This window comes from Rhinolophus sinicus, chromosome 3 (assembly GCF_057876585.1).
Source record: "Rhinolophus sinicus isolate RSI-liver-muscle chromosome 3, RSI-T2T, whole genome shotgun sequence".
In the NCBI taxonomy this organism is placed as follows: domain Eukaryota; kingdom Metazoa; phylum Chordata; class Mammalia; order Chiroptera; family Rhinolophidae; genus Rhinolophus; species Rhinolophus sinicus.
Window position 1 is genome coordinate 58,972,963 of NC_142503.1, and position 1,122,038 is coordinate 60,095,000.

A 1,122,038-nucleotide genomic window follows, 5' to 3' on the forward strand; every position below is an offset into this window, starting at 1 on the left:
CTGGTAAGGAGTGGTCAGCGGGGACCCACCCTAGGAACTCCTGTGATGCCACCCCTAAATCTTGACTATTTCGTGCCCTCATTCAAATAAAATCCTAAGCCTCTTTGTTCTTTGGTGCAGTTGCCCTTTTCCTAGCCTACTCACACCCATTATTTTGGGAGTGTATTCCTTCCTTTTAATAAATCCACTGCTTCGTTGACTTTGTTCATGTGGTTTATTTGTACATCCTGGACTGCCTTCCTGTGATGATACAAAAACCCCTGTTCTTGGTAACATTACCATAGGAGAAAAACTTAATATGTGGGGTTAGGTTTCTAAGCTATCCAATGGTAGTTGATTTAATTTCTATGGATATAAAATAGTGAGCATATTTGTGATAAAAATTGTAGAATGCCATAGTCTTAAAATACTAATAATTATACCAACTGAAAAACATTTTAAACTGTTGCTTTGGTTTTTTTCAAAGTGGAAAGTTGAAAATAAAAGATTAAAGAATACTAGATTTGGGTATAGGCCAAGAATCATTGCCTCTACATAAGAAGGAACCTAAATTTAAGAGTTAGGTTTTGATACTTCAAAGAAAAAAGGATCAAACTTAAACCAATCATATTTTGATAAACTGCAGATTGCATTATCAACATATGTATTTATTTTGCATATGTCTTATTTCATTAAAAGTTTGAACCATATCTTCTAATTATTTTATTTCAATCTCCATACCTATTATAGTTTTCAAACCTCTTTGGGCAAAAGATAAATGAAATTATCTCTCAGACAAAATAAATGAGTTCTGTGAAGCTTATCCCTAAGGCTAAGCTTTCCTGGACCTGAAACTTTTACCTGACCAAGGAGAATGTTCTACCTTGAGCCTCTTTATATCACTTTTATTCAAGATCTGCAACAACACAGCATTCCAAAATTGTCCTCTTTTGGACTCTATGTTCTGCAGTGGAGGGAAAAAAAAGACGTACTGATTGAAAAGATATTTATGGAGTATGAGAGAAACTATGTTGTCAACACATTTCTCTACTTCTGCTATATCTTCCAATGGTCTATTTCGATACACATCATGGGGATTTCATAGAACATTATGTCACAACTCTTCCAGCTCTTATGTAGCCAGTGGCTTCTGATCATACTTGGAATAAAATCAAAACTCAGTATCACCACCTTGCAGATGCCATCTGACATGTCCCCAGTCACACATCTGAACTCCGCAGCCACCACTCTCTACCTCATCCCCACTAGATGAGTCCTATTGACCTGCAACATGCAAAGCTCTTCCACCTCTGAACACCACTTTACTTATTTCTTCTGCCTGAAATGTGGTTCCCCAAATCTTTACATGGCCAGCTCTCAAAAATTTTCTCTCTATATAAAATGTCATTTCTTATGTGAACACCCTTTTAAAAATAGCCCCTGAACTTCCTCCCTCTAATTCTTATCATCATACCCTGCTTTATTCTTTTAGGTCACTTATCACTATTTGAAGTCATATTATTTATCTTACTTGTTTCTGTTTATTGTCTTTTCTCCCCACTAGATTGTAAACAACATATCAGTAGGGGTTATTTATATCATAGTTAACATTGTTTCCCTAGCACCTAGCCTGGCACATAGTAAACAATAAATCTGCATTAAATGAATGAAGAGCTATTAATATTAAAGAGATATTGTTGAGTTTATGTTGGTGTCTGTAATCACTACATTATTGTTAAACATTATTATAATTAAACCATATTGTGGCTTAGAGAAAGAAAATCATACCCTTTTCGACTGAGATGCTAAGTTCAAAAGGTGGAAGTTCAAGTAAAGAGGAAGATACAAAGTCTGAAAGCAGGTTAAGCCAATTCTTCCACAAATGAACTGAAAGGAAAGGTTAAAGGGATCAAGATTTTTAGTCTACTAAATAGAGACCTAAGAGATTAATTAATTATTGTCTTCACATATATAAAGACATTTTTATCATGAAAATGTCAAACTTTTATCTATGAAGAAGAAAGAAAAGGAAATAGATTTAAGTTAAAGCTGGGATAATTAGGATAACCTAAGACTCTCTTGGCCACACACAAAAAAATGGGCTACTAAAAGTAATTTTGGAATATAAGGGCCAAAATTCTGACAGGAGAGAGTTGAAAACATCAATTAGAATATATGGACAATAACTTGCATGAGAAATGAACATAGTTGGATTTCCCAGATAGCCTATTTGGCTAAGGAATGTTGAGCGATATAAGGTTAACACAAATTGATGTGTTTATATAAAATAGTTCAAATTAATACAAACGTATATAAGCACATACTTCACTCTTTTCAAGTCTTCTGAATCCAGCTAATATTGTCTATCCAAATAAGCAGGTTACCTTCCAAATACAAACTGAGCACATCATAATTCTCTTATAGCTGATTTCTCTTTCTCCCACCTCTTCTCTTACTTGTTTTACTCAGCAGATGCCAAAGGAAGAACAGGAGAAGAAAAATGTCCAATCAAACTTAAAACCACTAGTGGTATAAGAGGTATTGCTGCTATCTACGCTGTGACACCAGAAAATCTGTCTTCCTACTCCATCATTAGCTAATAATAATATTAATTAACAGTTACTGAACATTTATTATTTGCCAAGCACTATCCAAAGGGCTTATATGAATTACCTCACTTAAATCTGACAACTAGCTGAAGAAACTGAGACTCATAAAGGTGAAAATCATTTGTTCAAGTTGATACGGAGAGTAAATGGCAGAGCCAAGCCTAGAACACTCCCTCTCTGACTACACTGGTTATATTCTGAATCACTTTGCTGGAATAAGTTGGAATAGACTAGAAACAGACAATAATTCATTACACACGGGTAGCATTTTGATTTATCAGAGAGTATTAGCATTTCCCTGAGTCCCATGAGAAAATGATTATTCCTTTTTACCTCCCATAATCTCTCCTTTGGGAATCACTTCCCATCGAACATTATCCCAAATTGGCCACCAACCAACAAGTATTTTTAAGTCACTCCACTTAAGTATTGAACAGATTACCACGCTGAGACACAGAACAGTGTGAATTGGAGAAATGCCCACAGTCTCTAGTTTTGTTTTCAGCATCCCCTCACTGTGCTCTCTCTGAGATACCCAATTGGGATTGATAGCCAATAGTCAAATGAAGTCTATCCCCATGCACCCACAGAAACTAAAGAACATTGTTATTCTTTGTAGAGACATGAATACCACCTTATTTGGGGTTTCTTGAGGGTAATATGGCAAGATACAACAATTTTTTAAATGTACGTTTGCTCTAATGATTCTGCTAATGAATGCACAAAAGAGATAATCATAAATGTACACAGTTTAGTTAAAAAGTTGTTCATTGAAACATTTTTATAGTATTAAAAATAAATGAAAACAAACTACAAGTCACCACATAGTGAATTGGTTAAACCAATCATGACAGCAATACAAGGGCATTAATATAATGTTCTAAAGAATTGTTAATTTTATAAAAATGTACGTATTATGTGAAAAATTAGTAAGTACACAATTTGTAGTTTAAGGGTTCATTTTTACAAAATAATGTTAAAATATGTATAAACATGTATAAAAGGAAAATTTATGCATCAAAAATTTATAATCATATCACTACATGATGGTATTGTATATTAATTTTACTTTTTGCATATATGTGCTTTACTTTCATTGTAAGAAAATTGAAAGAAAACAATAGGCTACCATAATGTCCTTGTATAAGCATATAAACTCCTGTTTTCTAACAAGAATACTATTTGTTTAAAATGCTTTTAATGAAAATGCATGCCAAGGAAATGGCATTTGTTCAGAAGTAGAAAAAAAGATTTACCATGAGTTTAAAATATTGGAAATTTCTTATTTTCATCTCTTCATGAAATTTGGGGAGAAAATGCAAAATTTGTTTTTACAGACATAGGCAGCCCCTGAGCAATCCCTGCGTGGCAGAGAATGGGTGGAGAAAAACAGCCAAGGTACCCAAGAAGAAAAATCACTGAATAATGTTAGAAACTTGGGAAAAAGCCAGAAATTAATTGAAAAGGAAATATAATAAAAGGCAACAGCCATACAGAATATCAAAATATTTTAAAAGTTACAGAATAGGGTACAGAAATTCATCCTTACATACATGGCTATTCAATATGGAAAAAAGTAGCTTTTCAAATCAGCTTGAAATGTTGGGTTCTTTAATAAATGGTGTTCAGATAATTGACCATTTATTTAGAAAAAATAAAGTTAGATTCCTACTTCACACTATTCACAAAAGGAAATTTGATAAAGATTAAAGTCCACACATATGAAACCAATCTATAAAAGAATTAGAATAAAACAGTGGAAACAGAAAAGGGCTTTTGAGGTCATACCTGAAATATCCAAGAAAGTTAGTGATAGGCTATTTCTCCATGTATCTAGATATAATCAAAAATTTATGGGATGTAAAATATATTTTAAACAATATAAAAGATGTGACATTTTTGGAAAAAATATTTGCAATGTTTGATGCATAAAAATCAGCTGACATTCTTAGCATACAACTAAGCTCCACAAAACAGTAAGAAAAAAAACTCATAGAAAAACAAGCAAATAATATGAATAGGCAATCCAAGAAGTAATACAAATATCTAACACGAGAATGAAAAAAATGTTCAGAATAACTAGTAATTAAGCGAGTGCAAATTAAACAATGACACTATTTCTCCCCTGGTAGATTAACAAAATTTGTTTTAATTTGAAAATATTGATGGTTGGCAATGTTGTGGTGAAATGGAGATTTTCATACAGTAGATTATTGGATTATAATTTGAAAAATTTATTTTGAAAATCAGAATAATATTATCTACCAAAAATTTAACTATACTTGTAGGCATCTGTCCCCAAGGAAACCTCACAGTAAGGTATGCATACATCATTGTTGCTACTAGTGAAATTACATGTTAATCAACATGAGAATGGCTAAAGGAAATACACCCCCACATACACACAAAAAGCCTGTATGTATTTGTATATGTTCTACAAATATATGTGTGCACATTAATAAATACAAACATAAAACCTCAAACCAAACCTAGGCCTAGGTAAGTATAACGTCTACACTGTGTGAAGGAAAGAAATGATGAAACCCAGAGTAGGAAACCCACTGTTCAGCAGAAGCCTGGACAGCAAAGTACATTGCTGTATCTTTTCACACGCAAAGAAAAACTCAGTTCTCAATTTCAGTTTCTATATAATAAAACCAGTGGATTTATTTTCCCTCCCAAGAGTAAAATGTTTACTCTCAGAAGAGAAAAAAAAAACATTGAAAGGCAGAGCAACGTGGTGAAATGGCCAAAGGACTCCTAGGAATTCTGAGTAATTTCATCTTAAATTGCTTATGCTGCTGTGGTGTCAAATACTCTACCTTTGAAACTTCCAGAAACATATGCTGTGCACAAAAACTTCGTGTGTGTGTGTGTGTGTGTGTGTGTGTATGTTCACATGTGTGTATGTGTGCGCAAATTGAGGGGAAGGTTTAAGTTTCCTCCTGGGGTTGGAGCCAGGACAGAGATAAAATAAAAATAAAAAAACAGCTAGAAGATACAGGGAAATGGGGGGAAAAGCAAAAGAAACAAGAAAGCCAGATAGATCTAAGAACACACACACACCTGTCAGTAATTCTCAGAAATCTTAGAGGTGACACGCCCTTTCTCTAGACCTAATAACAAGGCTTCAATAATAGCTTGTCTAGACCATAAAAAATAGAAACATCGTAGTTGGCATGCAGGTTACATACATTTGTAAATGTAATGGTATGATGTTTAGAACACTCACTTTAAAAAGAAAATTACAAAAGGAATATGGGCTGGCATGAAAAAAATATATAATAAAAAGACAAAGCCTCTTTTCATTGGCTCTTCCCTAGTCAGTCCCACTCACTAGCATATTGCAGAGTTCTAGCCACTCACATGGTCACTGATATATAGAGAGACTGAGGTAAGCTTATTATTAATGTAGCTGCTTCGTGACTCTCCAGACACTGCCCCATCCTTCCCTCCTGCCTTGGATATACCAATAAGTGGCAGACTAGCTATCTATGTTTAGATAGGTAAAGTGAGTATAATTGTCTGTATTAATTGACCAAATTTAAGAACTAGATATTTTTAAAAATGTAATTAGGCTTATGGGTCCAACAGAACCAGAGAATGAAGGGTACTGCATATATGTAGAAGCTAAGATCAGGGAGTAAAATATTGCTTTGTAGAAAATGAGAAAGAGAAGAGTCCAGGTAATAAGAAGCATGTGATTATTAAATTCAAAAACTAAGTAGAGAACCTATTTCTTATGAAAATTTAAGACACGTTCAAGTTTGACCAGAAATAGAATCTGATAAAAACCTTAGAGACTAGAGACATCACAGATAATGCAAAGAAATTTGACAAAGGCCTCTATAAGGACCTGACAATCCCCGAGATGAAATTAAGTCACTTTGCTGCCCTTACCCATTGCCAAACCATATCAGACATTACTAATGGATCCCAGCACTATTGTGTCTAGCCGAACTGGAGATGAATGCACAATTCTTTTTAAGATAACAGCCCAGGGAGCGACTACCAAGGGTTCAGAGTTAACACAAGAGAGGAAATGTTTTTACCACCCAAGAAATTGGACAGAGATGTGCAGAAATAAGTTTTCTTTAAGTAAGATATCTCCAAGACACCTCCTTGCCAAAGCAGAATTCAGTACATAAACTCTGGTCAGGGTGAGGGTTACTTGCCTATAAAGTTTATACCCTGAGTATAAAATGACTTCCTGTCAATTACTTTCTGCCATCAAGTATTATAGAACAGAGGTGAAAATCTATGTCCTCAAAGCGCTAACCAGGGAAGAATCTACCTTAGTCTTTAAATTTCAGCTACAAAAGAAAAAAGCCTAGTCATGGTATGGAAATATACAATGCCGGAAGGAATACAGAAGACATCGTTCCAGCTCTTAACTTCCTCTCTACTGACTCACCAGGGAAAACTCAAAGAAAGGATTACCAGCTCCCTGACATACCCATCAACCCACTCCACTGCGTATCATGCAAAGAACAGCATTCCAGTGCTACACAATATTCTGTGGTGGGGGAAAGGGGCTAGGATTTCTGCTCAAAAGATCCGAAGAGCAAAGAATTGCATTCTTCCTAGAGAAGTCTCTTGCAAAGTTTGTGCTGAATTGAGCTTTACATGAGGATAGAAAACCTAGTGTAAGGCATGTGGTTGCATTAATTATAAGATTTCAATTTGACAGTTTAATTAGGAAAAGGAGAGTTAGTGTAGGGTTTGCAGAATTCATGATGAATCACATACTCCAACAGACTTCATTTTCATATTTCAATTACACATTTCTAACTGATGAAGAGCAACATAGCATTTTCTGTTTAATAAATGTGATATCTGTTAGAATTGATAACATTAGTTCAGTAATTACTGAGCCATTATTGTCAGACTTTTAAAAAACACAAAAAGAAACCTTAGTTATTAAAGTTTAGCATCAGCACAAAACCACACTTTCAAATGTGCCTGTTAAAGAGCTTTTTAATAGTGCATTAGCTATCCCTTACAGGTAGAAGGGTAAAACTCAATAGCAGGTATTTGCGTGAGATTGATTTTGATCTAATCATACCTTATTTAATTCCTTGACACCACTGTAGTTATTGTGTTCTTTCTAAATCTTTATTCAGAGTTCAGGCCAGAAAAAAAGGGGAGGAACAGGACTTAACAGGTTTGAATGACATATTTTAATACAAGATCATGCTAAGATTGTGATCTTTGCTTAAAATAATAAAAATAAAATACAACAAAAATGAATTTTCTTCAGTCTCAAGATAAATGTAGATTCGAAGGGGAGCAAAATTTAAGTGACTCAGTCTGTCAAAACATGTAGAAACTTATGTGTTCTTTCCCAGAGTGCCTGCTTTGAGTTCTGGGAACCAAAGTTGAAAAGTTGGGTATGCTCATAGATGCACTAGGGTCTTTTCTTTTGCATGGGTTATGAACAAACAGAAGTTCATAAAATCAAACACAGATGTCACTTTCCTCAGGGACTGAGGAAAAGATCATACCCTACAATAAACACAACTGCAAACATTGGAACTGCAGCACATTTTTAAAAATTATTTCCAAATTTGTTAATAATGATCCATTTGTGAATATCTTGATTTTTTATCTACCTGAACTATCCACTTACTGTTTATTTTAAAACAACCTTGATGTTTTCTTAGATATAGCACATTTTTGTGTTTGTATGTGTTACATATATAGTTGTATATGTGTCACATATATTTATAAACATTTAAGTCACAAAAGATAGATAAGAAAAATCATCATGAAACATAGTATCAATTCTTGTATATCAAAATTGTACATGTAAAAGTTTTGTGTTTTAAAAAAAGTTTCAATAAATAAGTCATATTTCTTCCCATTATTAGTAATTTGCTTTTATTAGTTTCAGGGAGAACCTTGCAGAATTGAGTTTTTTGTTTTTTTTTATTGCTTCAGACTATTAAATAATGACCGTAAAGTAGCCAGCATAGTGCCTAATATATTGTCAGTAAATGACACTAATGATTACTGATAGCACGCTTGAGATTCTTGTACAAAAATATAAAAGTATAAAATTATAATCACACAAAAGAAAAAAGTCTGAGTATTTCAGAAATTAAAAGAATAATTATAAAGAAATAAACTTTCTATCCCCAAATGGCACACCAGTAAGAAAATATTTAAATTTAACATTTTTAGTTTCTTACTTGACACAAATTGCAGCTTAATCAGTGAGCAAATCACTATTTTCAGGACTTAGAATTGCTCTGCCCTGCCATGTGGTGGCAATATAGATGCAAACAAAAGACAATCAGAAAACAATAGAATTTAAGAACTAGAGATTTCCACTTCCCCTCATTTTGAAAATAACTGAGGACCAGAAAAGCAAACCTTTTGTTCCATAATCACAACAGCTAATAAATATCAGACTAGATTGTATTCTAATATAGTGTTCTGTCCACTTTAGCAACTTGCCAAAATATGGGCCAAGGATCTCAGGGGATCCCCATCTCTGTCAGTGTTCATAAGCTTAAATTAGTTTCCTAATAATCTTAAGACTTTTTTTTTTTTGGGGGGGGGGTTAATTCTATTGACATTTGCACTGTTGATAAAAAAGAAATGGTGGATAAAACTGCGGGCATCTTTGAGTGAATCAAGGCAGGTACCAAATTGTACTAGCAATCATTGTATTCATCATTGCCACATTCACTATAAAAGAAAATTTTAAAAGCCAGTTTTATTAAATTTCAAGTCTTGATTACACAAATATTCTACGTGACAAAATGGAAAGCACATCGTAAGCCTTTCTGCATATTGAAGGATAATGGTTATATCCAGACAAAGCACTATGTTCACGTTCCACTGGAATAGCCACTTGTTTTCACGGAACACATTTTTTTTTACTTGAAAAAATAAACTTTGTTTATTCAGATTTGCTTATTTGCAGACACTGTCTTGGAAATGACAAAAATTACTCTGTCACTTCAGGAAAACTATCTGGACAGTATTATTTTGCCGCAGGTAAAACTTAATCTTTCAAGCAAAACTTAGAATTTTGGAAAATTTGTAAATCTCATCATGACAGCTTCCCAAGAAGTGCAGACTTTTCTGATGAATTCCTGGTAACATTAATGAAAGTGCTTTATTGATACTGTATAACAAATTTGTCAACATTTGGTAGATATGCATAACTTATAAACCAATATTTTCCAAACCATCAATAATGATGTTACAAAATCATGCATAGGTAAAAGATAAATTTCAATTATAAGATAGTCCAATGGATTTTAATGTAATAAGTATAAAACAACTTGGCACGGCTTCAGATTATACTTTGCAAATAATCTTTAAAAAATTATTTTCACTTGAGTTTTGGTGTAGTAGTTCTGGTGTAACTATTTGAAAATACTATTAAAATACCCCCCTTTTCTAATTATATATACATGAGACTAGATTTTCTTTATATTATTTAACCAAAACAACATATAACAATAGATTGAATGCAGACCCAGTTATATTAACAATAGATTGAATGCAGAAGCAGTTATGATTTTTATTAAACCACACATTAAAGATATTTACAAACAGGTAAAATAATGTCATTCTCATTAAATATTTGTGTGTTTTAGAAAATGTAAGTATTTTTTATAAAAAACATATTGTTACTTTATATTTATATAATATACACTATATTTATATAAAGTAATGGTGTTATTTTTCAAATGAATTAATAGACAGTTTTAAATTTCTGAGTTTTAATTTCTAATATGGTATATGCTGATATATATTATTCATAAAAACAAAAGGTCTTTTTGGTCCTCAATAATTTTTAAGACTATAAAAGGTTCCTGAGTCCTAAAAGTTTGAGAACCACTGCACTACACTGTCCAATAAATACGGTTTTAAATTGAATACGAACAGCTGGAAATGGCTGCATGGAATTGGTAGAAAAGAACCCAGAATCCTTGTTTTGGGCTACAAAAACAGAAAATTAGAAAATTTGGTGTTCAAGCCACAATTTTACCCCAAAATGCAACTGTGGAATATTCCATATTTCCTCAGGAGAGTTCAATGTCCTTATAGTGTTAAGTGCAGTACCTACATGGAGATTACTATTCATGAATGTAACTGAATCTAATGAAAAATCATTCTAATGACTATTTTTACAAATTCTGATACAAGATAGAGGGCCATTGGTTATTGTTTTAGGAAACAAATGCCATAAAAGAAGTCTTAAGGTGAGAGGAAAATAAAGTAAACAACTACATAGGTTGCATGATTTCAAGGGAACAGAATAAATTCCACCTATAAATAAAACTTTATTTTTAACCTCATAATTAGTGCCTAGATTCATTTTTATAATTGGAAACATGGCCTTTTATGCTACAATGAAAATGTCAAAATACAAATACTCTGAGGAGAGGTAGCATATTCATACAAATTCACAATCAATTAAAAATGATTGCTATTATCTAGGATTTAAAGTGACATTATCAAATGGAAATAATAGGATAGTAGATCTCAGATGAAAGACTATAGAGATGCTGAGAGGAATGACACTAAGTGGAGAAACTCAAAGTTCAAAAGAAAACTTTAATTTATTTCATAATTTATATAAAGCCAGTCATGTTTTGGAATTCCCTAGAACAACAAAAACATTCTAATTGTGTATTTTCCAGCCCATATAAAATATTGTAACTCACGTAGAATAAAAATCTACTAAATAAAAATCAGAATTGTCCCACAACACAACATAAATCTAGCCTACTGGACGCCTGTATGGCAGCTAATTTTCCATCAAGTTACTGTGCTGTGTGTCCTTTATGCAGACTTCAACAAGATTTCCCTCTTGCAATGGAAGGAAAGAAGGCAGACTTTCAAGATGGCTCAGCATAATGGAAAGAGAACTAGAGTAGAGACAAGTAACTTGGGTTAAAACCAACCCTGACTATCGATCGTTAGCTCTGTGACTTTTGGCAAGTTTTTTAATGCTCTCTGGGTCTCAGTTCCCTTAAGGGAAAGGATCTAATGACCTTTTTTTGAAATATAAAATGCAATAGTTTCAAATTTAATTATTTAGATAGGAAATTAACATTTCTGTCACAGACATTATTTTTAGCATGTCTCATTGGAATTTTGTAGAACAATATTTCCTTCAAGGAAAATCAGAATACAGAATATTAAAAGCATTTTAATGAGACAAATTATGTAAGGAGAAAAATCTATATTTAAGAAACTCTTCTGTTTATCTCAATTTTTCATTAACCAGTTAAAAACATATACTATTTCACTATGCTTTCTCCAGCAATGCCCAAAGTGTTACTACCTGAATAATAAGAAAAATGCTTATAAAGAGTTTAAATGGGAATTTGTTTCTTTCAAAATCCATCTCTGGCCATTTCCTAGGGGAAATTTCAGAGTTCAAGATGTCAGAATCATGTATTTTCCAGCCCTTATAAAAATATTATACTGTACAGAATGAAAAATCTACTCTTTTCCTTTTTTTTGTTACCCAAGAAATACTGACAATAAAATATTTGTGTGGTACAGTGTTTGTCATTTAAGTCCATTGGCAACTATGTTTAGTCATGTCCCACCTCCCCATCCCCCACACACTGTTGAACAGGATTCCAATCCTAGAATCACTTTAAAGTGAAAAGAGCAGTCTGTTTTTTAAAATAAGGGTTAGGACCAAATTGTTAACTCTCAGTGATGTTTAAAAAATGTTCCTCCCAAACTAATATATATATATATATATATATATATATATATGTATATATATGATGTATATGATTGTAATATATGTCATTATTATATATAATTATATATTATAATATATATTTGTATATCTTGTATTATATATTATAAAGAATATTATATTAGTAGCTTTACCAATAACAAACACTGGTTTTAATTAGACCACCAAAATGACCAGTGACCCAAATTCTCTACCTGAGCTAAATGTATCAGTTACTATCTAATTCTCCGTCTTATTTTAGCTTCTCTTTTTTATTTCGAACTCTTTGACATCTGTTGATATTTGTATGAATTGCCCCTAAACTCTTAAAAGAAAACAAAACAAAACCTAACAAACAAAATGTAATTAAATACTAGAAAACAGGGGAATGGCTGTCAAATTATCCCATGATTAAAATAGATTTATTGGGAAAGACTTTCCCTCTTACTTGCCAAAGGCTGCATGACTGACAGAGTTATTGACTTGGAGCATGAAATGAAGAACAGTTGTCAATATGGAGCATTTTTTTAGACCAGTAAATCAACAAAGATTCCTATGTTGGTCTTCATACAGACTGGTTCATAGTAATAATACTTCAGACCATAAAATTTGCTCTGTGTGCTGTACTTTATATGGGACATTGCCTCTGTGCCAAAGATTCCATCATTTCACTTTAGGTTGTGAGCAAGGGGATGAGTTTAAGAAGACAAAGTCGGGAGCTGGGCTGGACACTGTGTTAATTCACATCCATAATAATTAAAATAATGGCCTCCAGTGTTAATTTGTTTCTTAATGTTCTTCTTTTTTTTTTTTTCCTGGAGTTTCTAAATTATTTTTGAAATTCCAGGAAGAGCATTTGTAACAAATATAGAAGTCCTCTAAAATTTTGCTGTCCTTTAAAATACAAGTCAAGGATCAATTATCAAAACAATCTCATTCCGTTAATCAGTTTACAAAGGTGCAAATTGTTTGTCAGAATACAATGCCAGGGAGGCTGCTTTGTTTAATGACAATCCTAACAGCAAGAATCCCTGGGGCAGGAAGCAAGTAATCAAGAATCCATCTCTGAGACTTTGAGAATGCTGGCAACAGTCTATCATAATGCATGGTTACAGGGAGACCTTGTACAGAGAACAATACACTGAAATAGACCAGACTTATGAAACAATAAACTTAAATATAGCACTGGACCTGACACAGCTAAATGATTTTTGCCTTCTAGGATGGAATTTAACACTCTAGGCTAAATATTTCAAACAGATTTTTCTACCTTCCACTTTGTATGCATGAATACCACACCATAACCACATTTTGGTGTGTATCTTCAACAATGTGTGTGTCCAAGAAGGGTCATGTTGTCATTAAAACCCAACTTGCTAAGGAGCTGAGGCAAAGATTGGTCAATCAAACAGATATTTGAGTGCTTCTAGCACATGCCCTGTATTAGAAGAGATAAAGGATACCAAAAAAAAAAAAAATGTTGTAACACATTCTATAGATACAGCAACAAGAAATTTGTATGCAAGTGAAATATCAAATGAAAAGAACCATATGATTTGAGAGAAAGGAAAAGAGTGAGCCTGAACTAAAGACTTGGGTTTGAACTAGCTTAAAAAGGCAGAGAAGCAGCTGCAGCAGCAGCAGCAGACATTGAGGAAAGGTACAGAGAACTGTGCATTGTGCAGAGAGACAGTGTGAGTCCACCACAAAGACTGAAAGCGAGGCTTCTTGAGGAGCAGTGGAGGGCAAACCCAGAAAGGCAGGTTGAGACCCAATTGTGCAGGATATAGAGCCTGCCTTCCAAACATGATTCCCATTTTTTCAGCACAGTATCTCATGACTTTGTGAGAATGCTGTGAGGGTTACATGATGAGCATCATTTTCCCCAACTGAGAGGTGGGGTCAGGAATGCTGAGAAGAGGTCAGGGTCACACAGAGAGTGACACAGGGAATGAGAGCGAGTCCTGTTTCCCAGTCCAGCCACATCTCGGCCAAGATATACTACAATCTCCCTGCCTCTTTCCCAGGTTCCAAAATACTGAAATGAAATGACCATGCTGGAATGAGCTAAAATGCTGGACCTGCCCCTTATTTTTTCCTTTCTCTGTGACGAGAAAGAAAAGAGGGGAGGACTATTGAACTTTAAACTTCCTGATAAACTATAATGTGGGAAAGTGCCATTTTTAGGTTTACATGAAGGAGCTACCTCTGAGAATGGCCTCTTGGCCTGTGAAAAACTAGAAACATCCCAGGAAGTTACTGAAATGTTGTAGTACTGTGAGAATTTGTATAAAAATAAACATTGGATTATTTCAGGCCTAGTCCCTTGAGAAAATGAGCCGGAATTATTCAGAACTACTAGTCTAATCTTGGTAGAACAGAGGAAATTAACAACTGAAGCCAGATTTTTTTTTCCCCTTCTTAAAAAGAAAAAACTATTTGTGATATTATTTTGGAAAACGAAAAAAGAATCAAGTTAACCATGTTGTTCAAATGACCTGAAACTAAGATGGCTGAGTTTCCTGGTGAGAAAATGCAATGCAAACTAGTGCTACATGGAAGGTGTCAACTGGAAACCACAGAGGCAGGAGAGCTTGAACTCATGGATTCAAAGAGGCACATAATTCAGCTGTCTATTTATAAACTATTCTCTAGAGCTTGGTCGTTTTTTTAAAGCTCCGCTCAAGTTATTTTTTCTCAGGAGAAATAAAGATTTAAAAGGCAAAAGAAGCATATACTACTACATGTCACTATGGGATCTGCCCCCAAGCTTGACTAAAGTGCTTTCTTTCCACTGAAAAATAATTTCCCATTGAATCTTTGGTTTGAAAGAAATCTGATTGAGAATTCCAGATCACTCCACAATTTAATTCATATTTGTAACAAGAATGACTAAACAATGGCTCAGAATCATTTATTTAAATGTTGAAGGCAATCTCTTCTTGGCAACACCACCTTATCTAGTTTCGTTCCGTTTAGTCAGTACAGCAGATATATGCTTGGTACCTTTTATGTGCCCAGCACTGTTCTTTCAGCTGTAAAAATGTAAACCACAAGCCTTCTGTTCAAAGTATTTGGCCACTTCTACACACAAGCAGAGTTGTGAAATCCATATCTTCCTGATTTGCACTTTTCTGGGGTCACATAAACAATAGAGAAACATAACATGGAACAGAGAAGGAAGATAAAGTCAGTATTCCCCTTTATCCCTTGCAGCTAACGATGGCCCCATAATTCCTACGCAAAAAAATTAATACATAGAGGAGACTTTTAGGATGTCACAAGAGAAGATATAATTGTTGTTAAGACAATGATTCGCCAGGCTGTTTCACATTTATGTCTAATCCCTCAGAAAAATGGGAAGAGAAAAGTGGCAATATGAGTGGCTTTTCCCTTGCCATGCCTGTGTGTGTCCCTGGGAAGAATCCGTTTTTTTCAGGGACCATCTCTACCTGTGAGAGCTCAGAGTTGCAAGAACAGGAAGTACAAAGAACCCAGCAGATCATTGTGAGTGATTGTAAGTATGGCATCTGCTTCTTAACCTTGATAGAGATGAAATTTCCAGACCCCTGAATTTCTCTATCAGACATAATGCCACATAGAAGACTGATCCACCAAGCGCATAGCATCACATACTTCCAGCATAGTGCCTCTGAGCAGGTGATTCAGCTCTGCCTTCACCAGGCCATTCTAACACTCTATCCACCTGGGAGCTTCTAGATGTTGTAGTATTTTATGCATCACACAGATTCCATGGTCATAGTCTTACTCCTGAACCTCTTTAACTGTGAGGTGGGTTCACTGGTGGAATTCTATGTACTATGGGGTTTCATACCTGGGGATAAGGCACTCTGAAATTCCCTAGGTGGGGGTCACCTGGAGGGCAATAAGTAAAAACTTATATTCAGAATGGTCATCTATTTCTGTGAGAACCAACCACTAGGCCTTCCAGAATGGAAGAGATCCACTGTAGTCAACTTTCCAGTGGTTGGTTATACTCTTCAAGGAATAGAGATATATTAGAAATACATCCATGGTGATAGCTAGAGTAGCCTTGGCAAGTGAAAATTACTCTGTTGGGCACATATGAAGCCTTCATCTCTGCTGCCAGGTCCTTTTGAGTCATGTGCTCATCATACTAGTTCTATGGTGGCTGATGACAGAGGTAGACTAATGTCTACCAACTAAGCCATTCTCACCTAGTTTGTAATTCCATGATTCTTCCACAAATAAAGCTTTCTGGTTAAGTATTCACAAGTCATAAAAAGGTCTTTTCACTTGATGCCTACTCCCTTGCATCCATCCACAACTTCTACCTCAGGCATTCCTGTCTCCAATCTTTCAGGGCCTTAAAAAGTCATTCAGGCCATTTCAATGACTCATGACACTGACTATATATTCTCACCTCAGAACACTTCTTCCACACAGAGTAGGTAACAATGTGCACTGCTAGAAACTCTGACATTAGAAAAATTGCCTCTTATCACTGTCTGAGTATAACTGGTAATGCAACCACATCCATTCTTAGTTTGACACAAATAATAAACCAATGTATTTGATTATTTGGTGAGGACTCTATTAATTATTTGGCCCATACATGAACCAAGATTCAGCTTTTTTCTCCTCTTTCAGCAGTCATAAAAGACTGCTTATAGCCATAGACATGAGCCGAGGAAGAGTGTTTGTGCAACCACTACGATTGACATAGAAGGGAAAGATTCTAAAATCCCTGCTCACATAGTTTTCTTGTGCTTTCTAGTCTGCTCAGGATCAATGCAAACTTATAATTTGTTACAATGGATCACTGCTGGTTCCACCCAACTTAAATGCCTTGGATCATCCAACAGAACCCAACTGAAATGGGTGCCTACCAGGACCCAGTAACATGTCAGGAGATATTTCCCTACCGTAGATGGCATGGCCTTGCTCTAAAACTATACGCCCTTCAATATGATTCTCCCATTGGGCTTACCATAAGTTGCACACCGCATCTTTTCCCACCACTGACACCACCAGCACCACAGGGCCTGCTAGATAGTGTACCCTAAGTGGACATTTGCTTCATTATAACCTGAATCTCCTGCAAAGACCTTTCCTTTTCCAGGCCCCACACAAGCTAACAGTCTTTTGTATCGTTTAGCATATCAGCTAGAACAATATTTCTATGTATGTAATGTATTGCCTTCAGAACACAAAGAGGCTTACCAAGTGTTATGCCTTCTTTGTGGCAGTAGCAATTTGTCTCTTATTTTTAGATGAAATATCCCAGCATCCCCTTGACCACTGGACCTCTAAAAAAAACCCATAGAAATATGAGGTCTCTGAATCTTCAATGGGTTTATCTTCTACCCTCTGGGGTACATGTGTCTAAGTTCTCCAGCATGTTAATCACCTCTTTTTCATTCTTCCTCCTCAGCATGAGATCATCAATCAATGTGATACTCTATGAGATATCTGGATGGTCCACATATATCTTCTGGCTATATTATGGCAGAGTGGGAGAGTTAACATATACCTGGAACAAAAATTTCAGATCGTCTTTATATTATATATATATGTATATGTGTGTGTGTGTGTGTGTGTGTGTGTGTGTGTGTATATACATATATATGTGTGTATATATACATATATATACACGTATGTATAATATAAAATATAAATATATATAAAAATTACACACACGTGTAAGTGCTAATGGTAATTTTGCGAACTTAATTGTCTGACCCCTTTTCATGTGTTTGTGTGTGTGTGTGAGATATATAAAATAGCTCACATGATGTCTGTATATTTTGACCTAGGAAAGCCATCTTCTATTAACCATCACACTTCCCTGTGGACAGCCTCCTTGGCTGTTCCTCTGACTTTGCCAACGCTTAAAAAATTGTGACCCACCACCCACTGGCTTTTAGTGGTTAAGCACCGCCACCTCAGCTACATTGCTTCAGAGTCCTATCATTCTCATGAGCCCTACCATTCTCATGAAGATCCTAGCTCAGTGACTGCCACTCCTGTCATCAGCCCTGGTCTGCAGAGAAGAGCCACCACTAACCTTCTCAGAGATGCTGATTCTCCTCTCATTAGTGAGTTTCTGATGGCCTTGGTGAATAAGGTGTTTCCTGGGTCCATGCCACTATATAAACTGGTGGGTCATTTAACCTCACATAATATATGCATTCCAGCATGCCCAATTTCCTGAACCTTTTAATCCCTTCCTGCATATCTGCCACAGCAATCCAGGCATTTTACCTTACTCCGTGCAGGACATCACTGTCTCCAGGCTTCAAAGAGACACTCTAGCAATGGGTTTTCCACTTTCCCTGGGATCCTTGGCAGGGTGGTAAATCTCATGGGAAAATGCAATGCTTATGTCCTGGCCCCCTTGATCAAGCACCCTCAAAACCCAATCTCATGGCTCCTATCAGTACTACTAGCTCATCCTTGCAGCTCCCTCAGTATGACTGCTGTAAATATGCCCCTTACCTTGATTCCCAAAGCATCTTTATTTGTTCTAAATGGCATTAAGATGAAGCCATAACTCATATGCTTGTAATAAAGAACATTGCCATTCATTTATGCCACAAAGTACTTAATTTTAATTAAAGAAAAATCTCTGTTCAGATACTTTTAGAGCAGGCGGTTGAAATCCTTATGGTTATCCTTAGGTTCTGATTTGTCCTAATCCTGGATTCCCTCACAGTCTCAAATGGCTGCCCCTGGCAATTGGTCCTGGCTGTTTCTTTGTTTATGTCTAGTGGGAGAAAGAAAAGAAAAAAATGTTTTTCTTTCCCACACACAGAGATATAATCCCTGCTCTCTGGTCTGATTGGAGCCATTTAGCCACATACCCACCATTGGCACTGGGCCATGAGAATCATTGGGGGGTGCTGTGGCCTGATTGGCTCTAACTTGATTAATTCATTAGCCCTAATCATAGTAGGCAGGGATTTGTCTTTTTGAATATTGCTTTTTTTTTTATGATCTTTTGTTCGTTTGTTTTATTCTTGTTTCACAGTTATATTCCCAGTGCACAGAATAGTGCCTAGACATACTGGCACTCAGTAAATATTTGTTGAATGAATGAGTGAATGAATGAATGAATGAATGAATGAATGAAGATGCCTCTCTGAAGCTGGAGATAGCGTGGATTTCTGAATAGAGTTGAGGAAATTGTTAGGAAAGAGTAATGGACATAGAGTAGCCAACCAATATCACATGCCTTTCTATTTTGAAGGAGACTTTGAGTAGGTAATTCTCAAGCTGTGGGCTGACACATATCTATCTCAACAGAAGAATAACACCATTTCAACTATGAGTAGAACTAACCAAACACGTTTTCTTTATTCCTGTAAGTTAGTTCTGCCTCAGTTTGGAAATAGTTTTTTCAGTATTAGTAAAAGTTAAAGCAGTTTTCTCTATTTTAAATAACTACTAGTACTTTACAATGCTCTTAAGGAGATGTTGTACTTTTAAAACCGTCATACACTCATATGTCTGATATTCAAAATAATCACTCTCAAGCAATATAACATCTAAAGTGAGAATTCAATATCTTCTGCCATTAACAACATCATTAATAACAAATGTCTGTTTAATTACTCTTGCTAAGATTAAAAAGGCCATTATTCTTGTAACTTGAGAAATTCATTAGCTGGAAAAGGCTGTTTAATGCCAAATGTACTCCTTAAAGATGCAGTCCCTGATATTTGAAGGTATTTCTGACATTCATGCATTTGCATTACTTTAAAAAAGCACTATCCAACTGTGCTGAAGATCATGCTGTGACAATAAGCAAGCACTGTAACATTTCAAAATCAGAAGTGAAGCTACAAGACGTTTTACAATACCATACAGAGTCTGTTCTTTCGAGTACTTAAACACTACACACTTGAGCCCATGATTCATCATTCACCTCTCACTAATTCTGTGCTCAAAGGAGTCTTGTACCAACACAGTGCATCCTAAGGTACAGTTAATATTCATAAGCACCTCCTCCAAAGGGATTCAGAGCCATAAGTTAAGATCTCTGTGAGTCAATTTTTAAAGTCTGATACTTCAAGGAATTTAGACCCATTAAATGAAAATTACAAGATGGGATTTAGAACAACATCTTTCTTAATCTATTGTTTCAGCTCAATATATTTTTAGCACAGAAAACTGCTTAACATTTAGTAAAAATTAGATCAGTGACAGTATACTCACAGAAAGCAATTCAAATTGCTTCAGTGGTAATGGTTATACACTATGCGTTGTATCATCCTTTCACTTTTTTGCCACTGTGAACAGTAAAGCAGAGTCATTAAACAAGCCGTAATTAAGCATATCTCCTTACTTCTAGAATCCATCTACTTCCTGAATTTGATACGCATATCATACCCTTTTGTTTTGGGCTCTTGGATACAAGATTTCAATACCAGAAGGACAGGAAAAACTGCACAGTTCAAACCAACCAACGTAAATTACTTTTGGGGGCAAGTTGCTGCTCAGAAAGAGGAAAAAGTGTCTTTCTGTAAGAAAATACTGTCTCTTCTCTCCTTCTTTCATCAGATAAATATAAATTGAGTATCTCCTCAGTGTCAGAAACTAGGCTCCCATCTATCTGGAGTTGAATAAGACATGTGTCTGCCATCAAGGAGCTCTCACAACCTGGATGACACTGCTAAACCTGTTGACCAGTGGATGCAATCCTGTTGTAGGTGCTGTGCTAGACATTTGTGCAGGATACAGTTGGACACAAAGAGGGAGTGAGACGCTCTGCAGAGTAATAAAAGACATAGAAGAATTAAACTTGATGGATATTAGAGCATAAAGAGTTTTGTTCATTTTTTCGTGCTTGTCTTTCATCTGAGAGAGCAGAATGCATGAAGGGAGAGTCTGTACCAGCCTCAAAGTTTATCCAGTTCGCAGTATTGCAGTTTGCTTCCTGTTCCTCCTTTGCCCTGGAGCACAGTTAGTCTTATTTTGTTTGTTTGTTTCCATCTGTATGGAGAGGCACTGACCCAATAAGCTCATGGTTTCAACACCATTTGCCACATTGCTTCTTGGGATGCTTACCTTTGAGAAAGACAAGGTCTTCTCATTCTTTTCTAGTCAATCTTTATTAATCATTACTCGCTCTTCTGGTGCTCAAAGTATCAACTTACAATGTTCTTAGCAAAAAGCAATAAGCTCCTTTTTCTTAATTTCTCGGCTTGAAAACACAGTGCCTACATGGTTTCAAACACCTGGGGTGATTAGATTCATCAATGGTGTTGTAACAATTTGTAATAATAGTCAAGTGAAAGTAACATATACTTGATTACGCAGAAAATAAGAATAATTCACTGTAAGGAAGAAAATCTCTTTTAAAGTTAGCCATCCATAGAATAGACTGCTTTCTAACTTGCTAAATTCCCTGATATTAGAGGTAGGAAAGTCAATGTTCACTGACATTAATTAGGGAAATTGATAAATATCTCTATTTTAGAAAGGTTATTCGGATTACATGACCTGCTATCTCTAGAAAATATATAGATTTATATCTCTATAAAATATGGCTTAAACAAAAGGACTTTCTATAGCAGTGATCTGTTCCATCTTTAAAATTTTCAAGGCAGTAAAAATATCTGTTCTCCCAAGTATAAAATGAAGGTTTTGAGAACATTAGTCTCAGCATGTTTTCTTGCTTGGTAGTTTTTACGAACTTAATGCCTATGAGTTTTAATGAATATAAATGATATAAAAACAAGACACTAAGTGGCACCCTTATCTGTATCAACCCGCACGGTGTTTTTACTTGATAAAACGAATTGCTCTTTGACCCTGGTTGGAGAGTAACGCCTAAATTTAGCTGTGCTACCTATCCCTAAAAGAAGGCAAATAAATAACGATAGAGCTTTATCTGGGAAGACTCTTTAGCTGTTAGAGTTCTGGTGGGGAATCAGAACAGGATTCTATGGCCATGGAATCCTGAGGCTTTTAAAGATTGCTGACAATTACGGTGAGTTTCAGGTCTGGGACACCATCTTCACGGGAGAAGTCTGGTATCTGAGTGTGTCCATGGCTTGGCTTGCGTCTGTTTGAAGACCTATGCCAGGCATTCCCTTGGATTGGCCTTTGTTCTATTTAGGTTTTTATTTTTTGAGGTCTAGTGAAGGAAATCATATGTAAATTTTCGCACAATCAAAAGTTCAGAAAACTCATTCAAATAATGCAAATAAAACATGTTTTCTGGAGAGCCTTCCCTTATCCTGCTTGAACATCCTTAGCCCCCTGACATTGCTCCATAGAAGACAAAAGGCTCTTCTTGCCAAATTCATTTGAACTCATTGTCAGAAATAGAATATTAGCCTGCATGACTGGGGGTTTCACTTATAGCATGTTTTTTCTCATACACATATATAAACACGTGCACACAGATATTTGAAACTGGAGTTTACATGTCCATGGGAACTAACTAGACATTTATAGTACAGACAAAAATGAAAGAAGAGGGTTTTTGTTTGTTTGTTTGTTTGTTTGTTTTTTCCCTCTGTAAAAGAATCACTTTTATTCTGTGAAACTCTACTGGGAAAATTTAAAAGGTAAGAGTGTAACTCCTTAAGGGGAAAAAAGCTTCAGTTTTTGGTATGAACATTAAAATTCACCCAAAATTGGTTGAAATTCTAGCCTATGAGAAGAAAATATGAGAGAGAGAACACAAGTGTGTATGCATATGCATATATATTGTAGATATAGATAAATATGTAATGTTTCAAGTTATTTAACAATTGTGTAGTTTTTAATCTAAAAAATCCTTGGGTATAAAACACATCAAAATATTTTACATGGAAATTAATTTTCAGTGAAAATGAGCAAGCTTTCATTTTATGAAATAAATAACTTCACAAATAGTGTAAGTAATTTCACATTTGATAAAGCATGTTGAATTTGATTCTTTGATTTGAGGTTTAGTAGACATTGGAAGAAAATTCTGACTCAGGGTCACAGCTTTGTATTCAAGACAAAGTAATAGGAAAAGAATAGATTGGAACATGTGATTCCTCTTATAGTCCTAACAGAAACCCTTTTAAGCTAGCTTCATGAAAAGAAAGCGAAACTTAGTATAAGAATAAAGGAACTCAAAAACAGGGACGCAGCTGTGCTTCAGGAAGAAACATGCTGACCAAGAAACCAAGGACTAAAGGGTCACATGTAATTTGGGAAGTCTTCGCTCCTAATCTTTCATTGCCACATCTCTTTTTTACTCATATGTGTATTCCTGCCAAGGTCCTTGTCCAGTCAAACTCTCTCTGCTCCCAAGTCATTTGAAATAAAGATTATATAGAAAAATTATATAGAACATACATATATGTATAAGTCCATATTCTCAGTTAAACACTCTGATTGCCTAGCTTGGGTAAGATATTGAACTTTGGACCAATCAACTGTGGCAAGGTGGATAGAAGCACATTGTAGGAAAAGGGTTGCCTCTACTGTGACTAGGTAGAATTGCAGTCTTCAGAAAAAATGGCAGGCAAAAGTTCAAACACTGTTCTTGTTTACCAGGCAGATTTCAAAGACTATGAGAATGAGAAGTACAGGTAGGGAGCAATCACAATACATAATGAGGAAGTTATGTGACCAGTTTTTTTTTGTTTTGTTTTGTTTGTTTTCCGTGTTTTTCTTTTTTTTTTAAATTTATTGGGGTGACAATTGTTAGTAAAATTACATAGATTTCAGGTGTACAATTCTGTATTACATCATCTATAAATCCCATTGTGTGTTCATCACCCAGAGTCAGTTCTCCTTCCATCACCATATATTTGATCCCCCTTACCCTCATCTCCCACCCCCCACCCCCCGCCCCCCTTACCCTCTGGTAACCACTAAACTATTGTCTGTGTCTATGAGTTTCTGTTTCTCATTTGTCTTGTTCTTTTGTTGTTTTTGGTTTATATACCACATATCAGTGAAATCACATGGTTCTCTGCTTTTTCTGTCTGACTTATTTCACTCAGCATTACACTCTCAAGATCCATCCATGTTGATGTGACCAGTTTTTTAGCTCCAGTCTAAGCAAAAAGTCAGAAAGTTGTGCTGGACCAGAGTATTGGGAGCTAAACTATGGTGGGGAGAATTCAGTGGTTTTACAGCTTTTTTGTGTCACCTACATAAATAAATGATGAAAGGTATAGTACACATTTTAAAGTATATTGTGATGTTAGAATATCACCAGTGAAAGTTCTCACAGGAAGCTTCAGGGTCACGTACATTATCTTCCATAACTTTCCTTAGTCAACGCCCTGCTCCTTATACTTGCAGGCTCAAATTATTAACCTTTTTCAGGGCCTGTAAGCAAATCCATTTCTCCAAGGGAGATCCATGTTAACACCCCCAGTGAATTAGTCACACTAGTGTTATATAAACTCCAATGCAATATAACATCACACAGATATAGATTGATATACAGTATAATATCAACCCCAACGCAATACACCTTCTCACATGCCACGCTACTCATGTGAATGTGATAGGAACATTCTTTCTTGAGAGTAAGAAACATAGGAAAAACTTCTTAAAACTATTAAAAAAAATAAATGACAATGCTTTTCAAATTTCAAAGAAACGTTTACTTTCCTGAAATCTTAAATAAACAATAGTCTATAGGATATAAATATACACTTTGAGGTTTATCAACTGTAGAGGTATGTATGTCTTTCTACTTAATTAACTATTTGGGGTTTTTTTCTATTGAGTAAATTTCTCAATTTTTTTCCTAAAATTCCATGTTTTCTCCTTTTAACTTACTAATGATCTGTTCCTAATCTGACATTAACTATACTTCCGAACTTTTCTCCTTTGTCAAGTGGAAAATCTAAAAGGCATTGATTTTTTACTCAAAAATCATGAATTCAAGAACTTATTGCTACAGATGAGTTATATAACTTTGACCATGTCAGTCAAAGTTATATAAAGCGCACTTTCCTTGTCTGCAAAATATGCCCACAGAGACATTTTTAGTATTAAATGAGATAATGTATCTAAATAAACCATATTTTAAATCCTGAAGTTGCCCAGATATATACATCATAAGAAAGATGGCAAGTATCCTAAGTTTGACATATAAAAATCTAAATTTGAGTTCTGCTTCCATTATTTACTAGCTATGAAGCCTCCGACAAGTCTCTTAACCTGTAAAACATCTCAAAAGTATGGGTAAGTATTACCTCCGAAACAGCAGTGAGAAACAAATGAAAAATATACATAAAAGTGTCTTGTAAAATACAAAACTCAATAAAAATAAACCACTATTTTTATAAGTCATTCTTCGTAGAATACATGACTATTAATTTTGCATTGCCAGAGCTCAGGACATTGCCTAAAATATAATTACTATCCATTAATTAGGGTAAATTGAACTATAAAACACTTCTGAAATGGGCCTAGTTTTTTTTTCATATACAATTTTCTTTAGAACCTTTATTTTTTTAAATAACTGACTATAAAGAAAAAATAATTAATGAACTAACTAGGAGTTATGTCTATACACACAATGGAATTTGCTGGTATTTTTCCCACTGCATTGATTGGTACATTAACTAAATTTCAAAGTAGTCCTAAATTAATTCTTTTGAAAAGAAGACTTTCAGAATTCAAAAATAAAAAATGCTAACAGCATATGTAATGCAAATAACCTCTGTGTTAGAAATGATATTTTTGGAAATATCTTCCCATGCATATTTCCCTTTAGTAAACCAATTTATCTTCCTTCATATCATCCATTATTTTCCACTCATTTGACAAATATATGTATGCATGTTGAATTTGTATGTATGTGCGCCAGTAGAATGCTACCATGTTTCCCCGAAAATAAGACCTAGCCAGACAATCAGCTCTAATGCATCTTTTGGAGCAAAAATTAATATAATATCTGGTCTTATTTTACTATAATATAAGACCAGGTATAATATAATATAATATAATATAATATAATATAATATAATATAATATACCTAGTCTTATATTAATTTTTGCTCCAAAAGACACATTAGAGCTGATTGTCCGGCTAGGTCTTATTCTCAGGGAAACAGGGTATTACTGAAGATATAGCATTCAATAATAAAAAAATTTCTACTTATATAGTTTGCATTCTCATAGGAAATGATTGATAATAGAAATAGATATACAAGCAAAACATAATATTCAAATAGGTGGTACTGTGAAGAAATAACAGAAAAAGATAAAAGAAAGAAAGAGTTTAACATGTTGTGGTGAGAGTTCCCATTTTACCTAAAGTGGAAAAGAAAGGTGTCTGTAACAACATGATGTTTGAGCAGAGACCTAATTAAAAATGAGGGAGCAAGCAATGCTGATATCTCTTACCTGTGAATTTTCCCACACAGAGAACAGTTAGTAAAAGTTCCTGAGATGAAGCCCCTTCATATTTTTAAGGAACAATAAGGAAGTTTATATGCCTGCAGCAGAATGAGCAAGAGGAAAACTAGTAGGAGATAAGGTCAGAGAGATACTGAGGGATGAATTCTCATGGGCTTGATGGGATTGTAAGGATTGGGGGGTTGCATTTTGAGTCAGACAAAATTGAAAAAGGGGGTAAAACTGAAAATGAGTACATGACTATGATTATTAATTTTATGTGTCAACTTGACTGGATCACAGAGTGCCCAGTTATTTGGTTAAACATTAATTCTAAATGTGTCTGAGAGGGTATTTCTGAATGAAATTAGCATTTGAATCTGCTAAACCTAGTAAAGCAGATTGCCCTCCCCAATGTGGGTGAGTATCACTCAACCTATTGAGGGCCTGAACAGAACAAAAAGGCAAAGACTTGGAGAATTCGTTCTCTCAACCTGACTACTGAGTTGGGACTGGTCTTCTTCTACCCTCAAACTTGGCCTTACAGCATCAGCTCTCCAGCTCTCAGACCTTCGGACTTGGACTGGAAGTTATACCATCAATTCCCCTGGTTCTCAGGCCTTTGGACTAGGACTAGAACTACATCACCAGCTTCCCTGGGTCTCTAGCTTGCAGCTGGTATGTGCTGGGACTTCTCAGCCTCCATACTCATGTTTGACAATTATTTATAATAAATCTCTTTCCTAGAGATAGATAGATGTTGATGTAGATGTATATCTATAGATATATAGAATATATAGATACATAGACTAGATATATAGATACAGAGAGAGAGATAGACAGAGAGAGAGAGAGAGAGAGAGAGAGAGAGAGAGAGAGAGAGAGAGAGAGAGAGAGAGACTGTTGGTTCTTTTTCTCTGGAGAACCCCAACTAATACCATGACTTACAGTAAATTCTTTCCATATATGCAGAGAAAGTAGACAGCCCTCCCATGGCAGCCCTAGTGGAGTAAGAATCAAGATGAGAACTAGAGGGAGAGCAAAGGGCCCAAACAAGGAGGGGTCTATAGAAACTCTAAATATCTATGAGGAAATTTGGGAACATATAGCAAGGGGCCTCTTTCTCCAAAGCCTGAGAGAAGTTGCGAGATTCTAGGAGTAGTCCTGGGGAAGGAGAGACGTGGAGGAGGGAAGTAGTATAGCATTGGTACAGGGAGGTGGCTGAGACATAAGCCTGAGACAGTTCTCCTAGTTTGCATGGGCTGTGTGGAGGGCCTTATGCGTGCCTCAGCAAGGTGGTATGGAGGTTCTGAGGAGACTGGTGAAACAGTAAAGGCCTGACACCAAGATCAAGGCATTTTAGTGTGCTTGTATGCAAACAGCTGGGACCATGGACTTCAGAAGCGTTTCCCTTCATGACAACCATAGAGGCCAGATGGACTAATCACACTGTCCTCACTGTCACCAATCTACACAGATGCTATCTGGGGGTGAAGAAAGAAATCCAAAGGACTAGCATTTTTCTCAAAGAGACTGTCTTAAATATGAAGAGGCTGGGAGAACATTGATCATTGAGATTTCTCCCCACCACTATTCCCTGCACCCCACTCAGTGATGGGCGAGATCATGAGAAAGATTAGTTACTGACAGACTGCACATTTCAGTTGTGACTTATAAATTGTGACCCTGCTACATACCCACATTTTAGAAATCCAGTTTCATACATCATTTATCAAAGATCCATGTCATATATTAAAATAAGTTTTCACACTTTGTATGAACAGTTATGTAACCAACAATGTCTTGTTTAAAAAGTAACGATGCTTAATATTAGCTTGACTTTATAGTAAACTCTAATTCAATTGTTTGAAAGTGTGATAGGGCAACATTTTTAAAATGCCTAACATCCTCCCCTCTCCCCAACTTACTGAATGGATCTACTACTAAAAGCATGAGTTTATTAGTCCTGGAAGTAAGTTTTTAAGCATTAAACCAACGGACTGAACTACTTTTAAGATTTACTCTCTATGCTCAACTGAAAGCAAAACACTGGATCTGAGGCTAATTAAGGAACATTTTCATTTCCTCCCTCCATTTAAGCCCAAGTCAGATATTATTTTTAACGCAATATTTATTCGGATAAAATCAGAAAACCAGCCTAAACAAAGTCCTTCTCATGCTACTATTGTGAAACTTCCATTGGTACTTTTGTGTGCATTTTTCTTTCCTTCTTCCTAACAATCCTTATAACTTTATCCTCACTGGGGTTCTTCTGTGTTCAAGCAGATAAGCAAAAGTGAATCCTTAGATTAGCCAGGAGGCAGCAGGCAGGAGAAGAAAAAAGAAGTGTTGGTCACAATTGAAGGACATGCTTTTCAAAGGTAGTTCAGACATTTCAGAAAAGCTTACTCATCTCCTTTCATATCTGCTAGTATGACCACCTTATTCTTCTTTTTCAGATTGCCTCCAGGGTTATCTGCTGTTTGATTGTCATTACAAAAGTCAGGTCTGCTCAGTATCATGTCAATTTATCCCTGTGTCCTTATTCTAACTCCCTATTACTCCTTCCCAGCCCTGCGCTCTAGTCCTAACAATACATCATGTAATGGTAGCTGGGTGCCACCTGGCATCGCTTGCTCCCTTATTATGAATACCAATGTAATGCAAACCCCACAAGAGTGTCTCAAGTTATGTGGTTGTGCTGTGACATCTAAACAAATACCGAACCCCTGTGGGGGTGTAAAATAAGGCATCCTTAGAAAGTGTTCTCTCTACAGTTTATTACATTTGGATTACTATTCACTTAACAAAATATAATTTCGAAAAATGAACTGTATTTTATAGATGTCTTACAAATAAATCCATGACATGCTGCTTTAACATTGTGTGGAATCTTACCTTCTGTACCCAAATTTAACAGCTTAGCTTTCCATTGTCTAAGTATTTGCCGTACATTTGAATAATATTGTGTAATCAGATTTTCTCAAGCTTTTATTGGTTAAAGTGACATAAATAATACAAAGTAAGCCTAATTTCGCATTAGATACCTTCTGTGATGGCTCATGCAGCTCAAGGTTTTCTTTTTTTCTTTTCTTTCTCTCTTTCTTTCTTTTTTTTTTTTTTTTTTTTTTTAATTAAGGAGATTCCAGCAGTCATTTCTGACTTCTCTGGCATCTTTCTGCAAATCCTATCCACTTTGCTGCTACACCGAGGTTCATTTGTGTCATTCAAATCTTTTCTCTTTAAATATCCACTTATAAATTTATTATGGCAATACATTCATATCTTTACATTTAATCTGAAACTTCGATAACAAGCAGGAGATGGAATAAATGAATAGCAGACACACTTGACAAAATTAAAATGCTCTCCTGACAGTGCCCATATGAACTATTACAATGACAGAATAGCATTTTAATTCTGTCCAGTTCTTCTTTCTCCTTTTCACTCTTCATTTCTCCTTCTCCAGCTTGCTGTGGAAACTTTGATAAAAGATCCAGACTTTAAGTGCCCAACATCCTCACAAAAATGTTGGAGGATGTTTTAGAATCATGGATTTTGAATGACAGAGATGAACTTCACTACAGCACTGCTGCAGTGGGGAATTTATCATTTTGTTAATTAAGAAGGGTTTTCCAATAGTCACTCTAGAAATTGCCTCTGGAATATCATTAATTAACCATCCCGCTTCCACCACAGGAGGAAGGGGGAGGGCCAAGCAAAACTGACAAAAGGAGGAACTATTAAAATACACACACATACAAATTTGAAAAGCACCAGACAAATTTGGAAAGGAAGAGAATTATTTAAAGCTGGTATTATAGGATCAAGAGAGTTAGCAAAAAGTCCAATTCATAGCATCAAAGCTATCTTAGTTCACAGGCCTCGTGCTAGTCTCTAAATAAAGTCAATAGTTTGGAAACTTTTTATCTGAACTAAATAATTTACATGTTGTTTGGAATTTGGGGGCTTTTTTTTTTTTTCCACGATGACTGTTTCCTTTCTAGGGAAGAAGAAAACAAGTCTTTTATTTTCTTCTTCAGTTTTCTTATTTGTTGAGTATCCAGGTAACAAACTACTTAAAATCAGCCAAACAAAACTTGATAATTGGCCCCTATCCCCATCTGAGCCACAGAAGAATGTAACCATGGCAACCTGTCATTTAGAGCAGACCATCTCGTGTACCTTTCAGAATTTAAGTATGTGAGAATCTATCCATTCCTAAGTAGAATTATCGTGCCGGGAGCATTTTGTTCTTTATTGTAAAGGAAGTATGAAGCCAAGCTTCTAAATAGTTCTCAACAAGGTGTTCAGGTGAAAAACAGGTTTAGCAGCTGTGAAAGATGCAGATAACATACTCTAACCTACAGTGTCTGCTTTCTGTTAAGGAATAAACAAGAAGTGGACGGTATAAAAAGACAATAATTAAAACCACGATGACAGTAGCAGGGTAGCTTTCTAAAATCTTAGTTTCCACAGCAAGCAGCATTCATGGTTAGAAAGCAGACTGACGCAGAAACAGGCCATCCGCAGTTTAAAGGAGTTTGATGTTTACAACCATCACGTTTAGCACATGCCAATAAGTACCATTCACTTCGTGTGTTTTGTGGTTGTCCTTGGACAATCAAAACGTAAAACAGTACTTCGTCTCTCTGGATATCATAATACATGAGAACACATTTTTTTATTTCTTAATTTCTAGTGACAGGGCTTAAACTGGCTAGGGATGATCTCATAGACTCTTAATTATCAATTGTCAAAAATCTGTAAAAGAGTTTGAAAAGTGGTCCTTTATTAAAGAGACCAACCAAATCTCTTTTCTTTCACCATTAACACACCCTCAGTCATGATTAAAATCTGTGATCAGTTTTCATTCTATCAATGAAACTAATAACCAACTTCTCCATTTTCATTAGAATAATTTAAGAGAGTAAGAACATAAAAAGAGAATCTAGTGAGTGAAGTATCAGGTGTGAGGCTGGCAGGAATGAAGTATGTTTTGTTAGAGTTGGGTATATTCTATCCGTAGTCTTTATATCAAGGGGTTATAATAGGCATGATAATAAAAATGAAGAGTGGATTTTGTCCTTTATATTTAACATGCTATCTGCCAATTTATATTTCTAAATCACTACTATGAGAGGATCACTATGAATGAGGCTAACACTTTTATCTATGTATTAGGTTGGTGCAAAAGTAATTGCGGCTTAAATGGTTAAAAATAATTGCAAACACCGCAATTACTTTTGCACCAACCTAATATACTACCGAATCATCTGTGATAATTCTCCAATTTTTATTCAAGTACCTTTTGCAAAGTGTGGTGGGGCATGCAAAGGAGTGGTAATTGATTTTCCATGAAGCTAATGTAACTCCAGGTCTCCTTCCCTCCACGATCCTGCAAGAACCTGGCAGAGCCCCTGGAAATTTTTAAATTCATAATTATTAATATTTTCCTTTAAAATTCTTTTGCAAGCGTATGAACTTTAGACTCCACAAAACATAGATGTGCCTCCCTGCCATCCTCCACTGAAGTTTAATGAAAGCATCTTAAGACTTGTGCATTTTTCTGTGTGGAACTACTGAAAGAAGAGCGGTGAGGAACTGACACAGTGCTAGAGGTTTGGAGACTTCCAGGGAAAGACAAAATATAGCCTGGGCAATATAGTGATGAAACCCGTAATAATTTAAAGAGGTCTCCATTTTATTGTTGGGACACCTATATTTAAAATTACTTTAATATATGAATGTTCTTAGCATTAAGTTAAAGAAACCATTTCGGAAATTCTCTTTTGCTAGCAAATGTCTGAAGTCTAAAGTAAAAGAGCATAAATGAAATAATGTACGATTCGTGTAATACATAGGCAATTATAATCCTAGTAACTACCACTTGTTGACTATTTTATGTTGAGCAGTATGCAAAAACACTTCATGTACATTAAATCCACAAAACAAACCTGTGAGGTAAATACTATTATTATGTTCATTTTACAGAGGATCCTAGGGACTAGTGAGATTAACTTTCCTAAAGTTATACCACTTATAACCATTTAAAATCTCATTAGAAAAAAAAAAAAAAGAATTATTAAGCCACTACTTTGTCACGATAAATACAGGCACTCTTACACAATCTTGATTTGGGATTATAAATTAGTAATACCTCCCCTGAAAGTAACTTTTTTAACTATAAATTTTTTATACCAATAATTCAATAATTCCATTTCTAGGAGATTCACCTAAATAAATTATCTGAAATTGGACAAAAATGGATATCTAAAAATGCTCTTTTCAGTATCATTGCTAATAAGAAATAAAAAATATCTAAAGATGTATAAATATAGTGGAATGGGAGGCAAATTTATGTTAGAATGATATGTAAACATTAAAAGTTTTGTTTCAAGTTTCACCTAACATTATAATGTAAAAAACATTATTATATTATTATATAATATAAACACATAAAACTGCATTTAAAAAAAGACAGGAAGAAATATGCCAACTTGTAAGAGCTATTTGAGATTATGGCCATCAAGGTGGTAAGGCTCTATATGCAGTTAAAGGTATGAGACTGAAACTGGGTGATAAGATATAGCTAAAGCTCCAAAGGAGAATTTGAAATCTACTTTAAGTTTATATTATGTTTATAATAAAAATATTTTTTAAATGAAGGATCATTGAAAACTGAAGATGTTGAAGAAGGATTTCAAGAGGCAGTGACACTGAACTTGGATCTTGAAATATCAACGTCATTTCTATGAGGGAAAAAAAAGGCAATTCAGGGCCACGACCAGAAGGAGTAAAATCTTGGAGTAGAGAAAATGCAGGCTACATCTGTGAGGAAATGTCTTAATATGATGGAATGCAGGATTCCCTTTGGAAAGATAGAAAAAAGTTTTTTAGCTATTATTGTGAAACCAGACTATTGTGCGATTCTGTTTTGAGGAGGTTGAATAGCATCTAGTAATAAATTGTTGATCAGTATAGGCTATTGAGCTAAGGACTGGCGTGTAAAATTGGCCGTGTAGGAACACGAATGGATTGGCAGTATGTGGCTAAGAGCTCTGGAAGCTGAAAGCAGGGGCAGGGCACTCTGCTATAATCTTCAAAGCACGTGATGGTTAGTTTTGAAACTAATTTATTCATAGTGTTAATGGCAAGAAATGTACAGATCTCAGAGAAAGCTTAGAGGGAAGAATAAACAGGATTTGATGAAAACGAATGTATGAGATAAAATTGATGGGAGGATATAGACGTTTCAGAGGCTCAGTTCTAGTCCTTTTAATGTTCTTTGTTTTGGGGTTTTTGTATTTTTTTTTAGAAGAAAGGCATAGTTTATTTGAAAAGAAAATTATCTAAAATTTAATATGTTTAGTTTGAAGAGATAGACAGTCCATCAAGGGAGCAAGTCCCAAAAACAGTTGAAATACAGACCTCTGAAGCTGGGGTAAATGAAACAAAAGTTTCTCTTAGGACTCAAATAAAGCTATGAGCCAGAGGAGAAGAAAAACATAATCAACTCTGCCTTGTTCCTTGTTCCATCCGAGGGTGTTAGCAGTTACTCATTTTAAGTGTCACTTTGCACACAGACTTAAACCAACCTTTTGGAACCTAACCAAATTATAAATAGAAGAAGTTCTGTAAAAAGGAGAGCCATCAACATGGAAGCGAAAGTCAAAACCATGAGTCATAGTTGATTCAGGGAAAGCATACAAAAAAGAAAAGAGAAATGCCCAGGAATTAAACTCTGGGAATGTTCACAAAGAAAAAGAAAAAGAAAAAAGAAAGAAAGAAGAATTGCAAAACACAGTACCTTTAACCCTTTGAATCTCTGAGATATGCAGCCAAATTTGCTCTTCAGGTCGGATGTGAACAACACACAGTGAAATCCTGGAAAGGAGAAAACAGAGGAAAACAGCACCAACTGAAAAAACCTATTAAATCAGAATTCAGAGTATATTCTTATTGAAAAACAAGAAGAAAACTCTCAAAATCAACCAGTATGATTGTATGGTTTACAAGAAACCTATCACTGAAACAAAAATTCTCCAGAGAAAATTAGAAGCAGATATATTTTCATTTCAACCTCAATGATCAAGACATTAAGACTACAAAATATGTTTACCTGGGAAGTAGCCCAATTAGCTGAATTAACCCATAATGTTGAAATTGAAGTGATTATATTTTCCTTCTGAAAACATACATGTAAATCAAAAAGATATTTAAAATAATTACCTACATAAACTATCCAAATTTCAAATTCTTGTATATGTATTTTTTTCAGATGACAAATACAGTGACCTGCTTTTTCTGTAAATGTTCCTTCTCTAGTTATAATTTTAGGAAGATTCACTATACTCATTCTTATAGAATCTCACATTTATGGGTTCTCAAGTATGATTTCACTTTCACTCAAATTAAAGCAAATATGTTCTTTCTTCTAATGGCCCAAATCTCAAGAGGCTTAGTTAAATTGGAGTTGGACAGAGGTACCAACTCTCAAGAGCACTTATTGGGAATCTGGGCATGTCTTGTCACCAGGGTTACAGTAAAACGCAGGCACCATCCATTGGAGGTAAGAGACAGCAAATGAAAAAAAACACAAAAAACGAAAAACAAAAAAACAATTAAAAATGTTAAACTTGCTGTAATATGGAAACCAAAAAAGGTTAAGACTTCTATTAACATTTTTATTTTAATTTAACAATTGCCTATATTTTTCTCTATTTTGTCAAGTCATATTTTTAAGAAATAAAGCAATGCAGATACATTTAAAATCCTCTGTATGCACCCCTACTCCCATTTCACACTTCCCTTCCCTAAAGACAAATGCCATAGATAGATTTTCTACGTCAGAAACCTTTAGGAAATACTCAACCACACTAGTACCCAGGAAAGTGGAAATTAAAATCATGAGATAACAATTTACATATATCAAATTGACCAGAAATTAAAATCTGACAAAAATCAAGCTCTGGTGAGTCTGCAGAGAAACAGAGATTCTCTTATACATTTGATAGGAATGTAAACTCCAAGCTATCACTTTAGGCGGAATTTGCCCATACCTTATAAATGTAAAATGTGATGATCCCATGATAGGGCAATTCCATGGGGAGGTTGTGAATAAATACTATTCTTTCCTCCTTCTGGGCATGTAGAAGAATTATACTCCTCAGTCCCCTTGTCTATGAGTGAGGCTACTTCTGGCCAGTGGTTGGGAGATGGAAATGATGATGTAACATGTTGCTGGACATATAATTGCCAGTGTAAGCTGCTATTGCCTTGCCAAGATGATCTTGGAAGCATATGCTAATGTGTAGGGAAAAAGAGCAAGGCAGCCTTGGGAATGGAATGCTAAGCCAAATACAGGAAGGAGAGAGGCCCTGGAGAGTCCCCTGAATCCAGAACAGATTTTATGTGAGCAAGAAACAAACTTCTTTTGTGTTCAGCCACTGAAATTTGGAGGTAGCTTCTTATGACAGCACAAATAGCATATCCTGACTAATACATAAATAAATACATCAGACAAAAATTCTCATACATATACACAAGGAGACATGTTCATTAGATGCATCCTTTGCAATAATACAAAATTGATAAATATCTCAATGTTTAAGAGAAGTGAGAGCAATCAGTTATGATATATTTATACAACGGTATGATAACTGAAAACATAAAAGAACTTTATTTATATGTGTCTGGAAAATCCCAAAACCACAATTTTAAGAGAAGCAAGTTGATGAATGGTATGTATGATATGATAATTCTAGAACATAAACTCAATTAGGAAAGAAAATTCACTCACTCTCTTATTCTCAGTCCTTAGAACATCCTGGTGGGTTATAACAATGACTCAATAACTATTTGTTAAATGAATAAATGATTGTTATTTTGGAAAATTTATTAATATATTAGATACTACATATCGATGGATTTGTACGTGTAGTAAACAGTTTAAAAACATGTACCGAAGAAGTGGTAGTGGATATCCAAAACAAGTATAGTTTATAGTGTTCTACTTTAAATGGACATGGTGTTTTTACAATTTCTTGAGGAACAACATTTTTGACTACTCTGTTTGTGTCTGTAATTAGAATAGAATATATAAATTATATATTTTTAAAAAATCTAAGAGACTCCCAAAAATCAGGCAGAGAAGTTTACCTTATAAGCAAACTTCAGTGTGAAAACTAGTAACATAAATATATTGTACGTCTACTGTACAGTTTTGTTTGTATTCTTTGAATATATCTCCTTTCTTAATTAATTACCAATAATTAATAAGTATGTTGAAAATAAGGCAGATAAATATTAGGTATTTTAATTTTTAGAAAGTAAACACTGCTTTGCCACAAACTTTATCCTTGGAGAGTTTTATATCTTGTAGGTTTTGATAGAAATACAAGCTCATTAACAGAATAATTTTTACCCAAACAATTACAACTTCATCATTTTGAATCACAGCTCATTAAAACAATTATAATCAAATGTTTCATTTCTTTGACCAAAACACAATTATACTAGGGGACTTAAATAAATCATTGACAGCTATGGATAGATCATCCAAACAGAAAATAAATAACGAAATAGTAGCCCTAAATGACACATTAGATGAAATGGACATAATTGACATTTATAGAGCACTTCATCCTAAAACATCAGACTATACATTCTTTTCTAGTGTACACGGAACATTCTCAAGGATAGACCATATATTGGGACATAAAAGCAGTCTCAACAAATTTAAGAAGATTGAAATCATACCATGCATATTCTCTGATCACAAGGCTTTGAAATTGGATATCAACTGTAAAAAGAAAGCGGGGAAAAACACAAATACATGGAGACTAAACAACATACTTTAAAGAAGGACTGGGTTAAAGAAGAAATTAGAGGAGAGATCAAAAGATACATAGAAACAAATGACAATGAAAATACATCCTACCAAAATTTTTGGGATGCAGCGAAAGCAGTTTTAAGAGGGAAATTTATCTCATTACAGGCCTATCTCAAGAAACAAGAAAACTCCCAAATAAATAACCTCATGTTACACCTTAAAGAACTAGAAAAAGAAGAACAAGTAAAACCCAAGGTCAGCAGAAGAAAGGAAATAACAAAAATTAGAGCAGAACTAAATGAAATAGAGAACAAAAAGACAATAGAAAAAATTAATATGACAAAGAGCTGGTTCTTTGAAAAGATTAACAAAATTGACAAACCCTTGGCTAGACTTACTAAGATAAAAAGAGAGAAGACACTGATTAACAAAATCAGAAACGTAAAAGGGGAAGTTATCACGGACACCACAGAAATACAAAGGATCATCCAAGAATACTATGAAGGACTATATGCCACCAAATTCAACAACCTAGAAGAAATGGACAAGTTCTTAGAAACATATAGCCTTCCAAGGCTGAACCATGAAGAACTGGAAAATCTAAACAGACCGATCACCAGTAACGAAATTGAATCAGTCATCCAAAACCTTCCCAAAAGCAAAAGTCCGGGACCAGATGGCTTCACTAGTGAATTCTACCAAACCTTCAAAGAGGATCTAATACCAATTCTGCACAAACTCTTCCAAAAAATTGAAGAAGAGACAGTACTCCCTAACTCATTTTACGAGGCCAACATTACCCTGATACCAAAACCTGGTAAGGACAGCACAAAAAAAGAAAACTACAGACCAATATCTCTAATGAATACCGATGCAAAAATCCTAAATAAAATTCTAGCAAATCGAATACAACAATGCATTAAAAAGATTATTCATCATGACCAAGTGGGGTTCATCCCCGGGGCACAAGGATGGTTCAACATACGCAAATCCATCAATGTGATACATCACATAAACAAAATAAAGGACAAAAATCATATGATTATATCAATTGATGCAGAAAAAGCATTTGACAAGATACAACATCCATTTATGATTAAAACACTTAATAAAATGGGTATAGAAGGAAAATACCTTAACATAATAAAGGCCATATATGACAAACCCTCTGCTAATCTCATAATTAATGGAGAAAAACTGAAGCCCTTTGCTCTACGTTCAGGAACACGACAGGGATGTCCCCTATCACCTCTGCTTTTCAACATAGTGTTGGAAGTCCTTGCCAGAGCAATCAGGCAAGAGAAAGAAATAAAAGGCATCCAAATTGGGAATGAAGAAGTTAAATTATCACTCTTTGCAGATGACATGATGCTATATATAGAAAACCCTAAAGACTCCACCAAAAAGCTATTAGAAACAATCAACGAATACAGTAAAGTTGCCGGCTACAAAATCAACCCACAAAAGTCCATTGCCTTCCTATATACTAACAATGAAATCTCAGAAAAAGAAATACAAAAAACAATTCCTTTTGCAATTGCAGCAAAAAGAATAAAATACCTAGGAATAAACTTAACCAAGGATGTGAAAGACCTATATGCTGAAAACTAAAAGACATTTTTGAAAGAAATTGAAGAAGACACAAAGAAATGGAAAGACATTCCGTGCTCATGGATTGGAAGAATCAACATAGTTAAAATGGCCATATTACCCAAAGCAATATACAGATTCAATGCAATCCCCATCAAAATCCCAATGGCATATTTTAAAGAAATAGAACAAAAAATCATCAGATTTGTTTGGAACCACAAAAGACCCCGAATAGCCAAAGCAATCTTAAGGAAAAAGAACAATAATGGAGGTATCACACTTCCTGACTTTGGCTTGTACTACAGGGCCACAATAATCAAAACAGCATGGTATTGGCAGAAAAACAGACACATAGACCAATGGAATAGAATTGAGAACCCAGAAATAAAACCACATAAATATGGACAGATAATTTTTGACAAAGAAGCTAAAAACATACAATGGAGCAAAGACAGCCTCTTCAATAAATGGTGCTGGGAGAATTGGATAGCCACGTGCAAAAGAATGAAACTGGACTGCTATTTGTCACCATGTACCAAAGTTAATTCAAAATGGATCAAAGACTTAAGCATAAGACCTGACACAATAAACTGCATAGAAGAAAACATAGGTACTAAACTTATGGACCTTGGGTTCAAAGAGCATTTTATGAACTTGACACCAAAGGCAATGGAAGTAAAAGCTAAAATAAACAAATGGGACTATATGAAACTTAAAAGCTTCTGCACAGCAAAAGAAACCATTGACAAAATAAAGAGGCCACCAACTGAATGGGAGAAGATTTTTGCAAACAGTGCCTCCGATAAGGGGCTAGTATCCAGAATATACAAGGAACTCATGCAACTCAACAACAAAAAAACAAACAACCCAATTGAAAAATGGGCAGAGGACTTGAAGAGACATTTCTCCAAAGAGGACATACAAATGGCAAATAGACATATGAAAAAATGCTCAACATCACTAATCATCAGAGAAATGCAAATCAAAACCACAATGAGATATCACCTCACCCCAGTCAGAATGGCTATCATCAACAAGACAAATAGTAACAAATGTTGGAGAGGCTGTGGAGAAAAAGGAACCCTCATACACTGTTGGTGGGAATGCAGACTGGTACAGCCGTTATGGAAGGCAGTGTGGAGGTTTCTCAAAGAATTACGAATAGAATTGCCATATGACCCAGCAATCCCTCTTCTGGGTATCTACCCAAAAAATCTGAAAACATTTAGAGATAAAGACACGTGTGCTCCAATGTTTATTGCAGCTTTGTTTACGGTGGCCAAGATATGGAAACAACCAAAATGTCCTTCGATAGATGAATGGATAAAGAAGTTGTGGTATATATACACAATGGAATACTATTCGGCAGTAAGAAAAGATGATATAGGAACATTTGTGACAACATGGATGGATCTTGAGAGAGTAATGCTGAGCGAAACAAGTCAGACAGAAAAAGCAGAGAACCATGTGATTTCAATGATATGTGGTATATAAACCAAAAACAACAAAAGAACAAGACAAACAAATGAGAAACAGAAACTCATAGACACAGACAATAGTTTAGTGGTTGCCAGAAGGTAACGGGGGCGGGGGGTGGGGGGTGGGAGATGAGGGTAAGGGGGATCGAATATATGGTGATGGAAGGAGAACTGACTCTGGGTGGTGAACACACAATGGGATTTATAGATGATGTAATACAGAATTGTGCACCTGAAATCTATGTAATTTTACTAACAATTGTCACCCAATAAATTTAATTTAAAAAAAAAGAAAAAAAAAAATGTTTCATTTCTTTTTCCCTTCTGAGAAACAACGGAAAGGTTGTTTTTCTTCATCTAAATCTCTGGGGTGATATAAACAGGGTACATAGATATGTGTGCTGTTTTTCATTTATGTTTCAATGTGTCTCTGATGCTAGTTTAAGTTATTTCATATTTATTCTAATATTAGTTCGACAGAATTTCAGAACTTGACATTACAAGCATAGTTAAATTAACAAGATATTTAATACCATTCTCTCAAAATTCAAATATTGGCAGGTGATTGCTTAATGGAATTCAGTTACATTCCCCTGCAGGTGTATTCTATTTTGGATCTCGCCAAAGCGAAAGAGGATAAACTCTCAATGGTTAGTTTTAAATCTTCTTTTATACTTTGAAGTATAATATATCACACCATGTTACCTGAGCAACCCTGGATAAGAAAGAAGGAAGGAAGGAAGGAAGGAAGGAAGGAAGGAAGGAAGGAAGGAAGGAAGGAAGGAAGGAAGGAAGGAAAGAAGGGAGAAAGGGGGGGATAGAGAGAGAGAGAGAGAGAGAGAGAGAGAGAGAGAGAGAGAGAGAAAGAGAGAGGCAGAGAGGGAGGGAGAGAAAGAAGGAGAGAGAGAGAGAGAGAGAGAGGAAGGGAGGGAGGGAGGGAGGGAGGGAGGGAGAGAGAGAGAGAGGGAGGGGGAGAGAGAGAGAGAAAGGAAGGAAGGAAGGAAGAGAGAGAGACAGAGAGAGAGAGAGAAAGACAGAAAGAAAGACAGAAAGAAAGACAGAAAGAAAGAAAGAAAGAAAGAAAGAAAGAAAGAAAGAAAGAAAGACAGAAAGACAGACAGAAAGACAGAAAGAAAGACAGAAAGAAAGAAAGACAGACAGAAAGAAAGAAAGAAAGAAAGAAAGAAAGAAAGAAAGAAAGAAAGAAAGAAAGAAAGAAAGAAAGAAAAAGAAAAAAGTAAGAGGGTCAATGCTGACTACAAGTAACTCAACTACCATGTTTCCGCGAAAATAAGACTGGGTCTTAAATTATGGGTTGCTCCAAAAGAAGCATTAGGGCTTATATTCAGGGGGTGTCATCCTGAAAAAACATGCTAGGGCTTATTTTCTGGTTAGGTCTTATTTTCAAGGAAACACGGTAATGCAGAATTAAACAAAGCCACACATACTCTAAGAGCCACAGGGAGCTAATTGGAATATCTCCTGGGGAATATACTAAAAACCATTGAATTGTACACTTTCATTTATTTATTTATTTATTTTTTAATTGAGGAATATCAGGGAACAGTGTGTTTTTTCCAGGATCCATGTCAAGTCAGTGTTTTCAAACTAGTTGTGGGGCTGCAGCTCACTGGCCCATGTGGGAATTGAACTGGCGACCTCGGTGTTATGAGCTCTAACCAACTTAGCCAACTGGCTGCCCACCGGCGGCTCAGCTCCAGGCTCAAGCCATGTTTCTCACTGATCCATGTGGGAATCGAACCAGCGACATCGGTGTTATGAGCACTACGCTCCAACCACTGCACAACCGGCCACCCAATTGTACACTTTTAAATGATGAAATTTATAGCATATGAATTATATCTTAATATAATATAAATATCTCAATAAAAATAATTTTTAAAAACTTGACTGAAACTACATTAACATTTATGTTCCTCATGAATCTGCAGTCCTGCCAGGGCTTTATGTGAAACCAAGTTTGGCTTTTGCTGCTCAAAGTCAGATGTGGGATTATCTGGAAGCAAACTCAATCATATGTCTGGTGCCTGTGCTGGGGCTGGAACAGCAGATCTTCTGTCTCTACGGTGACTTCATTCACTACATGGCAACTCTGGCTTCCTTTTGTCATATATTCCGATAGAGAGACAGACAGAAGCCATATGAACTTTTATGACTTAGTCTCCTAAGTCACACCATGTTACTCTTGCCACATTCTCTTGATAGAGGCAGTTGCTATATTGGCAGTTTCAATGGGAGGGCACATAGAACCCACTTCTCAATGGAAGATTATCAATGTTACATTGTAAGTAAAGCATGTGGTCTGGGAGACATACTGGTGCAACTATCTTGGAAAATGAAATCTGCCACATTATGTTTATTGATCATTATAAGAAATGAAAATCTACTATATTTATATGTGTTCATCTGCTGAGGAGAGCATATAATAAATATAGAAGTACTAAGGCATCAATTGGGCAGAAAAGATCAAATGAAATATTGGCTACTTTGATCCAACCTTTTGGTGCTGCCAATCAAATACTTCCTGCTTCCTTCTTTGAACATTCCACCCCCCATCTATACCCTACACTGCTCACTTTTCACCACTATCTAAAATTCCTCATCAAGAGAACAAGTATTCAGTAATTCCTGGCCTCAGTTTCATTTTGCCGCTTTAATTTAATTTAGGTCACTATGTTTTAGTGTGTTGGGTTTGGAGCAGTTTTCTTTTAAAAACTATGGAAACACAAAGTCATCTTTGGCAAGGTGGAAAGGATATCTGAAATATGGAATATGAGGAAACTTTGAGCACTCCCCTCACCACCAAAAGAAAGAACAGAAATAATCAATGAATAGAAACTCATCTCTTTCCAGCATGAATTCTGCTTCCCTGAAGTGTGCTTCACCCATAGATATAGTAATAACAATTTGAAAGCAATGGGAAAATGATGACAGATAGATAGATAGATAGATAGATAGATAGATAGATAGATAGATAGATAGAGTGAGTGAGGTTATAATTCTGTTTTTCTTTTTTTTCTTTTTTTCTCTGAATTTGAGTAACTTACTCTTCCCAAAACTGAAGAACTATTTACACAAAAGTCATATATATATATATATATATATATATATATATATATATATATATATATATATATATATATATATACTGTTTAATGTTCTGCATTAGTTAGGATATGAAAGGCTATGCTATTGTTATAGGAAAAAAGGGTCCTTTACTTCACGTAGGAAAGAATTCAAATGTGAGTTGGTATAGAGTTTAAAGTAAGTTTATTTAGCAGAGAGTAAGGAAGGACAGGAGGGCCATCTCAGACAGAATGGAGGACTCTAATTGCTAATGGAAGAGAGAACCCCTCCATCCCCCAGGCTATGGTTTATATGTGTTTTCTGCTTCCATGAAAAATTCACTGGTGGGAGAGGGGGGGAGGAAGGAGGATAGAAGAACAATGGTGCCCCTGGGATAAACCCCACTTGGTCATGATTAATAATCTTTTTAATGCATTGTTGCATTCGATTTGCTAGAATTTTGTTTAGGATTTTTGCATCTGTATTCATCAGAGATATTGGTCTGTAGTTTTCTTTTTTTGTGTTGTCCTTACCAGGTTTTGGTATCAGGGTAATGTTGGCCTCATAAAATGAGTTAGGGAGTACTGTCTCTTCTTCAATTTTTTGGAAGAGTTTGAGCAGGATTGGTATTAGATCCTCTTTGAAGGTTTGCTAAAATTTACTAGTGAAGCCATTTGGTCCTGGACTTTTGCTTTTGGGAAGGTTTTGGATGACTGATTCAATTTGATTACTGGTGATCGGTCTGTTTAGATTTTCCAGTTCTTCATGGTTCAGCCTTGGAAGGCTATATGTTTCTAAGAACTTGTCCATTTCTTCTAGGTTATTGAATTTGGTGGCATATAGTCCTTCATAGTATTCTTGGATGATCCTTTGTATTTCTGTGGCATCCGTGATAACTTCCCCTTTTTCATTTCTGATTTTGTTTATTAGTGTCTTCTCTCTTTTTATCTTAGTGAGTCTAGCCACGGGTTTGTCAATTTTGTTAATTTTTTCAAAGAACCAGCTCTTTGTCACATTAATTTTTTCTATTGTCTTTTTGTTCTCTATTTCATTTAGTTCTGCTCTGATTTTCATTATTTCGTTCTTCATCCCAGGGGCACAAGGATGGTTCAACATACGCAAATCCATCAATGTGATATATCACATAAACAAAATAAAGGACAAAAATCATATGATTATATCAATTGATGCAGAAAAAGCATTTGACAAGATACAACATCCATTTGTGATTAAAACAATTAATACAATAGGTATAGAAGGAAAACACCTTAACATAATAAAGGTGAAATATGACAAACCCTCAGCTAATCTCATAATTAACAGTGAAAAACTGAAGCCCTTTGCTCTATGTTCAGGAACATGACAGGGCTGTCCCCTATCACCTCTGCTTTTCAACATAGTGTTGGAAGTCCTCACCAGAGCAATCAGGAAAAAAAAAGAAATAAAAGGCATCCAATTTGGGATTTAAGAAGTTAAATTGTCACTCTTTGCAGATGACATGATGCTGTATATAGCAAACCCTAAAGACTCCACCAAAAAGCTATTAGAAACAATCAACGAATGCAGTAATGTGGCCGGCTACAAAATCAGCGTACAAAAGTCCATTGCATTCCTATATACTAACAATGAAACCTCAGAAAAGGAAATACAAAAAACAATTCCTTTTGCAATTGCAGAAAAAAGAATAAAATACCTAGGAGTAACTTAACCAAAGATGTGAAAGACCTATATGCTGAAAACTATAAGACATCTTTAAAAGAAATTGAAGAAGATATAAAGAAATGGAAAAAAATTCTGTGCTCATGGATTGGAAGAATCAACATAGTTAAAATGGCCATATTACCCAAAGCAATATACAGATTTAATGCAATCCCCATCAAAATCCCAATGGCATTTTTTAAAGAAATAGAACAAAAAATCATCAGATTTGTTTGGAACTACAAAAGACCCCGAATAGCCAAAGCGATCTTAAGAAAAAAGAATAATGCTGGAGGTATCACACTCCCTGACTTTAGCTTGTACTACAGGGCAACAATAATCAAAACAGCATGGTATTGGCAGAAAAACAGACCCGTAGACCAATGGAATAGAATTGAGAACTCAGAAATAAAACCACATAAATATGGACAGATAATTTTTGACAAAGAAGCAAAATCCATACAATGGAGAAAAGACAGCCTCTTCAATAAATGATGCTGGCAGAATTGGAAAGCCATGTGCAAAAGAATGAAACTGGACTGCTATCAGTCACCATGGACCAAAATCAATTCAAAATGGATCAAGGATTTAAGCATAAGACCTGAAACAATAAATTGCATAGAAGAAAACATAGGTATTAAACTTATGGACCTTGGGTTCAAAGAGCATTTTATGAATTTGACTCCCAAGGCAAGAGAAGTAAAAGCTAAAATAAATGAATGGGACTATATCAATCTTAAAAACTTCTGCACAGCAAAAGAAACCATCGACAAAATAAAGAGGCAACTCACTGAATGGGAGAAGATTTTTGCAAACAATGCCTCCAATAAGGGGCTAATATCCAAAATATACAAGGAACTCATGCAACTCAACAACAAAAAAACAAACAACCCAATTGAAACATGGGCAGATGACCTGAAGAGACATTTCTCCAAAGAGGACATACAAACGGCAAATAGACATATGAAAAAATGCTCAACATCACTAATCATCAGAGAAATGCAAATGAAAACCACAATGAGATATCACCTCACCCAAGTTAGAATGGCTATCATCAGTAAGACAAATAGTAACAAGTGTTGGAGAGGCTGTAGAGAAAAAGGAACCCTCATACACTGTTGGTGGGAATGCAGACTGGTGCAGCTGCTATGGAAGGGAGTGTGGAGGTTCCTCAAAAAATTACGAATAGAATTGCCATATGACCCAGCAATCCCTCTCCTGGGTATCTACCCCAAAACTCTGAAAACATTTATACATAAAGACACGTGTGCTCCATCTATGTAACTTTACTAACAATTGTCACCCCAATAAACTTTAATTAAAAAAAAAAAGAACAATGGTAAGTTTGTGTTTTTCTTTTTCTTTTTAATGCTTGATCATTTATTAATAGGTTGAAATACTTGCCTTTAAAAAGATGGCCCCTTAACTTCAGTAAGATGCAAGAAGAATAGGGGCAGGTTGGTGTTTAACGCTTGTAAAGCGCAACCTGTGTTGAATTTGCCATGAGCTTATCTACAGGGATGACCCTAGTGGCATCTATAGTCTTCCGGAGAGATTGCTCTGTATCACTGATGAACATCTGCCAGAGTTCTATGTCTTGGAGCGCGTAGGCAGCAGGCTTGGAATCCATCCTCTTAGCTCTTTTCTCTGTAAAACTAGTCCTTATGCCCCTTAAAATAAGTACTAGTCAACCCTCTGCACTAGTTAGCATATGAAAGGCTATGCTATGACAACACTCACAATCTCAGTGGCTTAATACAATAAAAATTTACTTTTCTGTTATGCTAAGCCACCTGTAAAACCAGCCAACTCTTGACACAGCTCTCCTCCAATCAGAGGCCTGGAAATACAAGCTGATTTGATTTTGTCATTTACCATTTCAATCCTTCCAGATCCCAGGAATTGCTCCTACAATCCCTCAGGCCAAAGAAAGAGTCTGGGGAATCCAGCAGAACTTTTCACTGCCTCAGACTAGGAGTGTCATATAGGGTTTTTGCTTACATTGCTTTGGTTAGAATTAGAAACTAGTCCACTCTATCTGCAAGGTAACTTAGAAGTTATAGCCTTTCCTGAGGAGGAAAAGGAGAATCAGATATTGATAAATCATAGTGATGTCTATCACAATTTATTTCAGTTTCTAATCCTACTAGAAAAGAAAACACTTCAGTAAATTCATAGATATTTTCCCAGGTACTCAGTGGAAGATCTCATGGTCTGAATCTTTCCAAGACCCACCCTCCTTCCACTGAGTGCTGTAAAATTCTCCTTTATGCATACCAAAAAGCAAAGCGTGAAAGGGTTATTAGATGTCTTCTTTCAATGCAAAATATGGTGTTTGTGATTTACAATGGCTCTGGATTTTCTGCCTAAGAATACTTTTAAAATAGCAGTTCAAAGAGATAGGGCATTTACCCTAAAAGTGAATTTTCAGAGCAAGCATACTCTTTTTATTTGTCAGATTGTACACTGATGAACATTATTGGGATGTTAAACTGCTGCCATGATTGCATAATGGATAAGATTCCGACATCTGTTATTTTAACCTTTCAATTTAATTTATATTAATCTGTGACTATTAATTTTTATTAACCTTTAACATTTTCAACTGAATACAGTTATCTCATCTGCTAATCTTAGATATTACATAGAATACTAAATGTGACCTATGACAAAAGCAACTGCAACTTGCTTTCCATAGTCCTACCTGCTAATTCTGTCCACTCCATCTTCTGCAGTAATCTGTGTAACAATACACTTTTATTGATAGTCCATGAACCAATCGCTATACGATGTGGTAAACTGCAAAGTACTTAGGTATGTAAGCATAATACCAATGTCTCCAGCACTCTGTAAAAAATCAGTGGAAGTGATGATTCTAATTTTGAAAATATTTTAGAATTATAAAGTCCACTGAGCTATACTAGAAATCACTTGTCTCTATTCAGAATAATTCCTAGAATATGTTGAGCACCTACTATAAACCAGGTACTACACAAATACCTACTCAAGTACCTACTAGTACATAGCTCAGAATTATTAATCCACACAACTCTGAGATAAGTACAAGGATTCCCCCAGTTTTATAGAAAGGTTATGTAATTTACCCTATAGCTATAGTCAGGTAATGGTCCAACCAAGAGTTCAAATTCAGGCACTTTATTCCAGAGACTATTATCTACCATCTTACATGCAATTTAGATAAAGTGGCAGTGTGCAACCACAGGAGACATGACAGTACTGCCTGTGGTTTGATTTACTATATCAAACCTATGGTGTGATTTATTTACTTCTCTCCTCCTCTTGCAACCCCACCCATCTAAGCTTAATAACTTCTAGAACAATCTACTTTTCTTATTTCACCAGTCACTTCTTGTTAGAGACATCAGGCCTTTAGAGTTGAAGAAACAGCAAAAGAAACAAGCCTAACGCACTCGTTGCTATGCTATAATATGCTTCCAGACTCTGATCTCAAATCCCAGTTAATACTACTCTGGAAATGACTCACCATCAGGAATATAATACATTTTATTTGTGAACACTTGGGAATGAATCAATATCTTTGGTTCCCCATCACAATGTCACATGGCATAAAGATAGATCAGTGCAGAGATACTGAGAACAGCTATGTTGGGGAACTGAGAAGAAAAGTTTGAATCACCTTAAAGGCTCCCAAAAAGGACTGGAAAAGAGACATTCAATTAGCACTGTTGTTACATTTCCAATATTCAAATTTGTGATATTTCTAGAAATGTTAGGATGTCAACATCAAAAATAGATATTTGAAATTCCTTCAAACACCCTTTCAGATTTGTCTCCCTTAAATCCTGAAGAGTTGTCATTAGGCATCCAAATACTTAGGGTGAAAGTGCATTGAAAAGGAGACACAGGAGAGTCTAAATGCAGGAGGAATGCTAACATAATACTCAGGTTTCCTTTGGTAATTGGAAGTACAAAAATCACTGTGCTTTGTGGAACTCTTTATTAGTCCATTACAGCAGCGAAGCCTAAGCCTGGAAGTTTTGATGTCTGATACTACAGGCATTCTTATAGTCCTGACCTGCTTATTCCAACCCTCTTGTTCTGTTTATAATTTCCCTCAAAGCCGTCCTGTTTTCATCTTGGTGTCCAAATTGTATCTATCTTTCAAGACCAGTTTTTCACACCACTTCCTTTAAGGAGTTGACTCCAGATCTTTGAGTTCACAATATTTTCCTTTTTCATAAGCAATTCGTGGGCTCCTCCTAGCCTCTACTTATAACAATGGCTGACATCTAAATATCACATATATTTAGCTGCTATAATAAAATCATTAACTCCTTTGTATTTGGACAATGAGATTAGTTTGTCTGATATCCTTTAAAGGGTATAATACTGTTTTCCACTAAGTATAATAAAACCTTAATAAGCATGTTTTGAATTTAATTGATTTTTTGTTATTGTTGTTTTGCTAATCATCCATGTTTAAGAGCATTAGAAGGTAGCTATTGCAATTTTTATGATCATATTGTTTTAGCAAAATCTTATGTCATGTACTTGAGTTATAATTTACTTTGAGGAATACTAATAACAAAGTGATGAATCTTATTTATCGGTCTATCTTTTCCAATGGGGAGGCATATCACCTTCACTTAAAGGTAAACTGACTTGTATGTTCCATTTTATTTTCAAAAAGAAAATCACTGTCAATTTATATTTTTGAAAATCTGGATTCCTTAAAAAGCTAATTGGGATGTCTTCCAGTGAAAGTGACTTTGAGAAGATACTACTTAAGAATAGAGAATTTTATGAGTTTGACTCCAAAGGCAAGGGAATAAAACCTAAAATAAATGAATGGGACTATAACAAATTTAAAAGCTTCTGCACAGCAAAAGAAACCATCGACAAAATAAAGATGCAACTCGCTGAATGGGAGAAGATTTTTGCAAACAGTGCCTCCAATAAGGGGCTGATATCCAAAATATACAAGGAATTCATACAACTCAACAACAAAAAAATAAATAACCCAATTGAAAAAATGGGCAAAGGACCTGAAGAGACGTTTCTCCAAAGAGGACATACAAATGTCAAACAGACAGATGAAAAAATGCTTAACATTACTAATCATCAGAGAAATGCAAATGAAAACCACAATGAGATATCACCCCACCCCAGTCAGAATGGCTATCATCAACAAGACAAATAGTAACAAGTGTTGGAGAGGCTGTGGAGAAAAAGGAACCCTCATACACTGTTGGTGAGAATGCAGACTGGTGCAGCCACTGTGGACAGCAGTGTGGAGGTTCCTCAAAAAATTACAAATAGAATTACCATATAACCCAGCAATCCCTCTCCTGTGTATCTACCCAAAAAGTCTGAAAACATTCATCCATAAAGACAAGTGTGTTCCAATGTTCATTGCAGCTTTGTTTACGGTGGCCAAGACATAGAAACAACCAAAATGTCCTCGATAGATGAATGGATAAAGAAGTTGTGGCATATATGCACAATGGAATACTATTCGGCGGTAAGAAAAAAATGAAATAGGACCATTTGTGACAACATGAATGGATCTAAAGATTATAATGCAAAGTGAAATAAGTCAGACAGAAAAAGCAGAGAACCATATGATTTCACTGATATGTGGTATATAAACCAAAAACAACAAAAGAACAAGACAAACAACTCAAAGAACAAAAACTCACAGACATAGACAATAGTTTAGGGATTGCCAGAAAGTAAGGGGGGGGGGGAGAGTGGGGCTCTAGAAGAGGGTAAACGGGGTCTAATATATGGTGATGGAAAGGACTGACTCCGGATGGTGAACATACAATGTGAGATATAGATAATGTATTACAGAATTGTACACCTGAAATCTATGTAACTTTACTAACAACTGTCACCCCAATAAACTTTAATTTAAAGAGAAAAAAAAGAATAGAAATTTGCACTGACCCTGGATTTTAAAAATACCCAAATTTAAGAAACAGTCATTAACCATTAGTTCTCATAAAACTTTTTTCAACAATTTTAGCTCTCTAGATTATTGTTAATGGAACAAATAGAAGTATTTATTGCAAATAAGAACAAAGTTCTGACATATTTAATCTGCAGCCCTCTAAGACACTGGACATTGAATTCATTTGAAAAATGAGTTATTTTATCTAGCAATGTCAAGCTGCCAATCAAGTTGTCACTCATCTATCTAGAACTGTTAAGTTTGATAAGAGAAACAACTGCTGAAAAATCAAGAAGAACCATGAGGACAGCTCCTAAATTGGCCTGTTGAAAATAGAGTCCCTTATCTGTGTGACTGATGATAATCTCAAGGTTCGTCCATGTTGTTGCGACGGCAGTATTTCATCTTTTCTAATGCTGAGTAATATTCCATTGTATATATGTGCCACTTCTTCTTTATCAAGGAAAAGTAGAGAGCCATATGATTTCACTCATATGTGAGATATAAAACTAAAAACAACAAATGAAAAATACAAACAAACAAGCAAAAACTCATAGACACAGACAACAGTTTAATGGTTACTAGAGGTGAAAGGGAAAGGGGGTCAAATATATGGTGATGGAAGTAGAACTGACTCTGGGTGGTGAACACACAATGCAATATATACATGATGTACATTGTATTACAGAATTGTACACTTGAAATCTCCATAATTTTATTAACCAATGTCACCCCAATAAAATTTAATAACATAAACAACAACTTAAAAAAGAAAGTGGAGTCTTTAAGAAATGTTCTATAAGGCACTTCTGATGCCTAACTATATTTCCTTACCTGAAACTAAAATTTAGCAATCTTTCTCTTGAATCTGAAGCTGTGAGCTCAGGACTTTTTGGGTTCAAGTCTTGGTCTTTTCTTATGAAAGTTTTACTTGGAGAAATGTGACAACTGTGGCAATCTCATAGTCATCATTATAGCCCATAATAAAGAATGGAATCTAGTACCATCCTTATATGCAACTGCTCTGCTCTTTGTCAAAATCCATATCACATTTTCTCTTCTAGGTATGATTTCATTAAAATCAGTCATTCTTTTTTGTCTATTGAAGTTCTACTGTTTTTTGTTTTGTTTTGTTTTTGAAATTTGGCTATTAAAAAAAAAATATATATATATATATATATATATATATATATATATATATATATATATATATATGTACACACACATATACCTCTCTAAATTTATAATGGAGGGTCCATCATTATTGAGATTTCACTAAAGAAATCATTTTCATGGCAGAATAGAACTTCCAAAGTATGCATAACATTAAGTGGTATGCATGCCTTCTATTATTTTTTTATCAGAGCTAATTAGTGCCAGTATGAGCTGTTAGCAAAAGGTATCCTGACTATAATATACATTTTTTATAATAAGCTGATTCTAATATTAACCACTGGTCCTCTATCACCACTAGATATATGTTTGCTCCAAAATTGAAAGGGATTATTAGAGTTTTAAAAAACAAAGCAAACAAATAAAAATTGTCAAGTGTTCCTCCATTTTTTCCCATAACACTAGATTTGATAATATTTTTCCCTTTTATCTAAAAGCTTTAATAATGCATTGTATAACCAATCTTTAAAAAAAAAACAGTTGATCTCTTTTCTTTGACTTCAGCTGCATTCATCAATGAGTAATGCATACTCCAAATGAATCTTAGAAATTAGACATTGTATTCCATTATGCATTTAGACATTTATACCTGTCTGCACCTCTGAAGGCTGGATTTATAAATCAGGGCTTCCTGTAAAAATATTACACTCCTATTTGAAATTATTGAGGTTCTATATCTTGTTCTTCTGGCTCCTCCAAAGAAATATGAATTCCCATGAGGGGAGAAGATACAAATATATGATTTAAGGCAAATTGTACTCTTTCCTTTATTAAAGAATACTAAGGTCCATGGGTTTCCTTTTAGAATTCCAGATTATTTACTAAATTCTCAACTAGGAAAAGATTCAGAACAATAGTTTCCCCCATAGGTAGAACTCTCATTGACAGGATATTTCCTTAATTACTTCAAAACAATGTACTTGAATACAGTTGTAGTGAAATAACCTATTCATCTATAATTATGTGCTATAAACTTGTTCTGGAAAGGGTTAACTTATCAGACTTGGGCTTTTCAAACCCTGCACATTCCAAAGCAAGGTCTGTCTTCAAGACTGGCCCTTGGCCTGGCTCCTGGGAAATGACCTCTGAGCCCTGGGAATATTCTGCTTGATAAGAATATTTTTGTATGCCCGAAGCCTGGAGCCACTCTATATCAATTTGACCTAGGGGAACGCAGGGTACTGGAGTCTGAGCAGCCGAGGTCAATCATGGGGAGGCCGACATGACATATTCCCAGTAAAAATTCTGGTCACCAAGCCTTGAGTGAGCTTCCCTGGTTGGAAACACTTCACATATTTTGTCACACATCATTTCAGGAGAATTAAGCACCTTTCCAGGCAACTCCACTTGGAAAGAACACCTAGAAGCTTGCCAGTGGTTTCCTCTGGACTTTGCCCCACAAGCTTTTTTCATTTTGCTAGTCTTAATCTGTATCCTTTCACTGTAATAAACCATAACCGTGAATATAACAGTTTTTCTGAGTCCTTTGAGTCCTTCAATCCTCAAGCATGAGTGTGGTCTTGGGGACCTTAGACACAAAACCTACTGCCAGTTTCAAAAGAAATAAATGTATTGATTTCAGTGAGGTCCCCATTAATCTGCACTGGGATTCCTAATCAGTATTCAGAGACCACCCAGCCACTTGGCGAGCTTCTCTGAATTCTCTCCAAGCCTGCTGACATGGTCACATTCCCCTTTCTCCCACAGTCTACACTGCATGGTATGGCTGGAGTATTATACTTGCTGGTATAAGGGATGGTCTATCATCAAAAACAATAGGAATAAATTTGTGTCTTCAGAAAGTGATTCAGTAATAATTACAAATAAGATAATACAAATTTACAGGAAATAGGATTTGGAAATTTCAAGATATATAAATCTCACCAAACTTCATTTATCTTCATGAATCTTTAATTCATTATAATTAGAATTAAAGAATTTGTCCGTCATAGTTGACTTAAAAAAATTATTCTCTTCCTCAAAAGTTGAGAGTCAGCCATCACTTCTCCATGCTATGTAGGCAATATTAGGAGTTTTCTGAATGACGTCATTTCAATTGGATATATTCCTCTCCGAACCTATATAACCTATTTGCTCTTTTAATTTTATTCATAAATGTTAGGAATTCATATATTACTTTATTTAGACTGAATTAAATGAATCCTTCACACTGAAAGCTGACCCTCAAATCTCATTGAAAATAAATCAATACTGATACTTATTCTAATTAAATGTTTTTAAAATCATAGGTATGTAGCCTTCAGTGATTCTAAATGGCATCAATTTGTATTTTTACTGAGTTCTTGATGCTGGGTTTGTTGATTTTTCTAAGTTGATTGAAAAAGTACAATATCTCTCCAAAGATTCTGAAAGGATTTGTCAGGCCAAGCTAAGATTGAGGACTAGTAATATGTATATGCAATTGAATATCATAACACCATAGTTTTGTTTTGTTTTTAGAGCCTGGGTCTCAGTTTTCAAGTATAAAGGAAATAACAGAAAATTAAAATCCTTCTCTCTCCACCAAAAATAAACAACCTTGTGGTTGTTATTTAAATACGAATACTAATAACTAAAAGTAACAATAATTGAGTGGTATGGGTGAATATGACTGACTTCCCTTCATCAGTTCTGTCTTTCATACTATAAAGTCAAGCCAGTAGCTATAAAGGATCAAATAATGATTATATCTGCAAGATTCTGGGAAATGATGAGGGTGTTTCCATTTGTACAGAGAAAGAGAAAAGTCTCAGAATTCAGGGACAGGAAACTGTGATTTACATAATGAACATGGCAAAGAGACCTATAAAGAAGCAAGACTTAGATGGCAGAAAAAAAATCACATTGGCTTTACTCCAAGACACCAGGCACATCCCTGGAAAATTCTGATGTGCCAGAATATAACAGTATGTACTTTTCCCAGAGCCAGAATCAGTGCAATATTTGGCTTTCCTACTTACACTTGGAACATGAAATTCTTTTTCTCAGATCGTATCAGGGTTCCATTTATGTTTAACACCTGCATGCAGCCCAGGGTCTCTAAGAAGGACTTTTTATATATGGGCATGAATTGCCTAACAATATAGTGATTTTGTAACTTAAATATTTTATTTGGATAAACTCTGCATTCTTTAATATCTGGCAATCATGAGGATCAAAGTGGTACATTTACATAATTGTAATAATCTGCTTTAAATGAGTGTCTAAAAATTATTCACCACCAAGAAGAGGGAGAAATTGCTCAACAATGTCATGTACAATAATAGCAGTTTATCAATAATCAAAGCCGGCCCCTATATTATACATCACCAGGGTAAAGACTCATACTATGAAGTGTGATTTCCCGCTCTTCCATTTACTACTCTATGACACTTAGTAAGTAACACAATCTCTTTAAACACCAGTTTTCTCATCTGTAAAAGGGATCATAATTTTAGCTAACATAAAAGTAAGGTGAAGGTGAAAAGAAAATGATGGATGTAAAACTCCTTTTCATAACACTTGGTTCAGGGAAAGTGTTCAATAAAAGTTAATGTGGCAGGATAGAGGCTATGAACTTGAGAAGGTCCACACCCTTCCTTCTCCCTTTTTGCCAGTCACGTGGGGAACTCTATAGGAAAAGAAAACTAAGTTCGTATATGCAAATTCTCATAAGAGCACCATGAAATTAAACAAATAATTTATCTCCCAGGGCCTCCACTCTGAGAGAAAACGGGATTGGTGAGCAAAATAGCAGGGTCTAGTGGACATACATGAGGGTGCTATGGTGGGATAAAAGTGTGAGAGATTCCCAAAAGTTGGAAATGTTTGAAGATAGGAAAGGACAGGTGATTTAAGAGTTATTGTTGACAAAATCACCAGCTGCATTAATTGAGAGAAGTATGAGTAAAGATTGAAATTTTTGCTGAAGCATATTTTTTTTAATGCAACACATCAGGGAGGGATTCTTGGGGTCACAGATTACAGAGGTGTTATGGGCTAGGCTCTGTCCTTCCAAAATTCATTATGTTGAAACCCTAACTCCCAGTACCTCAGAATGTGACTGTATTTGGAAATAGAATTTTAAATAGGTGATCATGTTAAAATAAGGCCCTGAGGGTGAGCTCTAATCCAATCTGACTGGCATCCTCATAAGAAGAGGAAATCTGAACACACAGGACACACCAGGGATGCACAAGCAGAGGAAAGACCACATGAGGATATAGCAGGAAGGCAGCCATCTGCAAGTCAAAGACAAAGGCCTCAGGAGAAACCAACCTGCCACCTCCTTGAACTCCAGAACTGTAAGGAAATTTATTTTTGTTGTTTAATTCATCCAGTCTGTGGTTATTTTATAGGAGCCCAAGTAAACCAGTACAAGAGGTAAGTGTTTATATTAGCTATAGAGGGACAATATGCTTACTGGTTAAAGTGGTGGGGGAGAGGAGGTTTCCTGCAATCAGACTGATCTGATTGAGTTTGACTTCTCAGTTCAAATTTGGTTCCACTACTTTGTGATTGTATGACCTTAAGCAAATTATTTACTCTCTCTGTACCTCAGTTTCCTCATTAAAAATGAAAAAGAGTATTATAATGGTATCTACTTCATTAGGTTGTTCTTAGGCTTAAATTAGATAAAACGATTAATATACCTAAAACAGTGACTGGCATAGAGTATTGATTAATGATCTTCACTATTTTAATTACCTATTAAAATTACTTGCAAGAGTTCATCCTTCTGACTCTCAGCATATTCAAATACCATTATGGAGAGAGTCTCTGGGTCAGCAGAAGCAATTTTAGCTGTGGAGTTATTACAAGGGACAACTTATTCCCAGTCACATATATCTATAGATCTTCCTTTATGGAGTTACAGTGAGAAAGGGTTTAATATGATAATATCCAAAGGTTGGGATTCATTGGAGAAAATTTATTCAGTTAAAAAAAGGGGGGGGATACAAATCAAGTTAAAGAGGAAAAAAAGAACACTGCACTTTAGATTTCTAAATCATGACATTCTGAAATATGTTTGTTGCATACCATTTTTCATAACTAGTTTTTACTTTTCTATTAATTTGCAGTTTCAGATACTGTTCTAAGTGCTTCACATATATTAACTCATTGAAGCCTGTTTATAAACATATGCAATAGATATGATTTATAAATGAAGAGACAGTTATAGAGAGTTTCAATAACATGTCAAAGATCTAGATTTAGCAAGTAGCAGTTAGGATTTGAATCCTGGTGATCTGGGACAAAAGTTCATGATCTCATTCACCTATGTACTACCTCAAAAGTTTATTAAGCACATAATAGTTTTTTTGCTTTCTTTTCTTATATATTTAACCCAAATGTTTATTCCCAGAATTCTACATTGCTGTCATTTATTAGGGAAAAACGATATAATTCATTCTTTTGAGTATTAAACAAATATAGATGCATAAAGTCATAGTGGTTAAATGCAGGATCTCTACTCTTAGGCTTGTATCACAAATCTTTATAAGTTTAGGGCAAGCTATATAGGGTGATTTACATGAAACTTCTGAAGGCTATTTTCAAGATATCATGAACAAAGCTGACCATATAGGAAAATCAGATTGTATACCAAGAATATCAATTTTCGTAGAGTATACATGGTAAATATTGAAGTAGAAATAATTCTAGAAAGGTGTGTTTGGGGTCAGCTTGAAAAGACCTTGATTGAATTCCAAAATCTCAAATATGATTTTTTATTTTTTTAATTTATTGGGGTGACAATTGATAATAAAATTACATAGATTTCAGGTGTACAATTCTGTATTACATCATCTATAAATCCCATTGTGTGTTCACCACCCAGAGTCAGTTCTCCTTCCATCACCATATATTTGATCCCCCTTACCCTCATCTCCCACCCCCCACCCCCCTTACCCTCTGGTAACCACTAAACTATTGTCTGTGTCTATGAGTTTTTGTTTCTCATTTGTTTGTCTTGTTCTTTTGTTGTTTTTGGTTTATATAACACATATCAGTGAAATCACATGGTTCTCTGCTTTTTCTGTCTAACTTATTTCGCTCAGCATTACACTCTCAAGATCCATCCATGTTATCACAAATGTTCCTATATCATCTTTTCTTACCACCGAATAGTATTCCATTGTGTATATATACCACAACTTCTTTATACATTCATCTATCGAAGAACATTTTGAAACTTAAAAGCTTCTGCACAGCAAAAGAAACCATCGACAAAATAAAGAGGCAACCAACTGAATGGGAGAAGATTTTTGCAAATAGTGCCTCTGATAAGGGGCTAATATCCAAAATATACAAGGAACTCATGCAACTCAACAACAAAAAAACAAACAACCCAATTGAAAAATGGGCAGAGGACCTGAAGAAACATTTCTCCAAAGAGGACATACAGATGGCAAATATGATTTTTAAAATGAAAATCATCATTGGCTCCTGAGCAGAAGGTTAAATTAATCAGAGTGTCCTAGATGGGATATGCAGAAGAAATTGAAATTGGGGATGTGAAAAAGAACACCATTACAATGCTTTCAAGTATTAGACAGTAAGGAACTGAACTTGGTTTGCAGCTACAGTCATGCAAAAATAGAGAACAATGAAAGTGGTGCAAAAGTCATATTTGGCCACTCATTAGATGGACATAGAAAGGGAATACAAGATAAGATTCAAAGATGACTGAGGTTCCTTGAGTCTGAATTCATTGGCTCATTCAGGTGCTATCAAGAGAAAGTAGAAGAAGGGATCCTGGTTTGAAAAAAAACAAACAAACAAACAAAAAATGATAAAGAGTTTGATTTTATAAAATAAAACTGCAGTGTTTTTTTCCCATCTATATAAACACATTTCTGCCTTTTCAACCTTAGGAAAGTAAAGTTCTAATAATTTAAAATAACAGAGCCCAAGGAGAAACACCTCTGAATTAAAGATATATAAATTCAACATTATTTGATTTTTCAGTGAGCCAAGCAAGCATATAAAGAGCTTACTCCTTCAGTCAAACCACTTGCTATTGACACAAATTACTATTTGACAAGGTATTAGAAAAAAAGATTCTCAAGGGAAAAAAAAAAAAATTAAACAGTGCTTTAATCCTCTTTCTTTCTGGTTTTTGCTAGGTGTTTTATAAATTGTGAGTAAACTCTATTTTCAGAGTTTTAAAAACAGTTGCTTGATATTAACAGTTTCTAGAAGCACATTGTACCAGGGCCAAATTTCCAACTTTTGTATTTGTACACATATTGTAATTTAGGTGACTTGGGAATTATTCTTCAAATTAGAACTGGCTTTGAAATACCAACATCAAGTTAATGAGATTTTTACTGAATATGTAGGAATTTTAGAAACATGGAGATATTTACAAAGGCACTAAGGATTATTTGCGAAAACCTCAACAGAATCTAGAGTTGTGCTTTTTGTTTGTTTGTTTTTTGTTTTGTTTTTTAATAACTCTTTCTGCTTCTACAGAAGCCAGCATATTCTGTGGAGCTTTCACAGATGACATTCTTCACTTTGCCAACAAAGTACTCCAGGATGTACAATAGACCCATGGATGACTCCAGCAGAGCACTAAACGGGGGCCTAGAAAAGTCAATGCACCTTTCTAAATGCCAACTTTTTACAACGTAGCTTATTTTAAAAGATAGATGTCAACCCAGAATATTTTGCACATTAGATTCCTTAATAATAGATATTACTTAACAATATAAAAGTAACAAAGAAAAGCAAACACACTGGAAAAAAACAGTTTTGATTTTTCTGACGTCTCAGGAAAAATAATTATGACAAAACCGTTATAACTTTCCACCAACCCCCTCAAATATAAGTAACTACAAAGGAATGTTAGTAATTTCTGCATTTTGATATTTGAATTTAGCCAGGTGCACAAGAGCAAAGACTAACTTATTTGTTTTTAATTGCTTCAATAATACAAGCAACTGTGTGTATGAACAATATACATATATACACATATATACCCAGCTGCTTATAATATTACTGCATTCTTAGTATTATTGCTTGTATATATGTATTTCCATTTGAAACTCTATTTATATATTCCTTCTAAATATGTAACTTTGTATTTTCAGGTAAAAATGGTGTATGAACTTGGAGGTCAGCAGATCTGGTTCAAGTACTGGCTCTACTGCTTTCTAGTTTTGTGACTTTCGGCAAGTAACTTAGTCTCTCCAAGCCTCACCTTCTTCATCTGTAAAATAAATATAATAGTGATTGTCCCATAAGGTTGCTATGAATACTAAATAATTACTCTATGAAATCACTTATCATTGTGTCTGGATACGTAATGCTGGCTTTTTATTTTTATATTTTATATAAATACTATGTTTTTGTAATGCTAAAGTACTAAATAGGGTGATCAATGCTCATCTTTCCGCTGGTAATAGACATCTTTGGGGGGCATTATTCTGTCTATCACAGTGTAATACAAGTATATCATTGAAAAGATATTTAGAGAAATTATGGCATATAGTGAAGGACAAATTACATTTAAAAAGAAACTATGAAGAAATTTCAATATCAACCTTATTTAAATTAATAAGACTTCAAAATCTCCATACTTTTGGAGGTAATATGCATCAATATGTTTATAACCTAACCAATTTAGAGAGAGAGAGACAGAGAGACAGAGAGAGAGAGAGGAATTAACGAATAAGTTAGGAATAATAAGCATTTTAATATACCATCTAACACTATAGCGATCCCTCCCAGCCTAGACTGCTTTTCAAATGTTCTCTCTCCCTTATCCTCTGTATGAGGTACTGACATATTCTACCATTCCCTAGATTAGAATGGCTATGAAACTTATAAGTAAAATCAGCCTAAAACACAGCTGTCACCAAAATTTCCTTTCAATTTTGAAAACAGAAACCTGAACCAGAAGGAGAACAGATATTTTGTTCAAATAATAGGAAAGCTTTTCCCAAGTTAGAGTCTCAATCCCTCTAAGGACCTTACATACCAAAAGCATAATACTAGGAACATGCATGGCCATAGTTAGTGCTTTCATTCCTGTAAAATACTATCTCCCCTCCATTGTCTTGGATGGACAGTTGTCTATCTATCTTCAATGTTCATCTTTCCGCTGGTAATGGAAAGAATTGGCCTTCCTGAGTTAGGAAGATAAGACATGCACATAAGACAACTTACAAGTTCTCTTGGAGGGGAGGCTCAATATCCTTGATATCACTTTAATCCATTTAGAGTCTATTCACTTTGGAAGATAATTATACTTGCGACAGTGGAAGTCTCTTTGCCTCTTGCCTTGCTGCCTGCCTTTTCCTCTGTTTGGAATACCCTTTATTCCCTTTTCAGAGTCACACTTACTCATTTTTCAAAACCAATTTCATAGGTAACTTCTAGGGGGTCAAATATATGGTGATGGAAGGATAACTGACTCTAAGTGGTGAGCATACAGTGTGATGTATAGATGATGTATTACAGAATTGTACACTTGAAACCTATGTAATTTTACTAACCATTGTCACCTCAATAAATTTAATTAAAAAAAAATCCTTTGACATCCTGAGATTGAATCAGATTCCCTTCATTCAATCATTAATTCAACAAAATTTGAGCACTTACTATGTGTCAAGTACTATTCTATAGGTGGAAATACAGCAGTGATTGAATTAACTAAAGTCACTCCTGGAGCTTACCTCCTATTGGAAGGAAAAAGAGAATATATAAAATACATAACATGCCACAGGAAATATTAAAACACATAGTAAGTAAAACACAGGATGACAGAAAAATAAAGCAGGCTAGTGGGGGCTAAGAATTCTTACAGGTAGGATAATTGCTGTTAAATAGGGTGATCAAAGAAAGCATTAATAATACAATGACTTTTGAGCAGCACTCCCAAGGATGGACATCTTTGGGGGGCATTATTCTGCCTATCACAGTGTAATACAAGTATATCATTGAAAAGACATTTAGAGAAATTATAGCATATAGTGAAGGACAAATTACAATTAAAAAGAAACTATGAAGAAATTTCAATATCAACCTTATTTAAATTAATAAGACTTCAAAATCCATACTTTTGGAGGTAATATGCATCAATATGTTTATAACCTAACCAATACTTTTGGAGGTAATATGCATCAATATGTTTATAACCTAACCAATTTAGAGAGAGAGAGACAGAGACAGAGAGGAATTAATGAATGAGATAGGAATAATAAGCATTTTAATATGAGATGTCCCTTTTCACCTACACAGTTAGAAGAGAATTTTTAAAGCTAATACTCAGTGCTTGAGATGAAACAAAGAAATGATTGCTCTCTCACACTGGTAATAGAACTGTCAATTTAAGCAACCTTTCTGTAAAACAATTTTAGCAATATTCAAGGTTTTAAAAATCTCCTGTTTTAAAATTCTACTTCTATTTTAAAATTATATCCTAAGAAGAAGATAGCAATGTAGAAAAAGATTTATGCAAAAAGATATTCATCACAGCAGAAGTTACAAAGAGTGAAAATTGGAAATGACAAATTGTGATACATCAATATAGTGGAATAATATACAGTCATTAAAATTGGGTTTCTAAAATTTTTAGTTATACAACAAAATATTATGATAAATGAAAGGTGTTACAAGCCACATTCTTTACGTAATATGTATACAATTTCAACTATATGAAAATATACACACATGGACAAATGACTGGAAAAAAATATTATGTGACTACTTCTAAGTGTTGCAGTTATGAGTGATACCTATTTCTTCTTTATGCTCCTTTTATAATTTTCAAATAGTCATGTACATTTTACTTTAAAAACAGCACACTTTTTAAAAAGTAGTACTGTGCATTTGAATTAATAAACCATGTTTTTATACAGATATTTTATTATCTCCTTCTGATGCTTTCTTCCCCTGCATCTCCCCCAATCAGATATGAGGTAACTTACTTGGAGTTAAGACTGTTTTATAAATCAAAAAATGAAAAAAAGGCATAAATTGCATCTATGCTCTTTTCTCATTCATTCATAACCTAAATTATTTAAAGTACTAAATCCAATGCCATTTTGGATTTCCATATTTAAGTTTCAAACAAATTCTATTTTCCATGAATTCTTCTACCTTATTCTCTAGCTGGACAGTAGCTAACCTTTTTAGAAAAGACAAGGTCTTAAACTTTAACTCTGCAAGTCATTCTCCTCACTTTCAAATCTGTTGAAATATAGCGTGCTATGATTTTCAGACACATACAAAATTGAAAGGAGAAACAAAACAATGCGGATAGTAAAAAGATAAGTAGGCATTGGAGGAGAAGAGGCATGAATAAATGAAGCACAGAGAATTTTTAGGGAAGTGAAAATACTCTGTATGATATTATAATGATGGATACATGTCACTTACACATTTGTACAAACCCATGGAGCATACAACACTGAGTGATCCATTATGTGAACTACGGACTTTAAGTGATAACGATGTGTCATGTAGGTTCATCAATTGTAACAAATGTACCACTCTGGTGGGGATTACTGTTAATAGGGAAGGCTATGCATGTGTAGAGGCAGGGATATATGGGAAATTTCAATTTTTTTTTAAGTGCGTTTTTCCAGGACCCATCAGTTCCAAGTCCAGTAGTTGTTTCAATCTAGTTACGGAGGGCACGGCTCACAGTGGCCCATGTGGGGATCGAACCGGCAACCTTGTTGTTAAGAGCACTGCACTCTAACCAACTGAGCTAACTGGCCTCCCCCCGGGAAATCTCAATTTTAATGTGAACCTAGAACTGCTGTGAAAATATAAAGTCATTTTAAAAATTACAAGAAGGAATAAAAGAAAATAGAGTAAGTTCATGCCTCCTTATCCATTAAAAAATAATAAAATAACAAAGCTTTGTCTTTCATCTGCCAAATTCAAATACTAAAAATAAAAGGTCAACATTCAAAATCATTTCAGCTCATTTGTTTTCATACATGTTATACAAATGTAAATTGGTACATATACATACATTATTTTCAAACAAGAAATATAATCTATACCTAGAGAAAACAGTCCAGGAATCAAACATATTCTCCTTTCCCATTTGCCCTTTTTGATAATCATCCTTCTCCCACTTTGAAGAGAAAAAGCATAGAATCCCACCATAGTGCACTGCCTATAAATTTCCCTCGTGCCCAACAAAGCAACAATTTGAAATATTATATCTGTGAAAACTTCTAAAATCAGGGCAAAATAAATACATAACTTAATGTTGTATCTCTCCTTATCTTTATGATTCCTATTTCCATTAAGAGCTAAGAGTGAAATTAAGACTCGAAAGTTTGGCTACATTGGAATGATTTGAACTTAGATATACTGATTTGAAGTTAGCAGGAATGAAAACAATTTTTTTTTTTTAAATCTACTCCATCTTGTCTCTTCCCTGCCTATTGACACTGCTCCTGAAGGAATCCTGTGAGTACTCAGACACAAAATACCAAAGGTACAGCCACCTTACTGGGTCCAAGTGACAAATTCATATGAAGACTCCATTTCTGACTTATCCATCAGAATCACTGTGGAAATCAGAAGTGATATGGTTATCATGAAAAAATATATCAATTTTTTAAAATAGAAAAACAAAGGGATAGGTTTTGTGACAGAAAGTATACCTTGGTGGATTTATTTGACAGTGAAAACTGAACTTTCCAATTAGGTTATAAGGTGAACATTTTCCAAGAACTGAAAAAGTTAAGTCTACAGATAAAAATTTTGAAGGAAATATATATAAAATATTTTATAAGAAAGTAGTGCTTCATCAAACAATGTATTGGCATAGATGTATTGAAATAAATGCTATTGATTTCACCAACCCTTTCTAAGTATGTTGAATCAAACAATGTCCCTTTACATGAAAAAAGCAACAGGAATGACTGTCACTTGAAAAGCCCTGGGAAAGCCCCGTATGTTGATGAGAAAGTAAATGACTATTGACTAGGTAATAAATCCTTTAGCAAGTCAGATGTCTTCTAATTCTTTGCTTACAATGAAATTGAAGGAGGTCCTGATCAAGTTGACAATTGAAATATAATTTTAATAATACATCACTATATGACTTTTGACATGAATGATAAAGAACTAAAAATAGTGACATTCCTATAAAAAATAAACTTTATTTCCATCTACTTAGTTATGAGAAAATATTTATCAATGTTTTCCACTACAAAAACAAAAAATAGCAATAGAATGAATATAAAAGTTGTCTCACTCTAGTGAAAAATAATATACATTCATGAATACATGATGTTTCAAACCAAAAAAACCTTTAAATTCTAATAATTAATTATTCAAGATTTATAAATTTTCATATTGATTTGATAACTTATGAGGTAATAATAGTTGCAATGGTAATTCAATCCTGCAGAAAATTTTAACATGTATAGATTTATGGTAAGAGGAAATAGAGATTTTAATTTCAATTAATACAAATATTTTTGCTGCCCAGATTTAAGATAAGGTATGCAATAAAAGATCTGCAAGCATAAAAATGCATGATTAGGTTAAATTATCATTAGGTTAAATCCTTTGAGGAAATGGGATGGCAGTATGAGAAAATCTCCAACAATTAAGGCATTTTATTTACTTTTTAAAATACATGGTATTGGTTTGATATTATTGTAGTATTTAGATTCTGTTGGATACTTTTAAAAGAGTGATGCTATAGTTTCAGTGTACAGTGTTAAGATTTACAATAAACTGGAAATTATATCCTTTGCAACTCTTTCAAATTAGAATGAAAAATTTTAGACAGCAGTTTAATAGTGTATGAGGGTATACATAGGGACCACACAAGAAAAACATGATGATCATTTTACAACTTTATGTATCTTCCTCCTTTTAAACAAACAAAAGGACAGTCACCTCACCCAGAAAAGAAACCTAACCAGAATCCTCCATTTAGGCAAAGAGTTCTACAGATTGTTGCAGTAAAGGCTAAACAGCATTTCCATTTGGGAACACAAGTTGGATGTAATAAATACTAGAGAGCTTTAAACCCAATCTTACGTAAGAGGAAAATAAAAAGATTTCTCTGCAGAGTGGTAACTGGAAAAATTTGTTCATACCACATAATTTATGATTTGTCTCAAGGCCAAATGAACCAGAATGCAACAAGTACAGTGCTTTTGGTGGATGTGATCCCCTCAACAGACTACGTATCCCCACGTGGTAAATCTGAACAGTTGAGAAATGATGATGGTTAATACACCTGAATTATCCGAATGGCTGGTTAATTTGGGGTCACACTTATGCCAGGGTAGTAAATAGAGAATACTTGTGAAATATCCAAATGTGTATGGGCTGGTCTCATCATACTGACAAGGGCAGAATTCTGCGTTTTTTTCCTCATTTAAATGATTTGAGCTTCCTTCCTTTGACAGTGACTAAAGCAGGTATGGTTTTAAATGGCTCTTTCATGCATTTAATTTCTTTCTTACTTTTTAGTGAGATACAACATAAAGTGCACAAATATTAAATATACTGCTTGATGAATTTTTGAAAAGCATATGCCCATGTGAACTAATGTAGAATATTACTAACACCACAGAAGCCTCTTATTGCACCTTCACAGTCATCAGCACTCTCCCCATCACCAAAGGTTAGCACTATTCTGATTTGTATTACAATAGGTAAGTTTTGCCTGGTTTTTGAACTTCATAAAGTAGAACCATACAATACACACTCCTTTATGTCTGGGAAAAAAAAAAGAAAAAAAGAAAAAGACACGAGGTGACAGAATATATTGGCAATACATATGTCTGACAACGGACTTGTACCAGGATATATAAATACAAATTAATAAAAAAGATAGACAATCCAATTACAAAATGGGCAACAGACTTGAATAGGTGCATTACTAAAGAGAACAGTCAAATGATATATCACTTTTGAGTAGCTTCCCTTTAAGTCTTGAATCTTTTGAGATTTTAGACTCAAAAGCTTAAAGTTCCCTTACTTAAATTAACTAATTTCTTCTTTTACATATTCATAAAGCATATGTTAAATATCTCATATTTAAGGCACTGTGTCATAAAATGGGGCAGTAAGATAAATAACGCTATTGGTCTCAAGGAATGAAAGAAAAAGTCCAGGAGTTGAAATAAGTCATGTAGAAAAATGACCATACTTCAATAGAAATAGCAATACTGGCCACAATAGAAATAAAATATTGACTGTTCTTAATTGACATGGGGTGGAGGGGACAGTGGAGAGAAGTGATTTAAGAAGAAAAAGTGATATTTAGCTGATTTAATATCTTAATGTGATTCATGTTATACACCTGAAACAAAACTTAGACAAATATCTCAAGGGAATGCCTTTCTTGATGACTTCCTTTCCCATTCCTCTCTAGTCATGGAAGTCAGCCTTTGGTACTAAGAGAGGAGGATATAAAAAGCTTTATATTCATATACCCATACATAAAAATGAAGGACATGCATTGGGATTCTAACAGTGGTATCTCTAATGACCAAATAAATGAGTTTTACTAGCTTCTATTATGTTTTTCTTTATCAATCTTACATAATAAGCATCACTTTCACAACCAGAAAAAAGCACATTAAAAATAAATACATGTATTGTGTTCTTGCTTTCCACATCATTCTCCAAATTAATCTTTAAAATGTCTTTTGTAAATTACATTAAGCAAAGTAAAAAAAAATAATTTTAGAAATGTTCATTTTGCCACTAGAGTTTACATTGTGTACTTGGGGGCTTTCATCCAAAAGATATCTAATATAGACACTGTATTAGGTAAAAAAATTAAAACCCAAATAAAATGTAAAATAAGTACTTAGTATTACTACAGCCCCAACAACTCAGACACATTTACTCTTTACTCTGTTTTTACATATCAATGATCATTAGTTATATTGTGGTTTTCTTTCTCAAAATGTATTTTTTCTATTTGATATGAAATAATGTATTAAATTTGTTGGAGTTGGGATAACTAACCTATGTATCCATGAAAAACAGTACTTTTACTATAGTATTAGAGCAAAGACACAAATGTTATACTATAATAAATTTGTTTTTCATAGGGGTATAAATCAACAATTGTGAAATTATTTTTTGTGTACTCTAGGATTCAGCAAATAAATATATTGTGGGTATGAGAGCGAGCTATCTCATTGTCAGAGAAGGGATTTATAAATAAGGTAAGAGAGAGGACTAGAATGGACCTTGTGGGGTTAGAGTAGAATTGGGTGTATAAGTATAAATTCTGTTGTTGTTGTTGTTGTTAAGTATAGATGGACATACAAATATCTTTCCTAGTTCTGTCCACTAACAGTGTCTAGAAGAAGGATTAACCCAATAGAGATGAACATGCCTAACACCCAGATTTTGGTTTCTAAATACCATTCTCCAAGAAAAGTAACCAGGGCTAGACTAGGAAAAATACAATATAAGCCTGGAAAAATTTATGGTGTCAAACGTTAGAGTACCTTCTGATACGATGCCCTAAGGACACAAAATCACTTCTCCACTATTTGTGGCAATAATGCATAATAAAAAACTTGAACATGAGAGAACATCAGACAAACTCAAATCAAAATCAATTTATTCGAAAAAATACTAACTGGCACTCTTCAAGATCACAAATGAAAAATTAAAAATGAGGAAATGCAACAATTAGAAGAGACTAAGGAGACATGAAAACTAAATGTAATTTGGGGATTCAGGATTGCATCTTAGACAAAATAAAAACATTAGTAGGAAAATTGAAGAAATTTAAATAAAGCCTGTAGATTGGTTAGCAGTAATAGATCAATGTTAATTCCCAGGCTTTGATCTTTGTACTATGGTTATGCACGATGTCAAATATGGTGAAGATGGGAGAAGGAACTCTTGGTACCATTTTTGCAAGAGTTCCAGAAAATTTGAAAATTAAAAGTTTTTTAAAAGAATTTAATGTAGAATATAGCCATTTTTAAAATTTTGATGTCAACCAAATTCTCTTCTAGAAGTTGTTCCTAATTCTATATTTAATTGTCATTTTATATTTTTAAAGACTTCCTTATTATAACATTAATGACCATACTATCAGAAAGAAGAATCAAGAATTAAATGTTATGCAATAAAGTCTCACCATTTCTTCTTCCAATAACTTCTCTCCTTTTAAACTTGAATTATGTAATACTCTATTCAAGCCTGTAGGAGAAAGAAGTCCTTATTTATTTTTCTAACTTCATAAATTGTACAGCATTGTAGAAACTTCCAATATCATTGAAAAAGTATAATGCTATGATTCTGGATGTTGTGGTTAAATAATTGCTACTATCTTGATAGCTACTCAGAATAATATCGTTAAAGCATTATTCTAAAATTCTATAATTAAATAATTAGAGTTGTCTTGCTTGCATGCTATTTTTATTAATTCTGCTGTTTTCCTTTTTTTCTTCTTGAGACAATATTGATAGATCTCTGGAATGTGCTGAGTGTTTTTGAGAGATTTTTGTTGTTGTTATTGTTGTTTCCTAGAATGAAGTCATTGCAATTTTCAAATGATTTTCTTTTCTTCCTTTTACATTTTTCCTTTATTTTTATTTTCCTTTTCTTTTAATTTTTTTTTAATTGTGGTAAAATACACATATGATGAAATTCACCATTTTAACCATTTTTAAGTGTACAGTTCAGTAGTATTAAGTATATTCACATTGTTGGAAAGTTCTGGGATTGATTCCTCTTTCTTTTTACTTTTATTGATGCATCCAAAGACACAAACCAAAGATGATTTGCTTAGTTTTAAGGACTATTAAGTCTTTCTGGAGTGTCTTTCTGGTTTCATGTACCATTTTTTCAGATATTATTTGAAATGATTCACATGAGATATAAATAAAAGTAATAGATCTAATTGTGAGTTCAAACGATTAGGAACAAAACCCAAGCAAAAAGTAGAGAGTTAAAATACAGTTAATGTGACTCCGGTATGGGACTTGTCTATCTAATGAACTCAGCTGTCCTGAATACAGCTTTTCCAGAAAAAGTAAGTAAAGAAAAGGTCTCTGAGGAAATAAAATTAGTGTCACAAAATCCATGTCTCAAATTTTATATACTTCAGGCACAAAATAAACTCATGCCTTCATTCAAGAGTTTACTCTTACTTTAAGAGCAATGTATAATAATAAACTTCGCTACTGAGTATCTAAAAATCACCACAGATGAGAAATAGCAAATATGAAGTAAAAAGAGGAATGCTTATAGGCAATATTGGTAATATATGGAAAATAAGAAGTTCCATATGGAAAGGTACAGGAAAACCATGAAAAGTAGACACAATAATGTTATAAATAGAAAATTATGATTGTATTGTTAAGTAATTCAAAAATGTAATTCATATCTTGAAATTTCTTGAGGCTATTATAAATTGAAAAGAAAATTATGAGAATTGATGCTTATAATGATATGTTCAGTGATTATATTTTTAAATACAAGGGATGAAAATACATTCATACTTAGTGATATCTATGTTTTGGTATCGACAGTTTTAATTTATAGGTTATACTCATATGCTGCATTGTAGAATGCAAAAATAAAGTGACTTTTGTTTTATTTTTGTTGTTTGAAATTTGGGTGCTTCATACCAATGTGGGGGATAGGGGAGCACATACTTATATAAGAAATTTGTACCAGAATCATTTTTCCCCAAAATATAATGTCATGCAACTAATTATTCTACTCCAATTTAAAAATAAAATGAACAGTGCTGGTAATGAGAATTCTATTATTTTAGAGTCCATTTTTTCTCTCTAAATGCTAAATTTCCATTAAAATTTACAAACGTAGCATTAAAACAAGATTACAAAAGTAAACATTGCAGAAAAATCTAGAGAGATAGACTAGAAATGCTTAAAGACATTTATTGGGAAATGACCACAGACATGCATGGAGAATTTTATATCTCAGGTACATGCCCTTGAGAAAACGATAAAGGCTTGAAAATGAAAATCCCAATAAAAATTGAGACTATGAGCTTTGTGAGTCCAAGAATACCATCTCTCTTATCACTGTATTTTCAATGCCTGTCACATGGAGCAAAGACTGTATGAGGCAAAATTGGGACCTGGAGTGGATACTTTCTACACACTATTACTCTTCTCGTTTTCTCAGTGCTCACTGAACTAAGGAAATATGACACCAGAAGAAACTAAACACAGTTCCTTTCTGGACCAAAAGTAATTAATTATAACAAATCCTATGGATCTAAAGTAGCAATATATGGAGGGGGAGATCCAAGATGGTGGAGTAGATAAACGCTGTGCTTGCCTCATCTATGAACTCATTAAAATTACAACTAAATTATAAAACCATCAACCTGGAGAACCATCTGAAGTCTGGCTGAACAGAAGTTTTATAACTCAGTATATAAAGAAAAAGCCACATTGAGAATGGGAAGAGGGGTGGAGATGCAAAACAGACTGATCCCAAACCTCCACATAAGAGTTGAGAATCAGGATGGATATCTTAGCCATGGCAGTTCCCCCAGATAAGTGAAGGATCCCAGCCTCACACTGGCCTCCACAACCCAGAATACTGGTGCCGAGGAGCCGCCACAACATCTAGCTGTGAAAAACAGTGGGAATTCCAACAGTCTGTGTGGAATGGAAGGCTGGGGGAAACCCAGACATCCTCTTAAGGGGCCCTTGCACAGACTCACTAACTTGCCGGCACTCACCCTGGGCTTTTGCAGAGGGACAGTGACTTGGATGACATGAGAGTCATATGGGCAGCAGACTGAGATGTGTAGCTATGGGGTAAGAGCTGGAGGACAGTCACCATTTTTCCTGTGAGGACTTCTCCCATGAAGCTAGCAGGCAGGCACCATCTTTCTTGTGTTGAGTTCTCCCCAACATGGCTGAATTTGAATTTGATTGGTCTGATGAGCTCCACTGCTCCACACTGCTGACTCACTGGGAACCTGCCTGACCCAACTCCCCAACACTAAAGGCACTTTCATTGGGAGCAGCCAGCCCCACCCACATTGTACTCTTTCTTGGAAAACTAACAGAGTCCACGGGCCCTGGGTAGATGGTGACTGGCCTCAGTGTACTCTCAGACTTTTGCTGGGTAAATCCAGGCTCAGCACTGGCAACTAAACAGAATATACATTAACTTGGTGAATACATCTCTTCCCACTCTAGAGACTCCCTGAGATCCTGCCTTACCCAACCTGCCTACTGCATGAGGCTTTATTAGTAGATGAACCTTAAGGCAGCTAGCAGGTGGCAACATGCCTCTGGGTGTCCTGGCTTTTTTCAGAGCTATTACAGGCCCAGCACTGGTGGCAGACATCCTCAGTTCACAGTGTGGCCTCTCCCATGTGCCTCTAGGTTTAGCACAGGCAGCGAATAACTGTAGATGATCCTATTGGGTAGTTCCTAGCTGGTCATAGGCAGTGGGTGACCTGGGCCTGCCATAAAGCCCCTTCCAAGAGGCCCCAGAACCAACACATGTGGAGGTTGGCTTCAGACCACAGCAGAGCACCAAGCAATTAGCCCATAAGCAACATACCCAAAGGGCAGTCTCAACAGGCACCCTCTGGGGTGAACCCACTCAGTGAGGCAAGCCCCCAGCATAGCAGCTGGTAAGCTACAGACCTGGTCAAACCCCACAGCCAATCAGCCTGAGGGTCAATCCCACATACTGACATGCCAATAGCAATCAAGGCTCAACTGTAACAGGAGGGCACACACAACCCACACAAGGGGCACTCCTGGAACACCCAGAGCAGGTGACCAGGGAGACTATGCCAGGGCACTTACTACATAAGGCCACCTGGCCAAGACTGGGAGACAGCAGATCTACCTAATACATAGAAACAGAGAGGCAGCCAAAATGAGGAAACAAAGAAACACATCCCAAATGAAAGAACAGGAGAAAACTCTGGAAAAAGAACTAAACAAAACAGAGGCAGGCAACCTACCAGAGACAGAGGTCAAAACAATGGTTATAAGGACGCTCAAAGAACTTAGTGAGAAATTCAACAAAGAGATAGCAAGCATAAAAAAGGACATAGAAACTATACAAAAAGTACCAGTCAAAAGTAAAGAATACAATAACTAAAAGAATGCACTGGAAGGAATCCCTAGCAGACTAGATGAAGCAGAGGACTGAATTGGTGATTTGGAAGACAAGGTAACAGAAAACACCCAATCAGAACAGCAAAAAGCAAAAAGAATCCAAAAAAATGAGGATAGTTTAAGGGGCCTCTGGAACAACATCAAGTGTAACAACATTCACGTCATAGGGGTACCAGAAGGAGAAGAGAGAAAGCAAGGAATTGAGAACCTACAGTGGTGCCTTGGTTTTCAAACGTCTCCGTTGATGAACATTTCAGTTATGAACACTGTAAATTTTATGGCTCTATGACATAATTAGATGGTAAAATTCATGCTAAATTTGCAATTTTAGGGGTTGATTTCAAAGGTCTGGAACAGATTAATCCATTTGCATTACTTTCTATAGGGAAACTGTGCCTCGGTTTTCGAACATTTCAGAACTTGAATGGTCTTCCGGAACAGATTATGTTCGAAAACCAAGGTACCACTGCATCTGAAGAAATAAAGATGGAAAACTTCCCTAATATGGTGAAGGAAATAGACATACAAGTCCAGGAAGCACAGAGAGTCCGAAACAAGGTGAACCCAAACAGGCCCACACCAAGACACATTATAATTAGAATGGCAAAGCTTAAAGACAAAGAGAGAATCCTAAAAGCAGCAAGAGAAAGGCAACTAGTAACTTATAAGGAGCTCCCATAAGATTGCCAGCTGATTTCGCAATAGAAACTTTGCAGGCCAGAAGGATTAGCACAAAATATTCAATGTGATGAAAAGGAAGGACCTACAACCAAGATGACTCGTACTCCACCCAGCAAAGCTACCATTTAGAATCAAAGGACAGGTAAAGAGCTTCCCAGACAAGAAAAAGCTAAAGGAGTCCAGCACTACCAAACCAGTATTACAAGGAATCTTAGAGGAACTTCTTTAATATGGGGGGAAAAAATAAAAAACAAAAATTATGAATAATAAAATGGCAATAGCTATATATCTGTCAACAATTACTTTCAATGTAAATGGATTAAATGTTCCACTCAAAAGGCACAGGAGGACTGAATGGATAAGAAAACAAAACCCTTACATATGCTGCCTACTAGAGAATCACGTCTGATTGAAACACCCACACAGATGGAAAGAAAAGGGATAAAAAAAGATATTTCATGAAAATGGAAATAAACCCACCCCCAAAATCTGGGGTAGCAATACAATACTTATATGAGACAAAGACTATAACAACAGGCAATGAAGGACCCAGTAATCCCACTTCAGGGTATTTATCTGAAGAAACCGAATCGCTATTTTGAGGGGATATATACATCCCTTTGTTCATTGCAGCATTGTTTACAATGGCCAAGATGTAGAGGTACCTTGGGGGTTTGTTGATTGAAGAATGGATAAAGAGGTGGTGGTACATATATACAATGGAATATTGCTCGCCCAGGGAAGGGAATGGGGTTCTTGCCATATGCGTAGCATAGACAGACCTGGATGGAGGGCGCTGTGCTGAGTGGAGTGTATAGTGTATGACAGAGAAAGACAGATGCAACATGATTTCCTTTATATATGGAATCTAAATAACAAAATAAACAAAACAGAAACAAACAAAAGCAATAAATAAATAAAGTAGCCTTATATGTTGTTGTTTTATTTTTTAAATCAGCTCAGAAAATTTCCCCAGGATTTTTGTGACAATAGCTTTATTAGACAGTTCAACAAGCACACCAAGCACCTTGCTAATTGCTGTGTACACACAGCATTATTTTTGGCCTAGCCTGCCTCTTCAAACCCTATGTCTGCTCTGAATATATCCAATACTAGAAATTTTGGAAACTGGGCTCTCTGTATTCTTGGAGTGTCACAAATTTAAATATGAATAACTGATATTTTTCATTCTTTTCTTTATGAAACCTGTATTGAGTGTCTACTCTTACCAGTTAGACACGGGAAATGGAATGGTGAGGAAAACAAACAGAAAATACTACAAAATTAGCAAAATAAAGAAAATAATAAAAAGTACTGGAGGTAAAATATGGGGTTGAAATAAGAATAACAGAAGGGGTAGGGGAGGTGAACTGGGGTCTGATTTAATCACAAAGGGCTTCCCGAATAGGGGACATTTAAGCTAAAATTTGAAGAATGAATCAGCATTTAGTTTTTTTAAGAGACTGAGGAAGACGATCCTCTGAAGCAGGAAGGAGCTGAATCAAGACCAGGATGGCTGAGGTATAGTAAAGAGGTCATGATAAAGAGTTAGGTTTTTTCCTAAGAGCATTGAGAAGCCACTGAAGGAAGGGGGTTAGAGAGAGGATTTCAATGGTCTAATTATATCTGATATATTTGTCTTAGTTCCAAAACTAAATCAAATAAATACTGCTAACTTAAATTTGATTTGTTCTGAGATTTTCCATAGTTCATTTGAAATAAAGGTTTCACCAGTCTTTATTGTTTGAACCTGTTAATGCTAAAGTGAAACTCAGTTTTAATGGCTGTCTTCCAAAGATCAGTCCTTCCTGAACTCTCATATAACTCACAACCACTTATGTCCTTAAACATCCTAGCTGGGAGCCCTGTTTCCCCTCTATCCTCTTCACGACCACAGAGATCTACAGTTCCCACTGTAATATGACAAAGTGCATTAACTGTCTGCATCAAGGGCTCCATTTGTTGTGTTGGCAGTTTTTGTTCTTCCTTTCACCTCCCTAATGAGGCCCAGTCCCACTCACTGATGTCCTACAGCAGTCAGACAAACCACCATCTCAAGTTCTGCCAGGAATCAAAAATAACATTAATTGCATTCTATACTGTGTATCTATATTTAATGATAATGGATAATATCTCCGATGACATTTTTTTCAAAATTTGTTCTCCATTTCCCGTTCATTTGGAAAAATGCCTTCCTAAGTGTCTGTCTACATAGCTTGTTTTAAGAATGTAAATGCTCATTCACCCTGTATCTCATATATTATAATCAGTGCACAAAAGTGCTTTAAAAATTCCTGATTTTATCACCTAGAAGGAGAGTGGGCTCACAATTGTTCAGGAAAGTTCTCTATACAATCCCCAACTGGGGACACATGCAGCTAATGTGATTCTGCAAATGGGCTCATAGATATCCTGGCACTTCCTCAGAAGAACAAGATTCCTTTTCCAGGACACAGGACATTTTAGAAAAAGGATGGAGGGAGACACCTTCTTCTTCCACACTCATGAGCCTGCATAATTTATATCTTCTAGTACCTAATAATCCACAGCTGAGGTATTCATAATTTCTCTAGACTTTATGGTTCTACGCTCTTTCCAAAGTCACATGGAAAGGTGGCAGATCAAGATATAGGACATCTCTCCTTAAAACAATCCCCTTCAGACTCTTATGACCCTGCATTCCCTGGCAAGACAAACTATTTCTGTCAGAACTTGCTAAGGACATAGACAAGAAATCTATGCAAAACTACCCTGAAATATGCAAAGGAGTGTGCAAAATTAAGGTATTAAAACTATGGCTTATTTGTCTTTGTTTTCCCAATGGTTAACACAATACCTGGTATGTAGTGGGTGATGATAGAGATAGAGAGAGAGAGAGAGAGAGAGAGAGAGAGAGAGAGAGAGAGAGAGAGAGAGAGAGAGATGATAGATAGATAGATGATAGATAGATAGATAGATAGATAGATAGATAGATAGATAGATGATAGATAGATAGATAGGTAGATAGATAGATAGATAGATAGATAGATAGATAGATAGATAGATGATAGATAGATAATGAATAAATCTAGTAACTGCATTTGAGCTCCAACAGATTTAGCTTTCCTTTACTCTAACTTTCTGTTGTTAGGTATACATAAGTATTTAACTTTTTTCCATCTCACCTCACCTTTTCTATGATTTTCTTATGTTAATTCAACTTTCCCCAATATACACATGTATATATGCCCAAGGCTTTCCTGGCTGGCATATGGTGCCTCCCCACCCAGTCCACAGCACCTCAGCTCTGTTATCTTCAACCTCGTCCTTCCCACTTTCCCATCAGCTATTACGTGGGAGAGCAGAAATTCAAGTCCAGGGCTGTCTGTCTCCAAAGCTCTTCTTACTAATCTCTGCTCCTCCCCAAGGAATTTCTGGGTCTGATGACTCGATATTGATGGGAGGACCTTCCTGGTGTCCTTTACATCCATCGCCATGCGGTACTGCCTCTTCCTCTATAGTAAACGTAGTACTACTTAGAAGTAACCTTTATGTATGAGGAAGCAAGTAGGTTGAACTTTTAGAAACATGAAGTTTGGGTGTCTAATTGAAAATAAAGTAATTTGAAACAAGGATGAGAACTAAAATCCTCTCCTGAAATCATCCTCTGTTGTTGACTCTTGCACTCTTAAGCTTGTGAGTGTGACTGTCAGACTTGAGGAGTCTTTTAGAGATACAGCCAGTTGTCTTATCACTCGCTGACTCAAGAGTAGCTCCCTGATGAGTCACACATTGCTTCTGTCACAGCAGATCAGCCAGGAGCCAAAAGTCATCAAATACAGGGAGAGCTGTGCTATCAGTGATCAGGAGCAGCTTTTCCCTGTTTCTTCTGAGGACCAGATAGGACTCAGTTGGAGCTCACAGAATTTATAATGTATTTGTATAAGTACATAGAGTATAGAAGTTGTGAGAAAGCGAATCACCCAGTAGTAACAACATAAAGCAGGAGTACTCCATATATATACATATATACATATATACATATATACATATATACATATATACATATATACATGTATATATATATATATATATATATATATATATATATATATATATATATATATATAGTTTTTTTGTGTGTGTGTGTTTTTTTTTTAAGAAAAGGAAAACTTTTCATTTCCGTAAAGTTTTATCAGGTTAGGCTGGGAAAGGTACTGCAAATAAATAAATAAAATAGACTGAAGCAAGATGAAGATCATTCCTCCCAAACACACCCCCAGATCATCTCCCAAACCTGTCCTTACAATTTACAGAATTGTAATGGCAACAAACCATTTCATGTGTGGAATCTACTACTAGTACAACTTGATGTGTTGGTTGGGAACTATTGAAACAAAGTTCATTTCTCCAGAGAATTTTAAGAATATCTGGAAGACTGTCTTATTTAAAAGCAGAGAGATAACTCTAACAGGGAAAATTTTGAAATTCTTTAAATCTAATATTCTGTAATTCTATGATAACTTTATTAAAAGCTAAATGAATGTATAATAGAAACTATTTATATAAGACACTAGCGCTGAGTATTTCTAATATTAATAATTGTATTCTGTGAAGCTAAAACAAGATAAATGCTACAACAGGTGGGATGTCTTGACATTGTGAGTTCTCCAACCAGCTATACGAATCAACCAGACAGGCTAATAATTTCAAGCGAAAGGTATTTTAGATGGATTAACGGTACATAGCTGTGGGTCTGCCTTCCTACACCTTGAGCATTGTCTAATGGAAATAATATGATGCCGTTGTTCAAGAATTCTTTAGATATTTATGTAAAGAAATTAATTTCAAATTAATCTAACATTTTTTAATGATAGTGACCACTTGAGTTTTTAAAACATCTTCTATTTTTAGTACAGCATAACTTTTTAGTAGTTGGTATTAGGTCCTCAAAATGCACTGCTGGTGGAGGGGGGACAACCAGACCTCTAAAGAGAGTAATATAATAGACATCCTTTTTTTTTTTATGGGATTTGTTTATCTTCCCTATAAGACAGGATTGCAAAGAGATTTTATTTTTTTTACTCTCATTCAGAGCTAGAACTTTATCAGGTCCCTGCCAGAGCTGAGTTCTGCTAGTACCAGAAGGAAAACCTGTAAGTGGTTTAGTAAATGCTAAATGGAAAGCCTGGGATATCTGACTACACAAAATTCAAAAGTAATAGCTTAGTAATTCAAAACAGAACCTCGATGTATCTCATAAGTGTATGTAGGGCTAAGTAGAAGGTCTCTATAGTCTGAGCAGCTCAAATCCTTCCCTGCTTGTCCAAGTCCTGAACAATGTTTTCTCAACATTAACAATGCAAAGTGTGAGCTATTAGCCTATTTCATCATGGGAGGGATTCAAATCTCACTTACATGTGCTTGTTTCTTTGGGCTCTGCTCAAAACAACTTCAGTAAGTGTCCAGTCATATCATTACACATAAAAAATGTTTTGAATTTTTTGCCTGCAGACATTATGTCTTCAACACCTCAAGGGCTTCAGCTAAACATTCTTTGCTCTTTCCAGTAATAATGGTCCAATTCAGTCAATCACAAATTTGGCTCAAAAATGGCAATTCAATTTGGCTCCTGCTACACAAATTAGACCAAAGACCAAAATCTCCATAACAAGGAGATTATTTTGTAGAATGAAATGGAAAAAAGAAAAAAAAGTTTTTTCCTTTAATAAAAACATTGTGAACCTCTTAAATGGAGCTTAATACAAGTGATCTGCATTCGGTTTTAGCTTTCACTTCAGGTATTTTTTTTCTTTTTATATGTCTAAGAACTAATAGTTATTTGCCTGAAATTTCAATGAAAATTATTTGGTTTAAGCTTCCTGGAAAGTCTGCAACTGATTCTCTAACTCAAAATTGTACTTGAGTAGGTAAAGCTCTTTAGCAGTTAATTTCACTTAAGAGTCATTCCCTGCACAAACTTAAATTAAATAAAGCTCAAGTCTCTAAATTTTAAAGCACAATTCACTCCCTTAAAATAATTCGAATAACACATCAGATATCTAGAACTCAACTATAAAGAAGGCTCACCTATCAATAATACAAACGAGTTCTAGAAATCTCCAAGTAACCAAGGTAGATGTTACAAACAGACAAACAAAACATATGTTTAATATATAAGGGGTCAGGGAAGGGTTTGCTGACCAAAGAACTATGCATGAAAGGAATAACACCTAAGTAGAAAATGAATACTTTAACAAGTTTGGAAAGGTTTCCCTATTCTCTCTTGACTAGCCCAACTACCACCTACAGACACAACTTCTCTCATTAAGAGCAAAGTTTAGACATGAGGTCTAAACAAGGATTTTTACTTTTCTTCCCCAAAAACTAAGATTTGGAGGCCTTCAAAAAAAGGCCAAACATGGTTTTCCTACTCAGCCATAGAGACAGAAGGGCTAAAACAAAAGAAAATGCACATCTAGCACAAGCTAGATCCGTCTCTAAGAAGTAAACCCTAGTTGATATGTTTGACATACAAATATGTCAAAAGTGCTAGAGACAGGGTATGGAAAAGTATGGGTCATGGGCATTAGAGATATAATAACATACCCTACTTGTAAATGTGACCTAATAAATGGCCTGTGTTTTAATCAATTATATTATCAACTCCTTCTCCCATAGGATATAGAAGTCCAAACAATAAAATTGCTCCAACAATTCTCTCAACACAATTCCCTATATTATAGTCATGGAATATCTCACCAGGAGTTTCCTTGGAGCCTAGCTTAAACCAATATTTAGAAAAAATTCTATTAAATGAAGACTCTCAGCCTAAGGTAATACAGAATAAGCAAATTATGGTAAAGAGCAGGGAGGAGAGCAATAGAAGAACCATTTGAAAAGCAGGCTCAAGGAAAGCAATGAACCTTGAGTGTGGCTGAAACAGAATAAAGCATACATGTAGACGTACCAGTGCTCCAGAGCATAGCCCTATGAACTCCTCTGGGAGGACACAAAACATTTCTGGGGATCTTGCAAGTTTTAATGTCTCAGGAGCCAAAGCATTTTCTAACCCTGAGTTAGCGGGAAATAATTATGGCCCATGTGTTCTTTTTAAGAAGCTCCAGAAGCATTTGCTACTTTGAAGATGTTCGTGCTTCAATTGTTGATTTTTTAAGTGTAGCTCTCATAGAATTATGTCTCAATTGTGTGGAAAATTCAATTATGCATTTATATGAAATACTGTATGTCCTGACACCACCAATTAATTTGTATACGGTATATACATTTAAGCTTTCTGTGGTAGATACACAGATAGATGATAGACAATATAGATAGGCTTTTGTGAGTAGGCAAATTTCAACATTTATTCTGTCATTCTCAGAAACTAGAACAAACTAAAGAGGAAAAATGCATGTGTTAAAAACTTGTTTCTTACCTTATATCTGCCTTCATTTGCAATATTCCCCATATATAAATGTTTCTGAAAGGCACAGTGCTTCTTCTCTTATAATGTGAGTCTTTGGACTCTACTAGAATGGCTGCCTAGGGTCTGACAAATTCTCCCTATCTGTTATATCTCAATCCCACATAAGAAATCACTTTGCCATGGATTTCCCATGTGTAGAATGATTTATCTGTGGCTTCTACTTGGCCAAGTCTTAATCTTGGCCTGTTATTGCTTTTTATCTGGTAATCATAGGCAAAGGAAATTTTATAAATAGATGATAGACAAGTAGATGTTAGATAGATAAATAACAAACAACGGAAATCTGCGTGATGTTTTCCAAAGTATACTGTAACTATATTTTGCATACTTGTATTCTACATTATCTATCTTATTTGTCACTGACAAGAATATGGATAACAGAGAGTTAATTTAACGTTTAAAACACAGAATTGACTAACACAAAAACAACTATCAAAATTATGAATCTCTGAAGTAGTTCTAATCTAGCTGTCTTGGACATTTAACTGTGTAATGCAATGCTTATCAGTGATAAAATGCCCAAAACTTATCTACATTAACTTGAATTAATGGGTAATAGCATAGCCTTTGGAGACAAAAGTTGAGTAGAACCGATTTGCTCTGTTTTGATCCAGTATTCTAGAATACATGGCTTGAACTTCTATTTAAAAGATGATATGCAGGAGACAGTAAACAAAAATGGTTTCCATTTATTATGAAAATTTTCTGCAGTTGAAGTGGCAAAAATTTGTCAGGTATTAAAGAGAAAGAAATACTTTTCAAACCAAATCATCTAAATATTAATGGGCTGGTGCTAGAATATCTATAATCATAAAGATGAGTCACCTTAAAGACAATAGAATCCTATAAGCAATTGTTATTTGTTAATTTATTATTTTTGTCTTTAGAGAGGGAAGTAGTGTAATACCTTAAAAATTACCAAAAGAATTTCAGTGATTCATTTGTTTCTCTCACTGTTCCCCTTTTGATAACATAATTTCTAAGGTTTTATCATATCTATCTTGATACTTAACTTTCAAAACTTACAATCTTGACACCAAAGTTGGCCAGCAATATATCTTTATTTTCTTATGGGTCTGTTTAGTACTAGCTTTCTCAGCCCTGTTAGGCTCATATTATTTCAAAACACACCTGTTCTTTTTAAAAATTTTGGAGTATCTTACTACTACTCTTGAATCACCCTGTATCTGCTAATTTGGTTTCTTATGAATGTGGAATTTAGACAGTAAAGTTGTTAATTGAAATAAGATTGATACATCAAATCTTAGGCATTAAATAGTACTTTCTGTCTCCAAAGAACATTTGGAAAGGGTCCTCATTTATCCTGCCTGGACAGAAATTGTCAATATTTGGAAAGAGCTTTTCAATTAATATTAGATACTAACATTAGTATCTCAAAGAAGTGGACATTCTTAACACCCCCTCAAAAAAATTTGATAAAAATCAGGAAATTCAAGGTTTGGAAAATGGACAATTTGACAGTATCCAAAGCAAAATATGTAGCTTGCTAACTACTGAAAGTTGGATGAATCTCAGGCATTGTTGTAATAATGTTTATAGGACAATCACATATATGTAGAAAAGTTACAATTGAAATCCACTAGGCCACTCTGTCCCAACTTTTTATTTTCCCATTGTATTACACTGATCTGAGGATGCTTAACATGGTCATACAATTCAGTGGCAAAACTAGATTTTTTTTTTTTAAGTAAAAGAGAAAAGAAAAATGAGAAAAACAAACCAAATAGTACTAATGTTTGTCTTATTTTAGTTAGCATAGCATTCAAGAAAGTATTTTTAAAGCAGAAGAATTAAGCCATACTTTTAAAGATCTCAAAAAATGGCTTTTATAGAGAAAAATAAATTACTAATATTTTCTTTGATATTAAACTGCATTTCCTAAATATGAATGTGAATTTTCTACAATTCTACACAACAAATAATAAGTTGAACAATCATGTAGTACTAAAAGATATTCATAAATAAATATAATCATTTTATATATATATATATATATATATATATATATATATATAGAGAGAGAGAGAGAGAGAGAGAGAGAGAGAGAGAGAGAGAATGTACAAGCTGTAACATACTTTTATATAAAGACCATTATTCTCAATAAGACATAGATATAAAACTCTAAACACCCATGTTTTATCTAGCCTTACCTGAATTTCATTAAAAATATATTCATGGGTAAAATTAAAAACACATTGGAAGTAACTGTAATGTCACAATTCACAAATTTTACAGAACTCTTGAACACACAACTGTTAGCTACAGAGCAGTAACGGGCGGTCACTAGGTTGCTAAATCTGTGCAGTTTGGGCTCTACCTGTGATTTCTCTCACCTTTCTCAAAAATCACATCAGAATACATATTAGTGCAAGCGATATCATTACAGGAATAACCTTAAATCCTTTAGACAGAATGAAACATTAATGTCATTCCCAAACTTGACATCTATGACTATGACTTGCAATAGAATACTTGCTTCACACCTCAATAAAACATAAGTATTTTAGTATCTACCCTCAATTGAAAGCATCTTCACAAGGCTGTTAGTTCCTTGAGTTCCCAACACTGGTTCCTATTTAAGTCCCCAGCGTGTGGCACAAGGAAAGCACATTGTCAACATCCAATAATTGTGGGTGGAACTCAACTCGGCATCCATTAGGTGATCCTACTATTATTGAGAAATGGTCTCCCTTTGCTAATTGCAAATGAGAACTGCCAACACAATTTGTTCCTACAGACTAGCTGTCAGCACTTTTAATCCATATTAAAGTAAGCATGCTAAAAAGGGGAAAAAATAGCTTACTTTTTAAAAGTTTTGGAATGATTTATAAATTTTTTATAAATATATGATATTTTAGTCTTCCCCATTTTGTCTCTTCTTTATTGAGATCTCATCAATGCAGAGGAAGTGAGGGTGATGCTTAAACTTGAAAGTTCTATGTTTATAAACATGTATGTGTGTGTATGTGTGTGTGTGTTAGAATAAGGTAATACTGTCTAAAAATGTCTCTGGAAGAAATCCAGCAGAAGAAAGATGTTGATTCTATATATAATGGATGACATGATAGGTAAATCTTAAAACTTGGGATTCACAATTTAAATTCTGAATCTTGGAGAAGATATTTTGTTTCCAACTAGGCTGTCTCAACTGCTCACAATTCAGATTTCTAAGTACGTTTCTAAAACTAGGGAATGATAATAGATGGGCCTTTATTCTCCAGTCCTTTTTCCCTTTCAGAAACAGCTTTCAATTCTTAAGTAGAATACTTAAAATAATCAATATATAATATAATACATAATATCAAACTTTTACAAAAACTTAAATATGTTTACAAAACTTTGCACAATGAATAAAACTACATTTTTTCCTTTTAAAAACATATTTTACCTCAATGAAGATATGTAAAAGCACCCCAATGGAAGCAAGAGCTATTAATCATATTCACCTGATCTCCTTCAAAATTTATAGATAATTATGTCCAAGAATAGTAGTAAAATGTTTTCTCTCCTTTTTGGTGCAACTGATCTGGAATGCCTACTTAAATTAGCACAAAATACAGTAGCTTGTCATAAAACACCCAATTTTCTACAATGCAGCAATTTCCTAAACTTCTATAATCTCAACTCCAAATTAAATTTCTATGTCAGTGCCAGGTTAATTTTCGAAAAACACATTTTTGAAAAGAGGTTTATTGAACGTTTCTTATGTGCTCAACATTATGCTAAGCAATTTGCAGGTATTATCTCATTAAGTCTCATACCTATAAGGTAGATAACTTTAAAATCCTCATTTTACAGATGAGAAAAGGAGATTTGGGGAGATTCCACCATTTGTCCAAGTTTGCAACAACTATTACATGGTAGAACTGTGTTTTAGATGTAGGTCATTTTAACTTCAAACCCAAGCTATGTACCATCGTGTACTCTTCTGCCTGTAAAATCTTCAATTTGGGCTTCTCGTTGCAAATCAGACAAAAGTTTATAGAATCTCAGCTTTAGAAACAACTTTGGTGGACCTCTGGTGTCCTATGCATTTCCTCTCTATTCTCTCTCATGGCTGTAAGGCTAGTGTAGACACTAAGCACAATGAGGTAAAGATTGTATCTTCTGTTATTTGTCAGCATACAGGACCTTGTCTTTAACATAATAAAAGTGTAATGAATCTTTGATACAGACTCATTTTTCTATCTTTCAAAGTAAGGCTTTTCACAGTATGGTCCAGATCTTGGCTTATTTAAGGTTTAGTCATTCAAGAAATACATTTTTATTGATCTTGTACTATACGTTTTTCATTTTTCTCATTGAAGAAAATTTTGAATGAATGACATATGCACATAATATATCCCCTATGCATTAAGTAAAATATATCAAAATTCAAGAGCATACTAGAAGTATAGAGAGTTCAATTATAACCCATCCCCTTTAATAATTTAAATGAAAAAAGAAAGCTATACACGTTAATAGTTCCTTAGTTTTAGAGTCACCCAATTTTCAGGCCACATGGAGTAGAAATAAAACCTTCAACTTATTTTATCACTCTAGTGGAATATCTAATTTAAAATGCTCCTAGAAAAAGCTAACCCTAATCTTAAATGCAAAATTAAGAAAAGCATTTATTATTGCTTAAGCAACATAATATCCAATGTTGTTTTATTTCATATCCTAGAAATATCTTCCCTTAGAATCAGTCACTTTCTAAAAAAAAAGTTTCATATTATATATATATATATATATATATATATATATATATATATATATATTTTTTTTTTTTTTTTTTTTTTTTTTTTTTTTACTTCTTTCTTACTATTTCACCATTCCAGATCTGATTACATTATGTTACCCTTTGTCAAGGTCTACAGAAAGTGAAACCTCATAACCTCTTGACAAATTTTCCTCCCTCTTCTTAACTGGAAATGAAAGAGTGAAAATTTGTGCTGAATGAGAGCCAACCTGAGGATCTGTCTACAAAAGAGAAACAGATATTTCAAACCTTTCCTCCTCTCTTTTTCTCAGAAAATATAAAGAGGACAGTTCTCCATAGGGACTTTTCCTTTCAGAGTAACAATACTTAAAAGTTGAGGATTCATCCCCTTTCACCACCTGTTTAAAACAACCAAGCATTCCTTGGCCTATTGCAGCAAGTGGTCTGTAAATTTGAGCAAACTCGGATTTCTTACATTCCTCCCACCTGCCACATTTTCTTAACTGAAAGCAAAAAGTGTTGGAATTGTATGTATTCCCATGAGCCTGCAGAGATTCACAGAGTTCTAACAGACATTGCTTTATGTTTTTAAAATAGGACAAAGCAGTCTGAAAATAGTGAGGTTTTGGGGTAGGTCTGTTTTTTAAAAGACTTAAATATGGTAAAAATCAATCTAAAAACTGTTCTAGGCAGCTGAGAGACTGGGGATAACATGAGCAAAGGGAATAAAGAGAGCTCTGAAGAGCCAGTACCAGTTGCTAATACTTAATCTCTTTAAATAATGAATTAGCTGCTCATATCTACTGTGGCTGCTAAGAGAAAGCACTTTCTTTGTGGAGTGAAGTAAAGCTTGAATACCCATGAATTATTCAATATAAAGTGTGCCGGTTAAAATGCCTTGATATTGGAAGTCAAGTGTAAGATTATCTCTTGTCTGTCAAAAAGCATCTCTACCGTGTTACTGAGCCCTAGGGGAGGGGCTCAAGTAGTGAGAAAAGAAAGAAGGAAAGCCTTTTTAGCACTAAGCATTCAAAACGAGCGGGGAGCAGCTTCCTCACCATGGGGAAAGCTTTACTGACATGCCCTCTTCAAGGAGGACTTACTGCTTACAGTCACTACCTCCCTCTGTCCACCAGGATGACAACATGGAAAAGTTGGCTAACTCTTTTTGACTGGAGACAATAAATACTAATTCACTAGCCATTGCTGACTTAAAGAAATACTTTCCCTCTGAAGGTGTCTACTGAGAGTTGAGTGATGACCTTTTGATGAATTTATAATATTTAAATTAAAAAAATGATTAATCACAGAGCATATTGGAATATAGACTATGGCAAGATTTTAACATACAGTATTTCATTATTTCATTATCTATTATTCGATGAACTAATTTTATATTCAGCTGGGGTTTTTTTTTTATTTCTTTCTTCCCTGGATGCTGCAAGATTTGCATATATATATATATATATATATATATATATATATATATATATATATACACACACACAGAGAAATAACTCAGAGAAATAATTTGGTACATAAAAAATCAAAATCCTAAAACTACTGTGCTCCTTTAAAGAATGACATACCTAGAAACTGTGTATGCTATGTCTTCAAAAAGCATTCATTGAGCACTAGTTATTGGAAGGCACTCTTCTAGGTCCTGGGAATAAAAAGATCAATAAAGATAGTCCCTATCCTCAAGGTATTTGCAGTGTAGAAGGGGAAACAGATGTACATACATTAAACCAATAAAGTATCACATATGATATGCTAGAACATCTCAAAGGAGAGGGCAATTTATTGGTGTGAAGAATGGGGACAATCAGAGAAAGTTCATAGCAAATATAATGCTAGAGTTTAGATTTGAAGGAAGATGAAGGATGTTCATCAAGGCAGATGAGGGTGGGACACTTTATTAATAAGTATGAGGATGAGGAAAACAGACTGCTGGGAAAACCACCTGGAATGTTTAGAGAACTGCAGTGACCTAGGTGTGAATGAAGCATCATCTAGAGGCTGGCAAGTAAAAACCAGGCTATAGGCAGAAGGCTGATTGTGGATAGCATGGTTAAGGAGTTTGAACTTTATTCTCTAAGCAGTAAAAGATAATTCAAGTGGTCAGACAGATTTACATCTTAAGGTTCTTATTAAGGAAGTTCCCTCTGATGGTGAAGTGGACAGTAAATTAAAAAGTACAAAGCTGGGAATGGGGGATCCAGAAATGTTACAAGAACCTATGCCACTGCAGTGGAAATGATAAAGGTATCAAAAGGTCTGGTAACTAAATGATTGTGAGAAATGAGAGTGGCAGAGAAATCTAATTAAACTTCCAGGTATCTGATTCAGGTGAATGGGTAAAAGATGATGCCATTAATTAGATAAAGAAATAGACTAAGCAGAATAGGTTATGAGATCAAAGACATTGAGTTAAGTTTGGGATATGTTAACCAGAGATTTCAATACTCATTTCAACATTGTAATCTGGAGCTCAAGTTGGGCTGGGGTAAAGATGCAAATCTGAGAGTTATCAACTTGCATTTAGCAAGTGAAGACATAGATAGGAACAGATGAATAAACCAGAAAAAGTGTATAGGACTCTAGGGAAACCAATGCTTAAAAGGGCAGTGAGAGGGAAATAATAACACAAGGAAAAGTAAAAAATTTAGGAAAGTATAAGAAAATTATGAATGTGGAGTTGAAACTAAGGGATGACTTAGCCTTAAGAAGACAGAAGTGGCCAACACATTGAAATGTCCCTTAAAAGTGAAGTATGAGAATTAGAAATTATGTAAAGAATTTGATGTTCTGGTCAAAATGACTGAGTAGGTAAATGCTGTGCTCACTTCCTCCCACAACCATCTCAAAATTACAACTAAACTACAGAACAACCATCATTGAGAATTGCATGATGTCTAGCTGAACAGAAGTCCTATAACTAAGGAAATACAGAAGTCACAGAGAGACTGGTAGAAGCAGTGGAGACATAGAACAGGCTGGCCCCACACTCATGTGTGCTGGTTAAAAATCAATAGGTATATTTTGGCTATGGATGTGCCCCCTGAGGAATCCCAACCTCATACTTTCTCCACAGCCCAAGATTCTAGTGCTGAGAAAAGAAGTCCCCATAATTTCTGGCTGTGAAAACGAGTGAGACAGAGGAGGCACAGCCATTCTGTTTAAAGGCCTGTGCATGGATTTATTCAGTGATGTACTCATTCACTCTGAGTTCCAGTAATGGGGCAGCAGCTTAAAAGGCACCAGGAACATATAGGAAGAAATTAAATTATCTGGGTTCAGGATAAGGACAGGAGGGACATCTTTCTTCCAGACAGAAGTGCTGGCAGGAGCTATTGTTCCTTTGTTGAGCCCTCCCCCTATGCAATCTACACACACAAGAAGGTACCATACCTGAGTCTCCATCAACCTGGCTAACAACATTCGCCCCCTGCCGTGTGATTCCCTGAGACCCCACCCCACCCAATTTAAGGGCCTACCCAAGTCACTTCCAATGGCTTTTCCATACAAACAGCCTGTCTTGGCTCATGCTGCCAACTTTCCTAAAGTCTCCCAAAGGTTCAGGAACCCCAAACAAGTCGCATCTGACCTCAGAGTGCCCCAAACCTTTTGCTAAGCATCCAAAAACCCAGCACTAGTAGCAGCCGACCTCAGTTTGAAACTAAGCCTCTTCTTGGCACTTCCAAGCCAAACACAAGTAACGACTATCTGCAGATCACTTTGTAGTTTATACCAGTGGTCCTGGGCAGAACACAGGCAGTGGCTGTCTATGGCCTGCACCAGAGCCCCTCCCAAAAGGCCCCAGAGGCAACACACCCAGTGCCCAGCTTCAGAGAATACCAGAGCACCATGCAACCACCTTCACAAACTTGGCAGGCATCAAAGTCCCACTAGAGCAAATCTTGCTCCATAGGGTCAGCCCCTGCACAAGAGCTCCTCCACTGTAGTGATGACCATTTCTCAAACTAATCAGCCTGATGGTCAATTTCTCCCATTGATGTACAAACAGCAACCAAGGCTTAACTATGACAGGAAGGCACACACAACCCACACAAGGGACACATCTGTAGCACCCAGCTCAGGTGACCAGGGAGACTGTACCACTGGGCTCCAGAGGACGCCTACTACATAAGACCACTCTTCCAAGACCAGGAGACATAGAAGCTCTACCTTATACATAGAAATAGACAGACAGGTAGCCAAAATTAGGAGACAGAGAAACATATCCCAAATGAAAGATCAGGACAAAGCTCCAGAAAAAAAAAAAAAAAAAAACTAAACAAAATGAAGACAAGAAATCTACCAGATACAGAGTTCAAAATACTAGTTATAAGTATGTTCAATGATCTCAGTGAGAAGTTCAACAAAGACATAGGAAACATATATATATATATATATATAAAGAACCAGTCAGAAATAAAGAATACAATAACTGAAATGAATAATACATTAGAGGGAATAAATAGTAGATTTGATTGAGCGCAGAATCGAATCAGTGATTTAGAAGTTAGCAGAAAACACCCAATCAGAACAGCAAAAAGAAAAGAGAATCCCCCCACAATTAGGAGAGTTTAAGAGGCCTCTGGGACAACATCAAGTATACCAACATTAGCATCATAGGGGTACCAGAAGGAGAAGAGAGAGACCAAGGAATTGAAAACATATTTGAAGAAATAATAACAGAAAACTTCCCTAACCCAGTGAAAGTAATCAACTTACAAGCCCAGAAGGTGCAGAAAGTCTCAAACATGATGAACACATAGACTCCCACACCAATACACATCATAATTAAAATGCCAAAAGATAAAGAGAGAATCTTAAAAGCAACCAGAGAAAAACAGTTAAGTTACCTACAAGGGAGCTCCCATAAGACTGTCAGCTGATTTCTCAACAGAAATGTTTTAGGCCAGGAGAGAATGGCAGGAAATATTTAAAGTGATGAAAAAGCAAGGACCTAAAACCAAGATTACTCTACCGAGCAAAGCTATCATGTAGAATTGAAACACAGATAAGAGCTTCCTAGACAAGAAAAAACTAAAGGAGTTCATCACCACCAAACCAGTATTACAAGAAATGTTAAAGGAATTTCTTTAAAGAGAAGAAGAAAAAATATATCAAAGATATGAATAAAAGGGCAATAACTACATATCTATCAACAGTTACTTTAAATATAAATGGATTAAACGCTCCAGTCAAAAGGGATAGGGTGGCTAAATAGATAAGAAAACAAGAACTTTACGTATGATGCCTACAAGAGATTCATTTCAGATTGAAAGATACACACAGACTGAAGAGAATGGGATGGAAAATGTTATTTCATGGGGTGGGGGGGAAGCTGGGGTAGTAATACTTATACCTGACAAAATAGACTTTAAAACAAGGTCTATAAAGAGTGAAAGAAGGACCCAGTAATTCCACTTCTGGGTATTTATCTGAAGAAACCCAAAACACTAATTTGAAAAGACATAAGTATCCATATATTCAATGCAGAATTATTTACAATAGCCAAGATATGGAAACAACCTAAGTGTCCATCAATAGATGAATGGACAAAGACGAAGTGGTACATATATACAAGGGAATATTACTCAGCCATAAAAATAATGAAATCTTGCCATCTGCAATATTATAGATGGAGGGTATTAAGCTCAGTGGAATAAGTCAGAGAAAGACAAATACCACATAATTTCACTTATATGTGGAATCTAAAAAACAATATAAACAAACAAACAAAACAGAAAGAAACTCAGATAAGAGAATATTTTGATGTTCTGGAACCTTTCCAGATGGGAGCAGGTTCAAGGGGGTGAATGAAGAGGGGAGGGATTAAGAGGTACAAATTGGTACATACAAAATATTCATGGGGATGTAAAGTATAATATAGAAAATATAGTCAATAACACTGAAACCACTATGTATGGTATCAGATGGGTACTAGTTTTATTGGGGTCATCACTTCATAAGTTATATAAATGTCTAATCACTACGACTTATACCTGAAACTAATATAATATTGTATGTCAACTGTAATTGAAAAATAAAAGAATGTATTTTAAACAAGTAATGAAAAAATAAATACAAATTAAATAAAAAAGCATTTGGTAATTAGGGGATCACTGGTGACTTTTGTCATGGGAGGTAGTTTACAGTGGTGGAAATAAAAAACAGATTATCCATGATTATATAGGATGGTAAGAAATTCAAAACTGTGAGTATAGAGAATTATTTAGATAATAGGAATAATAGGTGGTATAGGTTGAACAGTTTCCCCTAAAAAGATATGTTCAAGTCCTAGCTCCTGGTACCTATGCATATGACCTTATTTGGACACCATCTTTGCAGGTATAATTAGTTAAGTGGAAGCCTTGGCACTCCTTGTCCTGTAGCTGCAGCATTCCGATCTCTGCCTCTTTCTTTTCTTTACATGGCTGCCACCTTTTGTGTGCTTGCAAATCTCACCCTCCTTATAACGACATCAATCATATTGGATGAAGGACCTGCCCTTCTCCAGTACAACCTCATCTTAACTAATAAAACTTTCAAGGTGCTTATTTACAAATAAAGTTACATTGTGAGGTACTGAGGGTTATGACTTTAACATATCTGTGGGGAGAATAAAATTCAATTTATTACAGTATCCTGGAGACAAAGTAATCTAGCAAATAGATATAGATATGAGTATAAATATTTAAAAATATATATATAGGTATATAAAAAAATTGAGGTCCAGAAGTTTTTTGCATTTACTCAAGTCACACAGCTAGTTAGTACCACAGCCAGCACTTGAACCCAGGTCTGCTGATTCCCAGATAGCTGCCCTTTCTATATTGCCAGCACCCCATTACAACTTATTTAATGGTTTCACTTGGCCCTGTGGGCATAACCCAACTCTTTAATATCTTCTACAGACCTGCGTCATCTGGCCGCCACCTCCACTCAAGCCGCTTTTCCTACTTTTCCATGCTCAAGCCACACTAGACTTTTTCTGATTCCATAAACATGCTGGCCTCCTTCCTGCTTCAGTTCCTCCTATCCAGGCTGACTACTCAAGCTAGAAGAAAATGATGCTTACTCTTTGGTCCCACTCACCCTTTCTTATTCTTTGTGTCTCATCAGAAAGTTGTGTCCTCAAGAAAGTCAACACTGAGTTCTAAGTTAAGTGAAACTCTCCTATTAAATGCCTCTGTGGCATCCTAATGATTTGTAAAACTTTTCAGTTACTATTAAGGTTTTATATGTTTAATGTATACTTTCTCTCTCAGATTGCAAGCTCTGAGAGGCCAGGAAACATGTTAATCTTCCCAAAAGCCTAGCAGTGTGCTTGGTGCTAAGCAGGCATTTACTATATGTTTATTGAGTGAAGGAAAGAGCCCACCCTGTCAGATGGCTGACAAGGCATGATGCACATGGTGAAACACTTTGATCCCGACTGTTCCTCCAGTACACATTTTCATGAGCTACTCTCTCTCTCTGGTACATTCTTACCCTAGATATCTTCATGGCTATATTCCTCACCTTCTTTAAGTTGTTGTTCAAATGTCATCACAATGAGGACTAGTCTGAGCTTAAAATTATAACCCCATCCTCCTGACCCTGCTTTACTTTTTATTTTATCCATAGCACTTATCATTTTCTAAAATACCATAATTTACTTACAAGTTTTTATTTTTATTGTGTGTCTTTTCCTACTAAAGATGTAACTTCTAGGGCAGAGACCCTTGACCTTTTCATTCAATAATGAATCTGAACCACCAAGACAGTGCCTGACATGTAATAGACCTTTCCAAAATAATTATTAAATGAATGCATTCCAGCAGCATGAAGAGGCATTATTAAAACTGTTTTCTATAAGAAATCAGTAATCAGTACAGATCCTTCATTGCTACCACCAGAATGTTTAAAAAAAAAAAAAAGGTCATTTAATGTAGCCTGTTTTTTAGACAAAGAAGAATATGGCTCTATTTTGTATGCTTTGTGATCCACATAAAAATGTCAATTTCAATCAAGAAGTATTAAAGTAAGAGTAATAGCCAACCTCTGTTTTCCAGTATTACTTGGCAAAAAGAGAGACCTAAACATGAAATACAGTAACTAATCTCTGATCTTTCCTGACACTTTAAATCATTTAACACATTCTAATATTTTCTGCAATTTCCAGTGATTTGCTTAAAACCTGCTTCTCCCTACAACTCTGCACATAAAGTAAAACCAGCTTAGCTGTAAGCACTTTATGGACATTTCATAAATACAACAGCCATAACAATGAGCACAGCCCCAATGCTTATACTTAGATTTAAAAGTACAAGACAAATTATAATAGTTAAAAAAAAGAAAACTTGGAACAAAGAGAGCTAATATACTAATCCATGTGGTCACCTCCCTTTCCTGCTCTCATGATTTCTTTTGATGCTCAACTGCCTGCAATAGCTCAAGGAAGAGAACACCTTAATGCTCCAGTTGAAGCACTTCAGCCACCAGCCACTCACCCTCTGTCGGCTTATTCAGTTGCTGCATCCTACACTGCCTTAGTCCGTTTGTGCTGCTCTAACAGAATACTAGTGACTTGTTGCTTATAAATAATATAAATTCATTTCTCACAGGTCTAGAGGCTGGGGATTCCAAGATCAAGGTGCTGGCATATTCAATGTCTGGTAAGAGCCCATTTCCTGGTTCAGAGACTATGGTCTTGTTGCTGTTCCCTCATCTGGCAGAAGAAGCAAGGAAGCTCTCTGAAGTCTCTCATATAAGGGAACTAATCTCATTCATGAGGGCCCCACCCTCATGACTGATTCACTTTCAAAGATTCAACCTTCAAATATCATCACATCAGGGGTTTGTTTTCAGAATGTGAATTCCAGTGGGACACAAACATTTACTCTATAGCAAACACCGTGGACAAGCTTTCTTGAACTCAGCCTCCTCCAAAGTTATTTTGCTGTTTCTGCCAACACAGGCACTTTCTCCTTCATTAATTCTACTCTGTAGACTCCGCCTTGTTCAATGTTCCACATCCAAAAACGTTTTAATCTTGGCCAATCAATTCTGATGCCATTTTTGCCACTTGTCTTCTCGCCACTTTTTTCTAGGAGCTAGACAAACAAGATCTGAACTATTTTATTCCCTATTGAAAAGTTGCTACAATATCTATGACATGATAAGAAGAAAGCTGAGAAAGAATCTTAACTAAGTTCAAGTGCTGTCCCAGGGACAAAGTCAGAGAATTGAAGGCAATAACAAGGCAGCTCAGGACAGTTCTTCAGGCCCTTTAATTACTAAGCAGGGCAAGTCGAGAACTTCTTCCACAGTAAACCCTGGCTAACGTCCTCAGATCCTCCAATGTCTCTGACTTCCTCATGCCCTGAACATTCTAAGCTACCAAATAACTCAAGAAATTAGGCAAAATCTAAAGAGTAAGGTACTTTGACTATCTGCCCCTTTCCAACTGAGTTTAATTTGCATTGAAATCTAGTACAAATATATACAGAGATTTCTGGTATAAATCGAAAAATATAGAGGTTTCCAATACAAGTATATAAATACAGAGAGTATGTCACAAGTTCTGTTTTTGTTAGTGAATATTGGTACTACTGACTTCTTAATAGCTTCCCTCAAAACTATTTGGGGAATTGTTTTGTTTAGTTTTGTTCATTTATGTCCATGACGGTGACGTGTTAGTACCAAACCCTCAACAAATCTGTTGCCTAGCCTGATCTATAGCCCATAGAACGCTAGTTTGTGTGTGTGTGAGAGAGATGTCTTCTAAGAATTAGAAGCCTAGTCTATGGCTACAAACTGTTTAGGTCTGCGTAAAATTACCTTGTTCTTGTAAAGAGTAAATGTTGCTATTATTCTTTAACACAGTACTGTAATTAAGTGAAGGAAATGCCTTGTATAAATGAACATATAATAATACTAGAATACTAGAATTGGAGCACAAGATGGAGAGTGTTTTTGAAATAAGTTCGAAACCCAGATGTTAGACTGGAGAATGCACCCACACTTGAACTATAGCAAAAATGACCTGATTCTCAATCTCCAAGTATTAGACCAAACTCCGAGGTCTGGAGACTTGGCCTCTTTACTGTAGCTTCCTCTTCTTCCTCCCCCAACCAGGTCATCACTGCCTCTAACCTACCTACACTATGAAGCTTCCTAAGCAATCTCCCTGCCACATTCACAGCTGGAGTCAGAAGGACCTTCCTAAAATGCAAATCCAATCGTGTCATGATCCCCAGACCCACTCCACTTAAAATCCCATAGGTCTGCATTGCTTTCAGAAGAAAGTCCAAACACCATCATACTGCACAAGATAGAATTTTATGGTAATGCTGTTTACAGACTCTGTAACGTCCTTTTCCTCATCCATACCCTACACTTCAGTTAAAACACACCTAGTAGTTCCAAAATGTCCCATGTCCTGTCATACTTCTATTGTGAAGCTTTATTCCTGTTATTTTAAAAAATCAAATTTCCTTGGAAATTACATTTCCTGAGAAGTCTGATAGAAGGTAGAAGAAAGGAGAATCTTTACTAATTTCACAATTTTCCTAGGCCAGCAATTCTTCAATGTGTATTATTAAAATTAAAGATAAAGGGGCTGAGTGAGTGTGTGGAAGTATAGGGGAAAGTTGACTGGAATCACCAATGTAGAGGCTATTTATACAACTATACTGAGCTATAACAACTACACTAAGCTATAAACATTATTTTTAAAGCACTGAATCAAATTTTGTTCTCAATATAGTTTATCTGAATAACACTTGCAGAAATCATCAAGGTATAAGACTTAGTTTTTTGTCTATGAATAAACTATAGAAATTCACAGTGTGTCAATTTGACCTAACTGATTTCTGAGCTGACAAATCTCAGGCATCTGATGGAAACAATATCCACTTCTGCCCCAGAACAGAACAATATTTGAACATGATTTGACAGTGCTCTAGAAAGTATCCAAAAGAATGCTTAAAATTATTTTTTAATGCATTTTACTTTTTATAGGTAGACAATATGCTCTTAATACTGTGTTTCCCCGAAAATAAGACCTAGCTGGACCACCAGCTCTAATGAGTCTTTTGGAGCAAAAATTAATATAATATCTGGTATTATATTATATTATATTATATTATATTATATTATATTATATACCTGGTTTTATATTAATTTTTGCTCCAAAAGACGCATTAGAGCTGATGGTCTGACTAGGTCTTATTTTCAGGGAAACACTGTATGTGATTTTCAATTTATTAATAGAAAAAAAACTCTCAAATAATTTGAATTGTAGAACTCACAAATGTTTAAATAATAATACTATAGATTTTACTACCTTGAATATGGGGGTTGAGGGTGTTCTAGATGGGAAAAAAAGAGAAATAAATAAGGAAAGAGGAGAAGGGAAGGAGGGAGGAAAGGAAAGGATAAAGAAATCTTTGCTAAATGAACTATCTTTTCATAAAGCTGAGTACTTCGCATAGCTTTAAAATTAGGCCAATGTTTAAGAATAACAGGTATAAGAAATCTACATCTTTTAAGTTAGAAATTATCAGGAAAGAAATTGAGTAATCAAAGACATAAACTTCCCCCCTAAAATCAAGGAGGATTGCAAAATGTATAAGATGCCCCTAAAACGTTAGTTGTACTTTTGTGTATAACTGGCATTTTTCCCAGTTCAACCCATGAGGCTGCTGTATTTCTCAGTAGTAGGAAATAGGCCTAACTTACCATGATGAAAAGGGATTCTCTTTAACTAAATATTAAGAAATGCTTGATTTCAATATCTCTTTCATTTCTGTCACTCAGTGATAAAGAAGATTTATTTTTACAATTAATCTTATTAGATCTTGAAATTACACTTGGTATTCACAAAGTAAAAATTATGCAGCCAACATATAACTTGTTCTGGGATTTATTTCAAAATGAAACTCTGAGTTGGAAGCCTGGTAATTCATTCTGGGTACCATGTTGTCTTTGTATCTTCCTTGATGCTTCAAAAATTAGGTGTAGCTCTTTTCCTGCTCAGAAATACCCATCTTTGGAAGTCTAGTATAAAAGAGTTCTTCAGGCCATTTACAATATAATGCAATATCCTCTACATTACAATATTACGTAATATTGCTACAAATTCAAAAGAATATACGTACAGAATGCCAGGTCTGATGTCCATGCCTGTGACTTTTTTCATTTTTTTAAACAACATAATATATATATACACATATATGTATGTATGTATATATATATATATATATATATATATATATATATATATATATACACATATATGTATATATTATATAAACTTGCTTAATATTTGCAAAATACATGTTGTTTTCTATTGTTTTTCTTTTCCAACATCACTATATACAATTCTAAAATTAATGCACAGATTAAAAGCTTCATTTCAAAGGCATATCAATCAATGAGTATGTATGTATCTTACAGAATTTTTCATTTTTAACCCCATTTTTATCCATTGAAAATAAGCTTACTCAGAAGTACACTAAGGATTTTATAACAGATATTTTTTAAAATAGTTCTCCTAGACCATTACTTTTGACCAAGGTATAATCTTTAGGGGTTTCTGGAAACATACATTAACACTGAAAAATGTTTATGCATATCATATAGATTCATCATAGCAATCTAGCTGTAATTATGTTTCTCTTTGATTTCTCCTCCATTACATAAACTAAGCTGTTTCTATCTGTAAAAGGTTAGGCAAAATCTTTTGGTTTGGGAATTAAGAGTCTCCAAAAGCCAGTATTACAGAGATCAGCTAAGTACAATGCTCCTTTGTGGCTGGTGGACTTTATTTTGGCCAACCTCCAAATCAGAACAGACTTAGAGAATAAGTATAGAGAAGACCCCTTAATGACATAGAAAACATAAGGTCTTCCCAAAGGGAAATCTATATATACCTTATTTACTTCGTTTATTTAGGAAAGCAGACCCACAAATTAGGGCACTTGTGAGGTTGGATTTTTGTACTGTACCAGCTTATTTTAATTGTATGTACATATGTGAATGTACTTGTTTGCTATATGGTTATATGTATTTTATATGTATACATGTATGTATTTTATGAATATATATGAATTATATGCATACATATATAAATATAGGTATGGTGTTATTACATATACTTTATGGATATTTTATATATATATATATGCCATTATAGGGGACACATTAGAACCCATCAAAGTTTTTACAGCCTATTACCCATTAACTCATTTATGACACAAACAATGTATTATAATTATCAGATTGTGTGTTCTAGAACTCTGCAATGTATTTTGATGTCCATCAGGGAATATATAGTTAACATTTTTTAATTATACATTTTTAAAAATTACTATCTTCTTATTCAGAAATGCAAATAAATGAAGCAATCATGAAGGAACAAACTTGGACAAATTCAAACATGCATTCATGAAGAGAGAAAGAAAGAGAATCTTGTCATTAACGTTAATCCCTCAAGTTCTATTCCCTGAGCTTACCCAAGTGCTAATAAGTGACCACAGTACCACCACTAGATCTGTTTCCTCCCAGAGTATTTTTATACACATTGCTGTATTTTAATTTTCACAGCAATTGTACAATGTACAAAGAATACTTATTATTCCATTTTAGAGATGAAGAAGGCACAATTATGTCAGCTTAAGTAAATTGCTAAAGTCACAGAATCAAGATTAGAATCCATGGGTCCAACTACAAGCCTATACTATTTCTACAATACACCAAAGACAGATGTTTCCAACAATGTATGGGTCCCCCAAACAAATTTTTTATCCTCTCAAATACAACACAAATAGCAAGTAGACTGGGGGATTGGGTATTAATAGCAAGTAGACTAGGGGAAGAGAAAGAAGTCAATAAAAGAACAGAATGGGACTCTAACATCCTCACTGCAATACTCTAGGTACAAGTCCAGGAGGAAGGAAGTGTGTTAGATACTTGTGGGGAATGCTAAAAGCAACACACTTTGTCCCAGTTCTAATTTGGGAACCTAGGAAGAGATTGTTTTGTAGCAATTCCACCACCACTATCAACCTAGGAATTAGCAAAGCAGAATGATGGCAATGGGCAGAGAAAGAACCCGAGTTCATATCCTCAAGCTGTCCTTCTCTCCTATGTACTACAGAAGGGATTTAGAAGTTCCCTTGTGTCCTGGGGTGGAAGTAGAAGATAGCTGAGTCTTTTGGGAAACGAGTCGATAGCATGGGAAAGGCAGAACACCAGCCCTATCCTAAGCATTCTCTAGAGTCAGTAGGAGCTGAAATGGGATTCACAAGAACGAAGTGAGGGCCACTCAAGAGTATGAAAACCAAATAAACAAAAAAACAGGAGGTACACCAACTCTGAACTCTCAGCAGGAGACCAGAACACCCAGTACACCATTGATCAACCACACCTCAGCAGAATCTAGCCAATCCTCACCCAGGAGCAGCACAGCTACCCTGCAGCCTATTATGTATCCTTATCATCACACATCCGGGGCAGCAGGGCAGCATTTGTGCTTGGGGGGGGGGGGAACGTGATTATCTGGGGGGCAGCACAGTATCAAGGGCCTCTACGGCAGCCAATGCCCTAAGATCGTCAGTATGTCTCCTGAATCCCAGTGCTCTCTTGGGAAAAAGGGACGAGGTCTGTGGACTAATCAAAAGATCAGATAAACTGCAAATGATGAAATACCGCAAACCCTACAAGTTTAAAGTTATACGTTATTTTTTTTTCTCCCTCCACCACATAGCACAGTTGGGGTCAGATGGAGGAGATACCAGTAAAGCAAGATTATACAAGTTGTAGAATAAAGAAGTAATGTTATCTTTGGACATCGCGTAGAATATGAATACATTTGTAAACCACTACAGAAACAACGCATATTTGAGATTCGAAAAGATGAGAAGTACATAAATAATCCTCTCCTTTTTTTAACCTTTCCTCCTTGGTCACTCTACTATTTTTCTTTTCCATTCTCCTCCCCTTTTGGTTTCATTTGCCTTTGAAATAAGATAACATGGAAACGAAAAAAAAACAGAATGGCCCTTGAAAGTATATGAGTATTTGTTCTGGCCTACTGTTAACTCATTTGGGTACCAAAGTAAAGAAATTACATCTTTCTGTATCTGACTAAGTTCTATAAAATAAGACTAACATACAAATTCACTTTAAATAGAGTTGAGAGCAAGAACTAAAAAAAAAAAAAAAGAAATGCTTGCAAAGCACTTTGCAAATGCTATACAATATAAATAATTCTGTATTTTTCCAACTGTTCCCCAAAGAGGATCAGGGCCTTGGCCTACTCTCCAGAGGTCAAGACAGTTAGGAGAAGAACTCCCTCCTGCTCTGTTACATTTCCTAGTACCTACTGACTGAACCAGATGTTAGCAGGTATAAAATCTGAGACAGCTGGTTATCCAACCCCTTAGGGCCAAATGCTCCAAAAAATCACTTTTTTTGCAGCACACATCTTGATTCAGAATCTCTAAGCTAATTATCAGGGTTGTGATTCTCAACCTAATCATTTCTACTATGCCTCCAGAGTAAGACGGAATCTCAAAATTAACACTTAGTATGCCGAATTAGACACAGAAAACCTGCTGATGGCCCACACCCACTTAAATCATTAAGGCAGTTTCCATTTCTATTTATGCTTCTCTTAGACTTACATAATCATCAAAAACTATTTATGGAGCTCCTACTTCATGCAACACACTTCAAGGAGACACCAAAAGTTAACCTGTTTCCTACCCCTGTTGAACTCAGGATTTACAAAAATAGTGATGCAGACAAAGAAGCAACTATGCACCTGACATTGCAGAGAAAATAAGCAAAACTCACACACATGCAGTCTTACATGTAATTTCACGAACTTGGTAATGAGAGCTACGAGCTGTATTATTCTTTTCCTGGTCTGTCCAGAAAGATTATCTGGAGTTAAGATTCAAATTGTGCAGGGAAGAATGAAAGAGGTGTGGTTCGGCAGAAAAGAGTCTGGAATTACACTGATCATAGAAGAGAGTGATTATAGAAGTGCAGAAAAAAGGAACAGAAAGATTTTTTTGACAGTTGTTGAAATTTTGCTTAGTGCTAAAAAGATATACAAACCATATGCAATCTATTATGTATCCTTATCATCACACATCCTGGGCAGCAGGGCAGCATTTGTGCTTAAGGGTGGAACGTGGTTATCTGGGGGGCCAAAACCTGGCTCCCCCACACACCTTCACAACCATTGGCAAGATATTTACCCTCAGTTTGTTCCTATGTAAAGGTAGAATAATAGTAGTACTTACTTCATGGGGTGGGCATAACAATTAAGAGATAATACACATGACGTTTTTAATACAATGCATGCCACAAAGTTAATTCTTGCTATTGTTGTTACTGTTATTTAGAAATGGATTTCCAGGACAAGTCTGAGGAAAATGTGAAATCCAATTTTATTTCCAAACTTCGTTGTTATATAGTACCTGATATGGGTAGTTTGTTCATAAAAGTAGAAAATGATTGCTTGTTTACCCCTCTAAATATATGACTCATTTATAAAATAGGTATATTAATATTTTTAGAAAGATTCTTTGAGGATTAAATAATATCACAGATAAAACTGCTTATCATAGTTCCTGGGACATAATAAGTGCTCAAAATTGAGTTGATATCATAATCACCACTTCAGTTATTTAACATTATCATTATCAAGTAGGCAAGAAAAAATTGGGACTTGGATAAAAGACATGATACTGAGGAGGGAAACAAAAGGAAAATGTATGGAGGATATATTTTTCTCTGTCTACATTGCAAACTGGGAGATGTGGAATTGATTCTCACTGGGATACAGATGAAGGCTGGGTAACAGATGAAGCTGAAACAAGCAGGAGCCACGCTCTTGATCCTAGGAGGACTTACTAGTATGCTTTTACTATGTGCACCAAGAACTTTGCTAAGTGTTTCACAAACCTTATTTATTGTAATCCCCAAAACAACTCTGAAATAGAAGTTATCGTCGTTCCCCTGTATTGCCAATGTACACTTTAGCTAGACAGGTGGAGCATCTTGATTGGAGTCTCATGATTAGTAGGGGGCAGAGTCAGGACCTGAACTAGGTCTACCCGGCATTAGTTCAGGTTCAATGCGACAGTGGGAACTGTGAAGGAGGGCCTTGAAAGAAAAACCAGGAAACGAAGGAGAAAAGGTGTCTGTGAGACAAGTGTTCTTAACTTGAAAGCCAGAACTGTCCAATTATTTTCCTATTACAGAGAGACCCATTCCTCTAGACATATGTTCGGTTTTTATCATTAATACTATTCACTGCTTTAAAATGTTTTTCTGGGAAGCTCGATGTTGAAAATTATTCTACTCATGCTGAGAATCCACTACAGTCTTTCACAGAGCCTACTCTAAACAATTCCCAAGTGAAAAGGGAATTTAGGTTAATTTTGAAAAATCAAGCCTAAATAAAATAGTAAAGAAATACACACACACACACACACACACACACAGAGGGTGCCAAAAAAATGTATACGTATTTCAAGAAAGGAAAAAACTGTATTAAAATTATAATACTCCATATATACCAATAACAAAAGATGAATACAACTTATGTTTGACTTCTACAGTTACAAAAGGTGCTCAAAGTGGTTACCATCAACATCCAGACACTTCTAATTATGGTGAACTATTACTTGAGCAACGTTGACCAAAGTGTCCACTTGTATACATTTTTTTTGCACTCCCGGTGTGTGTGTGTGTGTATCTGTGTGAATAAATTAAGTATTACAGACAGGAAATCAAACTTTGCAAAACTCAACTACTTATAATCATGAAATACTTTCTCATCTTCCATAGACATTTTCAATTTCTTCATCAATGGATGTGAAAGGTGGAAAACACCCATATCTGGTATCTGAATGCCAAGAATATAACATGCTGTTAAGAGGGCAACAATTGATGAAATAATAAGTCATGTGAATATTTATCTTTGGGTATTATAAATCAACAATAACTTTTAAATAAATTGAATTCCTCATTTTAAAAATTCCTGTCAATGTAAAAGTATAGACTATGTTTTTATTTTTCCAACTTTGGTTCAATTCTTCTTCTTTTTTTTTTTTTTTTTAACCCCAAGTAAATGGGAAGGAGCAAAAAATGTAACTTATTTTACTAAGTACCAAGACTTTAGAACACATGCTACAGATTTCAGCTAAATTAAAAGGTGAGTCAGGTAGAACACACAATTACCATCTCTCCACCGTCCTCATTAAATTTCAGTGCAACGGGGAATGCTGTCATTTCTTCCACGGATTTTCCTATTACACTCATATTTTAGGCCAATATCACTGATACTCTGAAGCAAGTGCTTGCAGATCTTAAGCAAATAGCGTTATATTACCAAGAAGCATAATGTTTAATTGTTTCTAATTTTTCTGTGCAATTATTGCTTTAGTGTGAATGATCATGGATTGTTTCAAAACAGACCCCGGGTGACTACTTGGCAAAAATCAACAAGCAAAGCTGAGATTTAAAGTTTTCTCATGGGGCATCTCTGCAGTAAATTGTGTTCCTTACAGCAACTTCAGCTATCTAATTTTTCAAATCTTGCTGGAATAACAAGTGGCAAATTAGTGGATCTGTCATATGAACGCTATTTGCAATTTACTTATAGTACACCCTTACTTCACATCAAGTTTTATCTTGATGTAATTGACTTAACAAGCGAGTATCTATCACAGTTACTGCTGGAAAACAATTACCTTTGATCCTGCTGAACCTCACACCCACTTATGTTAAGAAAATCTGACCAGGTTAAAAAGTTACTTATATAATTATAATTCATGTTGTAATAGCAATTCCTTAGTATAGAATGTTGTATCCCTAGGAGTCCCACAAACTTATTTAACATATTCAGAAATTTGAGGTAAAATATAATCATTATTTAATAGTAAATTACAATATTCCAGAAGAATTTGAGCTACACAATGAAAGTAAATTCAATAGTGATACCTTTCCAAAGGTATAATTTATGAAGCTGAAACATTTTAGAGTACAATATAATGAGCCCGTGTCAATGTGGCCAGGGTCCTGACAGGGTGATGTAACACAAACCCTCTTTATTAAAAAAATGATGATAATAATAATAAAGACCATGTGATTTTTAATTTCTCATTAAAATTTTGAAAAATGGGAAATTTCATTTTTCATTTTCAAGACTCATTGCTAATAATAAAAAGTTAAAAGTTGTTTCAGGTGTTAGAAGTGTTCTGAGCACCAATCATGCAGTGAATAGCACTTATTAGGTTGGTGCAAAAGTAATTGCAGTTTAAAAGGTTAAAAATAATTGCAAAAGCCGCAATTAATTTTGCACCAACCTAATAATTACTTCGTTTAAAAATTATCAGATGTCTAAAATCTACTCGACACATAAATGATAGTATGTTCAACGGAGGCATAGCCCAAGCTCACTTACATTATGAAAAACTAATTATATGCATCAGCAATTGAAAAAAATAAAGGACGCAGGTGATTTTCCTTACTTTCCTACTCAATAGCACACAGAATAGGCTAGGGACCTAGACATGGGAGATTCTGCCCCAGGTCTCCTCAGTCATCACAGTCCGTGCATGTATTTCTCGTGGCATCTGAGCATCCCATCACGCTGAGTATGATTCTGGGGTTCAACAGCATGCATTTTCAGCTTAATGTGTCCTGTAAACAAAAGTTAGCTAGTCATCTGCTTCTCAACTATGAAAAGAGCAATTTTTTAAACATTGGGAGGAAAATATGGATATTTTGGACTCAGTGAGACAATAGGTTATGTCTATCTCCCATGTAACAACTTCTTAAGGGAATTTTAGAGTTATTTTGACTCTATGCAATTTTTGCCGCACTTGTTCATTTGAAAATCTGACCTACATATAAAAGAATTTATTGTACCCTAAATTCACTGCAGTCACCTATTATCATATGGATACTTAAGTTCTCTCAGTAATGCCGAGAAACATTACACCACAGTGCAAAGTAGATTATATTTGCATATTCATATGTCATATGGAAGCATCACATACCCATAATGCATTGTGTAATCATAATGCAACTTGATTTGAATATGTAAATACAAATAAATGTGAATATTTATATCTCAAAGAAGATTTCATATAGAAGTAGAGCGTATCCATAATGCAACTTGATATTTGCTTAACATTACAACACAATCCAAAAAGTGCTGTCAGTTAGAGATGCCCCATAAATAAGCCTTTCCCCACCACACTGAAGAAACCTGAGTAGCATTCTATGCCAGAAGGTTCGGAAGGGTGGAAAAAAAGTGGAAAATTCAAGCAGAATTCTTCCTGGAAAGACCCAATTTGCCTTTAGGCCATTCTTAACTCAGATGAAACCCAAGTGTGATTAAAAAAAAAAAAACAAAAAACATCACAAATATATCCTGGGTCCCTGCTAAGTACAGGGAACTGTCCTGGTTACTATAACAAATATAAGATATTTTTACAAGAGTTCTAACTACCTACTTGGAAACAAAGTCATAGCCACGTGAAAAGTTACAAGTAAATCATTGGATAGTTAGAAAGCTCTGGCAATAGTCTAAGGGAAAAGTGATAAAAACCAAGAGTAGGACAGTAACTGAGAATGAGAAAGGAAGCTTTGAGAGACACCTAAAAATTAGATTAGTCTTAGTAAATAACTGCATTTGAAGTATGAGAGAGGGGTCAAAATTGCCTACATTCTAACTTGGGGTGGATGGTGGTAATATTAACTAAGATAGAGAATACAGAAAGAAACAAGAAATGGCTTAGGTCAGGAAAGATAAGACTTTTTTTTTTCACTCTGTTGTTTTTGGTTTTGTTTTGTTTTTTTTTAATATGGGGATTTGGGAGGCTTTTTAAATATGGTTATTTTGGAGGAAGTTGCAGATCATCTACCTAAATTGATATAATAGGCTCTACCAATCCATAAATCATTGTCACATAGATGATTATTAAATCAGTGGATATAAGTGAAATATACAGTGAGAGTATAAACAGTAAAAAAAAAAAAAAAAAAAAAAAGAGAGAGAGAGAGAGTTTAATTTAGTGATGTCCACATTTAGAATCTTACAGCAGAAATAAGAATGGTGAGAGGAAGGCAGCTATGCTCACCATATGGTGATGGAAGGAGAACTGACACTGGGTGGTGAACACACAACATGATATATAGATGATGTATTACAGAATTGTACACTTGAAACCTATGTAACTTTACTAACCATTGTCATCACAATAAACTTTAATTAAAATAAAACAAAACAAAAAAGAATGGTGAAAGAAAGAAAAGAAAAACTTGTGGGATAGGAAACTTGTGAGTAAAAAGAATAGTTTTTAAAAAGAGAGTTTAGTAATTTCTGTCTGCTATTATATTGAGGTAAAGGAGGCAACAATAAAAGTATTGGCATTTATTTTAGCAATGTCACTTGTACCATTGAGAAGGTAAGAAAGGAGCAGGGGGGAAGTCATATTTTATGCTAACAAGAAGGAATTGAGAGTTTAAAAAAATGGAGTTAGAATATATACCAATCATACAAACAAGAAAGGAGAAAAATCGGATGGTCACTAAAACAAGGTAAGAAACGTATTTTCGAAATAGAGGAGAACCTTCCAATAAGGGATGATCAAGAATCATACAGTATCAGTACCTTGGGTCAAGATAGCAAAATAGAAGGATGCAGTGCTTACCTTCTCTCACAACCATATCAAAATTACAACTAAACTATAAAACAATCACCATTGAGAATCCCCTGATATCTTGCTTAACCAAAGCCCTACAACTAAGGACATATAGGAGCAGCCACCTCAAGACTAGTAGGAGGGGCAGAAATGCAGAATGGGCTGGTCCCACACCCATTTGTGACCACTACAAATCAGGAAGCATATCTTGACTGCAATGGTTCTCCCCGAAGGAGCAAGTGATCCCAACACCACACGAGGCAACCCAGCCCAAGTTCTCAATGCCAGGGAGAGAAGTCCCCATAACTTCTGGCTGTGAAAACCAGTGGAGACTATGGGTGAGTGAGATGAAGGGCAGTGGAGTCCCAGATGCTCCTCTTAAAGGGATCCGGCATGGACTTACTCACTGACGGAATCACTGGCTCTAAGCTCCAGCGCTGGGACAGAAGCTGGAAAGGCAACAGGGACATACAGGGCATGTGTGTGGGGGCAGGAGTTAGTTATCTGGCTTCAGGGTGAGGGCTGCAGGAGCAGCTTTCCCCCAGATGAAGGAGCTGGTGGAAGCCATTGTTCCTTTGTTGAGCCCTCCCCCTTCCCTGCATACAGAGGCATGTGGTCACCATATCTCAGTCTCCATCAAGCTGACAACATTTCCTCACCATGCCCTGGTGATTCGAGACCCCACCCTGCCCAGCTTTCGGGCACACCCAAGCCACTTCCAGAGGCTTTTTCAGACAAACCATCTGCCTTGGCTTATGCTGCAGACTTTCCAAAGGTCTTGCAAAGGATTGTGGAACTCAGACAAGAAGCAACTGACTTGAGTGTGTCCCATACCTCTGGCTGAGCAGCCCTAAGCCCGGCATTAGTGGCAGCTCGCTTGGTTCACAGCTTGGCCTCTTGAGGCACTTTCAAGCAAGGTGCCAGTGGCAGCCATCTGCAGATTGCTTTGTGGCTCCTGCCAGATGGCCCTCGGTAGGGCATTCCCAGTGCCAGCTTTGAAAGGAGCTGGAGCATCACCCAGCTGCCTCCAAGGACTACACACTCAAGGGGCATATTGGGCAGGCACCAGATCCCTGCTGAGGCAGATCCTGCTCTGTAGGGTCAGCCCCTACACCACAAGTCTGCCACTATAGTCAAGGCCAGTCCTCACAAAAATTGAACCTGAGAGTCAATGCCTCCCATTGAAGTGTAAACAGCAACCAAGGCTTAACTGCAAGAGGAGGGCACACACAACCCACACAAGGGACACACCTGGAGTGTGTGGATCAAATAACCAGGAAGACTACACCACTGAGCCCCACAGCACACCTACTATATAAGGCCACTCTACTAAGACCAGGAGACATAGCAGCCCTAACAAATAGAAACAAACACAGGGAGGAAGCCAAAATGGGAGACAAAGAAACATTTTCCAAATAAAAGAACAGAACAAAGCTCCAGAAAAGGAACTAAACAAAATGGAGACATGGAGACTAGCAATCTACCAGAATCAGAGTTCCAAACACTGCTTATAAGGATGATCAATGGTCTCAGGGAGAACTTCAACAAAGAGATAAGAAACATAAAAATAGAGATAGAAAACATAAAAAAGAACCAGTCAAAAATTTAAACTGCAATAGCAGAAATGAAGAATGCATTACAGGGAAAAAAACAGTAGATTAGATGAAACAGAGGATCCATTCAGCAATTTAGAAGATAGGGTAGCATAAAACACCCAATCAGAACAGCAAAAAGAAAAAAAGAAATTAAAAAAAAAAAAAATGAGGATAGTTTAAGGAGCCTCTGGGACAACATCAAGCATGCAAACATTCACCTTATAGGAGTACCAGAAGGAAAAGAGAGCAAGGAATTGAAAATCTATTTGAAGAAATAATGACTAAAAACTTCCCTAACCTGGAGAAGGAAATAGATATGCAAGCCCAGGAAGAGCAGAGAGTCCCAAACAAGATGAACCAACATCAAAGAGGCCAACACCAAGACATCATAATTAAAATGCCAAAGGTTAAAGACAAATAGAAAGTCTTAAAAGCATCGAGAGAAAAACTACAAAGGACCTCCCATAAGACTGCCAGCGGGTTCTCAACAGAAACTTTGCAGGAAGAAGGAACTGGCACAAAATATTTAAAGTGATAAAAAGCAAGGAACTATAACCAAGATTACTCTACCCAGCAAGGCTAGCATTTAGAATCGAAGGACAGATAAAGAGCTTCCCGGACAAGAAAAAGCCAAAGGAGTTCATCACCACCAAACCAGTATTACAAGAATCTAAGAGGGACTTCTGTAAGATGAAAAAATAATTATAATAAAAAATATGAATAAGATGGCAATGCCTACATATCTATAACAATTATTTTCAATGTAAAAGGATTTCATTCTCCATTTAAAAGATGGGGGCTTAATAGTTCAGAAAATAAGACGCTTATATATGTTGCCTACAAGAGACTCACTTCAGATTTAGACACACAGAGACTAGAAGTAAATGAAGAGAAAAAGATATTTCATGAAAATCGAAACAAACAAAAAAAGCTGGGGGTAATGATACTTATACCAGACAAAATAAACTTTCAAATGAAGACTATAATAAGAGACAAAGAAAGACCTAGTAATCCAACTTCTAGGTATTTATCTGAAGAAACCTAAAGTGCTACTTCAAGGGGACATGTGCATCCATATGTTCATTACAGCATTGTTTACAATAGCCAAGATATGAAGGCAATCTGGGTGTCCGCCAATGGATGAATGGATAAAGAAGAGGTGGTACATATGTACAATGGAATATTATTCAGCTGTAATAAAAAACAATGAAATCATGTCATCTTCGACAATGTGGATGGACCTAGAGGGTATTATGCTGAGCAGAGTTAGGCAAACAGAGAAAGACAAATGTCATGTGATTTCACTTATAGGTAAAATGTAAAGAACAAAATAAACAAACAGAAATAGTCTCATTGATACAGAGAACACTTTGATGGTTGCCAGATGGGAGGGGGACCAGGCCAGTGTAAAAGGGAAAGGAATTAAGAAGTACAAATTGATTATTACACAGTAGTCATGGGGATGTAGGGCATAGCATGAGGAATATACTCAATAATATTTTGATAACTATGTATGGTATCAGATGGGTACTAGGTCTATTGGGGTGATAGATGGGGGGGTTGTGGACAGAGTGAGAAAAGCTGAAGGGATTATGAAATACAAATTGGTAGTTATGAAATAGTCATGGGGATATAAAGTAAAGCATAGGGAATATAATCAATAATATGGTAATAACTAGGTATAATGTCAGGTGAGTACTAGTAGACTAGTCAGGGGGATAACTTCATAAATTATATAAATGTCTAACCAGTATACTCTATACCTGAAATTAATGTAAAATAATATTGAATGTCAACTATAAAAAAAAATAATAAAAGGGGGCAAAACATAAAGGGGAATAAGAGGATCAAAGTTCCAGGTATAAAACAAATAAGTCTTGGAAACAGAGTATACAACATAAGAACTATAGTCAATAATATTGTGGTAGCATGCTATGATCTCAGAAGGTTGTTGAACTTACCATGGTGATCACTTCTTTAGCATAGGGAATATAATCAATAATAAGGAAATAACTCTGTATAGTGCCAAGTGGGTACTGTTGAATAACTATGATGTACAACTGAAACTAATATAATGTACAGTTTTAGCTGTATTTTAATAAAAATCATTTGTAAAAAAGAATCATAGATTATCTCTTAAGAGCACTCTAAACCATAGCTTTCTTTAACGTCTCCCCTTCCTTTCAAACTCTCTTCTCTCTCACACACATTTAGCCCTACCCAGAGCCACACTTTTCTAGTGGAGGCAAGGTAAAGCTTACCAGATAAAATGTATCCTGACACACCTGTCACAGGACATCAAGATGACCAAACTGCCCTCCAGGGTTCCCTAGGATTCATCTTCAAGAACATACGGGAAGAGCTGACACTGTTAATCTAAGAACAGAGAGTGTGTTCTAGGATGCAAGTTCTTCTTGGTTTAGTAGAAAACACATATCCTAACTCTAGCAAGGAAGCTAATTCTAACTTGGAATGCTGCTGAAGAGAGGTGATGCTAAATTATGTATCCAGACCATAGCACCCAGGCCAATCTCTGAGCACGAATATTGGTAACAAAACTAGTAATCAGTAGAAACATGAAGTTTCAGTTCTTATCCAACTTTGTGTTCCGGCAACCTAACACAATATCCAGCATGGAGCTTCAAATTATTGTTTGTTAGATTAAACAGAACTTTCTAAACATTTGTCCAGTCTCAAATTACTCTATCAAACAACATATTATAGTGACAAGAGTACAACACTAGGACACAGAAGGAGGTTAGGGTTTCGGGTCTGCTCCGGAACTTTTTGATAAGTCTTTTACCTCTCTGATAGTTCTTTCATCTGAATTCCAATTCTGTCAAACTTCGTGGTTTTTTTAGAGGGGAACACATGAAGAAATGCATGCAAAAGTGCTTGGTATATTTTTAAATACTATACAAATATTAAGGCACTTTTTTATTACTACTATTAATACATCATTTAAGATAATCAGATATTGACATAAAATGTGCCTTTTTTCTCTAAGTTGGCTTTGCTACAAGTGTTATTTTATTCTTTTTTACCCATATTTACCTAATCCCTTTTTGAAATCTACTAAGCTATTTGCCTATTTATCAGGGCAGCCCTAATTTGGAACAGAGGCTAATGGCATTGGAAAATTGCACTGAAAGGAGTCACCCATGTACTATGATAGATCATAAATATGGATGACTAGAAAGTAAGATGCTTCACTTAAGATGCAAATTAGCAGAGAATGAGATGCAGCGAGTTGTGCACCGGAGATTCAAATCCTGATGGAGAAGTTTCTGTAGAGTCACCAGACAAAAAAGCAGGTTTGTGCTGTCACTCCCCAGCAAGGCTGCAGACACTCCCTCTGCCTGTCATGCAACATGAATTGAACAGTATACTAATAGCAGAGAAAGTGTGCCAGCCAAATCCCTGAGTGCAGAACCACCAAGTCAGTCTAGGGAGCTGCTCCTTGCAAGAAGCATATGAGCACAGAACTACAACCCAGAAATCTGTAGCCAGATCAATCCTAGCGGAGAAGTGGCTGAGAAAATGAAAAGGCAAAAGGGAGAAGCAAAGCTTTGCAGGGAACACAAATAGTCATAATGGGGATAAATAGTTCTCAGGGGAACCACAGTGCTCTGTAATCCAAACTCTCCTCCCTGCCCTCCCATAACTTTTGCAAAGTATATCCCCTCCCCATCCTGCCATCCCTCTTGCAAACCCATCCCAGATAAGTTTCAGATCATGAGATTACTGGTGTAATATATTAAACAGAGGTTTGGAATATGTTTATTCATACAGAAATGGTAACAGTGCATAAATATGCAATCTTAAGCATGGTCAATAGCCAAGAGAAGGAGATAATTTAAAAGTAGAAGAGAAAGGAGATCACCATATAAAATAAAACTACAAAGTATCTGCTATGAGTCCTCGATAGGACAAAAAGTAACTAGAGGCAAAGTTTTAGTTTCTCGTGCACTCGACTTGCCTTCTTTTTATTGCTCTGTTCCTCCCACATACCTTCTCTCCACTGCCTGTATTGTAAGTCTCTTCTCAGAACTAATATTACAATGAAAACAGGCCATGTTCTTTGAAATGTAGCAGTAAGCAGGAGAAGGGCAAGAGAAAGAAAATAAAACTGAGAACAGGAAATAAGGAGGGATGACGGACGGTGAATAAAAGAACCAGAGTTTCTTTGGCATGCCTCCAGTCATCTGTACACCTTCACAAATTCTAAAACACACACAGGGCAACGTTAATCCAACTGCAGCCCAGGGAACACCAGGCCAAGTACCAGGCATGTCTCAAGTCTCTTAGCTGACCATCATCTGGATGAAGCAACATCATCTGGAAAAATGAACTGCGGATTTCTCAAAAGGAGGTCACTGATACTTTCTGCTCCTGGTCACAAGATGAAATCCCAAAAGGAGCTGCCTCTCTCTGAACACAGGAACTTGGGATTTCAAAAAGGCAAGCGAAGAAGATAAACAAGGACATATTTAGAGCTTCTACTCACTTGGTAAATTAGATTTCCCAAACATCTTGAGTATCCCTTTAATATAGGGGACAATTAAGATGAAGAAAATTTGTAATTTTCCCAAGTCATGTTTTACACAAATAGATTCAAAGTACTTCAAATCCAACAGTTAAATCCTTCTCTTAAATAGAAGAACGGATATATTGAGTGATATTTACCCATTTAGAGATCTTTATTGAGCCTCAACTATAAGGCGCCTTGGTAAGTCAGTCTTCCCATCAGTGATACCATCTTTAATAACTATAATCAGGGGGTGGGAGGGTTTGAGGGGGGTCTTCATTAAACCAAGGTGCTTGCTGTAATGTGATGTGATGTAATGTGATGTAATGTAATATAGTGATAATATGCACAATAACTCAGAGACCTTACCCAGCATGGGGAACAAATTCCAGGTCACAGAGAAAAAATAACCTGATTTTACTCCCCATATAAGGAACTATCAATAACCGCTACAGAGTGCATGTCACAGGGGGACAATGGTAAACAGAACAGCTAACATTTATTGAGCTCTTACTATTTGCCGGGTAATACATATTATCACATTTAATACTTACATTAATACCATGAGCACTGTAATTGGGAAATGGAGCTCAGAGAGATAAAGTAATTTACTTAAGGCCACACAGTGAATAACTGGTGAGATCGGGCAGGGAGTTGACACCAGAGCCTCTACTAACCCCTGTGCTACGTAGCCACAGGCCCATCCTTCAACCTCCCTGCTCACGGATTGACCCTTCTGTGAGCCTCCATCATCTGCTCTTCTACAAGCGTTTCTCTTTCTCTCTCTTGAGTGTCTTTCCTTCTCAGAGACCATTTTTGTCTCAATTTATTTCTCCCTCTTTTTCAACATTTCTCTTTTCTCTCACTCTCCCTATTCTTCCCCGTCCTCCTCCTTCTTGTTTCTTCTCCTCTCTCTGCCCCCACCCCTCTCAATTTCTCTCTCTCTTGAAATCAAACTGGGTATGAAGTGCGAATAAGTTCTTAAAGTGATGACCGTTTTATAGTGACTGTTTTTAATTTACAGTGCATTGGCAGTATGAGAGAGGAAGGTACCCTTTTATATTTCTATGTCTCTTCCCCCACAAAAGAAAACATCAAAACGACGTAGCTTGTTACTTCTCTGTGGCCCCTGAATATCTGTTTCTTGAAGTATGGCTTACTTATATCAAAAGGTTTCACACTGCCCACAACTGGTCTGTGGCCTGAATTGCGTCCCTCCCAAAATGCACATGTTGAAGGACTGACCCCCATGAGACTGTACTGGAGATAGGATCTTTCAAAGGGTGAGTAAGGTTAAAGGAGGTCGTAAGAGTAGAGCCCTGATCCCACGGAAATGGTGTCTGTATGAAAGAAGTTACACCACAAATCTCTCTTTCCATCGTATGAGGACACAGGGATCTCAGCAAGCCAGAAACAGAGTTCTCGCCAGCGACTAAATCATCTGCCCCCTTGATCTTGGACTTCTGAGCCTCCAGAACTGTGAGAAATAAATTCCTGTTACTTAAACCGCCCAGTCTATGGTATTTGTTATGGCAGCCCAAGCTGACTAATACAATTTGTCTTTAAAACATGGCTTTTCTTTTTGTGAAAACATCATGCTTTAAAATGTTAGCAGTATGACTTTGTAGGGGTTCAGAACGAGTCTTCCCAAAATGTGCCATCCTTTGAAATGAATATAATTGAGGCCCAAAATGATCAGAAAGAAATTATTACCTCCCCCTTAGCTGCCTAAAAGATTTTAGAGAAAGGGCCAGGCCCAGGAAGAGCGCTCGAGATGACTACAGAGCATGGGCGAGGTGTGGTAGGCGGAAAGGGCATGGCTTGGAGACCCAAGTCCTGTGTGTCCCACTGACTCTGTGAGGTAGAGCAAACATTGGATTTTCCATCTCCGTGTGAATTGCCTTCTTCCCCTGGGAAGTCCCAGACTCCTATCCCTTCTCCTTAGTTCAGAATGCCATACAAGCTCCAATTCCCTGACTGCCTATGGGTCCTCATCTTCTTATGGAGCCCCCATAAGTATGAAATTAATGTTTTTCTCCTAGTAATCTGTCTTCTGTTAATTTGATGATTAGACTCAGCAAAGAACTGAGAAGGAGAGAAGAAGAAATGTTTCCTCCTCAAGAATTTAAAGAGGAGCATCCACATGGTTACTGAACAGTTTGCAGCTTACTGAGCCTTGTTCACATGTTCCCTGGACAAAGAAGAAACATAGTCCTAAAATGCTTACATTGAAAATATCCATTGTTTAAATCAAGTCCAAGATTTACCTGGACATTTAGGACAGAAAACAATTTTTCTGAAAAAGAGATCTACATTGACAGTTGTAACGTGGATCCTTTCTATGAAAGATAAGAAGAAAGGAGAGAGGCCTTAGATTATTTACATGTGGGTTTGAAATTTGGTGATTTTTTTTCTGAATTATCTTATTCACTAGCCAGTAGATGACCTTGCTACCAACTCCATCCACATCTGATAAAAGAAAAATAAACCACACATCCAGCTGTCAGGTTGAAACTGGGAACAACCTAACACAAGAAAAACATTCGTTTTCAAAGTCTCTTGATTTTCCAAGCTAACAGCACTGTAAATGCTACTGCTGTGCAGTCACTCACTGGAGCTGTTGAAACATGAAACAGCTTTAGGAAAATACCAGTGGTTTTAATTATTTCTCCATTGGGAATCTTTGGCTTCATTGAAAAATGTATAAGGGTTGTTTGATAGCCAAATGGCAAAGTGAAAAGAATACAGAGAATACCTCCACCGATATCCCCTTCTAGGTTTCATGAAACTGCAGCAAAATATGGTTTGATGGCCTGTTGGATGACCTCTGACTAGTAGGGGGGTCACTGTGAATCCTTACTTCCTCTTCCTGTGAGATAAACTGAGAAATTCAAGAAGCAGAGGACTTGTATCTGAGCTTCACTCAGACATGCTTTTTCTGATTCATCCATAGCTTTGCTTGGAAACCTGTACGTCATGGCCTTGGCGGGCCCCCAAGCTTCCACCTATGCAGTCTGCTATTTTTCCTCTAACTTACCCAAAATAGCTGGGCAGAGATTTGGTACAGTTGGTATGGTAGTGTTTATAGGCCAAAGTGTTGTCAAGTTTCCTTCTGTGGGCAAGCAGGGGTTCTTGCAGACTGGCAAGAACAAAAGGAAAGGTGGTTCAGCCTTCTGGTTTTGTTTCCTGGACGAGTTAGAGACCCACTTTCCCTCCTCCAAACAACCCCAATACTAGAAGACCTTTACCATGTTTAAGCTCCTTCTATATCTTCTTTCATTCTCTGAAAAATCCTTTCTCCCATTCTGAAATCCAAGTGCTTGCAATTATAGTATGCCATTAGTAATATACTTAAATTTATTTTCTAGGATCCTGCACAGGCAACACAAGAACAGAAATTTCCTTCTGGAGAATTTTCTGGTACATTATTTCTAGGCATTCTATTTCAAAATGCAAAGTCTAATATTTGGGAGGAAGAATGCAAAGGGTAAAGAAAACAGATCCTACCCTGAGGTGAAAAGAAGAAACAGATTTGCTAACTTCTACTCTTCTGTCTAGATGCCCCCATGCAATATTTATACATTTATTTCCCAGTTTTATAGAAATTGAGACCTCCATTCTTCCCTTCAATCTCCTCTTTTCTGCTAAATGTAGCCCAACACAGTAAGAAGATGTCCCAAGTCTTTTTCATCTGTTATATTCTCCCTGGTAAGTTGGTACTCCCTTTGCAATTCCCCAGTCACACCAGTGCTGTTCCATCAGGCCAGGCCATGGTGCAGAATAAGATGTAAGTGGGTAAGATTTGATCCAGGTTTCAGTCTTTGAGCACCCAATTATACAAGATCTGACAATTAAGTTCGCAAAGTCATCATAGAAAAAGTGCTAAATAACTCTTCGCTGAATATCACTATGGTCACCTTCGAAGTACCCCCCTTGAGAAACTATGCACCGATGCCAGAACTCTTTCTGGAATGGCCATCAGAGCTGTTGTCATATTACCCTGCATGTCCTGAAGGCCATCAAAAAGTCTTCCTCCCAATATTTCTTTTATCTTCGGGTAAAGAAGGAAGTCATTGGGGGCCAGATCAGGTGAGTAGGGAGGGTGTTCCAATACAGTTATTTTTTTACTGACTGAAAACTCCCTCACAGACAGTGCTGTGTGAGCTGGTGCATTGTTGTGATGCAAGAGCCACGAATTGTTGGTGAAAAGCTCAGGTCATCTAACTTTTTCACACAGCGTTTTCAGCACTCCCAAACAGTAAATTTGGTTAACTCTTCAGCCGGTACAAATTCATAATAAATAATCCCTCTGATATAAAAAAAAAAAAAAAAAAAAGGTTAGCAAGTTCACAAACTTAATTGTCAGAACTTTCATAGATCAAACATAGGTCTCTGCCATGGAGAAAAGAAGGGAGGAACAAAATTACAGATTACACTCAGCAAATCTTCCCCATTTAGAACCACTGTCTTCTTCCTGCAGCCACTAGAAGAGCCACTCGTGGCTGCCTGCTGTGCTCTCTCCTGGCCAGGGTAGGGTTGTGGCCCTTGGATGCTCTGAGCCCTCTACAGGTCCCCTACTCCTAACCCCAATACATCATTGGAAACAAAACCAAAACCACGCATGACTGATTGTTTTATAGTTTTCAAAATTACACCACATTCATACGTATGAAAAGTGAAATTAGGTACTATCTTGATCTGATGTGTACGTGTATGTGTCTGTGTTTGCTTTGCTGGGCTCTTAAGCACTGGCTGTTGAGCATCAGTGTGTAATCTAGTCCTGCCTGAGGCTCCTGGATTGGATGCTTGTCCTCCTGATTTTACATCTACATGAAATGACAGCCCCATTCTGACCTGGCCCATCCCTGTGGAGAATGTCCCAGGGAAACTGTGAGAAAAGTTAGAGAGGATCAAATGCCAGTGTTTTTGTCCAGCTACAAATGTGGTAGCTCCTTAATAATAGGATGAAGGCACCAGGAACACGAGGTGTTTATTTTAAAAACACCAGCTCTGAAAGAGAGCTCTTCTTTGCAGAGTATACAAACATTGATATTGAAACTTTCATTCCCAGCACTTTTTACGCATTACCTCATTAATCTTCAAAGAAGTTACATAAGGTAGTAGAATTATTTGCTCTGCAATTTTAAATGTCCCATTTAATATGAGTAGGCGAGTATGCAGTGACAGTACTACCAAGCCTGGTCCGACAGTCAGGCCACCATCGAGAGAGGACGGGCCTCTCCATGAGCTCCCTCCACCCAGTTTTCCCATCCTTTCCCATCTCCTGATCACCCTTCATTACCTCTTTTCAATCTCCATCTCATCTACAGAAGCTTCCCCATCATCCCTCGCCCGTCAGGCCCATCCAAACTTGCTCATCTTTCTGGACTCCTATGTTATGGCCCATATGCTGAGAGCAACACTGAATTAATTCAGGAAATATCTTTGTGTTACACAGTCAGTATGCCCTACATGTCACCCTTCTATTTATATGTTGACAGAGACCTTATGAAGATGAATTCTTAATACAAATATAATGAAAGGAATAATACTTTAAGCAGAAGGCTTTGATGAATGTCCCTTAAACGACATTAGACCACCATTATTTTATCTAACCATTGGGACTGTCCAGTGAAAAGGTGAACTGGATAGATTGGAATGAAGCTTAACCCACTTCTCATTCTTCTTTATCATCTAAAATTCTGTGTGTGTGTGTGTGTGTGTGTGTGTGTGTGTGTGTCCCTTTAAGATATACTTTCTAGGTCTCTACTTCTCTACTCTAAATTTCATTATATAGGTCCTCTGTGTTTTCCTTCACTTTTAGATTTTAGATATTAGTATGCATTTTAGATATTCTTCTTGTTTTTTTATGGAGGGATACCTGAGGCTCTGTGTTTCCATCTTTTAAAAAACTAATCCATAGCAGTTCCAGAATTATTAAAGTCATCAGAAATTTTATTATATCCGTTCTGTAACAATTTAGAAATATTAGGTTTGAGAGGCAAAAGAGAATTACCCAATACCTTTTTTGGTATTCTAAAAGAGTACTAATTCAGCATCATTAAAACTTTTCCATACTTATTGAGATTTCTCCTTAATGGTACAATTCAATTTTATTTACCAGATACTATGATTTGTGAATAGCAGAACTTGCCTCCTTGTTTATTGAGAATACTTATTTTATCTAAATCCTTACTTAGATTATATCTCAGGAATTACATTAGCAGCTAATATTTAATCAATATAATGATAGCTCTGTTGACATTCCAAGTCTCTCTGTACAACTTGAGTACAAAGATAGCAGCTAATCCAGGAGGATTCTTCCAGGCATAGTTTGAGAGAAAGCAAATCTTACATTAACTTATAAAAAAAAAAAAACAAGTCTCCACCAAGAGTAGACTTCTGTGAGGAGTGAAATATAGGATAAAAAAAATAGCTTCTCAATAACCTCTCTACGATTTATAATTGCACCTCTAACATTTTATCTAAGATAAAATTTGCAGTTGGCTTCCATGAACATAAATGTGTCTCCAGGGCCCAGCCCAGTGCCTGACAAACAAAAATTCTCAACAAAGTTTTGCTGGGGGAAAAAAAAAGAGTAGAAAAACAATATAATGTCAAATAATAATTTTTGTACTATCCACCATTTTATATTGTCTCAACCTCAACTTTCTTCCATTAGAGGAAATCATCAGCAGTTGGCACTAGTTTAATTGTATTTTAGGAGATATACAAAAACATAAAATCTATGCTCATAAAACATGAGCCAAAAAACATCTAACTGCCTAAGTATGGCCATTCTCAACTGCCCTCCATTTCCTTCTTAAGCACCACTTAAATGTTCCCTTATTGCCAATTCCAGATATGTGTCTTAAATAAGTAATAAGATAATTAGCCCTGAAGTATACACACTCAACAGGCCAACTATTAAAATAATACAAGACCTTGGGAAAAAATAATGCATTATAAAAAGAAATCATGAAAACCCAATGGAGAGTGAAATAAGCTGACTGCAGGGCAAGACTGAATCAGATAAGTTTGAACTGTCTCCATGATTCCACTTCAGCATGGACATTTCTGGATAGAGCAGAGATTGTCATGAAGATCAAGAGATCTGGGATCTAGCTGAAAAGTTAAACAAAGTAGTTATGTGAACCTGAACATGTGAAATAACCTCCAGTCTGAGTTTTGTTTTGTTTTCTTGCACACTATAGACATTGAATATTTGACCCAACTTTCCTCATCTGTAAAAATTATCATCTCAAAAGATTTTTCCAGATCTAGCATGCAGTGATTATAAGATTTGAGGTTTCACTGGCATAGAATCAGAGACTAACTACAATTAGAAGGGGAAAAATATGAAGAAACTCCTGCTTTCTGACCTTTACCATCAGCCATCTCTAAACAATAGATCCATACCTGAATCAAAATGAAACCTTCCTATTTTTCCTAATGTTTAAATGCCAAACGTGTTAGTTTGCACTGAAAATTAGAATACGTTTAATTTTAAGAAATTGCATGGGCTTGGTTTTATCTCTTTACTGGAGGTATTCTTACATGAGAAGCCCTGCTACTGTCTAACAATCAACAGGGTAGGTAGGGCCAGATTGTGTCCTTAAACCTCAGTTCTCTCACATCCAAGAGACAGGTCTAGACCAGCGTCACTAAAGCAATCCAAATTGAGACCTTTGAGTAGTCTAGGTGAGTCAATCAATTAAGAACCTCTACAATAGCTAGCAGCCCCTTCATGCAAGTGGCTGCCAATGTCCAGGAGCTGAAGATGGTCACAGGTCTGTACAAAAAGAGAGTGAGCAACAGCGAACACTGAATGTGTTGGTTCCCAGTCACCACGCTGGAGTTTTGGAACCGATTTGAGTTATGCAAGAAAAGGGACTGTGATGCTGGACAAATTACCACGCCAGGATTCCACCCCAGAAGAAAATGTCAGCATTCAGGGACCAGAGCTGGAAGACAGAGAAGGACCAAGTCACAAGAATGAGGAAAACAATTAAATAACTAGATTGTAAGGTCGCAGATAAACTGGGAACATAGGTGACCTCATGGTCAGTTTCTGAGGCTGATAAATCAGGCAGGCCCACATATCCTGGTGATAGGTAATGCAATAAGAGTAGGTGATTCAGTGGTGGTGTGTCAGGTTATGTAAGAACTTTATATTCTAATAATGTCATTGAATCCCTTTTGCCCTATTATATTCCCAGTGATTGTAGATTTGTGGCTCTCAATATTTTCAATATTCATCACCTTTATAATTAGGTAAAATCTGCTCATATTCCTAATCAGACCTAAATTTCCAATTAAGGTGTCTTCCAGGAGGATTAGAGACCCACCTCTTTGATATTTGAGATCAACACAGTTTGTGGCTATAATTTGAAATTGCTGATCAATGCTCACCTTTCTAGTGCAAAACAATCAAATCCTTTAATCTAAGCATTTTTCTGGTTTAATCTGCATTTAGAGGGTAATTAATTTCACTTCTTTTTCCTAAATGACTAGCAGTTTCTGCAGGTCACAGAATCAGTTGAAGGAATTATGAGCAATACCAAGCAAAGAGTCTTACTCCGTCCTGTTATGTTAGTGAATCCAAACCTAGTGTTCACGCTCTTGTCATACTAGCCTGGTTGATATTCAGCAACTTCTGATGCTCATCGTAGTATTTAATCAAAACATGTGCACAACGCCCTTTTCAACTAGCTGTTTTATAAGAAAGCAAAGGGTAATATATCGTATGGGCTCTGGAACCAGAAAGATCTGATTTAATCACACCTTGCATAGATTAACTTCTGTGAACTTGGGCAACTCATTTATCTCCAAGATCCTTATCTCTAAAATGGAGGTATGAATACTACCTATCTCTCTAGCTCATTGACCTGTTTTACAGACTGAGATAATTGTATGTACAACATTTAAAAGAGCACATGGTGAGTTAACTGTTATTCTTGTTGCTACTGTTATACAAGCCACCCAGCTTACAGGTACTATGAGGTCACATCCACAAAAATCACCTGTGTTTTACTAGAATGTATTACTCCTTGATAAAGCAAAGTGACTCACAGGTTTCCTGTGGGAACTCCCAAGGGAATGTTGCCTGTACTCATCAAGTACAGTCGCCTACAGTGTGACATCCATCATGTTCTTCCTCCCTTGCCCAGTGCCCTGAGTTATGTCCAAGGTCCATGGCTTGAGGTGACCACTGGTAAGAATGCTCAAGTTTGAGCCTACAATGTTGCCTTCTGATGCTCAAAGCCCCAATGCACTGAAGTCCTAATGATGTCACACCCCATCACCTGGAGCAGGGTGATTGAGTACCAGCCATTCAGTTTCCTGTGAGAACAATTTTTTTAGCTAGTTTGTGGAGCCCCACCCTCCATACAGTTCAACTATGGGTTCATGCACTGAGCCAAGGTAACAATTTCTGAAAGAAACCGTAGGCTATCCTTCATCCCCACTACCCTTCCAAGCTCCTTTCACCAACTCCTCCCAAATCAACACGCAATAAACCCTTATCACAGTGATTAGTAAACTACAGTATAGTTCAGTGGTTAAAAGTAAGGGATGTGAGTCATATTACTTGGGCTTGATGGGGAAATCACAGTGGCTCTGTGCTTCAGTGTTTTTTTTGTTTTGTTTTGTTTTTCTGTTTTTCGGTTTTTTGTTTGTTTGTTTTTGCTTTGTTTTTCAGCAATAACACTCATATAATAATAGAACCTAACTCTCACAGAAATTTTGGGAGATTAAATGAGATGAAGTATTTGAAACACTCAGCATGGTGCCCTGCACGTACACTGGCTCAGTACCTGGTAGTAATGGGCATTAGCTATCACTCCATTTCTGGTAGCCACATGTTATGGATTACATACATGTGTCCCCCCCAAAATTAACACTTGAAATCCAATACCCAGTGTAATGGTACTTAAGAGTAGGACCTTTGGAAGATAATTAGGTCATGAGGGTGGAGCCCTCATGAATGGAATTAGTTCCCTTATAAGGGGCCAGAGGTCTAGCTTTCCCTCTTTCCACTACATGAGGATACAAGTTGGCAGTCTGCAACATGGAAGGAGGTTCTTGCTGACACCCCAACCTCGAACTTCCCAGTCTCCAGAACTGTCAGAAATAAATATGTGTTCTTTAAGCCACCCAGTCTGCGGTAATTTGTTATAGAAACCCAAATTGACTGAGACACTAAGTTTAAGACAAAACTATGACTTCTTCCACAGTCTTAAAAAAATCACAAATGTTTCTGTTCCTATAGTTTTTGTTTTCCTTTCAAGGGTTACCATGGGCTCAAGAGCTATTGAGATAAAAACCCTTAAATTGTGAGAAAATAATATGGAACTTTGTTTTTTAAAACCAACAACCAATTATATCCTATGTAAGTTTGAAACACTGGGTTTACAAAAGATGTATTCTTCATTTTATACAAACTTGCCACCCAAGTAGATTAATTGAAGACTATGACACATTGATTTAATTACAGTTTTATAATGATTGTTCCCTAGATTATTCCCTTAGTGAAAAAGTGAGCTACAAAATGTGTTCACATAACTATATATTAAAGCAGCTCAACCCATAGTAGAAACATGTGTATATCACCTAAAATATAAAGTATTATTTCATTTTTGTAATTTAATTTAATGCTCACAACCACCATGTAAGGAAAGTACACCAAATATTGTTTCTATGTTATAGATAAGGAAACTAAACCTCAGAGAGGGTAGGTAAATTGTACAAGTTAAACAGCTGATAATGGTGAAACCAGCATTTCAATCTAAGACTTCCAAATCCTACACCAATACTTGTTTATTATGATACTGTCAGTGAAAATTGTTTGCTTTGATTAATTTTGATGTATATACATTTTGGTATGTCAATCCATTACCCTCCAAATCTGCCCAATTCATTTATTAAACATTTAAAAAGAATCCATTCCACTATGTGTCACAATACAATGCCAAACATCATCAGGATTCCTTATACCTCTCTGAGCACTTTTGAGTTTCCCACCTGGGAAAGATTACGGGCAAAGAGAATCCAGAAAGCAGTTTGGGAAAGAGTCAGGAACTATGAATCACCATCACTAGGCTTACCTAAACCTGGCTTCACTGGGTTTTCTGTGACTCTGAAGGACTTGTGAGAAAAATCAAGGATGAGAACTAAGGCAGAACTTCACAGACTCTGCTCTCTTCTTTCTTCCAAGCTTTACTAGACCAGTGGTTCTCAACTCTATTTGCCCCTTAGAAATACTTGAGAAGCTTTCCAAAAATCCCAAGGCCTAAGCCCCCGCATAGGCCATTCAAATCAGAATCTCTGGAAAAGGGGCCAGGATATGGGTACTAGTTTATAAAAGCTTACAGGTGCTTCCAATGTGCACCCAGGGTTTCAGAACCAGTGTACTGTGCTGACCTCCACGTCTCGAGGGCAAGGGAAAGAAGTGTGTGATGCCTGATCCGGTGGAAAAACTGGAAACTGGGTCAAGTGACAGCCAGATCCAGACTGCTCATATCATCCAGCAAGTACTAGAATAATGCAGGGACTATTCCTTACATCTCCCAGGTTAAGTTCTCCATTCTTTTATGCGGCCTGAATTGTTTCTAGACATTAAAGGTTACCCTATTCCCAATTGTCACTGTGCCTTCTGTGATTGTGGTGTTAATATTGTTAGGGCTTTGTTAGGGTGATTGGTTCATTTAAAAAAAAGAAAGAAGGAAGGAAGGAAGGAAGGAAGGAAGGAAGGAAGGAAGGAAGGAAGGAAGGAAGGAAGGAAGGAAAAGCAAATCATTCCAAATTTATTCTTCAGAAAAGAATCTGAAAATAAAAACTAACAATTTCATCCCATATATATCTTTTTCTACTTTCTGAGATTTCTTTTAAACCTGGATTAATTTGTGAGTTAAAAATCAAACATCAGTCTTAATTGTAGACATTGAATGTTAAAGAAATAAATATAACAAGAAAAATAAATGCATATGTTAGAAAATAAACTCACATATGAAAAAATCCTAACCCTGCCCTTGATTTATATGACTAAAAATATTTTTCAAAGGAAATGATACTTTCCGTGTGGGGGGACAGAGCCAGGAGTGCCATTTCCAGGCTCTTGGCCTCACATGGAAAGGTGCTGGCTCAGGTAGTAAATGGCCATCAACTGTGATTGGATGGCCATCAGCTGTGGCTAGTTGGCTGTCAGCTATAACCAGTGAGCCACTGGCCACTAATATAATTTCTGGGGCTACACTAGCAGTAAATGGGGGCTATCAAGAAGATGACTCCCCTATCTATGGCTCCGTGGGTGTTCCTTCTGGTCTCACCATATCCTGCGTTCTTATGTGTGTAGCGGGACTAGAGACCCCGCCTGACACCTCGCGTGATACTGTGTATGCAGTACATTTCAGATGAACATGGAGTCTGTTTGCCACTATTCTGAACTTGTCCCGTCTGCTCTGATACAAATACAAGTTACAGAATTAAGAATCTCCATAGGAATGCTTTAACTCTGTATCAACAAAGAAATTATTCTTGAAATACATCTGATGACATGATAGACTGATAAAGTCAAATATCTCCAGAAGCAAAAATTAACTATGATTACTTGATGTAAGACATCACTCAAACCAATCAAATGTTATTTTGGGAAATTATAAATTTATATCCAGCATCAGTTTGTCACTCATTAAGTTCTTATAAGAATGATTAGGAAATTATCTTAATAAGTAAACGTTAGTCTTAACCTCTTCTTAGTTTGATGGCTTAAAAATACAAGTTTATATCAACCAATTGAGTCTTGCTAAAAGTCTAAGCCTGCTTGGAGAGTTATTTCTTCTAGTAATAAAAAACTTAATCTAAGATTGATGAGGCAATTCTCGCATTGCTACATTCCACAACAAATCAACAACCTACCAATATTAGCAAATCTTTCAAAATATGGCTTTATAATTAATATTAATATTTGCTGAGTACCTATTATGTTCCAGGCACTGTGTGAGGTGCTACGAATATATGAAAATCTCATTATCTAAAAGTGTTCCCATACACAAAAACTTTGGGAGCAGACGGCATTCTTGCCAAGCTGTTGTTTTAATGACTGACATGGATCACCACCTCCTGCAGTCAACTATGACAGCAGGCAAAGGAGCTTAACAGGGAGTTACTGATCCTGTAGCTGTATTTTGCTTGCTGCTCCTTTGAAACATGCTTACTTTGAAGATCTTGATCGTATGGGAGAAAGAGAAGCATGATGTAACCCATAAATTGACAAAGAGAGAGATTTTAGAGCCACAAGTAAATCATTTTGTCAGTAATTCTGAGTGATCACAGAGGAACTAAACATAATGAAGAAAATACAAAAAAGGTTCCATGAACTTGATAATAAAGGAATCTATTTCTTTCCCAATAAACATATTTTAAAGTACTACAGCAAGAATAGAAATGAAAAGTTTCCTTCTCATACATTGCTCAAAGGAAAAAAATCTAATCAAGAGGGCCTTTCCAGGATCCTTAAGGTACCACAACGAATAGTTCTAGTAATGTCTACCTTTCAATGAAAAGTATACATTCCTTAGGTCTACTTCCATATTACTGCCAACATAAATATCAGTACTCTCTACCATCCTTACTGAAACTGAAGAAGAAAAAATAGAATTTATGAAATATCACTGATCATTTATCAATTCCCAGAACTGAGAATAACAAACTTTCTTAAGTTGATTATTCAGCTTTGTTCATCAGGTTTATACAGAATCTTTGTATGTGACTATGAGTTTTATAGCTACAGTGAATTCATCATTTTCCATAAAAATTATATGACAAAATGGTGATTTATTAAATTTCATCTAATTTATTGTACTTTAAATATTTTCTACACAGGGACTATGAAGAGGCATGATCATAGAAAATGTCTATAAATATGACAATGATAGCTTCTGGTTAGCATGGAGAAGTAGGTAAATGCTTCCACAACCACATCAAAATTACAACTACACTACAGAAAACCATCATTGAAAATTACATGAAGTCTAGCTGAACAAAAGTCCTGTAACTAAGGAACTACGGAAGCAGCCACGTGAAGACTGGTAGGAGGGATGCAGACATGGAAGAGGCTGGTCCCACACCCAGGTGTGGCAGTTAAAAATTGGGAGGGGTATCTCAGCTGCAGAGATCCCCCTTGAAGAGTAAAGGGTCCCACCCACAACTGGGCTCTCCAGTGCCAGGAAAAGAAATCTCCATAACTTCTGGATATGAAAACCAGCGAAGATTGTGGCTGAATGAGGTGGAGGGCTGCTGGAGTCCCAGGCATAAGTCCTAAAGCAAGGACTTACTCACTAACTGACTTATTCGATCTGAGCTCTAGCACTGGAGCAATGGCTGGAAAAGGCATCAGAGACATATGGAGAAGAACTGAATTGTCTGGCTTCAAGACGAGGACTAGAGGAACACTTTCTCCCAGACAGAAGTGCTGGCAGAAGTTCTTTATTGAGTCTTCCCCAAACCAGCCTGCATGTGTGGGCAAGCATAATATTTGAGTCTCCATCAAACTAGCTAACACAATTGGCCCCCACCCTGGTGATTCTCTGCGATGCCACCCCACCCAAATTATGTGCTTACCCAAGTGACAGTGGCTTTTCCATACAAACAGCCTGCCTTGGCTCATGCTGTGGACTTTCCTTAAATCTCTCAAAGATTCACAAACCCCAAACAAGCAGCATCTGGCCTCAAAGTGCCCCTAGCTCTTGTTAAGCAGCCACAAGCCCATTACTAGCGGCCAGCCTCAATTAGCAGCTTAGCCTCTCCCAGGCACTTCCAAGCCAAGCACAAGTGACAACCATCTGCAAATCACTTTGTAGTTCATACCAAGTGGCCCTGGGAAGGGCAAAGGTAGTGGTGGAACTTGGCCTGCACCAGAGCCCCTCCCAAGAGGCCCCAGAACCAACACACTCAGTGCCAAGCTTCAGAGCACACCAGAGCACCACCCAACAACCTTCACAAACTTGGCAGGCACCAGAGCCCCACTAAAGCAAATCCTGCTTTATAAGGTCAGCTCCTGTACAACACCTCCTTGACTGCATCATGGGCAGTCCTCATATCTAATCAGCCTGAGGGTCAACCTCTCCCATTGACGTCCAAACAAAAAATCACAGTTCAACTACAATAGGAAGGCGCATACAACACACACAAGGAACACATCAGGAGCACCCAGCTTGGGTAACAAGGGAGACTGTGTCACTGGGCCCCACTGCACACCTACTACATAAGGCCACTCAACCAAGCCCAGGAGACATAGCAGCCCTACATAATACATAGAAACAAACACAGGGAGGCAACCAAAATGAGGAGACAAAGACTCAAGTCCCAAATGAAAGACCAGAACAAAGCTCCAGAAAAAGAAATAAACAAAATGAAGACAAGAAATCTACCAGATACAGAGTTCAAAACGCTGGTTATAAAGATGCTCAATAATCTCAGTGAGAACTTCAGCAAAGAGATAGGAAACAAAAATGGAGAGATCTGGTCAAGATGGTGTAGTAGGTAACACTGTGCTTTCCACCTCTCACGACTATATCAAAATTACAACTAAACTACAGAACAACCATCATTAAGAATCACCTGATATCTTGCTGAACTGAAGCCTGCAACTAAGGACATACAGAAGAAGCCACCTCAAGACTAGTAGGAGGGGCAAAGATGTGAAACGGGCTGGTCCCACACTCATGTGTGACCATTAAAAATCAGGAGTGATATCTCGGCTGCGGAGGTCCCCCCAAAAGAGCAAGGGTCCCAGCACCACACCAGGCTCCCAAGCCCAGGCTTCAGTGCTAGTAAGAGAAGCCCCCATAACTTCTGGGTGTGAACACCAGGGAAGATTGTGGCTGAGTGAGGTGGTGGGCTGCTGGAGTCTTAGGTGCTACTCTTAAAGGGCCCATGCACAGACTTACTGATGGGCTCACTCGCTCTGAGCTTCAGTGCTGGGGCAGCAGCTCAAAAGGAGCCAGGGACACAAGGGGAGGAAACGAATTGTCTGCCTTTAGAGCAAGGGCTGAAGGGGAAGCTTTCTCTTGGACAGAGGAGCTGACAGAAGCCAACGTTTCTTTGTTGAGCCCTCCCCACTCCCAGTGTGCAGACACAGGTGGCCACCATAACTGAGTCTCCATAAAACTAGCTAACACCTTTCTTTTGCCTCGATTCCCTAAGACCCCACCTGACCCAACTTTCAGAACAACCCAAACTGTTACCAGTTGCTTTTCCAAATAAACAGCCTACCTTGGCTCATGCTGCAGACTTTCCTAAAATCTTTCAAAGGCTCACAAAACCCAAACAAGCAGCATCAGGCTTCACCATCTCCCATACCTCTGGCTGAGCAGCCCTAAGCCTGGCACTAGTTGGAACCAGTCTCGGTTCGCAAATTACCTCTTTAGGTATCTCCAAGCCCAGCACAGGTGGTGGCCATCTGCAGATTATGTTGTGGCTCATGGAAGGTGGACTGGATCAGGTCAAAGGCTACAGCTAAACGTGGTTTGAGGCAGAGCTCCTCCCAGATGCCCTGAAGATGGCATATCAAGTGGTCAGCCTCTGACTGAGCCGGTGCACCACCCATGTGCCTCCAAGAACTACACATCCAAAGGGCACACTGGGCAGGCACCAGAGACCTGCTAATGTGAGTCCTACACCATAGGGTCAGCCCCCACACCACACCTACTTCACTGCAGTCACAGCTAGTCCTCACAACCAATCAGTCCAAGAATCAATTCCTCCCACTGATATGCAACAAGACTCAACTAAAACAGGAAGGTACACACAACACACACAAGAGAAATACCTTGAATACCCAGCTCAGATGACCAGGAAGACTGCACCACTGGGGCCACAGGACACCTACCATATAAGGCCACTGTACCAAGATCTGGAGATACAGAAGCCCTGCCTAACACACAAAAACAAACACAGGGAGGCAGCCAAAATGGGGAGACAAAGAAATATATCCCAAATGAAAGAAAAGAACAAAGCTCCAGAAAAAGAACTAAACAAAATAGAGACAAGCAATCTACCAGATGCAGAGTTCAAAACACTGGTTATAAGGATGCTCAATGATCTCAGGGAGAACTTCAACAAAGAGATAGGAAACATAAAATTGGAGACAGAAAACATGAAAAAGAACCAGTCAGAAATGAAGAATACAATAACTACAATGAAGAATACATTAGAGGTAATCAACAGTAGATTAGATGAAGCAGAGGATCAAATCAGTGATTTAGAAGATTACATAGCAGAAAACACCTAAACAGAATAGCAAAAAGAATTAAAAAAAAAATTAGGAGAGTTTAAGGTGCCTCTAGGACAACATTAAGCATACCAGCATTTGCATCATAAGAGAAGAGAGACAGCAAGGTATTGAAAACCTATTTGTAGAAATAATGATGGAAATTTTCCCTAATCTGGTGAAGGAAATAAGTATAAAAGACCAGGAAGTGCAGAGAGTCCCAAACAAGATGAACCCAAAGAGGCCCACACCAAGACACATCATAATTAAAATACCAAAGGTTAAAGACAAAGAGAGAATGTTAAAAGCAGCAAGAGAAAAGCAGTTAATTACCTATAATGGACCTCCCATAAGACGGTCAGCAGATTTCTCAACAGAAACTTTGCAGGCCAGAAGGGATTAGCACAAAATAATCAAAGTGATGAAAAGTAAGGACCTACAACCAAGATTACTCTACTCAGCAAAGTTATCATTTAGAATTCCTAGACAAGAAAAAGCTAAAGAAGTTCACCACCACCAAACCAGTACTACAAGGAATGTTAGAGGGATTTCTTTATGATGGAAAAAAAGTCAAAAATATGAATAATAAATGGCAATAGCTACATATCTATTAACAATTACTTTCAATATTAAATAGATTAAATGCTCTAATCAAAAGATAGTGTCACTGAATGGATAAGAAAACAAGACACATATGCTGCGTACAAGAGCCTCACTTCATATTGAAAGACACACACTGACTGAAATTAAAAGGATGGGAAAAAGATATTTCATGAAAATGGAAACAAAAACTGAAAATAAAAATAGCTGGAGTAGCAATACTAATGACCGACAAAATCAAGAGCTATAAGAAGAGTCAAAGAAGTACCCAGTAATTCGACTTCTAGGTATTTATCCAAAGAAACCCAAAACACTATTTCCAAAAGATGCAGGCATCTATATGTTCATTGCAGCATTATTTACAACAGCCAAGATATGGAAGCAAGTTTCCATCACTAGATGAATGGATAAAGAAGAAATACTACATATATACAATGGAATATTAGTCAGCCATAATAAAAGAATGAATTCTTGCCATCTGCAACAACATGAATGAACCTAGAGCATGTTATGCTAAGTGAAGTAATTCAGACAGAGAAAGACAAATACCACATGATTTCACTTATATGTGGAATTTGAAAAACGGAATAAAAGAAGAAAAGGAAACAAACTCATCCACACAGAGAACACTTTGATGGTTACCAGCTGGGAGGAGGGTTCAGGGGATGTGTGAAGAGGGGAAGGAATTAAGAAGTACAAATTTGTTGTTACAAAATAGTCATGGGGATGTAAAGTATAGCATAAGGAACATAGTCAACAATATTGTAATAAATATGTATGGTGTCAGATGTGTTCTAGACTTCTCGGGTGATCACTTTGTAAGTTATATAAATGTCCAATCACTATGTTATATACATGAAACTAATATAATATTGTTTGTCAACTGTAATTAAATATAAAAAATATTTAAAAATAAATAATAAATAAATGAATATAGGACCATGGTTAATAGCTCTTAATTTAGCCTAATCCACCTATAGTACAATAAAATCTCATTTATTTGGACTTCATTAATTTTAAATGTAAACTATTTACATTTTTATTAAAACTTATTCGGGTGACAATGGTTAGTAAAATTACATAGGTTTCAAATGTGCATTTCTATAATACATCATCTATATATCACATTGTGTGTTTACCACCCTGATCCAATTCTCCTTCCATCACCACATATTTGACCCCCTTGACCCTCTTCTACTATCCCCCCTCCTCCCTTATCTTCTAGTAACCACTAAACTGTTGTCTGTGTCTATGATTTTTTGTTTCGTTATTTATTTGTCTTACTCTTTTGATTTTTCAGTTTTATATCCCACGTATCAGTTATGCCATATGGTTCTTGACTTTTTCTGTCTGACTTATTTTGCTTAGCATAATAATCTCAAGATCCATCTATGTTGTCATAAATGGCACTATTTCATCTTTTCTTATGGCAGGGTAGTATTCCATTGTGTATATATACCACAACTTCTTTATCCATTCATCTATCGAAGGACATTTTGGTTGTTTCCATGTCCTGGCCACCATAAATAAAGCTGCAATGAACATTGGAGCACACGTGTCTTTATGGATAAATGTTTTCAGATTTTTTGGGTAGATACCCAGGAGAGGGATTGCTGGGTCATATGGTAATTCTATTTGTAATTTTTTGAGAAAGTTCCACATGGCCTTCCACAGTGGCTGCACCAGTCTGCATTCCCACTAAGAGTGTATGAGGGTTCCTTTTAGTCCACAGCCTTTCCAACACTTGTTATCATTTGTCTTACTGATGATAGCCATTCTAACAATGTGAGGTGATATCTCATTGGGACTTTTATTTCCATTCTCTGATGATTAGTGATGTTGAGTATTTTTTCATGTATCTGTTGGCCATCTGCATGTCCTCTTTGGAGAAATGTCTATTCAGGTTCTGCCCACTTTTAAATTGGATTGTATGTCTTTTGTTGTTGAGTTGGATGAGTTCCTTATATATTTTGGATATTAGCCCCTTCGCAGAGGCGTTGTTGGCAATATCTTCTCCCATTCAGTTGGTTGCCTCTTTATTTTGTCGATGGTTTCTTTTGCTGTGCAGAAGCTTTTTAGTTTGATATAGTCCATTCATTTATTTTAGCTTTTACTTCCCTTGCCTTTGAGGTCAAATTCATAAAATCCTCTTTGAACCCAAGATTCATAAGTTTAGTATCTATGTTTTCTTCTATCCAGTTTATTGTTTCAGGTATTACTAGAACAAAAAATCATCAGATTCGTACGGAACCACAAAAGACCTCAAATAGCCAAAGCAATCTTAAGAAAAAAGAACAATGCTGGAGGTATCACACTCCCTGACTTCAGCTTGTACTATAGACCAACAATAATCAAAACAGCATGGTATTGGCAGAAAAACAAACACAGAGATGAATGGAATAGAATTGAAAACCCAGAAATAAACCCACATAAATATGAACAGATAATTTTTGACAAATGAGCCAAAAACATACAATGGAGGAAAGACAGCCTCTGCAATAAATGGTGCTGGGAGAATTGGAAAGCCATGTGCAAAAGAATGAAACTAGACTTCTATCTGTCTCCATGTACCAAATTAATTCAAAATGGACATATTTACATTTTAAATCTATTTACTTATTTGGAAAATGGGGATGGTTTCTTACCTATTTTTACTTTTTCTCATCACCCATATCTGTAATACTCTATTCCAATCCACAAACATCTCCTGCATAAAATAATACAAAAGCTTCCTAACTGAGGACTCTGCTTACATTCTTGCCCCACTGTCCAATTAAATATAGACTATTCTTTAACAGAGACCATAGTGATTTTTAAGATCTAAGAAAATATCACTCCTCTGCTTGAAACTCTGACTTTCCACTTTATTCAGTGAAATCTAAACTCCTTCACATGACTGACAAGACCTACATGAGCTCCACACCAACCCTATTTCTCTGACCTCACCCTGCTTTTTAATTTTTCTGGGTTTATTGAGCATGTAATTGAAAAATAAAAATTGCACATACTTAAAGTGTAAAATGTCATGTTTCATGTATGTATGAGATGTGATAAAAAAAAATACTGTGAATGTTTAAATTTTAAAAATATATTATAGTACAAGACACATTGCCATTAACCCCCTCAGAATATTCCCCTGCACTTTGAACATACCTATCCCATCATTCTTGCCACTTTCTGAAGCAGTTCTGGAAGTCCCCTTTCAGGAGTGTCTTTATTTGTGCTGTCATGGCTGCCTCGACATCCTGAATCATTTTGACTTTGGGGAAGAGTCAGAAGTCACATGGTGCCAGATCCAGATCCAGTAAATAAGGTGGATGAGGACACAGTGTAATTTTTCATTTTTAATTAAAGTTTATTGGGGTGAGAATTGTTAGTAAAATTACATAGGTTTCAGGTGTACAATTCTGTAATACATCATCTATATATCACATTGTGTGTTCACCACCCAGAGTCAGTTCTCCTATAGAGCATTGTCATGATGGAAAATTTATGGCACACTTTAAAACACACCTTCTCCCAATCATAGCTCACACCCAATTGACCGCACCAAACAAGTTGAAACTTGTCACACACTGTTACTAAGTAAGGTTCCTGTATTGAAGATCCGTGCCTTTCCGCTGGACGGCACTTGGCAGCAGCATTCACTGTATTTTATGATCACAACAGAAAGGCTCCATATCACACATCACTTCTGGTACGGCAATTTCTGTCAAATAAAAACATTATGGTGTGTCTTCACCCACCATATTCACTGGATCTGGCACCATGTGACTTCTGGCTCTTCCCCAAAGTCAAAATGACCATGGAAGGTAAACGTTTTGAATCAATTCAGGACATCAAGGCAGCCACGACAGTGCAACTAAAGACTCTCACGAGACCTTCCAGAACTGCTTCAGAAAGTGGCAAGAATGATGAAATAAGTGTGTTAGAAGCTAGGGGCAGTATTTTGAGGGGGATTAATGGCAATGTGTCTTGTGCTATAATATTTTTTTATTTAAACATTTAACATATGTTTTGATCACACCTCATATACATTTTGTAGTGATTACATTTTGAAGTGATTGATGAAGCTAATTAAAATATCCATTGCATCTCATAGTTACCTTTTTGCTTCTTTTTTGTGTGTGATGAGAACTCTTAAAGAGCTACTCTTTTAGCAAGTTTCAAGTATATGATACATCATTATTAAACTAGTCACTACCTTCTACATTAGGTCTCCAGAACATATTCATCTTATATCTGAAAGTTTGTACCCTTTGACCAAATCTCCCCATTTATCCTACCCTCCAGCTCTGGTAACTATCATGAGGCTGTTTCTATGAGTTTTACTTTTTAAGATTCCACATATAAATGAGATCAAGCAGTATCTGTCTTTCTGTGTCTGGCTTATTTCACTTAGATTAATGTTCTCCAGGTTCATCCATATTTGTCACAAATGGCAGGATTTCCTTCTTTATTAAGGATGAAAAATATCCCTCTGTGTTTGTGTGTGTGGTGTGTGTGTGTGTGTGTATGTGTGTGTGTGTATCCTGAATGTCCATTGACAGATGATGAATGTATAAAGAAAATGGGGGAGATATATAGATATATATAGATATAGATATAGATGATATAGACATAGACGGATATAGATATAGATTAGACATAGATGTAGATATATAGATATGTCAGTTTCATTTGAAAGTTGAAAAGATTCTAATTATGGTATGTTGTCCTTAGTAACTGGGGTTAATTATACAATAGCTGGTAGAAATTCTACTTAGACATCTGTAAAGCTAGGTGTGGTGATTTAAAAATATGGGCTCAAATTCTTTGACCTTCCTCACATGGTAGTAGCAGAGCGGGGCGGGGCAAGCTGGTGACCGCTTTAACAAAGAGAGCATATAGGTCAGAATAGGTCATGCCCCTTCCATCTCATTCTCTGGGTAGGCTTACTCTGGAGTAAACCAAGCACCATTACAAAGTTGGACCATTCGGGAAAGCTCCACGATGAAGAGGACATGTGTAGGTGCTCTAATCAACAGTCCCAGCTAACCTGCCACTATCAACTGCCAGCCATCTTAGATGTCCAGCCCAGTTACCCCTTCAGATGGCCACATCCCTGGCTGGCATCTAACTATAACTGCATGACAAACCCCAAGTGAAAACTATCCAGTCAAGCCCATCCTGAATTTCAAATCCACAAAACTAAGAATAAGATCAAATAGATGTGTTACACTTCTAAGTTTGGAATCTATGTATTACAAAGCAATAGAAATTCATATACCAGGAAATATAAAAATTGAGTTTCTTATCACATACCAATGCACCTATATTGCTCTGACTCTACTTTCCTCGTGATAAGAAAATTACCTAAAATGTAGTCAAATGTAAATACTGCCTTTGATTCACATAACAGAATAGAAAAATATTAAAACTGGAAGGTTTTGTTCATTTTAGTCTCTTGAAAATGCAGCCCATAGAGGTTGTGGCTTTTCAGGAGCATGAGTTAGAGCAGGGGTGGTCAAACTACAGACTGCAGACCAATCCAGCCCACCATCTATTTTGTACAAAATAAAATATATGCGGTCCATGGAATCTAAAGTATTTACTATCTTACTCTTTACCAAAAAAGTTTGCCAACCCAAGTTAGAGAATGGCAAAACTGAAACAGGAACGTAAGTGTTCTGATTCATATACAAGTAATCTTTTCTCATGTGCTACCTGATACGAATACAATTTTTCATTAACATCAGCATATCATAATGAGTCTATTTCATGATCCTATATGTTTAATTTACATCAGTACTTCTTAAATTTTGTAAGGAATATTTCCTTTCTGTCTTGTGGTATTTATTTTTTTTTGGGGGGGGGGGTTGGTTATTTTTTGGTCTTTTTGTTTCGCTTTTAGTGGTGCTTTCAGAAAAAGGGATGTTAGTCACAGGAGAGTATGTATACGCTATTTAGTTTTCTGTTATACCATCAGTGAAGGAAAAGAGAAGAAAACCGATATCTTAGATCAGGGATCTAAGAGAAGAAAACCGATATCCTAGATCAGGGGTCTGCAAACTTTTTCACTAGGGGCAGAGTACTTTTCACTTTGCAAACCATACAATGTGTGATACAACTACTTAACTCTGCTGTTAACCCAAAAGCAGCCATAGACAAGGCTTAAATAAATGGGCATGGCTGTGTCTAATAAGGCTTTGTTTATGAAACCAAATGGTGGGCCAGAATTAGCCTGTGGTCCTGCTTTGCATAAGAACATGTGCTGCTTGCTCCTTATAGTAAGATCGTAATTACAAATTCTACACAGAAAAATTAAGGGAATGACAAACATGAGGTTCATGTAATAACACTACTTTGCCTATGTACTACATGTTTGCTCCTTTTTTTTCGCTATACTCTAAAGTAATACTTAATATCCAGATTGAGAATAATATTGACTTAAACTTGAATTAGTATTAAGGAAAGAGTGCATAAGTTAAAATTCAGTCTTTATTATTACATCTTGAAAGACTTGCCTTTTTACAGTTGACTTATTTCTCTAAGAAATAAAAGGTCATTCAGTTTCAATAGCCCCCCCAAAAGAGCTCACTCCCAGTTATAGAATCCTAAAACAGGGTCTTTTTAAATTCTATTTCCAAAACAAAGTATTCTCAGAGTGTGTGAGATTTTTTCGCTAATTTTCAGAACTCCTGAAGTTCTCCTATTTAAAAAAAAAGTCTTATTTTTACAAGTTAGTAGGGGACATTCCACTTTCAAAGGGAGGGAATTTCTAATCCCCTCCATAGGGCTTTACAAGATCATCAATTTTCTGGACATGCTGTCACTTACATGAAGGACCAACACCACTGAAATGCTCCCACTGTGGGGGAACGTGGATGGGGTGAGGAACACGGTGACCCAGCATGCACTGCTCAGAGTTGAAGGTGATATTAAAAAGCAGACTTTTGAAAACAATGTATGCTTCATTTTTCAACTTAAAATAAATGCCTACTTAACAAAAATGAAAAATAAAAAAATTTTTCCAGTGCTACAAGCAAATAAATGGATGTTCCAGAGATTCAGAAAGGAAAAGATTTCATTTGTACCTAAGATATATGTAGACTTCAGAGATTTAAAAATGCACTGATAAAGTAAGCAACTAATCAATTAGAAATTCATAGAAATCTTGATTACATAAGTATATAAACATTTTTTATATAGTAATAATTATAAAAAGCAAAATACAAACATAGTATCACTTTCAACCATTTCTATCTGAAAACTAGGAAATTTTGAAGTGTTTGCTTTGAAAGCTCCTAGAATTAATCACATGTGAAAAATCCAAAATTGCTATAAAGTGTAAAAATTATCTTTTTTTTCCCCACCTATTGGTAAGTCAAAATTGCTGTGCAAATTTCCTTCAAACTTTTTGAAAAGGAATTATCCAGACAGGAAAATCTCTGAAGCTACACAATAAAAAATTCAGGGACAGAAGAAAACTCTTCTCTGTGCCTGCATCTATAGAGCACAGGCAAAAAAAACCATCCCCCCTCCGTGTGTATGCACACTCACACATACTCTTACAGTGTATGCTTATTGATTCAACAAAATGTTATTGAGTCTGTGTACATTAATTTGTATGTGATGTATATGTATGCACATGCATATGCAGTTGACCCTTGAACAACATGGCGTTGAACTGGGTGAGTCCATTTACTCATATGCAGATTTTTTTCAATAAATACCTGTACAATTTTCGATCAGCAGTTGGGAGTACATGAATGCAGAGGGCTGACTATATGAATTGCCCTATGCCATTTTATAAAGAGGACTTGAGCATCCGTGGATATTGATATCTGTGGGGGCCCTGCAATCAATCCCCCATGGATACCAGGGACAAGTAAGTTTTGGGGGAAATCAAAAATTATATACAGATTTTCAACTTCGTGAGAATCAATGCCCCCTAACCCCTGTGTTGTTCAAGAGTCAACTGTATTATGTGAATATAACTTTGTGTGTGTGACTGTATCTGTGAGAGCAATGCCAAGAGAAAGGCCTAAGGGCAAAGAGGACATATGCAGGTAAGATGACATCCAACTACATAAGGGCACCAGAAATTATCCTTTGGAGCAGGTTATACATATAAATGCTGTAAATGTTGACGTTAAAGATTATAACAGTAATGGAGGTAAGAACAGAATGACCTCAAAAGTGTCTTAGACTATAGAAAATGTCATTGGTGGGCAAAAATGGAGAGACACGTGCTCTTGGAAGAGGACGTGGAGGTAATGGGAGAAAAGATATGCTATATTACATCACTGAGAGTAATTATTAAAATTAGGGTAATATAGTAATTACTAAATTCTCTTCACTTTTCAATCCAACATTTCAAAGTGAAATTAATTATTTTAAAATATTTCTGAAATTCCCTGAAGACTGCTTAAATTTGTGGTTGTTTGGGTGCAATTACCAATACAACTAAACCACTATCTTCACTTTTAAAGTAAAAGAAAGTTGGAGTCGGCCATTCGCTTTTCTCCTAATCTCTGGCAAACCTATATTTCAACTTTTTTTTTTATATTCATGAAACAAGGTACCAAAATAGTACACTAGATATGAGATGCTGCTCACGTGAAAAAGAGTTCACATTGACACCAGGGATAAGGAATGCTCCTATTTCACTGGCACAGCCACCCTCGAGTCTCTCAGGCCATCACCTTTGTTTGAGTTACCAGGTGGATACAGCCACCATAAGAATACAACTGAGGAAAATCCAACATGATAGAATACTAACACGTAATTTCTGCAGAGATGAGAACTTAGTCATTACAAAAGTCAGACCCTAGACTGCCAAACTAATAGAGATCCAGTTCTTAATTCTGGTTTAGAAATATGACGCACATATATCAGAAGTTTATCATTTCTTAAATAATGTAGGAAAAAACTCTTGGCCCTAGGAATCAATAAGAAGCAGTTTGCTTTTTAACAGTGGCAAGAATGACACATTATGGAAAGCAGAGAAAATAAAAAAAATCAGAACATTCCCTGTATTGCTGTCCCCAGGGAGACCAATGTTCCCCTTAATAAGAGGAAATGGACCACTGTGAAAAGAACAGGGCCTGCTGTGAAGCTGAAGGACCAAGCACACCTGACTACTTAAAACCAAAAGTCTCTCCAGGGACAAAGCACTGGAAAGAAGGGGACCTGGTCAGCCTAGAAAAGCATCCAGCAGAGCACACAGGCTTGGAAGCAATTGCTTTACCACCTTTAATTCCAAGCTTCCCTGGAGCATCTGACTTCAAACACCAAGATCTCTATGTCCTATTCTTTAGAAATAGTGCCAGGTCATTCTGCTCACCTGGTCATCCTTCATTCCCACCTAGATCGGCTCAAGATCTAATTTCAGATGACCAGGTAAGACTACCCTCTGGGCACTGAAGTTGTTCAGGGTATGCCACCCCAAAATATGCCTCTTTGGTACATTGATTACTTTGAGCTGAAGCACTTGAAAAACAGCAAACGCAGAGAGAGGCTTTATCCGAACACCCCTTATCTCCCTGAAGACTGATCCTACAAAAGAAACTCAGTTGTTTGTAAACCTGAAATTTATGTAACTTTATGAACAATTGTCACCCCAATAAACTTTAATTAAAAAGAAAAAAGAAAGAAATTCAGTTGTCATAAATCCCTTCCCCGGAAATTGCATAAACCAGGGAACACAGACTTAACACAGGAGAGAAGATTAGAAGTCCATACCACACCCACACAAACTTTGTCACAAACTATCACACCTCCTATCTATTTTCTAAGGGCCCATTTGTCTTTCCTAAAAATCATTTACTTTCCCCTAAGCAGTCTACATTCTCCCTTTCCTTCCTCTATTAAGATGGTATATAAGCTCTCTAATCTCTTCATTTGGGGGGCAGGATTTACTTTTTTCTTCTGTGATGTCCCTTGCACATATTAAAAAGTAATCTAATTTGTATAGCTTTTCTCTTATTAATCTGCCTATTGTCCATCTATTTCGTAGACCCAACTATCAAACCAGGATAGTAGAGGGTAAGTCTTCCCTTCTATACACAGTCTCCTCCCAGCACCACCTCATCCCACAGGCTTCAGGCTACCAACACAACTGTGTCAGAGGATATTTTAAAACAGGAAAAAAACAGCCATTAGTATTTTTAGTAGGATGGTAACTTCTTGATAAGTTATACGGTAATAGCACTTTTGTTAAATAGTGGGCATCTCAATGTCATACTAAGTTTAAAAAGTCTTTGCTAGAAAATAATAATAATAATAATAATAATAATAATAATAATAATGGCATATAGGGATTTATTCCAGGATGTAAATCCTTTACCAACAACACAGATAAGCTGTGTCTCTACAGCTCTCCTGGGCCTCTGTAGAGTGAGCTGCCTGCCAGCTCTCCATGACGCAGTACCCTTGGTCTGGGGAACTAGTGCATTCCTTGCCCCAGTTTAGTAAGGGCTGCGAGTTTGGCCCTTACCTCCACTAGGCCCAGGCCCCACCTTCCCCACCAGAAGCTGCTGAGAGCAAAAGCAACCCTGCTCAGCTACCACAACTGGTACACAGCCAAGTTGGCGGAAACTTCCTGGAACCACACCCAATATGGCTAACAAGGACCTTTGTTTCCAGTACATTTGATCATCAAAATAGCATTGAATTTCCCCCCCAGAGAAATGCGATTTTGTATCCATTTCAAGTAGTTTGATGTGTGGTAAACGGAGGGAGACACAAATTTTGAACTTGAGCTTTATGTTGTGACTAACATTAAATACCATGCATCAAAGAGCAGGTCTGTTCCTCCAAATCGCCTTAAAACCCACCACACGTTTTAGTTGTTTCAGAAACCCACAGTGCAATCTGCAATGCATTATAAATTCTGAACACAGAATCTTATCTAAATTTCTTGTGCATTCCACAACCCCCCAAAATACTGATCAGAGACAGTGGCCACATTCCAAGACTAGTGCCACAAGTTTGCTGCAAGTTGAGGGAGAAAATATTGAAAGTAACAGATGTTTGGGTTGCCTAGTCTTGTTATTTTCAAGACTTCATCAACAATGCAAAGCTTTAAGTTAGAAATGTACTATAGTTCTATTGTTCCCTATGGAAATTTCTAACTAAAACCAGAGTCCAAGAATTCATTTTCAAACAAAAATTCTAACTTTGGTTTTAAGAGGAAAAAAACATATTCTCTTAGAAGGGAAGAAAATTCGGTCTGATGAGCCCCCCTCCAGTCAGCACCACAGTGGGAGCAGGATTTAATGGGTGATAACTGTTCTCCCCTGCTCTGGCAGACTTGGTGACTCCATGGGGGTGTGCTCCCCGGGATCCTGCTGTCCAAAAGGGAAGCCGTAGGGGATGCTCACAGCCCTGCCACAGTGAGAATGTTTTGTGGGTCTGGTCCCACCATGCCCAGGATAGCTCCACATGAGGTATCCTGACGAGCTTCAAAGGCAGGATAGCTTCAGAAACTGCTCCCGAAGGCTTGCCTGCACCAATTCTGCCATCCATACTGCTCATCCCCTGCTAGGTTTTGCAAATCCTGGAAAGAAAGTTATTAGCTCCCTTATGGACTCAAAGGAAAGAGCGAGCAGAGTCCATTGTTTGCTCTCAAATCTGCATCCCTGGTGGCTGTGAGTTCATGTGTTAGCCTGTTTCAAAGGGACAGCAACACAGGGCTTAAATTATACAGCATTTCAGAAGAGCTTGGATCCAGGGTTTTTTGGCTAAAGATGGGTCATCAAATGAAACTGGTAAAGTAGAACCAGTTCTACTTAAATGTAAATTTATAGGAGGAAGTCAGTATACAGAGGGTGCCCAAAACATGTATACACATTTTAAGAAAGGAAAAAACTATATTAAAATTGTAATACTCAATACATACCGATAACAAAAGATAAATACAAGTCATGTGCATATATTTTTTTTGGCACCCCTGGTATTTTTGTTGTTGTTGCTGTGCCGTTAGCTTTCCTAAAATCTTTTTATCCCAACTCTTCCACGCAACCACTCCTGATTACTCTAGATACACACAATGATACCTCCATTCTCCAAACTCTTAAAAATACATATAGCATCTGTTGCTAACTAAGCACTTTATTATATATCCATCTGTATTAGTCTCTGTATTATACTTGTAATACTAACTTCCCAAATTGATTTCAAGAGTCTCAAGGGCAGAGAGAATGTCTTACACTTACTCTCAGAACCTATCACAGATAGAGTGGGAATGGGGAATCCAAGAGAACCATTTAACATAAGCCTAATATCAAAATAAGACTCAAATTTAGATTTTGATGATATCTCCAAATGAGATTATACCAAGACTTTATATATACACTGGCAAGAGTTTTAAAAAGAAGCATTTCACCCAACAACTTTAAATTCATCCCAGTTTCTATGATCCTTTTTTTGGCATTACTTGATTTTTTTTTACTATCACAGGATCATGAGAGAGAAAGAGAGAAAGAGATGGTCAGTTTACCTCAGATTTTCTGTAGTCTCTGGCACTGTGTTACAAAGAATATGCTCAGAAAATATTCCATAATGGTCAACAGACATTCTGTAGGTGGAAGAAAGAAATGTAAAACTGCTATGGCACTTGGCTATGCCCCCAAGTCAGAGACCCAGGGCAAATGAAAACAGCTGTAGGGAGACTGGCCAGAGCCCACCTCCAAAGCAACTGTGTCTTCAGGGTCCTCCTTCCTCCTCTGAGTGGCAAAACATTAGTGCCAATAGAACAGGGATGCCCTCTGCTATTAATAATGAGGTACTCTCTGAGAACTAGGAAAGAGGGTGGCCCTTTTAAACTTAAACTAGTAAAATCCAGAGACACTTATGCAGCTTTGAAAGAAAGGCACATATGAAACTGTCATACATGGCCAAACGGATGAAAACAAACAAACAAACAAAATACAGAACTTCAATCAAGGTAGTCTCTAGAAGTAATCTCAGGAAAACCAGACGAGAATGCAACTGTAGTCTTCAAAATCTCATATACTCCTTTGAGAAAGATGGTGTGAAGCAATGTGTGTGCATAGTAAAGGGAAACAAATTAGTCATGAGTTCACTGGGTGAGTTCATTTTGTGAAGAGACTCCAGGGCAGCTGGTCATCTTCTGGTGACACCTCCAAACCTCCCTTGTCTCCTAGGCACTTCTTTCTGCCCCATTCTTGATTTTAGCTGATGTGAGTCCTATTCGCCAAATCTTTCTGTCTCTCTGCCTTCTGGGTCTTTGTAGAATGGCATTCCCTAATTCTTCTTTGGATTTAAACATGGCCTTGTGACCTGTTTTGGCCAATAAAACGTGAGTGACATAAGAGCCAGTGAACAATTCACCACATCACTGTCCTGCCTTTCCCATCATAGATCATGAAAGCCCAGAGATGGAACCTTCTCTACCTGGGTCCTGAGTGAGAATGAGCAGAGTTTCCCAGATGACCAGTGAGGAAGAAACAAGCCTTTCTTATTTTAAACCACTGAAATATTGGCAGTGTTTCTTACTATAGTATAATCTACCCTATTCTGATTAATAAGTGCAAGAAAGAGCCCACAATGTTTAATCCCCTGCCCCTCAAACTAAAGGGGTTACACTGTTAGATTCCAAGTATTGTAGAAGTCACAGGATAAGAGAGCCCCATATTATCACAGCAGCCACTGGACTCATTAATTTTAAATGTTATTTTTATACTTGAAAGTTTCCAAGAGGGTAAGTCTTAGATATTCTCACCATGAAAAAGAAATGGTAGTTATGTGACATGATGGAGGTTTTAACTAATACTATGGTGGTAATCGTGTTGCAATATATAAGTGTATCAAATCAATATATTGTACACCTGAAACTTGCACAATGTTATGTGTCGATTATACCTCAATAAAACCAGAAAAAGATAAAGCAAGTCTCTTGAGGGAAAAAAATAAATAAATAAATAAATAAATATATATATATATATATATATATATATATATATATATATATATATATATATTATTTTTATAAAGACAAACATACACAGATGAGTGAGTGCACACTGCCATAAATTTTAAAGATAAAATAGAAAACATCAAAGAATTTTGGAAGCATAGGTTCAGAGGACAAAACAAGGAATTAGAGCAGAAAAGGGACCTCTGAGAGGAGCAGCCTCAATGAACAGAAGAGGAAACTAGTGCAGAAAATCTACGTGACCTATCCAATGTCCCCAGCTACTGAATGCAACCCTGGTTGTCTGATTCCAGTGCCAGTACTCTTTCTGCCACACTTGAGTGTGTAGGATAATGATTTTCCCAGTGTTCGCAACAACACCAGGGAAGAGAGAAACCCTCAGGTAAGAAGGCCTCTGTCTCTACTGCTCCCCTGCAGGTGATCCCTCAGGTGGGTGACAGTGAGGTGACTGAGCCCACTATCAAACTACCAGCTTTTCATAAAGAGAGATATTTAATATTCTTTTTCCCTAGCTTTCCCAACTCCTCATCTTATCTATGTGGAAAGATTTAAAAAAAAAAGACAAAGATTTGCTTCCCCTCCCCTCTATATGCCTCCAAAATTTTCCAGCTTTTAACCTTTAAAATTTAATCAATTGTCTCCACTGTAGAGTCATTAAATATAATGAGCTATTGAAAAAAATATATGCCTCAGAGAAAGTTCCCCAATGATAAACATCCTCTTTTAATAGCTGTCTTTGGAACAAGGCAGGGTTTGAATAAATAACCTGCAGTCAGTTTAATACCAGATCATTCTTCAAGCATTATCTTAGGTAAGGTGTGGAAGTAACAGTTATCTTTTCTTTTTTAAGTTGGAACATAGTTTTTTCTTTTCTTTTTTTTTTCTAGACTCTTTTGGAACTCTATGAACCCAACTTTTCAAGTGGAAAAATTCAAAGCACATGAACAGCACACTAGATTTTTTTGAAAAGGAAATAAAGAAAAGGACTAAAAACCATAACCCACTGTCATTCCCAGTCTTTCAGAGCTAATAATGCATACTTAAAATAACTTGATCTAAAACTCTAGAAGCAACCCAGCCAACATTCATTGTATCTATAAAATCAGCCTATGACAATTTAAGGTCAAGAGCCTATAAAAGTCAATATTTAAGTTCTACCTCTTGTAAGGGGACCAACTTTTACTATCGTATTATTGGACACCTGGCAGTGTGAGATGCTCCAAGCCATGCCCTGCAGTGTCCACAAGCATGGACATGGGTTCTTGCTCATTTGCGATTTTTTTTTGTTTTGTTTGTGTGGTTTTTTTTTTTGGTTTTTTTTTTTGTCGTTGTGGTTGTTTTATGTACCTCACTCACAAAAAAAGGTATTTCATTTGCTTTTGTACAAGTCCCTGCTCATTTTTAGAAAGCAATGCCGTAACAAATCAACTTTTGTTTCCCTGTTGTCTTCTCAGTAAAACAAAATTTCCCTGTGGTGCTCTTTAGATGAAACTGGTTTTTAAAACAGTGATTACCACTCTGAGTCAGATTTTAGTTATTCTATTGTCATTGCAGCTGCAGAAGGAAAGTTTGTAAGAAATTTCCCAAAGCTTCCCAACTACAGACTACCACAGGCTGGCCCCCAACCTGCCTGTCAAAATGTGTCCCCCACTCCTTGCCAGAATCTTTGCCAGGACCACTTCCCCAGCAGCCTTCCATGCTGATTCCATTTTCCTCCTTTCACTCATACTATTTTAACACATGCACACATGCAAAAACTCTTCTCTCGGCCCATCTATATCCTGCCCAACCTTCAAAGCCTAATCCAAGTTTCAAAGCCTCCTGGATCACTTTCCATATTAAATTTACCCTCAACAATAATCCAATTCTGTAAATTCTGACAGCAATTGCTATGCTTGCCATTCATTTGGATGTTTAGTCATATTTTGCTTTGCATCGTGATGTAATTGCTTCATTGCATATGTCTTGGTTCTTTGATTTGATCAAAAGATCATGGAAAGGAGAACATGTTTGATATAAAACAAAGAATGAAACACATCAGGAAAAGCCTACATAGCAAATCAGATCTTCGTACTTGCCAAATTCTTAGATCATCTACTTTCATAAATGTTCCAGGTCTAATCTACAAAGACCCAACGAGGTAGACAGAGCTTCACTTCTACCTAATTACCACACTAGCCACCCCAAAAATTGTTTGCCCTTTGCAGTCAAACAAAACTGAAGGCCCAAACTCAGATGACCCCACCGAGCCACTCTAGCAAATGGACAGCTTCGCCACAAGGCTGAAACATCAGCCAAGGCCAAGCAGTGGGAACTTTACAAAGCAGCAGACAGTAGTGATGTGTCATAATTAGAGGAAATCAACGCCCAGCCACTTTCAGCTGCAGACTCTGCCCTCATTCCCTCCAGGTATAATATGCCTCCAGAAATAACGTGCATCACAAAGATGGCCACAGAGCACAGGCATCCCTGACATATCCAGGAGATGCAACCTTAAAAAGGCACATACCTATATCACTTAGGCAAACTTCTCACTATAAATAAAAGTAAAGATGAAAGTAGATTTCGATTACCTTTGAAAGATAAAACACAGAGAGTGCGAAAAAATGTATACACATTTTCAGAAAGGAAAAAAACTATGAAAATTGTAATGCTCAATATATACCAATAACGAAAGATGAATACAAGTCACGTTTGACTTCTGCAATCACAAGAGGTGCTTAAAGTGGTTGCCATCAGCATACAGCCACTTCTGATTATGGCGAACTACTACTTGAGCAACGTTGACCAAAGTGCCACCTGTATACATTTTTGGGGGCACTCCTGGTATAATTCTATACACATTTCAATGTTTTGGCTATGTGTTGGGTTTAGTAGAGAGTGAGGAATTTTCAGTGTTTTTTCTGCATTAGTCAATAACATTATACAGATGATAAATCAGTTCATTTTTTTCCCCAGCATAACAGAGGTAAACTGCTGCACGTGCATGCACACACACACACACACACACACACACACACACACATACACACACACACAATACACCTTCCTTCCTTGGACTTTTCTTTTTCTGGTTAACATTACAGTTAATGTGCAGCGCAGGTGGTCATCCAGATAGAGGCAAAATTGCTATTTTGAAAGTTGCCTTCAGTTTGTGCCTGTTGTTTTAGGGCAGCAATTCTCCACAGGGGTGATTCTGCCCCCAGAGGACATTTAGCTACGTCTGGAGACATTTGCTGTTACCGTGACTGGGCTGGTGGTACTACTACTGGCATGATACCAAACATCTGACAGTGTATAGTACCATCTCCCACAACAAAGAATTATTAGGTCCAAAATGTCAATGTCAACTATGAGAAACCCCGTTCTGAGGGTAAGAGCAACATGTAATTTTAGGGAAAAAGTGCTTCATAGTTGGGGCAAATTACTTTAATGGTCCTTTATTTATGAAAAGAAAAGCCAAAGTTTTATTCTGAAATAGAGAATTTCAGACCCTCAGGCCCAATGATGGCTTTGCAAACAGCATATCTGTGGAAACCAGGATGGTGTTAATTTCCACTTCAATTCCTTGGCTAGGGTGAGGAATGAGGAAGGAGGCAAGAACAAATGGCCTGGATTTCCAGGATTGATTTGAGGGATTTCTTTGTAAGGGAGATAAAATGACCCCCAACAGGGTCACAGTAGTCAAGGGGCTAAGAAGAGCTAGTCAAATGGATGCTCCCGATGGTGTGCATGGCAGATGGCGTCTAGAATTGGTCGGATTTGAACCAGTGTTAAGTTTTCCTTTTTCACATTGTTATTCTTTTGTAGTAGCCTCCCAAACCTTCAAAAGAAGTTTTGTAAAGCACCATACAGCCTAGTATCTGTTGTGCTCAGGGCAAAAAGATTACCCAACTGAGGGTTTCACTGGAGCCAACACAGGTAAAAGTGGGGAGAGAGCTGGGGGAGGCTGGCAGAGTGATGAGATGCACATGCACCGCATGAGATACAGATGAGATGCACATGCAAGCCATACCCTGAGTGAGGCAAACAGGGAAAGAAGACTGGATGGAAGCCTCTTAGACCACTCACCAGCCTAAGGGAGGTTCTCCAAGGCAGTGGGGAAGTCCACCAGCCAAAGCTGACTGTCACGTGTCTCCCAAGAATGTGTCTGCCTTAGCATCCCTGCCTGTCTCAGTTCTTGGCTGGGAAGTGTGGCCTCAGTGCAAACAGGGCAATAGATTTCAGAGTGCAACTGCTGAGGAAACTTGGTCAATTACAGTCACTGTACTAGGAAGTCTGCTAGGTCCATTCTCCTGGCCAGCTCACAAATGTGAGCATAACCAGCTAGTCAACTGGTAAGAATGTCTCCTGGGGGCGGCTGGTTAGCTCAGTTGGTTAGAGCACGATGCTCTTAACAGCAAGGTTGCGGTTTAAATCCCTGCTTGGGCCACTGTGAGCTGCACCCTCCACAACTAGATTGAAACAACTGCTTGACTTGGAGCTGATGGGTCCTGGAAAAGCACACTTAAATAAATAAAAGATGAAAAAAAATTACTTAAAAAAAAAGGAAAGAATGTCTTCTGGACACCAATATTCAACCCTACCATCTGTTCAAATGTCCTCCTTTTAGCCACTTGCAATTGATGCTTTAATTATTGATAAACATCTCCATAGTAAATAGTTGTCAACTGAGAGTTGAAGGAAAGGTAAGCCAAATCTTCTAGGATCGCCAGAGCAATAGGAGAAAGCTAGCAGATTTCAGAGAGTGCCCAAATCAAGAAACCCTTCACCCGTAGGTAGCTTCAGCTGGAGCTGACCCAGGTTATGTAGCTCAGAGCTCCAGCTCAGGACACCTTAGCATGCCACCAACCTCTGTCATACAATGACTGCCAGCTCCCTTTCCAAACTTGAAACTGCTCCATTAGCGACCCATCATTATCCACTATCGAACTTCTAAGAGAAAATTGAATCAAATAAATTATTAGCAATTTCATAATAAAGTTCAAATCATCTTCCATATATTTTCCGCAAACTGCCGGAGTAATTTATATATTAAACATTTAGATAGTACCATCTTTCCTTGTCAAGTCTCCCTCATGAGAGATTAAGTAAAGAGGAGACCATTATATTCCAGGAGAATTTAAGTTAAGAAAGGCCTCAAGGCGGCCATGAGCTCAAAGACTTCTCAAAGGCCTGCCAGCTCTGTGATTTTATGATTTCAGATGAAGAACCTGATAGCACATTGAGAAACTTTCCCCTCAATAAAAAGGGAAGTCAGTGGAAAAGCCTGCCTTAGGGAATGTCTTGCTTCTTGGGCTATCTCCTAAAATATGGAACATATTTTTGAACCATCGATGATCATGTTGTCCCTCTATTCAGAACTTCTTTTGGAAGAAGTCGTCATTAGAAGACAGTATTTGTTTGCATTTGTAAACATTCCAAAAACAGCATACAGAAGAACAAGTGAGCCTTGAAAGATCATCATGAGATTTTTGTTTAGGTCCTGGACAAAATTTCAAGCATGACCAGCAGTTATGTTTCCAGTAACAGTGTGGACCAAAGTTCATTTCTCCCTTGTATCTTACACAGAGTGTTCACACTCGTCATCCCAAAACAGAAGAAATATTGACACTGTGATTTCAAACAGTTACAGTCAAGTTGGCCTAACACAATGGGGACATCAGAAATGTCCCTTAGTGCATTCTTCACTCAAATCCATATGACTTTTGGTTGCTCTGACATTAAAGTTACTGTACACATGGTTTCCATCTTCTGTTTGCCCAGTGTAGGACACAGAGATGTTTTTTAACTTCATAGAGTGTGTGCACACACCCGTACATGCACACTCATGCACACTCACAAAAAAAGCTCGGCTTGTCAACAGCTTTGGCAAAGTAAAATATAAATGATGATTAGAAACATGTGTCCCCAGCAAAGAGGCACAGAAACTAAAAGGTCATCTTTTTCCAAATGACCTAATTAGAAAAGCCTGGAGTGCTGGCTACAGTATAATGGTTTTACACAGCTTTTAACTCAGACTTCCTGTTTTAAAACAGTGCAATTTACTGCTCCTGTAGCAAATATGAATTGTCACTTAATGCCAACAGAATTAGGCCTCACAACACCACCTGCCTCCAGCAATCTCCTCATTGTTGGACCCATCAGCTGAGGATAGCTGATTTACCATCCCAGAATGTCCATTTAGAAGCTACTGCCAGGACTGCCGCCAAGTTGAGAACAAGGATTTCATGTAGAACAGAACCCACGAGGTACTTTACATTAATGCCGATGGAAATATGCATGAATAGACCAAAGGGAAAAAGCAGTTGTTCTGAATCAGACTACCAGTGAATGCTTCTTAGATTCTTTTTTTTTCTGGTCCCAGAGCTAAGATTTTGATGCTGAATAATTTTAATTGCCCATAGACAACAGACACAGACTGGCTGAAACTGCCACATGGTAGAAACTCAAACAGGCACCCAAATAGAATTGTCGTTTTAAATAGATGCCTCTGTAAATTTGTATTTAATCTCTCATATTTATGCAATATGCTGTGATGTTTCATTAAGTATTCATTTCGCTTGTCTGTTTTATTGCCTCAGTTCTCCCATCTGAAACACCTAACTAATGCTCTGAGGAAAATATTTATCCAAGACTCTGAAGAATTTAAAATGCAATAACAGCAACGCTCAGCTACTGACTGTTCCCCAGCCTTTCTTGTAGCTAAGTGTGGTCATATGACTAAATTTAGGCCTAATGGAGGTGAATTGGAGGGATTTCCACAACTTCCGAATAAACTCTTATAGACAGTTTGTCTTGAATTCTCTTTGTCCCCCACCACTGTCTGTGAAACAGTGACAAATAGAGCAACCTTGAGTGAGAAAGCTACAATGACAGCCCTGTAACCTTTCATCCATATACTTTCCCATGAGAGAAAAATAAACTTCAGTCATTCTTAAAACACTACAAATTATGTCTACTTTGTTACAGCAGCTTAGCCTGCACCTCAACTGATAAAAACAAATCAAGTATCAAGAAGTTGTATCCACTCATTGTGCCTTGAGTTTTAGTACATATTTTGAATTGTTCAGTTCATTAATAAACCAAAGAGAAAGTGATCTTAGGCTAATTCTCATTCTTGTCAATTCTTGAATCTATGCCAATCTTTAAGATTAAGCTTAGTCCTGGAATCTGTTCTGTAAAATGAGGAGGATGAGGATTGTTGGAGTTTCAAATCGTATGGTCTAAACTTGAAGTAGACCAAATCGGAATTATTTTTCATGACATTATAGCAGAAGAGATATATCTGTTAATACTGATTCTATAATTTCCCAGACAAGGAGACTTTTAACACACGCATTTCCTTCATTCAACACTCTCTTTGCAATCTTTTAAATTCCTCTCTTTACACTGTCTCCTTCCCTGTACTCTTAGTCACACAAAAGTCTATTCTAACTTATAAAACCCCTTCATTGAATCCCGCTGCCACTCTGGTAAATATCTTATTTTATATAGTATTACTTTCTCTGCCCACATTTCTCAAACATGTGGTCTATGTCAGCTGCCTCTAAGCCTATATTCTCAGGCTGTCCTTAAACTCCTAAAACTGTGTCTGCTTCCTCCCAAAATTTCAAGAGGTAAATGCGCTATTTGCCCAATTCTTATATCCCTGGATTATTTATTTATATGTCCAACAAACATTTGTTGAGCCTCTCCCATGTATCATGAAATAAAAGGATCAGTATACATTGTGTCTACGTTTTCCCATTGCTCATGTCAGAATTGAAGTCTCACTGAGGGCCATCTGACTGGTGATACATCAGTTACATGACTACAACTTATCTACAAGGGAGGCTGGGAAAGTGAATTACTGACTGCCCTCAGTCTTGAATAATGTAAGTGTAGGTAATATCCTCAAACTAGAAAGGATATTCAAGGATTCTGTGCAAGCAAAATGGTCTGATAAATTTTCACTACATTCACTCACTGGCTTCCCTTCCCAATTTCACTATTGTTACCAATATTGCTGTTATTTTACCAAATAATCAAGACTTCTACTATCAGTCATGCAGGTATCTTTTTTTCTCCTTCAATTTCTGAATCTTTGTCAATGATTATTTTCAAGTCATCTACTACTTGTCCATTATAAATATTGGTGTTGGGGAGATTCAAAAGAAGTATAAACCATAATTTGGCCCAAAATATGCAATTACACATATAGAAAAATATTAAAGACTTATAAGTGGTATCATAAAAAAATGACTTGATTAAAATAGGAGTTTTAAGGGGAGATCAGAATGGATAAAGAAAGGAGGGTTTATAGATGAAAATTATCAAAGAGAAGTATAAAATAAAATTTCCACGGTGTGCAAGATTGGTTTCTAGCTTCAAATACACTATTGAAAGAACAGAAACTTTATAAATAAATGAAAATAGTTATACCAGGAAACGTCCTCATGATATTTCAGAACACTATGAAAAAGAGGAGATTCTACAACTTGTCCTGCAAGAAGAAACATCCAGTTTTCTTACAGAGAAATTCTAATTTAGAATGCCACTTGTCAACAACACTAGGAGGAGGGTGGAGCAATACCTTCACATTTCTGATGGAAAATAATTTTTAACATTTATTTCTGTAGAGTTTAGTCAAACTATCAATAAAATGTCTAAATATAAATACATTATCAGACACGTAAGAACTCATACAATTTTCCTCTCACCTACCCTTTCCAGGGAAGATATTTGGGAATGTGCTCCAGTAAAAGGAGGGAGTAAAACAAAAGATATGACTCAAATAAACAAACAAAACAAACAAACAAACCCTAAAAGAAAAAGTTGATTCAAACGAGAACAGTATTAGGGGAAGTCCTAAGGTTACTACTTTATAGCAGGCTTTGTGATAACCAGCCCACATAGAAACAAAAAGATGAAGATTGAGTAATGAGGACATTTTAAAAACTTGAAAAGAAAATGCCTGATATGGTAAAAAGTTTGAAAATAAGTGAAGAGTTATTATAAAGAAGCCATGGTAAGAAAAAAAGGAAGACAATCAAAACTTCAAAAAAAAAAAATCTGTAGAAGGAAATAAAATGAGAACGGTGACTGACTTAGATCTGGAGAGAACAATATGCATATAGCCATAATAATGAAAACTGAAAACTAATCAAATAATCTAATGGAAACTCTCTGATCAAATCAGATTAAATATATTACTATATAGAGAAGACAGAGAGGGGAAATGAGGAATGTAAGAGGCCTGTGTCCTATGTTCAGGCCAGGAAGTAGTTTCTAAAATTGCTCATCACAAAACAGCAGCATAGAAAGTTAAATAGCTAAAAGGGTTAAAGAATTTTTCCTCTGGGGAGTATGATTGGTGGTTTAAGGGAGAAGGGGAGAGTTAAGTTTCATCAGCCTTTCCATATGCTATTTGATCTTACACTATGTAAGTGTTAATTTTGTATTTTAAGGTATTCTCTCTCTCTCTCTCTCTCTGTCTCTCTCCTTCCTTCCTTCCTTCCTTCCTTCCTTCCTTCCTTCCTTCCTTCCTTCCTTCCTTCCTTCCTTCCTTCCTTCCTTTTCCAGTTGAGAACTTAAGGAGAATGAATAGAATTTGGCAAAACCAACAGGGTAAAAGAGCATGTCAAAATCATCAAGGGGAAATGAAGAAGCAAAACACAATGTTAGTCTTAGGCTGGTGAAAAGCCTGGTTGATGAGAGTTGCAGTGTTACTGGAAAACGAAACTTGAAAGTAAGGGTGGGACTAGACGACTGAGACCAGCAGTTTGTTTGGAGCATGTGTAGATACCGGAATAACACCTGGATGAAGGCAACATTTTAGGAAGATCTGATTGGCTCTAGTGTATGAGATGAAGACAGGATGGAAAGACTTAATTTTCAGTGTCTACCCCAGCCTAACACAACAGGCCTAATACGTCTGCCAATTCATTTTTTCCTCATAATCATAAAGTATAACCATCGCTGCCCTCCTCACTTGTAAACTGGTAACATAATAAGGGAAATTAGGATGCAGGCTCTTCACCATCAAGATTAGTGGCTCTCATTAGATTACGAGCTTCTCATTAGTGTCATCTAGGGATGCATAAGAAAAGTACATAATTTCTGGGCAACATCTCAAACCATACTTTCTGGGTAATAGTTTTCAAAATGTACTTCCCAGACTAGCAGCATTATTGTCACCTGAGAACTTATTAGAAAGTAAATTCTTGGTTACCACCCCATAATACTGAGTCAGTTTGTGCCCTCCAGTTGACTCTGATATTTGCTAAGACTAAGAACTCCTGCTACGTGGTATATTGGTTCTAGTCAAGACTTAGGAGTCAGGCAACTAATTATATGACCTTGAGCAAGTTACTTAGTCATAAGAACTCATGGCAACTTAAACACATTTAACATCCTGCAATCGTAGGCTCCTCCGTCTCTTACTATTCTCTCTACCACCTGATCCTAAGGTATCCTTCAATTCCATCATGAGCTCAATATGCAGATTTTTGAGAACAAACATGCAGTTCATTACATGAAGTATCAGGAGCCACACTTTGACCTTCAGATGGACATTTCAGCACTGTGGCCTCAAAGCCTTTCTTTCTCTTTTTGTCCTCTGATCTTCTTCTCCAGCTCTTTTCCACTTCCACCATCCTGCCATCACCCACATAAACTCTGGGCCTCTGAGCTCCATTACTTTCTCTTCCAAGAATGCTATTTTCCTCATGTCTCTTTCAAAAATCACATTTTGCTTTTGGGTCAGAATTCAAATAACAGTTATCTCCTTTTTTAAATTGTCAGATAGTCCCAACCATAAATAGAGTATTCCTAAGTAATCTCAGAGCACTTGTGCATTTCTCTTACAGTTCATGCTCTAATGCAGCTCCCAGTATACCTTTTACTATGTTTACAAAACTTTAAAGAACAGAGATCAGATTTTGTTTATCTTGTGATGTCCTTCTACAGTACCTCACACATAAACTTTCAGTTCTTATTAGCTGAATTGAGTAGAATTGAATTGACCTCTCCTACTCAGAAATCTTCAGTTATACCTATGCATCTATGCCATCAAGTCTAACATCAGAATATTGCCATCTTTTGTGGCTGCACAGTGCCCACTCAATTTTACTTCCTACTTGTCCCCAACACAAATACACCAGTACAGCTTTATGAGTGATTCGCAGCACCAACTGTACATTAGAATCTCCTAGAGAGATTTTAAGAAATGCCATTGCCCAAGTCTGTCCACCAAAGAATTTTAAAATCAGTCAAGGGTAGGACCCAGCCATCTGTATTTTTAAAAAGCACCCTAATATGCAAACACGGTTGAGAAATATTGAGCTAGTGTATTGCCTCACTTTTTCCTGATAGCAATTCATTCACCTTTAGTAATATTTTCATGTTCTTCTACAAATCTATTTTGATAACTTTCAGACACCTCTGAAAGGATTTCTACAGGATTCAGTTAAAAGTCTTGCTTACTTCAGGTAGACTTCCCCAACTACCCCTATCCACTCTAATCTTTTATAGTCTCACATTTTATTATGTTAACACATTTCATGTGTTAGTGTTTGACTCTCTATTACAAATACCTGCAGACCAGAAAGTCTGACACACTTAATGTGCCACAGATTCAATTATCTCTTTGATTTGATAACATTTTAAGATAAACACTTAATGCAAAATAAATAAATAAAATAAAAACTAAATATATAATTACATTCTAATTATATTTACATAACATAATGTTAAGAGCTCAAACTCTAAAGTGACAACTGACACCATAGAAATACGAAGAATTACAAAAAAAAATCATGAAATATATTTTGCCAACATATCATGCCAACAAATTGGCCAATCTGGAAGAAATGGATCAACTCCTAGAAACATACAAACTTCCAAGACCCAAGCAAGAAGAAACAGAAAATCTGAACCAACCATTGCTGCTAATGGAACTCAAACCAGAAAAAAAATAAAAAATAAAAAATAAAAAAAATAAATAAACCCCCAACAAACAAAGTCCTGGAATGGAAGCATACAAACTTCTAAGACCCAATCAAGAAGAAACAGAAAATCTGAAGCAACCATTGCTACTAATGAAATCAAATCAGAAAAATAACAAAACAAAACCAAAAAAAAAAAAAAAAACTCCCAACAAAGTCCTGTACTGAAAGGCTTCACAGGTGAATTTTACCAAGAATTCAAAAAAGAATTAACACCTGTCCTTCTTAAACTATTCCCAAAAATTCAAAAGGAGGGAAAGCTCCTATGCTTATTTTTATGAGGCCATCATTACCCTGATTCCAATACCAGACAAAGACATTATGAAAAAAACAAAAAAATTATAGGTCGATATCTCTAATAAACATAGACGCAAAAATCCTCAAATATATGTGTGTGTGTGTGCGTGTGTGTGTGTGTGTGTGTGTGTGTGTGTGTATGCAAACCGAACTCAGCAATACAGTAAAAAGATCATACATAATAGTCAAGTAGAATTTATTACTGTGATACAAGGTTGGTTCAATATCTGCAAATCAATTAATGTGATATATCACATAAAAAAATAAAGATAAAAATCATATGGACATATCAATAAATACAGAAACAAGCATTTAACAAAATCCAGCATTCATTTATCATAAAAACTCTCAGCAAAGTGGGAATAGAGGGAACATATCTCAACATAATAAAGGCCATATAAATAAAACCCACAGCTAACATCATACTCGATAGAGAAAAGCTAAAAGCATTCTCCTTAAGATCAGCAGTAAGACAAGTATGCCTACTTTCACCACTTTCATTCAACATGTTATTGGAATTCCTAGCCACAGCTATCAGGCAAGAAAAGAAATAAAAGAAATCTGAATTGGAAAGAAAGAAGTAAAACTGTTATTATTTGCAGATGACATAATAGTTTATATAAAGAACCCAAAAGATTCCACCAAAAAACTATTACAACTGATAAAGGAATTCAGTAAAGTAGCAATATACAAAATTAATATTCAGAAATTGGTTGCATTTTTATACATCAATAACAAATTATTAGAAAGATAAATTAAGAAAAAATCCCATTTACAATTGCATCAAAAAAATAAAACACTTAGGAATAAATTTAACCAAAGAAGCAAAAGACCTATACTCAGAAAATTATAAGATATTGAAGACAAAAATTAAAGAAGATATAAATAAATGGAAGTATATATCATGCTCATGGATGGGAAGAATTAACATAGTTAAAATCTCCATACTACCCAAAGCAATCTATAGATTCAATGCAATTCTTAATAAAATATCAATGACATTCTTCACAGAACTCAAAAAAATAATCTTAAAATTTATATGGAACCATCAAACACCGCAAGTAGCCACAACAATCTTGAGAAAGAGGAACAAAGCTGGAGGCATCACTCTACTTGATATCAAATTATACTACAAGGCCATTGTAATCAAAACAGCATGGTACTGGCATAAAAACAGACACATTGGTAAACGGAACAGAATAAAGAGCTCAGAAATAGCTCCATGCCTATATGGTCATTTAATCATTGACAAAGAAAGCAAGAATTTACACTGGAATAAAGACAGTCTATTCAATAAAAGGTGCTGGAAAAACTGGACAGATACGTACAAAAAAATGAAATTGGACTACCTCTTATGTCATATAAAAGAATAAACTTAAAATGGATTAAAGACTTAAATGTAAGACCTGAAAACATAAAACTCCTAGAAGAAAATACAGGAAGTAAAGCCTCAGACTTTACCCTTAGTAATATTTGTATTGCTCTATCTCCTTGGGCAAAGGAAACAAAAGAAAAAAATAAACAAATGGGACTATGTCAAACCAAAAATTTTTTTTCACAGCAAAGAAAACCATCAATAAAACAAAAAATATCCTACTGAATGTGAGAAGATATTTGCCAATACATCTGATAAGGGGTTAATATCCAAAATTTATTAAAAAACTCATACAACTCAACACCAAAAAACACAAACAATTCAATTAAAAACTGGGCAGAGGACCTGAATAGTCATTTCTCCAAAGAGGTCATACACATGGGCAATAGACAAAAGAAAAGATGCTCAACGTCACTAATCATCAGAGAAATGCAAATAAAAACCACAATGAGATACCACCTCACTTCTGTCAGGATGGCTATCATCAATAAATCAGCAAACAACAAGTGCTGGTGAGGGTGCTGAGAAAAAGGGACTCTCATGAATTGTTGATGGGAATGCAGATTGGTGCAGCCACTATGGAAAATAGTTCGGAGGTTCCTCAAAAACTTAAAAATAGAACTACCTTATGACCCAACAATTCCACCTCTGGGTATTTATCTGAAGAAACCCAAAACACTAATTTGAAAAGATGTATGCACCCCTATGTACATTGCAGCAGTGTTTACAATAATCTAGATATGGAAGTAACCCAAGTGCCCATAAATAGACAATTGGATAAAGAAGATGTGGTTCATATATACAGTGGAATATTACTTGGCCATAAAAAATAAAATCTTACCATTTGTGATAACATGGATGGGCTTAGAGGGTATTGTGCTAAGTAAAATATATCAGAGTGAGAAAGACAAATACCATATGGTCTAACTTATATGTGAAATCTAAAAAAAAAAAAAAAAAAAAAGCTAAGAAAAAACCTAATGAAATAGAAACAGACTCATAGATACAGAAAACAAATTGATGGTTGCCAGAGGGGAGAGAGGTTGGGGGGCTGGGAGAAAAAGGTGCAGGGATTAAGAAATACAAATTAGTAGTTACAAAATAGTCGTGGGGATGTAAAGCACAGCATAGGGAATAGTCAATAACATTGCAACAAGTAAGTATAGTGCCAGGTGGGTACTAGACTAATCAGGGGATCAATGCATAAATTATATAAATGTCTAACCACTATGCTGTACACCTGAAACTATTATAAAATAATATTAAATGTCACTGTAACTGAAAAAATAAATAAATAAAAATAATAATAAAATAAAAGCCCACTCTCTAGAGTCAGGCATACCTGGATTTGAATCCTAGCTCCTGCTCAAGGTAGTTGTGTGACCTTGGGCAAGTTACTTAACCTTTCTGAATCACAGTTTTCTGATACGTAAAAAGTGAATAATAGCAGTACATACCTCATTAAATTTGGGGGAAGATTAAATGAAATAAAGTATGTAAAATGCTTAGCAAAATATCTGGCACATATTAAGCAATCAGTTCAGAAATATTATTTGAGTGAAAATTTCACACCTAACTCCTTTTAAATCAGCACTTATTTGAGAAAAAGCATCAACCTTTTAAATCTTTTCTTCCGAAATAAGGACAAGCGATCCCTTATGTTATATGCTTATATCTAACCAAACTATTTTCCCATACCTATGCTTAACACTGTTGTTATTATTATGTTAGAATGTTCGTTACATGGAGGGCTCTGAGTAATTTCAATGCTTATGGATATATGACTGCATTATATCATGCAGTTGCCTACAATTTACAGATTTTAATTTAGTTACTAAATAGTAAAGAATTCAGATTAAGAATTCGCCAGAGGGGAGAAACCAAATTCTAGGGGAGTGAAGTCAGTATCATGGGTCATTTAGCTGAATTAAACCCAGCTTCCATGGGATGGAATAGAGAATGATTAGAATTCTACATATCTGGCTACCACAAACATTGAGTTGATTATCAACCCAATCTACATCTCTGCATTTTCACACTCACCACCCACGACTTCAGAGCATTTCTATAATGAAACTCTACAGGGAGAAAAACTGAGTGTTTTTCTCTTACCTTGTGCAATCTCACTCAGCTATCTAACATAACACTAATGTTGCCACCAAATGATACCACTGAGAAAGCTAGAAAAATGAAAGCATGAAGGAAAGGAGTGAGAAAGGGGAGGAGGCAGAGGAAAAAGATCATAAATCGCAAATCATGACTATAAAAATCAATAAAAATTCATTATAGAATAATACAAAAAATGTTTAGATTTATTTACTCTGCTCTGAACCCTATTCTTCAGAATGCTTTATTGTTTTGCTATTTAGTAAGTACTAAGAGATTTTTACAACAGAATTATTTCAATTTTATTAAACATTATTTTTAAATAAGCACTGAGCAATTTATAGAAAAATCCATGTTCTCTTTGGCACGTGTGATGCAGCCTTACCTGTTAAAGGCTCAATAAACTGTTATTGCTTTATATTATTGAATAGTTGCAACTATGAAAACAAAAATAAAGCAGCTTCACATTTCCCCCAGCCTTCTCTCTTATCTCCTTGTAGACCCTTATTCTGTTTTTTCTTCACTATGTATCAGAATTCACATTCACATTCTTTAAACAATGTTTTCAGATCAAAGCACAAGCTTTCATATGAAGTGTATAGGTTTCTATTGCATTTAACAATAAAAAAAGAAAAAAAGAACAACTATGACAGGTTCATATTTTCACTGTTCAATTTCATATACTTGGTACAACTGATGAAACTTCAGATGCAAAAGCAGTATAATGTATACAAACTATTCTTTTCTTCCATCAAAGCACACATAGAAATGATTGACTTATTGCCTGAGAATCAATTATCAGATTTTTTTTTTTGTTAAGAACAACATCTTTGAATACAGAAATTGCAAACATTTTTAAAATTTTTAGCTTTTGCTTAGCAAAGTTAGGTAAAAAACAGAAGTAGTAGTGTCTGTTGTTTCTGCCTAATAATTAATACAGGCAGCAGGGTTACAGAAGTTAACACAAGAAAACCATTTGTTTCTACCTACACATAGGAATATGAAGACACTTTTCAACGTAAACATACTTGAGATGCTGAGGTATATTGTGAAGAGTTAAACTGTGGGTCTTGTGTAAATTCACTTGTTTGTCTGACAAGAGCATATTTCAAAGGGTATCTATGCCTGGAAGCTTATACCAGGCAGACTACCCCCACCCCCACCCCCGGCCTTTTTTCAATGTGAGTTTGGGACACTGGGTGATAACATGTATTATGAATGACACGCAAAAATTAGAAAGAGTAAAGGAGACAAATAATCTTTTCTCCAGTTACACAAATGTGTTATTGCTGCTCTTCCAAAGGCCAAAATGGCTTAAGCACTGCAAAGTCAATAAAATGATTTCCAGTCTTGTGAACTGTCATGGCAGAATAGATCTTCTTAGTTCAAAACTTATTTTGCAGTCAAAAATAACTCCATCAGACTTCCAGTATTTGGTGGCAGTGTTTTGATCTTTGAGAAGTAATACACAAATTAGAATTATTTGGGGACCTACTCACCACAAAGTGACCAGTTAGCCTTCATAGAGCCCACATCAGTGCTAGCATAGCAACACCTACTGGTATGTTTATGAAGTTGAAACCAACATGGCCAGAAATTGGTTCTTCCAACTTAATGAGAAAAATTACAACCTGGCTTTTACCTGTGATGTCTAAACATAAAACTGACTGCTTCCAGATGAGAGAATGGGAAAGAAAACGAGATGTCAAAGAAAAAAATAACTCTTGATGTTTAGAACACCACTTAGGCGATTGCTACACTTTTCTGTAAATCAAAGTTGCCAGTCAGCCTGCTTCTAAAAACTGTCATGTAGTTCACAGTTGAGACTTATCCTCCCCCAACTTCTCCTCCTGTCTTCCTCCTCCTCCTCCTCCTTCTTCCTCATACATTCTTTAAGGGGAGTCACACAGTTACAGGAAGCTATTCACAAGAGTACTGAATGGATTTGAAGTAAGCTGAGAGGCATCATGTTTATTTTTACCACAGATATGAAGTCTAGTCACCAAACAATGAATAATACAGCATGTAATGTCAGAGTCTGCCAGCTCTACCAACTACTAAACAACATCTTAACTTAAGGAGACGTTCAGGAACAAATAGGACCACAAAAAAATAGAAATGCAGAGAGTACAATAGCTACCAAAAGGAAAATACACTCAGATTGCTACTAATCCCAAAGTTCAACAGAATTTAACTTCGCCAATATTTAGAAAAGCCATAGCTCCTGTTCAGTCAAACTCTTCTGTAATAATTCCTGAAAAAACCAACCCCAGAAAAATAAACCAGAAGCCATGTACTGCCAGTTAACCAACCTGGAGGCCGGCACACTGACTGGCTGCCCCTCTGCTTTCTCAAGAAAGGCAACATGACGGCGTCATTCATTGACAAGCAGTCCACTGAAGGCATTCAGGGGGTGGGCAACACAGACTGGACTAATCTGTGGAAAGCCAAGGCCTGAGGGAAAGTAAAGAGGATCCTACCGAGGAAAGTATGGTCAGTCTCCCCACATCCTTTCCCTCTTAGGTAAGGTAGTGATTTTTACTTACATTCCTCAAAGATCATATAAATTGAGTATCTGCTATTCCTATTCAGTGCAAATGTACATTTCAGTTAAGTTGGCCTCTACACAGTTATATTTATTTAGTTAATGATGTAGATACATTCATCATCTCTATAGCAAAATTTTACATTTCCCATTTGGTTTAAAACTATTGAGACTGATGGACTCTTGGGGAACATTAGGGAGTTTAATGTTCCCAAAGCACAGAAATATGTGGGTGTTGTACAAAGCTGGAAAACATCTAGACCTTTATCACCTATTGCCTGGCTTCCTGGGGACACTTCCTAATTGCTCTCTAAATACTAGTCTCACCCCCTTTCTGAACATTCCTGCCAGATTTATTTGTTTAAAATACTTCTTTCACCAAGTCATATGCCTTCTCAGAAACTTAAGTTGCTCATCTTGCCAAAGAATTTTCAAAACTTCATAGCTTAAGATTTTGTTTTCCAGAGATGGACCCCAACCTTCTTTTCACCCATGGTTCTCACTGGCCCTTAACACAAACCTGGTCTCCTGTCAAGCTAACCAGCAGGATAATCAACCTGTGTCTCATGAAGATGCTCGTTACTATTGCCTCCATGTCTTAGTAAGTGGTGGCGTTTGCCCCCTTCTTTCTCTGTTACTATCATTTCCACCCCTTCACCCACCCCTGCATCAGTACATTCTCCATTTCCTCTAGCAAAACGATCCAGAAACCTCTATTTAGCCCTCAATAGTTATTCCAGCCCCACAAAAAGAATTCTTCTGATTTTTCTTACTAAATTTTTACTGTTTCAGACATATACTACTTTATAATTTAGTGTTTCATATGTATATATTCCTTCTTTTTAATGTGGCAACAAAACTCCTCTAGAATAGGAATGGAACTTTACACTTTTGTATAGCGTCTATAACTCCAAACACAGTATACAAATTGAGAGGTGAAAAAAGGGAAGAAAGTAAAAGCTTCAAAAAGTACTAGAATTATACTCTGAAAATGGTACGAGATATCATCTAGAATGAAAAATAACTCACATTTTTAAGCACTGTAACACACATTTTCTTATTCAGCAATGTAATAGTATCTCACAATAGAGCTAAAAATGTCAGGTAATTCTCAGTTTCCACAGGAGAAAAAAATAGAAAGGACAGTGGATTCAGACACCTATGACACCTTTTCAGTGAGCCAGCAACCCTTACTTATTCAAGGAGGATCCATCACCTGAGATATTGCCATGGTATATTTTGTGCAAGTTAAAGTCAAATCATTGCATTTTTCTTTCTTTTTTAAAAATTGTGGCTGTGTGTGTGTGCATGTGTGTGCGTGCATGTGTGTGTGTGTGTGTGTGTGTGTGGGGAGAGAGAGAGAGAGAGAGAGAGAGAGAGAGAGAGAGAGAGAGAGAGAGAGAGAAAGACAAAAATGTATACACATTTTAAGAAAGGAAACAACGGTATTAAAATTGTAATAATGAAGATGAATATAAGTCATGTGTATACAGTTTTTTGGCACCCCTGGTATATCACTGCCTATTTTAAGAGTGATTAATTTTTCATTCAGACCTCTCTCACTGGATAATGCTTTTTCACTTTTTCTTTTTTAATAACTATTTGAACTTTTGTATTTATTTATTAGGAATACATCTCAGAAAAAACTGGGGAATCCCTTTTTAAACTGCTTTAGAGGTTCATGAAATCATAGATATAAAAATATACTCTGGAACACAAGTCACTACAAATTCCACTTATTTTTATTATGGCTACAGTTATTACGAAATATTCTTAAAAGGTAAATTTTCCTCATAATAAAATGCACTTGGCATCTCAGCAATTAAACAAATTTATACAAAACTCTCTTTTAAAGAATCTTAAAGGTCCTATGCATACCTGTGGTTTGTTTTTCCTTCCGTGACATCTCCAATTGCTGTTATAGTGAAGCCAAATGTTATGATAAACTAGGCCTGTGATGAACTTGCTTTTGATGTTCTTTCAATATAGTGTTTCCTTCTAGTCATCAGTTTGAAGCTAGAATCACTCAAGGTTCTCAAAGGGCAAAAGATAATAAGTAATCTTCAGAGCCCTAGAGATCAACAGGCAAACTATCCTCCCCACAAATGCTATTAGTAAGGGGACTTCTAACGGGGAGTTGAAAGGAGAAGGGGAAGGTGGAGAAGAGGAGAGAATACTGCATTCATGCCGCGCAAATTTCCATATAAACTAGTATATGAACCAAAGTAATATACCTAAAAGATGAACAAAGTCAGTACAAACTTTGTTAAAATAATTGGCCTTGAGGAAGATAAACAAGGTGCTGCCTATTGATTTGAATCCGTTTTGCCCTTCAAATCTCACTTGACACTACACAATTGTATTTCCCTTCATGACCCCAGTGTCTTGATCTGAAACCTAAGCAGTCATTTCTCACTGAAGGGGAGAGAATAGTTTTGTTAACATCTGGATTTTAGGCTCTTTTATTTTTAAGTTCTTGTTGAAACCTCCTTGATCTGCCTACAAGGGAACTGGAGCACATACCATGTGCCTGCTGCCTACATCTCTTTTTTTCTTTATTTGTGCTACAGAATATTGATTTAGATTTTTGGCCTATTGGCATTGCTTTCAAGTTTTAAACACTGGCTCTTATACCTAGAGGAAACACTTTGCTGAAGCTAAAATGATCACCCAAGAGAACTTATTGGGGAAACACACAGACCAAAATTAGCCCTTGGCTCTGAATGTACAGCTCCCATTGAAACGAGTGGAAGCTGAACTCTTAGGATTTGAAGACACATTTTCCTTTACATTGAATATAAAGCCTTTTTGAAAGGGTTGGGCTTATTTGAGTTTCTGTTAAAGAAGCTGAATTAGCTCTTTGTCATATTATAAAAAGAGAGGCAGCATTGCTACTTCAATTTGTCTTCTAAGGGTTCTTTTGATATCTAACAAAATTGCAAAGACACCCTTTTTTGTTTCTGCACACTGATTGTTTAATATTACAAAGGACCGGGTATTATACCAAGCACTTTCAGTCTTCTATAGTTCCTATAACATTTTACTGTAACATTTCCTAATCCTTTACAACCAAAAATAACAATAAAAACAGAGTAAGGCTTAGAATCAGCATGGGGAAGAGGGAAAACGATGGTAGAAAGCTAGCAGTGTGATTCTCTGATGATAGAAGAAATTTAAGTTCTGACTTTACCGACTGACTACTGCCATAAACACTTCTCACTCCTCAGAAAGCTCTTTTATTATGCTGTGGACAGTGCCACTGAGGAAGTTCACACTTCCAAATACCTCACCCTGTAACCAGTCTTACTCCTGAAATGCTCAGGATGAATTAACCAACACAAACTGACTCTAAAAGCCTATGGCTCCATACATTCTGAAGGATGCAAGTGGAAGGGTTGTGCTGACCACAGGAAACCTCTGCAGAGCAAGAGTCCTCCCACAGCCTGACTCAGCAATACAGCACTTCTTCCAGGCTCATGGGATGCCAACACAATGACATCAGGCTGCTGATTTACTCAAGAGAGTCTTGTCCTGTTTTCCCCATCTGACCACAAATATAAAATGCATGTCAAATACTTTGATGTAAGTAAAGGCAACAGCCATGCCCCACTTATTTTTTGCATCTCCTGACCCTAGCATAATTCCTATGCAGAAGCAATTAACTAATGTTTATTGAATTTGAATGAATGATGAATGAGAGACACGAGATGACACAAGATGTCTTATGGATTCATAGAAAAACAAACCTTGAGAGACCTTGAGATAATTTAATCCAGTTCTCTACTTATAAAGCAAAACTAAACTTACAGCATAGACACAATCTAAGTGATAAAACAATTTGGGGAGCAGAGATAGGAACCTGACCTAGCCTAAGAGGGTCAGAGAAGTTTCCCTTGAAGGTTCGAGTTGATTCTTTAAAATTATAAGAGGATATGTATTGTGTGTATAAGTACTCCAAGCAAAGACAACATTCAGGCCAGAAGACCAAGCATGAACAAGGGCATGCAGATACGAATCTGTGTAGAGCTTGGCAGAGACCAGATCATTATGAATCTTGTTTGGGAAGTTAAGGGGTTTCAAATGTTCCTGTAGCAATGGGTAAACACTGCAAGGCTTTAGGCTGGAGATGACAGGATTAAGTGTATCTTAGACAGATCATTCTGGCTAAGTTGTTGGAGGATGGTGTTAAGGAGAAACAAGCCTGCAGGTAGGTAAGTGAATGCTGAGGATGTTATAATAATTCAGGTGAGAGAAAATAAAGGCAAAAACAAGGGATGTGGTTGCAAGGAAAATGTTAGAAAGTGAAGTCAACAGGGCTTAGTGAGTGATTATATGGGGGAGAAGAGGAATTGGAGTGATGAAGATGGGAAAGAAACAAAACTATGACTTGGGTGACTAGCTGGCTAGTGTCTCCGATAAATGAAAGAATACTAAAAAGAGAACAGATTTTGTAAGAACAAACATGGATAACATGAGGACAGTGTCATGTCAACCAAAACAACAGATTAAAGCGTTTTAAGAAAAGAGAGTATTATAAATAATGGGTACATTGAGCAAGCAGTCATCATGAAATGCCATCATACAAGCAATTTGATCTTGTCTCTGTCCCTTTAAGATTGCTTAGTGAACAAAGCAATTCTTCTTCTGGATAAAAATTTGGCTTTTCTATTTATTTTCAAGTAATAGAAACTGTAAGAGTCACATTAAGTCACAAACACTTTTATTTTTGCTTCTTATTTTGCAACGATTATATATTCACAGGGAGTTGCAGAGAGGGTCCACGTACCCTTCACCTAGCCCCTCCCCATGTTTACATATTATATGACTATAGCATGGTATCAAAACAAGGAAATTGATATTGGTAGAATCTGTGTGTTTAGTCCTACATCATTTTATCACATGTGTAAATTTGTGCTACTACCACTGCCATCAAAATATCAAATTATTCTATTACCACAAAGGTCTCTTTCAAGTTACCACTTAATTATCATACCTATACCCTTCAACCTCCCCAACCCCTGGCAACCACTAATCTGCTTTCCATCTCCATAAGTTTGTACATTCAAGCATATGTTTAGTGTAACCTTTTGAGGACTTTTTTTTCACTCAGCCTAATGTCCTTGAGATCCATTGAGGTAGTTGTGTATATCAATAGTTTATTCCTATTTATTGCTGAGCAGTATTCCATAGGATGGATATTTGCTTAATCATTCACCTACTTAGAGCCATTCTGGTGGTTTCCGTTTTTTGACTATGACAAATAAAGCTGCTATGAATGATCATGTACAACTTTTTGTGTGGACATGTTTTCATTTCTCTGGAATTGCTGAGTCATAGAGCAAAAGTGTGTCTATTAAAAACTAGCAAACTATTTTTCAAAATTGTTGTACCATTCTACAGTTGCAACAGGAATGTATGAGAGATCCAGTTTCTTTTCACCCTAGGCAACTTTCGGTATTGTCACGATGTTTTCTTTTCACTGTTCTAATAGGTGTGTGGTGATATTTCATTGTGGTCTTAATTTGCATTTCCCTAATGCCTGGTTATGTTCAGTATCTTTCCATGTACTTATTAGTAATCCCTTTATTCTTCTCAGTGAAATGTCCGTTGATGTCTTTTACCCAATTTCTTGCTGAATTGTATGAATTTTTTTACGGTTGTGTTTTGAGAGTTTTTTACGTATTCCAGATATGAATTCTTTGTCAGATGTATGGTTTGCAAATATTTTCTCCTAGTCCATACCTTGTCATTTCATCCTCTTAACAGAGCCTTTCACAAAGCAAACACTTAAATTTGATAAAGTTCCATTTATTATTCTTTTTGTGCTCATTGCATCATGTCTAGGAACTCTTTCCCAAGCCTTAGGTCTCAAAATTTTTCTTCTATTTTATCATCTAAAAGTTTTTTTAGTTTTATATTTTACATTTAAATCTATGATCTATTTTGTCTTAATTTTTGTAGATGTGAGGTTAGGTCAAAGTTTGTGTTTTTACATATGGATACCCAATTTCTCCAGCATCACATGTTGAAAATGTACTGCTTTTGCACCTTTGTCAAATATCATTTGGCCTGAGGATTTTTGTGGGGCTATTTCTGAGCTTTCTGTTCTGCTCTATTGATCCAGAAGTCTACCCCTCTGCCTATACCCTACAGTCCTAAATACTGTAGTAATATAATAATTCTTGATATTGGTAAAATGATCCCTCCCACTTTATTCTTCTTCAAAATTGTTTTAGCTACATAATTACCTTGGTTTTTTAATATAAATTTTAGGAAAAAAATCTTGTCTACATCTACATAAAAAATCACACTAGGATTTTGATAGGAATTGCATTAAACCAGTGTATCAATTTGGAATGAATTTACATCTACTATGTTTAGTCTTCCAGTCCATGAATTCAGCAAATCCATTAATTTATTTAGATTTTCTTTGATTTCTTTCATCAGTATTTTGTAGTTTATTACATAAAAGTCCTGAACATGTTTTGTTAAATTTACAACTAAGTAGTATTCTTTTAAAAAATTATTTTAAGTGGCATTGTATTTTTTCTTTTGGTTTTCACTTGTCATTCATAGCATATGGAAATGCAATTTATTTTTATATGTTGATTTTGTGATTTTGTATCCTGTGACCTTGCTGAACACACTAATTCTAGGAGTTTTGTTTGTTTGTGTTTGTCTGTTTGTTTGTTTGTTACATTCCTTGGGATTTTCTACTCAATCTTTTCAGGTGGTGGAGGGGCAACAGTTTTTGTTTTGTTTATTTCTTTTTTGCTCCATAAATATTTGCCGAATGAATGTGGTATTGCTGCATTTATTTAGCACTTTCCTCAACTTATTAAAGCAAAATGATGGGCTTTTAGAAAGGAATTGGATTCCTTCTCAATCTTAACTAAGATATCTGTACATAGGATACACACAGTATGCACTCAAATTGTTAATTTTTGAATTGGGTTACACAGAAATACTATTGTTCAACCAAAGTTCAAGTAGCATATAATTAATTAGCAGGCATGCAGTAATCATGTGTTATTGAAATTGGTGATAATTTACTTATTATCTGCAATGGGTTTCTGAAAAATATTTCTCTTTCCATTAGGATTTCATTTTCAGCATTTGCTTGTCGGTCCTCACATCACTAATGTGACTTCTCATCATAGGCAGAATTGAATATTCATGCCTAGTTCAAATCACTGTTCTTCTGAACTGTTGGGTTTGTGTTTTTTTCCAAATAATTAATCCATCATTTATATGGAAAATTTATTACAGTTTGCCATTTATAGATTCTCTTTTAGTCTGTTCTGTTTTATGAACTGTAAATTTGGTATGAAATTATATTGGAATTATATTGGATTGTTAGGAAGGGTGGGAACATAAAAATCAGACATATAACTAATAATATTATGTTTGTTCCACCCACTGAGACACTTAGCATTCTTCCTACTTTTGCTGAACGTTCCTAGTAATGTAACAGAATTTTACTACTCAGGTGTTCGTCTAAAGTTTTACTATTATACTAATGAAGAAGAGCCTTATTAAAAACCAAAGCAAATTAACCAGTGTAAGTATTTTGTATGCAATACAGACAGGATGAACTGCTGTGATGTCTTATCACAAAAAAAGTGTACTGTTCTTTCCACCTGATAAATAGACTTGCATTTTAATTTTTTATTAGATTATTTGGTAATAGACCAATAAATGTACTCTAGCATCTTTTGTAGAAGTAATGAATTCTTTGTAATATGAGATTTCATGACAGCTCTCTGCTATTAATAAACTTTACTGAGAGGAGAGACGGCTGTGGTTGGTTTGAGAATTATTGGATCTGCAGATTAGTGAAATGAATGAGTCAAGTTCTACTATATCAAAAATATTATCTATAATAATTTGTATGCTAAACAGTGTGTAATGATTCTGGCCAGCAGCACAAGAAGCCACCCTTAATTCATACTGATAACTCAGGGCTGGCATGTTCCTTTACCAGGCAACTTATGAAAACAAGCCCAAATTACTGTTGATGTTTAATATTAATTAGGCTCTCTCTTGCCCTGTGGCTTCCTCAAATAACTCTCTAATAGTAAGTCAACCATTAAATGGCTAATATGACCTGAAACAATATGTGTGCCATCAGGGAGTAATGCAAAGGGAGAGCTGGGACTCATAAATAGTATATTCTGTAGGATGTTTACTTTTTAGGAGTTTACATTCTGAAGTCTGACAATCACCATCACCACTATACGCGTATATGAGTATGTTTTAGCACAAGCACCTCCTAAATGAATATAAGTTGCATTATCAACGAAACTCCCTTCTTATGTCCTCACAGAAAGCCAAAACTCTACAATCCATTGGCAAAATAATATCTTCTTGTTAACTAAGCAATAACAAAATATAAAAAAAAAATCCCTAAGCATCTACTCTACAGAAGACTTGCATCCCTCTCTCCTCCATGACATTTAAGTTCCCATAGTTGCTTAAAATCTGTCTGCTTCCCACCAACACCCGCCCTATTCCTCAGCCTACCTTCTTATCTCCTCCTGTTCAACTTTGCACTAGTTGCCAATGTTTCATCCAGTTTGAGAAAGTTTTGCTTTTTTATTTAACCCTTAGGGTTGGAGGATTTCTTCTGAAGGAGATGAAGAAAGGCTTCATTTAATGATTATGATTTAAAATCAAACAGCTACAAGAAAATCAGACTTTTAAAATGCTAAGGGTCATCAGTTCTCTGGATATCATAATTCCTGTAAGTTATTATGCAAAACTAGTCTTTTTATTTTCTTTTCCCTTATGGTGCATTCATTACAAAAGACCTTTTACTATTATCTTAGCTCAATTTGAACCTGGCCTCAGAAGACAGATGGGTATGAACCAGTACTGGGTGAGGGTGGGGGAAGACACAGATTCTATCCTGCCATAATACAGATGAAAGAAAATGTAGTCTTTTGATCTCAAAAACTGTATTTGAGGGCTAGCCTCGTCAATGTTGTTTTGCCTAAAGTGAGATAAGTCAATAAATAGAATCCTAGAATCTTACGATTGGAAGGGGCTTGAGAGATCATCTATTCTAAGGTTGACCGTCTAAAAATACCCTTCAAGTGTGTTTTAGACAAGGAAATTAATTCCTTGATGAAGGTCGGACGTTGGAGAGGATGACCATCATTAAAAGGTTTTATTAGGCATTCACCTAAGCAGGCGAGGCACACAGTATGAGGGTCAAAATAGCATGGCTCTGGGACCCGGATCATTACAAAAGAGTTAACAAAGTAGCTAACAAAGAGCCAAATGCTGAACAACATGCCTGAACCTGGTCAAGGTCAAAAGCTTACTACCCATGGAAAAATAACCAAATGTAAACTTCAGGTTACATTGACAAACCAAAGCAGCCTCAGGAAATTTAACAATCTTAGCTGTAAAGTGATGGGTTAACAATCTACACTTTCAAGGGAAAAAAAAAAGTAAGAGGCCAAAATAACAGTGATTTGAGCTAGGCATGAATATTCAATTTTCCTTATGATGAGAAGTTACATTAATGATGTGAGGATTTAACTGACAAGCAAACGCTGAAAATGAAATCCTTAATGGAAAAAGAAATATTTTTCAGAAACCCATTGCAGATAATAAGTAAATTATTACCAACTTCAATAAAATATGATGATGAACACACAAACCTTTAATGTCTAAGATTAGGCATTACTGAACAATAGAGGTTTCAGAAAGATGAGCACCTTTTCACGTTGCTCCTTTTATTTTCAAAGTATCCACCTCTCCTTGAGATTTCTTTCAGCTACTAATAAAAGAAAAGCTGTTAGGGGGTTTTAAAGGTATTCTTTACTTTTTAAAGGAATAAGGGAACACAGAGGGTTCCCTTTTTTCCCCAATAGTAAATGTGATTTTTTTTTAAGTAGTATATGATTATGTTTTCTTGGACATGTCAATAAACACATATTTATAATTTGTAGATTAAATTTTTATCAATAAACACTATTTAGACCTTCACTAAATTAGGTATAAAACAGAATTTATTTTATAATATTTTAAATACAAAATTGCCCAACTGTATTCAGTCAGTAGGTGTTACTTTGTTGTTAAGGGGAAAAGAGGAAAAGCCAAACCTTTCAAGAGCTTCTTGTTAATAATGTTCCTTCACAGAGCAAAATTTGTTCGGAATTCACAGTGGTTTGGCCCTTCGGGAGAAAATACCCAAACACAGGATTATTTGTCAGTCAACTAGCAGCACAAGTTTAGAGAGAAAGTGACTCCTTTTTTATTCCTGCTTTAGTTTTCAATCTCTTACTGCATTAGAAAACCATTTCACCCATCAGAATAAAAATGAAAGACCCTATCTGAAGAAGAATGAAAAAGGAAATCTGCAACTGAGGAAAGGTGCTCATTTCTAGTACCTCCAGTGACTGAACTGAAATGAAAGAAAATAAGCTGGCCCAAGGCGGTGGGACCTTGAGAATCTTAGGAGTCAGAATTCCCAAGAGCTTTCTGACTGCGACAGCCTTTGAAGCTCTACAGATGTCCAATCAGAATAGACTAACCTCTCCTCCACATAGTGATCTGAGATGACTATCGCCTCAATAGAAGCCACTGTATGGTTGGTATTATCCTCCTGATGCTTTCTCCTAGAAATAATCATCTGGGAAAGGGGAAAACAAAAATTATTTGGAAAATAATTTCTTACCTTCTCTTGATCCCATATCGAGTTAACATGATTCTAATAGCCCTGTTAAACTTCAGGATGAGAATGACCTCAAGAAATAATTTTTTTCAATATTGAACATGACATTACTTAGCATAATAATGATTCTGGGGAGTCTTGAGTTAAAGAACTCTATATAGTTCAATGAGTACTTTTTATTGTATACAAGTATTTCTTTGGTGACAGCCTGGGAAATAACAGCCCTAAACAATTAAAATTGACATAAATCTTCCTTTAAGCAATATTAGACCTGGTGTTTGCCTGCTAGTTTTCTGTCTGCTCGATTTCCTCAATATTTCTAGAGTATCTTAATGATTACAGTTGAATTTAGAAAGAAAAAGGAGTCTTTCTTCTATCAAAAATCAACTGGATTATGTAGGGTGCCAGATGTGCACTGGACTAATCAGGGGGAATCACTTCATAGATTGTGTAGATGCTTGATCACTGTGCTATACACCCGAAGCTGACGTTGAATAATATTGAATGTCAACTACAATTATATATATATGGTCATGGGATGTGGAGTACAGCATAAGGAATATAGTCTATAGTATTATAGCAGCTATACACGATGTCAGAGGGGTAGTAGATTGGGGGGGTTATCACTTTGTGAGGGGTATAAATGTTTAACTATTATGTTGCTTTGTACACCTGAAACTAATAAAAAATAAAATAAAATAGAATAAACAGAAGAAACAAACAAATAAATCAACTGGAATCACTGAATGAAATTGTAAAGAGGTTTAGTAATCTTGTTTTTACACAGATGAAAACTTAATTTAAATGATAAATGTTCATGGAAAGGGAAATAAGAACAAACTCACACAGGACATAAGACCAATACTAGCATGTGTCATCCCTCCGTATAACCCATTAGATCAACTTAGCACGCTGGTTCAAGCCACAGACCTACTGTTTCTCCCTATCATCCTCCCAGCCTACCTCCCACTCATCCACTCCACTATTCTGCACTCTCAGAACTCCTGATTTCTCAATGCACTCTCTCTTCTCCTACCCATCTCGCTTTCCTGAACAGATATGCTGGTTGTGGACGGCTTCACCCCCTTGAACTTCAGATCCTACCACCACCGCCCTATTCTTGGATACAAATCCTGCCCTTGACCTCCAGGTCCACACATTGCCCAATTCTGTGGATCCATCAGAAGGAATCAAACAGAATCCAGATCTCCAAACTACTAATCCAGATATCATTCTTCACATTAGATTCACTGACTCATTCTCTCTTCAGTAAATGGTCTCATTTATCTTGTTGAAAAGGGTAATCAAGATGGTTAGTTCCCAGTTAGGCCAGGAGGAGAGAGAGGTATGCAAATAGTTTAATATAGACAAAAAAATATTATTTCCCTATATATGGTCTGTGAATTCACCAAATATAGTACTAAGCTTTTATTTTAGTTTTTAATTTTAAAAAAAGCACTATATAATTAGTGACCAATATATCATAACTAGAGTTTTACATTGGCCAGACTGATCACATAGAATTATCCAGTACAATTAAGCAACAAACTTTATTGTTTAATAGAAATCTAAGCATCATAGGAGAACAACAACAACAACAAAAACTGACAAAGAACAGATTAGTAAGAGGGAAAAACAAGTTTATTTACAAGTATAATGAGCACATACACAGGTTAATGCAGTGATAAGTGATCAAAGGAGTGGTTAGAATCCGGGCTTTATATACCATCTTAACAAAGGGTGAAAAGTTGTGGAGAAGTAACAAGACAGAAGAAAAGAGATTCGGGCTTTTCATGGAAGTAAATTGTTGGGAGGTAAATATATGAGGGGAAACTAATAGAAGATAAGAGTTGTGTTAGCAAGGCTTGTTTATAGAGGCTCATCTCAGTGCCCACTTTCTGCCCCCTGTGGCAAGGGTTGTTGTTCTCCTCCTCACACAGGAGAGGGAAGGGGGCATACCTTCCCAATGGGAAATTGTGTCCTGTTTTAGGCAGACAGGGGAAGTGCAGAGAGTTTCTCCTGTGTCTGCAGTTTCTTAATTCCCTTCAACTCAAAGTAACCCTTATACCAAAATGGCATATTCTGAGGGGCATATTTTGATCACCTTCTGCTAAAATGGAATGAGGAGAAACACGTTAGGAACTGTAAGCATACAAAAACATCCAGCCTTGGATCTAAGGGGAAAATCTTTTAAAGTGATGGCTCTTTATTTTGTTTTGTGTGAGCTGATGATTGATTCATATCACATGAATCATGTTTGATTCTATAGAATATAAAAAGACTTGAAGCTGTAAATCAAGAGATTAAAAAATATAAATAATTCCTAAATTGTATATCCCTAGCATAGCTGACCAATTTACTATATTTATCTCGCTATATTACTAGGGAGTTATACAAATGAATATTTAGGACCTGAAACCTTCAAATAAAAAATGCTTATGTTCTATAAGTAAATACCCTATTACTGGCAAAGTAGTCCTCTCATTTATTATAGCTTCTAATATACCTGGAAAAAAATAAATGAGCAGTTTTTTCCTAATTATGAAAAATAAGAATCCCTAATTCAACAATGGAAAAAAAGCATGTTTTTCAGAGACTGTATTAGAGGAGAACTTATGTGATTTTTCACTTCATGCCTGTAGATCCAGTACTGCGCTCGTTCTGTGATGAATGTGGAGTAAAATTAAGGGGCAACAGAACTCAAAGATACAAGTTAAACTGTGACGAAGATAATGTTGAACAACCATACAGAAGTCCAAATCAACCACACCTCCTAGCTTCTTCCCCCCTTCCCCTCCCTCCCTTCTTTTCCCTCTCCTCTCCTCCCCCTCCCCTCTCCCCTCTCCCTTCTCCCCTCTCCCTTCTCCCCTTTCTCTCTCTCTCTCTCTCTCTCTCTCTCTCTCTCTCTCTCTCTCCTCTCTCTCTCTCTCTCTCTCTCTCTCTCTCTCTCCAATCCATCTTCGGTCCTTTTTTTTTCTATCTGGGGAACTAAGATTTCGGTAACATGAATATTTTTTATTTTAGTCTCACGACTTTTTATGTATATGATGCTTCCTGCCAAATAGTTGAGCCATTAGCATTATAGATCTAGCCTGCAACTTTGTGTGTTGTCCTTTACTTGACCGTCTGGACCAATGAAAGGCACTGTTGTGAAGACGTGCCCCTTTGCCCTTGTGGTTACCATTTTATTCCCAAGGATTTCCAAGGGTGAAGCTATTATATTGCTCCAGCTACTGTATTCACCCTATTGAGTCACACTTTGGCTAAAAGCCTAATAGAAGGCAGAGTCAATACTGAATTCACATGAAGTTATTCTTCAATATTTTTTAAAAGACTCTTTTATAACAAGGCCCTACTGGCAATTAACAGCAATATAATTGACAGTTATAAAATCACAATAACAGAGACACATGTGTCATTTAATTTAAGTAATGCATTAAAAGAAAAAATTCTTATGTACAGTGAATTTCTTTTAACCTGTTATTGATTTTAACCTAAATTCAGATACACATTCTGCTGGCAAAAATTTGGCATCTGTATATAGTATTAGTTATAACTAAGAATGTGGTTACTCATATAAAATTAAATATTTTAAAGAAAGGTAACATTGTTCTGATAAAACATTAACCAAATCTTCAAAATTTTAATAATATAAGCAAAACATTATAAAACAAAAATACACAATAAAACTATACTAAGAGAAACTTTGAAAGCCATTATGCCTCGTCTGATATGGCTTCTATGGAGAAAGCAAATTCTAAATCTAAAAAATCTGCTTTCCACAAACCTCAAAATACTTTAACACTTGAGGCAATTGTCTTAATTTTTATTTGTGCTTTAAACACAAATTAAAGAAATTGATCTCTCTCTCAGCACTTGGGTTTAATAGTCCTTGGAGTCACTCTGTTGCTAACTTTCTGTGTTATCCTAGACAATTCACTTCAAAACTCTGGATTTCGGTTTGCTCACTTATAAGATTAGGAGTAACAGGGAGTGTATACTTCAGTGGTTTTTCACTTTAAGGTTCCTTAGAGATGCTTCAGAGACAGCAAGAAAGAAGCTCAATTTTGTCTCTATTATGTATTGAAGTCCCACATAGGGACACCATGAAAAAGCGGGCTGGAGGGGATTTAGCTGACTCCCAAAAAACTACCTCAAATAAACATATGAACTAAGTAAAATAGTGTGCTGGCTATGTAAACACAGCCTCAAGACAAGCCTCTAGCCCCAACATACCTGCAAATAGGCTGTTGCCCCCAAACCTCTTCCCTATAGAAATTTTCAAGCCACCATTGGATCTACTTACTATTCCATTCTTCAAAAGGTTATTTTGGGGTTTTCTTCCTCAATTTTTTTTTTTTTTAAATGACTTGTGCAATCAAATGAGTATGGGTTTTAGAGTTGGACCAGTTGGGAATCAAATTTCTAATCTGCTTTCTCTGAAACCCTGGGCAGGTTCCTTAACATCTCAGGGCCTTAGTTTTCTCATTTTAAAAATGAGGATAATAATATCCAACCTACAAAGTTGCTGGGGCAATTAACAAAATACCACATATAACTGGGATGTTAAAAAAATGGGTGGCTTTCCCTGGGCTATGAGAACTCCCCAGTCCTTCGAGCTGGTGTGTCCCTGAGACAACTGCACACACCAATGGCCTTTGTCTTTCATACCCTGGCGTCCTCAAATTTTACCTCTGCCTCATGCCACATGACACTTAGTGTCCTCATTTCAGTTTTCACAAGCATTCACAAGTAAAAGTGTAATCACATAAGTGGTTCACATATTTTTCTCTCTTCCTGGCTTCCTCTTCCACATCTATCTCTAACCTTTCCAGACCTCTCCAGGGTTGACCTGGAGTTTTTTTCCTCTCTATATTAGGATAAACGTCTTGCTTACTATAAAATCTTGGCAATAGCTATTATTCATATCCTGTTTCTAGCTCACACATTGTACATGCATTATTTTCAACAGTTACAGAACATATAGCTCTAAAAATGTCTCGGCATTGCAATTAGCTCCCCAACATTTATTCTATTCAATCCCTCATTATTTCATAGTTATGCTGTTTACATTTAGATAAATCTCGTTACTCAAAGTCTGGCCCATCAGCATAACCTGGAAATTCATTAAGAATGCAAAATCTCAGGACCCATTTCAGACTAATCAGTTGGACCTACAGATAACCCCGTCTCTCTTACCGCACAATCCTTGAGAGTTCATGCAACTCCTGTCTAAACCAATCAGTGCCATAAATTCCTGGTCTCAGGAATCAATTTAGGATGTGGATAATGCTAAGATTGTCCAATCAGAGTGCTGCTCAAGATTTGTGTTTTTTTGTGTGTGTTTTTTTCCCCATCAAAGGCCCTCTCTTCCCTACCACACCATCTGTCAAATAGGAATAAGGAAGCATGGAATGCTAGTTGTTCTGCATAGTCATCTTGTAATGATGAAGGAAGAAACCTGAGGATAGATCCACTACAAAGAGGGCCTCAGTCTCAGTGGAGTGGAATCAGAACTCTGATGAACTGCCTTCTGAAGCTCACCCTCCATTTTTAACATATCAGCAAGCAAATTCAGCTTAATTTTTGAGACTGGATAAAAAAACCATGGCCTAAGAGCCAAGTCTGGTTTGTACTGTTTCAAACTAAGAATGATTTTTACATTTTAAAAAGGTGTAGGGAGATAAGAAGGAGGAGGAGGAGAGAAATAAATGAGGAGGAGGAGGAGAAAGAAAAGGAGAAACAGACATATGTGGCCCACAAATTTACTATCTAGTCCTTTATAGCAAAGGTTTGCTGACCTCTAGCCAACAGAAGCATCCAGATGCTTTCTCCACCTCCTCATGCATGTAAATTACCTAGTACATAGCAGCTATTCAATTAATATTAGTTCACGATACCAGTCTCTTGCTAAATTATCCCTTCACTAATTCTGTGATACAATACATGAAACTAGCAAGCAAAATATACCTACATTTTATAAAATCATATTTCCTTACAGCTATAATTCTTTCTAGCCAGCACTAGATTGTGTTGTATTATATAACGGTTAAGAGCCCTAGTCCTAGAACTAGACTGCCTGGGACCCAGTCCTGATCACTCACTAGTTCTGAGACTGTGGGCAAGTTACCGGACCTTTCTGTGCCTCATTTTCCTTATTTATGTTGGAAATAATATTCATACTACCTACCTCATTGGGTTGATATGATGGTTAAATCCGTTTTACATGTAAAGTAGCTCAGATAGTGCCTAACGCATGGTCAAACAAATTAGCACAAGTAAAGATGATTTTTACCTTATCTCTGGATTACAATTTTCTAAAATGTTTCAATACCAATCAAGATTCATCCTAATGTTGGTAGAGATGTATAGCTGGTCAACAAATGTTCACAGCTGTGGGGAATAAAGAGCAGATTGTTCCCAACACTGTAAACTTTCTCTGACGGATCACTGACATCCTCACTCATGCTTTTAACTCCTTGTTCTTGGGTAGTGCTGGTTTGGGATTGGTAAAAACATTCTTTGTGGCCTGCCAGTTCTCCAATCGTGGGCACTGGGAAAGCAACAAGAAAGACGACTAAAAAGTTACCTGCTATTTGCTTTCTTCTCTATTGGTTTATTGGTGTAAATGCTAATCTGTCACTTCTGAGAACAAGAAATGTCCCCCAGAGCATTCCTTTTAACCTTTCTTAACTTCCTCTCCTTTCTTTCCATCTGATTTTATTTTTAGATGGATATCAAACAGGAAATTCCACTCCACTAAGAAATGATGAATTTTCTAGCTACAGATAGGAGGGTGGAGCCCATGGGGAAATCAGTAATGGAGACCAGGCCAGGGGGCTGAGCAGGGGAATGCAGGAGGGACACCGATCAAACAAGAAGCTATCTCTATTTCATTTTTCCCTACTAGCATAAAACCAGTAGCTTTACTTTATGCCTAAGGAACAACATTTAAAAAACAGACCAATTGATTTAAGGCCAAATTCAAAAATCAAAAGACTGGCAAAACCTACAGAGCAGAGGTAGCCACAGAACTGTTCTAATGCCTCAACCCCGGATGGCTGAGGGTGTGCACAGCACCGAGAGACATAACAATGATTTGCCACTTACTGCTAAGTGTTGCCAAATGTGCTTTACCTACGTCATGTACTGGAAATACACTGCAAATTACCTTCCTTATATTGTGAATAGGAACAGAAGCTTTTTCTTTCTTTCCTGTTTATATTATCGATCAGTGCATATTCAAATCCACCTCTTCTGCCTTGTAAGAAATCGATGTATAGGAGCTACTGTATGACATTTTGTGCCTTTTGGATTTGAAACCATAAGATATCACGCAGTGTGACCTTTCTGAAGGAGTCCATTCGCCTCAATGTAGTTTCCACTTCTTAAGCCAGGAAGTACAAAATCTCATACTAGTAAAATTTTCACAATTTATTCTGAAATTCTCAAAGATAGCATTAGAGTAAGTTGAATCTGGATTAAAGAATCAACTGGAAACTGAACTCTACAGATCAATATTACTAAGTATTTCTAGTGTTGGTCTGTATAGTACAGGAGAGCTGGAAGTAGGCTTCCAAGTTGGGAGATCAGCATCTCTGTTGAATCTTGCACATAAGAAGGTAAAAAGACGGTTATACACTTATATTACCAAACTAGCAATCTCCCATAACACATGTAGAAATTGGCCTGTTGATCATAAAATTCATTCTTGCAAAAATAATGATTAACAAATGATTTAATACTATGAAAGCTTTCTTAAAGTTTTAATCTATTAAAATCATCAAAAATCAAGGTTCATTTTTAGTTTGTCCTTTGTATTGCATTTAATTATTTCTTAGCCAAGTAATTCTTGCTTATAGTAAAAAAATGAAAGGGTACAAAAGGGTACATATATCTATATGTATATATGTGACTCATTTCCACCATAGACACCATCACAGAGGAAACTATTACTAACAGTTTATTGCATCCTTCCCGAAATTTCAATATAATATAGGAATATATATCCTACTATTAGTATAAATGGAAGCATTTTCCATACTTTGCTTTTTTATTATTTATTATAATAACATTTTTGGATAAATTTCCATTTGCTCCTAGTGGATATATAATCTGTTCCACCTAATGATCAAATCCTGAAATCTAAGTACCATACCCCAGGCACAAAATGTTATTTATGTTTCTCAGTGTACCTTCTACCTATTTAATATATGTTAAATAAAAGAATGGTTAGTCAAATATGTATGAGAAACACTTGGTTAAAATACCTGAACAGCCTTGTTTCATCCTGAACTGTCCAGATTCTTGAAGGTGCTCGTTTGCATAGTGACTCATTAAAAGTTCTGTGCAGTACACTACATTTCACAAAGTAATTTAAGCGAGGAGTTTTCTTGCAAGGGAGCACCTTTTGGGACTGGTATTCCAAAGAACACACTTTGGAAACTGCTGAGCTATAGCATCTGGTTTAATCATCCTAAAAATCCTGGCAGAGAGGTGTATTATGCCTGTTATGAAATAATAAAGCTGAGACACAGAAAGTTTAAGTGACTTCCTATAGTCACCAGCTGGTAAGTGACAGAATTGGCATCAATCCACAAAATCTATCCTCTTCTCCCTATACCACACAGAGCTCATCATCCCTTAGCATCACTAGGCACCAGTCATCTTAAAAAAACATTCCTTGTCTTTAATCTACCTGAATAAACTGAGCTTAAAAAATATTTTGACAGTGTAAGTTTGGATATCAGAAAGGCCAAAAGCACACCACATAGAAAATGTGCAACAGGATTTCAGAGAAAAAAAGGATTGACTGTGGATGTAGCAGTCCAGAAAAGGCTAATCTGGATGGCCTATAGCATGTTACTCAAGTCCCTCTGCACTTAGTTTCTTCAGCTACAAATTTAAGATAATGCCTTCCTGGTAGCATTTCTAAGCAGCTCAAATGAAGGCATGAACACAAAGCCTGACAACTCAATCAATGTCGGTTCTCACTGCCATCTCCAAAATTTATTTCCAATTTCCTTCCACCCTTAACCTTTATATTATTTGGAAAAATTAACAATTTTGCAGAAAATTATATATCCTTTCTCCATGATTCACATAAATTGCTAGCTTCCTGGAATTCAAAAATGCTCTAAAATGAAAATTCAAAAATATTTTTGAAGATTTCTAAAGCAAAAAGTATAAATATTTTCAAAGTAACTGTCAAGCCTTGTAATTTTTGCTCACAGATTAGGAAATGGAAATAAGTTAAAACCAGCCCTAAAAAAAAATTACATAGGCCCCAAAATGATGAGGATGGGAAAAAGTTATGGGCATGAGGTCAAGAAGCAGCCTGAAGGAAAGTAAATAAATAAATAAATAAATAAATAAAGAGAGAGAGAGAGAGAGAGAGAGAGAGAGAGAGAGAGAGAGAGAGAAAAGATCCAAGATAGTGGACTAGGGAAAAAAAGAAGAAGTGACCTGAACGAGGAATAAGAAAGACATTCTCCCCTCTCCCACTAAGTTGGGACGGAAGGTAGGAAATGGATGGGAGGAGACCAAGAGATGTTTATTCAAGAGGACAATGGAATGTAGGGTATAAGTATTTTGTCCATAACTCTCCGCATTTGATATCAGAATTCACCTGTAGTCAGTTTTCTCTCTCTAATCACATCCACCGCCCCAGGAATAACAAAATCCTGGGACACCTGGTTGCCAGCCTTTGCTTTAAGTTGCTTCCTAAATTATTGGCAACATGACCTATCTCTTGAGCTTTCCTGAATTTCTGACAATGTCTCCTCCTCCTTGCCATAGTTACCTGTGACATCTTGGCTTTGACAGATATAACGCCATTCCTTGGACTACTGGGCCTCTTGCCCCAGTAAGATGCAATGCCTCCTAGTAAATTCCTATAGTAACATGCCGTAATTCAACAACTGCATACTGCCCTGCTCAGTGCTTATTTTATACATTATACATGGCTCATCTACCACTTGCCCCTTCTAGATCTAGAAACTTAAAATGAACAAACCAAGTTGCAGCTTATACATTTTTTTAATTACTACCTTACTTTTCTCACCCTGAAATTTTAGCTAAATTTTAATAAGAAATTTGAAAGAAATAGCATTAAGTAGCCATTTCTTATTTTAGTAATTACACCACACACTTCTAATTCTGTGGGCTTCGACTCTTACTCTAGCCACTGCTGCAGCAACCAGTTCCCTGCAGGCTTCAACCACTTTCGAGCTGATGTAATCTGACAGGCCTTCACTCTGAGCAATGGAGAGGGAGCCAATGGATAGATGCTTCCTCCATTTTACCCTCATTGGTTCTGAGATACATTTCATATGGTTTCTTGAAGGGCTCATGGGACTGGAAAACCAGTTGCCCATTGGCATGGCTAACTAGTAACACATTGTTGTTCTGGCTTTGTTCTTCCTGTTTCACTCCCCTGTCCTTGTCCAGATCCCTAAGATTACATTCCCAAATGAATAACTCCTCGCATAGGCGTCTGCCTCAGGCTCTGCTTTTGAGTGCAAGCTGGTGTATTGATCAGGTCCAGTCAGAAAATAGAAACCTCACCAGAAATTTGAACGAAGAAAATGTAATGTAAACAATTATGATCTTGTAACAGAGGATTAACTACAAAGGAGCAAGAGAATAAAAGAACATGAGAAGAGCAGATAAAGGAAGTAGCTACTATTTCTAGGGAAAAAACAAAGTACTGAAAGAAGAAACTAAATTTTGAAGACAGCTCTTCTCAAGGCTGAGCGTCAAACCTCATTAGAAAGGGTGTATCTGTGGCCCTTGGAAGGCTGAGGAATTAGCTGGACTGACACTGGCCAGGGCTGGCCGGCAGAAACTGCCTTTTGGGGCGCCAAAGAGGAAACCATTCTCTGAGACTCCAGGAAGACTCTCGGGGAAGCTGCATTATGGGGTTCTGGTGAGACCCTCTAAGAAGCTGATGGCAAAACTGGCCAGGAAGCCATGCTTCCTTTGGAAACCAACCCCTGGGGTGTTAACAGGATATTGATCATGACTGGGAGGAAAAAGAAACAAATCCACTGAAAAGGCAAGAGAAACTCCTTCCTCCTGCAGTGTCCTTCCAGCTCTTTCCACCAACAAAGCTTAACATTATGTCAAAAAAAAAAAAAAAAATGCATATAAAAAAAAATGTGTACAGGTTCCAACTCCAGTAGTACAAAGCTGGGCAAAGAAGGGTGGATTGGGACCAGAGATGCAAGAAGTGACAACTAGCACAACAAAGCAAAAACAGAATTCTACCAATCACAGGTAAAACATGTTCTTTCCCCCTGGCCATTTACCAAAGTACTCAGGACAGAAAAGCTCAGCCATGAGCAGCAGTTTCCTTCCAGTACCTACTCAAACCACATTACACTCACCTGTTCTTCCCTTTTATCCTCCCTGTTTCCCAGTTCACAGTAGTACCTGAGCCTTCCTGGCTTTCATGACATACACATTCTCCACTCATCAGCGCATCCATGACTGTATGTGAGAAATGCTCCTGTGGCTTAGTTTGGCCCATAAGATCTCACACAGGCCACACCAACTAATGAGCTTCTCCACCAGGGACAGACCTTCAGTACTTCCTTTTCTCTCATACTTTCATTCAAAAATAGCTCTTGTCCCCGAAAGTCAATTTGGAGAATGTAAGCAATAGCGTTGTAAAGATTTTGTAGGGTATCCGATGGACACTTGTCTTATTAGGGAGACCACCTCAGGGATGATGTAGATGCCTGATCACTGCACTGTACACCTGAAGCTGAAGCTGAATAATAATGAATGTCAACTACAATTATATATATATATAGTCACAAGAAGTGGAGTGCAGCATTAGGAATAGAGACAGTGGAAATGTAATAGCTGTATGTGATGTCAAAGGAGTAGTAGATTGGGGGAGGAGGTTATCACTTTGTGAGGGATATAAATGATAAATGTCTAACTATTACATTGTTTTGTACACCTGAAACTAATTTAAAAAATAGCTCTTGTTTGTAAGGTGCCAACCAGATCTTTTGAGTCCAATGTGAGTAGGAGCTCATCATATTAATTTTCTCACTCAATAAATCCATCAAAATAATTGATAAATTTTGGAATGATGACCTCCATTAATAAAAATATTGCCAAAGTCCTGTTATTAAGAATATTCACATTGGAGTCAGAGAAACCAGTGTTTAAATTCTGCCATCTGCTAATTGTGTGCTCTTAATCAAATATTTAGACTTTTTCAAACTTACTCTCTTCTGTAAAATGGAGATAATGTTTATTTCATAAGGTTAATTTGAGAATTTAAAAGAGAAACAAGAAGCCTTTATTCACCCAACAAATATTTTTGAGTTCCTACTATATGCCAGAACTTTTGCTAAATACCAAGAAAAAAGGTAATGTATATAAACATCTGGTTCATGGTAGAAGCTTAATATAAAACCATTTCTTTTCTTTTTCCTTCCCTTTATGATTGTGAACATTGTCCACAGTAAATAAACAACAAAATTTAGTTATTATTCCTCTTATTTGTGTTTCTTTGTTTCATAGGAACCACACAACAAAAAAATATTTATAGTATACATCCATATACTAGCATTATTAGGGCTTGTTTCTATAAGGATACCCAGGTGGCTTTTTTCATGAGTGTTTCAAATATTAATTATTTATATGAAATATGCCAAAAGAGAAAAGTATCTCAGATATGCTGCTGTGTGTGATTAAGATCATTGTTAGCGGGCATATACGCTCTCTATTACACCCATTATAAATAATAGTACACATTTCAAATAGTACACATTCCTATTATTTCAAAGATTTATGTAAGCATGAAACATTAACATTTTACATATGGGGATGGAGAGGTTAAATCATTTGCCCAAGGTCACTTGGCACATCAGTGACATAATTATTAGCTAGGCTTCCAGTGCCCGGTACTCCTGCCTCTTGCCTCTCCTTGAGAGAACATTTGCCTACAGTAATAGCTACTTGCCTTTTACTCTTCTCTTTAGGAAGTACACTAAGAAAGAAAAAAAAAAAATACATATATATATATATATATATATATATATATATATATATATATATCTTGCATTTTCTCCCAAATCAAATTAATCAGAAAATAAAATTAAAGCACATTTATTTAGCAGAAAGCTACTCTTTCCATTAATGAGAATTTTATTAAACATAATAAAATATTTCAGGCAACTCCTTTCTTCCTAGATTTTTTTTTCCCTCTTCCTTTCTCAGATTTATTGAAAAGCATTTTTATTAGTGCAATAATAGGCTCCGGGACATGCAATTATATTGAGATGCTGACACTTTCCTGTTAGTTGCAGCCTTTGGCCTGAGGCCAAACACTGAGCCCAAGCATATGAGTTTCTCTGCAAGCAGTCCTGGCATGCCACTCTTGTGCATTTGTCCTTTCAGCAACCTCCAATTTTCACCCACTATAGAGAGAACTAACTAATTTCCCCCTCCCATTACAATTGATCCAAATAGATATTCCTATCTCTCTTTTAGGGAAAACCAAAAATTCCTTATGACATTTTTGGAGGATGCCGTTCAGGACAGACTTGATTAGAAGCTTTGACTTCAGTTTCATGTGAGGAAACAGCATAAAGGGTTTCATTACTTTATGAGTCATTTACAAACATGAAGTGCAAATGCTTGTGCCTTTGTCATGTATTTTCTTTATGGCTTTCACTTCTGTACTTTTTTTTTTTTTTTTTAATTGCAGAGTCTCCTTATTCCAAACTCTGAGCCAGAGCATTTCAGAGTAAAAGTGTAGATATCGACTATAAATAAAATACAGATCCTAACCTCTGGAACTTTTTAAAATTTCTTAGGCAAGAATAAACCATCCTTAAAAAGAGAAAAAAGAAACCACCAGAAGATGCTTCTGAATCCACTCCCACTTTTTGTTTAAAGACACTGAGTCCCAATCTTAAAGGAGTTAAATCTCCCATGTTCATCACATTCTGTGCCATTGATCCTCCCCACCTACCCCAACCTCCTTCTTGGAAACACTGTATGCGTTGTTAGAAAACCCACATACAAACATTCAAAAATTTGCTTTTCAGTTAGATATATAAAATGAGAAGACACACACACACACACACACACACACACAAACTAGACTACGCCCTCTAAAATTGTCTCTGGCCCAAATGTGAATAAAAACAAAGGACCAAGTTGGTTCCAGCCTTCCCTAGTCTCACCCAGCAATGTACTGCTGACCTGAAAGCCCTCGGGCCCTTTGACCATTGCAGCGGAGCGCCACTTCTTTTGCACCAACCTATTATGTTCAGGATGAGTGAAAACTCTGCCTAATTCAACACATAATTCACATATTACAAAGGATAGGAGTATTATTGGTGGAAATAAGGAAAATACATGTTCAATACTTGCTCTGCTGGACTCACCAGGTTTGAACTATAAAATTGTTAGCAGGTTTTATTTATTTATTTATTTTTTAATTCAGGAAGAGTCATTGCTTCAAATTTTGAACATAAAGTGAGACTTTATTGATATTTTTAACAAACGTTGGGTTTTCCTGTAATCCCAAAATGAGCAGGTAGGGCCCGGCCCAAAGTTAAGGAAAAGTGGGAGCTTAATATCTTCAAATTTTAAAGAGATTTACCAAAGATTGGAGACGGACACCTTCCCCAAGGCTTACTAAGTGTCACCTGAGAGGACTCTACCCAATTAACTACTGCCATTCTACCACCGCCTCTGCCATCTATATTAGCCATGGCCAGGAAAAAGGAAGAAGAAGAGTCCTGGGAATCACCAGTCTTGGGAAATTCAGAGTTCCTGGTGAGAAAAGATTCTCTTGCCTGTTCATGGAGAAGAGAAATGGATGCCTTCCTCCTTCCAGACAAAGGAGGAGGAATCCAAGAGAATCACTTGCGAAGTTCAGAGGAGGCTACATGGAGAAGACAGGTATATCACTCCTCAGTATGACAGTTTCTGAGACAATAGATTTGCTCATCTGCCTCAGTGTCTATTTTGAGAGAGAAAAAAATAGAACTGGGAGATGGATAGTAGGGTGGGAACAGCTGGCAGGTTTACACCAGTTTTCCGTGATTCAAGTGAACACTGCAGAGAATACCTGAATTCCACCCAAGAGGCAGACCATCATTCAAACCTGAACCCATACAGCAGGGAACCTCTCCAGGGTTCTCTGAAGAAGTTGCACACACGCCCTCAAAGGAGCCAGCCTTCAGGTGTCTGCCATGCCGGGGGGCCAGTAAAATGTAAGCCAGAGAAGCAGTGATAACAAAGTGAAAACCAGTTAAGGGACACTTTCCCTTTTCCCCTCATCCCTTCTCTCTCCATCCAACAATGCCAGAGGAGCTCGATCCAACATAAGGAGGAAGATAAGACATTCAAGACACAGTGTGAGACCCTCCCTTGCAACATCCTAGAATGAGAAGAATGAAAGGACAGACCTCAGTCCCTTCCTCACTTCTAAGCAACCCAGCTCTGAATGGAGGGGCCGTGATATAATTCAAACCAGTCAATGAACTGAAAGTTTTAACTGAGCTAGACTAAATCAGCCTAGAAAATTAAGCAATTTGCCTAGAATGCGTCTATGGGCTCCACAACCCAAACAAAAAGATTTGTAACAGTATGTTTGAAGGTAGATCTTACAATGTCAATAATCCACTTGGTTGAAACTCTTCAATAAACCAGATATATTTTTATAGACCCCAAGTGTGAATTTGCATAATTTAGATTTGTATCAAATTACTACTGTGCACTTTACTTTTGAAAAGTCTGATGTTTGGGAACTTGAGAAGGTGGGTGTAGCAGCAGCTACCAAAATGTCTTGAGAAGGAATATTTCTGAATCTATCCCAGATGTAGGAATCTGTAGCCATGCCAGATGGTAACCAAGGCTCTCAGCCTATACCCAGCAACATCTAGCTGTGCTGGTCTCAGTCGCGTCAAATACAAATTCTCAATGATGTTAACTAGTAAAATGAACGGTTTATTTAATATTCTTGTCCTACTTTGCTTACCAATAGTCCAAAAACTAATAAAATCTGCCATTGCTACAACCAGGACACACTGGTCCAAAATTTTCCTTTTGTAAATTCTAGGCCAATGTCCCATTCATAAGTCAGCCATGAGTCAGTTTTAAAATTAACAGAGCTACAAATGTAATCACTTTTCGGAACAAACATGATTGCCTTGGTTGTATAAACCTAACTACCTAAATTTATATCCAATTTGCTCCGCTCCAGAAAAGACAGAAATCCAAGTTTAATACTGATGGTGAACAAGTATTATATTTTGATGGACTTTGCTGTGCTTGCATAGATTAAGAAGCCCATGTTATTTGAAACTGGAGTCTTTCGTTTTCTCTCATGTTAATAGCAGACAGTTGTAGCATGAACACAGTCCCTCAAAGCCTTCCATTGCCAGGAGTCACATTAAAACAATAGTGAGCCAAGTAGCAAATAGCACCAAATTACACAAAGTGCTTTTGTCCATAGCTTCTTTCTTCAGCAGAGACCAGAGATACAAATGCAACAGTATCAGAAGTTAGAATAAGCCTATGTCCAAAGATGAAAACTGATATTCCAATTTGTTTAAGGTATTTTCTTTTATGATTATATTAATTCATGAAATCAAACTCCAAACACCCAAATTTATGTGTATAACTATATTTATGTAGTTGGAAGTAAATTTAACATTCTAGTGATAATTGATAAAAAGCAAGAACTCATAAACACAATTGGATGTAATAAAAAATATAAACTATAAATCAATATCAGTTATGCCAGAAACACAGGCTTTACGAAATAACTATGATTGCTTCTCTTTTTCAACTTCATTCAAATAATTTAAGTTTTTGCTATAAATTTATCATTTAGATTCTTATAAGCCACCAATCTATGTCTTTTATTTTATTTGGACTTCTATAGACTTTGTTTAGAGGGAAGAGAAGTTTAATGTAAGCAATTTAATTCCATTTTCTCCCCAGAATAACAAAACAGACCATTTTTCAGCTACGGACTTCCAAGGAGATGGTCCTTACAGAGTTAACTCATCCTATGCAACTGTTCCCATCGCCTTTGTAGCCAGTGACAATGTGACTGTCTAACTATTCTAATGATTCATGATGGGAACCAAATTTAGCTACAGTTCAGCTTTTCACTGTACTGACACTTTATTTTGAATTAATCAAAAATAAAAGTACAATCTGTTGTTCTGACCTGAGCAGACACAAATGATCTACAAAATTCAAAAAGCTAATTTTAATATTAAAAATAAATATAAATATACATATTTAATCTTCATGTATGTTCAAGTTATCCTAAAAATAGGATGGAAAATAATCTGTAAGAATTGTGTCTTATATCTATTTTGATAAAGCTTGGAAATAACAGGAAACTCATGAGAAAGTCCAATCTCATAAGGTTTCTAGTTTGATATTTAGGCAAAAGTAAGTAAAGCCTCCTCATTCTTTACTACTTAACTCAAAACTCCTTTCCACATTTTGGAAGGAAGGGAGGGAGGGAGGGAGGGAGAGATCTTCTCTACAAAGGCTAGCACAAATTAGTAAACTATTTAGTTCAATACTTCTGGGAGTAAATAGATATTGTAGGAAAAGAGAAAGGGCTATTGTTCAAAAATTGGAGTCATTATAAGAAAGTTTACATTTTTGGTCAATAAATATTTATAAAGAGCCTTCAATGTACCCAACACTGTTTTAGATGCTAGTGAAACAACAATGAAGCACATAAATAAAATCTCTCTCATAATAAAACATCCTAGTAGGAGAGGCAGAGAATTAACAATATAAACCATTATATACTGCAATCATAAGTAGTAATAAGAGCTATGATAAAAAATAAGCAAGGCATGGGATGGAGAGATGTGGGTGAGGAGACATTGGTGAATAGGTTAGTCAGGGAAGGCTTCTCAGAAGAGGTGATCTGTTTGTAGAGACCTGGGAGATGAGGAGAGAGCCAGGGGAGTCTGAGGGAAGATCATTCCAGGAGAGGGAATGAAGAGAACAAGGTAGGGATTTTCTCCTGATTACTCACATCTTTTGATTCACATGCCAGCTCTCTTTGTTACTGGTGCACTCAATTTATCAGCTTTTTGATGATAATTTCTTACTAAAGCATGACTATGTTTTCAGTACATTAAAATCTATACCATATAAATGTCTCCTCTTTTTTTTAATAATGTTTATTTAAAGGCTGGAAAGGATCTTGGAGACAAAATGATTCATACTCCCATTTTACAAATGTGGAAACTAAATCCCAGAAAGTCTACATGTCACATAACTAGTTAAAAATAGAACCAGGAGTAAATCGTAGCCTGACGATTTTTATAATCTATCTTACCTATGGTTATTTGTAATCACCTCATTTCCTCAACTACACTCTGAATTCCTTAGGAGAAAGAAAAAACAGAAAAAAAAATATACATATATATACACATATAGTCTACTACCATGCCTTTCATAAAACGGGTGGTTGATAAGAACTTTGTGAATGAACAACTCTCTTCTATATCGCCCATTTTCCAAACTCCCCAGAATTTTTTCAAGTCTTCTATAATCTCTGGTAAAGTTGTTTTGTCTTTCCTAATGGAATTTTTCAATAAATATGCAGGGATATACTTCACTTATTATTCTATAGTGCTGACAAGATTAAGCATGGTTCTTTCCAAATGTTCGTGATCTAAATGAGAAAGGAAGACAAAACATAAATGAGAGGAATCGAGTAACATGCTCATTTTGTACCTGGATAGTCCTGCTGAATAATATATAATTTTGATGGTAAGCACTTAAAGAAGAAACTTTATGTTTACTGTAGAGAATCAAACACATTGTTGGCATGAAATAAATAATCAATATTGATAACAGCCAAAATTTAGGCATTGTGCTCACAATAAAATACATTGGTCTCTGTGATTGGCACATATGCTATTAATTAACATTTTCTTGCATACTACTTTAGGTTTCCTATAGTGTTATACTTGAAAAATGTATAAATTTAAATCAGGGATATGAAGGTGATTATCATTTGATCAGTATAATTTTTCAATAATAACAAACATGGGAATATATAACTGGGGTAGCTGACAGTGCTTAAAGAAAGTAAATTCTTCTTAAATTTGTTCTTCCCTTCCATAAGCAATATAAAAAAGAATTAAACCCTTGCAGAAAGACAGCAATAAAAAAAAAAGTGACCTGGTTTTCTGTGCCCAAGTTCCCAGTACTTTGCAGAGCATAAGTTAAAAGTCTCAGCTTTTCCACCATGCAATTCAGAGAATGTGGTGGGAACAGAATGTGAGGCAACTCAGCTGGAAAATATCTTAGATGAAATATTTTTGTCAAGCAATTTTCTCACGTGAATTTGCTTCTAGTTGGCATATACCAGTCACCAGAACATGGCATTTACTTTACTTTATATCTTGAAAAAAAATTTTAATCAACAAACTGCTGCAAAAAACCAGCAGAAAAAAGCAAAAAAACAAAGCAACTGCTTAACAAGTTGTGTCTCTTATGAGGTCAACAGACGAGAGTTTAAATTTTATCACAGGTCCTTTCCTGTGATAAAATGGCAATGAGGAAAACTTCTTCAGGCTCTCTGCCTACTTGGCTTTCTTCTCAAAATCAGTCATTATTACCCACAAGGACTCATTTCTGTCTTTTAAAGATACATGTCAAGTTTGATAGCTTCTTATTCAAAGTGAAAAATAACAACCTAAATATGAAAAGCATGTTTTCTCCAGATGTGCTGATGCTCAATAGGTACTTTTTTACATCAAGGAAAACAAAGCACATACAACTGCTTATCAGATTCACAGCATGTCCTGGACAAAACAGCACCTATCCAGTGGGTGTCATCTGATCAAAAATATTTTATATACACAAAAAAACAAAGTTCAGAGAACCCTATGAAAATGTGATAGCCAGAAAAACAATTTAGAAATTAACTCCTTATATGATGAAACAAAATTAAATTAATCTTCACCCAATTAAAAGTTTACATTCCAGAGCAGTGGTTCTCAATTACTCTAGGATATTTGTCCTAGGATAGAAGCTAGGCATCACGGTATTTTTTTTAGGTTCACAGGTCTTTCTAATTTGTAGCCAGAGATGGAAACCAATGTACAAGAAAAACTAAAACGGGAAATGAGATCTAATTCCAAGTAATTTCTCGGAATATGGCAATAAACCAAAAAGGAAAAGAAAAAGAAAAGAACCTTAAAAAGCTAACCCTGTTCATCCCCAAAAGGTCATTTAAGATTGATCAGCAACTAACCATGTTTTTATAGAGGTGGATCTTCCAGAGTGTTGCCAGTCCCTTCCATATACCCTGCCGTCCTACCACCATCTCAAAAACCCTTTCCGCAGAGCACTAAGGAGAGTTTTTCTCTCATTCACTGGTGTTCTATCTGGCCTGAATCTAGCTGCCAAATTGCCAGAGATTGCACAGGACACAAAGGAGACAATCATTACATGCTTATTTATGATGATGCTGGTAAAGCCCTAGAAACCCTTCCTTGGAAATTCACCTACAAAAAGAGGTCATCTCTGCTGAAATTTTTAAAGTTTTTTTTGCAATTACTTGAAGTGATGGAATCCTTTGTTTGCTCAAAGACCCAGAATTTGTAATTTTTATAAAAGTTCCCAAGATTCTAGGATAGACAGGGAAAGAATGAGTTGATCAAGATGTAGTCGTTAGGCTTTCATTCACCCCCCCCCCCCCACAGCTTCAGTCAGGTATAACTGATGTACAAAAACACCACATGTATTGGAGGTATGTAATTTGATTAGCATGGACATATGTATACACCCATGGTACCGTCACTACAATCAAGGTATAGTAAACCTATTCATCACTTCTAAAAATGTCCTTATTTCCCTTTGGGGGTTTTTTGTTTGTTTTTTTGTTTGTTTGTTTGTTTGTTTTTGGTGGGGGGGTGTTTTTTGTGGTAAGAACACTTACATGAGATCTATCTGTTTTTAATAAATTTTTCAGTGCACAACACTGTATTTTTAACTATAGGCACTATTTTAAACAATAGATCTTTAGTACTTATTCATTTTGTATAACTGTAACTTCATACCCATTGAATAAGAACTCTCCCTTTCCCCCTCTCCTGGCAACCACCATTCTACTCTCTGCTTCTATGAGTTTGAATATTTGGGATTCCTCCTATAACTGGAATCAGTAGTATTTGTCCTTCTGTGGCTGACTTATTTTACTTAGCATAATGTCTTCCAGGTCCACCCACGTTATCACAAATGGTAAAATTTCTTTCTTTTGTAAGGCTGAATAATATCCCACTGCATGTATATACCACATTTTCTTTATCCATTAATCCATCCATTCACATTTGGATTGTTTTCCTTGTTTTGGCTATTGTACATAATGCTGAAATGAACACAGAAGTGCAGATATGTCTTTCATATTAGTGTTAAATCAATAACTAAATATTTGTTTATATACATTTTATGTATTTTATATAATAAAAATACATATTGACAAATTCTATTCTGAAGTCAGGGAAGAAGTCCCATTCTCTCGGATCTTGTGTAAGTTCAGCGCATTCTCAGTGGGTGCTGGTGGAACCCCAAGAGGCACAGGAAGGACATTTAATATTTTTAACTTTATGAAGTTTGGTTGTAATTAGTTACAGTATATATCCTTCAACATGTCTTTTTGAGTCTCTCCAGGAGGGAGATGAAAACTTGGAGGCAAGAAGAGACAGATGTTTTCCTCAGGTCTTGGTCATTTGTCCCAGCCAAGCACATCTAGTCATAGATAGTAGGAAGGCATCACTAACTTAATAAAACAGGAAAGAGATATTGAGGGAAGAGACCACCACTCAACTATATCTGAAACAGAGATGAATTTATTGCAGGCTAAGACAAGGCAAAACACAGTTTCTCAAACAAAGCAAAAATTTGACCTTGCATTGGGTTTGGGGGAACACAGGGTTCAGGGATTGGCTGAATTTGAGAATGAGAAGATACAGGTATCGGTTGACTTTCAGTAAGCATGGGTAACCAGAGCAAGACTGCTGCTCATTGTTTGGGAAGGTTTACTGCCAGTTTTGTGGTTCCTTGTCAACAACTTGGGACCAGAAGCAAAGACCAATTATTCTTGTACTTCCTTTCATGAATTTAAAGAATAGGAACATTTTAGTATCAGAAAAAAAATTAGAAATGGTGGTTGTTATTATCAAGTGTATAATTTCTTATAGATAAAATTTCCCATTTACATTTTATGAAAAAATATATATGTTGTCTTAAGAAATTAATAAATACTAAATGTTATTTATTAATATGATAATAATGCATTATGTTTTGCAATTAATCAAATCTCTAACAATCCAAACATGTGGTTAAGTCTAACTTTAACGGTTAGAGGATAAGCCTGATCTGAACAACCAAATTTGAAAATGTTAAAACATGGACATTTGCAAGTGATAGTTTGAGGATTTTTTTGTCTCATGTTTATCTAGTTCCAAAAATTGAAATTTGGGAATCAGCTAGATCTGTTCAAAATCTAATTCTGTCATTTACTGGATGCGTAATTCTAGAAAAATTAGTCACATTTTCTTCATTAATAAAATAGTATTAATTTTCAATGTTGTGAGAAGCACTATATAAAGAAATGCTTGTATTCATACAAAATACACTGTTGAAATTATAAACAGAAATGGAATGTGAGAAAAACAAATGATAATGTTCCCTGTCATCGTAGATACAAGAGTTGTTGCTAAATGATGATGATGATGATGGTGGTGGTGGTGGTGGTGATGATAATAATAATATTAATAATAACTATTATTATGCTTTATGTTTTGCAATATATTTCTCATTTTATATACTGTCTTTATTTTCTCCACAATTGACTTCACAGGTTGAGACAGAAGTTTTACCACTTTCAGCACACTTAATGATTTCCAACTACGCTGTAATTGTACTTAATTTATGAGACCCACATTTATTAAAACTAGTAATAGCATTTTCATTTTTCTATTTCCATAAAGCAGTCAGAGAAAAATGTAATAAAATATTCAAATCATTGCACTAATTGCCAAAGACAGCAATAATGCCAAACTCAAATCACTAGCTGGGGTAACACTGACATTGCAATACTCAGAATATCCAATTATTAACTCAGGTGTGGATATTGCAATTTGCTGTGGAAGAGATGCTGCACTGTGTAATGTGGTAACCAGTTGACACATGGGGCTATTTAAATCTAAATTTTAAATAATCAACATCAAATAAAATTTTAAATTCCTCAGTCTCGCTAGCCATATTTCCAGTTATTGGTAGCCACATGTGGCTAATGGTTACCATATCAGACAGTGGAGAGAACATTTCCAGCATCACAGACAATTCAATTGGATAGAGATGGTCTAGAGTCTTTTCTGTGTGTAATGTTTGAAAATGCAAATAATTTATGAATTCTGTCAATTCTCCACTCATATCTCATCCCTTTCTTTCCATTCTCACAGCTACTAACTTCCAAGTTCAGCATCTTCATAATTTAGCTGTTACAATAACCTGTAAATGGTCTCACTGTTTCTAGTCTCTTCCCCAGCTAATTCATCCTATAAACCAAACCTGATTTTTTTTTTTTCGGGCAATGCCTTTTTCCCCACCAAAACTCCCAAGAGTCTTCACCTTGACTATGGTACACATACAAAGTAAAAGTGTCTAGTTCATAAGTATCTTCCATCAGTTGGCTTCTTTCCTTCTCCTACAAAGGCATTCCCACAGCTACACAAGTCCTCTGCTCCATCACAAATATCAGTTCATTGTCCTCTAGTTATGCTTTGTCCACTTCCACTTTTGCTTGAGGTATTTTTTCTGTCTAAAAATACTCATAGATTCTATTCCCCATATAGTAGTCCCCTCTTATCTACAGGGGATATGTTTTAAGACCCCCAGTGTATGCCTGAAATCACAGATATGTAATACCAAACCCTATACACACTTTGTTCTTTTTCCCATACATACATACATGTGATAAAGTTTAATTTGTAAACTAGGCACAGTGAGAGATTGACAATAACTAGTAATAAAATAGGACAATTATAACAAAATATTGTAATAAAAGTTATATGAATATGATCTCTCTCTCTCTCTCTCTCTCTCCCTCCCTCCCTCCCCCTCAAAATATCTTATTGTACTATACTCAGGCTTCTCCTTGTCATGTGAGATGATACAATGCCTACGTGATGAGATGAAGTGAGGTAAATGATGTAGGCATTGTGATGTAGCATTAGGTTACTATTGACCTTCTGGTGATATGTTAGAATGAGGATCATCTGCTTCAAATAATCCCAGATCATCGAGCCTGGTGATGTCAATGGTTGGATGTCAAAAGCAGACGTCAATGGTTGGGGACATTTAATATTTTCAGACCAAGGGTGACTGCTGGTAACTGAAACCATGGATAAGGAGGAAATACTATACTTGAATGTTATGCCGCAATCCTACCAAGTCCAGGTTAAGTCTAATTTTATCCATACAGCTGAACTTGACCACCTCACACCACAACTGTTTTTAATAACCCATGTAAGTGATCTGATAGTCCCCACTATTACATCTCATGATGACCATCCTGACTGCTGCTCTTCACATTGAAGAAATTTACAATCTCTTTTCTGTAGAGAATTGTACATCCACAAACAGTAGCCAAGGTCTGTGGGAGTTGTTGCTGTTGTTGCTGTTGTTGTTGTTGTTTTATATATCCCACAACACCTACAACACATCTTCCATGAAGTGCGTTTTTAAAAATAATAGATTCAGATTTGATCTAGAAAAGTACATAAAAAGGTAGAGAATAATAATATTTCTTGAGCATAACTCTGGATCTTCACAAACCTTAAGTATTATTAGTTCTATTTTACAGATGAGGTTCAGAGAAGTTAAGTCAAGGTTATAGTTTATAAGTCAAGATTTCTTAGGTTAGCAAAAAAATGGCAGATTAGAGATTTTAAAACAAAATAAATTCTAAAGCTCATGATCTTTTAGCTCAAAGGCATATCTCCTTCAAGAAACGATCTAGGCTTTTTCCTCCAGAGCCACACTTTGAAAAAGTACTCATGGCACATAATCAAAAATTATCCCTATGATTTCTGTCTTCCTCTGTTCTTTTAAATGTAATCACAGGGGAAGTTTTACCCTTATCATTGGATTAAAAAGCAGGCAGGCCCCATGGTTTTCTAGTTTCTTGTTAGTAATAGAAGTTCCTATGATCACTTTAACCCTTCATTCAGAATCACAATATTTAATCCAATATATTAATTAACCCTTCAAACTTCATTCACAACTAAGACTCTCCCCACTGCTCTCCAACTAAGGCAGCAGATGGGCCACCTGCCTTCAGGAATGAAACACGAACTATTGCTTCTCTCTTTCCCTCACTTTCTTTTTCTTTCTCCCTCATTCAATAGCTGCTGTCTTTTGACCTTCCAGGATCAAACGTGTGGTGGGAGGAAGGAGAGGTGAAGAGGTAGGAAGGTTCTGACTTGACTGTCAGGCAAAGGCACCATGTTCTTTGGAAGACTCATTCTCTCATGGATCCCTTTGCACATTCTTTGGGGATTCTCGTGCTGGGCACATTCAAGTTTATTCCCCTGTCCAAGGCCGTGCCTCACCTCTGGCCAGCCATTCCTAATTCTGCTATTGGCTTCTGACCTCAGTGGCATACCCCTTAGCTTCTTACTCTGGGGTCCCCTCACCCTGATAAACTGACTTCTTTTGCATAGTCTCATGTTTAATAACTTCAGGCTAATATTCCTATTGAATTGTCCCCATAACTGCAATTCATGCACCTTTAGTCCCCGAGAGAAGCACATGCAGAAACCTTCCAGATGCTATCCTTTTCCCTTAAAGAATGGTTTAAGTTACTCAGGTATGAGTCAGACGTTGGTCCACTCTGTTCCCAGTTGTAAGAAACACACATCTAGTTCTTTAAATTGAACCTCTCTCACAAGATTCCAATCACTCCTAAATTGAGGAGGGATGATACCCACAGCACTCAGTTCTCTCCAAAAATTCTCCTCACAAAAACCTGCTATCTCCCCACTTTATTAGCCCTCTACAGTGTCGTCTCTCTGCTTCTCAGACAAAGGGTCACTCTCATAATTAATTTTTGAAGGTAGCCCCCAATGTCTTCATATCTCAGCCGACACTAAGAGAGGAAGAGTCACGTTTTAACATGCTGTTGCATATATTAAAGTGCAATTACCTCAGACAGAATACAGTCTCTATCATGGGAAATAGATTGTAGTGATCACAAAGTGGCAACTTATTGCCCTAAAATATCCATTTTCTATATATCAACTCACTCTGCATCCTTTCACCCAATTATTTTTTCATGGTGACATAATTTCTTTACTTTTTTTAAATCACTCTATATATCATATTTAAAATCTCCCAAGTACTTAATTATATATATTTTTAATGTTCATCTCCAGTGGCACTCCTGGCTTTCCTACTCTCTTGATCTTGCTCTTTTTACCTAAACAATGTTGTTCAGTAATTTTCCTCACCTCTACCTATTCTGAGTCAGGATGAGCAAAAAGTAGATACTGTTTTCTTTCTGCCTCTAATTTCAGATAAATTGTTAGTCTTATTGCAAGTAGTAATCTTCACCCATCCAGTTGTCTTTCACAAATAGAGCAAAGCAGAATCTGCTTCTAAGTTAAACAAAAAGCAGAAATCAGAATGTCAAATTATAATTGGCATATCCCAGACATAATCAATATTGCCTTTTGCAAGTTCCTCCCACAGTTAAAGCAAACCCTGGTTAGTGCTGGCCAAATCTTGACTAATTTGGCTTCAAGTTATTACCATACTTAATATCTCTGAATCAACACTGATGACTAAGATAAAGTGAACTACAAGAAATGATCAGTCTTCAATGCAAAAACTTTTTCACTTTGTGCCAACTATTGCTGGTGCACCTGTTTTATGTACAGAGTGGGAAGAAAAGCAAAAAAGGGCCAATTTTAAAAGAGACACAATGTTTTCAATGTCTCAAAATAGCTCAAACACACAGCATTGCTTCTACTACTTACACAAACTACAAGGCTGATTAAGCATATGTCTGAGGCAGGCATGCAAATAAAAAATTTACCAACTCATGTCCCACCTTACTCTCCCAGGTTCCAGTTTCTTATCTAAGAATTGGTATTACACCAAGTAGAGGAAGATTGAAGCTGGCAATTCCGGGAGTTTTCATGAGGTACACACAAAGAAGTAATGTGAGAAGAATTTCAAAATTTCTGATACTGCATTTGTGAGTGGCTCTAGAAATAATCTAATGCAGCCCCAGTTTTTCAGAGGGAGACCTTGACTCTTAGTTCAAACACATTGCACTGGTTAAGCTAGAATTAATAGTACAACAAAGCCTCTGCAATCTGAATCATAAGAAACTGAGAAGAAACAGACTTTAAGTTAACTAGAGTGAATTTTTTTCCCCAAAGTTGTAATTCTAGAACCATGAGAGGCTCAGGAATTGATGATAAGAAGGCATTTAAAAGGATTATTAATGTGAGTAAACCAATATCATTTACTTGGAGAGCCCACACTGGGAAAGTGGAAATATGAAGTCATGCTCTAGATTCATTGCTTCAGCCAATTTTATGGGTGCCACAGGTCCGCCCAGGGCTCAGGACAAAACATCTGTGCATATCAGGGATAGACTATGAGTGACAAGATGAAAGTAGGGCCAAGAATCAAACATTAAAGGATGAACTTGCTGTAATAAGATGAAGGATGATTCAAAACTGAGGATAAATCCCTAGGAGGAAAAGATATCCAGAGTTTTGATACAAATAGCTAAAGACGCAAACTATTAGGTTGGCGCAAAATTGTGGTTTAAAAGGTTAAAAATAATTGCAAAAACCACAATTACTTTTACACCAACCAAATAAGTTCAAGATTCTGAATGTGTACCCAAGAAATATGGGACAGGAAGTACTTAGAAATCCAGATGGGTAAGGATGCATGTCCAAACAAGTTTCTAAGCAACCAGCAGCAGAATAGTGAGGAATGTAATGATGTGATGCTTCATGGAAGGGAGGATATGCATTATAGTGTATGAATGTTTTTCTGTTGATCAAAAATTTCATTTCATTTAATCGCCAAGGATAATTTTTTTTAATTTAGTTGATATGATGACATTTTAAATGATCAACCAACATTTTCTAAAACTATTAGGTCACATTTGTCAGGGGAGGCAAATGATCCACAAATTGAATTGCATATCAACTCAATACAATGCAATGCAAAAACTTTTTTTTTAACTGTCTGGGACAAGGTAACCAGGATACAATGATGAACAAAGCATAGAACTCATCCTCATAGAACCCATAGTATGACAGTGAAAATATCCAAGCAAGGAAAAATGTGGCGAATGTTAGGAATGCTATGGGAGTACATACTACAAGGGGAATTCAATCCAGTATGAAGAATCAGAAAATGTCTCACTGACAAAGTGATATCTAAACTGAGATTTGGAGAGTGAGTTGAAGATTGTCCGGTAGAAATCTGAAAATGTATGGGGTATTTTGGACTATCACCCTGACTGGAGAGGCTTGACTGACATTCACAGGAATTAGCTGCCCAACTAACTGACCCAATTGTGAAAAATAACATATCATCGCTGTTTTAAGCTCTTCAGTTTTGGGGTATTTTATTGCTTTGTTTTCACATGGCCTAGGCAAGATGCTGATGAGCTTAAAAGAAATGGTCTTCTGATCACCCTGAGACACTACTAACATCAGAGCCCAATTTTTTTGCTTTTTCAAACTAAAAACTATGAGTGCCCAAGATTAGATCAAGCTTTTAATTATTTTGTCACCACGATGATGGAGGGTGCAGTTAGGGGATGAGGCCCAACGATGCTAGACACCTTGAGCCACAAGAAATTATTCAGCATCTCTCCTGACTTGAAAATATCATGCCAGATATTCAATTAAGTGAAAAACCTAAGCTTACAACTTAAAGTGCCTTTTACATATAAACACAGAGTATGCTTTATGTAGTTTTGATATCCACAATATTCAAGAAATATAACTACTATGGAAAGTGAAAGAAGATTGTATTTTACTTTGTTTGAAAGTGTGCCTATATTGTTCATCATTCTGGAAAATTCCATCACTGACAGCAACACCACTCATGGTATTTAGGCTGTGGGTATAACACAACTGTGTCAGTTTGCATTTATACCATCAAATCCATAGGAATTTTTCAAACAGGGATGCACATCTGACTACCTCATTATGCCTTCCTGCATTGCTTTGCCAGAACATTAATACATGGAAATACATACTATTTTAATATTAATCTTTTAATTTATTTTTCCTTCATATAAAAGTTGTAGCATTATTGATTTTATATTATCTGTGGAGTGTATTTCAGGAAAGTGGAGGTGACATTACCAAATATATATTTTAAAAAGAGAACTTTGTCTCAGAGAGGGTTAAGCTCTAAAGGAAAATCATATCCACCATAGCCCATCAAATTCATGTAAGTATTTTTAAATGTTGGCATTTTAAAAGAAAATATTATCTATGTATCCAGGTGATCACTCCTCATTTTTAGATAATTCTTTTGGATTGGAATATGAGTTAAAATGTGCAACGTTTGTAGCCAGTCTTAACGCACACAGTCTTATTGACTGCCGTACGTGTGTCTCATTGCTTGCATGAATGCCTCAGCAGTTTATCCTTATTCCCCCGTTACCCTCTCTCCCACCCCAATCCAAGGACAGAATCGCCTGTATAGGATCTCTTTGATCACTAGTGCAATCCAATCTTTTTCAGTCAGGGTTTCCATAGATATTTCCATCGAACATCAACATTGTCTTCTTTGAACAACACAGGGATGGGTCAGCATGAGGACTGTACTCTGTCCACACAACACACAAGTTCCCTGACTTTGACCTTACTGCTTTTCCTCAAATTATTTCACCCTCCATCTTCATTCACTGCTTTATCTATAGAGTGTCTCCATAAAATTTCAAAAGATATAGTCCCTGTGTCTTGAATTGTCCTACACTTTCTATACTGCCCTCTGCACTCCCATCTGAGCCTTCCTGATCCCTGGTCCCTAAATCTCAACTCATTGAGTCTCTACATCGGGCACCCATCTCCTGACTTTTTTGTCTTTTCTAACACAAACACCTGTAAATATCAACCCACATAGAGTTCTGTTGAATTTTGTTATACCAGGCTCTTTGGGGGACGGGGAGAGAGAAAGTGGGAGGTTTTGTGTAATGTTGACTTTGTGTAATTTAGGCAAATCCCTTAACCTCTTTTTGCCTTAATATACTGATATATAAATTGAGGTTAATAAGATAAACTCAATCTCATAAAGTTGTTAGGATTTAATGAACAAATATAGATTAAACAACTAAAACAGTGTTTATACATAGTAAACACTCTAAAATACATTATTCTTACACACAGTTTTGGAAGTTATATTTCATAGTCTTGTTTGGTGTTTAAAGGCACTGATTTCAACTATACTTAGTAAAACACACTAACTCCCACTTAATTTAAAAATGTGCTGATTATACAAATATAAATACATACTATAAAATTCTAGAGTCCCCCAGGAAATGAAACTGGCCTATTTCCCATGGAATTTGCTTCACCACCAATAGCCTGGGTGAGGCAGTTGGCAACAGTTACCAAGTAGACATTGTGCTGACACTTGACATTCATTGGAGTTTTGGCCCAACTAATGCACAGGTAAACCCTCCAATTTGATGGCATCATCTGAAGTTCACTCCAGGTTTCAGGATGGGAAAAGCCATCCCCTGGGCTTTCTAGGACCTTTCATTTTCTTGAGAAAATGGCTCACCATTTAGGCAGTTGTTCTGTGCCTGCCAAATTCCTGTGGCTTTAAAGCCCAGAGAAGGTAAGAAATATGTTTATCTTACCAGCATGAAAATTAATTCTGATATGTTCAACTCTCCCACCTAGCTCTCCAATCTGTACTTTAATTAGACTGGTGAGGGGAAACCAGACAATAAACTGAAACCAGTCATGAACCTCATTTTATTAAGCCCCTGGCAAGCTTCCACATTAACTGCCTACCCAACATCCCTTTCTTGACTGATAAGCCCATCCAGCTGTGCAAATGTCCAAAACAGAATTTTAATTGTATGGTTGAGGTCCCCATCATGTACAATATTTCATTCTGAGAGTCAGGGCAGGTAGGTCCCAAGCAGTCGATTTCAGCAGGAAAGATTGGGTGTGAGAAGGAAACATGAACACTGTAAAAATAACAAGACTTACATCACCAGGAAGGAGATGGTTTAAGAAGGCACTGGATCCCGCGTTCCCACCACAGGCACTGGGAGGATCTTGGTCTTCAGGTAAAGGTGGGCTAGGGAGAGAGGCAGGGGCATGGGTTATAACAATAGTAGAGTGGCCAACACAGTATTGGGGGCCAAAAACAGTCATGGATTTCAGCAGCTGTTGAGTAAGAGAAAGATGTTTTTCCAAGCTTTCGGAAAGGAAATTCAGGGCTTAGGCATCAGAACAAAGAAATATAGGGATTCAAAATAGAGTGAATGAAAGATGCTGTCCTTAAATTTGTCCCTTCTCTTTCTCTTCAGTGTCTCTCATTCCTTAACTGGCTGTGATATTAAACTATATTTTATTATATTTTTGTATGACTTGTGAAATTTATATTTACGTCTCCCATGAGAAAACAGATTAAACTGCTTGGATTTAGTGGTTGGGGTTTTCTTTCTTTTTTGGCTAATGATTATTGGCCCACCATAAAAAAAAAAAAAGTTACCCACCATTTTGAGTAGCAAGTTTGCTAAAGCAGTAAATTGTATAGCACAGTTACCAATTTTTTTTAAAGGACATGTAATTTAAATGAAGAAGCTAGTTGATTGAAGACGTGAATTAACATACAGAAAATTACTCATCTGGATGGTTCACTCAATCAGAGATACAAAGTTATGGAGGCAAAATGAGGATTTTATTGATAAGTCAAAAATTGGTTGTTTTTTTAAACAAGAAATTTCAAAAGCATCTCTAGTGTGCTATTATCATTTCTTTAAAGGACATTTATTAAAAAATTAAACTATATCATTTTATATTTGTATGGGGTATTTGGATTTATAAGATGTTTTCATCTCATGGAATTTAACAATCATCACAATTCTGTAAGAAAGATAGAAAAGTCATTGTTTAATGCAAATTTTATAGATAAGGAAATTCAGATTCAAGATATGTGACAGTCCTAGCATTCATCCAGTTATGGTTGGCAAAACTAGTAGTCAAGGCAGTATCTACTAACTCCAAGTTTAGTGTATTTGCTCTACACCAGGGACTTCGTTAGTTAGAACCATCAATCAAGAAGATGATAATTTGGCCAAATGATTTGCAACTGTGCAAGAGATGAGGCCATGAATAAAGAGAAAGTGCAATCCTTATGTCTTATTTTCAAGTAATATGCTTTCATATTATTCAATAACAAGGAAGTCTAAAATAGGGAGACAATCATCCACTCTACTTTGTCTTTGTTAAAAAAAAAAAAGATCCAGGGTATTATGCTCAGTTCTAGAGACCAATTTTCAAGAGTTATATTGACAGAACACAAGCTGTACTTCTACTCAAATGATACAGAAAATATTAACAGCAAAGGAGGGTCCGAGAATCCCTCCACTTCACACTTGAACATAGCCAAACATATTCAGAGTAGCCCAGTGCATCCGTAAGACTTCAGTTTTCTAAAGTGAGACCCTGTGATAATAGCCTGCATGTTCTCAACTCTTCCAATTTTCTTGGGTCAATCTCCCCTACAGTTAATAGTTTTTTAAAAATCTCAACTCATAATACACTGAATAGAAAACCCAGTGTCAACTGCACTGCCCAAATATCCTCAAGAATCTACTGCATTATTATTCTCCTCCTCACCCAATTGACCCAGTGGCGAAATACAGTCTTCCCTAGTTGGACGACTAGTTGGAATTCTAGTTGGATAGGTTCTAAGACTCCCCACAGATACCAAAATCCGCAGATACTCAAGTCTCCTATATAAAATGGCATAGTACATTTCATGCAGTTGGCCCTCCACATCTGCAGGTGGTTGCATCTGTGGATGCAGCACCTGAAGATATAGACAGCCAATTGTGTGGCCCCTTTTTCTATCGATTCTCCCTGAATATCAATAATAAAATGCATTAGTGAATAAGTGACAGTGAATAAATGGCAGTATGTGAAGTAGATTTTACCTTCAGGTTAAATGTGTGTCTGAAGATAGAAGGCAATACATAAAAGAATCATCTAAACCAAAAAATTAAAAATATATCCCAGACATCCCTACTGCTTAAGTGCTTTTGCCGTCTCCACCACAGCAATTTTTTTCCACAGCCATATTTTCTCTTCAGGCCCTGGCCTCTGGCAATCTCGTCACCCTTTCCCCTCCTACCTTATAGCTCCTAGTTTCTCCCCATCGTTTGCCCATTACGCTCTTCCTCTTTGGAAGCCCTTGAAACACATTTTCTCATGTGAAGCCAGTGAGCCCTCACCTTCCAGTCCACATCCTGGGGCCTGTCTTTTCATACTCAAATGACCAAAAAATTTGCTTTGCTAAAACAAAAAAAAAAAACCTCTCCCATAAAGGAGTGTGATTAAAACTTTTAGAATAACCTTATTTTTCGCCCATCACAGAAGTCTTGATTTTCATCTTTAAAATTCCAGCATTTCCAGTAGAAATACTGTATTCTACTCTATAAAGTAACCCTCTTTGATGTAAAGTATTGTTTTAAGTGACTTTTCATCAAATAAAATCAACACCCAGAATACATTCACAGAGAACAATAAAGACAAATAGACGGAAGATACAAGAAAATAGCATTTTGCTCAAAAGTTAAAAACTCACTAGAGTTATTTCAATTCTCATGAGCTGGAGATGTGCAAAACTGGAAATGGTCAAAAAGACACCAGATAACTTATGGGGCAGGGTTCAGAGAGAATCATCTATTATGTGGAAAGTTGGGCTCAATGAAAGTTCCTTTCCAATCCTCAGAGTCTAGATGCCTAATTTCAGTGCCAACCATGGTACGAGTGTACGCACACTTGCAGTCCTGCTTGTGGTTTACAGTGTACCTTTACAATTTGGCTCAAACTCTTCTCTATACCCAAATATTTATACTTAATATTAAATGATATCAAAGCACTTTATGAATTTCAATAATAGAAACATTTAAAGGTTTGTTAATGCTTCTAATCTGCTATATATATATATATATATATATATATATATATATATATATATCCAAGATTTAGTTATATTGGTTATTATGAATAATACTTATTAAGAAATAATTTTGTTCTAAATATAATCCCACCTAATTAGATAAGCTAATGGTCATTAATTACACATATAACGTTAAAGGAAAAAAAGACAGCCTTCAAAAATCCATGTATCAGCTGATTCACACAGGACAATACATAACAAGCTCTGTATAGAAATTGTGTATTTGGGATTTGGGGTATGGAACCTTCAATCTAGTGGAAATATCCTTATATCATGCACCTCAAAAAATGTTTCCTAGAGTCCTCTTTATATTACTCATAATTACATTGTGTATTAGAATTCTGCCAGGTGATACTAACAATTTTAATTAAATGAACTCTTATAGTTTTATTTCCTAACCCTGCAAAGCAAGTGGTAGTTATGAAATCTAGATTTCTCCATATTCATATCCTTGACAATACAACGTGAAAATGGTTAGGTATCCAAACTGCTTTGAACTACAGATAGTTTTCTTATAACAACTTCAAGTTATCCTCAACATTTTATAAGCCAACTTTCTTCGGTATAGACTTTTATTCATTCACCCAAAATTTACTGAGTATCTACTAAATGAAACACACTGTTAGAAACTAATACTACTCCTACTAACACCAATAATCACAACAAACAACATTCGTTATACACATAATATGCACCATGCATGGTTATGCATTTTACTTGCATTATCTTTTTTTTTTTAATTAAAGCTTATTGGGGTGACAATGGTTAGTAAAGTTACTTAGGTTTCAGGTGTACAATTCTGTAATACATCATTTATATATTACATTGTATGTTCACCATCCAGAGTCAGTTCTCCTTCCATCACCATATATTTAATTCCTTTTACCCTCATCCACCATCCCCACCACCCCCCTTACCCTCTGGTAACCACTAAACTATTGTCTGTCTACGAATTTTTGTTTATTTACTTGTCTTATTTCTTTATTGGTGCAGCCGCTATGAAAGGCTGTGTGGAGGTTCCTCAAAAAATTAAGAATAGAATTATCATATGACCCAGCAAGCCCTCTCCTGGGTATCTACCAAAAAATTTTGAAAATATTTATCTATAAAGATATATGTGCTCGGATGTTCACTGCATCTTTATTTATGGTGGCCAAGACGTGGAAACAACCAAAATACCCTTAGATAGATGATTGGATAAAAAAGGTGTGATATACACATACATACAGACAGACAGACACACACACACACACACACACACACACACACACACGCACAAGTTGAGCCAACAGAGACAAGACAGTAAAATCGTATGGTAGAGTCAAGCAGGGAAAAGCCCCCAATTCCTGGAAAGGGGGTGCCTGAGTCAGGGACAAAGGCTATTTAAGTGCTTATCAGACATAATATTTGATCTGAGTTTCAAAAAATGATTTGGAGTTTGCCAGAAGATTGAAGATAAAGGGAGAACAAGGAAGAAGAAACAGAATTTAAAAAGTCACAGAGTTATGAAAGAGCAAGTGTATGTGAGAATCTACATTTCAATGTAGCTGAACTGAGAATGGCAAGTGATGAAAAGAGACAAACAGATAGATGAGAGGCATCAGTTGTTATTAAAGACTGTCTGATTTGCCAGTAAATTAAAATTTTTTGAAGATAATAAAAGGCATTGAAGAATTACAAGCAAGAGAACAAAGTGATCAAATATGCATTTAAGAAAAATTATTCTAATTGCTGTAATTGAGCAATGGCTAAGAAGGAAAGAAGATGGAATCAAGAGATAGATTTAGGGACCAGACGAGGGTGAGAAGAGAAGGTTTAGGGACCAGACTAGGGTGAGACAAGAAAGGAGAGAGGAATGATAAAAAATGTCGAGGTTCTGGCTTAGTCAAGATGGTACATTTGCTGCAATAATAAAGACAGTTGATAGAGCAACTATGGGGTAAAATAGATATTCTATTCTGCTTTGGATTGTTGGGACCTAAAGTCAAAGATTTTAATTACTCTGAAATTTAAAGATCTAATCAAGATTTCTTAGCTTTTTACTCCAGCCTATCAAACTCACATATCAAAGGAGTAGAAACAACAGCCTTGGGACTTGTGCCCATTTAGACCTGGAGAATATAGGGAAGAGGAAGGAAAGCTGGGCTGGAGACATATTTTTAAAAATTTTTTAGCATATTATTAGACATAAAATTTCTACAAAACATTTATAGTAAGAAAAGATGGCCAAATATTGAATTCTAGGGATCTCAAACATCCCTGAGTGTGGACAGCCTTATGCCCAAGCAAGTCAATTCCAGCTACCCAGATGAAACATTTATGAGATTATGGTGTTATTAGTGGCAGTCATATTGAAGGTAGCAGTTATGTTGGCAACAGTGATAAAGAGAAATTCTTATTTTTCCTATGCATCATTTTCTGCACAATTTCAGTAACGTATTCTGATCTAAAACTTTATCACGGCTGAATTTTAACTTCTAAGCACATAAACTACAGAACATAAAATCCTCCTCTTTGAAAACCACAGGCAGTTTTGACAATAATATTTGAATTCATTAACCTCTTAACTCTGATACAAGTCCATATTCACAAGTATGACAATGATTAAATTAATGAGTTAATCATTCCCTTCTCGTTACAGTCTTTCTTAATTAGTTGATTTAAATTGGGGAGTGGGAGGAGGAAGGGGAAGAATCTTGTGTAGAGTCTATTTTCATAATGCCAGATAAGATTTCTGAAGGCTCTTTCTTTTTTTGAAAGATTCAGAAACGTAGACATCTTTTCAATACCACTTATGATTTTATAAGCTACCAAGTCCTGCTAAGCCGATTATCATATTTTAGTAAAATAAATCACTTGGTAAGCACTTCCTACTTGCCTGGCCTGCACAGACCATATTCTTAAATTGAACCCTTTAGGGAACATGAAGATGTGACATGGACTTTGTAGGCTTGAGAATTTGAAGTTTGCTAGTCACAGAACCAAAAATTAGGGGCCATAGATCATGCTTTTAGGATCAGTTGCATCCCCTTAGTTTACATGTAACATGGTTCCTAGGTTTTAAAAGAGTGTCCAAATTTACTCTAATGTCCCCACATGAATTAGTCCAGGCCCGAAAAATGCCCTATCATTACATTATGCAGACATTGCTCAAATAATATTCTCAGCATTTTAATTTCCCTGCCTGGTTTATAATTTAAAAAGCTCTCTCAAGTGACCTTAAATAAATACTAGATGGTAGTCTCACCTTTCCTCACTTCTTTGAGGAATTTCTCTCTTAACAGTGTATTTGTAAGTTTTAAAATATCTTTGCCCCTCCCCTTATATAATATACATAATTGGGATGATGCATACTCCTTCTGTACCTTTGGAGTTCAAGAGTCTTTAATTTTACATCCCAGTGTCCATAGCAGAAAGAGGCTAAGTAAGAACTTGGAAGATAATACCAGAGATTCATTGAGGTACTTAAGAGAAGTGATTTATACATAATTTCTCTTTTCCACTTCTACTCTCCTCCACTCCCTAAAACATTTCTGTCTCTGCTTCTATAAGTTTCACTATTTTACTTACCTGTATTAGTGGAATCATGCAGTATTTGTCCTTCAGTGACTGGATTATTTTACTGAGTATAATGTCCTCCAGGTTCAACCATGTTGTAACATATGTCAACATATGTTATTTGTAAAGGCTGAATAATAAAAGCAGAGAATGGAGTATGGTCAAGATGGAGGAGTGGTAAATGCTGTGCTTACCTTCTTAACAACCACATCAAAATTACAACTAAACTACAAAACAACCCTCATTGAGAATTGCCTGAAATCTTGCTGAACTGAACCCCGAAAACTAAGAACATACACAAGAAGCCACCTTGAGACTGGTTGGAGAGGCATAGACGTGGAATGAGCTGGTCCCACATCCATATGTGACCATCAAAAATCAGGAAGGATATCTCAGTTGTGGAGGTCCCTCTGGAGTGAGGAGTCCCAGCACCTCCAGAGCCCAGGGAGAGAAGTCTCCGTAACTTCTGGCTGTGAAAACCAGTGAAGATTGTGGCTGAGAGAGACAGAGGGTTACTGGAATCCCAGGTGCTTCTCTTAAAGGGACCATGCTGGACTTCCAATGGAATCACTGGCTCTGAGCTCCAGTACTGGGGCAGCAGCTGGAGAGGTGCCAGGGACATATAGGATGGGGTTACTGAGTTGTCTGGCTTCAGGATAGGGGCTGGAGTGGCAGCTTTCTCTTGGACAGAGGAGCTGGCAGAGGTCATTGTTTCTTTATTGAGGGTCCCCCTTCCTGCGTGCAGAAGCAGGCAGCTGCCATATCTGAGTCGCCATATAGCTGGTTTTCACCTTTTGTCTGCCCTTCCCTAGTGATTCTATTCCCAGCCCAACTTTTGGGCATACTCAAGCCACTTCCATTGAATTTTTTGACATGCTGCATACTTGGCTCATGCTGCAGACTTTCCTAGGATCTCTCAAAGGTTCATGGAACCCATATAAGCAGCAACTGGCTTGAGCATGTCCTATACCCCTGACTGAGCAGCCCTAAGCCCGTCACTAGTGGCAGCCGGGCTTGGTTCATGGCTTGGCTTCTCAAGCCACTTCCAAGCATGGCACAGGTGCCGTCTGCAGATTGCTTTGTGACTCCTGCTGGGAGTCCCCAGGTGGGACATGGGGCTGCATCTTAACCTGACCTGCAGTGTGTCCCTTCCCAGGTAGCCCTGGGGCTGGCGCACCCAGTGGCCAGTTTCAAACCAAGCTGGAGCATCATCCAGCTACCTCCCAGGATGATACACCCAAGGGACATATTGGTAGGCATCAGAGCCCTGCTAAGGCAGATCCTACTTTGTAGGGTCAGTCCCTGTATCACAACTCCTCCACAGTAGTCGCAGCAAGTCTTCAAAAGCAATGAAACCGAGGGTCAATCCCTCCCACTAATGTGCAAATAGAAAGCAAGCCTCAACTACAACAGGAGGGCACACATAACCCATGCAAGGGACACACCTATAGTGCATGGCTCAGGTGACCAGGAAGACTGCATCACTGAGCCCCACAGGACACCTACTCCATAAGGTCACTCTTCTAAGACTGGGAGACATAGCAGCCCTACCAAATATATATCTACAAATACATGCAGGAAACCAAAATGGGAAGACAAAGAAACATGTCCCAAATAAAAAAACAGAACAAAGTTTCAGAAAAAAACTCAGCAAAATAGAGACAAGCAATCTACCAGATCCAGAGTTCCAAACACTGGTTATAAGATGCTCAATGATCTCAGGGAGAACTTCAACAAAGAGAACAGAAAGCATAAAAATGGAGATAAAAAACATAAAAAAGAACCAGTCAGAAATAAAGAATACAATAACTGAAATGATAAATACATTAGAGGTAAACAATAGTAGATTAAATGAAGCTGAGGATTGATACAACGATTTAGAAGTAGCAGAAAACACCCAATTAGAACAGCAAAAAGAAAAATGAATCAAAAAAAAAAAAATATGGAGAATTCAAAGGGCCTCTGGGACAATATCAAGAGTACCAACACTCACATTATAAGGATACCAAAAGGAAAAAAGAGAGAGCAAGGTATTGAAAACCTATTTGAAGAAATAATAATGGAAAACTTCCCTAACCTAGCAAAGAAAATATATATACAAAGCCAGGAAGTGCAGAGAGTCCCAAACAAGCGTTGCCCAAAGAGGCCAACACAAAGACACATCATAATTAAAATGACAAAAGTTAAAAACAAAGAGAGAATCTTAAAAGCAGCAAGAGAAAAGCAGTTAGGTACCTACAAGAGAGTACCCATAAGACTGTCAGCTGATTTCTCAACAAAAACTTTTCAGGCCAGAAGTGATTGGCAAGAAATTATTCAAAGTGATGAAAAACAAGGACCTACAACAAAGATTACTCTACCCAGCAAGGCTATCATTTAGAATTGAAGGACAGATGAAGAGCTTCCCAGACAAGAAAAAGCTAAAGGAGTTCATCACCACCAGACCAGTATTACAAGGAATCTTAGAGGGACTTCTTTAAGACAAATGTATGTTTGTATACAAAATAAAATGGCAATAACGGCATACCTATCAACAATTACACTCAATGTAAATGGATCAAATGCTCCAATCAACAGATATAGAGTGGCTAAATGGATAAAAAAACAAGACCCTTACATTTGCTGCCTATAAGAGACTCACTCCAGATCAAAAGACACACACAGACTGAAAGTAAGGGGATGAAAAAAGATATTTCATGAAAATGAAAACAAACAAACAAACAAAAAGCTGAAGTAGCAATACTTCTACCAGACAAAATAGAATTTAAAGCAAAGACTATAACAAGAGATAAAGAAGGACCTAGCAATCCCACTTCTGGGTATTTATCCAAAGAAATCCAAAACACTACTTCGAGGAGATGTGCTTATCCATATGTTCATTGCAGCATCCTTTACAATAGCCAAGATATGAAGGCAACCTGGGTGTCCCTGAATGGAGGAGTAGATAAAGAAGAGGTGGTACATATATAGCATGGAATATTACTCAGCCGTACAAAAAAAAAGATGAAATGAAATCTTGCCATCTACTACAACATGGATGGACCTAGAGGGTATTATGCTGAGTGTAGTAAGTCAGACTGAGAAAGACAAATGTCATATGATTTCACATATAAGTGGAATTTAAGGAACAAAATAAACAAATAAATGAAACAGAAATAAACTCATAGATATAGAGAACATTTTGACGGTTGCCAGACAGGAGAGGGGTTGGGTGAAGGGGGAAGGGATTAAGGAGTATAAACTGATTGCTACAGAGTAGTCATGAGGATGTAGGGTACAGCATAAGGGACGTAGTCAATAATATTGTAATAACTATATATGGTGTCAGATGAGTACTAGGTCTATCGGGTGACAGATAGGAAGGGGGTTGGGAGCAGGGTGAGAAAAGGTGAAGGGATTAAGAAGTACAAATTGGTAGTTATGGAACAGTCATGGGGATGTAAAGTATAGGGAATACAATCAATAATACGGTGCCAGGTGGGTACTAGACTAGTCAGGGGGATCACTTTGTAAACTATATAAATGTCAAACCACTATGTTGTAAACCTGAAATTAATACAAAATAATATTAAATGTCAACTATAATTGAAAAAATTTTAAAGGAGGGGTAGAGAAATGGGAATAAGAGGTTCAAAATTCCAGGTATAAAACAAGTAAGTCTTGGGGATGGAATATACAACATAGGGAATATAGTCAATAATATTGCGATAGTGTAGTACAGTGTCAGATCGTTGCTGGACTTATCTTGGTGATCACCTCTTTAGCATAGGGAACATAATCAACAATATTATAATAATTATGTATAGTGCCAGGTGGGTACTGTTGAATAACTATGATATACACCTGAAACTAATATAATATTGTATGTTTGCTTATTTTTCAATAAAAATCTAAAAAAATGAAAATAAAAAAAAAAAACAAAGCAGAGAGTGAGATGGTGATTGCCAGAGGCTTTGGGGAAGGGTACACAGGGAATTGTTCAACTGGTCTTAGATTCAGTTATGCAAGATGAATGAGTTCTAGAGATCTGGTGTATAACAAATTGCCTATAGTTAACATTATATTATACACTTAAAATTTTGTTAAGTGGGTAGATTTCAAATTAAGTGTTCTTACCACAATAATAATAATAATTGTTTTTTAATGTCTCACTCCCTTTCTCTCCCCCACATATCCCACTCACCCTTCCTTCTCACTGTTTTTTTTTTTTTTTTTTCTTACCACTATCTTCAATCCCTAAAATAAAAATCTTACCTGGTTGAATTATTTTCTTTTTAATCAAACTCAAAATATATTTCAATTTAAATATTTCTAGATATATATATTTTTTACTATGCATTAGTCTGCAGAACCCCAAAGTAATCAAAATTGAAACTCTATGATGTTCTCATTTGGAAGCATAGAAAAGATCATTTTTTTTCTTTAGATGGTTTCTTATATATCATCTAATTGTTTATAGATTTATCTTCCACTTTCCAAATAAGAACATTAAGGCCTCCTGGAAAGTGAATTGTCATAATTCTCTTCAATAAATTAAAAATCCATCGTAATAAAGAAAGAAAGCTTTGTAAACATAGGAATTTACTGAAAATTGTATCCTTTCTGAAAAAGACCAGTGATCTCCAGGACTTCTACCTAGGTCTACAGAGACGTCTCACCATTGGTTTCGTTTCTACTTGGCTCAGATATTGTCATGGCAATGGGGATAGGGTCTCAGTGTAGCTCTAAGTCCCAAATAGGACCAAGGAAAAGAAAAAAGAAGGAATTAGAGGAAAGAGAAGCAAGCTAAGCACTGACCTTGCAAACCATTCTGTCAGTTTCTGATTTGCTTTTTCTCCCCCACATATTCCAAAATGCAAAGAATATAAGAACGACATGTAAGAAATCAAGAACATTGTTCTGAAAAGTAAATACAACCTAGCATTTCTCACTTAAAACAGAAGAAAAATTCTATATTGTTTACACCTGTCATATTTATTTATATTATACTGTGTATATTGTTTCCAATTTTGTTTTCATACTAGATTATATGCATCTTGAAAGCAGGAACGTTGATGTAGAACTTGTACATACTGTTTAGAAATCATAATGCACCAATCATAATACATATATACTCAAATGCTAAGGTGAAATATAATCAGTCGTTTCTTAAAATTTTAGTGCCATAAGAAGGAAATTAAATGTTTCATATTGACTTAGAAGTGATTAAATTTACCTGTATCTCAGTAAATAATTTAAGAATATGTTTGAGATCTTTTATGACAACTTTACACAAGTGTTTCTAATTTACCTGTAAGTTTAAAAACTGAAATTAACGGTATAATTCCAGTCTACCTTGTGTGTGTATGAGGTTCTATATATATATTATACTGGGGGCTGCCCAAAAAATGTATACACGTGACTTGTATTCATTTTTGTTATCGATATATATTATTACAATTTTAATGCAGTTTTTTTTTTCCTTTCTTAAAATGTGTATACACTTTTTGGCACCCTCTGTGTGTGTGTGTGTGTGTGTGTGTGAGAGAGAGAGAGAGAGAGACAGAGAGAGAGAGAGAGAGAGAGAGAGAGAGAGAGAGAGAGAGACAGAGACAGAGACAGAGAGAGAGAGACAGAGAGAGAACTACAGGGAAGGACGCACCTCTGAGCACGAGCAGCGACGTGGCTGAGGAGAACGACAGCCAGCCTGTCTTCTTGTCCTTGAGCTCATATACTTAATCAGTGCCTGCCCTAACACTTGCAAGTCAAATCTCTATTGATTTGCAGCCTCGCTGCCTCAGAATGTGCTGTTGGTCGGTAAAATGTCTGGCAAGAGGGAGAGCTCAAAGTGCAGAACACTGGGGGAGAGTATGGGTCCACTAAAAAACAGGTCACAGGGCTTTTCTCTTCATGGTATATGTAAGGGAGTATAAGCTTTCAGAGAAGCAACAGCAGCAAAACAGAATAGTGTAATGCATCCAACGTGATCAAAGAAAAAGAAGTCCACAGCAAACAGGAATATGTAACTCATGAACCTGATTCTATATAGCACAGGATAAAGAAACAATTTAAATATCAGAGCACTATAAGCAGTCAACTTTTGGACTAAAATGGGTATTTTTTCACCCTGGTTTATGCTATGTGACCTATTTCACTATCTAAATCAATTGGTTTAATAGATTGGTCAATTTTACCACCCAAATTCTTTCCACATAGATGTAGTTTAAGAATGTTATGAGAATGTAAAAAATCACATATGCAGTCATTTCGTAGATGATTGACCAAAAATGGAATTTCCAACACAGGATTGAGAATGATGATGGAAGTTGTTTATGGAGGTTAGAGACTGCTCTAAAACATACGATACCTTAGATGTATGTTCGATTTTTTTAAAGCTGCCCCGGGCAGCCTTGTTGTATTAGTAGAAGGTTTACAGGAAGGTTATCAGAGACTCCTGGAAGCTTCTCTGGGCTAAGAAAGGGACTTTCGGGCTACAGCGTTTCTCATAAGTTTTAAGAAGTCATTCCCAGTGAAAGGGACCACATTCGAGGAGGATTGACAGTTTAGACTGCAAACAGCTTTCAAAGAGACTAATCTTACAAAGTATTGCAAATGAATAAGGGCAACAGGAGTAGGTGTTCACCTGCCAGTCTCTACCGTGCCTGATGAGAGCCTGTCTGTACTCACACATGCGCTGACTTAAAAAAAAAAAAAATCACATAAAAAACAACATCTTTGCTACGGAGACGTTTTTAACAAGTATTACAGAAAGAGCACCAGCTACCTAAAAGAGTTGCCAGGGCCAGAAGGAGCCATCAATCGAAACAGTTTACATTTCAAAGTTTTTCCAAGAAGAGTGAAAAACGTCTCCCGCCTTGATGGAAAACGGAGGCGCTGGAGTATAAAGCCTGTGTGCTGCCTTCTCCAGCGAGAGAGGCCGTTTAACCCTTCGGTTGGTGCCAACGGGTAAAGAGAAACAGGAGTGTCTGCATCTCCTGAGGCTTGTGCTCTGAGCCGCTTAGTAGGTTGTGGAGTCAGAATAAAAAATCCTCTTTTTTTTTATGAGTTTCATAAGAAAAGAGCCTTCTTGCTCTTGGGCACTATTTGAGATTAATAGGTTACTTTCACTTCTATACTATCCACTTCCTGACATCACTTAACAAATAATTATACTTCTCTGCCTTAGAATGTTTTCCCCCCCTGGAGATAATTCAAAAATTGACTCTGACTTATCTAGGCTTCTTTTACAATCTAGGAAATGAATGCTAACAATGCTACATTCTAACCAGAGTTTGCATTTGTTTGTCCCTTTAAAAAAATGTTTATTTTTACTTGAAAGAAAAAGTTTGCATGCTTTTCTTTGGCCCTGAGGGGCAAAAAAAGAACATTTCTTAAATTCAGTAACAATTTTCAAAAGGTGCATAATCTGATATATACTTTCACTTTTGGCTTTTAATTTTCTGCCTAATTTTTCCATGACATTTCTAAACCCCAAATCTAATTTCCAGAATCTATTAAAATACACTCCACATACTTCCATTCTTCATTCTAGAAGCAGATCCAATGGAAACACTAGTCCAAGAAAAATTTTTCATTGCCCAATTAAGACTTGGGACACTGGGAACCTTTTGTCACTGACTTGTATCCCATTTGTGCATCTCCCTCCCATACACATGTCCCCTTCTGCCAACAATCCCTCCACTACATCCAACTGTGTCACCACATCTCTTTAACCAACAGGGAATTTGTATAACCATAATGAAGACTCAGACACCTTGATAACCCAGAAGTATTACCATGAGCATGTTCTTAGATTGCAATAGAATAGATTGACTAGAAAAGGAAAAAAAAAAAAACTGGAAGTACTACTCTCTGTTTTTTGCACACACATACAAATGAAGTTCATTATAATCACAAAAAACATAGTCACGTTCTTAGAGTGACCTATTGATATAAATTACACACTATCACTGAAAAATATTACCAATTTCCATACCAACATCCTTTGTAAATACCACTGGTTCTCAATGAACTCCTTCTGACCTCCTGGTCTGAGGCTGTCACTGTATGATGTACATAATTCTCTCAACACTGATATATTACTTCTGCTCAGTGTTGGGGGTCAGGCCAATAGTGTAAAGTCAAAGATAATTAGCAGCCCTATCAATAACCAGCTACAGGATTGCTGCCTTACTGACAGGCCAGAAAAGCCAAGAAAAGGGACGGCGATATAAAGTAGAAGGGAAGTGCCAGTACATTCTGTGGTTCGAGCAGCTGCTATGGACTATCAGCATCACCAGGAGACCTCATTGCATTAGCATAAATTCAAATGACAAATACACAGTGCTATTCAGAGACTCATTAATTTGCAGTGGGTGCAGTGCTCATGATATATTAGTGCAAAATTCAAATGTCTTTGTAGCAATGTGAATTTCGTTGTGAGACCAAAGTCGCTAAAATGAAAATGTGTGGGTTTTTTAGCAGTTTATTAAATTATGAACTGTGATGACTATATCTGTGCATCTTTTTAAGCAGATGAGGTCCAGCGTGCTCCAGTGGCAAATTGCATGGTTTGTGTTGATATTTTCTTGTCAGACAATTTTCAAGCAGCCGATAAGATACTAGACTGTCTGCTTTGCTTTGCTGCATGTGGACTGAGAGCTCCCCCCCCTGGACAAATGACGTTGCCACGCTAAGAGAAAACCGACCATTTATTGTCTTTCTTTTCTCTTTTTAACACAGATTTTGATGCAAAAAATTTCATCACCAAAATCCAAAAGAAAATAATTTGGTATCGTTTATTGTAAATGAGATTATATGGTAATTTTCTACAAACTGCACAAGAATCACCCTCAACTGGAATTGGTCTTACATAATTTTGTATGAAGCTAGCTACTCCAAGACCTCATTTACAAGTACCTTCTTTAACAATAATTTCCTGATTTATATGTACCAAGAATATAAGCAAAACAATAATAAAACACTGTCATATTCATATTGCTTCCATGATACCGTAAACTAGCTTACAATAACTAGCATTTAATTGTGTAAAGAAAAAAGCACGCATATACATGGGCAGAGCCTTTTAAACAAAGCAACCGAGTGTATATTGTATTCAACTTGGTTGAATGAGATTATGAACAGACAGAGACAAGGAAAGTCGGATCGTACCTGCATCACATGTGTCCAGTGGGCTAATTTTTCTTTTTTAATATAAGGAATCCTCTGCCCAATTATTTCAAGTTAGTGAAAGTAGATTAATTACTGGGGTGCCTTTTAAAAATTGGCATATTATGTATATTCAGATTAGTACAATAATGGGTAAAGGAGTTTACTTTGTCTGTATTGACATAACCCGAATATACAAAATGTCAACCACTGCACATCTCAGGGTCTGTGTCTTAGAGCAAACCCGGATCACAGTTTTTATTTATATGATATAAATGCTCACATTTATATCTAATTTTTATAAAGACATGCATTCCACATTTTTCAGTAGAAGCTATAGCTTTCCAAGCCATGTAACATTCCTTCAAACACATTGAAAAACAGGTTACCATTTGAAAGTTACTCTTAGGAGAATAGAAAATCCACAAGTAAAAGAGTTGCCCTTTGGCCATTTGAACTAACTCATCTCCATCAGCTAACAGAGAATGCTGCAGCAGATCCTTAAGAAAAATTATGTTTATTGCTTTCTAAACTTTGAACAAATTATATAATGTAAGAAGGGGTTATGCCACCCTATTATTGCTTCTAGACTTAATTATGTACTTTCTGAGCACTCACTTTATGGTGAATTTGGGGAAAGCCATCCCACTAAAAGCTGTGTACTTTACATTTTTTAAGACCATTAATACTTTGTGTCATCTTCAACAATTAAAAGTAAGATCATTGTAATGTATTCTACTTACTTGCAATGGAATTGGTCTTGAGTTGTTTAGCAGGCTCATTTTATTTTACAGTAACTGCTACAAGAAAGATACAGAACTAATGAGGATTAAGAAAGATCACTGTACATTAAACATATGGAAGGAGCATGTAACTGAGCAATATATGAGATTTATCTCCATAGCTGGATGTCTAGGCATTGCTTTTTCCTAATACAATCTCTTTCACCGAGTAATTAGAAGCCCAGATTCACAGTCTGTTAGAGCTGGGAGGGCCACTGTTGATCATCTTTTATCTTACAGACACGAGAACCAGAGACTTGGAAAAGTTCAGTACATTTACCAAGATCGAATAACTACAAAGATGTAGAAGAAAAGAACCCTGCTCTCCAGACATTCCTTCTCAAACTATAGCACACACAACAGAGTCACTGGGAGGACTTGCTAAAACAGATTGCTAGGCTCACTCCCAGAGGATGTGCAGGGGGAGGTGAAGGTGGTTCTCATGTTTTTGCAAGTTTCAGGTGATAACTGCTCTTGCTGGGCCAGGGTCCACACTTTGAGAATTACTGGTCTCTAAACCAATTCTTGTAATCCGCTGTTATCTTATTTCTAATGATTTTTCTCATGATAAGCAAAGCAAACTCAAGTTAATACCACATTTCTGTACTGTGATCTAATAGAGGTTGAAGTAATACCTACGGTGTGAAAAGTCTGGAAGGGCACAAAAAGGAGGAAAAAAAAAAAGCAAGGTATCTAGAGTCACATTAACTATTTAGGTGCACTAAACTCTAAAAAGATTATGGCCACCAAGGTGAATAGCTATAGCTATCCCAACCCAATCCATCAGCAATATTAAACCATACCCACTGTAAAAGAATCAAACAAATCCTTAAGGTGTGATCATTTCTCTCTCTCTCTCTCTCTCTCTCTCTCTCTCTCTCCTCTCTCTCTCTCTCTCTCTCTCTCTCTCTCCCCCCCACCCTTCTCCTTCCCTCCTTCCCTCCCATTCCCCATTCCTCTCCATCTCTCTCTCTCTCTTTCTTGCCATCCTCAGAAGCCTCTCCTTCACTTATACCTTAAGTATTTCCTAATGTATCCGTCAAATTGTACTAAAGACAATTTATCATTATCTACCTCTTATCATTTCCAAGCTGCCCCGTTTTCATGACCTGTTACCATGATCACTTGCCTATACTGTGAATGCAAAATAATCTCTGAGCTGAAGTTTTCTTAAACCATAACAGAATCTAGTTAGTGCCAAATATAGGGAAGATGGCTTTATTCTCTGCTTCCTTCCCCCACTGGCTATTAATATTTAGACCAACACAGAAGCTTACCTTCTTTTTAGTCTCGAAAATAAAATAGCATCCACAGTCCTAATGAATCAAAGTGCAACTCGTCATTGTCTATGTAGTATTAGCAAATTTAGGTCACCAGAACCAGAAAGGAAGAGCCCCTCTGTAAGTGAACTTGAAATTGCCTGCACTTGAAGAACTTGCTCAGAACATGAGCATATTCAAGAGGAATTTCAGCCAGGTATTTGCTGGTTCCTTAGCCTACTGCACAGAATTCAACAAACCTGTTCAGCACTCTGGTCTCACAGCTGTAATATCATGGCTTTTTTTCCTGGTTTAGAGAATAACTGTGATGAAGGTAATCACCAAAATTTTTTAAGTTGTTTTTTGTTATTTTTTAAAATCGCGTCAGGTGTAAAATGAAAATGACTACTGGTGAAAAAATATGTATAAACTTTGATATTTTTATTCTCTTTGTCCCCTTTTTATTGGGATATGATTAACTTTTCTTCATAAGATTTTTAAGTAGATTTTCTTCTATCAGTTTTCTAGAAAATTTTGATTTCATGGAATAGGTTTCATTCTAATTCATACTACTAATAAAGTAGCACTTTTCTGAATATTAAGAGTTCTCACACCAAAAATAGCATTCCTGTTTCTGGGGTTCTTTAGTAAGTTATTACATTAAAAGCTGAGTTAGCATATTACTTAAACTTCTACAGAAAGTAACCTTTCATTTCAAAATAATTTTCAAAAAATATAAACTGCTTCAAGCAGATTTCACTGTGATCTTGCCTTTCTATCATTGTCCCCATTTTTCAGGTAAGCCAATCAAACACGGAAAAATTAGCATAGGTTTTTCATGATTGCATGTGCACCCAGGGTGTTACTGGGCATACTACATGCCTACACCAACATGTTATGTTCACCATCATTTCTCCAAAGCCTTTCATTAATATATTTCTAATCCCAAAATCTCTCCCACTCTAGGTGGTTCCTTTGTTATTTCTTTTTCAGGATTACATAAAATTGCCCTTCTGTCTACCACAATCCTTGAATATTTTGAAATTTTTGAATTGTAGAAAATTTTGATTTTCCTCTGTCTAAATTAAACTGAATTATTTAGTATTTCAATCATCAGTATTTAAAAAAAAAAATCATGAGTGGCAAACAGAATTTGTGTATTCAGAATGAAATACTATGAGAATACGATTCTTCTTTACAAAATAACAGAATACCTATCCTTTAAATTTTATATTAAGTGAGATCAAGTACTATAACCCAGAGATCATTCAGCAAAAAAAGTTTATTAATGTAAATGGTTAAAAGCCAGCCTCATGTGAATACTAAGGAAGATAAAGAGTAGTCTATTAATTCAGGTTATCTGCTCTATGACTGAATTTTTATTTATACCTTTTCATTTCAAAATATATGAGCATATACTATTTTTATCTCTCAATAAAAATAAAGCTAGATATTTTCTACTGTGTATATTGAGCAAATCGGTTTTACCTGCTTCTAAAATCTTCTCTCCGATTTTTCAGATAGTTGTCTTACACAGACTCTAGAAATGCAAAGGCATAAAAATGAATACATTTTTCTCTCATGGAAGAATCTTTATTAATGAATTTGTGAACATTCTCTGTACAACTTAATAGTCTGCATCCACCCATAAAATTCTGCTACGAAGTTTATTTTTGTGTGTGAGCCAAGTGGTAAATTTGATTTTAATAATAAATCAGTAAAATAAGCATATTACAAATGAAGAGGGTACAGGTTCCTATGCCATTTATAGTAGGATCTTGTATTTCAGAGCTTGATAATGAACCTCCCTGGGGAAGATTTAATAAAGCAGGTGCTCTAGTAGTGCAGGCAGTTTTGCTTTTCTCTCTTTTTTCTGACCCCCAAAGGAAAAAAAAATCTCAATAAGATTCATGAGCCTGTTTATCAAGGATAGATTAGTACAGTCTGGACTGCACACCACCTAAGCTGATCCAGACCTCTAACCCAGCCCGCTGTTAGTTACTGAGTTAACAAAGCACAACTGAAATTATAGGTTGGAGAATTCTCTCTCTGTCCTTACCACAATAAATATAAAACCAGTTTAGAGTAACTGGCAATTGTACATGTTTCTAATTTAAAGAAATACAAGTTATGTGGGGGGAGGGGTAGAATAAGGGTGGGGGTACTTCTCTACTGTTCTTTTCTTCTACAGAATACTGCATGTCTAAGATATGTTCAATCCTGTTAATACTTGTCAAATATTTCACAGTTCAGCTTTGTTCAGATGTTTTACTGACTATGAAAAATCAATTTAGTGGGATTTAGATTCTAGAGATGGAGGAGCTGGAAGAAACCTTAAATAACCTTGTTCTATGAAGTCTATACGTGAAAAACTGACTCCCAAGGAAATAAAGTGATTTGCCAGGAGTCCAGCTTCAAACTCACGTACGCAGATGCTCAGTGCAGTATCCTTCCTACTGCTCATTTCATAACTATTTTCTTTAATAATTAAACAATTTCTAGAAACTATACAATGTAATTTTACAACTAAGATAAAGCAGTCCTATTAAATCCAGGATTGTGTAGAATACCACTTGGTATTTAGTGACTACAGTCAAATAGTATCAGTATCTTTCAATTACAGAGATCAATTTTAGTTCATTAGCAAAATAAAATGGTTGCAGAATGCCCATGTGAATTCTTCAAAGCTGCAATCTTTTAAACGTCAGAAGTGAAATACATCTCATAAAAAAAAAAAAATTGACAAAAGTACTTGAATTTAAACCACAGCTGTGCAAGCCTCACTGCTCTGTATTATCACAGAGCACAATTCAAAGATCTAAAAACAAAAATATGTGTCATAGCCAACTAATAATTGCCATTTCCCCTTATTTCTTGGTTTTAGCAGCTTTCCCGAGAGAGATTTGAGTCACAGAATATTGTGACAAGAATAAAGCATTGTGGGTATAGAGTCAAGCTAAGGTGACCTAGACCTAGAGCCTACATAAAATGAAGATAGATTAATGTTTGCGTCTTACGAGAGGATTACTAACTATAGGTAAAAACAATGCCCCAAACAATATAGCTCTTAGGGATGGTGACAACCTTATCAGGCATTCTGAACTGAGAGCCTTATCTACTAACCAGGCAAATCCCAGATAGCTAAGCAGAGCTAAAGTCAAGGGGAAGATGTATTGCCAAGTCTATATTGATGCTAATATCCTCTCAATGAGACTGTACTGGTATATCTTGAATGAAGTCATTTACAAAATGCATACAAAGCTGTTGCTCCTTAATATTTTCAATTATTGTGAGTTATATTAGACTTTCTAAGATAACATGGACATCAGTGTGAGATTGTTAGAGTGTATAAACCAAAAACATGGCTTTTGGTTTTTTAGCATATTTTTAATTGTACTTTTTTCTAAAGAAGGAAGTGGTGAATTTGGTATAAGTCAGGCTTACATGAAATGGGATTATTTTCCCCCTACTAATATGGTCAGAAATTTAAAACCAAAAAAGTAGAAAGGAGTTAAATTATTGCTTTTATACAGAAGCCCTTTTCAGTATGAATAACGCTTCATCTATTTGGTTATGCAACTCAAATAAAACATTATCTCATTCTTCTTAATGATTATTTGTTTCATAAGACACAGTCCCCAGAATTCTCAATTACTAGAAATTTAAGATGTTCCTCTTGTTAGACAATTTGTTAATATAGTAGAAAGGTCTATGCGTGTTGTACTAGACAAAGGGCAGTGGCAGTCAGGAGACAGGACAGTAAGTCAAGCAGGCCAGCAAGTAAACAGGAATCAGGGGTGCAATAAGAGTTGTAAGTAAACACGAGGGAAGAAAGAAAGGTGCAAAGTCAAGAGAAAGGAAGCAGGTGTAGCCTAAGGAAAAAGCCCTAAAAAAGCCTGACCCAGAAAGTAAACTTGGAGCAAAAGTTAACACCCTTGTCTAACGGGAGGGAAGGTTGGACAAGTTAATTATGGGATTCTCAACGGGCAGACCCGGAAATACAACTCTGGGACAGGCAAGCGAGCTTCAAAAGGGCAGAGCTGTGTGTGGGATTAAAAAGGCTGGGCCCTGAGAACCCACTGAGGAAGACCGGGGCATGTGCCTCTGAGGACCCAGAACCGTCCTCCTTTGAAAGGCCACATGGGTGAGACTCAGTGGTGCTGTTGCGTGGACAAGCAGATGGAGGAAGACCAGGGTTCAACAGCAGAACATGTCAGTGAAAAGCAAACTGATAACACTCAAGGGCGCTAAGCTGTTGCAAGGTTCATCTGCTGGGAGTGCTGTTGGGGAAGGGCTTCGTTTCGGTTTGCATAAACCCTGAAATTCTCGGATTATCCTGGAAATCGGTTAGCCACCAGGTGTGCAATACTGAACTTCTAGCCACACTGGCACATAGAAGCTTGAGCCAGTCTTAATTTAACCTTCAGGAGCAAAGCTATATGACTGTCCTTGCGTGGAGAGCCTGGGGATTGGGTTATTCAAATTACATAAGTACTGCATTGCATTGCTGTCTCTTCTATTTTAAAAATACCACGACTGAAGGTAATTGCTACCTGTGCTAATGAAAGTGAAAACCCCACGGCACAACTCTCGATCTGTTTTGCATTTTTTACCTGCAAACCTAGTCTTTCAGATTATGATATTTACAACTAATGGCTTTATATGCAAAATCTAGTACTGTTCCTACTCTTGCTCTTATAGTTTATTCCATAAATAAATCAATGTTATCAGAGACGCTGATGGTCAAATTGTCCTGAATGCTGCCATTACTTCTTAGAAATTTTCAGCATTTCCCTGTTGTTTCATGATATGTTGCCCAGCATTCTGCACTTATACTTACCTTTTACAAAGAAAACAGAACTAAAGTAAATTCTGAGTGATATTTATGTTCTCTTAATTTAACTTAGAGATAAGGAAGGGGGCGGAATCAAGCCTGGGTTTAGAAAACACTGGCATGACTAGGAATGAAGCTCTCTACAAACAAAAACTCTTGAGTGGAAAAATAAAACACTGTCTACACCTGAAACTAATAAAATAAATTAAATTAATTTTTTAATAAAGAAAAGTAACATGCTGTCTTGAATAGCTTAGATATTCTGTTGAAGGACAAGAATTTAGAAAAACAACTTCTTAAATTATTTTAATTTTTAATTTCTCAAATGATACATTTGTGCATTTGCATTAAACTGCAAGCATTACAAAGGACTCTACAGACCCACTTGATCATCGCCCTAATACAAATCAGCTCCCAAGAGGTAAGTACTGTTACCAGTTACAAGGGTATTCTTCTAGACTATTACCTATGAATTTATAAAGATATATAGAATAAGTGCATAAATCCCTTTATATATATAGTTAGTGCATCAGGATAAATTATTTGGTTTTACATGAACAGAGGGAAGATACCTTTTAATTCTAGGATGGCATAATCTGATTAATTGTTCTGAGCAAAATAAAAAATTTCTTTGGAACTATTGGCCTGGAAGGTAGCATTCAATTTTGCTTCTGAAATAGCTTAATAGCAGGAGTATCTCCTACCTAACTAAGGAAGAAATACCTACTTTAGCAGCCCTATCATGTCCTTTGCAGCCCTCTGACAGACATGTATTTAGCTTTAGGCTCGTCTACGAATTAGCAATGTTATTTACACTCAGTATTCATTATAAAACCTGTACCTGGTAAACCTTGAAAGAAGTTTCTGATGACATACCTTTTTGGTCCACTCTACTCATCTTTTATTGTCATTGCTTATTAAATTTGCAACACACACATATGTACATGCATGCACACACACACACACACACACACACACACACACACACACAGCCATGGAGAGAATTAAACCCTACACTGTTTCTCCCTTAGAGGGGGGAAAAGGAAAGAAAAACAGGAAAGTCAATATTAAATGTTTACTATGGTTATTTAAGTATATATGTGTGTGTTTCCCCTTGAAAGTTGCTTGATAGAGGATGGGTTTGCAGAAAGTTAACTTTTTTCCAACTCTATTAATTGGGGTCTATTTGATTTGATGTTTGATTTGAAATAAAAAGGTTTAAATAAATGCTTGGAAAGTATACTGGATGGCAGTATTTAGTGATCTTGTTTTCTTTACATAATGTAACACACTAATGGAGTACTTTTTTTTTTTTTTCCACTTTCTGCTGTTAACTCTGAAAATAAGCAAGTCACTGTCCAAATCAGAGCCAGAAACACCACAGGGTTTCTGGCTGCAAAGGGACACTTCATGCCTAAGTGTGGGAAAGGAAAAAGTTGATAAACAGCCAGTTGGGAAGTGTGAAGAGATTATTTTTATTGCATGGTGTTTTCAGTGTGTAGTATCTCAGATGTTCAAAAATATATCACTGTGCCTGAAAGTTTACAATTCCCATAGTAGATATTATCTGATATAGTAGAAGATGTGGAAACACTTATAATGGGGACACTCTCCCTCAGTGTCTCTCTCTCTGTCTCACTCTCTCTGTGTCTCTCTGTGTCTCTCTCTCGTTCTCTCTCTCCCCCCCTCTCTTTTTATCTACTTCAAATCTAAAAGAGTTAAATGCATCTTCACAGAAATCAAGCATAGGCACATTGGAATTATAATGAATGGGTCCATCAGATGTGGTTCTTAAAAAAGTAAAACAGATGCTGCCCCCCTGCTGCTGTTCTCTCTTCCTGGTTATTTTTATTCCTTTCCCAGTCAAAAGAGTCTGGTACTTCAGGGTGATTTTCCTTTGCTAACCATCCTCTTTCCAACACTGAACACTAAAGTATTATGTTCAGACCTCAAGGTTTACAATGATAGTGTTTGAACAAAACTGGAAATAAAAACTTGAACAAATTACAATCTGCATTCCATTGTTGATCCTGTAGAATATTATATATAAACACACACACACACACACACACACACACACACACACACCATGACTAGTCTGGATCTCTGAAATGATAAAAATGAATTATCTGACCAAAGCGCTGACCTCCAACATCTTTGCAAGGTTTCCAGTTTGTGGTACACATTTCTGTCTATATGAAACATTACCTGTGATAGTCGTGCTCATTAGTTCTTCCGTCTCATTGTCATTGCCTCTGATCTTTTTATTAATTACAGTTTTGAATTTTTTATTATTTATAGACCTGCTAGTTTTATAATACAGGAAACATCTGAAATTTAACAAAGTTGTTATTGTCTTATTTAATCAATGAAGGTGTGTTACTCGGGAGCATAAATGGGAAGTTAATTTGTTTTGCAAAATAAATGCCACAATAATAGAAAGTCAAAAGTATTTGAAATTTTCTTACTAAAAGACAGGGAATATTTCCATCTCATATCTTGGTATAAGGGAGTATAAAACTATAACCAATTGACCTTTGTACAATTATGATTATAAATATTTCATATATATCCACCTCCCCCAAAAAGCTATTTTAAAAGCAATTATTACATCTGAGCTCAAAAATATTCACATCTTTGGGAACGTACAGAGGGATAGTGGATGGGGGGAGGGGGGTTCACACAGTGTGAGGGATATAAATGATAAATGTCTAAGTTTTGCTTTGTCTTGTGCACCTGAAACTAATTAATAAAAAAAAAAAATAATAATTCACATCTACAGAATATCTTTCCTGTTAATACATAATAAATCCATTGAATAAACATTCTGAAAGGCAGAGAGTTAGAGCTTCTATGAAGCTAGAAAACAATTCAAAACCACCATCTAATCATACATAATGGGCGGTGACTACATGGGTAACTCCTGTAGGTATTCCATGCCCGTTCATTAGTTTAAAAAAAAAAAAAAAACTTAGAGAGAAACTTGTTTCTTTAATCCTCCATCCAAAAGGAACCAAAGTAAATTACAGTGTTCTCAACTTAATTTTGGAAGCTAGTCAACTCTGTTTAAGCTTCTGAAATAATATTGGTAAAATAGTCAGAATCACAGACTCCTATCTGTTAGCTTTCCAAAGACATGTGGTTCTCCTATTCCTATGCAAAGGAGGGCTTTACTTCTAGTAAATGAACCATTTTGTGGGGAGGAAAAAAAAAACAATAAAAATTATTTCATAAAGATAAGAATAATACCTCTAAGGAGAGAAAAGGAGAAGACACAGTGTGCTTATATTGTACATTTTAAGAGAGTTTCTTTTTCTATTAGCAGTTTCTTATCAAAACAAGGAAATAACCTGTTCCTAAGATATTGAAAGTTCAGCTTCTAAAGGACAGTGGTGTTTGACAAATACTAAATAAAAACTAAAGTGATGTCTCCTTTTGTAAATTTTGAAGGCTAGTAAACTCAAAATAAACCTCAGAAGTAATAGGGACTCAGTATCACCAAGAGAAGTGTAGGACCCAGAGAAAATTCTTAATCAAAACCCCCTATCAAATTTCCTCCTTAGTTTTATTAAATAAATAAATCCACTGGTACAATAAGAGTCTGGGTATTAAGTCTTCCTTCTTGAGTCTGCCTACCTTAGGAATTATCAGACAAATGTACTCCCATTAAATGTTAGAGAATGACATACACCCTTGGGCCTCAATCTTTTGAGGAAATAGTCCCATACTAGACAGTCACCCCCAACTCCCTTTCCTAGGTAAACTCCTTGAGAATACTCTTATAGATGTACTGCCAACAATGAACTCCATGGTTTTTCAGAAAGTTTAACATAAAATGACCACATAATCCAGAAATTCCACTCCTAGGGATATACCACACAACCCCCCCCCCAAAAAAAAAGAAAACAGGTATTTAAACAAAATCTTATACATGAATGTTCATAACAGTACTATTCAAAATAGCCAAAGGGTGGAAACAACTCAAACATCCACCAACAGATGAATGGATAAACCAAGTGTGGAATATCCATACAATGGACTATCACATTTTAAAACATTATGATAAGTAAAACAGGTCAGAGAAGTCCACGTATTGTATGATTTCAACTTTATGAAATATCCACAGGAGGCAAATGTATAGGGACAGAAAGCACCTTAGTGGTTGCCAGGGCTCCAGGAGAGTGGAGAATGGAGATTGATTCCTTAATGAGTATGAGGCTTCCTTTGGGGGTAATGAAAACATTCTGTAACTAGATAACGGTGATGGTTGCACAACATTGTGTAGTAAAAGCCACTAAATTATAAACAGTGAATTTCATTTGATGTGAATTTTACCTCAATTTAAAGAGAAAAAAAAAAAATCGAGTACATGTGACCTGGCCCAGAAAGGCTCCAGGGGACCCTGGCAGCCAAGACTTCTCACAGCAATATCGGTGGTGCACTGATTTTAAGGTGGGTAAAGTTACCAGGAAGTGTACTACCTCGATGCCTAAGTTAATTCTCTTAAAATGGGGCAGCTGTGGTCCTAAAGATAAATACTTTGATATGTTGACTTTTATTAGTCATTTTAACAGTATGCATTTTCAATGGACCTGGATTTTAGAACATTCTCCTTTTTAAGTTCAAGCCTTTCCATCTTTTAGCTCTTTGGCCATTAGATAAAAGAAATTTTATAGAGGAAACGGTGAATTAGCTTTCATATAGCGCAACCATACATCCAGTTTCCTTACATCCACCGACCCAGTGTAATTATTAGTAGTGTCCCTACCATGCTTAAAAGTATCTCAGTCTGGATGATAAATTATATGGTTTCCCTAACTTCAAGGGAACCACTGTTAAGCTTCCCTGCCTGATCTGCCCAACAGGAGTCTTTTTTGTGCCAGCTTTGACCCAGTTCTTGCCAAGTTAGATGTGATTTGTCTTAATATCTGCATCTTCTTTGCCAAAGCATACATAGCATGTTTGGACAATATGGTCTCATTTTGTGATCTTTTGCTCTTATTTTTCATATCCTATGGTAGAGCTAATCATTTGTGGGAACCAAAATGTTACAAATGATGCCACAGCAGACTTTTCTATAGGATATACTTTTAAGAATAGATTAATCCAAAAAGAAAATGTCTTAGTGAACTCAATTTGGTAGACCCTGGTGTTGTTACTACCGAATGGTCGTGTTCAGCTAAATTTCGATGAAATTTCACTCACTTCTGTTTGATGGGATCAAGCACTATAGATAAATTCATCCTTGTCTCCCTATGCTCACTAACATTCCTCTAAGTAAAAAGGATTCATCCTTTTTGTTTAACCTCTGCATAGTCTCAGAACTTATCTTCATACAAGATTAGATCAGAGAAGGAAGTGAGCTGAGAAGACTCAAATGGGCTGAGAGGTTTTCAAATTAGATCGCCAATGAGAATATCACAGTTAATGCATTCCTCTTAAATAGCACTTCTGATTCTTAATCTAGAGATTTCTTACTTCCAGAAATTTAGTGGTATAATGGTAACATACTTTAGTATTTACTGTCAAGAGCAACATAAACAAAAACTAATCAGGTAGTATTTTACTGAGCTCGTTTGACTACAACAGAGGCTCACACAGGTCATCTTAAGAGAAAGGAAGTTGATTGTGAGATTATCCATAGGCTTAAAGAACCAGTTTCTCTCAGCATCAGCTTCCCCTGGGCTATGTGGTCTTAATCACTGCCTTCCCTTGCTTACGTAAGCTTCCTAAAAACTTTGGTTTTCTTATGGACCACCACGGTGCCAACTGCGTACCCTGGCATTTTTTCAGCTTGTATTTCTTTCCATTAGTTTAGTTCAAATAACCAAAAGGGAGAGAAGGAGAGTCTAATGGGTCCAACTCATCTTGTTGTATTAGGCCATGCTATAGGTCATTGGCTCTTCTATGGAACAGCTGCCCCGTTTCAGATTCACCACCCCTTTTCCAGCCCCCCCAACCAAGATAAACCATTTTGGCCAGAGAAGAAAGGTTGGGTCATACAGTATAGTTAAAAATCCCCACTACCTCCCTGTCAATAGGGATTTTAAGCAAGGGAGTCTCCCTCAAAATGGGAGATTTGGTATGTCCAGCTGGGGCACTTTTTCTTCTGTATTTTCTTCTCACTCCTTTCAATCCATCTCCAGGAAAAGCAAGCTCCGTGAAAATGCTTCAATGCCATTCCTGCTCCAACTTACCCTGGACCCCATTCTCATCAACTCTTACTCTTAATTAGATATCAATTATTTCCAACATCAATCGTTAATGACAACTTGATGCTACTCCCAGTAGATTATACTCATATATAAGTTAGTGACTCTCCAACAGCTAATGGCAATATATTGGGAACCTATCTGCACTGTTAGAAAAATGTTTAGAAACAAGAACTTCTGCCAAGGCTCTCTCCAGCCCACAATCATATCATACTTCTTATTTACTTGACCAGCTCAGGATTTTCTTTCTTTTCTATTTAATTCAAGTCAATACCCCATCAAAAAATGGTTTGCTTTATGTTTATATTTCCATAACATTATTTCAAAGCACAAAATTTATACAATAAAGTCTGATTTTTTAAAGTATGTTTTAAATTATAAACATAAGGTGCATTTGAAAGTCCTTTCTTCAGAAAAAAAGGCAAGCCAGCAGAGTGTAAAACATATTATACATCTGTGCTCTTTGCTGCACAATCTGAAAAGCAGCTTCTATGAATTTTTTGTTTAAATGAATATTTACTAAATGACTATCTAGCATAATATTGTACTGTTAAATAATCTATTTCTTTAATAAAAGCTATCCCCCTGCCTTCAGTTCATGGTTTCCTTGGTATTCCCATCCTTGCTCAGTTTCTCAAGTATTTGAATGAATAACTCATTCAGAGACTTTGGGAAAAACAGCAAGTGAACAGCCCTGGAAAGCTACTCTGAGTAGAAAAAGAAATCCCATGAAATTTAACGTGTTAGGTAAATATCTTTCTTATCACTCGGTCCCCCAAGCAAGCCTGCCACATTCTCCTAGAGGCCTGTGTAAGCGACAACCAGGGATGGGGCCAGCAGCCAGAGTTCAGGAGAGTGGTGTATAATAAGCAGAAGGAACATCTAGAGCAAGTGCAGAAGATGCAGAAAGGCATGCCTGTCTTTAAGGGATCATGCATTTGGGCCATCTTTTGTTCCTTCTTGTGTTCCCAGAATACATCATTTTGGAAGGTGAGGGTATGAGAAACAGGAGAGATGATTGATAGCTGACAAGGGTAAGGAAGAGGAAGTACATAAACAGGTTGGCATCTCAGAATATGAGGATTTTTCCTTTTCTGGGGAAAAAAGTTCTCTCAAGGAAATTTAACACTTTCATGTATATGATTAACATATTAACACAAAAACAACACGATGATAATAACTCTGGCTAATTCTGTGCTGACGGTACTGTTTTCAGCTACAGATCTTGCAAACAGTCTTCAAGCTTATAAGAATTACATTCCCAGAAGAGGATCTATCCATTGAAATGATACAACTGAATCTAGATTTTTCAACAGAAGTAATTTCACAAGGGGCTGCAAGGAGGTATGTCCCTGACTAAAGCATGACATTAAACATATTATAGACTAGGGAGCAAAATCTATTTAATCACCCCAATAAAATGTTTATTTTAAACTTGTTTTAAAATCTTCTAAAATATATTGAAATTCAAAAGCTCCCAAGTATGAATTCAGCTCTATCATTTCAAGCTGTGTTACTTCAGGTAAGTTACCCTCTCAGACTCAGTTTGCTCATCTATAAAATTGGATAATAATGTTGCCAAAAAATGGGTTCTTGGTATTTGTTGCAGGAAAGTATTCAAGGATACACTGAATAAGATAAGCAAGTGCTGGATGTATTAAAGAACACCCAAGAGGGTGAGCAGGCAGGCCCAGAGAAGAGAAGCTGCCCCGAAGAACAATGAGACTTGGGAATTGACTTCACTGAAAATGAAGGCACAAAATATTCAAGATTTAGGGGTGGTGTTATACACGTTCCTAAGCAGGTCCTTGCTGACCACCCCTTCCCATCGGGAAGAGGGATTTTTGTCCTGATTTGGCTCCGGCGGAACTGTCATGGTGAAACAGGAGGTAGAGATTTCCCCTAATCACAATGCTAATAATATTATAATCCATCATAATTAGCTAAAGTTTACCTTGAGGGGCAAGATGGCATCCTGGGTCTGCTCTCAGCCACCAAAATCTAGTTCTGTCCAGTCTGGTAATTGCACTTTTTTTTTTTTAAGGATGATCTTATCTCTTCCCTCCTTTGTCCCCGTTCACCTCCTTCTTCCCTTCCTCCCCATTCCTTCTCCCTTCGGCCCTATTTTTTCTGCCTGCAGTAGCAATGATGATACAAATCTCATAGGAAATTTGGTGGGAAATTGTGATAAAATAAGCAATATAGATTTTGGTCTTCTTCCCTGGCTCCTAAAACCCTTGTAATTTCCTAAGTGACTAAAACATCTTTTGTTATAATATTTGGGTTTTGACCCTGGCTCCTGAAATAGTTCAAGAGACAAAGATAAAAGGAGGTCTTTTGATATTCCTAACAAGCCTTTTTCAACTACACCTGAATTTATTTAATAAAGTAACTTTTGGAAAGTCCCAAGGGAGGGAAGGGCTTGTTACCAAGAGAGCCAACGATTGGATTAGAGGGTTTGAGCTTTCAGCCCCCCCACACAGCCTAACACTGGGGTAGAGGAGAGAGGAATGGTAGTTAATTAATAATTGTCAGTGATTTAATCAATCATACCTATATAATGAAACCCCCATAAAAGCCACGCCAAAGAAGTTCCGAGAGCTTCCAGGGGGCTGTGGTAACCTCTGAATTATAGTAGATCAGTCAGAACTACAGATGCCAACCTGGCACTTCTTCACTTTATGCCATTTCAGCTTATGAAAGTTTTCTTAGAAACACTCTCAGATAGCAGGGGCAACCTATATCACAACAGCCTTCTCACTCATTTCCCTGCTTCCATTCTTGCCCCCCTATCATCCATTTTCCACATGACAGCAGGAATATTTTTTGACTTGAAATCTTCCAATGACTTCCTATGTCCATTAAACTAGAATTCATTTTCCTTAGTCTGGCTTACAAATCTACACAGCTACATCCTACACCAACTATATTTCTCTCCATCCTTTATGCTCTAGCGACACAAGTCTTTTCTTTCCATGACTTGAACATAACATGATGGTTTCTGGCACAGGTTTTTGTAAAGCCTTGCTCCTCTGCTGAAATCTTTCTTGTCATTTGGGTGTCAGCTTCAATATTTCCTCCTCAGAGAGGTCTTCACATTGTTATTTAACAAACAGATTCTGGGGTCCAACAATTAGTTACTATCAGATAACCAACATTCATTCTCTACATATCACTTATTGTGACGCCATCGCTTTCTTATTTGCTATTTTAAAAATGTCATTATCTTCTTTCTACTAGAATAGCCTGAGAGCAAGGACCTTTTCCATTGTGTTCACCTTTGTTCACCCAGAAACCAGTCAATGGCATATAGTAAATGTTTAATATTTATTGAAATATTTAGTTAATTGTAACAAAGCATCAAAGAAAGAAATACTTTCAACAGTGTCAGGGAATTTGGAATGTCTTTGAGGAGATTGTGTCAAAAGACTCTAAAAAAGAGGTAGAGCAGGACAAAGGAACAAAACTAAGCTTAGAGTCAGATCCAGCAGAGCTCATATCCCAGCTCTACCTCTCACAAGGTACAAGACCCGGAACAGGTGTCAGTTGTGTTTTGTCTTGTTTTGGTTTTGTTTGTTTTAACTTGTTCACCATCTTCCTCTCAGGGGTTGTCATTGGGAATAACTAAAATGAAATAATAGGGAACTCAGCACATAGCAAATACACAGTGATTATAACTTGGAACTTTACAGATTTGAAGTTCCTTGCAAAATAATAATACATATTCATTGCACATGACAATATGAGCATAAATCAAAATGAAACACAGGAAAAACACTCACCTATAATTTTGCTACTTAAAAAAAATAAAACAATTTCATCTTGTTGTTTCCCTTTTATATACATAGAATATGTTTACATAAAGAAAATCCTAAAGTAGATTCAATTTGGTATTTCTTGACTTTGTGAAAAACCCAACTCAGAAATGTCTCATTTTCAAATTTCTCTCTGGCAGAGAGAAGTGATCGAGTTGCTAGTCTCCTCCGACTTTGAAGCTGAAAGTTTTACTACCATCTTGAACTGCTATCTCTACATGAGCAATTTCATCCTGCACTCTGATATTCTGAATGCCATGACTTTAAAATGCATGAACCCACCTTCATTTGCACTAAAAATTCCCAGCCTTTGATCACTTCCTATCCTTTTGTCTCAAAAATAACTGCTCTAGGTTTTGACTTGACTAGTGGTCAACTCAAAGGCACTCACCTCTGTGTCTGATCGTGAATCTACAAAATTAAAAGGCTTTGTTGTTATTGGAGCAATGCTAACAACAGGGAGAGGAGTGAATCCTGCAGGCAGATGGAAGCTGGAAGTCACAACAGCATGATGTTCAGGAGAAACCCTGAGTGTCATAAGTTATCGGAGGACTCCTGGTCACTAAGGACTGGGACAATGGCATAGGTGTAGTGAGAGAAGCCTTGTAAACTGAGGGATTCTCCAAAGTAAACAGGGGAAAGCAGAAGTCTGCAAGTTCACAAACGATCCAAATGATATTAATCCAATGGCTAGTATATGCCATGCTATGTGCAAATGATGATCAAAAATAAATAAATACATAGACCTGAAACCGAGTTACGGTTCCTATCCCCATACTTTTATAATCTAGTGTAGGAAATAACAAAGAGCCAAATAAACACAAATACATGTACATTTATAACAGAATATTATTGGAGAGAGGTAAACAGTGTTAGAAGAGCATGGAATAATTATATCTCACCTGGATTTTGGAATCAAGGAAGGCCTCTCTGAGAAGAGGGCATTTGAATTGATATCTAATGTAGTTAACTAGGTACTTACTTTGGGGTTGTGGGTAGGAGGGAATGGGTGTGCAAAATATTCCAGACAGAGGGAACAGCATACACAAAGGCCGTGAGTGAGGAGGAACAAGTCGTGTTGATGGAACTGCCAGAAAACCAAAGTGATGACCCAAACTGCTCAGAAGGTGAACTGGAGAACTCTGTAAGTCAAGGTCACATGTATTTGAATCAGTGATGGAGCTCTAACTCACAAAGTCTCTTGTGAGGAGTAAAGAAATTAAATGAGATAATCCTGGTAAAGCACAGAGCACAGTGCCTGGCACAAAATAAGGCAGCTTGTAAGTGTTCTCCATTATTATTACCATCATCATGGGGTATTGCCATGTCTCCTCTAACCATGTATACTACTACATCCATTAACTATGTTCCTCTTTTCCGCCACTGTATCAGCTCAGGTCATGTCAGGCCACTATTGTCCCTCACGTACATCATGGCAATAGCTTCCTTCAAAGCCATTCTCCATACTGAGTCCCCCCTTCCCACATGAAAGCATTTAGGAACTCAATCTCTGCTTAATTGTGGATAGCGCTGTTTTGAGATATGGTACATTGTGGTGTGAAGAGTATAAGATTAAAAGCCAGAAGTTATTATACCAGTCAAAATATATTTTTTAAAAATACAGTGCCATTATTATCTAAGAGAGTGGTAGAGAGGCTTTAAATATTCTAAATTTTAAATACAAGGCGGAATTAAAATATCCCGAGTAATTAATCATAACATTAACTAAGTGTCAGCTGTCGGGTAGGCTCTCCAAACTATCAAAGGCGCAGATAGGGTGCTGTACCTAGTAGGGAAGATAAGACTCCACATGCTGGGCAGAAGGTCTAGAGAGGGCGGGAAACCCTAGCTGGCGCCTCTGGCTACTTCGAAGGGAAGGTCAGCCCTCAGTAAAACTTCTCCAGAGTGAAGTTCCATGAGAAGCACGGCTCTCTGCTCCTGCCAAGCACATCCAGAACCCCAGCCCAAATGTCTTCCTTTCTTCCTGACCCAGGACTCAAACTCCCTGTTCAACAGGTTAAGAGATGAGGGTGGGAGGAGACAGAGAAGCAATAAAATGACTGCTTAAAGCCCCCAAACCTCATCCTCCTTTTATTTTCAACTTACTCCTGGCTAACCTCTAGGTAAATACTGTGACAATGAAACTTAAACAGAGAACTCTTCAAAGCCAAGAGAAGTACAAATGCATCATAACAGAGTCACTCTCCCAGTCTAAAACCCTGCTAATGACTCGCCACTGCCTCAAGATAAAAGCCAAACTTCTCAGTACTCCACACAGCGTCTTTTATGAGCCACACCTCCAACTTTACCTCACAGATGACTGTCACTCACTCAACACTCCAAACAAACTGAACCATAGCTTTTGAAGTTTCCTGAATGGACAATGTTCCAGCTCACCTTTGCTCTTGGTACATATGCATATATATATATATATATATATATATATATATATATATATATATATAATCTTTGCCTAGAATTTGTTCTCTCCCTGCCTCCCATAATTTGTTCTTCAGGACTCAGATTAGAAATCACTTTCCACAAGAAGTCTGCCCTAAAAGCTTTCTCTGAGTTTTGTGTCCCACCTGAATGTTCCACAGCACTCTTTTTCTATGCTTATCACGCTTTACTCACTGCTTATTTAATTTTTGCCTCCCCACCTAGATTGTGGCACCCATGAAAGAAGAAACAATGACGTCTTCATTCATTTTTTTCATTCATAAATCAAAATGAGGGCTTCCTTTACAGTAGTGAATAAAGCCCACCCTCAAGAAGCTTATATACTTCATTTAGCTTGTCTTTCCAGCATGTAAGAGAGAACATAGCACTTAAAACATGGTAAATACTTAATAAATGGGTAGAGAGGAGAGTTTAGGTGAAAAGCAGTTGTTCTTGTCATTGTTTTTGATTAGGAAACCTCTGAGAACAACCTTGCCTGGGGTATGAGAGTTGAGAATTTTTACTTTATTTATGATATTTATTTTCTGGTTTTTGAAAAGTATATTGAAAAAAATATATTTAAAAGAAGCAAGTAGAAAACCAGCTAAAAACACATATGAAGCCTTTATTAATATTATGCTGTATTTCCTTATAGTGTGCCTCTACATACGTGTTTATGTATGGGTGTGTAAACTTAATAGCTTCATTGAGCTACAATTTCTATGTCAGAGAATTCACCCATTTAAAATGAATAACTCATGTTTGTTAGTATGTTCACAGAGCAGTGTAACCATCACCACAATCTAATTTTAGAACATTCTCATCTTCCCCCAAAGACACACACATCCATTACCATTTAACTAGCAACCACTCCCTAACTCCTCAAGTGGCCCACTCACAGCTCCTGTCAACCTCTACTTTCTGTTTCTATAGATTTGCCTATTATGGGCATTTCATAGATGGATTCATACAACATGTAGTTTGTGACTTGCTTCTCACTTAGTATAATGTTTTCAAAGTTCACCATGTTGTAACACATGTCAGTACTTCATTCCTGTTTATGGCTGAATAATATTTCATTGTGTGGAATATTGTATTTACCCATTCAGTAACTTCAGACATTTGGGTTGTTTCCATTTTTTGGCTAGTAGGAATAATGCTACTACAAACACTCACATACAAGTTTTGTGTGGATGTATGTTTTCATTTCTCTTGGGTATGCAGGTGACCCTTAAATAATGTGGGGGTTAGAAGCGCCAACCCTCCCAAGACATCCATGTATAAATTTTGACTCCCAAAAAATTTAGTTAGTCTCTCACTAACCATGGGAGATTGGTTTCAGGACCCCCGTGGATTCCAAAATCCACAGGTGTTCGTGTCCCCTATTTAAAATGCCATAGATCAATGCATACAGTTGGCCTTCTGCAACCATGGACTCCTAACCACAAATAGAAAACAGCACGCGTATTTATTGAAAAAAAAAAAGCCTATAAGTGGATATATGCAGTTCAAACCTGCGTCGTTCAATAGTCAACTGTATACCAAGGAGTAGGACTGCTGGGTTACACAAGTAACTCTATGTTTAACATTTTGACCAACTGCTAAGCTGTTTTCAAAGTGGCTATGCCATTTTATATTTCCACTAGCAACATATAAGCGCTCCAATTCCTCCTATACTTTTTAAATTAAGGTTTTTGTCTATATAGTTTCGTCTGCTTTACAAACTACATCAGTGCTTCTCTCTTTAAAAGAATTACTTTTAGTGGCTACAGTACTCTGCTCAGGTAAAAGAATTATTTTTAGTGGCTAGAGTAGGCTGTTCAGGCTTCCATAGCAAAACACCATACCCTGGGTGGCTTAAAAAATGGAAATTTATTTTCTCACAGCTCTGGAGACTGAAAAGCCCAGGATCAAGGTTCTGGCAGGGTTTGTATTCTGGTAAGAACTCCTGGCCACTTTATTCACTATGTCTTTTACATGACCTTTCCTTGGAGCACACGTGAAGAAAGAGACCTGGTCTCTCATCCTCTTCTTAGAAGGACACAAATACTATCAGATTAGGGCCTCACCCTTATGACCTCATTTAACCTTTATTACCTCTCACTAGGCTCTGTGTCCAAACACAGTCACATTGGGGGTTAGAGCTTCAACATACGAATGGGGGGAATACACACTTTAGTCTATAGCAATGCCTAAACAGTAGTCAACTAGTAAATTCTATATGCAAATAATGCTCAAGGAGCAAGATACTAGAGTTAAGAAACTTTTTCCTTAAAATATATTATTTGCAAATTTCCTTTAAAATTCATTTTGTTGTGTTAGCTACATACCCTTCACGTCCAAGTGTGGATAAAAGTGTCTTTCTGAAATTTCTCACCTGCATCTACTTGCAATCTGGAAGAACAGACTTCACACTCTTTCAAAAGATATTTAAATTTTCTGTGTAGCTCAACTGTTGTTGTCTCTAACTCCATTTCTATGCTAGAGAAAATGATGCCTTTTACACCATTGAGAGTCTGAATAATCTTGAAAGTTTTCATGTGAACTGATGAAGGAAAAGAGGCCACCCTAGAGTTAGCCTTATTGGAAGCTTCTACTAAGCAAAAGAAAAAATTAGAATTCCAAAGAAAACTAATTGGAACCCTGAAGCAGATGGGAAAAGCAGAAATTTCGGAACACCTCCCTGACCTCATTACAAGCATAATGAAGGAGGCAACGATGGAGTTAATTAGAAAAGAGGCAAGAAAAAGATTAAATGAGAGTACAAAAACAACAAAATGTAACTCAGAGAAAGGGAGGCATTCAGCAAGAAATAGAATATGCTGATCTCTGCAAAACTATTCAGAACTGAGGGAGATGGGAGCTAGAATCAAACAAAAGGAATATAAACCAGGTGGCCACTGAGGATGAAAAGTCTATGGAAAATACAAAGAGCAGGCACCTGGGAAGAAATTACCAGGGATCTGCGTCAAGCAGAGAATACAGGCCCGGTAGCCAGGGGAACTGAGCTGGTTACACAGGAGTTGCCCTTCTTAGCTGGGCAGTTCGAACTGTGTGCCTATGTGGGTGATGGATCAAACCCAGGTGTTCATGAATAGTCACAGGGAGATATTAGTCTAAATTTGTCCTTTGCCACTTAAGACCACATTAAATTGTTACCATCTCTATCCTTTTCTAACCTAAGGGATATTACTCTACCTACTACCATGTTTCTCCAAAAATAAGACCTCGCCGGACAATCAGCTCTAATGCATCTTTTGGAGCAAAAATTAATCTAAGACCCTGTCTTTTTTGCTCCAAAAGATGCATTAGAGCTGATTGTCCAGCTAGGTCTTATTTTGGGGGAAACACGGTGTCATGCAGCGTCTCAGCTCCCACTCCCCACACAAGAACGCAGGATACGGCAAGACCAAAAAGGACCACCAACACTCATAGATAGGGGAGTCATACCACTGTATTCTTGCTGGCAGCTGGGTTGGAGACACAGGAAGCAGGAGCCACACGATCCACAATCTGCCGTCTGCTTCTCTGCCAACCAACCACGCCCCCAGCGTAGCCACGGCAGTTATATTAGTGGCTAATGGCTAACTGGTAACAGCTGATGGCCACCCAGCCACAGCAGATGGCCATCTGATTACAGCTGATGGCCATCTAACTGAGCCAGCACCCCTCTACGTGAGGCCGAGAGTCTGGAAACTGCTCTCTGGGACACTGTCCCCACACATGGTATGTGTACAGACTGAAAGTGATTACTTTTCACAAGCAAGCCTTCAGATAGGCTGTAGACAGTAAATTTTAAAACATGTTCATAAAATGGCATTTTAGACATGCAGTTTGTCCATGTATCTATGGCTCACACTTGCTTTGACAACAACAACGAGACGGTGTCATAGCCCCAAATTGCACTGTAAAAGTTTGTGACAAGCAAAGAGTACCAGACTTTCTGATCTAAATATAATTATACTACTTGTGTAGACTGGTGGTTTAGATTATGAGGTATAATTGGAGAAGGGATCAGGAAATGACTCAGTTGATACAAGCCAACTTCTAGCAAGTTCAGACCAAAATTGTGTTTCTTCATTATATAGATTGACTAGTTACAGTGAGCACACAGACTAGAGATTTTCCACATATTTTATTTATTTATATTTAAAATAACCCATGTCTGTATGCTGTGGCTGATCTGAACACGAAATGATAAAATATGATTTGCTATGGTTCCCTTAATGTCACAATGATGATAAATTTAGGGCTCCCAGTTCTCACTCAGGCACTGCCCCAGGGATGTCGCTGAGCAGGCATCAAATTGGACTGACCAGTAATTTTTGCTGTAGTCATACAGCTCCCTATGAATCAAGAATGTAAGATTTCTTCTAGCTCATGATTGTTACATGAATAATGCAGAGGGTACATTTCTCACATGTACCATATCTTCAGACCTCTCACAGAGCCATATAGTGTAAAGGAAGAAATGAAAATTTGAAATATAATCAGAGAGAGGGTCAAATTATTTTGAATGTGATTTTTGGAGAGCTGATTCCAAATGAGAGGAAGGTAGTATCTCATTAGAATTTATTTAAGGATTTATACCATGACAGCCTACATCATTTACCCTCCTCATGATAACTATTTCCTAGCAATTAGATTCTTCTAGAAAGTCAGAGCCTCATTTTGTCAACCCTGGTCTTTTGAGTCCACTAATCTCTTTAATCACTCCACCTCAAACACCCTTCCAATTATCTGTCAGGCCAACTCCAAAGCCTAAAATTGCTAACTGTTCTCTTCTGTTTCTTCTGCCCTAAGACTGTACACCATTTCTAAAAGAAGTCAGATAGCCACATGGACTGGCTTATACAAATTCCTACCACGTGTTTTTTTCCCCCAATTCTTTTTAACTTCCAAGAATTGCTGTCAATGAATAAACAACAGCAGCTGTCCACTTGTCAGCTTTGGAGTCATTCCTGCCCCATCTTTTTATAGCCCTTTCCCCAGTCGTCTTCATGATAATTTGTGTTTGTTAATAACCTTGTCTCCTTATGTAGCTTCCTTCTCTTGCCTGCCCATTTGGATTTGAACTGTGTTCTGAACTGTAGTTATTTGTACTTGGCTTTGCTTTTTTATGATGCTCATTTAGTACAAAATACAACACTATTTACTCTTTGAGAATAGGTCTTAGTCACCTTTGATTCCCACACACAAAGATACAGTAGCAGCCACTGAAAGGTATCCTGCCCCCACCACCTACCCAAAAGTTATTAACTAACCTGGCGCTCCTACTTCTTGCCTCCTAGGTGGGGATCAATTCTGAACATTTCTCATCCTTATTCAGGCCTCAACACTGTTTGATAATACTTTTTCCAATTTCTGGTTTAATTTTATCATGTTTCCTTCTGTGTTGTTCCCAGTTTCTATCACCCTCCAGAAAGCTGCCAAACATTCTTCCCCTCGTTTTCAGTAGACATCTTACACTGCCAATCAGTCCAATCATTCAACAATATTAAAGCTCTTATCTTCTTAACATCTCAGGAGCAAGTACCACTTTCTCAAGAACTGAGTTTGGAAAACCTGAGTTTGGCAATGTCCATCTGTAGCTCTAACACTTGAGGCCACTCTCAGGATCCTACAAGTTTGGCAGAAGCAAAGTGGTCTCCAAACCTAAGCCTTCCCACTCCCCAACCCCCACCCTGCCATCTGCCAGCTAAATTGGTTTTATTTTGAAATAGATGGAAAAAGTTAATAAAGGGAAGGGTATAAAATATCAAAAGCACGAAGTAGAGAAAAGGTTACTAATATCAAATTTAGCTCATGAGCATTCTGGAAAACACTTTAAATACTCATCAAAGAAAGTGTGAAAGCCAGCATCAGTCATTAGAAAAAGCATCAGGAAACAAGAGCGGTGAGCAGAACGTGTCCCCCAGGAGCCCGGGGTAGTGCAGGCACGTGTCTCCTGGGATGGAGCTGGGCTTGGCCAATAGCAAGGCAGTGTGGCCACAAGGGTAGGATGCATGGGACTGACGAAGCTGAGAACCAAGTGCTAAGACCTCTGCTCTCACCGCAGAAGGGAAGAGAGGAAACCAGAACACATCGTTAGCAAGGCATGCTCCTCTTTTTAAATAAACCTGGAATCTGATTGTTATAGATTCGCACATACTTTTACACAATTCGTTCTTATGCTATTTTAAATCAGAATTACATGCATGAAGCAAGCATGTTCTACATTATACAGAAAAGTTTCCTGGGCATATTTGGCAGTAGGGGGAAGGCATAAGAATAATAATACCACCATTATATTTATATAGCATTTTATCTTAATGCTTTTTGATATAATACTTAATTTTATAATACTGAATAGCATATAATATATAGTATTTATTATTATATAATATAACAAAGACTATATAAAATATAAAATTATAATATAATATAATATAAAAATATATATATATAATATAATAACCAATACTATAAAATGGTATATTTCTCCAAGCCTTCCACCAAAGCACCCACCTTCTTCCCTCCACTTCTGGCTAGCTCTTAAGTTGCTCACACTCCTCCTTGTGATTGGATCATGAGAGCACTTTCTCTTCTACCCAGTGGAGCCCTGGCTTTGTGGTGGCTCTTTGCAGTGCTGAGAAAAGAAGCTCCCCCTGTAGCCATTAAGGGTACTGTTGCTTTTTGCTTCTCTAGCACCATTATTATCCAACTATCATTGTTTAGGGACATATTTTGCTCATTTATTTATCTCATCATCTCTCAAAGCTCTCCTAATAGAACCAAAGCTTCTATTGCAGCATTTCCTGAATGTGACCAGGTAAGCATCAGTTCCTATTTCCAAATATCAAAAACTATACAAAGACCAAGTAAATAGAGAACAGGTACTTACTCATGCCAGCTCCCCCAGAAAGTTATAGCAAAGAAAAACAGGCTGAATTGTAAGCAACTTCAATTAAGTACCTAGGTAGATAGATCAACATAGAGGGAAATTGTCTTAAGGGTTCATGGCAAGCAAAGGCCACAAAACAGCCAACTAGGGATATCTTGGGATTCAAACCCTATGAAAGGCAGACAAGTGTGAAGATGGAGGAGGAAGAGAGTAGCAGGAAGGGGCAAAGAGAGCAGGACACAAAGGAAGAAAAATATATTCTTATTTGAAAATACAAACAATGCCACTTGTATGTAAACCACCTTTACAAAATAAGTATATTTGGAAAACGACCACTGCTCACTTAGACCGTAGATAAGCACTTATCATAATGGCTTACTTCATTCCCACAGTTGTCACTTTCCTCTGAGTCATGCAGATCTAAGTTGTCAATTAACAGAGTGTAAGTTTACCTAGATGTCATGTAAGCTTTTAGCCATGTAGAAATACAAAGTTCTTCTTCTCTTTCAAGACTATAGTACTTAATCAAACCTTGATTTTCTGAGGAAAACCAGTGTTTAACAAACGTTTAAAGATTACAGAGTCAATGATCCTTCAGGATGTGAAGTAATAAAATTGTGATGTTTTTAAATGGCTCCACACTCCTCTTTCTGAGACTATAAAATATAATCTATCTCAGTTCTGCAAAATGTTTATAGTATTTATGTATATAACCGTATATAACTTTTGGAATATAATGTCTTGATATTTTAAATTTCTTAATACTAAGTATAGATTATTTTTTAAATAATACAGTTCTTTTGTTTCCGTAAATTCTTTTGTCTCTGTTTTTAACACCTTAGTACCACCTAATAAGCACAATTCAAACTGAAATAGAGCCAGATAACATGGTATAATATAATTGGAAAACACTTATCTCATATAGATATAGCACCAGTGTCTCCGAAAGAGTTAATATGACTTCCAAAAATACAAAACCAGGGTCTATGAGAAAGCAGTGAGAAGACTAGTTCAATATGATATTGATTTGTGGAGTTCTTGGTTCAGAGCAAGAGTTCCCCCACTTGGTCTATAGATCCAATCTAGGTATTCCTGGAACAAATATCCATAGTTCAGGCAGAGCTCACTAGAGATCTAGCAACATAACCTTTGACCAAATTAATTCTAAGATGGTTTAGATACAGGTCCACAAATAATGGTGCCAGTGTGTTCCTGTGAACCCTTAGACCTTTCCATACTATCCATCTTACTGTGAAATGCCCATATATACTTCAGCAGTTAGGTAAATAATGGATGGCATTTAATCAAATCAAATCAAAGTTAACATTTTGAGTCAATTTCTTTCCCTATTATAGCAGCAGAGATTTAAAGCAAATGCTTTAATTGTGCATTTCCTCTGGCCGATCTCATTCTAGCATTAAAACAGTGCCTCCTACACTTTGTCACTCCCACTTGCCAGTACTAATGTTGTAGTTGTGTAGGCATAACCCATGTGCATTTAGGTCCAAATTTAAAATATTCTGGAAGTTAATGTTCCTTTTCAATGTATTTTTCTATATACAAACAGAAAGAAGTTAAGTCTAGGCAAAATCTGTATCTCTTAGGACATTTTGTCTTAAGCATTTTCCTCACACTTCTTCTTCTTCATAAAACTGCCTTGTCATATAATAGCAGTTAAATTCCTAAACAAAAATAGTAGAAGATTGTAAATAAATAAAGACCAGTATAAACAGCTCCTTGCTTCAAATTAATGCATTTCCTATTATATTCCTTCCGTATAATTACAGCTTAAAAGATATAAAAGGAGTTTCCAAAGCAGCCACATAAAGAATAAATATTATCTAAAAATGAAACATACTTTATTAGCTATTTAGGACTTCCTATTTATTTGGACAAATAGAGTGAATAATTCAAATATTACATTTGAAGCTGAATCATAAATCCATCAAAGAGCTTATTTTCCCTAAATCCCAACTTCCAGAACATATGGGAAATTGCCTTAAGGTAGAGAAAGTTGTTGCCTTTATCACACTGTGCATCTAAAGTCCCAAGATGATTGATTTAACGAGGTTTGCACATTAGAAGCCTTTGCCATTGTTACAATAAGAGGAAATCACAAGACAGATTAATGCCCTCCACATGGTGCCACTGTATTAAAATGTCTTTGAAATGTCTTCACTCCAGGAATACTTCTTACTGATGCCAGTGCTTAGTAAAGTTGGTCTCAGTGTAAAGAATTTTTATTAGTTATGGCCAATGAAGCTGTTGTGCTGTAATAAATACTGTGACGTGCTTACTTTCAAAGAGACGTATAAGCCAGTCAGTTTCCAAACAAAATTTGATTTCATGGCTTGGTTACAAGGACAGCGCCTCTCTGAGGTGTTTGCAAGTGAGGCCACCCACAGGTCTGTCATGGTCTCTAGGATCTTGTCACAACCCTGCAGTGTTAGCAAAGAGGAAGCAAAGCCCAGCGCCCTCCTGTCACCTGGAAAGCTTCTCACACATAGAACCTCACCAGTGTTTTCTCTAAAGTGACAGAACGTTTTGTTGCCCTCACCTTCTTTTTTCTTCACAGACAAGGAGAAAAGAAAACATTTCAAGCCTCTCTTAAATCACGGGGATAATGACATATCTAACTAAGTCTGTCCCTTCCTGCAACACTCTGATTATATAAAAGAGGTGACTTCAGAGGATTTCTTTTTAATCCGATTGTCTCATATACCATATGCAATCAATCTAATCACTAATAACATTAACTGGCCACCAGTCGCATTGTGATACTTGCTGGGATACACACATGAAACAATTTATGAGCAAAATATATATATATATATATTATTATCATCAAGTAAAATAATAAGGTCCAAAGTTTTTAGCCCACTCAATAACAAAATATGTTAGAAATAATAAGAATCACACTGAAAAGCAATAGAACTATGGCTGACCAAAAGTGCATGTCATAGAAAGGCAATTGTTGGCACACATCAAATATTCAACCAACAAGCATAGAATCAGAAATGTTTCTACCTATCACTTCAATCTTAGTCTCTGGGATTATGCATTTCTGCTTCTTTGTCTTAACTCCTGCGGCCCTGTTTTGTCTCTGCTCCATCTGTCCAAGAGATGCTCTTCTTAAAGAATCAACTGAAATCCCACTCCCCCATGGCAACTGCAAATGCCAGGGACCTCTCACTTCTGTAAACTCTTATCGTTTTTCTAATATCCACCTCAAAGTTCAGCAAATAATGTCCTATACTGCTTGCTATTGTTTCCCCTTGGTTAATTTTATAATCTTAGCTAGCTTGCAAGTCTTCTATAACTTCTACCTTCCCACAACAAACTCCTGTTGTAGGAGTAAACACATTTTATTTCCCCTTAATAAATACTTGACCATTTGGTTTTTCTTAGGATGGCCTGCTACACAAAGGGCTTCCTGAGGTTGTAAAAAAAAGTTGAGAAACACGAATAGAGGAATGTATTTATCCTTTAAAGTGAAAAATGAAAACAGTTATCAAAATATATAGAAAACACGGATGCAAATAATAAAGTGGTAACTGTTCAATTAGGTCGTTAGTTTAAGAGTAAAGATTAGAATCATGAAAAAAACATCCATAAGCAAACATAACACAAACATTAATGTATGAGAATTCATAGCCTCTTTGTCTTACTCCAAAACTTCTAGCATTCTTTTCTGGGTATCCCCTCCCTTTCACTGGAAAAGTTAAGATCATGAGGCTATCTGACACAGAGGCAGAAGCAAAGAATCCATTCTGATGAGTCATTAGGGAGTCAGTCATTGGGGAGAAAATAAAGAGAAAAGCTGGTGGGGCAGCTGCTGGTGAGAAAGGGGGAGTGGAAACAAAGACGAGTTCCAGTTCTACTTAGCTAGTAACCAGTAGAAAGGTTTGAGAAAGTTATTTGAACTATTTAAATTACAGATTTCATACCTTTAAAATCAGTGTAATAAAATATAGCACACTGGGTTGTTGGGGGGATTAAGTGAGCTCTTAGCTTTTCGTTGACTCTCAGTAAATGGAGTAAATGTGACCATGTTTTTACCAATAACAGGTTTTGAAATTTTGATAATTATCTAGAAGAAAAAAAGTGTAGTTTATTTGTACTTGAAAATATGCTTCCTCTTAGAAATTAGTATATCCGTAGGCAAGTTTTAAGAACTGGACACCATGGGAGTGGTTAACTACGTACGAGAATTACCCAGGGTGCTGGCACTGCAGAGAGAAGCCAGGTGAGCCTGGAGGGCACTGAACTTACCACATCTCCTTTCTCTCCATTTTGCACATCACCCTTCCGCTTCTTCTGGCTACTTCTTTCTGACCTCTTTCAATTGAAATCATACCTCCACCCTTTCCTCCTTACCTACATTTTCATGAGTTCCCTTTCACCCATTTTATTGACTACACATATTGCTCCTGAGAACATAGAAATGAAAAGATAGAAATAAAAAGAAAAGTACAATTCTCTTTCATGTGTGTAATTAGTTGCACCACATGAAATTATTGTTTTATAGGTCAATTTATGTATACAAAATATACAGTATGTTTATAACAGTATGTCTACCTCCAAATATTATAAATATCTTCTAATGTTCTTATTGTTTTGAGTTTGTGAAAAATGAAGGTAACTTCACTTTGGTAAAGTTGAAAATGTTCAAAAGGTGTAAACATTTCAATTGGTTTTGAGTAACTTTAAAACTTCCTTGCATTTGGCCAAGATGTAAGCCAAATGCTTTTTCAAAAAATTGAGTCATAAAACATGAATGACTATGTGTGACTATGCAGTTAGGGTTGTTTTGTTGCAAGAAAGAGAAGCCAACTCTGGCTATTTTATGCATAAAGAGTAATTCAATGAAAGATAAAGGATAGTTCATACAATTTTTAAAAATCTGAATAATCTGCTCTTGGAAAAATAGAAGAAAGCCAACCGTGGGATCTCAAGAGCAAGAATTAATATTCACAATCCTTGGGAAACATCCAAAGAAGACAAAGCCCCATTAACAAAAAAATTAATTGACTTTATTTTTCAGGGAAGTTTTAGCTTCATGGCAAAATTAAGAGAAAGATACAGAGATTTTCCATTTACCCTTGCCCCTACATATGAGTAGCCTCCCACATTACCAATGTCTCCCATCAGAGCGGTACATTTGTTAGAACCATTGAACCTACATTGACACATCATAATCATCCAAAGTCCATAATGTACATTAGGGATCGCTCTTATAGGTCTTGACAAATGTATAATGAGTTGTATCCATCATTATAATATCATACAGAGTAGTGTCACTGTCCTACAAATCCTCTGTGTTCCACCTGTTCATCCTTCCCTTCCTCTAACCGCCAGCAAACACTGATCTTTTTACTGACCACATAGTTTTGTCTTTTCAGAAGGTCATATAATTGGAATCCACAGTATTTGTCTTAAAACTTATCTGAACAAAAATTAAAATAATATTCCTAGCTTACAGGGTTGTGCATGATTACATAAGTTAATATACACAGAGTACTTAGCACATGGCTTGGAATACCATATTGCTCAAAAAAATTAGCTGGATATTATTCTTCCAATTCTCCTGGCTAGAACTATTACTAATTCTACCAGTACAGTCATCACTCCGCACCCTTTCAGCTTATATTTAGATCAGTCTCTCTGGACTATGATCTTGGCCTTCTCCAAACTATGTATATTTTGGCTTCTCTCTGAAAACCAAAATAGAACACTCCTTTTGGTTAGACCTAACTTTCTACCTTCCCATATATTTCCCCCATAATCAGTCTCTTATTCTGATCTCTTATGACTTCAAATAGGTGAGCAAACCAATGAAGAATCTGACCTTAGGTACATCACCCTTATATTGCATAGAAAAGTAGACCACAGTGATTAGGAGGGTATCTACTTGGTAGTAAAACCACCAGTCCTTTGGGACTAGAATATATCTAATTTGGGGTAAAACTCCTATTTCTGGAAATTTGACTCATCAATGCCAAAATTTATCTTTCTGGTGTTCTTCTATGCTTAAACCTCACATAGAAGTTTCAAATACTAACAAGATACCTTGGGCACTAAGAGCTCAGTGGTACTAAAATTGGTCCGAGGGAAGGAATCAGGCCACAAGATCACAAATCAATGGCAGGCCATTTGAGGAGAGGAAAGTAACACACTGAGTTGGATTTATCATTAAAAGTTGCAAAGGATTTGGTTAAGATGTAAAAATAAAGATTCCAACAAACTGAAAAATACTCTGAGAACACAGGAAAAGGGTAAGGTTTATTTTAGTAAATTCAGTTAACTTGTTAGTGATCAGAAAACAAGGAGGTGACAATTACATGCATATAAACAGTAATGTTCCACCATGCCTTGTGGTTGTCTACCCACTAGTAATTTCTCTTTTCATTACTAAGAACACCTAATTTATTCAAATATATCAGCCATGTTCTTCCCAAAAGTCTGGGCTTCTAGTCAACCACAAGAAGTTAAGCTTGTTTGGTCCCAGTCAATTGTGATAATTCCATTTCCCTTGCAAATGATTATTCTAGGAATGGACATGTGTTGCAAAAGTGGCCAAGAAGAAGTAAGGGGTAATTTCTGAAAATGGATGGATGGGTGAATTTTATCACTCTTAAAAAAGACCAGGAAAAAATAAAAGATAAGGAAAGGAAGTATCAAGCATTTATTCTCTTTCCTATATTTTATGTAGACAAATAGTTGATGACAAGAAAGTCTTCTTTATTCAAGAATTCCAACTAATAAATACAACACTTAAGAGTATAGTGAACGTAGGCAACAAGCATAAATAGATGCCAAAATATTATGCAAAAGTTTTTATGGAATTTCACAAAGAATGGATCTTATTGATAATTTTTGAATCCACTGATAACTCTTAATATCATTAAAAGCAGAACAACCAGACACTACCTGTCCTCTGAACCGAACGTTTAAGAAGTCCACAGTATCACTTATGAAGTATCCTTACAAAACAAAACAGAACAAAAAAGTGAATTTAAATCAATTCAAATATCTATATTTAAATCTCTAGTTTGGAACTACAAAGAAGATCAAATTAAATGCATCACAAGGAAGCAATTAGCCAAATCCAGAATGTGGATCGTCTACAGGACAAATGATCCCATTTCTTCAATAAAATAAATAGAAAGGAACTGTTATAGATTAAAAGAGATTTATAAAAATATAACAACCACATGCAGTGTATAGACCTTATTTGGATTCTTTTTTTTTTTTTTCATTAGATAGTTGTGGGGAATTGAACATAGATTGATGTATAAACAATTTTAAGGAATTATTATTTTTATACATGATAAAGGTATTATGATTAAGAAAAAAGTTCATATTTGCTAAAGGCACGCTGAAATATTTATGGATAAAATGTGTAATGTTTGCATTAACATACTTAAGCAAAAAAATGGAGGAAAGGAATAAATGAAAGAGATTGGCAAATGTTGATAATTGATAAAGCTGGGTAAAGGGTACATGCTTGAAATTTTCCAAAATTGAAAGATTTTAGAGATATGGCAATAATCTGACATGAGAGTAGATGCCCCCTTTTCTTATTTCCAGCTTCTGTACATTATTAGGACCCTGACAGCGCAACTTTTCTTATGTCAGAACAGAGAGAAGGAAAGAAATTCAGTTATTGCTGACATCATTGAGGCACTGGATTAACCAGCCCTGAAACCATTCTACTCTGTGATTTTACTGTGTCAAGTAACAGATGCTTTGTTATTTCAGGTAATTTTAAGATGACTTTTCTCTCACTTGCAGCCAAAATTATCCTAACTGACACAGTGTTACATAAAATTATTTTATTGCTATTTTTAAATTATTTGCATTTAATTAAACAAGTCATTACATGCTCATTGAAAGAAACAATAAAGAAGAATATATAGGGCACAGAGTTATTATTCCCTCTATGCCCACTCCCATCTCCCAGTCCTTATCAGGTGCAACCACTATTAACACATTTTGATTTAAATGTTATTGAAATATCTGCGCCTATGTTTGCCCAGATGATATTGTTTGTGAGTACTCCTTTGTGAGTTTCTGTGCCTATGTATCTATGTGTAGCCTCATGTGGGACCTAACCCTTTTGGGACAAAGAACTTGTCTTTTCATTCACCTATAATTATCTCTGCAAATGGCTCATATACTAAAATTTCACCAGGCACTCAGTAAACACTCGTTTGCAGGTGAAACTGATGTTAAGAAGAATAGCTAGGCTCACAAGAATCATTTCCAAACTGAACTCCAAGTCTGCAAATGCAATATTGTGCTTCCCCACCCCCACAGAAAAATAACAATAGATCACAATCAAAGATACCAGCAGGTGTGCTACATGCAAATGGCAAGCGTGGAAACCAAAGTGACTGACATTCTAAAGACATTTTCCAGCAAGATAAATTGTCAAAGCTGAGAACATTTGAACAGCAGGGCACAGCAAAGAGGCATTACATCTTCACATTTCAAGTCATTTGGCTGTGCACAGCAGAGTTACTTATAAAACTTAGTAAAGAGAAATCTACATTAACGGTTGAGCCATCCATAGGACTGCATTTGGTAAGGAGAGAGGGCATATGTGCCCATCTGTTCCGGATCTAGCTACCTTCCCAACCTTCCCTCTCTTGTCATTTTTAGAATGTAAACATTTTGAATATAGGGAGGAACTGGGTTCTGTGGTGTGTTCTGAACAGTTTCCAGCACTTTGAGCACTTAGAACATTTTTAAGGAATAACAACATTTTGCATTGGACTGGAGGGAATAGAACTTCCCCTTCATTTGCTAAAATGAGAATATCTTTTATTCACCAAAAGCTGTTCTTCAGCTGACCAATTTAGTAAAAGAATAAAGAACTCCTCTCATGCTTCAAAGAGACCTGTTCTTAAACCATTAAATGGTAATTCAAGGAGACATGTAGCAGCAGACAGCCAGTTTGTAAAAGTAGTTCTCTGGACAAGAAAGATAGTTTGGGAATATAGAAGCTCAATTGGACCCAGCCACGGGTTCTGCTTTGAAATGCCCACAGTCTTTAGAGAAGATATAGAAGAAAAGTATGCAAGATTAGGCCAGGCACTAATAAAAGGGGAAGAAAACTTTTTGATTCTACATGCTTGTTTTAAAGCGTGGTGGAGGGGTGGGGCAGCTGGTGTCAATCTCATAGAATCTTTAAGAAGTAATATAACCTGCTTCTTAAAAAGAAAATCAAATTTTAAAAATCTTATTTGGAATTAATCCTACAGCTATCATTGCACAAGTGTGAAACGGGTATAAAAATAAAGTGACTCATTGTGCACTATAATTGTGAAAGATGGGAGACAATATAAATATCCACTAATAGGGGACCAGTGAGTCATTTCTAGAACATCAATACAGTGGAATAATATGTAGCTGTAAAAAAGAATGAAAAAGTACTCTGCAGAGTCACAGAAAGATTTGAGTGATACATTGCTAGGTTTGAAAAAATACAGAATAACGTATGTAATATAATGCCAGTTTTATAATAAAGAAAACATAAATATCTATATTTATAGCAAGTATACGCATAAACAAATCTCTGTAAGGGCACATTTCCCAGTAGTCACCTGGTAGGAGTGGGCACTGAGCATGTGCAAGATAAGAGCTGGAGGATTACTTTTCATGATGTAGCTTTTCATAGTCTCTCATTGTGAATCAGGTGACTATTGAAAATATGTTTAATTGAGTTCCTTTTTAAACCTTTATTAAAACATTAAAGCAATTAAACAAGCCATATTTCTTCTTTAGGATGACTTTTTTAATGTATTCTTCCAAGTATCACAAGTGGGAAGGCCATACTGCCTGCCCTGGCTGCCTCAAAAAATAAAAAAAATAAATTAAAACTTGGAGCAGGTGAAAAGGATGTAAGTGTACAATACACTATTTTTCCCCAGACAGCTGATAACCTGAATATATAAATATTTGAAATGGCAAGTTGCTAATGTAAAATGAAAGATGTAACCTCAGGGGTAGAGCTGAATTCACCAGGGAATGACTACAATTTAGAGGAAGAAAAATACATATCGTCAGACTAATGCTAAAACCTCAACTGTGTCCACAGAGACTGTAAACAAGAAGTCTAGGTGAGTGACAAACATTACGAGATCTTCAACAATGAATGCTAGTTTATATGCTCCATTCCATTTATGTCAATAACAGTTATATTTATGGAATATATAGATGGTCTCACCCAAAGGCCTTATTACCATAGAAAATAAAAGTGTGGGATAAAGGGCAACTCTGCCTATTGCCCCTGGTGAAAATAAATTGTTGAGGATACAATCCAGTCGAAGAATGAATGCCTAAAGGCCACAGTTAAAGTTTTAACCTAATTCCTAAAACCTTTTGTTGTATCTTTATTTTCTGTTATTTCTCAATTGTTTTGAAAATAAGTACCCATATAGTAGGGGAAATAAAAGCTGTATTAGGTTCTCTGTCAAGGCATCATGGGTCCTTCTCCTTCAGTAACAACATAAAACAGAATGAAACAAAAAAATCAAGTGCTGTTATTGCCTTCATTTTACTTTCTTTTCTTATTTAAAAAAAAAATTACAGAAAATGGCCACTGCTTCCTAATGTTGATTAAATGAGAAATAAGCCAACATTACAGTAAAAAAATGCAATGCACATAAATGATAAACCAGCTAACATTATTATATTTGCTATTTAATTTATGGACATTAATTACAAATGTAAATCAATATAATGTAGGCATAATGTTTTCTTGTAGTGATAATTCCACGTTGCTATCTGAATAAAAATCTTTCATTTGAAAATGAAGTCACTTTTTAAAATCAGAAAAAATACACTTGGGAAGATTGGAGTTTCTCCAAATAACCCACAGAAGCATAAATAGAGTTAATAATCTAAGTGTCATTCCAACTCAGTGTTTGTGAGGTATCAGATGTATGAAAACAAGGGGAAAATATGTCCCAACAAATTATTATTATAAGATGTTTCATTTCTACACATGATTTTTGGATTGGTTTTATAGCAGTGATTGTTTCTAAAATTCAGACCACAGTATATCATAGATGACATTATTGCATTGTCTAACATCATTAAAATTTATACCAAAGTGGCTATCAGTAGTTGCAACTTAAAAAATTATAAAAGACCCTGTTCAATAATTTGAGTATGACTTACTGTGACCAGAAATATAAAAACTTTAAAATAAATCCAAATGCAAAAGTAAACGTGCAATCACTCATCTTGATATTTTGCTTGTACGTCACTATCTGAAAGTAGAAGTAAAAACTCTACAAGACTGGAAGGCTCTTGGAGGCTTTTAGTAACAGAGGGGATTTCTTCAATCCTTGACAAATGATCGTTCACACTGGATATTTGGGCCTGCACTCTCAGTGATGGGGAATTAACAGTCAACAGTTCCTTGTTGAATAGTTGTAATTCTTATTGGAAAGGTTTTCCTTATTCCAGCAACTAACCCCCATACCTTATACCAATTATTCCAAATCAAACAAACAACAAAAAAGTCTCTTTCCCCAACATGGCAACCTTTCAAATATCAAACACTGCTGCCATGTACCCAGGTTCTTTCTGGTGCCAACCCAAACATCCCCACGTCATTCAACTGTTTTCTTATAACATACTTTCCAGACTCTCCACCTTCTACCGTCCCTGTTTCTCTTTGATACTCTAGTATGTCAATGTCCCTCTTGGAGTTTGACACCTACAACTGAATATAAGTTTGGTTTTAACAGCAGACACTGCCCAGGAAAAGTCTCTCTTAACATGGATAACACCATGCTTCAACTAACGCAGCCTGTAATTGTATGACTTAACCGTCACACCACATATTTTTTTATGTCTCTTATTGCATTTAGGATTAACCATATAACACTTGTTATTTTTGTCTTATTTTAATAATCATAGTACTTTATACTAGCCTCTGCAAAATTTTATCTGATTGGTTTAAGTCCTTCTTTCCAATGAGTATTGATCCAGTTATCCAATATATTCACTATATCTCAATGTTTATGTTAATTGTACTTTTTATAAGTGTGGGTACTATTTCCAAGGCAGTAAAAAGAATGTTTAATAGGGAGACTACAACACTATGAAACACCACTAGAGAAAGTCTTTACAAATGACATTGGTGCATTAATTAACCAAATTTCTTTGCATTTAGTTGCACAACCATATACAATTCCAGTTAATTGTGTTATCACCCATTCTACATTTTATTATCTATTCAAAAAAGTACTTGAAGGGGGGTTTTCAAATCACCGAGCCACTCTATACCACGGAATATTGCTGATCCATCATCCATTTACCAATCCATAAAATAAATGGAAATGGCATTACTTAAGAAGGAATTTTGGCTGATGAATACATGCTGCCATCCAGAGATTATATTTCACAATTCTATGTGCTATGTACCAATTTGTTTACTTACCCACATATAATCTTAAAATTTGGAATTCTACTGTTATGAAGTGTGAAATTTTTAAAAGTTTAAATACTAATGAAGTTACTAAGATTGGTCAAAGGAAGAAATGGAAATCTGGTATGATTACTCAGTTGCAATGGCATCTGGATGCCTTCTTAGAAAGATGAGTTCTATCAAGTTCTATCTCCAGTGTAGATATTCTGGAGAAGACAGGTTTCTTTTCAACATGTGTCTTATTAATGTTACCCAAAGTTGCATGCGTATTTGTTTTTAAATGGCTTTTCATTCTGTCAACATTGGTTACCTTCCTGGTAAACAGCAGAAGAGTCCAGCAGCAAAGTACTCTTCCTAAGTTATGATAGCACCTATGATGAGCAAATTAATGAACTAATAAATAAAAGAAAGATGGGGTGGGGAGAAGAAAGAGCAGTGTAAACTTTGGCTAAGAAATAGGTCATATAGCTCTCTTTATTAGCATATAAGTGCTTTCCTTAAGTGGTTTATAGTGGGAAAGCAAATTTACTAAGGAGAGGGCCACGGAGGCAGTGGGAAAGAGGTACTCTAATGACTTGACACAATAACATCGAAATCTTTCACACAAGTTCTGGGATAGACTTGACTAACATATTCCAAAAGAATTTTTCATTTTCAATACGGAGAGATAAACCCCTTAAAATTCAGTCTGTGGACTAACATAGAAATATAACAACCAGTTAAGAGACAGTGGTCTGTATACATGCAACATTTTAGAAGGCTTAATTAGAATTATAAGAATTATATAAATATTTCTTCAAATATTTTAAAAAACATTATTTTCATAAAAGATGATTCTAATATAAACACTTTTGTTTTTGCAGTGTATCACAGTTTTATTAGAAATTAGTGTTTGTTTTCATCACCTATGCTGAACAACAAATTGTAGTTATATGATAAAGGAGTTCTGTCATGCCAGGACCTGTGCCATCCTTCAGGAAGACCTTGGTCAGATAACAAATTGAATAAAACCTGAAAAGAGAGAGACCCAACATGGCAGAGTAGATAAACATTGTGACTGTTGACTTCCATGAACACATTAAAATTACAACTAAATTATAGCACAATCAACTTGAACCATCAGCAGTCTGCTGAACAGAAGCTTTATAATTAAGGATATAAAGAAGCTACGTCAAGATTGGTAGGACGGACAGAAAAGCTGAACGGGCTGTTTCCAAACCTCTGTGGGGCGGATGAAAATTGGGAGGGATACATCAGCGAGGGAGGATACGCCTGGAGAAGCAAAGGAACCCAGCCCCACACGAGGCTCCACAACCCAAAGTACAGGTACCAGGAAGAGGAGCCCCCACAACATCTGACTGTGAAAAACAGTGGGGATTCCAACCATCCAGGTGGGGCGGAAGGCTTCAGGAAACCCAGACATTCTCTTAAATGGCCCATGCACAGACTCAGTCACTTGCAGACACTCACCTTGGGTTCTGGTGGAAGGACAGTGACTTGGGGGGTGTCAGAGGCATACGGGGACAGACTGAGTGTGTGGCTTCCAGGTCAGAGATGGAGGACAGTTGGCATTTTCCCTGTGTAGCGTCCTACTCCCATGCAGCTGGCAGGCAGCTGCCATCTTTAATGTGTTAGGCCCTCCCCCTACGTTTATGGCCAAATCTGAATCTGGTGAGCTCCCAGGCTCTGCCCTGCTGACTTACTAGAATCCTGCTCTACCTAACATCCCCAACACTTGAGGCACTTTCTCCTCAAGCAGTCAGCCCCGCCTACATTGCACTCTTTGTTGGAAAACTATTGGAGTCCAGGGGTCCCAGGTGGACAGCAACTGGCCTTGGGGTGCTCTGAGACTTTTGTTGAGTAGTTCCATGCTCAGCACTAGCACCAAACCAGAGTCTACATTAACCTGGTGACCACAATACTTCCCACTGTAATGACTCCCTAAGACCCTGCCTCACCCAACTTGCATCACCCACAAGGTTTTATCAGCAGCTGAGCTTCAAGGGAGTGGGCAGGTGGCAGCAGGACTCAGGGTATCCTGGCTTTTTGTGGAACTATACCAGGCCTGGTACTGGTGGCAGCCATCCTCCATTTGCAGCATGGCCTCTCCCACATGCCTCCAGGTTTAGCACAGGCAGCAAAAAAACACAGATCACTTTATAGCTCCTACCAGGTAGTCCCAGGCTGGTCACAGACAGTGGGTAACCTCGTCCTCTCCCAAGAGGCCCCAGAAACAACATATCTGGAGGTTGGTTACATTCCACAGCAGAGCACCACCCAATTAGCCCCAAAGCAGCATATACAAAAGTCAGTCTCAACAGGTACCAGAGCCTGCTGGGGCAAAACCCACGTAGTGGGGTAAGCCCCTGCACAGCAGCCAGTAAGCTGTGGATATGGCCAAACCCTATAGCCAGTTAGCCTGAGGATCAATCCCACCCACTGATATGACAATAGCAATCAAGGCTTAACTATAACAAGAGGGCACACACAACCTACATAAGGAACACTCCTGGAACACCCAGAGCAGGTGACCAGGGAGACTGTGCCAGGGTCCCACAAGGCACCTACTACATAAGGCCACCCAGCCAAGATGAGGAGATGTAGCAGATCTACTTCATGCATAGAAACAAAAACAGGGAGGGAGCTAAAATGAGGAAACAAAGAAATACGTCCCAAACAAAAGAACAGGAGAAAACTCCAGAAAAATAACTAAATAAAAGGGAGGCAAGCAACCTACCAGAGATAGAGTTCAAAACACTGGTTATAAGGATGCTCAAGGAACTTAGTGAGAAATTCAACAAAGAGATAGCAAGTATAAAAAAGAACCAGTCAGAAGTGGAGAATTCAATAGATGAAACGAAGACTGCACTAGAAGGAATCACCAGCAGACTAGATTAAGCAGAGGATCAAATCAGCAATGAGGAAGACAAGGTAGCAGAAAACACCCAATCAGAACAACAAAAAGAAAAAAGAATCCGAAAAAATGAGGATAGTTTAAGAGACCTCTGGGACAATACTAAGTATAACAACATTCTCATCATATGGGTACCAAAAGGAAAAGAGAGAAAAAAAAGAGATTGAGAACCTTTTTGAAGAAATGACTGAAAATTTTCCTAACCTGGCAAAATAAATAAACATACAAGCACAGGAAGCGCAGAGAGTCCCAAATCAGATGAACCCTGACAGGCCCACACCAAGACACATTATAATTAAAACGGCAAAGGTTAAAGACATAGAGATAATCCTAAAAGCAGCAAGAGAAAGGCAACTAGTAATTTATGAGGGAGCTCCGATAAGATTGTCAGTTGATTTCTCAACAAAAACTTTGCACGCCAGGATTGGCCAAAATATTCAACATGATTAAAAGCAAGGACCTGCAACCAAAGGTACTCTATCCAGCAAGGGTATCATTAAAATCAAAGAACAGACAAAATGCTTCCCAGACAAGAAAAAGCTAAAGGAGTTCATCACCACCAAACCAGTATTACAAGGAATGTTAAAGAAACTTCTTTAAGATAGGGGGAAAAAAAGATTAAAATTATCAATAATACAATGGCAATAGCTACATATCTATCAACAATTACTTTCAATGTAAATGGATTAAATGTTCCAATCAAAAGACACAGGAGAGCTGAATGGATAAGAAAACAAAACCCTTACACATGCTGCATACAAGAGAATCACTTCAGATTGAAAGACACATACAGATGGAAAGTAAAAAGATATTTCATGAAAATGGAATTTAGAAAGAAAAAAAAAGCTGAATTCAGTAGCCATACTTATACCAGACAAAATAGACTTTAAAACAAAGGCTATAACAAGAGATAAAGAAGGATCCAGTATCCCACTTCTGGGTATTTATCCAAAGAAACCCAAAACACTACTTCAAGGGGCCATATGCATCCCTGTGTTCACTGCAGCATTGTTTACAGTGGCCAAGATGTGGAAGCAGCCTGCGTGTCTGCTGATGGAAAAATGGATAGAGGAGGTGGTACATATATACAATGGAATATTGCTCCGCCAGATAAGGGAATGGGCTCCTGCCATCTGCAGCAGCATGAATGGACGTGGAGGGTATTGTGCTTAGTGAAGTATGTCAGACAGAGAAAGACAGATGCAATGTGACTTCACTTATATGTGGAATCTAAAGAACAAAACAAAAAAACAAGTCAGAAACAAACTCAGATACAGAGAACATTTTGATGGTTCCCAGATAGGATGGGTTTGGGAATGTAGGTGAAAAAAGGAAAGGGTTTAAGAAGTACAAATTGGTTGTTACAAAGAGTCATGGGGATATAGGATATAGTATAAGGAATATAGTTAATGATATTATAATAACTATGTATGGTGTCAGATAGGTACTAGATTTGATGGGGTGATAGATGGGAGGGGGTTGGGGGCAGGATGAAAAAAGTGAAGAGATTGAGAAATACAAATGGGTAGTTACAAAATTGTCATGGAGATGTAAAGCATAGGGAATATAGTCAATGCTATGGTAATAACTATGTATAGTGCCAAGTGGATACTAGAGTAGTCGGGGGATCACTTCTTAAATTACATAAATATCTAAGCATCATGCTGTACATGACCTGACATTAATACAAAATAATACTGAATGTCAACTGTAATTGAAAAATTAAAAAGGGGGAAGGTGAAGGAGAATAAGAGGTCCAAATTTCCAGGTATAAAACAAATGAGTCATGGGGATGTAACGTACAGCATGGGGAATATAGTCAATAATATTGTGACAGCATAGTACAGTGTCAGATGGTTGCTGTACTTATCATGGTGATCACTTCTTTAAGTATATAAATGTTGAACAACTATGGTGTGCACCTGAAACTCATATAATATTGTATGTTAGCTATATTTTAAATAAAAATCTTTAAAATCAAAAAAGAAAAAAAAAAACACTACTTTTTTCCAAGGGACGAAAATAAACTTGAGATGAAAAGATTTCTAGAAAAAATTAATGGAGTTGATATAACCGTAAAAGAAAACACCAGTTATAGTATAAGTAGACCACGTAAAATTAACTGCTCTAAAATGTTTAGCATGTTTAGCGTGACACTGCATAGGTGAAGATGAACTTGGTTTCACAAAGCAAATATGGTTGTAGTTAAAATGCTACTGTTTCAGGTTACAGGGCAATACAAAAATTCTAAAGAATAGTCTCAATTTTTGAGAAGTCATTTATTCTATGATTTCTTATAATTGTGCATTGTTTTCTTAGATCTTTTCCTTTGACATTAAGAAAATCATTTGACTTTTTTTTTCACTTCCACCGTTCTGCAAATGACTAAGTTGAATGGCAATATTATTTGCTCTTCCTCCCTCTTATAAAGATTATGAGTGTTAAAAAATTTGATTCCTGTTTTTGTTTTGTGTCACTTTGAGCAAAGTTAGCTAAGATGTTATTATGTAATAGAGAAGGGTGTTTCTTCTTGATTTAACCCTCTCTGTGACTTCATCTCAGCCTAAGGTTTTCTTGATCCAGGGACGGCTCTGAGGAGGATCAATAAATGAATACCTAGAGCCACACTGGCTTGAAGCTCTGAATCCCTGAAGCTGGAAAAACTGCTATTTCAAAACTGTAGGCAATTTTATGTCCTTCAAGATGTGAAAATCATATACTACTTAATTTTCCACTGTGGAAAAATACCTCGATGAGTCCCTTGGTTATACAAATATAAAGTGGCAATGTTTGGGAAGCTGCGGCTCAGGGAGCTAAACTGTTCACTGAGCTCATGGAAAAGGCTGAGTTCGACCTCTGCAGACTCTTGTCTTTAAATATATATATATATATATATATATATATATATATATATATATATATATATATATATATATATATTGCAAATCTGCCTTTTCATTGCAGTATACCTAAAAATTATTGCTTTTCTTGTGGATGAGGAAGTGTGATAAGTCTAATTACTGATCACAGAATAGCAGGAACTAAGAACTACCAAAAAGATATCTGATGTTATAATGGTTTCAACGATATAAAAGTGAACTGGAGTCAGATCCTCTAGGAATGGAGCCTGCACATGTGTATTTTTAGAAAGCTCCATGCATGCTTCTGAGGCACAGTCAGGTTTGAATAACCTTCCGCTACAGTGTATTGTAGGAAACTCCCTTATGGTCTAATTTAAAATTAAATAACCCAGACTTGGAAAATAATCTGTTGTTGGGTTCTTATGTTCTCATGTGATTGTTTGAGGCAAAGACACACCGGGAACGTTCTAAGACTGGGGTTTCCCTAAAAAGATATGGAAATGGGAAGTTGCAGGGACAAGAGAATCTGACTGAGACAGCATGTGTGAGGCTGGAATGGTGAAAATTTCTCTGCTCACACTGGGATTTATAGTTCAGAATACAGGACCCTGGAGCATCAAGACATACTAGCAAGTGCTTCTGGCTGTGGGATAAGCTGAACTTCATTCATGGAAGCAGACCAGGGGCTGGACTAGAAAGCACACAGGAATGGTGCGTACCAAGGAAATACGGAAAGGACACTGACAATTTCACCTACACTCGGGTTACATGTGCATGGAGTGTGCACAGAGTTATCGAGTTACCCAGAAAGTTCTCATCTTTCGTGTTTTGGAGTTTGCTCAATTTGGTTCTGCACTGAAGTACAAAGATCACTCCATTTAAGATACGACAAATCTTTACTAGCTCAAAATATCCACTGCCTCTGACACAAACTAATGGAGCATAAAATTTTATCTGGCATCTCTGGGCATGGACACCTTCTCCATCAGCAGCTCAAGCTAAAACCTACATTGTTGCACATGCTCCAGGCCCTGACAGGCAAATATGTTGCAACAGTTGCTGCTACCCTGTTCCAATTCACATGGACAATGGACATGGCTTTGCAAGGGTGCCTGGCATTCAGTAATGAGGCTATGTTTCACGGTGAAAAGTTTATCACCATAATATCTGCAATAGGGCACGGAAATCTACCGTGTTACAAAGAATCATGTACAGGATTCACAGTATTTAACGACTCTCATGCCATATAATGCACAAGGATCTTTGGATCCTTTTTTTTGCTGACAAATCTCATGACTGAATGTGCAGATACAGTGGATTTTTCCATGGCTAAAGGAACACCCTAACAATTTGTACAGTTATCCGTAAGACTCCTATTGCTGGGTGAAAAAAAAAAAAAAGTAATCTGTTATTTTGTTAGATATTGTCAAATTCCTTGCAGAGAAGTTGTACCATTTTAAAACCCCTTCCCCCAGCAGTGTAAGAAAGTGCCACAGGCTAACTGACACAGTGTTTTCCCAAACTTTTGGATGTGGATAATCTGATAGATGAGAAACGGACCTGGCTGTTATTTTAACCTACTTTTCCATTTGTGTGAAGTTGAGCATCTTCTCCTATGTCTAGGGATCACATGCTTTTTTACTGCGTTGTGTCTGTTCGTACCCTTTGCTCATTTTTCTATTTGGTTGCTGATCTTTTACTTCTCGATTTCAGATTTGTATACTCTCTCTAAATCAGCTTATAAATTTAATAAGTCCAATAAAGATGCCAATAGTTGTGGGGGGTTTTCGGTAATAGGCAAGAAGTGCTGGATTTTTGGATGCTTATTTTTCTCTCTAAACTTGAGAAACAACTTGGGTTTGCTTTAAATATATAGAACAATTTACAAGCTTTGAATATTTCTTGTTAAGTTTTATCTACTAGGTATTGTATTTTATCTTTTTTGCTACTATTGTAAATGAGGTTTTGTCTTCAATTATGTCTTCTAACTTGTTTTATGTCTATTAAGGCTATTTATTTGTGTATGTTAATGTCATAACCTGTTACCTATCTGAGCTTTGCTTGTAATTGTTTTTTAATAATCTTGGACTTTTCCAGTTATTAATTCATAGATTGCCTTTTCCTTTCCTGGTCTTATGATTTTATTTTTTTCTCTTATCTATTTGTGCTTGCTAACACTGCCAATACAGTTTTAAATGTGTGTGTGTGTACATGTGTATATATCTATACATATATATATATATATATTACTACATTTATATGTAGTTATATATACTTAATCTATCAATTGCTATTTTAGTGCTTTTTTAATAAATCCGAAATGAAGAAAATTTTGTCAAATGCCTTTTAGCATCTATAGATATAATCATGATTTTTTTCCCTCAAATCTCTTAATATTACTAATATCAAACCACTCTTACTTTTGTGAAATAAACCTCACTTGGTTATGAAGTGTTTGTTTTAATATATTGTTGAATATTGTTTAATTATATTTTACGTGGTATAATTGCATTAATATTTAGAAGTGATATTGATCTGTAGTTTTTTTGTGTTTTTTTTGTTTTGTTTTGTTTTGTTTTGTATTGTTTTGTCTTGTGCAACTTTAGTAGCTCTGATATCAGTGTGCTATTCACTTCATAAATGAATTTGGACATATCCCTATGTTTTCTTTATGAAACTGGAATGGCTTAAATAGCATAGAAAACATCTAGCCATACTGATATTTTAAGGGATAACACTTTGAGCAATTATTCTCTTTCTCCTAAACTCTTCTTTTCCCCATCCTTCGTATCCTCCATCATCCTATTTTGGTCAATAATTGTTTTTCATAATGCTTATCTTTTAAATTTTACATATGCTTACACTTCTACTACTTCATTTGTCACCTTAAAATGATATTACTTTCAGTTATTATTTATAAAGCACTTTTGAGCTTGTTATACTTTCTAACATCTATCCTCCTCCTCCTCCCATTTTTTCCTCAGGTGTTCAATTCTTACACTGTCAAGGCATATAACATTTAAACACTATTATATCATGCTTATGTTTCTATGTTTGTTTTATTCTTGGTACTTTTGCCACTGCTTCCTGGTTGGAAAAAAAACATATCTTAAAGTTCTTACTTGTTCTGTTTTTTATCTGAAACTTATACATGTGAAGAGGAGTTTTCCTAGATGTATATTACTTGGCTCACACTTTCTTCCTTGAGTACCAAATTCTACCATGTTTTGCAGGCATTGAATATTGCTATTGAGAAGTCTGGTGCGACTTTTTTTTTTTTTTCTCATAACTGACTTGGACTTCTTGCCTAGCTATCCAGAGGGTACTTTTCTATCCCTTAAAGTCCAATAATTTTATTTGTTTATTTCTTTAAGACAATATTAATGATTCTGGATTAATTTTCTAAGGGATATGATATGTTCTTTCAATATGCAGACTCAAATCTTATGTGATATTAGGGATGCTCCCTTGAATTATAACTTTAAATATTTGTTGTGTTACAATATTTTATTTTTCTTCCTCAAGAAGTATACAGTAGTCCCCCCAATCCCTGAGGGATATGTCCCAAGAACCCCTAGTGGATGCCTGAAACAAGAGATACTACCAAACCCTATATATACTACGTTTTTTCCCTATGCGTACATATATATGATAAAATTTAATTTGTAAATTAGGCACAATAAGAGATTAATGCAATAACTAGTAATAAAATAGAAAATTATAACAATATACTGTAATAAGAGTTATGTGAATATGGTTTCTCTCCCTTTCTCTCTTTCTCTCTCTCTCTCTCTCTCTCTCTCTCTCACACACACACACACACACACACACACACACTCACAATATCTTATTGTACTGTACTCACCCTTCTTTTTGTGATGATGTGAGATGATAAAATTCCTACGTAATAAGATGAAATGAGGTGAATGAGACATTTTTAAGTAAAATAAGGGTTACTGAAACACAAGCATAATGATACCATGACAGCTAAACTGATAACCAAGATGGCTGCTAAGTGAATAATAGACTAAATAGCATCTGGAGTGGTCCTTAAGCTCTTTGGCTGGTAAGAAATAGAGCCTCGTTCAAATTACTTCAAATAATAAGGGTATATTATGAACATGCACACTGACAAAATCTAAAGAAAACCCAGAAACAGCTATGGTAGACCTCTAGAATTTGGAACAGGTCAAAAATTGAAGGACTCAAAGCAGCTATGGGAGCTAGTTAGTCTCTCACCCCTTCAACAGAAGGACTTTGCAATCTCCCTCTGTTGCAAACTCCTCTGCTGCTGCTGCTGCTCTAGCCACTACCAAGCCAACTCACTCACTCTGTGCTGTTTGTCTTTTGCCTTCTACTTAGTCATGATTTCTGTTTGCTCATAGCTCACTCTGTAAGTGAAGATGGCTTACTAGTCACTTCAGCACACTTAACCCTACTGATGCTAATAAATAACTCTTGCTCTCTCCATATAACTTCAGTAAAATGTCCCCAAAGAGAACACCTGAGTTGGCCTAAATAATCAACATCATCCATGTTTTGACAGAACTTCCATGCAAAATGACCTCGGAGAACGTTCTCCGGACAGCTAATAGACCAGGTGCACTGAGCCAATTGCCCTTCCTTGTGTCAACCAGCTGTGGCATAAAGACAGGAGAGGTGATGCCATCATAGCAAGCCATGGGAAAGAAACTACACATGGCCTTTCCCTCAACAGGGAACTGCCTATAAGCAGGGCAATTTACCTTAGATGATACAACAATTGGTAAGAACTGTGATTGGCCTGTCCTGCATGTTGTTATTCCTAAATAATAAAAAAGTATACCTAAAGTCCATGGTGGATTTCTGGGGGGAATGGCAGAGGGTTGGAAGCAGAGACTGGCAGTAGGGTACCACCCACTGGAGATAATATTTAACATGAATTAAGTGCCCTAAAGCTATTGGAAGTGAAATGGAGTACAATCAGTAGGATCTTGGTGGGTCCTACAAAAAGAATATCAAAAACCAGGCCTGGAGTAGGCCCAAGTCACCCCATTTGTGTGAGGGGTCATTTAAATCAATACAATAATAGGAAGATAATAACAATTATATGGCACTTCCTACACATCAAGAGCTGTTCTAAGAACTTTGTGTTATTAACTGTTTTAACTCAGACACACTTGAGACCAAGAAACATGTGGAATAAGTGACTTGTTTGATGCCAAATACCTGGTAAATGGCAGAGATGGGATTTCATAAGCAGCCTAACTCCAGAGTCTATTTTAACCACTACGTTTTTTGGCCTCTGTATAGCTATTCATCAGTTTGCCAACATAAAATCTAGTTTTAAAACGAGGATCTATGTCTATTGTAAAGGTTTACTGCCAGTGGGTGACCTGCTTCTATAAAGGCCACTTGATTAAAACTGGTAAGAAGCTGCTAGGAGATTATCTCCCTAGTTAATCATGTTGAGAACAGAATCTAAGTGACACTCTAGATCTGAGGAAGAAAAACAGACTCCATTCCAATGACGTCCTCTGTGGATATCACTGGTAACAGGGAGAAACTTCACCAGTGAGGTAGAGAATGGGTCTGAACTAAGAACCAAGCTCAGAACCATCTGGCAACGACTGCTCAATCCCCTACAACACATGCACCCAACACATGCACTCTCCTCATCTTATCTCACCTTACATTATTATGCAGTACCTTATGATTTTTCAAAGCAGTGCCACTCCTACTTTGAGCAACCTGGTAAGGCAGATGGGCCATTATCTTCTTCATTTCACAGATGACAAGATGCAGGTTCGAAGAGGTTAAGTGATCACGCAAGGCCACATGGAAAGTTACATTGTGACAGGGATGAGAACCCAGGTCTCCTGCCCCCAGAGCTGAGGTTCTCCACATAACACCTCACCAACATGGGCAAGTGAGACACAACTCAAGTGCTTGCAAATAATAGAGCAAGGGACAACTTGGCCAGACTTTCCAGGTCAGGTCTAAGATCAATAAAATCAAATACACAACAATGTCGCGCTAAGTATACGGCAGCTCATGACTTCTGATTTCTTATCCACTAGAGAGATTTTGTTTTCTGTGTATTTGCCTTTTGAAGTCATCCATACATTCATCTAGTCAATGAAAACTGAATATGAAGAGAAGAAGTGTTATGCTTGGTAATCAAACATATGCCTAACTTTTCATGGGGGCGAATCAGAGACTTACATGTGTTAAAACTAACTGAATTTTCATTACAAGTGCATTCCAATGATTAAAATCAATTGACCTAAATCCACACAAATGATCTCCCACCATGATAGCTAAAGTGTAATACCACATTCTATTAATAGTCTATTTTTTTAAAAAAATGACTTTAAAAATTAATTAAATAACTCTTTGATTTTAAATTATGAACAAAAAACAACTGTTTAAATCCCCTCTCCCCCCCCAAAAAAAATCACTTGCTTAGAAAATAATGCATTTATTTTGAAAGTCAAATTACATTTGACCAAGACTTTATGGACTGATAATTCACTTCAAGAAATATAGCCCCGTTAGTTTCTTCGACTATAATTAACACTGTCTAAATTTCTCACTCATTCGTTTATCCATTCAAAAACCATTACTGAGCATCTACTCTGAACCATTCTGAACACTGGAGATCAAGCAGTGAATAAAACAAACAAACAAAACAAAAGTGGTAAAATGCGTAGTATATTAAACGGGGATAAATGTTAAGAAAAAAACAGCAAAGGAGGGAAACCAGATAGAAGAAGTTGCAATTTAAGTAGGGTGACCAAGGCGTTCTAGTTTGCCTGGGACTGCCTAGGTTTTCAATCTAAAAGCTCCATCTCCTAGGAATTGTCAGTCTCATGCACAATCCTCAGTCATTCTAACTCAAGATTAAGTAACCAGAGAAGGCATACTATGAAGATATTATTTGAGTAAAAAGAATATTCCAGGTAGAGGAAACAGGAAGCACAAAGATTGAGTCAGGAAGGTGCCTGGCTTATTTCAGCAAGAGCAAGGACAAGTGTGGTTGCAGCTGGTCTGAGGCAGATGCAAGAGAAGTAGAATATGAAATGAAATTATGAGCCAGGAAGGTGCTTCAGGGAAATGCTCAGTGTCCTTAGCTGGAGGGAGGGATAGCATCAGTACTGCTACTCCTTACCCAGAAGAAACCTGCCCTAGATTCTGGCTGTTCCCAGTTCTGACTGCTAGTAATTCTGAGGAAGCCAAGGAGTAGAAGGGGACAGAAACAGTCGCGGGGGAAAGGGTGACAAAGAAACGAGGCCAGCCAGGAGGAAAGGATCCCTCCCACAAATTCATAGTCCTCTAAGAAGTTGCAGGTTAAATCCTTGGATGTGTCTGTGTATTTATCCCAACTTTCCATTTCTTCTTCTCTAATCCTGTTCAGCTAGGCTCCTTCTGTTTGTTGACAACTCAGGGTTTTAATGGAAGAAGTCCAAATTCTGTTTGGCCACGAATACAATTACACCCACAGAAGTATATTTTTGCTCCCAGCTTCAGTCTGCTTTTTTGCCAGGTAGATAATTTATACAGAGCTAGAAAAAGATTGCTTTGGGGACAAATGAAACAATACGCTTGCCACAGATAGACACAGCCTCCGTTTCTGAGACCAAGACACTAACTAAGCAGTCGCTTAACTTTTCAACTCCCGATTCAGCACTCTCTTTAATTTAAATGGAGTTGATACTTCTTTACCATCTACTAGCACCAGGAGGCTGTCATGAGGACACTTTTAAAATGCTTTCAACTACCTAAGATGAAAGATACTTTATGAGTATTATGTGATGCTGTCACTGAATCTTCATTCTCACTAGCCCTATTTATGTGTCTCTCTTTTTTATTTTCAACAAACATAATCATGCAGTACACCCATTGTCTGCATACTTGGCAAATTTGCTAACTAGGCATCCGTGTGCTCCTTCAGGTATTTCATCCATATTTATTGATATTCATCAAATAAGTGAGAGTAGTGATGTAGCCTGTTTGCTTTTCTTATTTTCTGCTGCTGTAGTTGCAGGCAAATTAAATTGTCTCTCAAATGTTATCAGCAGCTGTCAAATAGCATACCTTACTCGAAGATCTATTTTGTATTCAAAAAGCACAAAATCATGCAATGCAGTCACTCCAGCAGCAAATTCGGTAGTTATGTATAGCTGTTTATTGAGGACCAACTAGGTGTCAATCATCAAATTCTTAAGACTGTATCTGGGGGCAGTCCCAGGAATGGGTAACCAACACGTGACATGTATAATTTCAAAGACTTTTAGCAATAATCTAAGATGCTCTCTAAACAATATTTTCCTAAACAGATGCCCTCTAAACAATATGAGACGGCCCATTAATGGTCTCCAGGCCTTGAGTGAAGGCTTCCCAAGTAATATGAGGCCTAAACACACTATGAAAGGGGTGAGTTTAGGTTTGGATGAAGGGGAGAGTAAGAAGATAAAAGCATAAGCATAAGAAATGCATTTGAAGGAGATTGAACTGGATATGTGAGACCACTGCCTGATAGGAAAATGAAGAACAAGAATGTAAATACTGTATTTAAAGGGGTATTTTTAAAGTATTTTAAGTTATTCAATTTCTTCAAATTCACAATTGCTAGCTTGCAAGATCTCATAATCCAGCAACTGTATATTCTTCAGAAATTGATTATCATGTATGTATAACACAGCAGGGTTTTTTTGTTCAACTCTTTCTTTTTTGTTGTTCCCTGTGTTTTCTCTGTATTTCATTTTGTTCTCTTAAAAAAAAAAAAAACAAGGAGGGGGTAAAATATTTTACTACAAAGCACACATACAGATGTGCATGGACACACACACACACACACACAGAGAAAGGAAACAAAAAGCTTAAGCTCTTAAACCTCATTCTTCCACTTAAGATTGTGGACAATTCATTTAACCTTTAATATAGGTTGATTTCCTAATCTCTGGAAAAGGTTCTAATATTACCACCCTTCCCTTATCACAGGGTTATCCCGTCATGTAAGATAATGCCTACAAAAACAGTCTGAAAAATGTGTCACAATGCAAATATCAGGTGGGAATCATTGTTTTTCTAGTATTTAAACTACTAATTTTTTTCTCCTTTTGTCCATCAAAGGTTGAACCCCTGAACAAACTTGCAAAAATTAAGGCTTTTGTGTTTGCTTATGAAGTTACACTCTGACACTTCCATGGGAAAATATGTTTATGTTTGTCCAGCCTCTGGCAAGCACATCACTCCAACCCTGTGTAGCCAGAGGCAAATAGTCCTGAATAAAAAATAAGGGATGATCATTCAATTGACATAAACTTCTTCTGGTTCAGTCATCCATTTGTCATGATGAGAAGTCACAAAACTATACTTGCATAGGAAGTACAAAGAGAAAATGAAGAAGAGGGAAAAAAACTGAGCAATCATCACATATTTATTCTTTGAGGGAACATTCCTCAATCTGTGTTTCAAGAAGGTATTTTTGTTAAGGCTTTTTTTTCTTTTTTTGTAGATTTCCCAATATGTAACCTTATAATGATGTAACCTGCATCTCTATAAATTATATAGCATGTGTCAGAATCAAATGCTCTTAAAATATTATCAAAGGTTGCTAAATATATTTTGCACATTCCTTCCTAACTCTATGTTATATAGTAATTGATACACAGCCCACAAAACATCTAAAAATACTTTTACAGCAAAATAAATGCCTGCAATTTCTTTCTACTCTATGGTAAATGTGGACCACAAAAACCAATGTAGAAATTCAGAAGTACAATTCAGGAAGCTAAGGAAAGGAAAGATAAAACAGCAGTCTCCACAACTCATCATTTACTTCATCTCTCCCTAAATACCAATCCACACATAATTCAAAGAGTTAGACTCCATTAGAATCGTGCCCTTTTTCCCAATGATAAGGAACTATTTTTTCTCTGGTCAGGAGACTTAATTTGAATTAAAAGAAAAAGAAGAAACAGCAAACAAGTTGGTTGGACGCAGTGTGCTTCGTCTATCATTTCATTCTCCCTTCCTCTTCCCTAACAGAAGGATGGTTTCCCTTAGGTTTCCAGGCCTCATTTCCATGACTCTGGGAGGCTATCCTGACTCCTCATCCTCTGTCAGTGTATCTCTCTACTGAGCAAACGAATAGTGTGTAGTTCTCTCAACTGCTTTTGATCCAGGGTAGAACATGTCCAATCAGACTGAAGGGAATGACTTGATCTCATACTTGAGGTAGAGGATCTCACTCTCTCCTGTGAATAAGAAATTACACAGCCCTGAAGGCCCTGATGGGAACCACAGAGAGAAACAGCAACAGAAGAAAGCTGACTCTGGGTATACCAGAGCGCAGAGGCAGAGAGGACATCCTCCCTCAAAGACTTCACACCAGCAATTGTATGACAAGAGTCTGCCTTATTCCTCCTGACTTGCCAATTATGTAAAATAAATTTCATAACTGTTTAACCAATTTAGGTTAGATTTTTTTGTTGTTGTTACTTGAAGCCAAACACATTGTAACTATTAACAGCTATATTCCTTCCAAGTGTTTTTTGTTTTGTTTTGTTTTCTAGTTTGTGCAATTTATTAATGAGGAGACCCGTTAGGTAGGTACAAGGAAGTTCATACATGAAGGTTTACATTCATTATATGGTATGCAAGTGATTAGTCCAGCTAGTTGCTGTTACTAGAGGGTAGTCAACAATGAAAAGACTTCATGTGTCTCTATACGAAGGGATCGATTTTAGCACTGACACAAGTAGTGACATTTCCCTGCTAAGAGTAGCTTAAAGCAACATTCCTATGATCACAGTGTACAAAATATATTTATGAAAAGGATATTTAGTCCGTTTAAGAGTATGATGCTATTTTATCTTCTTCGAAGAATCTTTCCACTCTTCTTCTCCACCTGATCTAGCCAAGTCCGACTCAATCTTCAGGCTTCAATTTCACTGCCTCAACTCCTGGGAAGCCCTTTTGACCCAGGGAGGCAAGACTAGATATCATGGTTACATGTTCCCATGACATCCTAAATTTACCTCAATCCCAGCTCTCTACTATATGGCAATTACCTTTTTGTTTGTTTCTACTCCCACTAGCATGTAAATTCCCCCGGAGCTCAGACGGTATCTAATTCATTATTGCATCCATAGTATCTAGCACAATGTCTGTTAATCATAGGTGGTCAACAAATTTGCAGGATGAACACAAGCCCAGAATGTTTTAAATAGAACAAGACAAAGAGTTGTAGCATAAAACAGCCACTCCTTTTAGAAAACTAAATAGGAAATATTTTGGAAAAAGCAAAATTTCTAAAAAAAGGACTTTTTTTGAGGTGAATTTGGAGCATTTGTAATTGCGTATTTCAGAAATTTTAATACAGGCCCTGATGCAAGAAAAAGACATATTTCATACTATAAAATGTATATATTTTTTTAAAAACTATGAAAACTATGGAGGGAAAAAAGAATCTGGGCTTACAACAGAGACAGTACCATTAGCCACCTTGTCTGGAGTTATCACCAGTTCCTTAATTAGAAACAAACAAACATGGAAATCAGAACTGATTCTATGTCCTTTATGATTTGTTATTTTTAAACACAGCTTAACAGCTCTGTCGTTCTCAACAGTTTTGTAGTATTCATAAAGATCCAGGTTAAAGACTCATTTCAAGTAGTTTTAATGTAGGTAAATTCTACTTGACTGTTTTACCCTAAAGACTCTGTTGCCCAGAAATAATGATTTCTGTAATGAATGAACCTTTTAATAGTTATTGTATATTTTTAAATTTTAATCACTACTCGTTTTATTCTGGGAGCATATAATTCTAGAGGGCAACTACTACCCTGTTTTCCCGAAAATGAGACCTAGCCAGACAATCAGCTCTAATGCGTCTTTTGGAGCAAAAATTAATATAAGACCCGGTATTATATTACATTATATTATGTTATATTATACCCCGTCTTATATTATATAAGACCCGGTATTATATTATATTATATTATATTATATTATATTATATTATATTATACCCAGTCTTATATTATAGTAAAATATTAATTTTTGCTCCAAAGGATGCATTAGATCTGATTGTCCAGCTAGGTCTTATTTTCGGGGAAACACGGTATTAAAAAAACGGGAACCACCAAAATTATTTTATAACACCATAATTTTTAGTATCAAATAGTATAAAAACTCAATCTTCACCAGGACTTGGAAATCTCAGAGCACTGTGCTAAAACAGGCCTTCGTTAAAAATAGAACTTGTTTTATGCCATTAGAAAATGTCAAAAATTTAATAATATAAGTTGTAACAGAAGGCTTCCATTTTGCCTAATTAAAGCAATGAAATTTGTTGGTTTTTTTAAGTAATATTTTTGTTCATGAACACTAATACCCTAAAGAGGCCATAAAGGGTGTAAAAAGCAGATTTCATGGGAGATAAAGCAGAATAGTTACACTATCTCCATAGTACTTGCATTGGTTTTTATTTGATGCCCATTTTAACTTATTTCTAGTTTTCAGGTAATTATGGGATTTTTCCAATTTTACTTCAGTTGAAAGAATTATTTTAGCTGCATTCCTCAAGGTGACACCTACTAAAGTTTTTAAAGGCCAGTAAAGGTTCCCTTAATAAGGATTCTCCATGTATGCTTTATTTAAAACAAACAACAAAACCAAACTAGGTTAACTGAATTTCTTTTGCAAGTTATTATTCTTATCCATAAATATTTATTGAAAACCTATTGTTGTTATGACTCAGTCTTTGTATGGGTTGGGGTGGGGGAGTTGAAGTGATAAAGACTTTCATCTTGAATCCTAGCATCTGAATCCTTGGCTTGTGCCAACACAAAGGAAGTACAAGTGATCTTAGGAGAGATTACAGAGTTGATGACCAAAGCTAGTAAATTCCAAGGCCTCTTTGAGCTTCTTATAATCATCATGAAGGGTCTTGGTTCACCTTTACTGAGCATGTCCCCAGTTAAATCCAAGCTCTGTGAATTGGAACACCTCATCTGTTACTGCATGGTTGGTTGGTTGATTTTTGTTGATGAGGGACTACTACATGTACTACTAGCTCTCCATCTCTCCTTCTCCTCCAATGCCACTTTCCCCTAGGTGGGAAAATTTTTTTCCCATAGAAAAAAATTTCTATGAATATTAAATATGAAATGATATACCCTATAATTATATGCATCCAATTTTAGAAAAGAAATCTGGATAGGAGAGAAATCCAAAAGCAGCCAATAGATTATACTTACATTACAGAGCAGGAAGAACAGATGTAAGATTATCAAGCTGACCAACTTGAGAGAGAGACAAGGTAAGGTTCCAAGAATGATGGCATTTGGGGCCATTTCGCAGTGCAGCAAACAGAGCAAAAAGCTCATATTAATGGAAGATAATGGAAAGATTACAAACGTGATAGTTGAAAGGGAGAAAGGTAAAAGTTGATTACAATCCAGAGATTAAATGGGAGGAAGGTAGCATTGAGGATAGTGAAAAAGGAATCTGGGAAATCAGGAATCCTGACAAATTCCCATCACTTCTACAGAAGATGCATAAAGCAGACGTGGATAGCAAAATGGGACCAAAAATGAGGAATTTGTCTTAAAAAATAACAATGTCATCATCAGAAGAAGGAAAAACAAGAAAAGAAAAGTTTAAGGAGATAGGGAGTACAAATGATAACAGTAATTGAATGGGGTTTTGAGTATTTGCAGACACATACATAATGAAATGCCTTTTTAACAAACTGTCTGCAGAACAATGGAGAAGAGACTCACCTTTGGGCCCTTTTATTGAGTGGAAGTGAGTCTTAGGGACCACACCTCCCTACACTGGCTAAGATATTAATGTAAAAACCTAATATTGATATTAAATAAATCACTAAATCTTTGCTAAAGTCTGTTATATGTAACTAGAAATAATTCTCTAAAGATGTGTGGATAAATGTGAATATTCATAATAGTGTGCTGTGAGTACTACTACAAGCACTTTTTCCATTTTTGCTATTTCAATATCCAGCAGTGTATAATTATATAATGTCAACCAGTTATGTTTGAAAATAATACCCCCGCAGGGGTTGGTTTGTATCACAAGATCTTTGAATATGAATGTGGTTGTAAGAATTTTCCTTTTGATTATACCTATATCGAGGTAGTTTATTGCTATAGGTTTTGATAATAATACTTCATATTTTATAGCCCTTTCATCCAAGGATTTGGAAAGATGTTACTAAAAATAGGAGAGCCAAAATTCAATAACTAGAAAACCTAAAGTTGTGCTTCTTTCTCTACTTATTGTGGAGCATTTTAAAGGTAAGATTTTTTTTTTTTTTTTTTTTTTTTTTTTTGGCTATTTCTCAAATTTTTCTTCGGTAACACAGAGGAACACTATGCTAATATAAATATAGAGGCAATTACAAGAAAAATACAATTGCATAATTAACTAGAGTATATTTGTTGAAGAAAATATATCTAGAGCAAAGAAAAGACAAGCAGTTAAAAACTGCTTTGAACTCTAATGAAAACATTCTATATGTAAAAATAACACTAATGAGCTTCTTTTTGAGCTGCTTTCTTGGGAATATAACTGGATCCATGTTTGCAAAACAGCAGAATCTCTCTAGCATGCTAGGCTAATTCACCACTTGGAAGTGAATCTACAACTAGTTCATAAATCTACTACACCAAGCTAATGCATAACACACAAAGGCATCCCGTCTTCAATACAAAGGGTAGACCAAAGCGAAGGAAGCATTTCAAACCAGCAGTGGAAGAATATGAGCTAATTTGTCAAGACACAAAAACTATTATACAAATGTTAAGTCTATTGATTTATAATGAAAATAATAAGGTTAAAGTATTATAGCACTTATTTTAAGGAAAATTATTTATTATATTTAATATCAACTTTTGTGCATCTCAGCTTGAAATTTATAATGTATTCTCTTCTCACCTGTCAGTCTAAAATTTATGTAACCCCACATGTTAATGGTTCTATTTTGGTTGTGATTTTGTTTTGTTTCATTAATATAGTCAAGTGGTAGAAAATTCAGTGTCAGGGTGGTTCAAAATTGAATTCATGTTTCTAACTCCATTACTTATGAGTATTCATTCAATATATACTGTAAAAGGCCCTAACATGACCCAGGCACTGGACTAAGGAGTAGGGAGAAAGCTGTGAGTTGTACAAATGCAGCCACTACCTTCATGGACCTGATAGTCTACAAGTGAAGACAGATCCCAAAAAGACACTGCGAATACCAGGAACAGAAGTGCAGGAGCCATGCGAGTATTGAACAGGATGGATGGACAGGAGTGCTGTGTAAAAGAAGCCCTGGAGAAAGGATGAGTCGGAGGTAGGACTTCGCTAGGCCAGATGACAAAGGATTGGGGTGGGGCTGGAGGATAGGGAGCACCCCTCCTGAGAGAGAAGCTAACATACTGAAGGGACCTGAGGCAAGAAATAATGTGACAAATTCAAGATAGGCCAGGAGGCTTCCAATGCAGTTAGCACCATGAGGGCCGTAGTCATGTTATTTTTTTGGTTCATTGATATAATATCATAGTGTCTAGCACATAGTAATTACCCAATAAATATCTGTTGGATGAATGTGGCTGAAGGATAATCAGGAGAAGATTAGCACTAAATGAGGTAAACATTTACTACAGAGGTAAACAAGGCCCAGACATCCAGGGCCTCATAGATATACGTTAAGAATGTTGAATTTTATTCTAAGGATAATGGGAAATCTTTGAAGGTTCTATGCAGGGTAGTAGCCGATCAAGAAAAAATATTTTTCTTATTATCATATTTCATCAACTCTATGATGCCATTGAATATAAAACACACCATCATTTTATATGTGACTTTTAAAAAATGCTGCTAATTCACCTGTAGATACAAAATTGATTATAAGACATATCCTGATTTCAGCAAAGTTAAAATGTAAAAAAAAAAAAAATAAGTGTATATTACAGCTAATGAAATGCAGTAAGTGTGGAGAATGGATTAAAAGTGGGAAACCATGGGTACAGAGCAACAAGTCAGAAGGGTATTATAGCTGCTTCAGCGGCTCAGGCTATTGCAGAAGTGTAAGATTGGACCATAATAGCGGCAGTTAGGATGGAGAAAAGTGAATGGAAAAGAAAGCTATTCAGGAAGTAGAACTGCAAGAACTTGTAACTGATGAGTATTAGTGAGAACGTCGGAGGCATTGGGTGGATGGTGGTGTGGTTTACTGAGCTGGAGACATTAGCATGGAAGCTCTGAAAAGAAATCTGGGCTAGAGATATAAATTTGTGATTTATCAGCATATAGATGGTGAATGAAGTCATGGGAGCAGAAGAGATTTCTCTTTCCCCTAGGACAGCAGTTTTAACCGGGTGCAACGACCAACTGCATTGCTGAGATTGAGTTGGAGATGGCCATGATGGGAGACAGTGAAACAAATCAAAAGCTTCTTGAGGTAGAACAAGAAAGAAAAATGAGGACCTGACAAAGGCCTCAGGAGTGGAATAGAAAGAAGGTTCAGATTAAACAGATGCCGTAGAGGTGAAAACCCAGTACTTAGTGACTAAATTGGCTGTGGAGGCTCTGAAAGCATAATTATTCACAGGTTCTTGGGTAGATCGTGGTGCCATTAACTACAATGAAGGAAAAAATTATAAAAAGGAAGAAGAGGTTTTCAGGGAAGACAATGAGCTCAGTTTGAGGCCCTTTGGAACATCCACCAGGCAATTTTACAGAACATTTAAAAAACAAAATCTTCTCCACCATGCTATATTGGAACCTAGCTCATCCTATAAGCAAGAGGGGTAGAGGCATCCTGACTGTACTTTTGTTCAGGCAGAAAAGTTATCTTCATAGGATCTGAGACCTTAAGCTCTACAGTTAGACAGACTTGAATTCCTGTCTTGGCTCCAGTGGCTACTTGCTGAGAGATCATGGGCTAGACACTTAACTCTGAGCCTGGTTTCTTCATCAGTAAATTGAGGATAATACTTAGCTTCTAAAGGTGGTTTAGACATTGAATAACATACAAAAATATTTAGAACAGTGCTTGGCAAGTGAAGAGCACTTGAAAATGTGTAGCTATTTTTATTATCTGTTGTGGTATGGGACAATTTCTTCCAATGTTCATAATTATATTTTTTTATTCTTATATCAGATATTTATTGTACCCTGCTATGTGGGAAGTACTGGTAACCATTGCTTCTTTTATTCCATCTCTATTCTAACCATCTCAGTTACTATCTGCTATTCCTCATTTTTTTCTATGTTCCCTGCAGTTTTTGATGTGTCCCCCTCCAGTCTGGCCTAAAATATCAGCAAGGTCTCACACATCTGCATAGAGTCATATAAGCTTTCTTCTCAATAGATCAAATGAAAGGACATGAAGCAAGGTACAGAAGATGCAAGTTAGTGCAGAACTTATGCACTAAAAGAGAAAAGTAATTTCTATACCAGAGAGAGTCAATTCCTCAAAATGATTTAAACCTCTTTTTCTGCTACATTTGGGGGAATATTGAATCATTAATTTGTAATTCACTTTTTCTAACATTTGTAATTTTAATCCTTATTTGTACCTTTCTTCCTTCAGGGATTGGTTCCTTTTTGCTACCATTTTGTTATCATTAAAAGGCTTTGAAACAAAGTCGATTTGAAATTATCCTTGCTTACGCTTTTATTTTTCTCCACTTGGCTTTAACATCAATGTTTAAATTCTTACCCAGAGTTGCCTTTTGGAAACTGCCCTTGTTATAGAAGTCACCATGATTTATAATAGATCTAGATACATATTCTTTTGTGGTTTCTAGATTTCTCTTGGTTACTTGTTTTGGAAAATTCTTCAATCTGCCTCTATTTGCTAATTGATCACTTACTCAGCTAGAATTTCACTACTTTACTTTGAAACTGTTGTTCTCCTCTGTTCTATATATGCCAGTAGGATATTGGGGAGAATATTCCCGAATGTCACTATCCTACTTTCAAAACACCCCTATATCAGAGCTTCCTATTACCTCTTGCTCATGGCAGATTACTCGGGATCCCATGTGGACATGGAGATCTTTCATCAGTTCCTTCAGTAAAAACGCACACGACAGAATTAAAATCTAACATACATTTTCTGTATTTAGGGAAACAACGTTTATGGAGCATAGTTTTATGTAATGTCACCATGGCATTCTTTTCCTAGGTATAAAAGCTCGTAATCTAGTTAGGACAGACAGAACACCACAGAACATTCAGGAGTCACCACAAACAAATGAAATGCAAATCTGAAGGACAAGTAGGCAGAGTAAGCTGACTATACAAATCACTCAAAGAAGATACACAGCAAGTGAATGTTTCTGATCTAATAGGATGAATGAGACTTCCCAGGGAGTAGAAGTTTTTAAAGTAACTGAAAAACTGTTAGATATTTAACAAACGAAAAGTAATTCTGATTCTTTTAGAACAGGCAGTAATGTGGAGGTTTCAGAGTGCCAAGAAACTTAGAGACCAATGAAATAGTTTGAGATCCAATCTATTCTCAATTCAAAAAATACTATATGTACAACATCAGATGGTTCTACATTGGTTTCAGTTCTCTGATTATCTGGATGTTTTTACCACAACTGTTTAGCTGATATAACTGCCCTAACTCTTGAAAATAGAGAAGAAAGTACATACAAAAAGGTTTTTGCCTGAAAGTAAGTGATAACTTCAAAAGGGAAATTATGTCTCTTTATAACTCTCATGGAACAAAAATGTTTGGAAGTAATGACACCCCATCATAATCCCATTTCCTCATGTGAAATTGTCCCATAGTCAGAGCCCTCTCTATTCTTTAGTAGAAATATAAAAGTAAAGCCTGTACGATTTTCAGTTGGATATTTCTTACAGAAACTTTGCAAGCATTATTTGTTCCATTTGTTACAAAATGTATAAATTTTCTTTGGAAAAAGATCTTATTTGTTTCACAGAGACCTTACTTGTTTCCCATAAGAAAGAGTAAATCATAAATTGTGTGGTGAGTATGTGGAAATACTTTCACCATGGGTCTCCAAGGTCAAAAATATGCTGAAAGAAAGCAAACGAGATTGTAGAATAGCCCAAAAGGAAACAGAATAAAAAACTTCCTAGAAATGTTCAGGCTTTAAGCAAAACATAACGGAAGGATTAAACAAGGAACTTTATTCTCTGTGAAAGAAAATGGATCTAGTCTATTGAGAATAACCTTGACTTAGAGAAAAACCTGAATTAAAGAATAATTTCTCCAGAGTTTAGTTTTAGTAATTTCAAGCACAAAATAAAAACTACAATGCAAAATGTATTGGTAAAACGACATTAGATTTTGAAAATGTATCATTTATTATAATGTGATAAGAACATAAGAATTTACTGCTAAATAGAAATGTGAAAGCATGTTGCAAAAATTCTTATTTCATGAATCACTTGTTTCACTTATTTCATGAGTCCTTGGTTTTGAAAAGGACTGGATTTCTGCATACTTGTGAGTAAAACTTGAAACTTCAGTTAAAACAGAAAAACACACACACAAAAACTAACTCATTCCAAAATAAGGGCTTTGATGGCAGACCGGGTTTTAATTCTAATTTTGTCATTTATTATGTTCCACAAGTATCTGCTGTGGAAATTTCTTACAATATATATAATGCACCTAAAACTTCCTGCTAAGTAAGGTGGATTAAACACACCTGTTTTCTGATCCTTCCGCAAAGCTCTAGATTAAAAACAGAACAAAAAAAGGGAAAATAAATAAATAAATAAACAAAAGTTTTAAGTATTAATTCACAAGGACAACAAAAATGGAACAAAATAATGTAGGAGACAAGAGATGACAAGACAATTTTAAAAGTTGAAAAACAAGTGGATAAAAGGTAATTGTTTTAACATATCAGAAAAAGCTGAAATGTAAGTCTATAGTCTGTGCCCCAGAGCCTAGAAAGTCTCAAGAAGTGGCAGCACCAAGTACTTCTGAAGATAGGAGTGGAGCTGGCACTGAAAACAAAATTATAGACAAATCTCTCTCCTCCATCTAAGCTGATGACTAAAGTTTACTCTCTGGAGAGGATGAATCAGGAAGTTCTGGAGTCAGAGTCAGAAGTTACAGCTGAAGGCACAGGCAAGGTAACAGGTTGAAAGCAGGGGCACTGAGTGAAAGTTTACATTTGGTAACAGACTTTTTTTTTTTTTTAAGGAGGGTGCAGCTCACAGTGGTCCATGCAGGGACCGAACCAGCAACCTTGGTGTTATCAGCACCACACTCTAACCAACTGAGCTAACCAGCCACCCCTGAAAGGTAGGGGGAAACTCTGGGAAGATGGTGGTGGCATTGGGAAAATTTTGAATCACCCCAAATTCTGTCATAAAAACAGAAAACAGTTAAGACAGCAAAACCCCAACACACAGACCAACATCTTAAACAATACAGGTGATAAGATAGTCTATTGAACCCCTAAATCAAACAGATGGGGATAAAAAATGTGTGGAGTCAGCATTTGTGTGCAAGGTGGTACAGGGGTGTCTGACAGATCTGAGGACAGTAAAACCCCCGAGTCTTTGGCAAGTGTTGCAGGCCAAGATATAGACTTCTTCCTAATAAAAACTAAAATCGTTGTTTTAGAGGTATAAGTGGATTTAGTTGATGTTATAAAGGATCGGTGCTCTATTTTTGTGGTCTGCAGATTAGGTCATAGAAAATTCAAATATTGGTAAGTCATCAGGTCACAAGAGTCTGTTAGTTGCCAGGTTTTTGTTTTGTTTTGTTTTAACTGTTAAGAAAATAAATAGAAGCCTGAAAGACTATTGATGTGTGTGTATGTGTTACCTTATCTATAGCAATCTATTAATATTTTTATATATAATCTTTCCTTCAAAGTATTGTTTTGTTCTCTTTTTTTTGGCATTGAAGCAAATGAATCTAGAAAATCTCTATATTTTAATTTTAAAATCGTTTGTAACTATGAAATTCACCTTTTAAGATACTTATGTTTCAGCAAAGTGCTCAAGTAGCATTTTAGCATCAGGAATAGTTGCTCTCATCTTGGGGATATCAAAACTCCTATTTTCCCCTCAAAATGCATGAGAAGACGCTCCAATATACATTGATATATATGGTGCCCCGAGGATGTCTCTATTTATAATGTGGGGCATCTCATGAACAATTCTGGTTCTAGGCAATAGTGCTCCAAGGCAGAACAGAGTGGTCTGTCCCCCATGATGCAAAATGTGCTGCCCTCAAGGCACCCTATAAATTTATTATAAAATCTAAAATAAAAAAACACACAAAATAATGAAAAAGTTCACCTTACTAAAATGAATACTATTCCCCTGAACTCAATGTAACTTTAAAATAGAGCAGTGCAACAGTTATCATAAGAAATAGTGGAAGTGGTCCCTAGCACTCCACACATTTGTATATAACTCCAAAAGAAGAGGAAAAAAAAAAAATCTGATTTTAAGTTGCTGAAGTCATTATGATGTTTTACGTGCTTCGCAATCATTACATTGCTTTGTGGTTGGATAATGAGCATTAACCATTGCTATAGTTGATTGTGTCCAGAATTTGTTTTAATAACCTTCTATCACTTACTTTGATGTCTCCAGAAATGTATCCTGGCAAGAACTATTGAAGAAACAGTTAAGTAAAAATCTAAAACTACACTTGAAACTACAATTATTTGAGATATCTGCTTCTGGCCATGACAGAGTAACAGGGAGCCTTCCACCTTAGACAATGAGAAACTTGACAAAAATATAGAAATAATTCTTTCAGACATTGAAAAATAGGTAACACATGAGTGTGGCTCCTAAAAAAAAGGAAAATGACGTGAGCTCTACCATTGGTGTAGCTGACAACCTGAAAACAGTGACCAGTTCTCAGGGAAGGGAAGGGAACCCAAACTGAGCCCTGTGGTCTCCTGAATGGAAGAGACAGAAGTTGGAATACAGGGGCAACAAGACAGATTAAATTTCTGGGGGTTATGTACCAGAGAGGAGGGAGCTAAGCAGACAGATTTTCAGAGCTCTGTGGAAGACTTACCGCTGATCTTTGGAAGAGTACCGATCTGTACATGCAGGAGAAGACAGTACCCCTGACCAAATAAAGATGCAACAGAAAGCAGTAAGCCAGTCAATTCCCACAGTTCCTATAGGGATAGAAATAATCCATGTTCATAAGGAACTGCTTTAGCCACAAGGCCAAACTAGCCCTAGACTATAAAAGCTGTTCTGGATCTTCCAAACAAAGCTTAAAATCCAGTCTCAAAGAAATCTGATTCCTAAGAACTTAATTGTATGGCAGGACAAAATCCAACATTACTTAAAGGAATACCAAAAAATTCAGCACCCCAAAACAAAATATAATATCCAGTGTCTAGTCATTATTTACCACACAGGAAAAGATATATATATATATATATATATATATATATATATATATATATAAAATGCAATGTATAATATATGTAATATATAATATATAATATATAACTAATATATGTGCATATTATATATATACTGGATATGAATACATATATACATATACATATATATACATATATATGATTAATAGCAAATTAGGCACTGCAGAAAATAAAAATTAGATTTGGAGACACACAATAGAAACTATCCAAAATGAAGTATAAAGAGAAAAGAAAGACTGAAAAAATAAGTATCAGTTACCTCTGGGATAATATAAAGCTGTTTAACATATATATGAGGTCAGACAATTAAATTCGCAAACTCATCCTAGAAAAAGTGCTACATACCTCTTTGCTGAATATCGCTATGGTCTCCTTCGAAGTGCTCCCTTTGGGAAGCTATGCACTGATGCCAGCGTCCAGTTCACCCTTCAACGCAATTTTGGAACTCTTTTTCTGGAATGGCTCTCAGAGCAGTCACCATATTACCCTTGATGTCCTGAACGTCACCAAAATGTCTTGCTTTCAATGTTTCCTTTATCTTGAAGTAAAGAAAGAAGTTGTTGGAGGCCAGATCAGGTGAGTAGGCAGGGTGTTCCAATACAGTTATTTGTTTGCTGGCTAAAAACTCCCTCACAAACAGTGCTGTGTGAGCCGGTGCATTGTCGTGATGCAAGAGCCATGAACTGTTGGTGAAAAGTTCAGGTTGTCTAACTTTTTCACACAGACTTTTCAGCACTTCCAAATAGTAAACTTGGTTAACTGTTTGTCCAGTTGGTACAAGTTCATAATGAATAATCCCTCTGATATCAAAAAAGATTGCAACAAATTCACAAACTTAATTGTCACACCTCATATAATTAAAATCCAGAGGAAAGCCAAGAGAGGGAAGGAGAGGAAAATATTTGAAGAAAAATGGCCAAAAATCTCCCAAATTCAGTAAATTCTAATTATTTGTTAAATTCATATCTCTGAGAAAATTTCTCCCCAATGATTGACTTGAACAAATGGCTAAACACTTGACTTGAGCAGACTAATAGCCAAAAATTCAAAGCTGGTACTGAGAAATTCAACATAACACCTTAACTATTTTATGAAACAGAGAGAGAGAGGAGAGAGAGAGAGAGAGAGAGAGAGAGAGAGAGAGAGAGAGAGAGAGAGAGAGAGAGAGAAAATGAAAATAAATAACAGCCATAGAAGTGAATTAAGGTTGAAATGTCATGTGGTATTTTAGTCTTAATTTTGAATTTCCTTGTTCTCATCGATCTAAATCAGGCCCTAATGATATTTAATGAGGCTACTTGTCATTCCCATAATAGGCAAACAGAAGGGAAGTTAAAATAATTCTATTATTTCACAATGATGAAACAGATTGAATATTTCAATTATTCTACTTATTATAGTACACATAGAACAATGCTCTATAATCTGCTTCGATATATATAGGCTCTTTAACCACACCATGGTGCGACTCATACAGTCAATTTGGTTGCGCTTCTCTCACTGATTCAGTGTAGGAATAAAGTGCTTTGCAGATTAGCTTAGTCTGCAGCACTTAAAGGTCAGGATTTATTGTAATGTAAATCACAAAGCAATTTTATCTTGACAGAGATTACATACTGTTACAATATTTCTCGCTGAATCTAGTGATGCGTTTGCTTTTTCTTTGCAACTGCTGTGCAAATTGGACCATAGCCCAGAAAAGAAAAAGAGATGGCAGGCTGCTTTGGCTTTTTTGAAACAACTTAATTCTCTTCATTTTTCAAAGTTCCACAAGAAGAAAAAAAAAAAAAAAAGCTCTGAAAATACACATAAAATCGTACATAAATACTTGTAAACCTTTACAGACCCTGAGCTCAAGTGCACATAGAATCTGTGAATGACCAGCTCTCAAATATTTTGATGTGTTTTAGGAAAGAGTATAATGGCTAGTGGCTGACCTCTAATCATTCATACCCAGTTATCTGATACATTATCTAAATTGTCTCCATTTTAAGCGCAAACAAACAGTAAGAAGCATTCATGTTTTCCATGGATAGAAGTCACAAACAAGAAAACTGAATGGAAACAAAGTAAGGTAAGCATAGGAAGTCTACTGCTGTCAGTGCCTTGGTAACAAGTATCAGAGGCAGAATGATAACACCTTCCCACTTTTTCTGTTTCTTTGGAGACTTCACTTAAACTAGAAAGGATTGGGACCAGACTTTTTTTGATGACCAGGAATTAAATAAACTACTCAAGAGTTTTAGGAGTCATTATTCCTGAAATTCTCAAGACAAACCCAACTAAGTCTCCATCCTAAATCATGCTCTCAAAGAATAAACATGAATAAAATGTCCCCACAAAGTTTAAACCAGTGTATGTATTAAATTTTGCCAAGTTTTATCAACGCTTCATACATCATTTACATCAATAACGTACAAAAATGATGGTGAGACCAGGACTTACTAGGAAATGTATCCAAGGCTAATCTTCAACTGCAGCGCCTCAATTTTTGTTCCCCTCACCTGGGCCACAACTGGGTATTGATCTTTTCTCCAACTCTTGCAGAGCACTTTTCCTGGAACGAAAGGTGATATGTAATAATACTGTTTATTCACATACTGAGTAGCTTATTCTTTCATTCTACTGGTTGCATCCTATCAAGCAGGACTTCCCACATGTCAATCATTTCAAGTCAACATTTCCAGATCTGTAATCCAATTGTAGTATGGCTTGCTTAATTGTTTTCTCTAAATTAGTTCATGATTTGTTCTAAATAAATTTATTTTAAAATAATAATTTTTACTTCCAAAATTATAGTTTTGACATGATAGTTCAAAAAAAATTAATGGTTTCTGTATACCACTTGAGATGACTTGAAATGGTCTCATGTGCCACCTGTTGTCAGTGTGGCACATTTTGGGAAACATTACAGCCTATACAAAGGGTTGTAATACAGGTTCAACTTGTATGTGGGCAATAAATGATATCTTTATTCATAAAATGTAAGCGTTCCTATGTACCATTAGGCACAGGCACGCCCCATCTGAACCTTTCCATATATAGTTTAACCATACATCCTGGTTTGCTTGGGACAGTGCCAGTTCATGTCTATTGTCCTGGAGCTCCCTCTTTTCCTCTAGAGAATGACCTGGTTTAGATGATACCCAAAAGGGTGAAGAAAATTACCCCAGAAAACTGACAGAATGTTACTAATTGACCTATTCTTCTCTGCTGGACAGCAGTTCAGCTCTTCCATACACATTATCTTATTTAATCTTCCCAACAACCCTATGAGTTAGTAGTACATAAAAATTACAAATGGGGAAACAGGCTCAGGAGGGTTTAACCACTCAGGGTTCACACAGCTCTTACAGGACACAACGAGGACTCACATCAGGTCCCTGATCCATATCGGGAGATCTTTTCTAGGGAATTGGGAGGAGTGGGGGTCTAGGAAAGAAGAGGGTGAGGTTTGGGAGGCAGAAGTATTCTGAGAAATAGCCCATTCCCTTTCACAGTGGATTTGGAGATGTTAAAGCAAGAAATGGACATGTCTACAATGTTGCCACATTCCCATTTCATAAGAACTCATTTTCCATTAAAACTATAAGTACTGGTTAGATTGCCAGGATTATAATCAACAGGACTTGTGAGTTAAATGGACTTTTGGCCTCTGCCCTGAAAATCTAATCAGACTCTAAATTGCAAGTTAAATTTTATTACTGTTTTGTTTTTTGATGCTGAAAAGAAAGAAAAAAAAAATGAGATGGAGGAAAAGGAGGCACCCCTGTGTGGAGATACGAAGAAAAGGGGAGGACGCGTAACAAAATAGCCTGCTTTTTCCACACGACCCTCCTTTCCTCTGCACCATTGTGTGCTGCCAAACACATCTATCCTCCCCGCTCACACGGGGGAGGGCCGAGAGCTTTACATTACACCACTGGTTTACACCCTGAGAAACGTCGTGTGAGCTGCAAAATACACTTTGAAGCAACTTTCTAAAAGGCACATCTATATTTACCAATGTGTTCCACATGATTAAACTGTGAAATTTGTCTCCAGTTTGGCAATACCTTGGAGAGATGTTTTGAGGTTTAGGAAGAAATGCCTGTGAAGTGCCTTAAGTTCCACAGAAGGAAAGCACTGTATATACATCCAAGGTGCTGTTCCATGCCTTGATGCTATATTGGTGCGACAGCAAATAAAATAGCGTAAATTATGATGTCACAATGTTGTCATGCGACATCACCCACAGTGAGAGCAAGAAAAATCTGTTTTTAAAATGCCTCTTTTCCCCTCCTCTTCAGCATGTTAAAGCATATGGCATCCAAAACTAGTTCACAGTGAACTTCATTTCTGCCACTGCTGTAAATGAAGTTTCTTCTCAGGCAGATGTCAGCGCTAAAAGTTTGGTGCTCATAAATACCAAATTTACATAAAATCTATATAGCTTTTTTTTCCCCCCAAAAGACTTTCTTGGTTGATGTAGGCTGATTAGCTAGGACACATAGTTCACTTATTCCTGAAATCATAATACATTTCCAGATTCACTAATTTGAAAAACATTAATTACACCTAAGCCACAATGACATTCCTTGAGGTCTCTCTAGCTGTAAATACCATGTGCCAGGTTGAAAGGAAAAAGAAAAACTTAGAAAGTTAACTGAGATATTTTTGGACTGTTAATTTGGGCCCGTGGTTCCAAACTATGGGTCACCATTTATGCAAAAACCATCATTTGTAGATAGAACATGAAATGAATCTTATATATACTTTATTCCCTCAAAACACCACCAAAATAAACTGTTGACAAAGCAAACTTGAGTTTATTGTTTACCACAGCGAGGCAGGCCACCATCTTGACAAGAATGTAGGTGGTGTTTCGGAAGAGGAAAGGCAAAGATAGGATGTGTTAAAAATTTGGGGGATATGGTTTAAGGTAGATCTTTCGGTGTGAGAAGTGGGGCTTGACTATGATTAGGCAGATTTGTGCTCTAACAGTTTGGGATTTGTAGACACAGAGAGGGGAAGGTTTGAATAAAGGGCTTCAAAGCAATTCTTGAAAAGTAAACAGCTGTTTGATACTGGTTTAATTTGAATAGCGTAATATTGGTTTGAACAGATTTTTCAGGGACTTTCTGAAATGAACAAAAAATTATGAGCAACTTTATCTTCCCGCGCAAGAATTCTCTGAACTGCTCAAATCAAGTTGATGAAGACAAGGGATAATAAAGTCATCTTTTATTTTTTTTTTAATTTATTGGGGTGACAATTGTTAGTAAAATTACATAGATTTCAGGTGTACAATTCTGTATTACATCATCTATAAATCCCATTGTGTGTTCCCTCTGAATAGTAAAGTCATGTTCATATAAACCATAAGCTGTTATGGGTGTGTTGTGGGTTTTGTTCTCAACATAAGAATTACTAGTGTTATTCAGATTCTACTGGAAAAGTCCAGACACCAAGAGCAGCTCCTTGTCTGAGGAAAGGACTCACTGCAAGCCGCCAAAGCAGATAAAGACTTCCTCTCAGATACCACCCCCCTTTACCTTGTTTGATTGCTGACCACATTCAGATTGGTCCATTCTAACTTCTTTGTTACCACCTTTTATAAGATCACTGTCAATTCTTGGCCTAGGGAATAAGAGCATCCCTTTCTTTTATGTGACTTAACATATCTCTGTGTAAACAACACAGTTTAACACTTTGAGATTAAACCTCAAGTTCTTTGTTAATACCTCATTGTCACTCCCATAATAAAAATCCTGATCATAGCTCTATTCTGCCTATACGGTGTTTTAGTAAGTCTCCTTTGTCACGTGGAGGAAGGCTGATCTTCTCAACGTGCCTCTTGAGTTACACTTCTCTCTGGTCCTCTCTCCCTTCCCCACATCTGTGAGTACATACCTGAATGTGTGATGCATGCCAATCACATTAAACTGCTTGCAATTCCAGACTATGTATATTCAGCCCTCTCTTCCCTCACTGGAAGGTCTTACCAAGCAGACGGTGTCTATCTGGAAAACTCACCAACATTCCTTCCCTCCCCTTCCCACTGGTTAATTTCTAATCATGTTAAAGATTCACTCAGGTAAGAAATCACTTCCTCCAAGAAGCCCCTTGCACATTTGAAGGACATGTTCCCCTTTAGTGCTCCATCAATACTTCGGACTTATTGACATCATCCTGCCCATCCCCAATAATAAGGTACTTGCTACATTGTATCCTAATTTTCCATTTATTTGCTTACCTCCATATCAGTAAGCAACTTGAGGACAAGTACTGTGTGCTAGTATATTTTCTAGGAAATAAAGGTCCCTCAACGTATTTTATTAATAGGTAGTGAGTGATGAAATCTGTAATAGGTAGTGGATAGATAAAAGTTTATGACTGTGACCAAAAAAAATCACAAAACTGACAGAATCTCAAGAAATCATCTAATAGATGCTAAAAAATAAAAAGGAATTCCCAATGTGTTCATTCCAAATCAACAGTAAAATTTAAAAGAATACAATTAAAAATTGCACAATCCAGATTCATAAAAATGTAAATGTACATGACCACATTGTGTTGGTAAGGCTGTGGGGAAGGCAGGCACTTTCCTACATTACTGGTAGAACCGCTTCAGAGGGGAATTTGACAATACTTAATAAAACTACTATGTATGGATGTCAAAGTTGGACAGTGAGGAAGGCTGATACAGAAAAAAGAATGATTCATTTGAAATATGGTGTTGGAGGAGAGCTCTGCAGATACCCTGGACTGCCAGAAAGGTGACAGTGGATTCTAGAGCAAATTAAGCCTGAAACATCATTGGAGGCAAAAATGACAAAACTGAAGCTGTCCTCCTTCTGGCACATCATGAGAAGGCAGAGTTCTTTGGAAAAGACCATCATGCTGGGGAAAATAGAAGGCAGCAGGAAAAGAGGAAGATTCAATATGAGATGGATCAACCCCATGAAAGAAGCCATAAGCGTGAGTCTCCAGGAGCTGAGCAGGGCTGTTGAGGACACTGTGGACATCACTCATTCATAAGTGGCCAGGAGTCGGGGCTGACACAACTGCATGTAACAACAACAAATCTACATATGCATTTACTTTTTAACCCAACTATTCCACTTCTACGAATTTACCCTGATGATACACTTACAACAATAGGAAAATACGTATGCACAAGGTTATTCATTGCAGCATTGTTTACCATTGCAAAATATTAGAAACAACCTAAAAGCCCACAGATAGGATAAACTATGCTATATCCACAAAGGGAGAGTTATGCAGCTATAAAAAGAGAATAGGAGGATCTTTATGAACTGACATCGAGTGATTTGCAGGATATGTGGTTAAGAGGAAACAGCAAAATACAAAGAGTATCTACTGTATTATGTCATTCATGTAAGGAAAAGAAAAGGGATAAATAAGAAAATATACATGTATCTGCTCACTTTATCGAAAATACATACAGAAAGGATAAAGCAGATACTAATGACGTTGGCTACCTACAAGGGGTAGGAACAGAATGGAAAGAATGGAGGAATAGGACCAGGGTAGAATGGGTGAGGGCGAATATCTCTAAGTATCTTCTTATATAATTCTGATTTTTAGAACAATGACATTGCTTCACATCCACAAAACATAATTGATGAAAAGAAACCAGGACTGGAGAAAACCCAAAATAGAACATAAACAGCCTAGCATAATGAGTTTAATAGAATATAAATGAGCTTAACTGTATATTAGAGAGGAATAACATAACCTTATTTAAGGAAACAAAGAAAAAAAGAATTAACCTAAATAACTTTAGAAAACAACACTTTTAACATATATTTTAAGTCTAAAGACAAAAAAAACTGTACAGAAGTACTGCACCCTAATTAGCAAATTATTCTGACACTATAGTCATTCTAGGATTGAACAAATAAATATACTACGGATAATGAGAACGAGATATCGATCTCACTGTTGGAAAAAGGACATAAAATAATGAAAGGAGGAAAGTCTGTGGTGTTGGATTGGGCTTGGTGATTCAAACCCAAGAACTCATGTTTTCAACCTTTCCTCAAACTAATGTTCAGAGCTAAATAGGTACATCCATCCTTACATACATACTAAAGAGACTTTCTAGTATCTACATTTAAGCAAAACACATTTTCATAAAATGGAAATATTCAAAATATGAGTAATATCCAAAATATTGGCAATAATGTTATACTATTATTATTTTCAAAATATTTTCAAATCATTAAAAGTGAAAGTATAGTAATAATGAATCCACATTCAAATAATTTTGGGTTACAAAGTTAAATAACTTTCTTTCTTACTGGACATACCAGAGCCTTCTATATACTAATGTGAAATGTGAAGTTCCAAGAGGTGAATGTAATGAGCAGTTCCCAAACTTATTAAAGCATGGAGCCTTTTGGAGGAGCAGCTTGTAAAGCTAACACTTTAGGAAACACTGCCCTTTTGTAAATCTTTAACAATTTCTTTACTTCTTTGAATTTGAAATTTTAAGTAAATTGTTGATTTATAAAATATATCTTGTCTAGTGATATTTAAATCATTGTATCATATACTCTCTCAATAAACTTTACTCAATACCCATTCCCATGTCCATATGTTATTATATATCCATTGACATTATTACATACAAAGTAATTCTTTTTATTATAAGGTACACTTGGTTGTTAAAAAGACATACCCCAAATCACATCAATATTTTCCCTTTGTACTATTAATTTAAATAAAAGCATATAGAAATATGTTTAACAGCTCAACGGAACAATTTTATAAATTGACTGTGATAGTCAAATTTTTTGAGACTATACTAATAATACACTAGGCCAATGATTTCCTACTATACTGCGTTCCAAATTCTATCTGCAGCATACACTTTCTAGGTTGTCAACGTCCTTTTTTGAGAGCAAATATTCCACCCCATCCAGAGATGACCTGGTGCCATAAGCCACAATTAATTGGGCCAGATTTGTACATTAGACTAAAGTTTGTCCAATCGGATTCTCTTTCCAGGAAGTTGTACTTAGGATTAAGCAATTCTAGGTTGTGTCTGCTGGTGGTAAAAACTAAGTTCATGTAAATTTGGGGACTTTGGGTTGAGTATTTAGATGAAAATGAAAAACATATCAATCAAGAAAAAGTGTGTATGACTTAGAAAGATGCTTCATAATTATCTATTTTATAAAATATGGTATTTCTTTATAATGGAGGCTTTACAGATTTAACAAATAAAAGTCCCTTTAGTTTGTCACAACTTACCTGAAACACAGTAGGATAGTTATAAAGTAGTAGGAAAATTCTGAGTCACAGAATCATACTGAGAAACTTCTAGTTTGATATAAATAAAAATAAGTAAACAAAAACATTAAGCATTCTCCATCCTCCAAGGTCAAGGTTTCAGATTCTTTACCCACATCTAAAGCAATAACGCTATTTTTGTAGATGGTTTTTGTGGCTGAGCCACCAAAGAACTCACAGGCTGCCCCTCTATCAGCAGATTTGATTACAGGTAATGAGCCCTTTGTAAGGAAAAACTTAATTCTGTGTGTTTTCTCCTTTACTCTCACACACTACCCCACTCACAGTACTTCTGATGCCAGATGTGTGGGGTTTTTTTCCCTCACACCAAGCAATTTTCTGTGACAACAGCTAGATGTCCTACAATTCAGTTGTGTCCTACAATTCAATTCAATACTGCCCACAACTTTAGATGCTAATTATAAATCGTAGGTCCCCAGATTAGCCACAACTTTGCCCAACTTGGCTACAAATTGAAGGTCCCCATGACACCCTCTCCAAATTCAAACATTTGCTAGAACAGCTCACAGAACTCAGAGAAACACTTATTTTTGTCTGCCAGATTATATTATAAAGGATCTGATAAAGGATACCCATGAACGGTCAGATGAAGAGATACACAGGACAAGACCGGGGTTAAGATGCAACACCTTCCGGTTAGTGATGTGCTGGCTGACCCGGAAGCTCCCTGAACCCTGTACTATGGGAATTTAAATGGAAGCTTCATCACATGGGCATGATAGAGTATTAACTCCATTTTCAGCCCCTCTCCTGTCTCCAGAGAATGGAGGGTGGGGCTCAAAGTTTCAAGCTCCTAATCATGGCTTGGTATCTCTGGTGACCAGCCCCCATCCAGAAGCCCACCGAGAGCCACCTGATTAGAACAAAAGACATCCCTGTCACCCAGGAAATTCCAAAGGATGTAGGAGCTCAGTGTCAGACACTCTTCAGTCCAGAAATTATGAAGATCTTAGGAGATCTATGTCAGGAACTGGGGTTAAAGATAAATGTTGGAACAAAAGATTCTCCTAGCACCCTTATTTACAAGGATTTTAGGAGCTCTGTAACAGGAAGGGGGGAGGGAGAGAGACAAAGACCAATTTATATATTTTTATTATTATTTCACAGCCCTGCTGGGACAACTTCCACCGTCTTTGTAACTGCCTGTGACTGATGTGATCCACGGAGAAAGCCAAGTTGAAACCTAGAGACACTCCTTGCCTTAGGAGAGTAGATATTAGAAGTATAAACTATTCGATGTCTGAGATTTCAACTCTTCCTGAATAATTAATGTATGATAACAATTTGGGTTAAAAAAAATCAAACTATTCATTTGAAAGACCAACTATCCGATGAGTGACCTGTGGATGGAAATCTGTGTTAAGATATCTAAACATAATTTTTGTTTACTTTTTATTGGTTCAATGAGACGACTATTATGTGACAGTAACCTCCAGAACACAGGCACTTAATACATCCAGTTTAATTTTTTCCATAATAAATATTAAAGGACAATCACAAGAGATTTCCATCCTGTCATTAAGTCACTAAGAAACTCGGGCTGTGGAAGCTCTGTCTTAACACATAACTCTATAATCATCACAGCAAGGGGACACCATATCAACCAATATATCAAGAGGTGGGAGTGGCACACAGGTTCTTGCCACTCCCACCTCTTGATATATTGACAGATATCACCTCTGCTCATATTTCATTTGCCAAAACATGCAGTATATCCACCTAACTAACCTCAGAAGGGGCGACAATTAAATTCTTCAATATGCCGAAAAGTAGAACAGAATACTTGTGAATACATTATGACAGTATTGAGCATTTGAGCACCTGACAATTTACATTCTTGGTGAGAAGTAGGAAAACAACCAGTCTCGCTCCATAGTTTCTTCTCACTTAAGGCTCAAGTCTGGCCTACACATTTCTATTCATATCTAGCCCTTCAAATACTTCTAGGCTGGCTTCTCATGACATAGAAGAATACACTAAGTGATTCTGGGATAGATACCAGAAACCTTTCAGAAATCAAGGGAAGATGATTTGTGTACGCTAGGGAAATAGTGAGGTCTTGCTTTTCACAAATATCTTCTACCCCCATAGTCCATCAGTTTTTGCATCTTTAGATTAAAAGGATCGTAAAAACATTTATTTTGTTGTTTAAAAAAAAACAATGTATGCTCAGAAACTTTAGAAAGTTCAGAAAAGCATCAGGACAATTAAAAGTACTCCTATTGCCTAGCCAGAGATACCCATTTCTTAGCATAGAGAATTTCAAAACATATGCAAAAGTATCTAGGTATTTGATAAGGATGCAAGGGAAATTTGTATACATCAACCTTTGTGCAAATCTCTAAGTATTTACCAGATTAGATCAATACAAATATAATAACTAAATAAAAATAATGTAGACATTTTTAAAGTTCATAATGCATATTGCTCACTTATAAAATCTATGAGGTCAGGAACTTTATCTTACTCGCCTCTGGGTCAGCAGAGCCAGAAAAGTCACTGGCACAGAGTAGACGTTCACTAAGAATGTGCCAAATGAATGAATGAATATATTGCCCAGAGGCTTTCCAAAATAAACTGTACTTTCAAATATAATTATTCCCACAGAAAGTTAAATCTATCCGTTGTTGCCATCTTGTTGTAATTCATTATTTAGCTAATTTATTTCTTCCTGGTACTCACTAAAGGAAAAGGTGTATTTAATGAGAGCCGTTTCCTAGGAAGTAGAAGATGGGGAAAGGATGCAAATGTACTTTTCCCTCCAATTTCCCCCCAAAGTTTCCCAGGAATTTAGGATTCAACAATTTATTTGATAATCTTGCAGCAAGAAAAAGAAATACACTCAATAGACTGAAAATAGTTTTATTTTCCTAAAGTGTAGGTAGGAAATAGATGCTTATAGGTGAATATAGGTAATGTAAGTAACTGGTGTGTGTCTATGTGTGCACGTACCCACTAATGGCTGCAATAGCATCAATTACATTTTGTCCCAGAGTAAAAATTGTTCATATTCCTCAAATTAATCCACATCCAAAATTCATATATTGGTTCCCATTTCTACACAGTATCATGATTCCAGAATAGCCTTTGACATATTCTTTGGCTTGCCTGACTCACTTTTCTCTAATAATACAAAGTATACATGCAGGACTATAGTTCAATATACAGTGTCTGTAGCTCAGTTCCTAAATTAAGGCCTTTCACAGAGCTTTTAATAACAGTCCCACACTCCTAGAACTACAACGTTAAAAATCATTCCTCGTGTGCCTTTCAACAAATTTCAGTTCTCTCCTCTAATTGTGTGCAGGCAAACACTATTAATGCTAATGGAAGCAATGCCCATGCATACAGTGACTGTATCTCTAAATCACACTTTAATCATTAGCTACATCACTCTGGCATTGGTCCAAATGATACATGTGCTCAGATACACACTGTATGTCTGTTACTTCCTGTCTGGATATTAAAATGTATTCATGTATTTTTAGTAGTTATTACAACATTTTGGCCAACAAATTTTCTTATTGTTACACATGTGTTGAGTTTTAAGTGGGTGCTAGATTCAACCATAAACATGCCTGGTTTATTATAATGCAATTTAGAATGTAAATTCAATTCCTGACCAGGTTATATTTGTTTTCAAAAATGGAAATTTTCTGTTGTTTTTCCACCTGGTTAAACATATGTAGTAAACAGAAAACATAATGCAAACAAAATAAATATAAGTAACCTAGTTGCTTGTTTCTGTACTGAATCATGGTTATCTTTACATAATAAAAAATACATTTTAATGCCTGCACTTTAAAAAACCCAGTTAAATGACATCATATTTGGTTTACTTATACGAAAAATATTTTATTAACCATAGTAACATTTTAGAGTAAAGTGGTTAACTAAATAATTTTATATCATGTTTACATAATCCTAATGAATGTTCTCTAAAACCAAGTAAATCTAGCATTACTCATTTCTCCAGAGGACCCTATGCATCTCCATCTTCACATTCCTTCTTTTCTTTTCTACTTTCCCAAAAGTTCCCCAAAAAGGTGGAAAAAAAAGGAAGATAATCTTGAAACATGTAAAATGTAGCAAGGCCAAAATTCATATACTTTGAGGTGAGAAAAAAATGGCAATTTTTCTCTATAACTGATCTCCTTTTATTCTGGAGACCCATTCTTATAGATGAGAGAAATTTGCATTTTAAACTATGACTATTCAGTACATGAAAAGCTCAAAGGGCCTGTCAGGACTGTTTTCCACCTTCCTTTCTCCTCTCCCCTTCCTTCCCCTTTCACCTTCTGGAGAGAATAGAGGCAGAGTGAAGGTTTCATGTCCTCAGGCAGCAGTTTAGGGAGCTCCCATGCAGCACAGCAGGTTTTGTCAGTTCTTTTGGATGCCTCCCAGAAAGTCCCCGGTCTCAGCCACAGTCTAGGCATAAAATCCATTTTCTGCAGGAACTTCAGATTATATGGAACCCACATGATACCAGACCCTTCATGCAGCCATTCTTTAGCCCTCTAATCTCTTACATGGTGACATATTGACTGTGGCTTCATTTTAATTTCAGGACTTCTCCAAAAGACTTTCAATTTCCTAGGCTATATCCAGGACTAAGGGTCCCTCCACTCAGTACCTGAGAGTTTCTATCACCCTTAATCTCTGCCTACTACGCCCCGTCCTAAATTTAAACCTTAAGGTGGGCAGCCAGGACATTCATCTCTCACTTATGCTCCCTTTTCCTCTTCTCTTCCCAGTGAAGTTTTATAATACTCTCCCTTCCTATCTCACAGAACTGTCGCTAAAACGTATTATTTCCTCTTCCCTATTCCATGGCATTAACCCTTCTCTTCCTTTATACCTTGTTCACATAATCCTGACTATATTCAAGTGTGAGTCAGAGGTGTGTTTCAGGAGAACTGAGCCCCTCCCCAACTTCAGAGAGTGTTCTCTGCATTAAGCCAACCTTGGTAATTCCATTACTCTGGCTACTTAGTTTGGGAATGACACGTGATACAGTTGTGATCAGTGAGATGTTGGGAGAAATGTGTTAAGGGCTTCTGGCAAAATGTTCCTTTCTTAAAGAGGATCGTGAATATGATGCCTTCTCCCATGCAGCCTTCGGTATTGTTTATGAGGACATGCGGCCTGGAACTGCTGTCCTCAGTTATCTTGCACTTATGAGGAAAGTAGACAGAAAGCTAAGAAAAGCAGCCCAGAATAAACATAAAAGACCTGGTCCTCAATAATGTCACTGAGCTATTGAGCTAGACACCAGACCCAAAACCAACTATCTCAAACCAACTATTCTTTTTATCTCAAAGAATATTTCCTTACAGTTAAACACTTCTAGTTGGCTTTCTAACACTTGCAACCAAAAGCACACTAACTGATTATGTCTTACCTAGGGTTAAAATGTCAGAAGGGACACAGGGAGAGAAAACAGAAGCCAGGCAAAGGAAATCATAGGGAATTCCAAAGAGTTCTTAATCACACAGATGAAAAAAGATAAGAGATAACTGACTTATCAGACGCTGCCTTTCATTTTTTGTTTGTTTGTACTTTCATTAAAGTTATAAATACACATAGTGTAAGGAGTTAATGAGTTCTACAAAGTTTTCATTTAAAAAAAGAAAAAGCAGTCTCTCTTCCCTACCATCATATCCTGCTTCCCAGAGGTAACCATTCTCAGTTGTTTAAATTGAATATTTTGGTAATAATTTTTGAATCTTTTACTATGAGAATGAATTAGTTTGATAGGGCTGCCATAACAAAATCCTACAAACTGAGTAGCTTAAATAACAGAAATTATTTTCTCACAATTCTAGATGCTAGAAGGTCAATATCAAAGGTCAATATCAAGGTTTGGTTTCTCCTGAGGCACCTTTCCTTGTTTTGAAGATTCCCGCCTTCTCTTCATGCTATCCATGAGAAGGATTTGCTATGTCTTGACATGGTCTTTTCTCTCTGTCCATGCATCTTTTGTGTCTCTCTCGGTGTGTTCCAGTTTCTTCTTATAAGGACACCACTCAAATTAGTTTGGGACCCACCCTACAGTCCTCATCTTAACTTAATTACTGCTTTAAAACATCTATCTCCAAAAACAGTCACATTCTAAAGTACTGGGGGTTAGGACTTCAACATATCAATTTGGTGGAAGGACACAATTCAGTCCATAACTGATAAGTTGAAAATATTTATATAACAGTATGGTGGTATTCTAAGTTCACATATATATTATCCTCACAGCCTCTAGATCTGTGTGATGTGTTACCATTATCCCAGTTTTACAGATGACTACTAATGCACAAAAAGTCAAGTATCTTGCTCAAGGTCATACTGCTGGAAAGTAACAGATTCAAACATAGGAAGTCTGTACCCAAAGTTCACATTCTCAATACTAAAGTATGCTCCATTCTTAGATTGCTACTTCTCATTATGGAAGATGAGCATTTAGTTCTATAATCTCAGCAAATACACACAAGGCACATGCATGCAGCCCCCCCACACACACACACACACACATAAACACACACACACACTTCCTTCATCTTCCCAATATCGTTTAATAAATTTTGGTTAGATCAATATTCAACATTTACTTTTTATGACTATGTATTGTTTTTTACAATCAAGTAATAAATAACATTATCATTATTTTTTTCTTTCTTGAATAAATGTTCATTTTCCTAGAGCTAATAACAGTCATTTTACTTTTGCTTAGTTTTCTGGTAGTTATCACCAATTTAACCCTAAACTCTAAAAATTGTTAAATCTCTTCTCAATTTTTATTCACAGTAAGTATTCTAGTGATTTCATCTTCTTGAATAATTTCTGTCAGAGCCTTCGGACACATTTCAATCTGGACTGGTCTCTCTCTAAGCCTAGAGCACAGTCAACATTTTGGTATTTCCCTTAACCCACATCAGAAGAGATTTTCCTTTGCTTTTGTGTTAGTTTCTTCTTTCATGGACACCAAACCTTTACATTTCTTATTATACTCCCTCCTTTTAGGGGCGTATATCTTCCAAGAGCTTCTGGAGAAGATAAATGGGAGGCAAATTATTTGAGACACTATATAGGTCTGTAAATGTCTTTATTCTAGCTCACAATTAATAGTTTAGCTGGGTATAGAGTATTAGCTTGAAAATCATTTTTCTTAACCATATTGAACCTATTGATCTATAGTCTTCAAGATTCCAGTGTGTTAAGAAGTCATTCTGATTACAAATACTTTGTATGTGATCTATCAATTCTCTCGGGAAGCTTCCAGAATCTTCTTTTCCCACTCCACCTTCTAGCCCCCAGTATTGTGAAATTTTGCTACGAGGTACCCTATAGTAATATTTGGGCCAAGCACTCAACCTGGAAATTCATATCCTTAAGTTCTGAAAAATGTCACTATTGAATTATGATTGCTTTCCCATTATTCACTCCCATGACACCCATTTTCTGTTCTTTCTGAAACTTCTTTTACTCAGATGCCAGATATTTAGACTGACAATTGAAACACTTTTTCTTTCCTCTTTTTGATCAATGTGCTGAGATTTCCTTAATTTTATCTTCCAATTTATCTATTGAGTTTTTCATTTCTGCCATCATGTTTTTTTTTAATTTCCAGAAGTTTATGTTATTTTAATGTTCCTTCTATGATGTCTTGCTTTTGTATTGTTAATGTAATGTTTTCTCTTATTTATCTGAGGTTATTAACTTTTTCTTCCCACTTTTTTCTATTTATTTGTTTTGGATTCTATTGTAGGTAGGGTTTCTTGACATTTAGATTTAGGGGCAAGTGGTTAATTGGGGAGTACTTTCAGGAACAACACATTTAAGGGAGTGAGGGAGGCAGCAGGAGGCCAACTGAGAAGCTGAACTGTGATGCAGTTGCAACAGCCAATCCCACAGGGGTTGTCTGGAGCTGGGAAGGCCTTTTAGAGATGTTCCCAACTTTTATTCCCAATTAAAGCAAGGGAACCACATCTTTATGCCTCCAGCTCACACCCCACATCTCACCCAACTAAATATGGACTGCTTTGGTAAGGGGATGTAACCCCAGGCAGTGACACCTGTCAGCCACGTGGATGTGAGCCCTCAGTAATCAATAATACCAACTGGAGAAAGAATGACTCAGCCCTTGAAGAGATCTCAGCAGGACAACACAGCATCCACTACAGACTTGATCTTTCATGTTAAATCTTTCTTCAGTTACTTAGTGATCTTCGGTTTTTCCTATTTAAGAGTGAGGTAGTAAAAAGTTGTTAGAAAGCTCTAAATTCATGCTAGCCCTTGTCAGCCATAGCTTTACTGTAGGGTAGTCTGGCTGGCCACGTCATTGGGTCCCCAGATGTTTTTTCTCTTGACTGGAGAGATTTCATAATAAAGCATCTTCAGCCTAGACTGGATTGGCAACACTCTGAGTGCCAAGTGGGAAAAGAGATGAGGGAGAGCGTCTTGGTATTCAGTATGTAATACTCAATCACTTTGCTTTCAGCAAGTTACTGCCTCTTCCCCACCTCTTCTTTGTACATCTCAATCCAAAGATTTTTGTAAGGTGATTTTGTTTTGTTTTTCCCACTCCAGAGACTAAACCTGAAGATTGGGAAAGGGAATTTGCCTAGCTGTGCAACTGGAGATTTAACTGCTTCTTATACCATGTTTCCCTGAAAATAAGACCAGGTCTTATATTAAGTTTTGCTCCAAAAGACGCATTAGGACTGATGGTCCAGCTAGGTCTTATTTTCACGGAAACATGGTAGAAGTTTTCAATCAATCCTATTTTTAGCCCCACTTTCACTCTCATTTCCAGAGGTACCTGGAGAAGCCAGTTCCTGAACCTTTGGGATATTCTACTGTGTGAAAGCTTCTCAGCTTTTTCCGCTGTCAGCAAAGAATTTACCTTTCTAGGTCTGCTGAGTCAGTATCATTCATTCATCTGCTTTCCAGCTTCCAAAAATTTGCTTTCTTCCTCTCCCATTCCGTCCTGTGGGTGTATACCTTTTTAAAAATATCCCATAACTGTCTTTTTAGGAAGCAAAAGTATATGCAGATACTTAATCTTCGACTTACATATTCTTTCTCACATACACATTTTTAAAATAGACTATTCTCATGGTTCTAAAGAAAATAACTGTCTCTCCCACCCATTTCTCAGCTATCCACTTTCCTCTTTTGTCTACAATCCCAAGCAGGTAATCACTGTTATTAGACCTTTGTGTATCTTTCAAGTTTATGTAAAAGAAAATGTGAATATGTATCCTTATTCTTCCCTTTTTACATAAAACAAAGCTTAAGACTATCCTACACCTTAGTTTTCATTTAATATTGCTTAACATTCTTTGCATATCAGTATACAGCTTTCTCATTCTTTTTAACAGCTATATAGTATTCCATTTAATCAACCTCCTATCAAGGGACATTTCCATTTTCTGCTATAATAAACCTATGTTGATAGATATTATCAATTGCTCTCTATGATGGTTATACCAATTATTAATCCCAACAGTAGAATATTTGCTTTATTTATTTCCCCACCTCCTCGTGTTTGACAAAGTGTATTACAAAAATAACTGAATAAGTGAAGGTGGTATCTCAGTATATTTTTAATTTTGCATTTCTCTTAGTACAAATAAAACTTTTCATATGTCTTAAACACATTGTCATTTCATTTTGCTTGAGTTGCATTCCATTCTTCATAAAGCAGAGTTAAAACTTTTCTTTGGGGAGAAAGTGTGTGCGTGTGTGTGTGTATGTGTGTGTGTGTTTGTAAACGGAAATTCAAAGGCATCATTACAACACTGTTGAGCCAAATGTATTATGAGGGTATCTATAAAAAATATATCTTGCTACAACTAAATACCATGTGTTGGTATTTATTAAAGACAATAGAACATGTCTAGTCAGAAGGCACACTAACTCAAATTTTGAGTTCACGAGTCTAGTTTGAGGAAATATGCTTGGAACAATGGTTACTCTATATTTGGGATATGTTAAAAACAACTGTAATATGTGGAGAAAATATTGGCTTAAAATCAGAAGCGAGTATAGTACTTTAGTCAAGTAATGTAATCACTCTCAGCCTCAATTTCCTCATCTGAAAAATGAGGATAGTAATATTTGCCACACAAAATGTGTCAACTGTTCACCACTCAGAACCATTAATGTAAATGACTTCTAATCAATAAAATCAGAAAAAAGGCAGTAATATGAGTCAGGTAAAAGCACCTAGAATATAGAAATGGAATTACTTAAACCAGAAAACAAAATTAAAAAATATTAAGAGACATAAGAGTATAAACAAATTAGGATAGTACCTGATGCTAAGAAAACACGTATAATCTGAAAGCACTCCTCAGAACCAGGAGTGAAGCAAAAACAGATTTATCAATTTTGGATTATAGAACTTACCCATTTTGTGATTATAAATATTATAGTACGAATGAAAATGTTTCATAAAAACTGTAAGCCTTCAAATTCCAGACAAAGCCAGTAGAGTAGGGAATATAATATACTGAAATGGCAAAATTTTGAAACATGCGCTTTGTGAAAAAAAATTTGTTTTTGCTTTATGTAGATCATCCTATAGGTGCTTTAAATGAAAATTATTCTCAAATAAAGATTGAATTTGTATTTTCACCTTATAGTCATTCTACCAAAAACGGTTAAGAAATCAAGAGAATCTATCTTATTTCTCTATTTTTATATTTTATTTTTTATATCTAATGTAAAAATAAAATTATAACATGAGAAGTATCATTATGTGGAATACAAAGGCATTTTTTCAAATGTGTGTATACTTTAAAAACTGAAAACGAGTATCATGTAACTGTCGTGTGAAATGCATGTTCTTCCTCAGATTCAATTTTTTAGTTGCAGCAATAGGTCCCCCTGGTGGAGGTTGAAAATATATTTTGTCCTATTTTTCTGTCTTTCCCAAATCACTTCTCATTTGAACTGTCAAATCAAGTACTTTCTTCCTTAGAAAAATGCACATGGAAAGCTTTAAGAGAATTGTCTATATAAAGAAGGGGGTTAGAAGGTGTGTGGATTGACTCATCTGCTCTACATGTAAATTTGTTAATACATTGATAATTTTAAGAATCAAAACTCTTTTCCTAAAAAGAACATCTTTAAAACATAAAGATTTAGTTAAGAGATTAACAAATTGAATATGCAACACAGTGAAGCTTTAAAAAATTAGATTCATAGATTACAAGAATCTAGCTAATGATTCTTCTTATTGGTCTTTATCTATTAATGCATTCAAGACAAATGGATCTTTAGATGAGAAAGCACAATCGTTGTTTGAAAACTCACAAAAATATTACCAAATTGAAATACCAAGACATAAGTATTCATGTTAGGTTACATGAGATGATACCATAACAAGTGATATACAATGGAGGAAATAAGTGTGCATGAATGAAACAGAAGGCCTCGAAATGAAACCAGAGCCAGGGTTCCCATTCAATTGCATGAGTGGATGCCCACTCGCAATCACCTTAAAAAGTATGGAACTCAATCAGGTTTTATTCTGTGCACGTTTGAAAACTTTTTTCAAGCAGAATCAAGGCAAAAACTAAAGTTTAGATGATATTGTCTTTCTTTACCTGTTCTCCACACCCTAGAGGTCCTGGACATCCCAGAACAACCAAGATCAGATTGTAAATCTATAAATCACATGGACACCCAGCCAATAACTTCTCAGCAGTCTTTTTCCATCAGTGTCTTTCTGTCACTCACCATTTCCCTGTAAGTCCTGCCACCTTCTCCCACACCAACCCAAACCTCTGGCTTCGTTGAGGGTTAGGAATCCTTGAGTAGCTATTGATATGGTTAGTGTATTCCTCAATTATTAATTTATAAGAATCCTGAGCCATGTTTTAAAATACTGGGACATACGTTCTAACAATCGTAACTTTAACTCTGTGAGTCTAGATTTTCTTCAGAAAGTAGTATATGGAATATATCATTGGCAAATAATGACTACTCATATGTAAATGAATTTACACTTCAGAAACATCTAAACTGATACTGTAAGTCATTCTAAATCAAACTCTTTTACCTCTTGCCCCCCACTCATTTTACCTCAGTCTGGGTTCCTGAAACAAGTTTCTTGATTATGTAGGAACAGGTTAACTAGTCTGCAGATTAACAAAACTAAGGCATAGCAGGAGTCTAGCATTTTCTTCCCCCTACAGGGCTGCGAGTTGGGTGGGTGAGGAGGATGCGCTAGAGAAAGAGGGGCTGCTGCAGGTTCACACCTCCACTTCAACCAGAGACGCTTCTCAGTTACCTCAGCACTTCTCTAACCTCAGGGACACAGGGAAGAAGGGGAGAGCAAAAATGGTAAGCCAAAAAAAAATGTAGCAATTTGTGATGGGGAGAGAAGCTTTGTCCCAGGTCTTAGCTGTGTCTTAGCCAGAGTTAATTTGAAAACTCTTTCAAATTAACCCCAAATAACAAAGTTGACTCTGATTTGTCTCTTCTTCCTCCCATCTGGTTTGTGATCTATTGCTTCTAATAATCTTACTGTATTTGTGCTGGACAAGTTTGCTACGAATTCTTCTTTGGAAAAAGACAAGATATAAATTATAGATAAAATACAAACAAAGAACTCTTAAAGATCTGCCTTTTCTATTTCTTTTTCACATGAATTAACCCTTTAGAAGTGAAGGCCCTCATAGCTGCTAGGAATCAAGATTTGCCTTAATTTAAAAAAATTTGATCATAACTTATGTAAAAATATAAATTGATTTTAAGCTTATTTCAATCAAATAGAAATAATTAATAGTATTATTCCAACCAAACATAACAGCATGATATATAAATTCTCTACTTTGAGGTACATCAGGCTCTGTAAAAATACAGAGGGTGCCAAAAGAATGCATATACACTTTAAGAAAGAAGAAAACTGTATTAAAATTACACTGATGGTAGCCACTTTGAGCACCTCTTGTAATTGCATAAGTCAAATGTGACTTGTATTCATCTTTTGTTATCGGTACATATTGAGTATTACAATTTTAATAGTTTTTTCGTTTCTTAAAATGTATATACATTTTTTTAGCGCCCTCTGTATTTCCTTCAAATGGACTGAAAACACGTGGCTTGCTCATCTGCTTTGAAAGAAGAAACTAATGTGAGTTTAGAATTTACCCCTAAGCAATATCCTAGCTACCTGAGTCTGGGTACACCCAAGAGTCTGCTAGCGGCCTTGGAAATCCCAGAATTTCCAGAATTAGACTGAAGAAGTGTAGTTTACTTGGGCCCATAGACCAATAATTCCAACTACATAACAAACCTAATTGTAACAATTTTTATTTTAATATAATTTTGCAATTCACAAAACATTTTCATAAGTATAATTTCCCAAAATCAAATGAGGTAATTACGATATGAAATTTTCGTTTTTAAAAACCTTTCCCCGGTTTTTTTTCCTTTCAATCTTTGCTATAGCAGTGAGACCAAGCAACTAGATTTGAACAGTTTCCTCATAAGAAAATTTTCAGAATCCAAATCTTACTGCTGCTTCCTTTTCCCTTTGAGGGAGTTATTTTGTTGTTATTGCCAATGTTGAATAATGTCCCACCATCCCTTAGCACTTAATTTAGTAACAATTACCTCCTAGGAGGATAGGTATAGAAAAAGTCTCCTGAGAATTCAGTTTTGGCCAGCTATGTCAGATTTAATTGAACATTTATATCTTAATATGAAATGCAAAAGGAAAACGTAGGTCTTACTTAAAGTATGGTTAAGTCTACCTGCTTGACAGAGAATTTAAATACATAAACTTTCAATACAAGCAAAGTGTCTATTTTCTAATAAAGACTTCTTAGTAGGCCAACGCCAAATCTTTAACCTGCTGTTAAATTTAAGAAGGTCCTCAATGGTAGGGAATATGATTTGGAAACATTTTTATCACTTAGCATTTAGCAGATGTTAGTTGATGTATGTAGACCTGCATCAATAAATTGTCAGAATTTATGTTCTACAACAGTCCACGTTTCCTAGCTGTCGGACTTACACAGACCTTTTGGAAGACCTTGGGGATAGTCTACAGTAATACCACAGAGTGAAATAGATCGCTTTTCCAAAAACCGTGGTGTGTTGGACAAATGTTACAAGTAATTAAAATTAGAAATGTCAGACTTCAGGGATTCTATTAAGTATCCCTGATTTCTTTTATTACGAAATAAAGAAAATCTATTTAACAATATTTTAATTAAGTATGAGAGTAACCCTGCTGATATTTGATTCTATAAAATGTAAGTTATCTTCCCAAAATTATATAATGAAAAAATATTTTACATATTCTCAGAATAGCACAAGACACAGATTTCCAGAGAAAAGGAAACTGTCCTTTTCTTTAGAGAAAAGGATAATTTGGATGTTGTAGACAATTATTATTATTACTTAACATTTAGAGTTCACAGTGGTAACTCTAATGTAAATATATTATCTCAAATAAACCAGAGATTTGGTTTCACAAGTTTTAGATTTACCTTGTCAATCTTCTATAGAGGTTTTGGATAAAGTTTCCAAGGAATGCTTTAACTACAGGATGACAAATGTCTGAGCTCAGAATCAGGAAATGTAGATAAATTACCTATTTCAATTGAATCGGTGAGCTTAGGCTGGTTAACCAAGATCTCCACGGCCCAACTAAATTATCATCCAGATGACTGCCATATTTCATTCCACAAATTCTTTCTTGCAAACCAAATCCTGAACAATTCTACTGAATTATTCTACTATTAAAATGACCCCCTCTGACCAATGCACTTCCACTGAGACCTACAAGAGCTTTGCTTTAAACTATTTGATCCAGGTCCATAAACCCTCTTCCTCTTTTGCTTGATGCCTCAAAGACCCTCCCACACATCCTTTTACCAACCATACTCTGAAGCCCAAGGTTCCTTCCATTTACTACTAAGAATAAGAGTTCTTTATTCAAGCAATTCCTAAAATAAAATCTCCACAAAAGTTAATTGGGGGAAAAAAATGTTTTCCTAAATTTTACTCTCAAAATGCAATCTGTTTATGAGCTTTCACTACTCAGTATGTACTTTTTCAGTATTTGCTTAATATTTTATTTGTAATACATTTTTCCCAAACATCTACTTTTTCAATGTGTCGCCTCCACAACTACAAAAATATAGACTAAGATTTTTAGCTTGCAGAGGTCTGGCACCCAACACTAACTCATACAGAATAACACAATACAATGAATGCCATACTAGATTAAGCACACACGTTTAATAAATGCTTGTGTTGTTGAGCTTCTGAATTCAATTCTACTTTTTAGTTTTGAAGTTTTAAAGGTTTGATCCTTTACCCCTTGAAATAGTCTATAAAAGTCATTGTAAGGAGATAGTAAAAATCTAGTGGTTATAAGTGGGCTTTAGAGACAGAAAGTTTAGGGTCAAATTCCAATTCCAATTCCTGTTACCTTGAACAAGTTACTTAAGCCCTCTAAGCTTTGATTTTCTGTTTGCAAAATGTAGACAATCCAACAGTATCTACCCCAGGTTAAGATTAAAATATATAATGTATGTAAACATCTACTATGTGTGCCTGGAATACAGCAGCACTTAATGTTTCTAAATTTTTAAAGACACTTCCTTCATAAAACTTAGCTGCAGAATGCATACAATATTCATGAAAAAAAAAATCATTTCTATACTTTCATATAAGCACAAAAGAAACAGGTTGAAATAAACTTTTCTAAAATAACAATGACTACTATTCCCAGAGATCAGGTAACCATATCTCCTAAGTTTGCCCAGGATTGTTCTGAATTACACTTGCTGTCCCAACATAAATAATATTTTCCCACACACCTCTTGACTCTCAAGTAACCTGGGGTTCAGATGATGAAATATACGGTTAAATGTGCTGGTTATTCAGCTATTTTTCCCCATACATCTAAACCACTATTCTCTATTCAACTCTGTAATATTGGGGTTGGGACTGAGTAAACTATATTTCTTTTTTGCCAAGTGAATTTTTGTTAGCCTCCACTAATAAGACCGGAAGAGTGAAACAGGAAGGCAAGAGGGGAAAAGGATCTTGCTATTTCCTGTTTGCTTATTGTTCCAGTCAGTATCCCCAAGGCAAGTGCTCTTCATTCCAGTGATTCCTCTCCATGTTTTCTAAGCATTCCCCAAACCAGCCTTCTCATTCCATCAATACTAGCACCACCTACCAGTGTACACTGCCTTCTCTACAAGACATTTTGTCTAAGCTTCTAGTTTCTCTGTTCCCTCAGCTCTAGGGGAGGTAGCTGCTTCCAGCAGTTAATGAGATCATGTTCCCCTTCTGATTATTTGGTTCTCCAGTACCAGTTTAACTTATTCTTTACATTACACTCTGTTAAAATACATAGTTGTGCTTTTTTCTTTCTGTCTGAAGGCTGACACTGATGCTATTCAGAGGAATGGGAATGGAATCGGGGCTAAATAAAAGTTTGCCTTTATACAAACTCTTTATGTATTACTTACGTAACGTATCTTCAATTACATATTTAAGTGATTTTTGAAATTATTTTACCTTCTTCACATTGATCTTTGGAACACTATAAACAATCTTTATAAAGAACACTTCGCTAGGAAACCAAGAGAATTTACTTCCAGAGACTAGCACCAGGTGGATGGCTAATGGAATTGAGGCCCTTAGTCACTCAACTGGATAGTACTCAACATGGTGTTTGCTAATTTAAGCCCATTAACACCGGCACATCAACTAAATGCGAAAGATTCCCATTAGAAGTGCTGCATGAATTTCCTGCAATAAATGATTAAGCAAGCCTAGCACAGTATCTACTACATATAAAGTGCGTAACAAATACGGTTTTGATTTCCGCTCTATTCCAACTACCTACCTCCAGACTCTAATGTAAGAGCTGCTAATAGGGACATAGCTTCTTTAGAAAGTAAGACTTTGTTGTCTTATAAAAAAAGAAGGTAAAGATCTTACTGACAAATTCCAAACTATCGAAGCTTACCAGGACATCAAACAGCAAGGCACTAGGCAAGTTTAGCAAGAAACATATTTTTTTACATCATGAAATGCTATTGCATGATAAATACAGCTATGACAATTGTGACTAATACCAACCACCACTTTTCTTTTTTAAAGCAAATTCACTCCTTTTTTCTTATTGCCACATCTACTAAGCCAATTGTATTGACCTTTCAATACTACAGTAACTGATTAACACTGGAAAATACCTGACATTAATTCATACTCATCTGTAGGAGAAACTGTCCAAACATAAACGACCCAGATGAGCACTTTTTCCTCAACCCACAATAAAAATAGAAGAAACAAAACTGCTTGTATCCCTAGGAGTAAGTATTTATATTAAGAAAAAATAAGTTACCTCTATAAAAGACAAAAAGTAGCTTGGGTTGTTTGTTCCAATAAAGTGGTAAAAGACTAACAAAACTAGATTTATTTTTATCTGTGCTTTATTCTTCATCTTTTTTTTTTTTCTTCAGTTTCCTAGAAATCAACATATTTTGTGACCAAGACCTAGAAGGCAATTCATCAGTAAGTCTGATAAAACTTTTAAAATTTCTAAGTCTATTTGTTGCCTTGGATATTGTTACTACTGTAAACATTGATTTCATATTAAAAATTAAATTTTAATATGATGAACAATTAACTCGCTTTCTAGGTAAGTCTCTGAAATGTCACCAGTTATGTTATTCCCTACTGATTTTTTGTTATTTCTAGTGGATAACTCTTGAGGTAATATTCTAGGAGGCTCACAACACTTAAAATGCCTCATATTATTACTGTACTTCAGACTTAAAACAAGAAATCTAAGGAAAGATCACTAAAACAGACAACTCAACTGTATTCCCGGAAGAGCCCATACTACCAGGAACCGGATTATGAGTCAAAGATCAGTATAAACACCATTTCCCTATGACCTATTCCCCATAACCACCTGTTTCCCCCTAACACACTTTTACAAGGCAAAAAAGCCCACCAATACCTGCAAAGTCTGTCTCTACTGTTTCCTGGTGAATTACAGAATGTTCCTTTACACAGGTAAAACATAGCCTTAAATGATTTCTGTGGCTTACAGTTTTCTATTTTCATCACTGTGACGTTTAATTGAATGATAATTATCTTAACAGATCAAAATTCCAAAATTTAAATCTTTCACTTTGTCAAGAAGTTAGATGATTCAAACTGTATTCAATTAGTTTAAGAAGGAAATATCCATATTTAACTGTCATAACTTAACGTTAAGACACCAAGTGTTATAGAACATAATACACCAGGATAAGTGGATCTATATGTGCAATACTTTTTCCCTCCAAACTGACAGACGTGACTCTTAAAAAAGGAATTATGCTTACATTGAGTGATTATCTTGTATGAAACATAAAATGTCAAACTTGTAAAAGAAAAATGTGCTATTCTATTGCTATTTGTATTTCAATTTTGTTTCTAAAACCAGTAATGCAAAGAGAAAAGATTTAAGAAAGATACTGTTGAGGGTTAATCGGTATTTGGAATCAAAATAAAACAGCAAATTTACAAAACTTTAAAATACTATTAAAATAAACATTTTATTAATGAACGTTTGGAAAACATGTGCACTGAAACAAAAGTGACTACTAAAACTGAATAAAAAAACTTTCAAAGAATGTGTACTACAATTCAATTTTTTAAACTTTATATATATAAAAGCTATATTATAAATACAAAGCTATAAACTATTAGACTACTAACAATACTGTTCATACAAAGAAACTTAACAGTAGTAAAATATGAATACACAAGATGCATATTTTTGGTCCTTTTGGAAAAAAGAAAACTAAGTTGGGAGTTTTTTTACATGCCTCCAAGCACAAAAATAGAATATAAGATGATTAACTGCAACATTCTTAGTGTTTATCCTTGTAATTCTTTAAATGTCACCAGTCATAATAGCAATGAACTCCTCTTGATTTACTGTGGTAAGAAAGAAAATGTAAGTCAGAAATACAAATTTTTTCAGAGAACAATACTATTTTACACTAAGTATCTTTAAATTTTATATTATACAAATTCTTAATAAACCAAGACATCGCTTTTGCTTAAATAGAACTTCATGAATGCAAAAACATAAAAAATATAAGAAATATAAATTTGTATTCTATAGTAGTAACTAGGAAAAACATGTTACAAAAAAGCCCATTATAATCGTAATTATTTGTACACGTTTGTAAAATAAAAAGCTTGAAATTTTTAATTTCTTAAATGGTTAAACCCTCTTTACAATCTTGATTCTATGAGTTCATTTAGCAAACCGTCTCTTCGTAAATAAGCATAAATATATCATGCATGTAAATTGGAGTTCTAAAGGATGAAAATGTATAAGAATTAGTAAAGAAAGTCTAATTTTTGTTTTTTAAACGTTCATATATTTGAAAGCCTATTTTAAAGAAAACCTAACTGAAACCAGGTAACCATGTCTCCAAAGTATCCAGAGAAATCGTAATTTTAAAAGATAGAAATTTAATCTTAATTACAAAGGTAATACAAAATTACAAAAGCAACTTCAAAACATAGATATAAATGCATGAAATACTCACTGATAAACACTAATTGTTAGTATACCAAAATTATAAATAAAATTAATTAAGAACCTCCAGTTTATAAGCATGATGTTTAAGAAAGCAACCTAGCAGTAACAGGTGATACTAGGCAATGTGATCTTATTAAATATAAATTTTAAGAACCAATATAAACACATATGCATGATTAATAAAAATATTCAAAAAAGAATGCTTCCTCTTCTAAAACAGGTGCGTTCATAAGTCCCAAGATTTAATATGTACTTTAACAAGGTACAAGTTATGAATGGTAATTTTGAGAATGATAACAAGGACACTACAATGAGAAAAAAAGAGACCTGGATTCCAACCGTAGCTCTGACAAAGAACAGTTCTGCATCTTAATTTCTTCATCTGAAAATACTTAGAACTACAGAGATAATCTTTTAAGTTGCTTCTAAGTTTTAAACACTGTAGGATGGTAATATATGAAAACACTCCATTGAATCAAACAGTTTTAAGTGCTCGTGATGTCAACACATACTAGGAGTTGTGTACTATATCAAAACAAACACCAGGGTTCCTATTCCAAAATATCTTGAAATTGAAGTAAGGAAGATATTAAGTGACATTATAAAATTGTTAATTTTCTTAGGAATTATAATGATATCATAGTTAGGAAAGATATCTTTATTCTTAGTAGATACAGGCTAAAATATTAGGGAGGCTCAAGTGAATGATATATTTTTCAAATGATTCAGAAAAATATATACACACTGTAGATAAAACAAATACAGTAAATTATTAATTCTGAATCTAGGTAGAGGTTTTAAGGTATTCTCTGTACTAGTCTAACATTTTTTCTTCTACGATTAAAAAGGTTCATAATGAAAACCTTCTTAATTGGTTACAAAAAATTAACCAATTGAAAATGTTGAGGAGATAAAATATACACTTCGGGAATTAAAAAAGTACACATAGAAAACCATTTCAATAATCACATTAGTCACATTTTATACCTGAAACAAAGGAAAATTGCTGTATAACACAATGCATGATTATTAAAATAAAACTATATAACAGTGCTTTAAAAAATCCACCATAATGGAAAAGAATTATTACTGATGAGAAAATTTTAGGTAAAAAATCTTGACTTGGGCTCTAAAATAAAAATATAAGATTTTGTTTCACAGGAGGTGGAAAGCAAGCTATGGTAGGAGAACACCATCAAAAACAGTTGGAAAACTTCAAAAATAAGTTATATGGAGTTAAGAAGAATGAGCTGTCTGGAAGCTGATCAAGAACCATGAATCTATGCATCCAATATTAAAAATCTACAAGTCATCACAACAGACATAGAAGAGAATACAAAATCTATAATACTCAAAATACTTTCAATAACCTTACAAATTCTTGTAGTGATCTTTAACCTATTAAATTAACCTATTCAATAGTTTATGAAAGCTATGACCCTCTCTTCCTCCAGTTAAAATAAATTAAAATATATAAAAATTTTAAACAATTTCATTGTTGTGTATCTTCATTTAACAATCCCTGAAGATTAAAGAATCTAGACCAAAACAGGAAATAAGAGTATGTTTTTAAGAAAAACAACATAATGAAAGCAGCCTTAGAATTATTTGTTTATAAATCATTTTAAAAGTATAATAGCCATGATCAAAATATTCAAAAAGTACTTTTGTTACTTAAAGATCTAGAACACTTTTCCTCTCAAATGTAAAATTTCAATACTCAAATTTCAAATTAATCTTCATAGTTCTAAAACCACAAAACATTTAATTTTTATATTATTTATGTATAAATACCTTAAAGTATTATAGCATTTCAAAAGTATTTTAATCTATTCCATAACTTCATACATACAAACAGAATACTTAAAAACAAAAAAGTGGAAAGCTGAAGAAAAGAAAGTGGCTAAGGAAATTAAACTAGCTCTTTTATTACCAGTGAGCCTTTCAGACATTTAAGAGATTCCATGATGCCTTTGTACATTTGGTTTTATAACCTTTGAGATAGCAAGGTACCTGCAGCTAATAAACCCAGCACAATACCTACCTTAAAATAGGGATTTGATAAAATATTTACTGAATCAAACAATATGACACTTCATTTTCTTCTACACTGCCTTATTAACAAAATTTTCATAAATCAATCATTTAGTAGGGTGAATCATATTACATGTCATTAAAATAAAGAAATTTCAAGAAATTAAATAAATTAAGTACATTAGTCTGAGACCATCTGGCTCTTGAGGGGAAAAAAACAAATTTTAGCATTTTAAGTGCAAATTGAATATTTTACTAATCCATTGCCTCCTATAATAGTATGCAATTTTTAAAACTCCATAAACATAGATACCTAATTAATATTTAACTTTACAGCATAAGAGGCAATGTTGCGTTAGTCAAAAAGATGTTGTCATTATGGAGATGTGAGTTTGAGTTCTAGCTCTGCCATGTATTAGACAGGTTATTATAAATGTTGCTTCCATTTTTCCAAAATGACTTACTGTTTTACTTTATATATGTTGGAGGAATGGTGAAGAAGGGATTCTTTCTATATCATTACCACAGCTCTATTTATATTTCATGTTATATCTTTTCCTTTAACTCCTCATTCACCATATTTATCATTCTAATATACACAATAAAAACAATTTCATTGATCTAAAATACTGAATAGTGTGAAAAATTCATAAAGGCAAAAGAATTACTAAAGTCCACAAAAAAAGGCAGCAAAGTATTATGATCGTTTAACATATACAAAGAAAGTAGGTAATATCTAAACAAAAGTTTGCAGCCAAAAGAATCCAAGTGATTGGATTAACAAGTTATTATAAAATATTTAACTTCCTTTTTCAAAAATGGGCAGATTTTCATATAGGTGCAGAGACCCACGTAAGTTAAGGCAGTATCCCAAAGCCAGACCAAATGGGTTAGAGTTGTAGTTCTCACTCTTTCTGCATATAAATATGCCTCGCAACAATTTTCTGAACTTGCCACCATAACAACTATACTTAGTATGTCTTGTTTGAAAAACAGATAATGTCAAATAGCTACTATGAATCATATTCTACAAAGTAAGTATACTTATCATTCACAATAGTGTTTACAGATGTACTGTGTTTCCCTGAAAATAAGACCTAGCCAGCTCTAATGCATTTTTTGGAGCAAAAATTAATATAAGACCCGGTCTTATAGTAAAATAAGACCGGGTCTTATATTAATTTTTGCTATATTTTACTATAAGACCGGGTCTATACTATAATAATATATGATATGCTATAATACCAGGTATAATATAATGTAATATAATATAATATAATAATATATAATATATTAGAGCTGATAAGAACGGCTAGGTCTTTTTTTCGGGGAAACATGGTAAATGAAACATAGCAGTACACGTATGCATGTGCAATACTATTATTCATATGGTCTACAGACAATATATAACACATATATTAATTCCCAGACCCCATGCAATAATACCTGAGAAGGCCCCTCACCCCTAGATAACCACATCCCAGATTGGAACCTACTAGATTAGACTAAGACTACTTTAATATAAGACCACCCTCCTCCCCAAGAAAAGACACAAATCTTAATAATAAAAGATTACGCGTCAGCTGTATTTTATTTGTAATCAATCACTTGGAAAAAAAGAAAAAAATGTTATTTGCCTATTAAGTTATTTGAATAAATGACAGTAGGATACTCAAGCAAAAGTTGTACAGTTACTTAAAATGGAGTAATATAAGCAGAGAGGACTGAAGAAATGTTTTGAGCATGCACTAAAATAAATCTTCAAGCAATGAAGCACAGATGTGAACTATGAGATTCAAAAGCAGCAGACAGACCAAGCTAACAAGGGATGAAGAAATGAATACATCTCTAAGCAAAGTTTCACATGATTTTGAATTTAAAAGGCAGCTTCCTAATTGATATTTTCTTCTACAGTCAAATGAAGCTACAATAATAACCGAAATCTAACTGTATATGCCTAGTACAGGAAAAAAATGTATAAATCTAATCTTTTGACACATATAGTAGCCATTATTAAAATTTATGAAATAAGCATACCAAGATTCTCTATGTCACTGAAGATAGTACCTTTACAGAACTCAGGTCCTTTAAAGCTAATTTAGGGTCATAATAGGTAGGGAAGACACATTTTTTTTTTTTTTAATATTAAGGCAGTGGATTATGAGTCCAAATATTAGACCGACAGCTTAAGAAATCATTTGAATTTCCTCAAGTTTTAATCATGTTTGTTTTAAAATGTAAATAGCTATATCAATACCCTTCAAAAAAACTAGTATTAAAGAACAGCAAAGTTTTATAATGCTCAACTAATATTCACATAAATATGAGAAAACACAATAATGCACAATTGTAAAAGACAATCTACAAACCTGAACTGAGAGCTAGTTGCTACTATCTTACTTCCTTATTAAAGCATGTCAATATTTCCAAGGTACTATCTGGCTATGTATATACTATGTATGTATATATGTATGTATGTATGTATGTATGTATGTATGTATAGATGGTACTATATAAACATGTACCTACTGTACACACACTCCTGCTCAGGACTTTAAGTCAACAAACATTAGAGCACTCATTATGTTCAAGAAAATGCAGAGCAATAAAAAGTTGAGTAAAGAAGAAAAAAAAGGAAAACAAGCTTATATGTAAGGCTAGGCACCTTCAACTGTCTTCATTTAATACAACAATTGTGTAAGGTATTACCATTCTCATTTTTATAAATGGGAAAACAGACTCAGAAAACGTTGATAACTTGCACAAAATTACATATTTTGTACAAGCAAATGGTAGAGCAAATGGTAGAGCAAACTAAGCAAATGGTAGAGATCCAATTCAAATCCAGGTCTGTATGATTCCAAAGTCTCAGGCCTTTCACACTGTGATTCCATAGTACTCTTAAGAGGCTTACAACATACTTAGAGATATACACATGTATATAACTAACATAAGGCAGTGTATACAAGTGTCAAAATAGTTGATTCCTCTAAATGCTATGGGCCCTCAATGGAAGTCTTAAAATTCATAAACAGACCACTGGGGCAGGCTTTTGAGATAAAGATGGAGTTTAAAATGTACTTGAGAGAACAAGTAACATTTCAGCAGACAGAAATTAGCAATTAAGAGTATTCTAGGATGAAGGAATGGCATGATAAAAGGCACAGAATAAAAAAGTGTTTTCATGATAGAGTCTATTTTGTCAATGTGTGCACATGTGGGAGGTGAAGGTTAAGTGGAAGACTACAGTGGAAAATAAAACCAGAACTTAAGGTAAGACAGATCATAGAAGGCTTTGAACTCCATAGGCAGTGAGGAATCATTCCAAGTGTTTGAACAGGGAAATGACATCATCAAACCCATACTTTAAGAATACTATCAATAGACTAAATAAAGAAGAGTAGAGGCTTATAGGTATAGAGGGACATTAGGAGGCTACAATAGACGGCAAAATCAGTGAGGGCAGGGACCACATCTGTCTTTTTCATGGCGTAGCACGAATCAGCACATACAACATTGAACCCAGCAGGCATCCAAGAAAATAACGAATGAGGCTGTAACAACATTCCTACAAAGAAATTAGGGCCTGAACTAGGACAGCAGCAGTAAACAAAGATATAAAACAGATTCAAAACATTTGAAGGATAGAATCAATAAAACTTAGTAACAAGTTAGAGGTGCATGTAGGTTGAGGAAGAAGGCATTAAAGGCTGAAATTTTACTAAGTGGCTGAAATTTTGGTGGTGTTTCATCCACAAAGCAAATACCTTCTTGAAGTGTGGAACCTCATACCATGTTTCCCCGAAAATAAGACCTACCCGGACAATCAGCTCTGGAGCAAAAATTAATATAAGACCGGGTTTTATATTATAGTAAAATAAGACCCGGTCTTATATTAATTTTAAGACGCATTAGAGCTGATTGTCCTGCTAAGTCTTATTTTCGGGGAAACATGGTATTACAATCTGTATACTTGGTTTTAAAGGTCTGCTTCATTCTAAATCAAATATACACAATATTTATGCAAAAAACCCATTATAGGATTAACAACAATTACACTAAATAGAGATAGTCTACAAAGGGTCTTGAAAATCATTTGGTTTTAGAAAAATTTACTATATGTGTATATTAGGAACACTTGGAATAAGTTTTACCCAAAACTTACTTTCTCCATCACCATCTTTATCAAATTCTTCTATCATCGCCCGAAGTTCTTCATCACTCATGTTTTCACCCAATTCTCTGGCAACACGTCGCAAATTCCTCAAGCTTATTTTACCTGAATCATCATCATCAAATAGTTTAAATGCCTTCAATATTTCTTCACGTGGATCTCTTTCCAATATCCAGTCTGTCACTAGTGTTAAAAAATAAAATAAAAAACAAACCTTTATAATCACAAAGGCATTCATTTGTGAAATCAACTAAGTATTAGATGAGAAGTAAAGCTGTGAATCTTAGTTTGACAATAAAATGCCAAATCAGAGCCCAAACACGCAGAGATAAACCTGAAATTAGAGAAACAAAATCCATATTTAAAAATTTAAATTTTATATCAACAATTCATCCTATTATTAGAGTAAGTAAAATTATATCACACAAAATATCAGACAAAATAAAAAGGACTATATTTATATCATAGTTTTTTAAGGTCTGCTATTATTAAGAATTGTACTAGGCTCCACCGACATCAAGCACGTAAGTCTAGGAGTTTGTAACCTAGTTGTAGAGATATTATACCAACAAAACAATTAAAATTAACTAGATAAAGCTGTTTTCTGGCGAAAGTTAATAGTAACACTAATTGTTTCTCAAATTTAATCCAACTTGAAAACAAAGAAAAAACCCCTGACAACTTAATAAAATGCACTGCTATCATTGATACAGACACAATCTCAAACAGTGAATGAAAATTCCAGTCATATCTTCATGCTTAGAAGAATCTTTTGGTTTTTCAAAATATGAAAAGTGGTTATTAAAAGAATTGAATCTGACTGCAGTAAGACAGCTAGGAGGGGAAAAAAAAGGTTTGGAAAGGAAATTTCTCTAAAGTCACATCCCTCTTGTTCAGCAAGATAGCAACTTCAGACTACTAACTAAAATTAACTGAGTAATTTCAGACCTTAATAGCTGAAAGTATCAATGTTTTAATATACTAAATGTAATACTATATAAGAATATAGTAAACTCAATAGTCTCTATATTACCAGTGTTTAATCAATAGCTACAATAACAAAAACTGAAGTACAAATCGGTGGTATGAAATTTTTTAAGTTACTAGATAAAATTCTAAAAATATTTACTATCTCTGAAGTAATTCTACATGCTAGTCTATCACTACAACAAAAGTTATTTATGACTTTCACTGTGCCATTAAAAATAATCCAATCCTATTGAGGTTTACAGAATTATTAAAAACTTGCAAATACTTGTAGATGGAAAGTACTGGGATGTTTAATGCATCCAAAAAGAAAAATACAATTCAAATCCCCAATAAATTATTGTTGTTTTGCTGCTCTTTCATCATATTTGGTTGAATGAGCTTTAGAATAGCACCTACTGAAGCTAATGTTAAATCATCTACAAATATATTTGATAGTTTTCTTTTATCCATTAATTTTATCCAAAGATTCTGCCAAGTAACTAATTGAAATATAGTACTACAAGTATGCAAATCATCAAAGCTCATAAATATTCAGTCAAAAAGGAGTTGGCATATATACAGCCACAACACCAAAATAAAATACCACACTTAACTCTATGGCTCATACTCAATTTATTTTGAATTTAGTCCCAACAAAAAAGCAGGACAAGGGGAAAAAAAAAGTGTTAAGAAATTTTCTTCACCAATTAAATAATTTACATGACAGGTGAACAAAAAAAAGCAGCTTGCTGAAAGTATTAATGTACTTAAAGAAGCAACAGGGTGATCTGGGGAACAGATGGGGATCCAAGATGTATAAATTCTTATCCCACTGGTGCTTTAATTGTGTTAGCTACTTCAGACTTATGTGTCTATATAATCTCTTATCAATAATTTGCCTTAGAATGCAACTTTCCTTGGGAACTATAAACACCTATCATTCTGGGCAGCCAGAACATTAAACTTTATGTTGACTCTCCTCCATGCCTTCATATTCTATTCCTGTCCTACAAAGTAGAATTTCATTCTAAGAAATACATTTTTTTTCCGATGAAACTAAGTCAACTGACACATAGGCAGTTAAGGTGGGTTCAATATTTCACAAATTTCTGTCCATGTAACTCCATTTATTTTCAAATGATTTAATTATACTATCAGAAATGTTCTTCCTCAAAATAGACCTTACACTTTATAAAACTCACTTAATACAGCAAATTTAAAAATATTTATCACATTAAAAGTTTATCAAAAACCATTAAAGGTAATGCTACAAATATAGCTTCAACTATCTTTTTAAGTTTATTGGGGTGACAATTGTTAGCAAAGCTACACAGATTTCAGGTGACAATTCTGTATTACATCACCTATATATCACACTGTATGTTCACCACCCAGAGTCAGTTGTCCTTCCATCACCACATATTTGATCCCTTTTACCCTCATAGACCTGCCCCTTGCCCCCCTCAACTATATTTCTTACTGCCTTCTGGAAGTTTCTATCCAAACCTACCAGTTACATTAAACTCAGTGTTTTGGAGCCCAAACTCCTCCCATTATCACCAAGATAACTGTCAATGCCACACCCCCAAAAAGATAAGAGCACCATTAACAGATATTTTCCCATATTTGAAAAGTCTGAACACTTTTAATCCCATAAATCTAATCAGTGATCAGATCCTAGAGTTCTGAGGATGCTACCTTTTTTATTTTTAAATGTATCCCTTTTCATTCTCATCACCTTCAGCATAAAACATCTATTATTCTCTGCCTGCAGTCTCTCTTCCCTCCAAGCCATCTTTAATACTCTCAACATCTTTCTAAAACATGTCATCTATTCTTCTTTAAAAACTGATAATGATCCTCTGATGCCTTAAGTTGAAACGTTACATGATAGTTAAGACTTTACCTATCTGTTCTAATGCTACCTTTCCTTTCAGTCATTCCCTATCCTCTAGAGCAGGGGACTACCTGAACTTTCCCAGACATGCTATACTTCTGGTACCACTCTCTGTTGTTTTCTCTACCCAGAATGCCTTTCTCTGAGACCCACAATCTTCTCCTTGGGATGATATCCTACTCACATTCCAAAAGGCCTAAATTTAAAAATGCCCTCTGCAAAACTTCAATTGCTCTAGACCAGAAAGTGACAAATCTTTCCTGTTAAAGGCCAGGTAGTAAATATTTTAGGCTTGGGGTGGCGGGGTGCGAGGGAGGGGATAAGGTCTGTCTGAGTACTCACTCTGCCATGGTGGCACAAAACCAGCATAAAAGAATGGATGTGGCAGTATAAAGGCAGCAGCTGAATTTGGCCCAAGGGCTGTAGTTTGCCAACTTCTGCCCTGGTCAAAATGACAATCTACCACACAGCACCATACCTTGTGGTCTCCTACATTTAAATTGTAAGCTCCTTGAAAGAAGTGCCTCTTAATAACTTTTAATTAATCCCTCCCTCACCCCAGCATGGTACCAAATGCCAAAAAATTCAGCAAATGTTAAATGAGCAAAACAAAACCAGTAATACAATATTCTATTCTATATAGGCAATGAAATAATAAGTAGTATGTGCCAAAAATAGATGGGAGTATACATATCTGACTTACCTTTATCTTACTTTAAAGCAGCAACTCCTAAAACACTTGTTACTCACTAGCCTCAGGCTGTCTAGATTCTAAACTTACATCAAATGTATTTTAATACCTTTTCCTAGCATTGGAAAGAACCTGGTTAAGTGTCAGAATTCATCCAAAAATACTTTGGAACGGTATCATTAGATAGTAAAAGATGGTACATAAAACTAAGACTCAAATGTTATGATTTAGAGTTACCTGTCCCAAAGTCTAAAACATAATTCAAAAATAATCCAAAAATGGGGTGAATACATAGTTCTTGACTGTTTGATTCCCAGACAGTAATAACTTTGTATTTGACAGCTGGTATCCTAGATAGGTAGCCTTAGGATAGCTAAAGTACAAAAGGTTGATCTTTGAAGGTCAGGGCTGAAGTTTAGCCACGGTCTTTTATTCTAGAAGGAATCCAGTGTATCTGCTCTATTAGTAACACAGAAAAGATGGAGGATCAGGAAAAGGTGGCGATAGCATGGGACTCTGGCTTCAACTGGTAACAAAAATCACAACTTAAACATTGTATTCACTTAAGATGAAATATGTTTACTAAAATTATGAATCACAACTATGAAAAAAGGTAATCAGACCTCCATAAATACATGGAGAGGAACACTTATGTTCCAGTGATGCATACGATTATTTCCACCCATTGAAACAAACGAAATAAAAACTATTTTTTAAAGTAATAATAACAAATACTAATAGCACTTACTATATGTTAGGCTTTCTCTTAAAGACTTTACATATTATTAACTTATTTATTCCTCATAAGAACCCAATGAGATAATACAACTATCCCCATTTTATAATTGAAAATGAGGCACAGAGAAGTAAAATGGCCAAATTGCATAGCTAGTAAGTAGCAAAATCAAGATCTGAACCCAGGCAATCTGGTTCCAAAATTTCCATACTAAACTGCTACACTGTACCAAATGTACCTAAATTATAGCTCTTTCCCAAGTATAACTTCCACTATATCTTAACACCTTTCCTATAAATAAACAATCTAAGTTGAAACTTACACTAAGATCATAAACTTCAGGAGAGCTTCAACATTAAAGGAATAGAGATGGCTCTCTCCTTCTCAAGTAAACAATTCTACAAACTATAGAGGAAAAAAAGAAATATGTTCCCCAAAGGGATAAGCTGCCTCTCTAAACAGTCATTTGTTAGTTCATAAGTTGGGGATTTTCTGTACCGTGCTTTCTCTTTTTTAGATTTATCCTTTATCTGCCTTCTTCCTTACTTTAGGTTTGAGTTTTCAGGTAAAAAAACAAAACAATTGTATAATGATATGAATCTATTTTTCCCGTATGTACTAGTTGCCATTTCTTTTTTATTCTGAAATGGCTTCTTGCTGAATATTTAAAAGAAAGCATTTGTATGTGAGCATAATTGAATTTTAAAAATATCTAAAATTAAAAACATCTAAAATTAACTATATGATATGCTTAAATTATGACACATATAAAGTGGTATCATTGGTGTAGAAAATTAATTTAATAATAATAAACCTGAATATGTGTACATTCTATGTATAAAATTCTAGGTAATATAATAATAGCAAAGTCCTTGCCTTCTAGAACCCTCTTTTCTAAAGAAGCCGGTAGGTAGGTAGGTAGATAGATAGATAGATGCTATAAATAATTCACTGAAATCAACAATACAAACGTTTAACCATATTAAGCCCATGACACATTATCTTCAGTTGATTATTCTAAAATGTTTTCTCCTGCTTCCAGTCTGCCAACTATTTCCTTTACTATAATCCTCCCCCACTGGTAACTTTAACCAAATGACTTTATTCATTGAGATCAAGATCATCGACAGTATGCAGCCCCTCATAAGCTTTGACAAACTGAAGGCATGCACTTTATCTATAGCCAAGGATACCAACTGCTACAGGTTTCCTCTTCTCCCATGCTGCAAACAAAAATCACATGCCAGAATGGTCTTAGGAAATATTTTCCAAACAAAAGGACAGCAAATTTTCTGTATTACTGTGAGAAAATAATTTTTTGATCAGCCTTTAGTTTTGTCACATTGTGTAAACAGACATTACTTAGAAAGGCATCTTTCCATAAAAAACGACACAACAGATCTGTGGTTAGAGTCTTCAAAACAAAACAATACAAAATGATAAATCCCACAGCAAAGCTTTTTTCTTTGAAACTCAACAGAGCACCCCAAAATAACCCAGTGAGTTCCACATATAATAATGTTCAGTAACAAAATTCCATAACCCAGAGAACTTAAAAATACTAATATTAACCAGATAATTTCCTAACAACTGCTATTCACAAAAACTATTAAAATACACACCAACTTCATTAAAATCTTCAAAGGTGATTTTCCCTGTGGCTTCTCTGTCATAATCTTTAAGAATCTTCAGTACATCAGCTTTTTTTACATCAAACCCCAAGGCTCTCATTGCCACCTTTTGGATTAAAAGGGAAAAGCAAATCATAAAGCATTCTTTCAAAAAAAGTGATTTCAAATTCTTAAATAAATTTTTACCACTTAAGAGATGACAACACATTATTTTTGCATGTTTTATGTCCCTAAAATAGCAAAGAGATAGTTTTTCTTCACTACTGAAATTAAATAGAATTTTTTTAAATTTACATGTCCCATTTTAAGACAAACCAATCAACGAGTATTTATAGACTATACCATACAATGTACTGACTTAGTGCACAGATCTAACAGGTTATTTGTTCTCAGAGGTTAACAACCAAAATGAAAAAAAGGCACAGAATATTAAAAAGTTATACACTAGAGGAGTTTAAAAAAAACATTAAAGAATTATCATCAGACCCTACATGGTTAGTTATCAAGTAGTACATGACCCTGAGTTTAGAGAAAGAAGAGATCTTGTTGGAAGGAGAGACATGTTACTGGTTAAAGACGTCTTACTTGGAGACATTCGAGTTTTTCCTTGATGTATGGATAAAGTGGAATAGAAGAGTATTTAGAAAAGGATGACTGGTATTAAAACAGACACCAAAATAAAAAATAAGCTTGAGGGTAGTGAACAGAGCAGTTTACCTTATCTAAATGAGAAGAGCTCAAGTGGAACCACCTACATGAGAAAAGTAGGTGGTAGTAAGTATGGAGAACATTCAAGAAAAATCGAAGGAATCTGAATTTTATGCAGTGTACAATGAGGAGCCACTAAAGGTTTAGAAGCAATGAAGAAAATGGTGAAAGGATTTTAGAAAGATAAATCTAATGGTAGTGCACAAGATGAACTAGAAATGGAGAAACCATTTAGGAAGCTCCAGGTATGAAATAAGATCCCAAACCAAGATAATAACAGTGGCAACAAATGAAAGAGACATTATAAAAGAAAAACTTTAAAAAGCTGGAAAAAGAGCTAAAGAGCATAAAAGGTTTCTCATTGTGCTGAGTGTCAGATCCATACTACCCAAACATTAATTTCCCCTGTTATCTTTGTAAGTAATTCTAAGCCTTAAAGGAGACATTTTCCCCCATTTACCATTGGCTCAACATCACACATCATGTATGTTGTTTGCACCAGAGAAGGTAGGTTGAGACTGTTACGAAAATGTTCACATTAAAAGATAAATAACACTCCCCCAACTGGAAAAAAGAACGTCTCAAAAAAAAAGTGGGAAGAAGAATACAGTAAAAATGGCTTATATCCTGTAGTTTGAAAAAATTTAATTATGCAAATAAAAACGTAAGCCCCTCCATAGGATTACATTTTTCACATTTAAAATGCTATTCATTTTACCATGAAAAGGAGATTATTTTAGAATTTGTTAGAGTACAATTCAATTTTATTATAGTACTTAACTAAATGTTTAAAAGGGTTTCAAATTTCCAAAACAGTTTGGTTAAAATACTTATTTAGAAATGTATTTTTAACCGTCAAAAATGCAAAGCATTTTAACAAAAAAAAAATAACACATTTTAAAGTATACTACCTTTAATTCATGATAATCTATTGCTTCATCTTTGTCGGTGTCAAATAGTTCAAAAGCATCTTTGATTTCTTGTTTCTGTTCTTCGGAGAGTTCTCTTCTTTTTTTCCTCTTTGTTTTGTCTACTACAAGTTCATTTCTATGACATGAAAAGAATAAAGTTTAGTCCACTTAAATCCTACTTAGTCCACTTTATTTAGTCCATTTAAATCCTATTCTCCCAATGCCTGTAAATGATTAAGATTTCAAAAATGCAACCAAAAAATTTAACCAGTGAATAATTTTCTAAATTTCTTAAAAGACGTCTTTGGAGACAGATAAAGTATCCTTACATGAGTCAAAGCCTTGATCATTGCATAGTTTGAGCTGCTATAAACTTGCACTTCCCCAAACTTATTTAAAAAAAATTTTAATAGTGCTATAGCTTATTAAAAAATAAAAAATGAGGACCTAACTTTCCTTCCTCCTAGCTTTGTATTTATTCTCACAAATGTTACTGTGGACGAAGCAAGAACTGTGAATAAGAAACATTCCTTTATGTCAGAAACCCCAACAAAAAAACAAATTTATTATAAAAGACATACTTATTATTCAAATCATTCTGCAACATAAGTGTTTTTTAAAAAAGAAAGTAAAATTTATAATTGACAATCACGATATATTTGGTTTACTTTTGATAGTGCTTATAATTGTTATCAAAATTACTATAAAAAAAGTGTAATTTATCAATTAACTTACAAAGTATTTTGGCATTGTAGGTTAGAAATGTTTTTAGATTACTCATTTCTAACAGTTTGGCACTTTATAATTTCTTCCACCGACATTAACAAATAAGTCAAAATATTGAGTCTAAAGATATCACTACTATTAAACGCCAAAAGTTACATAAAATTTGTGCTAATTCTATATAATAATATGAAGAGTCAATGGTCAAGTCTCACTTAACATGTAAATGTAGATTTAATTTCTCATAAACTCTGGAAAAAACTTTTAAAAGGAAATTTAAAAGCCAGAAATGTCTCCCTTAAGAGATGCCAATCCACCTAAGTGTTCTAAGTTTTCAAATGGGGCTGCAAAACTTGTATAAGTTTTAAAACAGAAAATTCTATAAAACTTTAAAATGTAAAACCCAGTTGATTTTATTAGAATACGTGATCTATTCGCATTTGAAGGTATTCTCTGAAATCTATAAAAAGAAAAACAAAGGCAAGAGATGACTAGAAGAGGTAGGATAAAGCTGAAGCTCTTTCACAAGAGCCCAGACTTCACACCAGCTTGAACATTACAGGAGTAATTTTCTTCCCATGATTCAAAGTGGCCAAGTCCACAATCGACAGACAACTGACCCCATCCAAAGATGTACCTCCATTATCCCTTAGCAGAACACAACACCTTTTTAAGAGTGGTGTAACTACATAGTTATTTTTAAGGTAAAACATCTCCAGAGGGGGCCAAAAAAGGTATACACATTTTAAGAAAGGACAGAACTATATTAAAATTGTAATACTCAATATATACCAATAACTAAAGATGAATACAAGTCACGTGTATACATTTTTTGGCAACCCAGTAGCTGAGGCTAGGAGAGCGGGCAACCAACAGAGGATTACAGGGTGGAACTGAATGAGAGGTAAAGAAACTCAAGAAACGTAGGTAATTGGGGTCTCCAAATAACCGTAAATCAGGGCACCAAGAGAAGAGCATGAAGGAGTTTTGTGTTATTTCCAAAATATACATGTCAGGAGCAGTGCAGCTGAGGTGGGGGCCATACCCCAAGGAGGAACTGAAGGAAGAGATGCTCCAGGGCCTGATTTCTCGCAGAAACAACGTGAAAAACCTCGCGATATTTCCCTGCCTCCTTGGAACTAAAACAGCTGGTATCTCTCAGGCGGTCCAAAAGCCAAGGCGCTAATAGGTATGACTACGTCGGCAGAAACGCACTGGACTCATCACCTGCGGCACACCTGGGCTCGGAGGCTGAGGGGGTCCGGCCCAGGAAGGTTGGCCGAGGCTCCTTTCCCTCGTCCCAAATTGCAACCCCTTCCTCGCCTCGGCCCCAAACTGTCTCCGTTCCACACACACCCGCCCTGGGGCCCGCTGCGGGCTGTGGAGAGCATTCCCGCCTCCTCATTACCGACCTCAGAGCTAAACTCATTTTCTCTTCGGACAGAGACGTTCCTCTCAAGAATGACTTTAACCTCCTACCCAAAGAAGCACGACTTCCACAAGCTGTTCAACACACACCAACGACCTCAGCGGCCTTGAGGACCTCCCACAAGGTAGACACTCTGAGCCGGATTGGTTGAAATGGCTAATGCCGTGCCCATTGAGGCGGAGGCATCACTAGTCCTCTGCTTTCATTGGGCACATTTCGCGTCAATCAAATAAACCTCTCCGCGGGCCTCTCCAGCTGCTTCTTTCGCGCTTTGGATTGGCCCGTTGCGTTTTCCCCGAATCCTTTGCGGTGCGAGGGTTTGAGTCCCTGCGTGGTGGTTCCACGGGTGGGGCGGTGGCCCTCACCTCGCGGGAGGAGGCCTTGGGCTGTGGGCGATTGTCCGGAGACAAGACGGACGGCTACGAGGGAAGGGAAGGGTGGGAAGAGAAGAGACACGCCGCAGGCTGTCCTCTGGGAAGAGGTCTGCGAAATTTAGTTCCTCTGTATTCCAAAAACTTGGAAGCCTAAGTACAGAAGTTTGTTTGAAACGCAAATTTAAATGCCCCTTTCCCCCATTCTGATGCCAATCGTTGTGAATCAGCTTTTTTTTTTTCCTAGTGATTCTGTCCTAGTGATTCTGAGGCAGGTTCTACGGGTTATATATATTTGAATAATCACTGTGTTGGATTATTAACCTGTTTACGGTGAGGCTGTATCTAAACACCCTTTTCCCCCCCTTCCTCCTTTGGACGGATTTGTTTGCTTTTGTCCTTTATTTCCAGTGCTGTAAGCTGCTTGTACACGTTATCTCCCCTCCCAAACCAAGTCTCTCGAAGTTCACTTGGTATTTAATATGTTTAGTTGTTCATCTCTCCTGCTGAATTTCTTGAAGTCCAGGATTATATCGTTCATTTAATCCTCTTCCCAGTGCCTAAAAATGGTGCATACGTAGGTGCTCAATAAATACTTGCTCATTTGAGTGGAGTCTTGCTGTGAAAACTCACAAAGTGCCGAACTAAGTTACAAATCTCAAAGGAATAAATAGCCTGAGGGTGAAGATCTAGCGGGGTGGAGGGGAAGATATATAAACATGGTGTGCATATAAAGTGATATATATATAAAGATTTAGAGAAGGGAGAGAACAGGCAGGATAGAAGAAAGACTTCTTGAAGATTACATATATATTAGGCCTAGGAAGATGAGCTAAATTGGAACAAGTAAAGATAGAATGATCGAATAAAGCTAAAAATAACTAAAGCATTTCCCTCCCTCCCCACCAAAAAAAAAAAAAAGAAAAGAAAACTTTACATTTTAAAGTACCTTTATAAATCACCTTTGAGTTTATAAGGAAAGTAAAATTGCAATTACAGGTGATTCTCAACTTTTGATGGGGTTACATCCGGGTAAACCCATGGTAAATTGAAAGTATCAGTAAGTTGAAAATGCATTTAATACATGTACGAACATCATAGCTTAGTCTGCTGTACGTTAACTGTGCTCAGAACATGATATCCAAAAAAAAACACTGACAATGAAGTTCACTGTAGAGTACTGGTTGTTTACCCTCGTGATTCCCTGTCTGACTGGGAGCTGCGTCTTTCTGCCAGTGCCCAGCCTCCTGACAGTATCATACTGCTTATAGCTACCCTGGAAAAGGTCAAAATTTGAAGTATGGTTTCTACTGAATGCACATCACTTTTCACATCATCATAAAGTTTGAATATCCTGAATTGAAACATCTTAGTCACAGACCATCTCTACACACTAGCAGTTAATGACAATGAAAAAACTATATAGTAAAATTGTAAGGCATAGACCAAGCTGTAGAAGAAAATTATTAAGTAAGAAAAATTGAAAATAAACCAGGTATTTATTTGAAGTAGTTAGAAGTGAAGAACAAAATCAACTACTTCAAATGAGAAGAAATTACTAAAGATAACAACAAAAGAATTAGAACACAAATTTTAAAAAGATAATTGTTAATAAATTTGTAGGGTATTCTCATAATAACATGGTTGTTGGCAATACCAATAAAACTGACATTTATGGAAGTGTAACAATAAAGGGAATACTGCCATTAATAAGGTTGGTAGTTTGAAAGCGGTTTTAAAATTATTGAAATATTGCCAATAAATATTAATATCAAAATGAAAGTCACTTTTCAAGGAAAACAAAGATAAGGACTAAAAAAAAAAAAAGACCAGAAAACTAAATTAGGTCAATAACTATAGATAAGACTGAAAGAATGATGCCAAAGTTCTGTACCACAAAGTAAAAAGGCATCCATTGAACCCAGTCAGATTAATGGATGAGTTTTAAAAATCCTTGAAAAGCTGATTCTTGTGCTTTAAACTCAAAGCATGATAGAAAGCATCTTAGCTTAATTTTTGAAGATAGCACAACCCTTAGCATCCTAAAAAGCATTTAAAATTACTGAATGTATGCTCCATGTTGAGAATGTGGGCATGTTGCCCACCATTGTATGTGCCTCACTCATATTTGATGTAAGTAAACATATGTGTAAAAAAGTCTAGATGTTGGCAAAAATCAATTTGGTATTGCCTTAAAGGAACTATAACCAAATAGGATGTATTTTTAAAATGCAAAGATAATTCAAAATAGAAGTCTGTATTAATTAATCATAACTGTAGTTTAAGGAGATCATCTCAATGTCCTAAAAGGCACTAGAAAATATTCAACATCTATTCCTAATAAAATGTATATTAATAAACCAGGTGTAGAAGATACTTTGTTAAATTGAACAATATACTTAATAAAATGCTAGTGTTTCTCAGTTTTGATCCATGAAATACTAGAATTTTGTGAGATACAGCCATTTCATGAAGAATGGGTTTCATAAGAAAATAATTTAGGGAAACTGATTTTTAAACTAAAGTGTTTTCAACAGGATTTCCTTTTAGGGGAATGACTAAGAAGTAAAAATGCATCACTTCAGCTCATATTTTATTAGTGAGATTTAGTGACCCCTCCTTGCTATAAGGGAGACTGGGGAAAAAAATCTCTAGCTGTAAAACCATGTGCTCTGCTAAAATTTGTGGTCAGATCATCAATAAATAAAGATAAGACAGGATTAACAGCTCTGTCACAAGCACTATTAAAGCAGTTATGAACACTATCTTTGAACTTCTAATCGATGATGTAATAAAACAAGAAAAAGAAATGATATATGAAATTATGTGTGGGTGATATGATTACTTGGAAAAATCCAAAAGTATCAAACTATTGGAAAAGAGTTCAATAAAGTAGCTGTTTATCAGAAAAATTTGCAAAATCAGTGAGCATTTACATCATAAAATAATAGCAATATGAAATTCCTACATGTAAATTTAACAGGAAATTTGTAGGATCAGTAGGTAGAAAAATCACAAAATTTTATTAGGTTGGTGCAAAAGTAATTGTGGTTTTTGCATTTATTATTAACCTTTTAAACCACAATTAATTTTGCACCAACCTAATACTAAAGTACGTGAGTGAGCTTTTAATAAATTAACCAAGAATGTCCTAGTTAGGAAGATTTGGTATTGTAAAAATGTTGATTATATCCTAGATTAATCTGTACATTTAATATAATTGAAATTAAAATTCTCACATTTTCTCTTAATTTAACAAATTTGTGTCTCTCCAAAATTCATATGTTGAATTTTGAACCTCCAATGTGACTGTATTTGGAGATAGGACCTTTAAAGAGGTAATTAAGTTTCATGAGGTCATAACCCAACAAAACCTATGTACTTAAAATAAGAGAAACACCAAGGAATGTGCACACACAGAGTAAAAAGGCCATGTGAGGACATAGCAAGAAGGCAACCATCTGCAAGCCAAGGAGGGAGGCCTCCAGAGAAACTAACTCTGCTGGCACCTTGATCTTCAACTTCCAGCTTCCAGAACTGTAAATAAGTTCCTGTTGTTTAAGTCACCCAATCTGTGGTATTTTGTCATGGTAGTCCATGCAATAAGAAAATATTAACAGATCCTACTAAATGAAAATGAAACATTTCTGTATGGCAAAGACTACATCAATCAAAGTAAACAAGCACACAAATTCAAAGAATGGGATTGGAGGTAAGGTAATTGCATAAAAAATTGTAGGGTCATCAATTTGTGATGGAGAACTGTATCTTCATATATTTCCAAAGTAACACCACACAGATGACTTTGTGGTCCCTAAAGGAAAATGGAATTTTGCTGCAGGGTGTTACCAGTCTCATCTAATAGTCTAAGTTAGCATCACAAGTTGGAGAACTACAGATATTATATGTATGCTGATGTAATTCAATATAAAGTAATCAACCTCTTACATCTTTTAGCCAAGAATGTTTAAATTTAATTAAAACTTAATATGTAATTTCCCACTTATAGAAAATGTAGGATATAAAGAAACCACTTTCAGAAAAAAAGGCACCATGAGGAAACAATCAGACAAATCTAGAAAGTAACACATTTTATAGGACAACTGTCCATTCTCTTCAATAAGTCAGTGCATGAGAAAGGGGACTGACCTAGATTAAAAGGGAGTTAAAAGACATTACAACCAGGAAACATGCCTTGTTCCTGGATTGGATACTTGTTTGGACAAAGCAGCTGTAAAATGCATTATGGAGAAAACTGAGGAAATTTGAGTATGCCCAGGGAATTAGATGATATAAAGGAAGTATCATTAATTTTGTCAGGCATTCTAATAACATTTTGTCCATCTATGAAAATGTTCTCCTTTTTAGATATGCAAGCTAAAGTGTTTAGAGGTAGAATGTTCAAAATGTCTGTTATTTACTTTAAAATGACATACAAAAAAATGTTTAAAAATTTAAAAGGTACAATGATAAATTCTACGAAGAAAAGTAAGACGGGAATGAGATAGTTGTTGACCAGGGATTGAGTACTATAGAATTGAGAAGGTCTATGAGAAAGTGACTTTTGAGTTGAGATAGTCAGTGATTGCCAACTGTGTCAGTTCAAGTCCTCTGAAGTCCAGATGACAAGATAGGATTAGTCATGAAAGAGACTAGGAAACATCTTTGAAGGATAAAAGTGTGTCAAGCAGAAGGCACAAGAGTCTTCAAACTATAATACAGTTCTGATACCCAGGGAAGGAGGACAAGCAGGAAGAAGGATTGGGTAGGAAAAGTATCAGAGTGCAGTGCAGTTGTGAGAAAATCATAGTCAGTCCAAGGACAATCCCCAGAACAAAAAATGCCCTTGTCATGCAGGGTGTCAGGCGGTGTCTCAGCTCCCACTCCCCACATAAGAACGCAGGATCTGGTGAGGCCAAAAAGGAACACCCATGGAGCCATAGATAGGGGAGTCATACCACTATAGTCTCGCTGGCGGCTGGGTTGGAGACACAGGAAGCAGGATCCACATGATCTGCAACCTGCGGTTCCCTTCACTGCCAACCAACCAACGCCACTAGCTGCAATCCACCATGCTAACTGTAATCTGCTCTTGCTAGCTCAGCCACCATCTTCTTGCTAGCCCCCATTTTCTGCTAGCATAGCCACAGCAGGTATATTAGTGGCCAGTGGCTCACTGGTTACAGCTGATGGCCATCCAATCACAGTTGATGGCCATTTACTACCTGAGCCAGCACCTTTCCACATGAGGGTGAGAGCCTGGAAACTGCACTCCTGGCTCTGTCCCCACAGCCCTGTAGAGGAGTCCTGTATTAGGCAGCAGTAGCTGAACTCTAGCATCCATACTGTACACGGGCATTGTCTAGGCACAGCCCAGGGTAAGTGTGGCCTCAGCGTGTGTGGATCTGAAAGGTATGGCATCTGGAAGGTGTTAACTATGCTTCTCGCAGCTGGTTCTCTTAAAGGGAGATCTGACCAGTATGCCTCCATTAATTTTGCACAAGCCTTGCAAAGCTCTGAAGGGAGAGTATATCAAAAAGAGGAAATGGCAAAGGTCCTAAGATAGGAACAAGGTTGGTATGTTCGAGGAAAAGAAAGAATTCAATATGTTTGGAGCATAAAAAAAGTGGTAAAGAGGTACAAGAAGTCAGAATGATAAGCAGAGTCCTGATCATATAGAGCCTAATAGACCATGATGAGAGGATGAATTTTATCTAAAGTGTAGTGGAAATCCATCAGCAGATTTTAAGCAATGAATTATTATGATCGGATTTAGGTTTTAGAGCCAAACTTCCTGAAACATTAATCTATATTTACAGCATCTATTTCCTCATATCTCATTTTATCCCAACCCACAGCAAATCTGACATACTCCTGACCTCTGTACTGGAAGTGCTTTTACTAAGTCACCAAAGACTTCTTAATTGCTAAGTTCAATTACTTCTTGGTAATTCCCATCCTAGTTTTCCCCTGGGTCACATCCGCATGTTGACCACTCAATTCTTAAAATTGCTCAATGTTGCTTCTTACTACACCTTCCTAGTTTCCTTTGATGGCTTTTTTTCATGCACTCTCTAAATGTTTTGTTTTGTTTAGAATTATGTCCATAATACTTTCATACTATCCTTAGGCCATCTCGTCTCCTAAATTTTAACAATCACCTAAAATGTTGAGGATTCCAAAATTTCTCAATATTTTTTCCTTAGCCCTCTACTTTATGTTCAAACCTGGATTTCCATTAGTTTGTCATGTATTTCCATCTTAATAGAAAATAATATACCAAAGCAAAATCATTGTCTTCTTCTAAAAGACTTCTTATGTATTCTCTATTTGGATAATGACATCACCAGTCACCCAGTTCACATAACTCCTTATAATAACATTTAACTCCTCACTACTGTCAAAATTTTCAAATTTAAAAATATGACTACTATACAAATATGGAATGAATATGTCTCTAAGACTATTTAACTCTTTAGTGAGGAAACCAGCAAGATGAGAAAGCTGGTTTACAAAAAAATTAGAGAAACTGAGTATATGTAGGCAGTCACAAAAGGCATGCTAAAATAAGTTTGCTAAGTTACATGTCCTACAGGCTTTGCAGTGACATTCTCTACCAGACAGTAATTGCTTTCAGTTCAAAATATTTTTTATGTCAAAGAGGCATATTTTGAGGTAGCATATTCTGCTACACTTAACGTAGTTATATCTCCTTAGGGCTCTGAGACTCCTCACCTCATATGGAACGCAGTTGAAGAAGGACCAGAGTGGGTTTCAAAGCCTGGGGTCCTGAGCAGGGACCTCTTGTACCCAGAGCTAAGAATATATATAGCTAGTGACGTTTAGGTCTAGGATTAACCACACTTCCTGCTTCCAGCAGTGAACACAGTAGACTCCAATGCTATTGACTAGAAACAGCAAAAGACTCAAGACCAAAATATGCTGAAACATGTAATGAAAATGAAGTAGAGCCTATAAATCCTTACTAAGAGGCTGCTTTCCACTTAAAAAGTAAGTCATCTAGCCTTTTGAGTCATTTTGATGGATTGAACGTTGCTGTATGAAGTATTGCATAAAACTGAAAATGATTTATTAATCTCAGGTCTACTCCTCAAATCAGAATATTTAGTATCCAGCAGTGGCCTGGTAATCAGCTTTTGTGAGCTTTAGCTAAAGAAGAAGAAATTTCATAACCTCTTTATTTGGCTTCATGGTGTTTTTTTTAAAACCAAAGAAGTTTTATTTAGATATTCATGTTTGTAGATTCATAGCATGTCTTTGAACCCAAATGGAGTTCTTATCACAATAGAAACAAAAGGACTCTACTTTTATTTAAATGAATTCTCATTAGTAACTAGGCACTAAACATGCTGCTGAATACAATATAGAGGAGAAGATTAATAGGGTTATTTTTAGCTACCACCTACACACTATAGGCAGACAACATCAAAAGCATGAGGGAAATACTGGTTCATTTAGTTTAATAAAACACAATATTCCTGAAAATTTCTTCTTTTTCCTACCAAAATTATATGAAGTGATTACTGTGGCAACAGGTTAGGTATGGAGAGAGAGAGAGAGAGAGAGAGAGAGAGAGAGAGAGAGAGAGAGAGAGAGAGAGAGAGGATGGGGAGGAGGAGAAAAAGAGGGAAGGAGGGGGAAATAGACAATTAAAACAAAATTATAATTAAAAAAGTATTTTGACTAAAGAGTACAATGTGGGAATTGGTAACTAGAAGAGAAAGGAAACACTGAAAAACATTAGGTTTCAGACTTACACTAGTCAATATCTGAATATTAAAGTAAAGGAAAACTTTGTGAATGTAGACAAAAGAAGCAAAGAATCACAATAGTAGCTTGCATAGGATAGGGTGAGGAAATATATATATATATTCCCAAATTACGTAATAAGCCATGCAAGTAAAATAGAATATAAAATACTACGTGAAATAAGATCAAAGATTATATGTTAAATAACACATTGTACATTACATATTGTTATATATAATATTTAATATGTTTCCATATTATAATAGAACCTAAAATATATGAGAAGACAGCTCACATAAAAAAGACCTAAAAGTAGCTTTTACACATGATTGCTCAGCTTCTCTAAAAATAAGGTAATCGTTCAAACTACAATGAGATACAAATCTTCACCTACCGGCTTTGCAAAGATCTAAGTTTGGAACAAATTTACTATGGAAACTTAGCATCAAAAAGCTTCCTTAAACATTGTTGATGGATAGGTTGTTTGGATCAGCCTCTTTGAAGAGACTTGGAGATAATTTGTATCAAAATTTAAAATGCACATACCCCATAAACCAGCATTTATAATTGCTAGAAATTATCCTGTAGATCTACTTGTACTTGTGCATAAATTGTATGCAGTATATGCAAAACTATTCATTATAGTTTATAAAAGAAAAAGATCGGATACTAAATGTCCATGAACAGAAGGCAGGTTGAATATATTAATTTACATCCATGGAATTATTATGCACCTGTTAAAAAAAAAACAAGACAGATCTGTATATATTACTAAGATGTAAATTGTTTGAAATACAATAAGTGAAATAAAAGGAAGAAGAGACTGGTGTATATAACCAACTATCATTTGAGTTAAAATAATAGTAGTAGTAGTAGTAATAATAATAAATTACAGCCACTTCACAATGTTGATGCTCTTTAACCAAAGACTACCAGAAATACCTATAGTTGAATAAGTTGAGTTTACTTTTTTGCTGCAAACACCGTAAGGGAACTGTGAGGTGTCTTGGAAAGAGAGTATGAGAAAGCACTTGGCTTTGGTTGGGTGTTTTGAGGAGGTCCAAGGAAGCAGGGGCAACTATATGATTGGGTACTTAACAAATTTTATCTATAGAGAGAGCAGACTATAGGTGGATCAAGCTGTAGTTGGACGGAGTCGAGGCTCCCCAGATGGCCTTTGCAGGCATGGATGGGGGTGGGGCTATAGTTTCTTCTTCAGTAAATTAGTTATTTTCTGAGTTTTCTGTCTTGTTAGGCTCCCTTTTCCTGATCCTTTGGCTCAAGGGAGTAGACTTTGCCTGAGCCTTTTTTTGTCAATGCCAATTGGCATTTCCAGGTTGCTAGCTTCTCCAGCACTCATTCTGGGCTACGTGCCGCAAAAAGAAAACCTAGAGAACTTACCCCCATGTCGTCGTTCTTTTGATCCTGAAGTGCTTAGCTGTTCTGCTTTCTCTTTACCTATCAGCATCTTCATATGTTTGATTTATATATTACGCCCAGCGTTTTTAATTGTATTTGGAAAAGTACATCTACTCTACCTTCCTGGAAGTACAAGTCCCCTGGATATATTTTTTCACTGTTTAAATTTTTTGCCGTAAGCATGAATCATGCATTTAAATAAGTAAATACACACATAGATACATACCTTATTTTTTCAGAACTTATAATTGCTTAATCTCTATGAAGAAAATAAACAACAGATATAAAGTAGCTGAAGTAAGTAAAGCTGCTTGGTTAGGGTGGTCAGGAAAGTTTTCTCTAGGACACTTGAGCTGAGATCAGAAGACAGCCTAGTGAAGAACTGAAGAAGAGCAGAGGAAGAGTAAATTCAAAAGTCCTGAAGTAGAAAGAAGCTTATCATAATCCAGGAACAGAGAGAATTCTAGTATCAGTGGGATACTGGAACTGGCTAGTGCCATTTTAATTATTGACATAATGAGAAGAATTAACAAACATTCACATTGGAACTACACTTGTTTATCAGTTGTTTACCATAGGTTGAATACAAATATCAATGAAAGAATTCTGCAAGAATCAATGTTATATGGAATTTACAATAAAGAATATTGTCTATTTTATGATTATTTACAACTTTCTGCAACATATTCTTTATATCAGTAAAATGTATTCTAAAATGTATGTACATGTGTGGGTGTGTGAAGCTTCAGAGAATAGTGGAGGCTAGGAATAAATTTAAGAGTCATCAGTATTTAAATACTACGTAGTTAAAACCATATAACTAGATACAATCAGGTAGGAAAAGTACATGCGTGTTAATAAAGAAATAATAAAATTCAAGACCAAATCCTGGGCATATAAAATGGAATGGCCAATGCAATAAAAAGGAAACCAGGAGAAAATGTGCTGGAAACCAAATAGGAGGAAGTGGTCAGATCAGTTGCACTTGGCAAAATTGGTCACTTCAACAAGAGCACGTTAGTGGAATGTTGGTGTTGGAAACCAGATTGTACTAATTTAAAATAATCATAACATTTCTATTGCCAATCAAGATTTATGCGAAATGCATTTTGAAATTTTCTGCTAATTATGATAAGTATAAAGTGGATAACTACTTAAATTCATAGGTTTGCCTCGTAACTGGAGAATTTCTTCTTTTAACCCACCTCTGTTATGAGTCCATCCTTCCTGCTTGTCCCTCTCTATTTATTATTTATAGCAAAGGTTGCAAACTTATGGCCTTGTGACCAGATTTTGTCCATGGATGTATTTTGTTCAGCTGCAGAATGTGGGCTCACACAGAAAACTTAAAAAGAATCTCTGTCTCTTAGGGATTATTTCTCTGTCCGAAACTGCTTGCCCTTCGTCTCCCGATCATTACTAAGAATCTTTCCACAAGACCATTATGTTTCTTACGCATTTCTTAGAAAACTGTATAAATATGGAAATATTTACAAATGTGCTGTCTTCGAAGACAACTGGCTTTAAAATAATCTAGTGTATGCATAGGACGGGAAGGTAGGGATTTGGTGAGGGTGTGGATGTAACAAAATTGGCCATATGCTGAAAATTGTCGAGGATGGATGGATACTCAAGGGTTGATTATATTTTTCTTTTTACATTTGTATGTGATTGAAATTTTCCAAAATGAAAAGATTTTTTAAATCTGGTGGTGGTAGGGAACTAGGCTGGTTTTTACCACCATGAAATTTACACACAATTTGAGAAGGTACCATATTCAAGGAGTTAAAACACAGGGTGAAGGGAGAAGAGTGTGCATTGACAGTGGAAGAGATAGCACCTGGATGTTGAAAGCTATACCATGTTGATGGAGGAAGCCAGATTGCAGCGTGATTCGTGCATAGTAGGAATAAACATTCCTGGAGTGCTTATTTCTTTGTGCTGTCTTATATATATTTTCTCATTTACTAGTCCTTGTCTTGGGCTAAGTTACTTGTCTTGGGTCACAAAGCTGTTGACTGGTTGAGCCATCTCTTATTTTGGGGAGAGTAATCTCACTGGAAAAGCCAAATTACAATAAACTGAGGCAGAGATGACCAGAGACCATTGTCCACCTACCAGCTAAATAAGGCCTACAGAGATATGTGTCATTTTTATTTTGTTGCTAACACTTAAAAACTAGGAACAAAGAATAAAGACTTTTGATTTACAACTTCTCTTAAGGAACCCAAGATTTAGCATCACAGATAACTGCACCCCCTCATAGCCAGAGCACTGCTGTCCCCTTTCTGTGGGACTTGCACTCACCCCTTTGGCCAGAATCCTCTTCACTCATTTTACTGCAAATGTACTGCTTCACTTTGTTCATGATGGCCTATATAAGTATTTTATTTATACACTAATTATATTGAACTTGGAGTGTTATGACACACTAGTGTGATTCTCATCAGTGACAGAGAAATGACTAGAGTCATAGAAACTCCGGTCCACCACGTGTTGAGAACTACAGTCCAAACCACTTCTCCAGCAATCAATCCCATACCGTGTGCCTATTGTGATGTTTCCTGCAGAGTTTTGTCGTGTTATACATGCTAAGTGCCATATGAATGAGTGGTGTGATAATAATGCTTGATGGTTGTTTCTGCAATGATCAGGACAAAGAATTTTAAAAGTGGGTAGAAATTTTATAAGAGAAATGAAAGCATTCCAGATGGAAGGGAAATCAAAGGACAAATGTATAAACTTAAGAAAGTGCAAAATTATGTGCAGGGGGTGCAAAAGTGGACTAGTATTTTTGAAGCTGAGACTCCTTCATTCAAGTAACTAATTCAGGATTGAATAGAATCACAGAAATATTAAAAGTAGAAACAAACTTACGGCTCATCTATATTTGAAACCCTTCTTTTTACAGATGACAACCAAGATTTTAAGAAGTTAGGCAATTTTGTTAATGTCACATAGCTAACTGGTGAAAGAACTGAGATTAGGTCTTTTTTATTTCTAATGTTCTTCCTCCGTGCTTTCCTTCAATGTGGGTTATTTACGGTATAGGCAAGGAAAGAAAAATCTGAGCTGTGGCTGAGTCCTGGATCTATTATTTTTAATGACTTCAAATAGTAGTTGCTCTTTTCCTTTCAACACACACTTCCACTTCAAATCCTTAATCAGGAACTCCGCCATGCAAGTGCTCGGGGAATCTGACAAGCAGAGCAAAGACTTAAGCGTAGTTGGTGTGTCATACCACTTTCTGCCATTCCATCATTACATTTGATCTCATATCTAATTCTAAATTCTTCTAAATTGTACATGACTGCCATCTCAGTAAGGGAAATAAACTACATGATGAGTTTCCAACCCTTCAATGTGGACGTAAAGAGAGGAAACAGTTCTGGCATGAGCGTCTCGGGCTCAGCCTTCATGATATTAAGGATCAGAATGTGAAAATAGAAGTCAGTCTCAATGTTGCCTAAGGGGGACTGAAAGACTGCCTCTGGCCTTCACCCCACAGATGGTGATGCCTGGTTTTCATCTTGGAATTTCGGGCTGGCAATAGAGCACAGTGTTGAGATCATAGGGTTTGGATTTAAATCCAGGTTCTAGCGTTTGCCAGCTAAGTGGTATGGACAGTTTATTTAACCTCCACATGCATCAGTTTGCACATATGTAAAATGGTGACAAGAATAGTTCCTACCGTCCTCAGGGGTTGTTGTGAGAATTGAGTGCCTTAGTTTTGATTTCCCCCAGAGCAAACTCTGAAACGTGGATTTGGGTTCAAGATCTCAGGAAATGGGGTAGGGGTGTAATGAAGTGAGACAGCGAAGAGAATCCTACTGGGGATCCTCCATGAAGGGGCTAGGAAGCAAGAAGGGTAGTTTTCCATTCCTCTCTAGTGGGGATTGCTCCTGGGGCATTAACTCGCAGACACTCAGGCTTACCTTGGGCACAAGTGAAGCACACTCCAGGATCAGAGAGAGCCTTTCCACAAAAAAGTCCAGGGTTTGAAGTAAGAAGTTTTTTATTTTCCAAGGAACTGTCCACCAAGGCTATAGGTGACCTCTGGAAGGGGCTGAGGGGGTATGGGAAGGTCACTGACAGCATCTTCTATAGTGAGATAATGTGTTCATCATAGTAGCATATGGAACATAGTCAGCACTAACAAATGACATAACTACTTAAATTAAAAAAAAAAAAAAAAAAAAAAAAACAAGTGCTGAGGTGGCAAGGGGAAAGCCTTCTCAATAAAATAAAATAAAAAATTTTAAAAAAGGAGACACTATTGCCAAGGAGATGAGATACATGGAAGTCATCCTTCACATCTTCCTACCTTCTTTCTTTCATCGCATCCATTTAATCATTTTTTTCCATATCCCATCAAAAGAATCACTTTAACCCCTCCCCCTTCTCTCTGCTCCATCCCAGCAACACTGTTTAAAGCAGGCATTTCACATTTCTTGCTTGAATTATCCTATCAACTTTCTAACTGACCTTCCTGCCAGTCTCACTTTCTTGCCTCACCCTGACCCCCACTCAACCCACTCATTCAGTACTATCAGAATGCTTTTTCTAAAACCCAACTCGGATGGAATTACCCTCTATTTCACAACTGCAAATATTTCAATTATTCACCACTTATTTCTGAGTAGAATTAAAACTCTTAGCTTAGTATATAACACTCTCCATTATGTTGTCCTCCTTCTCCGATTCCATTTCCCTTGTGCCTCACTCTCAACACCGAAATTCTAGATATAAGAAACCTTCCCTGATACCTGGTATATGCCACATTTTCTCATCATTCAGTGCCATCATCCCTGTTCGTCCCCACCTTTTCTCATCTATAAAACTACTGAGTTTTACTCAGGAATTTAATTTGATGTCACATTTTATGAAAAACTAGCCCTGATGTTTACTCTTCCCTCCTGGTATGGATCAGTGGTCAAGTAAAATTTCTATATATCTCTTAAAATTTACCACTTGTATTATAAATGTCTGTTTACTTTCTGTCTTACTAATTAGACCAGTATTCTTCATAGTCTGAGTGTTTGCATTCTTAGCAAGTACCCAAGGTGATTTTTATTCCCACTGACATCTAAGAATCATTTGATTGTTCTGAGAGCTTCCTAAGGGGAAAAACCTTTTTCTCTGTCAAAAACCTATGTTAGGTGCTAGACCTAACATAGCACCTAGCATGTAGTTCCTATGCAATAAGTAACTCTTGAATTAATAAACACAATTGTTTAAGTTTTGAGAATTTTTACTCGTCCACAGAGATTTTATCAGGTTGCCACCAATGGTAATAAGACTCATTAAAAAATTATTCCCTCTACCAATGGTATTGTAAGTTGGGAATCTGCCAGTCTACCAACAAAATGGCTATTAATTTTGACCTGTTGTTCCAGTTTTTCACCCTTAATTGCCTTTAAACCTTTTTGAGGAAAAGTATTTGTTCTCAAACACATATATCAGAAAAATCTGGAGAGCTAATTAAAAGTAAGATGGCTGAGCCCCGATCTCCTAGATTGTAGTTCAGTATTTGAGAGAGGATGGATAAGATTCTGTATTTTTAATAAGTTCTTGAAGAAGAAATTATCTCATATAAATAGATTTGTATATTATATAAATAGAGAAAAAGTTGACATTTCTGCAAACTGATAGATACTTATGTTTTATTTCCTCTAGGAAAATACTGTGACTTGTTTCAAAATAGGTTTTCAACACACTTTATAGTTCTTGACGTTTAGCTCTGCTGTAATATTTTGCCTTGATTGACTTGCTTAGTAACGTAATATACCTAAAGAAAATCCATTGTCGATATTTTTTCCTTCACTCTTAGCACATATAAATGTAGACTGTACACTTATTAATCTACCATGATCCTTTGCTTTTATTAAATTATTTCGCTATATCAAAATAGGAAATGTGGTCAAGCAATTAGGAATATAGTATGGTCATTCAACTTTGGTTTGTGCATACCCACATGGCTTCCCTGCTGCATCCAGCCTTTTTATTAGATGACAAAATCAAATCTTACTCCAATTCCAAACTTTGAATCTGTACTTATTTTCTACAACAACCACAGCAGCAATCTGTGCCCCTGAACCTTTTTCAGAGTATGGAAGGTTTATATAAAACTCTTGAACCTCCAAAACCTTGACATTTAAACTTATAAAAATTATATTTATAAATCCAGCAAAATTTATTTACAGACAAACAGAAAATTCACAGATATTATCATTTATTTTCTGCATTGGGACAAATTTTGATTTTATAGAAATGTTTCTTATTTTATAATCAAAGCCAATTATAAAATAATATTTTATTTAATGGAATATTCTTTTGTAGCCAATTTTGCTATAATGGAACTATTTAGTAAAAAGCAAAGGACCCTGGTATAAGAGCCTAGCCTTATATCATACTTTAGAGAGCATTGTTATTATAACTGGACATAATGTATACCTATTTTATTTATTTCCTTTTTAAAATTTGATATGAACTATTAATTTGATTTTGTGATTTGGTTTAGGCAGTTTAACATCTGACAATCTTTTCAGAGAAACATTGTCTTTTATTAACATTTTCTTCAATTATAAAACCATTTTTGCCTGTTCTAAGTCATATTCTGCAGAGCTTAATACTTAGGGAATATAACCTGAAAAGAAAGAGTGGCAAAATCTGAAACCTTCATTTGAAAAAGTGTATTAATAGTTGCCTTCTAAAAACAAATGTGTTTTTTTAGAGCCATGTAAAGAAAATATTAATGTGAGTTTCATGAGAAAAATTGTTTTGCTGAATTTATTTTTTTAATTTAAAATTTATTGCTGTGATAGTAAAATTACATAGGTTTCAAGTGTACATTTCTGTAATACATCATCTATATATCACATTGTATGTTCATCACCTAGAATCAATTCTTCTACCATCACCATATATATTTGACCTCTTCTACTATCTCCCCTTTCCCATTTCCCTCTGGTAATAACTGAATTATTGTCTGTGTCCGTGAGTTTTTGTTTCTTTATTTGTTTGCCTTGTTTCTTTGTTGCTTTCAGTTTGTACTACAGAGCAACAATAATCAAAACAGCATGGTATTGGCAGAAAAGCAGACACACAGACCAATGGAATAGAATTGAAAACCCAGAAATAAACCCACATAAATATAGACAGATGATTTTCGACAAAGGAGCTAAAAACATACAATGGAGAAAAGACAGCCTCTTCAATAAATGGTGCTGGGGGAATTGGAAAGCCACGTGCAGAAGAATGACACTAGACTGCTGCCTGTCACTGTGTACCAAAATGAATTCAAAATGGATCAAAGATCTAAACATAAGACCTGAAACAATAAACTGCACAGAAGAAAACATAGGTACTAAACTTATGGACTTTGGGTTCAAAGAGCATTTTATGAATTTGACCTCAAAAGCAAGGGAAGTAAAAGCTAAAATAAATGAATGGGACTATATCAAACTAAAAAGCTTCTGCACAGCAAAAGAAACCATAGACAAAATAGAGGCAACCAACCGAATGGGAGAAGATTTTTGCAAATAACGCCTCCAATAAGGGGCTATTTCCGAAATATATAAGGAACTCATACAACTCAACAAAAAAACCAAACAATCCAATTAAAAAATGGGCACAGGACCTGAAGAGACTTTTCTCCAAAGAGGATATACAGATGGCCAATAGACATATGAAAAGATGCTCAACATCACTAATCATCAGAGAAATGCAAATAAAAACCACAATGAGATATTACCTCGCACCGATTAGAATGGCTATCATCAACAAAACAAATAATATCAAGTGGTGCACAGGCTGTGGAGAAAAATGAACCTTTATACACTGTTGGTGGGAATGCAGATTGGTGGAGCCACGATGGAAGACACTGTGGAGGTTCCTCAAAAAATTAAGAACAGAATTACCATATGACCCAGCAATTCCTCTCCTGGGTATCTACCAAAAAAATCTGAAATCATTTCTCCATAAAGATATGTGTGCTCTAATGTTCATTGCAGCTTTATTTATGGTGGCCAAAACATGGAAACAGCAAAAGTGTCCTTCGATAAATGATTGGGTAAAGAAGATGTGGTATATATACACAACGGAATATTACTCTGCCATAAGAAAAGATGAAATAGTGCCATTTGCGACAATATGGATGGATCTTGAGATTATTATGCTAAGTGAAATAAGTCAGACAGAAAAAGTAGAAAATCATATGACTTCACTGGTATGTGGAGTATAAAACTGTTTTGCTGAATTTCTTCAATTGAGCCACTAGATGGCAGTATCTTTGTTTCTTTGTGAATCCACTAGGCAAATGGCTCAAAGAAAACACTCTATCACATTTTTTAAAGCTCTGACCTCAGCTACCAAATAACTATTCCACAATTCTAAAGAAAGAAAACTACAGAGGAGAAAACTCCAGTCCCATTAAAGAGTACTCTTTTGTGTTTGGGTGGTAGTAAATTAATGTCGTTCCTTAATAACCAGAGAAGTCACTGGGTCACTGAGGTTGAAAAGGAAGGGCTTCACTTTGGAGCACACAAACTTCCAAGATTTTAGGCCTGTAAGGAGAATCTGTACAGAAAGACACATCTGAAACAGTGCTCTTGAATTTGTCTTCATTTCTTTCCGATATATTTTTTCTTTTCTCACCTAATTTCACTATCTCTAAATTTTTTTTTTTCCTCTTTATGGATTAAAAAACATAGCCAAGGGGTGGAAGGAAGGGTTTGAGAACAGATCATCCTTGTGGAGGAGATTCCTTTACAACAGAAAAGTTTACATACTGCGGGCAAAAATTATAGTCACTGTACCCAAAATATTCTTTTTACCTCACTTATTTTTGTGTGATTTAGGTTTACATAGTTAGTAGCCTGAGTTTCTTTTTTTAATTGGAGCTATTGAAATACGATAGCCAGGTATTTAATTGCCAAAGTTTGATATTCAAAAAGAAGAAAAATATTTTTTACTGTCATGTAAATATAAAATGTGAAAGATGTTCAACTCAATAATGAGGGAATCCGTTTAAAGGAAAATTTAAAAAACATGCACACATACACACATAACAAGAAATGCTGAAACGAATTTGCTAATAGATGAAAAAGTGGTTAAGCAGAAATTAATTTTATAACTACAAGACAAAATTAATTTGCTATGTACAAGAATTATTTTCATTACTGTTAGTTTTGAACAAGTTAATTTCTACCATATTGAGTTGTAAAATAGCCTCCCGAATACAGAGTTAATCAAAGATACACAACCGTATATAATCAGATAATCTCCAGAAGGTCTGCTAAACTCAGTAATCTCTTTTGCCCATTTCCAAGTAGTGGATAATTTTTCCCAACATTACTTTTTTTAAAATAATTATGTTGATGGAATGAGCAATATAATTGCAGAGCCTTTATTTTATGTGCTGCAATATTAGGGCAAACCACAAGGAGGCATTTTTTGCACTAGATTTCCTACACAGATGATGACCAGGACCAATAATTAAATCAGAGACACTGTCATTAACTTTTGGAAGAAATTAAGCAGACAATAGATTTTCTTATCTTTAGAAGTAGATGTCAGAGGAGGTGAGCAAAGAAGTGCCCCTAAATTAAAAGAGAATAGAAATTACTTGTTTCTGGCTCAGCTCACTCTTGAGTGTGATGTGGTACCACAAAATATTTGCATATCTGGAGATGTGTCTCAATTTTTCTATATGATTATATTTGGGGGGGGGGAATAAGAGAATACAGTACATCTTATGAACTAAGAAAGATCCAGGTTTGCAAAAACAAATACCTACAAGGGCAAGGCAGATAAGTAAAATGAGTAATGCAGGCTGGGTATAATACAGCATACAGTAGGGAAAGTATGACAAATTAGGAAGCTCATGTTCCATCTAAAGAGAGAGACTACTATTTGGGACTAACCATATGGAAATACAGATCCCCAAATGCAAGATTTTAAGATTTTTCCAGAGAAATAAGAAAACCAAATTTGTTTGTTTTTTTAAGATGCCGGCCACTTAACCAAAAAAAAAAAGTTAAACATGATGTGTCTTTCCTTCCTCCTCCAAAAAATTTGCTTAAGAGAATTTTTTAGAATCTCCTTTCCATCTGAAGCCTGTTGAAGGAGCAAGTTCTGGGAAGTGAGAGTGTGATTGCAGAAGTAGTGACAAGAATTGAGCAGGAGGGGTGACCAGGTAAACAATAAGAATGTGTAAACTGTGTACCTATGAGCCAAATGGGAACCACCAGAAATGGAGGTTTTGGGGAGTTTGGACTTCTCATAACTTAGAAAAAATGTGAACATCAGAGGTCAGTTTATCCTTGACTGTCCTCCTCATCCCTCACCCGAATGTGTCCATTGCTGAGCTCACTGAATAAATATTTGCTCATAGAGTTGTCATTCAATATAGCAAGTCAAGTGGAAAAATCAATATAACAACTTTAACTTTTTGTCAACTGTTTTATATCTCAGACACTGTGGTGTGTGTGTGTGTGTGTGTGTGTGTGTGTGTGTGTGTGTCTGTGTCTGTGTGTATTACCTTAATTTCTTAAAATCAGTGGTGAAGAAAGGGTGTGAAATAATTAACAATAAGATTCCAGAATTGAACTGGGAATATATTATCACCACAGCCCTTTAAGGGTTTCACAAAACTGTATAAGATGTGTATTTTAACTGGTCACAGCCCGTGTAAGGATATATACTAAGGCCTCCACCACCATCAGCACCTATTTGTCCATTTGGAGACGACTGACCTAAACTGAGCAAGGCAGATTCTTTTTCTTGGGAACTTTGAATAGAGATACTAAGCCAATGAGTCAGAAAATGCTAAATACTTGAACTGGAAGGTCAGGGCAAGATGTGACAAAGAACAACAAATCAAAGCTAACTAAGTACAAGATAATTCATGAGGGAGCAGAAATGCCACAAGTAAACCCAGAAGCATAGAGAAAAGCAGGGGCCACTCTGAGGGTGATGGAAGGAGGTGCTGAATTTCTAGCATTCTTTTTCCATTTTCCAAGAGACTCAGCTGTATTTTGTTTCTTCAAATATTTTTCAAATGGCCAGTTTTACTTATCTGATAAAGTCTCTCTTTGTTGATGCTAATCTGAGCCTGTATTTGTTACTGCAACCACACAATTCCCTGCCTACTAGTTACAACACTGCCAGATACAGGAAACTCATCCTTGGCAGAATGGAGAGACCTCATTAATGTGACCTGCAAAGGTAGTGTGGTCTCCATGGTGATTCTCACAGTTGTGCTTTTTACTGTTATGACTCCGAAGGTTAAATTAAAATGTTGCTAAGAAGAAATGAAATAGAACCTCAGGGTCAGATTGAGTCCTTCCTTGGCATTTCCTATGTAATTCTCTCAGCATCATATATTTCTATTAAAAATATTATGACAAATACTTGATGATTGTTAGGCCTACATTTAAAGGCAATTTTGCAGTTTTTGCCATAAAAAACACCATTTAAATATTTAAAAATCAGTCCATTTTATTATCTCTTTAATGGTTAGTTATTTTTAAAAGCTTGGAATAACCTAAATAGATCAATGGAACAAATCATCTCAATATATCTTGCATTTCTCCTTGATACCTTGATCAATGATTCAATTACTTTTTTTCCCCTTTCCTCATTGTGTCTCATTTTTCCAATACCTTCCTAGAATCTACCTGGCTTGATACTATATAACACACTCTTAATATTTTCTATTTATATATTCATTTGTTTAGTTCAGTACTATGTGTCTTGTATGTGTTAAATAAGAATTGAAATGAATTGTAGAGGGAGCACATATAAACATAAAATGTGGGTTTTTTTAAAAACCACCTTTTTTTCAAGTTTTTTTACTGGCAAGTAGCTTTGTAGCTATACCTAATTGTACCAACTATGTGGACAATTATGTTGCAGATAATTAAATATTATTATTATTATTATTATTATTATTATTATTATTATTTTGCTTAACTTACAGTGTAGCACAGACCCCTCAGCATTCCTACCTCTAGTAACAAGCTTCTTACACATTACTTTTTACCATCAGTAAATAAGTATATAAATATTAATTGATATTGAGCTGGAGAGGATTTATTAAAACTGGTGTTTTAGGGAAATTATTCTAATGGTAGTGCTTAGGATTGGAGAGAAAGAGAGATGATAAGAAGCACAGTAGGAGTTTCTACCAGTAATACATGTGTTAGATGATAGAACCCTGAAGTAGATGGAAGGTAGAAGGGATGAAAAGTAAGAGACAAGCTTGAGAGATATCGTAAAGATGATGATAGGAAAGGGTCTAAATAACTGAGTGTTTGATTCTGGGTATCTGTGAGAAACATGGGGAAATCAAGCGAGTTGGTTTTGTGATAAGACTGTCTAAGTTGAGGTGGTGACGTAACAATTCTTCCTTTCATTATCAGTGACCCCTTTTATTGTTATTTTTCTACCCTATTTGCACCACAAATATTTACGTTATTAATAGTACAGATAAGAATCCAATCATTTGGAAAAATCAGGCTTACCACATTGAATAATTCCAAGCTAGAACAAAGATTGGCCTGAAATAGGCTTCTGTTGGCTTCTGCAGTTATTCATTCAATAAATATATCACTGAGCACCTACCTTGAGCACGTTTGTCGCATTTAAAGAACAATAAGGGAAAACGGGACAGGAATTGAGTGATCTGGGATGGAGTGATGGAAGCAATCAGAGACATAAGGATGTAGATTGGTACCATCTTATAAAACTATATAGACTTAACTTTTATTTAGAATGAGAAAAAAAAGGTTTTGTGGCAGAGCAGTGATGTGATCCACCTTATGAATTTTAAAAGGTCACTCTGTATACTTGTTGAGAATATACTAGGGAACCAAGGCAGGAGTAGAGAGAGCAGTTAGAATTTGGTTATTGCAATAATTCAGGTGAGATTTGATGGGAGCAGAGACAAAGGTAACAGTGGTAGAGATAGTGAGAAGTACTCGAAATCTGAATTTGAATTAGATTTTGAAAGCAAAACCAATAGGATTTGTTGCAAGTGGGATGTATCAGTTAGGAATTGTATTCAGCAATTAGGAACAGAAACCTACCTGGAGTGTTTACTTGTTAATGTACAATAATTCCAGAAGTAGACCATCCAATAATAGTATGGTAGCTCTCTGCATCTTCTACCCAGCTAAGCTAGACTTTTTAAACAAACTTTTAAGAAGTCCTACACAACATTTTGATTCATAACTCCTAAGCTAGAACTTAGTCACGAAGCCACACTTAACTACAAGGAGTGTCTGGGAAATGAAGTCTTTCAGGTGAGAACATTATGCTCCCCACCCAAAAATCCTGGAGTTGTCTTACTAAGGAAAATAGGAAGAATGGATACTGGTGGTAACCAGCACCCTCTGCCACATGGGTATGAGATAAACTGAGAGGTCAAAAAATGACCTGAGGAAAGAGCTTTTACCTTTTCTATGCCATTAACCCTTTTAGCTCTTGGTGAAACTTATGTCCTACCCCCTCAGAACAATCTTTTAAGTGCATGAAATGAAATACATAAGATTACAAAGGAAGCTAATTATTTTGAAGTATCATCAAAATATTAGAAATTATGTGATAATGATATATGTGCTTCTTCATAATTGTTCCTATAATTCAAAATAAGTATTAAAGATATTTTGAGATCTCTGCAAGAACTATAATGTGATATTAAAATATCTGTGATTTTTATTGGTGACAAAGTCACAGATACCACTAACAATATTGTAGTTTATTGCCTGTAATCATAAATGAAGGAAACATTAATTTTAGTTATAAGTTCATGTTATTATAAGTGGAATTTTTTTCCAATCCAACTTTATAGACTTCTTGACCTGTTGTGACCCCAAAGTTAAGGACCCCTTTCCAAAAGATTTCAGCCTGTGCAACTGGAGGGATATAGATACCATTACTTAGGTTTGAGAGAAAAAAAATCCAAAATCCATTTTTGGAGATGTTAAATTTGAGGTATCTATTTTATTAATTAGAATTAGATTCAGAGAAAGTAAGAAAAATCTAAAATGCCAGTGGGTTAATAGCATCACCACATAAAAGCCTGAGACAGTTTGCCCAGAGTTGGCAAGATGACCCCACATATTCTTTCATTTTGTTGCTCACTGTATGTTTTTCAATTCCTAAATTCCGTCTATAGTTCAAAATGGCTTTTGGACCTCCCGTCAGTATATGCATTTTAAATGCCTAGAACAGAACTCTGGCAACCAATAAATATTTGTTAAATAGAGACAATAGAGGTACAAATGTAGTCATCTTCCTAGAAGTAACAGCTCAAGTTTTAAAAGGAGATTTCTGAGGAAGAGAATAGTGATGAGTGTGCAGACACAGATATATATGTATACATAAAAGCATATACATTTGAGGTATTTCCTTAAAAATCTAATTTTATATATTGAAAGCTTGTGTGTATATACATTCACATGCAACACACACATGCATATAGAAGGACCCACATTTAGAAGGGCTCTGCACTCAGTTTCATCCTCTGCTGTTGTTATTTGAAATTTGAAATTCTTCAAACTTTTTGAACAAGAGACCCCATACTTTCATTTTACATTGGGCTCCACAAATTATGTAGCTGGTTCTGTGAACAGACTTTTCATTTTGGCGATTTGAAACCTTAGATGAGTCTTGAGATTGTACTTTGCTGGAGAAAACAAAGCCATGATAAATTTTGAGTGAATGGTCCTGAAATATCAGTGGTGAGTTGACAAAATCACAAGTTTTAGCTGCCACAAAAAGTCTTAGTTCTCCTCAAAAAGCACGTATGCTAAGATCACATATTCAAGGTAGCCAAACAGGTACCTGAATAACTACATATTGTGACTTGGTGGAATCTAGATTAATACTGCTATACTTTATTCATAATTTGCAATAAGAACAAAGAAATTTTAACTTCCTTGCTTATCAGAAAAGCCTCGTAAGTGGAATTTCAAGTTTTGAGACTACTCAATCTTTAATGGATGGCACCAAAAATGAAGTTTAAAAAAACAAACAAACAAAAAATAATAATAACTTTGTCAGTGAGACAGAGGCTGGTGGCAGATGTGGAAAAAAAAATTTTTTTTGAGAGGCTGTATCCCCAGGAACACAGCTGATTGTTCTAGTCTGCATTCACCAGCTACCCTTCCCCTATTCAAACATAGTCTATTCATCCTCTAACCAGCCAAAATAACTGTCACCGTCAGTCCTGAATATAAAGAAAGCCAGCTTGAAAAATTGACTTGGTGATTTTTGTCTGGTCACAGGACAGAAAGAGCTTGACCCAATCGTCATTTTTTACAACTGAATATTTTTTAATTATAGAAAATATCTTGATTGCGCCAATCCACAAGACCCTGGTTTTCTTGGAAAAGGTGGGAAAAATAATATGAGTTAACAGGTCTATTACTTAAGGTTACCAAAATTGACATTCAAAATATCAATATAATAATATTTCTAGTAACGGTTCTTAACCTATCCTCTGAGCATCAGAATCACCTCTGAAACTTTTAAGAACTTGGATATGCAAGCTTCTACAATTATAGACCTCTAGATATACTGTTTTAATTGGGCTGTGGGCATCCCAGGCATTCATATTTTTAAAAACTCCTACCTGACTTAAGTGTACAGTCAAGGCTGAGAATTGTCATTTCTCTCTTTTCTATATAACGATATTAAAATATCAATTTACTTATTTTCCTGTCACCCAAACACCTCTGGATTGTTTTTTAAAATAGTTGGAGGGCAGGTCTGGGATGGTCTGATTTAACTTTAGAATTAATGGCAGACTTGTAATTCACTTTTGGTGAGTCCTGCGATTACCTGAGAAAGATGGGCAGTCGTTTGCAGAACAACTGCAGAAATCAATATGTGTTGAGCTAATTCACATAGTTTTAAAGAAGCCTAATGTGGCATAGCATGTTCCAGGGTGAACAGCAACAGGATTTTATTTAATAATGGTGAATGGACTTCCACGCATTGCTGGGAAGGTCACTAACTGATGTGATAAAAGTACATCTACTTGCTGACCTTAAGAAACAAAGCATTCAGGGAGGCGGTTTTCTGGATAGCTGGATGTTACTAAACTTCAAAAGCTATTTTAACCATTTGGGATGCAAATAGTTCTAAATTGTGTTATAGACTTCTCATTTTCCTAAGAAGTTTATTGAGTATAATTTAATCTTTTCTTAATAATGCAGATTCTTAATCATCAACTCTTATAATCAGTCAAGAAACCGTAATGGCAGCTGGAAATGGTGAGGTGAGCAGGGTTATCCAAGGTCAACAGAACCTGGGTTCTTAACGTGAAGGCCCAGAGAATCATTCTTATTGTGGCTGTTAACGGTAAATTAAGGCATTTAAAGAATTTTAGGAGTTTATTTGAGCAGAAATAAGTTTCAATCAGGCAGCATCCAATCTAGCAAATAGGAAGGAGCTCTAAGTAGCTGTACAAAATGAAAGATTTGTATAGCCAGAAGGGAGTGGTAACAAGGAAGTTACATGAAGAAAAAAAAATGGGTTGGTTATTGCAAGGTTACTTCCATGTAAGGATGGCAGGGGTCAATCAGACAGATTAGGGCTGATGAGGCGGTTCCTGATTGACAGGTTTAAGATTCCACTTCTGGAAGAACTGAAACTGTAATTAAGTAAAATGTAGATTTGGTGACATGGGGCTTAGCATAAGCAACTCTGTTTGGGGCCTGTTGTCTTGTTTTTAACATGGCCCAGAGCCATAATCACCTAAGATTAAATTGATAATAGACTCACTGTGGGGAGGGACGGTACAAGAAGCCAAATTTGTAACTGTAACTCTCCCACATTTTCCCGGGTCAGTGGAAATCTTGGTGTTAGGACAACTAGCACAGTTTTCCTAATTCTTAAGCTCCAAGGGAAACCAAATCAAAATTAGGAACCATTTTATCACTTTATCTTGAGAAATCTCTGTCTCAGACTCCAGATTAGTCATCAAAATTAAAGTTTTCTCTGTGTATAGGGAGTATAGAATAGTGGTTAAGACTGGGGCCTCTGGAACCAAACTGCCTGGATTTTAATCCTAGTTCATTTATCTGTGAACTGTCTCACGTTCCCCTCTGTCAACAAAAAGGGAGGCAAGTTATTAATAATACCTGCTTTATAGTACTTGGTTTTGAGGAGCAAATGATGTAAGTAAAACAAAATAGTGTTGGGCATATAATAAACGCTACAAAAAAATAAATGCTGTATAAGCAGGCCAATATGGGAGTCAGTCATATTAAAGGATAATTTTCAAAAAACAGTTAAAACCATGTCTCTGATATAGATATAAAATGAGCATGTATCAAAGATTCCAGTTAACTTATTCTTAGTAGGAGAATCAGGAAAATGTCACAACTGGTTCCAAGGAAAGTCAAAGAACAGAGATATCTATAGATCAGAAAATATTGAAATGAATTTGCAGAGGGACTTAAAACTTGCTTTTTGGGGTGAGAGGGTCCTTATTGTTCTTCCCCCCAAAATCATTTATTTGCATGTCTATAGACAAAAATTTTGTGTGTTGCACTTTACTCTTCTAACGTTGAGAAACCAAACCCAAGCTACTCTGAACCAGGTTTCATAGAAATTGAAACCCTCATACATTGCTGGTGAGACACATAAAATGAAAATATGAAATAGGACAGCCACTTTGCAAAACAGTTTTGCAGTTTCTTAAAAAGTGGAAAGTGAAGTTACATATGACCCAGCAATTCCACTGCCAGGAATAAACCTCAGGTAATTGAAAACATATATACACATAGAAACTTGTACACGAAAATTCATAGCAGCATTATTCATAATAGTCAAAAAGTAGAAACAACCCAAATGCCCATTAACTGATGAATGGATAATTAAAATGTGGTATAGTATATGATGAAATATTATTTGGCAATATAAAGAAATTAAATACTGATACATGCTACAACATGAATGTACCTTGACAACTAGGCTAAATGAAAGAAGACAGACTTAAAAGACACATATTATATGACTCCATTTATCTGAAATGTCCAGAACAGGAACATCCCTAGAGACAGAAAGCAGATTAGTAGTTACTCGGAGATGGGGGGAGAGAATGGAGAGTGATTGCTAATAGCGACAGAGTTTCTTTTGGGGGTGATAAAATTGATAGTGGTGTTAGTTGCACACTTTACAAGATATACTTAAAACCACTGAATTGTACACTATAACACGGTGAATTTTATGGTATGTAAATTATACTTCAACATTAAACATTTTTTTTTAAAAGACAGTGTAGAACAAAGGCAGTCAGTGCCAGATGTGCAGAAACCTGGGAGACCCATGGAGTAGTATTTTTAAACATAGTTTTCCTTATGCATTTTTTGAACACATACACACTCACACACACACACACACACACAGACTCACATACACACGAGGACTAACAATTAAGTTTGCGAACTTGTTACAATGATGTTGCTAACCTTTTTTGATATCAGAGAGATTATTACTCATTATGAATTTGTACCAACTGGACAAACAGTTAACCAATTTACTATTTGGAAGTGCTGAAAAGGCTGCATGAAAAAGTTAGAAGATCTGAACTTTTTGCCAACAATTCATGGCTCTTGCGTCACGACAAAGCACCAGCTCACACTGCACTGTCTGTGAGGGAGTTTTTCGCCAGTAAACAAATAACTATATTGGACACACTCCCTACTCACCTGATCTGGCCCCCAATGACTTCTTTCTTTCCCTGAAGAGAAAGAAAATATTGAAAGGAAGACATTTTGATGACATTCAGGACATCGAGGGTAATACGATGACAGCTCTGATGGCCATTCCAGAAAGAGTTCCAAAATTGCTTTAAAGGGTGGATGAGGCACTGGATCAGTGCACAGCTTCCCAAGGGGAGTACTTCGAAGGTGACCATAATGATATCAACAATGAGGTATGTAGCACTTTTTCTAGGATGAGTTCGTGAACTTAATTGTTATATTCACAAACTTTTTAATGTTTCCTTACATTTGTTTGTGTTTGTGCCTACAATTTAAAAAACATTTATTATACATATGTATTATATATGATAAATTATATCTTTGATCTCATTTTTGTTTGTATAAATGAATACTACAGATTTTTTTAAGACAATTTTTAGAGCAGCTTTATGTTCACAACAAAATTGAGTGGAAGATACAGATTTCCCACAGACCGTCCATACCCGCACATGCATAGCCTCCCCCATTATCAATATCCCCCATCAGAGTGGTATTTTTGTTACAGTTGATGAATCCACATTGACATATTATAATTATCCAAACTCGGTAGTTTACATTAGGGTTCACTCTAATGTTGTACGTTCTATGGGTTTAGATAAATGTATAAAGACTTGTATCCATCATTATAGTATTATAAAGAGTAGAGTGTTTTCACTACCCTAAATATTATCTGTGCTCCACCTATCCACCCTGCCCCTTACCCCAACCCCTGGCAGCCACCTATCTTTTTATTGACTCCATAGTTTTGCCTTTTCCAGAATATCATATAGCTGGAATCATACAGTACATAGCATTTCAGATTGTCTTCTTTCACTTAGTAAAATGCATTTAAGTTTCCTCCATGACTTTTCATGTCTTGATAGTTTATTTATTTTCAGTGTTGAATAATATTCCATTGCCTAGATGTCCTATAGTTTTATTTATCCATTCACCTACTGAAGGACATCTTGGTTGCTTCCAAGTTTTGGAAATTATGAATAAAGTCTGTATAAACATTCATGTGCAGATTTTCTGTGTGGACATAAGGTTTTAATTCATGCAGGTAAATTCCAGGGGTCATATGGTAGGAGTATGTTTAGTTTTATAAGAATCTGTCAATTGTCTTCCAAAGTGGCGCTACCATTTTGCATTTCCCCACCGGCAATGACTGAGAGTTCCTGTTGCTCCACAGCCTTGTCAGCATTTGGTGTTTGTTGTCTGTGTCCTGGATTTTGGCCATTCTAGCAGGTGTGTAATGTTATCTCATTGTTGTTTTAATTTGTATTTTCCTGGTCACATATGATGTGGAGCATCTTTTCATATGCTCATTTGCCATCTGTATATCTTCTTTGGTGAAGACCATAGATTTTTAATGTTCATTTTATATCCTACTACTTTGTTAAATTCTCTTACTGTTTTAAGTGTTTTTTCCAGTTATTTTCATTCATTATTTTGGTTTTTCCATAAGATGCTGACATTTAGTGTATATAAACTTAAGAATGGAAGGTTTTAGAGTTCCATATGTGAATGGCAAGGAAGGGAGGCTCAGCAATTGTAGGCTGCAATGTAGGGTGATCTCACTGGACCATTTCCTTGGGAACTCCAGATTCAGTATCATTAAGTCTTCTCTTTTGCGGTCAAATTTCTAAGAAAAGGGTTTTTCAGTCTCCTGCCTGAGGGTAGAATCCTAGTTGCCAGCATTCTTTGAGCTAGGTTGGAGCCATCTGGGAGTGTGAACATTTAGTATACAATCTTTTGCTGTACATAAACCTTTGCTAAGTCTCTCTTTTTTAAATATAGGACTGAAGATTAACAAGGTCTGGTTTCCTCTGAGTAAAGATCCTGTTTTACATTCCCCACATAATAATCCTCTATAATCCTCCTCTGGAGTTGATCCCAGTTTTGTGGGGCCTAAAATTTATGCCATTTAGGAGCTTTGAGAGAAAAACTAAAAAGTAACTTTGTTTTCTTGGAGCCCTGCAAGGCTGGGCTCTGAAAGCTAGAGAGTACTTAATTTCATGGTAAATCTAAATTAGCCTCCCATCTTCCCCAGGAGGGGACAGGACATTGCTTAGTAATGTAGAAGTAGGAAGGGATTTGGTAGTCTATATCATAAACAGAATTTGAATCAAAAAGACTTTCACCCCAACTCCTAGAGTACCTGGTACTATCAGTTTCTAAGCCTTTTGGGGGGAGAAAGGCGATTGTGTGGTAATAAGATTGTTTCTTGGCTTTCCTTATTCCTGTTTTCAGCTTTCTTGAATTTGCCAAATCAGTTTTCAGTCATCTATCAGCTTTCCAGTGTCCAAAGTGTTGATGCTGCTGTCTCCTTTACATTCTTGCTGTACTTGTGAATTCATGACATTTTTTTTAAATGCCTTTTCTCTTATTTGACTGAGATTCAGAAAAGAACAGATGTCAAGGTGTGTGTTCAACCTCCATTCTCAGCCCCAAATCATAAAGTGTCAAATCACATTACAAAATTGTCCCCTCAGATGGCTGTAGCACTTTATAGTCCTAGCAGCACAGCATTCAAATATCCACTTTCCCCTACCAACATTCCATATTCTCAAAATTTCCCAGTTTGGTTAAACTATCTCATTACTAAAATTTGTATTTCCCTGATTACTACTGAGGTTAATCATAATTTTATGTTTATTGGCCCTTTGTAGTTCCTCTTCTATGAATAACCTATTCATATAATTTACCCATTTTTCTAATAGGTAGTGAAGGGGATCAGAACTCTCCATCCCCAAATATCCCATTTTGGCATATTGATTGATTTGGCAGTAGATTGAGCAGAAGTCACCTGAGAAAAGGCAAATACAGGAAGGGCTCTCTGACCTCCCCCTTTCTACCTAATGCAGGACATAAAATGTCCCATGAGAAAGTTGCCTTCCCTGTACCAGGAAGAAGAGAACATTCTTATCACTGGAGATGAGGAGTCAACACCAAGATTAATCTGCATAAACAAACCTACTAAAATAACCGTTTAATTAGTGCCCCCCCATATATTTCCTAGTCACTTTCCCACAATTTGCCAACCCTAAGCCCAAACCCTTTTTCCTGTCATGTCAGTCTACAATTTATTGTTCTTTGTTAAAATGGTATATAGGCTCAAGCCTATCTACTTCTTTGGGTTTTCATTTCTTATATATGAACATCTCCATGTACATGTAAAAATATTAATATTTTTTTAAAAATTTGAATGCTTTGCTGCTGTTAATCTATCTTTTGTAAGTTTAATTCTCAGGACAAGCCACAGAACTTAAGAGGGTAGAGAAAAGGTCTTTCCTTCCCTATAGTTTACCTTTTCCTTATTGATTTGTAGGCATTCTTTATATTTGTTTAAAAAATATTTTTTGTTTTACAAGTTGTGTTTTCTACTAATTTCTCTCTCTTTTTAACTTTATGGCATGAGTTCTAAGACATTTTAATTTTAATAGAATTTTGATCTTTGTTTCTATATAAAGATCTTCCCTAGCCTAATGTCTTAAACATGATTTAAAGAGTGACGTCATAGCAATGGCGGCAGCGGGGCGCACTTTTTGAGTTCTCCGTCGGATCTTATCAGAAACGGGAAGCTTATAACCCATCAAAGGACTCTCTGCTCATCACGCAGAACAGCGAAGAGACTCGCGCAGGGATTTCTTGCAGGTGGGGAAAAATTGGGCGAGCAGGGGAAGAAGGAAAGGAGCGGAGCGGAGACGCGCCGCACCTGCGGCGGCGGTGGGGACGCGGGTTGGGATCGCGGTCCACACCTGTGGCGGTAGAAATTCGGCCCCCACCCTCGGGTTGTGGAAATCTGCTCCGCACCTGTGCCTGTGAAATTCCAGCCCACACCCACGGCTACAGATACGCAGGATATCCCAGGACGGAGGAGAGCCCAGAAGCCACGAGGTGGGCGTTTTGCCCTGCGTCCCACAGCGGACCTCTCCCGCTGCAGGGGCAGCATATCCAGCATTAACTTCAGCTAATAACCTCAGTTGGTCCTTGGGCCGGACAAGGAACACAGACTCCGTGCCTGGGCACCTTCCCCCGCTCTTCTGACCCTGCCCCCGCCTTTCTAGAGACTTGATCTAGCCTCTGCACTAAGGAGCAGCGGCAGATTACATAGGCGCCTTGGAGCCCCGGCTCCGGGAAGACAGGCGGGCCCAGGGAGGAGGCTAGGAGCTGGGAATCTTCCGCCCCCAGCCACCACCTTTTCTGGCCTGCGGGAAGAGTGTTAAGACAGCGGGGCTGGGAAAGAGAAGACCCCTCCTTCCATCCCCAGCCCCCACCCTTTCTAGCCAGCCTAGAGCGGGGTAAACACATCCCCAGCTGCAGAGACGCAGGGGTTCCCAGGACAAAAGAGAGAACACAAAAGCCAAGTGCCGGACTCTACTTTGCGTCCCAGAGCAGACCTCTCCCTCCCGCAGAGGGAGGATATCTAGCATTTGAGACTATTAAACTCCATACCTGGGCCCCTCCCCCCGCTCTTCCAATCCTACCCCCACCCTTCCAGAGACTTAAACTGGCTCCTGATCTGAAGAGCAGTGTCAGATTACAGAGGAGCCTTGGGGTTTGGGCTAAGGGAAGACTGGCCGCTGGCTTTGGTCCAGGGAAGAGGCTGAGAAGAGTGTGGTTTGCCCTGGACTAGGAGACAGAAGACTCATCCACCCCCAGATACCACCGTTTCTGGCCTGTGGGTGGGGTGTGACACAGCTGGGCTGGGAAAGAGAAGACCCCTCTTTCCATCCCCAGCCCCCACCCTTTCTGGCCTGCCTAGGGCGTGGCAATTACGGCGGAGGCACTCCCAGGGATCAGCAGTAAGTGGTATATACAGCACTCAGCTTTCAGCAGCTGAGGAATTCCCTGCCGGCCACACACACACACAGGGAAGAGGTGCCCTAAGACTCAGGAGAGCTGGACACAGGGCTGGTGGTGCTATTCTCGGTGTGCATATGTGCCGGCAAGGGCAGAAACTGCACTGACTTTGTAAAACCTACTGTCCAGACCCCTCAGCCCCACGCATCTAAAGCTGCAGCCTCAGAGTCACTCTGGGCATCAGGTGACCGGCTCTACCTGCACAATACGCAGGGGATTACTTGGTGGGCTTAAGCCACAACTGGCGCTGTCTTTTTTTTTTTTTTTTTTTTCTTTTTCTTTCTTTTCTTTCTGTTTTGATTTGTCTTTATATTTTTGACATCTTTGCCTGTGTCGAGTGGGGATTCTGTGCTACAGCAGAGAACAACTTGGAGATTACTTGGTGGGCTTAAGCCACAACTGACGCTGTGTTTTTTGTTTGTTTGTTTGTTTGTTGTTTGTTTGTTTTTTGTTTGTTTGTTTTTGTTCTGTGTTGATTTGTCTTTATATTTTGGACATCTTTGCCTGTGTCGAGTGGGGATTCTGTGCTACAGCAGAGAACAACTTGGAGATCACTTGGTGGGCTTAAGCCACAACTGGCGCTGTGTTTTTTGTTTGTTTGTTTGCTTTTTGTTTGTTTGTTTTTTGTTTGTTTGTTTGTTTTTGTTCTGTGTTGATTTGTCTTTATATTTTTGACATCTTTGCCTGTGTCGAGTGGGGATTCTGTGCTACAGCAGAGAACAACTTGGAGATTACTTGGTGGGCTTAAGCCACAACTGGCGCTGTGTTTTTTGTTTGTTTGTTTGTTTGTTTTTTGTTCGTTTGTTTTTGTTCGGTGTTGATTTGTCTTTATATTTTTGACATCTTTGCCTATGTCGAGTAGGGGTTGTCGATTGTTTTTTTACATGTGAATGTATTTGACTTTTTCCTTGTTGTTATTGTTGTGCTTGGTGATTTGCTTTGTTCTGTAATTGTCCTACCAGTGCCCAGCTTAAGAGGCACAAGATTCAACATACCCAGCGGCCAACTCCAGACCAAGCCAGAGTACTACCGGGTTTGACCTACAAGTGACACACTCAGAGGGGATTCTTTACAGGCACATAGAGGCCAAAGGGCAAACCACATCTAAGCGGTCAATCCTCACGCAGCAGAATACCCTGCGTGGGCAAAGCCAAGTCTTACAACTAGTCAGCCTAGGAGTTAACTCCACCTACTCACAAGCGAAAAGCAATTAAGGATCTTCTTTAACAGGACAATATACACAACACAAGAGTCACTTTTAGAGCACATGCAGGGGAGAAGAACGAAGTAGTGCAAGTCAAATATAAAGGACATTTATTATATACTAATCCAGCAAGAACTAAGAACTCCAGGGCACCTATCTAATACATCGAAGCAAACACAGAGAGTCAGCCAGAATGAGGAAACAAAGAAACATATCCCAAATAAAAGAACAGAAGAAACCTTCAGAAATGGAACTAAATGAAGCAGAGGTAACCAAACTGTCAGAGACAGAGTTCAGAATACTGATGATAAGAATGTTTAAGGAACTTAGAGAGGACATCAAGAAGGATGTAGAAATCATAACGAACAACCAGTTAGAACTAAAGAACACAGTTACCGAAATAAAGAACTCACTTGAAGGAATTAACAGCAGGTTAGATGAAGCAGAGGATCGAATCAGCGACTTAGAAGACAAGTTAGCAGAGATCACCCAAACAGAACAACAGAAAGAAAAAAGAATAAAAAACAATGAAGATGGTTTAAGAGACCTATGGGATAACATCAAGCGCAACAACATGCGCATCATAGGAATACCAGAAGGTGAAGAGAAGAAACAAGGGATTGAGAACATATTTGAAGTAATAATGTCTGAAAATTTCCCTAACCTGATGAAGGAAACCAACATACAAGTCCAGGAAGTGCAGAGAGTTCCAACCAGGATAAACCCAAACAGGTCCACTCCAAGACACATTATAGCTAAAATGGCAAAGATTAAAGACAAAGAGAGAATCCTAAAAGCAGCAAGAGAAAGACAGAGGGTTACATACAAGGGAACTCCCATAAGACTATCAAATGACTTTTCTGCAGAAACATTGAAGGCCAGGAGGGAGTGGCAGGAGATACTCAAAGTGATGGAAAACAAAGGCCTACAACCTAGGTTGCTTTATCCAGCAAGGCTATCACTTAAAATTGATGGGGAGATAAAGAGCTTCCCAGAAAAGAATAAGCTAAAGGAATTCATTACCACCAAGCCAGCATTGCAAGAAATACTAAAAGGACTTCTGTAAATAGAAGAAAGACGAAAACAATTTTTCCACAAATTTAAAAATGGCAATAACTATGTACTTATCAATAATCACTTTAAATGTAAATGGTTTAAATGCTCCAATCAAGAGACATAGGGTGGCTGAATGGATAAGAAAGCAAGACCCTTGTATATGCTGTATACAAGAGACTCACCTCAGATCAAAAGACACACACAGGCTAAAAGTGAAGGGTTGGAGTAAGATATTCCATGCAAATGGAAATGAGAAAAAAGCTGGAGTTGCAATACTTATCTCTGACAAAATAGACTTTAAAATGAAGAAAATATTAAAAGACAAAGATGGACACTATATAATAATAAAGGGATCAATTCGACAAGAGGATATAACTCTAGTAAACATCTATGCACCCAACATAGGAGCACCTAAATATATAAAACAGATATTGACTGACATAAAGATGGAGATCAACAGTAACACTATCATAGTAGGGGACTTCAACACACCTCTGACAACAAGGGACAGGTCTTCCAGACAGAAAATCAATACGGAAACAACAGCCTTAAATGACACATTGGACCACTTGGATTTAACCGATATTTTCAGAGCATTCCACCCCAATGCTGCAGAATACACGTTCTTCTCAAGCGCACATGGAACATTCTCCAAGATAGACCATATGTTAGGCCACAAAGCAAGTCTGGATAAATTTAAGAAAATTGAAATCATACCAATTGTCTTCTCTGACCACAGTGCTATGAAATTAGACATGAACTACAGGAAAAAGACTGGAAGACACACAAATTCATGGAGGCTGAATAATATGTTACTAAACAATGAATGGGTCAAACAGGAGATCAAGGAAGAAATCAAAAGATATCTCGAGACAAACGAAAATGAAAATACAACGACCCAAAATCTATGGGATGCAGCGAAAGCAGTCCTAAGAGGGAAGTTCATAGCACTGCAGGCCTACTTAAAGAAACAAGAAACATCACTAATCAACAGTTTATCTTCACACTTAAGGGATCTGGAAAAAGAACAACAAAATAAGCCCAAAGGGAGTACAAGGAAGGAGATAATAAAGATCAGAGCGGAAATAAATGAAATAGAAACCAGAAAAACAATACAAAAGATCAATGAATCCAAGAGTTGGTTCTTAGAGAAGATAAACAAAATTGACAAACCTTTAGCCAGACTCATTAAAAAAAAGAGAGAGAGGACCCAAATTAATAAAATCAGTAATGAAAGAGGAGAAGTGACAACAGACACCGCAGAGATACAAAAAATCCTAAGAAATTTCTATGAGCAACTGTATGCCAACAAATTTGACAACCTGGAAGAAATGGACAATTTCCTAGATGCATACAACCTCCCAAGGCTAACTCAAGAGGAGACAGAAAACCTGAATAGACTGATTACCACCAAGGAAATTGAATCAGTAATCAACAATCTCCCAACAAACAAAAGCCCTGGACCAGATGGCTTTACAGGTGAATTTTACAGAGCGTTCCAAAAAGAATTGTCACCTATTCTCCTCAAACTCTTCCAAAAAATCCAGAGAGAGGGAAGACTCCCAAACACTTTTTACGAAGCCACTATCACCCTGATCCCAAAATCAGACAAAGACACCACAAAAAAAGAAAACTACAGGCCGATATCGCTAATGAACATAGATGCAAAAATCCTCAACAAAATACTAGCAAACAGAATTCAGCAATATATTAAAAAGATTATACACCATGATCAAGTGGGATTCATCCCTGGCATGCAAGGGTGGTTCAACATCCGCAAATCAATTAATGTGATACACCACATTAACAAAATGAAAAATAAAAATCATATGATCATATCAATTGACGCAGAAAAAGCATTTGATAAAATTCAGCAGCCATTCATGATAAAAACCCTTAAGAAAGTGGGAATAGAGGGATCATATCTCAACATAATAAAGGCCATATATGATAGACCCACAGCTAACATCATACTCAATGGGGAAAAACTAAAACCATTCCCCTTAAAATCAGGAACAAGGCAAGGCTGCCCACTTTCTCCACTTCTATTCAACATAGTGCTGGAAGTTCTAGCCACAGCAATCAGACAAGAAAAAGAAATAAAAGGCATCCAAATCGGTAAGGAGGAAGTAAAACTGTCATTATATGCAGATGATATGATACTATATTTAGAGAACCCTAAAGACTCCACCAAGAAACTATTAGAGCTGATAGATGAATTTAGTAAAGTAGCAGGATACAAAATTAATATTCAGAAATCAGTTGCATTTGTATATACCAATAATAAAACATCAGAAGGAGAAATTAAAAAAGCAATTCCGTTTACAATTGCTCCAAAGACTATAAAATACCTGGGAATAAATTTAACCAAAGAAGTAAAAGATCTGTACTCAGAAAATTATAAGACACTGAAGAAAGAAATGAAAGAAGATACAAATAGATGGAAACACATACCATGTTCATGGATAGGAAGAATTAATATAGTTAAAATGTCCATACTGCCTAAGGCAATATATATATTCAACGCAATTCCTATCAAACTACCAACGACATTTTTCACAGAAATAGAACATATAATCCTAAAATTTATATGGGATAACAAAAGACCCCGGATATCTTCAACAATCTTGAGAAATAAGAACAAAGTGGGAGGTATAACAATACCTGACTTCAAATTATACTACAAGGCTACAGTAATCAAAACAGCATGGTACTGGCATAAAAACAGACCCATAGATCAATGGAACAGAATAGAGAGTCCAGAAATAAATCCATGCCTATATGGCCACTTAATCTATGACAATGGAAGCAAGAATGTACGGTGGGGTAAAGACAGTCTATTCAATAAATGGTGCTGGGAAACTTGGACAGACACATGCAAAAAGATGAAGCTGGATCACCTCCTTACACCACATACAAAAATAAATTCAAAATGGCTTAAAGATTTAAATGTAAGATCTGAAACCATAAAATTCCTAGAAGAAAATATAGGAAGAAACTTCACAGACATTACCCGGAGTAAGATTTTTACTGATATATCCCCTCGCGCGAGGGAAGTAAGAGGAAAAATAAACATGTGGGATTATATCAAACTAAAAAGCTTTTTCACAGCAAAGGAAACCATCAATAAAACAAAAAGGGATCCTACTGATTGGGAAAATATATTTGCCAATGATATATCTGATAAGGGGTTAATATCACAAATTTATAAAAAACTCACTCAACTCAACTCCAAAAAAACAAACAACCCAATTAAAAAATGGGCAGAGGACATGAAGAGACATTTTTCTAAAAAGGACACACAGATGGCAAACAGACATATGAAGAAATGTTCAACCTCACTAACCATTAGAGAAATGCAAATAAAAACCACAATGAGATACCACCTCACCCCAGTCAGGATGGCTATCATCAATAAATCAACAAACAACAAGTGCTGGCGTGGATGCGGAGAAAAGGGAACGCTGGTGCACTGTTGGTGGGAATGCAGATTGGTGCAGCCACTATGGAAAACAGTTTGGAGATATCTCAAAAATCTGAAAATGGAACTACCTTATGATCCAGCAATCCCACTCCTAGGTATCTATCCGGAGAAATCCAAAACTCCAATTCAAAAATCTTTATGCACTCCTATGTTTATTGCAGCACTATATACAATAGCCAAGACCTGGAAACAACCGAAATGCCCATCAGTAGATGACTGGATTAAGAAACTGTGGTACATTTATACAATGGAGTATTACGCAGCCATAAAGAAGAAAGAAATCTTACCATTTGCAACAACATGGATGGACCTAGAGAACATTATGTTAAGTGAAATAAGTCAGAAAGAGAAAGACAAATACCATATGATCTCACTTATATGCGGAATCTAAAGAAAAGAATAAGTGAATGAACTAATCAGAAACAGTTTTGGAAACATGGAGGAAAAACAGAGGGTTGCTAGAGGGGCGGGGGGGTGGGGATAAGGGGAAGGTGAGAGGTTTTGGGAACGTACAGAGGGATAGTGGATGGGGGGAGGGGGGGTCACACAGTGTGAGGGATATAAATGATAAATGTCTAAGTTTTGCTTTGTCTTGTGCACCTGAAACTAATTAAAAAAACAAAAAAACAAAAAAAAAAAAAACATGATTTAAATTTTGTTCTAATATACATGTGATTCTGTTTTTCACACTTAATTCTTTAATCCATTTGGAATTTATTTGTATGATGGGAGTGGCCTCATTTCCCACGTCAACAATTGGGCTTTATATTGAATAGTCGATCTTTATCCATTAATTTGAAATGTGATTATTTATTAACTATTAAAGCTTCCAAGGTTGGACAATTAAGTTCTTGAACATGTTGTGATGATGTTGCTAACCTTTTTTGATATCAGAGAGATTCTTATTCATTATGAATTTGTACCAATTGGACAGTTAAAACCAAGTTTACTGGGGCGTCCAAGTGGCTCAGTTGGTTGGAGCGTGAGCTCTGAACAACAGGGTTGCTGATTCGGTTCCCACATGGGCCAGTGAGCTGTGCCCTCCATAACTAGACTGAAGGATAATGACTTGGAGCTGATGGGCCGTGGAAAAACACACTGTCCCCCAATAAAATTTAAAAAAACAAAACAAAACAAGTTTACTATTTGGAAGTGCTGAAAAGGCTGCGTGAAAAAGTTAGACAACCTGAGCTTTTCGCCAACAATTCATGGCTCTTGCACCACAACAATGCACCAGCTCACACTGCAATGTCTGTGAGGGAGTTTGTAGCCAGTAAACAAGTAACTGTACTGGAACACCCTCCCTACTCACCTAATCTGGCCCCCAATAACTTCTTTCTTTATCCGAAGATAAAGGCAATATTGAAAAGAAGACATTTTGATGACATTCAGGACATCAAGGGTAATGCGACGACTGCTCTGATGGCCATTCCAGAAAAAAGAGTTCCTAAATTGCTTTGAAGGGTGGACTAGGTGCTGGCATCAGTGCATAGCTTCCCAAGCGGAGTACTTTGAAAGTGACCATTTCAGTGATATTCAGCAGTGAGGCATGTAGCACTTTTTCTAGGATGAGTTCCGACCTAATTGTCTGACCTTGTGTACGGGTACTTTTTGGTTTCTGGATTTTTTATTCTTGTCCATGGATTTGACATCTTATTACAAGCTTTTCAAAGCTGCATTTCATATAGGAAATATCCTTGCAAGAAATCAAATGGGAATTGGTTAACATCATAAAAAAACACCAATTACAGATTGAAATAAAATGTCCACTTTAATATTTATCACACAAATATTTACTTACACTTATCTGAAAATTATAAGGGACAACTTGTGCATGTCACATTCATATTACTATCCATATAAGAACAACTACACATAATCATTTACTCAACTATATCAGGGTAGCATACAAGGTTTTTGTTTGTTTAAGACTTCTCAGTTAAAAGGAAACACCAAATAAGGAAAATAAATTTCCAAAGATTAAGTTAACAATATAAATAATAAAAATTATTTCTAAATGTCTTACATTTTGCCAATTTTGAATTATACTTACATACTATTATTTCTAAAAAAACAAAACAAAACTGAAAAAAACAAACACCATAAATTACAACAAGGGTCACTGTCAGGGTGAAAATACATAGTTTTAAAGCTTTTTTTAAAATATGTTATTATTATGCTTTAACATCACTTGATTTATTCTTGGCACATGTGGCGTCTTGGAAAGTAAAAATATACTTTGCCAATTTTATGTTATTATGCAGGTATAAGAGAAAGAGCACAGTTTGAGAGGCAGACAGACCTATGTTCAATTACCAGCTGTGTCCAAAGTTGTATAGTAGTAGGCTGGTCAATTACTTCTTTGCACTGGGGCCAGGATTAAATTAAATAATGCACGTTTTAAAATTCATAGCATGGGCACTATATGAATGATAGATCCTTTCCCCAATTTATTCATATTGAAGCAATAGTCAAATATCACAGTCTTATGTTTTGGTACGATTTGAAAAATTGAAAAAAATCATTAGGAAATTTAAAAATAAAATCAACGTGTTTTGAAAAATTATTCTTTTAAGAAATAAGAAAAATCTTCATCAGGTTTAAATATTTCTCAATAAAAATGAGTGCCTAAAAAAAAATAGTCCTGAAGTATGATAAAATGGTCCACGGTTAAGGACTTTTGGTTTTCTTTTGTGCTACTGATATAAAAATAATGGCTATATTTAAGGCTCATTAAGTGATTGTTTGTAGTTGCCCTGAACCAAATTTATATTCTTGATGTTGCACTATCAACTGAAACAGACCTCCTGCCTTGAATGACTATCGTAGAGAAACTCCCATGATATTCTACATTTGAACAATCATGGCCTCCTTACTGATTTTAAGTTAAGGTTCATTTGGTGGCATGTGGCAGTACAGCTTGTCTGTCATTAGGATGATTCTTATATACAAAATCACAAACCCATCTTTCTCATGCTAAATACTTGGTGTTTGGAAGATCTAAGATTCCTGAAAATTAAATTTAAACTGTCACAGGGAATAGCCTACTCTAGACAGCAATGCTTCCATTCCTATTCTTGGATCTTTTTGTTTCCTGCCCCGACCACCTAACAAATCATCCTTCCAAATCTGACTCAAAAATCCCTCTTCCTGGAACCTTTCCCTGACCAAACTTCACATCCTTCCATTCATGTCCCTGATTCACGTGTTATTTGTATTAACACTAACCTGCATATAATATTATTCATATTTTGTGTGTCTTCTACTTCCAGCTAGAATGTAGTCTCTTTGACTTTTTAAGCTTCCACAGTGTTGAGCACAATGCTGTGCATGTATGTATGTGATTGTGTGTATGAGCATGTGTGTTGAATGAATAAAAGACTAAAGAACCTGGGTGGGTGTAGGGTAGGAAAAGTTTCATAACTTTTTCAGAAATCAATTGCTGGACCTTCCTAAGACTAAAAATCTGATTTCCAAAGCTATTCCAGTTTGGTTTTTGGCATGTCAATAATAAAAAGGCATTGAAAAAAAATTTTTAAAACCTTTATGAAATATTCCAAAAGGTTTTAAAAATAAATTATTAAGAGCACCAAACCAAAACATTTTACTAAATGGTGGTATAATCTTTCCTATAACTTTACAAATGTAGACTTCTTTTCATTCAAGACAAAGAATACTGAACAGGAATAGGTGTTGTGAATCAGGATTAAAAAGGCAATTCACTCTAAGGTGATATCTAAAACACATTTTGCAATTAATTTGAAAGGACTTCTGTGGTACATATGTGTCATGCTAAGTAAAAGAATGATTTACATCAGGATGTTGTAGATCTCTATAGTTGTTGGGATACGATAAAATATGACATACTGAAGTGGCTATTTCACACGAAAAATTTTGTTTATAATAGCTGTTAATATTAAAATAGGATATAATAAAAAAGTATTCTCAATGTGTATATTCTCAGATTTGCCTGACAGTGTCCTTTTGAGAAATCTGACAATTTGTAATTAGATTACAGACATTTGAATTTCACTTTTATGATTGATAATATTACACATACATAATAACAAACAATATATAATAGGTTTTTACTGAAGCACTCTGCAATTTACATTTAAAGCTTTTCAATAAAACATTGTACTTTTTGTAAGTAAAATTACACAACATATAATGTACACTATAATTACATTAAGAATAAATAAAATGAAGCATACAATTTCTGTATCATAACAATAGATTGTTTTAGCTGTCATTCTAAATCTTAGTTCATATGTTTGTATTGAGTTCTAATGTATTTTAAATCAAAAAACTTTTATCTTTAAAAAATATACTAAAAATATTAAGTTTGGAGTATAAACATAACACTCTTTATGCCTTTTTTCCTAAGTCACCTAGGAAATAAAATAAGACAAGTAGGAGGCAAGGACAGGTCTTCCTCTGATTGAAAAACGCCTCCTTGCTTCCCCATATACTTTTATGTCATTTATAGAGCAAATATTAAAGGATGACAGCTTTGGCAAATTAGAATCTTAGTTAAGTGATTTCTTACTTGGAAGAAAGAAAAAAATAAACTACGAACTTTCTTTTTTGACTTATTCATTCTCAACCTTTTATCTCTAATATACGACAGTAGTATGATAGCACTTTTTGAAATGCTCACCATTAATCATTTTAACCAGCACAAAATGAATTGGATTAATTTATAGAATTAATCAGAAATAGATTATCGGTATAGATACTAGGGTGAGGTCCTAGAATTTGTTACACGTAGGGCTAAACTTGCAAGTGAGCGCATGGCAAAAGTAGAAACTTTGTGACATATCCCAGCTTTTGAAATATAGTTAGAAGCCAGTCGAAAAAGCCTTTCAGCACCAAAAGTATTGAAGTGCCCAGGAAGCACCTTCTCTACCAGACCTCTGTCTACTAATTCTATCAGACGTTCACAGCTTCCAACATAGTCACTTATCCTGCTGTATGGGAGCCAGTCAATCAGCGATCCATCGTACACGACGTCTCCACTGAAGAGAATCTTTCGGTCTTTGTCATGTAAGCAAATACTGCCCCTAGAGTGACCAGGCATATGCATAACAGTGAGCTGTCTGTCACCAAGATTGATCACATCCCCTACAAAGGGAAACAGAGTATACAGGTAAACATGTTGCATACATGACTTCAATCACTTAAAGAATAGAAGAACATTAAATGGCTTGAAAGAGGTTGAGAAGGTGACCCTTATTTTACTTTTATTTATAAAATACCATGTTTCTTAATGATGATTTAAAAATAAGTTGCCTATATTTCAACTGCCAGACCAGTGTTTGCCAAAGTGAGTAATGTGGAACATTCTTTCTGCAGGTTGTTATGATACATAAAAGAGAAGACAGGAAAAAAAATAATAACTGTGGTCAACTCATTTTGGATACTCTTTCTTTAAAAATTAAGCAGTTTTCTTTTCTGCAAGGCTTCTTAGAGCTTTTAATATGCTAATGTACATTGTGGATATTTATCAGGGAGATATGGTTACATAGTTTCTCAAATTTATTTGGCTCCAAAACTTTAATTTTTCAGAACATACATGGTACCAGGATCCTAATGACACAATCCATGAATGCTGCTCTAGTGAACAGCTTTGTATTTTTACCCCTTCTTTTGTTACCCTCTGGGAATTAAGGTTTGAGGACTTGGTACAAATGCTGATGCTCTGGCTGCTGCTAGTACTGTGAGAAATAAGTTGTCCTTAGTGTCTAACCCAGGAACCTCATGTCTTCTGTCAGAATCCATTACACTGTGGCAGACTAACTTACTAACTTGCAAATAGGGTAATTTTTCCCATACTTTTTCCCAGTTGTTTGACAGTGGGAGGAAATTAAGCCATATGATTACAAATTTGCTACATTATTGGATTTAAATAAATACTAACTTAAGCAAATCATCATAAGTTAAAAGTTTCATACTGTTATCTCTAGTGCAAACATACACAGGAAAAACTCAAATATACTTAGAAAGATAAGAGGAATTAAAATGATACCATAATCAGGATTTGTTAAACATAAAAAATTACAATAAAGAACAGAGGGATAAACAAGAAATGAGACAGAAATAAAATGGCAGACCTAAATACAACTATATCAATAATTACCTTAAATAGGAGTGGGATAAACATATTTAAGAAAGCAAGATATAAGTCAGTCTACAAGAGAAGAACTATAAGGTCAAAGACAAAAATAGATTGAAAAGTTATGTGCACCATATATATTAATTATAACAGAACTAGAGTGGCTGTATTAATAACAGACAAAATAAGGAATATTGCTAGAGAAAAGAGGTACATTATCTGAAGAAATACATTAGGTCACTACATTAAAAATAGAAATTATATATGCACCAAAAACAGACACTAAAAGATGTTTTGTTATAGCTGTACACTGAAAACTATAAAAACACTATCAAGAGAAATTAAAGAAGATCTAAACAAAAGGAAAGATATTCTGTTTCCATTGAACGGAAGACTCAAAATTGTTAAGATGGTAATTAAGTTTCATTTTTTTCCTATAGCTACAATGTCTAATAGAACTTTCTGAGATTATCAAAATATTCTGTATCAACACTATCCAACATGGTAGCCTCTAGCTACATGTGGCCAAATGCCACTTGAAATAAGGCTAGTGGAACTAAGGAGCTAAAATTTTAATTTTAATCAATCTTAATTAATTTAAATTTGTATTTAAATTGTCATGTGTGGCTAGTGGCTACTGTAATGGTCGGTGTAGATCTATAGATTCAACCACATCTCAATCAAAGCCTTGACATGCTTATTTGTAGAAATTTAAAAATCTGACTCTATAATTTATATGGATATGCAAATGACCTAGAATAGCCAAAACAATTTTGAAAAGGAGATTAAAAAACTGAAAGGCTTACATTACCTAATTTTAAGAATTATAATAAAGTTAAAATAATGAAGACAGTGTGGTGCTGGCTAAATGATATACATAATTAATGGAAGAGAACAGAGTTCAAAAAGAGACACTTACATATATGGTCAATGGAGTTTGGACAAAGGTGTCAACCAAGGTAATTCAGTGGGTAAAAGGATAACATTTTCAACAAATTGGACTGGGGCACTTTGGATAGCCAAATGCAAACAAAAAAACAAAGCAAAAAGAAGCTCTCAACCCTTACATCACAATATTAACAAAAATTCAAAATGGATCATAAACCTAAATGCCAGAACTTCTAGAAAAATAATAGAAAATCTTTATGATCTTGGGCTAGACACAGAGCTCTTATCTATGACACAAAAAGCATAAACCATAAGGAAAACATGACTAAATGGACTTCATTCAAGTTATACAGTTTCTTGCTTAAAAAGTCACCATTAAGAAAATGAAAAGGCGAGCCACACACTAGGAGAAAATATTTACAAATTGTATATCTGATAAAGGACTTGAATTCAGAAAATATAAAAAACACTTACACCATTATAATAAGAAAACAAAAATTCAATTTTAAAAAGGACAAAAACATACCCTTGTTTAATAGACCCTTTAACAAAGAAGATATTTGAAAAGCAAATAAGTACCTGAAAAGATGCTCAATATCATTAAGAAAATGCAAATTAAACTACAATGAAATACCTCCACACACTCATTAGAATGGCTAAAATCATTCTAGGACTGACAAAATCACACGTTGATAAAGATGTGGAGAAACTGGAACCCTTATACACTGCAGATGGGAATGCAAAATGGTATAATTGTTTTGGAAAACAGTTTGGCATATTCTTAAATAATTAACATACACATACTATAAGACCCAGGAATTCCATTCCTGGGTATCTATCAAGGGAAATGAAAACATGTATGCACACAAATACTTATATGCAAATGTTCATGGCAGCATTATTCATAAGAGCCCCAAACCAGAAAGATTCAAATTTCCTTCTACAGACGAATATATATGTTATATCCACAACTGAATTATTTCTAGGCAATAGAAAGGAATGAATAGATACAACAACATATCTATTCATGTTTTAATTTTAATCAATCTTAATTAATTTGAATTTGTATTTAAATTGTCACGTGTGGCTAGTGGCTACTGTAATGGTCAGTGTAGAGCTGACCATTACACACCAAATGAAAACACGCCAAATGAAAGCAGACACAAAATACTATATATTACAAAACATTTATAGAAAATTTCCAGAAAAATGAAACTACAGTGACACAAAATAGATCAATGGGGCTAGGGGTGGGACCAGGGATTGTCCTGGTCTTGTCTTTAATTACACTTGGATCAGACACTCCCAAATGTCCCAGCATTCCAGTCATAAGGGGCCAGATTCCTTCACAGGATAATTGTTCCAGATTTACAGTGTCTCCGGGGATCAGAAACCACTGCCACTTACTGTATGATTGGCAGGTAAGGTAAAGAAATTATAGCTAAGTTGACTTCCTAGAGCTGTTGGAGACCAATTGTTTAATAAGTGTACAGAAAGGAAGGATGTAACGGAAGTTTGATCCTAAAAAAGAAATCTAGAGAATTATCAGTGTAGTCTTATTAATCTTCTGTTATATTCAGGTGATATTCAAAATATTTAGCAACAGAAAAGACGTAAGTCCTACCTATCAAAATGGATACCAACTATAAACAATTGATAAGGTCATAATGGCTGAATATCATGACATCTGCCATTACTTGGTGGCGTTATAAATGCTTTCCATATGCTTATAATGCTGATATATAGCATTTCATCAAAACCTTTCTTATCAGAACCAGAACTGTCCATGAAATGTATCCATATATAATACACATACACACACACTATCCATCCAAACACTCGCTCTCACCCACGTGTTACCAGACTCCAGCCACACTAGAGTTCTCTTGGCTTCTCAACTACCCTTTCTCATCTTGGCATCCCCAATCTTTTATCTTTTATTTTTATTTCATTCTTAGTCAAAAAATATATGTGCATATTTCAAATAAAATATTACAGAAAGGCTTAAACATAAGAAAGTTATTTGCCCCATTCTGACTCTGTCTCCAATTCTGCTCCCAAGAGGCAACCACTTTCAACAGATTTAGCTATTTTTTTCCTGGTAGTTGCCTTTACTAAGTGTAGTTCTCTCTAAATAATGTTTATACTCCATTTCTTGATTTACCAATTAAACTGTTCTCATTTTATTCATGTATTACCATTTCTTGTTTCTTAGAAGATGTTATCTGCTGGCTTCCACTATGAAATATAAGGATTTTTAGATCTTTACCCCTCAGTCTCCACCTACCATCAATCACCACACACGTATATATTTCTCATCCTCTCACCCTCCAAGTGTAATGACTCAACTGCTCCAACTGGGAGCCCTCTCTGCCTGGGATATTATCATTGTCAGAGTATCATACTTTGTCATCATTCTGATGTTTCCTTTTTCTCCTGCACCAGATCTCCTGTTTCCTGTATTCAATGTCTTCTTGAAGGGAATGTCGTTTTGAAGGGAATAAATAGGCTGAAGGTATATCTCAGTAGATTCCTAAATAACAGAATGTGAGAAATAATTTTTTGAGACTTTATTAGTGGACTGGATGTAGAATTCTAAGTTGGAAATCAATTTTATTCAAGTAAGACAGCACATCTTTTCTAGCTCCAAAGCCATTATGATATGTATAGATTATCTTTTTTTGTTTTAAAGTTTCTAGAGGCTTGGTTCCCAGCGTTCTGAAATTTTGCAATACTTTGCCTTGGGTTAGATGTGTTTTCATCCATTGTGCTAGGAACTCTGTTGGCTCGTTCAATCAGGAAATTTACAGCCCTTACCTGTGGGGTATTTTCTTGAATTATCTCTATGCTTTCTTTCCTTCACTTTCTTCATTCTATCTATGCTCTATTATTCCAATGTTGGATTATCTAAACTGGTCCTCTATTGGTCCTCTCTTAGTTTTCATTTTGCCTATCTGCTCTTTTTGTTAAGTTTTCAACTTAATCTTCCAGATCTTCTACTAATTCCTGACATTTGAAATTCCAAGAACTCGTGTGAGTGTGTGTGTGTGTGTGTGTGTGTGTGTGTGTATGTGTGTTGTTCTGTCTGTTGCTTACATTTAAAGCATTCTATTGTCTCTTAGCTGTCTTATATACAATAGCTTGTTATCCCCTAATGATATTAATGATAGTCCTCCCCTCTCTAGTTGCTTTATGCTGTTTTAATATTTGATCTTGTTACAGGATTTTCCCAGATTTTTTTCATAATGCTTGGTTGCCTGTTTAAGAGTAGGGGATGAAAAGGCTGTTTGAAACACATGCATGGGGCCTAGAGACCTAAGATTCACTGTAGAGATATCAAGCCAAGGATTACTGAGGGATCAGCATCTTAGTCTTTCCTGTATGGCTGGGCAGATATCCCAGATAAGATTCTTCCAACTTCCTATTTGGGGGGTAAAGGCCTGGCTCTCATTGTCTAGGAAACGAGTAGGAAATATATACATATGTATACCAGGGTGCCAAAAAAAATGTATACATGTGGACACTTTGGTCAATGTTGCTCAAACAGTAGTTCACCGTAACCAGAAGTATCTGGACGCTGATGGTAACCACTTTGAGCACCTCTTATAATTGTAGAAATCAAAGCGACTTGTATTCATCTTTTGTTATCAGTATATATTATAATTTTAATAGTTTTCCTTTCCTAACATGTGTATACATTTTTTGGCACCTTCTGTATACTTGCAACTTATTCCTTCTTATTTCTCCTATTTTCCATTTTGAAAATACACATACACACGCTTATTCTTCCTATTTTCCATTCTGAAGACCTGAGCTCAACAGCACTTGGCATCTCTCAATCAAGAAACCTGTTTTACTCTCTTCGGAGAACAAACTAAGTGGATGGCCATAAACTTAGGAAGAAGGGTTCTAGAGTTTAAATAGTTTCTTAAACGTTTTCAACCCATACTACTTATTTTAGTAGTACTATTCCCTTTGCCCACACTAAATACCTGCTGCTGCTAATTCCTTTTAAGGCTCCTGCAGTGCAAACTGGATTGGCTCTTGATTTCCCATTGCTGTAATAGGATAAAACTGCTAACTCAGTTGTCACCTGTCCAGCATCCCAAAGAGTTCATCAGTCAATGTGGATTTATACTTAAAATGAACAAACCATGGTCCCTTTACAGTAGTCTTAATGGGGTTTTGGAAGGGAGTCAAATTAGACATGTCTGTTCATTTTGCTACCTTTCTGGAATCTATTTTTTTGTTTGTTTTTAACATCCCCAAATGATTCAAGTCCACCTGAAACAACTGCTTTATCATCTCGGTGACACTGGGAAACTGTTTAAACATGCCTAATAGGAGCCAAAATGCCTGCACTTCATTCATATCACTTGAATATTGTGAAAATAGGCAAAATGTGTGCCCATTCAAGAAGAATGTGCTCTAGCAATCTAAGGTTTATCACAATCTTCTTAGAGGAAGATACTATTTCACAGGTAGTAGGACAAGTTGTTTTCCATCAAAGATGATGCATTGGATGATGATTTCTCCTTGTCCTCTTTGTCCCTCGTTTACAAGTCATCTTTTGGGTTACAGTGCATATATTTATGCTTCTCTAACACAGGTAATCAATTCACCTAAATGAAATTTAATGACTTCAACCCCCCCCCCCCCATGTTCTAACCAAAGCAATGAAGATTCTACGCTGTTAGGTATGTGCTGCAGATGTGTGTGTGTGTAATTGTGTATGAATTTTAATATAAATATCTTCTCTCTCCTTCCAGGCATCAGGATTATGACTAAAGTGACTAAAATGCCTGACATAGCAAGATAGCAAGTTAGTAGACCACACCACTCAGAAGAGACAATAAGGAAATTAACATTCTCGAGAAAAGTGGAAATTAGATACTACTTGACAGAGTGAGGCATCCAGTTCCCAGTGAAAAACAACTTTTGATTTAACATAGTATTATCACCTTCAAAGTGTCTGGTAAATATAAAGCTTTCTTTTCATACCTTCAAAGGCTTAAAGCACCAAACAGGTAGCTTGCAGGCCCCTTGCAGCTCCAAAATGCTTTAATTATAATTATAAGGCTATAATTCTAGCATCAACTGGGATTTTGGAAACCTGGATTCTATTCCCAGCTCTTTCCCAAAGTGGCAGTGTAATCTCAGGTATGATATTCAGGCCTGCTTAGACTATTCATCTAGGAAACATCAATTCCTATCAGTTTCACCATTGATTTCCTGTTGCTGGCAGAGAGAAAAGTAAATAAATCAAAAAGTAATTTATTCGTGTAGACAATTTAAATATATTTTAAATAATGTAAACATTTCTTGGTCTGGATGACAGAAAAAATTTATTCTGAATATCTGTCAACTGCATGGAAATCTTACCTCTAAAAGTATCAGTTCTATCAAGATATACAGTAATTAAAAGTACATTTAATGTAAATGTACTTTTTTCATCTCAAATTGTTAGGTAATATAAGATTCCCCTCTCAACCAGTTTTTTTTTTTAACCCTTAGATATAAATTTTAAATGAAAAGACTTTGGATAGGGTGTGAGACATAGAATCTTGTTTTATATTTTTTATATCTCAAGTGATCAGAATCTCACTTGTAAGATAAACTGATTTTCGTAAAATATTTCATTATTTGTCATATTGGTTGGTCATAAAGTGAGGGTATTATATAGCAGTAATTGGATTTTGCTACCTCTTCGAGGAATATTTTAATAAATTAAATTGGCAATTAAAATGGTTTCAAGATAGAGTGGGAAAAGGGGGTTTCACATCCTACTTGGAATTACCATAATATAGTTATGCGGTAGGATTTTTGTATGATCTGCATGCTTTGATATATTGTGCCTTGGTTCAAATCCTAGCTTTTGTCACTATCAGCCACCTCACTTCAAATATTGAGAGAATAAAATGGAATCAACAAAAGTATTCTAAAAAGAAAAAAGGAAATTGATATACAAATATTGCTTCTGTGTCCAATTAGCTCAATTATTTAAGTGCCTGCATAGTGTTCGGAGGACTGGGGCCCTACTCGTATTTTGTTCCATTAGTTTTTCTCTGAACCCTATTCTATGTTTTATGGGGCCTAAGAGGCCCAGGGCTACCTATGCATTAGTCCACATACTTAACCATCACCTGCAGTAATCTCCGTGTTAATCTTTCCCAGACCTTGCTTTCAACCAGACCAGATACCTATCATAATGTAAGACTCAGACATATTCTACTTTTTATGTACCCTATCTGGCTCTTTCTCTGGTGAGGCAACATCAAGAACAGAAATCTATCTGGAAGATAAAGATGCAAGAGCAGATGGCAACCACTGTTCTCTAATGGCTTTCTAAACCTACAGGTGGGAATTGCTCATAGCTGGCGGTCAACGGAGCAGATGAAGTCAGCAGTTCGCAAAAGCAGACAGCATGACATGCACTCTCCTTGAGGCGTTATTCCTTAAAAGTCTTCTCTCTAGAAAAGCGCCTGTAAATGTCTGACAGGTGTACGGGAAAAGAATGGGAAATTCCTAGTCACAAGTCTCTGCGGCGTTACTACTACTCCTCACAGAGGAAACGGATGAGAGGGTGGGGCCGGCTTTCATTGGAGTACTCAGCTTTGCTACACCGCGCCAGAGCTAGTCTCAGGTAGGGAAGGCTGCGATGGCCTTGGCTCTGGTCGAGTGTCAGGGCAGGGAGAAACAAAAGTGGTGTTTCTGAAACGTAGCAAAACAAGCCCCCTTACAGTCACGCACATCTGCAACATGCATCCCTCGGACTGTTTCTTCCCAACCCCCTCCCTTAATGAGACAGCGCGCGCCCATGAGGGCCCATTACCATCCTGCAGGATGAGGGTGGGCTGCACCGCCTGCACTCGGAATTGCCTGGCCCTCCAGCCGGGGCTGGGCGCCCGTACCACCTCACTATCGGACAACCAGGTCACGGTCTCAAAGTTGTCCCCGCGAGCCAGTGCCTCGGCCTCGGCGTGGTGCACGGCCACCCGGTCGAACTGGTAGAGACCACCGGAGTGGTCGAAGTGCACGTGGGTGGCCACCGCCAGCAGCGGCCGGCACGCCGCGTCCTCCTTGGCCCCGCCGTCCTGCAAGAGGCCGGAGGAGTACAGGTATTCCGGGAGGCTGCGCAGCCCCAGGCCCGTGTCGATCACCACGTCCTGCTCGGAGCCGCGCACCAGCCAGATGTTGGCACGGTTGCCAGACTCATAGAAGCGTTCCTGAATCCAGAAGATGCCGTCGCCCAGGGACTTGTGGGCGTACCACTCGAGCGCCGACATGCTGGGAAGAGGTGCAGCCAGGAGGGGTGAGTGTGGGCGTGTGTGCCTCCCGCAGGCTGTCCAGGCTCCTGGCGCTGCGGATGTGTGGAGCGGTCTGCCCGCAGCCAGGGAGGTGGCGCAGAGCAAGGAGGGGGAGGGGGATGCGGGTGGTGCAGGGGGTGCGGGGGATGCGGGGAGTAGAATTAGGAGGAAGGCGGCACCTAGACACTGCCTGTCGTGGCCGCTTTACTCCCACGACAGATCCGCAGAGAGCAGAGGCTGTTCTGCCCGCCCCCGGGCGCTGGAGGAATCGCAGCCTCAGTAGCCGCAGCACAGGAAGGCGTTAACGCTTGGACCACTGGAGACCTACAAGGCGACCCTTCCCCAACCTGGGGGGGGGTGTCTAACTGCAGAGGCAGGGACCTAGTCGGAGAAGGCACCAGATCCGCCCACCCACCGAGCGCCGCTCTGCGTACTTCCAGCCCGCGCAGAGAGTCAGACCTAGCGGGTTGGACAACTACGGCGCCTGCCAAGGGATAAAAAGCTCTTCGTCCAGCGGGCGGGGCCTAGGAAGTGGGCGTGGCTAACTGGTTGGGTTCCGAATTGGGCTCCGAGGCCTCGTGCAGGGCGGAGAGCGCTTCTTTAGAGGTGGAAACTGCACCGAGCGCCGGCGCGTTCTGTGCGCACCTCTTCCTTGCCGGCCGGCGCTTCGGCTGCACAGTTTTGCCCAAGCCTCCGAGACTTAGTGAGCAGGTAACAGAGGAAGCAATTGAGGGCTGGGGAGGAGATGGAGAGGGTAGAGGGGAATTAAAGGGGCACATGGAAAGGTGGGGGAAGTCGGGTGGAGATTCATTGACGCGCTTCTCGGTTGAGGTGCGTTGAGAGATAGCTTTACCTCCCCTTTTAATCCTTTCAGAATCTTTTAAAATCATCGTTTCCGTATCTTACCTAGTCGCCGCTTCCTGGGACTGTTTGCAGTGAGTTAGAAAGGAATTAATGCTCTTACTGATTGATGGTAGATTTTCAAATCCGGTGACTATACGATTGGTTCAGGCATGAATCATTGCCGCAGGCTTGCAGCTAAGGACAGACTATTCTCTATGTTTTCTTAATTTGTTGGCACTTTATCCTGTATCAGGGAGAGTGGCGTTGTCAATGAAGTTTTTTTTTTCTTCTGAAAAATTAAATTCTATATTCTTTCTCCACCCTCCTTTTTTAAGTTTATCCGCGCTTGGAAGAGAGCAAGGAAAGTTGATAGAAAGGCTCAACTAAGAAAAGTGGAGGCAGCCACACCTTGTGAAAATAAAAAAAAAAGTGAATAATAACTGGGTGTGGCCCTGCCAGCCACATAAATCACCCTCAGTATTAAAGCCAGGCCCCTTTCTCCACTCCGCACCTCTCAATTATTGAAATATCCATTTAGGCTGCAAAAATTCCCTTGAGAACTTGACTAACCTCCCTACTCAGCCAGGACAAATTATATAGACTCATGAGACAGCATTATAAAAGACTTATGAAAAACCCTTATTGTGGCAGCTTACTAGTAAGCCTTCATACAAGGAGATGTGTACTCTCCTTCCCTAAGCTCCCAAAGTTTTTGGTGGGGATGCAGCCTTTCTGAGTATTTTCCTAACATAGACTTTTTCCAGTCACTCTGTTCAGGGCTACCCTTATGTGCAAGTCCTAGAGCTAGATGTGTAAAGAACAGAATTGTGTAAAAAAATCATAATCTGGGTTCTCAAGACTTTGAGGGAAGACAGTGGGGGATATAAAATTTCTATTAATACAGTCGAAGAAAGAGACAAACGAGTGAAACTTCTTCCTTTTGGAAAAGGCCTATTTCCCAAAAGGGGAATACCTGTATTCTAGAATTGATGAGTGTAGTAATACATATCACCTGGAGTTTTAAGAATCCATTTATTTTAACAGTAGGATCTTACCAAGGGCAAGGAGGGATGTAATGACTCTTGCTGGTGTTGAGCAACTTAAACTGCATCTTAAGGTTAAAAAAGAGGCGCAGCCAGGCAGGGCAGAAGGGGAGTAGGTTGCAGTGGGGAGAATAATAGTCAGGACATGATTACAGAAGAATGAGTCAGGAGGATAGGTGCAGCCATCTTAAAAGGGCTCTGGATAGGGAGTTTGAATTTAATTCTCTAGCCTAGAGGCAAAATAGGGAGAATAGCATAATCAGAACTATACTTTAGGATGAATATTGTGGAAGAATAAATTAAAACAAACAGGAAGAACAAGGGATAGCACAAAATTTGCAGTAATCAAAAGTGAGATGGGAAAGAGCTAAGCTGGATTATGGTAAAAGAAATAGAAAGGAAGGGACATTTTGAAGGAAGAATTAGATGATGGATTTAATAGTAGGGTTGGAACTAGAATGAGAAATCGGTACTGAGTCACTCCAAATGTTCAAACGTTGGTGTCTGGGAAAACAACATACCATGGGTAGAAATAGGGACCTTATATATGAAAGGTAAGCTAGTTAGTGTAGGGGGAAGATGAACTCAATATTTTAAGTTTAAGGTACTGTCCAGATATTTTTCTGGTAGTAAGAGCATGTGCTGAAACTCAGGACAAAGGTCAGTGCTGGAGGTAATGAAGAGGGAGAGGTCATCAAATCCCAAGAGTGGGTGCATTTCTGAAGATCAGGAGACCAAAGATCGGACTTTAAGGATATCCATACTTAGGGGGTTTAAGAAGAGAAGTAGACCAAAAAAGTGTTCATTGGGGTAGGAGAACTGGAGTTTTATTAAAGCCTAGGAAAGAGAGTTTCAAAAGAGAGAAGGCAGTAATCAGTCGTGCATTTCAGAAGTCCAAGAACATGAATGAGGACAAAAGGCCAGTGGATTTTGCCATGGGGACCATTGTGACCTTTGCATTTCTGAATCTCCGTGAGTGTAGTTCCCACCATAAGTAAGATAAAAGCCAAACCCTTGACCACTGCTCCCACAGGGCTCCACAAGCTCTGACCTTGACCAGCCCCTCCCCACTCCTCACCAGCTACATGGGCTTCTTGTTCTTCACACACTCCCAGAGCTGTGGCTTCCTCCTCTGCACTTGCTGTTGCTTCTCTCTGTAATCATCTCCACCCCATCCATCCATCTTATGGCTCCCCGGCCTACTCCAGCACAGTGCTCAGATTTATCCTCTACAAAAAGACCTTTCTTTTATGCAAAAGCCACTACCATACTCCTTTGTTATCCCTTTACCGTGATTTGTTTTCTTTCCATAGCTTTATTGATTTCCTAGAGCTGCCCTAACATGTTACCACAAATTGGATGGCTTAAAACAACGGAAATTAATTCTTAGGCTTCTAGAAGCCAGAAGTCTGAAATCAAGGTGTCAGCAGGTGTGTTCTTTTGGAGGCTCTGAGGGAGATTCTGTTCTATACTTCTCTCCTAGCTTTTGGTGGTTCCTGGCACTCTTTGGTGTTCCAGGCTTGCAGCTGCAGCACTCCAATCTCTGCCTCCATCTTTACATGGTGTTTTCACTGTGTGTGTCTCTCTTTCTATTCAGATTTCCCTTGTATAAGGATACCAGTCATTGGAAGAGGGTTTATCCTAATCCAGTATGACCCCATCTTAATTCGATTACATATGCAAAGACTTTTTCCAAATAAGGAAGGTCACATACAGCTATCGGCAGTTAGGACTTCGACATATTTTTGAAGGGGCACAATTTAACTCACAACAAGAGCACATAATATTATGTTACAGACTTATTGGTTTACTTGTGTGTGTTCTTTCATCCACTGGAATGTAAGATCTGAGGGCAGCGACCTGGTTTTGTTCCATGCTGTCTGGGTGCTAACCACAGTGCCTGGAATGCTCAATATTGGTTGAATGGATAAGTGACTCAATGAAATTGGCCCATATGAAGTGTAGGAAGATTTGGTCAATGAGAAAAGGGGAAAGCTGGTTTTAAAAACCCTTCATTCAAGAAGTTTGACAGGATGAAAAAGAAACAAGGAAGTTGTTGAATCAACAAAGGATTTCAAAGACTGACACTTAGGCCTCACTTGTGAGCCTTTCTTCGCATGATACAGTTACCAGAGTCAAAGGACTGCTTCGCCGCTCTACAAGAGAATGAAATGAATTTAGCAGCTTCTCCAGGTGTAGGAGAACTGACTCGTGATAAGCAAAGTAAAAAGAGATGGATTTGTAAGCCAGAGTGCCATGATGTGTAATGATTACGGGTGTCTCAAGAACTAGGGTTGATTTTTGTTCCGAGGGCAGTACTTTCACTAATGATATCAGTTATACACCCAAAAGTTTCTTGAGAAATACAGACATTTAGAGGCAGCAGAGTTTGATATTTCTCAAGGAATATTCCATCAAGGAATGATAGCCAATATATTCTCTTTTTATGGTGAGTTTTCCGAGCTACTTCCCAGGGCCCATCTCCGAAGATTCTAGTGGAGTAGGTTTGAGGATTGAGGATCACAGGGGACTTTGTATGTTTAATAAGTCCTCCAGGTAATTCTGATCAGGCAAGTTTGGGAGACATTCATTATGTAGAATTTTTCTTAATCTTTAATTAGTGGCAGATCCTGGTTGGGAATTCAGCCCAGTGGTCTCGACCATGCCTACTTGGCTCCCGCAATTTGTTTCTTAGAGGGAAAGTGTGAGTTCTCTGCTCAGCAGTTTTCATACTTGGGAGACCAGCTTTCTGTAGACTCAGTATATACTTTAGTGACTCAGCAATTGAAACAAGGCCATTTGGATATTTTCCTTTTCTTTTAGTGTGAACAGCTGGAATGAGCTTGGTTATTAAAATAAGTGCTTTCCTCTATGAATTGTGTTTCATAGTAACTAAATATTTAAGTGGATGAGGGGAATTGATTCCTGATAGAATTCCAGTTAATAAATACAGAAAGAATGATAAAAATGTATATGTCATCACATTACAGTCCATAATGGAATAATGGATCTAGGCTATGATCATCAATGGCTGCTAAAATCACTAGGTGAAAACAGATAGCGAACTTTATACTCGATCAGGGGTGTCCAAACTGCGGCCCGCGGACCAACTGCAGCCCGTGATCCATTTTTTATTGGCCTGCAGCAAATTCCAAAAATATATTTAGTTTACTTAAATAAACCAGGTGAGGCAATACGTACTTCACCTCGAGTGAGTGGCCTGGCTGTTTTGTGTTTTACTGCATATGGCCCTTGGTGAAAACCGTTGAAAAAAGTTTGAACTCCCCTGTACTAGATGAAACTGACTGACAGCCCCTGAAGCCACTGACCAGAGAACATCACTGAGACAGAAAAACAGCATCTCTTTTAAGTATTCTTGCAAAAACTCAAACCCACATTTGTGTAAGCCTTTAGTTCACCTGTTTATAGAAAATACAAGGAATAGAGAATGTATTAAACTACATCTCATGTATGAAATCATTCAAATCCATAATTTGGGAAAATTTTAGCCTTGCTACTCTGAAACTGTGGTCTGCAAAACAGCAGCGTTGATGCCTCCAGAGAGCTTATTAGAAATGCAGATTTTCAGTTGCCCATGGCCAACTGAGTCAGAATCTGCATTTTAACAAGTTACAGGTAATTCATATGTGCCTTAAGGTTGGAGAAACATTGTATGGACAACGGCCTCATTTTTTTCAACAAATAAATGGCAAGGGAAAAAAGGGAGGGAACTGTGCAGCGGTATGGGAGAGCATATTATTGCTTTTCTGAGCTCACAGTGTTGAATGATACTCAATCTTATCAGTGGGAACAGAGATTTAAAGAGCATGCATTATAACCTCCTCTATGAATGCAGAGTTGTGAAAAAATTTCATGTCAGAATCCCTGTTAATGCACTGCTGGCACAGCTCTCACGTTATAGTGTAATCATATTTCAGACAATCCAGAAGTTCAGTACGGGACTTGATTGAATATAGGACATCCCTACTGCCCCCAAAGTTGAAGAGAGTACAGGTTTATCTTACCTTTAACTATTTCAGATGTTTTTATCTGAACCGTTTTTTGTTTTTTTTTTGCTTGGACAGACCTCTTCAGAGTCTTACTGACCCCATTGCCATTTCTAAAAGGACACTGGACTTCATCCTAAGGAGCCTCTCTAATATTCAAATTCTAGGATAAAAATATCATTTAAAATTTTAAAGTATGTATGAATGCTGATAGTCTTAAAGTTGAATTAAAAAACATGGTGTCCTCTCTTCACCAGCGTGACCTTTACTTGTCCACATTTTTATGTATATCTGGGATCCTGTTTCCAAACCACAGAGGAGTGGAGAAAATTGCACCAACTGACTGTGCAGTATTTGGGGCAGCATCTTAAAGGAAACCTACAGTCGACCTCCCCGACCTAGAGAGGTAGTTGAGGCCATCATCACCTTGCCTGCCAACTAGACTAGATGTGAGGAGTTCAAGAATCTTATTTCTATACAAGATTGGCTTTCCAGAAGTGTTTTAAATTGGCTAAGCTACTTAAGGCGTGGAGTGTGTTTGGCTTTAAAATGTCAGTTTCATCTCTCATATGATCCAGTAAATCTTAATCATTAATAGTGTGTTTCAGAATTTGCCCACTTTTCTGGTATAACTACTTCCAATGGCTGGGAATAAAGGAAGAGGACGTGCTGCTTATACCTTCAATATTGAAGCAGTTGGATTTAGCAGAGGTGAAAAGTTACCTGATGTAGCACTGAAACCACCCCCACTATTTCCTGTAAGTACATTAACAGTGAATTCTTACAGTGTGTTTTTTCATGTTTCAAAAAAATTAAGATTTTATATATGCTATCATTATGGTATCCTAAAATGTAAGAGAGAGCGTATTTCACTTACCTTTAATTGAATATTTCCACTGTTCTTCACTGAACCTTTTCTAATTTTCAGACTGTTTTCTTAAAATACTGAAAACAAAACTATACCTTTCCATGAATATATTCAGTACTGTGTGAACCAGGAAATAATTTTTTTAACTCATGTATCTTGTATTGCTGTTATTGATATATTCCAATATTAAAATATTTTTTAAAAGTGAAGTTAGATTTTACAGCGGTCCTCAGTTCCCACTCCACCAGACTTTCACTAATGATTTTCTACTCATTTTGCATCTGTAATATTTAATTTTGCTCTCTAGATACCACTTGGCCTTTTTTCCCACTGAACTTTTTCTTTTTTTTTTGCTTATTTCCATATTTTATTAAAGTCAATTTATATTTTGTTAACTGTTTCTCAAAATATAAGTGTTTCTACTACATTTACTGTTGTTTTTAAATTTAACTGGCATATAATATTTAATCTAATGCTTTTGCTTTGTATTTAATTTAAAATGTAAGCTTACATTTCCAGATGTGAATGTGCTGTGGTATAAAAATGAAAAATTCATAAATAACCAGATACTCCTTCCAAGAATTTTTTTTCCCTATTTCAAGAGGAGAAGTCCTTTGTTGAAAGATTTATGTTAGTAAAGGACCCTGGACACCTGTATCTGAGGATCCAGATGTCTCACACAGGAGCCTCTACTTTTTGCTCTTGATATTTTTCCTTTCTGATACTCACTACAGCCTAAAAAAAAGACAGCTGTCTCAGGTACAGGAGTAATGTCACTTTACATGGATTTCTTTTAAAACAAGCTCTGTCCATGTGTAAGATTACTTCTATACACTGCAAATACTAGTACATACTGTCTCATACATGGAATAAGATTGAAATTCCTCACTACTGGGTAACAGCTTCTGTCTGATCTGGCCTTTCTGATGTAGCTCTGACCCTTTCCTCACCACCGTTCTCTCTCCCTAGCCTTCCTGGCCTCCTTGCTTTCTCAGGCGTTTTCTTCTTCTGTTTCCCTGGCTAGCGCCATCTGGTCCCCCAGTCTTTGCATGGATGGCTTCCTAATTTTATCCAGCTCTCTGCTCAAATGTGATTTCCCCAAGAGGTCATGCATGTTTACCCTGTGCAGACCAGCCACCTCCAACCTCCTTGTACTCTGTCAGTCACTCTTTCCTCTACCCGGCTTTATGTTTTTCATATCACTTATCCTGTAAATGAGGAAATTATATATTACCTCATTTGTTTACTTGTTTGTTGTGCTTTTCTCCCCAAGAATGTTAAGTTCCATGTAAGCAGGAACTATGGCTACTTCATCATCATATCTCCTGTAGTCTAACCATGTCTGGCTTATGGTAGGCACTTAGTAAATAGTTGTAGAATTAATTCAAAGTGAAATTGAAAATGCATCCTATACTTAGCCTCTAAAGCCAGAACTATGTACCCTGAGGACCCACTTTTTTATTAATATATATATTATGAATATATATATACATGTATATACATACACATATGTATGTATATATTGTTCACTTCTCAATTTCTTCACTGTAAATGGGGAAATATTGATGGTACTTTATAAGATCAGGAGTCCATCCTGGTCATAGTAACCACTTGCTAAACAATAGCTGCTACTATTATTATTATGTTTTATACTAGTGCTCCCACCAATACTACCACTGATTGAGGTTAATAAGAGACTAAAGCAGTTTCTCTCATTTGGGTGTCTTGAGTTTTAAAATATGGAATCACAGTCAACAGTCTATATAGCAAAATGATTATTGGGTGGTCAGTAAAAGTTAGGGCCAGGAGGAAAATTAAGCATCTTTCCTACCTCTAAAATAAGAGCAAAGTAGAATATGAGCTAAAAGTTTAAATAGATTATAAAAGCTGTTTAAGTTGATTGTAAAACTTAGTGCTTATAAAATGTAGCTTTTCAATAAAATGGACATTTTCCAGAATACAGACAAAAGGCATTTTAAAATATTTAATTTATTTAAAAAAGGAAAAAAAAAAACATTGTCTCTTAAACAGGATACAGATTATAAACCAGTGCCAGTGAAAACAGGAGAGGGTGAAGAATATATGCTGGCCTTGAAACAGGAGTTGAGAGAAACTATGAAAAGAATGCCTTATTTTATAGAAACATCTGAAGAAAAACAAGGTACGTATTTGGACTCTTTGATTTTGTGGTTCATTGTATACAGTGTTTTGGTGAAACAATGTTTTGGCACAAGATATATAGTCATTTAATGCTAATTGGTTCCAGTCAGTCAGAAATTATCAACGACTTTGAAAAAGCATACTTTATGTTGATTTAACAGAAAATATATTAAATTTTTTGATATTTTATTTTGAAAATTACCTTTCACAATAGAAGTTTTATATGTTCAGTAAAAATTATGAAAAACAAAAAAATATTTAAAAGTAAAAATCACCTATAATGTTTATGTCTAGATTAACATTTTGTATATTTAGATTTTTTTATTCTGTATGTGTATTCCTTTTACAAAATTGGATTCATGTTATTTTGTGTCTTCGTTTTTTACTCAATAGCATATTATTAGCATTTTTACATACCCTTAGTATTTTTTGAAAATATGATTTTGAATTACTATGTGGTATGCCATTGTGGGAATTAAAATTGATTGTAACTAGTTTTCTGCTGTTAGATTTAAGATTGTTCCAAACTTTTTTGTCATATATATATATATATATATATATATATATATATATATATATATATATATAAAATGCCATGATTACTGACTATCCTTATACTAAATCTTTATGCAGGTCTCTGATTATTTTATATTTCAGTTAAAATTTTTAAATGTGTTGATTATATTTTGGCTTATAATTTATATATCAGATATAATAACATATAAAACATGTATTCATTGCTTATGCCAAGGCCAGAAAGGAGAAATTTAGTTGGAGAAGGCTTAAGTCTTACACTGGAAGTAGGAAGTGGTTTTAGAGGAAGGGAACCCATTCCTGAGTAGTTATTTAGCACAGTAGAAGAATATTGATTTTTAGTTTCTGCCCTTGAATGTTGAAATTAGAGAGATCAATATCATTCTTGAATTCTCCAAACAACATTACTAAAACATGAGAAATTCATAGTATCATCTCATTCCATTAGTATTAAAAATGCATTCCATTTTCTCTCTCTCTAAAAGAGTTAGAATTGGCTAAGAGTCAAAAAGGGAGTCTTATATAATAATATTACATGTGCTTGAAATTATAAGAAGCCTTTTAGACAAGTTCATTTAATTTTTCAATACATAACTGCTTGAAGTTATGTAACAGTTTATTAAGAGATAGTTTTACTTCAAAAATACTGAATTTTATTACTTTCATGATCCTGTTGCATGCTTTTATCTGAGTTCAAAATGAAATTAAAGCTCTCATTTTGAAGATGTAAAAAGTAAAACTTAATGAACTAATAAATATTCATTATTATTAGAAAAATAATAGGATACGGCATACTTTAGACTTTTTAAAATTAGTCTTTTGTGTAGACTATGAGACACATTTACTTAACTAAATGTGGTTGTTATTAAAATACATGTCTGATTTAAAAGTGTATCATATTAAACCATTTACGTGAGTCTCTTACGCAGACATTAAAAACACAATTTCGTTGCTGATTTCTAGGTGTGGTTCGCTTGTATCTGGATCAAGAGACTCTTTATCTTTGATTAACTGCACAATAAAGTATTTAAAAATATATTGGTTTGTTTTGCTTTTGTTTCTTTCAGGAGAAAACTCATAATTTTTTGAATTGATACAAGTACATTCTCCTTGAGGTCTTCATGTATATGTCTCTTTCCTGATGTAATGTGTTTTTAAAATCTGGTTGAAAATAAAGGGTGTTTTATAATAAAGTATATACATACATATGTGGGTATATAGGTTAATGCAATATAAAACATATATGTTCATGCATATATACACGAAATGTTTATATAATATGAACACCTTGAATGAAAAAAATTGGCTAGAAGGAACAGAAGCAACTGTCAGAGGGAGACTTATTCTAGATAGTGTTACATCACTATACCTTCACCAGCCTTCTCCCATCACTTGCCACCTATGTGCTTTAGGAAAGGGAGACTTATGAACTAATGTAAAAATGAAATTACTAGAGACTAGGACAAACAAACAGGGTAGATCTCAAGACTTCCCGATACTCCAGTGGCTGGTGATTGAAGTCAAGGCATTGACATTTGTCACAAAGAACAGAGGGCACAGAATAAACATATTTCATATTGTGATATCTTCAAGGTTTATGTTTTCAGGTAGAATTATGGAAGTGATTGTATTTTCTTTACGATGAAATTTATTATTTTTACAATAAAGGAAAAATACCAATGAATATTGTTAGGGTACATAGAGAGAATCTGGTTTAATGGTTCCCAGCTCAGGTTCCTGAACCATGGTCCTCTGAAGTAGAAATAAAAGTGACAGTGGCAATGGATCTGTAAGCCATTTTCAGAGCTTAAAGCTTAATGGAAATTATGCATTTACCTGCAATATGGCCACAAGGTCTGTTATTGAGTAAATGAAATTTGTTTGGTTTATTAACTCTTGATATACCATCAGGATCCATGTGACCCTATTTTAATTTTGGGGTTTCCTTTTGCATAGTTCTTACTATATGTAATGATGATATTCATAACTTACTTTTTTTTTCACAGAGCTGATTACCATATCATCCCATTTGAACCTTTTATATATCTAAAATACATTTGGGAATCTTAGTGATCTGATTTTTCCTGCATCTTGAAACATTTTTCTGTTTTATCATCATAGATACTATTTCATCATTGTTCATCTATTATTCCCCACTATGTTGAAAAAAATGACTAAAATATTAAACAATGGAAGAATGATAAAATTGCATAGAAGGATGACGCAATATTGAAATAAATCATCACTGTTATATTACCCTTTAGTTTTCCTGTTGTGTTGTCTGAACTATTACATTAATTTTTTAGAAGATATAAAAGAAGTCTGGAGAGATTCTTGTCTTTGTAGGCATTTTGTTTTTGTATTAGCCTTTATAGAATACAATTGAGAATTCAAAAGTTTTCATTTTCTGTTCATAATAGCAAAGAGAAGAAAATTGACAGAGAAAGGTGTTTCACAATGACTAGACAAATTAGGAGATGAATGCGAAGAGACAGCAGTTCTCTGGTTGCTAATGATGATAGTGAAATTGTATAAGCAAAATCTCTGACTGAGTCTATATGACAATATCCTAGGTCAATTTCTCAAACGCAAGAATCAATGAGTAAACAATATGTCTCTAAGGATAAATGGGAAATATGGTATTCTCATGCAGTTTATATTTGAAAATCAGGTAATCACATAATATTTCGTGATAAGAATCTGGAACTTCCTGTTTGCTAAAATGACATGCAACCATATTTTTTTCTTTTTTTATGATATTAATATACCAAAAATTATTTGATATAGTTTATAACTGGAGAAATGCTGAAGGCAAAAGCAACGATGATTGAAAGGAAATAGATTTTGTAGAGATGAAACAGTTTAGTGGACTAATCTTGTTATTTGGTAATTTTAAATTTAATAAAGAAAATGTTTTGCAATTATGAACCAAAGAAAATGGCTGGGCCATTCTTGCCAACAAAAGTGTGAGCCATTAGAGTGTTTTAAAGTACTACATTTTGATGGCGAGAGTACAATAAGAATCAGAAGTAATGAAAAGCTAGAACCTGCTAGAAATGCATTTGTAATAGAATCATTGGGATGGTCCAAGTGTAAGAAGAAGAACCAGAAATGATAAGTTAGAACTTATTAAAGATATTTTTGAAATCTTGAATTAGAATATATGAAATGCATATGTGAGTATGTATAATTCACTTTTTAAAATATATAATTCAGATGGCTTTTAATGTAGTCACAGAATTGTGCAACCAATACTATCTAATTTTAAGAAGCTTTTAATCATTCTGAAAAGAAACCCCATACACATTAGTATCACCACCCCATCCTCCTCTCCCTGCAGCCCATGGCATCCACTAATCTGCTTTGTCTCGAGTGATTGGTCTGTTCTGGGTATGTCATATAAATGGAATCATTATATGTGTTCTTTTGTGACTGGCTTCTTTAACTTAGCATAATGTTTTCAGGGTTTGTCCATGGTATGGCATGTATCAGTGCTTCATTTCTTTTTATGGCTGAATGATATTCCATTGTATATATTTCCATGTTTTGTTTACATGTTCATCTCTAATGTTGGTGAACATTGGGGTCATTTCCTCTTGGGGGCTATTATGAGTAATAGTGCTATGAACATTCATGTACATGTTTTGGTGTGGACTTACGTAATTTCTATTGGGTGTATATCTAGGGTCATATGATAACTCTCTATTTAACATTTTGAGGAACTTCCAAACTGGTTGCACCATTTTACGTTACCAACAATGTGTGAGGGTTCCAGTTTCTCCACATTGTTGCCAACACTTGTTATTGTCTTTTTGGTTGTTTATCTTACTAGGTATAAAATGGTATCTCATTGTGGTATTGACTTGAATTTCCCTAATGTCTAATGTGTTTAACATCTTGTCATGTGCTTTTGTCCATGTGTATCTTCTTTGGACAAATGTCTATTCAAATCACTTGCCTCTTTTTAACTGAGTTCTAGCCATTGATTTTCAATATCTCTTATTCTCCTGAAAATTATTGGAAAGTAATTTAAAAATATAAAAAATGGTTAATTGGACCCAGATAACAAAATGGTAACAACTGCCTTTTTTGGTATACTTAGTTTATTTTCAAAATATGGAATCCATTTTGGAGAAAATTTTCAATGCAAGTGCTGCGGATCTCTCATTTATGCTGACTTCTTTTTACAGATGAAAAACTTGAGAGCATGATCGAAGTCAAACAGTTACATAGCTAGAAAAGTCTGCTCTCTTGGTCTCTCTTCTGCTTTGGCTATCTTTAGTGATATTTGTCTACACCGTGGTCTTAGTATCACTTGGAAGGATTTTCTTGACGTGGAAGAACAATCAGTACATATTTTCATCTTGATTTTTATATTTTCATCTTTTGTATTACCTGTCTTATTTCATGACTCTACTCCCAAATCACTTTTTATGGTGAACCATGGTTTCAAGCTATGCATGGTGGTGGTGCTTGCCAACTTGTGCTGCTGGAAAAAGGTTTGGGCCCTCATAGAGGGAGTTACTGGTAGCAAAACGAGCATAGCAGAACCAAGAGCCATAATTGTTGCTCTTCCGTTTTTGTCAAGCTCAGGAGGTCCCTGCAGAGTTCTCAGTAGTTGGCATGGAAGGCTTGCAACTTGTTCACTCATTGCCTCATCAAGGCCAACCTCTCCTACTCTGACCCCATTCTTCTACCTAATGGATGTGGAAAGTAGCTCATTGAAAAGCCTAACTGAATGTGTGTATTAAATGCTACAGGTGAGCAAACAGTCCTTCATTCCCACTTAAGTACTTATTACCTAACAGTTACACAAGGTTTAAAGATTGGGAGCTGGAGGCCAGTGTCACAAGAAGAAAATAAAAGATGCTGAGTAGACCTTTTTGCCCTTATATGTATCGTAAGTGGCTTCCTGACATCGCTTTGGGCTTTTGTGAGTATTCTCAGAGATGAGTCAGGTTGTCTGATGCTAAGAACCATAATTAAAGTTTAGGTCTCTGTTCACCCCTAGCCGTTCATAGCAAGCTGCTTCTTGTCACTTTCTTAAACATATAATGCTCATTGAATTTTTCAGTGTGCATTCAGGAACACATTATGTACAAATGTAGGAAGCTCCCTGAAAGTGAAGTAAAAGGTATTCTCCAGTGTTTTCAGTTGTTTTTAAAAAATGGCTTAAATTCAGGTTTATTGATTTTTTTTTAATGAATATTTTTTACTTTTTTTCTAGATATTGAAAGATATAGTAAAAGATATATGAAGGTATACAAAGAAGAATGGATACCAGGTAATTATAAAACGGAAAATGTTAAAATTATTTATAAAGTCTACCCCATTTTATTTTTGGATAAATTTTGTGTTTTACCATAGCAAAATAGAGTCTGGTACTTTTCCTGTAATTAATAAATAATGTATATCTTTTGAAAACTAAGATGAAAAGATTGTTATACTGTAACATGGAAAAGCTGATGTGTTTTTGTGGAATTCTTAAAATACATTTTTTTAATAAACTAGGATTTGCCAAACCACTTGGATTTTCCATTTTCATTTGCCACAATCACAATTTCAGTCTTTAGTACCGGTAGTACTCCCGTGCTGATGAGTGATTGTATAGCTTTTGGAGAAAAAAAACAAATCTCGTTTTAAGGAGTTTTAAGCCACATCATGGATCATCCTGTCTTTCAAGCAGACATAGACTATTTTTAGGTGTTAAGGTTCCTTTTCAACAGAACCATACCTAAGATAGCTTATTTTCATCATTCACAAATTTGCCTTGGATATAGACAAGGTGGAAGGGGCTGGAGAGATCTCATCCAGCTCATTTATTTTGCAGATAAAACAGTTGCCATTGAAATGAAGTGACCTATCAGGGCGACTTGGATAGTACTACTGGATCCTAGATCTCCTCATTTTTAACTCCCTTTCCTTTAACATCTCTGTCCTTGTGTTTTATAGAAACTGCCTTTATATGAAAGCATAAATGGCATTTGCAGCATTATTGCTTTAACAAGTTATAGTGCTCTCACTTGTCAGTGTTGATTATTGATAAGGTTGTGTCCCCCTGGAAACACTCTCTTAGATCTCTCATTTCTTCCACTTCTTAAATATTCATCACTTGAATGAATGGTTCTTTTTACATACTTTCTCATGATCATCTATGAGTTGTTTATAAAAACAAATAGATTCAAAACAAAATGTATTAGTTCAGGTAAAATAGCTTGAGATATAACTGTTTTCTACAAAATACACCGAGTTTGTTTGTTTGTTGGTTTGTTTTTAAGCAGGCAATATTTTTTAATCCATTTCTGTGTTGCTTCCTTTTTCTGATTAACTCTATGCTTAAAAATTAAAAGAAAGTGACAAATTAGAGGAATTGTTTAGCTAATATGGACAGAATAATTTGTTGGAGGGAATTTACTTTTACACAGCTGTTTATATTTTTAATTTTAATGTTTTCAGATAATACAGTTGTTTAATTTTGCATGTGTTGGGACTATGGTCACATATTTTAACTTTCGAAAAAATATCCTTTATTTCATAAGAAATATGTATCAACTACAGAAAAGTTAAAAAATACAAAGTAGTCAAATAATAAATAACACTTAAAAAAATCCAGCTGTAATCCTAACACACAAAGAATTACTATAATTACTGTAATATTTTGTTCCCAAACTGGTGCTTTCTCTGCATATTTATATGTTATGTTTATTTTTTAATGGGATTCTATACATATTGTTTTAGAAACCTTTTTTATTTAACAATATATCATGAATAACTTTTCATGTCCATTCATACCTAAAACTTTTTATATACAAAATATTTTTCTACATTTTTCTTGTTATGAAAATTTCTGTCTTTAAAATTGATTACATAAATACTGTACAGCTGTCAAAAGAATGTTGCAGAAATTTTATAGCACTATTTCAAAGCTATTTTAAGGAACACTTTTTCTTTACAGGAGAAAATATATTATTATTATATTTCGATTCCGAGGCTAAATTGTATTGTCAGATATTAAAAATTTTTATTTTCATTGCTTGAGCAACTGTTGTGTTCTTTAAATAATTATGTCCAGTGCCACTAATTTCTAAAGGAAACTTTAATTTTTGTATTTCTTCTTTTGTACACATAGATTGGAGAAGACTCCCAAGAGAGATGATGCCAAAGAAAAAATGCAAAAAAGGTATATTGACTAATATAATAATCCAGGTAGGAAAAGGTTATTGCTTAAATTCTAATATGGAATTGTCAACCTGAAGTTACATTCTATATTCTAAATGTTTTTTCTTAAAATATGTTCGGCATTTTGATTACTTTGTTACAGTTTTTTCTTGTTGAATTTTTGTTTTGTTTGTTTTGTTTGTTTTTATTTGTTTAGTTTCTTTAATTACAGAATTTTGATATGCCAAGAAAGACTTTCAATTATGTAGACAATTTTACTTTCATATTTGAAACATTTTTTAATGGTTATATTGGCTATATTTTAACATTCTAACATTCGGAACTGGTAAAATTTGGACACTGGTGGAATAGAACTTTATGTTGTATAGTATGTAAAATACCAAAGTGAAAGTTTCCTTTGTGTTGTGCTTTCATGATTCCACTGAGTAAATATTGCCAAAAACTGTACTCAGAGGAATTAAACAGTGAGAAAAATGGGGACAATCCTTGCCCTCATGGAGCTTACAGTCAAATGAAGTGAAAACATTAAACAAAAACACGCTGTCCTTATTGAGAGGTCAGGAAAGAGTTCTTTGAGGAGATGGAATTGGACTCCAGACTGAAGGATGAGTAGGAGTTTACTAAGATGAGGTTGGGGGAGTGATATTGGGCAAAAATATATATATATATATATATAGTTTACAAAGGAAAATCATACATGTAGTTCAAAGGTGATACTTACATATGTGCAAGTAGCAATGTTGAATATGTTCCTGGATACGTGGGGATGGACCACAAAATGGAGATGGTAGTCATCAGAAGTTATAATTGAGATTATGAGAAAGGATGAGATTGTCTAAGGTCAAATTAAAGAATTCACAGAAATAAGGACCTACACCTGAGGAATACCAAAATTTAATGGCTGGTAGAGGAAATTGAATCAGCAAATAAAGAAGATGTAAAGAGAGCGAGCGAGAGAGGAGAGGGAGAAACAGAAGAGAGTTGAGATACAGAAGCAAGAGTATACAGAAGTGAAGAGTATTTTAGAAGGTGGTCAACAATGTTAAAGGAAGTTAAAAAATGTGGCTGAGAAGTCCATAAAATAAAGATTGGAAAATGTAAATTTATTTTTGACATATTGATCATTGCTGACCTCAGTGAGAGCTTTTTAAAAGATTCCTAGAGGTGGAATCCAGATTGGAATGGGTTAAACAGTAAGTGAGAGTTTAGGAAATGGAAACAACTGGCATAAATGAGTCTTTAGAGAATTTTGCTGCAAAGAATAAGGAAAAGGGAAGTAGTCAGAGAGGTTAAAAACAATGGGGTTAGTAACTAAGAGAAGAAATTCCTCCCATACCCTCCTCTCTTATTTTTTTCAGGCCCTGTTTTTGTTTTTTAATAGGCTTTACTTTTTTTGGAGCAGTTTTAGGTTCACAGCAAAATTGAGCAGAAAGTACAGATTTCCCATATATTCCCTCCCCCACGTACATGCATAGCCTGCCCCATTATCACCATCTCCTACTAGAGGGGTACCTTTGTTACAATAGATGAACCTATATTGACACATCATTATCATCCAAAGTCCATAGTTTACCTTAGGGTTCTTTCTTGGTGTTGTACATTCTAAGGGTTTAGAGAAATGCATAATGACTTGCATCCATCATTATAGTATCATACAGAGTAGTTTTACTGCCCTAAAAATTCTCTGTGCTCTTCCTGTTCATCCCTTCTTCCTCCTAACCCCTGGCAACCACTGATCTTTGTACAGACTTCATAGTTTTGCCTTTTCCAGAATGTCGTATAGTTGAAATCATACAGTACATACATAGCCTTTCAGATTGACTTCTTTCACTTAGTAATATGTGTTTAAGTTTCTTCCATGACTTTTCATGGCTTGATAGTTTCTTTTTAGTGTTGAATAATATTTCATTGTCTAGATGTCCTACAGTTTATTTATCCATTCGTCTACTGAAGGACATCTTGGTTACTTCCAAGTTTTAGAAATTATGAGTAAAGCTGCTAAAAAAACTTGTTTTTGTATGGGCATAAGTTTTCAACTTCTTAAAGTAAATACTAAGGAGCATGATTGCTGGATTGTATGGTAAGAGTATGTTTAGTTTTGTAAGAAACCACCAACCTGTCTTCCAAAGTGGTGGTACCATTTTGCATTCCCACCAGCAATGACTGAGAGTTCCTGTTGCTCCATGTCCTTGTCAGCATTTTGGTGCTGTCTGTGTCCTGGATATTGCCCATTCTAACAGGTGTATAGTGGGATCTCATTGTTTTAATTTGTATTTCCCTGATGACATGTGATGTGAATTATCTTTTATATGCTTACTTTCCATTTGTATATCTTGTTAGGTAAGATGTCTTTTAAGGTCTTTGAACAATTTTTAAATTGGTGTGTGTTCTTATTGTTGAGTTTAAGAGTTTTTTTTGGTATATTTTTGATAACAGTCTATAGGTAAAACACACTAGTGTGTTTTTCTCCTTTTCTCTCACACTACTACCATTCGCAATACTTCTGACACCTGATATCTGGAATTTTTTTTCCCTCATACCAAGCAATTCCCTGCAGCACCAGGTGGTTGTCTTACAATTCAGTTCAATTCTGACACTAACCAGAGTTAGCACAGACCCCACAGGTTAAGAGCTCAGTCCCACGAGACTGCTCACCACTTCAAATGCCAATCGTGCGTAATAGGTCCCCAGGTTATCCACAAATTTCGTCTGTTGAATTTGAATTTGCTAGAAATGCTCACAGAACTCAGAGAAACACATTTATCAGTCTATTATATAATAAAGGATATGATAAAGATACAGATGACCAGTCAGATGAACAGATACACAAGGCAAAGCGTGGAAGGGTACTTAACACAGTAGCTCCTCTCGCCATGGTTAGGATGCTCGAACTTCCCCGTATATGGATGTGTACACCAATCCAGAAACTCACCGAACCCTGCACTTCTGGGATTTTTTTGGAGGCTTTAATCACATAAGCATGATTAATCATTAACTTAGTCTCCAACCCCTCTTACTTTTCCTGGAGGATGGGAGAAGGGGCTTGTGGGGGCAGAGCCCCAAAAAGCAGTTTCCAGGCTCTCGGCCTCACATAGAAAGGTGTTGGCTCAGGTAGTAAATGGCCAACTGTGATTGCATGGCCATCAGCTGTGGCTAGTTGGCCGTCAGCTGTAACCAGTGAGCCATTGGCCACTAATATAACTGCTGTGGCTACGAGAAGGAGAAGGAAGGGAGAAGAATGGGGGCTAGCAAGAAGATGGCGGCTGGGCTGGCAAACGTGGATGGCGGTTTGCGGACAGTGTGGATCCAGCCTCCAGTGAGAGTATAGTGCCGCCAGAGAGAATATAGTGGTATGACTCCCCCATCTATGGCTCCGTGGGTGTTCCTTTTTGGCCTCACCATATCCTGCGTTCTTGTATGGGGAGCGGGAGCAGAGACCCCGCAGGCCGCCCTGCACGACACATGGCGCAGCGAGCAGGGTCCCCCGCATGACAGGGCTGAAAGTTCCAGGCTTGATCTACCCTGACCAGCCCCTATCCTGAAGCTATGCAGGAGCCCATTCAGGGTTGCCTTCTTAGCAAAAGACACTCCTATCACCCACTTAAATTCCAAGGGATTTAGGAACTCTGTGTTAGGAACGAAGATCAAAGACCAAATATTAGAACAAAAGATGCCCCTAGTCTCTTGTCACTTAGGAAATCACAAGAGTTTTAGGAGTTCTGTGCCAGAAATATATATATATATATATATATATATATATATATATATATATATATATATATATATATTTACATTTACATTTACATTGGTTCACACAGCCCTTTATCAGCTATGTCTTTCGCAAAAATTTTATCCCAGTCTGTGGCTTTTCCTCTCCTGACACTGTCTTTTGCACAGCAGAAGTTGTTTTAATTAAGTTCAGCTTATCAGGTCTTTCTTTCATGATTCGCACCTTCGGGGTTGCATCTAGAAAGTAATCTCCAACCTTAAGGTCATCTAGATTTTCTCCTATGTTGTCTTTTAGGAGTTTTATAGTTTTGTGTTTGACATTTAGGTCTGTAGTTCATTTTGAGTTAATTTTTTTCTGAAGGGTATGAGGTCTGTCCAGATTCAATTTTTTTTTTTTTTTTTTGCATGTGGAACTCCTGTTGTTCCAGCACCATTAGTTGAAAAAACTATCTTTTCTCCAATATATTGCCTTTGCTCCTTTTTAACTATTCATGTGCATCTATTTCTGGGCTCTTTCTGTTCCATTGATCTTTATATTTATTCTTTCACCTGTATCTCACTATCTTGATTGCTATAGCTTTATAGCATATTTTAAAGTCGGGTAGGGTTAGTCTTCCAGCTTTGTTCTCTCCTTTGATATTGTGTTGGTTATTTTGGGCCTTTTTTTCCTCTGCATATAAACATTAGAATTAGTTTGCCAATATCTGTAAAATAATTTACTAAGATTTTGATTGAGACTGCAGTAAATTTATAGATCAAATTAGGAAGAACTGACATCCTGACCATATTGAGTCTTCCTATCCACGCACATGAAATGTCTCCATTCATTTAATTCTTTGATATCATGTGTCATAATTTTGTCATTTTCCTCATAATGTACATATTTTTCAGATTTATGTCTTTTAAGTATTTTATTTTGGGAGGTGCTAATGTAAATGGTATTATGATTTTTTTTTATTTTGAATTCCAGTTGTTCATTGTTGGTATGTAGGAAAGCAATTGACTTTTGTGTATTAACCTTGTAGCCTGTAATCCTGCTACAATTGCTATTAGTTCCAGGAGGTTTTGGTTGATTCTTTAAGAATTTTCTACATAGATGATCATGTGATCTGTGAACAAAAACAGTTTTATTCCTTCCTTCCCAATCGCTATACCTAGTATATCCTTTTCTTATTGCTTTAGTTAGTACTTCCAGTACACTGTTGAAGAGCAGTGGTGAGAGGGAACTCTCTTGCATTATTACAGTTCTTAGTGGGAAAGTGTCAAATATTTCACCATTAGGTGTGATATTGAGGTTTTCACCATTAAGTATGATGTAGCTATATATTTTTTGTAGATATTCTTTATAAAGTTGAGGAAACTTACTGCAATCCTTGCTTACTAAGAGTTTGATTTTGTCAGATGCCTTTTCTGTATCTATTGATATGATCATGTAATTTTTCTTTGTTAGCCTGTTAATGTGATGGGTTATATTAATTGTTTTTGGAATGTTGAACCAGTCTTACATACCTGGGATCAATCCCACTTGGTCGTGGTGTATAATTCTTTCTGTATATTCTTGGATTGGATTTGAGAATGTTTTGTTGAGGATTTTTGCATCTATATTCATGAGATAGATCCGTCTTTAGTTTTCTTTCTTGTAATATTTGTCTGTTTTTGGTATTAGGGTAATGCTGGCCTCATAGAATGAGTTAGGAAGTATTATTTCTGCTTCTGTCTTCTAAAAAAGAACTGTCTCTTCTTTTCAACAACTTTATTGAGGTATAGTTGACTTACAATAAAATGCACATATTTGGAATAAACGATTTGTAAGTTTAGACATATATATACGTATATATATGAAATATATTTCATTGTATTTCAAACCATCAGTATATATAAGAATATTTAGCCTGATTGAGTACAGAATATTATATGTTGAGATATGATAGTTTATCAGTTGTCTTTTTTTTTTTTTTTTTAAAGATTTTATTGGGGAAGGGGAACAGGATTTTATTGGGGAACAATGGTCAAATTGTTGTCCTTTCAATCTTAGTTGTGGAGGGTTCTGTTCAGCTTCAAGTTGTTGTTCTTGCAGTCTTAGTTGTGGAGGGCACAGCTCAGCTCCAGGTCCAGTTGCCGTTGCTAGTTGCAGGGGGCACAGCCCACCATCCCTTGCGGGAGTCAAACCGGCAACCTTGTGGTTGAGAGGACAGGCTCCAACCAACTGAGCCATCCGGGAGGCAGCTCAGCTCAAGGTGCCGTGTTCAATCTTAGTTGCAGGGGGCAGAGCCCACCATCCCTTTCGGGACTCGAGGAATTGAACTGGCAACCTTGTGGTTGAGAGCCCACTGGCCCATGTGGGGATCGAACCGGCAGCCTTCGGAGTTAGGAGCACGGAGCTCTAACCGCCTGAGCCACCGGGCCGGCCCTATCAGTTGTCTTTTATACCCTTTGCTTTCATTGGGCAAATATATTATTTTCACAATATGTGAACGTGCATGAATTGTACTGGTCATGTCCTAGTGCTTCACAATTTGTAGCTGACTTTAAAGAGCTGAAAAGAATGTATCTGATTTGGATAAATTAATGTTGTCAAATACATTCCACCGACTGCTCATCTCTGCAACTTCATATACACATTGATCATTAGTAAAAGCCTCCAGTGTGCCAGGATGTCCATTTGTTAAAAAGGAAACAACAAAACTTTCTTTTTCCATTCTGCATTAATGTATTTTTTTGCTTATTGTATAATTTTTGTATTTTGTTCCAGATAAGCTTTTACTATCCTTTTTATAAAAATCATCTCCACTGATTTACATGAAAATAAACATTACCAAAAGAGTCAAAGGCTGAAAAGTTTATTTTTTGAAGAACCACCACCTGGAAAGTGTTAAAAGAAACAAAAATTCAAATATATGCATATATTAGGCCAAAGATGGAAAAATAATTCATGTTACTGTTTTGGGATTAAAATAGTCTTTTAACAAATTTTGGTAATTTGACACTTCTCCCCCAATTATTCATATAAGGATTAGGCATTATATAAAGCCGGAATGATAAGTAGCAAAGGATGCTAGTGGACTTGAATATGCAACTTACTTTCTTGGATAAGAGATTAGTAAATTTTAATATATTTATTTACCTGACTGTGTTCTAAAATATCCATTTAACAGACTTATGTGTTTTAAAATTAAATAATTCGGTAAAAGATCCTTAGAGAAAAAGAGTTAATGGTGTGAGTAAATTACATTCTTAGCTAATGTTATCTGGCATCAATATTATAAAATATATTGAGATCTTCTTAATTTATGATAGTATAGTATTTTATGTGCTATAGTTCAAATTAAACAGTCTTTGCCCTCAAGGGAGACAGAGAAAGTTACCCATCATTAAACCTAACCATTAGTTTTGTTTGAGCAAAACCTCACTAATATATGTTTGGGAGTTCTGAGCTTAGTGATTTCCCAAAGGGCAATTTGGAATAACACAATAAATTATAATTCCATTAGTTATAGGTCATCCACCACAATCTAAAAATGTCTTCTGTAGCTTAAATGTTAATCTTTAATAAAATTACATCTTTCATCTTTCTGAGCCATGTTTTCGTCTGTTACCAAATAATTTTTATGTATTTAGTTTGATATGGGGAAAGAACTATAATACTTTTTTTTTTATCATGATGGGACAATTTTGTAGCATATCATTATGCTTTTGGTAACTGATTGGCAGGATCTATATGAAATAATTTTCTAGTCCCTACGGTTTCAGAAAAGCTTCAAAATGCCATATTTTTAATATGGCTTAAAAAAGTACCCAAAGGCCAGTAAAACATTTTATTTATTATATTGCTTTGAGTTTTCAGATTCATATATTGGGTGTGTTCAGTTTAACCATTTTAATCTTCATTTCAAATATTGCGGTACATGTAATATACTTCTTTCTCATCTTTTTAACCTTTGGCAAATGCATAGTCATTTTGCACTTGTTTTTCATTTTCCACACCTGGTAAAATTTCCCTGGTTAAAATATACTGATCAGTGAATAGGAAGCTAGTGCCAGTGATCCTTTGTGAGAGCTTTTCACTGGTCCTGTAGTGATTCTACCAGAGGTAACCATTTTGGCCATTACAGATTTTTTAACCATTAATTGCCAATACAGATTTTCAGTACTCTAAAAAGATAATCTGGTTGCAGCCTTTAAAAATATTCTATTAAGTGATTATCAGTTATTCCTCATTATTGAAAATTGATGAGATGTGCTGATTTATTTTGCTTATTCTTTGAGAAAATTAAGTCACTCTGCAAATTATGTGATTGCCTGGTATGACATATCACTCTGCTTGATAGCATATTAAAAGACAAAAAAATATAATGCACAGTTGTATTATAGCACAGCTGTTATAGAAGAATGTGTTCACAGTGGTTTTACTTCAGCAGGCCCAAAATCCAAAAAGGCAAAAGATACCGGCAAAGGCACTTCATTCACTAATACTGCCGATGTATTGAAAAAGATCGAGGTAAGGTTTTCTTCTTACTATAAGAGCAAACTGAAAATATGTCATACCTCCTTTTGTCATCGTCAGCCTTTCCACCTCCTCTCTTTTTAATAACATGGATTTGGCAGAACCAAACCCAGCACACAGCACACAGGAAAGGTTTGAACATTTTTGGCTGGGAGACATGGAGGTTCCATCCTGTCCTTCTCTACCACTCACCTGTCAACTTGCCTCACCTTCTATCACCTGTGTCCTTTTCCACTCTCTCTCTGTTTTCCCCTTGCATTGGAGTTATGTGTAGGAAAGAAACATGAAAGAGTTACATACCTAAAATGTATGTCTTCTAAAGTTTTTCTCCTATTGTTGTATATGGACCTTTTTAATGCTTTTTATTTTTCTGTCTCATGATAAGTGCAGAAGATTCTATTGAGGGAAAACTATCTCTTATGGAACTCATTTTTATATCTTCTTATTTTTAATATTTTAAACACAAAAAGATGTAAAATTCAAGACATTAATAAATTGAAAATGTGCCTTCCCATCCTGGTCACTAGCCATCTACTTCCCTTCCTGTAGACAACCAACGTTACCAGTTTCTTATATATGCTTCCAGAAATATTTTATGCATAGCAAATACAGATTTTTTTTCCTTTTTGTTTAAATGACAAAAGTGGCATATATACTCTTTTGCATTTTTATTTTGTCACTTAAAATATTTTGGAAATGGTTCGATGTCAGTCTGTGTAGATAGAATTGCCTCGTTCTTTTTTTTGGCTGCACTATAATAATGAACCGTAATTTAATTTGATCAATACCCTACTGGACATTATATTTCATCTAGTGTTTCACTATTATAAAAAATGCTGCAATGATTTCATGTTAAGTATGCCATTTCACACGTGTAGCGTAGATCTCTAAGATTTCTAGAAGTGGATTTATGGGACAGTCGTTATATGTATTGTATAATATGGATAAATATTAACAGATCGCTCTCCATGGAGGGTATACCAATTTATTCCTACAGTCAATGCAGGTAGCAGGTATTGCATTGATGGTGATGATGATGATAATGATAGCAGCTAGCACTTATTGAGAACTTATTATTTACCAGGTTCTTTGATGAACCTTTTACATTCATTTTGTACTTAAGACTTCAGTACAACAAAGAGAGATGGGTATAATTATTCCTTATTTACAGATGAGGAAATCAAGGCTTTAAGACTCTTACTTGCCTGGCCAATTTGGCACAGTTACGTGGTAACAGAAACTCATATTTTTGTTATTCTGTTTTTTGACCAGTACTTGAACTGGCCGTAACAAGTCTAAAAATAAAGCCAACAGAATTGTTGAAGGAATAGTGTTAACTGTCAGGTTTAACTGGTGGAATGATGGATAGGCTTGTAGACCTCGCCAATTTGTATTGATTGATCACAGATCCTGACTGTTCTTAAAGCTTCCTGGAAAGAAGTTGCTAAGATGACATGTGCCATAAGGAAGATTGATCTGGACCTCTGAATGTGGTTTCTCATCAGAACAAAATGTGTTTCTTTATTCCCTACATATAAACACCTTTTTCAGCATAAACATCGTTAAAACTGGAGTTTTAAATCTAGAAATCTCAATGAGTTAGCAGTTTAAATAGAGCAAAATAGCTTCCAGATGACTGTTATTGTTCATTTATTCAGCAAAAGCAGTTGCAAGTTTTATTATAAAACTGTGGATGGAGAGGGAGTGACATACACTCAAATCTCACAATTAATGTGTGAATAACCAGATAGCAGTGAACTAATATATGAGCTTTCTGTTTCTATGTGACATACAAAAGGCTCTCTCTGTAATAGGGTGACCGTATAGTATTTAAACTAGAAGGACTGCTCTTTGTCCATAAACTGACTGTTTTTAAAGTATTTTCTTATTATATTATTCACATTATTCTTAAAACAAATATATAAAGTTAGTATGGGTAAATAGTTACATCTTACAGAAAATAAAATGGAGACTACTAAGTAGGTGAACCAAAACTAGTAGCTTAACACTAAAGGAATGAAGTAATGAGACAGTGCATGTGGCTTTGACATCATTTTTTTTAATTCTATAAAACTGCTATTTGTTAACCGATGAGGTATTTTATGCGTTTGATTTAGGTTTACGTGGCAGAAATAAACTTGAGGTTATTTATTTAGTAGTATTTGAGGTGAGAATAATGGAAATGAAAACTCCCTAGTCCCTGTGTAGCATGGAGTGAATTCTGTAATATTTTAAAAATATTTTAACATAGCTGGTTGAAATAATTCCATTGCTAATTATGAAATAATAACTAAGAGCATGAATTTTCAGATAACAGACTATACCTTGCACAGAGTTGAATAAATACAGCAGTATAGTTCCCTTTTAACTACCCAAACTTATGACCTTTTTACTATGATTTGATTGAAATAGAAAATAAAAAAGATCTATATATTAATTAGCATTTATATCATTGTGTATATTTGTGTGTGTGTATGTGTGTTTATAACACTTCAAAAGATCTATAAATACTGTTTGTTTACTTGTAGTTTTCCAAAGGGATTACCAGTTGGAAAAATTGCATACATTATATTTTAAATATAGTAATACTCATATAAGGCAACTTGGGGTCAGTATGAAGATAATTATCTTGGTCTTATTTGTTCTGCCTGAGTAGGGTGAGGTGGTGACAGGAAAAGCGGCATTTGAATTTTGATTAGAAACTGAATTTATCTGATAAAGTCTTTTTATTACTTTTGATTTCCTTAAATTCAAATTTGAATGTAATTAAAGGAATTTTTAAAATTAAATGTTTAAGAACCAATAAAGTAATACTAAGTTGTAGTCATTCCAAATACAAAATGTGTTTTATCTCTATATGTAATCTACAAAGCAAAAATCTTATAATAGGATGGAGTATTTGCAGATTTATGAATTAGTGTTTTTATTACTATTTAAAGATATTCACATCTTAGCAAAAGTGCTCTTATGCCTTAATTATGAATATTAATGTGTGAAAATTTTGCTGTACCCACTTCCTAGAAAACTTGTGAAATTCTATCACCTATGCAAATTAAGCATAGAACAATTTAGTGAACAAATAGTGACAGTAATGAAAACAGGTCACTTTTTATCAAATGAAAATGTTATTGATAGTCATAATAGGAATGTGAAGATGTATTAAAGTTAAATCTGTGTTATGAGGAGGTAACATAGTGAATTTAACAGGGTAAATAAGCAGGACTATCAGGCAATCAAAGCTTTTCTAACTCTGCATCTCTCCTTTGCCTCCTTTCATAGATTATTAATAAGTGCTAATGCTGACTGTGATTTGAGTTTCAATCTTTCTTTTTTCTCAGCCTGCCTGATATATTGACATGCAGGATTCCTGGAAATGGGAAGTAAATAATGAGAAAGAAAAGAAACAAGGACAGGATAATCAGCAAGTAGGATAATTCACCCCAATATGACTTGATACTGTTTAAATAATTCTACTTACAAAATAAAACATAGACATTTTGAAGTAGTACCATTACATTATCTTTTCTCCTTTTATGTTTAGGAGGAAAACAAAATAACATAATGAAAGTTCTTCTCCATAAACTGAATCAGTTCAATATTTTAGAAGGAGGTAGGATAGAAATCATAAAAATAAAGCACTCTGCATTAGAGCTGATACCCCAGCATTACCTGAGACCCAATTATGAAGTAGCAAAATCAAATAAAATAAGTGTCATGATAGGACAGTGAATTTCTCCTTTCTTGAGTTAGCTCAGAATTTCTTATGTGATGGTCTGCACGTGTTGGTCAGGGAAGATTAGAATAAGGTGATAGGTTACTATGTTCTCTTGAGGCTGAGCAGCGAAGACAAAGTCTAGTGATTTCCATATTAGTTAATGAAGCTCATTTATACCAGGAATTGGAAAAGAAAAGCGATGGTGAAAAATCAGATGAGGAAAATGAAGAGAAAGAAGGAAGCAAAGAGAAAAGTAAAGAAGGTGATGATGATGAGGAAGATGGTGCTGCAGAGGAAGAGGAATATGATGAAGAAGAGCAAGAAGAGGTAACGGTCTATTTTGGAAGGGTAACGAAGTTACTAAGCTTAAGGATTATCTAATAAGGAATCAGATATTTGGTATAGATGAAAATGAATAAACAAACAAAAAGCAACTTACTGGGAACTAGGGGCATGTTATTATCACTGGCATCAATTCCTCTGTATCAAGAGAATTATTATAGCATTGAAGTTATTATAGCATTGAGTGCAGAGTATAGAATTATTACAGCCTTGAATACAGGAAGGAAAAGTAACTTGATAGGCAACTAGGCAACTTTGTAAGGGGAAGTCCACACGTTAAGGAAATTGATCATAAAAATTAAGATTTATGGACATAAAATTTTAAGTCAGCAATTAAGGGCTAGGTCTGAGGGGGATCCCTGCAACACATCGTGTTTCAAATCCTGACGTGTATGTGGACACCAGAACATTTATAGTCCAACCTCAAGTGTCTGACTGATCAGGACTCAGTGTTTTCGATTTTGGATTTCCAACTTTTAGAAATGGTGCGTTTCAAAATAAGCTGGAGTCGATCAAGATATTTTTGAGCACAGTAACTTTGTTGGTCACGTCCTTTGGGGCTTGATAGACACCTTGTGCAGTAACCCTCGGCTGAGAGTTTGTTCTCCATTCCAGTGACCTTTGTCTTCACTCCATTTCAGCTTCTCACACCACACTCGGGATCTTTCTTCACCTGAACTGCTCCAACTATGACACCTTTATTATGTGCTTTAATTATTTTGCATTAAGTTTCAGATTCTTTTGCAATTTATATTGGTGTAAAGGGATAGGGATCCATTTTTATCTGTTTCCAAATGGCCAGCCAGCTGCCATCCCCATTTATTAAATAATTGGCTTTCTGCACAGATTTGAAATTCTTTTTTATCAACTGTTAAGATTCCCACATCTACTTAGATGTATTTCTGGACTCTGAGCCGTTGGTCTATTTCTGAACCATCACTAAGCTGTTCTAATGAAGCTTCTGATTATTTGTTAATAATTTTAGGGCATATTGCCCTTCTTTTTCAGGATTTTCCTGAGTATTCTTTGTTTATTCTTCCAAATAAATTTTAACTCTAAACCTTTTAAATTAAACATATCACATTTGTCTCCAGTTTTCTTTTCCAGATTGTTCACTTGTTTTATTCCTGTACTTGACGTGATAGAGACAACCAGACCCTTTGATCCTCTATTTCTACTTACTGGTTCCTTGTCTTAATTTCCTTCCCTAGGAGCCCATCCATACCTTGCTCACCCTTCAGCATCTTTCTTGACATTGCCCTCGTCCGTTGCTCTCCCAGCACTACTCTAGACCAAGTCAACCTTTGATTAGTCCCTCTTTGCCCCTCCAAATCTGCCTATTGAGCTTTTCTGAGGAATCACAAAAACTGATGCCACTAAAAAAACGTAAGTCCCATTTTGCTGGCTCACACGTTTTCTGGTGTTTGTTGTTTTTTTTTTAATCAAGTTAGTTCTCCATAGCAAGTATTTCTGGTTATCTTCTTTCTTTTTAATCCCTCTCCTCGACTACCTAGCCTTTCACTTTTAGTGGATAATAGCACCTTCATCTACAAAATAGAGCCCTCAAGAGAAAACTCCCTTAATTTCATGTCCTCTGCCTTCAAACTAAATGTCTTCCCTTCTCTTCTTTTTTATCAGTGGAAGAAATGTCCTTCATCCTATTTGAGACTCACTGTCCTGCCCTTTTGGGGGACCATAATCCTCATATTATTTCCCTTTACAAATTTTCAACCTCTTTTTCTACCCATCTCATCCGTTTATGCATTAAAACATGTTCATCTCCCACTGTAAAATCCGTTCTCCGTATTTCTTCTCCACTCTCCTACTGTCTCTTAGAGAGATCACTAGCTGTCATCATTTGCTCACTTCTCCCTGTTCCCCTTTTTTAGCTCTTTTTAATCTGATTTCTACCTATATGTTATTAAAATTATTGCCACCAAATTCACCAGCGGATAAATTTTAGTCCTTATTTCACTTGGCTTTTGTGCAACACATCATTGCTCACAACTTCATTATTAAAATGTTTCCTTTATTTAAATTAACAATTTAAGGCTATTATAGGCATCTACTATATTCCAGGCGTTGTGCTGGGTGCCAATACATAGACAGACATGCTTGCTTCCCTTGGTTTTTGTGACACTTCTTGTTTTTCTTCTACTTACGGTATCTTTTTGTGATCTATTTTGAGTTCTTTCTGGTCTTTAAATATCAGTATTCTTCAGAGTTCTTCCCTTGGTCTTCTTTTTGTCTCTAATCTCCCTTAGAGATTGAATCCTTATCCAAAGTTTTAGTTACCCTATAATACCTATGACTGTAATGCTCAATTCTTTTTCATTCACCCGGGAGTGATTGTATACTAAGTGTATGCTTGGAAGTATACAAGGCAAGGAGAATATCAAGATACAGTTCCCCTCAAGGACTTGGGTCTAGTGGGAGGCAGATGAGAATGGAGACAGTTATGATACAGTGAATAATGCTATGATGTAATAGTACAGGATGCTATAGGAGCATGTAAGAGGGGCACCAAACTCCATTTTAGGGATGTCAAAGGAAATATCTCAAAGAAGACAATTTATGAGATCTGAAGAGTTAATCAGACCAAGATGAGAAATGGAGTGGAGGAGACTTGCAGATGGAGGGAAAAACATGGAGAAGGCTTAGTGGTGATGAGAATGTGGCATAAGAATACAGTTGACCAGGTAAGTCAATATGGCTGGACTAGAGAGTGTAAGTAGGGTACGTGGAGAGATGAAGCTGAAGAGACACGTGAAAGGTCTTGCTTGAATACCAAACTGAGTGAGAAATGTGGCTTTATCCTAAGTGCTGTGGGGAGCCATTGAAGAGTTTTAAGTGGTGGAATAGTATGATCATATTTGTATTTTAGAAAGGTCATTTGCTTGGATTGGAAGGAACCAGGGTTGGATCATGTTTGAAAGCTTGTTGCTGTAAACCAATGATTCTCAATTGGTGATTTTGCCCTCCAAAGGATATTTGGTAATGTCTGGAGCCATTTTTGGTTGTCACGATTGGCCTTGGGGATGGTGGCATGCTATTAGCTTCGAGTGTGTATTGGCCAGTATTCTAGACAATATTGGCTTTTGGAATGTTCTTTATAATCTGCTTGATTTGAGATGTGTTGAAATTAAGATCTCCCCTAACAAGAACAGCAAACATCAGGAAACAAACAACAATCCACTTTAATAGACATATATGTTCTGAGTGGGAGGCCGGATGAGGGATGGAAACAAGAGCTCTGTTAAAGCCTTTCTATTAAAGTTGCCCTCTTTGCTCTTTTTAGCAATTAATTAATTAATGAAAAATTCATGCTAATTACCTTACCTGATGTACTGAGGATTTCATAAGCATTTTGTATTGAAGAATAAAATGGAGCAGATTATCTGTGTAACACCTATATGTAATGTGGAGGAAATACAGACATTTTTCTTTTTTATTCAATCGTTTGAATATTGTAATTAAAGAAAAAGGCAAGGGCTCAAATGAAACCCAAGAACCATTTCAGCCATCAGTTTGAGCAAGTTCCCACTTTATACCTGTATCAACGTTACTAACATGATAAAATTACCTAATGTGAATCACTGAACATACTTGGAGGTGCTCGTGTCCAAAACACAAGTGGCATACGCTCAGTTTGGAACAGTAGAGCATCCCTTCCTTACTCATTTCCACTTTTGTGTACCAAATGGCTTGCTTATCTTTCCACACAAGTGTCCTTGCCAAGATCTCATTTACACAGTGGCCTCAACTGAACTCTCAACCATGCCATGCCTCCCGTGTACATTGGCCTCAGGCTTCAGCTGGTGTCCAGACATTGTTGGATTTCTTGGTACCAGAGAAGCCAGGCCAATTTCCTGGAAATGGTGAGGGTCTTAGCCGGATACAGAAACTTACTGTTTAGGGAAGACAAAGTAATGAAATAGTTATCTGAATAATATGTTACCTTTCTTGTGTTGTTTATATAAATTTATATATATAATTCCACCATGTATTAAATAAGCTGATATCCAGGAGACTTTCTTTTGGAAATAGCCTCTATTTGTTACTCTATCATAATTCCTGCTGTAGACAGTAGAGATGTGGAGGTTAACTTTTTATTGTGGCTAATTCAACCATGTACAAAAACCTAATGACTATTAAACACCCATAGACTAATCACCTGGCTTTAACAATGATCAATCCATAGCCAATCTTTTAATCACTCATTCATCCACCCAATCCACTCCTTTCCCCCAACTTCCTTGGATTATTGTAAAGCAAAGCCTAAGCATTGTGTCATTTCATCCATAACTATTTGAGTACGTACTCAAAAATGAGGACTCTTTAACAACATGACAATATCATTACTACACTTAGCACAATGGAATATATTCCTTAATATAATCAAATATTAAGCCAGTAATCAAATTTTTTCAATTGTTTCAAAAAAATTTTGTTCTAATCAGAATCTAAATGCAGCCCATACACTCCAGTTAGTTAATAATGCTCTTAAATTTATTTTAATCAATATCTGAATTGATTCAATATTTGAATTTTTGATAGAAAGCACACTTATATGGATAATAGTCTTACTTTACCATAAGAATTAGAATATTCCCGGGGGTTTAACCCCTCAACCTAAAGGAAATTGAGAGGCTTTGGATGGGATATAGCATACTCTAGGTTTGATTTGGTATCTTGAGGCCTTTTTTTTTATAAGAAGCAAACATCCCTTTGCTTATGCTCATTGTGCATTGTGACTGAAAACCTTAGTTCTGGTGTAGTCTAATGTTAATGTAAATCGGCTTTGTTTCTCGAGTGTCTGTTCATTTATTTGGAGTAAGTATTCAGTAGTTTAGCTAAACCATGTATCATCCCACTAAGATGTAATGAATTAGATGTATCATGGGTAATAGGCATCCCTTTGTGTTCTCTTAGCTACCATGTTTCCCTGAAAATAAGACCTAACCGGAAAATAAGCCCTAGCATGATTTTTCAGGATGACATCCCCTGAATATAAGCCCTAATGCGTCTTTTGGAGCAAACCTTAATATAAGACCTGGTCTTATTTTCAGGGAAACACGGTAGTTGGTGACTAAGAATAGGAGGAAGTGGTACTCTTGGGGAAAAAAGCAGTATATGTAGATAGATGTGAGTGAAAGCTAATGTGTTTTCTAAGCATATGACATAACAGACTTCTTTTAAACCTGGTGTATTTTATTACCTAAGTTTGGTAGTTATAAACTTAAAGAGACAACCTACGTTGTTCCTTAATAATCATGTTACTACTCATTCATTTTGATGTTTACTGAGGGTTGTATCATTCATTTCACTTAGGAAAATGACTACATTAATTCATACTTTGAGGATGGAGATGATTTTGGTGCAGACAGTGACGATAACATGGATGAAGCAACTTACTAGCTATGACATTTCTCAAAAACTGTTTTTATGATACAGCTTTGGAACATTTGGACAGACTTCTTTCCTATTTCTGATAAGGAATGAGTAAGTATTTTATTTTTGTTCCTGTTTTGTTAGACAAACATTTGTTACCAAAATATTCAGAACCACTTTGAGTTTACATACCAGTTATCTTACCAATTAGTCTCTGACATTCTGACATTCTTTCTCAGTACCTGTTATCTCTCTTAAGTATTCAAGCAAATTTTGTGGGTTTTTTGGTATTATTTAGATTAGAATGTGCCTAAAGGGTTTTTGCATCTTTTAATCTATGTATTCATCCTTGGACACATTATTGTTTAATTGCTGATCTTTTGTAAAAAACTATCACTGGTCATCATAATGGATTTCTGTAATCTGAAAGCTAATTTAATACTGCACATACAGCACTTTAAAAACAAAGAAACTTGAAAATAATTTTACTTTTTAACTTTTACATGGTATGTTCTGTGCTACTACATTATGACTACATAAACCTACCTGAGCTCTTACAAGCACATATGAGATTAGAAGTTTTGTGATTGAAAACACACACAGGGAAAGATGCCAATTAGATCTATGTAAATTTCACAGCTAGCAACTCAGCCAGTGCAAAAACCTGAGATGCATATTAAAAAGACTTGAATTTGGGGATAACTTCATACCATCCAATATATGAGTTAATCATCATTCCACCATAGTAAGTTTGGTATCTTCAAATCGTTGGGCTTATGAAAAATTAGACTGAGATATCTGATTTAAATTTGTACTTTACAAAAGGTGGAGTAAGTTCTAGTTATGTAAATCTCACTGCAGAATACATATGTGAAATCTGTAAGGTGTAATGGCCTCTATTATACCGTGTTTCCCCAAAAATAAGACCTAGCCGGACAAGTATATGTAATGCGTCTTTTGGAGCAAAAATTAATGTAAGACCCAGTCTTCAGATCTTATATATAATCTAAGACCGGGTCATATATTAATTTTTGCTCCAAAAGACGCATTAGAGCTGCTTGTCCGGCTAGGTCTTATTTTCGGGGAAACACAGTATTTCAAAGACTCATAGCTATCCAGCTGATTTATGTAACAGTGCAGAATTAAACTCAGGTCATTTTGAAATTAAGATGAATCTTTTCTGTTTTAATTAAAAACTAGCTTCTCTGACTCTTTATATTTAGGAGTTGGGGATTACCTAAAAACCTTAGCCTCTAAAAACTCACAAATGCCAAAGATTTTTGAAGGGAATTCATATTATATATTTCAAAAAATTATTTATTAAAAGAAATAAATTTATTTTTCCCTTTTGGGAAGATATCACTCATTACCCTCTATCCAAAGAACCAGAACCCCAGATTCTATTTCTGCCTTTACTGTTAAACTCAACCTTGATATTGAGCTTGGTTAAGGTTTTTGTGCCTTAGTTTTTTCGCTTGTAAACAATTTCCTATAAAAATTGTTTAAACACCAACCAAAATTTACTACTGTATGTATTCATTCTCTTAGCAGATAGCAACGATCATACAATTTAAATTTGGTATTGCCCTCTAAAATCTAGCTTGTACAGTGATTGAAAACACTGTTTTGAGAAACAAACCTGTTTTCCTCACAAAATTATTGTATTCTGCTTTCCTATCTTGAGGGGGAATATTTATAGTCTTGTGTCATTTTATAACATGGCTTTCTCAGGAACAAAGATCATGTAAAATTGTAATACTTCCACAGATAATTCAAGATGGGTGGGCGGGCCATTATTAGTTCAGTGCTATGTTGATCATATGTGAATTATTTTTTGTTTAAAGGAGCTTATAAAAATTTTTAAAAAGATTCAAAATGGAAAACATGAATAGGTCTACTTTAAAGCAGCATTCTACTATATCTAGAGTAGAAACCTCACTTAAAGTTTGGGTTGCAATGGGCAAATAAAGTCATTGAAGATGGTAATTAACATAGCTGTTTTATGCTCTCACTTCCTTACTTAGTACCTTAGCCAAATACCACTTATGGCTTATCTCTGTGGTTGTTTACTTGCCTTATTGTAAATCTGACAATTGTTTGAAAATGGCAAATACACCAAAGATACAGGTGGTTTTTTCCCTAGCTTTCAATCTGTCTCCACCATTTTAATCCTGCAAGATGGTAAGACAGCCCTTTGGGCAGGGATTTGCTCTGGGAAGCCTCCGCCATCTCCCTGAAGTGCATTGTCTTCCCCTGTGGACAGATCTCTACAAGTTTAAAGTAGAGAACAGGCAGAAAGTATTTGCAGGTTGCTTTTGCCAGCATGAATCTTGTTTTTGTGGTTTAAGATCTCAGAGACTGTGAAGTTTTAGTCCATGGGAAGGTAAACTTTAATGCACAGATAATCTTATATATAAAAAAGTATTTATTGGTGAAGTGTCTTTAAAATTGCTGTATAACATGCAAGACTGTTTTGTTGCCATAATGTTTATTTTTGTGTTTACACATTAAGTTCTTACACATTAAGTTTTAATGTTGTTTTATTTTGAACCTACTTAAATATATTAGAGAAAACTAATATGGATTTTACCTGGTAAAATAACTGTATACTAAGCAGCAGTGCTACTATCAAATACTCTTGAACCACCACCACCAACAAAACTCAAAGTGGTTCAAGTGATAAACTAAGAGATTTGGCAGAGGTAATATTAGTGGGGTCTCTAGTATCATGGACACTGGGTACTAGAGAATGCTAACACATTCATTGGATGTTAATCTTTCCTTCCCCACTACCTCAAAAATGTCAAGCTTTGCCTTACTATGTACGGTTAAAAGCTCCATAGTAAAAACTTTCTTCTTATACAAAAAAATTACATACAATTTTAAGATCAAGATGACTTTAAAAATGAAAAAAAAAAAATTACACTATTAAATTCCTCCATTAAATACAAGCTCCAAATAACTTTCTCGTTTTTTTTGCCACTGTATGTTAATTTTTGAAAATGAATATTCTTGAAGTAGATGTTTCATAAAATTTACATACAGAGTATATTGTTATGACTGATCCACAACTTGCCAAGTCAGGGACCTTGCCTTATGAGGTCTTCTTCTTCCCTGACATCCAAGATCCCCAGAGAACATTCAACTGAAATTTGTTTTCATTCCATTTCATCCTATAAATAATCCAGTGGATTTTGTTTCAATGTAACAAGGGGGGTGGCAACTTGATCTATCTTAACATTAATAGCTCTATTTCAAATAGTTTGAAAGAGGAGAAAAGGTGTGCTTTATTCAATTAAATTCACCAGCTTCCATTTTAGATTGAATAAAATAGAAACTTTATTATATTCTGAAGATCTTTTAAAATATGAAAAATAAGGGACAAAAACTTTTAAAAACCAGTTTTACAAGTGAACATGCTAACATAAAGTTCTACAATTCCATTCTGCATTTGTATAAAATACATTATAGAAAAGGTTTATAGTTTTTGCATGTAGAAAGAATTATATAATGCAGATATTTCTATGCTCTAACAGTGCAATATGCACATACTTGGAAAAAAAAAATACTGACTTCCTGAGCAACATTGTTGTAATTCAAAATACTGATTTCCATCATAATGCACAATTTAAATAAATATTTCTAAAAATTACACTTTCACCCTATAACACTGACTGGATCCTTGCTTCATATTGCTAAAATTCTAACTGTATCCTTCATATTCCCAAGTAGGTAATTTTAGAAGTAGATACTTTTTAAAAAGAACTAATTGCTAAGTAGTGGTTCATTTAAAAAACTCTTCAGGCCACTGAACAGCAAGTAGAGTCCAGAAAAAGAAAAGCTTTAAAAAACAAAAAGCCCTCTGGAGAAGTTAATTTAACATTGCAGTCTTCTAAATTCTTGTGGCCAGCAGACTCTATCATCAGTATATCTTAAATAACATCCATTAGTTCAAAACAACCTAAACCATTGTACCCAGACTTTAATAATAAAAAAAAAAAGCCCTAAAAATAGCTGATTTTTCTTCACAACTCCAATTTTTTAAGTGAACCAAATATAATGACTCAGTTCTGTTACTTTTACGTATACTATACATATATATCCTTTAACATGAAGCCTCAGAGTAATTTCAAATTAAGTGTTTCAATACAATTAATGTCCACAATGTCCAACAATAACAATTTCTTATTTTATTAAGTTTTACAAAGTAACCTGCATTTGCTACAAATTTTGATGTATGTTAGTACTTTTTAAAAGCTAAAATTATTCTGCACCTATTAAATGCTTAGGAATTTTTCTTTTAAAAATGACGTTTAGAATCTAATTCTATATATAACATAGAATTATATATAATTCAAATTATATTCAATTAAAATATATAATTCAAACATACAGAAAAAGGAAACTGCCTGATTTTGTATAAGGATGTTATATTTCCTTCAAGGAACAGGACATTTTGCAAAACAGAAATGGTTTTTAATCAGCAAGTACATAGTATACACCTCACTACTTTAAAAATAAGTGACATATCCTGGAAATCAGACCTCTATCACAATTTCAAAGTACCACTAGCAAAAAGGAATCACTGACTCTCCATAATTTCATCAATTTGATGTAAACAAAGTTCTTGAAAGGCCATACAGCCCCATTCTACTCTAAAATAATCTGTAGTTTCTTCCCTCAAACTTGATTTTTCAGCAGGCTTAATAAATACAATGTAAACTGACCAAGTTAACACTGAGCATAAATTAGAAAGATCATATTCCTCTTTTCAAGATGCCCAAGGCACATTAAAACAATTTTTTAAAATTTAAACTAAGAGTTATTCAAAAAATCAATTTGCTGCAACTTCCATATTAACACTTTTTGGTAATTGTCTAAGTTCCTCAAATATACGCAAAGGTTTTAATGTTTGACTTCTCTGTCCTGTCTTTTTATAACTTTGCTACTGAAGGTGCATTCACCCCATGTTGTATCAAGATTGGAGTTTGAAATACAAATTGGTCAAAAAGCTGAAACACTAAAATTAGGAAATAATGCCCAGAAAATGAGGTGGTATTATAGATCTTAAGGTACACTTTATTATACAAAAACGCAATCCAGACGCCCAATCTTACTTCTAATGAATCATTCTGGTTACATTTTTAAAAACATACTTTTAAAAATTAAATGATGGGATCAGTATGCAAATGCTTCTTATCTACCAGATCCATAGATCTTAAAAAGTGGCACTATCAAGCCCTTTCAACCAATTCATAAATCTTTGGCCTCTGTTCTCTATGTTATGAATCTGATAGAACCATATGAAACAATGCCTAACTTTAATTTTAAAACTTAGATTACACATAAGGCATTAAATGCAATTAAGGCATGTTACCACATATAACATAGCAACAACTTATCACAGTATATAGAGTTACTGTCTCAATGCTAATCTGTCCATATGTATGTAACACTTTTCATCAAAAATTACAAAAGTGCTTTCAAATATCAGAGACAAAAAAACAGAAGCAGAGGCAGCATTCTTTAAGAGACAAAGATTTCTTTTAGGTCTTTACCTAATCCAGTGTTCTAGTGATTAAATGGCAACTTCCCAACCATACACATTATTTTCAGGGCTAAAAAATATTTAATCTATATCTTAGCCTCTATTACAGACATTATTACATACATTACTTTCCCACTTCTGTTCCTACTTATGTTTTCATAGCATTATGTGCTAAACTTGTTTTCAAAGTTTCAAAATGGAGTATTAAGTGTGTGCTATCATAAATAATTTTAGAGTCAAACTTTTTTTGCAACTATTTTGATGGTTCACAGGAGTAAATTTTCTTCAGTTGCAGGTATCTATTATAATGTTGCTATCATTATTCTGCTTATTAACTAAAAGCCTTAAACCAAAAATTATTACTTAAAAATAAAATTTAAACATAACCAATTTTGAATAGAAAAATGATGGGTTTTCCAAGTCAACAACTTCCTAGTAGATACTATTTAATTAATTTCTGCTTTAAGCATTGATAAAACAGATTTATGGATTTACTGCTCTCAATATAAATAACCAGCAACTGCAGGGATATTGTACTCGATCCATTTGTAGATGGCTCAAAGGTGAAAAACAAAAGCATCTTCAAACTTCCCTAAATTCTGCCTCTGAAGTGGTTATTGAATATAATTGATTCACCACATTCCCGATGTACCTGTGATCACTAAATTGTTATGAGCTAATGTTATGTTTTGTGTTGACCAGCAGGTGACTGAGAATCATGACTATATAGTTTATGATCATCTTGTTGACCAAAGGGCATTCCTTTAGTTGGAGCAATTCCATTGTCCATTTCTCTCTGCTGTGATGGGGGTGTGACTCCTGAATGCAAATGTGAAGAATCCACTGTTGAATGGTGACTAACATCCACTTTAGCTAAAATTTCGTAATACAGCAAGTAAAATACTGGCGTTATTATGCCTACTATCAACATTATCACTACAGCTGTCCACCACCCTATTCCCCAGTCTGCTCCATAATAAGGATCCTTACGTTGAATGTTTTTGTTATCAGGTTCAAAACGTACTTGTTGTGCTGTTAAGGCAGACACCACCTCGTTAAGGTTCTCTCTTTTGGTGTCTGTACATTTTACTATTTGTTCTATGTCTCGGTCCACTTCTTTTAAAAAGCTACCAGCTGACTCACTGGAAGAAAGAGAATCATTAGGTGGCAGAATTTCCTGCTGTTCTGGAACGTATTGAACACATGATGGATGTGAAGCCTGTCTTCCTTTTGGAGGATAAAGTGTTTCAGTCAATGAACTAAACTTTTTTACTGGTATTTTGATGGACCTAAGGGCAAAAAAGTCTTGATCGCAGATGAGATTGTTAACCCTCTTGATATCTGCTACCTGTAAAAAAAAAAAAAAAAGCAACATATAGGGTTGTTGTAAAGACTAATGAATTAAAATGTATGAAAGACATTTAGAATAGTGATATATAGCAAACTATGCAAATGTTAACTATTATTAAATATTAATAGGAAAATCAGAAACCTGTAGAAGAATCAAGGTCAAACATAGAGAGTTTTAGGAGAGTGGTGAACTTGATCAATGGCAGATTACTGATCATGTCTGAAGACTGAGAGTTCCAGTTGGAAAAATCAATTCCCTTGAAGTGTATGTGTGGCAGGAGGAGGGAGAAAGGATTGAAGAGTAACTGGGAGATGAGACAGTAAAGATAAAGGGCATTTTGTCATTTTTACTACCTCGAGACTTATTTTTTCTTAAGGCAAATGAAGACTTGTTGACAAAACCCCAGAGCCTGACCCTATTCTCTTTAAATGTTCTTTTACTTGGTTATATTCTAATAACTGCTCAATACTCTTTCTGAACTAGGTTTCCAAGATTTAGTGTCTCCTTAGGTTATTTCTCTGAATATTCCTATATTTTCTGTGTTCTGCTAACTTGCTTGATTGCATATAGGACTCAAACCTTGACCTTTTTAGTTTCTTACTCCTGTTTTATAACCGGTATATTTTTCACAATTCTTATCACTGAATATTTATAAATGGAATTACAGCACCACTGTATTTTTTAAATGATAAATCCTTTCGTAAGGTTAGGCTTTTTTGCTAGTTGATATTTAATTATCTTAATTCCCTGTGTTGTATCAATTTTCCTTATAGCCAATGCCATCTTTCCTCTAATGTTAAACTAATTGCCTTTCATCATTCTTCATTCTAAATAAGGAATCAATAAGGAATCAGCTGGTGCATCATGTGATTTCTCCAAATACATTTTCTGTCAGCTTCTCCTCTATCCTTACTAACAGATATTTTAGCCTAAACCCTGCTCATCTTCATTTGAATTATTCTAACGTCTTCTTTATTAGGTCCCCTCCAATTCACCAGCAGCCTCCCCCCACCATTTTTCAGTACTCTAGTTAAAACCGTACAGTGGTGTCCTTACTATATGGGTCAAACTTTTCCTCAGTTATCTCAAAGTACTTCATTCCAATCAGTCTATGATACTCATTTCTGAAACACCTATTAAACTCCCTGTATTGTTCACCTTATTTATCTCCTCCTTGTAATCGTCTCCATATCACTGTCATATGCCCGAAATACTTTCTCCTTTTCACCTATCTCATTGGAAATGTAACCTATTTTTAATCATTCAGATAGCATTTCAAATTTCTCTTCTTAGAAAATTTTCCAGGTTCATGAAAGGAAAACTAATGTCTTTGTCTAAATGAAGCTACTGGACCACACTCATCTCTTGGATCTCCACGTGATAGTTTTAGCCTTGCCCCTAATTTTCAATTTTGATTACTTTCCATCATTGATCTTTTAAGGCACATTCTGTAATTTATTTCTCTACAAACCACATATTCATATGTTTATGTGCATTAAAAAATGAAATCAGATATTTTCTGATTTAATAATGTATAGTATTGCCATACATGCACTGCAAAAAAAAAAAAAAAAAACCCAGCTCTTGACTTCATCAAGAAATGCATTTCAATAAAATATTTTATTCAATTTTTAAATCAAACTTTGTAACATATATTTTGATCAGTTGTGAATTGCTATAATTATTCAGAAAAAAAATACATAGAATCTCATCATCATAAGACTTTAAAATTCAATTTAAATTTATATATGTTTATAAATATGTTTCTATTGCAGATAACTATAACGTAATCGTAAAACATTTTTAAGTATATAAATTCTTTACATTATTAAAAGATTTTGAGGGGAAGAATAAAAATGTTAACAAAGGAAAAAGAAAAAATGATACAAAATTTCATGCTATTAAAAAAAGAGTGTGTATGTGTGTACACATACATATTATTTGAATGATTTCAGGTAGTAAATCCTGGTAGTATTTAGAATTCCACGCATACATTTAAAGGGTATTCTATAGTCTTATTTTTTAAATATCAATATTGACAACATTCTAGAAATTACATCCTTCGTAGCTATATCATTAGGAATTACTTCAGAAGTTCGCTTTAATATATGCAAGGAGGTACATGGTACATTTTAAAACTCTACTGGGAGTATGAGAACAAAAAGTTTGAAAACCATTGTTCTAAATAGTTTCCATATCAATGTGTTTACAAGAAAACAGATTCATGCTAAGGATGCAAGATGGACATAATGACATAGATATTAAATGGGTTTAAACAGTTTAATGTCTACTAAAATAAAAAATACACAACGTTCCTTTTATCTACCAATCTCACTTTTGGGAATCTAGTCTACAGAAATAAAAGCACCTCCATTGAAAGATATAGTTGTGATGATATTCACAGCAGAATGCAAAACATGGGGAAAATCCTGACTATCCATAAGTAGGAAAATGGCTTAATGATTATGGTACATCCATACTATGGAGTATTACATAGCTATATAAAATAATGAGTTAGATCTATAAGACTATGAGGGATATCCTAAGTCTTACATGCTAAGAAATTAAAAAAAAGGCAAAGGCAACTTGAAGAGTAATAGGCATAGTATAAACCAATTTTAAAAACCACAATAATCACCAACCTTCCAAGTATTTTAAATATATCCATATATATGTATTTATGTGTGTATGTGTGTATGTGTGTATATGAATATATATGGATATATATGTGTGTGTACACACACACACTTAAAAGCACAAAAAAAGTATGGGAAGAAACACAAGTGTGTTATCTCAGGAAACGGGCAGAAAAAACTTCCTAATATACTTCTACATTCTTAAAACTTGGACTGAGGAGGAAAAAATAACACATTTGGGTGTTTTTCAGTATTAAAAATAGAATTTCAGTATTAAAAACAGGATTTAGAAATAACAAGAAATTTGAGTATTCATTTAACAATCTAAAAAGTTAACCTCCACCAACATGATACAGATTTCTATGGAAAGAAGAAAAAACGAGGGATGGCAGGGTGGAGAGGGAAGGAAAATACAAGATAAAATGGCACTGAATAAATACTTATTTTGGATTGCATTATGCAAAATCAAATTAGAACTTACCGTACAACAGTACTGAAGGGCTATGGCATTTAAAGTATCTCCTTCCTGTATATCTTTTGTTAATACTATAATGTCATCGAGTCTATCTCTTGATGTACTTCTTCGGATTTTCTCTTTTCCTCTGGATCGAAGCTCATACACTTCAGCATCCTCCTCCAACACATCACTCTCCATACAATTTCCAAATGCATGTACTTGACCACTTGAATGAACTCCTGGAAGAGGATAGCTACGATTCTGATGCCTCCCTGCCATAATGTCAAAATCTGGGAAAGAAGACAGAGAAAATTGTCATGTAGTTGATCCATTTGACTGATTTACAATAATCTTACATTCAGGAAACTTCACCTTTTGTTTTTTTCTTAAAGGATAGTTTTAGTTATGTAAAAACTTAGGTTCAAGTTTTATAGCTGTTGAAATACAGTGAACATATGTGGTAGTGGAGACAATGGATGGGATAAACAATCCATTTTTATAGACCATATATCACAAAACATTAGGGTGATTTCATTTTAACAAGGGCAGATTGCTATAATTTTTTTTTAGATCAAGAAAATAAAGTTCCCCTTATTGTGAGTATGTGAAAAATATTAGATAATTTTGTATTAGGTCTTAAGAACTTGTGATCATATATGTACAATTTATAGTTCTGATGGAATCAAAGTTTTTATAGGTAAACACACAATACTTTTATGAACCCAAAACTTTTTGGCTTGTTCTGCATTTTAAGTTCATGTGGAGTTGAAATATCTTTTGTATTCCTACCTACCTTCCTGTATCATGATGATGTGAGAGTATATTTAGTGCAGTAGGTATCTTCTATAGAGGTCATAATTTTGCTTTTGACCAGGGATTTTTCTTCTCTGGAAGCTTTTCACCAAACTTTAATTTACCAAAGTACTCATCAAAATCAATTTCCGGTCGATAAAGAATGAACAGATTTTAGGTCACCATGTACATTTCTATTTCAGAAAAACACTGTCTGAGAGCTGACCTAAGTTAAAAACTTATGTCGATTAATACTTTTTGTTTAATTGCATACTCTCAACTCACCTTCAAGTTGGTCTATTAAAACGAGAACATAAACTAATTCCACATTCACAGTTTTAGCTTCATATTAATTGTTCGCATAAGAAAGGATAGATTGCTTTCAGTTATTGTTGTGAAAGATGGAAAAAAGTGGACAGGTAGAAAGAGGCATTTTGGAGATAAAATACGTAGGACTTAATACGGCTCAGATAGGAACAGTGGAAAGAAGAATCATGCTAAGATTTCTGATTTGACAGAGTAAATGGTGTGGTGCCATTCTTTAAGATACAGAACATTGGAAGAAAAGCTTGGGGGAAGGGCGCAGTGAATACGATTATAAATTCTAAGGCAGCCCAAATGAATATCAAGTAGCCCAGTGGGCTATCTAGTCAAATTCAGAAAGGTCTGGGTTAGATATAATTTCATGCCTCATCTTGCACATAGGTGGAAAACTTGAAGCTGTGGGTATAGATGAGATTACCTAGAGAGTACAGAATAAGAAAACAGGGTCTTATTGAGCCTTGAAGAACTGCTATTATTTAGTTTGGGTGAAGGATAGTCAACAAGGGAAAAAAGAAAAGGAGTGTTCAGAGGAGGAAACCATGCTGGTCATGGAAGCCATAGCAAAATAATGTCTCAAAGGACTTAGTTCAGTTTTGAATATTAGGGACAAGTACCACGTACGTGAAAAGAGAAAAAAAAAATCAGAAAAGACCAACTCCAAAAGTCTGAATTTGTAATATGGATGACAACAGACTATACTTTCTATACTTACAAAATTTTTGGAATTATTTCACATAATTGAATCCAACCCTTGAAACTCATTTTCTGACTGCTCTATGGCAACATTATAATGTTTTAAAAACTCAAAAATGAGTTTCAATTCAGATCACGTAGATAATAGCTATAAAGTAGATTTCACCTTTTCCTCCAGGTGTTACATTATTTATTACCACGAACTGAGATGCCTAACTTGACAGCTACCAAACTAAAGAAAGCTACCCATCTAAAATAGATAAGTTTATTTCCACTTATTTAACCAAGTCTTTTCTATCCTGTCTCTTTTATCTAGGAAATGTCTAAGAATCCTGTGGATTCATAGACACAATTTGTTCTTAGAACCTCAAACTTGCTTAGTACACAGCTGAAAGTCAGGGAGTAATGCCTAAAAGCCATTTTAGATGTTTACATCAACCTCTGTCCATGATACTTGCTAAATAATATTCAAAGACTGAACTGTCTCTCTTCACTTCCCTTTGTAATGAAATGCAGGCAGCAGCATGCCATAAACTGGTGTTGTTTGTTTCTGAATAATCAAGAATTGGTTGCGTGTCTAATCCAAGTGAAAAGCTAGACTTTGGCCCAGGCAGATAATTAATTACCTGAGCCAACTATATAGATTAGAAAGACAACAGTATTCAAATCCTCTGACTCAATTCTCTTCACCTATCTTAATACTCTTTGGGCAAGAAAAAAAAGCACGAAACCTCTCTTAAGAAAACTGAAACAAGCTTGCATGCTACTAGATTACAAGCAGTCACAAAAAGGACCAATTGATACGGGGTTAAAGCATTCATCAGCTCGTCTGTGAATGTAAATGGTTTCCCAAACATCTTCGTTCTGTGTAATAGCTGCTGTTGGGTGTTTCGCTTTGACGTTCCATAAACAGAGAACAATAAAGTACAAGGTAGTTTTGCATCAGGACAAATCACAGGGATCGTATCCTCCAGAGCCAATTCAGTTTTTAAAAACTTGCCGCCCTCTCCATTCCACACGTCTAGTTTTTCTTCCTCTGTTACCCTGTGATGATTGAACCTCAGATTTTTGTCACACCATCACACTTGGACGATATAACAAGATGTCCTCAGCGAATATTCAATACAAACACTAAGTTGTAGGAGAAATACAGCGTTTGGGCGGAAAATTCGTTGCTCCGAAAATCGGGCACGTAGGAGTCCTTCCTCTGAGCCTCAGTTTCCCCTACAGTGCATCGAGGGGCTTTGGCTGGGGACGTCTCAAAGGTCTCTCTACCTCAGGGTCTATTCCAGCAGCCCCTGCTACACCTGCGGCCGAGGGCCCCGCGTCGCCTCCAGCGAGGGTTCAGCTGGGGCCCAAACCCGCGTCCGGGACGGAGCCACTCCCCACCTCTCGCCGCCATCTTTACCTGTCCCGTTAGCAAGGGGGACGCGACGAGGAAACGGCTGCCAGGTCCGCCGCCGCTGCCGTCCCGGGAAAGTTCATGACCGAGCCTCCGTTTCTGGCCGCCTCCGTGGTCCTCCTCCCCAGCCGCCGCCGCCACCGCAACCGCTACCAACGTCTCGGTCTTCCGGACCTTGCGCCGCCGCCACGTCCGCAAACCTGCCGTGCGTCATCGCGTCAAGTGGGCGGAGGTGGGAAGGGGCGGGGGAGGAGGCGGAGGACTGGGGCGCAAGGAGAGCCCAGAACTCGGGCTCCCCAGCCACAGGCCTCCGCCGGGTGCGCAGGCGCAGAGACGCCAACGGGACCTGGGGGCGGGGTCCGAGTTCCAGCCCCGCCCCTGCCTCCTCACCTTTGGTGCCGCCGGGTCGTCCCCAGCGGAAGAGCTCCACCGGCCGAGTCCTCAGGCTAAGCTGGCGACCCGGGGCGATCTGCTGTCTGCGTCTTTGTCCTTTGTCTACATAGCGCTGCCAACACTCTTCCAGAAAGCATTGAGTGGGGGAGGTGTTGAGGATTTGTCGGGGGCTGTTGTGCTTGTCTTTTTTTGCTTCTTCTGGATATTTGTAGGGTGGGGAAGGACGCCCAAAAGCACGGTGTTAACATCTAGGTTTTAGAAAATTGTGCTACTCTTATTACTCGTCATGCGAAAGCCTCTAGACTTCTGCAGAAGACGCAAAACACTGGAGAAAATCCCTTGGGCGGCGAGGGACGGTTATTTCAGCTTTTGTGTTTATAGGTGAGGAAAGCGAGCCACCTAGAGTCAGGCCCTGGGAAATGTTTGCCTTCGTGTCTTGTTCTCAGGCTTCCTATCCTGAATGAGACAAAGCTGTCTACAAAGTGTAGCTTAACTTACTTAGTTTTGAAAAACAATTGAAAGTCGTTGGTAGTTACTGTTGAGGCCTATGAGATATTAGTTTGTTAAATAACGAACTCTTGACTTCACACATGATTTTTCTCGCTAATTTACTAAATGAGTATGATAATGTGTTTGAATTTATGTAAATGAGCGTAAAGCATTTTAATGATGTGCCTAATGTCTCCGTGTTGACGTTACAGACTTTGCACTTTGACGACCATGCTGTCTTATGACAATATACGTGCAGGGTGCAGAACACTTTTTTTCAGAATGTGTGAATATTTATGCATCATGAAGCCTTTTAAGCTTTGTTTTAAACTGTTTTCAAAGAGTATGTTTTCCGGGAAGTGTCTCAGTAAAGGTTGGGAATGCTGTATGGCAATATTTTTCTTTGCTTTGTGGGGATAGGCGTTGTGCTTAACAATGCTACAAAAAGAACTGCAGGAGAGGAAGAATTAATTTTTTTTTTTTTCCAGTTTCTCGGAGTTGTTCTGTGTGTTGTTGCCCTCGTGACACCCCTGTCTGTAACCATTTATCACTGAGGCATTTTCTCATCACTAAACAAAGGATATATTCCCTACTTGATGTGTAGAGCTTCAGCTGCTCAGCCTTCATGAATGTTAATGTGAATACAACCTTCTTTCTGCCTATAGGTTACTTTTCTTATTTTAATGTCAATAGGCAGTGGAATCCATGTGAGAGTCTGAGTGATAGAATTTCAAGCATTTCTACAGGACTGCCACCTGTTTCCTTTGTATAATACTTTTTCAATTGTATCTGCATTCCCTTGAATTGTTATTTATAGTTTAAAAAGATGTAGTTATTGACCTTTTTAAAAACGACAATAGAAGTATATTTTATTATTAGAATATACAAAAGAAGCCGTTAGCCATGAATTTGGCCAAGTTCCAGAAAGCTGGCTAGTAGGAACAAATACTTTGTGAAAAAGGATGTCCCCAGTGCTCAGCAAAGCCAAAAGGACTTTCAGTTTTTTGAGAGTTAATCTGACACAGTTTTCATTAAAAGACTGTAGATGAAAGAATATGTAAGTTGCTAGGAATGTGTGTTTCTGTCACTAAACTTTAGGTTTGGGGATTTGCTCCTGAATAAAAATTGTAATGAGAGTGTAAATTGCTGTAACTGGTTAGGAGTGTTACTTGGCAGTAGTTAAAAATGCTATGGCCTGAACTATTATATTGCTAAGTAATTACCTTGGATTCACTTACAGATATGTATGGATAAGGTTTAATAGATATATTCAGGAATGTTTACTGCAGTAATAGCCAAAAATCTGCAAATAGTCTAAATGTTCATCATTAGCAGACTAGATACTTCTGGTACATTTAAATAATGTATAATATGCTTTTGTTCAAAACAATGATGTTAATCTGTTGTTTTCTAATTTATTCATTCATTTACCCAACAATTTTCTGCTGGAGGAAAAGTATATGTGAGACCTTTTTCTAAGTATTGGAGACAGAGTGCTTAAAAAGAGAAAAGTTTCCTTACTCATGGAGGTTCCATGAATAGGCAGGCACATGAAAAAGTCTCCAACGTGTATTTTAAAGAGAAAAAGAGTAAGTTGTCATGTAGAGGTATGTTATTCCTTTAGAATAAAATTTAAATATATACCGTCCACTCCACACACATTCATATATCTGTGCAGGGAGATGCACTTAATTTTTCTTTCTGGAAAATCACTAAAGGAATTCTTAAGAGTGGTTGAAAAGGACTATTATGTGGCAGAGGAATAGGCAGGAGACTTTGCCTTTTCTTCTTAGACCTTTCTAAATTGAATTTTATTACATGTTTTTATTATTATTTTAAAAATATTAAGACTGAACACATTTTATTATTGAATTACTGCACTTGTTTTATCCGCAGTCAACCAATAGTCAACTACCCATCTTTTAATCATTCCCAAATTTGTTTGTACTTTGTATTCAAGTAGTGAGTGCTGGAGAAAAGAACCAGATCAAGTCCCTTAGATATTAAAAAATGAGAGTAACAGAACATTGAGTTCTTTTTACATTTCTTCTTGATTTCCAGATTTCTTTCATTCATCCTCTTTTACTCTCTGCTTCTTCCTATATTCTTTTATCAGCCTTTCTTTCTAATTCTACTTTCTGATGCAAAACTGGAAAAGACAGTTGTACACTAAACAAATACTTAAAATGCTTAAAGTAAACTCCAATGAACTTAAAACTGGATTATGAGGTGAAACCTAAAAAACACTTTACTTATCTCTGATCTTAAAACAACCTATATAGAGAGGAAATTACTGTGTCTCTTCCCTAAAAGTCTTGAAAAAAGAAAACCAACAGACTACATGATTTAGATATGTTCTGCTAGAGATGAACCAGATGACCAACCTAGTTGCTGTTCACTCTGTGATTTTAAAACATAGTGATTATTATAATTACCGCTCTGCCATAATGTGAATTGAATAAGAGTCAAAATGTACTTCAGGCATCTAGCATTCCTTATAAATGCCAGTGAGTAATTCGAGTTATTAAATATGACTTAAAAATGACCATTCCAAAGTTTTTGTCCATACTGACATTACTAGATGAAAACTAGCCTCACAAATACTGTTCTTAAATTCTTTTTTTAAATCTTATTTTATTGGGGAATATTGGGAAACAGTGTGTTTCCCCAGGGCCCATCAGCTCCAAGTCGTTGTCCTTCAATCTAGTTGTGGAGGGCGCATCTCAGCTCCAAGTCTAGTCATCATTTTCAATCTTAGTTGCAAGGGACGCAGCCCACCCTCCCATGCGGGAATTAAACTGGCAACCCTGTTGTTCAGAGCTCGCGCTCTAACCAACTGAGCCATCAGGCCACCCTTAAATTCTTTAGCTAGGTAGTTGGTACATAGAGGAAGAAATAGTTATGTGTTTATAATTAAGTAGACTATGACTTGAAATGTTTTGTTTCCTATGATCTTTACAACCACTATGGCCACACAAGTAAATCTATGCAGGTGAATACCCTAGAACCTGTAACCTGCTTGCATTGTGCCTACTCCTCTGAGGAGAGGTTAGAGCAGGGGTGTCAAAACTGCGGCCCGCGGGCCAACTGCGGTCCGCAATCCATTGTTAATTGACCCACAGCAAATTCCAAAAATATATTTAGTTTACTTAAATAAACCAGGTGAGGCAATACGTGCTGCACCTCGAGTGAGTGGCCCGGCTGTTTGTGTATTTTACCACATATGGCCCTTGGTAAAAAACGTTGAAAAAAGTTTGGACACCCCTGGGTTAGAGGGAACCAAATTAGGTAGGACTTTGTAGGCCATTGCCAGGACTTGGGCTTTTACTCCAAGCAAGATGGAAAACCATGGGAGGGTTTTAAGCAGAGGAGGACATTATCAGCCTCTTAAAAGGCTCACTTAGGAGGGCTCGGGTAGAAACAGGGAGATGTTAGGAGGCTACTGCAGTAACTCAAACGAGGGAGGTTGGCTTGAATGAGAGAGATCAAATGTCAGATTGGTTGGGGATAGAAATACTTGGTTTTAAAATATTTTTTCAAAGCACCCAAATTTGTGAGGTTGCTCAATTTTGGTTTTAAAGATATTATCCACTGGTTCCTTCTTGCATACTTTGATTAGTGAGTCTGTATTTAGGGTCCCTTTTCCCCATTAATTCAAAATAAACCATACCACTGCAGCAATTGTTGGATCTAAGTAAAGGTTCCCTTCTTCTCACCATGTTTTATTTACAGTTAAAGTTGAGCTGATTCCCCACCCCTCCAGGCTTTTTTCTAAACTTTAATCCCATCTGACTTCTAAATCCCTTCAGAATTATTTGAAGCAAAGAATGCCTGCTGACTTCAAAGAGTAGCTCCATTTGGATTTACTCGGTGGGGTATATATAGCAAGAGTAGTGGAACCTTCCTTCCTTTCCCTGCAGAATAGTGTTTTTGGCAGTGATATATGCTGATCAGGAAGCAGTCTGTTAAAAAGGAACATGCTGAAACTTCTTGATTTGTTGTTTTGAAAAGGACTTATTTTCCTTTGGAGTACTTTTCAATTCTAAATCTAACCTGTTATTTTGTAGGAGAATTGATTTGTATAATGGAAACTTGGTTAATTTTCCTTTCATTACCCTGTCTTTAAGGTCATATGACAGATTTGGTTATCTATATAGCATAACATAATTTAAATGAATATTTGGTTTGTAAAGATTTCTACATCTTATTGTTTTAGTCATTTCTTGAAAGGTAGGTATTTTACTACACCAGTCCTCAAAAGAAAATTCCTTGTGTGTTATTCTTGGCTTTGTCAAAGGTGATTTTTACAGGCCCTGTAATTAATGCAAATGTAAAAGAAGACATTAGCTTGAGAAAGAATAATTATTTGTATAAAAATATTATGGTTGCTCATAAGGCAAAGTCATAAAACCATTACCTAATCTAGTCTAGTAAAATAGATATGCTAGCCCCTCTACATTGTTTGGTTTTTAGCAACTGGATGGGTTAGAGTTTAGAGGTTAATGTGATGTGAATATGCAGAAAGGTTTAGAATATAAATTATTTTTTCCTTTCTTCCTGCCCTACTTTCCATGAGCCATATTCACCTTTCTCTAAATATCTGCCCTTTTCCGATTAAAGTTAATTTCTTAAGAACTGGAAGTAGGGACTGCTATTATTGGTTGGGTGTGTGCCCTGAGAGCACCCAAATGCATTGCTAAGGGACTGGAAAACATTAACGAGGAGACTGTGATAAGAATGGTAACACCTACATCTTTCAACATTTGTGAAGTTAAGGCAGTCTGCACAAAACAGACATTTCAATGGCGATACCAAATGTTGTCAAAGTGTGGTCTGCAGACCCTTGCTGGTCCCCAGGATTCCTTCACAGAGTCCTCAAGGTAAAAAGTATTTTTGCAATAATTCTGAGAAGTTATTCGCCTTGTTTGTTGTGTTACCATTTGCACTCATAGTGAATCCTTAGCATGAATCAAAACAATGGCACCAAACTAGATTGGTTGTCATTGTATTGTTCACTACTGCATACTCATTTAAAACAAATAAATAAAAGTTTACTTAGGAATGTTCCTTGATTAAGTAATAAAAAGTATTCATTTTATTGAATCTCAACACTGGACTGCATGGTTTTTTATAATTCTTTCTGATGAAATGGGAAATATGAATAAAGCTCCTTTACTGTATATGTCTGGAGAAAAAGCTTTTATGCCTTTATTTGAGTTGGGACCTGAACAAACCATTTTCATAATAGGGCACACTTTTTAATATAAAGAATGACTGACAGAAAAGCTATGGTCAATAAGACTTGGATATTTGGCAGATGTTTTCTTGAAAATGAACAAAGTAAGCCAGTTACTTCAAGGAAAACAAGACAGTATTTGCTACCATTGATAAAACTTAAGTTTTATCTCAAGCAAAAAATGAGATTTTAGGAAACTTTTATTGCTCTAATGAGCTTGGCAGCTTCTCAAAACTGAAAGATTTTGTGATAAAATTGATAGTGATACTAATGTGGTTTTTCAAATATCATAAAATGAAAAGAGTCAACGCTTGGAAAATCTGCATAAGTCAGTAAATCAGTGTTTTCCAAACATACAGTGTTACCAAATTATGCATAAATACAAGACCCCTTCAAATTATAAGGCCAAGAATTTTAATGTAACTAAGTAAAAAATGCTTATTGATATGATTTCAGATGCTACATTGTGACTAACCTTTAAGAAACGATCATTTATTGAGTCTTGGTATTGTATCAAAGACAAATATCTACAATTATCTGAAAAAAACTGTTAAAACCCTTTTCCCTATCCTAACTACATATTTATAAAAGGCTGAATTTTCTTCCTATACTTCAGCCAAAACAATATACAGTAACAGATTGAATGTAGAGCAAATATAAGAATCCACCTGTCATTAGAACTAATAAATACCTTTAGCAAAGTTTCAGGATATAAGATCAACATATCAAAATCAATGATATTTCTGTACACTAGCAATACGCAATCTGAAAAGGAAATTTAGAAAATAATTCGTAATAGCATCAAGAAGAATTAATACTTGGAAATATGTTTAACCAAGATGGTGCAAGACTCACATGCAGAAAACTACAAAACAATGCTGAAAGAAATGAAAGAATATCAATAAATGGAAAGACATCCTGTGTTCATGAATTGAAAAACTTAATATTGTTAAGGTGGTAATACTCCTCAAGTGATCTACAGTTTTATTGCAATCCCTATCAAAATCCCAACAGACAGTTAGAAATGGAAACTGATACTAAAATTCATATCAAATGGCAAGGGATTCCAAATAGTCAAAATAATCTTGAAAAAGAGGAGCAAAGTTGGAGGACGCACACTTCCCAATTTCAAAACTTACTACAAAGCTACACTTATCAAAACATGTGGTCCTGGCATAAGTACAGACATGTAGATCATTGGAATAGAATTGAGAGCTTAGAAATGAAACTATACATCTTATGGTCAATTGATTTTTTGACAAAGGTGTGAAAACCATTCTATGGGGAAAGAATAATCTCTTCAACAAATAGTGATGGGATAACTTGATACCCATATACAAAAGAATGCCATATACGAAAATTAGCACAATGTGGATAAAAGACCTAAATATAAGAGCTATTAAAATCTTAGAAAAAGACATAGATATAAACCCTCAAGATCTTTGACTTGGCAATTTTTAAAAAAAGATATGACACAAAAGCATAAACAACAAAGGAAAAATAAAGTGGACTTCAATAAAACTAAAAACTTTTGGGCATCAAGGACACTATCAAGAGAGTGAAGAGACATCTCATAGAGTGGGAGAAAATATTTTTAAATCGTACATCTGCTCCAGTATCCAGAATATATTAAGAACTCTTACAACTGAACTACAAAATGACACTCAAAAAATGGGCCAACAACTTGTTTAGCTATTTCTCCAAAGAAGACAAATTGCCGAGGAGTATATGAAAAGATGCTCAACATCATTAGTCATTAGGGAAATACAAATCAAAACCACAATGAGATGCCACTTCATATCCACTAGGTTGGCCATAGTTCTAAAAAATGTAAAATAACAAATGATGAAGATGCAGAGAATTAGAACCATCATATTTTGCTAGTGGGAGTGTAACATGGTGCAACTACTATGGAAAACAGTTTGGCCATTCTTCAAAAAGTGAAAAATAGAATTATATGACCCAGCAATTCTACTCCTAAGTATATACTCAAGAGACTTGGAAACAGATGTTTAAACAAAAACTTGTATATGACTATTCATTTCAGTACTATTTATGATAGCCAAAAGGTAGAAACAACTCAAATGTCCATCTACAGATGAATGGATAAACAAAATGTGAGGTACACATACAACTGAATATTATTCAGCCACAAAAATACGTAAGTACTGCCATGTGCTAACAGCATGGATGAACCTTGAAAACACTATGCTAAATGAAAGAAGCCAGATATACGGTATGATTCCATTTATATGTAATATCCAGAATAGGCAAATCCATAGAGACAAAAAGCAGATGAGTTGTTGCCAGGGGCTAGGGGAAGGGAAGAATAGGAAGTGACTGATTAATATATCTAAGTCTTCCCACTGGGATGCTGAAAATGTTCTACAACTAGGTAACGGTGATGGTTGCACAATATTGTGAATGTACTAAATTGCAGTGAACAAAATGGTTAAAATGGTAAACTTTATGTTGTATGTCACCACAATTATTTAAAAAAAAGGCTAGTTGTCTTTTAGTAAGCCAGACATTAAAGAGATTTATGAAACAGTAAATGATGCCACTGATATCACTAAAAATATTTTTGTAAGAGGAAATATATTTTTCACAAAAATATTACTGTTAACATGACATGGGTTTATTTTTTATTGAATTAATAAATACATAATTTGTTCTTAGTTTTTAATTGTTAATATTGTAAATATTGATAGCTATCACTATCATAATCAAAAGCTTGTGTCCTCAATTTTTAAGTGAGTGAAGGAGTCCTCACTCTAAAATGCTTGAGAACCACTAAACTACACTGTGTGGTGTAGCCTTAAAGTTGTCTAGGCCAACTTACTGCTTGAGTTTGAAGGTACAAAGATTTTCTAATATAAATCAATTGTGAATCTAAATATTACAGATTAAAGCATAACTGGAAAAAGATCTTCTGATCATATTAGCTACTAAAATGTAAATCAGAAGGTTAGAAACTATGTTACTGGTGGGAGACGTGGTCTGAAGGGAGGAGTGGAGAAGTTAAAGGTAGGTGTTGGGAGTCAGGAAAGGTGAGTGGTAGGTGAAGAGGGTATTAGGAAATTCATGATTCAGTACATCAATTCAATTTGACAGATGTGTAACAATTTTAAATGTGATTTTTTCCTGTTGTCTAAGTGTCTGTGATAATAATACATAATTTATACTTATTATTATGTGTCAATTATTGTTCTGAGATTTATTATGTGTGTGACACTATTATTTTTATTTTTAGTACAATATTTTGAGGAATGATTTCAGACTAAGTTATAGACATCATGACACTTCACCCCTAAATACCCCAGCATATGTCTCGTAAGAACAAGGACATTCTTCTATATAACAACACAATTATCCCTCTAGAAATGCAATACTGATACAATCTTTATTCTCTAATATTTAGTTTATATTTCAGCATCCAAGATTGCCCTGGATTAAGTCCTTTTTCTGGTTTTCTTTTTGTGTTTATTTATTTTTAAATGAGATCCAGGATTTAATCAAGGTTCATGCATTACACCTTGTTGTCATGCCTCTTTAGTATTTTTAATCCAGAAGAGTTCCCCAGCTCTGCTCTCCCATCTAAATTTTTTGGTCTTATGTGCTTTTGATAATTTTTAAAACCTAGAGTGTAGTTGTTTGCAGACTACCTCAATTTGGATTTGTTGGATTGGTGTCTCATAATTAGATTCAGATTAAATGCTTTGGGCAAGAATCCCACATTGGTGATATTGGATAGTTCTCAGCACGTCATATCAAGAAGACACATGATGTTAGTTTGCTTCATTAGTGGTGACCAGGCATTCTTTTACGTACTTAGTGCTTTTAATTTTAAAACAACCTATGCTATAGCTATTGCTTTTATTTCTTACAGATTTCAGGACTTTGTACATAAGGACACTGAGATTAAGTATCTTGTCTAGGGTTACATACCTAGTAAATAGTAGAGCAGAGTTCTGAAGTCAGATTGTTTAGCCACTAACTGGTTAGCAAGATGGTTAGCAAGACTAGCCACTAACTGCATTGTGAAGAGACTGATTTTGTGATTCTTAAGTCATCACCTACCTTCAGGGTTTATAAGTGGAGGCCAGGAGATGGGTCTTGAGGCATGTAGTGAGAATTCTTTTGGAGAGAGCTGTCACTGTGTTATGCATTCCACCTCCAACCTCCAGGTAAAAGTGGCGTTGACTCAGAAAATCACTTGGAGAACTTGAGAGGGAGTTTATTAAGGGACAGAGGTACTGGTACCGGATTGATCCAGAAAAAGGCAAAAGGTGAGTATGACCCTGCCCTGCAGTTAGGGTAATGTCAGGGGAAAAGTGTGTTCTGAGGGCCAGTTGTGGGCACTATCTGAGAATGAGGCCGTTTGTTAATAATCGAAAATGAATGTGAAACATGGGATCCACCCAAGATTTCATCCTGGGAACAGAAAAGAATGATTAACAGTACAGATTTAGTTCAGTAAACTGAATTCAGTGAACTGACTACTTACGTATTGAGCCCCTCGCCAGTGTTTCCTCCTCAGGTTAGTTTCATACCAAACTCTGGAAAAGAACTTCTTTCTTAGTCACTTGTAGAATGTCTCTGACTTTTGACTCTAATTTAGGAGGAGTTGTTTAATGGTTATTCTTCTGGAGAATTGTGTGCTGTGTTGCCTTTTTGTTAACTGCCAACAGAACTTTTCCAGTTGTTGAATGGAGTAGATCATCACTGACAACATATGTTTTCCAGCAATGCCACCCAAATTCTGCCCCTACCATGGGAGCCAACTATAATCGTCTGAGCACAGGCTGAGCACTTGTTTGGATATTGATTCTGCTCTGGCTTCTGAGCTCTGGAAGACAGACAGTGCCTGTCCACTTCCCCATCCCACCCCTGGTGCCACATCTTTAAACTAGGCTGTACAGGCAGCCCTCAGTGGCAAATTTCTTTTTCTCTTTCAACTTAGTCCCAGTCTGCCCCTCTTCTCACCTCCCTGTCTTCCCCTCTCTTTTCAACACTGTTTCTTAGATGATCAAGCTTCTACTCTTTGGCTTTACCTTCTATTTCCAGCACTGGGCTTTCTCTCTAAAGCCTAGAAGAGACGTGGTGCTTCTGATTGGAGGAAGGCTGTTCATCCATAGTAGGATTTGCTTTTGCCCTCTAGTTCCATTAGTATCGAGTTTCACTCAGTCCCACTCCAGCAGTCCTAGACCTCTCTCTCAGATCCTCCGATCCCTCAACACACAGTACAGGCCCTGAGTCCCTCAAGGTAGCAAAGACAGGAAGCCTGGCATTTACCTCATGTCACCGTTTTGTAGAAAGGATAACGGAGCAGAGCCGATGTGGAGAAGAGTACCCTCCTTCTGTCATCATCTCCAATAGAGAAGGGCTTCCCTTGAAGTGCCGTTTGACCAGCTGAGAGTAGGCCTCACCAGACCCATGAGTGGGAAATTTTGATATATCAAACGTCAAAAATATTTCTTAACTAAGGGGGAGAAAAGAAACATTAAGTGATCCATGTATTTATGTAATCGTCTCATGTAAGGGGACGTTAAATAACTTAAAAATGTTAAATAACTTAAATAAATGTCTTTTGTTCTATTGAATGGCAATGATGAAGAACCGAACAGGCTGCCATTGTAAATTAGGAGGAAAAGGACGTATTAGGTTGAATCAGATGAAATTGCTGTTATTCAACCATTTTGCCAATGTTTGACCGTTTTAACACAAGAAACTATCAATTGCATGTGGTTCAGCCTAATATTGATGTTTTGAAGACATTTCTGATAGTGTTTTTCTGTTGTAAATGAGTAATATATGTTAGTCTAAATTTTTCTTTTGTATTATTGTCAATTACTTCACACTGCCAGTAGAGTACATTGGATGCCTGCCATATCAAAGAAAATTTCTATAATAAAATGTATGCATAGATGCATCTGGTTATGATTTGCCTTTCCTTTTCTCCAATTGCATAATTTAAGTTGCCGCATAATTCTTTTTCCTTTTATTCCATTCCATATGGTGGCAGGACAACTACCAAAAGATGAATGCTTTCAGTACCTTTCATATCAAAGCTGCAGCTTTCACATTCTATTCTATTGATACTGCATTTTGGCAATGGATAAAGGGACACAGTTAAAGTCTCTGCTCATAATTGGTTTTATTTGGGAAAGATTTTCTTTGAACTAATGACCACCCGTGATTTTATAATTATCAGAATTTAACCTGCTCAGCATTTCTTGTAGGAAATATTCACAATTCACTTCCTTGCTTTTAGAAAAAAGAAATGAAAAAAAAAAAAAAGCTAGGGACTGTTAGAGAACTCCATTTTGTCTGGGAGTATTCCATGTGGGATTGCTCTAATACAGTGCTAAAGCTGTATTTGTCTGGTACCCTTTCAAATACAATCTTAAAAACCATTTTACTTTCTTGGAACCCTACAAAGAAAAAAACTCAAGAGAATTTTGATTTCCTGAAAAGTGAGACGATTCCAGTATAAGTTTTCTGGTATGATTTGACTTATATACAAGCTATTGACAAAGCATTAAAGCTTTCTGCGGAGTACTCTATTTTTCCTTTTCTTTTTCTTAAAACCACTTTCTTGAAACATAATTCACATACCATACAATTCACCCATTTAAAATGTGTTATGGTTTTTGATATATAACATTATTTTTTTAAAATTGTAGTAAAATAAATATAACATATAATTTGCCATTTTAATCATTTTAAGTGTACAATTCAGTGGCATTGATTACATTCACAATGTTTTGCAACCATCACTGTTATCTACTTTCACAACTTTTGATCACCCTAAGCAGAAACTACAGAGAGTACTCTTATATGCCGTTCAGTATGACTTGAAATTCTTGTGGCCGTATGAGTTTAGACAGCCAACTGGATATTGAAAAGGTAGAAGCTTCCAAACAAGTTGAAAGCTGCTGGCAGAGGTGTCTGTGATAAGTGGACCGGGCACCCACCCATACATATACAAACTTTGCAAAGCTCGGCATAATCCCTAAACATACCATCAGTCAAACCTCTCTTCAACTGGGCTTGATTTTCCCACCCATGTGGGAAATAGACAGTGGGGGCTTTGTTTGCAGTGGCTTTGTTTGCTTGCAGCCATTGGTAAAATAAACATTACCTCAGACTAGAGATGTCCTTGGTAGAGCTTGGGGCTCCTGGGAAAGCAGATCCTATAGAACCCAACACGGATGACTTCATCATGTTATCTAGTGTAGACCCAGCCCATTGAGGATCACTGCATTGCAGCCTCCTGTGCAGATCACAATAGGGCTGGTCTAGGTCGTGGGATGTTAAGTGGGAGACTCCTTGGCCCTGGGAGGAATGCTGAAGGAGGAATATGAAGAGAAGCTTGCCCTCTATCTCTTTAGCCTGGCCCAATATGTCAAAGAAGCTTCAAAGACACTTTAGGATCTTATCAGGCAGATCTATATTTATGTAAATTTCTCATAATTTCATCTTTGGACAGTATTGATGAACTCTACACTGAGTTCAGCCCAGTGATAATTGAAAACTCACACATAGTGAGTGATTGGATTAAGAAATTAGACTCATTGTGTGACCCAATTCACTAGAAACATGATTATAAAAAGCTCTTTGTAGATATCTCAGTATTTTAAAAGAGAAGAAGTAAGTTTTGTATTTGTTGAATGAGGAAAGTATTAATAAATGGACACTATTAAATAGAAGATTTAGTAGATAACATACTTATCCTGGTTCTTATTAGTTATGCTTCAAGATGGGATATGTATAAATGAAATTTAAAGAACCTTATATCAAAGATTTAAAAATTTTATATCAGAAGTTTTACATCTCTCCTCCCTGTCCCCTTCTCCTACATGTCCCAGGAAATTAGCTGTTTGAATTCAGCATTTTGATAGGTTTACCACAGACCACATAATGTTTTTGGAAATTTTAAATTCGTTTTTCACTGTATTAGCAGGCATGTAAATGCAAGCTTATTAAATATAATTATGCAAGAAGCAGAAAGCTTATAGTCTATTCAAATAAATGAAGTTTAGACAAGAATCATAATCTTGGCCCAACTGAAACGGCACATTAGGAATGAAGGATTTGTTTGACTTGCCTGCTCCCAAACCTCAAGTAATAAATCTCAAAAGCTTCAATATTTATTCAATAAAATGAATGGCTGAGTCATTTCAGAAGGACTCTGACAAGTGGACAAATGCTGCCATGGTGACATTTTGATATGCAGTGTGGTTACTGAGCCTTGCTGGTTTCCTCCCCCTGCCATTACAACAAAATGACAAACCACCACGGGAAGTACCACACACAGCGCGCCTAAACTATAGGCAACTGAGAGGGGGGAGATTTAATTAGCTGTTTTTAAAAGATTACAGATTCCAATACGTTTGTATCTGACTTATGGGTAAATTCCTTTGAAAATAAGAGAAAAACTGTGCTGAGATGTCCTTGTTAAGAAATAGAAACTATTATTAATCTAAAATATGTCTCAGCTAGCATTTTTTGGAGCTGTTTTGTAAACATATTTCTTGAGGAAAAAATATTTTTAACTTGGGAAGACAAAGATTTAAAATAGTTTTCATAGGACATAAAACTGTACTTCATTCTTTGCTAAATAATGTAATAAAATATTGTATATGGCCATAATAAAACTACAGTACAATATGTGTAATCAAATACTACTACTGTACATAGTTGGATTTGTAAGAGATGAGACTTTTTGTTAGGGAGTAATATGTACCTTTAGCTATTACTTTATTTTAATATTCATTCGATGGAGCTACTAACAATTACATATAGATAATTTCCTTCATTTGTATAAAAAAAATACAGACATATTTAAGACAGGTACAGCACATCATAGCAACAAAAATAAATTATTTTAAAATATTAATGGGAAAATGCCTTTAAATATGTAGTAATGAATTTGTAAATTTATGTATTATATAATTACCATTGTAGTGTTTTTCTTTTTTTTTTATTGTAGTGTTTTTCAATATTAGATTCGTTAACTCAGGAGAAAAACTTTCTCCACTGCATTTAAAATACAGCTAGAGTAGGAAATCATTGTTTTTGTCTCATTGTTTTTCTGTCAATTATTGAAATTTTACTATGTATCAGACTTCACTATCTCGTTCAATCCATACATAATCTTGTGCAGTAGGTATTATAAGAATCTCCATTTTGCAGACAAGGAAACTAAAGTGTGAAAGATTAATACATTTATGTAGGTTTGCTTAATCTCTCTACACGATAATATTACCACTTGGCATCATCTGGACCTAACCATGGGAAATGCTTTTATTTTTTTCATTTAGAAAGAGAAACAGTGCTACTGATCTTACAAAGTCGGAGATATCATGTTCTATAAATGGATTTCTTGAGGAAAAACATTTTTAACTTAGGAAGAAAACGATTTAAAATATTTGCAGTAAGCATTGTAAACATTGATGTCATTGAAACATTGTAAACAGTAGATTGTAAACATCATACTTAATTCATTCTTTGCTTTGTACTTACTAATTTTAGAAAAATTAAACATTGAGAGTATAGAAATTTTAAAAACGGAGACATAACCAAATACAAAAAAAGTGAAATATTAATTTCACATTAAAAAAGCAAGGATGTAAAAGGTTTTAATGTTAGTTTTTCTTTGTGTTTTTGTTTTTTTTGTCATCAACTTTCTGGTTTAAAATTCTAAAATGCCACCTTAACCTCTGTTGTCTGTGATGGTCTGGATTGACTGCTACCTTGTCAAACATCTCAGTCTTAAATTTAGGAAGAATTAACTACTCATTGTACACTTCATCTATGTAAGGACCAAGTCATTTACAGAAAAGGTTCTGACATGGCAGATTAGAGATTTCAAAACAGTCATGATAAATCATGACAAATTGGTCACTTCTAGATAACCCATAGTCTACATAAGAGCCAGGGCACAGGGCTTGAGAGGCTCCTCACACCTAACTCTCAGGAAGATGTGAAGCCATCTCTAGCTGGAGCTGTGTTTGAACCCTTTCTGCCACTCTCCTTTGTCCTGGCTCCTCCCTCTATTATACATATGCCAACTGTCCTGGGACTTTGGTATCAGTTCTTCTTGTTTTTCGTCTGCAGAAGTTTGTGGAAGTCTTGTGTGGGGTAGGAAAGACGTGAAAAGTGTGTCTCAGGAGACATGGTACTGGTAACTTTCTAGTTCTTCCAGCCTTCCAACTTTGTTATTTTTCTGATATAAGGCTTGTAACCTTCAGAAGGATTTACTTCTTTGAATTTTCCAAGACCTTCCCCAGCTTTTCAAACCCTTAACAAAGTACGTGTTTTCTCGTGTGGTCCTCACTGGTGCGAACAACTCCACGGGTCATCCCAACTCCACGGGTCATCCCTCAAATAGATTTTCATGTAAATGGAATTGCCAAGAGTTGGGTAACTCCTGCAGCCCTGGAGGAAGTAACACAGACAGGCACAGCCCCAAACCATAAGATTCCCAAACCCAGAAGAAACATGTTTCTTTCCATTAACTGCCCAATTGACATTCGTCTGACTTTGATTTTAGACTCATAGCCAGGTTTCCTTCCTTCTTTAGAACAGAATTTCCAAGCGTGTATTTTGAAGAATATTAATGGAAATCACATAGAAAAAAAAGTTTCTGTGACCAAATAAATTTATAAAACAGTGAGTTAAACAAATATAAACTAGTTTGTTTATGGTAGTACTCATATCTTTGACTATTGTATTGTACTTCTAAGTATGTTTCCCACATGGTTTGATTACTGAGCCTTTTGCCCTTTGCAAGCTTGGGCAACTGAAATTCATAGTACATACTTTCAGAAATGCTGATCTAACTGGTTTACTGAGGGATTTTCATTCAGTGGGGTTCAAACATGAACTTTAAACATGAATTTGAATCAGTATTATGATCTCAAGTCTCTTCCCTATGTATTCTATTTCAAATCATTCTTTCCCACTGGGTAGCAAATCTCTTGGGAAGATTCCATAACTTCAATATATGCCAATCTCAGGTCATATTCAAAGCTTTCTCCTCCTCAGTACTGGTTAGAGCAATGACTCCAGGGGCCTGAAATGGGGAGGAGACATGGTTAGTTGTTGAAGTGTGCAGAGCGTGTCTGTGCATATGCATGGTGATCCTGGTTTTAGAATACCTCTCTTTTCCACCCGCTCCATTTCAAGGCCTAGCTCTTCTAATACTGAGAGCTGAGAAGGAGAATAGGAGGACAAACATCTCTGCTTATTGTTGTGGCTGCTTCTCTGGATAACAGACGAGCGATGGCCATGCAACTGGTGTGTTGACTTTCTCTCAAAGGCACATAGATAATTTCTGGTGGGTTCTGTGAGCTCTACCCGTTACATGGTTCCGCGAAGTGGTTACTTCCTTCAGCTACTGCCAGGAAGTACACAACTTCTTGTTCTTGGATCTTCCCACTGCATAAGCTGTTGTCTCAGGCCAGGTATTGGCAAGATTTTGCTCAAGTGCAACTTCCATAGTATCACAATCTCCAGGAGTTCTGCACATCCTTGTACAAAGATGAGAGTGGGGTTGCTCCCTTGTACTCTTTTTCTCTGTCTTGACATCTTTCATTCCCAATTCTCTTTCCTCTTAGTGGTAGGGTCAGGGCAGATCAACAAATCTATTGCCTGAGCAGACATCCAATAGTGGAATGAGTTGCCGTTCCCTCTTCTCTAGTATGATATCCAGTCTCTACCACAATTCTCCTGGAGGAGAGAAAAAAGCCAGAACCTCCTCCCTAGACTAGCTACACATGGCTAATGAGAATAGAGGCAGGTGACTGTCTTATATTGCGTTTTCACCTCTTAAAAAGCCCTGGAGGCACAGTCTAGTCTCAATAGCTGCCAGCTTTCTTTAGAAATCAGGTACTTGTTGTCTCTTTTGTCCCGGCTTGGGCCAAATCACCAGTTCTAGGGGAGCAGAAAATGGTCCATTCAGTACATTGATTTGTATATATATATATGTACACAGAAGGTGGATGAGAAACCCCAGTTGGTACATATTTTGATAATAGTTGGTAGCTGCTTTTTTTGTTTCTCTTTGTTTTTGTTTTCAAAGAAAGTGAGAATAAGAAACTGAGGGCAAGACTGTTAAGGGTCAGAATTTCAGATCAGAGCAAGCAAGAAGTTATCCAGAATCTAAACATATACATGTTGTAAAGGGCACATGAAAATACTGATCAGAAACTAGGCAGAGAAAAAAAAGAAATAGCAAATTACGAACAGGGAATATTACAGATTTCTTTCAAAGAATCAGGGCTAGACTGATTCTTAGTATACAAGAGAAAACATACATATATATATATATATAATATATATATATATATATATATATATATATATATATATATATATATATCACGTAATACATGTAGGGACCTTGTGGAGCAGGACAGCAAATTCTGCTACAGAAAGCTTGAGGATTGAGACCATATCTTTATTCATCTTTACATCTCTGCAGCATCATATATCATTGGCACTCAATAAATGTTTGTTGAGTGAATTAATAAATTTAGGATACCACATCAAAAAAGTACCTGATGACTAAAGTAACAGCAGAAATGGCTCTCAGGACATTTTTGGCCACTGCCTGCTTTGTAAATCAGTTTTGTTGGAACACAGCCATGCTCATCTGTTTGCATATGGTCTTTGGGTGCTTTCACACTATAGTGGCAGAGTTGAATAGTTGTGACAGGGGCTGTATGGCCCACAACTCTAAAATATTTACTGTCTGGCCCTTTATGGAAGAAGTTTTCTGACCCTGGGCATAGAGGTTTAAAACTGCTGTTATACATGTTTTCTGTCGGGTGTGACTCAGTCACAGCCTGGCTAACTTAGGTCCAGAGGTTGTTCTGTCAGACAGGATAAGAGCAAGTCCTGGGAACTAAAGCAGGGTGGCTGTGAGAGATTCATCAGAGCCAAGAAGAAAGTCACCTTGATGCAATCCAATAATCTCACCTCTCCCTTTTCTGAACCATCTTCATCTCTCTCTCTGAGGGCATGGGTCACATTGTACTTCGGATTATCATAATCTATGTCTTCTTTCCCCAACTCAGTGTAAACTATATGAGGGCAGAGACCGCATTTCGTCCATGTTCATATTCTGAGTGTCTGTGATGCTTCTGGTTAGGCAGGTACTCCTTTACATATGTACTGCAGTTAGCAAGGTATGGTACTATCTGAAGAAGAGGAAAAGCAAGGTCTGGCAGCTCAGAGGCAGTAGGCTTTGAAGTGTTAGTAAGCAAGTTATTCAGTTGATAGAAATCAGTTAGGAGTAGAGTGCTCAAGGAAGCGGTAACACCAAGGCATAGCTCGGTGTGAGAGACTGTCCAGGGAATTGCTGAGATTTTCTGAGGCTTTTTATGTCCCAAAGACCCAAGACTGTTTGTCTTTTTTCTGACTCAGTAGAAGAATCTCACGTGTTCTTAGTTATTAAATGGATTCTCTGCTCCCTTTGTGGCAGGATATTATTTCCTTTGGCTCACAGACTCTAATTCTGGGTCTGAGAGAGGGGCCTCCTTGTCACTTGTCCAGTCTCATCACTTATTCAACAAATGTTTAATAAGCTGCTACTGGTATGTGTCAGGCTCTTTATGAACTTGGATTTATGCTCTGTTTTCCCATTATAGAGTGCTAAGAGGATAAACACTAAATTTTATTGAGAACTTTACTACATGTAGGTGTGCAAGGGAGGAGAGGTGGGTGACTAGTAGCCTAAGTGGGTCTGAATTTAGGAGGGGGAGAGAAAGAGGCGTCCAGGTCTGTGGCAAACTCCTGACAAGTCTTAAGTTTTTTCCTCTCTGGGACATAGGTCCTGAACAGAAGCCTCTAGCAGACAGATTTGGGCAATCTTGAAGTAACATCCTACTTCTACTTTTTTGGAGAGGAGAGCAGTAGATTCTGCCTAAGCTTAGTTTTGTTCCTTGGATGAAATTCCCTATGTATGCCTAAACTTAGATATCTGAACTCAGTACGTCAAGTATGAGAAATACTTGTTTCAAGGAACTACAAAGATCTTTGGAGAAGATTTACAAGGCTTACTTAGCATGCAAGAGTAACTAAATTGGAGAAGTAAGAAAAATTGTATGATATCCACACTTTTCTTAGATGGTTTAAGAAAACTATTCCTGTTATTGAATTGATTCAATCAGGACTACTGTAGGGAAAAGGCTCACACTCCATCAGTGCTGCATTTAAGCAGAAGTGGGAATTACGTCAACTTCGCTTTCAGAACTTCCAACTTTCCTTTCAATACTCTTCTCTCTCAGTGGCGCCTTCCACCCCCCACCTCCAGATGCCCAGAAATCCTCTTCCTTTCTCTTTTCCTTATCAAAGCCTGACTTCAAGAACAAAGTCTCGCTAAGCTGTAAATGATGGAAGAAGTTTAAAATATCTCTGATTCAGGCGAATTTGTATTTTAACATGAAATCAAGTCATGTTTCCTAAGATTGGATTTTGAAGCATTAGGAAATAGGGTCTGGGAATCTTTTTGATATGATAGCCTTCCAGGCTTCTCACAGAACCCAATTATATACCCCGCTGTCTCCCCTTCCCTCTCTTTCTTCTTTCCATGTGTATTGAGTTTCTACTATATCCTAGAGCCAATTGTAGCTACTGGGTATAGTGCAGTGAATGAGAGGGAAACGGAACCTATCCTCATGGAGCTTTTGTTCTTACGGACAGATAGAAACATCTCAATAAACAAATAAGGTATTTATTAGGGATAAATGATGCAAAGAAAATAAAACAGGGTAATGGGTAAGAGTGCCTACGGAAGTTATCAGGGCAAACGCCTCTGAGGAAAGGATAGTTGAGCTATCCCTCAAATTAGGGTTTCCAGGTGAGAATTCCCGCCAGTTCTCAGGAATTTTTTTCACTTTCCCGTTCCTGAACCCAGAAATATAAACTGTTTTCTTTTCTCCATGATGAATCGTTTCCACAAAGTGACGGCCGATACTACCAACCACCTGGATTCAAGGAGCTGATTTTCCCAATTTCCCGACCAACTTTTCTTGGGATTCTGGAACAGGAAAAGTGAAAAAAAAAAAAAAAAAATCCCGAGAACGGGCGGGAATTCCCGCCTGGAAACCCTACCTCAAATAAAGGATATGATAGAGGAGCCAGGCATATGAAGATCTCTGGGAACGTTGTTCCAGACAGAGGGGAAAGCTTGTGCAAATGTTCTGAGGTAGGAATGATTTGGCTGTGTTTGAGGCAAAGAGGTCATTGTGATAGGAATACAGCAGAAAAAGGGAGAGTGGTACAAGATGAGCTGGAGAAGAAAAGAGGGACAGGTCATGTGGCTCTTTTAGTCCAGATGAGAAGCTTGGATTTAAGCGTGATGGGCATTCATTGAATACGTTCAGCATTTGATAGCATCTACATTACTTTGTCAAATACTTGTGCTAAAAATACCACCGATACTGCTTGTTGTGGTTTTATTCTTCAAGGCAAAGGTCATCAGCTCCCTGGAGAAGCCGTCACCATTCCATAGGATCTCTTCCTCTTGGAACATCTCTAGCACTGTCTGGGATGCTCAGTGTTTGGCTTGACATATTCCGCTTTTTGTTTCATTAATCTCTCACCCCAGAGAGTGCAAGCTCAGTGAACTCAGGGTTGGGCTTTAGAGATCATTGTGTTTCCCACAGTGCCTTCCAGTGTCTTCTGCTTCCTAAACACTCAGTAATAATTGTTGATGAATGACTGAGTTCCTTGAGGTAGCTTAGAAAAGGATAGTGGGTGTAGGTCACGCACAAGTGAAAAGTTGTGGAGAATGAGTTTAATCACAGACTTGGTGGAACAATGATTGAGACAGAATAATTTATTGATGGACATTGACTTTGTCAGGGTCCTAATATATGAAAGTAGCATTTCGCCACAAATACAGTCTTTAAGCATAAATAATTTAATAAAACTGCAGGTTGAATATATATGTTAGTAAGACGTTTTAAATAAACTAGAAGCTGTAAAGCCTTGGGGGCATATTAAGAGAGTAAACGTGCGTTTACAATAAATAATATCAGAAAACATTTTTCTAATATTGTTTTCTGTTTCACATTATCACCAAATGGATAACTGATTCACTGTTTTGACTTTAAATTGTCTCAACTTTCAGTTTCTTTACTGCAGGATATAGTAAGCACATTTGTGTTTAGTCTTTCAATATCCCCCATGGATTTACAGCTTCCAGACTCAGGTCCACCACAGAAAAGCTGTTCAGTCTCCGTGATAATTTAGATTGCTCTCCTCACTACTTGTTCTTAGGCCTTGAAGCGCAGCAGTTGCATTCCCAACACAGTTTCTGTAGGAGAACCCTTTGGCCTGAATACCCTTTGCCTTTGCAGTTTGTTGACTGCTGCAGCTTTAAGATAAGGTATTCAGCAACAGCTCAAAATAATGATAAATTCCTGCACCTGGATAGCAGTTTGCAACTCTAAGTATCTCGTTATTCCTATTTTTAGGAAGGGTGCCACATGCTCTGTATTTGTAATTAGGAGACCTAGGACTTAGTCCTGCTTCTGCCTTCAACTGAGCCAATCAATCAGCTCTTAATTTCTTCCTGCATGAAATTAGCGTTAAGATGGTGTTGGACTGCTAATTGCTAGTCTTTAACCTCTCTCTCGGTTTGATACTTCTAAGGATGCTGCCTGTGTTTCTGAAAAAGTCTCTGGTGCAGATGGGGATTTGCACGTTGCTGCTGATATGGTCTGACCTTGGGGCTTTCACTGTTAAGCCCTGGGAATAATTGCCAACATCTGTTGAAGGTTTACCACGTGCTAGATGTACTTTAAAGAGTTGCACTTTACACACATCTCATTCATCTAATCCTTTTAACAGCCGTATGAAGCAGGGATTAATAATCTTATTTCATAAATGATGAGACAGGTAATTTACCCAGATGTTGACCTCAGTCTCTACTTAAAAGCGTATGTCAGAGTAGATTCCTCATTTCTACTATTTCATCAATTTATGCGCAAATTCTCATGGGGTGAACATTTCGGGGGTGCTTAGACAATTTAAAATAAATGTGTTTAGGAACGAACAAGACTCAGTAAATGGGTTTTCTGCCTGCAAAGAAAACCGGGAATTGCTTACCGCAGAGTACCCAGGGTGGAGTCACCGCTCGCTAGGTGAGGCGGTCCCTTGTGTTTGAGGACACAGACTAGAAAGTTTAGTCAAAGCTAACGACTAGAAAGCGCGCACCGAGCATTGCGCCGGGGATGCCCCGGCAGAGGCAAGGCTCGGGCTTTACTGAGAGCAGACCGGTCGGCACAGCCGCCTCGCTGCTGGAAGAATCCATTAGGGATGGTCAAGGCAGGGTGTTCCCGACGCTGGAGCGCGAACCTGGCTGCCCGCTGCGCAGACACGGGAGCGCTGCCTTGGGAGGCCACCCCCGCTCCTCTGATCAGGTGAGCGCAGCCCCGGGCGCCGCGAGTCCTATTGGAGCAGACGGAACTCGGAGGGGGAGGAGGAAGAGGGGGAGAATAAAAGGAGGAGGATGGAACCAGTTTCTCGATGGGAGGACGGGAGAAAGGATAAGCATCCTCCGCGCAGCGTGAGGACGCGAGCGAGAGGCAGCGCGAAGGTGTGAGAAGGCAGGACCGGCGGGGACCGCAAAGTGCGCGCGGATGTCGGTGTCCCCGGGGCTAGGTAGGCTTTGACTGGAGTGGGGTGGGGGAGAGGATGGTGCTGCGAGAATGCGGTGCCTCAAGGGAGCGCCCGGGCATCCGTGGTGGCGCGGGATCGCTGATCCGCACCTGTTGCTGGAGGTGGGCGGCGAGGGCGCCGGGAGGCAGGCGCACCCCCGCGCGGCTAACCGGGCAGGGCTGCCCGCGTGCACGCTGCCTGCGGCCGAGGCTGAGTGCGGAGTCCCGCGTCCCTGCCCCCCGCCCCTTCCAAACCTGCGTGATCTCAAAGAAGGTGAGCAGTGAATGAGCGGAGGGAAAAGTTTCCTTTCTTCCGTTTCTGCGAGTTTGAAACCCGAACCCTAGCTTTAATTTTAAAACCTCTGCTTGGAAAATGACTGACCCCAAACGGCGCGTCGTAGGTAATAATAATAATGGGGAGGTTGAGAGAAACGTAAGAAGTCGTATGTTCCACATTAACCGCTTCGTCGAAGTACTTTTAGTGAAATATATTGATGTCAGGGGGGTTGAAATTAGCCTGGAGCTGTAGAATATAATAATAAAAAAAAACTTACACATTTTTAATGTCTTAGATTACTTTAAAATTTATTTTTTTTAATTAAAATTAAAACTGAGAAATTCCTGCATTGTTTGTCAGGGTGAAACTGATTTTGAAATGCAATATTATCTTATTCTGTGTAACTTTTGTTTTAAAGTAACTTTTTTACATTTCACAAAACCCACAGTCTTTAAAAATGTGTATAATGTGTATATATAAGCTGCACACTTTTTAAATAAATTACTGATATCAAATCTTAAGGGTGCATAATTCTGACAATTGGGTAAAGCTCAAAAGTGTGCCTTAACTAATACAGCGTTATTTTAAAATTCTTGCTGAAGTTATTAGGTTAAATTACTAAAGTACTTTTCATTCCTCTTTGTCATTTGTTGAAAGAGCTAGACAACCGGAAAAAAAAAAAAAGAAAAAGAAAAAGAAAAAAAGGCACTAAAGGAAAGGAAAAAAGATGTTCTAGTTAGGCTCCAAATGAACACTAAGCAGTTTATTTTGGGGTAATTTCCCGGGTCACGGGAATGCCAAATACACTCTGCACTGTGTTATAATAAGATTGATTGAACATACGGGATTAGGTATAACACCCTCCATCTACCATTAACCTACAGTGACTTTGAATTGGACATACACCCATCCTTCTGGGCCTTAGTTTCTTCATTTATAAAGTAAAGCGATTGGACTAGGTGGTTAAAAATACTTATTTCAGCTAGAAATGATGTGTCTCAAGATTAAAAGAAGTAATTGAAAAGTATACACTAAAAAAGAAGTATGACTGAATCCTATCTTCATGTTCTGATTTCCATAATGAATGCCGTTAGCAGTTATCCTGTAATGAATGCCTGTTATGTCATGGATTCCAAGAAGTTTTTTACATAGATTGTTTTATTTAACACTCACAATACCATAAATTAAATAGTATTATCCCAATTTACAGATGATGACACTGAGGTGTGGAAAGTTTAAGCACCTTGTCCAAAGTTCCCCAGTTAGTAAGAACTGGATCATGGGTTTTTTTCATGAGCGCTCTGAGCATCTGCACTTTACTGAATATGATGATTAAAAGCTGAAACTGCCTGTAAAGAAATAATTTTAGACTAAAATTTAGATTCATAATGGAGTGAAGATAAATTACGTAACAACACCGAGTCTCGATATTATCAGATACAGATATGATTGTGATGTATCAGTGAGCATTATTATATTTTAATGACAATTATAGTTTTATGTTGTATATATATGTGTTTATCAGATATTGAATGCCAATTACATTCATTGTCAGAAAATGATAACGAGATATATTTGAAACACAAGTGCTTTTATGGTAATAAAAAGAACAGTTAGAAATAATATGGGAAGGCAGAGGCTAGTGATGAGAAAGAATATTTCAAATATATTTCTACTTGGAGAGATCCTTGCCCAAGCTACCCCCAAAGAAAAAGAGTGGTCACAGCAGAATTAGCTGTGACCAAACCCCTTTGTTCGTAATTATCATGATGAATGATAATAGTATGTCACGTTTATTGAATGTGCAGGAATTCTTCTAGTCCCTTTAAATAGACTCTATTTAATAATCAAATAGTATTATCTTAATTTGTAGATAAGAAACTGAGGCAGAAAACTGCCCTGGGAGGGCCCACAAAGAAAATACATTTTGCCTTAGGTTAAGTGTGTGATCATTTATTGTTCAGAAATTTGTAGGCAGTGAACACGACGTTGAAATCCTTAAGCACTGGGAGAGACTTGCAGCCAAGCTAGACCAACCCCTTTAGTTTATATATGGGGAAACAAATCTAAAAAAAGTTAAGAGACTTACTTAAAGCCACATATTCTGTTTTCCCGTTTATGACTTTAATGAGCTGTATATTTCCAATAACTAGTAAGTGAGAAGCATGTTAATAGGTTAAGTTGATCATTAAATGTTTGATTTATAGCCACTCAACCAAATGCTGCCTCCTGCCCTTTATATTGCTGTCCTAGTGTTACTGAAAATTTCAGTAGGATACAATATTGGATACACTAGGGATACAATTAGGATACAATATCTTTGAGGATACTGACTGTATTATATATTTCTCTAGTATCTCTAAGGTTTAGCAAAGTGGTTAATATATTGAATAAATGGCTTTGTTACCTATTTACCTGTGGCAAGTCATTATTTTATGCACTGGGTCCAAATCTGCACAGTGGAAGCACTGTGCCATCAACAGTTTACTTCACCTGGAAAGCAACTAGACAGGTTACAGATGCTTATAAAGCATATCGAGCTCCTTAGATGATGATTGTTAAATTTGATTATAAAATATAATATTTTACCATGGAGAGATTTGGATGGGCATTTCTGTGATTTTGTGGGAAAAATCACCCAGTGAAGTATTATACACAGTTGAGTATGCATTTCTCTCTCTCCCTCTTTGACTTGGAAATAACAGTTTTTTCTAATTGTAAAACTAATACAAAGTCATTTAAGAAATTCAAACAGTACAGAAAAAAAGTAAAATCACCAGGAACTTCACTGTCCAAAGGTTTTGGTAAACATCCAGCCAGAGAGATGTCTTTCTTCCCTTAACTCCTGCTGAATCAGGGTGAGAGCTGAATTATTTATTGAAACTGTTTAAGGTTTAAAGCTCTATTTAGTTTTAGTATTCTATCAATTTCTGGCAGCTCAAACTTATATAAATAAAGACATTTGTTGAGAAATGAAGATAAACATACTACTAATAAACTGGACTCTTTCTGTCTCAGGTACAATGAAGTGGTATAGAAACTTGATTTCCCTATCCATGGGTGCGTATTTTTCTCCCCTCACAAGGCAGGATTGGGGGATACCTAGGAGGCGTCTTTGCATGTCTGGAGGGCTCCCCAGTATGCCAGGATGTCAGGCCACACAGGAAGCCCTAGCACCTGTGATCTGTTGCCCTGATAGAGGTGTAGCAGAGGAGCCAGGTGGAGCTGGGACACAGGAGGCTATGGAGGACAAAGGCTGTGTTTTCTGATTGCACTGTGATACAGTATGCACTTTAAAGCTGGGGGAGTATAGTCCCTCCCCCAGCTGCCGGGCAGGGGTCAAGCGGCCCTTTCTGGTGTCAGGCTTACGTCTGTCTGTATACCTCACAACGAGAGCACGATGCTGATAGGGCATTTCTCATGTATTTATTCAGCATTCGAAAAAGCCAGATTGGACCCCACTCTTTCATATAAAGGGCAAACTGGCTGTTGGAATAGTTGTCCATAAATAAGTTTTGAACTAATACAAAATTATTGTAAGTTATTAGGTATAAAGGGAGGCTGAGGGTCTCTTTGAGAGGGACAGTAACTTTTTCCATATGCATTTGAATGTAATTACATTGAAAATATTCATGTTTTAAAGATTATATTATTTGATTATTTTAATTTCATAAATTTGTTATTCAAAAATTTTTTTCCCTTGGCACATTTTCTTGATTTGTAGTATGTGAGCCTAGAATTCTTTCATGCTTTACTTTATTAGGGGCTTAACAGGGCTTAAATCCAGCCATCTGTTCACAACTTGGCACATCAGCACATTGGAGGTGCTGGTAGAGGCCAAATAAATTTCCCACATTTTAAAGGTTAGGGAAGGAGCTACCTTTATGAATAGATTTCACATGATTCTCAGCAAGACAAGAGTGCAGAGGTGGACTAAAAATACATTTCCTTCTCTGAAGCACAAGGTCCCCTGTTTGTAGTTTTGCTGAAAGGCAATTAGCATTTCAACTAGCCAATTTGGTTACATGCAACGAAGTACTTGGGTTTCTAATTTGCTGCTTTCTGTCTGAGGCTGTTGAGCTCTAGCTCTTAGGTAATCCTCTTCAAGTAGCCTTCTCTCCAGCACAGTTATTGTTGCTGGTCTTAAATAACTAATCAACAGAGAGTTTTCCTGGCTTTCAACTGTAGGGCAAGGAAAATGAAATGCCAAGCTAATAAGGAGATGATTGTAATTATCAAATAGTCATTGTTGAAATATGGCACAGGTTGAAAGATACAGAATAGCTTCAAATAAAATGCAGCTTCAAAAAGGCATTGTGTGGCATTCTTAATAGTTTATTTCTGAATGTGGTATGCATAATAAACAGAGGATATGTATATATATATATATATATATATATATCCATATATATATATATATATACACACACACACACACACACACACACATATATATATGAATTGAGTAAGGTGACTCAAAATTAACAAGAAAAAGCGGTTCTTAACTATTTATATTGACTTTTCTCCTTTGCTGAAGGAAAGAATTCCATGGGGAATATGTGTAAAAGAAGATAACTTTTTTTCTTATGTGTTGTAACAAATGAATGAGTGCTCTGAGGCAATTTGCGGAAATAATTCAAGGATTTGTATTTGTGTACTAATAGAAAATAAGATATTGTTAGCTTCTTTAGTCATGAATTTTGATAACTAGGTAATATTAATATATTCATGTATGTATTCATTCCTCTGAAGGAATGACTGTACGTTATGATAATCCTTTTGTTAGGATAATTGTAATGATATTATCCTTTAACCCATGTCATGGGGCACTAATTCAGTTTAGCTCATCTTTGAATGCAACACCGTTTTTTGCAAAGTTGTGCTTACGTAATCATTTGGAAGTAAAATAGTACATTTCTCAGTTTTCAAATAATGTTTAACTGAAAGAAAGCATAATAGAAGTGTTTTAAATACAAGGCTTGCAAGTGATCAATATAATTTTGAGAATAAATAAGAAAGACTTGCATTTACTGCTATGTTTCTAATCTGTGATATAAAGAGAAAGCCCTATCTGCAGCCTACAATTAGTGTCATTTGTATGTTATTCAACTAAGTTCAACAGCATTGATAAGCAGGAATGAAACAAAGAAGGCTTACCAATGTCCTCTGGCAGACTCGTCAGCTAAGGATGGAAAATGATCTGGGAGCAGTGGGACTTGATCTGGACTTAGAAGAATGGTGGAGGAGAGGAAGTAGGGAGAGAGAGAGAGAGAAGGTCTTAGGGAGTAGCTTGGATCAAAGGAGCAGAGGTAAGAAGGATCCAGGTGAACTGTCCCAGATATACATTAGATCAATCTGACTGCAACTGTTGAAAGAAAAGAAAGATGGCTGGAAGTGCAGGGTTGGTTTTAATTAAAACAACAATAATAACAAAACTGAGACATGATTCACTTACTAAAGAAAAAAATCACCTTTTAAAGTGATTTTTCAGTGATATATATTTACAAAGTTTTGCAACTCTCACCACTCTCTATTCCAGAATATTTTCATTATCTCCAAAAGGAATCATGTACCAGTCAGCTTTCACACCCCATCTTCTCCCCACCTCCAAGTCCCTGACAACCAGCCTACTTTCTGTCTCTACAGATGTGCATGTTCTGAACATTTCATAAAATGGAATCATATAATGCGTGGTCTTTTGTGTCTGCCTTCTTTCACTTACCATGTTTTAAAGGTTCAGTATGTTGTAGCACATATCATTACTACATTCATTTTTATGGCTCAATAATATTCCATCGTATGCATATATTACCTTCTTTATCCATTCATCCATTTGGGTTGTTTCTACTTTTGGACTATTATATTATGGATATTTGTATGAACATGCATTTTCAGTTCTCTAAGTTTTATATGTAGGAGTGAAATTGCTGAATCAATAGCAAGGGTGGATAAAATAGCCAGGATGCATTTAGAAGAAATATATTCCTTATATACATTCTTTATAAGCTCAGGGTCATATTACGGGGGGGCACATGCATCAGGTATGGCTTGAAGATGTATTACCTAGAACTTTGTTTGCATAGATCTCTGCCAATTAACTAAGACATTTAAGGGACCAAATTGTGACAAAACAGGAACAATTTACAACCTACAACTTCTCCCTCACCACTGGCTATAGGTTTTCCCAAGAAGGGAAGGATGGTAGTGGCTGGCATAATGATTGAGTTGTCTAAGATATGCTAAAATCAGAAAGGTGATTGTATGTTATCTGAGGTACACTGAATTCAGTTCTCTGATGACTTTCTGCCTTTTCGATAGGGACTCATCTAAGTGATACTGGTTGAACTACCAAAATGAGAAAAAACTATTTTTTCCTTCTAAGACAAATTATGGAAGCTTTAAAATGTTATTTTGTTAATGAGGGCAGTTCAGTAAATAACTTGATTGAGAATTGGTCTTTATGTAAAGACAAGCCCAATTCAGATATCACTAATTTGAGTGTGCGTGTGTGCACCTTTATGTATTTGTTTCTCTGAAACCTTAACTGATTTTCTGAAAGGGTCTGTTGTACTTTATAAGATTAATTGACATTGGAACAAAGTTGTCTAATTTTGGTAGAGGCAAACTATTATAAGCTCTTTTGGGGAAAAAAACACACAAAAAAAACACCTAAAACTATTGTGGGGGCAGAGTCCCAGAGAGCAGTTTCCAAGCTCTTGACCTCACGTGGAAAGGTGCTGGCTCGGGTAGTAGATGGCTGTTGGCTGTGGCTAGTTGGCTGTCAGCTGTAACCAGTTAGCCAATTAACCACTGATATAACTCCCGCAGCTGCCCTGGAGAGTCGAGAATGAGTCGAGTCGAGTCACTCGGTTGGCAGGCAGAGAAGTGGACAGCAGGTTGCAGGTCATGTGGCTCCAGCCTCCAATGAGACTATGACTCCCCTACCTATGGCTCCGTGGGTATTCCTTTTTGGCCTAGCCATATCCTGCTTTCTTATGTGGGGAGCGGGACCAGAGACCCCGCAGGCCGCCCCGCATGACAAATGGCGGAGCTAGTAGGGTCTCCCGCACGACAACTATATTTGCTTAGTGCCTTATGGTTTGCAACATATGTTCATATAAATTAATTCATGTAATCTTAATAGCTATTTGGTTGTAAGTTGTTAAATTTTTTTTTACTTTATAGATGAAATGAATATTCATAAACTCAGTAAATTAATTATAAACAACAAAACCCAGGTCAACAAAACCCAATGTCCAAAAGTTGTCCACTCATTAATAGTCACAGTAATGTAATATTTTGTTATCTTGATGTCTCACAAAACTATTTCTAATAATTTTAAATAACTGACTTCTTAAATAGCTTAATATAGATAAATCAGTTTCATCTGGTAGCATTACATTGAAAAACCTCATTATAATAAAATTTCCAAATCTTAGGCAGGTCTTCACTTCTTTTGAAAATTCATTACCAAAATGGTAAATAATTGGACATAATCTTTGAATACCAGTGTAAAACAATTCAATTATTTTGTAGCAGTTTTACATGATGTTTAAGTACCTTTCTTAGAGAAAGTCAACAAACTTGGGAAATTGTTCTTTTTCAGGTGACTATACCTACTACTTGAGACCTTGATATTATATGATTGATAGAATTCCAGAAGCTCTTTTAAGCTTGCAGGGGATTTTATTTCATCCTCTTTTTATTTCTTACTAATACTCATGAGTGATACTATATTGGGGGTTGGTCTGTCATTCATTTGTTGTTTACTGAAGCACCCTATCATGGACTTGAAAAACACACTGAGCTGGTGATTGCTACTTTCATATTTTATTGCAGATACTGACCTCAAAATTTGTTTAAATTTTATAGTGATAATGATAATTTTAAATCCCAATGATTTCATGACACAGTATGTTTAGAAATCTTAACCCTACTCTTCTAGGCAGCCAATGCCTTTTCCCTCCCTCCTCAGGCTCACTTCTTTCAACACAGGAGATGGATGTAACTCACCATGGATAGAATTAGTCCGCATACTTTCATGGCTTCTGCTCTTGTTAAAGTATCATGTCAGCCACAAATAAAATCTATACCGACAACAAATTATCTTGCAAATGGAAAGTCACTGTGGGTGTGAAATTATACATAATATGACCATTCTTATTACATCATTAAGCATTAGGTACACTAATGTTCTGTTCACTAGACTATACTGTAGGGTAGGCTAGGCCGCCAGTAAGAGGCTGAGTTTGATCAGAGAGAAGTGAAAAAAGATGTACACTTTTCATTTAATGGCATTTTTTAATGTGATAGAATGTATCAATATAGTGACTTGTAAAATTATCTTCCCTATGTGATTATTAGCAAGATTTCTTTGTTAATAGAGAATATTAATCTAGTATTTTATTTAGTTGAGAGCATGGGGTTTGTATTCTGGCTTTGCATTTCTAAGGTATAATCTTGACAAATATATTTAATCTTTCTGTATCTCGGGTTCCTCATCTGAAAATGAGCATAATAAAAGTGCCTATCTTATATTTCAAATGGTTACTCTGAGGAGCAAGTAAGTTAACACATGCAGGGCAGTTAGAAGAGCACCCAGCACTAGTAAAGTTATCTCCTCTCGATTCCTGAAGAGGATTTAAATTAACCTTGAAGCTACTAGAGCTCAAGCTTCAGCCCCTGGCAAATTTTTCTTGTTTTTTACTTTTGTAGGCTCATTTTGGATCCTTAGCACATTAATCTTCAGCCATTTTATTTCAAATATAAGCACTTTCTTGAACCCTCAAGTTGGGTTTCATTCAGGTTCCTATTTTCATGTTTGCTGCTTTGACCCATGAATCTTTCTAGGACTTATTTTTAAAAATTTCTAAGCGATGCTGCTTTATTTTTGTGTTTTAGTATTATTAATTTTTAAATGAATTTTATTATATTCAGAACACAAGGTCCATATGCTAACTCACTTTTTGGAATTTGTTGTAAATTTTTATAAACCTCTCCTGTGTGATCAAAAGAACATGGTATTCTCTGATTATTGGGGATATATTCTGTATGCCTATCAGATAACGCTTATTACTGTAACTGTGTAGTTCAAATTCTCCATATCCTTTGTAATTTTTGGGAACTTGATATATCAGAGAGAGAGAGAGAGAGAGAGACAGAGAGAGAGAGAGAGAGAGAGACAGAGAGACAGAGACAGAGAGAAAGAGAGAGAGAGAGAGAGAGAGACAGAGACAGAGACAGAGAAAGAATGTATTACTAAAATCCCTCACTTCTTTCATCTCTTTGAAGTTCTATCAGTTTTTGCTTTGTATATTTGAAACGATGTTTTAACTTTTATTATCATGTGGTAAATTTATATTTTTGTTATTTTGTTATTATATGGTGACAGTTTTTATCTAATAGTAATCCTTTTTGCCTTGAAGTCTATTTTGTCTGTTAGTAATAGATAACAGTAACATTTCAGTAGTATTTGCCTGTTATTTCATGAACTTCAGAAAGAAATCCCAGAAAGTTCTAAGATATAAGAAATGTTGACTAAAGTAGAGAGTAAACATTTGTATAAATGAAGAAAATATCAGTCATTGAATTCTGTGACCAATTCAAATGTTAAATATTGAGAGTTAAATAAAACACGACATAGCAGAAAATTAGCATGATAGTGGCATTTGTGTGATAGATAATTGGCTTTAACTATTCCGTGATCCTTTTATTGTTCAACAGTAAGGTGCCGATATTAACTTTAAACTTAAAAGTTTACAGGACAAAAATGGAATCTCTCAAAGAACAAACAAACAAACAAATCCACAAGCATAGCAAAGGGGGAAGCATGAGAAGCAAAAATAAAACTATGTAAGTGCTAGGTAAAAACAGAAAACAAGATGGCAGGCAGAAATCTAAGTGTAAGACTAATTATAGTAAGTGAATATAAATTGAACTGTTCAGTAACAACAGAATATCAGAGAAGACCAAAAGTATGGAAAGCAATGACAAGTTCTTTACAAGACACACATTAATCATAAGGATATAGAAAAGTTGAAACCAGAGAACGCAAAGAGAGATAACAGCCCCTAAGAATTTTATTTTTGTAGTCTCCTACTTGAAGAGGAGCCTTAAATTATGTATGCTTCGGCTATTACCAACCACTCTAAATGGCTAAAAATAACTTCTTTATTTGAATGGCTAAAAATAACTTATTATTTTGCTCCTGAATCTACAGTGTAAGTAGGACTTGGTAGGGCAAACGTGATAAGAGACAGGATGTGGAAGCTGCCGGTTTTAAGGTTTGGACCTGGAAGCTAGTACAGTATTCACTTCCACTGAAGTCTATGGTGAAGTGGCCATAGAACTAAGATTTAAGAAAGAGGACATATAACCCACCTCTCAGTGGAGAAGTGTCAAAAAATTGTGGGGCCATATTTTAAAACCATCACCCTGCTGTTGTTTTTTTAAATAAAAATAATAACAAGAAAAGTAGCATCACGGACTACTTTGTTGAGTGGTAGAAATTTTTCAGAGCGTGTGGTTTCTGGGTTTCTTAAAAAGGAGAAAAAGCCACTTTGACTTCCTGATGACAATATGTGTATTTTTTTTTAATTGGCATTTTCAACTGAGGCACCAAAATACATACATATATATATATATATATATACACATACACACACACACATACATATATATATGTATATGTATATATATACATGTGTGTATACATATATACCTGTATATATGGACACATATATACAGGTATATATGGATACATATATACATGTATGTATATGTATACATATATATGTGTATATCTATATCAGATGTAAAAGTGAGTTCTGAGAAATTATTGAGACTCAGAATTTCAAAGAAGATAACAGAAAACTAATTGCCTAACATTCGAATTTCTTCGTATCAACTATATAAAAAAAGTCAAATGGGTGAAGTAAGAGAATATTTTCTGAGGAGAGTTTGTATTGGCAGAAGTGGAAGTGCTATGAGTATCCCTGTCTTGTTTGTATCTGTGCCACATCTTAAGTGTGGTAACCAAACTCCTTGGAGAGTTTGATTTGTAGTTGAGGACCACAGCAAAAAAAGTTCCTGAATAATTCCTGAGAGAGCTAAGGTGGCCTTTGGCAGGATGGAGGGATATATCTGGGCTGAACTACATCACCTCCCACTGCAAGGCGAAAGAAAGTGAGCCCCAAGGGCCAGCTATGAAACCCATGTTAGGGGGATTAGCCTGAGGTCATTTTAAAGGGATCTTGCCAAAGAGGACAGCCTATTGGGGAGGCAAGGGGATTTCAGTAATAATTTGCTGTGGATATGTTGCCAGGAGTAGAAGCTGAGGGGTTGTCTGACTTAGCCAGCTTGAAGAGAAGCACATCCTAAGTCTTGGGGATTGAAGTTGGTGGTGCCCAGCAGTGAAATCTGTGGAACCTGCAAAAGTATCTACAAGAATGACTCAGCCAGGCTGTAGAGAACAAAGTCATCTCATGATAGTCCAACCAAGTAAGAACCTTTTTAACTCCTTTACCTCTCCTCAGTCCTGACCCCCACCTTGCTCTACCCTTAGTGGGGTTGGAAAACCAGTTGGCCAGCTGAGGAACAAAAACTCTAGATGGGTAAAAAAGGAAAGAAGGAAAGAAGAAAGATGGGCAAAAAAGGAAAGTGAAAATAATAACAAGAAAAGTAGCATCACGGACTACTTTGTTGAGTGGTAGAAATACAGTATTGTTTACTCCAACAGTAAGCCACCAACCTGCAGCAGGCTGTAGTTGGGGTAAGAGTCAACGTTAAATTAAAATTATTATTGATTTTTAAAAATTATTATTTGGTGTTGGCTAGTAAATATTTTTATTATGAAAGCTTTCAAACATACACAAAATAGAGTAGTAAAATGAACCCCTTTACGCCCATGACCCAGAATGGGCAATTGTCAGGATTTTGCCATACTTGTTTCATGTAGCTCTACATATTACAGAATGCAGCTATAAAATGTATGGATAGTTTCTTATGTAACCACATGCTATTATGCCACCTAATAAAATTAACAATAATTCCATAATGGCATTCAAGAATGAATCCATATTCAAGATTCTTTGATTATCTCAAAGATGTCTTTTTAGAGTTGGATTCTTCTAATTAGAATAAAATAACTTATAGATATCCCATCTGACAGTCTCTTAAAGTCTCCTTGAATCTTCTTTCCACCCCCATACCATTGATTTGTTGAAGAAACTTGGCAGTTTGTCCCATAGAATGCCCATGTTCTAGATTTGAGTGTTTCTTTTTGAATACTTTATTTATTTATTTATTTATCTCCTCGCCCCTCCACTGTCTTTTTTTTTTTTTTTAAGTAAACTGGGAGTTAGTTGGAAAGCATCTATTGGTTTCAGGTTCTGTTTTTTGGGCAAGAATGCTACATAGGTGGTGCTGTAAACTTTATATTGTGTCATGTTATGTCTGGTTCTGTCACTTTAGTGGCACTAGGAGTCAGCGTGGTTTTAGGTGTTGGAAGACCAATGCCCTCACTCACAAATTTTCCATTAACTTCCCTCTCCAGTTTTAGTTTTGAGATACAACTGACATATAACATTGTATTAGTTTAAGGAGTACAACATAATGATTTGATATATGTATACATTGCAAAATGATTACCACAATAAGTTTAGATAATATCTATCACCTTACATAGTTACAAGTATTGTTTCTCGTGATGAGAACTTTTAAGATGTTCTCTCAGCAACTTTCAAATACACAATACAGTATTGTTCACTGTAGTCACCATGCTGTACATTACATCATTACATACCTGGAACTGGGTTATCTTATAACTAAGAGTTTATACCTTTTGACTACCTTCAACCCTCCTGCCCCACCCCCCTCCTTTGGCAGCCACCAGTCTATTTTTATGAGTTCGTGTTTTTTTTTCTTTAAGATTCCACATATAAGTGACTTAATACAATATTTGTTTTTCTCAGTATGACTTATTTCATTTAGCATGAGACTCTCGAGGTCCATCCATGTTGTCAGACTAACAAGATTTTCTTCATTTTTTATGGCTGAATAATTGTGTGTGTGTGTGTGTGTGTGTGTATTATTTTGAAAAATGCTTCAGTGAACATGGTGTAGATAACTCTTTGAGATAGTGATTTTGTTTCCTGCAGATAGATACCCAGCAGTAGAATTGGTAATTCTATTTTAATTTTTTGAGGAACCTCCATAATGTTTTCTTTAGTGGCTGCGCCAATTACATTCTCACCAACAGTGCACAACTACATTTCTCCACATTCTTGTCAACACTTGTTCTCCTGTCTTATTGGTTACAGCCATTTTAACAGGTATGAGGTGATAGTTCATGGTTGTTTTGATTTGCATTTCCCCAGTGATTAATGGTGTTGAGCACCTTTTCACATACCTGTTGGCCATTTGAATGCCTTCTGTGGGAAATGTCTATTCAGTTCCTCTGCCCATTTTTTAATCGGGTTGTTTTTAGGTATTGAGTTGAATGAGTTCTTTATATATTTTGTATATGAACTCTTTACCAGATATATGATTTACAAATATCTTCCCCCATTCTGCCAGTTGCCTTTCATTTTGGTGATGGTTTCTTGTGCTGTGCAGAAGCTTTTAAGGTTGATGCAGTACCACTTGCTTATTTTTGCTTTTGTTGCCTTTGCTTAAGGTGTCAAATAAAAAAAAAATCATCGTCAAGACTAGGGTTTCCAAATTCCTGACATTTTGGAACTTTTGGAGATCGAGAATGGGAAATCGTATTTCCCGAGAATTCTCGAGAATTCTTGAAATCTTTTTAAATTTTCATTGATCATCTGTAATAATAGCTGTAACAGTAAATGTTAATAAACAGAAAAGCCATAGAGAAGGTGGGGCAACCAGGGTTCATGGCCCCAGCACAGTCTTTCAGATGTTTTGAGACACTCTTATATGTAAAAGGTTGACGCAAAACTTGAGTAAATAAAATTTGCTAAATGGAAGTCGACCGGAATTTCATGACTAGTGCATCTCTTGCTTTGAGCGCTAAACAGGGGTCACTACGGTATCATTTTGGCTAGGTTTCTGTTATATTTCAGGTTTTCTCAAAATATAAACAATGTAATTAATACAAACTTTATTTAACCAAACCTTATAGTATACAATGAGTTTTTACATATATCACACAATGTATTAACATTCTCAATCTCATTTAAATATTTTATTTATTAAATTAAACGTTAATAGAAAACAAAAGCAAATATTATTCGTTTGAGAAATTAAAAAAATATTTCAAATAGTTTTTATTTGTCATTTTTAAAATGAAACTTTAAGAAACATAGAGCATTAATTGCCCGATCAGACAATCGTGATCTTCGCTTTGTAACAAATATATTTGATGTGAAAAAATTTCTTTCATTTTCTGTAGACATTGGTCGAACTGTTATGAGTGCATCTAAAAGCATCTTCAAGTTGGGAGTGAGAGAATGCATTGCTTCATATAAGCTCATTTGCTTCCTTAGAGGAGCAAAGATTTTGTCTGCATGCATGGGGCTAGGTTTGATGTCAAAATTGATTTTGCTTTAGTCAATTCACACTTCAGATCAGATTCTGATTTAATGTCAGAACTCTCTGTAAGGACATCCTTTATTTTTTGTCTTGGAACTTCTTCTGCTGTAAATATTCCTTTAAAAAGTCTTTCCATTAATGACTTCGCCAGTCATGCGATTTCATTCTTACTTGACAAGGCAAAAAATTCATCCTCTTTCATCTCGCATAGACAACCAGCGTTGCTCAAGTACTTTGTGAGAGACACAAGATCTCTATTTCTACGTTTAACCAATTCAAATTTTATTTCCTTTAAAAGCATTAAGAAACAATTAAGAAAGACCTGTATTGTGCAGCGAATATTTATAGCTAAAAAATGCTACAAAACATTATGATACGAGACTGGAAATTATTGTAATATTGGATTAAAATATTAGTACTGCAAGTTGTTTTTAAATAGACTGACTTACCCACAGTTGCTGAGACAGCCAAGAACACTCACATACATCACAATCGGCAGCCTCAAACAAAGTGATAGAATGTGATTGGTAGTATTGGCCGTCACTTTGTGGAAACGATTCATTGTGGAGAACAGAAAAGTTTGTATTTATACACAGAGAAATATTTATTTTCACAGCCCAAGATTTGACTATGATGTCATATTAAGGTAAACTATCTTAGATTTCCTTAGTTAACCTGAAGATGACTTTGTAGTCAAATCCTGGGTTGTGAAAATAAATATTTCTCTGTGTAATACAAACTGTTTTCTGTTCTTTATGATCAAATGTGCTCGATTTACAAGAGCTAGAATTAGCTGGTCATGTGATATCTGATTCTGGTGTCACACATGCATGTCTGGTGGTGTGTGGTGGTGTAACCCAATGTAACTTTAGATGGCGATAAATCGGAAAAATGTCTAAGACATACATCATTGTGAGTAGTATGTTTATTTCCTGTTGTGGGTATTACTAGGTTCAAGGAGCCGATTTTTCTGATTTCCCGACCAACTTTTCTTGGGATTCAGGAACAGGAAAGCGAAAATAATTCCCGAGAATGGGCAGGAAGGAATTCCCACCCGGAAACCCTAGTCAAGACCAATGTCAAGGAGCTGCTTACCCCCATGTATTCTCCTAGAAGTTTTATGGTTTCAGGTCTTACATTCAAGTCTCTAATCCATTTTGAGTTGAGGTTTATATAATTGTTTCATCCATGAATGATCATTTTCTTAATTATTTTATCAGGAGTTGCAAATAGGTGCTTTTCTAACTCATTCTTGCCACATTAGCTGGAATTAATTAAGGATGAACTTTTTCCATAACAACTAGTCTATTTGGTTATCTTGCAAAGGAGTTTACCCAGGATAGACAGGTAAATAATAAATATTTACCCAGATAAAAAAACACATATTTAATTATTCCCCTTTAAATGTTACTTTCACAGGAAGGAGTTGATGCCCTAGTTGCTTTCAGTGGTGACCAATGTGATAGCGAGGTAGATTGATTTTTGTTTCCTTATGAACATAAGGATTAGTATGTGCTATGTCTTTCAGACAGTTGCAATCATTGTACTTTTACGTGTGCATAAATTTTAGTCTTTGATTAATGGGAACACTTTCATATTCCTTTTATGCCCCATTTACTTGACCCCATTAATAGCTTCTTTGCTGGTGCAAGATGTTCAGGTTCATTTTCCACATTTCTCTCTCCAGACATCAGTTGTTTCTCTAAGGAGCTCTGATTCCTTTTAGTGGGGAATGGTGTTTAAAGATGAAAATGTAGGCACTAGTGATGCTTACTGTTACTGAGTTGTCATTACTTCTAAGGCTTTTTAATGGACAGTCAGGAAATACGTATTTTTACAAAGAAAAATGTCTGAGGTGATACTGATGTTTTTAATTTAAGTTTAACCTTATAGAGACTTTACATATTTTCTTTTATTTTTGTCATTCTTTTTCTCTTATGTAATTACTTATTATTATTTGCACCATCCTACAATATGTATACTTTCAAAATGTATATTTGCAGCATATAAAATATTGTTCCAAAATATATATTCCACAATATAAACATTTAGTTTAAACATAATACCAATATTTCCACTGACAATAAGAACACTGAATGAGTATAAGTACAAGCTTTCTTTGTACTTGTATTTATCCTTAGAATTTATTCTAAAGGAAGACAGTCAAAATAGTATGTTTGAAAACCACTAGAAATAATTATTTTGTTTGTGTGATTACATCACCACTTGATATATGGCTATTTGTTTCAGTTTGTTTGCCTACGTATAGTTGCATTTGCAAAAGAAACATTAGCAATATAAATCCAGGGCTAGTAAAAATGGTTATCTATAGGAGAAGAAAAGGAATAGGTGGATGAAAGTGAGAATTCTCTGAATATACCTTGTTATGTAGGTTTTTCTCCCCCTTTCTTCTGCCTCCCCCAACACTCCGGTTCAAGCCATTGTATCTCAGTCTAGTTGTGTAGGACACAGCTCCCTGGCCCATGCTGGTATTATGAGCCTTGCATTCCCCCCGGCTGAGGCAGTCGGTTGCCAGTCATCGGTTGGCAGCTCTCGCCGGCTGCCAGCCACCCACTCTGGCTGCCAGCCACTCACGCCGACCTCCAGCTGCTCACGGCTGTGCAGCTCCAGGGAGAGCTGTTGTTCACAATCTTTGCTGTAGAGGGCGCAGCTCACTGGCCCATGTGGGAATCAAAGCGGCGGTAGGAGCACAGAGCTCCAACCACCTGAGCCACCGGGCTGGCCGGTTATGTAGGTTTAAGCTTGGATTCATGCAAATGTCATATGTTTCAAAAATAAAAATTAGGTTTAAAATGATCTACTCCTGGAGGTATAAAGTAGTCTGTTGAATATATGAGTCTGGAATTTAGGGGAGAAGTTTGGCTGGAGATGTAAATTTGGAAGACTATGTTTAAAGCAGTGAGGTGAATGAGATCACAGTGAGATCAAGTATAGATGGAGAAGAGGTCTGGGGCTGGAAACTGGAATATTCTACGTAGACATCAGGAAGAAGACAAGGATCCAGCAAAGGAGGCTGAAAAGTACTTAGTGAGTGAGAAGAAAAACCAGATGAATGTGACATCAAGAAGCCACAGGAGAAAATGACTCCTGAAGAAGGAAGGAACCACCTGCCCTTTCGGTCACTTTTTGTATTGCTATCCTTCCAGTATATCCTAAACTACAAATAAATATTTAAAGAATTATAGGAGGGAACTGAAGTTAGGTAAATGGGAGATATTTAGAGTGGAAGGGCATGTGCTCTGGTAATGGGAAAACAAGTCCAAGTTAGAAGAGAAATTCAAGTAAGCCAACTTTTGTAAAACTTTCACTCTTAGACTACCTTCTAATAACTTCAATCCTCTTAGTTGATTTTGCTAAACTTAAAAGGAACGCTGGATTTAAAATAGGGTCAAGTTAAAATGTAAAGCTGGAAGAAAGAAAATAAACAAAAAGTATCTTTCATGAATTGTAAAAAAATACAAAGGAAAATGATACAGCTATCTTTTTTAAAAAACCAGTGGATTCGTCTGAATTTTATATTAAATGAAGGGACAATTACCATGATAGAGAGAACAGAGTGGGTGGTATAACTTCAAAGTATTCTGTGCCCTGGACACATTGATCAAAGGCAAAATAATAAAAGACACTGGTCTGAGGGAGTCATTGCTTTATTAAAAAAGACTCCCTATATTTCAGTTTATGGCACCATATCTTTTAAGGCAAAGTCAAGAGATGAAAGATACTGCAGTTGATGCACACAATGAATTCTATGAAAGGCTTCCTTTCACTTGTGAATTCTCTTTAAAATTTTCTTCAAAGGTAAGTTTTAGGTATAAAGGATTTCATAGAAGGACGTGAAATACATGTGTTGGAGGGGACTGTATGTTCTCTCCTCAAGTAATGTACTGCAGCTGAAAGTAGGAAATGGAGAATGGAAGGTAAAGAAGAAAACAGCTTAGAAAAAGTACCAAAATGGTGAGAGATTTGTTTATATTCTTGTTTTGATTAAATGGTATTTCTGCCTTTTATAAAAACACTTCAGTACTAAACATATTCTGAAGTTCCCTGTTTTGATAATGGGTTGATAATATATTCATATAATTCTAATTATAAGGTTGTAATTAATCCCTGAGGGTTTATATCTACAATTCAAGTGTTAGAATTGGGGTCCTAAATGACCTTAGTTTTAGGGTGTAGTTCAGAGTTCTAATTCTTGGTATTCTGCTTTATAAAAACAGCATCAGAAATGACCAAAGTAAAACATTCAGTTAGAAACTGTGGAAAATCTAGAAAAACACAAAGAGAGCAAAATTACCTGAAACTTCTCTCTACTAAAGGTTGGCCACTGTTCTTCCAGTTCTTTTCTATGTGCATACTCATTTGTATACATAAATGTATGTGTATGTTTAGTATTTATTTTTTATGTAAAGCATTTTATTTTAGATTAACATATTACACCATAAAATTCATTTAAATATTCTCTGATATTTCGTAATATGATAGTCTTTATTATTTTACATAAATATGAATTAAAATGACATACTTGATTGGGAGAATTAATGTATATTAAAATGACAGGATCATGAAGAGAGATGTTTAAGTTACCTATTGCTGCATAAATAGACCACACTAAAACTCATGGCTGAAATTTATGATGATCTCTTAGTTCTGGGATATGAAGGGCTTAGCTGGGCTTTTCTTGCTTAGAGTCCACCATAGAATTGCAGCCAGATAGTGGTGAGGATGCAAGTATCTGATGCTTAATCACTCACATGTCTGGTGTCGGGGTTGTGATGTCATGTCTGAACATGACATGGGGACAGCTGGAAGCTGTCCAGGTATCTCTTTCCATGCAGCCTCTTCATGTGGCTAACTTGGGCTTCCTCAAAACATGGTGGTCTCAAGGTTGTCAGGTGTCTTGTGTTGTGATTGTCTTCTGTTGGGACCAGCATTACAAGAGGACTGGGCACAGGCTTCAATACTTCTTATGACCTAGCCTCGAAAGACCCAGAATATTATGTCTCTGCTGCCTTTTGTTGGCGAAGAAAATCATTAAAGCCCAGATTCAATGGGAGAGGAATAGCAAAGAATTTGCAGCTATCTGGAATCTGTTACAAGTGGTCCCATCTACTTTTTGCATCTACTTTTTGAGTAGAATAATGCACTTTGATTCCATCTTGCTATAGTAGGAGACTCACATCAGTCATGTTATACTTTCATTTTACTACTGTTACTTGAGAAATGGATACTTGTGTGTGTGTGGTTTTTCGTTTGTTTGTTTGTTTTAAGATTTTATTGGGGGAAGACGAACAGGACTTTACTGGGGAACAGTGTGTACTTTCAGGATTTTTTTTTCCAAGTCAAGTTGTTGTCCTTTCAATCATAGTTGTGGAGGGCATAGCTCAGCTGCAGGTCCAGTTGCCGTTGTTAATTGCAGGGGGTGCAGCCCACCATCCCTTGCGGGAGTCGAACCCCGCAACCTTGTGCTTGAGAGCCTGCGCTCCAACCAACTGAGCCATCTGGGAGCTCAGCGGCAGCTCAGCTTAAGGTGCCATGTTCAATCTTAGTTGCAGAGGGCAGAGCCCACCATCCCTTGTGGGAATTGGGGAGTTGAACCAGCAACCTTGTGGTTGAAAGCCCACTGGCCCATGTGGGAATTGAACTGGCAGCCTTCTGCTTTAGGAGCATGGAGCTCCAACTGCCTGAGCCACCAGGCCGGCCAACTTGTGTGTTTTATTTTAATTTTTAAAAAGTGAAAATGTTATGTGTAAATTTGCAGTTTTCTTACTTTTTACCCTTGAACATTTTCTCAAGCCTATACATATTTTTATAGATTTTCAGTGACTTCACATCGCTCTGATATATTATTTCTTAAAAAATAGGTCTTTACCCAAAGATTGTCTACTGGTATTGCTATATTAAAGGCAAAATAAATTGCTCACCTTGAATTGCAGAAGGGTCAAGCAAACCAATTTAAAGGGCTAAAATAACGAAAGGAAGGAAATAACTGCTAAAGGAAAGGCATAACTGCTAATGGCTCATTATTACATAGCTATTAGGGAATTGTAAATGATTTTAAAAGTTAACTAATCAGTAAGTTGTAATGTGAATTCCTGTTTTAGTTTCTAAAAATAATTTCAACATAGAGCCCTAGCTCTTGATATATATATATCCTGGTGGAAGCTATGGTTTTGTTAATATAAATTGGGTGAATTAATAAAATGCACAGTTATCATGTGGTTGCTATAAGTTAGATAATGTGCTAAGAGTGTTACATATATTATCTAATCCTCATGACTACCCTTTGAGATAGATGATTTAATACCACATTTTCATGAGAAATAGGCTTAGAGACACAACTGAGTTTTAGAGCTACCAAGCCATTCCCCAAGCCAACACAGATGGTAAGGGCGGAGCCTGGATTTACCCTAGGCACTGTGACCGCAAAACGTGTGAAGTTTGAGTAATACAATTTCTTCTTTAAAATAATAAAAATGTATTGATCATGATTTGGGATAAGATTAAATGGAGAGGAGGATGCAAAGATAAATGAAGCATGTCACCCCTTTTTGAGACTAAAGTGTAGAAGATGAGGGATGTAGTTATAAGTCAAGGAATAATATATTGATAAGTGCTTTATGAGAGAGGTGCTCAGTTCATCTCGGTTATGGGTAGGCAGAGGCAGGGGACCAAGGAAAAGATGTCGGGACCCGCAGCACTTAGTTTTGGTTTGAGACAGGTTGGAAGGAGTGGTAGAATTTCTGTATGGAGATACCCTGCAGTCATTTGAAAGTGTCTCAAGCTGAACATGTAGGATCGGGGCTTTATTTAACAAGGATTATTGCCTACTACAGTGAAAATAGTTTGCTACAAACTGGGGGTGGGGGGAACTAGATGACAGTGTCTAGGCAGCGACAATATGGGTCTAGTTCTGCCAGATGTAATTAGGTATCAATAAGGGAAAATTGTTCTGTGATGATGATAGGTTTGGGAAATGATGGATTAAATAAAGTTAACTCCATGTTTAGGCCTTCTTGGTGCTTATGATATGCTTTAAGTATTTTGAATATTTAAGAAAGTATATATAGTATTCATATACATTTATTTCCTAAACATAATTCTCAACATAATTCTTTAGTCTGGTCAAAATGTGGGCATAGCATTGCATAGAACACACTTGGTGAAATACTTGTTGGAACTTATGTGAAAATTTAAGAGTTGGAGATGGCAGTCTTTTATAGGGACTGGGAAAACTAAGATTGCTCCAAGGGAAGTTTAAATTTGATATTGAAGGGATGGGTAGATTTGAGGTAGAAGCTTGAAGATTAAGCAAGGCTGAGGATGAGGAATTGTTTGTTAGGTAAGAAGACTGCACTTGGGGAACAGGGAGAGTGGAGAAAGGAAAGGAGGAAGGGAGAGAAGAGAAATGGTAGCGAGATTAATAAGAGTAGTCTTAACCATAAAAGAAGGTGATCAGAAACATAGATGTTGGTTTATTCTTTGAGAGGAGTATGGGTGTTCCATATTTGGAGACAATCTGTGGAGATGGAGGAAGAGAGTTTTGAGGGAAAGGAAATAAAATCCCTTAAGTGTTTGTAATATTATAAAAATTTAAAAGTGCACAGTTATTACAGATGGGCATTCTGATCCAGTAATGGAAGAAAAGAAGAAGAAACATTAGTTTCGAATGTATTAATATGTACAATTTATTTTCCAGTAACTGTTCACATATCAGTGTGGAGGGTATAATTGGGAGGTAAAAACTGATCTAAGGAGAATTTACCTTTTCTTTACCTAGGAAAACACTCAAGATAAAACTCTGTTTTAATGTCTTTATTTTGGTCATGTCTACGGCTGCATCCCCAAGCCTTAGACAATGCTTGGCACGTAGAGACTCAGTAAATATTTTTTGAATGTCATCAAATGATGAATGAATGTTAGACACAGCATAGCACATCAGTAGGGTCCATATACCACCCATGGGTTTCCGGTAAGCCCTTCCAAACTTGTGTGCATGGACGAAAAGACTAAGCTCTTGAAAGGACTTGGCACCAAACTCTGTAGCTGGACAGTGCTGGGTAGGGACTCCACGGGCAGAAGAGAGCACTAAAGGAGTGCTACAGGCAGTGAGGCCCATCTCTGAAAGGTAGTGCTGACCTGGGTCCAGAGCTGGGGCCAGTGTGGCGCAAGGGCCACTGCCTGAGCAGCAGGCCCGGCAGATGGAGGAGGACCAATTCAGACAGGGCCCCCGGTCCTGAGGCTCAGTGGCACCTGGAACACTGTAGTCTGGGAGACACCAGACCTCCTTTAGGAATGCATCAGCCACTGGTATTCTTGAAGCATACAAGTAGGGGACCTCCAAGAGGTAAAACTAGATTTCCTTCCAGCATGGTGTATAGTGTCTGGAGGAGGATTTAATTTAATTTGGAGAAATAACAACACAGTGATACATTTGCATAGTGGATGTTGTGTACTAGTTCGTACTTGTTACATACTGAAGATTCCAAGGCATTAGTATTTTTCATTACAATCAGCCATAAGAAAATTTTAATAAAATTTAACCCTGTCATCCCCCCTCCCTCAAAATCCCCAGCATAGTACTGAAACAGAGTTTGGGCCACATTTAAAACAAACAAACAAAATGTCATTTAAGAGGAAGAAATGAAGAGCAATATTTAATTTTAGAATATATGTAGGCAGTATATCATGACTGAAAAACCAAAATAGTGGGAATTTAAGGTAAAAGAAAAACATTAGATGAGTTAGAGTGAATGTTTTGAGAAAAGCGCAGATATAAAGCATGTTTATAAAAGCAACAAAGAGTAAAGTCAATATATTATTAGGTATTTTCTTCTCTGTAAAGATGTATTAAACTTCATAAATATTTTATTTAAAATTAAAACTCAGATCTTCCAAAATGTTTCATACAGCTCAGACCCATCTCAATGATCTGTTATTGATAAACTCCTAGACTTTCCCTGAAGTGGAAAACTTTCAAACTTTGACATAGAATTTTTAAATGTTCTGATAGATGTTATTAACATTTTGATCTGTAAAAAACAACCAGCGTGAATTGAATTTAGTCTGGAGTTAGTGGCACTGCCAGAAGGTGCTTAACAGTGTTTGCTGGATTCAGTGAAGAGTATTTTAGCATTTAGAAATTTTCACTTGCTTGATATACTTTTTTAATCTTACCAAGCATTAAAGAGATTTATCAAAAATGGATTTTAAGTGTTATCATGATACTTTTTATTTGTAAACCACTGAATGTAATTGGAGAGTGAGAAAAGCTCAATCTCAGTGATTTTCCTTAGCGATACAAGTGTATTGACAAAACGTTATAGCATACTGAGATGGCATTAAATCTATTTCTTACACGTTTAATGTGTGCTAGACAGATGGAGAAATGAATTAATATTGTAAAGTCATTGGCTTCAAGCTTCCGGGGATGGAAATATTTGCAATACAGGCTTAAGTTTTACAAGTTTCAAAGTTGTGGAGGATTGTACAAGTTGGAAGAGTAAAGGGTGTTCAGATGTTTTGGTTTCATATTGAAGCTTTTGTTTTTACATTAGAATTTTGTATAGTTCTTGGGGCCCTGTGGAAAATTTGAAAATTATTAATTGAAGGGATTGAGTATGTAAAAAATATTTTGTTTAAGTTAGGAAAATGGCTCCTGGCAGTGATAGTAGATCGCATGGCACATAAATACCTTACAAATGGGAAAAATAAATTACTTAGGGGGAGCATAAATCATCTTAGAAGATTATTTACCCAATTCATCTGAACATCATGTAGTTAGCCAGTGTTGTCACTTTAAAGAAACTACTTTACCTTGACAAAATTCAGGCAAGACCAAGGAACAAAAGGTTTATTTATTTTCACATACCATTGTTAACTTCACACAATTCTGCTTTGTGTCAATGTTAATAAGTGAAAATGATCATCAGAAAATAGAACGTTATGAACAAAATTAAATAAAAGCCTACTTTTTATTAAAACATAAAAAATAATAAATTAAAAATACCTCCCTTCTACTTGGAAACAAGAGAAAACTCAATTCTTCTAAATAATCCTTGTGTTACAAAGGGCTGATAACTGCAGTAACACTTTTTAGACTATCATAACAGCAATAACTCAGCTTGTCAGAACCTATGAGATACAGCCAAGACTGTGCTTGGAGCAAAATCATAGCTTTAGGGATTAAGTAATAATGAAAACTAAAGTAGTGTTCAGTTTATGAATTACAGAAATACTATATAATAAACCAGTCAGTATAGAGAAATTGATAAAGATTAAAGAAGCTATAAATGAATTAGAAAATAGAAAACTTGTGGACCTGGTAAATAAATGCAAGTCTAACTAGCCAGATAAGGTCAGTAGTCTTATTATTTCATTTTGAAGGTAAAGAAGTAGACTCACAAGATTCAATGACTGCCTAAAGTTGCCTAGCTAGTACTCTAAGGGCAGTGTACTCTAAGGGCACAGCTGATAGATCCTGCTGCAGTTTTTTTCACCATAAAGATTGGCAATAACCAACGAGTTCATCAGTCTGAATTCTGGTGACTAGTTTAGATCCTTAATGGCTAGAAAATGGCTTGTGAGTGACAAGGCTAGAGATGTTACAATTGCTTCAAGTAATTGGTGAAGGAAATATAATAAAAATCATCTGTCAGTTGAAGGATGGTTCTCACATGGGACAGTCTACGATGCCCAAACCTGTTTCCTTTAGTCTCTTGGCCATGTGGATGTTGAAGGTCCAGTGCCTGGAATCTGGCCTTTCATGGTGTACTGGGATGGATTCCTTCCCTTGTGCCTCACCACTACTCTAATGCTGTAGTTCTTTTTTCCTCCCTTTAACAGTTGAGGGAACTCGAGGCCCAGAGAAGTGAGTTGAATTGTCCAATGTCACAAAGCTGGGAAGATGGCAGAGATGAAAGTAGAGCCCAAGTCTGACTCCCAGGCCAATAGTGGTCTCCTATTTATAGATGACTGGGGGTACTGGCAGTGTCTAGATAGAGAATTCATAGCATCTATGGCAGGATCCCTGAATAGGCACTGCTGGCGATGCATTACTGTTGTGCTGAAAATCAAATTCCTGAGACACCATTGGGAGATAAGGAGTGTGTTTGCATGTGAGTGTGCGTGTATATGTGTTGGCACACACTTGTGTGTGTTTTTCCACCTTTGAATGACATGAATATAAGAAATATTTTACATCCCTTTTTCACCCTAGTTTGAGGAGAAATTGGCAGGGTACAGGAGAGCAAATTCTTTGTCTAGATAACAGCTGCTGCTCAGCCAGTTGATGTCAGGTAGAAATGTGGACTCAGATTTGCCAATTTTCAAAATAATGTAGAAATCCATTTTTTAATATGCAAAAATATTCAAATTTTGGCAAAAATTATTTTTGTTTTGTAAATACAGTTTGGACTGAAACAAAATATGTCTGTATGCCTCTTCCAGGTTGAAACCTCTGGATTTATTACATGAAGTTCTTTCTCTTTCTGCTCTCCCTTAACTGTCATGAGTGCAAATAATTCATTGAGAAAATACAAGCACCCATATTCTTCAGTAGGAATAGATTATATTCAATAAGTGTGTATATGAGGTTGGAAAATTAAGTTTACAAACTCATCCTTGGAAAAGTGCAGCATACCTCATTGCTGAATATCACTGCAGTCACCTTTGAAGTATGTACTCCCCTTGGGAAGCTATGCACCAACGCCTGCTCCTAGTCCACCCTTCAAAGCAATTTTGGAACTCTTTCTGGAATGGCCATCAGAGCTGTCCTCATATTACCCTCGATGTCCTGAAGGTCATCAAAACATCTTCCTTTCAATATTTCCTTTATTTTCGGTAAAGAAAGTCATTGGGGGCCAGATCAGGTAGGGAGGGTGTTCCAATACAGTTATTTACTGGCTAAAAACTCCCTCACAGACAGTGCTGTGTGAGCTGGTGCATTGTCGTGATGCAAGAGCCATGAATTGTTGGCGAAAAGTTCAGGTCATCTAACTTTTACATGCAGCCTTTTTAGCACTTCCAAATAGTAAACTTGGTTAACTGTCTAGTTGGTGCAAATTTATAATGAGTAATCCCTCCGATATCAAAAAAGGTTAGCAACATCGTTGCAACCAGTTGTTGAACTTAATTGTTTGACTTCGTAGAAGGCAGAAACACAGAAAGTGGCTGAGGGATTTATTTTTATTTTTTATTTTTTTAAGAAAATACTGAATCTTAGGAAAGAGAGCCTATAACTAATGAGAGCTGTTTTCAATAAAATCTTAATTTCAAGAAAATTGCTTTTGTGACTCTTGTCTTTGAGGTTTATGAGGAATTACAAATTATATTTGTGAAGAGTTATAGGTGGCAAAAATCCATCTTTAAATTCTTACAATCTGTTCATAGTTTTAAGTATTGTTTATTGATTCCTTTGAAGATGGAGGGGTGCCATCTAATGGAGATTCAAGAAATCTTTGTTTGCACACATGCTCCTTATGTTACACAGGAGCAAAAAGGCAAGTGTGTCTTCTCCTTGACAGAGCTACCTTTCACACAATCAGATTTGGCAGCTGTGTGAACAAATCTTGACTTTGTTGCTTCTGAATTTTCCTTAGAGGTTTTAGTGCAATGAACCTGTCATTTTGTGCTTTGCCAGAGTGGAAGAGAGAGCATTTTTCTAGAGGCCCATGTAGCTCTGGAATTGAACTGTTCTTACAGGTTCCTTGGTGGGCATTTGTAATCCAAATATGAGCAGGTTGAATGGCTTTTGTTATCTGTTTGTTTGCTGACTCATACAAATGGGAGTACATGGTCTCATGGAAAATGTCAGGGTTAAATATTTGGAAATAAGATAGAAATCAGAAGTCCAGATACATTATTTAAAAGGTTTTATGTATTATGTCAAGTGTTTACTTACCTCATTTGTGTTAAGTGACTTGTTACTTTTCCTGGAAGTATTGGTGCAAACTGTATTATTGTTTATTGAACTGGCTGTTGTCGAATCAAAATCCTATGTGTGTGCCAGAGTGATTTGTTCTATCATGGTTACTCTTCTGGAAAAAAAAAAATGTGTTAAAGCATGTTCACAAAAGTTTATAAACATAGTCTTATATAAATATAAAATGAGCATGTCAAATATTTTATTCAGTCCATTAGTAAGAGAACCAGTAGGGTGTTAACATTGGTTCAAAGACCTTTTTGAGAAACTACTTAAAGAAAATTAATAAAGGAATGTTAATATAAGATTCTAGGTTAGTTATAAAACTTGTTAATATCCTATTGGGCAATAAAACTGTGACCTTTAGATTACTATTTCACTGGACAAAAATTATCTTGCACATTTACCGAATGAAAATTTCTAAATTTATATGTAACTTCACTAAGTGAAACCTTTTATCAATAGTAAACAATTGTTGAGTTGAACAAAGTACATTTCCTTAAGTCTTGGATGGGTCTGTGCCCTGTATGGTATTGAAAGTACATGCCACATGCATTTTTGCCTTATATTTTGGATACTTTTTCTTAAGGCTCATCGACATTGATCATTTCTTATGTCTGTACTGTGGTATGGGAATCAAAGTCCAAGTAAGACCACTGTATTTGGCCCAATCTAAAGTAAATAAGGCAAGTTTGAAGAGAGTGTCTTGCTTTCCTTTATGACATATTTTCCCTGCCTTTTTTTTTTTAAATTATTTTTATTTATTTTTTATTTTTTTAAGGAGGGCACAGCTCACAGTGGCCCATGTTGGAATCGAGCCAGAAACCTTGTTGTTATTAGCACCGTGCTCTCACCAACTGCGCTAAACAACCACCCTTTCCCTGCCTTATTACCTTAAGAAGTTAATTTATCCATTCACACATTTTCTCATTAAATAAACATATCTTGAGGGCCCATTATATGCCAAGGGCTGTGCTAGGTGTTGAGAATGCAAAGGTATCCAAGATGGGCAAAGTCATCCCTGAAGGTCTTTTTGTTCTAAGGAGAGAGACTGAATAAATGGAAGTTATGATAAGTGCAATGAAAGAAACAAAAGGCTGAGAGAAGGATCTCACAGGCCAAGCCTCGTTACATACATGCAGAGAATAGAAAAGTCAATGTGAGGAGGTGACGTTTAAGCAAAAATGTAAAAGATGGGTAAAGGTCATGTGGAGCGTGGCAGAGAACAGTCTTAGGCCTTGGCATCAGCCACCTGTGACACAAATGTGACAAAGGGCTTGCCTCATTCAAGGATCTGGAACACCAGTGTGGCTTAGCAAATGAGGGGGAGAGTGGTAGTTGATACAAAAGATAGGATCTGTTTATACTGGGTCTTGTAGTCCATGATAAGGAGTTTGCATTTTATCTTAAGTGCAGTTAGGAACCGTTAAGAGATTTTTTCAATTTTTTTTTATTATAAAAGCTTTCTTTATTATGGAAAATTTTAAACATATACAGAAGTAGAAGGAATAATATAGTGGACCCCCATGAATCCATCACCCAGTTTGGAACTAGATCTAATGTATTTTGACTCCTAACGCATGATTAATGCAAACTCAGTTGAATGAATAAAAAATTAGTGAGCTGAAAATATGAAGGTGGTGAAAATAAACTGTAGCATTTAATGGGAGACTACAGACTGTTTTGTAGAACCATTACAGGATTTAAAGTAATCTTGAATACTTAAGAAAATTGGCGAAAATATGAACTTTTTATATGTACTTTTAATAGTGGGTCTACCTAAACCACTTAAAACTTTATAGTAAAGGGGTTTAAGAAAACCAATTATATAAACCCACAAGGATAGAAGAGGAGACAACAGCAATGTAGTTTTTGAGCCAGAAGGTAGACGGATGAGTAGTAATTGGCGTAGCAGACCCACAGCAACTTAACTCTGAGATAGCAGACCAAGAAATACCCAAATTTGCAAAGAAGAATACTCCAAAGGTATAGGAGGTGGTAGCACCAGGTGCTTTGGTAACTGTTGGTGATTGGTGAGCAAATAGGTAGAGTAACAGATGCTCCAGGAGTAGTTGGAGTCCTAGAATCATTATCTATTCCATTCTATGCTGTTGTTGACTCCCACCCCCACTCCTGCAACTCTACTGTTTATTTTCTGGAAACGGTAAAATTGGTTTTTTGACTGGGGATGTGAGGGTGAGGATCCATGGAGAAAAAGGAAATTAGATGATCATATGCTTATTGACTGCCCATACACCAGTGCCTTTCTCAAGTTGCCCTGGGTCCCAGATGTCTTTGTAGTTGTATCTGTATCTTCTTTGAGGACCCTGATGAACCTGAGGATAAAGTCTTTTCTAGATGTACTGAAATTGAGACTTTCTAATAAAAGGTTTACCCATTTCCCCCAATATTGACAATCTACTCTCTCACACATTTGTTCAGAATTTCAAATTATTATTTTGGTCTCTTAATCATCTACAGATATACAGATCCATATATGGAGACCATTCAGTTATCATTTTAGTCTCCTACTTTCTATAGATAACCAAGAATTACCAGACATCTGAAGAAATCTTACATAGAAGATAAATTTCAGAATAAATAACAAAGCAACTTAGAGGTAACAAAGACTACAAAGAGAATGGAAAACTGAAAAAAAAAAACAAAAAAATATTTTCTGAGAGAACACAGGTGGTATTGGATTAATGGAAAAAGAATAGGATACCATTAAATCTTAGAAATTGAAAACACAATAGCATAAATTAAAAAAAAATTAGATGTGAAATTTAATGATGAATTAAATTCTCAGAAAATAGGTTAAAAATCAAAGAATCAGAAATTAGAATAAAAAATAAGAAAATGAGAGTGTCAGTCACAGAATACCAATGTTAAATAATAGGAGTTTTAGGATGAAAGTAAAAATGGAAGGGGCAAAATCATTGTGCAATAGGATAATTTTCCATGTCTGAAGGATGAGTGTCGGATTGAAGGGGACTGAACACTCAGCTAATAGACAAAAATAAACCCATTCCAAGAAAAGTCCAATCAAATTTCATTTTTGGAAAATGAAAAATTTTTGGAAAATGGAAAAAGAAAAATTTCCAGAGAGGGAACAACACAAATAAGCAAACACATACAACACTTTAGAATCAAAATGATTTTGGATTTCCTAACAGCAATACCAAGAGTTAGAGAACAATGGAGCAAAGCTTTCGAAACAATGAAATAAAATTATTTTCACCTAAAATTCTGTATCTAATTAAAGTATTAGTTAAGTAGAAGATTAATATCACAATAATTTCTAACACATCAGACCTGAAACATTTATTCTTCACACCCTTTCTTAGGAAGTTATTGGAGGATATTCTCTGTCAGAACAGGTAAATATACTAAGTAAACCAAGAAAGAAGAAAACATGAAATCAACTAAAAAGAGATAACACACAGGAAAGAATAAAAGGGAATCCCAGAATGATGTAAAGCGGGGAGGGGACATCCCAGGATGACTCTTGTATTCTAGGTGTAGAGGTCAAGTCGTCTTGATTAATGTAGGTTTGACAATGTGTGGTCTAGGAAAGTGTAAGTTGCCAGATTTTGTCTACCTTTCCTTGGGCGGTGAATCAATAGATATAGTGAAAATCAACAGAAGCCACCATTTTATTGATGAGATCTACAATGATGATGGTGTGTATTGAATACAATAAAGTGTTCCCATCATGAATGTCTACATCAAAGCATAGTATGTATCTATTAACCACCATCAGGAAAAAAAAAAAGTTAATTCCTATAGCCTGTATGCAGAAAAAAACAAAACTGTGACAGGGATTTTCTCCTCTGGACATACATCTTAATATATGCATAGATTTTCTCTTGAGACAGACAGATGAAGTTGCTAACTGTGATTGACTATGAGAAGAAGACATATATGGCTGGTGGGGGTAGGTGTGAGGCAGACGTTTCATTGTTTACTTTTTGTTTCTTTTTAATATTGTGCCGTGTATATATGCTATTTAAAGAGGAATAAAAATAAAACTATATTCCTAAAAAATCTTAAATAAAAGATAAAAGTAAAAAACATTACATATAGTTTGAATAACTATAAGAGGCTATCTCCTTTATCATTTAAAAATATTTAGCGTTTTTTCCATTTGTAACATTAGATTTTTTTGAAAGTTGCAAATTTAAATTCTGTTTTGGTATGGAGGAAAGAAAAGGTCAATTTTTTGTAGTACTAACCAAATAGAAATACCACAGATTAAGAATTCTTTGAGTCTGAATAATTGATTATATAAATGATGAAACTTCTCTTATTCCACAGGAGTAATTCTATAGTTTTAGAATGCCCTTTAGTAAATGTAATAGAATTCAAGTAATTCTAAACTTGAAAACCTTGCTCCATTGGGATCATCTTTTCAGTATTAATTACCTACCTGGTGGTCACACCGTGGGAAGATGCTACAGCATTGACAAGGCAAGAGCTGAAGCTAAAAGGTCAATGCATCCCTTCAGTGCTGTGCTAATTGTCTTTGTCTTTTCACCTTGTCCTATCACTCACAGATAGATAATTATTTATTCTGAAACTTAAAAAGACAAAGTTAACTTTCAGATTGATGAAAGGTTTTAAATGAAAATTGATTACTGCAAAATCAGCAAAACCAACTGAATTCTTATGTTTTTCTTTACATTGTCATCTACTTTCAGAACACTGAGTCAATGTGGTATGCTCCTGTCCTGTTTTGTCTGTTGTGAAGACATCTTTGGCATGTCTATGTTCTAAATTTCGTTACTAGTCATTGTCAATTTTGAGGTGGAGGGGAAAATATAACAAATGGTGATAATAATTGCATGAGAATGGGAAAGATAGATCGTGTGGTGTTTCTAAACATTTCACAAATGTTTAGAAATGATTCAGTCTGTTGAATGGCAGTGGAGGAGGGAGGATCTTGTACTTGGTATATCTTAACATGCATTCACAATGTCACAGATTGGAGATTAGTGGATAAGTATTGATGTTGAAAATGGCAGAAAATCCAAGCAAAGCTGGCTAGTAAAAAATGTAATTAATTGCTTGAGTAACTGAAAGTCCCGTGTAAAGCTTAATTCAGGAACCTAAGATTGATTATAAAGACTTGGCTCTTCTCCATCCCTTGTCTCAGTTTGGTTGTTTTGGCCTCATTTCAGGCTTTGGAGGAAACTGGCCCCAATCAATACAATCCTGAATCCTGCAGTAGAGGGAATCTGCATCTTTATGTTTAAGCAAACATAAAGCTTGTTGGCTTTGATGGGCCTGACCTAAATCATATGCCCATCTTTGTGAGTATCTTGGGGCCAAGGACCATATGTTAGGGGTCTTTGTGTCCTCAGCGATTAGCATAGGGGGTTGCACAATGTAGAGTAAGTGCTCAGTATACAAATGTTACACTAAAATGTAAGCTGCTCTTCTGAAAGCAACCAATTTGCATTGTAGGAAAAACCCTAATGTAATCCTGATTTTAATCTTGATATATTTTTCACAGAATTGGGTGATTTATTGGGTAGGCTGAATATGATTACTAGAATCCAAGAACCTAAGACTTTGTGTCTATGAGCTGTCAGGACTCTATCAAAACTTCATAGTATATCCCAGAGAAGGAAAAGCTAAAGGAGTTCATCACCACCAAATCAGTATTACAAGAAATGTTAAAGGGACTTCTTTAAGAAGGAGAAAATAAATATGAATAACAAAAGGCAATACACATCTATCAACAATTACTTGAAATGTAAATTGGTTAAATGCTTCAATCAAAAGACATAGGGTGGCTGAATGGAAAAGAAAACAAGATCCTTACATATGCTACCCCAAGAGACACTTCAGATCAAAAGATACACATACAGAATGAAAGTAAAGGGATGGAAAAAGATATTTCATGAAAATGGAAACGAAAACAAAATCTGAGATAGCAATACTTATATCAGACAAAGTAGACTTTAAAACAAAGGTGTGACAAGAGACAAAGAAGGACCCAGTAATCCCACTTCTGGGTATTTATCTGAAGAAACCCAAAACACTATTTCGAAAAGACATATGCATCTACATATATGTTCATTGCATCATTATTTACAATATCCAAGATATGGAAGCAACCTAAGTGTCCATCAGTAGAAGTGGTAGTCAATAGTATTGTAATAACTATTGTGTTTCCCCGAAAATAAGACCTAGCCAGATAATCAGCTTTAATGCGGCTTTTGGAGCAAAAATTAATATAAGACCTGGTCTTATTTTACTATAATATAAGACCTGGTCTTTAATATAATATAATATAATATAATTAATATAATATAATATAATGTATAATATAATACCAGCTCTTATATTAATTTTTGCTCTAAAAGATGCATTAGAGCTGATTGTCTGGCTAGGTCTTATTTTCGGGAAAACAAGGTATGTATGTGTCAGATGGGTACTAGATTTATCTGGGTGATTGCTTCATATGTTATATAAATGTCTGATCACTCTGGTGTACACCTGAAACTAATGTAATATTGCATGTCAACTGTAATTGAAAAAAAATTAAAAACTTCATAGTATAATTCAGGAAATAAGCAAGAAAGTAATCTAGATCTCATTGTTTTAGCACAATAAGAGATCTATTAAGAGGTAAGAAATCTATTGGCAGGAGCAGTTTTGGTTCCCTTTGAATCATACTGAGCAAGAGTGGGAGGTGTGAGGGGAACGTGGATGGTAGTTGGAAATGAGAGGATTTGAATATGGGACTATCATACCATTACAGAGCAGAGGAATGACTCAATGCTAAAATAATTTTGTCACAATTGTGACATACTATAAATTAAACACATTATGATCTTTAAACATATGTTTGAAATTCATTGTACTGAGTTTTAAAATACGTGGTCTGATGGGTCATATAAAACTTTTATTAAACCTAATGAGAGAAAAAAGTGACCTGGAATAGATATGAGACTTAAGTGTTGTGCTAATTCCTAATGCCTGGTCCTCTGAGTTTAATAGGAGTTTCAAAGTCTATAGATTTTTAGTATAAAAGAGGAAAATGTACTTAGCTACTCTGAAAATGAAACTATTCAGTATTTGTGTAATTATGCCTATATTCAAATGGGAACTTTCAGAGCTTTTTCTTCATCTCTTAATTGCTTTTGAATGCCAGCTTTGCCTCAACCTTTCTTACAAGTTGAAAAGATGAAAGCGGAGGAGATTCAATTATCAATGATGTCACAGAATTTGAGGCATTTCCATTCATGCTTGTTTGTTCATTTTGCATAATCTCAAAACTCACTGATGTACACCAATTTAAAATAAGTTTACTGACTTAACCACAAGATCTTGGAGCTCTAATTGCCTGGGAAACTGCAAGCATACACCATTTGAGCTCATTGTTCCTGACATTAAAAGATATTGTTAAATATTTAAAGTCAAAAGACAACTGTAGTTTCAGTTAAGTACATGTAATGTTCATCACAATAAGGTGCAACCTTTTAGGAAACTCATGATTAGTTCTATGGTAGTTTTGGTTATTGTGCATGAGTTTAAAATATTCGAATGCTTGGAAACATGTAGCATAAACAATCTACCGTATTATTCACGATGGAGATACGTGATTTGTAGAAATAAAATGTAAGAGGCAATATTGTGTGGTCATTGGATAGAGAAACTGAAGATGAACTCCTGGATTCAAATCCTGCCTAGCCTCTTACTTAGCTAAATATCACTGCCTGTGTTAACTAATCTGTCCATTAGTTTGCTGAGCAATAAAATGGGGCTATTGATTCTAGCACCGTCTTCATTGAGATGTTGTGAAGATTAAATGTGTTATTGTATATAAAGTACCTAGAATAACACTATGTAAGTATTTGGTGTTCTGATTATTTTCTATAGGTCATTATAGTTTTTCTTTAGAAAATAAGGAATCTTAAAATGCAATATAGTAATACGTAGAAAAATATATGAGTTAGTCTGCAGGAAGTTCAAGCATAGTGCATTGGACAATTCAGTAATTAAAGCTACAAATGTGGCCTATTGTATGGTCACTCCATAACACACTTCTCACACTTACTCATACTCTAGGACAGTGTATTTCAAACTGAATCCCAAGGATCAGTTGCATTAGAATCAACCAGCTGCCTGTTAAATGCACATTCCTGGGCCTAACCTAAACTCACTGGATCTGAATTTCTGAGTGTGAGAATATGAATTTTAACAAAGGTCTGAGTTGAATCTTATGCAGGACAAATTTTGAGAATTGATGTTCCCAGTCCTTCATGATTCCCCTTCTCATGCTGAAACTGACTTTCACTCTTTCTCACTTAGAACTTTTTCAGGGATCTCAGTTCTCTCAGCTCAAGATTCTGTCACATCTAATGTTCAGGGAATTGAAATTTTTCATTCAAAATCACAATAGACCAATGTTGATCTTTTTCTTATACATCCAAGGCCTAGGTTGCTACTTCCTAACCCCTCTGTTCTGTTCTTTCCCATCCCTAGTTCATTGCTTTCCCACCATTTGTTAGAAGTGAGGTATGAAATCATTCTGGTTTAGAATTCCACAAAAGATCTTCTTCAGTTGTCTTTAGCACAGAACTGCTCTCAATTTCCTGCCTCACCCAAATTTTGCCTTTTTCCTTTCTCTTATATTTTCCATTTCCTTTCTTTTGATAAATGTTCCTGGCCTAGTAATCAAGGAAGAGTTTGCATCTGGTGAGGGAGAACTATTTTATTTCTTTTCCCAAGACCCTTAGCCCCGTGCAGGCTTTCTTAGAAGGCTCAGGTGTAAAAAGTTCCCTAATCCTCCAGAGTCTCTGTTCCTGTTGGCCTGTGTCTCTTTCCCGGACTCCATCTGAACTCTGCATCCATAGCGTGTGAGACGTTATTAAACAATCTCAGACTGCATAGTTTGAATATATTTGACTGAGAAAATCGCATTTAAACCCTAAATTATATCAATAACTTACATATTTGGTGGTTTCTAAATATAAAGCCATGTGTAGCCACGTGGCAATATCACATACATCAAAATTTTATTACTTCTTGACCAAGATAAAAATTAATAGGAAGCATTTTGGTTCATAGAGTACGGAATGCAACTCTCCTTTAACATGTATGAACTTGTTATTTTCGTGTGACTGATCACATAATCCATTGGAATCTTAATGATCCGTGAGATAAATTGTTCACATTTTTAGAGGTACATCTACATTACAAAACAGCGCTTTCAAGAGGCCACTGCACTGTTGTGCTTTTGAAAGCACTTGAATCACACAGTGCTGAAAGTAGGAACAATATTGATGACTCATAAACGTGCACATTGTGAGAAGAACACAACAGAAGTTTTGGAAATACACACTTTGTGAAATTTGCTCATTTTTAAAGCAACATGGTCATTTTCTAAGAAGTGGTGTATTTTAGCAAGTAAAATTGGAGAAATTTAAGTCCTGGAAATGTGTGTGCTTTGAAAGGATTAGCATTTCCTTGCAATCACTAAAAACTTAAAAAGCATTCTCAAATACAACATATTTAAGGAAAAAGTAGACCTGACTAAGAAATCAACTTATGCATAAAGTTTTAGTTTCAACTACTTTATATACCAGTTTCCAGAGTTCTCTTGTATTTGTTTGATCATCAAATAAATAGATGAATAAATTCATTAAGATTATTGATTCATTTGATAATGTTTTTAGTTTTTGCTTGTATTTTACAGTTTCATTTGGGTGAAGATGGGCTTTAATTTGTTTCCATGTCTCTCCGTAGGTTTTTCTTAGAATAAATTGAAGTGTCAAATTTTTTTTAAATAAACTGAATTTAATAGATAAGTTTAAGGCTTGTTATAACTATTATCTTGGCATATAAGTTAAAGAATAAAAAGTAGTTAAAGAACAAAAAGAGAACCATAGAAAGTTTGGGATTTTTCATTTATTTCTGTGATCACACATTTGAATTGATGGCTTAATATTTGATGTATTTATGTCTTAGGTACTTACTGTCTAACTCTTCACAACACACTTTAATGAAAATACGTTAGATATTTGCAAACAAAATCTTTATTTTCTCTTATAGGGATGCCCTCTGCATTTTTATTAGTAAATCTTCTTTCAGCTTTATTCATCCCTTTTGTGTTTGGAGAAACAGAAATAAGATTTGCTGGACAAACAGAATTTATAGTTAATGAAACAAGTACAACAGTTACTCGTCTTGTCATCGAAAGGATAGGAGAGCCAGCAAATGTCACTGCAATTGTATCGGTAAGAAATGATTATAGTTCTACTCTTACTGAAATAGGTATGAAATTTCTTTTTCAGTGACAAGAATTTTTTTTTAACTCTTTGAGATTCTGAGTAGTTTTATATTAAAGTAGCATGTGCACTTGACAATAATAGTATTTTAAAGATATAGACTGACCATTTTTAAATGTTCATGTATTTATTTTAAAAAACAACAATATCAAGTATTTCTAAGTAAAAGAACATTTTATTTTGCGTAGTTTGGATTCTAGTTATCTCTGCTTGTTATTGTGTCTGTTGTCAGGTGGCTTTAAGAAAATATATGAAATATTTAGAAGTGAAAAATGGCAATTAAAAAACCCTTAGTTATGTCGGAGAACTCTTTTTTAGGAGAAATTAGATTAACTTAAGTAGAATTTGTTAAACTAATGCAGGCTTCATCTTGCACACAGTTTAGTTATTGAATGAATGCTGTGTGCATGCGTCTGTGTTTATGTTTAACCAGAACGTAATGTCAGGTGACCACTAAGGACATGGCTGTTTTTGAGGCCCAGTGTACTTGAAATTTTTGTTTTCAGACATAAGTTTTTAAGCAATAGGTTAAATTATCACATTGTGAAATACTGTGAAAAGAGACAAGGAAAAACTATGAAATGAATCCAATATTATAATGTTGTGCATTGCTTTTAGTTTTTAATTTGTATATTTATTTATTGAATCCAAATTTTAGTTTGAGTATATATTTTGCTTGATAAACTTTTACATTATAATTTTGGGTATAGCCTCATAATATTTTCAGTTTGCTTCATCATTTTCACAACTTTTCTTGATGTGTCATTATTTCCCAGTCATTCCTCAACTGTTTTTCATTGAGGTTGCTTCCAATTTTTGCTGTTATAAATGTTTCTCTGATGAATTTATTTACAAATCTGTTGATTTTTGCCTATTTTGGATTGTTAAATGATTTTAGGGGGTTGGATTACTGTGTTTCTTCCTTTTGTTTCAATGGCTCTTCATATTTAATGTTTTATAAAAGATGGTGCCACTTTTTGTATTAAGGTATGAGTACAAGTTTTCCAACACCCTTTACAACTTACTTGGTTTTCTCAAGTATTTAAATCTTAACCGATTTTTATAAATGAAGATTAAAAATTAACTATACATGTCCTTCATTTTTTATTTGTACTAAATCATAGTTTTATTCTAGTAGTTAAGTTATTCATTTTGAGTTCTTTGGCAAAAGAAATCTCACTTAGATTTGCACAAGAAGTTGCTTCTTTATAATTATTGTTCCCTTGAAAATCTTAGTAATGCTAATATTACAGAATGAGGTCTTAAAAGGTTAAGGAAAAGGTTTATAATGACTAATGAGTTTGGAATGCTAAAATACTTTATTGGGTCTTTATTGGAGTTGTGGAAGAATATAAATAAAATTTCAGGTTGAAAGTTTTGGAAAGAGCAGTTTGTTTGAAATTGATAGGGAAAATAATTGATTTTCCTAATATATTTTGGCAGGCTACTTTTAACACTTCTTTGGGAGAGTTTTAGCTATAATTTGTCTTTTTGTTAAGTTTGCTATAATCCACTTCAGATCAGTCAAGAGGTAGAGAAAAAAAAATTCACATCATTACTTTCCTTTATAATTACTACTTTTCTATGTAATGATTTTTTGTCCTTGCAGAGCACAAGCAAATGTTTTTGTGTAGAGTCATTTTTTTAATAATGTTTTTTGAAGGTGATTTTTATCCATTGTCAAATACTTGTTTTGTTTTGTATATCCTACCTATAAACATTGGTGCCATTTGATTCATGTTTTTTTCCTGTTGATTGCTCCAATTAGCATCAGTTTGGCCTATCCTAACACTGTAAGAACTATCTATATTTTGCATTTGATAGCTATATGGAGATGACACCGGTGACTTTTTTGACACATATGCTGCAGCTTTTATACCTGTTGGAGAAACAAATAGGACAGTGTACATAGCAGTATGTGATGATGACTTACCAGAGCCTGATGAAACTTTTATTTTTTACTTAACATTACAGGTAAATGCTTCTCTCCCCCCCTCCCACCCCCAAATCCCCTTAACCTTAAACTCATAAAAATCTCGCAACACTTAAAAATCTATTTCTATAGAGATAAGCCAATTTAGGTGACTGGTGGTAGTTTTCATAGAAGCCAGAACTGCAAACCTCTTTGGCAATTTCATGGTCTGGTTATTCCTTAGACAATCTTGTTCAGAAGATCCTATAGCTAGTTTTTGGATCCTTTCAGCTTTTCTAGGAATTGCCATGACAGATGCTCAAGAAAACCTTGTCTTCCCTTTGGCCCTGTTCTCTTTTTATCTTTCCCAGGCTACCAGATGCACAAAGAATGACTGTGACTTCAGAGTTCAAAGGGGAAGGATACAAAAAAGCAGGCATGGAAGTGGGAGGTCCTTGAACCTTAGAATAAACTCATAGTACCCCTAGGAAAAATGCTTGACTAGTTTAATATTTAATTGTCTTTTATGGGTTGATATGATAGGTTGAGGCAATGATTGCTAACACTGTTCTTTATCTGAAGGGCATTGATTATTTTTTTTAGAATGATTATATCGGTATGATTAAAATTTTTATAAAAATGATACTTGAAACTGTCAAGTTTTGCTTTTGTACACTGTTTTTTATATTCCTTAATGCTGCTGTTGAGCAGCAATAGAAATGCTACAGACAACTCTCCCACACTTATTAGAAAAGTATTTTTTAATTTTTTATCTTTAATTTGGCTCTATAATTTATGGAATAACTAATTATTAAATTTCAGCACCTTCTATAGTGTAAGAAAAGAATCATGTATGAATAGATTTTCATACTGCTTAATTCTATGTCATATTAATAATGAGATTAGAGTGATTATAATACATATAGTATAACTATCCCATGATTACTTCTAATTATAATAATTTATATTTTAATAGTGATTAATGATTTTCAAAACTTTGTTGAAGAATTCTTGTTGGGACTTCTTTGCCATCTTGACTTAGTTTGAATATATTTTCTTAATCGGTGCATTAAAAGTATTCTTGTATGTTTATTCATAATCTGAATAATTACTGAAAGAGAAATTTTGGTAAAATGATTATTCTTTCCTCTTTTAACTTATTATTTTATTTTAGAAACCTTCAGCAAATGTGAAGCTTGGGTGGCCAAGGACTGTTACTGTGACAGTATTATCAAATGACAATGCATTTGGAATTATTTCATTTAATGTGGTATGGCTACAATTTGATTAATCTTGTGGTTGCTAGATTATAGTTTAATATTTTGATTATTTGTCACAATGTTACCTAGTATCATTGTCTTGTGATACTTAAATAAAATTTGCTGTAATTCCATCCATATTCTATCTTCTGTAGACTGTCCATTTGTTCTACCTAAGATTTGTTTTTTGTGTGTGTGTGTTGAGGAGGCCTGTACATTCACGGTCATTTCTCGTCCTAATCTTTTTCTGCTGATCATGCCACCTGTTTCATCTGTTACCTCTTTTAGTGGTGTCTAACTCAGATGTTGTCTTAGTTGGTTTGGTCTGTTGTAACAGAATGCCATAGACTGGGTGGCTTAAAAGCAACAGAAATTTATTTCTCACAGTTATGGAGGCTGAAAAGCCCAAGATCAACGCATTGGCAGATTTGGTGTCTGGTGAAGGCCCACTTTCTGGTTCATAAACGGGTATCTTTTTGCTTTGTTCTCACATGGCAGAAAAGGCAAGGGAGTGCTTGAGTCTCTTTTATAAGGGCGCTAATCCCATTCATGAGGCTCCACCCTCATTACCTAGTCATCTCTCAAAGGCCCCACCACCTGATACTATCATATTGCAGGTTTGGATTTGAACATATGAATTTGGGCGGGGGTTGGGCAAAAACATTCATTCTGTAGCAGATATTATAACCCAGTTCCTTTTACTTGATTTCTCCAACTGCCACTTAAAGAAAGCATTGTCTTCCAGCCTCCTTTGAAAGTTTAGAGTGACTTGGAGATGAGAAAAACGTATTGAAAATACTGAAAAAACCTATAGTAAACTTAAAATTAAATAGCAGACATTATAGCACTTACAATATCTGTAGTCAATCCCTACCCTGGATATTTTCCATTGAATAATATTTTCTAAAGGTTAAAACTCCATGTCGTTACCCTCAGTTTTTCTCAGCAGTTCACTTTTTTCTCCCTTACCACCGAATTCCCGTGTCCCTGGCCAGTCCTATATTCACAGTGTTTTATCTTTAGACACAAACACGCAAGACAGGTCAGCCCTTGAAAGAAATTGTTTTCAGCTCTTAAAACAAAATTTATCTTGAATACCATTGGGTTTTTCCACTAAGTATTAGACTATAATAACCTTCATGATATGGAAACTTTTGAATCAAAATACTAATTATCATTACTAAAAGATGATGTGATGCTCCCCAGCTTTTTGTTTATTTTCCAATTTAGAATGCTACTACAGTTGGTGCATTGTATGTCATTTTCTTAATACCTTAAATTTCCTTTGAAATAAGATGGGCTGTAGATAAATATGATCTCTATAACTGCAGTATCTTGATTAAAAAGTTTTCACGAATAACATAAATGAGACATTTTGTAACCTACACTACATCATTTACATAAATTATTTTAATTAACCAATTATTTCTATTTGACTGTTAGGACATTATTAGTTATTTATGAAGCAGGTTCCCTTACTTGCTTTATTTCCCTCCCTACTGCCTTTCCTCTGCACTTACCCCCAGCCTCACATTGATTTGTTTAAAGGATTCTTTTTCTTTATGAAAGTGAACATATTTCAAATTCCTCTTTATTTATAAGACTAGACAATGTTGAGTTATAAGAACTTCCTTCAGGACAACAAATGGAAACATAGTTCAAAATAGAAATATTTTCACAGTAAACAAAAATCACCATAAATTACCCGTCTAATAGCTGGCTTGCTTCTCCTCATTTGAAAGGTTTCCACTTGAGACTGGTAAATATATAACAGGCTCCTACTTTGTCCCCAAAGGTCCATGTATTTTAATTAATGGGAGGTTGAGGTTACTTAATATGTACCACCTCTCCAATGTCCAAGAGGAAATTTCAGCCATTGTTGAATTCATACCATTCAACATCGATATTTTCCTAGAGAATGAAAGGATCCCAAGGTGGCATTAAGAGAATCACCTGAGTCTCTGTAGATGGAAGCCACCATAAAACAAAAGGCAAAAATGTATTTCAATAGCCTTTTCCTTAGTTCTCTCACCTCGCCAATACTGAAATGAATGATGGTCTTTGAAGGTGTCTTTTAGTAACTAGTGTGAAATACAGGCAGATTTGCTGTCCAAATATAGACTTGGCTTGCTGTGATAACACAAGTTCCTGTCAATGTCTTAATGCCCCCAAAATAAAAGTAAAAGGGATGGGAGTAGTTATTAACTACTTTCCAATTTCTCCCTCTCCTGCAGTCTATAAAAATGTTGTAGAATCCTAGAACAGGGCAAAAACACTAGTGGTGAGAATTTCAGGAGGCTGAGAGCCTAAAGGAACTCCATACCAACTAACTTGGCAACTTGAGTGAGAGAACACATGTGGAATATCAGGAAAACATGGTTCCAGCACCAAATCCAGAGTCATGGGGAGAAGGTAGTATCGTGGTGACACTGTATTCTTAACATTCAATTCTGCTTCAGTAGAACAGGGTACCCAGGAGAACTGAAAATCCACCATCCACTAGAAGTCCTCTTTTTTAGTTTTGACATTATACTTCTTAGCCTCTCAGAATGAATCCTAATCTCTAGCATCAGTTTCAGGTCCCTGACTGTTAAGATCTGAGTGATGCCAGGCAGCTTCTGACTGGGCAGCTGCCCTGCATGATTAAAATTACACTAAGTAACAATTGAGCTCACAGTAGTTGCTAAATAGGTTGGCTTTGTTTCCTGATCTGGATGATTATTGATGATGAAGATAACACTAATGATGATAAGCCAACATTTACTGAGCCCTTAAGTACCATGTTCCCCTGAAAATAAGACCTAGCCGGACCATCAGCTCTAATGCGTCTTTTGGAGCAAAAATTGATATAAGACCCACGTCAGCACATTTCCACATTGGAAGTCCTGGCTCTTTCTTCCCCTCAGTGATCAGGACCTGAAAAAGTCATTAACAGTCGTCTGCTTTTCAATGGCAAGCTGACCGATGAGGAGAGGATAGTGGTTGGGAGCAAGGCCAAATGGTGGTTCCAGTGAGCTGCCCTGGTCTCGAGGCACAACTCATTTCTGTGACCTGGGTTCCTGTGAACATTGGAGTTTCTCATTTTTTGATTAGATAACCTTTAAGATTTCTCAGCAGAACAGCTAGTTGATGGTAGAAGCAGGACAAGAACCTACATCTTTTGCCTGACTAGTTTCATGTCCCTTTACACTATTACTTTTAACCTTGTAAGTGCTTTTATTAGATACAGTTGATTAATGCTAGGAAATACCATATTCTTAAGCGTACAATGTGGATTGATTTGTCTGGGGAAATGTAGTATTTCTAAGGTAACAGTTGGCACCACCTCTTACCTCTTATTGATCAGTGTCTGATTATCTCTTCTTCCCCAATAGCCTTTCTCAATCACAGTGAGTGAGCCTAGGGGCAGCAATGAATCTGTGCCTGTTACTCTCATCAGAGAAAAAGGAACCTATGGACTGGTCACTGTGACTTTTGAAGTAAGTTTATTTTGAAATCATTTTAAATGATAACACTTTAGAGTTCATACCAGATGGCAACAATTTGAAAAATAAGGTCCTTTGTATAATAAATGTGACCCTTAATAAAAATGAAATAAAAGTAACTACTTTCATTATCTGACTAGTTTCACGGTTAATTTAAAAATGTTTTCCTTGCTTTTGAGTACGTACACTGCGCTTACATGGAACACAATATATCATTTTAGGTACAGAGTAATAATAAACCACAAACTACTACTAGTACTATGACAACATTAATTCCATACAATTCATAGAACCTTTATGATAAACCTTTTCAAGGATATAAATTTTTAAAATGCTGGTGGGTTACTTAGGCTTATGTAAAATTATTTAATATGTAGTCTTCCCACATTTGCATTCCCCATTTTTAAAAATACACGTACTGGATGGTGTTAACAGCAGTCACACTCCACCTTGGAGGTTCATAGATGTTATAGCATTTGACATAAGTGACATAGGCTGTGGGTGAGGTGCATGTCTTAGGGTGCTAGCTGTAACCATTCCATTTTATTGCTTACTGATCACATGCTTACCATTGTGTTACCATATTGTTGTTCTATGAGATACATATATAAATCTCCAACTAATTTTTGTGTTTTATAAAGATCCTGAACATGACTGTATGCTATTTTCAAACATTAAAACACTGCACAATTCTGACACCAGTATCTATCTTAATTATTAATTATAATATCAATAGAATGGATAATTGGATTTATGTAACATAATTCTACTTGAGCTCATGGGGACCTACCTCTTTTGATGGTTACATTAATTACATAAGAAAATAAAATCACATCAGGCAGGAGTGCATGAAAAACATAGTAAATACTAATTAAATATGCAGTAGCCTTGAAAGTTCTTTACAGGAATCCTTAAGCAATAGTTCATGTATTTAGGAACATGCACTTAGATAATACACTTTTGAAAATGTATTTGATAACAAATATGGGAAAAATTGGGAAAAAAATGGCTGTAGAAAGGATAAGGAAATGATCATCAGTTATAGTGTTTTCACCTTTACTATGAATGTCTGAAGTTATTTTACTGGGTCTTGAGCCTTTTCTTTTTTTTATTAGTTTCAGGTGTATAAAACAATGTAATAGTTAGACATTCAACCCCTCACAAAGTGATAACCCCCCTCCCCCAATCTACTACCCCTCTCATGTCACACACAGACGTTACATTTCCACTGTCTCTATTCCTTATGCTGTACTCCCCTTCCTGTGACTATATATATATATGTAAATAAATAAAGTTAATGTTGACATTCATTAGAATTCAGCCTCAGGTTCAGGTGTACACTGCAGTCGTCAGGCACCTACATTGAGCCTTCTGTTTTTTTGAAATAGTTACAACTAACATTTGTGGAGCACTTAATATTGCCGTATGCTGTTCTAGTGCTTTAGACCAATGCTGTTGTCATTGCATATAAACAGCAACTCTTCTCAGCACTCAGTCTCCCTTATGCCCTTTTTCATTTTTCTCCATAATATTTATCATCTGCCATATAACACATTTATTTATCATTTGTTCTCTTATTAAATGTAACGTCCTGATCGGTAGGGAGTTTGCCTTGTTCACTACTATATATATCCTCAATACTTAGAAGAGGTCGGACTCAGAGTATGTAATAAATACTTTTCAAAAAGAATGATTTTGTTAGATCTTCACATCTAGCCTGTGAAGTGGATATTATTATGCTCTTTTCAAAGATGAGGAAAATGCTGCACAGAATGGTTAAATATCTTGCCCCAAGATTACACAGTCCGTGGTGGAACTGGTATTTGATTCCATTACTTCAGAGAATTTACTAATTTTGTATACCTTCCTCTCAAGAAAAAATATAAGTTTTTTCCCTCAGGTTTAATACAATGGTTGAGAAAAAAGAGAAAGCTCTTAGAAACCATGTGGTTTAATGTAATTATAGTCAAGGTCTATAATGATAGGCCCTGGCTATTAATTACAAGGGGAGACTTTCATACAGGTTAGTATAATTCTTGTAAAACATTTTTAAGTAAACTTCAGATTTTTGTCAGCTGACATCCTAATAATGCTTTTTTTTACTCTTGTGAAATATTCTGCATTTATTGATGGCACTGTGTGTTTCTTTGCAGGTAGAAGGTGGCCCTAATCCATCAGAAGAAGATTTGGGTCCAGTTAAAGGAAATATCACATTTCCCCCTGGCAGAGCAAAAGTAGTTTATAACTTGACAGTACTTGATGATGAGGTGGGATAATGTTAAATGTTTAAATGGGACAGGGACTCTGTCTGCATTATAGACATGCTAGAGAACATTAAATCAAGGATTAAATTGTGTTCAGCATTTGAAATTGTTCAAGAACGTAGTGATTATGGCAAGTCATACTTTATCTATGAATTGCTATTTTGGAAGATATCTTGTTAATATTTATGTTATTGAATTTGCTGATGAACCTGAACATAACTGGCAGCCACACGTACTACAGAAATTTAAGCATTTTGTATGATGACTGATTTTTGTTAGTGATTTCAGTTTTGAGCAGGTACAGTCTACTTACCCAGCATAAATATTTTACTATAAAAGCAAAGAAATTTCTACTGCAATTGATATTCCTTTGTTTGGCTATTTTAAATGTTCATATTCATAGGAAGGGTTTAGTTAGTTTACATTTCACATTGAAGCTACCAAGGTTTGAGATATATATACACAGCTAAAGTAAGTGCTCAGGAAACAATGAATTTGAACAGTAACGTGCAAGTATATCCTCCATGAGCTAAACAACAGAAAAATAACGTAAAAAAAAAAATCTTATTATTGCCAGGAAAAAAAAAAATAACTGGGTATTTATAACCATCTCTCTACCTTCCTACAAAGAAATCATGAAAACAAATCACAAAAAGTCCCAAGAGAGGAAAAAAGGTAAATGAATTAGAAGACATTGTTAAGAGAGAGTGGTCCTGTTGAAAAAAATGTAATATTAGGTAGTAGTGTTAACTCTAGTTCATCTGGTTCTGGTAGCCAACAAAAACTGTTTGTTTTTAGATCCCAGAATATTGGAAAGTATATAATTTAGGGTAATGATTATTATGTATTCTAATTGTAAACTTAAAAGATCGTCTCCTGAGGATCTAGTGTACAGCATAGTATCGTCAAAATTATGGTATTGTATACTTGAAAGTTGCTGAGAGTAGATCTTAACATTTTCACCATAAATATACACACACAGAGTTGAATATGTGAGCTGATGGATCTGTTAATTATCTTGAACTTGATAGTCATTTGACAGTGTATATGTATATCGAATCATCACGTTGTACACTTTAATATTTGTCAAGCGTTCCTCAATAAAGTTGGGGAAAAAAGATCAGTAATCAAGTCATAATATTTTATTTTTTGAGATACATAGCTTTTCCTTTTACATTGCTATTAATTGAGGTAAAAATATATACTTTTTCACTTTTATTCATAAAATAAAATTTGTAGTGAAGGAAAAGCTCAAATAGCACAGTGGAGGTTATCCCTAGGAATACTGTGCAGCTACCAAACAAACAAAAAAAGTTTTAACAAAGTCAACATTTTCCCTAATACTGACTCTCAACAGCTTTTTCTCCAGGGAGGCATGATGTATATTTTGGATATCATGTGACTGATATCGTATGCTTAGCTCTTGAATTAGAAACCATTAGTAAGAAAGAATAAATCACAATTGAAAACTAATGATTTGTAGGTGATGTTTTATGTAATTTTCCAGATTCTTAAATGTTATTTGATCTTGAACGGTACTTTTGGATACTACCAACCTGATAAAACCAATAAGAATATATGTTCATTTTACCATCAAATCTTTAGAGTTACCTGAAGATTGATGAAAGTTGAAAGACATTATATCTGTACTTCATTACCTGTTCGTACCGTTGCTTTATGAACTTTTCCTTCCCTATCTAAAATACATTATTTACCTTTGGAAAATATTTTAGTAAATATTTGCTATTTGCTCCCTTCAGTTAAAACCTTTTTATTTTATGTATTTATATTGAAACATAGTGACTTTTTACACTTTGGTATTTTTGCAGGTAAATTTTGACTATTAATGTTTTGCCACTGTTTATATTTCTTTGACAGGTACCAGAAAATGATGAAATATTTTTGATTCAACTGAAAAGTGTAGAAGGAGGAGCTGAGATCAACACCTCTAGGAGCTCAGTTGAGATCATCATTAAGAAAAATGATAGTCCTGTGAGATTCATTCAGAGTGTTTATTTGGTACCCGAAGATGACCACATACTCATGATTCCAGTGGTTCGTGGAAAAGATGACAATGGGAATCTGATTGGATCTGACGAATATGAAGTTTCGATCAGTTATGTTATTATAACTGGGAATTCAACAACACAGGCTCAGCAAAATTTAGACTTCATTGATCTTCAGCCAAACACAACTATTGTTTTTCCACCTTTTATTCATGAATCACACCTGAAATTTCAGGTAGTTGATGACACCATACCAGAGATTGCTGAATCATTTCACATTATGTTACTAAAAGAGACCTTACAGGGCGATGCTGTGCTATTAAGCCCTTCTGTTGTACAAGTCACCATTAAGCCAAATGACAAACCTTATGGAGTCCTCTCATTCAATAGTGTCTTATTTGAAAGGACAGTTATAATTGATGAAGATACAACATCAAGGTATGGTTTATTTTAAACCCATTGCTACAATTATTTTAATATGTTATTTCAAGATTTATGGTTGTGGTGTTGGGCACAATGTTGATTGAACTCTTAAGAGTATATGTCATTTTCTCTATCATGGTCCTGCTATTTTCTTTCTCATTTTGGGAGTGATTGAAATATGCAAGTGAATTCCTATTGTGGTAGTTTCCTAAGATACATCCACATATCAGTTCCTTCAGATTAAAAACAATCATTCTTTATTATATGGATTCTGCTTTTACCAGTGTCTGATGGCCAACTTGACAGTGGGAACATCTACCCAAGGGAATAGAGTGTATTATATGACTGCATATATTTCTTTTTACAAAATTCTAGATTTGAAGAAATTACGGTGGTTAGAAATGGTGGCACCCATGGGAATGTTTCTGTGAAGTGGGTATTGACACGGAATAGCAGTGATCCTTCGCCGGTAACGGCAGACATCAGACCAAGTTCTGGAGTGCTCCATTTTGCACAGGGGCAGATGTTGGCATCAGTTCCTCTTACTGTTGTTAATGACGATCTTCCAGAAGAGGCAGAAGCTTATCTACTTCAGATTCTGCCTCATACGATACGAGGAGGTGCAGAAGTGAGCGAACCAGCGGAGGTAGATCTCTTGTTATACTTTCCTGGTGTGACTATTGCTGTCCAATGGAAGAGCCAAAGAATTTGGTTACACAAATCACCTTTATTTTAGTTTGATGTGACAGGGAGAACACTGGTTTTAGAAATGCCAGTTGTTTTGCTTGATCAAGGTTATCCCATCTGTAAATGAAAAGTTTATTCTTAAAAAAATTCTGCACACTATAAATTATGAAGGTTTTCAAATCTGTTTTTGACTCATGTTTTACTCTACTATATATAAGAAGTGATCATTTTTAGATAAGTAAATGAAGATTAAAAATCAGGACAGCCTGGCAAATAAACAGTTTGGTATCTCAGATGTGAGAATTCTGCATTTTAATATTTTATTCCTTTATCCACAGCTTTTGTTCTATATTCAGGATAGTGATGATGTTTATGGCCTACTGACATTTTTTCCTATGGAAAATCAGAAGATTGAAAGCACCCCAGGTGAACGATATTTATCTTTGAGTTTTACAAGACTAGGAGGAACTAAAGGAGATGTGAGGATGTTTTACTCTGCACTTTATATTCCTGCTGGAGCCGCGGGCCCTTTGGAAGCAAAAGATGGCATCTTAAATATATCCAGGAGAAATAACTTCATTTTCCCAGGATATAAAACCCAAGTCACTACAAAATTACCAATAAGAAATGATGCATTTCTTCAAAATGGGGCCCACTTCCTAGTACAGGTAATTTAATGTTTAAACTCAACTTTGTTTAAACTTCATGTGTACTTACCTGTGTGAGAGAGTTAGTTAACCATTCTTTTGCCCTCATTTATAGTTTGGATTCTACTAGTGGTTACTATTAGTTATCTAGGGAGTCCAAAGAGAAACTCTGTGAGCTCCTAACACATATAAGGATGAATAAAACAAGGGTTCTATTAAAGTTAGTATTTTAATCAGGTGATAATAGAAACACATCAGACTTGAAATGCGAGTCAGAATATAATGGATGACATAGTGAAGTAACTCACAAACTATTAATGGGAGAGGAATGAGAGAGAGAGAGAGAGAGCGCACTACCATTCTTTTGAGTTGATTTGGGAAAATGTGACGTAGGAATGGGGTTTGTAGGATAAATATGTTTTTCATGATGGATACTGGGGAGAAGGCATTCCAGAAATAAAGCAATATGAAAAAAAATTGTGTACTGTAGATACTTTTAAATAATGCACTAGAAAATCTGTTTCTTTGTCTATTAACTGTAGATGGCATCTCTGGATTTTCATCTACTTAAGAGTAAAAAGGGCCCCATAACATATTCTTTCATCTTACCTATTTTATTTCTTAACTTTTATTAACATTAATTTTTATTGTTAAAATTTAAAACATCTGCCCACACTTATGATGCATTTCCATGCATTTGATATTGGTTGGTTCTGAAAATTAGAAAGCTATAAAGGGTGCTTATCAAATTTTGGTAATGTAAATAAATTTAATACAGATTCATATAGTATGAATGGATTGATAAAAAGTGTGTCATCTTATGTCACCGTACATTTTGCTAACTGAAATATATATCAAATGAAATCTCATTTCATTAATTTTTTTGAATCATGCTGTATTTAAATATGTTTTATAATTTTTGCCTAAACTTTGTTTTATGGTGTATTATTGCTTCCTCTAGACTAGAGTTTCTAATCACCCCCTTTCTATATGCCATCCTCACCACTTTAGATCTTCCATCTGTGTGATATATGTTGAAGGTTAAGTTTACCTGTATTATCTGCTTTGTACATTTGCTACTTGGTACCGTTTTTACTGAACTTTTGAATTTTCTTTACCTCTTGGTTTTTCCTTCTTAAATTGTGTTTTAGTTATATTGTAGCATATGTGTCCTCAAATACATGTGCAAAAAAGGTAGAATATGGAAATGAATGCTGATTTCATTAGTTCTCATTTAGGGCAGCATTTCCAAACTTATGAGTTTGCAAGAGCCTGTGGGAAATAATACACATAACTTGTCAAGTGGCATTTCAGAATTTAATGGAGGTTTTTATTTTTAGTGTCAGCACTCTTTTGCCTTCTCTGCTATAGGTGTCCTCTGGATTCAGAGCATTCTCATTAATATACATTGTCTCACTTCAGATTGCTATAAAGAATACTGTAGACTGGGAGGCTTAAACAACAGACATTTATTTCTAACAGTTCTGGAGGCTAGGAAGTCTGAGGTCAGACTTCTGAGATCGGATTTGGGTGAGAGTCCTCTTCCTGGTTTGCAGACTGTCTTTTTGCTGTATCCTGGTATTGTGGAGAGAGAGAGAAGGGAAGCCAGCTTTTGGGTATCTTACCAGGGCGCTAATCCCCTCAGAAGGGCTCTACCCTCATGACCTAATTACCTCCCAAAAGCCCCATCTCCAAAAACCTTCACAACTGTGGATTAGGGTTTCAACATGTGAATTCTCAGAGGACATAAACATTCAATTCATGGCCTATGTTTAAGGTTTGCGTGTTTCTAATATCTCAGTATTCAGTTCTCCCTTCTATCCGTCTCTCATTTTGCATAGGTCACGACTCATAGAGAACCAAATTATTAAAACAAGTGAAAAGAATCAAAGATTTGACACTGTTTCTTTTGCTTTCATGGAGGTCTGGGCATCATGGCGTTCCTGTAACAGTTGCAGTAACATGACATGAGTTTGAGAACTGATGATGCAGAAATGTTGATTTTGAGTCGTAGAGAACTTTTCTGTTTCCATTTCAGCTTTCTGATTTATTAGGCTGCCTCAAAACCAGTTTTTACTGTGAATACAGACCCCCTTTATCTATGCCAGAGTTAGTAACATATATATATTAAACTTCTGTTCTTTTTAAAATATTCAATATCTGTATCCAAGTAACTGCAGAAAATCCCTATTTAAACAAAACCTTATTAAGAACCTTCAGTGCGTCAGATATTATCCTAGCTATGTTATTTCAGCATTCTATATGAACATGACAGAATTTGTTTTTGACGACACTTGAAAAGTAAGGAAACACTTGAAGAAGCATGTAATATCTGAATTTTGGTGATCGCGGGTTAGAAATCTGTTTGCACCACTAATTCCAGACTCAGTTCTTTATCTACCTCGGTATTCAGTTAAAAAACAAAGGTCTTACTGTGCAGACAGTTACTTTAACACTTTAGAACATAAAAAGACATTATTAGTTACTGACAATTTCTTGAGATTCAAAACAGCTGTAGGCTCTGGAAGGCTGGCTAGAATTAGAAGGTTGTGCAGTTTGTGTAGTGCATAATGGATGAGCAACTTAAGAACAGGAGGCATCAGACTCCGCATGGAGAGTTGAATGAAACTAAAGAAAGCAGAATCAGACATGAGCTCCTCATTCTTTAGTAACCCTCTCAGCTAAATACATCAGTCTGAGATAAAACTTTTGGCAGGCATGGGGTTACGAATGTGCTGTCCCAGTTGCAAACTGTCTGAAAGCAAAGAACGACTCTTTATGAATGGAGCAGTTTGATTTAGCAGATGCTTAAGGAACCCAGACAAAAAGGCTTGGAGACTAGGAAATAAGCCATGTAAAATTAGCATTTTCCTTTTGATCAATTCATTTCATAGCCTTCTACGTCTTTTTTTTCTTTATACTTTTCAAAAATATGGTACTTAGAATTCTATAACTCTCTTGATAAATGTAAGATATAACTTATTTTCTTCCTTTCTTTTTAGAAAGTTTGGAAGTAAAACTATATTGAGTTTTTCCCCTTGATGTTTTAAACAGTATTATCAGTTTAGTGCTTTGTGACTATACAGGCATGAGAGTGTTCATTCACAGACGTGCTTACACATGATCCGTGTATTTTAAAAACATCTTTGCCTCAAAACAAGGCACACTTTTTATTCACATGTCATTCAAATATATGTATTTTGTTCATTCTTTGTGCTATTTTTGGAGATAAGTATGTATGTATATGGGTATATACCTTTTCTCCATAAAGAATGACTCATTTTTAACTACTTATCTTTACAGTTTATTTATTTTACAAAGTAAATGCAGTATACTAAAGAATCACATTTTTTTGTTTTATTTGACTTAGTCTACATACCAATATTTGGCACATTAGGTCAGTCTAATTTATGTTTTCTTTGACTCGAATGTTTATAAATACAGAATTACATTTCTCCTGTATATGATTTTCAAAGCCAAGTTATGTGACATTTGAAGAAGGCTTTTATTTTTGCCCTTTGGAATGTGTATTGTTGATCAAAAAATGTGAGACTATGGGCAGGATCAGTACTGGTTCTGTCCACTTGTGGAAAACCAGCTTAAATCATAAGTCTCTACTGGTGGTTACCTAGTGGCATCATTTCCACATTACAAAGCCTAACAGTGCTTTAAAGAGTAGAAGATCCATAATGTCTCATTAAGTTCAAAATTGGTTTTTAAACTTGAAATCTCTATGCTTTTTTGCAGTCCTATAATGATAATCTATTCCTACACTCAAGTGAGCACTGTGAGGCTCGATAAGTTGGATTTTGAAAAATTAGAATATTAAGATGCTGAAGATTTGTGATATATCAGAATTCCTACAGAGCTCAGTTTGTATTACAGGAGTGAATCAACAAATATTTATGATGTAGCTGCTGCTGTTTCAGATCTATGCCATGTATTGGGGAAAATGCTGAGAAGGACACAGACCCACAAGAGTTCTATAGTCTTGTTGGGAAGTGAAAGTTCTGGAACACGCAAAATGATGATAAGCAAGCAATGTGTGAAATTTATAATTAAGTCTAAGTTTAGTGAAAGTAACAATAGAAATTCAGAAAGAATAAAGAGGGTTGGTGAATCCAAGGAAATCCTCATGGTAGAGAGGGAAATTTAACTGGTCTTTGAGAGTGGGTATATTTTGCACTTGTTGGATGATGAAGGGAAGCCATTATAGATGAGAACACCATGAAAATTACTCTGGTGGTCATGCTTATTAATTAGAGGGACATTGAATTTTATACATGTGTTGCATTTCTTTAAACATAAAGACATGTTAAGTCACATTTGGAGTTTAAATGGTCTTCTGATAGTGAACTTGCTCTGACAGAGAAGGGGAGTGGGTGATTGGAGGTGTAGGCCAGTGGAAGAGTGGAAGAAGACTTGGACCAACCTTTAAGGTCAAGGTAGTTGAATACAGGCAACAAGAAGGAAAAGCCCATGATGGTGCTGGTGATGGTATTGGGAAGGGGATATGGAACAGAGATAGTCATTACTGTTTTGGACATTTTATCAGTAAGGTGTCTGTGTGACATGTCATATTTAATGGCAGTTGGTTATAAAGTTTTGGAATTTGAAGGAAAGATCAGAGATTATAAGGGAGAGGGTATAAAGTTATAAGATAAAGGGCTTAGAAAGAAACCTGTGGGGTAATAATAATTGGGGAGCAGAAGGAGCTCAACAAGCCAGTGCAGGAGGTTGAAACAGGATGGAGAATGAAGAAGGAGGAGAATGAAGTTGCTAAGTTATTGGTGGCCCTTTATCCATGTTTAATCGGTTGCCCCATGCAGTTAAGACTTAAAAAATTTTTTTCTCAAATTTCTGTTCTTTCATGTTTTATTTTTTTATTTGTTTATTATAGTTGGAAACTTTGGAGTTGGTGAACATCATCCCGCCAATCACACCTATAAGTCCTAGATTTGGGGAAATCCGAAATATTTCTTTGGTGGTTACTCCAGATATTGCAAATGGAGAAATTGGCTTTATTAGCAGTCTTCCAATCATTTTGCATGAACAAGAAGATTTCTCTGCTGAAGTGGTAAGAAGGCTTTTTCTTATTGATGGGGCCTAATGAGTGTGAGATAATGTACAGACACTTTTTTTTATAGGGTTAGCATATTGAGTAAACAGAAAAGCTTCATGAAAAGCTTCACCGTTTATAGCAAACCTTCAGTGTGTAATTTGACATTAGTAACTGATGAGTGTATGATTTTCCATCATCTTTTGCCGTATCCTATAAAATAAAATTAGAATTTTAGTTGCTCACAGCAGAAGCAGTATATTTTATTGTGGCTGCTTTTGGGTAATGCTATGACATTTGATAGAGTGAGCCAAACAAAATTTTTCTTTTATTGGCCCAGTCATATGCACCACAGGACCCATTCCATTTCTGCGCACTCCTCAAGCTTGCCTTGGGCAGGACTGCGGTGGCTGCTTTGCATCCTGTGCTCGTTTGGGGAGATGATGGTGGTAGAGTTGTGGAATGCCTAATTGTAGGATTTTTATATATCTGGGTAAATTATTGCATATATACACATACACACGTACATACACATATAAAAGCATGCTCACATATAGCACCCTTCCTGTACCCCACCCTGGTTGGATTTTCTTGCCCTTATCTCTGACCTTCAGCCTTCCCATTCCTTGAGCCACAGTCTGTCCCTAAGATCTTCCCCAAGTCTCTCACACTTAGATTTTATTTAAATTGGTTTGGGGTTCAGATCAGGAATGAGGAGAGCTGTTTTGGTATCAAAGCCTCATGTCAAAATATGGTGACCACAACTTACTTTGTTTGTATACTTGATTCTATATGAGAAGCTCCAGTTTTCAATATGGTTTTGACTTTTTATATTTTTCTTAATACAGTTTCCTTCTAAAAAGTAAAAAAACAAAAAACAAAAAAAACAAAGCAAAACCAAACAAACAAAAAAACCTAAAGCATTTAGCTTGTTCTTAAAGAGTAGATTTTTTTTTTTGTCATATAAAGCTGGAAATTTACCATTTCATATTTTTCTCTTAAAGGAAATTAGCTTTGGGGGGAAGTTTTGGGCTCCATGAACCTTTCTTTATTCTTCTCTTCCTGGGAAACAGAAGAAAGAATGGAAGTTCCCTTTGTTCTCTTTGTTCCATCTACAGCCTGGTCCATACCCACTCCCTTTTGTGATTTAAAGGTCCAATATTGGTTAATTTTTCTGTCTTCCCTAAGAATCTTGCTTTGTTCTCTAGTCTCCAGCCCTGACCTTTGCTAGCTGAATTAGCAGAATGATTAATGAGGGAAATATCTTCCTCTTTTTTTTTTTTTTTTTTCAAAATGGGCTGTGTTAAAGGGCACAGAACAAAGAGGGTACCTTTTTTTAGGAGCTTAAAAAGAATAGCATATCTACCATTAAGTATTCATTTATATTCTTTGAAAACACTTCATCATGATTAATAGTCTCCTTTTATTTTTTATATATATATATATATGTATATATATGTATGTATGTATGTATGTATGTATGTATAATAGTGCACTTAAATAAAACTATCAAATACAATTAGTTTCAGAATTATTACAGTAGACTCCATTTGCTTAGCTCATCCCAAGGAAAGGTACTCTAATCCTCACCACCAACTTGCAAAACAGGGAACCACTAGCTTCATTTCACACGTGGAAATTGAGGTCAGAAAGGTTAAGTAACTTGCCCAAGATAACCCAGAGCTAAGAAGTGAGCATCTGATTTTGTTTGTACTGTATTTATTGTATTGGTTAGAAACATGTTTTACTGTTACTTGTTATTATTGTTGTTAGCAAACACTAATAAAAATAGTTCTATTTAAAATTATACTCAAGCTTAAAGAGAAGGCATGTTGAAATGTGATTTCAATGTCATTTAATAGTTCACTTTTCTATGCAGAGTACACATATTCATATCATAACATGTGAGCTCAATCACTGAAAAGCTTATATAATTGTGAGTACATATTTCAGAAGAAATTGTTCTTTTTTTTGTTTTTGTTTTTTTCTTTTTATAAGGTATACATTCCCATACATCGGGATGGAACTGATGGCCAGGCTACTGTCTACTGGAGTTTGAAGCCCTCTGGCTTTAATTCAAAAGCAGTGACCCTGGACGATATAGGTCCCTTTAATGGCTCTGTTGTATTTTTATCTGGGCAAAGTGACACAACAATCAACATTACTATCAATGCTGATGACATACCGGAAATGGATGAGATGGTAACACTTTCTCTAGACAGGTAATAACCCATTTAGGTAATGTTTAGTAACGTTTATGTGTTTGAGTAATCTGAAATAGTTTTGTTTTTTTGTTTTAGTTCTTTTCTCCTTATCATGTAAAAAAAAAAAAAAAACTAAGTAGATAATATTATGGTGGCCTTCTGACTTTTCTGTTGTTTGTTGATGGCTTCTGGTTAGACTATGAGTAATATGATATCATGAACTTTTACCCTGCTGTTCATTGTGTGGAAAGATTTCATAAGGAATTTATGGAAGCTTTCAGATATATCTTAGGTATAGCTGATATGTTGCTATATTAAAAAAGTAGGCAGCAACAAATCTAAAATGTTAGGTTAAGCAAACTGCTCTGCTGGCTTCATTTTCAACAGGGAAGAGGATTATGTCTTTTTTGAGTGAGTGAAAAGAAAGTGTAAATCTTCATATAATGAAATCCTCTTTTTCTCATGGAGTTTAAACCTTAAGTAATAACTATTTTCCAAAGAATCAAAAATAATACAATGCAAGTGTTATTTTTTTTAGTAATAATAAGGATTTCCTTAACACTTCTCAATGGGTAATTTATATTAAGAAGATATCACAATTTATTGAGAGATTTTTTTCAGTAATGCATAAAATCCTTTTTAAAAATGAAACAAATACTGATCAATTGATATTAATTATTATTATTTTTTTGATGTTAAGTATTTTTATTTTTAATCATAATAAAGATTATTTATTATAGGTCTCTTTATATTGAAGTTGATAACATTAAAGTATGACTTGAGGGCTTTAAAAAATTCATATTTTAGAGACAGTAAATTCATAGATAAATTTAATAGGCATTATTTTGTACTATATTAATCAAGACTATAGTAGTAATTATTTTTATAACCTCTGACCTTCTCTTTATTTTACTATCAGCCTCTTCTAGGATTCTCTTTGTAGGTGTTTTATGTAAACATATTTTGTAAACCTGATGAGTAATTGTTTTTTGTTTTTATGTGAAAAGAAAATACAGAATGTAGGGACAAATCTATTGAATGTCCGCTGTTCATTTTCTTTGCTTTCAGAACCACATTATACTTACTTCCTTTCTTATATAAAAAGTAAAACAACAACCACAAGGCAAGCAAGCAAAAGCCAAATGCAACACATTATTATCTAAATGACTTATGGTTTTAATATATATATTATAATATGATTTTAATAATATATATATTAATTCTTAAGGAAAAGTATTTCAAATGATGAAAAAAATCAGTGAAATGTAATGAAATATAAACCGAATATTATTTTTTTCACTTATGAGTTTGAGGACTTATTAGCTCATTGTGTAATCTTAAAAAAAAAAAAAAAAAAGGAAACAGCAAATATAAACTAAAGGTGTAGCAATCCACAGAAACTTGGTTAGCTCACCTGAGAGTTTCTGCTTTGAACCAAATGTTTGAAGAATGATTTAAAGTATACCTCTGCAAGGTCATAGTGACTACTCTTCATATTCTTTTAAAATAGTCATTTACCTTATCACGTAAATCTTTCAAATTAATTAAATAATTTTAAGTGTTTTTTTTTTTTTTTTCTTTTTTTTCTTTCTTCCTCGCTCCTGTGGGTAAAAACAGTGCACAAGGACGTGCAAATAGTGGGGAGGAGAATTTCAGAAATTAATGGTTCCTCTTTTCTCAAATAGAGGCTATTAGTTCAAATTTATACTAAAATGTTTTAATTCAATTAGTAACTAGTACATACTTGCATTATCTGTTATGCATGAACAAGAATGAGGAAATTACATTTGAATGTTCTAAGATATACTTATAACTTATATTTAGTTAAAGAAATGTGAGAATAAAATCTATGGTTTGAAATAATGTATTTTATCAAAACCTACGTCTCAAGCTTGCAAATTTTCAACAAAACTAAAATGAAAGAAGGAATGAATGAATGCTAGTGTGATTACAATATAATATTGCAACAAAAATAATTAACGCTTTATGGTGATAAAGTTTACTGTTTTATCTTACTGTCAAATTGAAATGCAAATTCCCTATATTTTAACTAAATATAGATAAAATTGCCCTGCTATTGAACAATTTATAATGCTTTTAATATCATACTAGTTAAAAATATTTATAGTTTAGATTTCCCCAAATATAATTTCCCCAACAATAATTTCATTATGCATGTTTATTTGAGAAAACAATTGATATACGTGGTATATAACCCCTTATTTATAGATAGTATCATTTGACTTTAAGAATGAAGCAATAGGTCTGTATATTTTGACATGTGTTTATCATTGCTGTTTGAAAATGCACTGCATTGGGGATTTGGAAAAGTATTTAGATTTCCTGATATAAAGTTACACATATATTTAAGTAATATTTGTCATAATTAAAATAGATATAATGATATGGCTTCTTGAGTATATTCCTGTGCACATGATGAAAGGTATATTTTTCTCTGTTTATAGAGTTTTTATTTTTTTGAAGCAGAACTGGCCTTAGCTCTCAGGATGGATGTTTTTATTTTTATTGTTTTAATCCTAAAGCTACTAAGTAACTATAAGTCAGGCTGAATGAAATTTGCTTAGCTGTTGTGGTTTAGTGAGAGTGAGCATGCACAGTGATTGGCAGGCCCCAGTGACTTGGAGCAGGCCTGGAACGGAATGTCTTCAATGGGTCTTGCGTGTTGGCTGGCCATGAGGTCATCTCCCCTAAATGGGAACTGCCGGACTTCTTGCTAGCATTTGTCAATAGCAATGAACCCCGTGTGCAGAGTTCCAAGAAGATGAACATTACTAGCTTGTGGCCTGGCAGAGATGGAGGGGGAGGTGGAAAAAGACCTTCTTTAGCTTTATTTTTACCCTTCCCTTCTAAGTTTCTAGCAGCATTAGTGAGATTTTGGCAAATTGTGTCTCTGTCTCCTTTTTCCCCCCTCATGCTTCTTTGTGTGTTGACAGAGTAGAAACAGAAAGGTTTGTCGTGTATTTTGGGTAAGTGTACAAGACAAGTGCCTTGTTTTTTGGTGATTCAGCGTTTTGTTTTGCAAGCCATTATTTTGGATAAGGCTGCCATCTGCATGACCATAGATCTTGAGAAATTTTGCTTGTCAACTTGCCTGTGCATGATTTGTGTGTAGTTTTACTTTTTAATGATAAGGGGAGTGTATATGGATTTTTTTTTCTAGGAGTTTTAAATTATGAATGCATTTACGATATCTGATAAAAAAGTTGGCCAATTAATGTATTTATGAGTTTGGAGGAATTTAAAATTTTAACTTTCCTTATAGTTTACACATAACGTAGGGAACAATTACTGTGCTTTGCTTGTAAAATTCATAGCTAACATCTCTGTAAATCTTGTAGTTTAACAGAGAATTCATAATCAAAACTCTTATCTCTTCCATTGTTTGCATCCAAGTAATTTCTGCCTACATTTTCTCAGTTATATAAAGAACTTAATTTTTTTTCCCATTTTTACATAAGGGTAGCATATTTCAAGAAAGTATAAGATTAAATTTATCTGTTTAATGCTCAGAATGGATTTTTATATTTTATATTCTGATCCAGTTTTTTTTTTTTTTTTTTTTTTTTTTTTTTTAGGTCTCCTAGCTTATGTAGACATACGCATTTTTTAAAAAAATTTTTATTGGGGAAGGGGAACAGAACTTCATTGGGGAACAGTGTGTACTTCCAGGACTTTTTTCCAAGTCAAGTTGTTGTCCTTTCAATTTTAGTTGTGGAGGGTGCCGTTCAGCTTCAAGTTATTGTCCTTTTAGTCTTAGTTGTGGAGGGTGCAGCTCAGCTCCAGGTCCAGTTGCCTTTGCTAGTTGCAGGTGGCAACATCCCTTGTGGGAGTTGAGGAATTGAACTGGCAACCTTGTTGTTGAGAGCCCACTTGCCCATGTGGGAATCTAACCAGCAGCCTTCGGAGTTAGGAGCATGGAGCTCTAACCACTTGAGCCACAGGGCCGGCCCCCGACATAAGCATTTTTAATTAATAAAAATACTGATGTAAATGAAATACAGGCAAATTTACTATGAAAATCATGAGTGCATTAATAATATAACAAATAACTGTCCTGTTATTTGGACTAATCCTTCTGTGGCCACTAGTATGCTACATAGATATTGGTTGCCAGGTTTCCAAAAGCTAGGGGTGGATGTTAATTCTGATTCTTTATTACATAAGAAGTGAGCTGTCCTTTCTACATATTAATTGTGGCTTCATTGTGATTTTGAGGTCTGATCATGAGTACTTTTCGGTTCAATAGAAAGTGATGTTTGAAAAGGTTTAGCGCAGCTTGCAGGATTAAGAATTCTCAAGGAACATGCAGGCTTTTAAACCCTCAGAGCCTGTAGTCCCATTCCCTTTGATCATTCTAATTATACACTGAACACAAAAACCAGGAGCAAGCAAACAAATTTTGTGTTAATATTGTCTTTTAAGATATGTATAGGAATTGTTATAACATGTCATGCATATGCGATCCATTCGCTTCCATTTTTATATATCCCACATTTTCTTTTATTAAAAAAAAAAGCAAGACGATAAAATTGAGGTGAATAGAAACATATGAAAGGTCACAAAATATTTCTAAAATCTAAACAGTTTTATTTTTTATTAGTGTGGCTTTAGTCCACATAGTTATCCAACTTTTATTCAGTTAGTATAATCTTCTGTAATGAGTTGTGTGTTTTTTTAATTCAAGTTTACGTAAAGTTAAAACAATTTTAGTTAAAAACATTTTCTAAGTACATGTTATAAATCAGATTTTTCTAAAACTGGACATCTAAATTTGGTACTTTATAAAAATAAAGTGTATTTACAACCTTTGGTTACTGTATTCTTGTATTCTATACATATGCAGTGTTTGGTTTCAGTAGTCAAATATAAAGAATAGAATGCATTCAGAAATAGAAGTTCTTACATAAACGTTTTGAGTAAAACTGTTTTGATCTTTAGTGATTTTAATACACTTAAATTCAATTTAAGGTTTAACTTCTAATAACCTTCATAGTCATTATCTGAAAGTGTTGTAAATATTGCCGAGAAGCCTGCAAAATTCAGAAGTAAGCTATAGGTAGCGGGTGCCTTTTCCCCCTCTGACTTCTCCAGGGTCAGTGTGGAAAATCAAGTGCTGAAATCTGGGTATACCAGCCGTGATCTAATTATTTTGGAAAATGATGATCCTGGGGGAATTTTTGAATTTTCTCCTGTTTCCAGAGGACCGTATATTATAAATGTAAGTTGAAAGAAACTTCAATTTATTCTGTACTCACAGCTTTAGCAGACTCATAGGATTTGAACTTGCGCGTGTGTGTGGTTTTCTTTTCTTTTTTAAGGAAGGAGACTCTGTAGAGCTCCACATCATTCGATCCAGGGGAGCTCTAGTTAAACAGTTTCTACACTACTGGGTAGAGCCAAGAGACAGCAATGAATTCTATGGAAACACAGGCATATTAGAATTTAAACCTGGGGAAAGAGAGATCATAATCACCTTGCTAACAAGATCGGATGGGATACCAGAGGTATGGGATTTTATTTTTTCCTTGTGCTTTTGTAAAGTTAATAGTATCTAGTATATTGTAAATATGTTGAATATTGACAAGGAGACACATCGAAAGGTAGTGGGCAAGAATGGATTGAATAGTACTTGTGGTTGGAAAACAAAAAAAACAAGCTTAAAAAACAAAGTAAGGTATACAAATTCGAATTATGTATGTTTTCCCTACATAAAGAAATACCAAACAATGTGAAATTTTTAGTGTGTGATCAGTTTTCATCTCCTTTTAGCTCTATGTTAAGTCTTATTCTATGTAATCTGCATTGACTGAACTTTTAATAATATGGTTTAGAACTGAAGACGTTTTTCTTAAAATTACTTTTGTAAAGACAATGAATTTAAGTTTTATATTAATGGAACAAGGCATAATTCCATTATATTTACATACTAGTGTATATGTGTCTTTTAAATTTTATTTTATTTACCCACATTAGTTGAAATGACTATATCATCAGTGGTAAGGTTCAGTCTTATTATTTAGAGTAGTGTCATGGTTTATCTTTTCCCTTTTTGCATAATGTATATTTATATCTGGTGTCTTTCTTAATTGATAGGAAAATGTTTAAAAAAATTTAAGGAATAATTCAACTGTTTCATCCTTTGAGTTATGCATTTCTGAAAAAATTGACTGTATTAAGATTCTTGAATATATATTTTTTATTTGCTCTGAAAACTTTGTAATTCCAACTTTGTATTTTTCCTAATTTGACATGTTCATTTTAGTTGGATGAACACTATTGGGTGGTCCTCAGCAGCCATGGTGAACGGGAAAGCAAGTTGGGAAGTGCTACCATTGTCAATATAACGATTCTAAAAAATGATGATCCTCATGGGATTATAGAATTTGTTTCTGATGGTCTAGTTGTTACGATAAGTGAAAGTAAAGGAGACAGTACTGAAAGTGGTAATTTATTTTGCTTCTTATATTCTATTACTGTTTACTAAAGAAGAACTTAATCATTTTAAAATTATTTAGCAAATAGTTATTTTTAGTTGTCCACCTGTTTTAGAAATTACATGTAGTGTAGAAATTGGTGTTTTTTTAAAGAATCTTATTTCATTTGCTGTTTTTATTTCTCCCATAGTATAGTGATGATTCTGGTGACATCATTTCTATTTTGATTTCAATTAACCATATGCTGTGAGATTCAAACACTCAAGAATGAGTTGAGTCAAATAGGAAAAACTTTAAAACAAAGAGTAACTGCTAGAGAACTATTGCAGTGGCCTGAAATGAGTAGTTTATTTTTAGAGCAATATCTTTCTGAGTAAGAAAATCACTTTTGAGTGTGCAGCTTCCTCTAGCTGCCTTTAGAAAATATCTTTATAGGACTTTGTGATAGGTGTATCTAATTAGTCACCATTCTGTGTCCTGTGCTGAGTGACTTAAAATCCCAAACTGTGATAACAAAGATCAAGTCCATTTATTTGATCAATTGGATGTCGACAGAAGGAGGACTAGGCTAATGCATTTTTGTATGTACCCTGGAGGCTGTGCTAAGCAAATACTTGCTTTTTATTAAGAAGATGTCTTATTTTTTTACCTTTGCATGTTTGAGCGATTTCTTTACTCATTTTAAATTTGTTTAATATATATTCATATTTATATTATACCATTTGTATTTCACAGCTGTTTATGGTGTAATGAGAAATGGAGGCAACTTTGGTGATGTTAGTGTATCATGGGTGGTTAGTCCAGACTTTACACAAGATGTATTTCCCGTCCAAGGAACTATTTTCTTTGGAGATCAGGAATTTTCCAAAAATATCACCATTTACTCCCTTCAAGATGAGGTAAATGTTGCATATATAACTCTCTTTACTTGTTGTCATTGCTTATTATTATTTTTTATTAAATAATTAAACATCTGGTAATATATTTTGTTGTGAATATATTGATAAAGAACTCAGGTATGATAATGTCTGACTATAAGACAGAAGAGAAATATTATTTTTGTTTTTTCTGAAGGCATTTTCAGCTCTTAGAACTGAGAGTGACCAGTGACACTGCATAGGTGTCAAATGTCAGGGATCCAGTTGAGAGAGAGGTGGAGTGCTTGCCTTGTGCTTCGGCCCTTTGAAAACAAGGGTGCCCTCTACTAAGTATCCTACACGTATGATACGCTCTCAGAATCAGGATCTTGGACCAGATGGATCATGGATTCAATGTGCTGTTCATCTTACTGATAATGAAGAGGAAGAGCTCAGTAATAGAGGGAGTGGACCTTTTCTGAGGGGAGCTGTGCTTCAAATAGCTACGGAAGCCTGTCTCCTTTCCTGCAAACTTGTCACTCAAGAGACAAAATTCCAACACTCTTCCATTTTAGGATGCAGAGAAGACCAGCTCATATAGATGAAGTGAAAGAGAAACAGTGCCCACCTAGGGATCTCTATAGGCTCAGAGATGTGGGGAATCTCATCTTGTTAGGACACGGGGGTGAAACTTCAGTAATGTTTGTAAGTGGCATTTTGAGAGCCAGCAGAGCTTTTGCTACTATTATGAACTCAGTTCTAAATATGTCAAAAAGTTGTTTTTCTTTTCATTTTTTTCTTGTAAACAGCATGTATCCTATTTTCATAAAGAAATATGACTAGCATTTCTATTTTTAGCTTATATAAGGCAAAAGATCTATGTACATTTCATTTTATAGTGAGTCAAAATAAAGTGGCTGTTGGATGAATGACATTAAAATTTGGGGGGATCTAAGTCCTACTTAATTTAGGGTGGTTCTGCCTCAGAAATGGAAATGAACTTTAGTACTATTATTAATAGAACAATTTTTTTTAAAAAAAGATAAAAATAATTTAGGAGTATATAATGGAATTATTTGTATAAATCATCTGACTTAAAACATGTATAACATTTTCCAAAAGATTCCAGAGGAAATGGAGGAATTTACCATTACCCTACTTAACGCCACTGGAGGAACTAAAATAGGAAATAAGACTACTGCAACTCTGAGGATTAGAAGAAATGATGACCCCATTTATTTTGCAGGTGATATTGCAGTTTTATTTGAGTGAATTTACATCTTTCTTAAACAGAATATATGCATTTGTTCTACTAATCACTTTTGAGAAAGCACAATTGATGCTTGTTTATATAGGATTTCATGATTTGTTTGGATGACCATTATTTGATCTTTTTGACGTTTTTAGCAAATATTTTTAAAGATCTGAAGGAAAAAACAAAGTATGTTTTATTAGTTTTGTTCTTCCCCCACCTTCAAATCCCAAGGTATTTTCTTTCCTTTGTGTAAAAAAACATTTTTCCATGTATGTTATTTACTGACAAATTGGGTGCTGAAGACAATGGATTCTGTAGAAATTAGGACAAGAGGAAGGCCATTGACTAGAAGTAATCAGAGGAGGCCTAATGTAGGAGTTGGGACCAGAACTGAATCTTTAAGCAAAGACACAGCAGAGGGCATTTCTTCTGGGGGCAGGGAGAAGCATAACGTGATCTGAAAATATGTAATTTGAATCAGAAAAACTTAGATGTTCCTCCTTTATGAATATTTCAGAGCCTCATGTAGTGAGGGTTCAGGAAGGTGAGACTGCTGACTTTACAGTTCTCAGAAATGGATCTGTTGATGTTGCCTGCACTGTGCAATATGCCACCATGGATGGGAAGGCTGCCGCAAGAGAGGGAGACTTCCTTCCTGTTGGAAAAGGAGAAACACTTGGTTTTGCGGTCGGAAGTAGAGAACAGAGAATATCTGTATTCATTTATGAAGATGATATCCCAGAAACAGATGAACACTTTTATATAATCCTCTTTAATTCAACAGGTAAATCACTTCTATTTTTATGGCATAGCTGTTGTTTCAGTGCTTTTATTAAGGTGACATAAAATGCTACTCTCTAGTAGAGGTGCCAAGTAATACTTAACCATCATCTGTGACTGTTCAATTGCAAAATTGTTTCTTTGCTTTCTTAAGGAATGGGGTAAAGAATATATTTGTTGAAGCTTCATGAACCTGGTGTACTCTATGACATTGTTTTTAATCTTTTTCACAATATAGCATACATAGAAAAATTATGATACTATATAAGGAAGAGGAAGAGCTCAGTAATAGAGGGAATGGACCTCTATATAAGGAATAAAAATCTTCTAGCTAAAGCTATGCTAAGCCTTGTCTAGTCACCCAAGGGCTTAGGGCATCAAGAATTCTGTAACTCATTGCCCTCCTAACAGAGTGCTGGGCATACTGGTTGGGAAGTTGCATTCTGTAGATGGCAACTGTTTGATAATTCTCTACAGCCATTAGCCACAATGAATGACAATTTGCAAAGGGGAAAAGATAGGCTCTTCCTTCTTCTCCTTACTATAAAACAGGGATGTTTTGACCCCAATATTTGACCCTGCCTTTAGTAAATTGGAGGGGCTATAACTTCTTTTGATATTTATTTTATTTTAAACATACAGAAAGCTATGTCTTTTCCTGAACCTTTGAGAGTAAGTTGAAGACATGATTCTCCTTCACCTTGATGACATTAGGGTGTTTTTCCTACAAATAAGGACTTTCTCCTACATAACCACAGTATTACCACTAAAAGCAAGAAGTTAACATTAATACAGTGATTGCCTCAGACCCTATTCACATTTCTCCAGTTGTTTTAATTATGTCCATTCTAACAAAATGATCCTTTCTCAAATGATGCATTGCATTTAATTGTCATGTCTCTTTAATCTCTTCAACATGGACTGTTTCCTTGTTTTTTCCTTGATTTTTCATGATCTTTATAATGTAGAAGATTATAGATTAGTTATCTTGTAGAAATGTCCCTCATTTTGGGTTTGTTTAATGTTTCCTCATTATTAAATTCAGGATTTTCATCCTTGGGAGGAATTTCGTAAAAGGTGATTCTGTGCTCTTATAGCCCTTCAGTTGTCAACATGATTTTGTTTTATCCCTTTACTCTGATGTTCACTTTGACCACAATTTAGGTGGTGATGACCAGCCTTCTATACTAACTATACTTTTTTTCTTTGTAATTTGTAAATATTTTATGGGGAAGATACTTTAAAACTATGTAAATATCCTGTTATTCATCAAACTTTCAATTTTTTCATTGATATATGTATCACTATGGACTCCCAATTTCTGTTTAATGCAGTGGGTTTTATTTTGCTATCCTTATTTGTTTTGACTGTAAAATTATCCCAGATTTGGCCAGTAGTAGCCTGTTTGAGATGACTTCTTTGTCTTTTTGACATGTCTTCCTATTTCTGGCAAAGCAAACTGTTTCAAACTCATCTTATACTTTTCCTGTCATTACCCTGAAATCAACCAGTTCTCCAAAGGGGCCCTGGTTTCTTTTAGGTTATTTAGAAACTAGGATCTGGGTATTAGCATGCTTATTACTGTAGTTATTCCCCTCCTATGTTCTCTTAGTGCACAGAGACAGGGAATATATGTATGTGCCGTGTTTCCCTGAAAATAAGACCGGTTCTTATATTAAGGTTTGCTCCAAAAGATGCATTAGGGCTTATGTTCAGGAACTGTCATCCTGAAAAATCATGGTAGGGCTCATTTTCCGGTTAGGTCTTATTTTTGGGGAAACATGGTGTGTATTACATTTTTGTGTACACACACACACACTTCTACATCTCTAGTTCTATATTCAGCTATTTATATTGAAAACCATTTGTTCATGCCATTAGCTCCATTTCTGTCCAATATCACAAGGTTCATTGTATTTTTTTTTCCTTTCTGTATTTGTCCCTTCTCTGACAGTAAGAAATACAGCTTCCGTTATCTTTATTTATATTTAGTATTTGATCAATTCTCCCTGTATATAACCGCTTTCCCTTTGCTTCTTTAAACCCTCTTCCCTCGATGACATTACCTTTCTTATGCCACTAGGGTTCTAGCTTCCTGCTGTAAGCCAACCCCCTGCCCCCATACAGATGCCCTCCCACTCCACTCAAACCCCACCATCCAACAGCAAGCTTTTCTCCTGTGGAGATGCCCGGCTAACACTGCATGAGCTCTTACACCTTGTGCTGGTCACTGTGGAGCCCTGCCCCCAGCCCACCCCAGTGTGAATGACTACCTTGTATTCTACCTGTGTCTTTTGGACTGAAATATTCAGAGAGGAAGAGGAAAACAAAGAGATCACTTATTTTTTGTTTGTGCTGTGTTTCTCTATCTTTCTCCCTATCTCTTTGTCTTTCTCTCCATTTGTGTCTCTCCTCCTAGTCTTCTTCCTCTCTGTCTCATTTTTCACATTACTTACTAAAGAAAATCAGAAAAAGTAAAAGTAGAAACTATTATCTGGTGAGAAAAATTTTGAGTTTATAGAATAATGGCCAGAAAAGAAATTTCACAGTTGCAAAATACGTAATTAGTCAGATCTTTTATAGCCAAAAACATTTTGGTGATTCCAATCATTATCTAAAATTTAAATGAAAGAAATTGCTACCGATAAAAAGTAATTTGGGTGAAGTAAAAGTGGAAAACAAAGTTTTGCTGTGAGGCAAGTTGATGAAGAAATGACATTTTAATAGAGTTGACTCTAGGAAAAAGTTCTTGATGTCATTTATTAATTTGGTGTAATTCTGGTGAAAATCATTATGTCTAAGACATCTGAGGTCAAAATGTCAGTGGGGTTAAACTGTTGTCAGGAACAAAATGTCACTGTGATTAAAACAGTGGATCAAAACCTGCTGAAACACTTGTAAAGAGAATGGAAAATAACTCTGCAAGGAGAGGGTGAGTTTATTTTGTAAGAGGTATCATTGGGGAAATATATTTTTTATTTTAAGAGAGAATGAGAGAGCGAGTGAGTGAGTGAGCATGTGCCAGCTGTGAGTGGACACCTGGCCTGAGGTATGGGTGCATATATACTGGCATTGCATTTGTCTTCAATATTTTTCCAGAAATGGAGACATCTGAGGATCTAATGACTTGAGCTCTGAAGACTTGGATGACAAAAAGCTCTAGAATTTGTGGTTTTTACATCCTTTCTTAGTTCTTTCTCTTGTTCTTTTGTCTCTTCTATAATGTGAAAACATTGAGACTCTGAGAGGATTGATGATGGGAGAGCTGGAGCGGCAGCATCTCTAATGTGACCTAAGTGCTGGCAGTGGGTGTTTTTGTCTGATAGTTATTGTTCACAGTATATGCCCTGAGATTGAATTGTTGGACCAAAGGATTTGGCCATCCTTATAGCCCTTGTTAAATATTTTCAGTTCTTCCTGTGGAGAAACAGAATGACTTTTTAGCACAGCCCGTGCCGTGTTGCATAACGAAGTGGAGTACAATTGTATGTTTATATAAATTATTTTGAATGTGCTGCTTTGCTCTACATATAGTTTCTACATTTTAGTTTTAGGTGTTGTCCTCATCTAATTTTGAAAATTTTATTTGTATCAGTTCAGCTAACATTCATAAATGACTTCTGTGTACCAATTATTGATCATCTACTCTGCTAGGGCATGGAATTGATTGAAAAGCATTTGTCCAGCGAACTTATAGTGAAACTCTGTGTGTGTGCGTGTGTGTGTGTGTCTGCACACATATGTGTGTATGCTAATATGATGCAATAATTGTTATGATATATTGACATCGTGTGAAGTGCTGTAGCAACGCAGTGGAGACACACTTAGCTTAACTTGAGAATTCAAGGAAAAATTCCTGAAAGACTTGTTGCTTGAGCTGGGTCCGTATACTTGATAAGAGTTAGGTGAATATAGATGGGGAGGACTTTTGCTCACATAGGGAACAGCTGGAGCAACGAGGAAGAGCTGTGAACCTCAGGGAAGTGATGAGAACAGACCTAATGTATTTGCTGTAATGGTGCAAACATGCTGTGGAAAGAATTGGAGTAGAGGTCAGTCAAGTTCAACACCATAAAGATTACTTTGTTCTAGGTATGACCAGATTAAACTCTGTTGCCTGGAGGAAGAGCTATACAGGGAAATGTTCAAGCCTGTGATTCCAATAAACATGGACAGGAGTATTGTCATGGGGATAATCTTTTCCTTATTTTTTATGAAATAAAAGAATCTACTTCAAAAAGTTGAAATTACATAAAGCTGTGTTATCTGTAACTATTGAAGCGATTATTCCTGTTGTGAAGAAATGTATCTTGTATGTTTTTCAGTAAAATAGTTCTGTAGTTAAACATTTCCTCAAAGACAAGTCACATTAATCTTATTTAGGTCTCTCTCTCTCTCTCTCTCTCTCTCTCATATTTGTGACCTTCACTGAGGCAATTCTTGGTGAACTTTGCACTTTATCATAAATGATTTCTTAATTAAAAATACAAATGTAACAGGAGGTTAACAACTTTTTGTTACTTTGACTTTTCCATTTTTAATTTAGGTGATACAGTAGTGTATCAGCATGGAATAGCTACAGTGATCATTGAAGCCAATGATGACCCAAATGGTATTTTTACTTTGGAGCCCATAGACAAAGCTGTAGAAGAAGGAAAGACTAATGCATTTTGGTAAGCATATTTGGATAAGGCAAATCCAAATTGCATAAAATAAAATAAAATCTTAATGTAAAAATTGGACATAGTGATCTTTCAAAATGAAAAAAATTGGTTAAGAATTGAATAATTTCCATGTTGGCAGTCTGAATGAATTGTAACCTTTTTTAAATATGATTACCACTTACTAAAAACTAAAATAAAAAATGACATTTTAGCTGGTAAGCAGAAATTATTCTCCTCACCCTCCTCACCCCAACTTCCATCCTTTGTCAGGACTGAGAGTCTTGACTATCCAAGGTCTTCTGGAACTCTTCTCTCAAATGATATGTGATTATCCTTACCCTGTACTTTGCTTTTGAAGAACATTGGCCAGTTCTCATCTAAATGTTTTTTGATTGGCCTTAGACTATATCTTTCAGTTGGGACTTTGAAGACTGACTTTTAATGCCACTTCTCTATTATTTACAGTTTTACTTCCTTTTTCCCTTTCCAAGAGATTCTTTATGGTTTTTCAGTAGGGACTGGCTGGCTGGTTTATATTAAAGATGAAAAATAGTAAAAGTATGTTTCTGAGATACGACAGAAAGCTCTTATTAGATTTAGATTCACTGCATATAAATTTTTCATAAAAATTAATTTCCTTTAATTTGTTGTGTAGGATTTTGAGGCACCGAGGACACTTTGGCAATGTTTCTGTGGCTTGGCAGCTGTTTCAGAATGATTCTGCTTTGCAACGTGGACAAGAGTTCTATGGCACTTCAGGGACTGTAAACTTTGTGGATGGAGAAGGAGCCAAACCAATAATTCTCCATGCTTTTCCAGATAAAATTCCTGAATTCAATGAGTTTTATATTTTAAGGCTTGTAAATATTTCAGGTGCTGTGTTTTCCCATCTATTTTATCTTACCACTAGAATTTAATATTTTATATTTAAATAATTAGAACCTTAAAGATAATACAATTGATGAAGAAGTAAGTGTATCTTGATTGTCTGGCTTTAAATGTCAAAATACCCTTTTTAATAGAAGTGTTATTTTTAACGTTCATTTTGTGGTCTTAGCTTGGTTAAATTTTATGGATGGAGACATATCCATCCTCAAACTCATAAATAATTTTTTCCCCCCATCCAAATATACCGTGTTTCCCTGAAAATAAGACCTAGCCGGACAGTCAGCTCTAATGAGTCTTTTGGAGCAAAATTAATATAAGACCCGGTCTTATTTTACTATAAGACCAGATCTCATATCATATCATATCATACCTGGTCATAATAGTTTTGCTCCAAAAGACACATTAGAGCTGATTGTATGGCTAGGTCTTATTTTTGGGGAAACACAGTATCTCCAACAAAACATAAATGGAAGTTAGGAAGTAAGGATTCATGGTAGCTTAAGGCTTGGTCTTTGTGCCATAATTTAAACAATCAAGTTTCCCATCACTTTTAGTTTTAAGCACAACAATTAAACCTCTCCAGTTAATATCCTCTTTTCAGGCTTGACTGGTTATTAATGAAATTATGCTGAACCAGAATACCCTTGAAAATGTGGTAAAAACTATATGGTGACCCTGTTGTTCATTGATTAAGGAGTAAATTATTTAAGCAGAAGTTTGCTAAACACATTCCTTTTGTCTTCACTTTAAACTGGAAAGTCTTTCAAATTGTGGTTTCTTATTCATTGTAAGTTTTCTTATAGGTGGGTCTCCAGGTCCTGGGGGCCAGCTAGCAGGAACCAACCTCCAGGTGACAGTAATGATTCCATTCAATGATGATCCCTTTGGAGTTTTCGTCTTGCATCCAGAGTGCTTAGAGAGAGAAGTGGCAGAAGATGTTCTCTCAGAAGATGATATGTCTTACATCACCAACTTCACCATTGTGAGGCAGCAGGGTGTCTTTGGCGATGTACGTGTAGGCTGGGAAATACTGTCCAGTGACTTCACTGCTGGTTTGCCTCCAATGATAGATTTTTTATTGGTTGGGGTTTTCCCTAGCACTGTGCGTTTACAACCGCACATGCGGCGTCACCATAGTGGAACAGATGCTCTGTACTTCAGTGGACTAGAGGGTGCATTTGGAACTGTTAATCCAAAATACCATCCCTCCAAGAACAACTCAATTGCCAACTTTACATTTTCAGCTTGGGTAATACCCAATGCCAATACAAATGGATTTGTTATAGCAAAAGATGATGGTAATGGAAGCATCTACTATGGGGTACAAATTCAAACAAATGAATCCCATGTGACACTTTCCCTTCATTACAAAACTTTGAGTTCCAATGCTACGTATATTGCCAAGACAACAATCACAAAATATTTAGAAGAAAACGTTTGGCTTCATCTTCTAATTATCCTGGATGATGGTATAATTGAATTCTACCTTGATGGGTATGCGATGCCCAGAGGAATCAGGAGTCTGAAAGGAGAAGCCATTACTGATGGTGAGTGTTATCTTTATACCTGAGACACTGAATTTAGAATTAAAAAAAAATTGACTTCTTAAAAGGCTAACAAGCATTAACAAATCTGCTGTGTATTGGTTTAATTTTTTAAATTAAAACTATGTGCCCACCAAGACCATAAGTTCTGTTATGAGTGTTACAGAAGTGAATCAGGTAAAATCTTAGCCCTTGAGGTACCTGACATAGGCTCTGAGAGAAAGATATGCAAACAAATTACTTCAATACATTTCAGTAAGAAATAAAATATTTATGAAGGAGCAACATTTATTCCTCGTGATGTAGTAGGAGGGTTGGGGCGTGTTATTTCAGATAGAGAAAAGAGCAAAGGTGTAGAACTGTGAAACAGGGTATTGTGTTCGGAGAACTGCTACTGGCTCAGTATTGCTGGAGGTGAAGGGTGGTGGGGATAAGGTTAAAGAGGAATCAGAAGAGAAATATTACATTTAAAAAAAGCAGCAATTACAAGGGTTAAAGTATCAGGAGGTAAGTTGGTGAAATCCATGGACTACTTTGAAGAGATCATTTTTGTCATCTTTGAGATGGATACTCTGAGAAACACATTTGCATGTTTACACACAAATACTGGTTATTGCCATTATAATCACCAATACCCTTCCAGCCCTTCCCTCCTGTGATTTGATTCTGTTTTTTATTGAGTAAGAAAGTAGAGCAGAGCTTATCTGGTTATAGCTTAACAGAATATTTTCCTTCTGAACCTCCTGCATTAGATATCTGGTTATATATTTTTTTTCCTACTGGGCATAAAGATAGACAAAAGAAAAAACATGCACACACTAGAGATTTCAACCCCAATGCTTGGGTGTACAGACCTCTATGGCATAAATTATTCACCTTTTAATTGTGTGAATATATACGTATATCTGTTAACATTGATTCCTCTGGCGATAGCATGGTGGTAGAATTGAGAATGGGAAAAATTGGGGGAAGTAAGAGCTGGGGTTTCTTTTCTCTGTTTAGCTTACTGCAACTAACTTATATTGTTTTTTTAATTCATAACTTGGAAAGAAAATTGAAAAAGTATATATATATATTTTAAAGTTATTAATGAAATACAGTGTATGTTACATATTATAAAACATGTAAAAATGTACATATCATAAGGGTACAGGTAATAGATGAATTTTTAAATACTTTAAATTCATCAGTTTTTGCACCCATGTAGTTAGTCCCCAGATCAAGAAACGCATTCCAGAAGCCCTTTTTGGCTATTTTCCAGCCACTAATTCACTGTCTTGCCCACCTACTATTGCCATTTCTAAGAGCACAAGAGTAGCTTTTCCTGTTTTTTTAATTTATGTAAATAAAATTGAGCAGTGTGTACACTTAAGTGTCTGGCTTCTTTTGCTCACTATTGTTTATGAGGTTCATTTACATTTTTGCCTGTTGTAGATATTTTACTCTCATTACCATATAGTCAGCCCAGAACCACTGGAGAAGGCATTGGACAACTGTGATAATAATGTGCAGGACACTTGTGACTACTCTAAAAGAGCTATCTGGGTAGTGACTTGTAAAACTGCCTTGATTGATGATATTGATAAGAAATATTACTTGTACATTTTCCCCAAACCACTGCCAAGCTCTCATCTTACAAAAGTATTTTAGTTGAGTTATCAGAGGGGGAATAATGAATAAGAATTGGTGAATTCCTGAAAAGGGATTACTAATGTATAGTAATGCAGTTGGGCTGCATGTTATTATTACCATGAAAACATCCCTAAGATTTTGCATATAATGTTCCTGGGAAGAAAAAGAATACTTCATTAGACTCCATTGCATTAGTTTTTTGGATAAAGAGTTATATTTGGTCCACAAAACTTCTTTTCCTGAATTGTCACAACTTTAACTCAAGACAAATTTTTAACCGATCAAGCCTTGAAATTTTTAAAGAAATTTTCAAAATTTGAAGTTTCAAAATTGTGACTGCATTGAATCATTCCATTCTTGGATGTGCACTGAAATTTTAAAATTCTCTGGAATAAACTTCTATCCAAATATACACACGTGCATACATATATTTATATATACGCATGCATACACATTTACATAATATACTTTAGTACAAAACATCTTAAGTCTCAGTGATTACTGATTCATTTCTCATCATAACAGAAAGAGCCTTTATTTGATTATATTCCAGTTATGAAAAAGCTTTACTTGTCTAATAAAATCTTTCAATAAAATTGCTTTACTTTCTGAATCACACTGATAATTTAGGATAGGATAGTTGTGGATATTGTAGCATTTAAACCCATCTCTAATTTCAGGTCCTGGAACACTGAGAATTGGGGCAGGAATGAATGGCAGTGACAGATTTACAGGACTGATGCAGGATGTGAGGTTCTATGAGAGGAAACTGACCCTTGAAGAAATTTATGAACTTCATGCCATGCCAGCAAAAAGTGATTTACACCCTATTTCTGGGTATCTGGAGTTTAGACAGGGAGAAACTAACAAATCATTCATTATTTCTGCAAGAGATGACCATGAAGAGGAAGGAGAAGAGTTATTCATCCTTAAACTAGTTTCTGTATATGGAGGAGCTCGTATTTCTGAAGAGAATACCACAGCAAGATTAATAATACAAAAAAGTGACAACGCCAATGGCTTGTTTGGTTTCACAGGAGCTTGTATACCAGAGGTAAGTAATGAGCTTGGAGAATTTGGGGATTAAAAAATTCAGTATAGATGGGTTGGTTTGGGAGTGGGCTTATATTAGGTTAGATTGCTTGAGTATCTAGTCTAAGCCCAGAAGTATGCTAGAGCCAGTGGTTGCTAATGTAAATTATAAGTTCTTTGCTCTTAGAAGTTCACAGTTTGAATCGGAAGCTTAGTGAGCTGATAGAAGTAATAACAAGTTAGCAAATGAAACTATAGCCGTTCTCTTTAAAGTTAATGCATTTCACAGAATGTATAATTATACCCCACATGTAATTAATTTATTTTTTAGCTACTATTTTGATACCACATTAATAAATGAAATAATATATATTGAAAGTGTCTGTGAATAATTGTAATTGAAACTATTAAAATATGATTTTTTGAATTTTTTTCCCCACATATGAAATGTACTTAACTGGTTAGTTACAACATTTTTCCCTGTTGGGTGTAAATGCCTTTTTGATCAACTTTCTTGGCCAGTTTAATTCATTAGGCTGTTTTACTGTTGTTATCAGTTCTTTCTAAGTTTTCACAGATTCGTAATCATCTTGGTTTCCTGTTCAGTAATAGGAGATCTCATGGAACAACTTCACAGGTGTCTTGTGTGACAGCAACAGCTCAGTGCCCGTGAAAGGATGCCAAGGAATAAGAGAATTTTTCTCTTTGCAAGTTGATTCTCATAGGTTTAGAAAGGTGTATATGTAAATTGAAGTGATTAAGAAAACCACCAATGATTAGAGCTTGGAAAAAACATCTGGGTCATAGGCCTCCTTGTAGCTCACATTGGGATGCCTGACTCTCTGTAGTGACTTATTGCCTCTCTTAGCTCTTTGGTTTGGGCACAATCATAAGTGTTTTTTAAATAGTGGTCTTTTTCTATACTGGAAATAGAATATCCTAGAGTAGGGAGGACAAATATCATACAAATCTATAATTTAAGAAAGAAATACGTTTATTTATAATGATAGTACCTTTAAATCTTCAGACCTCAAAGAACTTCACATTTTAAGATATTTTTATGGCTGCTAGTGCCTTCATAGGTATAAAGGCAGTGGCACCAAACTGTCCCAGCTGTCATTGTTTTATTCGTCCCCAAATGCCCATAGTTTAAAAGTTGCAACTTTCATTTAAGAATATTTTTGATGACGGAGTACAAAATATTAATTTGGTAAAATCTCGACCCTTGAATTCCTGCCTTTTTAATGTTCCATGTCATAAAATGAGAAGCATAAATGAACACTTCTACTACATTAACAAAACATGATAGTTGCCTGAAAGAAAAGTACTTGTGCATGTATTGAGTTGTGAGCTGAATTAGCTGCTTTTCTCATGGACACCATTTTTACTTGAAGGACTAAAGGGCACATTTTGCTTATTTGGAATTAGGTATCTGACAGTCATTTTCCTGGAAATGAAGAAAGTGAGCCAGTGACTACCGGTAGGAGGAAAACAACTGATGGTACTTGTTGCTGGTGGTAAAAATTTGAACTTTCAAACAGAAATTCGAATTTTGGAACACTTTTGTCTGCCAAAGTGAGCTTGACTGTTTCCCAGTACTTCAAGACTTCTCAGATAAGATTGATAATGACATTAGCAAGTGTGATTTATTCATTTCGTATAATAAAATGTGTCCATGTTTGGAAGATCTCTATAACTCACTGAACCAATTTTTCCAAATAAATTATATTGTTACAAAATCATGCATAGGTAAAAGATTGATTTGAAATGCAAGATAGACCAATGGATATTAAGGTATTACAGTATGATGCTACACTGCTACTAAACTCTAAGAAACTACCACTTGTCAAATATTGGTTATAATATTGAGGAAGAATACTCACAACTATCTGTGAAGACTATTAAAATCCTCCTCCTTTTCCACTTATATGTTTACATGAGGCTGCATCTCTTTATATACTTCAACCAAAAGAACAATAGCAACAGACAAATTGATTGCAAAAGGCAATATGAAAATCTAGCTGTCTTTTATTAAGCTAGACATGGAGATTTGTAAAAATGTAAAGCAATGCCCCCTTATTACTAAGTCCAAAGTCCAAATGACCAAAATTTGTCATTCAGTCTTTCAAATGAAAATGGTGTTCCATGAAAAAAGCAGTTAATTCAGCTCACAACTCATTATCTGCAGAAGCACTATTCTTTAAGGTAACTATCATATTTTGTTAATGCAGCAGAAGTGTTTTAGTTATGCTTTGCATTTTTTTGTTTTAGAAAACATAGTTATTTCTCATAAAATATGTTGCTTATGTTAGCATGTAATGAGTTTATTATTGCTGTTTTAGAATGGGTTAATAAATCAATATGTAATTTTGTTTCAATTTTTATTTGTATAATGGTAAATATCAACAGATTTTTCTAACATAAGCAAAAATCTCCTTGAGATTCTCAATAATTTTTGTGAGTGTTCAGGTGTCCTGAAATGAAAGTGTTTGAGAACTGCCAGTTTAATCTATGCCTGGAATTGTCTTCAGAGTTTAAATGTTATGGTTATTTGCTTCATTTACAGAAATAAAAATCAGTCACTTCCGTAGATTCTTCTGCATTGTGTTGTTGCAGTGACATTGAAAAGTTAACTTTTTTTCTTATCCCTTCAAAAATGCTGATGGCAATAGAGATCCTTTAAAGACTTCTGAGTTATGTTATTTTACATTTTTTATAGATTTATATGACACAAATATTAAAGTTAAAATGGAAGCATAATCACATGTTAAATAAATAATGAAAATATATAGACTATGACATAGTCTACTGCTTGACATATTGAAAGTGGTAATTACTTTGTTGAGTTGTTCCCTCCTAACACCATGTCCTGACAAATACTGTGTTTGCCCAAAAATAAGACATAGCCGGATCATCAGCTCTAATGTGTATTTTGAAGCAAAAATTAATAATATAATATAATACCGAGTCTTATATTAATTTTTGCTCCAAAAGACACATTAGAGCTGATGGTCCAGCTAGGTCTTATTTTTGGGGAAACACGGTAGCATGTGCTTAATAAATTACAATTGAAAGAATAAATACACCTGTATGCAGTTGAGAGCCCTGATGGGGTACTCCAAGTAGTTTTTTGGCTTCCAAGTGGAATCTGTATTGAACAGATGACTCATTTTTGTTGGATCTGTAGCCTAATAACCACATTGCCTTCCTGTATTTGGTTATTCTGTGAACTTTATGTGTTATTTTCTGTCCATCTTATTTTAGCTCTGTGTTTGTATGTTCTATGATCTTCTATACCAGATAATTATAAGTAATGACATTGATTTTCATACTGATTCATATAACTTGCTAGTCTTCATTATTTTACTTGCATAACTAATACTTGCAATATGTTTTATATTTATAAACTCCCAACTTAAAAATAAATTGAGAGACATTTTGAGAGGATCTTTATAAAAATGAGAATATTATTTAACTTGGACTCTGTTTGGTTTTAAGTGCCTGCCATATGTTATGTGAATAGATTACTTTAGATATGAGTGATAGTGATATAATCTGATATCATAGATCATCACCCAAGCATGAAACAAAATAAAAAATTAATTGAATGTGTAATTTGTTCAGCTTTAATCTTCTATTTCAATAGAGAAAGCCAATTCATGGCTCAGAACAGTACATTCCTTTTTTTTAGGAAAATATATTTCAAGAACTCTTCTCATTGTTAACCATTATAATTACTCTTTTGCTGATCTGAAGATTTAGTAAATTCCTGACTCAAAAGAGAAAACAGTAGTGGCTACTATTGTTTCTTGTGAAATACGTTCTGATATTACTTGATGTTATGCCCCTTCATGTACTGGACTAAACATTTTCTTGTATCATGATTCTAAAGTCAGTTAAATGAATATCTTAATAGTAGAAAATTTTTTTTTTAAACAATTTGATTTATTCTCTATGTTTTAATCATCTTCTGGTATTAATAATTTCATCCTCTACTCTGGTATTTTCCATATTGGACAACCTTGGTCAGAAATATCAAATTCATATTCCTGGACACTATTCCTGATTCGAGATCCCATTCCAGAAACAGAATCTCAGGCAGGGGGATGGGATGGCAAGCAAAAAGCTGAATTTTAAAAGTCTTGTAAAATAGACAATTTCATACATGCATAAAAATAGAGAAAATAAAGTAGTGAACCTCAGTGACCCATCACCTGACTTCAACATTTATCAGCCTTTGCCAATCTTATTTCATCTTTTTTTGGCTGAAGTAATTTTTAAAGCAAATCTCAGGCTTGTATGTCATTTTTCTGTAAATTCATAAGTACGAAAGGTGGATTTTTACCAAGCGTCCTACCTGACTATTTTATGGACCCTTTACATTTGAAACTTCTTCCCTAATTGAAATTTCACAGAGTTTACTTTACTGTATTAATTATTCATTAAATTTTCTTTGAACTTTTGATGTGTAGCACGTACCGACACAGTTATATTGGATTTGTATAGTCTTTTTTCTTCTTCTTATTTTTAAAACTGAAAACAGTTAGTAGATGATAGATTTTGATGAAGGCTTTTCTAAAAAATCAGGTTTGATAACTTTTCACCATGATTGCTTTAAGCAAAAAGCTTCTTTCTTAATTCGGCATGGTAATGCTTCTTGACTTGGTAGAAAGTTGTAAGGAAACATCACAGATTCCTGAGTGTATCTTTGGATCTACTTAATGTCTGCCTCTTAAAAGAGAAATGCTGAATATTAAGATATTCATATTAATGATTTATTTATTAACTCATTTAAACTGTTTACTCTGATTAAAATTTGGGGTGGGAAAATGGAGCAAATCTGTTCCAATTGTGATAGGAATCGAAATACATGGGAATTAGTTTGCTTTTTCAACATGTAAGCATATACATTTTTTGAAAAAATGAGGGGATGTTTTTCATGTAGCATTTTTTTTTTGTTATTGTGTATATGTGTCTGTATTTTCAGAGGAATAAATACAATTTTTTATTTTTTTTACAAATTATATATTACTAAGCACCATGTGAGGCACTTGTTTAATCTCTACCAAAATCTATGAGACATTATGATCTTCATTTTAAGAAGAGATTGCTGAGACTGAGAATGTTTAATAAGTGGTAAAGAAGCTTAGGACTGTTTGACCTTAAAGCCGTAATCTTTTCCCCACACATTTGTTTGTGTACCAGTCTGCTATGATGAAAATGATGCTGTGAATGCCTAAGTGGAAATTAAATTAGATGCTGTATTGAGCACCTGGGTCTCTTTGCTGCTTCTTCTCCTCTTTGGCCTCTTAGGGTTGGAGGGCCCCACCTTTAGAACAGTCAGTTCTGCCATAATGTGATAAATGGGTTCCATTATGCGATAGATGGGTTCCTAAAAGTCACCTGCATATGCCAAATTACTGAAAAACACAGAACTTATGGGGAAGGTGCATTAGGAAAATGCTACTCAAAAACTTGGTCAATGACATGTGAAAAGGAAGATAAGGACGTATTGAAAGTCAGTTTTATACAATAAATGTTCAACACTTAAATACTACAATAAATATGGTATATACCTTGAAAAAAATCCTTAAGTTTGCTTGTGGAAGGGCGTATCAGAGGAATTGTGGCTTGTATGTTATTGTGAAGTGATGGAAGGAGCATTGTCTGAAATCAGAGGGAAAATTGTCACATTAGATGCAGATAAGAGTGGATGGTAACACACGTGCTAAACTGAGGTAATTGGTAGATGTTTAAGGGGTGTGTGTGTGTTTGTGTATTCCTACATAGCTTGTTTCAAGTGGTTACAGTTTTCTGTGTTCACCATGTTTCTAGTGATAAAATCACAAATAAGTAAATGTGAAATCCATGTTGTGTTAAAAGTCCTCTCTGATAGATCAGTTGCGTTGGAACAAGTTCATGATTTCAAAACCAGTGTTAGAGCAGAACTGACTTGTATTTGGTCCTCTTCTGTCCATCTATGCTTACTTCTCTGTTGTTTTATCTAGTCTTTAAATACCATTTTTATAATTCTGTATTTATATACCATTTGTCATGGGCTTACGTACCATTTATATATTGATGCCTCCAAAATTTGCAATGTTAATCTTGGCTTCTACAAAATTCCAGACTCATTTCTCCAGCTGCCTACTTGACACATCTCTTGGATATTTAATAGATATTTCAAACTGGACATATTTAAAACTAAACTCTTTTACCTTTACCCTTAAACCTGTTACTAACTGATGGGGGAGGAAAAATCAAGCCTGCCTCAAAGCCTATTGTCTATCAAACCTGACCCGGCTTACGTGTTGGTTCTTGCTGAATGTGGGCTGCTACCACTCTACTGCTCCATTCAGGAGTGGCTCTGAAGGACAAGGGCAGAGCTATGAACAGACCACTTAGCCATTCATCTTATGTGGAGGGAGAAATGATTTGAAGTATGAAGATAGTTTATCTCTGAACAGAGCTAATGATGTAGTGGATCAGTCTGGGAGAATCAAATCTAGAGACGAGGAAGTTTGGGGAAGAGTCATGTGAATAGACCACTGGGAGTGTAAACTAACTATGAGGGGGCATTTCCCGAAAGTCTCTCAACAACCAGGAAGTTAGGATGAGGCATTGACTAGCTGTTAGCGGATTCCTCCACCACCACAAAACCATCAAATGAGTGATGCTAGTAATCGAGACTAGGTTTTGGCCTGTGATATCACGTGGCTGCCTCTTACCAAGACTGATCTAGCAACTGTTGCTCCTGTATGTCCAAACAGCAAGTAGCAAAGAGCAAAGCTAAGTACTTTTCAATGTGCTGTTAAGTGGCAGGTTGATCCCAATCAGTCCCTTTTACTCCAGGGCGGCTGGGGGGGACGGGGGAGGGGGGCAGCAACTCATTATTATTGGAATTAATCCTTTAGCTAATGAGTTTATCTTCCTAGTACCTCTGCCATACCATCTGAATGAATTCCCATTGTATCCACGGGGGACCCGCATCATATTACCTGAAAGGGACTTGTAATTTGTGAAGGAGGTGTAACAATGCGCACAGTCATAGGATTCCCTGACTTTACCATATATCACATAACCTGTAGCAGCTGGCCTAGTGTAACAATGGGATTGCCGGATAAAGACTCAGCCATGGTGCCAGCTCAGGGACATCTTGTAGGTTTGGGATGTTGTCCTCCATATGTGTATCCAGTGACTGATATCTGGTCCTGTGTCCCCAATAATTAGACCATATGGGCTCAGGAAGTAAGGGATGAAAGTAAAACTAGCCCTTTTCCCTCACTCCCAGTGGCCCTCTGCCAGAATTTGTGTTTCCTGCTCCCATGCTCTAGGCTCCACTGGATTAGAAGTTCTGGTTCTGGCTGGGTCTGAGGATGTCCAACAGGAGACACACTGAGGGCTTCACTGAACAGTCACTTGGTCATTTGGGGCTTCACATGCCAGTGGACTGGCAGGTAAATAAGGGAGTTACAGTATTGCCCCAGGGGTGCTTGATCGTGTTTTTTATGAGGCTCTAGGGCTGCTACACTTGGGAGTAGGAGCGCTGTGCTCAGTGAAACTTGGGGGACTTACTGGTACGTCTGGTGTTTCCATGCTCATTGATAACTGTTTTAACTCTTGTCTGTTTGTAGACAAATTTCAAACCTGATCTCTCTAACCCTAATCTTGGCATTGAAATGGCTTTATTAAATTCTGATGAATGGTGCTTATGATTGACATGAAAAACATATTAAGATTTGTATTTTGAGATCTATTCAGTTTTAGTTTTTTTCTATAAATTGTTTGCTAACATAAAAATAAAATTAAATCGAGAGACTGAGAATTTAAGAGTGTGAAGACGTTATTCTAAAAGGTATTACAACTTCTTTCTCCATATAATTGTTTAGATAAAAATGTTTTCCACATAGCAAGCACACACATGTGTATATACATACGTATACAGTTGGCCCTGCATCTCTGTGGATTTTGTATCCATGGATTCAACCAACTGTGAATTGAAAATGTTTGAAAAAAAAGTTATGTTGTTGCTGACAAGTACTGTGTCGTAGCCCAAAGTCGTAGTAGGCCTATAATGGTTGTGTCTGTACTGAACACGTACAGACTTTGTTATCTTATTATTATTCCCTAAGCAATACAGTAGCATTTACATTGTGTTAGATGTCATAAATAATCTACAGATGATTTAAAGTATGCAGGAGAATATGTGCTCCACTATTTTGTTTATTTATTTATTTAAAGATTTTTATTCCAATATAGCTAACATATTAGTTTCAGGTGTATATAATAGTTATTCAACATTTATATACCTAAAGAAGTGATCACCATGTTAAGTCCATCAACCTTCTGACACCATACCATGCTATTACAATATTATTGACTATATTCCCCATGCTGTACATTACATCCCAACGACTTGTTTTATACCTGGAAATTTGAACCTCTTATTCCCCTTCACTTTACCCCCCACACACACATCTTTTTTTTTTTTTTTTCAATTTTAGTTGACATTCAATGTTGTATTTAAGTGTACAGCATTATGGTTAGACATTTATATCATTTAAGATGTGATTTGAGCATCTGTAGATTTTGGTATCCATGAAGGGAACCAGTATGTTGAAGATACCGAGGGATGACTGTACTTATATATGACAAAAATATCAAAAATATATTAAGCATGGCATAAATGTCCTCTTTGACCTGACTGTTGGCTCCCCACCAGGCATTTCTCAAGGCTCTCCCCACTTGGCACTTAATACCACCCTCAAAATGATTTCACCAGGTCCACTCGATTACATCGTATGTTTATGCCTAGAATGTTCTCCCTGATGTCATGTTCCAGTTTCTGACCCCAATTGTCTTGTTTGTGCTGAACTCATTAAAAAATTTGAGCGTGTCTTCCTTTTTAGACTTATCTAGAGAAAGAACTCTTTTTTTTTTTCAATCTTTTGTAACCATAGCGTCTAGTACAGTGTTGGGCACACGGGAGGTATCGGTGAATGAACTACATGTACAGTTAACTGATTATCATTCTTATTGCTTTTTTTCCTCTATAAAAGAATGAGAGAAAAATAAATAGTTGTAAATATTTTTTAGCAGTCAAAATATATCTGGAGGGATATTGAGGCCTTCTAAGAGTGGTAGAAAGTTGTAGAATTAAGGTTATGATAAAAGGATTTCATGAAAGCTTGTAATTTTATCACTGATTTGAATTGGTATGTAACTATAAATAATTTCTATTCAATTTTAGATTGCAGAGGAGGGATCTACCATTTCATGTGTGGTGGAGCGAAGCAGAGGAGCTCTGGATTTTGTGCATGTTTTTTACACCATCTCACAGATCGAATCTGATGGCATTAATTACCATGTTGATGATTTTGCTAATTCCAGTGGATCTATCACATTCCTTCCTTGGCAGAGATCAGAGGTGAACCCTACCTTCTTTGTTTCTTTGAAAACCTCCTAGAAAGCTTTTTCTGATCTGTTTGTTCTGTAATTTATTTGCAGCTTCTTGCTGTTTAAGCAATTTTAAATATTTAGACAATTAGGTATATATCATAGTATAAAATATTTTTGCATTTATTTTGCAAAAGAAAAACTAAGGATTTTGAATCATGTGTGTTACAGTTTTAACTGTTCTTTAATCCCAATATAATAAAAATGGTATATATTGGAGGTTTATTATTGTGGTTTATTTGGTTATTATTTATGGAATGGGAAACTGCAGAATTCTTAATGGTACTCTTTCAGTCAGCCAATGAGAAATTCTTATAACTACAATCTCATTCTATTTTTAAATTTGAAAAATGGGGTAATTTTTCTTTGTTTTGAAAGTATAAGTGATCTCCCATTTTATCAAAAACTTTCCATGAACCATGATCTCATTTCTGTATAGATACTACAGAAATAAATGACTCTTTGTAAGTGAAGTTGGGATGAGAACTGTTCCTACATCAGAATGTTTTTTGCATTATTTCAGTCTATCATGTTGGACTATTCATCTCAGTATAATTTTTCATTAAAAAAGGAAATAGCTAATAGGTCATCAGGGATAAATAGTAAAATAACTTCAGACTTGCCAATATAATCTTTAAGGAAATTTCTCAGGGATTTAGGAGTTAATTAATTGGGTGAAAAAGATAAAATTGAGGGAAGATTTTTAAATGTTCTTAACATTTAAAAAGTTAAAGCTAAAGAAGAGTGATCAAATCTCCATAATTTGGGGGAAGAAGGGAACAAATTAAATAGTTTATAACAAAAGTTCCCCAATAACAGTCTGTAGTAGATCCATGATAACTATTTCACTGGTCTTTAGTAAAATAAGGAAAATTAGGACAATGAGTAAGTTTTCATAAGGCTAACATTATTCAATTTAAAGGATTATATTCTGATGTTGTCTTTCTTACTACTTTTTTGGATTTAAAGTTATCTTTCTTTTATCATGCAATACTGATAGTATGTGGAAATATTTTAATGTTACTATTTGGAAAACAGAGTTGATCCACCAAATTTTGAAAATTTACCAACTGTGGAATAAAGATATAATTGGAAATCATTATTTTATAAAGTAGATTCATATATATTTTGGAAAAGATGAGAGTTAATAAAATTATGGTCAGGACAATAGTTGTATATGCTCCTGTGAAGATTTATTTAAAATATTTCCTTCTATAATTTTTTTAATTAAAAAGTATTTAAAGCTACAGTAAAAAGATTGAAGAGTGGTGTCGGTTTATAGCACTATGCCTGCTAAATCCACATTAGCCTGTATCTTACAAAGCATGTGGCTGAATATGAGATGTCTGTTCATGCTCCATGACTGATTTCTAGCACAAACAGCAGTAATGTGGCCTCCACTTTGCTACTGCCTTCCAGATATCTGGAGAATCTATCTTATTGAATATACTTAAGTCATGTCTAGAAACTTAGCTTTAAGGGAGTCTGGAAAGTGTGGTGTGTGTGTGTGTGTGTGTGTATGTGTGTGTTTATTTCGGCAGTACAGGAAAGTGTATTAGAAAGGTGTTTTTCAAGTTTTTTTAAATGGCATATTGGTTGTGAAATCAATTTAGTGACTCATGACCAAGATTTTTAAAATAGAATACGAGTAGAAAATAGCAGAGTTTATAACATAAAGAAGGCAAATATTGTTTTGTGTACTGACTCACCATATGAAATGCATTTATTTATACCTTGATAGAGTCTTTAGTTTCAAACTCTTTTTTCCACTGAAAGGAACGCTTACTTTGGTATGCTTCAACACTTTAAAAAATTACCTGTGGAATGAAGCCCCCCCCCTCTTTTTTTTCACTCATAGCGTAAAAGGTCCTTATTCTCCAACTCTTGATTATCCATCCAAACTTAGTAGTATAATTGCAGTTGCCTGTATGACATATTCTCTCATGCCCCTGTACCTTTGCTAGTGTTGTTTCTTTTACTTGGAATATCTTTTTTCATTATTTACAACTGCAACTGATTCTTAAGACTTGCTTCAAACATGTCTGTTGTAAAACGTTCACCAAGTAGAATTGGTTGTTTACATTGTACATAACTCTATTATGACATGTTTACATTGCACTTTAAATATTTTTCTGTAGATCTTTCTCCTACAATAGATTGTGAGCCTCTTAGGGACTGGGGCCATTTCTAACCCTGTAGATGTCAAAGCATACTTGTTCAATTAATAAAGGAAGAAAAAATTATTTTTTCACTTTAAATTTTGACTTAAATTTTGTAGAGCATGGCTGAGTTACAACTACTTTCTCTCATAACATTTTTGGACATAATTGCTTATGCCAGACTTCAAAGGCCCATTGTGAATCTGTTTTCTAAAATGCTATGAGTACATACTTCAGGCTTTCCTTAAGCAGGAACTAGAGGTGTGTGTTGCCCTTTCTTACAACCCTACCATATCCTATCAGATAACGTGCAGTGCCTCAGTTAGGAACACTATACCCTGAGGTTGCTAACACCGCTGTGTTTCATACAAAGAATACATGATATATCAATATAATATCATATGTGGTATGATGTTAATATACAAATAGGATAGTTTCGACAAAAAATGTTATTGCTTAGCACCCATTATTGTTTAAAGAATTAATTTCACAAACCTCTCTTTCTCTCCCTCTACCACACACTCTTTTCTGCGTTTTAAGGTTTAAGTTTGTATAGAAACCAGTCATGTTAAATATTAACTTCAATTAAATATAATTTAATTGCTCTTTTATTTTCCTCTAGTAAGTGGTAAATAACTTATACATGCCTCGTTGCTTAATTCCTCTGGATTTTCATACTTATAGGTCCTGAATATATATGTTCTTGATGATGGTATTCCTGAGCTTAATGAGTATTTCCGTGTGACATTGGTTTCTGCAATTCCTGGAGATGGGAAATTAGGTTCAACTCCCATCAGTGGTGCAAGCATAGATCCTGAAAAGGAAACAACGGATATCACCATCAAAGCTAGTGATCATCCATATGGTAACCAAGCCCTTTTACAAGTATATCCTCTCTTCTGTGGGTGTACTTAGTCTTGTTAAGAAATTCTTAACGGACTTCTGGTACATGGTTGAAGTGGAACTCCTTTAGACCCTCTCATTTCTAAGCTGTTGAACTTCTGAGCTGCCATTTTGAGGTACTTTGTTTATGAAGGTAAATGTAAAGATCAATTTCTGAAGTTTAGTAATATATTTTGAAGTATATGTAGGATTATTTGAGTAAAACTTTCTGTTCATGGCTATCAAAATTTTTTTTTTTAATTTTAAAATGTATCCCTGTGTCATACGTTAATATCTGTTAATTTAAATACTTTGTAATTTATATTTAATTAAGCTTCAAGGAGTTGTTACTGTATGTTTATATTAATTTCTTTTTGTCTTATGCTGAAAAATGATAATTTTCTTAATTGGGGAACTGTTATAGACGTTTGTCCTAATAAACTGAGACTGTTTTCTGCAGTGAAAAGTAATAGCTCTTTTGTAGGAATAAAGCCACAACATCTATTAAAAGTTCTGTGTAAGAAACCTGGGAGACTCTTCAGCTCTGATTTTCATAGTTAAATTTTTAAAAAAATGTATCGCAAATCTTAAATTCAAGAATGAATTCTAGAGAGTCATATATAAGTAAACATTTGATAATATGTACTTTAAAACCTAATCACTGTTCTTTTTATTGATGCTTCTGTTAAAAAAGCTAAAGAAAGCATTTTTAATAGAGACAAGGAAAATTATCATTTTAATTTTTAACATTCTAAAATCTAAACATATTCTGTGTCCCCAGAATTGTATCCTGGTGATCAAAATAATTACACAAGGCTGTTTCAAATGAATAAGACATTCTTCCACAGATAATTGGTGCAAGAATGCCCTGCCTCTCTTTGTATCTACCAGGCTTGCTGCAGTTCTCCGTAGGGCTGCCTCCTCAGCCAGAGGATACAATGACCCTGCCTGCTAGCACTGTTCCACACGTCACTGTGCAGGAGGAAGATGGAGAAGTTAAGTTATTGGTCGTCCGTGCACAAGGACTCCTGGGGAGGGTGATGGTGGAATTTAGAACAGTGTCATTGACGGCATTCAGTCCTGAGGACTACCAGGTAAATCACTTAATACTTCTGAAATGGTATTTGTCCTTGTAAAATGGATACAAGTCTCTTGGAGAATTGGAAGGGACTTGACATGGTACCTGGGACACACTAAACAAAGAAAATAAGCAATGATGGCTTTTTATATTTAAGTAAATTAAAGACTTCAGTCCTTTGAAGCCTGACACTTAAAAAGCTATCATACTGATTTCTCTTGTACATTATATCTGTCATAGGCTTCACTTTGTATTATTTATTTTAATGGTATAGGTTTTGATCAGATATGTTTAAAATTATGTTTCTTACACATTTTAAATCCTCTTGTCTGCATCCATCAAGCAAAACTAAAATTATAAAAAAAATTATATGTTCATGTCTTTTCAATTTTAATATTTTTTTTCCTCCAAGTGAGAAGCAGTATGATACTGGCAAATAAACAGACAAACAAACAAACAGACAAACACACAAGCCAGGCAGCCAGCCTACCATTTGGAATTGGTTTAAATGTGTCTTCTAAATGTGTGGCCTTGGGCAACTCAATCTTTCCTAACTCTAGTTTCCTTATCTGTAAGAGAGAAACAATATTTGCTGAGCAGGATCCTCTGACGATTGATGGCAGTGTTTTAAGTGTCTCGTACTAGACATGGCACCTGTATAGTAACACTCAGCCACTATCTATTCTTACTATCATCAATACTCATATTAAGCAAATGCTCATAATTTCTTCTTGGCTATACTTCTCAAGAAGTATTTTATATCCTTCAATATTTCTGTTATCCCAAAGAATCATTTTTCTTTAAATCCAGTAAGACCCACACAATTGTGCAGCGTTCAGTAATTTGTACAGACTTTTCCTTCCAAACCGCAGAAACCTTGGTTAATTGAATTCAATTAATTTTGTCTGTAGTCCAGTCAGCAAAGTTTTCTCAGGTTTTTTCTTTCTCACACTCTATATCTCTTGTCCTGACATTTATTGTGTCTTTATCTTCTTTGGTATGTAACATATTCCACAATATATTGCAGCTTGGCTTAGTATTGTCCTCTCTGTATTCTCTTAAAGAAATACTTTAGTCCTTATATTGATGGTCTTCAATTTCTAGGTAGTCTGGACTTTCCCACTCTCGAGTTGGATTGCATTTTCTTTAATAACTAGACTAAAACAAAACAAAAACCTACGTTCCCACCCTTCATGACTGTTGGAAGGCTAATACCCTTGTAGACATTTGTGAGGATTTTCAGGGGGGCTTAGATGTCCTATATGTCACTTGTTACCACCTTGAACTATTGCCTTTGCTTATCCCTGAAAACCTAGTAACTTTCGCCTTAACCACTTCTCTATGATACTTCGGCTACCTCTGCTCCATGGTACCACAAAAGTAAGAATTCTTAGGCTGTGTATGTGAGTGTGTGTATTTGATTATGTGAGGGGGAGAGAGGGGAGGTGCCAGCAATGATCGTGTACTGAAAAGGAGGCAACTGAATATCAGATATCACCATTCTTAACCTGATTCTCATATACCAAATTACAGGTGGTCCCCGCCATCCAGATGTTTACTTCCAGATCTTGAGTGAAATTAAACAACTAATTAAAGATTGAATCATAGTTGCGGGAAATATTCAAAGTTGGTACTCTGGGAGAGAGATGGGTGTTGACATAGTCTGGTTAGTCAAGGAGGGATTTATTGGGAAAGTGATGGCTAAACTGAGAGCTCTGAAATTTAAGTAGGAGAAAACTAGACAACTAGATGAAGGGGGAGGAATTACTTGAAACTAGAAAAATGACCCAAATTAAATGGTAAAATGGCCCTAATGTAAGGAAAATCACAGGCTGTCAGAGGAACAGCTAGATGACCCATGTTTCTGGAACCTGGAGAGTTGGTGTGGTGATGAGAGATAAGATATGCAGGGCCTGGATCATACTAGGCCTTACAGATTAGATCACTTTTATTTTGAAAACAAGAAGTTATTGAAATTGTTGTGTATTTATAAGAGGTCATTAGGCTGAACCACAAATAATGGATGAGAAGATACAGACACTGATGTAGAAAGACCAGTAAAAAGTCCTTTTTGTGGAGCAAGGCAAGAAGTAATAGTATCTTGGGCTATGCAGGTAACAGAAGTAGTCGGGCACAAGAAATATTAAGAGTTAAAATGGCAGGATTTGAGGATTGTTTAGTGTGATGGATAAAGCAAAGAGGGTGTCAAAAGTGACTCCCTAGTTCCTGGCATAAGCAACTTCTTACTCTACAATTTAGTGCAGTGGAAAGAATTGGCTAATTTTAAGGGAAGATTATGAATTTAAAAATTCTAAAAAATTTGAAATAAGTATTAATATTTAAATCTGGATATCAGAGATTGGAAGTAGAAATTTGGGAGTTGGGAGCATATAAATGATGTTAAAAACCTAGAGTATAATAGCCTTATCTAGAGAGAAAGCCTAGGGAGGGTCTGATTAACAAGTTTTTATTGATCACAGGAGAATGTTAAAATTGGCAAAGAACACTAAAAGGGATGAGCTGGAAATGTAGGAAAAACAGGAGAATGTGATATCATGGAATACCAGAGAAGAACATGTTTCTAGAACATGAAATGTCCAATTGTGTAAGATTTTGCTAAGGTCAAATAAAATGGTTTCCTAAGACAGTCAAATGTTACTTCTGTTCTTAAGACTTGTAGAATTATTCCATTGGCGACTATACTCCAGGCAAAGTTCATTATTTCCTTTTTAAGCTAATTATATGTCTTTTATACCAGTTGTTATTCTATTTGAATTGTTTTATTACATTTTTACACTTTAGGAATCTTCTTGATGGAGCTAGAGATTTGTCGTAGATGTTTTTGAATTGGAAGCATCAAAAATGGTGCCATGAGCATGCTATATGTTGGATAAATATTTTAAAAAGTTAATAAATAAGTGATTAAGTGAATTGGTACTTGGGTTGTTCAGTTTAGCTTTAAGATCATTAATAGTTTGACAAGATGACATATAGTTAGCTACACAAGCTAACATTAGAAACATTTAAACTACTTTAAAATTTATGCTCATAAATTGAAGGGAAAATTCTTATATAAGAGGTAACAGGAGCGAAAGGGCCTTTGAGTTTGAATAACTGTTCTTCCTGTGGTATGGGAACTTTTCTGATGGGACAGCTATATTATGAATTGCAATTGCAAGTATAATAAAGGTGATTAATGCCCAATGGACTGGTATTTATTATTACTTGAAAAAATTATTAGAATCAAAATGCCGTTATTATTATGCACTCAGTATTTAACTTGCTTAATGATATAAGTTGAGTGGTTCTAAATATACTTGTTCAAGAGAATTCAGTGCATTTCATTGAATTAATTCTTTAGGAATTTTGTGGTTGTCACATTTCTCATTTTCCTGGACTACATTTTTGCTGAATAGGCAAATAAGAGAAATAAAAATTTATCGATGTTAGTTAGTTGGAGAATATTTATTTGGAATTTAAAAAACACTTATGTGTTTTCAATTTTATATTTATGTTCTGCTTCAGTATTTGTAATTATTTGGGACATAGTAAAAATTTCATTTTGCACATTCATATACAGACTAATTATAATCTAATGGAAAAATCTTTTATTTGTATTTCAGAGTGTTGCCGGAACCTTAGAATTTCAACCAGGAGAAAGATATAAATACATTTCTGTTAACATCACTGATAATTCTATCCCTGAATTGGAAAAGTCTTTTAAAGCTGAGTTGTTAAACCCAGAGGGAGGAGGTAAGACTGGTGACTCAAAAATATAAAATATTTGTTTCTCTACCCACTGTGATGATTGTAGATTCTATTAAAGAAATACATTTCTTTCATGTCACTATTTTTAATAAATGAGTGAATTACTAGTTTTGGGAAAGAAGAGCCTGAAAGTTAATAATTGCTTAAGATAAATGGTAGACAATTTCTGATGTATCGTCCCTTTCTTAGTAAAAAGAAAATTTTCATCTCTATACATCAGTTTAGAATATTAGTTTTAGAAATTAATCATCAACTCATGGTTTTATTTACATATTCTTTTGCTGTGAGGTTTGGTTAATTCTGAGCTACTATCTCTATTGTTTGTTGTAAGGACACCACCTACTGTGGTGTTTTTTTCCCCTTTTATTACCCATTGTTTTTTTTCCTTAAGTAGATGTGCTTTTAGAATGAAGTAGGGTAATTGTACTGAATCACCAAATTATAGTGGTCAGTTATAGTCACCTCTCTCCTTTCTTCCTTTTTTTCAATTTTTCAAAGTAGCTTCTTTAGAGTTTTCTCCAGGTGTAGCCCAGGTAAAAACTAATCCTTTTGGATAACCTATAATGAAGTGATTATCAATGAAAGAGGTCAGCAATATCTTATCCTCAATTCTGATATTCAGAAAGCTCCTATTATCAAAGATTTTTGAGTCAAAATCCATTTCATGGCCAAACTCATCTGCATTGAAGAGATGCTACTTATAATCTTTATTTATGCCACTTAGTTTATTTATATATGTTTCCTTGCAGAAATATTAAATGTGTTTGATTATCAGGTGCTAGTGGGGATATTGTAGACTACATGTGATATGTACCATATTACCTTTATAAAGAAATTAGTTGGTATGATATTCATCAGGACAGTTTCTTCCATTGTCTTATTATCTTCATGTTTTGATGAAGAAAATCATAGTACTGTATAAGCCATGCACAAGGACAGATTGGGTAGGACAAAAAAATTAAGATTATTAAGGTTATCTTTAAGAATGTAATGAGACTTTGGGTTAAGTGTGCCACATTTCCCCAAGTTTCCCTTCCCTGTGTTCCCAAAGTGCAGGTGAAAGCAAAGGAGGCCAAGCCAGGGAAATGATTAAATGACACCACATGATTAAATGACACCACATGGTTGACTGCATAAAACAGTAAAAATATGCTGGATGACCTGTCTGGTGGGTGGCATGTAATAATACCAGGTTTGCTTGTCCTCTAGAGACAAGTCCTCAGATCTTCAAATCATTATTTTCATGACAGAACTTCATTAATCAAAGGTCACTATAAATTATTTGAAAAGTTAGTCTTTGTAACATTTATATCTAAAAATACTTATATAATTCAGAAGATGTTAGTGATCATTACCTAATATTGATTAATAAGGGACATCAAATATTTTTCAGGAATAATATTTGTGACGTTGTGAGACTTTTGATTTTGTGCAGAAATATTTTCCCATATCTTTATAATATGCATTGCTGTGTATTCATTGGGCATGAATACTCATTTGGAAACCAGTCTTATAGTTTCTTGCTAAACAGTGGTGGCGGAGAATCCGATTCTCTCCCCGTGAAGTGAGTTGGGATTAGAGGTAAAGGCATCTAGACACTGGCCTCTACTCCTTGAGTCATAGCCTTGGGCCGCCTAAGAAATGAAATAACTTGTAGAGCTAAATTCTTCTGAGTCAAGGGAGCAACTCTTATCCCATACTCTTTTGTCTATAAAGCTGATTCCATATAAGATAGCCACCTAAATAGATATTTTGTGCTAGCCAGAGTACATTGCTGTTGAACTTCACTCCTCTTTCTCACAACTTGTGGATGATGGGGGCAAAGCCATACACTGGATAGCCTCTGCAATCCATTTTGCCTCTTAAGTTTCTAAGATGATTTCGAGTTTCGGGTGCCATAACATTTTTGTCTGGTATATCCCAGTCCTATCAAGGGGAATGGAAGAGCAGAGCAGATATTAAAGTAGCATGCCAGTCAAGGGTACCAGGCGAAGCTCATTCGTGTGGATATGGCCTTGCTTCTCCTAGCCCTGTTCTCCATTGCCACCATCACTGCCCTTCCTGTCTTCACTGTTTGCAAACATTTGATAAAATAATGGTTGGGGGATAGCATGTATTGGAAGTGAAGGTAAAACCACTTTCTCTTTATGATAATCCTTATATATTGCCTTATAATTTATGATATTATTTATTAGATCTTTACAGCAATTCTATAAAAGGCAGCACATTTTATAGATGAGAAAAGTGAGGTAGCAAAAGGCTTAGTGACTTGCTGAAAGTTTTGCAGCTGGTTTCTGTCGCAGCCAAGGCTAAAGCGGAGATTTTTAGACTGTTCTCCTAGGGTTCTTTCCATAATGTCAGTTGCAAAAGGGAGATCAAGGCTGAGAATGGTAAATAAGGTGGGAATTTGAATGTATTCCTGGAGGTAAATATTAGATGCATTTCCCTAATTTTGAATCGGTTGTTGTGAGTGGTAAGATGACTGTCACAGGTATATAGGTCTAAGTGTAGGCTTATACACACAAACAAATATTTTTAAAATATTTAAAATGCTAAAAGCAATTTATATTGCTATAAGTGAAAATTTATAATTAAATTGGCAGAAATGGAGATAACAATTAAAACTTATGTGGAGTATTTCTTGAAGCTATGAATGAAGTTTCTGTAAATTGGTATCTTCGCTAATGTTATACCTTTTTTTTGTGTGGGAAGAATGCATGTCATTGGATTAATATTGCTGCATTTTCCTCATTGCTGGATATGTTTTAAGAGCTCTTAATTTTCTCATTGTGTCAATGTGTGTTCTGTGGGTTGTGTCTCTGTGTGTCTTTCCTTGTAAAGTGACTGAACTCTTTAGGGTTGATGGCAGTGGTAGTGGTGATGGGGACATGGAATTCTTCCTTCCAACTATTCACAAACGTGGTAAGCAGCTGTTCCAAGGCCATTTACTGTTCTGTATTTTATCTTTTTAGACACAACAACACTAACCACTTGTTGATACCTACTGTGTGCAGGTCCGTTGTATATTTTATCTCATTAACCACCACAGCAACGTTCAGAAGTGTTATTTGCTCCATGTCATGAAGTATTATTTGTTTCATGTTGTAGTCATCCAGCTAGAAAATGATCAAGTCAGAATCAAGTCTTTGCCTCCAACGCTCAGACTCTCCTCTGTGTATTAGCCTACTGCAGTGTCCTGATTCCAATTGTAATAGAAATTTGGCTTGAATGTCATTTACAGAAGTGATTGAAAAACATTTTAGATAGCTTTGAAGCCCTAAAAAGAGATAAATAGAACATTTATATTTTCATGTTAAATGTATCACTTTGATTTTCTTTACAAAAAGAACCATAAGTCTTTATATGTAGCATTTAATCAAAACAAGCGAGACAAAGAAATTAAGAAGAAAATAAAAAGAAACGGGGAGAATAAGTTGCCAATTAATGGGAAGGAATACAGAAGAGAGGATGTTGGTTGAAGTAGATTCATGTACAAACATGATTCAACCTTTACTTCAAATATTTTTATTCGTATTAGGAGAGAATACATAGAATACCTGTTTCTTGAGGGAGAACTCTTTCTAATCCTCAAATGCTCATTTTTCACAGTGTCAGGCTTTATATTTTAGTGTCAAAACTCATGGCCCCACCCAACTCATTCCTAATTTCTGTCAATGTGTCATGTAACCTCTATTTAATTACCACTTTTGGGATCGTTCACTTTTTTGTCTGCATCAATTAATACAACATAGGAGTTGAACATACTTCTCAGGAAAAAAAATTAAATACTTCTTCAGTTATAGGATTAGACTCTTTGGAACCAGGAGAGGTAGATCTATAATGTCATAATATGCTGAAAAAATTGTCCTAGAATTAATGCACATTTGGAAACCAAGAATCTGTTCAATCAGATTGATGAAAATCATAGGGAAACCACTGTTTCATAAAGGTAAGACTCATTTGGCTCATGTTCTTCTGAGGTCAGTAAAGGTCGTGGGAGACTTTCTTCATGTATTCTGTGTGGAAGAATGTTCTCTTTCATAGAGAAGAAAAAGGAAAACAAGTTTTCCTTATTCATCTGCAAATGCTTATGCAGCACTTGTATATCACATTGGTGCCAAAATAGAGAAGGGTCATTAAAGCATGAATATGTGTGGCAACCATTGGTATCTGCCTTTCTTTCTAAAATAAATTAGAAGTATGTACAGTGAATGGTACAACTCTTTTCAAAAGGTTGTTCCTTGCCATTTCCTTGAGTTTGTAAATTACTGATTAACATTTTGTTACTCTCTGTTGGAACTTATTCATGCAGCCAGTTTAGGAGTGGCTTCCCAAATTCTAGTGACAATTGCAGCCTCTGACCATGCTCATGGTGTATTTGAATTCAGCCCTGAGTCACTCGTTGTCAGTGGAACTGAACCAGAAGATGGGTACAGCACTGTTATATTAAATGTGAGTACATTTTTCCCGTCAGTCCTAGACACTTTCTGTTCTTTTAAAACTATTTTATTGTATTAAGAAGGTGTGCTTTATGTTAATTTTTTCTATATAGAAGGAAGGGAATTAACCTAGTGGCATAAACAATACACACTGATAATTGAATATTGATTTGGTATTTGTCTTTAGTTTTGTATTTAATTTTGTATACAAATTTACCTTCTGATTCTGAGGATTCCTGACTCTAAGGAACGTAATGGAGCTGTTCCTCATAGATTTTTGTATTTATATAGGCTGTGGTAACAAATGTGTCCAAACCCTCAGTAGTTTAATACAAGAAAGATTTATTTATCACTCATGAATATGTCCCCAACTTAATCATTAATCACTTAGGGATTGAGGAGTAGAGAGACTTCATCTCAGCAGGTGCTTCTGTATTCATGGAGGCAGGAAATGTGGATCTGGGGAATTGTGTACTGGCTCTCACAGCTTCTTTCTGGAAGTGATTCACAGCATTTCCACTTACATATCCTTGGTCAAAGCAAGTCACATGACCATGCTAATGTTATCCAGTGTTATCCAGTGCAATCCTGTCTTATCTGTCTCCTAGAAGGAAAGAAAACCTAAACCATTTGTGAACAGCAATAATAACTCCATGTGTATGGGTCTGTGTGTGTGTGTGTGTGTGTGTGTGTGTGTGTGTGTGTCTACTCTGCGTTGTCCCACTAGGAGTTAAGTAGGATTCTATTGTTAAATTACTCAGAGGACTGAGAAGCTTGCGCAGCTTCCTCAGACTATATACAAATAATGAAGAAAGATCACTCAAAATATATCTCGTCTGTACTCTTATGGCAGATCTTCAGTAAACCATTGTGGAATAAATTGAACAACTTTAGCAAGGATGACTAATTACTCAAGAAAGAAAATGTAAAAGGATTACAATAAAGGATCAAGTTTTTAAAAATTTCTGGCTCAAATTTTACTTTGACCTAACATTTATATTTTAGCTATAAATAAAAATTACTGTTAGTTGGGACTAATTTGGAGCAGCTTTTTATTCTTAACATGTTATTGACAAAAGGCATTTTATCTTTCTTAGATATATTTTATATAACCTTGGGTCAAATAGGTTTTTTGGTGAGTTTGTTTTTCATATTATATTGAAGACAAATGGAAATGTAATTGTTTTAAAAAAATGAGTTTTATGGTTAACTTTTCAGGAAAATATTACACATGTTTCTTAACATGAAGTATATACTATCTTTGCAGTAAGTAAAAAATTTCATGGATGTGTGTAAATATAATAAATCTTTAATTACATTTGCTTTATTACTTATATAGATTTTAATTGCAGAAAAGATACAGTTACAAACTGAAAATGTTCAATCAGTCTTTTGTTTCTTGTTTCATGTGACAGTTGCTTTGTAAGGAGAACTCTCTGAGGGTTTTCAAAAATGGGTAGTACATTGTCCATGCCCTCAAGAACCTTATGTTTTTGAGAACAGCTTGTATAAAATAAAAATTTAATATGCTCCTATCATTATGTATAAACATCTAAATTGGTGGTTTTAACACATTATAATATTCAATATTTTATAGATTATGAGAAGTCATGGAGCACTGTCTCAAGTGACTTTGCTTTGGAGCGTAGACTCTGATCCTGATGGTGATCTTGCCTTTACCTCTGGCAACGTCACATTTGAAATTGGGCAAAAAAGTGTCAACGTCACAGTGGAAATACTGCCGGACGAAGACCCAGAACTGGATAAGACATTCTCTGTGTCAATCCTCAGTGTCTCCAGTGGCTCTTTGGGATTTCATGCTAATGCCACGTTAATAGTTTTGGCTAGTGATGATCCTTATGGGATCTTCATCTTTTCTGAGAAAAACAGACCTATTGAAGTTGAAGAAAGAACTCAGAACATTACGTTGTCAATAATAAGGTTAAAAGGCCTCATGGGAAAAGTCATAGTCACATATGCAACATTGGATGATATGGAAAAACTGCCTTATTTTCCACCTAATTTAGCCAGAGCAACTCAAGGAAAGGACTATATACCAGCTTCTGGATTCGCTCTTTTCAGAGCCAATCAGAGTGAGGCAACAATAACTATTTCAATTTTGGAAGACGACGAACCAGAAAGGTCGGAGTCTGTGTTTATTGAACTACTCAACTCTACTTTAATAGAGAACGTACAGAATCGCCCAAGTAAGTAGCCATTGTTATTGTTATTATTATTGTTATTATTAGAAATAAGAATACTAAAACAATAAATTAAGAATTTGGTATACTAGAAACTTCTATAAAAATAGTAAGCTCTAAATTTGAAAGGATCATCTTAAAAAGTTGATAAGGTAAATGGAAGTGGGACACTTGAAAACATGAAATCATGTTTTAAAGTCTGTTACATTCACAGATTAAATTTTCAGAAGTGTCTATGTAATCCAGGGTAACTGACCGCTAGTACTATTGCACTGTATATTGCAGCTTCTAAAGCATTCTGGAATCAATTTGGGGATTCCAGGGACAATACTGGTAGCAAGAGCCTCTCTCATCTTGATCTACTCTGGAAGATTCCTCAACCAGCAGAGGCTCATTGTATTGGTGAGGAGCATGTGGATATGGCACTTGTACGAATGGAAGGATGACAGGGCTGTGTAGCAGTAAGAAATCCTGTAGATTTGTGGGTCTCTGTGAGAGCTGAGAAGGCACTGGTTAGGGATAAAAAGGAGGAGTGGTCCACTTTGGGCAGAGGATCTGGTACAGCAGCTTCTGCTGGAAAGTAGCAGCCACTCCCCCTGGGGTTGGGGCGCAGTGGCCTTGCAGAGAGAGTAGGGTGGTAATGAAGCAGAGTGGGCTTGAGCTTATGAAGCAGAAGGCAGTTATTGTGTTACAGCTTGTTCATGAATTACATCTTTCTAAATGGGCATCTTACTTTAGAAAGGTGAGCAGAATCTAGATTTCCTGGAATAAGGGAACAAGTAAAGGAAGAAATTGGTGATATTAATTTAAGGTCAATTAATTTAAGGACAATATTTATATGAAAACAAGCAAAACCTTCTGAAGGAAACTATGATTACATAGTCCAAAGAGTAAGATTCCAAAATCTGTGTGTTGAATATATTCTGCCACATCAATTAAGGTTTCCTGCAAGTCAATTTTTTTTACCTTCCTGTAACATCTGGGTGGATATACTGGATAGTGAGCAACGTTCTTGTACACAGTGTAGCTAACTGTACTGCAGGGTGGTAGAAGGAAATTTACTGTATAGGGCGAATGCTAACATTAAATTTTCAGATGACAGTCAAGGATAAAATTCTCACACAAGACTTCATCCCTTATTTTCTTAGCAAGATTTAGAATCAGTTAAATAGTAAATAAATTGAAATAAAACCCAATAATTAGTCTTATTAAGTAAGAATTAAATAACACAGATGGTTTTCAAGGACCTCACAGTTTTTTGAGTGAGGTGGAAATAAAACAGGAGGGAGAATCACATAATAACAGTAGCTAGGAGTTGTGGGTGCTGGTGTCAGATAATTCACGTTCCATTGTATAGTAATAAACTTGGACATAATCTTTTTTACCCTCAGTTTTCTTATTTATAATACAGAAATATTACGGGACTTAAACAGGATAATATATGTAAAGATCAATAGTTTGTGGCAAATGTAAGCATTCAGTAATATGCATAATTATTAATAAAGTGGTATTTGCAGAATATCAGTGTGCTATGGGGTGGGAAAAACAATTGGCATGTTTTTTATGCTTGATTTGTTTCTGGAACCATGCAGCATACTTGGGGCAATTCAGAATAGGCATAAGCTAGATGTAAAATAATCAAAGAACAATTAAGTGCAAATCTGTGTGAAATTGACTCAAATTTTCGTAGGCAAAATAAGTGTAGGGCCTGGTAGGGTCTCTGTTACTCTGCCCTGAGTGTAATCATCAATGTGCAGGAGAGCAGCGTGAGAGGATTGCACCTGTACAAGGGCATAGGACAGTGTGAATAGCTGTGGATAGATGAAGGTTTTATACCTGGTTTGATGAGAAATTGTATAAAGGGAGCAAGAGATTAGACAAACCCATATAGGATGCCTCTTGATTGTGTTTACCAGGTACTGGAATAATCCCTTAGGTGACTTCCTCAACGTCTTTTTGCCTCTGCTTCCTCATCTGTAAAGTGGGGATGTGTAACTTACCACATACAGATGGAGTGGGAATTAAATGACTTGATATAAGAGACGTGCTTAGAACAATGCCAGGCAAATACTGCATGCTCAGAAAATGTCGTCTGCTGCTACAATTCTCTATGTCACTGTTATTCTTTCCTAATTTAGTTGGATTTAATTATGTTGATTTATACTTTGTAACTTTAACTAGGATATAATTTAGCATGGACTGAGCCTATATCGTTGAAATTAAACGGTGTCATTACTTGTATTTAGATTAAATTGACTGAAAATATAAAATTTTATTCATTATCACATACTTCCAAATACCACAATTGTTAGAGATATTCTAAATATGAACTCAAAATTGTTTACTTCTAAAAAGAGTTTTTCGACACTTCATTTGTGTTAAAAATTCACTTTTTAAATTGTTTTGGCAAGGTCGCTGGTTGGAATTGAACCTAGAAAATAAATGAGAGTTTTTGGAGGGTCCTAAGTAGCTTCGACATAAACTTTGCTCTCTCGAAAATGAGTGGAAAGTAGGAAGCGAGCCATAAAAGTACAGTGCATACTCTGTTATGGCAGCGCTAAGATAGCGTTGAGGCTCTTTTTCCAGATGAGGTAGTTGAGTGACTGTTAACTAAGAAGGGGCAGGGAAGCAAGCAATGAGAGGCGGTAATTTAATTAGAATATGAGGATTTGCAGCTGGTCTTTGAGAGCAAGTAGCTGAATTACTTTCCTACTCAATTTTGTGACTGAAATGCTGTTTTTTAAAAATGTTATGACATGCTGGTAGCTAATCAGAAGATCATAATTCTGAAGGTTTCATCATTATCTCTTATAATATTATACCGAGTAATGATTTATTATACTCCAATCACATTTTGTCTTTTGACAAATTTCCAATACTTACTAAAATATCCCTGTAGATGAACTATTTCTCTGCTAAGGATTCTATAATAAAAATCTCCCTAGAATGTGAAACTATAAAACTTTCTGCTTAATTTATTTTTGTTTCCCCAATGTCTAGTTTAGTGCTGGTACATAGCAATTAATAAATATTTTTTGATATAAGTAATAGAAAGCACCAAGCGATGATCCCGTATAGCTGATGGAATCTTGCTGAGGTTTCTTGACTTTTGGCTAGTTCTTAGAATTTTAATATGTTTGATTTTCTTCTGTCTTTCAGTTGCAAATTCTCCACGCCTTGGGCCTAAGGTAGAAACTATTGCGCATCTAATTATCATTGCCAATGATGATGCATTTGGAACTCTTCAACTCTCAGCACCAATTGTTCGAGTGGCAGAAAATCACGTTGGACCCATTATCAATGTAACTAGAACAGGAGGAGCATTTGCAGATGTTTCTGTGAAGTTTAAAGCCGTGCCAATAACTGCAATAGCTGGTGAGTAAAGACATCTAAGAAGCAGTGAAGTGTTTTAGAGGGAAATTTTGTCCTTAATTAACAAAGCCACTCAAAGATGTAGTTAGAAAAATCAGCCAGAAAACAATAATACTCTTGCATGTTTTTAAGGTACAGATCTAGAGCTTTTATCATATATTTATGATTTTTCTGTAATTCGTGAAAACTGTTGGAAAATTATTTATGAATTTAAAAGCTATGATGATCAAAACATGCACAAACCAATGAAAAGTAAACTAAGGAAAGCATTGTAAGACTTTCTCGGTGTGTACCTTTTTGGTATTTTTTAAGGGATTCCTATGTAAATGAACTGAGGAATGCAGGATAAATGTACAGCCATATGATTGCAGTGCTTGGCAAATGTGTCTTGACCCATTTATCTTTCTTGTTTATTTATTTATGGAGAACATGGAAGAGGCAATGGTTAGCATTAATTATTTTATGTATAAGCAAAAATTTCGTTGCTAAATGTAAACATTAGGAAACTGCCTTCTTTGATGGTGCAGGTACAGTATCTAAGAGGGAGATTTGCTTAACAGCAATTCAATTAGGATCTTTTTGTCATGCACTCAAAGGAACATGAGCGTGAATGGATGGGGTAACAGGCTTGATTTTTAAAAAAATAAATCACCTGGATATGATACTTGAAAAGATAGTAAACCAGGTTCACCTAAGTGGTCCCTAAGTGTGTGTGTGTGTGTGTGTGTGTGTGTGTGTGTGTGTACATATTTAGGGTGGGTAGCCCAGAGGAATGCCTGACTGTGTATAGAGGGACTTACACATTGACAGATGGTGGGGATTGATCATTGTTCTAGGAAACTCGCTCTTGGACTCCATAGGAGGACTCTTTCCTTTCCCCAAGCACTGTTTAACCACAAACAAAGCCACCCGGAGCAGTAGTATACAGTAGCATCCTTTAACCCAACTTTGTAGGAAAGTACATAGTTGCCAGCTATAATACTGATGATGCTGACATGACCATATCTGTGCAACAGTATAATTTATCTCCCCAGTGAGATCATAATTCCAGTTCTGTTCTTTATTTTAAAACCATTGTACACATTTTTTCTTTTGTAGATAAGGGACTGTCTTGTGGTAATGAATGACTAGGTCTATATCTTTATCTTTATATCTGTGTATCATCTATATCTGTATGGCAAATAGAACAAATTATGTATACATCTTTCTGAAAAATGAAAGAATGAACTTGAACACCTTTAGGAAGCCTTTTTCATTGTTTTGTCATATCAAACCCACTTTTTCTAGCAGGACAGGTAAAATCTTGTTTAAAATACATGCAGTAAGTATTCTCAAAAAAGTATTCTGAAGTATATCCATAAAATTTGATTGATCATAGTATTTCCCTAGTATATGGAATGTTTATTGTCCTACTTTGGAATAAGTCTTAGCACTTTGCTTTTTGTCTTTGTAGGTGAAGATTATAGCATAGCTTCTTCAGATGTGGTCCTGCTAGAAGGGGAAACCAGTAAAGCTGTGCCAATATATATTATAAATGACATTTACCCTGAGCTAGAAGAATCTTTTCTTGTGCAACTGCTGAATGAAACAACAGGAGGAGCCAAGCTAGGGGCATTAACAGAGGCGGTCATTATTATTGAGGCCTCTGATGACCCCTATGGATTATTCGGTAACCAGACTAGTTTGTGTCTCTTTTTCACTTGTCTGTATAGAGCATACATTTCATTATTTTTAGAGATGCAGAATTGATTTGATCATGCTTTCTTTTTAACTTCCTGATATGTGCAGTGTCTTTGAAACATTCACTGACAGTGGTTAATAGTTATTAAAAAAAGAAATCAACCTCTTAGCATAAATATGGAAGTCAAACTTTTAGGCTTTTAGGTCAGATCTGGCTCCTAGATGTATTTTGTGAATCTTAGAGAGTTCTTAAAAAAATTATTTTCTTTTTACAGAAATTTACACAAAAATCTGTATTTCAGGGCTTTCTCGATAAGAAGGAAAATCTGGCAACATTGAGCTCCTTTTCCTGTATAGCATCGGTCATGGGAGCCGAATAGCAACTGTTCCTTTGGACCAGGCTTGAGTTGTACAGTTAGCCACAGAACTCACTAGACCCACTTAACTCACGACTGGTGGATGCTTGACCCCTGTGGGCATCTGTGTTTGTGATCTCTGTTTCTATCATAATGAAAAACACTTTGGAAATGTTAGTACGCCTGATCCATTTGGATCACAGCACGTTACTCTGATTTTATGGGGTTTAGCTACTTAGATTGCGTAAGGGGGAAAAAATGACTATAGGATGTCAGTTTGTTAGCTCTATGTTGACTCAGTTTCATTTTGTATTTAAAATTAACTCTGCTCTGCCCTTCAGGTTTTCAGATTACTAAATTTGTTGTAGAGGAACCTGAGTTTAGCTCAGTGAAGGTAAACCTGCCAATAATTCGAAATTCTGGGACACTCAACAATGTTACTGTTCAGTGGGTTGCCACCATTAATGGACAGCTTGCTACTGGCGACCTGCGAGTTGTCTCAGGTAATGTGACCTTTGCCCCTGGGGAAACCATTCAAACCTTGTTGTTAGAGGTCCTGGCTGACGACGTTCCGGAGATTGAAGAGGTGAGAGGAATGGCTAGTATAGAATGACACTAAATCGTACCTTGTCTTATAGTGATTAGAACAGATGGCTGTTATTGTGACATTTATAGAGGATGTCAGATAAATTCTGTAAGAATGTGCAAAATACGGAAGTGTGAAAGTGACCCTTACAGATAACAAAAACAAGAATATTCTAGAAATAGGTCTTACGCACACACCAGTTTACTAGTAGAGGATTTTTTTATACAATTACATTGTATTTTTCAAAATTTTGGTTAAATGACTAAATGCATATACATCTGTCATAATTTTTGCTATATTGTATCATATAAACTCTTAATTTGTATCCAGTCTCCCTTTTGGCTTGAAGGTGGGCCAATCTTAAATTAGATTTTGATTTTTCACTAGTTCATTCATTTATTCTTCAATAATTTTGAGAATTTACTATGTGACAAATACCGTGCTAGATATATCTGCCTGATATTTATTTTTCATGATGATGAACAAGGTGGCAAATAAAAATAGCGTCTTAGTGGGAGAGTTGATTCATCACTAACATATATATTGCCTGAAGATTATTTTATGAAATTCAAGTATTATTAAAACACAGATGTTATAAAATTATATTTAACAACATGTATTCTTTGATGGTATCAAACTTTCATAGAAGGGAAGTCTATAAAATTTCACTTGAATGCTAACTGTGTCATTATTCACCCCTGAAATATTAGATATTAGTTTATACCTATAAGATTTCTCTTTTGTTCTCTCTAAATTTAGGTAGCATTATAATATGATGTATTTTGTTTTAAATCTTCTCGGAGAATTTCCATTTAAGAGAATGTGGGGAAAAAAGGAAATGTGGAAAATAAGGCATAATAGATTAACTATTCATAAAACATATATGCAATATTTTCCCTAAATACAAAAGGTATAAGACATAAAAGTTAATTGTTGAAGTGGCAAACATAAACAGGGATCTTAAAACTGATTCACAAGATTATGTAACTGAATATTAAGGAACTCAGCCTGTATTTCTTATGTATAATTATGCTCTATTATTACAAGCTCATTATGGATTATTCTGTTACATGTTGACTTTGCAAACGTAATGGGAGGAGTTTCTTTGACTCCATTTATGTTACATTTCATTTTGTTCTTGTACTTGTATGGAAATATTTGATTTTTTTTCCCTGCATCATTCTTATTCTAGTTTCACAAATGGGATTCTGTTAAGGAAGTTTTCACTGTATTTTTAGGTTATCCAAGTGCAACTGACTGATGCCTCTGGTGGAGGTACTATTGGGTTAGATCGAGTGGCAAATATTATTATTCCTGCCAATGATAATCCTTATGGTACAGTAGCGTTTGTTCAGTCGGTTTATCGTGTTCAAGAGCCTCTGGAGAGAAGTTCCTGTGCTAACATAACTGTCAGGAGAAGGTATATGAGATGGCTACTTGCATCTGCGGGGGTAGTGGGAATTATGGGGTGGCACAAAAGGATCTCTTGCACAATAATTTAGGTTTGGTGGTTTTTATATAATGAGCATTATTATAACTTGTTAAATGTATTATGCCTATTAATATAAAGAGCTCATTACATTTATCATACCTGTTATTAAGGAAATGGATTATACATCATTGGGCTTTCTAACTCCAGAAATTTGTTTGTTTCTTCCATGATGTATTTGAGTTAGAACTTAAATACAATTAGCTTCTAAATTAAAGAACATTTAGATGCTGAAGTGGTTAATTTTCAGGTTCTGTTTTTTCTGCATTTCTTTTGTGAGACAGCATACAGTTCACTGAACTCCCTCAGAAATATAAAATATGGGGTCTAAGGACCTTGTGGCATGTAATTATATTTCCTCAAGATATATTCATGTTATTATCATTGTCACTTTTTTTCAGTGAGATCTAATAATGGAAATTAATTTTCTACTTTGTTTGATAATTTTAATATGGATATGATTTGCATACCTTGCAAGATGCATGGTTAAAAAAACGTATCATTTGATTGAAAACTAGCAAGGTTTCCTTTCATGAGAAAACAAAACATCGAAAGGCAAATGTAATTAAGAAACATGGTTATGTTTGTACAAGTGTGTTATACACTTAAAAAAAAGTGAAACGTGTAATCAGCATTTCTCTTCTCTTTATGTAATCCACACATTGCTTTGAGTGCTTAACCTGTCTTTTGTCACTCCACGTTTTAGCGGAGGGCACTTTGGTCGGCTGTTGTTGTTCTACAGTACTTCTGACATTGATGTAGTGGCTCTTGCAGTTGAGGAAGGTCAAGATTTACTGTCCTACTATGAATCGCCAATTCAAGGGGTACCTGACCCACTTTGGAAAACTTGGGTGAATGTCTCTGCAATGGGAGAAACCCAGTATACTTGTGCTACTTTGTGCCTCAAAGAACACGCGTGCTCAGCATTTTCATTTTTCAGTGCTTCTGAGGGCCCACAGTGTTTTTGGATGACATCGTGGATCAGTCCAACTGTTAACCACTCAGACTTCTGGACCTACAGGAAAAACATGACCAGAGTAGCGTCTCTTTATAGTGGTCAGGCTGTGGCTGGTAGTGACTATGAGCCTGTGACAAGGCAGTGGGCCATAATGTTGGAAGGTGATGAATTTGCAAATCTCACAGTTTCTATTCTTCCTGATGATTTCCCAGAGGTGGATGAGAGTTTCCTAATTTCTCTTCTTGAAGTTCACCTCATGAATATTACAGCCAGTGTTGAAAACCAGCCAACCATAGGACAGCCAAATACTTCTACAGTTGTCATAGCATTAAATGGTGATGCCTTTGGAGTGTTTATGATCTACAGTATTAGCCCCAATACCTCAGAAGATGGCTTATATATCGAAGTTCAGGAACAGCCCCAAACCACTGTGGAGCTGATGATCCATAGGACAGTGGGCAGCTTAGGTCAGGTGACAGTCGAATGGCGTGTTGTTGGTGGAACTGCTACAGAAGGTTTAGATTTTATAGCTGCTGGAGACATTTTGACTTTTGCTGAAGGTGAGTAGTGATTCTAAATGGATTTTACTTCATCCTGGTAAAGTCATCTTATTCGGTTTTTATGATAATGTTCACAAGGGTTCTAATTTACTATGTATATTCTTGCTAAAAATATGTGAAAGTACAGCATGGTTTTGAAAAAACTAAAAGTTAGTTGGCTTGTTAATGGTTGCCATGACATACATAGGCTGACATGGCACTACATATATATCCTTTTAGTTTATTAAACAAAGAAGATTTTTAAAGGATGTGTGACTTTTAATTAGGATAACTCTTCGGTGAAAATAATTTATAAGTATAAATAGTATGAATGTTGGTGACTTCATTCATATTAAGTTATGTCAAGTGATACATCAGTTTCATACTGTTCTTAGACTTGGATGGGATCACTCTTGTAAATTTTCATGACCAATATAATTATAGATAACTTGGTCAACAAATTAGAATTAGGATCAGATTCACTGATTCTTTTTCAAGGCTGGTTGAATCAGCTAATATTTAAAAAATTGGAAAGTTCATATATTTAAAATATAGTTGTTGTTTTTTTGTTTTTTTGCATGGGGGATTGAAAATTTAATGAGGAAGGAGTGGAGATAAAAATTTAAAGTTAGATTTTTCCAATGGCTTTAGTAACAACAAAGAAATTTATAGAGTTACAGCATTACACGAATTAGTATTATCTTGAATGGTAACTTTAGCATAACATAAAACAGACTAGATTTTATAGCTAACCTAGATTCTTAGATAATCTATAGTCTTTTAGGCAGTCTTGATACTGTGAATTGATGAAATGCACCAGGGTCATGAGAGTGAGAACATGCATTAATATCCCCTTTCTCTTTTTTCCTGCATTTTCTCACTCTTTCATCCTCTTTCCAGAAAATTGGTAAGAATTAGATGAGACACCATAGGCTGAAGAGCAGAAACAGTGTTATGTTTAGAGGTGTTTAGTGGTAGGTGTCCTGTGTACTCTTGGGGTCTTAGACCAAATTGTGAAGTATATTGCTTGGCCCTTGTCCCTGTCACTCATCCTTTGACTTCCTCTTCTGCTTCCTTGTTTCATTGTTCCACATCCTGGAAACTGGTATTTGATGCTGTCATCTCATCTAGTTACCAAAAGATGACTCTCTTCAGGCTGGTTCTGTCACTCAAAATTTGTCATTTCTTTTCTGTTTCCCATTTTGACCATATTCCTTAAGTGTTTCTTTCAGGGAGGTATTGGCTTGAAAATTATTCAAAGTAATGCCAGAAGGAGAATGAGATCCCACACTCCTGGAGGGAGTTGTTTCTAAACAAAAGATGCCTTAGAAGCTCTTTCCCTAGCCAGGTCATTGTTCTAGGCCAAAGACCAGGAATAAAACCATGATTCTTTGAAATAATTGTACCTTTTAATTTTTCATAATTCAATATGTCCTCCATAATCTGTCCATACTAATACAATTTTACCGTGTTGTATATGTGAAAGGTATACATTTTTGCATATATTTGCTTATAGTGATGCTAATATTGCTCATGATATTGAACTATTATAATTCACTTACATATTTTTATTTAACTTTTTGAAATCGAAGTAATTTGGGGCCTTTCTAAATCCTTTATGATTGTTAGTGATTTTGTTACTTTGGTTTTTATTCCATTAATTTTTTTTTATAGGTGAAACCAAAAAGACAGCCATTTTAACCATTTTGGATGACTCCGAACCAGAGGATGATGAAAGCATCATAGTTAGTTTGGTGTACACTGAAGGCGGAAGTAGGATTTTGCCCAGCTCCGACACTGTTAAAGTGAACATTTTGGCCAATGACAATGTGGCAGGAATCGTTAGCTTTCAGACAGTTTCCAGATCTGTCATAGGTCACGAAGGTGGGTTTCTTTTTTTGTTGAGCACATTCATTCTCTTTTCCATGGATGTCATTTTTTGTTTAGTCTTTTAAAGTTCCCGATGGTTTTTTAAGTACTTTCATTATTTTGTAGGGCTGTGTATGCTACTGTCCATAGAACCTATTTGGGAGAGGGCTGTATAGTGAACGGTTTAATTACATTTCGGAGCCTTGCAGATCGGTATTGTGTTCTAGCCTGCTACTCCCCACGGGTGTGATTGTAAGGTAGTTAGTCAAACCTGGGATGCTCAGCTTTCTCATCTGTTAAGTGATGGGAAATATTAATTACTTCATAGGTTTCTTTGTGAGGATTTAATGAACTAATAAATGTAAATTGCTTAGCGTAGTTCCTGGCAAGTGTATATGTGCTCAGTGATAGCTATTGATATTAAACAGTGAAACACTGGCTCCCTGTTCAAAACAAGTAGTAGTTTGTAATCAGTGAGTCTTTTTAGCTTGGATTTGATACTGTGATTGTATATTTTGTGAACAAAGTGCCAAACTAGAAAAAAATTACCAAATGTCTTTTTCCTTAAAAAATATTTTTCTCAAATCCTTACTTAATATTTTACATTATATGTAGGGTTTTGCATATATGTGTGTGTGTGTATACACACACACACACACACTCACACACGCTATTTTCTGTTTAAAACATTATACCGTGTTTTTTGTCTTTGAATATGCCTGTTTGAGGTAAAAATGGATTTTATAGCCTGTGTTTCACTCTGAATTCTATTTATAAATAAAAAACAAACAAACTGTACTTCAAAAAGATGAAAGGGCTGACCGGTAGCTCAGTTGATTAGAGTGCGGTGGTAATAACACCAAGGTTGTCAGTTTGATCCCCGCGTGAGCCACTGTGAGCTGTGCCCTCCTTTAAAAAAAAAAAAAAAGAAAGAAATTGAAAGGATATCAGTCATGCATTTGAGAAAACTGAGATACAGAGACTAGTGACTTGGCAAGATCATACAGCTAGTTAGTTGTTGTGCTGGAAACTAAATGCTTTCTTTTTTAAATTAAAATTATTGAGGTGACAATGGTTAATAAAATTACATAGGTTTCAAGTATACAATTCTGTAATACATCATCTATATATCACATTGTGTGTTCACCACCCAGAGTCTCTTTCTCCTTCCATTACCATATATTACACTAAATGCCTTTTAATGAATATTACCTTTCACCTTACTGAACTCCCAACTTATAAGTTTAACTTATCAGTGCAAATCTCGGAGCCGTTTCCCCACACTCTTTATTAATGGTTTAGAATCTCATGTTGTCAGAGCCCCGATGAGTAAAAGTGACTGACAAATTCCCCTAAATTCAATCTAAAGACAGGTCATAAACTCTCAACAAATTATTTGTAGCATAATAAAAGTAAAAAGTAACTGTAGGAAAAGTTAATCTTAATAATGATGACAACAATAATAACATCTATTGTTTTCTGTGTGCCAGACATTTCACATCCATTATTTCACTTAATTTTAACAGCAATCCTTAAAGTATGTATAATGGTATATACCAGATTTTCACATAAAGAAACTGAGTTTTTAGAAAGATAAATAGCACACTTATTCATGATGGAACTTAAACTCAGTGCTTTCTGAATGCAAAGGTCATGCTGTAGGGCAGTTGGTGAGAATAGATTTTTGCTTGAATTTATATCTGCTGCAGAACTTGACAATATAGGAACTTTAGGTAAAATATTTCAAGTGATTTGAGTTGGAAGAATAATGAATTTGAGTAGCAATGTCTATGTGAGAGAAGTAAATTGGTGAGAGAACCTGAGTGGATCTCTCCCTAGGTTAGAAATGGAAATTGGATTTTTAGAGGTAATAGTTGAAGTCAGGAAAATTAATAAGATCTTTGTGGATGAAGAGAATAAAGCAAGTTGTTGTGTATGGAGCCAGGTAGAATACCAGGCTAAGGGGAAAAGGAAAAGAGATCTGAGAGGAGAGAGAGAAGGCTCTGCCAAAGAGGTGGGAGGAGACCAAGATAAGAGTGTGTTTTCATTAGTTATCAGAAGAAGAGCTACTAATCAGTATGTCTCATACTAAGGTGGGCAACAAGAGGATTAGATTCGCAAATGGGCTAGAGGAAACAGTAGTAACTGTGGAAGAATTTTAAAGGAGAACTTGGGATGGGAAGCAAATATCTAAGGATGATAAAAGGACGTAGAAGCCCTCAGGCAGTGCTCCTCAGAGTAGGGTCCTCAAGCCAATGGCCTGTCCACAAAGGGTTTCTACTAATTTTTGACAAGTTAAGTTCAGAAATTGGAATAATCTTTTCTAGAAAATTTTAGAACAATTTCATTTTGTTGTGATATCCAAAAGTGGTATCTATAGGCTTATGTTTTGTATACATGTTCTTTTTGCTATTTAACTTATCCAGTCACTGATTTTATTGTATTTTACATAAATGTTATTTAATCTGTGATAGATCTGGGCAAACAAAACAAGAAACAAACAAAAACCCCTACCCTTCACTGCATTAAGTTTGAGAAGCACTACCCAAGGAGATAGTCTGCTTATTGGCCATGAGAGCAAGGAAAGGAGAAAAATTGGAGAAAACGGACTAAAGTTAAGGAGTATTATGGAATTGTTTTCACTTTGTTGAAGAAAAATAAGAAAGAAAATAATGTAGAAGACAATAAGTGTTCGTGGTGTGGAGGGTATAAATAAGATATGGGACCAGGAAGGATTAGATGTAAGGAAAGGCTTAGAGATAGACTAGGTATATGATTTTCAACAATATAACAGATTTTTTTAAAGAATACTAAAGAATTTGCATGCCCAGTATCACTTTAAAGGGATTTTTACTGTAAAGCAGCTATTGTTCTGAAAGGGCATCTTATGAGCGTCTGGGTGGTGGTGGTGCTGGTGGTGGTGGGGAGTGGATGGAAGGGCTCTGAGGAAACCTAGGTTCTACTGCTGGGCATCACATCATCTCGCAGATGCTGGCACCTATGCTCTCTTTCATGTGGATGAACTTAACCGTTAAGTCAGATTGTGGCTCCTTTAGTTTCTAGTAGCTATATATCTGCTGGAGATGCAAAGAGGAAAAGGGGATTAGTAATTAAAACAAATGGTCCGAATGTGTTATTGCTTAAAAATCTGATATAACATATCAACCTATGAGCATGAGATTGGTACAGGAAATAAAACACCAAATTGCTTTTATTGCTTACATAAGTGCTCCCTAGATTTTTTTTACGTTTTCTAAACAAAAATTGGGATGAATTTCTATTTTTAACTCATCTTTCCTTTCCCTTTACTCCTAAAGCTTTTCTGAGAGTCTAAATTAATTTTTTATCAAAAACATTTTATTTACCTTGATTCAGTATTTTGTGCGTGTATTCTTTATATTTCCATGAAATTGCTTAGAGAAATGTTTATCAAGCATAAGTTTACCAAAATGAATTAATGAATACTTTATGGTGATTTTTCAAAGATAACTGCTAACAAAATGGGATGAAAAAACAATCATGCCATGTGGCCTTTTAACAATGTTAACAATGGTTTTGGCCTAGTGCTGGAGTGTCATTTATGTGATTAGAATGAAAATATGGCCTATGCTGAACTTCTGTCATGAGAATGCATTTTTGATTCCTGGAGAGGAATTGCCTTAGTGTTTAACTATGTACTACAGTCTGTAGAATTTTATATCTTCATTTTTGACCTAAAGCACTTGAACAGGTGCTCAGTGGTGAATATTGCTTTCTTTCTAATGTAATGGGCACAATTTAGAAATGTGGGACAATAGACTTTTACACTGGTTGCAAACTATGTATAAATGTGTTCTTTGTAAAATCTGTGTGAGATGTTTCACTCAGTCACCCAGTTCAGCAGCATTGTAATTATCATGTCATGTTCAATGGATTTAAATTTTTTTCTTTTCTTAGAGACAACATGAATCTTTTCTAGGCACAGATTTGAACAAGAAGTGCAATTCTATTCTATATCTATATCTATATCTATATCTATATCTATATCTATATATAATGTCTATACAGTTGTGCTTCAGTATCTGCAGGAGATTGATTCCAGGACCCCCACAGACACCAAAACGTGGGGATACTGAAATCCCTTATATAAAATGGCATACTATTTGCATATAACTTAAACCCACATCTTCCCATATACTTTAATTCATCTCTAGGTTACTTATAATTCCTAACACAATGTGAACCGTTGTTATATTATTTAGGGAATAATGACAAGTACAAAGTCTGTACATGTTCAGTACAGATGTAACTATCGAAGAGCTAACTACGTATTACGTATCAGCAGCAACGTACTGTTTTTATTTTTTTCGAATATTTTTAATCTGTGGTTTGTTGAATATGTGGGTGAGGAACACACTGATATGGAGGGCTGACTATATTAGAAAAACAGTTTTCCTAACTGTTCATATTGACAGTTTGTGTTTCACATTACTCATATCCCTATAATTATTTCAAATCATTTTCTATTTATTGTAGAAGGCAGTCACTTTAGGTAGTGCATAGTATCTATTAAAATATTTTTTCTGTTATTTGTCTATTGTTTTTACACACGTTGTAGTTAATGTTTACCTTTGTAAAAAGAATTCTTGTATGTTTTGGTAATGAGTGTGCTAAACACTCAGGATCATTAAAATGCATTTATATTCATGTTCTTTATCTGTATGAGGCTATGCCTAGATGCTATATGATAGATAGGTCTTCTGCTTTAGAGTTCAAATGTACCATCAACTTTTGGTGTCTTCTGTAGATTTCTATCAGGATGCTCTTCCAGATGTGTAGCTAGATTCTCTGATAGGTGAATACCTCCTTAGGCATTAATTCTGGGCAAAAACTAGCACCTAGTAAAATGTCATCTGAAAAAGTTACCTTCCCTCTCATTCAGACCTACCTTCTATCCTCCCCTTGTATTTAGAAGACACTGTGTTTCTTCGTTTTTTTCTTAGTTTTTCCTTTTATAAAGACTGTTCTTTGACTACACATCCAGGTAGAAGGTAACTTTCTGGCAACTTTTCCCAGGAGGCATTTAAAATGGACCTGGTTCCTGGGAATCTGCCTTAAAGAGGCAGAATCAATACCTTTATTTTGCTTATTTATTAGAAAAAAAATTTATAATATTAATGCTGTTCACACAGTTTGCAACAGATTTACAATACTTTGTGTTTAAGGAATACTTTGTTTATATTGTATTTGTGCTGTGTGTATCATGCTTCAAATTGTGTTTCTTACAGTATTTTCTTGCAAGTTCTATGGTAACTTGTTAAATTTTCAAAGGTGATATTTATTAAGTGGTATTATGTTGTAAGTTTGTAGGAGGATTTTGCTTCTTTTCTCTCTTAGCATTTCATTTTTATTTTTACCTTGTAATGGTGAATTTATTCCCAAAATCTCTATGTACAATATTGCTACCATAATTTTTATTTATTTATTATGATCATAGGGTCCCTTCAACATGGGTCCTTGTTAACCTACATTTTGTTTTCTTGCCACTTGTATCTTGCTGAATTTTTAGCACTGATCAAGCTTCCATAATTTTATTTTTGAAGTATTACTAGGTTTTATTACTAGGCTTTGTGATTTTAAAGAAATTTGAAAACCATGACTCTATAAACATTTCTAATTGTGTCACCAGACAGCACTGTAGGTAAAACAGCTTAATAACTCTAGGGCTCTCTCTGTGCCTTTCAATAATTAACCTTTTTTGTTTAGTACAACATGCTCTATGATAAAATGTGCATGGTGTACAAGAGATACTCCAGTGTTTCACAGTAGTGCCTATATTTTGTTCCTATGAGTTATACAAGTATAAAAATTTTAAATAGTATGTTGGAAATTATGGCTTATTGTAGAGTCTTTCAGTTATATTCTTTGGAGAATCTGATTCCTAGCTAGCAGTCCCACTGAGTTTTTTTAAAAAATTCAAGACATACTAGTAATGTAATGGTGACTGAAATTTCTTTTTGTATTGAAACACTTAAATTTGTACATTGATCATTGAAGTGTTTGAGGAAATCTTATATAGACTTCTTTCTCATACTTTTGCCCTTATATATTCTCTACTCTTCCCACATAACACACTATTCTAAAGTTATATGTGCTTAAAGTTTGTGTGAAAATTTAATTTTGTTTTTTTTAGAAATTGAAATGAATATATAATCTCTAAATTAATCCATTAATTTAAGAAACCTTTCTGTTAGTAATGTTTTTTATTTTTATTCAGAAATTAAAAAATTATGGTAGCTTAGAAAATATTTGAAAAGGGTGTTTATATTTTGTTTTAGTTCTACTCTTCTCATTTAAATATAAATGTCAGATATGTTTACTTATTTGGATGACTAAGTAAAAGTGATATTTTTAATGAATATGCATGGATTCAACTATATTTCAATGCTATAAAATTTGAATAAGGATGTGTTCTTTTAAAGCCTTTTTTTTAAAGCCTTTTAAACATCATTCCATTTATCTTTTCATAATCATAAGTTTTAGTGACGCAGTTCATTAGTATACTTTAACTTGTGTTCATCATCATACATGACTTTTGAATTGAGCACATTTTCAGCAAAGCCGCATGGGCAGCAGCAGTGTTCCCTAGGAGCTTACGTTCCACTTTCAGCAGTTTGAAAGAAATGACTACCATGATTTTCTTCAATTGTATAAAGTATTACATGAAGATAAAAGCCAAATACTTCAATTATCCAGCAAGGATAACTGTAACTTTGGTGAAGTTACAGAGGTGGATGTACAGATTTGACACCTTTCCTTTGTATTTCTTTTTATAAAACAAAATCATTGGTGGTATATGTAAGTTACAATTTAAAGAAATGTGATTTTCAGGTATTTGCAAGCATATTTATGCATGCATTGTGTAAAATCACATTGCATATCAGTGTAAGGAATTTGTGTCCTTTTGAAAAGTGAAAGAAGAATTTACTTGTGTTATTACTAGTTTTGACCATGAGAACTTCATTATTTTCTTTAATTTACAGAACTTTTATGTTCTGGTGCATGTTTTGGAGTGTATAAAAGTTTGTGTTTCCCATTTTAGCATGTGCTTTTCTAACATTAACATATCAAACTTCCTGAAGTTCAACTAAATAGCAGTATTTAGAAGTGAGATCTCTTTGTAAATAAACAATAAGCATGTGCAAAGCTTTTAGAAAATTCAAAACAGAACTGCTTTGTAATGTTCTAAAAATGGTACTGTAAAAGTTGCATGTTTGGGATTTGGGCTTTGTTGAATTCAAATGTTTATTCATTTTCCATTGAGCATTTATCAACCTGTACATTTTACTTGCAGGAGAAATTTTGCACTTTCATGTGATAAGAACAGCACCTGGTCGAGGAAATGTTACTGTTAACTGGAAAATTACTGGGAAAAATCTAGAACTCAATTTTGCTAACTTTACTGGACAACTCTTCTTTTCTGAGGTAATACCACCAAGAAGAGCTTTACCAAAAATATCTATTGTAAAAACCGTATTTTGAGAAAAACAGGAAAACTGATTATGTGATACAGGATTAGTGCAGATTGAGGGGAGAGCTCCTTTCTTAGAAACCTAAAGGAAGAACACAACTCAAAAAAGAATTTCTAAGACTTAAGGAATTGTTTTGTTTTCCTATACGTACTTGGTACATCTCCTTTAAGGAAACAGAAAATGTCAGCTTTGTATTTGAGCCACGCTCTCTTGTACTCTCCTGCCCTCCCACTTTTGTTGTCAGCTTTAACATTCTGAAGCTGATGGGTATCTATCCCTCTTCTCTTATTCCTCACTGTCTTGGAACTTTAAATGCCTGACAACAGTAAACATAGCTCTAAAAACAAATGACTTTTTGTGTCCTGTTGACAAAGTATTACATGAGGATAATGTTAAAAATGCATTTTTGAGGTTCCGTTTAGAGGCTCTTCCCAGTAGTTTGAAAGGTGATTGGTGGGAAATACCTTTATAAAAGCACTTCTTCGACAGAAGATCAGCACCACTTTATTGTAACTCTATCATTTTCCTCTCTCACCACACTCACTTGGTAATGAGTTTTTGTTTGATAACATGTTTAATTCTTTTTATTTCCACTGCCTCAGTAGTAAGATAAGCCCTATAACCTTCGGCCTTGAGTCCTGAATTGGACTTCTAATATCTAGTCTCCCTGCAGCACTGGTCTGCTTTTTCATGTTCCAGTTTTCCCTATTCACTACTGTGTTGCTCACAGAATCCCCCCAATTAATTTCTTTGTCTGAAATTGTCAATAGTGCTACATTACTCATTGGATAAATCTACATTCATTAGCTCAGCATTCAAGATCCTCCCCAATTAATCCCTATTTGCTTTAAGCCTGGTTTCCCATGAATGAATGACTTTCATATAGTTAATTTTTAAGATATAAAACCCTTTGTTTAAATAAAAATGTATTTGGGAGCATGATTTTTAAGGCCAATAAAAACAAGAAACATTTTGCATTGAGGGACAATAGAGGGATGAATTTCTTTGTGTTTAACATAGGGGTCATTGAATAACACAATATTTGTGCATTTGTTGGATGACAACATTCCTGAAGAGAAGGAAGTATACCAAGTCATTCTGTACAATGTCACGACACAAGGTAATTCAGAATTCAGTTTTAAATTTTTTTCTGGTATATTATTCTTTTCAAAATATAATAGTTGTTATCTCTGTATTTAGCAGTTAGATACACACCAACTGAAAAATAAAGTTACTTTAAATATCACCCGTTCCATAAAAATGTTGGATCCAAAAAACGTCAGCTCAGGATGGGAATACTTATCTTTATGGACTCAGCTCTAAAAATTTTGCTAGAGCTTTCCTTATGGAATCAAATACATTTCCAAAGGAAGAATTTTTCTGTAATTAATTTGATACTAATGGACTAATTTTGATTTAGACCAATTATATGGATATTTCACACTTAATTTTGAGTGAATTATCTGGGTACTTTCCTTAGTTTCTACTTACTTTCTGTAATTGAGGTGACCAGTCTAGCAAATCATAACAATAATGTGTCAAGCGAAAAAATTCACGATTTGCTATCTAGAAAAAGAAAAGTAAAATGTAGTTTTTGTTTGTCAACCAGAAGATTTCTGTTAGAGAAGTGAACAAAATAGAACACTTTTCTGGCTACTTGTGTATGATTCAGAGAGTGGGGTTCTATTTCAGTGTTTAGAAGTAAATGCCAAATCACTGTCAGATTTCTTATGGCCCCTCCATTCTTAGGAGTTTCACCAGCAGGATTTGCTCTGCTTGATGCTCAAGGATATGCCGCGGTCCTGACTGTAGAAGCCAGTGATGAACCACACGGAGTTTTAAACTTTGCTCTTTCATCAAGATTTGTTGTGCTACAAGAGGCTAACATAACAATTCAGCTTTTCATCAACAGAGAATTTGGATCTCTAGGTTTGTGTTGCTCTAGAATGCATGGGGTTTCCAGGCAGGTGCTTTTGTAATATTCTACTTGTCTGGATGAAAGCCATTGCTGAAATAAGTCAGGGGCAGGAAAAACTTTAATATGTATTAATTCAGGCCAGGACTTTATAACTTCTTTATTTTTGAAAAATTACAGGAATTTTGTTGTCAGAAAAATGCTATGTAACAAACAGTCATCAAATCTCACCATCATATAATAATAGGTTGGTTATAGGTGCACTGACCTAGGCTGAGCTTGAGGTGACTTTATTCCATATGTCTCTCATTCTTCTGAGACCAGCAGAGGTATAAAAAAGCAAGCAAAAACACGCCAGGTCTCCTGAGGTCTAGGCTGAAAGCTAGCACATCATCACTTTTACTTTGTACTATCAACCAAAACAAGTCACACAGCCAAACTCAAAGTCTAGAGGCAGGGCAGTATACCTGCCCACAGTGGGACATCACTGAGCCATTACATGGTAAAGGTCACGGATAAGGGAAGAGAGGAGGAATTGGGGCTAATAATACAAGCTACTGCAGGTACTTTTAGGAAAGTCAAAGAGTTTCTAATGAGAGATTATTTTAAAAGTTTAAATAATTATAAAATATTTTCCCATCCAATTCAATTAGGAGCCATTAATGTCACATATATCACAGTTCCTGGAATGTTGGGTCTGAAAAACCAAACAGAAGGAAACCTGGCTGAGCCAGGTGTTGACTTTGTCCCTATCGTTGGCTTTTTGATTTTAGAAGAAGGGGAAACAGCAACAGCCATCAACATAACTATACTTGAGGTAAATCTGTTATTTTGCTATTACTGTGTTAAACTGAATAACCACATAAAAAGTAGAAATTGATGGAATATGCAGGTGCCTTTAAATCAGCTTATTTCTTTTTGTGAATGTTTTAACCACACGAGTTTCTGTTCTTGTCTAGATAGGCTGGCCTACTGTTGTGTACTTTATTATAGAAACATCTTGTGATATGTAGAATTTCCTTAGGGCAGTCAGTCCCCTTTAAGATGGCATTGGCCTAAGAGATTCTAAAGGAGCATTTTGATTACTCCAAAGGACTCATTGGACCAGTAAATTCATGTAAGTCAGCGTCTTACTTGTTAGGACTGGTTAAATTGGAGATACTGAGAGACTCACTAGAGGTTTATGGCATTAAATATGATTACAGTCCAGCTTAGTTATTGGTGACTGATACTGTATTTTAAATGATTTGTCCTATTATGAAATTTCATGCTGTTTTGGGGCTTAGTGTTTCAGCTACCTAAAGACATTTGCAAGAGGTTTATAAAAATAGGACATTTGGGGAGGGTAGGAGATGTTACGCGTGTGATGAGTGGGGGAGAGAGAGAGAGAGAGAATGAATTTTGCCTCAGAGAAATATTTTACAGTTACTGTGTATTTTGGGGTTTCTATTTTTAGAAGGTTTCCTTTTCTCTGAGGCTTTTTACTTTTGCAAAATTATAAGTAGTGTATGTAATCATCTACCATCTGAAGTCAGTAACTCTCATTTTGTTGATTGCCATGTCACTGTGACCTAATATAATGGTATGAGATTTCTAAGGCCATAAGATATAATTATGGTAATATTACATCAGTATGTGACAAACAACACAGAATTTGATACAATTTTAACGTAAGTCTTTTTAAAAAAAAAAAATTAATGTAATGGAATATAAATAAATGGATTATTCCTCAGATATGTTAGTTTTTAAGGTAGAAAATATATAGCCACCCTTCTTTTCTTTACAGAGTCTAGTTTCATGAACACAGGGATTCCAGTCCCCCCACCCCCAGGTCTTTGCAGCCCTTTCTGTTCCCTGAGTAGCACAAGATTAAGAGATTGCAGGCCTGTCTATACAGAAATAAGCCAGGCTGAGGGGTGATAAGGGGAGAATTGTAGGATGGGGGGGTAGGGAATTGTGGGGGCAGGATAGATGGGGGACAGTCCCTTTTACATCGCTGATTCGGTAACTCACATTGGTTTGTATATTATGTAAGATAGTTTAGAGACTGTGATCTTGATTTTCTTGTTTTTTCACATGGAAACATATCTCTGTTAAATAAAATGAAGAGAGAAGTGTATGTTGGTGTGTATGTACTGATTACACACACACACACACACACACACACACATATATTGGGTTTCTGTGTAAATATTGTTGACTGGTCACTACTGGTGCATTTTGCTAGTCCTCATGTTTTGAGCACTTTTTCATTGCAATTATGTGGACTAATGATTAATAGTAATAGTGTATTAAAATTAACCAACACAAGTAGCTTATCACTTTTTAAAGACTCTGTCTAGGCCAGGTACTCCATAACACATTATTTTTAATCATTATGATCCCCAAAGTAGCTATTATTTGTCCATTATAAAGATGGCAGAATTGAGGCCTTGAAGTTTAAGCAGCTCAACTTAAAGAATTTGGTACTAGGTATCCTTGACTGCAAAGCCTGTATTTTTTTTTTTTTTAATAATATCATTATAGTCTTCATTCTAATCATTGGATAATAAGGTGATTTTAAATATTTTGCTTTTTTAATATTTTGCTTAAATATAATATATTTAAAATATATTAAGTTTATATATTTATTTAATTGTTTACATATTATATTGGTCTAGATAAAAAATGATGTTAGCCATTTCATATGGTTCAACCTAATAATTTATCACATAACAAGGTATAAGTTTAATACTTTTATGCTTTTAAAAAATTCAGCTTTATGGCAATATAATTAACAAATACTGCATAGTATATCAAATCTATGGAATCTGAAACATATGTAAAAATGTAAGACATTTAAAGTGTATATTGTGGTGATTTGATATATGTTACATTGTGAAAGAGGTTCCCCCATCTAGGTAATCAACATATCCATCACTTCACATATTTATCTTTTTTGTGTATGAGAACATTTAAGTTTTACTCTCCTAGCAAATTTCAATTATACAATACATTGTTATCAACTATGGTCAACATGCTTTACACTAGATCCTCAGACCTTATTCATCTTTAGCTGAGTTTGTATTGTTTTACCACTCTCCTTATCCCCTAGCAACCAGTTTTCTACTCTCTGATTTTGAGTTTGGCATTTCTTTTTTAAATTCTACATATTAGTGATACCATGCAGTGTTTGTCTCCCTCTGTCTAGTTTGTTTTACTTAGCCTAATGCTCTCAAGCTTGATCCATGTTGCCACAAATGGCAGAATTTATGTTTTTCTCATGGCTGAATAATACTCCATTATGTGTGTATTTGTACATATACACAGACGTGTGTGTGTGTGTGTGTGTGTGTGTATGTATCTGTGTATCTTCTTCTATTCATTCGTTGACAGACACTTAGGTTCTTTTCATATCTTGGCTACTGTGAATAATACTGCATGGAAGTGCAGATACATGTTTGCAATCCAGTTTTCCTTTCCTTTGCATATATGCCCAAGTGTACGATTGCTAGACTATATAGTAGTCCTATTTTTAATTTTTTGAGGAACCTCTATGTTGTTTTGCATAGTGGCTGCATCAATTTACATTCCCACCAACAGCACACAAGGTTTCCCTTTCTCCATATCCTTGCCAACACTTACCTCTTGTCTTTTTATAAACAATTCTTTTTGTTTTTCAGTTACAGTTGGCATGCAATATTATGTCAGTTTCAGGTGTACAACATAGTGATTAGACATTTGTGTAACATATGAAGTGATCACCCCAATAAAGTTAGTACCCATCTGACACCATACATAGTCATTACAATATTCCCTATGCTGTACTTTACATCCCTTTGACTATTTTGTAACTGCCAATTTGTACTTTTTTTTTTTTTTTAAGCTTGTGACTTCTTTGACCCTGGGCTTTTTTTCGTTTGTTTGTTTTTTTAATTTTTTATTGGGGAATAGTATGTTTCTCCAGGGTCCATCAACTCCAAGTTGTTGTCCTTCAGTCTAGTTGTGGAGGGCACAGCTCAGCTCCAAGTCCAGTCACTGTTTTCAATCTTAGTTGCAGGGGGTGCAGCCCACCATCCCATGTGGGAGTTGAACCGACAACCTTGTTGTTCAGAGCTTGCGCTCTAACTAACTCAGCCATCCGGCCCTCCCCCCTCCCCAAATTTGTACTTCTTAATCCCTTTCCCTTTCATGCATTACCCCCAATTCCCCTCCCAGCTGACAACCATCAAAATGTTCTCTGCATCTATGAGTTTGTTTCTGTTTTGTTTGTGCATTTATTTTGTTCTTTAGATTCCACACATAAGTGAAATCGTATGACATTTGTCTTTCTGTCTGACTTACTCTACTCGCACAATGTCTTTTAGGTCTGTCCATGTTGTTGCAGGTGGCAAGATTTAATTCTTCTTTTTTATGGCTGAGAAATATTCTGTTCTATATATGTACCACCTCTTCTTTATCCATTCATCCATTGATGGACACCTAGTGTGCCTGAATGTCTTGGCTATTGTAAATAATGCTGCAATGAACATGTAAATGTATATGTCCCTTCCAAGTAGTGTTTTGGGTTTCTTCGGATAAACACCCAGACGTGGAATTATTGGGTCCTTCTTTTTCTCTTGTTACTTTGCCTTTGTTTTAAAGTCTATTTTTCCTGGTATAAATATTGCTATCCCAGCTATATTTTGTTTGTTTCCCTTTCATTAACTATCTTGTTTGAACCCTTTGCTTTCATTTTGTGTGTGTCTTTCAATCTGAAGTGAGTCTCTTGTAGGCAGCATATGTATGTATCTTGTTTACTTATCCATTCAGCCATCCTATGTCTTTTGATTGGAGCATTTAATTCACTTACATTTAAAGTAATTGTTGATAGATATGTAGTTATTGTCATTTAACTATAATTTTTCAATCTTTTTTTCTTCTTTTTCTGGTGGTGATGAAGTCCTTTAGCTTTTTCTTATCTGAGAAGCTCTTTTTCTCTTTTGATTTTAAACAATAGCTTTGCTGGATATAGTATACTTTTTTGTAGCTGCTTGTTTTTTTTTTATAATATCGATTCTAACAGATACAGGGTGATATCTCATTGTCGTTCTTGTTTGCATTTCCATGATGGTTACAGATGTTGAGCACCTTTCATGTATCTGTTCGCTATTTATATATCTTCCGTGGGAAAATGTTCAATTCCTCCACACATTTTTTAATCAGATATTTGTTTTTTGGTATTGAGCTTATAAGTTCTTTATATATTTTTTATATTAACTCCTTATCAAATAGGTCGTTTGTAAATATTTTCTCCTATTCCAAAAGTCGCCTTTTTATTTTGTTGATGGTTTCCTTTGCTGTGAAGAACTCTCGAGTTTGCTTATTTTGCTTTTGTTGCTTTTGCTTTTGGTGTCAAATTTAAAAAAAAATAATAATTGCCAAGACATGTTTATTTTTCCTGACAGGTTAGTTTTGGGACTCTGTGTTCGCATTTTTATATTTTCTGTATACCATTGAAGCATATATATATATATATATATACACACACATATATGAATGATAATTTGAAAAACAGCTGTGAGAGGTAATTACTTTGAGCGCATAGTTTTAAGGAATATAATGGATGTAATTTTTGCAGGACGATATACCAGAACTGGAAGAATATTTCCTTGTGAATTTAACTTATGTTGAACTTATCATGGCTCCTTTAACTTCATTTCCTCCTAGACTAGGTATGATGGGTTTCTGTTTGTTTGTTTCTGCTTACTCACTACAAATGAAGTAAAGTTCCTTTGTTTTTTAAATCAGAAGTGGTCTTTGTGATGTTTATTAATCTCAGCTATGTTTGCAAATAATTAGGCTTTTAGATTTATTTTAATTTAGAGAATATCATGTATTGTAACTTTACCATTGGACAGTGTAAACACATTTAAGAATTATTGTGTGATGCTTTTTACATTTTACATCTATTTTGTAATCAAATTTGTAATCTTGAAAATATAATTAGTACTTAGGAAGGCATTTTCTTTTTAAAATGTATTTGCTATTTTCATTAGATCTCCAAACTGTCAAATGATATATTTATTTATTTTTTTTAGTTTAAGCATAGCTTTTGTTTGTTTGTTTGTTGTGTTCTCCACTCTTTTTTGACCTTTTATCTCTTTCTTTTCATGCTTTAGAAAAGACTCAATTAATTCATTACAGACTGAAAGGTAAAACTTGAACCTCAGTACAAATTTATGTAGATTACTTTAAAAAGATATATTCCTTTTTTAAAACACAAACTCCTATTTGAAATTTGGGCATTTTAATATTGGGAAATTTTGTCTGAAATTTGTAAATGTGAATAGCACAGAGGTAGCCTGCCCGCCAACCCTTAGTTAGAAGGTGCACTTGGCAGAGGGGAAATTAGTCTGGGTTAAAGGAGAAGCATGGTAAAGAGCAGTGACTTGGGGAATAGGGGTTTCTTATTTACTTCTGAGGTTCAGTATGACAACTTTGAAATTATCAAAAGGAAATAAGCAGTTTTTAACCTACTATTGCTTTAAAAGTTTCAATTATTTTGCAAATGAAACATATAACTTCAATGACTAAGCTCTTTACATCAAGTAATTATTACAAGATAATTATTGTTCACACTAAGAAAGCTGACAAAATACTTCATATTTCTTTCATACTCATATTAGAAGTAATTTGAATAGTTTAACTTTTGTTGAGTGTTTTGTTATGCTTCTGTATCAAGTGTTTTGTTTGCGAATACCCTCATTTTTTGTATCTTCCCCTTTTATAGATGAGGGAGCTGAAGCTAAAAGAAGCTAAGTAACATGCCCAAAGTCACATAGGTAGGAAATAGTGGAGCTGGGCTTCTGCTTTGCAGCCTCTGGTTTGATGGGCACAGGTCCTGATTTTTATATTCTTTCCTCAACAATGTGTTGTTCTCTTTAATCAGATAATTACATTCTCCCTACCCCTTCTGTACCCAGGCTGCTGTCATAAGTATCCTAGATAAAGGTAGTGCCTCTGAAATTTAAAAGATAAAGGACAAAATTATTTAAAAAAACAGAACAAACAAACAAAAAAATGAGAAAAAACCACAGTAACGAGGTTAGTTACTATTTCAACACTGAATAATAGGCATTGATAACATACTGAACTTGGTAGATAGAATACAAAATAAAAATGGGTAAGTTTTCATCAATGGTAGTCTCTCTTTATTCTCTTAACCTTTCCCTCATCTTTCCCATCTGTCTCAATTTCTGTTTGTATCCTGTCTCTCTCTCTGTGTCTCTTTTTCACACCTGTATTTTTCTCTGCAGTAGTCCCTGCCTCTCTCTTCTCATTTCTGTCTCTCTTCTTGATCTCTCTACTCCTTCTATCTGTCTCCATTTTCCTTTCTTCTTGAAGTGGATTAAAATAATATAAATAAAACTATAACCTCAGTTGCTTATTTCCTACTGTCCTCAGTTAATTAAATTCTTACTAGTCAATGGCTCTTGTTAGCAAAATGTTTTCTTATTCAGATATTCTGAGCATTTGTGCCTTTATTTTCTTAAACATCTTTTGAATAATGTTGCCAATATGTCTATAGTAGCAATTATATAGTCTCAAAAAGACAGTTTTTAATTTCTATATCAAATAGTTCTTTTTAAAATCATTTTTATTTAGGTTAAAGTATGTCTTTATGATTTTTTTTTTTTTTTTTCAGATTCTGAGGGCTTGACTGCACAAATTATTATTGATGCCAATGATGGTGCTCGAGGCATAATCGAATGGCAATATAGCAGGTAAGCCTGGGGCTGCATGAGAGCCTGTTTTTGAGTTTTAAATTCTCTACTGTTTACAGAATAAAAGCTTGTAAGGGAAAATGAATGTCTTCTTTTCATTACAGGTTTGAAGTACATGAAACCCAAGGAAGTTTAACATTGGTAGCCCAGAGGAGCAAAGGGGCTCTTGGCCAAGTTTCCTTGTTTGTATATGCCCAGAATTTGGAAGCACAACTGGGGCTGGATTACAGCTTTACCCCAATGGTGAATTCCTTGAGAATTATAGTGATTTAGGTCCTGTATAAATAAGTCAATATTAAAATAATAAACTATTATACATTGCATAGTAAATTAGGGCAGAAGACTTCCACATAGTGAGATAGCTCTCTTTACTATTTTAGTAAAATATATACGTTTAATTTTCAATACTGTTCTAAAGATTATTCTTACTTTATTTATTATTGTATTGCAGTATTTAATACTGGAGAATTATCATGTTAAACAATTTACGTCATCAAATAACCTTCTGAGAGTGTTTCTTTTCCTTGAAAATTTAACTCCTTTATTTCTTTGTTTTAATTTACTGAAACACCTTTAGTGTTTTAAAATACTGTTTGCTTTGTTTCTTCATGGATTTTATTCCTTAACTAAATGTTTATTTCCTTCTCTTCCTCCACAAATTTTACTTTTTAAATTCAGTATTACCAATTTAGATAAAAAGAGATCATGTAAAAAATGAGGGGGAAAAAATCCCTGTAAAATAGCTTATTTCACTTTCACAACTATATTGTATGTTTTTCCATTCTATAAAAATGCAGAGTATATTTAAATATAATACTGTTCTACTTTTACTTTTTTGACCAGATTCTTCATTTTGCTGATGGAACTAGGTATAAAAATGTTGACATCCTGATTCTTGATGATGATATTCCAGAAGGAGATGAAAAATTTCAGCTGATATTAACAAACCCTTCTCCTGGATTAGAGCTGGGAGAAAACACCATAGGTAATTGATAATTTCTTACATACAGCTCCTCTGCCCTTTCCCTTTCCCTGTTTTTCTTCTGTGGCGACATATGTAAAGGGATTAGTGAGTTCTGATGGTTTTCTGTGCTTAGAATGAAAAATGCTTTAAGTTAATCATTTTAGAATTCCAGTGTCAGTGTATCAAAGCTTCTAGCTTGTGTGTGTGTGTGTGTGTGTGTGTGTGTGTGTGTGTGTGTGTGTGTATAAAACATAAAAGTAGGTTGGTAGCAAAGTTCATGTTAAATCTGAGGATTTCTGTTCAAGATGGCATAGTAGGTTATTGCTGTATTTGCATCCTCTCACGACCACATCAATATTACAATTAAATTGCAAAACAACCATTATTGAGAAACACTTGAAGTTTAATTGAAAATAACTTTTATAAGTAGGACGACAGAAGAAGCCTGTTGAGACTGGTAGGAGGTGCAGAGACCTGAATGGGCTGGTCCCACATGTGTAGGTTAAATATTGGGAGGGATATTTCTTGGCTGCAGGGTCTCCTCTGAGGAGTGTGGGTTCTAGCCCCACACCAGGCTCCAGTGCCTGGGAGAGAAGTCCACATAATGTCTGGCTGTGAAAACCAGTCGAAATTGTGGCTGAGTGAGACAGAGGGTGGCTGCAGTCCCAGAAGTTCCTCTTAAGGGAACCACTCATGGACTTACTCACTGATGGACTCATTTGCTCTTAGCTCTAGCACTGGGGCAGCAGCTCAGAAGGTACCAGGGACATACAAGGAGGAACTGAGTTCACTGGCTTCAGGGCAAGGGTTGAAAGAACAGCTTTCCGTCTGATGGGGGGTGCTGATAGAAGCCATTGTTTCTTTGTTGAGGCCTCTCCTCTCTCAGCATACAATCACAGGCTGCTGCCATATTGAGTCCCAATCAACCTGGCTAACACAGTTTGCCACACTCTGATGATTTCCCGAGACCTCACCCTTCCCAACTTGTAGGCCCAACCAAGCTACTTCCAGTGACTTTTCCATGCAAATGGCCTGTCTTGCCTCATGCTGCCAACTTTCCCAAAATCTCTCAAAGGCTCACAAACCCCAAACAAGTAGCCTCTGGTCTTGAAGTGACCCTTACCTCTTGCTAAGCAGCTCTAAGCCCAGCAGTAGCGGCAGCTGGACTTGGCTCACAGCTTAGCCTCTCTCAGGCACCTCCAAGCCCAGTGTGGGTGGCACATATCTGTGGATTGCTTTGTGGCTCATACCAGGTGGCCCTCAGCAGGGTATAGGTGGAGACTGAACTTGACCAGTGGCAGGGCCCCTTCCAAGAGGTCCCAGGGCTGGCACAACTAGTAGAGGAGCACCACCCAGCTACTTCCACAGACTACACACCCAAAGGGCAGACTGGGCAGGCACAAGAACTCTGCTAAAGCGATTCTGCTCCATAGGGTCAGCCAGTGTACAGCAGCTCCTCCACTGTAGTCACAGCCAGTCCCTCTCATTGACAGGCAAACAGCAACTAAGGCTCAGTTAGAACAGGAGGACAAACACAAATCACATAAATGACACATCTGCATCACAAACTCCGGTGACCAAGGAGATTGTGCCACTGAGCCCCACAGGACACCAATATAAGGCCACTCTTAAAACTAGGAGACATAGCAGCTATACCTAATACATAGAAACAAACACAGGGCAGCCCAAATGAGAAGACAAAGAAATATGTCCCAAATGAAAGAACAGAACAAACCTCCAGAAAAATAACTAAAAAAAAAATGGAGACAGGCCATCTACCAGATGCAGAGTTCAAAACACTAGCTACAAGGATGTTCAGTGATCGCAGTAAGAACTTCAGTGGAGAGATAAGAAACATAAAAATGGAGATAGAAAATATAAAAAAGAACCAGTCAAAAATGAAGAATACAATAACTGAATTTAATAATACATTAGAGGTAATAAATAGTAAATTATATGAAACAGAGGTTCTATCAGCAATTAGAGAAATTAGCAGAAAACAATCAATCAGAAAAGCAAAAAGAAAAGAGAATTTTGAAAAATGAGGACAGTTTAAGGGACCTGTGGGACAACATCAAGTATACCAATATTCACATCATAGGGGTACCAGAAGGAGAAGAGAGAGAGCAAGGAATTGAAAATCTGTTTCAAGAAACAATGATGGAAAGCTTCCCTAACATTGTGAAGGAAATAGACATACAAGATCCAGAAGTGCAGAGAGTCTCGGACAAGATCAACCCTAAAAGGCCCACACCAAGACATCATAATTAAATGCCACAGGTTAAAGACAAAGAAAGGATTTTAAAGGCAACAAGAGAAAAACAGTTACCTACAAGGGAGCTCCCATAAGACTGTCAGCTGATTTCTCAACAGAAACTTTGCAGGTCAGAAGAGATTGGTGCGAAATATTAAAAATGATAAAAAGTGAGGACCTACAACCAAGATTGCTCTACCCAGTAAAGCTTTGTTTAAAATCAAAGGCGATAAAGAGCTTCTCAGACAAGAAAAAGCTAAAGGAGTTCATCACCAACAAACCAGTATTACAAGAATTGTTAAAGGGACTTCTTTAAGAAGAAGAAGGAAAAAAAAAAGACCAAAAATATGAATAATAAAATGGCACTAACTACAGACCTGTTAACAATTACTTTGAATGTAAATGGAGTAAATGCTTTAATCAAAAGACATAGGGTTGCTGAATGGATAAGAAAACGAGATCCTTACTATATATACACACAAAGAAATGCTACTCTGCCATAAGAAAAGATGAAATACTGCCATTTGTGACAACATGGGTAGATCTTGTGATATTTATGCCTAGCAAAGTAAGTCATGCAGAAAAAGTTGACAACCATGTAACTTCACTCATATGTGGGATATAAAACTGAAAGCAGCAAAGGAACAAGACAAACAAATGAATAAACAAAAACTCATAGACACAGACAACAGTTTAATGGTTATCAGAGGGTAAGAGAGGAGGGAGGAGGTAGAAGAGGGTAAAGGGGGGTCAAATATATGGTGATGGAAGGAGAACTGACTCTGAGTGGTGAGCACACAATGTGATACATAGATGATGTGATACAGAATTATACACCTGAAACCTATGTAATTTTACTAATCATTGTTACCCAATAAATTTAATAAAAACAAAAAACCCTTACATATGCTCCTTACAAGAGACTCACTTCAGATCAAAAGACACAGACTGAAAGTAAAGGGATAGAAAAAGATATTTCATGAAAATGGAATCAAACAAACAAACAAATGGTTGAGATAACAATATTTATACAAGACAAAATAGCCTTTCAAACAAAGGCTATCACAAGTGACAAAGAAGGACCCAGTGATCCCACTTCTGGGTATTTATCTGAAGAAACCCAAACACTGCTTCGAAGGGACATGTGCATCCATATGTTCATTACAGCATTGTTTACAATGGCCAAGACATGGAGGCAAGGCTAAGAATCCTCTATGTATAAACAATAGAAAACCCAGTTCAGACTGTCCAGAGCCCCTATTGTTTTCTCTCTTTCTCCTTGCCTTTGGAATATTGGCTTCATCCCAAAGCCAATGTTACTTGTCACAAGATGGTCATCAGTATCATTCTGCATTCCATGTAATAGGGAAGCGAGAAGATTCAATATCTAGCTTTCCTTGATAAAATCCTGGTATAATTCTGATTGGAATTACAGTTATATGCCCACCACCATGAGTAACAGGAAGGGATGTGTTATTGGACCCTGTCAAATTCACTTTATGCTAGTAATTTTCTATTATTTTTAAATATTAAAAAATGCCTCAGAACCGTAAGTGCTATGATATGGGGTAATTTCTTAAATCATGCCCTATTAATCAACCTATTTTCAAACTTTCATAAAGTTTCAATAAGTATCCTTGTATATAAATCTTTGTGTATGTTGGTAATTGATGTTATCTGTTTAGTATAATGGATTTTGAGTGGGAAGAACATCAACTGCCTTTGTATTACCTACATCCAAAGTGTGTATATAAAAGTATTTTTCCTCCACATCCTACCAGGGATTTCTTTGGTCTTTAACTTATTTATTTATTTATTTATTATTATATTTTTTTTACTGATTCTAATGAATGAAAAATATGTGGTTGTATTGTGCATTTTTTCTTATTTCTATGTTCATTAGTGGGTTTGACACTTTTTTTCTTTTTGTGTGATTAGGTTTTTTGTTTTTTTAAAATGTGCTTTTCTGTGGTGTGTTCCTTTTATTGGTTTGTAGGAATAATTCATGTATTCTGAAGTCAATACTTTGCTTGTTAAATATGTAGATAGTTTATCCTAGTCTGTCATTTGTCTTTTAAGTTTATATTGGTGTGTTTTATTATTAAATTAAAAATTAAATAAAATGTTTTCTGATATGCTTTACATCCTATTTATTTAGATCTTTTCCAATCACCCCAAGCTGTATAACATTTACTATATTTTAAAAAATGTTTTCATAGTTTTCATTTATATTTAATTATTTAACATACCATGAATTTATTTATTGGTATCATATGAGATGAGGATAAAACTTTATTTTTCTCCTAAAATGTGTAATACTATCCTGTCATATGGAGAATGGGATGTCCATTAGCCATTGACTTTCAATGTGAAATTTATTTTTATCTACCAATCAATCAGTCATTTAATTTTCCTGAACTATATTCTGTTATATTTGCCTATTCAAGTGCTAATAACATACTGTTTTATTTATCATTGATTTAAAGTACATTTTATTATTTTTTTATGCCAAATACTTTCAATTTTTCTTTCTCTAAATTCTCTCACCTTTTCCTTTAAGTGATCTCTTCCCTATGAAATTTAGAATCCTCAAACTGAGTTCCATAAAAAACTATTTTGATTGGGGTTAAATTGAAATTTTAGATTAATTTGAATGGACTCAACCTCACATAATGTTGTTTTTCCATTTAGAAATATGGTATGCCTCTTCATTAATTTAGGTCTTTTAGTTAGCGATGTATATCACTGTTTTAGTTGGTGTTCTCTCAAAAGCAAACCCTGAGACACGGATTTGGATGGAAGTAGTTTATTTGGGAGGTGATCTCTGAAGGCATAGTGAGAAATGAAGAAGTGAGAGAGAGAGAGAGAGAGGAAAGCCAATAGAAGATGTGCTAATGAATGGTACTGCTATGGGTAACTGGGGCTCAGTCCTGCTGGGCTCCTTCTTAGACGCTGCGTTGAACAAAGCTCAGGGCTGACCTACTGAGAAGTAAGGAAGCTGGTATATTCATTCACCAATTTCTCCCCCTCATTGTTTGAGGATTGTTCTTGAATATGAAGTCTCCAGTAGTTTTGGCATGATTCTTGCATGAGCTGATGATGTCCTCACTTAGAGAGAAACTAATGGACAAAAGAAACTGCTGAAGGTGATGCAAGAGTGGGCCAAGGGGATATGGGTGAGACACTGCATCTGCCACAGTCGTGCATTAACATTTTACATATTTTTTCTTAAAGGTCTTATGTTTTTTTACTTTGATTCCTAAGTATTGTTGGTATTATGAATGAGATCCCCTTTCTGTTAAAGTTTAAAAATAGTTATGGCTGATGTATAGAGATATTTTAACACTTTTTTAGAATGCATGCTCTGAAGCAGACTTCCTAGCTTTGAGCAGCAGTCCTGCCACTTGCCATCTTGTCAACTTCCACAAATTACCTGTCTGTATTTCAGTCATCAGCTCTAAAATGAGAAGAACAATAGCATCAATCTCATAGGGTTATTGTGTGAATTCAATGAGTTAGCATAGGTGAAGCAATTTGTAAGTTCTCAGTAGAATTATTTGTTTCAGTTGTCATTATTAATATCATTATTAATGGTAATAAAAAGTAAAAGCTCTTGATTTTTGAAGGTTACTCAGCTAATATTTTGAACTCTTATAATTGTTCAAATATTGTTTTTTCCTCTTGCATTTTCTAAAAATACAATCATGTCATCTTAGGGACAGTTCTGACTCTTTCTTTCTATTGCTTTCTTACCTGCAACCTGGCTGATGGCTCCAGGACAGTGACGACAGACATCATTGTCTTGTCTCTGTTTTTAATGGCAATGCTTCTAATCTTGCCTCATTAAGTTTGATATTTGCTATTGGTTTCTGAGAGATACCACTTCAGGTTGAGGAGGCTTCCTTTCATTCCGAGGTAACTGAGTATTTTTATACCATAAGTGAGTATAAATTTTATTAAGTGCTTTTAAAAATTTCCCTTCTTTTTAAGGTGACCTAGAGAAGAGTTGGCCTAGTTTACAATGATGCAGCCACACACTTCCCAGCACTTATAACCCATTCTATTTTCATATTTTTATTTTGACAGCCTTAATTACTGTCCTTGCTAACGATGATGGCCCTGGAGTTCTATCATTTAACAACAGTGGGCACTTTTTCCTAAGAGAACCTACAGCTCTCTATGTGCAGGAGAGTGTTGCAGTATTGTACATTGTCCGGGAACCTGCCCAAGGACTGTTTGGAACTGTGACAGTTCAGTTCATTGTGACAGGAGTGAATTCTTCAGTGGAGTCTAAAGACCTGACTCCTTCCAAAGGCTATATTGTTTTAGAGGAAGGTGTTCGATTCAAGGTACTGTATGAACCTTCACTGACAATGAATGATTATCTTTAATATTTACAAAGCAATTTTCTCTTCGAAGAGCAATCCAGGTTCTAGACAGAAAGCAGAATATTTCCAGCTTAAATATTAGCTTAAGACATGATTAAATTACTGTGTGCAAGTGCCATTGTGCTATATAGTCTATACAGAGTGCAACTGGAAAAATGTGCTCTGTTAATCAGGTAGTGGAATGTGCAAATAATAAAGAAAATAGATGCATTGCTATTTTACATTATAAGCATATTTAAATGGAACACTTCACTTTATATGTCTGTAAACCACATACTGAAATGAAACGATTCTTTGCTGTCATTAAGCCTCAGCCCAATCATTCCTTCTAGCCACATTTTTGTTAGCAAACTATAACTGCTTATTTCAGACTGCTTGTTTGAGAAGCAAGTATCCTGTGACTAGCTTATTGGAGAAAAATGCTTGGTTTGGATTAATAATAAATCTGATCTATACTAGCAGAAATTTGTCTTCAGAAACTTCTTTTCCTATATATTAATAATTTTCTATTTTTGCTACTAAACTTTCTTTTTAAAACACACTTTAAGTTTTAAAACAGCTAATTGCATTAGCTGAAGACGTTTTTTCAAGTCAGTTATATGAAGTATAATAATTCTAAAATAATATATTTAAAACTATTTTATCTAGAAACAGGCCATCCAATAATTAAATAATTTTATTTGTGATCAGTTTGTGTAAACTTCAACACATTTTGTAATGTATGTTTAATTTTTTCACATTCATGAAATTTTAGAACCTTTTATTGATTTTTTTTCCCCAAGGATACTTACATCTTGATATAGATATAAAAATTCGAATTTGAAGTATTTATGAATTTGTCATTGCTTTACATTCACATGCTTTTTCTTTTAAAAATATTTTTAATTAATTTTAAAAACATTTTAAATTATTTTACTGTGTGTGTGTGTTTTAAGACTCTTTTTTATAATGCAGTGTGTTTAAAGACCTTTTTGTTCATTAGGCAAATTAAATGTTAGAGAAAATTGGATTAAATAAATTTTTCTTTGACAACATAGCTGCTTTTTTACCCCCGTTTTGATTTTGACATAGAAACAGTAAACTATACAAATCTTAAGTGTATGGCTCCTTTAAAAATATGTATATAGCCATGTAACCATGACTCAGATTAAAATATTGAAGATACCATCACTCAAAAGATTCTTGCCCTCCCCAGAGTAACTACTTTCTAATTTCTATCACTAAAGATTAATTTTACTGGTTCTTGAACTCTATATAAATAGAATCATAGAGTACATATTCTTTTGTGCAACATAATTTTTGAGATTCATATCGTTGTATACGTTAGTAGTTGTTTGTATTTTGTTTTTATATTGCTGAGTAGCATTTCACTGAATAGACCACTGTTTTTTTTAAAACTATTCTCCTGTTGATGAACATTTGGTGTGTTTCTAATTTGGGCTTTCAATGTCTATAACTGCTTTTTAACAGTAAATCCTAGATTAGAATGAAACTAATGAAGTTGTGTAGCTAGACAGGATAGAGTTAGCAAAAAATGACTACTAGCTTTTAATTTTTTAATTTTAATGTTGTTTTTAAATGCCTAAGTATTTATTTTTTTAGACACTTCAGTGTGATATAGTGTTGGAAATCTTGAAAGTAGTAGCTGGAAAGAGTTGTAACTATTACATTATGGGGATCAGTATTAAAATTTTTAAAAAGGTGATGTTTTCCAAAACATACTATTTTGTTGTCAAAAATGTTTAGCAGATTTCTGTGTCTGTTGTAGAAATGCTATATTCTGGTAACTTTATCTTTTGATTTTCGTTTTCAGGCCCTACACATATCTGCCATATTAGACACGGAACCAGAAATGGATGAACATTTTGTTTGTACTTTATTTAATCCAACTGGAGGTGCTAGATTAGGGGCGCATGTTCAAACCCTGATAACAGTTTTGCAAAACCAGGCCCCTCAGGGTTTATTCAGTATCTCTGCAGCGGCAAATAGGTATAGTTTATTCATAAGGAAATTGCCACTTCTGAAGCTAAGTAGGAAATATTTTTTGACATAAAGGAAATGCAAGGGGAAATTGGTCTCTGACTATTTTAAAGGGGACGTTTAAAATGAGCTCTAGCAGGTAGATTCAGAGAGGCCATACGCCTTCTCACAACAGGGATCATCATGAAAAACCCAATCATATCCTGCTTATGGTGCTAGTAGAATTCTTATTTTCTCAGGATTCATACATCCAGATAATGGCATGTATTGTTTTTTGTTTTCAATAATAATAAAAAGTGAGAAATAGTATAAATTATATTTAGCTACTCAAACTAATGAATGACTCTTCAAACATATATTAAAATAATTATAGTTTAAAATTCCTTCTGGCAGCTATAAATATTTATTTTTTTATGTCTTAAAGACGTTCCAATAAATCTAGTTTCACTAATGTGCTAAGAATTTCCTTGCTTTTTCTTTGTAACATGATTCTGGTTTATGTGAAAAGAGAATTAAGAATGACAAATCTTTATTTATTTTTTGGAATATGCATCATGAAGTTACTGACGCTCAGTATTTGTTATGATCCTAATAACAGAGTGTTATATTTGTGCTTTTAAAAAATCCCCGTAAATGAATATTTTGAGCTCTAGAGTCTAATCTTCCTACTGTATAAGATTTGTGGATGGATGCCACCGTGGCTTTTGTAAATTTAAAAGTATTAAGTATATGCTAGCAATATGATATGTATTTGAATATGTAGAAATTATGCTCTTCTTCTGCTTTCCATAACCCACTTGTTTCCTTTAGAGCCACCTCTGTAGACATCGAAGAAGCCAACACGACTGTGTATTTAAATGTATCACGTACTAATGGCATTGATTTAGCTGTGAGTGTGGAGTGGGAGACGATATCTGAAACAGCCTTTGGCATGAGTACGTTTAATTTCTTAAGAGAAAAACATTCTATAACCATTGCATGTATAAGACTTACATATTCCCCTATGAATTGTATCTTATGGATCTGTTGAAAATAGAGAGCAGATATCTAATTGTTGTATTGCATCCATACATTTTTATTGAGTGCCTATCATGTGCCAGGCATGGTACTGAACTCACGGAGCTTAGAGGGTGAGAGAGAGAAATAAATAAGTAAAAATCAATGTGCAGTTTAAATATAATAAATGTTTTAAAGGGGAAGTTAGTATTGTGAGACCATAAAGGAGTGCTTCTCAGGGGTATCAAAATTTCAGCTAACACCAGATGCTGAGTGGGGATTGATTATGTAAAGATATGGGTTGGAGCAGTACGGGGGAGAAAGTGGAAAGCTAATGAGGTAGAAGTCCAGAGGCATAAAAATGGCATGTAAGTGGAAAATTTTGGAGCAGACATTGAGTTTAGAAATAAGGGGACTGCTGAGTTTGAAAAGTTAGACAACATTAGATCATTCAAGAGCTTGAGAAATATGTTACAGACATTTGTCTTTATTCTAGGGTTAATGGAAAGCCTTTGAGTGGTTTAGGCATGGGAGAGGGTTACCATGTATATATAAGATGGTATAATCACATTGCATTTTAAAGATATTCTTGATGCCATATAAAGAATGAGTTGGCACAGAAGAAAAGAGAGGGTGCAGGGAGAAAAACAAAAAGGCAACAGATGATAGTAGCTTGGACTACTTGGTGGATTGGATATGAGAGAAGTTTGGGGGATGACTCAGGTTTCGGGCTTGTGCAGCAGTAAGAAAGGCAATACTGCATGAGGGCCGGGTGTTATTTTCGTGAGGGAAGGAAAATATATGTGATCTAACAGATTTTGAATTTGAATTACCTTTTTTAAAAATTACTTTTGAGAAGATATTTCTCTAGACTCAAAGGAAGGGTTCTGCTAGAGAGAGATACATTTTGGAATCTTTGACATGCATATTGCTTTTAAAGTCATGGAAATTGAGATAAAAGCCTGGAAAGAGAGACTAAATAAAGGAGGGAAGAGGACCCAGACTGAGCTTTGAAACGGTTTAAGTTAAATGGCTAGGGAGAGGAGTCTTCAAAAGAGACTTAGAAGACTGGGTGAGAAACCCAGGAGAATACAGAATTGGCAACAGAAGAGGGTTGTAAGAAGGAAGGAGTGGTACACTGACAATTGCTCATGAGAAGTCCAGTAAAATAAGAACTGAAAAAAATACTCCTTATGGTTAACAGTGTAGAAGTCATAACATAACAAGAGCTATTTGTACAGAGGGATGGAGCTAAATATTTTGAATAGTGGTGAAGGACTGGAGAACTCAACTATAGGCAACTGTTTCAAAAGGTTTGGCTGAGAAGGTAGGACCTAGAAGGCAGTGGTGTAGTGTACTATTCAAAGGGAGTTTTGTTTGTTTGTTTAGTTTGGAGAGAGCTAAGCATGTTTAAAATTGATGAAAAAAGGCCTAATAGGTAGGTAAAATTGAATATTTATAAGAGAAAGGGAATAATTAATAGTGTTATGACTGCCTAGAAGGCAGGAGGAAATGGGATCCCAACAAGAAAGATTCTGGTTTCTAATTCAGAGATCTCTGTTTGATCTCTGCCTGTGTGTTTTGGAAGTACTTGGGAGAGTATGTGTTGGAAACTCTTTAATGTCAGCGGTCATTGTTTCTTCTTCATTCACCATCTTCTTAAATTATGGTAGGGAAGGATTTGTTCATACGTTCAGGATCGTTCAGCCTCTTAGTGCAAAAGCTGTGGCATACCTTTAAAAGGTGGCAAAATAGGAATTTAAACTATTGGATTTCTAGGCAAGGGAATCACTAATGGATTGTGCATTCCCTGTTCCCCAAAAATAAGACCTAGCCGGACCATCAGCTCTAATGCGTCTTTTGGAGCAAAAATTAATATAAGACCCGGTCTTATATTATATTACATTATATGAGACTGTGTCTTATATTATAGTAAAATAAGACCGAGTTTTATATTAATTTTTGCTCCAAAAGACGTATTAGAGCTGATGGTCCAGCTAGGTGTTATTTTCGGGGAAACACATATAAGGCATTGACATTATGACTTCTTGAAGTGGTAATCCAAAATTAATCAATAATTTACACGGAGCTTAGGTTTTAAACATGACATTTGTTTTTGCTGCATCATGTTCATACCATTAGTTAAAGATTAAGGAGAACTTACTTTTTGTGGGAAACTGTCATGATAATAGAACATAGAAGCTTATTAAAAGTTATTCTTCATTAGATAGGAATTTTTCTTTCTGTTTTATTGTAGTACAGGATTTTAGGACATGTACCAGTTGTAGCAGGTTGATAAAAACTTGATAGCTATATGAGTATGTGAGTCTGTTTTGGCATTCTTAAAATATATAAACACATATAAAATTAGAAATCACTATATGAGTATACTTTTAAATTAATAATGTGTATTTTTTAAAAGCTAATATTTAGCATGGTTTTATAAAAGATATATATTTTAAATTTCTCAGTTGTAATTTCATCTTCTTTGTGAGAGTTGATTTAAAAAACCATGCTCAGTGTATTACCCTTTAAAATATATATTTAGTATTTATTTAGAAATACACTTTTGAAAAGTATGTGGGTATAGAGTAGAATATTAACAAATTTTCTTGTCTTTTTTAAGTTGTTATTTTTAGTTATTATTTTTACATTTTCTAGCTTCTCTCTTCTCTTCTCTTCTCTTCTCTTCTCTTCTCTTCTCTTCTCTTCTCTCTCTCCTCTCTCTCTGTCACACACACATACACTAACCCCCCCCCCCCCCGTGGAAGGATCTTCATTTCTAGAAACAAACACATTAGTCTCACTGGTTGAACAATAAACTTAGAATAGATAAAGTTTGGAAGGGATTATACACTAATAAATCATGAATTATGTTTTTCAGGGGGAATGGATGTTGTGTTTTCCATATTTCAAAGTTTTTTCAATGCATCAGCTTCTGGCTGGTGTTTCTTTACTTTGGAAGATTCAATATATGGTGTAATGTTAAGAAAATTGTCTTCTACGGTTTACCGATGGCAAGGGGTTTTTATTCCACTTGAGGTAAGAAGTGTTTATTCTGCAGTATGCAAAATAAAATGTACATGTAAAGTTGGGATGACTCATGGATTACTATTATTATTCCTTATTTCCTAGGATTTAAATATAGAAAATGCTAAAACTTGTGAGGCCTTTAATATTGGTCTTTCTCCCTACTTTGTGATTACTCATGAAGAAAGAAATGAAGAAAAGCCTTCTGTTAACAGTGTGTATACATTCACATCTGGACTCAAATTATTGCTGGTAAAAAAGTAAAATTTTTCGTAGATTTCTTTACTTAAAAGAAAATTAGATGTGTAAGCTTTATTGAATGCAAAATCATGTATGCATCTTAACCCAGGGATATTTTTGTCTTTTAGAAATGACATCTAGATAGCCATATCTAGGGATAGCATGGTTTTTCAAATTTTGAATTTCAAATACTAACTCATACTATTACTGTATTAAGAGACTTTTTAAGTTAAATTCTTCCTTAAATTTTTATTCCCTCTGTTTTGTCTTCCTTGCAGGTACAAACAATCATTATTTCCGAAAGTTCTCAAGTAAGATATTTTACTTCTGACAGTCAAGATTATTTAATTGTTGCAAGTCAAAGAGATGATTCTGAATCAACTAAGGTTTGATTCTTTTAAAATTAATTTTTTTCTTTTTAATATTGTAACTGACCTCCCTACAGATACAGTATGTAGGTTTAGAATAAAAGAAAACTATAATTCGATTGGGATACAGTAGTAAAGTAGAATATAGATATTGATTAGTCACAGTTAATTTTTAAATAATAGAGTTATGAATATTATACTGTCTTCAAGAGCCAGAACATGTGTAATAATAAGCATAAACATTTAATTAGAACTTATTTGAGATGGTAGACATGAAGAGAAATCATACAATTGCGCAGAGGGTATCACTAAAAATTCATGATAAAATTGCCAGATGGACACTCAGCTCATCCCCCAAATCCCATATTTCTCATGTAAACTATATCTCATAATCTCAATAACACTTATTTGATAATTTTTGCCATTCCTCAGACTCCCATACTTGCTTCTCATCTGCTCACTTTTAGCTTATGACCTTGTTGAAATGAAAGCTACCAGAAAGGAGATTAAATTACTCATCTTCCCAACACCAAATTCAGAAATCATCTTGAAACCATCTTATTCCTCCCTCCTGTTACAGTGGAGGGAGCGTTCCTTCTGTAAAGCTGGGCTCCTTCTATAGGTTCCCTCTTGCTTTCACAAGGTTTTGTTATCCTTTCTGTGTCTGGCATCACCAGCATCTCTCTCTCTATGGGATTATTGTATAGTGTAAGTGCTAGATGTCCACACTTAGAAGAAAATTTCTCTCCTGATCTCATCCCTTTGTATTTTCTTCTGTAGTAAGAGACCTTGAAGAATTGTTCACTTTCTTTGTCTTTATTTCCTCATGGTCACTGATCAGAAGAGAGTTGCAAATTTAGTGTTTTTTTATTATCGTATTTTACTTCCTATCAGCATGTCAGCTATTGGCTAATATCTTCCAAATTTACTGGTAGCCTTTTCTCTGTATCCCACACTTACATATCTACTTAATCACTACATCTCCACTTAAATCTCTTTCATATGTCGGAAATTTAATGTATCCTACTGAACTTTTGATTTTCTCTATGAAACTGTTTAGTGCTTGCTTTCGTCTCAGGCAATAGCAACCTCATAAATGCAATAGCTAATGACAAAATGCTGGGATATATCTTTCTTGATTATTTCTTTTTATTCATTGACATCTAATTTGTTGTTAAGTGTTTTTGAATATATTCCCCAATGTTTTAGGTACAGATTTTTTTTTCCATCTCTGCTTCTCGCTCCCTAATCCAGGCCCCCTTCATTTCTGTCCCACACTAGCAAAGTAGCCTTTAGCTGGTCTTGAACTTCTCTGACCTCTTGAGATCCATTCTTCATTAAGTAGCCAGAGTAATCTTTTAAAAATACTAATTCATGTTGTTCCTTGTATTAGAACTATTCAATGATTTCCAATTATACTTAGAATAAATTCAAAGTTATTTAATATGGATTATAAGTAGGATAATTGCATCTCCTTATTTGCCCAGCACAGTATTGGATTATGCCTGTTGTCATGATACAATTATTAACAGTGTCCCTTTCACTCTGTCAGATTTTCCTGTGATAAATTATATGGTCAGCCTAACAAAAGGTACCTCATGATCTTTCCTCTCTAGTCTTATAGGTCTGCATTCCCTCGGCACTATCAATTTCCTTCCAGTTGGACCAGTCTTCATTTAGATTATGACAGACTTTTTCTGCCTTGAAAATTTTGTCATGTCATTTACTTTTGTTTCCTTAGCACACCCATAATTCTCTATCACACCATGCCAGTTGTTATTGTTAGCACTGGGATCAATTTTTAACAGTCCTATATTTATTTAATTATTGATGTATTTGTTGTTTACTTTTTCCTCATACTTACTATCCATAAATGGAGAAGCCACTATCTCCACAACTCCTAGCACAATGCCTGGCTCACACAAGGTTACCAATTGTTGGCTGAATAAATATAATTTTTTGTGTGTGAAATTTACCAGATTATATAAGAAACCATGTAGCTTTGGGATTTTCTTTTCATTTAAATATACGAACACTTACCCTGAAACCTTGTATGCATTGCTATCTTCAGGACTAAAAAATTTAGGTGTTTCTCTTTATGTTCTATTGCTTGAGCAGAGGGTAATGAATGATATTACAGTATCAGAAAGTTTATTATCCAGTTTTTAATTTTTCACATTTAAATTAATTCTCTCCTATTTTTGGCTTTCCCCTTATCTTGCTATCGCTGATCCTTCCCAGATGTACTTTAAAATGGATTTATTTTCAAATAACTTGTCTTTAAAACTCATTCTTTGTGTATGTGCATACACACACACACACACACACACACACACACACACACCACACGTCGCACAGATAAAAAGAGGGAGACAGTATCAGTTTTGCTATTTTCTCATTTATGAAAGTATCTTCTAACCAAATAAAAGCGTCCAGGAGAATAAACATACGATATTGATTAAATGCTCACAAGTGCTCAATTCCTTGTCATGAGGGTTTTGTATTTGAACATTCCCTGTAGGTCTTCAGATGGGATGGAGGAAACTTTGTGTTGCATCAGACACTCCATGTCCGAGGTGTGCTGAGCATGGCCTTGTTCACCAGAGGAGGCTCTGTGTTCTTAGCCATAACCCAGGCTAATGCCAGGCCCAATTCCCTTTTACTCAGATGGTCTGGCAGTGAGTTTATTAACTTTCAAGAAGTGCCGATCAGTGGGACAACAGAAGTCAAGGCGTTGACTGCAGGCGACGATATTTACTTAATTTTTGCCAAAACTGTCTTTCTAGGTAAGATGATGTAGTGTTTGTAATGCATACATAGTTATTTTCTAAATCACCTAGCATTTAAATAGTATATTCATATGAAAGTGCTCTTGTATTAATTTTTTATCCAATCTATAGAATGTTTCTTATGAATAAGTATTGACTGTCATCTGTAAATGGATGGGGGGGGGGGGGAATTTAAGTGTTTTGTCCATAATCATTAGGTGGTCTGAACCACTACTTTAAAGATACTACAATAAAATTGGGGATGGGTGGGTAAAGTGGAAATGTCTATGAAAAACTCTATGAAGATATTACACCCAAAGCATAAACAGGTAACTTTTATATGGCTGTATTTGGGGTGCCATGGGTAATTTATGGTAGTAATAAATAGGGCTTAGCAACTTTTGATAAGACTGTTTAAAATTATTCATTATATACGAATATGTTTTCATCCACTTAGTGGAACTTTCATAGATAAAATACCAACATTCCTAAAAAATAAAATATTTATTACTTATTCTTTTTTTTGATACCAGATCATGATTATTGGCTACCCGTGTATACCTTTCATGTGGTAAATGCAAAAAGACTTTTGAAGTGTTTCCTACTAAGTTAAGTTGTATTTCTGTTTAAATGAATACTGAGGAACGACCTACTAAATGTGTTTTTTAAATTAAATTTAATATTTTATTATAGTTTTACTGTGTAATTTTGTCATTTTTTTCCTGCAACTTTTGCCTTCAGGTTTGACTTTTATTCCTTTATTGCAGGAGATCAGAATTCAATTGATATTTTCATTTGGGAGCCAGGACGGTCTTCTTTTAGATATTTTCAATCCCTGGATTTTGTTGCTGTTAATAGGATCCACTCCTTCACACCAGCCTCAGGAATAGGTAGGTGCTTTTTAACTGTGACTAAGGCTAAGGGCAGCGTAGAAAGCTAGAATGATTTCAGTTTCACTGAATTAGAGGTAGTGTCACATTGCCAGACACTGGGTGTTTTAATACAAATGTAAAATCCAGAAATCCTAGAATTTCAAAAGGACTGATACTCTTAAAATGAGAATTATGCTTGAGAAGTATTAGCATGACTGAAATATGGGGGAAAATATTAGTGAAGGATAAGGAAAGATAATATATTACTTTTGTCTGGAGAAAAATGAAGAGTGACATTACAGATATATTTAATTATGAAAGTATGTATAAGAGGATAGCAAGTATGCACATTGAAACAATTTTTAAAAGGTCAGAAAATGATTGTGAGAACTGTTGTCCTCGGTCACTCTCTCAGCTTTCTTCCACAGTCTGAAATCCTTTCTTGGTCCTCTGTACTTTAATCTACACATCAGAAATATAAGCAATATTTTCAACCTGATTTCTGAAACAGAGTCTGTTAGTGAGAACCCAAGGGGTTAATGCAGTGTGGAGGCTGTAGGGTTATTAAAGGTCGGTAAGGAACCACTTGGGTGGGCTAGTGGTGATAAAGCAAAGAAGCCAAGGGCATTGTCATGGGGAGAGTGGGGACTGCCTCCCACAACAGGCATGAACAGTGCAGGGGCCTCGCGCCCAGTGAGTCGGTGTCACTTGTCAAGGTGCCCAGAGGAACTTGGACGCCAAACCTGAGTGGCTTAGCAGGCAAGTCTGGGTGAATCAAAGTCCCACTTCTAAACTGATATGTGGAAATTGTGTTAGAGTTCAGCAGTATCCATATATTAATTAGATAGTACATGTAAGTCATTATTTAAACTTATGAAGAATTTTTTGCCTTCATAGGTTTAATGTCTGGTTGGAGAAGCCAGAAAAATATTAAGATACTAATTCAAGGTAGAGTCTCAGTTCTACTTGCTCTGTGAGTGATAGAATTGGAGTGGTGAAGAAGTTTCCGAGGGGAGCATGAGTTATGCCTCCGTGGGTTGGCAGGAAATACTGTGGGCAGAGGGAAAGGTATGAGCAAAAGTGAAAGGCAGGAGTGTCTGTGGCACTGAGGGCACAAGGAGCAGATGAGAGTGGTCGGGACAGAGGATTTGATCAGAATGTAGTGGTGGTAAGATTACAAACACACTAGAGTCTATCCGAGTGGGCCTGGAATGTCAGAGCCTGGGTTTGAACTGTGTTTCAGACGGTCCAGTGGTTTCCAAACATTTGGTCACAAGAACTTTTCACCCGCTTAAAAATTTGAGGACCTCAAAGAGCTTTTGTTTGTGTGTATTATACCTCCTGATATTTATTTTATTAGTAATTGAAATGGAGAATTTTTAAAGATATTAATTCATTCAAGAATGATAGCAGTAAACTCATTACATGGGAACATACATAACGTGTTTTATTTTAACAAATACTATATTTCCCAAAACCTTTGTAAGAAGAGTGGTATTGCTTTTTCTAGTTTGTTTTTGCAAATCTATTTAATGTCTGCTTTAATAGACAATATCTGGATTCTCGTGTGTGCATCTGTATTCCGCCTGTTGCAGTAATTATCACATGGCCTCTGGAAAATGTCCCCTGTACACTCATGAAAGAATGAGAGTGAAATATACAAATAGCACTGTAGTATTATTATGAAAATCATTTTGACCTCATAGACCCTCTTTAAGGGTCTCAAGGATTCGTAAGAGTCCCTGGTTGACACTAAGCGTTATTGAGGTAGGGAGATTATTGAAGGCATTTCAGAGGCAAGTGATGATCAAAGGCATTTTTACAACTCCACCTAGCTTTGGTGTATAGGATATACAATCTTACTGATTCCGTCTTATGTTCCCAGATCTCTGAATGTTAGGAAAGCTTATTCGAGTGAATAAATGCTTAGTCCCTGGAACTTTGTTTTATCTACACTCCTTAAATAATCTTCAGCAAATTACTTTTCTTTGGGATACCTTTTTGAAAATAGTTTTGATAAATAAAAGAGAATTCTGTAATCAGTACCAAAAAAACAAAAAATAGTCTGCTTCCCAGAGTAGAAGTTTATAGGTTTTTTCCCCCCCTTATACATTCCCTGACCTAAAGTTATGATTATGAACAGGACAAAAATCTGTTTTCTGAGAAAACACTCTCTATATACATGTATGCAGATTTGAGCCTCCTACATTTCCTACTCTGAATGTCTGATTATCTATTTGCTACATTGTCATACTAGTCAGATTGCAAGGGAGAGAATACGGTGTATCCCCGAGGCTGAAGACATGTAATCTGTGATGTTCAGAACATTTTAGTTTATGATTTTGCTTGAGACTATAGAATTAGTTAAACTTGAGAGATTTTGGGGGTCTGTCTGAGTTAGTTCTTTACTGAATGCCTCCAGTTTTACAAAGTTTTATGAAAAATAGATGATCATTTTGAAAATGCAAATTTATTAGTAAAAATTTTTTTTTATCTTTACCTTTTATGCACCGCTTACTAAACTGCAATAGTAGTTAAATTAATTACAATAAATAAAATAATCAGTAGCTCTTGATACTTAAAATAATCAGTAGTTCTTTTTTTAAGTACTGGAATTTTTGCATGTTTCTCTGAGGTTTCTAACTTTTCTCTCCAGTTTTAACTCTGAAGATTAACCCTTCCCTTACTAATTTATGTAGATATAAGTAAGTGCCATTGCTTTGAACTATTAAGAGCATTGTTTCCTAATAACATTCTAAAAACCATTGGCAGAATATATTCCAACATCATAAATTTGTTCATATCTCTTGGCCTAATTAACCACCTTTAAGAATTTATTAAATGAAAATAATTAAAATTAAGAACTGTGTCACTATTTAATACTAAAATATTAAATAGAAAAATAAACATCCAATGTAGGAAAATTATTAAATATATTTTAAGAGCAACCCTATAGATTTTCTATGCATGAAAATTATAAATTTGAATTCTGTGTAGCAACATACAAAACTATATACAATACATGTGTACTGTATACCAGGGGTGCCAAAAAAATGTATACACATGACTTGTATTCATCTTTTGTTATCAGCATTTATTATTATAATTTTAATACAGTTTTTTTTCATTTCTTAAAATGTATACATTTTTTGGCACCCTCTGTATATATAGCATTAAGTTTTTTTTGTGTTTTTTTTGTATTTAAACTGTTTATAACTATGTTAATGATGAATTTATATGGATGGTGACCAGAAAGTAAAATACAAAAATTAAATATTTATTGGTGGGATTATGGGTATTTTTCACTTTAAAAATCTGCTAGCATGCTATCCAATAAACAAATATTGAGATGAATACAAAAGAGTGCAACGTCCATTTGGGTTTTACCATCCAGTGATTTCTGTTTTATGTAGATTGTGGGTACATTGTCAGGCTGGTTTGATCATTCCACAGCATTTAAAAATTATTATTTACATCCAGTTATTTCAGAAATTGAATCATATGTAATTACTTCAGAAATCAAAATGAAACTTTGAGAGTTGGAGAGATTTTGTCATGGTATAGATGTAGGGAGCACATGAGGTGAGAATTTATATTTATATTTCACTCTAGTTGCTTTTTCTTTTCTTCCTGCAGTCCACATACTTCTTATTGGCCAAGCTGCGTCTGCTCTTTACTGCTGGAATTCAGAGCTGAATCAGTTCTCTTTCATTCTGGAAGCACCTTCTGCTCACGATGCAGCTTCGGTTACAGTAAGGTCCCTTAATTCAAGCAAGAATTTAATTGCTCTAGTGGGAGCCACCCACTCCCACATATATGAGCTAGCCTACGTCTCAAGCCAGTCTGACTTTATTCCTAGGTAGGTTGAACACTTTATGCTGACTGTCTTTATGCTCACCATAATTTTATATGGCACCTAATTTCTAAGTCTTTCTTTAGTGACCGAAAATATATGCAAAATATAAGAGCTATTTATAAGCCAGAAATTTAGTTTCTATCTGTATTTCTAATATTTGTGCTACCAAGTTAATCAGTATTATATGAACATTTTGGGTTAAAATTTTATTTATGACTGTGATTTTTTTCCAAACTTGTAATATCAATCAATGGTGTGAGAGTTTTATGAGTAATCGGCTGTGTATGTCTTTAGTTTGCTGTAGTTGACTTATTTTATACATACTTCTTATGCTAGTTCAGGTGAACTGATATTTGAACCTGGTGACAGAGAAGCTGTAATTGCAGTAAATATCCTTGATGATACAGTTCCAGAGGAGGCCGAATCCTTCAGAGTTCAGCTTAAAAATTCCAGAGGAGGAGCAGAGATCGGTATTAATGGTCATGTAAAGATAACTATTCTGTCTAATGATGATGCCTATGGAGTTGTTGGATTTGCTCAGGTAATGATACCAAAGATTCCACACCTAGAAGTCAAAACGATTTATTCACTGTATTTATCAGCACTCAGCTGTTATCAGCACTCAGTGAGTCATACTTTGAGTATCTTTAGCATCTCTTTCTTCGTTTTCCCTGTGTCATCCCCTACTGTGCCTTCTAAGGTGAATTCTGCTGATGTTTTGCAATTTACAGTCTTATATACTGGGACCTCTGGTGCAGCTTGTCCTAAACTATATTTTTTGTACTGATTCCGTTTATAATATTGAATATAAAGTGTTACCAATTGTCCTTGGTCCAGGAGTTAGAATCTGCTATTAGCTCTGTTTCCAGAGGGTAATGATAAAGCATGTTGCAAATACACCGTACACTGTGTCGTGTCACAGTCATCATCTACAAACACATTGCTGTCCTATTATGCCTTTGTTATTTCTGTGTATTGAAGGAGTGTAATACATGCATTGTACACATCGATATGCTTTTTTCTAAGGACAGAGAATTCTGCAGATATTCCCAGGTTGACTCCTAGGGCCAGAATTCATATTCCTTTACCAAATAGCAAAAGGACACCCATTCATATTGTATTATTTAGTCCTGTTTGCAAGATATATCCTGATTCTTACTAGAGTCATAGCTACAGCTGTCATATGTCTTTCTCTGAAATCTACAAGTAAGGAAAACCTGACTCAAACTGGCTCAAGAGCATGTCCACAGGGAAGGTGGGCTTCAGGGTTGGTTGAATACTGTATCACCATGGCTCAGATTCTTTTCATATCCCCACTTTGCCAACACAAAGCTGACCTGATCCTTCGTTTGGTTGTTTGAAAGCTGAGGTTATTGTGAGGGCTACTGCTTTCTTGTTCAGGTCCAGCTAGGGAGAGTGAGATGTTTTATGTAGCTCTCGGCACAAGGAAGAAGTTTCTCAAAAGCCTCTAGAAACTCTTATGTCTCATTGGCCAGAACTTGGTCACACACTCATTATTCATTCATTCAATCATTCATTCATTCATTAATTCATTCAGCAGATATTTAACAAATACCTACTATGTACCAGATACTGATTTAGGTGCTAGAATATATCAGAAAACAAAATAATAAAAATATTTATCCTTACGGTCTTTTAATTGTGCAGAGAGGGGGCAAGGGGAGAAAGACAATAAACAAAGACATAAGAAACATCTGTAACTACATTTGATGGTAATAAGTGCCATGGAGAAACATTAAGCAGGGAAGGCAGATGGAGAGTGTGAGGGAGGAGGTGGAGATTGCGTGTGGCGAAGGAGAAAAGGGCATATCAGGGAGGGCTGCTCTGAGGAAGTGACATAAGGCCAGAGGCCTGGAAGAGGTGAGGAAGTGAGTTACACACATATCTGGAGGAAGAACATTCAAGGCAGAGGAACTGTCAGTAAGATCGGAGGCCCTGGAATGAGGCCTTGCCCTGTGGAGCAGGAAGGAGGCTACTATGGCTGAAGTCAGTGTCCTTGGGGAGATACAGCCCGAGATGAAGGGCTGGGGCGTGTGTCAGGGATCCCCACCAGCACTCACAGCTTTGATGACTTGCTGGGAGGACTCGCAGGACTCAGCATACAGTCATTTTCTTGGCTCTGATTTATTACTGTGAAGGATACAAAGCAAAATCAGGCTAAAGGAAAAGGCTCATGGGGTGAATGAAGTCCAGAGGAAACCAGGTGCCAGTTTTCAAGATTTCTCTCCTAGTGGAGTCACACAGGACATACTTAACTCCCCAGCTGGAGCTAGGTTGGGAGAACACATGTGAGGTGTTGCCAACCAGGAACGCTCATTAGAGACTCACTGCCTTGGGTTTTCATTGGGGATTGATCAGGTAGGCACCCTATCCCCGGAACATATCAAAATTCCAGACCCCCAGAAAAAAAAAAAAGGGTTTAGTATAAACCACATTATACGTACAGAAAGTTCAGGCATAAGGAGCCCATTATCAGTTCTGGGAATGATGGGAACCCTCCCAAAATGCAAGTTCCCAGACACCAGCCCAGGACCAACCTTGTAAGCAGACTTTTTGAAAGATAGCAGCAAAGCCTGCTATGTTAACTCCTACTCCAGCACCTTAGTGTCATAATGAATTTGGCCTCTGAGGGAAATAGGGAGCTTTTGAAGGGTTGGGGTAGAAAAGTAGTGTGATCTGACTTGCATTTGAAAAGGACACTCTGGCCGTAGGATTGAGACTAGATTGTAAGTGGGCAAGGACAGAAATAGACCAGTCAGGAGACTATTGCAATAATCCAGCAATAAATGTTAGAGCTATGAGAAGTACAAATTTGCTTTCCACCAAGATGTGGACCACTGTAAGAGGAGCAGGTCTGGGGCATAGGTGAGCAGTTTTTGACATACTGATGTCCTGAGTCAGTTGCAGAGGTGGTAGGATCACCCTGTTACCCAGCCTGGCCCATCTCTGAACGAAAGCAGGTCAGCTTCCTCTGAGGCACCTGTTCCCAATAGAAATGTAATGTAAGCCAGATATGTAATTTTAAGTTTTCTAGTAGCCACGTTAAAAATAAGTAGGAAGAAGCAGGTGAAGTTAGTTTTAGTATCATATTTTATTTAACCGAATATATTTGAGTAATATTTTATTTAACCCAATATATTTTAAATAGTATAATTTCAACGTTATCAACATGAAATTATTGATGAAATATTTCGCATCCTTTTTTTACACTTTATCTTCATAATCAGTGTGCGTTTTGCACTTACAGACTAGTCACATTTCAAATGCTCCGTTGCCACAAGTGGCCTGTGGCTACTGTGGACAGTGCAGTTCTAAGACATGAGCTGTGGGAGGCTGAGTAGGAGGTCAGAAGGAAAGAAGACAACCTTATACATGACTTATTTCCTCCCTTTCTAAAGGTCTCTGCTGAAATGCCACCTTACCAGAAAAGCCTTCCATGATTGAAAATTGCAATCCCCACCTTCATTCCGTACCTTTTCATCCTGCCCTATTCTTCCTTATGACACTTATAATGGCCTAATTTGTTGATTGTTAGTTTCTCTTTTTACTACGATTGAAGAGTATGAGAGCTGGAATAATGCTTTGTTAACAACTTTATTGCTGACTAGAAAAGTGCCTGGCACACAATAAGTGCTTAGTATGAACCTGCCATTATTACAGGGAGGAAACAACACTCACAGGCCTTGTCGGGATCTCACAGGGTAGAGCTGGGGTTCCTGGGGAAAGAACAGCAGGCTCTGCTGCTCAATTCCATCTTCTCACCTTGAAGCCTTGCTGCAGATCGAGAGTACATTCTGTTCCTCAACTTTAATCATGATAGATTTTTCTTCATGAAGCTTGCTCCACAATCGTTCTAGAGACATTAATAATTCACTGTGGTTTAATTCTTATTGATAGATAGTATTCTGGGTTCCTTCAATCCGTTCAGTAGAATTCCTCAATACAAGACTCTGTGACTGGACAGCCTCATACCAAGATGAGATTTAGTAGATAATGAGTTTCTTGAATATTTTCTGGCTGTATTAAATCTTCATTTCACTAACCCTTGTTAGTAGAAGTCATGGAGCCAGAGAGAGGCTTCTGTTTTAAAAAGGCGTAGTCTTTTGTGAACAAATTATATGCATATTTTAAAATCAAGCCATTTTCTGCAGGAATGTTTGATTGCTTTGAGCAAGATGTTATTACTGTGTAACATCTGTAACATTGTGTTAAAATACTGTTTAAAATATTGCTATAGGATAGTATATTCAAATTAACATTCTAAGTGGAAATTTTGAGAAATTAATAAGGGTGTCTGTTTTCAGATTATCATAGGAAAAAGACAAGAAAAATCTAACAGGAAAGATTTTTTTTTTAAATTGAAGTTTATTGAGGTGACAATTGTTAGTAAAGTTACAAAGGTTTCTGGTGTACAATTCTGTAATATATCATCTGTATATCACAAACAACAAAGGAACAAGACAAACAAATGAAGAAACAAAAACTCATAGACACAGACAATAGTGTATGATTACCAGAGGGTAAGGGGGGAGGGGCTGGTAGATGAGGGTAAAAGATAGGAAGATTTTAAAAAATATTTGTACTTCATATTTTTACTTTATTGCCCATAGAGAAACCAGGAATATTGTAAGAAGAGATTCTTTGGAGTATTAATTTTGAGGTGCATAACAATTAATATATGTTCATTGAAGAAAATTTGAAAAATATAGAAGCAAGAAGACAAAAAAAAAATCCTCTAAAATTTTACATTATCATTTACTTTAATTTAGCCTTTTACTGATTCAAACATGCATGTTTTAAACTGAAATCATAGCCACCCTATATTATTGTTTTTTAGCTATTGTTTTTCACTTACTGTATCACGTCACTTAGTAATGTGAAGTTTGTAAGTGCATAACATGAAATAAAGAAAACTCTGCCTCGGTAATTTCAAATAACAGCTTGTGACTTCCTGTGTATTTTCCAGAATTCATTATATAAGCAAGTGGAAGAAATGGAGCAAGATAGCCTAGTAACCTTGAATGTTGAACGCCTGAAAGGAACATATGGTCGTATAACTGTAGCGTGGGAAGCTGATGGAAGTATTAGTGATATATTTCCTACCTCAGGAGTGGTATGTAATTTACAAAATTATAGGAGAGTCACTTTTAAATTATGGTAACTATAGATGCATGACACCAAACCCTGCCTTATGGATGAAGTGTTTGAGTTTGACCATGTCAACACTGGAGTCCTACTTACTAATCATCATAGAGAGGGATACATTTTAAGACTAGTTTTATTATTGTGATTATTGCTGTTCTATTCTGTAATTCCAAAATTATCTGTAAAAAATTCATCCCTTTTGAAATTCAGTACATCAGTTAGCCAAATTGTGAATGTATTACATTTTCAGAAAGATAAAACCAACCGAACTGGGGATGGAAATGTGGTATCCAGATGTGGGTAAAGTGGAAGCAGTAAATAGGGAACGAGTTTGTGTAAAATAGCCAGATGTATGAAAAAGGAGACCAGAGTTGTTGAGTGATACAGGTTGAATTTCCTGTAAGTAGGCTCTGAAATTGAAGGTTTAAGATTATTGGGAAGAGACACCTAAAAGGGAGTGAGGAAACTATAATGTGCAGAGGGAGAGGTTGATCCACAGGCAGATGCACCTGAGGTTCAGCCTATGAGGGAGTTCTTGCACTAAACTGGTCCTTTGGAGTTGTTTCCATTTAGGGCAAAGGACTGAGATGTTGCCCTCCTGTTTTAGCCACCCTTGACCTTTGGTCACCCTCTAGGTAGAGTATAATCTTGGGTGAAACAGTTGCTGCAGCTGAGGGCAGATCCCAATTAGAAACAGAGAAGCCGTTATTCCCAACAGCTGGGGGATGAATGCATGGGCTCCAAGAAGATACCTGAGCCAGAGGATCGCATTATCTATATTGGAGGATAGTATGAAATAGGGGCACAGGTTCAAGAAAGGAATCAGAATAGACCAAAGAAGTAGAAGACTCACAAAAAGAAGATTTAAGGACCGTGTAGTTCCTAATGGAGAAGTGGGTTGTCTCCTTGACTTGTCTTGGGTTTCATAAATTAATCCATGTATTTTGCCTAAATGCTTCTCTGAAGAGTTCTCTTTAAAGGTGTATATTATTTCCAGGTTTCTGTATCATTTGAAAAGTGAATGGAGCTTCGGTGTCTTATAACATAGCAAATTTTGTTTCACTGAATATTTATTTTATGCTAGCTACAAAAACTATAAGTTGTATCTCTCAGGTTCTATATGTTCTGAATTATAATGTATTTCCCCAATTAGTATTTCTTATATACACGTGATTAAAATTACTTCTAATTTAAATACATAATAGTATATTAAGTGTAGACTGTATTTCAGAAGAATTAATTATTTTATCCAAAGGTCAGTAAACTCTTTCTGTAAAGAGCCAGATATTAAATATTTTAGACATTATGGGATCTATGGTCTCTTTCCCAGCTTTGTTTTTGTAGCACACTAGCAGTAATAGATAATATGTAATTAAATAAGGTTTGCTGTGTTCCAGTAAAACTCCATTTATAAAAAATGGATTTGGCCAAAGGGCTGTAATTTTCTGGCTCCTGATTTTATCTATCTATCTATCTATCTATCTATCTATCTATCTATCTATCTATCTAATTGAGGTGACAATGGCTAGTAAAATTACATAGTTTTCAAGTGTACATTTCTATAATACATCATCTATATATCACATCATGTGTTCACCACCCAGAGTCAATTCTCCTTTTATCACAATATATTTGACCCTTTACCTCTTGCACAACCACCCCTTTACATTCGTTACCACTAAACTGTTGACTGTGTCTGAGTTTTTGTTTCTTTGTCTTGTTTCTTTCCATGAGAAAAGATGAAATACTACCATTTGCGACAACATGGATGGATTGTGAGATTATTATGCTAAGCGGGATAAGTCAGATAGAAAAAGTCGAGAACCATATGACTTTACTCATATGTGGGATATAAAACTGAACGCAACAAAGGAACAAGACAAACCAAGAAACAAAAACTCATAGACACAGACAACAGTTTAGTGGTTACTAAGGGTAGTGGGGGAGGGGGATCATAGAAGAGGGTAAAGAGGGTAAAATGTATGGTGATGGAAGGAGAACTGACTCTGGGTGGTGAGCACACAGTGTGATACATAGATGATGTATTATAGAAATGCACTTGAAACCTAGGTAGTTTTACTAACTAATATCACCCCAACAGATTTAATTAAAAAAAAACAAAAAAAACTTCAGATGCCTTTTGGCAAACTCAGATTTGACACTTAAGACAATGGAGACACGAAAGGATGCTGATTTGTATCTCTGCCTATCTTTCTCTACCTCTATTTTGATAGATCCATTGTTAAATGATACATCTATTCAGAGTTTAGCCAAAGGAAATAGCAATCCTAGCAAAAATTATGTAGAGAAAAATGTTTAAACTATATGACACTTTCTTAATGTTTATAGATTTTTGTGTGTGGTTTCTAGGTCTTAGATTTCCAGAGAAAGAGACTGTGTACTCTACATTTCAATAGATGTAGGCTTCAGGATATGGCAATTCAGCTATATGTTTTATTAGCTTAAATTTTAGTAATGGTTTATTTTTTTTCTTAACAATCTTCCACTTTTAATATGAAAGGCATTTGATTGATTTGTAGACATAATGTTGCTTAAATATCTTGTTATTGAAATGGTGGCCAATATCAAAAGAAAGTCTAACCTTCTGATACTCTTACTGCACAGTGATAATTAAAAAATAAATAAAATATTCTTTCTTTAAATATTTAGATTTCATTTTCTGAAGGTCAAGCACTGTCAACAATCACTCTGACTATTCTTGCTGACGATGTACCAGAGTTACCAGAGAATGTGATCATAACACTCACCCATGTTACTACAGAAGGGATTGAGGACCCATCAACAGGTGCTACTATTGATCAGAAAAGAAACAAGTCTGTGATAACCACTCTGCCCAGTGATTCACCCTATGGCCTGGTGGGCTGGCATGCTGAGTCTCTCTTCCTTAGAGTAGCAGAGCCTCAAGGTAAGTCTTGTTAAATATTTTTCAGGTTCTAGTAAGTTTTATTGGATAATTTAATTCTAATATTTACTAGGAATGTACATTTCTCTTTTTATATATATTTTTTCAGTTTGACAGGTTATAATCTATTGTACTTTAATTGAATTTTATGATCACGTAAGCATACAGTAATAATGACACAGAAAATAATACTTTTACTTTTTTGAGACATTACTATCATAATAGAAATATTAATATTTTAGTAAATCATTGCAGTAGAGGGGATTGGTTTTTATTTTATTTTTTATTTTTCACCCTTTATGTGTTCTCTTTCCTCACTCAGATTTTCTCTCTATAGATTTTCAATAGTTACAGGAAATGCATATCTGTGTGTCTTAACTGTTTAACCTAAAGCAGTAATTAGAACAGTATTTTTTCTGTGCAGTATAAGTGACCAGTCCCTATTTCCTTTGAGCTTAGTGCTGAAATCTTTGCGTAAATAACTTCATATCAACTGTAGCATTAACGTATTTTTGTAGATAAACATCATTTGACTTGCTTGAATAAAAGTGTGTGTGTGTGTGTGTATATAATATGTATGTTTTAGAATATACTATGTATAGATTCCAAAATTTTCAGATGGGGACATGGATATCTGTCAGGGATTTTTCATTTACTTGATGGAAAAAGTGACATGTAATTATGTACCTGGGCCTTTATATTTCTGTATATATAGGAATATAAGCAGTAGGCTTAAAATATAATGATCTGTTCATTTATTTATTTAACAAATATTTTTGAAGCACCTGGTAAGTATCAGAAATTGTGCTGTGTGTTCTGGAAACAGAGACGTGGTATTTGGTCATTAGAAACTCACAGACTAGTAAGGAAGTTTGACAAGCATTTTTTTCTTCATTTATATGACAAATTAAATTTTAACAGTCTGAGAAATGAAATGAAAAAATAGGTGCTGTGAAATACTTTGAACCTTGTGATAGATATCGCACTATCAGGACAGAGTTGTTCTAATGATTAGTTATTAAATGATGACTTTGGTGTTTAATTTTTCATTTTTGAAGAATCTTTTTAGCACTTGTAATTAGCACCTGCGCTCAATCTTCACGTATGCACTTTCCTCAGATTTGACACTTAAGACAATGGAGTAATATAGGCAAGTGTGTTAGAGAGCTAGAAGTGAAGGTTAAGAACTGGGATATACTGCTAGCTGTGTATGGTGATTCTCAGCACAACTTCGAGGGCAAGGGGACAAAGCACAACATACTTCTTGGAAGTATACATGTCTACGTTTTACCTCTCTTTCCTTAACTGTCTGAAAGGGATAGTGCAGAACATTTCACCCTAAGTGCTTGGAATAGCATCGACAGCAAATAGGAAAGCTAATTTACTTGACCCATGTCTGTCTCACAGAGAACATCACCAATCTTCAGTTACAAATTGTTCGGGATAAAGGACTGCTTGGAGATATTGCCGTTCACTTGATAGCGAAACCCAATTTCTTACTGCACGTCAATAATCAAGCTACTGAGAATGAAGATTATGTGCTACAAGAAACAATAAGAATAATGAAAGAAAACATCAAAGAAACTTATGTCAAAGTTGCCATTTTGCCGGTGAGTCTAGGCTGCAATGAATATGAGTGTATGTCTGCTTGGATCCACTCTTTTGTTGGCTGCTTAGTTGTTTTAATGAATAAATGAGTAACAAATGCCCAAATCAATCTAGTTATTTTTATTGTTGGTTTGATAAGGCAATATTTTCATGTAATGCTATGATTATTTGAATCAAGACTAGTCTTCAGGTGGTTCAGATCTGGTTCTGGTTCTCTGTCTTTCTGTATATCTGTAACGATGCATAGAAACTGAAAGTGGTTAATAATGTTATCACTAACATATAATTAAATATTATTTATATATTATAATACTCTATATAAGATATATTATTAAATAAATATAATATTATGTACTAATATTAGTGTTACTTATGGTATTAGTGGTATTACATAATAGTGGCTTCCAGAGAGGACATTCTGGGAAAGACATGTAGGATGGGGCAGAGCGAAAGTTTCCTTTCCTTTTTCACTATGTATTCTTTTTACCTTTTGTCTACATATCACTTTTTATCTTTTGAAATGTCTTATTACCTATTCAAAAATAAGTTAAAAATCTTTAAAAAGTTATTTAAAACATTGGATTATGTCTAGATTTACAAGCCTAGAGCTTGCACTTTTAAGATATATGTCCCATTTACCAGTTTCTTCTAAATTTGGGGAGTGGATGTTATATATGTAAAACATACATAAGGATATAGGCAAAATTGCAGGATAGATTTTTGAAAATTATTTTACTTACTAATGAGTGTGTCGCTTCCATTGAAACATCACCATTAAGCTTGAATATCCTTGAAGATTCTGAAGTTGTGAGTGGGAATGGATTCAAATGTAAAAAGGAATCTTTCTGTATGTGTGATAGAGCTGCCCATTCCTGTGGAGAGTGCTTTGTTTGTTACCGAAAAATACCAGGTTTCCAGTGCAGATTCAATATACTTTAAAAAATAAGACACCATCGCTCTCACTTCCTTTCTGCCCCACCCCCAGGATGATGCTCCCGAGTTGGAGGAAGGATTTATTGTCAACATCACCAACGTGTACCTGGTGAACTCCGACTTCTCTGCAGGACAGCCAAGTTTGCGGAGACCTGGGAAGGAAATAGTTGAGATAATGATCGAAGAAAATGATGATCCCAGAGGAATTTTTAGGTTTCATGTTACCAGAGTGAGATGAACCTTCATATATTTATAGTAGTACAGAGGCTTGTACCTGCTGATTTGGCTAATGTCATGTATTTTCTGCAAAACAAGTAGTTTTACTTATAGATATTTATACACATCTGTTTTAAAATTTGTTGTACAGACTATTTCTTAGTTCTCTTTGACTAGACCAAAGAATTAAGTAAGTTTGTTTACATTACATTAAATGTACGATGTCGGACAATTAAGTTTGCTATCTCATCCTAGAAAAAGTGCTACATACTATCATCATTGCTGAATATCACTACGGTCACCTTCAAAGTATTCCCCTTGGTTAGCTATGCACCGACACCAGTGTTTAGTCCACCCTTCAAAGCAATTTTGGAACTCTTTTTCTGGAATGGCCATCAAAGCCATTATGTATTACACTTGAGTCTGGAATGTCATCAAAATGTCTTCCTTTCAATATTTCCTTTATCTATGGATAAAAGAAAGAAGTCATTGGGGGTCAGATCAAGTGAATAGGAAGGGTGTTCCAATGTAGTTATTTATTTACTAGCTAAAATCTCCCTCACAGACAGTGCCGTGAGAGCTGGTGCATTGTCGTGATGCAAGAGCCATGAATTGTTGGTAAAAAGTTCAGGTCGTCTAACTTTTTCATGCAGCCTTTTCAGCACTTCCAAATAGTAGACTTGGTTAACTGTTTGTCCAGTTGGTACAAATTCATAATGAATAATCCATCTGATATCAAAAAAAGTTAGCAACATCGTTGTAACAAGTTTGCGAACTTAATTGTCCGATCTCGTAAGAGTTCTGAAGACCTATTATGGATACTTGTGTCCGACAATAAATTTCTACTTTGAAGAGTGAGTTCTAAGAACTGTAAGTAGGAATAATAAATTTAGAAAGTGATGACTTATAAGAGTTACTTTTGTCTTGCATTTTAACGTACGTTCTTTATTTAAAGGATGCTGGTGGACTTATTACTGCCTATGAGATGCCGCCACCCTTGAACATTCTTCGAGTTTCTGTAGTCCGGCTGGCTGGAAGCTTTGGGGCAGTACATGTTCATTGGAAAGCAATACTGGACAGTGCTGGCCTGGAAGACTTTAAGCCATCTCATGGGATTCTGGAATTTGCAGATAGACAAGTATGCTGGTGGTGAACATATTAGCATTTTTTGGTTATACTTCAAACATTGTATAGGCATCCACCAAATGATTGTGCAATAGTGATTGCTAAGTGGATTATACTCTAAATTTCTAAGTTAAGTGAAACAGAAATATTGTTAGTTAATATATAAATAATTAGTGGACATAGGAAGAGAACATGAAGAGGCAAGAATCTCACCATTCTCTGACTTCCCCACCTGTTTCTATTTTAAATAGAAGTTACAAAAGAAGGTAATAATTGGCTTAGAAGTATCTAAGAGCATATTTAAAAAATGCCTGATGAACTAGACTATTCCTGTTAGTTTTAGGTTCTATTATTTATTTCTTAATGCTTGCAAACACAGGTATTTATTTAAGGTTTGCACTAAAAGTGTGCATAGTTTTTACTTAATATCTCAAACTTTTTTTTGTTTTAACAATTAAAAGACTAAAATGACAGAAAATGAACAAAATAGTTAAAACTGGAAAAGACTAAAAGACAATATTCTAGATTTGGGCCACCAATTTTGATAATTACAAAATGACCACAAGAATTATAAGCTTGGCAAATTGAGCATTTTGTAATATGTAAGAATAAGATGTCACAAATTTTTAAATCAATAAGTGGAAAAAGCACGTAAACAACCATGGTATCTTCAAATAGCAGTGTCAATCTACATGGAATCAGATTTTGCCTAGGCAAATTTGCGTAGTGTGCATCAACTTACGAGTTGTCCCTATTGGGGCAACAAATGCAGCTGAAAAATAAGCATATAGATCTAGATTTTCCTACACATAAAGACGTATTATTGTTAATATTTGAAACCATGAGGGTTTTTTTGTTTGTTTTCTTTTTTCTTTTTTTTTATTGGGGAGGGGAACAGGACATTATTGGGCAACAGTGTGTACTTCCAGGGCTTTTTTCCAAGTCAAGTTGTTGTCCCTTCAGTCTTAGTTGTGGAGAGCACAAGCTCAGCTTCAGGTCCCGTTGCCATTGCTAGTTGTAGGGGGTGCAGCCCACTATCCCTTGCAGGAGTCGAGGAATCGAACTGGTAACCTTGTGTTTGAGAGCCCGTGCTCCAACCCACATCTGGGAGGCAGCTCAGCTCAAGGTGCCTGTTCAATCTTAGTTGCAGGGGGCGGAGCCCACCATCCCTTGCGGGACTCGAGGAGTTGAACCAACAGCCTTGTGGTTGAGAGCCCACTGGCCCATGTGGGAATCGAACCGGCAGCCTTTGGAATTAGGAGCATGGAGCTCCAACTGCCTGAGCCACTGGGCCGGCCCCTGAGACCATGACTTTTTAACAAATTTAGAACTTAAAATATTTTCTACCCAAAGTAGGGAAAATACATATTTTTACATTAAACGCAGAAACAATAAGTTGATTTCTCATTGAAGTAGACTTCCAACTTTAGTTATATTATCAGGACTTTATTCTGTGCATGAGGTTGAGGTCCTATTATTTAGCAGCATCTTAAAGATAATCATTATTATTAAATTTCACATCTATGGGGAAGATGCTCTGCAGTCTACAGTATAGATTTGAGGTGCAGACATTGAATAAGCTTCCATTTTAGCATTTGATTTTGATCAGGTTTCTGCCTTTTCAAGTGTGACAACCCGATTTCTCACTGTTCTCTGTTACTACATTAAAAGTTTAGGTGGGTTTAAGTAGAATAACTTCATTTTCTAGTAAATGTCTGTGTCAAAGTACTGAAATTTTTGTCTGGGATACAGAAAAAATTTTTAAATATGGTGATATTATTGGAATATTTTTATAATCAACAGTGAAATCAGCAGCTGAACCAAGTTTTACTTATTTATATGTTATAAAAACTTTTAAAATAGACCCAGACAAATGAACAAAATCCCAATCATAAACATTTAAGAACAAGAAATTTGGGTTTTCTTCCTGCTTTTCTTTTCCTCTATATTACAAGCACAATATTTGAAACCAAAGGGATTTATCCTAACTGCAAAAGGCAATAATAATTTTTATGGTGCCACTTTATATAATGTAATATTAATACTAAGTATACTAAAATTTATGTTTGTGAAATGGTTGTTAGAGCCTACATGGCCTTTTAAATATTTTTGTTCAAGAATAAGGCTTCATTGTTTTTTGTATCTATAAATAGCCCTATATTTTATTATGTATATAATATTCTTTATCTTGAGAATAATAGACTATAAATTTCTGAGTTTGAAATACTGTAAATATATGTGACTTTTAAATGGTATTATGAAAGTAACAGGCAAAAAAAATCCTGCATTTTTCTTTTGTATTGTTTCAAGTTTCAACTAAAAATTGTATATGATGAAAAATTGCTATTACATTATATCCTCTCTCCCTTCTTCTGTCTCTTTCTCCCACTTCGTTCCTTTTCTTTCATAGGTTACTGCTATGATAGAAATCACCATAATTGATGATGCTGAGTTTGAACTCAGGGAGACATTCAGTATTTCCTTAATCAGTGTGACTGGAGGTGGCAGACTTGGTGATGATGTTGTGGTAACTGTTGTTATTCCACAAAATGATTCTCCATTTGGAGTATTTGGATTTGAAAAAAAGACTGTAAGTTAAATGTATCCAGGGTGGTGGGGGTTTCCTTCCCTTAGGCTAATTTTTCATGTAATTTTTAGCAAAATGGTGTCTTTCATTTTTAAAAATAATTCATCACCCTTTACTTGTGATTCTTTTCTCCATGGTCTTTTGAGTTGGCTATTGAAGTAGGGGCTAATCCTGCAATCTGCAATTTGGTAGTAATGAGAACTCTTACATCAGGCAATTACAAAGAAGAACAGATTCCTATCTATTGGATATAATAGACCAAGATGTATATTTTGTCCACATATTTCTCTGTCCATCCGGTAGCCAGACCACCATCCTGATCACAAGGCAAGATTCTGTGATGGATCTGGTATTACACCTCAGGATGGATTCATTTAGCTGGGGAGGGATTTATATTACCATCCCTTCTGGTGCTCTGTTTTGACTTTTATTGAACAAAACTCCACAGTCACCCCAGCTCATGTGTTTCTCTGTATTTCTTCTTTCTTCCCTCTTCTCATTGGCTGTCTCCTTCCAAGACCTGGAAGAGGGAGCCCAATTATTATTGGTTCAACCACTGAGAGAGAAAAAATAGTCAACCAATCATTTGTGCAGACCGGTTTGATTACTAGTTCTAAATTATCTCTACATCTCAAATATGAAATAAAGTGCTATAAACTGTATCATAATTATTATGACTTTACCTTCAAAGGAAATTCTATGATGAAATAATCATAAAAGTAGATAATTCTAATATAAATAATCACATTTCTGGCTCCATATGTCAGTATTATCTTTATTTCATCACTTATCGGTAGTCAGTAATTCACCAAAATCATATTAAATAATAAGTTGCTCTAATGTCTATTGCCTTTACTGTTCCATGGATGCAAGGACTGACCTACAACTTATTTGTCAGTGTTGGGCTTCCCAGATGCTCCAAAATTTAAATATACCATGATAATCGCTTGATGATTTGATCATTGAAATTTCAACATCATAAGAAAATTGAAACCAGAAGAGGGATAGAACACACCTCTGCTGTAGCCTAATGACTCTTTTTCTTCATTAGGAAAAGAATAAGCAGAAGTAAGTGTAAGAAGTGGTAAATTCACAGGAGAGTAGCTGTGACTGTTTCCCAGGCAACCTAAAAAGTCTGGGAAGTACAAAAACGTATAAAAAAAGAGAGTAAAACTATCCATAATGTTACTACCCTGAGATAGATATCATTAACACTTTGTTGTATTTTCATCCAAGCTTTCTCTCTTTTCATATATGCAAAGAAATATTTTAATACATATGCATATGTAATTTAATTTTTATAAAGTGTCTCTATTAGCTTTTGAGGTTAGAGAAAATGGTCAGGGTTTAGTAGTCAAACCTCCAATTGATGAAACCTTATAATAATGGTTTTGCTTTGTACTTGTCACACTTTTGAGCTTAGGCACTGGAGTGTATTTACAAGCTTCTGTCACTGTTAAGGGTAATAAAGAGTTATGCTATTCATAAATAATTTTTGTTTATTCATTTTATCTTAACTACTTCAGTGCACAAACTTGAGTGTTCTCTTGGTCTGGGAACTCATGTCTTGTTATAATAACCTCAAATTTCCAATTTATCTTACAGTCTAAAACTAAGAGTTAGGTCACCAAAACCCTGCTATGTTATCCCGCATAGCCCTATTGCGAGGAGTAAATGAGTTCATATTTGGAAGTATTTATAACTGGGCTTTACATTAAATAGGTGTCAATTGCTATTTTTATTGTAGCTGGTATTAGTAGTAGCTTGTTACCAGCCCTTTGTGGCTACTATCCTTGTATCTTATCCTTCTTGTACTGCCAACAGTTCTTTTTTCTAATTTAATTATGTTGTTAGTTTCAGGTATACAAAACAACATAATGATTAGACATTTACATCTCTCACAAAACGATGACCCCACTAGGTCTCCTACCCCTCTGACACTGTGCATAACTATCATGATACTATTGATTATATTCCTGTGCTGTACTTTGCATCCTGTGAAATATGTATTTATGTTGACTTTCAATATTATTTTATATTAGTTTCAGGTGTACAGCGCAGCGGTTAGGCATTTATATAATCTATGAAGTGAGTCCCCCCCATAAGTTGAGGACCCATCTGATACCCTACATAGTCTTTACAACACCGACAGCTCTTGATAATGTGGAGTTTATCTTTTAATATGTATCTAACATATGCAGTATTGTGTACACAGTGAACATTCTGTTAGCATTATTTGATGATACAGATTATATTCAGCATTGAGAAAAGATTCTTGGTATAAATCTGTCAATATTAATAAACTGCTCACAATGGCAATATGCGAAGTGTACCTAAGCACAGCGGGAATAGCAGAGACTCATGGAAATCTACTTATGAAACCTAAACAAAAATATTATATATACCCTTAGATTTCTGTGAGGCTTCAATAAGGTAAAGTATGTGCAAGAACTGACACATAATAGAAACTCAAATATCAGTTGGCTCCAAATCCTTACTTTCAGCACAAAGCAAAAATCTCATGGCAAAACCAAAACAAGATTAAATTATATATTTGTTAGTGTCTTTCTGTCTTGAAAATGGAAAGCATTGTGTTATATTTTGTATTTACATAACAGGTGGGTATTATAGGCTCAATTTGGACTTTCCTTCACAGAGTCAATATATGTAATTCAGTTGAAATTGGTCTCTTACAAAATAAATAGTATAGGTACATTAATTTACTGAATTTTTTCTCTCTGTCATAATAATAAAGACTTTTAAATTTGGACTTATTAAAGTGTAAAACTGCAGATAATTCAAAGGGAAGTTTAGGTTTGTATTATGTGAGGTACCTGTCATAAAGAACTCCCAAATCTCATTTCTTTAACATAATAAGGGTTTATTTCTTCTTCATTCAAGAATCCTACGTTAATGTTCCAACTTGAGGTCTTATGGGGTCCTATTCTCCACCTGGCGTCTGGGGCACCAGACCTATTCCATCTTGTGACTGTCCTCCTTTAGGTCCTAGGAGTCCCTTCTAGATACCTGTCAAATGGAGGAACAGGGAATGTGGAAGATCGTGTGGGAAGTTGATGGCCAGACTGTTAGCAGCATGTATCATTCCTCCTGTATTCTTTTGGCCAGTATTCACTCATATACTCTGCCTAATTGCAAGAGTGGCTAGGAAATGCCAAGTAGCTGGCTGTCTAGAACAAAAAGAAAATGGGGTTTGTTGAAACATGTTTTTCTGCCACATGATTGTAACATGTCATGGCTGAGTTCTGGATTCAAAATTTGCAGTCACTGTAAATAGAAGTAAAATTCTGTTTGTTTTTCCTGCTCCTTTTTTTCACTTTACTGGGTTTTCTTTCAGGTAATGGTTGATGAATCCCTTTTGTCTGATGACCCTGATTCATATGTGACATTGACAGTTGTCCGGTCCCCAGGAGGAAAAGGAGCCGTCCGACTTCAGTGGACCGTAGATGAGACAGCTAAAGATGATCTTAGTCCTTTGAGTGGGACACTTCATTTTGATGAGGTATAGTCAGCATCAAGACTCTGGTACTTTTTCTCTAATTTGTCTTTGATTTTCTTTTGTACAGTCTTGTTAATGAAGTCCTATGATAATATTCACTATATCTGTACTTTTTTTGAAATTATGTGCACTGTGGGGGAAATTCAGTCTGTCTGTCTGTCTGTCTCTCTCTCTCTCTCTCACACACACACATACACACACAGAACCCTAGATGTCTGAAATTAAATTTAATTCATCCACTGCCTTCATCCCACCATCAAAACTATTCTTCTCTTAATATTTCCTCTCTGATTGAGGGCAAAACCAGTAAACCAAGCCAAACATCTGGGTATCATCCCCATTTCTATCCATTCTATAACTTTTACATATATTTGAATCTGGTCAATTCTCCCTTTTAAATACCCTTTCTCACTGTTCCTCTTTCTTTATCATGGCTGTGACAATCAACCCATGCCTCCATCATCTTTCCTTGGGTAGAATCTTTTAATTGATACTCTCATTCTGAGTATTCTCCCTTTTCTGTCCATTATGCATGCCACTGGTAAGGTTATCTTTCTGTAAGGAATATCTTGTTACACACCCCTTGCTTAAAACAATCTAGTGGCTTCCTCTTATCCATAGAAATCCAAGCTCCATAACATGATACACAAAGCCTCTCATGAGGGAATCCTGACTATACTTCCTACCTTTCTTTCCCTATTGCTTAGTTTTTGTCCTTTGTGCTTCAGTAATAATAATTTACATATAATCCCCTGAATATTCTGGGTGGTTTCATAGTTGTATCCAGTTGCTGTTTCCCTATCCTGTTGATCTTATGTCACATCTTCTCTGAAACCTTCTCTTTAGATGTTAAGTGGAGTTATACATAACTTCATGTGTTATTGCTGTACCTATTCACATGCTAAGATGTACTTATTACAGGATTTATTAGATCAAGCCATATGGAATTGCAGCCATTTGACTATTTTGCTCTATGACATGACAATTTTATATGATTAAACGTAATAGTAATTGTGTGCCTCTCCCCATTCAGGAGTGAGGTCTCCTTAGTTAAGACTTATAAATTACTTATCTTTGTATCTTCACACCCACCTTGGAGCTGTTCATTTTTGAACATTACACACAACACAACATGGGTTATTCTGACTCCCTTCTTGAGACCCAAACTTGATCTTCTGGGACTACATGATGTTAAGGAGATGTTGAATGAATGTACGGCATATATCTCACTAGAGTATTGAGGGTGAGAGAAGTTCTTCCTCTAGCAGGCTGATTCTTGTAATATTAAGATAAAAATTGTCACCCGATAAATTCTAATTAGAAAAGAAAAAAAAATCAAACTTTCCTGGTTTGACAAAAAGAATTCAGTTATTTAGATCAGAATGACTCAGCAAGTCCCAGGCAGAAATATTCTTTAAAGACCCACAGATAGTTTTATCTTGGCAAAAATACAGAAACAAAAGCATTAACTTCAAGAAAAATGAGAAATACCCACAAGTATTCAGACAGGAAAAGAAGTAAATATGAAGAAAAAAATGGATGACAAAATGACAGAATGTTTCTCTTCTGTGATGGATAAAATAATATGTTAAAAAGAGTGTGATTCAGAATTCTATACTGAGTCAAAATGTTGATCATGTACTATAATAACAGAAAGATGCTCTCAAACCTACAGACTCAGAATTTTTAACATTTATGTACACTTTGAAAAAAGGATTGAAGTAATGTTTTAGCAATCCAAATTCTGAATTAAAATAAGTAATTTAAGAATTAAAAACACATTACAATCCATCTTCATGTGTCCCAGCCTCCCATAGAGATTACTTTGAGAGAAAACCAAGATGTATTTGCCCCAGGAAGAGGTTTTTACAACTCCTGAGAATGACTCCTCTTTCCAAGTCCTGTAGAGTACTTGTAAATGTTATATTTTTTTTATGTCCTATCAACACTAGCCATGAGGAATTTGGCTGGTGTGTTGACCTTTCCAGAATATGACTTTGCTGGTTTCTGTTGTTCACTCAGCTTCTTCCACCTTAGCCAGTTTTAATAACTAAAAGAAGCTGGGGCAAGCAGCATGTAATGCCCAATTAATTTGAGCACAGAATTTTAGATAGGGGTGTAAATGACCTCCATCAAACCAGAGCCAAGTAGTATTTTCCAATTAAACGCTCAACTCTTCTTCTGGAGAGAGATGGGGAGGTGGAGGAGAGTTGAGAAGTTGATTCTAAAATATATAAGGAAATGCAAAAGACAGAATCATCAGAAACTCATAAAGAAGAAGATGGAGTGTGGTGTTGCTTAACCAAATTTAAGATAATATGTAGCATGGAATATTACTTTGCCATAAAAAAGAATGAAATCTTACCATTTGTGACAACTTGGATGGACCTAGAGCAGGGGTGTCCAAACTTTTTTCAACATTTTTTTTACCAAGGGCCATATGCGGTAAAATACACAAACAGCCGGGCCACTCACTCGAGGTGAAGTACGTATTACCTCACCTGGTTTATTTAAGTAAACTACATATATTTTTGGAATTTGCTGCGAGCCAATTAAAAATGGATTGCGGGCCGCAGTTGGCCCGCGGGCCGCAGTTTGGACACCCCTGACCTAGAGGGTATTATGCTAAGTGAAATAAGTCAAACTGAGAAAGGCAAATGCCATATGATCTCACTTATATGTGGACTATAAAGAACAAAATCAATGAACAAGCAAAACAGAAACAGACTCATAGATACAGAGAACAAACTGATGATTACTAGATGGAAGGGAGAGTTGGGGGACTGGGTAAGAAAAATGAAGGGATTAAGAAGTACATATTAGTGGTTACAAAATAGTCATGGGTAAAGTACAGTATGGGGAATATAGTCAGTAATATTGTAAAAACTATGTATAGTGTCAGGTTGGTATTATAGAGTTAGCGGGGTGGGGGTCATCTCATAAATTATATAAATATCTAACCACTATCCTGTACACCTGAAACTATTATAAAATAATATTGAATATTAACTATAATTTTTTTAAAAGATAGCCGTGGGAATGTAAAGTATAGCATAGAGAATATAGTCAATATTATTATAATAACTACATAGTGTTAGATGGGTAATAGACTTATTGGGGTAATCACTTTGGGGGATATATAAATGCCTAATCACTATGTTTTATACACCTGAAATTAATTAAAACAAAAGGTAATATGTAGATAAGGCAAGTAATACAGTGTGATACGGGCTGTAAGATAGACAAGTGGACCAAAAAGAAGAAAAGGTCAGATTTATCAAACTTTTTTATGTTTTTTGCCTTTAAAATCATGTTTGCATTCTTTTTCTAAATTAATAAAGACAATGTAGAAGGGAAATAGTTAAAAAGAATTAAAAAAGAACTGATAAATAAATAATGATAATAACCTCACAAAATAGGAATTGACAAGAAATAACCATTAAAAGAGAGAAAATGATTTCAATCTTTTAATATTTGTTGAGGCTAGTTTTGTGTCCCAACATTTGGTCTATCCTTGAGAATGTTCCATGTGCATTAGAGAAGAATGTATAATCTGGTTCTGGGATGAAAGGTTCTGTAAATGCTGATTATGTTCATTTGGGCTAATGTGCATTTAAGGCTGATATCTCCTTATGGATTTTCTGTTTGGAGGATCTATCCATAGTAGCTGTCAATAGGGTATTTAGGTCACCTTCTGTAATTGTGTTTTTGTCAGTTTCTCCCTTAAGTTCTGTTAGTAGTTGCTTTGTATATTTTGGTGCTCTCTGACTGGGAGCATATATATTGATAAGTGTTATGTCTTCTTGATGTATTGTCCTCTTTAATCATGATGGAATGTCTGTCTTTGTCTCTTGTTACCTTTTTTATCTTGAAGTCTGTTTCGTCAGATGTAAATATGGCTACACCCACTTTTTTCTGGATACCATTTGCTTGCAGTATCATTTTCTACCCTTTCACTTTGAGTCTGTATTTGTCCTTGCAGCTGAGGATGTGTCTCTTGAAAGCAGCATATAGTTGGGTTTTGTTTTTTGATCCAATGTGCTACTCTGTGCCTTTTTATTGGTGAGTTCAGTCCATTTACATTTAGGGTGATTATCAATATATGAGAATTTCCTATAGCCATTATGTTTTATTTTCTGGTAGCTCCATATTTCTTTGCCCTTGTGTTGCTGTCCATTATTCTAGTTTGTTGGTATTCTATGATTTTTTTCCCCGTTTCCTTTTTTTATGTTATGTGTCTTAGTTCTGGATTTTTTTTTTTTTTTTTGAGTGGTTACCATTAAATTTATGTAAAAGAAAGTTTCATACATACAGTAGTCCTTTTTCTTTTGCATGCATCTTATCACCATTCCCCTTTGAAAATTCAGACCTTTACCCCCTCCCCTTTTATGTTCCTTTCTTATCACAAATTATCCCAATCTAGGCTGTGAGTTCATTCCTGAGTTGCAGTAGATATTGTCTTTTTCTCTTTTCACTTTTTATTTTTTTACCTCCTTTAACCTGTATGTTATATTTAAGTGTATAGTGCCCTGTTCTGAAAAAGGGTTGTAATATGCTGCTTCTGTCTGTCTGTTAGTCATCTTACTCATAGATTTGTATCCTTTTTATCTTTCTGTTTCAAGAAGAATAACCCCCTTCAGTGTTTCCTGTAATGCAGGCCTTCTAGTGGGAAATTACCGCAGCTTCTGTATATCTGGAAAGGTCTTTATTACTCTGTCGCATCCAGCATGACGAGGGTTGTGGGGAGTGAGGAGGGCGGCACAGGGTTAAGAATAGCATAAGTGGGGGGGCCCAAGAGACCTGCAGCCTCCTGGACTGGGCTGGGGTGCCTAATCGGGCCAACATATTAGCTTTTATTAGTTAGGTGGGGAAGCAAAGGAGACAAATCTTGTCAATCTCAAGATCTATGAATTCCATACACTATAATAGGAAACTGATTCAAGCTAATCACCCTTGCCTGCAGACAGCAGAACCTTAAGTCTCAGATGTTTGTACTTCCCCAAGGGACAAAACCTTTATGCATATGAATAGATGGAGAGCACATCACTGAATCTCTTTCCTTGCAGGTTTTGGGAAGGAATGCAGCCACAGAGGCAGAGGCTTTTCTTAGCCTGGGGAAGGTGGGGGGCTGTGCCCACCCTATGAACCCGTGGGTTCTCCTGTTGGTCCCCACTCAACTGTGCCTGGCTTGAGTTGTGCCCCCCACCCCTGTAGGGAATCTTACTCGTCATTGGCTGACCAGCCATCTTTTTGGGGCCAAACAGGGAGACATAAGGTGCAAACACAAAGGTGAAGCAAAGTCCCTGAAAGGATCCGTCTCACAGACTCTCCTTTCTTTGGGGGCAGGTACAAGGAGACAGACGGGTAGGCTGCTGCCTGGCCACATTACTCTTTCACACCTAAAGAATAACTTTTCTGGATATATTATTTTTGGCTGGTAATTTCTCTCTTTCAATAGTCTGAATATTTGATTCCATACCCTCCTGGCATGTAGAGTTTCTGCTTAAAACTCGGATGATAATCTAATGGGCTTTCCTTTATAGGTTATCATCTTCTTTTCCCTGGCTGCCTTGAGAATTCTTTCTTTGTCATTAAATTTTGACAGTTTTAATACAGTATGCCTTGGAGAATACCTTTTTAGATTGAGATAATTAGGTGGTCTGTTTACTTCTTAGATTCGAGGATCCAATTCTTTCCATAGGTTTGGGAAGTTCTCATTGACTGTTTGTTTAAATAGGCTTTTTGTTCCCTTCTCTCTCTTCTCCTTCTGGTATACCCATTATTCTTATATTGCTCTTTGTGATGGATTCAGATAGTTCCTTCATTTCTTTTAACTTTTAGGTCTCTCTCTTTTTCCATCTGTGTCATTTCCAGATTTCTGTCTTTGATAGCACTAATACTTTCCTCTATCTGGTCAGCTCTATTTCCTAAGCTTGTCATGTCTTTCTTCATCTCTCGTATTGAGTTCTTTAGCACCAGACTTTCTATTTGGTTCTTTTTTTTTAAGTTTCAGTCTCTTTAGTAAAGTATTCCTTTTGTTCATTAATTTTATTTCTGAGTTCATTAAACTTCCTATCTGAGTTTTCTTAGATCTCATTGAGTTTTTCGGCAGTGTAATCTTGACTTCTCTGTATCTAAATCACATTATGTCCATGTCTTTATGTTTATTTTCTGGAGATTTTTTTTTTTTTTTTTTAATTTTCTTCCTGAACTGCCTTGTTATCTTTGTTGTTCACAGACAGCAGTTTAGTGGTTACCAAAAGGTAAGCAGATGGGGGGAGGTAGGAGAGAGTAAAGGGGGATAAATATATAGTGACAGAAGGAGATTTGACTTTGGGTGGTGAACACACAATGCAGTATACAGATGTTGTATTATAAAATTGTGCAATTGAAACCTATATAATTTTATTAACCAATGTCTCCCCAGTAAATTTAATAAAATAAATAAAAGAGAAACTACTGAAAATTGCAAGAGATCTCTTTATGCAAATTTAGGCAAATAAACGTTAAGACCTATATGGAATTGACTGTGGTAGATACATAGTGGATATGGAAAGTCCAAACAGATGAATTTCCACAAATGATTTTGGAGGGGAAAGAAAGAGCATAGAATAATTCCAAAGGAATTTGACCAAATGTTTAAAGATCAGGTAATTTCAATACCACATGGTTTTCATGTCTACCTTTTCTGGGAGTCTGTTGACCTTCTTCAGAGCTTTCAATAGCAAACAACACAGAAACAAATAGGTTTTTTTTTCTTTCAGTTTTCTGATAGGTGATTGATGAATCAATCAATGACGCCTTCTGGAAATCCATTTGTACTTAGTCAACCACCATTCTTTTTTTTTTCTTATTTACGTTGTTGCTATTTAGAACTTACTGAGAGCTAAAGAATGAATACCAATCAACTTCCCTGGTTTAAACTTAATTTGTCTTAAAACATGTTATTTTGTAACTTGAACATCTATGATACACCTTGAAAATTTAAAGCAAAAAGCAAAATCATACAGAAAGCCAGAAACTTCATCAATACATCTAGACAGACATTTGCTTGTAGTTTTTGGTATCCAAAACCTTTTTTCCCCACATTGCACAGATGCCATTTTTGTAGGCACAGCCCTGGCTGTAATGAGAACCTGGTTGGTGCACAGAACTTTTACAAATTCTGCAAGTGGAGAATTTATTCTTTCTATATGGATCGAATCTTGCTTTTTTTGAGGTCAAAGCTTTATTTTGAGGTCAAAGCTTTATTCAGCTTTCTTCCACCACTTTCTGTGGTATTCCTTGCATCGTCTTTCCATGTATCTGGAGTGATAACCATACCAAGTTTCTTTTCATATTTTTCGCACACCATCCTCCCGCAACCATTCTCTTAGCCGCAGAAGCAGCAGCAGTTTCTCAACCACCATTCTTGAGGGTTGGTTACTCTAATGTCATTAATGATCTCAAGCCAGATTTTTCATCAACTCATTTACAGATTCTGATAGATGATGACTCAAGAAGCATCTAGGTTTCATGTCCTAGGCATGATCTGAAAGTTTCTCATCTGGCATGACAAGAATTTAGAAGTTACTTTGAAATTTCTGTAATTATTTTCCTCAGTAATAACAAGCAGTAATTTTTCAGTTACCAGATTCTAATTCCTAGCCCTACCTCCCAGATGATTAGAAAGAGTTTCTTTTTTATTTTGAGCAGGATATCCATACAAAATGGTCCATAGTCTGATCTTCTCCCCCAAAGTATAAGGACATCCGTTCTCAGAGTACTGCATCAGTGGGATGGGTTTGCAGATCAATTTGGATTTGACTTTTTCCATCTAGTTCTTTGGTCACCAACCTGGTGCATTTCATGTAAAACTGAATAATGGATTCACTGTTCTTGTATCCCCAGCAGTGACATACACCTGTCTCCATTCTGAGGAATGATTTGTAGCTCAGACACAGAATTATAGCCTCCAGTTCACAATATGCAGAGAGTAAAAGAGATGGAAGTGATTAACTGCATCTTATGAATTATAGATTTTCCATGAATACGTTTAATAAGATCTGAGGCAGGAAGTATACATTTTTCTAGAAGCTCTTGTTTTAGAAAGTACAGATATTGTAAAATGGATAATAGGGAACTATGAAGAGAAAAGAGCTTGGGTGAAGAAATTAAAATAATGCTTTTTAATACTAAAAATCTCAAAGAAACAATGCAATTACAGAACTAAGATGTGCATGAGAAAGAATAAATAGCAGAATTCAAACTCCAGAAAGTTAATCAGTGATGCATAGGACAAATTGAAGTTGTTTTGTCAGCATGCAGAGGAAAAGGTAAAGATAAAAATGATATCTGTCTTGGTTATGCCTCAAAGTATTAATGTATTTGTCCTCTGTATATTTGCTTGCTTCTTCCTTCTCTTCTAACCTACACTGAAAACTTAGCAGATGTTCCAAGAAATCACAGAGCTAAGTGTAATCATAAGAGAGGGAAGGAATCATAGTGAGTGCTCTTGAGATCAACACCTGTGGAAAGAATGTGAAGAAAGCAGGAGTGAGTGGAGGACAGAGAGTCAAAATAGGTAGTAGAAAGATAACCTTTATAAGGAATAAACCTATGACCTTGATCTTTTTATATCCCACTGTGACCATTTAGCTCTTTAAGAAATTGGACTTTTTCCATGATTGAAAATTTTCAGTAAATTTAGAATTTTGTTAAATTGTTTCCCCCTTTTCCTATTTAAGAACCTGAATAGAATTTATGCTCAGAGCTAATTTTCATAGTAATTCTCTTTAAAAGGAACCCATAATTCTAGGGGACAAAAAGGACACTTAAAAAATTGCTTATGGACATAAACATTATCCCACTAATGAGAATATTCAAACTTTAGCTTTGGTTAATCTGAAAAAGTTATTATTTCTCTCATTTGATGCAGACTGAGTCCCAAAAGACCATTGTATTGCACACACTTCAGGATACTGTGTTGGAGGATTACAGACATTTTACCATTCAGCTAATATCGGTTGATGAGGTAGAAATATCTCCAATAAAAGGTAAGAAAAATTCACTTTTTTGGCAATTAAAAAGTAGATTCTCAGAAAAATGTAACCAAATAATCAGTAGTTACAAAGATAGGTAATGTTAGGTTTTATAATTCCTAAAACATTGCTAAAACATACAGATGTCATTTTCTATATGACATGTGTATTACAGTGAAAGAATTTTTAAAACTAAAATCACAATACCCAATATTAGTAAGGCTATATGTCAAAGATTTCATACAACTTAACTGGGTGATTTTAAAAAAAAATAGAGGTATTTATTTTAGCAGTGCTTATCAAGTAAAATATGGAAGTTTCCTAAATGATCCAACAATAGGAAAGAGACTGGTTAAATAGAATACTATGTAACTATTCAAGAGGATGTGGCAGAAAAAGCCTTACATTAAAAATTAAGAATACTTAATTACATGGATAATTGTTATGTTAATAAAGCATACTTCATGACATGTTCAATATAATCTCATTTTTGTCATGTGCATGTCATAAATATGTTTGGGATTATTTACTTGAAATGTTGATAGTGGTTTTTGATTACCTATGGTTTGTACACATATTTACAATGATCACATACTATTTTTGTAATGTTATTTTAAAACAGCATTTATTATGTCTATTCCCACCTATCTATACCTATTTTCATCAGAAAGTAGTTACTTAGATATCCTGACATTTCAGAAACATCCATCATAATTCTCATAATATGGTCCATATTAAAATTTTTCTTAGATATATAGAGAAAGGATTAATCGTTCTAAATGGTTTCATTGTGGTACAAACAATCATGGCCGTAAAAAATGGCCCAGCAATTTTGATATGAAAGCTTAATTCTTGTTACATGTCCTTTTTTGCCATCAAGAACTCCATCCTACGTAAGGGTCTGTAGCCAGAAAAAAAAGGTTCTGTGGTCAAAGAAATTCTCAAAATTGTAGAGTATCACTGTATGTACCTAGGGTAGTGAATCTTTTTACATTTTTATCTGGAGTGCTTTCTAACAAGCCTGTAAGAGAATCGTATCATTGCACCATATCCTTCTGTAAGTCTAAAATTAGCTCAGTTATCTACATCATGTTAAAATGAATGTTAGGGTAAATGTCATATAGACCAAGTAGATACAAATACAAGAATGTACCAGTGGATCAGGGTAAATCATTTATTAATATAAACAATTTTTAATATATTTCTAATTGTGACATACTTGCATATGACAAACCACTCTTGGTTTTATTAATCCATTGCCACAGAAAGTGACAGTACAGTAATCCGTTTTTTTTCCATGAAACCTTAATGTATTCTTGTAGAAACAATTTTCAAGTCACTGCTAAATTATAATATGAATATGAAATTACTTTGATGTTTTTTTATTTCCATTTTAGTAGGACTGTCTGACATATTGTTATAAATGCTTATAAGCAAATAATAGTCATAAAATAAAAATAAAAGTACCCTAGAACTCTTGCTTTTTCCACATAAGCAAGGGACATAGCCAGATAGCCAATTGCAGTGAACTGTAAAATGGTTACTGTAGAAGTGAATTAAGGCAAATGGTAGAAAAGTACCTGCTTGCTTATCATGGCAGAAATAGTGGAATTATTGCCCATTTTTTCCTGTCCCTTTCACCAAAATGTGATCTTGGACAAGTTATTGGCCTTAGTGTCTTCAATGCCTCAGTATGTTTAAATGTCTTCTTCAGTAAAATGAGGGTAATATTAGTACCTATATGATTATATATTAGTACATATATGATTGCCATGAGGGTTATTAACTCATAAGATTCGTACATGTAAAGCACTTAGAAAATTGTCAGGCGTATACTCAGTGAAAACATGTTTGCTACAATAAGCTATATATATATATATCATCAACTTAGGTAGTGCATCAATAATCATTTGGGGAGAAAAGGGAGCTTCAGGAGAAGTTGGGATCGCACCATCCTCTAGGCACATCCTCATTGGGGAACCCTCAGCAAAATATAATGGCACTGCTGTCATCAGGTATGGATTTCATAATTTTTCTTTGCCTGGGTTAGGGTTTTGAAGTTTTGTGTAAATAGCATTTTCTGCCTTAAATACATTGTTCTCAATACATGCATATTCTTCAAGCATTGTTATTTTGTATGTTGGTAACATCCTGTAGAGAGTATAACACATTTTGGGTGAAAATTGAAGACATATTCTGACCTATCTTGAAGTTAGATCATGAGGAGGTTTCTGACTGTTTCTCGGGTAATTTGCACAGCCCATGCAGAGGAAAGAACACTGAATTGACACATCAGGAAATCTATGCTTTCAGCTGTCTGTAGCTAACCATGTAAAAAAGCTTTCATCTCTGTACGCTTGGGTGTCTTAGCTACAAAGCCATTCCATAGAAAGTCATCTGGAGAAAGCATTTTGTGATTCTAACTGTTATAAAATTAGGACCTATTGTATAACTATAGGATGATCATAGACAACTTTACTACAGATTTTCTCATGAGGAGTGCGGCGTCAACTACTAGTGAAGTAGCTGAATTTGAGTTTACCTTTTTGGTAGTTCTGCCATTAGCATTGCATGTGTGAAGTATTTCCTATTCTTTAGAGAACTTTGTTAGACTATTCATATTTTGTACCTTGTGTATAAGTGAAAATCTATAAATTCTTTTTTTTAATATTTATGTCTTTAAACCTTCCACTTTTAGTGTTCAGCTTTTACTGAATACTTGTCAAGCACTTTTACACAAGTTCAGGTTATTTAAATGAATAATATTTCTGAAATAAGTGAAAATTGTTTGTTGTTTAAAGACATGGCAAATATCTGGGAAAAGGTCCTTCAATAAAAATGTATTGAATATACATGTGTGTGTTGTTGTAGCCTTGTTCGGGGCCCAGCAATCTGGGGGGAGGTCACAGTGTACTGGAGGATATTCCCCCCATCCATGGGGGAATTTGCTGAAACATCAGGAAAACTGACAATGCGAGATGGACAGTCTGCTGCAATTGTAGTGATACAGGTATTAATGTTACTGGTTTCTGTTATGCGTGTGTGTGTGTGTGTGTGTGTGTGTGTGTGTGTGTGTGTTTAGTTGGTGGGTAGGGTGGTGTGAGGTGGTTAATAGCCAGAGTTTGTTTTTGTTGCTTATGTGTTAGTTATTTTTCTTTAAATGTTACGGATTCTGCGGCTAGTGGCTCTTTTTTTTTTTTTTTTTTTTTTGCCCTCCTGTAGGTTTTGAATGATGACATTCCTGAGGAAAAGTGTTTCTATGAATTTCAGCTCACTGGGGTCAGTGAGGGGGGCATACTGAGTGAATCTAGCAGCACTGCCAATATCACAGTGGTGGCCAGTGACTTTCCCTATGGCCAATTCGACTTTTCACATGAGCAACTTCGAGTGGCAGAGGAGGCACAAAAGGTAGAGTGCGAAATGCTTAAAATGTATTCATTTTTGTGTTTTATATTATGAGTGATCTTTAAAATGTGTTTCCTTGTTCAGATTCCAAAGTTTTTGCAAACTGATTTATTTGCTCCTAACATTTTAACATGTAATTTATATACTTTTACAACTTATATACATATATATAACATATATATAACATATATATGTTATATATATGTTATACATATAATATGTATAATTTCAACATAGTCCCGGTAAATAGAGTTAAAGACAAAATTAAGTATTGTCTGGTACATTAATCATCCAAGTCAAATAAAAAACCTTCTTGCGTAGGTGAACATCACAGTCATCCGGTCGGGTGGCTCTTTGGGACCCGTGAGACTCTGGTACGAGACCGTGAGTGGGACCGCAGAGGCAGGCTGGGATTTTGTCCCTGCGCCTGGGGTGCTCCTCTTTGAAGCACGGGAGATGATGAAAAGTGTGCAGATTGAAATACTTGATGATAGCCTTCCTGAAGGCCCTGAGGAATTCTCTCTAGTGATGACGAAAGTGGAATTACTCGGAAGGTAAAGTAAAAAAGAAACACAGGAAAAGAAACCGAAACAGAAAGAAAGAGTAAATGCTAGGTTGTGTAGGTAGTTTACTGAACTTCTTTCCCTGCTTTTTCAAAGATTTATGTAACTTTAGAACAGGGCAGGGTAGGAATTTTTGCCAAAGGTTAACTGTTAACTGCATTGTCCTAAAATATATACATATTTTTTTTTTTTCCTGAAAGTTGAAAATCTGTGTTTCTGTTGTGTGAAGTCACTCTGGGCAGCCAGAATTGAACATGCTATGAGTGTGGAGTAATTTGGTGAGAAATCGATTAACTGTTCTCTAGGTCAACGGTCAGCTGGCTTTGGGGCATTTGCTTCCCCCTGTCTCTATCGCTATACCTGTGAATGGGCTGGAGTGAGAGATTTTGGATTCTGAACACTATTATCTTCTCTGTAGGTGAATGAGGTAGATGCTTGCCTGATAGCTGTTTTGTGTGTTTCTTTGTTTTACTAGTTTCAGGTGCACAAAACAATGTAATAGTTAGACATTTTACCCCTCACAAAGTGATAACCCCCTTCCCCCAATCTATTGCCCCTCTGTTATTGTATATATCTATTACAATTTCCCAATAGCTATTTTAAAGGGCATAAAAAACATTTGAGCCAAAGAGGGTCGGTCATTAAGGTGCACCGTGTTTTCCTTGAAGATCAAGAATTAACCATGTGGGAGCCTTCTTATTCTCTGATTAGTGAAAGAGACTTGATGCACAAGGGTGGGAAGCTCCTTTACCACACCGAAAGGTTCACTTTTGGCAGCCCAGGAACATCTGCACCAACAGCTTATGTAAAACCTTCAACTAGAATAATGTTTGCATTTACATAATTTATAAAGGGAATTTTCTTGGGCATGAAAATGTTTTTACATTTGTTATGTAAGTGTCATGCTTTAAAAGCTTTTTTAAACTAAAATATCTCCTGGAATGACTTAGGTAGAGTGTATTTCATTCCACCTGGAAAAAAATATTGTGGGCTTGCATGCACTACGAATCTTAAATTTCCCAGAAATGATTGTGTGTCTGGCGATGGGAATGAATTTGTCCTTATATTAAATGTGTTAAAATTTGAGCTGGTCACTGACTATTTTAATTAAATGGATGAAATTTGGTAAAAGCAGCTTCTTAAGTGTGAGATCATATCTGTGTTATTGTGGTATTGGAAGCATTTGCTCTCTCTGCCACCCTTTAAAAAAAAGCAATTCCTCTTTAAGTTTAATTCTGGGGAAATATTTTTTTCCTTCCAGATATGTTTCTATGCTTCCTTTGATCTGAGAAGGAAAGTAGTATAAATCTATTTTGCCTCGTTGCTAGAAAATTTACTGCTCTGGTATTAAATGATGATGATCAGCTTAATATCCATCTCAGACTACTGATAAGTTACTCTTATCATTTCATATTTTAATTCCCAGTTTTCTAATTTGCCTTGTATATAATCATATTAACCAGTTTTCATCCTTTCAAAACTAGGTAGGATAAAAGTACCAGGTAAATAGAATTTAGGAATTGAAGGAAGGACTACAGTGGTTTAGTGCCTTTTTTTTTTTTTTTTTTTTTTGGCTTCAGGAATTAAAGTGATGTAAAACTCTGGAAATCAAAACTTTTCTTTGATGGGAATGATACCCATCTAAAAAATAAAAACTTTCTTTGCATGAATATATTGTTCGACAGGTAAACTATCATCTGTATTGAAGAATAGAGGCGTTGGTTGTAATTGGTTTCCACAGACATTAAAATATTTTCTTGAATCTTGAAGGTTTAGCTTAAAATTTCTTTAGTGGCATGCCACTCATTATTTCTTTAAAGTAACCCTCTCAGCCTAACACTGTGAATTTCCTGCCCAGCTGGTTTCTATCCCTGAGTGCACTGCAGTTTAATGTACATCCCATTTGGGTCCATTACTGCAGTATGTGTTCAGCAGTGCATTCCTAGCCCCTCAGGTTGATTTTACAACTTCTTCCCAATTTCCTTATACTTTTATTATCTTCCTATTGCCTAAGTTTAATAACTTTATATTAGTTTTGGTTTCATGCAAGCAGTGATAATTGCAAGCAGCAGAGAAATCTGTTTTAAACATAATTTCAGGAAGAAAAGGAGTATTTTAGTGTTGGAGATTTTTAAAAGTATTAAAATAATAGGACTAAGTTATAGGAGCGAAGAGGGCCCTTCAATTTATGCTAGGCAATTATTTACTCATTTTATTTTATTTCTTTATGACTTTGTAAGAGGATATGATTTTACCATCCAAGAAAATGGACTTCAGATAGATCAGCCTCCTGAAATAGGAAACATCTCCGTTGTCCGAATCATAATAATGAAAAATGATAATGCCGAGGGCATCATTGAATTTGACCCAAGGTATACTGCCTTCGAAGGTAGGTTCAGTAACCTTATTCATAAATTTACCACTTTCTGCATTTCAGAGTACCTGAGCATGACATTATCAATTTGAAATCCCATACATACATTTTCTCAATTTGATGTATGTGTGTACACGTACATCTTTATATGTGCTTGTATATGCCTTTATATATGTATACATTTATTTAAAAACTATATTTTGAGTTACCTTTGGGCAATCTAGAACCTTACTTATGTATGCCAAAGCTGAATAGTTAGGAACAAGACGACTTAAAAAAATTATGTTTAACCTTATGAGTATTGAAATATTCATATTTCAAACATTTTTATGAATATATTTCTAACTTATACAGTACTTAATTTACTTTGTGATTATAAATCAGTGAATATCTACTTTCTAATGCAGGTTCATTTATTTGTATGTGGCACATAGAGGAAGAATGCCTATGTTAATGATTAAATAGGTTATTTAAATTCTAACTTGTGCTGTTCACTGTAACTTTCAACTTGTGATGAACTATACACCTCCTAAAAAATAAGTCCTGAAATTTTCACTAATTATTTTTTGATGTGATAAATAACTGTGGACAAATCGAATGCTTGCATTGTACCATTATATTTAATTGCCGTGTTTAATTTGACTGAATCTTATAAAAGTTAATTGCTTTGTGTGGCACACCAGTTAATTCCAAATTCCTGTTACAGTGGAGGAAGATGTCGGCATGATTGCGATTCCAGTGCTGAGGCTGCATGGGACATATGGCCGCGTGACAGTGGACTTCATCTCTCAGAGCTCCTCTGCAGTTCTTGGTGCTGTCGATTATATACTGCGTGGTAATGCAGTCACGTTTCAGCATGGGCAGAACTTAAGTTTTATAAATGTCTCCATCATTGATGACAATGAAAGGTAATACTATTTAATGATACTGGAAATACAGTAGTCCCCCCTTATCCACAAGGTGTACATTCCAAGACCCCCAATGGATGCCTGAAACTGTAAATAGTGCTGAACCCTATATATATCTATATATAATGTGTTTTCCTACACATGCATACCTGTGATAAAGTTTAATTTATTAATTGGGCACAGTAAGAGATTAACTACAATAACTAAGGATAAAATAGAACAATGATAACAGTGTACTGTAATAAAAGTATGTGAATGTGATATTTCTCTCTCCTCTCCCCACCCCACCCCCACACCCCGCTTAAATTATCCTATTGTACTGTACTCACCCTTTCTTGTGATACTGTGAGATGACACAATGCCTACATGATGAGATGAAGTGAGATGACTGATGTAGGTGTTGTGACATAGTGTTAGGCTGCGAAAGCGTTACTTGAACATAAGCAGTACAATACCAGGACAATCGATCTCATAACCAAGACAGCTACTAAGTGACTCACAGGTGTGCAGTGTGTACCTAAGCTAGACAAAGGGATGATTCATGTCTTGAGTGTTCAGGTCAGCAGGAGATTTCATCAGGCTACTCAGAACAGCACACCATTTAAAACTTCGGAATTGTTTATTTCTGGAATTTTCCATGTAGTGTTTTTGGACTTAGTTGACTGCAGGTAACTGAAACCATTTTGAAAAGCGAAACTTTGAATAAGGGGGCCTACTGTAATATGGGCATACATAGAGCATGAATATTGTGTTCCAGTCTTTACCTATGTTTTGCATTGATAATAGAATTTTAGATTATACGTGTGGCAATTGAGAAACAAGTGAGAAACTTTTGGGGGTGCTGGGGTAGGGAAAAGGATTGGGTAACCATTGTGATTGTATATGTCACTTTTTTCAAAATAGAGTGTTCCCTCTGGATTTGAAAAGTCTAATAAGAATGTGGAAACATCCTGCCATTTACTTTTTTAATGCATAAAGCAATTAAAAAGAGGGACTAATAGCTGGCCCAAGTTGTATAAAATTGAAACTGATCATTCATGCTTTCAGCTGAGCACCCTCTTTTTCTTGGTGTGTGACTACTGTGCCTTGCATATGTATGACCAATTTGGAAAATGACTAGTTATTTGGATTTTAGAAGCATTTTAATATGTTTAGACTAACAGAATTGCTCTTTTTTGCTATGCAGTGAATTTGAGGAGTCGTTTGAAATTCTGCTGGTTGGAGCTACTGGTGGAGCGGTGCTTGGGCGCCACCTAGTGAGCAGAATCACGATTGCCAGGAGTGACTCTCCCTTTGGCGTTGTAAGATTTCTCAATCAAAGCAAAATTTCTGTTCCTAATCCCAATTCCACACTGATTTTATCCTTGGTACTAGAGCGGACTGGAGGACTCTTGGGAGAGATTCAGGTAGAGTTATTATTCCCATGGTTTTAAAAATAATTTTTGATATTTGAGTTTGGGGTTGGATTTTCTCGTTCCTCAAATATATTCATTTATTTATTCACAAGCAATAGTACTTATTAATTACCTAGTAGGTATACAGTAGCTTCTAAGTCCTATGAGGTGTATAAAAATATATGAGGCATACAGCTATCTTCAGGGAACTCTTGAGAGCAAGTTAGAAATTATTATAAACGACAGATTCTGGTCAAAATACATTAATTCAACAAGTATTTGTTGAGTGCTTTCCATGTCTAGACTCTGTTCTGGGCACTGAGAACACACTGGTGAACAGGACAGACCTTGTCTCTGTTTCACTAGAGTTTTCAGAACAATAAGCAAGAAAAAATAAAAAGAAAATTATTTGATAACACTAGGTGCTCTGCAGGAATAGAAAATCAAGAGACACAATCATGAATGATCTGCTGGCTACTGTAGATTGGATGGTAAGAATATGATATTCAAGCTGAAAGGTGGATGATGAGAAAAGCTGGTCATTGTCATTGTTAGAGGCATGAGCATTTGGACAGGGAATAGCCAGTGCAGATCTACAAGCCTGGCATGTTTGAGGTCTGGGGGGGGGGGGGGGTCCATGTGGTGGGGGGCCTGGAGGTACTAGGATTACAGCACAGGATAGATCAGTGGGGCCAGTCGGTGTTTGATCACAGAGAACATCCTAAAACAGATTAAAGATTTTATGCTAAAGGCAAATAGGATGCCATTAGAAAGTTTTGAGTAGGGGACTGATGTGGATGTCACTGAGCTGTTATTTGAAGCAGCTCAGTTTTGACAGCTGCGAGGGAAATGGACTGCCAGGAAGCCCGATTGAAACAGGAAGGGCAGTTAGGGGGCGATTATTGCCTTCTATTGCCCAGGGCAAAGCTGACAGCTCAGACAAGAGTGGAGATGGACATAATGATAAGCGAATGCTCATTGAGCATGTTTTGGAAGAAAAATTCATTGAGTTAGGGGAGGCTGAGGAAAAGAGAGGGATCAAGGATAACCGCTAACATTTTAGTTTGAGCAGCTGGTTAGCAGTTGTAGTGCTGTTTATTGAATTGCAGGAGCTTGGAGGCAAATCAGGAGTCTGTTTTGTCCAGGTTAATTTGAGATAGCAACTGGATATCACAGTGGAGGGGTCAGGTAGTCAGGGGGTGTGCAAGTATGGGTTCTGCGGTTCAGGGCTGCAGACAAAGAAGGTGTTGAGTCAACATACGGAGGCATTTGAAACTATGGGGCCTAAGTAGAGTAGGAAACGATGGGAGGGATGCAGACCTGAGCCCCAGGCTGCCAGCACTTAGGGATCTGCCCAATTTTCTTTCTTTATGGAAATGAAAAGCATTCAATTTTAAATTACAGAGACTTTTTACAAATGCATTTATTATAACATAAAGTTTTGTTTCTTATAACAATTTATGAAATTTTCTGTTCATTTTATACTAGAATTTATTTAAGTATCTTTAGAAGTGGATGTACACTCAGCAGCCTCTTCATGTGGTTTTATTGTCTTATTCGATAGGTTTTAAGTGACAGAACCCATATACATAGCAGGACAGTGTTGTACTCATATATTTAAAAAATTTGTATTTCATGTGTACAGAGGGTGCCGAAAAATGTATACATATTTTAAGAAAGGAAGAAACTGTATGAAAATTGTAATACTCAATATATTACATACCAATAACAAAAGATGAATACAAGTCATGCGTATATATTTTTTTGCCACCCGTGGTGTGCGTGTGTATGTGTGTGTGTGTGTATTATAGGTATATAATGTACCTTTATATTTTTGTTATCTTGTGGTATTAAAAAATGACCAGGTTATCTTGCTAGACATTGTTATTTATGAGAACTAATATTCTATAGGTATGCAGTTTATTTATATTTGCGAATATTATTGTTTTAAAAACATGAGTTGATAATATAGAAATTTTCTGGAGATATTGTAGAATAATTTTCATGTATATGTATAATTTTTTCTAATACTACATATCCTGCAAAGTAATTCTCAGTTTAAAAACAATCATCTCTATTAAAAAAAACAAACACCTGCAGGTGAACTGGGAGATAGTAGGACCCAATTCTCAGGAAGCATTACCACAGCAGAACAGAGACATTGCAGACCCAGTGAGTGGGTCCTTCTATTTTGGAGAGGGAGAAGGGGGAGTGAGACCCATAATTCTGACAATCTACCCTCATGAAGAAATTGAAGTTGAAGAGACTTTCATTATTAAACTTAAACTTGTGAAAGGAGAAGCTAAATTAGACTCCAGAGCCAAAGATGTTATGTTAACGGTAAGTCTGACTTTATTTTCCCACAAAATTTTGGATTTAATTAAAGGAGTTATCAGAAAATGAATTCACATTTGTTGAAACTCTATAGGTTTATGATGAATTGAAAGTTATAAAAAACCAAATGAAGTTCTAATAATTCCTATGATTGTTATATTAATTTTTTACATAGCTTGATTATTGGTATTATTTTTGAAAATGTTTTAACATAGTGAGAAATACTTATTTTACACTCTTTAAGAAAATGTGGTGTTTTGGGAATATTTGGCACTTTTAAAGAGAAGGTATTTCTTATATGAGGTGTGATAAAAAAATACAGTGAATGCTGCGCCGAGTGCCATCCAGAGGAAAGGCAGGGATCTTTAATACTGGAAGCAGCACGTTGGACCTTAGTAACAGTGTGTGACAAGTTTCAACTTGTTCGTTGCAGTAAGTTGGGTTGAGAGAAGGTGTGTTTTATAGTGTGCCGTAAATCATCCTCCATCATGACAATGATCCGTTTCACACATCGCTTCTGGTATAGCAGTTTCTGTCCAATAAAAACATTGTGGTGTGTCCTCATCCACCTTATTCACTGGATCTGGCACCATGCGACTCCTGGCTCTTCCCCAAAGTCAAAATGATTCAGGACATCGAGGCATGTTGCGCCATGACAGCGCAACTAAGGGCACTTGTGACAGAGAACTTCCAGAACTACTTCAGAAAGTGGCAAGAACGATGGGATAAGTGTGTTTGAAGTGAAGGGGAGTATTTTGAGGGGGATTAATAGCAATGTGTCTTTTACTGTAATAAATTGTTTAATTTAAACATTCACTGTATTTTTTTTATCACTCCTTGTATCATCTAAAACACTGGCTATCTTTGCCATCAAAGTACCTAAAAATTATTAACTAGTTACAAGTCAGATTGTTTGAAGGAAGAATAGTAGTTATTTAATTAGCACAATAATGTGTTGGATTAGATCCAGATTTGATATGAACTACCCAGTCCATCAAGGACAGAAAGTGCATGGACCAAGGCAACTGAAAACAGTGCAGAGAAATGAATATCTCCTTTTAAGTTTGGAAAATACTTTTGTCTGGGGTCAGTTATCAGTTGAATTTCTCCAGGGAAACAGAGAGAGGAAGGGAGGGAAGGAGAGACAGAGGGATTGATTGATTTGATTGGTCGATTGATTGTGGGGACTGACAGGTCCAAAATCCATCGAGCCATCTAGCAGGCAGGAAACTCAGGAAAGAGTTGAAGTTGTGTTCTCGAGTTTGAATTTTGTGAGGCAGGCAGGAAATTTAAGCAGGATTCCTAAGTTGCAGTTTTGAGGTAGAATGTCTTCTGGAAACCTCAGTTTTTGTTAATTAAGGCCTTCAACTGATTGGATGAGGCCCGCACACATGCATGAGGATAATCTGTACTTAAAGTCAAGTGATTGTAAATATTAATCCATCCACAAAATACCTCACAGCAATGTCTAGACTAGTGTTGAACCAAACGGTTGAGCACTGTAATCTAGCCAAGTTGACACATGACCATCACAGGGCCTTTTTGCCTCTCTCAGCATTGTATTATTACCAGTAGAAAGAAGTTAGCTAAAATTAACTGGTTAAATAAAACACACATAGGCAAACAAAGCTAAAATCAGGCATCGAAGTACCATCTTTTTGAGATTCTGTAAATTATAGGTTTCTGGACACTTATTCCCATTCTCCTTGGAGAATAAGAACCTACTTGTTTCAGAACAATCAGTGTAGTAAAGACGGTTCTTAAAAATCAGGTAGCTAGGTAGATTATACTCAAATATTATTTCTATGTTTCTTTCCTTCAGCTATCTGTGTATTGTTATGTTAGATACTATATTTTCATCCATAGTTGTTACATATGTTATTCACTCTGCACTTTGTTTCTGTTTTTAGATACAAAAATTTGGTGACCCCAATGGAGTGGTTCAGTTTGCTCCAGAATCTTTATCTGTGAAGACCTATTTAGAGCCATCAGCGCTGGAAGGACCCCAGATCATTACTTTCTTTGTCAGAAGAATCAAGGGCATTTTGGGGAAAATTACGGTATCATTTTTCATTTGATTTATAAATAGAGTAATAATTTGCCTGACAAGCGTAGCTGAGAGGGACAGAGAAACTGCCTTGTTCTGGTAAAAACTTTTGATAAACTGAAGTGACATGAGTTTTCAGAAAAGGTTCTTTTAAGTACCTGGGGGCTCTCTAACCAGCATCAACCTCTAGCAATCTCTCTAAATTCTGTTACAATTAGATTAAAAAGCTCTTCCTCACACTTATTCATGAAGAGTATGAATAAACTATTTCATATTTTTTTTGTTTGCTGTAACATGAAGCTTTTCCTATTTAAATTTCCCAGTGATTTTTTTAAATTGCGTAATATGTTTTTCAGGGCTTTATTTCTCAATGTAATTTTTCCACTTAGCAACTGATTTTTAAGAGATTGCATTTGTGTGTATATTAATATGGGACATTTGAGGATGCCTTTGTAAATCATCAGGAGATTTGTCTGATAGGTCAAGCTTACTTGTTTTCTAGAAATACGTATTTTGTGAAATTTCTCTATAAAGTCACCTCTGTTCCTGTAACTGGTACTTCTTCAGTTGAAGCTTTATGGTTTTGAGGTCAAAAATTCTTGGAAAATAACTGTTAATCCTTGAAATCGTATAGATAGCCCCTTTCACTTAAAACACAAAACCAAATTCTGCTGTAATGCATCAGATTACTCACTTTTTACCTTCAAATATTTATTGTGTATGGTTCCCTGTTTAACGCACTTGTGGTACTAGCATTTTAAAGTTAACTTGCTCCTCTTTATCATTTCAAATTGTTATTACTTTAGAAGTAGGTGGAATGAGATTTTGTAATCTTGTCCTGTAAATTGCAAATGACAGCCTGAAAGAAATACTATACTTTCATGATGCTGATATCATTCTTCCATGCTTTCTAAACTAACTGACTGCTCAGAGAGTTTAGCTTTGAATAATGAATGATGCATAATTACAATTTCTTTGTAGAGGAAAACTTAGTTTAAAGGATTTTGCTTCAATATATTGAATTACATAACTTTTTGGACTTTTTTCCTTTTATTTTAGGTTTACTGGGAAATAAGCAGTGACTTTGATATTACTGGAGACTTTCTTTCTACAAGAGGATTTTTCACCATTGCTGATGGAGAGAGGGAAGTGAGCTTTGATGTTCATTTGCTACCAGATGATATACCTGAGATAGAGGAAGATTATGTCATCCAGCTTGTATCTGTGGATGGAGGAGCAGAATTGGATCCAGAAAAATGCATCACACAGTTCTCTGTTTCTGCAAATGATGACCCACATGGTGTGTTTGCTGTGTACGCAGATCGTCAGTCAGTACTTATTGGGCAGAACCTTAGTAGATTCATCCAAATTAATGTAACTCGGCTTGCTGGAACTTTTGGAGATGTGGCTGTTGGATATCGAATATCATCTGATCATAAAGAGCAGCCGATTATTACTGAAAATGCAGAGAGGCAGCTGGTGGTCAAAGGTGGTGCCAGATATAAAGTGGACACCGTGCCAATAAAGCGTCAGGTTTGTCATATATTTTTTTTAAGTTTCCTGATCATTCCAATCAAACTCCTTCAAGAGAGCCTTTACTTGCCTCATGATCAGTTTAAGTCTTATTCAGTGTTTAAATGCAACCATGAAAAGTGCCTTGGAAAATGCATAGTAATATTTGGATAATTCATAGAGTGAAGTATTTCCAGATTCTAAGTGAATAGATATATTCCAATTTGGAGATAAAATATTTTTGTCTAGATAGTACCAGGAATTTATTTAGTACTTACAATGTTCCAGGGATTGTTCTAAGTGCTGTATGAATACCCACTGACACACACACACACACACACACACACACAGGATGCTTGTTGAAGAGGAAAAATTTATAGGCTTCCATGTGCTCTTATAAAAGGGCAAAGCAGTGAGAGAGACTGATACGTGCTCCCTGGAGTTTGGGAGGGCTACATAACACAGAGACCGGTACCTGCTTCTCTCCTTGCAAAGCTGGAATATAGGAGATTGGCTCTGAGTTTCTCTGATGGTAATGAAGAGAGAGGGCAGCAGACGGCTCTGGCAACATTTGGAGTGAAAGTGCATGGATTTCCTGTGGGTCAAGTAGATAACCTAGCAGTCTTTCTCAGTCTGAGCCAGAGAAAGTGATTTGAGTGACTATTTGTCTTACTCCTTCCAAGGATGGTTCATAACTAGTATTATTATATACATGGGAGAGAAGTTAATTTATTTCATGCCTAGGATGCATGATGGCACAGGGCATCTCCTGGTTGAGAAAGGCTGCCCCAGAGGGTCACCAGATTAGAGTCATCCTGAGAAAAATCTGCAGGGTGGATCATAAAGCTAAGAGAAATCCAAAAAGGTCATTGTCTCTGTGGAGGAATGGTGATGAGTGGAATTCTTAAGTCTTCGAGGAACACTTGCATCAATTCCATAAAAAGTTGAGAATTTGTGTGCCTGCCTTCACGGAGGGAGAGTGGTCAGCCAGTGTTAGCCAAAAAAGGACTACAGCAGTGAGGCAAGATATTTGTCATTCTGTCTCAAAGCACCCCTCCCCTGTCCCAAACCTGAAAGTGCCAGAGATTCATGGCAAGGTCTAAGGGGGACTGGAGAAGTATTGAACCATCATACCAAGACCCCTTTCCCACGGTAGATCCTAAGCCATAAACCTAGCAAGTGCTGGGATAAAGAGGGGAGCTTTAACTAAAAGCTTCCTGAAAGTGACAGGAAGCTTTGAGATCTACTCACAACATTGTCAACAGGTAGTGGAAAGAAAAGCACAGCAGTTTCCTGTTTGTATTCTACTACTAAGTTTAGCCCACTCAGTAATTGGTGATCTTTAGTTTCACATAAACTTATGATCAATAGAAAATAGGCTGTCATTCAGAATAAGCAACAAGCATATTACATTAATATGTAGCCTTTTGATCTTTTGTGTACCTGAGTCTTGACTTTTGCTGTTTAGTAAAGGAGAAAAATGGAGGCTTCTTAGTGAGACATGGGTTCTATAGTTATTCCTACACTCCTGTAGTTCTTTGGGAAATTGGCTCAATGCCATAGTCCTGTTGTACCAAATTCTAACCTATGTTTCCTATATCCAAAAATTCTCAAGACTAGAATAAACATTGCAAAGCTGGGGAAATAAGTGGATTAATTTAACCAGAATATCCTTTTATTAAGTCTCATTTACAAATTAGGAGAGTTAAGTTTTTTTTTAAATACAGTGTGCTTAAATTATGTGACTTGAAACATTTTCCCAAACATATCTATGTAACATCACCTTCTCGATGCATTCAAGTTACAGTCTCTGCTAATGAACATTAGGGGACATTTCCTTTAGCTTTTCTAGGAATAGATTTGTATTATATATTATTTAAAGTAAGATTTCACTTGACAATAACACATGCCACATTGAACATTCTATTTTTCTATTATTTTACTAAGCATTGTGTTCAGTACAAAATTATTCTCAGACTATGTATAGGAAAACCAAAATATGTGATACATATTGTGTGGACTAGAACCATTGGTCTGCCTAACAGATTGTTTCTTGTATTGATATTGAATGCTGCTTAGAACATTTTGAAGAATAGTAGTCCTCTTTTCATTTCATTTTGAAAGCTTAATGGTAGTTAATAAAGATACTTAGCTTCCCAACACATATTTGAATTCTCATCTATGAATTTTTTAATATATTTGAATCTATTTAAATTATTTTATTTATTTATTTATTTATTTATTTATTTATTTTTAATAAATTTTATTGGGGAATATTGGGAGACAGTGTGTTTCTCCAGGGCCCATCGGCTCCAAGTAGTTGTCCTTCAATCTAGTCATGGAGAGTGCAGCTCAGCTCCAAGTCTAGTCGCCGTTTCGTCTTTAGTTGCAGGGGGTACAGCCCACCATCCCATGTGGGAATTGAACCAGCAACCTTGTTATTGAGAGCTCGCAGTGTAACCAGCTGAGCCATCCAGCTGCCCCTCCAGAAGCTCAGTGTCAGTTCGTTGTCTTTAATCTGGTTGTAGGGCGCGCAGCTTACTGGCCCATGTGGGAATCATACGGGCAACTCTGTTGTTCAGAGCTCACACTCTAACCAACTGAGCCATCCAGCTGGCCCTTTAAATTGTTTTTATGATTTCTCTTTTCAATAGAGTAACAAAGGTTTATTAACTTGTGCATACCTGAAATCTTCCACTTATTTGCTTATTTTAATGTTTTTCATTAACATTTAAAATTGCATAGGTTTCTTTTCTCTTTCACATTCCAGGATGTGTTCTGTAAGACTGCAGGTAGATTATTCAGTGGTTTTATGTGAGTTAGTCCTCTAAGATAGCTGTTTGGGGCAAGGTATGACATGTCCATAAACCAAAGGTAGGGTTTTTTCAGTGGTCCCCTTTTTCCCTCATCCCCTGCACATGATGCATTGCTCTTTGAAGTTTGAAGGATATTAAAGGAGTTAAATACAGTTCTCCCTGCTCCACCCTCTTGGTAAATGTTAGGACATTGGGCAGGTCAGCCATAGAAAACTGCAGTAGGTCTTTTAACAGAGGAAGTTTCCATTAGGCTTTGAAAACTAGAAGACCCTTGATAATGGTTTAACATCAGAACCTGAGAGTGTGAATTGTTACCTCGCCAGGTTAGCAACAGACTTTCTATATGAGGCATGAACTTTATAATAAGAATCACTGGCACACTGAAAAAACAAGTCTAAGTTTAAAGGAATTTTGTTAGAATGCAAGAAGAATTTTATATTTGTGGTTGAATCATTTATTCAAACCTTTATTGAGTACTTATTATGTGCCAACCTTTGCAAGAAGCCCAGCAAATGCAAAGGTGACAAAGACAATTTCTGGTGTCACATTGCTCCCTGTCTAGTGCAGGAGAAGGCCCTTTAATAGCCAGTTAGAAAAACATGTGGGTAAGCAGTGTTTGAGATGTGCCCAGGATATTATGGGGCTGAAAATTCTTTCTATTTGTGCCCAAATGCTGAGAAATTTGTATAATCGCATTGGTGACACAGTCCTGGATCAAGAAATGGAAGGTCATACTGGAGAACACGACCGCTCCTCCAAGCCTTCAAGTTCCTTTTCAAATTAATCTACCTGATTTCCTTCTGCAGGAAGAACAGCTTTTCCTCAAATCCTGTTACTCCTCTTCAACTTGTTTAATTTTGCACCCTGGGGGTCTGCTGCATCACACAAGTCTGTGTGTGATGGATGGACCCTTGAACAGAGGACCTGGGTGGGAAGACACAAATGACTGGGTTCCTGGCCCTTCATTCTTTAGGGAATAGGAACAAAAATCCTTAGTTGCCCAGCCAGTGAACAGCGTGGGGAAGGGGCACCGCCTTAGAGGAGAGGTGGGAGGCACATGATTGAAGTAAGGACACTGTGATTTATTTCTGTCTCCTTAGCAGTTGACTGATGATTCACATTCAGTGAGTGTCATTTTGAGGAAAATGAAGAGTGATTCAATGAATGAGACCTCTGTTATACCCATGTTGTACAACATTTGAAACTACTGTGCTACATATTTTGCACATTTGGAGGGTGTGCTGTATGTTTAAGTACGTTTAAGTACATTATATTTGAAAGAAGAACAGACACCATGGAAATTGTTATTTTTACATTCAGTAAAGATGTACAGAATTTTTAGTAATATTCCAGAATATGGGATAACAGTGGCTTATCCATTATCAATAATGTTTAATGGAAAAATGTATGTTTCAAAAAAAAACCTTTCAAAGTAACACCAATTTTTAAATCCAGGGTTTCCCTTATTTTGTTGGATTCTAACTCTTTGAGAATTGATAATCTACCACATGGAGTTAGTAATTATTTGTCAAATATTCAAATAATCAGTACACCTAAATTATCCATTTTGGGTAAATGTCAGTTATTAGTTACTACTCAATGAATAGGAAGAAAGTGAGTGTTGCTGGTGTTAGCAGATGACAGACACTGTTCACCGGTGAGCTCTTCCCATTCCTGTAGCTATGATTCTATTACTACTAGTACTTCTGTGAGTTTCATCATTTCTGAGGCTATTCTGGCACACATGGAGAATTTGCAAACTTGTGCATTTTATACTCTATTACTATCACTCTTTACCCCACAGTCTTCATACTGGTGATTGGTTTTACAACATGGGGGAAAGGGTAATAGATTGATGAAACTGATACAAAAGGAACCAGAGGCGGTGTGCTAATGACTTGTGCCAAATACCAGTGTTTTTCTCTGAAAATTATTTTTTTTACTAAAAAAGTCATTGGTATTGTTTGTTTATAGGTCTTCCTACCACTGGGCTCTAATTTCACCTTGCAGCTGCTGACTGTGATGCTTGTTGGTGGACATTTCTATGGCATGCCAAAAATTCTCCAGGAAGCAAAATCCACTGTCGTTCCTGTCCCTGAGAAAGCTGCCAATTCTCAGGTACTATCCGGGAACCACTAGAGGGCAGGCAGCTTTTACAGGAAGGACTAAGATTCTTAGAATTTCTAAAGATTAACTATTTCCTTAAATCTAAGTAGTCCTATGAATGTCAAAATATACATTATGGATCTATTATATGAAAATAGTTTGTCAATTTTTGACATTAGGTAGAATAATATGTGTCCTTTTTAGACTTTCAGGAAATTTGTATCTTGTGAAATTTGAATGTAAGGTATAAAATTTTTAAAATGATAGTCACCTCGTGTCAAAATTTCCAGATTTTCCTTGATATTGAATATTGAGGTATTTTATGCTGAATAATTAAAAGTAGAATGAAACATCAGTTAATATTTTAGATTTTTTCTCATTTATACTAACTTTGTGAGTATTTGTCTTTAATTTTCGGTACTCTTTATCCTGTGACAAGTTTGTACTGATGTAGATAAATGCTAGTAGTGAGATCCTGTGACACAGTTGCACCTAAGCATCTGAATCTTCCACCTGAGTTCATTGTAGGAAAGATTGTTTCCTCAACACTTCATAAATTCACATGAGAATAAATAACTTGATAGCTTTACTTCCTGTGTAGGCTGCTTCCATCACCGTAGGAACAAGACACGGCTATCGTCTCTGGCTATGGTGATATGGGTCCTTTTGAAACCATTTTGAGGTATCAGTGCATCCTCCTTTGTCAGCTGGGAGCTCCTTCAGTTTGACTGAGAAGGGCTGTTCCAAGATGCAAACATGGAATCTGTGCAGATGAAGGGGCAAGAGGATGGGCAGATCTGTCCAGGAGCTTGTGTAACAGGGTGGCCATTAAGGGGATGCTCTTCAGTTATTCCCTCCTGAACTGCTTCTCCACAGGGAATGAATTTGCTTTGTCCCTTAAGGTGGAATCCATCACCATGAAAAATAGCTGGGAGTAATAAGTTTCTTTCTGCACCTCCTCTGTTCAAGAGGAAATGAGTACAGGATTTAATAATGCTTTGAAGTTTTGTTGTCTTCTTTTTGCTCCTAGGTTGAGCAATCTTCTAAAAAAGATTTCTTTCAACCTGAATCATTCATTTGGCATAGTGAAATATTTCCTACTCCTTGTCCGTGCATGTTGTCACAACATTGTATAATTGTGTCACCTCAAAGGGCAAGATCAGGGCCAATCATGGTGTACTCCTGTCCTCAGTGTATCCTCTGTACTGCTTACCAGTGTGTGTGTGTGTGTGTGTGTGTGTGTGTGTGTGTGTGTGTGTGTGTGTGACTTTGTGCCTAGGACACTTTCAAGCAGTCACTCAAGCAGCTTTGTAGTAAGAATGACCTCAGATATACCAAAGCTCTCATAAATTGCTAAGTAGAAGACTCGCTGTAATGAAGACTCTAGGATGGTGTCAAATTGAAGTTGTTGTTGTTTTTTCTTTTCTGCAGCTTCAGACACTTTCCTGATACCATTTCAACTTAAATTGGGGAGAATGAGTTTTGATATAGAACTGTTTACCGTATGGTACCCCAATTTTATAGATATTAGAACCAAAAAACCAATTTTATAGATATTAGGACCAAAAGAGATAAACTAAGTTATCCAAGTGAAGCCCAGAATCTGATTTTATTCTTACTAATTGACCAGAACTGAATTCATATGAATCTCAGGATAACCTCAGAAGGTTGCCCTTAAAACAAGATCTTAACTTGATGTAGATGAAAAAGATGGTTGTTTAAAAACAATTTTTGAAGCTTTATCTTAAAAAAATAAAAAAGATACTAAATTGAATCAAAGAGCTAAAAAAAAATCTTAATAGAAAAATCTGATTCATAGTGCTCATTTTATAAACGAAGAATTTATTATTATGTCTTAGAAGTCAAATTTCAGTTCTAGACAAATCAGATTCTATAAAGACCCATGAAAAAATCATACTAAAATGACATTTTTAATCTATGGTTTTCTTTAACCGTAATTACATTTGCCTTTCTTAGGTATTGTTAATTCAAAGGATTACATTTTGATAAAAAAATAAAGCAATAAACTATAATCAGAATTTATAATCAGAATTATAAATTTTCAAGTCTCAGATGTCATTTCTTAAACGTTACTCTTTAATTGAATTTATTTAATTAAAGCAAGAAAATATATTGTATAAACAAAGAGAAGTTTACTTTTAACCTCCTCTCCAGAAAACAAGAAACTTTAGAGAGAAATAAAATATTCTCAGCATGTTTTTCCCCCAGGTTGGATTTGAATCTACTGCTTTTTCACTCACGGATGTCACTGCTGGAACCAGCCAAGTTGTGATTTCTAGGCGAGGCACATATGGTGCTCTCATAGTTGCCTGGGTGGCTGGATATGCTCCTGGGTTAGAAATCCCTGAATTCATTGTTGTTGGCAACATGACCCCGCAACTGGGTGAGTTGTAGTTTTTCTAAGATCTGCCTAAAAGTTTTCCTAAAATCCACTAATTTTCTTGGATTATCCCTACTCTGTACAATGAACTGTTTGTTTTCTGGGTAAATCAGTGCTCCCATATTAGAGTGATCAGAGTTGCAAATGATGCTTGGTGAGAATGAGACAGTTTATTCCATCAGAAAGATTATTCCATCAAATTAAAAACTTCATACCTCACCTGGAAATAATGATCACTAAGCAGACTACTCTGTTTGTACATTAGGAGTTTGTTAAAAGTAGTTCTAAACACTTCACTTGGACCATATAATAATAATAATAATAATAATAATAATAATAATAATAATAATAATAAATAATAAAAAGGTACACCTTTGTATCCATTTACATGTTCACCTGAATATTTCTGACAGTTGAGCAACTGTCACTTCATCTACTTAATTTTTAAAATTATACCAATAGCTTTATGAGGATCAGTGAGATGCAAATGTTAGATGGTTTGACCTGTGCCGTGTAGTGTAGACAGGGATTGAAGACAAGGTTTGTTTGGTCTAGGGAGCTCCTGTAAGTTTATTTATCCCCTCCCACTTTTTAAATGTTTTACTTTCACTACATTTTTAAGAGTTGAATCCCAATTTAAGAACTCAGAAATGATACCCTGACTCCCTTTTCATGTCCTTTTAGGGAGCCTTTCATTTTCCCATGGAGAACAAAGTAAAAGAGTCTCCCTGAGGACATTTCCCAGCCCTGGTCAGCCAGAGGCCTTTGTCATTCACCTCTCAGGAGTGCAGAGCAGAGCCCCTGGTGGGGCTCAACTTCGGTAAGACCAACTCAATTCTCAGCCCAGGAAGTCTCTGAGGAGTAATCTGGAATTAATCAGTTGAAACAGGAAAAGACAAGGATTACATTCCTTAAAGCAGATGCAGAAACAGTTTTGGTGTAGAGTAACGTGTGGCCTGCACGTCAGCGATGCCACGGAGACGTTCAGAGAATCAGCACCCACAGCTTTCCTTGAAGAGTGTTCAACCTGACTTCTAACGTGAGAATGGTGGCTTTGGGTAACATCTCCAAAAAGAACCATAACGACAAAGTCACCTATTTTTTAGGGGAGGTGCCTTCTCAGAAGACAGTCCCCCTGAAAAATACCTGATTTCTCCAAGGGATTCAGAGTAAGAAAAAGACTACACAGTAGGGTCATAATGGGACTTGTAGCAGTGGCTCTTTTGAGTTAATTTAAATCAGTATATTTGCAGGTAAAAATGTCCCAGTCCAAAGCAATTTACTTTTCACATATTTTGGGTGGGCTTGATCAGAACAGCAGAGGGCAGACCTTAGAGCCAGACTCGTGAATTTAGTCCTGGCTCTGCCACTTATCTGCTGTGTGACTTGGAGAAAGTTGCTTGATCTTTTTGTTCTTCACTGTACTTATTTGGAAAATGGGGAAAAGTGTGGGTTCAGGTGTGTTTGTATACATGTTTATGTGGGAGATACTGGTTGGCAGAATCAACTATGGCTTTAGAGAACACATAATCATTTCAAAAGTGTTTGGCCACAGAAAGTATTTCAGGGTAACAAATTCAAATGCCTTTAACAACAGTAATAGCTGACAGTTTTATAGTGTTCATCCTAGGCCAGGCATTGCTTTAGGAAAGGTATATGTTTATTCTTACTCTTCACCACAGCCATATGACCTAGATGCTGTTATTAGTCCCATTTCATAGATGAAGAAAGTGAGTCACAGGTAGATTATGGAGTGGACCTAGTGTCACACAGCTAATAAGTGTTGGGATCATGACCTGAATCCAGGCTGTCTGGCCACTGTGAGCTCTTAACTACTGTGCTATGTGTTGAGCTATCAGTGCTTGACAATAGAGAGTGATGGGCTCTGGGGTGTCCTCCCTAAAGGCATTCACATTTAAACTTAAAAAAAAAAATTAGCCCCCAAAAATATGTCTGTGGTCTGGATTAGGCTGATGGGATCCCAGTGTTACCTCTGACATAACTATTAACTCACAACAAAACTCCATAGGATAAAGCTAAGGATTAATCACTCAATCTTGGATGTTTCTACTAATTCTCATATAAAATTTGAGCAACATTTGTGTGAGAGAATAGTCCCATTACAGGCCCGTTGGAAGAAGCAAGGGTTTTGTATCTAGTAGGGGCCACTATTTCTGTTTGGTAGGTGAGAAACCTGGCTGACACCACAGCATCCTAAGGTTTTGGTTCCCTGTGTACTGATAGTAAGAGAGAACCTGATGTTTCAGACCCTTCAGAGAGCTGCTCTGGGAGGACTGGAGAAACAAAGCAGAGACCTATGAGCTCTTCACTGGGTTAAAACTGGTTAGGTCCTGTTACCTGCTATTGCAGCGCCTGTTCTTACATTTCCTGTGCTTTAGTATAGTCATCAATAAGTAAGTAAGGTTTTATGGGATTTGAAAGGGCATGTCATTTTTAAGATGCCCTCATGAGCAGCATCTTAAATATGTGAAAGATGAATCCCTACAGTGGTTGGTATTCCTGTTTTTCATCATTTCTTTCATGGTTTAATTTTTTTTCCAGATCAGGTTTCACCGTTGCTGAAATTGAACCAATGGGAGTCTTTCAATTTTCCCCTAGTTCAAGAAATATCATCGTGTCAGAGGATACACAGATGATCAGATTACATGTACAAAGACTCTTTGGGTTTCATGGCAATCTTATTAAAGTTTCCTATCAGACAACTGCAGGAAGTGCAAAGCCGCTGGAAGATTTTGAGCCTGTTCAGAATGGGGAACTGCTTTTTCAAAAATTCCAAGCTGAGGTTAATTTTGAAATAATCATTATTAATGATCAGCTTCCTGAGCTACAAGAATTGTTTTACATTAACCTAACTTCAGTAGAAATTAAAGGATCACAGAAGTTTACAAAAGCTAATTGGAGACCACGCCTGAATCTAGATTTCAGTGTGGCAGTGATCACAATATTGGATAATGATGATCTGGCAGGAATGGATGTTTCTTTCCCCAAGACAACTGTGGCTATAGCAGTTGACACAGCTCTCATACCTATAGAAACTGACTCCTCCATCACACACCCTAACACAACCAAGATAACTGCCATTCCACAGCCAACCGAATTGGTTGCCATTGTTACGGAGGTAACTGGTACATCTGCCATCCCTGAGAAACCTATCACCTTCCCTGGTACACCTGCCATGTCTGATGTGGCCACTGTAAGTGCAAATCTTTCCATTCACGGGATATTTAGTCTTGGACCACCCATTGTTTACATTGAAGAGGAGATGAAGAATGGCACATTTAATCTTGCGGAAGTTCTTATCCGGAGGACTGGTGGGTCTGCTGGCAATGTCAGTGTAACCGTTAATACGTTTGGTGAAAGATCTGCTCAGAAGGAACCGAGTGCATTGCCCTTTCATGATATTTATGGCATTTCCAACCTAACATGGGCAATTGAAGAACACGACTTTGAGGAACAAACTCTTCTCCTTACATTTGTAGATGGAGAAAGAGAACGTAAAGTATTTGTTCCAGTTGTGGATGATGAGGAGCCTGAGGGGCAGGAATTCTTCTATGTGTTTCTCACAGACCCTCAAGGAGGAGCACAGATTGTGAAGGGAAAGGATGACGCTGGATTTGCAGCTTTTGCCATGATCATTATTACAGGTATATCTTCGGAGTGATAGAGATGAAAATGTACTTTTGTGATGCAAGATTTGTAATAAGATCATTCTCATTCTATTCTAAATTCAGTTCAAGGGGGTAAATTACTTGAATCATGCATAGAATTCATTAAAACATTGTTTTCCCGTGGTATGGATTCAGAACATGAACACATGATGTTGTTCTGAGATGCCAGGCTAGAATTTAATGGACTGCAAATGTCACTTAGCTCAGAGCCAGTTAAATAATCTCTAAATCTATATTTTTACAATATAGGGAAAAGTTTAAACATACTGAAATCCATGTTCTTCCTCTGGAAAATACTTAATTTAGTCATCCAAGTACACCATTGCCTATCTTGTTTTGAAGCCTCATTCTGAATTTCCTAACTCCCAAAGTCTAAGATCTCTTGGCCAGAAAATTCTTTGTACGAATATCTGTTGGGAAATAGATTAAAACTATTTTCTTTTGTTCCACTTTTGAACCAGTACAGTCATATAACTTCTGTACTATTGGGCGTATGTATTACAATGGCTTAAAAAAGCAATCATTTTTTTTTTTTTTTAAAGACTTCCTCATGTATCTTATAAAATCTTTTGGTGATAATTTGCAGTTTTCCTCTGAAAACATACTGTATTCCTTTAAGTGAATTAGCTTGGCTTGCCAGTACCTTACACTCATCAAAGTATTGACAAGACCATATCATGATTCTTGCCTACTCTGCTCTATAGTTTTACACAATACTTGCAAGTTTCAGATGACACTATGCTAAAACAATGGACTATTTCAGTGTAGTGTGGGCCCTAGGTTTTTTCCAATTTAAACATAATTTGGTGGTGTGATGGTGCCTGTAATCTCAAGTGTTGCTGAGAGCAGCTTCTTTTACTCAGAGATACTCAGGAGTTTCTTAATAATTCTGTTTTTCTCTGGGGCAAGTAACTGAATGCATTACATTAATCGTGTTTTGGGTCAACTCTCTTATTGGACAGTAAATCAGTTAAATGGAGTTCATTTATTTAAGAAGTATTTATTGAACACTTACAATATGCTTGCCACTTTTCTTGGTATTGGGGATACAGCAGTAAACAAAACAATTGCTGCTCTGGTAGAACTTGCATTCTATGAAGATATACTGACTTTAAACAGTGAACAGAGAGAAAACGTCAAGGACTGTCAAATACAGAATCTTATCAGAGAGAGATGAGCACATATGTCAGTATGGGGACAAGGATTTCATGTGTTTTTCTTCCAGTCTTCTGTTCTCAAAGTGTTAGCTATCTTAATGTTATCATTTTAATTCCGGTCTATTTTTAAGAAAGATCTTTAAACATTATAGCTCCCCGCACTCACGTGTGAATTTCTCACTTTTATACTATCTGAGCTGGAAAGATTAGTGAAGCATTGGAGATCCTTTAAAGATTTCAGTATATTATAACTGTCCATTTTTCTTTTCAGGAAGTGATCTTCAAAATGGCATCATAGGATTCAGTGAGTCATCCCAGCGCGGACTCGAGCTGGCTGAAGGAGCTGATAGGAACAGACTGCATCTGATTGTCACAAGGCAGCCAAACAGGTATGTTTATACACAGGTGGAAGATGTAGCAGCCTGTGTGTCTATACAGTATCTAATCTGAATTGATAAGATAGTCACGGTAGGAAGAAATGTTGATAAAAGAAGGTAGTGTAGAATTTGGTATGTCAGTTTTCAGATGCTCTAGTTCTTCATCTGTGATTTAACACAGTTGGTTTATGGGTGTGACTTAGGGCTACCTTGACCATTCTGTACTTCTTAAAGTACCATACAAATGTCAGATTATGTGAGTCATCACTTTGTCATAATTGTTATTCTCTGATCACTCTGCGTGCACAACCATTTAGTGTTAGGGAGACTTGGAGTACCAAATTAGCCTGCAATTTCATATTGCGTAGTATACATTTTCTGAATGCTCATCACACCCATGCACTTAGTATGCACACATATACATGTGTATGCATGTGTGTTGTGTTCGTGCATGTGTGTGTGTGTGTGTATACATATGTATATAAAACCTTTTTTCATTTTGGGCCTAAATAGTCTCTGAGAATGAAGATTATCTCTTGCCCTTTATTTTTATAAAAACCATTTTTAGCAGTAGTGTTTTTTTCTTTAGAATAATTCTTGTTAAAAGACAAATGAGGGCTGGCCTGGTGGCTCAGGCGGTTAGAGCTCCATGCTTCTAACTCCGAAGGCTGCCGGTTTGATTCCCATATGGGCCAGTGGGCTCTCAACCACAAGGTTGCCAGTTCAATTCCTCGAGTCCCTCAAGGGATGGTGGGCTCCACACCCTGCAACTAAGATTGAACACGGCACCTTGAGCTGAGCTGCCGCTGAGCTCCCAGATGGCTCAGTTGGTTGGAGCGCGTCCTCTCAACCAGAAGGTTGCCGGTTCGACTCCTGCAAGGGATGGTGGGCTGCGCCCCCCTGCAACTAGCAACGGCAACTGGAGCTGAGCTGCACCCTCCACAACTAAGACTGAAAGGACAACAACTTGAAGCTGAACAGCACCTTCCACAACTAAGATTGAAAGGGCAACAACTTGACTTGGAAAAAAGTCCTGGAAGTACACACTGTTCCCCAGTAAAGTCCTGTTCCCCTTCCCCAATAAAATCTTAAAAAAAAAAAAAAAAAAGACAAATGAGTGACTTTGGGTGGTGAAAACACAGTACAATATACAGATGCTATATTATAGAATTGTACACTTGAAACCTGTATAATTTTATTAACCATTGTCACCCCAATAAATTTAATTTAAAAAAGACAAATGAGGAACATTGTGCTTGAAGGCAGAGATTTGCTATAATTTTTATTTTCATATTTCTGGTATATAATAGGCATAGTAAGCAGAAAAATATTACTTGTTTTCACATTCCTGGTACGTAATATTTCAATAAATACTTATTCAGCATTCTTTACATGGTCAAAGAATGCCATGTAAAGTAAGTGTATGCCTTAAATTCAGAGATACACTTAAGCACAGTGATAACACATTCTGTGTTAGACACAGGGACAGCGCACTGTGTTACTGTGTTTACCTAAGTTTTGCTTTGTTCCTAGGGCCTTTGAAGATGTCAACGTCTTTTGGCGAGTCACATTGAACAAAACAGCCACCACACTCCAGAAGGATGGTGTGAACCTGATGGATACACTTCTGTCTGTTTCAGGGACCACAACCTGTACAACAGGTCAAACAAAGTGCTTTATCCCCATTGAGCTCAAATCAGGGAAGGTAAGAAATGATGAGCACAGTATTGTCAACTTATCATTGTATTTCTTTAGAATTATAATTTTAATGCCACTTTACTGCGACTTCCACATTGGGTATGTGGAGATCCTTTGTGCCTCGCCTAGCCATATGTCTAATTCTCTTTGCCGGGCAGTGGACTTAAAACTTGGAATTTATTACATTGGAGAATTTTTTATAAGTAAACTCATTATTGTGTACCTAAAACTAATACATGTTATATGTCAATTGTATCTCTTTTTTTTTTTAAAAAGCCCTTCTGTTTTTTCTGTTTCTGTTTCTTGTCATTTCCAAAATTCTTCCTGGCTCACCTGCTCATTGTGTGAATGGTCCCTTGAGTCATTTTCAGCCAGATTAGTTATTTCCAATTCCTCTGAATGTTTAGTATTTTTCTTTTATTATACCCGTGGATTTGATCATATCCCATTATACCCATTGATGTCATCACAGAATGAAAGTTCTTGCATTATTTATGTATAGTTAGAAAGTTCAGTTTTGATCAACTGAAGAGGTACAGAGGCCATGCTTCCTGAGCGTTTGGATAAATTTCTATTGGTTCATGTTGTACATGGCACCCAGGAGACAGGCATCTCCCCTCTTTCCAAAGGAATCTTCATTATTCAGTTGGTATTGGTCACTGATTACTTCACAGCTTTAGTCATTAATAATTGTGTGTGGGTTTTTTAAATAACTATTCTATGATACTTTAATGCCTAAGGAGCTCTCAGTATTATTTGTTCTTTGTCTACTACTTAATTTACTAAACTCAGATATTTAATACAAAAACTAGTCATAATATTATAAATGTTCAGAGTGTCATGGTTTCTTTGTACATGCCAAAGACATGCAGAAGACAGCATGTATTTAAGACAGCAGAAGAAGCATGTACAAATACAATTGCAGTTGACTCATAAATAATGCCGGGGTTAGGGATGCCAACCACGCTTGAAGTAAAAAATCTGCTTATAACTTATGGTGGGCCTCCCCATATGTGGGTTCCCAATTGTGAGTTGAAAATACAGTTGACCATTGAACAATGCAGGTTTGAACTTTGCAGGTCCATGTACGTATACAGGGATTGTTTTTTTTTAAGACTCGGATTCAATTAATTTTAAATACTTACAAAATGATTTTTTGTTTGCTACTAAATGATTTTCTTTTTGCTACTTGCAGTCGTGTCACTTGCTGGTCTTTTGTCTTTTCATTTGGCTTTACAAATCCCTGGAAGGATATTTGATTTATAGCAATAACAGACCCATCCTGACCCATCCTGATCTTTCCCGATCTTAAGCCATGTAATCAACTACTGTCCAAGGACTTTATTTCTTTTATCAGAAAGAGTTTTTGAAGTCTCAATCTATGTACTAGAGATATGCGTGAGAGTTGATGGTTGGTAAAGGTGCTGCTGATCTGAGCTACCTTGGTAGTGATAGAGCTAGGAAATAAGGTTTTTAAAATACTGAATTCCCACTGATTCTTGCACTCTAATTTAACATATCATTTTATTGTGTTTTACTTTTTTTGAGTTGGAGTTTCATCAGCTAATACTTCCTATCACACTGAAAAGGAAGAACTAAAATTTCAATATTCAAAACATTTGATCATGTTATTCTACTTGAAAACATCTAAACCCTCTCCTGTGTATTTGCTCAAATGGTTTTATGCCTTCCAGAACTCCCGAGCCCCACATTTCCTCTCTCTCCCTTAAGGACTAAGTAGAACATCAGTTCCTCCGTGATGCTTCCCGTGATATCTCCAGTTAGAATTCTTAATTCTCTAAATTTACAAAGACTTTATCTGCACCTTTCTTATGGAAGTTATCAGTTATGTGCAGGATCAAAACTTTTTTATCTTGACTGTTGGACTCTAAGCTGCTTGAAAATTAGAACATGGTTTTTATTAATATTTGCATTCACCCGATCATCCTTCATAAATATATGTGGCATACATGAATTATTGAAAATTCTATTCTGCGTTTTTATCTCAAGTAGGAATTTTGGTGAATTAGAATCTTGGACATATTTCACTAGACTTAAAACATCTGTCTCATACAATAGATGTTAACTGTAGAATTATGAGAAAAGACTTTGAGATCAAAGCCAGTTTAATCCTGTATTGCTGTTTGGATAAATGTCTTTATCAGTCTTTTGCTGACTTAGTTCTTTTGTGTGTATTTAGAGATGACAACAATTTTCACAGAGTGGAAATACCTTATTGGTGACAGCAGCCAGGTACAGTAGGTAAACATGCTGAAAAATGGAGAATTGTGCTTTAATACTGTTTGTAGGGGTCTCTACGTGCCAGAGAGAGAGGGAAAGGAGAACAGCCAAACAGGGGTGGTCTTAGAGAAGCTGAAAGGAAGGAAATAGGAAAGTTAGAGTGTAGGTGGGAGAAGAGACTGCTTCCTCTGAGCTTGCCCGCCTTGCAGGAGAATACTAAGGGAATTCCTAGATATTAAAGATATTATAATTAAGGGGAAAGAGAATGTAGTAGGCAGTACGTAAGATGCTGCTTGTATATCCTTTCTCCTAACTCAGGAAATGCTACTGAGCCCATATCCAAGTAGTTTCAGTTAGTTAAGAAAATGAATTTGGTTTCACCTCTTATTTCTCTCTCTAATGTAATGTTCAAATCCTAGAACTGAGTTTTCTCCTGTAGCTAATTTTCAAGGCATTTTGCTCTCATTGTCTTCTCAGCTGTTAAAAGGCAAGATATAGGCAAGAGTAATACACATTCTGGTTTTAGTAAGAGAAAAATTTTAAAAAGAAGATTATATATCTAGAAGAATGGAAAACATATATTTTTAAAAAGTACTATCAGGTTCTAATATGCATTTTAACAAATTGCATTTTATGACTAGAAGGATACTTATTACTCATCCAGTTTAAATTCTGCTCTTTATGTCTGACAAACTGATACCTAGACATAGAAATGAAGCTGGTTCTGCAGACATGTTCTTCCGCAGTGGCCTTTGAGAGATTATCTGGAGGTCCCAGAAGAGCGGCACAACTAACCATTCCTTGACTTTTGACCTAAGAACCATCTCTTTTATTTTTTTTAATCAGAGGAAGGCCTCCAAGGATACCGAGCTTATTCTCAGAGGTAGTATGGTGGTTAAGAGTTTGGGCTCTGATGATAGAAGACCTAGGTTCAAATCTTAGCTCTTACACTAATTAGCTGGGTGACGTTGGACAAGTTACTTATCCTTCCTGAGCCTCCTGGGTTTTATGCGGTTAATAATAGGGCTTAGATTACACGATATAATGAATGAGAGGCTCTTTGCACAGTTCTTCACGAGGAGTTGGCTCTTCATAAAAAAGGATTTGTATAATTATTATTCACAATGGATGGGAATGAAGCCCAAGGCAGTTTAGTGACTGAGTAGTAGCTACCGTGATACTGTGGTAGGGGAGTTATAACACAACACCACAACACAGCAAACACAAGACATCATCCATAGAATTATACTAGTGATTAATGGTCATTTCTCATAAACTTAATCCAGTCTTGGGACCCTCAACTCAAAGGTGTTTACTCTATCATATCTCTAATTATCACCTCTACAGTTATTTAATATTTTCATTTTCAAGTTATGAAGAATTCAAGTAACTTTCCCTAGTACAGGATTAGAACTCGTCTTTTCAATTCCCCCTTCCTTCTGCTATATCTAACGGTTCCATATTAACAAAATGTGTAAAGGTAATAGTTAATTAACTGAGGAAGCACACTTTTAACCCACAAAATCTGTTTAAAGTAAACAGATTTTTAAACATGTGTTGCACATATTTTTAAAAATATTTAAGTAAGGTATTAGTTCATTATTACTTTGATTGTTTGCTTCTGAACAAAGATGAACCCAGAAAAAACCATTTTATACTAGCGGGGCAAAAGATCATCCTGGAATGTTTCTGACCCAACTACAAAAGCACCTTGCTGGCAGTTACACAGGAAATAGGTTCTTGTGAGTCTCCAGTCATATTTAAGTCTGGAGAGATTCAAATACGATCTGTGAGTTTTGGTTACCCAATATACTCTGACATTGTTTGAATAGAGTATTTCTTTGTAAAACTGGAAAATTCCTTTTGTCTCTAGTCTAATTATGTTTGGCATCTGTCTTTACATTGTTCAATTTTAGACAGTTTCTTATTTAGGTTGCAACATATTCTTTTGACTCTAAGTGGTTGTAAGTAATGTTCTAATCATCATCACTATGACAAGAATTTTTTTATGAAAAATAAAGAGTCTATGTTGCAATGTAATATGCTGAAAAATAAATAATGTAACATGCTGAAAACCATAGTTAAGTGAAACAATTGTGAGTTAAGGCTCTCTTGGCCATTAGGTAATAATAGTTGTTGAAAATAGTTACCCCTACTTTCCTAGTGTTTTTTTAGTTTAGTTATTGTATTTGCCAAATTTAGTTTCTCAAAAGTGGGAGAGTACAGTTTTCTCCATATTTCAATATTTACTGATAGTTAATCAGAAATGGCAAAGAATGATACGTACTGTAGGAAAGCGAAACATATTTCTTTAGACAATAAAAGGAGATTAAGTTCATTTACTGTGTGACTAAAATAGTACTTATTCTTGGGTAATACTGAAGAGTTTGTTATATTGTTTCATGACATAATAAGTCTCATTAAAATGATAACTAAACAAATGATGAATGAGGCCCTTGCTGATAAATAAAAGTGATGCAGTATATCAAATAAGACAATGACAAATGCAGTTGAAAATGTGTCAGTTTAGCTTCATTGAGCTATATCGGGAAACTAACAATGCTGCTGAGATGTTTAGATTATTGTGTAAGAGTAAATAGTAAAGACAGATGATTGACAGTACGTTGTAAAATTGAACGCAGGCTTTAGAAAATAAATTATTTGAGATGATTGAGAACTGAGGTGAAAGAACGAGGTGAAACATGAGCAAATTATAATCCAACAGACTAAATTTAGACTTATTTGATACTGAATTTTGGGAAATTTTGAAAAAGACCTAAACTTACAGAATTGACTATTAATATTTGGTCATATTTATGTAAAACCTTTTATTCCACAGCCTGCCCTGTCCCCAACCCAATCCCTTCAACCCGAGCCAACTACTGTCATGGCATTTTTTTGTTTTAAAATATTTAAATAGATGTGTATCCATTAATTATATGTAGTAAGGTTTATGTAATTTTAATTTTACATAGATTATATCATGATACATACATTGTTATGCACCTTGATTTTTTGTTCCATTCAATATCATGTTTTCAGATCCATCCACATTGAAAAGTATTGAAATAGTTCATTCCTTTTAACTACTAAATAACAGTTCATGTCTGAATATATTTTATTTATACTTTTGCTTATTGAAGTACACATAGGTTGTCTACTAACATTGATTTTCTGGTAAGAAACTCACCAGAGGTAGTAATGATGTTTCTTTAAGAAAGACCAAAAAAATACACCCCATGGTAATCTAAGAATTTAATTCTGTATTTATACAGAATGTGTTTCTAGATTGATATTTATTTCTGTAATTGTGTATATGAATAATACTAATTCTTAACATCAGAATTATCTAAAAATAGAAATATATTCGTAATCATCCTTTTTTTCCCCCCATCATCAGATACCTCAAGTTGAAATGCATTTTTTTGTGGAACTGTACGAAGTAACTGCTGGAGCAGCAATAAACAATAGTGCCAAATTTGCACAGATTCAATTATTACAAAGTGTTGAACCTCAAAGCCTCGTGTATTTTTCTGTGGGTTCTCGGCTGCCTGTGTCTCATAAAAAGGCCACTTTCATCAGTTTGCAGGTGGCCAGAGATGCTGGGACAGGACTGATGGTATCTGTTAACTTCAGTACCAAGGTAAGCATGGGATATCTAATAACATACATTAAGGTTTTCTTCTTTAACTAGAGCATGTATAATGAAATGGAGAATAATCGATACATTATTTTCTTATGATTCCATCATAATTCACATTGTTTATTACATTAAGCTGTATCCTTAAAACAGTTCCATTTTTTTGCTTATATCATGTTTTAAAATGACAGTGTTTTGTATTGTTCTTTTTTTTGCAAAAGTCTGATGTACAATGCAAGCTGTCTTCCATAAATCTGTTCTGTAAGATCTCTAGAGAGTTAAATTTTATTTTTTTTTAAATTTATTGGGGTGACAATTGTTAGTAAAATTACATAGATTTCAGGTGTACAATTCTGTATTACATCATCTATAAATCCCATTGTGTATTCACCATCCAGAGTCAGTTATCCTTCCATCACCATATATTTGATCCCCCTTAACCTCATATCCTATCCCCCAACCCCAACATTTCTTCACAGTGTTACTTTATCAAACTTGAAACAAAAAGTAAGGGTCTTTGTTATTGTTTATAACTGAACTAGTTGACAGTCTTCTCCAGAACTTCAAACACTAACTTGTCTTTATGTTTCTTGAAATCCATGAGTTCATGCAGGTCTTACTGCCACTTTTCACATCCATCCTATTAGGTGACATCAGTTGAAAGAAAGGGAGTAGGTGGATATCCAGGGACTCAGAAGAGCGTGCTGTGTAACACTAGGTGACCAGATCCTGGGGTTGGTCCAAACAACACCATACACCTTTCCAGCATCATTTTTTAAATTTTGTTTTAGCAGCAAAACTCTAATATATTAAGACAAAGGATTATCTCACTCTGCTTGAAGCATTGTGGTGGGGATTGGAACCTGCCCACCTCAGCCCTTGCTTTTTTTTCTCCTTGACTCATACAACTCCAAGAAACCCACAGTTTGAAAAGTCGTCCTGGACAGTGCTACCCTTTCCTCTGTTTCAAGATCGCAAGTCTGGTGGCTTTTTAATCCTCAGGGTTTCAAAGGTTTTTTGTTTTTGTTTTTGTTTTAACAAACTGCTGTTTAGTATGTGCTTGATTGTGTCACTACTGGGTGGCTCAAACAGAACATCCTGTGCATGAAATACAGCATATGTGCACCACTTTGCTGCAGCGATCACGTGAGTCAGGAATGGGAGGTGAAGACTAGAGCTCTGGGTAGTAGGCTCTCCTGGAAGCTTGCCAGGCAGGAAAGCTTGTCTTTATGACAGCGCCCACAGCTGGGCCGACAAGACGACAAAACTATCATATGAGACTCTAGAAATAAACTCTATTATAAATAGCTCTGAAGTGGCATGAACACAAAAAACATGATTCATAGTGGCGAGATTTTTAGTATTTTTCCTTTCGAGCATTTAAGATAGGAAAAGAAATGAGAAAAATTATGTGCTTCTTCTCCCATGAAATTACATCATCACAGGCTCACTACTTTGTAGAGTGAAAGAAGGGAACTGAAGATGAAGAACAGAACAGATGATGCACCTTTTAAGGTAGTTCACAGTCAGATAAGAGAGGAATAGAAGTTGCCAAAATAAGAATCTGAATGCCAGTCTCTATCAATATCCTGGTTGTGATCTATTGTAGTTACCAACAAGGGCTACCAGGTAAAGGGTACAGGAGATCACTCTTTTTTTATTTCTCATAACTGCATGTGAATATACAGTTATGTCAAAATAAGTTTCATTTTAAAAACTAGAAACAAGTTTCACGTATGTGGTATTATTTATTTTCCTCTCGGTTTATTGCCCCATGCGTTTTCTCTCTCTGAATGCTAGGCATCTACTAGAAGAGAAAGACATATAATTCTATTTTCCAGTAGCTGGCAAGAATGAGGAAATCATTGTGGACCAAGTTGTTATTATATTGCAATGATATCAATCTTCATTTTACTTTAAATAAGTTTTCAGAATGTAGTTAAAACAGTGGCTATCATATACATACCCTGTGGTAGGTCAGAATTCCCAATACATAAATATTCTGGTCTTAGCATGAGTTCCCTTATGTCTATATATTTACAATATAAAGTTAAGGGATACAAAGATTTTAGATAATGAAAATATCACTCATTCCAGTTATCATTAAATTAAATACGCCTATGGCTAAGCCACATTTGAACACCAATTTCAAATCCTTTCATTTATGTATGTGTATACTAGCCCAAAGCACACAAGTTCAAGAAAGAACATGCCTTTCCTCCTTATTCTCACATTGCCTATTCTATTCAAAAGCTATTTCTATATTGATTTCCGTTGTTGCTTTTAAATTGCATAGTGCTGCTTGTTTGTTTTTTTAAATATGTACTTTATAAATGCAAGCACATTTTGATTGTTCCCTCTCCTTTAAATGTCTGAATTGTGAAATAAATACTACCGGAAAATAGTGGACAGAATATATTCATATAGTTTATAGTAGTAAAGGCACCACCATCTAGCTTTAAAAGTTCAGCTTTAATAGGATGAAAGAACTAGCTGCCATGAACCCTTCTCTCATGCCATCCTGCTTTTACCTGGCAAGATGACCTCTCCTCATCTCGCAGATAACCACTATCCTGAACTTCATGTTGAATTATTCCCTTGCTTTTGTTTATAGTGTTACCACCTACCATATGCTGGTTAGGTTTACCTGTTTTGGAAATTACACAAATGAGGTTCTACCAATTGTATTGTTTTATGGTGTGCTTTGTTGCTCAACAATAGGTTTCTGAGAAATACCCATGTTAATATGTGTAAGGGTTTTTCACTCTTACTGTGACATAGTATTCCAATGGACACTTAATCTATCCATTCTGAAGCCAATAGACTTTGGTGTTACTTCCTTCCGTGAGGCTTGTTTTTCTACCATAGTGCTGCAGGTGTTCTTAGAAACCCTTTTTCTTCCTTGATTTTTTTTTGTTTTTCAACACAGTTGGTCACTTCCTCCTTCTAGAAGCATGTGGTTCTCTTTTGGGCTTCTGGAGCACCACACTTTCCTACTCTTTGCTTACTGGCAGCTCCGTCCTATTGCCTGTGTTGGTGTTCCTGACCAAAACATCTGGGGGTGCATCTAGACTCAGTCTTTAGCTTAGACCATCCAAACCTGTTTTCTTTAAATATCTGAATTTTTATCAACAGCCATTTCACCACCCTGATTCAGATTCATATATCTGATTGCTTCTACTTGACATCTGCATTTGAATATCTAAAAGTCATCTCAGGCTTATGTATAGTAACTCTTGATTTCTCCATTAACAATATTTGCCCCAGTTTTCCACCATTCATCCAGGCATACAGGTGAGAGTTACCTTCAGTTCTCTTCCTCTCCACCCAACATTGAATTAACCACAAAGTCCTACTAACTCTACAGTCAAATATATTCCCAATCTGAGCACTTCTTACTCTTTATACTCATACAACCCTACTTTAAGCTCCCATTGTTTTTTGCATGAGCTAATGCAAAAACCTCTTATCTCTTCTCCCTGTCTCCATGATCATCCCTGCTGCAGCCTAACTATGCACACGAATACTCAGGAAAATATGAAATAAAATGTGTCACTCTTCTGATGGAATCTTCCAGTGTCTTCCTGCCACAGTTTGTGTAATGGACATGCATGATCTGACCCCTGCCCAGCTATCCGATATCAGTTTCTTGTGCTTTCGTCCTTCTTCCAATCACATTGATCTTCTGGCTCTTCTGCTCACGTTCAAAGATGGTTCCCACCTCAGGGACTTTGTAATTGCCGTCCCCTCGGCCTAGAATATTTCCCCTCCAGATCCTTACACAGCCTGTTCCCTTACATCACCTAGGTCTCTGTTCAAGTATCACATCAAGAGCTTCCCTGATCAACCTTATCTGAAATAGTACCTTACCATCATCCTACATGCCCTTACCTACTCTTATTTTTCTCCATAGAATTCATCTTCACATAAAATTATATTGTTACTGCTGTAATTTTTGTTCTGTCTCTATCCTCTGAAAGAATAGGTTCTGTGAGTTCAGGTGTTTATTAATCGCATCTGTGTTTACAATATGCCACCTGGCCATGTCCTAGGAGTTTAATATTTGGTGGCTCAATAGTAACTAAATGCACATTACTTTGGTTCTTCCTTGACTAAATTCTCATGTTCCAATTTACAAAAAAACTTTTAATAACCAAAATTTGTAGAAATTCAGAGGTATACATGCCCAACGTGGTTATTCTGCAGGGTATTTTCATATCTAAGTGTAAACAACAAGAGACCTATTTCTTCTGCTTCCTCCTACCTCCCCTCTGCCTTTTGTTTACTCCCCCAAACCCCATCTCCCCAAAATTTCTAGGTAAGAATAAAAATGTAATCATTCCCTCTTTTCCTCCATACTTAGGTTTTGCAGCATGTGTTATTTAAAGCAAAATTTTTAGTGTGCTCACAATTGAAGAAATTCTGTTAAGGCAGTAGTGCCATTTATTTTCTAACTCTTTCTTGATTTGTTCTAAGGCATCTATCTTTCCTAGCTTCATCACTGTGTGATTTGTATTTATCTCTCTAATTTATCTTAGGAGATCAAAAACAGTATAAAACCCCATGTTTTAAGTAGTAATATTGTTATGGCCCATCAGTTTGTTTAAGAGAAGTAGAATTTGCTTAAATAATATGAATTTGTTTAGGACAAGGTCAGAAGTGTTGGAGTTTCACTGAAGTGGTGTTGTTTAATTTCTAGGAGTTGAGGAGTGCTGAAACAATTGGTCGTACTCTCATATCTCCAGCTATTTCTGGGAAAGATTTTGTGAGAACCGAAGGCACCTTGGTCTTTGAACCTGGCCAGAGAAACACCGTATTGGATGTCATCCTAACCCCAGAGACGGGGTCTTTAAATCCATTTCCTAAACGCTTCCAGATTGTGCTTTTTGACCCCAAAGGTGGGGCCAGAATTGATCAAGCGTATGGGACTGCTAATGTTACTGTTGTCTCGGATGCGGATTCACAGGCTGTTTGGGGGCTTGCAGATCAGCTACAACAGCCCCTAGATGGTGACATTCTCAACAGAGTACTCCACAGCATCAGCATGCAAGTGGCCACGGAAAGCACAGATGAACAGCTCAGTGCCGTGATGCATTTAATAGACAAGGTAAAAAGCCCTTGCAAGTGTCAGCAATTGGATTAGTAAGGTTTGATAAATTAAACAAAATTAAAAAAAGAAAAAGAAACACAACATATACACAGTTATAATGTCAGTTATCATGAAATTATAATAGAGTGAAATTTCTCAACGCAAGAGTGGAATCCATCGTATCTGACACTGTACTTCTCCTTTCATGTGACTTATGCCTGCTTGGAAACCTCAGTCTCAACTCAGAGAGTGAGCGATGAGTAATCTATGGCAGGAAGGGCAGGCGATCCAGTGTCTGAAAAGAGGCCCCAGATGTCAGAAGCTCCAGGGTCTGTCTGATTCTCCAGAAACTGGACGAATAGCTTTTGAAATTGTCTCAGTTTTATGAGTCCATAAAATGAGAACGTGAGCTACATTCACTACATAGTTTTTCCTGTTTAAATGCCACGGAACAGGAGTTGTTGCCCTCTGCTTGTTCTTTGCTCTGCCCGGGCATTGAAAACTTTCACAGAACAGAAAAACTCAGGAATGACCAGGTGATTTCAGGTATTCAAATGGTGTGGTCTTACATTCAAATGGTGTGGTCTTGTATTTAAATGGTGTGGTCTTAGACAAACCAGGTTTTATTTTAAACCTATTTTTTTATTTACACTTTTGCAAATGATGGTATTAAATGGCACTGTTAGATCCTAAGAATGTAAATGAAAGAAGATGTCTAAAAAGAGTGCTTAATATTACTAAAGGAAGAAAAAAAACTCTTGTGGGGTGTTTTTGGGGGGCGTTCTTATCAAGGTATTTCTTATCAACATTTATAAGTAAAAACTTTTGAGTGCATACATATGAATTTCTAAATACTGTATTTCTTACACAGTGACCTTTAAATACTTAAAATGTTTGCACACGGTTTTAGATGATTATGCCTATTTTACTTATTATAGTATCTCTTAAAATACCATGCCTAAATGATAGAAAAGAAAATTATAAAGCACACAGCAAGAAGAGGAGGACTTACCAAATAGCCTGTAAAGCAAAGAGAGGTGACTGCTATTTCACGCAGAGTTCTGGAGATAAGAATTCACTCTGGGAAATAGTATTACTTAAATTTTCTAACGATGGGAAGGCATAGGACAAGAACAAGTTGATTTTGGCCAAGAAGAGGGAAGGAATGTACAATGCACTACATTTTAGAATACAGAACCTCATTTCATATGATTTAGAGAAGACATAAGGACTTTTGCTATTTTTTTCTCAGTAGGTATTCTCAGGAACACTTGAAAGAGCACAGGAATAATATGTTCTGTAAAAATTTAATAGACTTCCCTCCCCCTCCAGTGGTCTCATTTTTGTTTTCTCTCCTGACATAAATTTTTGTCCCATGGTGATTCAGACTCTCCATTTGTTTGTAAGCCAATTTTGATAATTTGGGAGGGGTTCTTTTTATTGTTAAGGTAAAATGGCCTTTATGACCAGAATACTTTTTCTTACCATATATATTTTTGACATGTCTTATATGTCAAGACTTATTTTTCACGTTTAATTTATTTTATAATCACACTAACAGTAATGTAGACTTAGCTCTATATTTTACTGCCCGGTTTTACATTTCATGCTTGCAATAATTTTGACTGACTTTTCTGCAAAGGAAGTGAATCTTTGTTATTTTAGGACAAGCAAGTGGAGGGATGTTTTGAGTCAGGGCAGAGTGGCCCTCACCAGTGTCTCCTGGGCCATTCACCTTCTCCATGCTTTTAGATAAGTGAGCTGTTCTCTTTCTGCCTGAATCTCCTTGTCTGGAAACAAAACAAAATAACGCTGGTGAGACAGGTTAGTTAGTATGTTGCTGGACGGGGGTGGGGGGTGGGGGGGGGGGTGTTCCTGGTATAATAAACAAAAAAATCAGCCATATCCTGAAACTCCAGGTTCTGGAATGTCTACTTCACTCCAGGACAAAGATATGAGAATACACCTTGAGGTTCATAAATGATCTCAAATCCCTTTTGGTAGGACAAAGGAGCAGATCTGATAGATAAGAATGGGTTATTTCGTTAATCCCTTCAGGATGGGCAAACAAGACTAACCTAATAGATAAATTCCCTTAGAAGGCTCCAGCCCCTTTCCCCAAGCAAGCAAGGGAAGATATACAAGTAAGAACTTTTGCCTCAGTCACTGGGCTTCCCAGTTTCGGGTACCCCCTCCTGCTCGGGAGCTGCAACCTCTTCTCCTGCCTTTAATAAACGATCTTCGTTTACAACTCTTTCTCTCTGGTCTGTGTGTCTATTCTTCGGCTTCATGAGACATGATCCCAGCCCACACCCAGACACTGCTGGCAGATCCTACATCACTGGTACCTCCCTCACAAGATTGTTGTGAGAATTAGAGAAGTTAACATAACATGCTGAGAACAGCACCCATACAAACCAAGGGCCGTGTGTGTGTGTGTGTGTGTGTGTGTGTGTGTGTGTGTGTGTGTGTGTATGAGAGAGAGAGAGAGTTTTACTCTAACTTTGTTTTGCCCTTGAATATTAATGAAAGACTTGGAGCTCTAGAATTCTTGGGTCACAACCTTTAGTTCTTTAAAACTTCATATGTTTCTCTGGTGGCTTCTGTCATTTGCAAAAAAGTGATGTCAAACTGAATGTTTGTTCCTCTGTTAGTAACTTTTTTTCCTGTCTGATTTCTGGTAGGATTATTTTTTACCTCTTAAATAATATTTAAAAATCACCCAGATACATCTGGTGGTGTTTCTTTTCCTGACTTTCTCTGGTATAAAGCAAGCTCTGCATTTTTAGATCAGATTATTTCTTTAGTTTATCAAGGAACTGGTTTTTTTTCCCTTCTTTCAGCTCTTTTTATATGCATATTATAACTTATGGATTTGTCATATTTGTCGTATTTTTTCTGAGTCCTGGAAGAATTTCTCGAGCTTATTTTTTGCTTAACATATTCAGTTTGTTTCAGTATCCAATGGGTCTCATTGTCTCCACTGTAATTTTTCCTCCATTGTAAATTTTTATTCTGTGTCTTTTATCATCTTTTCCTTGTGGATTAGTCTCCATTCATCCTTACTATCTTTGAGATGGCTACTCATATTATAAACTTAGATCTTGAGTTCAACTATTGTCTTGGCAATATATAGATAACCTAAAAAAAAAAAATATGGGGAACATGAGCCATTTCCTCAGTGTGCTCTAGTCAGAGTAACAGACAAATAATTTCAGTGTTGTCTTAAATTCATTACTAAAGGTATGTGCAAATTACATAGAGAGTTATCATGTGTATGATAAGGCAGGTGGGGCACAGTATAGAATCCCCAGAGAAGGTGATGACTAATTTGGATTTTGAAGAATTAATAGGAACTTCTGAGGTATGTCGGAGTGGAGTAGAATAATAAGTCAATGGCTTCACACTCATTTCTAATCCGACAATAAAGTCGGGGTCCCCATCATTCTGGCAAGGAAAAAATAATAAATCATGATGGCGATTTTTTTCTCTTACTCTCCTTGTCCCTCAAACAAGAAATAACCCAGTCCTTTAAAGTAGAAAGGCTCATGCTTACGAATAAAGGTAAGGATGCCAGGAGCTCTTCACTACTCTTAATTGCAAAAGGATTTTCTCATGTAATGTTTTAGAATTTTAATGAAATGTGCTGGTTTCTGTTCATTGAAACACAGGTAATCAAGAATAATCTTACTTTTATTCTGGACAAATATTCTTGTATTTATTTCCTTAGTTGTTGGTCAAAAGAATAAGACTCCTTGAGGTAGATATAAAAAAGAGATTAATTTTGACTCATGATACTAATTACTGTAGTTGAAAATAAGTGATCTATGCAACGATTTGAGGCTTTTATCTGCTTATTGAATAGAAATATTTTGGTGATTATGCCTTTCCTTCATAAATGGCTATTTATGCTTTTCAAAGTACAAATGGATATATTTGAAATATAATTTTGATACTGATTTCTTTTAAATTCTTCATAAGTTCACCCTTATTTTGCTAATGGTAATAACTGCTAATAAAGAACACATGCTGTATTATACCATACATACCATGTAAGCAGCTTATTTTTGAAGATATATTTTCATTCTTGGATTTTTTTCCAGATAACTGTTGAAGGAAAAACTCAAGCATTCAGTATTGAAAGCCGAAATCTTTTCTATGAGATTCTTTGTGCTCTTATTAACCCAAAGCGCAAGGACACTAGAGGATTTAGTCACTTTACAGAAGTGACGGAGAATTTTGCCTTTTCTCTGCTGACTGATGTTACCTGTGGCTCTCCTGGTGAAAAGTAAGTATCTTCTAATATACTACCTTATACGTATTCCTTCACAGTTTATAAAGTAATGTGCAATGCAAATTGACATATACATGATGTAACTAAAGATTACGCAATCAATACATTGTACCTAATGAGCAAATGAAGTTAATTATTTGAAGAAAACAGCAACTGCATCAAGAAAATAAATTTATACTGTCTACAATATATCACTTGTTTTGAAAGTTCTTTTTTTAAAAAAAAAATGTCATCTTGCTTACTCTCCATTATATAACGAGTAGAAGATACATTATGAGTAGAAAAAGAGGAAAGTGATTCCAATCTTTAGACGTGTTTTGATGTGCTGTTAATTGTGCTTCCTCTGGAGTTACGGTTAAGTTTTACCCGTTTGGAGGCAACTCTCAGAATATTGTTGAGCTAGTTGTTACATGGCTGCAGTTTCATGACAGAAAGCAATCAAGTGGAAAGAAAGATATAAAGTGTGGCACATGTCCGTTATTAATTATATAATTAATTTTGTAACTGTATGTTAATATTCTTCAGAAGTCATGGTGTTCTAATTTACATTCATCAGGTGAATTGGTCAGTGCAGTAGAAAGATCTAAAAATGTTTATTTCTATTTGATTTAACATGGTTGAAAGAACATGCTTGGAAATGGAGATTTCGCCTCAGTTCTCACAGAGTAAAGATACATTGTGTAAAAAGCAGTGACTATTATTTAATGGGACATATGTGATTAAAAGTATTATAAATCTCTATAAAGTTTATTTTTTATTTACTAATGGTTACTATTATCAGGATTCATTAAGTCACATTGAAATTCAGAGATATTTTGAAGACTACATTTTAAAAAATTTTGTGTAGTAATTTAAATCATTTATTTATGGGGCCCTTTATGAACTGATCGGTTAATTAAAATATTGGTTAGATATGTAAAACTTTTAGCTTTAGTTCTTAGATCACAAGGCACATGAAGTTCAAAGAGATAGTCAATCCAGATATAAAAAGGTTACAACTGAGATCAAAGAATAAAATAATAAGAATTAATAATAATTATAACTGATATTAACTATACCTCTGCTCTAGTCCTGACATTGGATTAGATTGAACAATATGAAATTGCCTTTTTTTCCTAACTGAAAACAGAGTAAGATATTGAAAAGTTTAGTTTCGAACTAGTCCTTACTAAAAAGTTGTACATGTATTATTTTATCCCCACAAAAGATCATTTTAAGTAGCTAGTCATTCAAGGGTAGGGTTAGGGCCTTTATTCCTATTTATAGATGTAGCAGCTGAGGCTGGGGAACTTACACAGTGTGCCAGCAGTCACACGATTAGTCCATGGTGAGGCCAGGGCTCAATCTCAGGCCTACTTGATGCTACAGCCCATGCTGGCCACCGTGCCACATGGTCAGAGGATGATGTAAACCACTTGCTTTGTAACAAATCCTCCACTCCCAGCCCCTGACTCGAATGTGCTCCAGACTTTCATCCCAGGTCAGCGCCAGGGTGTGACTTGAGGTTCAGCTGCAAGATCGGCATCCCCTACCCTGTATTCTTTTGTTAACCCTGATGAGTGAGTCCTGGGGATTGAGGTTTTCCTAATGAGGATCATCAGCAAAGCATCTGACCAGTTCTGCCTGTGCTTTTTGGAGGCCCCTTCTCCAGTCCTCACCACTGTTCCTCAGTATCCATCTGAGACCAATGATTAGCAGTTCAGCTCCTCAGTACCATTTATAAATGTCTCTCATGTCTTCAGAAACCTCTGAAATGGATCATTTCTTTACTTCAAGTAAGTTAGCACTGAGGTCACTGTGTGTGTGTGTGTGTGTGTGTGTGTATTTAAGAAATATTCTGTTGGTGTTATTTCCTCATTCACTGGATACAACTGTGCTGTTCTGTGAAGTCAGTAGTTCATGGTTTTACATTCCTCATAGTCCCAGGCCTTTCTGTTTGTTTTTCCATATTTCTGAAAGATCACCAGGATATTGAGGTTGTCTTAGATGTGAGCCGTCTATCCTGCTGTGAATGTTGGTTCCTATATCTGTGTCCTTAAAGGCCCAGTGAGAACCCAAGAGAGTCTAAGATGCACAAAAAGAGTGGTCTTTTCTGTTTTGTTCCTAATGTATTTCCAGGGCCTAGAACAGTGTCTGGTACATGGTAGATTCTCAATGGTCATGGTATAACAAATGAATAGAATGAATGAATAAATCAATATTTCCTGCCATGTGCTTCCTTTACAGAGACTTAACTTTCCTTCTAACTTGTCCAGAAAGAAGAAAGCATGTATGATGGCAGTTAGGCAAGAATAGTATGGTGTGTTTGGAGAGATCATCAACCTTTAAAGGTTGAACATAGAATAAGCTAGATTGTGTGTGTGTGTGTGTGTGTGTGTGTGTGTGTGTGTATTAGACTTAGGATTTTAGATCTATCATTTGAGGACAGTGTTAATGGTTAAAGAATAGGATAAATCAAAAAATAGGAAGGCTGCATAGGGGATAATTGTTCAGGTAAGAGAAGATGAGGGCTGAAATTGAGTCAGGGACATGGGGAGTATGGTACCTGGAAAACAATTGGGTTGTAGAATTAACTTGTAGGTAACAAATTGAACGTAGAAAATAAGAGAGAGCTCAAGACTAGTTTTTCTTACTCAGAAAACTCTAAAGATATTGACCATTCTTATATGTATTATGTACACATTGCCTTAAGCAGTATTCAAGGGCATCTGCTGAGAGTGAAGTGTTTGGGAATTGAGCAGGGATATTGAGGAGAATGGTGGCATCTAGAACGCTCACTTGGAAGTAAGTAAAAACAATGTCAAGTGGCATCAAGGGCCAACTGAAGTTGGTCGCTGTGGATTTGTAGTGGTGTTGTGGAAAAGCGGCGAGGACTGAGAGACTCAAGCGGCACGCAGAGATCAGGGAGAACACAGCTTTATTATGCCGGTGGGCTCAGCAGGATTGTTCCCAAACACTGAGCACTTACTGGGGTCGGACGCTTTGTTATAGGCTTAGGCCTCCGGGTTGGGGGGGACACCTGGCCAGGGTGCCATGGAGGTCCATCCCTAGCAGCTGTGATTGCTCAACATTGTTTTGACAGGGAGGTCTCTAACTATGGTGCACACCGGAGACAGCTCCGATAAGGGAGGAGGAGGAGGGGGATGGAGCTTGAGCTCCTAGTGGGGCCCGCAGGAAAAACTGTCCCGACAGTGGTGCCAGTAGACATGATAATGTGGGCTTACCCACTGGATTTCCCCCCTTGACTTCAGCCTGGGTAGAAAGTGGATTGTGGAATTGATCAAAGTGAGTGCCGTAGAAGGGCATGGATATAGGAGGTTAAGGTGTCAGGGAGAGAGCCCAGGAATCCATCTGTTATGTCAAGGTTAGGGTTTCCAGGTGGGAATTCCTACCCAGTCTCAAGAATTGTTTTGGCTTTCCCGTTCCTGAATCCTGAGATATAAACTGTTTTCTGTTCTCCATGATGAATCATTTCCACAAAGTGATGGCCGATATTACCAACCACCTGGGTTCAAGGAGCCAATTTTCCTGATTTCCCGACCAACTTTTCTCGGGATTCGGGAATGGGAAAGTGGAAAAAATATTCCTGAAAATGGGCGGTAATTGTCTCCTGGAAACCCTAGTCAAGGTTGAGAGCAGTCACTATGCATGTGATATTCTCAGTAGGTAGACATAGCGGGTCCATGATGGCGCTGACTGCGCAAAATCTCATCAGATTCTAGTGAAGTAGAAGCGGGGTATGCAGCCACGTGGCTTAGGTTCACTGATCTCAGCCACACTGGACATGGTTGGGGGGTCTGCGGGGCAGCTTTGAGCTGAGATCACCAGTGGAAATGTGGGAAGCTGCGTGGGGAGATGAAAAGACAAATTTTAGGTTGTTTTGGAGGTGTGTGACCTATACAGATTGAAGTGCTTCAATAGGAGTCTTGGACATAAGGGTCTAGAGTCTTGGTTTAAAGATAGATATTTGAGGGCATCAATTCAGATGTGGTAGTTAAAGCTGGCGTGGCATTTTGTTGTTGTTGTTTGCTTTTTAAAGAGGAAATACAGCTGGAGGGAAAAATTAGTCCTTGTCCTCACCTTGCTTTCTCAAATCTTTAACTGAAAATTTTTAGCTTCATTTCCCTGGTTAGAAGTCTTGATCAGGTATCATTTAGATCCATGATATAATTATATGTACTCTACATCTGTTGTGCCTCTATAACAATATTTAATGCCTAATTTTTATCCCAGTATCCTCTGAATATTTCCAGGCAGTTTTCAGATCTGATTCATCATTGTATCTCCTCACTATTTGCAAACAAGATGTATCAGATTTGCTGGAGGCCTGGTTAAAAAAAAATACAGATTCCTAGAACCCACAGCACACTCCCCAGGCAATGGTTCTGATTTAGTAAGTCTGGGGTGTTATCCCGAAATCTATATTTTTAAACAAGCTTCCAACGGATTTTTACACACACTGAGGTTTGGAAGCAATTTCACCGAGCACAGGCTCTTATGCCTAGGGGATGTTCAAAATAATTGTTAAATTATATCAACAGTGATAAAGATCACTGTTCAGGGCTCTTTCACCTACCAGTCACATGGTTAAATTAGCAATGCTCTGATGGGTTAGAAAGGGGTGAGGTAAACTCTTGATGAAAACATGGCTCCAGACATATAAGGCTTATGGTATTCTTAAATAAAGCAGAGGGTTTCTCTTTAGTGGTGTACCTTTTCTTCAACCTATTCCACCAATGCTAATATGACGAACAGAAAAGTACATTTTATAGCACAGATTGTACCTGATATCCATGAAACAGCTTTCAAAAACCCATATTTTAGGTTATAAGGGGGATCAGGCAAGAGGATGCAGAAAGTTCTGTGAAAAAAATCATGACAACCATAAAAGAACTGAAAACATATTCTCTGTACTGCTCCTGGGTTGGTAGTATCATGTTATACACAAAGAACAGAGCCCCAGTGTAATGCATTTTAACAAATGTAAGTGGATATATAGAACAAATACTATATATCTATCTCTATCTATATCTATATAGATAGATAGATATATATGTATATATATGTATGTATGTATGTATATGTATATAAAATGCAAGCCGTTTTAGCATTTTCTTTGTTTTTCTGTTGTAGAAGCAAAACCATCCTTGACAGTTGCCCATATTTGTCAATATTGGCTCTTCACTGGTATCCTCAGCAAATCAATGGGCACAAGTTTGAAGGAAAGGAAGGTGATTATATTCGAGTTCCTGAGAGGTTATTGGATGTGCCAGATGCAGAAATAATGTCTGAGGAAAGTACATGTGAATTAGTCCAGTTTACAGAGTATAGCAGCCAGCAGTGGCTTATAAATGGAAACAATCTGCCTGCCCTGAAAAATAAGGTAATCTATCATTATGGAGAGTTATGGTTGGAATCTGATTTTTCTGTAACAGCCACACTCCTCAGAATGCATTTGCTTGATCAGATTTGTGGGAAGTGGTACACATGGTGAGTTAATTATGAAACATGTCCCATCTTTATGAACTGTTGTAGAACGTTTTATCTCGAAAGCAGTTGGAAATATTTCCTTCTTGTTTTATTGAGTAAATTATATGTAAAAGTAGGGAAAGTGAAAAAGAATATAGCTTTCACTAATATTATATTAGCTTATATACCCCTCTCGTGATGAAGTTTGACAATTACAGTCATAGTCAATGTTGCCAGCTGAAGGCTGCTCAGTAACTGAAGTGGAGGTAGAATGTTTGCAATGGAAAACCAGTGATGTGCCCTGCATTCATAAGGAAGCTGCTTATTAATAGTGGCAGTAAATAGTGACTAACACGACTAGGAAAAATGAAACAAAGTTCAGAATAGGAGAGTTAGTCATGACATTAATTTGAAAAGATCATTAAATTTTCTTGGTTTTTTTATTGATATTATAGGTATTATCTTTGAGTGTGAAAGGTCAGAGTTCACAACCGCTGACTGACAACAATGAGGTTCTCTACAGGATTTATGCTGCCAAGCCTAGAATTGTTCCCAAGACATCTCTGTGTCTCCTTTGGAATCAGGCTGCTGGAAGGTATGTATTCATAATGGTTTAAAATCAAAATTTGGTCCTTCCCTGTTCCAGTACCATTGAGCCCTTTTTTTTTTTTTTTCCCTACTGAGCATCAATGGCTGGAGAATAACCGCTACAATACATAAGACAAAGTAGCATCGGAAATGTCTAGCATTGTGCAGGTTGCAGATGTAGCCAAACAATTGAAATATGTGTTTAACACAATATTTACTTCTTGATTATTAATGCTTTCATGGGACGTCACATGAGTGCTACTCAATTCTGATACCCTTACTATGGTTATTGGTTCATTTATTGGGCAGGAAAGGGAATTCTTTTTACCCCTTCCATCTGGGTTTGTGGTTCTGGAGCTGATGCTCTGTGTTTAGAGGGATTCACAGGGGATTTATCACTCTAGTCCACATATGGCTTGGAGTGCATTTTGGGTTTAAAGCCAAGCACAGGAATGGGAAGATGAGAGTGAGTCTTTCTCTGAATCTCCTTGGCCTAAGGCCTCAGGTCTCTGAGCACTTCTATCACTCGGGGCTCAATCAATACTGTAGGGTCAGGCAGTGCTGGCACAGAGGGTCTAGGGTCCAAACCAGTCACTAAATGTAGTTTACTACTGACTTTCAGCCACATACACTAGAATTCTAAACAGGTTTAACAACTTAGTTGGCTAACCAACCCACTTTTCTCTAAACACCAGAATTCTATTTAGTCTCTTTCTTTCCTTAGAAAAAATAATTATCAATTGAAATTCCTAATTGATGACAGATATTAAACCTAATACATAGATACTCTGTAATCCTCAATGTATAATTAATAATGAATGCTTCAAGCTTGAACCTGCAGTTGAGGTTAAGAAGTTTTATGTCCTTAGAAAAGGAATCAAGAGACACTAAAGGGAAGAGACTCAACCAGTAGTCACTGAGGAATGCTCAGAAGGCTGGCACGTGATGCTATATTTTTTGGAATCGTGACAATGTTTTTGTGCTGAATTAGCCAGACCTTAGAGAAGGGAATACTTGAAAACATTTATGTACTATTATAACTGGCTCCAAAATCCAGAAATGATGAGGAACGAATTTTAGAAAATCATATAAGTAATTTATGTGGCTCAAAAATACAAGGAATTATGAAAAATAAGGAAGGGTGAACACTGCACATTATAATGGCTGCGTCAGTCATTTGGGACTTTTGAAACAGAGTGAAGAGTGCTTTCTGTTGGAAACCTTGGGTGTGTATACTTTAGGTTAGATACTGTGTTTCCCCGAAAATAAGACCTAACTGGAAAATAAGCCCTAATGCATCTTTTGGAGCAAGAATTAATATAAGACCCGGTCTTATTTTTGGGAAAATACGGTACCTCCTGGGAGGGCCAAGCTACTGTATTTCCTCAAAAATAAGACTGGGTCTTATATTAATTTTTGTTCCAAAAGACGCATTAGGGCTTAATGTGGTAGCAACAGGCACTGCTCTGTTGAGAAGACCAGCTTCTGTATCAGAAGGCTTTTGCGGGTTTGGAGAGTATTTAGGCTGCTTCTTAAGGTGCTTGTGGGATCTGTTGTGTCATGTTTGGGACAAGGTGTTCCCCTTTAGTGTTTCTTCTTGAAAATGTAGTCTGGCCACCGTAAATAAAGCTGCGGTGAACATCGGAGCACATACATCTTCACGGATAAATGTAACTTTACTAGCCATTGTCACCCCAATAAACTTTAATTAAAAATAGATAGATAGATAGACAGACAGACAGACAGACAGACAAGAAAAAGAAAAGAAAAGAAAAGAAAATGTGGTCTGCTTAAGTCTTGAGTCAACAACACTTAGTTTAGTAAGTTGTTTTTTTCTTTGAAAACCATTTCAATGCCTTAAGTATTGACGAAAGGGGAGTAGTGACAATTGTGTTTTTACCCTAGCTGGTTGTCTGACAGTCAGTTTTGCAAAGTGGTTGAGGACACTTCACATTACGTGGAATGTGCCTGTTCATACATGTCCGTGTATGCTGTCTACGCCCAGACTGACAACTTGTCTTCATACAACGAAGCCTTCTTTTCTTCTGGATTTATATGTATCTCAGGTCAGTTGCAATATTTTTGAGTCAATAATTTAAAATATTTATGAAAATGAAAGTCTGGTTTCCCATAGTCATGTTATATATGCAAGATGCAATATACTGCAATTCATCAGCACTAGGAGAACATGCGCTTTCCCATTGTCGTATTAATTCATTCTACAGACATTTATGGAGAACCAACTTTATACTGAGGGTATAGAAAAGAGCAAGACACAGTTTCTGACTCATAAAGAATATAAAATACAGTGTGGGGTAGAGGCTAGATAATAGGAAAGGATGTAAAACATAGTTCAGTCTTGTGATTTAGGGATCAGGTTATGCAGTAAAATGTCAGGATTGTGTGAGATAATATGTACAAAGCAGTTTGTATTTTTATTAAAAAAACAAACCAACAAACAAAAAAACCTACCCCTTTGGTTGATTTGTGTTCTACAACCTAGAATACAACCTAAATATACTCAACCACTGTTAAAAAATAAATGGTCTTTCACCTTCTACATCTAGGCCCTGTTTCTGGCGGGGATAGGAACTTGAATTGTGTTAATGTCTGTCAAATGCTTTACCTATAATTTAACTTTGAATAACTATAGTCATTCTCATTTGCTGTATTGATTATATGGTTGGGAGTCTTAATAATTTATTTGTAATAACGTCTTTCATAAAGATGACATTTCTTGCTTAATAGATTTTTCTAGGTCCACATAGTTCCAAAACCAAATGGAGACATGATATATTACTTTAATGTTAATGTGTTTATAGAAATCTCATAGACTGGTGAAATAAAGCCAAAAGGTAAAATGCTGAAATAATATCTACCTGTTATTTTCTGTATTTCCATGGAGACATAAGTCCAAGTGCTGCTGTGACCCACAAAAATCCCTTGTTTGTTCTAAATGCTGAACATCATAACAAAGAGTTTTAGAAATGAAAGACCGAATTTTATCTTGATTTTATAGAAGACTAGCTGGATTATATTTCCTGAAAGAATTGTTAATAAATACATATTTTGCAACTCTCTCTAGCAAAGGCTGTATAGATTTGCCCATATGTTCGAGAATCAACACCTAAACTATCAGTATCTACTTTGATTACTTTTTATTTGAAGTCATATTTGAAATTATAGTTGACCCTTGAACAACACAGGAGTTAGGGGCACTGAGCTGCCCCCAACTCAGTCTAAAATCCATGTATCACTTTTGACTCTATAAAAACTTAACTATCAATAGCCTACTGTTGACAGGAGCTTTGACCGATAATTTAAACAACACGAATTTTGTATCTTATATGTGTTATATACCGTATTCTTACAATAACAGAAACTAGAGAAAAGAAAATGTTAAGAAAATTATAGGGAAGAGAAAATGCATTTATAGTGCTGTACTGTATTTATCAATACCAGAAGTCTATGTTGTCTATTTTAGGCTATGTTGTTCTTCTGCAAGTTTTTTCTGTTAAGTTGGTGCAAAAGTAATTACAGTTTAAAAGCTTAAAAATAATTTCAAAAACTGCAGTTACTTTTGCACAAATATCATAATTGTTGATTGAAAAAAGTCTGCATGTAAGTGGACCCATGCAGTTCACACATCCATATTGTTCAAGGGTCACCTGTATTGTTTTGTTTGTTTTGTTTTGTTTTGTTTTGTTTTGTTTCTCTCTCTGTCCAGTGGCATACTGTAACGTATGTTGCCTGTTCTGTAGATAAAAGACATAAAGTCTTGTCTTTGTGTCTGTTTCAGCTTCAGGGGAAGATGAATGTCCATCCAGGCACTAGAGAAGAGAATTTTATGTATCTTACATACATTCTATAATTTAGGTTAGGCCACACTGAATATCCCTCTGAATTTGGAAGCAGTCTGACTAGCTTTTTTCAGGAAATGTGTGGTAACACACAATTAGACAGGAATTAAACCTTTTTATTTAAATCAGGATAGGTCACAGTGTATCTGTTCCAATTCTGGTTCACAGTTATGGTTACTATACTAGAGCAGAGCAACTGAAATGATCAGTGTATCAAATGGGCATACATACAGGCCAGAAAGTTTAGTAATCCTCATCTTAGAAAGATGAAAGATCAGGGTGACTTTTAAAATTGTAAACCAGTTTATCAAATCCCAAGAAATTAAACTAAGGTTATCCCTAGAAGCTAAAAAGTTAGAAAGAGAAGAGAAATAAAACATAACTGTGCACATTAGTGTAACATTATGGAATTCACCTCAAAGGTGACTTGATAGAAGTATAACTTTCAATAACTTGAGATGATAATGCTATAATTTTATAATTATTAAGGAACCTAAGCATACTTTGAACTACATAATACTATTTGGAGAATCATGTTAAAGAAGCTTACTCTTCCTCTTATAACTCGATTGATGGGGCACTATCAAAGATAGACTATTAGATTAGAATCATCCTGATTTGGACTCTGAATACAATCCGTACGGCCTTGTGATCTTAATGAGACCCTATAACATTCCGTGGCCCTTTTCATTTTTACTGTCAATACATGAACTATGTCATGTTTGATGTACTTGTAGATGATTCTCCTATGTTTGGAATGTTTTTAAGCTGAAATTAGAGATGGACAGACCTTACATTTGTTTCATTGTTTTTTCTGTTTTGTTTTCTTACAATACAGAAGTACTTTAACACATTAGTCAAACTAAATCTTTCCTTTTTAAGTGGCTAATGGTTTTATTTACTTCATAGATTACTTAGTGATAAATGCCAACAAAATGCCAATTTTACAGTAAGTAACAGAAAGTAATTGTCTATAAAATGCTAAATAACAAGATTTACAGGATAAGTAAATAAATACAATCCAAAGTCCTTTGAAGCATGCTTATTATTTTGTTCAAGGCTTATTAAACTGCAAGAATATTCTACTTGTGCCTTTTCTGTTTTACAAGCTGAGATTCTGATAGGTTGTTTTTTTTTTCCCAGAGAAAACTTTATAACTACTAGATGCTGCCTACTCATTTCAAATTATTTGTAAAAATAAGAGTTATTTTCTAAAATTTTGTGTCAAATTTTCTCCAAAATGTCAAGTTCACATTCACTGTAATCATTGTCCTAAGAGACCCATTAAATTATGGGGGGAGGGTATATTGAAACAACTTCATTCTGTCAAATGGAGAGTTCTTTTTAGGAAGAATAAAAAAACAAATGTGTAAAAACTTTTTAAAGTTTTGAAGGGTAACTGCAGTTGTTGTCAGAGAGTTTAGTTTTAATTCTGACATGGCATAAAATGTTGGATTTCTCTGGCTATGTACATATCGGTATATCATTTAGGATGAACTGGGCTGCAAGTAACAGAAGGCACCTCAAATATCTTAAATACGCAGATTTAGGGCCAGGATTGATTAACTCAGCACCTCAGTGACATCATTACGAGCCCAGCCTCTTCTCACTGTTCTGTTTTGCTCTCCTCAAAGATTTTATTTTCTCAGCCTTGTCCCTACATGGTCTTGAGCTGGCTGCACACACAACAATGTCTAGACTTGCCAAGGGAAAAGCACTTATTTGCTTCCTGTTTTAAGAGCAATGAAAACTTGCCTGAAAACCACCCAGTATGTTTTCCCACACATCTCTCTCTCCAGAACTGAATTCCATGACCTTTCATAAACCAGTCTCTGTCTGGGAGGCGATACAGATAGAAATATAGAGACAAGCAGTGGGAGAGCAGTAAGTAACTATCTTTTAGAGCAGTGTGTCTCTATTGTTCAACACAGTCCCTGACAGAGTAGTTTTTCAGTAGCTATTTGTTAAATTCATATGTAAAGGAATCTCCAGTGTTGACCTGACGTCCTCCGGTAGTGACATATACTTGTGGTTGTGTCAGTTAAGTTCATATCTTCAAGTCCCAAACTGTCTCATGTTAGCCTTTTTTATAAAAATTCTTCTGAATTTTTCTTGCTTTCACTCAGGACACTTCAGTGACTATTTCTGTGGTGCCCGTAATGTTCTGCCCTGTCCAGTGTGGCAGCCACTAGCCACATCTTATTGAACCTGTGAAATAAGGCTGGTATGGTCGAGGAGCCACATTTTTCATTCTGTTTAAATTTTTAAATAGAAGTTAAATTTCAAGTGGCTATTGTATTGAACCTTACAGATTTCAATCATACCCTGATTATCTGGCCGCTGATCTCCTGGCAACGTCATCATTTTGGAATACATCCTTTCCCCTAATACAGAGAACTTGTGTATTCTCAGGTGTTTCACATTGAGTTTTGTTCAACCTAGAAAACTTTTCAGGCTTGACAAACTTGTGTTCCTGTCTTCAATTTATTAGGAGCAGTAATCAGGAGGCATTGCGCTGTGGGAAGAGTTGCAGGAATAGGGGAATCGATAGAGATGAGCAAGAAAAAGTAGAAAAAGTGACAATTACAGCTAACATTAGGTGGGCAAATAGAAAACAACTAAGCTAACAAGCTAATCACTGATTTAATAATGGAGTGACCTTTGGTTTTGTTTAGATTTATCTGTAGAGAAGACAGATTAGATAGGTAGGTAGGTAGATAGGTAGATAGCTAGATACAGACAATTTATAAACATTTTAAAGAAATTTTCATGGAAAAATACTAATATTTGGCTTGTAGAAAGATAAACTTTAGTTATTTGGAAAGTATATTCCATTCTCAAGGGATGCCAAAAAAAATAGAGATGTTTACTGGATATGCATATTCATTTACAAACAATACATATGCTAATTCATATGCAAACATTCAAATATTGCATGCATAGATAAGAGGACCTTGGCCCACTTTGATAAGAGCACAATAATCTATCTGTTCTTTAGAGTTTTTCTTATTGAAATCAAAGATTATCAATGCTATAATTTTATTAAGGGTAGTTTATCTTCCCTTTCACTTCCAAATCATATAGAAAAGTCATTTCTGTTGTGGACTGATTGTTTTTGCCAGCTGAGTCTGTAAACTACATGTTGCTGGAAAAAAAAAGTAAAGGAAAATTATTCAATTAGCCAAAAAAATCAATTTTTTAAAAACTGTTTAGAGTACACCTTTAGGTAATACCTGAAATTATTATACTTTGTTTTTAATCTATTTATAGTAATAACATTTTTTATCCTGTTATTTACATATTAAGGGAATTTAAACCAAAACATTGTTACATTTAAAAAATAAAAATTGACTTGTAATTTTAAATTATATATGCTAAATATAGCTGTTTAATGTCAGATAAGAAAATAAAAGATAAATACTTAGCATATAGTACTTTAGAAACTTGGTAACTGAAGTATTTACTTCTTTAAATTTATTCAGTATATTTCCCAAGGCCAGTTGAGGTGAGGGCACACCCTGCTTGAGCATCTCGATAATTATCAGACAATTATAGGCTGTTGAATCTAGCCCATTTTCCTGCCACTGGCTTTGAATCCTGGACTGCCACCAGGTGTCACACTAGCATTTTGGTTGAAGCTTAATGTATTTAAATAAATATTCCTGAGCTAGTTAAGTTTAACTGTACTAAATTTATGTATGAAATGGGAGTGGACTGGAATATTACCAAGTTAAGGGAGAAGGCTATGACTAAAACAGTTGGCTCATGCATATTTCTCCTTTGCCCAGAACTAAACGCCCTTGCCCGACACTGTTACCATCTACCACAGTAAACTTACAGTAAAGCATATATTTGTTATCACGTAGCCTACAATGAAAAAAAGAAACTTGCAAGGCCCTGCTTTTGTCAGTATAACACACACACACACACACTCACACACACTCTTAAACCTTGAGTTGAATCAAGCTTTGATCATCATAGGAAATTCAAAGTGTACATTAGTGATTTTGAAGCATCAGCTTCAATAGTTTATAGACTACCTAAGTAAAGGTGCAAAATCAGACATGACTCTGCAGTTTCTGGATACACTATGTACCTGTGAGGATAGATTTTCTTGGAAGCAGCCATGGGATCTCCACACCTGTCCCAGAATACCCCAAGGCAGCCTTCCTAATAAATGAATTACTCCAGGTATCTTGCCAAATTTCTAGGTCAAAGTCTTAACTAGTTCAGAGTCTTACTTCCTATATGGAAGTTTGTCTACCCTATTAAAATCTGAATCTATTGAAAGCTTTGCCAAAATGAGTTATGAGAGACATTAATGTGCTGAAAACTAGACCCCATGTCGGCATATTGCAGATGCCCAGTCCACTTGTGCCAACAGGTGAGATACATTAAAAGTTTGTTCCATAGCTTCAGAGAAGAAAATGAGAAAACAAAATGTTAAATAAATGCAGTGTCTCCCGTTTGTCAAGGAGGCATTGATAAATGAGGTCATGCATGCAAAGTACAGTGTGAAGCAGCACACACACTGTTACGTTTCAATAAATTGTAGACAAAATAACCCTACTGAGGATGAGAGTGGAGTAAAAGCCTTCTGTGAAAAAGTTACTATATGCTGCACATTTAAAATTTAAAAGACAGGACATGTTTTTGAAATATGTATACACTCTGCATTTAAAACCTGGCATTAAAAGAAATTCATAGTAATTGCAAGATAAAAGATTTGTGGGTTACTGCTGAGGTTCTAATCATCCCCTTGATGTAGTTTAAATAGGTGAATTCAAGTAGATTTAAAGAAAATAACAATAATTTTGTTCACTCCACTTACAAATGCAGATGTTTAAGTTAAAAGTCATCTCAGGGAAAGAACACATTTTGTTCCTGGTTTTAGCACCCAGTAGCATAGGTTGATTTTAAAATTCATAATCGCCACTATTGTAATTACATAACTATTCTTAGTAGATAAAAAGGGATAATTAAGGAACCTGAGTTTTGGTCATACCATTCACAATTTCTTACCTGAAAAATCATATTCCGCTCCCTAAATATATCCATTTAGCCAAGCCACCTGGTCTTAGAAAATTAGATTGAAATATGATTCTTTTCTTAAACAGTAAAACATGTCTAATGGAAATATAGAACACCAAATGCTTAATGAAATTATTAATCTGCTTAATTTGTGATTTATTTTTAGCAGAGAAATGAACATGTGGATATGTGAAAATTAAAGTTACCCTTTGGGCTTAACTGATTAAGTGTGAAGGTTTTATATGTCATGCAAAATGGAGTAGATTAAAATTGCAACAAAATCATTCCCAGAGATACTGTGCTATGCAGTATAGACAAGCTACAGACTATGTGCTTGACTGTCCCAAAGCTTTTCACTGTGCTACTATTCATGGACTGTAAAACCACATGCAGACTTTTTTTTTCCTACAGGTCTCTGCCTGGCTGTTCTTTCCCATGTCTTCTGTGCCAGGTATTCCATGTTTGCAGCTAAACTTCTGACTCACATGATGGCAGCCAGCTTAGCTACACAGGTAGGAGAGCCCTGCAATTTCCGACTTTCATGAGATGTTCATGTTTCTTCTATGATCCTTGAGCTGAATGTATCACTTTAATTTCAAATTAGTCGAAATAAGCTTATTTAGTTTTGTAGTGGAGGAGGATGGGGGGGGGAAGGAGAGCGGTAAAGGGAAATGAGAGTATCAGGACTCAAAACTATATTTTGTGAACTTTCTACAGAGAAGTACTTTAGTAGTATCACAAGAGAATAGCTGCTTCTATTACAAAGCATTATATTATCAACTTATCTATGCTAAATATATTATTAATGTGTCTAGATGTTAAAATTAGCACATTTTATTTACTTTGTTGAATAAAATATACTCTCACAAATTATTTATACGGAGGGCATTAAGATGATATATACTTAAAATCTAGATAATATATTTTGCTTCATTTAATATCATAGAATACAGTTTGGTAGAATATTCTTCTTTGAAAAATTTGCAGGTGTGTATGGCAGAAGAAACAGTGTGAAAAACATTGAGTCATCTTTCATTAGAATGCAGTTTAAGGCATACAGTTTAAAGCCCAGATGGCAGATGAAAAGATTAAATGCCTTTTCTGTCCATGAGGTACTACTCACAGTCTAGAACAGTAGGTGTCCATGTAAATAACTATAAGTTAGTGTGGTAAGTTTAAACATAGACTATTTGGAAACTATTCTGTGAATATAGATGATTAATTCATTTTCCTGTGAAGATCAAGGAAGTCTTCCTAGAGGAGGTGATATTTCACCTCAAATGAAGTTCACACAGTTTGTCGATAAGAGGAAAGATGGGCATAGATGTTTGTAAAAGCAAAGGGGAAAACACATAATCACTTCTACTTTAACTCTGTAATTGCAGATCCAGACAGTAAGAATGTGTGTGCTGCTTCACACTATATAATGTTGTTATTGAGAGAACTGTGTAATATTATTTTATAAAATAAAATATCCTCTTTTCTGGGTGAGTGGGGACACTTTTGGAGCGCAGAAAATGCTGGTGTTTGAGTGCTTGTTATATGCATGTATTCAATTTAGGTAAATTTATTGTTTTTGTACACTTAGGATTTCCACATTGTATTTTAGAATGTAATGGCATTTTATTGAACTCCAAACAGAACTTAAAAAAAAATAATACTAGTGAAGGAGCTGAAATATATATAATGGAAAATTATCTGGGACATTGGACTGCTGTTGACTCCTTTTGTTCCAGGAGTGAAAATGACATGTATAAATTTCATAACCATATTTTTTCAAGAACAATTAAGTGCTGGATTCCAAGCAGAGGATCCCAGATTACTTGTTTTTTAGTACCTATGAACTATGGGGAGGGAGGTAACAGCTGTTACCAATGGGGGCTTACATTGAATTTGACAAGTCTATTTATATTGCCGCGTTAACTATCTTAGCTGTCTGATCTTGCCTTCTTGTGTGTAAAATCTTAGAAAACCCGCCTTCTGTAATTAGAGTTTACTTGGCTGTTTTCACCACCCACGCTGGTGATTTTTTGGCAGCCGAATTTGTATAAGTCTTAATTATAGAACCATAGAATTACAGACAACTCTTCAGTGTCCTAGCGGACAAATTTGTTCATATCTAGGGATGTGAAAGAAAGACTAAGGATTTATACGTGGGACATTACTTTCTGATTCACATTGTACTTCACATTAATTTTGGAGAAAATGGTTAGTCACATCCAAGTTTTTCAGTATATTTTTAAAATAGATGAAGCAGTGTGGCATGAAAAGGCCGATAATGTATGACTTGTGACATGAACTAAATTAAAAATCATCTCCATAGTTTATTTTTGGCAGGAAGAATTCATGTATTATTGATAGAAAATACTGTTTCCTCAAAACAGTTTACCTATGTACTTTGATTTTTAAAATACCCTCTAAATTCAAGAGAATAATTGTCGCCCTTAAAACCTTTTAGCACAGGTTTTAAAAAATTCTTAGACTCTCCAAAAAAAGACATGAAGAGCTGACTGCAGGAACTTGGGCCCACCCTTTCTGAATTTTAAAATCATGTTCATATCTCCAGTTGCAGAATCTTGCCAACGGGGGTATTCCAGTTGCAACCGCGGTTCTCTCATTTGGGATCCTCCATCAATGTTATGTTGACATCCTTAGATTTTTAAGTTTCCTCTAGAGAAGTCCTCAAAAATAGAGGTTTGGCCTGTGGTTCTTTGGCTGCGAGAATGAAACTTCTCTAGCTGACCTTAGAGTGTTTGAATTGTGAATACCCTGCAGACAGGTCTGCCAAGACCACTGGGTTTCAAATCTTTATTGCTGACCTAGGACTAAGTTGAATGGCTTTTGTGGGAAAGGAAAGAATGGAAATGTGATAGTCTCTGACTTCCTTCAAAGCAGTAGTGAGGCAGTCAGAAGTCAGGAAAATGTGCTCCTCTGGCTCTTTTTCTCTACTTTTAGAAAAGTGCATATAATGCAAATATCCATAATTCATTACAAAATTTACACACACACACACACACACACAAATGGAGGAAGATAGATAAGAATCTAAAGATAATTCCTGCTGTAAAATTAAAAAGTTTCGCTGTAATCTGGTTTATTCTTCCAGCATCTTTGAGAATCATTGACCATAAATTACCAGCAGGTGGCAGTAGAAGATTTTTCTTTTTGTAAAACTGGTTTCAGTCTCTAGCAAAGATGGAGTTACAAAATTTGAGATGTTTTCACGATACTTCTTTCACTGGTCTAGAGAACATTCATCTGCAACACAGATACTATACATTTGTGAGTTTCTACCTTTCTCTTTTTATCCCTTTTGTTCAGAATTGAACGAATGAGTCAGTAAGGCCCTGTAAGAAAGCTTGTACGTCACTGACTTGGGATATATCTTTCTATCATTTATAGTTAAATTCAGGGGCACAAAATTATTTTCATTATATTTATGCTGTCATAAGCTGTAAGAAGTGTGCTATTATAGAAAAATGGGTTTATTGAAATGTCACAGAAGTTTGAGATAGCATCTACATTTTCGGTATTGTTTATTTAAAAAGTATGACTCTTTCTTCAGTTCCCAGTTAATATTTCTCACTTATCTGAAAAAAATGATTAAATAGCAAGAAATTGTGAGACCATTCACTTCAAGTACGAAGTGAAAAACAGCAAACAAACAAATTTTTATGGCATTGGCTGATGTTTCTCGGAAAAACATCTAATTATATCTTTGGAATTTTTATCTTAGAATCACATTGCCAACCCATGTGTGCCTGATAAGATTGGTAAACAACTAGGACAAAGGACAAGTTTACAGTTCAGGGTTCTCAGTTCTGGGGGTTCTGTCAGGAAAAGCAATTCTCCAAATCTAAAAAAAGAACCACAGTTTCCTCATTGAAAACATAATGATAAGGTAGAGCTGCATTTACTCTGATTAATCAATTTAACCAGAGAGGAATATTTGTTTTGTTTTTCCCTCTGTTCTTTGTTTGTTTGTATGGCTTATGCACATTTTCTGAAACTGAAAAGTAAATTTGTCTAGAAAAAAGTATATAAAATTATTAAATTTACTAATCAGCCTGTACATGATCTGAATTCAGATGATATTGAATATCTGAGAATTTGAAATACTGAAATGTAAATTTTTGGTAGCCAGTGAATGTGCAGGAGTTCAGCTACATAGGCCGTCTCTTCAAGAAGGGACAGGGAATTGCCTTAAAATTCAGAGAGCTGTTTTCTGGAATGTAGCAAAAGTTGGGCTATTGGGGCCTTGTCCAGTTTCCACATTCTGCAATATTCTGGGATGTCATTTTGCAATGTCATTTTGTTTCCCAGGTAGAATCTTGCTCAGATACTCCTGCCAATAGAGTCTGCTTTAATCTGCAGGTTATGTCATTCTAGCTTTGAATATCTAGCATCTTTGAGACTTTGAGACTCATTGATAGCATGTGACTGAAGCCAGAAACCATGTGTGACCTCCCAAATTCTGGCTCCTTCTGCCTCTGCAGGGCCTGGTCTCCCACTTCAGCTTGCATTGCTTTGTTGAGATTGCCAACTCAGGAAAGTCATAGTGTGTCTAGGGTCAGAAAACATGTACCTAATAGCATATTTTTATGGATTGAAGCAGAGTAAGATAGAAATTATAAAATGTTCATTGATCAGAGCAGACTTGTCATTAGTTGGAAGTGTTGGTAAATCACTTTTTAACCAGTGTCCTTTAGTATTTAAGAGTTTAAATACAAGGACCAAAACTGGATCTTGCTTTGAAGATTAGGAATTTGAACAGCACAGAGGGTCATTTATTCAGTAGAACATTTATGATTCTATGTTAGTGCAGATGTAAATGGATTAGGAAAGTGTTTCCTAAAGTCCTAGGTAGGCCTCTTGTTAAGATTCAGATACTGAATCAGTGAGTCTGGAGTGGGTTTCCAGATCCTGCTTGTTAAGAGAGTAGGTTCACTGTATTATGACTCAAGCATGTATCTGGTTGTTGTTGCTGCCACTGCTGCTGATGCTGTTGTTATTATTACTAAACCCACACTGTCGACCTTACTATAAAATATTATTTAAGAAATTACATTAATTAAATTTTTATCTTCATTTAAAGTGGCATTGCCTTTGAAAGTACTTATGTTTATCTTTCCTTCTGGAAGAAAAAACTTCTGTTGCTATTTCCTTCTGGTCCACCCCCACCACCCCACCCACCCCACACTGCTGGGTTACTAAGGAAATGAAAGGTCTTTAGACAAGTGAATTAATGTACAACTCAGAATACACACTAGGCCTTTATTTTGGTCTTACAGCATTTCACACTTTGCAGAACTTCTCAGTGTTGTTCTTGGACATAAAATAAACCACCAAATAGAAAGATTAACCAGCCCCCTACCGTCAAATTCTTTCTTTCTTATAAAGTGCTAAGTACATCACTTTAATGATATTAATTATGTAAGGCTTTTATCTTTTTGTACAAAAAAATTCTGAGGTGTTTAATTGTATCTTTTCTTCATCAAGAGATTAATTTGGTGAATAGGAATAAAGAGCATTGTGCACACAGATATGAATATGTATACATTTAAGTTGAACTTTATGAAACTACTTGACTCTTAATTTAGCTATGCTTGTCAGTGTGGCCAAAATATTTCTGTGAATGCCCATTCAAACATCTGATAGTGAAATGAAACCCAGAAACATTAAACAAGCCCTATTTATCCCAGGTGAGGTTCATCCCTTTCCCATGAACTGGATTTGCTTTTACCTCATCAGCCATATGCACAGGTTTGAGATTATGCACTGTGAAATGCCAAGCAAGATATGCACGGATGAAGTATGTAAATCATAGTCTAAAACCGTAACCTCTAGCTAAGAACCAAGTGTTCTGTAACCGGAAGAAGACCTCTGTTTCTCTATTATACTGTGTAGTACGACGTGAGCTGTGGGTAGGGGCCTCGTCAGCTTGCAAAATCTCCATGGAACTGTTAGAATCTGAGCTGGTTGCTGAAGGATGTGTACGATTTGAAATCTTAGAATGTGACACATTCTGGGCATTGAAAAGAAGAATAAAAGTATGGAGGGCATATTTGACCTGGAGAGTTCCACTTCTGTAAGGCCTGCACATGTGCATAGAGACATAGGTAAGCTGACTCCAGGTGGGGCAGTTGCATATTGTCTGAGGACCTTAGGGAGTCACTGATGGAGTTAGCCCGAAAAGGCACAAGACAAAAATAGTGTTTTTAAAGGTTAACTTGGCCTTTAGGGATTAAATGAAAAATGAGTTAAAGTAGATGAGAGGCTGGAATTAGGGGTATCAGTTTAGAGAGGCAGGGTGGGCAGCTTTTATCACCACCTGGTTAAGGTGGGTGGTGAGCTTGGACAAGCATGGGGCAATGAGAATTCAAAGGAAGGAATAAGAACTAATAAAAACACCCTGTTTTGCTTTATGGAAGTTTTGCAGTTTCACTTCTCTCTTCAAATCAATAAAAAGACCATATTATAAGTTATATTTTATTTAATGAACATCAGTGTAATAGTTACTAAGCATTATATGAGGTAGGTACTGATATTATTCCTATTTTACAGATGAGGAAATTGAGGCACAAAGAGTTGAAGTTACTTGCCCTAGGTCACATAGTGGTCAGTGGCAGAGCTGGTTTGGAACACAAGCAGCCAGGCTCCAGTCCTTGCCTTAAACTACAGTGCTATACTGCCGCATAAATCAGGAATGAAGGAGATTTCCTCTGTCACCAAAGCAGGTAGACGATTTTAAGGTGACTGTGAAACCTGAGGTTTCATTTGACTTAAATAGAAAAGGCTGAAAATTTTAGTAGGTGGAGAGAGAGAGATGTGCAATTTGGGGCATCAGGGGTTTAAAGTTTCTATAGCACATTTAAGCTAGTGATTTAGATGTTAGCTATAGAAACATAAAGGTCTTGACACTGTAAAGTATCAAGGTTATTTGTAAAATTTGTAAGGTTCTTTGAGACAGGTTGTGTAGAGAACCTGTGATTCTAGAATACTCGTGGCTAGTGTCATTAGGGGCTTGCTTTCTGGCACTGAACTAAGTGGTTTCCACGTATTGACTCATTTACTTCGTATAACAACCACATGACGTGGGTACTGTTATCATTCCTATTTTGCAGATGGAAAAAATTGGACTAAGGGAAGTCCGGTTACCTGCCCTAACTTTCATAAATAGAATGTTGCGGCCAGAAGGATTTGAATCCAAGTCTGTTCTGGCTCCCAAACCTGTGTTTAAAACATTATGCTGTGTGGTATGAGGATCATTAGAGGCAAATAATTAAAGCATGATTAAACTTTCTGAGGCCCAGGAAGGAAAAAAAGATTTCAAATAGGATTGAGCTTCAGTGAGAGATTAGTCCTTCTATTTGGCTAGAACAAGGTCATTGGAAACCTTCAAAGGAGATGATGAAAGTTACACATACGCAAAAAAGGTTAAGGAGTAAATGGATACGGAGAAAATGGAAGAAGGTGCTTCAGATCACACCTGAGAAAAGTTTGGCAGTGGAAGAAAGGGGAAGTGGGGGAACAGGAGGAGGAAACGACTCTGGGGCTTCTGATCATAAAAGCTTGCTGAAGGGAAACTGGACCCTGGAGCTACCAGCCACCACCCGCCAAAGGGGCGGGTCTCCCATCTCCCACCCCACTACCCTCCAGTGGTATTTTCCTTTTCTTGAAAGAGAACTTTCTATAGAAGTTTGATGAAAGGGTAATAGGAATTAGTATATTTCTCTTTGGTCCATGCTATTATTTTTGTTTTTGGATTGCTTTGAAATTGTTTATGCATAAGGCAAGTGACGCCCTGCTAATGTGTCCGACCTACTCATGTTACATGTAGGAGAAGATTAGAGCTCTAGTTTGAGTCCCCCCCACCCCACCCCGTTGCCCGTTTCTTGAATCTAAATTTCTCTGATGACCTTACACTTTTGGAATAAATTGCTATTGAATTAACTTGTGAACGTGTAATCAATCATGAAGTAAATTTGTAACTAGCGATTATTAAATAATTTTATAATATTTTCTACAACCAAAACTATTAATATAACTCGTATACTATTCACAATTATGTGCTTTAAGGGATTAAGACAATAATGGTGTTCAAAATGGAGTGAAACGAGTATTGATCGAAGTATGGAATTTCAGAAGAGATCATGTATTTTTTTTTTGCTTCTTAAGTATACATTTTTTTATATATCAAATTTTTCATTCTTAAAATCTTTTAATATTAATAATAAAAGCCAGCATTTTTTTTTTTTTTTTTTTGCAAGCTTTCAAAATTCAGCTCAACTATAGACTGTTCTCACTAAACTGAAAATAAGTGGATGCTGAAGATACAAAAATAGTATCATGGTCACACTACTGGGAAATTCAAACTTTCCCAAGTGCTGAAGTAGCAAAGCAACAGAAAGAGTGAGTAATATTCTGAATGAGGCTACAGTGACATTATCATGTTTGCAACATGGCTTTGTTACTAGGAAAATCTGTGAGGCAAACCCAGACTTTACCAGAAAATACCAGTTTGGAATCTTTTATTACAACCTCAGAGACATAAACTATCCTTGACTTTTTAAAGACTTCTTTTGATGTCCCTAACTAGGGAAAATCAGCGTCTGAGAAACATTGTTTTTATGAATATTTAATGACAGTTCTAAAGAATTGTACATAACAAATGTGGACTGTAGGGGGAAGAGTCCCAGTTTTAGAATTAGAAGGACAAATGGACTAATGTCCCTAAGCTGCATTGGAAACTCATTGGAAAAATAATAAGAATTCCTGCCTTGCAGAGTTGTTAAGAGGATGATAGATCATGTTCAAAAAGCTCTAAACAGAGGCCTGGGGAATGAGGAGGCAAAGGAGGCAGGCCAAGATAATTCCTGCTGCCACAAGATACTGCAGAGGCTCTTTGGGTTCTGCTCTGAGTCAAATGCTTCCTGATGCCTCTGGAGAACCAAGCCGAGGTTTCTGTTCTTGAGATTTGCTTGAATCAACTGAAAGGGAGGTGATGATTTTTCAGCCCCACCCTTTAAATAGTTGGCTCTATCACACCTGTTACCACACCTCTCACTGTACTGTTCCAGAAAGGCTTGTCTGGTGATCTGCATTATCTGTAGACACTCCATTAATTTTGCTTTGTTTATATTTTTCAAATGAAAAATTTTGAGTATTTTCTAAGTTTTGGGTCTTTATTGCTTGTATTGAATTGTTAGAACTTTAAGTAGAAATATACGTATGTATCTATATATGCGTGTATATATACATATATATATACCTATTGACATATATGTCTGTATATGTACGTATATATATATGTATATATGTACATGGTGTGAGCTTGGGCATGTGTATGCATTTGCAATTTGAAATAGGCATATATTTTAAAAATAGAGAGACACTGTTTAATGCAATACCCAGTAGAAGTAAAAACTACCATAAGAACTTGATATGCATAATTCTATGTAACCCTTATGACACTCTATGAGATAATCAATATCATTGCCTCTCTGTTGCACACGAGAAATCTGAGATCCCCCCCCCCCCAAAGGTTGTATTACTTGCCCCAGGTCCTACATCAAGTAAACCTGTCAACTCCAAATCCCTCATCTCCCTTTCCATCCCTGTGTGAAGTACACCTCAGGAGCCCTCAGTGGTGCCTTTTCCCTCCCCTTCCGTGGAGCATAACAGCATGGTCTCTTATAGACACTTAATATTTTTTTAAAACAATTTTGTTGAAATGTAATTCACACATCATGCGTTTCACTCATTTAAAGTGTACAATTCAATGGCTTTTAGGATATACACAGGGTTGTGTACCATCACCACAATCAATTTTATATTGATTTGTATATTGGGATATAGTTGACATTTACTACTGTGTTAATCTTGTTAGTAGGCTCCTTTTTAGCTCTCTGACATCTCGCTTCCTTTTGTGACTCTTTTCAATGAGTGGCCCTTGCAAAATCGGCTTTAAATTTCTGTGTGCATCTGTAAGTCCCAAGAAGTTGTGTCTTTGAGCTTTAGATGCTTGCTCTGCCAACAGAGTGTCTTATATTTAGTTGCCTATCTGCCCAGCTGAGCGTGAAGTTCCTGAGCAAAGACAGTATCCTTTTTTATATCAGATACTAATCCAAAGGTATATTAGGGCCAAGATAACAGTTATAAAAATAAAACAGCCTTTCTTAGAGGCGTGTTAGTTGTGTGCAGTGTAGAACCACCTTTCTGGCAGAGCCCCATTTGGATCCCATTTCCCAGGAACATATACTCTGTGTTCTGCCAGGGATGGGGAGGAACTTGGTTTCAGGCACTATGTTTTGGTCATAAGGGTGAATGTTATTGCCAAATTGAAACATTTACATGTTGCATATCAGCAAACAAGTGCATTTTGTAGCCAAATTTTAACTGCAGAATATGGCATGTGCAAGTAATTTTACAGGATTTGGTCTGGAAACAAATTCCACAGCAACCCCTGACCTCATCTTTAAGCCCCAGTAGTCTCCATTGTTGCATATTTTAAAACTTTTTTTTACTATGGATTTCCTTTTAAATTAGGCATAGAATTAAACCATATTTGAGAATTAAATGCATTTTATCTCTCTGCTTCTGGTGTCTATCCTAGTTGTGTCCCCTTTTCTCAATCTTGAATGTTACTTTGCTCGTCTAAGCCTTCTGTCTTCTATAGTAGCCTCCAAACCAGTCCACATGGTTTTACTCTGACCCTTTATCATCTGTTCTCATCTCAACAGCCAAAACAGACCTTTTACAGACTAAGTCAACTTAAGTCATTCTCCCCCCTAAAACGCTGTAGTGACTTCCTGTTGCAGATGGAAGAACGTGTGCTCCATCGACAGACTCTTGAGGACCATCCTTGCCTACTCTGATGTCACCTCCTATCATCTCCACCCATTCACCCAGCATCAGCCACAGTGCACACTTTTCAGTTCCTTAAACCTGTCACCTCCTTCTTGTCCTGGGTCCTGGGTTCCAGTTAATCCCTAAACCTGGAAAGTGTAGCACCAGTGTTTTGCCCATACATGTATTCATTCATTCATCCTTCATTCACTTTCGGCTCACATAATATCATCTCAGAACAGCCTCCCGGAGTAGCTCCCCACCCTACAATATGGCACCACTGTTAGGTTTCCTTTATATCGTATATTAATATCTGAATGCTCTTGTTCATATAATTGTATTCTGTCCCTTTTTTTGCCCCTTACTTCCCACCTGTAGAATGTAAACTCCATAAGATCAGGAATCTTTGCTGTGTTTCTAGCACACCTAAAAAGCTTTCTGACAAATACTAGATTTTCAATTAAAAAAAAAAAAACTTATTAAAATAATGAGAAAAAAAATGAGGTGAAAAGAAATTGTAGACTTGCTTCTAAAGAACACTGTTCAGCAATTTTAAACTAACCTATCATCATTTTCTCATGAAAATGAGCTCTTCCTAATAGTCTCAATTCCTTAAAGAAAAATCAGAGTTAAAAAAATACTCATATTCTTAAAGAGTTGTAATATTGCAGTGGTCTACAACTTATAAACAACTTGTGTTGTAAATCTTGGGTTATAATTTAAATGTGTTCAATTCAGAATTATTATAGTTTTTCCAGAAAAACAGTTATAAAGAGAAGTTAAGATTTCAAGCCAGCCATCACAGCCCACTTACCTCTTAATCTGGTTATTTGGGTCCTTAATTGTACTGTGTACTTTTTCTTCATGTTAAAACATATTCTAATTTCTGATTAGGAACAAGAGAACCCTTGCTGTTCTCAAGAGACCCCCACAGTCTCTGTTGCATGGTTTTCCTTCCTTCAGAAGCCCATAAAAAGCAGACACCAAGGGCTCAAGGTTGGCGGTGGGATGGGGAGAGGTGAGATGGAAGTTGAGGTGAGAGGCTAACTTACACAAAAACCAGCTTCCTGAGTTTCAGTCGATGCTTCCACAAGCGAGTTGGATAGCAAATGTGAAGGTTTCTGAAGTTTATGGACGTAGCGTGGGAATAGAGATTTGGCTTTTAAATCAGCTTTAATAACTTCTTATTAAGAAGCAAGGTTAGAGGTGATAGAACAACCATTGGCGTCTACAGAAGAAGTTTTCTGAAGTTAGGCCTTTCTGTATTCCATAGGAATAACATTTTGTGTTAAGATTGAATGTAGACACTCAAGATAGATAGTAACTAATTTTAATAGCTAATTCTAATAAATAGTTTACTAGTAAGTGTCTATAGTGCCAAAGTAAGTCAATGCCCATTTAAAATAAGGATTAAGTAACAAGGTTGTCATATTGATAGTATGTTGGCATTAGAGCTGGGATGAAATACCCCTTCACACGGCAATATGTCTACATATAATGAACAATCCTTCCACGTGTAGGTCATGTTTATAATTATGATTAAAGCACTGTTAGTTTCTGAGTTCATTATATCTGATACCACACCTTTTAACCTATGAGTAGCTGAAAGCATTCATTATAATGCCTGCTATTTTAAAAGCAAGTGAGTTAATGAGGTAGAACAATCACAAAGCCCTATTTCCTTTCCGCCCAGTTTTTTTTTTTTTTTTTTAATTAAGGTCTCTCTATTTAAGGAGTGTGTTTTTATATGTTGGAAATCTTGAGATAAAAAGTGAAAATGTTGGTTAATATTCCTTCTTTTAATCTGCCTAGAGAAGTGTTCAATAAATATTTGTTTTAGAAGGACAATATAAGCATTTAAATTATATAAATAGAGGTGTTGCTTACACAGTTTCTTCCCTCCACAGAGGTACAAAGGCCAGAGGAGTATAAGAGATTAACCCCAGGAAGTCAGAGTAGCTGGATTGCCCCTGTTTTAATTTAGGTCATGGTCATCATTACTGTTAATTCACTAGGTACTTGGGAGACCCCATAAAAAATGGCCTTTCACTATACAAACAATCCACACTTGAGCGACCTTCAACTCTGGGATTAGGGATTGCTCTTTTAAAAGTTTGTCAGGGTTAATTATTGAAGAATCTTGGGTGACTATAGAAAAATGAGATGAAGACAAGCACGTCTGTCTTCTACCTCCTGTTTTCAGTCTTGGAGCAGCAGAAAAATCTATTCTCTAAGTAACAAAAAAAGAGGACCTTTTCTGAAATGTTTGTGAAAGCCCAATTTAAATGTATTGCCATGTATATACAATTGGCATTCATTGTTCCCATCCTGCAAAATACTTAGTGTCATATGTAATATGGCAGGCTCTTTGTTAAGAACTGCAGACATAAAGATAAATCAGACATCATTTGGACCCTCGAACAATTTACAGTTTATGAGGAAATAGATAAACGTGTAAATAAATGAATGCAACAGAGTGTTATAGGCATATGATAGCAGTCTGTGCAGCACACAGTGGGAACAAAAAAAAGGTTACTAATTATATATAAGGTTGGGGTTGGGGTCAGAAAAATCTTTATACAGATGGGAATGCTTAAGCTGTCTTGAAAGATGAGAAGTCTTTACCAGGTAGAATCTACAGATAATTAAAATACAGACATTAGTAAAGGCAGAGGAATGGGCTGTGTCTGGCAGGATTAGTGATGGAAAACAATTGCTCTGCACCGCATCTTATGCTGTTTATTTTGTGAGGCTTCAGGGATGGTTCAACTGGTTAAGGGAGGATGGCGAGGAAAGAACTACTTCTGCTGCAGACCTGGACAAAATGGAGAATAGTCTCCAAACCTGAGCAGAACTGATAGTGGAGGAAGTAACAGGAAACTAGGATTTCTTTTATGTTTTTCTAGGATAAGAATTTGGGTGCCACAGATACATTTTCATGTCTCATGAGCATTTTTCTTAGGAACGTGTTAAACAGTTTAATCTCAAAAGTCCAATGTATCTAGTTCTATATAACCGCTCATAAAAAATCAGAAGTTTCTATTCTGTAAGGTGTCAGGAGGGTATACGATTATTTTTTCAGTCTTGTTGATTCATGATGTAATGCCTTTTAGAAACTGAGGCATTCGTTATGCATTAAGATAAAAAAGCTATTTCATATTTTGAAGAATAATTTCTTAAAGCAACCCCTATTAACTCTGTAGAGAAATAGGAAAAAGCTAATCAGGTATAAAATGTATTTTTCAATATTACTTCAAATATAATCTACTGTAATCATATGTTAAAGACCTATAAAGGCATACCTCAATATGGCTTTATATATTGCAATATTTAAATTTATATAAAAATATTAGTACAATGCTACATTTTATATGCCCATTATGTAAGTCCTAGAGACAAAATTCAGAAAGAAAACTACAATGAAATTGTAATAACTTGAATTATGTAACTGTAGGAAATACAGAGGGTGCCAAAAAAAATGTATACACATTTTAAGAAAGACAAAAGCTGTATTAAAATTGTAATACTCAATATATATTGACAACAAAAGATGAATACGAGTTATATGTATACATTTTTTTGGCACCCCTGATGTATTCTGTGTATATTTTTCATATTACCCTTTGTGAATTTATTATTGAATTCATATTCTTTGAGATAAAGATAGAATTCAGATCACAGAGAAATACTTAAAATATCAGGAAAATATTTGTGTTATTTAAAATTCAGCACGTGTAACTCTTTTATAAGTTATTAATAGGCTTGAGAACAACAATATAAGCAATTTCTCCTACATAGAGGCAAGTCTGAAAGAATAGACTTCTGTCAGAAGTGGCTGCTGTTAGGGAGAAGGGAAGCTGCATTCAAACAGTTATGTGAGAAAATTAAAAAGAGGAAGCAATTCAGCTTCACAATTGGTCACTGATATTTGATTTACTCTTTTTGGCATTTCCAACTGGCTGCCAAGTTTCCTATAATGCACATTGCTTAATCCTTAGAGGCCCCACTTCCAGCTGATGTCTGCGTCAGTGGTGGCCATGAGGGAGGAAGCAAGTTGAAGAAAAGATTGTTTACCACTTTGGTTTAACATGGAATTAAAACACCAAAGAAAGGGTTTAGAACTCCATTGGAATACTGTTCTCATTTACATTTAAAAGACTAGTGATTCCCCCAAATTACTTAGCATCTAGTCCTAAATGTTAATTAGGATCTTATTCTGAGCACTACCTGCTTACCACTTCTTTGGGGGGTAGTTGTGAAAAGTCAAAGAAGCACTTTTAATAAGTACCTCCTTTGTTTGCAGTCATTTATAAATTCTCTGTGAGAATCAACAAATTAACAAACTCCAAAGTAGTCACAGTCGTGCCCTCAAGAAGATTATATAATTCTAAGGAATGCTGGGGATCTTTATACAGACATGGAACAAGAGAAAATACGAGGAGTAGAAATTGCCTTATAGTGCCATACATTCTTGGCTGTTGCACATTTACACTTTTTCCCCACTCACAGATTATAATTTACTTGAGGGTAGGGACTCTGACCACATTTGTTTGTTAAATCTCTTTCTGTGAACAGACTGGAACAAATGGGAAAAGAAATCTTTGACCAGCTGCATATGACTAATTCTTTCCCCAGGACAAGCCTACCTCAGCTCAAGTGGAGAATGGCTTAGGAAAGGTGTTGTGGAAATAAGGTCACAGACTCAGACATATTTGAAGCAAGCCTTTAATTTAGTTCTTGTTCTCCCAGTCTGCAAGCAACAAGGGAAGGGAGCAACTGCCAGTAAAAGCCTGGTGAGGACTCCAACTTCACTTTCACGGTTTTCTGCACAGCAGTGGAACCCAAGATTCCCCCTCCCACCATCTTTCCAGAAATTGTTTTGAGATCCACAGGAAAGATAGGCCCTTATATTCACAAGTAAACCCACTTAATATACATTTGTAAAGCGATCTCTGTGCACATTTGAACACAAGAAATATCAGTAAACAAGAGGAATATAAATTTGAAAGGAGATTTGAAAAGAAATGAACAAGCAGTTTTCATTCCGAGAAGCAAAATAGGAATGACATTGTGGGAGTAAAACAGTTAAGATATTTTGGTTATTTAGGTTTTTAAACTTTTGTTTCTTTTAAAATATATGATATATAGTCATTCCCCTTATGAATGAAGAATGGCCTTTTTCCTATCTCCTTCCACAGTTTAGCCTAGTTTCTTGAAATTTCAATTTTTTTTTTCATCGTGCCACTTAAGTTTGTTCGATTTTATCCTGTAATTTCCCCAAACGGTAAGTGGCATATATTTAATTTAAATTTTTAATTCAATTAAAATAAATTCTTTTCAGTAGCCATTTTCAGGATTTTTAAAAAAAATGTATTTATATAATTTTTAGAGAAGTAATGGTATTGTTAATGATATTCTTTCTAAGGTCCTGTTGTAATCCAGAGACTTTAAGTACACTACTTTTATTTTCACACTATTGCTGTCAGTAGGCATTGTCATCTTCATTTTATAGCTGAGTAAACTGAATCTCAGAGAATATATTAGGTTGGTGCAAAAGTAATTGCAGTTTTTGCAATTTGTTTTTAACCTTTTAAACTGCAATTGCTTTTGCACCAACCTAATAATTAAAGCTGCCCAAGAAAATGTAACCCATAACTATAAAGCAGGACTAAGATTTAAACCCATGTAAAAATAAAAATAAAAATAAAAATGATTTGAACCCATTTGTCTCTGATTCTCTTGATCCACTGAAGTACCACAAACGGGTGTATGCACATGTATGTCACTTGTACTTGAACATATAGCAGTACTTTTCACATTTCCTGGAGTTACTGAAGGCTTTTGCCAGATATATAAAATTTGAACAGTCTGAGTTAGAGGGTGCCTTTCAGTGGGAAGAAGACATTTTGAGCAAAGAAAATCGCATCGGTGACACCCTGGGTGTAGAAAAGTACAGGACATGTTTTTCAAAACCTCAGAGTAGGGCACTGTGATTGACATGCACCATCCCTGGAGGACGGACAATGTTGGGGGGAAATCTTGAAAAGGCAGTTCTGGGTTAGCTTATGGGAGACCTTGAAAGCCCGATTTAGAAGTTGAGGCTTTACTTTTTAGACATTGGAAGGCTTCTATCTGAGAAGTGACATAATCGGAAAGTCCATCCTGGGCCACCTCTCAGCTTCACTTCTCAGAAGAACATGAAATTACTGACTTACACAGTTTGTTAACTTGTAATGAGTAACCACCATCCCAATATGCCAGTTTACTGGAGGCTATCGTTAATGTGTTAAGATGGGGTATTAATATTAAATTCTGCATTCCTTAGTAAAGTCAGTTTGCACTGTAAAGTGGACAGATGGTATCAATGACCCTTTTCTGATCAATGACTACTCTACAGACCCCATAGTTCTATCTGGCAGATTTAGAGTTCTCACATCCTCTACTTTCCCTCTTAAAGTCTATCTGCTCAGTGAGGCATCCTTTTTTTTCATAGCTGGATAATGTTTGGGGCTGCTTTTTAACAAAATCAGATCCTGAAATTAAATACCATTGTGAGGAACTTTGTTGTGTAGCTCATCCTTCGTTGATAACTGATGGAATACTTTGTGTTTCTTGGATCCTACCTCAGTGTATTACCAAGAAACTGCTGGATTCTACCTGTGCAATTTTTAAAAAGAAATTAAATGATGCGTTCCAGGAAGGGTTCACATTTGCTCATTATTTCTGGCTTAATCAAATTAAGGGGAAAGGATAAAAAATAGTTAAGACCAGAACACCTGTAACCAGTGTTGCCGGAAATTATGACCCTATTACTTTGATATTCTTTGTGTGTGGCAAAGGGTCTAATTATTGGGCTTTTAACAATATTATTTAAGCACACATTAAATGTGCTACCATTTAATAGACTTGTCTGATCACAAACCTTTATTGAACATCCTAGAAAGGTGTTTTTTTTGGTTTGTTTGTTGTTTTGTTTTTGTTTTTAGCATTTGTATTTTTCCGTAAAGTTCATGTTATTGGATAGCTCAAGAGAGGTAAACTTTGGTCTGTGGGTCACAGTAAAGCATGAAGATGTGATTTTGTGTGTGAGGGATTCTCAGGATTTGTAATATTTGTAGCTGTTCTTGCAGGATCAATGCAAATTGTGGAAAACAAATCTGGAAAATGATTAGAAATTAGAAGGAAGAGACACCAAAAATAAAATATGGAAGAATTTCGTCTTTAACTTTTGAATGAGAACTAACTTTGACTGATGATTAAGCCAAAGGAAGAACTTTGAAAATTTACGTATGGGAGAAAATTGCAGATTTTCTCATAGGTGTAAAGCAATTACCTTTCCCATTAATATTATTGCTTTCAAAGGAAAGCTAACTCTAGATTTTAGAATTGAATTTGATATTTTGATTTAGTATAATTATTTTAAAAGAACGATTTTTCTCATTTCTGAAAGCAGCTTTACAAAGCTCTTCTGTGTGTGTGTGTGTGTGTGTGTGTGTGTGTGTGTGTGTGTGTGTCTTTCTCACTCATTTTGGAGAGGAGGATAGGAATAATATTACTGAATCTTCTGTTGAGAACCCTATAATTTACCTTTTTAGTCCTCAATTTACACATGTGGAAACAAACTAGCACCCCGTCTCCTGCGTAGGATGAAACTGAAAAAAAGAACCTACAGCAGGCTCATGTCAAAAAATATTTTTTCCACTACACATTTACCTATATGTATTTTTCATGACAGACTTTTAGAAACTTCTCTCTGTGATTTTTCCCATTTAAAATTTTCAAGAAAGCTGTTGTTCTGGATGGGAAAGCTCCACCTGTGCCCAGACAGGCTTTTGGATGCACTGACTACTTACTTGCTTAGACATGATAAATTGCTCACTGTGTTTACATTTCACATCTAGAAAATAAATGCTTTTTCTTTTGCAAAAGGAACTTGGGTACATACATGGATTAAGTTCATGGAAGATGAGTGACAACATACAAAAGTACACAGATGTTTTTAATCAATAAATGCATTATTAATAAACATATAACAAATAAACGATTTTAACATGAATCAAATTCTATCAATTTGTCCTTAAAATCATATTGAATTAAAAATCTTCAATTAAAAAAATTGTATTATCTGTTAGTACCTAGAGATGTTTAAATTAAGGTCGATGTTTTTTGGTAGTAATGCTTCCATCAAAATAGTGGTTCAGTAAGAAAAAAATTCCATCTCTACCTTGAAAGTGCAGCCTTTGAACATAATCTTAGTGGGTATGTCCCTAAAATTACTGTTAGCCTCAATTATCTGAATTGATTTTATTTGTCCGAAGATAGGATTGTGAGGAATCATGATTCTTTCTAAAATATTTTCAGATGAACCCTAGCCGATCTTTAATGATACAGATATCATACTAACAATGAGGTGTTCATCTTTGGAAACCCAAAGGCCATAGCTGGCTTCTATTTTCTAGAATAGCTGTTTCAGACCTTAAAGAGGATTCTGTGCTGGAGAGGCAGCAAGTGTGTATTGATTCTTAAATAGCTGTCAGGTTTCTTTCTCTTTTTTCCTATTCTTTCAGTAGGTATAAAATGCAGTATTGAAGTGTGCAGAAAATGCTGGTCTGCAGTCCCCTCATTAGCACCTTGAACATTTTCATTTTTAATACTGATCCCCTTATGTCTGGTCATTTTTGTGATACATGGTTCCTTTTCACAGCTTCCAGAGCAATACCGGTACAATGCTAGCTTCCTTCCTACTCTGTCCTCCTCAAATTTATTTGCATATATACAGATTATACCTTCTTCTAACTGCCGCTTCTCTGTATTTTACTTCACCATTTCACCGTCTCACACCCCCATTTTCGAATTCCCACCTCAAGGCCATCATTCTTATCCCGCATTTGGTGACTGTAAGATGGGTCCATTTGCACTTCAAACTTCCATTCATGGAGCTGTGACATGGGAGGTGAGTTGTAGTAACTAGACCTAGGTGTTCCTGAGTGGAAAGAGGTACAGGCTTCTGCAAGTGTTGATTGGGGGGCAGGGGGCATAATGAGTATAAAGGTTGTGGTATGATAGGTGAGTCCCCTTCTCCTCCTTGTGTGTAGACCTTATTTCATGTGTCATTCCGTATTCCATGTCGCTCCCCTCCTTGTCTCCCTTTTTTTTCCCCTTGTCAATTTAGGAATCATACTCATAGAGTTAACATAATTTCAAGCACTTCAACCTCACTGGCATTAACCAAGTGATTTTTGTAAGTTTTATGGCCCTAAAGTAGGATTCCTCATCTTCAGCACTATTGACATTTGGGGCCATAAAATGTGTTGTGAAGGACTGTCCCGTGCCTTGTAGGATGTTTATTACCATTTCTGGCTCCTGCTCACTAAATGCCAGTAGCACACTTCCTCCCAATTGGGACATCTAAAAATATCTTCATTTTCAGATGTTTTCTGGGTGCAAAATCATCCCCATTTAAGAGCCCACTGCTCTAGACAGCCAATCTATTCCTTTAATTTTTTTACATGTTCTATGAAATGTGTCCTGTTGCTTTTAAATTATATCATTTTCCCCCGAAAATAAGACCTAGCTGGACCATCAGCTCTAATGTGTCTTTTGGAGCAAAAATTAATATAAGACCCGGTCTTATTTTGCTATAAGACCGGGTCTTATATAATATAATGTAGTATAGTATAGTATAATATGATATGATATGATATGATATGATATGATATGATATGATATGATATGATATGATATGATATAATATAATACAATACCGAGTCTAATATAACGTCACATCATATCATATATAATATCATATAATATAATACCGATCTTATATTGATTTTTGCTCCAAAAAACACATTAGAGCTGATGGTCAGGCTAGGTCTTATTTTCAGGGAAACATGGTAGAACAATCTGATCTTATTTGACTGTAGGATATTGATTTCAACACTGCTAGGTCATTAAATTGTCTCTGATTTTGTTTGTTTCATATCGTTTCTTCAAGAGCTAGCTTCTAGTACATTTTCACAGTTGTTTTTGTGTGAGTTATTGAAAAGATAATGTCAGTGAGCTATACCAAGTGCCAGTGACAGTTGATTGCCTTACTATTCTGGCTACTGTTTGGAGAACATTTTGGTGATGACTCTGTCTTCTTCCTGATGTGCTGCCCAACTTTTTTCAAACCAAGCTACCAATTTCAACTTTTTGTGAGAACTGCACCTCACATTGTCATTATGTTTTGTTCCCCCAGCTCCAAAGCACAGAGCAATCATTGATTCAGAGTGAACAGTTGTCTGGGTTTGCCCAGGACTGTCCTGGTTAGCACTGAAAGTTCTGCATCCTGGTAAACTTTTCAGTCCTGGGAAATCCAGGAGAGTTGAAAACCCTACTTGATATTTCTTTTTATTTTTTTGGCAATCAGAGCAGTGCAGTCCACTCTTATTTCTGTTCTTCAGTGGCATGGGGAATTTAGTGCAGGATCACTGAGATCCTGGGGGTTGAGCTCAGCCCACAGATGTGGTATGTATGGTCTCACAGTGTTTTCCAAAAATTGAATTTGAATGTTTGCCGTGGACCTCCCCATCCCATGTTGTTTTATATGTGGTCCCTCCACCCATTTATGTTAATTTCCTTGTACCTGTTCTGTGATTTGCAACCCTTAATTTAAGGTCTGCTTCCAACTTTATATTTGGTAAAGAAATCTTTGGGTCTGTGTAGATTTTTCACAAGGCAGACTCGCAGATATATTAATATTTATTGTTCAGGATTTCTTTCAGCTATCATATAACATGAAATCATCTTCCAAAAACAGTTTATAATCTTTTGGCAGTCTTTTAAAATGGTGGCTTGCTGAATTTTAAAAAATTGTGGTGCAAGAATCTTACTGTGAATTTTACAAATAAAGGAAGTAAGTGTTGGCTAGTTAATGTTGTTAAGATACTTACATATAAACCATGATAGCTGAAGGACAGGAGAAAGTAAAGTTGAATTATTACAACTGCATGTTAAGTTTTAGTTTGTATGTTTCCACTTTCAATATGAAATCAGTTATTTCTCAAAAATCTCACTTAAACTCTATTCCCCATCTAACATTTCCTGGCCCTACCTTAAAGACAAACAAAGCCTAAAGCTTAATTCATTTAATATGCATTGAGTGCTTATTATTGACCAAGTACTGTTCTAGCTAATGAGCATACAGTAGTAACACAAACAGCTACAGCTCTTGCCCTTGTGGAGTATATATTTGCATGAGGGAAATAAAAATAATAAATATATAACCTCAACATGCCAAGTACTACTGAGGAAAGGAAAAATGAACTGATAAAGTGTTAACCTTAGATAAATGCTTATTTGCCTACCAACCCTGGTTTGAGGGAAGTTATAAAAGCAAAAACAACTGAAAAGTATTCTTTAACTCTTGATTTTTGTGCCTCATTTTGAGTTTTGTGTTCTTCCTGGGGTTCTGTTAAAATTATGTATACATGAAGAGATCATTACATTTTCAAAGTTCAAAGTACATCAGACCTATTGCATCGGTTTGATTTTGACTAGTGGAATTGCGTAGCATTAAAATCATTTTTTTCCTTTCGAAGGAAGAGTGAACTTCCAAGAAAAAAACTAATCACCATACAACTCTATGATGACATAATTTCATTGTTAAACAGAAATATGTGTGTAGGTTTCTGCCCCATTGCTATACTGTGAGCTCATAAGAGGGAAAAAGTTGTGTTTCTTACATTTCCACCATTAGGGGACATAACATCATAAATTCATACAATTGTATTGAAAGTATTAATAACTAAATCAAATATGTAATACTAATTTCTGTGGCTAGTGAAAGTGTTTATAATAAAAAAAAATACTGACAACAATTGGAATGATATACAGAGGGTGCCAAAAAAATGTATACACATTTTAAGAAAGGAAAAAACTGTATTTATATTGTAATAATATATACTGATAACAAAAGATGACTGCAAGTCATGTGTACACATTTTTTTGGCACCCCCAGTATTAAAACATGCATAAGTATGCTTGTGGACTTTCAAGGAAGAAATGACTCCAATTGGCCTTCTTCTCATTGATAATAAATAAGGTATTTGATGTTGGATATTATATGTCAGTCACGTGGGTTTTATTATTTATTTAATTATAATTGATGTGTATCATTATTATATTAGTTTCAGATATACAACAGTGGTTCAGCATATATACCTTACAAAGTGATCACCACAATAAATCTAGTAACCGTCTGTCACCATACATAGTTATTATGATGTTACTAACTTTATTCCGTATGCTGTACATTACATACCCATGACTTACTTTATAATTGGAAAGTTGTACTTCTTAATCCCTATTCTCCCCAACCTCCTGGGTACCATCAATTAGTATCTGTACCTATGAGTTTGTTTTGTTTATGCTTGTTTAGTTTTTAAGATTCCACATATAAATGAAATCATATGGTATTTGTCTTTCTCTGTCTGATATATTATGCCTGGAGGCATAATACCCTCTAAGACCATCCCTGTTGTGGCAAATGGTAAGATTTCATTCTTTTTTAATGGCTGAGCAACATTCCATTGTACATATGTACCAATCTTCTTTATCCATTCATCTGTTGATGGACACCTGGGTTGCTTCCACATCTTGGCTATTGTAAGTATTGCTTCATTGAACATAGGGGTGCATGTATCTTTTTGAGTTATTGTTTTCATTTTCTTCAAATAAATACCCACAAGTGGAATTTCTGGCACATATGGTAGTTCTACTTTTAATTTTTTGAGGAATCTCCATACTGTTTTCCATAGTAACTCCACTAATATATAATCCCACCAACAGTGCACAAGTATCCTCTTTTTTCCACATCCTCACCAACCCCTTGTTATTTGTCGTCTTTTTGATAATATCCATCCTGACAGTTGTGAAGTGATATCTCATTGTGGTTTTGATTTGCATTTTCCTGATGATTAATGATGTTCACCATCTGTTCTTATGTCTATTGGCCATCAGTATGTCCTCTTACCGATGAGAAATGTCTATTCAGGTCCTCTGCCCATTTTTTAATTGGATTGTTTTTATTTATTTATTGTTTTTTTTTTTAATGTTGAGTTATATAAGTTCTTGATATGTGTTGGATATTAACCCCTTATTGGATATATCATTTGCAAATATCTTCTTCCAGTCAGTAGGTTTCGTTTTTGTTTTTCTGATGGTTCCTTTCACTGTGTAAGCTCTTTCTAGTTTAATGTAATCCCATTTGTTTATTTTTGCTTTTGTTGCCTTTTCCCCAGGAGACATGGCCAAAAACATACTGCTAAGAGCTATCTCAAAGATATAAAGCCTATGTTTTTTTCTAGGAGGTTTATAGTTTCAGGACTTACTTTTAAGTCTTTAATTCATTTTGCATTTATTTTTGTATGTGGTGTAAGAAAATGGTCTAGTTTAATTTTTTTTTTGCATATGTCTGTCTTGTTTTCCAGCACCATTTATTGAAAGACTGTGTTTTCCCCATTGTACATTCTCGCTGTTTGTCATAGATTAATTGACCATAGAAGCGTGGATTTACTAATCACTTAGTGTTTTTAATCATTATAGTATAGATTTGCTTAGTCAACTCCTACATAGCTGCCTTTGTTTTCTCATCTTTATCTAGAAATTTTCACCTTCTATGCCTGGCTTATTTTTGTTAAGTGGTACAAATATTGAGCAACATTTACTCATGTTGGCAAACTTTCACAATCCCCCTGTGGCCTTTCTCCTCATTACCTTATCTGACACTTTAAATGGTATTTTTACTATTCTTGCAAAACTTATTCTAGTGAAATGGAGAAGCCATAGTTTTTAATCCACCATCTACTATTTTTCTCATAGTAGAAGCTGTGGTTACATCTTGTGTATCATTAGCAAGTTAAATGCTGAATATCACATCTTGGATTGTGGCCTCTTATGAGTCATTTGTCTTTTGAACAAGGTGTGTCCATTGTTGGAAAGAAATCACAGCAAAGTCTACACTGGAGTGCCAACAAGTTTTTCAGAAGGTGTTGCCACACCCAAACCTAAAGCATTTTTTTTTTAACAACCAAGATTAAGAGTAATTAACATTTAATATTCCCTCACTTATTTGTCTATTAAGTTTCCGTGAAAACTAACATTTTAGCCACATGTGTCAGTGCTCACTTTGATTTCTTAATCTTTCAAAGGTTTGTCTTTATCAGATTGTTTTTTTCTCAACAGAGATTAAATGCTTTTCCATAACGAGTTATTCTGATCTGTGGAATCTAATGGTCTAGATGTATTGACATCAACATTGTGGTCTTTACAGGCCTCCCTTGTTTATTACACAGAGAAGGCTCATTTGGGGAGTGAGGAAGAGGAGCTCAATTGTATGACTTTGTACAAATCATTGTTTTCAGTGCTAGAAACTGCTCTAACGTATATATTCTAGAAGAGAGTACTTTTTTGTTGATAACCTGTTTCAGTAGGAGGGAAATTCCTCGGTAGACCTATCCACTATACAATATAAAAACTATCACATTTTATGTTTTCATCATTTGTTCCCCATTTTGGTAATATAAAAGTACCTAGGTTTTTTTACTATTATATATAGTTTTCTATGAATATTTTTTTTGTATGCAATTTGGTATTTAAAACCCGTCCATGTATTTGAGAACATCATTTCTAGTATACATAAAGTTAAGTTGTTACTCTATTTGTAATTGTTTGGTAGGAACATAATTGTCATAAGTCAAAAAGATAATTCCTATTATATGTGTACCCACACATTTGATGAGAGGTCAATGAAGAAAGAGAGAGGGATGAAGAAGAAGAGAACATTTTTCTTTTCTTGCACGTAAGCAGACCTGTTCCCGTATTTGAGAGATTTTGCATGCACGGCTACAAAATCCTTCACCACTCTAGCTGCTCACTTCAAAATCTAATTGGTCAGTCTTGTGGTTCCCAGAACTGACACATTTTTCTAGGTCTTATCTGTCCTTAACTCCTCCTGATTCTGTATTTTTATTATAGCCTAAGATTGCTTTAGCTATTTTACCTTGTGGAAATAAACCATAGAAGTCACTTTAGGTATCATATAGTACAAATCATTTTACATCTTTTCTTTTCACTCCATGTTAAGGTTTTGAAATGTATACAAGTTGTGTGCATTACGTTTCTTACCACCTGTCCTGTTCTGCTCTGTGTGAATGTACTTTTGCATGTTTGTTTTTTCCTCTCTTGATGAACTCCTGGATGAGTTCGGCCCTTTTGTTCTTCCATACAGTGCTTCTGTGACTGATACAGCGTAGTGGTTAACAGACTCCAGAATTGGAATGCTTGGGTTTGTGGTTCCACCACTACTAGTTATGTGACTTTGGGAAGTCGGAAACCTCTGTGCCTCAGTTTACTCCTCTGTAAAATGCAGTATGTGTCTATTAAGTAGGCATGTTATGAAGATGATAGAGTAAAAACACAGCAAGGACTTAGAGCAGTGCTTGGCACATAAGAGGCTCTGTACAAGTGTTAACTATTACATTTATTAACACAATTTTTTTACATACCTCCTGAGGTCTTTGTGTGACACTTTCTCGTGGGCAAAAACCTAGGAGGATAATTTCTGGGCCATAGCATAGGACTAGATTTAGTTTTACTAAAACGTTGTTAAATAATTCTCTAAAGACTTTATACCAACTTGCACTTCTATCTGTGGTGTGGAAGTTCCTGTTTTTCCTCATCTTCACCAACATTCTAGTTACCAGACATCTAATTATTTTTTTCCCACTCTGATGGGTGGCAGAGTATCTCCATGTTATTTTGATTGGCACTTCCTGATAAAGAGTGAAGTTGAAAATTTTTTCTAGTTTCCTTTCTGGGAATTGCCATTAATGTTTTTTGCTCAAAACAAAATATATAACACTGGGTACAAAGATATAAAATTAAAATATAAGGAAAGTCACTTTTTACCTATAGGACGAGGGACAGAAAGTGGATTAGGAGACTAGGGCTTAGCTATATCTGTAACATTTTATTTCTTTAAACAAAAATTTGAGGAAAATTTGGAAATTTTCCGTTTGTTATAGCTGAGTGATGAGTAGTTATTTATATTTTACATATTTGTCATTTTCATAATATTTTCAGTATTTCATAATTTTTTAAAACATAAATTAATTCAGATTTTATTATCAAGCCAGGTAGTCTTGTTTGGGATTCAGATGACTTTTTGATTGGACATACTTTTGTACTTTTCTTACTTTTTTGGGGCATTGTTTTTATTAGCATCTCCAGAGTAATTATCAACCTATATGTGTACAGTGGTAAGCCATGCCCTTCCATGTAACACAAACTGAAAGATACTAACTTAAAATAGCCTTAATATAAAATCACCTACTTATCACCGATAGATAAATAATAGCAATATTCTAAGTGTCGTTGATTGAGAAAATTATTATGTACGTGTTACTATAAGAAAACCAATTACATTCTTCATTGTAAAAGTATTAATTGGAAAATTGAAATAATAATATTCCATTTATTTTTAAAATATGGCAAGTATATTTGGCGAGTAATAGCAAAAAGGGGAAAATTCTCCAGCTTCCTCTCAAATAGAGGATGATTATGGTATGATAAAATAATGAAATATCCTATAGAATATTGTATTTTAAATGTTTTACTGAATGTATTGACAATATTGATTATATCAGTAAAAAATATACTTGGATATAGTATAAAATACTTTCTTTTTAATTTTAGAATATTTTCATTTTGTATCAGTAAAATAGGCTAAATATTATTGCCAATGTAAGGAAGCAAATCACATGAACCCATCTGCTATCATTGCTTATCTATGTATGTATATATATATATATGTGTGTGTGTATATATATATATATATATATATATATATATATATATATAATATTTAATAAGGGTAAGCAGTAATATATTTGTAATAATTAATTAATTTGAAAACCAATTTTAACCTGGGAAAATTACATATGTGATTACATCATCTAAGTAGTTTTCCTATCTATGTTGAAAAGTTATGTGTTCAGAGTGAAAAATGTAACTTAAATTTTATCTACTAGGATTTAAAGGCTAATTTTCCTTAAAAAGTTGACTAGAACTCTGCATTCTGGGGGAAAGTGTCCTGTAATCTTTTGTGGATTTAAAAACTCATTATTAAAATAAAAAATTAGATTTTTCCAATTGCTTTGCTTTGAAGTACCTACCTTTCTCAATGCTATAAGAATACATATGAATATGAAATCACCTTTCCTTCATATTTCTCAATGTTTCATTTAGTAAATTTTTATTATTTTGAGAACATTTTCTATTTGATTGTACTAGTGCTCTGATTCAGATTTTCCAACATAGGTAATAATGTCTTATGAAACGGTTTCAGTGATACAAGGATAGAAAATTGTATAATAAAAATATTGGTCTCTTAATTTCCAAGATCCCAAAGTAGCAAAATCTAGTTATCTTTTAGACCTGGCAGCTTGAGAATCGTTGCAATTTGAAAATTAGGTAAATGTGGATGTAGTAATCAGATATTTAAAAACAGCTTTATTGAAGTATAATTGAAAGCAAAGTATAAACATTTAAAATGTAAAATTTGATAAGTTTGACATATATACGAGTGAATATATATGTACACGTGCACAAATAAAAGTCATCAGCACAATCAAGATAGTGAAAACATACCTATCACCTCTCCCAATTCCTTTTACCTCTTGGTAATTCTTCATCCTGCACTGCCCCATTTCTAGTCAACCACTGTTTTCTATCACAAAAGATGGGTTTGCATTACCTAGACTTTTACATATATATATATTTTTTGCTTATTAACTGTATTCATTATTTTTCCCCAGGTAAATTCAAACCCAGGTTATAAAAGAGATACTAAGTCTAAATAATTGTTATATTCTCATTGAGTCTTTGAGAAGTGTCCAAATCACAGCCTATTGCTAACGATAATCTTCAATAAAAGTTTATCTGACTGACTTTGGCTTCTGTCCAAGATGGGGTAAGAGGGGCAGGTGGGTTGCAGGAGGATGCGTGTATTAGTTATCTATTGCTGCATAACAAATGATACCAAAACTTATCAGCTTAAACAACAAACTTTAATTTCTGAGGGTCGGGAACCCCGTACTAGCTTAGCTGGGTAGTTTAGGCCCAGACTATCTATCAGGTTGTAGTCATGCTAGTGAGGGCTGTAGTTATCTGAATGCTTGACTTAAACTAGAATTGTGACCAAGATGACTTACTCGTGTGATCTTTGGCCAAAGGCCCTCATTTCTCAGTGGTACTACTGTCAGAAGGCATCGGATCCTCATGCTTTTTGGCCTTTATAGGATTGTTCAACATACTGTTGGCTTCCCACAAAGTGAATGTTACACGAGTGAAAATGAGCATGATGAAGATGAAAGCTGGATCATCTTAGAAGTCACATATCATCTTTTCTCTCATTTTCTACTGGTTACACAGAACAACCTTGGTTCACTGTGGGAGAGGACTACACAAAATTGTACTAGCAGGTGGGTCTCATTGGGGACAACTTGAAGACGGGCTCCCACAATGTGTTTGGGCTTTTTACTATCAAACTGTTTGAAGACTTGTGTAATCAGCCCATAAAATTCACTTTAGCAGTATCCATTTGCTTTTAATTTATGATGCTGATTTTATAACAGTTACACGACTCATTGAATACTAATTTTTAAAAGCACAGATTTATGTGCTTTTTTAAAAAGCGGTTAAAAAAACAACAACGGTGTATTTCCTTTAAATGTCCTCTAGATTTCAAGAACTTTTTGTTAATTCTGGTAGATTTCATCCCTCTGTGCTTTCGTTTTAGTATGTGTTTTAAGTTTTGAGACTTTCAGAACAAAAGAGAACCATCTGTATTGATTAAAACGTCAACATGTCATAAAAGAACCTGAATCTGTTATTTGTAGTTTTACTCAGAAAGATTAACAACAAACATTAAATTAAGAAAGATTAGCTAATTCAATATTTATTTTTCCCAAGGCCTACTATAGCAGAAAGCTCTTTCTGAAGATTGTCATTGTATGGTTCACACTTTTCAGTGTGTGTCCAATATTTCAGGTGTAGATACTTTTAAAAAATGCTTAATGTTGTTCTGAAAATTGATATAAAGAGGAGGATTTGAGTGTAAAAATCAATCCCACTTAGAAATTCAGCATACTTTTAAAAGATCATCTAAAGCTAAATTATGGCTTAGAGCTAAGCTCTAATGAAGATTCTAAATATTAGTAGACGTTCTCACATATTAGCAGTAATTGAGTATGTGACTCAAAATAAGCCCCCAAATGCAAACAATGAAAACTAAATTGAGCACACCGTCAAAGAATCTGGAAGTAAAATCATTTTGCCCCACCTTATGGCACATACTGTTCCCAAGGAAGAAGCAGCAAGTTGTAAGACTTAAGTTTGGGCAAAGATTTTCTTCTCAGACCTTCTTCAAACGCCCAGATTCAATTGCATTATTCCTCTCATTCCGCTTCCCCACCTCCCCATCATCTGCTCTTACTGATCACTGTATAAAATATCAGTAATTCCTGCAAAATTGATGTCATTTTAATTGCACCCCAAAACAAAGCAGCATATAAAATGAGTAGGTGCAATGTATTGGCTTTGCTTAGTGAGTTGAAGACTCACCTGTTTGGAGGTGAGGATAGAGGGAGACTGTATTTGTCAGCTAGAAGACAAAACTGAGTAGACTGGTAAGTTTTGACTATTCCATTCCCAAGATAATTCTTTATTTCACCAATATTTCATGGCTTTGTTAAGAGTGCAGCAAGTCAGTGCCTCTGCAAGGTATATTGGCTCCCCAAACTCCAGCAGGTTCCCGAGCGTAACTGGCATAGATTCACCCATGGCAGAGCACAGGGCACTGAGTATCTATTCCTAGGTATGAATGTATAATCTAATTCATTCTTTACCTTGAATTTCTTCAAGATAAATTTTGACTAAATGAAGGATGTCAGTAATAATAAGGAACAATGTTTATTTCCTAAATTTGGCTCTTAAATCAAAATGCTTTTATTAGATCTGTTTTAATTATTTATTATAGTAATCAGGATTTACTAAGTTTCTAATAAGGTCTAGACAACCACGTTCACTGTGGTGAACAAAAAGAGCAAGGTCTCTACAGTCTGGGTGTAAATACCTTAGCATGTGAAAAATACTAAGGGGTAAAGAAGCCCACTATGGATGTTACCGTGAAAATCACTTGGAGGGATGTGGGGTCAGAGGAGGCATCACTCTGGACTTGACCTATAAACTGAGAGGAAATGTAAAGATCAGGGGCCAGAACATTCTAGGCAGAGTAAACAAGTGCAAAGGCCCAGAGGCTTGACCAGGCTTGGCATGCTGGAACAATAGAAAGGACAGTGTAGCTGGAGCTTAGTGAGCAAGATGGGTAGTCTTAGAAAATGTCGTCAAGAGATAGGCAGGGCCTTGGTATAGCATGTCTTTAAAACAGTTCCTCTTTTTCTCAGTTTAGTAAATACATAGACTTTCTGCTCCGTGTTCAGCAATTTCAGAAGACCTAGCTGCTGTGATGTCATTATTTTGGCTATTTAGAGTTGACGTAACTTTTACCTTGTTGATGTCTCCAATTTGGGAGATGTACTGTAATGTATGCTTACAGGCCACATCATACAGGACATTTATAACCAAGCAGTCAGGCGGAGCATATCAAAAGGAAGTGCAGTATCCATAACTTCGCATTAATTGAAAACTGCATTTGTCCATAAATGTTGTACACGTGGTTAGACTGAAAGTTGCTTTGTCTATAGATTTGTGACGTTCATTAGAATGCGATGGCTCTGATGAGTCTAGCCTTAGGAATGCCTATAAGGGTGCATGTAAGTCCTTGAACACCAGCCTCTGAGGTGGTTGACTAATAAATGGTCAAGCTGAGTGAACTTTACTGCAGTTGAAAATGTAGATTGTCAGACCATATAGTTTTTTAAAACTAGCATAAATTAGTTTAAATGCAGTAGATGTGACATTCCTCTCAGATATTTCAAAGTCTAAGGAAAGAAGTGTATCTCTTTGTATTTCTTGGACTTACACGTTTAGTATGAAGTGAGATAGATAGATAGATGATAGATAGATAGATAGATAGATAGATAGATAGATAGATAGATATTAGATTGGTGCAAAAGTAATTATTTTTAGCCTTTTAAACCTCAGTTACTTTTGCACCAGCCTAATAAATCAGATGGTCCAATGAAATATCTGTCACCCATTGTGTAAGCATTGGGGTTGATTCTTAAGAATTGAGTAGGAAACAATTTGTAACATTGTAGCTAGTGTATCCACCAATTGACAGGCATTCAATGGGGTTGGTCCCAGACTTCTGTGATTTATTCTTACAGTTTCACTACACATGTATTGGAAGTGAAACTAACATAATAAAATAAATAACTCATGTGAATGAAGAAGTAAACACAGTGATTTCTCAAGAAAAAAACTATGGGGGGAAAAAAAACCTTCTCATGAGTTCCTTGTTACTACGCAGCACAAAGCAGAATTAAATGCACATGGAGGGGACCACCGGCTACAAGTTGCAATCCTTGTGTCAGGATCTTGTCAAGCCAACCCAAGATGTCAACTGTGAAATCCCAGAAAGCACTGACCAAATCTATGAACAGGTTCCGAAATTTGAGTCCTTGTTTTAAGGAGTGGTTTTTCTCATATGTAATTGCTTCTGAAATAGCTACTTCTCGTGAAGACTCCTTACTGCTTTACTGTTTGTACATGTGTCTTAAAGAGGAAAATGTCTCATCTTGGAGAAACAGAATTGAGTCCAGATTGTCACTGAGGAGCTAGCACAAAGTTTGGCACACTCAGTATATATTTTATGTAAATATAAAAGTTTATTTAATAGAAATTAAATTTTAATTTTATAAATTAATTTAGTCCAGACAAATAAAAATTAACCTGTAGAAGGAAAGACAGGATATAAATATGATTCGTTGTCAATATTAGTATGGAATGCAGGAGATACGGGTTTTATACCCTTACCAGCTACTTGTTAATTTCATGCCTGTTTCATCAGCTATAAAATTTGAATAATGTAGTATTTGGAATAGTAAAGTGTGGTGGGTATACATATATAATGCACACATATTTTAGAATTAACTTCATTCTATGAAGAGTCCATGAAGTGCAGTGTCTAGCAAAACATCAGCATTCAGTATCTGTTAGCTCTCATTAATAGCCAAATTTTCCCTTTTATGCCCCCCAAAGGTAGTTGGACATTTTGCATTCTACTGCTTTAATATATCAGGACTAAATCAACTGGAAAATAAGTTTTTATCTACGTGCAATTAGCAATCAGACAAAAAAGGAGTGTGGGGAGAGAAGTACGTTCATTTTACTTTTTTTTCTTTTTTTTAGGGCAGATGATGAGGATTTATATGCCTCCACATTTACTGGCTTTATTCCTCAGAACATTCAGATCTTTCTTTTCTGAGCGCTCTTATTTTGCCCCTGAGGCCTTCTTTGGCTTGTGTTTGTTTAGTGAGAAGATAAGAAACGTTTTCCATTTTGCCTTTCCTTTAGAGCATATGTAGGTGGGAGAGTGTGATTGTCACGTAGCCTGACACTGTAGGGGAGGGAAGCATGGCTTCAGTGACACTCCATGACTTACCACAGCACATAACAGGGGTGGACAGATAAGGTCAGAGGGTGTCCTGCCCTATCCACCCAGCCCCTGCTGCCATGAACAGGACTTTCCTGCATTTTATTCCCTTTCTTTATTCGGTACCCTCCAGGCCCAGCAGGATCTTAAAAGTAAGATAGAGAATTTAGGGTGAATAAAATATCTTGACATGTCCCCTAAGAAACACCCTTCATTTGTCTAAGGGTGTGACTTTATTACTTTTGCAAATGTTTCCAGTTTTAATCTTACTTAAGTACATTTAAATGCATGAATTCCCGAAAAATACTACATAGTGTAATGTGAATGTTAAATTGATTTCCTTCTGTCGTGGTTGACTCTTTGCTGCTAAAGATCCTTTGCAGACAAAGACAAAATACTGGACACTTTCTGTCCAGAATCAGAACGTAAGAGTTTCCAATGACTTTAATCACTATGCTTGGGCCAAGAAGTAGAGGACCTAGCAATTCAGTCACCATTTTGGATCTTCAGTGGGCATTTCATTGCCTTAAGTGGTTGACATCTTAATTTACTTCCTACATTTCAGATTGGTCATAGAAACTGTGTTTCCCCGAAAATAAGACCTAGCCGGACCATCAGCTCTAATGCATCTTTTGGAGCAAAAATTAATATAAGACCCAGTCTTATCTTACTATAATATAAGACTGGGTATAATATAATATAGTATAATATAATAATAATAATATAATATAATATAATATAATATAATATAATATAATATAATATAATATAATATAATATGATACCCGGTCTTATATTAAGTTTTGCTCCAAAAGATGCATTAGAGCTGATGGTCTGGCTAGGTCTTATTTTTGGGGAACACGGAATTTGTTTTTAAACCTTAATAAATGGGCGAGTTCAAGTTCCAAGATTTAATTCCCTTAAATCAGTCTTAGTCTTTACTGTATTCTCACTTTCACAGCACATGTCATCACAGGGATTTGTTTAACTGAAAATACTTTCCTTTTGAATAAAAAGTTTTACATCTTAATGTAGGTAAACATTTTCAACGTGTCTGATTTTCGAGCATGCTTGAGTCGGTTTAAATGCTGGTAACTGATTGAAAGTAAGTGAACAAAAGGAATTGGGGAAGGTGTCACTCACTGTTGGAAATCAGTTGTGGTTAAAGATTAGAATGGACTCTGCTGCTGCCTGTTGTTTTGTTTGGTTTGGTTTTATGTAAACATAAAGTCCAATGGCCCCACGTGACTTATAAGATAATTACTTAGCTTCCGCAAAATTTTTTTTTAGCACTTTCTTTAGTTTCTTGATCATACCATGTTTGCAAAGTAAATAAAGCAGCTGAACTTTTGATGCTGAGTTTTAGCAGAAATATATCAGATAGCGAAGTCATCAGCAAATGCAGTATGGCTTTATTCATCTATAGTAAAGATACACTGCTCTCCCCAGGTCAGTCCTAGACCTCTGGGACGGTACCTCTGGCCTCCAGTCTACATAGGAAATAGATTGCTCTACATATCTTTCTGGAGTTATGTTCTCTACCCTATCTGGCCCTTAATATGTAAACATCCCCTACCTGGCCAAAAGCAACAAAGTTGGAAAAACTTGGCTGAATCTGGAAACCTGTTTTTAGTCTGCCTCTTCCTGTACCAGAGCCCACATTCCTGTGCATTTTCCAGGGTCTGCCTTCAGGCCACTGTTCTTCGCAGGTTTTGAACTCACACTTATCTAGTGTATGAATTTGGAATTTTCTCTCTTTGGACTTTCAGGTTTCTCCCAGCCTGATGTGCCAATCTATTATACCTTCCAGACTCTCACTCTCCTTTCTTCCCACTCGTCTTCTCTCCTTTCCCCATCTCATCTACCTCACCTGAACAGTCTGGTATCAAGAGTGAGCTTCTTCAATCTTGGCCTGGTGGGGTTTAGGCCAGATAATATTCCCATACCAGCTAATGGGCTTCATCAACCTTGTCTTCTGGCCCCTGGGATGATGCCCACCCGTTCTTCAGGACAGAGAATTCTTGGTATGGATTTGTTTTGATCGATCCCTCTGGCTGCCTTTCTTTGACTCACCTAGTCCTTGCACTTTTTCTCACCACAAATTTTATGTTGGTTGCACAATATAAGAAAGAGACACATCTTTTTTTTTACTATTTTAGTAAACTTATACCACTTAGTTCCCATTTTAGATGTCATTCCACTAACCTCATTTAATCTGTTAACATGTAATAGAGAGTTAATGATAAATAGGATGGAATAAATTTTGCTAACAGAAAGTAATACTTTAAAAGCATGAGAGAGGGATGTCTCCATTTAGATAAGGACTCAAGAGTTCTCTCAAAGGCATTTCTTGGGTGCCCAGAAGTCTGTATACAAACTACTATTATTCTTTTCTTTGACCTAGAGCTGTGCTTCTCAGACTTTAATGTGAGTATGGGTTTGTATACAAAACTGATAAACAAATGTGCACCCGATGCTTTATGTGCAAAATCACTCTTCAAAATCCCTTAAGTTTTATTTGTCCCCTCACAGAGTTGTTTTTTAAAAGATAGTAATTACTTTCCAAGAGTTAAAAAGCAGGAAATTTCAACAAAAATTCAGATTGCCAGTGTCGAAAAAATCTGAGATTTGGCAACACCTCTACCAGAATTTCTTTGCCGCCGCTACGTGCAGGTAGGTATTAAGGCATCTGAGTGTGTGATCCTTGTCTTAAAAGGAGACGCATGGTTGGAACCAAAGAGATAAAGGCATAGACTTCCACCCAGCAACACTTTTTAAAAAAGAGTTAAAATATATAAAAAATAATTGTCTTTCATATTATTACCACTCAGAATAAATCCCTGTTAATTTTTTGGCATATTTGCTTTGTTTCTTTCTTTCTTTTTACTAGGTAATTAGTTTCAATGTTGAGTTTATAATACGAGTGCCAGAGCTTTCTCCCAGACTCAAGTTTATAAATTCTCAATTGGTTTGTGAGGCCAGTAGGGATACTTCTTCTTGTCTAACTTGGTTTCTGGGAAGACTTCATTCAAGTCCTCAAGGGTCATCTGATCGAATGGAATTCTGTTCCTCAACTTCTCCAGCTCTTTCTCGTACTGCTCAATCCTGGTCTTCGACATAGACAGAAACACAGCACAACTTTTCACATCTTCTTTTTCTTCTGCATCTACCGGGTTACTGTACTTAACCTCTGGCACAGGAACCTTCAGTGCATTAAACTTCTTCTCAAAGTCATCTACCAAGCAAGCCTTCGCAACATTGGCCTTGTAGTAAGCCCAGTCGATAGCAGGTGGATTCTCAGGTAGAGTGGCCAACCTGGAGGTGAGGGTCTCATTCCAGGATTTCAGGGAGTTAGCAATGGCCTTCTGGTGTCGGGGTATTATCTCCCCAAAAGCCACCCAGTCAATGGCTTTTAGAGCAAGTTTTCGCCCAGCCATCTTGAGATCCTTCACCGACCCCAGCGACCCACAGTTCACAGCAGCAAGTAACGGAAGGCATATTTGCTTTCAAGGTCCCCTTCCTCCAGTACCATTTTTTGTCTTGTAGAATTTTATTACAGTATGCAAGGTTAATTTCTCTCTCAACAAGGCATCGCCCCCGCCCCCCCCCCCGCCCCCCCCGCCTGCCCCATTCTTAAAAATGTTACTGAGTTTTTCCTCAGGAGATGTAATAATCTTGGGTTTGCAAAATCCAGTCACCTTGTGACGAGGGCATTACATATCACACTTTTTCCGTGCCAGGGACTCCAGGGCTTCCTAGTCAGGATTCTCTCTGGCCAGTGGGCCCAAGTAAAAAACATAGTTCTCAGATGATTCCATAGTGGTTTAAATAGAGCAAAGGTACATCTCTAAGTCCTTGTAACAGGTTAATTTGTGAGTATTCATAAGTGTGAAACAGGCAGTGGAATTCATTCTAGTCCTGGGTCAGAGAGGTGTGTTTTTCACAGATCCCGGCCAGCTTTGGGCCAATGGAAGTACGACGTGAATACAATCAAGTATTCATCTGGACCAAAGTTGGGAAATTCAGATGCCCTTCTTGCGTGGTATGATATCACCAGCCCCACCTTCATTGCTCCAAACCTTTGCACCCAAGAGCCCTCCCCTTGGGAATGAGGATGAACCCATTTGACTTTTGTTCAGACTACTTACATAATAATCTCTGACATGATTGCTGTGTCTTTTAGCATTTCAACCATACTCAGGTGTTTAGGATGCAAATAAATTTTAAATTAATATTTAGACTCCTTTGTTCCCCAAAGATAACTTAACCCATAGGATGGCTGTGATATATAAGTAAATATATATAAAGAATATAAAATAGATTTTCCAATGAGGTAAAGTATAGAGGTTGACATTTTGGCATTTAGTTGGTATTCAGTTAATAACAGTTTTTTCCTTAGTAAAATACACATGATCCCAGCAATATCACAGATTAGATAGGATTCTGTGGTCTATTCAAGAAGCCTTACCATCTCCTAGCATGGTTTCTGTGAGAAAGTGCACTCTGATATACATGTTCGAAAAGGATGCAGAGACGCTGGGAATCTGTCTCTTACTCATCCACAACTCCTGGGCATGGTGAGAAAGTGTATGTGACACTCCTCTTGTCAATGGATGCCTGATGACTCTGGGTCTTTGGGATTCAAACTAGAGCCCTTTCTCCTACACTCATCCCTGCTCCACATGGCATGCTGGGCACCTATAACATCTCTCTCCCTGTTTCTATTTTCTTACCATTTCTCTCCTGTTTGTTCCCATACATGCAGTGCTGGTGAACACTTCATGTTTCAGAAGGAACGTCTTCACCCACATACACGTGTGTCTTTCTGTAGAGCACCAAATTCTTATTATTCTTAAAGATGAATTTGAAAATGCCTATGTTGTACTGCTTTATTTGTTTTGTAATCAGATAAATCACTGTTGTTATTCCCACATGTAAATTTCTGTAATTCAGTTCGGTAGCCAATTCCCCTAGCTAAGAAAAGACACATGGTTAAACAGTGTCTGTATGTCGCCAGGTTTTAATGTTGCATGAAATAGCAGTTCACATGGATTTTGCTTAGTGAACTAACAGGAAGTCCTGTATGGCTAGACTGGAGAAAGCAAGGCAGAGAATGGGGGGTGGGGGAATGGCTAGAGAGAGAAGTAGGGTCCAAATAATGTAAGATCTGCACGTTTGTGATAAACAGTTTGTGTTTTATTCTAAGTATGATGAAAAGTCATTATAAAGTTTTGACTGCAGGGTGGAGGGTAAACTGTGGTGAATAGTGGATAGTGCCGAACAGTGAAAACAAAGAACATAGTTAAGAAGCTTTGCAGGACTCTAGGTGAAAGATAGTAATGGCTTGAATGAGGGGATTAGTAGTGGGCAGAAGAGGTTTCAGCTCTGCACGAAAGTAAAGCCCATAGGATTTGCTGTTGGATTAGGTGTTGCGTGTAGGGGGAAAAGAGGAGTCCAGGAGGCCCCCTGATTTGTTATTCAATCTTTATCGATTCTTTTCCTTCAGTACACCAGTTATCCAAGTTATTCCTTCCTCTGAGAAATCAGCCTTGAGCCATACTCCATTACTTAGTTGCTTCTCATCCCTTCTGTCACCACCTACCTTTGGAAGCTTACAGACTATACCTGTTTTGTGAACTTTCTAACAGATTTTGAAATCCTTGCTCTTTCACCAAACTCTACTGATAGACCAAAGGCCAGACTATTTCCACATAGTTTATTCGGTTGGGAGGAAGGGTTTCCATAGCTATTCTGTCCTCAACCCAGTTGCATGTTACCTCTTTGCTACAGCACCCTACCTTTTATCTGAGAAATACTAATGCTTCATTTTCTGTCCGTATATTTGCTCTGCAAGTTCAGTTCCATGTTTCACTATATGTCCATTGATTTTTAACACCTAGGGGGAAATTCCTGCCTTTTCCTTGTGCTGTTTGGTTCTACATATTTTTTAAAATGATGTTATCATTTTGCTTCCAGTGTAACGGCTGTATTTGATAAAACTTTGAATCACACTTTACCGGTAATCAGGCCCTTTCCCCGTCCTACTCCCATCCCGTTGTAAAGTACACCTGGGTTTTTCAGAAGGCAACAAGCACTTTGCTTCCCATTTTCAAGTGTTGGCCTCTTTCCCATGCTGAGTTTACCAAGCGCTCCATTATGCCAGCATCGTATACGTCTGCCATTCTGCCACATTCACCACATATTTCTCAAGACTGGGAAACCACTTCTGTGTTAGAAACTGTTTGGAAAGAGATGGAAAAATCCCTTCTTTTATGGGAAAAAATAAAAATGACATCCCATTTTAGTGAAAAATCTAGAATTTTCATTGAGTTGACTATAATAATATGTTTTTATGAACCATGTTTAGCAAAGGGAATTAATTTCCTTTGAGTATCACCATGGACTTTTAGAAACCAAGAATGATTTATTTGCTTTGTGTCTAAGATTAACCAAGTTAAGAATGGAAAAATCCTATTAGATCATAAGAGACTGTTCTCTTCCCACTGCAGGATTATGTGCTACAGTATATTTCCTAATCTTTGTTCTTTTTAATAACATTCTTCCTGCATTCATTTGAAAGTCATTACCCCAAAATATTTCCATTAAATTATAATGTGCATGATTTCAGATGGAGATAAATTCCTTGTGTTGTTTTATAATACATACCAAAATTTATTTTTTTTAAATATTGAGCAATGTTTATCTCTTTCAAATGGAACAATTATACTAGCTCTCTACAAGTTTAAGTAATAGCAATATTTTCTTTTACTTGATAACTTTCACTGTTATTTTGGAATAGCAGTATTTTGTTTGGAACATACTATGGACTATGGATGATTTGTGAGATACACTTTGCAAAGAAATTAGAATGTACCCTAAACCAAGAGGCAAGCCAGTCAAGGTTTATTTTCTTTTTTGGTTTTCCATTTTTAAATATTAAAAAAAAGGCAGAATTGGTAGGCTTATAATACATTGGGACACAAACAACTGGAATAATAAAATAGTAATTGATATTCTCAAATAATGTGGAGATGTACATGTAAACCTGCCAAACCTCTCAGCGAGTGATTTCTGCTGTGGTCAGTGAGTCCCAGATAATAGTCGATCTAGGACTTATTTTTTTCAAACTTAAGATACATCTAGAAAATATAACTAGGAAATAGCCTGAATTAAATTAATCAGCAGTTTAGTTTTTATGTATGTCATTATTAGTACATTAAATGTTGCCACTCTGGATGTTTCTCTTTCAACCTAATGGTATCTGCGTTTTGAATTGTTCTCAAAGATAGTTTGGAAATCATCCGGCTTTAAAAAACAAATAGCTAACGTGGGAAACAAAAGAATAAGCCCAAATGTTATCTGTCACTTTGGTTGGATTCACGTATTATCTTAATAACAGTCTACAATTAAATTATCACTTAAATTAATAAATACTAAGTTTTGCCCACCAACCTAGATAAAATCTAATCTAGTACTTCGTAATAGGCCATGGCTCATCAGTACCTCCCAGATGTAGTCTAAACTCCTTAGCATAAGATATGCTTCAGCAGCCAGCCATGGTTCAGTCTCACTTTCTATCCCTTCTCTTTCTCAGACCTCCCGCCTGCCCCACACCCATACTCCAGTGATCTCAGATCTTCACCCCTGTGGATTCTGCTGCCACCTGTAACTTCCCCCTTTTCTTTGCCGGATGAATTACTATTCATTCTTCATGCCCAATAGCAAGTGAGTGGGCAGCCTTTCTGGACTTGATTAGGTGGTCCTGAAATATTTCACATTCTCTGTTTTTTCCTATGGCTGAAATGATGCCTTATTCATCTCTGTATTCCTCTCTTCGTCTAGCTCCTATCCCAGTGTCTGCTAGGTATTCGAAAGCAGGGGTATTGTAGGTGTTTATGGAATTTGTCAATAACTTAATAAATGAATGTCTCAGTAATCCATCCATGGATGGAGAGTAATCAATGCTTTACAGACTAGTGTGCAATATTTCCTCTTTTAATTCTTCATATTTCACAAAAGTGAAGAAATCTATACCTATTGTATTTTAGTACAGAAGCCTACCGTACCCCCGCCCCCCGCCCTCACCTTTACTTTGAATTCAGTGGTAGAATTCTGTTATAGTTATCTCAGGTAAACTACCTGGTCTCATATTATTATATACTAAATATGTGTACATGCCCTTCTGTACATTTATCTGGGTGTAAAGAGTGATATCACAGCAGTCAATGAACTCTCAGAAATATTTACGAAGTATTGACTCCTAAAAATCAAAGTGTAACATGAATTCATAGCCCTGCAAGGGTTTGGAATATCTCTGAGGAAGCTGGCACATGAAACAAGGAAGAAGAAAAAAAGTAAGGCTGAACACAGTTATGGTTAAGGTACTCAGAGGATAAAATGATTGCTCTAGGAATTCCGAGTGATAATGAGATGTCTAAAGAGGGCGAAGAGTGGAGGTAGGATTTGAGTGTGATTTTTAAGGATGAATCAGAGAGAATACTCCAGGAGGATGGGAACGTCCTAGCAGAGGTATAGGCTATGGAGAATATTTCCTTGATCCCTTCTCTTTACTTCACCTTTACTCCCAACACGCGCCTTTGCCTCGTGCTATGCACAGGGTTAAGCTAGTCAAGTTCTGGGAAAGGATCCAGTAGGAAATGTGTAAGACACTTCCTGACCGTAACCAAAAATTGCTTCAGTATGAAATTGCTTTGTTGCTTGGGCCTCACGTGTGTTCCCTTGTCCTTTCACCAACCCCTGTGCTAGTTAAAATGGATCTCCTGATTCTTGACACCTTGACTTAGTGACCAGTGCTAAAGCCTTGCCATTGTGCCTTGGGGTTCTCATCTGCCTGCTTCATTTCTTTTTTACTTTTGGTCTCTGAGCTCCTAAGACCTGTATGTTCAAATTTCCATCTGGCTTGCTGTCCTCACTGACTTGCCGTCCTCACTGAGGCCCTTGGATTGTGAGTGTAGCTGGCTTACTGTCTGACTAGTTGCTGGCTTACTATCTATCTGTTGCTGACCTGCATAAACTACATTTTCAACTGGAGAATATTGTAGTCTCAGTTTCCTGCCCACCTTCTTGTTCTACCATAACAACCAGTTCGCTTGCCATGAAACTTTCATTTGTGGGAAGACTGAAAAAAATGGTGGAAATACTGAAAAAAAAATAGGACAAAGCTGAGCTGTGAAGGAATTTTCAAGACAGGTTGAAGAGTAGGTTTCATTCTCTGTGTCAGTGGTCTTCAAAGTGGTGAGTTTGCACCTCAGAAATATTCAGGATGATCCATTGGGGTGTAGAACAATATATAGTACAATGATTGGTTCAATGTGTTTTTATATTAAAAAATTAAAAGAAATACAATTATGTAAAATATAGAAGAAATTAAAGATACAGGTATTTAAAATAAAAATAAATTTAAAATGCAAAGGTTTAATTATAGATTCAAGACTCAAGTTACTCTCTAGTCCAGATGGTCACATAGAAAGTGTGGTAGAAGTTTCAGGAGGGAGGAGTCTGAACTCCACAACATGGAAAGATAGATGATAGAGACCTGACCTGTTTATGTACTCTCAGCATATTTGAGGTATTGCAGTTTACGTGTGCCTAAATTTACAGATTGTGTTTTTGATTTTAACCAAATTAGTACTCACAACATGATCAAGTAAGTGCCTTGAAAAGGAAGTTTTGCCAAGAACCTGTAGATTGAAGCTACTCATGATGAAATCACATGTCGATGTTGATACTTACACTCCTAAAACAAACCCTTCCTTAACTACACTTAGAGTAAAAGTCAATGATATTTTAGTCAGGTATAGCAGAAATACCACCAAAAACCCCCGATATTTCCAAGAAGACTATTAGAAAGGTAGCTATATAGAGATAGCTTTGATGAAGAACCTCACCCTAAATATATATACTACTTCGAGATAATAAGCACTGTGACTATGGTATTATTTAACAATAGTGTTTATTTTACTTTTACACTCCATTTTAAATTTTTCCATTTTTTCCCATGTTTAGAATACATGTATTTCACTTTAAGAATAGGTTATATATTTTATACATAAATAATAATCATGTTTTGAGTACATGATTAAAATTGCTTTTAGTGATTGGGGTTATTCTGTTAGCATGATTGAAAATGTTTGGAGACCATAGGCACCCCCAGTGGGGAGAGATTTCAATCTGGAAGTGACAAGATGAGTTTAGACTTTCCTGAAGTTCATTCTGAAGAGCTTAAATAGGGAATACCATTTTGGGAATCATTAGACTCTCATTTGAAATCACAGTCCAAAATAATTTTTTTAGGAAATAATTCAGTTCTGTTGAAAAATTAAATGGTGTGCTATTTCCCTGAATACTCCCGGAATAGTATAGGTTTATGTGAACTAATTAATTTTTTAGGAAAAGGATATAAATATTATGTGTGTGTATATAGTGGGGGGTGCCAAAAAATGTATACACATGACTTGTATTCATCTTTTGTTGTTGGCATATATTGAATATTACAATGTTAATACAGTTTTTTTCCTTTCTTAAAATTTGTATACATTTTTTTGGCACCCTCTGTATATATACTTTTATATATTTATGTATACTTTTATGTATTTTACATATATACTTTTGTATACTTAAATATATATGCATCTATGATATGTATCATGTATCATTGATTTTTTGTTTTTTTTCTCTTAGTTAAGGAAGAGCTTGTATTAGGAATCTAAGTCTCAGCTTCAACATGTGATTGAATTGTGAATAGTGCCTTCAATCTGCAGATTCTTAGTAGGAATCTTTTTAAGGGTGTGTGTGTGTGTGTGTGTGTGTGTGTGTGTGTGTGTGTGTACTTTCACAATTTTGTTTTTATCTTTAATGTGAAGAAACCAACTACTGGGTGAAAAATCTCATTTTTTTATGGGAATTTATTTTTTGACAGAGGTGATGTAAAGTTCTTTTGTCAACGTTTCTTTTCTATCTCTTCCTATTACAATTTTGTTCATATATTTGAATATACAGCTCACAAGAGAAAGGATAACATTAACCTAGCCAGAAATGGTCTTTATATTAACTTAATGGACATGTCTTATTTAATATTAAAAAATAGATTTCCAATTAATGGGCTTTCTGTCCGTTCTACAGTAAACGTAGTAAAGGGGTTTTAATGGAGAGCTGTAACATCTTAAACACATCCATTCGATGGGTTTGCCAAGGAAAGTAATTATGACTGTGAAATCAGTGTGGCTCTATTTTTAAGTGAAGTTCTTCAGGAAAAGAGGGTAGGCAGCATAATGAGAATTCTATTTTTAACTGAGATTAGCTCTTTCGTGTATTGACAACATGTGACTCTTTCAGACAGACTACTGGGCATTTAGCTTTTGAACTCTTTCATATTCTGTAAACATGAGGAAGCACCAGTTTGTTTCTTTACCCACACATTCCCATCCAGGCCTCATGTGCTGAATCCATGAAGTTACCTTTATTCAAAATCCATCAGAAGGTGTGATTGGGATTCATTCTCTTGATATTTCCATAGAAACTGAAAAATTGGTCATAATGTTTTTACTTACTGGTTTGCCTAGGAGAAGAAAGTTTATTTTAGCTTATGGTAATTTTTATTAATATAAAAAATATAGGGCCGGCCCAGTGGCTCAGGCGGTTAGAACTCCATGCTCCTAACTCCGAAGGCTGCCAGTTTGATTCCCACATGGGCCAGTGGGCTCTCAACCACAAGGTTGCCAGTTCAATTTCTCGAGTCCCATAAGGGATGGTGGGCTCCGCTCCCTGCAACTAAGATTGAACACAGCACCTTGAGCTGAGCTGCCGCTGAGCTCCCGGATGGCTCAGTTGGTTGGAGCACATCCTCTTAACCATAAGGTTGCCTGTTTGACCCCCGCAAGGGATGGTGGGCTGCGACCCCTGCAACTAACAATGGCAACTGGAGCTGAGCTGTGCCTTCCACAACTAAGACTAAAGGGACAGCAACTTGAAGCTGAATGGCACCCTCCACAACTAAGATTGAAAGGACAACAACTTGACTTGGAAAAAAGTCATGGAAGTACACACTGTTCCCCAATAAAATCGTTATATATATATATATATATATATATATATATATAATGTTCCCCAATAAAATCGTAATATATATATATATATATATATATATATATATATATATATATATATATATATAATGAATCACACAGAGGTTGACCTTGAAACTTCTCACTGGTTTCAGTATCATTGCAGCTGAATTTCAAATGAGAAAATTAAACATTAAATATATACTATGTAATATTCTCCCCTTTATTTATGTATTTACTTTGGCCTCTCCCTTCTTAGCTTTCTATGTCTCCAAAAGAGTATAAACTTTTTGGAATTGGAATCAGAAACGATGTCTATGACATTGTTTCCCCCTTGTCCTCTCAGGAAGTTAATTAAAATGGGAACTGTCTCAAGTCCCACTAACAGTGTCTTTCCATAACTCAGTTTGAGGACACACTACACATAAGCGAACAGTTGCAAAATCTGTTGAGTAGCCTCATATTGATCAGAGTGCTGAGTCTGCAGTGCAACTACCTGGGTTCAAATCTTGGCTCTGGCAATTCTGAGCTGCGTGCTATATGGACAATTGAATGAATGAGCCAATCTCAGCGAATTGTTATGAGCATAAAATGCAAAAACGCATATAAATGCCCAACAAGGTGCCTGATAATATGGTAAGTGCTTCATAAATAAAAGCTATTATTATTGTCATTACGATTATGGAGGAGAGATAACCTTTTTAACATTAGGTATTTAAGGCGGTAATTAACTCCTCAAAAAGACCAGTGGTGAAAAGCAGAAAACCTGTTGTTCTGATACCAGGTCCACTTGTAATGAAGAAAGGGAGAAGGGAAAGTAAGACAAGAAGGTGAACAGGAAGACCTGAGTCCACTTGAGGCCCAAGTAGCTATTATGATTTTAAATCACAGTACCAAGCATTTCTCTTGACCCTCTGCTGACATCATCTTTTGCTCAAAGTATTAAGTCCAGTTTTCACACCTGTATTGTCCACATTTGTTTTTGTGTAGCAGAATTTTGGGACTCGGATGTTTCCATTTGAAACCTATTTTCACTCTCATTAACCCTCTAGATTTATACTGTATAAAAAACAAGAGTAGGCAAACATAGTAGGCCTTGAGGTCTTTATGTTTTTTAGATTGAATTGAATGAGAAAAATTGTTCAGAAACAAAGCCTAAAATTGAAGGGGGACCATTCCTACATTTGATGAAGAGAATTGGAATATTCACAAGTGTATTGTTAGAAACACATATTAATGGATTATTAATTAGGCACTGTTCAAAGTGTTTTACATATATACATATACATATATACACGTCTGTATATATTTGTTTATCTAATCCTCACAACTGCTCTATGATTAGGTACCTATTATTGACATTTTACGGATAAAGACATTGAGGCACAAAGAATTTAACTTCCCTGCAAACATCTATTAAACCACTTAGTAGTACGTAGTTCTGCTCCAGAGCCTATGCCTGAACCTCTGGGTCCCATCATCTCTCTTAACCCCATTCTGTGTTAATTAAATACACATTTAATTATTTGTGTATTTCTGATCATTAAAAGTCTCACTGTAAAAATGATGTGCCATATTTAAGCAAGAGTTTGTGTTTTTGCCTGGGTAATTTGGGCCCTGGGCAAATCATGTGTGTTGCAGGCTGCAGAAATGAATGGCCAATGCTTTCTCATTCATGATTACTGAGGGCAGAGTAGAAGCAATGCTCTGCATGGATTGGGGTCCACCTTTTGAATGGAAGTGTCACCCACCACTCACAGTAGCAGTAGTTGACACGAGCAGAGAATCAGCATGTTTATGAATTGCTCTCCTCACCCAAAGCATAAGCCCAGATTTGTAGCCATTTTACTACAATTATCCTGTTATAACAATATTTACTACTTTGTTAGAATTCTTAGTTTTATAATTTGATAGATGTTATCTAACCAATTAGGTCTAATAGAAGTTGTACTTCTAAAAGTGGTAGCATAAAAATAGTATTGGATTTATTGATATACGTACGGAATTGTAAACTGCCTTTAGTAATGTTATGATTACAATAAAATTTTAAGAAACGTCTTCAAGTTTTATATTTTCTTGATTAGAGGAAATTTAAATTTGATGAGGAAACCTAGGTATCCTCCATTCAGAGTTTTTCAATTCTGTGCCTTCTAAGCTCCATTTATCACAATTCATGCATCTCTCCCTGTTGCAGAGTAGTTTTCTAAATATAATCACAAAGGTTGAGTTTGCTTTCTACAGAACCTCATTCTGATATGAATTCCATGTGAGTATCCCCAGGGTAAACCAAGCCAACCAAAAGGCACTTTCAAGATGCATGTGTTTTTATTATTTGAAAATATTTGGAATTAGTTGTTCGTAGATACATGATACTTCTGTCCTGCCTCAGCCTCAGAAATCTTTGCAGGTGAATGTCATGCATAGATAGTGTTTTGTCATCATGAATTTTAGAGATTTAATAGCACCCTCTTAGAACGGTTACTTTGACAGTGAAAATCTATTCCTTTGTTCAGTGTGTGCAGTAGTGGGTGGGTGCAGTAATGGCTCCATGCTTAGCTGAATAATAACACAGCCTTAGTTGAGGCTCTACTCTGTGCCAATCACTGTGCTAAACTAAACCTTTCATGAAGACCATCTCATTTAATCCTCACATCAAGTCTTTGAGTGAGCTCCTCTTATTGTCCTTATTTAAAAAATTATAAACCTGAGGCTCAGAGAGTTAATTTAGCTTGTCCAAGGTCGCACAACTAGTAAGTGGTGATAAGTGGATTGGGCCTTAATTCCAGACCAGAGAATTTGGATATTATGCTTAGTGAAGCATAGCTATAAAAGTGTATTACTAGTTATTAAAAATTTGTAAATATAATTATTTTATCTAATAATTAACCTTTAATAAAAAAGATATTTCCCCCATTTCTCATTGAGTTTCACTTACCTGTCACTGCTAGATCTTTTTCATTAAGTTTATAGGTCAAGTGGTTAATAATAGCTAAACAAACTTTTAAATCTACCAGTTAAATTTATTTATTAACAACAATAAAAACAAAACAGGCTCTTTTTCAAGAAACCTTTTCTAATTAACAGTAATACGATTACAATATTTTAATTACCTTCAAGATTCCTTAAGAGACGAATTCTCTAAGTAACTATTGCAACATTTATGAACAGATTTTATGGTCTGCCTGTGTGTTGTCCTCAAAACTATGTAAGCTTATAGTTTGATATAAGTGATGTTTGTTCATTTTTTCTTTGTCTTTCTTTTAACTTTGAGAAATGTAACACAGTTAAACTTTCTTTTTAATATTCATTATTATTAATTTGTGGGAACCATTACCTAGAAAATATGAACTTATCAAGACAGCATTCTTAAAGTAATCTAAGAAAGATAGCATATTCAGATGTAGTTTAGTATAACTTATTTTTAATTGTTATAGAGTATTGTAATGTTCTAACAAAAATTAAAAATAATATTCTGGTTTAAAAGGATGTTGATGTTAAAAATAATTATTTTGATATTTGGTTTGAGTGACTATGGAGTTTGGCTGAAGAATCCAGCGGTTGTTTAATTCCCCTGACTTCAATATTACTTATTAATCTATGTGGCCTTTGGTCAGAAATCTGAGGAAGAGCCACATGAACTGAGCATGATGAGGTCCATGACCTTGTTTGTTTGTTTTTCCATTGTGTCTGAAGGCTAAACTCTTTTAGGAATGCAAAAGCACTGCAAAAAAGAACTTTGACTGTGAGATTGGTAGAAAAGGGGGTGGGAACCAAGTAAAAAATACACATGGAGTTCTAAAATTAGCCACTGCTATCAAAGTGCTGCTCACAGGGGGCTGTTCGCTGGCTTGTGGTTGGGAGGACCCTCCCCCACCTCCACTGGAATGCTCTGGGAAGGAGGAGCCAGCCTTCTGATCCCAAGCTTTGCCCTCTGCAGTGTATGATGTGGGTGTGACTCATCCTTAGATAGAAAAATTACCAGAATTAACTTTGAAAGAGTAGATTGGCTAATTTGATTCATAAGTACCCACGTAACTAATAGTTTAGCATTTCATAATTCATATGTATAAACATTTTGACGCTAATGATAAGGCTTCTGGCCATACTTAGCATCGTTTGTTCATACTTCCAAGCCTTTGAATGTTTTTGACTCTCTTATATGTGGTGACAGGTTGTGGTTGAGATGGGTATGGGCAGGGGACCTTGACCTCTTCGTAACATTTTTAGGAGGTTTTCTTTGGACATGGACTAGTGCCAGGTCTTGGAGAGTTGGAGAGATGTGGAGGGGATATTTGGATGCAGGATGCCTTCAACCTCTGACCGAGTATTCAGTGTAGCCACTTTATTATACTGGGATTGCCTCTAGAATCCCATTCCAGTGAGCTAATTGAAAGTAAGAATTATATCTATTTAATAAGGCAATAGCATTTTCTTAAAAACAGATTTAATATGACAGTTTTTCATTTCATTTGAAGTGACACCTTAATAATGATGTGATTTTAAAACATTTAGAAATATGAAGGTATTTTGAAATTGTTAACATCATTACACCAAAATCTAAAGGAAATGTAAATTTTCAATAATCCCACCCCCAATAGGTCAGTTGGTTAGGCCCCTTTTGTGGTGGAGCCTAGGCATTTAAATTTTTAGGAAGCTCTGTAGGTGATCTTGTGTGCATAACCGGTGAAGAACCAGTGTTTTATGTAGTTTCAACCACATACACATATTATTTTATATTCTATTTATGTATTCCGTTTTACTTAATGCTATAGCAAATATTTCCAATGCTTCTCTAACGTCTTCCAGTATTTCATTATAATATTCATATATTTGTGTATCCTAACTTATCGTATTATTCTTATAATGTTGAATGTTTTATGTGTAAGTCAGTAGAAAGCAGTGGTGCAGTATCATTTGATTTCTGATCATTTCCAGGCGAAACCAAAGAGAAGGCACAAACCTTGCCACATTGCTTTCATAAGGGATGTAGCAATCCAGTGCTATCAGCCATGAGTGCTTGTTTCACCACAATTTTCCTGGAATTGGGAATTATCATTTACTAAACACCATTTTAATCTTCATTATTTTCAAGACTTCAAAAATGAGACGAGTGGGGAAATGTAAATAGCTATGTTTATAAATAGAGCCATGGGCACTTCCCTGGAACTAGAGAGATGTGAATAGTTCTGTGTCTATAATCAGATAGATACGGGTAGGTTATACCAATTTAAAAGTGACTTTCTAAATCATCACCAACAAAAATTTTTTAAATGTTAGTTTTTAAAATTAACAAGCAAGAATGGATAAAAATTAACTACCATGACTTATGCCAACCATATCTTAACAGTTGGAATACTTGAATACCAAAAAAGCCTGTGGTGGATCAAAACCAAAATGAACAGGTGTAACCTGCTTTGCCTTCTTAAGGTTTGTATCAAGCTCTGAATCTGACACACTGCTGAGGAAGTAAGTTTGAAACCTGATTATTTCTGTAGTTGAGAGAACACACTCCTTTCCTTAAAAGAATAAAACAGCCAGAGTGTCTCAACTCATGTTGTTTATTACCCCTTGAAAATAGAAAGCAGGCTTCCCAGCAGAAAGGCTATTGGCCAACAAATACCTAGAAATGCAGATGTTCAGAGAATACCTCTGAACTTTTGAATTGGACTCCCCCTCATGTTCTTCCTACTCTTATCACTTTTGTCATTGTCATTTTTATAAAAGGAGCACTTGAAAAGTACTCACTATGCTGAGTCTTTTTCTGCCTTATTTAATGTTTAGCCTAGGTCTTAGGGAGTTGTATTTCACTGTTCCATTTGTCAGATGAAGAAACGGAGCATGGAGGGGATAAACACCTAATTCAAGGTTATACAACTAGTAAGAGCAGAAGCTGGAATTTGACTGAGGTTGATCAGATCCAGAGTCTGTCCTTCCAACTCCTGCAATTGAACATCTAAGTGGACTTTCTAAGGCTATTTGGCTCTCACAGATGCTGTGATTTGGATGCTCGATAAGTCCAATCTGATGGCCGTGGAAGGTGCTAATTCTTGTAGGAAGTAGTTCCAGAGTTTTGGACCAGCTCTGGTTCTAATTGTTTTCCAGAAGTCTTCCTTGACTTCCAGGAAGCCTGCAGCGGTTTTATGACAGGCCACATCTACATACTAGACTGAATGAAGGCCCAGATCCAGAGAGAAATGATCTAAACATCTCTTTCCCAGAGGCCAGTTCTCTTTTATTAACATCTACATCACTAGGTTTTAATCTCCACGCTGAAAAGTGATTTTATATCTTGCATCTTCCATGTCCATGAGTCACCAAATTCAGTATGAGATAGGTACAAAGATTGGTGGAAAGACTGTAGGTTTTGAATGTAGCTATATCTGAGTTTGAAATCTAGCCCTGCTACTTACTATTTTTATAGCTTTGGACAGCTAAGTTACTTAATGTCTCTGTACCTTGGGTTTTTGGTCTTTAAATATATATAACAATAATAAGTTTGCAGGATTGTTATGGAGATTAAACATAGTATCTGTATATAAATATTTTATACATTGTCTGGCACATGTGTAACAGAATGAAATGCTGGGCCTTTCGGCCTCCATCTTGTTCATGCTTGCTTTGTTCCCATGGCCTTCAGGTTAGTAGCTTCTTGCATATGGACATGCTAACCATTGGGAGAATTCTGCTTACTGCTTGAGGTTTACAAAAGCAGCCTCTTACCAGAAAGTGCCTCTCCTGAGGAGATAAGGGAAGTATGTGTTGTTTATCAGAGATTTGCAGGAACCTCGAGACTGGACACACGTCAACTAGGGTCAGCAGACTAAGCACCATCTTCCTCTGCTGGCACCAGATGTCTGTGGTTGTCAATCACCTCTTGCCCCTCCCATTTTACCTTCCCTTCACAGGAAAGAAGCCCCTCCCATTTTACCTTCCCTTCACAGGAAAGAAGCCTGAACTCTGTAGTTTCTTAAGATGGATTTGAGGATTAGGTCTCCCATCTTCTCAGTTGACAGCTTCTTAATCAATAACCTTTCCTTACTCCAGACTCGGACATTCTGTTTTGGCCTTTCGAGGCATCGGGCACACAGCCTTTGGACGGGTAATGCATGTAGACTGTCATCCTTGAAAATCCTCTCATTTTTCACTCCACAACACAATGGCTATTTAAACCATTCTTTTAAATTTCCACTTCTAATATTACTACAGCCAAGGCTTCCCTCACTTCACTTTTTAGTGGACTATATATATATATATATATATATATTTATACCATATATATACATATATATACACATCATATATATGTATATACATATACCATATATATATATAAGTATACCATATATATATATAAGTATACCATATACATATATATATATATATGGTGTATAGTATACACACACCAGCCAGCAGGATCTTCTCAAATCATCCTTTAATTATGTCTTTCCTCAATTTAAGAATTCAGTGTTCATTACCCAGAGACTTAATCACTCTGCTTCTAGGTCATACCGTTGGACTGCCCTGCCTGTTGCATATTTTTCTGATAGGGATTTCAAGATACATATTTTGTCTAAAAGTACTAATCCCAACCCATTTGGTCAGCCTTAGGAAAAAGGTACATTTCCCAATATAGTCACTGTGCTTTATTGTTGCATTCCATTGATCTCTATAGATCTGGATTTTTTTATCACAAATTTTTGTACCATAATGTATGCTTCTCCATAAGTTTACTGACTTTGATTAAAAAAAATAAATGTATTTATTTTAATGTGTATCCTTAAGACTTTACAGTGCCTTCTAGTTCTGTTGCTATCTGTGCTTATCCTATTGATACAAAGGTCTGACAATTAAGTGTACAAACTCATCCTAGAAAAAGTGATACATACTTCATTGCTGAATATCGCTATGGTCACCTTCAAAGTACACCCCTTGGGAAGCTATGCACTGACACCAGTGCCTACTCCACCCTTTAAAGCAATTTTGGAACTCTTTCTGGAATGGCCATCACAGCTGTCGTCATATTACCCTTGATGTCCTGAATGTCATCAAAATGTGTTCCTTTTAGTATTTCCTTAATCTTCAATAAAGAAAGTCATTGGGGGCTAGATCAAGTGAGTAGGGAGGGTGTTCCAATACAGTTACTTGTTTACTGGCTAAAAACTCCCTCACAGACAGTGCAATGTGAGCTGATGCATTGTTGTGATGCAAGAATTGTGAATTGTTCGCAAAAAGTTCAGGTCGTCTAACTTTTTCATGCAGCCTTTTCAACACTTCCAAATAGTAAACTTGGTTAACTGTTTGTCCAGTTGGTGCAAATTCAAAATGAATAACCCCTCTGATATAAAAAAAAACATCGTTGAAACAAGTTTGCGAACTTACTTGTCAGACCTCGTATTTACTATTGGGTGGACTTTGATCCCATCTCCTGTCAGCCTTCTCTTGAGTCTTAAGGATGGAATTTGTTAGGCAGTCACTACAGCCATTTATCTTCCATTCCCTTTATCACTTTATTTGACTTATTCCAGATGTTATACACATTGATTTTGTACAGCATAAGAACTTTTTCTTTCTGGTTGGATTCTAATGAATAGGTCTTTGCTTGGACATTTTGGCAATAGCAGCATAGGACTTTGGGGACATAACCTTCAAGGACTACAAAATTTCATATTTATCTTTTAAAGCTGGCAGAAAGCTCATTGTTTCATACATAGAGTTTGGGTTAAGTTTGTCTATAAGCTTTTTGTTTTAACATACCGACTAAAGATTATCCCTAGTTTTTCTGGCTACATGTGAAGCATTGTGAACTACCTGCTATCACAGACATCAAATCTAAACCTCTACTTCTAAGTATTTAAATATTTTCCACCTATTAATAGCATTCTTCCTTTCACCCATATTTAGAATTACAAAATCATAAAGGATCAAAGAACTCATCTGGTCTAATTATTTTCTTTTTGCCCAAATATGCACCCTTGTTTCTATTTCATTTCATATGTACTTCCCAACAGTGTCTTTATATTACCAAACAATGGGCGAAATAGAAAGTCTTGCCCAATCATAATAACAATTCATTGTAATGACTAGAGAGATATTTACATGGGATTAGAGATTTCAAAATGAAGTTAATAAGAGACAATAATGTTGGGAAGTGTAATTGATATGCATAAAATTCTGTTATTACAGATTCAAATTAGTGGTTCACTTCCTTTTATTTTACCAAGATCTTGTAGGGATTATTATTCTAAATGAGAAGAAAAACAACTGGAGCTTTAAAAATTAAGGTTCTTCTTCAAGGTAATCACTTTCCTTGCTAAACTATGCTACAGTTATTTAATGTACATATCTGTGATTCAGGTGAGGTTTGCTTAAGCTTTGAGTTTAGTTCCATTAAAGGAAACACAGACAATAGCTTGAGATCTCAACACTGCTAAAATAAATACAAAAACTATTTTGAAAGAGGATTATTTTGCAAAACTCTTTTGAAAATATTTTGTTGACTTCTTGAATAAAAAGGATCCTTTTTCCCCCTTTATAGTCCGTTTTTACTCTCCATTATTCTAAATTTGTCTGCCCCCACCTAGTATTTATTATATAGTTTTATCAGATATAAGACATTTTTAATATGCTAATGAGGACTGGTTAGCATTTTATAGTTTATTTCTATAATGCGTTAAGCTAATCAAGAAATCTTTGTTTTATTAGATGAATTGGAAAAGTTGCAATCTAATTAGTATCTTTTCCTCTAATTATTGCAGAAAACAGAATTTATTTTTCTTCCTTAGAAAACAATTATACAGTTTTCTATAAAGTGAACAGCTCAACAGAAATAGCATAGTTAATGTGAAAAATTTAAACATGGAATTTTACTCCTTTAATTAAAAAAAAATCTAACCAAGTTCTTCTGTACTTATAAAAATTGTTCTTATAAAAGTCATTAACGAACTGCTCTCTGCCAAATCCAGTTGTTGTTTTTCCATTCTCATCTTCCTTTGATATTGTTTCCCACATCCTACTTTGTGAAACTTTCTTTTTCAGTATTTTAATTGGTTTCAAAATTTTATTATGAAACATGTGAACTCTTTAAAAATGTGAGCACTCGTGTTCCCCCTCCCAGTTTAATAAATAAGACATTATCAACAGAGTTCAAGTGCCCTTCATGTTTCTCCCTGATTGTAATTTCCTCCTTGCCCAATCAGTAGTGTAACCATTACCCAAAATTTGGTATTTACCATTCTCATGCATTTATTATACTTTTCCTGTACATGTGTATGCTCCTAGTCAATATGTCGTATTTTTATATGCTTTTAACCTTTATATAAATGATATTATATGTGTGTTCTTTAGCACCTGTTTTCACTTGACACTGTTTTATGAGATTCCTCCTTTTCTGGTTTTTTTCTTACCGTTCTGTGATACTGTTTTCTGTTTTCCTCTCATCATTACTTCCCTGCTCACTTCCATGTGCATTCCCTGCCCCACTTAGCTTCTACTAAGTTCTTGTATTCTCCTGAGATCTAGGCCTGTTTGTCTAAAAACCTGATGGATAACTGCAACAGGATGTCCTGCAAGTGCCATAAACTTCATCCTTCAAAAAGTGAGTTTATTATCTTCTCCCTAGACCTGAAATTTCTTCTGCTTTTCTTCAATTTGAATAAGGCCACACCATCAACTCTGTCTTCCATGCTGTTAATTATAGATAGTCATTCTGAAATCCCTAATGTTCTTTACTCTTCACAACTACTTTAGTCACTAAATCCTCTAGGAGCTAAAAAAAAAAAAATCTAACCTAATTTCTTTTGTGCTTATAAAAATTGTTCTTATAAAAGGCATTAACAGACTGTTCTCTGCCAAATCCAATTGCTGTTTTTCCATTCTCCTCTTCCTTTGATATTGTTTCCCACATCCTAAAAGTAAAAACCAAGCTGCTGGAAGAGGACACATAATAATACATACACATAATAAGTAAGACTTAAGCCAGTAAAGTTTTGTCTTATTTTGTTTTTTTTGTACTACAGTCTGAGGTAGGTGCCCAGGTCACTGGGCAGCTCTACTCTGTACAGCCTGCTAGAGACTCAGACTACAGTGGTGCTTCCATCTTCAACCTATGACTTCCAAGGTTACCATTCCAGCCAGTAGGAGAAGGGATAGTGGAAGTCCAGGGTCAAGAACTGACTCTTAAAAAAGGCCCACGTTTGAATCACTTCCATTTACATTCTGCTGGCTGCATGGGGTCCAAGAAGCATGTTCTCTAAGCGGGTAGCCACCCCCCTGGTTATAACTCTATACCGCAAAATCATGGGAGAATGGATTTTGGGGGATGGTTCCATGTCTGTGCCACACGTAGCTTCATAAATGTTTTTCAGGGGCTTCTATTCCTCACCTCATTTAAATGACACTGGGATTGTCCAAGACTTTAACATCTCCTGTTTAAACTCTTTCAAATAACCTTTTGCCTAGTTATATTTATTTCTGCCAATCTATTCCCCATGCTAATGTCAAAATTATCTTTCAAAAATATTGGTGTTCTATAATTAACCTTCAGTAAAATCAAAAAGTCTAATGCACAGTATAATGGATATAGGCAACCATGCTGTACTACAGTCATCAAACTTGCTAAGAGACTGAAAATTATCCCAACCATTAAAAAGGGGATAATTATGAAATAGGATAGGGGTGCTGAATATCACTAAAGTGTCAATCATATTATATAAATATACCAAATTAACACATTGTACACTTCAAATTTACACAGTGTTGTATGTTCAATATATTCAATAAAAATAAATCATGTCCAGTATCCCTCTGAGGTCTCTATAATGCTTCTGGGATAAATGCCATGATGCATGACAGATGTATAGAACAGTCACAACTTGGCCTCAGGTTACTTCTCTGACCTTGTCTCCTGACACGCTCGTTGTCCACATGTTTTATACTTTGAAAACACTTGTGCTAGCTCGGTGTCATTTAACCATGTTATGTAATTTTATAGCTGTATGTCTTCATTTTTGAAATTCTGTGACTAGAGCATCTCCCTTTATCCCGTAGCTCCTATTAGTGGCTTTCCTAGATAATCTTCCATGGAAGCAGAGTCCGTTGCTGCTTTACCTGTGTTGCCGAGTGTTTAAACCTTCACTACTGAGAATGGTTGGCAGAGCCGCAGTACGGGTACCAGTTGGAAACCTGTTAGAAATGCAGAAGGTTAAGCCCAGCCTGACCTACTCCTCAGTCAGCATCAGCATTTGTAACTAGCTCCCATGTGATCTAATACTGCTGGTGCACTATTTAGAAATAGTATACATATGTATGGTTCTTGATGCATTGTTTCCTGTAGACCTTAAGTTTCTCATGCAGGAACTACATCTTGTTCATATGGAGTCCTCAAAACCTGCTACAGAGCATCTGCTACATAGTGGCTCTACATCTGCTACATTTATACTGAGTGACCGGATTTGTATTTTATCTTTTCTTCTCTGAAGATACACAGTCTTATAAGAAATTTTGCTTGCAATTTTGGTGTGTTCAGCACCAAGCCAACCAAATCATTTATCTTCATAAGCGATAGAAGCATTTTTGTCCCTTCCAGAGCAAGTCCTTTTAAACTTTGGAGCATTACATGTATGTGTCATATAAACTGGGTAGAATAAACTGCAGTTTATGTTCATAATTTTTTGTTATGCCTATAAAAGAGCCATTGGCTAAAAGGATATTTTCAAACAAATGTTAAAGTAAGATCTAGTATAATGCACTCGTATATAAAAGATAATGACAGAAATTGTCTCTAATTTTTAAGCGTACTATAAAATTCCATCACAAATTACAGATTTCCCATAAATTCATTTTTTGAAGTATAGTTTCTTTTTTAAAAGAATATGTAAAGGGAAGCATAATCTAAATTTTAAATATATGATATGTATCTCACCTTGGAAGTTAAAAGGTAATGTTAGTATTGATCTTTATATTTTGCTGTTTATGATTAGACAAATCGTCTCTAAATAGTTTTTGGTCACCAGTTGTTCCAATGTGAATCATACTGCATTGAGTATATTTAAGTTGTTGACTAATTTATAGATATATATGTTTGTTTGTTTGTTTTTACAGCGTTAAGGAAAGTAGGTTGATGACTATTGACTACAAAAACATTAAGAAATCATTTTAAAGGAGGTTGTGCATTTGTGTTCGTATTGTAGCTTATTTGTCCATCCATATTCTGCTTTATGACAGATGAATTTAAGGTGGCCAATCTGTATTTAAATATTTGTTAAATTCAGCCATGCGTTTGGCTTTCCATTTGAATTGACTGACTTGTTAAGATGATTTCTTTTTTAATATGGTTTGCCTAAAAACTTTGGCAAAGAAATCTGTTTATTAACAGTTCTATTTTAAGGACAGATCACGGTGTTATTCTTGATGCAACAGCTTCCTGAGCCATAGGGTCAGATACACTAGTTTCTCATTAGAAACACTGATGCCAATATTGACTTTCAGTGTTGGTCTAACAAAATGAGTATGTTACTAGAGGCATGTGATGGGTCCTTTTGGCAAACTATGAATAAAAAACAGGTAATAGTGAGTGAGAATGCCAACTTATAAAGAATTGTTTTTACTGTGGATTAATTGTCCAGGAACATTCCTACACAATCTTCTGAATTCATAATAACCAAATGGTAATGCCCTTTCATTGTTCTAGTAGTTTTATACATAGATTTTTATAACTTGGCATTTAAAACATGAATTCATATAAATGCAAAATTGTGTGAGTGTTTAAGTATTTTTAGCCAAATAAAAAGTGGCCAAATATTGGTGTTAACCAAACGTTTAATTTTTAAATATTAGAAAATATTTGTAGATTTACATGAATCCAAGTTTCTGAGTGGGAACTATAATTCTCCTTTGCTTATTACATGATAACTTTTTATTGCTCTATTCAACTTGGTGTTACACTTTTATAAATGACTCCATTTAACAGAAATGAGGACATACAGTGGTTTCAAGTCTAATAATAATTTTACTTGGGTTTTAAATATATATCTCTCCAATGTGAGAACCTATGTGGTATAGACTGTTTAGCTCAATAGACACTTGCAGAGCGTTCATTGTGGGTGATGCACGGAGCTGGGCACTAGGGATGAACAGTGCCTGACTTTGAGAAGGAGAAACCTAAACAAATGGTTTTAGTACAGGGTGTCAGTATGGAGATAAGACTTACGAACATATGCTATGAGAGCTCAGAGAAGGGGCTACTTCGTTCATTCCAAGGTGACTTGGACTGGATGACACCCAAGCTGAATACTGAAGGATTTCGTTGACTTCTGATAGGTGAAACAAAGGAGATGCTTGCTGGAATGTGTCCAAGTAGAGCAAGTAGCATTGGTAAAAGCAGGTAGTTCTGACAGAAGCTGTTGATGGAAAAAGAGGATCAAATAGCAATTCAAGATGAATGGAATATTAAGCAAAATTGGGCAGAAGTGGGAGATGAGACTGGATTGGTAAGCAAGAGCTGGTCATCAAGGGCCAGGTATCAAAGAAGCTTGCAGTTTTATCATTGATGGGGAGATGGTGAAGCTTTAAAGTAGAGCGGTTAAATGAAACCACTCAATTATCCAAAAAGTTAGTGATTTATTCAAGAATGTGTCTAGCTCAACTTAAGGGAGTTTCTATAAAACAAATTTATTTTCTTAGTTTAGTTCTTGTATTGCTGCCCAAATTGATATATTTCACCAAGCAAAACGTTTGCTTTCCTAGGAGTAATACAATTCTATTTAGAAATTAGTAAAGTTTTAAAAATCACAAATTATAAGAAAAAATAACTTTTTGCTATTATCAGTGCTTTTGTGCTACATTTTATATTAATGATTAAATTGAAGTATGAAAAGTAGAGTATAATTCAACAAACATGCAATTAAATTGACAACACTATCTTAAGAGAAATATTTTAATAATTGTGCATTCCTACTTCTTCCATAATTAGTGTGTTTCCTACCTGAAAGATCTGAAATTACCATCACTGGACAGGCATATGCTTGAAAATCCTTTGCTGTATATTGACTCAGAAAAATCACTGGCAACTTGTTGTTGATCTAGATTTGAGCCCCTAAAACCTTTAAAGTTAATTGAATATTTAGTGGTCATAAAATAAGTGATCCATTGGAGCAGAGGTACAAAATTGGAACAGCAAAGAGAACAATGAAGAACTCAAGCTTTCCTTACTTTGTTTTATTTTCTTTCTCCACATAAATTGTTGTAAATTTTCCACTTGCTAAAAAAGGATTTCTCAAGCATTGCTAGACAGTTTATTTTTCCTCATGGATAAATTTGTATATAATCATTTTAGCAGGTGAGAGAATTCAAGGAAATGGTGACTTGCTAGGAAATGAGTTTGCAAGACTGTGAATTTTTTTTTGTTAATGGATGATTTCCCAAATATCCCATTTTGTTTTCATGTAAAAGGTATTTTTCCATCCCGTCACTTCTACATTGAGCAAGTTTACCCACTAGGAGGCACTCTTTCCAAGCTCTCTTTCTTATAGTGCCAGGAAGACTTACCCAGCAAACCCTGTGGATATTTATTCATCTTTTCTGTGTTTGTTTCAAAACTAAAAGTTTTTACACTCAGTCTCTGTTTACTAGTGGAGATGGTCTTTGTCGTTGTTGTTGTTTAAAAATGCAAAACACTTCCAAATGTTTGCAATGGTACTATTTTGTGAAGAGAGATATTTAATTCATTAGAAAAAACACAATCTATTTGATATCAAATGTTCACTAAAAATTCTACCGATACCTTTAAAATTGTGTTTTTCTCCCCAATATTTTTTTCTCCTAGGTAAAAACATATAGATCCCTAAGTATATCTCAGTTGAGGATATTAAGTAACCATAGAATGCAACATTAGAAAAATATAAATGATAATTTGTGTTAGGTAGAGCTTTCAGACTCAAAAAATCAGTCGAGCCTGTAGGATCAGTGTGTGGTGTATACATACATACATAACATACATAAAAATGAGAATGACCAGACTATAAAGAACATCTCCTCAGTGGCACGTGAAAATTAGTCTCATCATTGCTGGTCACACACTGATAAGCAGGCCCCTGGTAATAATGATACATATAAAATTAAACTAGAGTTAGTGATGTCAGAAATAATCACACAGCATTTTAGAGTTATCAAATTTTTTAATAATTTCATATTTCTATTGTCAGAGATTAACTGAACATTTAAAACGTAGCTCAAATTGAAATTGGTTGGTTTACGTAAAAAGCATGATTTTTCAAATTTGGTATATCAGAGTTAGAGACCTGACTCCATCAAATCACTTATTTCTTGAGTGCATATTATGTGCCAGGCCCGGTTCCCCTGACTTCATTTAGAGCAGTGAATTTACACACCAAATCCCTTTATGTGTAGTGTTTATATTGGGGTAGATGGGACAAGCATGCATACAAGGTTGGGACTAAGTGCAATGAAGAAGGGTAAAACTGTTTTGAAAAGAATGAGAGTCGTAGAAGCCAAGCTATTTTATATAGGGAGGCCAAGAAAGATCTCTCTGTGAAGGTATCATTTCAGCAGAGATCTGAGGGAACTGAAAAGAAAGCCATGAGTATAACAGAGGAAAACATTCCAAATAAAAGGAAAGTCAAGCACACTCCTGAGATTTAATCTAGGAACAGTGGGAGAGCCTGGATCGAATGTGGAGAGTGGTCGCAGAGGAAATCAGAAAGATATGAGAAGACCTGGTAGGATTTTCCTCCAAACGAGATGGGAAGTCATAGGCAGGATTTGTGCACAAGAGTGGGCTGATCTGACTTAACTTTTCAGAGGGTCACTCTAACTTCTGAGGTGAATCTAGACTATATGGGGCTGGAATGAAAGTAGGAGAACTAGTTCAAATCATTTTGCCATTGTTTAGGCAAGAGATGATGGTTCTGCATGAACATGAAGAAGTTCCTTAACTTTGTTGAGGCTATTTCTTCATGTTAATGTGGAGATAATAAGGCCTATGTACTGACTTGTTTTGAGGATTAAATGACAGAACATGCTGGGTCCACTTGGCTAAGGCTTTGTGGGGCTGATTCCTCAGAGTTTTACATGCATGCACGTGCACGCGCGTGCACACACACACACACACACACACACACACTCCTAACCTGTGTACTTTCATCCAATCAAAGTCATATCTTTGGTTATTGCAAGAGTCAGTCTACTTACTCTTCTCCCAGTCTCCTATCTTCTCTGACAAATGTACTTTTCCATATTAATTGTTTTTCTCAACACAGTTCTAAGTATGTGTCTTTGTCTGCACACCCCACCCCCAATTTGTAAACCTGTGATGGTTCCCTGTACCTTTAGGTTAATGTAGGAGCTTTTGGATTCAGTATTTGAAAGCCTTCAGTTTTCAGCTTCATTTACCCACCATTAAAATAATTCCAGACTGCTTGCTGTTTTCTGTACATGGCCTGCCCCCTAACCCTCTTATGTTTTATTTAGAGTCCTTCAGCTTAGTATATACTTTTACTTGTAGAGGGCGTGAATCTCTGTTCACACACAGACATATGAGGAATATAACTCTATTTGAACAATGCTGAATTGAGCCCTATTCTGTTGGGTGGTGGGAACTGAATCTGTCAATTCTGGTTTCCCATGCCTTTTCCTATAGCTGTGTTTAGTTTTTTGGGGACTCTTAACAGTAAGCCATCTGGGGGAGGGAGGTTATGATAATACCTCCCTTATAACCAGTGTTTGGAACTCTGCATCTGGTAAATTTCCTGGCTTCATTTTGTTTTGTTCTTTTTCTGAAGCTTTGTTCTGTTCTTTCATTTGGGACATGTTTCTTTCTCTCCCCATTTTGGCTGCCTCCCTGTTGTTTGTTTGTTTGAAAATAAGACCTAGCCGGACAATCAGCTCTAATGTGTTTTTTGGGGCAAAAAATTAATATAAGACTGGATATTATTATATTATGTTATTATTATAAGATCGAGTCTTATAGTAAATAAGACTCGATCTTATATTAAGTTTTGCTCCAAAAGATGCATTAGAGTTGATGGTCCGGCTAGGTCTTATTTTGGGGGAAATACGGTAGTTATTACAATATTGCTGGCTGTATTCCTTATGCTACATCACCATGACTACTGTGTAACAACCAATTTATACTTCTTAATGCCTTCCTCTTTTTCATCCCCTCAATTCCCTTCCCATCTGGCAACCATCAAAATATTCTCTGTATCTATGAGTTTGTTTTTGTTTCATTTGATTGTTTATTTTGTTCTTTAGATTAAACTTAAAAATGAAATCATGTGACATTTGCCTTTCTCTGTCTGAGTTAGTACTCTCAGCACAATACCCTCTAGGAACATCCATGTTGTTACAGATGGCAAGATTTCATTTTTTTATTAATAGCTGAGTATTATTCCATTCTATATATGTACCACCTCTTCTTTATCTATTTATCCATTCAGGGACACCCAGGTTGCCTTCATATCTTGGCTATTGTAAACGATGCTGCAATGAACATATGGAGAAACATGTCCCCTCAATGTAGCATTTTGGGTTTCTTCAAGTAAATACCCAGAAGTGGGATTACTGAATCCTGATTTGTGTCTTGTTTTAACTTTTGTTTTAAAGTCTATTTTGTTTGGCATAAGTATTGCTACCCCATCTTTTTTTTTTCCATAAAATGTCTTTTTTCATCCCTTTACTTTCAGTTTGTGTGTGTATTTCTATCTGAAGTGAGTCTCTTGTAGGCAGCGTATCTAAGGGTCTTGTTTTCTTATCCATTCAGCAACCCTATGTCTTTTTCTTTTAACCTATGTCTTTTGATTGGAGTATTTAATCTATTTACATTTAAAGTAATTATTGGTAGATAGTAATTATTGACATTTTTTGTATTTTTTATTTTTTTAGTTTTTTTCATCTAAAGAAGTTCCTCTGACATTCCTCGTAACATTGTTTTGGTGATGATGACCTTCTTTAGCTTTTTCTTATCTGGGAAACTCTTTTTCTGTTCTTGGATTCTAAATGATAGCTTTGCTGGGTAGAGTAATCTTGGTTGTAGAGCCTTGCTTTTTGTTACTTTGAATATTCCATGCCTGTCCCTTCTGACCTACAAATTGTTGAGAAATCTGCTGATGGTCTTATGGGAGCTCCCTTATAGGTAACTAACTGCTTTTGTCTTGCTGTTTTTAAGATAGTCTCTTTGTCTTTAATCTTTGGCATTTTAATTATGATGTGTTTTGATGTGGGCCTCTTTGGCTTCATCTTGTTTGATACTCTCTGTGCTTCATGGACTTGAATATCTATTTCCTTGGCCAGGTTAGGGAAGTTTTCCATCATTTCTTCAAATAGATTTTCAATTCCTTGCTCTCTCTCTTTTCCTTCTGATATCCCTATGATACGTATGTTGGCATGCTTGATGTTGTCCCAGAGGCCCCTTAAACTGTCTTCATTTTTTTTTGGATTCTTTTTTTCCTTTTGCTGTTCTGATTGGGTGTTTTCTGTTACTTTCTCTTCCAAATTGCTGATTTGATCCTCTGTTTCACCTAATCTACTGTTGATTCCCTCTAATGTATTCTTCATTTCCATTATTATATCCTTTATTTCTGACTGGTTCTTTTTTTTATGTTTTTTTAATCTCTATTTTTATGTTTCCTATCTCTTTGTTGAAATTCTCCCTGAGATCATTGAGCATCCTTATAACCAGTGTTTGGAACTCTGCATCTGGTAAATTGCCTGGCTTCGTTTTGTTTTGTTCTTTTTCGGAAGCTTTGTTCTGTTCTTTCATTTGGGACATGTGTCTTTGTCTCCCCATTTTGGCTGCATCCCTGTTTTTTGTTTGTTTGTTTGTTTGTTTTTGTTTTCTATTTCTTACGTAGGGCTATTATATCTCCTAGACTTAGTAGAGTGACTTTATGTAGTAGGTGTCTGGTGGGGCCCAGTGACACAATCTCTCTGGTCACCAGAGCCGAGTGCTCCAGGTGTGTTCCTTTTGTGGGTTGTGTGTACCTTCTGTTGTAGTTGAGCCTTGGTTGCTGTTTGCATGTCAATAGGAGGGATTGATACTTGGGCTCATTGACTTTGAGGACTGGCTGTAACTACAGTGGAGGAGTTGTGGTGCAGGGGCTCACCCTACAGAGCAGGATTCACTTTAGCAGGGCTCTGGTACCTGCTCAGAGTGTGTCATCCTTCAGAGGTAGCTGGGTGATGCTCTGGCATGATCCAAAGCTGGCCACTGAGTGTGCCAGCCCTGGGGCCTCCTGGGAAGGTACCTACTGCAGGCCAAGTTCAGTTGCAGCCTGTGGCCTGCCTGGGGCCACCTGACATGAGCCACAAATCAATACGCAGATGGCTGCCATCTACCCTGGGCTTAGCGGTGCCTCGAGAGGCTAAGCTATGAATCAAGGCCAGATGTCACTAGTGCTGGGCTTAGGGCTGTTTCGCCTGAGGTACTGGACACACCAAAGCCAGTACTGCTTGTTTGGGTCTTGTGAACCTTTGAGAGATTTTAGGAAAGTCTGCAGCATAAGCCAAGGCAGGCTGTTTGTACAGAAAAGCCACTGGAAGTGGCTTGGGTGTGCCTAAAAGTTGGGTGGTGCGGGTTCTCAGAATCACCAGGGTGTGGCAAACAAATGTTGTTAGCTATGCTGATGGAGTCAGATATGGCAATCACGTGAGTCTGCATGCTGGGAGGGCGAGGGTTCAACAAATAATGGCTTCAGCCAGCTTCTCTCCATTTGGGAGAAAACTGCTACTCCAGCCCTTGCCCTGAAGCCAGATAACTCAGTCCCTGCTGCCTTTTGAACTGCTGCTCCAGCATTGGAGCTCAGAGTGACTGAGTCCATCAGTAAGTAAGTCCATGCATGGTCCCTTTAAGAGGGTCACCTGGGACTGCAGCTGTCCTCTGTCTTACTTAGCCACAATCTCCACTGGTTTTCCCAACCAGAAAGGCCTTCTCTCTGCGACACTGAGACCCTGGGCTGAGGAGCCCAGTGTGGGGTTGGGACCCTTTGCTCTTCAAGGGGGGTACCTCTACAGCCAAGATATCCCTCCTGATTTTTAATGGTCACATGTGGGTATTGGACCAGCCTGTTCCGCATCTCTGCCCCTCCTACCAGTTTCAAAGTGGCTTCTTTTGTATGTCCTTAGTTACAGAACTTTGGTTCAGCTAGATATCAGACGATTATCAATTGTGGTTGTTTTGCAGTTTAGTTGTAATTCTGATTGGTTGTGAGAGGAGGTAAGCACAGCGGTACTCTGTCATCTTGACCAGAAATCTCTATGAAATTTTTAAAGTGACATAAGTTACACCTATAAAAATCTTCCCACTTCATACCCAATATTGTTTATTTGTGCCTCTTTTCTTGATCTGCCTTTTCTAGGGGTTACCTATTTTATTGCTATTTTTCAAGGAAAAAGTTTATGGTTTTGCTTACTATTTTTTTTCTAGTAAATATTGTATCCTTTATTATTTATTTTCTTCTACCTAATTTGTTTACATTTTTATCTTTACTTAAGTTTTGAATTGAATTCCTTTATTTTTAGTTTCATAAGTACAATTAAGTCTACAAATTTTTTGTTGTCATTTAGTGATTTTCATTTTAATCTCTTGAATGAATTTAGGAGTACAGTTTGTTTTTAAATTTATAAATGTTTTAAAGAGTATTTTTATTTTTTACCACTTTTTATTGTTGTGATTAGAAATGAATGATATTGGGTTAAATGTGTTCATCATTTTTAGCATTTCTTTCTGTGCTAAATTCTGGGTGAGTTCTTCAGTATTTGCTACCCTTTTATTCTCTCTTTGATCCCATTCTAAATTTAGCCTATTTATTGCCTCATTTAATTTTAATTACCATGTTTTTAAATTTTAAAGTTTGTATTTTTCTCATTTTCCTATTTTTATTTTATTGTTGACTGTACATTTTATAGATTCTTGTTCATTTTATTGATAATTTTGTCTTCATTAACTCTAGCTATTAACATAGTCTTAAGATTTTTGTCAGATTGTTTCATAAAATTGATTTCATCAAGAGTACATTGCTGTTCATATTATTTTTATTGATTGCCTTTTATTTGTGTTAGATTTGTACTTGTGTATTGAAGTAATAGTTGGCAGACTCATTTTAAGTGACAGTTTTTTTGTTTTGTTTTCTCCATTCTTCTCTCTCCTTTCCTCCCTCCATCTGCCTCTCCTTATCTAATAATACTGTGGTAGCTTCTACCCAGAACTTAGAGCCCCCATTTTGGAACTCAGGCTTATAATAACACAGTACTAATGGGGATATGGTCAGTCTCGTCTTGGAGCCAGATGGTGGCATGGCTCATTTTCTGATCAGAAGGCTGCATTTGTATTTTATTTTACTGAGTCCTCCAGCTCCACAAGATGCTAACACAGGCAACAGTTGACAAGAACTGTATCAGTCTTTTTTTAGGAAGTTGAGGTGGGGAGGCATCAACACATGCCTCCTGAAGTCCCCTATTCCTATGAAACATTTTAATTTCTCTTTACCCCACAGGAGCCAAAATTTCTGATATCACAGCATACTCCCAGACACATAGCCCAATAAGATCAATGCTTAAGCACCTGCCCATTATCTTGATTTTTGTTCCAATTTTTGGTTCACAAAAATATTTCACTATATTTCAATGTAATTTTTACTCCTCCAAGCCTTTTTTTTTTTTTTTTTTTGCTCTGTTTTGCTTTATTTGTATTTCATCATTGGTCTATATTTAAAATAGATGTTTCTGCATGAAGCCATTGTTCATCTTGAACTAAAATTCCCAAACAACCTGTTTGAAAAAGAGGGAAAAATAAAAAAAAAGTAATTTTGTTTGATCCTTACAAAAGCTCTATAAGTTAAACCATTTCTGTGTGGCTTCATGAAAAGCAGACAATGATCTTTTCTCAGAAAGCTTAAGAGAGATTGGACACATTTATCCTTCAACACTCATGCCATTTTAGAGTTCCCCATACCCATGGAAGATTCTGTCATTCTCACCTTACCTCACCTATTCATACAGTTCAGAAATAACATATTTCTCAAGCATACAACTTGTTATTCTTATTTTGCTGAGGCCTTCAAAATTCCATTGTTGACTTTTTTCCTCCTCTAGAACTGTTCCTGTAAATAGCCCCTAGCATTTATTGCAAACTAGCAGAAGAGCAAAGGAAGTGCAATTATTTCAGGGAAGGAATGTAAATAGGCAAAGAATCTACCACCCTTCCAACTGTCTTTTAAGGACTTAGATATAAATCTGATTCTGTCGTATCTAAAATTAGTTGCATTTTACTTTGTGACATATAGAGTACACTCAATGTTCAAACAGTTCCGCAAAAGAAAAATATACTATTTTTGTCATTTTCTAGTTTTTTCTAAGAATCTAAAATAATTCAAAAGGCAAAGAGTAGTTGACATTCACTCTGAATATGAGTCACCCATGATTTTAATGATGTTACGTCTTATTCCAAGTTTGTCTATTATTGGCAAAGGGATAATATACAAGTGAGTTGACTGATTTTCAGTACAAGGCTCTATTTAATTGTAAGCATATACACTTGGGACAGACAGACTTGGATTTTATGTACACTGCCATGTCTGTGACCAGTGAATATGCTTCTGAGACAAAATTCCTAGAGAGGGGAACATGTTAAGAGTTTAAAGGCAGGCTTTAGGATGTGGCCTTTGGAGATGACGGGTTGTAAGACTCAGCTTCTATGGGGTCAGACTCCAAGGCCTTCAGAGGCCAGTCACGCCATAAATGTATGAATGAAGACAATTGTAAGACATTTGGGAGTGGTAACAGCAGGGACACAGGAGTACATGCTCTGCATAAGGGTGTTCGTTCTCAAAACATTATTTAAAGCACCATACTTGCCAAACAAAACACATGCTCATGCAAAGGCTCACTTTCCAGTGTGTGATGGCTGCTGTTTGGCCAAGTTCAGTTCTCCCAGCTGGTTTAGTTTGGTAGATCCCATTAGATTTGTCAAGTGTGTATTAGCATCTGAGGGAGTTCTAAAACCATGAGTGAAAGTCTCCCACCCTATCACATTGCCCTCATCTTTTCTCTGTCCGTCTTCTTCCTCCCACAATACATATGCATACATGCACATGCACTGTTATGCAGAGGGCTAGAAATACAGAAGACTGAGGCCAAAACTTTGTTCAGAATAAGTTGGTGTTTTAGTCCTTAACGCTAGAAGGGAAACTGCAGTTAAATGGGGTGACAGCTATTTGGTGTGACTAAATGTTTATTTCATCAGAATATAATGTTTCTGTGCTTTAAATTCCTTTTATTTCCTTTGAATTTTGGTAAAGAAAATACTTATTCTGAAAACAAAAATTTCTTTGGAATAGTTTTCCTTCCCACAGATATTGTTACAGAAGGGACATATTCAGTGCTTATAATAATTGAGTCTAAAACCAGTGCCATTGCTTAAAATAATGCCACCATATCAGTGACATTTTCCAGTTTTTTTCTTTGTTGGATGACTCAGGACTGTTCTTTTCTCTCGCTGTCTGACAAGTGGAAAAACAGAAAAAGTTAGGATATTTGAATGAACTTACCTTGGATTCTTTCCAAATTCTTTATACAGATACTTCTGTAAGACTACATACACAGCAAACAGAACAATTATACAAAAAAACAAAACAAACAAACAAACAAAAAACCATAGCACATTATGATTAACCAAAGGATAAAAGCTATTAAAATGCCGGAACCGGGAGAATAGCTGAAATACAAATATATATGATAATAAATAGTAAACATGCAGTTGTATTTGTTTTAGATTAATATTGTCTTTTCAGATAATTAGCTTATTGATTGTTTATAGTGAATTATATGCCATAATATCTTTCGATTTGTGGGTTAGTTGCACAGGCTACATGGATGCAAAAGCCATGCTCTATTCTAACTCAGACAAAAGCCCAGAAAAGGAGAGGAAGGATGCTGCAAAGACTGGAACCAGCCAGTTTGTACTGGCACTAGTTAGTAATGACAGGGAGAGAGAAGAGGTGGGACCAGCAGAGAGGAGTAGCACTCAGAAGGGGAATTACATTCAGTCAATGCCTCATTTCAAAGGTTTGCTGCAAAGGCCATGTAGAGGCTCTCATTTGAATGCATGGTTATGGACATAATGTTCTCACATACTTCTTTTTTTTCTGTGAAAGAAACACAGAAATAGTTGTTTGTATTACAGCAGAGCTTTCTGCATTTCCCCCTCCTCCCTGGAATTTGCCATTTCCCCCTTCCCCTTTAGAGTAGAATATGAATACTGGTAAAATAGCATCCTTAGTTTGGAACATTTCCTAAGAAGAAAATAAGAACAAAATATAAATAACACCTGCTTCTGCAGAATTCCTAATAAGATCATGCCAAGTAAAAGCACTTCTTTTAAATATTGTAAGCAGATATCACCATCAAAAGCAAATAAAACTTTACTTCAAAAGGATGTCTAATTACAATATTCCAGAATGTACATTAGGGACACATCCATTTGCTCTAAATCAACAGAGACAGGAAATCACTTATAACCCTCAGTGAAGATTAAAGTCACAAAAGACTTTCTTAAGTAAAGGAAGTGAAATTGATTGATATTAAATGATCAGTCTTGTGAAAATTTATAATACAAATAGACATTTTTAAAAATGAGAATGACCTTCAGGAATGAGTTAAATTGATTGGGCAAGAGGCTGGATATGGGACTTCTGGTATGTTTCAAATTCATCATTCTCAAATCAGTTCTGTCTCATTAATTTGGGGTTTTACTACTACCAGGCAGCAATCCAAAAGCATTTAAAACTGCTAGATGGTTTCCACTCTAGGCGTCACTGCCAACCCAGTCCCCACTGAAAATACAGGATTGGAGACAGAACTGTGAGAACTGTTTTACCCAAATTCTCAGCCATACAGATATCCTCAGGAATTTAAAGATTCAATGCCTGGGGAAACGGTCATGCAGAAGAGGGAGAAATTCAGGTGCATATCAAATAAAATCCATACCTAACTTAATATTGCATCTTGACATTTCATTTAGAAGCTATCCAGGATGAACTCATATTATAATGATTTTGGAAGTCAAAATATGATACAATTGATTTTAAATTTTCCATGATAATTGGGATCACAGAAAGCCTAGGTAACCTGATAATCTTATTTTAGCCATAACTTCAGTCTTTCTTCTTACAAAGCCTTATAGCAGAGCGATTCACAAGAAAACTGTACCCTTCTTTATCTTTCCCACTCTTTGGCAGATACCTATCAAGTAAGGAATTATCTAGAAATAAGAGGATGAAGCAAAAAGCCTGCTAATATAATCCAAAAGTGAATAGTGAGAATTATTAACTAGCCAACCTTTCTTCAGTGACGTTTCATTGACACCATTTATTCGCTGCTTTTTGAAAGCTAACCAAGTGTGTTGTAGGTGCTAAGTGCTAAGATGATAGTAAAGGAGTTCATGATGGTTCTATAATATTTGGCCAAATATACTGGTTTGTACTTGACAATTAACTAACAATGCCAGGCTGCCTTCAGTTAAGAAAACTCTTAAGTAGCAGACACAATAAAGAGTTAGTTCTGGAAAAATAATGGGCTAGGTGTATTTGGAGAAAGGGCCATAACTTGAGTTGTTCCCTGGGGGAGGATTGACTAAAAGAGGAGGAAGGGAAATAAATATGAAATACTTACAGGAGATGGATGAGTTTCTCAGATAACAATAGGTTTCAAATGTGAGACTAATGAGAAGTTTCAGTACAGATAAAGTGGGGTCAGATTAAAGACCATAAAGTTAGTCTTATAGATCCAGGCTCACAAACCAAATGCCTGCAAGAGACCCAGATAAGCTATTTAAGTGAGGCTCTAGGAACTGGCAGGATCTGTGGTAACTGGTAAATGTGTGTCCTTTTTAAGTACAAGCCGCTTTCCAACTCTAATCATTCCCTATGACAAGAGCTTCTTAATTTTCAGGAAAAATTGAATATCTGAACTGTTGTGTGAAATATCTGGATTTTTAATACTCTAAGCATATAAAACCTATCTGGAGGCTGATTGCAGCCTATGGTACTATAGCCACAATTTGTGTAGGAAAAAGTGAACCTTGCAGCTTTTTCGTCAGGCCAGAGACATGATGAATATTTTAGGAAGGTTGTCACCATGGTTGCCTGTAGGTGATTTTGAACGGGAAAGAGCTACAGCCTCCAGGAATCCTTTCTTGCCCCTTCTCCATCTAGGAGCTGTAACTAATCACCAAGACTTGGAGGCTGGTTAAGCTGGTCTAAACACATGTTTCATTAGGGTGCTTTGGTTAGGAGGGAAGATCGTAGAGGAGTTCTAAAGAACACCTACTTTCTCCTGCCTCTCGTAAAAATCTCCTTTGCCAGCAATATCTGCACTGCCTGGCTCTAGCCATGCTTCACTTTTAGTTGCCAAGAAAATTGAACAGTGAGGGATGGATGGGTGAGTGGTTGATTGGTTGATTGGTCAGTTACTTGTTTTAAGGATCTTCTGAAGTCCGGGTTGTATTATGAAAGTTTTAACCCCTGGCCTTTGAATCAGAAGCCTTGGAACCAAGTGCCAGTTCTGCTGCCTCCTGGCCTTATGACCTTGGACAAATCATACAGGTTCTTGAATCTGACAAACTTTTCCCCATCCTGGGACTCTGGCACATGCTGTGTTTCTTTGGCCTACAGAACCTCTCCTCTCACATTTACCTGTCATTTCCTTGTCCTTAAGATGACAGCTAAAATGTCACTTTTTTCAGAGGCCTCTTATGACCTTCCCATTAAGTGGAGCCTGTGTTCATTTCCTAGGGCTGCTGTAACAGATACCAAAAACTAGACAGCTCAAAAATTTAGCAATGTATTCTTTCACAGTTCTGGAGGCTAGATGTCTCAAATTAAGGTGTCAGCAGTGCTGTGTTCCTCTAAAGGCTCTCAAGAAGCATCCTTCCTTGCCTCTTCATCGTTTTTGGTGTTTGCCGGAAACCCTTGGCATTCCTTATCTTACAGATGAATCACTCCAATCTCTTCCTCTTCCATCGCCAGAGGGCCCTCTGCCATGCACATGTCTATGTGTCTTCACATGTCTGTCTTATAAGGACACCAGTCATTGGATCAGAGCCCAGCCTATGCCAGTATGACCTCATCTAAACTAATGACAACTGCAAAAACCTGATATCCAAATAAAGTCAACTTGTGAGATTCTAGGACATGAATTCTAGGGTGACATTATTCAAACCAGTACAAACCCTTGTTGAATGCTCTCCTACTGACCATATTTGTAGTTATATATTCATTTGTTGGCTTATCTTCCTGACATGAACATTCTGTAAAGGCAAACTTCAAGTCTGTTTTATTTATGTCTTGTATACACGGCACCTGGGTAATTTTTGATCTCTAGAAGCTAATTGAAGATATGTATTTAGTGAATTAAATAATCTTTTTTCTTCTGATATTCTTCATTGGTGAAATGATAGGATTAGAATTGCTGGTCTTTAAGGTATTTCACAGTTCTAAATAATAATACATGATTCTATTCTTTCTCTAGATACTCAGTGATCACAGTTGGTCTGTGAATCAGTGCAAAAAGCATTTGAGTGCACACAGTTTTTTTAAAAAAATCACGTTTACACTGTATCTTTCATTTAGGTTCTAGTGAAAGGAAAAGGAAAAATAAATTTAAAAAATACATGATACTGAAATAACAATTAGTTGGCCTGATATTGAAGGGAGATTTATAAAAGAGACCACCTAATTCGATATTTTGATTGTGTGTTAAGTGTAGTAAACATTCATTCTGGTTTATATGAGGTCTGATAATTAAGTTCACAAACTTGTTGCAATGATGTTGCTAACCTTTTTTGATATCAGAGGGATTATTCATTATGGATTTGTACCAACTGGACAGTTAACCAAGTTTACTATTTGGAAGTGTTGAAAAGGCTGCATGAAAAAGTTAGACAACCTGAACTTTTCACCAACAATTCATGGCTTTTGCATCACGACAATGCACCAGCTCACCCGGCACTGTCTGTGAGGGAGTTTTTAGCCAGTAAATGAATAACTGTATTGGAACACTCTCCCTACTCACCTGATCTGGACCCCAGTGACTTCTTTCTTTACCCAAAGATAAAGGAAATATTGAAAGAAAAACATTTTGATGAGATTCAGGACATCAAGAGTTAGGGGGGAAAAAAAGAAAGAAAAAAGAAATTATTAAATTCTTGACAGATCTTAGCCAATATACTAAGTGTTTGGGATACCTCAATAAATAAGACACAAGACCTGCTGAAATCTGAACTAAGAGTTTATGAATTCCAAGTTACTTGGAGTTGGAGCTACTTTCAAGGATGTAAATAATGCTGTGTATAAAGCTATATTACTTTTTTAGAAAACGGTTAATTTGCTGTAATACTCTCATGCAATCAGTGGTAATATCATAAAGCTCTGTTATTTGTCACTATTGAAGTAGGAATTTTCTCTTAAGAGTAGTGGTTGAAATTTCTATACAGTCTTAAAATTAATGAGGATTTTATATAGCTATCCAAAACTCCGTTATACCAAGCATTGACACTTCGCCATGGTCTACGATGCAACTTTATACATGATCTCTCTCTGTTTTTACTACTGTCTACCTCTACTGCTAAGATAGTGCCTCCACTGCTACTCTCTGCCCTGCCACCACCTTCACCTCCATTTTCTCCCCTTTCTTTTGATTTCTGCCACTTCTCCAGAGAATCTTCACTTTAGCTCATGATGTTTATGGACATGATTAGGCAGTCGGCATGCTCTTTTCTTTCTGATCAGACAGTCATGAGCTACCATTTATTATCTCTGAGCCCTTTTATTTTCATTGCTACTTTCTGTTCAAGGTTGGTACCTGTGAGTTAAGTCTCATTTGTGTGGAAGTGTGGGCTATTTTGAAGTCTAGAGCATTCTGGATACTTGAAATTGCCAAAAGGTTGATCTGTAGTTACTGAACATATACAATATGATCAAAGTACAACTCAGCTTCCATAAGTCCTTGTGTTATTCTAAATAGTATTTTATAATCCTATCAGGAGAACAGATTTTCTCCTTCGGGACGTAAACTCAGGTGAGCTCTCTCTAGATAAAATAAGGGACAATAAATACCAAGCTATCACCTCAAATTTCTACCATTTACATACAGAAATGAACTTTTATGTAGATCTTAACCTGTTTATGTTGATTTGCCCTGTTTTCTTGTACATAGCCCTCTTTTACTTCCTATATGCTGCTGAATTGTCGATAATAAGAATTTTTTTATTTTAAAAAATTTTTAGAGAGGTACTTAGATTTTCAATAATTGTTATGTCACCTTTTTTTTAAGATCAATTCAAGAATATAAATTTTAGTATTAACATGAAATATATTTAAAAGCAGTTTAGAAATTATTTATTGAAAAGAATAGTTTGAATCACTTGTGAGAGTCACCAGCTTTGACCAAGTATTTGGAAACACTGGTATTAACAGAAATATTCTTGAAATTCATGTGGCAAATCTCAATTCTGTCTCCACATTCAAAGAACTAATGGCAGCCCTTGCCTGAATTTCAGCAATTTCATGAAACAGAATAACATCATCAGGCAATAAATTATATAAATGTCTAACCACTGTGCTGTACACTTGAAACAAATATAAAATACTAATGTCAACTGTAACTGAAAAAAATAAATAATCTTTTTGTAAAAGCATCAGGCAACAGCAAAAAAGAGAATTGAGTTAGGGGTCAAATAAGCCCAATCCAAGCTCTGTCATCAGTTAGCTGTAAGACGTTTGAGTTTCTGCTTCCTTAGCTATCACACAGAGATAATAATCGTATAGGACTATTTTGAAAATTGAAATAACCTATCTCCAGAAAGCCTACTGCACTGTCAGAACTCACTAAATATTTTGGGGATTACTTCCCTCCCCATTTGTTTGAGTCAAAACATTACCCAATGTACCTATAATACTCAGTATTTTAGGACAGTTTTAGGATTCATATGCTCAGTTCTACAATTCCAGGAATACTGGATTCTCTTGGAGGATGTAGTTTATTTTTAGCACAACTGGTTTGTGGTTTTGCTTTTGCTTTAATTGACATACTCAGATAGTGAAGACTCTTGACAATTCATAAACATCCTGATGTTCCCACTTCAACAACAGAATTAAAACACAGTTCAAATTGATCAAAATGAGAAACTTGTAGGAAACTGTGACTTCATTTATACCATAGAATCCTGTATTTCTTTAAAATATGATTTTATTGACTTCCAAGTTATTTACCAGTTGAAAATAAGTGTAACCTTCAGGTGCTAGCTGTTTATCAACCTGTTCAGTTTGATGTAACTAATTGCACCTATTTGAACAAATTACCCATACTTACTTTATGACAGACACTGACATAAAAATTTATACTTATTAATATTTTTAATCTTCACAACAACCCTATGAGGTAGATACTACCATGTTTCCCTGAAAATAAGACCTAGCCAAACAATCAGCTCTAATGCATCTTTTAGAGCAAAAATTAATATAAAACCCAGTATTACATTATATTATTTTATATTATATAAGACTGGGTCTTATATTATAGTAAAATAAGACTGGGTCTTCTATTAATTTTTGCTCCAAAAGATGCATTAGAGCTGATTGTCTTGCTAGGTCTTATTTTTGGGGAAACATGGTATATTTATCATTTTTATTTATACATGATAAGAGAGAGGCACAGAGAGATAATTTTCCCAAGTTCATACAACTGATAAGGAATAGAGCCATTCTGGCTCAGAGCTCATGACCTTAATCACTATATCATATTGCTATTTTTGTTTTTTTCATGAAATGATGGGAATTTGAAAAGTTGAGCCTTTCAGAGCCCTGTAATTTCAAATATTAAATGCCTTTGTCAGATTCTTGTGACACACTGAAATGAAATCTACATTTGTGGCCTCAGATTCTTCCAAAGATCTTCTGAAATGGTAAAACACGCTGGCCTAAAGTCTACGATTGTAGCCCTTTCCTTCGTTCCATCACACAATGAGCTTTGCTTGCAGGATCAAGAGTACAGCAGCGTTGGATGAGTGGTGCAGTGGAGAAATCTAGGCACACCCACATGCTCTTTCGATTTGAATAAAATGTCCAGTCTTAGTTTTTATTTCCATGATAGATTTATGACGTATGATAAAGAACTCAGCTTGTTAACATTATACTAAGCTTCTCAGGTTACTTATAGGGAAGTGATTAGGTCCTTAAATTCTTGTGGTCTGGCTAATTAGATCCTACAAACTGCTGTAATACCTCTGATAGCCTCCTCTCTGGATCATAAGTGCTCAGTTTCTTTCAGAGGGCCACATGCTCTGTATGTAGAGAATACTTCATTTATTTGAGCTGTCTTTTCTAAAGATTACATATCCCTCACCAGAGTTGATTCAGTCATGTCACTTTCCAGGTATCCTGCTATTGCTCTCAACCTTGCCCGTGCATCTATTTTACTACCAATGAATGTAGTGACCTCTATGAAATTACAGATAAAGTCAGTGCAAATTGACCAGCTTTTAAAGAATATAAATTCAAGTGAAAAGTTTAAAAAGTTGTGTATAAAGATGTAACTGTTTAATTTAATTTGAAGTAAAAATATAAATTGAAACAAATTAACCATCAAAATGTGTGCCTTTCCTTCATAATAATTGTTATAATTGTCTTGCATAATTCTAAATGGGGAAATGGTACAAAGACTAACGTAAGAGAGAAGGGTATGGTAATAGTGGTAGGCAATTTATTGCAGTTTTTATTTATTAAAAATCTAGATAAAAGAGAACAGCTTTTTTTTCTTCAAAGGCTTATAGAAATGTGTTTAGTTTTTCTACTTGTGAATGAAGTTTTGCTTATGTTCATTTAATTTTAACTACGCCTGTAGACTGATCAAGTAATTATAATAATAATTAAAAAGTACTTTATATTTTAAAAAATATTGAGGTAACTGTTAAGTTGAAGTTGATTTTAAATAACTGAATATATCAAATATCCAAGTATTATGTAAAACATAAGGCCTTTTTTCCAAGCTTTTTTTTTTTTTTAACTTAAGCCTCAGTTTCCTTCTCTATAAAATGAAGGCAGTGATCTCTAAATTTTATAGGTTACTTCAGGATAAGATGAAATAATGTCTTCTAGGGCATTTAGCACAGTACCTGGCACATAATAACCATTTATTAAATGGTAATTATTATTATCATTATTACTGATAAAAATAAGTTAGTACTTCTTTGGCTGTGTACCAGATGAAAAAGACTAGTGTTGGTGTTAATGAATGACTCATAAAGACCTGTTTTTCATAGAGAAAATTACTTTTTAAAGAAAAATAAAATAAAATACCTCCAAAAAATTTCTGAAATGAAGGCTAAACTTTTTTTTTTTTTTTGGGGGGGGGGAATGTTGTGAAGGAGTAAATTCTACTATTGTCTTTTACAGAATAACCTTTTAAAATGCCTTTTATCTGTAGGTGGCAGATATCCAAAAGTCTAGTTTAGCAGAGATGAGCTGGGAAAAAAATTTATATGTGTATAGACAAGAGGTGGTGTGTTTTTTTGTGTGTTTTTTTTTTAGTAAGAATTGACAACATTTGATTGACTGACTTATTTTAAATGGTATTCTAAAACAAATAACTTAATCTGACTATATGCATTCTCAATCTCTACCTGCTTCTGACTCTAATAGCTACTGATTTTCTCAATGGTGTGTGTTTGTATATTTTGATTGTTAGATGTGGTGAGAAAGTAACATGCTTAATGTTCTGACAGTAACATGTAGCATCGCTAGGAGATCTGTGCCCTGTGTTATTTACAGCAGCATGGACAAGTTTACACTAAAGATAGGACGTTTACAGGATGTGGCATTTGAAAACTATATGTTGGTTGATTTTTATACTGTGTTTTCACTATGGCAACTATAAAAAAGTAATAATGATAAAAACTGTTCAGACCGGTTTCTGACACTCAGTAGTTGCCAAAAACAATTGCATTGCATAAAACACCTCCCTGATACATCTAAGACATTCAGAGTCATATTTAGTTTAGCTTTTAGGGGACTTTGATTTCATATATTATGTAACAGTCAAAATAAGTATAAAATTTACGGAGTTGGGATTTTTTTGAGACAGAAGAGAAAGAGAGAGAGAGAGAGGGAGGGGGGAGAGAGAGAGGGGGAGAGAGAGAGAGAGAGAGACAGAGAGAAGGAAGGAAGGAAGGAAGGAAGGAAGGAAGGAAGGAAGGAAGGAAGGAAGGAAGGAAGGAAAGAAAAGAAAGAGAGAGAGAGAGAGAGAGAGAGAGAGAGAGAGAGAGAGAGAGAAAGAAAGAGGAAGGGAAAGGGAAAGAGGAAGGAAGGAAGAGAGGAAGGGAGATAGGAAAGGAAGGAAAGAAAGAAGGGAGGGGGAGAAAGGGTGGGGTGGGGGGGGAGAGAGAGAGAGGACATGGAAGTAAGCCTAACAGATTTTACTTTCCTGGACATGAACACCGTAGGAAGCCTATCCAAGAATGTTTAGTCTTCTAGCCAGTGTGGGGAAAAAAGGAATAGCTGTGTGAAATTGGTGAAAATGGTTATAATGTTAAGTAAGATATTTTTAATAATAGTGAAAAGTAAGATTTGGTGTTGACAAAATATGCCTGACACTTAAACATTCTCTTAAGGGATAGGGTGAAAAAGATGCTAGTCCAGAAAAAAAAAAAAAATGTAGTAAACATACTATATTATCACCAGGTAATGAAGAAAATATACAAGAAATCAAGTATGGCATTATTCCAAGTGCTTTGTTTATATTAACATGTTCCAGGCAAACTCTAGGGAGCATAATTAAGTAGGAAAAAATGATATCCTTTCCTTAGAGTAACTTTTTTCATTTCTGCTTCTACCCTATTACATAAGGAATTGAAGATTATCACAAAGTTCTATTGGTGTTTTATGTGTAATGCTTTGTTAAAGTTCTTACAGTTTTAAGTGTTTCTTTAAATAATTTTAAAAGTTGCGCAGATAATGTTGATAAAGGTTAAACAAAAGGGAGTCTGTCACCACAGAATTGCATTAGTGTCATGGAAATGTCATTATACTTGTGAATGCCATGATCATTGGCAATGCCACAGTGGCCAGTGCATCAGCAGTATGCAAAAATGTCTTTGTCTTTTGCATCAGATTCAAGTTATACACAATTTTCTACTCAAAGGGATTTTACAGAGATAAATGATGTATAAGTAACAGAGATAATTTAGAGCTCAACATTTTGTGATTTTTTTAAATAACTTAAAGTACCTTGCTTTTATCATTAAAACTAATGTTTAAAATAGCTTACTTATTAGCTAACTTCATAAGAAGAGAGTGTAAAACTTTTTGTGGTCAGGAAGCTAAGTGGATTAGAAAATGTGAGCTATAAAAATTTATAAAATAAAGTGTATGGATAATTTAGATTCAAATGCTTTTTAGTTGAGCTCAAGACAGACCACTATAGTAATGGTAAATATTTTAATTGAGGGAAAGATAGAATACTAATAACAAGATCCAAAAGGTATAAAATACATACTAGATTCTGCTTCAAGCCAAGATGAAATAGCAAGGGCCAGATTAACCCTCAAATCTGAAACTAATAAAAAAATGGGAAAACGTATGAAACAGTTTTCAATAGACTAGACACAAGGCAATGAAGGATAGGGATCCCTGTGGTATGGGATACAAGCAAGGGGAGCTTAACAATTGCCTTGGAATAGTGCCTTATAAGGTTTTCCAGGTGGTGGCACAAGGAGGAAGAACCCATTTGGAGTTCAGCAAACTAACAGAACTAAGAGACAAGGTGAGAGTCTGGGGAAAACAAGATGGCTAGAATTTTCAGGACAGGGTACTGGGAGAAAAAAATATGCAGAGAAGAACTCTGGAGTTATGCAGAGAGTTCTTAGTAGTCAGCTGAGGACTGATTAGCCTGTGTATGTGAGGAAATTACCAAAGGCCAGAGAAAGAATCACCTGAAAGGATAAAATGAAACAATGGCAAGTACTTTCATAGGGCCAAGAATAGTGTCTGTTCCTGCAAGTTAGACTGAAAATCCTCAAGATTCACAAGTGATTGAGTAGCACACAGAAGGGTCTTGCCTCAATCCTGTGGAATGGTGGCCTAGGCACTATATCCTGCCTAACAAATTTTAACAGAAAGAATTGAAAAGATTAAACTGCTTCCAAGTGCATCCTAGGACAAAGCTAAAAATATTAATAAGAATACAAATATCCAACACCCAAAGAAGTAAAATCACAATGTCTGATATTTAACCAGAAATTACAATACATGGCAGAGAGCAAGAAAATATAACACATAAATAGAAAATTAAATCACTAATAATTAGCTTTTACAGATGTTAGAACTGACACTAGAATATTAATACAATTATTATAGCTGAATTCCATGTGTTCAAAAAGTTAGGTAGAAATGAACTAAATCAAACTTTTAGAAATGAAAACTACAATGTGTGAGAAGAAAAATACACAGGATGGGATTAATAGCAGTTTAGAAATAGAAGAAAAAATTAAGAAAATTTGAAAACATAGTGATATAAATTATTTAAAATGAAAATAGAAGAGAGGATCAAAATAAATCAAATACTAGTGATCTGTGAGGGGAAAATTAATGGTTTCATAAATGTGTAATTGGGGTGCCATAAAGAGAGGCAAATAGAATGTGGTTGGAAAAGAGCATTTGAAAAAAAAAATGATTTTAAAATATCCAAATTTGTTGAAACTGTAAGCCTACAGATTCAAAAACCTCAATGACTCCCCAGTAGACCCCAGACAGAAGTGTAAAAAAACTATACCAAGGGACATCATGGTCAAATTGCTCAAAACCAGTAATAAATGTTAAAAGCAACAAAAAGAAAAAAAAGAAAGAAAAAGAAAAATTCCATACAGAGGAAGAAACATAAGAATTACAATAGATTCCTTCTCAGAAATAGTCCAAGTGAGGAGACAGTGGAGCACCATGTCCTGAAGAAGAATGAAACCTGTCAGTCGAACTCTCTTTCAAAATAAAGGTTAAATAAAAATGTTTTCTAATATACAAAAACTGAAAGAAAATATCACTAGATAATTTTCACAGATGTGACAAATAAAAATCAAATAGCAAGATGATAGAATTAAATTTCAGCACACAAAATCACATTAAATGCAGTCAGTCAAAATATGCCGTTTAAAAGGAGATTTTCAAACTAAATAAAAAGCAAGATACAACTATATGCTGACTACAAGAAACATTTCCAATTTAAAGACATAACAGGTTGAAAGTAAAAAGATGGAAAACTTTTGGATTGACTATATTAGCATCAAAGTAGATTTCAGAGCAAAGAATAATACCAGAAAGAAATAAGGATATTCCAAAATGATTAAAGGGTCATTTTATTGAGAGGATATAGTAATTTTAAATATTTGTGTACTTAATAACAGAGCTTCCAAATATACCACACAAAACCTGATAGAATTACAAGGAAAAATTGACAGATCCAAAGTTATAGTTGGGAATTTAAAGCATTCTTTTTCAGTAATTGATAGAAAAATAAGAACAGAAAATCAGTAATAATGTAGAATATTTTTTAAATGCAATCATCCAACTTGATTTAATTGAGATTTACGGAACACTCCACCCAACAACACTAGAATACACATTTTTATCAAGTGCACATGGAATACAGGCTAGTAAATTCAAAATGATTAAAGTCATACAGAGCATGTCCTCTGACCACAATGAGATTAAATTAGAAACCAACAACAGAAAGATAGTTGGCACATCCTCAAATATTTGGAAACTAATTAATAAAAATAATCCATAGGTCAACAAAGAAATCAATAGAAAAATTTCAAAGTATTTTGAACTGAATGAAAATGAAAGCATCAAAAGTAAAACTATTTTTAAACTAAAAATACATAGAGGACATAGATAACAAAGAGCAGAACAGAAATCAATGAAATAGATCTTAAAAGGGTAGGTAGGAGTTCAGCCAGATGGCTCAGTTAGTTAGAGCGCGAGCTCTTAACAAGGTTGCCAGTTCAGTTCCTGCATGGGATGGTGGGCTGCTCCCCCTACAACTAAAGATTGAAAACGGTGACTGGACTTGGAGCTGAGCTGCACAACTAGATTGAAGGACAATGACTTGGAGCTAATGGGCCCTGGAGAAACTTACTGTTCCCCAATATCCCCCAATAAAATTTTTTTTAAAAAGGATAGCAAGGAATATTATACATAATTTTATACCAATCAATTTGCTAATTTCAGTGAAATCGTCAAATTCTTTAAAAGGCACATATTACCAAAACTCATTCAAGAAGAAATAGGTTACTTGAATAGCACAATATCTATTAAAGAAATTAAATTTATATTTAAAAATCTTCCCACTAAGAAAACTTAATATAATTTTACTGAACATTTAAGGAAAATACACTAGAAGTTCTACAGAAATTCTTCCAGAAAATTGAAAAAGAGGAAAACTTCCCATCTCACTCTCTGAAACCAGAATTACTCTGATAAAAATATGAGACAAAGACATTACAAGAAAGAAAATTCCAACCAGTTGTCCTCATGAACATTGATGGAGACATTCTTAATACAATTTTAGTAAATCAAAAGGATAATACATCACAACAAAGTGGTAACTATTCCCAGCAATGCAAAGTTGGTTTTAATATTCAAACATTTAATTGATGTAATTTATGACATTAACAAAAATTGAATCATATTTTTACAATCTTAATAGAGAAATAGCATTTGCTAAAATTTAGTATCCATTCCTGATAAAAACTCCCAAAAAGGAGTAATATAGGGGAACTTCACCTGATAAGGCATATGCAAAACAAAAACAAAAACGAAAAACATAACAAAATGTAAATTAACACCACACCGAGGAACTACTGCGTACCTATTAGACATGCTAAAATCTTAAAAACTAACTCACCATAACAAGTTTTAGTGAGAATGTGGAGCAACTGCCCACTTACACATTGCCGGGGAGAATGTAAAATGTTACTTCGGAGAATGTAAAATGTTACAACCACTTTGGAAAATAATTTATCAATTTTTTAAAGTATTAATTTCACAGTCACCATATGATCCAGCTATTCCTCTCCTAGATATTTACTCAAGATAAATGAAAGCATATGTCCATACAAAGACTTGTACATTCAAGACAGCTTTATTTGTCAAGGTCAAAAACTGGAAACAACCCAACTATCCATCAACATATGAAAGGACACATAATTGGAATACTACTCAACAATAAAAAGAGAATGAACTATTGATACATTATTTTGGATGACTCTCAAAATAATTAGGCTGAGTGAAATACACTAGAGAAAAAACGAGTACATATGATTCCAGTTACATAAAATTCTAGTAAATGCAAACTAATGTGTAGTGATAGAAAACAGGATGTTTGGGAGATGTGAGAAGCAATGGTGTGGGGAAGTATGATGAAGGTCACGAGGAAACTTTTGGGGATGATGTACATATTAATTATTTTGATTGTGATGCTGGTTTCATAGGTATATGTATGTGTCAAAGCTTATGAGTTCATATACTTTATGTGCCATTTATTATCTGTCAATCATACTTCAATAAGGCTGTTTTAGAAAACACTATGCTTAAAATCCATGATAGGGTCTGTACAGGATAGTGAATACTAGCTATGTTTTCTTTTTTAAGAAATGTATTTCAAAATAGTTATACTAGACGATAAGATTGAATCGTTGTCTTTTTGAAGTTGACAGTTTTCCAAAAGATTAAGGCTGATTTTTAATCTCTTGGAGTTGACAGTATCCAAGAGATTAAGGCTGATTTTATCTAAGAATTGGGAAAACTGGGGCTCATAAGAAAACCAGTCCTTATGTTAATAAAATCCTGTTTTAAAAATTCACAGGAGGAAAAAGTTTGTTTGTGGTTGAAAGAAATAGCCGTATAGTCATAATAGTGTTGACATTTCAATCATGCCTTGAAAAATGGACATGATTTTTAACAGAGGAAGATGAGAAACAGAAACTCTAGCTAGAAGGAAGAACGAGAACAAATGCAAAGAGTTGAGAGATGATGGAACATGTTTTATGGAATAACAATCAGTGTCGAGTAGAACTTTTGGAAGGTCTTGTGGAAAATAAGCTTCAGAAGAAAAGGTGGGGCAGATGGGACTTGTAGGCCAAGCCAAAGCAATTCTGTTTCCTCCTTGAATATTTCTTTGACTCTCACAAGCAGAACTAATCAATCTTGGCACCGCATCCTCCTGATAATTTACTCCATATCTGTCGTATTTTATTGCATCGTGTGTCTAGCTTTGCCTTTAGACACTCTCCTACTAGTGAGGACAACATTTGGCTCATTGTGAATGCTCAGTAACAAGTATTGTGCCACTTAAAAAACAATAAGGAAAGTCTAGGAGTCTATCATGATCAAAGTAGGCATGTGGAATTTGAACTGGTCTTATAAAAATGGAGAAGGTTTTAGTTAAGATGTAGAGTAGAAAGGTCATTTCATAGACAGAGGAATGAGAATGCCCATAAGTGTGTTTGTGTGCGTATGCGGTGGGGGAAGTATATATTAAGGAATACTGAGAATTGAGGTTTACAAGAAAAAATTTTTTATTATTAGTTATTATTTAGCCCAACCAAGCAGAGATACATGCCATATATATATTTGAAAGAAAGAAAAGAAAAGAAAAAACTATTTCCCCCCTTTTTCATTTCCTCCCTTGCCTGTTACACTAGAGTTCTAATCAACCAGAAGAAGTAAAAAAATTTCTAAGTTATTAACAAAATATATCAGATACACTCTTTTGGTAAATATATTTATTTTTCTTTTCTCTTTAATTAAAATGGATGTATGTTACATCAATGTAGAATTAAGAATATTATTATATTCCCTATTGCATTATATTCTATTGCTATCATGAACCTATGGTGGACCGTGGGTTAAAAAGAATTGAGAAAAAGTGAACTAGAATTTCATCCCTTTGAGATAGGACTTGTTCTTGATTTAGCTTTGTAGTCAGTAACATGGTGTTCTAGAAAGAACTCTGGTCTTACAGAGGAGAACACCAGGATTTGAATCCCACTTCAAAACTTCTTCAATGACCCTTAAACAACTCAGTTACCCTGTCATATCCTCTTTCATCATTTATTAAATTGGGATAAAAACATTAATGCTTCACATCATTAATATGAGGGACACACACACACACACACACACACACACACACACACACACCATGGAGCACCTTGCTAGTGCACAGTAGTTTTCTGCCATCATATTCTTAAACTTGCATAGATAGCATAATGCTTTGTAGATTATAGGTATTCAGACACTTACTGAATGAATCAATACATGAATGACTGAGAACCTTTGAAAATTTTCTGGGTTTTTTTTTTCCTTACCGTATTCAACTTAATGCATCCAGAAAACTGACTGTGAAAATAATCTTTTTCCTGGTCATCTCTATGTGTTTGAGTAAAAGAACAATGGTATAGCTTCATCTTTTTCTAATTTATGTCTCTTAAAGATGTGTGAACTAAATGTGCTAGGAGATTTTATTTTATTTTACTATAACCATTTAATTTTTGTTTTAATTCAATTTAATTAAATTTTAGATAGGCCTGGTTACATGTACAAGCTGGTTCTCGAAGTATTCTTAGCTCATCCCTGTGGTAGCAGTGTGCATTGTGACCCCTCAGCTTTCTCTTCTTGACTTATCTCCCATATAGACAAAAGTATTTCTCATAATTCTGAGAACATTCTGGATAAATGTTCATAGTTTACAAAAGTAGATTGGTCTTCTTATAATTTAGAAAAAGACATTAAAACATAACAAAATGTGAAGTCATACCTTAAGAATGGAATGTGGGGTGTTAAAACTGTATTCTGAAAGTAAATATAGTTTTAAACAATATCCTGTACTAATTTCATTCAAAGAAAATATCAAAAAGAATAGTAATTATTTAAATTAGCATACCATTTATAAATAATTTCATAGAATGCGTAAAACTAGGATTATTCCATTACAATTTGGATTACATTATTATTTTACATAGCAAACTGTTCAGATTGATCAGAACAAAACTTCCGCACAATCCATATTATAGAATCTGAATTAGAGAGACTCAAATTTATTGTAGGTACATGTATACAGACTTTATGGAAATAGATGCCATTCTGTGAAAAGAAAGAACATGAAATGGTAAAATTATTCCTTTTTTTTGGGCTGAATCTCACAGTTCTGTGTTGCTAAGGTCTTTTGGTTATTGTGCTGAGTGTTCAATGAATATTTGTTGACTTTAGGAAGGTTAAATTTATGACCTATAATAGTTTACAATTTAGAAGTTAGAAGCTAAAATCTAGGAATATCTAAGCATGTTTGTAAAATAAGCTCTAATCGCTCAAAAGCTGTTTGTGATATGTTCTGGAAAGGCAAATTTGTTTATTTTTTCATGGAACTCATTTGTCCATCATAAATAAGCAAATTATAGAGCATGTTAGAAGGTAATAAGTCTGTTTAAAAAAAAGAAAAGAAAAGAAAGAAAGAAAAGTATGGGTAAGGAATCATGTGGGTGGGAAGGAAAAAAGGAAAGGGTACAATTTTAAATAGTATCGTTAAGAGAGGCCTCATTGTGAATGCTAGTTTTGAACAAAAGCTTGAGAGCAGTTGAAATAAAAACACAAGGACTAATTTTAGGATTTGAAATTTTAATTTGTTGAGAATTTAACAAGAGGATGCACATGAGGGTAAAGTTAGAGGTTTTACTTCTTTTCTCTCCTATTAGTTTTGGCTTAAACAAAGAATGGTATTTCCGCTCTCGTTTCTCTTTTCTATTTAGCTAAAATATATGTATTTCATGGCATTTTTGTCCAACACTGATAAGAACAAGGTTTACTTTGAGAATTTCCTCTTCACAGCCCCAAGCAACATGTAGCATAAATTCACATAATTTATTGTTTCTTAGAAATATAAAAATCTATGTATTGCCATTTTTGGAAGACTTAGTCATTTCAGGCTGGGCAGCAAATCAACTTACTGTCCCTTTGAGTCATTGAATCATAGATTCTGATGAGAACACAGTTTATTTTCTGAATATTCTTGATTGATTTTTAGCATGATTTTAAAATAAAAGTATTTATTTCTTACAGATTGTGTTTCTGGCATCTGCATATGCGAGTCCCCAACTCGCTGATGAGAGCTGTTCAGCCGTGGCTGCTGTCACACATTACCTGTATCTGTGCCAGTTTAGCTGGATGCTCATTCAGGTTGGTACCTCATTTCCTCCCCACCCCCCTGCCCCACCCTTCAACTTTCCAATGAATCAAGATGGAGTGGTTTTCTTATCTGATAGTCTTTATACTGAAGTGAAAGTAATTCCATCACTGCATTCCCGGGAGATCAATGCAAGAAAAACCTTGTAAGCTGTGCAACATTAGAGAGAATAGTGAATTTGAGGAAATGAAAAGAAATCTAGTAGGGTTGGAACAAGGGAGTGGTAGGATATGAGGCTTGTGATGTGAGCCATCCGCTAAGGCACAGAAAGAAATCTGAACTTTTTTCTAGGGGAAATCATAGAATTATTTTAAGCAAGGGAGTGACATGACAAGATTTGGATTTTAGAAATCTCTCCCTGTTTGTAGTGAATTTGAGACAGGAAATAGTTGACATGGAGGCAAATTTTGTAGCATTAGCTGTATCCAGGGGAGAGAACATGGTGGTGTGAACCAGGAAGGTGGCAGAAGAAGCAAAGGAAGTGGACAACTTTTGAGATTTTTCTTTTTCTACGTAGAACTATAAGAGGTAGTGGTTGGTTATGAAGAATGCAGAAGGTGGAACCAAGGCTATTTCCCAAGTTTCTGGTATAAGTGGATGGTGGATGGTTGTATTGGACTGAAATAATGATCACTGAAGATTGGAGGAAAGATGATGGAGTTTTTTTGTTTGTTTAGGACATGCTCAATGTGGAAATCCTGTGCGACCAATGGGGACTTGAAGAGAAGTGGGATAGACAGAACTAAATCTCAGAATAGAGGCACACACTATAGAAATACATTAGAAAATTGTTGACTTAGAGTTGTAAAATCGAACCATCGTTTTGAAAGAAATCACTTTGGGAGACAGTACAGAGTGAGACCCGAGGAGTCATACATACTCTCCTGAGGCACTAGTAAATGTTAGAAAGATTTGAACTCTCCTTTTCTGACTAAAATCCCAAATTCTCTCTATTGTCCTATGCTGATTTTCTTGATAAAGAGTCTAATGTAAGAATTGGATCACTACAGCAGTAATAATGTTGCTAATTGGCTCCACTGAAATACTGCCTTTGATAATGCTTTCTACAAAATAGTATTGCTAAATCTTTCATGTGATAGAAATAATTACATATGTGTTTCTGAGTATGCATGAAAACTATTTTATGCACATGGATAAATTCAGGCACTTGCATATTCTTTTTTTTTTTTTTTTTTAATTAGAAGAATGTGGGATTTCCACCATATAGCAATATTGAAAGAAAGTGAGGCGGTATTATTATGAAAGAATACCATACAGACTCAAGGAAGGGATATTTTCCCAGGTATGATATTATAGCGGTGGGAACTGAAGGAGAGGAGAACTGAACTATTAGTTAATAGAACTCGTTGGAACAATTGGACCCCTGCATTTGGGTTTGAATTCTATCTTTATAACTTTAATCAAGTTGTTGACTCTCTCCAAGTTTTGTTTTTAAATCTGCATATAGGAATAATAATTCCTACCTCATAGAATAATTGTTTTATAGCATTTTGAGCAGCTCTAATTATAGAAGTTTATGGCATTCTCTAAAGCCCCAAAAAACAATTAAAAAGTAAAAATAAATCAAAACCATGTAACATAAACCTTAAATATCTGCTGAAATTAAATACCTGTTGCTAGTTAAATACTCTCTGATTACAAAATTCTTTAGGAGTTTAAGCTGAACTTTTTATGTGTGCCTGTGTATGTTGTCATTTATCTGCTTGGGCTAAAGTCCCCAGTGGTGTGCTGAAGGTCTTTGCCAATGTCCCTGACCTATTCAGTTTTTGATGAGTGACTTGGATGAAAACACAGGAAACTAGTCTTATCAAGCATGCAGATGATACAGAGCTGAAAAGATAGTTAAAACAGCAAGCTCCCCACGTTAAGAATACAGGTGGAACCAGTACAAAGAAACTGTAATGACAGATTGAAAACTAGAGTGAAAAATGTGGGGGTTAATGTAAACAACTTGAAATTTTACTTTAACACAAACTCAGGAATCTAATATGTGACCAAATTGCTTAAAACATAGCGACTACAGTTAACTACAAAAACAACACAGACCTGGGGTACATTAATAACAGTATGGAGGCAGCTGGGGGAGCTGTGGTTACATTCTAATCTGCAGTGTCCAGCTAATGTTGGGACCCTTAACCACTTTCATGAATCATGCTTCATCGGGAACAATAATCAGCCAATGGTTAAGTCAGAAAACAGTCCTTTAAGAAACTTTTGAGGCAGCTGGGGACAAGTAACCTGGAAAGAACTTAGGGAGATAGGATGGCTGTCTACAAATTTTGAAAGAGCTGCTACAAGAAAGAGGGTGCTATATAGCTCTATTTGGAAGAACCAGAGCAAATGGGTCAAAAATTAGGGAAACAAATTTGATTTACATTAAGAACTTTTTTTTTTTTAATTGGGGAAGGGGAACAGGACTTTATTGGGGAACAGTATGTACTTCCAGGCCTTTTTTTCCAAGTCAAGTTGTTGTCCTTTCAATCTTAGTTGTGGAGGGTACTGTTCAGCTTCAAGTTGTTGTCTTTCAGTCTTAGTTGTGGAGGGCACAGCTCAGCTCCAGGTTCAGTTGCTGTTTCTAGTTGCAGGGGGCACAGCCCACCATCCCTTGTGAGGGTCGAACCGGCAACCTTGTGGTTGAGAGGATGCACTCCAACCAACTGAGCCATCCGGGAGCTCAGCGGCAGCTCAGCTCAAGGTGCCATGTTCAATTTTAGTTGCAGGGGGCGAAGCCCACCATCCCTTGCAGGAGTCAAGGAATTGAACTGGCAACCTTGTGGTTGAGAGCGTGCTCCAACCAACTGAACCATCCGGGAGGCAGCTCAGCTCAAGGTGCCTGTTCAATCTTAGTTGCAGGGGGCGGAGCCCACCATCCCTTGCGGGACTCGAGGAGTTGAACCGGCAACCTTGTGGTTGAGAGCCCACTGGCCCATGTGGGAATCGAAGCGGCAGCCTTCGGAGTTAGGAGCATGGAGCTCTAACCACCTGAGCCACCGGGCCGACCCCAGGAACATTTATTTTTAATTTTTATTCAATTTATTGGAGTGACTTTCGTTAGTAAAATTGTATGTTTCAAGTGTACAATTCTGTAATACATCATCTATATATTACATTGTGTGTTCACCACCGAGAGTCAGTTCACCTGCCATCACCATATTTGACCCCCTTTACCTTCATCTACTATCCCGCAATCCTCCTTACCCTCTGGTAACCACTAAACTTTTCTGTGTCTGTGAGTTTTTGTTTGTTTTTTTGTCTTAGAATGCACCAATCTCTATTAAGTTGGGTGAAATCTCATATTCATCCTAACTCTCCCCCAGATGTTGAAATTAAGAACTTTTGTAACCAATAAAACTGTCAAAGTTGAAGAGGCTGTGTCTAAAACTAGAGAACATCCACTCACTGAAATATATTCAAACAGCGAGAAATGACTAACTTTCAAACATGTTTTAGATGCATTCGCTGCTTTGGGGGAGAGTTAGGATGGCATATGAGATTTCACCCAACTTCCTAGAGATTATATTTCTTCGTCAAGTCTTAATTAAGTAAATATGACTGTGGTTGATGCACATTTAGTAAACTAATTAGATTTCTATATGGATAATGGTCTAGGAAAACTAAAGTACCAGTAAAGTTTAATGTATTTCAGATGGTACACCACATATTTTTCGTGGTTTGTGGTGTGACCACAAGGGGAAAATTCAATAACTTCTTATTCTAGGTAGGTTACTTCTAATGAGTTAGTTTGTGGTCAGAAGTTGTCACTTTACCAACCTGTGTTTTCCCATTTATAAAATAGTCTGCTAAAATATATATATATTTTAAACTAGACAGCATTTTTCAAACATTATGTAAAAGATTAGACTACTGTTAATTCAATCATGTTAGTCAAATAGGACAGAAAAAATGAAAAAAGCATTAACATCTAATGAGACTACTTCATATTTTTTAGCAGTATAGGAGAGAATTTGATATATGTATGTGTGTGCATAACTTATAATGACAAAAAGTTAATCATTAACTTTTGATCATTGGGCTAGGCATGTCAGAATTGTATATTTTGATCTGCTTCATATATTCAATCATAGATTAAATGCATTTAAGTGACTATCTTTAAAAGTTATTTTATTTTTATATTATATCTTTTAATACATTATAGTAAAATTGGATTATATTTTAGAGTAGCTAAAGAAAAGTTTATTGGTAAACAAATTATATAACTTCTCCTAGCCTAGCTTTTCTTATCTGAATATTAAGATTTGTAATAACAGTACCTCTTTTTGAGAATTATCAAAAGATAAAGTTAATTAATACATGGAAAGAGCTTAGAATGATGCCTAGCACAGACTGTATACTCCCTACATGTTTACCTGTATTTTTATCTAAACAATGATGTATAGCTAATATTCCATAGATTTTTGAAAATGTTGAATATCTGCTTTTTCAATATAGTTTACTTTTCTTTTCGAAAGGGAATTAGCTTAACATAGTAGAGAGAGTTAGAGTGAAGCAGACAATAACTAGCTGAAAAGCCTTAGCAAGCTGGATAACATTTAACCTTTTCACTAAATAAACATATGCATGGCTCATAGCAGTGTACATAACTGGTAGTCTTGACTCTGCTTCTTTAGGCTTCCATTTTCTTTGACAGGGAAATCATGATCTGCATGATGGGAATATAGTAACAAATTATTTTGCTTATTTTTTTTTAAACAAACAACTCCTATATTCGCTTTTTGGCTATGGAAATTTAGTTATCCTTTTGTTTGCTCTTCGTGTAAGAGCACTCTGTGAAATTACTGAAATAATTTCCCACTACCTTACAAAAGTAGGGTCACGTCTACTTGAAGAAATATTGACAGTAAGAAGTTAAACTCTTGTAATATTTTTACTCTACTTTTCTAGATGTTATTGTTCTAGTTTCATTTCCTTTTCCTGTTTTGATTTGTTTTCATTTTAGAAATAGCATGTACTAATAGTACAAAACATAATCAAACACTACAGAGAAATATAAAATGAAAAGTGCATCTATTTCTCCCTACTTCACACACTCTCTACCTTCTGCTCTACTCTAAACCCTACCCCCAATGGTAAACACTGTTAGATTTCCTATGTATCCCTCCAGAAATATTCCACAAATACACAAATATTTATAAATATATAAATAAGGACATATGTGTATGTTCTTGTAAGTGTACATATAGTATATATATTTATATAGTGTATATATATTTTTATGTATATACATATATACATTTACCCATGTACAGATATACTTTTTTTCCTGTTCTATAATATGGTTTTTCCATAATTTATTTTTCTGGTCTCCTATTAATGAAATGCTGGTTATATTCAGTTATTTTTGCTATTGTAAAGAGTGTTTCCTTGAATACTCTTGCACTCTGAATATTTGTTTACTTATGGACTATCCATAGACTAAATTCCTAGAATTCATGCCTTTACTGTTAACATCTACATGAAATATGCTATCAAATGGACTGCCAGACTATGAGTTAATCCATGAAAGAAATAAATCACAAGTAAATTATTTGAGACACGAGTATCTATTAAGTAAATAGAAACTTAATTTTGTCTTTGTGTTCATTTGGCTGAGTTTTATGATCATTTCCTGTCTCCATGTTAAATCATATAGCAATCTGCTTCAATTATAAACAATATCCAAATCTTGGATTGTCCTTGTAGTCTGTCCATCCCATGCCTAGGACGCAGCTTATTCAAAATTATGTTTTATTTGGAAACTAAAGCTTATTTGAAGAACATATTTTCTAAGTGGTAGAATAAAGTTAGAAATCATTTGACAATTGTATTTGAGCATTCACATCTTGGGCCCTAATATCTCCATATCATAAGGCAATGAAGAAGTATATATACATCTTATTTAATTCTTAGCAGAAGGGTACTTAGTGCCAGAGCATAGCAACAGAAAGGGAAATGATAAAATTAACCATGTTTTTCCTTTGTCATTGATTTAATTTGGGAGGGAACATCAAAGACAACAAGCTGGTAATTACCAAGATAAAAATGACATATCCAGGAAATACTGATTTCTCCAATCCTCAAAAAGCCTTACAATTTATTTCATGCAAAAATTGTTAAGAAAGAGAGAGGATACCTAGAGCAATGACATGTGGTAACGTTTATTAGACTCTCCTTTGAAATGAATGACTAAGAACGTATGGTAATGACAGAATTAATAGCATCTATGATCTCTGACTAAAGTTGATGCTATAAATTAGTCCAAGGTTTCTGGTGACACAAGTGATAACCAAATATTAAATGGCAGGCGAGATACCAATCTTACCTAACATACCATGAAAATTTATGGGGTTCAAGCAGCCTATTTTTAATTTTAAAAAAAGAAAAGGCAGTTCTCCCATATATTAGTGTATATTATATAAGTAAACTAATGAATTTGTCTTTATGGAGCATAGGGTAGCGTAATTATGACCTACGATAATCAAACAGAGAACAAGGTATATCTTCAATTTTTTGATGTGGTCACTTAGAAAATAGCAATAGTATTCACTGAAAATGTTACTATAAAGATAGATATTTCTATTTAGGAGTGTAAATAAATATCCTTACTTATACACTGTCTTTTAGTTTATTTCTGTCTATATTTGACCCAAATTATACTTGGGTGTTTTAGCTGGGTGATTTGCATCTTAATCAAAATCAGTTTAAATTCTGACAGCTTTACCTACTAATTCTGAGAAATATACTTCCCCCATTCTCATTTTATACCTGTGGGAGGGAGGGAGGGAAGGAAGGAAGGAAAGGAAGGAAGGAAGGAAGGAAGGAAGGAAGGAAGGAAGGAAGGAAGGAAGGAAGGAAGGCAGGCTACTTTGTCAAGACTAATTAGTCAAGGTGGCTAATTTGATGGTTTCTAATTCTGAAATTATTTTTGTAATCTTTTTGGACTTGCCTTCAGAGCCTACATCACATTAGTACTAGGAAACTTTGTATTTTGTGTGTATATGAATTGTAGTCAAGTTGGATTAATATAGTTGGTTAAATTTGGGGATAATATCATTTTGACAACATAGTAATGTCTTGAGGTGGACCATAAGATGTTTCTAAAAAAATTTTAAAGTTTAGAGACTGACATGTAACTAGAGACCTAGATATTGAAATTTTCAGTTTTTTTAGCTTTCAGGAGGAAAAATGTAAGATAGGCAGTGAATCGTAAACCATGCTCAATCCGTGAAGCATGTTTGCTGAGAGTGACACCTTTAATTTGTATTGATAATTCTGTTAATTCCAACATTGCATAAACACAGAGACACTAAGGCACAAAGATCACATATGCTATATATCTGTCATCATAAAATTATTATATTAGGTTGGTGCAAAAGCAATTGTGGTTTAAAAGCTTAAAAATAAACTGCAAAAACTGCAATTACTTTTGCACCAACCCCAATACAAACATAATGGTCTCTTACCTTAGATTCCAAAAGAGGAACTATAATTACAGGGGAAGGAATATAGTCAGATGTCCCACTGTCTTCTTTTTGTTTACAGAATGACAATAACGAGGTTTTAATCCAACTGGTTTAGGTTACCAATGTATGTATCTTGGTCAAGTTATTTATTTATTTATTTTTGAACAATGAAGAAAAACTAAGTTGAATTACTTTAAGCAAACATTCAAATCATAAATAATACGCATGTAGGATAACTCATTGAATCCAAGAAGTATAAATACATTTGGACCTCAAAAGGCACTGGAAGCATGAATGGATGGCGTTGTCCATTCTTCTTCTCTGCAAACACATTTTCTCTCTTCACTGTTTTTGCTACCCCCATCACTGAAGTTCATATGTCCTCTTTTCTCAGTTGACCAGCTTAGACTGTCACCAAATTTTTTAAAATCCAGTGATCAATAATTGAATAATTGGTCTAGCCTGGGTCAGGCTTCTCCCTGGATCAAAGCAGTTGTGGACAGAGGAGCAGGGTCATGAGCCCACCCTGCATGTGTTGGGTGGGGTGGGGGAGTAGAAAAGAGTAGAGACACAGAGTTTAGAGAAGGAGAGCTCATGACCTAGGCGTATCCCAAAACATACCTACCATACTATATTAAAGTATTTTAAATTTCAAGTAAAACTCAAAGTAAGTTAGTCAAAACCTTATATTTAGGCCATGTAGTATTTTCTAGAATAATTAAATGTTGTTTCATGACATAGCAGTTCTACTTTGTAGCAAAATAAAAAGACATATAATTGGAAATACTTTCCTTAGAGCATATCTTAGTGATTGAATTCATTTGAGAAGGAAAGGAATTTTTTAAAAAATTTTATTAAATTTATTGGGGTGTCATTGGTTAGTAAAATTACATAGGTTTCAAGTGTACAGTTCTATAATACATCATCTATATATTGCATTGTGTGTTCATCACCCAGAGTCAGTTGGGATTTTTTTCTCCCCTTTCTCCGCCTACTCCCCTGCCCCCCCCCCCCCCCCCCCCCCCGGCAGTTGATCGCCAGTCATGGTCGGCTGTTCATGTAGCTCTCGCTGGCTGCTGGCCGCTTACACTGGCTGTTGGCCCTTCATGCTGGCTGCCGGCCACTCATGGCAGCCAGCGTTAGGAGCACGGCGCTCCAACCACCTGAGCCACCGGGCTGGCCCCCTTTTTTTTTTCTTAATTGACAAAAGCTTATGACTTTTTGAGCTTGTTTTGCTTAACTGAGTATTTAAGAATTCAGCAAAACTGTGCCTTGTGTTGTTTGGAGCAGAAACATTGCGTGTATAAGTCTCACAAACCATTAACACTTGCCTCAGTCTTATCTGAGCCTGTAATAAAGATCAGGCAACTGCTGAAAGGAACTAATAACCATCTATGTAATGGCAGACGTTTTGGAAGTGTCCCGATCTTTATCATGATGAATCAACTTGGAAGTCATTTACCAATCTGTACTCTCCTTCCTGATTCTTCCACCACAGAATTACCATGTTATATGGATACACACAAACATCTATTTAAAATAAATAATTAGTATTTTTGTTCTAGAGATGGGCTAATCATCCTTACTTTGCGTGAATTTTCACTCTCTAACACGCAGTATGGATCACCTCAGAATCAGACACTTATACAGTCCCACTTATTTGTGTCCACTCCCTGTACTAATTATAGAAAGAGAGGGGGAACCCCCTTGGAGGTAATAATTTTTAAAAAGAAGTTAGAACAAAGTCACAGAAGCAACAATTCATAACATGCTTCATAATTACAGATATACGTTGATGTACATAAAGATAAGGAATGCTGCCAGGAAATAAAATTCAGAGACAAAAATCTCCAAGTAACCAAATATTTTTATCCTTTCCTGGTTTAGCCCAGTGAATACTAATTCCTCAAAGCTAATTTGGTCCAGATCGAATCTTACTTGGAAGTCTTAGCAAAGAGCATCTGAAATCTTTCCCACGAACATCAGGCATGCTTATTTATCACATTGAAAGAATTGCTATTGTATCACTGCTTACTTTTTGTCTTAAACTATTTATCTTGCCTTTCATAATATCTGTCATCCTAATAGAAGATTTAGGGGAGGTGGTAACATTATTCCAGTGCTAACTCTGTTCTCATCACTTTATATGTAATATCTCCTTTAATCTTTATGATAACCTCATTGTACACAGAACGAAATTGAGGCTCTGGGATTGTTGTTACTTGTCCAAGGTTATTCCACGTGTGTGTGTGTGTGTGTGTGTGTGTGTGTGTGTGTGTGTGTGAGAGAGAGAGATTCATCTGTACTCATGCTCTTTACACCATGTGAAACTGAGGAGCATTTATCCAGTGAATAAGTAGTATTACTGTGTGAAGTACGTATGATATGACATTAATGTGCTTGTACAAAATTATACATAAGTGCTCCTCATGGAAAGAGAACACTAGAAGGCAGAATATATACATTGTAGATTTGACTTAGATAGGGGTGGGATTTGGGCCCAATGTCGCCAGGCCTCAGTTTCCTTATTCTATCTAATGTGTTCCCTCACCCATCCACTCTCTATATACTTGTCCCTTTTATATTTTTCTCTTAATAAGATAAAATATATATATAAAATATAAATGTAATATAAAATAAATATGCCCCTTAATTACTTTTTCCCACTTGTCTGGAAACCAAGATTCAAGAAAGTAAATACCTCCCCCATCTTTTTCATTGCTATATCCCAAGTACGTAGATGGTCCCTGAAATTTAGTAAGCACTCAATAAATGCTTGTCAAGTGAATGAACGAAAAGGAGAGATTATAAACTGAAAAGGAAAAATGACCACAAAACCTACCTCATCACAGTACTTTTCTCTCTGTGCAATCATTTTCTGTTTATTTGTCTATATCTCCTGCTAGGGGGCCTAAGACTGGGGCTTTCTTCACAGTTATAACCCCTTTCCGCGGAGCAGTGCCTGGCCCTGCCACATGATAGGCCCTCAATAAATAAAAATTGTCCACAAGTCTGCAAATGTAGAGCTATTTACTTCATTATCATCGTGAAGTTGTTCACCTGGGAAATGGCCTTGAATATACTCTATGCTTCTTCAAAGACACATTTACAGAACAGTCACAGATTATGAATGAGATTAAATCAAAGCAAATTAAGGAAAATAAAAAGTACAATAAATTAACTGTTTCCCAGTCTTTCTAGACTTTTGAGGTATCCTGAATTTCTTGGGTATATGAAAGAATGAATGTATGAACTAACTAAAAATAGCACCTCAACACTATAATTGTTAAGTGGATACTAGCCTTTTGCTGGCCAATTAACTCTTCATGCCTAAGCCAAGTGAGTTTGTATCCTGTGCCATTAGACCAGAACCTGTTCATTTTATGTTCTGTTTCCTTCCTTAGTCTGTGAATTTCTGGTACGTGCTGGTGATGAATGATGAACACACAGAGAGGCGATATCTGCTGTTTTTCCTTCTGAGTTGGGGACTTCCAGCTTTTGTGGTGATTCTTCTCATAGTGATCTTGAGAGGAATCTATCATCAGAGCATGCCACAGATCTATGGACTCATCCACGGTGACCTGTAAGTACATCCAGGCAGAACACTGCCTTCTCAGCCTTCGGTTAACTTCAGGCAGCTTTTTTGGTAGATGACGGAAGCAGTTGACTAAGAGTATGGTTGGAGGAGTACCAGGAAGACCTTTGCTTTCCTGCCGCATTGTTTGAAGCTGTGCTTCCTCTAATTATCCCTTTAAATAAGAAACTATTGCCTTTCCAGTTTCTTTGAGAGATTTATTTTTCCCAAGTTAGTTGCTGTATCAAAGAATTCACAGTAACTTCTACCTTAGCATGATTTAGTTTATTAGATTGAGACAAAAATACCTAGCGAAATCAGGGAACTATGAAAATTTTGATTAAAAAAAATAATTGAAAAATTTGGAGTGTGGCACATTATCTAAGAAGTCCAGTGTTTGTTTTTGTTTTTGTTTTGTTTTTTGTTTTGTTTTGGGGGGACAGCACCATCATTCATAAGATCCCTAAATACCAAAAGACTGTACCGGAGTGAATTGAGAGTGGCTGTAGAAGTACATGAGAAGGAGACAAAGTCAACTGGGTCCTTCTTATGTATTCGTATTAAAGTACACTAGTAGTCTTGAAGTCTAACACATCTTTATATGCACATGTGTATACATGCCTTCAGCCTGCCTCTGGTATCTTACAGCTTTGAGGCCTACTTAGCCCCTTTTATTGACTTCACATGCACGAAAACAAACAAGCAAATAAACAACATTTGTAATTATAAAGCTTACTCAACTCCTTTGGTGTAATGAGGACTAGAGGAAAAAGTAACATTTCTAAAGAAGAAAGAATAGCCTATTCACAATCTTATGAGGACAGCATTGCCTAACTGTCTTACAGGTTATTGTGCAGATAAAAATTACTTAACTGGATGTGAAAAATCTTTAAAAGTGAAAAACACTATATAAGCAGGTCATTTTAATATTACACTTGCCTCTGATCAATTGTGATTGTCCATTATATACTTAATAAATACTTGTTATCAGTGCATGCAAAGGTATTTCACACATTGGCAATCACAGAAACATGCCCCACACCACATTCGACCAAAGGAGACTACCTATGTAATATACACACACCCACTGAGGTGCCATATATCGTAATTTTGTCTTTTTATTGTGATTCAATGAGATTCCCTCATACTGATTATAGTGTTAGAACATAATTTGTCTACAGAAAATTCTAAAAGCCTAATTGTCTAAAAAGGAATGATCGTATCTTTTCAAAATTATGTTATGACTTTTCCTACTCTGGCATTAATTTAAACCTTGGGCTGCCACGATACATTTCAGAAAGTTCTGCATTATTCTTTGTCAAATACAAAGTGACCGTGAGACAAGCCCTGATGGCCAGCAGCCCATTCCTTTCATGAGCTCCCTGGCAAGACATGACTTATTTGGCGGCAGTTTTAGCATTGCATGTGTACCCACCCAGGCTTGATAAATGGGACCTGATGAAAGTGATGTTAATTCAAAGAAACTCTCTCTCGATGTTTCTAAAAGCATTTTTAAAGAGAGAAATAAACTATTATGCAAGAATATCCAAATCGACTGACTTAAATTATTTGCCTTCTGAGGTTTTTTTCAAAAAGTTATTTATGTCCAGTTCAATTATAATAAATGAAATGTAAAATATATTAACCTCCACCTGTTTTTAATATAAAATTATTAGACCAAAAGTGACTAACCTTTGTAAGCATTATAGGTTACTTTTCTCCTTCATTCACATATCTTAAATCATTCCCAGGTGAATTTATTCCAGTTTTTCAAAAATTCTGTGTTTTTCTAAATCACTTTAATCACGGTATAGCTACTCCTGCTCACTTTTGTTTTGTACTCAATGGAATATCTTTTTTCATGCCTTCACTTTGAACCTATGTGTATCCTTGAAGCTGAAGTGACTCTCTTTGTAGGCAGCATATAGTTGGGCCTTGTTATTTTGTTGTTTGGCTTTGTTGTTGTTGTTTTAATCGTTTAGACACTGTGTGCCTTTTGATTGAAGAGTTTAGTCCATTTGCGTTTAGAGTATTTATTGGTAGGTAAAAACTTACTAATGCTATCTTATCAATCTTTTTCTGACTGCTTTGTAGTTCTCATGTTCCAACCTTTCTCTCTTGCTGTGTTCCTTTGTGAATTGGTGGTTTTCCTTTGTCATGTGCTTTGATTCCCTTCTCTTTATCTTTTGTATGTCTCCTGTAGATTTTTGCTTTCTAGTTACCATGAGGCTTACATAAAACATCTTCTAGATATAGCTGTCTATTTTATGCTAACAACTTCAACCACATACAAAAACTCTACCCTTTCACTTGCTCTCTCCTTTTATGTTTTTGATGTCATAGTTTACCTCTTTTTATAGGAGTAACTTTATTGGGAATACCCAAAGGTAGTCTCTATTGAGTAGTTAATATTGAGTATCTTTGGAAGTAGTCACCTATTTTTCTTGGATTGGCTTCTTGGCTGCTTTAGGTAAAGGAAATAAGGTGAAGGAGAATTCCTAGCCTTATCATCAAAAATGCAAAGGAGAATAACAGACTGAGTCAAGAGTCACGGTGGAAGCAAAGGGATAATATGCCATTAATCTGAGATCACAATTATACGACTGGAAGGATAGAGTGAGAATGAGTGTCATAGTCCTGCCATACAGAGGGGAGAACAGTGAAGATACCACTTATCTCAGTAATCTACCTCTGATCTGCAAGACCCTGACACATTCATAAATGTCAGTAACAGTAAAAATTACATCATAATGATGATGAGTTGTTTTGTACTTCCAAAACACGTGCTCTTTTTCTTTGTTGCTACTTGATATGAATTCAAATTTAAAGAAAAATTAGGAAATACTTATTTTTAATTATTATGTACAAAGGAGTAAGTGAACTCTTTTATTTAAGTTAAGAATGTGTTTGTTCATAACGAAAAAATGCGTAATTTAATTTTAAAATTGATTATAGTCGTTTCATTTTTCAGTTTCTCAGTATTTCAGCATTATATTTTACTTTAGATATCCTTAACAAATCTTAATTATAACCTTCTGATTATCCTGCTCCTGAACTTAGTCATTTTATAAATTGCTCAATCCTCTGAAAACAAATCTAATTTTGCTAGCTATATTAGGAAAAATGTTAATATAGAGGACAAATCTGTGCTTTCTAAATTAGAACTAAGTAGAAGTAATAGTGTTGTATGTGAGATATGATAGTATCTGAGTATTTTCATTAAATTGCTTAAAAAGAGAATCATGAAAAAATGTTAACCTAATACAAGGAGCCTGTTTACCTATTGTCTGAGGATTAAAGAAAATTGCCATAAATCTATGGCAGAGGAATGTTGTAAGGATCTCTTCATGGATTTGCTCAGGTGGGGTGTGTATTATTGCACGTGTGTGTGTGCGTGCGTGTGTGTGTAGCAGCTTTAGACTAGCATTTTCCATTTATTCAGAGCTCCAAAATAAAGACAGGTTGAAAGGATGCTTTCCCTACAAATTGTTAGAATTATAGAATCAAAAAGTTGGAAAGTATCTTGCTTGCCTTAATAAAGTTCCAGGCAAGTCCCCAAAAGCATATCATGATTCAGACCCCTGTTCAAAGACTTATTAGCTTCTTGAATTTTTTATTCTGAACATACTCAGTTTATTTGATCTTCTATGGCTACTGATTATACAACTCATTCTACTAATACGCACCTCATTCTCTCTTTTATCTTAGCTTTCTCCTCGCAACAACCTCAGCTTTTCTGACTACTGTCTTATCTTTCTGAGAATAATTTCAACTGGTGCTTTGATTTGCATCCATCATGGCTTCTCTTAGTCCCTCCATCCTTCTCTTCACACTTAAGGTAGAATCTAGACAAAAAGAGAACTTTATAAAGCATTGACTCTAGTCCCTATACAATCCTTTAGTAATCTTGACAACATCACTGGTAAATGTTTGTTCACTTTGTATTTGAATTCCTCTGTAAGAAAGAATGTATTTCCTCCCAAGACTTTTTCACACAAGTAGAAATCTTTTAGACTCTGGCTCAATATCTAATTGCTGGGTTCATACCAAAAAACAAGCAAGAAACAAAAAATAACCTTATATTTTCAACTTGCTAATCCTTCAGATTGTCACAGTTTTTGTTAGCTAAATGTTTCTGATTTGTTCAAATATGTCCTCACATAGCACGCTTTTGCATCTTTTCACTATCTTACAGGTCAGATAGTAGCTCTCCTGTAAATTTGTTCTATTTATCGATATCACTCTTCTTTTTTACATTTTATTTTTGGAAGAATTTTAAACACAGGAAAATTGCAAAAATTATCAGAGTTCACATATACCCTTCACCCAAGATGTATACATACATATATAATCACAGTACAATAATCAAAACCAGGAAATTAACTATGATAAAACACTGTTAACTAAACAAGAGACCTTGTTTTCTCACCAGTTTTCTCTACAATGTTTTTTGTGTGTTTTTTCTGTTCCAAAATCCAATGGAGGAGTCACATCTTACAATTCCATTATCTCGTTTATTTTGTTTTTGTTTTTTTTTTACTGATAATGAGTATGGGTCAATTATTTTATAGAATGTCTCCAAATTTGGGTTAATTTAATGTTTTATCGTGATCAGATGGAGGTTACTCTTTTTTTTTTCAAGAATGTCACAGAGTATTCAAGTACAAGTTTTTTGTATGTACGTGTTTTCAGTTCTCTTGGGTGTATACCTAGGAGTGGAACTGTTGGGTCATATGATTTAAACTTTCAAGATTCTGTCTTTGTCATTGTTTTTCAACAGTTTAATTGTGACGTGTCTAGGTATGGCTCTCTCTGGTTTATCTTAATTAGAATTTATCGGATGTGTAGTTTAATGTTTTTCATTAAATTGGGGGAGTTTTTCAGCATTATTTCTTCATCTGTTCTATCTGTGCCTTTCTCTTCTCCCCTGAGAGCCTGAGCACGCATATGTTGATACATTTGATGATGTCCCACAGAGCTCTGAGGTTCTATTCAGTTTTCTTCATTCTTTTTCTTTCTGCTCCTCAGACTTGATAATCTTAACTGACTTATCTTATTTACTTATTCTTTCTTCTACCTGCTCAAGACTGCTGTTGAGCCCCTCTAGTGAAAATTCCATTTTAGTTATTGTGCTTTTCAACTCTAGAATTTCTACTTCTTTCTTTTTTGATATATAATTTTTATCTCTCTATTGATGTTCTCTAGTTGATGAGACATCATTCTTTTTTTTTTTCCAAGTCATGTTGTTGTCCTTTCAATCTTAGTTGTGGAGGGTGCCATTCAGCTTCTAGTTGTTGTCCTTTCAGTCTTAGTTGTGGAGGGCACAGCTCAGCTCCAGGTCCAGTTGACGTTGCTAGTTGCAGGGAGTGCAGCCCACCATCCCTTGCGGGACTCGAGGAGTTGAACCAGCAACCTTGTGGTTGAGAGCCCACTGGCCCATGTGGGAATCGAACTGGCAGCCTTCAGAGTTAGGAGCACAGAGCTCCAACCGCCTGAGCCACTGGGCTGGCCTGAGACACCATTCTTATACATTCATTTAGTTCTTTAGATCGGGTTTCTTTATTATTTTGAACATATTATAAATAGCTGATTTAAAGTCTTTGCCCAATAAATTTAAAATCTGGTTTTCCTCAAGGACAGTTTCTATTAATTGCTTTTTTCCCCATATACAGACCATATTTTCTTGTTTATTTGCATGTCTTGTAATTTTTTTTGAAAATCGTACATTCTAAATAATATAATGTGGAAAATCTGAAATCATACTCTCCCTCTTCCTCAGGGTTTGTTATTGGTTCTGTTTATTATAGGAGTAGTTGTTTGTTTGTTTGTTTATTGAATTTTATTAACTAATTCTATAAATCTGTATTCTTTTTCTTATGTGGTCACTAAAGTCTTTGTTCTATTAGCTTAGTGGTCAGCTAATCAAGAGATATTTCCTTAAATACCGAGAATCAAGAAATCTCTCGGTGTTTGCCAATGGGCTCTGTGCATGTTGAAACATGACTTTAACACTCCACCAGGCACTTTACAACTCGTCCTTAGAGTTGTCACTTCACTTCTTGCTTATATAGACCCTCAAGGCCACCAGCAGTGGGAGAGCCTGGGGCCTTTTCAGGTCTTTCTTAAGCATGAGCACAGCCTTAGATATGCATGTGGCATTCTAAATTCTCAGGACTATATCGGAAACTTTCAAAGCCTCTGTGGCCATCTCATGCCCCAGCTTTTCTTGTAAGTTTGGTTTGTCTGTTTGCCCCAATTGTTATCCACTGGCTCAGGCAGCCATGAAGTTAAATCAGTTTCCTTAAATTGTTTATAATTTTAAAATCCCTCCTTGTACCCCCTATTCTTCACCCCCTACTCAAGGAACAAACTTTGCATTGGCTGGGCTCTGAGGTCATATACAGAGAGCTTTGAAAGTTGGGGCTTTCTTTGAAAATGAAGCTTTGAAAGTACTACAGCTGCATTTTGCTTGCCACCCAACACCCTTCCCTGGTGGCTGCCAAACTGTGCCAGAATATGGTCTGTTATTGTTCAAGGTTGTGTGAAACTAGAGCAGGGTATGAAACTAGAGCAAATTAAACTTCTATAAAGCTTGCTATTCTTACCAAGATTCAGCTTTTGAAAGGCTTTGTTTGTTTGTGTTTTAAAATATAGCTCCTGGATTGCAGTAAACCTTTGGTTTATTACCAGAGAGCTGAGAACATTGCTTCTGAAAACTTTTGCCAGCTTTCTCATTATTTTTATGGAGCAGAGAATTTTCAGAGTTTCTAATACTACCACTTTCATCTGTTACTACCCCTCTTCCTCAGTTTTTAAGAATTATTTTTATATATTACAGATCACCTTTTTTCTGTGATAATTTTGGAAAATACTTTTATCACATTTTATTTATAGTTTATTGCCATGCAACTTTTTAAAATTAGTCAAATTTATCAAAGTTTTTCTTTTATTTCCTCTGGATTTTCACTTGTAGTTAGAGAGCCTTTCCTGAAACTAAAATTAAAGGGGAACTCTCCCATGCTTTCATTTTGTATTTCTATAGTGTAATTATTTTTTTTATATTTAAATTTCTAATGTATTTGAATTTCTTTTTTGTATGACATGTGGAAGTTTTATTTTTTTTTTTAATTTCTACCAAATTGACTTATTACTATTTAAAGCCCATATTTACACCAGTGCTTTGAGATGCCACCTTTATTATGTGCTACATTTCTACACATACTTGGGTCTGTATCTAGACTCCCTATTTTATTTCACACATCTTTTTGTCTATTCACATATCTATCTCTCAATTTTAATTATCGAGGCTTTTTAGTATGTTTTAATGTTTTGGTAAAGGTAGTTCTTCTCCACCCTCATAGTATCTTTCTCCTTTTCAGGGTTTTCCTGGTTATTTTTGAATGTTAACTTTTTAATGTCAACTTTATGTCAAAATTGCCTAACTTCATAAAATAGTTTCTTGGTATTTTTATTGGGATCGCATTGAATTTATGATTTAACTTAGAGAAAACTGTCGTTTTTGTAATGGTGACTCATCCTATCCAAGAACAAGGATTATGTTTTCATTTATTCAAATCTAGTTTTGTGTCTTTCAGAGGGTTTTACAATTTTCTTGGTATAGATTTTGAACTTTTCTCATTAAATTTATTTCTACATATTTGATCTTCTTTGTTGTTATAAATTTTTTTTTTCTGACTTAAATTCTGTTTATTGTGTGTAAAATGAAGACTATTGATCTTTGTATGCAGATGATACATTCTTTTACTTTACAGAATTATTTTATTGTTTGACTTAGTTTATCATTGATTTTCCAGGTATTTCCAATGATGCTGTTATAACTTTATATAGAGGTTGCTTTACTTTTTCTTTTTTTTTAACCTATTATACAATTAATTGATTTTTCTTGTATAGTTTCATTGGCTAATATCTGTGGTACAATATTGAATAGTGTCTGAATAGATAGTGGGAATCCTTACCTTTTTCCTGGTCTTAGTGGATATGCCTCTAGTATTTCCCCATTAAATAAGATATTAAATTATTTATATATTCCCCATTAAATAATATATTGACATTAGAATAAGATATACATATTACATCAAATTTAAAAGGTATCTCTTAATTCTTATTTATTTTGTTGAGTACTCCAATTATGAATGGGTATTGAATTTTGTCAAAGGCTTTTCAACATCTTTGGAGACAACCATATGATTTTATTAATGTAGCTCAATACATTAATATGATAGATGATATTATTAGAACATACCTAGCATTCCTGGAAGAACTCCCTCTTGGTCATTATATTAATTTCTTAATGTCAAGTTGGATTCTCTTTATTTATATTTCATTTAGTATGATTACATCACTGTTCATGAATGGTGTTGGTCTATGATTTTCTTTTTTTATACCACCTTTGTTTGATTTAAATAGTAGTGCTTTACTTACTTTAAAGAAGGGCTTTAAAACTTTTTCTTTCTGTTTATGGAGCATGCAAATCTTATGTAGAAATTGATCTTTTTAAGCTTTCTAAATCAAATGGGAACACCTTTGGTACTCTGTATTTACCTAGGAATTAGCCATTTCATGTAGATTTTCAAGTTCATGTGCATGGAGAACTGCAAATCTTTATCATGTCTTTATGATATACCCACAGCATGAAATTCTGTTCTCCACAAGTGATCTCACCACAGTGACCGTTTGACCAGTGTCAAGACAGCATGACAGAGTTCCTTGATAGCGGCTTGTAGCTATGGATAATGAAGGAAAGGCACATAATAACCTTAAAATGTGTCTAGCATAAAATTGTCAGTATTCAGTTTAATTTGAATAGCAATTACAAGGATTTTGGGATTCTGTAGCTGTGTCTTCATGGTAGTGTAATACTTAAAACACACTAGTAAAACTTTTAAGTGAGAAAAGTTGCCATTAGAAGTCAAAGATGAGAATTTCCTATGATCAATTTAACATTCTAAGTTAAAGAAGCCTTAGAGTCATCTTGGCTGTCATAAGTACTGGAGAAAGTCATAGATGTATTACCTCCCTCACTCCTTCTCTTCATAAACCATTCATTGAACACCATTTATATAAGATATCAGGGGAACCGATTCTACCATGTCTTGCATTTGAGTTAAATTATACATTATTTAACACTCCTTCAAGCTCCCCCTCAAGTATCTTTCTGTGTAAATGAGATAGCATTATCAAGTAGTATCATTTTATAAAAGTAATATTTATTTAGTTGTTCTTGCCAGTTGACAATTATAAATAAGCACCCATTGCCAGATGCAATTAGACTCTTACTTCTAGTATACAAGTATCCAACTCTAAGAGTAAATGTGTTTAATAACTAGAACACCCAGGTACTGAAATGTACAGACCTGAAAAAACATACACTTTGGCAAACTCACTGTACTAAATATGTCTGGAGATATGAATGTAAAATTTCTCTTAATTGGGTGCAATGGAAAGAGCAGGGGGTTTGGAGGTAGATAGACAGGAGTCAAATAGTGGTTCTGCCATGTTCTAGCTCTGTGACCCTGAGCAAGTTACCTTCTGAGAGCCTGAATTTCTCCATCTATGGAATAGGTATAATAAAAGCTGTGTCATAGGAGTGTGATGTGGATTGAATACAATGATGCTTGTAGAGAAAAATGCATGTGCAGTGCCTGGCAAGAGGAGGGGTCAATTGTGAAAGCCTTATGTATGGGTCTGTGAACCTGTCTCACATGAAGTAGTAATTATGTGTAACCTATCAGACAAGTCTGTTAAATATTGTTGACCCATAAATTTCTGAAGGGCAGCTTGCCATTTTACTACCTATAGTTATTCTGAAACTATAGTTTAATTTACTTCTGTCCTTTTCTTTTGCATCTTTGAGATTAGGATTGTAAACAACACACTCATTAATACTTCTGAAAGTCAAAAGCTTTTATCAACCTAAGTTAGGAGTTTGTTTTATTTTGTTTTTGTCATAGTGAGGGGGAAGAATGCCTCTAAAGCTTGCAGTCTTCTATACTGGATACTGTCTTGTTTAATTCAGACTGATATAATAGAATGCCATAGACTGCGTGACTTAAACAATAAGTATTTTGGACCTGAGAAAGAAGATACCTACCAAGAAGGGCTCTTGATGGCTAACTGGGCTCAAATTTAAAAGAGCCTAGCAGCCATTTTGAAACAGAGACCTCTCATACAAACCGCACTGAAGGGAGAAGCCTGCACTAAGCTGCCTGCCTTCCACAATGAACTGCCTGCCTGCACTGTATTCTTGCCATCTGAGCCAGCCCTTATAAAGGAATCTGTGAAATAGTATTTCAACCAATAGGAGGCTCTCCCTGTCCAATCGGAGCTATGCAGCTATATCCCCTTCAGCATCTTCACTGACCAATCAGAAAGGCTCCATTCTGACCAATGAGGACAGTGATTTTTGGACCAATCAAACTGTGAGGATTTGGAGTCCTCATTTGCATGAGGACAGACCAGTCAGGAACCAGGGGAAGGGATTTCTGTCTATATAAGTCAGCTTCTCTCGGGCTCCCAGAATGCACTTTTCCTTTCCACTGAATACTGCAGACTGTTTCTCTGTCTAGAGCTGAAACCCGGAAGATGAAACACCAAAGAATTTTTGATGGACCAGAGCACAGAAGAGTAGCCAGATCAGAGCAGAGCAGATCTCTCTAGCTGGAAAGGGGCCTGGCCCCAGGGCCTCCTCATAGCCATGCTGTTTCATAACCATGTTGCTTCATAATTGATTAGTAACATTATTGAGCTGTTCCACAGCTGTACTGTTCTCACAGTTGTGCTGTATCACATTTGAATTGTTTGCTCTGAATAAAGTTTCCTTCTTTACTGCACTCCAAAATGGAGATTCCTGTTCATGTTGAATTGATGCCATTGATCATCGGTTGATATTTATTTCTCACAATTCTGGAGTCTGGAAGTTCAGGTCAGAGTGCCAACATGGTCAGGTTCTTGGTGAGGGCCCTCTGGCGACTTTTGTCCTCATATGGCCTTTCTTGGTATGTGCGCAGAGAGAGAGAGAGCCTGAGTTTCCTCCTATTTTTATAAGGAAATTAATCCCATCACAAGGCCCCAATCTCATGACCTAAAATAATAATTACCTCCCAAAGGCTCCACCCCCAAATACATTACATTGGGGATCAGGGTTTCAATATAAGAATTTGGGGTGGGGGCACAAACATTCAGTCCATAACAAGTATTTTTAGTTTAAAATTAACAAAATAAATTAAATTTGAATGCTATCTGAAGTGAAAGATTAAGTATTAAGTTCCTGGGAGTCATTTTTGGTAAGGCTATCAATTGTGAAAAATAGCAGAACTTTAGCCTCATTTATGTTGAAAGATGAGGAACTATATCCTTCCATTTCCAGAAATAATTAGATTTATCCTAACACTGTTCTCAGAGAGTAGTGTCATATAAATATTTTTATTTATGATGACTTTATTAGAATCCATAATAGCTTTTTCAAGTCCGAATACTTATTATAATAACAATATTATAGTAACACTCATATAGATTGGATGGATGGACACATATATACATATGTAGTTACTGAAATTTTCATTTCTTTAATTATTATGGTTTAATAGCTTAACTTATTATGTACCAGACATTACACTCCATGCATGGTTTTATTTATCCTTATGCCACCCTATGATTTTGAGTATGTTTGCATAGGTTTATTTGGCATTTTTATTTCTTCCAAGAGCTGCATATTCATTTTCCTGCATTAATTTTTCTGATTGTTTGTTCATGTTTTCCAATAACTTAAAAACTGGTTTTTTAACTTGTTTTTTTTTCCTTTTTTCAAAGATGAGGCTATTAGTATTTGTCTCCCTTGAATTTTTATTTCCCTATTAGCACATCATTCTCCTATCAATTTTAAAGGAAAATTTACATTTTAATGTATGAGATGAGCTTTTGTGTGATATCACGCTATTTCAGAGAATTATTTTAAGTATTTTGTGTGCTAATTAAATTTTTCAAATATGATAATAGTACAGTTAACATGTTGAGAACATTTGAAGTGATTTACTCAGGGTCAAAATGGTGAAAGCATATTGCCACAAGAACCTCAGTCTGTGTCCATCCTAATTTATTAACTAGAAGTAGAATCAGGAAGACTAATGATTATTTTTTCATGCCAAGTGCTAAGAATTTAGGCATTTGAAATATCAAGCTGAATAAAGCATTAGGAAAGAGGTCATTGTAAAACTGCAGGTGGTAGAGTTGTGATGATAGAGATGCTTAAGAAACTGCACTCATCTCACTTATTGTCTTTAAACAGTTTAGGGAAAATGTCGGTCAGCTTTTTTTCAGATGTTCGGTATTATAAGGTATTTTGCAATCTCTCAAAAAAACTCATTTGGAAAACTGAAAAAACTATACAACCACAAACTGTCAAGTATATATTAGTTCAAGTATATATTAGTTCAGGAAACAAATCAGTTATTTATAGAGGAAGTTCTGTTGAAGACATCTCTAGTGAAAAAGGAAATACCCACAAATATAAACAGTTTATCAAACAAGATACTTAGTATAACTTGAGAAAACCATTCCTGGCTCAAAAGGATTTTCTGACAGTTGATTTTGTGGTTGTATAGTCTACTTTGTAGTTTCTCAGGAGCAGGATGTGTGTGCTATTTCTTTTTCTTAAAATGTTATTTTCTTTGATTTTATAAAATTAATCAATGTTCTAGAAATTATGGAGAACATAGAAAATACAGTTTTAAAAATAAAAATTAGTTATATCCCTATCATTCAAACATAAGTACTTCTAATTGATGTGTTTATATCTAGATTCATACATTTTTATTTCTATAATACAAATTGGGATCACACAGTTTTAGTTCCTCTGTATTTCATTTAATGTTATATCATCAGAATTCCCTAAGCTATTAAGTACATTTCAACATTTTTTTAATGGAGTCACAGTATCTGTCTCACAATAGAATTTATTATAATGTGTTTTCCATTCCCCATTATTGGACATTCTTTCCTGCTCCCCTTTTTAATGTTTAAAAAGTCTGCAGTTAATATGCTAAGTCACATTTTCACATCACAGATTCCTTGAAATAAAATTACTGCATTAAAGATACGACATTTTTAGAAATATTGACATTGCCAAACTGTCCTCCAGAAAGGTTGAAAATGTTTGGTCTTAACAGTATTTCTTAAAAGTACCAGTCTCCCAACACCAATGCTAGTCTTGATGGTGAGTTTTATTAACTTCATGATTTTGATAGGTGAATGCAGTGTATTAGTCAGGGTTCTCCAGAGAAACAGGACCAATAGGAAATAGATAGATGAGAGAGAGAGAGAGAGAGAGAGAGAGAGAGAGAGAGAGAGAGAGAGAGAGAGAGAGAGAGAAAGAGAGAGAGAGAGAGATTGATTCATTGCAAGGAATTGGCTCATGAGATTATCGAGGCCATCAATTCTCAACAGCAGGAGCAGTCAGGAATCTGGAGACCCAAGAGAACTGATACTGTCATTCCCGTCTGAGTCTGAAGGCCTGAGAACCAGGAGAGCTGATGGTGTATTTCCAGTCCAGAGGCTGGCAGGCTTGAGACCCAGAAAGAGCCAATGTTTCAGTTGGAGTCTGAAGGCAGGAAAAAAGCCAATGTCCCAATTCAAAGACCATCAGCAGGAAGGATTCCCTCTTACACGGAGGAAGGTCAGCTTTTGTGTTCTATTGAAGCCTTCATCTGATTGGATGAAGCTCACTCACATTGAGGAAAGCAATCTGCTTTACTCAGTCTACCAATTTAAATGTTAATCTTACCCCAGCAAATGCTCACAGAAACACCCAGAATAATGTTCGACTAAATATCTGAACACCCCATGGGCCAGTCAGATTGACACATAAAATTTACTATCACTTGCAGTGATACATTATTGTTTTTGATGCTACTTTTTTAATGACACCAGGAAGTTTGAATACACTTCTATATGGTCATTGGCCATTTGTAATCTCTTATAAATTGTTCATATTCTTTGTTTGTCTATTTTGGTTGTTGATTTGTGAGAGCTTTGCTTCTATTAAATATATCATCCCTTTTAGCATTTAATGAAATATTTGTCACAATTTATAATTTACATTTGTAAATTGTAGTAAATCTATCCAGTTTCCTATGTTTTTCTCATATATTGTTTGTATTCTTAGAAAAGTGTTATGTTCTTTTAGTATGAAGATTTTTTTCCTTAGTTTCAGAAAAATTTTCTTCAATTATATCTTTAAATGCCTTTTTATTATTTTCCATTTGGGGAGGTTCTTTATTTCCTGAATACCAATTAACTTACTAGATCTTCTTTATATATCCCACGCATGCATTACATTTCTTTTCTCTTTGTGTTTTTTTTTCTTTCAAATATTTCCTACATTGTGTTAATTTAATTGAAAGCTGTATTTATTTTAGTTCTTATACTATTAAATAATTTATTATTTGTGCTTGATTTTTTAAATATCAGAACTCAGGAAGTATTGTCTGGCAGTTTGTGTTACAGAGATTAGCCTGATATTTTTTCATTTAGGTAAATTTATTCTTCACCTTCTTGGATGCTTACAAATCTTTAAAATTTTATTTCTATAATGTAAAAGTTAGAGGGCCAGCCTGATGGCTCAGGTGGTTGGAGCTCTGTGCTCCTAATGCTGAGGTCGCCGAATCGATTCCCACATGGGCCAGTGAGCTGTGCCCTCTACAGCTAAGATTGTGAACAACGGCTCTCCCTGGAGCAGGGCTCCTGTGAGCAGCCGGAGGTCAGCCTGTGCTGCCGTGGGCTACCGTGTGCTGCCATGAACAGCAGGGTGGCCAGTGTGAGTGGCCAGCAGGCGACCAACTGCCTCAGCCAGGGGGAATGCAAGGCTCATAATACCAGCATGGGCCAGGGAGCTGTGCCCTACACAACTAGACTGAGAAACAAGGGCTTGAACCGGAACGGGGGCAGGGGGAGGTAGAAGAAGGGGAGGGTAATATAGATATATATATATAGGTGTGTGTGTGTGTGTATATATGTGTGTATATACATATGCATATATATGTGTGTGTGTATATATATATATGCACATATATATATGTATAAAAGTTTGAGCTGAATGTATATAGTTATAGTATTTTTTTTTCTTTAAATTTGTCTGGTCCGTGGTGGGCCAGCAGACATGATGTGTTCTGATAATTCAGTTGTCCAATCTTAGTACATTTTATTTGCTATTTTCCCATTTTTTTGGAATCAGAGATACCAAAGTATTAAGTGTAGTTATCACTATAGTACTTTGTCTTTTGTGATTGTAATAATCACAGTTTTTAAATTATGTTTCGACTCTGACTTTTTCCCATGCATCTTGTCACAGCTTCTCAAGTTTGTCTGCCCTGTCAGTCAGTCAGGTTTCTGTATTGCCAGTCTGCTCAGCATTGCTTCCAATGCAGATTTCAGTTGTTACTGCATTTGTTCCCCATTCCTTTTGCTCCTGTGTTAGCTCCCTCAGACAACTTTCATCTAGACCTCGTTTTACTTCTTGTCTTTAGGTTTTGTCTTCATGTATCCTATTTCGACTTCTAAGGTTTTCTAAATCTTTTTTTGGCCCTTCTAATTTTCAAAATCATCATCTTTTGTTCTGGATTTAGGGGGGTTTCACTTTTCTTCTCATGTATCCCATGCTGGGTTTTTGTTGTTGTTTTTATTCACTCATTCTAGAAAGAGATTTCCATGAAGGCTTGTGTTGTCCAGTACATAAAGTTATGATTTTTGGCTTCTCACTTTGTTCTTAGCTAGAATTTTCTTTTCATTGATAAAACTTGATTAAAGATCTATGTACAGAGTAATAGCCCTATTAACAGTGATTAATAGCAAATATCTGGTGCAGGTCTACAGGATGAAGCAACATTTTTGCCTAAGTACGTAACCTGGTTGCCTGAAACTTTAAACCAATGGAATACAGGAAAAATGTCAGCCCCCGAAAGACGCTGCTACCAGAATTTTCCTGACTCTGTGCGTGTGTAATATCTTTCCTAGGAACCATACCTCTCAGTGTACCATGCCCTAACACAGCCCACTTTACTCCCACTGGGTTAAAGTAGGCTGTGTTAGGGCACGTACACTGCTCCTATGGATTTGGTGAACTGCAGCCTTGGAAACTGGATAAAGTAATTAGTACCTATTTGAGGAATGGCCTGCTGGCAGAAGGAAAAGAACTCTGACTATCTCATAAAGATATCTTATGAGCTGCTCAAGTTCCTAGTTGATAGAGATCCTGGCCCTTTCAGCTAAAGGAATACCATGTGAACCACTAGGTAATTAATTTCTTCATGGGAAATTAAGGTACAAAGTCAGAACAATTATAGGTAACACAGCCAGAATTATACCCAGTGTGTCTAACTTATCCACAGATCCGTAGCTGTTCTCTCTCTCTCTCTCTCTCACGCACACACACACAGGAAATTTTATTCTGCTTAAAAAAGAGTAACATATTTTACTTGAATATCTAACAGTTTTTCAGAAGGTAGAGGAAGCAATGTGGCAAACTGCTTGACATAACTTTGTTCAATTCTAGAAGCAGCAATGACAATATTCAGGAGAAAACAGCATTCATCAAATGGAGCCCTTGATAGACAAGAAATCCTGAACATACTTAGATATGTGTGCACACAAAAATTTAGGAAGATCAGTTTTGAAACACTCAAACAAAAACTGGATAATATTTCATGACTAGAGACTCTGAAAGGAAAGACAGTACCCAAGGAATGAAAGTTGTTTTTTAAAAAAATTCAAATGGAATGGTTGAAAATAATTTTAAAGAAGGGGAAAAAGGGAATATAGTCATCAAAATTAATATGGGTATATGTATTCTTTCTGGTGGGCTCAGATAAAACAAGGACAGGTATAATGAAAGAAACTAGGAATGAGTCATTAATAGAAAAATAAGAAAAAGGGAAGCTGAAACCTAACAAGAAATGAGAGTTACTAAAAGTTATAACAACTGGAGGAAAGGAGAGGCCATTTAAAGTTTATGTGCAGATTAAAAATACAGTCAACAGTGAAGAAAAATTCTACAGGAACGCATTTAATATTAAAAGAAGAAAAGATGATTAAGTCCTATTTTGCTTTAATTTTCTGTCTCAAATATAATCTTTACATGGGTGGGGAAAAAGGCTACTGGCAAAAGACTTGAAATCTCATAAAACTGAGCACCTAGGCGTTATATTATAAATAACTCCACAGTTCTTTTCCTGCATGAATGACAATATTCAAATATAAGAGACTCTGATGAACTGACATTGAGGAATGTGGAATGCAGGCCAGTTTAGTAATAGAAAACAAATGGAAGATAACGAAATTGTCCAGTTTCATAAATTGGATTCTCACGCTTCCTGGTCCTGAAAAAAATTCCTAAAATATCTTATTAGATTTCCTGGGAGCACTTAGAAAAAGAAAGTGGTAATAAACCAAAAGATAACATATACCATTAGACCAATTTCTTTTATAAGTGGTATACTAATATAATCAGGAGAATGTTACATACGTTGTAATCAGTGACATATTTTCCTATGATTTTCTTAAGGACAAGACGGTGAAATATAGACTAGATAGTGTTGAGTTGTTTTGTGCTTTGTTAAATAAATGTATACAAAAAGTATTGATTTAATAGTTCATTTTGAATTCTAAAGGTAAAAACAAATGCTGGAAAATAATGGTATGTCAGGAAGAATATGGCCATGATGGCCAAATGACATCATGTAGAGGGTCATGGATAGAAGCAGGGCCTTGTCTGTGTCTGTAAAAGAAGTTTTAGGGGACACAACGTGGCTTTCTTCAAACCTGTGAAGAACTGACATAACAAAAAGGGAGAGCAGGAGAGTCAACTGGGACAGTCAAGCATTGATTAGAAGTTAATTAAATGACCTCTAAAGTTCCTCTCCCTTCAGTGGTTTCTAATTTGATTCTCTTTTATCAATCTGAAATATTGATGTATACTTTTTAAAATTTCTTTGACACATAATCTACTACATACAATCCTATACTAAAGGTGCATGCTTTATATATGTTTTTCAAAATTCATTTTAAACTTTAGAGTTTTGCTCAACAGACAATAAATAAATAAATATGGTTGACTGATTTGCTTTAAGATTCCAGTTGTTAAAATACAACCTAAGATATAACTGATAATTCAAAAACTTACTTCTAAGGGGGAAAAAAGCAACACAGTGTGCTCATATAAAAAAATAAATCATAGTATTTTTAAAATATACTTTAGAAGTGTGTCAAAATTTTGTAAGACAGCAATTCCAATTTGTTTGCCATACCATTCATGTTGTGAAAATTTTGCTTCCTCTGCATTTCCAACTTCATTATCAGCAGTATTATTCCCCTAGGTGCTCAAACTAGAAAATTGGGAGTCATCTTTGGCAGGGAGGGATCTCGCCCACTTTCCACATCCTGTTAGTCACAGGGCTATTGATCCTTTTGATAACACTTAAAACCTGTTCCCTCCTGTCCTTTTCGATTTCATAGGCCTAATTCAAGTCTTCATGATCTTAAACCAAGTCTATTACAATAGCCTTAAAGTCTGTTAGCATATTGTTTACTCCCCATTTTAATCCTTTTTCTGTACCACCACCAAAATTCATTCTAAAACAAGATCTACTTAAAACCTTTCAACAACTCTCTGGGAAAAACCCCAAACCTCCTATACACAGCAGGCAATGTCCTTAATGCGTTGGCCCCAACCTATGTTTTTCCAGCTCTTCGTAGTCACTCATGCATGCTAAGCCCTGGATCTGTACATTTCAAAATAGGGTACTTAGAGGTTGGCCCAGAGTCATAAAGCCTCAGGATAGACATGGCTCATCTTCCTGAAGTTTAATTTTATTTAAATATGTAGAGTAAAAAAAAAAAAATAGTTTACTTGGTAAATAAATTAAAGTATTATTTTTATACCATAATAGTATTCCCTGTTACATTTGAGTGAGAATACATACTCAGGGCCTTCCAGGGGCAAATCCAGACTCAGGCAAACTGTGGAGATAGTAAAAACATCAGTGGTTGCCAGGGGTTGGGAGAGAGAGGAAGAATGAATAGGCAGAGCACAGATGATTTTTAGGACAGTGAAAATACCCTGTATGTTACTGTAATGATGGACACATGTCATCAAACACATAGAATGTACAACACCAAGACTAAACTGTAATGTAAACTATGAACTTAGGGTGATTATGATGTGTCAATGGGGGTTCATCAGTTATAGCAGATGTACCACTCTGATGAGGACTATTGATAATAGGAGAGGCTATGCATGTGGGGGGCAGGAGATATAAGGAAAATCTCTATACCTTCCCCTCAATTTTGTTGTGAACTAAAACTTCTCTAAAAAGTAAAAAAAAAAAAAAAAAGTACATACAGCATTTATAATGTTATACATTTGACTTACTTCTGATAGACGAGCAGTAGAGGTCTAATAAGCATTTGCCACAGACCAACTTCTGGCTATGTACATTCTAAACCTTTGCTTTCCCTCCATGTTCTTCTGTAGCTGGTCTCATTTGGACTTTTTCATATTTCTGTATAGCCTCTGACCCTACATTTCCTTGTCACAGATGCCAAGAGAGGTGGTATAGTAGATGACGACTAATAATAACTTCATGACCAATGGAAGTGAATCTAAGCCACATGAATATATCCACTCCAGCAAAATGCATTCCTGTCTGAATTCCCCCTTAGCCGCATCCGAAATACTAGTCATTCCAATACACCTAACACAAGAGGCCTGTGACAAAAGGGAAGTTGTAATTTAAAAGACAGTAGTCTTAACAAATTGCAATTAAAATATCTTAGTTTTGTAAATTTTACAAAAACTCATGACCAGCTGAACCTATTTCTAGGGCCACTCCCAGGGCCTTCAAAAGGAACTATGCAAATGAGTGGACCAGAAGCTTAAACTTCATTAGCTTCATGGTACATCCATTGCTGGCTCATTATAAGAAAGACCTCACTGTAGTCATACCCAATCATGAATATATTTGGAGTCTAGGGAATGGTAGAAAATATATCCCTATGCTGTGTATTTCAGTGCATAGTGTCATTCCAAGAAGTTTTTCCTCCCTCATCTCCCTGTCTACTCCTTTCCTTTCCCATTCCATCCTGCTACTGTGTCCTTGACTATTTTCTTCCCCAGCTTGGGAGGTCATTGGGGGATCCTATAGCCTCAGAGCAGAGTACATATAACCACTCTATCCCACATGATAATACATAAGAAAGATAATGAAAAATTGCGATGAATTTTTGAAATGAAATAGATAAAATTAAAGAAATTCCTCTTAGCAATGAGCCTTTTCAATCTGTAACTTCAGATCACCAGCATTACCCATTCATTCATTGCCATTAATGGTTCCGAGTGGAAAAGACTAAAAAACATTGCTCTAGACATATACAGTTATTAGCTCTTTCCAGAACGTGCCAAGGTATTTCATATTTTACCCTCTGTTGTTTTTTGGAAGTTCATTTCCATTCTTCTCTGCCAAATGAATCTTTACTCAATTTTAAAGGTCGAGTCAAAGGTTGTTTATTTTATGACACCTCAGAACAACCTCAAGCAAAATTAACTGCATCTTTTTCTTTTCCTTGTAACACTTTTAACCTTTATTTTATCATTTATACGATTTCTTATAGTTAAGTGTTTACTAATTTCCCAATTAAGTCAGAATTTCTATGAAGGCAAGACCTTATTTTTTGTAATCCTAAAAACTATTGCCCTGCCAATGTTCTGTGGTTAATGTTTAATAACAACAGGCTCACTGGGACAAGGGACAACTGATTTGTGTCTTTAGTAAATTTCCATGTTATAAGTGCTCCCTCTTTGGCTAGTTTCAAGCTACCAATGTGACGTCACTGACATACATTGAAAGACATACGTAATAGTACACCATTATATGGCCTTTCTACCACACAGATGCAATAGATGCATGGGTAATAATAAAATGTAGGAAAATAATTAGAAAGTTGTGTGAGTTTTCAGTGTTTATTACCTTTGCTTTTAATATAATTATTTAATTGTAAGTCTATACAATTTCATTTTTAATTAATGGCTGGATATAACGACTGGTTCACAAAATTCTTGAAAATTTAAGTCAGCTCTTACGAGATTGTACAAGCAAGTCACAGCACAGCACTGTTTGTGCCTCCTTAGAAGTAAATGTTGACAAATCATAATCTTATTTAGCGAATTCTAGAAAAATATTGTATTGGCAGTAGAGTAAGGATGCTAATACTTCCCTCAAGTTGATACTGAGTTTTCCTTGGGTAATCTGTTGTATTTGTATGTGACTTGCTAGCTTTTCAATTCTTAAAAATCCTCAAGGTGTGTGGTCCATATGGGCAAATCAGAGTAATGTAAAGACTGTAGACCATTCCCTGAGTTTCCTCCAAATGTGACTTTTCCCCTATATAGATACAAGGTGAAAGGAAACAACTATGATCTTCCACTCTCAGAATCTCTGCAAAGTCATCTTTCATCAAGGAAGTGATAAAGATAATAGATGTGGTATCCAGAAATGTCAGAATTTCCTCTGATACGGTTTTTACTAGCCCAGCATTACAATCAGGACACAAATGCTCAGATTGTACTTACTGGTCCTGTTGGAGAGAACTGACAAGAGACAAGGTGAATCATACAGTTCTGGCATGTCCCAAGAAAGACTGAGTGTTGGTTTCCCTTGACATAAAATAAAATATTCCTGGAAGAGTTCAGAACAAATTTTATTTTTTATTTCAAATGTTCACACCTCTGTTTTTGCTTTATCACATAATGATTTTCTGTCTGTGACAGATAATTAGAGTCAAATAATGAAAACTAATTAGAAGTTTTCTTTGTTGAAACTATTAACTTTTTATTATAATTTTAATTCTAAAGTATCATTTAAGTTTTCTTTTCCCATTTTGTAATGGCAAAAGAGAGACAAATCAGTCACGTCATGACCTAAATTTATATGTAATATGTGATTATTCAATTGTGCCTGTGGCTCTAAATTGGGTAGATTTCAAAACACTGTTTCACAGCCTCTCAGGTATGTGAAGTCAAGGGAAAGCAAGACTACAAACATCAGAAAATTAAGGGCGTACATTTAAATATGTTTCAATAAATTAAAGGTAGTTATGTGAATTTTCAGTACATATGCCATGTTTCTAAAACACTGCAAGTTGCTTAAATTTCTGAATCCCATTAAGAAATAAACGTCGACAAGATCAGGGTCACCCTAGTAATCCTGTCATAGCATCTCATTCATTAAAATTTGTATATGGCAGGTCACAAACAAAATAGGTTTTCAATGGGAGTTACTAAAAACTGGCTGGGTTAGGAAGTAGATATTAGTAGGGGAACAAAATGAATGGGAATGTATGAAAGCTAAATGCAACATGACACACAGGCTTCCTAAGTAATGAATAATGGTCTCATTCAGCATTTCTGAGAAGCAGTAGATTCATACTGCAGTTTCTAGGGAGGATCAAAAGAACCATGTAAATATGAGCGTACATCTGTCCATCTTCTAAGAGAAGGGGAAATGCTTGCCTGAACACAAAGCCTGTATTAAAACATTAGTCTTGTTCTCAGAAATCAGATGATCTTTGAGGCACTTTCCATTGACTCTTGTTTGCCCTGTGCAGACATACTTATGAATCGTAAGTGAAGTTTGTTTTTCTCTGAGTCCCAAAATATTTGGAAATAGGAAAATTAGTGTTCACCTTTTTCAAATGGATTTTTGATGGGCCAAAGATAAAATGAAAAAAATTAGGTGAAACATACTTTCATATATTAAAACCACTGGTAACATGGACTCTTTAAGTGATATTCACTCCATAATATAAAGAAACTTTGCCTGACTTATCTGAAAATGCCTCCCTAGCTCTCATACTATTTGCATTAGGAACTGTCTATGAATCTTCTATATAAATCAGTGTAGAATTGCATCCTAGAAAACACCTTTTGTTCAACTGGAATATATTAATCTTAATTTCTGAAATTTTAAAAATATTTAATAAGCATTAGACAAAATAATGATTCTCATAGTACTAAGTTCTGTATTGTGGTAATTTACTTCTTTCTCTTTGCCACCAAAATTTAAATTTCTTGAAAATAAAATTTAGACATGTGACTTTGGATTCTCAGCATAGTACAAAATGAATGAATGAATGATTTCTTAGAAAGAGATAGCAATATGTTTTATTGAATTCAATTTCTACTACAAATGTTAATATGCATAGAACAAATATGTAACAACATGCAGCAAACCACTAACAATAGTTTTCTTTAGGGAATAAGTCAGGAAATGGCTATCAGAAGGCCTTTACTTTCTGCTTTGGATTCCTCTGATTGTTTTTATCACAAATTTGCTTTATTACTTTCATAATAGGAATGTTTAAGCCCCCAAAATATGGCACCTTAAAGTTGTGTAGGTAGGAAAACTTGGCAAGTATGTAACTCTGTTATATTTATGTTGGAATCTTCACTAGATTATATTACCACTTATTTCATTTTCTGAAGAAGAGAAATTGAATTTGAACAATTTTTTTTATTTAAGACATGTCATTTCTAGTCTTTTCTGATATCTTGATTCAACTTCTCTTGATAGTTCTGTGTCTATTTCTCTTACTTCCAGTTTCCTAATTTGTCATCATCACCTTAATATGTGGCCAAAAGAACATTGCTGCCTTGACCTACCTGATTTCACTCCACATTTTTCCTCATTCATTTAGAACACTATTATTTTGGAATATTTTACTTTTGTAGATCCTTTATATCTGTTAACGTATTAGTGTAGTGTGTGTGTGTGTGTGTGTGTAGCATTTCTAATCTATAAAACTAGAAAATGATGAATTTTAAATTATTCTTCTGCTCACTAAAGTCTTATAATTATCAATTTATTTGTTTATGATATGGCTTATCCTTTCCATTCACAAAGGCTTTTTCTGTTTAGAATTGGTAAGGCAAGAAAAAAAAGAGTGATGTTAACATACTTGGTTTTATACCTAATAAAGCTACTTTATTAGCTTTGAATTGCATTCCATTGATGGTAGTAGCAATTAACTGATTTATCCACTTAAACTAAAACACTTTTCTCCCTGAGAAATGAGCCATAATGTCATTCAATTCCAAGAACTCTCCCAGGTATCTGAACTTACCTTGACTCCTTGCCCCACCCATTACTCTTCACATCTAATAAAATCCCCCTTCTGGATTCTTCCTTCACAGCGCATCTCACATTTGACCTTTCCTTTTTTTCCCATTACTACCACATAAATCCATGACTTGAAATACTGAAATACAAATAATTTTCAAGGCGCACTGGCCCCCTTCAATTTTTATTTACTTTGGGGCCAGGTTGGTCTACCTTTCCCTGTTACCATTGTCCTGGTAACCACTTTCCTACTTATTCCTAAATAACATTTGATTTCCCTTAGCCTAACTTTCAATGTCCCCGGATACCTTTTCAGCTTGGTCTATAATTGTTAGACACTCCATTTGTTCCAGTCTAATTGGTATACTTGTTATTATTCCCCTTCAAACAGCACTCTTTCCTTTCTCTTCCAGTTTGCTTATATCATTGGTTTTAATAAACTGCCTTCAGTCTTTCTTTCCTATCTCTCTGTTTGTTAAACTCTTATATATACTTTGGGATTAAATTCTACAACCTTCTAGAAGACTTAGTTCATTTTTATTATAGGCAAGCTCTCTCACCTATGAATTACTTTCTATTTATTTAAACACTCTTCTGGCACTTACCACATGTTTGCTTGTATCATTTATGTAGCTTTCTCTCTCCTTATTACTTTATTCACCACTTGTGTGTCAGTAGTGTGCTGAAGCTGAGGGAATAATGGAAAACAAGAAACAATTACTTCCTGCCTTAGACAAGGTTGGTGGTAAAGTATATTTATAATTATTTGAAATTGAGATGTCTCAAATATACATCTGTTTATAATTGTTAAACTGCCCTTTATGGGCTGATTTGGGCCATATCTTGCCTTTAAAAATATATATTATATATATCTTTTAGTAATTCAACAAAGACTTGTTGATCATCTGTTTGGTTCCAGGCACTGTGTCATAGTAAGTTCTTCACCAACTACCAGACCCTGGAGGGTTCTTACTCTTATGCACTCCAGCCACCACCTCAGCTCCCAGGCCCTGCAAGCTCTGCACACACATGCGTACACAGCACAGAGACAAATTCATACATGGATCCAGATTTGTGACCCAGGTCTCTTTCTTGGCCTCTTTTTCTATCTCAATTTCCTTAAGGTGACTATTGATTAAAGAGCAGAAACCCTTGGGACTTTGGAGGGAGGGGAAATGCTGGCCAGTATTCCATAAAAGCCATTATCTGTCCTCCAGGACTCTGAGGAAGCAAACATCAATCCTTTAAGCCTGCCAAGGGCCAGGTTGATGAATTTTAGGTATCCTGTAGCAAATGGTGAGAATGAGAAGTTATTCTAGTCCTCTCCAGCTTGAGTAAGGACTGAGTAAATTTAAGACTGTGAACCGAGGGCCATTTGCATGCCAATTCATGCCAACATGAATCCCCAATTTGGGGTGTGGTAGAGAGGGAAATTATTCAGTGGAAACAGCTCAGTTGTGATACAGCAGGTCTATGAGAACAGTATGGCTGGGGAACAGCTCAGTAGTGTTACAGCTCAATTATGAAGCAGCATGGCTGCAATGCGGCCCTGAAGCCTGTCCCTCTTCTGCTAGACAGCTCTGCTTTGCTCTGCTCTGTTCTGCTCCACCTATGCCAGTACGATCCTGTTCACTCCACTCTGCCCTGCACCACTCTGCTCCAGCAAGAATCTTCCGTGTTTCATCTTCAGTGTTTCAGCTCCAGCTGGGGAAACCCAGTCTTCAGTGGAAAGGGAAAATGCACTCTCTGAGTCAGAGAGGTGCTGATTTATATAGACAAGTCCATACCTCTTGTGCCTGATTGATCCGTCCTCATGCAAATTTGGACTCCAAATCCTCGAAGTTTGATTGACCCAAAAGGCATTGTTCTGATTGGTTAGAATGGAGCCATTGTGATTGCTCAGTAATCTGCTGAGGGCTATAGCTGCACAGCTCGAATTGGATGGGGAAAGCCCCAGTCCTGTTGGTTGAAATACTGTTCCCTAGGAACGTCTTTGTAAGGGCTGGCTCAGATGACAGGAACACAGTATAGGCCGGCAGTCCAGTGCAGGCTTGTTGCTAAAGTGTAGTTTGCTTGAGAAGCCCCTGTTTAGAAATGGCTGTGAGGCTCCGTTTTTAAATTTGAGCCCAGTTAGCCACAAGGAGTCCTTCTTGGAGGTATCTTCTTTCTCAGGGTCCACAAGATGAAATGAAAGATAGTGTGACCAAAAAAGAGAAAGCCATTTAGTTCATTTATTCATTTGTTTGTTCATTCATTCCATAAGTATTTATTAAGCACCTTTTATATGCCAAGTACTCTTGTATATGTTGGAGATGCAGTAATAAAAACGGTCCCTGACATCAATAAGTAGTACCTGATAATAATACAAAGATACAGATATGAAAAGGAGAGGTGAAAGAATAGAGAAGAGGACTTTGACGTTAATCAAGACTGTTATATAAACGTAAAACTAACGGATGTTCAGGATATTGCTTCAAGAGTTCCAGTAGGAGAACCACTTAAGAAACTGTTGTCTCATTGCATTCAGTGGTACCTCACAGTCCACAAGAATTGATACATATTTCAAACATGCCTTATCATAAGTGTGGCCTTCAAAATGGATATATGTGACTCATAAAGATTCTTTTCTATATGCTGTTGCTAAACTTTCAATTTTGACACATACTTTTTTTTTTTCATTAATACGTGTTGTTCTTACAGTGTTGATTGACCAGCTACCAAGCCATGGGAATTGCATTTAGATCACAATTGGCAGAATGTGTCCTAGTATAAAGTATTATACGTCAGGTACATTCCTGTAATTCCATGTTAAAAATTAGAGTAGAAAATAAGCATCCCCCCATAAATTTAATTTTTCAAGTGTCATCCATGGGGGTCTGTGTATGGAATGTCTTTTGCTTTGCCATCTGAAGCTGTTTATTTCTGGTGTTGCCTCTTCAGTAATAAGTCAGGATTACTTTACCCTCCTGTGGCATAAATGCAAGCAAGACGTGATTGCAGATGAAACTAGTCAGAGCAATATTACATACCCTTTTTAACTCTGTCTCTTGATAAATAAAATGTTATGATAAAATCATGAAGTTGTAGACATGGCACCAATAATGTGAATTGCTGTTAATTATAATAGATTTACAAAGTAAAACTGGATGAAAGCCTTTGGATATGAATTTACCCCAGGATAATGTTTCTCAATGAGTAGTTCTAGGGCAATTTGCATCCTCTGAAAAGTTTGATTCCTAGGCTCTGCCTACAGAAATTGTGATTCCTGAGGTCTGGGGTAGACCCTGCGGCTCCGCACTTTAAACAGGTCCTCAGAGGATTCTAATGCAAATTGAAGTTGGAAAGCTATGGATCTAGAAGGAGAAGAATCTCTTCCTATCAGTCAATATAACGAAATTGTTAAGAGAAATAAAACTGTAATTATTAAATGTTCAAAAGTACAGAATATATATGATACACTGAAAGGCAATTTAATTTACTGAGAGTATTCAGAATCGGCCCTACCCAATTTTTACCAAGTACATACAGGGTTTTCCATATTTACTTAGAAAAATTAAGCAGCATAGAAATCTAATAAAGAACCTGGTCCGGAAAGGGAATGGAAAATCTTTACTGCAAATCTCTGAGAGTCTTCTTCTGACCTTGTCTGTTTTGAGAGCCAGATGTCCCTGCAGGAAGCCCCAGGTGGGCTTCCTGGAATGTAGTTTCATACTCTGCTCGCTCTCCCTGCCCTATAATACTTGGAGTTAATTGAAGCTCCAGACAGCTCTGGTAGCCAGCTGAGTTTCTAGAACAGTTCCTTCTGCTGTCCCAGGACCTGGACAAAGACTCCACAGGAGATGCCGTCAGTAAGGGGGATACGGGAGATTTACATAGCTGTGTAGTAGGCCCGAGTGTTTGGCAGAGCCTCTTCAAGAGAGGTGTTGAAAGAGAAGTTGAGATGCATGTTACTCAATACCTTGGCCTCAAATAGTGTTTGCTTTGGGTTCTTAGGTGTGAAAGGCAACTTTTGCCCTTCTAAAAAGCAGCAGACACTCTAAGTCTTGTACCTTATATTTGCTTAAATCAGCTAAAAGAGAAAATACAGGCATATATTCATGCCAATAAATTAAGAAGTTACTTTTAAATCATTTCATAAACTAGTCACATTGAAATTCCTTTCAAAGGCAGTGTCCTCAAGCAAATTTATATCGATTCAGTAAAAATCCCCACATTTTGTGAAACAAAATTATGTTACTCAGAATTCATGCTAATGCAGATGACACAAATCCAGTGCAAACTGGCATGGCACGAGTCCTAAAGATTATGTAAATTAATTGTTTGTGAATGACTGGTTTCAGGTATTGCTAAACCCAGACGTTCAAGATGTCACAGCACTCTCACTTTCTCCATGTAGGGGTTGAGCCCACGTCAAAGCAATCAGTCTTCCAGTCATTTCATCACCGCAAGATGCTTCCTTCAAGGTGGCAACATGATAGCGGGTGGCTTCACTCTCATTGTCTCAGCCTACAAATTCGGATGAAAGAGATTTTCTCTTCAACAGTTCCAACAAAAGTCCGAAGTAGGAGTCTCATTAGCTTCATGGAATCAATGTCCATCCCTGAGCTTATTCCTGTGGAAAGCGAAGCCAATAACGTTGAATGTCCAGGTCATCAATCCATCTTTAGGACAAGGAAAAGTGAAGTCAGCTATAGCTGTATCTCATGAATCTCAAAAGAGATTCTGAAGTGCTGTTACCAGAAGAAGGAATAAATGCTGAGCAAGAAACTAGCATCTATGTCTATTATATAGGTACTTCATAATAACTAAGTAGTATGTAAAAATCTACTTGAATGCAATCCTAGGGATTAGGAAATGTAGAAATAGTGGTAGACTTTTTGACACGCACTCTGCTGATTGCTGTGTACTATGATCTGGTATAGGTGGGCATTCTTACGTAGGATACTTTTAATCTTCTTACCTTAGACTATTTGGACCTATGTTACACCTTAGTGTAAAATGAGACCAACTTCAAGATTGTTCTTCTGTACCCTTGGATAATGGTGGTAGATGTGGTAGCTTGAGTATCAATATGCCATTAATTTACTTGGGTTATTCCTCTTTCTCTGGGGAAAAGTGTATGTAATACCACTAGATCCTCACGTTTTTTATTGGAGCCTGGTGATTAGAAACTGCTTCATTATTATTTTTAATTATAAAATTCCTAAGATACGCAGTGATAAATTTCACCCAAGTAAAGTGGTTGTTGGTGAAAATGCTGTCATCCAAGCACATGGCCTTTTAAAAAATAACTGTTTTTAGTTCTTCACATAACTAGTGAAATACAGAGGGGGCCAAAAAAATGTATACACATTTTAAGAAAGGAAAAAACTGTATTAATTGTAATACTCAGTACATACTGATAACAAAAGACAAATACAAGTCACACTTGACTTCTGCAATTACAAGAGGTGCTGAAAGCGGTTACCTTCAGCATCCAGACACTTCTGATTACAGAGAACTACTGCTTGAGCATAGATAACATCGTTTAAAATGTGTATACATTTTTTTGGCACCCTCTGTATATGTTGAGAGAAATTTAGTTCTCTCAGAGAATTTCTTCATTCATTTGTCTAGATATTTCCTACCCTCTGATCCTCTCCCAGCCTCAGGTCTCCAGTGCTTTCTCCTTGTATAATTATCATTTAAAAAGCTGGAACTTTAAAATTCCCATCAAACAATTGAGCCTATCTAGAATATGCTAAAAGTAGGGTATGTTTAAGAAAAATTTTAAGAAAATGTGATAATGTTTCTAACTATAATTTTTATTATGGCTTATATTTATGGCAGGATGGCTATGATTTCTTCCCCGTAGATAGCATACAATGGTGTCATCTGTGTTCTGTTAGCTAGTTTATGTGATTTCTGGGCAGGACCCAGTGATCATTCTTGTCAGGCTGCAACTGGTGTGTGCTTTTGTAAGCTGGCCTTGATTCCAAGGAGTGGGGCTAGGAATCCAACATGTGTCCAGTTCCATTCTCAGCCCTCTAAGCTATGTGACTGGCTTAGTACTGACATATCCACTGGCCTGCGTTATGTAATCAGCTGATCACAGAAAAAAGAACTTGCCAAACAGCTTCCATTTGTGTATGACTCTCCGTTTTAGAAACTACTTTCATGTATGTTATCCCACTTGATTCTTATGGTAGAGGAGGTATCATTTTCCTAAATTTTTCCGGTAAAGACTAGGGCTTGAGAATCTTTGGAGACTTGTGCCAAGTTATATAAGAAGGAAATGACAGAGTCAGGGTTTTGACTCTGGACTGAGTCCGTGTTCTTTCCATCACGCCATTGCCTGGAATCCATTCTGGCATTTGCAGACTGTGAGACAGAGCTAAGCATGTGTGAAAGACCCATGGCCACTGTGCATGTCCATCAGGGAGGCTGCAAGGCTGAGAAATGCGCAGGCCTTTCAGTTGGAAGGCAAAGGGGCTTGATAGAAATTGAGATAATAGGAAGAGGAATGAACCAGTAGGACACATTTTAAAGGACATCAAACCTACTCAATGCTATTGCTTTGACATCTAAATCTCTGAAATATTATTTAAGAGGCACTGATTTTGGGTACAAGTTAGTTCTTGTGCTACTTATATCACAATTCAAATAAAAGAAATATTTTCATTGAATGACACTTAATTTGAAATATGGAATGTTTAACTTTGAGTTCTTTCAGCTTATTTATCCCCAGTTTACTAGTATATAAATGAGAATTTGCTTTGTCTTTTAAGTGCTTTTTATATATTTTCAAATTTGAATGTAAATTTAAGGCAAATATTTCTATATCAGAAATAGACACAAATCAATGGTTTGGATCCCTACAAGCAATTATTTTAAATTGGATATATGATTATTGGGATTTTGAATTGCAAAAGGAAAATACTTTATCTAATCTCCTTGTTTTTTAATTTTAAGAATGTCAATTACAACTGTCACAACTGATAATTCTGAAGGTCTATAATGCAAAATGGCATAAGGTTGTTAGTTTCATTCATCAGTAAGTAAAATATGACTTGAATTCTAACCAAGGTCTATTTTCTTTCCCTTGATGGTATTATATTTCTCTCAATTTCTTCACGATGTTGTATTTACAAAGTTAAATACATAAAATCCAATGTAAGTGGCTGGAAGCAAATCAAATGGTTTAATGAACTCAGCTTTATTTATATTAGATGGGGAAATCAAAGCTGAGACTAATAATTTCTGTTCCCTTGAAAGAATCAGAGACCTAATTAAGCCCACACAGAGAACCAGGTTAGAGTCTGCTTATTTTCTACATTTCCTGTATGAAGTAGTCTTGTCTCATCTTGTCAGCTTCCATGTGACTCTTTACCAAGGAAGTGCAAAACAGAGGTGAGCATAAATCACACTGGCTCTTCTCAAAGGATGGCAGCAGGTAGATATAATGTGGTTTGCACCCCCAAATCATTGCATCGTGTATGGCACAGCTCCATGCTGATCCTCGTCGTGGCTTTTCAGAACATACCAAGGCAGTTGGGATTTTATTTTAGAAGAAGGGTAGTATCTCGGTAGAAGGTAAAAAGTTGCTGCATCCGGAGCAACTGAAACACTTGGAATTCAGATCTGCATGCTTCGTGTGAGCAAAGATATGGGACGTCCAGGGAAGAGTAGCACCACTATTAGTATATGCTTTAGTCATCAGAATTGGCAGTTGGGATGTGAATGTAGTGACAGGGATTTTTAAATCATGCAAGCAGTTGATAGAGCACATAATTCAAAACGTTTTAAAATTGGAATAAAAAATAAAGAAAGAAACAGTGGAATAGTTGATGCAGTAATCACCACTCTCAAAACAAATCCATTTTGAACTACAATCATGGGCCACATACTGACGTTTTGGTCAACAGACAGCATATGCGACAGTGGTCCCATAAGATTAAAATGGTGCAGAAATTTCCTATCCTTTAGTGATGTCACAGCTGTCTTCACGTCATAGTGTAATGCATTACTCACATGTTCATAGTCGTGCTGGTGAAATGTGGTGCCAGTCGTATAAAAGTATAGCACGTATAATTATTTACAGTACATAATACTTGACAATGATAATAAATGACTATATTACTGGTTTATGTATTTGTTATACTTTTATCATTATTTTAGAGTGTACTGTTTCTACTCATTAAAAAAAAAAAAGGTTGCTGTAAAACAGTACACTATGTTACACCAGCAGCAGCCTCATACATCTCATGTTTATTGAATCTCTTGATTGCATCATTTCCTCTTGTGGATTTATAAATTTGGTGTAATCTAAATGCACAGTGTTTTTAAAGTCTGCAGTAGTGTACAGTATTGTCCTAGGCCTTCACATTTACTCACCCCTCGCTTACCTACAACAACTTCCAGTTCTGCAAGCTCCATTCATGGTAAGTGCCCTATACCGGTGTACCATTTTTTATTTTTTATACCATATTTTTTACTGAACCTATTTTATGTTTAGATACACAAACACCATTGTGTTACAGTTGCCTACAGTATTCAGTACAGTAACATGATCTATAGGTTTGTAGCCTAGGATCAATAGGTATACTACATAACCGAGATGTGTAGTAGGCTACATCCTCTAGGTTTGGGTAAGTGCACCCTATGATGTTTACCCAGCAATGAAGTAGCCTAATGACACATTTCTCAGAACGATCCTGTCGTTAAGCAGCCACGAACTACAGTTAACACAGCATAATCATTCTTTCTTCTAGCCTTACCTGCCTGGCTTAGTCACAGTCAATGCTATCCACCGTATATATCAATGCAACCTAAGCTCTGTGATAACATATCTTTATAAGTAGAATATATAGTCAAGTAAACAATATTTCTGCCAAATTTAGCTCATCTTAACAGGTATATCCAACTGATTATAGAGTATCCATGGAATCCATGTGGAAAGAAGTACTAAATTTGTTATTGAAAAGAGTTGTTGAGCTACAAAAATTTTCTGTGGCTCCTCAGAACTTTTGTTTTTTTGATTGGTTGGGTTTTTTTGTTGTTTTTTGTTTGTTTGTTTGTTTTGCTGCCATAAAAAATGGGGGGGAATTGACTGATTTAAGAAAAAGCAAACAGAAAGAAAAATACAAAAAATTAAAAAAAAATTTGATCTGATTCATAGATGGTTGGATAAAGATGTGGTACATATACAATGTAATATTACTCAGCAATAAAAAAGAATGAAATCTTACCATTTGCTATAACATGGATGAACCTGGAAAGTATTATGCTAAGTGAAATAAGTCGGGCAGAGGACAGATACTATATGATCTCACTTACATGTGGAATCTAAAGAACAAAATAAATGAACAAACAAAACAGAAACACTCACAGATGCAAGGAACAAGCTGATAGTTGCCAGATGGGAGGAGACTGGGGGGCAGGCTATAAAAGGTGAAAGGATTTAAAAGTATAAATTGGAAATAAATAAATAAATAAATAAATAAATAAATAAATAAATAAATAAATAAATGTAAAAAAGAAAGATTGATTCAGAGACTCAATCTAGAGTATGCCCTGTACTTTAAGATTTATGGAAAGGAAAGCCTCTAAGCAATTTTCTAAGTACTGAATGCATTTGGGTTTTTATTTGTATAACCCCTGTAATCAGGGATAAATACATACAGCTAAGTGTTTGGCTTGGCCTGTGTTTTCTTCAAATGGCTAACATCCACTTATAGGCTCATAAGTCCTTCCAGTGTTTCCATTGTGTGGGTATGTGGAACCCTGCCCCCACTTATGAGCAACTGGAATTGGGTGACAGATAAACTAAATTACTTGTGGAGAAAAAATTTGGGGAGATGAATACAGGAATTTTGTTTCCCTTAATGTGAGAGCTGAATTAGTTTCAATGGGTTTACAAGTTATAGTTTTAGCCTGCAGCTTTCTATGTTGCTATTTTAAGATGTTACATTTAAAAAAGACAGGAGAGCTAAAAATAACTAAATTTAGGTGTGAAATACTGGGACCTTTGAAAGGAAATTTGGGACCTTATGGAAATTTCTATAGTCTTTAAACCCCTGTTGTGTCAAGTCTTCCTTCCTTTTTGTGTGAGTTAAAACAGAAATGATTTGTTTTTCCCTGTTGAAGATTCTGCAGATAAATTTAAGACCTAATGATTTTAAGGGAGGATAGATGCTTAGACAAAATCTCCTCTTGTGAAGCAAACTTACATGTTACACTTTACGGTCACGGATGCCAGTGTTTATTAAAAACATTCTCGTGATAAAAAACAGTATAATGTGTGGCTAAACTGTGAGTTTAAGACAAGTCTGCATACTGTGAGCGTGACCATTAATCTGCAGCTGTTCACAGGCTGAGTTAGTGGTGGGACACTGGAGCCCTAGAGAAAAGGGTGATAGTCTCAGGAAGTGATAAAAACCTTAGGCAGAGATGCAGTGGGAATGGAATGGACAGCAAGGAACTGATACCAGAAATACAATTGTTACTCTGTTTTCAAAAGGTATGTTTCCTCTCCCTATCTTTTGTTTGGTTTTTGAATTAAGGTTAGTTTTTCTGAACCGTTTCAGGTTTAATTGCCAGAATGGTGGGTGAAAGATATTTTAAAATGCTTTCTAGTATCTGGTTTAGAAATATAAATCATATCCCCGCCCAGGGCTTCTATGTCATAATCCCCACAGGCTCCTGGGCCACCCCAACGCTCCAGGGCTGGCTTGGTGGGCAGCAGACTCGGTCCTAGCCGGGCTTCTTCCTGGAGCCATGAGCCAGGCTGTTAGAGTGTATTTCCTTTTTTGAAAATCCAAGTGTTTATCCTGACAGAGATGGCATGAACACCAGGGAATGTTACTAAAATGCTATTGAAATATTTTTTGTTTATTTTCAGAACCTAAATGTAATAATACATAGTAACTAGTAACTACCCATAATAGAACTGCACAACTTATAAAGTTTATTCCTTCATTTTTCATTTTATAAGCAAGTGTTTCTCAGCTTTGACTACACATTATAATAGAATCACCTGGAAAGCTTTTTAAAACTAGTACTGATGCATAGGCTCAGTCCTAAACCAATTTGTACGCCTACGGCCTAGGGCCTGGGCATGGTATGTTCTAGAAACTTCCTAGCTGATTCTCATGTGTAGCCAGGGTTCAATTCCTACTCTGTATACACTCAAGCCTATAGCATCGCTTAGTCTCAGCTGTTTATTCTCTTTGTGATCTTAAGTGTTCCCTCCACTGGTCTTGTCTAGTGTGTGATGATTTTGAAACAGAAGAATGACGATGAAATTGAAGGCTTAGGCATTTTCAGTCTCGACCAAGAAAGGAAGTTCATGTTAATATCCTGTTTTAGAAAGGGAAACGATCTCTATAGTCCCTGAATTATTTTAGTAGATTAATAAAACCCAAGGCCATTGTCAATTAACTACTCTCCTTTCTCTGCCAACAGTTAGGATTTGAAAATATTAAACCTTTGTTTTACACCCTTTTATCAATCAGCACTGATTTGTTTCTCTCCTGGGATTTAACTAAAAGCAGTGCTAAATTATGATGTAGGATATTTTCTTTGTGCCGGGATCGTGTCTCGTGAAACCAAAGAATGGAAGCACGGACCAAGGAGAGGCGAGGAGTTTTTTTAAAGAGGATAGTTTATTAAAAGTAAAGAGTAAAGGGTCTCAGTTCTGGCAACGAGAGGAGGGTCCCGACTGGGTTGCCCAATGTGGGGCAAAGGCTCTGGTTTTTATATCTTCCCTTGCCTGCTTGGAAAGGGAGCTGGAGCCTTCTAATGGAATTCCTCTATCAGGTTTGTCCTGTTTGCCCACCCTAAAGGGGTTAACGACCCATCCCTTTCTATCAGATCCTAAAGGGATTAAGGAACCTACCCTATCAATGCTCCTTTGTGCGGCCAAAAGGGTTTTATGAGATAATTTATTAACCTCAAGGTGCATTGTCATGTCTTTGTCCTGGAGTGAAGGAGACATTCCAGAACCTGGAGTTTCAGGATATGGCTGCCTTTGTTTATTCCACCAGGGACCTTCCTGTCTACCTAAGGACATGCTAACTAACCTGTCTCAGTTACACACAATTTTTTTAAAAAAAATCAAACAACTATACAAAATAATGAAAAGATATAAAATTCTTAATCACTAGAAAAAGCCTTTCAATGTGTGTATATTTCAAAATGAGGGCAGCTAGGTTCCACTAAAACATTTCCTTTTTGGTTAAAAAAAAAATAAGTTTGTTCTCTTAAACAAAAACTACAACATGGGCATTTCCATAGGGTTTAGAATGCTGCTTCTTGCATAATAGGCAAACGAGGTTAAATCTTTCCTTTCAGTAGAGAGCATGCCCTTTAAAATTCTTGCCAGGGTAAGTGACAGATGAGATCATTTGCATCCACTAAGATTTCAGTAACTTGATGCAATAGCCTTGGCAACAAAATTCTCCCAAATGAAAAGCGTCAAATGCACAGAATGGTGTTCATAGCCAGTGGGTCTCCATATCCACTTCCCGGGGAATTGTGCCAAGATAAAAGGCTTTAAAGTTTTCATTACTTCTTCTGAATTATAAACTTCAGTTTATTGAACTCTTCATAGACTAGGAAAGTTGATTGCTTATTGCAAGCTTCTCTCACCAACCCTGGCAACCTTGAGACCATTCCGATCCATCAAAATCGAAGGCCTTACTACATATTAAATTACAGTGTCACTCCTATTCTGAATAATTCTCCCTCTCTTCTCTCTAGCAGCCCTTTGCTTTTCTGTTGTCCTTCTCCCATTCACAGTACCCCACCACTTCCCCCATGCAGACCTTATCTAACTTGCAGGAAAAGCATATAATCAGTCAGTGATAGTCAGGGCTAGCTTATTTTAAAAACAATAATGTTGCCTGGGGCTGATAGTTAATCATTTTAATACAGATTATCTAATTGGATGCATGAATACCTAAAATACCTTGGGATATATAGTATTCAAATGAATGATCTCTGTGGACACGTAGTTGGAACAATAGATAAAATTACTTGAATATGGTTGTAATGATGTAGGTGATATTGGATCTGCGGGCAGTTTCTGAGTGTGGGCCGGGATCGTGTCTCATGAAGCCGAAGAATGGAAACACGGACCAGGGAGAGGCAAAAAGTTTTAAAAAGAGGATAGTTTATTAGAGGCAGGAGAAGAGGTTGCAGCTCCCGAGCGGGAGGGGGTCCTGAATGGGGGATGCCCCATGACTGAGGCAAAAGCTCTTACTTTTATACCTTCCCTTGCCTGCTTGGGGAAGGGGAGCCGTTTGAAGAAGGGAACTTGTTTGAAGAAGGGAACTGGCACCTTCTAATGAAATTCGTCTACCAGGTTTGTTCTGCTTGCCCATCCTAACGGAATTAGCAAAGTAACCCACTCTTTATCTATCAGATCTGCTCCATTTGTCAGGTCAAAATGAATTTTATGATTAACCTCAAGACCTTGTTACATTATGTCCTGGAGAGAAGGAGTGATTTCAAAACCTGAAGTTTTAGGATATGATTGTCTTTGTTTATTCCACCAGGGACTTCCCTGTCTACCTAGGGACGTGCTAACTCTCCTGTAGCAGTAAGGGACATTGACCTGAAAGGCAGGCTCTCAGATAAGATGGTTTGTTTCAGCTGATCTCTCAATGGGCTCCCTTAGGCAAAAGGCAAAGCCAAGAGCCATACTCTTTCCCCACCCTTTCGCTACACATTCTTTTGGAATGGCAGCCTGCAAACCAGGACCATCATCATTCAGCAACAGTGAAAGGAGACCACAGTAACCACAAATTTTCGTTTCCAGGATGGTCCATTGCATTTATTCTACTTACCTCCATTGATCACCCAAACAGGGAATTGAAACAAGCTGTTTTAGTATTGTTGTTCCGCTGGGATTGGTCCAGGGACTCTGGTTGGACATACTGTTAAAAATAAGGCATGGTACATAGAAAAGCTCAGCAGGTTAGCTTCAACACACAGTAAAGCACCTCAATTCTCAATCAGGTGGAGGTGATAAATTTGAAGGATTGGACACATTATATGGATGATACAATAACCAAGAAAATACTATCTAATAGTAATACTTAAGTGTTCACTACAAAGTGCTGCTATGAAGTACATACGATTATTATCATCTCCATTTTAGAAATAAGAAAACAGGCACCGAGCAATTTTATAAGACTTGTACAAGTCACACAACTAGCAAGTAGCTTAGCTGGGATGTAAACCTGCTCCGAGGTCAATGACTAGCCTACGGTTCTGTTAACCTTTAGGAAACTTCTGTGCCTTACAAATAAGATTTAACATTCACAAAAACTTGTGTTGCGGAAAACGGCGGGGACCAAGAAACTCAAGCGGCCTGCAGCGATCAGGGAGAACACAGCTTTATTACGCTAGTGGGCTCAGCGGGATTGTTCCCAAAGACTGAGCGCTTACTGGGATCAGGCGCTTTGTTTTATAGGGTTAGCTTTCCGGGTTTGGGGGGGATTCGTGCCATTGCTATTGCAGCGCTAGGGATTGGTTAAATCTGGCCAGGGTACCGGGGAGGTCCATCCTTAACAGCTGTGATCACTTGACACTGTTTTGACGGGAAAGCCTCTAACTGCTGTGCTCACAGGAAAACTGCTCCGATAAGATATCGGAGGAGGGAGGGGGACGGAAAGCTCTCAAGGCTGTGCTCACAGGGAAATTGTCCCAACACTTGAAAGCATGATAGGTGTGATACCAGCAAATGAAATATAAAGTATTTCATTGGAGCAAGTCATAAAGCAACAGCCTTTAAAAAATAAAGCAGTCAAAGATTATTTGACCTCTTTGTTGCTTTGTGAATATTAACTAAAGTACTATTTTAAAATGCTGCAATTTGATTATTCAACAATATTTTTTTCTATCTTGGTAAAATTCCCTGTATTCCAACATGAGTACTAAAAAATGGAAAATTTCAAGATTAAACCTCTGTGCTTGATATTGAGTAGCGGGAGGAAATAAGTATACACTATTAACTAGGGGTGACTTTAGATTGGTGCCTCCTTGGATTTCACTTAATGGAGGGAACGTGTTCAATGTTGAAGCTGTTGAGGAGGTTTAATAGCACTTTGAACATGAACATTCCTGAACTCATAGGTGCCACAGCCATCTGTGCTGAATGGATTTTAGAGGCTTGCCAAAAAGACCTGGCAGGTGAGAGATGAGGACATTGAAGGCCTCAGTAAAAATGTCAATTATCACTAAGAAGAAATGTTTTCATAAGGACAAGTTAGCCTCAGCTCTTATAGTGATGAGGATAGGACCAAAAGTCCACTGGACTAGCAGTTATTCCTCTTTCTGCCGTTACAAAGCTGACTAATTAGAGGAAAGGAACAATCTCTGTGCTTCATTTTCCAATCCATAAAACAATTAATGGACTAAATAATGGTTGCTAACCTCTGATAATCTAATAAAAGCTTAGAACTCTTTCTCAAGAAATGTACAGACATAAATTTAATGAAGTTTTTGGTCCCCTAAACCTCATCATAGAACCTCAGTTAAAAACTTGATTAAATCTGACATTCTTTACGAAGCCTACTTTGGTGCTTCTGTTAATTTGTAATGCTAACAAGTTAAGATACAGTGGGTGTATTTCCTTGTTTGTGAGTAAGGCAAAGCCAGCGCAGAATATGGAAAGATATGGGGACAGCATGAGAAAGGGGATCAAGAATTATTGGGCCACACAGAACAGACAATCGGGGGAAGAATGAGGTCAGTGAAGTGAGAAGGCTCTCCTGTGTGCAGAGGACAAACTGGAGTGACTTGATCATGTTGCTTGAGGGAAGAGGGTGACAAGATTTTAATTTTGCCCTCATGTTTTATTAAACTGTGCTTCATATATTGGTCCATACTGTCCAGTCTGTATCCCTTTAAGGAAAATCTTAGCATCGTTTGAGTTCTCTTTTCCACAGCAGAATTAAACCAGCAGCCAAAGATAAACAAGAAGCATTGCTTTTTCTGGTGTTGTACAATAGTAAGGCTCATTTATTGACAATATTGTGGGTGGTGTAAATACTGAATCTTACAGTTAATTTTTTTAAAGAGCCTGGTGGTTTTTAACCTTTACCAAGCTAGCGGACTTTCTTTTGTTGTTGATGGAACTTGTTTTCTAAATCAGGATTTCTTAGTTAACAGGCTTTGTGGTCTGGAAGACACAAGAGATCCACTTGCTACTCAGGTCCTCTTTTTTGTTTTGTTTTAGTTTTAAGTCTAAACCAATGAATGCTTGAATTTCAACTTTTCTCTGCTTTCACTTCTCATAAAAAGAAGAAGAAAGCGATTTTTGAGTGAAGAATAGAATTATACTTTATTTCCGCTTCTGAGTCTGTTTAAAACTATCTGGATCATGGTGTAATGAAAGATTCCTACCAAAATCCATGAATCTATGAACAATTCCACTATTCCTCCACTTTCTCATACCCAGCCATCTACATAAAGCTAGATAGAAGGTCTGACCTCAAAGAACCTAGAGTTCCAGACAGAACCAAGTTCAGCATGGAATAAAGTCCTTATTTGTGCAGTTACATTTACAGAGATCTGCTTCACCATTCCTTCTTGATTGCTTATTTACTTGTGGCTCTATTTCCAAAAGACTTTAAGCTGACTGTGATATCCTCAAAGTCAATTTTGGTATCCTTTCGTTTTGTACTCTGTCTCGTCCAATCCGTATCTTACCCCTGGGTTTATTCTCCCCATAACACCCATTTATACATGCCAAGACTTACCTAACACACCAGATCTATCCTAACCATTGGTGATGCCTTGCTCTGCCCCAATGTTAAGACATCTTTACCATCAAGGACCAGCCTCTTTAAACACCATCTGTTCCAGACTTACCACATCACCAAACATGACTGAGCCAAAGTCAAAATGAAAACATAGAATTTTTTCTTTGCTTTTTTATTTTTCTTTTTTTAAGAAATATATGATAGGTACAGTTCAACTCCCCTTTCTATTTCTTAATATTGTGAAAGTTAGTGTATATCCTTTCTATCCATGTTTTTATACTCTCAGTGAAGTACACAGAGTTAATTTATATAAATGTAACTTTCTGCAATGTGTGTTTAATCAATATAATACGTTAGGGGTTATTCAAACACATAACATCAGTTCATTCATTTAAACTGTTCTAGACACTAAGGTATGAATATAATGTAATTTATTTCTGCAATTTATTAGCTATCTATAGACAGACATATAGATTTTCCCTAATTTTTTGTTGTTATCAACAGTTGTTCAGCGAACACATTTGCATATGTGTGTGTACAAAATTTTCTCTGGAACATACGACTAGGAATGAAATTGCTGAACTTGATGTAGGCACATCTTAAACTTTAGTAAATATTGACAAATTGCTCTTGAAAATAGATGCAACAGTTTATACTGCATCAGCCCTGAAGGAGCATATCCCCACATCTTCACCAACATTTGGTACCTTGTCCTTTCAAAGAAGTGCCCATTTTCCTAATAGATTGTCTTTTTCTTACTGATTTGTAGTTTTTTCATGAGAATAATCATTATCAATTAAATATGTTGAAAATATCTGTTTCTAGTCTCTCCCTTTTCTTTTTCTCAGTATCAAATGGAATATTCAAGTTGATACCATCATATTAACTATTATTTTTCTTTAATACTTGTGTGTTTGTAGCTTACTGAAGAAATTATTGTAATATCGTAATGTAATCTCTTATATTGTCTTTTAAGATTTTTGAAGTTTTACTTTTCACATTTAGATGTTTTACTCATCGGGAAGATATTTTTATGAGTGATATACAGCAAGGACCTATTTTTAAAAAATAATAACCAGTTGTCTCAGTACCACTTATTAATTTATTACATTTCCCCCCATTTATATGTCATACTAAAATTCCTATTCACATGTTGTGATAGGCTCTTTTTTCCATTTGTTTATTCCTATACCAACACTATACTTTTTATTTTTTTATAACACTATACTCTTCTAAATGGTATATATTTCTCCTTTAATCTGTTAGTGATGAGGCTGTGTTGATAGATATCCTTATGTTAAGCTTCCTTTGGATAAACCTTACTTTGTTTTAGTCCACCCTTGGTTTCAAATTACCAGCATTTAATTTAGATTTTTTTCATGCATATTCATAGATAAGATTGGTTTAAAATTATTATCATATATTTATGGTCTTTTGGTATCTAAGTTATGGTAGTATCAAAAAATTAGGTGGACAACTTTCTATTTTATGATACGATTCATGTAAGAGTGAGTTATCTGTTCTATAAAGGTTTGTTGAACACTTGCCTATAAACCTATTGACCTGCAGACATTGAGTGAGTTTTGACTCCAGTTCCTTTAATAGTTTTTGGTATATTCCTGTTTTCTATTTTTAATTAATCACTTTTGAATTTTTTTCCTAGAAAATTGTTCATTTAATCTAAGTATTCAAATTTGTTCACATGAAATGCTTCACATTATTTTCTTATATCTGAAGTTGTATCCCTCTTTTCATTCTGAATGTTGTTTTTCTGCCTGTTTTCTTTTTATGATCGGCATTGCCAGTTATTGCATCTTTACAAAGCAGTAGCTTTTTAACAATTATATTTCATTCATTTCATCAATAAATTTCATTGAGTAACTTCTGTATGCCACATTCTGTTCTATTATGATGGGAAGACAAAACAAAACAAAAAGAACAGTAAAAAATAAGTAGAGCTTACATCCCTGCTCTTGTGGAGCGTACGAGGCAGAGACAAATAAAAAGCAAACATAAAATATAATTAGTAATGTGGGATATTGTAAGAACAGAAATGCTATGAAAAAAATGAAGCTGAATCTACAAGTGCTGTGGGGTGTGAAGGGGGCATGTGGGTTGCAATTTTAAAGAAGGTGTGCAGGAGAGGTGTTATTGAGAAGATGAGGTTTATTGAGCAAAGATTTAAAGGAAGCAGGGAAATTAGCTATATGGAGATCTGGGAAGGAATATTCTTGGCAGAGGAAAAAGCCAGTGCAAATGTCCTAAGGCGTGAACACACCTGGTATGGCTGGGGATTGCAAAAAGGCCAGTGTGGCCCAAGTAGAGTGAGTGAGAGAAAGGAAGAAGAAGTTGGAGAAGCAAGTGAGTGCAATGACTGTGGGTTTACACTGAGAGGCCTGTCGAGGAATGAGATGATCTGATTGACAGTTTCAAATACAAATAGAAGCATGGTGGAGACGTTAGGAGGCAATTGTAAAAACAGAGGCAGGAGACAATGGTTACTTGGCTCAAGGTGGTAGCAATTCGTCTGCAGCGGTGAAGTTGAAACCATGTCTTTCCCTGCTGTTTTTCTTTGTTTCTATTTCACCAATGTTGGCTTGTATCTTTATTATTGTCTTCCTTCTACTTTCTTTCATTGAGTAATTACCCACTTTTTCTTATCTATATTGTTCTATTAATTATAAGGTTTAGCGTGTAGAAATTCTTAACCAACTTCAGTTTTGTAATAACTTGATTTTGTATATAAATAACAAAATTTTTCAATTCTTTAGCTTTTAAATTTTTTTTTTTTTAATTTATTTAACATTTGGTTGAGTGCTCCTAAGAACATGGAAAGGTGAGGTTTTTCTGTACTGTAATCTCCCAAAACGTAGCTGGAAGACCAAGTGCAGAGTAGGCCAGAAGCTTGCCCAAACGTTTTGCTGAGGCTTTTGAAAAACCAGTCAAGGTCAGTCTAAATACAAAACATATTGCAGTTCAGTACAAGAAGATCTGGATTGCAAACTTTAAACCAGTTAAGATCTGAATAACACAAACCTTGTGGAAGAATTTGCCCCAATAGATGACAACAGTGGAACAAGATTTTCTGAACATTTGCAGAGAGAGTCAAAAAAGATGACATGTAGATTAACATCAATTACTCTGTTTTGTTTTAGGAAAGGATGCCTTCTAGGACTTTTATTTATCAAGTGCTGTGTCCTCCCAGGGTCACCTTTCCACATCATGGTTTTGAAAGCCTGGCCTGACTCCCTATCACAGTGGCCTCACCAGAACTTCCAGGGAAACTGGTGCCTTGGATTCCTATGTTCCTCCTATTCTTTAGCCCCATTCTGTATCTAGCTTCTTTCACATATTTTCTTCTTTTCTCTTTTATCAAGATGGACATGAAACAGACGCCTTTTGCTTTTTTTGTGTCCTGCCCAATTCTACAAGCACCAGGCAGAGCGGATAGCAGACAAAACAGTGTAATGGACATGTTGCTTGGCATGCTTATTTTTAAAGCTTCCCCTGTCACCTGCAACATAATAGAGGCTTTCTCAGTGGCTCTATTTCTTCTTCTAGCCTTTTCCTCTTCCGTCTCTCAGCCTGCTATGTGTTCTTGCCCTCCACCCATTTTTATGTCTTCAGCTCTCACTGTCACTCTCTTGGGCTGCCCTTGGAAAGGAGCCAATTTTTTTCTCACTTTCTTTGGAAGGGCCAATTAACTTTCCCTTGGTCTCATCTTTTCTTTCTCTTGTGGCCCATGCATTTACCTGCCAATGGACTATTAAGTTTTCTTAAACAAATTGTATCCCTAAGAAGAATTCTGTTTATCCGATTTTGAAATAATACATATTTTTTTCTTTCCCAACATGTTTTAGAAACATTTTACAATTTTTTGCTTGACCACAATTTTCTGAAGTACTTTGACAAACTCTGGTTTTGTTAAATAATGGAGTTCTTAAGAATGTGAGTAATAAGTTATTTTTATTTTGTATTTATATTATTAAATAGCACCATTGAGTTAGATCAGATAAGTAACACACCAAGACCAATATGTAACAGCAAAAGGAATCCCAAAAGATCTTTCACTTTTAATCAAATTGAAAAGTCAGTATAGGTTAGAAATCAAGATCACAGATAAATTCATATATCTGCCTGTTCAGTTTCAAATCTTTCTCCATCACTTACTATCTATATGACCTTGGGCAAGTTATTTAACCTCTCTGCTCTTCAGTTACGTGATCTGTAACATCTAATAATCACAATAACAATAAGAGTACCTACCTCATCGGTATTGTAATAAATGAAGCTCTTAGAAAAATTCCTGGCACTAGTAAGTACCGTATACACATATTAGCTAAGATTCACATACACACACCACACACATTATCTCAAAAACTTGATAACGAAAACTTGAGATAAAGAAGGAGGCTGACAGATGAGGATTTCAGATTAAGTATCATAGATAATCTGACATTTAAAATTTACTTAATGAAGAAATCACTATCAATTTATTCTAATATACACAAAATCTAAAACATTCACAATGAGGTAAGCCATGCATACTTAAATGATTCTCAATGTATTTTTTTTGGCCCTCTGGAAAATCTGATAAAAGCAATTAACTCATTTCAAGAACTATGCTAAAATAACAGCATTTATGTAGTGGATTCACAGTGCCCATGAAGCCCATCCTTCTATCTCAAGTAAAGAATTCATAGTTTAAGAGTTTCTGGTAGGAAATCATATGCAAAAAATAATTTTTTTTAAATATTAAAGATTACAAGCATAGTTGACCTCCTTTTTGTCAGGAACTCCAGTGGATCTGAAATTTTACCCTTCTTGCTAGCAAACAAATTGGCCTGCCACTGTTTCATAGATAGTGGCAGGAGAATTCTGGGTCACAAACAAAGTAACTTTAATACTCAAGATACAGCAAGCAGCACAGTTCATATTCACATCAGCTCCCCTTGCCCCCCAAGACCCACAGGGGCAGTGCAAAGCAGCCTACGTGGATGCTGTGCACATAGTAGATTTGCATCACAGCTGAGGAGCCTCAAGCTTAGGAAACCCCCCATCTTTTAAAATGGGCTGCAAGCAAACCTATCTGATCTTTGCACTGGAAGGACACATTATTATTATTATTATTATTGAGGTATAATTGACATACACCATTATGTTAGTTTCAGGTGTATGGCATAAAGAGTCAATATCTTTGTACATTGCAAAACAATCATCACCTAAGTCTACTTAACATCTGTCACCATATACAGAGGGTGCCAAAAAACAAAAAAATGTATACACATTTTAAGAAAGGAAAACTATTAAAATTGTAATACTCAATATATACCGGTAACAAAAGATAAATACAAGTCATGTTTGACTTCTGCAATTATAAGTGGTGCTCAAAGTGGTTACCATCAGCATCCAGACATTCTGATTAGGGTGAACTACTGCTTAAGCAACATTGACCAAAGTGTCTACATGTATACATTTTATTGGCACCCCTGGTATAGTTACAAATTTTTTTTTCTTATGATGAGAACTTTTAAGATTTACCATTATAACAACTTTCAAATATACAACAGTATTATTAACTGTAGTCACCATGATGGATGTTACATCCCTGTGATATTCATTTTATAACTTGAAATTTGTATCTTTTGACCACCTTCACCAATTTCACCCACTCTCCCATCCCCCGCTTCCGACAACCACCAATCTGTTAATCTGTTCTCTGTATCTATGTATGAGCTTGCGTTGTGTTTTTTGTGCATTGTTTTGTGTTGTTGGTAATGGTGGCTTTGGGGTTTTAGTTTTGTGGGAGTTTTTTTGAGTCCACATATAAGTGAGATTATATGGTATTTATCTTTCTCTGTCTGACTGATTTCACTTAAAATAATACCCTCAAGGTCCATCATTATTGTTGAAAATGGCAGCTTTTTTTGTTTAAAGATTTTATTGGGGAAGGGGAACAGGACTTTATTGGGGAACAGTATGTACTTCCAGGACTTTTTTCCAAGTCAAGCTGTTCTCCTTTCAGTCTTAGTTGTGGAGGGTGCAGCTTAGCTCCAGGTCCAGTTGCCGTTGCTAGTTGCAGGTGGAGCAGCCCACCATCCCTTGCAGGAGTCAAACCAGCAACCTTGTGGTTGAGAGGACACACTCCAATCAACTGAGCCATCCGGGAGCTCAGCGGCAGCTCAGCTCAAGGTGCTGTGTTCAATCTTAGTTGCAGGGGACACTACCCACCATCCCTTGCGGGACTCGAGGAGTTGAACTGGCAACCTTGTGGTTGAGAGCCCACTGGCCCATGTGGGAATCGAACCAGCAGCCTTCGGAGTTAGGAGCATGGAGCTCTAACCGCCTGAGCCACCAGGCTGGCCCCAACACTTTATTTTTTATAGTTGAATAATACTCCATTGTATGCACATACAACATTTTCTTTATCCATTTATTCATTGATGGGCACTAAAGTTGTTTCCATATCTTGACTATTGTAAATAATGCTGCAGTGAACATGGGGGTGTATATATCTTTTCAAGTTAGTGTTTTCATTTTCTTCAGATAAATATCCAGAAGTGGAAATTCTGGATTATATGGTAGTTCTACATTTTTTTTGTTTTTGAAGACCCTCTATACTGTTTTCTATAGAGACTGCACCAGTTTACATCCCAACCAATAGTGCACAAGGATTCCCTTTTCTCCACGTCCTTGCCAGCACTTGTTATGTTTTGTTTTTATGATAATAGCTATTCTAACAGGTGTGAGGTGTTATCTCATTGTGGTTTTAATTTGCATTTCCCTGATGATTAGTGATGTTAAACACCTTTTGATATACCAGCTGTCCATCTGTATGTCCTCTGTGGAAAAATGTCTGTTTAGGTCCTCTGTCCATTTTTAAATTGGACTGTTTGTTTTTTGCTCTTGAGTTGTATGATGGCTTTCTATATTTTGGATAGTAACCCTTTATCAGATATATGATTTGCAATTATTTTCTCCAATTCAATAGGTTGTCTTTTCATTTTGTTGATGGTTTCCTTTGCTTTGCAGAGGGTTTTTCAGTTTGATGTAGTCCTACTTGAATTTTGAATTTGTTGCTTTTGCTTTTGATATCAAATACAAAAAAAAAAAAAAAAAATCACCAAGACCTAAGTCAAGGAGTTTACTGCCTATGTTTTTTCTAGTCGTTTTATGGTTTCAAGTCTTACATTCAAGTCATTAATCCATTTTAGTTCATTTTTGTGTTTGATATAAGACAGTGGTCCAGTTTTATTCTCTTGCCTGTGGCTGTCTAGTTTCTCAACACCATTTATTAAGGAGACTGTCCTTTCCCCATTGTATATTTTGGCTCCTTTCTTGTAAATTAATTGACCATATATGTGTGGGTTTGTCTCTGGGCTCTGTATTTTGGTCTATGTGTCTGTTTGTATACAAATACCATACAGTTTTGATTACTATAGCTTTGTAACATAGTTTGAAATTAGGTCGTGTGATACTTCCAGCTTTATTATTCTTTCTCAAGATAACTTTGGCTATTTGGGGTTTTTTGTGGCTCCATAAAAGTTTTAGGATTGTAGGACACATCTTTATTACACTAGACAGTAAACAAATCTGCCCTCAGCTTCATACAGAAGCACTATTTCTATCTTTCAAGGCTTTCTGTGCATTCTTGAAAAGATAATCCAGAACAAAAGCTATCAGTGCCTCTGTTTGCAAGCTATGCAGAAACAGAGAGACCAATGGAAAACTATCTCCCAAAATGTGTCCCTTCAAGTCAGGATGGAAGGATAATGTCATGTGTTAGTTGGAGAGGGGGAATAATGTTATTTATATGGATAGATAATTAATAGGAATAATAAAGGAATAAGATAAACATAGTGATTGCCTTCAGGAAGCTTACAGGCTTTAAACAGATAAACCTTAAAATGATTAATTGCAATTTAGATAAATTCCACCATAGGAAAGTAAATGGATTTATGAAATTATATATTGGAAAGACTTGATGTAGTTTATGATGTCAAAGAAGGTATTGCAGAGGAAGTAACATTTGAAAACCAGCAATTATTAGGTTAAGAGTAAAGAATATAATGTTCAAGTAGAAGGGTGATGAAGAAGCCTGCATTACTGAAGGAACAAGAAGGCCAGTATTACTAGATCAGAGTAAGATAAGCAGGGGCCAAATTGGATTTTGGTCTTGATCCTGATTTCAGTGCACAATCTCTGAAGGGTTAAGTGAGAGTGTGCCCTGTCTTCTAGTCAAGATGATGGAGTAGGTAAATGCTGTGTTCGCCTCCTCCCATGACCACATCAAAATTACAACTAAATTATAGAACAACCACCCTTGAGAGCCACCTGAACACTAGCTGAAAAGAACTCTTATGATAACTAAGGATATAAAGAAGAAGCCATTTTGAGACTGGTAGGAATAGTGAAGACACAAAAAAGGACTGAGTCAGGAGGGACATCTCGGCTGTGGAGATCCCCTTTGAGGAGCAAGCGGTCCCAGACCCACACTAGGCTCCCCAGCCCAGACCACCAGTGTCAGGAAGAGGAGTCCCCACATCTGGCTATGCAAAGCAGTGAGGATTTCATCTTTTGAGACAGGGGCCTGGAAACCCAGGCTTCTTCTTAAAGGACCCATGTACAGACACAGTCACCGATGGATTCACTGGCTCTGAGATATAGTGGTAGGCAGCAGCTGAAAAGAACCAGGGACATATTGGGGAGGAACTGAACTGTCTGGCTACAGAGTGAGGGCTGGAGGGGCAGCTCTCTCTGCCATTTTGTTCCTTTGTTGAGCTCTTCCCCCACAGAGCCATCAGGCAGGCACCATTGTTTCCTTGCTGAGCCCTCCCCAAACCCAGCTTGCAGGCCTACACAGGCACGAAATCTGAGTCTCCATCAGACTCGCCCTACACTGGTGATTTGCTGAGAATCCTCCCCACCCGACTCACACACAGACCTGAACCTCTTTCAGCAGGTGATACTCACAAGTGGCTGGCTTCTACCAGTGCTGCAAATTTCCCTAAAATCTCTGAAAGCTACAAACCTCAAACAAACAGCAGCTGGCTTCAGTGTGCCCTGTACCTCCTCCTGTACCCAGCCTGGCACTAGTGGTAGCTGGTCTTGGTTCACATCGTAGCCTCCCCAGATGCCTCTAAGCCCAGCAAAGGCAGCTACCAACCACAGATCATTTTGTAGCTCCTACATAGTGGCCCCGGTCCAGGTACAGGCAGTGGCTGACTTGGACCTGCACTGGAGCCCCTCCCGAACCAACACATCTGGTGACTGGCTTCTGACAATACCTGAGTACCACCTAATTAGCTCCACACAGGGTAGACTCAGCAAGCATCAGAGCCCTGCTAGAGCGAATCCCACTTGTGAGGTCAACCCTCACACAACAGCTCATCCACTGCAGTCATGGCCAGTCCCCACAGCCAGTCAACCTGAGATTCTCTTCAATGCATTGATATGCCAACCACAATCAAGGTTCATCTACAACAGGAAAGCACACACAGCCCACACAAGGGACACTCCTGGAGACCCCAGCTCATGTGACCAGGGAGACTGGGCCACTGGGCCCCTCAGGACATTGCTATGGGAGACATAGCAGATCTACCTAATGCATAAAAACAAACACAAGAAGGTAGCCAAAAGGAGAAGACAAATGTGTCCCAGATAAAAGACTAGGACAAAACTACAGAATAAGAAATAAGCAAACTAGAGGCAAGCAGTGTTACCAGAATACAAAGTTTAAAACGGGTTATAAGGATGCTCAATGATCTTAATGAGAACTTCAACAAAGATATAGTAAACATAAAAAAGTACATAGAAACCATAGAAAATAACCAGTCAGAAATAAAGAATACAATAACTGAAATGAAGACTACTTTAGATGGAATCAATAGCAGATGAGGTGAACCTGAGAATTGAATCAGAGATTTGGAAGACAAGATAGCAGAAAGCACCCAATCAGTACAGCAAAAAGAAAATAATAATTTAAAAAATGAGGATATCTTAAGGGACCTCTGGGACAATGTTAAGTGTACCAACATTCACATCACAGGGATCCCAGAAGGAGAAGAGAGAGAGCAAAGTATTGGAAAATCTATTTGAAGAAATAATGATGAAAAGCTTCCCTTTTCTGACAAAGGAAATAATCAACACAAGTCTAGTAAGTGTAGAAAGTTTCTAAGAAAATGAATCCAAAGAACCCCCAGCAAGACACATCATAATTAAAATGCCAAAGTTTAAAGACAAAGAGTGGATCTTAAAAGCAGCAAAAGAAACGCAGATACAAGGGAGCTCCCGTAACACTGTCATCTGATTTCTCAACCGAAACTTTGCAGGCACAGAGGAATTGGCACAAAATATTCAAAGTGATGTAAAGCAGGGACCTACAACCCAGATTATTCTACCCAGCAAAGCTGTCATTTAGAATCGAAGAACAGATAAAGAGCTTCCCAGACAAGAAAAAGCTAAAGGAATTCATCACCACCAAACCAGTATTACAAGAAAGGGTAAAGGGATTTCTTTAAAAGGAAGAAGAAAAAAATCAAAAATAAAAATAATAAAATGGAAATAACTACATACCTATCAATAATTACTTTAAATGTAAGTGGATTAAATGCTCCAATCAAAAGATATAGGGTGGCTGATTGGATAAGAAAACAAGATCCAAGTGTCCATAAATAGCTGGTAGGATAAAGAAGATGTGGTACATATATACAATGGAATATTACTTGGCCATAAAAAAGGAATCTAATTTTACTATTTGTGACAACATCAATGAATCTAGATGGTATAATGCTAAGTGAAATAACTCAGACAAAGAAAGACAAATACTGTTTGATTTCACTTGTTTGTGGAATCTATAAAACAAAATAAATGAACAAACAAAACAGAAACAAACTCACAGATACAAAGAACAAATTCATGGCTGTCAGGTGGGAGGGGAGTTGCGAGTCTGGGGGTGGGAAAGGTGAAGGGATTAAGAAATACAAATTGGTAGATACAAAATATTCATGTGGATGTAAAGTACAGCATAGAAAATACAGTCAGCTGCAACAATTATGTATCGTGCCAGGTGGGTACTACACTAATTGGGGAGACCACTGCATAAATCATATAAATGTCTAACTACTATGTTATACACCTGAAACTAATATAAAATAATATTGAATGTCAACTGTAACAAAAAATATTTTTTAAAAAAATCATGGGGATGTACAGTACAGTACAGAGAATATAGTTAATAATGTTATGGTTATGTATAGTGTCAGGGGGTACTAGACTTATTGGAGAGATCACTTCGTAAGATAAATGTCTCACCTCTATGTTGTATACCTGAAACTAGTAAAATATTGAATGTCAACTGTAATTAAAAAATTTAAAAAAACTAATAATGAAAATAAAAAAGAGAGAATGTGCCCTTATTATATTTGCATTTTTAAAAGGCTCCCCTCCTCATTGTTATATAAGAAACAGGTTGTAAAGGAAAGGTGAATGTTGACAATGGAGTTCAAAATTTATTACCATAAGCCAGGCAAGAGGTGATAATGATCTGGTCCATAGACAGTGGCAGTGTAGATGAAGAGAAATGAATGGATTCAAAAAATATGTATAAAGTATAGTTGTCAGGCCTGGGTGATTGATTTGATTTAGAGGGAGAAAAAGAAAGCCATGGACGATTCTCAGATTTCTGGCATGGGCAACTGCACAGGCATAATGCCTAGAAGGAATTAACTGGCCTCTTGGGGATTTATCTCATAAATTTACTTCTGTTTCAGTGACAGCAAGCATTTTAGATATATACACATAAGGAATCTGATTCTCTCCAGAGCTCTAAGAACTAACTTTGGTGCCGATGAAAGATGAGCTGTAGGGAACTGAGATGTCACACATACCTCCTAACCTCCATAGATTGCTCTTTTGTGCTTGAATTCATTGAAGAAAGTATGCCTTTATGCTATCTGTTGGTAAAAAGTTATACCTCACATTTTCCTACCAGTATGATACCTTCCAAACTGTACAATTTAAATTAGGGTATAATGGCATCACTAATGTTCCCTAAAATCCCAATAGTTAATTCTGAGGCTTTTATTCTTTCTTCATGTTGCCTTACTGCCCACAGACATGCTGAATAATGTAGTAAAGTGCAATCATATCAAATACGTACTGAACCTGATGTTCACAATGTATGTTATTTAGAATTAAGGAATGCCTAGAAACATCCTTTTGAAGTATTTAAAATGTGATTGACAAAAATTCAATTCAAACTAGCATAAGAAATCATATAGCTCATGTATATAAAAACCTTCAGAGCAGGGTAGTATTCAGGCAGTTCTGAATACAAAAATGTCATCAGGGTTCTGTCTCACTCTGTGACTCACCTGTAGTTCCTTTGTTACTTTCATAACTAAGCAGGCTTTCTCCATGAGGCAGGAAAAGAAGCCATTGGCAGCTCTTAGCCTACATGGTCCCTCTGGCTTCCCAGTGGAAAAGTGTGTGTTGCTTTCCCACCATAGAAACAGAAGAAGACTCTGAGTCATTACCCATCTCTGAACCACTCTGTGTAGCCAGAGGATGAAGCTGTCCAATTGGAAAGGATTCAGAAAAGTTCTATGAAGATGAGTAATGGGTAAAAAATAAAATTTGAAAATCAATAAATATGTACGTAGTGCTTTGTCTGCAAAATAAAGCCTTTTTAGGAGAATAATAGATGTAAAATTATTGCCATGATAAAAGAGAAACTTAATACTATATAACATATATATATATATATATATATATATATGTATGTATGTGTATATATATATATATATGTATGTATATATGTATGTATATATATATGGTATAGTATTTATATGGTATATATATAGTTTTAATTCAGAAAAAACAATGACTTTTTTTTAATATGTACTCATGATAAAACAATAAAAGAAGTTTGAGTAGAATCATGAAACATTTGGATTAGATATAGGGAAATTTGGAAGTGTTGGAATGAATTAGGTGCCTTCCGTGGAATCTTTTAAAATAGAGTTCCTTATATGTTTGGCTGGTGGGGGCTCTAAGTTGCTCAGAGTCAGAATGACCAGTTAGATGCTTATAGGCTTCACAGGGGCAGGAAACACATGCTGTGCAAATTTGTATCTCAGGTGCTGGAGCACAGTAGACTCAAATATTTGCTGAGTGAATGTGTGCTGATACTAATTTATATATACACTCAATTTTTAATCATCTGTGAATGGAATCTGTTTTGTGGACCTACCAAACAAATATGTTGTCATAATACATAGCAGGCTCCTAGATGGCCAGTTTTCTAGCTACTGTGTTTTCAGTGAATAGAAGCTAGATATGTTATTAATCCAAGGAAAAGGTTAATGACAATGTAATACTGACATAATTTGCAATTATCTGCAGTTTGGGATCATCTGGTCCATTGTCTCCATTTAGTATTATTATCAACTAAGTGTTCATTTTAGCAGTAATTATGAAAGATGGAGTTTATTAATATCATAAGTTATACTAAATAATAAAAACCACATGGTCATAGCACCTTTGTGAATAGACTCAATGTTGAATCTAGGTCAAAATGGAATTGAGTGGTAGGATTTGGGTTCAGCAAAGAAACTGAAGGGCCATCTTCTACCGCGTTTCCCCGAAAATAAGACCTAGCTCGACAATCAGCTCTAATGCATCTTTTGGAGCATAAATTAATATTAGACCTGGTGTTATTTTACTATAATATAAGACCGAGTCTAATGTAATATAATGTAATGTAATATAATATAATGTAATGTAATATAATATAACCGGGTCTTATATTAATTTTTGCTCCAAAAGACACATTAGAGCTGATTATCTGGCTAGGTCTTATTTTCAGGGAAATGCAATGTAATACCTAACCACTCCTTCTATAGTCGTCTCATTATTTAAGTGATAATGCGATTGAGGCCTAGCTGTGTTGTAACTTGCCCAATGTGAAATAACCTCTATATGGCACAACCTGATCTAGAAGAGGAAAATTTCCTGAAGCCAGATGTTAGTTTTCAGAAGCCGTATCTTAATTATTAATTTCAATTGGTTAATATAATCTCTACCTTAATTTAGTCATGAGATTTCATTGATTCGCAATTTTCTTTTTAATGATGCTTTGACAACAAATTCACATATGAATAGAAACATGTGTTTAATATGTTTGTTTTCCGTTTCTTTTACGTAAAAGGACACAGTACATTTGGGAGAACTTAAGTGATGTGATTAAAATTAGCTCTCCATTAGGACATAGTTTTAAGAATGAAGAAACATGGAAGTTATTTAACTGCTTCACAGAGGTTTTAAGCTAGAGGCGCTTAGTTTTACTGATTTACCTATGATTTAATTGCTCTAATCCATACACCCCTGGCACAAGAAGATATGCTTGTCCAGTTCAAAGATGATCTCACCAAGTTATGCCTAAATGTCTCTGAAAGCAGTTAATACAGTAGGAAAGGACTATGCTTTGCTACAGTCTTTTTTATTTTAAATAATAAAAAAATCCAGAAGTCACGCAGTTGGGAGTCACAATAAATAATAGTGAATTATAATAAATAGCAGTATAGTTGGTGTATAAAAATTAATAGTAACACTTCCTATGGCCACAAAGTAAGCTAGTTTATTTCATTCAGAGTTGGGCCAGAGTTGCACATCACAAGACATGTCTACTGCCTTGGATGTTGAAACAAATGTGCCATTGCTTAAGCCTGATACATTTTGGGTTTTAGCCAATCACATTGCAGAGACCTATCTTTAAATATTAAATCAGGATAATTAAATCTGAATAAAATTTCAGTGTTAGAAAACACAGCTGTCTTTAAAAAATAATACCCTACACATTAGCAAACAATCTCTGTCCTGTTTCCTTTATGCAGTTCTAAAGTTATGTATGTCAGAGCTTTAACAGACTTGTACTTGTAGAGCCATAAATGGGAGGCACCCTAGAAAGCAGCCTCCATGATGGTTTTACATGTGATTCTGAGTGCTGAAAGGGTTCACTGTTTTGCTCCAATTCTTTATTGAGATCCTTAAAACTTGATTTCTGGCTTTTTTTTTTTTTCTCTTTTCCTTCCCAAGAGAACAAATAAGCTATAGTTTGAGTCAGTAGTAACCCCAAGCATTTTTATTAATGTGTGCTCAGCAACAGCCCAAGCCTTGTGTGGTTGTTTTATCCACAGTTCAGTGTGTATCTGTAACTTCCTGTTCACCATCTGGGAAAACCAGATGTAACACTTAGGAGAAGCACCAAAGTTCTATCTCTGCTTCATTATTTCAGATGCAATGAAAGAAGTAAACCTATGGTATATTCTTGGCTATAATACAGTAGAGTTGTCCATAGCCTGAACACAAGTTGATCTGTGTTTATTTTCTTCCAGAGGACTCTCTATTCTAGATAAACTTCTGTTAAGTATTGTATTGGCTCAAGCAGATAGACCTTAATTTTTTTTCAAATGAAAGCTAATATCTTTATCTCTTTATAGTAATACTCTTTGAAGCTCTAGAAGTTCTTGCTACAACTTTTTTATAAGAAGACATTGCTCAGTGCCCAGCTCCAGCAGCCCCCTTGTTTAGAGAGGTGGTGTAGTGCAGTGGTTAGAGAAGGGGACTCTGCTAGCCAGACCCACTGCTTAGGTTCAAACTCTGGTTCTGCCTTTTCTGAGAGTTTAACCTTGAATGACTTATTTAACCTCTCTGTGCCTTGACTTAAGATTGCTGTGAGGATTAAATGAGTTATTCTATTCATTCTGCTCTGCTGCTACTGAGAAGTACACTTAGCACTTAGTTAATAACACTTATGTGTCAGATATTTTTACAGCTGTTCCTACTCAAGGCCTTTGCACTTGTACTTCTATCCGGAATGTTCTTCTTTCAGACATTGGCATGACATGCTCTCTCACTTCAGATGTCACTCCTTAGAGAGGCCTTTCCTGACTATCTTTTTCACTCTCTATCCCTAGTCACCAGTTTTATGGTTTTATAGCCCTGATCACCAGCCAATATTGTTTTATGTTTATTTCATGTTTCTAACTGTTTCTTCAAAAAAATGTCACCTTGGTAAGGTCTTTCATTCAGCACTATCCCTAGAGTCTAGAACAGTATCTGGTATGTACACAGTAGGTGCAGGTGCTCAACGAATATTTGGTGACTGAATATCTGAAGAAATTATCATGAAAGTATATTTCCATTAGAATGTATTTGTATAGATACAGGAATCTTTATATCAGAACTCCCTAGAGACAAAATAATCACAATTACTCCAAAATGAACTCAGTCCTGGTTTTAGATTATGTTTGCAATGAATGGAAAGCACTAAGCTCATACCCAACATTTAAAAGTGTCTATAGTGATTCAGAACATAAGCCTGACTTTTCAGTTTGACTTCTCAAAGTTAATTTTGTTTTCAGTATATGACATTTAACATACACTTGAAACAGGGAAGGAAAACGGTACAAGTTCAAAGATTTAAGACATTTTTTTCACGCACAAAGATGCAATGCTTTCTATTACTGGTAAAGAAGGCATTTTTAAAGTAATAATCACATAGTATGCAATTTTTTAGGATTACTGTTGAAAGCAATTTCTCATTTTCAGTTTTGAATAATTCAACAAAGAATTGTTAAAGCTATTGCTTTGCTTTGGAATATACCTCAGGGTGAAATACCCAAAGGCTTTTAAAGCAGGTTAGATTAAAAACAAACAAACCAACAAACAAAAAAACGAGATGTCAGAAAAATGGAAGACCTCCTAAACCACACCAGAAGTATACTTGCTTTGATTTTGTTATTTCAATATTTTCAAATGAAAATAAATTGACTTTGCCTTTTGAAATCTCATTTAAGTAGAGACTGGCAGTGCCACAGAGATAAAAGAACAAATATTTCTTGTTTCTTAAGCCTTCATCATGTGCCAATATGTAAACTGAAGCTCTGTTTTGAAAAGCTTTTTGGCGCAGTAAGACACAAAAACAATAAAAGATCAGTAAATCATTAGTGATACAGAAATTCAGATGAAGGAAAAATCATTGTGATGGACACCATCAGAGAAAGACTTGAGAGGTTCTTTAGCCAGGCATTAAAGGATGAAAAACATTTTCCTAGGTAGTTTAGAAGGAAGGGAGGACACCCATGCATGAAGCATATAGCCTGAGCAAAAATAAAAAGGGACAAATAAAAAAGACCAGAGCAGATGCTTTGAACCAGGGATCATCCAATGGCCAGGACAGATTTTACCAATTTATTGATACCTTATAACTGTAAATATCACCTTTCTTCAACTGGATCCCTACACCTGTCTATTCAGGTTTTCCACTAAATACTAGGTGCGTACTTTAGTGAATTAGCAAATATTTAACTTAAAAAAAATACACGATGTTTCTACTCATATTTAGTTAGAGGTCTTTGGTCAGAAATAAAAGAAATCCATCCAAGGTAAATCTGTAGAGAACACTCTTATAAGAATACAACAAGGAACTCATGGAAATCAAAGGCAAGCAACCAAAATACAAATTGGTCTGTGGCCAAATCACTTTTAGGAGACTTCAGTATGAAAAAGACTTTGACAGATCTGGTCAGTCAAAATTTGGTGACTGTGGTAGAGTAAAAAGAGCACTGACCTGGAAGTTCAAAGATCAGGGTTTGAGTTCTAATTTCCTAATAAAAGTGGGCAAATTTTTATCCAGATTGTTCCCTTGTCATTAAAAGAAGTATGATAATATCTGCCTGACTATCTAAAAGGTAGGTAAGGTGTGAAAGTGCTTGGAAACTATGAAGCACTACACAAGAATATGGTTGTAAGATAATATTACCTAAACCGTTCAGTCTCTTACTAAAAACCTTACATGAAACCAAATGACAGTCTCTCTGATGTACACTGATCTGATAAATAAGACAATTTATTTTGCTCAATAGCTACAGCAATCAAGATCTTTTTTTTTTTTTTTTTTTTGTCCATTACATGTAACTAATATGTTAGGGTTAGTGAAGCCTACTCATAAAGCAATGATACCATTTTGCTACTCATTCTTTCTTTACAGGAATTCATCCAATAGAAATGCCGTCAGATTAAAAAAAAGTTCTGTGGTTACTTTAAATTACAAAGATGGTCTTGAGTCAATTATCCCATTCCCCTGTAATTGTCAAAGCTGCTAATTTTATTCAGTTAGAACTGCTGCTGTTCCAACAGCAAGGATGTACTAAAGTATAAAACCTGAAGATAGGGAAGAGCGTGTAGCTTGCTTCTTGTTTTCTGTCCCTTATCACATTTGTTAGCTAATCTTTGTTTCTGGTCCTTCAGGCTTGGAGCACAGTGAGGGAGAAAAGGGAAGAGATGCAGGAAAGTACTGGCATTTTTATCTAATTGATGCTGTCCTAAGTTGGCTGCTCTTCTGTGGAGAGTTGCTTATCATTTGTACATCGTCTAGGAACTCTCTAATACCTTCCGTTTCTCTCTGCTGAGGCCTGTTGACCCTTCTAAAAGGTTCTATTGCACAAAAGTTAGAATCATCTCATTCCAGTTCTCTCATGCACTATTCACCGGAAACATCAGTGCACACTTTGATCCAGCGAACTTTGAAGTTCTGCATTACCAAACCAAACCCAACCACTAATTCTTCTAGCCTGCTGTTAAAGTAACAAACCATGGAGTCTCTCACCTTTGAGATTGTTTTTAAATGCACCAGAACTCTTCATCCTTACCCCACCCCCCACTCCCAACCTCAGGGGCATATATCTAACTCTATACAGCACAATTATAGCTCTCTCACACATTCTCTCTCTCTCTTTATCTAAAATAAACAAACAAACAAACAAACAATCTTCCCTTTTCTACACTTCTTTATTTTTCTTTCCCTAGTTAATACCCTTGATGCATGGAGATTTCAAGAGATACATAGCCTATGCTCAGCCACATAGTCTCACAAGTTCTACTATGTATTCTGTCAGTTTATTTTGATATCTGATGCCTTGGAGTTTGAGCAAAACTTCCCTTTTAACAATATCATCTATCTACTGTTAAAAAATGATTTAAGTAAATGAAAAATCACAGAAATTTCACAGCTGCTTTGTATCTTCAATATTAAGCCAACACTAAGAGAAGTTTATTTTACTTCAGTTACTTTACCTGCAATTTCAATAAACCACCCACAAGTAGATGATGGTTACTGGATTATAACCACATTAAAAATCCAACCTTGTTGGTATACATCCTACTTTTCCATCAAAAACGAGTTAATACTAGACTAAGATCACTGATCTGAATCAATTATTCATGTTAGCAAAATACATTTGAAAGTGTGATATGGTTTCAAGATTTAAGAATAGTTTCTAGGTGAATTAATAAACCTTTCTCACCATAGAGTGAACATGAGAGAACCCTGGTTTATCCTTACAAACCTTAGTAGCAAATAATAATTAAATTATTCTCAACGTGTTATTTATTTTCAAGCATCTGATAATACTGCAATCCCCTTTACCAAACTATTAGAGTAATTGGTAGTGAAACACTGAAGGATGCAGCAGGCAAATTGAATTGGAAGAAATGATAAGCATATCTTTAAAAGACCTTCAAAGTTTGTTTTCTATTTTTAACATTTATAAAATAATTGAGATGGCACCCTAAATAAGGAAATTTTAATAATTTGTTATGTATTGAAAATTAGTAACGATGGATATGTATAATTAATTTCTATTTATTATTTACATCAAGATGTTTTGAGATGATGATACATCACTTGTAATGGTAGTAGAGGTGGAACTTGGATTTTTATCAGAAGTGGAGTGCTTAGGACTTTTAATTTTATCCAATCCATGTATTTTTATACTCAGTATATAAAATGAGTGTGATTCTCAAAATTCATCTGTTTGCTTATGGATATCTCAGGCCTGCTCTCTATTTCAGTGCATTGTTTGATGATCTAGGATGTTTCCTCCTTTGTTTTGGAGAAATTATGGAGTCTAGGCAGAGTGGACTTTTCACACTTAGGAGCACAGCAAAGTAAGCACTTTTTTAAGTCTTATTTTTATACTTATGGTGGTCCACTTAGAATGAGGCAGTCCATTTGGAATAAATAAATAAGCAAGTAAATGCATGCAAACTGCACTAAATGGCCACACATGGACACTTGTTGCCCTATGTGTTAATTCATCCTGGTAAAAGGCATGTTGTTAAGGGATAATCAAATGAAATGGATTCTAATGAGATAGGAAAAAAAGTCAAGCAAATTTAGAGTTTGAATCACCAGTGTCTTTTGTTTATTTTTGAAAGGAGACTGCTTTGGGCAAAATAATTAATCTTGATGTAAGTGAGAAAAACAGTACAGTTTATGAGGTCTAGAAACACGTCATAAAAATCTACAAGCTTATCAGATACCCAGTATAATTGTTTGGCTGAAATGAGTCATGTGCTAACCTGCTAGGGAGAATTCCATATATCCTCATCCAGACCCTGCTGGTAAAGAATTAGAAAACTAATTAATCATACTTATTTGGATACGTATGGGGACAACGAGGATCTTTATGTTTTAGAAGTAAAGTGATAAGATTTTGTTTCCCAGTTGGGTGAGGTATACATTGGGTGATATTTCAAGACTAGCATTAATTTTGAGGGGAGAACAGCATGTTGATGGTAACACTGGAATATGAATATGTTTTCCTGTCGTTCTGAAAGAGATGTCTGTGGACCAGTTTATTGATTTGGTCATACAAAATCCAATATCTGTTTTGTTTCTTAGTGGGGGACTTATACCTCTCTGCCCCCTCACATAAAATTAGCAATTCCCAGCACTGCATAGTGATCTTATTTTATCTTCTGTCATGGCCTCATTACCATCAGATATAGTGTTTGTTTGTTAAAATTTTTTTCATATTTTATGTCTCAGGTATTTATGTCAGATCCCAGCTATAGTCTAAGAGGAAGTATTGGGGTTTTTTGTTTGTTTGTTTGTTTTTTAATTTCTTTCTAATAACTTAGTTCAAGACCAGCTTCGATTAAAAAGAGTTAAGGAAAAGCAGCATCCACTAGGATGTAAGCTCCAGGAAGGCATGGACTTTTTGTGGTGGTTATTGTTCACTGCTGTAACCCTGGAGCCTTGAATAGTCTCAAGAACTTAATGGGTGCTCAATAAACGTTCATTAAATGAAAGAATGGCGATAATGCTTTCCTTACATATTTGTGGAGAGGCTTAAAATTGCATGCAAAAGTACATAACTCAACACCTACTGTGGGATATGGAATCTCAAAACCCTGAAATGGCTCAGATGGCACCCAGAAGTGTCAAACCTGACTTTAGATATGTGAACATCAACCCATAAACTGGGAGAGACTGATTAAATGCATGTTTTAAATGTATTTGACTTCTGAAAATTATATTCAGCATCCTGGTTTTTATAATGAGTGAATTTTTAACAGTGATGAAAACCTCTTTATGATTTCATTAGCAATTGGCCTTACATTTGGCTTATGAAAGCTTCTTTCGTATATAGGATGGAAGAATATCCTAAACATTTTATCTCACCATAGACTACACATTACTAGTGACTTTATTTGACCAGTATCTCAACACTGTTTATTTGATATTGATTACACCTAAGCTATAGAATGAAATGTCTGGCTTTGCTTTGCTTTTTTTCTTTTTTTAAACTAATATCAAGGATGGCCCGAGACAGTGCTGTACTTGGAATTCTAAGCAAATGCAGATGTTAACATCAGGGTCTCTGCAGTGAGTTTTTATGAGGATTAAAGAAAGAAGTTACCAAGAACAAGACACCTGATTTTAGCGTGTGTGATAGCCTAATAGCCTCTATATTTTCTTGAACCTCTTCAAAAAGATGCATCTTAGAATCTGACTGTCCAAAATTGCATTGTAGTAGCATTCAATGGATGGGTTGTAGTGTTTTGTGCTCTGTTTTTGTTGATAGCATTAAAATACAGGAGATGCTCTGACATATTTTTCCCACCTACTAATGGCTGTGCTGCTATTGGGCTATCAGGAGAGTTTAGCTCTTAGACCTAGCATTTTAAATATCTTGTGTCTTGTTAAAGTCATCTATGTCAGAGCCCACTTATAGTTTGGGAAGAATTTTAATTTAGCAATAAAAGACATGTTCACATTGAAAAGATGGGGGAAAGCAGCATGGAAGTCCTCTTCTCCCTCTAGAAATACTGGTTTTTCAAAGCTCTTCGGTTTGCTACTTTTATCCAGTATTAGTGCTTTCTTCAGTTGTTACGTTTTAATTTACTTAAGGCTAATACAGGAAAGGATAATTTTCTTGAGGGATGGTGAATTATTTTACCTCTACTCCACTTTCCAAGCCCCGTCCACTCAGCTTTGATCTTATGGGTCATATCTGGTCATTTTCATTGAGGGTCCAGAGAAGAGAGCATTGGTTCAGTAACTGCTTCCTTCCTGATGCAGCTGTGATTTCTGGACTGTCTGCAGTTCTTTTGAAATTCTTATATGGCGGCTCTCTTGAGCTTTCTCCGTAATTATCTTTCACACAGACAGTATTGGGGAAGGGGGGTGTTGTGAAATAATGTGTCCCCTTTTCTCTCTGGGCCTTTTTTCTAAAATTAGTAAAATACACCATTCACATATCATTGGACCAATCAAGCCTGTGTTGTAATTCTGTGTGGCTATTAATTCTTATCCCTACCCCCCCCCCCCCCCCCAGAATCAGAGCATGTCCACAAATCCTTGTCCTTGAAAGTTTTATAACCCCAGAGGAAGAACAAAAATTAATCATAATTATGTTACCTTCCTGAAATTCCAAGCCATGCTTCCCCTTTTAAGAACACAGATGATTCCTGAACCAACAGGAAACAAAGCTGAGAAATTTTTGAGCCTTGCCTTTTCTTTGCCATTGTCTGGGAGAGGGAGTATGGCTCTCTAAGACAGTCCAAATCAGGTCACGTAAGTAACAAATGTCCTTCTGGATCCTTATCTGATTCCTTTATTGGCAAAAATGATTTCACCATCCAACTCCCCCACACGATAACTCACTCCTTCCTTTGAGCTCCCACTGAGCTCCAAGTGATTGTGCTATCACACTTGACACATTGCGTTAAGATTTGGCATGAGCCTTTCTCCACGCTAGACTCTGACATTCTCCAGGTTAGGAGGTATATCCTATTCATCATGTATCCCCAGGGCATAGCAAATAGCATATACATTGTTGCTTGGTAAATGCATGTTAAATGAATGAACAGTGGTCATGTGAAAGTCAGTACTGAGTTTTCCATGAATGATGGACACGGTAACCATGCTGCTCTCGTATTGGAAAGAGTTGTACTGCTCATGAACTACTATGAGAGTGATATGTGTGCCTTGTCGATGAAAGAATGTCCAGCCTATAGAAAGTTGTGTAAGAGTTTATTGGAGCCAAAATTTTGAGGGTATGCCTGGAAACAAAATCTCAACAGATTGAGAAAATGCTCCCGAGAATGGCAGTTTCATATTTCCTTTTATGCATTTAGAAATAAAGGAGAAAAGGAAGGTATATGAAATCCATTAGTGGTAGATTAAGGAGGTAGGAGAAAGCAAAGTGGGGAAATCTCTAGGATGAGATAAAAAGCAAAATAGAGGAACACATGCTTCTTTTGCATTGGTGGGTACAGGGCATAAAGATGGTTTGCGAGCAACAAAATAATAATGAGGGGTTCTGTGGTCTCATGTTTTGGTGGTCATGTGCTCTCATGCTTACAGTTGTGCCTTTGAGGGGTCTAGAAAAGAAAATTACTCTGACATTTCCAAGGTATGTTATCCTAGATGAATAAGAACAATGGACAGAGCTCACTTAAGGTAAAGACCTCTGCTAAGGAAGCTAAAGGCCTAGGATGTGACTACCCGCCATGACCTGCCCAGTTAATTTATGATCAGACCATCCCATGTGGTTACTTGTGGTCACTGAGCTTGTCAGGCCTGACATATGGCCTCCCTGAGCTTGCCAAGTTTATCACATAACCCCCTTTTCATTCACTGTATGTGTAACTCTGAAACACTTGCTAGAGAAAGAAATCTAGGGTGAATGTACAGTCCATTTTCAGTAAACAGTATTTTGGTACCCCACACGTGGTTTAGTCTTAGTTTATTTTTAATTTATTTTATCTTATGTAGTGTATATGTCTTTATAAGCTACTTAAAAACCCTTTGGGGACATCAGTTAAAGTTTAGTATTTTATAGAAATAATGAGGAAGCATTTCCTTTTTGCTGAAGAAGAAAGGGGAAGAAACCCCCATGAGGAAGCTATTACTGTTACTTAGATACTAAAGTAACATGATAGGAAACTTTACCAAAGTTGCCTCAACTGCCAAACAAAGTGTATTCAGAATTCCAAGTACAGTAACATAGCTGTGAAAATAACAGCTTAGTCATCGTAGAGGAAGCCACTGAGATGGTGTTGTGCCCTCTTACCCTTCAATACAGCAACCTCAGGGAGAAACACATTCCTGAGTAGTCTAGAAATCTGCATCCCAACATAAAGATTTGATCAGACCACACATTTCTGTGATTTTACATCCAAGACTTAGTATAGACAATTTTGCGTCACCTTGGCAGGACCAAATGGAAATTTAAATACACATATTTAAATAATTGTATGTCTTTCTTGCTTTCAAATGACTGCACATTGACCCAGAGTCTTCATATTTAAGTCACTGCTATGGGTATTCAAGGAAATGCTTGCTCTTCTGAGAAATGGTGTTAGACACTTGACTAGAGGGATAACGACTTTGTGGATTAGGGGGCTGTTGCAAAAAAATCAGTGATAGTAACCACATATTTGGGTATCCTATTAAATGGAATATGAATACAGATAGATGCCATATAATTTTTATACCTGTGTAAGCATGATGGTGTCTCAGCAAAGTAATTAAACCAATTCATATGCTAAAGTGAATGACAATGACTATCCTTTATTGATTCCTTACCACGCTAGCAACTGTGCTTAGTACTTTAATCATATTAATTTCATTTAATTCTCACAACACATTTGTGGAAAGAAAAGATTTTATTCATATTTTACATGCGAGGATACGGAGGGTCAGAGAGGTCATTTCACTCACCCATAATCACACAGCTACTAAATAGCAGTGCCAGTGTTCAAAACCGGCCTGTCTGATTGAGAGTCCACATCTGTAAGCACTTCACCTTCTCACTCTCTGTTTTCTGAAATCATCCTATTCTTTCTGTCTTCAATTCTGAGTGTGCTAGACAGTAGTGGGTTGTGATGCATTTCCACCCATAGTCAAACCCAGTTAGATTAGTCTCTGTTCTTGATGATGGCAGGCAGCAGACTCCTTAAGCAAGTGGTTGATTTAGAGGAAATGATTTCGTCTCAGGCCTCTCCACACACCTGAGCAATAGGCCACCAAATGAGTTATGAAGAACAGTACAGACATTTGGTAAGATTTTACCATTTAAAAGAACATGATACCATGTTTCCCCAGAAATAAGACCTAGCCAGACAATCAGCTCTAATTCACCTTTTGGAGCAAAAATTAATGTAAGGCCCGGTCTTATTTTACTATAAGACCAGGTATAATATAATATAATATAATATAATATAATATAATATAATATAATATAATATAATATAATATAATTAATATAATATAATACAATATAATATATTAATATAATATATATTAATATAATATAATATAATATAATATATTAATATAATATATAATGTAATTATAATATAATATCTGGTCTTATTTTACTATAATATAATACCAGGTCTTATATTAATTTTTGCTCCAAAAGATGCATTAGAGCTGATTGTCCAGCTAGGTCTTATTTTCAGGGAAACACAGTATCTTCCCGGATGGCATGAATATCATACTTTTGAATTTTCACCATGTTTTAAAAATTATTTTCATTTTATGGCACACCAAACTTTTATTTGAAGAAAGAAAGGAAGGAGGGAGGGAGAGATAGAGAGGAGAGAGAGAGAGAGAGAGAGAGAGAGAGAGAGAGAGAGAGAGAGAGAGAGAGAAAGAGGAAAAAAACTAGTGTACTATAATAAAGGGAAATTTTTGAAGACATTAGCCCAGCTGTACAATTAAGAATTTTGCAATTAAGAACCTCAGCAAAAAATCTTTACTGCATATTAGGTAATGGTATTTTTTTAATGAGAAAAAATTTAGAAAGTTCATGAAGAAAATAGTCTTAAATTTTTAAAAGCAAGTTTTGAACTATTTGCATTTTTTTCACAAATTTGTGATTGTGCTCAGAAGTTAATATTACTCTGCCATTCCCATTTCATTTCACTGCCCTGAAATCCTGTTGTTGAAACTACAGAGCTTGAAAATAAGAGGAACATCCTGTTATCAAAAATAAATTCCTTATGATAAAGTACTGATTCAACTGAAGCCAAATTTTTTTCAGAGAAGGGAAGGGGCCTCAGTGGGAGGGGGGCTTATGAATGACAGAATGCCATTTTGGATTCATTGCCCTTTCCTGATAGCTTTCTTATATCTCGAAATGGATGAACTTTATTCTTTTGTATGAATTTTTATGTTTTGTAAAAATTTTAATATGTGATGTCACTAAAACTGTTCTGTGGAGGATTAAATGTTGTCTAAGCTTCTTGGGTGATTACTGTCGCGTATTCAGGAATATGAATGTTTAATGTTTCATTCATGATTTGTTCAGTAGTCCTCTGGCCCCTGGGGATTCATATACAAAGGAACACAAAACACTGAGGACACTGCTAAAAAGGCAATTTTTTAGATTACTAGCAGAATATGGCCCCTGAAAAGATTCTAGGTTATTTCTCTGTTGAGTCCTGAGATATGCTTCAGCACCTCACGTAGAGGACTGACCTAGGAGTTTAGACAGCCGGGTTCTGAGCAAACCTTGCATTTTGGTTTCTTAACCCATAAAGCTAAAGGCAGGATGAAATGACTTCTACTGTCCCTTCTAGTTCTGAGATTCTATGAAGAAAAAATATTTTAATGAAAGGAGGGGGTACAATTACCTTTCTGATCGGCGGCTCAGGTTGATGGGGACATTACAATACCTTGCTTTCTAGCAGTCAGCACTGGGGATCCTTCAGCAGTCATTCCTTCCAGAATGCAGGTTTCCAAGAGGATGGAAACACTCCCTGTTCTAGAAAACCATCAGCTAATTGGCATTTTCCCCCCATTTGCCCTCTCCTTGATGATTTTGGGGGTGGGAGGAGAAGGGAGGGGGACAGGAGTATGGCAGGGAAGAAACTATCGCTTCAAATCCCTAAAGAAGCCTCTGAACCAACAGCTCCATATGCTGCTTCTGACACTTCTGAGCCAAGCTGGTGTGTCAGCCTGTGGTGACACCCTCATATTATGTTGGGCTTCTTGAATATTACCTATCTCTTTTTGAGTGGCTCATTATTACCTTCACTTTTCAAATTGGAACCAAGTTTCAGCAACCAGTTTTGTAGAAACGCATGTGAGTCATGGGGAAGCAGAGCAAAGGGAAAGTTTTCCACCTTCCCCTCATGCAGAGCAGCTGTACACAGGTAGATCACCTTGTTTGCATGGTTGAATCGCATTAAACATCTGCTGGTTGGTAAGGAATTCAAGAAATAAAAAGCTGGTACTCAACCCACCTCTTTCACGAAGTATTCCCTGCCTACCCCAGCTGATAGATTTTTCTTTCATTGAACTCATACTGTTCAGCATTTTCCCTTCTTCTTCTTTGTTTTTAAACACAGGTTAAGTCTTGTATATACATAAGAGGATTTAGGGCTTATAGGTGATAATAATAATCACAGCTATGTTTTATTGAGTGCCTACAGCATGCCAGGCTCTGATCCAAGAGCTTTTAGAGGTGTTGACTCATTCAGTTCTCACTGTTCTCTTATGATGTAGATGCTGTTCTCTCCATTTCAGTTTTTAGGAAACAGATGTATGGAGAAGTTCAATACTGGCCCAGGTCACAGAATCAATAGGAGGTATACCTGGTATTAACACGAATAGTTTGATTCCAGAGCTTCATTCTAGCATATAACTCTTTTTCTGTAGGCTATATTATTGTAACCTATCAGGAGGCTTTTCTACCCTTCTCCCACGTAATAATAACATCATTTTTTTGAGAACTTTCTTTACGTACGTCATAAAGGAAATCACTTTATAAATCTGTCCATCTGCTGTCTAGTTTAGAGCTGTCCAACTTGGGACTTGTAAATGTTGCTTCCACAAGATTCATGTGTGAGCATTCCTTAGGATTGCAAAACTTCAAGGAAAATGAATTGTGTCATTTCCCCTTCAAAACTGGGGATTCCCCGAAGAGTGGATAGCATTTCCGTCTCCATATCTTTTACTCAGTTTTACTTTCCTTTTCTAAAATCCATGGCTTCTATTTCATTTTCCCCAGGTATTTTGGCCCATATACCTTAACTTTTTAAACATTGCTTAGATGTCCCTCACATGTTGACAGTGTAGTATAATGACAGGGGTTTTATAATGTTCTCCGATTGCTACATTGTATTTTTCTTGCTCCAAGATCCTCCAGGGAAGGAGTTCACCTAGGATGAACATGTAAAGGGTATTTAAATATCTGAAAACACATCTTTGATGTGCTAACCCATGGCTCGGGGAAGACCAACATCCTGAAATATTTGTTCCATTAACAATTTGGTGTATCAGGATTGAGATGGGCTTAGCAACAAAGCTGAGACATAATTATGTTATCTACAACTTGAGATGATGACCTTAAAATCATTGACATATAACCTCATCTACTCTCATTATCCTTGTCTCAATAATAAAAAGTTAACCCTATTCTTTACAAGATTTTAAGATTAAAATTTTACTAATGGGATAAGGAAATGTGTAATGCATTGTAAACAGTATGACTAACTAATTAACTATCTTAATGATTTTAAGTCATCATTTAGGGACATCAGTTATTACAGTTATTACATCATTTAGGGACATCAGTTATTATAATATTCCATCAGTTATTACTAGAAATGTTAATGGGAGTGTAGATGATACAAGATGCAGGTGTGACTGAGCATTCACTCCTGCAGAGAATGCTTTGAAGTGTTTTCTTGGAGCATTTGCAACTTTCACATAAAACTGGAGGAATCTGTGGGTCTCATCTCTAGGACAATGTAATGTGGCTACTGTATAGTAAACAGTGGTTGATAATTGTAAGTTGAATTATCTTCTACCAAGTGATTTTTGTCCCTTCCAGAAATCACCATTGCTGTCAGGACTTTTTGCCACTTGAAATGTCTACATCCTTGATAGAATGGCCACAGTGACACTCTTGTCAACACAGACCTACACTTTCATAGGTTATGAAAAACATGAAGCGTATATAAGTATATCGTAAGAGTATTTGGGGACAAAGCCCTTCAAAGCCTACAAAATTCATCAGGAAAAGGATGTAACATTTATGCTAACATGACACATGGCCCCCACTTTCTTCCAAAATGCTTTGAATTTATTGAAATAAACTCAGATTGAAGTCACAAAAAATAAAAATTTCATCTACAAAATTAACCTGAGATCAGAAAGTACTGCATCCTGCCTGTGTGATGAAGGGTTAGCTTCACCTGAAGCTGCTTTTCTGCTAATGTTCATACTCTGAATATCGCTTTCCACAATGAAATCATGAAGTCAGATGCAGGTGGAGAGGGGGTGCAAAAAGACAGAATTTTTGGACATTGATCTTATATTTTTGTCCCCACCTCTGTAAATCTATTTTTTATAAAACTATAAAACCCTATAATTTTACTCTCTTCAGATCCAAGAAGATGGTATAATTCTTTAGAAAAAAACTTACAGCCATTCACTCAGAGTCTTGGTGAGCAAGAAAGAAGATCACGGCACCTTTGAGTGCTCTAGAACAATGACATTTTCCAATACCAAACAATTTTGTTTTATGAGAACATGGAGCATTAGTGCATGCAAAAAATACCAAGACAGTTTGACCTTACTCTGATTAAATTCTGAAGGTACTTGATTCACTGGAATCTACCTGGAGCGAAGTTGGTAGACTGATTTCAATAGTATCAAGTTGTTCAGGGAGCAGTTTGCTCAGACTTGAGTGTCTTTGACAAAGTAAAAAAACAAAATATCATTTGGAGTATCATGATTTTCAGACTCTTTTTTTATCAACTATCTCTAACCTGTTAATAGTATGAGTTCATTGTTCATCTTTGGAAATTATGTGTAGCTATATTTCACCTTTTTAATGAGCCAGGGATATAGACAACTGTCTCATTCATCAGGAGTTAATCGTATACAACACAGTACTGTATTTTAGTGTCTATTGTCTATCTAACTACTTTAAAATTTTAGACAGCTTGATATTTAGTGATTTAAAATATCTGTTCTTTTTGAAGTAGGTGAAACAATATTGCTCTGATATGTTCACATTTTTCTTTGCTCAGTCTTTTTGAGTAATACCGTTTCCCCGTAAATAAGACCTAGCCAGACAATCAGCTCTAATGCGTCTTTTGGAGCAAAAATTAACATAAGACCTGGTATTATATTATATTTTATATTATATTATATTATATTATATTATATTATATTATATTGTAGACTCGGTCTTATTTTACTGTAAGACCGGGTCTTATATTCATTTTTGCTCCAAAAGACGCATTAGATACAGCTGATTGTCTGGCTAGGTCTTATTTTCAGGGAAACACAGTATAAGCATATGGACACATTTTAAGTACAAAAAGGTAAGACCGATTCTTATTTTTCTGGTCTTTTGGCTTCTTCTGAGGCAGTTATGAATGCATAGAGCTAGATATCAGTGTTAACCAGGGTGTAGAGTGACCTCTAAAACTGGTAGACTTGGTAGTGATATTCTGCATCTTCAAAAGCAACATTGCTTTAAAGACCAGTTGTGTGATCACTTCCTCTTTATCACTCATTCACCAGCCCTGTTTGAACTATGGCCATTATAGTTGCATGAAAAACCCACTAAAGCTATTTCAAGTAAAGGGGGTGGAGTTATAGAAGTATGTGTACCCCACAGGCACTCTCACAGGCATTCAAAATCTGGAAACAAGGTATCGTTGGACGGCAGAGGACTTGAATTAGAATGCTGAAAACAAGGTCACACGCTTCATGTCTCAGGGACCACAGAGTCCCTGCTCGTTGTGAGCATCTGAATGCCTCCCAACCCTCCCCTTTTCCCTCCACTTTCTCTGTCCATTTCTTCTGTATATTCACTGTGTGTTTACTCCATATTGGCTGCCTACCCTGAATTTACATTGGCTCTAGTGCCCACCACTAACTGGCAAATATCCGTGGCAGATTCCCAAGAGCAAAAAATCTGTTTAGCTCAGCCAAACTTTTCGAGCAGAGTCACCAAGTTAAAAGTCGGAGGCCAGCCAGAAAAAACAGTTGTCTTTGGGTCAGGTACCTATCTCAGAGCTAGTTGTCAGGGGCTAGGATGATCTGTGGATGGGGTCTGGAGACAAAGAGATGCATGGTTCATAGGCTCCTGTTTTCCAGAAATCTTGAGCAGTGTAGGCAATTGCAGAGCATGTCTATTGCACTCACACTCACCGAAACCTTCCTTCACGGGTTGTTTGCATGCAGGAGGACTGAATATTCCCCTCCCAGCCACACCCAGCGCAGCCCAGCACGCCCCTTCTCCTCTCATGCCACCGCCAGTCTGCAGATCTGTGATCAGACTGCTCAGGTTGCTAATCCCAGGCTTCTAAATACGATAGGTCTCTGCTTCTCTATCCCTTTTGCTTCCTGCTGCTCTTCTTTCTCTTTGGTTATTCAGGCTGCTGTGACCACCATGTGCTATGAAATCTCTGGATCTGATTCTCGTTGGGAGTACATGGTCCCTTGGCTTCACTGCCAAGGAAGCAAAGATTAGTTAATTACATTACGCTACCTCATGTTCCGCAAGTGTGCTAAGAGTGCTTCTCAAACTTTCAACGTGCACATGAAACAACTGGGGATCTTGTCAAAATGCAGTTTCAGAAGCTCTGTCATGGGGTGTCAGATTCTGCATTTTTAACAGGCTCCCAGGTAGTGCTGATGATGTTGATGGGAGAAAAACACTTTGAGCAGGAGACTAGATTCTGACGTGTTGTGCATTTATTGTAAAAATAACCTGTTTGATGGGAGGGACCATGTCGTATGCATTTTTGTATACCCTTCCACGTCCAGCGCCGTACCTGCTACATGATCGATATTCAAATGTTGCTTGGAATTTAATTGAACTGAGCACACCTGAAATACAGGATTTTCTGCACCTACTTTTTTTTTTCTTCAAGTAAGTGGTTTCCAAAGAATGCTAAAAATCAGTTGAATCAATAAATACTTTTTAAGGCTGTGATTTATGCAAAGCACTAAGAGACATATAAAAAAACGAAAATTACAGTTCCTGTCCTCCAGGGGAACACTGGCATGTTCACCACTAATTCTAATGTGTCTTTACTAGAATTGTGGAAATAATTTTCGAAGTGTAGATGTAGCAATGAAGGCAAATGAGCCTGTTTATACTACTAGCAATTCGACCTTATGTGATTTAAGTGTCATTTTTCCATGTGTATGATGAGGCTAATGGGATTGTTGTGATGTTTATGCATGATAATGCATGTAAGGATTGCGTTTCATGCCTGGCACACAGTAAATGAGCCCTGCTAGTGTTATTCACAGTGGTGGTGGTAGTAGATATAGTAGTAACATTTACGGTGGTCTTCATTATCCAGCTGATTCCTTGTTCCTGCCCTTCCTCTCTAAGCCCATTTATTATCCTAACGTTCAACTTCACTTTGTAGGGCTTACCTGCAATTTAATCTTAACATTGTCCTTATTTAAAGTTCCAGCTTAAAAGGAAACGCATTTTAGAATTCAGTTGATTTCCCTTGATATGAACACTGTTGTATGCACTACAACAGAAGGACGGAAAGAAGAATATATTTTCCTGCCTGGCAGCTAGTTAAGCCCAAACTGTGATTTTTCTCTTCACCCTCGTGTCTTCGTAAATTCATTTCTTTTCCATGTGAAGAAGACAAAATTGGTTGAAGCAACAAATGTAGCTTTTGATGTAGGTGCCATCATCTAAAGAGAACTACCTGGGGAAGTTGACTCATGAATCTGTGAATCATAGCTATTATCATTATCTTATTGAGAAGTACTTAATTATAAAGAAGACCTTGGAAACAAATATTTATTATTTTTTCATTACCTAGGTCCTTTTTCATTACCTGTGTAACCCAGATGTCAGCTGCCTGGATTTCTTCAAGTCCTCCCATTTGCCAGGGTCAACCTCTTCTTTAAACTATAATTATTATTATTTTTAAAAGATTTTATTGGGGAAGGGGAACAGGACTTTATTGGAGAACAGTGTGTACTTCCAGGACATTTTTCCAAGTCAAGTTGTTGTCCTTTCAATCTTAGTTGTGGAGGGTGCCATTCAGCTTCAAGTTGTTGTCTTTTCAGTCTTAGTTGTGGAGGGCACAGCTCAGCTCCAGGTCCAGTTGCCGTTGCTAGTTGCAGGGGGCACAGCCCACCATCCCTTATGGGAGTCGAAGAGGATGCGCTCCAACCAACTGAGCCATCCATAAGGTCAGCGGCAGCTCAGCTCAAGGTGCCGTGTTCAATCTTAGTTGCAGGGGGCACTGCCCACCATCCCTTGCGGGACTAGAGGAGTTGAACTGGCAACCTTGTGGTTGAGAGCCCACTGGCCCATGTGGGAATCGAACCAGCAGCCTTCGGAGTTAGGAGCATGGAGCTCTAACCGCCTGCGCCACCAGGCCGGCCCCTAAACTAGAATTTAAATGGACTCAAACCACGGTCTCACATATCGGGAGTTCCTAGAATCCCTCCCAATACTTTCAGAAGTTGTTAAGTGGAGCTTTCATATGTCCCTCCTGGACTTCTTTGCTTCTGAGCTCCTTACTCTGATTTCACACAGGAATAAAGAAACAGAAATACCCCATGCCACTGACATAAATTTTTGCAATCAAATTAGGTAATGCAAGTGAAAACACTTCAATAAGTGTAAAATACTACTTAGGGGAGGTAATAATCTTACCAAATTAGAAAGTGTAAGGCATTGCAAATGCGCCAAGCTACCTTTGGAAGAGGAAAATCTGAAGGCAATGAAACAGTATCTACTTGTTTCATCTGGCTAAAAATAGAGACAGGGATGAAGTCCTGGCAAGATTTTGAAATAAATTAGGATTGTCTGTGGGTTATAAAAGGAAAGAAAATTTACCCACGAATGTTTAAAAGGGAACAGCAAAAGTTAGGCATGTGATTGCACGAACCCCAAAGAGTATTCAACACTGAAAGAGAGAAGGGTCACCAGAGTACTTTGAAGTTGGATGAGCTGGTAATTACAAGGAATACACTCTCCCCACCCTTTTTAAGAAAATCAGTCCACATGGGCTTTGTCTCATTTTGTGGTAACTGCCAGAGCTGTCCTTGAAGCAATAGTTGCCACCACAATAATCAACTGCTCCTTGTGTGTGCATAGCATTCAGTCTGTTCATTTCTTATATTACATTCAGTTTTTCCAAAAATGTGTTCCCAGCTTTATTTCACAAACGATTCCTAATGTGATATTCATAGTTTCCTAACTCCTGCATCGTTTTCATGTGCTCTAATCCTTGAACTACCTGCATGTACTGTACATCTTACTCAGTTGGACTGAAGGAGATTCTGGATGATGAAGGTTTTTTTTGTTTTGTTTTGTTTCTTTTAAGGGTAGTTGTCTGACACCTTAATCGCTATAAGAGGTAGTACACGAGGCAGATAGTTTTCGTTGGAGAGAACCTGGGATGGAGTCACAGCTGGACAGAACTGGGCAAAGGGAGGAAAGGTTGTCATCTAAATCTAAAGCAAAGTTTTTAGGAAAGCGCTTCAAATCGAGAAGTGAGAAGCAAATGTGCTCAGCCACTGGAAAGTAAAGATGTTGGAGAGTCACAGCTATATCCTAGCACTCCATGTGAAATGTTTATTACTCCTAGAGCAGCTCACAAAAATTCAGTAGTTATCCCCATTTTACATCTTGAAATTGAATTGTGATGACATTTTTCAAGGCATTATAAAAATAAAGCAGTGAAGCCTGTACGAGTTTCTGCAGCAGTGTCTGTATTTGTCTAAGCACCTTTAGGGCAGTCTGTGGCAGTGAATCCGTAATTCTGATTAAAACAGTATGAAATCTTTTAAAGCCAATATACATAGAAATGAGTGGCCAACACGATAACTATTTTTAGTGCAGAAATATACTCCAGATCAAGGCCATTAATGTTTGCCTGTTTTATTTAATCATATGCCTTTTACCTGGAAGATACAGGTCTTATGGCATACAGATGAGAGTAGAGGAAAGGATTCAGGCTTTCTCTGCTGTTCAAATTAAATTCCAAAAGACAGGAAATTTGTCATTCTGACATTTCTTTGCAAATGCAGAATATGTGTGGAAAGATACACCTTGAATTATATCTTGTTTACAAGAGGAATACATTTAGTAGATCGTGTTAATTAGAACTAATACCTGAGTAAGGTCTTTAATAATGTATCTCTTTAAATATAAAATCGAGCCACTGTTTTCCCCAATTGTAAGAATGGATGTTTCCCTCATTACCTATATTTTGGTTTTGAGGTTTTCTTCTAAACAGGTTTTATTTGTTTCCTTGAGTTTTCTTCAGAATCCATTATTTTTGACTATGTTATAATCTAGGGTTACAGATATTATGTATTAAAAATGGAGAAGTTGGGGAAAATATTTGAAAAGAGACACTCCCTACTATTAAGATATCTTGTAATTAAGAGTATTATAATCTTATAAATTGTAGGAGGTAAGTTTATTATAAGCATACCTCAAAAGCACAGTTTTAGATATTGAGAACTTATTAGTAGTCCTCCATTTTGAGCTTTTTTTTGGTGAAGGATTTTATGTAATGAACAAAAGGATTTTATGACCCATGGGTAAACATTTCCAGTTACATCTCTAAAACCTTTTCTTCTTGTAGAATTTCAGTGTTACCAAAATAAATAAATAATGTAAGTTTTACGTTGGGCCTAAATAAACTATTCTAAATCAACTCTAGTAATAATAGATGAAACTGAGCAGTACAATTTCTAAGTGGAAAGTTGTCGTTATGTGCAAGTGAATTAATGGCTGTTGGGGAAATATATAGACTAGCAATGACAAAACTAGCATTCATTCAAAAAACAAGATTGTGGAAATGAAAGAATTGAGCTGCAGGAATCCTCAAATTTGTCTTTAAACAATGCCTTCTTTCATGCAGTCCCCGATGAGACGTCACTAGGCCAAGAAGATAGAGCCTGAAAGCAAGTGTGCATTTCTTAAACTTATTTGGCCAGAGCCTTTTTTGATGTTTTCTGAGCATCTCAGGATATGCATGTTCCATGGATCCTATTTTGTAAAACAGTGGGTTCAATTTCATCATGTAGCCTCTACTTAAACAAAGCTTCAATTTGGCAAACCAAAAATTTGCCATTGCCAACATTTAGCTAGAAAGAGCTAGTATAAAGCAGTGATGTAATAATACATTCTGGATTTTGGAAATGTTTGGATTGCAGTTGTCTGAGTTATCTCTTCTCTTCTCTCTTTCAGGTGCTTCATCCCAAACATCTATGCAGCTCTGTTCACTGCAGCTCTTGTTCCTTTAATGTGCCTTGTGGTGGTATTTGTGGTATTCATCCACGCCTACCAAGTGAAGCCACAGTGGAAAGCATATGATGATGTCTTCAGAGGAAGAACAAATGCTGCAGGTTAGAAAGGATCCGTATTTGTACTTTGGAGATGGCAACATATTAATGGTGGGAAAATGTCACTGAATATTTTTTTATCAAAAAAAAAGGAGTGAAGTTAGACTCGGTGTTGGGCTCTGAGCCATAAGTGAAACTATCGCTCTCCAGTTTCTTCTGCTTCTTGGTATTTCCTGACATCTCTCCTTCTTTAGGGATCCATAGGTTTTATTGTTGGTTCCAGTTTTGTCCTTAACTTAGTAATGCACAAGTACATGAGTCACAGCCCTTGGGAGCTGCTTCTCTAAGCTTCCTTCAACTTAAGCAATAGCAACCAGTGCTCAACCTGTGAAACCTATTCCTGTCTTTCAGATTCTAAGAATTCATCACAAACAAACTCCCATAATGCTCGGGAGTGCTGTATTTTTGCATGTGGAATTCTGATTGTGCTGACAGATGTTTAAAAACATATGTGATCAGACAGCTTCATAAGTGGCTACACATGTCTAGTTATTTAAGAGCACAAGTCTTTCCAGCTCAAATTGGCTTTTACTGCAGCTCATTTTTTCCCTTTGAATCATATTTAGCACAGGTTTTTATGATCTGATTCTTTTTTGTTGTTGTTATTGTTAGATTAGAGTCTTTCAAAAGGTTTCTTAAGTAGGAATAATAACCACACATCTACATACAGAAAATTCACTCTAAAATGGTGTGAATGACTGAGATATTAGGGAGAATCTTTTGAGCTGGGGGTGGGGGAATCCCTCTTGGGCCAATGAAGAAAAGGAATCTCCTCTTTTCTAAGCTTTGACAAATCTAAAGCCAAATGAATGAGAGGAATTCTTCACATCTTAAGTGCTTCTCAGAGTTTAAGCAAGATATCATATAGGAAATCCCTAGAATAGTGTCTAACATATTCTTAGGCGCTCGATAGATACTGTCACTTACAGGATAATAAAATGAGGTACTCTAATGTAAGAAAAGACTTCTAGCTCCTGAACTGGATTAGGGAAGATGGGAAAAGATTGTCTACTTGGTGCAAAGAGAAGGGACTCTTATATTATTTTGAGGAGTCATCTATAAGATAGGTGTATCTAGCCACCTCTTCTATATTCTCTCTCATTTAATATACAATCATTGTGTAGGCAGAAATATTGTTTAAGGTTATGATTAACATAAATTCTTAATTTAAAAAAAATGTTTAATGTGGAAATCCTACTTTTTTTGTGGGACATAGAATTTTTCCAGAAGCTATGCTTTTATTTAATTTGGGATTAATTTTATTACAATGCATATTCTTAAGGGAAGAGTTGTTAGTTTCCCAAAGGACAAAATTTGTTTTGTTTTCTATATAATATAAAAGTGCCAGTGTTTGCATGTTTTCAATAGTAATAACATAAGGGCCTAGCATAATGAGTTAACCCTTTTCATGCCTAAATCACTCCTATGCCTTTGAATATGATGCATCATGGATATAGTAGATAAACAATACTTTGATTATCTGAAAAACATAGCCCTCAAGCATTAAACATAATTTTGAAAGTTCCAACACTCTTGTATCTCAACTAGGGAAACCTTTCTTGCAATGAAATATTAATGTACGTGTTGCTCTATTGTAGCTTTTCAAATACAAAGGAAAAAAAATAACAATACTTGTGGTATTTCTAATTACCCTATTCCCATAACAATTCAATCTAATATTTATCACCTCATACATGGACTCTTATAGTATCCTCCTGATTGGTCACTAGTTTGAGTCTTTTTCTTCTCCATATCATTTTCTCACATGTCTATATTTCAAAAATGTAAAGTGGATCGTTTCACTCTCCAGCATCACTGTCATTCAAGCTCTCTCATTGCCCAAAAGAAAAGACCCGTCTTTTTAGCCTGCAATATAAGAGTCTCCACAGTCCATCCCTGAGCCATCTTTCCATCCCTAAGTTATTTACCATTTATTCTGCATTCTGACTATGCCAGTATATTTACTCTTTCCTAGAATTTCCTGACACTGTCACCTCTATTCATGTAAGGAACCCTCTACTTAGAACTCCTCATAACTGGTTGATAATATCCCATGTGTTTAGAAAATGATATGGGAAAAATGTGCATAAGAGAGAGGTGGAAAGGGTTTATCATGCTCCCATAATCTTCATTAGTTCCCCATAGCTGTCCAACATAAACTCATAATCTAAGTAAAAGTCATGTGCTAGATAAGCACAATTCCCCTAGACCCCTCTTCCAAGAAGATATTAGTCACTATAGAAATTCTGGCAGCTCCCAATATGCTACCTTTTCTGTGAAGCGTTTGGAATTGCCTCTTTACAGAACGATACCAATACTCATTTCCTCATTTATGCCTTTAAAGCACTTTGTCCCTACAGCCATTATAGTACTTATCTTCGAATGGAATGGCGACTTGTTTTGGTGTATGTGGCTGATTTCTTTCATGAATTATGAATTCTTTGAGGTCAAGACCATTTATTATTCATCTCTGTATCATCACGGTCTATAGAGTGCTCAGTGGATAGCAGGAGCATAATTAATGTTTGTTGAATAAATTAATAAATAATCATCAATGCACCATAAAATCTTATAGGAATGAATACTTAAGCTAAATATAGCATAAGAAGAAGAGAAATCTGTTATATCATCAAAAGTAGAAATTAAAGGAGTTATCTCATTGATCTGTTTGTAGGTATCCCTTTGAAGGTTATTATTATTAAGGCTATTTTTTCCTTGATTTCTATGATTTCCAAACCTACATGTTCAGCATTGACTTCCGACCAATCTTTTATGTTTTATTTACAAACTACTATAACTCACCTCCACTTAAATATGCTCCACTTACCTTGAATTCAGAATCTCTAGGAAAAAAAACCAATACTTTCTAGTCTACCAAGTAGCATTTGATACCCTCTTTGAATCTTTCTGCTAAAATTCCATTGCATTGACCTGAAAAATATCTAGTGAAGACGATACTGTAAATTCATGTTTTGCCCACTACTCTGCTCCATATACATAGCAGTTAAAGACAAACCATAACAAGAGAAAATTTAAAAGAAGATGAACATCTCTGCGTATCAGAAATAGAGCAGGAACACAAAGTGTAAGCTGGGCTGAAGCCATGAACCTGCTGTTTTCTGGGTCCACAAGCAGGTGGATGCAGGAGGGTCTCAAGTGCCGTGGTGGTGAATTGGGAGCTAAAAAGATCCCACTCAGGGCAGGTAGACTGGGGCAATAGCATTTACATGAAAGGAGCCTGCAAAAGAACTGTCATGGTAGCTTGGGCTTTGGGTTATATAAATCTTGGAGCCCAAGGAGAAAGCAGGCAAAACATCTCATTACATACCTGGGCCAAGCTCTCCACAGTTCTCATACAGTATCTGTCTTATCCATATGTCACCACGGGGCCAAGAGGCCCAAGACATCATAATCCTCTTTGGATGGCAGGGATGAGTGGAGACAACCACTAAACCATTAGGAAAAAGTAGCCAGCGACAGACAGACAGACAGAGTCAGAGAGAATGAGCAAAGAAACAAATGCTTTCTACTCATGATTAGCTGCAATATAAAAGTCCCAAACATTGGAGGGAAAACTAACAAAGATAGCCCTTAAAATCAGCAATCAAAAGGATAAGTTTAATCTAGAAATTTTTTTTAAATAAATAGAATAAATTAGAAATAGGTGTTTTTTTTTTAGGTTTTTTTTTAAATACTTGTTTTATTTTAAATTTACAGTTGACGTACAGTATTATATTAGTTTCAGGTGTACCACATAGTGGTTAGACATTTATATAACTTATGAAGTGATTATCCAGCTGGCAACTATCAAAATGTTCTTTGTGAACAAACTGATGGTTGCCAGAGGGGAGAAGGTGAAGGGATTAAGAAGTACAAATTGGTAGTTACAAAACAGTCATGGGGATGTAATGTACAGCATAGAGAATATAGTTTCAATAATGTTGCAACAACTATGTATAGTGCCAGGGATGTACTGGACTAATTGGGGGATCACTGCATAAATTATATAAATGTCTAAACATTATGCTGTACATCTGAAACTAATATAAAATAATATTGAATGTCAGCTGTAACTGAAAGAAAGAAATAATTTAAAAATGTAATGGAAGTCTAATAAAATAGAATTTTTAAATGAGTTAGTTTACTAACATCTGCTCTTAGACCTACCCTGTTGTAAAGAGAGATGTTGTAATCTCTATCCCTAGAACTATTTGAGAAGTTAATAAGACAAGTATCTGTCCTTGAGGATTGAATTAATAGGTGGACCAGAAAGTCTACTGGATTCCATTGTAAGGCAATAATTAATATTCATAAAGGATTTATGACTAGTGTCTTATCTTGGAAAAAGTTCAGTTTCTCAAACATTGACTATACCTACTCTGTGCAGGCATTCTGAGGGCTACTAAGGAAATACTGTAGTAAATGAAATGCCTATAAAAACCAGTATTTACTGTGGCTATTTCAGAGTGTGGGATTAAGGGGAGTTATTTATTTACTTGGGGGGGAGTGTATCTTTGTTTTCAAATTTATATGTAATTAGGATGCACTTGTTTTGGAATAATAAATAAATATTAGGAAAATGTATGAAAAAATGTTCTTTGTATCTATGAGGTTATTTCCACTTTGTTTGCTTGTTTATTTTGTTCTTTAGATCCCCGTATAAGTAAAATTATATGGCATTTTTTGTTCTCTGTCTGACTTCATTCAACACAATACTCTCTATCCATCCATGTTGTTACAGATGGAAAGATTTCATTCTTTCTTATGGCTGAGTAATATTCCATTGTACATATGTACCACCTCTTCTTTATCCATTCATCCATTGATGGTCACCCAGATAGCCTCCATATCTTGGCTACTGTAAATAATGCTGCAATAAATATATGGATGCACATGTCCCTTTGAAGTAGTGTTTCGGGTTTGTTCAGATAAATACTCAGAAGTGGGATTACTGGGATTCTTCTTTGTCTCTTGTTATAGCCTTTGTTTTAAAGTCTATTTTCTCTGGTATAAGTTTTGCTACCCAACATTTTTGTTTGTTTGTTTTCATGAAATACCTTTTCCATCTCTTTATTTTCAGTGGATGTATATCTTTTGATCTGAAGTGAGTCTCTTTTTGGCAGCATACGTATGGGTCTTATTTTCTTATCCGTATCTTTTGATTGGAGCATTTAATCCATTTACATTTAATGTAATTGTTGGTAGATATATAGTTAGTGCCATTGCATTATCACATTTTTAATCTTTTTTTCCTTCTTTTTCTTCTTAAAAAAGTCCCTTTCACATTCCTTGTACTACTGGTTTGATATTGATGAACTCTTGTAGCTTTTTCTTATCTGGAATGCTCTTTATCCTTTGATTCTAAGTGATAGCTTTGTTGAGTAGAGTAATCTTGGTTTTAGGTCCTTGTTTTTCATTGCAGACTATTTTGTGTCAATCCCTTCTGGCCTGCAAAGTGTCTGTTGAGAAATCAGCTGACAGTCTTGTGGGAGCTCCCTTGTACATAACTAACTGCCTTTGTTGTGCTGCTTTTAAGGTTCTCTCTTTGTCTTTAACCTTTGGCATTTTAATTATGATATGTCTGGGTGTGGGTCTCTTTGGGTTCATTTTGTTTGGGACTCTCTGTGCTTCCTGCGCTTCTATGTCTATTTCCTTCCCCAGGTTAGGGAAATTTCCATCATTATTTGTTCAAATAGGTTTTCAGTTCCTTCCTCTCTCTCTTCTCCTTCTGGTACCCCAATAATGCAAATGTTGGTATGCTTGGTGTTGTCCCAGAAGCCCTATAAACTATATTCATTTTGGGAGGGATTCTTTTTTCTTTTTGCTGTTCTGATTGGGGGTTTTCTGCTACCTTAACTTGTAAATTTCTTACTTGATCTTCTACTTCATCTAATCTGTTGTTGATTCCCTCTAATGTACTCTTTGTTTAGTTATTGTGTTCTTCTTCTGATTTGTTCGTTTTGTTTTCTATTTCCATTTTTACGTTTACTTTCTCTTTGTTAAAGTTCTCACTGAGTCCATCTACTCTTTCCCTAAGTTCATTGAGCATCCTTATAACCAGTGTGTCTGGTAGATTGCCTGTCTCCATTTGTTTAGTTCTTCTTCTGGAGCTTTGTTCTATTCTTTCATTTGGGATGTGTTTCTTTGTCTCCCCATTTTGTCTGCCTGCCTCCCTGTGTTTGTTTCTATGTATTAGGTAGAACTGCTATGTCTCCTGGTCTTAGTAGAGTAGCCTTATGTAGTAGGTGTCCTGTGGGACCCAGTGGCTCAATCCCTTTAGTCACCTGAGCTGGGTGCTCCAGGTGTGTCCCTTGTGTGGGTTGTGTGTAGCCTGCTGTAGTTGATCCTTGGTTGCTGTTTGTACATCAATGAGAGGGATTGACCATTGGGCTGATTGGTTTGAGAACTGGCTGTGACTACAGTGGAGGAGCTGTTGTGCAGGGGCTGACTCTATGGAGCATGATTTACTTTAGCAGGGCTCTGGTGCCTGTCCAGTCTGTCCTTTTGGGTGTGTTGCCCACAGAGGCAACCGAGTGATAATCTGGCTTTGTCCAAATCTGGCCACTGGGCATGCTGGCCCAAGGGCCTCCTGTGAGGGGCCCCACCTCAGGCCATGTTCAGCAGCACCCTGCCCAGGACCACCAGGCATGAGCCACAAAGTGATCCACAGATAGAAGTCACCCTTGCTGGGCTTGGAGGTGCCTGGAAGAGGCCAGCCATGAACTGAGGCCTGCAGCCACTAGTGCTGGGCTTCGGGCTTCTCAGCAAGAGGTATGGGGCATGCCAAGGCTGAATGCTGCTTGCTTGAGTTTTGTGAACCTTTGAAAGATTTTAGGAATGTTTAGCATGAGCCACGACAGACCAGTTGTATGAAAAAAAAAAACACTGGAAATGGCTTGTGCAGTTTGAAATTTGGGTAGAGCTTGGTCTCAGGAAATCACCAGGGCAGGGCAAACAGTGATAGCCAGGTTGATGAAGACTCAGATATGGCAGCCACTTGCAGCTGCACGCCCAGAGTGGGGAGAGCTCAACAAAGAAATAATGGTTTTTGCCAGATACTTCTGTCAAGGAGGAAGCTGCCTCTCCAGCCCTTGCCCTGAAGCCAGACAGTTCAGTTCTTCACCGTATGTCCCTGGCACCTTTGGAGCTGCTGCCCCAGCACTGGAGCTCAAAGTGAGTGAGTCTGTCAGCAAGGAAGTCTGTGTGTGGACCCTTTAAGAAGAGCACCTAGGACTGCAACTGCCATCTGTCTTGCTCAGCCACAATCTCTGCTGGTTTTCACAGCCAGAAGTTGTGGGGATTTCTCTTCCCAGCACTGAAACCGTGGGCTGGGGAGCCTGGTATGAGGCTTGGATCACTAGCTCCTCTGTGGGGGAGACCTTCACAGATGAGATATCCCTGCCAGTTTTTAACTGGCAGACCGTTCTGTGTCTCTGCACCTCCTACCAGTCTCGAGGTGGTTTCTTCTGTATATCCTTAATTATAAGACTTCTATTCAGCTAGACTTCAGGCAATTCTCAATGATGGTAGTTTATTTGTAATTTTGATGTGGTCATGAGAGGAGGCAAGCACAGCATTGATCTACTCTGACATCTTAACCAAAAGTCCTCATAAATAACTTGGAATAAGTATATTAGGATCCTCAAAAATATAAATCAGGAAATATCGAACTATGGCCCTACCCACCACTCACCTGTTTCTCCATTTCATCTATTTATTTTTTGACAGCTTCATTGAAATATAATTCACATGCCATAAAGTTCACCTGTTTAAATTATACAGTTCAGTGGTCTTTCATGTATTTATATAGTTGTGTAACTATCACCATGATATAATTTTAGAACATTTTTATCATCTCAGAAAGAAACCCCATGCCCATTAGCAGTCATTTCCCTTTCTTCATTTCCCTGAGTCCTAGGTAACTACTAATCAACTTTTTGTCTCTGTAGATTGTCTACTATGGGACATTTCATATAATGAGATCATAGAATATGCAGTCTTTTGTGTCTGACTTTTTTTACGTAGCATAATGTTTTCAGTGTTCGTCTATAATAGTGCATGTATCAGTACATAGGTTCTTTTTATTGCCAAATAATACTCCACTGTATGAAAACACTGCATTTTGTTTTTCCATTCATCAGTTTGTGAACATTTGGGTTGTTTTCACCTATTGGCTATTATGAAGAATGCTGCTATGGACATTCAAGTTTTTGTATTAACATGTTTTTATTTCTCTTGAGTATATACCTATAAGTGGAATTGCTGGATCATATGGTAGCTCTATGTTTAACATTTTGTGGAACTGCAAACTGTTTTTCAAAGTGGCTATAGTGACCTGTTTTTGCAAGTTAAGGATTTTTTGGAACCCAGCCACACCCATTTGTTTACACATATCCTATGGCTGCTTTCACAGTGCAGAGCTGAGTATATGTAATGCAACAAAGACCGTGTGGCCTGCAAAACCTAACATAGTTAATATCTGGCCTCCTACAGAAAAAGTTTAATGGCCGACTCCTGGTATAAAGGAAGACATAGCCACTAAAATCATTTAAACATTAAAAAAATGATATAAACAAATAAAATTAGGACAGACAAATTGAAAATAAAATATTGACAATAAAAATATACTAATTAAAATTTTTAAGTATCTTAATATTTGAGATAAACTGTAGATGAGACACATTGAAGAGGGAATTAATGAATTAGAATGTGAAACTAGGATTGAGGAATACAAAAAAGAGAAAAGAAAATAAAGCTAAGAGATATGAGAATAGATTTCCAGAAGAAAAGAAAACTAGGAATGGAGAAAAAGCAAGATTTGATGAGGTAATGGTTGAGAATTTTCCAGAATTAAAAAAAATTAGCATAACTATATATAAAATGGATATGTACATTGTAAAAAAACAAAAGTGGGGAAGATACTGAAAAGTCTAGTATGCTACTGTGTTTCCCCAAAAATAAGACTTAGCCTGACCATCAGCTCTAATGCGTCTTTTTGAGCAAAAATTAATATAAGACCCGGTCTTACTTTAATAAAATATACGACCGGCCTTATATTAATTTTTGGTCCAAAAGACGCACTAGGGTTGATGGTCTGGCTAGGTCTTATTTTCGGGGAAACACAGTAGCAAGATATAAAACAAATTTTTAAAGTTCTCAGGTCTGTATTTTCAAATATCTGGAGAGTTAGCACCTTTTCTTTGCTTCTGATATTGTATGTTATGAGAAGTGGCACAAACCCTGCTCATGAGTTCCGATTCCATAGTGCAAGCAGATGCAGCTAAGTTCTCTGAAAATCTAAGCTTCAAAGGCAACATAGACTAGTAGCCATCTTCTTCGCTTTCTTCTGAGAAACCTGAACTTTTTACACCCCATGTGACCTTAATACCTAAGAAGGAGGGCAGTTCTAATTAGTCTCCAGCAGACCCAGCTTAGTTCTCCGCAATTCCAAGCATGCTAAAGCAACCCTTTTTCCTAAGGCAGCTGAGATGGTTTATAGTCTAGTTGTATTAGGTTGCTGCAAAAGTAATTGCGGTTTTTGCAGTTATTTTTAACCTTTTAAACTGCAATTACTTTTGCACCAACCTAATATTTTTGTCCTGCATTTTTCAATTGGATGAACATTTTTAGATATATTATGAGAAATATACTCTCAAGTAATAAATCAAGAGTAGAATATAAGTCCCCTTTTCTTACAAGAGCACAATTATGCTAAATGTTGAATATTATTAGCCAAACATTGTCAAGCGTTTTTTGTTTGCTTATAAATCACTTTTAACAATGAGTATGATGCATTGTGAGGAGGAAAGTTCAATTTGTAGTTTCCTTATACCCAAAGTGTTTTGTTTGTTTTTAGTAACTAGAATGATTAAGATTATACATTCACCTTAGGGATTTAGGCTTGGTAAATAGATGCAACTAGTTATCACCAGCATCACCTATTTGAATAACATTTCGTTAGACCTGAAATCTTTCATATGTCTATAGGCCTGTTCTCCACACTGCTTACTATTGTGCAGAGTAGATGTGCCTGACAACAGCTGCATTTTTAAATCAACACTTGTGTGTTGGTTACAAGTGCTAAGTATCAATCCTTTTACACTCTATATTTTGAGTTACTTTTCCCCCTCTAATATTCCTTAATTTCAGAGTTCAAATAAACTCATTGAAATCCAAAGGAACGGGGAGAACAGAGAGAGCTGCTAATAAATAAAATATACTCTGTGCTGTAGTCTCCCAACGATAGCCACCAACAATCTCTTCCATTTCTGAGCTTGGCCTGTAACAATGATGACAGCTTGGCTTCTGTGCATACTTTGTTGCCTGACTGCTGTCAACCAAATTTTCAAAGGTCAGTGGTTCCTAATGAGATTCACGGACCTCCTCTTCCTCCAGTCCGTGGGGTGAATATGCAGGAAGAATGAGTCAAGATAAGGGTATGTTCCCTGAACTGAATTTCAATGTCTCAAACAGCATTTTAAACAAAGCCTGTAATTTTAGGGTTTGGTTTAGATCTCTGGCAACGATAAGCTTTTCTCTTCTTTGAGGCTCATTAGAATTTACTGACTCCTTTCTGATTCATCAGCTAGTTCTTCTGTGAGGAATGATTCATGGATCAGGGAAGGAAAACTAACTTGAATAAAAAGAGGAAGTAAGTGATTACAAATCCTTTTCTTATAAAAAATCCCACTCATATGTTTCAATACGATAGATAAAAATGTAAAGGAGTCTTGATTTAGCTAGCCTGTTTATAGCATGAATCTGAGGTATTTAGAATTTACTGGTACTGTAATGGCAACTTCATTACTTGAGGACAAATTTGAGAATGAATGCTTCCATTTCTTCTGAGGCTCCATTACTTCACATTTATAGTAAACAAATAGTAATATAAATCAAGATTCTATTGCTGTTATGAAAATCATTGAGAACTTGTTACAATGAAAATCATTGAACACTTGTTACATTGAATATTACAAAGTATCATACTTCCTAAAGTTGAGTGACTTTCTTTCTTTTGACATTTAAAAAAATTCAAATAGAGTTCAGAGAAACTCAATGAAACTCAAATCCCAAGGAAAAAGAGGAAAAGGAAAGAGTTCCTGACAAATGCAATAGACTCTGTGTTGTATTCTCCATGGATGTCTGTGATCAGTTACTGCCCTCCTGTTGTGTGCATGCTATTTCTCTTACAAAGCAGTGGAGTCTGTTTCCCTTCCCTTTAAAATCTGGCTTTGGACTTGCTTAGACCAATATAATATGATGGAAGTGATGCTGTCCCATAATGAGTCTAGCCTTTAAGAGAACTGGCAGTGTCAGCTTATTTTCTCTTGGAAGCCAGCTACCATGTAAGGCTAAGAAGTCGTTACCCTGAGACTACCATGATGTTTGAAACCCAAGCTAGTCAGTCATATGGAGAAGCCACGTGTATAGATATGTTTTGCCAACCTTCAGTTGTTTTAGGCACCCCAACTCTGATTCCAGACATGTGAGTGAAGAAGGCTTATAGTTTCCAGCCCAAGTAGATACCGTGTTTCCCTGAAAATAAGACCTAGCCAGACAATCAGCTCTAATGTGTCTTTTGGAGCAAATATTAATATAAGATCAGGTCTTATATATTGTATTATATAAGACCGGGTCTTATATTGTATTCTATAAGACCCGGTCTTATGCTCCAAAGGACGCATTAGAGCTGATTATCCGGCTAGGTCTTATTTTCGGGGAAACACAGTACCACACAGACTAGAAAAACTGCCCAGCGCAAATTGTAGGATTGTGAGAAATAATAATTTATTTTAAGCCACTAAATTCTGTAGTGGTGTATTATGTAGCAATCAATAGCTGAAACACTCTGGTTCTCGTATTCTTATTATTCTCACATCAAAATTATAAATACGTCATTGTCATTTTAAATGTAATTGCTTGCAGAGACATATATTCTTTATAAATATAAATGGAAAAACACAATATGATTTTTTTTTCCTAAGGCAAAATTGAGGCTTCCACTAAAGTGAAATAAAAGTAATCTTACCTAGTAACAGTATGTGCTTGAATCAGATCCAGAATGACCAATATAACAGGTTTCACATGTCCTTGGCAGTAAGCTGCTTATCTGCAGTCTACTCTCAGTTCCATTGCTGAAAATAAAATAAAAGAAAAAAACAATACCCAGGGACCCAAGAAAATCCCAGAGCTTCTCATTTTACAATGAACAATCTCTTCCACTTGAGCTTGAAAAACCTTTGTGAACATAGTTCAGTCCTCCCACATTTTGCCAGTAGCAGTGGGGAAAATGCAAAATATTTAAGAAACATTGTGCATGCTCATCCTCTTTTCAGATTCATATCTATGACCACAGTCTTCAAAGAGTCAAATCAGAAATCTTTGAGACTGAAAGATGATGTGTAGTCAGTCATTCATTGTTTGTTTTCTTCATTATTGTTTTGGAAAACGTTTGGGATTTGATCATGCTTATTAAAAACTAACATCAAGAGTTCGTTTCCTAAGACTTAAATATCCAGATAAAAAGTATTGTAAAATACTTTTATTAAAAATACTTTTATAAAAATAAAATCATAGAGTTGAGAGAAAGCTTAAATTTCTGTTTAAACTCCTGATTTACACATGTAACCAAATAAGTAAAGGGACTGATAATTTGTGACAGAGCTGGGTCTTTTTAGAACTCAAGTTTCCTGAATATCTTTACCTTTAGTGAACTGGCTTTCACCTAGTCTCCGTTAAATACTGATGAGGACAAGGGTAGTTCTCTATTTACTTTATTTCAGTATTAAACTGTTAAATTCAATTTACATTTGTTTTCTAGGTGGGCCAAGGGCACAGAGCATGGATATGGTGGGGTTGGAATTGAAAATAAAGGGCTGGAATGCATATAAGTGGCAGATGTGAATTTATTATACTTGGGCCCTGGTAGTCCTAACTATTATTATCATCACCACTACCATCTAAGACTCACCATATGCCAGACACGGTGCTAACCATTTTGAATGTATTATCTCTATTTTTACAAGAATCCTATGAAACAGGTATTATGATTCCTGTGCTCAGATAAGAAAATCAAACACATGAGAGGCATAGAAAAGTGGCCAAGTTTGTCGTTGGAATTAGAACCACAGGTGACTCTCAAGCTCTGACTGAGCTGCCATTACTACTAGCACCAATACCATGCTGTTATTAAAACTTTTATTGAGAAAAATAACATGTAAACAGTAAATTAAACCTAGAAAACTCTAATTCTATAAAAGTAATTACTAGAGTCCTTTCCCCAGAAAGAATTTGAAGTAATCTGGGCTGGCAAGTTATTCCTTCATCTTCTGATTTCCAAGACAGACTGCCCCTCTCTTTAGAGTACTGAAACATTCCTAGTTTTCCTCATTATTCTTACATATAGTGCAGGCACAATAATAATCCTTAACTTTATAGAGATGTTTGAAGGAATGATTAAATGCTGATTCATATAAAGTCTTTAGTATGCTCTATGGAACATACTAAGCAGTATGTGTTGGTGTTTCTATTAGCATAACTCTTTTAGCACGTGATTCATTCAGAATCCACAGTCAGATATGTAACTCCTTTGTCCTATATCCTTCTTAGATGTCTCTCAAATATGTCTCCTTCTTTCTTTCTTCATGATTATGCCTGGTGTATTAACCAGCTTGAGCTGCCACAAAATACCATAGACTAGGTGCCTTAAACAACTGAAATTCACACTCCTCACAGTTCTACAGGCTGAGAAGTCTCCCAGTCTGGGTGCTGGCCAGTTCAGTTCCTAATGAGAGCCCTCTTCTTGGCTTACAGATGTCCATCTTCTTGCTGTGTCCTCACATGGTAGACAGAGAGGGCAGGAGGTAGGGAGTGTTAGTTCTTTCGTGTCTCTTCTTGTAAGGGTTCTCATCCCATCATAAGGGCTCGACCCTCATGACCTAATTACCTTCCAAAGTCCCCATCTCCGAATACCGTGTTTCCCTGAAAATAAGACCTAGCCAGACAATCTGCTCTAATGCATCATTTGGACCAAAAATTAATATAAGACCCGGTATTATATTATATTATAGACTGGGTTTTGTATTATATTAAAATAAGACCGGGTCTTATATTAATTTTTGCTCCAAAAGACGCTTAGAGCTGATTGTCCAGCTAGGAGTTATTTGGGGGGAAACACGGTATCCCCTCTTCTTCAGCCATGCTGAACTAGTGCCGTTGGCCTAAAAGTGACATGATTTCTGATAAGTCTGGATTTAAATAACGTAACTGAATTCACTCTGACTTGTTGAGTTTATCAACAAGTTTATGGTCAGGGAGGAGAGGGAATGGAATTGAAAGTAATTTCCGTCTTGCAACCCATCGTGATTAGGCTTCAGTAGGGCGTTAGTAGAAGACGTGAACGATATGGAACATATTTAAAGCCAGTAACAGAGCATCAGTACATCGTTGCTCTGGGTGCAATGCACACTCTTTGACCTTCAATGAGATTGCCATCTCTTGTTGATGTCACATACATTGACATGACTCGGTTTGACCCAGAGAATCAATGAAACTTTCCCAGTTGTTTATAGTTTTTGGACATAGGCAAAGTGAGTTTCCCATATTTTTCCATGACAGTTTTTCTCCAAATTAATAAAAATTTTAAATTTTAATTTTTCTGGCATACTCCATTCTTTTTAAAGGACTTTCTACTCAAATCCTTTTTTGTTTATCCTGGAAAAATGACTGATGAGGCATTACTTTCTACTCCTTTGAAAACTACATAAAAATAATTACTCGTGTTTATTGCTTTAAACTAAGAGCACATTCTTTTTTAATGGATGACTGAAGTCTTCCATTTAACTCTTGGCTGGTGAAAATACAACTTCTGACTCTTTTTTAATGTGTCTGTCTAAAATTTGCCCAGCGAATTTCAAAACAATGTATGAAAAACACAACTAGATAGTTGAAAAATCACTTTTTAAGGCTGTTTTATGTTGGCATGTTTATGATGTTGAAAACCCGATATTCCCGCCTTGACCTGGTCTATGAGCCACCTTTGTTGTTGTCTACGTAGTGATCCTACAAGATGCCTTGGTTCTCTCTACTCAGCCAAATCCCAAGTTCTTAGGTATAAATTCCATTCTTGGTTTGCAACCTTTTCCATGTATTATTTATTGCCATTCTCATTATTTAGAGACACTTTCAATTTATGATTCAGTGCCTACAGTTCTTTAAAAAAATATACAGTCACAAAATAATAGTTGATCACATTTTAATTAATCAGCTGTATAATATTAAAGAGAAGATCCAGAAATAAAGGAAAATGAGGTTGCTAAAACTACAAAAATAGGAAATGCAGACAGGACAGCTAACCTGGGAAATGAGCAATTGCATCCCAAATTTCTTTTAAAATGTATATTTGACCTAATACCTATGATCATAATGCCCAACACTTAATATTTTACGTATTATAAAACTCAGAAGTTGAATAAAAGAGAATGACATTTTTGTGTTGTTTCCTTTCAGAAGAAAAGTGCACCATATCAAAGGTAAAGATCTTTTCACAAAAGTACTGTTTCACTTACCTTATCATAACTGAAATGGCTTGCCTCGTAAAAGATCACTTTCCTTACAACGAGTTGCAAGAGGCCACTCCTTCCAACTAATAAAATGTCAAAAATATTTTTGTTCCTTCCTGCATTTCAAGGTGCTATGTCCCTGATTAATTTTTTTCTTCCTTCTATTCTTAAATCATTTCCCATGATATTGTCCCTTCCTGGGTCACTGTTTCCTTCTCTACATCTTTCACTGAGCACAACCTCTTTCTGTCCTCCTCTCCTTGCTCCTCACTCCCACTTGTTCTTTATCCTCATTGTGACCTCCCTTCTCCCCACCCTGTGATTGGACATTCCAAGGATATTTTTTCACTAGGTCCTTTGATTTCTCACCAACCTGGCCCCTTCCTTAAGCAGTTGTGCCAATTATCAGCCCTATCTATGCCATACACTTCTCTTTACCAGCCAATTAGTACTACTCTGTAATAGATACTAATTTGTTCTAAGTAAATTTAAACTGGGCCATCTCTGCTTCTCAGAAAGCCTTTGGATTATCTTTAATTGCTTCTTAAGTAATCTTTGAAACAGATTCCACTGCCCTTAAGTCTTGTGTGTAATACCTTTTATTCTCACTCTCTATACAATTATGAAAACAACCTGATGGACCTCCCTCAACTTTCCTTATTTTTATATCATCATTTCTCTTTGTTGTCTCCCTTCTCTATCACTTTTCCTCCCATTTTAGATAAGGAGATAAATTACTCATTCTTACCACAGCCAATCCTCACAATTGTGCCCTTCATCATTTTTTCCTTCTCTTGGAATGTGTTTCATTCAATTTTCCACAGTTGCCTTACGTCTTAAACATCTTTCTCTTCTCTGTGCCTTTCCCCTCCATCCAAAAACATGCATCACTTTTCATTGCCTAAAAGAGCTTACTCATAATGCTGCCATCTTATCAAGTTACTCCCCTGTCTCTCTCCTTCATCAACAAACTTCTTGCCTAGAAATCTATATGAGTTACCTATACTCATCACCTTATGTTCACTGCTAAGCTTTGAGAGTACCTTGCCTATTCTCTTTCATTCATCACGTGTAACTTTGGGCACCAAATCTACTGATCTCTTCCTCATGTCTTTATCCTTAAACCCTTCTGCATCAATCACTACCCTTCCTCAAATAGTCTACCTCAATTGTTTTACATAATCCTTTCTTATTTTAATTTTCCTGCTAAATCCCGGGCCAAAATCTCATTTTCCTTATGACTCATAACTCTTGAGTCTGTGTGTTTTTTCAGTATATGTTCCTTTGCCTTTTTCAAATCATAGTGGTAATTTTCAAACCTATCAACTCGAGCCCAACTTCCCTTCTCAGCTTCTTCTTTTCTATCCTCTTCCTGAGAATAATATGTTGTCCTCAGGAAGTACATTGTCATCAATTGTCATCAACTTTGCCCATCTCCCTATCCCAATTGTTATTCTTTCAGTGTTATTCTTTCTTCTCTTCTTCCTCTTAATCCTTTTCTTATTTTCCTAACCTTGAAGCCAGTGTAATTTCTCTTACTCCATAGTCATAGACTTTCAGGTCAGTGGGTGTCAAACCTGACTGATCATCAAAATCACACTCAGAAATTACGGTTTGATGAGTCCCTCTGCAGGCTTACTGATTTAGAATCTCCAGTGATGAAGTCCTAGTATCTCCGTAGTTTTAAAGTTTCTCATTGTTTTCTGATCTAGGGGCACTACTGCAATATTTTTTGTGTCCACCCCCTTCCTGTAATATTTTTTGTGTCCACCCCCTTCTTTCCATTGTAAGAGGCCCTTCCTCCTCTGCCATTCCCTTGCCTCAAGGCTGCATTATCTCTCACTCGACCTCGGCAGCAGTTACCGAACTGGTATCCCTGCCTCCAACATTCTCTCCACCAATCTATTTACTTTCCTATAAGATTAAGCTGTGTTTTGATTAGGCCATACCTCTTCTCAGAAATTTTAAATGGCTCTCCATTTCCTATAAAATAATTCTGTATTGCTTACTCTGGCCCTCAGGAGGCCTTCATGACCTTGTGCTACAAATACTCTTCTCACTATTCACTTTTATGGACCTTTAACTTCAATCAGAAAGAATATTTTACACTGATTTATGCATTTGCCTTTTTGCCTTCCTTTATGCTATTCCCACTGCCTTAAACTCAGAATTTACATGTTCAAATATAGCTTATCTTTAGGGCCTACCTGAAATTCCTTCTTCCTCACAAAGGCCTCCCCATACCATTAACAGGAAATAACTGCTGCTTTCCTTGAATTATTATATAACTGATCTCTTTCTTCTAACATTTACCTTCTACTTTTCATTATAGTGTATATATGTATATATACTTATATAATATTTGAAAAAAATCCATATCTAGTTCATCCTTTTACCTATCACATTTTAGCTAATAGATTTTTATTCTTGCTAATGAAATATATTTTTTGAATAAAAACAACAACCAAAGTTTATGTAAAACTGTTCTAAGTGTTGTGCATTTCAACCATTAAATCCTCACTGAATCTACAAAAGCCTACTTGGGAGGTGCTAATACTATAGATGAGGAAATTGTGTCTCAGAGCAGCTATGTAACTCACCAAGATCGCACAGCTAGTAAATGGCCCTCAAGTAATCTGGCTCAAGTCCATGTTATTCATAACCACTCTACTGTTCTGCCTTTTTTAGTGAACAAATCTCACTCAGTCACCCCCAATGCATGCTTTCAAAAAAAAAAGTAGTTGGCTGAAGTCCCACATTCAAAATAGATCTTTTTCTTTTAATTGAGTTTTACAGAAGCAAATTATTAAATTTAGTATAAATATCCTTCAGGAAAGCAAATGATATGATTTCTAATTAGTATGCATCAACTTCAAGAAAGAAGTAGAAATTGGGTCATAAAGACTAAAAGTGTCTAAGAGCAGTTTAAAGCCCTATCAGATAGTATTATAAAGGCAATGTAAACCAGTGTGGTTGTAAATTAACAAATAATTGAAATGAACAATATTTGATCCTTACCCTCATTTAATTATACAGTTTCCAAGAAATGTGGTGATTTCCTTCTCTCCATCAAGCCCTCCTTTCCCTCTCCCCCCCCCCCCCAGTGCCAGAGTATTTGCAAATAAATACATAATCTATGGTTATGGTAAAGCAGCTTTGCCACCATTAAAAAAAAAAATGTTTTTTTATAAATGTGTTTCATAAACTTGATCACAGAATCAACTTCACCTGGTTAAAAAAAGAAACAAACAAATAAACAAAATGTAACATGATCTGTCTAGCATATTAAAGATGGAATTGAATAGTGAAAAATAGCTCCATTTGGGGGGTAGGGCTTGGGAAGCACAGTGACTAAAAGCCTGTATGGCTGCTCATTCATTAGTCTTACCTACTACCGTGTTTCCCCGAAAATAAAACCTAGCTGGACCATCAGCTCTAATGCATCTTTTGGAGCAAAAATTAATATAAGACCGGGTCTTATATAAGACCCGGTATTATATTATATTATATTATATTATATTATATTATATTATATTATATTATATTATATTATATTATATTATATTATATTATATTATATTATACCTGGTCTTATAATAAAATAAGTCCAGGTCTTATATTAATTTTTGCTCCAAAAGATGCATTAAAGCTGATGGTCTAGCTAGGTCTTATTTTCGGGGAAACATGGTAATGCCAAACCCATAGTACCTAGAGTTAAATAAAATTCCACTGCTCTTACTTGAAAGGAATGAATGAAGGAAGGAAGAAAAGGAAGGAAAGAGGAAAGAAAGGACTGGAAACAGAATTTTGAGCCTAGGGCAAAAATAAACTGTGGTGTCTACTTTACATTTGCTACTGTCATTTGACACCTGTGAAACAGTCTAACCATTAACAGTTCTAACTCCAGGTGAAAGGAGAAAAAGAGTTGGAATCAAAATTTCACAAATTTTAAGGTCCACAGATACAGAGGTCCACAAATACAGAAAGAAAATTTTAAAGGTATATCATTGGGTACAAATCACTAATATACAAATATTGTCAATATAGATGTCAATTTTATTTTATTTTTTTTTTGGACAGCCTCCTTCTCCCTAGATCACACACATGGCATTCAATCTGGGGATTGTCTTTCTTTCTTAACACAATGGTTTCTCTTTCTTTTCTCAGTAAAGGCGTGGTCCACGGTTGTTAGTAAGAATGAGCACTAAAATACTAGTTTACTCCTACAGGCATAAAAATCCCTGCCACACCTGTGGGTACTGTGCTGTTATTTAAGTGGTCTTTGTGGTCTGTTATTGTTGTATGTGCCTGAACACATCTCTGTAGGTGGGTTTGGTATTAATTGTCTTTATGTACAAATATAGTTATTTAACAGCAGAGAATCAATAATTCCCCAAAGCTTTTGGGAATATACACACAATATTATTTTTAAGACCAGGCAATGTCCTGATAATCTGACAGCTGTTGGGAGATGATATGCAGTTAAATCACATTGATAGAGAGGAACCAAAGGATTTAACTAAAGTAGATATTTTAGAATATTGACATGGGAAAGGAAATCAAAAACAAAAATAAAATTTTAAATTGGTGTTACCAAGTTTTGTAATGTGATGGCTAGAGAACCAAATGAAAGAAAGAAAAGCATTCAGGTCAGCTGGTATTTATCTAGATTGAGCATCTACCAGAAAACATTTGTAGGAATTAACATATGCCTAACACACTATAAAAATATTTTCTTACACGCATAGAGTTATCTTTAGTGTTAATTTTTTTGAGACATTGTGTCAGAATCGACTCAAGACTTCATTGTTGAATTTGAGCCTATTAAATCTTAATGACTACAGTGTAATGTCCTATCAAACTCTTTAAAACATGACTGGCTATTCATGGCCAAATACATAGTATCCCAATTTCCCAAAATTATGAGGCCATCTAGTAAGATTCAAAATATAGATGTAGGCAGATTGAAAGATGCCTTGTATGTTTTCATTATATTATCAACGCTGAGTGTATTGGGAGCTACTAAGTGCTTCAGCATGCCTGGAGATGACTGTTTTGAACATTTAATGGCTGAGTAACTGGTAATGTAGTTAGAAAACTAGGTTAAGCCAGTCTTCAATTGTTAGTTAGTTGACTTCATGTTTGGTTTAGCACTCTGATCTTCTGAAAACTTTTGTCATAATGTCATTTTTATGACACATTTATAAAATGTGTAGAAAATTACTCTTTGCCTGTGAACCCAAATGATAATTTTCCTTCCCCTAGTTCCAAGACATTATTCTTCACAAGAAGAAAACAGAACATTTAACCTTTTCCTTAAGAATCACAGACCTCTTTGACCCCCTGCCCCCAGTATGATAGCATCTGGCAACTTTGAAGTACATGATTCAAATGGAATTACTCTAATAACAGTTCATGCAAGGTCCATGTGGGTATGTCTCATCTAACTTGATTATTCTCCTTAGATTCAAAATTATAGCCTGCAAATTGAAAATTATATATAGCTTTTACACGACGAGACCATAATTCTAGGCTTGTACCATTTTTTTTTTCAGTCCCAATAAATCACACTCAACGTAGGCCTGACACTGGACTGCCCTTCAGCATCCACGAAAGCCCTAAGTCAGCCATTGACAAAGGACTGCTATTTAGGTTCTCAGCAGACTTGGAGACTCCCTTGAGAATTTGCTCACATTCCCCTGGAAACTATACTGTAGGCCACTATTGACTCTCTTCTCTGCCTTCAGATCCAGTATCTCACCTGGACAGATCCTTCCAAATTAGTCTGACCTCCTTCATGTATCAGTAAGGGTCAGGGTAATCCAGGTAAATCCATGTAAGAAGGTAGTAGGTGTAAGCCGCGGCTATAGTTATATTTGCTGTACCCACCTTATGTCTACAATGTAGATAGAATTATGATAACCTACAAAAGCCTATTTAAATTATCTTTTAGATCAGAGATTTACAAATTGTAGGCCCCAACATAATGGTGAGTCTCATTGCCAGCATTTTAAGTGGAACAGGATGGGATGTGATGGTATAGAATAGAAAAAGAATTGAATAGGGTAGGGTAAGGTAGGGTAGGGTAGGGTAGGGTAGGGTAGGGTAGGGTAGGGTAGAATAGAATAGAATAGAATAGAATAGAATAGAATAGAATAGAATAGAATAGAATAGAATAGAATAGAATAGGATGGAAAATATCAAAAGGAGAGGGAAGGTAATAGAAGATACTGAGAAGTCCATTTAAAACAGGTTTGTCAGGAAGTTTTCGCCACAGTTTGGATGTAACAGGACTTAGAGTCTGTACACTGAAAACAACCTTCCTCCAAGTGTGACCTTCAGATTATGTCAGGTAAACAGAAGGGTGCTGTAGCCAAATAAATTTGAGAAATTCAGGTACAAAAGAAGTTAAACATTTCTTTATTACATGATCTTTGGGCATTTCACATATGCAAGAGGGGGCTATCTAAAGCCACGCACTATTGCCCTAACTTGACTAAAGTAATGATGGTAATGAATGAGGGTGATAGCAGATAAGGCTTAGTGAGCATGTGCTTTGTTCCAGGCTCTGTGCTGACTGTATTATGTGCATAGTTCCCCACTCCCACTCCGTTTGGTACAGCATATGATGAAAATTCAATAATGGGGTACATTTGTGTAGCTGGTGGTACTAGTACTCAGAAAGAAGAGAAAGCTTGAGAGGAAGGATACTAAATTCAGCTTTATATAAACTGAGTTTGAGATGTTTTGAGGATCTCCAGGCTTGGAGATCTGGAGCTAAGGAGAGATGGAGATGAATATTTGGAAATTGTGGCTCTAAGGTGGTCATTGAAAGAAGGTAACTCTAGAAATTTTGAACTTAGTAAGGGTGGCTAAGTACAGTGAAGAGTTCATAATGGAGAGTTCAGATACACAGTCTAGCCTGCTGCAGCAAACATTTGCAACTGTATCTGGAGATAGAAGCCACAGGACTTAAGTGGGTTCCCTTATCCAAATGGATTTTAAAGAACTCTCTGCGGAATGTGTTTGAAGTACTGACGCAAAGAGGAAATTCGAAATTTGTAACCAAATATAGGACTAGTGAGCAAAGATTAGGACCGAAAGCTACCCAAATGAGGTATGGAGAGTTTCTTTGAACAATTTGCATATCTAATCCATAATTTTTTATCTGTTCCACCCACAATATCCTAATGCTGATTTGGCAGTTCTGTGAAATATGTGCCCTGTTGTCTTCTATATTAGGTTTATTTGCAAGGAGACTGGTAGGTGACTATGCATTGTGGGATTAGTGTGAAACCTTGTTAAGAAAGCTCAAGAACACAATGTTTTCTCACCAAGAAATGGGTTAGAGCAATGAAATGTCTTTGCCTCAAAGTATCTATTAGTTTCAGAATAAAGCCATATTTTAGACATAAGGCCTGCTGATATCTTTTTTTTAATTACCTTTTTTTCTAATTAAAAAAAATACATGCCTATTGTTGGCTATAGAGCCATAAATATCTTAAATCCACATTATTTCACAGTTGTATTCCTTTTTCACGTTGATGAGTGTTTTAGTAGCACATCCAAATTGTTAGAATCAGAAGGTCAGCGAGGTAAAATTAAAACAAGTACTTTAGAAGAGTGTAAACACAGAATAAATTTCAGTCTCATGTAAATGAGGTGTGATTTCCATAATAAAGCCATCATTGTTGTCACTGGTGCATAGCAATAAACGCCAAAGCTGCAATTACAAAGAAAAGAGATAATACAGCACCATACTTTCATAAAAAATGGCAATTAAATTCATTGAAATCCTATTTTCTACTAAAAAATAGATTTTATGTATTCTCAGTGGAATTTACTAACTCCTATAAATAGACTTACTTAATGATAGTAGTACTAAATGACACATCCATTTGCTGTTTTCTTCCCTTTCCACAATTTCTTTCACAATTTCTTTTTTTCAAACTACTTTATTTTTCACATTATTGACTTTTCACTAGTTTAAGTAATTTCACATTAGTGATTCCTTGCTAAATTAAGTACTTTGAAGATTTTATTTTATTTTTCTCCCTGTAGAACTTCATCTGACACAAGTCTGCCTTTTTTCACATAGTCTTTTTTTTTCTTTTTAATTATAGGAAAATATGCACAATATACAATTTACAATTTTAATGATTTTCAGGTGCACAATTCAGTGACATTAAGTACATTCGCAATGTTGTGCAACCATCACCTCTGTTCATTTTCAGAACTTTTCATCTTCCCAAACATACACTCTCTGCCCATTAAACAATAACTCCCTATTCCCCCCTCCTCACAGCCCCTGCTGACCTCGCTTCTATTTTCTGTCTCTATGAATTTGCCTCTTCTAGGCACCTCATATAAGTGGAATAATACAATATTTGTCCTTTTGTGTCTGGCCTGGTTTACTTAATGTCTTCAATATTCATCCATGTTGTAGCAAGTGTCAGCACTTCATTCCTTTTTAAGGCTGGATAATATTCCATTGTTCCATAAATATCTACGTTCCGTTATGGACACTAGATTGTTTTCACCTTTTGGCTACTGTGAATAATGCTGTCATGAACACAAGTGTACAAGTCTCCGTTTGAATCTCTGATTTCAGCTGTTTTGAGTATATATCTAGAAGTGGAATTGCCAGATCACATGATAATTTTGTTTAACTTTTTGAAGTATCACCAAACTGTGTTTTTCACAGCAACTGTACCATATTACATCCCCAACAGCAATGCACAAGGGTTCTACTCTCTCCACATCTTTTCCAACATTTGTAATTTTCTGTTTTTTTGACAATAGCCATCCTAGTGGGTATGAAGTGGTATCTCATTGTGGTTTTGACTTGCATTTCCCTGATGAGTAGTGATGTTGAGCATCTTTTCATGTACTCATTGGCCATTTGTATATCTTCTTTGGAGAAATGTCTATTCAAATCTTTGCCCATTTTTGAATTGGGATGTTTGGTTTTTTGCTGTTGAATGGTAGTAGTTCTTTATATATACTGGATAGCATAGTCTTTTTTATAGATAACATTATTCCTTGGGCCCAATACTGTGTTTTTAAGCCTTCCTTTTATTGAGAATATTGAAATGATTCTGTTTTCTGTTAACTAATTCACCCTTAAACATAAGTTTCTAACATTGCCAACTATAAATGCCTGCTTTGGTAAGTACTGACTTATATAGACAACAGAAAGGTTACTAGTAATTTACCAAATGTGAAATGTCAGCTGAGGAAATATGAAACTGAAATAATTTACATTAAATGGAGCACTAATTTCCAATTTGCCAAATGGAATGCGTAGTAGCTGTTAACAACACGTCCCCTCCCGCTTTCATCACTGTCACCCACTCCCAACACCCCTTCCCCTTTTGGTCATTGTTACTCTAGGTCCCAAAGAGGGTGAAAGATACCTCCTCAGGTGGATTAACCATAAAGCTGATGAAACTTAAGTTTCAGGGCCTCTTACTTGCCTGGGCCCCTTTCAAGATCTTATACCTAATTGTGCTTTTCTGATTTTTATTTTTTTAAAAGCATATTCAAGTTCTATAAACTTCAGGCCCACAATATCCAGATGTGCATCTGAATGTGTTTCTTCCATATGACATTGTATCTTAATCATTGTCGAATGGCTGGAAAACCAGCCCTGGGATCTGTGGTTCAGTACACCGAGCTAGTTATGACTGGCTTTCTTCTTTTCAGAGTTTCTGATCTGGGGTGCCAAGCTACCACACTTTCCTACAGAGTTCCAGAAAAACATGGACCATGGGTGTTTCTAGTCAGTCCTGGCATGTTCTCTTGGCTTCGCTGCTGAGATTTGTCAACACACAGTACTTGTTTGGCTCTAGGCATTCAGAGGAACATGCAGGCCAATTTTTTAAAATTTGGTGCATACTCGTTCCTGCAAAATATGCATGTCCTTTTGTACTCTGCACAGAGCCATAAATAGAATTCTGTACTTACACAGTGGGGGCAAGGAATGTCATTGCCAGACTTCATACCTAATCTTTGAAAATTTTCACGAGCAGAGTTTAGGCAGTTTCTTAAATATTAGGGTATCTTGTCAGAAGTGAAAATGAGGCCAGAACTCTTATCAAATTGTATTTCATTAAACAAAAATGAATTTTTATAACAGCATAAATCAATAGTCTTCTCACCTGTCCAACTGTAAGGCATTAATGACAAAGGAATTATTCTTCTGTATAAACTGTGTCATATATTATTCTTTTATCTGTGCAGTTATAATAACTCAATTTTATATTTTTCTACGAAGAATATATCTGACAAGATACCAGTATAGTCTCTTTGTAAAGCCTTTTTTCTTCTCAAAAAACAAAAATATTTCTCAAGTTCCTTCTTCCTCTTCCTTTCCCACTTCCTTTTTTTTTTCCTTTCTCTTCTTGTTCTTTCCTTTCCTTTCCCAATCAATTCCATCGTAATGCCGTAAGTTGGTACAGAGCAGGGTATGAATCCACAGGAAGGTGTGTAAACATGAAGTGTCAGACCCCAATCATTGTGAGGAGGGCATCCATGTGAGGGGTGGGGTGCAGCCTAGCGTGAGGTGTTAGAACCTGAGTGCATTTGCGAGGCCATCGGTGCAAGGGGAGGGATGACAGCAATGAGACACTGGTTAAACAATCAAATAGGGCAGTTGATCAAATAGGTAAACATGTGAAGAATAATATTAAATAAATAGACTCTTCTTTTTCAACTTATTTATTTATTTAAGTGTGTTTTTCCAGGACCCATCAGCTCCAAGTCAAGTAGTTGTTTAGATCCAGTTGTGGAGGGCGCAGCTCACAGTGGCCCATGTGGGGATCCACCCAGCAACCTTGTTGTTAAGAGCACTGTGCTCTAACCAACTGAGCTAACTGGCCACCCCTTAAATATGTAGACTTCTGAACAGAGAAGGGACTTACAAAAATGGAAAGGGAGAAAATCATAATGAACCCTGTTGTGTTGCATTTGGAATTGTAGTATTGGTGTGAAGTAATGACTTTCATTATATAGAGAAACATAGATGTAAACATGTGTTTCTGTGTGTATGCACATGTGTACATATATATTCTTTTTTTTTTTGAGTTCTTAGTTTATCACTTCTCTTATGAAACTCAGCTCAATCACCACAGATGAAGTCACTGACGAATCTTCACTCCTTCTGTCGTCCAGTCTCTACCTCACTTTTTGCCAGCACCAACATTGGCCTTTGCAAGTTCCCTAACTTTTCTTCATTCTCTTCTTGCTTCCTTTCACTATTTTCTTGAGGCCTTTTTCTTCTCATAGACGCCATATCTCTTGCATGTCTATGTTTGGGTTCATTTTTCTTAGTGCAATCCAAGGAATCATAAGTCATGCCAAAGCCAGTGGTCTTGCCACCACCAAAATGGGTTCTGAATCCAAATACAAAGATGACATCTGGTGGTCTTATACATTTTGGCTATTTTTTCCCAAATTTCTGCCTTAGGTACCATTGCCTTCCCAGGGTGACGGATGTCATGACCATTTGTTTCTGTTGAAGTAGCCTATTGGTCATGAACTTCCTGGTCTGGATAGTTACTGTGTCATTCATGGTGGCAGCTGACCCTCAAGCAGTCAGGGAAGAAAAGCTGCATATATTCTTGAGCTCTGTCTACTGAAAGGGCTTAGGAGCTGCAACACCCCAATAGCAATGAGTGTATTTAACCCTAGAGCTTGGTTTCTAAATAGCATTCGTCCCTAAAAGAAACCAGGACTGAGGCAGGAGGGCAAGTACAAGATGAGCTGGAAACATCCTTTTGAGCCAAAAAAACAAGGAGTATCCTAAGTAATGGGACAAATTGAGTTCTTGTGCCACCCAATAAAATGCTCTAAAAAGAACCCAGCATCACTTCTATAATTTCTGACAAAGATTATAATCTGAATCACAAGAAAACTTTAGAGAAACTCAAATTTAAGGATACTCTACATGAAGAACTGGCTGGTAATCTTTAAAATGTCAGTGTCATGCAAACCAAGGACACACAGGGGAACTGGTTGGGATTAAAGGAGACTACAGAAACCTGTCTACCAGATCCTTCTGCTACAAAGGAAACTACTGGGGTAATTGACAGATACTGAATGGGGTCTCAGCGGTAATTTCCTGATTTGATTTGTATTGTGTTTATGTAGGACAATGTCTTTGTAGAAAATACACATTAAAGTATTACAGAGGGGGATGGGAAATCAGGCTGGCAACTTTCAAATAGTTCAGGAAAAAAAACTTTGTTGTCATACTGTACTTGCCGCTCTTCTGTAAGTTTGAGATTGTTTCAAAATAAAATAAAAATTTTAAATTACTACAGTTGTATTTAATTGTTCAAATTTCCTCCAGTATATGTGGATTTTAAGTGTTAATTGACGATGGTGAGTAATGAACTTTCAGGTCTGTCATGAGAGTTGTCAGTGGTGTGGTCCAGACTGACATCTTTCAACAACTTGAAAATGTGTTTCTCTGCAGCTGCTAAGATCTGATTCACTTTCCAACTCTTACATAGCTTGTTATTTTAAAATTAAGATCCCTCTTTAAGGTTATTATTATAAAACCCAAATATCAAAAACAAGTGGGAAGGGTAATGAAGTCCGTTGGCCCTGAAGAAATCTGTTCTGAAAACTATTGAAACAAATTGCGTGAGAAAATAATGGGTAGAATAAATTTAGCGTTGACGGTATTGAATCTGTCACTTTATCTCTAGTTATGAAGTTGGGTGTCTTCTCAGTCAGAACAAAAGAGATGAGTAAATACTTTTCCATCACATACAAACAAGTTTTTATATCATCTCTGTTTTAAAATGTCAAATTGGACTACGCAAATTTCGGGAGCACACTGATGTCTACCTGCCTGTCATTTTCTAGTGGAGCGATCTTTTAAGATTTACCTGGGATTACAAAGTGATTGCACCTTCGCAGTTGTTTGTGGCACTTCTAGTACAGTCCAGCAGGTGGCAATCGAGGAGAGGAACAGTTATCATTCTAACCCATCCCCCTGCCTACCAGTAAAACAGAAAGAATGTGGACTCAGCAAAGTGCCTGCTCTTCTCTGGCATAAGAATGGGATTTCCAAGGTTGTTCTTTCAAAATGGGCACTTAGGCTTAGAGAGTATTGCAAGAAAGGAGCCAAAAATAATTTTGTGTATATTTGTGACTACTCAGTATTCTGAAGCTCACATTTTCTTTTTCTCCTTTTTTTTTATGATTTCTAGAAATTCCTCTGGTTTTATATCTCTTTGCCCTGATTTCTTTGACATGGCTTTGGGGAGGCCTGCACATGGCTTACAGACACTTCTGGATGTTGGTCCTCTTTGTTATTTTCAACAGTCTGCAGGTAAGCCTTATATTTTAGTTACTGATGGCACACATGTATGCTAATGAACACGGCACTGAGTTCAATGTAAAGGAATCAAGTGTCCACACAGATGTGAATTTGTGCGTATAATAACATGCACAGAGTTGTAGAAAAAAATGATGGGGGTTAAATCTTTAACACCTGAGATATGGCTGGACTCCTAACTTGCTGATTATACAGAAAGGGAAGACATAAAATATCGACCCTCCTTTATTTTCAGAACATCTAAGTAACTGCAAAAACATATTTTTGTTCAACATGATTGATGTTTATAGACTTTGCAGGTGGCAGCCATGGAGAACCTGTGCTCATATTTGGACCATGGTGTGTCTAGAAATTAGATCAGTTGAGGAGTGAAACAGATAGCAATGTTCAAGCAGTCCCCTTTTAAATCTGGTGCTTAGTAAAATGAGAGTGATTTGGTTCACTAAAAAACTGATTGAAGTTCTCTGAGTTTGGCAATGCCCAGCTTAAATTAGTTTTGTGTGCGTGCTTGGATAGCATAACTAGAAATTAAATAAGTATAGCAAAAATTAAAGCTGACTCTGTAGTGCTTTTGTTAGATGGAAAAAAGTTGTACCCTGAAATTAACAAATGGAACAAATGAACTCATTTTCCTTCTTTTCCAAAGTGCAAACTTCTATTCTAGACTAAAATAATTTCTTGAATTTACAGAGAGATCTCTAAATGGTCCTTATTTTGACCACCATCTCGCAAGGAACATGTGTAGAAAAACATATTCAGATTATGTCATACAGCTGAAATATGACTCAAAGCATATTTAGGTTTGCTTTTTTGGAGACAAATCCTTTAGGAAGAGCATGTTTTACAGGAGGTTGCCTAATGAAAGCATTATATGAATTTAGGAAGGGGAAAATACACAGTAACTTTAAAATTTGGAATCAAGTTGATGCAAGTTGGTATGTAGACAGCTCTAGATACGTTTATAATTAAGCATCTACTAATAGCACGTGTGCTAATGCTGCTAGTACCAGCCCTGCTGCGAGACCACAGCCCAGCTCCTCTGGGTTCTGGTGATTCCAGGCAATAAACAACTGGCTATAAGCATAAGCTATGGCGGGTGCTATGTAAACAGAGTGTTATGAGAGCTGAGTGAAGGGCCTATTTACTCCTGTCGCCTGTTCTAACATTTGAGCTGATCCCCAAAAGTGAGCTACTCAAATCAGAGGCCCTGTCCTATTCACCTCTGAAGCCCTAGGGCCTAGTGTAACTAACACCAAGGCTCACACTGACAGCCTACAGATAACATTTTATTTGGTAGACACACAATGGTACACAGACCAGTTATTAGATTTTTTTTTTTTTTTGATTTTTTTTTGCTGCAAACTTTTAATATTGCGAAACCCTGAATTTCTGGCTTTTGTTTAACGGCAACACTTGCTTGGCAGCTATTTTCAAGTCCTGAGTAGATAGATGTTGCCCCCTTTAGATGGGGCATGTGACCTCATTACACCTGGTAGACTTAATTCATTCATTTTTACCTGGCCATGAGTTTGTGACACCTCTAATGTTTATTCAGTAAGTGATGAGTGTATGGTTAGAAATGGGTATTTCAGGCAGAGAAAACAGCGTTAGTCTGGGCTACAAAAAGGGCCAGTGATAAATCTTGCCTAGGTTAAGCAAATGAGTGGAGGAAAGCAAGAAAGGTTTTACAGTTAGAAGCTAGTGGTGGGAGAGGAGAGAGAAGGGTGGGGTGGCTTCAATACCATGTTACCATGTCAGGATGGGATGTTAAACTTCAGCTTCTAAGTAATAGGGAAGTTGGGATGGGGGTTGGGGGTTGGGGGATTAGTTTTGTTCTGATTTGCTTTTTTAATTTTTTTTTTTTTTTTTTTTTTTTTTTAGTTTTTACATTTTTTAAATTTTGAATGGGAATGACATGCTTGTACTACTTTTTAAAAGGATAACTAGAAATGTTTAGGAGGGTATTGAAAAGAGGAGCAGCTCCAGGCAAGTAGGTATTGTCATATTCCAGCCTATAATGTTCTGGCAGTGCACCTGGGAATAGGGAGTAGGTGACAGTTTTAAAAATTGTTGCAGAGATAAATATTAATGAACTTTGGTTAGCCAATTAACTGTAGGCATATAGAGTGTGAGAGCATCACTTAGAGATGCCTGGCTCGGGTGAATGGCTGGGCGCAGACACCTTTAGTCAACATGGAGATCACATCAAGAGCAGGGGTCTAGGAAATATGCGATGAGGTTGGAGAGTTGGTGAGATTTATCAGACAAAGGTATCAATGTTTTAGTAACTAGGTATAGGGAGCGGGCCAGTGAAAGAGATTATTAATGAAAGAGAACCAGGGTAAGGTGGTTTGGAGTTGCTGGTAAAAAAGGAAGCTTCAAAAGAAAAACAATACCTAACTCGGTCATGTGTAGCAGAGAACACACAATGGAATGAGAACGGAGGAGCAGTGTGGTCTAGTGCAGCGGTGCCCCGACTGTAGTGTGCATTAGAATCACGTGAAGGACGTGTTCAAACACAGATTGGCAGGTTCCACACCCAGAGTTTCTATGCAGCAGATCTGGGTGGGATCTGAGAATTTGCAAGTCTAACAAGTTCCCAGATGATGCTGATGCAGCTGGCCTGGGGACCACAGTTTGAGAACCCCTGGTATAGTAGAGCATGATCCTAACTCCGCCAGCCTGCTATCTGGTTGACTTCAGCTGAGTCATGGATACTTACTCGATTCTACTTTCTTAGTCTGTGAAATAAGAGTAAATACTATTTAGGATTATGGTGTGATTTAATTAAATGGTATAATAAATGTAAAGCAATTGTACAGTACCTCACACTGAACAGTTGTTTTTATTATTCAAGAAATGTAATGGAAAATGCAAAAAGAGAGAAAGCAATAGCTTAGGAAGGAAGGTTGTGTAGTTGGTTGGTTGGTTGGTTGGTTGGTTGGTTGGTTGGTTGGTTGATTAAAGGGAGATTTTTTGTTTTTGTTTTCTTTGCTTGAAAAGAACATACAAAAAAGGAGAAACTGACCATTGGAGGAAAGACTCACTGCCATGGCAAGATCATGGACAGGGCAGAAGAACAGAAGTGAAAGAGGGCTTATCTGAGGGAGGAGCAGAGATGTTTCTCCCAGGTTAGGGAACGAAGGAAGGATGAGTGAACACGAAAAAAACTATTCTAGAGTGTGGAAAGTTGGAATTTACATCTAATGCCCTCTCTTTTCTCTGAAAGTCAGCAAGCAAAGTCATTTGTTGAGGTGAATGAATTGAGAGCTTGAGGTAAAAATAGTAAAAGGTATGGAGCAGTTTCTAAGCAGAAAGTAAATGTAAATGATGGAGGGTTGGAAGATGGTCAAGAAACGGACTGCTTAGAGAGAGATATTGGTGGGATTCAGTGGAAACCTGAAATCTAATTGAATGAATCAGCAGTAATTAAACAAATATAAGATTAAAATGGCAACCGGTGTAACCTACCAAACCACATGCACAGGAAAATGTGTCCTGAGGTCTTATGAAGGTTAAATCATAAAGGAGGACTGTCGAATATTGAACTATATTTTGTATGGAGATATAAAAAAAATCTTTATGGTCTTTTTCTTTGAGGAAATTAATACAAGCTAAGTAAAAACTAACAGTATTTCAAAGTTATGTTTAATGAGCTTAACTCTATCTCGGTGGCACTATTGAAGCAATGACTGTTTGTGTCACTCTTGCCTGGTATCTGGTACATTTCTGGTGCCAGTACTCAGTGAATCAGTCCTAAGAGGAATGCCTATTTCGAAACACTTGGAAAATATGACTTCTCTGTGGTTTATTTGGTTCATTTAATTTAAAAACTGCCTCATGTCTGCATTTCCATGCAATATTGCTGTGTAGTAGGAAGTTCTTCAAAGGATGTTCCATGAAGACTTAACAGTTGTGGGTTTGTTTGTTTGTTTTTTCTGGCCTTTGTATTTGTTTAACTGACTTTTGTCAACACCTCTGACCACAAAAGTAGATTTTGTATCTTATGCTTGGCTACTGTATTTTGCTCAGAGGAGATTAGTGCCCCATTTTTTTATCCTGATTATTATTGTGTCATAGGTGCTCTGAGACTGATGGATGAAAGGTATTCTGATTTTTTGCATTTATTATTTGATGCAGTTTTAAAAAGGGAATCTTGATCACTTGAAATATTATCAGGAATTCTTGATGACTTTCTGAAGACTCAGGTTAAGCTATCAAATTTCTAATACATATATGCACTTAAGAAAATATGTATTAAGTACTTTATAAAGCATGATGGGTATAGATACAAAAAGGAGGTAAACAAATCATTTTAAATATGTCTATTACTTTTATAACTCAATAGTCTTCTTGAGCATTGTGGCCACCACCAGTGCAAGACTCGTCTCCTACCACCTTTCCTTCCCCAACAGGGAAAGAGCTTATTCCCCAGTAGGAAAATTTTGCGAAGGACTTAAATTACATCCACAGACTATCCAGAAACCAGTCAGCTTGTGGCAGGTATTCTGGCTAGGCCTGGGTCATGAGCAGACTCTAGTGGTGGAAGAAGTTAAGTTATCTCACAAAACCCACATGGAATGGAATTCCCACCGGAAGAAAGGATTCTTTTACCAATAAAAGGGAGGGCAACCATGCTAAGCAAGCCAAAGTAATAGATGTCCACTGTATATACTTTCTCAATTTTCTTGTTCATTGATGTACGTTTGGAAAAGGCCAAGGACAGTAGCTATTGTCAAACCACGAGGAACTTTCCTCAGTGTGACGTTAGTTTATTATGAATGTCCTTGGGCTCCATCATATAGTCAAATGTCTTTGTGTGGTCCACAAGAAATTCATAAAGCACTATGTGTAATATTTTTCTTAATTCCCTGAGCCATTAATCCAATAACCTTTATTTTAAAAAAAATTAGTTGAGTTTGTCATTTCTAAGTAGATTTATGCTAATGCTTATAGATCACAACTTTCTTAAACTGTATAATCCAAAATATATCCAAATTTGTGTAACAATTAATGGGAATAGTCGTCAGGCCTGATATTCAGCTTGTAGAACCCTATTAGTTGTTAAAATATTGAAGTACCTACTGTTGAAACCCTGCATGAGTCCCAGCCAGCCTTCTCGCCATTTAAGCCAGAAGCATCCCCAGACCTCTAGCAGCTAAAAAGCTAATGCTTGGCTGGACAGGGAACCTCGAACCCTACTCCCGTGTTAGACCTGCAGCGATGCTGATTGGCCAGTGCCTGTGCCACACTCATTAAACATTGTGCATACCACTCCTGGCTTTATTATGTTATAAAGTATTTTTCCATTTTTAACCCCAACCAGTTAGACTCAGGTTTTCTTCAAGGGCATACTTACATTTACTATGTCAAAACTTCACTGACTGACAATCTTCTTACATGTAGGGAGTCCCATGTAAGATAATAAAGGTAGCCAGCAGTATCAGGCATGAGCTTCTTGGAGATGATGGAAAATAAGTTTTGGGGGAAAAATTCATATGCATAAAAGAACCGTTCCAAAAGCTGAAAGGCATTCTTCTTGGAATGCAAAAACTGGCAAGAGAGCAAAACTTGACACGGTATTGGGATGTGACACTTCTCGTTATGTGAGTTATGGGATCACATTCTTCAGAGTCTCGTTTGACTGTGTCTGTATAACTGACTTATGCATGTTCCTTTGTATAAGCATCTGGTCTCGAGATGTGCCCTGGAAGTTTTTGAATCATTCACTATTCCAGAGAAGAGAGTTGCAACATGGAATTTATAGCTAAAAATATATAGCCTATATTCAAATTAAAGATCAGTTAAAATCATTTTCATTCCTAACCCCACGTCTTAAATGCCTAAAGGGCTTGGAAATAGTGACTCAAATTTGGGAATAGTTTCTTTTTTACTTTTTAGTTGTTGTTATTCTATGGTGGCCACTAGAGTGCCTTGAACACATGAAGCATTTACTTATACAGAAAAATAGTGTTTCTGTCTTATTTCAGTCTTTTCTTTCTTTCCTACCCTCCTTCTTTTTCCCCTCTTTCTTCTTTCTTTTCTCTCTTCCTTCCTCACTTTCCATATATCTCTTATTGTTATATATTGAATTTGAGCTTTAAAACTGAAACCATCTTCTATGAAGAAATTTTCCTAAAAGAAAATAGTCCTTGAGGTGTCAGAAGAAATGGACCATCTTCCTTTGCTCATGAAAACATACAGATTTAAGTGCAAATGGAATAGAAAATTTCCAGTTGACATCCAGAGGGGTTCAGTGCAGGTGTCTGCTTAGATACAGCACATATTTAGTCTTGGCTGCTTCCTTTTGAGGATAAACAGATCTTTGGAAATACATATTGTTAAATAATCAGTTACAGAGTACTAATTGTTTCAAGGCACTCCCTTTGCAATTGCTTTCCAACAGCCAACAGTAATAAGAAGTGTCACTTTGTTTCTATTGGAGACTATCACATGAACTAGTCATGAAGAGTGGAAAAGCAGTCTTCCAGGAAACCCTGAAATAAACATGTAGAAGCCAGGGAAACCTGGGACTCTATCACTGATCTCTGCCAGAGTCATGTCAAGTTCACTGGAAAACAACAACAAAAAAATCACTACACTTGTTTTGTAGAGTGTGATTCAGAGACTAATGAATGTCTTGTGTGCTCTTCAAACATCCCAGATCATTTCTGTAACTTTACAATAAATATACAGAAGCTAAGACAAGGAGGTGTATTTAAATTGTCTTGATTAGGCCATGCCACAATGCCCAATGTTCAGTAGCATCTGGTCTGGTGAAATATATTTGTGCTTTCAGGCAATAAACTTCTTACTCCATTTGACAATGAATGACAGCATCTGACATTGACCCCTCATTAGCCTGTCAAATGGCCATGCATAGCTCTTCAAACAGACTGCAGGATTTTTACTTTTGTTTGTACTTGGTTCTCTAAATAAAAGTGCCAGGATTTGATCTGCCAGTGAATATCTTCCACAAATACAGTTTTGTTAATGAAGGGATTGTATAGACTACCTTTTGACACCTTGTTTCATCCTTGCAAAATTGATACCTCCATTTTTCCTTCCGCATCTTAGTGTTTTACCTAGTGGTTTTTCTCTTTCACAGTTTTTTTCCTGTGACCACATGTTTTTGCATTTTAACCATGTAGTATGCCTTCCTGGACTCTATGAGCCTTTACCTGTGAAAAGATCTAGTACATTCAGATTCTTGAAATAGTAAGCCTACATGAATTAGAATAAGCAAGAGGCATGCTTCCTCTTCATAAACGGTTTTGGGAGAACAAAGGAAACATAACATTTGGGGTCAGTTTTCACCTGGTCATTCAGATTCTTTGCCTTAGTGTTAATTTATAATTTTTTCCGGGGTCTAAAATTTTATTCATCTCTTGTATTATTACTCAAATACTGGGGTGGGGAGAATATATATATTTTTGTAAATACTTTATATGCATATTTTATGGTAACATTCTTTAATGTTCAGCTGTCAGGTACAATAGAATGAGCATGCAATTAAATACCATGCCACCTCTAGTCTGCCAAGTGACTTGACATCCCTGAGCTTTAGTTACCTACTTTCCTAACAGATGTCTGATTCTTGCCCTAAGTTTTGTCCGAAGGATCATGGAAAAATACAATTTATAAACTACATAATGTTTTACAAATACAAAATAAAATGAATGAATAAAACAAAACAAAACAGTTACCTCAGGAGCTTTATAAAGACAAATGAAAGGCCAAAGAGAGAGATTTGTAAGCTTAGTCTTTAAGCCACAGGTCCTCCCCCAATTGATCTCTTCCTAGGTATTTCCTTCATTCAGATGCTATAGCTCTCCTATGTCTACCATCACAGTTCTTAGTTTATAGCACAGATTTATTGTGGGCACTCATCTGCTTTTAAATGTGTAGCAGATGCCTTCAGGTTCAAGCCAGTAACTTATGTGGGTGACATAAGTTTACTGTTAGACTGTAGGGATTGGTAGGGACTGCAGAAGGACTAGAGAGTACAGAATCCTCCTAAAAGCATGCAAATGAAAACAAACAAACAAACAAATAAAATCCCAAACATTGTATGGGCTAAACAAAAGCTTTTGCAAGTTAAATTCCCGTAGCTGGAAATCAGTGTATAAGCCCTAGATAAAAATAAATACAAATTGCTTCCTCGAGAGAAGATTTAGTTTTCTTTTGGACCACAAACGGAATATGGGCTGATCACCTCGGTCAGCCGATGAGGTGCACTTCATGTCTTGTGTATCATATCATACGTATATACGAGATCTGACAGTTAAGTTTGCAAACTTGTTGCAGCATTATTGCTAACCTTTTTTGATATCAGAGGGATTGTTCATTATGAATTTGTACCAACTGGACAGTTAACCAGGTTTACTGTTTGGAAGTGCTAAAAAGGCTGCATGAAAAGTTAGACGACCTGAACTTTTTGCCAGCAATTCATGGCTCTTGCATCATGACAATGCACCAGCTCACAGGGCAGTGTCTGTGAGTGAGTTTTTAGCCAGTAAACAAGTAACTGTATTGGAACACCCTCCCTACTCACCTGATCTGGTCCCCAATGACTTCTTTCTTTACCCAAAGATAAAGGAAATATTAAAAGGAAGACATTTTGATGACATTCAGGACATGAAGGGTAATAATGACAACAGCTCTGATGGCCATTCTAGAAAAAGAGTTCCAAAATTGCTTTGAAGGGTGGACTAGGCACTGGGCATCAGTACATAGCTTCCCAAGGGGAGTACTTCAAAGGTGACTGTAGTGATATTCAGCAATGAGGTATGTAGTACTTTTTCTAGGATGAGTTCGCGAACCTAATTGTCAGACCTGAACAACCAAAGGTGCATGTTCCAAAAACTTGCTGCTCAAAGAAGCAGTTCTGCCTTCTCAGATTGTGGGTAAAAAAATGCCAGCTAAAAACCCTACTGAAAAAAAATTTAGTGACATGAAATCAAATATAAACAACTTAAAAAAAAAAATATTTTTGGGGTCCAACAAATCCAAAGATAGATCCAAGAAGTCCTGTCTTCATCCTTCAATATAAATCAATTCCATGTTACTGTTTTCCTCTGCAAATATTTAAGATAATATTCTCTTTTGCTTGAGAAATAGTGTGAAATAGCTAGTTAAAAGCACTTTGGAATACAAATACTGTCCTACTAATTTTTAACTTTGTGATCTTAGGCAAGTAATTGAACTTCTCTGATATAGAGATACTACTATTTATTTTATAAAGCATCAGTGGAAATCAACCAAAAATCATTTTAAAATGGAAATCAACCAAAAATGCACATAATAGGTGTATAATAATATTGACTGCCTTTCTCCTGTCCCTAATGTGACACTATAATTGCATATGCATTTAATTTAAGATTATTTTCACACTCTGAGCTCTAGATGTTCACAGCACATCACTGAAATCAGTTAGCAGTGCTGAATATTCAGTCTGTCCAGAAAACCCTGATGATGTCACAGGCCACATTCACTGAGCTAACCATCTCAATTATCTTATTTGGCTATAAGATTCCAGTGTATAGATACCATGTAAGTGTGATGTAGCATAAAACCTAGTAGTTATACTTTGTCCTTTGTCCCCTAACTAACATTTTGGGGCATCATTTCAGATTCTCTGTCAATCTTAGGAACTCACTACAAAGTGGTGATATGGTAGATTATAGTTTGAGCCGATATCATAACACTGGATCCCTTATATTCGTTCATTCATTCATTCAAGAATGTTTATCTAGAATGTATTCATGTATGTATTTGTTAGATCAAACATCCCCATGCCTCTTTGGTCAATATATAATAAAAATCACAATAATAATAACAACTAATATTCATTAAGTACTTATTATGTGCAATTGTAGTTGTTTCATTTAAATCTTACAACATCCCTGTCAGATAAGAACTATTGTTATTGTCATTTTCCTTTTGGAGAAGTTCAGTAGCTTAGGCAAAGTCACATACCCAGTAACAATGAGCTGGGGATTCAGTAAACTAAGGTCAGTTCCCCACTGGCTATGCAATGCTGGAAGACCATAGAACCTATATTATTTACCTGTTCCACATTACCTTAGCAGAAGGCTGTGCTTATAGTAGCTATTCAAAAAATGTTTTGTTAAATTAAAAATTTTGCTAAATTAAAATACATAAAAAATCAAAATAAAAACATTAATAAATAAGTGTAATTAACGTAGGAATTAATATTTGGTTATCTTTCACGTATAAAAACTAATGCATTTCAACAAATGTTCATCTATTTTAACATTGATGTCTATTTTAAAGTTGTATTACCACAAAGAACAGTCTCTTTTTGGCTTAGTTGAAAATCTTTATTGAGTGAGTGGTGAGTAGCAGTATCATACAGCAGGCTCCAGATTAGACAGAGGAGTTCACAATGCATCTGCTTCCCATGAGTTATCTTCCATCCTTTATTTCTGTAACTTAACCAGTCTTAAGAGAAGTGACATTGAACATCAAGACAAGTTACCAAATCAAGTTCCTGTTGCTTGCTAAGGACATGTGTAAGCCCTGAGAAAGCTGAACTAGAAATAAAAAATGTGACTCCTTCCTTCAAAGTCAAGAAAGTTTTTTTTCCACACTTTTTTTTATTTAAGTGTGTTTTTCCAAGACCCATCAGCTCCAAGTCAAATAGTTGATTCAATCTAGTTGTGGAGGGTGCAGCTCACAGTGGCCCATGTGGGGATTGAACTGGCAACCTTGTTGTTAAGAGTACCATGCTCTAACCAACTGAGCTAATTGGCCGCCCTCAGAAAAGCTTCTAAACAAGTGTAAAGTTAGTGATCTGTCTGTGGCTCCATTACATGCCCCTTGCTTTCTCTTCCCATCTCTCACTGTTCCCTCCACTCTCTAAAGCCCGTGCTCTTAACTGCTGCTGCAACTGAACTGCCTTCCACGTAGATCAATTGTCTAGTCTGTCTTTTTAAATATCATATAGACCTTATTGTAGAAAACAATTTATGTATGAGACACAATTAGAGACTAAGACGGGACTAGAGGAAATCAAGCGTTGGATTGCGTGACCCAGGCTATAAGCATCTAGGATGCCTGTTATAGGAGACCCAAAAGCCATGTGCACTAAGCTAAACAGGTCAGACCGAATGGGTTTCCCAAACCTGTGGTGACGCTCTCATCCACGAACTCCACCGTTTTCTGAAATCCCTAATACACAATACTTTTCCATGAATATCAACTGAGTTTAAACATGGCAAGAAATCCATAGTATAGTTAACATTTTTCTAGGAAATCACTAGAAGTTTCTAGTTTTATTTTTCTTTGCTTAATTGACCATTGCTATGTAAAGACAGAGACATAGTAAACTTAGCACTAACTAGCTACATAGGTCATCTGAAATTATGGAATTGCAAAAAAGAGAATGGAAATTTTGGATTCATTGGCTATGTTCAATCTAGAAAGCAATTGCCCCAAATTTGCTGGGTCTCCTAAAATGAAGTGAGGAAATTGATGCTTGAGAAGTCCCTGTCTCCCTTTTGCTTCTCTGCTGTCTCTCTTCTTGGAGTGTATATGCAGCCTCTTGTCGGTGGAGGTGGTTGCACCATTTTGTTCTGAAGAGTTGTTTCATCATGGACTGTCCATCTCTAGCACTACCAAAAGTTGGAGAATCTCAAGTGGAATAGTGAAAGAAAAAGAAAAGCTTACTTAAACTGTATAACCTGATTACTAGAACAGTATTAGTGACGTGATCATCTGTTATAAAGAAGTTTTTCTAAGAATTTTTTTTCTTTTTTCAATGGATACTGATAGGCAAATTAAAATTGAATAAATTTACCGATGATTTTTCATCATAAAGTCCTTGAATACTTTTCACCTTAAAAGTCTGGCAAAGTAACAGTTCATGGGATAACCACAGCTATTAACAACAGATAAAGGAGTATACTCTTAATAAATGAATTTTATAACAGTTGTAAATGTTATCAAATGACAGATGATGGGCTTTTAAGTTATCCACTTTTCATGAAGAATCACTGTAAAAATAGAAGGGAGGTCATCAAGGATGTCACCGTTTTCACTGCGCATCCCTAGTATGAAGATTTAGTCAGGTATTTCTGAGTCTGTGAGAAATCTGCTTCTTCATTATTTTATTATACAGTATTAGTAATAAGTTTATTTGTAATTTCATGTTATTAATAATATTTACATTTCTCATAGTCTTTTACAAAATTCATGCTTGAAACAAATTTAAGAAAAGTAGTCATCCTTGTAGAAGCTTTTCAATATCATATTACATTCCTATAAGTACTTTTGAGAAATCTAACTTTCTGTCATAGCCTTTGCTTCTTTTATTCAGAGACTCTCATTCATCATATTTTAAAGATTTGCTTTCTTCTTCCAATGAAGCCAATTAAGTAGCCATTACAGAAAAAAAAATCTGCAAAACTTTTTTATATCTACTTCAATTTTGTCCATTTGCAAATTTGGTTACCTTTAAACCAGTCTCAATATTTTGAGGAAATACCAAGAAAATACTATTTATTTCCAAATACATACTATCCTAACATAAAGTGTTTTGGATGTCTCTCATCAGTGCCAATACTATGACTTTATGTTTGTACAATCTTCAGTAAAATAAAATAATATGCTACAAGTAAATAAAGAGTGACAATTTCCTGTTAACTACAGAAGTTGATTATACATAGGCTCTATACCAGAACCCACTCTCAATTCTGGTCTTTACCCATGAGTTCCACTTCAAAATTAAATTATCAAATGTGTTAGAATAGCATAATACAGACGTGTTCTACAAACACAAAGGGTATCTTGAAGAATGGGTGCCTCTGAATTACTGCTGCAAGTTTTCTGGATTTGTTCTATTCACGTTTTTGTAGGTTTTAATAAGATGTGCTTGTAAAATCCTCATTTTGTCCCTTTTCCATGCGTCAGTATGTTGTTATTTATGTATAGTGATAAAAGCCACAGTGTTTTGCAACTGGTAGGTTTCTCTTAGTACACTATAATTTAGTACTTTAGCCTTTAGACAGAGTTCACAATGTTTGTTTTTTTATGCCTCTAAACCATATAAATCAAACATTTTATTAGGAAAAGTAGACTCAGAGAAACAGAAAGGTCATCTCTACCAAAACAAAACCACATTTCACTAGTCCTTGATACATAATTTCATCATGTACTCCTCTCTCTCTTACGCATGGAATGCACATTTTTAATGCAAAAGTGAATGGAAGCCAAGTATAAAATCTGGCTGAAATCTGACTGTTTGAATCACCAACTGGGTTCATTAATTTGTGTGAATTAGCAAATCATATACATCCCTGAACTTGAGGCTCACTAACACTCTTCCGATCTCCTGCCTCCCCTTACCTGAGGAAAAGAGGCTACTTCTGTCACACTACACTCACAGCAGTGCCCCTCCCTTTCCTGCCATTGTCAATTTTCCAAGAATCCCCCCTTACCGCCACCACTACCCCTCACATCTATAGGATTCATTCCAGCCCTGTTCTTTCTTTACACATTCCTCTTCTTCTGAAGACCTCTCTGTCTCATTCTGTACATCCAGAATTCTGAGAGTTCCTGCGTTTCTCTCTATTGGTACCCACACTTCTTATAATTCCCTTCTTCTATTTATAGCAGTCACCAGCCCCTGTCTAACCTTCTTCTTCCTTGTTTTCTGCTCCTCTGGATTATTACCTCCCATGACATATATTGCCATTTTTGCCTCTTTCTCTAAACAACTTGGGTAATTCTTGGGCACAAAAAATATTTTTATCATTCTATCAGATTCTCACTGCTCTTGAATCAACTATTTCATCTTATGGATGCAGGAACCCAGATTGGAGAGGTTGACTTTCTAAGTCACTAACTTTTCTTTTTAAAATTTCTACTTTTCCTATTTCTATTCCTTTGGGGCCAAAATAGTCTTTGAAGAATACCATTCTGAAAAGAAATCAATTACAAGTTTATTACGACATAGCCCAAATATAAATAGATATGTATGGACTCGCCTGTGAAATGAGTTGTACTTATGGATTATTATGACTCATGAACAAAGCTTAGAACTAAGAATTAGGAAACACAGATAGGCCACTAGCTAATTGTGTGATTTTGAACAAGTCATGAAGCTGGAATTTCTTCATCTATAAAATAAATGGAATCAGACAATATCTTGCCTAACTCTGGAACTTTATGGTTCTATTTCAAAACTTTATTAAAATGAGTAATGCTCTGTATGAGAAACCAAAAAAGTTTAGGACACATTGCTTTTGTCATTCACTCTTTTTATAACTCTTGCAAGTATACATGTTCTCTGCTATTGTTTTGTTTCAAATTGGAAAACTGAGACCTAAGAGAGTGAGATGAGCCATTAAGCGCTTGGTCTGGGAACTAAACCTGGCTTTCCAGCAAACAACCACTGGTCCCAGATCACATCCCAGTAGTCTTCAGGGATATCACTTTTCTTTCTTCATTCACAGGTGCTCTCTAAGCTTCTCTTTACTCAATCTCAAATATCTCATAAACCTCCCAGAACCCTGAAATATCAATCACAGGGTTAACAAAAGAGTACATTTTGTACTTGAAACCCAATTTTGGCTTTTTACCAAAACCCCTCACCCACACAGAACACTTAAAATATTTGAATAACTGTGCAATAAATAACAACTCAAGATACAAACAATTACTACATAATTAAATGCTAAATTGATGATACTGACAAGAATTCTCTATCACTTACTAGGTGTCATTGAGAGATTTACTTAATTTCTCTAAGTCACAGTTACTCTCTCTCTGAAAAATGGTGATGATAATGGTACCTACTTTAGGATTATTGAAAGGATTGCATAATATGAGTAACATAATATATGTGAAGCATGGCCAAGTGTGTGGAGCTGAAAGAATGCTCAGAAAATGTTAGTGACTCTTATTATGATGGTGGTAGTTGTTGTCTAACGTCATTTGTAATTATTCTTAGCAATAATAATAATAATAATTAGAGAACTTTGCAGGAAGGTCTAGAAAAGCTAAAGATGGCTTCCTGAAAGATGTGGTCCTAGAGCTGGGCTGCAAACGATACCAAATTTGGATGAGTTTGGAGGAGCGGAAAGTCTCTTCAAGTTCCTTAGATAACCGTGTTCTCTTCTATCCAGTGCGTGCCTTTGCCATCCCTTTCTTCTCTGTCTAGCTGGAATGAAGTTTGTGTAGGATAATAGAAGGAAACAGTATTGAAAAGGCCCTGGAATGGGGGTGGGGCCTTTCCAGGGCCTTTTCACCACATTATTATGGGATCTGCTAAAAGAGTGTAAAGAACTTTTTTAAAAAACAACAAAAGAAGAGGACAAACAAATGAAGAAACAAAAATTCATAGACACAGACAATAGTTTAGTGCTTACCAGAGGGTAAGGGTGGTGGGGGTTGTAGATGAGAGTAAAGGGAGCCAAATACATGGTGATGGAAGGAGAACTGACTCTGGGTAGTGAACATACAATGTGATATATAGATGATGTAATGTAATACAGAATTGTACACCTGAAATCTATGTGCCTTTACTAACAGTTGTCACCCCAATAAACTTTAATTAAAAAAAAGAACTTTTTAAAAAACATCTTAAATTATTTTATAAATACCTTAACCATTCCCAATATTTAATTCTGGCCTCTTGCATTCCATCTGTAAAGACAAGTTCAGAGACAGCCACCAGGGAACTTATTTTGCTGAAACATAGAACCATAGTCATGGGTGTTGTTGCTCCTCCCACTGTCACTGACTCTGAGAGAGTGAGCTCAGAGCAGCATGAAAGGAATTTACCATAAATAAATGATACGTAAATGCATGAAAGGAAATCGTAATCCAGAGTGTAATCTTCTTGAGATCAAGGGCCATGACTTATAAATCTTCCATGCATCTCGCAATCATAGCCCGTCCGACAGTGCCGAGAACTTCCTGAGCTGAATTCCAGGAGCACTTGCAGTCCAGGTAGCTGCGTGAATGGACACTGCAATGAAAGAGCCTATCTAATCCTTAAGACATAGAGACTGGTACCATTGAATGGTCCTCTGAATTTCTCACTGTTTGGATCCATCTAAATCCCTGATATGTCTCTTTTTTCTCTTCCTAGCTCCATCTCTATTTCATCAGCTGGAATTTCTTATCATTTTTCTTTCCCTTTCAACATCTGTTTTCTATTGCATCCTGTTGTTCTTTTTTTTCTTTTTTTTCTTTTTTTTTATGTATTTTGATCATTCTCACATATTTGGGGCACTGTCAGTAATCCTAAAGATAACTATGCATGGCTCATCCTCTGAGAGAGCAAGGCTTCTACACAAAAGGACCCATCTCTTCATTGAAAAGAAACAAACAAAACCCAAAAGTCCATGTAACAATGTTCAACATGGCATTTTTGTGTTTTAGGAGATGTGGTGAATTTCCCAATTCTGAATGGGTGAAAAGAAATGATAAAACATCCAGATTTGTGCCATTTCGGAAAGCCAGTGCACATTCCTAGTAGCAGTTAATAATGGCAGGTGCTGTGAGGAATCATAGACAAGCCACTGGATTCCTAAAGTCAGCCAAGAGTTGATTGCTGATGTTTTTAGAGCTGCATGAAAGAGAGAAATGTAGCTACACCACTGCTGTGTGGTCAACAGGTGTCCTACAGCTGCAGGCTCTGGAGCACTTGGAAAATCGCCCCTAATTGTCTTTTGCCTCTGTGTTACCAACTTATCTCCTAACCCCACAGTGTGTTTCAAGCTGTGTGTCACCAAAAGCTAGCCTCTGCTATTTTATAAATAGAGAGCTGGCAACTCTCCTGAATATGGAGTCTAATGTAATCTCCATAGTTTCAGGTTGAAGCAAAGAAAATGTTTTAGAGCTCTTGTTATCTTGACTTCAGACATTATGCCTTATATTTATCAACTGTGCAGTCCAGTTGTGGCCCGCATGAAGAAATAAAATAAAACCACAAACGCCCAACTCTCCTTTGGCCCTGAGAACTCTCTGCCTTGGCTTGACTTTGTAACTTTTTATTGGCAACTAGGTAGCTCAGGTGTATGAGTTCAGTGTCTTCCTCACTGATAAGTCTTTTCCAGCCAAAGCAGCAATTGGATTCACAGACTCAGGGACATCAGGGAGCAGTGGCTTTGCTTGGCCTTCTGACCCTTTGGCAAAGGAAAATGTTCTTACTAGTAAGTATCCATGTAGCCTCAGGGTATCTTGGAGGCAAGTAGAAAAGGGATGGAAAAGGGGAGAGAATAGCATGAACTAAATCCTGCCAAATATCTGCTGACAAGAACCAGGTTCTCCTTTAGGTGCTTAGGATGCTCATACCAGAAGTTGAACACTTCTATGTCTACAGGGCCTGCCTGAAAGCTGACCTGGCCTGTGGTCACGAGCCAGCAGGCCTTGTCTAAAGGGGCAGCAGCTACTTGGCTCCAGTTAAGTATTTGCTAGACAGGAAGCAGATCCAGTGTCAGCCAGATCTTCAGATTTTTCTGGAGAAGCCAGAAAACAGATTTTTATGTGAAAGCTCCTAATTTGTTAATATTGGCAACTATTTAAAGACAACCTTTAAATGCTGTGAGGGCCAATCAAAGCCTGTTGGCAGGCAGTGTTCAAGCTGCCAGTTTTGGACCTCTGGCTTACCTAGTAGGCACTGACTGAAGGTTTCATAATGAACTAACACCCTTCCTCATACGCCACGTGGATCAGAGAAAAGAAACTTTTCCGGCTCTATCTTTTATAATTTTTATATACCAAACATTGAAAAAAAATCAGAGTTGTTTTAAGTATTCTTGGACCCCTTTTCTGAAGATAGTCTGTAATGAGCCCCAACTTCCTAGGTGGTCTCAGAATGATCCATCCCCTTAAGTGACCTCCAGTCCGTGGCTGACCCGAGATTGAGGAGGGAGAGGCTGGTCATTCTGGGCCTGTTCTGAATGACTACCAAACACTGGGCAAAACCTTGCTGAGGTCTACAGCTCCAAAGCAGGCACAAGTCCAGATATCCTTGACCTTGATAGATGGGAAAAGACATAGGCTGGGCATAAGTTGCGCCAGAACTTCCTCAGCTGTGCTTGGCGACTTACAGTATGTCCATGTGGAAGGGAATGATGCTACTGGAGACAGAAGACATAAAGAAGACATAGAACAGGTTGTATAGGAGAACAGCACCTATTCCTCAACTGTAAGAACAAGGCACCAAAACCAAATTAGAGGAGCTGAGGAACCATGGGAGATGCTCTGTGCTCCCTCCTAACTTCTTCACTGAATGTACCCATCCAGCCACTAGACTATTGGGAATCTTCACCTAAAATACAAGCAGTGCCCATGGCCCAGTGGCTGGGATGAAGCCTACAGACTATTTTGTTCCAAGTCTTGGAAAGGCCACGTGAGCAGATTAAAAACATGGGGCAAGTTAAAAGAACTGTCAACCCCGAACTCACTGAGTGTGTTTCTTCTTTATGGTATAAGATTTGGGCCAGAAGTCTGAATAACCGAGTCAGGACCTGCAGTTGTGGCTTTCTCCAGCTGCATCTCAGAAATGCAATACAGCATTTGAGAGAAAAGTCCAACATGCCAAGTGTCATCTGTGTCTTGTGTTTCCTTCTCTCTTTCTTTCTTTTCTTAAATGGATTTTTTTTTTTCCCAGAGAGGAAAGGATGACATCAGGCAAATATGTGATGCAGGCTCATCTAATTAAAATTTTCTTTATTTACTTGTGATTTTAAAAAGAATATGAAGCATGCTCATGAGACATTTGTGTCTGGAAAGAATTGAGCAATTCTAAAGCTGTAGCATGTGGCGATTGGTTAAAAATTACTAAATTATGTTTCTTTTTTTTCCATGAAATGTCAAATGTCATTCTTTTGCTTCTATAAAGGTCAGTGTGGCTTAAAGAGAAAAAAAAAAAACACTAAACTTGGACCATTCACTTGTTATTGAACTTTAGAAATATTTTATTTACCAGTAAAATTAAATCTCAAAGTATTTGATGTCTCCGAAACGAGAGACTAGATTGCAATAAAGTTAATGACTTTGTGTTACTTTTTTCGTCTTTCTGGGCCTTTCAGTGAAAACCAACAAGGAGAAAACAGTTTGACAGCAAAAGATATTTATTACTCTGTGTATACATATATGTGGAATACATATTATGTTGCATGGGTGGGGTGTCATGATTTTTCCCTTATGCTCTCTGCCCTTTGATGTTCTTGAATGGAATATAGCTGTGAAAATTACATTTCCCTCCCTTTCTTTAACTCCCCCCCTACACACACTCCAATTGAAGCCCTTGTTTCTCAGTCTAGTTGTGTAGGACACAGCTCCCTGGCCCATGCTGGTATTATGAGCCTTGTGCTCCCCCCTGGCTGAGGCAGTTGGTTGCCAGTCGTTGGTCGGCTGCTCATAGCAGCCCACGGCAACCCATGCTGGCTATGGTGGCCCCCTGACAGCACTCAGCAGCCCACAGCGACCTCCAGCTGCTCCCGGCAGCCCAGCTCCAGAGAGAGCTGTTGTTCCAATCTTAGCTGTAGAGGGCACAGCTCACTGGCCTATCTGGGAATTGAACTGGCGCCCTTGGCGTTAGCACAGCACTCCAACCACCTGAGCCACCAGGCCAGCCTGAAAATTACATTCTTTTAATGAATACATTTCATAGTGGCATTTACCAAATAGTAACCAGGGACTTGCTCGTCCAGCAGAGAAGTCATCTCTTTTTTGTAACCAATGATGAACAACTGCACACATGCACACATCCACAGTGAGAAAAAGAGAAAGCACCATTTGTTCTAGGTTATTTCCAAGCAATCATTGTTAGCACTGTTTGATCTGATCATGATACACTACCTACACTACCTCATACCTCTCTTTGGAGAAAAAAAAAGTGAAAATAATAAAATAGCATATTTAACAGTACGAAACCATAAATTTCTATTGAATTATATCTGTTAATCATATTGTAAAGGTTGAGAGTAGTCTGGGAAAATGCAGGTCAGGAAATGATTTATTACTGTCACTGATAGAACACATACTAGTGACATTTTCAAAACAGAATATACAAGTTTTCCCAGCTGCCCATGTCCTTTTCCTTCTCTTACCCCCTGCCCACTTCCCCCTAATTTGTGTTCTTTTGCTGAGCATGACTCTGTAGCAGTTAATCCTCCCCACTGAACATCTCACAGTGCTAGTTTCAGGAGTACCTCTTGCCAAAATATTAGCATTTTGAAAAGGGACTCCCAGACCTCCTCCCATTTAAGAGTGGTACCGTGTTTCCCCCAAAATAAGACCTAGCCAATCAGCTCTACTGTGTCTTTTGGAGTAAAAATTAATAAAAGACCCGGTATTATATTATATTATATTATATTATATTATATTATATTATACCCGGTCTTATAGTAAAATAAGTCCGGGTCTTATATTATACTGAAATAAGATCAGGTCTTATATTAATTTTTGCTCCAGAAGACACATTAGAGCTGATTGTCTGGCCAGGTCTTATTTTCAGGGATACATGGTAGTACATAGTAAGCACTCAATAAATGTTCAGTATTTTTATGTTATTACTCATTCCCAATATTACCACTCACTGTTTTAGAAATCTCTTATTTAATTGATTTGTAATTACTTCTTTGTTCCTGAGTTATGAATTTATTGTAGTTACTAGAAGACGCTTAACTTTAATTAGTTAATTAACTCTGTTCCGAGAACTGTTTTATGTGCTTTGGATAAATCAGTTAGCACAACAGACAAAATGCCTGCTCTTGAAAAGCTTGTATTCTGGTTGGGGGTGGGGAGATGGATATGTGATACAAATAGAGAATAAGGAAATGATGTAGCATGTTAGAAGATGATAAATTCCAAGTTCAGGAGAGAAAGAGGCAGGCAGGTGAGTTGCAGTTTTAAATAGGTGGTCAGGGAAGCTCCTTGAGAGGCAAGTGGTGAGCACATCCAGAGGGAAACAAGGAAGGTCTCAGAGTCCACCTTCCGTTGCTTTTACCTCCTTGTCTGATTCACATATTTATTTTTAAAATTTTTTCCTGAATAGAATTTTTTGTTTGCGTTATTTCTGAGTAGCCATCAGTGACTTACATTAAGTTATTAGTATTACAAAGTGAATGTGGCTTAGACTAGCTCTTTTGGTCTACTTTTTGGCCTTTATCCTAAAATTTCCTATTACATTTATTTTCTGATATATTTTGAGTTCCTCTATCCCAAAGCACCACAAAATGAATTTTAAAAAATGTTTGTCTTGTTTTTCTTTCATAGTTAAGTTAATAATTAGGTTTTACTCTGTAAGGTTTCATTTTCACTTTAGGCCGATATAGTTATTGTTGTATCAAAAGGAAGTTAAAACATACTGGCTTAACATCACTTACCAAAGTAAGTGTAACGTGAGCAAAACTAAGACAAAAGTACTTTGATCTGGAGATTGAAGAGTCCCGGTGATGACTTGAACATGGCTGTGGAAAAAACTTTAGCCCGCTCATGCAAACAACTGAAGTTAGCATAATGAAGCATAGAAAAGATGACAGATGGAACAAAACGAATTTCATGATAAAACGTAGTTTTCCTCAAAAAATCTGTTAACAAATTTTGGCAATTTTGTTACAGGGTCAGGAAGAAAACTTTTAGATTGACAGGTTTAGTTCAGAGAAATTACATAAAGATATGTCCCTCTAAGAGAGCAATATAATGGTCTTTTATATTGGAGTTTGTATCAGTTTTTATAATTAATTTCTAAAGATATATTTTAATTATTAATATTAAAACTACTTACCATTTCAAATGGGATCTTTAAAAGTCTCTAGAACGCTCCTGTCTATGTTTGTGAGAGAGGAGAAGGGGCAAGAGAGATAGCTGGAGCAGGTCCCTCAGAGACTAGAAGTTTCAGCAGCTTTAGCCCTGGGCGGTACAGACCTCAGAGTGGCCAGGCTCAATCCAGGATGAAGAAGACTATCTAGAATAAAACCAACAGAGTGGAAGATACACACAGCTTTTCACTATACCTCCTACTCCGGGTATTCTCAGCTCTCAAGACTTGCCTCCCCTGAATTTATGGGAGTAGAGAAGTGCCACCATTAATGCTCCCTAGACTTGTTGAGACAATCTTTGGAACTTTGGGTTCCTGACATGATATGTAAACACTAGTCTTTAAAAGTTCATATCATTAAAAAAAATTAATAAATCATGAATAAATAAATAAAATACATAACATTCACTTTGAGTGAATCATGTAATATAATACCAGGTGCCCAAAATGTAGGCATTAATACATAGCAAGTCCTCAGATAATTTCATTTTGTTCAACATCGTTTCTTTATAACATGGATGATATGCCTAGCAACTTAACTCTTGTTGATTAGCCCAAGGTAAAGTTGATTTTGCTCTATGTCGTTTTGCTTAAAGTTGCAGAACCTATCCACGACATGAAGTAAGGTCCAGCTTACTATGCTTCTCTGAAAGGATCAGAAGTGCAGTTAGAAGGTACAGAGAAAGCTATAATCTGGAGCAACACATCACAGAGTTAATAGGGTGCATAACCTGATCCATGAGAATGCATTGGAAATCCCTACTGCCCAGAGAGAATCTAGGCAACAACAGTCTGTAAATTACAACACAGAGTTAAGGACTTGGAATCAGACAGGCCTGCGTTTGAATTCTAGGTACAGAGCCATCCCTAAGTCCCAGTAAAGGAAATAACATACATAAAGTGCTTAGCCTAGTGCTTGGCTCACAAGTACATACTCAATAAAGGGTAGTGTAATGAATTTTTAAAAAAAGGAAAAGTTAGTACTCAGGCAAGGGCCCCATAGCTCAGGGGTTAGAGCACTGGTCTTGTAAAAAAAAAAAAAAGGAAAAGAGGAGAGGAGTTGCATGGCCTTAAGTAATTCTCCAAATTTATTTTGAGTAAATGCATTTTGTCCTAGAGCTTTTCATGGTAACCAGATCAGCAGAGCACAGGAAGAACCATTGCTAGGGTATATTGGCCGAAATGAACAAATACAGTGATTATGGTCATATATGATACAGAGGGATTTTATTTCCTTCCCATCTCCTTGCCTTTGACCATGCTGTTAAGGTCACGTGTAATTCTCTTCCCCTTTTTAAATCTTTTTCCAAATCTTACCTTTCTTAAGGATCCATCTTTAAGTGTGCCACTTCCTTGAAACCTGTGCCTCACTAGTTTACCGTAATCCCTTCTGATACCAGCCCCCACACAGTATTCCATATTTGCTCTCAGTTGGCACATCCACCCTGCCTGGGGCCATTCCCCATCCAGTTCCCGGAAGACCCACTCTCCCACTTCTTTTGTATTGCTCGGAAAGCTTAATTACGGGGCTGGCACAAGATCCACAGTAAATTCTTGGTGAATTAAATCTCTTACTTGAAATTTCCAATTCCTCCACTCTCCTCCTACAAATCTTCTCAATTTAGGGAAGACTCTTGAAATGATTCACAAGTTTTAGCACCTCATCCCAAACTGACATTTTCAAATTATTTACATGCTTCGTAGTTTTCCAGCATGTACTACCAAAACAGTATTTATATTAAAAGAATACGTTTCATGATCGAACATTTGCTCTAAGAAATGTGATAACCAGTAGCATTGTCCCACTTAGAGCTAACGATGCTACGGGTCACATACTTTGCCTCAAATAATAGACTTAGTGGTAGGGTTAGGAGTAGAAGAGAGCTTAGCCTCCTAGAGCAGTCTGGTGGCCTTACGCAGCCAGGAAGGTGAAGTCGGTGCATCAGTTAGCTCACTAAGTTTGCTGGAAGTACATATTTTCCATTCAGTGCCAAATTCAGTAAGTCATAGAGCAAATGTTTATTTTGCTATGCTTTGAAAAGTTGCTTTGCTTCTTGTAAGTTTTCTAGGTGGAAGACTTCCAAGATATGACTTAATCTATGTTTGTTGCATTGAACTGGAAGCAGGATTTGTTCTGTGACTTGCTTCTGTCACTTATGAGCCATTTCTGTCAGGAGGGTGTGTGGAAGCAACAGGAGAAATGCACTGTGTTTGAATGATTCTGCCTCTCACAGAGGCAACAAGCAATATACCCATATTATAAAGTTTTTGATTTTCTAACATCTGCAGGCAGGCATCGAACCTCGGAGAATGGCCAAGTGTCCATTTTGTAGATTACCGTCTCTCAGTTCCAGAATTATGGTAACCAGATAACACATGGGGTCACCTCACTTCCCAGTAACGTAGACAAAGAACACCTTTGTGCCTTGTGTTGTTGTTTGACTTCTTTTAGAAACTCTCTCAGGTCACAGACAAGCTAGTCATTACCAGTAGGGAAGCCCATCAGTAAACAGGGCTATTAGTTATTATCCCTTCAGTTTGCTCTACAGGCATCCTAAAAAGCATTTGAAACTTTATGTTTGTTAAGTGATAATAATCTTATTAGATATTTGAGTTATTATTAAAGGGACTACTCAAGAATTTATGTCTTAGAAAAATATCTCTTAGTTGGACCACTAGTCCATGAAGTCACATAGTAGACAAAGCAAAAGCACGATCTTACTGACAACATAAACCCTGGGTAAGAAATTAGGAGCCTAACTTCATAGGTGACACCATTACTTGGCCTGAACCATTTTAGATATTCTCTGATTTCATAATACAAATTTGGGTGGCTTTCAAAACCAACAGACTGTCATGCTATTGATTCATAACCTGAACAACTTTTTTAACCCTTTCTTAAGTAAAATCACACTGATTCTAGAACTCACTAGAGATACCCTAGCTTTACAAGTCTTCAGAGTTCCTCGTGCCCCCTCAAAACAACACTCTATAATGTAGTTTAAAATCTAATCACACTTCTTGGTATGAAATTTTGAACACTCGACAGGATTCATTTGGGGTTTATAATGTACTCACTAGGAACCATACGGCCCTTTAAGTAAACCTCTGTGATTCCCTGAAATTGTACACTGAAAATAATATGCTACATGAAGATTTTATTCAGTCTGGTAGCAGCAGCTTCACTGATCTTTACCACTGGTTACTTTAGCATGGGTGTGTTTTCTGGTCTTCTTGAGGACCTTTTTCTATTGCCCATTTCTCCTTCCCCTGTTTGCCGCCTGGCTTCCTATTTGTCTTTTTAAAACTCCCTTAGAAATGAAGTTTTACAAGGAGTCATCTCTGCTTGGCCCCAGTCTCTTTTCAAGGTATTTCCTCTGAGCTTCTGCAACATGATTTCTTTTTCTCCTTATGGCATTTATAAGCTATAATATCATTACTTTTGTTTTTCTCTCATTGACCTAATAGCCACTTGAAGACAGGCATTATATGTTTTATTTTTGTTCCAATCTCTTAACAACGTCTATGCTCAGTAAGTGTTGAATGAACAGATCCATAAATGAATGAAGAGTTGAATGAATGCTAACAATAGTGAAAGGTTTATTGCATCTTTCCTACATGTTGACTTATATCAGTGTATTGTAAATTTAAATGACTTTCTACCACCACCATCCTCCCGCCACACAAACAAACTGGCAAAAAAATAGTAAAGTATGAAGACTCATTCAACTGTTCCTGCAGTAAACTGATAATAACACACTAATTCTAGAACCTATCCTATGTTCCCAATACTTAGCACTTGAATCATCACCATTAGTCTTAGGCAAATCTGAAAGGACAGGATGCACAGGGCAATTTTCCTTTTAAGTTCCTCGAGGGTTATTATAAAAATAGTGAGTCAAGTATTCTTATTTAATAAGTTTCAGGTCTAAAAAACAACATAATAATTAGACATTTACACATGTCACAAAGTGATAACCCCAACAAGTCTGCTACCCATCTGATAGCGTACATAGCTATTACAATACCATTGTCTGTATTCCCTATGCTGTGCTTTACATCCCGTGACCATATATGTATTTTAATTATAGCTGACATTCAATATTATTTTATATTAGTTTCAGGTGTACAGCACACTGGTTAGGCATTTATATAATTTATGAAGTGAACCTCCCAATAAGTCTAATACCCATCTGACATCATACATAGTTTTTACATTATTGCCTATATTCCCCATACTGTAATCACATCCCCATGACTATTTTGTGACTACCAATTTGTACTTTCAGTCCCTTCATCTTTCTTACTTATCTCCCCAACCCTCCCCCTCCATCTAGCAACCATCAGTTTGTTCTCTGTATCTATGAGTCTATTTCTGTTTTGTTTGTTCATTTATTCTGTTCTTTGTATTGTACATATAAGTGAAATCATATGATATTTGTCTTCCTCAGTATGAACTTATTTCACTTAGCAATATCCTCTAGGTCCACCCATGTTGTTTCAGATGGTAAGATTTCTTTCTTTTTATGGCAGAGTGATACTCCATTGTATAAATATACCACAATTTATTTATCCAATCATCTATTGATGGGCATTTAGGTTGTTTTCATATTTTAGCTATTGTGAATAGTGCTGCATATATGTTTTCAAATTACTGTTTTGGATTTCTTTGGGTAAATACCCAAAGAATACCCAGGAGTGGAATTGCTGAGTCATAAGGTAATTCTATTTTTAATATTTTGAGGAACCTCCATACTGTTTTCCACAGTGGGTGCACCAATTTGCAATCCCACTAACAGTGCAAAAGTTTCCCTTTTCTCCACATCCTCACCAGCCTTGTTGTTTGTTGATTTATTGATGATAGCCATTCTGACAGAAGTGAGGTGGTATCATTGTGGGTTTTATTTGCATAATGATTAGTGACATTGTGCATCTTTTCGTATGTCTATTGGCCCACTGTATGTCCACTTTGGAAAAATGTCTGTTCAGGTCCTCTACCAATTTTTTAATTGGGTTGTTTGTTTCTTTGGTGTTGAGTTGTATGAGGTTTTTTGTTTGTTTGTTTGTTTTTAATATTTTATTGGGGAAGGGGAACAGGACTTTATTGGGGAGCAATGTGTACTTCCAGGATTTTTTCCAAGTCAAGTTGTTGTCTTTTCAATTGTAGTTGTGGAGGGCACAGTTCAGCTCCAGGTCCAGTTGCTATTGTGAGCCATACGGGAGCTCAGTGGCAGCTCAGCTCAAGGTGCCAGTGTTCAATCTTAGTTGCAGGGGGCAGAGCCCACCATCCCTTGCGGGAGTTGAGGAGTCAAACTGGCAACCTTGTGGTTGAGAGCCCACTGGCCTATGTGGAAATCAAACCGGCACCCTTCGGCATTAGGAGCACAGAGCTCCAACCACCTGAGCCACTGGGCCAGCCCTGGTTTTTTGTTTTTTGGGTTTTCTTTTTACAAATGTTGGATAGTAACTCCTTATCAGATGTATCATTGGCAAATATCTTCTCACATTCGGCAGGCTGTCTTTTCATTTTGTTGATGGTTTCCTTTGCGGTTAAAAAAACGTTTTAGTTTGATGCAGTCCCATTTGTTTATTTTTTTCCTTTGTTTCCCTTGCCTAAGGAGATATATCAGTAAATATGTTAATTGCTAAGGGTAATGTCTGAGAGTTTACTTCCTGTATTTTATTCAAGGAGTTGTATGGTTTGGAGTCTTATATTTAAGTCTTTAATCCACTTTGAGTTTATTCTTATATATGGCATAAAATGGTGGTTCAGTTTCATTTTTTTGCATGTATCAGTCCAGTTTGACCAGCACCATTCATTGAATAAACTGTCTTTACCCCATTGTAAAGTCTTGCTTCCTTTGTCTTAGATTAAATGACTATATAGGCATGGATTTATTTCTGTGCTCTCTGTTCTAGTCTATCGACCTATGTGTCTGTTTTTATGCCAGTACCATGCTGCTTTGATTACTATGCCCTTGTAGTATAATCTGATATCAGGTAGAGTGATACCTGCAGCTTTGTTCTTTTTTCCCAGGATTGTCATGGCTATTCAGGATATTTTATGGATCCATATAAATTTTAGGATCATTTGTTATATGTTTCCGTTTATTTGTATCTTCTTTAATTTCTTTCTTCAATATCTTACAATTTTCTGAGTACAGGTCTTTTACTTCCTTGGTTAAATTTATTCCTAAGGTTTTGTTGTTGTTGTTTTCTTTTTTTCTTTTCTATGCAATTGTAAATGGGATGGTTTTCTTAATTTCTTTTTCTGGTAGTTCGTTATTGGTGTATAAAAATGCAACCAATTTCTGGATATTAATATTATATACTGCTACTTTACTAAATTTATTTAGCAGTTCTAACAGTTTTTTGGTGGACTCTTTGGGGTTCTCTCTACTATCATGTCATCTGCTAATAATGACAGCTTTACTTCTTCCTTTCCCATTTCGATACCTTTTATTTCTTTTTCTTGTCTGATTGCTGTGGACAGGACTTCCTGAACTATGTTGAATTAAAGTGGTGAAAGTGGGTACTCTTGTCTTGTTCCTTATCTTAAGAAGAATGCTTTTATCTTTTGCCCATTGAGTATGATATTAGCTGTGGATTTGTCATATATGGCCTTTATTATGTTGAGATATGCTCTCTCTAGTCCCACTTTGCTGAGCGTTTTTATCATAAATGGATGCTGGATTTTGTCAAATGCTTTCTCCGCATCTGTTGATATGACCATATGATTCTTATGAATCTATATGAATCTGTTGATCTCTTCCTTTATGTCAATCAACATTTGTTTTGTATCTTTAGGTGTTCCTATGTTTTGGGTACATAAATGTTTACTAGGGGCATGTCATCTTGTTGGATTGATCCCTTTATTGTTATGTAAGGTCCTACTTTGTCTCTTAGTATAGTCTTCATTTTAATAAGGTCTATATTGTCTTATATAAATATTGCTACCTCAGCTTTTTTCTCATTTCCATTTGCATGAAATATCTTTTTCCATTACGTTACTTTCAGTCTATGTGTATTTTTTGATTTGATGTGGGTATCTTGTAGTATGCATGCCATGTTTCCCCGAAAATAAGACCGGATCTTATATTAATTTTTGCCCCAAAAGACACATTAGAGCTCATTGTCCGGCTAGGTCTTATTTTCGGAGAAACACGGTAGGTCTTGTTTTCTTATCCACTCAGTTACCCAATATCTTTTTTTTTTTTTTTTTTTTAAATAAATTTTATTGGCCAATATTGGGGAACAGTGTGTTTCTCCAGGGCACAGCTCATCTCCAAGTTCAGTCATGGTTTTCAGTTGTTCATTGCAGGGGACACAGCCCACCATCGCATGTGGGAATTGAACAGGCAACCTTGCTGTTGAGAGCTTGCGCTCTAATCAACTGAGCCATCCAGCTGCCCCTCCGGAAGCTCAACAGCAGCTCATTGTCTTCAGTCTAGTTGTGGCGGACACAGCTCACTGGCCCGTGTGGGAATCAAACCGGCAACCCTGTTGTTCAGAGCTCGCTCTCTAACCAACTGAGCCATCCAACCACCCCCTACCCAATGTCTTTTGATTGGAACATTCAATCCATTTACATTTAAAGTGATAATTGATTGGCAATAACATAGTTATTGCCATTATATTGTTCTTATTTTTGATCTGCATTTGTTTATTTTCTACGTTCTGCTTAAAGAAGTCCTTTTAATATTTCTTGTAATATTGCCTTGGTGGTAATGAATCCCTTTAACTTTTTTTGTCTGGGAAGCTCTTTATCTCTCCTTCAATTTTAAATGATAGCCTTGCTGTGTAGAGCAGTCTTGATTTTAGGCCTTTGTTTTTCATTACTTTGAATATTTCCTGCCACTGCCTTCTGGCCTGCAAAGCTTCTGTTGAGAAATCAACTGACAGTCTTATGGGAGCTCCCTTGTCAGTAACTAGTTGTTTTTTTCTTGCTGCTTTTAGATTTCTGTCTTTGTCTTTAAGCCTTTGTATTTTAGTTATGGTGTGTCTTGGTGTGGGCCACCTTGGGGTCATCTTGTTTGGGACTCTCTGTACACCCTGGGCTTGTATGCTATTTCCTTTCTGGAGGTTTCTCCCCTTCTTTTATTTGGAGCATGTTTACTTGTTTCCTCTTGAGTGTGATGTGTGTGTTCTCTTGTTGTAGTTGAGCCTTCATTGCTTTTGATGCATCAGTGGGTGGGATTGACTCCTAGGCTGACTGACTTGAGGACTGGCTATTCCCACAGTGCATGAGCTGCTGTGTAGTGGCTAACCCCTCAGATGGGGACCACACCCCTGGGCTCTTATGCCTGTTGAGACCCCCCTTGAAGTGTGCCACTTGTGTGTCTAACCAGTTATTGCTCTGGTGTGGTCTGAAGCTGGTCTCTGGGTGTGTTGTTTCTGGTGTCTCTTGGGAGGAGCTCCCATGCAAGCCAATTGCAGCCTGGCCTGTGACTGGTACCTGGTAGGAGCTACAAAGCTATATGTGGTTGGCTGCCACCAGTGCTGGACCTGGAGGTGTGTGGGGTAAATTGAGGCTTGCTGCCACCTGTATTGGGCCTGGGGCAGCTTCACAAAAGGCCCAGGGACCCCTAGGCCTATTGCCACCTGACAGCTGCCGGTAAGACCCAGCTGTTGAAAAAGCCTCCTTAGGTAAGTGGACCAGGCTGGTTGACCCAGTGTTGAGAGTACCTTCTGCAATGCAGCACTAGCTGGGCCAGGCAAGGTCCCAGGGAGTCACGAGGCATGGCCGGTGATTTTTACAAGGTTAATGCAGATTCAACTCTTGCGTCAATGCCTGGTCTGTAACCAATTCGCAATATGTCCTGAGAACACCACAGCCAGCCTCTGCTCGCCTCAGGCTCACAGATCCCCGAGAGCTGCCCAAGAGAGGCTGTGGCGTAAGTTGTGACTCACTGCCCACCATCCAAAGTTCCTCGGGAAGCTGCGGGCCATCCCCTGCTATAAAAGGCTTCTGCAGCTTGTGGGAGGAGGCCAGCCACCCAGGCGCCAAGAGTGCCCCCGGCAATGCAGTTCTAGATGGGTGGGGAAGGGTTCCAGGGAGCTACAGGGTGTGGACAGTGATTTTTACAAAGTTAATGCAGTTTTGGTTCTTGCACCAATGCCAGGCCCATGACCACTTTGCAAAAACACCCTGAAAATACCGCAGCCAGCCGCTATTCACCTTAGGCCTGCAGGTCCCCAAGAGCTACCCAAGAGAGTCTGTAGCACTGGTTATGGCTCACTACCCACCACCAAGATTTCCCCAGGCTGCTGCGGGCACTCCACTGCTGTAAAAGGGTGCTGCAACTTATGGGGTAGGGCCAGCTGCTCAGGAGCTGAGAGTGTTCTGGGTGATGCAGTATTAGCTGTGCATGATGGGGACCCAAGGAGTCGTCAAGGTGCAGATTTCACCAGACCAACATGGTCTCAGATTTGGCCCTTTGGGGAGGGTTCAACATAGAAAATACAGTGCCCTCCTGTAGGCTATGCGTGAGGCAGGCTCCACACAGGGATAGTGGCTGCTGTCCCTCCAGACCTCAGCTCAAAGCCACACAACTCAGTCTTACCCCATATGTCTCTGGCACCTTGAGTTGCCACCCCTCCACTAGAGACCAGGTGAGAGTTTGTAAATGAGTTGAGTCTGTGAGGCAAGTATTCTTTAATTTTGGAAAAACAAAACAATACTTCTGTAATTAAAACCAAAAGCTCTAGTAGAGATGAGGAAAAATGGTAATCAACCTAAAGTAGGAAAATCCTGGGTTTAAAATATTTAATTTTCTATGGACTAAGAATTGATGCAGACTATTGTGGGTCTTTTAAGATCAAAATTATTTAGACAGACATATGGGGCATGTTTTGCTATTGCATGTATGTTTTAAAACTGAATCTGCAATCCATTTCCTTTATAAACAAATATGGTTGACATTTACTAGAGATGTTCTTTCTTCTCTAACATATACAATTGGGAAGCAAAAACAGTAAAAATCACTGTTAAAGATCTGTTCCTTAATTTCCCCCTATTAACCATTCTCAGTCACGCAGGCTATAAGCCAAACTAAATTAGAAAGTATTGGGAAAGAAGGTAGAATTTTCCCCTTCCTATAAATTCTATCACTTGCCCTAATTGGATTCACTAGTATTTTAATGATGTGTAGAATGTGGTATTGTTTGTTTTCTCGCAAATGTATTTTAGAGCTGCCTTTATCTTTGGGGACACCATAGATCAAAGTTTGATCGTTAGTATAGCAGGACTAAAATCTCCAATTTGACAAGACTCCAGAAAGCTGATTCATTACTCAAGTATTCATGATGTATTCATTTACAATGAGATTTATGTGTGGCTGGGGAAATGGACAAGTTGTCTACAGAAAATAAATTCATAGATGTAACCTTCTTTGTGACAAGCCCCAAGAGGAGACAAAATATCTGCAACTGTGTTATGTTCTACGACTATAAAAAAGAAAAATATCAAACTTTAATTCTAGAAAGAGTCATATAATCCAGTCTATAGCACACCTGATTTTGCAGATGAGAAATTGGGACCCTGGATTTTTAGTACTATGTAGTGTCAGAGCTAAGACTAGAATCTAGGTGTCCTGGATAGAGATGTATGTTCTTTTCACAACCCCTGCTGCCCTCCTGATTTTGAAGTGGGACGAGTGGTCAGAACTTGTATCTAGACGTGGCCCAAATTCTTTAGTCACTATAAAATTAAACAGGAAAAAAAAATGCTAAAAAGGAATGTTTCCATTAAGCGGAATTTATCTGATAAAGTACCTTTATCTCCACTTTGTGTGAGGGTACTGGTAAATTTCTAAATTTAAAAATGGAAGAGGACGTCAAGAAATACAGCAACGGGGTCACTCATTAATGATGAAGACTCTCTGACAGATTTTTAACTCTTACTAGCTACCTAAATGATCATCTGTCACTGGTTTCCTGAGTGGTTTGTGTTTAAAGAACAAATTGTTAAATTTATTTTAACTATTTACATTGTACATCAATGTGACAGCCCTTTGGAGATTCTGATAAATTTGAATTTTACCACTACCTTCATCAGTAATACATTTACAAATCACACTTTAAGTTATTTTGAAAAGATTTCAACAGCGAGCCTCTCTCATCATTTATTCATTCAAAGGTATTTAAGTCAGTCACCACGTCAGTTTCTAACGGTACAATGGAGAACCAAACAGGAATGGCCCCAAGCAGAACAAGGAAAATCACAGAGGTTGCTTCTACTATGGGAAACAGATTTTAATAAAATAATCACACAAACATTGTTAAAAATTGTGGTAAGTTCAATGGGGAAGTAGTACAGAGCATTATGAAAGCATAAACAGAGGAAAGTCATCTTGTGCGATGCCCGAGGAAGTGAGATCGGGAGGCTGAATAGGTGGTGCGGGGCCCAAGAGAGGTTCTACAAGAGTTTTCCTGACAATTGGAGCAGCGTGTGAGGGAGCAGTAGTTAGAACTGTGTCTGGCTGTCCTACCTGTGTAATATACATTCGTGGAATGCTTTTAAAAATGAATATGCAAAGCCTTGAGGTGGGGGGCTTGAAATTAGACTAGTGTAGATGGATGTGGAGAGTGCAGGTGGGTTGGTGACAAGGAGCTTGAAAAAGTGGGTACAATCCAGGTCATGCAGAGGTCTATAAGACATGTTAGGATTGGAGCATTTATATTAAAAATAGTGGTAAGCATTATAGGTTGATCAGCAGTGATGTGGCACCTTCTATTATGGAAAATTATTGCAGGAGAGGAAGGGAAGAAGAGTAGGAGCAAGTTGATACAGAGATCTTGCCTTGGTGAAGGTGTGAGATCATGGTGACTCTGACTAGCAGATAGCAGTAGATTTGGAGAGAAGTCCAAGGTTTAAGAGAGATTTTAGAGGTAAAATTGACTGCATTTGGCAGTAGATTGGATTGGGTGGGGAGGAGGAGAGAAAAGGGGACATCCCACGTGTCCCGGGCCATCCTCGTGACTTCAGTGTGTGTGTGTGTGTGTGTGTGTGTGTGTGTGTGTGTGTGTGTGTGTGTGTGTGTGTGTGTGTAGATGAGCCACCCTCCACAGCTATTGGTGCTCTCCAGCTCCATTAATGCCACCTGGTCCCATCCAGACTTTGCCACTATCCGAACTACTTCACTGCTCCAGTGTGAGGGGAAACTCCAAACCCCTGTGCTTACAGCCATTTCACACCCAGGTTTCTGAGCCTGCTAAGGAGAACAGTGTACTCAAGGAAATTACTGAACCTCTTTGAAGGAGGGCTCATAGGAGACAGGATGATAATTAGGATTGTTAGAACGTTTGACTGACGAGGTTGGCAAAGCCCCTAATACAGCGCATGGCACATACAGAAGTACAACAAGATAGAAATTACCTTTCTTTTGTGTGCTGGTGTTTGTATCTTGTAATTCTGGGAATCCCACTAACTTTGTCTAATTTACTACTACAATAAATGAGCATGTTTTAACAGGACTTATTTCAGGTTTTTGTGCACCGGTTAACCCAACTACACCACTTATTAAAGATATGTACCTATTGTCAATTATGCAGTAACTCTGCTTGTAAGACAGAGGCTGTAACAGTAACTCCAAGAGGGTGCCTCTTTTCTAAAGTATAGTTACCCTTAAAAAATGCTCAGTATACCACTGACTCCAACTTTATCTATTAAAGATTTAGTACAATGAAAAAACCCAATTACTAATTTCTCAAGCCTATTAATTTCACACATATGCATAAAATATGTAGGAAGAGGAAACAATATGGAAACTGTAGAGCTAAGTGTCTGTGATTCCTTGGGGAAAACATAGGCAAGCACACAGAAATCTTTTACCCTGGGTAGCATGTCTTAGAGGAATGGCGTGCCCTTTCTGTGTCCAGACTTTGTTTTATTGACAAATCATATAAAAGATCATAATCATCCTTTTATCATGTGGTAGAATATGCAGATTCACTATTTTGCATCAATAACATGTAAATAAATATTGCTAGTTTTTTATTAGCTGTGCAAATGTTACCTCATATAATCTTAGAATGGTTCCTTACATTTTCAAGATTATTTTTTCAGAGAATATGGGATTCTGTTTCTTTGTCTTATAAATCCCACATTTGTATTCTAAACATTACAATATAGGTTAGAGTAATTTTGTAAAATTTTCATTCTCTTATAAGGGTGGTAAAACTTAAAGTCAAAGTACAAACCAATGTCTGTATGAAGATTTTGCAAAACTACATTAAAGAAACCAAAATTGAAGTTTGGGGTTTAGTTCCTTAATTTTAGCAAATTTTCTTTTTAAACATAGCTATTGTCTCATATACTTAAATTAAAATTATTTTTAAACCAATAAAATAGAAAAATGTGTCATGCTTATACTTTCAAGGGCTTTAAACACACACACACACACACACACACACACACACACACACACACACAGAGTGCAGATTGTATTGCCTTTCCCGTAACATGCCTTTGATCCCCTCCCACGATAGGTAGTTTTTGTTCCAACTTAACAGCCTATAAAAGTTTTTTATTACATACCCTCATACCCTTACTTACTTGGGATCTGAGTCATGGGAGCAGCTGCCAAAGAGAGCACCCCAATTTAATTCTTCCAGAATTTCTATGAAGGTGTATTAAGGAGATGACATAGATGGTACAACTCGACACATTTCATAGTCAAAAGTAAGCCTTTAGGGCATCAAAGCTGTTTACAGATGGATTCTGGTTTTTCTTGCCCTTCTTTTTCTAGGTTTTTTTGGACTTCATGTCACTCATCCACTCAAGTAACATTTATGAAGAACTTGCCATTTGCCTGGCACTGTGCTGGGCTTATGGCAGTGAAGAAATCTAGTTGTCTTGCTTTAAGAAGTTTACAGTCTGTGGTTTCATGTAAAACACCAACTATATAAAACTGGCAGTTAGGATAGAACACAATGATTATTATAAAAGGGGGTGCACAGGGTGTGGGGTGCAGATTGTTGATTCCATAACCCAGTATGGATGGGTGAAGGCAGCCAAAGAAGCATCTCGACATCGTGGAAGAGGCCAATCCTTACCTAATGAATAGGGCCAGCAGGCTAGGGGAGGTTGAGCAGCAAAGGGAACAGCAAGTCCACAGGGCAAACCTGGGAGAAAGCCCAGCATGTTTGAGAGAACTGAAAGTGTACCTGGTGATCCAGTATGCCTGGAGTGTGGACTCTGAGGCAGGGAGTAGGGGCACATGAGGACCAAGCCACAGAGACTTTATTAGCCACGTTACAAAATTGTATTCTGTGTTCAGAAAGTATTGGAAACCACTGAAGCATTACCACTTTCCCCTCCCCTCCACCATTTTGTGGCAAGACTCAATAAAGAATAAACCCTGTGAAAGGAAATTGATACCTGTGCCTTAAGAAAGAATGATCAAAAATTGTATTTAGGACCAGCCAGGTGGCTCAGGTGGTTAGAGCTCCATGCTCCTAACTCTGTGCCAGTCCGATTCCCACATGGGCCAGTGGGCTCTCAACCACAAAGTTGCTAGTTCAATTCCTCGAGTCTCGCAAGGGATGGTGGGCAGTGCCCCCTGCAACTAAGATTGAACACGGCACCTTGAGCTGAGCTGCCGCTGAGTTCCCGAGTGGCTGAGTTGGTTGGAGCTCATCCACTCAACCACAAGGTTGCCAGTTCGATTCCTCGACTCCCGCAAGGGATGGTGGGCTGCGCCCCCTGCAATTAGCAATGGCAACTGGACCTGGAGCTGAGTTGCGCCCTCCACAACTAAGATTGAAAGGACAACAACTTGATTTGGAAAAAAGTCCTGGAAGTACACACTGTTCTCCAATAAAGTCCTGTTCCCCTTCCCCAATAAAATCTTTTTAAAAAATATTGTATTTATAATCACACTTAAGGCAGAACAGCACCTTGGTTTGCATCCTCTGGAAAAGAAGTGGTTCTTAACCTGGTAAAATATTCAACCATGAAGATCCTGCTTTTCCTTAAAATACTACGTTATTTCTCAGAACACAACTTTGTGGCAAGCCATCTTAGCTGACAAGAATGTGCTGTACAAAGAAATCAACCAGGTTAAGAATGAGACTAATTTTGTGTAAATCCTTTTAGCAACACAAACAATGTCACCTTATATTTATGAAGCAGATTTACAGCTTACAAATACATACCTTATAATGATTTTACTTGAGTCTCATAATTCATTTAGGTAACTGATATTGATATTCCCATTGTACAGATGAAAAAACTGAGGTTCATATAAAGTATAGCTCAATATAACAGTATTTAACAAGTAGCAGAGCTACGTATTATACTAATTAGTATATAATGTACTTATGCTAGTACTACTTATTAGAGATTCAATTCCAATATATCTGACTTTAAATCCCATTTTTTTAATAAGAGTATGGTTATAAGCAGTAAAGAAAATTAATTTTAGGGCTAGACTAAAATACTTGTATTTTGTTTTGTTCTATTATCAATCACAAGAATTGAACACTCCACTCCCTCAAAGAGTAGATGATAATGAATAACGTCCTTGGACTACAAATATACAACAATATAATACCCATTTGCTGATTTTCATACTTGTTTTGTTCTAAGAGAAAGAAATGCTCTTTTAAAAAAAGAAAAATAATTGTTTGATATATATATCAATTGTACTCTGAAAAATTGGCTACAGAATTGCTACATAAAACTAAATCTTATTTTCCCTTTGCCTTTCATCACAAGAGAGGTAGTACAAGTCTATATATGAAACTTACCTACTATTGCAGAGTTGAAATTTTCTGTTGCAAAAGAAGTTTGAGAATGTGGAACTACATCATAGTACGCATTCTAGGCCACAGACTTAATTTTATTTACATACGTCATATTTTTAACTCTAGTGTAAGTCTTTGAAGCAGGTACCACATCTTTTACACTATTTTATGAATCATAGAATTTCCCCTATAGTAGATGACTCAAAAACTTTTAAAAGAATAGTACATAACATTGTTGTGTTGAACAGAGATAAAATATTTGGAAGAACGTCACCAAATTTAGGTAAGGCCAGTCACTGGACCCATCTTCTACTTTACTAATTTCCCCTTCAGGCAGTGATCTTAGGTTCAGGAAATGGAGGAAATGCTGGTGGAGCTCCAAGTGTTGAACCACACAAGTGGGCATGAAATACTCTGGAAAAGCAATGGAGTCTGTCTGTTCACTGCCTGCACAGCACCTACAAGTACATTACTATGTGGACACTCGGCTATTACATATTAACTCAATGAATGAATTGAAGATGGTTGGGAGAGAATTTAAATTGCAGACTGTCCTCATGTAAAGAGGGCTGGTGAAGACTTGGGTTTTTTTTTAGGATATACTTCATAGTTCTGCTGTATCAAATTGAAGAGCTTCTACAATGTTGGGCCCTTGTGGAGACCTATCTAGCCCTCCTCAACTGCCATATAATGCGCTGTCATTGACACTTGAGGGAAAGGAGGTAATGTTAAAAATGCTGAGACAACAGGCTACCCCAAAAATCCCAAGTAAACCAGGACCTGAGGTTACCCAGCTATAAATCCAACTTTCAGCTCTTATTCAAAAAAAAAATGCTTACATATGAAAACATGTCCTCCCATAATTAACAGGTTGGGGAAAATAAACCTTCTCTAGAAATTGTAGTTTTAAGAAAGTTCATATCCAAGATTGAATGGTTATTTCTGAGTGTTAAGATTTGGTATAAATTTTGGGGTTTGGAATTTGGTTTTTTATTTTTTATTTTTTGGCTTCTCTAAATTTTCTTTCTTTTTCTCTTCTCCAGTAAATATTAGCAATGAACTTGGACTGCTTTTAATTTCTTTATTTTTAGCATTAAATTATCCATACATTTTTTTAGAGTTTTTTAGAGTTTTAGCGTTCCTAGAGAAATCCTAGTGTCTTTGTTTGATTAGGAAATTGCAACAAAAAGATACTAAATCATTTGTCCCTACTAAGTAGTTTGTTAATTATCAGTAGAGAGTACTTGAAAATAATAAATAATATTTGACTATATATTCTCGTTAATATCTGGAATTATTGATTTATGTTTAGATCCTATGTTATCTCAAATCTGTAACTGCAAAGATTCCCAGAAGTGTGATACTTCAATGAGTTTTTATCTGCTGCTGAGACATTCCAGAATTTGCCAGTTTGCCAATCACGAGAAACCTCTTCTTATTTCCTTAGTGCATGATTTATACCTGTGAGTTCCAGTACAGCAAAGCACAGCATGTTGAGTTCCACTTTTCTATAAACACCACACGGACTATGTCATTATTTTGGAATTGACTCATCCGAGAATGTTTCTCAAACAAGGTCATTTAGATGATCTTTGATATTTGATTAACCACATTATGATGAAATGAATCATTCCTGAAAAGTTTATTATATAATTTTTCCTTTAAAAAGCAATATAAAATATTTACAAGCCCAGTAGTTTTATGCCTCGCTGATTGTCTGCCTTCAGCAACTTATGGGACAGGAATAAGTTGGGAATACAAAAATTGGGCATCTCCAGAAGGGGCCTTGGTGTCAATGAAGATATAAAATCGACAGGAAGGCACACCCACCTTAATCCAGCATTGTAGAAAATGTGAAATGTACAATATTCACTCAGTAACTTTACATGGTACGCCTCATTTATATAGGAATTGAACTCTGTGCTCTGTAGTCTTTTGGTTACAACAAGAATAAAAACTTTGGGTGGTGAGCACACAATGCAATATACAGATGATGTATTATAGAATTATATACTTGAAACTTATATAATGTTATTAACTAATATCACCCCAATAAATTTAGAAATAAAAGAATAATCATGTATGGAGTGGGTGGGATGGAAGGAGGCAAACATGCCCATCATGTGGCAACAGATGGTTATCAAAATGGCTAATTTCATGTCATGAATCAGATTATTCCCTCTCCTAAGGGCTCCTTTTTCTTTCTTTTTTTTTTCCCCCAAGTCAAGTTGTTGTGCTTTCAATCTTAGTTGTGGAGGGTTCTGTTCAGCTTCAAGTTGTTGTTCTTTCAGTCTTAGTTGTGGAGGGCGCAGCTCAGCTCCAGGTCCAGCTGCCACTGCCAGCCGCAGGGGGCACAGCCCACCATCCCCTGCGGGAGCCGAACCGGCAACCTTGTGGTTGAGAGGACACGCTCCAACCAACTGAGCCATCCAGGAGCTCAGCGGCAGCTCAACTCAAGGTGCCGGGTTCAATCTTAGTTGCAGGGGGCAGAGCCCACCATCCCTTGCGGGACTCGAGGAATTGAACTGGCAACCTTGTGGTTGAGAGCCCACTGGCCCATGTGGGAATCGAACCGGCAGCCTCTGGAGCCAGGAGCACGGAGCTCCAACCGCCCGAGCCACCGGGCCGGCCCCAGGGCTCCTTTTTTCTTGACAGCACAATGTATTACCTGTTTCAGTGTATTTTCACCACTCCATCTATTATAATTATATTTTTCCAAAAGCCATCAGTTACGTCTGCAATGGACAAATGCCTATTTTTCCTTCTTCCTGATGTCTGTGTTTGTCAAGTGGACCACCTCATTCCTCTGGAACAGAAGTTTTTCTTGGCTCCCCTGATACAGTTAGTTGTGGCTGTCCTCTTATCTGACCTGCCTGACCACTCCGTGGTTCCTTGTTTACTTCACTGGTTCCTTTTCCTGTTCAGGTCCTCCAGCTGTGTTTAATCCTCAGCATTCAGCTATTTTCTCTACATAGTGTGTTCCTTTAAAAAAGTCATGCACCATATGGCTTCAGCTTTTACCACTGCACAGCTATTTGCACCCTTACGTATCTAACCTCGCCTCCTCACCTAATCTCTGTCTGGCACTTAAAATAATCTTACGTGTTTTCACTTCAACATGTATACTATTTATTTTTTATGGCAAAATGATTCCATCTCTTTTCTTATTTTTATTGGGTCATTTAATTTTGCCCTTTCATTATTATCAACACTACTCTTTGATCACCAGTCACTGTCCAAACAATTAAGCTTAATCCACAGAGTAGTTAACAGATATCTCACTGCAGAATTTTTAAAACCCTGTTTTCATAAAGGCAATATAAAGGATGCTGATAAAAACTGTATTTAAAGGTGCTTACAGAGTTAAGAATAGTTTTTACATGTATAAATGTTATGAAAAGTAGGCGAATGATATGCTGTGACATGAAAATTATATGAAATTCAAATTTCAGCATACTTTCGACAGAGACCATATGGCCTGCTAAATCTAAAATATTTACTATGTGACTCTTCAGAAAAAGTTTGCTGACCCTTGGATTAAAGGATTAGTGTTCACTTTATTAAAACAACAAATTCAAAGCCTAGTTTGTTCTTAAGCTCTTAAATAACCAGGTAGTTACACACCAGTCAAACCACCACCGCCACAATCGAATACAGAACATTTCTGTCACCCCCAGAAGATTCCCCAGGGCCCCCTTGTAGAACATCCTTCCCTCTGCTCCCAGAGCCAGGAAACCACTGACCTGCGTTCTGGCACTATACATTAATTTGTATTTTCTAGAATCTTGTATCAATAGAATCATAACAGTAAGTACTCTTTTGTGTCTGACTTTTTTAACCCAGAAGACGAATTTTGGAATTCATTCATGTGTGTGTGTGTGTGTTTGGTTTTTAGTTTTGTTAGGTGCTATTGAAGTATAAGTGACAAATAAAACTAAGATATTTAAAATGCACATCGTGGTGACTTGATATACGTATACAGATGGCAGTGGGGCCATTTGACCCATGACAACAGTTAGCTGGACACTCTGCAAGCTTTTTACTGTTAGACAAAACTATAAGTAAACTTTCTAATAGTCTTTCCTGCATAGAAAAACCACACCGGAATGCATGAAAACAACTCACTTTATTTTCTTGTTGTAATTATTCATATTGTTTGATTCTATAGACTTTGGCAGTTTTCAGTTGCGTGTGACAGAGATTTCTCAGAAAAATATCAAAAATGGTTTTAAATTATTATTTTTTAAAAACACGCATACATATAACAAGATTCAAATAAATAATCATGGCACAGGTTGGTATTTATATAATATCAATTAAAAATATTTTGTGCATTCAAAGCTTACTCCAAATTAATTGTTTTCTCCATTTTGTATTAAAACCTTAACAGAAGTATTCTCAGATTCCAAACCTCTTCTACATTATTTAGTTCCCCTCAGTACTGTTACAACCACTTCCAGTCTTCTCTATACCTCAATCCTAATACCCAGCTTGATTTGTACTTCTGCAAATTTTCTAATCTGGGAACTCTCAGGGATTTTGTGTGGTCAGTTTGTATACTTGTAACTTTAAAAATATAATAATAATTTTCAGTTCCTTCTATCTTGTCAGAAATAGTCTGGCTTCTGATAAGGAGTATCATGACTGATTAGTTCCCCATGCTTTGAAACTTAGAAGCATGAAGAACATTGAGAGTCTCAGAGATGAAACAGTGTAGGACAAGGTTCAAGAGGAAAGGCTGAAGGAACAGGGATCATAGCAGCTGGACATGAGATAGCTGAGACGTGACCTAATAATCGTCTTTTGAGTCATGAGCATTTATCACAAAGAAGGCTGATCAAATGGTTCTTGTATCTGTAAGTGACATGCAGAGAAATGTTCTTAAATTGCAGATAGAAGCCCTAGTAGTATAAAAGGAAAAAATATCTTGTCTATACTCTGGATATTTATGATAAAAACCTACACAGAACTGTTGTTTCTAGGGATTACAACATTTAAAATAGACCATCTATCTAAGCCCAAATCTTGAAAGTGAATGCCTGCTACCCAGATAAGTTAGGCATAGACAATTCTGAAGCCAGCGGACTAAGCCAACTGAACTCTTATTGACTCTACTAGTTCTAAATAGATAGCGTCCCTTAAATTAGTAAGAAATTTTAGAATAATTTGATATAACCTATGATGAACACTAGGTAATTACCTATCTCGCCCAAATATTTTTAAAAGCATTTGAGTAATAATTGTTCCCACAGATTTCTAAGTATCTCAATCATGCTGACTAACCAATGGCTGTCAACATGAAGTCACCTGTTTCCTTTCTCCGTATTTAATGCACACACTAGATTGTGATTCTTATTATAAAAAAGAACATTAATAAAAGCAACTTAAAGTATGAAAAATAAAAACAGTTAAAAATATTTCGTTGTTATGAAAGGTGAAATTCCTACTTTTCACATACTTGAAAAAATGTACAAATGCAAAAATATTGTATTTGCCTTTTCAAATCTGTCCTTGGCATGAAATCCATTGTCTTTGCTGCTAAGTCACTGGTGATGCAAAATATCAATAGATCAGCAGCCCAAGAGTAGTGCGAAGCCAGAAACAGAAATCACGGAGACTTTGCAAGGGTGTCTGCCAAGGGAAAGCAAAAGCAGAAAACTGAAACCCTTTAAGGAGAAGAAGCCACAAGGACCAGCAGCAATATGTAAACCCAGGCCCAGTGGAGAAGCCAGGCACAGCCAGGTACTGGGGACTCAGTACTAAATACGACCCCACCAGAGGTTGCACAAACCGAGAAGAGCAAAGACCCAACCAGGAGTGGATGCTTCATTCTTCCATGAGAGTCTTGGCACATGTAACATGTGAAACAAAAAGACTAAGCCAAAACAAAATTTTATTGAGCAACTACTGAATTACCTAACTCTAGGAAGAGAATTAGAGGACTAAAACCAACAAATACCTCAGACTCATGTCTGTCCTCACACCATCCTACTCTCTCCCACTGATGAAATTTTAAAACCTTAATCTCTTATTTAACAAATATTTCTTAAGCTCCTCCTGTATGCCAGGGACCAAGCTATAAACGAAAAAATACAACAGTGAACTGGACATAGTCTCATGCTTTCTAGGTTTTATAGTTTAATGGAAGATAATTCTTTTTTTGATTCCAAATTTGTAATTTTTGAGCTGAAGAAAGCCTAATTTTAATGAAGATTTCATTCCTCTAAGTCTCTTATGCTGCATGGTTTTGTGCACTTTCTTAGGCAATCTAAAAGATAGGTGGTTTTGATTAGTCCACTATATGATTCCACAGTGTATTTATTTCTTAACTATTTTTCGCAACAAAATTAACATATACCTGGAGATTTTGAAATTGCACATTTCCCCTATGTCTCCAAAAACATGCCTATTATTTAATAATATTTGTTTCAAAGTTTTAAAAATATAGAAAAGAAAAACAACAATCATGAATGGTCCATGTGTCCATGTTCCCATTATATAGAACCGATCATTACTAATATACTGACAAATTTGCTTGGAGTTTTTTTGTTTTGTTAAATCATTTATTTTGGAGAAAAAAAAAGATAAATATTTATTATAAAGAATTGAGACAGAGGTAAAACTATAAAGGTTAAAAACTTTTAAAATCATTTTAAACTTAATTCTTAAGTAATCCTCATTAATATTAGGTGACCATAATGGAAACAATGATGGCCAGGAATTTTCCAAATTCGACAGCACAAACCATAGATTCAAAAGCTTAGAGAACCTCAAGGAAAAAAAAAAGAAAAAAAAATATATATACATATATATACACACACACCTATGCATGTTATAATCAGACTCTTAAAAATTTTAAATATGAAATCATGAGGGCAGCTTGGAGAATTGAAGGGAACATTTTATGAAAGAAAATAATGATAAAAATTAACACTATTCTCATAGAAACTCTGGAAACCAAAAGATAATGGAATTACATCTTTCAAGTCCCCCAATAAACAAAAACCAGAACCTGTTAATCTAGAATTCTGTATCCAGTGAAAATATTTCTCTAAAATGAAGGTGGAATAAAGATATTTTCATGCAGACAAAAGCTGAAACAATATATTTCCGACAAATCTGAACTACAAGAAATGCTAAGCAGTTATTCAGGCTAAAGGAAAAGGAAAATGATATGAGAGAAACCCAATTCTATAGAAAGGAATGAAAAACACAAGAGTGAGCCAATAAGGCATTAAATATAAAGGAACATTTAAAGAATATATTCTTACATTATACATCTCCATGTGATTAGGCCTCCTTAAAAACCATTGACTGTTTTTAAAGTAAAAATAATAATACTAAGTGAACATCTTTGCATTCATCTTTCTAGGCATACTAAATCTGATTGGATGCCTAAATATAAATAACTTTTAAATATGTAATCATATTATGGTTGCTATAATATACAAAATTTAATTTCAGTTTACTTAAATTTGCCACAAGAAAAACTAAAATGGGAGAGAAATAATTGTTAAATTTCAAAGACATGCTTCTACATCACAAAAGCTATTCTTACCACAGGAGAGATAAAAGGTCTCTCTTAAATTAAGAAATTATAAATAAATTAAAGGAATGCAATTACTAGTTTTTATCACATAGGTATTTCAGTTTTATAGTATCAATTGACTACTTGCTAAAAAAGATGATAAAGTCATCAATACTCAGACCTCCTCCCATTTCCACTCTTCCCAACTTCAGTTTGTGTGGGGTTTTTTTTTGTTTGTTTGTTTGTTTTAATATTATGCTTTTTACATTGTCTAGACATTTGACATTTACATTTGACCTTGTAACTATAATTCTCAGAACTTTTTTCAATTTTGGCTCTGTATCTAAATACATAGTTACAGGTCCTTTTACATGGTCCTTTTGCCATCTTCATCACTGAATTCTGTTATTTCCTCTCTATGGGAAATTCATATCCTTATTGGTTATATTTTATTATCATGTAGTTTGGGGTTTTTCCCCACCAAGATGATCCATGGATGCTGATTTGCCAGCATGTTTTTTTTAATTCTTTTTTTTTAATGTTTGATAATTTCAATTGCTATATTGGCTGGGTATAATATTCTTGGACCACTTTTCCCTCAGAACTTAATAGATATGAGTATTGCTCTATTATCTTTTAACACCAAAAGTTGATTTAAAACAGTCTCAATATATCCTAAAATTTACCGTTTATTAAGAGATTGGGGTGTTAAAGAACTTATATTCAAAATTTCCCTGCTACATAGTATTTCACTTGCAAACCTTGATTCAGTTATTTTTGTATTTTTCAGGAAACATTTCCTAGATTAACCTTTTTTATCTTTAATTATCATCAGTTACATTAGTTGGATTCCCTATTTCAAGGATTGCAATTACCAATCCTTGAGTATTTTTCTTACCTATTAGCTTCTTTAATTCTTTTAATCCCTCTGTCTTTTTCATCTTAATTTGCTGGAATTTTATATTAGCCAAGTATCTCCCTTTATTTTCATTCTGAGTCATGATATTCCTCATCCATAGTCAGTTCCAACTACTGATAGCACAGTTGTTCATCAACAGTCTTGATATAGAGTGGGATATGTGGTGTCTGAAAGACAAATCCCTCATTGCTTATAGATCTCTAGCTTTTTATTCCTCAAATATTAATGTGCTGGCACCACTATAAAATTTAATATCTAGACTGATTCAATTCTTTGTGTTTTTATGGTAGGCTAGGCATTATCACCTGCAAGTTTTTATCATATATCATTGGTCAAAACTCTGCCAGGATCTAAAATAAATACTAGAAACAGGCCATATGGAGTCAATGTGTCAGGTTACTCAACACATTTAGCTCAGGGTTGCTGAGAGGTCTTGCTATATAGATGTGTTAACGCTCATTGGTGGAGGATGTAGTATGAAGTCTGTCACACTAGCAAATTGGATGTGAACACAGGATAGCATTCAGAATGAAGGAAAAATAAATCATGAACTCATGATTCACTTTATTTAGAGACAAGTAATATTAAAGGAATGGACCAAGGCAGCTGTTAAATCATTTCAGTTAATTCATTTGATATTGTAACCACTTTTCTGTAACCTGAAGGAATTACAGCATGGGAGAGGCAAGGACAAAGAGGATTGCTGACTAAGACATCTTGCTTGCTGTTACAGTTTGAATACCTGGGTTTTATTCTCTTCTGAGGTCTTGTTACAAGTCCTACAAAGCTTAACTGCTCCTAGTTGAGGGCTTTCTTAGTTCTCAGAGGGGATACTCGGGTTTCAAATGGGTTCTCCAAATCAGTTTAAAGCCCTGAGACTTCACTTCCTTCAGAGACAGGCAGTTCAATCAGCTTCTCATCGGCCACCACTACTTGGTTAAATTTGTTAAATGGCAATGTTAATCCTTTCTCACCTCATATGGAACTGATGGAAATTATTGAGATAATCAGCCAAAATCTCCTGTACTTACTTTGCTCCTTGATGATATTGAAAACATTTATTAACTCTTCTAGACCACAGTGCTCTCATTTGTGTCTCACTGAATGTTTAGTAATAAGTTTAAATTCCTGAATTAAAAGAAACACAAAATTGGCCATAGTGGGTATGGTCAATCCAGATCCAATCTAAGTAAAGACTTTTGAAAGCATTTTTCATTATTTTGGTAGGTAGGAGATCCAACTAATCAAAACACCAATGCTCAAAAAGAACTCCCTTCTCTGTAAGTCTTCACTAGGTAAAGAATAAGAACAGATGGATTATATATGTCCTGATTTTGAAACAGTTAACCTGTTATTTTGTAGGATATTGTCTTTGTGAGCAACTTGAGAGAAGGAGCCAAACATTTTATCCTTGCATCTCAGTGCCTGGCAGTGCACACAGTGGGTAGTCAGCATATTGGATTGAATAATTGAGATTCTAGAGTCTCTCTTAAAATTCTTTTACAGACCAATGTACAACGAGAGCCTGACATTTAATATTCAGTGTTTGGAATAGGGAGTTGTTTTTACTCTGAGGTCAGAAACCTCCACAGTTGAGTACTTTGGATAATGAAGGTCCCTTTCTAAATTTGCCCTGCCTGGGCTGGACACAGGCGAATGTCATACAATCTGCATTTAAACATTCTTTTCTTTCCATTTTAACATTGTTTATATTTCCTGGGACACATCTAAAAGATTCAGAGTATTTACTGTATATGTAAATAGTCTTTTAATAAAAACAAAAAAAACATGCAGTTTTCACATGCAAGTTATTTTCAGCAGTCAGTTCCTTTCCTGAAGCACAAAAGGCTAGATATAAAAACATACAAGAGAGAATGTGCTGTTTTAACAAATGGGTCCTTAGAGATGGATTTTAAAGCCTGGTTTTTGTTTCTGATCTAGCTTTTACCCTATCACTTTGTAACACTTAGAGAAATCCTCAAATAAATCAGTGACATTCCCACAAATTTTAAGGCTGACAGTTTTAATTTTTTTCCTGTTTTGTCTGTTGCTGTGGCCAATGTAATTAGGTCATACTCATGTGAAAAATTACTTGTACGAGAAAAAATTTGGATGTGTATGTGTGTTTTAAGGAACATTTGTTTCTGCTAATGTTCACAACATCATTTACACATGAAAATAATTCACTTACCCTACATAATTTAGAATATTAATGTTTCCAAAAAACAAAATGACCAAATTGAAAAGGAAGTAAATGTTTCTGTTATTAAATGGTTAGAGTAATTACATTTAAAAATATTTTTAGCAGATAAACCACTTATTTTAAAACATGTTTGTTAATTATGTGGACTGGATGACAACTCAAGAAGGGGTCATTCCAGCAGAAAGAGAGAAAGGCCTAATTTGTAACAGTATTCCAGAAATGGCAACAGAGATCAAATGCTAGCAACTTACTTTCATACAGTCCTCTAATTTCATTTTATATTAAAAGTTGGTTGTAATTCTTATGCTTTGTGTATTTTCTAGTAGACTTTTTCCTGTTTATACCAGCAGATATAAGTTTCAAGCTCACAAGTATATTATTTATTTTATTGCTTCTACACTCCTAGAAGTGTTAGGAACTATGGGAGAATGCAAACTACACAGTCTAAAGATACTTATTTGTGTTTTATGAAAAATCTTTAACTCCTTTAAGAGGAAAGTTGAGTGTCTTGTGTTCCTTTTTGTCAATTAATTTAAGAATGTTAGTAACTCAGGAGATTCTTATTTGCTTCCAAAATTTAAATACCAGGATTAACAGACACAGGAGGCATAATTTAACATATTTTATTGGCTGTAAAGGTCAAAATTAACAAGCTTTATAGAAGCACCATTAGATGGATACAGTAGGTCCCTTGTAGAAATCATGAAGGAAAGCAGTGTAGGCACTGTTGGGAGTACAAATACAAAAGTGAGTTGCTATCTGTTATGGAAGCAGAGCAATTGTCAAGAATTTGACTAGATTGCAAAAGAATTTAAAGGGCCAGCAGAGCTTTACGAATGCGCAAGATAGTTTTATTGTTCTTATGTAATATTTACTGAGCAGCAAGGCATGCTAAATATTAAGCAATCCACAGAATTCCTCTGTGTCCCTACCCAGTGATTTTATTTCCAAATGAGATAAGTAGGTGAGATATATAAACAAAATCAGAAGGCTTAATTAGTGCTGCCCATCCAGAAGCCTACAAGGTGGTTTTAGACCTTTAGTACCTCACTTGAACCGTTGCTAAGAAAAAAAAAAGAGAGAGAGAAAGAATAAGTGAGATCTGGTAAAACACAGTAATTTTCTAGAAGGCAAGAGGATTCGCTTTCTAAAACAGAATGTACATAATCAAATAAGCTTCTTCAATTCTGTTTTTGTGTATTAGTAGGGCTATATTTCAGTTATTTATTTTTTTATTTTTTTTAAACATTTTATTGGGGAAGGGGAACAGGACTTTATTGGGGAACAGTGTGTACTTCCAGGCCTTTTTTCCAAGTCAAGTTGTTGTCCTTTCAATCTTAGTTGTGGAGGGTGCCATTCAGCTTCAAGTTGTTGTCCTTTCAGTCTTAGTTGTGGAGAGCACAGCTCAGCTCCAAGTCCAGTTGTCGTTTTCTAGTTACAGGGGGCACAGCCCACCATCCCTCGCGGGAGTCAAACCGGCAACCTTGTGATTGAGAGGACGCATTCCAACCAACTGAGCCATCCCGTAGCTCAGCGGCAGCTCAGCTCAAGGTGCCGTTTTCAATCTTAGTTGCAGGGGGCGCTGCCCACCATCCCTTGCAGGACTCGAGGAATTGAACTGGCAACCTTGTGGTTGAGAGCGTGCTCCAACCAACTGAGCCATCCTGGAGGCACCTCAGCTCAAGGTGCCGTATTCAATCTTAGTTGCAGGGGGCGCTGCCCACCATCCCTTGCGGGACTCGAGGAGTTGAACTGGCAACCTTGTGGTTGAGAGCCCACTGGCCCATGTGGGAATTGAACCGGCAGCCTTTGGAGTTAGGATCATGGAGCTCTAACAGCCTTAGCCACCAGGCCGACCCCAGTTACTTGTGTTTTAACCAAGGGGAAAAAAAATGATTTGTTAGTGAGAGGGCAGTTTTCCCAAATGACATGATAGAACATTTTCATGACATTCAGAAATTTACAGTGGCCTCTTGCTAGAATTCTAACATGTTCTGTAATTCCCAGCTTTGGGTAGAATTTCCAGAACACCTATAGAAAACTGGTGTGCTTACAAGGATGTTTATGCTTCAGCTATGTAACACGAGTTCCTTTAACATGTTAGTGTTCTTTTCTTCTGCAGGGACTTTATGTTTTTGTGGTCTATTTCATTCTACACAACCAGACGTGTTGCCCCATGAAGGCCAGTTACACAGTGGAAATGAATGGGCATCCAGGACCCAGTACAGCCTTCTTCACACCCGGGAGCGGAATGCCTACTGCCGGAGGGGAAATCAGCAAGTCCACCCAGAATCTTATCAGTGCTATGGAGGAGGTGCCTGCCCTTGCCCTGTCTCTGTCTCTGTCTCCGTCTCTGTCTCTATCTCTGTCTCTGTCTGTCTCTCTTCCATATAAGGTCTTTCTGCCTCATTAAGAGTACAAGTTAAGTGGTGCTACGTGACTTCTAAGTCCTTTTCCTACTGACGTCCTCTGACCTATGGTATTTGATTTGCTTACTGTGGTAGTATGCCTGTTATTGCATTCATTTTCTTCTCTGCCCTGTGACCTCTGCTAACCAGCAGTTTGTATGGGAATCAGACAGAGTATACTTTGTCATCTCTTTCTTCAAAATCTTCTGAATTTCACATGACAGTGACTGAATCTACTTCAGGAATGGTTTTTCCTAAAACAAATGTTTAGGTTTTCTTCCTAAACTGTTCTTCCTACTGTTCTTCCTAAAAATACTTACACAGCTCTCTTCCTTCACCCATTGCAACTCACTACTTCAATCCCAGCAAACAGTCAGTGACCAGAAAATAGGCCGAAACTCTTTTTAATTCAAATACCATAAAACATTTTAGAACAAAAGCTTGGAAGAGTGCTTCAACAGCACTACTAGGAAATCTATAGAGGATGTCCTCTGTAAAATCTACCTCCCATTGCTTTCTGCATTCTGTGCATATCATATTGGTTTCCTGTGTCTAAATCACATTACCACCAACCTGTCAGTAATGCCACCATAGCACTGGGACCGTTGCTCAGATTTTAAAACATACCAGCAGACATTTATTCAGGAAGAGGTGATATGCAGGTCCCTGACAATTTCTACAGCACCCAAGATGTGCTTGTCGACCATTCCTTACATAGCTTATTCTACCCTCTATGTATTAAATAGCCAAGGGGGACAGTACTTGTGTTTGCATCCTGAAATATGTCAGGAAATCAAAGTGTATCAGTATGAAAAGGAAATAGCTTATAGGTACATATGTAGGTAGATAGGTAAGTAGGTCGGTAGGTAGATAATCTACCTGCTCAGTGATATTCTTTTCTCTTCCATGTTAATATAGAAAGTAATTTTATTCATGTCAGGTTAACATTAAGACAAGTGATCAAAATCAAGTGCAATATTTAAAAATCGGGATATGTCTGTAGTACCCATAAATGTTTAGAAATCTAGTACCATTTCTATATCCCAAAAGTTCTTAAAACTGAATTATTTTCACATCGAATTTAATAATAATGGAAACAGAATTTTTTAGGATCGGTAATTCGGGAGTGAATCTTAAAAAAAGATATTGTTTTTGTCTTTTTTATAGGTTCCTCAATTTAGCATTTGCCTGGATCTGAACTATTCAATGCAATAGCCATTAGCAATGTGTGGCAATTTAAGTTTCAACTAAAACTAAATAACATTAAAAATTCCATTCATCAGTCACCCTGGCCACATTCAAGTGCTCAATAGCCTCATGTGTCTGGCACCTACCATAATGGAAAATGTAGATGTAAAATATTTGTATGATCACAGAAAGTTGTATTGAACAGTGCTGGTCTAGATGTTCAACTTTTTAGTGAAATTTTTTAAGGTTTGTCTTCTCTCTCAAGTTTATTTCTACAATCATCAGGTCACTTCTCAGTTGAAGCATCCCTGCCGTGGCTCAGGAAACCTTGTATTGGGAGGCAGCAGCTGTGACAGTTCAATTCCTGGGCCTGGGCCACTACTTGAATGTTCATTTGGGGTGTTGTGCAGTGGCATACCCTAAAGTGTGCTCTACATTCCTCAGAGGCTTAGAATTGGCCTTGATCCAGCTATCAATGAGGGCCTGTCAGAGGCATTCTAGAAAGCTATGCAGAGAAGGGAAAACATTAGGAAAGGAAGGATTAAGGGGTTGTTTACCAGTAACCAAGAAGGAAGTGAATATATTTCATTATTTCAGGATAGAACTATCTTTTTAATCATTTAATTTTTAAAAAGGAAGAGTTTAGAATGCTGTCAGAGGACCTTCCCCTGCCCCCCCCCATTCAGTATGTCCTTATAGACAGCTATATTTAAAATTCCATGTTGTATCTCAGATTAAAGATTAGCAGGGTTCTTCTCCAGTTCTTATATTTTTTAACAGTTATCTTTGCAAACATCCTACCGAAAACTAAAATGTATTGATTGGGTTAAAAAGTAATTTCCTTTCCCCACACATGATACCATAGAAATCTACAAGTAATTGTAATGGAGCAGTCATTCAGAATCATCAGATTAGATTGTCTCATCGTGAAACATAACTTCTCTAAGGAACAAAGGTACAATTAAAGGTCGTAATTCTAAATAATCCACAAGCCTTTCACTTGTTCTGTGTAATGAAATGCAGAGATAAATTGTTTATACAGATTTCAAAGTTCATATTATGGTTTCCTTTTCTGCCCACCCCAACCCAAAAAGGTACCACCTGACTGGGAGAGAGGATCCTTCCAACAAGCCAGTCAGGCCAGTCCTGACTTAAAGCCAAGTCCACAAAATGGCGCCACATTCCCTTCCTCTGGAGGTTACGGCCAGGGGTCACTAATAGCTGATGAAGAGTCCCAGGAGTTTGATGACTTGATATTTGCATTAAAAACTGGTATGTATGAACCCACAAACTACATTAGAAATAGTCACTATTGATATGCTACACTTTATATCTTCTTCCCATGAAGTTGCAGAAGTAGAATCAGTCACCCTCAGCACATCTTGATTCTCATGACCCATCCTAATCCCAGCCTAACTCTAGGATATTTTGTTCTTGGCACCAAATGTAACACAACCTAAAAATAATTTTCAATTTGCTTTTAGGAAAAAGGCATACTCTAACTAAATGTAAATATCTCTGTCCTGGAATCTTTCTAGAACACCAGGATACTATTTAGACAAATTCAGTGTCATAAGACAATCTGGAAGGGATTTCACTAAGAGTTTTGCCTCTGATCTGCCAAAGAGACCTTCTTATGGAGTATCTTTAAGCAGAAAGTTTCAAAGGCAAACATAATGAGCCTTGTGCAGTTCTATAGTTTTCAAAGAGCCATCACATATAGTATTTCTTTGGCTCTTCCTATAAGTTCAACCCCATTTAACCTGTTACGAATGGATAGTTGTTTTCAAGTCAGATATGCAGTTTTTTCTTTTTTTTTTTCTTCCTTGGAAAAATGTTGAACTGTCACTGAAGTTATAAAAATTTCAGTGAACTTTTTATTTTTAGATATACAACCAAGCGAGAAGATATGTCCATGTTCAGATGAACCTATTGAAATTGAAATAATTATTCAAAAAGACTATATATATATATCCCTATTTCACAACAGTACTTTGCATCTGGTAAAGCTTTTGTAGATAATTGTTGGAGAACAAATGAGTGAATGAATATGAAACTTAGAGTTTGCTTGGAGGAAACATTCTAAGTTTCCTTAAAATTCCCACAAACATGACATAAGGAAGAGTAAAGTAAGTAGTGGAAAGAGTTAGTAATTTCCTTGAGGAGATCAAGGATTTTTTTCAAAGCCCTCTCAGTTGTTTCTTGAAAAATGTGGAGGTTTTAAATAGGCAAAGAATGGAGGAAGGGCATTGCAGACTGAGTGAATAGAATTGCCAAAGCCCAGGGGTTAAGGGTGTGTGGCCTGCTTGCAGAGAACACGCACTGCTGTAGGGCTGAGGTGGAGGGTCAGTGGACCTACCCACTGGGAGAAAGGCCTGAAAAGTAGTTTACCTGTATTGTTTAAAATTTATTGTAGTTCCCCAACTGGGTTTCAGGGAACACTCTCCTTGAGATATTCATAGACATCCTGAATAGGACTATTCCCTGACTGAGTATATTTGGGAAACTATATTCAGATTTGGACATACTGATCAGTAGGCCTGGTGGCTCTGAAATATTTAGGTTTGAAGCATCTTAAGCAAAGAGTCACAATTCACATTTGCATCTTAGCCCTGGCTTAAAGAAACCCACTTCAATCAATTTAACCAGGCATTTCCAGAACACATTTAGTGATAGATTCATTTGGGAGAGCAGAACACTTACAGATATTTTGCATGTTAAAATGCTCTTAAGGTGCCGTGCTAAGGCATGGGATTTTTATAGAAACTTCTGAGCCATGAAGATTTTTTGAGGAGAGGAATGGCATGTTCCTACTGGTTTTTGAGGCAAAATAACTCTTACAAAAGTATGAAGAATAAATTCAGAAGCAAAACCAGAAAGGCTGGGATGAGAGGTTAGTACAATTGTCCAAGGGAATAAGGTTCAGGCCTCAGATTTGGGGAGTGGACATTTAAAAAAAAAAAAAAAGATGAACACAGAAGGAACACTGAGGGAACACTGAGAGAACAGTTGGCAAGGGCTCATGCTTCTCACCAGGTGACTAAGGAATTGTATAAAGAACATTTGTTCATGTATTTTTATTTGCAAGGGAAAACTGATGAGTTCATATTTGTACATACTGATCATTAGTCCTGGTAGCTCTTAAATAGTCAAGTTTGAAGGCTCTTAGGCGAGGAATCAGGGTTGGAGGTATTGATTTAAAATGCATCAGTGCAGAGAATTATATTTGAAGCTATGTGGATGAGTACATTTGATCTGGGGGAGTGGAAGGAAAGAGAAGGAAAGAAGACATGTGAGGAAGGGAGGGGTGAAGGAGGAAGAGAATGCTAGAGAAAGGAGGGGAAACAAGAACATCCTAGATAATTTCTACATTTAAAAAGTGAATAGAAGAAGGTTCCAGGGAGGAAATCATAGCATGGTGAGAAAGAGAACTAAAAAGAGAAAAGAGTTTCACAAAGGAGGGAATGTACAACTGCATAAAATGCTCATTGGCATTAGGACTAAAAAAGGGGCTTTCAGGTTACAAATTATTCTCAGGGAAGATTATGTTCCCAGCTCTGCAAAGTGGTAGTTGGGGATGTTAAGACACTGGAAGCATAAAATGAATTCTTGCAGCATAATTAAATTAGATATGGGTCCTATATATATAACAAGTACTAAAAGCATTCAGTTCAGGAATGTGTGGAATGACTTCCTTATAGATTGAGTTTAGTATTCCTTAGAGTTCACTAAACTCATTAGGAAATAAATACCTTAAAAGACCAAAATAACAGTCTCTAACATTGGTTCACTCTATTATTTTTAGATAAAGTACTATAATAATCAAGCACCATCCCCTCGACACTTTCTATCAGAGAATATGGTCAAACCAAAGGAGCAGGCCACATGCCATTCCATCCACAGCAGAATTTACAGTTGACACACAGGCAAGATTTGGCCCAACAGGGTGTTTTGTTTGACCCATGTAGTACTTTAGCATTTTTTGAGCCAAAATTAAAAAATTTGGAGATATCCATAAAAATCTAGAATTTCTTTCTTTTTTTTTTTTTTTTTTTTTTTTGAGCCAAAATTAAAAAATTTGGAGATATCCATAAAAATCTAGAATTTCTTTCTTTTTTTTTTTTTTTTTTCCCAGTCTAGCAACAGAGTGCTTAAAATCTAGCACAACACTGCTTGATTGGAGTTGAGTAATGGCTGCCTCTTTACGGAACATGAGCTCTTTGGTTTGTCCAGTGCTCACCAGACCTGTGTTACTGGTTTATGCTACCTTCCCTGTCCTTATGACATTTGAATTTACAAACCTTGATCTATCTCAGGTCCACCTTAGCTATGGGCGGCTCTAAGTGAAGTTGATCTTCTAAGTCTTCTTCGTTTGAACCCCTAAATAACTTTGAAAAGCTATGTAACCCTTTGAATATGTTTCAATAAAACATTTTCATCCTAAGTTCAAACATAGTATCAAATAATGTAATTCCCACTGTATTGTAAATTTTAATTTTTAAAATAAAAATTTTACAATATACTTTTAAACTCATTCAAAGGACTCTAAATTCCATAGCAAATAAATACCACTGTTATTCATTTCATTTTAAAAGTATGTTTTAAAGATACCACATAATTTTATCTTCCACCACAGAATTTTATCTTAATGTATTTTATGCTTGAAATTCATTTCATCTTCACCCACTCATACTTCTCTCCAACAAAACATGTATATAAATTGAAACTTAAGTATTTTCTGTGACCATAAGACTACAAAGTGTCAAAAATTCCTTTTATACTAAGTCATCATTACAATTACTATTAGTCTACAGTTGAATAAATTGACATTGATAACAAAATAGTAAATGTTTTGATAAATAATTATCAAAAGTGAAAAAATGAATCTCATCAGAAGAGTGCATATGGAAATTAAAATCTGGGAATATACTGTATTTCTTAAAGTTATCTTTCCCACACCACCTGTACCCTTTGATATGGTTTCATGTACCACACGTTTGGAGCTCCTGCTTCAAGTGACTTATAAAAAACTCCAGAGCCACTGACCTGAAGCATTGCATAGCATTAGATTATGAGGTGGGCAGCCAGGTCCCAGATTTACCACTGACTTTAGCTACATCACTTAACCAAACCTTCTCATCTGTCATAACTGGGCTAGCAAACTCCTGTTTTCCTTTCTACCTCAAAAATGCTATGCTGAGATTTCTTATTCTCAATGATTTCTACAGTACACCTGAGAATTTTCCCCTTGAGAGTATATATAACTGCCAGCCACAGACTTCTCTGTGTTCCAGCCTTTCTGGCAGGCGTCCAACCACCTCTTAGATCTACAGCTGACCTTAGGGAACACTGGAAATTTAAGATAAAAATGGGCCTTTGGCATTCAACAGCCCTTCTTCTTCACATTCTTTCGTAGTTTTAGAATCATTCATAATAAAGCATTCCACAAACACAAGTGGAAGGTAAAAGCATTTTCTGTGTTTTTTATATTTTAATAGAAAATTCTTAAGGACCACCTTCAAGGTGAGAAAGAAAATCCTTAATTGTGGGACTTGAAGCATGGGGTTAGAGCAAGGTGGGAAGAGATTTGTTTGTCCGTCCTGAATTATACCACCTATACAATACTTTTGTCCTATGTGCTTCCCTTTCTCTAACTTTTCCACTAAAATATGTGTCAGAGAGTATATAACAACCAGAGCAGAGGTTAGTAAGTCACAAATAAGCAGGTCAGTCACAAGAGTAGCAAGTATGATCCACCTAAGCACAAATTCCATACAGAATCAGGAAAAGTTGACCAGATGAACAAAGCTAGTTCTGGGTCAAGGTATGTTTTCCATAAGACTAGGATATATCTCAGTAATCCTGGATGTGTATGGGATGGATGGATGGATGGATTTTAGGGAGGGGGAATGACTAGCCTTTTAATAGCCGTTGATAACATTCCCTATACCCTTTTAATTACTCATAGAATTCATCGTCAATAAAGAAAATTTTTGATATATTCAAACACATACTAAATTACTGAAATAACTCAGTAGGTAAAATACTTTTACTTGGGTGCAGTAAAGGGAATTTAATGTCAGAATGCCATTGCCCCAAGGGGCAAGCAACAGACCTGACACTCTTTTTAGCTAACATATTCTCTTTCTGATTACACTAAGATCAAATGTGAGAAAGACATTTCCTCTAAGAGGAAAAGCCCAGGTAGCTAGTTTCTGAATTGGAAAACACCATCACTTCTTTACAAGCATTTACAAATGTGTCAGCAGCCTCCAAGTTCCTGTTTAACAGTTACAATTGAATTCCAAAATGATCAACACAATATTTTCGAGGCCAGTGTGCTAGTACACATTTTTTTTGCATATTTCAAAACAGCAACAAAGGCAAATACACTGAAATAGTGACACTCAATAGCCAGATTAGGGAGTGTCTTAAAAGCCACTGCAGAGGGTTCCAGACTTGATACAGTTGGCCATATGGACTGTTTGTTCTTGAGAAGGAAGGTGCAGTGAAATGCAGAATAGATCAGAGGAACAGAGTGGGCAATAAGGATGGGAGAGGCATTTCAAGAGCTAGGATGTGGAGCATAGTTTATTAATACATAACAACAAACATTTGCTGAACACCCACAGTGTGCTTGGCACTGTCCTATGAGCTAGGAATACAAAGATACAAAGGACATAATCCAATGGGGGAGTCAGAAATTTTAAAAGAGAATCATCAGGTTTTCATGGGTAGCAGAGGTGACACCTGAGCTGATAGAGGAAGAGTGGAGGCAACCAGATTAAGGAGTTGGAGAATGAGAAGAGAATCGCAGGTGGTGCCACCATAATAACATGGTGTGAAAAGGGAGTGACTAGCAGCTCGGGAGAGACACTAGGCTAGAGAGCAGGCAGGGGTTCAGGGGGGTATTGTAGGCCTTGAAGCAAGGCTGAAGACAGGGCCTCCAAGGTCAGACAGCAGGAAATACAAGAGAAAGCACACCCTGGAAAGAGCAGATCAGAAGGTGGGGAGTGTCACAAGTACAGTGTCACCAAAGCAAAGAGAGGAAGTGGGTTTCAACAACAGCCTTTAACAGAGAGCACGTGGGAAGAACAGATACCCAAAAGAGAGAGGGTTTGACTAGAAGAAGGTCATTAATGGGTTCCTGCTTCCATCCCACATAGTTTAAGACAAAGTTAATTCACCATCTTCCCAAAGCTACCAACTCTGCCGAAGCCTTTCCTACATCTGAGAGAAAGAGAAGTCTCAGCTCCCCAGCAAATGGTTTTCACTTTCCTTCTCGTTTAATCTTGTGCTCAGGAAATTCAACTGAGCAGCATGCCCTGTGACCACATCCCCATTCTCTGCGTGTGCGTGTATGTAAGAGAGAGAGAGAGAGCATGAGAGTTTGTGTTCCCTTGCACATTAAAGAAGAAAAGAATAGGTTAAATCTTTTCATAGTGTTAAATGTTCTGAATTATTCTGAGCTGTGAAAAAAGTAGTGAATAGTGGACTTCCTCTAAACAGAAATTCTGGGTCCTGTCTGTATTAACAGCTCGCTTTTTGGGATTCTTGTGTGGAACTGTTTTGGCACAGTGTTGCATAATTATTTTTATCTTGGGATCAGATCTGAGTCATTCAGTGCTGGAGTCTTCCAGGCGCTGATATGACACCAGGTATTGTCAGTGCATGTCTTTCTTCTTGGATCACGGCTCACCCTGAGTCTCCACTGAAGGGCCTCCTAGATTCAGTACCTGCGGGGTTGGAGTTTACTCATATATGTTTTCTAACAGCAAATCCTACCCCCCTGCTGAAAATTATAATAAATTGCCTGAATGTCTTTATTTTTATAATCCTCAAATTGAGAAATGCTGTTCTTGGGAGTAAGTTATATCTGTCAACCCTGTGGAAACAGCAGCAAAGATTGAGAACCCAAACTTGTGTCTTTAGAAATTAATTTTTACTTATAAAAACTATCACAAGGAATTTAAAGCATAGTTTTATAATTCTAAGGTATTAATAATATTTATTCTAAATATTTTTTTACTAATTTGATAGAAATAAACGTGTGTTGACTTAATATAACTTGACCCTTAATTCGCTGCACTAAAAGTTGGGTGTTTTTGTGTTTGTTTTTTCTGTTGCAGGTGCTGGTCTCAGTGTCAGTGATAATGAATCTGGTCAAGGCAGCCAGGAGGGAGGTACCTTGACTGATTCCCAGATTGTTGAACTCAGAAGGATACCTATCGCTGACACCCATCTCTAGCACCTCAGTAACCATTAGAATAAGGATACGTTCATATTTTTATTGGCTTGTGCTAAAACTCTCTAAGTACATGCAGCTGTATAATAGGAAACTGAATTGTACTGGATGATTAAGAAGTGATTGTAGTGTTGGAATATAAATTACTTATCCTTGTGAGCCCTGAAAATTCACTGCTATCATGAAAGACTAGATCGATTTATGTCAGTTAGTAGGATGTATATATTCCAAGAATATTAGTGGGTTTTTTTTTAATCATCCTACATGGCTAACATTGTTTAATAGAAGTAGTAACAATCAATAAAAACAGTAGAATCAATTTGGTATTACTTGGACTCATTATTTGTGAGGAAATGTGCATGAGCAAAAAAAGAAACTCCATGTTTAAATGATGTCAAGCACCCTGTTTCTTCTAGCGTTGATACAGGTGATCCAGATTCAAGACTTCACAGCATCTAGAAGACTTTCATTCCTAAAAACCATAAAATTTATTGCCTGTTGATGGGGGTACTGCAGTTTGCATAGTCTTTCATCGAAAGTATGTATTTCTGCTCATTATAAAATTAGGGAACTGAACATTTTCCAAAATGAATGTTCTGTTCCCAGTTAAAAATAACTCCAGCAAGCATTTTAGCACAGCTAAGAAGAGGATCATTCAAATAGTACAGTTTGTTTGGGAGAAATATTTCTTGGATTTTTCAGTCTTTCTTTGTCTTGGAATGAGAAATCAGAAAGTCTGTCCCAGAACAAACACTATTGTGTTTGTGATGATTTCACTGACTATGGTTCCAGAAAAATCATTAGGAACAGAACAAGTTTGTCCTAAGGAAGCTTTTTTGACCTTTTATTTTGGAATTGTTAAGTATTTTTGAGAAAATCAGTATCATCCCAGGAAAAAAAAATTTTGTTTAATTATCTAAGAGAAAATTTTTGATCTGTTAATTATTTCCCTTAGAGCCATAATGAAAAGATCTAAGTGCTCTATCACTGCTGCTAAGCATGGCTTTATTTTTTATGAAACCTGAGTGGCATTATTTATCTTGATAAATTATAAAATGACTCCTCTCTTCTTCCTGTTGGTCCTCCCTCAGTCCCATCTCCTGATTGTCATTGTAAGTATAAAATAAAAGCTGCATAACAAAATCAAACAGCATAAAAAACAAAGACTGCATCATTGGTAGAGTTATAATCTTTTCGGAGCTTTACAAATGGTGTTAATAAGATTGAATTTACCTTAAGTGACAAGTTATTTGTCTCTTTTCACCTACAGCATTGCACCATAGTCTGTTTTATTTCAATAAGCCCCAAATTGAGAAATGCTGTTCTTGGGAGTAAGGTATATCTGTCAATCATGTGGAAACAGAAAAAAAAAAAAAAAAAAGATTGAGAACCCAAACTTGTGTCTAGAATTAAAGGGTAGAAGCAATTGATGAAATTGGTTATAATATATAAAATTTAAGATGAAAATTTAGAAATTAGTAAGCATTCTAAAATTGTTAATAGGTTTTAATGAATTTGGGATTTAGTTAGTGATTACAGAAATGTGAGATTTCATCATGTGGAATACATGAGTCACAATCACTAACATTTTTTGCAGATAACTAGATGTCTAATTCTCTAACGAAAGCAATTGCCAATAGCTATTTTCGTTTCTACACTTTGTCAAAATCTGGGAGAATCTGGCCAAAAACATGACCAATCCAGGACACCTCTCTTACTTCAGGTTACTGGGTTTCCATTGCTGTCCAAATGGCCATCTGATAAGGAATCAAAAGGACCACCTGCCACTGTTCAGCATGATTCGTTTAAATATTGGAAGGAAAAAACAAGATTTCTAAAGGCACAGTGCTAAAACAAATAAGCTTCATATTCCAACAGCAGCAATATTTTGCCATCCTGTTTCCTCCCAGTGTAGATTAAAAATGGACGTCTGCCAGGGAAGCATAGTACTTTGGAGAAAGAAACAAATCAAATAAAATTCTTAAAAATGAAAACCAAAAGGCTAGGACTAGAACACTTCAGCTATGGTCTTTTTCTTTCAGATTTGATCCCCTTTTTCTCCATGATATTTTTTAAACAGCTTTAAGATATAATTCACATTCCATACAACTCACCTATTTAAAGTGTGCAATTAAAAAAATGTTTGGTATATTACATTATTGAGTTTTTTAAATTGTGGTAAAATATATGTAATACAATTTGCCATTTTAACCATTTTTACATATAATTTTTAATTCAGTGGCATTGATTACATTCACAGTGTGCAACTATCACCTCTATTTCCCAAACTTTTTCATCACCCCAAATAGAAACTCTGTATTCCCCATCTCTAACATTTTCTTTCCTCTGACAAAAGACACCTAATACTTCTCTGGGCAATGTCTCTGCTTCTGTATTTTTGTTGTTTTTAATTTGTTTTTGTTTCAGGTTTTTTCCAACTTTTATTTTTTAGGATGTTTTAAAAAAAGGATTTTTCGAATTTGGATGCAAGGGCAGCAGATTTGCAATTAGGGTATAGATTTGGTGGAATTCCTATTAAGATGGGATAGCAGGCAAATGAAAATTTTAGTAAGCAAAACACTGAGTTTCACTCAGGAATATCAGCTTTGAGTTGGTTTTCAATTTCTTGAGGTGTTTTAGGGTTTAATCAATATTTTCCACGTCTCCCAAATCTGATTAGTGAAGTTTAAACATGTAATGGAGGTATTATTGGAAAAAGAAAATGCTATTTAGGAACACAGCTTCCAAACAATTCCACTTTTTTTTTTTTTTTTTCCACTTAAGATCTTCCTTGAGTTTAGCCTTAAAGCCTCTGGATAGATCTCTTTGAGGGTGGATCTCCATCAGATAAGTAAAAGATAAGTAAATGGTGTTGACCTTTTCAAAGGAGCTGGATGCCAGAGTGGATCTCCTCTAAGTAGTCTGATCTGGGTGGCAACAGAGACGGCACCAAGGGCACTGCTATGAGTAGAGTATGTGCTTGTTTTCTATGGCCTTTTAATGGTTAGTGGCATGAACCCAGCCTCCCTAGAGCTTCTCTAGCAAGATGCAAGCAGAAGAGCCACATTGTCCATAAGCTGCATTTAAAGAATGCACAGAGTGACTAAGGCTAGGAACTCTTCCATTGTCTTCAATCTTTCCTAGTCTTTTTGACTAGTGAAATAAAGTATAAGTTCAACAAGGAATGTATTTAAAACAACTCAGATATTCACTAATGCTTCAGTATCATTGATTTATGATTAATAAACATCTTTTACGTAAGTAAATTACCTGGTTTCAGGAGAAGCAGCAAATGGAGAACCTGTTTCCGATCACGTATGATGATAGGGTGCAGTTACCCAATACCGCACTGTGGTCTGTGGGAGAACTGCAGGCCTTCGGTTCAGTTCCCAGTCCCGCCCCTGCGAGGAACTCACAGTTTTGTGCTGTGAGCCTCAAGATTAGAGCTGAAGTCCCTAAAAGTGACTCAGCTCAAGGAAGCCGTTAGCAATATCACTACATGAAGTAATATTTTAGTTCCATGAGAAAGCATAAGTAATTACTTTCCTAATAGATAAAAAGATTCAAATTTAAGCAGGATACACTGTATTTTTTTGCTAGTGATAAGCCCTTAAGAGTTTATGAGCAAAATCACAAATTCGATTTTTTTTTTAATTTAGGAACATGCCCATAGCATTTGTTTCGTAACACTAATGAAGGAAAGAGACAATGCAAGTCATTTCAACATCACTTGTTTTCAAGTTGGAGTATGATTATGTTTATTTCAAAGATAAGGGTGAGAGAGACAGAGAGAGATTTTTAAAAATCCTGCTGGGAATTGAGAACAAGAAAAGCAGTGAAAGTCGTGGTAACAATTTCTGTTACAGTTTACAATGGATGGTTAAAAGATATTTTGAAAAGCTGATTCATGAAGTGTATGAAACTGTTCCTCCTCTTGCCCCATAGTATAGTAGATCCTTACTCTGTACATCCATCAAAATCATTTTGAAGACTTGCCACATTAACAGAGGGAAATATAATCATTTAATAAAAGACTTTAAAAAGTAGGTGAGAATCCTAAAACAAAAAGATGCTCAAGAACCATCAGGAACCTTATGGTATTATATAATAAATGGGTGGTTTCCTCTTTTTAAATCTCTTTATCCTCAAGTTTCATCCATGTGGTTACATATGGCATAACTTCCTTTTTTAAAGCTGAAGAGCATCCATTGTATGTATATACCACATTTCCTTTAGCCATTCATCTGTTGATGGACATTTGGGCTGTTTCCATATCTTGGCTACTGTGAATAATGCTGTAATAAACATGGTAGTACTAATATCTCTTTTACCTGATTTCAATTCTTTTGAATAAATACCAAGAAGTGAGATTGCTGAATCATATGGTAGTTGTTTATTTATTTTTTAAAAAAGAAATTCCCTAATGATTTCCATAGCAGCTGCACTGTTTTGCATTCCAACCAAAAGTATACATGGCGTCCCAGTTTCTCCACATCCTCACCAACACTTGCTATCTTTTGGTTTTTTGATGATAGCCATCCTGACAGGTATGAGGTGATATCCTGTGGTTTTGATTTGCATTTTCTTGATGACTAATGATAATTTTTTATATACTTGTTGGACATTTGTATGTTTTCTTTGCTAAAATGTCTATTCAAGTCTTTAGCCCATTTTAAAATGGGTTATTAGTGTTTTTGCTATTGAGTTATAGTAGTTCTTTATATTTTGGAGATTAACTTCTTGTCAGATATATAGTTGCAAATATTTTCCCCCATTCCATTCCATAGATTGCCTTTTTATTCTATCGATAAGTGAAATAAACCAGTGACAGACAAATACTGCAGGATTCCACTTACATGAGGTATCTAAAATAGGCAGAGTCATAGAATCAAAGAGTGCAATGGTGGTTGCCTGGGGCTGAGGAAAGAGAGAAATGGGGAGTTACTAATCAATGGGCATAATAAAATTTCATTTAAGCAAGATGAAAATGTTCTAGAGATCTGTTGTGCAACATTGCACTATAGTCAACAGTCAAACGTACTGTACACATAAAATTTTAAGAGGGTAGAACTCATGTTAAATGTTATTACCACAATGACATAAAATAAAAAATTAATTTGCTAACAGAGCTGCTTGATCACTATTTAAAAAAAAAAAACACAAACTTTTATTTATTTTAAGTGTGTTTTTCCAGGACCCATCAGTTGTTTCAATCTAGTGGTGGAGGGTGCAGCTCACAGTTGCCCATGTGGGAATCAAACTGTCCACCTTGTTGTTAAGAGCACAGCACTCTAACCAACTGAGCTAACCAGCCACTTTGATCACTATTCTTTAATACAAGTGCTGGCCTTACATGAAGAAGGAACTTCGTGCTCCTGAAGCCTATGAAAAACTTATTTTCCAGGTAAGTATGAGAACAATTGTAGATTATAACCCTTTGGTTACAAAATATTCATGCATATGTAATTTTCCACGCCCTTATGACTAACAGATCATGTATAATATGTAAATATTGCCTCTTTTCTATATACTCTCTATTTGCCTCCTCACCTTGCTCAGTAATCCTTAAAACACCATCCTAGATTGAAACTTGTTGTGTAGACTACTGCCAGAATGAAAATAGGTCTTCATAGGTCTTCACTGTTTTCCATGACTCCTTGGATAACAAGGAAGCAGAGTGAATTACAGACAAAATTAGACAAATTATAGCTCTGAAGTGAAATCTGTTTGGTAACATAAAGATGATATGGCATCTGATTTGTTCAATCTTTGTTACCCTTTTGGATTTTTAAAGGCAAAACATCTGTAATTAAATCTATGAACAATCAAGAAATATTATGCTCTAATTTAGCTATTAGGATAACGATTTTTTTTTTTTTCAGTTCAACAACTATTTGTTGGGCATCAGTTTTGTTCCAGGCATTGTGGTAGGTGCTTAGGATGCCAAAACAAGTAAAACGTAGTTCCCACTCTTCACAAGTTTACAGTCCAGTGTGGGTTTCTCAAGTGGGGTTCTGAAGATGTCATTAGGGGGTTCTGTGAGAGGTTATTAGGACTTCCAGAAAAGATTGAAAAACATTTTTTGAATTGTTTGAACTTCCTTCTTCATGCAATACCAGCACTTGCAAGTGAAGAATAGTGATCAAGTAGCCCCATTAGCAAGTTACATTTTTGTCCTTTGCCAGAAAGAAAGTCTAGTTTCCATAGTTCGGTGTTTATCTTGAAGATTGGCAAGAAGCAATGACTTTTGACTCATGATCTTTTGGGTTGTCTTGAGAAATCAGTGTGGCTGGGTATGGAAAGGTCTGGACTCTTATCAAACATTAGTTCCTAACAGTATTAAATAGAGGCCTTGCTTAGTTATGAAGATGATAGTGTGTTCATTGTACCTTGGACGCTAACAATATGATAGACATTTATGTCTTACCTTCAGAGTACAATTAGTCTTATTCCCTTGGCTCACTGAGATTAGAAACTACATGTTATCTAGGTTTGTGTGTTACAATGCAGACTATTATTTCAAATGTGTCGCGTACAGGCATAATGAATCCACCATGAAATGACAAGTACACATTTCGTTGACACTGAGCTTGGAATAGCCCCTGGAGTAGAAGTGCTATTAAAGTATTCAGTCACACTAAATTATTTATGGGGCATAAGGTCCTCCATCCTCAGAGAACAGGTTGAGTTTAGAGATGGGCAGAATGGCAGGAGAATTTTCCCCCTCCCCTGCTCAATTCTGCCCCCACACCAGCACCTGCATTTGTGTATCAGGTGCTTGTGGGTATTCGAGAGTAGGGCAAGTCCCATTCTGAGTGCTAATCCTCGTCAGAACTTTATAATAAAGAATCTAAGTGATCACCGTGTCCTTCACACCTCACAGAAGTAGTTTTTATACACATCCCCTCTCTGTAGCTGGAAATATTAATATCAGGTTATTTTTTCTTCACACAATTCCCACCTGTATCCTCACCATCAAGTATTGAAATACGGGTTATATATTCAATAATGCATTTTTAGAAAATCATTTTTAAAGTACCAGTTCTGTTCCTGCCTTAAGTGAAGTGGAGAGCAGTTGATATTTTCTGCCTTGTAGGATTTTCACCAACAAAGTAAATATATTTTCAGCATAGATGAGTAGAAACACCCAACTGTAAGTGTTCTCAGCACAATTGGTATTTGTGGCAAAGGTAGTGGAAAGTTCTTTCTGTAGGTGGGGGAGTTATGATATAAGATAGAGGCAAGAAGCAACATGGGATGAACCTTCCTACTCTCCCCACAGCTCAGCAATATTTGTTCTCTCTCTCTCTCTCTCTCTCTCTCTCTCTCTCTCTCTCTTTCTCTCTCTCTCTCTCTCTCTCTCTCCCCCCCCCCCCATAAACACAAACCCTAAAAACCATAAGTAGTCTGAAGTTATTGTTAGGGTTTAATAAGTTGAAATAGTTATCCATAAACAATAATGTATGTTAATTACACAGTGCTCAATTTCTTTTGAAATTCAGACTAGTAGATTCTACCTGGTGATAACTGGGAAACCCTATAAAGGTAATTACTTTCCTATGTGAAACAAAGGAACTTATACAAATAAATATGACCAATTCTGGCCCCTACAACTCCAGAAAAATGTATGGTACATATACTGGATTATCATAATAGACTTAATATTAAGAACAAATAATAAAAGGAATGAATCCTATTCAGGGGAAGAAATTATGTTTCGAAGGGTCAGAAGTAGATGCAGTTATGAGAAACAAAGTAGGAATTGAACAAACCTTAAAGACAAGATAAATTGGATTTATTTTGCAATGCAAATACTATTTAATCAAGGAGTAAAGGAAACAAGCATTTTAAAATACTTGACACATTTGAAATACAAAAGATTTACTAAGAGACTGGAAAATAGTACAACTCTAGATTAATGTCTGTCTATTTTACTTAAAGGTGATCTTACTAAGAAACAGAATTACATACTAAATTATTTCTTTGGAAATCTTCCTTTGTAAAAACACATTTGCAAATAAACTTCATGAGATTTAGCATGCTATGATTCCATGTAAGAAAACTCAGATTCTGCTTCATTCCTACAAAGAGAATAGCTTATATTTTCTATTAACAAAATACATACTACTACATACTTTTCTTGGTTTCTCAGTACTGTGCTTGAGATTATATGCTCCTATCTCATCCAATTATAGAAGTCTATCGGCAAATTTCAGTGGATTTTGTATTTTGCTCAAATACTCTCTCTAGAATACAAGGTTGTCATTTGGAATTATAAGTTTCCTTCATTTTCCGGCATTTAAACTGTTTAACCAGTTTTGTTCTTCTTGGAGAACTACCATTCTTCACAAGATCTAGATTGTAATAAATAATACTGTGACCACAAATTAGAAACTCTCTAAAGATGACAAGCTTTTTATCTTTAGTGATTTGTACTTTTCTTTGCATTTATACCTACTCCGAAGCATGGTGGCGGAATACTTAGACCTTCAGAGTAGAAAAATGCCAGTTGGAAATACACCGTATTTCATGCATTTCTTCAACTAGATTCTGGTTGTCATGTGTTATAATCTGTAGAGCTCAAGACCCTGTATGGCTTTTGGAATAAACAATAGTTGCTTTCTGTGTTAGGACTAACTGTGTAATATGAAGTAGAGAAAGGCAATGCTCACACTCTGCCTGCTTCAAGGCCAAGTAAAGACTAGGCTCAGCATGTCATCACATACTTACAAGTGACTTATGTGAGCCTTCTTTATAAATAGATTTTGAGAGTGCCAAGGTTTCCAATGAAAAGAAACCATTAAAATGGTTTATCATTTATCATTTTAAATATGGGAAAACAGAGAGACCACTGGTTCTCCTCAGGCAATAACTGACCCTTCAAGGACTGCAAAAGAATCATAGACAATGGCCCAAACTATTAAATTCATTACCAAATAAGTCGACTTTTAAAATACGGCTTCTACAATGACCCCTGATGGCAGTATATGGGCTCATGGCATGCAAAAAACTACACATGATAAAAAGTTTAATAAAGTCTCCCTTTGATGATGTTCATCAGTTATAGTTCATAGTTCTCTCTAATAACTCTAAAGCTTCATTTCGAAGAGAAGAATATCTTTGTTTTAAAGAAAAATGTTAACAGTGGTAAGATTAGAAGATTATACAAGTACACATGCTTTTCTATGGAACAAATTTTTTGGAGAATGTAATAAATGTGGGAAGAAAGCTGTTTTAAAGTTACTTTAGAGAGAATATTTTTAGAGTGTCTTAAAAATATGAATGAACAAATGAGATAACTGTTATAGCCTCTAAGTTTATAGCTAACAAAAATATGTAAAATAAAGTTCTATATATTTACATATATAATATACATACAAAAAGTATGTACTTATATGTATATAAATATATAACACATTTACATATTATATTGATAATAGAAATATATATTTATACACACATCTTTGCGTGCAAATATACACATGTATATAACACGTCGTTAATAGTGTTCAGAGATTTATAATTTCTTTTTTGGCTTTTCTGTATTTTTCAAGTTTTCTACAAAGAATATATGTTATATTTGAAATCAGAAAAAAACACACATAATTTGTTGGAAATTATTTAAGGCCTGAATTTAGCACAGGTGGTGTTTGACAACTTTTTTTGTTGTTGTTCAGTCAACTTCCAGTGAAACAATCGTAGCTAGTGGATGTTTTTGAGACAATTTTTTAGAGCAGTTTTAGGTTTACAACAAAATTGAGAGGAAAATACACAACTTTCCCGTATACTACCTGCCCCCCACACACACGCACACACGCACAGCCTTCTCTATGTATCAGTATCACTCACCGGAGTCCTACATTTGTTCTGATGGATGAACCTACATTGACACATCATAATCACCCAACCTCCAAAGTTTACTTTAGGGTTTACTCTTGGTGTTGTAATTCTATGGATTTAGATAAATATATAATGACATAATCCATCATTATAAAATCATACAGAGTATTTTTACTGCCCTAAAAATCCTTTGTGCTCTGCCTATTTATCGCTCCTCCACCCACACCCACCCCTGGCTGGTGAGTTTTTAGAGTCTGAAGACCTTTGGCATCCTCTTCCTGGCTTTTATAACTGGCTTCATAGATGCTATTAGGTGAACACAATGATTGACTCACAGTGACCCGTGTGAACATCAGGACCGCTGGCACTGTGGGTGCTAGAGCCTAGGGAATCTCTATTTGTAAAGTCTTAGATTTCCCTCTCAGCCTCAGGAAATCTCTAATTTGGGCATGGAAAAGAAGGAAGGAAAGAAAAGGAAGCCTCAACTCACAGGAAAGGTCTGTCACTGGCAATTTATAGAAGGAGAAAAGGAGTGCTTTTATCCCAATCGGTGCCACAATGTTAGCATACTTTAAAGATAATGACATATATTTGATAGTCATAAATGAAACAGTCACTACAGAGTGACTATTTGGGGTGTTATTTCAGAAGTTTGGATTCTATGTTTCAAAAAAAAAAAAAAAAAAACACAAAAAAACTATGCTGTATTTCAAAGGAAATTTTAGCTTTCAATTTTTCCCCTCAAGGTAGTCGGTGATTTCAAATAACTTCCAAATCTAATCACTAAGTATTTTTGTCGCATAGAAACTGACCCTTTAATTTTCAAGTACTAAAAAGCAAAGGGAAAAACTAGTCTTCTCCCGCCACTTTGTCTGGATTCCCAGGCCCAGCGTGCTTCATATTTAATTGCACACAATCCAAACATTCTCCACATACACTGCCCATCCTCACAGCACCCTCCACTCAGCAAGCACAGGGCTCTTCTATTTCTCCCCAAGGTACTTTGAAATACATGGAGTATACTTCAGCATTTTAAAAAAATTTTTCTTTAGATATTTAGGAACTTGATGTTTGATCTCTGGTTTTTACTATTTTATGTTTTCAAATAAACTTAATTTATTGTGCTTCATTTACATTTGTATAAAATAGATATTCTCTTAATTACAGTTGTAGAAAATGTGTCAGTCTACTTTTATACAAATTGAGGTCCATTTAGAGATGTCCTGCTCCGTTCTAAAATTAGATCAGTACATCCACAAAATGTTTTCTATCTTGGGAGGCCCTCCACGTCCAGTGCCATCTGTTTTCTGCTCCTGCTCCCCCCACCCCCGAATATCTTCTCTAAGTAATATTTTCCTATTTCTTTCTTTATTCTCTTACTGTGACAGTATCAAAGACATCATCAGAATCAAACAGATACTATATTAAGATAATTAATACTAGCTACTGTAATAAATAAACATCCGTTTTCAATAGTTTAACATAATTCAAGGTTACTTCTTGTTATACAAAGTCCAATATACCATGTTTTCAATCAATGACTCAGGAGTCCCATCTCCTTCTATCCTGTGGTAGCATCTTTTAGACCCTCAGAATCCTTTATTTTTAGCAGGGTGCCTGGGGAAAAGAGAGAGAAAGAGTAGAAGCTTTCATGGAATATGTTGTGATCAGAACTAGAAATTCATTGGCCAGAACTCAGTCACATGGCCCTGTCTAGATGCAAGAGTGGCCAGGAAATATGTTGAGATGTGTGCCAGGGGGAGAATATAATTGAACACAAACAGCCTCTAGCACATAGAGAGTCTCTCAGTTCTTTCCACAGTCACATCCTCTCAGGTGACCAGCCATTATCTAGGGTATATTTTTATTTACATACTCCTCTAACCATCCCAGCCACCCTGTTGCCCTCTCTGTCTTCACTTTCTGACAGGATCATTTTAACTCACCCAGAGCTATTCTTCACACAATCCTAACGAATTACTTCCTGCCAACTCTTACCACTCTACCTCAAGTTCCAGGTAGGAATCAAATGCTTCCAAAGCTAATATTTGTGCTTCAGATTGTGTCGCTCCCTTTAATGTTTGTAAGGAATAAAAAATGAGGGAGAAATAAGCCAATAGAATCATCAATGACTATCATAAGAAACCATTAATACTAAATATAAGAAACAATAAAAATGGCTACAATGAAAATTCTAGAGAAGATAGAAGCTGAAATAAGAACTTATACTTTTTCATGAAAGCCTGACACAATAATTTTTGATACTCTGATACATGTTTACAATCCTTCAAAATTCCCAGAGATGAAAAGACAAATCCTCGGCGCCAGAGCAGATAGCCTAGGGGTAGATACTGGGATTATGACAGAGGATTGCTCCAAAGAACAAACTGCACAAAGAAACATCTTGCAGGTCTCAGACCTCAGGTCAAAGACCCAAAGATGAGCTGAAGTATTCTGAAAAGCAATCTCTCACAGTAGACATCACTACTAAACCAGATATTTTTCTTCCCCAGAAACAAAAACAAACAAGCAAGCAAACAAACCCATGATGAAAAGACCTCATTCAAACATTGCTGGAAAAATAGAGGGAGATATTGCTGGAAAAATAGAGGGAGATATTGCTGGATTTCTTAGTCTTTGCTTGTATCCATCTAATTAATCATATACAGTAAAATAATGTCTCTATTTGACTTAATTATTATACTGATGCATTTTCTTTATAGGACATGTTATAGTTTTTCAAACATTGTTTAGGTTTAGCTTATCAACTTCTTTATATCTTTACAATGACTAATGGGAATATAACTGTTCTTTTGATTTAAATTGACCTATTGTTGCTATTGAAACTTTTTAAAATCAAAATTGTTCTAAAGCTTTACATGAGGTCAGATTTTTCTTGGCTGGGTGGGGTAATACCATGCTTCCCCGAAAATAAGACCTAGCTGGACAATCAGCTCTAATGCGTCTTTTGGAGCAAAAATTAATATAAGACCCGGTCTTCTTTTACTATAAGACCGGGTCTTTAATATAATATAACATAACATAACATAACATAACATAACATAACATAACATAACATAACATAACATAACATAACATAACATAATATAAATATAATACCTGGTCTTATATTAATTTTTGCTCCAAAAGACGCATTGAAGTTGATTGTCTGGCTAGGTCTTATTTTCAGGGAAACAAGGTAGTAGATGCTATAATTACAAGAAACAACTTAGATTAGAATAAAATAATTTCCCTGGCTCTTTTACTTATAGGAAATCATAGATTATTTTTTTCCAAAGGCTAAAAGAAAAATCTTGTATGAATAATAAGAACTTTTTACACAAATAACCAATAATATGAGCTAGACAGATGTTATTTATAAATTATTTTACCTGTGTTATTTCTTTGGGAAGTTATTCAGTTTAGGAAAAAGAAAATAATTTAAAGTGCAAAAGAATAGATGCTTTGCCATTGGAACCTTATTATAATATGTAACAGACAACATTCAAATTCTATTTTTAATGTTAATAATCTAACCTATAAAATTATGACTAGTGTGATGCTTGGATTCTCTGGGTTGCAGAAAAAAATCCATCTGTAACCAGTTTCAGGGATAAGGGGAAATTGTCCATTTATGATAAAAATACAGGTAATGTTATGGATCTCTCTCTCTCCCTCCCTCCCTCCCTCCCTCCCTCCCTCCCTCCCTCCCTCCCTCCCTCCCTCCCTCCCTCCCTCCCTCTCTCTCTCTCTCTCTCTCTCTCTCTCTCTCTCTCCTGACACCAGACTTGAGTTCTGTGCTTCCCAGGTTGATATGGAAGAAAATGCGGCTGACAACACATACCAACCTATCCTCCGTTTAAGAGAGCACCTCAACCAAGTCCCAATTCTTAATGCCTGCAAACGAATCTCAGGTTATTCCAGTTTGAATCAGGTTTTCAACCTTTATTCCAATCAACTTTGGTAGGTGCTGGGTCATTTCACACAAATAGGGACTAAAGGCCCATTGCTGGTACAGTTCAAGAAAAACACAGTACACAGCAATATGATGACAAGAACAATCTTAGCATTAAAGCCCAGAAAAGTAAGCTTGTAAGATAATTAATCAACTACCTTAACTGGAATTTTTAATTAATTTGACTGTTTGCTTTAGTAGCATGTTACATTCAATCTTAAATTACTTAACAATCCAAGTAAATGTTCTAATTCCATCATTGGCTTCCTCAGACTTCTCACAACTATGAAGAAGATTCCCAAGAACATAGCTCATCCATCTATCTATCATCTATCTATCTATCATTATCTATCTATCTATCTATCTATCTATCTATCTATCTATCTATCATCTATCATCTATCTATATATCATCATCATCATCATCTATCTGTAATCTAATCCACTGTTCCGTACTGCCACACTGCCTCTGAATTGCTTAGCTTCACAAAGACCATAATGTCGATATCATCCTCTGGAGTTCTAGTACACACAGTCCTCTCCATGTGAGAAATCATTTAGAGCCTTTCATAGTTCATTATGCTTGTGTGTGCTGTAACCTACTTCTCCAACTGCATTGCAAACTTGTGGAGGCCAGGGATCATGTATTGCTCTATTAGTTATCTATTGCTGCATAACAAAGTACACAAAAGATTAGCATCTTAAAACAACACACACTTATCTCACACCATTTCTGAAGATCAGGAATCTGGGAGCAACTTCACTAGGGGCTTCTGGCTCAAGGGATCTCATGAGATTGTTGTCAATCTGTCAGCCACAGCTGCAACCTTATGAGAAGTCATCTGATGGCTTGACCAGACCGAGAGGATTCACTTCCAAGATGGCTTACTCAGGTGGCTGTTGGCAGAAGGCCTCAGTTTATCATAATATGGGTTCCACAGTGTGGCCTGACAGTGCTCATGGTATGTCAGCTGTTTTCCCTAGAACAATTGAGAGAGAGAGAGAGAGAGAAAGAGAGAGAGAGAGAGAGCCACAGTGCCTTTTTATGACTTAGTCTCCCAAGTCACACACCACAACCAGTGCTTTATTCTATTGGTTAGAAACAAATCACTAAATCCAGCCCACACTCAAGGAGAGGGAAATTAGGTCCCACCTCAGGAATATCAAAGAATTGGTGCACATATTTTTAGAAAGCACCATTAATTTTTTAATGGCAACTTCAGAGTTTACCTTTGAGCCACTGCTTAATTTTTGTTTGTTTGATTGATTGCATTGTACAATTCACAAAGTGAGGTATAAGAGTGTGATAGTGTGATTTATAATAAGAAGTATATATTTAGTCTTCATCCCATTTCTGATACAGCTCCTAAAACCCTGGGAATTTCCTGTGATGGGAGCAACAAATGTGTCCCTTGTTATGAGTGACTTTTTGACCCCACTTAAGAATGGGGGCTGGTTATTGGGAGAACCATGTGATTAGAGGGTTGGAAGTTTCAGTCCCGTCCCTAGACTTCCAGGGAGGGGAAAGGGCCAGGCGTTGAATCGATCACCAATAGCCAATGATTTAATCAATCATGACTATGTAATGAAGCCTGTATAAAAACCCTAAAGGACTGGGTTCACAGAGCTTCAGGTTGGTGAATAGAGGAGATTCGAGGAGAGTGGCAGGCCTGGAGGGAGTGTGGAAACTACGTTCCTTTTCCCCACACTGTGCACTATGCATCTCTTCTATCTGGCTGTTCCTGAGTCACATCGTTGAATAATAAACCTGTAATCCTGTAAGTAATAAGTTTTTTCTGAGTTCTGTGGGCTCCTCTAGCAAATTAATGAACCCAAGAAAGGAGTGGGTCATGGGGACCTCTCCTTTACAGCTGGTAGGTCAGAAGCACAGCTAACAACCTGAAATTTCTATTGGTGTCTGAAATGGGGTGTGGGAGGGGTAAGCCTTGTGGGAGTGAGCTCTTAACCTGCGAAATGTGATGGTATCTCCAGGTAAAGTGTCAAAATTAAATTGAATTGTACACTTTGTAGTGTATATTCAGTTGGTATCCACAAAGTATTAGTTGGTGTCCCCCTACATTGGAAATTGTGCACTCAGGACACCAAAAAAAGGAGCAAATCAAGATCATATGTCAAAATATTTGCTTTTTGTTTCTAACTTTCTAGAAAAGTGTTTAATTTACATGTTTGTCACTTATGAATGCCTTGCACACATTGATTAATCATAATTTATCCTTTCTTTTAATAACAATTATTTGAGCCCAGACCCCAATCCAGAACACTTAAATCAGAATCTCTTATAGAGTAGGACTTTGTATTGGTATTTTGTATAATTCCTCAGGTGATTATAATATATGGCTATTAATAAGGCCCACCGAACTAGATAATTCTGAATCCCTTTTTCAGCTCCAATTTTCCATGATTTATTTCTTCCATAACACTCTTCTGGAATTATAGCAGTTTCCTCATGGAAGACCTATACAAGAATGGATCTATCTGGTACCTAAGGAGATCTAAGAGATAGTTTAGGAAAAGATAATAGGTATTCCTCTATCTTCTGGCCCACTGTATCTCCTTAGGTGTTTGGGTATATGAAAATTATATTTCCAGATGCCAACTCTTTTCTCTGATTGACAGAGAGACTACCCTGGATAACAATTACATCTGCTTCTATTGTTAATTGTGACTAAGATTATAACTAAATAAGGCATAGAATTTCTCTCAGCTGGGGTAGAAACAGGAATTTGAGAGACCAGAGAGGATCCTTCAGATATTGATCATAAGTGTATATTGACTTGGTATGCCTTAGATACATTTCTAGGAGTTTGCTGACAGCTTATAACTAGATGGTGCCTGCTTCATGTAAACACTGTACCCAAGGGTAAAGATAAAGGCATCAGCTTCCTTCCCCAGCTTCCTCCTTCCGTATTTTTATGTGCAGACCTTTAACAAAGAAATTTCTCTTTGGCTGGCTACAGAGTTCTCTCTCCTCTGGGTGGAGCTGATCTCACTCAGAAAACAGGGTAATTTTGAGAACACCACACCTATAATTGAAAAGCATTTCTTAAGGTCTTTTATAATCTGTCTTTTTCTATGGCCTCCTTACATCGTCCAAAATCAAAATAGCTGAATCCTGAACCCAGGTGGCAACTGTTCAGGCTTGGCACCGAACAACCCTTGGGACTCAGGGCGTGATTGTTCAGTGAGATCAGTCATAACCCATGAGGCAGCTCTGGCTACTTTCTAACTATTTTCATTGCAAAAGGCCCTGAGTTATTTGATGAATAAAAGTAAACCAAGGGTGATAAAAGACCCACGGCCACACACACAAGAATTATCAATTCACAATTGGGGCCTATAGGAAGCAAGTCTATGCATGTTCACTGCATGCTAGGCCATGGGCACCAAGGATGTGACTAAAAGGCAAGGATCAGATCACATCTACCATGTGTCAGCAGGGCTAGGGATTACGGTTTGTTTCTCAAAGAAAATTAAATAAAAAGCTATCTTTGTAAAAGGTAGATTGATGTGAAATGTGACTTTTTAAAATGATTCCTTATACTCCAAGTCTCTTGTTAGAATAGTATAATAATAATAAATCTTGATCACCAGTACTATGCCAGGCACTGCTTCTTGTCCTTTGTATACGTTTTCTTATAGAATCCTCCCAACTTTCCTAAAAACCGAAAACGATTTACTTGTTTATCCCTGTATGACAGAAATGGAAAAGGAAACCCAGAGCGATTAAGATATTTACCCAAAAGTAGTTCCCACCTCAATCTTTTCTTCCCTATCCTCTTGTTTCTTTTCTAACTTTCTTTCTGTGCCACCTTCATTTTTCTTGATTTTTTCCCTTTCTCTTTCATTTGCCTCTTTGGGCTTCAGGAGCAAGAAGTTCAGAATCTTAGAAGCATAAATGTTGAACTCAAATAAGAAAAGACAAGGAGAGTGTGAAATTGCTGTATAAGAGGGAGTAAAAGCCAGGTCAACAGGACAAGGTTTTACTGCTAACAAAACCCCTCCCCCCTTCCTGTCTTTAAAAGAAGTTGGCTAGCTCACCTGACTGCCAAAACAAGTTTGAGACGGAGAGAGAATGAACACATCAGCCTTGCAACACTTGCCCCACTTCCCACCCACTTACTGGGAGAGCAGGATGGTAAACATCACCTCTACTGGTCTAGCTGCCAGTCAGCTCTCAGCATTCTACTATCCTGGGGCTAAGCACCCCAGGGAATCTGGAGGATTCAGACATGTGAAATTTTAACCATAATGCCTTCCATTTATATATGCCTTTTACAAAAAATGTTCTCACATGTCATCTTATGCAATCACATTATCGTATTCATTAAAGTGTGAAGTTTGAGATAAAAGTGAGAATGGTATTCCCCTAAATTAGCTTAAGACCTTGATAAAAAATAAATCCTATCTTTCTTGTCAATTTTAATAGTTTTCTAATGCAATTTCACGAAATACAGAAAGGACTGGTGGCACAAACCAGAGCCATCTCTGAAGAGATCTGTCTGAAGAGCTATGGGTAGTCCCCCCACTGTGTGGAAGTCAGCAGTATTTCACTGAAGTATTGGACTCTTATTAGCTACCTGTGAGACCTCCTCTGTTACTTTTCAGAAGTCTACTGTTTTTCTAGATCATGCATGGAAAGACCTTAAAGTTACAAGGACTTAGAAAGACTTATTTTTACGGAAAATTGGATCAGGCAATTTAACCTAAGGATTTAACTAATCTTGACAGTTGGCATGTAACCTCTAAATATATTGGTCTCTAGGATTTGTGAAAGGAAGTTATATGAAATGACTATGGTCCTTCTCATCTCTACCTCTAGGGGACTTTTGTTTGGCTTCATGTTCCTAGCAGCTTTGTGGCCTGCCAGCAGGCCCAGCCCTTCCCAGACATCTTTTAGAGGTGATTTATCAGATTCAAAGAATGAAACGATAATTTCTACCAGACACTGGAATTTCCAAATCCACACAGAATTGTTATTCTATGTAAAAGAAAGTTGGGATGCCCCCACACCTAGAAGCAACACCTGTGTAGAAAGGTAAATGGGTTTTTTGCAACAGAAAAAGGTGGTTTCAATTAGAGCTCTGCTTTTGCAAATCAGGTAAAAAAGCATTTTGACTAGTCAATACATCAGATGTTGTTCATCTAATTTTACATATGTAGGGTGAACATAAAATTTATCATTTAAACCAAGACACCTTTAAAAGCGAAAGAAGGCACTGCGAACAATCACACCAGTGCAGTAGATAAAAACCTGGACTTTCCAGGGCAAAACAGGACATGTGCTCAATCCACATATAAATGATTCTAAACAGTTTTTCTCTGTTCCTCATAATATTTTTATTATGTCAGAGTGTGGCAAAATTATTTTTCACTTTCTTTTTAACACTGTGAAGTAAATTTGTTCCACTTACTTGAAAAATAATCCTACATTCTAAGTCTCAGCTAATCTGTTTTGAATCTCATCATATATTTTACTTCTGTGAAACTGAGATGTTGGTTTTCCACATACCTAAATTTCTGTGGACCCTCCAGATTATTTTAAAATATCCACAGTCCTTCCCACTATTTCACATTTGTTCAAAGAAATTTACTTTTATTTTTAACGACTTCAAAGGTTTTTTGGATATAAAGTGTCCATGGATATAAAATGGATATAAAGTTCTCCCTAAAATTCTCCAATTTTTAGTAGAGTTATGGATTTGCCTTTTAGAAGATCTTTGAATACCTGAGTATATCAGCAATTTGCTGTTGGTTATCAGATATCATAAACTAACTTAATCTTCACCTCTCACCCATGGGTGAGTTGCCTGCCTAATATATATATATAGGATGCTATTATTAGCGTCCAAATATTAGCTTCTCTTTTTGCATTAGTTGACATGGTTACATAAGGTAAGGGTACTAGTCTAAGGAATTTTCTAGAATCCCTGTATGGGACCTTGTATTTGTTTGCAGTTTGCTTATCTTATAGTTTCCTCCAGCACTAGTTGTGGGATTACTGGTTTCTTTCTGGTAACTGAATCTTCACAGGTGCACTTGCCTTGTTTGGAGGCATTTTAATTCTTTCCAGATAGACATGAATTTATCTAGTTTATTGAATGAAAGTTATAATTCAATTGCAAAATGTGAGCAATGTGTTCTCTTCCTTCGGACAGATTCATGTTCTTTGGCATACGTCATCGTCAACAAAAGATGACCAACCCACTAGTTAAGTGAGGCTTAACAAGGCTTGGTCATGTTTATACAATTTTTTAAGCTCTTATTGGAAAAGTGCTGTGGTTGCCATAAAAAGTCAATCTATCTATGGTCAGAATAAGAGTCCTCTTTTATGAACTGGACTGTTTTTCGAAGGTAGTGTGGGTTAGTTACTAGCTATTTTTCAAAATAGGTCAAGATGTCTTTGAGACCAGTTTCAATTAGAGCTATTTGAAATCATTTATTCCCTAGAACAAAGAACCTCAAATTTTAGCATGCCTCGGAATACCTGGAGGGCTGGCTCCCAGTCCCAGAGCTTCTGATTCGGTAGGTCTGGGGTGAGGCCCAAAAATGTATATTTCTATCAAGTTCCCAGGTGAAGTGAATTTTCTAATACCATACTTTGCTCTCTCTCACCAGTGGGACTGAGAGCAATGACATCCAAGGGAAATTGTGAAAACTTCTCTCAGGAAGTTGATGTGGTCTGTTTTTCACTTGTTTGTTTTCTTATTGTTTATTTGTTTTGGAAGGGAGCTGTAAAGAAAAAGTACGAGATGGTTTCTAATCATGTCTAGGTCTAGTGTTATTTGATTAAATTTCTATCAATGCCTGCTTCCAAATTCAGTACCTCTTCTCATAACCTCTCCCTCCACCAAAAATAAAGCAAAACAAAGCAAAAACCTAAATGGTGTGGTCTCATACCAGCACTTAAAAAGCTAACAGCACCAAATAGAATTGCTCAGGTCAGTGGAGAGTGAAACCAGCATTTGGAAATGCTGTGAGAACACAAATAGTTTAAAAAGTAGAAGAGGCCTGAGGAAATTACAGAGGGAAAACTTTCCGTCCAAGGTTCCAGTTGCCAAGGAGTTTGTGTAGGTTGCTGGAGACCTCACCCCTCCGTGTCTCCTCTGTGACTCACTGTGTCCCTGGGAAGCCTCAGATTCAGCAACCAGAGAAAACTCAGAAACTCTGCCTTTGATCTCACTGGGGTGAAATGCACCAGAGAGCTTTGGTTTCTAAAACCCGGATGCTTCTGATCAAATAGTAGCAAAGCCTATACTCCAATTCCTAGAAGTCAGTCTGGTTCTGGCCCAGGTGCAAAGGTTGAGATGAGAGAAAGCTGTGAAGTGGGTCCCACTGCAGCAGCTGCAGGAGTGAAGGAGTACAGGGCTAGAACACGCTTGGACACAGCTGAGATGTCTGGCTGGGTTTGGCACATAAAAGTCATTCTGGTTATATTCTTGGAATCTACTCAGAACCCCATTTTGAGGAGTTGGATGGCCTTCTACAGGTAGAAATTTCTACACGTGAAATAGCTTTTCTCTCTGGATACATTTTATTCTTTGCTATTTTACATGTTGCCCTTGCAATATTAACCAGAGGCAAATACGTTTGGTTTCCTTTCCCTGATGAAGAGGAGAGTATAACCTATGCTGCAGTGCTTAATCAAACTTTTCTTGGTTATGATGAGTGCTTCTCACATATTAATGTGCATGTAAATTGCCTGAGGATGTTGTTAAAAAGCAGAATCTTATTCAGTAGTTCTGGGTTGGGGCCTGACATTCTGCATTTATAACACTCCCAGGTGTTGATGCTGCTGGTCAGAAGACATGACTCTGAGTACCGAAGGGATCTATTCTCAGTCTGGGCTCCTCTGTAAGATCACCCTGAGAGCCTGTTTGTTTGTTTGCTGCATTTTTAAGACCAATACCAGGTGCACAGTAATTTTGATTTGACTGGTCTGTGGAGTGGCGCCTAGTATTTTTTTTTTTTTAAGAACATCCTAGGTGATTTATTATGCAATCAGGATTGAGAAAACAAATCCAAATGAGTGTTTTTCATACTATGGGTAGCAATCATTAATGGGTCAGAATCAGAATCCACATTCCAAATATTGTTTAAATGAAGTAGAGTTGAGCAGAATGCTATAGAGTATATTATAATAGCGTAAATATTGTTTCACGAAACTTTTCAGCTATATATCTATACGGATATACAGTTTTCAATATAAAGTACATTACTGAGGATTACAGTCAAAAAATTTTGAAAGTCTCTGTTGCAACTACTTACCTCTGCCATTATAGTGTAGGCAATATGTAAATAGATGGACGTGGTGGTATGAAATTTGTATTTCATACAATTTTACATATCACAAAATATTTTCTATCAATTGCTTTTCAAACATTTAAATATACTCTTAGCCCATGGGCCTAGATTTCTGAGCTAGGCTGAGATGTCGTCTTGGCTTTGACCCTCAACTTGATCAGTTATAACGAATTGCCTCAGGCTTGGTCCCAAAATAGTCTTCTATTATGATTGGCTACTTCAGCCTTTGTATTTTGATTAAAAACACCTAGATTTAGAGGTTCGGGGGCTTTTTGTAGTTGTTAGTAATAATAGTTGGTGTTGTTAAAACAAAATAGTATTTTGGGCTTTAAAAATCTGTCAAGGAGACAACATAGATGGCCCTGGGGGGTATTATGCTAAGTGAAACAAGTCAGACAGAGAAAGACAAATACCACATGATTTCACTTATATGTGGAATTTAAAAAACAAAATAAATAAATAAACAAAACAGAAACAAACTCATAGATACAGAGAACAATTGATGGTCCCAAGGTGGGAGGGGGATTAGGGGTATAGGTGATAAAGGTGAAGGGATTAAGAAGAAATTGCCAGTTATAAAAATAGTAATGGGGATATAAAATACAGCATAGGGAATATAGTCAATAACATTATAATAACTATGTATGGTATCAGATGGGGTGATCACTTCATAAGTTATATAAATATCTAATCACTATGTTGTACACCTGAAACTGATATAATATTGTATGTCATCTGTAACTGAAAAATTTAAAAAAATTATGTCAAAGTCATGTTAAATATGGCAAAGTAGTTTGGGCTAAAAATAACTGAATCACTGAAGTGAGCACACGTGTCTTTACACTTCTTTTTGTGGCAGCATTTCACTTTGTTAATGAAATCCCAACACTTCCATTAATAAATTGGAAGTTTATCATAAGAACTACATTTAAAAGGTATACAACTGTTTATAAATAAACAGTTGATAAACAAATAATTACCAAATGCAGGTAAGTTCCTAACCAGAAAACACCATTCTTTCATACTACTTACAGAAAACTTTTGTTCTTGCAGAGAAAACTAAACAATTTCAATGAAAGCCATGGTTGAAACAGTCCTTCTTTTTCTCAATTACTTGGTATAGTATACATTTGTGGTAACCTGTTGGTGCACTTTAATTTAGGGACCAGAGATTAAAGCAAATTGGGTACTTGGGTTGGAGGAGAGCATTCCACAGATTTTGGCTACAATAATAAATGTTTATTGAATGTCCACTGGTACCTGATACTTGGCTCAGTCCTTGACTATATGGCAGTTAGAAAAACAGACCAAACTTCTGAACTCATAGAGCTTACAATCTAATGTCAGAAGCAGCTCTTGGGCAGTTAATACATAAATCTGTAATTACCAACTATGACCTAGCCAAATGCAAGGACTGTGAAGAGGATGTATTGGGGGACTCAGTTTTGATTAGGTGTTTCACCGAAGGCACCTTTGAGGTGTGAAGTTTTAGTCGAGGCCTAAAAGAAGCAGTGGTTACTTAGAACAAGAGTGGAGGAAATACCATCCCAAACAGGGAAAATCCTGTATGAAAACTTTAAAGGGGAAAAGTAGGTGGCAGTTACGAAGGGCTGTGAGGCCTTTGCAAGCAGAATCCAGAGAGGTGGGAGGAGAGCTGTACCAGCTGAAAGCAGAGCAGTAGGCAGGGCCAGATCACTGGGCCTGGTGGCCAGGTAAGGATATTGGCTTTTATTCAAAGAGCCATGAGAACTAATTTTTAAAGATTTTATGTAGGGTAGTTCCATGAACAGATCTGCATTTTTAATCTCTGGGGATGGGGTGGGGATCCAAATTCATGTTTGGTTTGTTTATCTTCGAGTGTCAATGAAATAGCACATAGTAGAACACAATGCACATTCACTATTGCTATTAAAATACTCAGTTCATTCTAGCTATTGCTTAGAAAATAGATGGGAAGTGTGCTCCCCTAACGGAAGTGGGAAAACCTGTTGGAAGATGCTGTGTTCCAGGCAAGAGATGGTGGTGTTTTGGACAAGGGTGACAGTGGTAGAGATGGAGCAAAGAGGACAGAGTCATTATGTATTTTAGAGATAGACTAATAGGATTGGACTGGATGGAAGGAGGTGAAGGAGAAGGAAAAATGAAAAGTGATTCCCAGATTTTGCTTGAACCGCTATGCAAAGGGGGGCATGGAAGGAGATACAGGTTTCATGGAATAGATTGATCAATTTGGAAAACTTTTCATTTGAGATGTCTAGGAAATAGTCAAGTGGGAACATCAAGTAGGTAGGTGGGTATACAGGCCTGGAAATCAGAAGAAGGAACTAGGATGACAATGTAAATTTGGGAGTCATTGATAAACATTAATTTATACGTCAGGCACTGAGACTATAAAGAGAACAAAAATGAAATTCCATATATGAAATCCTTTGAAGATACAGTACTTACATTAACCAGAATATACAGTTAGCGAGAATTAGAGAAAGAGGAGTGCCTCAAGAAGCAGACAGTTAAGGTGAAAATGAAGACAGAAATCAAGCCATTTGGAGATCTGGAAAGGCATGCTCCAGACAAAGAGATAGCAATTGCAAAGTCCCTGAAGCAGACTTGAGCATGACATGCCAGAAGAGTAGCAGAGTTTAGGTGTGGCAGGAGCCAAGGGAATAAAGAAGAAGCGGGATCTGAATCACATGGGACCTCATGGTCCATGGAATATGTTTTTCTAAGTGTGATGGGAAGTCACTGGAGGGTTTCGGACAGAGACGCGATGCTGATTTGTATTTTTCAGAAATCTGTCTCTGTTGGTATAATCATAGATTGTAGGGCCTAGTGAAGAACAGGAGATCCATCAAGAAACTACTAGAGTACTCCTATTCATGTGTTATGTTAGTGCTGCGGGCTGAACTGGGTCTCACCCAACATTCATATGTTGAAGCCCTAATCTCCAATGTGATGGTATTTAGAGGAGGTCTTTGGGGAGGTAATTAGGTTTAGGTGAGATCATAAGGATAAGGCTCTTATAAGAATTGAGAATTAGATATTAGAAACTTATAAGAATAGAAACCAGATCTCTTTCTCCCTCTCCCTCTGCCTCTCCCTCTCCCTTTCCCTCTCCCTCTCCCTCTCCCTCTCCCTCTCCCTCTCCTTCTCCCTCTCCCTCTCCCTCTCCCTCTCCCTCTCCCTCTCCCTCTCCCTCTCCCTCTCCCTCTCCCTCTCCCTCTCCCTCTCCCTCTCCCTCTCCCTCTCCCTCTCCCTCTCCCTCCCCCTCCTCCTCCCCCTCCCCTTCCACCTCTCCCCCTCCCCCTCCGCCTCTCCCCCTCCGCCTCTCCCCCTCCGCCTCTCCCCCTCCCGTCCCCCTCCCCTCCCCTCCCCCTCCCCCTCCCCCTCCCCTTCCCCCCCTCTCTCTCCGTCTCTCCCTCTCCCTCTCCCTCTCGTGGATGCAGCCAGAAGGCAGCCACCTGTAAACCAGCTCTCACCAAGAACCTAACTATGCTAACACCCTGATCTCAGACTCCCAGCCTCAGATCTTTGAGAAAATAAATTTCTGTTGTTTAAGCCAACCAGTCTATGGTACTTGACACGGCAGCCTGAGCAGACTGATATAGTCAGAAAGCGAAAAATGATCTGCGGAGGGAGGGAGGTATCAGAAATATCCCCTCACTGAGTTAGCTAACCTGGGTCCTGTGCAGAGTTTTAGTTTCCAATGTGAACAAAAGTAGTGAGTTTGCTTGGCTTAGGTAAATGAAATAACTATGGTTTTGAATAAGATTCTGCTCCTGAACAGTACAGACAAAAGAACAGTTTCTAAGCTCTGGCAGCTAGTTTCCATTCTGTCAGTTTTCCTGTCATATTAATTTTCTCTGAAAAAGACCAAGCCATAAATGTAAAGAGAGCAGTTCCACAGGTTGTATGATTAGTCAGTTCTCCAAGGAGACTCCAAACTCCATCTGCTGCTGTTTATCAGATCACTCTGAGCCATCAAAGTCTATTGATGACTGGTAGCCAATAATACGACATTACAATAGAAATAATGCAATAGCCTTGTCATAAAATGGTTACCCATCATCATGGTTATGTTTCAAATGTTTCTCAATGCACTGAGCACATTAGAAGGCTGTATTTCTGCCCACCGTGCTGAATCCTGGTGCTGGAGCTCCTCAGAGACACCTGCTGTGAGTGAAAGGTAATACTGCGATGATTATTACAGCCTGGAGAGAGATTGCACAGACACGTGCCAGCTGCCTAGCCCTATGCTGGCCTATGTAACAGTGAGGCTAAATCAAATTGAAAATCGAATCAGTTAACTTCAGATTATTTAAATTTCTTAATAAAGCAAAATTGCAAGTAGTCAATTTATCCTGTCTAATTTTGTGGTCACACTTTGTGGAGCAGGCTGCAATGAGGATGCAGTGAGGCATAGAAAGCTTACTGTTCTAGACTGCTCCCAGGATACGTGTTTCACAGCAGTGCATTCAGTATCTGCTTTTCCTTCGGAGGCATTCAGAGGCCTGAAAAAAATCTCATTTTCTGTTGGATGTTTGAATCTGTCCAGTCTTAGTTCTCAGTCCAGATCATGGAAGGAAACATCCTCCCCCTGCCCTATTAAGTGAATCACAACATATTTCTAATCACTTTCCCAGAGCTGAGTCAAAGCAGCCCATTTGACCTCAAGAGTGAGAGGTTAGCAAACCTGCAGCCCAGGTTCATTGACCAACTGATCCTAGGTCTGGGATAGCTAAGCAGCCAGCACGTAGCTCCAAATCTACAATTTTACCCCAGCCTTGGCTCTTTTAGTGCAGTCTCCACAAAACTTGAAGGATCCCTAAAATGCAGAGTGCCAGATGTGATGTACCCAGTCGTGAACCCATGACTGTACCCCCTCAGTACTGCGTCTCTGTTATCTAGCAAACCTTTTGCTCAGGGAACTCACTGTGATGGAAAGCGACCAATGACCTCTCCTAAAGCTGCTCAGTCTTAAAGGAGTTACAATGGGGACGTTCCCAACGTTTTCTTCTCAATTTTAGTTAGAAACAAAAAACAAAGTTGAGGTTTGGACTAGAGGACCAGAGACTGTAGTGCTGGACAAATATCCCCATGCTCTCTGTACTGTCCAGCCTCCCTGACAGTTAGATCTGGGCCATTTGATAGCTGTGCACATAGGATGAGGACAGCAGAATAGTCACTTCAGTCCTGGCTCCTTAAGACACCCCATCCCTTCCCCCTTGGAGGCACTGGTACAATTATACAACTACAAGATAGGGGAAGTCACCAGAGCTGTATCAAACCAGAAAGTGGAGGAGTAATATATTTTTTCTTTGTTGTGTTAAACAACTGAGATTTTAGGAGTCTCTGTTATATCTACTAGCATTGGTCATCTTGACTAACATAGATTGTCTTCTGGCTGCCTCTCTGAAATTTGTATTCAGACACTATACCTTGTAGTTTGGCCAATCTCATCAAGTAGCAGTATTCTTTTTTCTTTAAATTAAAGTTTGTTGGGGCGACAATTGTTAGTAAAGTTACATAGATTTCAGGTGTACAATTCTGTAATACATTATCTATATTTCACATTGTGTATTTACCACCCATTGTCAGTTCTCTTTCCATCATCATATATTAGACCCTGTATACCCTCTTCTAGAGCCTCACTCTCCCCTCCCCCCTTACCCTCTGGTAACTCCTAAACTATTGTTTACGTCTATGAGTTTTTGTTCTTTCAGTTGTTTGTCTTGTTCTTTTGTTGTTTTCGGTTTATATATCACATAATAGTGAAATCATATGGTTCTCTACTTTTTATCTGACTTATTTCACTTAGCATTATAATCTCAAGATCGATCCATGTTGTCACAAATGGGCCTATTTCATCTTTTCTTACTGCCGAATAGTATTCCATTGTGTATATATACCACAACTTCTTTATCCATTCATCTATCAAAGGACATTTTGGTTGTTTCCATGGCTTGGCCACCATAAATAAAGCTGCAATGAACATTGGAGCACACATGTCTTTATAGATAAATGTTGTCAAATTTTTTGGGTAGATACCCAGGAGAGGGATTGCTGGAGCATATGGTAATTCTATCTATAATTGTTTGAGGAACTTCCACACTGCCTTCCACAGTGACTACACCAATCTGCATTCCCACCAACAGTGTGTGAGGGTTCCTTTTTCTCCACAGCCTCTCCAACACTTGTTACTATTTGTCTTGTTGATGATAGCCATTCTAACTGGGCTGAGGTGATATCTCATTGTGGTTTTTATTTGCATTTCTCTGATGGTTAGAGATGTTGAGCATTTTTTCATATGTCTATTTGCCATTTGTATGTACTCTTTGGAGAAATGACTTTTCAGGTCCTCTGCCCATTTTTCAATTGGGTTGTTTGTTTTTTTGTTGTTGAGTTGCATGAGTTCCTTGTATATTTTGGATGTTAGCCCTTTATCGGAGGCAGTGTTTGCAAAAATCTTCTCCCATTCAGTTGGTTGCCTCTTTATTTTGTCGATGGTTTATTTTGCTATGCAGAAGCTTTTAAGTTTGATATAGTCCCATCATTTATTTTAGCTTTTACTTCCCTTGCCTTTGGAGTCAAATTCGTAAAATGCTCTTTGAACCCAAGTTCCATATGTTTAGTACTTATGTTTTCTTCTATGCAGTTTATTGTTTCAGGTCTTATGCTTAAGTCTTTGATCCATTTTGAATTAATTTTGGTACATGGTGACAGATAGCAGTCCAGTTTCATTCTTTTGCATGTGGCTTTCCAATTCTCCCAGCACCATTTATTGAAGAGGCTGTCTTTTCTCCACTGTATGTTTTATGCTTCTTTGTCAAAAATTATCAGTCCATAATCATGTGGGTTTATTTCTGGGTTCTTAATTCTATTCCATTGGTCTGTGTGTCTGTTTTTCTGCCAATACCATGCTGTTTTGATTATTGTTGCTCTATAGTACAAGCTAAAGTCAGGGAGTGTGATACCTCCAGCATTGTTCTTTTTTCTTAGGATTGCTTTCGCTATTCGGGGTCTTTTGTGGTTCCAAACAAATCTGATGATTTTTTGTTCTATTGCTTTAAAAACTGCCATTGGGAGTAGTAGTATTCTTAACATGTTCATGTAGTAGTAACCTTAAGGCTTGGCTAATGGGCAGGAAAACACAGTCTAAAAGGAGCTACAATGGAAAAGTTTTTTCTCAATTTTAGTTAAAATAAAACAAAACATGAGGATTGCAATAGAGGACCAGAGACTGTAGTGCTCAACAAATATCCATATGTATAAGCATCCATGTATACTTAAATGCAGTATGTATTACTAACTATATTCACAAAGCAGTGAGCTGAAAATTGTGGGAAATACCAAAGTATAAGCTTCATTCAAGAGATTATGTGAGAGGGAAGGATAAAACAGTTACCAGGTAAAACAGTTCAATAACGGTGCTTCTTATAAAGAAAGTCAAAATAGGGGAAGACCAATGTGGGCTGGACCTACCTGAGGAGTCTTCAGGTGTAGTCAAAGGCATAGACCAAAGTATTAGAAAAAAAACAAAACAAACAGTAAATAACTAAGTGATTCTAAGAAGGTCTTTCTGTTGGGATCAAGATATGTTGGGTGCTAACACTTTCAAAGCTGATAAACATAGAGCTCACTGTCTTCCATATGCCCTACAGGCCATAGAAGGTCTTACAGTTCTTTTAAAAACCAAGAGCTTACCTTCCAATCAAAAATCCTTACTTCATATTACAATTTCTCAGATATAATAAAATTTGAACAACACACAGCATGTAACCAGGGCAACTCAAAAAGAGCAAAATATTAATGTTGAATTGAAAAACAACATGAACACTGTATGAGAGACCCCTTTGGAAGAGATAACAAGTAGGTAGACCATTTCAGGAAGATGAATGTGACTATAATATGCACTATGAATTGTAAAAAAAACAACAACATTAGTTCTTTCTCCAATAAACATCCAAGAGATGTTTTATGGGAAACTTGAGCAAGCTTTTGGAATATGTAAAAGTCTGTTTTGTTGTGTTTCTTTTTTTTTTTTAAGTACATCATACAATAAGTAAGGAAAGCCCAATATCGGGAGTGTCAGTAAGAACTTGTTTTAGTTCAAGAATGGATTGACCCTAAACATATAAACCTGGAGAGATGCTCTATATACTGCTCTAATTTTGTATTGTAATAATCGCTATTTAACTGAGTCATAAATGTGGACATTTCTAACAGGGCAAATAAAATTGATCAAAACATGTTTATTAAGACTCTATAATTAACATCAAACTGCTTATGACACAGATGTTGCCTTGCCCTCTGAGAAAATAAAAACATAGACTCCAGGCCGTGAAAGAAGAAATAAATGATAAGTAGATAATAAATAGGTGAGATTAAGCATATACATCGTGTAAAATTCAAAGTTTAAATCAACTCTAGGGCAGCAGGTGTAATAGAGTCAAGCATTGGGTTTATGTGGGGAAAAAAATAATATAGATAATCTGAAAGTTAAATTATGTAAAAAGTATTTATATAAAAATATAAAAAGCCAAGCCATAAAGACACTTAATTTCTTTGGATTGATGTGTCCCTTTGTTTTTTTCTTTTTTTTTTTTTTTTGTTTTTTTTTGCTTTTTCTTTAATCCTTATGCTTTAAATCCTCACTGGTGTCAATATTTCACTCTGAAGGATAGAAGCTATTTGTCCAAATTATAATTTTCTTATATGTGCTCAGATATCAGCTTTCCCCAAAGAGAATTTCAAGAAAAGTTTTCTTGAAACTCATTTAACTTTTCTGGTTGATTTTTGTTGTTTCCCTAGTGAAATAGATATTATCTCTAGAAATTAGATTATTTCATGTCCATTGAGGGTATCAGCACATTACTTTTTTTAGAACTGTAGAAGCCTAAATTATTTGTATAGACCTTTTTCACAGATATTATCTTACAGTAGCCTAGTAAGGAAGTTTATTATTCCTATGATATAAATAGGAAATCTGTTTATTTTTACTGTAGGATAGAGCTGGGACTCAAACTTGAATTTTCAGTCTCTAGTTCGCTTGTCACCTCTTATTCTACAAAGCATTCAAAACTAGAATGAAACCATCTTATTAAGTGTCTACTTTAACAAAACAAGTAAATAGCAGATAACCTACTTTAAACAGAAAAGCCGAGACAAAATAGAAAAAGCTAGGTTTTTTTTATTGACTTGAGTGAAATGACACAGAAAGTTAGTACTGAAAGACAAAATATTTTATTTTCTTTAAATTATGAATTATAACAGGAGTCCTTAGAGAATCACTTGAAAAGTAGGAATGAAGGAACTGATAGTCTAAAAAATTGTTTTCCCATGAGAAATGACTTATATTCTTCACAAAATAAAGAAGCAAATAAAAGTACACTTGGTTTATTCCTCAGATACGTATCTTTTGGTATTTGAATTAAATAAAATAGAAAAAAACACACTGATATTTGGCCTCTAAAACAGTTCGTTCAACATTAATTCTTCCACGTTGAGCTCATTTAACTTCAAATTATTGAAATTGTCTTCATTTTCAGAGGAATGACGTGTTTCCAATAAATCGTGTTTAATCCATATGTTGAATTTACTTCTCTTTATGCTGAATGTTTTCCCTCTTTCAGTTTTAGGCTTGTAGCCTTATTAGCTCTAAAGATCACAGAATGGTTAGTGCAGAAGGGACTCTCTCTGTGGAGCTCTAGGTTAGAAATGGTTGTATTTCAGAGCCAAAGTACTGGAAGCTGCCAAAGTGATTCTGAGCAATGGAAACAGAGACCTAATAAGTCCTTCATGGCTCATTTAAGAGTTTTTCCCTTATCCCCAGCCTTTTTCATCTTCAATGGCTTCCTCTTCATTACAACCATTGCAATTCTTATAGACATTTTCAAATGTTTCTTCTTTCAAAGAGAATAATTCTTCTCACCTACATTTTTCAGTCACCGGCCATTTTGCAAAATTTCTGGAAAGAATAGTGATATTTGAGGCTTCCACCTCTATCAGATGCCTCCTTCTCATTCACCATAATCTGGTTTTCATTCCTCCATTCTAGTAATCCTTTCCCCAAAAGGTTTCCAAGGATTTCTATATTAGTAAGTATAAAACCTTGCCTGGTCCTCACTGTTGCAGCATTTAAAGTTTCATTTAAATTGATTGCCTGTTATGATTGTGCTGTTTTGGACTCTGAGCCTTGTTTCAGAGTTGCTTTCCTCTACTCTTTTAGTCTCACTCCTTTATTTGGTAGAATGCTGAAATATAATTGGCCCCTAACCGTCCATACTTGGCCCTTCTTTTTTCTATTCACCCTGGACAATCTCTCTTGCTTTCATTCAGGCTTCTATACACTGATGACCCTCCACAATTTATCTTCCCCTTTTCTGATCTTTGCAAGTCTAAGCCTATATATTTCTAAATAAAACTCAGTATTTCTACTTTCACGAGCCTTTGTCACCTTTGGAATCAACATTCCAAAAACCAAACTTTTCCTTCCCCTCAATTTTCCTTCTTCCTATGTCTTGGGCCCTTGTTCAGTGAATAGCATTACATCTTCTGATTTATCCAAGATAAAGAATTTAAGACACATTTGATGTGTGCTTTCACCTAAAGTCCTATTTAAGTTATTTATTGTGTTCCAAATTCTTCCCCTCTTTTCTTTCTTCTGACGCCACACTAGGTCCGACTCTCACCATCAATATTCTAGAAAATAACAGCAGTAGCCTCCTAACTTGCCCCCCTACTTCCAACCTTTTCTAATCCATTATTTCTAATCTTTTCTGATTCATAAGCATTGAAACTATTGTCTCTTAACACACGATAAGGTAAACTTCAATGGGAAAACTCATCACAATAACACTTTTGGTAGGGAAGAAAAACACTACTTTGTTAAAATACTAAATACATTCTAATAATTTGTCTTCCCTATGACTTCCTGCAAGAGGAATATTTCTAATGTAAAAATATGTTCCATTACATCCCTGCTAAAAACTCCTTAATAGTTTTCTTCAGAATCAAGGTAGAGAAAACAAGGGTTTTGTTTTCCACACCGGTCTCATCTCCCTTATTTTTCACTCTTACCTCACTCCACCTCAGTTAATTTATGTTCAATTTCCAGACCTCTCTGTGCTCTTTAATGCTAGGCTTCAAACGTTTTGCTTTGTTTTATTTATTTTTTTCTTCCCAGAATGCCCTCCTTCTACCCCATTCTTCACCTGTCAGATGTCTATTCCTCCTTCATTGTCTAGCTCCTTTTTACTTTTCTAGATACATTTCTCACCATTCCCCTCAAAATAAGTCAGCATTTACCCCTTCCCAAACTTCTTTTAACCCTATGCAATTGCTCTTTCTTGTCTGAGGGCTCTTGTAGATGCAATTCTGTCTTGACCACTCTTACCCTGCTTAGCTCACGTTAACACTTACGTAGCTTTTAAAATTCAGTTAGCTCTCACCTCCTCTATTCCCGAATCCCCAGGCCATCCTCTGTGCTTGGACCAAAGCATGTTTTTCCACTATCAAAGCACTGTACTGTATAGTGGTTTCAAAATCTACTTTCCTGTTTGATTTTGAGTGCAGTGTATTAATTAGGGCACTGGTAGCAATTTAGGAGGTCTAAAGTAGTGTAATGCAGTGGAGGTTTATTTCTTGCCCATAAGGAGCCCAAAACAGATGTTCGTAATTGTCAGGTGATTCTACTCCAAGCACGACTTAGTGTCTGAAGTTCTAACTGGCTCAGCGAGTTTCAATACATGTTTCCTTTGAAAACGGGGAAGGAAGTGTTATCGGTCAGGCCTGCTAGTGTCTCACACAAATTGTGCCCACAAGCCATTGGGCTCAGGCACATGGCCACACCTAATTAGAGAGACTGGGTAAAGTAGTCAAGCTGTATACCTAGGAGGAAAAGCCAATGGCTTGCTGAACAGGCAATCAGTCTCTGCTAGAGCTAGGCACTGCTTTTTATCTCTATCACCAGTGCCTATCATAGGCCTCACCTGTAGTTGTTGAATGAATGAGTGAATGAAGGTAATAGATTTTACAATTCTCAGCACTGAGTAGATTAATGTAATAGTCCCTAAAATAGAAGCCCATAAAGAACCTAAAGAGATTCAAAGGAGAACCAGAAGAGATTATTAAAGAATTAGAAATTAGGTCTGTGTGGAACAATTAAAAGTCCTGGATGATTTTTCATGAAATAAAATAGCCTGAGGAAAATATTCATCATGTTTTTAAAAGTTATCAAGGTCCAATAAAAGTACTTCAAAATATTATGCTTACACATTCCACCACCAAGCTTTGTTTGTTGGTTGTTGAAGGATTTTTTATTTGCTCGTTTTTGGTATAACTAGGATTTCTAACAAAAAAAAAAAAAGAACAGTACCTATGGTAATTTTTAAAAATTTGCTAAAGGAGGTCATGATATACAAATCTCAAGCAATACCTTATCTGTGGATCTTTGGAAATGCCAGGCATGGAGATATTTATCTTTTTTTTTTTTTAATTGTAGAAAAGGTTAGTTTTTTCAGATTAAAAAATAAAATCTGAAATAGGAATTCACTCTCTTGATAGTACATAATGACATAATGATTCTTTTTCTGCTTGCTTTTGCCATGTGCAATAAAGAGCAGAAAAGTTAGGGATAATGAACTAGCATAGAATTTCTATGTGATTCTCTTCTCTCCAGCAGTTCTCTGGTATGAGAGAGTTAGAGAAGAAAAAATAAAAAGTAAGAGTGCTTAATTTTTTGATGGTCTAAAGTTCTGAGGTTGAGGTCTTAGTCCCAGAAGATGTCGTCTTTCAAAATCATGGTCAGAATCACTTAAAAATATTAGCCTCATGTTACCTATGTTAATGACAAATCTATAAGAGAAAGAAAGACACCAAACTTTAACTCAAATGATTTTTTTTTAATTTCTGGTATGTATACCCTCTTTCAACATAGAGCTCAGTAATTTTGCTTTGGTTTATTTTGCAAGTAAAATGTATGTCAATAGCTCTATAATTGGATGTAGCATAGTAAAATGGGAAAACACTGGGAAGGAAATCTGGAAACCTGGGTTTATTCTCCCAGTCCTGGCACAAGCAATACAACCCTAACACGTATAAAACCGAATTAATCTAAAAGTATCATGGTTATAAATCCCATGTGTCTGAGTACAAGGCAGTGTAAGGATTTTATGTATGCACACTAGAGCATAGTGGCTTAAAATGGAGCTTCGGAATTAGATAAATTTGAACTTGCTTCCTCACCCTAACATAAACTAAATATGTGACTTTGGGAAAGTTGCTTAATCTGTTTAAGCTTTAGGAAATGAAGATAATCAAGGTATAATAAAATGACCGTAATGGTAAAGGAGACTATACAACAAGAAGGCATGACAGTCATCAATATTTATGCCCCCAATCAGGGAGCACCGAAATATACCAAGCAACTGCTAACAGAACTAAAGGGAGAAATTGACCAAAACACAATTATACTAGGGGACTTAAATACATCATTGACAGCTATGGATAGATCAGCCAAACAGAAAATAAAAAATTAAATAGCAGCACGAAATGACACATTAGATGAAACAGACATAATTGACATTTATAGAGCACTTCATCCTAAAACATCAGACTATACGTTTTTTTCTAGTGTACATGGAACATTCTCAAGGATAGATCATATATTGGGACATAAAAATAACCTCAGCAAATTTAAGAGAATTGAAATAATAGAAAGCATATTCTCTGATCACAAGGCTTTGAAATTCGATATCAACTGCAAAAAGAAAGCAGGAAAAACCACAAATACATGGAGATTAAACAGCATACTTTTAAAGAACAACCGGGTCAAAGAAGAAATTAGAGGAGAGATCAAAAGATACATAGAAACAAATGAGAATAAAAATACATCCTACCAAAATTTTGGAGATGCAGCGAAAGCAGTTTTAAGAGGGAAATTTATATCATTACAGGCCTATGTTAGAAACAAGAAAAATCCCAAATAAATAACCTCAGGTTGCACCTTAAAGAACTAGAAAAAGAAGAACAAATGAAACCCAAGTTCAGCAGAAGAAAGGAAATAATAAAAATCAGAGCAGAACTAAATGAAATAGAGAACAAAAAACAATAGAAAAAATCAATGTGACAAAGAGCTGGTTCTTTGAAAAGATTGACAAAATTGACAAACCCTTGGCTAGGCTCACTAAGATAAAAAGAGAGAAGACACTAATAAACAAAATCAGAAATAAAAAAGGGGAAGTTATCACGCATGCCACAGAAATACAAAGGATCATCCAAGAATACTATGAAGGACTATATGCCACCAAATTCAATAACCTAGAAGAAATTGACAAGTTCTTAGAAACATATAGCCTTCCAAGGCTGAACCATGAAGAACTGGAAAATCCAAACAGATCGATCACCAGTAATGAAATTGAATCAGTCATCCAAAACCTTCCCAAAAGCAAAAGTCCGGGACCAGATGGCTTCACTAGTGAATTCTACCAAACCTTCAAAGAGGATCTAATACCAATCCTGCTCAAACTCTTCCAAAAAATTGAAGAAGAGACAGTACTCCCTAACTCATTTTATAAGGCCCATTTTATAACATTACTCTGATACCAAAACCTGGTAAGGACAACACAAAAAAAGAGAACTACAGACCAATATCTCTGATGAATACAGATGCAAAAATCCTAAACAAAATTCTAGAAAATCAAATGCACCAATGCATTAAAAAGATTATTCATCACGACCAAGTGGGGTTCATCCCTGGGGCACAAGGATGGTTCAACATCCCAAATCCATCAATGTGATACATCACATAAACAAAATAAAGGACAAAAATCATATGATTATATCAATTGATGCAGAAAAAGCATTTGACAAGATATAACATCCATTTATGATTAAAACACTTAATAAAATAGGTATAGAAGGAAAATACCTTAACATAATAAAGGCCATATATGACAAACCCTCAGCTAATCTCATAATTAACGGTGAAAAACTGAAGCCTTTTGCTCTATGTTCAGGAACACGACAGGGCTGTCCCCTATCACCTCTGCTTTTCAACATAGTGTTGGAGGTCCTTGCTAGAGCAATCAGGAGAAGGGAAAGAAATAAAAGGCATCCAAATTGGGAATGAAGAAGTTAAATTGTCACTCTTTACAGATGACATGATGCTATATATAGAAAACCCTAAAGACTCCACCAAAAAGCTATTAGAAACAACCAATGAATACAGTAAAGTTTCCGGCTACAAAATCAACATACAAAAGTCCATTGCATTCCTATATACTAACAATGAAATCTCAGAAAAAGAAATACAAAAACAATTCCTTTTGCAATTGCAGCAAAAAGAATAAAATACCTAGGAATAAACTTAACCAAGGATGTGAAAGACCTATATGCTGAAAACTACAAGACATTTTTAAAAGAAATTGAAGAAGACACAAAGAAATGGAAAGACATCCCATGCTCATGGATTGGAAGAATGAACATAGTTAAAATGGCCATATTACCCAAAGCAATATACAGAGTCAATGCAATCCCCATCAAAATCCCAATGGCATTTTTAAAGAAATAGAACAAAAAATCATCAGATTTGTTTGGAACCACAAAAGACCCCGAATAGTGAAAGCAATCTTAAGAAAAAAGAACAATGCTGGAGGTATCACACTCCCTGACTTCAGCTTGTACCACAGGGCAACAATAATCAAAACAGCATAGTATTGGCAGAAAAACAGACACATAGACCAGTGGAACAGAACTGAGAACTCAGAAATAAAACCACATAAATATGGACAGATAATTTTTGACAAAGAAGCCAAAATCATACAGTGGAGAAAAGACAGCCTCTTCAATAAATGGTGCTGGGAGAATTGGAAAGCCATGTGCAAAAGAATGAAACTGCACTGCTATCTGTCACCATGTACCAAAATTAATTCAAAATGGATCAAAGACTTAAGCATAAGACCAGAAACAATAAACTGCATATCAAACTTAAAAGCTTCTGCACAACAAAAGAAACCATCGACAAAATAAAGAGGCCACCAACTGAATGGGAGATTTTTGCAAACAGTGCCTCTGATAAGGGGCTAATATCCAAAATATACAAGGAACTCATGCAACTCAACAACAAAAAAACAAACAACCCAATTGAGAAATGGGCTGAGGACCTGAAAAGTCATTTCTCCAAAGAGGACATACAAACGGCAAATAGACATATGAAAAAATGTTCAACATCACTAATCATTAGAGAAATGCAAATAAAAACCACAATGAGATATCACCTCAGCCCAGTCAGAATGGCTATCATCAACAAGACAAATAGTAACAAGTGTTGGAGAGGCTGTGGAGAAAAAGGAAACCTCATACACTGTTGGTGGGAATGCAGACTGGTACAGCCGTTATGGAAGGCAGTGTGGAGGTTCCTCAAAAAATTACGAATAGAATTACCCTATGACCCAGCAATCTCTCTCCTAGGTATCTACCCAAAAAATCTGAAAACATTTATCCATAAAGATACGTGTGCTCCAATGCTCATTGCAGCTTCTTTATTTACGGTGGTCAAGCCATGGAAACAACCAAAATGTCCTTTGATAGATGAATGGATAAAGAAGTTGTGGTATATATACACAATGGAATACTATTTGGCAGTAAGAAAAGATAAAATAAGACCATTTATGACAATATGGATGGATCTTGAGATTATAATGCTAAGCGAAGTAAGTCAGACGAAAAAGCAGAGAACCATATGATTTCACTGATATGTGATATATAAACCGAAAACAACAAAAGAACAAGACAAACAAATGAGAAACAAAAACTCATAGACACAGACAATAGTTTAGTGCTTACCAGAAGGTAAGGGGGGAGTAGGGTGGTAAATGAGGGTAAAGGGGATCAAATATATGGTGATGGAAGGAGAACTGACTCTGGGTGGTGAACACACAATGGGATTTATAGATGATGTAATACAGAATTGTACACCTGAAATCTATGTAACTTTGCTAACAATTGTCACCCCAATAAACATTAATTAAAAAAAAAAGAAACAAATGGAGAAGTCAGGAGGTCAAATGGCATGTCCTAAGTCACGTGTCCACCCATTGGTTATAGTTGTATTATCTTACGTATGTGATGTGCAGTTGAATGCATATAGAATGAGAAGTTAATAAATCCATGAAGTGAAAAATACCCATATGTTAATTGACATGACAGTTATTCTTAAATAATCTTTTTTTTTTTTTTTTTTGTAGAGGGTAACAAATGTGCTTTGTTTCTTTAAAATACCCCTATGAGCAATGTATTTCCTTTTTAGATACTCTTAAGCTTCAGTTTAAGTGTCTGGAGAATCAGAAGTATTTCCAGGTAAATTACAAAGTACTTCTTAGCAAAGATTCTGGTTCTCAAAACACAGGATAATCAATCTAGAATAAAGATTCAAAGTTTCTTTATATCCAAAAAAATAAAAAAATAAAAAAATAAAAATAATAATGAAACGACCCACTGTATTGCAAGCGGTTGGTTTAAGAGAGTAAGCAAGATTGATATAAACTGATATAAAGCTTTTAGTACGTGGCATGGCCCTTTATTGGATGTCTTTTGCACTTAAGATTATTATCATATGCTCTTAAACATTCTCTACTCATCTGGTTGCTGATGCTACTTTGTGGGCGAATAATTTAGCATGAAACAAATACTCTCCCTGAATGCTCAATTTGTAAATCTATTACATAGCATTCTTTACATTACAGAGGTTACTTGATTCTCATGATTCTCATTTTTATAAGAAAAGATAAAAGTATTACATTGAGAAAATGGGTTATTTATATGCTGAAGAATGTCTTTTGCATTAATTAGAATTGTTGAACATGAGCATGACTAATTTCATTCCAAAACTAACTTGACACATTCAGATATTTCTTCTCTTTCTATACAATTGTTTCTTCCATTGTCTCCAACTTTTAAGATCTCAAATCTTATGTCTGAATGGATAAAATAAGAGGACTATAGGCAAGAGAAATCCTTGGGAAATTAGGATAAGCTAAATTGCAGAGCTGGTCACACATGTGCTCACACACAATTTGCTTTTAATGCAAAAATTAAATATTTTAATTACAACAGCACACTTGCTTCAGGTATAAGGTAAAATCAGTTATATTAACCACAACTACTGGTCAGAGAAAAACCTAAATAATTAAATTTACTTATATATTTCAACTGATATTCACTTATAATAATTTTAAATAAGAGCTTAAAATAATAAGCCCCTGGCCACCATTAGAAGTATATATGAAGTATATTACCCTGGATATTTCTTTCAAATTGCAGAAGAGTGATGAAAGTTTGCCAGGGAATATGGAATAAAACTTTTTTATATCTACATTAGAGGTTAGGCTAAAGGAAACCTTGTAACAAGCTAATGGTACTCTTAAAATGTTTACTGTTTAAAGAGATTGTTACCTTATAATAGAGTAGTGGGTGGGATATCAGAGGTGATGTGGAGAAAAAATTAATATCTCTTCTAGCCTCATGCATATGTATATTATTCATTCAACATATTTATAATCACCTATGAAACATACCATGCTCGGTATTGGGAATATTATACAGAACAAGATAGATGCAGACAGGGCCTCCTTTTGTGGAGTTTACCTTTTAGCAGGAGAGACACATGAAACAACTAAATCCATAATTATTTGTTTAATTGGAATTGTGAGAAATGCCAGGAAGAAGTACAGAAAACTGATGGAAAAGATATATATCCCAGGGGTGCCAAAAAAATGTATACGAGAGGATACTTTGGTCAACTTTGTTTAAACGGTAGTTTGCCGTAATCAGAAGTGTCTGGACACTGATGGTAACCACTTTGAGCACCTCTTGTAATTGCAGAAGTCAAACGTGACTTGTATTCATCTTTTGTTATTGGTATCTATTGAGTATTACAATTTTAACAGGTTTTTCCTTTCTTAAAATGTGTATACATTTTTTTTTTTTGGCACTCTCTTGATATACAACTATAATCAAGGTGAGACTGTGTTGGTTTGGGAGGGATCAGGGAAGGGCTCTAAATGAGTGTCATTGAGTAGAGCTCTGAAGGATGAGTTAGAATTAACTTAGAGAAAGCTGGAGCAGGAGGGTGCAGACTGGGGTATGTTTCAAGCGGAGAAATCTCTATTCACAGACCCAGAGAAAAAACAGTATAGTGGGAATCTGGCCACACTAAAGAGGTAGGCAGGAACCATGATAAGATTTTGGTCTTTATCCTAACAACAATGGCAGGTCATAGAAAGGATTTAACCAGGGAAGTTACTTGATTTGGGTTGTATTTTCAAAATGTTGCCCACTCCAGCTACAACTAGGAGAATGGTTTGGTGGAGGCAAGAGATGTTGGGCGAGACAAGACCTTTTGCACTGGTCCAGAGTGAGAGATGGTGGCTTGACAGGGGCACGGAGGGGAGGTAGACAACAGGGGATGGATTCACAGGTTCTTTCTGAACCCTGGACATTTCTTAATTTCCTATGAAATCAGCTATGCATCTGAAAGGATATTTATTATATTTTAACCCCGCACTTCTAATTTCTTTAGCTAAAAATATATTTTTAAAGGGAACTATGAAATAAATAATAATTCAGGTGGCATGTGCTACCATAGCAAAATCATGGCAATGTTACTCAAATGATTGACATTTAAAAATTACCCCTCCAGAAAATTAACAGTGATGGTAGCTATATGTATTTGCTAGTGCTTCCATAACGGAGTACCACAAGCTGAGTGGTTTAAACAAAAGAAATGTATTGTCTCACAGTTCTGGAGGCTGGAAGTCTGAGATCAAGGTGTCGGCAGGGTTGGCTCCTCCTGAGGGCTGTGAGGGAGACTCTGTGCCAGACCACTCCTCTGGCTCTAGTGGTTTCCTGGCAATCTTTGACATTCCTTGTCTTCTGCTGCATTACCCTGATCGCTACCTTTATCTTAACATGGCATTCTCCCAATGTGCCTATCTGTGTCCAGATGTCTCGATTTTATAAGGATGCCAGTCATATTGGATCGGGGCCCACCCTACTCCAGTATGACCTCATCTTAACATCTGCATCCGATGACCTTATTTCCAAATAAGGTCACATTCTGAGGTACTGGGGGTTAGGACTTCATCATTTGAAATTTGGGGGGCACAATACAGCCTATAACACTAGCTATATATAACTAGTTATATATAAAACACTAGTTATATAACACATATCTGGTGAAACCAGATATGTTAGCCTCCCAATTTGCCCTTACTTTGAGGTAATGCTTAAAAAGAATCCCCTCATCTGGGATAGACTCTTTTCTGTTAAAGAGTAGAATTCTAACTCCAAAGGTCCTTACTAGCTGAAGAGAAAAGATGTGATGAAAGGCACCAAATGCACAGGCCCCACTCACAACAGCAGTAATACTAAGAATTTACCTTTCTAGCAACTGCTACTGAGTTCTTAAAAGAGGCGTATATGTAGACCAAGTTAGAATACTTTGCTTGGACTGGAAATTCAATTTCTACTGTTTCTTACAGGTACCTTCCTCTTCCCAAAGTTCCACATAAATGCACACACATGAAATATCTTCTCTTTCCAGCAAACACATATACAAAATGATATCTAGCTGTTGGATTGGCAGCTTCAAAACAAATCTGATTTCCCACATCATTTAGCCCTTTTAATCATATAACCATCAGAGAGCCTTGACAAACACTAAGTGGAGGCAATGACATATTTTCTTCTGTAGTGTTTTCATTAAAGACCTCACAGAATCATAGAAATTAATGAGCTTGAAGTAATTGTGGAGGTTATGTAGTCTGGGGATTTCCAGGTGTGCTCAGCAAAACCCTGACAGTTGATGGACGTGGGGACGGTGGAGGCGGGTTCGATGGGTAGAGTAGTGGAGCAATGAGCAGGGAGCAGATAGAAAGGGATTCCAGCCTTGTCAGCCCAACTCCAGCTCAACCCAACCTGGGACAGTTTACTTTCATCATATATACAAAAGTACATATTCTGGCTTTGTTTAAAGAAAGGATTTCATATTTTATAAATGAGAAAATTTAGACCAAGAGGAAGTGTGACTTATTCAGACTCCTCTAGCTAACCAGTGAGCTGAGGTAGAATCACAGTTGTCTTTTATGTTAGTTCACATGAAGCTGCAGTATCTCTCCCATCCTCATACAAAAGCAGGGAGGGAAACTTGCCAAAGGTCCTTTTAAGGCAAATATGTTATCTGCCTCAATCAGGTGAATTTACAACAAGTCAGCCCAAAGCCTCATAAATAGCCCAAAACTAAATTGGAGCATTTTTAGCTCAGCCCTTGTAGCATAGTGAGGATTTTCATAGTGGTCACAATTCTTAATGTATGACCTATTATATTTCAAGTTAATAACAAATCCAGACCTTCATTCCTCATCTGTAATTCTGTCTCTCTCAGTTCAATGAAGATCATCTAATTTTTAAAGGGCATTTAGTGTAACTGAAGCTGATCAAACCAGAGAAGAATTTCAAGTAAAAAACATTGCATCAGTTTAAATTTCAAAGAGAATAAGCATTTTTATTTGTTACGTATAAATACTGTTAAGCCTGCCTGAACTGCTGCTTAAAATGCAGTGTACTTAACAAATGGGCTATTTTAAATAAATATACTCCACATATTATATATTAGTATAATAGTCACATTGTTATCCATGCCCACGTGATCTTATGAATGTCTCTCTGTTCCTACCCTCTCCCTCCTGGCTGTTCACCTCTATTTAGGGCAGAAATGGTCCAGACTTGGAGAGGAACAGAGGTGGGAAAAGGAAAGGAGGTCCTCTTCATTTTTGGGAGGGAGGAGAGAAGTATGCTAAAGACAGAGAAGGAAGAGTGTCAAAAGGATCAAGCAGTTGGAGAAAGAGGAAAGGGAGAAGAGAAAATGAAGAAAGAAAGATGGGCCGGAGAAGGCAGCAAACTCTTGGTTATCCTCTCAGGAATACATTCAAATTAGCTTAAGTGGAAGGACACAAAAAAAAACGCCTTCTGGAAAACACAGCCAGATCACAGGAGGGACTGGCATCAACCGCTACAAATTGACAGGCTCCAAAGGAAATGTTCTCCCTCTCGTTTTCTGGGGCGGGGTTTTTTTTTTTATTTTTTTATTTCTCCCTCCCTCTTTTGCTTTATTTCCTTCTCCCTCCCCACCCTATACACATGGTTCCTCAACTCTTCTTCTCTCTGTGTGTTCCTCATTCTTTTTCTATGTATGCTGGCCCTCTGCTTGTCCAGTCCCTTGATGGGACTGACTCCCCTGGAAGTTTTTTCATTTCAAATAACCAGTAAGGGTTAACTGGTGCATGTGTCCCCAGTTGCAGACTCTCAAGTTAGAATATTTGGTTGGCCTAGCAAAGGTCCGGTGTCCACCATGTTTCCATCAGTTTTGGCCTAATTGCCAAAGTAACTATTCTTGGATATGTGAAGAGGTACCAGGTAGCAGAAAGGGGAATTATAGGTTGGACAGCCAACTTAATATATTTCTGCACCCCCATTTAACCCTGTCCTGGGCTGACAGCCAGTGTCCTCAGTCTCCTGTCCTTATCATGAGTCTTCAACCTCTTATAATAATGTTTCTCATAGTATTATTCAGATCACTTGCATCACAGTGTGTTTATGGAAAAAAAAATGCAGATACTCAGGCCCTTATCCCTTGTCTACTTCAGTTACCTTATGTGCTAAATACATTTTTGGAACTGGCATGAAAAACTCACTGCTAGAACAACTTTCTATTGGAAAACATGTTCTGAGTTTCAAATAACCTATAAACAAATTAATTTCTAGAACAAATATATTCCAGATAATAAATATAAAGTATTAGTGATAAAAACATATAGTACTTTCAAGATTAAAAGTATATTCACTTCAAAATTTCAGAAAGGAAAGATGTTATCACAGAAAAAATTAATATACAGAATTTTCCTCTATCATAGCATTTATTTGCTATCATATAATTTACCTCATGCATCCACAATTACTATGGGTCTATAAGGAACCCAGGAAATCTGCATTAGTTTGATCACATTTCTGTCTTTTCCACATCCATCTTGACGATTCTGCATTTTGAGTTTATTTTCTCTCTGAGTCCAGTGCTATTTAGATACTGCTAATATCCCTGTACACACTCAACTTACCATCAAATGCCATTGATCCCAGTAAAAGTCATCCAGGAACTTTTTGGATGGGCTTGATCTGCATCTTTTGTGAGCTTTCTCATTGTTTAACCTTGTATTTTCATAGCTATTAAATGCATGTGTTTCATGAAGGTCAGCTAAATTAATAACATATTAATAACATTAAGTTAATAATATACCCAAGATTGGGAACTGGAGGACATAGCACAAATTTTTTGAAGGATCACCTTTTTCTTAAAATTTAAGTGAATTTTGTATCTTTTTCTTTAACATATCCATGTTTGATAAAAGGGAAAAATAACATCTGAAGTTGCTTTCCAGTTAAGTTATTAAATTTTCAGTTAAATAAGTATTCAAGTAAGAAACATCACCTTTATCTTGTGGTTCCTGATCTAAAATTATGTATGTCCAGGAATATATGTATTCAAATTTCAGAAGCACAAGTTCAGATGAATAGTGACAGAGGATCTAGTCAGAGAAGAGGAATATGTACTAATGATCAATCAGTAGGTGAGGAGGATTAGCTTGAGTTTCCTCTTAGATGACTTCCACAAGGAAACAATGGCATTTGATTTAGTGCATAGTTGTAATGAGACAGGGATATTAGCAGTATTTAGATAGAACTGGAGTCGGAGAGAAAATAAACTCAAAATGCAGAGGGGTCAAGATGGATGTGGAAAAGGCAGAAATGTGATCAAACTAATGCAGATTTCCTGGGTTCCTTATAGACCCATGTTAATTGTGAATGCATGAGGTAAATGGTATGGAAACAAAGAAGAAACTTCTGCATATTAATGTCATATCCCTCTCTAATTTTGACTGAGCCCCAACGGTTTCCGGGTTTAAGGTGTTAGGTGGGAGCCAAAAGAAAGCAATTTCATTTTCAAGTACGTGTATCTTTCAGTAGATCTTCAACAAAGTAAATATCCTCTGGAGCTGGTTTCATAATAGGTTCCTCTTATGAAGACTGGCTTTAACTAGTTCTTGGGAAATGTGCTCACAGACAGGGATTGCCCAACCGATTTCAGTAGACAAGAAAGTACATAGGGCAGCAGAGGTTATGCTAATGCATGTACACTCTATGTACATCTTTATGAGCAAACAAATCTGCCAAACAATGCCACATACTTACTTGTTTCTAGGATTTCGATAATACTCTCCAAAGGGCTCAAGGCATTCTTCATAAAAACTTGAAAGTAAACAATGTTGTTCATTCTTTTCCTGTTGGCAAAGTGAAAATTAGCCCCATGGGGACTGCCCATGTAGATAGCTAGAGTAGACAGCTGTCCATACAGCTTAATTTGAGGGGAGCCAGAAGGTCTTGCCTGTTGGAAAATATTTTTTCCTTTGATTTCTTAGAACATGGCTTTCCTTCCTCATATGTCTGGCCTCCATTCCCACCATCACTCACCTATGAATTAGACACTAAGTAGAAATGTTACCTCCATAAAGTCACTATGGAAATACGACACTTAAGTGATATAGAAAGGGCAGCGTTTTATTTTGTTTTGTTTTCATTTATACAATAAAATACATTAACTCATTTACATGGATTTGTTCACCTGGAGGTCAGCTTGGAAAAGAAATAATAGACTTCTGATGACATGTGGCATAAATGGTAAGTTTTTAATGAGAGTTGTGGCATGGGTTTCGTGGGCTATTGCCCAGAATCAGAAGATTCTAGCTGGAGACTGGTTGGAGCCCAGCAGAGGGCACCCTAGGAAACCAGCACAAAGAAACTAGATACATAATAGTGGAGACAGATTTACTAAATCTAACCTTTTCCTCCTTTGTAATTTTTGCTAAGCCAGCCCTGATCACTACAAAGTAAACTGGACAATTTCAAGGTTAACTGGTCATAGGTAGAGCGACCAGGAGACAGTAAAATGCTAAAATAACAACAATCGTCATCATCATCATCATCATCATCATCGTCATCATCATCACCACCACCACTTCTGTGAGCCATATACAACTCCTCAACTGCCCCTGGTAGAATCAGTTCTTTACATCCCTCTGGTAGGTAATAATAAAGGAGCTGGCAGCCACAGGAAACACAAAGAAAGATAATTAGAAAGGCACAGAGGGGAGTAGGACTGATAAGCAGGATCAAGGGAAGGTGGTAAAAGGCAGCTTAGGTAACATCCTCACATTGCCCCATGATGCAGACTGCTGAAAAGGCCACCAAATTCCTTTTCTCTCTGAGACTTGTTGCTCACAAACCTGTAAGGTCTTTATAGAAATTGATAGATGGAGCCAGAGTAGTTAGTCTTTAGAGAGCCAGAGGCTACCTCATCCACACAGCATACTAAATTATTCCTAAAGAAAAGCATGAAGTCCATTTAGATTCACAAAGATGATCCCAAAATAGGATTGAGTACATGTGCCCTCAATGCACTGTGCCAAGGAGTAGACAATGAAATTTGAAAAATTATCAAAACAAAATTAATAATCCAAACCCTTCCAATCATACAGAGGAAAACATGTCCATCCAACGTAGCTTAATATAGCCAAAAACCATTGTCCTTGTCACTCCCCCACAAAAAATACTAAAATATATTTTTAAACAGTGATCATATTTGGTGGCACAAATATAAAAATGTTGAGCTTTGAGGATATAGGGATGATCAAAGCCTAGAACTGTCCCTGTCACTGTACTTATTATACCTTTTGTTGTTCATCTTCCCCCACTATTCTGTTCATTGTCAGAGCCAAAGTACTTGGATTTGGTAAATGCTCCATACATATTGATTTAACGAGTAAACCCAATTCATTCTCTTGGGTTGAGCAGAATTTGGGGTGATAATGCAAATAAAGGATTGCTAGTCAGGACAATGGAACTTGGTGCCCCATATGTGTACTTAGAGGCAACAGGTTTCAGCCATATCAAGAAAGAAGTTCTGGAATGTGCCAATGTACACTTGACCAAAACTCAGAAATGAAAAAAATCTAAAAGAGGCAGCACACAAACGTATATGTGCATAGAAAAATAAGATCAGGACAACCTGTCAACAGATAGCAGAATTCTAATATCGGATGGGTGTCAAGGAGAGATTATAGTCGTTGGCAAGGCATCCACATGAACGTGGCAGAAGCCAAGTCCTGGAATACAAGGTTATCAAGACAGAACTCTAGATATTTTTGGAATGGGAGTTTCCAAAGCTAGGGTAATGGGAGAGGAGGTTTGGTTTCATTGATAAGGCAAGCAACAGTAGCAACTCAGCAACAGGTGTTATTGGTCCATTTTACAGATATGGAAGCTGAGGCTCAATGAGAATAACATGTTCAGGACCATACAGTTATTTAAGTACCTGACCGGGATTTAAAAATAAAGACTACCCAAGTCCAAAGCTAATTATCCCTCTTTTTCTTACTTCATCCTACAACTCTAGAAGATTATTTACTGGAACTAGTAAGTCATACTAACTTTGTAGTTTGATTTTGACTCCTCCAGAGCATTGGGCTAGAACTCCTCAAATCAGCCCTTTAAATGATTCCAGAGCTAGGAATGGAGCTGAATGTACAGCAGTGGTTCTCGAACTTTCCTGCACAATAGAATTGTATGTAGTCCTTGAAAAATACTGATCCTGAGTTCCAGGACCAGAGATGATAATTTAATTGATCTGAGGTGTGGCCTGTGCTTTAGGTTTTCTACAAAGTCCTCTAGGTAATTCTAATGTACAGCCAAGCTGGAAACTACTGGCTATAAGCAAAAGTCAAGAAAGGTCTCAGCTGTTTGCAGAGGAAAGCTGTAGTGGCCAAGCTTGTATATTTCAGTGTGATAGGAAAAATACTAGAAGACTCATGGGCTTATTTATTGTTTTTTTTTTCTTGCACAACTGGACCATAACCCACTCTTCGCTTTTCCAGTTTAACCACAAGAAAATATGCCAAAAGTAAACAGGTGTACGATTAACCTTGCAAATCTAATGGTTCCATGTTCTTAGATTCAAAGTGCTAGTTGTGTGTGACCAAAGGCAGGGTTTTAGAACTGGATCTCCCAAATTGCTCATTACTATTCTATGCTTGGTTAAAACTCTTACATCATCCCACAATGGAATGTGACCCAAGTCAAAAAGAAAACAAAAACATTTGCATTGCTTTCATGATTAGTAATGGGATTAGAGGGAGGTTTAGGTGTCTCAAAACAACTTGTACTTTTCCCAACCTATGTGAGATCTGATTATGTTCTAGTTATTAACCCTTATGCTCCCAAATAATTAACCGGTACGAAATTTCTGGATGTATAGATTCTAGATGTGTAATTTACTTGAACTAAATCCAAATCCTGAAACTTGTTGATTGTTTAAGGTACATACTTAATACAGTAAATGCAGCAAAGTTCCTCCCCCAACTTCCATTATCAGAATTCTTGCCCATAGCTCCCTAATGGAAAACAATTAACTACAAAACAAGTTCCCATTTCTCTAGGGTGACAATACATCCTGGTTTGCCCAGGACAGTCTTGGTTTTCACCTGTTATTCCAGCATAATTATTAAGAGCACCCTGTCTCAATCTCAAAAATATTTCAGTTTGGGTAATAAATTATTTAGCCACCCTACATATAGCTCACTCAATCTGCATTCCCTCCACAGCTACTGTAACAGCAACTCAATACAGGAAAGCTGGTCAAGGGGTCAGCTTTCTCAGGGATGAAGGTATAGATAAACCCTTGGCTGAAGGCGAAAGACTCATGTAACTGGTAGTAGAGGAGGCAAGTCAACAACACAAATACAGCACCAAAGATGAACTGCAGAAATGAGGACTGTAGTATCTACTCATATTTTCTTTCTTGTGTATATTTATATATTTTATTGTTTCCCTATATATTTCCTCCATTCCTCTATAATTTATGTAGTGTATTTTAATGGTGGTTAACTTTACATATTAGTACATAGTTTACAGAATATTGAGACAAGACCATGGCACAACTCCAGGAGAATTGGACATCTTCCAGAAAGCCTGGATTTTAGTCTGAATGAGACTTCAGCTCTTTCCCTTTATATGGGGAAGAACAGTTACTTTAGGTTAAGTGGGAGCATTTTTTTCTGGAGATTTAAGTGTGGGGAGAAGCTTGTAGGTTGATGTTGGGCTGCCAAAAGTTTGGTTGATAGTGGATGTTTGTGATTCATGTTGGCTACATAGCAACCAAGCCCCTTTCTATATTTGGGGAATTCTCCACTTAGGAGTGTTAGTACAGGACAAAGAAAGTCTACTGCTTCGAAGCTGAGAATGCTAGATACATAGCAATTTCCCTTGAAGATAGAACTCTCATGAGACTTCAGTTCAGACTTCGGTTCTTTGACCAAGGACTTAGTGATGCAAGAAACCAAGAACGGGAGTCTGTGTGTGTGTGTGTGTGTGTGTGTGTGTGTGTGTGTGTGTCAATGACAGCAATCTTTTCCTTATAAAAAACAAGGCTGAAACTTAGTTTAGAGCTTTTCTTTTTTGATTCCTAGCCTGAAATTGGGCTAACCCTCCCAGTGTGTCTGTAAATTATTCAATAGCCTTTTAATAAACTCATTTTCTGCTTAGCTCTAGCCAGAGTTGTGAGAAATCAAGCATCCCAATTAATATAATATCTGTTAAGTTCCCAACATTTTGCTATTGTTTTGAATCCCTTTAAAAAATACCTTTCAAACAATCCTTTTTTAAAAATCTATTTTTAAAAACCGGTTATGGACTTCAGAGTTTAAAAGATTTTAATATTAAACAAAATGCATTTATTAAGTCTGTGCAACTTTAGTTCAGGTAAAATTATAATATTAATCAACTTAAACATATTGAAAATACCACATATGCCTTCATCACTACTCATAGGAGCTCTGGGTTGAGGATCACCAGGTTGAGATAAAATGCACAAACTATGCAATAAAACCTCATTAATTCAAATGAAATCAGAGAAAGACCTGTCTGTGTCAATATAAAATACCAATTTTTAAAGAGATGAAGTTTTATAATTTATAGCAAGTAACCGCCTCTAAATATCAATAAAACATTACTAGAAATGCTAGAGATTTACTAGAAGTATGCCAAGCTAGATTTATAGACTCTATGATCATACGAGTATAGTCAAGTTTTGTTTTTTTGGAAGAGACCTCTATTATTCAGGATTTTTTCTGTTTCAAATAATAGAAGCTGAGCTCAACCTGGCTCAAATTAAAAAAAGAGGAAAGTGTTGGAACACAGAATTTAAAAATCCAGTGTTAGTCTGGCTTCAGGCATTGCTGAATGTGGGGACTAAAAGAAGTACCAGGACTCAGTCTTTCTCTCTCCATTGCTTGGCTATGCTTTCTTCTGTATTGATTCCACCGTCAGGCAAGCCCTGCCCTATTGCAGCAGATGGCTGCCCAAAGTTCTCAAACTATATCTTCTTCTTTTGGCAATCCTGTCAAAAAAAAAAAAAAAAAAATCCTATTTCCCAACAGTTTCTAACGTCTTAGGACTGGCTCAGATTTGCTCAGTGTGACCCACGTGCCATTCTTGGTCAAGAAGATGGAAGACACTGAATGCCTATATCAGCATTCCCAGTGTTGGATGGAACCTGAGGATGACTTTAGCTCTATCAAAACTCAAAGCCCAGAGAAGTGGAGGAGAGGGGGTTTAACAAAGAACGTTGAGATGCTATTACCAGAAGAAGGAGGAATAGGATGCTGGGCAGGCAGAAATAACAGCCATTTCACTAGAAGACCTTCAATGCCCAGCACCACCTGGAATGCCAAGCGCGTCTACAACACCATTGATCGTTACTGAGCTTCAACTTGGACATTGCTTGTGTTGATATATTTTCTTTCTCACTTGGCAATCTATTCTGTTGTTAAGTGTTAAAGTGTCCAATATAATCAACAAATCACCAACAGGATGGCTGGTCTCTTGACAGTATAGAAGCTGAAATATTGATAGTTCAAGAACAGCTGAGGGTAATATCATCCTGAAATATATTTAGAAGTTTTATTCTCAGAATCAGTTCTGATTTGGGAAGTCAGGGGAGATTTTGTTAATTATTTAGGCCAGATTTGGTTCCTCAGTTCCCTCCACGATTCTGTGGATTACCCAATATGATGTTGTACTGCCTAACTCAACTAGAGTTTATTTCAAGTGCTTTTAACCAAGTAATAAGTAACCTTCCTAAAATAGGCGGTTTTATGAAAGTTGGTTGTGAATCAGCATACCAAAAATTGAATATTCATCTAACTGCTTATTCCAAATTACTAAATGACTATCAAATAGGCATCTTAATCGTCACATGTCCAAAACACAACTGAAGTCATAAGAATCCTGATCCGATGTGATTGATATCTTTATAAGAAGAGATACCACTAATAATGAAATATCTGAAAACAAAATAAACAATTTACAACAGCATAAAAAACAGTAAAATAATTAGTATTAAACAATTATTTCTCATTTAACCAAGAAAGTGAAAGATCTATACATTGAAAACTATCAGACTTTGATGGAAGAAATTGAAGAAGACACAAATAAAAAGATATCCCGTGTTGATGCATTGGAAGAATTAAGATTGTTAAAATGCATACTCCCTAAAGCCATCTATAAATTGAATGCAATCCCTATTAAAATTGCGATGGCATTTTTCACAGATATGGGGGAAAAAATCCTAAAATTTATATAGAACCACAAAATACCCTGAATAGCCAAAAGCAATCCTGAGAAAGAAGAACAAAGCTGGAGGCATCACACTTCAAACTACATTACAAACTATATTAATCAAACAGTATGATACTGGCATAAAAATAGACACAATGGGACAGAATCAAGAGCCCAGAAGTAAAGCCTCAATATACAGTCAACAAATATTTGACAAGGGAGCCAAGAACACTCAATGGGGGAACAGATAGTCTTTTCAATAAATGGTGTTGGAAAAACTGGATAATCACATGCAGAAAAATGAAATGGGACCCCATTAGATACCACTTAGAAAAATTAAGTCAAAATGAGCCTGAGCCTCCAGAATTGTGAGAAACAAAATTTCTGTTGTTTAAGTCACCCAACCTATAGTATTATGTTAAGGTAATTAAGCTGACTAATACAATTCCCCACTTTCACATGTAGGATAAAATCCAGAATTGTCACTATTACCTAAAGGGTCCAACATTATCCTAATTTGTTTGTGACCAGCCTCTCCCACATCCACTTACCACCAGGGACACTGGACCTCTTGATATTCTTTAAACACATTGCCTAGTTTATTCTTATCTCAAAGGCTAGCTTTCACTCTGCTTGAGTCGGCTTCTCCAGTCCTGCCACATCTCAGTCCCTCATTTCTTTCTGATCTCTGCATAAAATTCTCTCTTGCCAAAGGTCTTCTCTAATCATCTTGTCTAAAAGAGCAATTCCCACTGCCACTCATGTCCCATTACTCTGTCCTCTCGATCTGCTTTATTCTTCTTCATAATGTTTATCTCCATCTAAAATTATATATTTATCATTTTACTTGTTTTTCTAAAGTATCTTCCCCATTGGAAGATAAAGTCCATGAAGACAAGAAGCTAGTCTGTCTTATATATAAACTAGTCTGTATTCTAGATATAGTCCTATGGAAAAAACTAGCCTTCCAGACATTGATTTTAAAAAGCCATTCATGACTCAAAAAAGATTTGTACATGAAACAACAGGTAAAAATATTAAAACTACATATTAAATGGAATAATAAAAACTTTCTAGGAAAAATCAATAACATTTTAAGTCAAATGACTAAAAGTACAACACAGCAATAATATAGTATGGCTTTGCCAGAAGTATATAGAAAGGGAAAACCTTTGGCTTACTATTTATGATAGAAACATCTAAAATTTATTTTTAATGAACAGTAAAAATTAGGTGTTCAAATATAATTGCCTTGAAATTTTATTCATCCTATGGTTATAGCTTTAACCCATTGGCCTCATCCCAAGAATTTTTGTTTCACAGAATGAAGCTATAGCAAAGAAGAAGAGGGGGAGGGGGAGGAGGAAGAGAAGAAGGAAGAGGAGAAAAGAAAGAAGAGGTGTGTACCAATAATACCTTTAGGTTGACAGTGTAATTAAGATTAGCAGGTGGAGACAAAGGAAACCCCAGCTAGAGATTTCTGTAGTTGTGTGAAATCTTCTACCTACGTTCCTAAGAGCGATATAGCACAGCCACTGTGAGCAATGCTGCAAAGCAGTTCAAGTACACACGCTGCTTAGCTAAGTGGGTGGCTTGAAACAACCAGGGAGACAGGTTTAAATTCGCAATGTCGTTTTTCCTGATTTGACCCTGTGATTGAAGCAGCCTGCTTTGGGATTTGGGTCAGTCAATCATCAGGTATTTATCCAGTGCTGACATTGTGTCTGGAATGCTGTTAGCAGGATAGCAAAGGCAAAAAGTTAGAGGCAAGGAAAAAAAGGCAAAATAACAAAAACTGAGATTTAAAAATTATGCTAAACTGAAGGAAGTTTTAGTACCACTGAAAGTAGGAAATAATTATATGTTCAAAGAAAAGAATAGCTATAATTTGTTGATTTAAACCAAATGTACCTAACACATACATGCTAAATATGTTGGATAAATATATATACATATATATAGTTTAACAGTATAATTGTTATTTTCCAGTGAGAACTGTAGGGATGGCATGGCTATTTATTTTTGAGTTTTTTTTTTTTTTAACTTTTATTTATTTTAAGTGTGTTTTTCCAGGACCCATCAGTTTCAAGTCAAGCAGTTGTTTCAATCTGGTTGTGGAGGGTGCAGCTCACAGTGGCCCATGTGGGAATCGAACCGGCAACCTTGTTGTTAAGAGCATCTCGCTCTAACCAACTGAGCCATCCGGCTGCCCCATAGCTATTTGTTTTAACAATAGAAAATTCTGTATACCATCCCTCCCCCAAAAGTTCTCATTCATCTCAAAATCAAATGGTTATTTGAAAGTGTTTAAAAGCTCAAATACGAGGTACAGTCAAGCATTATCCGATGGTGCGTCGGATAATGACAATTTCCAGAGGCACTCTTAGTGACTAAAAGAAAGCAGTGTCAAAACTACATTAAAGAATTGGTCACTATGATGGTGTGATATGCAGACTTAAAGTGGATCTCATCTGCTGTCCCAGCTACTTTTGCATCTTTGAGCTTCAAACCTTCTCCTCTGGCCTTGCATCCCTGTTTCCCCGAAAATAAGACCTAGCTGAACAATCAGCTCTAATGTGTCTTTTACAGCAAAAATTAATACAAGACCTAGTATTATATTACATTATATTATAATAAAGACCTGTCTCATATTATAGTAAAATAAGACCAGGTCTTATATTAATTTTTGCTCCAAAAGACACTTTAGAGCTGATTGTCCAGCTGGTCTTATTTTCAGGGAAACACGGTATTTCTGGTCCTAGAGAGACTAGAACAGGCCATGTGCATCAGTGGAAATGTCACAGCCTTGAATATTTTATGTATGAGTCAGTCCTTATGACCATGAACCTTTGACATATAAAACTGCTATGATTTTGCACCATCAGATATATCAGTAAAGTTAATGAGATCAAGTAGCTGCTCATCACATCCTCTGGCCTCTTAGCAGCGGCCATATCTCCTACCTCACAGAGGAGAATTGCAGTGAACAGATGTGTATCCAGCCCATGACTCATTTCTCTTTTCTTCCCATCTCAAGAGTTTACTCATTCTTAGTAGGCTAAAAGTTAATTCTTGATTCAAGATCCCCTACTGTCTCTTGAAATATTTTGTTTCATAAATTGTTTCCTCAAAAACTGTATTTCAATATCACCCTCATTCCCCCTATAAATCAGATTTAGTCTCACTGCTATAAAAGGAATGTAAATAAAACACTCTTCCTCAACTCTGCACTCACTTCACAGCTTGCCACCCTGTTCCTCTACCCCTCTCCCCTCCACAAAAGGATGGTCTTCAACCTCTGGCTACATTTCTTTATATCCCAATTTCTCCTCAATCTCCAGCTACTTTGCTTATATCTCAGGGTTTTTGTTTGTTTGTTTTCTTTCACATTTCCCTGGCAAAACTCATCAAAGACTTTCCTATTTCCAAATCCCTGGGTCCTTTCAGTTCTCAGCTTAATTAAATTATCTGCTGTGTTTCTGCTATGGACCACTTCCTTCTGGAAACTCTTGCCTCACTTGTTTCCAGAGAGAATTTCTCTGACCACTCTCTCTGTATGTTCCTTACTGGTGCCTGCTATTTAAGTGTAGGCATTCCTTTTTCACAACTCTACAGTATTTTCCCTAGGAAATTGTTTGTGAAAGTCCTAGATCTATATATCCTTCCCTGCTGTTTACATATGCATCCCACATTCTTCCCCACCTATCCAGTTGCCCATTCTCTATCTCCATCTTGCCGTCCCAGATAAATCAAACTCAAAATGTCCCAAGTAGATATCATCTTTCTCTCAAAATTTCATCCTCAGTCTATTTTCCTTATTTTAAGAAATGGCACTGCTATTTCTATGCCAAATGGTTTCTTGCCCTCTGTATTTTTATCTATTCTGTTCCCTCTGCTGAGATTACACTTTTGGTTCTTCTGCTGATGTTACACTTTTGTCTGCCTAGGAACACTTACTCATTTTCAAGTTTGAGAATTGCCTCTGTCATGGACAATTCCCAGTCTGACCAAGTAAAGGTAACCACTGACAGCTGCCTCCTAGCACCCTTAAAGAGATGTCTAGAGTAGTATATGTAACACTGAATTGTTGAAAGAGAAGCATATCCCAGGGAGAGGGAAGGGCACATGCGAAGGCCCTAAGATAAGAAGGAGTTTGGTGCTTTTGAGGGATCACAAGAGCTCTATATGGCTGGAGCACTGGGTCCAATGACATAAGAAACAATTGAAGAAGGTAGGGTCCTAATACTCAGGGTCTTGTAGGCAGCGTTACAAAAAAAACACACAAAAAATATGCATTCTATTCTAACTACAGTGGGAAGCCAAGAACTTATTCTAAGGCTGGAAGTGACAAGATCCAAATTAGGTTTTAAAATGATCTCTCAGGCCACAGTCTGAATAGATTTCAGGGAAGCAAGATTGTTAAAGAGACAACTAGTTAAAAAGTCATTACAATAATCCAGCTGAAAAACAATAGTCACTTAGCCTGGGTGGTAGTAGCAATGATACAGAACAGAGTCAACATTTTTGACAAATTCTCTTACAAGCAAACAAATGAGACTATGTTGCTTGATTAAACTAATAATCTGTTTCAGGATGTTACATGGTCATTACTGGCTGCATCCTGTGACCATCTGGAGACCAGAATGACCGGCCAAACGCTGTGTCTTTGTATACACACAAAAACAACTTTTACAAAATTCATTGGCATGTTCCTCAAAGTTTGCTGTGTTCTTTGAACTCTCCTGACCTTAGGAAAATGCTTTGCCCACAGAAAAGTTTTCAGCCAGTTATTCTTGGACTCTTCTGGAAGGTCTCATGGACTATTGTATTAAAAATACCAGTTGGTACATTTCTATTTTCTTTGTTGGCTTCAAATTCTACATTTCTCTTATAGAGCAAACAAAGAATAAAGGGAGGTAAGTGAAGAAAATGGGTTTTAGGGACCAAACTGGTCTAGCTTTCAATTCAAAGCTATAGGCCTAGTTGCAAAGACACTTTGTTATAATATCAGTTATGCTATGTTCATTGCATAAGTATTTATTGAGAACTCATGATCTTCAATCCATGTTAGATGATATGGATGACAAAACCATTGCCTTCCAAGGAATTCACCACAGACTGTCAGATGAAGACTTTTTGTGAATAATTCAGCGATTTCAACCCTGCAAACACACATACACACACACACACACACACACACACACACACTCATTCAATTTTTGAAATATATAAGAGAGAACCAGTTTTATTTACTACTAGCTTTATATAATCAAAGCCGAGAAAAAAAAAAGTAACTAATTTCTAATGGATATTAATACTATATATTGTAAATCTGGATAATCTGAATTCATCTGTTATCTGTCTTCCCACTAGCTAACCTATATCTGCTAATTAGTTACAAATTTTCTCTTTTTTAAATTTTTAAATTATTTTTTAAATTAGTTTCAGGTGTACAAAACAATAAAATAGACATTTCACCCTTCACAAAGTGATAACCCCCCCCCCCAATCTATTGCCCCTCTGCTGTACTCCATATCCTGTGACTATATATATATATATATATATATATATATATATATATATATAGACTATATATATATTAAATTATAGTTGACATACAATATTATTCAACTTCAGCTTCAAGTGTACAGTGCAGTGGTCACCAATTTTCTCTTAACCTGTTTCTACGGTAGATCTGAAATGATTCCTTAGGTTTCCTTTATACCATAAGAACTATAAGTATAACTAAATATGGAAAGTGGTTGAAAATGAAAGCGTGTCTATGTGGAAACATAAATTTTCCTGAGACCACCTTTAAATATTTGTAAAGAAACTCAGTAAGGACCTGAATCTCCAAAATAAGGAAGAAAATCCATCCTATTTCATTTCATTGTTGAAAAGTGTCCTATCTCTAGGATTTGTAGGGATGACTGAGTTTGTTCCTTAAAATCAGGTTAGTTAATAGTAACCTCATCTGACTCTTTGGAAAGTTACCATTTCTTGTTAGCTAGAATGCTAGCAAGTTATTATCTTAATTCTTTTTACTAAGTTGAGACATGGTATCTGAAACATACTTTCTATGCTTACTAAAATGCTTAGTAAACTAGATACAAATGAGTAACATTTTTTATGTCAGGTTTTTCTGTGCATCGTGTCTGTTGCCTAATGGTTACTATGAAATATCAAGTAGAGTAGAATTTTGAAAGTTTTCAATCATTGAAACTTTTCCACCAATCTTGGTGTTAATTACTTAATTCGTTTATTCAGCAAATATCTATGATGTTAATTAATTAATTAATTCATTTATTCAGCAAATATCTATGATGTGCCAGCCAGTGAAAGGAGGTAAAGTAATGAACAAACAGGAAAGGCCCTTGCCTACACATACTGCATATTCTAGTAGACAGAAATAGACCATATAAGAACAGTCAGAAAAATATACAGTATGACACGTGGTGATAAGTACATAGAGAAAAAATAATCCAAGAAAGTGAATACAGAATATTAACTAATAATAAAATGGTAATTACAAGAATAGGCTCACTTATCATCTGGATATCACAAGAATAGGCTTCACATATTTGAATATACATCTGTTTATTAACATGTAAATATTTATAATAGGTAGGATGCCCTATAGGTTCATATTACATCAAAATAACTGGTCCTATATTTTTTATATACTCAATCAAGTTTTGTATATAATCAAGAAGATGAGCTGTAATAAAAATAAGAATGAGTTTTTCTGTGTAAATTTCCACTGTGGAGCTCAACTAGAGTCAAATTATAACGTCCTAGAACTTTGGCTGTTTTCACTGCTCAGAAGTAAAAACTGGCTTTTGTTGTTTTGTTGGCTCTTCAAAGTGGGATATAGAATAGACTGGTCCCTGCCTGTGTGCATGCATTTTTCTTTCCAGAGTACACCAGCCTAACCCTGTATTTAAAGGTCTTTTTGCCCTCATGTCAGGTTTTGCTGACGTTCGAGGGAAGATGTTTTTTGTTTCAAGTTCGCATAACCTGGAGCAAACTAGAATCATAGGTACTTGATTAGATACTCATGTGATCATGTTTCATATCCTTTTTATAAACATACTAGGTTCCTCAGGACTTCCCATAACTTAAAATTTTTAGTAGGCTGCTTCCAAATTTTCTAAAACTAACTGACCTCACAAAAGATGAAAATGTTCTTCCAGTATATGACATTTTGAATATTTTCCAATGCTAAATCTGACTAGTCATTCTGAACTCCATTTCCAAATTCTACTGCCTTCCTACGACTAAAACCACATCCATGTTTCCTTTTTTCCTTCTTCCCCTAAGTAGTGGTTTGCTGGTAAATGTCTAGCAGCTGGCTCTCAGGCTAAGAGAACTGATTTATAGTGTTTACTCATTTCTGTGGTATAGCTACTCCTGCCATGGCTGATTTCAAACTATCAATATGACGTCACTAAAAGTGGAGTTGCAAAGACGTGCTTACAGTTGGTTCTCATGAGTCAGGTTGTGCGAACTCCAGCACGAAATTGACACAACCTACCTCTTTGCATCCCACTGGATGGTACGCAGAATTTGACGTAGGAAAAATTTTTGTTTAACTGATTCAGGCAGCTTTTAAGGTTATAGTTGAGAAGATTAGACATAAGACATTTGTATCCGGAATCTAGTTTATAAACAACTGCCAAAGTACAGTCATTTTATTAGTATCAGTAATAAGAACTATCAACAGAAATTTACACTTCAAAACAAAGAACTAAATGTTTATTTTAATTACAAATTTCTGGTGTTTAGGTCCCCCTAAATACATTCTAAACTGACAAAAACTATTGTTTTTCATTGAAAGGTAAAGGCTTTATGTTCTTGGCATCCCTATACAGAAATACTAGCCAGTTCATTATCACCTAGCCAGCACATGATTAACGTAAGTGTATAAGCATAAAAATATTTAATTATAGTGACATTGGGTAATTTTTATTATGGAGGAAGAAAAGTATATTTTTCTTGAAGTTAACTCAAAATGAGCTATTTTGAAAATTTTGTACCAAATTCCCAATAACACATGTTTTGACAATCTTGGCAAACTAAGTTTAGAAATAGCAACATTTTAAACTTCCAAAATATTACACAACACATTAAATTCAATTTCATGCTGTACACTTAAAATCACATGAACAAACTATTTTTTGTCATTGCACAGATATGCATGACCTTCCAATTGCAGTCCCTGTATATGCCTGGAAGAGAGTAGAAAGTTGACAGTGGCCTCTGAATAAGCATCCCTGATAATTGCACACACAAGCAATCCACACAGAATAGTGCATGTGCAGAACTGGCAATGAAGAAACTATTCAGAAAAGATTTGTTAATATCATACTTAGAAATATATGAGATATTTTTATTTCAACTATTAATTACTTGAACTATAAAATGGAGACAGGTCAAACACTTTTTTTTTTTAGTTTTCCATTACATTTTTAGATAGGCATTAATTTATTTAATTATTTTAATCTCTATATCTCCTATAAAATTATCTGAAAATTGAAAACAATTCATTTAATTGTAGTAGCCCACAACCCCAAAATTTTTTTAAATAATTTTCTCACAGACTAGATAAAATTTTCCATCAACATCACTAGTTTAAAACTGTTGTTGATCTTATCTCAAAGGAGACTAAGTTTAATAACAATAATGATAATGATAATGATAATAACACTCTTCATTTTGAAGTTGTTTGCTCTGGTGATTCTAGAATTATTATCTTCATTTTACCCAGGTGGAAAAAAAAGAAAGCTTGTAATTTGTGACTAGTTAGAACTGAAATGCAGATTTATTTTTTTTTTACTATAAATTCGAAGCATTTTATAAGCACTTGATGGAAAATAGTATGTATTTCAGATCCTATTACTAGAGTTTTCCCCCAGATTTTAAGGGTATAATGTGAAATTTTCTTTGAATGATTTTCTCCGTTTACCAACTCTTAAATGTTGATGTTTTGAAGGTTCCCGTAACTTACATCATATTTTCTCTTGTGTGGTATCTAGAACTCTTACCTTGTTTTCCATATGTCTTAGTTATAGTTGGCCTTTTGTATTTTCTTGGACATTATATAGACTCAACTTATCAAATTACACACTAACAAGAAGTGGAATGGGGTGGAGTGAAGGATGGAAAAGCCTACTGGTTAAAGATACTAGGAAGAGAGATCAGGTGACTTTGTGGGGTACATGTCAAGTACAGTGGTCAAAAGATTTACACCTACAAACTTGTGCTACTTTGACAAGCTACATGAGGCAAGAGGAAGAAAAACAAAAAATAGATGCCCCCTTTTCCTCTAATAAGTTCAGCTCTGTAGATAAAGTTGTGTCCCTGTAAGTAGCTAATTCCATCACTATGTCTTCAAAGATAGTAATGTTGCTCCCTACCATTTGGGGTTATTGAAAAAGAGATTAACATTAGAGGTAGAATTTCTTTATTCAGTGGAAAAATCCATGCTTAGCCCTATGTACTTTCAAGGCTGTCTTGTAGAGGAATGCAGTTAAATAACATTGGCTGGAAAAAGGACCAATAATATGTTTTGCTTTTTAATTCTTTCTGATGAGACATTAGACTCATATATGACCAAATTTCCAGTAATTTCCATTTTAGGTACTGTCAATCAAGGGCAGTATTCAGAAGCTAAATGTGTGCATGTCTGGACTCCACGGCTGCTAAAAATGTTCCAGCTGCCAAACGGAGGGAGTGAATGTTTTGTCAGCATGCAGCTGAGGGGTAAACGAGGACAGCCAGGCTGGGTACACTGCCACAGTTGCCTGTGTATGTTCACCTCACGTCATAGGTTTCCCTTTCCCCCAGTCAGCTCCAATTTCCCTCCTGTATGCTTAATAAGTACTCATATATTTAAATGTAACTTGTTTGTATATGTGTGTATGTATTTAGATGTGTTTTATATCTCGTCTGAGATAAAGATTGCTAAGGTTAGAGATCATCTCTTCTTCCCTTATAACTCAAGTGACCTGATTCCCAATAACATGTACTATGGAATAGAGCTATGAGGCAGAACAAGAAGTTTGTTAATTTCCTCACCTATGGGGTGTTCGGGCATGGTGTGGCAGACTGTGATCTAACTAGCTTCAAATTTAATGACTTAATAAAAGTGATAAAAGACAAACTTGAGGACCCATTCAGTATAGAAATTCTTGTTTGAGACCTTCCCCTAACAACAACAAAATTTGTTCCTCTCAATGGGACAGGTAAGAAAAAAGGAAATAGCAAGGAAGCTTGCCTCCCTTGGCCTTAACTCTGGACTAGAGTGGGAAGCCCTCCTTGATAATATTGACTCTCAAGCTACCTCTCAACCTAAGTTTAAGGTCAGAATTTATACTCTCTGTATGACTCAAAATGCCCAACCTAAAAATTTACATTAAAGTGGTCCTTGCTTGGCAATAATCCTAGGTATCACTGATAAAGGAAAATGTAGATGTTTTAAATCCAGGACTCAAAGAGTTCTCACAGATATAGGAGTACAAAATGAAAAATCTCAAAGCATAAACTAAAATTATTCTTACTCAAAAAATTCTGTTTCTGTTCACTGTGAGCAGGAGAAACAACAAGAAAACAAAATAGCACCACTATAAAAGAATCAAAACTGCAAAGGCCACAGATACTGAAATTTTAGGCTATGGAATATATGACAATAGACATGTTTAAAATGTTTGAAGAAATGTTGTTCACAAGAACAAAAACAACAAAAAATATGAATAGGATTTAGCAGAACTCAAGAAAGTTCCTACTGTAAAATAACAGTAGAGAAAGTTAAAAAAAAGAAAAACACATACTTCAAAACCTACAAACAACTCAGCTGTGGTAGTATCTGATAATGTTGGAAGTGGAAGTAAAGTTGGGCCTGAACAAGGAAGATGGACTCAATGTTTAACAACTACCGTGTTTCCCCGAAAATAAGACCTAGCCAGACAATCAGCTCTAATGCATCTTTTGGAGCAAAAATTAATGTAAGACCCGGTCTTATTTTACTATAAGTCCCAGTCTTATATAATATAATACAAGACAGGGTCTTATATTATTTTTTGTTCCAAAAGATGCATTAGAGCTGATTGTCTGGCTAGGTCTTATTTTCGGGGAAACACAGTAGTTAGATACCCAGAGCCTTGCAATTCCATGTAGCCAGGGGATTCTGTCTTTCTTCTTCTTCTTCTTTCTTCTTCAACATTTTCAGTTAAATTTCTCAATATTCAATTCTTTTTTTAAATTTATTTTTCAGGTGCAGTTTACATATATTTTAATTTCAGGTGTACAACATATTAGTGTATACATGATTAGTATATACTAATCTCCCTGATAAGTCTAAAACACATTTGACTATACATAGTAAATACAATATTCCTGACTATATTCCCTATGCTGTACTTTACATCCCCATGACTATTTTGTAACTGCTAATTTGTACTTCTTAACCCCTCCCACTTCACCCATCTCCCCAAACCCACTCCCATCTGGCAACTATCAAAATGTTCTCTATCTATGAATTTGTTTCTGTTTTGATTGTTTGTTTATTGTGTTTTCTTTCTTTAGAAAGAAGTTAGAATGGCTTAAATATAGAATTAAGAAAATGTCCCAGAAAAACAGCAAAAAGGCAAAAGGATTAAAAAAAAAAACTGTGAGAGAAAATAAAAGGAAGTTAGGACACCAGCCCATCATAACCAAAATTCAAATAAAAATAGACAATCATCAGAAAAAAGTAATACAATAATATTTCATAGAGCAGAAGTTCATGAATTTCCAGATTGGAAGTTCTCACAGAGTGCTCAGCAAGCACATGGATAAAAATAAACCCATACCATCAAGGTGAAATTTCAAATGACTGGGGGAGGAAAAAGCTTTCTTAGATGGTAAAAAGCAGATTACACACAAAGGGCAAAGAATCAGAATGGCGTTAGGATTCTGAACAGCAATACTGGAAGCCAGAAAACAATGGAATAGTGCCTTCAAAATTCTAAGATAAAATTATTTTCAATCTAGCATTTTATACTCAGTCAAACTATCAACATTGAAGAGGGAAAACACAGGGGAGATAGGAGCAATGCTTTATTTATTAGGTTTGCCAGAAAGTGCACAAGTATTCATTTTATTATTCTTTAAGCCATACAAATATGTTCTATATACTATTTAAACTGTCTAATCTAGCACACAATTTAAGAGAATAATAACCAAAAAGTTAACAAGTATGGCAACATATTAGAACTTGGAGTTAAATTATGGGATGGGTTATTCTCTGTATTTTTTATTCTCTGTAATATAATATATATTATAAAATATTTCTTTTAATTTTTAAAGGTATAAAGGTTGTGAGGGGAGGTGGTTTGGCAAAAGAGAGAGAATGAGTGACAGCACACTAAAGGAACATTCTCTTTTTCCATAATTGTAAAACAACTGTTTTTCGTGGAGGGTTCTAATATTTACCAATTTATCATTTTTATAGCTATAGTCCTAAGTAGTTGGACTTAGTGAGTAGTCTATTCCACTTACAAACAGTCACAACCGTGACATTTTCTGTCAAATTATAGACTTCTTGGCTTATTACATAATATGCCATCCAAAATGCATGTTGGTATCTTTCTTCTTCAGGTACTCTACACTAGAAATGGGCAGGCTGTCATGACCCATCCAATGCAGTCACTAAATTCTTAACAGTTTAGTACTTTGGATAGACTTTGGGTTCAGACTAGCTGGGCTATAACACTTAGTAATTGCTTGGGTAAGTTTCTCTCTTTCTTTTCAGTTTCCTCATCAGTATACTGAGAATAATACTGGGGTCTAATCTGTACGGGTTCCGTGAGGATTAATGTTAGATATTATTATCACTATTTGCAAATGACTGGGTTGTATTGTCATAAACTAAAGTGGTCACCATAGTCCTCTAACACTAATAAATAAATGCATAATTAGCATTTTTACTCATAATCTTAGATATAAATATAGTCACACTGCAGAGAGATAATAAAAGTATCCTAACACAAATATAAACATGACAATACTAAAAATCACTGTACAGCAGTACTAAGAGGGTCTCTGAACTACAGAACTGTTCATATTCTTGAAATTGCTATATGTATATATATATAGATATATGTATATATCTATCTATCTATATATATCTATATATATATATATAGATATTTTTTTTAATTAACACTCTTGATCCTTCTTATAGTGCAAGGTATTTGAAGTATACCTAAGGACTTTTGGTTTGCTTAAAAAAAAAAAATTACAAAAATGAGGAAAAAATTAAGATGGCCTTGCCTCCTTGGAAACCAAAATTATGGTTATTTCTACCAAACAGAAATTGTTTGGCTACAGACTCACAAAGCAGTAGAGTACTACTCAAATACTAAATTTCATATAGTCAAAGGTTGCCTCACTTAACAGGTTGTATAGGTCACAAAATACATCAAAAATAATATTAAATCCAACATTGAAATTACCGACTGAACTGCATAAAAACATGTTTGTGATATTAAAAGATGCCATAAACTCATATTGTCTTAATTTTGAGTTATATATTAATTTCTGCTCTTTGAATATCAGTACAAAATTTCTGAATTAACTTTAAAATCATAATGCTGTTATTTCCTGATAATTTTAAACTTGAAAAGGAGAATTGTATAGTGTTTCTTCAACCAAAAGGCAGGGATCATTTATGGCGCTCAACATTAGTGAATTTTGGTGCTAAAACTAGAATAATTCGATTATGACCCTGATTAAATCAGAGAAATGGACTAAATGAACTCTTGTCCTTTCTAGCTTGTACAATTCTAGAACTCTTTTGAGTGTGAGCTATTCTAGAGTTTTAGATTTTTAAATGTAAAATACAGTAAAAAATTTCTAAGCCCATTATCTTTATTTGCTCAGACTCCTTCCCTCATTCTCAATGCATGAGGCTCAGATAAAACTAATACTACGTTGGGCTAAAGAGTTGACTCAGGAGAGCAAAAAAGTAGCATATCCTTTTGGGCAAGAGATTGGTTGTCTTTCTGGAGCTACTGAGAAAAAGACTCCCTTTACCTGCTAGGTTTCTAAATTGCTAGTATGTAGGTAAGTTTGGAATTGCGTTGAGTCTGCTTGCTAAGAAAGCCTGGCAGTGAAGGTAATTCAGAAGACAGCAGAGGGGATCAAAGAAGAGCTATCCTTCTTCACAGTATTTGAATCTCTCCACCCACAATAGATCAAACCATGAACTTGCCAATTTCACAAATGAAGAAACAAGACAAAGATTAACTCTAAGGAAAACAAAAGTAATTCAGGAAGAAAAAAAAAGGAATTATAAAATGCTACATGACTCATGCTCATGAATAGCTTTTATATAGACATAATAATGTAAATATTGAATTTTGCAATATACTTATCTGAGGTAGATGTGAGGATGAGGAGAGAGATAGAAACAAAGGTGGTGAAACAAATAACGGTGAAACAAAAATAATGATGAAGGAAATAAATCTACAACCACTATAGTAGGAAGTCAATAGACAATGACTAAAGCTACAAAATCAGGAAGCAGCAATATAAACATATTACCTGAAAAAATTACTGCCCCCTCTGCCCCCCCCCCAAAAAAAAAACAAAAACCCAAATACTGAGAGATTTAGAAATCTTTGTTCTGGGTACTTGGTAATCCCTTTTAATGGGGAAATTCATATCTTTCCGTTCTGCAGAATGTTCTTGATTTACTTATTTGATTATTTTGTTTTATCTCACTTTCTAAAATTCTTGTTATTCGGATACTGGACCTCCTGCACTGGTCCTTTAGTCCTCTGATTTTTAAATCTGTTCTCTCCTATTGTCTTTTTGTTCTACTTTCAGAGAGATTTCTCCAACTTATCTATCTTTAATGCTTTAATTATTTAAAAAAATGTTTTCTACTCATAATTTGAATTTTTAGGTGCTCTTTTTTGTTTTCTTCAGAGATGGCAGGAGGGACGGAGGGAGAGAAGGAAAGAGAAAAAGGGAGAGAGAGCGAGAGAGCGAGAGAGCGAGAGAGCGAGAGAGCGAGAGAGAGAGAGAGAGAGAGAGAGAGAGTGAGAGAGAGAGAGAGAGGTGGTAATCACCCTGTTCTAATTTTATGGCTAAGGTATTCTCTCATATCTAGCTGGGATATGAAAGACAGTATTTGTTTTCTTCCCTCACCTATGTTCATCTGTTTAATGTTGCTTTTATATGCTTATTTTCATCTCTTTCATATCAGAGCCTTCCCTCAGATGTTTAATGATGTTTGGTTTTCTAAGAGGTGGGGGGACTAGAAAGCTGATGGGAAGCTCTAAGCACATCTGGGTGCCTTATGTTGAAAACGACTTTGCTCTTGGATGATTTGGGTGGCCCATTTCACTGAAGGAACCCTGATGTCAGGATCTTTAGGTCTCCTTAGCTGTTTAGAGTCCCCAGAGATGACTTTTCCATTCCTAGGAAATAGAGGCTGGAAGTGAACATTTGAGAAACTAAGTGTGAGAAGACAGATGGCTGCTCTTAGAATTCTGTATGTTAAAGTACACTTAATTTCACTGTTTTTAGCATGGTACCCTAGCTTTGATTTTGCCGAGTGTCCTTTTCAAAGATCCTCTCTAGAATAAACCTGCAATTTTCTACCATGGTTCGGGATACACTGTTGACTCATTTTACATAGTAGGGGAAGAGCTCTGTGGTAGGGAGGTATCTAACTGCATCTTATAAACACTTTCAACTCATTCTGTTTATAGCCTCACATTTACCACAGTTCAAAAGCACCTAGTGCCAATGATTTTGAGCCTTTAGGAAATCTGAAATGTAAATTAATTTGCTTCTTGACTTTCCCCACCATTGCTTTCTAAAGTTTTAATAGGTAGTTACCATTTCTGTGTCTCCTAAAATTTTCTTGTATTGACTCCTCTTCTGTCCTCTTTGTCTTTATTAGTTTGTTCTTTTTAAATCACTCCCTATCTTTTCGATGAGATTATAGGAAGGACGCAAACACAAGTACACATGTTTGATCCTTTATCCTTACCTAGAAGTCTAATCTTCATTTTTCATTATTTTAACGATTACAGCAAGCACTCGAGAGCTATGTGTTTTTTGAAATATCTATAGATAGATATCTTTTTAAATGGTTTAGATTGAACAGATTTAGATAAACCATGGAAACTCCTATTTGGCTCTCAAAATTTTACTGACCTATTATTAAATTCTATAGCAGTTTACACATTTCTTAAATTGTCTCAGAAAAAGCTATCCTCCTATTATCTAGGTCCCAAAGCTGCATTATTCTATACATAATTTCCTCCATATTTTAAATTCAATAGGAGATTGTTTTACTAATGTATGCTAATTTGTTTTTAAATCTATTTTTATCAGAAAAAATTATATCTATATATGAATTTTTTTATGGAATATAAACAATGAGCAAGTTCTAAAAGCTATTTTCCTTTTAGTCCCCATTGTATTTTTAATGATAAAAAATAATGTTAGCTTATTTGCTTTGACAATTATTCATTTAAAAGTGCAACTTTCAGATACATCTTATCAGTATAAATTTAACTTTATAGAATTAATGCATTATCTCTGCTAGATGGTAAGCATCTAGACATCAAATATAGGTTAATATTTATGTTTATGTGTTTCTGTGTCTAGCATAGTGAATTGTATTTTGAACATGCACAATTAATGATTTCTGAATTGAAGTTCGATTGATATTCAGCATAATGATCATGAGTCAGGATTACATATAAGGACTATATCAGATTTATAATAGCCTGGGTAATTTTTATCAAACATTTGGCATCAGAAAAATGATTAACTTTTTTCTCTCTTAAAAGAAAAAAGCACCTAGAGGAAGCAGTTTGGACTGTGTAGGAAATAGGAGAGTTGATTGGGCAGAATGTCCAACAAGGTTGAATAATTAGTCAAATTTTATTTTTAACCTGTATTCCTAAAATTTAGTTGCTTGGTTTAAAAGCTTGGCTCTTTGACGCTTTGGAAATCTGTTTATAAATGACACTGAAGTCCTCAGAGTGCACTTGACATTATCTCATGTGTTCCTTGCCAGCACCAGGAGACAGAACCAATATTATTTTTCCTTTCTGGGTGTGAAGAAGTTCACAAATGTCACTTGGCTTGTCAGGGTTTCTTCCACCATAAGATGTTTCAAATAGGGACATCGAATCTTCACTCACTCAATAAAATAAAGACCCAATTAGCAGTAAACATTTTCAGTATTATTTATTTACTCCATTGTACCATCCAAAAGAGTTGTGTGATTCTGACAAAATTTGGATCTCTAAAAAGAGACATCAAGAAATACAGCTTTTATCTACAAATGTGAAACAAAATTGTCACTTAAGAGCTAGATTATAATCCTTTGAGGGCAAAGACCATTTTATTTTATCTCTCATACCTCTTCATCATTCTAAACCACTGATAGACATAAAATAAATGTTCCATGCCATTGTTGGTTGAATAATTGACAGCGGTTTACAAGCAGGCTTTATCTTTTTCGATTTTACATGGATTTTATTGAAATTTACTACTGGGGTAATGTTAACTTACATTAGTGCATGAGTAAGATCTATTATTCACATTTCTACTGGTTAGTAAGTTTTACAAAGTTGGTTAGCAAAATGAACATGATGTGCAATCGGCCACAGAAGTCAGAAAAATCACTAAGAAACTTTACTTTGTTTATTATTTTATTTATCACTTTATTGATTCTGCCTATTCTGATGTTCCAGAATTATATAAGTCCCAATTATGCTTGTTTTTAGAAACCTAAATTTTATTTGGAAAAGGTGATCCATCCCACTCACAATTTATTCCATTCTCAACTTCTACTGGTATTAAATGTGCATTTGGAGTCTTTCCATCAGCAAACATCTTGACAAAAGAACAGCCCAGAAACAGGGCTTACTGATCTATAAATACAAGATGAATGAATCATGTTCTGATACTCATTCTATTACTCATGTGATTTTTAACCTAGTGTACCACATTTAAATATTTATACTGTTGTCTATAAAACAGAAATACTATCCCCTGAATAGTTTCAAGGAATAACCTGTAAAATCAATTTTCATACTAAAATGTATATGCTTATAGAACTAATGAGTCATAATTGATTTTTAAAAAATCAAGCATCAAATTGTATGTGACACATTGTTAGGTACTTAAAGGTTAAAATTACAACCTTTGAAATGATTCTCCTTTAATTTTCCTCAAACTTAGGTTAAAATCTTTCTTTATAAAATTTTAAACTATATGTTTTAACTATATGTTTAAAATTTTAAACTATATGTTTAAAATATATATATTAAATGTTTAATACTTAATAAAATATGTTTGCATTATATCATAACAATAAGAGTCTTGCTAGCCGTCTTAGCTTGGTAAACAAGATACTCAGAATTAGTGAACCATTTAATTGTCATTAACCTTTCTATCTATCTATCTATCTATCTATCTATCTATCTATCTATCTATATCTATCTATCTATCTATCTATCTATCTATCTATATATATATATATATATATATATATACACATACACATACACATTGTGTTTAAGAGTGACAAGTTATCATTATGGCCTAATTAATTACTGGAGCTTTCTTGAGACATATGCAAAATATTTACAGTGGACTAAAGAATCCATATAACCGAATTACCTTGGTACAGATAAATCTATAGCTCCCTCTTATTTTTATTATTTTAGGGGAAATATAATTGTCATATCATATGCTAAGCATCAAAGAAGTAAAAATTACAGTTCCCAAACTTGTTTTGTTTAAGTGCATTTGCAAATGTCCATTCTGAGTGAATTTCTAAATCATTCACATCATCCCCCTATCTGCAACACACACATATATTGAGCAGAAACCTAAGTGTAAGAGCTAAACCATCAAACTTCCAGAAAAAGCATTAATGTTCATAGCAACCTTGGGATAGGCAATGATTTCTTAGGGCATAAAACACACAAATCCTAAAAGAATGAAATTGATAAATTGGACTTTCTCAAACTAAAACAATTGTTCTTTGAAATGTACCTTTTGGCTTGCCGTTTCATATGTTTAAATGGTGAAAGAAAATACTTGGGACACACATAGCTGATAAAGAAATGGTATCTCATATATATATATATATATATATATATATATATATATATATATAACTTTTACAACTAGGTAAGAAGACAAGAATTCAAAACAATGTTGGCAAAAGATTTGAATAGGCATTGTACTACAAAAGAAACTATCCAAAGGGCCAATAAGCTCATTAAAAAAATTGTATAATGTCTTCAGAAAAGTGCAAATTAATATCACAATGGTATACTTCTACAACCTCACTAGAATGGCTTAAATTATTATTATTATTAAAATTTTTTATTGGGAAATATTGGGGAACAGTGTTTTCCCAGAGCCCATTACCTCCAAGTCATTTTCCTTCAATATAGTTGTGGAGGTTGCAGCTCAGCTCCAAGTCCAGTCGCCATTTTTAATCTTAGTTGCAGGGGGAGCAGCCCACCATCCCCCGTGGGAATTGAACCTGCAACCTTGTTGAGAGCTCTCACTCTAACCAACTGAGCCATCCGGCCACTCCTAAAATTATTTTTAGAAGTTGACAATGCCAAGCATTATTGAGGACATGGAACTACTTGAATTCTCACATGCTAACACTGGGAATTTAAAATGATACAATCACTGTGGAAAACAGCTTGTAGTTTCCTAAAAACTTAAATATATATTTAATCATACAACCCAATAGTTTGTTCTTAGATATTTGCCCAGGACAAATGAATACTACACAAACTTATACACAAATGTCCATAACAGCTTTACTCATAATAGCCCCCAAATGGATACAATGCAAACGTCCATCAATAGGTAAATGGATAAACAAATTTTAGTATATTCATAAAATGGAATAGTACTTAGGGGGAAGAAGAATGAGTTACAGATGTATGCAACAACATTAACGAATCTCGAAAAGTTTGTGCAAGATGAAAAAAAAAACACAAAAATAAAACCCCGAAATAAGTCATACTGTTATGATAGAAAGTAGATCAATTGACAGAGGTTGGGATTAGAGAGGATTAGTGAAAACGATATTAGGGAGGCTTTTGACAGGAGTGTATGCTCTGTAACTTGTATTGTTGGTTTACTCAAGTATATACATTTGTCAAGATTGTACACTTAGAACGTGCGCATTTTTTTATATGTAAGCTATAACTCAGTATAGGATTTATTTTTTTAAAAGGTGGCTTTGTAAGAAAAAGAATGCAATCCATGGCTGAAAACAGTAATTTTAATTATAGGTCTTAGAAAATGGGGGATCTTAATGTACAACATTGAAAAATCTGATGTTTTTTTCTTCAAATGCAACTCCAATGTGTATTACAATTTAAAATGGCTGGTGAAGCATCCTGGTTGGTATGATAAGAAAGATAAAGAAGTCACCATGAAATCAAAACTCTATGATTCCTGTTAAGTTTATGAGCTAGTACAGAAGCTCTTGCCCTTGTGAACATAAAAAGTAGTGTTCTGGAGATGGAATGACCACAAAAATAAAACCCAAAGGGCTGGGGAGGTAATGGAAGGGGGTGGTGCTAATACCAACCTGGCTCCTTTGCTGGGACTCTTGTTATCTTGTTCTGCATTTATCCAGTGCTGTATTTAGAAAAGATTAAATCAAAACTGTGAAATTAAAACATGATGAGTGACAGTTGTGAGAGACAACAGCTGTGGCATTAGATTTTCATCATGTCAGGCCTGAGATCTGTATTTCAGGTCACTTTTTTTCCACTGGCACCAATCCTGAAGGACATGAATTGTCTTTCTATTGGTCATTTTCTAACCCACCTGTTGTCTCCAAGGGGTAGAAGATTACCAGGATTTCAATGGGAAGTGAGCCATTTCAAGATCTGGGTTGAATAGGTCTTCACATAGCACTTACCTTCAGAAGTTTAAGCAAAATATTATCAGCAATAACAATTGTATGTGTTGTATTCTCATTCTAGGTAGAGAAAACCTTTCTAATCACAACACACACTTTAAATGCACACCCACAATTAAAGATCTATACTTTTTTCAGTTATATGAAAAACATATTATTTGAAATAATTATAACTAATATATAGTGAAATAAATCTAAAGTAAAGAATTCAAAGCATAAAGGGAGTTTACCATATATTTTTCCATTTTTGATAAATACATAATTTCATAGTCATGAAACCATCCTCTTCTACAAGATAACGTTATTTATAAATAGTTAAATATCAATATTTGGATAAACAAACTATGGTACATCCATACAATGCACAACATTATCAACAACGAAACAGAGGAAACTAGAGATACATGCAAGAAAATGAATGAATCTTAAATGCGTTATGCTAAGTGAAAGAAGCCAAATCAAAATGCTACATACTGCCTGGTAGCATATATATGGCATTTGGGAAGAAGCAAAACTATATATAGAGAAAATAGATCAGTTTTTGCCAGGGGATAGAGGGAGGGTAGGATCTGACTTTAAATCGGTATGCAGGGACTTTGAGGAGTGATGAACTTGTTCTGTATTTTGGTTGTGGTTGTATGACTTTATGCGCTCGTCAAAACTCACAGAACTAAGAAGCTAAAAATTATTGTATAAAAAATTATACCTTAATTTAAAAAATAAAACAACCAATATTTTCATATAGCCATATCCCTCCAAAAAAACATGTATTTTAATATGAAGGAATTATTAATGGTTGTCACAGGTATTGCAGATCTAAAATTCCTCATTAGACTCTAAAAGTACAAAATTAGTACTGAAGCCACTCTATTAATAGAAATTAAATTGTGTAAACAGCAATATTTTAGTAAGGATATAAACCTTATGAAGAGTTGTAGATACTATTGTGGGTGTTTTTTGCATTTGTGTTCAGATATAGAAAGTGTAAGAGGTATTGTATATTTAAATTTTGCTGTTTTACATTTGAGAAATTAAACCACTTGGTTGAAAGGAAACCAGGAGTTTTTTACCAGTAGATTACTAGCATTCAGTTTGGAATGCTCCATGAATGTTTTTAAATTAGTTCATAAATTGTTAAAAGTGGATAGTTGTTTATCTTGTGCATATAAGCTCTAGTTATCCACCCTGAAAACGTGTTAACACATCTATTTATTTATCATCCTATTGTAATCTGACATAATTCTTGTTAATAATCTTTTTTTAATCACCATATATTTGACCCGTTTTACCCTCCCCTTTCCCCCCTTACCCTAGGGTAACCACAAATTGTTGTCTGTGCCTACCTATGAGTTTTTGTTTCTTTGTCTTGTTCATTTGTTGCTTTCAGCTTTTCATCCCACATATGAGTGAAGTCATATGGTTCTTGACTTTTCCTGTCTGACTTATTTCACTTAGCTTAATAATCTCAAGATCCATCCATGTTGTCGCAAATGGCAGTATATCTTCTTTTCTTATGGCAGAATAAGTAGTATTCCATTGTGTATATATACCACGTCCTCTTTATCCAATTTTATTCATAATCTTTTACTAATTAATAATATTCTACAAATGGAGCATTTTAGTATTACTTTGTGAGGGTGGCATTTAGCATAATAAGGCCGGAAGAAAAAAATAAAGAAGGAAGTAAAGCCTACTCCTTCTGATCACTTTTCTATTTATGGTAATGGTACTATCACTCTTGTAGTTATTCAGGCTTGAAACCTGGTAGATGTTTTTGATTTCTTCCTCTTCTTTCTCCCCATATCCAGTCATTTGCCAAGTCATGGATGGACTCCTATCATGAGGCTCCTATCTGCTTTGTCTTATATAGTTAGTTACCTCTTCCCCAAGTAACTAGCAACTTCTTGGTGATGACCAAAACTGGATGTATGTATGAACCAGGGAAAGTATTTAAAAAATACAGATATCTAAGCCCATACCAGAAGTGCTGAATCAGGATCCCTAGATAGAGCCCTGGAATCTGTATTTTTTAGAGCTTCCTAGGAAGATGCAAAAGGTTGCCTATTTGTACCACCCAAAAAGCATCCCTTCTCAGAGACTGAGAGATGTAAGAAAGGGTAATAGAGAAAAGTGGGACAAAAACAACCAGCTGAATTGAAGGTCCTACAGAGAATAGTGGACCACTGTTTGTTGTTTCCCTTTTCCCTACTTCTAGCCACCTACTTCAAAACATCTGACAATCAGTCATTTGCCCCAACCCAAAAATCCCTGAAAATTCTCCTCTAGAGGCATTGAAAGTACTGCCTGGGGAAAACTATGGCAGCTAGTAGCACACTGGAGTAAAACCATTGTGGAATTTGAGGACCTATGAGCTTATGTGCCCTAAATTAATGCTTTTCTGATACCTATTTCTAAATACAAAAACACAATCAAGGATTCCTAGACATTTGAAGACAACCTGCAATGAAAGAAGCACATCGGTGGAAAACCTGGCATAAGAAAACATAAATAATTCAGGGAATAAGGAGCTGTTTAAAAAACAACAACAACAACAACAAAAAACAAACAAACAAAGAAAAAAACTCTAGTAAGTTTATCAGAGTAATTCAAGCAGATAAGATGTTGTAAAAAAGAATAATCAGACATTAAGTGAAAATCCTGGGAAACAAAAATATAATTGACAAAATGAAAATATAAGTGGAAAGATTAGAAGGTAAAATTAAGGAAATTCCTCAAAATATAGAGCAAAATATCCAGAAAACATAAGATAGAAGAAAAGTTATTAGAAACTTAGAGTTGACTTAGAGATCCAAGATCTAATTAATAGCAGTTACAGAAGGAGAGGTCAGAGAAAATGGAGAAAGAAAATATTTAAAGAACTGAAAGGAACCATGAGTCCTCAAATTGTGATTTTATGCTAAGTGATAAGTAGAAAAAATGAAAAAAAAGTCTACAACTAGAAACAACACCATGAAATTACATAAAGCTAAGAATATTGAAGAAATTTAAAGGATGGAGAGGAGAAAATAAAAGATTGAGATTTAGGCTTTTATTTGATCTCTCATCAGTGATACTGTTAAAAGAAAATGGAACAGTGTCAAAATGTTTAAAGAAAAATGATTTTCAACCAAGAATTCTATACCTAGCTTAAATATCAATTAAATGTAAAGGTAGAATAAAATAATTTTCAGGTATACAAGAATTAGCATGTTCTCTTTAAAAGACAATTGAGAGTTGAGAATGAAGGAAATAAGCTAAGGAATAAAGATATGGAATCTAAAAAATAGTGGCTCTAACATAGTATTGCAATGAATAGGAGTCTCAGAGTGGTAACTGTGCAATAGGCCTAGAGAGCAATCAATTCAGAGGCTGAAGTGGTACCAGCAGGCACGGAGGGCTGGAGGGTGGGATTAGAAACTTAAGGAAAAACAATAGATTGTAAAAAAAGAAATGTAATCATAACACACTACTTTCTCTACTATAAAGAATATTCAGATAGTCTTATTAATGCAAATGTTGTTTACGAATTTTCTATTTCAGTGTCAAACCTATAGACAAACCCCAGAATAGTTAGATATGTGAATATTATCAATCCCAATAAGGTAAAAAGAAACATAGATGACAGAATTTAACAGACAACAAAGAGGAAAAATATGTGATGAGGATGATGGTCAGCCTGTACCCCCTTCTAACAAAGTAGATACAGTAGTACCCCCTTAGCCTCTGGGGATATGTTCCAAGACCCCCAGTGGATGCCTGAAACTTTAGATAATATTGATCCCTATATATATACTTTTTTATTCCTATATATCCATACCTATGATAAAGTTTCATTTATAAATTAGGTGCAGTAAGAGATTAACAACAATAACTGGTAATAACATAGAACAATTATAACAATATACTCTAATGAAAGTTATATGAATGTGGTTGCACTCTCTCTCAAAATATCTTATTGTACTGTACTCACGTTGTGATGATGTGAAATACTACAGTGCCTACATGATGAGATGAAGTGAGGTGAATGATGTAGACATTATGACATAGTGTTAGGCTGCTATAAGAGTTATTTGAACACAAGCACTATGATACTGTAACAGTCCAACTGATAACCGAGATGGCTACTAAGTGACTAAGAGGTGGGTAAGTGTACGCTTAAAGCATGAATATGCTGGACAGAGGGATAATTCACGTTCTGGGCAAGATTTCGTCACACTACTCATAAAAGTTGTGCAATTTAAAACTTAGGAATTGTTTATTTCTGGAATATTCCATTTAATATTTTTGGACCATGGTCGGTAGTGGCTAACTGAAACCACAGAAAGCAAAACTGCAGATAAGGGGGGGGATACTATATTCATATTCTGTTATTGATTTAAAAACATTTGAGGCTTAAATATTTAACTTGACATCATAGGTTGTATAAATGGCTAAATACTCACCTATCATAACAGGAAACAATGGGTAATATAGTTTGTAGTTCCAGGCACATAATATGCACTCTATAAATGTCACTTCTTAATTTTGATTCAAAAAAACCATTGAAGAATTATGTGTACAAGGTGCTCAACATGATATTCATGATTCACTATAATTGCAAAATAGCTATTTGTGAGGGGGGGAGGCTTCCTCTCCCTATATACTTCCTACTCCAGCCAAATGAAACCATATCCACCATACAACCATTGGCACAAGCATGTGAAGGGAGGGAGACTGATTAAAGAGTAAGGATTTTGAGAAGCTGATACACCTTTATCAAATTTAATTTCATCAGTAGAAATCAAAAGATGCATATTTAGTGTTGGCCAATATGACAGCTTTAGGCTACTCTTCTTTGCTTGCTGAGAAAAGATCACATTTAGCCTGGCATAACAGGGATTCTGTTTCTATTTTGCCTGTTAGCCCCCTGGTAAACTTGCTCTAGTTAGGAACTTTAATCTTCTTAATATTGCAAATATCATGACAACCAAAATGAGGGCCTGGAGGCAACATAAAGAAGATTATCAGTGTGTACAAGTAACATAACAAGAGTGATTTGCTCTTTTGCACCCTCTGGCAATTTGGGTGTTTCAGAAGGGAAGAATGACTCAGCTTGAAATACAGGGCAATAATGATAACTGGTAAAATCAATTGAAACAAACTGAAAGGATCTTTGTTATGTTTCAAGAGTACGTTTTTTATGTATCATGAATGCAGACTACCACTTCAGATTGTCTTAGTGGGGTGACTATAGGAAATGTGTGTTCTTATCAATAGTTTAATAGTGGCTGGGTTCCTTTGTTGTAAGCAACAGAAATCAACAGGGGCTAACTCTCGGCCCCATAAAAAATAACAATCTATAAACAGTAAGTTAAAAATAAACATTGACATTTTTAAATGTTTTAAGTAAAATAATAAATTAATAATATTATGAAAGATACTAGGTAGCTCTCAGAACAAAGGAAGAGTTAAGCAACTGGGACATGGGGTGAACCACAACTAGATTTACTCTGGTATTCTCCGTGGTGAAACAAACCAACAGCTGGTTGGTGTCTTTGAGTACTGCCACTGAAATGACTCAGCTTCAACTACTTTCCGCAAGTTTGAAACACACACATTAAACGCCCAGGACAGAAAGTAGAGAGTCACGTTTTTTACCCATGGGAGGAAGGAGGAAGGGAAAAACACAGTGGTTGACATCCTACTCAGAAATTTTGGAGAGTATGACAAAAACTTTCTCAAAGGAAAGAGGGAGAATGAAAGCTGGACAAACAAAAACAGATGTCCGCTACAAACTGTCAAGAATTTTAAAAAAGACATTACTACCTTAGAGCCACCTCTCTGGTCCTGCCCTTTCTTATCCTTTCCTGTGGTTATAAGGATTTGCTTCCTGTCTTGCCCTGGACTTAAAATATTTTAAGTTTGCCTGTCACTGTGTTTGTAGTGTTAGCTATGATTATTTTTTCCCTTTATATTAGGGCTTTATTTCTGTGATCAAACTAATCTTTGTGGTAGAATGTTGTCTTACTTGTACAATAGCTAGATTAAAGCATGAAAGATTTTATATATTTCTCTGGTAGTATTTCACAGCTTGATATCATAATTAATAATTACTAAGTTCTTACTATTGAGCATCATGTTATAAGGTTTCAGAGAAAGTTGTCTTGAAGAGTTCATGGTCTAGCTGAGAGAATACAAGGTACAAGTATGAAATAACAGCTAATGGGAGAAAACGATATAAAGTTATTTTATAAAATGTGATGAGGTTAGTTTTTAAATAATGGTTATGTTTTAATGTTATTTTTCACATAATACATGTCCACTTATTGAAAATAGAATCTCCCTTTCATAACAGTCCGTAACCAGTCCATAATTGAACCTGTTATAACCAGCCCCTAACTGAATTGTGTCCTCCAAAGATACATATTGAAGTCCTAACCTCTGGCACCTGTGAGTGTGACGTTATTTAGAAATAGACTTTTTGTAGATGTAATCAATTTAACATGGATTCATTATTCAACATGACTGGTCTGATAAGAGATGTAAGGACAGAGACACATAGGGAGAATGCCATGTGATGACAGAGGCAAAGATTGCAATGACGCAGCTACAAGCCAAAGAATGCCAAGGATCCATGGCCACCACTGGAAGGAAGAACGAGGCAAAGAAAGATTCTCCCCAGTCTCAGAGGAAGCATGGCCCTACTGACATCTTGATTTCAGACTTCTAGCCTCCAGAACTGTGGAAGAATACATTTTTATTGTTTTAAGCCCCTCAGTTTGTACTTTGTTATGGCAGTCACAGAAAACTAATAAACCCCCACCTCCTATGTCTTCTCTTTTCCTCCAGCAGCCCCAGATTGTAACTCTTACCATTACTATAAGACAGTACTTCCCAAATTTTCACACATCACTTGATAATGTTCTGATTCAAGAGTTCTAGATGGGGCCTACGAGTCTCCATTTCTTAGAAGTTCCCAGGTGGTGTCTGTCCATGCTGCTGGTCCAAAACACCTCATTTAGAGAAGCAAAACTATACAGTAAATAAGAGTCAGCAAAGAGATGTCTCTGTCAGGTGTGTGTCAGATCTAGACTTTTTGTCACAATGCTAACAGAGATGAAGTAGAAAAACTTATTCCGTGACATGAAAAGAAAATGAATACATCAATATATCCAAGAGAAAAAGAATAAGAAACATTTCAAAATAGACCCCCATATTATTCTCCATTCACTCCCACCTTCCTCTCCCCAAAAATGATTTGTCATACAGTGATTTCAAACTTGCTTTCTAAACAAGTGGATATGAATATCAATGTAATAGTAACTTAATATTTTATGCGGTCACTTTTAATTTTATTTTTTAAATGGTGATTTCAAAAGGAAACAGTGCCGACTGAGAGATGAGTGAGCACCAAAGAGCAATACAGGCCAACTACCCTGGGGTTAATGAAGTTTCTATTGTACTTGGGAGTAATGGTTATTTGCAAAGGTCCAGATACTAACTTTTCAGAGCTTTTCACTGCCCCTGTTCTAGGGTTTCACCTTCAGAGATAGTGTTTCTTTAGGTCTGGGGTCTGGCCCAGGAGTGTTTTAAGGCTCTGTGGTTACTGATACAAAGTCAGGTTTGGGAAATACTAGTCTGAAATTTAAAAAGTATACAGGTACTACATTTTATTTTCTACCAGAATCTCTAGTTAAAAAGAAAAAAAAATCTGTATTAATATGCTGTGTCAAAGCCAACACAATATTATATATAAACCAATTTTAGAAATGGGATGGCCCTGGTATCAGAACTTCAAAATCAATTTTAGAACAAAGTATTCTCAACTGTAAGGATTTCTCGTGGAGTCTTCACAGAATAATATCTCTCACCCTCATTCTCTGGCTAGTAGTTTCCAAACCTAAGTGCACACAGGAATCCCTGATGGGCTACTTAATAAGATGGGTTTCCAGACCCCACCCCAGGAGTCCTGAGTCTGTACTTTGAAATGCATTTTTATCAAATATCCCTAGCACTCTCCATACGGGTGGTCCATGCCTACAGGTGCAAAAATAATGCCTTACTGTTGTGTTGAATCCTGAAGAGGAAAAAATGAACATGACAGCTCAAGAATCTGGATTTTAAAAATCAAAATGTGTTTCAGGACCTTTCAAAGGGTAGTGAGAGACTAAAAATGAGCATGGCATCTATCAGCAGCTGAGATGGCAGATAAGAACATCTTTATGAAGTGTTCCCTGCTTTTTACAGTAAGTCTCTCAAGGTCCACACATGATGCCAAGTTCGAGCCTGATTTGCGTCACCGCAATGGTGGGTTTGTGCCAATGCTAGTTATCAAACATATTGAAAAGATAACTTTGTAAAATGTGGGACAAAAATAAGACATGAGCTTGGTACGACAGAAGCAAAATCTGAGCGGAGGTCATCTATAAGTCATTGTGGAAGGAGATGTTAGGGATTTGTTCCAACAAGCCTTTGATGAAAGACTTTGATTAGTGGACTATTTAGCTCTTAAAGTCAAAGAAAACAGAGCCCGTCAGTTCCCTGCTTGGTCGGGATTCAAAAGCTGTAAAATCCGCCCAGCTCTGTTTAAAGCAGCGGGACTGGTCTGCCCTGCAGGAAGAGGACTCGGGGCACAGGCGTCTGCGAGGACAAGCAGAGCGGAGCTGCTGACCGGGGAAATATACCAGCTTGGGCATCTTGAGTCAGCGCTGAGTCATGCTGGGCGCTACGTGCTGGCCAAGGCAGCTGCAGCCTCGGCCCGCAGCGGCTAAGTCAGCCGAGCTCAGGGCTTCCTGGAAGACCCACCCCCCACGCTGGGAAGGCTGTATCCCCTCAGCTTCCCAGCAGGGCCCCTGCGGTCACACACTGGCCTGCACGCACGGCCGCCTGGCCCCAGTCTGGTAACATCAAGGATTCAGCACGGAGGTGGAAAAGTCACATGTGAGAGTTGGTTACACAGTTTAGGCGGATGCTTCAATCCCATGTGTTTCCTCAAAACTGAGATTCCAGTTGCTCTGGTGTTTTTCGTATTTTGTTAGCTTTTTCATTTTTTTCCTTTTTCCTGGCAGGGGAGTAGTACCTTGATCTTTTTATAGTTTCCAATATTTTAAGTGAAGCATAGGAAGAATGGATTGATAAACATATGTTGAAAATTATGCATCAAATCGTCACACTGCTTTGGGGTATAAAATTATTATAATGTTCCCACAGTTGTAGCTTTAAATGCTGGCTAACTGGGGAAAAAGACGTATTAACTCTGTTTTGATTTGCCATTTGTTAGTGGGGGAAAAAAAATCTCTGTTGTTTTGTCCAATCACCTTTCTAATAGCTGAATTACTTAGACTGGAGATATATTTGATAACAGTTTGATGTGAGTTCACCAAAGAACAGGAGAGCCATGTCTTTGTGTGTCCTATACCTTAATTAATATCTGGTTGTCCTGGGGTACAAATGATACTTTGTTGGTCTTACAAAATATTAATGACAATGATTACATCTATGCTGAAAGTTGATAGCAAGTATTATGTTGTTAAGTGTAGCTAGTCAGTGAAATAGTCCTGGTACATTATTTAGGGTAATTATTTAGGGGCAGTTTGAGGCTGATTTTCAAGACAGTCAGACTGGGTCTTAAGAAGTTGTTCTTCTTTGGGAAAGTTATATTTCGTCCTTATTTCTGTGTACATGTGACATGATGCAAAACATTAGAGTGTTTCTTGTAATTTGACAGCTTTTCTTGCAGAGGAGGAGACTAAAGTAATTAGAGTTGAACTGACTCACAAACGTTACACAGAAGCATGACTTCCAATGTTTTTTAAGGAGGGAAAACCACCAAACTAAAACAAAATAAGGAAACATAAAAATGTGAGAGATGGTGAGAGCCCAGAAAAGCAACTTGAGTAGTATTGACCAGAAATGGAATCTAATAGACTTAAACTATTTATAACTAGAGATATACTTATGTGTTAGCCTTTAAAAAAAAAGACATGTCAGATTATTCTCAGATAGAATATTTTAAAATTTAACTAAGTATGTACATCAATTGAAGTTTTAAAACCTGGGCTTGATTCTTATTCATTATAGCTAGCTTATCCATATTGATGTTACCTTGGTACTTATGAAGTCAGACATACTTCAGTTTGAAACAGAAATGTACTTTATAACAGTGTGAACTTGGGCCACTTAGCTTCACAAACTTCAGATTCTTCCTGTGTGAAATAATCACTATTTCATGGGCTTGTAGGCAAGATTAAAAGAGTTGATTCCTATAAAGGGTTCAGCACAATGCCAAGTACATTGTAAAGATCCCTCAGTCAATGCAAGCTTGTCTCCTGTTGTCATTATTGAATTGGATTAAACGATTGATTAGGTCACAAAGAGAAAGTATTTTGTCCAGATTATAAAACTAATAAAAGATTTGAGTATGTACATCACACACATGTTGGTTCAGTGACCTTGGGCAAGATCCTTGGGTCAGACTGTGAAACACCTGGATGTTTAATGTTCTTTATGAGAAGAGAGCTGAAAGAAACAAGGGCAATCTAAATCAAGAGAATGCCTAAAATCCCCAGTTGGCCAGAAAACTGGTAAAGTGGTGCAAAATAGCCAGGCAGGAGACCTTTTATTCTGCTCTCAAAGAGAGCAACTTGACAGAGTAGTATAGCACTCACTAGGCAGAAGAATATAATATTTGTTCTTGAAATTATAAATCAACTCTCTTGACATGCAGTAATTTGTTACGTTGTCAAGATAGAAATTTGGTTCTTTCCAGGTGTAAAGCTAATGAGACACTTATATACACCAATCTCCCATCAACCTCTCCAAGCTGCTCTGAGTCCCCTACTCATAAGAGGTAACGGTCATTCTCTTGACATAATAAAGTAAATATTTCTTTTAGAATTACAAAGAAAGCAATTGTTTTATAAATTAGTCTCATATTTACAGAATGAAGAGGTGAACGTGGTCACTAAAGCAACCACGTTTTATGAGAATTATTTGCTATGATGGTTTTCCCTTTATTTCCTTTTGTAAATCCATTCAATCATCTCTGCAGTTTTCAGTACTAGACCCTGGAGACTGAACAACAAGTAAGACAGGGCCCTGATCATAGAAGTTATGTTCTGGTAGGGAAAGCAAGCATTTAAAATGTTAAGAAACAAACAAATTTAGTAAGAATCAAACATCTTAAAAAATTGATAAGTGCTAGAAAGGGTAATTCGTAGGGTGTCATCATAGAGAAGAGCAGAGGGAAATTAGTTAGATCAAAGAAGACCTCTCTGAAGAGATGACATTTAAGATGAAGCTTGAAGGGTAAGAAGGTGCACAAAGCAAGGAGGATAACACGTCAGGCAGAGGGCACAGAAAGCACAAAGACCTTCAGTAAGGAAGCATCTTGGCTTGTTCAAAGAGCAGCAAGTGAGGGAGGACTGACATGACCTGAGGCCTGAGAGGAAAGGAGGCCAGATCCCGCAGAGCCTTGAAGTCCATAGCAAAAAGTTAATTGGCAGCCATTGAAAGGTTTTCAGCAGAGGGTTTCACGATGTGATTTACATGAATGACTGCTACATGGAGAATGCATTACAGGGGGTAGGAACGCAGGGGACACGATGCCTGTAGCATCAGTACAACAGTGGATAATGAAGGTTGATATTGGAGCAGTGGAAATAAAGTAAAGTGGATGAATCTGAGATACATGCTGGAGGTAGAAGAGCCAGAATGAGCTGACAGATTGGAGTGAAAGTCAAGAGACAGAGGAATCAAAGATGGCCTCTACTTTTCTGGGTGCTGAGCATTTGAGGAGTCACAAGGTCTTGGTGTTCTTTCCCTGGCCAATGTTTAAAGTCAAGAATCTGACACACATGTGCACATATGTACACACACACACACACACACACACACTTGTGAAAATACCCACTGCCACTTGTGAAAATAGAAATTTATGCTGAGAGTTTTAAGTTCAATGTAAGAAATGACTGAGTTAGTGCTTTAGCAAATACCCCACACTTAATGGTGTTATCTCTCATGGGGTTATATCTTGTGATTAATACAAAAAGTTCTTTCAGGATTTTTTTTTAAAGCCATAGCTTATTGAATATTGCTTTGAGCCAGATACTGAACTAAGTAAGCACTATAGAAATCCTTTTATTTAATTCGTATAAAATCAACTTTGTGAGGTGAAGTGATATTATTCCTAATTTCACAGATGAGGAAACTAAGAAATAGAAAGTTGAAGTAACTCGCCCAAGGATACTCAGCTAATGACCAGCACAATACAATTAGATTGGAATATAGGCTTATCCAGTTGCAAAGCCTGAGATCTTAATCATAATGTTATTCTGCCTTGTTTCTACACTCTTCATTTTCACAGAGGTGGAGAAAAGTTAGATGTTTTACCCAGAATGTCCCATCCTCAAATTGGTAGAAGTAGGTCTCAACTCCAGCTCTTTCCCTTATAATATGCTTCAGGTATCTATTTTATCAAAGAATATTCAGAATGAAGCTGTTTTAGCCTATTTCAATGAGTATATTGCTATTGAATATAGTTCAACAATGAATATAGTTGACTGTGTTTGTTGAATAAATAAACGAGTTTCTCTTCTAGTTTAGAAAAGTCTTCCAAAGTACCTCTATGCTTCACCAATTCTAAGCAAAGTCAGGGAAAAGACAAGTGCCTGATCGAGGCCAGCAACATAATTGTGGGAACACAACCGAGGTGTGAGGGGTGGCACTCTCGTTATAGTATATGAACCTGCTTTCGTAGGCAGTTTATTGAGAATATAGTAGGAGAATATAAATATATATTCCCTCAATCCAATCAACAAGGAATAATGACAGCTCAGGTCAACTCTAGGTCCAAGGAAAAATAAATATGTTTCCCTGTCCTGAGTTCAAATTTTGATTTGAATCATCCTAGAATCTACTTTTCCTCAGTGAAGAACAATCTCTGAGGGTGTAGTCCATGAACTACGTAAAGGAATAGCCACAGACCCCCATCTGTGGTGTAATCTACTTTAGAAAACAAAGTCAAGGGAGGAATTCTAAAGTCTAACATGACTATTTTTGACTATGGTCTGTCCCTTGAATAAGCCCCATGAAATAAGCTTACTGGGTGCCCTGTAAAGAAAGGCAGGCTTGGACCCCATCTGGTCTTCTTAGGCCACCTTATCTCTCAGATCTGAAGTCAGCGAGAACTGCTTTAAGGTGATGAAGGCATTCCCGGGATCCCTCTGGGAGAAAGAAACAATATTGGGCACGGTATCCACACTAGAAGGATGGTGGTGATGACCTAATCACTTGTCCCAAACCAAGACATTCCTAGATCTACTCTGGGATTTTCCACAGCCAGACTGAAGTGTAAAGCTGGCTTTCATCCCAGTAGACCAGGGCTTGTTTTAAATCCCCTCGGCAGTTCCACAGACCCTGAGGAAACCTGAGTAATAGCAAAAAAAACCCCAGACTCTTTCCCATGGCTTCAAATGTCAGATAGTTGCCTTTAGTGTAAAAAATGATCATTTACAACTTTGTATGTGTTTATTCCACAAGTATACACAACTTACATTTTTATAAATGTGACTGGAGATTGATTCACCACCGTTTTTCGATGAGTTCTGAAGAATACAGGAACTTCTGGGTTCTCTAATAATGCGTATATGCCAAGAACATATATCCTGATTAATAATTGTAAGAAAACACAGTTCTGCTTACTAAAGTACTTGCCAAATGTTGATCTATATATAACTTTTCTTTTCAACAATATAACCAGATAAAGTAAAAGATCTGTGAGGGCAGGCCTAATTCAGCTGACATCTGGCCACTTGCATTTGTCCTCTTTCATCTAGCCAGAAGTGCACTTTTGCTTCTAAAGTGTACACTTTGAAGGAGAGAACTTCAGAGCTACAGGAAAAGGTTGTTTTTTTTCAGGATCTCAGAGAAACTCAGAGACTCAAACAAATTATATGCCTATCTTGAATAAAATCTTGAGCTCACAGTGAAAATGCCGTTATCCATACTTTACATTACTCTAGTGAATGGCAGTAGTAAACAATAAACAAACTGATTCACCATGTGAATAAAAACCAGTGCTGGTTAATGATAATGACAGCATTTGCATAGTACTTTATCTTTCAGCAGTACACTTTTTAGCATTGCATTAGACCCCTCTGAAACAAACTGATACCATTGTCCATCTTTTAAAGATAAATCCAGAGATTAGCTGCTTTTATTTGAGGCCACCCAGAGATCAAGCAAAGACTTTATTATTCCTTTTCTGTCAAATACAACAGGGGACTACTATCCCCTGGTTGTGTTGTTTTATCACCTGGGAAAAGGGATTTCTGCAGGCTTTGCACTTTGGTAGCACTGGGGGGTGGGACTAGGATTGTCCACCACCCTTGAATTAAAAGGTGTAGAAAGCTTAGGATGGAGTTGTGGGAGATATCTTGAATGCTTTGTCTGGTGAAATCTCTTAGATCAAGAAGGGAGCCCTGGAGATATTGGTACCATAGCAAAAATGTTGAAATACAGAGGGTGCCAAAAAAATGTATACACATTTTAAGAAAGGAAAATGGTATTAAAATTGTAATACTCAATATATACCCATAACAAAAGATGAATACAAGTCACATTTGACTTCTGCAATTACAAGAGGTGCTCAAAGTGGTTACCATCAGTGACCAGACACTTCTGATTATGGCGAACTACTGCTTGAGCAACTTGACCCAAGTGTCCACTTGTATACATTGTTTTGGCACCCCGTATAATAAATCCCCAGTTACTGTATAAGGGCAATGCATGAATACAAGCACTCCATGATCAAATCTTCCAGAGGAGCCTTCAGGCACAAAGTAGTGCTCTTCAGCAAATGCTAGGGTGGGGCTTAAGGGCTCTGTGCCTCTGCTGAGCTTGGCCAGGAGGAACGTTGGGACATTCACCATACTTCCACCTCAATGATATGAGGTAGGGCTGGGGAAGAGACTTAAGTCATTTAAAATTTAGATTTCTATCTTGGCCCAAAAGGTATTTTACCTCAGATTTACCTCCCCACATCTAGAGATATATATCCCTCAAAATTAAATAAATAAACATCAATAAACATGTTAAATGGGGTGCACCTTAAAGGCCTGTGCATGAATGTCCCTTTAGCCTCTAAACTTTTATAATATTGGTAAGCTGGGTGTGCTATGCTATGTGTACAACAGGTAATTAAATCCCACCAATCAAAAGTTCAGACTCACAGTCAGAATGGGCAAACACACAATGATAATTACTATCGGGATTGAGGTAAATAACATTTATTAAGGGTTTACCATATGCCAGATCTTAGGGTAAGCTCTGTATTTCATTTAATCCTTACAACAAGCCTACAAGACACTATTATTCCTACTTTACGGAAACAGAATCTTGGATCAAAAAATTTGCCTAGAGTCATCCAGCTATTAAGTGGATGAGACAAGATTCAAACCCAGGTCTCTTTGCCTTCAGGGTCTATGACATTATGAAAAACACACACATAAATATTTGTTTAGTTATATATGTACATATGTGTGCATATATAGTGGGCATGAAAATTACAAACACATACTCAAGTATGCTAGAGAAGGGGTTCTGAACAGGTCTCCCCAAGATGTGCCACTCTGGAATGTGAATTATTTTGAGCTGAAGGCAATTGAGACCCTGCGGGCTCAAGAGAAACTTTTACCTCTCCCTTAAAGAATTTAAATTTGGGGCCTTGCCCATAATAAAAGTTATTACCAAAAATAAATTTTTATGACCTATGTATATGGCAGGGCAAACTTCTAATTACTGAACATCTGCTCTTATCATTTTGAGAATGGTCTTCCTCCCCTCTGAAGCCCCAGGTGCCTTACCTCATTTTAAGCTCAGAATGCCATATACACCTAATTTTAACTTTCTGTGTCTGAACCTCTCATGTATGTGGGGGTCCCATACATATGTATATACTTGAATTTGTTTATTTTCTCTTGTTAATCTTTTATGTCAATCTAATTATTAGACCAAGCCAGAAAAGTAGAGAATAATTTGTTTTTCCCCACACTAGCATGTAGCTTTGTTTCTCTATCACTGATCTTAGCCTAGCTCGAGAGCCCTATTTCCACTGCCAGTGGAAAATTGCATTTTGCTCATTTAATACTCATTTTCCTTTGAGTAATTCTCACTTAAGACAGAATTACTTTTTCTCTGTCTTCTCCCAGGCCCTCTTCTGGATATGAGACAGTGAAGGGAGAAGGAAAATTGGGCATATGTATTATCCTGACATCAGGTGGGCACGAGGCTCTTGGTCCTCCATCATCCTCTATTGCTGTTGCCTTTGCCTGAAGTAGAGCGCAAGCTGCTTGGCCCCGCTGGCCTCCACTGCTGATATTCACGGGCCGTACTCTGTAGATGTTGTGCCCAGGCATTCTGTATCCTCCTTATCCTACCCTGGCTCCTTTGGATCCCCTGGCTACTCTCAGCCACCCTGGGGCTCCTCCTGAGAACTGTGGGATCAGTGGGTACTCTCTTGCCCTGTGTGGCATGAGGCTCCCTTCAGTTCTGCCCACCCAGACCCTCCCTCATCTGCTGTGCTCGGTTGCCTTGCTGGACATGACATTTCTCTGACAGGCTTGGAGTCTCCTCTGGCTCTCCTCTGAGAATAGAGACAAAACTCCTCGCACTCTCCAATTCCGGTCTTCTGAAGTCTGTATGGGATTTCTATTGCCATCTCTCAGGGCTCCAGGCAGCATGTAGGCACTAACTGGGTCTCTCTTTCAATCTGTCCCTTCTTCAAGCTAGAGAAATGTTTATCTCTTAGTGGTGAGATTTTACCCACTCTGTGGTTTATGATAGAAACTTTCTAGGGCTCTAGCTCCCTCAGGCTTAGTCTCCTGGAGCTCAAAATACCCTTTTCCCTCTTGTACTGTTGGCTTTCAGGATGATTCTATCTAAATGAGCCTTCAGAAAAGTTACTGAGTCCTTCAGTTTACTTTTTTAGTCTGTATCCTCCCTCTTTCTGAGGCAATATTTTCCCCTAACCTACTGGTTGATGTGGGCAAACAAGAGAAATGCAAGAAGGAAAAACCTTAGACATTATTTCAAAATAGTAACTCATAGTTCTGTACAGAGATATGTGTATTGTGAGTGTGTACAGTAATTTTTAAAATAATTTTTCTATGAGACAAGCATCTTAACCTCAACTTTCCCTATAAATATGTCTTTTAGTCACTTTTTCAACCATATTCAGGTTATATTACCTGTTAATCAAATGGAACATGTAAGGGGATACTATACTTTTATGATTTGCAGTTACACTTTCTTAGCAGAAAAGCAATTAAGATGTGCAAAAAGCACTATATTTTTTTTGTGTGTGTGAACAACTAATCAGGCTACCATTTTACAAATAGGAGGTCTGACAATTAGGTTCGCGAACTTGTTGCAACGATGTCGCTAACCATTTTTTATATCAGAGGGATTATTCGTTATGAATTTGTACCAACAAATTTATTCTTTGGAAGTACTCGAAAGAGTGCATGAAAATGTTAAATGATCTGAAGTGTTTGCCAACAATCCATGGCTCTTGCATCACGACAATGCACCAGCTCACACGGCCCTGTCTGTGAGGGAGTTTTTAGCCAGTAAACAAATAACTGTATTGGAACACCCTCCCTACTCACCTGATCTGGCCTCCAATTACTTTTTTCTTTACCTGAAGATAAAGGAAATATTGAAAAGAAGATATTTTGATGACATTCAGGACATCAAGGGTAACATGACAACAGCTCTGATACCCATTCCATAAAAAGAGCTCCAAAATTGCTTTGAAGGGTAGACTAGGCATTGGTTTCGGTGCATAGCTTCCCAAGGGGAGTACTTCAAAGGTGACCATGGTGATATTCAGCGATGAGGTATGTAGCACTTTTTCTAGGATGAGTTCGTGAACTTAATTGTCATAGGTTGGGAGGTATTTCCTTTCTTCTGATGCAGTCAGCTCTGGCAACCCCTGTTGCAGAAGCATTTAGTTATGCAAAAGGAGCAAAGGGAGAAACATGAGCCCTTTGCTCTTAAGAAAGATGAATCAAAAGGGTACAGGAGAAGATTTCAGGTATACTGTGGAGACTGAGGTCTGAAATTTATAAGCCACAGCCTGACTCCTATCTAATCTAAGTGTCTCCCAAAGCTGAGATAGTAGGCTCAGCACATAGGTCAACACCTTGATTCTGTTTCAGTAGTGTCTCTTTCCCAATCGCCCAGAAACCCAGTATATTAATAAAGTGAGGGACATGTGGCAAGCCCTCTCTGCAGTTAGAATACAGCCTTGGCACACCACCTGCTGACATATGCCACTCCTGGAATGCTGGGCCACTCCACCCTCAAACTAACTTCTGGATGAACTGGGGGTATTTTGGCTCCAGCCAAGAAGAGGCTTCAGTCCTGGTTTTCACACTTGTACTTTTGGTTCAGGAGCAAAAGCCAAAAAACACAACCTACCCTGAGCAACAGCCAGGATATTGATGCTGCCAGGCAATTTCTGGCTCACTGGACCACCACCACCTCCTACTTTTTGGACCAAGAGGATACACCAGAGACGAACCTCCTATGATTCAGGCCTCACTGACAAATCACTGGTCCAGTCAGATTTCTTCCTTTGCTTGAGTTACTACCTGTTAACGAGTGGCACGCTTTGCAAAGTGTATTCATACTTTTACACTAGCAAGATGTGGAAAAATTACATGCAACATTTATTTTAAAATGATGGCCTAAGGGACTAGAAGAGTTCTAGGGGTGGTGAGGTTTAGTACTATATCTGCTCTAACAAGTTTAAAACTTCATCTAATAAGTTGCTACTGTAGTGATTCATATCGTAGTGGTGTTCTTTTTCTACACAAAAGTGTTAAATGCATAGGACATAAAATGCTGTGATAGGGCCACAGCTGTATGGGAGATAATTCTTTATATGAAAAATTGACTATGACTAGAAGTAAATGAGCATGTTTGTGGTATCCATTAATACAATGTGATACAGTAAAGATGAGAAAAATCTAAGAATATTATTAAAGGAATATGCAGTGAAGGACTCTATAATTACAATAATGAAGATTGTCTCAAAGCCTTGCTTCTGGATCTGAATACAAAACAATTAACTTGCATTTTATTTCCATGTAACCTATTCACGCCAGTTATATTTAACTGGAAATTTTACTTTTAAAAATAAATGTATGTCTTCATTTTCTTTTAACGTTGTTTTAAAAATCAAGAGTCACAGAAAAGTTAACTGGCTAAAGTTTACCTAATAAATGCTCAGTAGAGACAAATTTCAACCATCTCCTAACTCCAAGTATGCATTTTATTTGACCAACCTGCCTCCAAGGTTGTCATTTCCAGACAATTATGTTTTATTGCTGCTATTCTTAATGCCATTTCGGAACTTGAATTTTTTTCTTTCCTCCCCACTTACCTATTCTCACTGAGCTGTCTATATTGTACCAGAAATGCTCAACAGAGGGTAGGAAAACACAGATCCTTGGATAGCATGAGTTGGTTAATGGCTAAGTACCAGCAGAAATTCTCATAGGTGCTCGGAGTAGTGGAACAGAAAAGAAAGAATCGATTTTTTTGTTTACAAGGACATTGAGTTTCTTAACAATGAGAACATAGAGTTTAAATTTTAACTCTGGGCCTCTAAGAGGTTAATAGTGATATTTTTACATCTTTCCCATTTCATCAGTTTATATTCTAGCTGTGAAAGTTTGCTGCGTCTTTGTACCAACTATGAGAGGTTTGCATTCTTCGTGAGCACACTGACTACAAGAATGATGAACACTGTCTAGTAAGGAAAACTGAATTCCCTCTACTTGTTCCAACTTTGACCTTGGAGAAGACAGAAAGTTTTATTATTAGGCATTGTTTATGGTTCATGTGTTCAGATGAAGCAAGCTAGTAAATCTGTCAAAGAAAAATGCACATTTCTCAGGAGATGGAATATTAATGCCAGCCAGCATCCCACAAAGAATATGAACATGTATATGGTATATAGTTGAAACTCTCTGGCTTTGTTTTTAGTATTTTAGGTTTCAGTTCATGAGCTTGCTGACATATGAGAGTCTTCCTTTTTAGAAGTCCAAACAGATTGAAAAACAAATTGTGAAATCACATGACACTCAGAAATATTGCATCACTCTACTCCCCCACCCCCACCCCACCACCGCACACTCTTCTCCCACTTTCTGTCTGAAAAGATTTCCTAACATCTGAGAGCATCATCAGTGTGAGTAAATTGATATTTAAAATGATGAAGAGATGCTTTTTAAAGCCCCCCAAAGCATTTACTCTTAAAAATCATATATGCAATTAATTTACCATTGAAAGTTAATCTCAAATATGCTTGTGTTTTATTCCATCTCACAGTTGAAAGAACAATGTTGTTTGGTGTTAAAACAATATTAAAATGGCATTTGTTTTATTTTGCATATCTCTTCTGGTATTTGAGTAAGTAGGAAACAAAAGTAAAGTTAGAAAAGCTGGTTCTAGTAATTTAAAAATCCCAATAAAAAAGTCGCAGTGGTCTCAGTTCCAGTTGCCTTTCGGAACACAGTGAGCATAAGTCAATTTTCATTGGATATATCACCAACAAGAGGCAGACACAAGAAAAAACTTCTGATAGATCTAAGCTGGAGAATTTCAGTGATTAGCTGTGTTATAATCAATGGATGAAGCCTCAGAGAAGTCTCTTGTTCACACTGATTTTTGACGTTTTTTTCAACAAACAATTATTATATATTAATATATTAATAATATCTGTTATATAAGTTATTGTTATTATTATTTGCTTTGGTCATTATTACATTTCCAGTACAGAGATGAGCACTTGGCACATAAAAGGCAATCAATAAACATTTATTAAGTGAATTAATGACTCAGTCAAGAGATAAGAATTACGACTTAAGGAAAATAATTTTGCCCTTGTTTTACTGTATAAAAATAGCCCTTGATAATGAGCTATATAGAATTTTTTTAAATTTCAGACTCTTTTTGCAAAAACTTTACTTTTCTTCTGTCTCTACTGCTGAGAGCAAGGTTAGACATCGAGTTTCAAGTTGATTTTCCTCTTATTTGTGGATATCATCCATATACTAGATGCCTTTTCACCAATGTAATCTTTCCAAAAGTTCTTGATGATTGCAAGAGCTTGAGAGCTCTTTGTTGTTGAAGGGATAAGAAGACTGACATCTATTGTGTCTCACTTGGTGACTGAAATATGTGACACTGAACAAGGCCTTTATCCTCTGATTATCCATCTGGAAAATGAAAACAACAATACTCACTTGTCTGGTATGGAAGTGATTGCCAAGGACTTTGTGATCCACACAGGGAAGGTGATATTTTAGTTGCTACATACTACAGATGTTTCCCTTTGATTAATTGGGTGTTCAGGTACTAGAGCACTTTCAGAGATGTTAAGAAAAAAAAAAAAAGCAACCCAGAGATATTGGCTTATAGATTTTTAATAATATTTACATGCTTCCTTAATGTGATAACTTCACATTCAATTATTCTGTAATCTACAGTCACAGATTAGGGACCATTTTGTCCAGTGCTTCTTAACCAGGCTGTGCACACACTCCCCTGTGCTGCCTTTGAATCTGCACGTGTCCTGTCCCCACCTTGTTTACCCCTGGTTAAGAACCAGGCATCCAGACCAGTCTCTTTCCTTTTTTATGAAATAGGACATTGAAGGCAAGCTGGTAAGGGTAACATCAATACTAAAATCTTCATTTCTTGGCTTCCAATGGGATTCTATTCCCCTAATAGTTTGTGTTGATATATTTTAAGTCAACTTTCTGGATGTAACTTTGCTGTAACCACCGGAAGTTTAATTATCTGTGCTGCTTTACAGTTCAGAACTATTTCCCCCCCTTTCCTTATCTAATCTATAAAAGCCTTCTGAGATTCATCTTGCTACAAATAAATTCAACCCTTTCCAAGATTTCAAAGCACATTGAACCTGTATTAGAGCGCTTATCAATGAGTATGGTCCTATACTAAAGAACTTAATACAGAACTTTGTCTTTCTCCCTAGATTGTGAACTCGCAGCTATAGAAGTCAATGCGCTCATTGTCTTTAGAACAATAACAGTAGATAAAAGCTTAGGCAATGTGTTAGACCAGTGGCTCTCAAGCATCAGAATCACCTAAAGGGCTTACTAAAGTACAGATTGCTGGCCCCAATACCCCAGAGTTTCTGATTAAGTGGATCTGGGGTGGGGTAGTGAGTTTACATTTCAAACAAGTTGCCAAGTGATACCCCTCTTCTGCGCTTCCTATGTGAATATTTGTTATTGCTACAGTAAGTAGGTTTTATTATTCACATTTTCAAAGAAGTCACATCATAGCTAGTAAGTGAAAGAGGCTAGATTGGAATCTCATCTCTTGAGGCCTAGTGTCTTTCCCTACTCACCTTCTCCTTATCTTGGAATTCCTTTCATATATTGTAAACTTTCTCCCAAAAAATGCAAATAGGAGATAATTGAATTGTTAGAATGCAGATAGACTTCCCAGATTCAATTATGATCTTGGGCAAATTGCTTAACCTCCCTCACCCATGCCTCAATTTCCTCCTCTGTAAATTGAGAAATAGCAGTATTTACCTATAGTGCACACTATAGTTGACTCCCGTAAATTTGATCTTTTCTTCTCACATTGTATAGTAAGTGGTGTGGTTTGGAGAATTGCCCCAGCTCCACAAGTAAATTCGAATTCATCAAATCAATCAAGATAATCCTAATCCTCTAGATTCAGGAAGATGAGTTCATTATAAAATAGTATTCCTCCTCTCCTCACTTCTTCCCCCAATCGTTGTTGTTTCAGAAACAATCAGCTTATTAACTAAAGTTAGGCCAATCATAAGGATGAGAAGACAGTTTTTCACTTTTTCATTGTTTGTGGGGACACTCTCTCACCTTTGCTAGATATAAATAAGGAAGGTTTCCTGCTGATGGCTGAGGGAAATTGGTGTTAGGAGTGCAACACTGGAGGTCAGGACAGAGACAAGAACTTGGGGACCTGGTGACAATGGGGAGCCACTAGATTCATCAATCAACCCTGAAGCTGCCCTCTCTCTAGACTACCAGTTATATGAGCCAACAGATGCTTGTACTGGTTTAGTCAGCTGGAGAGTTTTTTTTCCCTGTAATTTATAGTCAAACACCCTGATATCCTATCACAATGGATTACTAAGAATTAAATGAAGTAATACATAAAAGGGACTTGGCATGGAATAAGGACTTAACAAATATAAGCTAAATTTCACTATCAGGGAAATTACTAGGTACAAATAAAATATATTTTATCAGTGGGTAGATTTTTGTGGCCTTTCAAATTATTCTCCCTCTCTGTCTAGAACACAAGTGACCTCAAATGTCATGTCAGCTCCTGACCAAAAACTCCCTTGGAGGTGTTCTCCCTAGCAGAATTAGAGAAGCCAAAATAACCAGGTGAATATTTCCGTCAATGATAGAGAATTTGGCTATAACAGGAAAAGATTATTCTGAGATTAAAGAATCATGGAACAACATATATAATTACCTTCAGTAAGGAGATTCGGAAAATAAGCAGACAGGTATTGATATTGCTAGTGACAGCTCAAGAAGCTAAGACTCAGATTAATTGAATTGTCCCTAGTCTCATAGCAGAGATGAGTCTCATCCAAGCCTGGTTCTCATATTAGTGGACACCTGTTCTCTGGGCTGTCCAGAATGTTACCCTTTCCTTTAGGGCACTGCCCCTTCACTACATTAAACATGATTCTTTTGGAGCTGTCAAAAAAGTGTTTCATTCCTTTTTTACTAGGCTAAAACAAAATTATTGGTTTCTTTAGTAGTTGCATTTATAGTCATTGATCCATTCCCAAGCATGTTAAAATTCAAGTTTTAAAAGGAAGCAAAAAAGGATAAGTAGACAACACTTATTTAACAGATGATTCTGTTATATCTTTTAGGGTCTGGAATACACTGACCAGTGAATTAGACAAAAAATGTCATAAGAATTTGCTGGCAAGAGAGGGAATAGATCTATTTGAAATTAAATATGATTTTGAGAGTTAACATCAGGGGGCAGAAGTTTGCAAGTCACCAGAATATGCCCTGGACCTGGTGTGTGTGTGTGTGTGTGTGTGTGTGTGTGTGTGTGTGTGTGTGTGTGTGTGTATGTGTCTTGGTAGTGATGTTGTGTCATTGCCTCATTCTTGGCACTCAGTCAGTACTCAAGAAAACCAGATTGAAAATTTGGAATCTGTGCTTTAGTGAATTGAAACTGACCTCCAGTCACTAAGGAAAAATCAAAACAAAACACACAAGAATTTAGATAGGACATTTTTCTGCCAAAAAATAATTTTTCCTTGATGTTTTTCCTTAGTTGGGCCAATATTCCAATGAAGAAAATAGATAGGTTGGTCAAGAGTTCAGTATAATTTTCTGACTTTTGACCTAAAGTGACATAATAAAAAATCAATGACAGAAAATTATATTCTTTTCATGGATGTATGTGTGACTACTTATCTCACTCAGACCTATTTAAGAGAAAAAAGTAGAAAATATAACTAATGGTATTTTGTTGTACTTGAAAAGTTAACTCTGAAATGAATTCTAATTTATTCTACAAATCTGTTTATTCTATAAATATAGAAAACTAGTATCTATTCTATAAATATAGAAACTAATTCTATTTATTCTATAAATATTTATGTCAGGTACACCTGTAGGCACTGTGGACACATCAGTGGACAAAATAAAAATGATAACAAAATTACATGGAGATGAGGGTTTAAAATACTGTTAGGCTTCACACTCTTCTGTGAACTAATTTGTTTGCTGTAATTGCTCTCATAATTGTTGGTTAGACAGCTATTATAATGCCTTCATTTTGAAAACTCCAGTTAGGGTTTAACTTCCTGTTCTTTGTTGTGCCCAGTGGTACAGGTAGGAGATCTAGGGAAGCTCAGAGGATATTAAATTGATCTTTGTGACTACAGAGGAGCTGACTCAGATAATTTGGAGGAAATGGGGAAAAAAGTGTCATCCAAGGAAAAAAGATCTATGTGACAGGAGATTTGGGATTTTTATAGAACGGACAACTCTGAGGGAAACTGGTCGAGGTTTAAACAAGATATTAGTTATGTTTGCGGTGTGAGGTGCATTATCAATGTCTCAGTGGTACTTAAGAAAACTTCCATTTCTTCAATATTTTGGGTGGGGATATTTTCTGGCCTTTGTTTCTCTTCCTACATCTCCTCCTCTTCTTTTCCTTCTTTTTTTCCTTCTTCCTCTTCTTTTATGTCAATTATTAATATGTAGAGAATAGCCATAGGGCAGGAACAAAACAACCTATTATTAAATTAGTTAAACCAGGTGGCCATTAGACTGAAGTGGTACTAATACTTTAGCAGCCTAGTATGCAAGCAAAACCTAAGCCTGTAAATGCCTCAAGGTTAAGCAATCAAAACCTAAGGATGGGGCAGTTGGTTGGAGTGAGGTGTTTATGACACCAAGGTTGCCTGTTCGATTTCCGCATGGGCCAGTGAGCTGCGCCCTCCACATTTAGATCGAAAACAATGCCTTGACTTTGAGCTGATTGGTTCTGGAAAAACACACTGTTTCCCAATGTCCCCCCCCAAAAAAGAAAAAACACCCCAAAACAAAACAAAACAAAAACTAAGGATAACCAACCACAAACAGCTAACTAGGCTTTTACAAATAATGCAACCACTTAAGCTATAACTAATCAAGTAATTTCCTTGCTTTTTTTTTACCTCTTCTCTATAAATCTTGTCCCCAGCTCCTGTAGGTGGAATACTTCTAACCTCTTCCAGTTCGGAGTGGCCCGATTAGAATAGATTTTTGCTCAAATGAACTCTTAAAATTTTTAGTATGTCTGAGTTTATCTTTTATCAGTAGTTATATTTGGATTACATATAATTTTTGAAAACATTCAATATTATAATATAATTTTATGTTTGGGGAAGATATTGCCCTCATAAATTAAACATTGTAAGTAATCTAGGCAATATATTCTCGGCAGGGATTTTGAACTGGAGGTCAATTTAATATTTTTATAATTGTTTAGAAGAATATGGGTTTAGAAAGGCTGAGACACACTGAGCCACAAAATTTAATTAAACATAAGATTATTGTTCATACCTTGGAAAAACTGCTAGCCTAATCAGCTGCAACCTTAGTAATAGTAGCAGAAGTAGTAATGATAATGATAATAAGAAAAATTGTAGTAGTGAAGACTTCTATTTACAAGGAGCCTACTGTGTATCAAGCACCATTCTAGACATTGCTTCGCTGAATTCTCATAACTCTTCTGTGAGGTGGGTAAATTAGTTGCTCAATGTTACACCAATTTGTAGCCATTTTTTGACACATCTGTTGGGCATGGAATAATAGATTATCTGTCATTAGGGATTCTGACCCGTTATGAGGATGAGAAAAAGAGCCCTTTACCCTCAGAGGGGGTTCTTAGGACTTCTAATGTTGACCTGGTCTCAGAATGGGCCTCTTGGTTCTATAACTCATCTGCTTAAGAGCCCACATGTGTCCTGAGGCACTGTAGAATCTTTGGATCCACCTAAGAGCAGAAACTTTCAATCTACTTAGAATTCTCATTACAGAAGAAAACAAATAACTGGATGCTTTCATCTTCACTTGCAAATACAACAAACAATAATGGTGAGGTTACTTCTCTTTATCTCTCTTTCCCCCTCCCTTTCTCCCGCCCTCTCTCCCTTCCTCCCTCCCTCCCTCCCTCCTTCTCTTCCCTCTCTCTCTTCTTTCCTTCCTTCCTTCTTTCCTTCCTTCCTTCCTTCCTTCCTTCCTTCCTTCCTTCCTTCCTTCCTTCCTTCCTTCCTTCCTTCTTTCCTTTGAAATCTTTCATGTATCTATTCAACAATGTATTGAGGGGCCTCTTTGTGCAAAGCCAAACGCTAGATGTTAGGACTGTATAAATGTGATATAATAAGAAATATATATTTTAATCTTCCTCCCTGCTTCTTTTTTTACTCATAATAAGCTTCTTTCAACCATACCTGAGTTTACCCTAATGAGGTGACTCTTGGAGGATGGGGGCTGGTTGCCAGAGGATCCAACCATGTGATTAGAGGTTTGCAACTTTCAGCCCTACTCCCGACCTACAGGTCAGTGAGAGTGGCTGGAGGTGGACTTAATCTCCAGAGGCCAATGATATAATCAAGCATGCCTACATAGTGGAGTCTCCATAGAACCTCTAAACTATGGAGTTTGGACAGCATCCAGGTGGGTGAATACATTGAGGTGCTGGGAGGTCGGTACTCCTGGAAAGGGCATGGAAGCTCCATTTCACCCCCCACCCCAAACATTACCCTGTGCATCTCTTCCATCTGGCTTCTCCTGAGTTGTGTCCTTTATAATAAACTATAAAAGTAAGTAAAGTGTTGTTTCTGGGTTCTCTGAGCCATTCTGGTAAATTATCAAACCCTTGGAGGGGGTCATGGGAAAGCTCAGTTTATAGCCAGTTGGTCAAAAGTACAGGTGACAACTGGGGTCTTATGATTGGCATCTGAAGTGGGAGGCAGTCTTGTGGGATTACTCCTTATCCTGAAGAAAAGGTTTGTGCTAACCCTAGGCAGTTAGTGTCAGAGGTGAGTTAAATTGTAGGATATTCAATCAGTGTCTGCTGAGAATTGGAGAACTGCTTGGTGTGGAAAAACGTACACCTCTGGTGTCAGAAGTGTTTTGTGGGTTGTGAGGAAACAACAGTTTTAGTTAATATTTCTTTTAATGGTGTACAAAACACAGTCCTTGTCTCTTGAGGAGTGAGTGTAATTTCCACAGAGTGTAGAACACAAACACCATGAGGTTAGGAGCCGTCCAGTCTTGTTTGTAGCCGGATCCTCTGCGGCTACCCAGCTCAGTACGTGGCAATAAGCAGGTGCTCCAAAAATATATTGACTCCATAATACAAGTCTAGTGTTACTTCACTGATGAAAGGGTACTCTTGAAGCCTCATCTGGTTCATGCTACCCTACAGATTGCCCAAGTTGGCCTCAGGAAAAACAGAACCAGTGTACATTCAGATCCTGAGAGTGCTCATCCAGAATACACACCTTATGAAAAAGTAAGGATATTCAGGTTGGGTAATGGTATACTGGGTTTGCAAATAACACATGTTCTTGTTCATGTTGCTAAAGAGTCCTTGCTAGGAAACGAAACACTTGTAATTTAATATGTAATGTTCTCAGAGTCTGTAGCCAAACCACCTCAAGCTGTGAACGCCTTAGCTCTGAAGAGCCAGTCAGGGTCAGGGCAGGGCAGTACTTGGCCTAATGCCCCTTTAGAATAAACCAAACAGCTACAGGAAGTGGTTTCCATGATTCAGTAGGTGGCACACTTCCTTTTGAGTCACAATTGAATCACAGCTGTGAGAGACGAAAAAGCCCCCCCCTTTTTTTAATATCCCATATTTTCCCCCTATTCCCTGTAGTAAATTTGTCGCAGTCTGTCATATAATATATACCCTGTTTAGTTTAACATGTTTAACCAAAAAAAAAAAGAAACAAGCAAATCAATTATTACAAGGCAAGAAAGGGGGAACACAGCAAACTGAAATGAATCCAGGCATCATTATTTCATCAGAGGGCAATACTCTCTGAGCAGATTGAAAGAAAAGCAATAGTCTGATTTCACTGGGGTTATTAAAGCCCCTGGTTCTCTTGACTCAAATCTGACCCATTTCCAGTGGAAGCAATTAGATCACACTTACATAAACCACGTTGCTTTAAATGGCCCTGCTCGCCTCTTCACTCACTGACCTGGCATGTCTGCTTGGAAGGCTGTTCTCAGTGTTGGCCCAAGCATGGCCCTAGCTCAGCTGTGGGTGAAATGATTCTGTTCTGAATGTACTGAATGCTGCTGGCAATGCTGTGAATTGTTTTGAGGCTTAAGGAAAAACCTCATAGATATCAACAAGTCATAAAAACAGACATATTTTCCCCTCACCTTTTTCCCAGTGCACTTTTATTCTTCAATATTAAAAGCTCTGGGAATGTAAATATCCATATTTACACTGATGAATTAGAGTCTGCAGTCTCTTGCTTCCTTCTGCTCCAATTTTTACTGATTGGTTTCATGTTTCAGAACAAAGATTCAGAAACTCATGCTATATGTCCCATACGTATATCACTCTTTATGACTAATAATCAGACTGGAATCAGAAATCTTATGGCCAAGTTAATATTCCACAGCTCCTTCTGTGAACTATTCCTACACTTTTGTTGTTGTTGTTTTTTTTTTTAATTGAGGAAGGGGAACAGGACTTTATTATTGGGGAACAGTGTGTACTTCTAGGACTTTTTTCCAAGTCAAGTTGTTTTCCTTTCAATCTTAGTTGTGGAGGGTGCCGTTCAGCTTCAAGTTGTTGTCCTTTCAGTCTTAGTTGTGTGGAGGGCGCAGCTCAGCTCCAGGTCCAGTTGCCGTTACTAGTTGCAGGGGGCGCAGCCCACCATCCCTTGTGGGAGTCGAGGAATCGAACTGGCAACCTTGTGGTTGAGAGGATGCGCTTCAACCAACTGAGCCATCCCGGAGCTCAGCTGCAGCTCAGCTCAAGGTGCCATGTTCAATCTTAGTTGCAGGGGGCAGAGCCTACCGTCCCTTGTGGGACTCGAGGAATTGAACTGGCAACCTTGTGGTTGACAGCCCACTGGCCCATGTGGAAATCGAAACGGCAGCCTTTAGAGTTAGGAGCATGGAGCTCTAACCGCCTGAGCCACCGGGCCGGCCAACTATTCCTATAGTTTAAAAAGCACAAGATTGAAAGTCACACAGATCTGTGTTCAGATTCAAGCTCAACAAAAAAAATTGTAGAGCTGTGTGTCCTTGTTTCAGTCTCCTAATCTCTCTGAACCATAATTTCCTCAGTCTATAAAATGGGATTCTAACATCAGGACAATATTCTATGAGAACTAAATACAGTTTTCATATAGTGCCTAGGACAGCTCCCAGCTCATATTTGGTGTTTAAAATAAGCTAGTGCCCTTTCTCTTTATTTACAATACCTTCCCATGGGGAGAAAAGAACAGCATTTGGACATAACAACTGCATGGGCACGCTAAGTCATGTCCTCTCCAAAGACGTCAGTCCCATCCAGCTCTCTTAGCACTTTCATCAACAACACCTGAAGTTCATGTGATACCAAATGGTATCCTTAATGGAGTGATGAAGCCCAGCCAGGAAGCAGGCTTTAAAACCAAAGCCAGCTCTTCTGGACAGGACAGTCGTGGCTGATAGATGACAGCCAAATGTGAAGGGAGTCCTCATCTGACATGCTGTAGGGAGTGCCTAGAGGATGAGCAGGGAAAAGAACCACCAACAGCATTCATAGCCACACAGACCAGCAATGATAGCCTGGGTCAAACAAGGTGACAGCTGGCAGACAGGTAGAAATGCTAACACACTGTTAGGTTTGAAAAACTCTTCTAAAACGTCTATCCTCCCATATCTCTTTGATGCCTCCCATATCCCTTCAATTCCTCCCAGATGGCCATTCTCAGAGAGTGATGGATTTTAGAGAAGAGTAGTGGTATCCCCAAAAATGTAAGGTCCAGGACATCATCTTGTACTTACCTGCCATCATTTCTTATATTGTCGTTGCCTGGATACCTGACTATCTCATCCACTGGACTGTGAACTGCTGAAGGCAAGGAATGCATCTTATTTATCCTGTAACAAACACTTACCTGTAGCTCAGTGCCTAACCCATAACAGGTGCTCAACCAATGTTTGCTGACATGAAAGAAAGAAATACAAAAAAGTCAACTCAGAAAGACAGAGAAAACTTGAAACAAGAATTGGTAGCCGCGGGAGGCCAATGTCCCATAAGGAAGACTGGCTGGATAGACTCATTTTGAGGAAAGCAGCCAGATGTCAAAACCACTACTGTGACAATATGCAGAAAAGAGGATGGAAAGTGTTTTGAAAATCATAGTTGTTGGGCCATCCAAGCTGGACACATGATTTCTGGAAGTCGGGGCATTCATTGTTGGAGTGCAGTGCTGATTGTGTCTTGTGTCTGCTGGAGGCTTCTGCTTAAATAACTACCAAGAGTAGGATGACTCAGCAGCCGGAGGATCGGGTGCTCTTGGGCTGCCTCCTTTAAGTGACAAATCACATTGCCCCGGGTGTCTGTGTTGGTCTCTGGTATGACACACCAATAGCTCCTTCCTTGCCAGCCCGTCAGCAGGGGTGCCAAGTAACCCATTACTAATTTGGGAACTGACAGAAATTGTTTGACAGGCATGATCTCACACTCTAAGTGCGGAGTTCCTCTTTAAAACGGGCTCTTATCAATGGGTTTCATTTCTGAAATTTAGAGACATCTTACAAATGTCTGTTTTATCTTCCTATCAAAGCCCCCTGATCATTTTTAGGATAAAGTCAAAATTTGATATCTAAGCAATTGAGGTCCCACAGAAACTAATCTATACCTATTTTCCCAGCATGATCGACTCTCACTTTGTTTTGTTTGCTGTTTTCCCTTAAGACTGGCTTGCTTCGGTTTCCTCCTTTGTTTTTGTCCCTGGCAGATACACAGCAACAGAACAAAGCTTTAAGAAAGAGGCCTGGGAAGAAATCCTATCTAGTAGTTATTTCCTGAAAATTGCAGAAGCTACCATTATGAAAATCTAGCAGCACAACACTTTCATATTGGTCATCAAAGAGCAGTGTTCTCTGGATGTTTTGTTTGACAAATGCTAGTTACCTTTCAAGTAGGGATCCGAGAATGACTTAGCTACAAGGATCAAGAAGTATACTTGCAAGAGCCCATAAATTAAAGTTGTGAATTGGACTAGCTGCAAAGTGCTATGCCTGAAAAGAACCAAATACAATTTCAAACTTTCATTTTTGAAGCACTCTAAGTGTTTAAATGCCTGCAGGTCTGATTCAACTTTGTAAACCCAGGCTCAGATTAAGGAAGTAACCCATACTGTCCACAAACCCACTCTTTACCTCTAATACCATCCTTCCCACTCACTCCATACAGATTTCCTGATGAGAATTTTCTCAGCTGCATCAGTTAGGTAGTCCTCCCTTATCCACAGTTTTGCTTTCTATGGTTTCAGTTACCTGCCGTCAACCTCAGTCTGAAAATATTAAATGGAAAATTCCAGAAATAAACAATTCGCAAGTTTTAAACTGCATGATGTTCTCAGTAGCGTGATGAAATCTCACGCTGTCCATCTCTGTCCAGCCTGGAACAGGAACCAATTGTCCAGCATCTCCACACTGTATATAATTAGTCATTTAGGTTATCAGATCTCTGTTGTATATCACAGTGCTTGTGTTCAAGAAACCTTCATCACCTGAGGGTCAGTAGTAGTCTATGGCTATGTCACAATGCCTAAGTTATTCACCTCACTTCATCTCATCCTGTAGGCATTGTATCTTCTCAGATCATCACAAGAAGAAGGGTGAGTACAGTACAATGAGATATTTTGAGGGAGAGAAAGAGACCACACTCATAACTTTTATTATAGTTTATTGTAATAACTGTTATATTTTAGTATTAGTTATTGTTGTTAATCTCTTACTGTGACTAATTTGTAAGTTAAACTTTATAATAGTTATGTATGTGTGGGTATAGGAAAAACCAGTATTTAAAGGGTTCAGTACTATCCAAGGTTTCAAGCGTCCACTGGGGGTCTTGGAATGTATCCCTCTTGGATAAGGGGGCACTACTGGATAGTCACTGGTGACCAAGTATATTGTTTTCACATTTTGTGTTTCCTCAGAGTTTAGTTCAGTGGGTCCTGTACATGTAGTGGTGCTTACTACCATTTACTTGATTCGAATTTGAAAGTGGACCTCTCCATATGTCTCCAACCTCTGAAGATTCCACAAGAATAACAGTGAATTGTGGCCTTTGTATTTAACCCTCCCCCCCAAGAATTTTCATTGTCAATATAATTATTATTGGCAATAATAATTTCTGTTGGCAGGTGGTGGTAATTCTACAAATCCATTTTGCCCAGAGAGAAACATTGTTTTACTTGAGATAAATGTTGGATAACAGAATTAAAGAGAGAAGATACTCAGACCTTTGTGTGATTCTAATTCACTTGCAAATTTTACTTTTTCCACTTTGAGACTTGCTATAGTTGTGAGTCCTTAGGAAATCTATTTGGATGGCTTATAATAATTTGAACAATGTAGAAAAATTAAATGAAACAAAACACCTTGTTTCATGAGTTTATTGTAGACATTTTATAACATGTAAATAAGCACACAGAAGAAACTGAAACATCTATAATTTCACAACCCAGAAATAACCACAATTAATATTCTGGAATTTTTCCACATATAAGGAATTATGCTGTTGATATAAGAAATGCCCAAACCTGTAGACAATTTTTATGAGTTTATTTGAGCAAAACTGACAACATCTGCCAGGGAGCAAGATCTCAAATGTTCCAGAGTATAACAGTTTTGCAGTTTCTTTTAGGCATTTGAAATTAAGAAGGGAACATAAGGAAGATTACATTAGGGTGGGTGAAATCAAGTCAGGGATGGGGATTAGATTACAGGATAAAGATTATGTGCTCCCTTGAGGGTAGTCATGCATTAGAAGGCAGGGTCTGAAAAAGGGCATTTCAAAGGTGTGTTAACCTAGATGCACAGAAACAATGGACAGGGTTTGCTTAAGGCAGATAAGCCTTTTATTAAAGAAGTTATAGGCCTGGGGTGTGACTACCTACCATGACCTGCCCAGTTAGGAATTTATGATCAGATCACCCTGTTAAGTTACTTTTCATAGAACTCCTTTTTCGTCCACATGCTGAACGTGCTACTTTGCTACCTACTTTTAAATTGTAATAATAGATGATGTGCCTCTTTCTGCAGCAATTTAATTCTTATAATGATTTTATTATTTTATGACTTTTGTAATATATTTAACCAAGCCTCCTTATTTTTCTATTATATAAATGTTACATACACACTTTTGTAAATAAGTATCTGTCTGAATTTCCTATTCTTCCCCTATAAGTAGATTTTCTGAATCAAAGGTCATGATTTTTATTTTTTAAGGTAGGTAAAATTTCTCCTTAAGTAATTTTTATCAATTGATACTCCTACAAATAGTATAGATGTTTTAGAATCACCATGACAACCTCCACTGCCAAATAACTTTAAAATAAAAGATTGTGTGTGTGTGTGTGTGTGTGTGTGTGTGTGTGAATTAAACATTTACTGAGCGTCCTGCTAAGTGCCAGGCACTGTTCTAGGCACTGGAAGAGTGAGCAAGGGAGACAAGGGCCCTGTCTCAGAGATCTTAAATCTTATTGATGGAATTGAACAATAAATAAATAATATAATTTCAGGCTGTGATATATGCTGTGAAGAAGAGTAAAGCAGTATATGTATGATGCATTTGCATAAAAGTGGGGTCGAGTGAAGTTATCACTATTTTAAATAGATAGACAGGTAAGCCCAGTACAAGGATGTAGCATCAACATAGAAATTGTTTCCACAACTAATACCTGATTATTTCAGAAAATTTTGAGTGAACAAGTATAAAGAGAAAAAAAATGTTAACTATGATTTTAGCAATTCGCTTTATATCTTTTCAGTATTTCTTTCATCACACACACACATGAATTCTGATGAAAAAATATGGTGAATGTTTAAATAAAACCAATTTATTACAGTAAAAAACACATTGCCATTAATCCCCCTCAAAATACCCTCCTTGCTTTAAACACACTTATCCCATCGTTTTTGCCATTTTCTGAAGAAGTTCTGGAAGTCCTCTTTCGTGAGAATCTTTTGTTGCTCTGTCCTGGCTTCCTTGATGTCCTGAATCGATTCAAAACATTTACCTTTCATGGTCATTTTGACTTTGGAAAAGAGCCAGAAGTCACATGTGCCAGATATGGTGAATAAGGTTGATGAGGAGACACTGTAATGTTTTTATTTGACAGAAATTGCCATACCAGGAGCAATTTGTGACACAGCCTTTTCCATTGTGATCAGAAAATATGCTGAATGCTGCTGCCGAGTGCCATCCAATGGAAAGGCAGGGATCTTCAATACGGGAAGCAGTACGTCGAACCTTAGTAACAGTATGTGACAAGTTTCAACTTGTTCTGCGCAGTCAGGTGTGAGCTACGGTTGAGAGAAGGTGTGTTTTAAAGTGTGCCATAAATCATCCTCCATCATGACAATGCTCCGTGTCACATATAGCTCTGGTATATGGCAATTTCTGTCAAATAAAAATATTATGGTGTGTCCTGATCCATCTTATTCACTGGATCTGACACCATGTGACTTCTGGTTCTTCCCTAAAGTCAAAATGATTCAGCACATCGAGGCAGCCATGACAGCGCAACTAAAGACACTCATGAAAGAGGACTTCCAGTACTGCTTCAGAAAGTGTAAGAATAATGGGATAAGTGTGTTTGAAGCGAGGGGAGTGTTTTAAGGGGGATTAATAATAATGTGTCTTTTACTGTAATAAAGATTTTTTAATTTAAAGATTCACTGTATTGTTTGATTATACCTCATAACACATGTGCACATTTATATATTAGTAGGATATTACTTAAGCACTATGCATATTCACTCAGCATAAGTAGTAGTCAGAAATTTGTTCAGCCAATGGGTCTGATAGAGGATTCAGTGCTCAGAAACAGGGTTTTATTCTGTGGGCTAGTACTTACCAAGAGTTTTGCAATTGCAATATCCCTTGGTAATTTGTTTTAAAATATTCCCTTTCTCCTAAAAAGGCTGTGTGGCATATATACAGGTTTGTGTTTTTATTTAAAGTGGGTTAAAACTCAATCCCTTGGGTGGAAATATTTGCAACAGTCTAGAGATCATTGGAGAAACTGCAGAAGGCTCTAGGAATAACAGTTTTGAGATGAACATTACCAATAGGAAAAACCTTGCTAAAGCAATCTTGCAGATTCTTAGAGGATATCCTCCCACCTCTGAAAAAACCACAGTCAATTCCCTCTCTGTCAGGCCTCTAAATAGTACCTTTCTGTTCCACAAATTTGTAAAATGAGGAGTTTTCTCTGATGCTATTTTCTCTTAGAGCCCACATCCATAGCATCAGCAAATCTTGGTTTTACCTTCAAGGTAAATCTCGACTCTGACCATTTCCCACTACCTCTGTTGTTACCACCATGGTGCACACACAGCACTTTATCTCTCACCTGGAGTATTGCAGTCAACTCTTAACTGGTCAGATTTTATGGATTTTATGCTTGCACACCTCTCTCAAATAATATTTTCCTCACAAAACAGCTAGGAAAACTCAATCTCTGTATCAGGAAACAGATGGCATACACAAATTGGGTAATTTGGAGAGAGTTTAATAAAGGAAGGATTTTAAAAGGTAAGCACAGTTTTGAAGGAAACGAAAAAGGAATGGTGGAGTATCTCAGAGCATAGGAAGTGGTTCCCAAAATCCAGAAAGGGGAATACCCAGCCCTTACCCAACCCATGCCCTCCTTACAGTCCAATCCCATTCCCCTGAGGTTACTGAGGCAGGGGAGGAGGGTAAAGACAGTGAATCTGGCAGGGCAAATAGAAGGAATTCTCTAAAAATGTAAATCAGATAGTTTCCGTCCTTGCTCCGTATCTTCAAATGTGCATCTATCTCAATTGTTAGAAGGATGTACTTTTTCTCCCTTTCTGGTTTCTGTAAGGAGGGATATTCCTAAGTACATCCTGGCTTCCCTGTCTCTAGACACTCTGCTCCTGGGAAGATGGATTGATTTATCTGATGGATAAGTGTGGAGTGGAAAACTAGGCCTGGCCCTTCAGCATGTTGGGAGTGAGCCTGCCCGCAGAAAGCAGGTGCTCTGCTCTGCTCTGCTCTGTGAGACTTTCTTAGACTTCCATAGATCTTCCTCAGGCTGTCTCGGCCCCTGACATCACTTGACACTCAGTCTTTTTCTGCCTAATATTGGGGTGAAGTCACAGCAAATCCCCTTGTCTAAGTAACTGAAAGCAGCATCTAACACCTGCACCTCTATCAGTAATAAAGCTGGTGTGTCAGCTTCCATCTTTAAAACAGAATTTCTTCCTTCATTCACTCATCAAGTAGTTTTTGAAAGCCTACAATGTGCCAAATACTATTCTGCTACTTTGGATACATTAGACAGGGGAAGAAAAAGAAAATCAGATAAAAATTCCTTATTTTGTTTCACCAGTCACTTAAAACTTGGGTAGGGGAGAGGAGTACAATTTATTGAACCTTTCTTCTGAGGCCTTCAGCTTTATTCAGAGTAAAGTTCAGATTAAAATAGAAAGTTTCATTATAGCCTACAAGTTTCTTCCTGATACGATTCCTGCTCCTTCTGTCTTCATCCCCGACCACATTTCCTTTCATGGTGGTGCTGTCTTTCTTGCTGGTCTGTGAATACGTGATATTAGGTTGGTGCAAAGTAACTGAGGTTTTTGCAATTATCTTTAACCTTTTAAATCTCAATCACTTTTGCACCAACCTAATACATTCTCCTTCTTCTTTTTTTGTACATGCTGTTCCTTCTACCTGGAACACTTCTCCCATAGATGGCCACATGATCTGGTCTCTCACTTCTGTTAGGTATCTGTTCAAACATGTCAATGTAAAAAAACATCCAAATGTGTGGAGTATTTTTATAAGTGTTTATTTGAGCCAAATTGATAACAATTGCTGGGGAGTAAGATCTCATATACTCCAGAGAATCGCAGTTTTGCAGTTTCTTTTAGGCATTTGAAATTAAGGAGGGCCCATAAGGAAAATTACATGAAGGTGGGAGAAAGCAAGGTGGGGGTCGGATTACAAAATAAGTAAGATTGTGTGTTCCCAAGCTTTAGAAGGAGGGGTATGAAAAGAGGGCATTTCAAAGGTGTGTTAACCTACATGCACACAAACAATGAATAGGGCTTGCTTAAGGCAGAGATAAGCCTTTTACTAAAGAAGTTATATGTCTGGGGTGTGACTACTCACCGTGACCTACCAAGTTAGGAATTTATGATTTATTGCTGCGCTCCTTTTTCGTCCACAAATGTCATAATCACAGTGAGGCTTTCCCCATCCATCTGTATAAAATGAATACCCCACATCTGTTTCTAGTCCTTCTCTATCTCCCTTACCCAGTTTTATTTTTCTTCCCATCAATTATTACCACCACCTGCATGTGTCGCATGGTTAGAAGAGTGGCTTACATGGAGCAAGCACTTTACATCGACAGTGACCGTGACAATGAACATGCACTTACATAATGTTTAGCTGTTTGCCAGGCACCTGTTCTAAGAGCTTTTAACTATTAACTCATTAATATCATGTCATATCAGTTAATAACAACCCTCTAATGTAGGAACTGTGATCACCTGCCCTTCCAGATAAAGAAGCTAAAGCACAGAGAGATTATGTCATCTATTCAAGGTCACAGAGCCTGTTAGGGGTAGAACAGAGATTTAATTGTACCCTTGATGAGAATTACATAGCAAAAGAAGGACATTGTCTTGTTCCTGTTCTACCTCTACAGCTTAGAATAATGCCTAACACTTCATATAAATGCATTAATAAATGAATGAAGGGTAGTATCTGCTTCTTAGAGTTTTGAAGATTAAAAATATTAATACATGTAAAGGGTTTAAATCAGTGCTTGGAACATAGTTAGAGCTTGATAAAGACTGAAAGAAAAAGGAAAGCTGTTTCTAGCTGCCTTCTTGTTAACTTTGGCCTATATTAACACCCACTATCTTCTGAACAGCAATTAGATATTGTAATGGGTTCTCACTTTAAAATTAGAAGAACAGTTTTCAAGCTATGTTCAAATCTATTATTGCTGGACTATGAGATGGACTAATAATGTCTTCAGTGCTAAAATCAAATAATGGAATTTTCCCAACTCTTAGAAAAATGTCAAATAAGTGGATGGAATCTTTAAAATGTTAGAGTTTTCTCTCATGAATGTTTCTTAAAACATCAGATTGCATCTCATCTGCTAGATATAAAAGTGAGTGAACAAGTAGCAAACAAATACTAACAGGAAAAGATAGAAATAGCCCCACTTGGAAACCAGGAAGTAGCCGTGTTTTATTTAGACATGTAAGATCACAACACCAACATTGAATATTCTTGAGAAATAAATAAATGCATAAATATTCATATGTCTGTATAGATATCTGTATCTAGATAATAGATACATAGACAAATCTTTTTTTGTACTAAATCAGAGTTTTTTGGACTGGAAAAAATATATCTATATTTTATCGTGTGACACAAAGAGCACCTTGACCTCCAGGATGTTCTGCTTCCTGACCAAATTACAGAGTCATTGAACTTGGAAAGCAAGAAAAAAGAAAAAGTGAAACTCTGGCAAACCCACTGTCAAAGATTTCCCACTGGTTCACTCATTACTTATATGAGAAAACCCGTAAGGATGTTACTGATCTGTATTTTCAGTATAACTTTCAGTCTAAAGTTTCTTTTTCACTCACAGGGAACTCATTCAAGTGGGTAGAGTACCAAGAAGAGCAGTTGTAAATAGCTGCCCAGGCACTGTAAATATATATAGGTCATTGTTTCTGTTTTTTAAAATATAACCATCAAAAAAAAATAATCATGATTGGTAAAGCTTATAAAAGCAAAGCCAAGGTATATTTTTTTTAGAAGTTATCCAGCAACCTAGTATTATCTTGCTTAATAATTTTTGCTGAGTAATTGTCTCAATGCAGGCACTGGATGACAAGAAAAAGTTTGTAGCTTAAGAGTAAAAATGTGAAAATAACATGTCATTTGAAGGGTCTAATTATGCTTTTGGAAAGGGCACTGAACTGCAGCTATTTTCATTAGTGGGCATTGACTGTGCAAATTCCCACTTCAATCAGGCCTTGCCATTGCCCCTAAACCATGCCCTTCGTGTAAATATTAGTGCAATTTCTACCGCAAGCATAAATCATGGGGATATTAACCAGATCTCCTTGAACAGTTCCACTGAGTTCCTCCTGGCGGTAATGAATCTCACCCAGCAGTCAGCTGAAACATGTTTATCTTAAAATATTTAAACATTTACTTGGTGCAAAATAAGGGAGCAACAGCGACATGTTTAATGGCAATTTTCTCAGCAAAAAGAGGAGAAATAGACCTATGCATTTACAGTAACTCCTTCTTACCTTACGGACAGACACATTCCAAACCTAAAAAACAGGAAGTCACAAGTTAAAAATCCCCCCACCCTGCCAAAGTTACAAAGTCATTTCTCAAAAGAATCAAAACAAAACAAAACCCTCAAAATTTGGAATGTCCCCTTTCCCTAATTTTCCTTTCCTCTTCAGTGTTGGCATTCTCTTTCTCTCACCACACTATCTTTCATCTTGGAAAATCCCCTTAGATCTTCACTATATTAAAAAAAAAGAAAGTTTCTGCCTTAGGCAGCGTTACTGAAACCAGTCTAGTCTCACCAGTACAAACTAGGCAACCAGGGTAGTAATTTGTCCCACTTACAGAACAATTGCTACTTACTCCAAGAATCAGCCAAGCTCCCACAGCTAAGAGCAATACAGGCTAGCAGGTCTTTAGATCAGTCTGGGACTTTCTTTATCTTCCTGGACTGGTTTCCACATCTGATAAGAATGTTGCACATAATATGCTTCACAAAAGTGTTTATAGATAGATCTGGAACTGGGGAAATCCTTGCTTAAAATTTGGAAAAATACATAAAATCTCGCAAGCCTTCTCTTATTGTGAGCCTTGTCTTGTGATGACACCACACGAGCTGCTTCTCACTGGTGCTCAGCCTCATGAATGATGTGATTCACCTTCTGTTGCATTTTAAACACCTGGCCACACTGCACAACAAAATAAACAGATATTTCCATAGCTCTACTTCAGCCTAGTCTCGTATATTGGTGGTTTATAAAACAAATAGTCTGTTCTGTTGTGACTCAAACTTGCCTAGAACATAACACAAGTGTAAACCTCAATATATCTGAAGAAATTTTATTTCTGCCTACATCTCCGTTCATTAAAAGCTGTGAACATAAAAAAAAAAATGTTATGTAAAATTAACCTCTATGAATGTAAAAGGATAGAAGACTGTAGTTAGCATTTCTAAAAATAAGGTTAGGAATGTTGCTCTTGCAATGTAATTACAAAACCACCAATGATTGTAGTGAGTTTGAAATTGCATTTGTATCATGTAGTAATGACACTGACAACAAATGTAGACATTTACAAAATTCAACTGCTATTCTAACACTTGGACACATCGGGTAATCATAAACTAACTTCTAGGAAACTTTGAATACAAATTCACATTTTGCAGTTGTGCACTGTAGTTCACTCTGAATCATAAGGTATATTGTAAAACACAAACTCAAGAATAGTTTCTATTTCTTAAAGATAACAATTGGCTTGGCCAGGACTTGTTAGTCTATGTCACTTTCAAGCTTAAAATTGGTTGCTACTACCTACCTTCACGATATCTCATCTCCTTTATTTCATATAGTTCATGAAAGTTTTGCAGTGAAGGACATAGTATAGCATATATTCTGGACTCCTCAAGTTTATAGATGCAAATAAAGTTGGAAAGAAAAGCAGTGTCCAGCGCTACTTATGGGTGAAGTATTTTTTTTTTTTTCCATGCCCTCACAGCCAATCGACCACTAAGTCTTATCTCTTCTACATTAAAGATCTACCTTTCCTTCTCTTTGTTAATCTCCCCCAGTCCTAGTTACCATCCTCTCTCATCTGGACTAGTATAGAGACCCTTGACTGTTTTCCCACCTTTACTTTTGCCCCCCTGTAATGTATTCTGCTCACAACAGCCAAAGAGATATTTTTAAAATTTAAATCAGATTACCTAACTCCCCTTCTTAAAAATCTATAAAAGCATCCCACTGCACTTAGAGTACAATCTATACCCCTTGGCTTGGCCCACATTGTGCTATATCCCCTAACTCCTCATATCCTACCGCACTGATTTTCATTCACCGGGTCCCAGCCACACATTGGCCTTTTCCTTGTCCCTTCAATGTGCCAACCACTTGCTGCTCCCTCTGCCTGAAACAATTGTCCCTCTGATTTTTTTAAATCACAGTAAATACTAATTGTATTTTCAAGCAGCAAAGTTATTGTTTGGCCTTTTTTGTTTTTTTTTTTCCTTTGAGCCACGGGGTAGATATTGCTGGTTTGCCATAATCTGTCTTCCACTCCTTCTTGGGCATAAAGGGAACTTTACTTCCTAGTGACTTATAGTCAGTTGAAGTCATATGACCAGTGCTAGCCAATGAAATGTGAACATAAATAAGATCTGGGCTGAGGCAGTGGATCCTCTGGTTTTTTGCAAGACCAATTCCCCATCGTCATTCAGGTTATGGTTCAAATATCACTGACTCAGGGATCCCAGTCACTGCCTCCATGACCCTGTTGTTTTTTTCTCCATTACACTATTTACTATTTGAAGTCATTTATGTGTTTATTTATTTAGTGTCCTCTCCTCCATTAAAAATATTACAATATTAAGTTTCATAAGGCAGTGACCTTTTCTATCTTTTGCACGGCATTATTTCCTCTGCCTAGCACAGTGACACGCTCATAGCATTGCTCAAGAAATATTTGTTAAGTACATGAACAAAGTGGAAATAAGAAACATTCAACCCAGTCTCACTCTTTAAGACCTCCTTCAAATATGGCAAACGTCCTTTAGTCAATCATTCATCCATCCATCTACCCGTCCAGTCACAAATATATTCAGTAACTTTCACTGAGCACTTCCTATGAGCCAGGCACTGTCCTAGACAATGTGGGAGTAAAATGGGGTCCTGGCCATTGAGGCACTCATATCGTGGTGGGACAGTAAGATATGTGAGTATATAATTATGACACCATGACACCATAAAACAGAGATTGGTTCAAAGTGCTATGGGAGCAACATGGAGAGAGGAATTAGTTCTGAAATATTTATTGAACTGTTTCACTGAGAATATTCTATTATGTTATCTAGTATTTTGATGTAGTAGAAGGGCTAAATTGTGAGGCTTATGTTTTGCTATGATCACAATGATCTTTCATATATCCTCAGAAAAGCATTACCAGTCTAATTTAATAAGATGTTAGGAATGGTTTGGCAAATTCAAATGTAAATGACATGCCACTTATTTCAGTAGAAGTGCTATTCTGTTTGTATCCACAGAGTAGGATTGTCATTATGCCTGGATAGTGCCACTGGATGTTGAAACTCTTGTTTTTACAAACTGAATTTGTGAGCCTGATTAATAATTTAATGTCTTTGTGCTTTCGTTTTTCCACTGATATGATGTAATGTCAGAAAAATTTCTTCTATTAACTTCAAACTAAGGTTTGACTTAAGGTTTTAAATGTGGAAAAAAAAAAAAAAAAAAAAAAGAAAAGCCAAACAAGCCCTTTGCATTCTTGGAAGAATATTTAAATTGTCTTACAATAAATCGTAAATTCTCAAATCCCACTTTAATATTCAGAGTGCTCTGATCTTGAACAAATTAATCTTGCTAAATCTCAATTACTTCAGGTATAATGGTTGTTTTAAGAACTAAGTGAGTTAATGAATGTGATCGGCACAATAGAATCCCTCAATAAATAGTAGCTGTATTTGTATTATTAATGTTTCAGTTTTGACATACTCAAGCCTTATTATTCATGGATTTCATATTTGTGAATTTGTCTAGTGGCTACAATTTCTGAATAACTCTAAAACCAATTCTTGTGGCACTTCCAGTCATTTCCAGTCCCGTGCAGGCACAGAGCAGTGTGACAAATTTGAGTTACCTGCAGTGTGTGTTCCTAACTGAAGTCGAACCAAGGGAACACTATGCAATCTTGTTCCTGTTCTCCTGGTGCAAACAACTGTTCTTTTCATGGTCTATTTAGTGCTATATTTTTCTCATATTTGTGATTTTCGTTGGAGATTTCACTGTTTAAAATGGCTTCCAAAGATAGTGCTGGAGTGCTGGTCCTGAGCACAAGAAGGCTGTGGTTTGTCTTACAGAGAAAATATAGGTGCTAGATGAGCTTCAGAGGCATGAATAACAGTGCCCATGGCCCTGATGTTATTATTTAATACATTGTCTTTCAACAGAAAAACACATACAGAAAGTTATGCACTGATCAGTTGACAAAAATATTGTGACCAAAGGCTTGCAGTAGCCTAACCCTGTATTTTCCCTAGGAACAACATTCTGAGGGTCCATGTGACTTTATAGAACATAGCTACCACACATTATGAGAATTGACTGTATTTGTGTCAGAGCTTTGCTTGAAAAACACCTGCCATTCAGTGGAATTCTACACAAACAAGAATATTAGAATTCTCAAAATAACCTTATTTTTAAAAATACTAAAAAGATCTGCTTATATAAATATTTGTGATAACCCAGCAAATATTAAAGATCAGGGCCAAATCTAATTTGTGCCACTTGAACTGGGGTTTTCCTGATTTTGTCTAGGTCGGTCTGGTAGGTGGCGAAATAAAACATAAACATGGTGTCTAAGAACATAGATTTTACTTCCAAATATATAACTAGAATGAGAAGACATTTTGGAAAGAAGAAATTTTATTTCTCATAGAAGAATCCCAGTCAAATCCACACCCAGGCCAGGACACGAAAGAGGAAGAATTGCCTTAAATGGGAGAGGGTTGTCACAAATTCTCTCCTCCAAGAGCCTGAAAAGCCTGCAGGCAGCCACTGGCATGGGTTACTGGTTTGCATAAAGGTATTGAAAGCAATTATGGAGAGGGGATCCTGGGAGTGAACACATTAAAACATTATCCATAATTACTGTCTAAACATCTCTCAGAAAATTAGCCTTGGCAGAGAATTGGGCCCAAGGAAGTGAAAATTGGGAAAGGAATTTGTACCTGGGAGAAAGGGCAGGAAATATTGAGACTAGGACAGTGGTTCTTAAATAATAGTAGGATTTAAGAATCACACTAGAATCCAGCTAAAATGCAAAGACTCAGTCCCACCTCCTGAGATTTTCACTCAGTAGTAGTTACCTGAGCTCCAGGAATCTGCAGTTTTACAAGTGCCCCAGGGATTCTGATGCATATCATCCTAGACCCCAGTTCAGGTGCTGATGAATGGGCAGCTGGCTTGGAGGAGCTGTGATACCTGAGATTGAGTCCTTCCTCACCATTCACCCATATAGATTCCCATGCATTATCCCAAGCATATAATGAATAATAAAGTGCTTCTCTGGGAGAAGAAAACTTACAAGGATGTGCTGAAAAACTGGAAGGATGAAAATTTGTCTTTGTATAACTTTTCTATAACTGTTTCTGTTTCTTTTGGGGCCTATAAGGTGAATGGAAACAGGGTATGTGGCTATTATGCGGGAATGAGACATTCCACGATACAAGTGGTAATATTCACTGTTTCTAAATTTATGTTTTAATCTTGGTGATTCATGGGGAAAAAAAAATTAGGTCCCTATAATCCCAAACACTTATATCTGCAGGCCAAAGAACTTCTGTTCCCAATAGTAATACATTTCATATACTTCCCTGGAGAATTGCCTGACTTTAAAAACCAGCTAACCAGCTGCACTCTTTCCTTAAGGTCATTAACTATTAGCACTTACTCTTTCGTTCATTCATTCAACAAATCTGTGTGACACTTAGGAAATATTAGTGTTGACAAGCGTAAATTCTAATAAAGAAGACAATAAATATAATAAGTAGTAAATTGTATATTCTATTAGAAACTGTTAAGTGCCATAGGAAAACACTGAGAGAGAGAGAGAGAGAGAGAGAGACAGAGACAGAGACAGAGACAGAGACAGAGACAGAGACAGAGAGCGCGAGCGATTGATTGATTCAGCAGGACCAGGCAGCAGTTTATAATTTTACATAGGGTTTTCACAGTACATAGGGCCTGCTATTTGAATAAAGACTTGTAGAAAGTGCGGAAACTGACCATGCAGACTTCCAGGCAGAGGGACTTGCCAGTGCAAAAGCCTAAAGGCAGAAAGCTTGTGTGGAATATTTGAGGAGAGGAAGAGCAAGACTTCACGTGTGGCTTGATGGTTTCTGTGTACGTGGGAGAGCGGGAGGAGATGAGGTCACTATGAAGAGGGAGGAGGTCCAGACAGTACAGGATTCCGCAGACTATTGTAACAATTTTGTCTTTCACTCTGACTGAAGTAGGGATCCATTGAATGGTTTTGAGCAGGGAAGTTGCTTATCTGACTTGTGTTTTTAAAGGATCACTCTGACTTCCGTGTTGAGAATAACTTGTTAGAGGGCAAGGATGGAAGCAGAGAAAATGTTTGAGAGATTAGTGCAGTAATCCAGTAAGGAGATGACAGTGATTTAGACCAGGATGTTAGTAGTGAAGATGGTGAGAAGTGGTTTAAGTCTTGGGATATATTTTGAAGGCAGAGCCATGGATGTTTCCTGACAAATTGGATATGGGATGTCAGAGAAACACAGAATTCAAGGATGTGTCTCTGGATTAAGCAAATGTAGGACAGAGTTGGCATTAACTGAGATGTATTCAAAAGACTACCAATCAGTATGAACTTAATCAGATAGAAGCATGAATGCACATTGGGTAAATATATAGCCTCTGGAGGGTGGTTGCCTATGTTGAAATCTTGACTCACCACTTAACTATCCGTGTGATTTTAAGCAAGTTACTTAACCTCTCTGTGCCTCAAATTCTTTTTTTGTGAAATGTGCATAACGATAGTACCTGCCTTATAATGTTGATAAAATTTAGTGAACTGATATATAAAAGCAATTAAAAACAAAACATATATATATCTATATCTATATCATCTATATCTATATCTATATCTATATCTATATCTATATCTATATCTATATCTATATCTATTTATGTCCTAGCTAACAGTATCATTTAGACACTACGTGTAAAAACATTGTTACTCTTGTCCCCATACCCCATTAGAGTTGGTTTTTCCCATTTCTTTCCACAATGAGTCACTTGGTGACTTTTAGTTAGGAAGTTCTAAACCTTTCTGGGAACTTCAGAATAAAAAGTAAGTGATTTTCATTTGCCAATTTGTCAGCTGAATGATAAAGGAACAAAAGAAATAACACTTGGGCATGCCAGAGGAAATGTCTACACATTCAAATGTTACAATTAAAAACAATTATTCTCAGATTCATACTTCAGCCTTTAATTATTTTGGAATGAATAAAGAGGGGAAATGTTTGAAAAAGAGACCTTAGATATGATCTAGCTTAACCCTTCCTTTAGTCATTCCACATTGTTATGTAACCCAGATGTCAGTTCCCAGGTGTCACCTGCTTGGGAGCAACTAGACCTCTAGTATTGACATAAAATCAACCCAAGCCCTTTTTCTAAATATGGGGGAAACTCAGCATCTATCTCAATATCTTCAGTTATCCTCGAGGGGCTTACGTTTCTCTTCATCCTTCTCCAATTTGCTGTTATCTGTTGAGATCTCAGTCTCCACCTTCTCTGATATCTTTTTTCCATCCTGTTTCTAACATTGGACACAGCTTGGTTTACTCCCATTTCACAAAGCACCACTAATACAAGGTCACATGTACAAAGGTTATACTGAAATTCATATTAACATTAGTTACAGAGCTGCACAGTACAGCAAATAACCTCAAATTCATTACCAATCACTTCCCTGGCAGTTAGCCTCTGTCATAGAGATTTTCTATGTCTCCTGAGTTTATTGCTTTCCATTATATTTTTAAGGCCTCCGATCTCTCTTCTCCCAAGTCATTTCCCACCTTCAAACCTTCTAATTTTTATTTTATTATGCAAAGCAGTTTAATAGGCTCTTCCTATCTAAACTATGCCATTAATTTTCCCCTTCCACAGCAAGCAGATGCATTAAGATATATTGATAAATACAAGAGACATTTATTCTAAGCCCCATCAATTGCATTAATTATCTTAGAAGGCAAAATCTGAGATTGATTCATTCAATAGTATTAATTGAGCTACTGCATCAGGTTTTGTGCTGGGTCTTGGAGAGGGAACAGTGAGCAAATTAGGGCACTGACTGTATGCTCACAGACTTCTGGTCAACTGCATAGATAGATATTATTTTTAAAAAGGTACCCAAATGTGTAATAACTTTATAAAGAGTATTAAAAGTACAGGGGGCTAGGAGAGTTTATAGCAGATTGACCTCATGTAGTGAAACTGGATTAAAGAAGTCTTTCTGGAACTGAGATTAGATCTGAAAGATAAGAAAGGATAAAGAGCAGTGGGGGCAAAACTGGAAGGATCTGAGGTATTAGAAATCATGGTGCTATGAGCAACTAAAAGCCCAGTGTGGCTTGAGGGGAGAGAGAGAAAGAGAGAGAAAGAGAAGGTAGATCCTACAGGGTCTCATAGGATATTGACCTTAAAGCAGTCTACAGCAAGGGAAACCACCCATCATTCAAGCCACTCTGGCTTCTCTAAGAATGAATTAGAAGGAGCAGAAGTAGAAACAGGGAGGCCAGTGGGGACGCTATCGGAGAAGTCAAAGTAAAAATTTATGGTAGATTGTCTAGGATGCTGACAGTGCCCATGGAAGAAAGTGTCTGTGTTAAATTGTTTACTCTCTCTGTGCACTAAATTATGTCCTAAGGGCCCAGTGGCACATTGCGTATTTCAAATAAAGAGAAACAAAGATGTGTCTATATCAAGGTTTCTCAGACTCGGCACTACTGACATTTTGGCATCTCCTACTCTCACCCAATTATGACAACCAAAAATGTATGCAGACATTGTCAAAAGTCCCCTAGGGTTTGGCAAAGGTAGAGGAGACATAAAATTGCCCCTTCTGAGAAACACTGGTCTATATGAACATAGATATTCATTTGTTTGAAATTATCTGGAAAATGTTAAGAATTTCCAGACGAGCTTCTCTGAGAATAATTGAGATGAAAATCACAACAAAACTGAATGCTTTTGGAAACAATCTATAAAACTTCAATTTGTATGGATAATATGGAAAATGGAAACTAATCTGGAAAAGTGGTTTTCTTCATTATCAAATTTGTGTTTCATAATCTCAAACTAAGTTTTTTACAAGCCTTCTATTCCTATGGGGGAAAAAATACAGCAAAAAACCTGCTTTGCTTAAACTTTTTAAGAAGATATTTCTCAAGATTTTCTTCTTTTAACTCTGACATAATCTCCCAGAATGATTGAGATATGCTCCTGATTATTTACATAACATTTCCTTAAGAGGAAGCAGGCACGTTGCAAACACAGATACAGACAGTAACTTAGAAGAATTTTGGCAGATGATTGTTTTTTCCTCTTTCTGAACATGGGGCCTGGATATTTTAGATTCACACAAAAAAAATAATCCATGTTTAAGGCATTAGAGATTCCATTTAACACTTTATAATTTAGGACTGGCAAAAAAATAGTGTTGAATAAATTACTATCTAAAAATCTCTAAATTTGACTAGCTATTGTGATCACAGTGGGGAAAAATTTAGCCCTAAATTAGTTTTGTTAACAGTTAATAACTTGCTTTAAACAAAATACAATTAAACTAGTATAAGGATTTTAATATAATTGGTCTGACTGAGAGTGAATCTGTTAGTGTTTTTATATTTTCTAAGGCTTTCCCTTGTCCCTGCCCCCACCCCAAGTTCCTACAACCATGAACTGTCCTTTTGGCAAACTGCTCTCAAAGGACTCATAGAAGGAAAAATTCTCTTGGATTTTGTCCTTTCCCTTCTATAGATGTGTTCAACTGAATAGTCTATGATTCATTTTCTAAATCATTATTGGCAGTTAACTGGAGTTTAGAAAGATTTATTGTTTTTAATTTAAAGCATTGCATTCTGAATATAGATTACAAAATATAATCTTTGATAGGTCTCTTTCTTAAACCCCAAGCACTCCAGCACCATTACACAGTCCAGGACCCGCCTACCTATATTGTGTGAACTCTTCTACCAGGACATTTTTCCCTTTCAAAGAAATGTTTGCTTGCTTTCCATTAGGGACTTACAAGAATCTGAGTTTACAGACACTGTGGGATCCAACTAGCATTCCCTTTAGGCACTTACAGAATTTAAAAGCGTGGGAGATTTTGATCACTCGTTGTAAACAATTGATCACTGAAATTAAACACTGAAATATCACTTAGAGAGCATTAGAACATTTTGCACTGTCTTTTGCACGTCAACCTAGCAAAGCATGTGACTTTCTCTTGGGGCTGACAGGCTCTGATGAAACATACGTGTCATAGCAGACAGAGCATGTGTGCACAATGTGGCTTTTTCTCTAACATATACAATCCATGTCTCACGCAACTGCAGTCCCTGCCTACAATCTGACAATCAACTTCTTCCTTCACAGTGATTTACATTCAGAGAAAACACTATCTTTGCCATGTCATTTTATATTTCATATGCACTGTGTCTTAGGGAAAAAAATGTGCATAACTTTCCATGGGTGGTAAGTACTGTCTCCAAATTGAATCCTTGGATTAGAGGGAACTTTCGGAAACTGGTTCATGACCAGATACTCACCAAAGAAGAGGCAAAAATACCACATTGTGTAGAAAAGACCTGTCTTCTAACCCTATGAAAACTGTGTGTGTGTGTGTGTGAGAGAGAGAGAGAGAGAGAATGAGAGAGAGAATGAGAGAGAGAGAGAGAGAGAGAGAGAGAGAGAGAGAGAGAATTTAACCTTTCTGACCCTGTTGGTCTTCTATGATTAATATATTCATATACTTCAAGATGTCGTTGACTTGGAGATGCACATTTTTTTAGGTATTATTAAGAGAGAAAAAAATGGTAACAATTAAAGTATGACACAATTCTTTTTATCTCTTAAAATTATTTATTTTTGCTATTTGAAAGAAAAAGGAAAATAGAAGCCACATAATTAACAAAGGTATTCCTAAAATTTCTTTGGAGTCTAGCTTTTCAGATTTACTTTTGAATGAGATTTATCAGTGCCTGCTTATCAGACTGCTTTACTACTGTTGTTAACACATTTTTGCCCTAAGCTTCTGACACCTATTTACAAGATTTGATGCTGTGGCTGGCTTTCTTCAACTACCAAAAGATATCAGCAGAAAGCTTTTATATAATAACTGCAAGTCAGGTGGTCCTAAAATGACCACTGGAGTTTCCCTGTCTTGCCAGAAATAACTAAATGTTTGTGTTTGTACAATCAGTGGCACCTGCATCATGATTCGTGCCTGGTGAACAAAGGTCGCAAGATACTATCCGATATCAGAGATGTTAAAAAAGTGAAATAAAAGTGTGTTTCTTAGAATCAAAATATTGATTTAAAGCACCAAATGTGGTTGTTGTGAGTTTGTAAAAGGACTTAGTAATTTAAAACATCATGCCTATGTAAAACTTTTTTATTTAGGTATTCCTGTGGTCACGGGAATAATAAGGGATGTTACCATAGAAAATATTATGCTTGCTAGGTTTTAGAAGAAAAATGTCAGACACAGAATCCAAGGCAGCTCCTTAAGTGATGTTATTTTTCAGGGTTAAAGTGGTCATCTTGCCCCCCAAATATCTCTTATATGACTGCCAGAATCTCTGAAATTCTGAAGTATTTAAATTCTTTTAAGGAAGATGTACGTTAAAAACATAAACTTTCCAGAAACAGGGATGTACTAATCTATTACTGGTGAATACCACCTTGGATTAAGGTTGTTTATCAGAATAATTACGGAATTGACAGCCTAGTTAGAACTAATCCTTAGACATGTAATAGGGAGAAAATAATTGAAAAGTAATAAACATATACACAGTGACAGAGTATAGCACAAAGTAAACATAAATGCTGTACATATTAACAATATCACAACTTATCTGACCCCAACAAATGACCATCTTAACTGACATCAAAGGACTTGAGATGGACAATTGATTCTGGAAATGTTTTCCATATCTATCAATTCATATCTTCAGGGCATTAAAAAATAATTATGTGTTCTTTTTAAATGGGACTATTGTAGCATAGTGGATAAAGAATAGGCGACTTTCTGAGTGTAACTTTTCAAAATTTCCTGTACCTTTTTTATTCATCTGCTTCGTTCTCTACTGGCTTCTCTCATGATTGCCAAATGCACACTGCAGTTTCTGCCATCACATCTAGACATAACAGCGACTAGTGCAAGCAGATAGGCTGTTTCTTCCTTCTGTTTTACTTTAAGAGAGAGGAAACATTTCCCAGATGCTTTGTGGTTCGTTGGCCAGAACTGATTCACATGCTCTCCCTTAACCCATGACTGGCAAGCGGTGTTTATTGTGATCACCTTACCAACTACGATTCACTCCTGAGTCACTTTTGAGGAATGAATACCCTGAATAAATAGGAATTCTGTCAACAAAGAAGTAGGTAGGAATGGCTATAACAGTTCTGCTATACTACCTACATTTAGAAAGCTAAATGATATAACTTCTATGAAGTATTTAGTAATGATGATGACAGGTGACAAACACTTCTATGACAGTTACTGTGTGCAATACATTGTCCTATACACAACAGCTTCACATATACAACAATCCTCACAAAAACCCCATGAGGCATTTGTATTATTATTATTTCCATTTTACAGATGTGGAAAGTGGGCACAGAGAGGTGAAACAACTTGCCCAAGGTTTCACAGCTTGTAAGAGGCTATGCTGGGATTAGAATCCTAAAGTCTGTCCTGGCACACATGTGCTGAACATATTCCTGAAACTAGTAAGAGCTCAACTCCTGTTGGCTATTACTATCATCTCTGCTCACCAACATTCCCCAAGCAACATTTATAGATGTTTTTCTTCTTGTTCCGTCCTTTGAAGAGATGGAGAAATACAGGAAAAAGATATGATAGAAAGGGTTTGAATAAAAATTGACAGAACTGTTTTTTAAATTTTATATCATAACTGATTAGTGGGTCATAAAAATCTATTTAATAAGTCATGACCAGCATTTTAAAAAATTAAATACACATATAATACAATAGGGTAGGATAAAACAGTGGACTCAAATAAATATCAAGGTACAGTCCATATAATAAGGTAACTTTTGTCTTTGTTTCAATTATATGTCTGTTTTGTATATGTGTTATACTTTGCCAAGTAAAATGTATTATTTTAGGTTGTGGTAAAAAAAAAAAAAAAAAATTAACCTACTCTCAGCTCTTGCTTTTGCACTGCTGACTCCCATTCTGCTGCTAAGAAAGTAGGACCCAGGCTTTTTTCAGTGGTCTTACAATTATTCCTTAATTCTTCTTCGTGGAGTTTTGGTCTTCCTAAATATGTCTTTGCATTGCCCCTTCAAATGTTCATTCTGTTGTTCTAGTTTTCTATCAGAGACTTTAGTTTGTTGTGCTGACAGGACAAATTAATATCACTTCGGTTTTGAGTACTCAGTAAAGGGCCTCAGGCTGTGGCACTGACCAACACTCACAGATATACAGTACTGGAGAGTAGGTGCAAATGTCCTTAGAAAGCATTTGGGATATGAATTTGGTCAGAATGAGAAGGTCTTAATTTCCTGAGAATAATAATTTCCTCACTGTAATGCGCTTAGCTCTCCTGTCCATAAGAAAGATGTTTCTGGTTGTAGGTAATTGAAGCCCAGAATCAAATTGGCAATGAAGGAAACTTGCCAGCTCACAGAGCCAAAAAGTGCAGGGGGAGGGCAGGCTTCAGGCGTAACCAGATCAAGTCTCCTGCTCTACTTCTCTTTACAGTCTCTCAAGGCTGTCCCTGTCTCTGTGTCTGCTTCATTTTTAGCCTGGTTTCCTACACAGTAAATAAACAACTGAAGTAGTTCCACATACAACAACTTCCTGTAGAAGAGAGAACATCTGTTCTGACAACTCTTTGGTGAGAGCAAGGAAGTTTCCCAGAAATCCTCACAAAATTCTTCTTATATCCCTCTAGTCAGCACTGGGTCATGTGCTATTCCTTGAATGCTTCAGTGTGGCCAAGCTAACCAGGGCTTCCTCTTTATTAGCAACTCCATACCTCACGGCTAAAAGCTATAGGGTAGGGAAAACTACTATCTTGAAGGACATGTAGAAAACTGGACTGAGACACCTCCTTTAGAAGTGATACAGCCAGGGAGACCCTTCATTAATTATGATCACTTTTTCAGTTGCTACTTCACATACAGGAAAAAATAGTTCATATGGTAGGCTTTCTTCACAAAGATAACACCTTAACCGTAAAGGGATAAGGAAAGCAGTACTGGTAACACCAACTTCTCTCAGTTCCTGTCAGCTCAGGCTGCCATATCAAAATATGATAGACTGGGTGGCTTAAACAATAAAAGTTTGTTTTCTTACACTTCTGGAGGCTGAGAAGTCCAAGATCAGAGTACCAGCATGGTTGGGTTCTGGTGAGAGCTCTCTTCTTGGCTTACAGATGGCTGTCTTTTTGTTATTTTCTCATGTGGAGGAGAGAGAGAGAGAGAGAGAGAGAGAGAGAGAGAGAGAGAGAGAGAGAGAGAGAGAGAGAGAGAGGTCATCCTCTTCTTATAAGGCCATAGTCCTATCATACTACCCAGGCTTACGATTTCGTTTACCCTTAATTCCTTTCTAAAGGCCCTATCTTCAGAGAGTTACATTGTGCATTAGGATGTCAACATATGAATTGGAGGAGAGGCACATTCAGTACAGAGCAGTGCCCAAATGTTAATCATTGCCCAAGTATTTTCAAGCATCTGTTCTGTACTCAGGCCATACCAGGCATTGTGATAATTGACAGTAGGAAGGGATGGAATGAAATACTCATTTGGGAGGCAAGACCCATAGATGATAAACTAGAACAAATGCTGTGAGGTAGAATAAATGCTGAGGAAATTCCAGAATGACAGGTATCAATGAGGGTTGGAATGGTCCAGAAAACGTTATGGGGGAGTTGAGTCTTAAACTGGGATCTTGGAATGTGTGGAAGGAAGTAAGAAGTGTGGGACAGGATTAAAAATCTAGACCAGGAGTGTAGCAATGGGAATGGAGAGAAAAGGCCAGGTGTCACAGAAGTCTTAGAGCAGACTGAGAAAACTTCGTAACTCATTGGTATGGAATAAATAAATGGGTGGGGAGAGTTCTTTTTAACAGAAATCAGAAATTCCAGAAGGAGGGAAGGTGTAGGGGTTCATAGGGAAGAGTGAGGCATTCATTTTAGAAATATCCATTTTTAGAAAATGGAGAATTTACTAAGTGAAATATCTGTAATGCCATTGAGAATAAAGGCAAAGAGATGAGAAAAAAAATAGGACTGGAGATAATGGATATTTCAATCATTATCATTACATTGATAGTTGAACCTAAGGAGCTAAATGATCTCTTTGAGAAAATATGTAGAGAGATGTATGGAAAGAGAAGAGCTAATAGCCATTATCATCACCTGGCAGAGTCTAGCAATAGCAAATGGCATAATGGTGTAAGACTACTGAAAATTTAATGGATTTAGCTCTGATTTTCTCAGGGTATACTTAGTGATATAGAAAATGAACATTGGTTGGTTGGCTTGATGATTGAATGAATGAATGAATGTTAGAAGTTTAAAATCCAAAATGCCTAGTGTGCATCAGAGATCTTTTGAAGTCAAGTTGCTTTCCCAATTCCATTTAAGTGAGTGTTTTGAGCATTATTGATTACTCAGACATTGAAGAAATGATTAGCTAAAATAAAGGTTCTCCCATCACATGAAGGAGTTAATTAGTTTGATTTTCAGAGGAGTCATCTGACTGTCAGACTAGTCCAGGTACATTCAGTGAGGCATGCCCAGTGGGCAAGGAGCCTGGGAGAGCATGGCGTTGCACTGTGACCTAGTTTTCCCCTTGGAATCAGGTCCTCTTGCAGTTATTCTGCTCTCACTGACTTCCCTCTGTGGAGCAGCAGCTGCGGCTGACAGTCAGGCCATAGTTAACTCTGCGAAGACTACGTGCAGTGGTCAGCCCTTAAATTCCCTCCTCCTCCCTTAGAAACTTAAGGGTGCTCACAGTCACACCCCGTATTTCACATCGTTCAACCTCTTCTCTCCTACTAGCAATATTTACCATTCTAGTGTCTGGTTCTTGTGGGGGCCTGGTACAGATGAATGAATTTTATGCGAACTGAAGGCTTTCTGAAGACAAAGCCTTGGTTTAGACAAGGGTTAATTAATAATATATGTAGTGTTATAACAAAACGCTAAGGCTTTAAATCCAGACAGTCCTGGATATGAATTAGCAGTCTTTAATTTGATTGGTGTGTGATTTGAGATAGTTGCTTTCTTAAAAACGGTTCCTTCAAGTAAAAAAAAAAAAAGAAAAAAAAAAGACATAGTAACTATCTTTGAAAGTGGCTGCAGGATGAATAAGACAGTGTACACAAAGAGACTTTGCACAGTACCTGGCATATTGTAGGATGGTATTTATATGACAGGCCAAAGAAAAATATACATGTGCCATTTCTCTACTTCACAAATCACTCTGCATGGGCTTAGGAAGAAGAAGATTAAGACAGACAGACATACAGTCTTTCCTCTTCTTTAGGAATATATAATCCAAGCTCTACCTGATCAGAGCTGTTCAGTTTCTATGATGTTATTTGTAAGCTAGTACTTCCGTGTACTGAAGAATAGTGCCTTAGAAAAGTAAATGAGTTAATAGACTTTCCTTAAATTGGAGCAATTTTCTTCTTCTTTATTGAATCAAGAAAGCTAACTGTCAAAGAGACATAGAATACCCTAAGGTAACAAAACTCTCTTATGTTGTATTCCATTAGAGCTGAGCCAAGGATATTTTGGAAGGAAATTTCACTGTGTAATAAGGGGGGGATTGTAGCCGAAACTTTATACAGCATTTTTCTCCAGGTTTTTCTACTTTGTATCATAGTACCATTGTTCCAAATGGAAATATCCCAGGTTCACCGTTTTCCTCTTGAAAGAATCTAGTGTTAACACTAAATTGGAGATTATATTTGAAATAAACAATAATAAGGTGAACAAAGAGATATTCAACTTTCCCTCAAAGGGACATTTCACCTTGCCTTATCATCTTCCTCCCTCCATTTATGTAAGCAGAGTCACCAGTATCTTTACCACACATAAGCAGACAGATGTCTTTGCCGTTGCTCCTGAGTATTAGCCAAAACTTCTTCAGAAGTTTTACTGTCTTCAGACATTTATACCAATTAAGACTCAACTGCTCTTTCTGTGAATTAATGTTTGCTGCCATTTTATAAAACCAAATGTATTCCTTATTTACAAGTCATGTCCTGAAAAACTTTAAGTCTGTATCTTAGCATTATGAGTACATACTAAAATTGCCAAATACTAGGTATAATAAAAATACGTTTATTCATTCTAGAACTGGGAAGATTCTAGTTACCTTAAGTAAGAAAGAAATGTGTTCCTAAATAACCGAAGCAGTCCCAAATTACGTAGTTTATGTGGCATTCTAAATGTAGGATCTCACCTGAATTTCATCCCCATTGAGTAAGACGTAAACATTTTTGCTAGAAGAAATTGCAGAAGTCATGGAAAAGTTTCACTTTTAATGATAAAGAATGAAGAAACTGAAGTCCATAGCGTTGACTGATGTGTGCATTGTGATCAGCTCGCTAGAGGAAGACTGGGATCTAAGATTCTTGATTCCTGACACAGTGTACTCTGTAAAACACTGTGATTATTAGATGATATTGTGGCTAGCTTTAAAAGAGCATGGTGAACTTTTTTGTGTTTTGAAATAAAGTAGTGGCCTACATAGTACTACAAACTATTCCCTAGAGTGAAATTCAATTGTGTAAGTTTTAAGCTACACTATTACTTTAAATATAAGGACATTTAAAAATTTACAATAACATAAAATCTTGAAGACCAGAGAATGAACACAAAGCTATGGTATTTTAACTCTACTATGTCAGGTACCCTAAATAGAAAGGTATTGCTGGAGGGTCCCCAAAGACCTTAGGCCAAAACACCTCATCTAAGAAATAGATGAGGAAACAGGAAATGGGGTCCCAGAAAACTCAAATGACTTGTTCAAGTTCATTCAGCCACTTAGTTTCTGTGGACCAGAACATAAGTTTTGTATCTACCAGACGAGTATTTGCCCACCACAGTATCTCATCAGGCCAAAAAACAGGGGCAAAGAGGGGGTATCCTTTGATTTATATTTATTTTACAGTTAAGGATGAAATCTGCTCTGTGATGTGAGGGATAGCTAACTGTATTTACTTGAAATAGGTAGCTTTTCTTTATAGGTACTACGCTGTCATCATATATTTTTTTAGAGGGAAGGAGGATGTTCTAGGTTCAAAAAGATGTGTTGAGCTCTAATCCCCAGTATCTCAGAGGGTGACTTCATTTACAAAAGGGTCACTGCACGTGTAATTAGTTGATATAAAGTCATGCTGGAGTAGGGTGGGCCCTTAATTTAATATGACTGCATCCTTATAAGAAGAGGAGAGATTTAAAGAGGAGAATTGCATATGAAGAGACAGTTATACCAGGAGAAGATAGCCATTAGGTAACAAAGGCAGAGATTCCAGTGACGCATCTATAAGCCAAGGAATGCCAAAGATTGCCAGCCACCACCAGAAGCAAGGAGAGGCAAAGAGTTTCCTCTCCAGGCTTCAGAAGGAACATGGCTGTGCCCTGATTTTGGACTTCTAGCCTCCAGAACTGTGAGAGAATAAATTTAGGTTGTTTTAAGTCTCCTGGTTTGTGGTACTTTGTTAAGGCAGCCCTGGGAAACTCATACAGGGGCAATGGAATGAGGGCATTTATTGGGTTTTTCCTGATCAGTCTGCTCAAGGCACTCATAAAAGCTCACCAGCCAGAGGCATCTGTCCGTTGCTTCCTACACATCATGGAATCCTATGGCTGTTTGCTCACAACAATTTCCTAGAGTTGGCTGTCCACATGGGAGGAAGAATAGAGCAGGGGAGGAAACATTTTCTCCTCTGCTTTTGTAATTTTGGAATTAATAATCTGGAGAAGAATGCACATGTGATTTTGTTGTTGTAGGTTCTGGGTATGCTTTTATAGGTTGCCAGTGTACTGTTTGTTTGCATGATGCATATGCTATATCTTAGTTCCCTGTTATTTTCCTATTATTCTAAACATGTTGAGTATTGCTCTTTGGGATTCAGACCTGGCAAGATGTCGATTATAAAAGTATTCCTTGCAGTGGAAAGTAGAAATGTTGATTTCCTTAGAAAAGAAAAAAACAGCAAATAAAACAGAAAGTGGCTGCTTATTCTAACTTTTTTTTTGTATTTCTATCATTTAAGCTATTAATTCACATCACAAAAATGACCTAATAAGTACAAATTCCCATATTCAGTAAGGATCAGATAACTTCCTTTTTGCAAAAATTCATATCATCAAAATTAATAACAGTGTAATACGTTGACTTTCATTAGTGGTATCATCTGTTAGATCTATGAGTTGGCAAAATTAACATCATCTTGTAAGGTTAAAAATTAGGGAAGTATATTTTAATCTTTCACATTCTTCTGTCCATATTGGTAAAACTGTCTTGTGTAACTAGTAAACAGAACTCTAAATTATAACAAGCAATGTTCTAACTCACTATTTTAACTTTATTAATGTTCCCTGCGACCTACCAGTGCCAGAGTTAATAATCATTTTGTTTGGATTGGAAATTGATCTTGAGAATTTATATAAGTCTTGAACTTAGAAGTAGCAAAAATCCACTTTCAGTAGAATTAGCTTTCATGTATCAGAAGTTCTTAATATAAATGTTATAAACATTTTTTTTCTTGAATCACTTTAGGTTATATACTTTTAACATATGAATGCTAGAAACTATTATAAAGCAACACTGTTACTTTTTGGCTTTCTGTATTATCTTAATTTAACATCATTTGTCTAAATTGGTATCTGTGAAGCTGGTTTGGAAAAAAATATTATTTTCCTTATATGTTTAACTTCATGCTGTTCAACAGCCAAAGACAGTGATACTGGTTCTATTTCTAGTTGGGTGTATGCTTTTGGATTTTCAAACTACTAGTTGTCTTGGATTTGAAGTGACCTTTCCATATTCACGTGTTTACCACATCTCCTGGTTATTTTCTTAAGTTTTCTTTTTTAAAAAGATTGCAGACTACATTCCTCAAAAGTCAAAATAAATTTTCTTACAGAAACAGTAACTCCTCACTTAATGTCATCGATAGGTTCTTGGAAACTGTGACTTCAAGCGAAACTACGTATAATGAAACCAATTTTAGGCTAATTGATATAAACAGGGCTTAAGTTCCCATGGCATATTTCTGGTCACAAAAACATCATCAAACTTCAAAATAAAGATCCCAAACAATAATAATATTATTTTAATCACAAATAAAATAAATGAGAGCTATATATACATTTAAGAAAGATGAATAAAAAAAGTAAGATTATTATTTTCCAACCTGTTTATTCCAGTTCAGGGTGGCAGGTAGTGGGAGACTGTCGAAGCAACTCAGGGCGCAAGGCGGGACCCCACCCTGGATAGAACACCCATCCATTGCTGGGTGCACTTACACAAATCTCCACTCACACTGAGACAGTGTAGACACGCCACTTCACCTCACATTCACGTCTTTGGGTTGTGGGAGGAAACAGGAGGACACAAAGAAACTCACACAGACATGGGGAGAGTGTGCAAACTCCACACAGACAGTCGTCCTGGCTGGAAGTAGATTTTTTCTTCCGTTAACATTTTAATGAAACAATGTTATTTGAGGAACTGCTTCATCAGTAAGATTTTTTCTCATGGATTGAAAAATTTATCTGCCCTCTGCATTGTTTTTGAAATTAAGAAATGAAAAGGCAAAATATTTCGTCATTCAGTCATGGAAGTTTTGAGAAATGCTATTCTTGACATAGGAACTTGAATCCCAGGGGTTTGTAATTGCCATCATCTCAGTAGTTATGACATCCTAGCTAAAAAATATCAAGCCATAAATATGCTTTGGGATTAAAAATGGCATGTTGTTTTTTATTTATCAGTGTCCCAAATCCTCAACTCAGTTATAGTGTGGGATTTGTGAAAACAAAGTTGCCTATTCAGTGTTTTCATCTCACTTTTCTTTGGTGTGCTACAGAGCTTCTCAAACTTTACTGTACTTACAAATCACCTGGGAGTCACGTAAACAGGTATTTTGGGTAGATATTCTGGGATAAATCTTGGTATTTTGCTTTTCTAACAAGCTCCCAGGTGATATTGCTGCTGGTTTGGACAACACTTGAAACAGCAAAAATGTAGTGACCTCTTTTCTCCCTTCTTCTGGAAATAGAATTCTTTCTTTTGGGAAACCCATTTTATGTGGCATGAGACATGACCCAAGTATTGGCCAATGAAAATGTTCCTTAACAAGTGATTTGGGGATCCAGCTGGAGATCTGAGCTATAAAAGTTGGGGTCATCTTTCCTGGCTCATCTAACATGAAAGAATAAGGTGAATATCAAAAAGGACGAGTGAACAGAGATGAGAGACAAGTGTCCCCAGAGCATTATTTGGATTTCTGGATCTAATATACTTTAAATATAGTTTATTCCTGGAATTACTAATTAATAGTTTTTACTTAAGCTAGTCTGAGTTTCTCCGTTACAATCAAAAGTCCTAATATACTGGCGGGGGGGGGGGTGTGCCAAAAAAATGTATACATGACTTGTATTCATCTTTTATCGGTGTATGTTACAATTTTAATGTTTTTTTCCTTTCTTAAAATGTTTATACACTTTCTTGGCACCCTCTGTATATACCATGCTTGGCCATTCACTAATTATGATGACAAGGGTAGTTTGATAAGTATAGATGATTTAATGCAAAAGCAGAACCAGATAACCCTCACTCTTAAACTTGAAACATGTACTTATATCAGTCTAGAAGTATTCTAATGTAAACGTAAAAGCAATGTGGTTAATTTCAGTGTTGTAATAATTGAGTTAGAGCATTCTTTATCTAAAGATGTATTATAACCTCATACTTTCAGTGATGAAAAGGACTTTGGATAGCTTGTACATTGTAGATGAAGAAATCAAAATTCACACATCTGTTCAAGGAAACTGCTAGTCTCAGAACCCAGAACTTCAGTCTCCCCTTCTGATGTTGTAATTCCTCTTTCCATTCCTTATTGTATTGGACATTGTGTAGATCGTTAGCTTTTAGAAGAATGAGTGTACTTCTATGAAATTGATTACAAATGTATTTGTCTAAATCTTTCTAACACATTTTTACATGTGTATGTACATTTGAGAATATGGCAGAATCATGTTTAAGGCACAAATACAACTCAATAGCTCATCTATATAAAGAAGATAAATTCTAAATGTGACTATAGAAGTACTTCTAACATTAAAAATCACTATAAGATTCAGATTCTTTGAGACAAAGACTTGTTTAAAGTTAGAAGCTGTCTTCATAAAAGTAATGTGATAGCTTTTAAATTTGTGTGGTCTTGAAATACTACCTAGATACTTGGACATAACACAGCAAGAAGAAATTGGTACCTAAGTAAAACTACTTTACCTGGTTTAGTTTATATATAAGACTGAAATTTATATTTCTAACTTACAAGTTTTATAAGGAAGTATCCTAACTTAATGATTTAGTAAGTAAAACAATAATTAGTATTAAAAATTCCTTTAAGCCTTCAGTAATTTTCTAGACAATTCTTATCCAGAATGGCTTCAAAGAGTTAAATTGTAGTCTTAATAGTGTTTGCATGTATGAGCTACTAATATGATCAAGATTCAAATAAATCTCCAACCAATTTTACAAAAAGAAAAAAAAAAACAAAACACTTTATTTTCCACAAGGAAGAGCAATAGGAAAAATCAAATCATTTCCCACATGTTTTCTTAACAGAGCCTACAAGGACATATTCAGCACCAAATAAAAAAGGAAAAAGAAAAACAAAAACAGAAATTACAAACAGCCATAGAGTATAATCTATAAAGCAAACATTTAATATTGCACTTTGTTTTGCTAACATTTTGGATTTTACTTTTCCTAATTGAAAAATCAGGAATCTATCTTGAATACTGGAATACAACTGTGAACCTCACGTCTTATTATCAGGAATTGACCAATATTTAGAAAAGAGCAAAGTAATGCCTCTAAATAAGAAAAGTAAAGAAATACTTTAATGGAGAAAATAAAACTTTATTTGATAAAGTTTTATATATAGTTAAAATTTTATCATTTTTGTGACCCAGTGCCAATTACCAGAATATTGGTCATTCTTCTTGTGTTATTTATAAGAGTATATGGTGATAAGTATTCCAATGCTATGCGTTATCAACAATTGTTCCCTAGATATAAGAGAAAAGAAAAGGGATCTTCTGACAATCCCCCCCAAACAAAAATGAAACCACCAAATGCCCTTTATGCCAAATATTCCATTAGCTTCTTTTGAGGGGGACATTCACAAAATGATTTAACAACAATAAAAAAATATTTCACCCCCATTTCCTTATTATCTAGTATTAATTTGCTATGGGAGCCCAACCCTTTAACCGAATCACTTAAAACGCGATTCATTTTTACATTGGGCTTTCTTCACCCTGTCAGCATTTTTCAAACATGAATTGTCTTCCATGTTTTCTTAAAGGCCACTTATGGAAAAGCCTCTTTGTTTTGTATGAAGCTTTAAGACAGTATTTAACCTGGTCAAGCACCAAGCCAGAGTTACTATTACTTTCAGCCACTTTATTAACTGTGGGGTTAATGGCAGGATAGATGTAACAACCATTTCACACGCATGTTGCAACACGAGATGCTGATTTTCATTAAAAATATCAGAGCTGAATTCCTTCTAAAATAAGACAATCACTATACTTGGTATCTTTGAAAACGCCACTTTAAGTGTCATCGTGAATGCTGGTATATTTGTTATGAGCTAACTGTAAATTATCTTTAATATAAACTACAATTTACTGATGTGACCATTTTCCCTATCTTATCTATAATATACTCAAGTATGTAATTTCTCGTTTAGCAAAATGTTCTTTAGATAATGGAAAAAAATGCCTGCATTAAAAAAACACCCACAGATATAAAACATTTATTAATCCAGCACATTCTAGCATTTATAATTTTGAAGTTATATACTTTTAGAATAAACTTGGGTTTTTAAGCTGTTAAGCTTGAGCAGGATAAAAAAATGTATAAATTGAGCTCTCCAATCATAACCTGAACATACATACATATATTCCTGCTCATTAAAATACTCTGCACCAGGAAAAATGATTTTCAACATTATGTGTTTTGGAGGTAATTAAGTAACTCTGTATAAAAATAAATGCACTTTCGCCTTTCTAGTGATTGGAAAACTTCCATACTTTAAAAAAAATAAAAATAACTAATTTTTAAGAGCAACAGCCTTTAACTCTTTGCTGGTGCCTGCCATACTGCCTTTCTTTACTCCATTCATAGCTCTTCTATTTTCTTCTTATATGTAATGATAAAAAGGGAATGTGGGTGGGTTATCACTTTTGTGTATGTCCCTTTTCCAAATTTCCCTCTCCAAAATGCCAACCAATCAAACAAACAAAAAAATAACTCAACAGTGCAACAAAACACAAATAGCATTCCAACAGTTTGGCAAGTGATGCGTTCACCTGAGATTAAGTGATTTTAGGCAGTCAGTAACAAAATGCTGCTTTGCTGTAATAGTAGAAAGGCAACAAATTCTTAAAAGAAACCAAGAAGGTATACAATCTTGAAAAGTCTCTTATTAGCTTCCTCCTCTTATCTCTTTTCCCACATATCTGTTGCGTATCTACTACAGTAGGCTGCAAAACATACAGCAAGAAGGATTGGCTTGAAGGCATTTGATGTTTGTAAATAAATCCACAATAGGATCCAAGCTGAAGAGGTGATACATGGTCAGCCTAGTAGGACAAATCTGAGCATGTGCATACGCAGGTCAAGTCCAGGCTATATTAAATTAAAAAAAAAGTCAGTGCGTTTTTTTCATGTTAAAGTTTTTTCAAAGCTTTCTTCTGTTCCTTGTCGTGCTGACCACAAACAAGTTTTAAAAGAATATCAAGAGTCTGGCATAAATGGGGGAAAAAAAGCTGTAGTGACATCGAACTGCACAATGTAAGCATTGAGCATGTGCAAATTTTCAAATCAAAAGAAGGAAATCATCCCTCTTTACAACACGGTGTCTTGACACGTATGACCATAGGCTAAGAAGACCGCTCTTGGTATGTGCCAGTTTTAAAAAAGAAAAGCTTAGATCTTCAAGCATGTTGGAGCAGTCCTAGCATGTTGCTGTAGGCTTCTAACGCACGATCACTGGTTGTTTCATGTATTTGCCATTTTTCTGGGCAAAAGCAATTCCACTTCCTCTGAAAACGTGTCTCCAAGATACTTCTCTGTCCTCAGCCGGGAAGAGAGATAGTTCAGAATCCACATCAACTTGATTTAACCAAGTGTTCCTTCAACGAGAGGGGCAGGATGGTCTATCATCTGCTGAGTGATCAGGATTTGGATCAATCTAGAAAGAAAAGAAAAAAAATTAAGTTATTTGATAAGATCTAGTAAGATTGCAGCAAATGACTAAGATTTTTGAGTTTTGAGAAATTTATTCAGAAAGAGCATACACAGCTTGTATGGGAAGGAAATGGTACTAGTATTATGTACAAAGTGCCTGATATGCAATTATTAGATTAATAATAAAATTTATAAAGGTATGCCCAAATAGTTCTTTCACAAAAGCTAATGGTTAAATTTTATCGAGAATGGAGTTTTACTAAGCACTTCGTAGTACTTACGACTCAAATACACATTGGAAAACATCTTTATAGGAAAGATCTTTTGTAAAGTATCCCTTTTATTCTTTTATAAAAAAGTCAACACTTCTGTGGGCTTTGGGAAGAACGCAGTTACCTGTAAACAATGTTCTCGGTGCTATGTGAGATAATAAATCATGGGTATAAAACCCCAGAGAAGGCTCAGGAGTAGTGTGTATCAAGAAATAGCAATGCTGAACCCGAAATGCTCTAGAGGCTTCCTACCTTCTCTATCTCTGGAGTAACTTTTCATATACACATACATTTAATAAAAGTGAATATATTTTAGTTGCTTCTTAGGTACAGAAAGAATGGGCAAAGGAAAGCAAATTGTTGGGTTTAATACATTTCTGTTACTAAAAGATATTTTGGATAAGACCCATTTACTTGCATCTACATATGGGACAAGACAAAGTGCCTCAGCCACTTTAGATAAAACACACTTTTGAAGGACTAAAGCCAAATAAACTTTCTTTCTTTTAATGACTATGCTTTAAAGAAAAAACTGAAAGTAGAAATTTAAAATAGCTTTAATACAATTTAGAACTTTCCCCCTTCTATGTGGCTAGATATTAATTAAATCACAACATGAACCAATTTAGGATTTTAAGTTTTAAACTATCATCTTTAATTCATTTCAAAAGGAGGCAGAATTTTGTGACGAATTGCTTAAAAATGAATACTTAGATTTCCATTCTTTTAAAATGCCCATTGGACAGCTAAGCCTCAGATCCAATCAGAAGTGACTGACTTAATAAGCAAGAAAGAAATGTCTAAATAAAAAATGTAGTAATCAAATCTGTAACAAGCAGAACCTTTTTAAACATCTAATGGAAAATTTCATGAATAGGAATAGTTGGATAGAAAAACTATGTTTAATTAAGAATTTGCATGAATTACGAATATCTTGTAATTGACGAATAAAGTGGATCTCATATTAGTTAAATCCAAAGGAAAAATCAACTCTTCCAGTCATGGATTTGGAGGTTGTGGGAGAGAAAAAGAGCAATTTGTTCAAGAGTGAAACAATCTCTTTTATTTCTTATTTGGGAGTAACATTTCATTGTAAAATAGCTGTCTGAATGACAGCAACCAAAAGGAAAAAAGTTAACAATTGTAGTGATTTACAGAATTATTTGGTATTATATTGGGATCAAGGCTAACTTTAAAGCTTCTAAAAACGTGTACTGAAATTGCAGGATTCCATCCCCATACCTATTTGCCTTTGCACGTGCCGTTCTTCCTGGCTAAATTACCCTACTTTTTGAGGAGTACTTATTTTTCAAGATTCAGCTTAATCATCACCTTTCCCAGGGAAGTGCCTCCTGATTCCCAAGGCTCAATAAGCTGCTCCTCCAATGAACTATGCATTCCTTTCACATTGTTATGTAATATTTTGCTTCTAAGTTTGTTGTTTTTCTTCACCAGACTGTGAGCTTCTCCCAAGTAAATGTCATGTTTTCTTCAACTAGGGTTTAGTTGTCATCAATATGAAATAAATAAAAATAATCTAACTGTGTAGGAATGTTGTTTAGATATTATTGCTTGCAAACATGTTATTTTCCCCTATGGCTGAGAATGTTAAAATATGCAAGGAATTAACATGGAAAAGGATGATGAGTAGATAAATTCTAGCTATTTAATCAATGCTTGCAAAATACTAGTTCTACTGATACTTCAAAATATAAATTACTCCTTTAACAGGCATTAAGAAAGCACGGAGAGAGATCATTAATTATCTTTACTTCCCTAATACAAGTGAACAGTCCTACCTCGGGGTCAAACTTAGTAAATACTGACAACCCTAATTTAACTTTTATTAATCTATGGTTTTAAATTATTTGTTTCTCTATTATTATGATAATCAAAATCTAACTGTATTTTCAAAAAGTCTGCAATGCTGTTTCCAAGGACAGCCAGCCCATTTCATACTTGAGTTGGTACTTACCTCTGAATAAAGAGGTGGAGGCAAGAACCGAAACTCCTGGATATATGCAAACAGTGGTCCTTGAAGAGCTCTTTCAAAGTCATCACAGGCACTCACTGGTGCAAGATTGTTTCGCCTTTGTTCTTCTGTTACCACTTCTGCATAGCTGGGTGGTGCTGAAGGAAAAAGATACACGCAATTCGAACAGCATGTTCTTATGCATGTCAAAATACACAGAATAGTAGGTATTAAAAAGAAATATCAAAGTATAATAATAATAATTTGTTTTGTCCTCAAAACTAGAAGAATACACATTTAAGTCCAACATTAGGGGTACATTTAATCTTCAGGTATATTCTAAAGTTTAATCATAAAATATCAGAAACAAAATTATGTTCTTGAAATAATAATAAGAGGCTAAGCTTAGATATGCATTATTAAATTACCTTCAGGTCTTTCAGGTAGGGATAAACCAAGCCAGTTCATATTCATGCTACACTGACTGCTTACGCTTGAGGTTCTGCTACCAAATGGATGTAGAGGAATGGTACCAATGACAAGAGGCAAATTAAGAAATAAATCCATGGCTCCAGGAATATCCACATATACCTAAACAGTGAAAAGACATGTTAGTTTTAGAATGCCAAATACTATTTCCTTTTTAAAAACTAACGACCCAATTATAATGTCATTTGAGGTCCTCATTTACTTCATTTTTTACTTATATACATGAAAAGTTTCTCCATTATGTATAGTACTGTATAGTACATTTTCATATAAGGTAAAATTAGTAATTACAATTCAAATTAAAGTATGTATCATATATAGAATATAAAAATCAAATTCTCTATGTAAGACAGACAAAATTTTATCTTTAGGACTTTAAGACTTAAAAAAAAACCTTAAGTTTACACATACCATTAGTGAATATTCCACACGGATTATACTACAGTCGAGGATAGATGGAGAAACAGGTGGAATTTTCAGCAACTTGCCATTCCACGTTTCTGTCTTTCCAGACGATAAGGATTCCCCACGCAAGTTAGCTACAAGCTGTTTTACTTCCTTCATTTTCCCTTTGGCATAGAAGGCCTGTGTTTGGTAAATGGCTGCCTTTGGCACTACCATTCGGGAAGAGCAGTTCTCAATCTCAGCAAATATCTGAATTGATTCACCTAGAGGGGAAAAAAAAAAAAAATTGCTGTTAAAAAAACCCAAACAAACAAAAACTCCAAAACAAACATAGATTCTTAAGCTAAAGTATAAAAGTTCAACAGACTACATGGATGAAAAGCTGTCCTAAGAGTGATAAGTAATGTTAAGTTATAAAAATCAACTACTCACTTATAGTGGCTATTTTAAAAAGGAGACTATATTCCAATTTATGAAAGAAAATTGGATAAACACAATTTATATGTTATTTTACCAAAGAATACTGTCTTTACGTTTAATTTAGTAGAAATGTTGTAAATTTAATCAGAAAAGCTAAGTGAAGAAAGATTATTTTGGGTGGGAATCCATTTTATACGTACCTGGGGTATAGCCCTTCCTTTCAATTTTGGCACTTAAGGATATTGGGCCTGAGGTACAGAACCAGCAACAGAGAGTCTTTTCTTTTGTGCCTGCTTGGGGTGACTGTAAGAAATAAATTTAGGGAGAAAGATCAATGTATGAGTTGGGACAGCTTAATAGAATGTTTTAAAATACAATCCTAAATTCTTAGAGAATTTAAAATTAAAAGCAGTGTTGCCTTTTTTGGGGGTACCCAAATATACTTTTATTTTCTTAAACTAACCAATGGCTTTGAATTATATTACTATTTTTGTTTTTATGTAAGTTTCCATTCAATTAAAGAAAAAAAGAGAACAGGGCTTAATACCATATTCCATAAACATAGTTTTAGCCCACATTATTTACATGTACAGTAATTAAAAACCAACCAACCAAACAAAAAAACCCTTTCCACATTCCATTTAAACAGCCTTAAATAAAAAGGCAGGTTAGAAAGCAACATGGTTAGAATCTCAAATGTTAACATCTTTAAGAATGCAAAAATCAGTATGTAAAAAGAAACTATTCATCTAAAAAATTCTTATTTGTTTAAAGATGTTTTCATTTGTTTAAACCAATTAGTTTTTGAAGTCAAATTTAAATCTTATGAAAAAATACAATTAAAAAATATTTCTTTTAAAACGGAATTAACTTTTTTCATGAAAATAATAATCTCCCCATTGTTTGACAACTATCCCTATTGGAATAATACAAAGTAGTATACATTTTAGATTATGGTATTTTCAAGTTAAGTGATATTGTCTTATAATAATTAATATTACTGTTCCTCTTCTACTAAAATTATCCAGGGAACAGATTTATTCTGTTACTGCTATTATCTTCTAAATAAGACATATTTAATACCATATACTGGTTTTTTAAATTTTACTTAAAGTTATTACAATATCAGAAAACATGAGCATATTCTTTAATAGTTTGTATACCTTTGACTGTATTTTAAAAAATTATTTATTTATGAAGTTTAAACTATTATACTATTTTAAAACTATAAAATTATAGTTTAGGTAATTATTCTTTAGTATTTATATACCAAAAACAAAGGATGAAGAATTCAGTCAACTCTTACCAGTAATGAAGGAGTGTTGATATCTATATGCTCAAAGACTGTAAATTCCTTCTTTAATTTTACTGGTAGAAGCCAAGGCCTGTGCAATTCGGCTTTCACCCAATAGCGCACACTGCCATGTCTGCCTTCGAATGAGGTAGCAAGTGGTCTGTGCAGAATATAAAGGTCAATATATTAATTTTATACCTCTTTCTAATAATTAGACAGGTCAGCATAGAAGTATTAATATATTGTACTATTTATCAATGAGGTATAAAACATAAAGTTCTTAAAAATTTCCAAAGGGATGTAAGTCATTGGGGAAAAAAACCTATTTCCAAATAACAATAGGTGATAGTTAAACATTACAGAAATTCTGCTTAAAAAAGCCAGAACACCACAATTCATTTAAACAAAGAAGAGTCTACTTTTAATGCTGGTGGCAAAATTATGAATATTTGGAAATGAACAATTCTTGAAAAGGTCAAGAATTTAATTTGAAAAAAAAGTTAAAAATGGCTTAACTATTTCTATCGAAAAATTCTAGACACTGAGCTGTATCAAGAGGATCAGAACTGTTTTTCAACTCTCCCAGATTTTATTACTTGTGAAAGATTTTATTTTCATAAGTTTAGCCTCTTTTTCATAATTTGATTAGAAAAATGCACAATGTTCAGTTATTGACAAAATAGAGACCTAGCTTAGATTAGTATGAGAAGTAGTGGTGCTTCTCCTTTTTTAAAAATTTTAGACTCTTGCATTAACTTGTATAGCACAGAGAAATAAAATGCAGTATTTATGCTAGTCTAGAGTTTATTTTAAACTAGTTTGGTTTACAGATAGAATTTTAAATATGTATATTAAATTAATTCCATTCTTTTAAATATTCAGGCCCAACATGAGCCTTATTGTATTAACAAACTTAAAATATTTCTCAGAAAGTAGATTAGGGTATTACATTCAAAATGATGTTCCTAAGTACTATGGTAAATAGAATACTCTGAAAAATACCATTTATAAACTCTATCCACATTAACAACTCAAGTACTGGACTTAAAAATATGAAATCATGTACATTTGGCACTTGATAAATTCTTATGTAATGTTTATTCTCCAGAACAATGAGTGCAAGTACCACTTTGCATATCTTTGTATCCATTAAAGACATTATTAAAATTTTTTTATAATCTGTTAATAATTTGTTATTACATGAAGAATATACCACTTTCCTTTTATATAGATTTTAAGCCTTATATTAAGGTATCTCTGATGGATGTTTACTTTTAAGTCCAGGTCATATCTTTTGTGTGACCTTCTCAGTAGTTCTTTGCACAGAAGCTACTGAATTCTTAATAAAAGAACATCACTTCCAAAGTTAGAATATTCCCAATTATGTTTATGTTCTTAGCTTACCACTATTGGTTAACATTAGCTAGCAAAAAGAACACTGAATTTTTATAAATTACTGAATGGGAGACTTGATATCTTCTACCTTTTCTGCTAATGCTAACTGATAAACTAAATATGCTAACTGATGATAAACTCAATATGCTAAGTGCTTAACTATTTGACTAGAACCTTCCAATTCGCTCACATTCAATGAAATACCATTCAAGTTTTTAAAATCTCATAAATCTTGAGACAGAGTACTAAGAAGAATTAAGCTTTCCTTTTTATAATTTTGCCACACTAGATTAAAATAGCTTCTTTTTTTAGTATATTGTTTTCCCCTAGCAAGTTTCAGTAATGAAAAGGGTTTTTTCTTAAAACTAAAAATATTTAAACTTGGAATAATTTTAAATTTAAAGAATGGATGTCTATGAAAAATGTCTGCTACTTCTAATACTTACGTCTGTGGAAGCTCGAAGCTGAATGCATATTCATGCCTTCCTGAATGAATAGTGTTGAAACCTTCTTCAGAATTATCATCATCTAAAACAAACAAAAACAAGACAAAAAACTTATTAACCTTTACATACTCTTCCTGGCGGCAAAACTTTAACGATGCTCATATGATAATTAAAGCCACAAGCTTTGGAGTCAGAGAGATCTGAGTTCTAATTCCAACTTTATCACCTCCTCTAGGTAAAATAAAAAGTCTTCAGTTGCCCTATCTGTAAAATGGTGATAATACTTATACACCATAGGTGGTTTTCAGTGGAAAGTAAGGCATCTGTATTTAACATCGTAATATTCTCAACTACAGATTAAGACCTCAAATCTCATACTGAGATGTTATCTTTGTCTCCAATAATTTACTCAAATTTATCAAATTAAGATTATATATAAATGAAAATTGTTCATGTAAACCTTTAAAAACGTCAGTATTGATACAGAAGATGTGAATGTTATTATTATAAAACCATTAGAAAACTTTGTCAAATTGATGTTGGAGTTAAAAAAAGGAACAGTGATTTTAATGTGTTTCACAGCTAAACATATAAATTCTTTATTGAACCTAAAATGATGACAATACCCAGTCTGTCCTAGCGACAGATAAAAATTTGCACATATATGAAATACACTTCAGATTTAAAAGGTGTCTGCTTATTACCAGGCAACAACATTGTCCTACATCCTTGAAAAACGTCGTCTAACCAAGCTGTCCCCAGTTGATTGAAAAAAAGGGGTTACTTTTCATTTTATAACCAGTTTCTTTTGGTCAAATATATTATTTTTTATAATGTCTCCAAAACATATTAACGGAAACTTGCAAGGGGGTTCGGGGTTTTTTTAAATGATGTTTTAAATGTCTGACTATGTAATTACATAAATGTCTTTCTTATATATGTAGAAACCTTTATCATTAACCATGAGTGCAGGAAACTAGTATTACCATTTAATTTTCCCTCACCAAAGTATTGAATATACACAAAAAAGTGTTCTCTTACATCAAAGGAGAAAAAAAGCGCCTAATGGAGCTACTTTTATTCAATCATGATGATTGCTTTTATCTCAGTACTATCTTCCTTATCCCTTGTGCAAATCTTCTGAACGAATTTTAGCACCAAAAACTGGCTGGTGAGTTGAGGGTCTATTTAAATTTGCTGCCCTCGAAAGCACCCAAAGTTTGTCTTCCTCTCCTTTTCATCCTGTCTCGCTCCCCCCTTTTTGTGCCAGCTCAGCAGTCTCATTGAGCAGAGCGGCGGCGGCCGCGCGGTGGTAAACAAGTGCCGGGCTGTCAATCAAGAACTAGACCGGAGCAGGAGAGGACCGGCCTAAACCGGCGCGAGCAGATCCCAGCCGGCCCGCCCGCGCGCCGCCGCCGCCGCCCGCGCGCCCCGCTATACATACGGCATACGTCGCTGGCGCTCGCGCAGCCTAGCCTGCTGGACGGAAGGCGGGGCGAGCGCGCCGCGGCGCTTCCGCTTTATACGCCCCAGCTGGTGACCGGTTCGATCTGGCTCGGGCCACCCTGACACCTTTACAGTTGAGGTGAAGGAAACGGGGGCGGTGAGGGATTGGGGGAGGGGAGGAAAGGTGCCGGCAAACAATGAGGGGGCGAGGAATACTAGTCCAGGTTCCCACCTAGCTTTCCATGTCACCACCACTTTTCCTCCTTCTCCCCGCCAGCCTTTGCTATCTCTCTCCCCTCAGAGCAAATTAAGGTAGCCGGTCTGGTGACTACATCGGTCGCGAAACACGCTTTGTTTCAGCTAACAGGAAAACAAGCGTTAACAGAAGCCACCTGACACCTTCCATCCGAAAAATACTAAAATGGGGTCCTGCGAACCAGGCACATGCAAGTTCCCTCTGAATAGGACTGTCAGCTGAAGTTGCGCCCAGGGCCATTCGGCACCTGTAAGGCCAGCAGGAGCTTCTCCCCTCTACTCAGCTGTCACCCGAAGTCGTTTCTTTCGGGGGCCAAACAAGTCGAGGTGAGGGGGCGACAGAACGTGATGTGTGTGACAGGGGATCTGGACACCTCCAGAAGCCGTGGCACGCCAGTAGGGCGGGGTCGGCCGCTCTGGAGGGACCTTTACCGGCGCACGCCGGTTCCAAGCCTCGCCCCAGCCTGCGCTCTCCCCACCCGCCGGCGCCCAATCCAATCAGAGCCTGGCATCGCCTTAGCAACAGGCTAACAAACCCGGCTCCGCCTATCGCCGGTCACCTGAGGCGGGGTCTCAGTTACCAGGCTAGTTTGAGAGGTCCCAGTTTTAAGTCATTGAAACTATTCCAGGCTAGGAGCTCATCCACGTTTTCAGGAATTGTGGGGCATCGCGTTGGGGTACGGGGCACATAATTCCACATAATAAAACCAGGGAGCAACTCATGAAACTGTTTTTTCCCCCCATAAATCATTATTCTACTTTTACCCCATTGCATGCCTCAACTCCTTAAAAAACCTTTGTTTGTTCTCAACCATTTTATAGAAAGCTGCAATGTCCAGAAAGGTTCAAACACAAACTCATGTATCTGCTTTTCTGCAAATACCAGGACTGTCATTAGCCATGCATTTCTTACCAGCATTACTGCTTGGAACCATTAACTAGAAATTATTTCAGGATGCAAATTACCTATGTGTAACTGAATACCTAACTAAAGAATTGATTTCATCTTAATATTTTTTAAAATAGTGCATTAATGCTGTAAGTGAAAGCATCCTTCATTTCTACACTTGCCTTAGTTTAATTAGCATTTCGTCCCTCATGTTTTTTAATATTACAAATAAAGGTAAAAATGTGCTCTACTCTTTCAAAAATAGCCAACATTTGAACTAAATACTGCATTAAAAAGGAGAAGTACAAAATTACATAACCAGTTTTAACATTATATTCTTCTTGGTCTAGGAATTAAGTCATCGCCACCACCTGACGCGTGTAACCAATCTGCTGAGAGCTGAATAAGCGCCCCTCCTCACCACCCCCCAGAACTGGTCCGAAACAGGATTGAACCGCTTCTAACAAAGGGTGGAAACTTAGAAAAACAAGCTTAGAGTCTCCTATATTTCCACAATGTAACGATTTAAACAATCGATTGGAAACCTCAGGACCTTTTCTCCCTTTGACAACCCTTTATCTCCCTTTTCTAATCAAAAATCAAATCCAACGTGCCGAATACTTTTCAATTTCATTTGACTTGCAGGGGTTTCATTGAATGCACGTTCCAAAGTTAGGCATGATGCTCGGGGAAAAAAAAAAAATTACTGATCCTAAATGGCTTCTAAAACTGATTTAAAACCTATCATAACGACAAATACTGTCCTTTAAAATAGAGAATGTCTGATAAAAATTTCTAAAGGAACTGGAAAGAATAGGGGGAAAAAAACACGTGGGGTGTTGATACCATATGTCAAAATAAGCCACAGAAACCCTTTATCACAGAACAATGATCAATTCTTTCAAGTCTTGTGCGTGTCAATATTAAAAATGAAATCCACCTATTAACCCACTTAAAAATGTTATTCCATTTCTTCATTGAAGCTTAGTTGTTAAGATCTAAGGTTGCAGAGTACAAGGACAAAATCTCATATTGGACTGCATGCAGCTTTTAGCAATTCAGTTGAAAATATATTAGTAAAATTATTGAATTGGATTTAAGCAGAATTTGTAAGGTGCACATGGATTGCAAATGCGTATGGCACACACCAAGCTGGGTATAGAGGTAGTTGAATAAGTGCAGTTTGCAGTCACTTTGCAGATGCCGGCATGCATTACGACTTAACACACGATGAATGTCAAGGAGAATCCAAATCTTCCAACTTTGCTAATCTTTATCAAACTGCTGTGTGTTATGCTAGGAGTAAAATTATATTAATTCAGAAAAATTGAAAAGGTACTTTCTCAAAGAAAACAGGTTTAATTATTTGAGTAATATAAAAACTTACCTCTTTCGTGTCCAATTAAGATGTCTTTATGGTTGAAATATTCTACTTCTTCAGTGTAATTCTGTGTATAGGCAGTATTGGAGCCGGCGTTTCGAGATTCGGTCCAGCGTACTTTCGCATGTCCTCTTGCATGAATTTTAAGAGATTTTACTCTGATTTCCCCAGTAACTTCTAAATTCACCCTTCCTGAGACTGTATCCCCACTAGAATACACAGGGACATTGCTGTCATTAAGACAGTCAAAGCTTATTGTCAAACTCTTCACCTTTCCCAGCACCATGTTTATAACAAAATCTATAAAAATATAATGTAAGACAAAAAAGTCAAGATCACATATAAAATGTGATCTTCACTTAACACTGATCGATGTCTTTGCCGTGCAAAAAGCTTGCAGGCAAGATCAGTGATTCCTTACAAATAGTTCATTGAGATTTCTTAAAAAGTCAGGGCAGCGAGAAGCTGCTGCTCCGCGCTCCTGCTAGTCTCAGTGGTCTCCTTACAAAGACGGGCGGCTGGAGGCTGCCAGCTCACTTTAAGAGCAGCTTTGTGAAAAACAACCCCGGTGCGCATGCGCACGCCGCGGCTGTTGCCCGCCCTCCTTGTGCGCCCCCTCCCGCGCCTCGCTCGCTAGTTCGCTCGTTCGTTCGCTTGCTCGACTGCTCGTACAGTAGGTGTACAGCTTGGGGAAGAAGACATTGGGGCTGCTGGGAGGCTGAACCTGACTTCCCTTCATTGCGGGCTCCTATTGGTAGGCAGGCAGGCAGGCTACCGTAAACCCTCGAAGTGCTATCTGGAGCCCCTTACTGAGCACACTCTATTTAAAGATAATGGCAGAGGGGGTCACTAGGGAAGAAGGGTTGGGTGGGGAGTTGTTGGTAAAGCCAAGTAAGGATGAACTGCTGAGTGACCAGCCCGAAGCACGCGTTACAGGCACGGCAGGGTTTTGACTACCGCCTGGCTGGGAGTAGGAAAAAGTGATGATTGAAGAGCGATGGGGGAAGGGGAGAAACCGGTTGGGCAAGCGGCTGGTTGCAGAGCATAATCTAACGAATTTCAAAAGAAAACGTAATAAAACCAGACAAGGAATAATATTCTTAGACAAGAGCATTCCTGGCTTAGATTTTCTTCTTTGAAAAGCCACTGCTTTGTAGGCAGGGTGGAAATGAACTCAGTCGAGGCCAAAGGAACCTTAAAGGAGAATACTGTAAGGAGCAAGGAAGAGAAGCAAGTATAATTTAATCAGTAGGTTTTTGCTTTTTCCTCAATTTCTTTCTCTTCCATCTCTTAATTAGATAGCAGTGAAAAACAACCAAGTTGTTTGCATGATGACACCAGGGTGAAGAAAGGCTTGACCACTTCCTCGAAGGAAGAAAAGTTTTTTTAAGACTCCACCTACAGCTGGAGTTGCAGGGTATGACATGATTATAACTCCTGTGTCCTGAGGATTAAGAATAGAGTTCGGCCTTAAAAAAGTACCACCTCATGAAAGGTAGCATGACATAGTGTTTTAGCAGACATAATGTTTACAACAAGATCGGAAAGTCTTTGTTAGAAATTGGTATTTAAAAAACGATTTGGAATATAAGTAGGACTTAATTCTGTAAAGCTTTAATTTTCAGCCTTGGACTTTCTCAACGTAATACTCGGTACATCTTAAAGACATAACATTTGTCTCTTTATTGTGACTATTTTGGTAACAAATGGCAATGCTTTTTATAAAATCACACTGGGATTAAAAGCATAACAACATAAATTTACCTAGATTCTTTACAATCAGCTGCCTATAAGAAACAGAAAAATAATATGCGAATCTGGAGCTATCTATACATAACCGAATATGCTTTGGAAGAGTTTGGGCTGTTCACGTCTAAAACGTTTTAGACTCTTGTGCATATATTTGGATAACTTGACCCTATGATTCACAATAAACTAAATTCATTGAGCTTGCTGTTTTCTTATTTGGAGGAAACAAAATTTTATTTAGTTGGATTTTAGTTGGCAATATATTGGACTCAACAACATTATGTGGGGGTATAAATATGTAAACTATTTGTACAGTTAATGTCAGGCCGTTTATCTCTGATAGAGTTGAGATGGTTAGGCTTAGAACTGAATTTGCGTATTTCAGCGGGGGAAAATAGTTTCCTTTTTTCCCTCTTGGTTGACACCTGGTGGAAATTCTAGTTGTTCAAGTGCTTGGGACCTTGTACTAGCTTTGATAACAGATACTTGTTTTTTTTCGCCACCTAGTGGTAAAAGTAGTGAATTTGCTAAGATGTCAGCTTCTCAGCCTTAAGGTCTAATACAAGTCATTAAACATTCAAGTAACACTGGGCAAGGAATAAATTTAAAAGTGCAGTACACAATAGCCTTCATTATTAAATTTATTTTAATTATTAAGGGTTAGTGATGAATAGCTGAATTCTTCAGAATGTTTAGTAAGATTTCTCCGGTTGAAATATAACTTATTTCTGAAAAAACAAGAGTCAGCTGTTTAAATACACTAGACTTGCATTTGACCAAAAATAATTCTAAGAGATTTACTTGTAGTTAGGAAAATTGTTTTAGCACATTAAATGATTCATTCCTGTCACTATATTATGTTATTCTTTCTGAAACTTATAGGATATAATAAATCATTGTCTTTATTATTTATTTTGTTATTTCTCTTTATTTTCTTTTTACTGTGTCTTTCTAAACACTTTTTAAAACTGACAAGTTGCCAAGAATTTCTTATCCCATATAATTTTTAAGATCCTACTCACCTACCCTAATTGCCATCTTTCTTCTCTTTGGATTTTGTCACACGACTATTTCTTAAGTGCCCAACCTTGAATTTACTTCATTTTGTTTTCCTCCTCCTATTTATTCAAATTATGAAAACACCAGAAACAAACAACAAACAACTCTGGTGTCTCTAAATCCCTCTTATGTTTGTATTTCTAAAAGAAAAAAAAAAGCAACTAAATTTTGAATGTTTTCTCTTGTGATTTTTATAACCTCCCCTTTAAAAACTCCTTATCGAAATATCAACCCGTTAGTTTGAAAAGCTGTACTGTAGCCATTCATTATCTTGGGCTTCTGGACTTGCTTCACAGGGCCCTTACTGTATTTTGCATTATATTTAAGCTATTCATCTTTACCACCAAGACTCTTTCCTACTGCATCTCAGCCTACATCTCAAATGCCACTTCCTACTCATCTGCTAACTCTGTACTACTGTCAATGTGCAGTTACATGCTGCTTTCTGTCCTCAGAACAACATCGCACTGCTGTGTTACCTTCTTTCCCTTCTTATAACCCCTTTACCAGATTCAGTTGGCACACTGAATAAAATCAACTAGACAGAATAACTAGCTCCTCCTCCCCTTTCTAAAGCTTCTTTGGAGCTTAAATAAATAGGACTCTTCTTTTTTATGGTATTTTTTTTCTTGGATTTTTAATTCAGTGCTGTTCCACCTTACTGTATAAAGGTTCAAACTCAATCTCAAGAACTCAATCTCAAGGTGTATAATATTGAGGCAGTAATATGTCAAAATTACTGCCACATCATCACTTATTAATATATCAAAATATTCAATATTGTTATATTAAAAAAGGCAGCCATGTCAACTGAAAGTTTTGATATGTGACTATAAGAATAACCATATTAGCAGTAATAACCTGTTTCAAAAAAAATGTGAAATCCATGCTTGCTTCTTATTTTAACTAACACCTTGAGCACCATAGAAGTTAGGGAGGTTTTTCTGGTTTATTTTTTGGTATTCTGAATTTCAAGATTTTGTAACTGACAACCATTTAACATCTTCAAAATGCCATGGATTTGATTTTGGTGTGGAGACTGGAGGTAAGATTTGCTATAGTATTACCAAAATGAATAAGATTTGTTTTTTATATTTGATAGTTAATTATATGGTATGTCCATTGCATTCTTCATACTTAATAGACATTAAAATGTGTTCTGGATTTTTGTGAGAAAATTCAGTACCAAATTTGGTTTCTCTTCTTGCTCATTAAGAAATAGTGTGAAATGTGAATGCCTTTAATCTTTTATGTTTGGTTTCTTGATTTAAAGTAAAATTATTCATAATTCTGTCCACCCAGAGATATACCCCACTGTTAACTTTTTGGTACATTTCCATCTAGAAGTACAACTAGGAAGAGCCTTGTCAGTTAAACTATGGCAATGCTTCTTAATTGTGTAGACTTCTTTGGCAATAGATCTGATTAATGCCTCTAAGGGACAGTCTCTTGAATGGATTTGTAACCCATAAAGCCTGCTAAATTAGATAAATCGGCAGTTTATTTATCCAGGCTCAAGTGATATCGGGCCTGCAAAAAGAATCAGAAATGCTAAATTTCTTTTCTGAACTATTGTTATGACTTGACCAAGCACAATTTTATGTAATTTAATGTCACGAGGGTAAAAACATTATAATTATAATAACTAATATTTTTGTGATGATATTGAGTTCTAGTGGCAACGTGTAATTGAAAGGAACTAGTTCTCAGTTTTTTATATCAAATTCATATTTGGCTAAATGGAGTTTCATATTTCATAGCTTGCTTGGAGAATGTTGTTCTTCCAATCATCTACATTTTTTCTGTTGTTGAAGAGAAATTTATTATAAATGATTTTAAGACCTAAACTTGTTATTTACAGCCACTGCCTTCTCAATGCTGTTTAATGGAAGCATTTTTCAAGGATCTGCCTCCTAAGGTTAGTTTTATTTACTGTTGTTAATTATTATCCTTATGTTACCATAACTTAAAAATTGTGAGAGAGAATTATTGCTTCTCTCCCATATGTGATCAGCTCAGTTTACACGTTACTATATTTCCTATTGTTGGGGAATTTTATTTGCTACCACATTGAAGAAGTAGTTATGATGAAGGAAGTGTTTGTTGTGGAAAAGTTATAAGGAGGAGGAACAATTTAAGTTTAAAAGTTTGCTGAGGACTCACTGCCTCCAGAAGTCTAAGGTTTCAAATGAACTTTTGTTTCGGGGTCAAGAAACGGGTTAGGTGAAAGCTAACCCTTAAATTCACATTTTTAATCTATGACCTAGTAAATTCACATTTGGATAATCAGCAGTTGGTTTTAGGGTTGTTGTTTGTGTAACATACGATGAATGTTTAAATAAATTTAAAAATAAAAATATGGTGAATATTTAAATAAATTTATTACAGTAAAAGACACATTGCCATTAATCCCCCTCAGAATGCTCCCCCTTGCTTCAAACACACTTATCCCATCATTCTTGCCACTTTCTGAAGCAGTTCTAGAAGTCTTTTCGTGAGTGTCTTTAGTTGTAATGTCTTAGTTGCCTCAATGTCTTGAATCAATTCAAAATGTTTACCTTTTATGGTCATTTTGACTGGGGAAGAGCCAGAAGTCACACGGTGCCAGATCCAGTGAATAAGGTGGAGGAGGATGCACCGTGATGGTTTTATTTGAAGAAACTGCCATACAAGCAGTGATGACACGTGTGACACGGAGCCTTTCCCATTGTGATCAGAGAATATGCTGAATGCTGCTGCCTAGTGCCATCCAATGGAAATGAGACAGGATAGTTAGCATGTGGCTAGGTAGACAGGGGGGTCCCTGGTGGAATAAACAAAAAAAACAGCTATATTCTGAAACTCTAGGTCCTGGAATGTCTCCTTCACTCCAGGACAGGGACACGAGAATACACCTTGAGGTTAATAAATAATCTCAAATCCCTTTTGCCTGGACAAAGGAGTAGATCTGGTAGGAATGGGTTAGTTGTTAATCCCTTCAGGATGGGCAAACAGGACAAACATGATAAATGAATTGAATTAGAAGGCTCCAATCCCCTTTCCCATACAGGCAAGGGAAGGTATAAAAGTAAGAGCTTTTGCCTCAGTCACTGGGCACCCCCACTTGGGACCCCCTCCCACTCGGGAGCAGCAACCTCTTCTCCTGCCTGTAATACACTATCTTCCTTACAACTTTTTGCCTCTCCCTGGTCTGTGTGTCCATTCTTCGGCTTCACGAGACAAGACCCCAGCCCACACCTAGAAACTGCTAGCAGATCCAGCATCATTTGGGGACTCACAGGAAAAATATTCCTACTTCAGAAAGGCAGGGATCTTCAATACGGGAAGCTGCTTGTCGACCCTCAGTAACAGTATGTGACAAGTTTCAACTTATTCGGTGCAGTCAGTCATGTGTGAGTTACGGTTAAGAGAAGGTATGTTTTAAAGTGTGCTGTAAATCATCCTCCATTATGACAAGGCTCCATGTCACATATCACTTCTGGTACAGCAATTTCTCTCAAATAAAAACATTACGGTGTGTCCTCATCCACCTTATTCACCAGATCTAGCACTGTGTAACTTCTGGCTTTTCCCCAAAGTCAAAATGATTCAGGACATCGAGGCAGCCACGCCAGTGCAACTGAAGACACTCATGAAAGAGGACTTCCAGAACTGCTTCAGAAAGTGGCAAGAAGGAGGGGTTAAGTGTGTGTGAAGCAAGAGGGAGTATTTTGAGGGTAATTAATGGCAATGTGTCTTTTACTGTAATACATTTTTAAAAAATTTAAACGTTCACCATATTGTTTGATCACACCTCGTAAACATCTTTTAGTTCATATATAAACTACTTAATATATGTTAGTGGAAATATGAGGCAACTGAAGCTTTCCGCCACAAATTGATATATCATTTTTGTAATTATGGATTTCAAATTATTTTGCTGTAGAGAATCTGATAGAAAGAAATTTATGATTATAAAATGATGTTCTGAACTTAAACCTTGTTTTTATTTCATCAGTCTCATGTGTTTTCATAACTTCCCATAAGATTCTACAGTCTTACAATAAAAATTGTTTAAAAATAACATCCCATTATCAATTTATCACATATCAGTAAATGTTTATTGGGTGTCTATTATGTGTCAGGCATTATGCCAAGTGCTGGAAATACAAAAATGATTAACACTTAAGCACTAGATAAGACATGGAGAGTGACCTTGAGAGTGTCCTTATGAGGGTGAAGGGCAAGAGATCCATCCTCTGTTGGATGTGGGGTCAGAGGGGGATGAGGAGAGTTATGGTAGACAGATAGTCCAGAGATGCCTCAGTGGTCAGGCTCACATTTAAAGAGTGGACATAGCACAGGTATGTCTAGTAATGACAGGAAGTCAAGAAGACTTTTTGGGGAATTGGGAAGCCTGGCTGGTAAGAGACGATGGGAGGGAGGGGGTCAGGGTTGGTGGGATGAAGTAGCTTTTTCCTTTTATAGTTGTATAGGACATGTATATGTAATCCAAGAAATCCAGAAATCACCAGGTTGTATACTGAGTGGTGTCTGTGTGTGTGTGTGAGTGTGTGTGTGTGTGTGTGTGTGAGAGAGAGAGAGAGAGAGAGACAGAGAGACAGAGAGAGATATTCATTATAATATCTGGAATACTAGCATTTTAATGTGATTGTTATGTTATAACCATAAAATATTTTGTTTCACGTATTATCTTTGTTGGTCTTCTTAATGGCCTTACGTGGTAAAATACTATTACAGTATATCTATTTTATAAACAAGGAAGCAAACTTAGAATGATAAAGTAACTTGCCCAATCTCATACAGCTAGGAACAGGTGGTGCCAGCTGAGCTGATGCTCCTAATCACTAGGCCATACAGCAAGCAAGCCAGTAGGCTTATTTATCAATGTCTCCTCCAAAAAGGCTTCTGTAACCATCCTCCTCTCCCAGTTTGGATTATGTGTTTCTCTTAGGTGTTCACAGCACCTTTTAAAAACCCTATTCCTTAACAATCTTTTATGTAATGTGTACATTTATTGTCTCTTTTATAATACTCCAAGCCTCTCAAGGGCACTCTCCATGTCTTATCTAGTGCTCAAGTGTTAATCATTTATATATTTCCAGCATTTAGCATAGTGCCTGACACATAATACACACCCAATAAACATTTATTGATATGTGATAAATTGATAATGGAATGTTATCTTTAAACAATTTTTATTGTAAGATTGCAGAATCTTATGGGAAGTTTTTCCATATAACACATGAAAACACATGAGTCTGATGAAGTAAAAATAAGAATTAAATTCAGACCATCATTTTATAAATGTATGTCGATTGCCACAAAGTAACCATCATAATGTATCGTCTAATTGCAGTCGAAGTAAATAAGTATTCCTGGCCTGTGCTAAGGTAGAGTCTTATGGTTATAAAGTAATAATCATATTAAATATACATATATCTCCTTTCAGCATTTTTCTACTTATAGTACATTTGGACCATTATTTATAACTGATGAGCAAAGAGTCTTCCAGCCTACTTTTGATTGCTTAGGAAAAATACAGTTGTATGCCATAGCAGAGAGCAAAATACCTGACTGTAAGAATTTGGGGAAGTTAAATGAAATTTACAATATTGTTTGTCTATATTTTTAATATAGTTTCATAGCTGACATTTAATAAAGTATTCTGAACAGATTTGCAAGTAAGTAATAGAAAGATTTATTTCAAAGATCTCAATTATATGATATTTTATTTGCTATGTATGTTGAGATTATATATAGGTGATGTCTCTTAGAAATTAAAATCACTAAAAACAAATACTTATTCATTCATAGGTTTGATAAATACAACAATTGGGTATGTGAAACTCTAGATACACACACACACACACACACACACACACACACACACACAGATGAGGTTGGACAATTAAGTTCTCGAACTCATCTTAGAAAAAGTGCTACATATGTCATTGCTGAATGTCACTATGGTCACCTTTGAAGGACTCCCCTTGGGAAGCTATGCACTGATGCCAGCACCTAGTCCACCCTTCAAAGCAATTTTGGAACTCTTTATCTGGAATGGTCATCAGAGCTGTCATCGTATTACGCTTTATGTCCTGAATGTCATCAAAATGTGTTCCTTTCAATATTTCCTTTACCTTGTAAAGAAAGAAGTCATTGGGGTCCAGATCAGGTGAGTGGGGAGGGTGTTTCAATACAGTTATTTGTTTACTAGCTAAAAACTCCCGCACAGACAGTGCCATGTGAGCCGGTGCATTGTCGTGATACAAGAGCCATGAATTGTTGGCGAAAAGCTCAGGTTGTCTAACTTTTTCACTGACCCTTTCCAGCAATTCCAAATAGTAAACTTGGTTAACTGTTTGTCGGGTAGGTACAAATTCATAATGAATAATCCCTCTGATATCAAAAACGGTTAGCAACATTGTTGCAACAAGTTCGCAAACTTAATTGTCAGACTGCACGTGTGTGTGTGTGTGTGTGTGTGTGTGTGTGTGTGTGTGTATGTGTATGTGTACAAATACATATATATATATATAGTGAGGGTACTAAAAAAATTCATACTAGTGGACACTTGGGTCAACGTTGTTCAAGCAGTAGTTTGCCGTAATCAGAAGTATCTGGACGAAGTGTCTGGATGCTGATGGTAACCACTTTGATCACCTCTTATAATTGCAGAAACCAAATGTGACTTGTTATTGGTATATATTTGTTATTGATATATATTGAGTATTACAATTTTAATAGTTTTGTTTTTCCTTTTTAAAAATGTATATACATTTTTTGGCACCCTTTGTATATAATTTTAAATAATTTTACATATGTTTTTAAAATATTTTTTATTTTTAGAAGCAATGAAATATTTAGGTGGAAAATAATTCAATATTTGCTATGGAGAAGCAATTTTTTATGGATTTATGATGGAAATGAGATATAACATTTTGGATACTGGCAAGATATCAGAGAGCATGAGCAATGGTGAGTGCTGTAAATTAAATTTGTATGAATTTAACTCCTGAAAAGATAAATTAGTTTTCTCTTAATAATTAAAAGAAAAGTCGTAGGCATGTGTTTAGTGTATTATTTTATATACTTACTAAACAAAGGAGATCTATGATAAAATTATACAGGTAGCAAAGGTGAAACATGATAGTTAAATTTAGAGAAAGAATATGGTCAGTGAGTAGACATGTACAATCATGTAATTTAAAATTTTCACTTCTGGAAGCCAGAATTTTTAGCTTAAAATTTATAAAAGAAACAGTATAAGATAGACAGAAAATTCCCACATATTTTCTTCACAAGTATGAGACTCAAAAGATCTTTAAATGTATCATGTACAATGTCCAGTCTGTAAAGCCCATTAATTAGTTGAATTATTATTTTTACTAATAATAGGACTTTCCTCTTTGAAACAATGTTTAGTTATTAATAAATGACTATTTAAGTGTTAGAAAACATGGTTTTCCACAAATTTATACATTTAGCCTCCACTGTTTTATAATAT

General features: G+C 36.1%; 6 protein-coding genes, 2 long non-coding RNA genes and 3 pseudogenes across 30 annotated transcripts in view; 4 read left to right on the forward strand and 7 right to left on the reverse strand.

Moving 5' to 3' along the window:
- Window positions 1-316,786: 316,786 nt before the first annotated feature.
- On the reverse strand, window positions 316,787-333,836 carry CETN3 (centrin 3). The gene is made up of 5 exons (XM_019734247.3): window positions 333,693-333,836; window positions 331,558-331,693; window positions 329,930-330,044; window positions 324,006-324,197; window positions 316,787-317,190 (listed from the first exon to the last, which is right to left on the reverse strand). The coding sequence occupies exons 1-5, from the start codon at window positions 333,707-333,709 to the stop codon at window positions 317,147-317,149; spliced, it is 504 nt and encodes a 167-aa protein (XP_019589806.1). The 5' UTR covers window positions 333,710-333,836; the 3' UTR covers window positions 316,787-317,146.
- A 40,550-nt stretch (window positions 333,837-374,386) lies between these two features.
- Window positions 374,387-387,381, reverse strand: MBLAC2 (metallo-beta-lactamase domain containing 2). Its single transcript, XM_019734241.3, has 2 exons — window positions 386,470-387,381; window positions 374,387-377,758 (listed from the first exon to the last, which is right to left on the reverse strand). The coding sequence occupies exons 1-2, from the start codon at window positions 386,921-386,923 to the stop codon at window positions 377,373-377,375; spliced, it is 840 nt and encodes a 279-aa protein (XP_019589800.1). The 5' UTR covers window positions 386,924-387,381; the 3' UTR covers window positions 374,387-377,372.
- Window positions 386,811-422,597, forward strand: POLR3G (RNA polymerase III subunit G). Of its 5 annotated transcripts, none has more exons than XM_088796614.1 (8): window positions 386,811-386,949; window positions 393,446-393,595; window positions 395,737-395,866; window positions 401,627-401,683; window positions 403,529-403,579; window positions 411,723-411,805; window positions 415,707-415,853; window positions 421,200-422,597. In XM_088796614.1, the coding sequence occupies exons 2-8, from the start codon at window positions 393,479-393,481 to the stop codon at window positions 421,284-421,286; spliced, it is 672 nt and encodes a 223-aa protein (XP_088652740.1). In that variant the 5' UTR covers window positions 386,811-386,949; window positions 393,446-393,478; the 3' UTR covers window positions 421,287-422,597. The 5 variants fall into 5 exon arrangements, with proteins under 5 accessions (XP_088652740.1, XP_088652739.1, XP_019589802.1 ...); XM_088796613.1 differs by having other exon boundaries at window positions 386,824-386,949; window positions 393,436-393,595; XM_019734243.3 differs by lacking the exon at window positions 386,811-386,949 and adding an exon at window positions 387,506-387,655 and having other exon boundaries at window positions 393,436-393,595.
- Window positions 422,598-425,426: 2,829 nt separating this feature from the next.
- On the reverse strand, window positions 425,427-434,607 carry LYSMD3 (LysM domain containing 3). The gene is made up of 3 exons (XM_019734249.3): window positions 434,469-434,607; window positions 431,276-431,541; window positions 425,427-428,155 (listed from the first exon to the last, which is right to left on the reverse strand). The coding sequence occupies exons 2-3, from the start codon at window positions 431,528-431,530 to the stop codon at window positions 427,490-427,492; spliced, it is 921 nt and encodes a 306-aa protein (XP_019589808.1). The 5' UTR covers window positions 431,531-431,541; window positions 434,469-434,607; the 3' UTR covers window positions 425,427-427,489.
- LOC148758495 (uncharacterized) lies at window positions 432,445-434,912 on the forward strand (annotated as a pseudogene).
- A 23,207-nt stretch (window positions 434,913-458,119) lies between these two features.
- ADGRV1 (adhesion G protein-coupled receptor V1) lies at window positions 458,120-962,049 on the forward strand. Its single transcript, XM_019734240.3, has 90 exons — window positions 458,120-458,259; window positions 496,088-496,272; window positions 498,148-498,297; window positions 499,410-499,505; window positions 502,869-502,973; window positions 505,133-505,246; window positions 507,122-507,687; window positions 508,048-508,318; window positions 508,698-509,027; window positions 513,907-514,083; window positions 516,064-516,287; window positions 521,382-521,508; window positions 521,609-521,794; window positions 522,553-522,733; window positions 523,460-523,623; window positions 524,704-524,827; window positions 525,354-525,620; window positions 530,163-530,289; window positions 530,936-531,153; window positions 531,972-532,715; window positions 535,025-535,398; window positions 544,627-544,803; window positions 547,676-547,856; window positions 548,765-548,967; window positions 552,575-552,704; window positions 555,561-555,641; window positions 557,032-557,171; window positions 558,756-559,365; window positions 562,519-562,734; window positions 564,185-564,400; window positions 565,109-565,353; window positions 566,592-566,773; window positions 567,549-568,360; window positions 570,014-570,223; window positions 577,542-577,672; window positions 578,740-578,839; window positions 579,469-579,648; window positions 580,288-580,451; window positions 585,234-585,327; window positions 587,301-587,379; window positions 587,484-587,622; window positions 588,223-588,364; window positions 594,684-594,946; window positions 596,799-596,974; window positions 597,776-597,900; window positions 600,846-601,003; window positions 601,097-601,243; window positions 601,510-601,617; window positions 604,121-604,385; window positions 605,135-605,257; window positions 608,876-609,098; window positions 609,432-609,636; window positions 614,083-614,229; window positions 616,932-617,187; window positions 618,592-618,794; window positions 619,778-619,954; window positions 620,897-621,079; window positions 623,477-623,656; window positions 627,009-627,173; window positions 636,088-636,205; window positions 638,082-638,205; window positions 639,062-639,200; window positions 639,413-639,598; window positions 639,917-640,149; window positions 642,399-642,547; window positions 643,239-643,440; window positions 644,627-644,846; window positions 646,935-647,174; window positions 649,079-649,228; window positions 650,275-650,748; window positions 655,518-655,661; window positions 657,879-658,053; window positions 658,735-658,870; window positions 660,613-661,715; window positions 663,168-663,285; window positions 664,807-664,978; window positions 670,613-670,855; window positions 675,552-675,959; window positions 680,045-680,229; window positions 685,369-685,618; window positions 686,160-686,299; window positions 688,198-688,358; window positions 695,595-695,695; window positions 783,947-784,063; window positions 794,956-795,134; window positions 872,628-872,785; window positions 901,563-901,684; window positions 952,012-952,203; window positions 954,580-954,757; window positions 961,615-962,049. Exons 1-90 carry the CDS (start codon window positions 458,238-458,240, stop codon window positions 961,731-961,733), a joined length of 18,924 nt encoding a protein of 6,307 aa, XP_019589799.3. The 5' UTR covers window positions 458,120-458,237; the 3' UTR covers window positions 961,734-962,049.
- Window positions 634,065-634,524, reverse strand: LOC109448676 (cysteine-rich PDZ-binding protein pseudogene; annotated as a pseudogene).
- Window positions 731,585-732,182, reverse strand: LOC109448675 (ATP synthase peripheral stalk subunit d, mitochondrial pseudogene; annotated as a pseudogene).
- Window positions 962,050-1,072,233: 110,184 nt separating the features above from the next.
- On the reverse strand, window positions 1,072,234-1,073,689 carry LOC141570408 (uncharacterized). Its single transcript, XR_012494413.2, has 3 exons — window positions 1,073,596-1,073,689; window positions 1,073,108-1,073,212; window positions 1,072,234-1,073,016 (listed from the first exon to the last, which is right to left on the reverse strand). It is a non-coding gene; the product is annotated as an uncharacterized LOC141570408 (long non-coding RNA).
- A 24,651-nt stretch (window positions 1,073,690-1,098,340) lies between these two features.
- ARRDC3 (arrestin domain containing 3) lies at window positions 1,098,341-1,112,227 on the reverse strand. 2 transcript variants are annotated; one of them, XR_002137563.3, is made up of 8 exons: window positions 1,111,727-1,112,227; window positions 1,107,750-1,107,831; window positions 1,105,921-1,106,068; window positions 1,104,815-1,104,917; window positions 1,104,201-1,104,457; window positions 1,103,729-1,103,891; window positions 1,103,304-1,103,496; window positions 1,098,341-1,101,060 (listed from the first exon to the last, which is right to left on the reverse strand). XR_002137563.3 is itself a non-coding variant. In XM_019734235.3 (8 exons), the coding sequence occupies exons 1-8, from the start codon at window positions 1,112,004-1,112,006 to the stop codon at window positions 1,101,004-1,101,006; spliced, it is 1,245 nt and encodes a 414-aa protein (XP_019589794.1). In that variant the 5' UTR covers window positions 1,112,007-1,112,211; the 3' UTR covers window positions 1,098,341-1,101,003. The 2 variants fall into 2 exon arrangements, 1 of the variants encoding a protein (XP_019589794.1); XM_019734235.3 differs by having other exon boundaries at window positions 1,103,304-1,103,458; window positions 1,111,727-1,112,211.
- Window positions 1,112,228-1,112,293: 66 nt separating this feature from the next.
- Window positions 1,112,294-1,122,038, forward strand: part of LOC109448664 (uncharacterized) — a 96,008-nt gene continuing 86,263 nt past the window's right edge. For 7 of the 18 annotated variants that reach the window (XR_012495014.2, XR_016020690.1, XR_012495016.2 and 4 more), the window contains exons 1-4: window positions 1,112,294-1,112,393; window positions 1,113,019-1,115,573; window positions 1,116,390-1,116,446; window positions 1,121,381-1,121,509. This is a non-coding gene — a long non-coding RNA (uncharacterized LOC109448664). Of the gene's footprint in view, window positions 1,112,475-1,112,553; window positions 1,112,969-1,113,018; window positions 1,115,574-1,116,389; window positions 1,116,447-1,121,380; window positions 1,121,510-1,122,038 lie in introns of those variants that run through there. The other 11 variants (XR_012495015.2, XR_012495011.2, XR_012495010.2 and 8 more) reach the window with 7 other exon arrangements.

What these genes read in the sequence shown, in the direction of transcription:
- LYSMD3 (XM_019734249.3), bottom strand. Translation starts at nt 431,530, where the DNA reads ATGGCAGGGAGGCATCAGAATCGTAGCTATCCTCTTCCAGGAGTTCAT. An exon ending in CCCTTCAGTACTGTTGTACG is followed by an intron (nt 428,156 to 431,275) that starts GTAAGTTCTAAT and finishes TTTTTTTTACAG; the next exon opens with GTAGCAGATATCAAGAGGGT.
- CETN3 (XM_019734247.3), bottom strand. An exon ending in TGAAGATTTTAATGAAGTTG is followed by an intron (nt 324,198 to 329,929) that starts GTGTGTATTTTA and finishes TTTTAACACTAG; the next exon opens with TGACAGACTGGATATTGGAA. An exon ending in TAAAGATGGTGATGGAGAAA is followed by an intron (nt 317,191 to 324,005) that starts GTAAGTTTTGGG and finishes TTCTTACCACAG; the next exon opens with TAAATCAAGAGGAGTTCATT.
- MBLAC2 (XM_019734241.3), bottom strand. Translation starts at nt 386,923, where the DNA reads ATGTCGGCGCTCGAGTGGTACGCCCACAAGTCCCTGGGCGACGGCATC. An exon ending in CACCCTCATCCTGCAGGATG is followed by an intron (nt 377,759 to 386,469) that starts GTAATGGGCCCT and finishes TTCCCTTTGTAG; the next exon opens with GGGATGTGATCAATCTTGGT.
- POLR3G (XM_088796614.1), top strand. Translation starts at nt 393,479, where the DNA reads ATGGCTGGGAATAAAGGAAGAGGACGTGCTGCTTATACCTTCAATATT. An exon ending in AACATCTGAAGAAAAACAAG is followed by an intron (nt 395,867 to 401,626) that starts GTACGTATTTGG and finishes CTTTTTTTCTAG; the next exon opens with ATATTGAAAGATATAGTAAA. An exon ending in CAAAGAAGAATGGATACCAG is followed by an intron (nt 401,684 to 403,528) that starts GTAATTATAAAA and finishes TTGTACACATAG; the next exon opens with ATTGGAGAAGACTCCCAAGA.
- ADGRV1 (XM_019734240.3), top strand. Translation starts at nt 458,238, where the DNA reads ATGTCGGTGTCCCCGGGGCTAG. An exon ending in GGAAAGACTAATGCATTTTG is followed by an intron (nt 530,290 to 530,935) that starts GTAAGCATATTT and finishes TTTGTTGTGTAG; the next exon opens with GATTTTGAGGCACCGAGGAC. An exon ending in ATCATTGATGACAATGAAAG is followed by an intron (nt 643,441 to 644,626) that starts GTAATACTATTT and finishes TTTGCTATGCAG; the next exon opens with TGAATTTGAGGAGTCGTTTG.
- ARRDC3 (XM_019734235.3), bottom strand. Translation starts at nt 1,112,006, where the DNA reads ATGGTGCTGGGAAAGGTGAAGAGTTTGACAATAAGCTTTGACTGTCTT. An exon ending in AGCTTCGAGCTTCCACAGAC is followed by an intron (nt 1,106,069 to 1,107,749) that starts GTAAGTATTAGA and finishes TATTCTGCACAG; the next exon opens with ACCACTTGCTACCTCATTCG. An exon ending in AAGGAAGGGCTATACCCCAG is followed by an intron (nt 1,104,458 to 1,104,814) that starts GTACGTATAAAA and finishes TTTCCCCTCTAG; the next exon opens with GTGAATCAATTCAGATATTT.